The sequence below is a fragment of the Cnephaeus nilssonii genome, assembly GCF_951640355.1.
Source record: "Cnephaeus nilssonii genome assembly, chromosome: 15".
Lineage (NCBI taxonomy): Eukaryota > Metazoa > Chordata > Mammalia > Chiroptera > Vespertilionidae > Cnephaeus > Cnephaeus nilssonii.
The window spans coordinates 63,073,319-64,148,397 of NC_137086.1; the positions used below are offsets into that span (position 1 = coordinate 63,073,319).

General features: G+C 44.5%; 6 protein-coding genes and 1 pseudogene across 17 annotated transcripts in view; 3 read left to right on the forward strand and 4 right to left on the reverse strand.

Moving 5' to 3' along the window:
• Positions 1 to 45,038: 45,038 nt before the first annotated feature.
• LOC307111869 (testis-specific gene 10 protein) lies at positions 45,039 to 141,882 on the reverse strand (the record flags this gene model as incomplete). The annotated part of the gene is made up of 18 exons (XM_079792057.1): positions 141,803 to 141,882; positions 131,706 to 131,834; positions 117,285 to 117,349; positions 108,805 to 108,928; positions 108,285 to 108,440; positions 103,030 to 103,200; positions 102,862 to 102,939; positions 101,747 to 101,898; positions 79,351 to 79,466; positions 76,856 to 77,010; positions 74,408 to 74,463; positions 73,127 to 73,295; positions 69,156 to 69,266; positions 67,271 to 67,456; positions 61,011 to 61,220; positions 49,875 to 50,077; positions 45,373 to 45,477; positions 45,039 to 45,192 (listed from the first exon to the last, which is right to left on the reverse strand). Exons 4-18 carry the CDS (start codon positions 108,853 to 108,855, stop codon positions 45,039 to 45,041), a joined length of 2,073 nt encoding a protein of 690 aa, XP_079648183.1. The 5' UTR covers positions 108,856 to 108,928; positions 117,285 to 117,349; positions 131,706 to 131,834; positions 141,803 to 141,882.
• Positions 141,883 to 162,537: 20,655 nt separating this feature from the next.
• On the forward strand, positions 162,538 to 163,357 carry LOC307111972 (lipoyl amidotransferase LIPT1, mitochondrial-like; annotated as a pseudogene). Its single transcript has 2 exons — positions 162,538 to 163,172; positions 163,270 to 163,357. The product of its transcript is annotated as a lipoyl amidotransferase LIPT1, mitochondrial-like (transcript).
• Positions 163,358 to 192,709: 29,352 nt separating this feature from the next.
• On the reverse strand, positions 192,710 to 198,462 carry LOC307111973 (lithostathine-like; the record flags this gene model as incomplete). The annotated part of the gene is made up of 7 exons (XM_079792240.1): positions 192,710 to 192,802; positions 193,019 to 193,086; positions 193,369 to 193,486; positions 194,080 to 194,217; positions 194,416 to 194,534; positions 195,096 to 195,180; positions 198,451 to 198,462. The coding sequence occupies 6 exons, from the start codon at positions 198,460 to 198,462 to the stop codon at positions 193,019 to 193,021; spliced, it is 540 nt and encodes a 179-aa protein (XP_079648366.1). The 3' UTR covers positions 192,710 to 192,802.
• Positions 198,463 to 388,394: 189,932 nt separating this feature from the next.
• On the forward strand, positions 388,395 to 902,953 carry AFF3 (ALF transcription elongation factor 3). 4 transcript variants are annotated; one of them, XM_079792550.1, is made up of 23 exons: positions 388,395 to 388,430; positions 388,566 to 388,673; positions 481,627 to 481,701; positions 484,031 to 484,151; positions 485,120 to 485,944; positions 645,042 to 645,089; positions 722,621 to 722,701; positions 730,377 to 730,413; positions 739,571 to 739,622; positions 778,413 to 778,464; positions 801,396 to 801,433; positions 841,170 to 841,356; positions 849,683 to 850,777; positions 856,938 to 857,062; positions 860,287 to 860,488; positions 863,000 to 863,121; positions 877,241 to 877,304; positions 879,795 to 879,931; positions 890,788 to 890,859; positions 892,711 to 892,804; positions 895,035 to 895,084; positions 895,232 to 895,455; positions 898,151 to 902,953. In XM_079792550.1, the coding sequence occupies exons 2-23, from the start codon at positions 388,621 to 388,623 to the stop codon at positions 898,270 to 898,272; spliced, it is 3,876 nt and encodes a 1,291-aa protein (XP_079648676.1). In that variant the 5' UTR covers positions 388,395 to 388,430; positions 388,566 to 388,620; the 3' UTR covers positions 898,273 to 902,953. The 4 variants fall into 4 exon arrangements, with proteins under 4 accessions (XP_079648676.1, XP_079648677.1, XP_079648675.1 ...); XM_079792551.1 differs by lacking the exon at positions 481,627 to 481,701 and having other exon boundaries at positions 388,397 to 388,430; XM_079792549.1 differs by lacking the exon at positions 388,395 to 388,430 and having other exon boundaries at positions 388,522 to 388,673.
• On the reverse strand, positions 578,553 to 581,504 carry LOC307112136 (uncharacterized protein). Of its 2 annotated transcripts, none has more exons than XM_079792553.1 (2): positions 579,923 to 581,504; positions 578,553 to 579,887 (listed from the first exon to the last, which is right to left on the reverse strand). In XM_079792553.1, exons 1-2 carry the CDS (start codon positions 580,600 to 580,602, stop codon positions 579,878 to 579,880), a joined length of 690 nt encoding a protein of 229 aa, XP_079648679.1. In that variant the 5' UTR covers positions 580,603 to 581,504; the 3' UTR covers positions 578,553 to 579,877. The 2 variants fall into 2 exon arrangements, with proteins under 2 accessions (XP_079648679.1, XP_079648680.1); XM_079792554.1 differs by having other exon boundaries at positions 578,553 to 580,383; positions 580,472 to 580,512.
• Positions 902,954 to 943,871: 40,918 nt separating the features above from the next.
• On the forward strand, positions 943,872 to 1,058,952 carry REV1 (REV1 DNA directed polymerase). Of its 6 annotated transcripts, none has more exons than XM_079792361.1 (23): positions 943,872 to 944,065; positions 979,835 to 979,898; positions 981,298 to 981,424; positions 1,008,715 to 1,008,883; positions 1,018,989 to 1,019,141; positions 1,022,220 to 1,022,926; positions 1,025,316 to 1,025,423; positions 1,026,981 to 1,027,097; positions 1,031,589 to 1,031,697; positions 1,036,136 to 1,036,264; positions 1,038,485 to 1,038,639; positions 1,040,952 to 1,041,071; positions 1,047,555 to 1,047,775; positions 1,048,024 to 1,048,196; positions 1,053,112 to 1,053,214; positions 1,054,248 to 1,054,413; positions 1,054,610 to 1,054,812; positions 1,055,846 to 1,056,079; positions 1,056,703 to 1,056,823; positions 1,057,379 to 1,057,599; positions 1,057,697 to 1,057,835; positions 1,058,081 to 1,058,183; positions 1,058,544 to 1,058,952. In XM_079792361.1, the coding sequence occupies exons 2-23, from the start codon at positions 979,845 to 979,847 to the stop codon at positions 1,058,653 to 1,058,655; spliced, it is 3,744 nt and encodes a 1,247-aa protein (XP_079648487.1). In that variant the 5' UTR covers positions 943,872 to 944,065; positions 979,835 to 979,844; the 3' UTR covers positions 1,058,656 to 1,058,952. The 6 variants fall into 6 exon arrangements, with proteins under 6 accessions (XP_079648487.1, XP_079648489.1, XP_079648488.1 ...); XM_079792363.1 differs by having other exon boundaries at positions 1,031,592 to 1,031,697; XM_079792362.1 differs by lacking the exon at positions 943,872 to 944,065 and adding an exon at positions 955,614 to 956,395.
• A 306-nt stretch (positions 1,058,953 to 1,059,258) lies between these two features.
• EIF5B (eukaryotic translation initiation factor 5B) overlaps positions 1,059,259 to 1,075,079 on the reverse strand; it is a 71,527-nt gene continuing 55,706 nt past the window's right edge. For both annotated transcript variants that reach the window (XM_079792368.1, XM_079792367.1), the window contains exons 15-24: positions 1,067,646 to 1,067,777; positions 1,067,065 to 1,067,247; positions 1,066,763 to 1,066,924; positions 1,065,320 to 1,065,451; positions 1,064,211 to 1,064,342; positions 1,064,043 to 1,064,119; positions 1,063,780 to 1,063,944; positions 1,062,345 to 1,062,483; positions 1,060,761 to 1,060,922; positions 1,059,259 to 1,060,474 (exon numbers count right to left, since the gene is read on the reverse strand). In XM_079792368.1, coding sequence (XP_079648494.1) covers positions 1,060,367 to 1,060,474; positions 1,060,761 to 1,060,922; positions 1,062,345 to 1,062,483; positions 1,063,780 to 1,063,944; positions 1,064,043 to 1,064,119; positions 1,064,211 to 1,064,342; positions 1,065,320 to 1,065,451; positions 1,066,763 to 1,066,924; positions 1,067,065 to 1,067,247; positions 1,067,646 to 1,067,777 — 1,392 coding nt within the window. In that variant the 3' untranslated portion in view covers positions 1,059,259 to 1,060,366. The remainder of the gene's footprint in view (positions 1,060,475 to 1,060,760; positions 1,060,923 to 1,062,344; positions 1,062,484 to 1,063,779; positions 1,063,945 to 1,064,042; positions 1,064,120 to 1,064,210; positions 1,064,343 to 1,065,319; positions 1,065,452 to 1,066,762; positions 1,066,925 to 1,067,064; positions 1,067,248 to 1,067,645; positions 1,067,778 to 1,075,079) is intronic.

The following is a 1,075,079-nucleotide window of genomic DNA, read 5'->3' on the forward strand; positions in this document are numbered from 1 at the left end:
AGTTACCACTGGAGCGTCCGGTCTCCTAGTAACCAAAGGCTAGCCCTTTTCCATGGCCGCGGCACCTGGATGGAATGCGCATGCGCATCCTGCAGCTTTCCCAAAGCTATGAAACACCTGCGGCTGCCAAGGCGTTGTACCACTTTCCCCATAGGTTGGGCACCATTCTGGACCCAGTGAACTCGTTATACCCCAGAGCTGCTCTTGGGTCCTGGGAGGTTGGCGCGATCTCCTGCCACAGCCGAGTGTCAGGGAGACTCCCAGGTCGGGTCCTGCCACAGCACCCAGGGAGAGGGCCGGTCTGTTCTATGGGCGCCAGAGCCCCCCACTCTGGGGAACCTGCAGCCTGGAGGCCAGGGTCAGCTCTGTGTGGTCCAGTCAGGGTTGAATTGGGAATGGCAGAACTAGCAGTGAAAGAAAGCGCAGATTCCTGATTGGTATCCCTTCTCCACATGCGGTCCCTTTCTAGAAAAACTGGTGATGGTTAACAAAAAGAGGAAAGGGTACACTACGTAATTGATATTTAATGTGCTAAGTGAAAGAATCCGGACCCAAAACCCACAGTTTGTGATTCCATTCATTTGAAATCTTCAAATAGGCAAATCCATAGACAATGCAGATTAGTGGTTGCCAGGGGCAATGGGGGAGGGGGGCTTCTTAGTGGGCACAGGGTTTCTATTTGGGTGATGAATAAGTCCTGGAACTAGGTAGTGGGAATAGTTGTGCTGCATTGTGCTACTGAGCTGTACAATTTCAAATAGTTAATAAAATGTTAAATTTTGTTATTTTACCACAATTTATGAAAAAGTCACTTTCTCAAAATTTCTCTGACTCCTAGCATGGGTCTGACTGGGTCAGGTTCTCTTGCAAAAGTATCTAGTATTTCTCCTTTGAAGGACTTATCACAGTTGTGATTGATTATTTGTGTAATTATTTGTCTAATATCTGTCTTTTCTTCTTTACTATAAAATCCATCAGGGTAAGGGATCATATCTGTCTTCACCATTGTATCTCCTAGGGTGTAGCACAATGCTTGGTACATACTAGGTTTTCTGTCAATACTATGGAACAAGTAAAGCAGGGGTGGGGAACCTTTTTTCTGCCAGGGGCCATTTAGGTATTTATAACATCATTCACGGGCCATACAAAATTATCAACTTAAAAATTAGGCTGCTGTATTTGGTGAAACATTTAATTAACTCACCCCTAAGGCCTTGGCAGGTCCTGACCAAATGATTTCTTGGGCCATCTCCCTTCTTCTCCCCCTGGAAGAATTTCCATTCTAGAAGGGTTAAGATCAAAGCCACTGCCCAGAGTCTCTGCTCCATATTCAAGTCCAGTCCAGCACATGGCAGGCTAGCGTGGGTCACAGAGAAAGTGAGTGCAAGGAAGCAGGAGCAAAGCAAGAGAAACAAGAACAGGAGAACTCTTTGTCTCAGGGTTATAACTAGGAGCTTAACAGGAACCCTTCAGGATTTCACACATATGCATTGGCTCCACCCCCTAGCCAAGAGCTTGTTCTCCAGGCTAGACTGACAGCAAGCACCTTCCCTAGTCACCCCAACTGCACTTAACTGCCCATGTGCCCATCTTCCCCCTCCCCGCAGTGATCTGCAGGGAATGGACCAGTGGTTCCCTCCCAGTGTGAAGATGACCATGCTTACAATGTCTGGCCTTCCTTTTGCTCCTTCCTATTATAGACTAGAAGCCCGGTGCACGAAATTCGTGCACGGCGGGGGGTTGTCCCTCAGCCCAGCCTGTACCCTCTCCAATCTGGGACATCCCTCTCACAATCCAGGACTGCTGGCTCCCAACTGCTTGCCTGCCTGCCTTCCTGATTGCCCCTAACCGCTTCTGCCTGCCAGCCTGATCACCCCCTAACCACTCCACTGCCAGCCTGGTTGATGCTTAACTGCTCCCCTGCCAGCCTGTTTGCCCCCAACTTCCCTCCTCTGCCAGCCTGGTCACCCCTAACTGCCCTCTCCTGCAGGGTTGATCACCTCCAACTGCCCTCCCTTGCAAACCTGGTCCCTCTCAACTGCCCTCCCTTGCAGGCCTGGTCCCTCACAACTGCCCTCCCTTGCAGGCCGGGTGCCTCCCAACTGCTCTCTCCTGCTGGCCATCTTGTGGTGGCCATCTTGTGTCCACATGGGGGCAGGATCTTTGACCACATGGAGGCAGCTATATTGTGTGTTGCAGTGATGATCAATCTGTATATTACTCTTTTATTAGATAGAATAGAGGCCTGGTACAGGGGTGGGGGCCAGCTGGTTTGCCCTGAAGGGCATCCCGGATCAGGGTGGGGTTCCCTTGGGGCGTGGGGCGGCCTGAGCGAGGGGCCTGTGGTGGTTTGCAGGCCAGCCACGCACCCTGGCGACCCAAGAGGAGGCCCTGGTATCTGGAATTTATTTTCCTTCTACAATTGAAACTTGGTAGCCTGGAGTGGAGCCAAGCCTGCTGTTCCCTCCGGGGGGGGGGGGGGGGGCAGCTATTTCTGTGGCAGTTAATTCACCTTCTACAATTGAAACTTTGTTGCCTTAAGCAGGTGGGCCCGGCAAGGGTGTGGGGAAAGCTTTGCTTCCCCTGTTGCCGGCGGCAACCCTGGCCTGCTCTCTCAAGCTCCATTCTGCCGCCATTTGTTTGAATTTGTTTACCTTTATAATTGAAACTTTGTAGCTTGAGTGGAGGCTTAGGCCTGCAACAGCTGGCAGAAAGCTTGGCTTCCTCTGTTACCTAGGAAACCTTGCTCTCTGTGGCTGTAGCCATCTTGGATTGGGGTTAATTTGCATAGTCGCTCTGATTGGCTGGTGGGCGTGGCTTGGCTGGTGGGCGTGGCTTATGTAGCGGAGTGATGGTTAATTTGCATATTACCATTTTATTAGAGAGGATATTAACTAGCTAGTTACAACAGTAGCAGTCCCAAGAGGTATATGGCCTCTGAAACATAATTATACCTAATTGATAGAAGAGGTTACAAAGAAGCATGAGCTCTCAAAGACCAACCTAAAAAGTTATTTAGGGAGAACAATATATAATCTTATTTTCTCTTCAAATATTATGATTATTTTGAATAAAATGTTATCATTATCTAGCATTATTGAAAAGAAATAGGGAAAAATGTATGACCCTCAAAACTCTCAGAGTTGAAGACCTGAGGGAGGTGGGGGAATGAAGGGATTTTTAATATAAGAGGTAGAAAAGTACTTTCCTTAGGAAAAACAATTAAGCATTTACACTGAGTGGCCAGATTATTATGATCTCTAAACACATAATAATCTGGCCACTCAGTGTATATCCTATACAATAAAAGGCTAATATACAAATTGTCCCCTCGACCAGGAGTTCGATCAATAGGCAGGCTGGCCAACTGCCCATGTCCCCTCCCCCTGGCCAGGCTGGCCGGACCCCATCCATGCACGAATTGATGCACTTGGCGTCTAATATATATATATATATATATATATATATATATATATATATATATATACACACACACACACACACACACACACACACACACACACACTGAGTGACCAGATTATTATGCGTTCAGATATCATAATAATCTGGCCACTCAGTGTATATACCCTGCCTAGATGTTGCTGAAAATTCTTTGGAAATAATGTAGAGAAAATATCATTTTACTGTCAAACCAGTGCATAAAGATTTTACTTTTTCTTATCATAGATTGATTTCCTCTCCCAGCCCAAGAAAATGAAACACTTCTTCCCTCAATGAAAGTTCAAAGAGTGGTCAGTGCTCAATCCTGCCCCAACTAACTCTTTCATAGTACCTCTGCACTCTCCCTTGTGACATACTCCTATCCAATTCTAAGGTCTGGGTTTTCTATTTCCTTAGTTTCTTCACTACAAAAATAAATAAATAAATAAATAAATAAATAAATAAATAAATATTTTTTAAAAACCCTCTATTTTCCCTTTTTTCCTGAATACCTCCCTGGTCCCCTCAAAAAAAAAAAAAAAATCTGGGGCTTCATTTGCACATACATTAAGCTGCTTGATGCTCTGTTTATTTATTTTTTTCATGGTATAGTTTCTATGATTTGTCTTTAAGTTCACTTTTCTTTTCTTTGATGGTGTCAATCCCATCCACAATGGGATTTTTACAGGTCAGGATTGTATTTTTAATTTCTGGAAGTTTGACTTTTTAATATGTTCCATTCTTTACCCCATCATGTTCAAGCTTTGCTCTACCTTCTTGGAAATATGGAATACATATTAAAATAGCTGTTAAGTTCAGTGCATACTAATTATATCATTTCTAGGTATGTTTCTATTTCTATCAACTGACTTTTTTCTCCTATTTATGGGTCATATTTTTATGCTTGTTTCCATAGCTCATAGTTTTTATTGGCTACCAGACATTGCAGATTTTACACTGTTACATGCTTGGAGGTTTTTGTTTTTCTTTAAATATATTTAGACTTTGTTCTGATATGCAGTAAGTTTACTTGGAAATATTTTGATCCTTTAGAGCTGCCCTGTCGAAAATAGTAACTACTAAATACATATGTCTATTTCGGTTTTTGTTAATAAAATTAAGTAAAATTTAAATTTTAGTTCCTCATTTGTACTATATACATTTCAAATGTACACACATGGCTATTGTCCAATATAGTATTGGACAATAATTGAAGAAAGTTATGTTGGTCAGAGCTGCTTTAGAAGCTGCCTTTTAAGCTTTGTTAGGTCCCAAAGAGTCTTTATCTAGGGCTAATTTGGCCCCATTACCGAGCCAAGATCTTTGTGAGGACTCTGATAGTGCTCCATGTATTAGGAGTTCTTCCCATTCTGGCTGGTGGGAATTCTATCCTTGGCCATGTGTCTGCCTTCCCCTTCTGCTGGTTGGTTCCCAGGTCGCCATAGTTCCTTACACCTATGCACTGACCAGTACTCAGCCAAAGAATTGTGGGGAATCCGCTGCCGCTCTCTGGAGCTTTCCCTCACTGTTCCTCTCCTCTCTCCAAATTCTAGCCACTTTAGTCTCCACAAACTCTGAACTCCATCTTCCAAACTCCTTAAATAACTGACTCAGTTTGGGTTCCCCTCCTTGCTCGCTGCCTGGAAACTCCAGGGCTCACCTTGTTAATTTCCTTTCTGTTGGGAATTACTCTCCTGCACTGCCTACTGTCCAGTATTATAAAACCATGCTTTCATGTGTTTTGTCTTTTTTTAGCATGTTCAGGGCATGAGGATAAATCTGGTGTCTGTCTCTGTGTCATGGCCGAAAGTAGAAAACTGGCTCCTCTTAGTCTCAGGCCCCACGTCACCAATCATCCCCAACAGAAATGGTTTGTGATTCAAAACTTGCTTCTGGCTGAGGGCACTGGAAGTGCAGAGGCCCTGACACAGCAGAGGGTTTGGCATGGCATGTGCTTGAGGAACAGCAATGAGGTCATGGCGGGGACGAAGAGGGAGTGAGAGAGACAGGAGTTTGAGATGACAGGTTTTCGTTTTGTATATCTGTTTACTACTGCTGCTGCAACAATTTAACACAAACATGGTGGCTTTAAGCAACACTCATTTATTACCTTACAGTTCTGGAGGTTGGAAGTCCAAAAGGCATCTCACTGGGCTAAAAGAAGGGCAGCAGGGCGCATTCCCTCCGGAGGCTCTCGGGAGCATCCCTTTTCCTGCCTTCCTTTGGCTTACGGTCCCCTCCTATGCTCAAAGCCAGTCACGTCATTCCCACATTGCATCACGGTGACATTCCTGCCTCTTTCACTCATGAAGACTCTGGCGATTACATTGGTAACCCCAATTGTCCGGTATCATCTCCCTACCTCAGGGTCAGTTCATTAGCAACTTTAATTCCATCTGCAATCTTAGACATCTTTGGAGGCCATTATTCTGCCTATGCTGAAGATACAATATGTAGAGAATTTGGCTTTTACTCTGAAATACAAAATTATTCCAGCACGTTGAATAGAGAATCGATCTGATCTGGCTTCTCATGAAAATAAAGTCTGTAACACTGAGCCTGCACTGCTGCGTGGCAGCAGCTGGTGAGACTGCCCTTGAGGGGTGGCCTCTCTCACTTCCCCTGCCCCTGCCCAGCCCAAGTGGCATCTGAGTGCACAACTCTGCTTTGGGGTCACCTACCAACCTGGGCTGCCCCCCACCCAGATTCTGTGGGCTCCTCCCACCAGAAGATGTGAAAAAGGCCTCTGACTTTAGGATAACTGAACACAGCTACCTGGGCTTTTCAACACCCCTGAGTAGGAGTGATCGGAACCACCCACTGGGCCCCCAGAGGCACTCAGATTTGGGCAGGGTGATCAGGGTGCAGGCTGCCAGGGGCACACTGAGGGAGCGGGAGGACACGGCCCTCACCTGCAGGGCCGCAGTGAAATGGCTGGTTTGGTGTCCCGGACGATGCGATACTCGTGTTCATGGCCACTGGATATCCCATCGCCACTGTGGGTAGGTAGCCCACAGTGTTCTTGTCCAGGTTCCAAGCCAGGCCGGTAAGGCCAGGTTGGGTTCCGCCCAACGAAAACTGCAGAGCCCGGTTGGTCGTCACAAAGCTGGAAGGACAGGGACAGGAATGGGTCCTGGATGATGCCTGGCTCTCAGCTGTTCGTGGCCCCTTCCTTTCTGTTAAGACCCTGCTCACATCACATCCATTACCCCTGGGCCACCCCCAGCATGGAAATCAGGGAGATGGAGGGTGACTCAGTGGAGTCTTTTTGGCTGTCGCCCTGCTATCTGCACCCTATTCCACCCATTCCAACTGTAGCCACACCCAGAGAGGCCCCTGAATGTCTGTTCTCCAGCAGGCGAGCCAGTCCTGCTGCAGGTTAGAATCACCTGGGAGGATCCCATAGTGGTCCGCACACAGAATCATCTAGAAAATGCTGACGGTGGGCTCCTGCCCCAGGTGTTGTGGTCAGAGTGTTAAAAGCTTGCAGGAGACTAAATGTGCAGCAGAGTTTGAGAAACACTAGCCAGCGCCCACCCCAGACCAATTAAGCCAGAATGTCCGGGTGGGGCCCAGGCAGGAAAAGACTGCCCGTGGGATTCTGACACGTATCCACGGACTGAAGCTACTTGAAAAGCTGGTGCACGAAGTCCTCACTTAATGTTCTCGATAGGTCCTGTGACTCTTAAGCTACACGACATATAACGAAACCAGTTTTACCACAGGCTAATGGACACAAAGAGGAGTTAAGTTCCTACGGCATCTCCTCAGTGTTGTAACGAAACAGTGGTGAAGGATGTAACCTCATGCCAGCACCTGCCTCTCAGTAAGCCATTCCAGGAAAGGCCTCTGAAGTTGTTTCCAGGGAGCCAGCCCCACCTTCTGGTTAAAAAGGGGTATTTCATTTCAACAGCAAAGAAATTCACACCACTTGACTCAAGGCGTTAAAAGGAGAGCAAACAGGGTGCCATTGTCAACAGCCCCCCCCCCCCCCCCCAGGCACTAGATGGCCTAAATTTAGTTTCTCTCTTCTTCCTACCTCTGAAGGTGTCACTTTTGCAATTAAAATAATAAATGTGATAACTCTGATCATATTTGCTCCTACTCACAGACTTCCAATAGCTTCCGGGCCAAAGGTATTAGCTCTACCCTCCTCAAGCCCCAACCTAACCTCTCCTCATTTCGCTCCTCCTCAAGTCACACCACAAGGGCAGCCAGCGTTTTCTGCTTTAGTCACACTGAGGTGGGTGGGGTGGGGGTGGGGGAGCCAGCAGAAAGAGAGATAATGATACAGTGACATTTAAAAGAACCAAAATATAAAGAGCCAGATCCCTGTTTATTTTTATCCAGCATGCCCTAGAGACAGACTGGCAAGGCAGGCCCTGCACCGGGAGACCAAGAACATTCCACAGAGCATTTCTGCCTTTCTCAGGCCAATTCCACACCAATTTAGACTCGAAAGGAAGTTGACCCTGGGATTAGAGTACTGTAAGATCAGACACTGCACATTGATAAATGAGTGTCCTTGTTTATATCTTTAATCCAGTCTGCTAAACTGGAAGCTATGATGAGATTTCCACACCTGCAGAAGCTGATGACAAGCTAGCCCGAGACCCAGGTGACCACTCTGTGGGCACTTTGAAGCTCAACTAGATGAAATGGCCAATGGATTTTCTCCAAAGAAGTGTCTCCTCATGTGCTGATCTTCAGAATACCCTGCTCTGCTTGCTCAAACTAGCGGTTGGGGCAGGGATATGCACTTTTAGTCAGCATCAGAGGTGACAACCCTAAGCAGGCAAGGTCAGGGCCATGCTGACTCATATAGAAGACACTGTTCACCTGATGCTCTGGTTAAAAGTATGAATCCTTCCTGGCCAGTGTTGCTCAGTGATTGAGCATCGACCTATGAACCAGGAGGTCACAGTTCGATTCCCAGTCAGGGCATTTGTCCAGGTTGTGGTCTCCATCCCCAGTGTGGGGCATGCAGGAGGCAGCTGATCAATGCTTCTCTCTCATCATTGACCTTTCTATCTCTCTCTCTCCCTCTCCCTTCTTCTCTGAAAACAATAAAAATATATTTAAAACAAATAAATAGGTGGCATTTTTATACACCAATAATGAACTATCAGAAAGAGGCACTAAGAAAACAATCCCATTTACTATTGCAACAACAAAAAAAAGTACCTAGGAATAAACTTAACCAAGGTGGTAACAGACCTGTACTCATATAACTATAGGACAATGAAGAAATAAATTGAGGAAGAAACAAACTAGTGGAGGCATATACCATGTTCATGGATTGGGAGAATTAACATCATTAAAATGTCCATACTATCCAAAGCAATCTTTGAATTCAATGCAATTCCTGTAATAATACCAATGGCATATTTCACAGATCTAGAACAAATATTCTAAAAATTATATGGAACCAAAGAAGACCCCAAATATTCTCAGCAATATTTTTTAAATAAATCTTTATTGTTTAGATTATTACAGTTGTTCCTCTTTTTCACCCCATAACTCCCCTCCACCCGGTACCCCCTGCCCTTACCACCCCCCCCACTGTCCTCATCTATAGGTGTACGAGTTTTGTCCAGTCTCTTCCTGCACCCCAACACCCCCTCCCCCCCGAGAATTGTCAGTCCACTCCCTTTCTATGCCCCTGATTATATTATATTCACTAGTTTATTCTGTTCATCAGATTTTTTTTATTCACTTGATTTTTAGATTCACTTGTTGATAGATATGTATTTGTTGTCACTTTGTTGTTCATAATTTTTTTTTTTTAGGCTAGTCAAGTGAAGCAGTGGGAGTGGAGAAGGAACAAAGAAATCTGTAACTGGCTGTGATCAATTAATTGTAGGCACCACTGCACTCGGACCAGCCTGTTGTTCATAATTTTTATCTTTAACTTTTTATTCTTCTTCCTCTTCTTAAAGAATACCCTTCAGCATTTTATATAATACTGGTTTGGCAGTGATGAACTCCTTTAGCTTTTTCTTATCTGTGAAGCCCTTTATGTGACCTTCAATTCTAAATGATAGCTTTGCTGGGTAGAGTAATCTTGGTTGTAGGTTTTTGCTATTCATCACTTTGAATATTTCTTGCCACTCCCATCTGGTCTGCATAGTTTCTGTTGAGAAATCAGCTGACAATCATATGGGTGCTCCCTTGTAGGTAACTAACTGTTTTTCTCTTGCTGCTTTTAATATTCTCTCTTTGTCTTTTGATTTTGGCATTTTAATTATGATGTGTCTTGGTGTGGTCCTCTTTGGATTCCTTTTGTTTGGGGTTCGCTGTGCTTCCTGGACTTGAAGGTCTATTTCTTTCACCAGGTAGGGGAAGTTTTCTGTCATTATTTCTTCAAATAGGTTTTCAGTATCTTGCTCTCTCTCTTCTTCTGGCACCCCTATCATTCGGATGTTGGTACATTTTAAGTTGTCCCAGAGGCTCCTTGCACTATCTTCATATTTTTGGATTCTTTTTTCTTTTTGCTTTTCCAGTTGGGTGTTTTTTGCTCCTTCGTATTTCAAATCTTTGACTTGATTCTTGTGATCCTCTAGTCTGCTGTTGGATCTCTGTATATTATTCTTTATTTCAGTCGGTGTATGCTTAATTTCTAGTTGGTCCTTTTTCATATCCTTGAGGGTCTCACTATATTTCTCAGAGGTTTCTAGAAGATTCTTGAGTAGCCTTATAACCGTAGTTTTGAACTCTTTATCCAGTAATTTGCTTTCCTCCATTTCTTTCATTTGTGACATGTTTCTTTGTCTCCACATTTTGACTGCTTCCCTGTTTTGATAGAGTGGCTTTGTGTGTGTGCTAGGTGTCCTATAGGGCCCAGTGGCTCAGCCTCCCTAATTACCTGGGGTGGACACTCTTGATGCAACCTTTTGTGGGCTGTGTGCACAGTCTTGTTGTAGTTAAGCCTTGATTGCTGTTGGTATCACTGGGAGGAATTGACCTCCAGGCCAATTGGCTGTGAGGACCAGTTGTGTCTACAATGAGAGAACTTCTGTGCTGGAGACACCCATATGGGGCAGGACTTGCTTCAGTGGGGCTTTGGCGCTCACTGAGTCTGCCCCCTGACTGTCTCTCTTATGGATGTGAAGAGTTGTAATCTGGATGGTCTCACTCTGACCACTGGGTACACTGGCTCTTGGATCTCCAAGGAGGTGCAAAGTCAGCCATTGCCTGAGGTCACCCAGCAGGAGCTACAGAGAGATCTGCAGATTCCTCCTCTTTGTTTGGGCTTTGGAGGTGCCCAGATGAGCCCCAGCTGTGAAGCAATGCAAGCTGCTGTCCAGCTTTGGACCTTCTTTTGGAGGCTCTGGGGCTCTCTGACCCAGCTGCAGTTTGTTAGGTAATTTAAGATTGCGAAAGGCCAAGCCATTCATATGCAAAAGCCTCTGCACACAGCTTGGGTGTGGTTGTAAATTGAGTGGGGCGGGATCTCAGGGAATCACCAGGGTGGAGCAAACAGCAATGGCTGCCCATCAGCCCTGCCCCAAAGAGGCCCCTGGGTCTCTGTGTCCCGAGGCACCATGCAGGAACAATGACCCCTGCAAGCACCTCTGAGAGAAAGCCTCCCTTGCATTCCGGCCCAATGCCAGACAGTCCAGTTTCTCCCCGTATGAGTCTGGGTCCCCAGAGTCTCTCCTGGAACTGGAGTTCAGAGCAGTCGGGAGCTTGTATCTTCCTCCTGATTGAAAAAGACAACAGCGTACTCAGTTGCCAGCCCCTTTCGTGTGCGCCTCCGTACCTCCACACTTCCACACCTCCACACCTCCTACCGGACTCAATATGCTTTTCTCTTTTCTTCTAGTTGTAGAATTTCCACTCAGCCAGCCTTCCCATGGTCCTGGATGATATTTGTTTTGTCTTTTAGTTGTAGTTTTGATATGGTTGTGCGCGGCAGCAAGTTCAGGTGTTTACCTATGCCGCCATCTTGGTTGTCCCCTCCTCAGCAATCTTAAGAAAGAACAAAGTTGGAGGGGTCACAATACCCAATATCAAACTATACTACAAGGCCATGTAATCAAAACAGCCTTGTACTGGCATGGGAACAGGCATGTAGATCAATGGAACAGAACAGAAACCCCAGAAATCAACCCACATCTCTATGGTCAATTAATATATGATAATTGGTGCTGGAAAAATTGGACAGGTACATGAAAAACGATGAAACTAAATCACCAAATTACACCATACACAAGAATAAACTCAAAATTGATAAAATGACTTAAATGTAAGTCACGAAACTATAAAAATCCTGGAAGAAAACACAGGCAGTAAAATCTCAGACATCTCTCACAGCATTACTTTTGTTGGTATATCTTCTAGGGCAAGGGAAACAAAGGAAAGATTAAACAAATGGGACTACATTCAACTAAAAAGCTTCTGCACAGCAAAGGAAACCTTCTAGAAAATGAAAAGGGAACCCACCTTATGGGAGAACATATTTGCCAATGATACATCTGATAAGGGGTTAATTTCCAAACTATATAAAGAGCGTATACAACTCCACACTAGGAAGACAAACAGCCCAATTAAAAATTTGGCAAAGGACCTGAGTAACACTTCTCTAAAGAGTACTAGTATATACAGATGCCAATAGACATATGAAAACATGCTCAAGGGGATTAATCATCATGGAAATGCAAATTAAAAGGACAATGAGGTATCACCTCCCATCTGCCAGAATGGCTACCATTAATAAATTAACAAACACCGAGTGTTGGTGAGGCTGTGGAGAAAAGGGAACCCTAGTACACTGCTGATGGGAATGCAGACTGGTGCAGCCACTGCGGGAAACAGTACGGAGTTTCTTCAAAAATTAAAAATGAAACTCCCTTTTCACCCAGTGATCCCACATCTGGACATATATCCTAAGAATCCTGAAATGCCATTCAGAAAGAATATATGCACCCCTATGTTCATAGCAACATTATTTGCAATTGATAAGATCTTGAGACAGCCCAAGTGCCCACCCATAGATGAGTGGATAAAATACACCATGGGATATTACACAGCTGTAAAAAAGAAGGAACTCTTCTTTGCAACAGCACGGATGGACCTGGAGATAATTATGCTAAGCGAACTAAGCCAGTCACAGAGTGTCAAGTAACATATGATATGGTATTAATATGTGGAATTTAATGACCAAAATATATTGGTGAACAAAATAGAGCCAGAGGCACTGATATGTGGAACAGACTGACAAATGTCGGAGGGATGGGGGTAGGGGTACTGGATAAAAATGGGTGAAGAGATTAGCCAAACATATATGCATAGCCCATGGACACAGACAACAGTCAAAGCATGTACACAAAAAGGTGTAAGACCAGGGCGGGGAGTGGGGGGAGGTAGTGGCTGGGTGGAGGTGGGAAATGGTGGGAGGTGGGGAGAATGGGGACATCTGTAATAGTGTCAACAATAAAAGAAAACAAAAGAAAAGAAAAGAAAAGAAAAGAAAAGAAAAGAAAAGAAAAGAAAAGAAAAGAAAACAAGTGTTGTTGAAGATGTGGAGAAACTGGAATCCTCATATGCTGCTGATGTAAAATAGTGCAGATGCTTGGAAAACTGAAGGTTCCTTAAAATAGTGCTGTATAACCCAGGAAGTTCACACCTAGGTACATACCGACGAGGATAGAAAACATACCCACACAAAGACTTGTCCATGAACATTCAGCACATTATTCATAACAACCAAAAAGTAGAAATAAATCAAATGCTTATCAACTCATGAGTAGGTAAACAAGACACATTATGTCCACAAAATAGCATTTAATTTGGCAATAAAATGAAGTACCAATACCTGCTATAGTATGGAAAACCCTCAAAACATTATGTACATGAAAAAAGTCAGTCACAAAAGACCACATATTGTACAGTTGCTTTTATGTGAAATTTCCAGAGTAGGCAAATCAGAGAGACAGAAAGTTGGTTAGTAGTTGCCGAGGTCAGGGAATTAGGCATGTGGAGGAGAATTGGAGTGAATGATTGCTAATGTGCATGCTGTTTCTTTTTGGGTGACAAAATGTTCTAAAATTAGATTGTTGTGGTGATGGTTGCACAACTGTGAGTATAATAAAATCCATTGAATTATACTCTTTACATTGGTGAATTATATGGTATGTGAATTATATCTTTAAAAAGCCATTGAAAGGAAAGGAGGGAGGGAAGTAGGAACTAGAGTTTTCACTCAAAGTAAATTATTTGAGGGACAGGAACAAAGTGCATGTATTCTCAGTACCAGAGAACACCACAGACAAATAGACCTTGATGTGTACAAATAAGAGAAAGAACATTTATTAAATAAACAAGAGTAATTAAATAGAGTGTAGTAAAGGTATAAAAGTGTAAATGTGTTCCACTTTACACTAGAACACTGTAGGTTGCTTTGGAAAACTAGTTTGGTCTACTGATGAATCTGGTTATCTTGTTCAAAATTGAGAGATCTGATATTGTACTTCTGAATTATCTTAGCATTTACTAAGCACCTACTTACATTTTCAGCATGGCAATGATGGAAAAACTTAAAAACTGGGTATCTGTATTATATCTGATAAAAAAGCAAAAACACATGAAGTGGGGACCTAGCTACATACGCTGTCACCCATGCCACATGTATTTAAAGACTACTTGTCATGTACAAAGCACTGTTTTGAGTAGAAGAAGGCTGGGAATAAACATAAAAATGGGTAAAACTTCATATTCCTTCATTTCAAAACATTCCAAGTCTATTAGGAAATGAAAGCATGTACACAAATAGATGTTATACAAGTAATTATGTCACAAATGCCTAAAAAGGAAAACATTTTAATGGAAAGTCAGAGAAGGGTAAAATAATCTGGGGTTGATGGGATTAGAGAAAACACAAAAACTTCCTAGTTATTGACCTGACTCTCAGCTTCTCTCTTAAAACAAAAACTTAATATTTATGCATTGAACTTTATCAAAAGTAAAAAAAAAAATTCAAATAAATTCTACAAGGTTATCAAAACAATATTTTTGAGCCAGCCTCATTCCCACTGATGCATTTCCCCCTCCCAGAGACAACCAGTTTTATGTGATTGTTTTAGTATTCTTTTCTTGAAGTAAGATACTTATATCACTATGTCTTGCTTTTTCAGTTCTAGGCATTATCAATTGACTTCCCACTATGAAAGAAGAGAATTTACCTTTATTTCCTTCCCAGGCCTTTATGACACATTGCTTCTTTCCCATTCCTTCATCCTCTCCTTAATTAATTTTGTAATTTTGCTTAGATGTATATTCAGTGCTCACATTATTAAGACTCTGAAGCATTATTTATAATTGAGCCATCTGGTAAACCTTGATATCTTTCCCTCCCTGAACTGGTTTTTGTTTTCCCTATCTTGTTTTTCATTTGTTTGATCTCCTAACCCAGTGGTAGGCAAACCGCGGCTCGCGAGCCACATGCGGCTCTGTGGCCCCTTGAGTGTGGCTCTTCCACAAAATACCACGTGCAGGTGCACACATATAGTGCGATTGAAACTTCGTGGCCCATGCGCAGAAGTCTGTATTTGGCCTGGGCGAGTCTATTTTGAAGAAGTGGCGTTAGAACACTCAAGAGGCCAAAGAGCCGCATGTGGCTCGCGAGCCACGGTTTGCCGACCACTGTCCTAACCCATACCTGCTGAGGACTACCAAAACTCTTCTCCAGCCAAGTTTTCCCTCTTGAGTCTCAAACCTATAGGTTTCTGTATTAGTTTCAGAAATAATAAAAACATCTACTGACTATCTACTCTATACCTGACATTGTACAGAGACTAAGTACTATAGGTCTATTATCTCAGTTAATCCACATGATACTATTTTAAGTTGGGTTCCATTATATATATACCTTTAACAGATGAGGAAAATAATGTAGAGAAAGCTTAAGTGCTAACTTGATCAAGTACACAGTTAGGAAGTATAAAGACATGATGTAAAGTCAAGCAGCGGGACTCTAGAGCCTATGGTCTTAACCAGCTATACTGTATACTCATTCAGTGAATATATGTCAACTAGAAGCCATCATAAGTCTGGTATGGTCTGTACCATGATAAATAAGCAGTCTTTCATGGAGTTCACTGCCTAACAGGTATGACTCACAAACAAGACCATACAATAAGAATGCAATGAAGCACACAGGATAAGTTATAACAAATAGAAGAATATATAGAAATTAGACAAGAAATAAGAAGACATTAATTAAAAAAAAACACAAAAATTTATTAAGCACATACTATGTGACAGGCACTGTGCTAGGTGCTGATGATGCAATGTTTAGCCAAACAAGACTTTTCCAGGCTGGAAGGGAGACTGGGAGAGAGAAAAATGAGTGATCCAGGCAGAGGAAAGAGCATATGTAAAGGTCAAGAGATGCAAGAAAATAAACTATTCCAGGTATCAAATGCAATTCAGAATAAATATAATATATATTTGTAAAGTGGGTGGGGAGCAGTTTGAGGCTGAAAGGATTAAAAAATAAAGAACTAAATCAGAGAGATGAAGGCAATCCTATATAATAAAACCCTAATATACAAATCGACTAACGGAAGAACAACCGATTGCTATGATGCACACTGACCACCAGGGGGCAGACACTCAATGTAGGAGCTGCCTCCTGGTGGTCAGTGTGCTCCCATAGGAGGAGCACCGCTCAGCCAGAAGCTGGGCTCATGGCAGGTGAGCGCAGCAGCCGTGGCAGGAGCCTCTCATGCTTCCACTGCAGGTGGGTGGTAAGGAGCGAGGGGTTCTGGACTGCAAGAGCCCTGGACTGTGAGAGGGATGGATGTCTGCCTGCCGGCTTAGGCCCAATCCCTGGGGGGGAGCAGGCTTAAGCTGGCAGGCAGACATCCCCCAAGGGGTCCCGGACTGCAAGAGGGTGCAGGCAGGGCTGAGGGACCCCCCCCCCCCCCCGTCCCCAAAATGCACGATTTTCATGCACCAGGCCTCTAGTGTTAAATAAAGAGTTTGGACTTTAGTCTAATGGTAAATTTGATACTCACAGGGTACGTGTGCAGAGAGAGATGTGATTGTATTAGTGTTTTAAAACTACTTCTTTGATTACAGTGTGGAGAATGAATTAGACCGAGAGAGCGAATAAGAGACTGTCACATCATTTTAGATTAAAATGTTACTATGGTCTGGATTAAAGTGAGAATAGAGAAAAGTAGATTATTTCAGAGATATTTAGGAGATACTATAATTGTTAGGAATTGGGGGAAATTTGTTCCTTCAGTTTAGGGTTGGAAACATCTACAAGGCCCAAGAAATCATTTGGTCAGGACCTGCCAAGGCCTTAGGGGTGAGTTAATTAAATGTTTCACCAAATACAGCAGCCTAATTTTTAAGTTGATAATTTTGTATGGCCCGTGAATGATGTTATAAATACCTAAATGGCCCTTGGCAGAAAAAAGGTTCCCCACCCCTGCTTTACTTGTTCCATAGTATTGACAGAAAACCTAGTATGTACCAAGCATTGTGCTACACCCTAGGAGATACAATGGTGAAGACAGATATGATCCCTTACCCTGATGGATTTTATAGTAAAGAAGAAAAGACAGATATTAGACAAATAATTACACAAATAATCAATCACAACTGTGATAAGTCCTTCAAAGGAGAAATACTAGATACATTTGCAAGAGAACCTGACCCAGTCAGACCCATGCTAGGAGTCAGAGAAATTTTGAGAAAGTGACTTTTTCATAAATTGTGGTAAAATAACAAAATTTAACATTTTATTAACTATTTGATATTGTACAGCTCAGTAGCACAATGCAGTACAACTATTCCCACTACCTAGTTCCAGGACTTATTCATCACTCAAATAGAAACCCTGTGCCCACTAAGCAGCGACCCCCCCCCCCCCCCCGCCCCATTGCCCCTGGCAACCACTAATCTGCATTGTCTCTATGGATTTGCCTATTTGAAGATTTCAAATGAATGGAATCACAAACTCTGTGGGTTTTGTGTCTGGATTCTTTCACAATGTGTTCAAGGGCTATCCATGTTGTACTTCATTCACGGTTATGACTGAATAATGTTCCATCGTAGAGATGTAACACATTGTGTTGACCCATCAGTTGTTGGACATTTGGGTGGGTGGTCTCCAATTAAAGCTAATATGGACATTCCTGTACAAGTGTTGTTTGAGCACATTTTCAGTTCTTTTGGGTATATACCTAGTTGAATTGTTGGGTCATATGTTAACTCTATGTTTAATTTACTGAGGAACTGCCCAACTTTTCCACAGTGGCCGAACCATTTTATATTTCCACCAGCCATGTGTGAATTTCTCCACATCCTCATTGATACTTGTTATTGTCTTATTTTCCATTCTAGCCATCTTACTATGTGAGGGGTTATGTTATAGCTTTGATCTCAATTGCCCTAATGACTAATGACATTGGGTGTCTTTTCATGTGCTTATTAACCATTAGTATATCCTCTTTGGAGAATGTCTACCCAAGTCCTTTGCTCATTTTTAAAATGAGTCATTTTTTATGGTTGGGTTATAAAAATTATATATTCTGGATACTACACCATTACCAGATATATGATTTGCAAATTTCTTCTTCCATTATTTGGTTGTCCTTCATTCACTTTCTTTGTAGTGTCTTTTGATGCACAGGTTTTTAATTCTGATGAAGGCTAATTTATCTATCTTGGAAGTTGTTTGTCATTTAAGTCATATTTAAGAAACAATTATGAAATCCAAGGTCATGAAGCTTTGCCTGTATGTTTTCTTTGAATAGCTTAATAGTTTTAGCACTTAAATGTAGGTATATATTTCATTTTGAGTTGATTTTTGTAAGTGGTGTGTGGTAAGGGTCCAGCTTCATTCTTTAGCATGTGGTTTTCCAATTGTCCCAGCACCCCCAGTGAATGAATGGTCTAGGCACCCTTCTTGAAATCAACTGACCATAGAAGTATGGGTTTATTTCAGGACTCTCAATCTATTCCATTGATCCTTGTTTATCCTTGCGTTAGTATTACACTATTTTGGTAACTGTAGCTTAGCAGTAAGTTTTTGAAATTGGGAAATGTGGGTCTTCCAACCTTATTCTTCTGTTTCATGACTGAGCTATTCTGGGTTTCTTGAAATTCCATATGAATGTTAGTATTGGGTTTTCCATTTCTGTGGGGGAAAAAAAGATGGACTCCATTGGGATTTCAAAAAGAATTCTATTTAATCTGAAGATGGCTTGGGGGAATATTGCCATCTTAATAATATTTGGCTCCCAGTCCATGAACACAAGATGTCTTTCCACTATTTAGGTCTTATTTAATTTCTTCAATATGTAGGAGGAAGTGACATTTAGGTTGACTAAATTGTTCAGTGAGAAGGGTAGTGACTTCTAATGGCATCTGGGCTAAGGATTCAGGAATCTGACATAGTGTCTATGTGGGAAACAAGGGTAGAGACTGCAAGAGGACACATTGTTGAATTTAGTTTAGATGTATTGAGACTTAGTGCCTGTGAGATATTTAACTCAGAGGGTTAACAATTCTCTTTCAAAACACCCTTTCTTCAGCAAGAATGGATGTTTTGGATTGAACATGGCATTTCAAAGTCGAGAGCTTTTTTCAGATTTCTTTGTTATCAAGTTTGGTATAATTTTTGTATTGTGCATTTTATTGCATTAGGTGATCTCAACCTTATCAATAGGCTAATATATATTTATATCATGTGACATGAATCTGATTTAAAATAATGAATGTCCTTAAATATAACTATAAGAAAAAATATTTTCTTTGAGTTTTAACATAGAATACAGTTGAGGTTTCCCTACCTTTGGATAATATTGGCCCCTTTATACTTACCAAATAATTTTCCTTTTAAATATTCTGTAATTAATGGCACAAGTCAAGTACAGTATACTTTTAATCAAGTATAGAAATATTTGCTTACATACTTCATTCTTATTTATCTCATGCCCTTTTCCCGACATACTGCCCTCCACATACAACATGTAAAGTACATGTGACAGGTGACACTCAGCTTCTTGTCAGGTCATCTAGGAGGTGGACAGATTAAAATTAATGTTGTAATGACATAGTGCTTAGGTCATTGCATCACCTAGAAAAGTTAATTTTGCATATTTATTAATACATTATTTAATATTAGCACCAAAAACTTTTTTTACCAATAACTCTTTGTGTATTATTGTCTAAAATGTTTATAAAAGGACATCATATTTTAAATTATTCAATTTTTAAACCAATCTGTAATGAGAGTCTTGAACTAGATTAATAAAACTCAAGGTTTTTAAAAATCAAACTAAAGTAAATATGTAGCATGGCCTTATGGTAAAATATCACAGTGTTAATGATTAAACAAGACCTAAATCAGGGCCCTATCCTACGTTACTGTAGTCATACTGAATAGTGACTGTATACAATGAGAAACTGTCTACATACTATGAATACTATTAAAGATATAATTTTTTAAATAAATGGCAAGAATACAAATAGCTAATATCAGTAAAATGCAGTAGTGTTCAGGCTCTTAATTCAAAATGAACGGAGAGAAAAGGTAAGAGATTTAGGCAATTTTAGTGGAAATAAGGAAAGGTCACTGGATTTATTACTCTATATAACAAACACCTGCCACAGGCAAAAAATAAAAAATAAATAAAATGGCAATTAAGTTGATTGCAGTACTTTAATGTTTTTAAAGAAAACTTATTAAAAATACAGATTTTAAAAATCTTACATTCTTGACAGATATAGCATCACCTGCCTTTCTAAAAATAGTATGGGTAGACACAATTGCAGAAATGTATGTTAATCAGTGGTACAATATTATGGATTTAAGATCCTGACACACTCCTACTATCTGCTGCTTTGAAGTCAGATTATGGCCTGCAATTTGCATCCGGCTGGGTCCAACGTGGCATATTGGGACCCAGGCCAATATCAGCAAACTGTGCCTATTTTGGCAGAACTTCTCCAGCCAAGAAAGGATATAACTAAGAAAAATAACCATCCAATTATATGAGGTACCAAGAAAGGAAAGGAAATCAGTTTTGTAAAAAACACTTTTCTCTCTTTTTATAAGATTCTTTATTTACTCCGGATAATTAACATAACAGTGTTCAATAGTGAAGTAAGTGGATTTTACACTCACTATTACTGTATGGGTAGAAAGAGCCACATGCATTTTTGTTTTTGTAAGTCATCTCTGATCACTGCAATATGGCACATGAGAACAGAAATTCAGAGGCACAAAGTTAATATATACATTTAACATTGTCAAGGATTCAAAAGATAAATGCAATCATATAGCAAAAAAATCAGTTTGACATTTTGACCTTTCCCAAGGATGTGAAGAATCTTTTTGCATGTCAGAAATCTCTATAGCAAAGATTCCTATGAGAGAGAAAAAAAAATTATGCAGATTAAAATTTTTAATTCCACGATTTCACCATGTACAAAATTAAATTCTAACATTACTTTGGCAATAATTACAATTTTTCCTCCAGTTTCTGTGAAGAAAAACAGATACAATGTATTTTTTTTGCTCAATGTTTACAAACTGATACATCCATATCTTGGAATCATATTCAATATTAAAAAGGAATCAACTATTATTAGATACAACTTGAATGGATCTCATGGACATTGTGTTACATAAAAAAAAGTCAATCACAAAAAGTCACTTAGTGTTTGTGATTCTATTTATATAACATTCTCAAAATGACAGAATTATAGAGGTGGAGCAGAAATTAATATTTACTTGGGGGAGGGTGTGTGTGTGCTTTGACTAACTATAAAGTGGTATCATGAGAGAGTGAGTTCCTTGGTGCTGATGGAACAATTAGGTGTCTTGATTGTGGTGGTGAAATATGGGTGGTGTGTAAAAAACTATAAATACACATAAATGAAAACATGGAAAAACAAGTGAAAACTGAATATGAGTTAAAATGAACTATAATTTACCAATGTTAAATTCCTGGTTTGTAAGATGGGGGAAGGATATGGGGAACTCCCTTTTTAACTATTTTTATAACTCCAGGTAAGTCTATAATTCTTTCTAAGTAAAAAGGAAAATAAAACTTGTAGATCCATACAGTGGAAACTTTTCAGTGGGTAAAAGGAATATTCAACAAGATCTGATGCATATAACAACCTGGAAAAATCTGAAATATATTATGTTGAGTGAAATTTAGCCACTAGAGGCTACATATGATATGATTCCATTTCTATGATATCCTGGAAAAGGCAAAACTATAGGGACAAGAAACAGACCAGGTACACTCTTAAAGGGCCAACACATAAAATCTTATTCACAGATACTCACCCTGAGTACCGATAGAGGGAGGGCAAAGCAGACTAGAGTCCCATGAGGACAGACTGGGGTTTATGGCTCTGGGGAGAGAGCTGAAGGGACAGCTGCCAGGCTCTCTGTGCTGAATCCCTCTTCCACACTGCAGATGCCATCTTTCCTCAGAGGAGGATTCCTCTCCTTATGGCATCAGTCTGGGGGATACAATAGCCCCATCCTCTGGATTCCCTGCTGAGAAGTCATCTTTCTGGGCCAGGGTGCAGATGTATGAGCTGACTCAGGGACTGAGTTGTGTGGCTTTGTGGCGGGTCCATTCCCCTCACTTTCCCATGAAACTGAGCAGTGCCTCCTTTCACAACAGATACATTAGCCCCACTCTCTAGGCTCCAGGTGACCCCACCCCCATGATGCCAGGCAGCTCCGCCCTGCTGAGGAGGTCTGGGCAGGATCTAGGACAGACTGTGTTGGGTCGCACTAGGACACGGTCATTTTTTTCCCCTTGTATTCCAAACTGGTGAAGAGCCGTTCCTCTAATGACCAAATCTTGGTCTGTTTGGGCCTGGGTAAAATCTGCTATCCTCATCCTGATGACTCCCTGAGACACCACCCCACCCCACCACAAAGGTCTACGGGCACCTGGCAGGGAGTAGCTAGGTTTGGTATAACCTGGGACATTTGCTGAGCGGCCTCAGACCCAGCATTGGCATGAGTTTCAACCTATATCAATATGGTGAACACCACTCACCCCTACCTAGAGGCTCTTTTAGTGATTGAACCTAACAGGCAGCTGGCAGGTGAAGGCCGGCAGAGATGGATCTCTGGGCCCTTATGCTATTTGCTGACCTGCCCCCGGGCTCAGTATTGGTGGAAGCCAGACTTGGTGCACATATTGATCCATCACGCACACCAAGGCCCAGCAGAGTTAGTCACAAACTGTGATTGCTTTGTAACTCTAAAAAGGTTGCCCAGGGCAGGTCACAGGCAGTGTCTGATATTGACCAGGGTACCTCCCAAAAGGCACCAGAATAGACACACTCAGTGGCCAAATTCATACAACATCAGAGCAGGATCCAATTAGCTTAACAAGTGTCATAACCAAAGGCAGATTTCAGTAGGCATCAGATCCTGCTGAGGCAAATTCTGGTTCACGTGGTCAGCACCTGCACAGCAGCTTGTACACTGTGGTCAAGATCAATACTCATAGTCAGCAAGCTTGGGGATCAAACACACACACAAACAGGCCCATAGCAAACTCAACACTCAATTATGACAAAAGAGCTCACATAACATACACAAGAGATATTACTGGAGTATCCAGCTCAGGTGATCAAGGAGACTGTGCCACTAAGTTCCACAGGACACCATCCTACCAAGATTGGGAGACAGCAGATCTACCTAATACAAAGAAACAAATACAAAGAGGCAGACAAAATGGGAAGATAAAAAGACAAACCTAAATGAAAGAACAAGAGTAATGTCCAGAAAAAGAGCTAAATGAAATGGAAACGAGCATTGTACCAGATGAAGAGTTCAAAAAGATTGTTATAAGGATGTTCATGGAACTTACTGATAACAAAGAAATAGCAAGCATTAAAACAACAACAACACAATGTAGAAACCATAAAAAAGAACCAGTTGCAAATGAACAATTTGATATCTGAAATGAAAAATACACTGGAAAGAATAAACAATAGATTGGATAAAGCTGAAAAGAAAATTAGCAATTTAAAAGACAAGGTAGCAGAACATATCCAATTAAAGGAGCAAAAACATTTTTTGATATAAGGACAGTTTAAGAAATCTTTGGAACAACATGCAGCTTATCAACATCTGTAATATAAGGAGAAGAGCGAAAGCAGTTTCAAAAACCTATTTGAAGAAATAATGGTTGAAAATTTCCCTAAGCTGATGAACAAAAAATATACAAGTCCAAGAAACATAGAAAGTCCCACACAAGGTGAACCCAGAGAAGTCCACACCAAGACACATAATAATTAAAATAGCAAAGGTTAAAGACAAAGAGATAATCTGAAAGATAGTTACCTACAAGAGAGCTCCCATAAGACTGTCAGCTCATTTCTCAACAGAAAAATTTTAGGCCACAAAGGATTGGCATGAAATACTCACTGTAATGAAAAGTAAGGATCTACACCCAAGACTACTTTACCCAACAAGACTGTCATTTAAAATTGATGTAGAAATAATGAGTCTCCCAGACAAGAAAAAGCTAAAGTAGATAATTACCACTAAACCAGTATTATAATAAACTAGAGGCCCAGTGCATGAAATTCATACACTTGGTGGGTGGGTGGGGGGGTCCCTGAGCCCGGCCTGCACCCTCTCACAGTCTGGGAGCCCTTGGGTGATGTCCGTCAGTCGGACATCCTTAGTGTTGCCATGGAGACGGCAGAGGCTCCCGCCACCACCACTTTGCTTGCCAACCGTGAGCCCGGCTTCTGGTGCACTGACCACCAGTGGGAAGCTCCTGCATTGAGCGTCTGCCCCCTGGTGGTCAGTGTGCATCATAGCAACCGGCCGTTCGGTCAATTTGCATATTAGCCTTTTATTATATAGGATGTTAAAGTGTCTTTATGAAGAAGAAGCAGAAGGAGCAGAAGAAGGAGGAGAAGAGGTACATAATAATAAAGAATAAAATAACAATAAATTTGTACCTTACAATAATCACTTCAAATGAAAATGGCTTAAATGCTTCAATCAAAAGTCATTGGGTGGTTGAAGAGATACAAAAACAAGATCCATATATACACTGAGTGGCCAGATTATTATGATCTCTGAATGCATAATAATCTGGCCACTCAGTGTATATCCTATATAATAAAAGGCTAATATGCAAATTGTCCCCTTGACCAGGAGTTCGACCAGCAGGCAGGCCAGCCAACTGCCCATGTCCCCTCCCCCTGGCCAGGCTGGCCGGGCCCCACCCATGCACGAATTCATGAACCGGGCCTTATATATATATATGATTATCAAACACATAATAATCTAGCCACTGAGTGTACATGTTTTCTACAAGATACCTCAGAATGAAAGATACACAGAAATCAAAAGTAAAGGAATAAAAAAGATTTGTCATGCAAATAAAAAAGGGGAAAAGTTGGAGTAGCTATACTTATATCTGACAAAATAGACTTTAAAACAAAGGCTATAATAAGAGACAAAGAAGGAAAATATAATGGTAAACGGATCAATTCAACAAGCGGATATAACCCTGTAAACATTTATGAACCCAACATGGAAGCACCTAAATATATAAAGCAAATCTTGAGGGACATAAAGGGAGAGATCAACAATAACATGGTCGTAGTAGGGGATTTTAATACCCTAATTACATCAGGATATACATCTTCCAGACAGAAAATTAACATGGAAACAGTGACCTTCAATGACATAATAGATGGGATAGATTTAATGGATACCATCAGAGCATTTCACCATAAAGCAGCAGAATATACATTCTTATCAAGGGCACATGGAACATTTTCTAGGACAGACCAAACAAGTCTCAAAACAAGTCTCAATAAATTTATGAAGATTAAAATCATATCAAGAATCTTCTCTATAGATATGAAGCTAGTAATCAATCACACACACACACACACACACACAAAAAAACCCAAACCTGAAAAGCACACAAAGACACAGTTACTAAATAACATGTTACTATATAATGAATGGGTTAAAATGAGATCAAGGACGACTTCTTAAGATACCTTGAAATAAAAGAAAATGAAAATCAACAAGCCAAAATCTATGGGACATAGCAAAAGCAGTCTTACGAGGAAATTGCACAACATTACATGCCTATCTCAAGAAATCAGAAACATCTCAAATAATCTAACTTTACACTTAAAAGAACTTGAAAAAGACCAACAAATGAAGCTTATAGTGAGTAAAAAGAAAGAAAGATTAAAATAGAAAATTTAAAAGTAGAGTCATAAAAAGGAACCCAAAATATCAATGAAACCAAGAGCTGCTTCTTTGAAATGATAAGCAATATTGACGAATTTTTAACCAGACTCCAAGAAAAAAAAAAGAGAGTACCCAAATAAATAAATTCAGAAATGAAAGAGGAGAAGTAACAACTGACACCAAAGAAATACAAAAAAACGTGTAAGAAAACAAATAACTATATGCCAACAAATTGGGCAATCTAGATGAAGTGGATCTATTCCTAAAAACATACAATCTTCAAAAACTGAATCAGGAAGAATCAGAAAATCTGAATAGGCTGGTTACTCCTGATGCCACTGAAGCAGTAATAAAGAATAATAATAATAATAAAACTCCCATCAAACAGAAGTTCTGAACAGGAGGGATTCATAGGTGAATTTTATAAAACATTCAAAAAAGAATTAATACCTATACCTCATAAACTATTCTAAGAAATTCAAGAGAGAGAATACTCACCAGCTCATTTTATGAGGCCAGCATTATCCTAATTCCAAAACCAGATAAAGACATTACAAAAGAAAAAAATTAGAGGCCAGTATTCCTGGTGAACATAAATGCTAAAATCCTCAACAAAATAGCAAACCATATCCAGTAATACATTAAAAATATCATACACCATGGTCCAGTGAGATTTATTCCAGGGATACAAGGTTGGTACTATATCCACATCAATAAATGTGATACACAACATTTAGAAAAAGGATAAAATTCACATGATCATACCAATACATGCAGAAAAAGCATTTGATAAAATCTAGTACCCATTTACGATAAAACCTCTTAGCAAAGTAGGAATAGAGGGATCATACCTCAACATAATAAAGGCCACATATGACAATCCCACAGCCAGCATTATACATTGGGCAAAAACTAAAAGCATTTTCCTAAAGGAACAAGATAGAGATGTCTGTTTTCAACACTCTCATTCAACATTGTATTGGAAGTCCTAGCAACAGCAATCAGACAAGAAAAAAAAATAAAAGGCATTCAAATTGGAAATTAAAACAACCACTCTTTACTGGTGATGTAATACAGTACACAGAAAACCCTTAAGATTCCACCAAAACACTATTAGAAATGATAAATGAATTCAGTAAAATAGCAGGATACAAAATAAATATCCAAAAATCAATTGCATTTTATACACCAATAATGAACTACCAGAAAGGGAAACTAAAACAAACAAACAAAAATTCCATTTACTATTTCATCAAGAAATATGTATGTACTAGTAAATTTAACCAAGGATGTAAAAGACATGACAATGGAAAATTAAAAGCAATTGAAGAAAGAAACTGAAGAAGATACAAATAAGTGGAAGCATATACCATGTTCATGGATAGTAAAAATTAATGTCATTAAAATGTCTATACTACCCAAAGCAAACTATGCAATTCCTACCAAGATGCCATTGGCATATTTCACATATCTAGAACAAATATTCCAAAAATGAACATGAAACTGCAAAAAATCCCATATAGCATCATAAATCTTGAGAAAGAGAACAAAGTTGGAGGAATAATGCTACCCGATATTTAACTATACTACAAGGCCATGGTACTAGAAACAGCATGGTCCTGGCATAAAAGCAGAATATAGAACCTAAAGTAAAGCCATGCCTTTATGGTCAATTAATATTTGACAAAAGAGGCAAGAACATACAATGGAGTAGAGACAGTTTATTCAATAGTGTTCGAAAATTAAACAGATATATGCAATAAAAATGAAACTATACCACCTTCTTACACCATGCACAAGAATAAACTCAAAATGGAATAAAGACTTAAGTGTAAGACTAAAAGCCATAAAAATCCTAGAAGAAAACATAGGCAGTAAAATCTGAAATATTTCTCATAGCTATTTTTTTTTATTGACATATCTCCTTGGGTAAGGGAAATAAAAGAAAAAATAAACAAATGGGACTACATCAAACTAAAAAGCTTTTACACAGCAAAGGAAACAATCAACAAAGTGAAAAGCCAACCCAATGAATGGGAGAATATGTTCACCAATGATACTGCTGATAAGGGATTAATATACAAAATTTATAAGGAAATCAGACAACTCAACCCATTAAAAAAAAACACAATCCAATTTAAAAATGGGCAAAACATATCAATAGAAACTTCTTCAGAGGACATACAGATGGCCAATAGACATAAAAAGATGATCTATGTCACTAATCATCAGAGAAATGAAAATTAAGACCACAATGAAATATCACCTCATACCTTCATAATGGCTCTCATCAATCTATACTAATAAAAGGGTAATATGCTAATTAGACCAGATAGACCAGACGTTTTTTGAATGTCCTTCTGGACAAAGCCACATATCATCAGAGCATTTCACCATAAAGCAGCAGAATATACATTCAATATACGTCAACCTATGAAACAGAAGGTCACAGTTCAAAGATAACATGAGGGCCGAGGAGGGCCGGCAGCCATGGCAGCCGGCAGTGCAGCAGCAGTGGAGTGATGGGGCAGTGCCTTCCCCTGATCAGCCTGGTTGCCTCCTGCAGAGGGAGGCCAGGAGCAACAGCAGTGACAGTGTGATGGGGGCGGCACCTTTCCCTGATCAGCTCAGTCGCCTCCTGCAGAGGGAGGCCTAAGGTGGGGAGCAGGCCTAAGCTGTCAGTAGGACATCCCCTGAGGGCTCCTGGACTCTGAGAGGGGGCAGGCTGGCTGAGGAACCCGCCAAGTCCATGAATTTTTGTGCACCAGGCCTCTAGTAAATCAACAAACAAATGGGACTACATCAAATTAAAAAGTTTCTGCACAGCAAAGAAACCATCAACAAAATGAAAGGGAGCCCTCTGTACGGGAGAACATATCTATACTAATAAAAGGGTAATATGCTAATTAGATAGGGAGACTGGACATCTTCCAGACGTCCCACTTCCTTCCGGACAAAGTCATGGTGGTGGGGGGTGAGGCAGAGGCCGTTTGGGGCTATCAGGCCAGCAGAGGAGGGCAGTTGGGGGCCATGAGGCTGGCCGGGGAGGGCAGTTGGGGGCCATGAGGCTGGCTGGGGAGGGCAGTTGGGGGCCATCAGGCCAGCAGGGGAGAACAGTTGGGGGCCATCAGGCCAGAAGGGGAGCAGTTAGGTGGTGATCAAGCCGGTAGGCTGGCAAGTGGTTAGGAGCCAGCTGTCCCGGATTGTGAGAGGAATATCCAACTGCCTAAACCGGATGGGGCCTAAACCAGCAGTCAGACATCCCCTGAGGGGTCCCAGATTAGAGAGGGTGCAGGCCCAGCTGAGTGACCCCCTCCCCCGTGCATGAATTTCATGCACTGGGCCTCTAGTTTGGCAATAATACATCTTATAAGGGCTTAAGTTCCAAAATATATAAAGAATTTATATAACTCCAGGAAGTCAACAACCCAATTAAAAAATGGGCAACAGCCTGGCTGGTGTGGCTCAGAACTGAGCGTCAACCTATGAAACAGAAGGTCACAGTTCAATTCCCAGTTAGGGCACATGCCTGGGTTGTGGGCTCGACCACTTATGGGGGTGTACAGGATTTCCTCTAATCATCGATGTTTCTATCTCCCTCTCCTTCTCCCTTCTTCTCTAAAATCAATTAAAAAAAATTTTAATGGGCAAAGGGAGGATTCCTACATGGTGGCTGGCAGGACTGGTATGGGGGAGAGAGTGTAAGTGAGTGAGTGAGTGAGTGAGAGGGTCATTGTGTGGATGTGCAGGGGTGTGTGTGTGTGTGTGTGTGTGTGTGTGTGTGTGTGACAATCCAATTGTGCAGGAGTCTCAGGGTGGGCTCTCCTGGCCAAAGAGCCCTTGCTACTGCCACAGGCACTCCCCTGGTATGGCTCTGGCTTGGAAACCATGCCATCTTGAAGCATTTACAAGGTCCTCCTTGTGAGGAGGCTGTGGGGAGCAGCAGCAACTAGATGCTCAGCCTTGCCACCATCCAGACTAGTTGTGGTCCAGGCCTGAACCCACAGCACCCTGCCCTGGGCCATGTATGTACCCCAAGGACACAACCCAGACACTGTGTGTGCCTGCTGCAGATACTGCCCATATCATGCAGCTAAGTGAACACTAGTGGGACCTCAAGCTCCTGCAGCTGACACCTGTGGGACCAGTACCATGGGGGAAGGTAGTACATCTCAGAACAGAGACAATCAAGGCAAGAGACTTAAGACAGACCCAGCCTCTGGGCTAAGGAGTCCCTACCCACTGGACTAGTAGGGGCTTCAACCTCTTGGACCTCAATCAGGTTGCCCAGGTCCAGAAAGGGGCAGTGACTCACATTGACCTATACCCAGAGAAGCTCCCAAGAGGCCCAGGATAGACACACCAACAACATCAGAGCAAAATCTAGGGAGCTCCACAAATAGCAGATCCAAAGGTTTTTGAGTGTGTAAGTGTGTGTGGTTTTGTTTTTTTGGTGTGTGTGTGTGTGTGTGTGTTGATTTTTTGTTTTTGTTGTTTATCCATTTTTTTCTTGCATAAATCTAATGTTTCTCTTTCCTTTGATTCTATTCTATTTTAGTCTATTCTTATTGTTAATATTAATTTTTCTTATTTTATTTTTCTCTTTTTTCTCATTTTTCCCATTTTACTTTTCCTACCTATAGCTAAATATACCCATTATTACTACGTTTTAAATTCATTATTATTATTTCATTTATTTTCTATTTTCTTTTATTTTTTCCTCCTATAATAGTTCTTTTAGCTTCCTCCTTGTTTCCATGTAGCCATATTTTCAACTTCTACTTTCTCCCTTTTTCTTTATATCCTCTCTAAGTCTTTGGTCATGTGTTTTTAGTATTCATTTTATTTTTTCTTTGCTTTTTCTTCTTTTTCCTTCTTAGTCTTTCCTGTTATTGCATTGAGTAGCTTGATTTTCATGGTACTTTTGGTTTGGTCCAATTGTGTCTTATTTTGTTCTGTTAGCATCTGTACAAGAGCTGGCATGTTGATGTTAGGGTTGAACCTCACTGGCAGCAAGTCAGAGGTGAGATCCCTCCTACAAATAGGACATCAACAATCAAGACCCAATTATAACAGGAGAGCCCAAATAATGCACACAAGGGGCATTCTTAGAGCATCCAGCTCAGGTGAACAAAGAGACTGCACCACTGGATCCCTCACGACACTTTCTACATAAGGCCATCTGACAAAGACTGCGAGGCATAACAGTTCTATCTAATACACAGAAGCAAATACAAAGAGAAAGCTAAAATAGGAAGACAAAGAAACAACCCTCAAAAGGAATCTTCAGAAAAATAACTAAATGAAATGGAGGCAAGCAACCTATTAGACATAGAGTTCAAAGTAATAATTATAAAGGTGCTTAAGAAGCTTAGTGCAAATTACAAGGAACTCAGTGGGAACTATAGAAGCATGAAAAAGAAAATAGAAGTCATTAACCAGAACCAGACAAAAATGAAGAATAATATATCTGGCATCAAGAACACACTGGAAAAATTAAAAGTAGATCGAATGAAGCAAAGGATTGAATTGGCAATTTGGAAGACAAGGTAGAAATAAATACCCAATTAGAACAGCAAATAGAAAAAAAGAACTTAAAAGCAGGAAGATAGCTTAAGGGAGCTCTGAGATAACATGAACCAAACAACTTCCGCACTATAGGAATACCAGAAAGGGATGAAGGTGAGCAAGGAACAGAGAACCTGTTTAAAGAAATAAAGACAGAAAACTTCCCCAACTAGATGAGGGAAAATGTCACAAAAGTTCAGGAGGCACAGAGAGTCCCAATCAAGATGAACCCAAAGAGACCCACACCTAGACACAGCATAATTAAAATTACACACAATTAAACACAAAGAAAGAATCTTAAAGGCAGCAAGAGACAGAAAATTACCTACAAAGGAGTTTTCATTAGAATGACAGCTGACTTTTCAAAAGAAATACTTCAGGCCAGAAGCACTTGGCATGACATATTCAAAGTTATGAAAAGTAAGAACCTAAATCCAAGACTACTGTATCCAGCAAGGTTATAATTAAAAATGGAAGGTGAATTAAAAAGCTTTCTAGACAAAATAGGTTAAAGGAGTATATTACCACCAAAACAGCAATGCAAGAAATGTTAAAGGGACTGCTTTAAGAAGAAAAGGAGAGAGAGGGGGGGGATCATAGGCATAAAGAAAATAAAAATGGTAATAAATACCTATCAATGATAACCTTAAAAGTAAATGGATTAAATGCTCCAGTCAAAAGACATAGGGTAACTGAATAGATAAGAAAACATGACCCATATATATGCTGTCTATAAGAGCCGCACCTCAGAACAAAAGATATACATAGACTGAGAGTGAAGGGACAGAAAAATATATTCTGTGCAAATGGAAAGGCAAAAAAGTTGGGGTAGCAATATTCATATCAGACAAAATAGATTTCAAAACAAAGGCCATAGCAAGAGACAAAGAAGGCCACTACATAATACTAAAGGGAATGATTCAACAAGAAATTAAAACCCTTGTAAACATATATGCACCCAACACAGGAGCACCCAAGTACATAAAAATCTCTTGATAGACATTAAGGGAGAGATTGATAGCAATGCAGTCATAGTAGGAGAATCACTGGATAGATTTTTCAGAAAAAAATTCAGCAAGGAAACAGAGGCCTTACATGACACACTAGATCAGGTGAATCTAACTGATATTTACAGAACATTTCACCCCAAAGCAATATCATATACATTCTTCTCAAGCGCACAAGGAACATTCTCAAAGATAGACCACATGTTAGGCCATAAAACAAGTCTATACAAATTAAAGAAGATTGATATAATATCAAGCATCCTCTCAAAAAACAATGGCAAGAAGTTAGAAATCAACTACAATAAAGAAACTCAAATACATGGAGGGTAAATAGCATGTTATTAAAAAATGAATGGTTTACCAATGAGATCCAGCAAGAAATTACAAACTTCCTGAAAACAAATGAAAATAAACACACAACCACCCAAAACCTATGGGACATGGCAAAAGAAGTTCTGAGAGGGAAGTGCATAGCATTTATTTCCATAGCATTTATTTCAGGTCTACATCAAGAAATAAGAAAAAGCACTAATAAACTAACTCTACAACTAGATGAATTAGAAACATAGCAGCAAGAAAAGCTCAGAGGAAATAAAAGGCAGGAAATAATAAAGATCAGAGTGGAAATAAATGACAGAAAAAAAAACAATATAAAAGATCAATGAAATTAAGAGCTGGTTCTTTGAAAAGATAAACAAGACAGATGAACCCCTAGCCAGACTCATCAAGAAACAAAAAGAGAGAACCCAAATAAATAAAATCAGAAATTAAAGAGGTGACACAAACCAGGACCCTGCAGCCACTTGGGACAGAGAACTGCTATCACAGCTTCAGACAAACAAACAACAAGAATCCAGACTTCCCGGCAGATTTCCGTGAGTCAAAGAGCCTATCCCCCTCCTTGCAGGCGCTGATAGCGCCATAGTAACTGATAGACCCGCCCCTCCCCCAAGCTGCTGAGCGCCCACAGGCGTGCGGAAAGCGCCATAGTAACTGATAGACGCGCCCCTCGCCCAAGCTGCTCACAGGCGCACGCACAGACAGCGCCATAGTAACTGATAGACCCGCCCCTGGCCCAAGCTGCCGAGCTTTGCGCAGGGACGCGCTCCCTCTTAGGGAATTTGGCGCGCGCTCGCGCACGGGACAGAAGCAGCTCCCCGTCGGGGAAATCTGTCAGTGCGCACAGAGGGCTCCCCTTCGGGGAATTTGGGGGAATTTGGCTCGCGGGTCACAGCTCCCCCTTCGGAGATTCTTAAGAGCGTGCACAGAGGGGCTTCCCTTTGGGGAATTTGGCGCGCAGGACGGACTCTGCCCCCCTTCTGGGACTTTGGGAGAGTGCACTGAGCCGGCTCACCTTCAGGTTTTTAAGAATGTGCGCTCTAGCTGGTTTGGCTCAGTAGAGAGAGCACACACAGGACGCAGCTCCACTTCAGGGAATTTGGCACGCCGGACACAGCTGCCTGGGATCCCTGACTCACAGCGCATTCATACTAAGAGCCAGCGACCCCAATTGTTGGTGCGTGCACACACAGGGACCCTGATTCTCAACGAGAAACCGCACAAGGCAACAGAGACTTTGACACTCAAGTCTTGGTGCAGACACAGGGAAACTCTGACTCCTGGCACATGCTAAGGATCTCATTCTCGGCACATACCAACAGTGTGGTGCAGACAGGGCCCCTGATTCTAAATGTGCACACGAGACCACACGGAACACTGGGGACACTGATCCTGGGCAAGTCTGGTTCCCACCAACCAAAGGCAGCCACACGTCCTAGTGTCAGAGCACTTCAGTGAAACTAGGGTGGAGCGAAGTCCCCACAGCACACGGCCCAGGTCCACGCAAACAGAAGCTTGAGCTTTCTGGTAATAGCCAGAATGGGGAAACGAAATAACTCACAGAGGAAAGAAAATGTGGAGTCGCCAAGAAAGGAAATTAGTGAAAATGAAGCTTGCAACATGACCGAAAAGGAGTTCAGAGTAATGGTCATGGAATTTATACATCGGATGGATGAGAAAATCAACAACTTATGCAAGAATCAGGAAGAAATGAAAAGTGATATAGCTACAATCAAAAACACCATGGAAAGTTTCAACAGTAGATTACAAGAAGCAGAGGACCGAATTAGTGAGTTAGAAGATCAGGTACAGAAACAAGCTCAAGCTGAACAGCAATTGGAGAAAAAAATTAAAAAGCAGGAGGAAAGCCTAAGGGAGCTTCAGGACAACATGAAACGAAGTAACATGCGTATAATAGGGCTGCCAGAAGGACAAGAAGAGCAGCAGGGATTAGAAAATCTATTTGAAGAAATAATGACAGAAAACTTCCCGGATATGGGAAAGATAAAAGTTACGCAAGTAAAGAGAGTCCCAAGAAGGATCAACCCCAAAAGACCCACACCAAGACATGTCATAATTTCAATGGCAAATATAAATGATAAAGAGAGAATCCTAAAGGCGGCAAGAGAGAGACAGAGAGTTACCTACAAAGGAACACCCATCAGATTGTCAAATGATTACTCATCAGAAACACAACAAGCTAGAAGTGAATGGAAGGAGGTATACAAAGTGTTGCAAAGCAAAGGACTGAATCCAAGAATACTATATCCAGCAAGACTATCAATCAAAATTGAAGGGGAAATCAGGAGCTTTGCAGACAAAAAAAGCCTCAGGGAGTTTATCACCACCAAACCAGCAATGCAAGAATTGCTAAAGGGAATACTGTAAAAAGAAGAAATAAACAGGTAAGAAGGAATACAGACACAAAAATAGATATGACTGCAAACAAATACCTTTCAGTAATAACTTTATATGTAAACGGACTAAATGCTCCAATCAAAAGACATCGAGTAGCTGAATGGATAAAAAAACACGACCCATATATATGCTGTCTACAAGAGACCCACCTCAGAACAAGAGACTCACACAGATTGAAAGTGAAGGGATGGAAAAATATCTTTCAGGCAAATGGAAATGAAAAAAAAGCTGGGGTAGCAATACTTATATCTGACAAAATAGACCTCAAAGTAAATGCCATAACAAGAGATAAGGAAGGCCACTTCATAATACTAAAGGGAGAAATCCAACAAGAAGAAATAATTCTGGTAAACATATACGCTCCCAATATAGGAGCACCCAAATACATAAAAAAACTCCTGGATGATATCAAGGGAGAGATTAATAGCAACACAATCATAGTAGGAGACTTTAATACCCCACTATCACCACTGGACAAATCCTCTAAACAAAAAATCAGCAAAGAAACAGCAATCCTAAATGACTCACTAGACCAGATGGAATTAATTGACATCTTCAGAACATTTCACCCCAAAGCCACAGAATATACATTCTTCTCAAGTGCACATGGGTCATTTTCAAAGATAGACCATATGCTGGGTCACAGGCAAAGTCTCTTCAAATTCAAGAAGATAGAAATTATATCAAGCATCTTCTCAGATCACAGTGGCATAAAACTGGAAATCAACTACAATAAATACAATCCAAAGAAATCAAACACATGGAGACTAAACAGCATGCTATTAAACAAGGACTGGGTCACCAGAGAGATCAAGGAAGAAATAAAAAACATCATGGCAACAAATGACAATGAAAACACAACAATCCAAAATCTATGGGACACAGCGAAAGCAGTCTTGAGAGGGAAGTTCATAGCTCTACAGGCCTATTGCAAAAAACAAGAAACAATGGTAATAAATTACTTAACCCTACAACTCAAAGAGCTAGAAAAAGAGCAGCAAGAAAAGCCCAGTGTAACCAGAAGGAAGGAAATAACAAAGATCAGAGCGGAGATAAATGACATAGAGACCAAAGAAACAATACATAAGATCAACAAAACCAAGAGCTGGTTCTTTGAAAGGATAAACAAGATTGATGGACCTCTAGCCAGGCTCACCAAGAAGCAAAGAGAGAGGACCCAAATAAACAAAATCAGAAATGAAAGAGGTGAAATAACAACAGACCCCGCTGAGATACAAAGGATTGTTACAAAATACTACGAACAACTCTATTCCAACAAACTGGACAATCTGGAGGAAATGGACATATTCCTAGAAAAATATAACCTTCCAAAAATCAATCAAGAAGAATCTAAACAGCTCAATAGGCCAATAACTATGGACGAAATTGAAGCAGTCATCAAAAAGCTTCCGGCAAACAAAAGCCCGGGGCCTGATGGCTTCACAGGAGAGTTTTACCAAACATTCAAGGAAGAACTAAAACCTATCCTCCTCAGACTATTCCAAAAAATTCAAGTGGAAGGAACACTTCCAAGCTCCTTCTATGAAGCCAGCATCACCCTAATACCAAAACCAGATAAAGACAACACAATGAAAGAGAATTACAGACCAATATCCCTCATGAACATAGATGCCAAAATCCTCAACAAAATTCTAGCAAATCGGCTCCAGCAGTACATCAGAAAGATCATACATCATGACCAAGTAGGATTTATCCCAGGAATGCAAGGATGGTACAATATCCGCAAATCAATAAACGTGATACATCACATAAACAAATTGAAAGATAAAAATCACATAGTCATATCAATTGATGCAGAAAAAGCATTTGACAAAATCCAACACCCTTTCTTGATAAAAACTCTCAACAAGGTGGGAATAGATGGCTCATACCTCAACATAATAAAAGCTATATATGATAAACCCACAGCAAACATCATACTCAATGGACAAAAACTAAAAACATTTCCCCTAAGAACAGGAACAAGACAGGGATGCCCACTCTCACCACTCCTGTTTGACATAGTACTGGAAGTATTAGCCATTGCAATTAGACAAGAAGAAGAAATAAAAGGCATCCAAATTGGAAAAGAACAAGTAAAGCTGTCTTTATTTGCAGATGACATGATATTGTACATAAAAAATCCGAAAGACTCCGTCAAAAAACTAATAGACTTAATAAATGAATTCGGCAATGTAGCAGGATACAAAATTAACGCCAAGAAATCTATGGCCTTTCTATACACCAATAGTGAACTTACAGACAGAGAGACTAAAAAGGCAATCCCATTTACCATCGCACCAAAAAAATTAAGATACCTAGGAATAAACTTAACTAAGGAGGTAAAAGACCTATACACGGAAAACTACAGGACACTGAAAAAAGAGATAGAGGAAGACGTAAACAGATGGAAGAACATACCATGTTCATGGATTGGTAGAATCAACATCATTAAAATGTCCATACTACCCAAAGCAATCTATAGATTCAATGCACTCCCCATTAAAATACCAACGGCATATTTCACAGACCTTGAAAGAACTCTCCAAAAATTCATCTGGAATAAAAAAAGACCCCGAATAGCCACAGCAATCCTGAGAAAGAAGAATAAAGTAGGAGGGATCTCAATACCAGATTTCAAGCTGTATTACAAAGCCACTGTTCTCAAAACAGCCTGGTACTGGCACAAGAACAGAGATATAGATCAATGGAACAGAATAGAGAATCCAGATATTGACCCAAACCACTATGCTCAATTAATATTTGACAAAGGAGGCATGAACATACAATGGAATAAAGACAGTCTCTTCAATAAATGGTGTTGGGAAAATTGGACAGATACATGCAAAAAAATGAAGCTTGATCACCAACTTACGCCATACACAAAAATAAACTCAAAATGGATACAGGACTTAAACATAAGACGGGAAACCATAAAAATACTAGAGCAATCCACAGGCAGCAAAATGTCAGACATATGCCAAAAGAAATTCTTCACTGACACTGCCCCTAGGGCAATGGAAGCTAAAGAGAAAATTAACAAATGGGACTACATCAAAATAAAAAGCTTTTTCACAGCAAAAGAAACCACCAACAAAACAACAAGAAGGCCCACTGCATGGGAGAACATATTTGCAAATGGCATCACTGATAAAGGTTTAATCTCCAACATCTACAGGCAGCTTATACAACTTAATAAAAGGAAGATAAATGATCCAATAAAAAAATGGGCAACAGACCTAAATAGAATCTTTTCAAAAGAAGACAGAAGGAAGGCCAAGAGACACATGAAAACATGCTCAACGTCACTAATTATCCGAGAGATGCAAATCAAAACAACAATGCGGTACCATCTCACACCTGTCAGAATGGCTATCATCAACAAATCAACAAACGACAAGTGTTGGCGAGGATGCGGAGAAAAAGGAACCCTCGTGCACTGCTGGTGGGATTGCAGACTGGTGCAGCCACTGTGGAGAACAGTATGGAGTTTCCTCAAAAAACTGAAAATGGAACTCCCATTTGACCCAGTAATCCCACTCCTGGGAATATATCCGAAGAAACTAGAAACACCAATTAGAAAGGATATATGCACCCCTATGTTCATAGCAGCGCAATTCACCATAGCTAAGATTTGGAAACAGCCTAGGTGCCCGTCAGCAGATGACTGGATCAGAAAACTGTGGTACATCTACACAATGGAATACTATGCTGCCATAAAAAAGAAGGAATTCTCATCATTTGCAGCAACCTGGATGGAATTGGAGAACATTATGTTAAGTGAAATAAGTCAGTCAATGAAAGAAAAATACCACATGATCTCACTCATTTATGGATAATAAAGAACATTATAAACTTGAACAAAAAGATAGATACAGAGACAGTAAAGCATCAAACAGACTGTCAAATTACAAGGGGAAGGTTAGGGAGAGGTGGGGGAGATAAGAGATCAATCAAAGGACTTGTATGCATGCATATAAGCATAACCAATGGATGCAAAACTCTGGGGAGTGGGGGCATATATGGGAGTGGGGTGTGGGGAGGGCAATGGTAAGATATGTACACATATAATACCTTAATAAAAAAATTGAAAAAAAAAAAGAAATTAAAGAGGTGATATAACATCAGACACAACAGAAATACAATGGATTGTAAGCAAATACTATGAACAACTTTATGCCAACAAACTGGACAACCTGGGCAAAATGGACAAATTCCTAGAAACCTATAATCTTCCAAAACTCAATTAGGAACAATCAGAAAATGTGAGTAGGCCAATAACAACTGATGAAATTGAAGCAGTAATTTAAAAACTCCCAGCAAACAAAAATCCTGGACTGGGTGTATTTATAGGAGAATTTTACCAAACATTCAAAGAAGAACTAACACCTATCCTCCTCAAATTATTCCAAAAAATTTCAAGAGGAAGGAATACTTCCAAGCTCTTTTTATGAAGCCAGCATTATCCTAATTCTAAAACCAGATAAAGACACTACAAAGAAAGAAAATTACAGGCCAATATCCCTGATGATATTGAACATACAATGCTGAGAACATACAATGGAGTAAAGACAGTCTCTTCAACAAATGGTGTTGGGAAAACTGGACAGACACATGCAAAAAGATTAAACTAGACTACCTTTATCTGAGAGAAGGAGGAGGAGAAGGAGGAGGAGGGAGAAGAGAAAAATATGAACAATAAAACATCAACATACATGGCTATCAACAATTGAATTTAAAAATCAAAAACAAAATAAAGTGGAATCAGAGGCACGGGAGCATGGAGCAGACTGACAATCTCAGAGGGAAGTGGGGAGGGCAGAGTGGGAAGAGATTAACTAAAGATCTGGATACAGATAGTAGGGTCGTGAAGGCCTTGGGTGGGGCTGGAACCCGGTGGAGGGAGGCAATGGGGGTAAAAAAGGGGACATCTGTAATATTCTCAACAATAAAGATTTTTAAAAAAAACACACAAAAAAAATCCCCAAAGTGATGAAAAGCAAGGACCTACAATCAAGATTACTCTAGCCAGCAAAGCTATCATTTAGAATTGAAGGTCAGATAAAGAGCTTCACAGACAAGAAAAAGCTAAAGGAGTTCATCACCACCAAGCCAGTATTACATAAAATGTTGAAGGGTAGTCTTTAAGAAGAGGAAGAAGAATAAAAAAGATAAAAAATATGAACAATAAAATGGCAATAAATACAATTATCTAACAATAATTGAATCTAAAAATCAAAATAAATGAACAAGGAATCTAATGAATAAAATAAACTGATAAATAAAATAGAATCAGAGGCATGGAAATGTGGAATAGACTGACGAATCTTAGAGGGAAGAGGGGAAAGGGGTAATGGGGAGAGATTAACCACAGAATTTATATGCATATATGCATTACCTATGGACACAGAAAATAGGGTGGTGAAGGCCTGGGGTGGGGGGAAGAGGCAGAGGGTAGAGGGGGGGAATGGGGTAATAAAAAGGGACAGCTGTAATACTTTCAACAATACAGATTTAAAATTAAAAAAATAGACACTTTTCCAAATAAGATATGGCCAATAGACATATGAAAAAATTCTCAATGTCACTAATCATCCGATATGCAAATTAAAACCATAATGAGATATTACCTCACACCTATCAGACTGACTACCATCAATAAATCAACAAACAACAAGTGCTGGTGAGGATGTGGAGAAAAGGGAACCCTAGTGCAATGTTGGTGAGAATACAGTATAGTGTGGAAAACAATATGGAATTTCCTCAAGAAATTTAAAATAGAACTGCCTTTTGATCCAGTGATCCCACTTCTAGGAATATATCCTAGGAATGTCAAAACACTAATTCTAAGGAATATATGTTCCGCCCTAACCGGTTTGGCTCAGTGGATAAAGCGTCAGCCTACAGACTGAAGTGTCCCAGGTTTGATTGTGGTCAACCTTGCATGTACCTTGGTTGCGGGCACATCCCCAGTAGGGAGTGTGCAGGAGGCAGCTGATCAATGTTTCTCTCTCATTGATGTTTCTAACTCTCTCTCCCTCTCCCTTCTTCTCTGTAAAAAATCAATAAAATATGTATTTTTTAAAAGACTAGAAAGATGCACAGAAAACTGCATTAAAAAAAAAAAAAGAATATATGTTCCCTTATGTTCATTGCAGCATTATCTACAATATTCAAGGTCGGTAAACAGCCCAAGTGCCCATCAGCAGATGAGAGGATAAAAAAAAGCTGTGGGACATTTACACAATGGAATACTATGTGGCTGTTAAAAAAAAAAAAAGAAATCTTACCTAATGTAACAGCATGCATGAAGGGATCTGGACATTATTATGCTAAGTGAAATAGCCAGTCAAAGAAAGATAAATACCACATGATCTCACTTATATGTGGAATCTAATGAACAAAATAAACTGATGAACAAAATGGAAACAGAGGCATGGATATATGGGACAGACTGACAGTGGTAAGAGGGGAGGGGTTTTGGGGAACTGGATGAAAGAAGGTGAAGGGATTAAGCAAAAAACATACATCACAAAGATGCAAACAACAGAATGGTGATAGCCAGAGGGAAAGGGAGGTTGTGGGTAGTTGAAGGTGGGCAAAGGGTGGGAAAATGTGGATTAAAAAAGGACTTTTCTTGGGGCTGTTGGTGTATGAAACAGTATTCAGATGATGTTTTATTGAGTTGTACACTTAGAACCTATATGGTTTGTGAACCAATGTTATCAAATAAAGTCAATTTTAAAACAAAAGGAAATAAAGATAAAAAATAAATAAAACTTTAAAAATAAAAGAAAGGCCCTGACTGGTTTGGCTCAGTGGATAGAGCGTCGGCCTGCAAACTGAAGGGTCCCAGGTTCAATTCTGGTCAAGGGCATGTACCTTGGTTGCGGGCACATCCCCAGTAGGGGGTGTGCAGGAGGCAGCTGATTGATGTTTCTCTCTCGTCGATGTTTCTGACTCTCTACCCCTCTCCCTTCCTCTCTGTAAAAAAATCAATAAAATATATATTTTTTAAAATAAATAAAAATTTAAAATAAAAGAAAGGTAGCCACTATAATAAAACACAGTCCTTCCTGAATATCCAAACAAATGTTAAAAGCAAAGAAGTATAAACAAATTCAGAAATACAGTCAATGTCACATAATAAACACAATTATCATAAGATGATATAACAGAATGGAGACCAAATTTAACATTCACCTCAATAATGTGAAGGAGCTTAACTCACCTATTTTTTTTAAAAGAATTTCAAAATTGGCCGAAACCGGTTTGGCTCAGTGGATAGAGCGTCGGCCTGTGGACTCAAGGGTCCCAGGTTCGATTCCGGTCAAGGGCATGTACCTTGGTTGCGGGCACATCCCCAGTAGGGGGTGTGCAGGAGGCAGCTGATCGATGTTTCTCTCTCATCGATGTTTCTAACTCTCTATCCCTCTCTCTCTTCCTCTCTGTAAAAAATCAATAAAATATATTAAAAAAAAAAAGAATTTCAAAATTGCCCAAAAAGCAAAATTCAAATCCATACTATACTATATATAAGAGAGATACTTCAAATGCAGTGATTGAAAAAAGTTAAAAATAAAGAGTTGGACAAAGATTTACCAAGCAAATGAAGACTATAAGGATACCGGTGTTGTAACTCTAATATCAGACAAAATAGAAGTCCAGCTCCTACCCCCTCCAAAAAGTAACTGTATCAGAAAAGGACACTCATAAAAGGACCACATTCCATAATGAAAATATGATAGTTCAGAATATCTATGCCACAAATAACCACCTTGTTTTACACAAAATAATACAAAATTTGTAGAAGATACAAGAAAAAAAGTACAAAAAAATAGATTTTAAAACACCATTCTTAGTTAAGCAGGTCAAGTGGACAAAAATTAAGCATCAATATAAAAGAGCTAAATTAAATTTAAAAGGTAAATCTTTTAGATATATGCACACTATACACTGAGAAGAAAGAATATATCTTTTTAAGTGCACATGAACTAGTCACAAAAATTGATCATGTAGTAAAGTACAAAGAACACATCAGTAGTTTCCATAAAATAGAAATATTATAAACAATATTCTCTAATCACAATGCAATAAAACTAGAAATTAAAAATGAAACCAAAACACAAAAAAAGCCCTTCTCATTGGAGGGGCGGGATAGAAAGCACACAGGAGAGAGGGACACTTTGAGTATTACTTTTGCGAAGTTTTGACTTTTGAAAGCATATCAACATACAAACTCAAAAATTATATCAAATCAAGGAAAATACTAGGAAGAGGAAAAATGAAAAACAAACTGAAATAAAGAAATCTAATGATATTTCAAATATACATACCATAACCACAGAAAAAGAAAAAAAGTAATTGAGTAATTTATTAAGACAATATTTAACTACATGCCTGTAAGACTTGGGCCTTAAGACATATGGGGATAGGAAGGAAGAGTTGCAAACAGATCCTGAACTTTTTTAATGCTCACCCCAGGATATTTTCTTCCATTTTTTTTTTTTTAAGAGAAAGTAGAGGAGAGGGAGAAGGAGAAAGAAAAGAGAAACATCAATATGAAAGAGACACATCTATTGGTTGCCTTCTGCATGTGGGGGTGGGGGATCAAGCCTGCAACCAAGATACATGCCCTTGACTGGAAATCGAACCTGCGAGCCTTCTGTCTCTGTGCCAATGCGCTAACCATTGGGCTAACTAGCCAGGGCCAGATCTCAAACTTTTAAAAAACATTGGTCTGCTTATTGTAGTAACAGGTGAGAAATTTTGAAACATTTTTTATGCATTCTGGGATTAAACAAAGGAGTACTGGGATTAAACAAAGCATTTACTCTATGCTTATATGGAGTAAATGTGTTGATGAGCCAGGGTACCCACTGTAGAAAAAAGGACTTACAAATACAGAATGGAGGAAGGCAAGGTGAGGATGGTTTGGAACTTGAATTATTATTATTTTTTTAAATGTGTGTATGTAAAAAGAGAGAGGGAGCATGTGCAAGAGTGTGAGTGAGACAGCACATGGATTGTCTCAAACACATAAAAGGCAAATTTGGTAAAATTTTAACAATAGAGATTATGGGTAAATGGTATACAGATGTCCTTTGGATTATTTTATTTTTATTACTGATTGTAAATTTCAAATTATTTCCAAACTAGAAGCCCGTTGCACGAAGTTTCGTGCAATAGACTTTCACCTGGCTGCCGGCACCAGTTTTCCGCCAGCAGCAGTTTTCCTCTGGCCACCTGCCGATCAGAGCGCCTCCCACCTGCACGATCGGCTACCCCGAGAGGAACTCCGATCGGGAGGCGCTCCGATCAGCGGGTGGCCAGAGGAAAACTGCTGCTGGCGGAAAACTGGTGCCGGCAGCCACGCAATCGGCCACCCTGAGTTCCGCCACCAGAGTCTTCCTCCGGCCCCATGGGTCCTCCAGCAGCGCCAGCCGTTTAGGCCAGCAGGAGGAGCGAGGGGCGGGGACTTGCGAGTCCCCGACCCCTGCTCCTACCGCCGGCCAATTGGCCACCCTGAGTCCCGCCCCCCGCGCCTCCAGCCGGCCCAATCGTGGGCGTAGCGGAGTGATGCAACTTGCATATTACCTTTTTATTATGTAGGATAAAAATGTTATTACAAATTTGTGACATATAGAAATGTATCTAAAATTCTGCCTCTAATATTAACTTATTTTCATAGAGTATTCACATTTAGGGTGGTATAAAAATGAACCAATATTTTATTAATCAAAGTTAAATTCATTTAATTAATTTACCAATTAAAATTAATACAAATTAATGTAGAAATAAAAAGAAAATCAGATTTAAAATACATAATTATGTAATCAGATAAAATAGAGATCTTTCACTTTAGAATATTTATATAAAACTAAGTCAAAATACTTTCTTTTTATGTGACCATAACTAATCATGTTTCAATAGCACTATTCCTGACAGACTGTTACTGCGTTTGCTTACATCCTCAAATAGTCACTGTATATATTACTATATGGTCCCCAGAGAATGGACCCTTAAACCACTCACTCTTCTAGAGATCGATCCAGGCCTCGGTCAGGAGATCGGTGGTGAGCACGTTCCGGTGAATGACATTTTGTATTTGGCTTTAGTGTAGAACTCAAATGATAAGCATTACTTGAGTAATTCTGGCGGCGAAGTTCTTGCACAGCCCTATCCCTAAAAGCAAAATGTTCAAAATAGAACTTTTAAATTTTGTATTCAGTGGCATTATTAAACCAGTGGTAAAACTGAAGTTCAATTCACACTTTAAAACCTAGCCATCATGGAATAACCAAAATCTGTTGTTACCTAAGAAAGAATACTCCCAGCCTAAATACTGCACAGAGACCAACTTACCTTTCAAAGCGCTCGGTCCCCAGCTGTCTTTTGGTAATGTCTAAATCAGCTTCCAGTTGCGTGACGACATTCCTGAACTGGGCCACGTCTCTACTCTGGATGGCCCTGTGTGAAAGAATGTAAGAGAGAGAGTTGATTAGACTTTTTAAAGTCTAGAACTTTCTGAACCATGTTGGCAATGTTTCCTTAGCTGGATCCAAGCCAAACTGTGATCTTTATGGATGTATTAGAGGCCCAGTGCATGAAAATTCATGCACTGGAGGGGGGCGTTCCCTCAGCCTGGCCTGCCCCCTCTCACAGTCTGGGAGCCCTCAGGGGTGGGAGGCGACCCGGCAATCAGGGGAAGGCAATGCCCCCATCACACCTCTGCTGCTGCCACTGCCGGCAGCACAAGCCTCAGCTGGCCCTGGTTACCTGAGCCTCAGGCGGCCCTGGGTAGCCACCATCTGAGGCTTGTCTGTGCCTCGGGCTGGGTGGCTTGTGGGCTGAGGGGACTGGGGGACTCTGGAGGCAGGTGCGTGGCAAGGCCAGGTCCGCTGGGCCCGGCCTTGCCATGCGCCTGCCACCTGGGTGGGGCTGAGGGGACTGGGCGCTGCCATCTTGTGGCTGTGGGCATCACCATCTTTGAGGGTGGGGCAGTCAATTAGCATATTCCCTCCTTATTGGCTGTGGGTGCCACCATCTTTGAGGGCGGGCAGTCAATTAGTATATTCCCCCCTTACTGGCTGTGGATGCCGCCATCTTTGTGACTGTGTGAGGGTCAATTAGCATATTCCCTCTTTATTAGATAGGATATGCCAATTTTAGGTGTAGTAAATGTACAAGGTAGCCTACTTGAAAAGCTTAAGGTGTGCCAATTACATTCAATTAGTTAAACTTTCTCTGTGTCAATTTCCTTGTGTTTATATGGAGTAATATTATCTACTAGAGGCCAGGTGCACGAAATTCATGCATGGGGGAAAGGGTCCCTCAGCCCGGTCTTCACCCTTTCCAATCCAGGACCCCTTGGGGATGTCTGACTGCCTCTCGCAATCAGGGACTGCTGGCTCCTAACCGCTCGTCTGCCTGCCTGTCTGATCTCCCCTACCACCTCCGCCTGCCTGCCTGATCACCCCTAACTACTCCTCTACCAGCCTGATTGCCCCTAACTGCTCCCTTGCTGGCCTGATCACCCCTAAATGCCTCTGCCTCGTCCTGCACCCGGGACCCAGGATTCCCTCCTCTGGCTGGTCGCAGGCACCTGGGACCCAGGCTTCCCTCCCTCTGGCCAGCCACAGGCACCCAGGACTCGGGCCAGCTTCGCCCAGGCCGGCTGCAGCCGCAGGGGACTGCGGGCGGGCAGCTTCACCTGGGCCACAGCCGCAGGCACCCAGGACCGTGGGGCGGGTGGCTTGTCCCTCTCCTGGGCCACAGCTGCAGGAGCTGGCGTCCAGGACAGTGGGGTGGGAGGCTTGTCCCTCTCCCGGGCTGCAGGCATAGGTGCTGGTGCCTGGGACCACGGGGCAGGCGCCTTGTCCCTCTCCTGGGCCACAGGTGCAGCCGTTGGCTCCTAGGACCACTGGGCATGTGGCTTGTCCCTCTCCTGGGTCTCAGGCACAGGCGCAGCTGCTGGCACCTGGGACTGTGGGGCGGGTGGCTTGTTCCTCTCCTGGGCCCCAGCCCCAGCCGCTGGTGCCCAGGACCATGGGGCGGGCGGCTTGTCCCTCTCCCAGGCTGCAGCCTGGTTGGTCCCCATTCCTTTCTCGTGGTCTCCATTCTTCTCTCGCGAGCTCATTTGTGCCTGGCTGGTCCCCATTCCTCTCTCCCCAGTGTTGAGTGTCTGAGCAGTTCTGGCATGAGGGCATGAGGGCGTGAGGGCGTGATGACCATTTGCATATTAGCTCTTTATTATATAGGATTATCTATCTCTATTATCTATTTACTGCACATCTATATATATAAAAGCCTAAGCAACTGGCTGACCAGCCAACCGTTCGACCGGTGGCTATGACATGCACTGACCACCAGGAGGCAGATACTCAACGCAGGAGCTGTCGAGCTGCAGTAACTTGGCAGCTGTGGTTCTCGGGTGATGCACCCAGAACCAGAGAGGAGGGAGCCCGATTTTGGGGTGCTTCACCCTAGAACCACCCTCTCACAATCCAGGACCCCTCAGGGGATGTTGGAGAGCAGGTTTTGGCCTCATTCCCAGAGACCAGGCCGATGGACCCCACTGGCCCATGAATCCATGCACAGGCCTCTAGCCAACTGGATCCCCACTTCAGGTCTGGCTCCCCATCAGGCCTCTAGCCCATTGCAGAGGTCATGGGTCTGGCCCTAACAGAAACTTTTTGACGCAATTAGCTAAATGATGAGACATGCAGGACCTACTGGCTGTGGCCCCAATGTCTGGTGCCTGCACTGGCCCATCCACTTAATATTGATTTCCAGTGGAGGCAGTGAATTTTCCCACTACCACTCTCAGCTGGGAAACTGGCTGTGGCTTCCCTCCTTCCAGGTGGACAGCAGTGCCAGCAGCAACTTCCGAGGAGGGAAGGAGGTGTAGGAGCAGCTCAGGTAGGAAGAAGGAGGTTCGCACCCCAACAGGACTCTGTCTTGGCGGAAGGGCCAGCACGGGAGCCTGACATTGAGCAGGATCCTGCCCTAGGCCCACTAGATTCCAGGCTAAGTAAATCCTGTTTGCTAAATAATTGCATTTTGCAGCTAAATGCCCACAAGTCATCAGTTACTACCAAACATAGGGTAAAGTGAGATGAAAGAACTGAGACAGATACAGAGAGAAAGTGACATAATATTGGGAGAAGAGAGGAGGGAACCCGATTCCGGGGTGTGTCAACTGAGAACTGCCCTCTCGCAATCCGGGATCCTTGGGGGATGTTGGGGATCTGGTTTCAGCCCAATCCCCACAGGCCAGGCCGAGGGACCCCACCGGTGCATGAATCTGTGCACTGGGCCTCTAGTAGTTTTTATAAAAGTACTTTGAAATATTATACTCTTAAGTAATGGTATAACCAAATAGTCAAAACTGGAATTCATATGGTCTGTTATATATTAGATCAACCACGTGCTTTGTGTACGCTCAGAATTAAATCTGATATTCCTGCACACACTCTCCTCCGTTTAACAGGATCTCCTTTAGGGCTAACCCATGCCACAAACCCCCACAACATGGCGCACTGCATCAGGAAGATAACGACGAGATGAATGCTGCTTGCACAGAGCACTCTACCCCTGCTGCTTGTTCCCAGGACGGCACTCTAGGACACACAAGTTGATCATGTTTACCCGTGTAAGGGACAGTACTGATCAGCCAGTCTAAAACAGAAGGTAGCCTTTAAGGTTACATTCTTAAGAGATTTCCACCTCCGGCTTGAGAAAGTGACCTGGCAGAACTGGTTAAAGGTAGCACAACAGCCCAGCTGCAGTGACTAAAAGGGACTCAGTGACAGCTGCCATAACCTGGAAACAGTTTCTGAAGGAACTGGCTTGGGCTTTGCAGGCTGGGCTCAGTCAGGGGCTCCTGTGAGTGCCTGATTCCTGAGATCATGATTCCTATCCCTCCCCAGGCCCCAAGCTCAGACAGGGGGGCAGAGTTGAGGCTGGATGAAAAAGTGTCACAGAGGAGACAGATAAGAACAGAGGCTGGGGGTCCCCATGCCTCTGTTTTTGGTGAGAGGTTAACAACAGACCAAGTTTAACAACAGAACATTCATTATCCAGGCAGGCATTTCCACCCACCCTTCCAGCAGGGTCATGGAATAAACTGCTAATGGTACTGGGATGCTGAAAGCAGCAGCCACAATCAATGCTCTAAGGCTGTGGTCGGCAAACTGCGGCTCGCGAGCCACATGCAGCTCTTTGGCCCCTTGAGTGTGGCTCTTCCACAAAATACCACGGCCTGGGTGAGTCTATTTTGAAGAAGTGGCGTTAGAAGAAGTTTAAGTTTAAAAAAATTTGGCTCTCAAAAGAAATTTCAATCGTTGTACTGTTGATATTTGGCTCTGTTGACTAATGAGTTTGCCGACTACTGCTCTAAGGGAAGTCTTCAGTATTCTGTGAACGCAGGAGACCTTCTAGGTACCTAGTATGTACATTATAGGTACACAAGCAAACACAGTGTGACAAGTGGAAAGATTAGGGAGCAATACCAGGTGGGTTCATATATAGAAAAATTCTTCTGGTTTCAGAAGTGTTTTTTTCTAATCTGGTTATAATATTTCCTAAAGGCGATATTATAGATTAGACATCTTATTATACCCAAAGCTCTATTGGAAACAATCAACACAATGGTTAAACTTAAATTTAAATCAATTTAGCTAAACAGGTAATAGAAACTAGTACTAAATTTTTTGCAAATCCCAATATTTCTGGTGCTCAGTTTAATTAATGGCTAATTATGGATGCTTAAACTATGTAAATTTTAGCTTTAAAATTCTCCTAACCAATAAAGTATCAAAAACTTAAGGAATATGACTTTGTTATGATACTGCTAACAAACTCACATTTTATTTTCTGCCAAACACAGGTGTTCTTTAAGCAGCTGAATTTCAGATTCTTTTTCTTGAAGCGCTATCTGAGACTGATATTCTTTGTCCCGATTGGCCACCAGCAAAGCTTCTAGATTCTGCATGGAGATTCTCTCATTTGTCATCTGACTTCTGAGGAGTTCTATTTCAGAACGAGCAGAATCTAACTCATTCTCCATCTGTACAACAATAGGAAGATATCTATACTTATTCCCATTCATTCACTTAACTGATATATTATCAAAGACTTATAAAATTTCTGTATTATGTAATAAAATAAGAACCCCTTTAATTTATTTCTTTTTTAAATTCCTCAACTGATATGTTTTTTATTGATTTTAGAAGGACGAATGTGAGAGAATGAGAGAGAGATAAACTTTTATGTCAGAGTGAAACATTGGTCAGTTGCCTCCCATATGCGCCCCCACAGAAAACAAACCTGCAACTTAGGTATGTGCCCTGACCAGAAATCAAACCCACAACCTTTTGGTGTATGGGGTGACTCCCACCTGAGTCACCTGGCCAGGCCCCTTTGAATTTCTTGATTAGAAATATTGTCCTCCTTCTTACCAAATACACACACACACACACACACACACACACACACACAGAGTTTCATTTCCACCAACTTTTTGATCATATCAGAAAATTCATTAAGTAATGAGTTATTTATCTCAAACTGCAAACAATTTCCATTTCCAGCTTTGATATTTATTTATATACTAGAGGCCCGATGCACAAAATTTGTGCAAAAGTAGGCCTTCCTTCCCCTGGCTGCTGGCACTGGCTCCCCTCTGGCACCCTGGACCCGGGCTGGCTTCCCTCCGGCCCCGGCTTTGTCCAGATGGATGCCCGGTCTAATTAGCATATTACCCTTTTATCATTATAGATTTCTGCAAGACTGACATGGTGATACCTGTGACTACTGCTTTTACTGTGTGAGGCGAGTAACTACCTTATGGAGTGTCATTGCATTCCATTGTTAAGGAAGACAAAGTGTCATTACACATGCCCTCTCTTGCATAAACCCTTGGAAAGCTTCATTTTTTTTGAAGGTTATCTTGAACCTGAAATACACTGTGTAAGCCAAATGTTTCTCCAAAAGGAAGAAAACCAGTCATTACTATTCAGGAAAAAAATTATCTCATAATACACATTATAATAAACTAGTAGCTCATTTGCAGGAAGAATCCTGCAAGCAGCTGCTGTGGCCGCATGCACTACCGCTGCCACTGTCGCCGCCTCTGCGGCCACCACACCTGCACCCGCGCTCCACTGCCGCCCGCCCTGCTCCACCCCGCTCCGCCCCGCCCGGGCTTTCCTTCTGGCAGCCACCTTGCTTTCCGTTTTTCCTCCCTCTTCCTTCTAAGTTGTCTTTAGTCTTCACTCCTCCCTCCCTCAGTGTATGCAAATTAACCGCCATCTTTGTTGGGTAATTTGCATACTCACCCTGATTGGCTGCTGGGCGTGGCTTTGGCTGCTGAGCGTGGCTTGGGCGTAGCGAAGGTGCGGTCAATTTGCATATTACTATTTTATTAGGTAGGATTATATATGCATTTAAAAAGTTAAATATGGCCCTAGCCAGTTTGGCTCAGTGGATAGAGTGTCGGCCTGTGGACTGAAGGGCCCCAGGTTTGATTCCAATCAAGCACACATGTCTGGGTTGCAGGCTCAATCCCCAGTAGGGGGAGTGCAGGAGGCAGCTGATCAATGATTCTCTCTCATCATTGATATTTCTATCTCTCTCCCTCTCCCTTCCTCTCTGAAATCAATAAAAATGTATTTTAAAAAAGAGTTAAATTTGAAAAGATAAAACTCTAAGAAAAAAGAATTCAATAAAAATGAGATTACAGGGGGAGGGGGACGCAGCTGAGGGAAGAACTTCCTGAACTACATACAATTAAAAAATGATGTCTGACCAAATAAAAACATATTGATAGTCTATATAAAGCTTAAAATTTAGAAGAAAACAACAGGAAGAAAATAAACTCAGTAAATAAAATAAAGAGTTAATATCTTACTAATATAAGAAACTCATGCAAATTGAGGAAAAATGTGAACAGAAAATATATAAAATATATCAAATTATTAAACATACTAGAGGCCCAGTGCACGAAATTCATGTACTGGGGGGAGGTGGTCCCTCAGCCCGGCCTGCACTCTCTCGCAGTCTGGGAGCCCTCAGGGAATGTCTGACTAATGGCTTAGCCATCAGTTGGACATCCTTAGTGCTGCAGAAGAGGCAGGAGTGGCTCCTGCCACTACCATTGTGCTTGCCAGCTGTTAGCCTGGCTTCTTGCTAAGTGGCGCTCCCCCTGTGGGAGTGCACTGACCACCAGGGGGCAGCTCCTGTGTTGATTGTCTGTCCACTGGTGGTCAGTACACGTCATAGTGAGCGGTTGAGCGGCCTTAGCATATCATTAGCATATTACGCTTTGATTGGTTGAATGGATAACTGGACGCTCGGATACTTAACATATTAGGCTTTTATTATATAGGATGAGAAAATAACCTTATGAATAATCAAAGAAATATAAATTAAAACAAAATGCTATTTCAAGTCCAGGGTGTCTTTACCTTGACAATAGCGACCCTTTGGGTTGGATGAGTATGTGGTGTAAGGAGCTGCCTATGCATTGCAGTGTGATTACAGCACCCCTGGCCTCTACAAGAGCCAGTGGCATCCCCCACCCCAGCAGTGACAATCACAAGTGTCTCCAGACATTGCTGGATGTCCACTGGGGGGCAAAATCTCTGTTTTAGTTTAACAAATTGGTAAATTTCTTAGTGTGTGTTAACATTAAAATGGGCAATTATAATTTCATACACTCTGCTGTCAGGAATACAAAATGGAGTGTCGCTTTTTTTGGCAACAGCTTTATTGAAATATAATTCACATACCATATAACTCACACATTTAGAAGGTACAATTCAATTTCTTTAGTATATTAAAAGAGTTGTGCAATCATACCACAATTGCACAAATTCTAGTGTTAGAATTTTTCATCATCCACAAATAAAATGCAGTACCCATTAGCAGTCTCACCAAACACCTACTGTCCACCATCCCAGCATCTGCCCGAAGCAATCCCTAATCTACCTTCCATTTCTATGATCTGTCTTATTCTGGACATTTCATACAAATTGAATAATACAATGTGTGTGTGGTCTATTGTGACTGGCTTCCTTCACTTAGCCTAATGTTTTCAAGTGTCATCCATGTTTTAGAAGGTGTAGTTCTTTACTACATTTATTGCCAAATAATATTTCCTTGCATAGATGTAGGGACACTTGAGTTATTTACTTTTTCTAGATATCTATACTAATAAAAGCCTAGGTGGCCCTCACGCCCTTGCGCAATGCCCTCATGTCATCACAAGATGGCTGCCCTCACATTGTCACAAGATGGCCATCGCAAAATGGCCGCTGCAAGATTGCCAGCAGGGGAGGGCAGTTGGGGGCAAACAGGCTGGCAGGGAAGGGCAGTTGGTGGTAATTGGGGTGGCAGGGGAGGGCAGTTGGGGGCGACCATGCCAGCAGGGGAGCAGTTAGGCATCAATCGGGCTGGCAGGGGAGCAGTCATGGGGCGATCAGGCTGGGAGGAAGAAGTGGTTAGGGGCAATCAGGCAGGCAGGCAGGCGAGTGATTAGGAGCCAGCTGTCCCGGATTGTGAGAGGGATGTCTGACTGCCAGTTTAGGGTTGGACATCCCCCGAGGGGTCCCAGATTGGAGAAGGTGCAGGCTGGGCTGAGGGACATCCCCCTAGTGCATGAATTTCATGCACTGGGCCTCTAGTCCTATATAAAAAAAGCTTAATATGCTAAGTGTCTGGTCCTCTGGTCGACCATTCAACCAATCAAAGCATAATATGCTAATGATATGCTAAGGCTGCTCAACTGCTTGCTATGATGTGCACTGACCACCAGGGGGCAGACACTGACTGATAGGTTAGCTTGCTACTGGGGTCCGACCGATTGGGACTGAGCAAGATGGGCCGGACATGCCCTGGAGCCTCCTGTGATCCCTCCCCAGCTGGCCAACCTCCCGCATCCCTCCCCGGCCCCGATTGTGCACTGATGGGGTCCCTTGGACTGGCCTGCACCGTCTCGTAATCTGGGACCCCTCGGGGGATGTTGGAGAGCTGGTTTTGGCCTGATGGCAGAACAACCGGTCACTATGACGCACACTGACCACCAGGGGGCAGATGCTCAATGCAGGAGCTGCTCCTTGTCAGACATCCCCCAAGGGCTCCCAGATTGTGAGAGGGAGCTGGCCGGGCTGAGGAACTCCCCCTCCCCTGGGTGCGGAATTTTAGGCACCGGGCCTCTAGTTATAAATAATGCTGCTAAGAACATTTGTGTACAAGTTTTTGCGCATACCTATGTTTTCATTCCTTTTCAATAGATAAGAGTGGAATGTGTGGGCTCTATGGTAATTCTATTTTTAACATTTTGAAGAATTGCCAAAATGTTTTCTAAAGTGGCCTTGCTATTTTACATTCCCACTAGCAATGTATGAGGGTTCCAAATTCTCTACATCTTTGTCAACACCTGTTACAGTCTGTTGTTGTTTTTTCATTGTAGCCACTCTAGTGCTTGTGAAATGGTATTGTTTTGATTTGCATTTCTCTGATAGTTAATAATGTTGAGCAGCTTTTCATGTGCTTATCGGCCATTTATTTGGATTATTATCCTATACTAGTGGCCCGGAGCACGAAATTCGTGCACGGGGGTGGGGGGTGTCCCTCAGCCCGGCCTGTACCCTCTCCAATCTGGGATCCCTCTCACAATCCAGGACTTCTGGCTCCTAAACGCTCACTTGCCTGCCTGCCTGATTGCCCCTAACCACTCTGCCTGATGGCCTACCCACCCCCAACTGCCCCCCTGCCAGCCTGCTTGCCCCCAACTGCCCCCACTGCTGCCCTGCTCACCCCCAACTGCCCCCCTGCCAGCCTTCTCGCCCCCAACTGCCCCCTGCCAGCCTGATCACCCCCAATTGCCCTCTCCTCCTGGCCTGATCACCCCAAACCACCTTTTTCTTGGCCTTGCCACCATGGCATTGTCCAGAAGGATGTCCAGAAGGTCTCCTGGTCTAATTAACATATTACCATTTTATTATTATCCTGTCTAATAAAAGAGTAATATGCAAATTGACCATACCTGTGCTACACCCACAAGCCACGCCCACCAGCCAATTAGGAGTGAGTATGCAAATTAATCCAATCAAGATGGCTGCGGCCATGGAGCGAGCAGGAGACTTGGGTTTCCCCGGTAATGGAGGAAGCCAAGCTTTCCTGACACTCTGGTCAGCTTAGGCCTCCACTCAAGGCTACAAAGTTTCAATTATAGAAGATAAATAAATCCCAACAAAAATGGTGGCAGCCACGGAGCTGGAGAGAGCAGGAGGCTTGAATTGCCCCCAGCGATCGAGGAAGCCAAGCTTTCCGCACACCCTGGCCAGCCGAGGCCACCACTCAAGGCTACAAAGTTTCAATTATAGAAGATAAATAAATTCCCCCCAAAATGGCTGTGGCCAGGGAGCAAGCAGGAGGCTTGGCTCCGCTCCAGGCTACAAAGTTTCAATTATAGAACATAAATAAATCCCAGATACCAGGGCCTCTGCTTGGGTTGCCAGGGGATGTGTCCAGCCTGCAAACCACCACAGGCCCCTCACCCAGGCTGCCCCACGGCCCAAGGGAACCCCCACCCTGATCTGGGACACCCTTCAGGACAAACCAGCCAGCCCCCACCCGTGTACCAGGCCTCTATCCTATCTAATAAGAGTAATATGCAAATTGACTGTCACTCGAACACACAAGATGGCTGCCCCCATGTGGTAAAAAATGACTGCCCCCATGTGGACACAAGATGGCCGCCACAAGATGGCCAGCAGGGGAGGGCAGTTGGGAGGGACCAGGTCTGCAAGGGAGAGCAGTTGTGGGTGATCAGGCCAGCAGGGGAGGGCAGTTGGGAGGGATCAGGCCTGTAAGGGAGGGCAGTTGAGGGTGATCAAGCCTGCAGGGGAGGGCAGTTAAGGGTGACCAGGCTGGCAGAGGAGGGAAGTTGGGGGTGACCGGGCCTGCAGGGAAAGGCAGTTGGCGGGGACCCAGGCCTGCAGGGGCGAGCAGTTGGGAGGGACCAGGCCTGCTGGGGAGGGCAGTTAGGGGTGACCAGGCCTGCAGGGAAGGGCAGTTACGGGTGACCAGGCATGCAAGGGAGGGCAGTTAGGGGCAAACAGGCTGTCAGGGGAGCAGTTAGGCATCAATCAGGCTGGCAGGGGAGTGGTTAGAGGATCAGGCTGGCAGGCATAAGCGGTTAGGGGCAATCAGGGAGGCAGGCAGGCGAGCAGTTGGGATCCAGCAGTCCTGGATTGTGAGAAGGATGTCTGACTGACCATTTAGACCCGATCCCGGTAGGATCGGGCCTAAAAGTGCAGTTGGACATCCCTCGAGGGGTCCCAGATTGGAGAGGGTGCAGGCTGGGCTGAGGGACAGACACCCCCGTGCACAAATTTTATGCACCGGGCCTCTAGTAGATAATAAAAGCCTAATATGCTATATGTCCGGTCGTCCAGTCAACCAATCAAAGTGTGATATGCTAATGATATGCTAAGGCCACTTAACTGCTCTCTATGATGTGCACTGACCACCAGGGGGCAGACGCATGCACTGACCACCAGGGGGCAGACAGTCAACCAGTCAACCAGTTGCTATGATGTGCACTTACCACCAGGGGGCAGACGCTTCAACCAGTAGGTTAGCTTGCTGCTGGGGTCCGGCCAATCAGGACTGAGTGAGACAGGCCAGACACGTCCTGGAGCCCTCCCGCAGTCCCTCCCCAGCTGGCCAACCTCCTGTGTCCCTCCCCAGCCCTGATCGTGCACCAGTGGGGTCCCTCGACCTAGCCTGCACCCTCTCATAATCTGAGACCCCTTGGGAGATGTCAGAGAGTCACTTTCGGCCTGACGGCAGAACTATGGGTTGCTATGATGTGCATTGACCACCAGGGGGCAGACACTCAATGTAGGAGTTACCCCCTAGTAGTCAGTGCGCTCCCACAGGGGGGGCGCCACTCAGACCAAAGCTGGGCTCACAGCTGGCAAGTGCAGCGGTGGTGGCAGAAGCCTCTCCCACATCCGCGGCAGCACTAAGGATGTCCGACTGCTGGCTTAGGCCCGCTCCCTGCACTAAGCCAGCAGTCGGACATCCCCCGAGGGCTCCCAGACTGCCAGAGGGCGCAGGCCAGGCTGAGGGACTTTCCCCCCAACCCCCAGTTCACTAATTTCGTGCACCGGGCCTCTAGTTATGTTATAAAAGTTGTTTATACATATCCTGGATACAATTCTCTTAAAGCAGTGGTTCTCAACCTTCCTAATGCTGTGACCCTTTAATACAGTTCCTCATGTTGTGGTGACCCCCAACCATAAAATTATTTTCATTGCTACTTCATAACTGTAATTTTGCTACTGTTATGAATTATAATGTAAACATCTGTGTTTTCCGATGGTCTCAGGCGACCCTGCTAGCGGTTCTCAACCTGTGGGTCGTAACCCACAGGTTGAGAACCGCTGTTGTAGAGCAATAAAAATAATTTTATGGTTGGGGGTCACCACAACATGAGGAACTGTATTAAAGGGTCGTGGCATTAGAAAGTTTGAGAACCACTGTCTTAACCTTTTGCACTCAGATGTCGAGATTAAAATTACTCTTTGAATGTATCAATAATTTGAAATATAAAAAAATCCAAATAAATAAGTTTGTATGAAAAGAAACTCCAGTTTTTTATTCTACTGCCGCACTTTGTAAAATCTGGGGTATTTAAAAAATTAAATCCCGAGTAGAATAAAGGAATTGAGAAAAAAGCAAGCAAGTGCAAAAGGTTAAAGGATAAATGATTTGAAAATGTTTTTTCCCATTCTGTGCAATGCCTTTTTACTTTATTGATATTATTTGCAACACAAAAGTTGTTTGTTTTGATGAAGTCCTTTTCATTTATTTTTTTCTTTTGTTGCTATGCTTCCTATATGTATCTAAGGTCACAAAGATTTACATACAGGCCTATAATCTACTAGAGGCCCAGTGCATGATTGAATCATGCACGTGTAGGGTCCCCTACATGCTTTTGCTTTCGATCGCAGTGGAGCTGGGTGCCTGTCCGCTGGTGCACCAGGCCTTTCGGAAGCCTCCGGCTCAGCGAAGGCTTCTGAAAGGCCTGGTGCCAGAGTGGACAGGCACCCAGCTCCCACGCTTTCGCTTTCGCTTTCAATCGCAGGGGAGCTGGGTGCCTGTTCGCTGGTGCACCAGGCCTTTCAGAAACCTCCGGCTCGGCGGAGGCTTCTGAAAGGCCTGGTGCCGGAGCAGACAGGCACCCAGCTCCCCCGCTTTTGATGGTCCGCGGGGGGATGTGAGCTCGCTGCCCCAGAGGCCCCTTCTGTTCCGCAGCACAGCTATGGCGCAGACGTTGAGCTCGTGCCGCCACTGGCGACGCGAGCTCAGCATCCTGCCGGCCCAACTGGCTACCCCGGCCACCCCGAGTCCTGCCCCCTGTGCCTCCCTCTGGCCCAATCGTGAGCGTAGCGGAGTGATGGTAATTTACATATTACCATTTTATTAGGTAGGATTTTAAGTTAATATTTGCATGAGGTATGTGATAGGAATTCAACTTAATTCTTTTCCATGTAGATGTTCAGTTGTCTCAGTACCATTTGTTGGAAAAACTCTTCTTTCCCCATTAAATTGTATTGGCACCAATTTTTTGAAAATCATTTATCCACAAATATAAGAGTTTATTTCTGGACTCTCAATTCTGTTCCATTGACCAATATGTCTTTCCTTATGTTAGTACCACACTGTCTTGATTGCTGTAATTTTGTAGTGAGTTTTGAAATTGGGAATTGTTAGTCCTCTAACTTTGTTCTTCTTTTTCAAGGTTGTTTTGGCTATTCTAAGTCTCTTGCACTCCACATTAACTTTATATCATCTTGTCAATTTCTATAAAGAAGCCAACTGAGATTCTGATAAGCATTGTATTGATTTTTTTAAAATCAATTTGAGTTAGTATTGCCATTTTAACAATGTTAATTTAAGTCTCCTGATGAATGAATATAGTTTTTTTTTCTATTTATGTAGGTCTTCTTTAATTTCTTTTAACGATTTTCTGTCTTATAAAGTATACATTTTGCACTTCTTTGTTAAATTTATTATTAAGTATTTTATCCTCTCTTGACACCATCCTTTTGGATGTAATATCATTTGATGTATTTGTTTTCTTATTTCCATTTTTGAATTATTCATCACTCATATAAAAATATAATTGATTATTGTATATTAATCTTATATCCTGCAAACTTGATAAATGTATTTATTAGTTTGAATAGTTTTTAAGTAGATGCTAGTATTTTCTATATGTAAGATCATCATCTGTAAATAGAGATAGTTTTACTTTGTACCAATCTGGATGCCTTTTGTTTCTTTCTCTAGCCTTATTTCTCAGGGTAGAACTTCCAGGACAATATTGACTACAAGAGGTGAGGAGAGCCAAAACCGGTGTGGCTCAGTGGATAGAGCCTCGGCCTGTGGACTGAAAGGTCCCAGGTTCGATTCCGGTCAAGGGCATGTACCTTGGTTGCGGGCACATCCCCAGTAGGGGGTGTGCAAGAGGCAGCTGATCGATGTTTCTCTCTCATCGATGTTTCTAACTCTCTATCTCTCTCCCTTCCTCTCTGTAAAAAATCAATAAAATATATTTAAAAAAAAAAAGAGGTGAGGAGAGCATATTTGCTGTGTTACTGACAAGAACAAGGAAAAACATTCACTCTGTTACCATTAAGTATATGTCAATTGTGGGGGTTTTTTGCAGATGCTCTTTATCAAGTTAAATTCTCTTCTATTCCTAGTTTATAGGACAACATGAAATGTAATAGCATCTGCATCATAGGGATACCAGACAGAGAAGGAAGAGAGCAAGTGATCAATAACTTATTCAAAGAAATAATGACAAAAAGTTCCCTAACTGGAGAGGAAAAAGACACACAAGTCCAGGAAGTACAGAGAGTCCCAAACAATATGGAGCCAAAGAAACCCACACCAAGACACATCCTAATTAAAATGGCTAAAGTGAAAGACAAAGAGAGAATATTAAAAGCTGCATTAGCCTGACCTATTAACAACTATTAGGATAGCTATTATAAAAAAAACACACACACACACACACAAACAAAACTACAAATAACAAATGTTTCAATTATTACATGTATTATTTTCCCAATTTGAAAACACCAAGTAAAAAGTATTTTTAAAGAAAAAATTAAGGACATATTATTTGAATGTTATCTATGAGTTACTTTCATCACTAATATGTTCTTGCTGAAATAAAAAAAAAAAACAAGTAAAGGAAGAGTCTGACATACTGGCATATACTTCACTCATAAAATATAAACAGTGAATTATTACAGAAACCAGCTAGCTACATGATTCTCAAATGCAACATATTCTCCTAACCAACAGTAGACTAAGAAAACTAAAATTTCAATAGGATTTGAAAATAATAGAAATGTACACATGACCAAAATTTGTTAATTCTTCAGTTACACTATGCAACTTGATACATATACTTTAGGATCGGAGTTCCATCTCTCTCTCCTTGAGAATAGGGGCCTGTATCTTTTGAACATTATAGTCACAGTGGCAAGCACAATGTCAGGCACATGGTAGATATAATCAATCAAATTACAGTTTAAAAGAACCCAATTGGTAAATAAATTTAGCTTAAAAGAATGTCATTAAAGTTATAATTTAGCTGGATAGACCTCAACCTCATGGGTTTTTTTTGTTGATTTTTTACCTCGAGGTTCTTTACTGATTGGTATGTAAAGATGTTTTATAATTCTTCTAGCCAAAAGTAAATATAAATTAAATGCTCAGAGGAAGAGTTATGTTACTTACTTGAATTGTTGGAATATAGCTGTCAAGCTAATCTCTGGAACTTAAAAAAGAAATCTAAAGGTGAAAGACAGGCTTGGTGTAATATTAAAAATAGAACTTTTTTCTAATCCTATAGTAATTTTATATACTAGAAATATGAAAAAATAAAACATTTTAAATGCATTACATACCATTTCAATTTCTTGATCTTTAGAAATCAGCTGCCTATTAAGAAGTTCTTTGCTTGAGTCAAGTTTAATACAAAGTTCCCTTGTGGAAGACAAGTCTGCAAGGGCAGACACCTTTTCAAACTGAACCTTCTGAAGCTCCTCTTCCATCTTCACAAGAGATTTATGCAACGCACAAATCTGGGCCTTGTAAGACCTTTCTGCATTCAAGTGCTACAAAGACAAAATTATTATTATAGTTTTTAATTTGGAAAAAACTAGAACATGGAACATAAAATGGGGCAAATCTTTTAACGATAGTATACTTACATTATAAAGAACTTTAGATGCTATAGGTAGTAATATATTTACAAAACACTGACACATACATTTGGGTTTCAAGTTTCTATACATAAAGCCCATGAGTAAGGTGGTCAACATATTTGGAAAACAACTTTTCCCACTTAAAAGTCTCAGCCCTAAAGCTGTTTGAGATATATACATGTTTGGTCTATAGCTCTGTCTGTTTGCCACAGTTTCTATTATTCTAGAATATAAATACTATTGTTGTCTTTAACAACAAAGTGACAAATGAAACAGCCACTAATTTACTCATAATACTCATTTTCCAAATCTTAAAATATCTATACTAATAAAAGGGTAATATGCTAATTAGACCAGACATCTTCTGGACGACCTTCTGGACGAAGTTGCAGCACGTGGGGACTGAGGCAGAGCACGAATTTCGTGCATCGGGCCTCTATATGTTGATATTGATCATCCTATATAATAAAAGCGTATTATGCAAATTGCCCCCTCCATCAGGAGTTCATCTGGGAGCTCGACCAGGGGGTGGGGCTGGCCGGGGAGAAAGGAAGGAGGCCCCGGCTGGCAGCTGGCAGCCACTAGGGACCCTACTAGTGCACGAATTTCATGCACTGGGTCTCTAGTAATATAATAAAACTAGGGACCCGTTGCAGGAATATTTCCTGCAAGACTTCTGGTGGGCTTCCCTCCCACGCCCCCACCTGTCCCGCTGAGGCGGGCAGGGCGGGGCGGGCCGAACGGGTGGGACGCCTCCCACCCGTCCCGCCCACCCAACCCAGCCCGCCTCGCCCCGCACTCCCGACCCTCTGCGCCTGCTGACTCAGCTGCCTCTGTGGCCGTGCGCTGCTGCTGCCTCTGATTACCCCGACCCGCCACGCACGCTGCCGCCGCCTCCTCGGCCCCGCGTGCGCTGCTTCTGCGCGCCCCACCCGCCTCGCCACGCCCCGCCCACAGCCACCACCGCCTCCAAGGCCACCGCGGCCTCGCACACCGCCCGCCACGCCCTGCCTGCCGCTTCCACTGCGCCCCCCGCCCACCGCCGCCGCCGCCACTGCTGTGGCCGCGTCGCTGCCGCTCACACTGCCCGCTGCCGCCTTAGAGGCCACTATGGCCGCGTGCTCCACAGCTGCGCCGCCGCCCACCCACGCAGCCGCCATGCTTTCTGCTTTCTTCACTCCTCCCTCCCTCAGCATATGCAAATTAACCGCCATCTTGTTCGCTCTGATTGGCTGTGGACATAGCGAAGGTATGGTCAATTTGCATATTACTGTTTTATTAGATAAGATGAGGACTGATAACTCTCTAGCACTTACTAATACCTTAGGGAAAAAGACTCTGGGCAAGTATAAATTAAGAATAAATCCACATTATGAGAAATAAGAGCATGTTTTAAAAATGGTATTCAAGTTATATAAATGGTATTCAAGTTATATAAATGCTTTCAAACATTCAAGATAATCCCTTCTTTTTTTCAGAAAAAAAAAGTCTTAAGTACACTACCACCTACAGAAAAGCATTTGCTATTATGTGAAGATAACAGAACTGAGAGGCAAATAAAGACACTTTTCTACTTTTACAACTCCTTTTAAAAGTACAAAGCACTAAAATATTGCTCCTGGAAAAAATTATTTGGTCACAATTCACTTCTACCTTTCTCCCTCCCTTCCTTCTCACTCACTGTATTTCTCACTCATTCTTTTTTTTTTTTTAAGTATTATTATTTTTTAATCCTCACCAAGAATATTTTTCCATTGATTTTTAGAGGAAGTGGAAGAGAGGGAAAAAGACAGAGAAATATCAATGTGAAAGAAACACATCGATTGGTTGCCTCCTGAGCCCTGACCAGGGTCTGGGTGGGGGAGGAGCCTGCAACCAGAATCAGTAGAAACTGGGACCCTTCGGTCTGCAGGATGATGCTCTATCCATTGAGCCAAACTGGCTAGGGCCTCACTCATTCTTTAAATCATCCTCCAGCCAATGTGCTTAAATGCATATCCAATGGTAAGCAAAATGGTCTCTGCTCTGACAAAACTTTCAGACTATAGGGGAGTCATGCATCAGTTAAATAAACAAATGAATATATGTAATTCATAGATGAGCTTTCAAGGAAGAAAGAAAAATTCTCACATGCCCAAAACAAAGAGAAAACAAAACCAGAGCAGGAAGCAAATGAAAGCCTAAAGCAAAGAGTTGGGGATAGAAAGACCCACTAACAGTGATTGACTTACGTTTCAACATTCAAGCAAGGATAGGAGACAAGATTGCAGAATTAATGGAGTGTTGGAATTGAGACCTATACATAATTTGGGACGATTGAGAGGAGGCTCCAAGGGGGGGGAAATCCACTTGACCTCACAGATATAAATAAAAATTTATCTTGACCTAGTCTTTGGATACGGAAAAAAATGTCTGCTGTAAGAAACTGAAATCTTAGGTCTGAGTTCACTCAATTTTGAAGTCAGACTTTACACTACCCATCCAAATTCTGAACTTCAACATAAAGTTAATCCCTTTGTAGAAGCTCACCCAAATCCCTGGTCATATAAGAGTGTATAGAAGAAACAACACCCTTTTTAAAGAGATTACAGTCAAATAGTGAGAGTCAGAGCAACATAGCACATAGCAGGATCAGAGTTCTAGAACTTCCAATTATTGAACAAAATATTTTAGAAGGCATGGGAAAATGCTTTAAAGAAAAATTAATACAAGACATATGTGAAAAAGAATCAAGTAGGACTTCTAGAAAGAAAAAAAATAAATGAAAAATTAATGAATGCATCAAAGAACAGATGAATACAGTTTGAAAGGGAAGAATAAACTAGAAGACAGATTAAAGAATAGAGAGATAAACAAATGGAAACTATGATAAACTATTAATAAACATTTGGGCTAGAAGATTCAAAAAGTGTGTTTTAAAAGTTAAAGGAAACAGTAGAGTAAATTTGGAGGCAGTAATAGTCAAAGAAATAACACCTGAGTATTTTCCAGATTTATAAAAGGCATGGATACTCTGACTGAAATAGTGCAACCAAACCAAGACATTCCTCCCCAAAAGAATCCATACCTAGACATATAATAGTGAGACTACACACAAAGAAAAAGAGAATACCTTGAAAGGAACCAATGACAAGATAGACTTACTAGTATAAAGAATTACAATTACAATGAAAACATACTTCTCCATAAAATAAGACAATTATGTTTAACACTAGAGGCCCGGTGCACGAAATTCGTGCACAGAGGGGGGGGTGTCCCTCAGCCCAGCCTGTACCCTCTCCAATCTGGGACCCCTCGAGGGATGTCCGACTGCCCATTTAGGCCCGATCCCACTGGTTATCCCTCTCACAATCCAGGACTGCTGGCTCCCAACTGCTTGCCTGCCTGCCTTCCTGATTGCCCCTAACCGCTTCTGCCTGCCAGCCTGATCACCCCCTAACCACTCCGCTGCCAGCCTGATTGATGCCTAATTGCTCCCCTGCTAGCCTGTTTGCCCCCAACTTCCCTCCTCTGCCGGCCCGGTCACCCCTAACTGCCCTCCCCTGCAGGGTTGATCGCCTCCAACTTCCCTCCCTTGCAGGCCGGGTGCCTCCCAACTGCCCTCCCCTGCTGGCCATCTTGTGTCCACATGGGGGCAGGATCTTTGACCACATGGGGGCAGACATATTGTGTGTTGGAGTGGTGGTCAATCTGCATATTACTCTTTTATTAGATAGGATAGAGGCCTGGTGCAGGAGTGGGGGCCAGCTGGTTTGCCCTGAAGGGTGTCCTAGATAAGGGTGGGGGTTCCCTTGGGACATGGGGCAGCCTGAGCAAGGGGCCTGTGGTGGTTTGCAGGCCAGCCACGCCCCCTGGCGACCCAAGCAGAGGCACTGGTATCTGGAATTTATTTACCTTCTACAATTGAAACTTGGTAGCCTGGAGCGGAGCCAAGCCTCCTGCATGCTCCACCAGGTAGCTATTTCTGTTTGAGTTAATTCACCTTCTATAATTGAAACTTTGTAGCCTTAAGCAGAGGCCTGAGCCCGGCCAAGGTGTGTGGAAAGCTTTGCTTTCTCCGTTACCGCGGGCAACCCTGGCCTGGTCTCTCCAGCTCCGTGGCTGCCGCCTTTCTGTTTGAATTTGATTACCTTATATAATTGAAACTTTGTAGCTTGAGTGGAGGCTTAGGCCTGTCAAGGGCAGGCGGAAAGCTTATTTCCCTCTGTTGCCTGGGAAACCTTGCTCTTGGTGGCTGTAGCCATCTTGGTTCGGTTTATTTGCATACTTGCCCTGATTGGCTGGTGGGCATGGCTTGGGCTGGTGGGCGTGGCTTGGGTGTAGCGGAGGTATGGTCAATTTGCATATTTGTCTATTATTAGGTAGGATTATAATGAAATTCTGAATCTCGAATTCTATATTCAGCTAAACTAATACACATGAATGAGGGTAAAATGAAGCCATTTGCAGAAGAGACTGAGAAAATAATTTGACAGATCAAATAAAGAAAGTTTAAAGAAAGAAAACTGAACTTAGAAGGAAGAAATAGAATGTAAGAAGCAATGATGAATAAAAACTTTTGTAAACAGGTGGGTGGATACAAATAAACATTGACTGAAAAAATAATAAAAATAGTAATGATTAATTTTTAAGGACATAAAAAGTATTTCTAGATGGCTGCAGAGCTACATTACAGAGCAATCAACCTGAAAAATGAATTGAAGGCTAGATGATCTGACATATTATAACCAAGGAGCACAGAAGCCACATAGAGGCCTGGTAAGAAGGGTGTATATGTGGAAAATGACAGCCCCATCACGCAGGTATGGACAGCCCCATCATGCAGGTGTGGCCTCGGCTGAGAAGCCAGAAGGATATTGTGACTGTGGAACTACCTCCCCATGGGAGTGTAGGGTCTCAACCCCACATAGGGATTCCCAACCCAGAGCAACACAAATGGGAAGAAAAGCCTGAATAGGAATCAGTGAGGATTTAGACTGCCTGGGAGACTCAGATCACACCCTCTTAGGGAAAGAGCACTCCTAAGGGTACGGCAGCAGCTTGGGGTGTTTGCTCAAACAGACTCCAATGGCTGGTGATGCCCTGCTATGATACTCAGGTCCTACAATGGGGTCTGCTGGTTACACCCAGCAGTGACTTTAAGAGGCCCTCTATTTTGGGGGGAGACTTTTGGAAGAGACATAGGTGAGTAAACTGTGTGAACTGAGGTTGGTATCCCTCTTCTGAGCACTAACTGGTGCCTGTCCCCTCACCTGTTGAGCTGCTCAGCCTACCCTGCCCTGCTGGTTTGGCGGCACAGGGGAACTGGACTTTCAACCCTGTCCTGATGGGTTGGGAGCCCATGTAGAGCTCCTGGGACTTTTGGCCCTGCTCTTCTGAGAGCAGTCACATGTAGAGATCAGAGTAATAGATTAGAGGAGAACCAGAGTGAGTACACGAACAGTTATCAAGTTACAACTCACAGTATTTATATATACAAAAGGCTAAGCAACGGGCTGACTGGGCGACTGGCTGGTAGCTATGACACGCACTGACCACCAGGGGGCAGACACTCAATCCAGGACCTTTGCAGAGTGCCTTCTTGCACTCTGGGACCCCTTGCGGGATGCTGTGCTGCCGGTTTCGGCCCAATCCCTGCAGGCCAGGCCGAGGGACCCCACCTGCCAGAGGGACCCTGCTTACTTTGCTGATGCCCTTCGAGCCCCAGCGCTGCCCCAGATACAGCCGGCCAGGGAGGGACCTCAGGAGGTTGCTCCAGGGCATGTCCGGTCCCTCTCGCTCAGTCCCACCCCTCTGGCCACCTTCAAATTAACTTCCTTTCAATGTGCACCAATCCATGCACCAGGCCTCTAGTATTTAAATAATGTAAGTGTTTGCTTATATATTTAGTTTATGAAAAGTCAAACTACAGTCTTCAACAGGATGCAGGACTTACTACAAGCACACTTTCCCAAACTCACCTGCTCGACCTCTCTACTGAGGGCATCTACCTTTTCTTTTAATCTGTTACTCTCTGCCTCAGCAGTGATAAGTTCTAATTTGAGGGTATTGTTATCTGCCTCTGCTTGCCGTGCCTTATTTTCCCAGTTTTCAGCATCTTCATTGGCTTTTCGGAGTTGGTCCATCATTTGTCGGTTCTCAGATTCCTGAAAAGCAAATCTTAGGTAGTAGAATTATGGGTACAACCTCTCCTCACTACTCTCTCTCCTTGTGATTTTCTTACCCATCTGTTTTATTCTTCCCAACATCTCCAGAATAATCTTTCTAAAAGGTAATTCTTCAAATAACTTCTGTTTAAACAAAAGCTTCCTGAAAATGGCATTCAAACAAGTCCTTCTTACCTCTCTGTTATTACCCACCTATACACACCACTCTAGCTACAGGACCTACTATTTCCCCTAACACCTTTGCTGATGTTGTCCCCACCGCCTGGGGTGCCATTCTGTTTCCTTTCAGTTTTCATCTCTGGCACCTCTGCACCTAGCACACTGCATGCTGAATGGATGAGTGAATGAAGAATGCACTTGACAGTTCTTACTAGACTACCCGTGCTTTGTGCTCTCTGGGGGAAGGGGTGCCTGGAGCCATCCAATGGTGCTGTGAAATGAAATCCAGTGAAAGAACTCATACTAACATGCTAAAAGCTAAGGGAAACCTGATGTGTGATGTCTGAAAACACAGCTCCTGAATCTAAAAGCCCCAATCCTTAATGTGACAGGGTAGGGAGAAGAGGGGAACTGATTTACACTAATTCAGAGTTAACTATGCTCAATGTTGCTAAGATATTTATTCATATTCTGCCTTATTCCAGAATAGACTTAAATGAATCATTGTGCTAGATCTGCTGACTGACCTGGGTGTTCTTCCCAGTTACAGTGGGGACACTGAGACTAGGAGAGGTTGAGTAGCCCACCTAAGTCTATGCCATTAAGGAGAAGAGGAGTCAGACCTATCTGATTCCAGAGCTTCTGTCCATTCGTGATATTACATGCTGGCTTCTTAAATCAAGAAGTGTGGAAATGCCTGCTTTGTCAACGTAAGCTCACTGCTTTATTGTCTGAAAGCAAGGATTGCAATTTAGGAGTCCTTACACTCTCTATCTCTCAACGTCCTAAACAATCTAATGAATACCACACATAAATGCTCTACATATGTTTGTGGACTGATATGAAATAATACGTTAAATAAAATAAACAGATTTTCTTGGGGTGAGTTTCTATTAATGGTTTCAGTGGTATGTAGGTAACAAACACTACACCTATTATAATTCAACTATACTTTTTAATCAACCAAACTACACTATTTTAGATAACATTTTACTAAATGGACACATCTAACATCGTTTGTCAAGGGTTCTGTTTATTCCAGGATTGTCACACACGCACTGAAATTTACTTTAAGCATCCACGCACCTGGTCAAATGGCTACTGACAGAGAAGGGCCGAGGAGAGCCATCTGTCTTCTGATCCTAAGAAATAAATGGACCCACAACAGCGTGATCAATTCTGATCTGCTACACAACGTGGAGCCTCTTTTGTCCAAGTTTGCACCTGGAATCTCTACCATTTTCAAATATGAATGAACCAAAGTTGATTCTGGCCCCCAGTCCTTTACCCAGTTAGGAGGATTCTACCTATCTAGAATGGCTGAGTAGCAAGCTAAGAGGAGCATATTCTTGAGTTACCTTTCTGGACATTGGTGATGTTAACCCATCATTGACAACAGTAAAATAAGCTATGCATTAAAAGAAAACTTCTTTTAGCTCTCCCCATGAGTGTAACTGGTCCGTAACTTTATTGAAAACTCGGTTATCATGAGAAAGGAGGGGAAAATGTATATACGTACTTCAGACTTTAATATATTCTTCAGCTTGTTAACCTCCAAATTAGTATCTTGGACCTTCTGTTTTATATCATTAAGTTCATTATGAGTATCATTCAATTGTTTAGACAGGGCCTATGAGAAAAAGATAGCTAAATTTGACTAAAAAAATGAAAAATGCTATATTTCTATATCATCATAAATTTTTAAATAATTATTACAGTTAATATGCCTAATATATAAAGCTCATATAAAAACAGGGAGAAAATATGAGTCCAAACTGTAAATGGGCAAAGAAACCAAACAGATAATTCATAAAAAGGAAGCACAAATGGATAATACTTTAAAAAGTTAAAAATTTACAAGTAATCAAAGAAATGCTAATTAAGACAATGAAATACTATTTGCCTATAAATTAGCAAGTATTTGAAGCTATTTTGTTATGGCAAAGATTGGGCATTTCCATGTATCATTGGAGTAAACGTATTTTGCAATCAGCAAATCTGTGATCTGCTATCTGGTGATGTATAAATATGTTGCTCTTTGTTGAAGATGAGAGATGTATACGTATGTATTCACTATATTTGAAAATGTCCACCTAATTTTAAAAAACTTCATAATCTGTGATTCAACTTGAAATTAAATCTAGCAAAATGTAATGAAAAGGAATGTTCATTAAGGCATTATTCATTATAGCAACAATATTTTATTCACATTGAGTGATGCAGCAAATAATAGTATCTACATAATAAGACCACATATAACATTATGCCTCTATAAGAAATGCTTGAAGTAACTTTTTTTAAAAATATATTTTATTGATTTTTTTACAGAGAGGAAGAGAGAGGGATAGAGAGTTAGAAACATCGATGATAGAGAAACATAGATCAGCTGCCTCTTGCACAACCCCTACTGGGGATGTGCCCGCAACCAATGTACATGTCCTTGACCGGAAAGGAACCTGGGACCTTTCAGTCCGCAGGCCGACGCTCTATCCACTGAGCCAAACCGGTTTTGGCTTGAAGTAACTTTTAATAACAGAGGGAAATGTCACCAATAGTTAGTGGAAAAATACTAAAAATACTTCATCCCAATTTGTTAAAAACTGTGGTACTCGGCTTCTGTTTTCCACATCTTCTGTGATAAGGGTTCTTAATCTGTGGTCCACAGAGGAATCCATCTTTTACCCTTGGGCCCAAGACCCAAATGAAGGAGAAAACTACTCTTGAACATATGAAAATTGTTGTGATGCCAATTTTCTTCTGATTATACAAAATGTTTATAAAATTTTTAAAAAGCAGGTAAATGCTTATAATGTCCCTACAAAATATTTATCAAGTGATTATGCTGGACTCTCTGATAAGTGCTGTCTCGGCATATTCTCACTTACTCTCCATGTTTACAGATGATGAACTGAGATTCGGAGAAGTTAAGTGATATTATCACACAGCCAGGCAGGGGGATTCAAACTCATGTGAGTCCAAACCACTCCTCTCTACTGCCCCTCATGTAGAAAAACGATGATGTAAAGGGGCATGTGGTTTTATTCCAGCTACATAAAAAGTTCATGTAAAATAATAAATATTTTAAAAAATACATTGAAAATCATTACAAAATATTTTAAAAATACACTGAAAATCAGTACAAAATGAGTTTTTAATCTAGTTTTTCATAAATATAGGTCATATTTTCCTTTAGCCTATTTGCTGTAGGTACAGAGTACACAAAATTAGAAATTCACATATTAGTTTTCATTGCTATTCATTAACTTTTAAAAATAAAGTTTATTCTGGAATAGTTTTAAATATACAGGAAAGTTGTGAAAATAGTAAAGAGAGCCCACATATACCCTATATTCAGTTTCCTCTTTTATTAACATCTTACATAAGTATGGGATACTTATCACAATTAATGAAGCAATATCAACAAATAATTAACTGATGTACATATTTTATTCAGATTTCTTGCATTTCTTTATTTACTGCCTTTATTTTTTTTTAGAAAAAGAGAGAAAAGCGAGAGTGGTTGGGGAATATCAATTTGTCATTTCACTTATTTATGCATTCATTGGTTGATTCTTGTATGTGCCCTACCAGAGAATGAACCTGTAACCTTGAATTATCTGGACAACACTCTAACCAACTAAACTGCCTAGCCAGGGCCCAGATTTCTTTCATTTTTATGTGCTGTCCATTTTTGTTCCAGGATTTCATTATTCATTTACTTTTGAAAACAGTATTTTAACATATCAGGCAATCCTATCTAATAATAGACAAATATGCAAATTGACCATACCTCTGACACACCCACAAGCCACGCCCACCATCCAATCAGAGTGAGCATGCAAATTAACCCAAACCAAGATGGCTACAGCCACAGAGAGCAAGGTTTCCTAGGTAACAGAGGAAGCCAAGCTTTCCGCCTGCCCTTGCCAGGCCTAAGCCTCCACTCAAGCTACAAAGTTTCAATTATAGAAGGTAAACAAATTCAAACAAGTGGCGGCAGAATGGAGCTTGAGAGAGCAGGCCAGGGTTGCCGCCGGCAACAGGGGAAGCAAACCTGGCCGGGCCCACCCGCTTAAGGCAACAAAGTTTCAATTATAACCCCAACACAAATGGCTGCCGGCCTCAGAGGGAGCCCCAGGCTTGGCTCTGCTCCAGGCTACAAAGTTTAAATTGTAGAAGGAAAATAAATTCCAGATACCAGGGCCTCCACTTGGGTTGCCAGGGGGCGTGGCCGGCCTGCAAAGCACCACAGGCCCCTCGCTCAGGCCGCCCCACGCCCCAAGGGAACCCCCACCTGATCCGGGACAAACCAGCTGGCCCCCTTCAGGGCAAACCAGCTGGCCCCCACCCGTGCACCAGGCCTCTATCCTATCTAATAAAAGAGTAATAAACAGATTGATCATCACTGCAACACACAATATAGCTGCCCCCATGTAGTCAAAGATCCTGCCCCCATGTGGACACAAGATGGCCACCACAAGATGGCCAGCAGGAGAGGGCAGTTGGGAGGCACCCAGCCTGCAAGGGAGGGCAGTTGAGAAGGACCAGGCCTGCAAGGGAGGGCAGTTGGAGGTGATCAACCCTGCAGGAGAGGGCAGTTAGGGGTGACCAGGCCGGCAGAGGAGGGAAGTTGGGGGCAAACAGGCTGGCAGGCAGAAGCGGTTAGGGGCAATCAGGAAGGCAGGCAGGCAAGCAGTTGGGAGCCAGCAGTCCTGGATTGTGAGAGGGATGTCCGACTGCCCGTTTAGGCCCGATCCCAGTGGGCAGTCAGACATCCCTTGAGGGGCCCCATATTGGAGAGGGTACAGGCTGGGCTGAGGGACAACCCCCCTCCGTGCACAAATCTCATGCACCGGGCCTCTAGTTTTTTATAATTAACAAAATGTATCTATATCTATTTATATAAATTTAAAAATTTTAACAGTTAAAATACAGACTTTTATGATGCAAACAAAACATTGAGAGTGACAGTACATGGGGGATATCATTTGGACTGAAGAATTTCCACTGGGGAGGAAAGCTTCCAAATAGAATTTTTTTTAATGGTGAAATTAAAATAATGATATTGGAAATGAGAAACGTGGATAAAGTATAGTGGCGTAGGGAGGAAGTTATTATAAAAGAAATTTTCCCGAAAAGATTTAGTGCTAAAGAGAACCAAAAAATGTGGCATAGTTCATACACTCATACTTAGAATAATAGTCCCTGAAGTAAACCTACCATTTCTTAAAAGTTTCTGAAGCTTTTATCTTCATTTGTTGAGTACTTCTAAGGTTGAATATACATTTATCATATTCCCTGCTCCTTCTTTCCTTAATATTTAACATTTTATGCCTGAGAGTTTCATTTAGAAATTATGTGGCATACTGTGTAATAGAGGTAAAAAATGGCTGCTCCCAGAGCCTGAGCTTTTCTACAGAATGAAAAGAGAACCGCGCCTCAGAGGAAGTGTGTGTTTTCTTGGAGAAAAGGAGACTAGGACAAATATACCTGGTTCTCTTGCTTAGCTTTAGAAAACTGTTCTTGGAGATTGTCATTCTCATGAGCCAAGATATCTCTTTCCCTGGCGATTTGAGCCAGTTCATCATTTGTTTCATCCAACTGCCGGCGCATCCTGGAAATGTCTTGTTCACACATAATTAGCGCTTCAGTAGACTGTCTATTGCACAAATCAAATAGTACGTCAGAAGAGACATTTTACCGAAACAGAGTAACAAATTCTCACATGACAGAAGATGGACAGTTAGCATAAAAACATTTGAAGAAGTTTTAAACACATTTAAATTTATACGAATAAATACTGCGAAAATAGTGCATTCGAATTTCTCTGTGTTGTCAACATTTCACTATGGACAAAAGATGCTGACTATACACAACAGTCAATGATTAGCTAAGTATTTCAAAACTTCTGACATTCAAATATAAGAAAGCTTTCATCTGACCTCTACCTGCCATGGCTTAGTCTGCTTTGCAGGTTCCTCTTCCTCTGCCCTCTTAAAATGTAAGGGTTCTGAGGTCTCAACTCTTAGTCTCCTGTTTCTTCTTACTCTCTGCCTTCGCTCAGACAAGTACTATTCATATCCATGGCTCCCAACCCCATCTATACCTGAAGACTCTGAAATCATTGCCTCCAGCCTTGGCCTCCTCCTTACTCTCCAGACTCTCATATTTAACTGCTTATGAGACATATATATAAGATCTCAAAGGCTCTTCCAATTCAGAGGAAAGCCATCGCTTTCCATAGTTTCTACACGTCCAGTATTCATCCCTCAAAACCTGGCATTTTTCCTATATTTTCTTCCTCACAAGCACCTCACCCCTGACCACACTCGCCAACCCCAATCTATCATCATTCTTCAGTGTGGGTAATCTTTCTAACACAAAATTATCCTCAAAATTCCTTAATGATTTCTTATTTCCCAAAGGATAAAATCAAGACTCATCTGTCTAAAACTCAGGCCTCTGTGTTTAGCCTTTCCTCCCTTCACACCTCCTCTCTCACTTTGGGTTCCAACACTCACCTACTTGCATTCACCAGGCTCTTGAACTTTACCTGTGGTCTGTGGTTCTCTGCTGTCCTTTCCTTCCCTTTCCTTGGCAGACGCCATATCCTCTTTTACTTCCCTACACAGACTTAGGCCTCCTTCCAACATTAGAAAGTTATCACCCTATATGTAACACTAAGCCCCTGTTTCTTACTATCTTTGTACCTAACATAGTACTTTGCCCCTAATAAATATGTACTCAAATTCTTGTTGGATGAGTGATTACCTTGATGCCTGTTCCATCTCAGCAATGATATTCTTCATGCCTGAAATGGTCTTTTCCTTGAAAAGTAATATAAGTATGACATAAAAAATTATCTTAAACTGTTATTTCTGTTAAAACTGAATGAACAAAAATCAATTTCCCCCACCCTTTTTCATTTACATTTGGGTTTAAACATTTATGCTCTATTCATCTTTCCTCCACGTTAAAACTAAAGCCTAGTATATCAATGCCAAAAACAAATGATTATGCTCGTTAAGACTACACTTGGGTGTATTGATATGAGATCAATGTGTCAAATGCCCTGTTAGGCTTTGTGCAGTCCCCAACACCAGAGCCTCCAGAGCACTCTGTACCTGGAGGCAAACCAGTGGTTTGCATTAGGGCGTTCTCCATGGGGAGTAGACCAATTCACTTCCTCAGGTCACGTTATGAAACCCAGGAAAGTGAATATTAAAAATAACTTTAGCCCTACCGGGGTGGCTCAGTGAATAGAGCGTTAGCCTGTGGACTGAAGGGTCCTGGGTTTGATTCCAGTCAAGGGCACATGCCTGGGTTGTGGGCTCGATCCCCAGTGGGGGGAGTGCAGGAGGTAACCTATCAATGATTCTCTCTCATCATTGATGTTTCTATCTCTCTCCCTCTCCCTTCCTCTCTGAAATCAATCAAAATATTTTAAAAAATAACTTGAAGTATATTATTTATATTATACTTAAACTTCTTAACAGTCATCAATAACATCTTCCAAAAGCTGTTAAAATGGAGTTACTTATAAAAGTATATTTTTAGTTAGGTGTCAGTTAAATAAGGAGGTAAATATTAGACCTAGAGCAAAAAGTGAATAAAATAAACTATTGATATTCTCCCTTTTCAAGGGTGTGGTGAGGGAGATTCAGGAGTCAGTCAAGGCTGAAATAGGTGTGCTTATCTTCATCCATCAATACTATTCCTACACTTCCTTCTTTGAAAATGCTTGTTGATGGTGAATTAGTTAAAGATACTATTCACAGACACTTTGGCTAACATTAGTCCAGTTCTTTCACTAAATAACTAGATTTCACTTTGCCCTTTGAAGTTTGAAATCCTAAGTAACCAAGGCAACAAGATGAAAACCTAAACCTATATTTCCAACCAGTTCTGTGCCTGTTCATCAGGATGGTTTAGTCGTGTGTGCATGTGCATGGGTATATGTCATCTCCCTTTATTCATGTGTCCCTCTCCAGAATGTTTCTTTTAAAATAAGAATTTAATTGTAATGCTTTGTTTACATGCTTTCATTGATTCACTGTATCGATGATGATATTCTAAACTCAATATTACATATTTAAATTTGTTGCTTACCTATCCATCTCATTTTTTTGCCACCTACCCCTACCCCATGCTTACCTCTCTGCAGTCTATGCTCTGGCATTATAAACTATCAAGAAACCCTGTGACATTCCCTGGTGAAAGCCACTGGGCTCTCCTAAGTTGCTCTACCCATCTGGGTTCCCTTTCTCTAATAGGTATTTGCCTGTCTGAATCACCCTTCCTCTCACTGTAGCCTTTCTCTAAGTCTCTTCCTGGCTAGTTCCTAGCCAATTTTCAGGGCAGTCCAGGTACTATCATCTCCTGGAAAGCTTTCTAGATCTTCTCTCCTTATCCAACCCACAGGTTAAGTCAACTGTGCTTCTGCCAGACTCGAACCGCACATTGTGCATACACTCAGCACATTCTATCATAAAAGTACCTTTATTTATCTGTCTCCCAATTATACTACAGGCTTTGGCAGGTGTGTCCACTCCTCCTCAGTTTCTAACATAATATACCTGGTACATGTCAATAAATGTTTGTTTTATGGGCGGACAGATGAACGAATTAGTTCCCTTAGAGAGAGCAAGGCCTTATTCCAATGATGCTGCTTTGCTTATGACATCTGTGGAAAAACATTTTGGAATTGCCTTCAGAACCACTTTACAAGCAAAAAAAAGGGTATGAATATTTCCCTGCCATTTTGGCTATAGCTTTTATGTTGTTGTTTGAACAGTAAAAAATGAGTGAGGGAGATTATCACCCAGCTTTACTTACCAACTCCATATGGTCTAGTCTCAATGGCTAAGCACGATGTAAAAACCTGCATCTAGTTCTGAACACAATTACAAAGGCAGTTTTAATGAAATAAACATATTGCCTCCCACAGTGACTCCCTGAAGATATAAGTTCTGGTGTGCTTTTAAAAAGAAATCAATCTCACTGCTTTCTTTTTAATTTGAATATTTGAATTAGTTCTTGTCAGCGCATGTTAACCACACATTGATGAGAGAAAGAACACATTTTTAAGACTATTATGAAATATTTCAAAATCACATTTTAAAGTTTCAGCTCTCTAGAAAAAAAATTTGAGAGAATCCTATTATTTTATTCAGATTCCAGTGCAAACACTTCTTTTAAACCACAGTTCTCAGAACATACTTTCATTGCCAAACTCTCTCCAAGGGATGCAATATTCTCAGACTTTTTATCCAAGCATGCTTGCAGGCATTCCTTTTCTTTAACCAGATCGTTGAGGGTTGCACCAAGGATGCTGATTTCTTCTCGCTGGGCAATACTTTGCCTTGTAAAATTATCTAAATATGTAATCATAAAGGCATTTTTAGTCAGATAATTTTTTCCATTTCAAGAGTATTGAAATACTTTTCTAAGTAATTTTTCCTATATTACATTCAATGCCTAAAATTAAGTATAGTATCCCAAATAAAAACATGGCTTTTGTTGTTAGTGATTAAAAACTAAGATGAATCATGAAATTCTAAATGATTCATAAATGTAAAAGTATAATTAACACATTTTGGGGGGCAGACTATAGGTGGATATAGTTGAGTGCAATGCTGAAACCACCACCCCCCCCTCCAATTTTCCCTCTCTCTCTAAACTAGAATCATTGTTGCATGTAAGTTGGTAACAGATCTTAATAAAATATTCAATTAAGTCATGTTCAGAGTCAAATGTCTTCTACTACTCCGATCTCTAAATTTTTCCTAAAAATTCCTAGGGAAAAAAAATCATCCCAGGACGTCTGATTTGATTGTGAAAACACTGACAAGCCAACGTCAATGCTGAAGGCCTAATGACTGCTATACAATTGGTTCTCAAACTGTGGTTTCTCAGCCAGCACCATCAGCATCACCTGGGAACTCCAGCCCTACTGAATTAGAAATTCTGACTGGACAGAGCAATTATGTCTTAACAAGCACCCCTCCCATGTGACTCTAATGCACAACAGCTTGAGAACCACCTGAGCAAACTGGAAAAGACTCAAAAGCCTTGGCCCTCTGCTACCCCAGGAGCTGGCCCCAGTGGTCCGCACTAGCCCTCCAGCGGATTCTGACCACACCCAACCTGAGAACCTCTGGTCTAGAGCTCTACTAGGGAAGCTCAGCTAGACTTGGTAGCCAGACTTCTTAACAGACTTCTATCCTCTCCTGTCTCTACTTTCTCACTGCCCAGTTATCCCTCAACTATTCCATCTGCCATATCCAACACTCTATCCAAACTTTGTCAGTGTTTCCCAAACCTTCAAAGTACCAAATCCAATCAACATTTCTTCATCCTCATCTTACTTAGCTTCTCGAAAGTATCTGATAGTTGATACTACCCTCCTTCTTAAAACATTTTGCTCGCTTGCCTCAAAAAAAAAAAAAAACAAAAAAAAAATAAAACAAAAACAAAAAAACTCACTTATAGGTTTTCTTCCTAATCCTTTGGCTTCTTAGTCCTGGACGCTCTTCTCCTCATTCTCTATATTTTCTCTAGGTGATTTCATGGTTTTAATATCATTTATATGCCAATATGTCCCAAATGTATATCTTTAGCTTAGGTTTTACTTCTGAGATAAAAACTTATCTATTTAACTGCTTACCTTACATTTTTACTTGCACTTACAATATTCAAAATGAGTTCTTCAATATCCCCTTTAAAATTTATCTTTTAGTATTTCCCATCTCAATATAAAGCACCTCCACTCACCTTATTGTTTATGCCAGATTTGAACTATATTACAGCTAATGTTAACAATATTCCCTCTGTTTTAAAATGGGCTCTGCTCTACTCCTAATCAAAATTTTACTTTACAGCCCTAACTGGTTTGGGGTATCTGCCTCAGTGGATAGAGTGTTGGCCTGCGGACTCAAGGGTCCTAAGTTCGATTCCGGTCAAGGGCAGGTACTTTGGTAGCAGGCACATCCCCAGTAGGGGGTGTGCAGGAGGCAGCTGATTGATGTTACTTTCTCATCGATGTTTCTAACTCTCTCTCCCTCTCCCTTCCACTCTGTAAAAAATCAATAAAATATATAAAATAAAATAGAAATTTTACTTTAGTTTTAAAAATGAGTAAATTATGACCATATTTTCATAGAGATCACTGGTAAGTAACATAAATAGGAGACTTTATAAAAATAATTTTCTCTATAAATCCAAGAAATATCATAGATATAGCCAAATATATGAACACTTTCTAACAAAAGTAATATATATATGTGAACTTTGTTCCTTTTAGTAGCTTAATATCACATAAAAACTTGTAATTTTAAAAGTGACCATAATAAATTATGAAGTATTGCTGCTTTGTTTGGCTTTTTCTTCACTGAAAAATTTGAAGCCATGTCTAAGTATTTATGGTCCTAAATATAAGTAAAAAGTATTTATGGTCCTAAATATAAGTAAAAAGTATTTATGGTCCTAAATATAAGTAAAAAGTATTTATGGTCCTAAATATAAGTAAAAAGTATTTATGGTCCTAAATATAAGTAAAAAATTTACTATCAAAGAAAACCATGTTTCCATGATCGGAATCATAAACTTTTAATTGAAGGGCCTGTCCCCAAGTTTATCTTGTTATAACTGAGAGAAGAAAGCTATTCTTCTAGCAGACGTAAAGAAAAAGTAATATCAGGGGAAAAATAACTCACCAATTTTTTCATCCAAGCACATAATTTTCTCCTGAGTAAGCTGAAGCTCATATTTTTTCTTAGCAAGGTGCCGCTGAGTATCAGAAAGGTCTTTTTCTGTATTTTCATATAAAACTCTGTAAACATTTTAATAATAAAACTAATTCTGAAATTTTTGTTTTATCAACCTCTTAGTATATTTAAATATAAAAACTTTTAAGAACACTAATAAACATTTTCCTTGTTAGTATCTTCCTAAAGCCACATTATAGGAAGTTTAAAGAATAAAGGGTAAAAAGGGATCCTCAATCCACCACTCCAACATAAGCTACTATTAGCATTTTGGTGTTCATTATTCAATGTTTTTCCATATTTTTCATATCCAGTGTTGTAATATTTTAAAGTTACCATACTATAAATTTAAAAAATTGAATCTGATTTTTTCACCTACTCGTAATCTTTAATAATTTTCAGTCTATAACACAGTCCTCCAAATCATCATTTTTTGCCTAAAAACATATTATATGAGCAATAGCCATTTACTTTTAAGTAAATATAAACATTTACTTCAGTATTTTATTACTATTAGGCATTTAGATTCATTTCAGTTTGTCACTATTATAAATAAATATATACTGAACAGCATTTCATTCATTCCACATTTATTAAGTGTCTGATATATATCAGGAACTAGATGTTTAGGAACCTATAGCAAACTTGGTGGACATCAGTCTTGACCTCATTGAATTTAGTCAATAAAGAAATAAACAGAATATATAATTTATGGCATTATGAAACTAGATAATCTGGAAGTCTTCTAATATAAAGAAGCATCCTACAATATAAAGAAGCATCCTTTTATATGTATAGCTAAACTTGTAAGAATTTGTAAGGGAAGCCCCCTGGAGCCAAATTAGAGCCATAAGACTATGAACTGATGTTATGCTAGATATGATTGGGGTTTGCCTGTCTCAGTAAGGAGGAATATAGGGGCAATCTGGGGTGGGGAGTAGCAATCTGAGTCTGTGCCAGTGACTGGTGTTCTAGCCCACATTCTTGTTAGCCTATAATTAAGTCACTGCCCCTTCCTTATGTGATTATCTATCTTCCTAAATACTCCCAGTTTACAAGGGCCACAAACCAAGAATTTAACAGCTTAGCCAGAGGGGAGGTCACTAGACCACCCAGGCCAGGCCTTTAGCTGTAATCTTACTTCCCCATTCTAACTAACTTAGGTAGGGCTGCAAAAGCCCGGAAGTAAGGAAACAAAGAATTTAGGAATATATATAAGGAGGAATCTCATTGTATAAGTTGTTCAGGCTTTGGATCTTTGAATAGCCCGAGCCAGCATCGCTGCTTTAAATAAGGGTTTTTCCTGAGTCTCCAAGCACTTGTAGTGTATTCCCGGTGGCCTGGTAAATTCTGCAACATAATCTGGTTCCCTGAACAAGAAACACACAGCCAAGTTGCCCCTTGGAGGCACTGCTGCACAAGACCAGTGGGTGGGCCCGCTCAACCGAACCCCTGATGATGGGGAGGTGCGCCTCCAGTGATTTACTGAGTCCCAGTCCTCATCGGGCCTGGGTGACCTGGGCCCCCACCTGAGACCCAGTGTACTCCGAGGAGGACAGGAAAGCCCTTTCTGGAACCAGACGTCTGACTAGTGAGTTTCCCCCCAGGGGACCAGCTCGAGTTCAGGCTTGTCTTTCAGGACAGAAGAAGTGGCTGATCACCACTTAGGCAAAATATTTGCCTCAGTTCAGGGACTTTCTGTGGGCGGAACTCAAAGCTCGGACTGTTTTGTGAATGTGAATGTAAGAGTCTGTGAAATGAGTTACCTTGTGTTGTCCCGTGTCTCTGTTAACTGGGAGGGATTACATGGTTTAACTTCAAACATGGGAAGTAGTTCCTCTAAACCCACTGTCTTAGAATGTATGCTAAAGAATTTTAAGAAGGGCCCAGACCGCTGCCTGCAATGCAGATGCCTCTCTGTGAAATCAGGGGCCCCAGCTTATGGCCGAGGATGGGAAACAGAAATTCCAGGCCTAGGAGATACAGTCTCCCAAAATAGTCTATTGGGGAGAATGCTGAGATTCTGGGGAGGGGCAGTTCCTGAACCAGGAACAGAAGACATTGCTCTTGTTATGAACTTTTAGTGTGTTGCATGCATCCATATGAGAGTGTTTGTTGATATTTTATGTCTCTTTGTTGTTTGTTTAAAGATGGGGCAAGTCCCGCTTTGGGGAAGCCCAGTTGTATGTGGTGAGGCTGAACACGTGACAGAGATTGCAGAACGTCCCAGCAGCTGCCAAGAATCCTTATTCTTGGTGACTCTTCCTGCTCTCCCTCTGTTACATCAGCTGCCAGAAACTCTTAGCTAGTGAGATCTCTGTATGTCTACCATGTAATTTTGGCTTTCTAACTTTTAGGGACTTTAGTTTGCTCTTCCCTCATTTATGAATATAGGGAACTCTCTGTGTAGGTTTTGTGCCACTCAGAACCAAAGGTCATTTTACTGTGCTGCGTTAAAGTTTTAAGATTCTAATTTGAAAGTGTAAAATTTGTGAAGGTTGCACATATGTTAACCCAAGGAAGTTTAAACAAAGGCCAGACCAATAGATAATTTTGTGCCTGCCTGTGACGTCACAAATCTGCCCAGGCTGGCCGAAATGGAACTGAGGGGAGGTCACTTTGGGGAGGTCACAGCTTTGCTGCTTCTGCACCCTTGGGGGCAAGGCAGCAAAGGAATGGGCGGGCAGTAGGTGTGTCTTCCCAGCGTTTTCTCTATAACATTCAAAGTATATCCTGTACTTCTGTGGCATTACTAGAATATAACAATTTATTAGCCATATTGAAAAAGATTAATTCTGTGGTCAAGACCAAATTTTTAATGTTAAAATCAGTTTAAGCTTTGATAATCTTTAAATTGTGTATTTAACTGAGAGATAACTTTGTGACATCTCAAGGGCCCCGAGATGACACAAAGATCTACTCTCCCTAAAAAGAAATATTTTTGAACTAAATTAGACCAATACAATATACTTTAAATTACATAAGGAAATAAGCTATGCAGGTTGGGTTGGGCAACAAGTTTAATGCTTTCATGATAATGGGCAATTTTTGAATGAGGTTGGACCGCATTTCAAGGGTGACTTCCAGGTCCTGGGGGCATATGACTCCTAGGCAGATCAGTACGTCCTTTCTTTGAACAGAAAGGGCAATCATGTTTAATAGCATAAATAATATTTCCCATAACTATAACTTGTTCCCAATGTTCTGTTTTTCCCCAACACTGGGAGGAACAGATCTGTAGAAGTACCCTCTAGCTGCGAAGCAGGGCCACTCCTGGTTTAATAAGGAAAATAAAATAAAATGGTACTTTCACATTGAGTTACACCTGTTACAAAATTGGTCAAGAAAATGCTTTAGGTAATAATTGGCTTTAAAATCTCAAAGTTGTTAAGATATAATAAATAGATGTAACTAAAATGAAGGATTTGTGATAAAGCTTTTCAGTAATAATTATAAATATGTTAATAATAAAAGTCCAGTCACTCAATAGGAGATTGACTGTGCTCTCTGTTGGAGAAGGGGCCAGTCATCCTTCTCCCTATAAAAGTAGAGAAGCCTAAAAGAGAACATGGGCAGACAGAGAAATGAGATCCCTTATCCTGCCTTCTCTTCCCTATGTGACGAGGGGACAATCTGAGGGAACAGCCAAGATGGTGATTTACAATCCCAGCCTCCCCCTCATCCAACTGGCTCTGAGGCCTCTGTGCCACCAGAAACCAGCTTTTCTAGGTTGCAAAAGGAGTTGGTGCAGTGGAAAAAAACAGTTAAAACCTCTCCTGGAAGACCCATGTGTCTTAGATGACCAGCTGGGCCCATTTTTGGGCCCACAAGTGTATACATAGACCCAAGTTAATGTCTATCTTGGGAATACTATTCTCAGGAAAAGAAGGGGGGATTAGTTGAAGGCTGGCTATGGCTATCTGGGAAAGGGAGCACCTGGCTGACCCTGCTGTGCTTCAGCAGATGTAAAATTTCTAAACCCAGGAGCTCCAGTGGGACCTTAACCTTTTGCACTCGGATGTCGAGTGTGACTCGACACGGTTAGCATTAGAATAAAGGAATCGAGAAAAAAGCAAGCGAGTGCAAAGGGTTAACAACAAGACCCACAGGGACACATAAGAGATCCCTCAGGGAACTAATAATTAAAGGGATTGGGGAAGCAGTTCCCCGGTCTCAGAACCTAAATAAAGCCTTCCATATTCAGCAAGGCAAAGAAGAAGGGCCTTCCAAATTTTACCAAGACTAAAAGATCAAATGGAAAGTACTCTAAGCCAGACCCCAAGGACATGTTGGGCCAAGATATATTAAAAATTACATTTTGTCACCAATAGTTGGCCTGACATCTCAAGAAAACTGAGAAGTTAGAGAACTGGAAGGATAGAAGTGCAGAAGAGCTGCTAAAAAAAAAAAAAAAGGCTCAGAAGGTCTATGTACATAAAGATAAGAAAGGCAGAAACAGAAAGCTAACATAATGTTCACAACTGTAGAACAAGTGGCCCAGGGAAGGGCTGGCCCTGAGGGCCAGAAACAGAAGCCACAGCAGTATTGCCCAAACCTTAGCATGTTATCTCTAAGGAAAAATATGGCAGTTTTGAATCCAAGCAGCTAGAGGCCTGGGAACAGGCTGAGGGGCCTGCTCCCTCCTCCCCTGCCTTTTCTCCAGCCTCATATGCCTATACATAATTTTCTAAAGTCTTTGGTAACTTAAAGGCTTTGGAACATTGCTGGGTTAAATGATAAATGTCTAAATATTTTAAAATAACATAAAATACTGAAATATTAACTGCTAGACATATTTTAATTCACCTGTGCTTAGTTTTTATTACAGAAGGTCTCTTGTACTTTGTTGAATGTATATTTTCCTGAAAGTAAGAGTGTTTTCATAAATGTAAATGCTGGCTGTTTACTTTTTGGTTATCATTGAAAAATTAAGGTTTCTAAGAGTGAAGAATTCTAATACATTTTAAAGAAAAAAAGAAAAGGTCTGAACGAGTTGCTGAAGGTATGACAGAAAAAAAGAATGTTAGAGTAGAAATACTTAATGGAAGGTCTGAGGCATGGTTATGCATTTTGAAGGAGAAAGAAGGTGGTTTCTAAAGCTGGTTATTTCTGAAAGTTGTAAGAATGGTTCTGAAAGATGTAAGAATGTCTGTGAAAGTTATAAAGAAAGTTTGTAGGAAGAAATATTAAAAGGAAATTGATTAAATGACACAGGCCAGTAGTCCAGGACAAGCAGTACAGGGAAACTGAGATAGTAAAACAGCAATTTGCAACCATCTAGAAATCCTATCTTCCCTAAACCAAGGCACTTAAGAGTAAATTATTTGCATTTTGCCTCCCTAACCAGAGGGTAAATAGCTTATGTCAATATACTCAGGAAGGCTGATAGCAGAAATCCAATTACTAGTATTGTCATTTGCTGTCCACACCCAAGGACAAATGAAGTTAGAAAATAAGCCTTATTTGGTTAGTTCTTTTCTAGTAAAATAATTATTTTATATTAATCAGGTATTTAATAAATAAAAAAGACCATCTTTTAATCGTAGGAACTGAAGTTTGGTAGCCTATGTTCCTGTGTAATATGCTTTAATATATAATCTTTTGGTAAAATCAAGTTTGACAATCCTTCAAGGGTTTGAATTTTAAGAAACTTTCTCTTGATCTAGAATTGGCTTTAGATCATCCCAATAGGCTCTGAAAGGCCTCGAATGTTTCTTTTTTCTCTCTCTCATGAAGGAAAATTTTATACTGAAGGTACATAGGAACCATTGTCAAATACAGTTATAACTAATGGTTATTGGTTATAATATCATAGAATATTGGGTTTTACAAAAAGGACAACATTCCATGTCATCTGCATTATAGTGAAATCCATATCCGTGTCATTTTAAATCTCTTCTTGTCATTTGGAGACAGTTACTGTTTTGTTATAATGCACTTGAAAAAATATTACATCTTCTGAAGAGTCCATGGGAAGGGCTGGCAAGGAAAATCAGAAGATCTTTAAGTTAGTGTATTTTTCTCCCTATATTATCCCTCTGAAATTTGGCAATTCTTAATGAATCATGGCAATGCATTTCTTTGCATAAATTCAATAAGACTGGTTTCCAATGGTGGTTTTATTGACCGAAAACTTTGACTGGAGTGTCATGTTTTAAAGAGTCTTGTCTGGACTCTGAAGACATGAAGCCAAGAATGCCATGGATCAGTTCTCTGGTATCTTGCTTGGTAGCCCTGAAAATGGATGGTGCTGGAGCCTCAGGCCCATACCCTGCCATCGCTGGCGGTTGGTCAGAGTGGAAGGGGGGTGCAGCAAGGGTGCCACTGCGTCCCTGTGGAACGCTAATGCACTCTAGGCCATGAGGAGTAGGAGGGCTGCTGAGATGGGCCTTGAAGCCTAGGGCATGGGCAGGGGCAGAGCAGCTGCAAGTACAGATCTTGGTGAGGAATTCACCTAACCCAGCAGATATTGCAGGCAGGCCTAACAGCAACTGGATGGCGTGGCTTCTCTGCCCTAAGGGGCACATTGAGATTCAATCATGGAATTCCGGCAAAGGCAGTCAGTTACTATTCTTGCTGTGTTTATGCAAACAATCAGGACAAATTGAATGCAATAGATACACTGGTCTTAATTTGTCTCTTTAATAAAAGAGTGATTTTAAGGAGAAAAATTCTATTTCAATAGGAAATTAGAACTGAAATGTTTTCTTTTTCCTTCCACCGGACCATTTGTTGTAACTCTTGCTGTTCTAACTGCTCAATAATACTAATTTTATAGTACAGTTTGTCTCCATCAGGTCACAAGCCACCTCCTTCCATGCCCAGGCCTCATAGTCCCTCTGACAGAGAGCAAGGATCTCTTGGCTCTGAAAGAAAACTTTGCCCCTCCTCAGCATGGTAGTAGTTAGAGGAGCCCACTGATGCCCACTTTCCCTGAAAGAATTCAGAGCCAAGATACTTGAGGAGATGTGTTAAGCAGTTACACAGACATGAGCAGAGCAAGGACAATGAGCCAACTGGAGGAGAAATAGATGAGATCCTGAGATATGCTTCTCACTACTCCAACAGCTCTGAAGGCAGAAATGAAGAAACCTGTGTAGATTCCCTATACCTTTCTCTAAGAGAGCCAACAGGTTTTAGAATAGCTAATAGAGAATCAGTAAGCCCTGAAGCCCCAGATGTTACTCCAGACCAGATCTCTAGACTGCCATTACAATCTGTTGGGTGATGAAGATGAAAAAGACTCAAGCTGCTGAACACCCTACTCCCTAGCTTTGAGTCTTCTATTGAATCTAAAAGGCTGAAAATCAGCTTGAGGATCAAGAGGAGGGAATGAGGAGGAATATAGGGGGTAACCTGGGGGGGGGGGGGGGGGCGGCTAGCAATCTGAATCTGTGCCAGTGACTGGTGTCCTAGCCCACATTCTTATTAGCCTATAATTAAGTCACTGTCCCTTCCTTAGGCAATAATCTGTTTTCCAAAATACTCCCAGTTTACAAGGGCCACAAACCAAGAATTTAACAGCTTAGCCAGAGGGGAGGTCACTAGACCACCCAGGCCAGGCCTTTAGCTGTAATCTTACTTCCCCATTCTAACTAACTTAGGTAGGGCTGCAAAAGCCCGGAAGTAAGGAAACAAAGAATTTAGGAATATATATAAGGAGGAATCTCATTGTATAAGTTGTTCAGGCTTTGGATCTTCGAATCCCCTGAGCCAGTAGCTTTAAATAAGGGTTTTTCCTGAATCTCCAAGCACTTTCCCCGTCACGTAAATTCTGCAACATCAGTAGTCTAGGGCAGTGGTCGGCAAACTCATTAGTCAACAGAGTCAAATATCAACAGTACAACAATTGAAATTTCTTTTGAGAGCCAAATTTTTTAAACTTAAACTTCTTCTAACGCCACTTCTTCAAAATAGACTCGCCCAGGCCATGGTATTTCGTGGAAGAGCCACACTCAAGGAGCCAAAGAGCCACATATAGCTCACAAGCCGCAGTTTGCCGACCACGGGTCTAGGGTCTTGTGTTTTAACTCAGAAACAAAAGATGAGGCCATAGAGATGCCTGCAATACAAGAATTAGAACTAAGCCTCCCCCCTCCCCCCCCCCCGACATAAAGCCACTGAGGAGTATAACGTAAGTGAAAAGGTCAGACTAGACAAAATCAGCTTGTCAACCAACCACTGCTAGGCTTAGGGTAATAATAACAACTAAAAGTCTTCCTTGGGAATTCTTAATCTCAAGATAAAACATAAAAATAAAATCTGGTTCTAGATGGTCATATGTATAATCTAGAGCACTTGACAGAAATAAACACAAAACTTCTCTGGAGGGACATATCCTCAATCCAGGCTAAGAACTAAACTTCAGATAAATGCATGTTGAAAGTTAGCTGGCAATTCAAATTTTAAAAACACTTTATTAGCCCAAACTTAGTGAGGGTAAAACTAAATTAGATCCCCCAAGGACTTCAGACTGTAGTGTTTTCAAATAGAAAATTAAGAATACTTGTGTTGCCCTGGCACAGGTTGTCCCATGGACTGAAAGGTCATGGGTTCAATTTCTGGTCAGGGCACATACATAGGTTTGAGGGTTCAATCCCCGGTTGGGGCGCATACAGGAGGGCAAGCAATCGATGTTTCTCTCTGACATCAATGTTTCTCTCTCACATTGAGCTCTCTCTCTCTCTCTCTCTCTCTCTCTCTCTCTCTCTCTCTCCCCTCTATCTCTATCTCCCTCTCCCTTCCCCTCTCTAAAAATCAATGAATATGTCATATGTCCTCAGGTAAGGATAAAAAAAATAGTTATGTTTAAATACTGAGACATAAAATAAGTAATATAATAAATCATAAAAAGGAAAAAGAACCAGAAGATTTCGAAGAGAACTTCAAAAAATTAAACTAAAATAACTGAAACAATTTTAAAAAACATAGACAAGTTTAAGAACACAATAGACACAGAGGAAGAGACAATTAGTAAGTGGGGAAAAAGCAGATCAGTGGAAATTATCTATGATTAAACATAGGGAATAAATAAAAGAGAGAGAGGTTAAGTGACATTAAAGAACATAATGAGAAGGTCCAATATTCACCTAATCCAAAATACCAGTAGGAAAGAACAAACAAAATAGTCAAAGAAATAATAGCTAACATAATATATAAAATCACAGACTAAAGAAACATCAATGAAAAGCTTGAACACTAATATTAAGGGAATTGGGAGAACCAAGATGGTGGTGTAGATAAATGCCACTACTTGCACCCTCCCAAAACCACATCAAAACTACAACTAAAATACAGAACAAGCATCATCCACCTGAAATCTGGCTGAATGGAAGTCCAACTAGAGAAGTAAAGAAGAAAGCACACTGAGACTGATAGGAGGGGCGGAGTGAGCAGGCTGGTCTGACACCAATGTGTGGTGTGGGTGTTTTTGTTCGTTTGTTTGTTTGTTTTTCATTGGCAGGGATATCACAGCTGCAGAGGACTCCCATGAGGAGCAAGGGGTATGAGCCCTACACCACACCCCCCAGTGTAGGGTTCCAGAACAAGGAAGAGAAGTCCCCATAACTTGGGGCTATAAAAACTAGCGGGGATTGTGGCTCAGTGACATGAAGACTGCTGGAGACCCAGGTACTTCCTCTTAAAGGGTGGTGCATAAACTTACTCAGACTTGCTCCCTCCCTCTGAGGTCCAGCAATGGGGCAGCAGATTGTGGGGGAGGGAATCCAGGGACATATGGGGAGGAACTGGATTGTCTGGCATTGGAGCAAGAACTTGAGGGCATCTTTTTCTAAGACAGGGTTGCTTATAGGGGTCATTGTTCCTATGCTGAGACCTCCCCATCACAGAGCTTACTGGCAGCCATATCTGAGTTTCCAGAAGCCTGGCTCATGCTTTATGCTTCATCCTGATGATTCCAAGACCCTACCCCAGTGGTCGGCAAACTCAAAGTTCAGTTTGCCAACCACTGCCCTACCCCATTCAATTTGCAGCCCCACCCACACTTTTCCAAATGAATGACCTGCCCTGGCTCAGGCTTCAGACTTTGCTAAAATCTCTCAAACAAGCAGCAGCTGGCATCAGCATGCCCAATACCTATCAATAATAGGCCCAAGACAGCTTGGCTTTGCCTGGGCACTTCCAAGCAAAACACAAGTAGCAGCTATCTGCAGATTGCTCTGCAGCTTGTGCTGGGTGCTCCCAGGCAGTGGCTGACTCTGCACCTCCTGGGAAGCCCCCACAGCCAGTGCACCCAGTGGGCAGCTTCAGACCATACAATCCCCACTTCAGGTTTTATAGCCTGAAGTTACTGGTACTTCTCTTACCGGCATCGGAAGCCTGGGCTGAGGGGTCTGGTGTGGGGCTGGGACCCCTTGCTCCTCACAGGAGGCCTCCACAACTGTGATATCCCTTCCAATTAAAAACATGCCACACATGGCTGTCAGACCAACCCATTCTGCGCTTCTGCCACTCCTACCAGTCTCAATGTGCTTTCTTCTTTAATTCTCTAGTTGTAGAACTTACATTCAAGCAGACTTCAGGCAATTTTGAATGATGGTTGTTCTATATTTTAGTTGTAATTTTGATGTTCCCATGGGAGGCAGAGAGTACACATTTACCTACACTGCCATCTTGGTTCTCAAGAGGTTTTTTAAAAGTATATTTTAAGTAACAGTCTTTTATTCAATGGGTTTTTTACAAATATTTTCTCCCAGTCTATGGCTTGTCTTCTCATTTTCATTTGCAGAGCAAAAGACATTAATTTCAATGAAGTACAGTTTATTTTTTTCATGGATTGTGCCTTTGGTATTGTATTAAGAGTCATCACCATACCCAATCTCATCTCCTATATTATCTTCTAGAAGTTTTAAAGTTTTGCATTTCCTTTAGGTCTATGGGGGCATTTTGAGTTAATTTGAAGGGTATGATGACTATGTCTAAGATTTATTATTTTGCACATGGATGTCTAGTTGTTCATCATGACAATACTGAGTTTTCCTATCCATAAATATGAAATATCTATAATTTATTTAATTCTTTGATTTTATTCACAAGAGTTTTATAGTTTTACTCACACAGATCTTATACATAGTTTGTTAGATTTATACTTAATTATTTATTTTGGGGGGGTGCTAATATAAATGATATTGTTTTAAATATCAAATTCCACTTCTTCACTGCTGGTATTGGAAAGCAATTGATCTTGTATATTAACCTTGCATCCTACAACCTTGTTATTACTGCTTATTAGCTCCAGATTTTTATGGTAAATTCTTTTGGATTTGCTACATAGAATATCATGTTACCTGGAATAGATTGTAATATTGAAATCTTTTTTAGGCTCAAATACCCAAACTCAAATTAAACCTGTCTGGGAATCACTGAACACAGAGACCCAAACTAACTTTTTATTAACAGATAGCTCTGTCAGTCATTCAACGGTATGGAGAATTCTAACTTCTTGGCCTTGAGATGTTTAATGCACAGATGCAGAAACACGAACTTTTTTTTGTTTTTGTTTATAATATGTTTCTAGGAAGTATTCTCAAAACATGCCAGCTTTTCACAAGTGTTAATGTATCTGACATGGAAACTCAAACAGAAAAATTCTGCTACTAAAATACTACACCTATTTAGAAAGCTTATATAAGCAGTATAGAAACACAAATAATGAATATTGGCTTTGAAACCCTGGGGATTTTGTTATTAGCAGTGAAACCCAAACAGCAATGGATGCATTTCATTTTGGCTGATTTGGCCTGGAACATGTACTCAATTTAGAGATATTGAAATCTAGACAGGTGTTGAACTGTTCTCAGGACTCAACTTTTAATAAGTAAAGTTTACAAATAGAATAAAACTAGTCATTTTCTCATCAATTGACAAAAAGGAGAACAGTATTTTAACTATATTGAATGTAGTTGGATTTTACAGCTCCTAAGTAGGTTCTTTGCAATTATTTGTCTTTTTTATATGTAAATAGGAAAACTATGATAAATGTGAGTGCATTATAAAGTATAAGCTACTGATATTTGAAAAATAAATTTGGAGCGTACTTCTCAGCAGAAAGAATGAAAATCAGAAGATAGTGGCAGAGTATTATCAAAGTGTTAAAATAAAAATAATCCCCAACCTTCAGCATTCTCTACCTACCAAAATATCGCTTAATATCAGCAAGGTTGTAACAGAAGTGGTAGAAATGCTCAGCTTCAAATACGTTTTGAAGATAGGATCAACTAGATTAGATATGGGTGTATAAAAATAGAGGTTTTAGGCCAAGAATTAAATGAACAGAGGGAATTTTATGGCCTTAAATATACATATGAGAAAAAAAGCCTGAAAAGTAATACTGTAAGCATTAATCTGAAGAAATATAAATAAAAGGAAATAATAAAGAACAAAAGTTAATAAAATAATAAAACAAATAAAAGGGAGAATCACCAAAGCAAAATGTTGGTCCTTTGAAAAGACTATTTAAAACAACAGACTAGAAAGAGGAAATCACTACAGATTCTGTGGACATTAGAATGGTGAAGGATAATGTAACATAAAAAACATGTTTTCTAATTTTCAGAATATGGAGACATGCCTCAAAAACATACACTGAATGGCATAAGAAGAAATTTCTAAATGCTCCTTTATCCATTAATTAAATAAAATCTTCCCTCAAAGAGAAAGTTCAGACTCAAATGGCTTCATTGCTAAGTACTAAAAATCCAATATTATATAGATTGTTCCAGGTATTTAAAGAAAACAAAATGAATTGGAAATATTATCATAAGGTTTACACAACTTGATACCAAATTCTCATTTTTAAAAACCCCAATAAGGCAAATTGTTGGCCAATCTCAATTATAAAAATAGATGTGAATATCTTAAACAAAATATTAGTTAACTGAGACTAGAAATCTATAAAAATCATAATATAATATACCCTGATTTGACAAAGGACATCCATTCCTAAAAAAAAACAATACAAAAATAAACAAAAAAACTCTCATTAATTTAGGAATAGAACAAAACTTCTTCAACTTGATAGAAGTCATCTATGAAAGATGTACAGCTAATATCATATTAACTACTGAGAGTTTGAAAGCTTCCCTCTTAGACGTGAAAACACTCAAGAATGTCCACTTCATTTCCATTCAACGATGTACTTGATATTCTAGCCAGCACAACAGGCAAGAAAAGAACAAAAAACATGCAGATTGAACAAGTAAAATTGTTTTATTTGCAGATGACCTAATTGAGTATGCAGAAAATAAAATGTAATCTACAAAAAGGCCACTAGAACTAACATGTAAATTTAGCAAGGGTGTAGAATACCAGATAAATATATAAAAATTGTAAAACTTCTGGTTTCAGCCCTCACATGTAAAAAACTTAGAAGACATCATTCCCATTGTTACAACAAGAAAAAGATGACTAAACTGAAAATCAAAGACTTTTTGTGAAAACATCAGGATAGTGAGGTGCAGAGTGTGTTGGCGCCCTAAAATGTGAGAAGAAAGGCAAATCCAGAGAGTCACAACTAAGGTATGCTTACCTGGAGCAGAAGCCACTAAAATCATAAATGATTAAAACATTTAAATGATAATGTTCATGCATTGCTGGAAGCTGAGTGTGCATTAACATGAGAGTGAGAAGATCGTAGGGGCCACACTCTTAGAGTGGCCCCATATTTACCTTCAGGAACCCCACTTGATTTTCACAGGGAAGATCTGAAAAAGGATCCCTTGTGTCTCTGACAGGAAAAAAGTATTTATTATAAAATATGCCCAGAGCATCCCCCATAATAAGGCTTACTCTTCAAATGAAAAAACTTTACCAGAGTTTATCCCAGCTGGGGAAGGGTATTCCTTCCACTCTACCACTTCTAGCCTTCCAGTTTCACATAAGGACTTACAAAAACAAACAAACAAACAAACAAACAAACAAACAAAGTTATATCATTGAAAAACACAGGTAATATCAGAGTCCAGAGATACAGATGCACTAAAAGACTGAGATTTAAAGTACATGACTATAGAACAGTAGAGGCTCGGTGCACAAAATTCGTAAATGGGTAGGGTCCCTAGGCCTGGCCAGCAATCAGGGCCAATCAGGTCCCCTGCCTCCCTGCCTCCCCACCTTCCTCCTTCCCTCGCCACCCACACACCACCACAGCATGGTTCTCCCCTCCCTCTACCTCCCCACATCCCCGCCTCCTCTGTCCCTCACCACCCACACCCCGTCACCACGCAGTTGTCCCCGCCTCCCTGCCTCCTCCTCCCCTCGCTCCCTCAGCGCCCACTGTCACTGCCGCTGGTCGCCCGCCATGTTTCACGCCACCCCCTGATAGTCAGCACATGTCATAGCAATCGATCAAACTCCTGTTCTCCCAGTCAAACTCCCGAGGGGACACTTTGCATATTAGCCTTTTATATATATAGATAATCCTTCCCCCTCTCCTAACAAGCACACTAACAGGAGTTCAGGATAATCACAGTGAATTACAACTGAAAAAGCTGCCGGTTGCAGTCTTATTGAGGAGGAGAAGATAGGGAACCTAACGTCAAGAGGAGATATAAAAATCAGGACAATCGAGGAATATGAAGCCTCTGGAACCTACAGCTACACCAAACATTGAACACAACTCAACTCCTATAGCCAAGTAACATAAACATTCACATTAAAGGCCTCTTTAACCTCAATTAACCAATACCCACTACAATCTGATTCACCCTCATCAAAAAATTACAAGACATGAAAAATCAAGCAAAAATAGAACCATGAAGGGTCAGAAACAGACTCAGATATTGCATGGAATGGGAAGTATCCAACAAAAAAATTTTAAGTAACTATGTTTAACTGCTTAGGGACACTAATGGAAAAAGTAAATAATATACAGTAACAGATGTATAATGTAAGCAGAGAGACAGAAAGTCTGAGAAAATAACAAAGAAAGCTAAAAAGAACAAAATACTGTGACAAAAATGAAAAGTTCCCTTGATGGGCTCATCAGTAGACTCAACAAAGTCAAGAATAAAACACTTAGCTTGGTCTGGGAGAAACCAAGATGGCGGCATAGGTAAACACCTAAACTGCTGCCTAGCACAACAATTTCAAAACTACAACTAAAAGACAAAACGGACATCATCCAGAACCACAGGAAGGCTGGCTGAGTGTAAATTCTACAACTAGAAGGAAAGAGAAAAGCACACTGAGACTCAGAGGAGCTGTAGGAGGCAGAGGTACTGAGATGCACGCACGCGGAGAGGACTGGCAACTGAGTGCGCGGCTGGCTTTCTCAAGCAGGAGGGAGACAAAAGCTCCTGACTGCACTGAACTCCAGTTCTGGGCGAGAATCTGGGGACCCAGACTCATTCGGGGAGAAAATGGACTGTCTGGCAGCGGGTGGAACTTGAGGGTGGCTTTCTCTCAGAGGTGCTTGCAGCGATTACCACGGGACACTGAGACACAGGGGCCTATTAGGGCAGGGCTGATGGGAAACCAATGTTGTCTGCTCTGCCCTGAGACTCCGCCCCATCCAAGCTGAGCACAGAGGCTTTTGCAAGTCTTGTCTCACAAGGCTGTCTTCAGCACAGAAGTTCTCCCAGGGTAGACACAGCTGATCCTCACAGCCAATTGGCCTGGAGGTTAATTCCTCCCAGTGATACCAAGAACAATCAAGGCTTAACTACAACAAAACTGTGCACACGGCCCACAAAGGGGTGCACCAAGAGTGTCTACCTCAGGTAATTGGGGAGGCTGAGCCACTGGGCCCTATAGGACACCTAGCACACAAAGCCACTCTATCAACTCAGGGAAGCAGCCAAAATGTGGAGACAAAGAAACAGATCACAAATGAAAGAAATGGAGGAAAGCAAACGACTGGATAAAGAGTTCAAAACCACGGTTATAAGGTTTTTCAAGAATTTTCTAGAAAAGGCCTATAAATTTAGCGAGACCCTTGAGGATATGAAAAAGGACCAACTAGAAATTAAACATACACTGACTGAAATAAAAAATATTATACAGAGATCTAACAGCAGACTAGAGGATTGCAAGAATCAAGTCAAAGCTTTGAAATACAAAGAAGCAAAAAACATTCAACCGGAAAAGCAAAAAGAAAAAATAATCCAAAAATATGAAGATAGTGTAAGGAGCCTCTGGGACAACTTCAAGTGTACCAACATCCGAATGATAGGGGTGCCAGTAGAAGAGAGAGAGCAAGATACTGAAAACCTATTTGAAGAAATAATGACCGAAAACTTCCCCCACCTGGTGAAAGAAATAGACTTACAAGTCCAGAAAGTGCACAGAACCCCAAACAAAAGGAATCCAAAGAGGACCACACCAAGACATCATAATTAAAATGCCAAGAGCAAAAGACAAAGAGAGAATCTTAAAAGCAGCAAGAGAGAAAAACAGTTAGTTACCTACAAGGGAGCACCCATACGATTGTCAGCTGATTTCTCAACAGAAACTATGCAGGCCAGATGGGAGTGGCAAAAAATATTCAAAGTGATGAATAGCAAGAACCTACAACCAAGATTACTCTACCCAGCAAAGCTATCATTTAGAATTGAAGGTCAGATAAAGGGCTTCAAAGATAAGAAAAAGCTAAAGGAGTTCATCACCACCAAACCAGTATTATACGAAATGCTGAAAGGTATTCTTTAAGAAGAGGAAGAAGAAGAAAAAGGTAAAGATAAAAATTATGAACAACAAATACATATCTATCAACAAGTGAATCTAAAAATCAAGTGAATAAAAAAATCTGATGAACAGAATAAACTGGTGAATATAATAGAATCAGGGGCATAGAAAGGAGTGGACTAACAATTCTTGGGGGGAAAGGGGTGTGGGGGGTGCAGGAAGAGACTGAACAAAAATCACACACCTATGGATTAGGACAGTGGGGGAGGGTAAGGGCAGAGGGTGGGGTGGGAACTGGGTGGAGGGGAGCTATGGGGGAAAAAAGAGGAACAATAGTAATAATTGAACAATAAAGATTTATTAAATTAAAAAAAAACCACTTAGCTTGAACACAGGTCAGTGAAAACATCCCAAATTGAAATACAACGAGAAATAAAAGAATAAAAAACATATAGAACAGAATATCCAAGAACTGTGGGTATAACTGAAATACCAGAAGGAGAAAAAAGAAGAAAATAAACATGAGAAGTATTTGAAGTAATGTCCTAGAACTCTCCAAAATGAATGCACACTATCTATGTGCAGAGAACTATAAAATACTAATGAAAGCAATAAAAAATCTAAATAAATGAAGAAACATTCTACATTAATGGATTGAAACACTTCATATTGATAAGATGCCAATTCTTCCCAACTTGATCTAAAATTCAATGCAAACCCAATTAAAATCCCAGAAAGCTATTTTGTAGACAGCAATAAACTGATTCTATAGCTTACATGGAAAGGCAAAAGATCCAGAATAGCCAATACAATATTGAAGAAGACAAAGTAATAGCAACTCTTTCAGACAGCATGGCTTTGCAAAAGAATAAACAAAAATAGATCAATGGAACAGAAAGAAGAGCCCACATATAGGCCCAATATAGGCAACTGAACTTAAAAAAAGAGCAAAGACAACAGAGAAAGGGCAGTTTTTCAACAAATGGTGCTCGAACAAATTTAGGATGTCCCTATGCAAATTAGTGAACCTAAATACAGACTTTACATCTTTCACAAAAATTAACTCAACACAGATCACAGACCTTAAGTATAAAATCCAAAACTATACAACTGCTAGAAGAAAACAGAGTAGGAAAATATGTGTCCTTGGGTTTGATGATGAGTTTTTAAATACAGCACCAAAATCACAATCCATGTAAGAAAAAGTTAGCAAGTTGAACTTTATAAAAAATTAAAATGTCTCCTCTGCAAAAAAAACACTGCTAAAAACAAATGAAAATATAAAGCTCAGCCTGGGAGAATATATTTGCAAAGCACATATCTATCTGACAAAAATGTGTATCCAAAATATACAAAATATAATCTTAAGACAACAATAAGTAACACAATGAAAAACTGGGCAAAAGATCTAAATAAACACCAAAGAAGATATCCAGATGGCAAATAAATATATGACATCATCTGTCATTGGAGAATTAAAAATTAAAACAATGAGCTATCACTATACACCTACTATAAAGTCTAAAATACAAAATCTGACAATGCCAAATGCTGACAAGGCTGTGGAGCAAGAGAAACTCATTCATTGCTGGTAGAAATGCAAAATGGTACAGTCACTTTGGAAGAGAGGTTGGCACTTTGTGATACAGCTAAAGATAGTTTTACCATATGACTCAGCAACTGTGCTCCAAGGTATTTACTGGGCTGATTGGAGAACTTACGTCCACACAAAAACTTGCACAATAAAGTTTACAGCAGATTTATTCATAATTACCAAAAACTGGAAGTAACCAAGATATCCTTCGATGGTGTATGACTAAACACACTGTAATACAAACATATGATGGAATATTGTTCAATGCTAAGAAGAAATGAGCTATTAAAGTATGAAAAGACATGGATAGACCTTAAATGCACACTGATAAGTGAAAGAAGCAGCCTGAAAAGGCGATACACCGTATGATACAAATTATATGACATTCTAGAAAGGCAAACATTACGTCTGCCAGGTTATCAAGGTCAAAATAAACAGTGATAAGTCATATTGATAGTATGTATTTATAATACCCTGGATATATATTATCTCTGTGATCTTTCTCTCAAAAACATATTACCCACTCTAATCATGAGAAAAACATCAGACAAACCCCAATTAAGAGACATTCTACCAAATACCTGATTAGTAGTCTTATACGCCGGAAAATACGGTACTCCTCAAAACTGTCAAGGTCATCAAAAATAAGGGAAGTCTGAGACTGTCATAGCCAAGAGAAGCCTAAGGAGACATGACAACTAAATACAATATGGTGTCCCTGACCAGATCCTGGCACACAAAAAGGTATTAGGGGAAAACGAAGGAAATCTGAATAAGGTATGGGCTTCAGTTAATATTAATGTATCAATGTTGTTTCTTTAATTGAAACAAATATGCCATGCTAATGTAAGATGCTAATAACAGAGAAAACTGGGTATGAGGCTTGTAGTAACTCTGTAGTATCCTCATAATGTTTTGTAAATCTAGAAATGTTCTAAAATACAAAGTTTATTTGAAAAAATAATTGTATTTTCATATTCAAGCAACAGACAATCAGAATGTGAAATTTTAAATTCCATTTACAACAGCATAAAAAAATAGGAAATACTTAGGGGGAAATCTGACCCAAAAAAGTGTAAGACTTTTACACTAAAAATAATAAGATAACCTATGGGAAATTAAAGATCTAAGGAAAAGACACGCTGTGTTCATGAGTGGAAACACTTGATATTCTTTAGATTTCATGTCCCCAATTTCAATCAAATTCCAAAGCAGGCTGTTTTATATGTATGAAGCTAATTCTAAAATTAAAATGCAACGTAACTACAATAGCCAAAAGAACTTAGAGAAAGAACAAAGTTGGAGGACTAGCATTATCTAATTTGAAGACTTAAAACAGAGTAACCAGGAGTGTTGTACCGTATTTGGCATCAAGATATATAAATATGTTCATCAAACAAAATAGACAACCAAGAAACAAACCTTCACATATATGGACAACTGACTTGCTACAAAGACGGAAAACAATTTCATGTAGAAAGGATAGTTTTTGAACTAAATATCCATATACAAAAAAGTAAACTTTGATCTATATCTAGTACTATACACAAAAATGGATCACAGATCTAAATGTAAGAACTAAAACTACAAAACTGCTAGAAGAAAACATGGGAGAAAATCTCAGTTACCTGAAGCTTAATGATTTCTTTAAAAGAACATACAAAGCTGGATATGAATTTCTGAAAATCAATAAATTTTACTTAATCAAAATCAGGAACATATGCTCCTTAAAAGACACTGTTAAGAAAATAAAAAGGCAAGCCAGAAACAGGGAGAAAATATATGCAAAACACATACCTGACAAAGGACTTATACCTAAACTACCAAAAAAAAACTTTCACAACTTACAAATGATATAAACAACTCAATAAAAGTGTGCAAAAGATTTGAACAGAAACTAAGGAAAGAAAAAATATATATATATCCCATAAGCACATGAACAGATGCATAAAATCATTAGTCATTAAGAAGGCAAATTAACCACAATATATACCGATTAGAATAGCTAACGTTAGATTCTGCATACCAAGTGTTGGTGAGGATATGGAACAACTAGAACATTCATACACTGGTGGTGCAAAGGTAAAATAAAATAGTGCAACCACTTTGGGAAACAGTTTACAGTTTCTTCTGAAGTTAAACATATATCCATCATGTGACTCAGTTACTCTATCTACTGTACAGTATTTATCCAAGAGAAATAAAAGCATTTGTCCATATAAAGACTCATAGAAGAACATTCATAACACTTTTATTTGTGTAGTCCCAAACAGCAAACAACCAAAATGTCTATGGGGTATATCCATACAATGGAATATTACTCTGTGACAAACAGAATAAACTCTTGATTATATGTGACAACATGCATAAATCTCAGAATAATTATGGTGAGTGAGAGTAGCCTGGCAAAAGAAAACATACTCTGTGATTTCATTTATATAACATCTTTAAAAATACAAACAATTTCCTATGACAGACAGCAAATCAGTGGTTGCCTAGGAATTCAAGGTAGAGTGAGGTTATAGAAGGGTATGAGGAAACTTTTGGGAGCACTGGTTAGGGCTACTATCCTGATTGTGGGGATCGTTTTAGAGGTACATACATATGTCAAAACTGACCAAACTTTAATATCATTAAAACAAATATACACCAAAAATATCTCCAATTATACATCTATCTGTTAGAATATTTTAATAATCTATTAAAATGTTTTCAAAGAACTTCCAATGACCTGGGAAAATGCTTATGGTTTACAATTAAGTGAAATGGCTCAAATATATAACTTAATATGCGATGATGTCAATTACATCAAAAGGTTATGTACACAGATAAAAATATTTCTGGTTAGAAAAAGATGTATATTACTAAAAGTCTTCCCTGGGTTATGGAATCATGGGAAATTTAAATTTTCTTTACACTTTTCTCTATTTCCCAAGGTTTTCTTTGTTGATGCTGTTTTATTTGATTATCATTTTTTAAAATGTTTTTATTGATTTTTAGAGGGAGAGAAGGAGAGAGGAGGAATAGCAACATCGATGACAGAGGTACATCATCAATTGGCTGCCTCCTGCATGCCCTCTACTGCGGATCAATTCTGTAACTCGGGCATGTACACTGACTGGGAATCAAACCTGGGACATCTTGGTTTCTTAGTTGACACTCAACCACTGAGCAACACCAGCCGGGATTGATTATTATTTTGATTTTACCTGAGATTGCAATGTCTTTTTAAGCAGGAAATAAAAGCGTAGGTGAAGGGAAGGATTTGAGTGATTATCTGTCCTGACAACTGATTCCAATGTAGGCATCACAGACCCAATACTCTGGGTTGAAAGATCAAAGAGAAGACTCTGAGAGCTCATGCGAATCAAGTATTATCTGTAACTTAATAATTTGTTTTACACTCACATGAACTATTATTTTTTTCAAATAGATCCACTGAAATTCAACCTTAAAATAGGTACAATTGCTATTTTTCACATCAATAGGTACCAAAAGTAAAAAAACAAAAAAAAACACCTCCTAGCGTGGAGGTCCTCAGAAACTGATTCCCTTACACTTCCTGCCTGTAGGCTGCTTCACTGGAATGTCTTCTGCCACTGCACCAGTGTGTGGGATGGGCTAAGCACAGTAGTTGACATTCAGCTAATCAGTTCCATTTCATGTTCCAATTTCTCGCTATGACTTATTATATTCTAAACCATCTCTTTTCTAAGCTACTCTAAAACCTGTGCTTTGTGTGTTCTTACACTGTTCAGACCCCAGAACATAATTTAAGTTATAAAGGTAAATTAATAATCAAATGCTAAAGTCAAACATGCACTGTGCCCAGAATGGCTTTGTAAAAGCTATTTTAGTTAAACATTCAGGCTTTCTCCATATGTAAGACTGAGATTACTAAGTATGAGTCCTGGTTAGGTGTGGCATTACCAATCTGTGATTGATCTTCGGGAAATCATTTAATGTGTGCCGAAGCTTCTACAACTGTTTTGTAATAATCCTCCCCAAAATTAAAGTCAACAAATAACTTGATTACCATTATAAAATAAACTACAAAAAGCAGAGTCATTAATAATAAACTATTTGTTGTTCAAAGGCAGTTTAGTTTACCTCAAAGAATTATTCTCTGCTTTTTGCCTGCCAAGTTCACTTTCAGTATCCATTGCCTTTCTTGCTAGTGATTTCATTTCTTTTTCCACAGTGGTTATGGTCTCCTTCATCAAAGTCATATTTGACATTTGCTCCATACGTTCATCATCAAGCTATACAAGTGGAATGACAAGGTTACTGCCATCACTAAAAAAGTCTCCATTTGTAAAAACTGGTAGATGACAAGATTTATACAATGAGATGATCAGATTAGGCTTGAACTTTGTGGAAGGCTGTATGGACAAAGTGTTGTGGAGTAGGAACAATAATAGTATACATGGGGATAAAGGGGAAGGGACGAGAGATATCTGAAATACCAGCAACAATAAAAAATATATTTAAAAAAGGAAAAATATATCCACCTACATTTTCAATCTGGTTCAATTTGACTTTCGCATACATATCCTATTTGCAAAAAAATTCATATTTGTTGCTCAACTTAACAAATTATAGCTATAAAGTAGAATTATGAAATAAATTATTTTCCCCTATCTACTGCTTTTCTTTACTCATTATAAAAACATGGTACACATGAATTTATAAATGCATTCAATTAAATTTGTAACAGAAAGTCAAATTCCATTAATTCTGTTTATATAGTCATAATATCTCAAATATAGCATCTCAAATCTTTCATTAGTAAAAAAGGTGATGCCTCACATTTAAATTCAGTTTACATATATTTTTCTCATTAATTTTCATTTCACCATAATTTTCTCTACACTAGCTACTCTTTAGGTAGAATAATCCAGTTTCCCTGTATCTAGAAATGTTCTCTTTAATGAAATAGGGAGATGAAAATCGTGCTAAAATCCCTGAGAACGCATCCCTAATGGTTTTTTTTAAAGCCATTTTGCAACCTAACATGAAAAATATTATACTCACATTTTGGAATAAAGAGTTTACAATACACACACACACACACACACACACACACACACACACACACACACCTTCAGTATTTTAGGATTAGAAACCCTATCATTGAAAAATAAAAGAACTTCTCTGAACATAGTAAAAAAGGAAAAGGGAAAGCCACTGACAGTTTATAGCCAAAAGTGCAAAAATGACTTTACATTATGAACTGTACACTCCAGCTCCTCTATCCTTTGTTCCAAGTGAGCTTTCTCATTAAATGCTGTTTCTTGAGCAATCTGGTTAAAAAAACAAAAACAAAACAAAGCACTTTCAATGTCACTGTGTCATGTTTCACAAATGTTCACATAGATAAAATTCTCTCAAACCTTTAGCCTTTCCCTCAGACTATCTCGTTCTGTGGTCATTCTTCGTAAATCAGTGAAGGCTACATCTCTTTCAGTCTCCACCCGCCGGAGGATGGCATGTGCAGTTGTTGATTTAGGAGACTTACAGCTTTTCATCATTTCTCGGCGAAGCCGGGCAATCTCTTCCTGCGCCTATTATTTAAATACAGAGACAGACACAAATACAGCTTTATATACAGCTGGTTGAAATCCAAACCTATTATCAACAGCCATGGAGTAGGATAAAATGTTATAATTTTGACTTTATCCAAATAAATGCAAATGCTATATACAAACAGAATTTTGCTTTCCAAAACCTTTGCCAAATTTTTTTAAGAAATTAATTTGGGGTCAGTCAATGCAAGAGAAAATTATTTACTAAGTAATATATATGGTATACTCCATCCATTTTGTGATATAAACATGAATTTAGCAGAATTCATGTAAAATACTGGTTTAATAAATATTATCATAGTGTTATAGTCTTTCTCTACATAAATGTATATGCCATCGTCATGAACTAGATACCTTTACCTTGACAGAAAAGCCCACCAATCTTTAATGACAACCCAACATACTCTTTACATGCTGTTCAACCATCCTTGGTTCTAAATCTATTCTACTCCTTCAGATGATTGCATATCCTGCTTTGGGGCTTAAGTACATATCTTCCTTCCTCTCTATTGTAATCACTACCTACTCAACTAGTCTCCAAGTCTCAGAGGAAGATATGTTACTTCCTAATTTCCATAGCTAAGCCTTCACCAGAATCCTGGACCTCATCTCCTGAAGTGTCTTCTAAGATATCCCTGACTCAACTAATAATTTCCTCTCACTCTGAATAGCACTCTCTGCACTGGCTCTTTCTCCCCTGCCTTCAACCCTGCACAGGGCTCCCATATATTGAAAACCTGTCACTTAATCCTGTTGTGCCCATTTACCAACCTATGACTCTCCTTTAAGTGTCCGTATCATGGCCTGTTCCTTACTACCCACTTTCTCCCCCCACTATAACCTGGATCCCAGATTTTGCAGAATTTCAACTAATGACCTTAACAAATCAAATGGCCTTTTCTCAGTTCTTGTTTTTGATACTTTGGCAACATTTGACATTGTTTTGAACATCCTTCTTGATATAATTCCCTCCCTTTCCCTGCCTTAGCTTCCTGTCTTCTTTCTCTCTTTCCAATCCAATAAAACTTTCCAAGACCCTCTATATATAGCTTTCTCATTCAGAGACCTCACCCACTCTGAAGGCCCCAAACTCACCTCTAAGCAGATGACTTCTAAATCGAAATATTCAGCTCTTGCTTTTCTCCCTACTCCCATCCTACATTTCTTACTGCCTGATGGCGATTCCTACCTGAATGCACTCCATCTGTCTGAGCCAACCACATCTTTTCCATCAATCACCAATGACTTCCCTATTTCTTTTTCCATTACCACATTCCTTCAGTCATTCAAAACAGAACTTCAGACATTTCCATTCCTCCCTCCATTTGGTTCGAATCAAATCTTGTCAAGTCTTCCTTGGCAGCATCCTAGCCCAGTCCATAAATGCCTCATGCGTGGACTACTACAACAGCCTTCTAAAGAGTCCTTGGATTCTCCCTCCTCTAGTTCTCTTGAAGGAGAAATCTATATATATAAAAGGCTAATATGCGAAGCATCCCTCCCTCCATCTGACCATCACTATGATGAGCATTGACCACCAGGGGGCAGACACTCAACGCAGGAGATGCTGAGCTACAGTGACTAGGCAGCAGCAGTTCTCGGGTGATGCACCCCAAAACCAGAGAGGAGGGAGCCTGATTTCTCTCGGGGCCACATGATTCCACCTTCGGCCATGGGTGATGTTGTTGCTGGGGCACTGGTTTACTGCACACTTGCGTTTGTGTTCCACAACCTGTACAACAGCAACTTTGCAGAGTGTCCTCTCACACTTCCAGACCCCTCGGGGGATGTCGGAGAGCCGATTTCGGCCCAATCCCTGCAGGCCAAGCCGAGGGACACCACCTGCCGGAGTGACCCCGCTCATTCAGCAGATGCCAGGGAGCGACCACGGGAGGTTGGCTCCAGGGCGTATCGGGACCATCTCACCCAGACTCACCCCATCAGCCACCTTCTAATTAATTTTCTTTCAATGTGCACACATCTATGCACCGGGTCACTAGTTGTTATATAAAAAGATAACATATAAAGATTGTGTATGAGATAAAGAAGATAATATAAAATTCTTACCAGATTAAAATTGTAAAAATGAGGCTTTAGTCACATTTCTTCTGCTTTTAAAAAAATAAGCTGCCCATTGCTTATAAAGCAAAGTATAAACTCCTTGTAATGCCCTTGAACAGGCTCCACCATATAGTCCAGAAGCTGGTAAACTACACCCAATCTCACAGGCCAAATCCAGCAAGCCTCCTGTGTTTTGTAAGTTTATAAGCTGATAATATTTTTACATTTTTAAATAGTTGACAATAATCAAAAGAAGAAAAATATTTCATAATGGGTAAAATAATATGAAATTCAAATTTCAGTGTCCATAAATAAAGTTATATTGTAACAGAGCAAACATATTCATTTGTATATCGTCTGTGGGTGCTTTCGCACCACAAAAACAGCTGAGTCACTATGACTGAGATCATGGCCTGCAGAGCCCAAGATATTTATTACCTGGGCCTTCACAGAAACATTTGCAGACTACTGCTCTAGTTCAATCTACCTCTCAAGTGTCAGCTCCCCATTCCTCCACTGTCACATACCTTTGATGCTAGTCTTTGACTGAATCACTTACCTTTGTCATATGCCTCACATCATTTCTTTAATCTAAATGTTCCTTCTTATCCCTTTCAAGATAACAGAAACCCCATTCATACTCTACATAGTCTAGTAAAGATTCCCGTGATCACCATAAAGAAAAATATCTTTAGCCGAAACCGGTTTGGCTCAGTGGATAGAGTGTTGGCCTGTGGACTCAAGGGTCCCAGGTTCGATTACGGTCAAGGGCATGTACCTTGGTTGCGGGCACATCCCCAGTATGGGGTGTGCAAGAGGCAGCTGATCGATGTTTCTCTCTCATCGATGTTTCTAACTCTCTATCCCTCTCTCTACCTCTCTGTAAAAAATCAATAAAATATTTAGAAAAAAAGAAAAATATCTTTAGATTACTTATGCTAAAATAACAAAAAAGCAAATAAAGACAATTTACTTTATCTCCCCAATAAGACTGCCAATGTAGAAAACAGTATCTGAACGTTTTTAAACTGTGCTCCCTGAGTTAATGAGGTAGTGCAGTAGCTCACACTAGCTTCTTATTAACTAATTTACACTTCAAATCTCAATATAAAATTGTCTATGCCCAGTCAGCCTGGCTCAGTGGTTGATTGTCGGCCTATGAACCATGAGATCATGGTTCAATTTCTGGTCAGGGCACATGTCCATTTTGGTGGCTCGATCCCCAGTGTGGGGTGTGCAGGAGACAGCTGATCAATGATTCTCTCTCATCATTGATGTTTCTATCTCTCTAATCCTCTCCCTTTCTCACTGAAATCAATAAAAATATATTTAAAATAAAATAAAATTGTCTGAAGAGAAGGAATAGAGCAAAAATTTGAGGATCACTAACAAAGTATACTTATGCAAGTATAGGATTTTCTAAGCAGAGGTTTCAGTAAAATAATCTCACATCTTACACTCATACGCACAGCGTTCTCATTAAAGGACTCTCCTGCCCCTTAGCAGTTCTGACCCTTTAATCATGTGTATGTACATTGACTCAGATTTCATGGTACAGACACAGACACCAGTGAATTCTAATCAAAGCCAAGTAGTCACCCCACACACTTAGAAGTAGCAGTTGCCTTTTAAATTGCTCAAACTAAAAATAAGAAAGCTAATTATGGAAGAGAATATCATGTGTCACCCATTAAATAGCTAATATAATGTTTAAAACTTTAAGCATAATAAAAGACAATGCTGAGAAAGAAAAGAAAGTAACAAGATTGAGGTTAGAGTGAAAGAAAAGAGTACTGTGATTTAACCAAAAGGATTTATGCTATGGTATAGTATACACTGGGCATTTATTTTATACATTAAGATATATGCCCAGACAGATCCATTTCTCCCTGGGCCAATTCTCCTAAAACAAGCTTAATTAAATGGCAAAGAGCAGACCCAAATAGGAGTCAGACAATCTGGACTGATTCCTGCTGTTCTTGGGCAAAATAGTTAACCTTATTAGCCCTGCCTTCCCATATTAAATGAAGCAAACAGGCCACATAATCATGGTATCCAAAGTCACTGTAGTTATTTAAAAAGAGATGAGTACCCTATCCGGTTTGGCTTAATGGTAGAGCGTCCACCTGTGGACTGAAAGGTCCCAGGTTCAATTCCGGTCAAGGGCACATGCCCGGGTTGCAGGCTTGATCCCCAGCAGGGGGCGTGCAAGAGGCAGCCATTCAATGATTATCATCATTGATGTTTCTATCTCTCTCTCCCTCTCCCTTCTTCTCTGAAATCAATAAAAATATATTTAAAAAATAAAATAATAAAATAAAATAAAAAGCAATGAGTAAGCTTGACTTAATTAAAATACAACCCACTAAGGTGAACTTTAAAACTTCAAAAAAAAACCAAACTGGCAGTGTTTCCATCTTATGATTATTTTTTTCTCTTACAGTAGCAAGCCCATCACCCTGCACAAAGCTGCTGTAATTCTTAATTGAATTTTATATTTTTAAAAGAAATTATGCTGATAATATATGTGTTTAATATTTGTGAAATAAAGAAACTATTTGGTTAATAGAGGTATTAATTTTAAGCTAAATATAGAGATAAACTGATTTTACTCTCTGAAATTAAATTATATGGCAGTTTCTAAAGTGATAGATAGTACATTAAAATGATATGTTACAATTTTTTAATCTTCAAACTCAAATATTTTTACCTTAAACTCAACATATCTTTCTATTTAACATTCTCCATTTCTTATTTCAAAAATCAAACTATTTCTATGCATGTATGTGACCTTTTATGGGTATGGGGACAACATATGTATGTATCCACACATATACTGTATTGGAAATATATTTCATTAAAAATATCTTAAGAATGAAGGTAATTCCTAACTGGTAGTTAAATTAATTTGATTGGCAGATTTAAGTATACCTAAAGAATTACATATCTCTAGAGCTAACTGTTATTACTTACATATTTTGTTTCCTTATAAGCAAATTTACCTGTTCATAAAGAAGAAAGGTCTTGTCTCTCTCAGATGTAAGAACCTTGACATTACCCTGAATTTCTGCCAAATGACGCTCATATTTTTCCAGCATGCACTTAAGTTCTTCACGGTCTCGCGTGGTCTTCAAAAGCTCTACATCACAGTGTGTAGCCTACAATTATTGGATAAGAAATGTGAAGCTCTTCTTTGATAAGATGGCAGTTCACAGTCTTTATTTAAGCAATCATGATGGTATAAAGAAAGGAAATGATGAAAAAAAAGTTTAAAAATCACCTCACTTTTAAACAGCTTCATCCCAAATTGCTCTACATTTATCTGATTACCTCCCAACAATGACAAATACTAGGGATAAAGAACCAATTTCAATGGTCCACTGTCAATCAAAGAGACCTCTGTCCCCCAACCTCTTTGATAGACCAATCAACCTGAATTGTTTCCAGTTTAGGTAAATCAAAGAATGAAAGTCAGTGTTTGAGCAATAAACTCCAAAATATTAATAACTTTCCAAAACTTACCCGGGAAGATGGTGACAGGCGTCTTGGACTTTTAGATCTACTTCTGATCATCTTTTTCAAGTTTTGAGCTTAACTCTTATAGTGATCTTTGTCTGCTTCTAAGTTCTTGATAAAGGAATCAAGTCTGGAAGGAGATTTATTTTGTGATGTTTTAATCTTTAAAATTATCTTGCGAGGGAGAAAAAAATCAGGCCAATATTTCAAGCTAAACTACAGCAACGTTTTCTACATGAAGTTGAACCCATACAGGATCCTTAAAAATAATAAATGTGGTCTGTTTTTTTGTTTTGTTTTGTTTTAAATATATTTTTATTGATTTCAGAGAGGAAGGTAGAGGGAGAGAGAGATAGAAACATCAATGATGAGAAAGAATCATTGATCAGCTGCCTTCTGCACGTCCCCCACTAGGGACCAATCCCTAAACCTGGGCATGTGCCCTTGACCGGAATCGAACCTGAGACCCTTCAGTCCACAGGCCAATGCTCTATCAACTGAGCCAAACCAGGTAGGGCAATAAATGTGGTGTTTTAAAAATAACTTTTAAAAAATCACACTTTAAAAAAAGCAGTTAGCTTTCGTTCTTTCCCAGCATTTCTGAATGTTCTATATTTTGATTTAACTAAAAGTACTTCTAAATTTACCCAATAATTTTGAGAAAAAAAAAAAAAGATAAAGAAATTTCAGAGAGGCCAGAAATGTCCAAAGGTGTAGTTACAAATCCTAAAAATAAAATTAATTTGCTTAGAAAAACTTGTATAGCATCTAAGTTTTGTGCAGTAATTGTTCAAGGAATGAATAAATTAAAGAAATACTGGATATTCTATACTTATAAGAACTTTCAAGTGCATTCCTATTCACTTTAGTATATTTAGAAACATTTATTTTATAACATTTATTTTACCAATGCTATATTGGGAGGAAATAAAAGATATACTTACAGAGACGGTGTTTCAAATATTTTAAATAATAAAATTAAAATGTGTAAACAGAGCAGTTTCATTTCACATTGTTAGATAAAGAAAATATATTACTGAAAAAAAAATGGCTGCGGAAGAGACAGACGTGTCCTGAGCCTTGTCCCAGAGCAGATAGAAAGAAGAGCTGAGGGTCGCACGGGGAGTGTTTTTTGGTGAGTTAAGGGACAGCTATACACCAGGAGAAGGTGGGGGACTGCTGGACGGGGCTCCCCTGACCAGGCAGCCCCCACTGCTGCTGTGTTCCATCCCGGAGCCACCAGCTCAGACTCGGAGACTGCGCCATCTTGAAGGGGAAAGTGGATGTAATCAGAAGCCTGAAAATCTACAACTACAGCACCCACCGAACAGCTGCGAACCCCAGAACACCAGTCCCCAATTGACGCAAACATGCGGATTCAGAGGAGCTCTACACTCTACCACGGAAAGGTCAGATTTCACCTGGGATAAGGTGAGGTCTCTGGTCCCGGCAGGACAGAGAAACGCGCACACTGCGGGAGCTGGAGACCGGGGGAAGTCTGCGCCTAGAAAAATCCATGGCTGTTGGGGCTGGCGTGACCCGTGAATGTGGAAGGGGGTCCTCAGAGCTGCTAACAGAAGGGATCTCTAAAAAGCAACCGATTTTTATCTGATGCACACTTACGCTTTTTCCTCTTTAAATCCTTGCTTCTGATTACTAAGCCCAATACACAGGATCACCCAATTGGGGACACCCTAAGAGACTGCAGGGGAAAGTTGTTTTTCTGGAACCTGAGGATCAGAGCAGGGAATAACCATCAGGGAATCAGCTCTGGGACAACCCACTCCCCCAAACCGGTATTAAGTGCCACAGGGAAAGCAGGATGTAAGCACAGGCTAGAGAGGACATATAGACCCGGAGGTCAATCCAGAAACACTGCCACCCAGGGGCTGAATCACAGAATGACTCTTGTATAATCACAAATGAAGGAATACAAGAAATTAAGACACACTGCCTGCTTAAAAATCAGGACTGGCTTACAACACTGAGGAGCAGTGGAACGCAGGGAACTGCAATACTGTCCTGACTGGGAAACAGGCATGCCAAACAGAACAGTAGAGGAAGTGAATGACCTTCACTACTGCACATTTTTTTAATTTAATTAATTAATTTATTATTATTTTTTTTATTTTTCTCATCTTTTACTTAAGAAACTAATTTTTTTCCTCACTTGATTTTACCTTTTTAATTATTACATTTTTATTTTCAATCAGTATTATTACTGCCACTATTTTACCTTTTTTTTTTTAAAGTGTCATTTTATTTTCTCTTTATTTTACTTTGGGATTAGTATTCTACATTCTATTTTCATCTTTTCTTCAGCATCATTTTACTCTATCTCAACTCTACCTTTATGCCATCACTCTCTTTCTAACTCTTCCCCTTTTGTTGTCCTGTTTCTCTTACCCTTTTCCTGCTTTAGATTTTCCCTATTCTTTCTTTTTACTCCCTGTTAAAATTTCACCCTACTTATATACCTAATTTCCAATACCCTGCTCCAAGCCCATACACACCTCTCTCTTCTCTGTCTTCACTATCCAAAAAATTGTTTTTCTCTCTGTCCTTTTGTTGTTGTTTGCTTGAACGTTGATTATATCGATTTTTTATGCTTGTTTGTGAGATTGTTTTGCTTATTCTTTTGTTTTGTTTTGTTTTTGTTAGTTTTTTTGCTTCTGTTTTCCCTCACCTCGCTTGATACTAGTTGTTGTTTATAGTTTGTATTCATCTCCAGGTACATGTTGCTGACATTTGTTGGGATTAGTGGCTGTTCTATTGTAGTTTTCTCCCCATATATATAGTTTCTTCCCCTTTTCTTTCTTATTCTCATTCTTTTCTCTCTTACTTTTATTTCCTTTTCCCAATTTCATTCTTGCACTCCTTTCTTTTTTTTCTCCTATCCTCTAATTTGCCTTTCTCTGGTGGTCACCTTTATTTGGGGTTATTAATATCGTGAATACATTTCTGTTCAGTGCCTTGTACATTGTACCTGGTTGTGTTGTATTTTGTGCCTTTAAATCAATGCAGGAGAGAGAGAACTACATAACCAGTCACCTGGAGAAGAGAGACCATGGGGAGACAAAGAAACAGCCCGCATATGAAAGAAAAGCAGGCATCAACAGAAAAGGAAGTAAACAAAATGGAGGCAAGCAACCTGTCAGAGAAAGAATTCAGAGAAATGGTCATAAGATGGCTGAAAAGAATGGAAGACAAATTCAACAATATGAGTAAGAACCAAGAGGAAATGAAGAAGAACCAAGAAGAAATGAAAAATAACATCGCTGCTGTAAAGAACTCAATAGAAAGCATCAAGAGTAGACTAGAAGAAGCAGAGGACTGCACCAGTGAGCTAGAAGACAAGGTGGGAAAAATACCCAAATAGAGCAGCTTCTAGAAAAAAAAATTAAAAAGCAGGAGGAAAGCCTAAGGGAACTTTGGGACAACATGAAACAAAACAATATCCGCATAATAGGGGTTCCAGAAGAAGAAGAAACTAAGCAAGGAATAGAAAACCTGTTTGAAGAAATAATGACAGAAAAATTCCCTGATATAGGGAAGAAAAAACCCACACAAATCCCAGAAGCTCAGAGTCCCAAGCAAAATGAACCCCAAAAGACCGATGTCAAGGCACATTATAACTAAATTGGCAAACACCAACGACAAAGTAAGAATTTTAAAAGCGGCCAGAGAGAGACAGAAAGTTACCTACAAAAGATCTCCCATCAGACTAGCGACTGATTTCTCAACAGAAACTCATCAGGCCAGAAGGGAATGGAATGAAATATACAAAGTCATGCAAAGGAAGGGTCTGAATCCAAGAATACTGTATACTGAATATTGATAGCAAAGCTATCAGTCAAAATTGAAGGTGAAATCAGGAGCTTCACAGACAAAAAAGGACTAAGGGAATTTATTAGCACCAAACCAGCAATGCAAGAAATGTTAAAGGGTCTGCTGTAAAAAAATAAATAAATAGGAAGCAAAGAAGTTACACAGGGGTAAAGAATAAAAATGGCGACAAATAAGTACCTATCAATAATAATTTTAAATGTAAATGGATTAAATGCCCCAATCAAAAAACATAGGGTAATGGATTGGATAAGAAAACATGACCCATATATCTGCTGTCTACAAGAAAGCCACCTCAGAAAAAGAGGGTGAAGGGATGGGAAAAGGTTTTTCAGGCGAATGGAAATGAAAAAAAAAAAAAAAAAGCTGGGGTAGAAATACTTATATCTGACAAATTAGATCTCAAAGTGAAGGACATAACAAGAGATATGGAAGGCCACTTCATAATACTAAAGGGAGCAATCCAACAAGAAGAAATAACTCTGGTAAACATATACGCACCCAACACAGGAGCACCCAAATACATAAAAAAAAAAACTCCTGGAGGATATCAAGGGAGAGATTGACAGCAATACAATAATAGTAGGAGACTTTAATACCCCACTATCACCATTGGACAAATCCTCTAAACAAAAAATCAGCAAAGAAACATTAATCCTACTAAACCAGATGGAATTAATTGACATCTTCAGAACATTTCACCCCAAAGCCACAGAATATACATTCTTCTCAAGTGCACATGGGTCATTTTCAAAGATAGATCATATGTTGGGTCATAGGCAAAGTCTCTTCAAATTCAAGAAGATAGAAATCATATCAAGCATCTTCTCAGGTCACAGTGGCATAAAACTGGAAATCAACTACAATAAAAACAATCCAAAAAAAGCAAACACATGGAGACTAAACAGCATGCTATTAAACAATGACTGGGTTATCAGAGAGATCAAGGAAGAAATAAAAAACCTTATGGCAACAAATGACAATGAAAACACAACAATCCAAAATATATGGGACACAGCGAAAGCAGTCTTGAGAGGGAAGTTCATAGCTCTACAAGCCTACTGCAAAAAAACAAGAAACAATGGTAATAAATTACCTAACTCTACAACTCAAAGAGTTAGAAAGAGAGCAACAAAAAAAGCCCTGTGTAAGCAGAAGGAAGGAAATAATAAAGATCAGAGCGGAGATAAACGACATTGAGACCAAAAACAAAACAAACAACAACAAAAAAAAACAATACAAAAGATCAACAAAACCAAGAGCTGGTTCTTTGAAAGGATACATAATATTGATGAACCTCTAGCCAGGCTCACCAAGAAGCAGAGAGAGAGGACCCAAATAAACAAAATCAGAAATGAAAGAGGTGAAATAACAATAGACCCCACCGAAATACAAACGATTATTAAAAAATACTATGAACAACTCTATTCCAACAAACTGGACAACCTGGAGGAAATGGACATTTTCCTAGAAAAATATAACCTTTCAAAACTCAATCCGGAAGAATCTAAACATCTCAATAGGCCAATAACTATGGAAGAAATTGAAGCAGTCATCAAAAACCTTCCAGCAAACAAAAACCCGGGGCCAGACGGCTTCCAGGGGAGTTTTACCAAACATTCAAGGAAGAACTAAAACCTAGCCTCCTCAGACTATTCCAAAAAATTCAAGAGGAAGGAACACTTCCAAACTCCTTCTATGAAGCCAGCATCACCCTAATACCAAAACCAGATAAAGACATCACAATTGAAGAGAATTACAGGCCAATATCCCTCATGAACATAGATGACAAAATCTCAACAAAATTCTAGCAAATTGGATCCAGCAGTACATCAGAAAGATCATACACCATGACCAAGTAGGATTTATCCCAGGAATGCAAGGATGGTACAATATCTGCAAATCAATAAACATGATACATCACATAAACAAATTGAGAGATAAAAATCACATAGTCATATCAATTGATGCAGAAAAAGCATTTGACAAAATCCAAACACCCTTTCTTGATAAAAACTCTCAACAAGGTGGAAATAGAAGGATCATACCTCAACATAATAAAAGCTATATATGATAAATGCACAGCAAACATCATACTCAATGGGCAAAAACTAAAACCATTTCCCCTAAGAACAGGAACAAGACAGGGATGCCCACTCTCACCACTCCTGTTTGACATAGTACTGGAAGGATTAGCCATTGCAATTAGACAAGAAGAAGAAATAAAAGGTATCCAAATTGGAAAATAAGAAGTAAAGCTGTCCTTATTTGCAGATGACATGATACTGTACATAAAAAACTCCGAAAGACCCCATCAAAAAACTAATAGACTTAATAAATGAATTCGGCAATGTAGCAGGATACAAAATTAACGCCAAAAAATCTATGGCATTTCTATACACCAATAGTGAACTTACAGAAAGAGAGACTAAAAAAACAATCCCATTTACCATCGCACCAAAAAAAATTAAGATACCTAGGAATAAACTTAACTAAGGAGGTAAAAGACCTATACGCAGAAAACTACAGGACACTGAAAAAAGAGATAGAGGAAGACATAAACAGATGGAAGAACATACCATGTTCATGGATTGGTAGAATTAACATCATTAAAATGTCCATACTACCCAAAGCAATCTATAGATTCAATGCACTCCCCATTAAAATACTAATGGCATATTTCACAGACCTAGAACGAACTCTCCAAAAATTCATCTGGAATAAAAAAAGACCCCGAATAGCCACAGCAATCCTGAGAAAGAAGAACAAAGTAGGTGGGATCTCAATACCAGATTTCAAGCTATATTACAAAGCCACTGTTCTTAAAACAGCCTGGTACTGGCACAAGAACAGACAATATAGATCAATGGAATAGCATAGAGAATCCAGATATCGACCCAAACCACTATGCTCAATTAATATTTGACAAAGGAGGCATGAACATACAATGGAGTCAAGACAGTCTCTTCAATAAATGGTGCTGGGAAAATTGGACAGATACATGCAAAAAAATGCAACTAGACCACCAACTTACACCATATACAAAAATAAACTCAAAATGGATACAGGGTTAAACATAAGACAGGAAACCATAAAAATACTAGAGGAATCCACATTGCTCCTAGGGCAATGGAAGCTAAAGAGAAAATAAACAAATGGGACTACATCAAAATATAAAGCTTTTTCACAGCAAAAGAAACCATCAACAAAACAACAAGAAAGCCCACTGTATGGGAGAACATATTTGCAAATGTTATCAGTGATAAAGGTTTAATCTCCAACATCTACAGGCAACTTATACAACTTAATAAAAGGAAGATAAATGATCCAATAAAAACATGGTCAAAGGACCTAAATAGAATCTTTTCGAAAGAAGACAGAAGGAAGGCCAAGAGACACATGAAAACAAGCTCAAAGTCACTAATTATCTGAGAGATGCAAATCTAAACGACAATGCGGTACCATCTCACACCTGTCAGAATGGCAATCATCAACAAATCAACAAACGACAAATGCTGGCGAGGATGTGGAGAAAAAGGAACCCTCATGCGCTGCTGATGGGAATGAAGACTAGTGCAGCCACTGTGGAGAATAGTATGGAGTTTCCTCAAAAAACTAAAAATGGAGCTCCCATTTGACCCAGTAATCCCACTTCTAGGAATATATCCCAAGAAACTAGAAACACCAATCAGAAAGGATATATGCACCCCTATGTTCATAGCAGCACAATTCACCATAGCTAAGATTTGGAAACAGCCTAAATGCCCATAAGCAGATGAGTGGATTAGAAAACTATGGTACATCTACACAATGGAATACTACGCGGCTATAAAAAAGAAGGAATTCTTACCATTTGCAGCACCATGGATGGACCTGGAGTGCATTATGTTAAGTGAAATAAGCCAGGCAATGAAAGAAAAATACCACATGATCTCACTCATTTATAGAGAATAAAGAACATTATAACCTGATGAATAAAAAGATAGATACAGAGGCAGTAAAGCACCGAACACACTGTCAAATTACAGCGGGAAGGCTGAGGAGTGTTGGGGAGGGAGGAAAATAGATCAACCAAAGGACTTGTATGCATGCATATAAGCACACGAATGGACACAAGACACTGGGGGGGTGGAGGGATGAGGGCATGTGACAGAGGGTAGGGGAGGCTGGGGGAAGGTCAAAGTGGGGAAAAAAGGAGAAATATGTACTAATATATGTAATACTTTAAACAATAAAAAATTAAAAAATATATATATTACCTAGAATTAAACAACAAAATTTGACGTAACAGATATTTCTTACTAGGAAAAAGAAAAGTAAATATGTAGACAAATGCATCTTACATGTTGAGAATTAAATTACTCACAGTTATCATTTTAAATCAATTAACAGCAAAGGGCATTAATAAAACTAACCAAAAGTTCTCTAGGAGAGCAAGGAGTAACGATGAAATGGAGCAAGAACAGCATTGCTCTTACACATGGGAGTACCCTGTGCAACAAGCAGAGGGCTGATTGTAGAACACAAACATTTTTGACTGTTCACAAAATCATGAGAGTCAAAACATATGTACAGTTTTTTGTAGTTTTACTATATTAACAAAAATAAAAATTATTACCTAACATATAAAAGGCACTTACAGATCTGAGTCTTTTCTTGTATCTTCCAATACTATTATATTATTTTGCTGGCAAACAAGTTCAATCTGAAAATCAAGCCAGAAAAAAGTTATTTGGATTTTAAATATGTAAACTGATTTAACTCGAAAAAGAGAATATAAAAAGCAAGCCACTTAAAAATAAAAATACGCAGACAGTGAATATTTTACAAAAGAAACAATATTCTACCTCTTTGTTTACCTACCTTTGACGGTAGAAGAACCTAGGATGAAGTATAGTAGTTTCTTTGAATTAGCTAATGTCTTGTATAAAATATTGATAATATTTTTTAAATTACTCCCCACAAACTAGAAAAAATGTTAATACTAATTATAATCCTGAAGATAATAAAATGGAAGAAATAAAAGAATGACTAGGATTTTAAGTTTTCCCAGATCACCCATGGTCATAAATGATTGTCTTTTCCTTTGCATTCTTAATAGCTTAGTTAAATCCAACCCACAAAAACTTTCTGTATAAGATTTATGACATCAAACATACCCAGTCTCATAGTATAGTTCCCCATAGTTATAGTTTAGTTTAGTATATAACTAAATTGTATGTTTCTAGAGGCCAGTGACTATGTTTTTATGCAAAGCTGTAAATCTCTCTACTGAAAGTTGGCAAGCTAGTTTAATAAACTTATTTCTCAATTCATAAACCTCTCATTATTCTAAACTAAAATGTACTATATTTAAAATATATTTTTAAATGTACCATATTTTACTTTTTTAAATATACTATTTTTAAATATATTCTAGGATTACTGTACCTCATTTGTTCTTTTGACTAAAGTACTTTTCTAAGATGTCTCTGGAAGTCATACTTTTATGAAATATTAAGGGTTGTTGTGGTATTAGACATAACTTATATACAGTTTGGGTAAACTTATGTATAGTTATTTGGGTAGATAATTTTCAGTGCTTTAATAATACTATTAGGTAGACACTAAAAAAAGGATATAATTTGAGTTGTGTGTACTGATATCTATACTAAATTAGTATTAAAACTCCACAAGGCCAAAAGTTTTATTTAGTATGATACACTCTTGTAAAAAATAAATTTATATACAAATATCCCATATTTAGATGGAAGAAAACTAATAACATATAAACTGAGGAAGATGGATTTTGTCTAGTTATTACAATGTATGATTGCAGTCGATGTTATTTTATATAGATGAAAATTTTTAATAATAGATATGTATTGCTTTACATATAAAACACATAATGCTGATTCCGCTCTGAAAAACAAAATGAAAAGATGCTAACCCAGTTTGTTCATTTATTTGACAAATGTTTAATGAGGACCATATGCCTGACATTTTGCTATATGCTAGATCTAGTGGTGAATAAAATAGACAGAAATTTCTGTCTTCATGAAGCTGACATTCTACTTAAAAAGAGAAAAACAAAAAAAATTAGGTAAAATATATGTCAGATAGTGAGTGCGTTGTTCAAAAAATATATATTGAACACTCACATCTGTTCTTTGCACTTGACACATAAAAAAGTGAACAAAATAAATCAAGATCCCTGCCTTTGGGGATGTTATATTCCCGCTAGGTAGACAATAAAAAATAAACCCAACAAATAAATTATATAGTACAATAGAAAGAAAGAGTAGAGTTAAGGCTACTGGGGTGTTTATGAAGGAACAGGTTGGAATTTTAAATAGGGTGATTGTGGAAGTCCTCATGAAAAGGAGTCCTTTGAGCAAAGACTTAAAGGAGGGAGGAAGTCAATCTTATAAAAATCTGGGAAAACACTCCAGGCAGTAGATACAGCCTCCAGAAAGGTCCTAAAGGCAAAAGATGTCTGCTAAATTCCAAGGAATAGTAAGGAGGCTAGTGTGGCTGGAGCAGAGGGAGGGACAAAGTAGTAGGAAAGTGCTACAGAGAAAAATAACGCAAGCAGAGGACAGAGAGAGTTGTGCATATTTGTGTGTGTGTCTGATAATGGCTCCTAAGTTAATTAAAAATATAAATTGTATCAAAAGAAACTAGCAATGGTGAAATTGCAATTCTGCTTCTCCATATTTCAAAAAATTGTGTTTTTAGTTATCTGGGAAACACTGTTTTAAGACATAAATGGCAAACAACTAAAAATGAGAAGATAAAAGGAGGGATATAGTTGTGGTGGTTTACAAATGTCCACGAACTCTAATATTCCTTCCTTCAAAAAATGGAGCTTCCCTGCCCTCCCCTTAAGTGTGGGCTACACCTAGTGAACACGTCTAATGACCAGGATGTGGTGGGAGTGCTGGTGCACAGCTTTTGGATCATCACAGACATTACCGATTTCTCCTTGCTGTCCCTCTTGGATCACAGGCTTGGAGACAAGCCAGCTGCTGTAACGACTATATCAAACGACCACAGGGAGAGGTCCACCTGGCGAGCAACTGAGGCTTCCTGCCAAAAGCCAATGGCCGTCTGAGTAAGGCATCGTAAAAGCAAGTCTTCCAGGACAGTCAAGCAATGACTGTGGCGTAACCATCATCTTGATGATAATTCTTAAGAAATCATGAACCACAACCACTCAGCTAAGTGGCAATTGAAACTGCGAGATATAAATGTTTGTCATTTAAGGCTATTAAGGTTTAGGGAAAATTTGATACATAGTAGTAGATAACACAATAGTAAATCTTCAAAACATTTTTATGGAATAAATAATGGAAGAAATTACTCTTTAAAAACCTGACCTTTAAAAAATGACTAAAAAGTGGATTCCAAGATGGCTGCAGAATAGGTGGAAGCTACATTCACCTGCTCCCAGCCCTGAACCAGATTTACAGCTAACTTGTAGAGCAATAAACTTGAATAACCAAATGAAATATTATAACCAAGGATTTACAGAATAAGCCACCTAGAGACTGGTAAGAAGGGCAGAGGCAAGAAAAGGGCTAGCCTCCGTACCCAGGTGTGGTGGGTAAGAAGCCAGAGGGTACTGTGCTGCAAAACTCACGGGCGCCTCCCGCCTCCCCTCCCCCCAACACACACACAGGGATCCCAAACCCAGAGCAACCAAGATGAAGAGGAGCTCGCATAGCATCTGGTGGTGAAAATCAGTGGGGATTCAGTCTGCCTGGGAGACCCAGATGCCACCTTCCCAGGAATGAGAACTCCTATTGTTACAGCACTAGCCTGGGGAGCGCACTGTCTGGCCCCAAGTGCTGGCTAGACACTTTGCCAAACTCAGGTCATCTGGAGGTGTCACCCAGCACTGACTTTAGGGGCCCTCTTTTTCTAGGGAGGTTCTCAGTGGAGACTCAGACAGTGACTAAAATGCACAGCTTTGGAAAGAGGGCAGGTCTCTCCCATCTCGAGTGCAGAGCTGGTGCCCTTCCCCCCAGATGCTGAGTCACTCGGTGGGTCCTGTCCTCCTGAGTTTACCTACATAGGAAAACAGGAGTGCCATTCAGAGCTGGAAACTTCAGAGTATGTTTCCTGGGGAAGCTTTTGTACGGCAACAGGACAGCTGGGTGCTTGGTACACACCACATTGCCAGGGCAGGGGGCACTCCTCTCTCTTTACTAGCTCAGCCTGCACTACCCTGGGAAGGTGAAAAAGTACCCGCCCCCTCCTACAGGTTTGTGGGCACCACCCCCAACAGGAGACTGTTTGGACCAACGCTACCAAGTCCCAGATACCCCGCCCAGCTAGTCTCAGTTCTGATGAGGGAAGTGAGAACGGTTCAGAGCTGGAACATTCTAGATGTGAGGAACTTGGAGGCTGTTGTCTGGGACCAGGATGATGTGCTTAGCTCCCTCCTGTGGACTAAGCTGGCATCACCCCCAATGGGAGACTTTTGATCTGTCCCCCTGAGCCCAGGATGTCTGAGTTTGCTCCTGTGGATGGGCGGGTGGGCTGGCTGCACCCAACCTGAACCTGTGGCCTGCCCCTCCTGGGGGAACTCTGGCATGGACTGAGTGGTTTGGCTCTGGAGGAAGGGTCACTTTCCCTCATTAGTTGCCTGACCTCATGACCACCAAGTAGGGGACCCACTGGTCCTGTCCTCCCAACCCCAGATGCCCCACCACCATACCAGGCTTGCAACCTATGGAAGAGCCTCTAGTTTGTGGCCAGTCTGAGCCCACACTGCAGTCTTTCTTTGGAAGGAGGAAGACAAGGCAACCTCAGGAGTAGTCCGAGTAACTGACAGGCGAAGACAGACCTCAGGAAGCCTCGGGCCTTTTACAGATATGCCCCCAACTCTAAACTAGAGGACACCAAACCTTACATACAGATTGGCCCCTCCAATGCACACCCAGGCCCAGTAGACACAACCACAAACTGTGAACTGGGTGGTAACTCCAGAGAGGTAGACCAAGGCCAGTTATATACCATGTCTGACCTGTACCTGTATGTGAACCTCACCCGAGTGGACCCAGAACCAACACAACCAGTGGTGAGCGTCAGACCACACCAGAGCAAGACCCAACTAGCCACACAGGTGGCACACACAAAAGGGGATTTGGGCAGGCACCAGACTCTGCAGGGAACAACTCTATTCTGAGAGGGACACTTCTGCACAATGTCTCACACAGGATGATTGAGGTTTCCCCTTATAGTCAGTCAGCCTGAAGAATTAGCCTGTGCCAAGTAATTTCTTCCATTATTTATTCCATAAGAATACCTCCACTCATGAAGGGCCCAAAAATATTCAAGACTCAACTACAACAGGTGGGTGCACATAACCCACAAGAAACATAGAGCTCAGGTGACCTAAAAGATTGTGCCACTGAACCTGACAAAACACCTTCATCATAAAGCCATCATAACAAGTTTGGAACCCATAACAAATCCACCTAATACACAGAAACAAAATGGAGAGACAAAGAAATATGTTCCAAATGAAAGAACAAGAGAAATCACCAGAGAAGAATTAAATTAAAAGAAGCGACCAAAACATTAGATGCAGAGTTTAAAACAATGGTTACAAGGATGCACAAAGACCTTAGGGGGAGAATGGATGGTCTCATTGAGAACTTAAACAAAGAAATATAAGCATTAAAAAGGATAAAGAAACCCTAAAAAAAGAACCAGTTAGAAATGAAGACTACAATTATCTGAAATAAAGAATACACTAGAAGGAATAAACAGCAGGTTAGATGAAGCAGAGGATCAAATCTATGATTTAGAAAATAAGATAACAGTAAGCACCCAAGCAGAGCATCAAAAGAAAAGAGAAATTTTTTTAATGAGAAAGTCTAAGTGACCTCTGTGATAACATCAAGCATAACAATACCCACATAATAGGGGTACTAGAAGGATAAGAGAGTAAGTAAGGGATAGAGAACCTATTTGAAGTAATAACAGCTGAAAACTTCCATAACCTGGTGAAGGGAAAAGTCACACAAGTTCAGGAAGCACAGAAAATCCCAATCAAGGTGAACCCAAAGATCCCCACACCAAGACACATCATAATTAAAATGCCAAATATTAAAGACAAAGAGTTAATCTTAAAAATCAGAAAGACCTACAAAGGGGCTCCCATAAGGCTGTCACCTGATTTCTCAACAGAAACACTTCAGAACAAAAGAGACTGGCATCAAATGTTCAAAGTGATAAAAAAACAAGGACCTACAAAGCAGACTACTGTATCCAGCAAGGCTATCACTTAAAATTGAAGTAAAAATAAAGAGCTTCCCAGACAAAAATAAAAATAAAAAAGTTCATTACCACCAAATCATTATTATAAGAAATGCAAAAGGCCTACTTTAAGAAAAAGAAAGGAAAAAATCCAAGACAGGGGAAATATAGGTATAAAGAATAAAATGGCAATAAATAAGTAGCTATCCTATATAATAAAAGCTCAGCGACTGAATGGCAGAACAACCAGAACGACCAGTCGACTAGTCACTATGACGCACACTGCCAGCAGGGGGCAGATGCTCAACGCAGGAGCTGCCCCCTGATGATCAGTGTGCTACCACAGTGGGAGCACAGCTTGGCTGACCAGGATGAGTGGCTGCTCTGCTGCGAACTCCGGGCCAACAGGCAGGAATCCAGGCTGCAATCATCACCTCCTCATCCCAGGCTCCTCCTCCTCGCTCCCTGCTGCCTCCTCCAGATGCCCGCAGGCTGTGCAGTGCTGCCACCAGGCTCGCAGAGCTGACCCCAGAGGCTGGGAGGCAGGTTTGTGGCAGCCGCGGGACTGAGGCCTACTCCACCACCTCTCAGTGCTCTTGTCCCTGGGCCCAGTCCTGATCGGGTCCCCTGGACAGGCAAGTGCTCTGGTTCCATGGAAGACGCCAGACCAGGAAGCAGCCGCTCAGAGGGTGGGTCCACAGCTGCTCAGCTGACCGGGATGAGCTGTGCTCCCACAGCAGGCCGATCCCCGCAGGCCACGCCCCCGCCAGTGCATGAATCCTGTGCACCAGGCCTCTAGCCAATAATAAGCTCAAATATAAAAGGATTAAACACTCCAATAAGAAGATACAGCATATCTTTTACTAAGAAAACATATATGCTGTCTACAAGAGACCCACTTTAGAATAAAAGTAACACAGACCGAAAGTGAAGGGATGGAAAAAAATATTCCATGCCAATAGAAAAAACACCACCACAAAACTGGGGTAACAATACTTATATCTGACAAACTAGACTTCTAAACAAAGCTCATAAAAAAAAAGACAAACAAGGTCATTACATAATACTGAAGGGATCGATCCAAGAAGAGGATATAACCCTTGTAAACAAAATGCATCCCAACATAGGAGCACCTAAATATATAAAGCAAATCTTGGTGGACATTAAGGGAGCGATTGATAGCAATACAGGCATAGGAGAAAATTTTAAAACCCCACTGTCAATGGATAGATCTTCCAGACAAAAAATCAACAAGGCAATAGCAACCTTAAATGATACACTAGATCAAATGAACTGAATTGATATTCACAAAGGAATTCATCCCAGAGCAGCAGAAAATACAATCTTCTTAGGAGCACATGGAACATTCTCAAAGATAGACCACATGTTAGGACACAAAATAAGTCTTAACAAGTTAAAGAAGATTGAAATCATATTATGCATCTTCTTGGATCACAAAGACACGAAACTAGAATTCAACTGCAATAAAAAAACACTGAAAAACATTCAAATACATGGAGTCTAAATAGCATGTTATTAAACAATGAGATATAGGAACAAATAATTACATGGAAACAAATGAAAATAAACACACAACAACCCCAAATCTCTGGGGCACAGCAAAAGCAGTCCTGGGGGTGAAGTTTATAGCATTAGAGTCTGACCTGAGGAAGCAGGAAAATTCTCCAATAAACAATCTAACCCTATACCTAAAAGAACAAGAAAAAAACAACAAACAAAGAATATAAGGAAGGAAATAATAAAGATGAGAGCAGAAATAAATGACAGAATAGACAAAAAAAAATACAAAAGATCAATAAAATTAAAAGCTGGTTCTTTGAAACAATAAAGAAGATCGACAAACCTTTAACCAGACTCATCAAGAAAAAAAAGAGAGGACACAAATAAATTTAAAAAATCAAAAATGAAAGGAGAAGTAATAACTGACACCAAAGAAATACAAAAGATTGTAAGAAAGTACTATGCCAACAAATTGGACAATGTGGACGAAATAGATAAAGTCCTTAAAACACACAACCTTCCAAAAATAAACTAGGAAGAATAGGATAACCTGAGTAAACTGATTACAACTAATGAAATTGAAGCAGTAATAAAAAATAAACAAAAAAAAATCCCAGCAAACAAAAGTCCTGGAGCAAATGGCTTCACAAGGGAATTTTACCAAACATTCAGAGAAGAACTAATACCTATCCTGAAACTGTTCCAAGAAATTCAAGAGTAAGGAAGTGTTCCAATCTCTTAATGAGACAAGAATTATCCTAATTCCAAAACCAGATAAAGACACTACTACGAAAGACAATTATAGGACAATCTTACCAATGAACATTGATGTTAAAATCCTTAACAAAATATTAGCAAACTGGATCCAATAATACATTAAAAAGATCATACACCATAGCCAAGTCAGATTTATTACAGGGATGCAGACAGATACAATATTTGCAAATCAATAAATGTGATACATCACGTAAACAAAATGAAAAATAAAAATCACATGATCATATTAATAGATGCAGAAAAAACATCTGATGAAATCCAGCACCTGTCTATCCTATCTAATAAAGAGGGAATATGCTAATTGACCCTCACACCATCACAAAGATGGCGGCACCCACAGCCAATAAGGAGGGAATATGCTAACTGACTGCCCTGCACTCAAAGATGGTGGCACCAACAGCCAATAAAGAGGGAATATTGTAATTGACTGCCACGCCCTCAAAGATGGCGGTGCCCACAGCCACAAGATGGCAGCGCCCAGTCCCCTCAGCCTCACTGGGGTGCCTGCCTTTGGAGTCTCCCAGTCCCCTCAGTCCCCCAGCCGCCTAGGGCCAGCCTGAGGCACAGGCAAGCCTCATATGTCGGCTGCCCAGCTACCCAGAGCCAGCCCGAGACGCAGGCAAGCCTGGGGTGGTGGCTGCCCAGCTGCACAGGGACAGCCCAAGGTGCAGGCAAGCCTTGGATGGTGGCCAGGGCCGCGCAAGGCTCAGGTAACCAGCGCCAGCTGAGGCTTGTGCTGCCGGCAGTGGTAGCAGCAGACGTGTGATGGGGCATCGCCTTCCCCTGATTGCCAGGTCGCCTCCCACCCCTGAGGGCTCCCAGACTGTGAGAGGGGGCAGGCTGGGCTGAGGGACCCCCCCTCCAGTGCATGAATTTTCATGCACCAAACCTCTAGTATATATATAAAAGGCTAATATGCTAAGTGTCTATCCGGGTAATGACATCACGTAGCAAAGCCCAGCTTCCTCTCCCTAGCAACTAGCCTCCTTGCAGTTTCTTCAGTCAGGAACATGACTTGCTTCATAGCCAAGTGGAAACATTTTACACTACAACAAAATGTCTGTGAAGCATTTTCCCGTGCCTCATCTCATTTGATCCTCACAGAAGTTCTGGAGTAGGTAGATAGGAAACTCAATGGAATCCTATTTTCTTTTCATTAGCCAGAAAACGGAGATTTAGAAAGCTTAGAAACATGACCTGACTGAAAAGAAGTAAGAAATGGTGGACTTTGAAAATGACATCAGGTTTTCTCACTGCGCAGAATACAGTCAAACACTGCTGCAGTTAAATATGTTTTCCCTGCATGATCTACAATAATAATCTGCTTCATGTTGATATTTATTGCTGTGTTGCTGACAATTACTTGAAAGAGAAGTTGGGGTGCTTCACTGGCTGGAAAAAGTTAAGCTAAATCAGAAAGCAGGTCTAACTAAGCAAGTTTATTCTATATCTATGAAAGGCTAAGTTGATTCACTCATGTGTGATACATATAAAGCTCTCACTGGCGCCAATCTAGACAGAGTAGGAATATTCCTACCTGAACCCATTTTTGGACGTGGTCAGTTATATGTTGCTTTCTCTCGAGTTCAAAGAACTGTGACATTAAAGTTAAAGTTGTAAAAGTTCATCACAAGGGAAATTAGTCAAGCACTCTGAAAGTGGTTTTATTCTTAATGTGGTATACAGGGAGATATTAGAATAAGTTTAATCAATTTATCAGTCATTTTTTTTATCAGTCATGGGTTTTATCAATGTTATTTTTATATCATGTTTTATTGTTTTTATATCATGTCTTTGTGTTGTTATATCATGTTGTTAATGTTTATTTATTAATCAATTTATATATTACCAGAGGCCCGGTGCACGAAATTCGTGCACGTGTGTGGGGGGGGGTGTCCCTCAGCCCAGCCTGCACCCTCTCCAATCTGGGAACCCTCGAGAGATGTCCAACTGCCCGTTTAGGCCCGATCTGGGATCAGGCCTAAATGGGCAGTTGGACATCCCTCTCATAATCCAGGACTGCTGGCTCCCAACTGCTCGCCTGCCTGCCTTCCTGATTGCCCCTAACTGCTACTGCCTGCCAGCCTGATCACCCACGAACCACTCCCCTGCCAGCCTGATTGATGCCTAACTGCTCCACTGCCAGCCTGATTGCCCCTAACTGCCATCCCCTGCAGGCCTGGTCACCCCTAACTGCCATCCCCTGCAGGCCTGGTCACCCCTAACTGCCATCCCCTGCAGGCCTGGTCACCCCTAACTGCCGTCCCCTGCAGGCCTGGTTACCCCTAACTGACCTCCCCTGCAGGCCTGGGTCCCCCCCAATTGCCCTTCCCTGCAGGCCCAGTCACCCCCAACTTCCCTCCTCTGCTGGCCTGGTCCCTCCCAACTACCCTCCCCTGCTGGCCATCTTGTGGTGGCCATCTTGTGTCCATATGGGGGCAGGATCTTTGACCACATGGGGGCAGCCATCTTGTATGTGGGAGTGATGGTCAATTTGCATATTACTCTTTTATTAGATAGGATAGAGGCCTGGTGCACAGGTGGGGGCCAGCTGGTTTTCCCTGAAGGGTGTCCCAGATCAGGGTGGGGTTTTCCTTGGGGCATGGGGTTGCCTAAGCGAGGGGCCTGTGGTGGTTTGCAGGCTGACCATGCCCTCTGGTGACCCAAGCGGAGGCCCTGGTATCTGGGCTTTATTTACCTTCTACAATTGAAACTTTGTAGCCTGGAGTGGAGCCAAGCCTTCTGCTTGCTCTGTGGCGGCAGCCATTTCTCTTGGGACTTATGTATCTTCTATAATTGAAACTTTGTAGCCTTAAGCAGAGGCCTGGGCTGGTCAGGGTGTGTGGAAAGCTTGGCTTCCTCCATTGCCGGGGGCAACCCTAGCCTCCCACTCTTTCTAGCTCCGTGGCTGCCGCCATTTCTGTTTGGATTTGTTTACTTCTATAATTGAAACTTTGTAGCCTTGAGTGGAGGCCTAGGCCGGCAAGGGCAGGCGGAAAGCTTGGCTTCCTCCATTGTCTGGGAAACCCAAGCCTCCTTCCTGCTCTCTGTGGCTGCAGCCATCTTGGTTGGGTTTATTTGCATATTTGCTCCTGATTGGCTTGTGGGTGTGGCTTGTGGGTGTGGCAGAATGATGGTCAATTTGCATATTACTCTTTTATTAGGTAGGATTTGCATATACATTTTACTAATTTTCTTTCACCTCTGACACTTCTATTATAGAGAAAGGGCAAATAGCAATATTAAAATATTTCTTCTAATTAATTTCTTTTCAATGTGCATGAATCCGTGCACCAGGCCACTAGTTTATGATAAAAACTTTCAGCAAAATAGGAATAGAGGAAGCATACCTCAACATAATAAAGGCTATATATGACAAACCTACAGCCAACATCACACTCAATGGGCAAAAACTAAAAGTGTATCACAAGGCAGTGATTTCAGCTTTCACCACATTATTCAACATATAACTGGAAGTCCTAGCCATAGCAATCAGACAAGAAAAAGAAATAAAAGGCATCCAAATTGGAAAGGAGGGGAAGTAAAACTTTCATTATTTGCACATGAGATGTATATGGAAACAGCTCCACCAAAAATCTACTAGATAAAATAAATAATTTCCCAAAGTAGCTGGATACAAAATTAAAATTCAGAAATTGGGAGCATTTTTATGCACCAATAATGAACTATCAGAAAGAATAATTTAAAAAAAACACACATTTACTACTGCAACAAAAAAAATAAGATAACTAGGAATAAACTTAACCAAGGAGGTAGAAGATTTGTACTCACAAATTTAGTGCAGTTTTAGGTTTACAGAAAAATTGACAGGGAATTACAGATATTTCCCACATACCTTTTGTTTCCCACCTCAAACATGCACACTCACTCTCCCTTCTTATTTACATCTTGTTACAATTGATAAGCCAACATCAACACATTATCACTAACTGAAGTCCATAGCTTACATTAGGGTTCATTCTTTGGGTTCTGACAAATAATACTGACATATATCCATCATTATTTTATCATACAGAATAGTTTCATGACATAAAAATCACCTGTGCTCCATTCATCACTCCCTCCCCCCCAAGTCACTAGCAGTGGGTGCTCTTTCTAATGTCTCTATGTTTTGTCTTTTCCAGAGGGTCATATAGTTGGAATCAGAGTATGTTACCTTTTCAGATAGGCTTTTTTCTCCTTTTAATGTTCCTTTATGTTTTATTGTGGCTTAACAACTCATCTCTTTTTATAATTCCATTCTATTTGCAGTTTGCTTATCCATTCACTTACTGAAGAACAACTTGGTAATTTCCATTTGATTCTTCATCTCTATTTTCTTTTGTGTGCCATAGAAATATCCAAAATTGCTTGCTAAAGCACTCATAAAATTCTTGCCTGATTTAAAATCCTTGTCAGATCATTGTAATATCTAATTCATATCGGTCCTGGCATATCTTGTCTTTTCTCACTGAAATTGAGAGCTTCCTGATTCTTAGGACAAGGAGTGATTTTTTCTTTTAATTGAAACCTGGCATTCTAAGACTCTGGATCCTGTGTTTTAGTGGGCTTCCTGTGGCACTGCTCCAGCTAGAAAAGAGGGCACGTCTTTGTTCTGCTGAGGGGAGGGGGAGCGGGGGGGGGGTGTGGAAGTCCAGTTTTTACCGGAGGCTTCCAAGGACACCTGGAGAAGGTGAAGCTCCTTGTTCCTGCTAGGCAGGGATGGACGTTCAGGCTCCTCACTAGGCCTCTGCTGAAACCACAGCAGCAGGAAGAGCAGAGCTGCCTCGTTACTGCTCTCACATGTCCACCACTGCCACTGTGGGTGGTGGACTTGTTCATGCTGGGTCACGCTAAAGCCCTAACTGCATATTCTCCTCAGACACCACTCCAGCAAGGAGGAAAGGAGGCACTTCACACCACCCGGTGGGGCTAGGCTCCCCATGTGTTTCACACACATAATGGGGTTGGGAACTTCCCTTACTGCCTTGTGGGCACAAAAGTCTTGGTTCCACCTTGTGGGGATGAAGAAGTTGGCAGGTGGGGGGGGAGGGAGAAGAGGGTAGGAGGTGCAGCTGGGGCTTCTTGTGACAGCCTGGCAAGGTTAACGGGCTAGGCTCTTTACTCCGCCTTTGCGGGCAGGAGCGGGGCTATAGGTTTTCCACTGTGTTGCTTAGAGCAGGCAGTTATTGTCTAAAAGGAGTCTTCCTTGCTAGGCTGTCCCTTTCCCAGTCCTTTGCCTAGAGACAGACCGCTTTTCTGAGACTGTTTTGTCTGTACCCATTGTTTCTGAGCATTCTGTCTGGAATATATGGGGCAAAAAGAAAATCTAGGAACTCACTAATGTGTCATTCTTGGTGTGTTGGGGTCCCTAGTCAGTCTTCCTTCTTCTTCCCGCCTTTCAGTGTTCTATGCTTGTTTTATACATAATGTTCAGGGTTTTTGGCTGTACTTAGTAAGAGCATTATAGAAAAGTAAGTCTACTCCTTCTTCCTTCAAGAGGCAATTTCTTTCAATGACCTTAATTAGTAGCTACCCCACAGATTAGGCACCAGAAGAGAAACAATGCTGAACTTGAAGTTCAGAGAACAAAATTCAAATCCTAACTAACTCGGGAGTTCAGAGAAATCCTAGCTCTGCCATTCATTAGTCCAGTATCATAATTCTTTAACCTCTTGGAACTTCAGCTTCCATGTCTGTAAAATAGAAGTAACGACACTGTTTCACAAGGTTAGGATGAAGTAAGATTATGTACTTGAAAGCACCTAATAAAATACCTGGCACACAGTTTGCACTCACTGATTCAGACTCTGTGCATCAAAAGGGCTAAGATAAAAATGAAATGATTTTAGACCCATAAAATAAAAACCATAAGCCAGCACTGAATTAATGTTCTCTGTCTTCTTATTTTAAAACTAGCGTTCCCGTTGCAGGAAAAATCCTGCAATAGGGTTTCCTGCTGTACTCTACCCCGCCCTGCCTGCTCTCCTCCCTTGTCCCCCACCCTGCCTTCTCCGCCAGCCCCGCCCCCCCCCCCCCCCCGCTCTTCTTCCTTCTCTCCTGGCCCCGCCTGCGCTCCTCCCTTCTCCCCCGCCCCGCCTTCTCCGCCAGCCCGCCTGCTTTTCTTCCTTCTCCCCTGGCCCCGCCTCCGCTCCTCCCTTCTCCCCCGCCCTGCCTTCTCCGCCAGCCCGCCTGCTTTTCTTCCTTCTCCCCTGGCCCCGCCTCCGCTCCTCCCTTCTCCTCCCCCCCCAGCTTTCTTGCTTCTCCGCAGCTTTGCTCCCTTCTGCAGCTCTTGGCTTCTTTCTACGCTGTCTTGATATGCAAATTAGCCGCCATCTTTGTTGGGGTAATTTGCATGCTCGTCCTGATTGGTTGGTGGGCGCGGCTTGGCTGGTGGGCGTGGCTTGGGCGTAGCGAAGGTGCGGTCAAATTGCATATTTGTCTATTATTAGGTAGGATAGGCCCCAGCCAAGATTAATTCAGGGAAATAAATACATATATAAATTAAATGTAACCTGTAATTTCAGTGTAGAGATGAATTTATCTTGAGTTCTCACTTGTTGTTCTAGCTGGAGAGTATTCTGGTATTTTCCAGCTTCGGAAACTGGAGCCCCTAGACCAAAATCATGTTCTTTGATGGTAACCTAGTGGAAAGAACAGGAATAATACCAGGACATTCTTTTTAAAACAGCTTTGTGATTTCTCACAACAGTCAATAAATTTTTTAATTTAACCACATTCTTAGATACATTTCCAATTGGTTTTAACCTTGTCACACCAGCAAAGAGTATTTCAGCAAGCTTTACCTTCTTAACATTTTATGTTCTAAAACTTTTTCTGTGTGCTTTCCAAATATAAAACTACAATATGAACATGCTTTTCAAAAGAGACATACCCCATCCTATCCCCTTGGTAATCACTGTACTAAGAAAATATTGGGTCAGCAGCAAATTAAGTAGTCTATCTCTAGGCCTGTTTTTTCCAAAAAGGTTTGCTACACATATCACAAAGGGCTGACTTCTCTCTAATATATAAATAATTCCTATAAATAAGGAAGGAAAAGAAATACCCGAATAGAAAAAGTGGCAAAGAATATGGATATTTCACATACATGGCTTTTAAATAGATTTAAAGATACTCAATCTCGCCATTTAGAGGGATACACATTAAAACAACATTGGATACCATTTTTTAACTCACCTTGACAAAGATAAAATAGTTGGATATATAATGTAGCGTTGTTATATATCATTGGTGGCAGTGTAAATTGACACAATATTTATGGAAAACAATTATATAAAATCTAGCAACATAACAATAATTCCATTTCTAGAATTTTTTTCTGGTGTGTACATTTTTTTCATGAGCAAAATAACCAAATATTTCACTTTAACATATTATACATACTACTATGCACTGTGCTTTTTTTACTTGACAATGTATCTTAGAAATTGTGTAATTTAGGAAAATAATCAGTTCTTTTCCTGAATCAAGGCTGCCTGTATGTTACGGAAGAGAGAATTTGCTACAAGCGTCCTAGATCTCTCCTAGCAACACAGCTGTTATTCTCTAAAATCTAGTGCCCCAGATATTACAGGATCAGGATTCCCTAGTCACTGACCTTGAGTCACACCTTGTCCAATCTAACACTTAGCAGTGTGACAGATTAATCTTCCTCTTTCCCTTTCCTAACCAAAATTCAAGTGTGCTTTTTTGGTTTACATTTCAGCAGTTGCTGCCTCATTTGGAACTTAAGCGTTAGCTCCCACAGGGTATTTCTAATTATGAATCATTTAGGCCTTTATGGCATAAGCTGAAACCCAAATTACCATTCCTTATACAGTTTCTGTTGAAAAATATGTTCCTATTTATAAATAGTTCACTTAGAATAACAGAATCAAATGACTCCTCACTATAGCAGTATTTTTCAGTTTTTAGTGAATATACGAGTCACTTGGGAATCTTGTTAAAATGCAGATTTTTATCCACAACTAGAGGCCCGGTGCACAAATTCATGTGCGGGTGGGGTCCCTCGGCATGGCCTGCGGGGATTGGCAGTCCACTGCCGCCAGCCACTCCTGCCTGCCACTCCTGCTCATCCTGGCCCCGCTTCGCCTGCTGCAGGCTCACGCCCAGTCAGTCCAGATCGCAAGAGGCTCATGCCTCAGCAGCAGCAGCACTCACCAGCCATGAGCCCTGAATCTGGCATCCATCCCAAGGGGGTGAGGAGGGGCATGGGACGCAATAGGCCCTCCAGGCAGGTGGTGGGATGCCCTTACAGGCCGGGGATCTGTCCCGCTGACCTTTGTGCTGGTAGTCGGGAGCCACCTGGTGGCTGCTTTTATATCGTTTCTTTTTTGCAGAGTGTCTAGGGAGGGGAAGTGGCCATGGTGCCCAAGGCCAACTTCCAGGAGGCCTGTGGCATTATTGGGATTGTGCTGGGGACGCTGATCCATCGGTGCCTGGCCAGTTCTCTGGAAATTGGACCTGCAGGACTACTGAGGGACTGAGTGGCTGCCGCTGGGCTGGTGGGCTGCTGGGACCGGTCGGTCAGCTGAGCAGCATTCTGCTGTGGGAGCACACTTACCACCAGGGGGTAGCTCCTGCATTGAGCGTCTGCCCCCTGGTGGTCAGTGCACATCATAGTGACAGGTCATTTGCTCGCTTAGGCTTTTATATATATAGAAGATAGGCCTGAGACACTGCATTTCTTTTTCTTTTTTTTAAAGATATTTTATTGATTTTTACAGAGAGGAAGGGAGAGGGATAGAGTTAGAAACATCAATGAGAGAGAATCATTGATCAGCTGCCTCTTGCACACTCCCTACTGGGAATGTGCCCGCAACCAAGGTACATGCCCTTGACCGGAATTGAACCTGAGACCCTTCAGTCCGCAGGCTGACGCTCCATCCACTGAGCCAAACTGGTTAGGGCGACACTGCATTTCTTAAAAGCTGCTCAGCAATCCTTATTTGGCTAGTACAGACACTAGACGCATAAAAAATCCCATGAAATGAGCAGTGAATTAATATTTACTCTTCATCTTATTTTAAAATAGGCCTCAGGCCGTAGCTGGTTTGGCTCACTGGATAGAGCATTGGCCTGCAGACTGAATGGTCCGGGGTTCAAGTCCTGTAAAGAGCACAAGCCTTTTCAGACTCTGTCCACAGTAGAGGTCATGCAGAAGGCAGCCGATCAATGATTCTCTCTCATCATTGATATTTCTATCTCTTTCTCCCTCTCCCTTCCTCTCTAATATCAAATTATATATATATATATATATATATATATATATATATATATATATATGTATATGGTGTTTTTTTTTAATAGGCCTCAGCCCAAATTAATTCAGAGAAATCAAGTAAAGTCTAAACCTGCCTAACATTGAGTTCTTCATAATTTGATACCTTCCCACATCTCCAAATTTATCTCCTCTAAGAACTCCCCTGTTAAAGACTAACTATTCCAAATTACTCCACATATTCTTTATACATTCAGAAACAGGTCATCTTTTATTCATAAGCTTTGCCCTCACCCTTTTCTCCATTTAAAGACACTTCTAAGGTTCAGCTTGAATTCTATATTTTCTAGGAGGTTTTCTTTGTCTTCTCCATCGAATAGTAATCACTTCTTCAATGAGACTTTTGTATATTGTAGTTACAGAACAACTTATGTAGCTATTTGGTTTTTCTGGATGTATATCTCCCTCACATGGTCATTAGAATGTTAAGAACAAGCGATGTCCTAGAGCTCTCTGTACTGCCCCAACCTGCACAGAGCTGTCTGTACTATAGGAAGGTATCATAAAATTTTGCAGATGTGACAAAGAAGCAGTATACCAAAGCAGATAAAATTAAATATTCCTTCTTCTGTTTGGAAATATCAATAGTCAAGTGGGGGTTCTATAAAATTACCCATCAGACAAACCTAGAAATTAAAAGTAGGAAGAGGCCAAGAGACTATCACATTAGAGCTGCTCCTTTCCCTGCACTAGCTTAGGAGGCAGTAAAAAGGGAGAGAAATTAATATATCGGAAATACCCTTGTCTAGCCTGCCACCCAGAATATTCTCCACATTTCCATGGTCTTTAAATGGATTATGAATGGAACTTGTGTTCCTGTACAGATCTCAGAGAATACAAGAAAAGTAAAAGTACTGTGCGAGCAGCAAATTGTTATCATGCACATCCAAGTGAGAACCACAATCATTCTCAATTGGGAAGTAACATAGCAGAGTGGTTAAGAGTGTGTTCATTAGCATCAGACTGTTCATGTTCATCATGCTAGTTCTGCCGCTTCTTAGCTGCATGACTAGGGGCAAGTTACTTCTCTGGCCAAGGCTTCACCTATAAAATGGGAATGATAACAGTACTGGCCTCAAAGAGCTGCTGTGAGGATTCATATAAGTAAAGCACTTAGGAAAGTGCCTGGTTAAAACAAGTCTATATACACCGAGTGGCCAGATTATTATGATCTCTGAACGCATAATAATATGGCCACTCAGTGTATATCCTATATAATAAGAGGCTAATATGTAAATTGTCCCCTCGACCAGGAGTTCGACCAGCAGGCAGGCTGGCCAACCGCCCATGTCCCCTCCCCTTGGCCAGGCTGGCCAGACCCCACCCATGCACGAATTCATGCACTGGGCCTCTAAAAAAAAAAAAACAAAAAAAAACACACATACACACACTGAATGGCCAGATTATTATGCATTCAGAGATCATAATAATCTGGCCACTCAGTGTATATATAATTATTATTATTAACAATTACTATTATTCCAAATTCTTCTCAGTGATTCAACTTATCTAATTGGCCATCAAGTCCTACTGATTTTGCACTGAACTCTCTCTCAAATTCATATCTTCCATTCCTATCACTGTTTCAATTCATACTATCAGATTGTAACAGTCACATTTATTCGATTCTCAAATTTATAAACAGAGTAATGATGACCCAATATTTGATTCTGGGGACAGAAATATGGAAACCAAATAAAAAGCTATAATTTCAACTCTCAATGATCTAGGGAACTGCAGAACTAATAAATCAGAAATCAGAGTACAGCAAGATTAGTGCACACCAGAGGAATGAATGCACATGAATGCTAAGGGAATACAGAGAAAAGGAATACAAAAGAGTATTTCTGAGTTCTACTTCCCTCCAAAAGGCAGCATAGATTTTACATGTTCCCAGAAAACTATGAACATAGCCTATCAGAGCACATTATACTGTGTTTACTGGACGTCCACAGCCATTGCAACTTGTGTAAAACAGACCTCTAATTCTGCCACCTGCAGTCTGCTCTAATCACATGTCCACTATGCTCCTTCCCAGGCTCTCCCAGGTCAAATGGCAGCGCCTAAGGCAGTGCCAGAGGAGTCACCTTTGTTCCCTCTCTCCCTGATCCCCATCAAATCCATCAACAAGCCCTGTTGGTTCTAACTCCAAATCCACCCACTTCTCTGCAGTTGTATTACCACCTCCATGGTTCAAGTCACCATCATCTCCCACATGGATTGCTACAAGTTTCCTAACTGGTCTTTCTGCTTCTATGTTGCTCCCTACAACTATTTTCCAAATGGAGATCAAAAGACTCACTTTAAAACAATGAGATCCTCCTCAAAAACACTCCAATGGCTCCCCAGTGCAATTAGAATAAAGTCCACGTTTTAAGGTCCTGTATGATTTGGGCCCTGCCTTCACTTTCCTAAATAGACCCAGTACTTTTTTCATTGTCCACCTGCCAGCTCTATCGGTTTTCTTTCTGTTCCTCTCCTGTACCAATATCATTACATGGTAAGGCCCAGCCCACGGCTGGCTCCATCTTACCCCCAGCTCAGCTCTTGGGTTCTTACCTGACCTCTTATCTAAAGTAGCCTCTCTCCTTGTCACTCTCTTATTAGGTTACTAGAGGCCCAATGCACAAATTCATGCATGGGTGGGGTCCCTCAGCCTGGCCAGTGATCAGGGCCAATTTGGGGCTGTCTCTCCCAGTCCCTGGGGAAGGACCACAGGAGGTTGGCCACTTGTGGGAGGCTGGCTGTGGGAGCATACTGACCACCAGGAAGCAGCTTCTGCATTAAGCATCTGCCCCCTGGTGGTCAGTGTGTGTCATATCGACCAGTTGACCAGCTGATCGGTTATAATGGTCAATTAGGCTTTTATATATATACTAGAGGCCCGGTGCATGAAATTCGTGCCCGGGCGGGGGGTGTCCCTCAGCCCAGCCTGCACCCTGTCCAATCTGGGAACCCTCGAGAGATGTCCGACTAAACGGGATGCCCGACTAAACTGCCCACCGGGATTGGGCCTAAACGGGCAGTCGGACATCCCTCTCACAATCCAGGACTGCTGGCTCCCAACTGCTCGCCTGCCTGCCTTCCTGATTGCCCCTAACCCCTTCTGCCTGCCAGCCTGATCACCCCCTAACCACTCCCCTGCCAGCCTGATTGATGTCTAACTGCTCCCCTGCCAGCCTGTTTGCCCCCAACTTCCCTCCTCTGCCGGCCTGGTCACCCCTAACTGCCCTCCCCTGCAGGCTTGATCGCCCCCAACTGTCTTCCCTTGCAGGCCTGGTCCCTCCCAACTGCCCTCCCCTGTTGGCCATCTTGTGGCGGCCATCTTGTGTCCACATGGGGCAGGATCTTTGACCACATGGGGGCAGCCATCTTGTGTGTTGCAGTGATGGTCAATCTGCATATTACTCTTTTATTAGATAGGATAGAGGCCTGGTGCATGGGTGGGGGCCAGCTGGTTTGGCCTGAAGGGTGACCTGGATCAGGGTGGGGGTTCCCTTGGGGTGTGGGGCAGCCTGGGCGAGGGGCCTTTGTTGGTTTGCAGGCCGGCCACGTCCCCCGGCGACCCAAGCGGAGGCCCTGGTATCTGGGATTTATTTATCTTCTACAATTAAAACTTTGTAGCCTTAATCAGAGGCCTGGGCCAGCCAGGGTGTGCAGAAAGCTTGGCTTCCTCCAACCCCGGGGAAACCCAAGCCTCCCTCCTGCTCTTTCTGTGGCCGCAGCCATCTTGGTTGGGTTAATTTGCATACTCGCACCTGATTAGCTGGTGGGAGTGGCTGGTGGGTGTAGGGGAGTGATGGTTAATTTGCATATTACTCTTTTATTAGATTGGCTAGATTTACACTTATTTCATTTGAAATTATATCATTTATTTCTTCACTAGTTCCCTTTCCTTTCCCCCCCCCCCCCCCCCAACTACTAGAAGGTAAAGTCCAAGAGATCTAGGCACTTATCTGCTTATTGTTATAGCTGTAATGCATAGAAAGATGCACAGCACAAAATTGGTACTCAATAAGACATTTTCAATATAATCAATTTTGATGACTGGAACAAAGTAGTTTTAATGGTAGGGATGGGGTGGAAGCAAGTTTGATTAGGACTAATAAAAGAGTTAGTACTAAGGAAAAGGAAGCATTATTATGAGAAGAGAGGTAGAGTGAAAGTTAGAAAAGACCAAGGTTGTTGAAGGGTCATTACAAAGTAGAAAATCTTGTTCCTTTTCTTTTTTTAAAAATATATTTTTATTGATTTCAGAGAAGAAGGGAGAGGGAGAGATGTAGAAACATCAATGATGACAAAGAATCATTGATCGGTTATGTCCTGCACGCCCCCAACTGGGGATTGAGCCAGCAACCCAGGCATGTGCCCTTGACCGGAATAGATCCAGAGACCCTTCAGTCTACAGGCCAACATTCTATCCACTGAGCCAAATCAGCCAGGGCTAGAAAATCTCGTTTCTTAATTCTCTTTACATCAAGGAAAGCTTCCAGAATTAAACAAAAGCCCAGGGTTGTCTCCTAAATGCAAACACATACACAACTTGACAGTTTCAGGGGATTCAAGAACCCCCTAAATTCTTGTACTCCGGGTTAAGAAGCCCTGCAGTGTGAACACAATAAAGATTTTAAGACATGGGTTAATGCTAACTAATGGAAAAAGGCCACTGAGCTAACAAGGGGAAACCGAGGTACAAGCTGTGCACTGTCCTCCGAGACAAGAAAGAGAAAAGGAGGTTCAGGTGAAGGGTTAGATAAGGGGTAGAAATTTTTTTCTCTAAAACAAAAAAAGAGAAAGGTCAGGTGAAGATTAAGATAGAGTTAGAAATTTGAAGAAGTTCCTGCCTGGTAGAATTTTAATTTTTCAGTAAAAAAGGAGGTAGGGTCATGTGCTAAAAAGTATCATCAATGCTGAGCAAAATATCAGGTATATAATATGTGCTCAATAAATCTCTATTGAATATTTTGATAGAATTAAAAATACTGGAGTATTTTATATGAGATTCTGATTCCGCTAAAGGTCAACTTGGTGTGTTTTTTATAAAACTGTCCCCAAATGTTTATACAGACATTTTGGAGTAGGACTAGCCTCACTAACAGAGAGATATAGAGAAGCACACAAAAATTTATGACAATTTTGAGATATTATAAACAATTATTTGTGTTTATAATAAATATCTGCAAGTAAACGTTTTGGGAATTCACCTCAAACAAAATAGTAAAGCCACAATAGTTAACTTTTCTTATGAAAATGAAATAACCTCTCCTAGGCATTCCATTTAAATCCAAAGTTCTCAATTCTCTTCAAATCAAATTATACTGTAAAGAAATAACTTGTTTTAAAAGTTCATAAATAAAGGGCCTTAGGGGAGGTACCACTTATACAGTGATGGCGAACCTATGACACGCGTGTCAGCACTGACACGCATAGCCATTTCTGATGACACGCGGCCGCATGCTGAGGATGAAACATTTGCTGCTCCTGAGGATGAAACATTTGCGACTAGAGTCTTGGAGTTAGTTTTCTCCTCAAAGTGACACACTACCCGAGTTATGCTCAGTTTTTTGGCGAAGTTTGACACACCAAGCTCAAAAGGTTGCCCATCACTGACTTATCAAGACCTCTCTGAAACATAAGGGGTTAAAATAGCTGTTTTCAAAAGGCTTTTCTGAACTGAAAGAATTTAATAACAAATAAAGTGATTTTATAGCATAGCTAAGTTATGGAACTGCCTTACTAACTAGCTCACTTCAAAAGATTACCATGGGGAAATAAAAAGGGTATCATGGGGGACATATATAAGTAACTTCACAATAGTGTTCTTCACATTACCAAAACTGTAAAATCTGTAGTGTCCACTCAAGAGAAGAGTAGATAAATTGTAGATAAATTCTTACATTAGAACACTAAACAAACTATAAGCAACAACAAGGATAAATCTTAAAACAATGTCCAGTAAATAAACAAAATGCAAAGGAATAGGAAATTTTCATTTATATAAAATTTCATAAACAAACCAAACTAGAATGTGCATGTTCACATACAAAGATGGAGGAACAATAAGGAAAAGCAAGGAAGTGGCTAGCATAGTGGATACATCAGGGGAGAAGGGTGTGTGATGGGAAAAGGGAATAAATATAATAATACCTGCTCTAACTGCCTCTGTATCTGGAGTACTTTAAGAGCAAATTATCCTAAAACAAACTGTACCAAGCAACTGAAGAAGAGGACAGAAAGCCTGGAAAATCTCTACAACTGATTATATGCTGGGCTAAAGCAGTGTTGTTGTTTTTTGTTTGTTTTTGTTTTTCAGAAAAGAATCATTTTAAATAAGATATATTTGGGAAGCTGTCATTAAAAAATGCCAAAGTTTATTATTTAAAATAAATACTTCATTAATGTACCTTCCTCATTATTTTCCACTAATTAAGACTGATTTAGTTCATTAGTTCATGGGTTAATTAAAATACAAACAAAAATACGTTTTATCCTGGAGGCAGATTTGAATGTGACACTCTCCTTTTACATTTACAACTAACCTATTTTCCTCTACTTAAAGACCGACTGCTATTATTTCCTTACAACAAAAAGTGCAGTTGAAATGCCAGTAGAGGACATCTGAAACACCGAATATCGTGAGCCATAAGGGCATGTAGTGGAGGAAGGAAAAGTCGGACCCCGTCATCTTTGCAAACTTTTCCTGATGCCGCGATCCTTGACTTTATTTAAAGAAGAAAAAAAAAAGTATTCCTGAGCGTATTTAGGTATCAGGTCCAAGACTGTCTCAGTTATTGTTGCCTCCACTAGTTTTCAGACCAAAGCCAGCTTACCCTGCCTTTCCTGGGCACTGAACTTATAGATTTTCAGGAGAATGCCGGCTTCATCTCGGCCCTTCGCCTCCCGAAGTCTATAAAGAGCTTAGAAGTGAGGTTGGGAGTCAGGATGAGCCAGGTTGACCTCCCAGATCTCTGACTTCCAATTGCTCAGCTCCACTCCAGAGCGTTTCTAAACCGAACAGTCCCCCCAACAACCAAGCCAGGGCGGCAGGAAGCGAAGCGGTCACCATAGGAACTGGGCTCAACTCCGCGCTCCTAAGAAATGGCAGCGGGAGCAAAGCTGGCTCCCGGAGGGCTTCCCGGGGCCGCAGCTCTGCCTGCCACTGCCCCTCGCAGCAGCTCAAGCAGTGAACGCCTGCCGCGGGGTCACCCCCGCCCCGACCCACACACTCCCTCTTGCAGCTGCCTTCTCAGAGGCCTTCCGGCCCAGAAACTGCTTGGCCCCAACCCGGGCCATCACCGCGGCTTCTACCTGGAGCTCCAGGTCCCTCCCTGGACTTCTCAGCCCAGCAGCCTCCTCGGAGATCATCCTGGCGACTGCCAGGCCCCCGCCTTCCGCCGGGACTCAAGTCCCACCCCATCCCCATCCTCCGCCCCTTTCCCCGCCCTTCCCACCCCGAAATGGACCCGGCCCCGCCCCGCTGGGGGTGGAGAAAGAGGAAGACGAAACCTGGCGGGAAGGAGGCGGAGCGGTTAGCACCGCCCCGCGCCGCCGTCGACTCCGCCCTCACGCTCTGTACCTGAGGGGGGCTTGTCCTCCATCTTCCTGGCGCCTTCGCTCCGCTTTGGTCTCGCGTGCCCCCAGTCCCTGTGCGCACGCGTACCTGGTTCGACCCTCCCTCTCGCAGAGACTACGAGCCCTGCGTGCGCACCCACGCACGTGGCGACGCGTACGTTCACGTGCCAGCCCTAGCAGACGCCTAGGGAAGGCCTCCTCTTGGTCCATCCGCGCCGCGCAGGCGCACGCCCCACAGCGCCTAGAGTTACCACTGGAGCGTCAGGTTTCCTAGTAACCAGGGGCTAGCCCTGGGGGCACCTGCAGGTAACGCGCATGCGTAGGCCTATGGGTGCAGCTTTCCCAAAGTTCTGGAACACCTATGGCTTTGCTGCCAAGGCGTTGTACCACTTTCCCCACAGGTCAGGCACCGTTCTGGACCCAGTGAACTCGTTATACCCCAGAGCTGCTCTTGGGTCCTGGGAGGTTGGCGCGATCTCCTGCCGCAGCCGAGTGTCAGGGAGCCTCCCAGGCTGGGTCCTGCCACAGCACCCAGGGAGAGGGCCGGTCTGTTCTATGGGCGCCAGGGCCCCCCCACTCTGGGGAACCTGCAGCCTGGAGGCCAGGGTCAGCTCTGTGTGGTCCAGTCAGGGTTGAATTGGGAATGGCAGAACTAGCAGTGAAAGAAAGCGCAGATTCCTGATTGGTATCCCTTCTCCACATGCGGTCCCTTTCTAGAAAAACTGGTGATGGTTAACAAAAAAAAGGAAAGGGTACACTACGTAATTGATATTTAATGTTGTATCGAAGGTTTTCCTGTTCAGTATCATTTAAACTTGTCTTCTCTTATTTAGGGAACACTATTTTAACTTAACCAGGTATAATATTTTTGGCCATCCAACTATGTTCAAATTAACCCCATTACCTAAAAGTGGAAAAGTTAGTTTTCGGTGAAAAATAATGAATATGGCATTTTAGTCTGCTAAATTTTTGGATCCCAGCTTAAAAAGAAATAGCTTTGTAATATTTCTTAATGTTTAACATGTACCTCATTTCCCCCCCAAATTTTTATTTGCATACTAGAGGCCCGTTGCAGGAAGAGATTCGTGCAATAGGCCTTCCTTCCCTTGGCTTCCAGCACCGGTTTTCCTCTGGCACCTGGGACCCAGGTCTTCGCTCCAGCCGGAGTCTGCCGCCTTTGCTGCCAACTCTGGCCAGAGTCTGCCTTCTTTGTCTTTGCTGCAGGCTCTGGCCAGAGTCTGCTGCCTTCGTCTTCACTGCAGACTCTGTCTGGAGTCTGCCATCTTCGCTGCAGATTCAGGCCGGAGTCTGCAGTCTTTGTCTTCGCTGTGGCCAGAGTGCTGCTCCTGTAGATCCCTTCGCCCCCACCCTCCCTCTCATAGCAGGCGTCCTGCCCCGCCACTCTCTGCCTGGAGCAGCTGGGCAGCAGCCATCTTTCTCCTTCTAATTTGCATATTCCCTCTGATTGGCTGATGGGCGTAGCGGCGTGATGGTTAATTTGCATGTTTCTCTTTTATTAGTGTAGATTGTTGACAGTACTACAGATGTCCAACCCTAACCCTAACCCTAAGACCCCTCCACCCAGCCCCTGCTTGGTACCAGACCTTCTCCAAACTATAGTCTTTGTACATGGGCTATGCATACATGCATATATGTTTTTTGCTTAATCTCTTCCCAATCCCCACAACCCCTCCCCTCTGAGATTTGTCTGTCTGTTCCAGGCATCCATGGCTCTGGATCTATTCACCAGTTTATTTTGTTAATTAGATTTTACATATAAGTGAGATCATTTGATATTTGTCTTTCTCTGACTGGCTTATTTCACTTAGCATAATAATCTCCAGGTCCATCATTGCTGTCCCAAAAGGTAAGAGATGCTTCCTTTTTAAGGCTGCGGGGAATTCCATTGTTTAAATGTACCACAGCTTTTTTATCCACTCATCTACTGGTGGGCACTTAGGCTGTTTCCACATCTTAGCAATTGTAAATAACACTGCTATGAACATAGGAGTACATATATTCTTTCTGATTGTTATTTTGGGATTCTTAGAGTATATTCCCAAAAGTGGGATCGCTGGGTCAAAAAGAAATTTCATTTTTAATTTTTGAGGAAACTCCATACTATTTTCCTTAGTGGCTGCACCAGTCTGCATTCCCAGACTGGTTTATTGATGGCAACCATTCTGGCACATGTGAGATGATACCTCATTGTAGTTTTAATTTGCATCTTTCTGATGATAGTGACATTGAGCACTTTTTCATATGTCTTCTGGACATCGATATGTCCTGTCCTTTACCCATTTTTTAATTGGATTGTTAGTCTTCCTGTTGCTGTGTTCTATGCGTTCTTTATATATTTTGGAAATTAACCCCTTATCCAATGTATCATTAACAAATATTTCTCCCACACAATGGGTTTCCTTTTCATTTTGTTGAAGGTTTCCTTTGCTGTGCAGAAGCTTTTTAGCTTGATGTACTCCCATTCATTTATTTTTTCCTGTTTTTCTTGTCCTTGGAGATGTATCCATGAAAATACTGCTCCATGAGATGTCTGAGATTTTACTGCCTATGGTTTCTTCTAGGATTTGCATGGCTTCATGACTTACTTTTAAGTCTGTTATCCATTTTGTGTTTATTCTGTCTTGTGTATTGTGTAAGTTTGTGGTCTACTTTCATTTCTTTGCATATACCTGTCCAATTTTCCCAATACCATTGATTGAAGAGACTATCTTTACTTCATTATATGCTCTGGCCTCCTTTGTCAAATAATAATTGACCGTAATGTCTTGGGTTGATTTCTGAGTTCTCCATTTTGTTCCATTGATCTATATGCCTGTTCTTGTGCCAGTGCCTGGCTGTTTTAATAAAGGAACTTTGCAGTATAATTTGATATTCAATTTTGCAATCCCTCCGACTTTGTTCTTCTTAAGATTGCTTTGGCTATTCGAGGTATTTTTTGGTTCCATATAAATTTTTGGATTATTTGTTCTAGATCTGTGAAATATGCCATTGGTATTTTAATAGGGATTGAGTTGAATCTATAGATTGCTTTAGATAGTGTAGACATTTAAATGATGTTAATTCTTCCAATCCATGAGTTGAATAAACTTAAGATTTTGGTAAACATATTGTGTAGATTGTTCAAGAAATATGCCCTTCTCATCTCTCTCTTCCTCATTGTTAATGATTTGAGATTATTAATGTTCAGGAAGCATCTTATAAAATAGCATTATTCATTTTCATCTTAATGTCATCACAGAAAATTTTAATGTGAGAACTAATCGCCACTGAGTATGAATGCAGTTTAAGACAGATAGTGTTCTGAGTAGAATATAAGAGAATATTTTACCTCACTCTTCTGTAAAATGTTGACAAGTACTTCATTTGTCCTTAAATGTCTTCTTTTTTAGAAAGCAATTTTACTGAGATATAATTCAATATCATAACATTCTCCCACTTAAAGTATACATTTCAGTGGTTTGTAGTATATTCACAGAGTTCTGTAACCACAGTTTTGTGGTTACACAATGTAATTTTAGAATCTTTTTACCAGGGGCCATTCATCCCCTACTACATCCTGGCAACCACTAATCTCCTTTGTGTCTCTATAGATTTTCCTATTCTGAATTATACATGTATATAGAGTCATGTAATATGTAGCTTCTTTCACTTGGAATAATGTTTTCAAGGTTCATCCATGTGATATGTAGCATATCACAGAATTTCTTTATTATCTCTGAACTAGAGGCCTGGTGCACAAAGGGGTCCCTTGGCCTGGCCTGTGGGATAGGGCTGAAACTGGCTGTCTGACATCCCCTGCAGGGTCCCGGATTGTGAGAGGTTGCAGGCCAGGCTGAGGGACCCCACCAGTGCATGATCGGGGCTGGGGAGGGACAGCAGGAGGTTGGCCAGCTGTGGAGGGACCGCAGAAGGGCTCCAGAGCATGTCTGGCCTGTCTCGCTTAGTCCTGATTGGCTGGACCCTAGCAGCAAGCTAACCTACTGGTCAGAGCGTCTGCCCCCTTGTGGTCAGTGCACATCTTAGCGAGTGGTTGAGCAGCCTTAGCATATTATTAGCATATTACGCTTTGATTGGTTGAAAGGCCGACTGGATAATTGGACACTTAGCATATTAGGCTTTTATTATATAGGACTAGAGGCCCAGTACTCAAAAATTCATGCACTCGGGGGGGTCTCTCAGCCTGGCCTGTGTCCTCTTGCAGTCTGGGAGCCCTTGGGGGATGTCCACCTGCCAGCTTAGGCCCACTCCCCAGGGGACTGGACATAAGGTGGCAGTCTGACATCCCTCTGACAGCCCAGGAGCTCTCAGGGGATGTCCAAGGAGGCGGGAGAGGCTCCTGCCACTGCTGCTGCACTCACAACCATCAGCCCGGCTTGTAGCTGAGCAGCGTTCCCCCTGTGGGAGTGCACTGACCACCAGGGGGCAGCTCCTGTGTTGAGCATCTGCCCCCTGAAGGTCAGTGCACATCATAGTGGCCAGTCATTCCCGGTTGTTCTGCCATTAGCGTCAATTTGCATATTACCCTTTTATTATCTACTAGAGGCCCGGTGCGCGAAATTCGTGCACGGGGGGGGGGGGGTTCCCTAAGCCCAGCCTGCACCCTCTCCAATCTGGGACCCCTCGAGGGATGTCTGACTGCCTGTTTAGGCCCGATCCCACCTAAACGGGCAGTCAGACATCGCTTTCACAATCCAGGACTGCTGGCTCCCAACTGGTCGCCTGCCTTCCTTCCTGATTGCCCCTAACCATTTCCACCTGCCAGCCTGATCACCCCGCTAACCACTCCCCTGCCAGCCTGATTGATGCCTAACTGCTCCCCTGCCAGCCTGTTTGCCCCTGACTGCCCTCCCCTTCAGGCCTGGTCACCCCTAACTGCCCATCCCTGCAGGCCTGGTCACCCCATAACTGCCATCCCCTGCAGGCTTGGTCCCCCCCAACTTCCCTCCCCTGCAGGCCTGGTCACCCCCAACTGCTCTCCCCTGCAGGTCTGGGTCACCCCGAACTGTTCTCCCCTGCTGGCCATCTTGTGGTGGCCATCTTGTGTCCACATGGGGGCAGGATCTTTGACCACATGGGGGCAGCCATCTTGTGTGTTGGAGTGATGGTCAATCTGCATATTACTCTTTTATTAGATAGGATAGAGGCCTGGTGCATGGGTGGGGGCCAGCTTGTTTGCCCTGAAGGGTGTCCCGGATCACGGTGGGGGTTCCCTTGGGGCGTGGGGTGGCCTAAACGAGGGGCCTGTGGTGGTTTGCAGGCCGGCCACACCCCCTGGCGACCCAAGCGGAGGCCCTGGTATCTGGGATTTATTTACCTTCTACAATTGAAACTTCGTAGCCTGGAGCGGAGCCAAGCCTTCTGCTCGCTCCGTGGATGCAGCCATTTCTGTTGGGACTTATGTATCTAATATAATTGAAACTTTGTAGCCTGGATCGGAGGCTAAGGCACGCCAGGGCTGCAGAAGCTTAGCTTCTTCCATTGCCAGGGCAACCCTTGCCTCCCGCTCTTTCCAGCTCAGTGGCTGCCGCCATTTCTGTTTGGATTTGTTTACCTTCTATAATTGAAAATTTGTAGCCTTGAGTGAAGGCCTAGGCTGGCAAGGGCAGGCGGAAAGCTTGTCTTCCTCTGTTGCTGGGGAAACCCAAGCCTCCCTCCTGCTCTCTGTGGCTGTAGCCATCTTGGTTGGGTTTATTTGCATATTTGCTCCTGATTGGCTGGTGGGCTTGGCTGGTGGGCATGGCTTATGGGTGCAGCGAAGGTACAGTCAATTTGCATATTACTATGTTTTATTAGGTAGGATACTAATATTAGAGGAATATGCAAATTATCCGGGACGCCATCACATCATGACCATTCAGCAGGGTGGGCAGGGCTGTGGGGTCGTGGGGCAGGACTTTGGGTCTCGCGCGATTTCGTCCCACCCAGGCAGACTCCCCCGCGGCCCTGTAGCCAAATCTTGATGCAGACCTGGGGTTTACTAAACTTTACTGGAGCTGCTCCCCACACCTCCACCCCCTACCCAAGGACCGCGCTGCCCGCAGCAGGGTGCCCCGGCAGCGTCCTGACAGGCAGGCGGCCAGGGAGGGCCAAGTGGGGCGGCAGCAGGGAGCCACAGAGGGGCGGGGCGGCTGGAGCCAAGTTCCTGGGGGTCTGAGGAGAGCACCTGACTGGATCCCAGACTGCAAAAAAGGAAGAGGAAGTGGCCACAGGAGCTCTTCCAATCCCCATGCATGGACACCCTATCCCAGACCCCACACCCCCGGGGGACAGGGAGGTTGACCTGACGGAGAGAAGACCCAGCCTTGGGGGTAGCTGCAGCCTGTACCTCCGACTCCCGATCTCTTTCCCTGCCACCCCCACCAGGGGCGCCCACAGCAATAGCACGCTGGCAACAACCCGTCAGTGCCCCCGAGGTACCCGGGACCCACGGCCCACCACTGCCGGGCCCCCTCCGCTGGGGCCGGGCACTCCTCTCCTCCCTACAACTCCAGACCCATGGGGAGGCAGGCCTGAGCGGACCCCCAGGGTCAGACCCATCTCCCCGCCCCTGACAGCAGCGGTGCCGTCTCTGCAGTGGAAGTACACTGAACCTCGCCAGGAGGCCACAGCTAAACCCGCCCTCCTAGCCCACCTGGCTCTGCCCTGGCCTGCCCCCGCCCCACTCCAGGAGATTGGAGCCCCGCCCTCAGCATGTACAGCTACGAAACGGCCAGTACAATTTAAAGAATGGTGCCAAGCAGGGAGATTTAACAGTTACTCCCCCTTCGGCCTCGCCGCCCCCTAGCATCCCCCTAGCATCCCCCTGGCCAGCACCTCCAGGGATGAACACCGCTACAGGGCTGCTGGCCAGAGCCCATCCCTCCAAGGCCTGAGGAACCCTCTGCAAAGCTTGGATAGCTATAGTCCCAGGAAACAATCATGCCCTCCTCCCCTAACCAGCACCTGCTTCCTGCAAGGGTACCTGTGGGCTTAAAAATAACAATCCCTTCCCGTTTAGACATCATTTACTTGATGAAACATTTCTAGGTTTATTAGCTCAGAATCTCATGACAACCCAGTGAGGTCGGCAGAGAAGAGATTACAATTCCCATGGTAATGCGTATGTATTCAGAAATGAAGCTCAGAGAGGAAAAGTGTCAAGCCCAATGGTTCCCAAGATGCAGCACACACCCCATGGGGGACCGGGGGTGGGGGGCAATTTGATTTTAACTGGGGGCAATTCAAGAATGACTTAACAGTGAATTTTTTGCATTTCTTATGGTTCTAGGGGGCCTCATCTACACTGTATCCTATATAATAAAAGGCTAATATGCAAATGACCGAATGGTGGAATGACTGGTCACTATGATGCACACTGACCACCAGGGGGCAGACACTCAGTGCTGGAGCTGCCCCCTGGTAGTCAATGTGCTCCCACAGGGGGAGCGCTGCTCAGCCAGAAGCCGGGCTCACGGCTGGTGAGCACAGCAGCAGTGGTGGGAGCCTCTCCCGCCTCCGTGGCAATGCTAAGGATGTCCGACTGACGGCTTAGTGGGCCTAAGCCGTCAGTCAGACATCCCCCCAGGGCTCCTGAACTGTGAGAGGGTGCAGGCCAGGCTGAGGGACCCCCCTCCCAAGTGCACACATTTAGTGCACTGGGCCTCTAGTATAGGATAATAGTCCATTGTATGACTATACCACATTTTCTACCTATTCATCAATTGATTGCCATTTGGATTGCTTCCACAATTTGTCTATTGTGAATGATGCTGCTGAGAACATTTGTGTTCAAGTTTTTGTGTGGACACACGTTTTCATTTCCCTTGGGCACAGACCTACAAGTGGAATTGCTGGGTCATATGGTAACTGTTTAATCTGTTGAGGAACCGTTTTCCAAAGTGACTGGACCATTTTTGCATTCCCACCAGCAGTGTATAAGGGTTCCAATTTCTTCACATCTTTGAAGTTTTTAAAGGGATATATATAGAGAAACATCAATGAGAGAGAAACACTGATCAGCTGCCTCTGCACACCCCCTAAATGGGATTAAGCCTAAAATCAGAGCATGTGCCCTGATCAGGAATTGAATGAGGACCTCTTGATTCATCAGTTGATGCTCAACCACTGAGCAACACCAGCTGGGCTAAACTTTTTTTAATCAAAGAATTTAAAGCTAGAGAGGGATTACTACCCAGTAGTATTTGTGACATGGATTAATATACTTGGTTTTGTTCTCTTTATCCATTTCTTTTTTTTTTCTTTCCAATTTTTTTATTAAGGTATTATATGTGTACATATCTTACCATTGACCCCCCACCCCACTCCCATATATGCCCTCACCCCCCAGAGTTTTGCGTCCATTGGTTATGCTTATATGCATGCATACAAGTCCTTTGATTGATCTCTTATCTCCCCCACCTCTCCCTAACCTTCCCCCTGTAATTTGACAGTCTGTTTGATGCTTTACTGTCTCTGTATCTATCTTTTTGTTCAATTTTATAATGTTCTTTATTATCCATAAATGAGTGAGATCATGTGGTATTTTTCTTTCATTGACTGACTTATTTCACTTAACATAATGTTCTCCAATTCCATCCAGGTTGCTGCAAATGATGAGAATTCCTTCTTTTTTATGGCAGCATAGTATTCCATTGTGTAGATGTACCACAGTTTTCTGATCCAGTCATCTGCTGACGGGCACCTAGGCTGTTTCCAAATCTTAGCTATGGTGAATTGTGCTGCTATGAACATAGGGGTGCATATATCCTTTCTGATTGGTGTTTCTAGTTTCTTCGGATATATTCCCAGGAGTGGGATTACTGGGTCAAATGGAAGTTCCATTTTCAGTTTTTTGAGGAAACTCCATACTGTTCTCCACAGTGGCTGCACCAATCTGCATTCCCACCAGCAGTGCACGAGGGTTCCTTTTTCTCCGCATCCTCGCCAACACTTGTCGTTTGTTGATTTGTTGATGATAGCCATTCTGACAGGTGTGAGATGGTACCGCATTGTTGTTTTGATTTGCATCTCTCGGATAATTAGTGACGTTGAGCATGTTTTCATGTGTCTCTTGGCCTTCCTTCTGTCTTCTTTTGAAAAGATTCTATTTAGGTCTGTTGCCCATTTTTTTATTGGATCATTTATCTTCCTTTTATGAAGTTGCATAAGCTGCCTGTAGATGTTGGAGATTAAACCTTTATCAGTGATGCTATTTGCAAATATGTTCTCCTATGTAGTGGGCCTTCTTGTTGTTTTGTTGATGGTTTCTTTTGCTGTGAAAAAGCTTTTTATTTTTATGTAGTCCCATTTGTTAATTTTCTCTTTAGCTTCCATTGCCCTAGGAGCAGTGTCAGTGAAGAATTTCTTTTGGCATATGTCTGAGATTTTGCTGCCTGTGGATTGCTCTAGTATTTTTATGGTTTCCCGTCTTATGTTTAAGTCCTGTATCCATTTTGAGTTTATTTTTGTGTATGGCGTAAGTTGGTGATCAAGCTTCATTTTTTTGCATGTATCTGTCCAATTTTCCCAACACCATTTATTGAAGAGACTGTCTTGATTCCATTGTATGTTCATGCCTCCTTTGTCAAATATTAATTGAGCATAGTGGTTTGGGTCAATATCTGGATTCTCTATTCTGTTCCATTGATCTATATGTCTGTTCTTGTGCCAGTACCAGGCTGTTTTGAGAACAGTGGCTTTGTAATACAGCTTGAAATCTGGTATTGAGATCCCTCCTACTTTATTCTTCTTTCTCAGGATTGCTGTGGCTATTCGGGGTCTTTTTTTATTCCAGATGAATTTTTGGAGAGTTCTTTCAAGGTCTGTGAAATATGCCGTTGGTATTTTAATGGGGAGTGCATTGAATCTATAGATTGCTTTGGGTAGTATGGACATTTTAATGATGTTGATTCTACCAATCCATGAACAAGACAGGGATGCCCACTCTCACCACTCCTGTTTGACATAGTACTGGAAGTATTAGCCATTGCAATTAGACAAGAAGAAGAAATAAAAGGCATCCAAATTGGAAAAGAACAAGTAAAGATGTCTTTATTTGCAGACGACATGATATTGTACATAAAAAATCCAAAAGACTCCGTCAAAAAACTAATAGACTTAATAAAGGAATTCGGCAATGTAGCAGGATACAAAATTAACGCCAAGAAATCTATGGCCTTTCTATACACCAATAGTGAACTTACAGACAGAGAGACTAAAAAGGCAATCCCATTTACCATCGCGCCAAAAAAATTAAGATACCTAGGAATAAACTTAACTAAGGAGGTAAAAGACCTATACACGGAAAACTACAGGACACTGAAAAAAGAGATAGCGGAAGACGTAAACAGATGGAAGAACATACCATGTTCTTTATCCATTTTCAAAATCATTCTCTAGTTGTGACCAGTGAGGAATGGGTTTTTTTGTTTGCTTGTTTGTGTGTGTATGTGAGGTGTGCTTTTAATTAATAAATGAACTTATGAAAAGAGGCCTATTATTATAAGAGCTGGAGAGGGTCAGCTAAAAAGTACAAATATCTTGATAAATTTTATTAGTAAGCCTAAATAAAACTTACCTATTATTGATACCTATTTTGAAATTTTCAAAAGGGGAAAATAAAAGCCTCCTCTAAAAAGCTGTATATTATAGTTAATATTCTTATAAATACTGAAATTGTACCATTTTTTGGCCATGTGGAGCCTCTTCAGAAGTTTTTATGTGCCTGGAACTTTTGACACAGTCTTTGATAGCTTCCTTGCTGTCTGGTGTGACAAGGTGTTGTATGCTCATCTTGTACATTGCCTGCCCCAGACCTGGAATCAGCCATTTCTCCAAGAAACACAGTTTCCTTTTGCTGGAGACCAGAATCTGGAGTTGCAGGGTTGTAAAACACATTTCTTTTTTGAAGCAGGGCTATTCAGGTTTCAAGATTGTTTTAACCAAAGGAGTTAATATAAATGTACTGGAGACTCACTCTGAGATTCTAAAGGGGTTGGAATGATGGAGTTCTATCATGTTCCCTGTCTCCATAGCTATCTTAAGATCCTTGTAGTGTGAAATAATGTATTCTTATCTTTTGCTCAGGTCTTTTTTGGGAAACTACACAGACATAATAGCATGTTGTGTCTTTCACTTCCTACCAAATATTAGGCCAGATGGCTTTTCTCCCAGGCTGAATAGTCTCAGGGTGACCTCTGTGGAAAGATTCTGGTAGAAAATAAGTGTGCTTTTTTTTTTTCTTCCCCTTTTTCTCTAAAATGGGTGGGGAACCTCCGGCCCGCAGGCTGTATAAGGCCCGAAAAATAATTTGGTCTGGTCCTGCCAAGGCATTAGGGGTGAGTTAATTAAATGTTTGACAAAATATAGCAGGCTAATTTTTAAGTTGATAAGTTTGTATGGCTTGCAAATGATGTTATAAATATGCAAATGGCCCTTGGTGAAAAGGTTCCCACCCTTGTTCTAGACAATATATATATATCATTAGCCAGACATACTTTCCCAAATACTACTCAGAGAGCATAGATAAGAGTTACTAGATACTTGAGATCATCCTGTGAGTTAATCTGTCCTCCAGTTTCCCAACCAAATCAAAGCAAAAAACCTTTGAAAGAAATGCCTAAGACAAAACCGTCAAACTCTTTTGGTTTGTAATGCCTTAGGGTCTCGGTGTTTTGTTCGTGGCACCCTATGTCCAAAGAAATACCATCTGTCCATTTCGTTAAGTGGGCAGGTCCAGGTAAGAGGAGCAGCTAGTGCAGTGTCTGGCAGATGTTGCCGTGTTTTCCTTGACAATTTAAAATATCCTGAGGCGCTCCTTTGAGTGACCAAAGCACATGGTTGGGTACCCTAGGGAAGTGCATCCTTCCTTTCAGAACCTTGTAGAGTTTACATTATGGATACACATTACTAATAAATACCACATTCTCTCTCCCACCTCCATCAAAATTTGGCCTTAAGAGGAAAAACATATTAAAATACTAAACATGTACATTTTAGAAACAGATTTCTTTCACATTAAAACGTATGCAAATTGAGATTTAAAAATGATGTTAATCTATGCAACCTTTGTTTTGCTAATAGTACCCAGCATTTTGTTAAATCCAACAGTAGGGAACCTGTGTCCTTTGGAATCGAGGCACTTTAAAAACAGTGCGATGAGTATTTAGTGAAAATGGTATCTAAAATTATGATTTCAGATAAAAAGAATCAGTCTTGGTAATGTAGAAGAATTTCAAACTACTTAGGGGTACTAGGAAAATTTTAAACTCATGGGGTCTGTTAAGCCATATCATATTGTAGGTGCTGATCCTGGTGAATACTATATACGGGCTTATTGTTTGAGTTCTTTTCAAAAAGTGTTTGTGCTGTGTGGGGTCTTCTTTTGAGTCTGACCACTTGAAAAACAGAGTTAAGAAAAAGTCTGTGACCTGGTCAGGGCCAGATTATCTCAGCAGCCATTTTTCAATAGATTTCTCTTTGAGGAACTTTAGATTAATTAAGGCTGACCCTGGGCTGTCAAAAAGCCACAAATTCTCAATTGAGCTCCAGCCTCGCCCTGGACACCAAAAAGGTTGCAGTTTCCATCCCCGGTCCAAGCGTGTACAGGACGCAACTGATCAATGTTTCTCACATGGATATTTCTCTTTCTCTCTCTCTCTCTCTGTCTCTCCCTCCATTCCTCCTTTCTCTCTCCCTCCACCCCTCCTCTCTCCTTCTACCCCTCTCCCTCCCCCTTCCTCTTTCTAAAAAAGATAAACATATCCTCAGGTGAGGATAAAAAAATGTAAAAATTCTCACTTGACCAAGAGGGCTTTGTGTGTGTGTGTGTGTGGCGGGGGGGGGGGGGGGGGGGTTGGGGAGGGTTGGGGGGGGTGGTGCTGGGATTTAGTAGTGCTCTCAGTGACTTTCAAAAATTGTGCATAAAATTTTTCTTCTTCAATTGCTTTTAAAAATCAGGTTATTCATTACTTTGTAGGTATAGGTTGAATATTGATAGAAACGAGTTTTTGACTAGGTAGCATGAGTTCTATTTATTGTCTGCCCCACCATAGCGAGATCAAAGGGGAGGGAATGAACTACAGCGATGATTCAGTTCAGGAGAGATATTTAGGTAGACTTCAGAAGTCCTTCACACCTGAGAAAGGACGGTTACCAAGATGAAAGTACAGGCACCATCTTGCAGATTCTTCAGAAACGTTCTAGTTAACTGTCTGACACGGTGAGGAGGGCTTTGTTGAAAGATTAGTTACTAGATGGCTCTTTTCTTAAGACATCTTTCAGTCCTGGTTGCTTCAGATTCATATGTGCACACAGCTTCAGGTATACTTCTCTGTTGATTCCAATAGAATAGTATTGTGGATGAGGTTGGACTGGATGCCTCCGAGATTTCCTCCTAAAAGCTTGTCCCCGGCTTTAATGGAGGTTCCATGGATCCAGGTGACAACAAGGGACATTAACTCAGTTGTTCTTCCTTCCATCAATAAAATACAGCATTTAAAAATGTATTCTAATCTGCTAGAAATGATCTCTCATCCATGTAATGCACCAATTGTTTTATCCAAAGAGCATCTGGAATGGTCAGATCAACACACAGATATTTGAAACCTAAAAGTTCTGGGAGAACATTTAAAAATAAACCCAGTTTTCATTGTTAACCTGTATAAAAGTATATTAATCAATTGCTTAATTGGAATCCTCCTATAATAGCAAGTGAGAACAGTATATAGTATCTTGCAGTGAATTGAGGATAAAATCATCCTCTCTTTTTATTGTGGTTTACTTTAAAACACACACAGAATTTGACTTCTTATTTATAACAAATGTCCAAAACAGAGTTCATATTGATTTTCACTCTAAGGACAAATAAGATATTGAATTTTACTTTATCTTCAACATTTTAAGAAAGGTTTCTGGAGTTATATCTTAAGGGAGTAGTAAATATATATATATATATATATATATATATATATATATATATATATATATATATATGATTTTTATGCAGCATTGGGTTTTTTTAAATTTCTTTATTGATTAAGGTATCACATATTTGTCCTCATCCCCCCATTCCCATCCCACACCCCTCCCCATGCATGCCCCCACTCCCCTGTTTTCCTTAACCACTGGTTAGGCTCATATGCATGCACACAAGTCCTTTGGTTGATCTCTCCCCTATATCCCCACCCTCCCCTACCCTCCCTCTGAGGCCCAACAGTCTGATCCATTCCTCCTTGTTTCTGGGTCTGTTCTTGTTCATCAGTCTATGTTGTTCATCATTTCCCCTAGATGAGTGAGATCATGTGCTACTAGAAATACACTATAAGAACTGAAAATGAGACAAGCAATAATGGTTATGCTGAAAGGCAAATGAATCAGTCTGTAGTGAGTTTCTTTCTGGGCCAACAGTTCTTTTGAGACCCAATTTCAATGTCAAACAGTTCCTTATGTGCACATGTCAGCAATGATATTTCAGTTCTGAATGGTGGACAAATGGTAATGCAGGTCCGACCCTCTCTGGTTTGGTCCTGGGCAACCTGCAGTGACGCACAGCTGCTGACTGTTAGTATGGCAAGGCGACGTCAGCATCTTCCATCTCTGGGCTGCTTTTCTTTTGTCTTCATGGCTGGAGTAGTCCTGTCGATTCCTCTCTGTTGCTGGAATCCACATTGCAGCATTGTTTTTAATAGCAAAAGTATCCAATCTCACTGTCTAATAATTGGGAACTAGGTTGGTTAAGTAAGGGTATATCCACTTGATAAGATGTCTTTACTGCTATAAAAATTATGAGCAGTGTAACAGCAGAAGAAAGGCTTATGTTTACAAAAGCAGAATATGTAAGTTTGTATTTCAGTTACAGCTATGAAAAAACAAAGCTTGTAGACACAGATTAGAGTGTAATAGAAAATTAAGCAATTGATTTGCCGGATGCTAGAAATCAAAGCAGGAGATATTTCTCCCTTTCCATTAATGTGAGGGAGGTAGGGAAATGTATGGAGGAGGGGGAACAGGTAAGTGTTATTATGAGGCCAGAGGTTCCTGTGGAATTCCCTGTGTAGAATCATGAAGAAGATCGCACAGTAGGTGGCGCACACATCCAGGCTTGGGGACACAGAGATGAAGCAGCTGCGATGCCTTTGATAGGGTTAGCGTGGTGACCATCTCACAGTTCATTCCTTCTCTTTCCTCAGTAGTTAAATTAGATATCTTTATAGTAGATAAAAATACAGGTTTTAAAAGATATATTTACATAGGTATAATTATATATCTGTACGTATATTTAGATATAGTTACATTTATTTAAATAGTAGATATTTAAGTGCTCAGACCATTTTAACTTTCAACTTGGGCTGCTATATTATTTTGGTATTCCCTGTGTAAATATCTCACTAGTGAGGACATTTTGACCCAATTTGAAAGATTTGAAGTATGAATTCTATATTATGAATATACTCTATGAAATCATCTGAGTAGCTTCTCTGTTGAGAATTAGAGAAATAATGACTTCTATAATGTCAAGTGAGAGCAACTTGTGGTAGTTTTGCAGTGAATTGAGGATAAAATAATCTTTTTCCCTTTGCAAATGATTCCTTATTATGGGTAGAAGGGGTTCTCATTGTAATACCCCCCCCCCCCAAAATTTATTTATGTTTTTCCCATCTCCTGCTATGGTGGAGTCACTGGATACAGTTGTAAATTGCACCATTATTTTAGTTACCTCTTTAGTAAAGTGCTTCAAGTTACAAGGCATAGCCTAAATTCTGATGGTAAAATGTATATAAATATGTGCCTTAGAATAAAAAATATATAGGGTGGGCAAAAGTAGGTTTATTGGTGACAATAAAGAACTCTGTGCCGAAGTGTACTTGAGTAGATCAAGTAGACTACAAGAATGTGTAAATAATGAAGGCCAGCAATGTGAGCACTTACAAGACTGTACCTAAGTGCAGTGTCATTGTGACATTCCTTTGAGTTAATAAAGCTACTGTAATAATCACATTCTGCATGTCTTTTTCCATATGAACAGCTGTAAGCCTACTTTTTCCCATCCCTAAATATGGGTCATGTTTTCTTATTCTATTCAGCTACCCTATGTCTTTTGATTAGAACATTTTATCCATTTACATTTAAGGTTATTACTGATAGGTACCTCTTTATTGCCATTTTTTTTCTTGATACCTATGTTCCTCTCTTTATTTTGATTTTTTTCTTCTTAAAGCATTCCCTTTACCATTTCTTGCAATGCTGGGTTGGTGGTAATACACTCTTTAACTTTATTTATTTATTTTTTTTGCCTGGGAAACTCCTTATTTCCCCTTCAGTTTCCGTTTCTGGATATAGTAGTCTTGAATTCAGGTCCTTGCTTTTCATTACTTTGAATACTTCATGCCACTCTTCTGGCCTGACGTATTTCTGCTGGGAAATTAGTTGACAGTCTAATGGCACCTCCTCTGTCTCTCTCTTGATGCCTTTAAGATTGTTTCTCTGCCTTTAACATGTGCCATTTTAAGTATGATGTGTCTTGGTGTAGGCCTTTGGGTTTATCTTGATTGGGACTCTCTGTGCTTCCTGAACTTGTGTGATTTTTTTCCTTCACCATGTTAGGGAAGTTTTCTGTCATGATTTCTTCAAAGGGTTCTCTATTCCTTGCTCATTTTTTTTTTCTCCTTCTGGTACCCATATGATGTGGATGTTGGATAGATCTGCTCTGACTCCCAGTCTTTGTGGGGTGGCCTTATGTAGTAGGTGTCCTGTGGGACCCAATGGTGCAGCCTCCTTGATCTCCTGATGCTCTAGGAATGTCACTGATGTGCATTATGTGAGCCCTCCTGTTGTAATTGCATTTTGATTACTATTGGCATGTTTATGTTTTGGATCAACTTCAAGGTGGCTGACTGTGAGGCTCAACTCCAACCACATCAAGAAAGCTGTTGTATAGATCTTGACAGAAAACACACACACACACACACACACACACACACACACACAACAACAACAACAACAACAAAGGCAAAATAAGAAACAAGACAACAGAAAGAAAACAAAACAAAACACAAAACATCAACAAAAAATAAGAAAAGATAAAAAAGAATAGTGAGTCAATAGAAAAAAAGAATAAGAGGAGAAAAACATGAAAGAAAAGAAAGAAAAGAAAAAGAAAAAAGATCAGGAAAGGAAAACCAGAAAAAAAAAGTATCAGGAAAGAAAATAGAATTAGAAAGGAAAGAAATAAGAACTATTATGGAGAAAAAGACAAGAAAAACAACAACAGCAAATTGGATAAGGAAAGAGTGTTGGATCCTTTCTGATGCTGTCCGAAGCTGGACACTTGGTCTGCAGCTACAAGCAATCCACAGTATGTGGCTACCTTTGTCTGCTGGGATTGGCGGAGCCTGGGGCAAACCAAGCCTCACTCTAAGGCCCAGGGCCCAGGGGCAGGTCAGCAAACGCCCAAGGACCCCCTGGACTGTTTCCGCCTGCTCCTAGTGCTGCTGGCTGCCTGGCTGAGACTCTGAAAAGTGCTGGCAGAATCAGGAGGAGGGGGTTACTGGGTTTCCCCTGATGGGGAGTTGCCTTTCAGACTTAAGGGAAGATGGTGGTGTTTCCCTGCCCCTGAGCCACCCGTCTGAGTCTGCCCTGGATTTTCCCCTGACCTCAGCAGGGTGAAGCCCCTACTGGTCAGGCCGTGGAGCTTAGAAAGCCCAGAATTTGGGTCTGCTGGAGGCTGGGGGTGGGGTGTTTCTATCAGATCTCCCATGAGGTTCCCTTGAAAGTTGGGGAAATGGTCCTGTCCCAAAGCAAGTCGCTGACAACCCCTGAGATCGCCCAGCCTTCCCCAGCCTACGCTGACTCCTCACGGGGGCTTAACACGCAGGGCGGGGCGCGGGGGAATGCAGAGGCCTGGGCCAGCGGCATGCTGGAGGGTGGAGGCAGTTGCTTTTCCTCAGGCTATTGCCCTTGGAGTGGCTGCCGTGAGACGGGAAGATGGTCTAGCACCGTGATCCTGGTGGCTGCTCCCCCACGCCTCTCCCCAAAGCCACCCACCCCAGCGTCTCCCCATGCCTCCCCTCCACCACAGCCCCGTGAGTGTCTGTGAACAAACGCTTTGCACATTGGCCCTTCACAGGGGGGCTTTGACTCCAGTGGGCCCAGCCTCTCCTTGCTGGACAGAAACCCCACCACCTTTCCCTGCTGGATGCTACGTGGTAGCCTATTGCCCCTGGCACTCAGGACTGGGGAGCGCTGTCTGGGGAACCCCCTGAGCCGAGGTAACCCTCCATATCCTTGGGGTGCTGCCCCGCCCCTTTCCTGACTCCCCTTTCCTGACTTCCCCTTCCTACCAGTCTCGATGTGGCTTCTGGAGTCCTTGGGCAAAAGTCTCCTCTCCAGTTAGTATTTCAGGGTGATTGTTCCCCAATTTAGCTGTAACGCCCAGCTTGGTTCTAGAAGGCATTGTAAGCAAGATCCCCCTACTCCACCACCATCTGAACCCACGGTCGCCCAGTGTGAAGTGGAGAGCCAATGGGGCACCAGCTCTAGGTGGGCAGGGCCGCCCTGGGTTGTCTTCTTTGGAGTCCCTTCAGAGTCGCCAACATACATGTTGAAAGAAATTCCAAACCAGGGGGGAGTGGCCTGCCTCTCTTTTCAGTTTCTTCTTGCCCTCCGCGTGTGAGGGCCAGTGTGAGCCCACAGGTGGGGACTTTAAGAGCCCTTTCTCAGCAAGCGATGGAACGATTGCATGGACCGGCACCCCCTGGAACTGAGCAGGGACCTAATGGCCTCTTTTGCACACTGCAAAGCCCTCTTAGGTCCCACATGCCCCACCTTTCTTAAATAGCCCAAGGGCTTCTCAACTTGAATGGTGGCTTGATCTCCCTCTCTTTTCGGCAGATGAAATAGATAGCTAGGTTTTAAAAGCTGCTTTCTAATGATCTTGATTTAGTATTCGCATGTGCATTTCAAAAAGTAATCTCACATTTGGAGACGAACAATTCTGTTTTTGCCAGGTAAGCACTCATTTTCCCCACAATATGTTATTGACAGGCATAAACAAATTTTATGTTAGAACAAATTTCTTCATAGAAATACATTTAAATGTAAGTGCCACGTCCTTCCATTCTCTGCTCTGATTTTTTCATCAATGTGTGTGCCATTACATTTTCTTATATTGTAGCATTAGCATTTATTTTGAGACATCACATACTTTGTAAGTATAGGTAGCTACCAAAAAGTTAAATTGAAAAGTTAAATTGTTGCTACTTTAGCTAAAGAAGTCAGAAATCCTGCCGAGCTGGGGTGGCTCAGTGGTTGAGCATCGACCTATGAACCAGGAGGTCACAGTTTGATTGCCAGTCAGTGCACATGCCTGGGTTGCAGGCTCGATCCCCAGTGCGGGGGTATGCAGGAAGCAGTAGATGAGTGATTCTCTCTCATCATTGATGTTTCTATCTCTCTCTCCATCTGCCTTCCTCTCTGAAATCAATAAAAGTGTATTTAAAAAAAAGTCAGAGGTCTGAAGAGGTATATTTCCTCTGAATTATAATTATGGTGTATACCTAACTGATAGAATAAGTTACAAAGAAGCATGAGTTCTCAAATGCCAACTTGAAAAGTTATTTTAGGGAGAACAATGTATAATCTCATTTTTTCTTCAGATACTAATATTATTTTTAATAAAAGGTTATTACCTAGCATTATTGAAAAGAAATATGAAAAAATGTACAAACCTCAAAACTCTCAGTATTGAAGACTTGGGGATGATAAGGGGATTATTAATATAAAAGGGAGGAAAATACTTCCCTTGGGGAAAAATAAAACTTCAAGCATTAATATATGCCACCTAGATGTTACTAAAGATTCTTTGGAAATAATGTAGAGAAAAGATCATTTTATAGCCTAACCAGGGCATGAAGATTTTCTTTTTTTTCATATCAAGGACTACTGATTTTCTTCTCTAGCCCAAGAGAGTGAAAAATTTCTTCCCTCAATGAAAACCCAAAGACTGGTCAGCTCTCAATCCTGCCCCAGTTAACCCGTTCATAGTACCTCTGCGCTCTCTCTCCCTTGTGACACACTCCTGTTCAATTCTAAGGTCTTGGTTTTCTTTTATTTTTTTTTCCAGGAGGTATTTTATTATTATTTTTAAATTAAATCTTTACTTTTGAAAGTATTACATATGTCCCCCTTCTCCCCATCAACCCCTTCTAGCCTGCCCCCACCACCTGCACCAGGCCTTCACCACCCATGGGTTATGCATATATGCATACAAGTTCTTTGATCTCTCCCCATCCATCCACCCTCCCCTGCCTTTCCTTTGAGGTTTCACAGTCTGTTGCATGTTTCTGTGTCTCTGGATCTATTTTGTTCATCAATTTATTTTGTTCATTAGATTCCACATATGAGTGAGGTCATGTGGTGCTTGTCTTTCTCCGACTGGCTTATTTCATTTTGCATAATAATCTCCAGGTCCCTCCATGCTGTCTCAAAGGGTAAGAGATCCTTCTTTTTTATTGCTTGACGTGCAGCCTATCAAAAGGTTTGACCTTTTACTTGATGGGCAGTTTTAAATCTCAGGAACAGCTTCTAAGATTGGCCGGACTGCTGCTTATCACCATTGCACTTTATTGTGTAGTACTGATGGGACCCTTTTGTTGTCTTCGCTCAAGAGCCCTCACCAGGGGATCAGGAGCAATGCCACTGCTGGCTTACCTTCCTTAGTAAAAAGTCGGTTGGAAAAAGACCCCACTCTGACCTGTGAAGTACTGACAAATGCTACTGCTGCAGAGTATGCTGCTTATCATCACACTGATAATCCTATCAACCTAATAAACCCAACAGACAGGCACTGCTTCCTGGAAGAAATAGCAAAGCCAAGGAACTGCAAACCTGAGAATGGATCTACAGCAAAACTCCAAAGTTCAGTGTAAAACCTTCCTTTAATGTGTTACAGGAACAGGCACACGTGGAAATTAGAGCATTCATAGATGTAAATTATGGGAGAATTGAAATCTAGAACCTTGAAGCACCTGATCATTGGTTGCCACTGGAAATATGTTGCAAATTAAATTCAAGTTTTCTTGGCCATAACTTTTGTCCAGTTAAGACTACTGTGCTGACCATTATATTGCATCAAGCATGTCAAACTCAAAGGCTAACACAGGCCAAATAAGTGAGGCATGTGGCCTGCGGCCCGTGAGTTTGACATGCTTGTATTACATAGAACATGTCCAGAAGATGATGAGCCACACGGTAAATGGAATATTCTCTGTGAAAAAAATTAAGGGCATAATGTGATTGCAAGTAAATTGTGTAATGTTGACAATAGGTTCAATGAGAAAATAAAAATTTTCAGTGTACGTTGTATGTCTCTTAACATTAAAAGGGCCTAGTCTCCTTCAGTAACTTCTCCCCATTTGTGTCTATCACCTATCCTTGTCTTTTTTTCTACTGACATCCAGGATACTCTGTCTCTTTCCTCACTGACTTCATCATTTATTATTTATTGTTTGTTTGTTTATTTTGAGAGGACATTTATTAAAGCTGGGGACAGTGAAACAAGGAAGAGCCCAAGAGAGAAGAAGCAGTAGGAGAGTCTCGGCAGGGCTGCTCCGGCTGACTGAAAAGTCAGAGGAAAGGGGGCCTTGCAGACAGGTTCAGGGGGTGCCCTAGGCCAGCTGCCGATTCCCACTCCTCCCCTGGCTGCAAGTCTCACGGGACCCTTAGCCTTCAGGAGAGAGAAAGGTAAAGGTATGGGCCTGGGGCAGGAGCGGAGGGGAGGAAAGTGCTGCCTGGGCCCGGAGGGAGGGGGCCTTTCCTGGCTGATTTGATAGCCGGCGTACATTCATGTTTCAGCTCCTGCCTTGGTTACCATCTTGGGATTGTTTACCGTATTGGACACTCTGACCTGAGAGTTCGTTCCTTTTCTTACCTCCGGGAAATACAGCCAGGCTTCTGGTCACCGGTGATACCTTAAACTCTAAAGTTATCCCTTTTAGTTGTATCTTCTTATCCTTCCATCCTCTCCCACTAAGTCAAGCCTATTGTGCATTTATAAGCTCTGAACTCTTCCCTAATCTCTTGCTTCATCTCCCTTCCTACCCCAGCTTGAATTACTTCAAGTCCACTCTCCTTTCTCACCAGCATGCGCATTGGCCTCTCTCTTGACCTACCAAAGCTAGCATTTTTTCTTAATTCCAACAATTGACTTTTACTCATATGCCCAGATGGCAGGTAACGTGGAAAGAAAATTCACATTATCATTCAGATTAACCCAATTCATATTTACAGTTTTCAACTTATATTTCTTCTTCCTGTTGGTATCAGATTCAACTCATCCGTTGACTCCCTCTCACTTTTCACAGGCATTATTCCTAAATGTTTTCACTCTTCTTCAGCTCAGAATTCCACTACTCTTAATCTTGTCACAAACATTGACTCATAATTTGAGCACAGAGGCCTTCAGAAATGAGCTCTGTTAGCCCTCCACATTCTCTATTTCAACATTTCTCATTTCATCCAATCTTGGAGAAAGAAATGCCTCATTTTCTTAAAGCTAACCCCTTTAATTATAGTCTAGTTTTTGTCCCCTCTAGTCTGTTTGGACCTTAAACTTTCAAATATTTATCTTCTTGTTGTTGTTTTTTTGTATTTTCTCTCAGTTTTTACTGGATCCTTACCCATAGTTAATGAATATACTTATGTCTCCTCTTTCCCCAAACTCTCCTGATCAAGGTTTTATTCTTTCTATCTCTTCATTGCCAGACTTCACTAAAGAGTAACATCACTGCTAATCATTTCCTGTCTCTAAAGTTCACTCAGCTACTCCTCTTACTCCTACAGTACTTGCTTTTTGTTTAGTGAGTGCCTACTGAGTGCCAGATGCATTGTAGTTATTGGATGTTTTTGATGGCATGGTCACTCAGGAATTGACAGTTCGATGTATTGGCTTTCAAACTTTCTTAAAACTAGAGTAAAACTATATTTTATATTGTGCACTAGAACAAACACATGCATTTTATATATATAATAAGTTCATAATACAATGTTTATATTTTACTGTTTACTTATCTGATATTTTATATTCAATTTTATTTCATTTTTAAAAAATTGATTGTATGTTCCATTAATAGGTCAAGACCTGAGTTTAAAAATCTCAAGCCTAGTGGGGAAAGTAGACAAACAAATCCTATATAATAAAAGGCTAATATGCAAATAGACTGAACGGCAGAACAACCGGATAACCGAACAGCAATGCTATGACGTGTGCTGACCACCAGGGGGCATGTGCAGAACATGGTGGGCATTGGCTGCAGCAGGATGGTGGAGCAGGTGAGCAGGGGTGCCAGACCAAGGCAGGGCACCGGTCACTGTCATTGGGGTGAGCCTCTGGTGGTTACTAAACATTCTTTGCTCCTGTGTGCTGCAGTCCCACCGGGCACTCGCACCTGCTACCAACTCTGGCCCCGCTCACATCCGCTGCCTGTGCCCAGCATCAGGCCTGATCATTTGGCACCATCAGAAGGTGTGAGCGGCAGCTGCCAGCCCCGATCACCCCTGAAGGCTTCTCGACCTCCCCCTGCTCCTGAGGGGCGATCAGGGAAGCAGCTGCAGCACGCACCTGCTGATGGCGCCAAGTGATCAGGACCAGTGCCGGGCACTGGCAGCGGGTGCGAATGGGCCTGGCACTGGCAGCAAGTGTAAGCAGCAACAGTGGGAGCGGGGCTGCGGGCAGACAGGGGACCGGGGGTCGCTGCGGGAGGGGCCAGGCAGGAGCGTGGAGGATGGGCTGAGACCGGCCCCTATGCCCACTGCAGCCTCACAGCCCACAGTTCCTTTCAAGGTGCACGAACTCGTGCACTAGGTCCCTAGTCAATAAATAATCAGAAAATGAGAATAGTATGCAAGAAAGGTCCAGGTAGTTATAATAGACAGTTAGTGGGGCTACCTAGCTAGAGCTATCACAGAGGTGACTTTGAACCTGAGATCTGCAGAATGAGAAGAAAACAGCCATGCAAAGTGGAGAGTATTCTGGGTCTTATCAGTTACCTATTGCCATAAAACAAAGCACTTCAAAACTTGGTGGCTTAACACAGCAACAGTCATTTATCACCACACACTCTGGCCTTTGGCAGTGCCTGCTGGGGCTCGGGGTTCAAGGTACTCATTCCCTTGAAGAGTGGACTATTCCATCCTGCAGGGAGGCTTGGCCCAATGCAGGGAACTGCTTGGACACATGGGACCCTGGGAATCAATAGAAGAGATACAACAAATTCTTAGGGAGTTAAGAATGCAAAAGGCCATCTAAATCCCTGTCATTGAAGATCCTGGTTGAGCCACAGTCACAGCAGGACTGAAAGTCAGGATGTTCCAGTTCATCCCCAGCACCATGTATGGGACACTGAGCCCAATCATGGGGCGACTTTGATGTCGGGCAGTCCACTGAAGATCTGGGAAAAACTGACAAAGCCCAGGAACAGGTATAAACTATGGGAAAGACCCAAGATAGAAAATTTGAGAAGCCAAAAGGTTATCCCAATCTGATGAAAGCTTATTCTCTTTCAAGGGCTGTTTGCCTTCACCTTCATGGTGAATCAACCTCATTTTTCACCCTAAGGATTTGAATTCTTATAGCAAATTCTATAACGAATTGAGAGTTATTGGGCAACTGAGGCCTCAGTGTCCTCTTCACTGCAGACCCCAGTCTCCCCAGCCCTGTTGCGGTTCTCCCCATCTCCCTGACCCTCCCTTGGTGAGGCCCCATTGCACCCCCTCTGTGGGCTGACTCTCAACTGACCACCTGGCCAGGTGGATGGAAGGGCATGCAGAGGAGGGCTCTGCTGTCCCCTAGAGAGAGACCCTCCCATGGCTCAATGCCACACCGTCAGCGGCCTCCTAGGAAGAGGCAGAACCTGATGCACAAAGAGAAGCAGCAGGGCCTCTGCTTTTGGGGGCTCAGAGTCCAGAAGAAAGTGTGTGTGTGCATGTATGTGCGTATGTACATGTGTAAGTGTGCATGCTGGTACATATGTGTTTGTGTGTATGTGTGCGATGTGTGTGTATGTGTATGTGTGTGTTTCCATTTTGTGGCCCAGCACCACCCAGAGCTCCACAGCCCCTCACTGGGAAGAAAGAACAATGATGGCTTTAGTAGGAACCTACTTGAGTCTTTATGTGTCACAACATTGCTGCTCCTCATTATTCACTTACTGTCACTCAAAAGTCAGGCACCCATAGGTGCCTGGGCAGAGCCACCACCTGGGGCCACCCCTCCCCAGGGACCCTCCTGGCCCTGCACTGGCTCCTGGGCTCTCGCCAGCTATTCTCAGCATGGACAGCGCCTTGCTCAAGCTCGCCTGCAATCCTGAGACACAGCGTTCACTGAGAACAGTGCTGGGCCAGGGCCTGGCGGTGCCCACACCTCCGTGCACCTGTGGATTCCGTCGTAGAGTCTCTAATGTGGACACTCCCCACGGCAGAATCTTCACTCGGACGCGATGAGCTCACAGCTGCAGGAGTCCACCCTCATCAGCCTAGGAGCAGCCCTGCAGCACCCACCTGTCCGGCTCCTTCCTGAGTGGTCCCACCACCGCCGAGCCATCAGCATAAATGTGAGCAATTCCCCCTTCCCTTACAATAACCTCATTCTAGTTTCTTCTTCCTGAAGCAGTTATTTTGTAATGTCATGTATTTAAGCCTGATGAACACCATTACTATCAACATTTAATTGATCCTTGATTATAATCAATTATATTTCTGAAACAATCAAGCACCCTACAATTAAAAATAATTGATTCATTAGCACACCCTCTTACTTGACAATTACACAAATGCATTGTTTATGTAATTACACACATTTACAGTTCATCATTCCACATTTGATGCTCTTGTTACAAAGCTACTGAAACTCCCCAGCTTCCTTTCTAATCTTCCTTGGCTAACACTGAGGTCGCGCAGTAAGTGATTCAGATGGGCCCAGTGAAAAATGGGACGTGACCTGGAGCAGTAGTACAGTGACCTTATAAATCAAAAGCCTAAGAAGCAGGTCAGTTCAAATGAATAATTAACTAATTCACCTCTGAACTTTTCAGAGGAAGATGCAAGAGCCCAGATTATTTGGGATCCAATGGTGTATTTTACCAGTTAAGCAGAATGATGACGTCATCAAGGCAAAAGCCTTCACACTGAGAAGTGGGTGAGTGAAAGGAAAGAAACAAGAAGCCGGATGAGCCGGCCTGGCAGCCTGTGTGGTCACAGCCCCGGGATGGGAGCCCCCAGCCCCACCAGAACCAACACCAGGCGGGTGAACATGAGATGAGGTGTCAGGAGCATGAGATGAGGTGCCAGAGGCCAAAGGGCTGGCGCGTGGGGGACAGCGGACAGGAGGCCAATCCTAGTGTGGACCTGGTCTGCAGTCAGGACCCTCTCCCTCCCCGAGGCAGCTCCCAAAGCGGCTACTGCATTTCTGAACAAAAATGAGACACAGGTTTGAATTTATTTGTTTGGGATGTCCTAAAGAAGTTTAAGAAGTCATATGTATTTGCATGTTAATGAATCAGATTTATTGCAAAAATAAAATTCTATGAAATCAGAAAAGAGCCCTTTAGTCTTGAACTCATCGCACACGTGTGCTCCTCTGTGGCCTCCCTGGACCTGGGTCCCGGGGCGGAGCCTTCACAGGTCACCTTTCAGGAGCTGAGGGGCCTGGGAGGCAGACAGGAGGACAAGAACCCCTTTATTTCAGCAGCTACTCAGAGCCACGGAGCAAACAGGCTCAGGTGCTGTGACCAGGGAGCGACAGGGACTGCGCTGGGTTCCTATTGCTGCCCTCACCAATGGCCTCCAGGGGCCTCCACCGCCAAGTGTGCGATCGCAGGTGCTGCGGGTCAGAAACCCAGGCGGGTTCACTGGCTGCGCTCCTCCCCGAGGCTCCCAGGGACGGTCCCTGCCCTGCTCGTGGGGTGCTCCTTATGGGACAGTTCCCTTGCGTGTCCCTGCCAAAGCCACTGCCAGCTTCCAGGGGCCCCCAGGACACCTTGGCCGTGTCCCTTCCTCCAGCCTCAGAGCCAGCGAGGGCGTCTGAGTCCCTCCCAGGGCATCTGTGACCCACCTCCTGCCCTCTTCCCGCTTTCAAGAACACCTGGTTACTGAGGGCCAGGACCTCGGGGTGGGGCCGAACCGTCCGTGCGATTGGTCCAGGGCCTGGGGTTTGTTGGTGCTCAATAATTGTTCTGTCACTGATTCAAAACAAAACAACAAAAAAAGAACACCTGGTTAACTTCGTCCATCTGGGTGACCTGGGACGGCCGCCAGGTTACCTCTATGACCTGTCTTACCATTGTGGCCTGTCTTAGTTCTGTGACCTGTTGTCACGTGATACCCCACAGGCCTGGGTTGGGGCCTCTGTGGGGTGACTCCCCAGCAGGCTCAGGGAAGGGCTCCCTAAGATCTTGTCATATTTAAACTCAGACTTGGCTGTTGAAATAGAACTGGCCACTTGGAGAACTGGGGAAGCCACCACCCAAAGGACACAAGTGCCCCTGGGCAGGGAGAGCCAGGCTGGCTGGGGTGAGGAGAGGGTGGGCCGGCCAACGAAGGGCCCTTGGGTGGGTTGACAATGGCTTTTAGGCATGAGAATGACTTGATGGGATTTATATTTGTAAAACATCACTCTGTGATTTGGCATTTGAAATGATATTTGAGAGGGTAGGATTGAGATGGATGAAGACAAATAAGATGTGCTTCAGGTACAGACAGGGGAAACACGGCCTGGAGACAGGACGGGTGAGCACTGGGGACCTGAACACACAACTCTCAGAAGCCTGTGAGTGACGGGACAGGGCAGGGGACAGAACCCCGTGGGTGGGGGCAGAGCAGGGGGACAGGGGACCTTCCATGGAGTGGGCAGGGCAGGGGACAGGGGACCCTCCATAGAGGGGGCAGAGCAGGGGGACGGGACCTTCCATAGAGGGGGCAGAGCAGGGGGACAGGGGACCTTCCATAGAGGGGGCAGAGCAGGGGGACGGGACCTTCCATAGAGGGGGCAGGGCAGGGGACAGGGGACCCTCCATGGAGCGGGTAGGGCAGGGGACAGGGGACCCTCCATTGAGGGAAATGGACAGGGAGATAGGGACTTCCCTAGGTGACAGGGTAGAGGAGACAGGGGACTCTCCAAGGAGGGTTCCACAGGACACCCACTAGGAAAGGCCACACTACCAAGACAGAGAGGCGGCCAAAATGGAGAGCCAAAGAAAATGCCCCAAAATAAAGAACAGGACAAACCTCCAGGAAAAAAAAAAAAAAAAAAAAAGCTAAGTGAAGTGGAAGCAAGCAATCTACCAGATATAGAGTTACACACACACACACACACACACACACACACACACACACACACACACACACAAAGGTTTATGGATGCTAAAGGAACTTAGGGAAGAATGGATGAAATCAGTAAGAACTTAAAGAGACAGTAAGCATGGCCCTAGCCAGTTTGGCTCAGTGGATAGAGCGTTGGCCTGTGGACTGAAGGGTCCTGGGTTTGATTCTGGTCAAGGGCACATGTCTGGGTTGCAGGCTGGATCCCCAGCAGGGGGCATGCTGGAGGCAGCCAATCAATGATTCTCTCTCTTCATTGATGTTTCTACCTCTCTCTCCCTCTCCCTTCCTCTCTGAAATCAATAAAAATATATAAACCATAAAAAACAGTCAGAAATAAAGAATACATTATCTGAAATGAAGAAATAAACAGTTGAGTGAAGCAGAAGATCAAATCAATGATTTGGAAGATAGGGTAGCAGAAGACTCCCAAACAAAGCAGCAAAAAGAAAAAATAATTTTTAAAAATGAGGAGAGCCCAACTGGGGTCGCTCATTGGTTGAGTGTCAATCCATGAACCAGGAGGTCATGGTTCCATTCCTGGTCCAGGCACATGCCTGGGTTTCAGGCTCAGTCCTCGGTTGGGGGCATACAAGATGCAGCCTACTGATGATTATCTCTCATCATCGTTGTTTCTATCTCTGTCCCTTCCTCTCTAAAATCAATAAAAACATATTTTTAAAAATGAGGACAGTTTAAGGGACCTTTGGGACAATGTGAAGAATTAACAACATCCATATCATAGGAATGCAAGAAGGAGAAAATAAAGAGCAAGGGATCAAGGACCTATTAAAATAAATAATAACTGAAAACTTCCCTGACCTGGTGAAGGAAAAATTAAAAATCAATCACAAGAAAAAAAACTGATATACAGGTGATGTATTATAGAATTGTGCACCTGAAACATAATTTTATTAACCAATGTCACTCCAATAAATTCAATAAAAAAGAAAAACAATGAGCAGTAAAAATAAAAGTTCTGGAAAAGGATGGTGGTGATAGTTGCACAACATCAATATAGTGAATGCTACTGAATTATATAATTAAAAGTGGATAAAATTGTAAATCTTATGTTATAGACATTTTGCCACAATAAAAATTATCATGTATAGGAATAAAAAAAAGAATATAAAAACTGTGATACAGTCCTAACTGTTTTGGCTCAGTGGATAGAGCATCAGCCTGCAGACTGAAGCGTCCCAGGTTCGATTCCAGTTAAGGGCACATCCCCAGTAGGGGGTGTGCAGGAGGCAACTGATCGATGTTTCTCTCTCATCTATGTTTCTAACTCTCTATACCTCTCCCTTCCTCTCTGTAAAAAATCAATAAAATATATTAAAAAAACAAAACTGTAAAACACAAATACATGGAGACAAAATACCATGTTACTAAACAATGAATGGGTTAACAATGAGATCAATGAAAAAAATCAAATGATATCTTGTAACAAATGAAAATGGGAACACAATAACCAAAAATCTATGGGACACAGCAAAAGTAGTCCTAAGAGGGAAAATCATAGCTTTATAGGCCTACCTCAAGAAATAAGATAAATCTCAAATAATCTAACTTTACCCTGAGAGGAGCTAGAAAAAGAAAAACAAACATAGCTAAAAGTGAGTAGAAGAAAGCAAATAATGAAGATCAGAGCAGAAATAAACAAAATAGAGACTTAAAAAAATTCATTGAAGCCCTGGCTGATGTCACTCAGTGGTTTGAGCATTGGCTTGAGCAATGAAGGGTCATGGATTTGATTCCTGGTTAAGGGCATGTACTTGAGTTGCAGGTTTGATCCCAGCTCTAGTCGGAACATGTGTGGGAGGCAACCAATTGATGTGTCTCTCTCATATCAATGTTTCTCTGTCTCTCCCTTCCTTTCCTTCTTCCCTCTCCCTCCCTTGCACTCTTTCTAAAAAGTCAGAAAAATATCCTCAGGTGAGAATTAACAAAAAAAGAAGAAGAAGAAGAAGAAGAAGAAGAAGAAGAAGAAGAAGAAGAAGAAGAAGAAGAAAAGAAAGAAAGAAAGAAAGAAAGAAAGAAAGAAAGAAAGAAAGAAAGAAAGAGAGAGAACTGGTTCTTTGAAAAGATAAAGAAGACTGACAAACCTTTATCCAGGCTCATCAAGAAAAAAGAGAAAACCCGAATAAATAAAATCAGAAATGAAAGAGAAGTAACTGACTCCACAGAAATACAAAGGATTGCAAGAAAACATTACAAACAACTATATGTCAACAAATTGTACAATCTGAACAAAATTGATAAATTGATAGAAATATACATCTCCCAAATCTCAATCAAGAAGAAGCAGAAAATCTGAATAGACTAATTATAACTAATAAAATTTAAACAGTTATCAAAAACCTCCCAACAGATTCCACCAAAACACTACTAGAACTGATAAATGAATTCAGTACAGTAGCAGGATACAAAATAAATATCCATCAATCAGTTGCATTTTTATACACCAAAAATGAACTGCCAAAAGAGAAACTAAGAAAACAATCTCATTTACAATTACATTTTTATTAAAACCTAAAACGAACTTTAACCAAGGATGTAAAAGACCTGTACTCAGAAAATTGTAAGACACTGAAGACAGAAATCGAAGCCCTGGCTGGTGTGGGTCAGTGGTTTGAGCACCAGCTTTCGCACCAAAGGGTCATGAGTTCCATTCCTGTTCAAGGGCATGCACCTGGGTTGCAGCTTTGATCCCTAGCCTGGGTCAGGGCTCATGTGGGAGGCAACCAATCAAAGTGTGTCTCTCAAATCTGTTCTTTTCTCTCTCCCTCTCTCCTTCCCTTCCTCTCTTCCACTCTCTCTAAAAAAGCAATGGAAAAAAATAACCTTGGGTGAGCATTAACAACAGCAAAAAAAGAAGAAATTGAAGAAGATACAAATAAGTAAAAGCATATAAAGTGTTCACATATAGGAAAAATTAACATTATTAAAATGTCCATACTACCCAAAGCAATCTATAGATTCAATGAAATTCCTATCATGATACCAATGGCATATTTCACAGAACTACAATGAATATTCCAGAAATTTATATGGAACCACAAAACAACAACAACAAAAAACACAACAAATCACAATAGCAATCTTGAGAAAGAAGAACAAAGTTGAAGGCATCATGCTACCTGATACCAAACTATCAAGCCATAGTAATAAAACAGCATGGTACTGGCATAAAAAGATATGTATATCAATGGCACAGAATTAAAAGCCCAGAAAGATACCCACCCATTTGTGGTCAATTAATATTGGACAAAAGAGGCAAGAACATACAGTGGAGTAAAGATAGTCTATTCAATAAATTGTGTTGGGAAAATTGGACAGTTATATGAAAAAAATGAAACTAGACCACCTTCTTACACCATACACAACAATAAACTCAGCATGGATTAAAGACAAATGTTAGACTAAAACCATAAAAATTCTAGTAAAAAACATAGGCAGTAAAATCTTGGACATTTCTTGTAGCAAATTTTTTTCTGCTATATCTCCTTAGGCAAGGGAAACAAAAAATAAACAAATGAGACTACATCAAACTAAAAAGTTTTTGCACAACAAAGGAAACCAACCATCAACAAAATGAAAAGATAACCCAATGAATGGGAGAACATATTTGTCCATATATCTGATAAGGGCTTAATATCCAAAATTTATAAAGAACTTATAAACCTCAACACCAAAAACACAATCATTCCAATTAAAAAATGGTCAAGGACTAGAATAGACACTTCTCCAAAGAGGACATATAGATGGCCAATAGATATATGAAAAGATGATCAATGTCATTAATCATCAGAGAAATGCAAATTAAAACCACAATGAGATATCACCTCACTCCTGTCACAATGGCTATCGCCAACAAATCAATAAACAACAGTCTTGGCGAAGATGTGGAGAAATGGAGAACACTCATGCACTGCATCTGGGAAAGCATTTGGTGTGGCCACTGCGGAGAACAATATGGAGTTACTTCAAAAAATTAAAACGGAACTTCCTTATAACATAGCGATTCCACTTTTGGGAATACATCCCAAGAAACCAGAGACACTGGTTTGAAAGAATATATGCACCCCTATGTTCATTGCAGCGTTATTTACAATAGCCAAGATTTGGAAGTGGCCCACGTGCCCATCAGTACGTGAGTGGATAAAAATGCTTTTGTACATTGACACAATGGAATACTACTCCGCTGTAAAAATAAAAGAAGGAAATTTTATCATTTGTGACAGCATGGATGGACCTGGAGAGTATTATGGTAAGTGAAATAAGCCATTCAGAAAAGACTAATATTATATGATTTCACTTATATGTGGAATCTAATGAACAAAATAAATTAACAAACAAAATAGAAACAGACTCATAGAGAACAGACTGACAGCCGTCAGAGGGGAAGAGTTGTGGGGCTGAGTGAAAAGGGTGAAGGGATTAAGCAAAGAAATACAACAACTCATAAACACAGACCTCATTACAGTGGTTATCAGAGGAAAGGGGACGAGGGAGCTGGAAGAGGGTGTAGGCGGGTAAATGGTGGTGGAAGAAGGCTTGACTTGGGTGGTAAACACACAATACAATACAATACAATACAATACAATACAATACAATACAATACAATACAATACAATACAATACAATATACAGATGACATGTTATAGAATTGTTCACCTGACTCCGACACAGTTTTATTAACCAATGATACCCCAATAGATTCAATTAAAAAACAGGTAGGACATTGTGACACATGCTACAACCTGGATCGACCTTGAAGACGTGCTCAGTACAAAAGCCACTCACAAGAAAACAAATACTGAGTGATCCCACTCACAGGAGGTCCCTAGGGCCATCGCAGGCAGAGACGGAAGGTAGGAGAGAGGGTACCAGCGGTGGGGGAGTGGGATGGGGAGTTGTCCTTTAGTGGGGACAGATTTCAGTGGGAGAAGGTGGGAAGAGTGATGGAGATGACGGTGGTGATGTCCCCACAACAGTATGAATGTTCGCAACACCACTGCACTGTGCACTGAAAAATGGTTCGAATGGTAAATTTCATTGTCTATATTTACTGGGATAAAGCAATCCAAAAAAGAACAAGAAAGAGAAGGCCAGGTCTTAAAACAGAACCGTGGTGGGACGCGCTCAGGCTGCCTGAATTCCGCTCTCAGAGGGCTCTGGACACCCAGTGATGAGCAGAGCCTGGGTGTGAGGTCCAATGAGCAGTGCAGGACAAGCCTCGCTTCCCTCCTGTGGACTCCACATGCCTATTGGGAGAGCAAGGGTTGCTGCCAGGGGAGTCGCCATTGTGTGTGCGGGTGCCGAGGGGTGCACACCCAGGCCGGCCGATGCCGGGCACACCTCTGAGGACAGCGGAGCCACCCGCCTGATGCACAGCCGCCTGCCGCTGAGGATGGAACCCTGCACAGCACCCTCACCACCAGCTGCCCACGGAGCCCCCTGCAGGAGCCAGCTGAGAGGGGCCAGCAGGGCTTCAAATGGTGGCTGATGTCAGTGTTTACATTCATAAAGATTTGAGCCCCAAATAACGGATTCCATGTGATAACTGTGCTACCACAGAAAACTGGAGAATTTACTTTCTAAAGTACTGCCTCACAGGCTGTGTTGTGATGTGTCCACTATCGGACACGTGTTAGGAGTGGATGGCATCCTGTTCAAGGCTGTCCAGGTCTCGCTGTGACTGTTTAACTTCATCTGAAGAGGAGACCAAAGGCCTACATTTAAGGCCTTGAGGTTACAATGAAAGAACTGCCTTCCCAGGGCACGCACATTCATATACACCCATTCACAACCATTCATACACATTGACATTCACAGTCACACACACACACACACACACACACACACACACACACACACACACATTTATATACACTCATTCAAAATTCATGCACATTAAAGGGGAATTAATTAGAGGAAATATTTTAATGTTGCTATTTACCCTTTCTCTATAATAGAAGTGTCAGAGATGAAAGAAAATTAGTAAAATGTATATGAAAATCTTCCTCCTGTGAGAGTCTGGGGCACACCATGGGACCCAGAGTCAAGTCCCGCCCACCTGCGTGTGCCTCGAAATTGTGCAAGACCCAGACCCAGACCCAGCTGGCCCCACCCCCATTGGGTGAGTTCCAGACCCACCCCCATCAAGCCCCGCCAGGCGGGGGGCACAGCCTCAGGTCCCCCAGCAATCCCCGCTGGGCAGGGGGCGCAGCCTCAGGTCCCCTGGCCTGGCGCCAGGGCGGGGGGCATGGCCTGAGGTCCCCCAGCCTGGCGCCAGGGCAGGGGGTGCTGGGGCGGGGGGTGAAACCTGATGTCCCCTGGCCTGGTGGCAGGGCAAGGGTTGTGCCTTGAGGTCCCCCATCAAGCCCCGCCGCGGGGGGGGGGGGGGGGGGAAGGGGCACGGCCTCAGGTCCCCTGCCCTGGCCCGGTGCCACGCAGACTCAGTTCCCTGGTGATCACTCATTACAGGAACCCCGACTCTGCTGTGGGCACAGCCATCTTGTGACGGCATGAGGATTAATTTGCATACTACCTCATTATTATATAGGATACCAGGTACCAGCAAATTATGGTGGGTGGGCGAAATCTGGCCTATTGCTTGTTTTCATATGACCCATGTGATAAGAATAATTTTTATACAGTTTTTAAAAGTTAGAAAACAATAAAAAGAATATTTTGTCATACATAAAGATAATATGAAATTAAAATTCCAGTGCCCATAATATTTGAGTAGGACTCAGACATGTACTTTCATTTATAAATTGTCTTTGGCTGCTTTCATGTTACAATGGCAGAGTTGAGTAGCTATGACCAGGATGGTATTGTCTACAGAGCCAAAACTATCCTATATAATAAAAGGCTAATATACAAATTGTTCCCTTGGGAGTTTGACAGGGAGACCGGGAGTTCAATCGCTCACTATGAGGTGTGCTGACCACCAGGGGGCAGTGCGGAACATGGTGGGTGACCAGCAGCAGCAGTGGGGTGCTGAGGAAGTGAGGGAAGGAGGAGGCGGGGAGGCCGGGAGAGGGGGAACCATGCAGGGGCAGCTCTCTGGTGGGGGGGTTGGGGGAGAGGAGGCGGGGAGAGATGCAAATTAAAACAACAATGAGGTATCACTTCACACCTGTCAGAATGTCTATCATCAACAAATCAACAAACGACAAGTGCTGGTGAGGATGTGGAGAAAGGGAACCTTAGTACACTGCTGGTGGGAATGCAGACTGGTGCAGTCATTATGGAAAACAGTATGGAGTTTCATAAAAAAATCAAATATGAAACTTGCCATTTGACCCAGTGATCCCACTTCTAGGAATATATCCTAAGAAACCCAATACACTAATCAGAAAGAATGTATGCACCCCTATGTTCATAACAACATAATTTATAATAACTAAGATCTGGAAACAGCCCAAGTGCCCATCAGTAGATGAGTGAATAAAAAAGCTGTGGTACATTTACACAATGGAATATTATGCAGCAGTAAAAAAGAAGGATCTCTTACCCTTTGAGACAGCATGGAGGGACCTGGAGAGTATTATCCTAAGTGAAATAAACCAGTCAGAGAAAGACAAGTATCACATGATCTCACTCACATGTGGAATGTAATGAACAAAATAAACTGGTGAACAGAGAGGATCCAGAGACATGAAAGCATGAAACAGATTGTAGAATCTCAGAGGGAAGGTGGTGGGTGGGTGGGAAGAGATCAACCAAAGAACTTGTATGCATATATGCATAACCCATGGACACAGACATTAGGGTGGTGAAGGCCTGGGGCAGGAGAGTGGGTGGGCTAGAAGAGTTCAATTAGGGAAAAAGGGGGATATATGTAATACTTTCAACAATAAAGATTTAATTTAAAAAAAGAAAAGAAAAACATAAAACATTACTAAGGGGGAAATAAAAAGAGTACACAGACCATTCCTCCTGCTGACAGCCCATTTCATCTCCTGATTCTTTCTTTCCTCCCAAACTCATGAAAATGACCAGTACTTACCTATGTAAAATCTGATGGTACCAGGTAGGATGATTTTTAAAAAAGATAATAATTCTTCCAATCAACCCCAACTCTATTTCCTAAAAATCTGACTTCAGTGTAACAATTCTACCTGTGAACTTATATCCCATTATTTTAAAATTTAAAAAATAAAGTAGGTTTCCATTCGAGCCCCACAATCAATTATCTAAAAACACTTACACATCCTATCTAATAATAGAGTAAAATGTAAATTACCATCACTCCGCTACGCCCACGATTGGGCAGTGGGAGGCTGGGGGGCGGGACTCGGGGTGGCCTATCCAGCCATTGAGAGGCACGGATCCACTGCCACTGAGGGGGGCGGGACTCCCGCCCCCTGCGACTCTCAACGGCCAGATCGAGGCCAGATCCGGGGCCACTGAGGGGGCCTGCGGGGACACCCAGCTGCGCCTCTCAATGGCAGGGTAGCCAGGTGTCCGCGGCAGCCCCCCTCAGCGGCCATTGAGAGGCACAGGGGGTGGGAGTCCCGCCCCCTGCGCCTCTCAACAGCAGGGTAGCCCCCCTCAGCGGCCACGGACCATCAAAAGCGTGGGAGCTGGGTGCCTGTCCGCTCAGGCACCCAGCTCCCTGCAATCAAAAGCAAAAGTGTGGCAGCTGGATGCCTTTCCGCTCAAGCACCAGGCCTTTCAGAAGCCTCCGCCACGCCGGAGGCTTCTGAAAGGCCTGGTGCACCAGCGATCGAAAGTGAAAGCGTGGCAGCTGGATGCCTGTCCGCTCAGACACCAGGCCTTTCAGAAGCCTCCGCCGCGCTGGAGGCTTCTGAAAGGCCTGGTGCACCAGCAGAGAGGCACCCAACTCCCCGCGATCAAAAGCAAAAGCGTGGCAGCTGGATGCCTTTCCGCTCAGACACCAGGCCTTTCAGAAGCCTCCACCCAGCTCCCCGTGATCAAAAGCAAAAGCGTGTAGGGGACCCTACACGTGCATGATTCAATCATGCACTGGGCCTCTAGTCATATATAAGTAGGAAACCGTTATGTTCCAATAGAAATTTTTTAAAAATTTCACTTCCTGATTGGCAGACAATTAATGAGTGTGTTCAAGCCTTTTTTTTTTTATTTATTTGTATGAATTGCCATGACCCATTATGCCTCCCTGTGCACCAGAACATCTGTCCCCTCTGTTGACCCTTAGTATTCTTTTTAAAGAACATGTAATTCGGATATTTTAGCAATTGTGTTTGAAATGTAACTTGAGACTTATCCCATTTATAATTTTCCTAAAATATTTATGTGAAGATTTGGAAATGCATATGTAAATTTTTCTTGCATAAACTTTGGCTGAAAAACATTGCACTGAGGAATACACAAATACAATGGTGTTAGTTAAACCAAGAGGTGTTCTATCAAGAAAATGTTAACCAGAGATGCTGTCTGCAGAAACGCGTGTAATATCTTGGGTGCTACTCAGAATGCATCATGGGGATGACGACTGTTTTCTAGTTGTATAACGCGTTGTGCGCATTTATTCTTCAAATCCATCCATTCAGCTTCACAATAGCCCACAACCTTTGGACCAACTTAAATTCTGTCCTTTCGAAGATTGTCCAATGCTCAGCATCTCTCTGCTGCCAGCTTCCCACAGACCCTTACCCAGACTCTGAAGCCCATAGGAAGCATCTTTTTCTAAAGACATTTAATCTCACTAGTGAAAGGATCTTCTTGTTTTATTGAGGAAGAAGGGAATATTCAGAGAAACCTAAGAAACAACGCACCACGTAGTCCTGATGTTTGGGCACTTCTTGCAAATAGAGGCTCCGAGCTTTTACAAACGGACATGGCATCTCCCTCCAGAGCAAGGGATAGGCTTGTTTACAGGTTTGGAAGTAGAGACAGTGCTTCCTCAGAGTGAAGGAAGACAGGCTTGCTTATTCTCTAAGGCAATAAAGACGTCTCCCGCTGAAGCAAAGGGTAGACTTGCTTACCACACATTAGAGATTAGGGTTTCCTGCATTCCTGTAGCATTATCATAGGGCATATTCCTTTTCTACAACCTAACCCACGGCATGTGAAGGCACCTGTGTGGGCCCATCTATGTCCCCTCATGGGACATAGGAGTAGAGAGAAACAGCGAGGGGCTGAAGTCCTGTATAGGTGGGGGCTGAATGGGAGAGTAGAGGAGAATGGTGACGGGGCAAGTACATGCCAAGTCACAGAGGAAATTTCTCAGGTCTTAAGTCCTTCAGGTGCTTTCATGTAAGAATAGGGACATCATATCCATTATACAAGGTTGAGTGAGGTAGGTCTGCCGCAGGGAAGCACGAGTGGCAGGAAAGCTCAGGCTATGAGGAGTTGTAATGACTCCAATGACCCTTGATCTTATATAATACTAGAGGCCCGGTGCACGAAATTCGTGCACAGGGGGGTGTCCCTCAGCCCAGCCTGATCCCAGTAGAATCAGGCCTAAACAGGCAGTTGGACATCCCTCTCACGATCCAGGACTGCTGGCTCCCAACTGCTCGCCTGCCTGCCTTCCTGATTGCCCCTAACCGCTTCTGCCTACCAGTCTGAACACCCCCTAACCACTCCCCTGCCAGCCTGATTGATGCCTAACTGCTCCCCTGACAGCCTGTTTGCCCCTAACTGCCCTCCCCTGCAGGCCTGGTCCTCCCTAACTGCCCTCCCCTGCAGGCCTGGTCCTCCCTAACTGCTCTCCCCTGCAGGCCTGGGTCCCACCCAACTGCCCTTCCCTGCAGGCCCAGTTGCCCCCAACTTCCCTCCTCTGCCGGCCTGGTCACCCCTAACTGCCCTCCCCTGCTGGCCATCTGGTGACAGCCATCTTGTGTCCACATGGGGGAAGCCATCTGTGACCACATGGGGGCAGCCATCTTGTGTGTTGGAGTGATGGTCAATTTGCATATTACTCTTTTATTAGATAGGATCCCCCTTGAGTGTGAATAAACCTGTAACATAATGAGATATCAACACCTAAATTATGTAATGTTATATGGCAAAAGGGATTCCTGAAGATACGATCAGGTGACTGTTCAGTTGGCTGTGAGTGAATAAAAAGTGAGATTTCTGGGTTATGACTGAAGAGGGCTCGTCTAAGCACAGATGCCATTTAAACACAATTTTCTCTGATTGGCGACATAGGGGAAGTCAAGACATTCAAAGCATCAGAAAGACTCATTGTGCCATTGCTGGCTTAGGAGATGACAGGGCCCCAGCCAAGGCCTGCAGCCCACAGTGGCACCTGAGCTGACAGCAGAGAAAGGGGGTCCCTGCTGTTGTCTGCTGTGTGGTCTCATGGCAATCAGCAGAGACCTCTTCTTAAGTGACCCCAGTACTAGCCGGGACCAGGCTATGTTTAAAAGACTTTATGAGGAGGTGAGAAGGGTAGAAAAAGGAAGATTAATTACCCTGAGATGTGGACCCTCTTGAATCTGAAAGCCCAGACCACGGTCCATCCCCAAGAGATGCTTCCCCGCCTGGTCCACAGCCTGATGTCATGCAGCAGGGGTCAATTTATCTCACCAAAATGTTAGTCCTCTAGAACAATGCTTCTCAAACTTCAATATGCACTTAAGTCACTTGGAAATCTTGTTTAAATGAACATTATGATTCAGTTGGACCCAAGACTCTGCATTTCTAACAGGCTCCCAAGTATGCCCAAGATCTTATTTAGAATATCAAAGCCTGGAGTATGCCCTTCTCACTAAGAATGCCAGGTCAATACTAGGAAGACTGGAGAGAAGAAGGGAGTTCTTTTCTGTTGCATATATTTATCCAACTCTAGTATACTAGTACATGTACCTTTGTTTCACATTGCTATCCTGTATTTTTGTGAGAATTGAACTTACCTACTAGAGTACAGTATGTAGAATTTTTGTCTTTAGCCTTTATAACTATCCAGTCCAAAATATTGTTTTCCAAAGTTACTTAAATCAGCTTATTTTTTCCAACCTCTTCAGTCGGTATGGTTGTGTGATTCACTGTGAAAAAGTTAAATTCATTTGGTGTCATTTGCATTCTATCTTGGGTTCCTTCCAATTTTATTGAAATGTCATGCTGTACATTTTAAATATATACAATTTTTATTTGTCGATTATACCTCAATAAAGCTAGGAAAAATAGTTTTAAAAAAGGCTATTCAATGGATAGTCTTTTAAGAAATGGTGCAGAAACAATTTGATTTCCATATGCAAAATAAATTAGCCTTGACATCTTACTAAAAATGAAGTTAAAAATGGATTGTAGATCTAAATATATAATGTAATATTATAATACTTGGAAAAGAAAATATAAGAGATAATTTTGTGACCTTGAGTTAACCAAAGATTTTTTTTAAAAAAATTTATAAACTACTAGTATATTAGAGAATAAATGGATAAAGTTGAACATGATCAAAATGAAAGTTTTTGCTCTTCATGGGACACTGCCTTTTCATAAGAAAATATCTCCAAATATTTCTAAAGAAGTAATTTTATCTAAAATACATAAAGAACTCTTTATCCCCATAACAAGACAAACAATTTAATACAAAGTGGGCAAAAGATTTCACCAAAAAGGATACACAGAGGTAAATTTGCACATGAAAACATTGTCAACATCATTCATTATTGGAGAGAGGCAGATTAAAATCACAATGAGATGTCACTACACACCTATTTGAATGGCTAAAAATTTCAACCCATGTTTTGAAAAACAGTGTTTTAGATTATTATTAAAACTGAATTTACCTTGCAATCTATTAATAGGTATTTCTCCCAAAGAGAGATACAAAAATACGCACACAAAAACGTGTAGCCAAATGCCTGATAAGCTGCCCACCCTATTCCCTTCTTTGAATTTCACACATTTGCTTACACAGACTTGGAAAATCCATGCAGTAAGGAAATTTGCTTAGCTTTGCATAACTTAGTGTTTTCTTTTTTCCCAATATATTTTTATTGATTTTAGAGAGAGGAAGGGAGAGGGATAGCGAGATACATTGATGAGAGAGAAACATTGATCTGGGGGTCGAGCCCACAACTAATCCTCACCCGAGGATGTTAGAGAGAGTGGAAGGCAGGGAGGGGGAGAGAGAGAAACATTGATGTGACAGAGACACATGGATTGGTTCCTCCTGCATGCTCCCTGACTTGGGTCAGGGATGCAGCCTGCAACTGAGGTACCTGCCCTTGACCTGGAATTGAACTCATGACCCTTCGGTCAATGGGCTGAAACTCTAACCACCTAACAAAACCATCCAGGGCAGGCTGCCTTTTCTTAATTTAACTATTAAATTAGTATTTCCAAAGCACATATAAGCAACAAAATTATACAGGAAGGAAAGAATAATCTCACTTTCTGGATTTGTTCTTCCTTTCCCTAGTCCTTCATGAGACTCAGCTATATGCCCTAATCTTGGGTACATTGAGATAAACTGTGTCTTTCCAAAAACATCTCATTTTACATTTGTGAGTTAGAATGCATGTCAGCATTTTATATCCAAACAGCTAAGGCAACCTAAAAGAAGCCTGTACCCTATCTCAAGGTACCTTTGAGCTGTCAGCAACCCAATAGGAGTATGGACACTAGAAGAGGAAATTATGGGGAATTCAGATATTAGATATAACAAAGTTTCTTGTACAAGCTTTTAAAAATTGGGTGCTCATACAAATTGTAGTACCTCCACCTTCTCTCTCAAATTGAGGGAGAGTAGTTTTTAGTGAGAGAAAATAAGAGATTAAAAGTAATAGACAACAAGAACATTTTTTTCTTTTTTCTTTTTAATTTCTTTATTATTAAGGTGTCACATATTTGTCCTCATCCCCCCATTCCCATCCCACACCCCTCCCCACGGATGCCCCCACCCCCCTGTTGTCCTTAACCATTGGTTAGGCTCGTATGCATGCACACAAGTCCAACAAGAACATTTTTTATCAACTGTGTCAATAGAAGTAGAGTCCTGATTGCCTGGAAGGCATTAAATTATGGAGGGTTCAGTGGGACTGAATGGATATAGGGAGAGGACGGATAGAGACTGACTGTCTACCTCTGTTCTAGACTTCTAGATGGAAAGGTTCATGAGAATTCATCAGGTGGAATAAATTTATAAAATGGTTCAAGACAGAAAATGGTCATAAATAATGACTATGAATTTAGCAAATTATCCTCGTGATCATATAGTAGACAATGTTGATTGACTTGACAAGAGCTATTCCTTTAAAATTCTGCTAACAAAACCCTGATTTTTTATGAAAGGCAATAAATCCAGTCCCAAGAAATAAATCCTGATTGAAAGTAAATCATGGCAGTCTCAATCCCTTTCTAGTGGTTGACTAGAGAATAGAACTGCAACCCAACTTTGGCCAATGAGATGTAAGATTATATCCTCTCTAATAAAATGGTAATATGCAAATTAACCATCACTCCGCTACATAAGCCACGCCCACCAAGCAAGCCACGCCCATCAGCCAATCAGGGCGAGTATGCAAATTAACCCCAATCCAAGATGGCTACAGCCACAGTGAGCAAGGTTTCCCAGGTAACAGAGCAAGCCAAGCTTTCCATAGCCGTTGCAGGCCTAAGCCTCCACTCAAGCTACAAAGTTTCAATTATAGAAGGTAAACAAATTCAAACAAATGGCGGCAGAATGGAGCTTGAGAGAGCAGGCCAGGGTTGCCGGTAGCAACAGGGGAAGCAAAGCTTTCCGCACACCCTGGCTGGGCTCACCCGCTTAAGGCTACAAAGTTTCAATTGTAGAAGGTGAATTAACTGCCACAAAGATGGCTACCGCCCCGGAGGGAGCAGCAGGCTTGGCTCCGCTCCAGGCTACAAAGTTTCAACTGTAGAAGGAAAATAAATTCCAGATACCAGGGCCTCCCCTTGGGTTGCCAAGGGGCGTGGCCAGCCTGCAAACCACCACAGGCCCCTCGCTCAGGCCGCCCCATGCCCCAAGGGAACCCCACCCTGATCCAGGACACCCTTCAGGGCAAACCAGCTGGCCCCACCCGTGCACCAGGCCTCTATCTTATCTAATAAAAGAGTAATATGCAGATTGATCATCACTGCAACACACAATATAGCTGCCCCCATGTGGTTAAAGATCCTTCCCCCATGTGGACACAAGATGGCCACCACAAGATGGCCAGCAGGAGAGGGCAGTTGGGAGGCACCCGGCATGCAAGGGAGGGCAGTTGAGAGGGACCAGGCTTGCAAGGGAGGGCAGTTGGAGGTGATCAACCCTGCAGGAGAGGGCAGTTAGGGGTGACCAGGCCGGCAGAGGAGGGAAGTTGGGGGCAAACAGGCTGGCAGGGGAGCAGTTAAGCATCAACCAGGCTGGCAGCGGAGTGGTTAGGGGGTGATCAGGCTGGCAGGCAGAAGCGGTTAGGGGCAATCAGGAAGGCAGGCAGGCGAGCAGTTGGGAGCCAGCAGTCCTGGATTGTGAGAGGGATGTCTGACTGCCCTCCAGGAGTCCCAGATTGGAGAGGGTACAGGCTGGGCTGAGGGACAAACCCCCCCCCCCCCCGCCGTGCACGAATTTCGTGCACTGGGCTTCTAGTCAACCATAATGTTATGAGGAAAAAATGTTTCTCCATAATAAGAAAGAGTGTATGAAATCTGAGAAGGAAGTCTTTTTTCCCTCCTCTTCCCTTGTTCACTGCATTGGAAATTGTCAGGTGATGCCCAGGGTACTGTGGTTATTTTGTGTCAATGAGGGAAAGAAAGGTCAAGACAACCAGGCAGATGTCAACCTAGAGCCTTGTCGTCTCTGGGCTTCTGGTCAACCCTGAAAAATCCTGTTGCCCCAATTCTTAAGTGAATAAACACACCTTTGTGTTATTGAAACTGCCTATGGTTGGATATTCTGTGATAGCGAAAAGTACCCTAATTGACACAGCAGGGAAGCAGAGACAAATCCAGAAGAGGAAAGGAAAGCCCTAGGAAGACCAAAGTCACACATTAAGCAAAATGGCAGAAGGTACTGGGATTGAAGGTCACCCAATATAAAAGCTCAAGATGGGAGTCAACAATGGTTTATATGAGCAAATCGAGGGAACTAGGACATGTTTGCACTTGAGTTCCCGTGCTCAGCATTGTGCCGTATTGGGCTGGAGGTGATGTGCTATTCTTGAAGGCATAGTTGAGTTTCTAGTCATTTCAAAAACATGATGATTTGAATCAAGCATATAACCTTATGGTGAACTCCTAAATCTGTTTAAGTGAACAAGTGAGTGCAGGGTCATTAATGGGATGGTCTCATGATACTAGGCAAATCGTTACCCAGTTGAATACTTCCTGGATCTGTAATGCAAAATGTTAATATTTAATGCATTGCCCAGCACTTTTTGTTATATGTTGTACACTACAGAGTGTTAGAGATAAGAGTGTCATTATATGCCATTTAATCCAACTAGGAAAGCACATAAAACACTTAGTGTGGAGATAGCAGGAATAGAGTCCAATGTTTTAATTGAGAGCAACAATCTTGGAAGTAGTGGAAAACAGGAACAAAGCATTAACAAAGCTGTAATAAGGAAAATCTGGATGGGAAGGAGAGGCTTGGGGAAATCGCTTCAATACCTGCTGGTGTTCAATACCTTCCTGGTCTAAAAGGAGTATTGAGTTTGTCTCATTTAAATAATGAGGGGTAGCACACATACACAGCTAAGAAGAGGTAGAGCAGAAATCAAAATCTGGTTTACCAATTTATGGTCCAATTCCTTTTCCACTGATAGCCATTGTTCGGTTAAAGCCACAGCAAAGGAGACTAATGGTGAGGAAAGGTGAGTTCCAAAATCAGAATCAGTTCTGGGAAGACCCCACGGCTTCCCATATCAACCTTACTGATGTGCTCAAAATTCCTTTTACTTGGCTTCTCTTAAATTACCTTGCAGCTAAACGCCTCAGGTGCCTACCCATGCGCAAACCATTAGCCCTCCTGGCAAGATAATGAAAGGCCGATAACTCCAAATAGACAAATGGACCTTATTTGGGGAGATGTTATTTCCTATTAAGTCACCGACTTCATATTTTGTTTTTTTATAAAAGTTGTGACTCGATGAGAGTGAAATGAGAGCAAGGGCAACTTCAATAGAGGGGTAAAGTTTACCTGTGGATAAAGACATGTCTCCCTGTTGTCTACTGGCTCTCTTGTGGGTGTGATCCTCTCCTAGAGACTATCACTTTTAAAATGCTAATCAAATTTTAAAATTTTAACAGAAAGTAGTTGAATGAATAGTAATTTGATATTTTTTCTCTTTTCTTATATTTATGAAATATATGTCAATTTATTTAAAAATATATCAATGCCCTCTTCTCATTCCTTCAAGCACAATGAATCCCAACCCCTCCACCCATACAAGAAACTTTAAAGACAATGACTAACGGAGACCTGGGTTTGCTGCGATGGACCGAAGGAGAAAGAAGCACTGTGCTTGCTCAGCTACGGAAACGGCCTGGGACTGCTTCAGCTGCCTGGACTCACTTATTAGGATAACACACCATAGATCCATCTTCCCTCATTGGACTTGCTCGGTATTAGAGAATGTGGTCACTTGCGCAGCCCAGAGCCGTGCAAGGACCATTGACACTGCGTTTGTAAGACACACTCACACGTCGGGCAGATGGAGGGTTGTCCTTTTCAGTCACCCCTTAAAGCCAGTGAAGGAGCTGGACTGCCAGGTGCCAAGAACTATTGTCATTTTTTTTTTCCAACGTGCAACTCCTAAATGGGCTTTTTTTTTTTTTTAATGGCTGCATTTGAAAATTTGCTAATTATTTTAGAGGAAATTAAGACAAGTTTGAAAGTGCTACTATAATTATTAAGCAATTTAATCTATATATCTTTTTAAAATCTCTTAGGTCAAGAAAGTTTTCAGAAAACTTCTACCAAAGTCCCCCAAAATATACTTCTTGCCATAAAAATATACATAATCCCATACAAACTATTTTAGAGAATAAAGAGGAAATAGTCCCTAACTTTGACAGGTAATAGACAGATATTTTCTACATGAAGGACTAGATGTGCTTCTAGTTATGTTTCAGACGTAACTGGTGGTCCTCTCTCTTTGGAGATAGGCAGCCTATCTTGGAAAAGTACAGGAAACTTTCCGAACATCAGTTTAGAACAGTAGGGACTAGCTATTCCTTTCATCTATTTATTTGAGAATGAAAACCTCACATGTAGTACAGCATTTGCAAATATGCAATATCTGCCAGAATGAGCAACGATGTAATCTTTGGTTTATACTTTACTAACAGCCTATTTGTTATTAGACATTCAACTTCAGCTAGGAGTCCTGTATTTTATCTGGCAACCCTACCTAGGTAAAAATGGTGAGTTGCTCCAGGCCCATTTGAAAAATTTTGGTCCCATCCCCATTTCAGATGAGGGAATTGACCAAATACTTTATTTTTACACACTTATGAGGCTGGAAAGGTGACAACAGTGAGGTAGTGATAGTATGATGATCTAAAAATATTTTGTTTCATTAAAATTCTCCTTCTTCACTTGCATATGTGGTGCTTTTCAAGTGAAATATCACGTATTCAATTTTTTATTCATTCAATAACTATTTATAGAAATCCTGCCAGATGTTAAGACTTCCCAAGTGCCGTCTTGATTGAGGCCAGAATGTTTCCAGGCCCCAGCACAGGAAACCCACTGAGACCCTTTCTTTACGCGTACTCAGGAAAGTAATTCCAATCAGCAACCACAGGGATAAAGAGCTAATGGTGTGGTTCTCAAATTGTTATTGTCTTGTCTATGGTGAGGTAAAGATGAAAAGCAGAAACAAGATTTTAGAAAATTTTGTAACAATTTGATAGATGAGTTTTGTCTATGGCATTTAAATTTCTAAAAATGAGTTTGTAATATATATACTTTTTTGTTTTATATTTTGTTTTTAGTCATTCCTTTTTAAAAAAGACTAACTTTTAGAATAGTTTTAGATTTACAGAATTATCTGAATGTGGAGGAGCTCCATAAATTATTTGGAATTTTTTCTGCATGAAATACTGGTCTTTGCATACATATTAATAGATTAATATAATATTATATATTATTATAAATATTGTCATAAATAAATATTAATACTATCCTATCTAATAAAAGAGTAATGTGCAAATTGATCATCAGTCCAACACACAAGATGGCCGTCACAAGATGACCAGCAGGGGAGGGCAGTTGGGAGGGACCAGGCCTACAAGGGAGGGCAGTTGGGGGCGATCAAGCCTGCAGGGGGAGGGAAGTTAGGGGTGACCAGGCTGGCAGAAGAGGGAAGTTGGGGGCGACCGGGCCTGCAGGGAAGGGCAGTTGTGGGGGACCAGGCCTGCAAGGGAGGGCAGTTAGGGGTGACCAGGCCTTCAGGGGAGGGCAGTTAGGGGTGACCAGGCCTACAGGGGAGGGCATTTAGGGGCAATCAGGCTGGCAGGGGAGCAATTAGGCATCAATCAGGCTGGCAGGGGAGTGGTTAGGGGGTGATCAGGCTGGCAGGCAGAAGTGGTTAGGGGCAATCAGGAAGGCAGACAGGCGAGCAGTTGGGAGCCAGCAGTCCTGGATTGTGAGAAGGATGTCCGACTGCCCATTTAGGCCCGATCCTGGTAGTCGGACATCCTTCGAGGGGTCCCAGATTGGAGAGGGTGCAGGCTGGGCTGAGGGACACACACCCCCGTACATGAATTTTATGCACCAGGCCTCTAGTCTACACTAATAAAAGAGAAATATTTAAATTGACCATCACTTCACGACACCCACCAGCTAATCAGGAGTGAGTATGCAAATTAACCTGACAAAGATGGTGGCGGCCCTGTCCCCCAGCCGCTCTGGGTCTCTGGGCAGCACTCATGCAGGCACAGAGCGGCCGAGCAGGTGGGATGCCTGCTATGAGGGGGAGGGCGGGAGTCAGAGGGAGCTACAGGAGTGGCGCTCTGGCTGGAGCAAAGACTGAAGGCTCCGGCCCGAGTGAAGACTCCAGCTGGAGCGAAGACAGAAGGCAGTGGCCAGAGTGAAGGCCTGGGTCCTGGGTCCCGGGTCCCGGAGGAAAACTGGTGCCAGCAGCCAGGGGACGGAAGGCCTATTGCACGAATCTGTGTGCAACGGGCCTCTAGTATTAACATATAAGTAATTCTATCCTAATTGATTCATGGATATTTGCATTATACTTTGAGTTACAGTCCAATACTATTTGATTTCTTTTGTTGCTGAATTACTCCCAGCTTTGGTCCTAGGGAGTGTTTCAGTTGGGTCCTCTGTTCCATTGACACAACCCCAATAATAGGTTTTTATTTTTACATTTCCTTACTTTCTTACTTTCTGGCACACTAAGATGCTCTGCTTTTATTTTATACTAGAGGACCGGTGCATGAAATTTGTGCATTCGCACACTGAGGGGGGGTGTCCCTCAGCCCAACATGCACCCTCTCCAATCTGGGACCCCTCAGGGGATACCCTGTGGGATTGGGCCTAAACCGGCAGTCGGACATTCCTCTCACAATCCGGGACTGCTGGCTCCCAACTGCTCACCTGCCTGACAGCCTAATCACCCCCTAACCACTCCTCGGCCAGCCTGATCGACGCCTAACGGCTCCCCTGCCGGCCCGATTGCCCCCAACTGCCCTCCCCTGCCAGCCCGATCACCCCCAACTGCCCTCCCCTGCTGGCCCAGGCGCCCCCAACTGCCCTACCCTGCTGGCCATCTTGTGGTGGCTATCTTTGAACACATGCGGGCGGCCATCTTGTGCGAGGGCGTGAGGGTCAATTTGCATATTACCTCTTTATTATATAGGCTTATTATATAGGATATTACCTTCTGTCTTAGGTTCAACCATTTCTACAAGAAGCTCTTGTTCCTTTTATTGGAGAATGACATTAGAACCAAGACCAAGGTACAAGGGATGTCCTAGTTTCTGAGTATTATGTTCCTTTCCCCCCAGATTTATGGAGGTATAACTGGTATACCAAAATGCACATAATAAATGTATATAATTTTGGAGTTTGGATGTATGTAAACACTTACGTTGCTATCACCACATCCAAGTTATTAGATTGTTCCATCACCTCTGAGAGTTTCCTTGTGTTCTACTATTTGTTTATGGGTTTTTCTTTTTGTGTTAACAAACTTAACATGAGATCTACCCTCTTAACATGTTTAAGTGCACAACACATTATTTGTTAACTACAGGTGTGATGTTGTGCCATAGATTCTAGGAGCTTTTTCTTCATCTATTGATATGACCGAGGAATTTTTGGCCTTTATTCTATTTATGTGGTATATTACATTGATTGATTTGCAATATGTTGACCCTTCCTAGCATCCCAGAAATAATTCCCACTTGGTCATGGTGTATGACCCTGTTAATGTTCTGGTGAAATCGGTTTGGTAACATTTTGTTGAAGATTTTTACATCTGTAATTATCAAGGTCATCAACATGCAGTTTTCTTCCGTTGTGGTGTCTTTATCTGGACAGATTAAAAATGGTTATTTTTCTCTTCATCACAAGAATCTGGTGGGGTTCCAGAAGTATAACCCACAAAAGAGTAGCAACCTCCCTAAGACCGCAGCCTCCTGCAGTTTCTCACTCTTAACCCCATCCACACTCAGCATTCCGCAATTTGTCACAATTACCATTTCACGTTCCTAAGAGCTCAAGGCTCCAGCAGCTCCGGCTCCCACAGAAATGAGAAGGCCCTGTGCTCTGGAGCCTCGGCAGGTATCAGGGTGATGAGTGCAGGAAAAGTTGTTGGTTTTCAAATTGTTCAGACTTTTTTCTTCACGAAGAGTAACTTCTAATGCTCTACATTTCAGCTGTTACCACAGTCCAAGTAGTTAATATTTTATAAAAGCTATGGTCCAATTTAGATTGAAAATTAAAGAGAACAACCAATCCCCTGGCCAGTAATGTCAGAAGTGCTGTTACAGTAGCCTCAGAGGCTAACAGTAACCCACCATGCTGCTGGTGCCACACCATCAGGAGGCGGTGCAGTAGAGGGCATGTGAATCCTATGTGAGCAGGGCCTACATACTCATCACAAATATGCTGGTGGGGACTTCCCTGTAGTCACTGTCCCAGGGGCCTGAATGAAACGGAACAAGGGCAGCACCTAGATTTTCTCCCATACCCACTGATTCCTCAGTCTTGCTATGAGACTGGAACACAAAAATGCACAAGTATTGAGTAAAATATTTATTTCTACTGTCTGGGACTTCAGGCCATTGGACACAAGGAAGCCTGAAATGTGGGTGAGGAGGAGGGAAGGTAAAAAAGAAGAGGTCCGGGTTGAGGGTGTGCAAAAAATATTCCTTTCTGGTGGGTCCTCACTTGGTCCCACGAGGAGCTGCATCCCAAACTCAGGCCGCTGGCTCCCACCTGACCTAATTCTTTTTTTTTTTAAATTGATTTCAGAGAGGAAGGGAGAGGGAAAGAGAGATAGAAACAGCAATGATGAGAGAGAAGCATTGATTGGCTGTCTCCTACATACCCCACACCAGGGATGGAGCCCGCAACCTGGGCATGTGTCCCGATGGGGAATCTAACTGTGACCTCCTGGTTCATAGATCGATGCTTAACCGCTGGGCCACACCCGCTGGACTCACCTAATTCCTGAACTTGCAGATATAGGGTAACTTCTGAAGACAGTTATTTTCTTTCCATTTCAGATATCCTGGAGAGAGAGAAGAGCTAAGGTGAATGGTGCTGGTGGGGCTCGGAGCTCAAAGGAAAGACATCCCAGACTCTGGCCTAGGATTCAAAGCCCTGCCCTCATCATCACCAGTGACCCTCTCCAGGGGAAGGAAACTCACAGAAAGGAGAGATGAAAGGAGATGGGAGAAGACAAACCAACACTGCATTTTCTGGTTCAGGAGAATTCCCTGAAGGTTAGGCCCAGAAACGGGGGACGAGGGGATGGAAAGGTTGGCCAGAAGGTAGCTCTTCTCTTTCTTACCTGAGTTTCGTGACAGGCTCCCGCAGTAGTTTGAAGTGGTAGGATTTTTCTCCCAGGCAACGTAATTCAACACATCATTATTACTCCACTCCCATCCACCTGCATTGGGCTCATAGCCCTACAGAGGAGAGGATGGAGCCAGGTAAGGTTGAGTGGTCATTAGAGTTCTTTATGCATGATCCCCTCAGGTGAACACCTGGTCCCCTCCTCAGGATCATGGAATTTGGTCTGCTATTCCATATGTTGTCACGGAGCTTTCCTCTTTCCTAATTCCTTGCTCCTATTGGTAAGTCCAAAAGTCAATAATCATAAAGACCAATGGAACCACTCAGAGTAACATGTTACCGGCTGAACAACAATTGGCAGTGAATTTATAATTACACCCTGAATCTCAAAGGCAATAGCTATTCTACAAGGAAAAATGCATCTCATTTTCATGTAGGATTCCTCGCTGAAGCTCAGAGAACTGAATTACAGGGTGTCATGTCTGAATTGTATACAAATCTGGACAAGAGGCAGATTAACTTCAGCTGGAGACTATTGACCTTCATAGAACTCAACTCTTCACCTGGCCTCCAGGTCCTCCCTTCCCCACCAAATGTCCCTGCAGATCTCTGAGCTCTGGAGTTCTCTGGGCAGGCACAGGGACAGGGAGTGGGCCTGAATGGCCACAGCAGCTTCAGAGATAACAGGCAGGAGATGTCATCGTACCTGTGTGGGATCATGAATCCCAATCCAGACGTCTGGGCAGGTGTTCGAATTGCTCTTGACCACAGAAGCCAAGAAGGATGCCTCAGATGGACTGAGCACAGATGCAAGGAACCCCGAGGGTCGCTTCTGGCAGGCAATCTGTGTGGGGAAGAGACAGACTGAGGAGGAGGCTGAGACGTCACTGGGGGTAGGGCAGGGCTGAGGGGTAAGAAGAGGTGTGTGTGTAAAAGATGAGGGTGCTCATTCTCACCCTCAAAAAAGTCTGGAAAATGGAGACCATCCCCTCTCCCTCCCGTCCCTAATGTAATACTTCTACCTGTAAATACACCTACTCACATCTGCGTCAGCCCAGGATTTTGGTGTCATAAACAAAGCATAGCAGTAGAAGCGATGGGAATAGGAGCCTTCGGGACAGTTGCTCCGTGGAGAGTGAAGTTCCTTCTTGGACTCTTCACCTGGGGTGGATGGAGGTAAGAGAGAGGAATGGAGTGAAACCAAGTGTGGGGATGGGTGTTGGGACTGACTGTGGGAATATTTGTGAGCCAGTTCTTGGGGGCATGAACACCAAACTCTTGCCTATCTCTCATCATTTCCAGCACTTTCAGGATTTCTTGATCTTGAACTAGCCCCATTAAATGAAGAAGCATCCCTTTTTGTTCTACCCTCCCCCTTGATTCAAAAGTCCAACACTTCCCCCCTCTGCACTGACGTTCTCACACCAAGTCCTCCAATCATTTTCCTGCTTCTCTCACCACTGACCCTTCCGGCTTTCTCTCTTCATCCTGCCCAAGTCCACTCACAAAATGGGAACCATCTCATTCCACTGTTAATGGACCACCGTGGCGCCCCCCACCATGAGTTACGCTGAAGGAAGGAGTGACGATGGAGGAATGGCAGGCAGTTTCACTGTGTGAGGAGGTACCTCACCATTGCCACATGCCTCACAGGAGGCTTCCTCCACTTCTTGGCCCTGAGCATTCCCAGGGAACCCAGTGCTGGAGGTGGAGAAAGCTCACCTTGCACCTGAGATAGGAGCATCAGGCAGGAGAGCAGCACCCAGGACACGCTGGGCAGGGCCATGGCAGGCAGCGTGTACAATACCTGTGACTTGAAGAAGCAATCAGAGATCATTCAAGAAGTGTGGTCAGAGAGAGGGCATGTAGGGACCCCTCTGTTCTCCCTCTTGTCTTTTCCTTTGACAACCCGCCTAGGAATAAATTGATCTTGGTGACATCTATCCCCTTTTATGATTCTGGAAATAATTGGAGAATCTCTACACCCCCTTACCCCTAAGACTGATGTTCTTGGAAGACCAGAATCCTCCTATAGCCTTTCCCCAAATGTGTGAGGTAAACCCCTGCCATGGCTCTCACCTCCTCTCAGCTCCCACTTACCTGTTTTGCAGGTACTGTATCTGGGATGGTTGGTCAAGTCAGAAAAGACTCGGCTTTTATAAGAGAGTCTGAGGGTGTGGCCTTGAAATGAATAGCAGGCATGTGGACCAGGACAGGGATACCGGGAAAGGGCTTGGCATTGGTTCAAGGAGGTTTGTGCCACGGGTAATAGACTGTTCTGGGCAATGGCTGGGCATTGCCCCAGATATTACTTCTTTTCCGTTAGCAGGCCAGCACTCTCCTTAGGAACGGGTGCAGTTTGGACTTTATAATCCTATGCCCGGTTTTCTTATTCTGAAAAACTTCCTGGAATGAAGGTAGCCTTTGGCACAAATTCTTATGTTACGTGGTTTAGAAAATGTGGCATTGAATAGATAAGAAAAACGTTGATAATGTATTTTTTAGCAATCTGCCACATACTGGCCCCTCTAGGCATATGTATGAACATGTTTCATTTTTCCTGTATATATATTTTTCTTTAAACCTTGTATTTTAAGAATAAATAAAAAGAAATAACTAAGTAAAAGTCGGGTGGGTATAGAAATAGGAATTATTGCTGAGAAGCAAGTATTAGCTGAGGGAAAAGAAACAATTAGAACTAAGGGGAAGAGCAGTGGTTCAGAGTTGCTGTCACAGCGGTCGTGTGACTCAGTGGGAAAGCCAGGAAGGAACAGCAGACGAATAGCCGTGCCTTCCTCCGGCACCTCTGGCCATGTGACACTTCAAAACGGCATTCTCAGATTGTGACTGGTAGACCCTTCCAGGGCGACAGTGAAGCTGTAACTTTCATAATAATACTAAAATGTTATTTGTCTTTTTTACTGTGTTGACATTTGCACTACAGGATGAAAGCAAGGAAGGTAAAAGTTCTGATGCATCAGCATTAATCAAGGCAGTAGCATCAACCGGTGTTCTCCATATCCATGCGCTTGTAAGAAACAAGACATTTTTACTGAAAAACTGTCCTGGATGAATTTGATGAAACGGTAAAAATAATTAATTTTATCAAGTCTGAAACCTTGGATATATTTATTTTGATATTCTGTATGACTAAATGGGAAGTCTGCACAATAAAATACAATGATTGTCTCAAGGAAAAGCATTTGTAACTATTTTAATCTACAGTTTTCATGAAACACAATTCTTGCTTGAAAAATGGACTGAGAGAAAAACTTGTCATTCCCATATGGGCATTTTGGGGGGCAGTGTTTTGAAAATGATCAAAACTAGATAGTAAATAAATATTTTTAAAATAGTTTTAACATCTAATATTATAAATATCAATAATTCATATGAATAAACATAGTTTGGGGTCTTTAATAATTTTTAAGTGTAAAAGTGTCATGAGGTCAAAACACTTTGAGAACCTCTGATTAACATTAGGCCTCCAATTTTCAGGAAATATCAGGGATGAAGATATTTTATGTTACAACACAGCAATATAATCAGCGAAGTCTAGAAGGTGGGACACTATAGGACAAATGACTCCATTTCCTTAGCAAATGAATTTTTAAAAATAAAGCAATATTACATTCTTAACATTTGAGAAATGTATCATTCAAATACAATGTGTGGAGCATGTTTAGATCCTGATTTGAACAAAGCAAATGGGGAAAAAACAAACATGATGCTATCGATGGGGAGCTCTCTGTGTCCCCACTGGTTGCTGGTGGAAGTGGGGCTCTTGCAATGTCACCAGAAAAGGAATTTTCTGAGACTCCCACGGGAGAATGAGTGGCATTTATTTGCATGAAATCACATCCTTGAGTTTCCAAAGTCCCATTTCCCTTCACCTCACCGAGGAAAAAGCCCAGCTGTGTCTTTAGCAGGACTAAAGTGTTGCCCAGGGTTTCTGTTCCATATTTGCATGTGTTCCCAGCTGCAGCCATCAGTTCATTGTGCGTGGAGTCTGCATGGTGTTAGAAAGAAGGCGAGCCCCAAAACCAGGGGTCCTGGCAGAAGACAAAGGATACTCAGGAGCCAGACAGCAAGGTAATACCTTTACTCCTGCAGGAGGTGTGCACGCAACAGGGTCTGGCAACACGCCCACTGAGCAGGCCATCTGCTTGCACGTCAACGTCATCTGTCCCTCACTTTTGACTGGTCAGAGCTTAGGCTCACATTCTTAAGCCATTGGCTAATTTAAAGTAAAAAGGGAGGGGTTGACCTTTGCTGCTTCAAATGGTGGCCCCAGGGAGCTATAAGTCACGCGGGCCAAAATGGTGGCTGCCTAAAATCCCTTCTTTGACAGAAAAGATTACTTATTTATTCCCACCATTCCCCACTTTTCTTATTTAACTCTTTTTTTCAAACTCGACTAACATTCCTGCTCTGCAGTGTCTAAGAGGAGATTATTTTGCTGTTTGGTCAACACGGTTTCCATTAACCTTTGCATAAGACCCCTCGTGCATGGGATGATACACCATCCCATCACTGTAACTCCTAACCTGATCATCAGAGTGGTTAGCATGGATACCATCATTTCCTTCCACTTTCTGAACCACTGCTCTAGTGCAGTGGTCAGCAAACTGTGGCTTGCAAGCCACATTCGGCTCGCGAGCCGCAGTTTGCTGCTCTGTGAACTAATGAGTTTGCCGACCCCTGGGATAGGGGCTTAATCACAAGGAACAACAACAGCCTGTAATTATTGGAATCGAGAGTCTAGGTCAGTGGTTGGCAAACTCATTAGTCAACAGAGCGGCAAACCGCAGCTCCCGAGCCGCGGTTTGCCAAACACTGCTCTAGTGAATCAGAGAAAGGATCCTCAGTTCCAGGATTCCCAGGTCACTCATTAGCTAGAGTTGTTAATCCCTGTAGGGCTCAGGGATGGTCTGGCTGGCTATGTTGTCAGGGATGAATGTACAACACTGGACCCCCAACATTACACATACTCCTCCTTTTTCTGTCAGAATCCTTTCCAAGGCCAACTTGTTCTCCCACGTCACCCTGCTGGTGGCATCTAGTTGTTCGGCTATACCTTTAACTGCATCTCGAGTATAGTTAACAATCCTTTGCTGGTTATAGTAAATATAATTAATCCAACCCACATTCTTGTTTACAGTGGCCACCAGAACAGGACAGATTCAAGTCCTGCAGCAATCTGATTTCTAGGCTTAAACTCCTTGGCAATCCTCCTGGAACCCGAGTGGGATCTGTGTAAATATGGGGATCAAAGGAGCCCCCTGGCCTCTCTCTCTTCTTCCCAGTCTGTCCATTGAAAAAGGTCTACAATATGCCAAAGTGAAGGTGATAGCCAACTGCATGAGCATGCAAGTTCTGCTGCAGGTGCTGGGCAAGGCTGCAAGTAATGGTCCCCCATAAAGCCATCACACATCAGCAGGGGGTATCGACAGTGCAGAATGATTGGCTTCTGAGGATACTCAGCCATTTATGCATCTGGATAAATTTCCCATAAACTCTAAGTACTCTTTCCCCACCTTGAGAGACAGGAGGTATAGTTTACATCAGAGGACGGGGGCTAGATCATTTTGGGGGATCCTTGCTCTTTACTCTATTGGATGGGAACAACAGGGAGAGAGTCTTATAGGAAGCGTTTCCCCAGGCAGTTTTCTCCTGACACAGGGCAAGCATACATTCCATCCCGTTACTGTCTAAGGTCCATCTGAATGGAAATGGGACCACCTGGGCCTCCTGTCTTCCTGCCGCGCAAGCGTAACCTTCGCTTTCATTTAGGGCGTGTACAGAATAGTTAGTCCATCCCACCCAGGCATTCGTTTCCTTACATCCTCCTTCTATTTGCATGGTAGTGGCAGTGGCAATGTCCTTGGGTGGGGCTACCAGTCTCAGAACAAACCTTCCTAGGGGATCTTGTCCTGCGACATCTACTCCTAAACCTAGCCAATCTCTTGGCCTAAAGGTTGAAATATCCAAGTCATTCAAGTTATCTATAATCAATTGACTTAACTGGATAAGCATGATCCGGATTGTGCACATTTCCCCAGCCCACATTGTAAGTCCCCGCAATTTGCCAGAACCCTAAAGCAAATAGACAGCTTACAGTTTCTTTAGTGTTAATTTCAAGGGGCTATGTCTTGGTATGGCCATCCAAGTTGAGGTGTCTCCATCCAGAGAAGCTGGTGGTTAGCCCTTAACCCGTGCGTGATGGGTCCAACCTTATTCTGCAGTCTGAACAGTAGTCTCAGTGGTAGGCAAGACAAGGTAGGGTTCTTCCCTGGAGGGTCCCAACTTGTTTCCCTTCATGTCTTGACCAGAACATAGTCTCCTGGTGAATGGCAATGAGCCAGGAACTCAAGAGGAGGGCCTTGGGCCAGGAGGCCTTCTAACCTGAGAGAGATTAAAGTAGAAGAGATACTCAGTGCATACTTCTTAAGAAATTGGTCCCTAGTCTCCATTGTAGAAAGATCTTGAGGCATTCCAGGGCCTATTGGAATGACCTAAAGCCAATTCTAGGTCAAGGAAAAGTTTTAACTTCATTTGTCCTTGGGTGTGGCCAGCAAATGATACTATTTGGATTTCTGCTATCTGTTTCCCTGAGTTTGTAGATATAAGCGATTTGACCTTTGGTTAGGGAAGCAAAATGCAAATCATTTACTGTTAAGTGTCCTTGGTTTAGGGAAGATGGGATTTACTAGATAGCTCCAAATTGCTGTTTAACCATCTCAGTTTCCCTGTTCCACTTGTCCTGGCTTACTGGCCTGTGTCATTTATATAACTTCCTTTCTTCCCAAACCTTACAACTTTCAGAACCCACTTTCTTTTTCTTTCAAAATGACACCAAAACCATAATTTCTTTCCAATTAGTTAGAATTTTTAAGCCTTAAAAACCTTAATATTTAGGTGACATGTTTCCTCAGATTAGCATTCACATTTTTAAGAGATATCCTATATTATCCTATCTAATAAAAGAGTAATATGCAAATTAACCATCACTCAGCTACACCCACCAGCCACGCCCATCAGCCACACCCCCAGCCAATCAGGAGTGATTATGCAAATTAACCCAACCAAGATGGCTGCGGCCATGGAGAGAGCAGGAGGGAGGCTTGGGTTTCCCCGGCGATGGAAGAAGCCAAGCTTTCTGCACACCCTGCATGGCCCAGGCCTCCGCTTAAGGCTACAAAGTTTCAATTATAGAAGATAAATCACAAGAAAAATGGCGGCAGCCACGGAGCTGGAGAGAGCAGGCTAGGGTTGCCCCCGGCGACGGAGGAAGCCAATCTTTCCACCTGCCCTGGCCGGCCTAGGCCTCCACTCCAGGCTACAAAGTTTCATTTGTAGAAGATAAATAAACCCCAGATACCAGGGCCTTCTCTTGGGCTGTTGGGGGGGCATGGCCGGCCTGCAAACCACCACAAGTCCCTCGCCCAGGCCACCCCAAACCCCAAGGAAACCCCCAACCTGATCCAGGACACCCTTCAGGGCAAACCAGCTGGCCCCCACCCGTGCACCAGGCCTCTATCTTATCTAATAAAAGAGTAATATACATATTGATCATCACTGCAACACACAATATAGCTGCCTCCATGTGGTCAAAGATCCTGCCCCCATGTGGACACAAGATGGCCACTACAAGATGGCCAGCAGGAGAGGGCAGTTGGGAGGCACCCGGCCTGCAAGGGAGGGCAGTTGTGAGGGACCAGGCCTGCAAGGGAGGGCAGTTGAGAGGGACCAGGTTTGCAAGGGAGGGCAGTTGGAGGTGATCAACCCTGCAGGAGATGGCAGTTAGGGGTGACCAGGCTGGCAGAGGAGGGAAGTTGGGGGCAAACAGGCTGGCAGGGGAGCAGTTAAGCATCAACCAGGCTGGCAGCGGAGTGGTTAGGGGGTGATCAGGCTGGCAGGCAGAAGCGGTTAGGGGCAATCAGGAAGGCCGGCAGGCAAGCAGTTGGGAGCCAGCAGTCCTGGATTGTGAGAGGGATGTCCGACTGCCCGTTTAGGCCCGATCCCGGATCGGGCCTAAACGGGCAGTTGGACATCCCTCCAGGAGTCCCAGATTGGAGAGGGTACAGGCTGGGCTGAGGGACAACCCTCCACCGTGCACGAATTTCGTGCACCGGGCTTCTAGTAATAATCCTCTCTAATAAAATGGTAATATGCAAATTAACCATCACCCTGCTACATAAGCCACGCCCACCAGCTAAGCCACGCCCACCAGCCAATCAGGGCGAGTATGCAAATTAATCCCAATCCAAGATGGCTACAGCCACAGAGAGCAAGGTTTCCCAGGTAACAGAGCAAGCCAAGCTTTCCATAGCCGTTGCAAGCCTAAGCCTCCACTCAAGCTACAAAGTTTCAATTATAGAAGGTAAACAAATTCACACAAATGGTGGCAGAATGGAGCTTGAGAGAGCAGGCCAGGGTTTCCGGTGGCAACAGGGGAAGCAAAGCTTTCCACACACCCTGGCCAGGCTCACCCGCTTAAGGCTACAAAGTTTCAATTGTAGAAGGTGAATTAACTGCCACAAAAATGGCTGCCGCCCCCAGGCTACAAAGTTTCAATTGTAGAAGGAAAATAAATTCCAGATACCAGGGTCTCCCCTTGGGTTGCCAAGGGGCGTGGCCGGCCTGCAAACCACCACAGGCCCCTCGCTCAGGCCGCCCCACACCCCAAGGGAACCCCCACCCTTATCTGTGACACCCTTCAGGGCAAACCAGCTGGCCCCCACCCGTGCACCAGGCCTCTATTCTATCTAATAAAAGAGTAATATACAGATTGATCATCACTGCAACACACAATATAGCTGCCCCCATGTGGTCAAAGATCCTGCCCCCATGTGGACACAAGATGGCCACCACAAGATGGCCAGCAGGGGAGGGCAGTTGGGAGGCACCAGGCCTGCAAGGGAGGGCAGTTGGAGGTGATCAACCCTGCAGGAGAGGGCAGTTAGGGGCAAACAGGCTGGCAGGGGAGCAGTTAAGCATCAACCAGGCTGGCAGCGGAGTGGTTAGGGGGTGATCAGGCTGGCAGGCAGAAGCGGTTAGGGGCAATCAGGAAGGCAGGCAGGCAAGCAGTTGGGAGCCAGCAGTCCTGGATTGTGAGAGGGATGTCCGACTGCCCGTTTAGGCCCGATCCTGGTGGCCCCCACCCGTGCACCAGGCCTCTATCATATCTAATAAAATCCAGGAGTCCCAGATTGGAGAGGCTAGGCTGAGGGACAACCCCCCGCCGTGCACGAATTTCGTGCACCGGGCTTCTAGTAATAATAATATGCAAATCGATGGAACTGCAGAACAACTGGTCGCTATAATGCTCAATGACCACCAGGGGGCAGACGCTCAACGTAGGAGCTGCCCCCTGGTGGTCAGTGTGCTCCCACAAGGGGAGTGCCCCTCAGCCAGAAGCCAGGCTCACAGCTGGCAAGTGACAGCGCTTGTGGGTGCGGTCACTGTCTCTTAGAGAAGCAGCATCCCACCGAGACCCAGCTTTCATTCTCTTGACTGTCTTTTCTAAGCCTTTCAGCTGCCCCCACTCAGGTTCACCCTTGGCCGTGCTGGCGCGGCACAGTTATAAAATACTGGGGAAAATAGAGCAGCAACAATTGAGAAAGAAATCTTAAAGCCAATCTTACTCAAAAACATAGGTATGAAATTTCTGAACAAAAATACTAAGCAAATCAAATTCACCAAAGTATATAGTAAATGAAAAGAAAAAGGAGTTGATCTCAGAAATGTAAGGGTTATGAAAAACTATTAGTATAATCATTAAGAAATTAAAGGAGAACAATACATGATCATCATAAAAGGAAAATAATTATTTGATGAATTTCTACACCCATTAGAGAATGATACAAAATTAACAAAGAAGAAGGAAAGAGGAATTCCTTAACATAATAAAGAAGACTACAGAGACTCAAAAGGAAAACATTTCCTTAAAAATCAGAAAGATAAAAGTGTCCCACCATTGGAGATATCTTCTATTCAACTATATGTGTACTATGTTGTAGAAAGTACACTTAGAAAAAATACCAGAAAATTTAGACATAGTAGGAGAGTAAATGAAATTATTACTATGTGCAAATGGTATGTTTTCACCATATAAAACTCAAATAATCTCCAAATTAATTGTTAGAATAAATGGGAGAATTTAGCAAGCAAGAAGAATATGGTATCAACATATCAATTTCAATTGAATTTTATATCCTAGTAACAGATTTAGAAAAAGTATTTCTAAGAGATACCAGTTTTACCAAGGAAGAAAAATATAAAGTACTTAAGAATATAGCTGATAAAAAATAGTCAAACTCTCACACAAAAAAAAATGTTAAACTATAAAGAAGACCTAAATGTATGGAGAAATCTATTATGTTTGTAAAGAGAAAGAGTCAATAGTCTAAAGATGTTCCTTTCCACGATGTTGGTCAATGGACGTGCAATTAGAACACAAACAAGGTTTTATTGGTAATTTCATAAATGAATTTAAACATTCAGAGGGAAAAACAAAGGACCAAGAATAGGCAACAGATTTCTGAGGATAAACAACGTGGTAACGAATTTTGTTTGACCATACATAAGGCTTTTTATTATAAAGTAATACAGACATGGGGATAGCAAATTTGACCAGCATGAGCGATCCAAGAGAGAGCAAGGCAAAAGCTGAAATGTCATTTAAACCCTAACCTCACACGTTGCATGGCCATTTCTGCAATATCATATTGGTTACATGGGTCAGCCCTCTCTGACATGGCATGGAATCACACAAGCATAAGAGTGTGCGCACCAGGAAGCAGGGATCATTGGTGTTATCTTCATAGCTTGCTACCAGAGTTGGAACCTGGTACTTTATCAGTCATGGGTCAGAAGTTCTGTGTAAGGGTTTTGGTTCTTCTCTCTCTCTCTCTCTCTCTCTCTCTCTCTCTCTCTCTCTCTCATATCGTCAGAATTTATGTGATAAATACTATATGTACATGGGAGGAGGAATGTCACTCAGTTCCATCCAGTAGCCCTCAAACTTCAAATAAACTAGAATGTGTATGAGAGCAGGGGACAAAGAAAGTGTTTATCTCCTACTTTCTAAATAGTCTGATCCCCGGGGCCCTTCCTATTCAAAATGTTCAGTTATGAACGGAATTATTATCACTCTCCTGTTTAAAATGTTTCAGTGGTTTCTTTATTAGCTAATCGTCTGATTACCTATTGCTGCACAATAAGCTCTTTTAAAGGCAGGGGCTTAAAATAACAGTTTATTATTATTTCTCATGGTTCTGTGAGTTGACTGGGTTTACTTATATGGTTTTTCCTTGGAGTTTCTCATGCAGATAGTGGCTGGAGCTTTAGTCATATGAAGGATCAAATGAACTGGACCTCAGGAGTGGAAGTTGAAGCTAACTATTGGCTGAGGGCTCCGTTGGGCTGGTAAATAGAGTGTCAGTCAGCACAGCGCCTTTCCATGTGGCTTGGGTTTCTCATCACACAGAGGTGTTAGGATAGTAAGACTTCTTTCATTGTTGGTCAGGGTTTCCAGAGGGCAAAGCAGAAGCTGCCCGTCCTCTTAGAATAGGTTGAGAAATGGCATAATGCTGTTTCCACCACACTCCATTGGTCAAGCCTGAGTTTGTACTCATGAAGAACATGAAGCGCACAGTCATGTTTATTTATTCACAATGATTTAGCTTATTACAGCAGTTGCCTTTAATTGCATAATGCCTTAGAAGACTTGCATTTCAATTTTATTTCCTCCATTTAATGTGTTATTTTGAGTAAGTGACTTTACCTTCCCCTCCTTGCATCTGTGTTTCTCAAATTTTCAGTGAGGATTTTGGCCAGAGAGGCCTCTGAGGTCCCTTCTATGATCCCCCTATTGCTGCCTGGAATATCATGAAGGTGGATCAAGAGGCCTCTGGGAAACAGTTACTGCTCCCATATTAAAGTCTCAGATCATCTCTGAGGCCATCATGTTTCTCTTGTTGCACCAGAGGGGTCACTTGTGAGCAAGCTTTGAGAAAAGTACACTGTCAGGAAACCTGTCTGAGACGGAGCCATTACAGAGAATTTTCACTCTATTATTTAGTTGGTTACTACGTGGCTGTTAGAAACAGCTGATTTCCAAAATGAAAACACACAGACAGGAGCTCCTTGCATATTTGCATAAGAAGATTATCCTTAAAGAATCAGCACAGAGTATTTTCAATTAAATATCTTTATTTAAAGTGTAATCATTTGTTAAATTCTGTGATCTTGGTTCCTTTAGTGCTTGAGAAGAGCATTTTGCCTAAAGTACTTCATATGGCTACTGGCATGTGGGTGAAAAATGATCAGGGAAGAATTCAGTTTCTAAAAGGACATATTCTTTCAGAAAAATCTTTCAAAAATTAGTAAAGCTTGGTAAGTGCTGTTTCTAACTACTCCTTGTTCTATGGGTTAATTCAGGGGTCCTCAAACTTTTTAAACAGGGGGCCAGTTCACTGTCCCTCAGACCGTTGGAGGGCCGGACTATAGTTTTAAAAAAAACTATGAACAAATTCCTATGCACACTGCACATATCTTATTTTGAAGTAAAAAAAAAAAAAAAATGGCAAAAACACCCGCATGTGGCCCGTGGGCCGTAGTTTGAGGACGCCTGGTTTTAGCCTAGTAGAAAGACAGACTGTATACATCAATACACTGAAATTTTAGCTAAATCAAAGAACAGAATAGGGTCCACAGGTTGATGCAGAAATAGGTTCTAAGAAAGAGAATGTTCTGAAGGTAAATGTCTAGAGATAAGGTTATTAAGAGAAAAGAAAAAAGAAGGATTAGGAGCAGAAAGAAAACATCAGATAATCTGAAATTCTTCAGATATCTGATCTTGTGGGTTAGCTGGAGTTAAGACCTGAGAGTAAAAGAAAGTTTTGCCCCTTAACCTCACATTTAATGGTCTGAAGTGGGAAGAGAGAGGAAAGGAATTGTATAGAAAATACTATTCAAAACATAATGCATAATATCCAAGGCTTCCCTTTTCTTATACTTCCTTTTCTCTTTATGTTTCATAGACTAACCTTTGCTGCTTAGGGGAGAATGGAGACATGAATAAAATTCTATTTTAATTGAAGGGATGGCCAAGAGTTAGGACAGAATCAAAATGCAGACAGCACCTGAGGACTAGGTAGAAATGGAATTCTAAGTAAAAAAGGTAAAATAACCAGATACACCAAACAAAGTTCTAGGCAGAAAAGGAATGGCATGTCTCAAAGCTGAGATTGATCCAAGACAACTGAGGAGTGTCAAGGAGCAGAACATTCCGAAAACAAATTCAAGAGGACATGCTCTCAGGAATGGTGAGAATGCTGGCTCCGGCCCTCAGGGCTACCTGGGATTAGGTGACTCAGCCAGAATAGGGAGCCTGGGTGTGTGGAGTAGAGAAAACATGGGGTTGGGATTCCCAATAGGATTCTTAGGCTGGAAATGATCTGAGAGAGTATGAATGCTTCAAAGTTATGGTGCTCACTTTCCTACTCAAGATGTTCCCCGGGCCTCCAGATACCCATGCATAGTTGTCCCCATGCCGGCCCAGACGGTGAGTTAGTGAAAAGGATAATCAGTGAGGCACAGTGATTAAGGATTGGGCTCTCAAATCAGATGGACTCATCTCAGGATGTTGGGGTGGAAATTAAATAAAATAATGAATGAATAGCCTTAAGCATGATGCCGGCATATAATCACACAATACATGACAGCTAATAAGAATATTTTCTTCAGTGCCTAGTTGTGTCATAACAGTGCTCAATAATTAACAGTAGAATGACATAAATACATAAAAATGGTCTGCAGATGTAAATTATAGAGAAGTGACTCATTGAATTATTTGTGTAGCTTACCTATTAGTTGATCTGACTTTTAACAACATTGCTTTGAGGACATCAAGCCAGCAATGATGTCCAGCCATTTGTATTCTCTCTATATTTAGCTTTAAATAAAATGAAACACTATTTAAGTTTAAAGGGTGTTCAGATGTTTCTAATTTAGGAAAAAACTTTACTCATAAATTCAGCTATCAGGGAACTGCCAGACTAATTTGTGCAGGAGCTCATCTGATTGTAGATACCATTTGCTCAGCACTAGTTTTGTGCCTGGCACTGTGCTAAGAGCTCTATATAAATTATTGTTTTTAACATCCAGATCATCGCCAAATCCGGTTTGGCTCAGTGGATAGAGCGTCGGTCTGAGGACTGGAGGGTCCCAGGTTCGATTCCGGTCAAGGGCATGTACATTGGTTGCGGGCACATCCCCTGGTGGGGGGTGTGTAGGAGGCAGCTGGTCGATGTCTCTCTCTCATCGATGTTTCTAGCTCTCTATCCCTCTCCCTTCCTCTCTGTGAAAAATCAACATCCAGATCATCATTATGAGACAGCTAAGCTTACCTTGTTTTTCACACAAGAAAATGAAACCTTGGAGAGGTTGAATAACTTGGTCGTGCTTCCTCAAAAGTAACAGAAAGAGGACTAAAACCCAATACCAAAGCTATGTATGGTCTTAGTCACGGGTACTCATTTCTGGAGGAAATAGATTTTTTTCATATTAAAAATAGAGTCTTGGCCTTTGCTGAAAGACCATTATCTTCTGCACCATGTGAGAGGAAATATTTTTTTCTAAGATATTTAATTTACCATTGGGATAGACCTGACATTTAGAAGACCTGAGCCCAGAAAATAAGATTTCTGAGCTATATACATGGAGAGGATTGAAAACACTAGGGAAATTCTGTGAGCAGCGGCCACATGTGGTTATTTGTTAAGCTACATTAACCTACTGGATACTAAGAAAAAGAATGTGTTCAGTGGAGTTAGCAGATTCTCTTTACTTGCACAAATACAATACTAACAATTCCTTGTCTCCAGAAAAGCACTGATATTGTTCCCGCACCTATAATAAATGCTGTGAGCTCCAACTCCGCTTTGATTTAGACAATTGTCTAAATTGCCAGTACTGTCCATTATTTCTGGCATTCAGCAGCAACACATTAAATTCTGAAAAGATCCACTTAATTGCTCTGTGACATGATAGGTTTTTGAATGATTTCACCTGAGTCGATGGATTCATTAATTTCAGAACATCATATATGCCTTCTAGAATTTTCATGCAGAGTTTAAATGTCATTTTATAAAATGATATTTACTGCACAGAATATTGGTCTGATTAATTTTGGAGAGCAAGTAGGAATTGCTTGAATTGTCTGTGGTTGCACCACTGGCCTTGAACATGTCTCATTGGGTTTCTTGGTGATGTGTATGCACCCACACATGTGAATTTAGGTGCACATGTGTGTGAACATAGGCTCAGAATGGTGATTTTGCTTTGCAAAACTTAACACACGTGTTTCAAGATTTTTTTCAGGTGGAGCCTTTTCCCACAATTATTCCAGCTGTCGGTAACACAAGAGCTTGAGTGCCGTGGATTTCGGGAAAACCCTCTGGAGTGGGAGGGTGTGCTAATCAGCACATCTAAAGAGCACAGAGAACACTCATCAAGAGGACAGCCTCCGAATTCAGGAGGGTACGTGCGAGGGATGGGAACAAACAGAGTGCACTGCAGGCAGCTTTCTTCACGCAAAGGCATGGGCTGAGGATACATGTCAAGGTCTGGGAGCTGCAACGGTTTCAGGCCTCGGCAGTTTGTATAGCATTGGGGGGATCTGAGACAATACAAGGAAATACCAGCAGTCCTGGGGAAATGTGCTGTCAGTCATAAAGGGTAGATCTAAACACTGGGTCATCGGCCCCTATGAACTCAGGTGCAAACCATGAAACAAAGGCTGACGCTCTGGCAAGCCGAGTAGGCTGACAGTGTGGGAGTGATTTGTCTCAAGGGCACCTGAGGATCTAGTCCAAGGTCAGCAGTTTCTAGGCTGGAAGCTTGAGGAGTAAACTCAGATTCTATAAGATAGTGGGTAGGTCTCCTAAATCACTGGCCACCTTGGTTTGCATGGGCTGTGTGGTCGACACGAATGGAACCAGTGTGGAGGAAAATGGTACTCTGAACCCACCATGTTTTCTCCAGCTTCCTGGAAAAAAGCCAGATAAGTCAAGTAACAACTTCTCCGCACCTGTTTCCTCAGTGATAAATGGAGACACTATCTGAAGATCCTTCTAGGGTAAGGTGACCAGACGTCCCGCTTTTGGCGGGACAGTCCCGATTTTTAACTATTTGTCCCGCGTCCCGCGGCATTTTAAAAAAGTCCCGATTTTTGGAAAGAATGCACGACAAGCTAGGGAACAGCGGGAGAACGGGAAGGGAATATACGGTTTTCGGCTGCAATGTGGCTATTTAGCCAGGATATGAGTTTTATATTATTTTTGTTAATTTTATAATGTTAAACTTTAATAATAACAAATAATTGTTGAGAACTGATTATCGAGAACTGCTTATCAAAGTTCGCATTGTTGATCAGTTGTTAGAATTCGACCACCATTGTTTGGACTTAATGAACAATGGCATTTTTTGGGATTGGCAACGACGAAAACATTTTGTAACTATCTCTCAGACGATACACATCGTACTGCATGCTAGTAAGCTAGTTAAACAAGTGATGTCATTACAAATTAGCTATTCAGATAATTTAGGTAAGTAATTTATTTATTTATTTCATAAGTACATAAATTTTCTTGAATTTAGCAGACAGTACTCGTATTATTTATATTTTATAGTGGCGGCAAAAAGTTTAGCGCCGGCCTTGAAAGTGATACTTACAAACTTACGTTATGGCAAATTCATGACCTTTTAAACAACGACAGCAATCTACTAAAAAAATTCACTCAAATGAGAAATATGCCAAAGAATAAAATAATACTATACATAATTTTTTATTTATTGTATTTGTAAATTGTACTTATGTTGAAATTTAAAAAAATATATTACAATACTATTTTTGCGTTCTATGAAAATTTTTGTTGCTCCATATAGACCAAATTTTTAATCAAGAACCCCCCCCCCCCCCCCCCCCCGGTCAATGGTGTCCCGCTTTACCAATGTTAAAATCTGGTCACCTTATTCTAGGGTCAAGGAGCAAGATGGACTTACTGGCACAGCACGAGGGTAATGGTGCTGGCACAGATCTGTAGATGCCATTATCCCAAAGTTCACACTCCCTCCGCCTTGGCTTTATTTTTTGCCTCCATAAAATGGTGATGATAACATCTACCATGCAGGCTCCTTTTTATGATGAGCAAATATTTGCTACTTATAACAGCTTCTGCATCGTGATCCATCTTCTAACGTCCCACACCATCTTCCTCCCCACACCCCTGCTGCCCGGACGTGTCAGGTACCGGTGCTGCCTCATCGAGGCCCACAGCCATCTGTCACGTTCCACATTCTAGTCCAATCTTCTCCAGAGAAACTCACCCCCGGGACAGTAATTTCTTTATTCCTTGCCTAAGTCCCTTTTCAGTTTCTTTAAGATAAAAAATTGTTATTTTAAAAATGGACTGTTTAGTGAGATTTTATAAGGCCAGCACATTAGAAAGATCTTTATGGAAACATCACTCTTTATGCACGAACAGGGTGGACCTGCCCATGTTGTGTTATTTCCTGTGAGAGGATTTCCAAAGCAGGGTCACGGCTCCCTTTTGGGGATCCCTCGTGCCTGAGCCCTACTGCCCAGTGCATTTTCACTGAACCAGCTCTTTCTGGCTTTGGCTAGACCAGCGGTCGGCAAACTGTGGCTCGCGAGCCGCGGTTTGCCGCTCTGTTGACTAATGAGTTTGCCGACCACTGGGCTAGACAACCACCCGTCTCTCTCCGAGAGAGCAGACATGGATCCGAGCAATGGGGCTGGGGCAGGTTTTGAGAGAAGGTAATGACACTGTTTTCAGAGTCACTTCTCCTCTTTTACGACTGAGGCTTTGTGACAGAGTTGGACTTGCTCGCCCATTCCTCTCTTCGTGCTAAGTTCTCATACAAAACACTCCTCAGCGTCCTACAAATAAATGTTTGTGATTGGCTGGAGCACTTCCGGGTAGTTGCTGAAACTATCTGAACCGAAGATCGAGGCACAGGTGAGGCTCAGTCTGACACTTGGGGGGTAATGCTGAACCCAAGAATCCAGGATAAGCTGTATGGGCCCACCTTGGTAGCAGAGCAAGGTAAATAAAGCTACAATGTGACAGAGCTGCTGGAGATGGGGGACCAGTTAGCAGTTCGTTATTCAAAATGCTTTGAGTGGTGGCCAAAGTATAGGTTTTGCTTATGACTGTAATGTGAAATTTAATTCAAAAAAGTATAAATTTAATACAATATTAATTAAGTTCATTAACAAAAAAAAAATGCTATAGGAACAAAAGAGATTGTGAACCCAAACTACTCTCACAATGTTAGTGATATTTGATACTGGCACCTGATTTCATCATTTTATTATTTTTCCATTGGTTCCTTAGTATGTGGATGAAAGGAGAGATATGTGGGGAAGGATGTTAGTAGCACAAATTTCCATGTCGGAAACTGAGTCTCAGAGATGACACATGGCCTGTCCACGTGCACATGTCTGGTGAGATACAAAGCCGTTAGAGTCTGCATAGCAGTAACACGTGCCCGGGGGGACAGCTGCGATTATGGGACGTGGAGATCATGTTGACTGGGGATATGCTGGTTTAAGTTGCTGGTAGGAATTCCAAGGGAAGGTGAGACAGAGATGAGGAACACGGTCAGGTTTCGTTTTACAGTGAGGTTTTGTTTGAGATAATCCCCAAATTCACTTGTGTGGGGTCAGGACAGACCTAACCGAGAGCGGTGCCAGGCCTGAGCCCGAGTCTGTGCGAAGACGTGGGAGACGCAGTCCAGCCGGACGCAGTGTCTATACCCCCTTTTCCTCATTCATGCCATGCTCTTCATACATGCCCTGCGCATGTCTCCCCAACTCTGTGAAGACTCCTCAGGGGCAGGAGCTGTGTCGTGGTTCCACAGTACCGACCGCAGGGCTGGGTACCGAGGACTTCAAAGTGAGGGAATGAGACACCCAGATAACTCCTTGGTCCCAGAAATTCTCTAGACCCAACTGTCTGTGACAAGCAAAATCATACACATAATTATAAAGGTTGTGCGATCTATTGCTCCTGTCATGCTACAAATAAAATCTTCAATTATTAAAAAAGAAATATAAGGAAAAAGGGATGTAAACCGACAGCAAAAATGTAGAACGACAAGGATAACCTGAAGGTAGACCGTTGCACATTTAACAAGGGAGGTGGGGAACACTAGGGGCCCTCACCTGCTTTCTGTGTGTTCAGCTTCGGGCTGATCCCCTTGGAGTATTTATTGACCTTTGAAGTTACATTAAAAACCTAGTTTCCTGAACTAGTTATCTCTACTGAGTTCTCTTATCAGCACTGCCCGTTTACCTGCCTGAGCTGCTTCATTTACCATCAGGCTTTGAGGCCGAATTATTCCAGAACCAGGAGGAGACCCAACAAAGGGGTGGCTGACTCAGCAGCAGTGGCTGGAGGCAGAGGGAGTGGGAATCGGATGGGACCACCAACTGGAAGGAGGGTCTAGAGTTTCTCTCCTCTGTGGAATTCCTTTGCCATAGAATTATTGACTCTCAGGGTGGAAGGCACCTCCAGCTCCATCCACACCAACCCTATCTAAAGGCTAAGTCCTCCAGTGACGGCGGACTCACTCTCCTTGAGCCAAGATTGCAGCCACAGGCTTTTTGCTGCCCCACACTCTGGTCTCACCCTTTATATGTGACAGGACATCGTGGGTGTTGGCCAGGGATGCAGGACACAAGGGGGTGATTTGGAATGGATGGCAGCAGCCTAGTCCTCTCTCCTCGCTGTTACCAGGCAGGGGCGGCAGGTGTTAGGGGAAGCAAAGCAGCTTCCACTCAGAGTCCGTGAGAGCAAAGGCGACATGTGCGTGATCGGCCTCTGCCAGGCTTGGGAAGGGCAGGAGGGCTTGAGGCAAAATAACTGGACCGTCAGCTAATAGTCAATCCATTTTCCCTGAAGAAGAAACTTAATTATTGGGGGGGGGGGGGGAGGGAGGGATGATGAAAAGGGGGGAGGTGTTGCTACAACAGAGCTTACTTTACCAGTGCTTTCTGTCTCACTGTCCCTCAGAACTATTTCCCAGGCATAAAGAACCCCTCTGAGCCCCAGAGCAATGAGATTTTCTAAATCTTTTCATTTGTTTTTGCTGTTCCAACCTAAAAAGCAGAAAAATATTGCTTGAAGGGAAATATCAAGTTTTAGAAAAAGAGCTTTGTGTTCAAGTTGGCCTGTCTGAGACCTAAGTCCATGTTTTACCCAGAGAGGATGTTGTCCTTGGGTTTTTACAGGGAGCCGGGTTTTGTAGTCAGCACTCAGGATCTATTTTGGCTGCTCACTGTGAGATGAAGAGCAAATTGCTAACCTCGGTTTCATTTTTAAAATGGAGGAGTAATGATCACTCCGGTACAGATTAAATGACTGCTAAAGCACCTGAATGAGGCACACATCTCTGTCAGCACTGCCCAACAGAAAGAAAATGCAAACCACGTGCAAATCCTTAAATTTTCTAGTGACTACACAGAAAAATAAAAGGAAGCAGGGGAAATTCATTATTTTATTTAACTGATAATATCCAAAATATCATTGCAACAGGTAATCAGCATAAAAATTAGTGAGTCATTTTACACTGTCTTAAACTCCCAGTTTGTATTTTATACCTACAACACACCTCAGTTCAGACTAGCCAGCTTTCAATTACTCAATAGGCACATGGAGCCAGTAGCTACAATATGAAACAGCATAGCTCAATATAATTATTAATTGTGTGCATGGCTTTTGTTTTTGTTTTTGTTTTAATATGGCAGGGAGCTTCAAAGGGATGAAATGTTGCCACTACCATGTAGATGTTTGAAAAAAGAAACTCCTGCCTGGCCCAGTTGGTAAGTCCTACTGCGGGAGAAGAGTTATGAGTTCATTTGAGGGGGACAGTATGCTAAGCCGTTAGCAGCTCTTACTTTGTTAGGGAAGGAGCATCTCAGAGCTCTCCGGGCAATTGGGTTTGGAGGGGCAGAAGGTGAACCCCGTGCATTAGCAATGTCATGTCTCCCCTTGTCAACAGGTGTTGGTTGTAGAGATGGTGATGGGGTGCCTGCTGGCTGTGAGGAGGGGCTGCCCGCAGGTGCCCTGCAGCTAAGAGGTTAGGTGCCTGCTCTCCTCCCACACCTGGAGCACCAGCCTCCGCTGGGATCACACAGGTGGGATTGTTCCATTCAGATTCTTCTGGTTCCCACAAAGGGGAGAAAAGGAAATTCCTCTTCGATAGCAGGAAGGCCCCACTCTGTCCCCTTGCCTTAATCTCACCCCAAATAAAGGAGAATCAGAGAAGAACCACTTGAGAGGCCTGCAGTGGGGTACAAGGGCCCTGGGGTGGGAGGCGGCGGGGAGGCAGCCTGGGCAGTGCCGCTCCTGCCCGTGGGTGCAGACCCCCCTAGGAAAGAGTAGCTGCTTTCCTCAAGTAGCAGCGCAGCAATGGATGACTGCCGTACACCCAGCACACCAACGGCAGGCAGGAGCGGGGGACGGGGGCCTGAGTCCTTTCCCTCCCGGATCCCCAGGGAACTTGTAGCCACATCCTGTGTGCTGGAGTGTTCCTAGTATGGGTTTGTGCGTGTTCTCTCTCTTTTTATTTAAATCAATATTTTCCTTTTAGTTTTTGGAAGAACTGATGTTTTAAGCTATCTCTAATGATCCTTGGTTTTTTATTTTAATGTTACTGTTGTGTTTGTCAAGTTCTACCTTACACTTTATATGGGACCACTCAACTGCTTCATTTCCTGCTTTCTTTAATTGAACACTTAATTCATCTTTTTAAAATATGTGTATTTAAGGCTATGAGTTTCCCTTAGCTATTTTTGTTGCATCATGCATTCATTGTTGTTCAATACAAAATATTTCGTATTTCAGCCCAGCGACATGGCTCAGTGGTTGAGCATCAACCTATGAACCAGGGGGTCAGGTTTCCATCCCCAGCCAGGGCACATGCTCGGGTTGTGGGCTCAATCCCCAGTAGGAGGCAGCTGATCAATTATTCTCTCTCATCATTGATGTTTCTCTCTCTCTTTCCCGCTCCCTTCCTCTCTGAAATCAATAAAAATATATTTAAAATTTTTTTCATATTTCAAATTTACTTTTAAAACATATTTAGAATTATTTCCACAATAAGAATTCTATAAATAAACCATATTCAATGGAAAAGCAATGACTAATACAAATAATAAAGAATGTAAAAAAAAAAATCCTAAATTTTACCATTGTGAAATGACCATCTACAGTTGATAATCACTCTTCACGAATGTCCTTCATGTGTTCCTATGCACATACGTGCACACACATGTATTTATATAACAGGATCATATCATGGACACTGATTTTTTTTAACAAATGTAAGTTGAATTTCCAAATGTATGATTTTGGGGAGCATAGGTAGTTTTTCATTTTTATCTATAATTAGAGGCCCAGTGCACAAAATTCATGCACACTGGGGGGGTCCCTCAGTCCGGCCTGCACTCTCTCCAATCCAGGACCCCTCAGGGGATGTCCGACTGCCAGTTTAGGCCCGATCCCTGGACATCCCTCTCACAATCTGGGACTGCTGGCTCCTAACTGCTTGCCTGCCTGCCTGCCTACCTAATTGCCCCTAACTGCTCCCCTGCCAGCCTGACTGCCCCCTAACTTCTCCCCTTCCAGCCTGATCGCCCCTAACTGCTCCCCTGCCAGCCTGATTGCCCCCTAACTGCCCTCCCCTGCAGGCCTGATTGCCCCTAACCGCACTCCCCTGCTGGCCTGATCTCCCCTAACCACCCTCCCCTGCCGGCCTGATCACCCCTAACTGCCCTCCCCTGCCAGCCTGATCTCCCCTAACTGCTCTCCCCTGCCAGCCTGATCGCCCCTAACCACCTTTGCCTCAGCCCCCTCCACCGTGGCTTTGTCTGGAAGGACGTCCGGAAGATGTCTGGTCTAATTAGCATATTACCCTTTTATTAGTATAGATGTTATTGGCAATGATGGTCTTTACTATATAAATTCCTTGGTTTAATTGAGAATTCCTTTGTGGCCCAATCTATACTAATAATAGAGGAATATACAAATTGGCCAGGACTCCATCACATAATGACCAATCAGGACGGGTGCGGGGCCGCGGTGGAGAGCTCTCAGCATGCCTGCGCTGGGGGATCTGAAGGGCACGGAAAGGAAGGGAGAGCAGATAGGCAGTTAGGGGGATCAGGCAAGGAGGGGAAGGAGAAATAGGCATTTAGGGGGATCAGGCCAGGAAGGGAGTGCAGATTGGCAGTTAGGGCGATCAGGCCAGGAGGGGAGAGCAGATATGCAGTTAGGGCGATCAGGCTGGCAGCAGAGAGCTGATAGGCAGTTAGGGTGATCAGGCCAGCAGGGAAGAGCAGTTAGGCAGTTAGGGCGATCAGGCCAGGAGGGGAGAGCAGTTAGGGGGATCAGGCCCGGAGGGGAGAGCAGTTAGGGCCATCAGGCAGGCATGCAGGTGAGCGGTTAGGAGCCAGTGGTTCTGGATTGCAAGAGGGATCCCGGATTGGAGAGGGTGCAGGCCGGGCTGAGGGACGCCTCTCCCCACATGCACGAATTTCGTGCACCCGGCCTCTAGTTATAAATAATTGTTTTAATCTTCATTTATCAGTGAACATGTGTGTATATAATCAAGATTAGCTGTATTATTTAAATAGTCTATAACTACTTCTTGTCCACTTCATTGATCAGGTTCCATGAGACCCTTGGCCACAACTCCCACTCTGATTATGGATTTAGCAATTTCAACCAGTAATTCTATTGAGTTTTGCCATATCTATATATATAAAAAGCCAGCGACCAGAATGCCATAACAACCAGAACGACTAGTCACTATGAGGCCCACTGCACTAGCGAACTGGCCGATCAAGGGGTGGGGCCAGCTGGCCAGCCTCCCACGGCCTCTCCCCCTGGCTGGCCTCTCCCCATGGCTGGCCCCACCCATAATTTCCTCCCACCCTAATAGGGGGCTGGCCCGGCCGGCCAACCTCCTGCAGCCCCTCCCCCAGCTGGTCCAACCCTCAATGGGCCCTCCCCACCCCGATTGGCCTGTGGCCCCTTCCCCCAGCCAGCTCTACCCCCGATTGGCCCCCCACTCCGATCAGGGACAGGGCCTGCCATCCAACCACCCATGGCCCCTCTGCCCAGCCGGCCCAGCCCTGATCGGGCCCCAATTGGGGCAGGCCGGCCGGCCAATCTCCCACCGTCTCCTCCTCCTGACAGGCCCGGCCCCAATCCGCCGATGGGTGCTGGGCCAGTTGGACCCCACCCATGCATGAATTTGTGCACTGGGCCTCTAGTATTTTATAAGATTACTAGAAGCCCGGTGCACGAAATTCGTGCATGGGGGCGGGGGGGTGTCCCTCAGCCCAGCCTGCATCCTCTCCAATCTGGGACCCCTAGAGGGATGTCCGACTGCCCGTTAAGGCCCGATCCCACCAGCAGTCCTGGATTGTGAGAGGGATGTCCTACTGCCCGTTTAGGCCCGATCCCAGATCCCAGATCGGACCTAAACGGGCAGTCGGACATCCCTCTCACAATCCAGGACTGCTGGCTCCCAACTACTCGCCTGCCTGCCTTCCTGATTGCCCCTAACCGCTTCTGCCTGCCAGCCTGATCACCCCCTAACCACTCCCATGCCAGCCTGATTGATGTCTAACTGCTCCCCTGCCAGCCTGTTTGCCCCCAACTTCCCTCCTCTGCCGGCCTGGTCACCCCTAACTGCCCTCCCCTGCAGGGTTGATCGCCTCCAACTGCCCTCCCTTGCAGGCCGGGTGCCTCCCAACTGCCCTCCCCTGCTGGCCATCTTGTGGTGGCCATCTTGTGTCCACATAGGGGCAGGATCTTTGACCACATGGGGGCAGCTATATTGTGTGTTGCAGTGATGATCAATCTGTATATTACTCTTTTATTAGATAGGATAGAGGCCTGGTACAGGGGTGGGGGCCAGCTGGTTTGCCCTGAAGGGTGTCCCGGATCAGGGTGGGGGTTCCCTTGGGGCGTGGGGCAGCCTGAGCGAGGGGCCTGTGGTGGTTTGCAGGCCGGCCATGTCCCCTGGTGACCCAAGTGGAGGCCCTGGTATCTGGGATTTGTTTATCTTCTACAATTGAAACTTTGTAGCCTGGAGTGGAGCCAAGCCTCCTGCTCACTCTGTGGCCAGCAGCCATTTCTGTTGGGGTTCATGTATCTTCTATAATTGAAACTTTGTAGCCTGGAGTGGAGGCCTGGGCTGGCCAGGCTGTGCGGAAAGCTTTGCTTCTTCCATTGCCAGGGGCAACCCTAGCCTCCTGCTCTTTCCAGCTCCGTGGCTGCTGCCATTTCTGTTTGGATTTGTTTATCTTCTATAATTGAAACTTTGTAGCCTTGAGTAGAGGCTTAGGCCGAGAAGGGCAGGCGGAAAGCTTGGCTTCCTCCATTGCCTGGGAAACCCACGCCTCCCTCCTGCTCTCTGTGGCTATAGCCATCTTGGTTGGGTTTATTTCCATACTCGCTCTGGTTGGCTGGTGGGCATGGCTTGTGGGTGTAGCAGAGTGATGGTTAATTTTCATATTACTCTTTTATTAGGTAGGATAAAGTTAGGTGCACACAAGTTTGTAGTAAGCCAATGATAGACTCTTCTTTATCAGTTTCATCCATAATTTCCCCCAAAATGTCTTTTAGTGCATAATAAAGCAGCTATTTTAATTTTGTTTCAGTTAATATTTTCCTGGTATACTTTTTTCATAATTTTCATCCTCATGACATATTTAGTAAGTGTGTTTAAGTATGTCTCATACACGCATAAAGCAGGTTTTCACAATATTAAATCCTTCTTTCAGACAAAATATAAGTGGATTTTATGTTTTTAGTTACTGTGATTACTGATATAGGTCTACCACCTTATTTTGTATTTCCCACTTAGTGTTCTAAAGATTTTATTTGATTTCTTCTTGTCTGCCCCTGCTAGATGGATCTTTCCGTTCCTATGTTTCCTTTGCTGGCTTGGAAGTCTTCTATTCTATTCTATTCTATTCTATTCTATTCTATTCTATTCTATTCTACTATTTCAGCAATTCCCTTTATACTTTTTAATTTGCATTCCTTTAGCATTTTTCTCACAAAATATAAAGTTGTTCAGTTTCCATACACCCTCTCCCAATAAAAGAAAGACTTATGAACCCAGTCTTTCCCTGTACTCTCCCTTTCCCAAACCCCATGTTTTCGCTGGCTAGTTCTTTCCATACCTCCTGCTTTAAAATTCTGAAAAGTACCTACGACATTTTCATGCCAGCATGATTTCCTTACTTCTGTAATCACTGCTGCTTCTCTCTGCCGATTCTTCCCAACCACACGGGGTTCTTGCTGAAGTACCTCGCTGACCTGGCCTTTCCTCACCTCCAACCACGACAGCAGCGGCTGCAGAGGATGCAGTCTCAGAGTGAAGGCGCTGCTGTGACCACAGAGAGGTGACCCTGGGGCAGGCTCTGGGCAGCGGGCGCCTAGGGGTGGGTGACAGGCAGACAGGAAGGCGATTCTGCAGAGAAGGAGGAACGATCGAGCGTTTTCAGGTGTATACACGGTTCATACAATCACTACTTCCAGAAACCTTGCATTCTACCGGTACCAAATACAAGTAAATGGGATTGATAAATGCGGTCATCATCAGGTATAAATCTAAGCCCTGGAGTTTCAGAGCAGCCGTCCTGAGAGCTGAGGAGAATCACAGCTCTGAAGGGTACAGCACAGCAGGTGAGCAGCAGGTGTGGTGCAGGTGTGGGGCAGGTGAGTGGCGGGTGTGGGGCAGGTGAGTGGCAGGTGTGGGGCAGGTGTGGTGCAGGTAAGTGGCAGGTGTGGGGCAGGTGTGGTGCAGGTAAGTGGCAGGTGTGGGTAGGTGTGGGGCAGGTAAGTGGGCAGATGTGGGGCAGGTGTGGGGCAGGTGAGCGGCAGGTGTGGGGCAGGTGAGGGGCAGGTGTGGGGCAGGTGAGTGGCAGGTGTGGGGCAGGTGAGTGGCAGGTGTGGGGCAGGTATGGGGCAGGTGAGTGGCAGGTGTGGGGCAGGTATGGGGCAGGTGAGTGGCAGGTGTGGGGCAGGTGAGTGGCAGGTGTGGGGAAGGTGAGTGGCAGGTGTGGGGCAGGTGAGTGGCAGGTGTGTGGGCAGATGTGGGGCAGGTGTGGGGCTGGTGAGTGGCAGGTGTGGGGCAGGTGAGTGGCAGGTGTGGGGCAGGTGAGTGGCAGGTGAGTGGCAGGTGTGTGGGCAGGTGTGGGGCAGGTGTGGGGCTGGTGAGTGGCAGGTGTGGGGCAGGTGAGTGGCAGGTGAGTGGCGGGTGTGGGGCAGGTGTGGGGCAGGTGAGTGGCAGGTGAGTGGCGGGTGTGGGGCAGGTGTGGGGCTGGTGAGTGGCAGGTGTGGGGCAGGTGAGTGGCAGGTGAGTGGCGGGTGAGTGGCAGGTGTGGGGCAGGTGAGTGGAAGGTGTGGGGCAGGTGAGTGGCAGGTGAGTGGCAGGTGAGTGGCGGGTGTGGGGCAGGTGTGGGGCAGGTGTGGGGCAGGTGAGTGGCAGGTTTGAGGCAGGTGTGCAGGAGGTGAGCAGCAGGTGTGGGGCAGATGAGCAGGAGGTGTGGAGCAGGTGTCTGATGTCCGCAGGGCTCCAGGCCCGGTCCACACTTCACTGGGACACGGTTGCTAGACTTCTGAGAGCATGGGGTTGAACGATCTTGGGAGGTTCGTTTCTTTTTCAGAGAAGAGTAACTAACCACTCCGCTCCTGATCTTCCTAGAGTTCTGACACTTGGATTGTCTCAACGTTCATCTCAGACTCCAAGTGCCGTGGCATTAAATAAGCCCGTGATTACCATAAACTGCAATTAACTTTGTTTTGCAAACTTCCAACAGCTCCGGTTAGGAATCACTTCTCGGGCCCCAACAAATTCTCCCGGAAGGTGTGACAGGCAGGACAAGGCCTTAAATCATCTCCCCCAGGGCCTGGGATATCCTCTGAGGTTGCTTGCCTCTGCCCCCTCTGCCAGATTCCTACTCGACGCATTGGTCACTTTGTGAGTGACACCATCACAGGGCTATGGGCGTAGGACCTGCCATACAAAATGACCTCAAATATAAAGACAAATAATCTCCGCCCTCACAGATGTGTCTTGGAAGTCAGCCCACCTCTGACTACACACAGGTCTCACTCAGGAACATCTTAACCTCATTAGAAATGTCACCTTTTGGATACCTGAAACCTACAATTATTCTGCTAGTAATATAATTTTTTTAGAATACAGAATTCTTAGAGATGACTTTAGGATGCTAAAATTATTCCTTTATTTTTTTGGTCTCTTGTCTGTCTATGACTGTTACACTCCTGGTGTCCTGAGTGGCCTTTCTGTCTAGGGTGTCCACGTCACCCTCAGGCTGGCCTTGACCCACGACAGCAGTGGTGGGAGCATCCTGACCTTGTGACCTTACGTTTTAAGGAGAGGCCTGTAGCCTGTTGGTGCCCAGACACATTTATAATCTCGTGTGAGCTGAAAACTTCCTCGGGTCCTAGCGGGAGTGGGAACAAAGTACTCCTTCCTCCCCCCCCCTCTCTCTTTTATTTTTGTTAAGATATAATTTACATATAACATTGAACATCAAGCTACTGGTCTCCGTGGAAGGGGTCTTTTTATGTCCCACTCTTATACCAGGGGACAAATCACGGACAAAGCAAGGCACGCGACCTGGAGATCTGCCCTTAGGGCAACACTTGGGCCTTTGCGTCCCACGGTTCCCTGAGGAGGGCACCCAGCGCCGTGTCTCCAGTGGATGTCCACAGCACACTGGGGCCACACCCCGACTCCGCCAGGGACACCTCCTAAAAGGGCAGGCCATTGGGGCCAGTTGCTCACAGAATGGAGAGGGCAGGTAACTCAGGGAGCGCCCACCACTGACTTCAGGCTGTTGGCTTGGTGGATCAGACACACATCCCCACACAGTCTGTGGGGGGAAGCCACCCCTGCGAAGTAGGGGTGTGAGCACCTGTTGGGGTCCAGCTCGCTGTGGGCCGTTGGTTCACAGACGCCCCGGTGCTCTTTCCCCGGTTCTCAATGGCTACGTAGAATTGGCATGCTGTAGGGTCTTTGGCCTGAGAGATGGGGGCTATGACAGTGGGGAGGGGCAGCGGCACACCTGTGGTCTAACAATCCCATTTATTGCCGGAGGACACTCCAGTGGAGCCGAGGACTGCTGCTGGGACCCGCTGCTCTGGGACCCGCGGCTCTGGGATGGGACCCGCTGCTCTGGGACCCGCGGCTCCTGGACCCGCTAGAGGAGAGGGAGGGCGCTCAGGCTCCCGCTGCTGCTCTGGGGTTGCTTCGCAGTCTTGTCCTGGCTGCTCCCCGGGCTGGAGTCGAGTGGGTCCGCTCAGCTCAGGGGGAGGCGCCGCCATGAGGCAAGGATGGCTCTGCATTCGGGGATCCCTAATCACAGGTGGGAGCTGCAAAGCAGGTCTGGGGCCAGTGGCCAGAAAGCAGTGGTCACACAAAGATGGCATGATGGCCTTTCCCTGCGGCAGCCGCCCTCGGGAGAAATGCTGCTCCTGGGCACTTGGCCGCTGGCGTGTCTGAGTCTGTCCTCCCAGCCTGGGTGACAGCAAGCCTGCTTTCTCCCTCAGTCCACGTTGATTTCTGTTCTTTCAGTCCTGGCAGATATTTACTCTTTCACTGAGGTTCCAAAGATATTGAACAAATATTCACCCCAACCACAAATCCCTAGAGCACAAGAGTGTTTCTTATATTTATTATGCATATAATATTATGTAGATTCTGTACAGAGCTCGGCTTTAGGCTTTTATAGAGATTTGATGAATCAGTGACTAAAGGAAGACAGAGGGACTGAGAGAAGGGAGGATGCGAGGACAGAGGGAGGGAAGGAGGGAGGGAGCCGCCTTTCTGCTGGTTCCCTTCTACAGGACAAGGGTGTTTGGCGCCATCTGCTGGACGCTCTGCAGTCCTGCACAGGACTGGAGGGGGCAGGGTTCCATCAGGCGCTCAGCCCATGCCTGGTGGTTTCCCAAAGAGTTTCACCAAAAGAATAAAGTCTCAGCCAAGATCCCATGACAAATGGCTTCAAGAGCAAATCAGAACCGCCATTGCACAGGCAGTTGACGGCGGCGCACAGCGCTTCCGGGGCCCACTCTCGCCATTCCTCCTCATTATCAGAAATCCTAGGCGGGGTTGGACTTGCTTTATGGGAGAGGGGACTGGGAAATGCCGGTCATGTATGCAACTCCGTTTTCCCACTGATCTATATTGTGACGTATTTCCAGTTGATCTTCAATTAGCAGCAACATAATCCAGTTTTTAAAAATTTATTTTTATTGTTGAAAGTATTATAGACGCCCCCCCCCCCCCCCTTTCTCTCCCCCTTGCCCCACACCACCCAGATCCCCCCTGCCCTAGGCCTTCACCACCCTGTTGTGTGTTCCTGGGCCGTGCATATCTGCATGTAAGTTCTTTGGCTAATGTCTTTCCGCCCTCCCTCTGAGATTCGTCAGTCTAGTCCATGTTTCCATGCCTCTGGTTCGATTTCATTCATCAGTTTATTTTGTTTATTAGATTCCACATATAAGTGAGATCATATCAGTAGATGAGTGGATAAAAAAACCTGGTACATTTACAATGGAATACTATGCAGCAGTAAAAAAGAAGGCTCTATTACCCTTTGAGATAGCATAGAGGGTCCTGGAGATGATTATGCTAAGCGAAATAAGCCAGTCAGAGAAAGACAAATATCACATGATGTAGTTTTAAGTTTCTCTGTCTCTGGGCCATTTTGTCAACTAGTTAATACTTTAAAATATTGTGTATTTAAAAATTCTGGAGACTTCCAGTTAAAGGAACTCTGGATGAGTTCTTTTATGAATCCAAGGGCCTTTTTATAAAGCAAAAGGATTTATCTATATTATACATTTTTTAAAAAAAAATTCTGAACCCAACTGCACAAATAGTAAAAGTGACGGATGGATGGGATGTTAAAACAAAATAGTCCAGATTCGTGTGGAAGGTTCGACGCGAGATTAGCAGAAGGAGGAGGGTGTGGGCAAACTCGCTTATTTACACGCAGGCCGAGCTGTCGAGTGTTCTGCCCTTCCCAACGCGTGGAGGGGGCAGTGCCGCCTTCTCCCCCCAATCAAGGTTTCCCTGCGGCTTCTCTCCCTCTGCGATTAGGAACCGAAGGTGAGGAAGCCCCGAGCAGCTCTGAAAGCTGCCCTTGGGGAAAGGTCCCTGGGCGGGTCCTGTGGTTCTTCCCCTTCCGCGGCCGCCAGAATGTTACCACCATGGATTTTAGGTTCAGATTTTGTCTCCAACGCTCACTAGCTATGGAGCAGGTAACAACCCCACTAAGCTCCCCTTTCCTCCCCTGAGCAACGGGAATAGCAAGCGCTAGCTGGCAGGGTGATTAGGCGGGTAAGAGAGGGAGTGGGCATGAAGACACAGTAGCTGCTAACGCCACTGGTCACAGACGGGGCTTCTAGTTGTCTACACCCTCATTCTCCCCCTCCTAGGACTATTCCCAGCTTACAAGACTACAGTCCGAGCTTCCTTCACAGGCGGGGATGGCCGATGAGAGATAAGGGAAGTTGCTGGAAAACAGGAACAGCTAGTTAAAAGGAAGCCTACGCCTCTGGCAAACGGGCTTTTGCCTTTGTCCCATCTGGATTGTTCTGCCTGGAACTCAGACTCGGTGGGGCTCTAGCAAGCACACTGTGACCTTGAAGTCACCTTGTGGATAAGTCACCTTCAGGGCTGCCGAAGCAGAAGGCAGAGCAGTTGGGTCTGAACTGACACTGTGGTCCACCTAGCAGCCCCGACCGCCTACCTCTGTGGGACTTTGGGTTACACGAGAGAAAACTACCCTTACGTTACTCCAGCTACACGACTCAACACATGCTAACAGCAGCCGCGTGCAGTCTCTTGCTGGGTGGTTTAAGGGGAGACCTCCTCAAACTTGGGCCCTGACTTTTATTTCTAAAACGAAGGAGTGGCTTAGATAACGCGAATGGGCCTTTCCAGCTCTCACATCACATTGCTGCCTCTTGAGTTTACCCCGAAGCAGTTTCCTTGTCTGCCTTTATCTTCTCTCTAAGACCCAGCAGCCTTGTTGAGGGTGGGGGAGGCGAGGAGTGGGGCAGGTGGAGGGGGAAAGGGAGGGCAGCAATAGGCCTGGAGGTTAGCTGTGCTGACCCCCATGTTGCTGTCTCCCAGACGCTGCTGTAAGGGGGCGCTCTCAGCCCACCTGAGCTCAGGGTCTGTGGTCAGCAGGCCGGAAGGATGTCTGTCCCGACAAGCCCACCTACCTCTTCCAGTCGGGGCTGCTTCCCACTGTCCTCCTCAGTGGGATGAAAGCAAAACGGACAAAATAAATCAACCCCCTGCTTTGTTAAATGATGAGCTAGTCAGCAAGTGGTTATACTGGGAAATGGCCACATGGGGTCGCTGCACACGCAGGGATGAAGGGGTCTGTGAGTTTGGATTTGGGAAAGGAGCTGCCTGTGGATGGCATCCGGGACACCCCCTTTCTGCAGAGCTGAGCTGCCCCGACACCGTGGAGGCCCTCCCTGCACTCAGGAAGGAAGGGACTTGGGATAGTCTTTGGCCCAGAAAACAGGCTGTTAGGTATTATTTTCCTTGTCATAGGAGCTGGGCATTCTTACGGAATCTTTTTAGACTCGCAGCTGATGAAAACTATAGACCCTCTCTCTAAGAGGTCAAACAATACGATAAATCATGTCAATGCCTCCAAGTGTCCCGAAGGTGAGTGGGATGGTGCCAGGCAGCATGGCATGGGGTGGGCAGGCGTGCTGGGCGGTGCAGGCGCGGCTGACTCCCGCTGACTGCTGAGCTGGGGCGGGCATGGGGGGTGGAGGGGTGGAAGGTGGGGGGGGGGGGGGTAGCTGCTTCACTGCTCAGAGCCTTGACTTCTTAATTTATAAAATGGGAAATCCAATACCTACCACGGCTTGGAGTTCACATGCATAAGGCGCCTGCCTGTGAGCTGAGGCATCGGAGGCCGGTCCGCAGGCTGTTTGCGCGGCTGGCTGCGGAAGGAGACCTGGCAGCGGCGGCTCAGTCAGCACGCCAGGCTCTGAGGCTGTTCGGCTGCTCCTGGCTGTGGCGGGTGCAGGTGTGGGTGCAGCTCTGTTTCATTCTCCTTTCTCTGTCCCTGCAGGTCTTGGGGACTCGGGGTTCCCCCTCCACCTCTCCTGGAGGGACCGTCTCCTCCGGGCCTGGCTGCAGAGCGGGGTGTGGGCTCCAGGCTCCGCCGGGCCCTGGAGCACATGGCGCTGTTCCCCACACGGTGTCGACGTCCTGCTACGGGATGGGGTTGCAGAAGGCACATGTGCAGTCCGTTTGCAAAGGTTCCTAATTCTGCAAGTTCTGATATAGTTCCCAGCACCGCTTGGGATGGCAAGTGGCAAGTTGTCGGATCTAGGGACGGATTTTTAAATGAAATATTGCGGAACACGGAGAAATGCTGCGAATATTCCACACCGTTGGCACCATTGGCACCTCAATGAAACGCTGACAGGTTTCCATACTTGGTTCATATTTATTTGTAAGAAATGAGAAATGACAAGGAATAGGGTGGCCTTGAAGTGCTGGCGTATCCTCCCTCCACAGCCTGCGTGCGCACACATGCATCACATATACACATGCTTACACACACTCACACACAGGTACACGCACACACTCATACGCACTCTTGCACATGCACTCACACACTCACTCACATGCTCACACACACTCACTCACATGCTCACACATTCACACACATACACTCACATGCATTCTTGCGCTCACACACACACACACACACATACACTAACAAGGCGGTGAGCACCAGGATCCGGCCCCCACCTTTGACAGACTCCGCGCTCCGTGCCGTGGAATGTGGGGCTCCTTGGAAGAACTAAGCAGGTAAAAAGGCATCTCAGCTGCTCACTTTGCCCTTAAACTTGGGTACATCCTTGCACTGTTCCTCTGTTGTTTCTCAGTAAAGCAAAAGCAAGTAACCTTAATAGCTAAGATTTGGAAACAGCCTAGGTGCCCGTCAGCAGATGACTGGATCAGAAAACTGTGGTACATCTACACAATGGAATACTATGCTGCCATAAAAAAGAAGGAATTCTCATCATTTGCAGCAACCTGGATGGAATTGGAGAACATTATGCTAAGTGAAATAAGCCAGTCAATGAAAGAAAAATACCACATGATCTCACTCATTTATGGATAATAAAGAACATTATAAACTGATGAAAATAAAGATAGATACAGAGACAGTAAAGCAACAAACAGACTTTCAAATTACAGGGGGAAAGTTACGGAGAGGTGGGGGAGATAAGAAATCAAACGAAGGACTTGTATGCATGCATATAAGCATAACCAATGGACACAAAACTCTGGGGGGTGAGGGCATGTATGGGTGTGGGGTGGGGGGGTAATGGTAAGATATGTACACATATAATATCTCAATAAAAAAAAATAATAAAAAAATAATAAAAAAAGCAAGTAACCTTCACCCAGCACATGTTCTCACGTGCGGGCCAGCCCTCCCGTTGTCCCGTAGGCACTCTCGCCTGGGGCACAGCTGTGCTCGGCCTAAGCCTTAGGCCCTAAGGGATGATCGCATTGTGTGACTGCCTCTGTGTTCAGACCCCTCTTCTCCCGCATTACGCATAGGTCAAGCATGTCAAACTCGCGGCCCCTGGGCCGCCTGCCTCGTTCATTTGGCCCGTGTTAGCCTTTGAGTTTGATGTGCTTGGTGTAGGTTCTTCCATTTCCGGCACTAGAGGAAGCTGTAATTAACAGAGTTTACCAGCACTGGGCACTGGGCATCGTGCGGTGCTTTTTTGTTTGTTTGTTTCTTTGTTTTTCCCAAAAATGTCTTTATTGATTTCAGAGAGGAAGGGAGAGGGAGGGGGAGTTAGAAACATCAATGAGGAGAGAGAATCATTGGTTGGCTGCTCCTGCACACCTCCTACTGTGGATCGAGCCCGCAACCCAGGCATGTGCTCTGACCAGGAATGGAACCGTGACACTCATTGGTCGACGCTCAACCACTGAGCCACGCGGCCAGGCATTGTGAGGGGTTTTACCTTCAGGCGACCTGCGGGGACTGAAACGGTGCCTCGCTGTTGCTAATTTGCACGTCCTGCTCCCGGCGAGGGCTATTTCTCACGTGGGGGTTCCTGCTCTCTTCTGTGAGTTGCCCGGCATGCCTGTGGTGTGGAGAGTTTCTTCCCGTGGGCGAGTGACCGCAGTCATGTTTCTGTCCCACAGGAGGCACTGTTGGGTGGGAGGAAGGAAAGACACTGACTAAGGGTGAAGCCAAGGTCCCGAGGAGGTGGGACCCAGAACCTCGGAGGAAGAGTAGACCAGGGATGGAAGAGGATTGTCCCTCCGACAGGCAGGGGGGGAAGAATGACAGTTCAGCAGGTGGAGGCGGCTGATGGGGAATCGGGGAAGCTCCCGCTGGGCCTCCGGGAAAGCTGCGAGCAGGGCGTGTGTTCCTCCCAGTGGAGAGGCTGTCAGGAGAGGGCTGCCAGCTGCTAACCAGCTGGGTGACGATCCGCAGGGCTGGGCGGGCTTTCGGCTTCAGAGCGCACGTGTGCCCTGACACGGACAGAGGTATTGGAGAATCAGCCAACAGGTGTCTCACCAGCAGGAGGAGGCAGCCGAGGACACGTTCGCCGAAGGTCCCAGCAGCCAGAGGGACCTGTCCCGCCGCTTCCTCGGGCTCCTCTGCTTTTCCTGGAAACCTCCTCCGGTGGATGTGACCGACTGGCGCTCGGCCTGCGTTCAGTCACAGCGGACCCATCGAGCACGTCCTCTGGCACCTTCACGGGTGAGGCCGGAGTGTGTTTTGAAAGTAAACGAGCGTATTAAGAAGTTGTGTTCATTTAAAACTGTTCATTTCCTGAATGGCCGCCCTAGCAAATGACCACAAAATGAACAGCTAAAAACAAGAATCGCTTTTCTGCTATTCCGGAAGCCCAAGTCCCACGTCAGGGCTTGGCAGGGCTGGGCTCCTTCTGGCGGCGGCGGAGAGCGTCTGTCTTCATCTCTTCCAGACCCGCGGGTGAGGGTGGGAGTGGGGGTCATGTCAGGTTCCTTGACTTGGGGCTGCGTCACTCCGACGTCTGCCTCCGTCTTCACGTGGCCTCCCCTCTGTGTGTCTCGTCTAAGACACTTGCCATGGGTTTAGGGCTACTCGGGTCATCCAGGACGGTCTCATCTCAAGATCTTTACATCAACTCCAGCTGCAGAGATTCTGTTTCCAAATAAGGTCACATGCACAGGTTCTGGGGATCGGGATGGGGACGTATCTCCTGGGGCCACCATCCAGCCACTACGCGACTTGCCCAGGCAGACCTTTCAGAAAGCAGATGTAACCGAAGCATCTAAGACGTGTGACTCGGGGATCCCTGCAAAGCAAGAGCTGAGCTGTGGGGTCTCAGAGAAGCCCCCACACAAGCCCATTGTACAGAGGGGACTGAGAGGCCTCCAAGGGGCAGTGGCCACCCCCGAGATAGATGGTGACCGTCCTCCTCCTGGAACAAAGCCTGCACCCGGAAACAGCATCTACTCGCACTTGCTGCAAACAGCAAGCCCCTCGCCCAGGAGCCAAGGCCAAGGGCAGGCTCCATGGCACATATGCAGGGCAGAGCAAGGGTGCAGTAACCTAATGATTTTGGATGAAGCCCTTAATGCAGTCCTTCTCTTTAATTGATGCCTGGAGCACGGGTGAAGTCTCATGTCACCTGTTGTAAACATCTGTGGCTATACTGCCGTAGATTTCAGGACAAAGGTTTAGGTGTCCTTGTGAGGTTTTTGTGGAGGGAAGAGTGGAAGGTTGTATGACAAACTAGAGGAAGGGCCTGTGAATGAAATCATTCCTGATCTTTTAACTACTAAGCTGTGTGACCTGGGCCAATGAACTAACCTCTCTGAACCTCCTCCTCACTTATGAAATGGGGCCAGTGGCAGCCAGCTCTGAGTTGGCTCAAGGATTGGAGAGATGGTGGTTGTGAAAGCACCTGGCATGTAGTACTTACTCAATACGTAATTTTGAATTTTGCCTTTAAAGGAAACTGGCATACAGTCTAGAAGGGGAGATTTGATGCAATGCTTAAATAATAGCTAAGACATGTATATATATATGGTGCACAAATTCGTGCACAGGTGGGGTCCAGCCAGCCTGGCCCCAATCAGGGTGGATTGGGGCTATGCCTGCCGGGAGGAGGGGGACAGTGGGAGGTTGGCTGGCCAGCCCTGCCCCTGATTGGGCTGGTTGGCCAGCTGCAGTGGGCATCACAGCAACCAGTCGTTCTAGTCTTTCAGGTCGTTCCGGTGTTCCAGTTGCTGGCTTTTTATATATATGCTAGAGGCCCAGTGCACAAAATTCGTGCATGCGGGGGGGGGGGGGGGGGGGCGCGTCCCCTCAGCCCTGCCTGCACCCTCTCCAATCCAGGACTGCTCAGGGGATGTCCAACTGCCGGTTTAGTCCCAATCCCGGGGATTGGGCCTAATCCAGCAGTCAGACACCCCTCTCACAATCCGGGACTGCTGGCTCCTAACTGCTCACCTGCCTGCCTGCCTGCCTGATCGCCCCTAACTGCCCCCTCCTGCTAGCTTGGTAGCCCCCAACTGCCCCCCCCCCCCCCCGCCGCCAGCCTGGTTGTCCCCAACTGCCCCCCCTGCTGGCCTGGTCACCCCACGCAGCTTGTGTTCGGTCATCCATCTGGTTGTTTCATTTGTGATGACCCCTGGCTTTTTATATGTTAGGATATATACTAGAGGGCCGGTGCACGAGATTCGTGCACTTGGGCAGGGGTCTCTCAGGGAGGCCTGCACCCTCTCCCAGTCTAGGAGCCCTTAGGGGATATCTGACTGACAGCTTAGGCCCGCTCCCCACAGCTTGGGCCCGCTCCCCAGCCATCAGTTGGACATCCTTAGTGCTGCGAGCACTAAGGCCATCAGTTGGACATCTTTAGTGCTGCTCACCAGCTGTGAACCTGGCTTCTGGCTGAGCGGTGCACTGACCACCAGGGGACAGCTCCTGTGTTGAGCGTTTGTCCCCTGGTGGTCAGTGTGCATCACAGTGACCGGTTGTTGCGCTGTTCAGTAGCTTTGCATGTTAGGGTTTATTATATAGGATATGTACATGTGTGTACATGTATGTGTATATGTTAGATCTCATCCCAGTGCACTGCGTGTATTCACTCGTGTAAACCTGTGTGGGCCTGGTGAGGCAGGCACTGTCATTCTCATTTTGCCCCGGGATGCTGAGGCTTCGCGTGGCCACGTGGCTGCCCCAGGCCCAGAGCTCTCCGTGTCAGAGCTGGGAGTGCGCTGCGGTGAATGTATCGGAGCTGCGCACAGCCTGGCACAGCCCCTCGCACAGCCTGGGCTGGCAGCTGGCTCACTGGTGAAGGTCCAAACCAGAAGGACAAGCTGACAAGGGGACGTCATGAAGCCTGGTGCTGGGCAGCCGGGGCAGCGAGGGCCCCTCACCTCCTGGACATGGCGGGACAGGCCCCGCAGCCCTCGCTGTTTGGAAATTAGGAAGAAGCCACAGCAGAACACCTCAAATCTAAACTGTCCACTGAGAAGGGACTTTCTCACGTAGGAAAGGGAGACAGCACAGGGTTGTTATTTGAGTAACTCGGGCAAAAACACCCTAATTACTAGAATAGCCCCAGCAGAAATAGCCTGTGGTTGTTTTTCTTCTTTTCACCAAACGAGCCCTCGAAGGGTTTGTGGTGTGTCCCACCAAACGCTGTGCCCCCAGAACTCTCGGTTCCCCTTGTCACGCTCCCCAGGGAGAAAAGGCGCCTGGGAGGATTTGTGGCCCTGAGACCCAACCCCTACCCTGTCCCCCCAGCATCAGCCCTCGGAGGCCCTGCTGCAGACGGCGATGACAGTTCCCTTGTTAAACACGCGTGTGTCCTAGAGGGGAGATAGGCGCCTCGGGGCCCTAAGGGTACGGGGTGAAGACAGGGCAGTTTTGTTGAAACACAAAGAAGGTGGGGCACAAGCCACGTGAGGAGGTGGAGATGACAAACGTCCCTTCCTCTCACCAGGACCCAGGCCGGGGCTGCTGTGGCTGTCACAGCACCCTGAGGGGCTGGGAGCAGGTTCCCAGAGCGGCCAGCCCTGTGAGCCGGAGGATGGGCAAGGCCTGGGGACGCCCGTGACCACCTTTCCCACGTGTCCTCACCCACGGCCCCACTCCAGGTCACCAAGCCCTTCCTGGGACCACACTGCAGTGTGACTGACACACCAAGCGCTTGGGCTTCTCTCTGGAGCAGACGTATCCCCGCACCAGTGGCCTCCCACGAATTTGCCTTGTCTCCGAGGGAATCATTAACCAGTGTTAGTGTGACACCAGCAACTTGCTAATTATGGTGATGCGCTAACACAGCAGCCGGGAGCTGTGGAGATACAGTTAGTGATGACAGGAAAGAAAACATCTGACTGTTCTGTGCTGCACCCAGGTTCTCAGGAGGAGGAAGGAGATGAGGCTTGGCACGGTGCCAGGCTTGGAGCCCCTGGCCCCCGAGTCTCTGTTCTCATGAGAGTTTAGAGTGGAGGCGCTGGCTGGGAAGTTCAAGCTGGTGTGAGGAGTGAGGACGGTTAGGAGGCTGTGTCAGTGGGATCTAATGCCCCATGTGGGACTGGGTGTCGCCTGTTCCCACCCCAAACTCACAGTCTCAGGTCCACAGTTACACTGACTCACATGACCACTCACATATCATACACATTCATTCACATGTATTCATACTCATATACAATCTCAGACATCACATTCACATACACTTGCACATTCACTGTCAATCAGACATTCACCTGGTCTCACACACACAATCCACATACACTCACACACACTCCACATGCTTACATACACTCATGTACACACACACAATTCACACACACTCCACATGCTTACATACACTCATGTACACACAAAATTCACATACACTCCACATGCTCACATACACTCGTGCACACACACACAATTCACACACACTCCACATGCTTACATACACTCATGTACACACAAAATTCACACACACTCACACACACTCCACATGCTTACATACACTCATGTACACACAAAATTCACATACACTCACACATACTCCACATGCTTACATACACTCGTGTACACACACATTTCAAACCTAATTAGAGCTCTCTTCCTGGCCCCCGAAGGTGTCCTGGGCTAGAAACCTTGGGTTAGATCCTGAACCCACCTTGTTACCTTGAGAGAGGAACTTCTCCACCTTCCATGTTCTCTGGGTGTTGAGAGAAGGACTGAGCTCCAGGGAAAAACAGAAAACATGCTAGAGGTACGGGGTATAAATTCTGCTAAGACTTAAACTTGAGTAAATGTTAGTATACACAGCATCTGCAAACTAGTGCAAAGAAAAAAACTCTCCACTGACTGCATATCCTGTCTGGTGGATCCCTGCTGGATCCCTGTGGTGTGTGTGTGGGAGAGTGCTGCATGTGGGAAGGCCCCTGGACACAGGAACCACCCACCAGCTGCAGCCGACATCCATGTGCTTCTCACGTGCAGGTAGGGTGGTGAACCACTGCAATGTACTCAGTGGCTCCCACTTTGCTGCACATTCAATTACAAATCCGGATGCCCTACCGAGCATCTTGGTTTTTAATACCATCCCCGATAAAAGGAGCCAGGGCTCATTGCAGAAATGACTGATTCTAGGGCTGGGGCAGGTGAGACGCAGGATGGGCCTGGAGCACCTTGTAGTGCCAGAGCGTAAGGAAGTGCTCAGAGACACAATGACATGATGAGGCACGTCAAAGGGCACCGCAGCCAGCTGAGGGGGCTCCAGTGGCCAAACCCGGGCAATCGGGGCAGTGAGATATTGGACCACAGCTGTATGAAGTAAATATCACGAGTCCATACTGATCTAAAAAATAATTGAATAAATAAACACATGGGGAGGATAGGCAAACCTCTCGTACAGAAGAATTCCAAATAATTTATGTAGATGCTCCTCCCTCAAGGAGGTGGAACACAGCTCCCTCCCCCTCAGTGAGGGCTACACAGAGTGAGTTCCAAGGAGTACAGAATGGACAGAGGGAGAGAGGGTAACTTCACAGTGAGGAAGCTGACAACCCAACCTCAGCCAGGTGAGCAGGGTCAGTACCAACAGTTGTAAGTCATGTACCCCTGATTGATGACCACCTCTGAGGTCTTCCTCCCCAAAACCCATTGGGCCAGTCTAACCACGAGAAACGCATCAAACGAACCCAGATCGCACAGTGCCCGTCAAAACTGTCAAGGTCATCAGAAACTAGGAGAGTCTAGGAGCCTAAGGAGATGTAACAACTGAATGTAATGCCATATCCTAGATGGGATCCCGGGACACCAAAGGGCATTTGATAAAAACTGCAGACCTCTGAATGAAGAACGAACCTTAGTTAATAGCAATGTGCCCGATGGGTTCATTAGGTGTGACAAAGGCACCACAGGACCGTACGGTGGTAGCAGCAGGGGAGACCTGCCGAAGAGCATATGGAACTCTCTGGACTGCCTTCTCAACTTTCCTGTAAACCTCAAAGTAGTCTAAAACAAGAAGTGCACTCATTAAAATCCTGATTCTGGGACCCCCACCAATGGAGTTGGAGTGTCTGGAGCGGGAGCCAGGCTTCAGGACCACCTTAAGTTCCGGGATGACTTTGAGGAGCAGTCAAAGAGAGACATTTCAGGCCAATTTGTGCCTCAGCAACAAGCAAGTCCAAAGTCTCAGGTGCTTAAAACAATGGATTTTCTTGCTCCCTCCAGCCTCACAGCTACTGCAGGTGGGCAAGGGGATGTTGTTCTTCATAAGTGACTTGGGGACCCAGCTGCTGGGGCAGCCACCATCTCCAATGTTGCCACGGGGGGCATAGGGCCAGAGGGAGGGCAGACTCCTGGGCCCTGTACCTGCCATTACTGGCTCTGACAGAAGGGACATGTGCCACTTGCTCTCACAACTGATGGGCCAGACCAGTCACATGACCCCACAACTCTAAGAGGGCAGGGAATACAGCCCTCCCACGTCCTCAGAAGGTGGAGAGCTGAAATATTTGGCGAACAGCTGTGATGGCTCCCACAGAGGTGCAGCCGAGCTTAGCAGGGATTTAAACAGAAACCTTGCTCCTCTGATGTGAGGTGTTGATGAGGGCCTGGCTCTGCCTCATGCCTCAGCCCTCCTCCTACCTCAGTGATGATGTGGCCGTCTGTCTTCTGTCCTGTGCCCGTCTCCGTCCCAACGCCCTATCCAGGCTCCAGGCTCTCTAAGAGTGGGGACTCTCAGACCGGAGTCCCACTGAGCCACCCCCGCCCCACCAGCTGGGGGATGAGGTCTTGCCATCTGCTGGTTCCCTAAGGCACCTGACACTCAGCTTCTGAGGAGGGTCTGCTCTGACTTCCCGTTCCCCTTGCGATTGTAGCTAAATTCGTTTGGGTAGAAGTGCACTCAGCTTCTCCTGGGGAGAGGGCCACAAGATTGAAGAGGAGCCTGAGAACTCTTTCTAAGAACCAGGGTAGTGTTCTAGATTTTAAAAACAGTGTTTTCTGAAGCCAGCCATCATCACGCTAGGAGCAATAAAATACACTCCTAGCTTGGTACAAAGCACAGTGGACCAACTTGGGGGTTAGGGACGCCGGCCCCTTGCTCATTTGAAAATCCACGTATAACTTCTGACTCCCCCAAAACTTAAGTCGTCCCCAGGTATGGGGATTGGTTCCAGGACCCCCACGATACCAAAGTCCGCAGATTCTCAGGTCCCCTATATAAAATGGCGCAGACAATGCATACAGTCCTTGGTCCTCCGCATCCACAGACTTTCAACCTGGATCAAACAGTGCAGGTATTTCTTTTTTTAAAAAATCCATGTGTAAGTGCACAGGTGCAGGCCAAACCTGTGTTCTGCAAGGGTCAACTGTACCATAGATTCTTTAAAAGAAGAATTAAGGGACGCAATAGTATTTGGGTCAAGAGTGCTGATTTTCAGGTCCTGGCTGAGTAGCTCAGTTGGTTAGAGTAGCTCAGGGCACATACAAGAATCAACCAATGAATGCACAAATAAGTGGAGCAACAAATCGATGTTTGTTTTTTTCTCTCGCTCCCTTCCTCGCTCTAAAATAAATTGTAAATAAATAAATAAAACCAAATAAATAAAACAAGTGTGGATTTTTGTACTTTATGGAATAAGAATTAAAATTTATTTTAAAGTAATGGATCCTTAATCCAATGCAGCCAAATTAGTGATTATATATTTGCTAAGTTGACTTATAATGGTAAGGGTTCAAAACATGATATCAAGAGTTTTATATGTACTACTATATGTAATACTTTAAACAATAAAAAAAGAAGAGTTTTACTTTTGGACTCCAAAGCCTTCTTAATAAAGTCTTTTTACATTTGAAGAAGAAGAAGAAGAAGAAGAAGAAGAAGAAGAAGAAGAAGAAGAAGAATGACTTTTATACTTATTGTGTTGACTCAATTCATCAAAAATAAGCATTTCCTCTTTGAGTTGAGGACTCTATAGGGTTGGAATCATCTAGAAGAGTGAGTGTGAACAAAAGAACAAAACAAAATCCAGAGGAAGCTGAAGGAGCCCTGTGTTTCGCTGGCCTCTCCACGTGCAGATGTGTTTGAGGCCTTATGCCTGAAGGGCCCTGGCTGGGCCTGGGCCTGGCGGGGCTTGAGGCCTGAGCCCTGAGATGGGGCCTCCCTAGAGCAAATGAATGAGGTGGGGAAAGCGGCCCCTCCAAGCAGTGAGCTGCCCGCGCCTCCAGGTGGCACTCTACAGCCACCATCCCTGTCTGGGTTGGAAAGAGCCAGCGACCCCCACCAGGCCTTCCGTCCCTGTGGGCGCCCGGCAGGGGGCTGAGCCAGCCTGCGGCGGTGAGGAGACTCCACACTTCCCAGGTGAGGGGAGAAGAGGGCAGGAAGGCAGACTGCCCCACCCGTCCCCCAGGCGGGTGCCTGCTGAAGCTTTTGCCCTGAGTTTTTCTCTTCTTGGAGCAAAATAATGCGCATCTCTTTCGAGGCAGCCGGACTGGGATGTTTAAGAAGGGTGAGGCCTGAGCACTTGCTCTCCTCTCCCACCGCCCCATTTTGGAACACCGGGCAGAAGCTCTCTGCAGGGCCAGGGGAGGTGGCTGGCTGCCTAGAGGGACCTTCCCCCCTTTGTCATCTCCTCCTGTCACCTCCTCAAGATCTTCCCAACAGTTCACTTCACCTGGCTCCCAGAGGTCCGAGATGGCGCCACACACAACCTGCATGGCGGCCTCTACCCTCTGTAGCTGACAGGACTCAGGTGGACAGTGTCAGTGGATCAGCGGTGCCCGGGGGCGGGCATTCTGCCTGCGGGAAGACGGGCAGTCTGCGGGTGCTCCCTGGGGACCCCTTCATCTCAGGCACCAGTCAGGAGGCCACTCTTCCCTGCAAAGAAGCAGAGGCCGTGTCCCTTCTCGTGATGGCAGGTCGGCTGTGTTGTAATCAGCTCCGAGCTGCCAGGCGTGGATGAGTCCTGGAGGGAACCACACCTTCCCTGAAACCTCTGGGCTCAGCTTCAAACCTGATCCTAAAAATGACAGCAGCACAGACTTTGCAAGGAAGCAAAATCCAGGGACCAGGAAAGGCAGAGGCGGAGAAGTCTGGACCAGCTCGGAGCAGAGAGACTCCTCTGCGTGTGGTTCAGGATGGTCCATGGTTGGCGGTCTGAAGAATTGAAAATTAACATCAGACTCTCTCATGTTACCTGGAGATAGTTTATGCAGTTTTGCTTGAGTTAACAGTGCAATAAACAGTCTTTTGGCCTCATCCTAGAGCAGGGACCAGCCAGCTATGCCTTTAATTGTCATGATGAAAACCCATGTTAATTGAAGCGCTTCTGGGGTTTGCAGGGATGTGTTTCTGGGTTGGGTGCCCAGAGGAGCAAACTGAGCCAACGGTCATGCTCACAGTGTCCCTCTAAGAAGCCGCATCCCTCCCGGCTTCTCCAGGAAGTGCCCGTGTGCAGTGGGACATTTAGCCACAGCCTGTCTCCCCTGGCCTGCCCAGAGCACAGTCTGAGACAAGCGCTGATGTGACTGGCTTCTTCAGGGCAGGAGGGAGCGACAGAACCACCGGGAAGAGAGGTGATACCGGGTACGGTGCAGGGGCACCGGATGGTCTCTCCGGGGAACGCTGAAGAATCAGTGGTAAGACTCAGAACCGCCCATCTGAGCAATGAAACGCAAGCACCCCCCTCTCCCCGCAACGCACACACGCAGGCTAGTGGGCGCCTCACAGGGCATGAACTCCGGGTGACCTGTGTGTGAAACCGCTCCCACCAGTGCCCCACACCTCAGCATCGCAGAGAAAGCCTGGCGCAGGCGTGCAAGGCACAGGCAGCTTACACCTGGGTGAAGGTGGTTGCCACCTGCAGAGGCCTGGTCCCCACGGCATTGCCTGCACTAGGAGGTGAGGCTGATGGAGCTGAGGTGATGCAAAGTGTCCCCCTCCCAGGCATGGGCCCGCGATGTCGAGTAGGGTGGTGCTCAGACCATAGTTCTCCACAGAGCCTGGGAACAAAAGGAGGCCAGCTCGCCCTGTGGACCAGCCGCAAACCACCGAGTCCCAGTCTGGTGGGGTTGCCTAGGCCCTAGGAGACGATAATGCATCCAGACTCTGCTAAGGAAAACAAGGGGAAAAGCATCACAGTGGGCACAGCAGTCTTTGGGAAGTGATAGATCCTCCCATCCCCCAACTGATGGACGGAGTATGGCGTAAACTCCACCTGCAGCCGGACATTCCTGAACACCTTATATGGTTCATCTGGTTTGACAGCCTGAGGCAGGCAGCGCGCCCTCCGTGGCAGTCGGAGACTCAAGGAGACAGAGGCCCCTCTGGCGCCTCCTGGACTCCGAGATGGAGAGCAGCGAGCTCCCTGTGGCAAACGCACTCGGATGCACTTGGGTCAGCCGCACCACTTTTGCATCAGTCACCCCTAAATTTTACTCCCAAATGGGAAGAAGAGAGTTAGGAAGTGGGTAGAGATTTCCCTGGAGAAACTCCATGAGTTGCAAGAGAATGAGAAGGAGGAAGAGGTGGGAGAGAATATGGACGAGCAGGTGAGAGGGAGAAGTGCACTGTGGGATTAGCTAGTTCTGTGTAAGTGTTAACCGGACACGTACAGACAACAGGACAAGGAGGGAGGGAGGGCTGCAGGGAGGTGCTGGGGTTTAGGGACCCTCCGGAGCAGGAAGCAGGGAGGCAGTGAGGGAGCGGCTGCAGGAACCTGGCGGGGACTCTGTGGGCCGGGGGAGCTGGGCTGCGGGGCTGGGGGCAAGCAGGGTGACTGCCCAGGTGCGGGTGCAGAGCGGGGAAACTTGCCCTTTGGGGTGTTATGCTCAGAGCTCCCTGCCGGAGGAGACGCTGGGGTTTCTGTGGATTCTAGGTTCCATCCCCCAAATGTCCTCCCCGGTGAGCACTGACAGCCTGCGCAGAGGAGGCTGTAACAGACGGTGAGGCCCGCCGATCTCACAAACAGACCTGGGAATTGGGTATTCTTCTGCAGTATCATGTCTTACTGGACGTGATCACACGGTAAGAGAGCTGCACAGCCTTGCTCGGGAGCTGGGGCTGCGGCTCAGCCCCCGTGTCCTGGGCCCCGGCTCTGCCAGCACCCTCCCTCCTGGGGGTCCCCTGCCTTGGGGACCTCGCTGCGCCTCTGGCTGGCTGTGCAGGGACAGCGCGCCCCGCTGCTCCCCGCGGGGCAGGCGAGGACGGAGCAGAGGATTAATGACAGTTCAGCCCGAGGCCTCAGTCTTATCTGCGGCGGAAGGAGCCGGCTCCCGGCCCAGTCTGCGCCCTCCTTATCTCAGGAGCCGCCCCGGCGGCCTTCATCCTGCGGCCCCGGTCCCCGCGAACGGCCCTCCGCGGACACCCGAGAAGGTGCGCTTCCGACGGGCCCTCGGGGCCGCCATCCGCTGGGCCCGGCTCCCTCGGACCCTCTCCCCGCCGAGTCTGGCAGTGGGTCCCGGCAGCTGTGGTAACTCGACCCGCACGGCCAGCTCCCTTTCTTCTCCGGGACCAGATTCATTGCGGGTTAGTCTTCCCGCAGACATCCCCAGGAGGCGCGCCCACCTCCCGCCCTCCGGCTCCCGCCCTGCGCGTCAACTTGAAGATGTGCTGGGAGATAAAGTCCGGTGGGTCTTCAGGGAAATGGTGTGTGCCGGAGAAAGCACTGCCCGCGACCTGATGGATGGTGCCGAGCCCTGGGTCAGGGGCGGCCGGGGGAGAATCCTCGCCCACAACCCCCGCCTGTCGGCGCTCCGCCTACCCCGAGGCCGCGAGGCGCAGGAGGCTGGGGCTCGGAGTCAGACCCCGAGGGACGGCAGTCCGCCGTGTCCCAGACTGGCTGTGTGACCTCGGGTAGTTACCCAACCTCTCTGCGACCCGTTCCCTTACCTGGAAGCTGAGGGTGAGAACTGCACAGGCTGGTTGTGAAATAATGGCCAGTAAGCCGAGTCCTGGCACAGAGGGCGGGCGATGCCTGCTAGCTGCTTGAGCAGTTCATTCAGTCATTCAGCCGGTTCAGGGGAGCCCCGGAGCCCGTGGTGTGGCTGTTGTTTGACACCGGCCTTTACTGACCCGGGGACAGTGTCACAAACACAGAAGCCAACGCCCAGGCAGCAGGGACCCAACCAAGGCAGGGACCCCGGGCTGTGACTAATCCTCGCCTGACGCTGCTTCCAATGGGCCAGGCACTTGATGCCAAGGATGCTGGGGAGGGAGGGGGTGCTACGTGCACGAAATAGTAAGTTACAAGGTGCACAGCGCGCGCCCTGTGCGTGTGCGGCCGGGACACGCCACACGCTGCGCTGTGCTGTGGGCGCCGGCACCCACTTCTCCCTCCGCGGGACCAGGGAGGCGCTGCGCCCTTTGTGAGCGCCCTTTCCTTCACCCTGCGGGGCAGGCCCCACAGCCTGGGCCGCTGCTGACCTGGCTCCACCAGAACCTGGACGAAAGGCCCGCCCTCCGGGAGGCGGCGCAGCTCTGCTGGGTGTCGCAGGGGTGAGCAGCTTCCCCAGTCTGTGCTCCTGGGCAGCAGCTGGGGAGAAAAAGACTTTTTCAACGTGGCTGACGTTTCATCTAAAAAATAATAATAATAATCTGGCCACTCAGTGTGTGTATATATATATATATATTAGAGGCCCAGTGTATGAAAACAGAACAAGCACTTGTTTCTGCGGGCCACAGTGAGTGGACATTTGTATTTTTAAACGATAACTCAAAATGATTTCCTATGGAACCTCTTATATTTTGTTCCTTTTTAATCCTCACCCGAGGATATTTTACCATTGATTTTTAGGGAGAGTGGAAGAGAGAGAGAAAGACAGAGAGAAACATCAATGTGAGAGAAACACATGATTGGTTGCCTCCTGCAGGAGCCCTCACCAGGGCCCAGGCTGGGGAGGAGCCTGCAACCAAGGTACGTGCCCTTGACCAGAATCGAACCGGGACCGTTGGTCCACAGGCCGATGCTCTATCCGCTGAGCCAGACTGGCTAGGGCTATTTTGTTCGTTTTTAAAGCCATCCCAGAAAATGCCTGAAGTCTATTGATCTGTAGTTCAGTACCCCAAGTGATTGTGACAACAGCCCTGCACCCCACTTCCATGCACAAAGGGGGTGCTTTGGAGGAGCCCCGTGTGTGCAGACACCCAAGAAAGGACCCAGGCTGTTCTAAGAATGGTTTTATCTTAATGTCCTTGACATTGGACCCAGCCATTCTTCTTATTCACTATTTGCTGTGTGCACAGCTGGACAGGTTGAGGCCCTGCCCTCAGGGGCTTCTGCTCAAGGGAGGCTCTGGAAGCGTCATCCTGGGTGTTGTTGGGGTCCTTCCTGCTGCCCAGGCCCCGCTCTCAGCCCTCTTGGTGGCCTCTCCCGCAGCAGGTTGTGGTAGGAGCACAACCCAGGAAGCCAGGTGAGGGGCCCAGTGAGCAGTTTGGAGACAAGGAGGCCCCGGCTCGGGGTGCTTGGGCCTCTCCGTGGACTGCTGCTTGCACCCCCCCTGTCACCCAGCCCCGGGGAGACACAGAGCATTGCTTCAGGGACTGTGGTGAGGTTTCCATTCCTGCAATTAAGTGTACTCTGCCAGAGTTTTTTCTTTGCTGCAGTCTAATTGGTGCAGTCATCATGTCAGAGCGGATGTTATTGTTTGAGTCAAAAGCAGTAAGCTAGAGGAGACTTCCTGTGCTGCAGCTCTCCTCTGTCCTAAGGCTAAACCCTTAGGGAAGAGCCAACGAGACCTGATGGGGTACTGTCGCCACCAGCCCAGACCTTCAAGGGCCCCCGGAGAACAGATAGAAAACTGGCCTGTTGGGTTTGGCCCCAATAATCTTAACTGAGGCGGTGAAAATGCATGTGTGCAGACTACATCTACATAGACAGAAAACAGCTCTGCTCACACTGTTTGCCTTCCAGATCGTCACTCTATACTCTGCCGAATTCCTCACCATGGAGTGTGCTTGTTGAGTGAGTGAATGAATGAATGAATGAATGAAATATGCAGTGTCCATGTGTGGGACACTGGGCCATGCTCCTACTGCACAAAGCAAATTAAACACCATCTCCAGCTTTGGTGAGCTCGTGTCCTGCCTGCCTGCTGGGTGTTGGTGACATGTACCAGTGATGGAAAGAAAAACAAAAGGAATTCATGTTGATCCTTTCACCCAGCAAGATGCCTAGCAGATCACAGGACAGCCAGGACGTCTGTAGGTACAATTGCAGTGCAAAGTTCTATAAAGTCATCAAGGTAAATCCGACTTTGCAAAATTGCCATAAAATTGTGTGTGTTCTCATGGCCCTAATTCGGAATACATTCCTGAAGCAGAGACCATCTTGGTTTGATCCCATTTATTTTGGAGTGCAGAGTCTCTGGACGTTTTCTTCAGAAGCTATAAAAATGTAAGAACGGTGAGTGAAAAACCAGATCCTGTTGTTACATGCATAGATTTCCAAGTGGCAATTATATAGAAGACTGAAACACGGTTTAATGGGGTCAATATACATTTAATCTAATTATCATTTAATATCTGGGACTTCATGCTTAGGGTATCAGCTCCCTGGTTTTTGTACTTTAAAATCTGCCAGTCAGGACACAAATACCTCCTGCAGGTGACACCATGCTACCCGCACGCACAGATGGTTCGGGAAGGTTTCCTGAGAAGTGAGGGAAATAACACAGAGGCCCTGTTCCTATTTTGGGTTGAGGCACGTGACTCTGGCTTTGCTGTATTTTAATATGTAGCTTCACACCTGAGAACTGTTGTAAACTGACCAGGTTTCACTTTACAGAACTTTGAAAATGAGCTGGAGTATTCGTTTGCTGGGGCTGCCATAGCCAAGTGCCACAGACGGAGGGAGGGCTTAAGCAGCAGCAATGCGTCATCTCACAGTTCTGGAGGCTGGAAGTCCAGGATCAAAGTGTCGGCAGGGTCGGTCCTTCTGAAGGCGGCAGTGGGGCCGGGATCTGCTCCAAGCCCCTCTCCTTGGCTTGCAGATGGCCGTCTTCATGGTCACATGGCATTCTCCCCCTACCTGTGTCTGTGTCCCAATTTCTCCTTTTAAAAAGAACACTGGTCGTATTGCATTAAGGCCTGCCCTACTCGAGCATGACCTCATCTTAACTAATTATATCAGCAATGACCATATTTCCAAGTAAGGTCGTATCCTGAGGTGCTGGGGTTAGGACTTCAACATAGAAAGGTGGGGGGGATATGGAGAGTTCTGCCTGTGCTGCATGATTTCAGAAACTGCGAAGGCCCCTCCCCCAGCCACCTCCTTCCTGCCCCTTCCCAAGCCTTTCCCACAGGTGTCTGAACACCCTTGGAGATGTGTCCCTTTGCCTCTTGACGATGACTTAGTCTTCAAGGATCGCACCCAGATTGCGGCCATGCCCAGAAGACACAGCACTAAACACCAGTCAGCTCTTTAGCGTAGTGGCTCTCAACCTGTGTGTGCCGCAAGTCTTCACTGATAAATTCTGATTAATGTGTGAGCTTTTATAAAACCGCATCCATCCTACCACCTGACCATCCCTCAGAAGGGATGTTGGACCAGGAGACATGGGAAAGCTGGCATAACTAATGGCAATTAATGATCAGAGGCAGGAGGTAGGGCCGGGCTGCACTCTCGGCCACCTGCGTGTAGGGGCGCTCACACAGGGGCACAGGGCTGAGACCTGAATGACCACAGACCCTCTTTGAGGCACCGGGAGGCAAAGCAACATTGTAGGAGTGATTGCTTTGCAATCATTGCTGAGGTTTCAAATTGATTTTGAATATCTATTAAGATTAACCTTCTAATGTATTCGGAAGGGCATCACTGACAGATAGGTTAAAAAAAGCCTGTTTTTGGCAGGCCCAGCTTTCCAACCGGATGGCTCACAAGTGTGCCAGGGATAGGAGACCCCTGGAAAGAGCCAAAGGCAGCAATATTGCAGCGAGAGGACCCAATGGACCTGGGCTGGAGGCCTGACCTGGTCTCTTTCTGGCTGGCTGACTCTGGACAAGTCCTCCGACCTTTTTGACCAACCCTGTCCTCTTCATCTGTTCAATGCCCTTGCAATGCCTGCCTCTCGTGGAGTGTGATGAGGTTCAGGCGGGCACAGAATGTGTTTTAGTGGCTTTAATGTTGTTCACTACTTCATCTTTTTCCCTGGGCCCAGTCCTGGCTGGCTGTAAAGGCATAAGCCCTGCAAGACTGCCCCAAGTTGACTCAATAACCGCAAACTTGTCTTTGCCACGAAAGCTGCTCTTACCTTGGGAATGGGCTTGGAGCCCCAGACCCGCTCAGGCCTGCACTGCACAGCTTCCTGAGCAGCGGGAGGGGGCCAAGCCGGCAGGAAGGGGAAATGAGAGTGGCGAGGCTGCGCACACCTGGGCTGGATCAATGGCTGTGTTGTGGAGCAGGCCCTGGGGGCGGCCTAGACCACTGGGCTTGAGAGACGCGTCAGTCAGCACCTCCAAGAGCCTTGGTTTGCTTCCCAAACGTTTGTTAGTGTGCTTTGCACCTCCAGTAACTCATCTTTTACTGTCCTCCTTCCTAAGGGACTCAGGTCCCTTCCCCATTCATATCCATATTTTCTTCTTCCTAATACATAGCTCTCTCTTTCTAATTTCCTTCAGTCAAGTATAGTTGGGGAAGCAGATGGCCAGGGATGAATGAGAGAAACTATTAGAGTGGGAAAGGCCATCAAGGTTTTCTAGAAAAGTCTGCATTAAGCTCATGCAGAGGAGGTGTGTCAGCTCTGCAGTGCCCGCCGCCGGTGCCAGGACAATCGCTTCCCCCTCCGCTTACCTGCATGCTGCCCATCCCACGCAGCCCTTCAAAAGGACACCTTGCCCAACTGCGAGTCCCAGATAACAAAGGCAAGACTTCAAGAGACTTAAAGTGACGTGTTCAAAGACCCACAGTCAACAGCAGCTCTTGATGTGGGATCTGAATCAACCTCGCCACATGGGCCTCGCTTCCCTGGCTTAATCACACAAGAGCTCTGTGTCATAAACTTATGAAGTACCCCTTCCTATGCCCACACATTTGCCAATGTCACCTGCAAATATTCATTGGACGGAAATGTGTTGGAGAAGGACACTAAGACGGGGCCTGCCTTTTCTTCTGATTGAATGACGCAGGTCCGTAAAATTCCAGACTTTACAGAATGCACTCAACCTCACTTCCGGAGCACACTGCCCAAGGCTGTGCGTCACTCCCGCCTCCTCTTTCACTCTGGCCTTAGCTCTGTCGTTGCTATTGATTCCTTTGGATATGGCCTCACACGGTCAGTGCTACTCTGAGCTGGCATTTTTCACTTTCCATCTCAGTGAAAGAGGTCTAACTCATTCTTAAGACACAGTATCCCATTGTGCGGATGTACCAACATTTATTTCATCTTCTTCAGAGTTCATTTGAGGTACTTCCCTGTTTTTAATACTTTTGAGTTTTTAGGCAAAGCCACAGGAGCAGTCTTGAGCCTTGGGGCTTTTATAAAAGGGTTTTGGAGGCTTAAATCTTAAAAGTAGAAATACTGGGTCAAAGATATGAATTTGAAGCATTTTGGTAGATACTGCTGAATTGCAAGCCAACAAAGTATTCTGATTTACACTTGCACCAACAAGCACCCATTTACTTCCTACACCCTCACCAATGCTGATCTTCAGCAGCCCATGTTCAGCTTAGCCCATCTGATAAATGCAACAGTGTGTCTTTGTAGTGTAATTGGCGTATTTTGATGATGTCCTCAGGGAAGCTGGGGCCACTGCTGCCCAGGTCTGGCTGGTTTCCTCCTGGCTAGTTTCTGCTTCTCAGCTCTTTTTTGACTCCTCTACATATACGTAATTTTTAGTAGACGCCTTAGCAAAGCCCAAAGCAAATCCGATTCAAATTCACACCCTATCGTTCAGAGCTGAGACTCATAGACTGGAGATCCCACCGCATGCTTCCATTAGCCCAGCTAAGTCAATAATCGTGGTCAGATCTCACTGCAGAGGCCCGGTCTGGCTGCTCTGATACCACAGGAATGATGGTAAAGGGGACGAGAGCACATGTGGGTGATTCTTCCTCGAAGGAAGGTGCCTTTTGTCCATCCAGTCAGGCGGCTGTCTCCTCCAGCATTCAGAGCATGATGTCCCACTTCAGATGAAACTTGGGGACAAAGGCCTGGCCATGGAGCCTCAGACCTGCTAGCCTGCCACCACCTCCATCTTTCCAGTCCACCCCACCTGTGACCTTTGAACTGCTTCTCACCTCAGCACAGGACATGCCGGCTGCTTGTTTCCTTTGTTGGCTGTGGTCTCACCTTCCCAATGAGACTGTAAAATTCCTGAGGGCAGAGACCAGATCTTATCCTCATTCGGAGCCCAACCAACCACAATAAACTTCACCCATGGCAGTGCAGGTGGCGAGGAGAAGGAAGTTGTGGGGCGGATGGGCTCTGACGTCACCCTGGACCTGAAGGGCCCTTCTGGGCACCCGGGTCCTCTCTGTCCAGGTTCCCAGCAGCCTGACCTGCTCTCCCTCCCACCGGCTCCCATTTACCTTTGTCTAACAAGTCCTGGAAATGAGCCCGCTTCAGAACTGGCAAGAAACCTGACTTGTCCAGGTGGCTGCAAGACCACCCCCAAAGTCAGCTTGGACCTCTGCCCCAGAGTGAAACTTCTCATAAAACATGTCCCATGTTTCTTCTCTCAGACACATACTCCTGAAATTAACATGTCATCACCCCACCAGGGTCCCTGCCTGAAGGAAGGCACAACATTGTATACTCATGCACCCTAACACACTATCTGATTTTATAAAAAGAAAAACGCTCACATCTGTACACTACACCTATTTCTTTAATTTCTGAAGACTCATTTTTGAGTACCATGTTGTTTTCCTAGCTCTTAGCCTAAACATAATTAAGGCTCCTTTAGCTAAGATTTACACTTGAAAAGTGTGAATAACATAACTCATTCAATCCCACTTATAAAAAGAGGAAACAGGCAAAGCTCGTTAGAGTTTCTCAGGCGTTCTTTCAGGAATTAATTGCCAGATTTTATACCCCATTAGAACTTTCCAGCTCTCTTTAGGAGCCGTTCTTAATATCGGGATTTTATTAACACTTTTGAACACATTTGCTCTGTGACACCTCTTTGAAAGGAGAAATTCCTTTCCTTAATTTTTCAGACCTGTAGAAGGATATTGTGGACTATAATATGAATAAAACCTCGCCGAGGGTTGTAATGGGTGAGGAGAGACTGTTGCAAAGGACCCGGAAGGTGATTAAGGGCTAAGGAGATGTGATGGTCAGACACCCTGGAATAATTCAGCCAGTGAAAGAAAGACCCTGGCAAGTGACTTAAAAGATATAAAGTTTATGGAACTTCTCCCCACTATAATCCTTTGCACCTTTAAAAGTTGGTGAGCATTTTCACGCAGCTCTATGTATATTTTTAGATTTCTTTTGAAACTTCCTTTTTGACCAATTGGTTATTTAGAAGTATTTGTTTAATTTCCAAATGTGAGAGCTTGTCCTGTTTTCTTTATCTTATTGAGTTCTGATTTGATTCCATTATGGTCAGAACACATAATCGGTATGATTTCAATGACTTTACTTTTTTTGATATTTGTTTAATGGCCCAGAATACGGTAGGTCTTGGTGAATGTCTCATGAGCACTGGAGGGGATGGGGGAGGGGGAACAGTGCATTCTGCTGTCGTGGGATGGAGGGTTCACTCAGTGTCAATTACATTGTGCTGATTGACTGCATTGTTTAAGTCTCTATTCTTGCCAAGTCCTCCCCTAGAAATCCTATCAGTTGCTGAGAAGAGGGTGTTGAAGTCCCCAACTATAACTGTGGATTTGTCTAGTTTTTCTTTCAACTATATTAGTTTTGCTTCATGGATTTTTAGGCTCTGTTATTGGGTGTATACATATTTAGGATCATTATTTTTTCCTGGTAGATTAATCCTTTTACGACCATGTAATGTCTCTCTCCGACCCTGGTGATTTTTTTTTATTCTGAAATTGACTTTATTAAATATTAATATAGCTACTCCTGTTTTTGTATTTTTAATGTCTGCATAATGTTATACCTTTTGTCATAATTTTACTTTAAAACTACCTATATCACTAAACTTAAAGTGAGTTTCTTGTAAACAACATATAACTGAAACTTTTTTTATCCACTAAAACAATCTCTGCCTTTTAATTAGTGTATTTGGACTACTTGCATTTAAAGTCTGCCATTTTATTATTTGTTTCTTTTCTCTGTGTCATTTGTCTGCTTCTTTTTGTCTCCCTATAAATGATTAGCAAAAATTTTAGGATTCCATCTTGATTTATATATAGTTTGAGTATATGGCTTTGAATAGCCTTTTTAGAGGTTGCTCTGGATATTATAACATACTATTGTGACTTATCACAGTCTATTATTATTAACATTTTACCACTTCAAATAGAGTGTGGAAACCTTACTTCCACTGAAGTCCTTTTATTGCCCCCACATTGATTTAACCATTAGAGAGTGTTATAATTTTTATTTCCATAATTAATATGGTTATGAAACTCATGAGGAAGGATGGTCTATTGTATGTACCATATATGTTCTCTTTCCATTGTTTTTTTCTTCCTTCCTGTTGCTCCAAGATTCTTTCTTTTATTGTTACCTTTCTGTTTGAAGAACTTGCTTTAGCCATTTATTAGGGGTAGGCCTTCTAAATGCAAATTCTGTGTTCTGTCATATGACAATATGTTTATTTCCCCTTTATTCCTGAAGGATAGTTTTGCCAGATATAGAATGTGTGGTTGGCAGTTCTTTTCTTTCAGCACTTGAAAAATAGGCCTTTCCTTCTAGTGTCTATAGTTTCTGTCATATAAATTGCTCATAATGTATCATTTCCCTGTGGCTGCTTTCAATATTTTTCTTTTTCTTAATTTTTAGAAATTTAATTATGTGTCTTGGCATGGATTTGGGGGGATTTATCTAATTTAGGATTCACTGAGTTTCTTGAATGTAAGTGGATGTTCTTTCCAAATTTGGAAAGTTTTCAGCCATTATTTCTTTGAATTCTCTTTCAACCACAATCTCTCTCTTCTTTGGACTCTGATATAACAAATGTTGGATCTTTCATTATTGTCACACAGGCTTGAAGCTCTGTTTTTATTGTTGTGTTTATTTTCTCTCTGTTGTTCAGATTGGGTGAAATCTATTAACATTTCCTCAAGTTTCCAATTCTGTTCTTTCACATCTTCACCCTATTATTAAACCCATCCAATTTTTTTTTTTTTTAATTTTGGTCATTGGGGTTTTTTAGTTCTATAATTTCCCATTTGGTTCTATTTTTTTGGTGAGTTTTACAAATTTTTTTTCATTTGTGTCAACAGAATTCGTAATTGTTGTTGAAACACTTTTATAATGACTGCTTTAACATCCTTGTCAAATGATCCTGGCACCTCATTCATCTCAGCATCAGCAACAGGTGATTGATTATCTTTTTGCTCTCCAGTTGTGATTTTTCGGAGTCTTGGTATGACTGGTGATCCTCTATTGTATCTTGGACATTTTAGTGATTATGTTAGCAGGCTGTCTTTTTAGATCTAGCACTCAGGCTACCTTTGTGAGCTGTGGTTACAATAACAATTTAATTTTCACAGTCTTCATGCTGCTGTGTTTGTCTGCTTCATTTATCCACAAGGGACTGTGTTTGTCTGCTTCATTTATCCACAAGGGATGGAGTGACTTTCCCTGTGCTGGTGCTATGAGGAAAGGGACCTCCCGGGACTTGGAAATAAAGGTGATTCCTGGGCAGGATCCCTCATGTCTTTGGGGGCAGGCGGTTATTGTGGCAGGTTGTCCTTTGCTGATGCCGCCCTGTTCCTTGGTGTTTCAGGGCGAGAGAGAGGAGTCTCAGGCCTTTGTCTGGAGATAACGAGGCTTCCTGGGATCAGGACTTCCTGTGGCAAGATCCCCCTTGCCAGCACTGTTCTGCTTCCTTGTGTTTCTCAAGGGAGGAGAAGGTCTCAAGCCAGTGGGAAAGGAGAGGACTTGCCCTCCCAGGTTTGTCCAGAAGGTTCCTGATCCATGGCTCTTGGCATTTTTGAGTGGGCCTCCTGTCTATTTTCTATTGCAGAATTGGGGGTTTGGGAAGCATGTTAATTTGCAATTCCCTAGTGACATGCAATGAGGAACATTTTTTAACATGCTTTGTTAACATCTGCATATGTTCTTTGGTGAGGTGCCTGTTTAGGTCTTTGCCCACTTGGGGGTTGTTGCATTTTAAGAGTTATTTGTATACTAGAGGCCCAGTGCACGAAATTCATGCACTCAGGGTGGGAGAGGAGGTGGGGGGGGGGGGGTCCTCAGCCTGGCCTGTGCCATCTCACAGTCTGGAAGCCCTCAGGGGATGTCCAACTGATGGCTTAGGCCCACTCCCTCCAGTAGTCGGACATCCTTAGCGCTGCTGTGGAGGTGGAAGAGGCTCCTGCCACCACTGCTGTGCTCCCCAGCCGTGAGCCCAGCTCAGGGCTTCTGGCTGAGCGGCACTCCCCTGTGGGAGCACACTGACCACTAGGGGGCAGCTCCTGCATTGAGTGTCTGCCCTCTGGTGGTCAGTGTGCATCATAGTGTCCAGTGGTTCCACCGTTCAGTTGATTTGCATATTAGCCTTTTAATATATAGGATTTTGTATGTTATTAACAGTATTTGATCAGATGGGACTGGCAAATAATTTCTCCCAGTCTGTGGCTTGTATTCTCACAACGTTGATACTGAGGTTTGAGATAACTATTCTTCATTGGATATATGGCTTGGAAATAATTTCTTCCAGTCGGTAGCTTGTCTTTTCATCCTCTTCACAGGGTCTTTCACAGAAAAATTTTTAATTTAATTTTGGTGAGGTCCAAATTATCAATTGTATTGTGCTTTTGGTATCAAGTCTGGCTCTTTGCCTGGCTTTAGGTCTCAAATGTGAAGGGAGAACTCTGAAAGGTGGAAAGAGGAAGATGAGCAGATTAGAGACCGAAAATTAGAGGAGCAGCAAGGCAGCATGGGGTTCACCCAAATGAACTGGAAACATGTGTCCACATGTGCACACAGACAAGCATCACATGATCTCACTTATATGTGGAATCTAATGAACAAAATAAACTGATGAACAAAATAGATCCAGAGATATTGAAGCATGCAATAGACTGAACAGTTAAAATAAACCTATCAGAACCTTTAAAATAAAAAACAGTTACAACAGCAAATGCTGGTGAGGATATGGAGAAACTGGATCACTCATATATCTCTGGTGGGAATGTAAAATGGTCCAGCCATTCTAGAAAACTAAACATGCAATTGCAACTCAGCAATTGTACTCTTTGGCATTTGTTCCAGATAAATGAAAACTCAAGTTCATAGAAAAAAAAACTTTACATGGAGCTTTATTTGTAGTTGCCAAGATCTGAAAACAATGCAGGTGTCCTTCAGTGGTGAGTGATTAGAGAAACTGTGGTGCATCCATACCATAGATCAGCGATTTTCAATTCGTGTGCAGCAAGAATTTTTAAAACATGCCATATCTGACTGTATAGTCAGGGGCTCAAACAACAAACTGACCTCTTTTTCCTTAGATCATCAAATAAAAAAATGACCACAGGCAACACAGCAGTAGCCATCCAGTGTGAATGGATCAAAATTAGACCTATGTTTTGGGTCAGATTGGCAAAAAATATAATCTAGCTTTGTGTGTGCTGCAGAAGTTTAGTAATTAGTTTACGTGTGCCCTAGGTGAAAAAAGTTGAAATTCACAGCCATAGACTAATACTTAGCAATTAACAGGAACTAAATATTGATCATGCAAGTACTTGGAGGAATCCTTTGGATGGATCTAGGGGGAATTATGTTAAGTGAAGAAAAGCCAATCCCAAAAGTTTACACGGTATATTATTCCATTTATATAATTTTATTGAAATGAAAAAAAATAAAGAAATGGAAAACAGTAGCAGTTGCTAGAGGTTAGCCCAGGTCCAGAACCTCCTCATAGAAGAGGGTAGGGTTGCTATGAAGCACGTGGCTTCTTAGGAGCTGCACATCAGTGATGCTTATTTATTTATGGCCTCTTTGCCACATTCTTTGAAGACCACGCTGAGGCGAAGTGGGAACATGCGAAGTAGTTCCTAAGATAACTAAGAAAACATGAGGGTAAAATCTACTTTCTGGTGATTAGAGGCCTGATAGAGATAACTGGGGAACTGGCGTGCAAGCTCTAGAGTTGGAGAATGAATTAACCAAGTTCATGCTAGACCTGAAGACCGTGGTTTCTGCCAACAATGAAACAGATCTCTTATGCTTCATGGGAAAGTGCCTGGGTAAACAGAAGAACACAGGCTATCTGGAACACCAGCTTGCATATCATAAGGGATTAGAAAAGCAGGCCCATCAGGAAGACCCATCTTAAAAGCCTGCTTCAGTGTCAGGTAAAGAGATGTAACATCTGAAGGCAACAAAGCAAGTCTTCCCATTGTAATAGGCCCCAAAATCAGCTACTTAAGCTCTTAATCTTCTCCATTCGACAGACGACTACTTTCCTTCATTGTTGTGTGCACCAATAAATCTATTTTTGCCTTAGGAGGAGGAGGAGGAGGTGGTGGAGCAGGAGAAGGAAGAGAAGGAGAAGGAAGAGGAGGTGGATGAGGAGGAGGAGGAGGAGGAGGAGGAGGAGGAGAAGAAAGAAGTGGATATGTCTATAAAAGGTCAACAGAGGGATTCTTGTGGTGACAGAACTTCTGTATTTTTACTGTGGTGGTGGAGATAGGAACCTACAAATGTGTTAAAATTGCATAGAACTCAACACACACACACACACACACACACACACACACACACACACACGTAAGACTGAGGCAATCTGAATAAGATTAGTGGACAGTATCAATGTCCTGGCTGTGGTATTGTACTACAGTATTGCCAAATGTTACCACTGGGGGAAACTTGGTGGGTGTTTCTGTGTCGTTCTGAATGTGACTCTACAACTATCTCAACAATTTAAGGTTGTGTTTTAAAAAAAGGTCAATGAGCCATTCACTCCACTGGATGAACTGAGGCTGGGCTCTGCCTGTGCAGGTGCACCTGTGTGCAACAGAGAAAACAGCCCCAGGCTTAATGTTTCTGATTTGGGGATTCCACAAGGCTAACTGGCTCCTCTGCTGTTTCCTTCACCTCCTCCTGGATGTTGAGTGGTGGGTAACGAGAACACTTGGTGGAACCCCTCTTTGTCACGTCTCTTCTTCCATATGCCCCTATGTGCCACTGAGAAGTGCTCAAAGCATTATCTGAAGAGAAACTTAATTAAGCCTTTGGGGACACAAATAGAAAACACCAGGTCAGTACTCCCGTGCAGAACCTCCAGCTCCTGAAGGGACTCTGCGGACGGCTTCACTCCTTCTTGGGGAACCGCTGTCTTCCTCGGGGCTAGTATCATATTATGTTACAAACATTTCTCCACATCAACAAAGCCCTTAATGAGCATAATTTTAGTAGCTTTATTGTGTTCAATGGAGTAGATGCATCATCATTTTCCTGACCATGAGACAGGTAGACTAACTGCTTTTACATATAGGTATTTTTGATAAAGATATATGTATATATCTCCATGGTATTTGTTATGCTCTTATGTGATACTCCCAAAAGAATTACCAGATGAAAAAAAAATGAACATCTTGATGTAATATGTGCATTTTTGTCCATTTTTTTCAAAGGTGTTGTATAAATTTACATCCCCTGGAGGGAAAGTCCACCACCGGTAAGCCTTTCCGGGACCTGCTGGTGCACATTTAAAGAGAAACATGTGCTAATTTAGTAACGGGAAAATAGTATCCCGGAGTTCTTGTAAATTGCTTTTCCTTGGTTGCTAGGTGGGTAATACTTTTCCCCTGTGTGTCTGTTAACAATTTGAAGTCCTTTTTGAAAATCATTCCTGTCCTTTGAGTAATACCTATGAGTGATTCCATCAATTTTATGGACTATGTAAAATTCCATAGTGAAACTATAATTCACTTACTCATTTGTCTGCCATGGCACACAAATTGTTTATGAATTCTACTATTATAAATTAATTCTTTATTCATACTGAAGATGCTAAAAGGGTGGCTATGTGTCAATCACTGTGAATCAATCAAAGAGGTTTGCTTGTAAGGAGCTTACATTCCCCTGTAGGTGGGGGAGACAGACTCTAAACAGATAAACATATGATGTGTCAGCAAGACCAAAGTGCTAGGAAGAAAACAAGGGGCTGGGTAGGTAGAGCCTGTGCTATTTTACAGAACGCATTCTGGGAAGGTCTGACTAATACAAGCCCAGGAGCGAGCTAGGCAGATGTCTGGCAGAAAGTGTTCCTGGCAGAGAGTATAGCAAACTCAGAGGCCCTGAGGTATGCATTAGAGAAAGGACAAGGAGGCCAGCACAGCTGGTATACAGCAAGTCAGGAGGAGAGGAGAGGAGAAGAGGTCACACAGATTGCCGGCAACCAGATTTTCCTGTGAGATGGAAAGCCATTGCTAGATTTGGGGCATAGAAGTAGAATGATATAGATGATATGGCTTTTTTATTTTTAAAGGTCCAATCTGGCTACTGGATGGAGAATAGATAACAGGGATCACAAGGGGAAACAGGGAGAGACCAGCTGGGCCATCGCAATATTCCTGGTAAGGTAATGGTGGAGGTGGTGAAAAAAGGGTTGGATTTTAGACTAGTCTGAACAATTAGATAATGGGTTGATTGTGGTATGTGAGAGAGAGAGAGCAATGAAGGACGGTGCAGATTGTTTGGCTTAGAGTACTACTAATTTAGAAGGGAAAACTGCATTTGCTCCAGTTTTATTTGGACACAGTAAGTTTGAGATGATACTTAATCTGTAGGAAGAGATGATACTTAATCTGGAGGCAGAGGTCAAGTCTGAGTCTGCCACTCTTGGAAGAGGCCTGGGTGGAGGTGTACACTCAGCGATCATGAGTAGTGAGAAGCAGTCAATACCTCTTCAGGAGTGGGTATATATAGAGAGAAGAGTAGAGATCAGAGAACCACGCCCTGGGCATTCCAAGATGGATTGCTAAAGAGAAGGCACTCAGGAAGAGATGGCAGGTAAGACGAGGGCTGGGAATGACAGCTAGGTTTAGCACGGGGATGTCGGCCAGGACCTTAACTAAAGCTGTCAGTGGAGTGATGAGAATGAGGACCAGGTTGGCGTGGACTGAAAACAGTGGCAGAGGAAGTGGAGACACATTATCTTGCTATAAAGAAGGAAAGAGGAACGAGGCTAAGGCTTTCAGGGGTTGAGCTAAAGAGTTTTCTTTCTTATTTTTAAAGTTGGGAGATACTTCAGCATGTTTGCATGTTCGTATAAAGAGGGGAAAATTATGATTTGTTAAAGAGAGGAGATAATGGCTGGTGTGAAGTCCTTGAATAGGCAAGAGGGGATGGGATCCAACCCCCAACTGGAGGGGTAGGCTAAGGTAGGGGCATCGTGTTATGGACTTCATGTTTATGTCCCCTCAAAATTCATGTGTTAAAACCCTACCTCCCTTTGGGATGGTATTCAAGGTGAGACTTTAGGTCAGATGAGATCATGAGGGCAGAGTCCCTATGATGAAATTAGTGTCCTTATAGAAAGAGAAAGACAATGGATCTCACTCCCTCTGCCATTTAAAGACACAGTGAATAGGCATCCATCTGTAAACCAGGAAGAGGGGCCCCAGCAGAACCATGCTGGTACCTTGTCCTTGGACTTCTCAGCCTCCAGATGTGAAAAATAAAGTACATTGTTGGAACCACCTCGTCTATGCTATTCTATCATAACAACCTGAACCAACTAAGACACGCGGTCAGTTCATCCATGGTAACAGGAGAGAAGCAGAGTCTCTAGGTCCCAGTTGAGGTGTTAGTATGTTTGTTGTGGAAGCTTGTAGGAGTTCTTTTCTAATTGTTTCTATCTTTTCAATGGAATAAGAATCAAGTTCATCTGCTGACAGGATGGTCAGAGAAGAGAGGTCTGAATAGCTGTCAAGGAGAGTGGGAAGGTGAGCACACCTCGGAGGGCAGGATTGCTGGTAACACTAAGGTGCCACCTGAAATAAGTGGTCAGGGCTTTAGTCAGACCAGTCTGCTGGCTCGGCGGTTTTCTTCACCCATTCTCAGCTGCTCAGCTGTAGGTGTAAGAAAGTTGGATTTCATCATGATTTAGGTTTTGCCAGGCAAGGATAGTGCAGGGAGAGAGTCCATGACGTAAGCAAAGGAATGATGGATCCTATTGGAATTTAAGGCTGTCAAAGAAGGAGGCAAAAATATAAAGGAATTATTGTGATCTTCTTCATGCACATAGCTTCTCCCATATTCCAATATTTAGGCCAGAGTTACTGTAATGCCTTTGCAGAGGCTTAAACTTAAAGCTAGGAACATTTAAGAAAAGAGATAATTTGGAAAATTACCTTAACAGTTAATGCCTAGGTAACTTACTTAACTAGATTCAGGAAAGTCTGAACTTTGCTAAGATATCTCCTAGAAATAATGCCTTATAAAAGAAAGGTGATACTACTCTGGGCATTGAATGTTTTTGTTGATTTTTTTTCTTTTTTAAGACAGAGAGAAGAAGGAAGTGGCATAGAGAGATAGAAACATTGATGGGCTGACTCCTGCTTGCTCCTTACTGGGGATCAAGCCCACAACCCGGGCAGTGTCCTGATCAGGAATTGACCCAGTGATCTCTTGGTTCATGAGTCGATACTCAACCACTGAGCCACACTGGCCACGCTTTGAATTTTGTTTATTTCTCTACTTGGGAGAAGAAGAACATTTTCCTTGGAGCTGCCAACCCAGCATGGTGACCCAAGCTTCACTCAGACAGTTATATGGATCCAGGAGGAACTCTGTCACTGGGTAAAGCTGGCCTTTCGGTACGACTTGCAGCTGCTTGAGTGGGGAGATGTTAGGCAGCATAAAAGATGTCTTTACTGAACCCCAATCCCTTCAGTGAACAAATAGCAAAACTTCTGCTCTCATGTAACCTACAGTCTAGTGGGGAGAAAGACAATAACATAATTGATGAGTAAAATGCAAAGAAATAAGAAAGAGGTTTTAGGGGTGAGAATGGAGATTGTGTTTTAAATAGAAGAGTCAAGAGCAGCCTCACTTTGAATGAGATATTTGTGTAAATACCTGGAGGCAATAAGGGTGACCAGAAGGTCAGACCACCTGGAGGAACACTGTTCCAGGTGCCTTGGTGTGTTTAAGGGGACCACTGAGACTGAAGCAGGTGGAGAGTGGAAAGAGAGGAGGGCAGAAAGACAGGTGGGGAGCCACACCAGGGGTCCTCGGGGGTCACAGCAAGGCCTGGCTTTTATTCTGAGTGAAATAAGAAGCCATTGGACAATTCTTAGCTGCGGAATGTCATGATCTGCCTTATGTTTGAACATGAGGATATCACGGCTTCCGTGATGAGGATAGACAGTGGGGGACAAGGGCAGACGCAGGAAGAGCAGCGGGTGGTTCCTGGAGTCACTGGACAAGAGCTGATGGTGGCGTGGAGCGGGGAGGAAGCCATGATAGCCATTCATTCCTCTGGTGCCATCCTCATTCTGCCTTTGCAGACCCCAGGGAGTAAGAGACCTGTACACCTTAGAAACAAGGGAGTCTAATTAATTGGAGCCGTTTGAAAAGCTCTCCTTTTAGGAGTAAACGTGGAGAACAAGGAAACATAAGGGCCTCTGGCTCCCAGGAAGGAAGGAAGTCCAAGTACAGTCCAAGTACGACTGTGAGGACTTGGTTGGATTCCTTGAGTTTTGCAACTTCTCCATAGTTATTGGCTTGGCACCCTCATTCCATTTCCACATAATGATGAGCAATAACAATGAAAACGCCTCTCAGAGACAGCAAGAAAGAAAAAACTCCAGGACACTGAAACTTCCTTGAAGCCAGGTGGGAGTGGAAGAGAAATCACAAGAAACTGGGTCCATGGTGACAACTCTGAAAAGCTCTGGTCGTTGGGGGTGAGGAGAGGCTATTGTTGATGATGACCCTCCAGAGGCCTCTGAGCTTTTCAAGAGGAATGAAGACAAGAGCGTTGCTGCATGATTTCCCCAGGGGCTGACCATGTCTAAGGAGCCATGTGATGCCACCCGCCTTCTCCAGCTTTAAGAAGAGCTCTGGGGCCATGACCGGTTTGGCTCAGTGGATAGAGCGTCGGCCTGTGGACTGAAGGGTCCCAGGTTTGATTCCAGTCAAGGGCATGTACCTTGGTTGCGGGCACATCCCCAGTAGGGGGTGTGCAGGAAGCAGCTGATCAATGTTTCTCTCTCATCGATGTTTCTAACTCTCTATCTCTCTCCCTTCCTCTCTGTAAAAAATCAATAAAATATATTTTTATTTTTTAAAAAAAGAAGAAGAGCTCTGGGCATCTCAGTGAACACCTGCCACATTTTGTGGTGGGCTGAAGAGTTATGGAATTTAATTTTATCCCACTTCTGCTCATTTACAAGTCTATATTCAGGGAGTTAAACTTGCTCAAGAATAATTTCTGCATGCTGTGACTACAATATAATTGCTTAGAAGAAGGAAAAGGGCTCAGCTGCAAGTGGCCACTCAGTGAGGTCTCTGAGATTGTCCACTCTTAACGCTGACATGATTCTTTTAAGAGCTTCCCAATTAATAAAAATTAGAAACTCTGACTAGACAAGTAATAAGCAGAGAGATCGAATTAGTAATAAAAAACAACTCGCTGGCTTCACTGGTGAATTCTACCAAACATTTTAGGAATTAACACGAATGCTTGAGAAACTGGTCCAAAAAGCAGAAATGGAGGGGACATTTCCCAACTCATTCTATGAGACCAGTGTAATCCTAACGCCAAAACCAAACAAAGACATCACAAGTAAAGAAAGCAATAGATCAACCTCTCTTATGAATACAGATGCAAAAAATCCTCAACAAAATGCTAGCAAATCAAATTCAGCAACATATAAAAAGATTATACACCATGATCAAGTAGGCCTTATCCTAGGAATGTAAAGCTGATTTATTATCCAAAAATTGATCAATGTCATACACCATGTTAATAGAATAAAGAATGAAACCACATGCTCATGTCAATAGGTGAAGAATATCTTTGATAAAATTCAACCACCTTTTATTACAAAAAGTTAGAAGGGAACTTCCTCAACCTTGTAAAGGGCGTCTGAGAGAAACCTCCAACTAATAGCACACTCAATGGTGAAAGACGGCATGCTTTTCTCTTAAGATCAGGAACAAGACAAGGATGTCCCCTCTCACCACTTCTATTCAGCATTGCCCTGGAGGTGGTAGCCAGGGCAACCAGGCAAGAGAAAGAAATAAAAAGCATTGAATTGGAAAGGAAGAAGTAAAACCTGACTATTCACAGATGGGATGATCTTGTAGTATAGAGAAAATCCTAAAGACTTTACTTAAAATTAGAAAACTCATTGGAGCTAATATGTGAGTTCAGCAGGGTGGCAGGATAAAGTCATATATAAAAGTCAGTTGTTATTTGTATATACTTGCAATGGGTAACATCCAAAGCAGAAAACAATTCCATTTAGAGTAGCATCAAAAAGAAGAGCCTCCAACTGTTTTCTCTGGTTTTAGGTGTTAACACCCAAGACCACAGCTGCAAGTGGCCCATGAAGGTGGTATTCCCAGCAGGTGTGGAGTGGGACGGGTTCAAAGATTGGTGAGGGTTACCTGGGCTCTTGTGGAAAACCGCTCCTTTAAGATCACACCCCTGCCATCCACAGGGGTGTTCTTAAATACCCACAACCAGGCAGCTGCCTACTCATGAAATTTTGAGGATCCAGTATGCCTCTGTGTCCCCACATTAGTCCCTCGGTCCCTCACTCAGAGAACTTGAGCAGTTCAGATTAAAGTTTGGTTCCTGTAACCAAGAAAATGTTCCTGTGAGAGACATTTACACTTTTGTATGATTGAATTTATAATCCATTTCATGCCATACAGAATGGAAAGAGATTGAGTACCTCTGAGGACTAAAAGATAAACTGGGAAGCAAAGCATGATGGAAATGAACTTTTCTTGATTCTCAGTGCTGACTTCAACCCTTCTACCCGTGAATCAAAAATATAGAAGATTCCATATCCTTGGATAAGTCAATATAAGTTGATAAAGCACATACATGATCTTATTTTGTCTTTATAAATAACTCAACAAAGTAGGCATGAATGTGATTCTCGTTTTCAGGGGAAGAAAGTGGGACATAAAGATAATGACTACCCGAGGTCATCCTGCCATTAACCAGCGGGGCTGGGACTTGAGCCTGGGTCTCGGATCTCCAATCACATGCTCTGCTCACCACACCAGAGTGGAAGGAGCCTGCTCTGTTGGCTTTTTGCCAGCCAGGGATTTTAAATCACAGCTAGTACCCTTTAATATGGCATAACCATTCTATAAAAAATAACTTTAAAGGGGTTTCTTAGATCCACTGGCAAACAAAGGGAAGAATGACAAGCACTCCTTTTGTAAATTCATCACCAGAATGCTTCAGCTCTTCTCCCCAAAAGGCCAGAGCCTACAGAGGATGCGTAACGTTTCTATGCCATAAGCCTGTGTTTGAGAATTTGCTGTCTTCATTCAGACCCTTGATGCAGCAGCCATGTTCTGACAAATGAATTAAGGCATGTTTCAGAAATGGCCCTTGCTGGGAGGCGGGGGAAGGGCTTTGACTGAATTACTATAAATCCTAGGAGAAACACTAATTATATTAGCGTATGTGCTGTTCAGAATCAACTGGAATCTGCCTTACCCAGGAGTACCTGTGTTGGTGGCCTGAAAGTGGGCCAGGGATATTTTTTTAAAAGATAAACATCCTTATATTTCCATATTTAATACTATGTAGGTCATTGCCTACCTAAGGGCTCGGTTGATATTGAAGCTGCAAGAATCAGAATTGTGTATTTCTGTGACACAGGCGTTTGGTGGTTGAGCACGTGGCTGCATTTTGGGGTGGCATGGGGTGCAGTGGAGTAGGATGGGGGACAGGGCTGAGGGATGAGCATGCTGGTCCCAAGTCCTCCTCCTGATAAGCAGCAGCCTGAGAGACACCACAGGGACAGCACAGGGGCCCCAAGGTAGGGGGAACCTCCACCCTTTCTTGAGCGCGCGCGCGCGCACACACACACACACACACACACGCATCCCCACAGCCCGAGGCCTTGGTCATCGCCATCCTTCTCCTCTGCCTGGCAAGGGGGCCTCTGGGGGCCAGGAGCAGGCCCCCATGAGCCCAGAGAGGTGGGCATGAATGTGGGGGTGCTGAGCACTGCGATGAACTGTGCTCACTTAGCAATGCGATTTGGAATCTCTGCAGCTCTGCGCGCTGGAGCCCGAGGTGAAACCTGGGTCCTCCATCCGAGTTAGGACCCTGACGGGGAGGCAGCAGGGGGCGTGGAAGCCCGGCACCTCCCTGCTGGCTAATTAGTTCTCCTGTGCCTTTAGGGTTTCCTGCCCGCCTCTAACAACACGTTCAAGTGAGAAACAAAGGGAGGTGTATGGCATTGTATTTTTATTGAAGAATCTGGATATTTTTTAAACATACACCTTAAAAGGGTCAGACTTCCAAGGAGGGTTAAGCAACCTTAGGTATATGACTTCATTTCCCTGGGCTGGTTGATCTAATATCTGGGGTTCCCTGGAGACCTTCTTCTGCTTAGGAAAGTCTGGAGTGTGAGGATGTCAGAGGGAGAATGGCAGAGACCTTGCATTGAGGCTGCAAGTCCAATCCGAGCAGGCCGTGGGCTATGTCTGGCTTGCTGGTGGCAGGAGGGAGTTATTCTAATGCCAATTCCAAAGTGCACCTGGTTTCCCTTTCCCAGATGGGACCCAGGACCCAGTTTCTAAGTGGATCCTTCTAGTGCCAGTGAGCAGCAGGTCCGAGGGACCGAGTTTGCATCAGGCTTGACCGTCGACTGCACAGGGACATCAGGAAAGTTATGTGATTTCTCTGAGCAGCTCTGTCGCTCTGTGCTGGTAAAATGAGAGTAATGATTTTGTAGATTCTATTTCACAGGTTTGCTATGAAGGTTAAATGCATGGGAATTCTCTAAGCTGAGGGCCTGATGTATAGAAATTGTTTTCAGACATGATAGTCATAGCATCCACCTTAGACAGAGGGGCCCACGGGACTGCATCTGCCACCTCTTGGCTTCAGGCACGGCGTGAAAGTCCCACCTTCAAATATTTGCATGACTTTGGATGGGAGAGCCACTAAGCCCGTTGAGTGCCTAGAGGCAGAGTATGGCCAGGCACGAGGGCTGCAGATGGCCACAGGAGTCATGGTGGACAGCGTGAGGGCCACCCAGATCCCCTTCAGGAACGAAGGACTTACTCCCCAGAATGTTCCAGGGCTGCGGGAAGACAACCGTTGGCTTCAGGGATAACTAATTAGGGCAGGAGAAGCAAGGCCCAGGGCTGACCACACACCTGGCATGAGACACCTGGCGAGGGACACCTCTGAAGGGCCATCTGCACTCCTGGGCTCTCTGTGGGCTCGGCTGAAGCCTTCACCCAGACTGCATTGCAGCCCAGCTTCTCCCCCTGCCCAGGCCTGCTTCCTCCCCCCGTCCCCGCCCTACATCCCCCCCCCCCACCACCACCACCACAGGGCACCCAGGGAAGAGCCCAGAGGACCCCTGATGGTGGGGGTGGAACGGGAGGACAGACAAAAAGGAGGAAAAGCTAACATCTTGGGTATTCCCTAAAAACCCTCTTCCTCCTAAGGTTGGACTGAGCAATCCTTGAGGTGTCCTAAGTCTGTGACCTAAGTCTGCATTTCTGAAGCATGGTTCACAGCCCCGAGGAGCCTGGGATGCCCAATAACATGGCCCCGGACCCGCTGAACTGCATTGTTAACAAGCTCCAGAGCCATCCTTCCAGCCATGCCGGCGGACAGCCGCCGTAGAAGGTGGACCTCGTGCTCTTGGTCCAGCTCTGAGGCATCTGAGGCCGGTGTGGGAGTTGGCAGGTGCTTCTCGGGGCGTAAGGGAACAGAACAGGCACAGCCTGGAGAGAAATGTTCCTCAGATGCAGCCCTCACTTTGGAGAATGTCAGCACCGCTGCCTGACTCTGCGGGCCAGCATGCTGTCCTCACACCTCCAAGCCCTCCAGGATGGAATGGATCAGCTGTTCTATTCACTCCACGTTGGAGTTTGTAAAAGAGGTAATTTACATAAGTTATCTTGAAAAGCATGGGGGTCAGAGATCATTTGCAACTTTCAAGTGCAATTATCAAAGGATGTTGATTCCCATCCAAAAATGAAAAAAAATCTATTCGACCACTAAATATTTATAGGCCACCTTATTATTAAATTTCAGCAGGAACTCAGGAAAGCACCCAAATTGCATAGCTGAGCTAGTGATTCAGGTCTAAGCCTGGCCACACAGAGTGAGTATGAATCATTTCAGGAACTTGTGCAGGGAAAATTCAGATCTCAGCTTTACAGTTCTTACTCACACTTGAGCTGGGCTCCAGCCTCGCACCCAGACGCTTTCCCTCTGATGAGACCTTGCTCAATGAGACCACAGTCAGGGCAGCACTCAGAGGAAAGCAGGTGCTTCGGGGCACAGTCCAGCACTGGCGGGTCCTGTGGCCTCAGGCAAACTACTCACTGCACTTCCCCAGCCGAGCCTCCCTGACCTGCAAAATGGGGCCAATGAGCTCCTTTCCTGGCCGATTTCTTAGGGGGATGCTAGCATGGAAGTTCCTGGCACAGTGGGATTAGCTGGGCCTGGGTGCCCAGGAGGCAGCTACATCCTCCTGCTCACAATTTTAGGCACTTTTCAATGCCCAGAGCCAGGGGCAGGGGAAGGGGAAGAGGTGGTAAAGGTACTCACCACCTACCCTGGGAGGGAGAAACAAAGTGACAAATGACAGTACAAGGAAGCAAATGCTGAGCACCACATAAATGGCAGAGATTAATATTCCAGGAGCACACGACCTGGGAGGCCAGGGTGGCTTTCTGAGGTTGTGGTTCCCACCTTCAGCTGCACAACAGCATCATCCGGGGAACCGGAAACAGGTGCCGGTGCCTGGGCCCCACCCAGGGACTCTGCCGAATGGGCTTGGGGTACAGCCCAGCATTGCGTTTCTCCAGGTCTCTCCCTGGATTCCAGTGGGGTACAGCCCAGCATTGCGTTTCTCCAGGTCTCTCCCTGGATTCAGTGGGCGCCAGGTGGGGACCCACTTGCTAAGGAACGAGGCCTGAACAAGGCAGGACTTACTTAACGCTGACCTTTGAACAGCACTTGGCGGTTCCAAGCATTTTCACTGACATGATTTCAAGAGACTCAGAAGGGGCGTTGGAGTAAAGGTCTGAAGGCCAGAGTGGCAGTGATGTTTCCATTCCAAAGGAAACTGAGGCTCCGCACGCCCCAGTGCTGTCCATCCCACCATTAGCACTCACTCCTCAGGGAGGAGAGCGGCTGTTCCAGTCCAACAGGTAAACAGTAGCCCATAGAAACGGGCAGGAAGGGATCCCACCTTTGGAGCTTATGCGACTTGAGGATACCTTCTGAAACAAGTGATACAAACTTATAGCGACAACAACCTTGAGATTCGTTAGTTCAGGGTAGACCCGCCCCTGGGAGCGGCGGCATGCGTTCAGGCACTTACCAGGTCAACAATGTGCCCGCGATCCCACTGCCAGTGGCCCGTGCAGCTGGCATTGGAACCCGGGGCTAACTCCAGCCGCTTCCTCGCCCCTGGACCCGCGCCTGCCTTGTGTGGGGTTATTGGAATGTCCTTCTTTGAGTGTTGGTCCCACAGGGGAGCTGGTTCCGTGTTTCAGATGCACCTCCCACTTGAGTCCCGAGTCGCCGATTCCGTTTCCCAGGAAAGGTGCCAGGAAACACCTGCCCTGGGGAGCCCCCCTCGGAGAGCGGCCCAGGCCCCGCTGCAAAGCCTGCGGAGGGCGACTCTGCGGTGGCCACTGCTGCCGCCAGCCGCTGGGGACGATGGCGGGCGGCCCTGCCCGGAGACTTGGCGGATTGGAAGGCTGAAAACTGGAACTAAGTCCTCTGAGGGCAGCAAGAAGCCAATGACGATGCTGCTGATGACGAGAGGGGAGCCCAGGCCCGGCTGGCGGGCCCAGGGAAGCCTAGGAAGGGACACGTGGGGAAGGGCAGGGGGGCCCTCTGCCCTGGGAACCAGCTAGCGGGAGCAGGAGGGCCCACGCCTGCGGCAGTGCTCTGCGGTGAACCTGCCGCATCCCCGCGCCGCAGCAGCAATGGAGACCTCCGCTGCAGGGTGTGTTGGCGGAAGGACCCGAGAGATGGGTGGGCGGGGAGAGCTCAGCAACCCGCAGCTGCACTCGCACCCATGCCCTTTTAGAAAATAGTTTTGTGCATGAAATTCGTGCACTGGGTTGGGGGTCCCTCAGCCCAGCCTGACCCTCTCACAGACTGGAAGCCCTCAGGGGATGTCCTACCCACGGGGAGCAGGCCTAAGCCGAAGTCTGGCCGCCCTCTGCGGGAGGCAACCCCGCTAATGCCAGCCCCATCACCCTGCTGCTGCAGCCACTGCCAGCCACCGCAGCCGCCAAGGTGTTTTCATCAACATGGACTCTAGTCCCTTCACCATGAAAAAATGACAACTTTCTTTAGGCATTTTCAAGATGTGTCTTTCATAGGATATGACATTTCTCTCTTTCATTTTTATCCTCACCTGAGGATATGTTTCCATTGATTTTTAGAGTGTATGGAAGAGAGAGAGAGGGAGAAACAGAGAGAAACATCAGTGTGAGAGGGAGACTTTGATTGGTTACCTCCTGCATGAGCCCTGACCTGGGCCCCGGCCAGGGAGAAGCCTGTAACCTAGGTACATGCCCTTGATCAGAATCAAACCTGGACCCTGTGGTCTGCAGGCCGAGGCTGTATCCACTGAGCCAAACCGGCTAGGGCAGGATGTGACATTTCTTAGCCCCTCCAGCAGCAGACCTTCGTTTTTTTCTCCAGGAGTGTGGTGGAAAAACCCTATATCACCTTCTTGGATTCTTATTACCCAAGTTACCAAGAACATTACCAGTGGCATACAGGGAGCTTAGCCAATGAGCAGTCAGAAAAGGTGTTTACGCTTGAACTGCTTTGGCTCAGTGGATAGAGCGTCGGCCTGCAGACTGAAGGGTCCCAGGTTTGATTCCTGTTAAGGGCATGTACCTTGGTTGGGGGCACATCCCCAGTGGGGATTGTGCAGGAGGCAGCTGATTGATGTTTCTCTCTCATCGATGTTTCTGACAATCTATCACTCTCCCCTCTTCTCTGTAAAAAATCAATAAAATATATTTTTTAAAAAAAGAAAAGGTGTTTCCTCTGCAGCCCATGTGCAGAGGACCCCCTGCGTTGTGTCCACTGGGCTAGGGGCGTGTCCCCAGCCTGCGTTTGCTGTGTCCGCTGGGCTGGGGCCTGTGGCTGCTTGCACTTGACACCTCTGGCTGCTTGTCCTGGGACCCAGCCCACTTGGTGTTTTCCCAGCCACTTGTCCTGGGACCCGGGTCACTTGGCACTGATGCCCATAGGCCACTCCTGGCAGGGGGCGTTCTGGGACCCCGGCCACTCAGGGCCTACTTGCGGACCTACAGGCTTGGAGCGGTCTGGGTCCCAAGGATGTTCCCAGGACCCAGGCCTCTCGGCGCCCACGTATGCAAATTAACCCAACATCTTTGTCATATTAATTTGCATACTCACTCCTGATGGGCTGGTGGGCATCGCGGAGGTACTGTCAATTTGCATCTTTCTCTTTTATTAATATAGATTTGTTTGTTTGTTTATTTATGTATTTTTAGTGAGTTAGGAGTAAGACTGCTTACTCTTACCATGCAATAGACAGAGAGCCTCAGGGCAGCGGTGGGGCCCTTGCCCCTTCCTGAATCCCTGCTGCCTGGGACCTGGGCCTGCAGCTAGTCTAATTGCCAGTTTCAGCGGCAGGCTAGGAGCAGTAGTGCACATGCTCGGCCTGTGGCGGGTGGGGCAGCCTCAGCTGGAGCACCCTCCAGCAGCCAGGAAGTGAATCTGTGAGCCGGGAATGTGGGGCCTGTGGGCTTGGGCAGAAGGTGCAGCTCCCAGGTCCAGTCGCACCAGGAAAGTCACGAGTGAGGCTCTGGAAAGACTTCTCTGTAAAAAGGAAAGATTCTTTTTGGCAACCCCTCACACATGATCCTGATGAGAGGTGTATGCCATGCTGGGCCCTGAGCCTGAGGGCCAGAGTACAGAGCTGGCTCTGCCGCTGGCCAAATGCATGACCTGGGGATGGCCTCCCCTCGCTGAGGTCCAAGAGGCATCAGTAGCCAAATGGAGGGGGGCCTGGATGACCTCCAAGCTGCCATATGCTTTGCTTACCTATTGCAGAAAGTTCATAAAAATGCAAATAAACCTACTTTAGCTTAATTATCAAACAATAAATGTAATCCGTCCATGAACAAATCAATCAACCAGTTATTTATCGATGGCCCATTAAGGGTCTAGAATGGTTCAAACACTAGGGGGCATTCAAGAGAAACACTACCCACAGTTGGACTCTCTGGCCCTGAGAACCCGCAGCACAGCTGGTTCCCACTGCAGCGGCCTCTCCAAGTCCTATTGCCCATCTTAGTTTCAAACCCTCTTGTGCACACTCATCTTGGTTTCTAAATGTCATTCTCCGATACAAGGGATCAGGGCTACTTGGGAAAACGACTGATTCCAGAGCCGAGGCAGGAAGTAGAAAGGGACCTGGATCGTCTTATGCCAGAAAGCAAGGGAGCACTCAGAAGGATGGGGGCATGTTAAGAAGACTCAGCAGACAGGAGCCAGCTCAAACTGTTCCCACTGATCAAATCTGGGACAATTTGAGCATCAAAATAAATAAGGACACTAACTGATTAGAAAACGTTAAAACGGTAGAAACCCATGTGTCCATACCTGTATGAATACAGGAGTAGCTAAGTGTAGGCTTACAGTGTGAGTACACACCACACAGAGTTTATACTTGTGTTATTATTAATTAATTATTGTATTGTTTTCCACGTGAACAACAGCAGACCTATGTTTGCCCACCTCTGTATATACCTGCACACATACGGGAAGAGAGAAAGCTCTTTTATGTAACCAAATAAATGTAGAAAGAATGATGGAGTTTTAAAAAAATCACCATTTTGCAACTTCCATGGTAATTGATTCAGGCAGGTAATCATCAATTTTGCTGAAATTATTGGGTGGCGATTTGATGAAGAACAAGCTGACAATAATTGCAAAGGGAAGCTGGTAAATTTACAGATGAGAAACCTGGTAGATGCTACCTTCACCAGATGGTCTGAGTTCCTATCACCAGTAACGGGACAAACTGACCTCAGGCGCTGATACTCTGAGAAGGACAGTCTCAACACCGAAGCTCATGAATTTGGTAATTGTATGTTATGGCAGCTGACACTACGGTAGCCCCTTGATCCCACCTCTTGCTGTTCTCGCCTTGTGTGGTCCCTCCCCTTGAGAGTGGGCAAGACCTATGACCTACTTCTAACCAACACCACCCAGTACAAGAGGCTAGATGTACACGGTTACACAATTGCATTTCATAGATTGTAGCCCCATCTTGCTGAAGTCTTTCCCTCTCTTGCTGGTTTTGAAAAAACACACTGCCATGGTTTTGAACTAAGTGTCTTCGATTTCATAATGTCCTATACTTTTCTGCAATTAAGAGAGAAGTTAATCTTATCCCGACCTCCTATTTTCTGACATTTTGAACTTGAGTTTGCCTTGAGTGTCCATGCTACTACTATTCTTGTTTTTTTAAATCCTCACCGGAGAATATGTTTCCATTGATTTTGAGAGAGGGGGGAAGGGAGAAGGAGAAAAATCAGTGTGAGAGAGAAATATCGGTCTGTTGCCACCCCACTCCAAGTGGGGATCAAATCTGCAACCTAGGTATGTGCCCTGACCAGGAATTAAACCCCAAACCCTTTGGTGAAGGGGACAACGCTCCTATCAACTGAGCCACCCAGCTAGGGCATCCATGCTATTATTCTTTTGTGTGTAAGGGTCATGGGTTGAAAGCTCATCAGAGGCACTGTAAAACTGGAGCATCCCTTCATTTGCAGTGCTCCCAGAGAAGAGAATATGCATTCATTCTTTTTATTGTAAATAGAAAATATTAAATTTTTTTATCAGAAAAGTTGTTTTAGAAAAGGAGCAATTTTTTCTTCAAATTTTAATGAAATTTATTGGGGTGACGGTGGTTAATAGGGTCGTATAGATTTCTATGATACAGGATCTGTAGATTGCACTGTGTGCCCACCACCCAAAGTCAAATCATCTTTCGTCACCATATAGGAGACCCCCTTCACCGGCACCCACTGTTTGTAAATGTGTGACTTCTATAAAGAGTCAGTAGGATCTTGCAGGAATGGGGCTACTGAACACAGTGGCCTGTGATTGTGGTGACGTTTCAGACCATCTACTGGCTCAGCTCTCCAGGGAAGCCATCCTCTGCCAGACTTGGTCCAGATGGTCCCTAAACCCCCATCACAGTATTTTTGATAACATATTTACACACATTTTTCTCTTGAAGACTTCGCAGAGCCGTTCTGATACGAAAGCCGGATGATGAGGACACCAGCAGAGGCCATTTGAAACCGTTGAGAAGCGAACATCTAAAGAAGAATTCCCGTTGTTATTGGAACTGAGGCCGAGGGGGCTGGAGCCCCGCTGTGGAGTTTCCTGGCCAGTGGACACAATGCCAGGGCTCACACCTGCCTTTCAAAAAGCACAATCCTGTGCTTCAGGGAAGACGGCCACCGGGGAAGGAGGGACGCCAGGGCACTGGGTGGGCCAGGGTTTTGTGGTAAGCGAAGTCGCCAAGATTACCTGTGCCACGTGTGTCCGTCCCTGATGAGCCTCGTTCCTAGAAGGTGATGAGGATGAGCCGAGGAGCCTGTGCCATCCCAGGCAGTGCAGAGCGGACCGGGCTGGCGGCGTGGCCACCGTCCTGCTGCGCTGTGATCTGCACCCGCTGACTCTGATCTGCACCCGGCCTCTGAGGAGGGATCGTTGGTTGGCCTTTAGCCGTGTGCGCCAATGGCCGGTCGTGCTTGTCCCATGAAAATAACTCCTTTATTCCCGATGATGCAATTTTCTGGTAACGTTTAGCCCATGGCTGGTGTTCCTCTCTTTTCCTGGACAGACGATAGCATCGTGACCCTCGTGTAGGAAACCCAGCCCCCGCTGACCTGCCTTTCCACGGACTCCCACTCCCTGGAGGAGCGGGGCCAGTCCCAGGTGAGCCAGCATCTCTGTGTTTTCTAACGGGAGACACGAAAGGCTCGCATTTATACTAAAACGTGTTCCCGCTTCGTTGAAATGCAGGCGTGGACTCTCCAGCCTGGCCATGTCCAGAAGCCCTTGCTTTGAGTTTGGAAGCAGCGATCTCGGGAGAGGACTTTTCCATCTGTCTCCTCCCGAAGCTAAGCTGTGAGTGCAGCTGATTAGTTAGTCCAGCTCCCGCTTGATGTGAAACTATGATCTTCTTTTCTGTTGGGGTTGATATAAAACGAGGGTTGCATGGCTTCTGCAGACTGATTTTTAAAAACAGCATTTGAGGAAGTGGTGGCGGTTGGGGGGGTGGTGGTGGGTGGGGCGGGAGGGGGTGTTGTAATTATTCCCAAACTACTTTCATCTTAGCTGGTACTCATCGACTCGGGCTGTTCACACTCATGCCGCCTGGTATCAGACAAGTCTGTGTGGCTGACGAATGTGCACAAAATCGCAGTAAAGAGCTGTGTCCTCCAAGGCTCTTTTTTTGTTTGTGTGTTGGGGGGAGATGGGGAGGCAAGCTGGGCTCTTTGTCCCCAGAGGCAAGGAGGTGAAGTGGGAGCACGTCCACATAGCAATGTGGGAGTGGCGGGGGGGGGGGGGGATTTCACTTCACAGCAAATTCACAGCCTTCTAATAGGCAGTTTGTGGAATATATATATATTTTTTAAAAAACAAACAAATTAACAGGCAAAACAACTGACCTTCAAAACATCTCCTGGTCCTGCAGGGCAGCCAGTCTGTGGCAATGAGGTGTTTATCAGGGCAAAGCTGCTTAGGCCCCGCCTAGGCCCCCAGGGAGCTGGGCTTCTCAGGCCTGGGGCCTTCTGATGGCTAGCAACAACCTCTCCTGCCCGTCCCCACCCCCCCCCCCCCCTGCGCGCCATCCCCCAGTCACACTCCAGAATCCTGTCCTTCCAGCCTGGGGGGGGACACAGCCTAGAGCACCACGGTGGGAGGGGAGCACTCAGGGTCTGGAGGAAAGAACTGGGCCCACGGCGCCAGCATTCTTGCAGTTAAATCATTATTATTCACTGCTGCGAGCCGGAGAGTTCTTCCTGGCAGGCCCTGGCCGCTCATGCCACGCTGACTGAGGCTGGGAGGCGAAGTAGCCTTGAGGATGGTTCTTTCATTGCAGGCGAGTCCGATCCCTTTCCACCCAGCATCTTGTTTGTTGAGATATCCTACCAGACCCAAAAGGTGAGTATCTTTTGCACATAATTAAAGTATCACTTTTCTCAATGAAACATTATCTGAATTATCCCCCTCAAAAAAGTGTTGTTTACAACAGTGACCGTAAATGTAACGGTGCCGCCCGGAAAATGTGAGCTGCCACACCATCTCCCACAGTCGCTCTTCTGCTGTGCTCGTTGGAATAAACACACTTATCTTTCCTGTCAGACGACACAGTCTTTAATTGAATGGAGATGTTATTAAGATAAAATCTCTGTTCAATTCCATATTGTACCATATTAACACACACAATTAGTAATGCTTTATCAGTTATAAAGAAAGATGATGACTGCTTTTAAGCTAAATTACCTTTATCATGGCAGCACATGAAGGAAACTACAAATATTTACCCAAGTGAATGCTAATTCTTACTTAATTTTAACACTGCTTTTATCAACCAAATGAACCAATGGGTTTTATTAAAGGAATGCTGTCACAGACCAGAGCTTCCAATGCCACATTCCATCTGCTTTTATTTATTTGATTTTGATGGTTTCCTTTTCTCTTTCATTTCATTTTTTAATTAAAAGGAACACATGGAAAATGGAACATTTGGGCCTAATTTTAGCAGGATTTGGAATAATTAGACCTGTGTTCTCGTTAAGAGAAAGACTGGCAGTGCTGGGACTCCAGGGCTGCGTGTGCTCATTTGAACCCCCGCAAGGACACGCGGCAGATACCCTGGGGCATGGGGGGCATTGCCACAACCTTTAAGCTCTGGAACGCAGCACGTGGCAAATAGAAGAACTCACCTTGGTGACTTTGTACATAGGGAAGCCAGGTAATTCCTTTTTATCACATAATAGATGCAGCTTGCCTTACAGAGGAGGAGAAAGCTGTGGCAAGAAACACCTTAACATTCAGCTGTTTCTTCCCCGCGGGGTATAAACCAGCCTTGCTGCTTTGGGTCTGGGCCTGCCCAGGGGTTTAGATTCTGCTCCTCTAACTGTGGGCGTGCGTGTAGCTGGGAGAGGCTGCAAGGTAAAAACCACCAAAACTCTTGACCTTCTTGGACTCGTCCTTCCTTCCTAAGCTTTCTTGACCTTTCCCCCCTGATAAAGTGCCAAGGGTAGTAGCAGCCTGTCCGAGGGGATTGCTATACTCCCGGGGTAGCAGTCTGCAGTCATAAGGTACAAGCTCACATCAGAGTGTACTTTAGAATTTGAATTATGCTAAATTTTTTATTTGCTCTTTGGAATCCTTCTTGGAGACAGAACTCAGGCCCACCTTTAGTTGCTTTTAGGAGGGCAAACCAGGGCGCCTGAAGGAAGGCCCCCTCGAGGGGTGTCTCTCGGAGCAGTCAGGGAGCAGATGCCCTTCAGGCCCTCAGTGAGGGGTGTTGGCACAGCTGGGCTCCCTGAGGACACTTCAAGGGTGCCCCTCTCCCAGGGTTGGGCAGCACAGTGTGGCTGTCTCTTCACACCGATCTGACGGGAACTGTGCAGAGCTACACACCACACGACGGGCCAGGTCCTTTGCACTGGCCCCGCATGGCCAGCTCGAATACTAACGCTCGTGTGCTCATGTAGGACTCATTCTCAGGGAGATTGTGATGAAACTGTATTTAAAGGGGAAAAAGAAGTGAACAGTGAATGGAGTGGTGTGCATTTCCCATCACGGGCATTTTTCTTGTGGTTGAAAGGTTGTTGATCAGGACACTGGAGTCCTTTTGACCTCAATGTGGACACTTGCTCGTGTGACTGAGTAAGTCATGTGTCTCTCTAAGCCTCAGTGTTTTTTATCTGTAAAATGGGACAACTAGCTGGCTAATCTATAAAGCATAAAAACGCCACTTGTTCTCCTAATGCTCAGGATCTTCTCAAGAGAGAGTGGAAACATAAAAGAAGATTGTTTTTAAATAGTTGAAAACACTACACAGTGCGTACTGTCATTGTAATTTTTTTTTTGAAATTTGAATAATATTTTCATTCCTCTAAGCCTGTGGTCAGCAAACTGCGGCTCGAGAGCCACATGTGGCTCTTTGGCCCCTTGAGTGTGTCTCTTCCACAAAATACCACGGCCTGGGCGAATCTATTTTGAAGAAGTGGCGTTAGAAGAAGTTTAAGTTTAAAAAATTTGGCTCTCAAAAGAAATTTCAATCGTTGTACTATTGATATTTGGCTCTGTTGACTAATGAGTTTGCCGGCCACTGCTCTAAGCCAAAATTATCTGAAGATGCTACTGGAAAATAGGTTAGAAAGTGTCTGTGGAGGAAAGAAAAATTATTCCTAATCCAGATGAACCCAGGAGGCTTCCACAATCGTATAACTTAAATATAACCAAAGGATGGCCCATCAGATTGGAAACCAATCATTTGAACCCAAGTTACATATGCCAATATTCAAGTAGCGTTTGCTGGTGGGAAAGGCATCGTGATTCCATTGAGTTATGTGATCGCCAGGTATGATGGACAGCCTTACAGAACCTTATAGCAACACTAAATAACCAATCTCTGTATCCACAGCCTCACTACCCCTTACTTAAACATGCACTTCCCAGCTATGGAGGCTGGCAATTTACACTTAATCTCTACAAAAACAATGTGTGCAGGGGAGAGCCCCACTCCGCGAGAGGGCATCAGAGCATCGAGGTCTTCAGGTGTATAGAATGGCCCATCGCTAGTAAACATATTTATTTGATCCCGAGGGAGAGAAGGTGAGAGCAAAGTAAGTAGAGCGAGTCCTTTCCATTCTTTATTCCTGAAGATGAATCCTTCGTTTATTTTCATCTTGTAATCAGGCACTTGACAAATATACAAAAATCTCATTTTCTGTCTCTACAGTGTTTGTGTCTCCTTACTTTGACATGTTTTGTTTTTAGGAAGTAGTGATGTTTCAAAAATCACATTTTAAACAGGAACAGAAAATCAGTCTCCATATAATTGGTGAATGTAACCAGATTATTTGCAATCAACATCTACTTAATGCCTTATTACCCTAATGGAAGTTATTGTAAGTGATGATAAAATTGTCAGAAACAAGTTATGCTGAGTGATGATAAAGCTGGCATTATTAAGGAGAAATGTGAGAGGGTTGATCTCTCCCTGCCATGTGAGGACACCGCCAGAAGGCAGCTTGTCTGCAAGCCAGGAAGCACGGCTGGCCTGGCCGAACTGGCCGAACTGGCCAGCACCTTGATTTCAGATTCCTGAGCCTCCAAAACTGTGAGAAATAGGTATGTGTTGCTGAAGCTGCTCAAGCTAAGACGGAGGCACACAGCAGCTGAGGGGTGCCCACACCAGAGGAGATGGCAGAGGGCAGCGGAGAGATGGACAGTGGAAGCTCAATTCCTATTTTGCCAGAACGCTTTGCGGGGCTCTGTCCATTTGTACATTTCTCTTTCTTCCCAACCTGTGGTGTTTGCTGTTGTCTGTGGCTCCCAGGCTGTATGTCAGAGAAGGAATCAGAAATGAAGTGACTGTTCTGTAGGCAGATGGAAGACAAGAGCCGCGGTGTGCACTGTGAATGAGGGGGTCCCTGGGCCGGGAGAGCAGGTTCTCAGCCCCGACCAGGACCAGGGACCACTAGGGCACTGCTCTGCCCGCGCCAGGTGACTCACTCAGGGGCGTCTGGTCCCACGTGACTCCGCCACCTCTTTTCATCAAGGCTTATTTGATAAGCCGAGAGGAAGATAAACAACTATGGATTTCTGAGTTAGTTGCAAGCACTGCAGCTTCTCTGTTAACAGCCCTGGTGCTGTCTCCACGTGGATGGGGTGAGGATGCCCCGTGCGCATGTTCTCAGGGGTGAACCGAGCAGCAGGCATGAGGAAGGGCGTGCAGTGAGTCTCTGGCGGCAACTCCTGAGTGATACGCTCTTTTAAGGAAAATCAGTTTGTTGGGCACATCCTTCCCACTAGAATGTACGCTCTGCAGTAGCCAGTTTTGTCTGTTCCTTCACGACTGTCTCCTCAGCACCTAGGACAGGGCCTAGGAGCTGCCCAACAAATAAACATGCGTTGATGGGGCACCCATTAAGATCTCCATCACCCCAGTTTAAAAAGAGAGATTGAAGAAGTCAATTGTCCCCCAGTTTCCAAACCTTCTCATTGGTCCATCATTCTTCTTTCTGCCCCTGATCCCTCTGCCTTTTGAAAGGCCAGCATTTGGAAGCTCCGGGTCATTTTCATTCTCCTTCCACAGCTCATCACATCTCAGTGGTTGGAAGATCTTCCTATTCTGATCTACAGTGTCCTTTTATTCACTCCACCGGGGTCCTGGGCCTGGCCCTCTGACCTAGGCAGCAGCTCCAGCCTCCTCACTGCTCCCCCTTCCCTCCCCCGATGCGTCCTACAGTCCAAGGCGGGATCATCTCCTCGGAAGCTGCCATCGTTCCCGTCAGGAGTTTGTCGGGGTCCCCACTGCTCACAAATGAAGCCCAGGTGAGTGGCGTGGGCAGGTGAGTTCCTGCACCATGAAGCCCAGACTCACTGTCTCAGCCTTGCCTTTTCTGGGTACAGGACATTCTGGGAGGGCTTCTTTGATGCCAGGGACGTTTGGCGTGGCTGTTTTAAGATGTGGGTTTTATTATAATTTAGGTATGGTGAGGCCAGCTGATTAGAAGGCCCACTGAAAAGAGAGTTTGTTACTCATAGTTCCCAAGTGGAAGGTGCATGCCACACCACCCAGGGCCACCACCCAGGGCCACACGGGGAAGCACAGGGACAGTCAGGAAGCAGAGGGAGTGAGGGGAATGTGTGGGTGGGCAAGAGCCTTTATTGTGGTTCTTGTAGTGTTAGAGTCACCGAAGGAGGAATGCATGAGGCCAAAGTGGTAAGGGATTATAAATTTACTAGAGGCCCAGTGCACGAATTCATGCACCAGTGAGGTCCCTCGACCTGGGCTGTAGGATCGGGCTGAAACCGGCTCTCTGACAACCCCTGAGGGGTCCCGGATTGTGAGAGGGCGCAGGCCAGGCCGAGTGACCCACCTGATGCATGATCGGGGCCGGGGAGGGACTGTGGGAGGGCCCCAGGGCATGTCTGGCCTGTCTCGCTGAGTCCCAATCGGCCCAACCCCAACAGCAAGCTAACCTACCAGTTGGAGCATCTGTCCCCTGGTGGTCAGTGCACGGCATAGTGAGCAGTTGAGCAGCCTTAGCATATCATTAGCATATTACGCTTCAATTGGTTGAACGAACCACCAGATGACCAGACACTTAGCATATTAGGCTTTTATTATATAGGATTAGGTTATCTGGGGCTGAGCCCCCAAATGGCATCAGCATCCAGGGATGGGAAGTCACAGGTTTTAAAGGACGCTAGATGGGCTTTTTCTGCGGGGAACTCTCTGGGCGGATCCAGATCCTGGGAAAGTCCAGAGGGGAAAGGTAATAGTCTTAGCAAGTGGAATGTGGTCTAAGCAAAAGAGAATATCGGTTGTGAAGTGATCTAAAGGTCAATTCCCAGGGCAGAGGGTATTGACTCAACTATTTGATCAGACTGAACATGGGAGGCAGGTAAGCAGAGTATAAGCGAGCTTAGGGCTGGCCACTTTGAATAGTCGCAGTGGGCTCTGGTGTGAAGGGACTCAGGGGCTATGCGGGGTGGTCCGGTGCCTGGCACTGGGTGGGTAGGGCCGGGGAACAGTGGCCCTGAGTGTGAGAGCCATTGGACATGTTTTAAAATGTGGGCTTTATTATTACTCAGGTAGAGGAGGTGGCTGGGGACCAAGGGCTCTGGATAGGTTAGTTGCCTGTGAAAGGCATGCTGGCAGGCCTAGGAATTAGCCCTGGAGAGGAGCAGTCTCTCCAGGCTTATCTAGGCCCCAAGGTGTCAAAGCATCAGGAAATACAGAACTAAAAACATGGTTAATACTATGGCCACCCCTCCATCATTAAACTATTGAATAGTACCGAAAATAGCCTCCCCTCTTACTGGGCTCCCCCATTTCTATCACCCATTCCCAAGCAGACCCCCTCCCCCAATTTCCACCTCCAGTTCCAGACTTACCTTTAATTTGCTAGAAATTGCTCAAGAATTGATGGGAAATTACTTGGCATTTCCTGTTTGCTTCCTGGGATTGCTGATCCATAGAGTTAAACGTGCCCCATACCCTCCTCTCTGCTGCAGCCACTTCAGTGTCTGAAGGCCTGTCCTGGCCCATTTCCTGTACAATCAGCTGTTAAGAATCAAAACCAGTCATCTGTTCAGGTAGGTATTTGTCATTTGCCCATTCACAACGCTTAAAATAGTAATCTCGAGCTATTTTGTTAATTTTTAACGGGCCCTGTCTGTACAGCTGGGCGCTGGTTCCCCAGAGCAGCCACTCTGCTCGGCCTCCTGGCTATTTGAGCTCTTGGCCAGCCCCCAAAGGCCTTTTTTCCATCCCATAGACTTTTACTCCAGCTTTACAATAACATAAATTCCACCTGACTGCTCACTTCCCTGTTTTGTTCTCGTTTAGTCATTAATCACTTTTATTAAAAATGATGACTGACCCAACTTACCATTGCACCTAAAAGTAATTCACCTTCAGTATTTGTTTGAGGAGCATCCTCTTTCGAACATTTTTTTAATTTTAATTTTTTTGAGAACAAATGTGGATAATGAACAAAAAGATGAGAATGAGAGATTGCCATTCCTTATACTAGTATAAGCCTCAAAATTTTTCCTAAAAGAGACATATCATCCTACCTTCTTAATTTGTTTTACTGTCTTCTGGTAGCTTTTATAAAACTTCCCAATAAAACACATTTATTGGGTTAAGTACACTTATTGAAAACTGTCATAAAGTTTTATTCCCCAATCTGACATTTAAATGAAATAGATTTTTTACAAATCCTTTATGATTGCCCTGGCCAGTGAGGCTCAGTTAGTTGTACGTTGTCCCATGCACCAAAAAGTTGCCTATTGGATTCCCAGTCAGGGCACATGCCCGGTTGTGGCAGGGGCCATATAGGAGGCAGCCAATCGATGTTTCTTTTTCTCTCTCTCTCTCACAAAAAAAATCAATAAAAATATTTTTTAAATAAATAAATAAAAAGTCTTTATGATTGACTTTCCCCCCTGAAATTTCTTTTATGACTGAGGTTGAAAAAAGCCCTCAAAGTATAACTTTGATATCTGCTATTCATCATGATGGTGCTTTTAGTGGTCTATAGATTTCTAGTCTGTGTATAGGTGCATAGATAAGGATGAAGAACATCCAATTTTGAATAGTGAATTTCAGTTAATCCCATAGGACACAACCATTGCATAAAACATGTAGAACCGGCTAATGTTGAATTTGCTTATTCCTGGAGATGGTCCGTGTGGAACAGAGCTTGCTTAAGTGGACAATAATAATAACTTTGGACATTGTGCTAAATAACTTATATAGATTTTCCCATTTGATCTTTACAATAACCCTGTGAGGTAGGTACTCTGATGGTCCTATTGTCAGATGAGAAAACTGAGCTGAGGTTTAGTGAGCCTGGGCACCTCGCCCAGGTTGCCCAGCTGCAGACCTGGTCTCCATGCTAAGAGCTGGCCACACTCCTTTTTTCACTGCAGCCGGATGCAGGCTCACCAGGGGACACAGCTCATCAGCACAACGTGCCTTTGAAGAAAATGAAATAATTCATTACAAAATGTCCTGGAGATTTGGGGAGTAACTGTTGCCAACCATTCGGACCAGGAACTGCAGAACTTCAACTGTCCCCCCTGTAAGCTCCCTGGGGGCAGGACACAAGTGAGTCTTCCTTTTATTGTTCCCTCCAGCGTACAGCCCAGGGCTAAGCTGAGGATGGCCTGGGAGATCACACACAAGTCAAAGCGCCTGGTTTTGAATCTTGGTTTCAACTTTGCTGGGTGACATTAGGCAAGTCACCTAACCTTTTTGCATCTCAGCTGTCTCATTTCTAAAGATGGGGGTGAAATCTGCTTCCTATGGTGGGTGTAAAAACAAGTGAGAAAATTATTGTGAAAGTGTTTTGTAAACTGTAATTAATACAAATACAAGCAACGAAGCAAGTTCCACTTGAGTTTCGACACGCTTCTGTCTAGGCACAGAGACCTCAGCCGCCTGCTCTCCAGGCACCTTTGCCATCCCAGTACTCCACTTTCTGAGTCCATATGGGGCAGGTTCTTGGGGAATGCTGAGAGTAAAGGTGAGCTATAAGGAATACTCCAGGAATTCCAAGCCAAAACTCCACAGAGTTGAGCGATTCTGCTAGCCATGTTCCAAGGTATCAGAATCTCTAACATTAACCATCACTGTCACCCAGAGCATGCTGGCCACTAGATGAGCAGTGGGTGGCATGTACTGTTTGGATCTCAGGTACAAATGAGGGGACTAAAGCGCACAGAAACTGAGGGCTCACTCAAGGTCATAGGGCAAGGAGGGGGAAAAGGCAGCCCACTGGCCAGTGCACTCTAAGAACCCTGGCACCTGACCCTTAGGCTGTGGACAGCCTAGTCCTGCTCTCCCAAAGTTTGAGGAGCTTTGAAGGTGGGGCAGCTGTCTGTCCTACCACCCGGGCCCAGTTCTGTGGGGATGAAATGCCACAGGTACTACTGGCTCATCCTAATATATAAAAAGCCAGGGGCCATCACAACCGAAACAACCAGACAGACGACCGAACAGTAAGCTGCATGGGGCAACCAGGCCAACAGGAGGTTAGTGAGGGACGACCAAATGACTGAACAGCAGGCTGCGTGGGCGACCAGGCCAGTGGGGGGGGGGGGGGCAGTTGGGGGCGACCAGGCCAGCAGGGGTGGGGGCAGTGAGGGGCAACCAGGCCGGCAGGGGGGGGGGCAGTTAGAGGCAACCAGGCCAGCAGAGGGGGCAGTTGGGGGCAACCAGGCTGGCAGGGGAGCAGTTGGGGGTGACCAGACCAGTGGGGGAAGGCAGTAAGGGGTGACCAGGCTGGTGGTGGGGGGGCAGTCGAGGGCAACCTGGCCGGCAGAGGGGGCAGTTGGGGGGCGATCAGGCCAGCAAGCAGAGGCGGTTAGGGGTGATCAGGCTGGCATGGGGGACAGTTAGGAGCAATCAGGCAGGCAGGCAGGTGAGCAGTTAGGAGCCTGCGGTCCTGGATTGTGAGAGGGATGTCCGACTGCCAGTTTAGGCCTGATCCCCAGGATTGAGCCTAAACCAGCAGTTGGACATCCCCTGAGGGGTCCCAGATTGGAGAGGGTGCTGGCTGGGCTTAGGGGACCCCCCCCTCCCGTGCATGAATTTTGTGCACCGGGCCTCTAGTTAAACAATGAGCCTTCCTGTGCACGCCACCTGCCCTTACCACTCCTCACGTAATCAATGCAACAGATAGAAATGTCACTCTCTTCCTCTCACTGACCTTTAGGGATGGTGGAGGCCCCATACCCAGGCCTGTGAAGCTGGTGCCCATGGGGTCTTTGTGAGGGCAGGTGTGGGCACCCCAGACAGAAGGAGTGGGAGGAGGACTGAAGGGGTGAGAATCTGGGCTTTGCCCGAGGGAAGGGCTGGAGGGTGGTGTTTGTTTTTTGTTTTTATTGAGGTGAAATTCTCGTAAGATGAACCACTTTAAAGTGCCATTTAGTACATTCACAGTGTTGTGCAACCATCATATCTGGTTCCAAAATATTTTCATCGCCTCCAAAGAAGACCTTGGAGGTTTTAAAGTCTTAGGCTGTAGATGACTGGATCAGAAAACTGTGGTACATCTACACAATGGAATACTATGCTGCCATAAAAAAGAAGGAATTCTCATCATTTGCAGCAACCTGGATGGAATTGGAGAACATTATGCTAAGTGAAATAAGCCAGTAATAAAAGAAAAATACCACATGATCTCACTCATTTATGGATAATAAAGAACATTATAAACTGATGAACAAAAAGATAGATACAGAGACAGTAAAGCAACAAACAGACTTTCAAATTACAGGGGGAAAGTTAGGGAGAGGTGGGGGAGGTAAGAGATCAACCGAAGGACTTGTATGCATGCATATAAGCATAAACAATGGACGCAAAACTCTGGGGGGTGAGGGCATGTATGGGTGTGGGGTGGGGGGGTAATGGTAAGATATGTACACATATAATACCTCAATAAAAAAAATGGAAGAAAAAAATAAAAATAAATAAAAAAAGTCTTAGGCTGTGAAGTATGTGACATAACCCCAGCCCTGCCCCAGCCTCCACCTCTGGTCAGGTCCTCGTGGCAGCTCCTGTAGCATTGGCACAAGTGGCTTCCAATGGGGGGCCCACGTAGACAGAGGGCATGGAGACGAGGAGGCCAGGATCAGACCGAGACTACATCTGGGGTGTTCAGGAGTCGGTGGGAGGCCGTTGGGCTTTGGGAAGCGAAGGCTCCCTCCACTCCAAGAACAGCGAGGCCCCAGCTGACATCTGTGTTATATAAGCGATCTGTGTGCCTGAGAGGCCACTGCTCAGGCTCAGCACAGAACACGTCTGGTACACAAAATGCTTTCCTCAGAGCTGTACTCACTGTGCCTTGCATCACGAAGCAACTGTGCTTCAGACAGCACCATAAATTGTCCGGGAAACAAAGACTGTCCTCCCGTTGGCTCTAAAATCATCTCCAAGGCGTAGCCCCAGCTCGGGCTGTTTCTGCTGTGGGCTGGTCACGGTGCACAGCAGGCAAGGACAGAGAGGAGCCCAGCACTCCTGGCCTTGTCCAGTGGCCCCCTGGGGCAGGCACCACCCCCAGCTTCCTGGAGCCTCAGTCAGAGGAGCAGGCCTCTAGCAGGCCAGGCTGTGGCCAGGCGCGCCCCTCCCCCAGGCTGCTCCCTCCTGTCTGGAATCTGAGCCACATTTTTCATTTCCCTTCTGGTGCATTTCTGGTATTTCTTAGTTGCTTTACCGAGAAGTCACTTTGAAGAACACCTCTATTCTTTAAAACAAGGCATACCTTGCATTCTTGTGCTAAAATAGTATTTTTTTGAGGATTCCCTTATAATGTGATTATTTAATGGTCAATCTGCTCTGCTGGGAACGGCAGCAAATATAACTATTGACAGGGAAGAAAAAGATGCATTTCTGAAACACATTTGGCAAAGTAAATCCAGCTTCTTACAAGAAAGGAATGTAATGAATTTTTCTCTATTTTTAGTCATGCATAAATCCCTTTAATACATTTGAGCTCAGAGCTCCATATTTGTCTTGGTCTGAAGTTAAAGCTGCAGGATAAGTTTAAAGGACAGATTTGTATTTGTCCATTGCTGTGTGTCGAGCTCCCCCAGTGGAGAGAGAGGGGTCCAGGGCCCTGGGTGTCATGGCAACCCCAGAACTGTGACCCTCCAACACCTGTGAGTCCAAAAGGAAAGGCAAACGGGATGGGACACGAGGGCCTGGGAGCTCCGGTTTTGATGTTCACGCTGCATAGGTGGGAGGGGGTGATTCCGAATCCAGCCCCTACGTAATTTAAATGAAGACCCAAGTGGCAGGGAGGGAAGGTGACTACCTTGAGATGAAAGATAAAGAAAAGAGCTGTGGCACTAGGGAAGTGGTCGGCAAACCGTGGCTCGCGAGCCACATGCAGCTCTTTGGCCCCTTGAGTGTGGCTCTTCCACAAAATACCACGGCCTGGGCGAGTCTATTTTGAAGAAGTGGCGTTAGAAGAAGTTTAAGTTTAAAAAATTTGGCTCTCAAAAGAAATTTCAATCGTTGTACTGTTGATATTTGGCTCTGTTGACTAATGAGTTTGCCGACCACTGGGCTAGGTTCACTGTAAGACTCTAAGCCTCCTTATCTCAGGATTTAAATTGTTGTAATTAGTCACAGTTGGATGGAGAGGGGCATGGCCAGGGTGCGGAGTGAAAGAGGGGGCCCCACACTGGTAATCCGAGCCTTGACTAAGATGAGTTCATTAACAAGAGAGGTCAAGGCCACGGCAAAACCTAAGTCATGCAAAGGTCACACCATGTCACTGGCCCCGCAGGGGCAGAGAGGCACTGGGGCTCTGAAAAGTGACCAGGGGAGAGTGTGCTCCCGACCTCAGAGGACACACAGGGAGTGGCCACAGCGCCCGGTGAGGAATGGAGAGGGTTTTCGTGTGTTGTGGGGAAGAAGGGGAGTGGCAGGCTAAGGACTCGGCCCACCCGAGGCTCTTTGACCACACCCTTCAGGTTGTTGTGGTCTGAGAGCCTCCCTGTACTTTCTTCCATCAGAGCATCAATACTGGACTGGAAGAAAAGCTTTCTAACTCAGGGTGTCTGTAGTCCAGAGGTCTCCCCAGTTCTTACCATGTGCCATCTTTACTGGTCCCACTCATGCTAAAAACCCCTGATACCAAAGCTGGAGTTGCTACCTGATGTAACCTTGATCAATCAGTCTGGAATCTTCTGGTCAAACACCAGTAAAGTAATCTGGGCCCTCTCCTCCCTCCTGGCTAGCAACAAAAGGCAATCTGCATGATAAAAACCTCCCCATTTCTCCCCTCCTTTCCCTCTCCCCACCTCCCCTAGATGTAATCCTGTCTTTTCTTTTGTTAATAGGTCCCTTGCCCCACCCTTTTTCCTATGAAAACCTTGCATTTTGTATAAACTCTTGCAGTGCCCTCCTAGTGGCCTGGTGTGATGCTGCCACTAGATCAGGGATGCCTGGCAGACAGCCAGAAAGGCGGATGAGTCGCGCTGTGCCTGCCTGTGTGTGATGCTCTGAGCTCCTAAAGCTCCTGAACATGTTTTCATTCTGCCCCTCTAGGCCCTAATGAGGCAAAGGAGGCAAAGAGGTTCATTCATCTTCAGTGACTCAGCCAGAAATCAAGCCACAAAGAGACGCAGCCACTCGCCCCGTCAAAAGCCCTGCACTAGAGCACAGGGCTCTTGACTCTCATTGGGTGGACTTTCCACGGCCCCGCCCCACTACTGGGATATAAGGCATCTTGTTGGAAGGATGTCAAGAATATCCTTTTGAAATGTACCTGGACACAAATAACTAATTTTTTTAAAATCTTCAAAAACTTAAAAAATTACAACATACCGAGAAAATGCTCCACAAGATTGCCCAGTGTTGACAGCACAAACCAATGGAGAATCGGAAATCAACCCATTTTTGGGTTAAACACTGGAGTGTACGCTCCTGTTAAAACCCTTTAAAAAGGCCCTTGCTCCCTTCAAGACCTGTAAGTGCCTTTTGTCCAAGACCTGTAAGTGCCTTTTGTCTTCTCCAGTGCGTTGAGGGTATTACATGGCATCACCCCGAGCCCCTGTGATGTGGTCACCAGGTGTGATGCCAGGCCAGCCAGCCATCGGTTTTATTGGGAAGGCCACGAAACGCACGACTGTAGTCTTGGTTTCAGCTTCTCAGCCAGATGTTTTGGCTCCTGTAGAGTCGAGTAGGCTTGAGAGTTTTCTCCGGGAATTTCAGCATGGAATCTGTTCAAAATTTTACATTCGAAACTTGCACAATTTGAATAATAAGGAGTGCCTGAATCCCTCCCAATTCACCACTTTCATTCCCTTCAGGGCATAAACCCAGCCGGCTGTTCTTCCTCTAATGATGGAGAAGCCAAATCCTTCGCAAATGTTCCTTTTTTATGTGAGCAAATAGAAGGACCGAACCAATCCGAATCTCACTTTTTAAGGGAATTAAATTTTGAGAGGAGAACATGTAGGCAAGTGTTCTGTTCTCAGAGCTGCAGGGAAATCTGGATTAATCACAGGAGTAGTTTCCAACCTTCCCCAGTAGCATCGCAAACAACACGCAACTCCGCCACCGCCGACGCCGGAACTCCCGCTGGTGGGCTCTGGAATTGAAGCAACAAAACAAAACCTCAAACTCAAAGTACTTGTGTTTAGATATTTATTCCCAAAGCCTGTGGTTGAGGTGGAGAACGCCCACCGTAGGGAATGAACATATAGCTGTGGTTTACAAAGGGCAGCTAGCTCAGCAGACACAATGACATGTGATAGTAACTGGAAACAAGGCAGACGTGTCTGTGTATACAAAAATAATGTCCAACAAATCAAGCAAACAAAGCAAATCAACAAAAAATACTTAAAGTAGGTGAAAATCCTATTTTTCCTTCTCACTTCAGCCTCCTCTGTGGGGTGATGGGAACTAAAACCAGAGTCACTAACATCAGGGCCCTGAATAGAGCCCGGAGGTCGCTAGAGAAATCAGACTTACACACATTCGCACCCGGACGAGGTTCGGACTTTTGTGCTTGCCCCACCCGGGAACTTCTGGCTTTGTCCTCACCGGAGGGCACATGGGGTTGCTGCCTGTATCTGTGTTTTCTAGGTTGCAGTTCTTTTTGCTCAAATTAATTCACAGTGATGATCCCTTCTTGGAAAGACTCTGCACTAGCTTTTCTCTGCTGCCCACCAGGTCCCTTCTCTCCCCTCCTCCCTGCTCCAGGAGCGCATCACCTTGTCACCACAGCCCCTGGATTCTGGTTGGACTCAGCTAGTGGGAGGGATTGGCAGGAGACTGGCAGGTAGGAAAAGAGAGAGGATGGGACATTTCTTCCTCACTCACTCCCTAGGTCGGTGCCAGGTCCCTAATTTGAACCAAGTCCCACAACCCCGGCTGGCATGTGTTCTGAGGGCACAGTTTCCTCTGCTTGCCCCTCTGCCCCCAAGAGGTACCGGCTTCCCACTGTTCCAGCAACATCCCCTGCTGTTTCTGTAACTTGTCCTCGCCCTGTGTCTGACCCCCTGTGTCTGACCCCATCACCAAACTCTTTGCTTGAACCATCAGGCGTGCATTCTATTTTCTGCTGAGACCCAGATGCAGATTCCCTTCACGACTCAAGATAAATTAATCAACTGCCATCAGTGACCCTCCACGTTTTTCTCAGATGCCGTTGATTACCTCCTCCATAGTCATTATACTGTTTTTGTTGGTCTCCCCATTAGCCTATGGGCTTCCTGAGGGCTCCGACTGACCTACTACACTATCTGTTAACTGAGACTGCTTGAATGAACATGTAATTGTAGGGCAAACAAATTGGGTCTAAATGCTCTTCTGAGACAAACTACATACACTTTACTTCTTATTTTCATTAAGCACCCACTACATTCAGCCCAGTGCTAGGTGATCGCGACAAAAACCTCGAAAAAGACACACTCGTGAACCTGGAGGAATTTATAACCTAAGGGAGTGTTGAGGGAGCTGACAAGAAAGCAAATGGTCACGGCAGTGTGTGTGTTAAGTGCTGTGACTAGGGGCGGAAAGGGTGCTTTGTAAACTTCCAAGAAGAACCCAATCCAAACTGGGAGTGGGCAGTCAGGGCCATCAAGCCAGGGTTGGCAACCTCAAATGCTCACAGGGCTAAACGGGAAATATAATGAGTTAATCCATCCAGGTGAAAACCGAATGGGCTGGACAGAGCAAGCCTTGTCTAAAGTGGCCACTGTCTTCAGCTTGAGCAAATGGAGTCCTGTGGCCACGCGGGGCCAGTGTCCATTCCCAAATATTTTTATTTAATGTTTTTATTTATTTTGAGGGAGAGAGAGAGAGAGAGAGAGAGAGAGAGAGGGAGAGAGAAACATTGATGTGAGAGTAAAATAATGGATCAACTGCCTCCTTCATGCCCCCGCACTGGGGGTTGAGCCCACAACCTGGGCATGTGCCCTGACCGAGAATTGAGCTGGCAACCTTTCAATGCACAGCACAACATCCAATCAACTGATCCACACTGGCCAGGCCTGTTCCCAAATTTTAAGAGAAATCAAGAAGCTTGATTTTATTTTTAAATGTCCAAAACCAATAAAAAATAAATAAAACACTATGGGAAACAAATAACATATGCCACTAGAGAAGATGCTGCTAGCTTCCCATTCCTAAACTACTGGTCAAAGGAATGACCAAGAGTTAACTGGGTGAAAGTGTGTGAGTGTGCGCGTGCACTCTCTCGCATGCACATGTTGGGGTCAGGGGGTAGGTACTTCAGTGGAAAGAGAGTTCCAGATAACTAGAACAGCATGAGCAGATACCCCAAAGTCAGAATCTGGCAGGCTGACAAATTTAGTGTAACTGAAGGACAGAATGTGAGAGAGACATGGCCAGAGAGGAGGCTGGATAGGCAAACAGGGCCAGATGCTGAAGGTCTCACAGGCCTGGTGTGGGGCACTACTCCTTGCCATGTCGCCAGCCTTCCTTCTTTGCGCCTGGAATCTCCATGCTGTTCAGCTACCAGGCAGCATGTGATTGAGAGGAGGGAAGACCCTCCCAGACCAGGATCTGAGCCAATCACAGCAATCTCAGTCCTTCTCCAGAAGGCAATATTTGCCAGTGAGACAGGGAGGAGAGAGGGTTGTACAAAGGTTGTCTTGGTCATTGAAAGAGTCACATAGAAACAGACACACCCTTCCCCTTTTTATGGTATTTTCCCTGTGGATATATCCTAGCTGCTACCTGGGGATCAAAAGTAAAACCAACCCTGGAAGGCAAACCAGTATGCTGGAAAGACAGAGCAGCCCGATGGGAGACCTACATCCATGATGAGGTCACTGAGCCGATGCATGCACCAGGCTTGGGACTTCTTATCATGTGAGGTATTCTTATTGTTGGCCCCTAGGAGTGAGGTGTCTCTGATCATTACCGCAGGAAGTGTATGACTGAGTCACCACGTCAGGGGGTGGGAACCTGATTCTGAGGGTACTGGGAAGCGCCTGGAGGGTTTTAAGGACAGAAGTGTCACGGGAAGATCTAAGTTTTAGCGGGATCACTCTGGCTGCAATAAAGACATGTGATTGGTGACAGGGAGGAAACTGTATGTCTCATTTTGCCCAGGAAACTCTAGGATCCTTGAGAGTAGGAATCGTGTTTCATTTGTCACAATGCTTTTCATATGGTTGGCACTCAGTGTTCGCTCAGTGAATGAGCTCAACTGCTGCGCGGCCCCCAGCTGTGTCACAGAGAAAACACCTACAGGTTCTTGCCAAGAGTGGCCGGTTAACTTTACAATTGTTGTTGTAAGGCATGCAGTATTCCTGCAGTCCAACCAGCTGCGTCATTTACAGCGCACACTGCAAACTGACCACGTGGAGCCCTTTGTCCAAAAATAAAGGGACCTGTCCTTAACGGCACTAAACTTCAAAGGATTATCCTTTTTCACATGGATCTCCTCTGCTCACGCATGTGCTCCATTGGACTTCACTTATACAACACAAGTTCAAAGAACTGTTAAGACTTGAAAGATGGTGAGACCAGAGCATTAAATCTCAAGCGGGGGACCCCTCTGAGCGTGGGTCTCTGAGAGGCACAAGTCTCAGCCCATGAAGCCAGTGTTGCCTGGAGCTGAGAGCCCAGGCTGTGGGGTCCACAGTGAGATAAGGGAGAGCTAGTGCAGAGGGATACTCAGGGGAGGTTCTCTAGAGTACTAATTACATTCCAGTTATGATTTTAGTGGCTTTATAATTAAAGGTCACTGCAAATGTATGTTTTTATGCATTCTATTTATATGTATTACTAGAGGCCCGGTGCACGAATTCGTGCATAGGTGGTGTCCCTTGGCCTGGCCTGCGATTGGGGCCGATCAGGGCTGTCTCCCATCCTGATCAGGGCCCAGGGCCAATTGGGGTGGGCCAGCCGGGGGGAGAGGCTGCAGGAGGTTGGCCATCCACAGGAGGTTGGCTGTGTGGGAGTGCACTGACCACCAAGGGGCAGCTCCTGCATTCAGCATCTGCTCCCTGGTGGTCAGTGAGCATCATAGCGACTGGTTGACTGCTCATTCGATTGTTTGGTCACTTAGGCTTTTATATATATAGATATTTTCCAATGATACAAATTCAGGTGAATTATAAAGATAAATTCATTGTAAATCTAATGACTTTTCTAAATCCCCCTCTTCTGAGAGCTGCCTCTTAGTTTCCATGATTATTCTGGGGGGTTCTGCTATCCTACTCATTCCCTTCTAAGTTCTCAGGACTGATCCAGACTCACAAGTCCCAGATGCTCATGTCTCTATGACCCCACTCACAGTAGGTAACCAGGATAGAGTTCGGGGAAGAATTAAAGGGTTAACCTTCTCCCAAAGCATTGACAGACCAAGGGAGATCTGGATCACGTCTCAGAAAGCAGTTCTCTTCAGTGCTGGAAATGTGCCTCTGCCCCTCGGCCGGCGGGGGGTGGGGGGGGGGGGAGGGGAGGAGGAGACCGTGTTTGTCCCACGGAGGCTTTGGTGAGGTTTTTAAAATATGTTTTTATGGATTTCAGAAAGAGGAAGAGAGAGGGAGAGAGAGAGAAACATCAATGAGAGAGAAACAGTTATCGGCTACATGTTCCCTGACCAGGAATCAAACCAGTGACCTCCTAGTTCTTGGGCTGACACTCAACCAACTGAGCTCCACTGGCCGGGCTAGGCCTTGTTTTGAGATGAAAGACCAGAATCACCTCCCTCTCCAAATGAGAGAGGATGGGCAGTCATACTAACAGAAAAGTTGTGCACCCCTCCACCCAGCCACTGGCATGGACCCTGGACGCCTCCTCCAGCTGGACCACCCTGTTTGTCATTCCTGTCCCCCGGGTCCATGTGATGGGGGGCTGTGGACTCCTTGCCCATCTGAGTTATTAAATGCTAATTTTGCATTGATCTGTAGTACATCTTCATGCCAAGTGATCAGGTATAAAACATACCTACCTATCACATTTTATCAATATGTGTCATCATTTTGATGAAATATTGTTTTTTTAACTTTATTTTAACCTTTCTAAAATTAAGATACTCTCTGCAATCAAAGACATCTTACATTCTTTGTCAATGGTCATGACATGACGCTCTAGAAAAGCACTATAAGCAGAAGAGCCCAGCACCAGTGTGTTAGGGCCTCTTTAAGAATGCCACGTGGACAATGCGCTTGACGCTTCTACAGTGTGACATTGGGTGGGAAGACAAACCAAATGTGAGGAAGTTTTAGGAATGTCAGAAATGATTGATTTCACTTATATTTTCCTTTCTATAGATCACAAGAGTGATATGTGATAAAAAAAAAACCTTATGTCTAATTAGGATGGTTATTATAAAAGAAAAACAAACAGGAAATTACAAATGTTGAGGATGTGGAGAAAGTACAACACTTGTGCCCTGATGGTGGGATTGTAAAATGGTGCAGGCGCTTGGAAAATAGTGTGATGCTTTCTCAAAAGATTAAACATAGAATTATCATAATGACCCAGAAATTCCACTTTTGGAGTATATACCTGAAAGGGTTGAGAGCAGGGACTTGAACAGATATTTTTATACCCATGGTCATAGCAGCATATCCACAGTAGCCAAAGGGTTGAAGAAACTAAATTGTATAAACAGAAGTGTTATATCCATACAATGGACTATTTTCACCTCTAAAGGTTATGAAATTCTGACACAGGCTACAATGTGGGTGAACCTTGAGGACATTACGCTAAGTGAAATAAGCCAGTCACAAAGGGACAAATACTGTCCGAATCCCTTTACATGAGGGACCTCGAGTAGTCAGGTTCATAGAGAGAAAGCTGCACAGTGGCTCCCAGGGCTGTGGAAGGGGGCACAGGAGCTGCTGCTCCGTCGTTCAGCGTGTCAGGGTGGGAAGAGGAACGGTTCTGAAGGTGAGCAGTGGGGATGGTCACACAACGTGAATGGGCTTGCTGCCATTAAACTACACACTTAAAAATGGTCACTTTTATGTTATTTATATTTACCACAGTAAAAATCCATCTTATTAAACACATACAAACTCTATTAATAAGTATAAACTAATTTGAAGTGCTAAGAAAGCATTTTGACATAGTTCGTGGCCAGCAGCTTTCTTTTTTATGGCATCTAAAGGAATGGCGCATCTTCCGGTCCATGCGTCCTGGAGCTGTGAAGTATGGGTATATGCACACCTCCCACTCCTCCTCCCATTCGGGAGGCTCAGCTCTGAAGGAAAAGTCACTAGGATTTACTCCACGCCCAGTGCTGTTCCAGGAGCTGGGATTAGAGACCTAGTTCTTGACCTAGGTCAGTGGTCGGCAAACTGCGGCTCATGAGCCACATGCGGGTCGCGAGCCGTGGTTTGCGGCTCTGTTGACTAATGAGTTTGCTGACCACTGACCTAGACTCTCCATTCCAATAATTACAGGCTGTTGTTGTTCCTTGTGATTAAGCCCTGAAACGATAGATTCTTGGTCAGGTAAAGTAACGCAAAAGCCTTAGGTAGGACTGTGACTGAGCGGAATCTGAGCAGCAGCATCTGATCTAAACTCTCTACCAGCAAGTCACTCTGCTACGCTGGGCGTCACCTGTAAAGGCGAGAGGTTTGAATCAAACCTCTGAGGCCCTTATTTCTTTTCTGCATCGTTGAAAATAGACAAAATATAATAAAAGCGAGGCATCAAAGGATGTAGCAGAGACGGTGCACATGTGCCCCTCAAATGGTCCTGAACTACATTTCCCAGTGTCCCCAGCGGATAAGTGGGGCCAGGTGACTGACGTGGCCAAGCCACCAGGGTCAGTCAGTATTCCCAGTGGGGCCTCAAAACATACTCCCCAAAACAAAAACCTTTGTGCAGTCAGAAATTGGGTGTGCCCCCTCAGGGCTGGCCCCTGACACCTCCCTCTCTGTGCATCCACGGGTCCTCGGAGGCCAGGGTTGAAGACGGCTGTGCCCGGAATGGCTGTGTTTCGTTCCGGGGGCCCGTCTGGAGAGGCGGCTCAACCCTGGTGACTGTGATGTGACAAGAACTGCATCGTCATTGTTAAGCTGCTCAGATTTTGTTTATTTGAATAATTAGCATACCTTGAAAAAGACAAAAAGCAAAGTATGAATTCAATAACGATTCTTCAGACCTAGAAAGATCAGAGGAGAGATCATTGAAATGGGCCTGAGGTACAGAGAGAAGAAAAGGCAGGCCTTCCAGCCGGCCCCTGGATTCGCATTTGGAGATTTGGATGGGGTTTGTTACGAGATGAATGAATGATTGATGTAGTAACCCACCTCCAGCTCCCCTGGGACACACACATCCAAAGATTTCCATCATCCGTAGCATCACCAGAAAACACGTAGGCACTCTGCGTGGACCCGGTGCCCTGGAAACCAAATGCGCAGCGCTGCAAGGAGCCGAGGCACCGTACTGCGGGGCGCATTACCTGTGCAGGGGCTGGGTCATCACCTGAGAGCCATCTGCCATCAGAGGCCAGCAAGCCCGAGGATGGGCGGATGGAATGGCCACGGTGTCTCTGGTGAGTGTTGTGTGGCTTGGCTCCTCCCAGGAAGGAGGGGAGGGTGAATTCCTAGGCCCCCACCTCCAGGGTAACAGGCATTTAGGAGCTGACACCATGCCACCAACCTGCTGGGAGGACCCCCGCCCCAGAGCTGGGCCCCTGCATTCATCCCAGGGCGTGAGGTAGGGTGAGGGGGGGGAGACCACCTGGGAGGGAGGGAGGAGAGTTAGTCAAGAGGAGGGGACTTAACGTGGTAGAGGGAAGCTCCTTAAAAATTCTAAAGAAGGCACAAAACCTCCCTAAAAGGCTCAGGAGGAACTGGCCAACAGGTCAGCTGTCCCTTCTTCATGATCTCCTTGCTTTAGGAAGAAGGGTCAACATTTGGGCGGAAAGCAAAACAAGGGGTTGTTTTCTGAATCCATACAGCTTCTAGGAGGGATGGCAGCCATCTCACCCACACTCTCCCCGCCCTGCTGGGACCCTCGGCCCAGAGACATGGGAGAGGGAAGGGCGCTTTTGCAGGTGAGCAATGACTGTGCAATGAGTGGCCTTGGCCCAGAGTGGGAAGTGGGATGGGCCGTGGATTGGAGGCAGGCAGGGGGCGAGGACAGCAAACAGCCAGGCTCCCACCCCAGGACCTTTGCACTTGCTAGTCCCTCCGCCTAGAAGAATCCTCCCCACTGCCGATGGCTGGGCTGGCTGCCTCGCATTTCTCGGCTGTCTGCTCTGACCACCACCAGCAGAATAACTCCCTCAGGACGCGCCATCTTCTTGCGCTGCTTCAATTTTCTTTGATTACATTATTTTCCGGGTTAGAGTTACATGGTATATCTACGTGCCGGTCATGGCCTCTGTTGTGTTTCCTGCTGTGTCCCTCCTGTAACAGGAGTCACAGGTACGCACTGAGCCATCTTGCTGGCTAGTGTGCGATTGGAGGGCGGTGTGGATTTGGAGCATCAGAGAATGGTCATTACAGACTGATATTGTGCCCAGCCACAGGGAACTCAGCCAGATGGTAGGGTGGCAACACTGCTGCCTGTATTGGGGTTGAAAATGGTGCTGAGTTTGGACTTGCCTAAGGTACTAGCCAGTAAGCCCACCTTCCAGGTTCAGGGCGGGAGGAGATTTCTCCCGGCAAGCACACAGGTCAGGGCAGAGGGGGCTGTTGTGGGAATTAGATGGACCTGGACTGAGGAGGCTGTGGGAGCAAACCAGGTCTGGGGGGCACGGCCCTCTGCAGAGGCAGTGCTCAGAGGCCATGTGGGGAGGGGCGTTTGTTTGAGATCTTGCCCAGTTGAGGGAGGGAGGGTTGAGACAGGAGGGACCCCAGCCATGGCCACCCTCCGGCCTCCGCAGCCTCCCTCACGTCACCCAGTGCTATCCTCCACCCTGCCCGCTCAGAGCAGAGCTGCGAAGAGTTCATGTGAGAGATGGAAGCAGGGAGTAGATAAGCCCACAGTTCATATGTCATTAGGCAATATCCTTTAAACACGCCTTAAGCCTGACCTGTGGCATGATTTCTCTTGGTCCATTAAGCAAAACTGGACAGAAAGGGACCATCCCGCTCCTTTTCAGATTATAGAGTCTGCCAGACCAGGCAACCTAGGAATCTTTCCCAGCATGTTTTAAATTGTAAATTAATGGTAAGCTCTTATGCAATTGTCTGGGCGCCAGGTGCCCTGCCAGGGAGCAGCAGAGTGCTGGCTTCTCAGGACAGAGCCCCCGCCCCCTCCCTCCATTTCTCTCTTTCCACGTAAATGAAGGAGCATCACTGAGCACCTGGGAACTATCCCGCCTGATTTCTGGGCTAGGACCCAGCACTGACGGGCCCATCTTCATTTCTCCCGCAATAATGATTCCTGTGTAATCCTCTCCTCCTCACTTCCCAGCCTCTCTACCAGCCAAACGCTGACAAACACAATACAAACACCACGTGCAGAAAGGATGGTCTTGTATTTGTCCTGAGAAAGGCCCTCATTTCCTGCCGGGCTCATCTTCGTAACTGGGAAGCAGCTGATGGTCGTGAGGGAGACAAATAGATCAGAACAGTGAACAGCAGGTTTTGGAAATACGGTTCTGCGTCTCACGGTGAAGTAATCACAAGCAGGGACCTTACTGCAGGCTTCAGTTCACCCCCAGAAGAATTGTGCTCTTGCAGTTTTATGCTAGGTTAGGAGTGGAGTTCTAAGTGATTTCATTGTGTCTCTCTTGAAGTAGTGCCACTTTATCTCTAGAGATAGAAAGAAAATAATATTTAGTTGCACACATATAGGGTTTTTTTGTTGTTGTTGTTGTTTGGATTTGAGAAGCGATTTCTCAAGCAGAAGAGACGGGAAAACCTCAGGAAGTTATGTGGGGATCCAATTTAGTGATCACCACGTGGGACAACTTAGCAGAGACCAGAGTTCCTGGTTCTGGTACACAGGTTCTTTTTATGCAAATAGATTCGTACACAAATGATCCCAAATCCCAGGTTATTTGTTTCTCAATAGTTAATCGTTCACGTTAAGCAAGAACTGAGTTCGACAGCATCCTAGTTATAGATGGTACATTTAATCGGTGCCACCTGCACCTCCTTTCTGCCCAGTGACTTTGTTGATTCCACTTGAGATAGCAGCCATTGGGGTTTATTTCTGCAAAACTCCACGCCTCAGCCCAGAAACTGCAGGTCGTTAGCGGGCGCCCACCGAGGCTTCGGGAACGAGCACACTCCACGCCTGTCGCTTCTCTTTGACGGTTGCCTGGTCTGATAAAATGGATGGAGCCAGCCGGTGGGGCTTGTCTCCCAGCCGGGACGTGAACTTACAGAAAACGAGACAGTGTGCTGGGCTGAGCAGCAAGATCTCAGCAGAGACAGGCAGCATGTGCGTCTCCCCAATCACTCAAGGAAAGGATTCCAGCAGATGGCAGGCGGCCCAGTGACAAAGAAAGCGAAAGGCACAATGGGAGGACCGGCGAGGCAGCGGCACCGACAGTGGGCCAATCACTACCAAGACGTCAAAGGTGCCGGCTGCGCACAGGCACTTCGATTCTGAGTGCTCTGAAGACAGGAAGGCTAGCCCGGTGTGCATCGTCCAACGAGCGCAGGAGGTGCATGTGAGCCGCTTGGGGCCTTCCTGACCTGTCCTAACCCACCCTGCACTGTGAGAGCCACGGGAGTTCCTGTGGGTCAGAGAGGCTGGGCCTGGCAGGCTTCCACCATCCCCGGGGCCTTTCTCTCCACGGGGAGTGGGGAGCGCTGGTCCACCCAGCTGTGCGACATTCCCGCACCTGCAGAGGGTCAGAGAGCCGCCCACTCCCCTCCACCCCACAGCAAAGCAGACCCATCCCAGGATGCCTGGGAAGAAAGCCACTGCGTAATGAAAAACAAATGAGGCCGTTACACCTAAATGACAGCTATGAATGGATGCCAGAGACGAAGTGCAGAAACTACCCTGGTGACGTTTTTGTTGCCAAAACAAAGTAAACTGGTGGAAGTCCATAGAGGCAAGTATTCCTTTTAAGTAGCAGACCTTTGAGGATGACCACGGGTTTGCCTGGGCTGTTTCCAGGGTCCGCTCCTGGCTGAACCGGGGTGGTTGGGCACCCTGAGCAGCTGGTCGGGGACAGTCTGATACACATGATCAAGTTTTTCAGACATGATGACAAAAACCTCGTAGCTTTATCTACAGAAATAACTGTAAGCGACTTAGCAGGTAGACCCCAGTGACTGTGCCCAGTGACTTGAACCCTGGCTCCAACACCTACCAGCCATATGAACTCTGGCAAGTTATCCTTCAATCTCTCTTTACCTGTAAAGTGGGGACAATAGTAAGGCATATGTCAGAGGGTTCTTCTTAGAATTAAATGAGCTAATCTAAGAGGCTTATAACAGCACTTGGCACATAGTGTTCAATATGTCTTATCATCATCATTATTGTTTCTCTTTTCCTAAGTCCCAAGTTACCGCCCAGTACAGCAAGGGTTAAAATACCACTCCTTAACTACATTAAGCCTTCATGTCAGTACATAACTGTTGTAATCCCTATGTCACTAAACAGTGTCTCCTTTGAGACGTAAGAATGTGAATTTTTTCTTCTTGACTCTGCACTGGCCTGGAACCTTTCCATATCCTCTGGCCGCATCCGTTTCATTCTGCTGGAGAAAGGCATCAGCCAGCTTCCTACCAGCCCCTCTGCCAAAGCTCTCTCCTTAGCCTGGAGTTCAAACATCTTTTGCCTGCTGCCTTCCATCTCTACTCTAGGCTCTGACTGCCTCTCCTACACACATCTATAGTTAGTCTCACGTACCTACACCCACATGCAACATACATGTGCACACACCTCACACAAATACATACAGGTATACACATATACATGCACATAGAGGTACACATCACACACACACCTATGTACACATATACACACACATACATGCACAAAGATGCACACAATAACCATGGCCGGTTTTGCTCAGTGGATAGAGTGTTGGCCCATGGACTGAAGGGTCCTGGGTTCAATGCCTGTCAAGAGCACATGCTTTGGTTGCAGGCTCAATCCCTAGCCCTGGTTGGGGCTTATATGGGAGGCAACCAATCGATGTCTCTCTCTCACATCAATGCTATCTCTCTCTGTTTCTCCCATTCCCTTCCACACTCTCTACAAATCAATGGAAAAATATCCTCAGGTGAGGATTAACAGAAACCCCTGATGCATGCAATGTGGTGCACCACTCTCCTAGTGAGCTACGGGCTCCAGCTCATTCCCAGAGAGCAGGGAGGGATGTTCCCACCATTTCCACATGGGTTTAAAGGTGGGTCTTTTTCTAATGAACCTTAGGCAGGAAAAAAAGATGCTTATAAAAAGAAATTACATGTGGTTTTCTTCACTGTCATGTTACAAATATCAACTGTGTAAAAGACTATATCAAGTATAAAACTTTGGTGTATATGCAGGTCATTTAATTTCTCCAACAAAACATTACATTGTTTGTCTCTAAGACTTTACAGTCTACAAAATGCTTCCTGACAATGTCATTTCATCTAGTGAGGAACTTCTATGCAGGGCATTGCATTTGATGCTGTGAGATTGTCTGGCCTTGGAGTCTGCTGAGGAGGTGGGGGCGGGGCGGGGAGAAGCTCAAATGTGAAATATTTGGAGCTGTGCAGAGACCAAGAAATATTGACTAGAAGTGGGAGGAAGAGGCTGACCTGGCTCAGAACGTGCAGTTGGTGGTCAAGCATCTTGTTGGACTGGGTGCAGTGGTTCTGATTTTGGAAATGAGTAGATCTAAGTGACCAATTGTGCAGCCAAGGAAAAGCAGAGAGAGACTGGTCCTGGTTTCCGGAGATCTGCCCATGGTCTGTAGAGAGGGAGATGTGGGGACCTGGAGACATGGAGCTGGAGATGGAAATGGCAAGAGGAGGGTAAGAGCCGATAGCCAGTGGGTTGGATCTGGGCGTGGCACAACAGGTGTAGAGGGGAACTCTACACCTGGAGGAGGAAGTGGAGCATCAGAGAATGACGCTCCAGGCCGGGTGGGAGGTGGGAGATATGCAGGGTGGATGGATGCTTCTGGTTCCCCATGTTGTTGGATGACTGGAAGGAAAAGAGAAACAGGTAGCAATGGCATTTGTGGCTGCAGCCCCATCTACCTTATCTCAGGCCCACACACCCCTAGAAGGGGGCTGATAACTGTTCATCTATATGTCAGTCAGAGTCCCGGAAGGACACAGAGAGCACATGCAAATTAGATAGTTGGAAATTTTAGTAAAGAAGCCATTTATTGAAGATAATATCTTTGCCCTATTGTATATTCTTGTATCCTTAGTCATAGGTTAATTCACCACGTAAACATGGATTTGTTTCTGGGCTCTTTATTCTGTTCCATTGATCTATGTGTCTGCATTTTGTGCCATTATTATACTGTTTTGATTACTATAGTCCTTTAGTTTGAAATCAGGGAGTGCAATACCTCCAATTTTGTTCTTCTTTCTCAACATTGCTTTGGATATTTGAGGTCTTTTGTGGATCTATGTATGTTTTAAGCTTATGTTTCTAGATCTGTAAAAAATTTCATTGGTATTTTGATAGGGATTGCATTGAATTGGTAGATTGCTTTGGGGATATGGGCATTTTAATGATATTAATTCTTCTAATACATGAGCATGGTATGTTCTTCCATTTAATCGTCTTCAATTTTTTTCACCAATGTCCTTTAGTTTTCAGGTCTTTAACCACCATGGCTAAATTTATTCATAGGTATTTTATTCTTTTTGATGCAATTATAAATGGGATTATTTTCTTAATTTCTCTTTCTGATAGTTCATTATTTATATATAGAAATGCAACTGATTTATGAGTGTTAATTTTGATCCTGCAACTTTACTGAATTAGTTTATTAGTTCTAATAGTTTTTTGTGGAATATGTAGGGTTTTCTTTTTTTATTGGGTAATTATTTTTTAACTTTATTTTTATTGTTGACATTATTACAGATGTCCCCATTTCTCCCCTAAGGTTTTCTATATATAGCATCATGTCATCTGTAAATAGTGACAATTTTACTTTTTACTTTTCAATTTGGATACATTTTTTTTTTTGTCTGATTGTTGTGGCTATAACTTCCAATACCAGTAGGCATCCTTGTCTCGTTCCTGATCCTAGAGAAAAAGCTTTCAGCTTTTCACTGCTGAATATGATGTTAGCTGTGATTTATTATCTATGGCTTTTATTATGTTGAGGTATGTTCCTGACCCAGATATTTATTTTGGAAAAATCTCAATCCTCGGCAGTCCTACCTGGGTTGGTCACCAGTGTTTTATTTGTCCAGGACTACTGGGCAAGTGAGTATAAGAGGCACTTCAGGGAATATCCTGGATTGCAAACATAATTTTTCTTATCCCCAATCAACATTCTCTTTGGTTATCAGAACACCATCTAACACCCCCTTTGGTTATTAGAACCCCAGACAATGTATTGATCCCTTTCTTCCTACTTGGTTTAATGGTGGGAGGAGGCCAAAATGACCGGAAGCCTTTCCCATACAGCAGAACCATGACTGTGGCCCTGGGTGAAGCATCCTTTTCTTAAATACTCTAAATTAACTTTAAATTGTTTGCAACCAAGATTGTGGGGACAGAAAGTACACATTCCTTCAGTGTTATCTGATGTGTTAGTAAGAGAAGCCATGCCCACCTCCAATCTTTGGCTGCCAACATTCTGGAGAAGATGGTACCGTATCACAGTAGCTGGTTTAAAGCTTGTACTTCCTCCTGAAAGACAACATGCCAACCTGTCAGGGCAGCTATAACTAAGTAATGGAACATATGGGAGGGCCAGTGAATTCTGTGTCATGAGCTCATTGCCCCAATTCCTTTGCTATAAAATGTATACTCTAACCATTGGAGATCTTGTGTGGGATACCATGATGATAGATAAAATAGTCTCTAAGGCCATGAATGGTGGTATTGGCAGAAGTGCTTCAGGTAAGAAAAGTAAATCTGATCTTAGGACTACAAACACCTATCCCCTCATGATAGAAGTGGTTTAATGTAATCAATTTTCTACCAAGTGGATGAATGATCCACCAAGAGAATGGTGCCATATCAGGGCCTTAGCTCTGGCCCTGTAATCGGCAGGTTTGGCACTCAGCAATGAGAGCAGCCGGATCCACATTGGTAACGGGAAGCACCTGCTGTTGTTGCAGCTCTTCACAGCCTCCATCCCTGATGCCATGGCCACTTTGTAAATGGGCCCCTTGAGCAAGGACCGAGAGGTCTGGGGAAAGAAGCTGAATTGCATCTCCAGATGGGTCTTGTCCACTCAATTATTGAGAGCCTCCTCTGCAATGGGTACTTACAGAGCCATGGATATCTTCCAAAGATTCATTAATTCTCCCTCAAAGCTTCTTGTCACTAATCTTTCAATCCTGTGTTTTTCACAACCCTAACCAACCAGCCAAACCAATAGCCGCTGCACTTAAATAAATGTAGACTTATTTTCAGCCCATGTGTCTTTCCATTGATGTACTGCCTGAAGGTTTGCCCACTTGGAGGATTAACTTTACCATTGTATTTCAGTACTACTCTAAGTGAGATTGTACTGCAGCATCTGTCTACTTTCCCCTTTCTCAGCCATATCCATTTTAATGATCATAAGGAACTCCCATGTGCCTATAGGTTGAGGGGAAAAGAGAAAGAGGAGAAATAAGAGTAGGTACCATAGAACTATGATCCACTGACTTGGACAGTGTATTAATGACCTTTCAGACTGCTCTGGCTCAATTTTATATTTATCATTTTGCTTTTTACAATGGAATGCTTGTTATGCATGTCCTCTTTTATGATTTGATAGATCAAATAACATATTTATGGTAGCCAGATAAGATTGCATAGCTACTTGGTATCTGAAATGGATTACAAATGACTGCAAAGTCTTTGTCACTCTCTCTCAGCAAAAGGTAGTTTATTTCATTTCCCCTTGAAACTAGACTGATAAGCCAAGATAATGTGGTAGAGTGCCACTGTGTGATAGGCCTGGACATTAAAAGGACTGGGAGCATTCATTTCTTCTCTTCCTTCCTCTCTGGAAGTCAACTATCAATCTGTCAAAAGCCCAAGTGTCACAGAGAGGTTACATACAGGTACTCTGATCAACAGCCCCAAACTCCTTAGTCAACAGGCAACATCAATCACCAGCCATGTTGGACTTGGTGAGCAATCTTCAACTTTCCAGGTCAAATGAGTTCCCAGATGACACAGCCCAAGCTCATGTGGAATACAAAAATAGCTCAGCTAAGTCCAGTCTACCCAAAGAATCATGAGAGATAATGAATGGTAGTTTTAAGCTACTAAACTAACTTATGTAGCAATAGATAACCGAAACAGTGTTCCACCGGGAGGTGTTTAGTCTCCATTAGGACTCAGTAGCATGCCAGGAGCTGCTTCTCAAGTAGAGATTTATCAGCAGATGAGAACATTGCTTTTCAAATTAGCATATCATCAATGTTATGGATGGATCAACATGATTTCATGTGAGATAACAAGATCAAGTTCCCTCTGGACTATATTTTGGTGAAAAGCGGGAGCCATGACAGAGCCCTAAGGCAGGACAGGGATCTGCCTTTCCTGTGTGTGCAAATTGATTCAGATTATCTTTGTTGACGTTGACAGGGAAAAAAGGATGTGCTAGGACTGCAGCTACATATCAGATACCAGGAACCATGCTGATTTGCTTCTGATTATCCCACACCAGTGAGATCATCATTACCATCTGGTTGAGTCTGTGATCATCGTTATTCTCCAGGAGCTATTGGGATGTTTCAACAGGTTATTTAAATAGAGATATGGCTGGAGTCTGAATCCTTGCATATGTCAAGTCTTTGATGGCAGCATTCATCTCTAATTTAGTTTACTTTCTTAATGATAGGTTTGCAGGAAATTTCAGGGACTTCTGTTTGTCTCTATCACCATAGATCAGGGAACCAGTGTCAAGATTTGGGTAGTTACTGGTATATCTACTCCCATTCTAATCTGATGATGGGGAAATTAACCACAAAATGGGTTCATAGTATCCCTAGACCTACTGTGAAACAAACTAGGAGAAGACTTCATCTATTACTTACCTCAAAATGCCCTCTGCCCTCGTGGATTTTGGTTCTCCAGGAATTAGCACCAATTCAGAGCCAATATCTAATAACTTCTGGAAAGTCTCATTATCTCAGGGCACAGTCCTGAAACTGGCCTCAGAGGGACCACTGGAAGAATATTCACAGTAGGTTGCACCTCTGTGTACTATAGCTAGATCCTTTTTCACAGGAACCCAGTCATCCTCTCAATTTTGATCTGTGAACTGGCTTATGTCTGAGAACTGCATAAGCGACCTTAAATTCCCTCCATGGCAACTTGTTTAGGTTTCCATCCACAGACCTAGATTTTTTTCACCTATATATGTCAAGCAGCATTCTAGAAAGCTCCCCATCTATTTTATTCCAAGGGACATTAGGGACTCACCTCTCATCTTATGCAGGTCAAAATATTCTGATAGCAGCTCTATCTTTGTTGCTTATCATTGTACCTACCTTGTCTCTGAACTTTTTTTTAAATATATTTTATTGATTTTTTACAGAGAGGAAGGGAGAGGGATAGAGAGCTGGAAACATCGATGAGAGAGAAATATCGATCAGCTGCCTCCTGCACACCCCCTACCGGGGATGTGCCCACAACCAATGTACATGCCCTTGACTGGAATCGAACCTGGGACCCTTCAGTCCGCAGACCGATGCTCTATCCACTGAGCCAAACCAGTTTCGGCATTGTCTCTGAATTTTAAACACCACTACCTGGCTTATAAAACCTCAAATTATCATGGAGATCTGAAAACCCAATATACATGGTGTCCCAAAAAAATGTATACACACTTTAATAGCTGATAGCTGTTAAGTGAAAATGAAATGTTTAATAAACACTGCCTTTATAATTATTCAAAGTGTGTATATACATTTTGGGGGATACCCTGTATTGCTACACCTACCAGATTCTCCAGCCTTCAAAGGACATCCACCTTAGAGCTTTTAAAGGATTCTCACCAATGCACCTCTTATGGCCTCAAGGAAGGAAAGATCCATTCATGATTTTGATCCTCCCGTGATGTCTGAACAGATTGCACTTAGTAAACTCATCACATCATTCCTATCACCCTTAATCTTCAGATACCTTTCTCTTCAGGTATTTTGAATGCCAAAGTGCTCATCTAAGTCTACATTTCGCACAGGCATTGCCTGGAAGCTTGTTAGGTTATCAGGTCCTAGCCCAGACCTAATTCTTCAAAATCTCGGGGTGAGACCCAGGAACCTGCATATTAAAATGCTCGCCCAAGTTTGCACAGCATTACCAGCAGATTCAGCCTAATTGACCATAGGCCACCATTTGAGTCAAGGTTTCAATTAATCCTAACAATTACATCACTTTTGGGACTGCATTTGGATGGAACTCTTGTTAGGGTCCAGGCAAGGAGGGGTGGTGGCAGTGGGTCTTGTGATACAGCTGCCCAGCCGCAGTTCTTGAAAGGCTGTGTGGAAGGTGTCTGGGGAAGGAGCAAGGGTCTGCTTTCCACTAGCAAAGGATTAAGGGAGATTTGATAGTTCAAAGCTCTTGGTTCCTTCATGTCTGCCCAAACGTCCCTAACCCATTTCTTAGGGTTCATCTTATTCTTTACAGTGTCCTAGCACAGTGACATAAGAAATCTTAGCATAAGGGACCCGGTAGGACTGGGCTTAACAGAAGCAGCGGCAATATAGTGACTACTCCAAGACCTTAGCCTTGGTCCTCAGCTATGCCTGCCCTACAACTGTAGGAAATAAGGGACCCTTTTCAATGCTGCCATAGAGATTTTCTGACTTTTGAAAGTTCTGGTTTTCTTTTAATTTTGTCTTTTCCATACAAACGCTCCTTAGAGCTTTCTGAGGCAGTCATCTGAGCCCGCATAATTTATAATTACTATTATTGCCTGCACTATACTTGATGGTGTTCCCCAAAAAGTCTTGTCCACCTGGAACCTGTGAATGTAAAGTTATTTGGGAATAGAGTCTTTATAGATATAATCAGGTTAAGAAGGCAAGCATACAAGATTGGGGTGGGCCTTAGTCCAATATGACTGGTATCCTCATCTGAAGAGGAAACTTTGCACATAGACACACAGGGTGGAAGGCCATGTGAAGATGAAAACAGAGATTGGAGTGCTGTGCTATAAGCCAAGGAATAACAAGGGTTTCTGGAAACCACTAGAAGTTAGAAGAGGCAAATAAGGATTCTTCCTTAGAGCATTTGGAGGGAGCATGGCTTGCCAACATCTTAATTTTGGACTTCTAGCTTCCAGAACTCTGGAAGTCCAAATAAATTTCTGTCGTTTTAGGCTGTCTAGTTTATGACACTTTGTTATGACAACCCTAAGAAGCTAATACATTGCATGGTGACTGAAAAACAGTGCTTCCCATCTCCTAATACTTGACCCCCACCCACAACCCATGCTGCCACTGGAAATCAGTGAGCTGGGCTGCCTCTTGTCCCCCCACCCCCGCCCTGGTCCTAGTCAGTGACTGAAATCTGCTGTTATTGTCCCCCACCCATATGACCTTTGTGCACATTGAAGTCTGAGAACCATTGGCTTAAACCATAAGGTGCTTAGGGAGGAGTTCTTTGTCTCATTGGAATGAATCTTCAATGGTGGAATTAGTTGGAATGGCAGTCAGAATGGAGTATGTTTTGGAAAGATCTCTGAAGAATCTCATCCATTTGGGTGATTTAGAGAAGATCATTAATTTTCAAATCTGAAGATCTAAAATCCCATCAATACCAGTATTGGGTGAGTAGCCACAGGTAGGTTATATAATATCCCTGTGCCTCACTTTCTTTGGAACTCCCACATGTCATTATACAACTTATTTCTTGCCTTTCTGCCTCCCGGGTTCTTCCATGTATACGCATGGTGTAACAAAGGGCAGGGATGGGCTCAGATCATGTGATCAGGAGGGGCACTTCTTTCCTTGGGAGGCTGGTGTGAAGTTATCTTCACCTCTTGCTGATCTGCAGGCAAGGAGGCTAATGCAGGCCGAGGTGTCCTGGCCTCGGATCTTCCCTGGACTCGCTTCACCTTTCTGCCCCTTCGTTTCTCTGTTTCGCTTTCTGTTTCTCTCTCCCCATATCCACCTTTTTAATCTCCTTCCTAGTCTTGTCTATGCACACACTTTTGACATTCTGACACTTCTCTCTATTCTGATCATTTTAAACATTGTTTTGTCCTTCTCGGGGTCACAAGCCCCCTGATGCTATGCTCTCATTAAATACCCCACAGTTACTTTCTTCTGGTAAAGCCTCATTTCTCCCAAGAAATCAATAAGCCTAACTAGCTCATGAAGGAAAGGAAAGTCAGTACATACTACTTTTCAACATAGATTTGAGACACAGCAGCATTTCCCAGCAGTGGGAGATGTGTTTCTGCAATTGTATTTCCGCTCCTGCCTAGACCCTGGGGTTGACCTCCAATCCCCGCTCTGCTGGAATTCTGGGCCAGGTGCAAGAACACCCCGTGCAGAGGAACCACCTCCTTGTCTGTCCTGTGGATCCCGATCCCAAGGTTTCCCAGGCCACCAAAGACAATGAGGTAACTGGGCTCTGTTGAAGCCTGGAATAAAAAGGTCCTTGAGAAGTGTTTACGAAAATGCCATTATTGGAATGTGGATTAAAAAGGCTTGCTGGGGTGAGCTGCTAAGTCTTTACAAATGTTTAGGATGAAGCACAAATGAGAAAAACATGTTCAACTAGGCCAGTGGTCGGCAAATCATTAGTCAACAGAGCCAAATATCAATAGTACAACGATTGAAATTTCTTTTGAGAGCCAAATTTTTTAAACTTAAACTTCTTCTAACGCCACTTCTTCAAAATAGACTCGCCCAGGCCGTGGTATTTTGTGGAAGAGCCACACTCAAGGGGCCAAAGAGCCGCATGTGGCTCACGAGGTGCAGTTTGCCAGCCACGGAGCTAGGCTTTTCATTTGGGCTAACTTGTGCTCTCAAGTCTCTTCTACAGAATCGTAAGTGTTATGATCAGGAAGAAATGTGTTATGATCGGGAAGTCTGAGTGCAGGCCAGATGCAGAGCCACCGTCCTGTGCGCTCTGCTTCTCTCCAGCGCATTCTCCCTGTCTCCCAGGGACACACACTCGGGACAAGGAAAGCCAGTATTTTGAAAACCTTTACTTAACATCTGTGCAGGGACTATGGCTCTGGGCCACAGGCACACTTTTTAGATGAAGGCAGAAGCTCGGGGGGCTAAGGTCTTTACTGATTAGAAAGCCGAAGAGAAACTGGTATACAATGGCAGTGAGGGGCAAGTAATTAAATTGTGGGAGAAAAGAATGGAACTTTTATAATTTTAAGTAAAATTATTTTTCAAGTATAATACACAGACAGAAAATTGTACAGATCATAAGTGTATAACTCAATAAATTTGCACCCAATGAATCATGTGTAACCACCAACCAGATCAAGAAGCAATATTGCTGGCCCCTCAGAAGCCCTGTTTGTGTCCTGTTTCATCACTACTGTTACCCCCAAAGGTAACCACTCTCAAGACTTCTATCATCATCAATTAGTTCTGCCTAAAATTATAAGAATGCACTTTTTTTGTGTTCTCTCATGCAAAATTATGTTTGTGAAGTCCATATGTGTTATTGTATGTAGTAGTAACATATTCATTGCTATGGTTCTGGAGCAGGGACTGGTAGCCCACAGCCCACCATAGCCTGTTCTTATATAGCCCACCAGTGAAGACTGGCTTTTACATTTGTAAAGCGTTGTAAAAAATAAAGAATATGCAACAGAGACAACATGTGGCCTAAGACATAAAATATTTACTCTCTAAATCTTGACAGAGAAGTTTGGTAACCATACTTTGCAGTATTGTGTTGTATGGATATACCACAATTCATCCACTCTTCTACCAAGGGAAATTTGGGCTGTTTTTACATTTTTGCTGTCGAGGGGTGTTGTTATAAACATTCTTGCCCTTGCACTTTGATGTACCTGGGTATACATTTCTGTTGGGGGTCTACCCAGAGGTGGAATTATTGTGGTATAAGGTATGGAGTTATTCACTGTTAGTAGATACTGCAAAACAGTTATCCAAACTTACACACTCATGAGCGGTGCTGAGAATTCTAATAGGTCCGCAACCTTGTCACCACTTGGTATTATCTGTCTTTTTTATTTAATCATTTTGGTGTATATGCAGTGATATCTCCTTGTAGCTTTGGTTTGGTTTCACCTGATGCCTCATGAAACATGCACTTTTTAATATCTGTATTGAACATTTGCATATTCCTTTTGTGACATAGCTGCTCACATGTTTTTTTTTTTTTTCTCTATCATTTGGATTTTCCTTATTGATTGTTAAGGGTATCAAATTTTGTTAGATAGGAATTGCAAATTCCTTGTTCTACTTGGTAGTATCTTAACTCCCTAATGCTATCCTTCGGTAAGTGAAAAGTCTTAATTTTAACCGTCTAATTGACCAGTTTTCCTTCGGGGTCAGTGCTTTTGTATCTTATATAAGAAATCCTTGCCTACCCTTGTCTCATAAAGCTATTCTCCAATATTTTCTTCTAGAAATGTCAGTGTTTACCTGTCACATTTAGATCTGTAGCTCATCTAGAAAAGGTTCTTCATATGGTGTGAGGTAGATGTCAAGATTCATTGTTGTCTTCTATGGTGTCCAATTGGCCCAACACTGCTCTTAGAAAACAGTGATCGTTTCTCCAATGCATTTCAGTGACGCCTTTGTCATAGATCAGTTATGGTGTATGTGCAGCTCTGGTTCTGGATTCAATGATGTGTTGCATAAGAATTTGTCTGTGGTTGAGTAAGATCTTCTGCTTTCTTCTTTAAGATTGTATTGCCTCTTCTTGACTCCTTCCATTCCCACATAAATTCATTGACTCAAAGAGGATACAGGAGATTTTTATGGTATAAAAATGAATATGATATATTCCTTCACTTATTTAGGTCTTCTGTAATTTGTCCATATGCTACCTTGTAATTTTCAATTCAGAGGAATTACATAACATTTGTTAAATTTATTTTTAGTTATATGATGTCTGCTGATGCTACTTTAAGGGATTGCTTCTTAAAATTTTTATTTTGTGATTATTCCTGATTATAGAAATATAACTTATTGTTATATGTTGACCCTGTATTCAGTGGTCTTGCTAAATTGATTATTAATTCTAAGAATTTGCAGAGTCTTTTGGCTTATCTACATATATAACCATGTATGTGAATAAAAAGTTTTATTTTTCCTTTTCCAATTCTTGTAACTTTTTTTCTTACCTTGTTGTATTGGCCATATTATATATTACAATATTAAATAGAAATAGTGATATTGAGTATCTTTGTTTCATTCCTTATCACAAAGGAAAATGTTCACTATTTCACCATTAAACATGTTTGTTATAGACTTTTTGTAAATACTATCATATTAAGGAACATTCCTTTTATTTCTAGTTTACTAACTTTCTAAAAATAAATAGATATTAAATTTGGTCAAATGCTTTTTATAAATCTGTTCAAATAGTAATATGATTTTTCACATCTATTCTGATAATTAGTAAATTGCATTGAATGATATTTCAAAATCATTACTGGAATAAACCCAATTTCTTTTTAAAAGTTCAGGATACAACTTGCTAAGCTTGTTTTTTTGGGGTTTTGCATCATAAGGGAGATTGGCTGGCAATTTTTCTGTTTTTGTATTGTTTTATTTAAACTGATTTGGTATCAAGGATATGCTGGCCTCATAAAACAAGTTAGGAAATATTTTCTTTTCTATTTGTTTTCTAGAAGAGATTGGTGTTATTTCTTCCTTAAATTTTGTAAATATTCATCAGTGAATACATTTGGGCCTGAAGATTTCTCTGCAGAAAAACATTTTATTTAAATTTAAAACATGTTTTTTTGAGGTATAATTAAGAAACAAAAAACTGCATGTACTTAATGTGATAATTTTTAAAGTTTGGATATATGTGTACACCTGTGAAGCCATCACTAATCACCATGATCAAGATATTAGAAATATCTTCTACCATAATTGTGGATTTGTCTATTTCTCCTTGTAGTCTTTCAATATTTGCTTCATGTATCTTAAAGTTCTATTTTACAAACAAATGTTAAAATTGTATGTCTTCTCCATGAATTGATCTTTTTATCATTATAAATGGCCTTTTGTTGTTGGTAATCTTTTGGTTCTGATACTGGACTTCACCTGGTAGTAATATACAAATTCAAGATTTCTTTTGATTAATTGTAATATCTTTTTCCATTCTTTTATTTTTAACCCATTTGAGTCTTTACATTTTAATTATATTTCTCATAGGTAGCATATACTTGGATTATTTTTTTTTTATCTCATTTGACCTGTACCTTTAAATTGAGGTGTTAGACCATTGAATGTGATTACTGATATGACTGGGTTTCACTCTATCATCTCACTATTTTCTATTTGTTCATCTGTGTTTTGTTCCCTTTTCCTCTGTTTTTCTGCCTTATTTTAGATTAATTGAGTGTATTTTATGCTTTAATTTTATCCTTTTCATTGTTTATTAGCTATAACTCTTTGTAGTTTTATTTTAATGGTTTCTTTAGGGTTTATAGTATACAACTTTTAATTATCATAATCTGCCTTCAAAAATATTATGTAGCATTTTACATGTAGTTTAAGAGTCCTTCAACAGATTGTTTTCATTTCTTCCCTCCTGGCTTTTGCGTTGTCATACATTTTCTTCTTCTACTGTTACAAACCCCATACTACAGTGTTACTATTTTACTTTTATAGAAATTTCCACACTAAGAAACATCCCCTGTTCACTTATTGTTGCTTTTCCTGGTGCTCTTCATTCCTTTGTGTAGATTCCTAAGTTATTTAGGTCCAGATTTCCAACGAGTATAATTTTCCTTCTGCCTAAAGAATTTCCCCTAACATTTACTGTAGTGAAAATCAGATCACGATGAATTCTTTCAACATTTATATGTCTGCACATATCTTCATTTTTGCTGAGTAAAGAATTGCCCTAGCTGCGACTGAAGGTTCCCAGGTTCAATTCCGGTCAAGGCACGTACCTTGGTTGCAGGCTCAATCCTAGCCCTGGTCAGTGCTCATGTGGGAGGCAACTAATTGACGTGTCCCTCTCACAACAATGTTTCTCTCTATCTCTACCTCTCCCTTCCACTTTCTCTAAAAATCAATGGAAAAATATCCTCTGGTGAGGATGAAAAAAAGAAGAAGAAGAAGGAAGAGGAGGAGAAGGAGGAGGAGGAGGAGGGAAAAAAGAAAGAAAAGAATTCTACATTGACAAATTTTTTCAGTACTTAAAAAACTTGCTCCAGTGTCTTTGAATTTTCATTGTTTCCACTAAGAAATGTATTGTCAGCTTCATCTCATTTCCTCTGTACATACGTTTTTTTAATCTGAAAGCTTTTGATTTTTTTCTTTTCACTGGTTTTAAGCAATTTGATTGTGATAGGACAAATTTACAAATAGTCACTTGTTTCCATTGCTGTTATTGTCTAGAGGTTGTTAGTATTTTGCCCAGAATTTATAATTTTTATTTGTGAAAGGGTTAATCTAATACAGGTTACTCCACCATTACTAGAAACCAAAGCTCTTATCATTCACTTCAAAATATTTACTAGTTTCCATTCTGATTTCTTCTTTGACCTATAAGTTATTTAGAAATTTTTAAAAATTTCCAAACTTTTAGCAATTTTTGACTTACCTTTTGTTACTATTTATGGCTTAATTTCACTGACAGATAACATGCTCTGAATGATTTCACTGCTTGCTTTCTGAACCACAGTATGTTCAATTAAGGTAAATATTCAATGTGCATCTCAAAAGAACAGCGAGTCTGTCATTTTGGGGTGCGTTGTTCTATATAGAACAATCAGGTCAAATGTATTAATCAGTTATTTAAGTCCTTTATGTCCTTACTGAATTTCTTGTCAGCTTGTTCTTTTTGTTAATGAGAAGTGCATGTTTAAATGTCCCAATAGGATTGTGAATTTATTTCTGCTTTTAGTTCTATCAAGTTTTGTTTTATATATTTTGTAACTATCTGCATACAAATTTATATTTGTATATTTCTTGAAGCTTGACCATTTTATTGTTATGAAAGTCTCTCCTTATTTCTAGTGATGTTTCTGACCTTAAAGTCTGTCTTGCCAGTTGTCTAGTAGTTGATTGATTAATACAACTATACCAGCTTTCTTCTACTTTGTATTTTCTTGGTACATATTTGTTTATCCTTTAATTCTTAATATTTTCATCTTACATTTTATTTAAATGTGTATCTTGTTAACAGCATATAGTTGGGATATTTCCGTGAAATCTAGTCTATTATTAATTTTTTACCATTCTACCTGTTTTATAGACCTTTCATTTATCCTTTCTTTACTTTTACATAATTAAAATATTTATTATCCCTTTTTTATTTTTAAAAATTCTTTATTTTTTAAAGTTTTACATAAGTTTCCTTTTCCCCCATTGATCTCTTCCCCGCCCCCCCCCCCGCCCCCGCTCTCCCCCAGCACATGCCACCACTCCACTATTGTGTGTCCATTGGTCATGTTCATATGCATGGATATAAATCCTTTGGTTGATCTCTTACGCGCCCCCCACCCCCGCCACCCTTCCCTGCCTTCCCTCTGAGGTTTGATGGTCTGTTCAATGCTTCTATGTCTCTGGCTCTATTTGGTTCATCAGTTTATGTTGTTCATTATATTGCATAAAGATCATGTGATATTTATCTTTCTCCGACTGGCTTATTTCGCTTAGCATAATGCTCGCCAGGTCCATCCATGCTGTTGCAAATGCTAAGAGTATTTTCTTTTTTACAGCAGCATAGTATTCCATTGTGTAGATGTACCACAGTTTTTATATCCACTCATCTGCTGATGGGTACTTAGGCTGTTTCCAAATCTTAGCTTGGTAAATTGTGCTGCTATGAACATAGGGGTACATATATTCTTTCTGATTGGTGTTTTTGATTTCTTGGAATATATTCCTAGAAGTGGGATTAATGAATCAAATGGGAGTTTTATTTTTAATTTTTTGAAGAAAATCCATACTGTTCTCCATAGTGGCTGCATCAGTCTGCATTCCCACCAGCAGTGCACGAGGGTTTCTTTTTCTCCACATCCTTGCCAGCACTTGGTGTTCGTTGACTTGTTGATGATAGCCATTCTGACAGGTGTGAGATGGTATCTCATTGTCATTTTGATTTGCATCTCTCAGATGATTTTAGTGACTTTAAGCATGTTTTCATATGTCTCTTGGCCTTTTGTTTATCCTCTTTCGAAAAGTGTCTATTTAGGTTCTTTGCCCATTTTTTGATTGGGTTGTTTATCTTCCTTTTGTTAAGTTGTATTAGTTCCCTATAAATTATGGAGATTAAACCCTTATCGGAGATAACATTGGCAAATATGTTGTCCCATGAAGTGGGCTTTCTTGTTGTTTTGTTGATGGTTGTTTTTTTTTTTTTTTTTTTTTTTTGCTTTGCAGAAGCTTTTTATTTTGATGTGGTCCCATTTGTTTATTTTCTCCTTAGTTTCCATTGTCCTAGGACAGTGGTCGGCAAACTCATTAGTCAACAGAGCCAAATATCAACAGTACAATGATTGAAATTTCTTTTGAGAGCCAAATTTTTTAAACTTAAACTTCTTCTAATGCCACTTCTTCAAAATAGACTCGCCCAGGCAGTGGTATTTTGTGGAAGAGCCACACTCAAGGGGCCAAAGAGCCACATGTGGCTCGTGAGCCACAGTTTGTCAACCACAGTCCTAGGAGATGTATCAGTAAAGATATTGCTATGACATGCCTGATATTTTGCTGCCTGTGGATTCTTTTTACGATTTTTATGGTTTCCCACCTTACATTTAAGTCTTTTATTCATTTTGAGATTTTTTGTGTGTATGGTGTAATTTGGTGATCTAGTTTCTTTTCTTTTTGCATGTATCTTCCAAATTTTTATTCTTTTCATCTTGCTTTTAGTTAGTTATATTCATGTACTACTCTTAAAATGACTATCCTACAGACTACTATCTGTGCTTTTTACTTATGAAGGTTCATTATAAATCACTTTTGTGGTTTTGTTTTTTGTTTTGTTTTTTACCACTTTTATGCTAGGACTTTTTCCCAGCTTTTTGTGATATGGTTGGCATGAACTTTAACTGTACATACATTTTAAATCATGAGTTGTTATCATTCTTTTATTCATATGTGTGCATCTCTTTTCATCTTCAGTCCTTTCTGTATATCATTCCGGGATTGTATTCCTTCTGCTGGAAAATCCCAATTTAGTGTTTATTGTATAGGGACTGGAGGAAATAATTTCTTTCTGCTTGTCCCAAAGTATTTTTCTTTAGATTTTAAAGAGTATTTTCTGATTACAGCAGTTTATTTGCTTTGGGGTTGGTTGTAATCTGGTTGCAGAACAGGAGGAGGTGGCATGGAACATTCAAGATGGTGGCAGAGTAGGTGGATCTTGTACTCACCTCCTCCCAGGACCAAACTGGAAATTCAACTAAATTGGGAACCAATAACCTTGAATAATCAGCTGAAGACTAACTGAAGAGGAGTCTTAAAACTAAGGAACTGTAGAAGGATGTATAGCAGCTCACATCCTGTGGTCAGGGTTGAGCCTCACTGTCAGCCAGCCTGAGGATCAATCCCATGCACAAATAGACCAACAGCAATCAAGACTCACTTAAAACAAGAGGGTCCACATAACCCACACACGGGACCTACCCAGAGCACCCAGCTCAGGAGATCAAGGAGACTGCATCACTGGGTCCCACAGGACACCTACTACATAAGGCCACTACACAAAGACTGAAAGTCAAAGCATATCTATCTAATACATAGAAATAAACACAAAAATACAGCCATAATGCAGAGACAAAGAAACAGTTCCCAGTCGAAGAACAAGAACTAGAAAAAGAGCTAAATGAAATGGAGGCAAACAATCTATCAGATATAGAGTTCAAACTAATGGCTATTAGGATGCTCAGGGAACTTAATAAGAACAACAATAACATGAAAAAGGACATAAAAACCACAAAAAAGTACTAGTCATAGGTGAAGAATACCATATTGGACATCAAGAATCCATTGGAAGGAATAAAATGTAGGTTGGATGAAGCAGAGGATCAAATCAGCGATTTGGAAAACAACGTAGAAAAAAACATCCAATCAGAACAGCAAAAAGAAATAAGAAGAATGAGGATAGTTTAAAGGAACTTTGGAACAATATGCAGCATAACAACATCCTCATCATAGGAATACCAAAAAGAAAAGAGATCAAGGGATCAATAACCCATTTGAGGAAATAATGACTAAAAACTTCCCTAACATGGTGAAGTAAAAAGACACACAAGTCCAGGAAGTGCAGAGAGTAGCAAACAAGATGAATCAAAGGAGGCCTATACCAAGACACATTATAATTAAAATGCAAAGGTTAAAAACAAAGAAAGAATCTTAAAGGAAACAAGAAAAAAGTATTAATTACCTACATGTGAGTTCCCATAAGCCTGTCAGCTGATCTCTCAACAGAAACATTTCAGGTTAGAAGTGATTGGCATGAAATATTAAAAGTGATGAAAAGGGGGACCTACAACCAAGACTACTTTGCCCAGCAAGTCTATCATTTAGAATTGAAGGAGAAATAAAGAGCTTCCCAGACAAGGAAAATCTAAAGGAGTTTGTTACCACCAAACCAGTGTTCCAAGAAATGTTAAAGGGCCTGCTCTAAGAAGTAAAGGAAGAAGAAGAAAACAAAACAAAAGAAACAAAGTTAAAAAGAATAAAATGACACCTGGTTGGTGTGGTTCAGTGGTTGAGCATTGACTCAGGAACCAAGAGGTCAATGGTTTGATTCCTGGTCAGGGCACATAACTGGGTTTCAGGCTCTATCCACAGTGGGGGGCATGCAGGAGGCAGCCAATTGATGATGTATTTCTCTCATTGGTGTTTCTATATCTCTATCCCTCTTCCTTCCTATCTCTCTAAAAACTAATAAAAACATAGTTTTTTTTTTAAAGAATAAAATGGCAATAAGTACATACCTATCAATAATCACTTTAAAGGTAAATGATTTAAATGCTCTAGTCCAGTGGTTCTCAACCATTCTAATGCCGTGACCCTTTAACCTTTTGCACTCGGATGTTGAGATTAAAATTACTCTTTGAATGTATCAATAATTTGAAATATAAAAAAATCCAAATAAATAAGTTTGTATGAAAAGAAACTCCAGTTTTTTATTCTACTGCCTCGCTTTGTAAAATCTGGGGTATTTAAAAAATTAAATCCCGAGTAGAATAAAGGAATCGAGAAAAAAGCAAGTGAGTACAAAGGGTTAATACAGTTCCTCATCTTGTGGTGACCCCCAACCATAAAATTATTTTTGTTGCTACTTCATAACTGTAATTTTGCTACTGTTATGAATTGAAATGTAAATATCTGTGTTTTCCAATGGTCTTAGGCGACCCTGCTAGCGGTTCTCAACCTGTGGGTTACAACCCACAGGTTGAGAGTCGCTGCTGTAGAGCCTAACAGCAGCATGAGGAACTGTATTAAAGGGTCGTAGCATTAGGAAGGTTGAGAACCACTGCTCTAGTTAAAAGACATAGAGTAGCTGAGTAGATAAGAAAACAAGACCCATATATATGCTGTCTACAAGAGACCCACCTCAGAATGAAAGATACACACAGACTAAAGATAAAGGGATGGGGGAAAAAATGTTTCATGCAAATGGATATGAAAGAAAGCTGGGTAGCAATAGTTATATCTGACAAAATAGACTTTAAATCAAAGGCTTTTGTTAAAAGACAAAGAAGAGCACTACATAATGATAAAAGTAGCAATCCAACAAGAGGTTATAACTCTGATAAACATTTATGCACCCAACATTGGAGCACCTAAACATGTAAAGCAAATCTTGATGGACGTAAAGAGAGAGATTGACAGTAATACAATCAGAGAGGATTTTAGCATCCTGTTGACATCAATGGATAGATCTTCCAGACAGAAAATCAACAAAGGAAATGAAGGCCTTAAATGACACACTAGATCAGATGGACTTAATTGATATCATCAGAGTATTTCACCTTAAAGCAGCAGAATATACATTCTTCTCAAGTGCACATGGAACATTTTCTAGGATAGACCACCTGTTAGGACACAAAACAAGTCTCAATAAATTTAAGATTGAAATCATAACAAGCATCTTCTCTGACCATAATGAATGGTATAAAACTAGAAATCAACCAAAAGAAAAAAACTGAAAAACACACAGTCATGGTAGTTAATTAACATGTTACAAAATGAATGGGTTAACAATGAAATCAATGAAGAAATCAAAAGTTACCTTAAGGAAAATGTAAATGAGAACATAACAACCCCAAATCTATGGGACACAGCAAAAACAGTGCTAAAAGGGAAATTCATAAGATTACAGGCCTACTTCACAAACAAGAAAAAACTCAAATAAAGCATCTAGCTTTACACTGAAAGGAACTGGAAAAGAACAACAACAAACAAAGCCAAAAGTGAGTAGAAGGAAGGTAATAATAAAGATCAGAGCAGAAATAAACAAAATAGAGTACAAAAGATCAATGGAACCAAGAGCTGGTTCTTTGAAAAAATAAACAAGATTGATGAACCTTAACCAGAATCATCAAGAAAAAAAGGAGAGAAGACTCAAATAAATAAAATCAGAAATAAAAGAGTAATAACAACTGACACCAAAGAAATACAAAGAATTGTAAGAAAATATTATGAATAATTATATGCCAACAAATTGGACAACCTGGGCAAAATGGACAAATTCCTAGAAGCACACAATCTTCCAAATCTGAATCAGGAAGAATCAGAGAACCTGAATGGACTGTTTACAATTAGTTAAATTGAAGCAGGAATTAAAAAAAAACAAACACCTCCCAACAAGTAAAAGTCCTGGACCAGATGGCTTCACAGATGAATTTTACCAAACAGTCAAAGAAGAACTAACATCTTTCCTCCTCAAACTATTTCAAATAATTCAAGGGAAAGGAGAACTTGAAAGCTTTTTTTAAAAATATATTTTTATTGATTTCAGAGAGGAAGGGAGAATATATAGATAGAAACATCAATGATGAGAGAGAATCATTGATCAGCTGCCCCCTGCACGCCCCCTACTGGGGATCGAGCCCGCAATCCTGGCATGTGCCCTTGACTGGAATCAAACCTGGGATCCTTCAGTCCGCAGGCTAACACTTTATCCATTGAGCCAAACCAGCTAGGGTGAACTTAAAAGCCTTATTTATTTATTTTTTTGAGGCCAGCATTACCTTAACTCCAAAACAGATAAAGACACTACAAAGAAAGAGAATTACAGGCCAATATCCCTAATGAATATTTCAACAAAATATTAGCAAACTGGATCCAGCAATACATTAAAAAGATCATACAACATGATCAAGGGGGATTTATTCCAGGCATGCAAGACTGATACAATACCCGCAAATCAATAAATGTGATACAGCATATAAACAAAATAAAGGATAAAAACCACCTGATCATATCATTAGATGCAGAAAAAGCATTTGATAAAACCCAGCACTGATTTATGATACAATCACTTAGCAAAGTGGGAATAGAGGGAACATACCGCAATGTAATAAAGGCCAAATATGACAAACTCATAGCCAACATCATACTGGAAGTCATAGCCACAGCGATCAGAAAAGAAGAAATAAAAGACATCCAAACTGGAAAGAAGGAAGTACAACTGTTATTATTCACAGGTGACATGATATTGTACATAGAAAACCCTAAGGACTCCATCAGAAAGCTACTAAACCTAATAAATGAATTCAGCAAAGTATAGGATACAAAATTAATATTCAGAAATCAGTGAACTATCAGAAAGAGAAATTAAGAAAATGATCCCAATTAGTATTGGGAAAAAAAAGGTATAAAAGACCTGCACTAGGAAAACTTAGGACATTGAAAGAAGAAATTGAGGAAGATACAAAGTAGAAGCATATATCATGTTCGTGGATTGAAAGAATTAACATCATTAAAATGTCCATACTACCCAAAGTCATCTATATATTCAATGCAATTCCTATTAAAAGACCATAGAACAAATATTCCAGAAATTCAAATGGATCAAAAAAAGACCCAGAATAGCCTCAGCAATCTTGAGAAAGACTAACGAAGTTGGAGGTATCACGGTACCTGATATCAAACTATATTACAAGGCTATGTAGTCACAGCAGCCTGTACTGGCGTAAGAGCAGGCATTGCTAGTAGATGAATAGAACAGAAAAAGGAGCCCAGAAGCAACCCATGCCTCTATAGTCAAATAACATCCGACAAAGGAGGGAAGAGCATGCAACGGAGTAATAATCTTTAATAAATGGTGTTGGGAAAAGTGGACAGGTACATGCAAAAAAAATGAAACTACACCACCACCTTACATTATATCCTATCTAATAAAGAGGGAATATGCTAATTGATTGCCACACCCTCAAAGATGGTGGCGCCCACAGCCACAAGATGGCAGCGCCCAATCCCCTCAGCCCCGCTGGGGCAGCAGGCACATGGCACAGCCGGGCCCGCCCCCAGGTGGATCTGGCCGCTCCGCATGCCTGCCTCCGGAGTCCCCCAGGCCCCTGAGCCCCCCAGCCGCCCAGGGCTGGCCTGAGGCACAGGCAAGCCTCGGATGGCGGCTGCCCAGCTGCCCAGGGCCGGCCAAGGCTCAGGTAACCGGGGCTGGCCAAGGCTTGCACTGCCAGCAGTGGCAGCAGCAGAGGTGTGATGGGGCATCACCTTCCCCTGATCGCCGGGTCGCCTCTCGCCCCTGAGAGCTCCTGAGAGCTCCCAGACTGTGAGAGAGGGCAGGCCAGGCTGAGGGACCGCCCCCACCCCTCCGTGCATGAATTTTCATGTACTGGGCCTCTAGTATAATAATAAACTCAAAATGATTAAAGGACTTAAATGTAAGTTGTAAAACCATAAAAATTCTAGAAGAAACCATAGGCAGTAAAATCTCAGACATGTCTCATAGCAATATTTTTGCCTATGTGTCTCATAGGGCAAGGGAAATAAAGGAAAAAATAAACAAATGGGACTATATTAAACTGAAAAGCTTCTGCAAAGCAAAATAAACCATCAACAAAATGAAAAGGGAACCCACTGTATGGTAGAACACATTTGCCAATGACCCATCTGATAAGGGGTTAATTTTTTTTAAATATGAAGAACTTAAACAATTTAACACCAAGAAGACAAGCACTCCGATTAAAAAATGGGCAGCCCAGCTGGCGTGGCTCAGTGGTTGAGCATTGACCTATGAACCAGGAGGTCATGGCTCGATTCCCAGTCGGGGCACAATCCCCAGTGTGGGACATGCAGGAGGCAGCCAATCAATAATTCTCTCCCAACATTGGTGTTTTTTTCTCTCTCCCTCTCCCTTCCTCTCTGAAATAAATAAATAAATATTTAAAAAACTAAATGGCAAAGGACCTAAATGGACACTTCTCCATAAAGGACATTTAGATGGCCAATAGACATATGAAAAAATGCTCAACATCACTAATCATCAGGAAGATGCAAATTAAAACAACAATGAGCCTTGGCTGGTATAGCTAAGTGGTTAGAGCTCAGTGGTCAGCCTGCAGACCAAAGGGTCATGGGTTTGGTTCCCAGTCAAGGGCATGTACCTGGGTTGCATGTTAGATCTCTCTCTCCCCTTCTCCCTCCCTCCCTTTCACTCTCTCTAAAAATCAATGGAAAAAATATCCTCAGATGAGGATTAACAAAACAGACAAACAAGAATCCTAAAACACCAATTCGAAAGAATATATGCACCCCTATGTTCACAGCAGCATTATTTACAATAGCCAAGATCTGAAAATAGATGAAAAAGGGTGAAGGGATTAACCACAGAACATATATGCATAATCCATAGGCACAGACAACAGTGTGGTAATTGCCCCAGAGGGGTGAGTGGGGGTCAGGAGAGGCGGAGGAGGATATAGGGGGGATAAATGGAGAGAGATTTGACTTGGGGCAATGAACACACAACAGTATACAGATGATGTGTCCTAGAATTGTGCACCTGCAGCCTGTATAGTTTTGTTAACCAGTGTCACCCAGGGAATTTAATTAAAAAAATACATATTTTCTGAGTATAAATTTGGAAATTACTAGTTTGTTTTCTGGCTTTGGAAGTTTCTATTGAGAAGTCAGGTATTAGCCTTATTGCTCATTGCCCATCTAAAAGTGCTGTGTCTTTTTCCTTTGGCTGCTTTTAGTATTTTCTCTTTGTCTTTAAGTTTCTTCATTTTTGCCATGATGTGTATGGGTATATGGGGTTTGATTTCTTTTAGTTTATTTACACTGCTTGATCCCTGAATATGACAATGTCTTTTATAAGTTTTGGAAAACTGTCAGACATTATCTCTTTAAGTATTATTTCTCCCCCAATCTCTCCATCTTCTTCTGAAATCCCAGGTACACATATCTTGGACATTTTCATTATAATTCTTATGTTCTTAACACGTTTTTTGTATCTTATCTCATTGTCTTAATGTGTATATTTTTCTACTGATCGATCTTCAAATATACTTATCCTCTCCTCGGCTGTTTCAGTCTGCTGCTAAACCTATTTATTCTTTTTAAACTTCAGTTATATTTTTAACTTTTAGAACTTCCCTTCAGTATATTAGAGCTTTATGTTGAAATTCTCCATCTTATCATCTACTTCCACAAAAATATTAATCAAATATGTGAATGTGAATAACTGATTTGTCTTGATCACCTTTGTGTCTATTTTTATTGCCTATTTTTTCTCTACCCTGTTTCATAAATACTTGATATTTTTAATTAAATGTCAAGCATTATGCATGAAAACTTGAATAGACTGAGGGTAATTTTTTCTTCCTTCAGAGAGGATTAATGCTATCCTCTGCCAGGCAGCTCAGATACAGGCAGTTCACCTTAAGCTGTGGTTCATGCTAGAGCCTTTGTAAGATTGAGCCTATCTGATTCAAATCTGCATTTAGGATATCTTCCAGACTCTCACTGAGAGCTTGGATGTTCACTAGAGCTTGGGGGGTACTGGGCTCTAATTTTTGTCTCCCCAGATATACATGATCACAAAAAACTTCTGCTATATTTTCCAGCTGTTTTTTCCTGAGATTTTTGAGCCTTTTGTATTGCACAAATTAAGAATCAACAAATACTTCGAGGGGAAATTGCTGTGGCGTTTCAGGCTCACTCTTTTGAAATTCTCCCTTTGCCTACTTGACCCTTAACTGCCTTGGCAACCCCCAACTCCTATTTTGCCTCTTCATCCCTGTGATCATCTAAAGCTCTTCTATTCATCTGAATCTTGGTAGCTTTCTTCTGCCCAGTTCAACCTCACACGCTCTGTGTCAAAAACCAGCAAATGTCCTCAGAGGAATGAAATGGTTGAGTTCTCCTCAGTGAGCTTCCCTTTGGGTCCCTAAGTCCTGGCCATCTGTCCCAGCTTCTCTCCAATGCCCTGTGATAAATCCTTTATGTTTACATTTCTATGTGTTTTGAGTTTTAGCTACAAATAATTCCATCATAGCCTATAGAGAAATACTCTATAGCAGTGGTCGGCAAACTCATTAGTCAACAGAGCCAAATACCAACAGTACGATTGAAATTTCTTTTGAGAGCCAAATTTTTTTTTTTTAATTTCTTTATTGATTAAGGTGTCACATATTTGTCCTCATCCCCCCATTCCCATCCCACATCCCTCCCCGTGGATGCCCCAACCCCCTGTTGGACTTAACCATTGGTTAGGCTCTTATGCATGCACACAAGACCTTTGGTTGATCTCTCCCCCCTCCCCCCACCCTCCCCTATCCTCCCTCTGAGGCCCGATAGTCCGATCGATGTCTCCTTGTTTCTGGTTCTGTTCTTGTTCATCAGTCCATGTTGTTCATCATTTCCCCTAGATGAGCAAAATCATGTGTCACTAGAGATGTACTTATAAGAATTGAATGTGCGACGAGCAATAATAGTTATGCTGACAGGCAAATGAATCAGTCAGTAGTGAGTTTCTTTCTGGACCAACAGTTCTTTTGAGACCCAATATCAATGTCCACCAGTTCCTTATGAGTATATGTTGGCACTGACCCCTCAGGTCTGGATGGTGGACAAATGGTGGTATTGCAGGTTCGACTCCCTCTGGTTTGGTCTCGGCCGGACCCGGGGCCAGGCTCACCCGGATCCAGGGGCCCACTGCCTCACCCGGATCCGGGGCCAGGCTCTCCCGGATCCAGGGGCCCGCGGCCTCACCCGGACCCGGGGCCAGGCTCACCCGGATCCAGGGATCCACGACCCGGGGCCAGGCTCACCCGGATCCAGGGGCCCACTGCCTCACCCGGACCCGGGGCCAGGCTCACCCGGATCCAGGGGCCCGCGGCCTCACCCGGACCCGGGGCCAGGCTCACCCGGATCCAGGGATCCACGACCCGGGGCCAGGCTCACCCGGATCCACGGGCCCACAGCCTCACCCGGACCCGGGTCAGGCTCACCCGTATCTGGGGGCCCACGGCCTCACCCGGACCCGGGGCCAGGCTCTCCCGGATCAAGGGGCCCACGGCCTCACCCGGACCCGGGGCCAGGCTCACCCGGATCCAGGGGCCCAGGGCCTCACCCGGACCCGGGGCCAGGCTCACCCGGATCCAGGGGCCCACGGCCTCACCCGGACCCAGGGCCAGGCTCACCCGGCTCCAGGGGCCCACGGCCTCACCCGGACCCGGGGTCAGGCTCACCCGTATCTGGGGGCCCACGGCCTCACCCGGACCCAGGGCCAGGCTCTCCCGGATCCAGGGGCCCACGGCCTCACCCGGACCCGGGGCCAGGCTCACCCGGATCCAGGGGCCCAGGGCCTCACCCGGACCCGGGGCCAGGCTCACCCGGATCCAGGGGCCCACGGCCTCACCCGGACCCGGGGCCAGGCTCACCTGGATCCAGGGGCCCAGGGCCTCACCCGGACCCGGGGCCAGGCTCACCCGGATCCAGGGGCCCACGGCCTCACCCGGACCCGGGGCCAGGCTCACCCGGTTCCAGGGGCCCAGGGCCTCACCCGGACCCGGGGCCAGGCTCACCCGGATCCTGGGGCCCACGGCCTCACCCGGACCCGGGGCCAGGCTCACCCGGATCCAGGGGCCCAGGGCCTCACCCGGACCCGGGGCCAGGCTCACCCGGATCCAGGGGCCCACGGCCCCACCCGGACCCGGGGCCAGGCTCACCCGGATCCAGGGGCCCGCGGCCTCACCCGGACCCGGGGCCAGGCTCACCCGGATCCTGGGGCCCACGGCCTCACCCGGACCCGGGGCCAGGCTCACCCGGATCCAGGGGCCCAGGGCCTCACCCGGACCCGGGGCCAGGCTCACCCGGATCTAGGGGCCCACAGCCTCACCCGGACCCGGGGCCAGGCTCACCCGGATCCAGGGGCCCACGGCCTCACCCGGACCCGGGGCCAGGCTCACCCGGATCCAGGGGCCCACGGCCTCACCCGGACCCAGGGCCAGGCTCTCCCGGATCCAGGGGCCCACGGCCTCACCCGGACCCGGGGCCAGGCTCACCCGGATCCAGGGGCCCAGGGCCTCACCCGGACCCGGGGCCAGGCTCACCCGGATCCAGGGGCCCACGGCCTCACCCGGACCCAGGGCCAGGCTCACCCGGCTCCAGGGGCCCACGGCCTCACCCGGACCCTGGACCCAGACTCACCCTGACCCAGTTCCCAGCCTCACCCGGACCCAGAGGTGCGCAGCTTCACCCGGATCTGGGACCCAGCGGGGTTTCGTCTTCTTGATCCCATTTCCTGTTGGTCCATTCATTCTCAGTAATTCCTTCGGCCATTTTCTCAGAGCTCTAGGGCAGCCGCCGCAGAACTCGTTGGGCGGCGGGCTCGGCGAAGCTCCGGTGTGCCCGGTGCGCGGCGGCGGGCTGGTCCAGGGTGGCTGCGTCGCCCCTTGGGTCTGCAGCGGTGGCCAGTCACCGAGCGTGCGCACCTGGCCGCTTCCAGGGCGTTGAGATTCTTGAAGGACTCGGAGGTCAGCAAGTGCGGAGTCTCCCACCCCTTGTTTCCCAGTGGCTCATCTGTCCGCGCTCGGCAGCGAGTGGGGCCTTCCCCTCAGCCGGAGACCGCCGGAGGGACTGCGCCGAGCACGTTCCAGGCCGCCACTGTGTCGCCTGAGCCGTAGTTCTTAAAGTGTGATCTTTGGGTCACCGGCATCAGCATCGTCCCGAGTACCCCTCTCTTTTATTCTAGTATTAGAGCATCTGCTCAGTCAGCCCTCCGGTGGTTCTGGATGGTGTCTGCTCTGCTCTCCCGTCGTAGACTCAAAATTGTTGTGGTAGGCAACAATCAGGCTTCCGCCCTATGCCTCCATCTTGGTCTTCCTTTGTATAGTTAAGTCTTGATTGTTGTTGGTGTCGCTGGGAGGAATTGTCCTCCAGGCCGATTGGCTGTGCGGATCCTCTGTGACTATAAAGGAAGAGTTGCTGTGTAGGAGACAGATTTATGGGCCGGGGCTTGGTGCAGCAAGGCTTTGGCGCTCACTGAGTCTGCCTCTAGAATGTGTCCTTTATGTGAGTGGTTGAAATCTGGTGTCATCTCATACCGACCACTAGATGCCCTCGTTTCTGGGTCTCCAATGGTGTGTAGGTCATCTACTACCTGAGACCACTCAGCAGGATTTGCGGCAAAAACTGCAGTTTCCTCCTCCTGTCTGAGCGTCCCTAGAGCAGTCCGACTAGAACCGCAGTTTATCTGGTCAAGCTGCCATAGGGCAGGCCACCCACATGCAAAAGCCGTTGCTTGGAGCCCAGGTGTGCCTGCAAGACGTGCGGGGCGGAGCTGCAAAACTAGCTGGGCGGGTCCCAGGGCGGGGCGAGTCTCAGGGCGGGGCGGGGCCTCAGGGCGCCACCAGACCATGGCGTGGCGAACCGCACTGGTTGCAAGTCCGCTCCTTCTGCCCTCCACACTTCCAAGCCCCCTCGCTCCGCACTCCAATGCAGCAAACACTGATTGCTGGGCGCGCCTCCGCAAGGAAGTCACTCCCACTCTCCGATCCGAAGGCCGAGAGTCGCGCCTCTCCCCGCAGGCGTCTGGGGCGCTAATCTCCCCTAGGTTTGGAACAAAAGCCACAATTCCCTTCCCCCGACCCACGCGCCTCCGCACCTCAGCTCCTCCAGAGTTCGCTCTTTCCTCTTCTCTCTTAGCTGTAAATCCACCATTCAGCCTGCTCTCCTGTGGTTCTGGGTGGCAGACGCTCTGTGCGCGCGAAGTTCCTTTGTTTAACCTTGAAATTGTTGTGCGCGAAGTTCCCTTGCTCGACTCTGCTGCCCTCCCGGTTCTCCTCTCCCAAAATGGCCAGAGGACCCGAGTGTAAGACAGGAAGTCCTAAGAATCCTCCAAGTCGGTGTTGGCGGTCTCCGGGGCCCCGAGGATCTCAGTGGGGAGCTCAGTCGGGTCGGTGACGCGGGTGGGCCCGTCTCGCAGAAAGATGGTCTCTTCCTTCACCGAGAGCCGCTGCGCCGAGTCCGCGGCTGCCGCCACAGCATTTACCGCGGCGCCCACGAGCCCATGGCCCCGGCTGCGGTGCTGGCTGAGAGGAGCCGCCGCCCGGTCTGGGGAGACGCGAGCAGGAGTCGCCGCGCTTGCCAGTCCATCTTTTAGTTTTTTTTTCGGAACTGCCATGCGAGGCAACAGATCAGCCGTTCACCTCCGCCGCCATCTTTTTTTCCGTTCGAGAGCCAAATTTTTTAAACTTAAACTTCTTCTAACGCCACTTCTTCAAAATAGAGTCACCCAGGCCATGGTATTTCGTGGAAGAGCCACGCTCAAGGGGCCAAAGAGCCACATGTGGCTCGTGAGCTGCAATTGGCTGACCACGGCTCTATAGGATTTTAATAAAAACAAGTTTGAATTGTGAGAATACAAATGCCGAAGATTATATATTAATACTAGAGACCTGGTGCATGAAATTCGTGCACTCGGAGGGGTCCCTCAGCCTGGTCTGAGTGCTCTTGCAGTCTGGGAGCCCTCAAGGGATGTCCGACTGATGGCTTAGGGCCTAAGCCGTCAGTCGGACATCCTTAGTGCTGCCGCAGAGGCAGGAGAGGCTCCCACCACTGCCACTATGCTCACCAGCCATGAGCCTGGCTCAGGGCTTCTGGCTGAGCAGCACTCCCCTGGTGGGAGCACACTGACCACCAGGGGGGCAGCTCCTGAGTTGAGCATCTGCCCCCCTGGTGGTCAGTGCACGTCATAGTGAGCAGTTGAGTGGCTTTAGCATATCATTAGCATATCACCCCTTGATTGGTTGAACGGCTGACTGGATGACCAGACACTTAGCATATTAGGCTTTTATTATGTAGGACTAGAGGCCCAGTGCACATTTTTTTTTGCACTGGTGGGGTCCAGCTGGCCTGCCCGAATGGGGGCCATCGGGGATGGGCCAGCCAGGATGAGGGACCGGGGTGGTTTGCCGGTCAGCCCCGCCCTGGGGGGGTGCTCGGGAGTGGTGGTAGCCAGGTGAGGGGCCACAGGTGTTCCGCCGTACTGTCGATTTGCATATTACCCTTTTATTATATAGGATCATTTTACGATGGTTGCTCACACTTATTCTTGTGTTCATGAATGTTCTCATGATAATATTTTCTGTGGTGTTCACAGTAGTAGTTAACTAATGGTGTGTTGGTATGACAGTGGTAGATTCTATAGAAGCGTGAAGTTTTGAGATATTAAACTCCCCAGAAATCACCTTTTGCTTTTATCCACTGACACAGAGACTTCGCTCAGTGTCCACTGTCCCATGTGATGATGATCGAGTACAGAGCCACAGAGGTCTGTGGTTCTCTGGCTTTGGTGTTCTACAAGCTTAGGCCTCTAGGACAACTTAGAGAATGTGAGGCCTCAGCAAAATTATTGACAGAGACAGAGTGGAGAGAGTAGAGCTTTCTCCACTCCAGGACAAGAAATTAATTCCCCTGAGTTGGTGGCGATAGGAAAAGAAAGAGTGATGGAGGAGATAGCCATGGTGTAGCAGATGCCATTGGTGCCCTGCCTCTGCCCTGGCCAACACCGACTGCCTCAGAATATGCCCATCTGACTTCCAACTGCCGATACTTATTCTTCTTTGGCTGAGGGTTTCCTCTGGCCTCCAAGTCCTACTTTGCTTTCATCTGTGGCAGACTTGAAGTGCTGATGACCTAGTGTCTCCAGCAAGTCGTTTTCAACCAATAACAGGTAGCAGTTGGTATATAAACATTCCAGCCCACAAGCCCTTGGGTTGCATGTTTTATACCAGCTCCCAGGTCATTTTCCCAGGAATTAAGTTCCAGTTGGCCTTGGTGGCTTGATAATGCCCCTGTTTGACCATTTTCTCTTCCCTGTCTCTCTCCTCAACTCCTCAGCTGGTGTTTTCTGCGCCTCCCAAAGAAATGACTTGCACTACAATTTTGTCTCAGAGTCTACTTCTTTTTTTAAATTTATCTTTATTGTTGAAAGTATTGCAGATGTCCCCTTTCTTCTCTCCACTGACCCCTTTCCATCCCACACCTGCCTCCCCCCAGGCCTACTGCACTATTGTCTATGTCCATGGGTTATGCATATATGCATATAAATTCTTTGGTTAATCTCTTCCTGCCCCCCTCCCCTTCCCTCTAAGATTAATGAACCAAATAAACTGATGAACAAAATAGGTTCAGAGACGTGAAAGCATGGAACTCAAAGTCTGCTTCTAACCCAAGCTAAGACATGGCTTAGACCAGTGCAGATGCCATGGACCTACCCCCAGGCAGCAACCAGAGGAGATACAGGACCCCAGGGATGAAAGGCTCAGGGTACGTGAAGGCTTGGGCCATGGACCATGGTCAGCCTGGCAGGATGTTTGTTGAAGTGTTGGATTTAAAAGAATCTTTTACACTAGTGAGTGGTCTGTGTCCAAGTTGAATGGGTAGTGAGAAACTATATCTTGAAAATAAATGAATGACTCACCAGCTAAAAATACATGCTTTCCTTTGCAAGTGTAGCCTGGATTCAGCTTTTTATCAGGATGCTGTATTCCACTCTTTTTGCCCCTATTTGTCCTGTTTTAATGATCAGAATGTTCAAAAACAAGGAAATTATCCTGAATGTTTAGAAGCAAATAGATGTTTAATAATTATCCTACCTGACATTCATTTCAGATCTTCTGAAAGACTTGAAAAAGAAGTAACTTTGTTATTTTTAAGCTTCCTTAAGCCATTGAAAGTATAACACAAAATGAAATTATTTCCACCTTAATTCCTTTCTGAAAATTACATTTTGCTCATTAGACCTTGTAAATCAGGTGAGATTATGAAAGTGGTGGTTAAGGCTTGAAAGCTTAAACATGGCCTCCTGGCTTCAAAATGCCAGAAAGCATCCCCAGCAGTTGAAATGTCCATTATTGCCGGATGACGCATTCGGTTCCCTCATGCTATATAGGTGCCATCTTTTGGTGTGTGTATATGTGTGGTAGGCAGTTAGACAGCGTGAGCGGAGCAAGGACGATGGGCCAGGTACAGAAAGTCACCAGGGTGGAAAGCTCCAGGTACCTAGCAAACGACAATTGCATTGTGGGACCTCACCCCACGGTGACCTTCCTCCCCTAGCACATCACTGGTCTTGCAGTTTGGATGCCCTGACCTTGTCCTCCCCAGAGAAAACATCTGGGCCTCAGTTGTATTTCAGATTCAGCTCCAGAAAAGCATCAAAACCAGACAAGTGATGTGCCACAGTTGACATCAGGACCAGCTGCATGGAATAATGACCCTAATGACCCCTGCCCTGGTGCCGGCAGTCAATCAGTGAGACCACAAGCCTGAAAGGGCACACCTGGGAAGCTGCTGAATATTCTACTGAGATCTTCCCTGGGACCTCCCCTAAAATCTCCACCCTTAAAACCCTTAGGACGGAGGACCCAGTGCACTCTCCCTCCTAAGAGCACGCCTGCCTTTCCCTCCCCTCCCTCTTCCCATCTTCCCCAGGCAGGTCACCTTTACCTTCCTCATTTCTAATCTCCAAGGGCCCTTTCTTTACCTCTGTAACTTGCTTCCCAAGCCCGTTTCTTCTACGAATTCCTTCTTCTACGTCTATAATTTTCCAAATAAATGGTCTCTTATAGCTGAGTCTTGGCTCTGAATTCTTTCCTAGCCTGAACTCCAGCACCGAGGCTGCTGAACCCAGGTCTGGTCTGACCCTACGGTCTAGCCCTGGTGCTGTTCCAACTGCCACCAACATATGTACATACAAATATGTTCCCAACACACACGTGCAATTTACCTTTTATTCCATTCTTCTCTCTTCAAAGTAGAAGGGGAACTTTCTTTCACATTCCTTCAGAAGGGAAACTGCAGGAGATCATACAAACCCAGTATCGTCATCCCAATCACTCCAGTCATGATGTAATATAGCAAAGACAAGTCACAAAACTAGAAGAGCCAGGATGAATTGAGCATTTATTGTTTGTTCTCATCCAAACATCCCTCTCCACTTACCATCAGAACCTACTGAGTCAGCACATCAACATGTTTTGGGTCAGTTTAACAGTCGTTTTATTTGTCCCTCTAGATCCAATTTCTCCCTTCAACCCCGTGTCCTGAGAAGCTGAGCTCTACCCATGTAATCAGCGGGCTCCCTTGCTTTCCATTGGGATTTGGCCAATGGGTGTCACTGGAGGAGACCAGGTGACAATAAAAGTGTCGGGATAATTACGCTCCCATTTGTTACTGCAAATGGCCTGTGTCCTTTCACTCCTCACAGCTCCTTTGTGGCCTCCTCCCCTCCAGCTATGACTGTGCTCTTTGGGCCACAGGTTGGGGGTTAGGGCGTGGAGGTGGCTGATAATGTCTTCCCGCTGTTGCTCACCCAGATATCCTTCAGCATCTTCACTGGCTTCCCGTAGCCCTGCCCAACAACGTTTTTTAAGCTTTTTAAAAATTTTTTATTTATTTTTTATTAAACCCTCCTTAGTTACACAGTCTGAGTGAGTAAGCCATCTGTTTCTTGCCAGGACCAAGACTGGTGCAGTGTGCCCCTCCCCATGTGTCTGCCGTAAACAGAACAAGACGATGCACTACAATAGGTATGCAATGTAAGTGAATTGCAAAGTGACATTACACATTTTGCAAAAGATGGTGGGATTTCAGAGGCAAATGAAAGTGGTGTTGGAGAACTGTCCGAGGCACATGTAAGATTAGTATCTAATGCAGTTTAGCAGAGCTTCTCCAGTTAAAAGTTGAAAAGAAAGCCAACACGGAGCCACTTTGAAAGGGAGTGATTTTAATGTCAAGAGAGTAAGAGAGGCATTAGGCAAATAGATGAATCCTTTGCTTCTTTATATTTTTTTAATAAAGAAGATTCTTCATGTTGGTGCCATAAAGCCGTGTGACGTGAAGGACGTCTTCATGTGCTGCCTACTCTGTTGTCAGGAATATTGCACCAAAAGCCACCCAAATGGGACTCAGTCTATTTCATGTTTTTCTTAAGAATAAGCACACAATGATAATTGTAATCTACATCTAATAAAGGTAAGATAAACTTACTTTCATAATTTTTCTTTTTAAAGATGAAGTCACAATCACACTTATTTGTCTATTGAGTATCAAACTTGGGTCCCCACGTCAGTGGCTTCACTCTCAGTAGCTGTTTCTCTGTGCCTCAGAGGACCTCCCAACAGCCTCGGGGACTGCAGAAGGCCACGGGGGAACGAGGGCTCCTTACAGCATCCCTGCGGCGTCCCTTTGGATTGGGGTTGGCTCTGTACACGCATGCAGCCTGCGGTTCAGAGTGCAGCTGCCTCCTCGTGACCGTGGCCAGACCTTAGCCTTGGGAGCCCCATCGCTGAGTCATGCCTTTGCAGCATTTAGCCCAGGTTCCCGGTACGTGATAAATAGTTAACGTCGGCTCCTCCCAGAATTACTAAGCTTATTGTGCCATTAGTAGTTCTGTTTAATATGCTGCTCTGTTTAACATTGTATCAGTCTTCTAAAATTAAAACTGTAAATTTTGCTTATGTTTCTGCCAGTTTAAAACTGACTACACTTAAAGAATAAAAGACCAGTGGAATGAACACAGGATATCTACCTTTCAAATAAAGTAATGCATAATGCATAGAGAAAAATTAAAACAAGAAGTAGCAAGAAATATAAAAAAGGATAACCCTTAAAAAATATAAGTCAAGTAAATTACTTAAGTCAATTAGAGTAAATGGGGGAGGGGAGGTCCTTTTCTAAAGGGCAAATCTCAGGTGAAACATAAACTCTAACTGAGCTATTAGGCTCCTAATAGATAAATAAAAATGGCAAAGAAATATTAAAATTAAAAGGATAAGTCTAGCCGGTGTAGCTCAGTGGTTGAGCCTGGCCCTATGAACCAGGAGGTCATGGTTCGATTCCCATTCGGGGCATGTGCCCAGGTGGTGGGCTCAATCCCCAGTGTGGGACTTGCAGGAGGCAGCCAATCAGTGATTCTCTCTCATCATTGATGTTTCTATCTCTCCCTTTCCCTTCCTCTCTGAAATCAATAAAAATAATAATAAAAATAAACAAAAGGATAAATACTCTCAGGAAAATGTAAACATAAAGGAGGCAATGGTGTGGTATTTATATTTATACAAAGTAAAATTCAATGTAAAATATATTATAATTATAATGAGAAATGAAATTATAAATTGATATAAGGTATAATCAATGACAAAATTAAAAGAGGCAGGAACATTTATAGATAAAAATATAGAAAGCAAAAATTTTAAGGCAATCAAGCTATTTTTCTTCAAAAAGGCATGATTACATTTAACCTGTTGGAGACCTAATAATTTAATATTTATTTTAAAATATTGTTTCCAAAAATAATACTTCAAGGCCAAGCAATAAAACTAATGAGACAGACATACACAAATATCAGCTAACATTCTGAATTGAGCCACATACCTGTTTTAAAGCTCAGGACTCCATTTAAAATTTACTTGGTAATAGAATGGAGTTAAAGCTACATGGCATCAGTTTACCAATTCCTCCCCACTGACAAGCTTTAATAACATGTATGAGGTCTTATCGCTGTCCTGTTCCTGTGCTTTCTGCATCTCATTTGTATGCAAATTCTTTCCCAGGCAACTTATTCTCTGGTAAATGCTTACCAGCGCACTGAGTGTCTGCAATTATGTCCCATCCCTGTCTGCCCTGTTTGCTTCTTATTATGTCATTGCAGCCATCCTGCTTCATGCTCCAGTCATGGATTACACCGTGGCTCTGGCAGCAATTTTTCTTATGGATGCTGAGCTGCTCTACCCCACACCCCCCTTTAATTTGTTACCTACCCACTTACCCGCTTTCTAAACCAGGCATGTGAGACGTGTTCCTCTTCCTCTTGTGCATTTCCTTCGGTTATTTATTTTAACAGAGATAAGTTGTTCAACTAACTAGCTTAGTCCCTTCCCACTCCCTCCCTCCGTCTGATTTATGTGATGCTGAGAAGGAGGTAAAATGACTTTGTTCACTTGTGTATGTTTGGGTTGCTCAGTAAGGCTGGGAAATCTAATGAACATTTCATGTGGGATGGCCATGGCAGGAAGAAATATTATGCATAGAGATTTACATCGAAATGCAAACACAGAGTGTATACCTGCCTTTACACATGTGTACAAGTGTCTGTGAATGAAGTGTGTGTGCGTGTGTGTGCGTGTGTGTGTGTGTGTGTGTGTGTGTGTGGAGAGAGAGAGAGAGAGAGAGAGAGAGAGAGAGAGAGAGAGAGAGAGAGACAGACGTGCTCTGGAACAGCAATCCCGTGTTGAACTCCAGATCTGTCATTAACTTGGGCCACCTTGTAAAGTCCTGAACCGCATTTTCCTCTTTGGAAACGTAAGGATAAGAGTGGCATCTGTCTCATAGGGCTCTTGTGAGGTTTGAATAAATGAATACATACAAAGTGCTCCTCAGTGCAAGTAGGCATTCGGTAAATATCAGCTATTTTAATCATCACATAGAATGAACTACAGATAGAGGTATATATGTAATAGAGCCCCTAGTCACTCAGCTAAAATCATTCGCAGCACCTGCTGCGTGCCTGGTGCCGGCTCAGGTGTGAGACGGAGAGCCCCCTCTCCGAGGTGCACCGTGGTCCTGCGCAGTGGGCCTCCTCCCTCGTTCCTATCCTCCAACCCAGCACCGTCACAGAGTAGGCTGCCAACACCCACTCGGCCTGGGGATCATGACGAGGCCCCGGTCAGCACTAACCAGTCCTTCCTCGCCCACGACCACCTTAGCTGGTCTATTTGCCCAACAGGGAACTGCTTGATTCCCAAAAGCACTTCTCTCGGCTGCATGGAGAGACTCACTCACACGGCCCCTGGGTGTCCAGCGAGGACAGCCAAGGTGGCGCGGCCCAGGTCCTGGCAGGCAGGACAAGCCTGATTTCTGGCGGTACCCCACTTGGTAAGGGCTTTGCAGTGCACGACCTGCTGTGGTTATTGTTCCTATGGGAGAATATGTATTGTGCTTCCCATGTTATGGAGGAGGAAACAGACTCTGAGATATTACAATTTGCTGGAGATCATACGGCATGACAAGGGCAATATATGACCAAAGTTGGGCTCAAAATTGGTGTTACAGTGAAATAACATTTTCATTCATCTACTCAACAAATATTTATTGAGGGCCTACTATGTGCCCGGTCACGCGGAGACAGGCATGGAGGGGGCTGGTACCCACTCTACCTCACAAGGAAGGTGCCAGGTCACTGAATGTAATTATGTGTGGCAGGTGCCGCAGCAGAGGAAGTACATTTATTAAATATTGTGCCACATATTTTGCCAGAGGCTGGGGATAAATTTAAATGAACACATCTGTGCCCAGCCCTGCCTTTGGGGACCTGTTGCAGCTCACATTCCACGTCTGCCTTCTCATCTGCTCACTGTGCCCAGGGCAGGGCCTCTGTGTGGGGCACAGGGGACGCTCACTGGCAGGAGCACGGGCAGGCGCCTCTGAGTGCCCCCGTCAGGCCGCGACAACCAAGCGCTCATACAAAAACACAGGGCCAGGCACATCCCAGCGTGTTCAGCGACCCGCCAGTGGTGGGTCAGGCTGGGCGAGCAGGGGGAGGGGAGGGGAGGTCGCGTGGCTGGGACACTGGCAGAGGTCCACGCATAGACAGCTGGCAGGAAATGCATGCTTTGAGCCTCTGTTACAAATGTACACTAAAGAATTAGCTTAACAAAAATTAAGGCATTGTGCCTGCTTGGGAGTAGCTCACCTTTGTATGAAATTTATGAATGTTAGGGGGAGTTCTCCGAATAGTAAGGCAAACAAACAAGATAGCTATAGTACTACTTCCCACCGCTTACTACTTCTTGCATCCTGGGCATACAGGATGCTGTTTAATTTCTACCATCACTCTGTGAGGTGGATAGCACATAGAGGAAGAAGCTGACAGGCCCAAGGGATCACAGCTGGTAGGTGGCAGGGGCAGAATTCAAACCCAGGTCCTTCTGACGTCAGAGCCTCTTAACCACCAGAGGTACCATCCTGCACGGAGGCAATGGCTTCGGGGCAGCGGGCGCGTGGAATGAATTCTGCCTAAGAGAGGAGGGACAAGGAGGGGCTTTTAGCGTCCATGGGGATTTGCTAGACAGCCAATGGAAGCCACCCCCAAGGAGGAAATAGCACGGGACGAGGCAGAGTGGCCTAAAGTAGGCTGGGTGTTCAGGAAATCGCCAGTGGTGTGGTATTGTTGGGTGCTGCAGAGGGAAGTAGTGAGCGTGACAGGAGATCATGTCGAGGGGCCAGAGCTCCAGCTTCAAGCATACCATCTACCCAGCGATTGAAATTTGGGATTTTGGACTGAGTGCATGCAATGTGATCACTTTTGCAGTCTCTTATAAAGAACATTTAGAGGCATTTTGGAAAATGCTCTGGATGTTGCACCTGAGAGATGATTTTGGAGATCAAACATGTTCTTATTTCCTATTGTGCAACCCCCTCAGTAAAAAAGTCTTCACCACATACTCCCAATGGGTGTATGATTACTCACAAATTATCACAATACAATTACATTCATACATTACATGCATTAAGATATACACAAAACAAAAACACTAAAAATCTGGTATAAAGTCCTGGCCAGTGTGGTTCAGTTAGTTGAGTGTTGCGGGTTCATTCCCCAGTAGTGGGTGTGCAGGAGGCAGACAATCGATGTTTTGCCCTCACATTGATGTTTCTCTCCCTCTCCCTTCCTCTCTCTTTAAAAAAATCAATAAAAATTTTTTTTCCAGCCCTAGACAGCGTGGCTCAGTGGATAGAGCGTCGGCCTGTGAACTGAAAGGTTGCAGGTTCAATTCTGGTCAAGGGCATATGCCTGGGTTGCAGGCTCAATCCCCAGTAGGGGGCATGCAGGAGGCAGCCGATCAATGATTCTCTCTCATCATTGATGTTTCTATCTCTCTCTCTCCCTCTTCCTTCCTCTCTGAAATCAATAAAAATATATTTAAAAAAATTTTTTTTCCAAAAAAACTATCCTAAAAATAAATAAAATTAAAATATGACCTAAAAATACCAGTAAATGTGAGTCTTGGGACTAGATGGAGGTGGTGGTTGCACAACTTTGTGAGTATATTTAATACCACTGGATTAAACATTTTAAATGATTAATGGTTAATTTTATGTTGTGTAAACATTATTGTCAGTAAAAATAAACCAGTAAGCATATGTAGACGTCCCAGTCTCCTTCCCATACCTGGGTGCACTTTTTGCAGCCTTGGGTGCTCATGCCCCTTGGTGGCCTAGGCAGTGACGGGGCCTGGCCTCAGGGCCTGGCTGTGGGAAAGGAGAGAGAAAGGCTTGGCACCTGGGGTACGAGGTAGCATCCACAGGGCGCGGTTGAGAAGTGTGCGCGCCAGGGAAGAAGGCAGGCCAGAGGAGTAAGAAAGGTTTTTCCCCTTGCCTCGGACCCGAGGCGGCCATGCCTGGGGTACCTTCTCCGTGGGTGGCAGGGGACTGGGTGGGGTTGTTCCTAGGGTGTCGGATGTGAATCAGCCTGAGGATACAGATGGTAGGTCCTGCTTGGACAAGGGTACCTGAGGGTCAAACCTGAAGAAGCCGAATCAGCCGAGCAAAGTGAGAGGCCAGAAGGAGTGAAACTCAGAGTGAGGAACAGGAGCAAGTTGGAAAGAGGCAGGAAGGCTCTCACAGGCCACCTGGAACGCGCAGAGCAAGGGGATGACAGCTGGGCTCCATTTCGGCCTGTTAACCTGAGAGCCTGGGGGACAGACTGGGGAGCAGCAGGGGCTTGTGACAATGTAGACGTGGGCTTGGGAAGCAGCTGTGGAGAGCAGCAAAGGCCCCGTGGAGCAGGAGCCACTGGACTGAGCGTGGAGCCCGGGGCAAAGACAGGAACACAGACATTGGCAGAGGAACGGAGGCCTGACAGTGAGAGGGGTCACCTGACCACACCCAGGGGATCGTGCATTCATGGGGCCGAAGGGGACGTTCCCGAAGGAAAGGAGGGGTCCCTGGTGTGAGACACTGCAGGGGGACAGAGGAGACAGGAGCTGGAAAAGCGGCCACTGGTGAGCTCCCTGGTGCCATCAGCGAAAGCAGTTCCAGGGGTGATGGGTTGGATGTGGGGGTCAGAAACCGGGCTGCTGAGAGTTGACTAGTGAATGGAGATGAGGAGGTAGAAACCCCTCCAGAAGCACAGCCCGGGTTCGTGGGATTCCTCATTAGTGCTTTTTCTCCTCTCCTGGTGCATCTTTGTTCTAGAAAGTTCTAGAAGACATGACCTTACAGAGGAGAATATGGCTTTGGTTCTGGCCTCTTGGATGTCTGGGCAGTTTAGGGAACCAGCAGAGTTTTGGACAAGCTAAATGTGCATGTAACTCAGCAACCCCGGCGACAAGACTCTCTGGACGGGGTTCTGTTCAGGAGGCTGCGGAGAGTGAGGAGAGGCACAGCACAGAGAGCGCCTGCTAGGCTTCCCGGGGCTCCCCCGGCCACATTCTGCTGGTTTGTGTCAGGTGGTCCCAGCGTGGGGCCCCGGCCCCCGCTTCCAGCCTCCCGGTAGACCTCGCCCTGCAGTGGTGTCTGGTGGGGAGATGCCATTGGCTGGTTCCGTCACTCGCCTCTACACTTTCACATCCTCTACCAGCACCTGCAGCCTGGAGTCCTGACCACACACGCTCTTCCTGTTTATGCAGAGTGCCATTCAGAAAGCTGCCAGGGAGCAGGGAGCGCCTCACTCAGCCTCGGAAGAAAGAAGTTGAATTACTTATTTGGCAGAGAAAGAAAACGAGCGTGTGAGCCGAGAGGTAAGATCGAGCCAGAGAGCACCGGGTCCTCTGGGCTGCCGGGGGCGGAAAGAGGTCACCCTTACTGTAGGCCCTTCAGGAGGGCATGTGGGCAGCCTGGCCCGGGGCCTCCGGCCTGGGCGGCCAGGAGCACGCCAGGCTGCTCCCCAGAGATCATTCAGCCCCTGGTGAATGGCTGGGCACACCGGGGAGGCAGACATGGAATGTGATAAAAAAAAAAAAATACCAGACTGCCTGGGGTGTAGCATGGAATGAATATGCATGTAATGACTGTAGATATGAACACGTTCACACACATTTAGGATGGTAGCTGGGCCTGTGGGTCTTGGAAGGATAAGTGTGCCTGACGCTCATTTAGGCCACTAACTATACCTCAAAAAGAAGCCAGGACATGGCCACAAACTGGACCCCAGTGCATGGTCCCCGTAGGCCTGGGCACAGGGACGAGAGTATGTAGTTCACCCGAAGGCCACCACCGCCCCTGCAGGAATAACTCAGGACGCGTGACCTCCTTACCATCAGGGCTACCAGCGCTATCTCCATCTTCCTTAGACAGCATGTATGCGTGCTTGTGGGCACATACATATATGCACAAAAGCACATGTCGTGTAATACCAAATAGCAATAGTCACCATATTTGTGAAACCAGGGGACTAATGGTGTGATGAAGAATTTTTTCCTAACGTGATTCCTTGCTATTCAAGTCTTATATATGTAAAGGCGAAATCGTGTTCAGGTTTACGTCTCATAATCCCTTCCACTCCCAGGGTTGAAAGCCAGGAGGTGAGATCGGCTCAGTTAGTCTGGGACCTGATCTGGCACCAAGAACAGCTAAAGGCCAGATGCTAACGAGCACCCACAACGACAAAGGGGTACGCTTATTTGTGAGTCTTGGGTGTACACACCAAATAATCAATATCTTTTAAAATCCTGGTGTTTGCTTTTACCAAAAGCACTTGCCCTTGGTGCAAAGCTGAGGAAGGACGCCTTCCCTTAACCAGGGCTGTCAAGGCCTCCCAGCTCACTGGTGAAGTGAGATGATCACAGTGAAAGTAACAGAAACACTCGATTCTTATCCTAAGACCACAAGGTTTTGGTTTTGTTCTGTCTACTGCTCCTCCCTTGCTCTGGACATTGCCTGTACTCAGTGTTTAGTTGTGCCAGACACATTTTTATTTATTTTGCATTTTTCAAAATGGGAAAAGGCGTTGCTCCTCTGCTTGACTTTTGGGTTCAAGTCCCACCTGCCACACTCACCGAGATTTCGGGCCAGGTTACTCCACGTCTCTACACCAGGGTCTGCATTGGGGACATGGTGCAGCAATGGTCTCTACCTCTGAAGTAAGGGTTAGAGGAGCTCTACGGAAGCGCTTCATCTGGGACATTGGAAGGCTCAATAGGGTTAGGGGCTATTCTTTTTTTTTAAAATTGTTTTTATTGATTTCAGAGAGGAAGGGAGAGGGAGAGAGAGATAGAAACATCAATGATGAGAGAGAACCATTGATAGTCTGCCTTCTGCACGCCCCCTAGTGGGGATTAAGACCCCAACCCAGGCATGTGCCCTTGACTGGAATCGAACCTGGGACCCTTCGGTCCACAGGCCGATGCTCTATCCATTGAGCCAAACTGGCTTGGGCGTTAGGGGCTGTTCTTATTGTTATTATTGTTCTCACCACCTTTTGTGCAATTGAGCTCCAGACTTGAGGAGAGGTGGGCGGGTGGGCGGTGGGGTTTGCCTCCTGCCTCCCGAGGCGGACAGAGGCAGAACCCCTTCGAACAACCACTCCATCTTCCACACTTCAGTTTCCTTTTCTGTGAAGTGGGTGTAATAGCCCATCCCATAGTGTTCCCAGGGTTTTATGAGATTCCAGTGAGGCTACATGTGTAAAATACTATTATGTATCTTCAATTCACGTAAGAAGAAATGGTGAAAGCGACTTTCAGTAACGGCAAGTTAAAAGTACAAATGATCTTGGTTCTTAATGATCCGTCATTAAATATGATTTCACCCACTCTTTAAATGGCTGCCTTACTCTCTGGTAATGGCATCCCATAATTTGTTTAACCTGTCCCATATCTGGAAAATTATTTTATTTCCATTTTTCAATCTTCCAAGTCAAACGGCAGTGACTGTTCTACAAACCCTTTAGTGCAGCCATTCTACCCATTCTTTTAATCTGCAAACCTGATAAGGGTCTGGTGTCATCTCTTTTTTGTTTTCATTTTCTTCTCTTTGATTATTAGTGAATTGACTCCAGTGTTCTATAACACAGCTTGGTAAAAGCGAGGAACATTACGCCTGTTCCGGACACAGCCCAAGTTCATGTTCCTTTTAAAGTGAAGTAGCAACATGTTTCTCACGATTAAAATACAAGCAGGTATTTGCATACAAATATAAACCTACTAAAGCGCACCTTGCACACACATTCCTCTTTATAGCTCTTATTGGTGCTAAAAACCGGGTTATAATGAATACAAGACAAGGAGCCTCCTGCAATAACTAATAAACATGACAATTTGATTTATTGCTGTTCCTCTGCTGGAGCCTGTTGACAGATTTTTTTTTTTTATGGAAAAATTACCAGGGTTTAAATCTCCATCATACGGCACTTAGTTCAATTGACAATATGTTACCAATTAGATCTTGGTTAAACTAGCATCCGCCAGCAGACCAGGGAGCATGTTAAGCAGGATGACAATCAGATAACTAGCAGAATGCTTCATGGCTGCTTTCTGAGGAACAAGGCGCAGCGCTGAGCTCATGGAGAGTGAAGAGAGAAAGGGCCAGCAGAGGGTTTACTTTCCCCACCCTGAAAAAGGAAATTGTCCCAAGTTATCCTAGAAGCATACAGAGTTTGTGTATGAGTCGATAGTTATGTACGTAGATATTTGCTACCCTTTTTACCCCTCCATGCTCTTGACCCCTTTGATGATAAATTTGCAAACTGAAAGGCATTCTGTTCCCAAGTCCTGTGCTGATGCATGACTTTTTTAAAAAATTTCTTTATTGATTAAGGTGTTACATATGTGTCCTTATCCCCCCCCCCCATAACCCCCTACCTCCCCCCCCCACTCATGCCCTTACCCCCCGGGTGTCTGTGTCCATTGGTTAGGCTTATATGCATGCATACAAGTCCTTGGTTGATGACTTTAAGCCCCGTGCTTTAAGATTTCACCTGGATATTGACCACTCTAACAAAGAGTGGGATGAACCTCTTTTATTTTTCCTCTTGTAATCTGGCTGTACCAGACAGTACTCCTGTTGCAAGAGAGAAAACCCAAATTGAGTTGCGCTGAACCAAAAGGCAATGTTTTGGAACAATTTTGGGTGCTGAGCAAGTGAGGGGATCCGAATACCAGGCAGCCAGAACCAGTAAGAACACCATTTAAAACCACAGTAATGGAAACATGGACACAGTCTGGGCTACATCATGTGGCCACCGCCGTAAAGACATGATCTCAATGACCCCCCATTGGGGCATCCCTCATATAAAATATAGAATCCCAGAAAGAAAGGAGAGAGATGAGTGCATCTGGGTCATGTTCCTGTCGCCAGGGGATGGTCCAACCCATCCACTTACCTACAGGCCCTCCCTCCCAAAGCTACGCACACAAGGCATTCCCCCAAAGGAGGCTGGAGTGGAAATAGGAAGGAGTGGCTGATGGGAAGGTGACAGCAAAAATGGCCAATGCCTTCCCCATGCACGGCAGTCTCGGGTGGTGGCTGGTTAGTGACAAATGTGAGAAATCAGCACTGGTGATTAGGTGCACACAGGGCAGTTAGGGACGGACACCGCTGCTTCCTGCAACCTCCTCTGGCCACTTGGCTTCTACAGCTGAGAGTGGAATGTGAGACCAAGGAATTTTCTTAAGAACCTTAGCGGTGATATGGGACTCCCTTCCAAACCCAAGTAATAGATGCTGCTCCCCAGCTCCTACGATGTCCCGCATTTTACAGTAATTTTCTGAGTCCCCACAACAGCCCACACTGTCGATGTCAGACATTCCTTTCACATATGAAGAATGGAGGCTCGAGATGGTTGAGTGACCTGGCCCAGTGCATACGTTAGATGTGGGTTCAAACCCAGGCTGTCCAACCCCGGAGCTTTCCACAAGAACCTGCCCCAGGGGATCCTGAGTCCAGGCTGCACAGTGGCAGCCCATGTTGCATTGTTTGAGTGAAATCCCTTCCCTCCAGGACGCCGGTGTGTGTGTGTGTGTGTGTGTGTGTGTGTGTGTGTGTGTGTGTGCGCACGCGCCTGTGTGCATGCATGTGTGTGCGCAGGCACACATCACCAGGAAGAATGCTACGAAGAAAGTTAAGGGCTCAGAGGAAAAATATCCCATATGTTCTAACTTTGTCTGGGCTGTCCCTGTTTCTAAATACCGTAACAATATTTTTGAAGCAAAGATCAAAGGACATATGGTCTGACTCATGGGTTAACAAAGGGAAAAATATTTGAAATAGGGAATTTCTGGGACAATTTGAGATGTGTGGCTACAATCATTCCCAGAGCACCTGGAAACCATGGACTTCTCGGGGGAACACTTTGAAATACTGACATATTCAATTCCATTCTCCACACTCGGATTTTATCAGCAGAAATCAGGACAGCCTTATACACAGACTATCTGATTCCAGAGCTGTGCAAAGGTGTTGAAATCTGTTTGAATCACCTGTAAAATCATTAGAAATAACAAGATAATTCTTTATAGAAAAATAGATTTATTTTAGCAAAAAATAGCCAGTAAGAAAATACAATGGGAAAAAGGGGATATAATTCCCAAAAGCCACTAAAATTTAAATACCTAGAAAAGAACTTAAGAGAAAACACATGAGACCCATATATTTAAAAAATCTACTTGGAGATGTGAAACATAAATGGAAACACATACCATGTGGAGGGTAGATAAGCACACTCAATATTAACTTTTACAAAACCAATTCGTATGCAAAAATAGACATATGTAATAAATTTTCCAATGTATTCAGGGAGGAAGGGGACTTGCTAAAATTTCAATGTAAAATTCTGGTGAATTTTAGATGAGAATAACCAGCATATTTTTGTAAAAAAGAAGAAAAGGTGACCGGGGGTCCATGGAGCTTGCCTTGTCAAGTGTGAGAGTTTCAGTGGTCATATCGTTCCAGATGGATAAGCAGATCGATGGGAGAGAAGAGAAAGTACTCATGCACATGCTCACACACACACAAATTTACTATATGATAAAAGCACCTTTCTGAACCAGTAATATCAAGAATGAAGGCCGTAATGTCAAGAATGAAGACAGTAATATCAAGAATGGTCAGTCCTCATCTGACTTGGTTCTTCAGAAGGTTTGACACAGTTCTCCACTCTGCCCTCACTGGAACAGCTTACTTCTCTCCCCCCAGAACATTATTCTCTTATTTCTCTTCCTATCTCACTGGCTGCCCCTTCAGTCTCCTTTCCAGGTTCCTTCTCCACCTCTCCTGCATCTCTAGATGGTAGGGTGCCCAGGGCTCCGTCCTCCTATTTCTCTGCTCTGTCACATTGACTCCCCGGGTGACCTGGTCCAATGCGGCCATGGAAACACCAGTGATGCTCAAACGTACATCTCCCAGTCCTGGCCCCTTTGCGGACCAGGCACTCAACTGTCCAACAGCACTTGGCACCTCCACTTGAATGCGTGTTCCACCTCATAACCTTGACCTGTCCAGAACAGAATTCCTGACTCCCCTAACTCCAACCCTGCTCCTCCTGCAACTTTCTCACGTATCAGTGAAGGTCCCCTTCATGTTTCCAGTGTCAGGCCAGCGCCTGAAGCCATCCTGTAAGCCTTTCTTTTACACCCACATCTGATCCATCGGCAAATCCCATCCATGTGACTTCTGAAATACCAGTATATCCAGAATTGAATCTCTTCCTCCAACTTCTGCCTCTACTTCATGTCTCTTACCTGCTCTGCAAATTGGCCTCCTTTCCACACTCTCCCTTCTTCATTCGCATTCTGTTCCCAGCACAGGCCCCGAGGAAATCTTGTCAAACTTAAGTCAGATCATAGGATTGCTCAGAACCCTCCACTAGCCTCCTACCTCACTGTTCCAACTCTCTATTGCCACATAACCAACTACCCCAAGACACGGTGGGTTCAGTCTTTCCATTTTACTCAAGAGGTCATGGGTCAGGAGTCGGTGCAGTTTGGTGTTGGCTGGGCTGGAGGACTTGTAACAAGATGGCTTCTTCACTCATGCCTGGTGCCTGCAGCTCCGTGGCTTCTCTCCCCTTCACGAGGCAGCTTATCCTCCAGGGCTCTCCCTGTGACTTTGACTTCTCAAATAGTGGCAGTCCCAGGGTATTGGTTCTCTCTGTCTTTCTCTCTTTTTAAAGCTTCACCCGAGGATATTTTTTCCACTGATTTTTAGAGAGAATGGAAGGGTGGAGGGAGAGAGAAAAACATCAGTGTGAGAGAGACACATCAATTATTTGCTTCCCACATGCACCCCAACCAGGGGCAGAGATTGAACCTGCAACCCAGGTACATGCCCTTGACCGGGAATCGAACCAACGACCTTCTAGCGTGCAGGCCAACACTCTAACCATTGAGCATACCAGCCAGGATGTATTTGCACTCTTTCCATTATGACTGTCTTCTAAGAGGCAGGAAGGAGAAGCTGCCAGACTAGTGAAGGGCTAGTCCCAAAACTGGCATAGCACCCACTCTGCCAAAGCTTATTGCCCAAAGCAGTCACTAGGCCTGCCCACATTCAAACAGGTCAAGAGATAGACTCTGTCTTCTGATGGGGCACGGCGGTATCACGTTGCAAAGAGCACCTGGGATATTACTATGGCATCTTTGGGAAATGCCATCCACTCCACTCACCCAGGGCCAAAATCCAACGTCCTAACCAGGCCCGATCAGGCCCTACCTGCTCTGACTCCTGCCACCCCCTGACTCCTCCCAGTGCTCTCGCCTGATTTGTGGTAGAGCCTCTGTCATTCTTTAAGCACACCGAGTGTACCCCCCTCTGGGCTCAGCGCTGCTGCCCTCTGATGCCCAGGCCAGGTGCACAGGTCACCTCTCACCTCCTTCAGGCCTCCACCCAAATGTCACCATTTCAGAGAGACCATCCCTGACCACCTTGCCTTTAGCACCACCAAATATATAACAAATTTAGTTGTCATGATCTGCCTCTTCCTGTTAGAGTGTAAGTTGCCTGCTGTATTCCCAGGACCTAGAAAAATGCCTGCTCGTGTAGGTTCTGAATAAATACTTGTTGAATAAGTGAATGATTGGATGAGTAGCTTTTCACTAAATGACACTGGCATACTTTCTAACTGTTGGGGTGGTGGGGAGTAGAATAAAATTAGATGTACCCTCAGTGCTTTAAACCAAAATAAGTTCTAGAAAGATTTTAATGTAGTATAATAAAGCGTGAAATTTACTCCAGAAAATTCAGGTAAAGATGAAATAATCTTGGGATCAGAAAGGTTTTTGTGAGCCTGGTACTAAATAATCGCAGTATAAATGAAAATAAAGGCAGATTTGACTTTGTCAAAAACACCACACGGAAAATAAAAAGATGAACAGCCTACTTAGAAAGATACTTCAATATATACGGGCCGGTTGCTATGATGTGCAATGACCACCAGCGGGCAGACGCTCAACACAGGAGCTGCCAAGCGACAGTAACTTTGCAGCGTGCCCTCTCACACTCCGGGATCCCTCGGGGGTTGTTGGGCTGCCAGTTTCAGCCGATTCCCACAGGCAAGACCAGGCTGAGGGACCCCACCTGCCAGAGGGACCCCGCTCACTCGGCAGATGTCCTTCGAGCCCCGGTGCCACCACAGTCCAGGGAGGGACTGTGGGAGGTTGGCTCCAGGGCATGTCTGGCCCATCTCGCCCAGCCCCGCCCTGCTGGCCACGTTCTAATTAATTTCCTTTCAATGTGCACAAATCCATGCACTGGGCCTCTAGTCCTTAATATATAGAGAGCTCTGTTAAATAAATTGAAAAGAAAAGAAAAAAAATACAAATGCTTCATAAGCATTTGGGAAGGAAAATTCCACCAGGTGTGTGGTGGTGGGCAAGCTACTCAGTTCTGTAATAGGGATACCATGTGGATTCAATGATGTGATATATGTACCTCTCTAAGAACAGTGTCTGGCATGTAGTGGATGTTTAATGGCATGTAGTGGATGCACATGCTTAATGTAGTGGATGCTTAAGCATGTAGTGATGCTTAAAGAACAGTGTCTGGCATGTAGTGTCTGGCATGTAGTGGATGCTTAATGCTTAATTGTTATTATCTTCTAATGCCATGCATGACACATAGATGGAACTTTTAAATGTTTAATCATCATTTCATTCATTCATTCATTCCCTGGGGTGCTCATGTTACGCGTCTTCAGAAGCATCACCCAGCTTCTCCCCCTACTGACTTATAAATATAATAAAGGTGCTGCCGGAGCTCTTAGATTCTTGAGAAGTGTGTTTTAAAGTAGCTTCTCCCAGGAACACTCCATTCATATCCTACGAATAATACTAACTTGAAAAATCTTGCTCATCAAGGAGTTTCAGGGCTGAGAAAGCACCCCACCATCACCTCCTCGGCTGGTGAAAAGAATAGAGGGGGGCCCTGGGGCCGCGTTTCCAGGGGCAGGCGCTGCCCTGCTCTTGCGCGAATAGGGGTGTTGGAATGCTGAGTCCCTCTTCTGTGTGTCACAGAGCATACTTACAATCTGGGCTCCAGAGAAACGCTTGGCCAGAAATGTTGCTGTGGAATTTCTGGCCATTCGTTTTATGAGTCTATTATTCAATGTTGGTTGTTGGCAGGCCTGGAATTTTCTTTTTGTAGTTTCAGTCTTTGTTTAGAAATAAAGGGTGAGTGGTTGACCATCTCAGCTGGCAAATGCTCCTCTGTCATTTCAATGAGACAGGAAGCTGCCTCTTTGGTACCTTTCCTGCCCGGGCAGTGACTCGCACAGGGGCACACTGCCGGGTGCGTGGGAAGGAACTAAAATCCAGCCCACACTCCATTCACCAGGAGGAGGGACACCTGTTCTCTAATTCTCACAAAGGCACCAGCGCCTCACCAAGCCCTGTGCCCACAGGCTGCACGTTCCGGGGTGGGAGTCTTATGCATGTACTCAGGCCAGGCCTGGGTGACGCAGTGTCTGCCATGGCAGAACTATGGTGACGGGAGGCGGGAATGGGACCCTGGCAGGAGCCTGGCCTACACAGCAGTCTGGGCACATCATTTTAGAAATAATGACACCTGCAAACTGAATGTATCAATGAACTTCTCGAAACTTCTGGAAACTTCTTTGTGCCTCCTACCCAAGCTTGGAGGTTACTCTCTTCATCATGCTACGTGCTCTTACGAATAGGGAGCTGCTCAAAGTGCGACATATGCAATATGGCTCCCTCAAGACGAGGGTCTTGCCAGTGACAGCTGTCCGTGACACACCTCCTTCTCGTGGACACTGTACATTGTTTGAGACAGAACCTCATGAAGGCAAGAGTGAGTGCTTTGAGGAGTGTCAGACCTCGACTCCTAGAGCTGCGCCTCCGAGTATAAAATAAAATTAATGCTCATGCCTCCAGCACTTCCTGTGGACAGGCAACAGAGCTGTTTGACTGTGGGCAAATTACTTTTCTCTCTGAGTCTCGGTTTACTCCTCAGTTAAAACAGGAATAATAATTCATCTGGTTTGTTGTGAGGACTTCATGAGGTTGTATGGAATGCGTGCAGAGTGCCTGGATCATACTAAGCTTTCAGTCAAAAGCAGCTATTCCCTATTATTTAGACACTGGGCCCGCATCAGCTTTAACAAGCCAGTCACTTGAAAGATGAGCACATTAGATATTTGGGGAAGAGGGTTAGGTTAAGTCCTCAGATGGGTGGAGCATTTTGTGAACCACAATAGTGATTTTCTAAATGGCTCTGAGTTACCTGGAAAAGAGCGCGCATGTCGGACAGGTCCCGGCGGATTCCTGGGGAGTTAACTGCCCATTGGATTGGCCCGACCATTACTTGCTCATAATGTGGACTGTATGGTTGTGTGTGTACATACAGGGTGTCCCCCCAAAATGTGTACACACAATGTCTGCAGGTTCTATTACATTTTAATAAACACTGCCTTTATAATTATTCAATGTGTGTGTACATTTTGGGGGGACACCCTGTATATTTAGTTATAGCGCATTTGCGAGGAAAACTACTAGACTGATATTGTTATCTAAATAGCCAATCTTTGTCCTGACTAAAGTGTCAAATAAATGATTTATAGTTTACAATCAGCTGTTTTTTACATCCAGAAGCACCAATCCAGAGTAATTGGCAAGTGAGTACACAGTCACATGATAGGATGATAGCCGTGCCGCACTTCCCTATGATTCTGGAGGGAACAATCATTAGAGATGCTTGTTTCAGAATCTCATCAAAATAGACCCCTTGGCTTAGTTAAGTGGCTGCTGCTGTTAAGTTTGTCGATGGTGACAACATAGCCGAAATCAGGGAGCCTTTGACCCATTAGCCGTGGCCTGCATTCTGCCAGCTGCTGTCCTCGGGACTCCAGCCTGCACGTGCCTGGCTGGACTTAGCGGCAAGTAGCGCAGCTTAGCAAAGGCGACAGATGGGCTGGATGTGCCTGACCATTGCCCCGACCCCCGACCCAGCTCCCTCTCTCTGCACTGCGGAAACGTGCTCAGAGGAGGAATAAATAAATTAGAAAACTCAGCGTTGTGACCTTAGGGGTCATCTATTCCAGCCCTTCTCTTCTTCTCCAGCACATTTTGTTAAATAGTCATGGGTTCTGTTTAACCATCTCTGGCAACAGAAACCTCCCGGCCCCTTGATATGGCCGTTTCTTTTTCAGAGTTCTAATCACTTGGAAGGCCTTCATTTCAAACCAAAATCAGCCTCTTTGTAATTTTGACCTTGTTTCCTATTTTGCCTTCTGGTGTCACAATGAATAAAAATGTAAGATTGACTGAAGTAAACAGATGATAATTCTCAGTACTCCTAGCATCTTCCCGGCCAAATAACAATAACCAACATTTTTATTAATCTCCAGTGGCCTGGGTTGGAAAAGGCAGACTCGGGGAAACTCATTTCTTGAACTCGGAAATTAACCTTTTTTGAGTGGGTCACTCTGGTCATCTTTAGCCAACCACAAGAAAACAGCAGTCTCTTGTGAGCGATCCCTATGAGAATGGGCGAGGGAGGGGAGGAAGGAGAAGGAGAGGGGGAGGGGGAAAGAGAGAGTGAGAGAATGAGAACTAGGGGTGGATTGTTCATACCTGTTACAAAGGAGCCCCCAGCTGAGAAGGGAAACTAGCAAAACAGGTCAGAGATCCACCTGCTCCATAGGTACCTGTGTTCTGACTAACGCCGCCTCCTACCTGAGGTGCATGCCATCCTGGGGGTTCGAGGGCTCCCCAAGCCCCTGGGTAACTCAGCTGGGAGCGGGAATCTCCTCGGAGCCGCTCTTCTCAGGCTTGGCTGACTCAGGCGTCCGTCCGAGCAGTGTGTAGCCGGGGTGTGGAGGAAAGGTGGCACCTGGAGCTCCAAGGTCAGGCACAGCAGGGCCTGAGCTCAGGGAGTTAGCAAGCAAGGCCCTCCAGGAATCAAAGCGCCCAATCTGGGCGGGCTCTGCCACTGAGCAGCCCTGTGACCCCGGACAAGCATCTTCAACCTTCCTAGCCTGGTGTTCCTTACGTAGCAAAGGGAAATAACCACCCGCACCTCCCCACCCATGTCACAGCAATGCCGTTAGAACCGGGCGAGACAATGGAAGTAAATGCCATGAGCGCCCAGCTGAAGTGGCAGACAAAGGGAGCAGCACTGAACATTCCCGTTAAAACAGCACGTGCGGGCCAGCAGTGCGGGGTTTCCAAAGAGCAGGCACTACAGGCCTGGGTGCATCATTTGCTTTTCCTCCGACGGGAGGAACTAGCTGTGACTGCGGACTCACCTCCTCGAGACCAGGGGGTGACACTCCGCTGGGCCCCTCCCAGGATGCCAACAGTCCCTGCAGCCTCACAGAGCAGCCTGACAGCTCATCGCAGCAAATGTATACGCAGCAGCACTGTTTTCATCTTCGACTTTAAACAACGCTAATTAATAATCCCCTCCTTCCTCCGTGTGTCGACACAACTCCACCTTTTCATTCTGAAAGAACTTAAATAAATACAGAAATAAAATATTCAATAATTGGAACCAGAAATGAGAAAATATAATTGATTTGAGAGGCTTTTGCTACAAAAATTCCCCGGGGCCACTGACTACATTTTATTAAAAAAATATCACACACTTCTATTTCTACATTTTTCTTATGTAATAATTTTGAGTTTCTCAGGGGGAAAATAGTATTATTGAAGGAAAAATAATTATGACAAGTGTTAAAGATTAGTGAGCCGGATTCCCCTGGTGTGCAACCAACATCCTGGGAGGAAGTTAAGTGCCTTGGAAAGCGACACGAACTCTCGCGTTGAGTAAATTACTGTTTCGATGACTAACAAGAACCCGAGTGGATTGGCAGGGCTCATTCAGCTCCCAGAGCACCAGGCCTGCTCCCCGTGAGAACCTGGATCTGGGCTCGGCCACATCTATTCCCCTTGGCTAAGAACAGGCTCCTCTTCAGGGTAGAGCCCACATCTTTCCAATCATCACTGGCACCTGGCCCGTCCCTGCTCCTGAGAGCCCGTAAACACTTCTCTGGCTCTTTGATTAGAACAAGCTTTGCCACCGATCAATGCCTAAACGGCCCTGATAATGTCTTTCTCCACCCACGCAAATCGGCATCACGACTGCCCGACAAGCACCAGTACTTTGATGATAAGGAAATCCAGCCATTTCCACCAACATTCTCAGCACAGCTCGTTCAACTTATGCCTTAAGTGGACAGTCTATGCCCTCAGTTGACCATTTTCTGCCCAGTTATCTGATCAGCAGTATTTTCTTTTCCTGTGGTAGCTCAGAGTTATTAGATACTAAAAATCAAATCCAAAAGCCCAGTACATTCCCAATTTGCCAAGAGCAGAGCTATTTGGGCGCTCCGGTCCCAAGTGCCTGCACAGAGCAGGAGTGCCCAGCCTCACTGGTGGTAGGTGATGGGATACAGACACCGACGGGCCTCACGTCGCTGATGAGAAATTCATCAGCGTCCTTAACGTGGCTTACAAAGCCTCTTAGCCCTGCCCGGCCCTCTTTGCCAGGCTCTCATGGAGCGCTCCTCCCTCACCCCTCTGCCCTGCCTTCTGGAACTCCTTCCTTCCTAATGTCCTCCTCACATGTGCTCCCTCTGCCTGGCACTCTCCTCCCTCCCCTGGCTGATTCCTCACTCAGGTTTCATCTTCCTTGTCATTTCCCCAAGGAAGTCACTACTATCAGTGGCGTGCCCCATTTTCCTGTGTACTTCACAATGACAACTTTTTCATCAAAATAATACCTTCACCCAGTAACCATTCAATGTAGGCAAGAGGGTGCCTCTGGCCCTTCCTCCCTAACTCCCAGGGCCTTTCTCAGCCAGCTTCTTCCTGTTCAGCATTTGTCAAGCAGGTGTAGCAGCTGTGCCAGGCACCACTCCAGGCACCAGGATACACTGTCCAACCAGTGAGACAGACAGGGCCCCGTTCTAAAAGGTTTTCGTTTTCAATTCTGTTCTTGCCTCCATATAGGCAATATGCCTATAACTTTATTTTTAAAATTTATCAATAAAAGATATTATTTATAGTCTCCTTAATAGCAAACTTGAGGATTTAGCTCAATACTATCACCCTCTCCTCCCAGAATCCTGGGCATTCAAAAGTCTGACATCTATTATTATCTTTGATCTTTCTGTGTTTATACCTATAATTTAAAGTATACTAAATCTACATTTCTCATTTCATTAACTTTTGATAATATTCTATCTCTGGTTCTTCACTTTAAAAGATAAAAGTTATTGCCTTGGCCGGCATTTCTCAGTGGTTAAAGCATCAGCCTGAGCACTGAGGGGTTTCAGGTTTGATTCCTGGTCAAGGGCACATATCTGGATTGCAGGTTCGATCCCTCCCCCCTCCCCCAACCAAAGGAAGCAACCAATGGATGTGTCTCTCTCACATAGATGTTTCTCTCTCTTCTCTCTGTTTTTCTCTCCCTCTGCCCCCTCCCTTCCACTCTCTCTAAAAATCAATGGAAAAAATATCCTCAGGTGAGGATTAACAACAACAACAAAAAGATAGTTATTGGTGCCCCTGCCCTTTTCTCCACCTTCCATGTCCCGCTTTGTCAGATAAACATTTACTTTACATTTGGTTCTGTAATTGCAACCAAGTCTCCATGATTCATCCATAGACTGACCAAGTCATATGTTAGGAGTCTGTTCTTTTTAATAAGTCTAACATCATAAACCCTGGGCCAATCAAGAAAGGATGTTACCAGCATCAGGATTCAATAGAATTTTTCTTTGTTTTTATCCTCCAATATTGCCACATTTCAGTTTGCTTTGTATATGAATTATAGTTTTATTATACACTAGAGGCCCGGTGCACGAAATTCGTGCATTGGAGGGGAGGGTCTCTCAGCCTGGCCTGTGCCTTCTCCCAGGAGAGCGGACCTAAGCTGGCAGGCAGACATCCCTCTCACAGTCTGGGAGCCCTTGTTCCTTACTGCCTGCCTGCTCACTGCTCCTTAGTGCTGCTGCGGAGGCAGGAGAGGCTCCCACCACTGCTGCTGTGCTCACCAGCTGTGAGCCCAGCTTCACAGGGGGAGCGCACTGACCACCAGGGGGGGTTGGTGCACGTCATAGTGACCAGTTGTTCTGCCATTCAGTTGATTTGCATATTAGGCTTTTATTATATAGGATTATTTCACCTTACCACTGATCCCTGGAGTTCCCAATGGATGCTGTTGTGTTTTCTTGCATTATTTCTGTGTTTAATTTTCTCCAAGATTGTCTTCTTATTAAGTCCCCCTTTTCAGCTGGAGGACCCCCCCCCCCCCCGATTTCTGCCTGACATTCTCCAGCTCCAATCTGTCCTGGCTGCCCTCTAAGCCTGATATGCAGTTGTCACATTGTAGATTTTTTTCCACTGCCATCAGGAGTCTGGATTGGAACCACACATTGCTAGACCCCACAAACTCCTTATTTTACTCTTTTGTTCTTCTGGAGTACATCTTCAAATACCTTTAAAGGAAAGGATATGTGGGAGATAAACATACTGAGATCTTCCTGTCTGAAAATATCATTATTCTACCCTCATACATGATTGATATCTGTATGGGATGAAAACCTCCGGAAGTTTCTTCCTTTCCTTGGTACTCTGTATTTAGGTATGGATCTCTTATCATTAATTGTGCTGGGCACTCAGGAAGCTCTTTTAATTCCAAAGAATTTTTGTCCTTTGATTTTTTCTTTGAGTATTTTATTTATTTATAATTTTTGCATTTCCAACCCTGTATGTCAAACCTCAAAGACCAGTGGTCGGCAAACTCATTAGTCAACAGAGCCAAATATCAACAGTACAATGACTGAAATTTCTTTTGAGAGCCAAATTTTTTAAACTTAAACTTCTTCTAACGCCACTTCTTCAAAATAGACTCTCCCAGGCCGTGGTATTTTGTGGAAGAGCCACACTCAAGGGGCCAAAGAGCCGCATGTGGCTCGGGAGCCGCAGTTTGCCGACCACGGTCCTAGACTGATCTTCAGTCTCTTGTTTTCCATTTCTTGATTTTTTCCCCTACATTCTGAGAATGTTGAGAGAATTTTGGTGTTTTTTTTTTTCTAATCCTTTTTAATTAAAATGTTTTTCAACCAGTCTTATTTTTAAAAAAAAGATTTTATATTGATTTTTAGAGAGAGAGAAAGGGAGAGGGAGAGAGACAAACAATGTGAAAGTGGAACATCAGTTGGCTGCCTTTCGAATGCCCCCTACTGGGGATCAAGCCTGCAACCTGGGCAAGTGCCCTGACTGGGAATCGAATCAGCAACCCTTCAGTACAGGGGATGATGCCCAACCAACTGAGCCACAACAGCCAGAGCTAGTCTTATTTTTCTTAACTTTCAAGCATTCATTCTCTTTTATTCTCTAATTGTTTCTTTTTCTTAGCATTTTGTTCTAATTTTAAGGATATAATATTTTTTCCAAAATTCCCCTGGCATATTAATTAGAGTGCTTTTAATGTTGTCTTCTGTTCCCTAATTGTGTTTCTCCCCCTCATCTCTTCACCCCGCGCCCCCCTGCCCGGGTCAGTGTTTGCTTCTTTTGGGTTTTCTTTTCAGTGCTGCAGTTCTTCTTGTATACCTGTTGATCCTTAGTTTTACATGTCCATTTACAGCAGAAGGATTAGTGACTGTATGCATCTTATGTGTTTGTTTGTTTTTTCTTTATTGATTAAGATATTACATATGTGACCTTATCCCCCTATTGTTAGTAGATTATTTTCTGACTGGGTCTCTGTTCTTTAGAGCTGTGAGTGGGACGGAGGCGGGGAGAGGAGTGTCTGCTAGGCAGCTTTGCTTTAGGGTAGAAATCCTGAAGATTTCTAAATGCTAAAGTGAAGAAGGCTTTATTCTAGTATTACAATATGATTACTGCCATTTTACAAGGAGGAAACTAAAGCTCACAGACTTGTTTATCATTAACCTAGGGGCCCAGTGCATGAATTTGTGCACCTTGAAAGAAATGGGCTGCGAGGCTGTGCTGGGCACAGGGGCAGGTCTCAGCTCATCTTCCGCACCCCTGCCCAGCCCCGTGTCTGCCAGCAGCCCCGCTCCTGCCATCACTGTTCCCATGCACTGATGGCACTGGCCCCGCTCACACCCACTGATGGCATGGAGCAATTGGGGCTGGTGCCAACAGCGGGTGTGAGCAGGGCAGTCGCTGGCAGAGGGTGCAAGAGGTGGCTGCCCACCCCAGTCACCCCTCAGGAGCAGGGGGAGGTGGAGAAGCTCTGAAGGGTGATTGGGGTGCGCAGCTGCTGCTTGCACCCGCTGACAGCGTCGAGCGATCAGGGCCAATGCCAGGTGCCAGCAGCGGGTGCAAGCGGCAGCTCTGGTGCCAGCAGCAGGTGCAAGCTGGGCTAGCACCAGCAGCCGGTACAAGTGCTGGGAGGGACCACAGCACGCAGGAGCAGCGAATTTTCAGTAACCATCAGAAACTTGCCCCAATGACAGCAACCAGCGCCCTGCCTTGGTCTGGTGCCCCCACTCACCTGCTCCACCATCCCACCACGGCTGACGCCTGCCATGTTCTGCGCGTGCCCCCTGGTGGTCAGTGCATGTCATGGCGACTGGTTGTTCTGCCATTTGCTTTATTTACATATTCGCCTTTCTATATATATAAAAGCCTAAGTGGCCATCGCAACCAAACTGATGACCGAACAGGCTGCGTGGGGAGACTAGGCCAGCAGGGGAGTTAGTGAGGGGCGACCAAACGACCGAGCAGCAGGCTGCATGGGGCAACCAGGCCAGTAGGGGGAGTTAGTGAGGGGCAACCAAACAACTGAGCAGCAGGCTGCATGGGGCGACCAGGCCAGTAGGGGGGTTAGTGAGGGGTGACCAAACGACTGAGCAGCAGGCTGCGTGGGTCAACCAGACCCACAGGGAGGGCAGTTGGGGGCGACCAGGCCGGCATGGGGGACAGTAAGGGGTGACCAGTCTGGCAGGGGAGCAGTTGGGGGCAACCAGACTGGTGGGGGGAGGCAGTTGGGGGTGACCAGGATGGCAGGGGGAGGCAGTTGGGGGTGACCAGGCTGGCAGGGGGGGCAGTTGGGGGTGACCAGGATGGCAGGGGGAGGCAGTTGGGGGTGACCAGGCTGGCAGGGGGGGCAGTTGGGGGTGACCAGGCCAGTGGGGGGGGGCAGTTAGGGGCGATCAGGCAGGCAGGCAGGTGAGCAGATAGGAGCCAGTGGTCCCGGATTGTGAGAGAGATGTCCGACTGCCGGTCCCAGGATCGGGCCTAAACTGGCAGTTGGACACCCCCCAAAGGGTCCCGGATTGGAGAGGGTGCAGGCTGGCCTAAGGGGACCCACCCCCGTGCACGAATTTGTGCACCGGGCCTCTAGTTATTATATTAGATAGCTAGTAAGTGATGAAGGCAAAATTTGAACTACAATTTGCCTGATAAACACATTCTCATTCCACAAAACCAAATAAACTGCAAAACAAATTGAAAAATAGGATTATGTGAAAAATTAACTCTCTTTTTTATTTTTGGTAAAAGTACAAAACATATAGTCCAAGCTTCCACCTTGTCATGTCTTTATAAAATATATATATTTTTTATTGATTTTTTACAGAGAGGAAGGGAGAGGGATAGAGAGTTAGAAACATGGATGAGAGAGAAACATCAATTCAACTGCCTCCTGCACACTTCCTACTGGGATGTGCCCACAACCAAGGTACATGCCCTTGACCAGGATCGAACCTGGGACCCTTCAGTCCACAGGCTGACGCTCTATCCACTGAGCCAAACCGGTTAGGGCCACTTTGTCATGTCTTGAGCAGTAAACCGGGGCCTGTGCACCTTTCCACCCATGTCACAAGCCTCTCTCTTTATTTTTATTTTAAGCAATTAATCTACTTTCTGCCAATAAAGAAAATGAGATAATTAAATTTTACTCACACTAAGAAGGCATCTAAGCAGAATGAACAGTTTCAGAGAATAATTTTTCTTGAGATTGGGCAGGCCATGAGATGGTAGAAATTTTAAAAATTATTGTTAGGTCTATCCATGCTGTCCCAAATGGTGATTTCACTAATATGTGGAATCTGAAAAGTAAAATAAACAAACAAACAAAATAGAAATAGACTTGTAAATACTGAGACAGACTGATGATGGTTGCCAGAGGGGAAGGGGTTTGGGAACCAGGTGAAAATAGAAGGGATTAAGGTCCACAGGTTGGTAGCCACAAAATAGTCCCAGGATGTATAGTACAGGATAGGGAATAAGGAAAAATAAAAAGAAAATAAAAAGTATTTTTAGTAGATGTTAAGAAAGTCAAATTATTTCAAATTCTAAGGTTCTGTCCTAATTCTAAGATTTTTAAAAAGTAAAATAGTGGCTACTTCACTTTTTAAAAATCCGCATTAAAAAAAATGTTGACAACACCCATTTGACTCAGTAATCCCACTTCTAGGAATATATCCCAAGAAACTAGAAACACCAGTCAGAAAGAATATATGCACCCCTATGTTCATAGCAGCACAAGTTACAATAGGTAAGATTTGGAAACAGCCTAAGTGCCCATCAGCAGATGACTGGATCAGAAAACTATGGTACATCTACACAATGGAATATTACGCTGCTATAAAAAAGAAGGAATTCTTACCATTTGCAGCAGCATGGATGGAACTGGAAAGCATTATGCTAAGTGAAATAAGCCAGTCAATGAAAGAAAAATACCACATGATCTCACTCATTTCCTACCTAATAAAACAGTAATATGCAAATTGACTGCACCTTCGCTATGCCCAAACCACGCCCACCAGCCCAAGCCACGCCCACCAGCCAATCAGGGCGAGTATGCAAATTACCCAATAAAGATGGCGGTTAATTTGCATACGCCGAGGGAGGGAGGACTGAAGACTGAAGACAACTTAGAAAGAAGAGGGAGGAAAAGCAGAAAGCAAGGTGGCTGCCAGAGGGAAAGCCTGGGCGGGTTGGGCCGGGGCAGGGTGGGGCGGGGCGGGGTGGAGCAGGGCGGGCTGCAGCGGCCCACAGGTGCAGGCGCAGCAGCTGAAACAGCCGCGGCAGCGGCAGCGCACGCGGCCGCAGCGGCCGCTTGCAGGATTCTTCCTGCAAATGGGCTACTAGTATGGATAATAAAAAACATTATAACCTGATGAACATAAAGTTAGATACAGAGGCAGTGAAGCATCAAACAGACTGTCAAATTACAGCGGGAAGGTTCGGGGGCGGGGGGGAAATAAGAGATCAACCAAAGGACTTGTATGCATGCATATAAGCATAACCAATGGACGCAAGACACTGGGGGGTGAGAGCATGTATGGGAGTGGGGTGGGGGGGCAATGGGAAGATATGTACACATGTAATACCTTAATCAATAAAAAAATAAATGTTAACAACAAATAAAAATTTTGTTAGTAGAAAATTACTTCCACAAATTAAAAAATTAGCATTTATTGATCATCTAGTATATAACAAACACTATGAAATTAAATATAGGTTTCTGAAATCAACATTTCCCCCACCTTCCTGGAAAATGAGATTAGCTGTCCGACGGGGGGAAGGCCTGAAAAATATAAATTCAGGATTGATTCTGAAGAACTGTCACGTAGCCTAATTCAAATTCATAAGAGCTTTGGTAGGAGAAAGTTACATACACCGGCGGATCAGCCGCGCTTAGGGGTGACCGGCTGGGAATTATCTACACCCCTTGTCCCAGACAGGGTCTCTTTCTTATTGGGCGTTATAGTAAGAGCATAGGGTGGGTAGTCATGTAGATCACCAGAAAAACAATGCCTTCCGAGGTTAACAGACTCAGGCAGTTATCACACTCTGTACATTCATTAATCTCTTTCCTGGGGGCATGGCACTTATCTTTGGGCAGCATTCCGGCTTTCTGGGTAGTCAGCCAAACCTGAGGCTACAGAGAGTTAAACAGTCACAGAAGGTTAAACAGAGCCCAACATTTCCCAGGTGCCTTTGCTGCTGCAGTCGTACTGCATCTCCTAAGTGAGTTCCCTTTCCATGTCCAATGAAAAATGTATTCCAAGATCAAATAAGTTTGATCAAATCTGAGTTAAATGAAGTTAGTTTTCCTTTGCTGCTGGTCTTCTCAGAGCCTTTTGCTGCTGATATGCATGGTGAAAATCTAACAGGTTTACAATGGGGGAAATGCACATTTTGAGAAACACTCAATTTAGAAAAACTCACATTTTGAGAGACGCTGGCTTATTAAAGAGCCATTTTGCTCTCCTCTCCTCCCTAGAGACAGGATCTCAACCATGCACGCTCGAGCCGTGTGTCCCAGCCTTGTAGCATCTCATTCCAAAGTCGTATTCAGTTTTTAATACTTTGGGTTGGGAAACTTCAATTTTGCAACCACCTGCCCCACGTCCTTGAATAATGCTGTGTTTTAATGCCTCGATTTCCTCATTTACAAAATGTTGACACAAAAATACAGGCTTTAGTAAGAAATGAAAAAAGGAAAATGACAGCCTACTTATTACATGAAGATGATAATAAAGTATTTGAACTGAATGTTTGGAGCGTTCTCTCATGATCATCTCAGCCTTTAGTAATACCCCACTGGTAAAGAAGAACATTGAAAATATACAGAGACTAGAGCTCCCGGACAGTGACAAATATACCAACAAAAAGGTTATAGGCGGCTCTGGCTCAATGAATAGAGCGTCAGCCTGCGGACTGAAGGGTCCCGGGTTCAATTCCGGTCAAGGGCACCTACCTTGGTTGCAGGCTGGATCCCCAGCCCTGGTTGGGGTGTGTGCAGGAGGCAACTAATCGATGTGTCTCTCTCACATTGATGTTTCTCTCTGACTCTCCCCCTCCCTTCCACTCTCTCTAAAAATCGATGAAAAAATATCCTTGGGTGAGGATTAGCAATAACAACAACAACAACAAAAATTATAGGGATTGATGGAGAAAGGCAACTTTAGACAGTAATTTTCATCAAGATGTAGCAGTCTCTTGAACACAATTTTCCAAGTTGTTGCAAAATATCATGTGTGTGCTGCTAATTTGACTGACACCTCCTCCTCCATCTGCCATGGTGTTTAGTTTGTGGCACCCAAACCCATGCATCTGCCTGAGTGAGAACTTCAAAGTCACCCTCATCCCTTTGCATGTGCTTCCCTGTCTGACTTGAACTAATCCCTTCTCCATTGGTCAGAGTCATCCCTTAAGATCCAACTCAAAGCCTTGGCCAGCTCAGGCACTTTCTAAATAAATTTATTCACCCAACAAGCATTTGCTGAGCACTATGAATGCCGGGCAGTATCCGGCATGGCTGGCTGGCAGGGTACAGAGCAAGTATATGGGAGCCCCATCAATGTAGCATCCCTGAGGGAGGCCACTGCTATAGACTGTATGACCCGGTCCTCCTGTATCCTCACCATCCTTGAAGCAGCATTTTAGACCATTTCACTTCCAGTCCTAAATCTTGACATTAGCAGTTCCTGAATCCATTTCTTTCTATACTCACACTGGTCGGATGAGGTTAAAAGGCTGAAATGAAGGGAAAGACTCTCCAATTTCATGATACTCTCCGGAGGCTACATTCTAATTGTCTCGAAAAGTGAAGAGGAAATTTCTTTTCTCTCTTCACATAAATAAGTGTGCCCGGAACCATCTGTGTAAATGTGGAAGGTTTTCACAGGAAAACCCCCCACAAACCTTGTATAAGTAGGCAAGGCAGCTGGACTACTAAGTAATTTACCAAATGTTATCCCTACTACGAGTTCATTTTACCTCCACAAAAGATCCCCAAGTGAAATGATTTCTGTGGAAGGCCTTGGGTTGGACCCGTGGTCGGCAAACTGGGGCTCGCGAGCCACATGCGGCTCTTTGGCCCCTTGAGTGTGGCTCTTCCACAAAATACCACGGCCTGGGCGAGTCTGTTTTGAAGAAGAGGCGTTAGAAGAAGTTTACGTTTAAAAAATTTGGCTCTCAAAAGAAATTTCAATCGTTGTACTGTTGATATTTGGCTCTGTTGGCTAATGCGTTTGCCGACCACTGGGTTGGACTATTAGAATCCTAGTGGGGGTGAACTGTGTAACATGATTACCCACCAATGTGTCTAGTCAGAGGTGCCGTGGAACCACGTACGCCAGCTGGGCCCAGAAACGCAGGCGTGCGGGAGGGTGACCTTTACTGTTGACCCTTGTGATACAGCTCTCTAGGAATCTTCTTCTCAAGACCTGCCCTGCCTCCTTCTGTATTTATTAAACAGCACCACTTACAAGACCAAGTGACAGCCTTTCTTCCTGGCTCTTCCCGCCCGTTCTGACAGGCGGCTTTGCTCTTTGCTAGCCTATTTGTTTTCATTGGATCCTCAGGCTCTATTCTCATCAGGGAAGTTTTTAAAAGCACAATTTTAAGTGCAAATCTGTAGAATAACTGCAGACCTATTACTTTGCTGGACATTCTTTCAAAACTTCACACCAGCTTCCTCCATAAGAAGCAGAAAGTTCTCGTTTCTCCATCTAATATTCTACATGGAGCGCACACAGACTCTGGAGAGGGCGGACATGGCCCCTGGAGCTGGTGTGTGGCCTCAGGTTACACACTTTGCCTCTATAAACCACAGTCCCCCTGTAAAACCGGGGTAATGATGGTGCCTACCTCACTTGGTTGTTATGTGAAACCATTGGGAGCAAGTGTGTACATTGCTTGCCACATTGTAAACACTCAATACTTGTTAGCAACTATTAAACCATAATTAACTATTGTGAAGCCCTCTCATTGTTTTGAAAAGTCTGCCAAGAATAACATAACATTGTTTGCTGCTTTTATTGACTTTTCACCGGGTTTTGGAGCTGCGGGTCAAGACTAGGTTAGGAATTAAGCAGCATGAGGTCAAGGAAGACTCCTAGTTATTGATGTTTAAATGAGCCTGCTTTCAAGTGCCCAACAGGCAGCATCCGCAGGAACAGGCTCCTGAAGAGCGGGTAATGTCTACACGTGTAAAACAGGGCAAAGGGGTTTGGAGCAGGGCTGTAACGGAGGCCCCTGAGGGTACCCATAGAGGCTCTTTCCTAAGGCACATCTTTGGCCTCACCTGTGGGTCAAGAGGGAGCTAATAAAAACATTAAAATAATTGGGGCAATTGTAGAAACTTAGGCACATAACCAGGAGTCTCACACATCTCTGTGTGGATACCTGCTTTAAGGCAACATGTAGGCAAAGCCAGAATGTTTCTTAATTGGAGCTGGAAATTGACCCCAGAATGTAAGGGAAGTATTCCACTGGGTACCCGAGTTCCACAGTGTGAACACTGCTAAGCGTTGGGTATGGAAAAACTACAAAGCAAGAAGTGCCAGAACCCCAAAGTCATGACCTAAGAGTTCCTGCTTGAGATAAAACACCAGAAAAAAAAAGTCCCACAATTATAATTATTTTGAATCTGAAATGGCACTTTTGGCAGATGTTATTAAATATTTAAGTAGTTAATAGTGAATAAAAAGTTAGGTTCTTACAGTATAGGCCAACCCTCTGTATATCTTTGCTATATTAGTCCATTTATTTGTCAGCAATAAAAGCTATAATCATCACATTTTACCAGTGAGGGAAGTGGGAATCAGAAAGTTTAAGTTGCCAAAAAATCACACTGCTAATGCAAGCAAAACAAGGATTTGAACCAGATTTGCTGTCTCCAAACCCTGTGCTCTTAACCAACACACAGAATACTTTACAGCCATCCTATGAAGATCACTGGAAGAGAAAATTACCCAAATCCAAATAAAACTTGTTTTTTTCACAGCACATATGCATGTAGTCAGTCCATCTACAGACCTTTTGAATAATTAGAATACAAAGGAATTAGAGATTAAAAGTTGAGTGAAGGATTTTATAGCCAACCTCTGGAAGATAGAGACTAAAGGAAGTGAATTTAGTGTCTAGGATCACTATTCCCTGGAGGCCTATACTGATTGTGGAGGCAGTGGACGAGGGGTTAATGCAAGCTGTGGACAGCATTCTGGGGCTCAGGTGATAACAAGGGAGTCAGGGTCCACACAGGAAAAACTGTGATAAGCTAGTCTTATATAATAAAGAAGTAATATGCAAATTAACCCTCACACCCTCACAAAGTGGCTGCCCTACGATCAGGCCAGGAGGGAGGTTAGTGAGAGATGACCAAACGACTGAACAAGCAGACTGCGTAGGGTGACTAGGCCAGAAGGGGGGTTAGTGAGGGACGACTAAATGACTGTATAGCAGGCTGTATGGGCAACCAGGCCAGTGTGTGTGGGGGGGGGGGGAGTGTGAGGAGCGACCAGGCCCACAGAGGGGGGCAGTTGGGGGCAACCAGGCCAGCAGGGGGCGCAGTTAGGGGCGACCAGGCAGGCAGGCAGGTGAGCGATTAGGAGCCAGCAGTCCAGGATTGTGAGTCAGACATCCCCTGAGGGGTCCCAGATTGGAGAGGGTGCAGGCTGGGCTGAGGGGACCCTCCCCCCCCCCCCCCCCCCGTGCATGAATATCGTGCACCGGGCCTTTAGTTATTAATAATAGGAAAGGAGAAAAAGGGAGGCCAGACATTATAGGCATGTCATCTGGGCAGCTTCACCAGGAAACTGCAACATTCCACTCCCAGGGAACCACCGGTCACTGGGGGAAGGGGTCCAACCAAGGGGAGATGGGTGTGTGCGCAGTAAAGTCCAAGTGACATAGGGAAGGTGCCTGTCAGTCAAACCTGGGAACAGACATCATTGACCAGGGAGGGCAGGGACACTGCAAGCCCACGAAAATTCGGGGATATAGAACCCCAAACAAAAGGGTTTGCTCTGTTGCTTCTCTTGGCTGTTGGTGCTCATGGCTGTGGCTCTCTGGTTCTTCTCTTGTCCAGGGTGTTTCCTCCATAGCCATGAAGCCACACAGACCCTACACATAATGGGCTGTCGGACTGCAACCTCAAACACAAACTAAGCTGAAACACAAACTAAGCTGGCTTGATGCTGGATGGGACTGCGCCCAAACACGGGACAGAAATTCTGGGCAAGGCGTTAATTCTGGCCCTATTGAAGACACAGATGGACATTTTCCATGGCGGGATGAAGGGAAATGAGACTTTGTAAGCTCAGGGGTTTACTTCCACAAAAATAAAGCTTTCTACAATATCTCATCCTCCCATGCAAGTCTCAGAAAATTCCTTTTCTTATGACATTGCAAGAAACCCACTTCTCCTGGGAAGAGGTGGGTAAATGGAGTGCTCCCCACCAATAATAACTGTACCCTAAAAGAAGTGGGGCCTAACGACTGGTTTGGCTCAGTGGTGCCCTAAGTGGTTTGGCTCAGTGGATAGAGCGTCGGCCTGCGGACTGAAAGGTCCCAGGTTCGATTCCGGTCAAAGGCATGTACCTTGGTTGCAGGCACATCCCTAGTTGGGGGTATGCAGGAGGCAGCTGATCGATGTTTCTCTCCCATTGATGTTTCTAACTCTCTCTCCCTCTCCCTTCCTCTCTGTAAAAAATCAATAAAATATATTTAAAAAAATAAAAGGTCCATGAATAGAGGCTGGTTAAATAATTAGGGCATATCTTTAAAAAAAAAAAAAAAAGTAGACATGGATCCAAACTATACTGAAGTTTCTAGTTCAAAATCCTCTCAATTTGTTTTTTCTTTATATAAAGACTAGAGGCCCAGTGCATGAAATTCGTGCACTGGGGGAGGGGGTGTGTCCCTCAGCCCAGCCTGTGCCCTCTCGCAGTCCAGAACCCCTCAGAGGATGTCCGTCTGCCAGCCTAAGCTGACACTCAGACATCCCTTTCACAGTCCAGGGTTCTCGCAGTCCAGGACCCCTCGCTCCTTACTGCCTGCCTGCCCCAGAGGTGGGAGAGGCTCTCGCCACTGCCACTGCATTCACCAGCTGTGAGCCCAGCTTCTGGCTGAGTGGGGAGGCGGGGAGGAAGAGGAGTGCCACTCAACCAGAAGCTGGGCTCGCTGCTCCTTAGTGTTGGCCCCGCCCCCCGACCACTGGTGTGTGTGTGTGGGGGGGGGGGGGGCGGTGATCTGATCTGGGGCCAGGCTAGCCGTGGCCGGGGCAGTGGGAGGTTGAGGCACCGCGGTTGTGCCCCATCCCGCTTCTGCAGAGGCTCTGAGACCGTGCAGCCCCCTCTTCCACTGCCTCTGTGGAAGGGGGGGCACCGGGACCACCATGGCTGGTCTGGCGGGACAGGCTTGCTGGCCCCGCCGCCTGCCCACTGGTAGTTCTGGAAGGTCATTCTGCCATCTGGTCTAATTAGCATGTTAGCTCTTTATTATATAGGATAGTCCTGAATTGCTATTGCTCCTAAGAATCTTACTTCTCTGGAGAAAGATAACATCACCCTAGGCATCAAATTATTTCTGCAAATTATTTTGCAAATACAATGTCATCCTACCTAATAAAGGAGTGATATGAAAATTGACTGTCACTCCATCACACAAGATGGCTGCCCCCATGTGGTAAAAGATGGCTACCCCCATGTGGACAAAAGATGGCCGCCACAAGATGGCTGGCAGGGGAGGGCAGTTGGGGGCAATCAGTCCTTCAGGGGAGGGCAGTTAGGGGTGACCAGGCCAGCAAGGGAGGGCAGTTGGGGATGATCAGGCCTTCAGGGGAGGACAGTTGGGGGGAACCCAGGCCTACAGGGGAGGGCAGTTAGGGGTGACCAGGCCTGCAGAGGAGGGCAGTTGGGGGGGGACCAGGCCTGCAGGGGAGGGCAATTGTGGGTGACCAGGCCGGCATGGGAGGGCAGTTGGGGGCAATCGGGCTGGCAGGGGAGCAGTTAGGCATCGATCAGGCTGGAAGGTGAATGGTTAGGAGGTGATCAGGCTGGCAGGCAGAAGTGGTTAGGGGCAATCAGGCAGGCAGGCAGGTGAGCAGTGGGGATCCAGCAGTCCTGGATTGTGAGAGGGCAGTCGGACATACCTCGAGGGGTCCTAGATTGGAGAGCGTGCAGGCTGGGCTGAGGGAAACACACACACACACACACACACACACACACACACACACACACACACGCACAAATTTCATGCACCGGGCCTCTAATATAATAATAAAAACTGGATATATGATGTAACATAATATGAATGACATATTATTAGTAGAAATATAATCCTGAGGGCTCCAGATAAAGGAGTCAGATATCAACTTAAAATTGAAGAAAGATAAGATTGAGAATTTTAGCAAAAGCTGAAAAACTACAAAATGGACTCAAATGAAAATTCTATCACCAAAAAAGCATGATACCCCATATTAAGAACTTAGTGAATGGGTTTAACAGCAGATTACATTTAGTTCATTAAAGAATTAATTAATTGGAAGATATATTAGAAGAAAATATACAGTTTAGAAAGTCAAAAGAATTAAAATTTAAAAGATAGTAAAAGATAGAGAAGATGGTAAAAAATTCTAACATGCAAAAATTGGAGTCTCAGAATGAGATGAAAGAATAAGTCAAAATCAAAACTAAAGAGATAATAGCTAAAAGGTTGACAAAACAAATGAAAGCTATCAAACACAGATAAGAAGTCCTATGAACCTCAAGTAGGAAAAAGACAAGTTAATCTACATCTAGGCACATATCATAGCAATCTGCTAAAAGCCAAAAACAAAAAAGAAAATCTTAGAAGCAATCAGAGGTAAAGAAAGATTTACCTTCATAAAAACAACAATATAATTGACATCCAACTTTTTAACAGACGAGATAGAAGCCAGAAGACAAGATATAATACCTTTTTTTAAAAAAATTCTTTATTGTTTAAAGTATTACATGTGGTATTACATGTGTCTCTTTTCCCCCCATTGACCTCCCCCACCAGCATATGCCCTCACCCCCCTAGTGTCTGTGTCCATTGGTTATGCTTTTATGCATGCATACAAGTCCTTTGGTTGATCTCTTATCCCTCCCACCTCCCCTGCCTTAACTCTGAGGTTTGACGGTCTGTTCAATGCTTCTCCATCTCTGGATCTATTTTTGTTCATCAGTTTATGTTGTTCATTATATTCCACAAATGAGTGAGATTATGTGATACTTACCTTTCTCCGACTGCCTTATTTCACTTATCATAATGCTCTCCAGGTCCATGCATGCTGTTGCAAATGGTAAGAATTCTTTTTTTTTTTTTTTTACAGCAGCGTAGTATTCCATTGTGTAAATGTACTATGAACATAGGGGTGCATGTGTCCTTTCTGAATGGTGTTTCTGATTTCTTGTTATATATTCCTAAAAGTGGGATGACTGGGTTAAATGGGAGTTCCATTTTTAATTTTTTGAAGAAACTCCATACTGTTCTCCACAGTTGCTGCATCAGTCTGCATTCCCACCAGCAGTGCACGAGGGTTCTTTTTTCTTCACATCCTCACCAGCAATTGTCATTTGTTGATTTGTTGATGATAGCCATTCTGAGAGGTATGAGATGGTACCGCATTGTCATTTTGATTTGCATCTCTTGGATGATTAGTGACTTTGAGCATGTTTTCATATGTCTCTTGGCCTTCTGTATGTCCTCTTTCAAAAAGTGTCTATTTAAGTCCTTTGCCCATTTTTTGATTGGATTATTTATCTACCTTTTTAAAGTTGTATGCATTCCCTGTAAATTTTGGAGATTAAACCCTTATCTGAGATAACATTGGCAAATATGTTCTCCCATCCCATGGGCTTTCTTGTTGTTTTGTTGATGGTTTCTTTTGCTGTGCAGAAACCTTTTATTTTGATGTAGATCCCATTTGTTTATTTTCTCCTTAGTTTCCGTTGCCCTAGGAGCTGTATCGGTAAAGATATTGCTAGGACAAATGTCTGATATTTTGCTGCCTGTGGATTCTTCTAAGATTTTTATGGTTTCCTGTCATATGTTTAAGTCCTTTATCCATTTTGAGTTTGTTTTTTTGTATGGTGTAAGTTGGTGGTCTAGTTTCATTTTTTGGATATTTTGGATAATAAGAGCCTTATATGACAAATTTTCATACTCAATGGGCAAATGTCCAAATTTCCAAATGTCCAATTTTCCCAACATCATTTATTGAAGAGACTGTCTTCACTCCATTGTATGCTCTTGCCTCCTTTGTCAAAAATTAATTGAGCATAATGGCTTGGGTCAATTTCTGGGTTCTCTTTTCTGTTCCATTGGTCTATATGTCTGTTATTGTGTCTGTTCCAGGCAGTTTTGAGAACAGTGGCTTTGTAATATAGCTTGATATGTGGTATTGTGATCCCTTCAACTTTGTTCTTCTTTCTCAGGATTGCTGTGGCTATTTGGAGTCTTTTTTTATTCCACATGAATTTCTGGAGAGTTTTTCCTAGGGCTGTGAAATATGCCGTTGATATTTTAATGGGGATTGCATTGAATCTATAGATTGCTTTGGGTGGTATGGATATTTTAATGATGTTGATTATACCAATCCATGAACACAGTATATTCTTCCATCTGTTTATGTCTTCCTCTATCTCTTTTTTCAATGTCCTGTAGTTTTCCAAGTACAGGTCTTTTACCTCCTTAGTTAAGTTTATTCCTAGGTATCTTAAATTTTTTTTTGTGTGTGTGTGTGCAATGGTAAATGGGATTTTTTTTTTTAACTTGAGGCCTGGTGCACAGAATTTGTGCACTGGTGGGGGGTGTGGCCTGTAGGGATGGGCCTGCTGTGGGAGAGCAGCTCATCTAGGTCAGCTGAGTGGTGCTCCCACTGTGGGAGCACACTGACCACCAGGGGGCAGCTCCTGCATTGAGCATCTGCCCCCTTGTGGTCAGTGCAGGTCATAGCGACTGGTCAACTGGTCATTCTGGCTGTTCCACCATTCAGTTGCTGGGCTTTTATTATATGGGATTTCTCTTCCTGAGAGTTCGTTATTGGTATATAAAAAAGCCATAGATTTCTGGGCATTAATGTTGTATCCTGCTACATTGCTGAATTCATTTATTAAATCTAGTAGTTTTTTGCTGCAGTCTTTAGGGTTTTCTATGTACAATATCATGTCATCTGTGAACAATGACAGTTTTACTTCTTCTTTTCAATTTGGATGCCTTTTATTTCCCCTTCTTGTTTGATCTCTATGGCTAGCACTTCCAGTATCATGTCGAACAGGAGTGGTGAAAGTGGGCATCCCTGTCTTCTTCCTGTTCTTAGGGAAAATGGTTTTAGTTTTTGCCCATTGAATATGATATTGACTGTAGGTTTGTCATATAAGGCTTTTATTATGTTGAGGTATGATCTTTCTATTCCCACTCTGCTGAGAGTTTTTATCAAGAAAGGGTGTTGGATTTTGTCAAATGCTTTTTCTGCATCAATTGATATAATTATGTGGTTTTTATCTCTCAATTTATTTATGTGATGTATCACATTTATTGATTTGCAAATATTGTACCATCCTTGCATCTCTGGAATAAATCCCACTTGGTCATGGTGTATGATCTTTTTAATATATTGCTGGATCTGATTTGCTAGAATTTTGTTGAGGATTTTAGCATCTATGTTCATCAGAGATATTGGCCTGTAATTATCTTTCTTTGTAGCATCTTTATCTGGTTTTGGGGATTAGGGTGATGCTGGCTTCATAGAAAGAGCTTGGAAATGTTCCTTCCTCTTGAATTTTTTGGACTAGTCTGAGGATAGGTTTTAATTCTTCTTTGAATATTTGGTAAAACTTCCCTGTGAAGCCGTCTGGCCCCGGACTTTTGTTTGCTGGAAGTGTTTTGATGACTGCTTCAATTTCTTCTATAGTTATCAGCCTATTCAGATTTTTTTGTTCTTCCTGATTGAGTTTTGGAAGGTCATATTTTTCTAGGAATATGTCCATTTCTTCTAAGAATATGTCCATTTCTTGACCAGTTTGTTGGAGTAGAGTTATTCATAGCATTTTTTTTTTACAATCCTTTGAATTTCTGTGGGGTCTATTGTTATTTCACCACTTTCATTTCTGAATTTTACTTTGATACTCTCTCTTTGCTTCTTGGTGAGCCTGGCTAGAGATTCATCAATCTTGCTTATCCGTTCAAAGAACCAGCTCTTGGTTTTATTGATCTTTGTATTATATTGTTTTGGGGTTTTGTTTGTTTGTTTTTGGTCTCTATGTCATTTATTTCTGCTCTGATCTGTATTATTTCATTTCTTCTGCTCACTCTGGGCTTTTCATGTTGCTCTCTTTCTAATTCTTTCAATTGTAGAGTTAGATAATTTATTACCAGTTTTTTGTTTGTTTGTTTGTTTTTAGAGGTAGGCCTGTAATGCTATGCACTTCCATCTCAGGACTGCTTTCACCATGTCCCATAGATTTTGGATTGTTGTGTTTTCATTGTCATTTGTTTACAAGATGTTTTTTATTTCTTCTTTGATCTCTTTGGTAACCCAGTCATTGTGTAATAACATGCTATTTAGCCTCCAAGTGTTTGAATTTTTTAAAATGTTTTTTTTATCATTGTTTATTTCTAATATTATGCCATTTTTATCTGAGAAGATGCTTGATATGGTTTCAATCTTCTTGAATCTGAAGAGACTTTGCCTGTATCCCAATATGTGATCTATCTTTGAAAATATCCCGTGTGCACTTGAAAAGAATGTATATTATGTAGCTTTGGGGTGTAATGTTCTGAAGATGTCAATTCAGTCCATCTGATCTAGCGAGTCATTTAGGATTGCTGTTTCTTTGCTATTTTATTTTGTCTAGAGGATTCATCCAGTGATGTCAATGGGGTATTAGAGTCCCCTACTATGATTGTATTGCTGTCAATCTCTCCCTTGATATCTTCCAGAAGTGTTTTTTATGTATTTGGATGCTCCTGCATTTAGTGCATATATGTTTACCAGAGTTAGTATATCCTTTTGTTGTATCGATCCCTGTAGTATTATGAAGTGGCCTTCCTTATCTCTTGTTATGGCCTTCACTTTGAGTTCTATTTTGTCAGATATAAGTATTGCTACCCCAGCTTGTTTTTTGTTTCCATTTGCCTGAAAAATATTTTTCCATCACTTCACTTTCAGTCTGTGTGAGTCCTTTGTTCTGAGGTGGGACTCTTGTAGATAGCATATATATGTGTCATGTTTTCTTATCCATTTAGCCACTCTGTGTATTTTGATTGGAGCATTTAATCTATCTATGTTTAAGGTTATTATTGATAGGTACTTGTTTGTATCCATTTTTATTCTTTATGCCTGTGTTCCTTCTTCCCTTTCTATTTTTTCTGTTTACAACAATGCCTTTAGCATTTCTTACATTGCTGGCTGGTAATGATAACAAGCCTTTTTTTTTTCCTTTTTCTTTTTCTTTTTTTTTTTTTTTCTGTGAAGCTCCTGTTTTTCTCTTTAATTTTGAATGATAGCCTTGCTGGATAGACTATTCTTGGATTCAGTCCCTTGCTTTGCATCACTTTGTATACTTCATTTCATTCCCTTCTGGCCTGATGTGTTTCTGTTGAGAAATCATTTGATAATCTAATGGGAGATTCTTTGTAGGTGACTGTCTATCTCTCTGTTGCAGCCTTTAAGATTCTTTATTTGTTGTTAACATTTGCCATTGTAATTACAATGTGTCTTGGTGTGTTTTTTTGGGGTTCATCTTGTCTGGGACTCTCTGTGCTTGTGTGACTTTTTCTTCCTGAAATCCAGGAAGTTTTCTTTCATTATTTCTTCAAATAGGTTTGCTAATCCTTGCTCCTCTTCTTTTTTTCTGGCACCCCTATTTTATATATGTTACTTCCTTTCATGTCCCAAAACTCCCTTAAGCTCTCCTCCTGATTTCTAATTTTTTTTCCTCCAATTGCTGTTCAGATTGGGTGTGTTTTTCTGCCCTGTCTTCTAACTTACTAATTTGGTCCTTAGCTTCTTCTAGTCTACTGTTGAAATCTTCCATTGTGTTTTTTATTGTAGCTATATCATTTTTGATTTCCACTTGATTCTTACATAAGTTGTTGATTTTCTCATCCATCATTTATGAACTTTATGACCCTTACTCTGAATTCTTTTTCTGACATATTGTATGCATTCATTTTATTTAGTTTCTTTTCTGGCAATTCTTCCTTTTCTTTCCTTTGGGGGTTGTTTTTTGTCTCCCTATTTTTGCTCTCACTGGGAGGTACAGGGTCCATGGCCGCAGTGGCAGGTTGGTGGGAGGGTCATGCACTCTGGGACTCTCAGGATTCTGCAGCTGGGGAGGATGGAGTCCCGGTGTCCACGGGTCTGTAGCTGAGGTAGCTGGTCTTTGGCTGGCGTGGCTGTAAGTTCTGGGATGGTGTCTGAGTCCAGTCTGGGTGGTGGTGAGACTGGGCTCCTAGTCACAGGAGCTCTCCCCTTCAAGGTGGTGTGGTTTCTGTGCCAGAGTAGGCTGCCCGGGAATGCTTGTAGTGGTAGCAGGGGCTCCCCATCTAGGAAAGCCTGATCTTCAAGCCCCTGAGACTCCTGCAGGATCTATCTGCCACACACACACACACACACACACACACACACACACACACCATGTCCACACACTCTCCTTTGCTCCCTTCCTCACTCACATTCTCTTCCTCACTGCCGTCCTGCAGGCTGCCATCTTGACTCCCCCAAGATATAATATCTTTAAGTAAATTTAATTTGTTGGTCTGTCAACTTAGTACCTTAAGCTTAGCAAAAATATTCTTTAATAATAAAGGTAAAATAGAGAGGTCAACCAAGATAGTTACATAGGAAATGACCCCCTCCTACCCTAGGAACAACAAATGCGCAGCTGTGCACAGACCAATTACCTCTAAAAAACATCCTACACATCAGGCAAATGCGAAAACACCCAGACTGAAATGGGTAAGAAAGGCTGAGACACCCTCTTGCCATAAACCCCACCCCTGGCACAGTGCCAAACAGTCAGGATTCTCTCTGAGGAGTCAAGGGTATGAACCCCCACCTTCAGGTTCTCTTTTAAGACTCACATCTGAGGAACAGGCACTTGAAACAATCAGTCCAGAAAGCTAGGGTGCTTGCATCCACAAGACCCACGGGCTATAGCAAACATAGAAGCAGTTATTAATGGTACTCCTCATGGGTACCTCTCAGGAATATCCCTTTAGGGCTTAGCACAGAGGGAGTAGAAAAAAAATCACCCATCTCAGTCTTTCCCTGAAGGTGGTCCATATGCATACTTTGAAAGCTGATGCCTGGGATCAGTCTTCAAATTTAGCATATATCTAGAGGCTGGCTACCCTGGAGACTGGGGAAATCAGCAGACATCTCCTCCCTGTCTCTGCTGTCTTCCTCTAGCCTTCTCCAAGTTGCCGGTATCTCCTTGGAAAGAACTTGCATATATCTCTTCACCCCACTATTTGCAATGCCACCCAGATTTCCTGACTATAGCCAATGGGCTTCCATTCACAAATCCCACAGGATACTCCCCTGAGGATATATACCCAGGTGCAGCACAGAGGGAATAGCAAAATAACCTCCTCCCACTTTCTCCCTGGAAGGAGTTTAACTACACACTTTCCCAGCTCCTACTTGAGGGTCTGAATGTGATCCTTCCTTTTGGGATTCTAACAGGTCTTGGCACACGCTCAACTACTGGAAGCCACCAATAACAAAGAAGGTAGCTTGGACAACCACAAAGGTTTGAGAGACAATCAGGTGCTCAGGCTGGGCTGATTGACAGAGTTCATTTCCTGCCTGAGTTAATGCTGTGAAACTAGGAGAGGTGGCTGCTTTATCTAATATACAGAAACCAACTCAAAGAGTCAAGGGAAATGAAGAAACAGATGAAAATGTTTCAAATAAAAGAACAAAATAAATCTCAGAAACAGTTGTTAATGAAATGGAGATAATTAATTTACCTGATAGAGTTAAAAATGATAGTCATAAAATCCTCACTGAGGTCAGGAGAGCAATGCATAAACAGATTGAGAATTTTTTAAAAGAGATAGACATTTTTTAAAAAGCACCAAACAGAAACCACAAAGCTGAAGAATAAAATGACAGAATTGAAAAATTCAATAGTGGAGTTCAACACCAAACTAGATCAAGTAGAGGGAAAGATCAGTGAACATGAAGACAGGGCAGTGCAGTTTATCCAGTCAGAGGAGCAAAAGAAAATAAGGATGAAAAACAGTGAAGAGAGCTTAAGGGTCTTATGGGAAGTCATCAAGAGACCCAATATACACATTATAGGGTCCCAGAAAGAGAAAAGTGAGAAAAAGAAAGGATCAAAAAGATTATTAAAAAAAAAAAAAAGACTGAAAACTTTCCTAACTTATGGAAGGAAACAGATGAAAAAAGCCCAAACAGTACCATAAGATGAATTAAAAAAGACTTACATCAAGATACATTGTAATTAAATTATCTAAAGTTAAAGACAAAAAGAGAGTCTTAAAAGCATCAGGATAAAAGCAATTTGTTACATACAAAGGAACCCATATAAGAGTATAAGCAGATTTTTTTTCAGCAGAAACTTTGCAGTCCAGATTTGAGTGGGATGATATATTCAAAGTTCTGAAAGAAAAACACTGCCAATCAAGACAACTCTACCCAGCAAACTTGTCCTTCAGAATTGAAGGAGAGATATAAACTATTTTCCAGACGAACAGAAGTTAAAGAGTTCATCACCACAAGACCAACCTTACAAGAAATGTTCAAGGGAGTTCTTCAATCAGAAACAAAAGGGCACTAATTAGTAACAGGAAAGCATGGAAGTATAAAACTCACTGGCAAAAGTAAATTTATAGTTAAATTAATAATGTTGTAATGGTGGTGGGTAAATCACTTATAACTCTACTATAATGATTAAAATGTAAAACTATTGAAAATATATATAACCATAATAATTTGTTAATGAACACAATGTAAAAAATCTTCATTGCAATAGTGCAACAAGGTGTGGAATAGAGAGTAAAAAAAAAAATGTAGAGCTTTGATATGCATTTGAAGTTAAACAGCTACCTGTTTTCAAAAGACTGCCATAAATTGATTTATATATACCTCTTGGTAATCACAAAGCAAAAACTTATAGTAGATACACAAAAGGAAAGGGAAAAGAATCAGAGCATACCACTACAGAAAATCATCAAATCACAAAGATCAGCAAGAAAGGAAGAAAGGAATTACAAAACAATAAAAACAATTAATAACATGGCAACAAGAAGTCCAAATTTGTCAATAACTAGTTTTAATGTAAATGGATTAAATTTTTCAGTCAAAAGACATAGAGTTGCTGAATGGAGTTGAAAGTAAGAACCAAACTGTATGCTGTCTATAAGATACTCGCTTTAGGTTTAAGGACACACATAGACTGAAAGTAAAGGGGAAAAAATATATTCCATGCAAATGGAAACAAAAAAAGAAAGAAAGAAAGAGAAAATAAAACAGGGTAGCTATACTTAGATCAGACAATATAGACTTTAAGCCAAAAAGTAATGAAACAAAGAATGTCATTATATAATGATAAAGGGTTCAGTTAATCAAGAGGATATAATGTTAGTAAAGATTTATGTAGTTCCCAGCATAGGAGAACCAAAATATATGAAGCAAATATTAACAGTTCTGAAGGGAGAAATAGAAGGTAATACCATAGTAGTAGAGGACTTCAATATCCCACTTTTAACAATGGATGAAATCGTCCAGATAGAAAATTAACATGAGAGTTTTTATCATGAAAGGATGCTGAATTTTGTCAAATGCTTTTTCTGTATCTAATCATCAGGAAAATGCTAATCAAAACAACAATGAGATATCACTTCACATCTGTTAGGGTAGCTATTATGAAAAAGATAAGAGATGACAACTGCTGGCAAAGATGAAGAGAAAAGGGAACCCTTGTACACTGCTGATAGGGATATAAACTGGTGCAGCCACTACAGAAAACAGTATGGAGGTTCCTTAAGAAATTAAAAATAGGACTAGCTAGCATATGACCCAGCAATCCCATTCTGAGTATATATACAAAGGAAACAAACCATTGCCTTGAAGAGATATCTGTATTTCCATATTCATTGCAGAATTATTTACAATTACCAAGATATGGAAACAACCTGTGTCCATCAATGAATTAAGAAAATGTGTCCATCAATGAATTAAGAAAATACACACACACACACACACACACACACACACACAATGGAACATTATTCAACCTTAAATAAGAAGGAAATCCAGTCATTTTCAATAATATGGGTGAAACTGGAAGGCGTTATGATAAGTGAAATAAGCCAGACAAAGAAAGAAAAATACTGCCTGATATTACTTAAACGTGGAATCCAAAACTAAACATAGAAATGGTATTAAAGTGGTTGTCAGGGACTGGGGTAGGAAATAGGAAGAGTTTGGTAAAAGGGTACAAATTTTCAGTTTTAATATGAATAAGATCTGAGGATCCAATGTATAACATGGGGACTATAGTTGATAACACTGTACTGAATAACTGAAGTTTGCTAAAAGAAATTGCTTTAAAAAGAGAAAGAGAGAGAGAGAGAGAGAGAGAGAGAGAGAGAGAGAGAGAGAGAGAGAGAGAAAGCCATAACTAAGCACAATAGAGGTATGAAAAAGGGGATAACTGGGGATCCTATAGATATTAAGTAAATATCATAACTTATGGCAATCTATTTAAAATTTTTCATGACTCAAATACCTTTCTAGAACACAACTTACCAAAATTGACAGAAAATATACTTAAAAGTATTAAAAATTAAATCTGTAATTTAAAAGTTTCCTTCAAAGAAAACTGTAGGCTCAGATGACTTTACTGGTGAATGCCACTAAATAATTAAAGAAAGAAACCCTGCCAATGTACGTAAACAAACCCAGAGAATAAAAAGAAAACGAGGTAAATCTTCCCATTTCATTTTGAAGGGCTTTCTTAACAAAAGCTAACAAGGTCACTTCAAAATGGGAACATTTATTTATTCATGACCATTGGTGCAGAAATCCCTCCCCGCCTAATAAAAGCACATTGACTCTAGCAATCCTATATAATAAAGAGGTAATATGCAAAGTAACCCTCATGCCCTCACAAGATGGCTGCCTACAACCAGGCTGGCAGGGGGGTTAGTAAGGAACGACGAGATGACTGAACAGCAGGCTGCGTGGGGCAACCAGGATGGCGGGGGGGGGGGGGGGGGGAGGCCCTTGAGGGGTGACCAGGCTGGCAGAGGGGAAGTTAGGAGCGACCGGGCTGGCAGGGAGGGGGCAGTTGGGGGCAACCTGGATGGCAGCGGGGGGGCAGTAAGAGGTGACAAGGCCAGCGGGCGGGGGGGGCAGTTAGGGGCGATCAGGACGGCCTGCAGAGGCAGTGAAGGGCGATCAGGCTGGCAAGGGGGGGGGGGCGCAGTTAGGGGCGACCAGGCAGGCAGGCAGGTGAGTGATTAGGAGCCAGCCGTCCAGGATTGTGAGAGGGATGTCCCAGATTGGAGAGGGTGCAGGCTGGGGTGAGGGTACCCCCCCCATGCACAAATTTTGTGCACCAGGCCTCTAGTCTATATATATAAAAGCCTAAGTGACAGAACGACTGAAACAACTGGTTGCTATGATGCTCACTGACCACCAGGGGGCAGATGCTCAACACAGGGGCTGCCCTCTAGTGGGTCAATGCGCTCCCACAGCCAACCTCCTGTGGCTGGCCAACCTCCCGTGGCCCCTTCCCCCACCAGCCAACCTCCTGCACCCCCTCCCCATGGTCAACCTCCCACGGCCCTGATCGTCCCCGATTGCTGGCCAGGCCGAGGGACCCCACCCATACACGAATTTGTGCACCGGGCCTCTAGTAAATATATAACAAGTATTGCATCACCACTGAGCTGTGTTTACTCCATGAATACAAGGCTGGTTTGACTTTTGAAAATTAATCAATGTAATTCCTACATGTATAGAAAAAAGACGTCAAACAGTAGAATCATCCCAGAAAACATTTTATAAAATTCAGCATCAATTCATGATTTCATTAAACAAAATAATAAATAGCTTTGAGGTTAATAAACTAGGAGTAGATTGGAAATTACTTAATCTGATAAAGAGTCTACCAAAAACACTCATTTTGAAATCAGGAACATTCAAGGATGTCTACCATTACTGAGTCTAATCAAAACTGTATTTAAAGTTCTAGCTGGTAAATGAAAATAAGAAAATAAATAAATGTGTAAGGATTGCAGAGGGGGAACAAAAGCAGCCACCCTTCACATGGTGAATTATTGAATTATTGTGTGCGTAAGAAATAAAACTACTGACAAATTATTAGAATGAATAAGAAACCAATCTATTCATTCTAATAATTTATTAAATAAAACATCTAACAAATGATTTGCAAGACATTTACGCAGAAGAATATGAAACTTTATTGATAAAGGTAAAGGGAAATCTAAATAAACAGAGGGCTATAGGATACTAGTATTCAGGTATCAGAAGACTCAATATTATTGACATATTAGTTCTTCCCAAACTGATCTATATATTTAAAGCAATTCCTGTTAAACTGCTAACAGATCTTTTTGTATGTGCACGTGCGTGTTTGTGAGTGTGTGTGTGTGTGTGTGTGTGTGTGTGTAACTTGACAAGCTGATTCTAAAATGATAATAAAAAAACAAAAGGCTGGAAGTAGAAGATTATCTTGAACAAGAAAAAAGGTGGGAGTAAAGATAGCTCTCTCAGCCATAACTTTGTTATAAAGTTTGTTATAAAAGTGTGGGGCTGACCAAGGATAGACAAACAGACCAATGGCAATGACAGTCACCAAAGAAAAGGACTTGGACCAGGGCCAGAAGGGACATCTAGTCCGAGCTACGTCTGTGATGGCTTCCCCTGAGTCTGGGACTCCTCAATTCATTCCATACCCATTAGGTCAGTATTTTGGGGTGGGACGGGCCATTGGAACCCCCCTCCCCTCTCAGTTAATTCTAATCTGTAGCTAGGTTTGAAAACCACTTCCCTGAACACACACACATGCAAACACATAAACATATCTCTATCTCTCTAAACTTTGATGAGCAATGCAGCCTTTTTTTTTTTTTAAGGCTCATTAGGAGGATGGAGAATGTGATCACATCATACTGCATTCAAAATCCCATTTAGACATTTCTTTTTTTCCTTAATATATTTTTATTTATTTCAGAGAGGAAGGGAGAGGGAGAGAGATACAGAAACATGAATGATGAGAGAGAATCATTGATTGGCTGCCTCCTGCATGCCCCACACTGGGGATCAAGCCCACAACCCGGGCATGTGCCCTTGACGGGAGTCGAACCTGGAACTCTTTAGTCCACAGGCTGGTGCTCTACCCACTGAGCCAAACCAGCTAGGGCCCATTTAGATATTTCTGTCTTTCCCCCAAATTCTTCTCCCTTAAGCTACTGCCTCTTCCCTTCATTCTTTGGCCAAACTCTTCATTTCTTCCTAAAATCCTGTTTTTATATATTTTTCTATTTTGCAGAATAATTTCCCCCTTCCCTCAGTTTCCCTAACCTACATCTCCATTATCACCCTGCTTAGCAAACAGAAGTTTATTGAGGACTCACTCTTATAGAAAGGGGAGAGAAAGATTGAAAGTACTATTTATAGTAATTTCACCCCCCACCTCCCGCCCCCCGGCACATACAGCTGTGCATGGCTTGAATTGTTTTCTTCTGTGTGTGTTTTCAATACAATCAGGAAAAACAGAACACTTTCATTGCGGAACAAACTCAGTTGCAGTGGGGGCTTGCACGGTGCCGGCCATAAGCATGCCACACTGTGCAACAGACGTGCCGCTCCACCCGTCCTTGGACCCAGGCTCCCAGGAGTTAATGTTTCACCGCACTCACCTCAGCAGGCCCCGCTTCATGGATGTGTGGCCCGTGTGGTCACCCAGGGCCCCACTTGGAAGGGTCCTGTGCTTGGTTTAATGCTCTGCCATCATCATTTTGAAATTCTTGGTAATTTTTGCACAAGGGGCTACACATTTTCATTTTGCTGTGGGCCATTCAAACGATGGTGGCCAGTTGGCGCCGAGGGAGGTGGGGTTACAGTCTTGCTTGATTTTACAACCAAAAAGGAAAAACCTCAGAGCCTAGTGTTCTTCTGTAAAGCACTTTCTCTGGTTTCTCAGAAACCATTTCCTCTTTCTGACTCTCAGTTGTGCCCCTGGGCTTGGCAGCTGGGTGTTCACTTGCTGCTCTACTGAATCTCTGGTGCTCATTTCCTGCTCACTTTGGATGTTTCACAACAGCCAACAGGGCTCTTCACACCTGGCCCTGCCTCTCTTCCTGGCCTTGGCTCCTCGTCCCTCACCCCGCATCCTGCTTCCGGTCCCACGCTGAACCCTGGCTGACTTCTGCCACCTCCCACCCACCCTAACACAGTGCTTTGACCACAGAGAACCTTCTCTGTCGCTGGAACATGACATGCTTCTTGCCTCTCCTTATTTCTTAACCCACTGATTGGCATGTACTAGGTGCTCAAGAGTGTTTGTTCAGTTAAAAAAAAAAATCTGAAATGATCTATGATCTATGTGATTATTGAGATTATTCTCTTGGGGCCTGACCCTAAGATTTGGGATTCGGTAGGTACCCCTAAGGACATCATCCCTGATTTGAGGCCCTAATTTTCTTTTCTTTTTCCTTTTCAAAAAATATATTTTATTGATTTTTTTTATAGAGAGGAAGGGAGAGGGATAGTTAGAAACATCGATCAGCTGCCTCGTGCACACCCCCTACTGGGGATGTGCCCACAACCAAGGTACATGCCTTGATCGGAATCGAACCTGGGACCCTTCAGTCCACAGGCCGACGCTCTATCCACTGAGCCAAACCGGCCAGGGAAAGGTCGTGCTTTTCAAAGCAGGATGAGAGGGATGACAGCATGGGTATCTGGGCTGACAGTCATCCAAGAGGATGAATTTTTCTTTATGTTGTAATAAAACTCATATTGTTACCTAGAGAATGACAGAAAGTAATGCTAAATTCATAGAAATGTAACTGTATGTGTCCTTGGAATTATAATAAGCATCACAGGAGAGTGGTGCTTTTAAAGAACTCTGGGAACCACCCCTCAAAAGGGCCAAGGTGGGGTGGGGGTGCGGGTTGACCCTTAGACTCAGAGCTCTAATCAGGACTCCATCCTGTCCTCACTGTCCTCCTCTTCCCATGGCCTGGGCTCCTATTTTCCACCTCCCTCTGTGCAACTCCTTCCTTGAGACCCACCAGGGAGGAATCTTCTCTTGAGGATTTTCCTGCCTCCCTGTCTTGTGGTGTGTCTGTTCCTTGTGGCCAGCTCCAACTTATTTGCGAAGCTCCCTTCCCCCAAGAAACCAACTCCTCGCTGGCAGAAGGCAGGGTTTCTCTCATTCCCTTGTCCATGTGCTCCTTTGGAGACTGGCTCCTGTTCTCTATATGGTATTTTCAATGGCAGAAGGAATTCCCTTTGCCAAAAGTAATGGGGGAAATACTTGAGGCTATGAAACTCAATATATGGAGGACCAGGAGAAGGAAGCACTGAGGAAATGCTTGCTATAAGCCGGTTGATATGCTAGGAAATTATAGGGAGATCAATTTGGGATTCATAAATATAAGGAAAAATGTAGATCCAGTCAGAGCTCCTTGAGAATGTAACAGGAAGCTTTTGGAGAGAGTGAGCTGCCTGTCATTAGACATGTTCATGTGTAGGCTGAACATACCAGGGCTGGCAGTGAGGGTTAGTTAGAAAGAGTCTCTATGGCTTCTCTTGACTTTCAAGCTACTGATTTTATTATAGGGTTCTAACCCTGTAAGGCAGTTTATATTTCAAAATACTGTACTTAATTAGTTGTTTTTCTAAACTCGTTCTGAAGCAAATCAGCTCCATACAGTGGTAATTAGTTTATTGGTAGAAACAATGACAGGATCTGAAACATGCATAGTTAAGAAAGGCAGACTATTATTATTCCTGCCCTCTTTTTCAGAACACAGATCTTCTAGTATCCTGTGAGGATGTAACAGGAACTTAATCAGGTTAATATCTACTATGAAAATAATTAATTATTAATATGGAATACTTAAAAATGCTGGGGCCACATTAATCAGTCTTCAAACAATCAAACACGGGTTTCTTAATTGGAGTGAACTCAGAAGGCAAGATTTCGTTCCAAAAAGCAAACACGGGCTTTTCCAAGTCACAGCGGGCCCTCTTGCAGTGCTGCCTCTGCAGGGGCGCAGGCTGGGACAGCTGGTAGACCGGGCTGTGGCCGTGTGCAGGGCACACTGGGGGACCATGATTCTCCACCAGGAATAATCAAACAGGACTAGAGTGGTGCAGCCAAATAAACCAAGGACATAGCCTCCTTTTAGCTTTAGATCTGCCAACTTCTCTGTGGTTTTTGCCCTCAAGGTCCAAGATGGGTGCTCTATCTCAGACCTCCAGTGGCGTTCTGGACAGAAACAAGGGAGTGACCTAGAGGGAGGGATGGTGCCTATTCCAGAAAAGCAAAACTTCCCAGGAAATTCTTACATGTTCAGTGCTTGCTGAACTAAAGTTATATAATAGAAACTGGGAAATATAGTTATTTCAGCTGGGCCTATTACTTCCGCAAACCAAACTTGGGTTTTGTTAGTAGAGAGGGTGGATGGCTATTGAGTAGGCAACCAGGTGTGACTGCCATCACTCATTTGTCTCAAGCTCCTGGTAGGATAGATTCTGCCTCTGTTTCTTCGTTATACGGCTGGAGGACCTCCACCATGGACCTTGGAGCTGTAGGAGATGCCTCCACCTGAAAGACTTTGTGAGGACCTTACACTGCTGCCTTTTGCCCGCCAATGTTTAACTCCTCAAGATATAATTATGAAATTCGTTGTCTTCAGGCTAAGACATAGTTGGTCCACTTTGAACTTCAGGGTCCTCCAGGGGCTCCCTGCTCAAATCTCCCTGGAGCCATAGGGAAAAGTCTGACACTCACAGCCACTGGACTTTCCCCCAGACCTAAGCTTAGGGTCCTTTTCCTGGACACTTGAGTCTTGTTGGCTGCTAACTCTTAACAGAATAGCAATCACTCCTGTTTGGAGCAGACCAACACCTTGAGATTTGCTTAAGCGGAGGAGGAGCTCCTCCTACCTTTGCACAAGAAAAGATGGATGGCCCTTCTGACTTACTCCAGGGATTTCTGCTCAGCAGCACTGAGGAGGAAGGAGCAACTGAAAACAGAACTCCAACATTTTAGAACTGACAGAGACAAAGAGTGTGCAGCCCCGCCGTCTCATGTTGCAAAGGAGGACACTGGGACTTGAGAGAACGAGTGCCTTACCCCGGGTGTGGTATGGCAGAGGTCTGGGGTCAAAACCAGAGGAAGAAAGATTACGAGAGAGAGGCAGAGGGCTCTCTCGCTTGCCTTCTGTTTGGGTTTGTATAAGCACCCACAGGCATGGGAATGAGCCAATGACATAGATAAGGAGGGCAGGAGGTGGTGTGGTATTGTGGCTGTTAGATCCAGTCCCCAATCTGCCATGCTTTGGTTGGTGACACTTATCTGTTCCTTAGTTTACTCTCCTGTAAGATAAGAGCAAAGGTAACATATCTCATATGGCTTCAGGAAGAATAAATGGAGTTGATAGTTAGAACAGTACCCAGTACATCATAACAAAGAAATGTTTGCTATAGTTATGATTCGTAATCTCCAAATTGCAACAGGCTCAGAGTCCTTGAGTCTTGCACAATGTCCCCTACACATCTTGAAGAAGCACAAGGAGCCAGTGGGGGTATTAAGTTTTAAATCAGATGTTTGGTTCTTATTACCAGCACCAAGGGATCTTCTATCACAAATAATGGGATTATCCCGCAAGTAAGTCAGCATGACACGAAATATATGATCTGGGAAATACTTTTCTGATCCACTTTCATGAATAGCCTGTCTTTGCAGCCTGCATTTTCATCTTCAGTTCATGTGCCTGCTTTGTTTTATGTACTTAAAAAAAAATGTGGCGAGCTTCACACACTAGTCTTTTGTACCAGCTATATACGAAGCAACTACCACCAAAGACATATATGCATGGAATTATACCAGATCAACTTGAAAGAAAAACCTCTTTAATTGGACAATATTTTAATCCTCTCAACAATGTTAGGGTAGTTGACCACATTTTGAAATTATTTTGTCTCGTCTGCACTTGAGTGGCATGGAAAATGTCCCTCCACTTTCTTACCCTCTCCCAAGGGTCATTTTCTTCCCTCTTTTCTCCGCCCTGCCTGGCCTCTGACCCTGCCCAGCTCTGCCGTTTCCATGGACTTCTGAATCTAATTAATGCCTTTGTGGCTATATAAGCGAATTATATAGGCAGGAGGATGTTAGAAACTTGGAGGAAGGTGCACTCCTTGGGAAAACCTGGTTTTGTACAAACAAATGAAAAGAAATGCACGTGGAGGGGGTAGAATGTCAGTCAAGTGTAAAATGCTAGTAGCACGCTTTGCTCATCAAGTATCTGCTGCCTGATGAGAAGATGCAATCTTAGAAGCATCTCTTTTGACATCTGAGCAATAATCAGCCATTATGGAAGCTGGCTGAGGGGCAAATAGTCCAAATAAGCCACCACTGTGGATCGGCCTCAGCCATGTGACAGGAGTACTGCCCCCCGCCCCCTTTCAGGCCAGTTAACAACCAGGTGTGGGGAGTAGGTGCTTAGATGATCTCTGAAATGACCCTGGCTTCCAGCGCACTGCCGCAGAATATTCTCAAACTCTCCAGAATGTGGGCAGACAAGGGGGAGGGGCCCAGAGTGCTGAAGTTCTCCACCAGAGGATACTGTCAGAGAACCCAAGGCAGAGATGGTCCCTATGCCCCATGTTTCCATGGAAACATAGGAGGAGTGATGACAGCCTGCACAGCCACACCATCTGCTTGGGACCTGGTGAACGATGAAAAAAAATGGAAACAGAAAAGCACCTCGATCCCAGGCTAGAACCACTTTGAGACAGCAGTGGAGAGACAAAGGCCTGAAGATGCTAGAATGCCTAGGTGGATTAAAACCCAGCAATCCTGGGCTCCACAAATTAGCATGTAATTTGCAAGCAGAAAGCCTCGAGGCCTTGTTCTGCCATCCTTAGATACAGTGAGGAACACCCAGGCAGCCCCTGGAAGGAGAAAGGCTGCCTGTGGGTCTGCAGCCTGGCTGGGCAGGAGAGAAGGTGCACCGAGGAGCCCTGCAGGGGGAGGAGGAGGGGAGCAGAGGCTCCTAGCACCTTCCAGCAAGACCACCTGCACAGCTGGCTTCCAGCCAAGCATCTTTTTCTAGGGGAATAGAGATTATGAAAGGAAAATCCCTACCTAGTCACAAAGGCGACCTCTGAGTTGTAGCCACGTCTTCAGAGTCAGGGCTGAGTTAATGAAGCCATGCATTCTTAGCCAAAGCGAGTCTGAGTTGGCTGCCATAGATTTGCTTCTGGGTCCACTGAGGAGGGTTCCACTCCAGGCTTGGGGGGTGTGAGTGGAGCCCTTGCTAAGGGCACTTGCATGCTGCCCCAGACTGAGAAGGATTCATTCCTGAGTCCCTTTCTTCATAGATTTCGCCGAAACAGACCTGACCTGGAAAGCCAGCAGCTCCCCTCCCCGAGCTGCTGCTGCCACGGCTCTCAGGAACTGCGCGGTGCCATTCAGCGTCTGTGGAAATTCGGGATCTGTCTCAGGAGAAAGGTCCCTCAAGCCTCAAGGTCGTTAGTGTGCACAGATGCTACAAGGACTTCATACGAAACATCAGTTTTTATTTTTATTTTTAATTTAGGTAGTCTCTTACTCTTTGACAAAAATGTTTCCCTTTTAGTTCTGGCATTCTAATTCCAGGAAGTCCAAGCCCCTTTTTGCTTTGTATTAAGGATTTAAAATTTGACAACTAAATTAAATGCTTGTTTTGGTATAGGTATAAGGGCTGAAGAATAATGGGGCTATCTTAATAAACCAGAAAAATAATAACAACAACAAAGATCTCCCTACTAAGGCTCTTACTAATTGTTCTACATTGTACTTGTAAATGCTATTCATTTAGACTTACTAGTATTTCCCTGACGCCTTAGTAAAAATGGTAGCGACAACTATTATTAGGGTTTCTTCAAAAGGTACTGTTCTCCACCTGGACATTCTATCCCCTGGAAATAAAAGTATTCATGCTGGCTAGAGGCCCCAAGCAGAAAATAGGAACTGTTTCTGATGAAAAAAAAATTAAAAACCCAGTGAAACTGCTTGAGGTTCAAGTACACTCGTGTATTAACAGGAAGCACCGTGCTTAAGTTCACATATAAATCTTCCCTTGGAGATTTGGCTTTAGGGGAGAGGCCTGTTACGGTAAATGGACCCACAGGCTCCATGCACCCCAGAGCTTTCTCTTTCCCTTTCTGGGGTCATCTGTTCGTCTCCAGCCTCCACGGTGAAGGCAAATCTGTATCTTGAGTTTCAAGCTCTGGATGGGACTCCCAACAAACACGTTCTGTTTGTCCTTCAGCAGCCCTCCTTTGTATAAACAGATGTGCTAGGAAGGGAGGGAGGGCCAGATCTCTGCGAGGGTGGGAGGTCTGCTTTCTGGAAGCTTCCCCGCTGCAGCCCCCAGCACAGGGACAGGATGCATTCCTTGTCCAGACTGTGGAACTTGCAGTTCTTCCAAAGGGGCTGTTCCCTCCTCCCTTCCACCCTCCACCCGCACCTTTTGTTCCTGGGAACGCTGTCTGGATGGCTCGGGCGTCTCACTTTGGCCAGAGCAAACATTTCCAGCAAAGGCGTCTGCTAAGGAGATATTAGGAAGACAGATTTTTCCCCTCTCCAAATACGCTGCGGACTGGGATGTGGGAAGACAGCTCTTCTCACCTGTGCATGTTCAGTCTCTTTGTTCTCCCGTAGCCTTGGTACTACCTTTGCCTAATGAGGGAGGCTTTTAGGGACCCGTGTTGTCAGCTTGTAAAATAACAACTCCGTTTTCTCAAACTATGTGGACATTGACTCTGCCTTAATTTATTGTTTTACATTTTGCACAGTAGTTATGGATGCTAATAAAGGAAGGACTACTTTGAGCTGGGGGGAAGGAAAGGGGGAGCATTTTGTAATCCAACTCCAAATAGGAAGGAATTCTCATCGGTCTTTTCTTCCTCTGCATGCTCACCAGCCTTGGTTTGTTAATCCTCATTCACAGGTCAGGGAGGTGAGAGGGTGACTCTCAGGCTTGACCCTGGAGGCATCCTGTGCCTTCTACCCAAGGGTCTAGATTTCCCGGGTCCCCGGTCAGTGGTTCTTCTCACTGAGAAAGAACAAAGGGGAAGAGTACCAGAAAGGCCTCCCCCGGCAGGAGTGGGGGTTTGTGCAAGTGGTGGGCCCTCACTACACTGCTCGGTGCCTCTCTCTCCAGGAAACCTCTGGAATCCTGAGCGAGGCTCCCAGAGCTGTGTGAAAGGACAGGAGGGTGGGGGCTCAGTAGGGTTCCGGTTTGGGAGAAACAGATTTGGACATGGGCTTCTCAGCATGTCGATAAGAGTCAGGAGGGGGAAAATGTTCTTTAAAATCAGGGAGGATAATAAAGACTTGATTTTTAGGAGCCACAATGACACTCTATCATCTTCCAGCTGACAATGCGCCACTCTCCAGACTGGACTGGGGCAGGAAGTTTGCAGTCTGCTCCCAGAGGCCAGCCCCCTTCCCAGTAAGAAATAAAAAAGAGGGGGGCTTGGTTTCCAGGGACTGGCCAGCTGGAGGATGGTGAGACCCCCACTGCAGGCCGAGCTGCAGGTCCGGACAGGAGAACTAGCCTCCCGGGTCCCCTTTATTTCCTTTAACTTACAGACTCCAGATATTTTAAACGGTTTGTTTACGGCGCTGCTGGAGGCGGCACAGTTAACTCTCACGGGCCTGGGGCGTCGGAAATTTCCCGGCTGCGACTCCAGGTCTGCAGTCCCCGCCGCCAGGGCGCCCGGCGGGGTCACGGTGATCCTGGGCCCGAAAGAGCGGGCCGGCCGGCCGGGCGGCGGGGGGCGCACCGGCGGCCTCTCAGCATCCCCCGCCCGCTCGCCCTGCCCCCGGCGCCCCGGAGCGGCCGCGGAGCGGGGCCACGGGGGCGCGGTGGGCGGCGCGGCCTGCGGGCGCCGCGGGACCCCGAGGGGCGGCGCGGGGAGCGCAGGGGCGCGCGGCGGGCGCGGCTCGGGGCTCCGGGTGCGCGCCTCGGCCTCGCTCGCGCACACGCGCCTCCCAGAGGAGAAAGAGGCGGCGGCGCGGAGCGGCGGGGGCAGCGGGCCGGGCGCGGGGCGGGGAGGAGGAGGGGCGCGGCGGCGGCGCGGCGAGCTCGCCGCTCTCCTGAGTGAGCCGGCCGCGAGCCGGGAGCGGGTGAGTGTGGCCGCTGCCGCCGCCGGCCCCGCGTCAGGGGCGGGGGCGCGGGGAGCCCGACCGGGTGGGGGTGCGGGGGGCGGCGGCGGCCCGGGCGCAGCTGGGATGCACCTTGAGCGCCGCTTTTCGTTGCAGCGCGCGGGCGGCCGGAGCCTCGGCGGCGGCGGCGCTGACACCGACACCTCCCACCATGGACAGCTTCGACTTAGCCCTGCTCCAGGAATGGGACCTCGAGTCGCTGTGGTGAGTCCCACGCCGGCGGCCGGGGCGGCGGGAGCGACGGGGCCGCGGCCCGACCTCACCTGGGCCGGGGGCTGCGCGTGGGGGTGGGGTGGTCCGGCGCCCGCTCCCCCCTCCTCCCCGCGCGGCCGCCTGCCCGTCTCCGTGCCCCCTTTCCAGTCTCCTCTCCCGTGCCGCCCGCCCCAGCCCTGGGGCCGGTGATCTGGGGAGCCAGGGGCAGAGCGCAGCCATGGAGAGAAAAGACAGAACCGATTTCTAGAACGTGTCACTAGTGCCAGATCCACCCTTCGACCCCCGAGCCCCGCTCTCTCCCGTCCCTCCCCCGAGTCCCCTCGCTCTTCTCGGGTGCACACCCGCGACCCCCTGGAGTTGGGCTGTGGGGAAGTGCCCTGAGAGGATGCTCCCGCCACTGCGAGCCGGCGCCGGCGCCGGTCCTGGCGGCTCCGTCCTCTCGGCCCCTCCCACCCACTCCCACCCGAGATGGAAGTGAGCGCCGGGCAGGGGCGAGTGTTTCTCCGTGCGGGCATTCCAGAGGCCTCGGCCCAGGGAGACTCGTTTCCTCGAGGTTCACAATTCCTTTGGGCCCTTTCCGCACACCTCGCACAGCGCTCTCTGCCCCACTCCACCCACCCGCGCCGCGCGCAGCCCTCACGCCGGCTCGCGGCCCGCGCCGGGCGCCGGCGGCCTGGGAGCCTCCGGGTTCCGTGCTCGGTTCTCACGCTGAGGAGCTGCTGTAGGTAAATCGCCGCTAGAAGCAGTTTAATTCCGGTTGCTGGTGTTTTAAAAACCTCATTGGCTGTTTCAACATCCTTCTTACCGCTAACCCCCTCCCTCCCTGCCCCCCTTCTCCCCTGCCCCCCCCCCCCCCCCCCCCGCTTAAATGTTTCCAACCAGCCCTATTCAGGTGGTAAAATTACTGCCTGCATATTATTCCTGGAGGAACTTGTGTTCTGTTTAATATTTACGGGAATGAACATCTGCTGAAACAAGCATATTAACTGCACTCTGTTCTGCCCTGGGTAGTCGCTTATTGTAGAGCTGAGCTTTTTTTTTTTTTTTGGTTTAATTCCGTAAAGAGTTACATGTGTGTACAACTCCAAGTGGTGTGCACATGAATATGCAATGTACAGTTTTAAAGCTCCGCTGCTTATGATTTGTAGATCGTCGAGATGATATATGGATGTATGTGTATTTTCAGTGATTTAGGTTTCTAGTGACTTTTATCTTTGTAAAGCCAGGTGACACACACTTGACACAAAGTTAGCGCCTTTGTGGAACAGTTTCTTATAAAATACATGAGGATGGGCCCTGATGTAATAAAACTTTTATATATTACACTGTGGAACATTGGGAACTTCAAAGAGCCAGTGTAAAATGAATATGAAACATGTTATTACTCTATAAAAGTTGCTAATTACTGTGTTGTTGCTCCAGGGTTATTGCAGCCTTTCATTTACAGATACCTATTATTTTACAGGTTTACATTTAGGAATGTTGGTTTCTGGCACAAATTCAATAGGTTTATAGAAAGAAACTGTGCTTTAAACATGACTTTTGCTTTTAAAAGGCAGTTTTTCAGTTGTAGGGAGGGACATTGTTTTGGCATATTTTTAATGCTGCTTGTCTGCTTGCTTATTCAAATAGAAGCCCCCTCGTGACTTTTACAAGTAATATTTTGAAGTGTCAGCCATAATCTGTGGGCTTTTTCAGCACAGGGACTCAGCCTATTTCCCCTTGCAGCCTTAGTTCCCAGGTGAGTTACCTGGAACACAGTCACACAATAAATATCTGCTGAGTTGACTTGAAATTTACATTAGCTACAGTATACTTACTATTTTTAAAAGTGAAAAAAGTAATCATTTTTAAAAGTTGCTATACATTCAGTCAGATTTAACCAATGCATTAATTTATCTTTGGCTTATGCAAGTGTACAGTCTGTACATTTATGAAAGTGCTTGACTGCGGGAGTCTTTCTAGTTTGCAGATGTAGACATTACATTTTACACAAGCTTATATGTTTCTGATAAAGATAAATCAAACTCCTTGAGTATGCATTTTAACAGAGATGTTTTCTGAGTCATGGATACATTTTTGGATGGTATTTTCTAACTAAATTTTATGGTTTACTTTTAAGCTTATAAGTTTTTAAGTTTATGACTTACTTTTAAGGTGCCATATAGACTAGAGGCCTGGTTGCAAGAGATTCATGCACTTGCGGTGGGGTGGTGGTGGTGAGGGTCCCCCAGCCCAGTCTGCACCCTCTTGCAGCCTGGGAGCCTTCGGGGGATGTCCAACTGAAGGCTTAGGGGACCGGGCCTAAGCAGGCAGTTGGACATCCTTAGCGCTGCTGCGGAGGTGGGAGAGGCTCTTGCCGCTGCCGCTGCACAACCCTGGCTTCTGGCTGAGCAGCGCTCCCCCTGTGGGAGCGCACTGACCACCAGGGGGCAGCTCCTGCGTTGAGCGTCTGCCCCCTAGTGGTCAGTGCGCCTCATAGCGACTGGTTGTTCCGCCATTCGGTCAATTTGCATATTACCCTTTTATTATATAGGATATTCAAAATAACTAACATTTTTGTATTTTCTGCATGTCAGACATTTTCATATGCATTGTTTTCTTATTTGAATCATAACAATCCTAGAGGTGACAAGCTATAGTAGTCCCATTTTATAGACATAGAAATGGAGGTTTGAACTGTTAAGTGACTTACTAAGACTATAAAACAAATGGACATTTAGTGAACACTTACCACTTACCAGATACTGTTATAAGTAATTACATGTTTTAATTATGTTCTAAATACATTACATGTTTTTTATGTCATTTAATCCTCACAACAAACAACCTTAGGAAACAAATACTATTATTATTCCCATTTTATAGTTTGGGAAAACGAGGGTGGGGAAGATCAGGTCATTTGTCCAACATCACATATCTAGAACTAGAGCACCTATAGTCAGACAAGGCATTAATTTCAAAGCTCAGTTTTCTGATTTAAAATCCAGTGTGTTTTCTATAATACTGCTGATGTCTTCCAGTTCATGAGGCTCTAAAATTAATTACAAAACAAAATTTTGATGGACTTGAAATTAAGGTTTTGTTAAAATATGAAAGAAAAAGAAGGTCAGAGCCCTAAATGATATTGATCTAAAACTAAAAATTTGAAAACAAAATACCAAGATTTAGGAAATTATGCCTATCTTATCTGAGTTAACTTATGTATATTTTAAATATATATAAATTTAATATGAATGTATCTAATGTAAATATATAAATTTAAAATAAAGATCACTAAAAACTTCTTCCTTTAATTCATTTTAGAAAAAACACTTTTCTTCGGAGAGGTATAGGTTAATGGAAAAGAGAATTGTATTTTAATCCCTAATAATTTTTTTTCTAATTGGTGGGCATCATTTTCCAATAAAACAAATTGCAGTTTGTTAGTTATGTCTGTAGTTTTGAACCTTCAATAGTTTAGTCTAGTGGTCACAGAAAGTGTCCCCAGATGTCTGTATAGACATTATGAAGAGAACAGCTCTGTGCTGTAGAATATAATCAACATAGACAATTAGTTGATAATTCATGACCCATCTCCTCTGCCTCCTTACACACTCCCCTCCCCCCAACACACACACACACACACACTCAGGAACAACTACCCTTATTTTTCAAGGAAGGTCTTTTGACCTCCAGATAGCCGTTTCAGCGTTTCATTTCAGCTACACCTTAACGTTGAGAAGAAATTTCCACTTCTAATTCCATTTCCCACTTCTAATTTGAAGCAAGAGTGGACAATGTGGAACAAGGTGAAGACACTCATTCTCACCAGCACCACATCTGTGGAGTTGCATCCCCTGAAGAGTCTGGAATTCAGTCATTCGGTTGCTCGCAGGGGCAGATATCCACAGGAGCAGGGTCCCAGCCTCCCACACCCCCCTCCCTCCCTTCTCCCTGCTCTTTACCAGCTTCTCATCAGCTGGGCATGTAAGCCATCCCTCAGGGCCTTTAAAATAACGTCCGTCCCTTATAACAGGCTAATTGTTGCTTTTACTCATTTAACAAATATTTATTGATCATCTCTTTAAGTACAAGACCTTGTGCTGGTTGCTGTAGGGAATACAAAGATGAATAAACCGTGGGTTGATACGTAATTGTCTAGCAGGGGAATGAGAAGGGTGAAAAAGGAAGTTTTGAACATTTTTTATTCAGAAGACAGAAAGACCACACTTGGGACTGGGGTGGGAGGTGGAGGAGGGAAAGAGAAAAAATTGAGTTAAAAAAAAAAAAAAGGCTTCCATGGAAAAGGTGGCCTTTGAACTAAGCATTGGAAGATGAATGGAATTTTTACAGAGGGTGGGGGTGGGGGTATTGACAGGACATAGAGGCATCTTGGGCAAAGAAAGAGCTTGAACAAAGGCTTTCATGATGTATCTGAAAGATCCTTTCATGAACCATGGTGGAATTACCTATACACCAAGTATTTTAAAGATGCGGAACTTTGTCATCATGAGTTACTTTCAGTGAATGAGAAAAGTTTTCCAAAGTGAGCTTGGTCAAAATTGGATTTTAATCATCCTTAAATATAAATACAGTTTAGTTATTGGGGAGAAAGTCTATTGAAGTATAATAGTAAATATTCCGATTCCTCTACACTACACTCCCGTCCCCAATAGCTTCACATAGGCCAGAATCTATTTACTTTTGTCCAGATAGGAATTATACTTTATATTCTTTCAAATTTGAATCTTTGAAGTTGTAATTAATGGATATTTTATACTCATAAATTTGTTCAATATAATAAGCATTCATGGAGTATTAGGCATAGGATAGGTACTATAGAGCAATGGCTTGCAAATGTTTCAGACCATCACTCACCGTAACAAATACATTTAACATCGCAACCCACTATATTCGTGAACATACAAACAAATAACTTGAATAAAGTGTCATGAAGCTACACTTATTGGTACTATGTATGATGCACTGACAATTTCTATTCTATTCCTTTTCTTTTTAAAAAATTTCCCATTCATGGGTTTCAAACAAAACAACAACAACAAAATCCCACAAACCCCACTGTAGGGGATGCAAAAGAAAGGGAGTTTTGTGGGAGCTTGTAGGAGAGTAGTCATACGTAAAAATATCTGCAAAAGCTGACTTTACCCGTTTCAAGGAGATGAGGCCACATCCCCTTGAGAGAGTGAGACCTTCATGGTTAACTGGCATTTGACATGGGTGCTAGAGGTGTAGAAGTTCAGAAGGAGAAAATTAAAGGGAGGAAAGTCCTTCGGAGGGAAGACGAGGACTAGGAATAGGACCGAATGAAGGTGGAGGTAAAGTTATTACCAGAAGCAGGGTGGGGATGCACTGCGCTCCTGCAGGGAGAGGGGGCGGGGCAGAGCACTAACAACTTAGTCTTCAAATGATGCCTCGCGTGGTGCCTACTGACTCACTTGGTTCTCTCAAGTCAACTGCCATTGGACGGATGTGCCGAGGCCCTGGCTTCTTCCAGGCTTCCTTAGCCAGGCTTCCCGGGCGCTTCCTAGTGTCAGAAAACTGCCCCAGACCCTGCTCTTGACCCTCAGGTGCCTCTACTCCTCCAGCCCCAGTGAAGCAAGTATTTCAAGGCCTGCCCCATTCCTTTTGTCAGCCCTTAGAGGTCCCAGCAGCTCACCAGGACACAAAGAGCAGAAGTGGCGGTGTCCGCCCGGTGCTGGGACCACCACCTTCTCCTGGGTGAGCTGAGTCTGGCCTTAGTTCTACAGTGAGTGGTCTAGAGCAGTGATTTTCAACCTTTTCAACTCATAGCACACAAAATACTAAAATTCCGTGACACACCAAAATATATACATTGAGTGGCCAGATTATTATGATCTCTGAATGCATAATAATCTGGCCACTCAGTATATATCCTATATAATAAAAGGCTAAATATGCATATTGTCTCCTCGACCAGGAGTTCGACCAGCAGGCAGGCTAGCCAACCACCCATGTCCCCTCCCACTGGCCAGGCTGGCCGGACCCCACCCATGCACGAATTCATGCATTGAGCCTCTAATTTATACACACACACACACACACACACACACACACACTGAGTGGCCAGATTATTATGCGTTCAGAGATCATAATAATCTGGCCACTACAGTGTATTTTTTGCGAATCTGACAAAAAAAAATAGGTATAATTTTGATTCATTCACATCAGACAGCTGTATTGTGTTGGGTGTTGTCTTTCTTTTATTTGACCATCTAAGGGGAAAGAGGTCAGCGCCCCTAACTAAATAGTCAGGTATTGCATGTTTTAAACATTCTTGTGGCACACAAGTGAAAAATCGCTGGTTTAGACCCCTGCAGTTGGCAGCACTCCCATTGGCTAGAAGTGGCGGTGTGATTGGCTGCGGCACTCTAATTGACTGAGAACCCTCACCGCCCCCCGAGGCTCCCCCCAGGGCTCAGGAAAGGATCTCAGTATGTGCAGCGTGAATACAGGAAGTGGGCAGAAGTTGTTTATGTGGGAAGATACATAATCCTATATAAAAGCCCAGGGACCATAATGGCAGAATGACCAGAACGACTGCTCGATCAGTCACTGTGAGGTGCACTGACCACCTTTTGGTCCCTTTCCCCCTGGCTGGCTCCGATCGCCCATGGTGAAGGGGGACCCACGGTGGGTGGTGGGGGATGCAGGTGGCACCAGGCCAAGGCCCCTGCCCCACCGGTGGTCCCACACAGAGAGGGCAACTGGTGGCAGGGGTGGGGCCGGCGAGCGGGCGAGAAGGCTGACCTCTGGGTCCCTCCCCTGGCTGTCAGGCTCCCATTGCCAGGTGGGGAATGGGGAACTGGGGTGGGTGGTGGTGGGGGGCGGGACTGGTGAATTGGCGGAATGGCCGACCTCTTGGTCCCTCCCCCACAGGCACCGATCGCCGCTGATGGCGAACGTGAAACTGGGGTGGGTGGCAGCGGGGGGGCGGGGGGCGGGTGCTGGCAGCTGGGGAAGATGGCTCTGATTGGAGGCTAGGCTTAGGGACTGTATCTGTGCATGATTTTGTGCACCAGCCCTCTAGTACAAGAATAAACGCTGTGTTTCATGGACTCACAACTGTAAACCTACTTTTGCCCATCCCTATGTGTATCCAAGAAGAATGGCTTCCAGGCTTAGGGCCTGTGGGCTGCAGCCTTGAAGGGGCTGGTGGCCAGCATGGAGGAGGCAGGGATATGTGGATGGGAAGCAGTGAAGTGCTGGGGTCAAGGAGTCGAGTGCTGTATCCACCCAGCGCCAAAGGTAGTGTGTTTTGGAGCAAGCCAAGTTCGTGGGGGCGGGGTGAGGGCTGCCAGGATAACAGGGAGACTGCGTTGGATATACAGATGGGTTTTAACCAAATGCCTTTTGGTGACGCTAAGGATGAGTGTTGCGTGGGGAAATGACTCCTTCCTGTGTTCCAGATTCTCTCTTGTGAAAATGTACGAGGGTTATAAAATGCTAAGAATCTATTTTGGGAGAATGTCCCTCGGAACTAGAGAGGGTCGAATCAATGACACTTTAGGTTTAGCAACTTGAACCAAGGCCCTTAGGCATACTCTTGATTACAGTAACAGTCAAATTAGCAAAAAAACCTTAATCTCTTAAAATGGAATGCAAAATTTTGTGTGTGTGTAAATGGAGTTTGTAACCTACGGTTTGCCTGTTTAAATTCTCTTTATTTGGGAATAAAGCCTACGTGGCAAAATCAAGGCCATAAAAGACAATTTTAATATCATTTAAGGCTAACATAATGTTTCCTTGTTTTATGTCAAAGTGAAATACATACAACTTATATTCAGTGTTGCCTGTTCCCTTTTGTTTGGGAATTTAATGGAGGTTTCTGAATTCAGCTGGCTCCAGCCTTGCTTTCTTTTTGGCCCTGGGCAGCTCACGATTTTTCTCATTTCCTATTCTCAGTCTTGGTTTAATCACTTTTAAAATGACAGCACTTATGCTGGCCTACCTCATAGGGTTGTGATGTTAAGTAATAAAAGTGTCAATTGCTTTGTGAAGGCCAAATGTAGTTCTTTTATACCCTTTGCTTCACTAAAAAAACACCTCTTTATCATAAACAAGGGAAGATACAGAAAGGCCATGTTGGGTCGGGTCATCCATCTGGTGGAGTTCTTTCTCTCCCTGGCAGTGGGACCCGGGTTGCTTTTAAGGAGCGATTGGTGGTTTTCCTTCATTGCACATCATAGTCTAGCAGACAAATATGCCCTTGCTTATGGTTGTACTACTAACATATGTAGATATATTAACCATTACATAATCTTTGATGTTTCACCGAGAATGTATTGAATTACTACCCATTACATCAAATGACTTCATTTGGCACTGTGGGTCTCATTAAATTATGTCAGGCTAATCATAATTCAGTTTCAATAGAAACAAAATACAGTTCTACCAGGGTAGGAGGATGCCACACCATCCAAGAAACTAAATGGGGTGAGTCTATGGAAACTTAACGCCTGGGGACAGGGGAGGGGCCCTCAGACTGATTGAAGGCGTTGGGTTGCTCCAGGGCCCAAGGAGGATCAGTGGGTGTGATCAGTACCTAAAAGGGAGGTGACACCCTCGGGTTTAGAGGTGACAGTTAGCTGTCTCTAGAAGGCTGTAGACCCCTGCCAGGTACTTTTGGAAAGAGATTCCTGGGTAAGTGGACCAGCAGCAATAGGTTATCTCTGAGAGTCCTCCCACTTTCAAAATTCTACAGCAGTTCCAATCCTAGGGCTGCAGAATCCAAGAGTGCAGAAGTCATTCATTGTGTGTACTTGTGTCTTTTCCCCTTTGGAATTTCTCCACGCACGTGTGGAGAAAGGCAGAGGGTACTCAAACTTCTTCACGGAATTTCTGCCCAGCAGGTTCACTGTTGGCTGAGGTAAACACAATGTCTGTAATTTGGCAACCACACTAACATAGCAACTCAGTTTAGAGTTATGCACTTACCTTGATGCTGAAAAATTGTTTTCCTTTTTATGGACAGAAAATTGGTTTTCAAAAATCCTCTAGAGTGCTATAATGTGAGTCTGTCTTACTTAAGTTTTTCTTGTCACACCTGTACTGTTTACCTGAGTTGTGAAGTGACAGAACAGATTTTCTGTCAATGTTCACTGAAATGTTAATTAGTTACCTGGCAGTTTAGCTAGAAAAGGGCTTTACTCTAGTGGATCATCATCAGTTCTGGGAAAGAACCTGTTTTTTGTTTTCAAATTTCAAAATATATCTGTTTTTCTATAAAGTATATTATGAGGAAGAAGAGACCCAGGGTGGAGAAAACTGGTTTGAGTATGTAGGTCAGTATAGTATTCACTAGGCCAGTGCCTCCCACACATTACTGTGCATCCAAGTAGCTTAGGGATCTCGATAACATATTGGTTCTGATTTAATAGGTCCAGGGCAGGACTCTGATTCTGCATTTCTGATCAGCTCCCAGGTAATACTGCTGGTCCACAGACCTAACTTGGAGTAGCAAGAACTAAAGGGATAGAAATGCCTTTGAAAAGAAGATCTTTCAAAATACTTTATTTTTTCCTCTTTATTTTGGGGCGGCTTTGTATAATAACATTATAATTCCATAATGCCAGGAGGTTACATTTAGATGCAGCATTTATTTTTGGGCATCTTTCTGATATTTCTGATGAGTGAGGGGGTGGCTAATTGTATCCTAGTGGGGATACAGCAGGAAATAAAACCTAAATGAACAAAGTTTGTGATAAATAGGCTAATCACTTTTACAGCTTTGCAGTTCTTGTCAGTCCTTCAAAGGCTGCTTCCTTCTGCGTCAGGTGGGAATGCCGAGTAACGGATAGCCTTACAGACACTTCTCGATTTGTCGGGAGTCTCACCATAGCTCCTGTAGGTGCCCAGGACTCCGGCCAAATGTCTGCATTCTCTCCCAGCCATTATCCTTTGGGAGGGAACTGAGGGCGGGGAAAGAGGGGGAGGTGGGGTCGTGACATTGGTGTATGTGTGGGGGCAGCTACTTGCAGAATTACTGCAAGGCCCTGTGGCCATAGCAGCAAAGTGCAACTTTCCTCCTGTCCTAGGGGAAATCACAACTCAGCTCCAAGTGGGACCAATGGCAAGTGTCAGGCACCTCAGATGGGCCTTCCATCCTGGCCTGCCAGGCACCCTCTCCTCAGCCCTGCCACAGTGCCCTAAGTCCATCAGATGGTCAGACTGAGCTGCAGTCTCGCGTTTAATTTTCAATCTTATTCCATTAGAAAAACATGTGCAGACAGGACTGATTATGTGAGCAAATATAGCACAATTGACTTTGAATGTGCTGTGAGATTGGCAGGAAGTTTATTTACTTTATCTTCTTAATGAGGGTTTGTGTGTGTGTGTGCATGGGCGTGCGCGTGTGCACACACACACATCACATCATACACACACTTCCATTCTCTGAGATGGGCAGAGAAGACTGTTACTAATAAGAGAAAGCCAGACTTGGTTTAAACAATTGTGACTATTTCAGATTTGAAGAGAGCTGGCTTTTCAGGAACACTGGTGACTGATTTAAAGCTTGCAGCCGTGGGACACAGGTGACCCACAGAGGAAGTAGTTGCAGTAGTTTTTAGCCCATTGTTTGGGGCAGTACTTCTCATTTGTGCTTCCAGTGGCCATAATACTGCCTTATACATCATAATCCAATATGTTACCTAATTGTATTTGGCCTTTTCTTATGATATGCAACGTTATGTTCCACTGATGTAACTTTTCTTCAGATTGGGAGGAGGGAGGGAGACAATTACCCTCAAGTATGGAGAAAGGTTGGGCTCATAGTGAGGAAAACGATGGTTGGCTGTTGCTTTGGTTTGTAATAATGTCATCAAATTCATGCCTTTTCCTCACATTGGAGAAACCGTGTTATTGGCTATCAATATATGGTACAAAGACTGGAGTAGCCAGGTGATTTGGACAACTCTTGGGGGGAAAAGGACTCTCAAGGCAGCGGTTTGCTCAGGTGGGTCCTAAGGAAAATAAATCCCTTTCGTTCCTTATGAAACAATAACAACTGATGATGGTCAGGCAAATGCTGCCCTTTGGTTACATTACTCAGGCTCTCGGCCTTGACTGAGAAGACAGCAGTGAGCATGGCCCTGCCTGCTCCCTCTCATGCCAGCCGTACTCCATGGCCGGGACCCCGTTGGTTCCTTCCTCAGAGCTGCTGCGCTGGAGAGTGCCGTGGAGCTGAGGACTGGACCTCAGGCTGAGAGGCAGGCATCTTGACTGACCATGGACTCTGCACTTTACTGACATAGCTGTAGCCATGGTGGATTCACCTGTTGGCAGGTATAGCTCTAGAGACCCTCTGAGCAAAATATATGAGCTGTCTGTCATAGACCACAGCATCAGCAGTAATGAGAAGACCATCCTACTCCTGTGAGCATCCATATGAAATAGCCTTCTCTTTTGGATGCAAAACCAAATGATTTACTACTTTACGGTGGTGTACCAGTTGAACTCTAGCTGGGTAACTGTCTAGGACAGTGGTCGGCAAACTGCGGCTCGAGAGCCACATGCGGCTTGTGAGCCGCGGTTTGCTGCTGTTGACTAATGAGTTTGCCGACCACTGGTCTAGGAGGAAGGCGTTAGCCTAGGGACTTAATCACAAGGAACAACAACAGCCTGTAATTATTGGAATCGAGAGTCTAGGTCAGTGGTCAGCAAACTCATTAGTCAACAGAGCGGCACACCGCAGCTCACGAGCCGCATGTGGCTTGAGAGCCGCAGTTTGCCGACCACTGGCCTAGCCTTTGTTGTCAGGGCTCAGGTTGGGGTGACGCAGGTGAAGTCCACGCTGGGCCTGCGCACCGCTGATCATCTGCTGGGGGCTGCTGGGAGCTCGGCCAGGTGTGTGCAGAGCCTGCTGAGTCTTTCGGCTGCTCAGCTGGTGCCACATGGACTCTCCTACTTGTTTCTCTCGTTGAAGATAGGTCCTTCCCCAGAACATGCCACGGCCTCTTCTGAGAACTACATCTCTTAGTGCTGGCCTTAGAGTGTTTGTCCTTTAGTATGTGCAGAATACCCGAGGAAAGTCTTCTGTGGGGAAGCCAGTGAATTTTACCTACGACCTAGCTACCCTTCCTTCAACTTGAATGAAAACTTCAAGGCTAAGTTAATAAGTTCTGAGTATGAAAATTAAATATTTATAGTCTAAAAAGAAAGTATAATACTTTAGGTTCTAATATTTAGGTAGATAATAAGTTACATAAATTAATTTCTATTCCTTTCCTTACTCTTACCCCTCAACCGGACAAAAGTAATATTTAAAGTCCTAAAGTATTATATCTAATAATGTAAAATAGTATTGATGCTTTAAGCTGCTTTTTGTAACTTTCAATGCTCAACCACTGATGAGATGCTCAACCAGCCGGATGAGATGAACAACTATTAATTGAGCCAGATGGAAGTGAATAGACCACCTTTCTAGTTCTTGATGTGTTTATACTTTAGCCTGTAACAGATTATTTCAGATAATCTCTGTAGAGTTTTCACATGCTCTATTAGGGAATCCTAATGAGTACATAAAAGGGTACTCTACCCAGTATGGAGTTTTAGGGAAGAGTTCTTGGAGGAAGTAACTTCTATTTTGAGTTTTAAAGGATGGATTAGAGTACGGCTGGGAGCAGGAGGGGTATGGTAGGTGAAATAATGTCAGCAAAGGCAAACTGGTGAAAAAACAAGCATGTTGTGAACAACAGCAGTGACACGGGTAAGTGCAGGTCTGGAGCATTAGCAATAGGAAGGGACAGAAGATGAGTCTGGGAGGTGGAGGCCCAGGGGCTAGGCTTTAGAGAGCCCTGCATGGCATTCCAAGGAGCTTGCACATTTTCTAGTAGGTGATGGCCTGCTATTGAGGGCTCTGAGCAGATGAACACAATGGTCACATTTGCATTTTATTATTATGGATGAATCTGGTGGCTGGGGGATCAGAAGGTCAGGCAGGGATTGATGGTGCTTAGCCCAGGCCAGTGAGGATGGAGAGGAGGGGAAAGGGTTAGAGAAGTCATTAGGGGAAGACATTTGCAGAACTTGTTGATTGACAGGGTGGGGGGAATGAGAGATGATAATGGGCCAAATATGCTTTTAGACTATTCTGCTTGTGGGATGAGGTAGGGAGTATAGGAGGAGGAGGAGGAGCAAGCTGAGTGGGGAAAGATAAAGTGTTTGGATTTAAATATGTTACCTTTGAAGTGCCTGTGGGCCATCCAGGTGAAATTGCCCGAAGAAAGTTTGCTGCATGAAAATGGCGTTTAGGAAGGAGGTTAGGACAGAAATAAAGATTTGGGAGTTATCAACATACAGATGCTGGTGACAGCCGTGAAATTGGACACGATTATCCAGGAAGAATGAGGAGAGAACGAGAAGTAGGCTGAGGACACTGGGAGGGCAGTGAGGGGAAAGGAGTGTATGAAGGAGTTTGAAAAGAAATAGGGAGGGTGGAGACCACGAGAGAGTGGAGTCCATGGTCGGCGGCTTTAGACCAGCCACCTGACATGGAAAGGTCGAGGTGGCCTGTGTGGAGTCAGCCGTGTCGGCAGTGGGGGTGAAAGAATGAATGGGAAGTGGGGGAATGGAGACTATGAATGTTCTCACTCTTGAGGGGAAAGGTGGGCAAACGAATGGAGGAAGGTCTCAGAGAAGGAAGTGGGTGGGCCAGGCCCAGAATTAGAGGAAGAGCATGGCAGTGGTTGTAGATGTAGATATGTTGGGTAGTGGAGACTTTAAAAAAACGTCTGTGAGAGCCCTGGCCCGTGTGGCTTTGTTGGTTGGGCATCGTCTCGTGCACGGAAAGGTTGCTGGTTTGATTCCCTGTCAGGGCACGTGCCCAGGTTGCGGGCTCAATACCCCATAGGCGGCATGCAGGAGGCAGCTGATTCATGTTTCACATCAATGTTTATTTCTCCCTCTCCCTTCTTCTCTCTCTAAAATTCAATACAAATATATTTTTAAAAAATCTGTGAGAAATGGAAGTTTCAGAGAATGGAACCACAGAGAAGATGATAGCCTCAAATATTAGCCTTTGAAATGTCAATGATTAGTGTTTCATAGATATTTCTGAATCAGTGACTAATGAGTGGAAAAATCTGCGTAAATCACTTTAGCATAAATTTATGTCATACCACCCATAATTTAATTAGTGTCTTTATAGAAGTAGCTTTGAGTCAGAAGTAACTGGATGAGGTTACAGAGCCAGAAAAAATTAGTGGACTTTTCTAACTGTGGATTATTTAAATGGATTTTTAAAAATCGTTTTCAGACACATAAGACTGACATGTGCCCTATCATTTAATGGCAGTAACTCTGTAGAAGGGCACTTAGCCCCTCTGGCCGCAGGGTTTCTTATATGTAAGGAAGTGTAGTGAGCCCTTTACCAGTACCATGTCTCATTTAACCTGCATAACCTGTGAGGGAGGTCTGTTAGTTTTTAGAGAAGGAAACAAAGGTGCCAAGTAACTTGCCCAAAGACCCACAGCTAGTTTGTGCCCAGGCTGTCTGGCTCTGGAGTCGTTACATGTGGTGAGAAGTCTGTCTCCCTGACAGAAGAGTGTGTGTGTGTGTGTGTGTGTGTGTGTGTGTGCGCGCGCGCGCACGCGCATGCTTCTGTGTATGTGTATGGTCTACAGCAGGTACAGTGAGGAATGCATGGAAAAATATCTTGAGATCTTGAGGTTTACTTTGGGCTTTTAAAAAATATATTTTATTGATTTTTAGAGAGAGAGGAAGAGGAGGGATAGAGAGTTAGAAACATGGATGAGAGAAAAACACCATCGGCTGCCTCCTACACGCCCCCTACTGGGGATGGAGCAGGCAACCTAGGCATGTGCCCTGACTGAGAATTGAACCAGTGACCTCTTGGTTCCTGAGTTGTTGCGAGTCAACACTCAAGTACTGAACCACACCGGCTGAACTACTTTGGGCTTTTTAACTTAGAATGAATAATATAGAGTGTTTGAATTATTCTGTACTTTGGACTAATGGAATTTGAATTAAACAGGCTTTACTGTGCAAGGACTGTCTGTAATTGTAATTTAGGTACTGCTTCTTGTCAGTATTTAACATGTATAAAATGTTCATATATACACTGTATATATCTTCTCTTAATTATTTGTTTGCTCATAAAATCACTAATTTGGCAAGTATTACATGTGAAGAAAATGGTAACAACTGTTTATTACGGCTGGTAAGATATACCATAACACCTAAGTATAACTTTATCAATAACAATAATAATGGTGCAGCAATAAAATTAGTACAACTAATTTTACCTCTGAGAGTAATCTGACATTGTGATTCTTTTTTATGTAGATTATTTTTTGTTTTTTGTTTTTTTCTACATAAAAACAAACTGTCTCTTCTAGCTCTATGACTTATTCTGTAAAAAGTGTTTCTTGGCCCACCTGGTATGGTTCAGTGGTTGAGCATTGATTTATGAACCAGGAGTTCACGGTTTGATTCCAAGTCAGGGCACATGCCCAGGTTGTGGGCTTGATCCCCAGTGGATGGTGTGCAGGAGGCAGCTGGTCAATGATTCTCTCTCATCAATGATATTTCTATCACTCTCTCCCTTTCCCTTTCTCTCTGAAATCAATAAAAAATATATTTTTTAAAAAGTGTTTCTTTGATGATATGGAAAGAGTAAATGGGCTTAATTTATGTCATGAGATATTTGGGTGAAGTAAACTTAACAGATTATTGGCTTAAGGAATTGTGACATATTGAAACCCATGACAAGAATAACTTTAAATGTCATGTTTAAAAATTCTTAAGAATAAGAAATTTTAAGGTAGGTTAAAAATACACCATTTGATAATGGGAAGGGAAAGGGGTTGGGGGACAGCATGCAGTGGGTTTAAATTCTGACTGTAAGATTTACTAGGTGTTACCTTAAACAGGTAACTTAACAACTCTCTGAGCCTCAGTTTCCTCAGTTAGGTGCAATCAATCAGGCAGGCAGGTGAGCAGTTAGGGGCGGGTGGACGTGAGGCTTCTCCAGCTGGCTGCCGCCTGGGATCATGGGGCAGGCGGCTTCTTCATCTCCCGGGCTGCAGCCAGCCTCAGGCGCTGGCACCTGGTTTCTCCGACTCCCACAGGCCCAGAGCGGCTCAGGGGCGGGGCCGTTGCCATATTTGTCAGGTTAATTTGCATACTAATGCCTGATTGGCTGGTGGGCGTAGCGGAGGTACGGTCCATTTGCATCTTTCTCTTTTATTAGTGTAGATTCTTCTTTCCCTTTTCATGGCTTCCTTCATATAATTATATTCAGTATTTATATCCATTATGTTTCTTAAAGCATATTCAGAGGTAAGTGTGAGTTACTTTTCCAGTTTGTATCTTTTTTTAAAAAACTGATCTTTTTTTTTTTAAGTCTGTTCTTGTGTTTATTTAATGACTATGGCAGATAGATATGGAGGATAGTCTAATACTTTCTTCTATTGTGCACAAGGATTCGTTCTTAATGACTTCACAAACCTCCTTAGTGCTGATATAATGAGCTCTATGCATTGTAGGTGCTAAGAACTATTCAAAATTATTACATGTATTTTAATTAAAATAGTACTTGAAAATTGGTGAAGACATATTTTATTTTTGAGGATTTTTTTTGTTCATTGCTTTTCAAAAGAGAGTGAAAGGGAGGGAGGGGGGAAGAGAGAGAGAAAGAGAGAAACAAAGAGAGAGAAATGTCAATGTGAGAGAGACAACCCAGGTACTGTGCCCTTGATTAGGAATCGAACCCAAGACACTTAGGTGTGTGGCCAACACTCTACCCACAGAGAAACACTGGCCTGAGCAGCATTATATTATTACATTTTTTAGTTTAGGTGAACTTAAGAGCAATGACTTTTAATAGCTCAAATGACAAAATTCTAGTAACTCTTTTCTGGCAGTAACAAACTGAGGTCTCCCTACCATCTCAAATGAATGGCTGTACCTTGACCTTATATCTCTCCTTTGATCCATGTTCATATGCTTACTCCTCAGTTCCTGGACTTAGAATGAACTCAGATTTTCCAGTTGGGTGACAGCGCACTGTGGTCCTGGTACAGTGAACCTAAGTCACGGATTCATTGTTTCTGTAGACTTCAGATTTGGGTGCTTTCTGTTGTTTCAATTCCCTTCTCTTATCACTGCGTCAATTGCTGATGCAGAACACAGGGTATCTTTACATCAAATCACTTGATTCTGGGACACCTGGGGATGAGTCATTACATATGTGTTTCATACTGAATTGTGAAGTCAGCATCCGTCAGATACATTAAATCCACAAGGGGGTTAAATATTAGGATTGCAGCTTGTGTGAGTCAGCTTTGCTCAGGCGATGCTGGGTAATAACCCCCAGATCTCAGAGGCTTACTGTTTCAAAGTGTAGTTCTTGTCCATGTTACACGGCAGTTGAAGTCAGCTGTGCTCCGGTATCTTTTTTGTTCGATGGTCCAGGCTGACAGAGTGTGCCTTTTTGGAATATGCCCGTGGTCGGCAAACTGCAGCTCGCAAGCCACATGTGACTCTTTGGCCCCTTGAGTGTAGCTCTTCCACAAAATACCAAGGCCTGGGCGAGTCTATTTTGAAGAAGTGGTGTTAGAAGAAGTTTAAGTTTAAAAAATTTGGCTCTCAAAAGAAATTTCAATCGTTGTACTGTTGATATTTGGCTCTGTTGACTAATGAGTTTGCTGCCCACTGGAATATGCCATCCTCTTGGTGGAGGGTAAAAAGGAGCCAGATGTCTTTTGGCTCCCATTTCATTGGCCTAGTTAGTCACAAGGCCAGTCATGCCCAGGGTAAGGTAGGGAAATAGCCTCCTTTCACAAACAGGACTGCAAGTCACTGGTGGCCAGCAGGATGCATATCCTCCTAGAGCAGTGGTTGGCAAACTCATGAGTCAACAGAGCGGCAAACCGCGGCTTGCGAGCCACCGCAGTTTGCCGACCACTGTCCTAGAGGGAGGGCAGTGAAAAATAGTGTACCGTGTACTGTGCAGCTAGTCAGTATTTTTAAATTAAAGAAAAATAGCAAGATTTACAAAATAGCCTATAGAACTGCCTGGTAGGATGCTCTTTTATATTATAAACTAGAGGGCCGGTGCACAAAATTTGTGCATGGGGGTGTGTCCCTCAGCCCAGTCTGCACCCTCTCCAATCTGGGACCCCTCGAGGGATGTCTGACTGCTGGTAGGATTGGGCCTAAACGGGCAGTCAGACAACCCTCTCACAATCCAGGATTGCTGGCTCACAACTGCTTGCCTGCCTGCCTTCCTGATTGCCCCTAACTGCTTCTGCCTGCCAGCCTGATCACCCCCTAACCACTCCCCTGCCAGCCTGATTGATGCCTAACTGCTCCCCTGCCAGCCCAATTACCCCTAACTGCCCTCCCCTGCAGGCCTGGTCACCCCTAACTGCCCTCCCCTGCAGGCCTGGGTCCCCCCCAACTGCCCTTCCCTGCAGGCCCGGCCGCCCCCAACTTCCCTCCTCTGCCGGCCTGGTCACCCCTAACTGCCCTCCCCTGCAGGCTTGATCGCCCCCAACTGCCCTCCCTTGCAGGTCTGGTCCCTCTCAACTGCCCTCCCCTGCTGGCCTGATCGCCCACAACTGCCCTCCCTTGCAGACCTGGTCCTTCCCAACTGCCCTCCCCTGCTGGCCATCTTGTGGCAGCCATCTTGTGTCCACATGGGGGCATCCATCTTTGACCACATGGGGCAGCCATCTTGTGTGTTGGAGTGGTGGTCAATTTGCATATTACTCTTTTATTAGATAGGATAGAGGCCTGGTGCATGGGTGGGGGCCGGCTGGTTTGCCCTGAAGGGTGTCCCAGATCAGGTTGGGGTTCCCTTGGGGTGTGGGGTAGCCAGGGCAAGGGGCCTGTGGTGGTTTGCAGGCCAGCCACCGCCCCCCAGTGACCCAAGCGGAGGCCCTGGTATCTGGGATTTATTTATCTTCTATAATTGAAACTTTGTAGCCTTGAGTGGAGTCCACGGCCAGCCAGGGTGTGAGGGAAGCTTGGCTTCCTCCATTGCCAGGGAAGCCCAAGCCTCCTGCTTGTTCTGTGGCCGCAGCTATCTTGGTTGGGTTAATTTGCATACTCGCTCCTGATTGGCTGGTGGGTGTGGCTGGTGAGTGTAGCGGAGGTACGGTCAATTTGCATATTACTCTTTTATTAGATAGGATAGTTCTGCCATTGGCCAGTGGCTTTCTTTTTACTGAATTTATCATCTGTTTTGAATTTTTATTGCAAAAATGGGGGACTGATGAAAAGTTTCCATGGTATAGGCTTACAACATTAGGGAAATAGTTTTTAAAAGTATGTGTTTATTTAACATTTCATCTCTAAACAATTATTACGTCCTGATTCTTAAATTAATAACTTGACTTTGCTTGTCACTGACTAATTAGAATCAAATTATGAATAAAGCGCAAAATCTACACATATATTGGAAGGGAGTCATGCAACAAATTATCTGCTTTACAGAAAAATAGCTTCTATTAAAGTTTTCTTTAAACCTTTACTTATAACTTGAGCCCAGTTTCCGTTTTTGAAAGAATTTAAACAACAAAAGAAGATGTGGGAACCTATAGTTACATAGGGAATGATAACTGACCATTAATATGAATGAATGGATATGTTAGTTTATTTTGAGGTCCTGATGTGAATGAACAAATATGTTAGTTTATTTTGATGTCCTGAGATAGAGAGTGCAAACGGAGTTTCCTGGAACTTAGCAGGATCTCAGAGTTTAGGTTTACCCTTAGCCCGCTTTATGCCTATGGATTTTAGAGTAGCAGGGTCTGTATTCAAGTCTTCAGAAAAGTAATAAATATAACCCTTTTATGAAACATAGAACAATATTCCTTTATGTGAATGTTTGGTTTGTATTACCTATAAAGAAGCATGTCCAATATAGTTGGAATTGAATACCACTCTTTTGTTAATTCTAAAGAAATTGATAAAGGAAACAGTCCACAACAATACTGTGAAGTGCTTAATGTTGTTTCACATCTCTAGGAGACTGGACCAAAGTCAAATCTGAACTAAATAAGTGAAGATGTAGTCATTACTCTAGTTTGTATGAGCATCACAGTGCAATTTTTTTTAAAAAATATGTATTTTATTGATTTTTTACAGAGAGGAAGAGAGAGGGATAGAGAGTTAGAAACATCGATGAGAGAGAAACATTGATCAGCTGCCTCCTGCACACCTCCTACTGGGGATGTGCCCGCAACCAAGGTACATGCCCTTGACCGTAATCGAACCTAGAACCTTTCAGTCCGCAGGCCGACGCTCTATGCTCTATCCACTGAGCCAAACCGGTTAGGACAGTGGTCGGCAAACTCATTAGTCAACAGAGCCAAATATCAACAGTACAACGATTGAAGTTTCTTTTGAGAGCCAAATTTTTTAAACTTAAACTTCTTCTAATGCCACTTCTTCAAAATAATAGACTTGCCCAGGCCATGATATTTTGTGGAAGAGCCACACTCAAGGGGCCAAAGAGCTGCATGTGGCTCGCGAGCCGCAGTTTGCTGACCATGGGACACAGTGCAATATTTTGAACTGATTGCAACTGCTATAAAGTTGCAATCACTCTGAATTAAAAACCCTTAGAGGAAAATTAAAACTTGAGAAGATAGTGTTCTTTAGTGGGTCTAACAGAAGATCTTTTGTGGCTTCAAACTCTTCTATTTCTCATCACTTAACCTCTGGGCTATATTAACAAAAGTATCTTTCCCTCCACATTTTCTAGAATTGTGTATATACCAGGAAACATTTTTCTTAACCAAATGTCATAGTTTTAAAAATGCTAAAGTAAATTCTGAATTTTATATTCTTTTTAGTCAGGTTGAGATTAATGACATTAAAAGAGCAATATTTTTAGTTGTTAGTAATTATTGAGTGATGGAAGCATGAATCATTGATATTTTTACATTTTATTTTGTATATTGATCTTGCACTCTGCAACCTTGCTGAATGTATTTGTTAGTCCAAATAGTTGTGTGAGAGAGTGTGTGTGTGCTTTGCCTAAGATTTTATATATACAAGATCATGTCATCTGTGCATAGAGATAGTTTTGCTTCTTCCTTTCCAATCTGGATATCTTTTCTTTTTTTTTTTTGCCCAATTGGCCTGTTAGAACCACCGGAATAATGTTGAATAGCAGTGGTAAGGGTGGATGGATATCCTTTGCTAGTTTGTGGTCTTGGAGGAAAGCTTTCAGTCATTTACTTTAATAATATCTGTGGGTTTTCATAGGTTTTATCAGGTTGATGAAGTTCCTTTCAATTTCTGGTTTGTTGAGTTTTTATATTGTTTTTATCATGAAAAGAGTATTTGATTTTGTCACAGGCTTTTTCTGCATCTATTAAGATGGTGATGTGGATTTTGTCCTTTATTCTATTGGTATGGCTTATTACATTGACTGATTTTTGTATGTTGAACCAACCTTGCATTCCTTGAATATCTTCACCTAGTCATGGTGTATAATCCATTTGTACACTGCTGAATTCATTTTGTTAGTACCTTGTTGAATGACTTCTTTTGAAAACTAACGTTTTCTAAAACTTTTTCTTTGCTATTGGAAGCCCAGGAACGCTGGAGAGAAAAACAAAGGCACCTGACTTTCCCAGGACTTCCCCATGGAAATACAGAATGACTGACCTTTAAGTGATAATCAGATTTCAAAATTCCCACTTAATGTTATTATATGACATTCAGATCTTAGGTCTTGGCCTGTGCAAGTTACTCAGGGTTTGTTTGTTTGTTTGTTTGTTTGTTTGTTTGTTTATTTTTACTAGAGGCCAGGTGCACAAATTCGTGCACGGGTGGGGTCCCTCGTCCTGGCTGGCAATTGGGGCCGATACGGGCCGTCTCACCCAGTCCCGATCAGAGCCATTGGGGCCGGCTGGCTGGGAGGAGGGACTGTGGGAGGTTGGCCAGTCTCAGGAGGTTGGCTGTGGGAGCGCACTGACCACCAGGGGTAGCTCCTGTGTTGAGTGTCTGCCCTCTGGTGGTCAGTGCATCATAGTGACTGGTCAACTGGTTGTTCAGTCGACTGGTTGTAATGGTCACTTAGGCTTTTATATATATAGATAGATAGATTAGCTTACTAATTAGTAAACAGGATTATAAGAAGCAAATAAAATATGGTATGTGAATATACTCATATTACATGATGGTAAGATATAATTGCTTATATAATCATGTTAACATAATTATTTAGCACAATGGTCACAATTCAAATACATTCTGGGCCAAGAAGGAGTAACACAAGTGGATGTGATGGGGCTTGTAGCCAGTTGGAAGATCTGCAACCTTACTCCACTGCATTCAAATTCAAAGTAAAATAAAGCACCAATAAAGTGAACAAAATAACCCCTAACCCCTTCTGTCCTGGCCATACATCACACAACTACTTCCTCTGTGGGACCTCTGACTCAAAGCCCAGCTAGAAAAGTCCCCTTTTAATAGAATGGCCCATTAATATATTTCCTGGACTTGACTTGTTACCTGGATTATCCCATTGATATTATAACAAGAAGAACCACTATCTTATTTTTCTCACCATTACTTTCTATTAGGTGTGTGAATTCTTATGACAGTTCAGCAACATGCTTCATAATTCTCACAGACCAGCTATGTTATAGGTAGCACTTTCTGGGGTTTCCTTAACAAATAAACAGAAAGTCAGAACTTGTATTTTCTTGGTACCCTGGCATTTAATAGAGTGATTTCTGCAGTTTTCTGTCTATAGTAAGTCAAGTGCTGATATCTTAAAACCCGTGTAGAAGGTTCTTTTGGAGCAAGAGCTAACCCAGCATCTGCACACGATTTGCTAAGTAGCCCATCCACAACAGTATCCATAAAACAGCTCTTGAAGCTGGGCTCTTCGCTCTGTTTGGAGGGAACCTTGGAGATCATCTCTCCAGCCCAGGTCCCTCATTTTACAGTAGAGAAAGCCAATATCTACAACTAAATGTGAGTCTAGTGGTCCTCAAATCTAGTTGTTTTCCAGAATCACCGGGGAATCCAGAGTCTCTGGGATTCTACTGAGGTACAGAGGATCCACAGTCCTGGGTGATTCTGACATCGCCAGTGTGCTCAATGGATTTGGGAATGGCAGCAGTCAGGCTGTGAGTGGTTTTGGAGTTCAGGGTATAGGGAGCTGAGTTGAAGGGCCTGATGGAGGGCTTGCATGTTGCAATAAAGGGTAGTAGCATTGAGGTGGCCTGGGAACTTTGGGATGAGGAGTAATTGGCCAGGGCGTGGAGCTTGGAATTGGCCTAGTCAAGGCAAGGAGAAAGATGTTTTATATCAGATGACTCTCTTGGATAATTGCAAGAGGCTGTAGGGGGGAATTCATACACTTGTGTTAAAAAAGAGCTAGAGACCTCCTGCTCATCACTTTGACTTTTTTTTTTATGTGTGGGAAGATATTAAGAAAGTGTTAGATTGCATCACAAGTAATTCTGCAATCCCAAATTTATTGTACTTGACTAAATGTGTTTTTTTGTAGTTAATCATTAGTGTCATGGTTAGTATCTTCGCTGCCTTCCCCAAATTGCTTTAAGACAGACACTGATCATTTTGTATACTCAGCTATTGTGTTTCCTGGTAATAAAGTAGCTGATATGAGTATGCTAATAACCATGTGTAAGAAGTGCACAGTGATAACCAGTGAAAACACCCACATTTGTAAATTATTCTTTGTTGAATATAACTTTATTCTCTCAAGAAAGGGAGTTATCTGTATGATATTTTAAATATTAAGATTATGAAATTGGACAGTACCTTCATGATAAATAAATGTATTTTAATCAGTGTATGTAAGACACAAAACAGCATTTCTTTTTTTGTTAAATATCTCCACTTTATGTATATTTTATAGTTATGTTCATTTCACTGTTTTTTGTTTCTGTTTTTTTTTGGTACTGTAATCGTTCTCCCGGTGTGACCTAGTTGAAGGCAGGAATCACACAGTAGCGATTAAGAGCATGGGCTCTGAACCAGGTGTTCCGAGTTCTAATCCCCTTCTGTTGCTTCGTCGTGATGCATAATTATTTTGTCAACTGTGAACCCTGGAAAAGTGTAATACCTATCACAAAGGATTGGTGTCAGATTAAATGAGTTCACACATGTGTAAAGTGCTTTAAAGTTGTCTAGCTAATGCCCTTCATTGTACTCATTGAGGAATGTTTTCTAAGAACTTGCTCAAGATAGAAGTTAGAACCTGGAGCAGGACCCAGATTCCTGGTTCCCAGGCTCGAGAGAAGGGGAGAAAGCCACTTCTCCTCGAAGCACTTGCTCCAGTGCTCTGTCGCTTGTTTTGGCTCTCTGTGTCCCTCTCCCTCTTTCTGTACCTCACCCCATCTCATCAACCCCATTCTCCCTCTCTTAGCCTTGGAAAGCTGAGATTCTTGACCCGGAGGTCAGGGAACCCCCTCACATCATATGTGCATTTCTTTATTTTTTAAAAAAATACATTTTATTGATTTTAGAGAGGGAGTGAGAAGGAGAGAGAGAGAAACATTGATGACTTACCTCTGGAACGCACCCCATCCGGGGATCGAACCTGCATCCTGGGCATGTGCCCTGACAGGGAATCAAACTGGAGATGTTTCAGTGAACAGAGGACACTCAACCAACTGAGCCACACAGGTCAGCACCTGTCTTTCCTTCCTCTCTCCTTCCCTCCCTCCCTCCTCCTCCTCCCAACCCCCTTTCTCTTTTTCTTTTTTTTCTCGGTATTTTCTACGACGAGAGCCCACAGCTTTCCTCAGACTCCCAAGGCATCTGGTGACCCCTCTTGTGTGAGGGAGGAAGCGGCTCTGGCAGCAGCCGCTTTCTGTTCTGAGCAGAAGCTGAGGCTGCGCTTGGAGAGGAGTACGAACTGTATTTCTGTGTTAGTGTTTCCAGCTGCAGGGGAGAGTGGGCACTGACAGGGATGCTTGGCAAAGCCGTTGTGCCAGGCAGGCAGAGTGATTTTATCATGAAGACACTGCTGAATCTCTCCTTGACTGCCTTGAACAAGCAGGAGGCTTAGAGTTACAGCCAGAGCATGAAGACAGGCGACTGTTTGGAAAGTGAGCCAGTAAGAACTCAGAGCTTATAGGACTCTCTCTTACGGCGTGGTGGAGTCAGGCGGCTTAGATCTGCCTTAATTACAAAGGAGCGGATTGAAAGACTTTCTCATAGTTGTGAAAAGAAAAGTGCTCTTTGGTGTTTAAAATAAAATTAAGGAGACCAATATTGTCTATAAGGGCTTAGGAATTCAAATATATTATTGCAAGACCCATTTTATAAGAATGCATGTCACACTATACGCCAAGGGGTTTTCAAGTATTAATTGTAGCTTGAGTTATCCTGAAGGTCATGACTCAATGATAAAATCATGACCAAATAGCTTCACTTGTCAGTTTTATGGCTATAATGTAGCCCTCAGTGTTTTTCCTCCATTCTGCAATATCAGATTATTCACACAACAGCTTGGACACAACTGGTGCACTTTTTGTGGCAGTGGTGGGATCAAGGACTTCTCAGTACAGACTGGCTCGAGGGCTGTTACGTGTAAGACAGTACAAGTTGGGGGCATTTTTAAGTAAGCATGGCCAGACCAGAAGGCTTTATCAGAGTAACATTCTTTTGCCAAGTATGTGTGATAAAGCCAGGGTGAGATTTTGGGAATTTGGACCCAGTCTATATTTAGCATCCAGAAACCATTGTGAGGCTGTCACTGGTTAGTAACAGTTCTTGCTAAAATTAGATAATTTAGGCATATAGGACAGTGCACAGTCCATTATCAACTTTGTTAGTTTGCTCATTTATTTATTCATTAGTTCATATTTCAATATATCCCAATTTTTCCTGACGTTATGTTTACCTAGGAAGGATATGAATTTTTTATGAGAAAAATTTATCATGAAAAATTAAAGTTAAGAAAACATATATGCTCATATACTTTGGCAAAGCCCTCTTTAAAAGCTTTTCAAGGAACTAGATATTAAAAAATTACTAAATCAAGGAAGGAAATGTCAATAGGAATTTCTTTCTTTAAAAATTTAAAAAATACACATATATGCAAGAGCTGTAAACGACAGCTGGGTGACTCAGGCTGGCAGGATGCCCTATATGGCAGCCAATCCTAGGGTTCCACTTGACAGACGGGGCGAGTGGGACAGTGAGGGGTTAAGCACATGCCCAGGTGTGGCCAGTGAATGCTGGAGTCAGGGCACAGCCTCGTTCTGTTAGGCAGAGGGCTCTCCTTCCCTTTGTCTTCTGAAGAGGACAATGCCCTCCTGCTCTGAAGTAGAAATTGGCCACAGAAGCCTCCAAAATGCAACGATTCGTAATCTTAACCTATAATTTGTCATTTGGCCCAAACAATACAAATTATTTCCTTCTAGGAGAACATCTGAGGCAAACTGGTTAGTGCTAGGTGCTGACTATGCGTTTTCCCCCCTGAGTCTTACCTCTTGTTTTTCTCCTGATGTACAGACTTTACCTTCCCTTTCGTTATGCAGCTGGGTGGTAGGCTTTCCTTCTGCCTCGTGTCCTCAAGCTTCCAGAGAACAGTTTATAGGAGGGGTAACATATCTGCACAGGGATTTGGTTTTTAGTTTCAGCCGAGGCCCCAGATAGAGATCTAAAGTGAAAAAGGAAAACCTTCAAGGTGAACTATATTAATGCGTTAATTAGAAGTAATATATTCTTTGACAGAGCCAAAGAGAATTGCAATAAACAGCATGTAATACTATACACATGGCAATAATGGCTAAGAGCTGCTAATAACTAATAGCATGTTATCGACATTCTCTCTAGTCATCAGCATAACCTACCGCAGCAGGCCGGTGAGGAAACCAGGACACATTTGGGCTTAAGCTCAAGTAGGACACTGGCGATAGTGCCAGTCGCTGTGGCATTCTGGTTTTCAAGCCCAGCAGGTGTTCTCTCTGGCTCTCTCTTAGAGGATGCTGCTGCTCTCTTAAACTCTTTCTGCAGATCGTGGCCCTTATTCTTGGTCAGTGTATTGTGTCTGAGTCTAGATAGATGACAGCGGGTGGGGGGTGGCGCGCCGTATGTGATACCCTACTTAAGTGATAGCGACAAGAGTAACAGTCAAGAACCAGGGGAAATAAGGCTGATGCTCTGTCTTCATGGCCAGGAGCTCACGGACCACCACCTGACTTCCTAATCTTTTCCTGCGGCGGGTCTGGTAGCACCCCATTCACCCAGCACTCGGCACAGCATGGACAGCCATCAGAGATCAGCCTGGGCCCAGAGGACAATGAGCCTCAAATCAAGGCGCAAACGCTGGTTCCGGAACTGCCACCAGGAAAAGTTTAGATTATATCTGCAAGTGTTTATGGAGCTGGGGAACTCCGAGTTCTGTTGCAGGGCTGGAGGAAGGTACAGTTCATTTCGTAAACATGTTTCGGAGGATCTCCTCATTCCTGAGAGCTGTTCAGCAGGGTCTGTGCATTCCAGTTGAACTCAGCACGTCCTGATTGCGCACCGTTGTAAAAGAAGGGGCAACAGGCAAGAATGAGAAGTATGTTCAGGCAGTGTCTGCCCTGAGGAGTTTACAGCTCAGTTGAGGAACTTGAATTCAGCTAGTTTGCTAGTTTTTATTTGGCTCTCTTTTGTAGATTAAGTATGCTCTTCTGAATATCATGCTGAATTCCATTGGACATATTATTTTGAATTTGATTTTTGAATTCCTTCATTGGGAGATGTTTGCAAGTTCATTCACTTAGCATAGCCTTCAGCCGAAGGAGCCTGTTCTCTGTCATCGTTTTGTGCCGCTGATTAAAAGCCAGACTTGATGCCGGGGCCAGAAACAGGGCCCTCTGAGGTATTGCTTTGTGCTTCTGGGTCAAGACCAAGTCATATTTACATGCTCTTGTAGAGGGAATTCTCCGACTAATGAAGGATTGAATTAATGATCGTGGAGTCTCTTGCAGCTCTAAATATACGCACGTGCCACACAGCGATGTTAAGGCTAATGATGGGCCGCATAGACAATGGCAGTCCCATAAGATTACAATGGAGCTGAACATTCCTATTGCCGAGTGATGCCGTAGCCATCCTAATGTCATAGCTCAACACAGGGCTCACGAGTTTGTGGTGGTGCTGTGTAAACAAACCTGCTGCCAGGCGTATGAACGTCTAGCGGATACAATTATGTACAGGACGTGATGCTTGATAACGACAATAAATAACTGTGTTACTGGTTTATGTCTTTACTATACTTTCCATCATTATTTTAGATTGTACCCTTGCTACTTATAAAACAGAATTTGCTGTAAGACGGGGTGCTCTGTGACGCTGGCAGCAGACTCCTGCATCTCCCGTTCCCCATCTCTTGATCGCATCCTTTTCTCTCGTGCTTGTGTTTATCTTGTGTTGTTCTGTGCAGTTCCTGCTGTACAAGCTTGTGGCCCAGGAGCAGTAGGCCAGACCATGCAGTCTAACGGTAGGCTATCCCATCTAGGTTTGCATAAGCACATTTATGATGTTTGCACAATGACGAAATCGCCGAACAGCTCATTTCTCAGAAGGGATCCCGGTCATTAAGGGACCTGTGACTGTGAATGCTTTTGGGTCAAAATAATAAAAATAAAAAAGCCTTATAAAGCTCTGAGTTTGAGGTGGCAGAAGCTGTGCTCTGTGTTTTGGATAGTATTCATAGAACCTATAACCTGATAAACCTGTTCTATATGTTCTACATTTGGGAGAAGCCGGATCTCCTGGCTTCCGGATGTCTGTCTGCGGCAGCCGAGTGCTCCATCTTAGCCCACGGACTGACATTGTGATGCGAACTGAATTTCTTTGAGCCCACTCTGTGCTACTTCCCAGTTGGAATATGCAACCTGTGTACATTTTAATAATTAAATTATTTAATTCAAAGGACAATTTACCAAGGGAATCAACCTAGAAGAGGAAGGAAGAATGTTTCTGAGGGACAGCATTGTTCACAGTATAGCAGGAGACAGGAAATTTAGAGAATTGGGTTAGAAAGTCAGCAGAAGTCTCCGATTGGCTGGGTGTCTCTGGGCATTCTTTGAACCTCTCTGAGTTCTTATTTTCCTCTTGGCTAAAATTAGAGGTGTGGCTTAAATGGGGTCTGGTCTAGTAAGAATTCTGCATGCTGGGCCTTTTTAAATAAAGGGCACTTCACCTGGTTAGGGCACTTCACCTGTTAATGGAACAGGTCATCGAGAGTTGGAATAATAGGAGTAGACTTTGGGGACTAGCAGGGTGTTCCCTCCCCTGTTTCCCCAAACTCCTTGATTGTCATTTGCTGCTGGGGCAAATCACCACAAATTTCGTGGCTTAAAACAGCACACATTTACTGTCTTCCGGTTCTGAAGCTTAGAAGTCTGAAATGGGTGTCACTGGGCTAAAATCAGGGTGTCGGCAGGATAGTGTTCCTCCTGGGGGACCCCAGGGAGGAGCTGTTTCCTGGCTTTCTCCCACTTCGGGAGGCTTTCCACGTGCCTGGACTCACGGTCTCTTCCCCGTCTTCAAAGCCAGCAGTCGCCGGGCTCTGACCTCTGCTTCTCAGACTCCGCGCCTCCCTCTTTGTGATGAGGTTGGGCCCACAGGGATAATCCAGGATAATCTCCCCAGCTCAAGATCCTTAACTTAATCACATCTGCAAAGCCTCTTCTGCCTTGTAAGGTAACATCGTCACAGGTTCCGGGGATTCGGAGGCGATGTCTTTGGGGGCCATTATTCTCCCTACCACACATATATAATGTTGATAGCATTGCGCTGGCCCAGGAGACCATGCTCCCCGCTCTTGAAAGAAAGATTGCCAGCAGATTAAATCATTTTTAGCATTCACGGGGGACCTTCGGTTGCACTGCTCCAGCCTCTTGTGCCTCAGCAGGGAGTTTATTAAAAGGAAAAAGGGGAGAGAATGGGAAAGGAACTACACAGTTGGGAAGCAGTTTTACCAACTCAAACGGAGTCAACAGCAAAGCCTTCAGCAGGAGAGTGTACGGCATCTCACTCAGTTGTGCAGAGAAAAAGGCAGTAGGTTCCGAAGGCCAGAACCGCCGTGTTGCGAGACGTGGGCGCTCATTCTCCAGGCGCTCAGCTGCACGCCGCCCCGCACCCCGCCCCGCACGCGGTGTTGAGGTGGCAGGTCTTCACTCTCCAGTGGGGAGCTTTTCTGAAAGCTCTGGAAGGGAGTGAGTTCTCCCGGGAAGGGCGCTCCTCGCTCAGGTCTGAGCGTGACACCGAGTGTCCATAGTTCTCGCAGCAGAAGCATTCTTGGCGTCTCAGGGGTGACATTTTAATTATCGCTGCATTAGATAAGAAGTTATCTCTGTTTGTAGTTGGAGACATAACTGATAGAGGACAAGGCAGAGTTCAGGGGAACAAATTAGTGGCGGGAGCATCTTTCCATGCCCTAGACTCCAGCAACTTTGCATTTCTACTCTGATTTGACAGAGAGACTTGTGTTATCGCAGGAAATCCACCTGGTTTGCAAGAGATTTACATTTCTCTAGTCTCTTTTAACTTTCAACTCTGCCTTGATTACGAGCATGTTAACCTGCCTCCGAACCAGACTTCACGCTCCCAGGCGAGTGGCCGGTGCTTCAGGATGAATCTGGCTGCGTGGGATGTTGCTGCGTTCAGGCTGGCCAGGTGGCGTGGGGGCCAGGTGGCGTGGGGGCCAGGTGGCGTGGGGCCCAGGAGCTGGACCGCAAGGCCCTGTGACAGCACACAGGCACCAAAGGCTTCTGAGCAGGGACCCGCAGAGAAACAAGCACAGGAACAACTGCAGTGGGTTAGTGTGTGCGCGCCATCATTTGAAACCTCATCAGATAATGCATGCTGGGAATTTGGCCAGAACCTATTAAAAAAAAAAAAAGTGAAACCTGGAAATAGTGATAAAATACCAGAATTTGAGATTTTCCTTAATTATAGTGACGTTTCCTTGGTTATTCCCGTAATTAACAGGTTGCTTTATTTTATTTTATTTTTATTTTTTGCCACTGCTGTTGCCATGTCTAGAAACAGGATGGTTCTGGCCTGACAATTTCCAGGAAACACCAGTGCTTGTGGCCACGTGCTCTCCGGCTGTGCTCCGGGAAGGGTGCTTCAGGGAGGAACCGAGGTCGGATGCTCAGAGCAAGAGAAGCAAGCAGCCTTGGCGCTCCTCTGTTGCTCTTACTGTGTGTTGTTTCCTTCAGTTCTCAGGCTCTCCAATAAAGAAGAGCTCTTTGCTAGAAGCGCATGACCATTGCCCCAAACTTCGCCGTGCTGCCTAAGGACTTGTTTACTGAATGAAGGCATTGAGCTTGGCATGCCTACGAGGTTTTAGCAGAGGTGGATTGGGGGACGGGCATTTGCCATGCTTTACTTGGGAGCCTTGACATCGAACTTGGCTCATGGCCAGCTGCTTTGGGCCTTCTGTCCCCTAACTGGGTTTTCTCTACACGTATCTCATCACCACCCGGGGTCCTGGGGCATTAGCTCAGGCTGTTGAGCGAAAGGAAGGCTGCTCCCTGGAGCGCAGAGCTCTCTGCTGAGTTTCCTTTCCAGGGGGGTTGAATTTATAGCTCATTGCCATATAATTAAATGCTCTGTTTACTGGCAGGAATTAAGATCCTATAATGGTCCTTTTGAACATTTAAATTAGAATACTTTTACCTATCCAAGCTTCCTGCTGCCTCTCTTTACCTTTCTATCTGCTAGCATTCAAAGAAGGACTTTAAATTGCCTCTAAGTGGCAGTGACCATTTGCAAAGTATTCCTTAGTTCTCCAGGGTCAGGATAAGCAAGGTCAGGAAGCACTCTGTGGGGCCTTTGCCTTTAGTTCTTCCCAGTCCTCCTGTCTCAGGGAGGACCTGGGTATCTTCATGTGGGATACTGTGGAAGCACATTACCTATTTTGTACCGTCTGATTCAGAATTCTGAGACAACTTGTGCTGTAACTTTTTACCAGGTAAAACCAAAAAATATTGTAAGCAAGTGGCTGGAATGAGTTAACCTTCTTTAAGAGATTAATCTATTAACAAATCATTTTTCAAGTCATCTTTTTTCTTCATGTTGTGTTGATCAACTGTGAAAATACTGTTTAGCAAAAGTATAAATCTAAGTATATGTAATTGCAGGGCATATTAGCATATTCACATGGTTGTCTCCTAGAGATTGCCGCTCAGGAGATGAGAGGTTAGGATGGAAATGCAGGCTTGGACGGGGGGCCAGCTCCCTGGGGAGAGCACAGGGAGTGACTAGAATGAAAGCAAATTGAGGAGCGCCTTTTACAGGTGGGGAAGGACCAGAGAGGCAGGAGAGCTAGGAGGCAGAAAAGTCCAGAAGCCCAGAAAGTGGGAACTTTCAAGGGTGAGAGATTGACAGTAAAATACAAGAGTCGTCCAGCTCAGTTAGAGCTGGATGTTTGCTTTGGATGGGGAGCTGTGCCTGGGGCTTTAACAGAACCACACGAGGACACCAGTGCTCAGGATGATCAAGTGCCTGATCCGTGGCTAAGCCATGACGGGGACTTGACAGTGGTCTTTCTGCTGGAATTTTCTACTGAATCTCCATATCTGTGAGAGACTGGCTCCTCTGAGCTGACATCATATCGGCCACATGTTCTCGTTTTCTGCCCTATATAATAAAAGCATAGTATGCAAATTGTCCCCTCGACCGGGAGTTCGACCAGGGGGCAAGGCAGCAGCCGCTGGGAGAAGGGAGTGAGGCCTGGCCTGGGGAAGGGAGGGAGGCCCTGGCCGGCAGCCAGCAGCCGGCAGCCACTAGGGACCCTACCAGTGCATATTTCTGGAGACTAGGACTCCAACCACAGTCAAGGTATTGGCAGGGTTGGTTCCTTCGGAGGGCCGCGAGAGCACATCTGTTCATCCTTTGGCATCATCCTGATCTCTACTGCATGTTCCCATTGCCTTCTCCCTGCATGCCTGCTGAGTTCAGATTTCCCTCTTTTTTTATAAGGACACAAACTATATGGGATTAGGGCCACCCTATTCCACTTTGACCTCACCTGAATTAATTACATCTACAATGACATTATCCTATCTAATAAAGGGGGATATGCTAATTGACCCTCACGCTGTTGCAAAGATGGCGGCACCCACGGCCAATAAGGAGGGAATATGCTAACTGATTGCCATACCCTTAAAGATGGCGGCACCCACGGCCAATAAGGAGGGAATATGCTAACTGATTGCCATGCCCTCAAAGATGGCAGCACCCACGGCCAATAAGGAGGAATATGCTAATTGACTGCCACGCCTTCAAAGATGGCAGCGCCTACAGCCACAAGATGGCGGCGCCCAGTACCCTCAGCCCTGCCAGGGTGGCAGGCGCGCTGCAAGGCGTGCCTACCTCTGAAGTCCCCCAGTCCGCTCAGCCTCCCAGCCACCCAGGGCTGGCCTGAGGCGCAGGCAAGCCTCGGATGTTGGCTGCCCAGCTGCCCAGGGCCGCCCGAGGCTCAGGTAACCAGGGCCGGCTAGGGCTTGTGCTGCTGGCAGTGGCAGCAGCAGAGGTGTGATCACCTCCCATCCCTGAGGGCTCCCGGACTGTGAGAGGGGGCAGGCCAGGCTGAGGGACGCCCCCCCTCCCGTGCATGAATTTTCATGCACTGGGCCTCTAGTTTCCAAATAAGGTCACATTCTGAAGTAGTGGGAGTTAGAGCTTCAATATATGAATTTTGGAGGACATAGTTCAGCCCATGACAGACTAGAGCATAGTAAGATGGTCCAAGGCGGATGTCCAACACCCAGAAGGAAAGTGCTGGACTTCATTGTGCACTTCATTGAAAAATGCCATTTGAGTCATTTAAAATGAAATCTGTGCATTAAGTAGCCAAGGACTCAGTGAAGGTCAGAGGGGCAACAGGAAGGAGGTAAATGAAGATAAAATGGCAAGAATAAAGAAAACACAAACTGAAGAAACAGCAATGGTAGTTATTTTGGGAGCATGTTTCAAATGGCATTTCTGCTGCAGAAAGTCTGTGAGGTGTCCCAGACACTTACTGAACGAAGACCACACAGGTCAATGTTTATGATGTGGTGGGTTCTCAGCATTCATGGCATCGACCCCACACGCAGTAAACCCGAAAAGCAAAGGGCACCAGCAGTTGTCAGACGTGGCACTTTCCGGGGGTTGCAGCCTTTGCCAACAGGACAGTCTCCTCACAGTGTGGCCAGACAGCAAGTGGCCCCAGCCCCGCTGCGGATTCCTCCAGGGGCCTGCTCTCTAGGGGTGCACAGCGTGTTCCCTTAAAGACAGGGGGTCACTTAGAGCAGCCAGCTGGTGGTCCGTGAGGTCCGAAAGGTTGGCGACCGCTGACTTAGAGGGACAGCCTGAGCTCCTTAATGTACTGATTTAATTTTAAATGACTCCATTTACACGAGGCCAAAATAACTCATTCTGTGGTTAAAATAGAGCTGATTTTCCCAGCCATCCCATCTCATTGGCTAGGAGTCTCCAGTTAGTGATTCTTTCCTTGTTTATATTTAGTTGCAGACATCAGAAGGCCTAAACATACATGATGAATGGTGTTTAGTTGAGCAAGCTGGATTTACATACTGGACTACCTGCCGACAACCACATCTGCTGTGCCGTGTGCACCTTGAATATATACCCCCTGAGCCTGGGAAATGGGCAGAATTGCTTCATGGGAAAAAGGCAGCTGACTCGCAGACAAAAAAAGGAAAAAACACAGTTCTGTTTCTTAACAAAAGTGCCAGCCCATTTAGTTCATCGTCTGGTATTTACCTATGGTTCTGCTCAAAGCATTTTTAGGGGTGCTCCTTCCAGGTTCTTCCAAGAGCCATTTGTTCAGCTTTAGAATGGAGCCAAAGTTTGGTGCACTTACCGTCAGACCAGGGGCCTCACAGAACCAGAGGAGAGAACCTGGAGTGGGTATGGAGAAGGGGAGGAGGGAGGAGAGAACCTGGAGTGGGCATGGAGAAGGGGAGGAGGGAGGAGAGAACCTGGAGTGGGCATGGAGAAGGGGAGGAGGTAGGAGAGAACCTGGAGTGGGCATGGAGAAGGGGAGGAGGGAGGAGAGAACCTGGAGTGAGTATGGAGAAGGGGAGGAGGGAGGAGAGAACCTGGAGTGGGCATGGAGAAGGGGAGGAGGGAGGAGAGAACCTGGAGTGAGTATGGAGAAGGGGAGGAGGGAGGAGAGAACCTGGAGTGGGCATGGAGAAGGGGAGGAGGAGAGAACCTGGAGTGGGCATGGAGAAGGGGAGGAGGGAGGAGAGAACCTGGAGTGGGCATGGAGAAGGGGAGGAGGGAGGAGAGAACCTGGAGTGGGCATGGAGAAGGGGAGGAGGAGAGAACCTGGAGTGGGCATGGAGAAGGGGAGGAGGGAGGAGAGAACCTGGAGTGGGCATGGAGAAGGGGAGGAGGGAGGAGAGGACCTGGAGTGGGCATGGAGAAGGGGAGGAGGGAGGAGAGAACCTGGAGTGGGCATGGAGAAGGGGAGGAGGGAGGAGAGAACCTGGAGTGGGCATGGAGAAGGGGAGGAGGAGAGAACCTGGAGTGGGCATGGAGAAGGAGAGGAGGGAGGAGAGGACCTGGAGTGGGCATGGAGAAGGGGAGGAGGGAGGAGAGAACCTGGAGTGGGCATGGAGAAGGGGAGGAGGGAGGAGAGGACCTGGAGTGGGCATGGAGAGGGGGAGGAGGAGAGAACCTGGAGTGGGCATGGAGAAGGAGAGGAGGGAGGAGAGGACCTGGAGTGGGCATGGAGAAGGGGAGGAGGGAGGAGAGAACCTGGAGTGGGCATGGAGAAGGGGAGGAGGGAGGAGAGAACCTGGAGTGGGCATGGAGAAGGGGAGGAGGAGAGAACCTGGAGTGGGCATGGAGAAGGGGAGGAGGAGAGAACCTGGAGTTGGCATGGAGAAGGAGAGGAGGAGAGAACCTGGAGTGAGTATGGAGAAGGAGAGGAGGAGAGAACCTGGAGTGGGCATGGAGAAGGGGAGGAGGAGAGAACCTGGAGTTGGCATGGAGAAGGAGAGGAGGAGAGAACCTGGAGTGAGTATGGAGAAGGAGAGGAGGAGAGAACCTGGAGTGAGTATGGAGAAGGAGAGGAGGAGAGAACCTGGAGTGGGCATGGAGAAGGAGAGGAGGAGAGAACCTGGAGTGAGTATGGAGAAGGAGAGGAGGAGAGAACCTGGAGTGAGTATGGAGAAGGAGAGGAGGAGAGGACCTGGAGTGGGCATGGAGAAGGGGAGGAGGGAGGAGAGAACCTGGAGTGAGTATGGAGAAGGAGAGGAGGAGAGAACCTGGAGTGGGCATGGAGAAGGGGAGGAGGAGAGAACCTGGAGTTGGCATGGAGAAGGAGAGGAGGAGAGAACCTGGAGTGAGTATGGAGAAGGAGAGGAGGAGAGAACCTGGAGTGGGCATGGAGAAGGGGAGGAGGAGAGAACCTGGAGTGGGCATGGAGAAGGGGAGGAGGAGAGAACCTGGAGTGGGCATGGAGAAGGAGAGGAGGAGAGAACCTGGAGTGAGTATGGAGAAGGAGAGGAGGAGAGAACCTGGAGTGGGCATGGAGAAGGGGAGGAGGGAGGAGAGAACCTGGAGTGGGCATGGAGAAGGGGAGGAGGGAGGAGAGAACCTGGAGTGGGCATGGAGAAGGAGAGGAGGAGAGAACCTGGAGTGGGCATGGAGAAGGGGAGGAGGGAGGAGAGAACCTGGAGTGGGCATGGAGAAGGGGAGGAGGAGAGAACCTGGAGTGGGCATGGAGAAGGGGAGGAGGAGAGAACCCTAGAAGCTGTGGCCAGTTACAGTCAGTCAGAATTGAAGCTAAGGCATTTCTAAAATTATCACGTGTGGAACAATGTGAAAATAGAGCTGATTAGAATTCAGCTTCCAGCTTTCCAGGAACACATCTGAGAATAATGATGAGTGCTGTGTAACAATTCAGGGGAATTAGAGTGTGTGCATAAATGAAACACAGAGATCCCGAGTCAGCCATGAACAGGAGAGTTGACCCTTACGCGTTAAATGACTGCTTCAAAAAGTGATGTATGCTTTAAAAATGCTCGGGTTTCTACTTAACAACAATTACAGCAACAATGATTGCACATCTGTTGGTCGGCTTGTTTCAGTCGGCAAAAGGTGAAGTGTTTGGCAGTTCCTTCTTCTCACATACGGATGCGCTGCTCGGAGTTTAACCTTTAGATGCGCTTAAGCAGCCACGCTTGGCAATTTTTTTGGTATAAAACCACCCAAACAGAAACAGTCTGATAACTTGTAACTAGGAATACAGAAATCTGGAGACTTTTTTTCATGTGATATAAATTGCTCCAATTACCTTCTTTCTTCCTTTCTGTCTGGGGTAACCCTCACCCTGGTGTCTACAAGCAAATTGCCAATTAAAGAACAGAAGCCATTTGTGGTGATCTACACGTCAGAACAGGATCTTCTTCCGCTCAGTGCATTGCAGGTTTTAAATGAGTGAGTGTGACTGCTTGCTACAGGGAAAGAGAAATGGGGTCTTTTATCTTTACCTGAATATATGGGAATAAATATGAGTTTTAAACTCATTATTTGTAGAGAATTTTCATCTTCAGCTTCTAACTGTTGCAAAGCAACCAAACTTCAGAGACTTTCTACTGTACTACATTCAACTTTTAAATGCAACTCTGTGTTAAGTTAATTATAAGGTAATGTGCACAGGGAAGGCATTTTATTCAAATTATATTGCATCAGATTTTGTTGGTGTTGCCTGAAGGACATCAGATAAGAAAATAGGAAATGGCCAAGTATGAAGTTGACATAAGCCAGACTGTGCTCATTTTTTGTTTATTAATCCTCACCCAAGGGTATTTTTCCCATTGATTTTTAGTGAGTAGAAGGGAGGGAGAGAAGAAAGGAGGGAAGGAGAGAGAGAGATGAGAGAGAGACACATCCAGTGGTTGCCTCTCGAACCTGCAATCGAGGTATGTGCTCTTGACTGGGGATAGAACCCTTCGGTGCGTGGGCTGATGCTCTAACCACTGAGAAACACCAGCCAGGGCCCAACTGTCATCATTTTTAATCAATGAAGGCTCTCAAGCTTGATCATGTAGTGCAGAGAACACATTTTTAAGGTGTGTTTACTCAAAATAGGCACCGTACTAAGTATTTTACATATGTTATCAAGTTTTATCTATATGGCCGAAACTGGTTTGGCTCAGTGGATAGAGCGTCGGCCTGCGGACTGAAGGGTCCCAGGTTCAATTCCGGTCAAGGGCATGTACCTTGGTTGCGGGCACATCCCCAGTAGGGGGTGTGCAAGAGGCAGCTGATCGATGTTTCTAACTCTCTATCCCTCTCTCTTCCTCTCTATAAAAAAATCAATAAAATATATTAAAAAAAGTTTTATCTATATGATTCATTAAGGGAAAAACTATCATTAACTCTATTTTACAAACGAAGATGTAGGCACAAAAGAACTTACCAGTGGTTCTAAATTGGTCTGCCAGAAAGTCATGTGGGAGCTTTTTAAACACACAGATTCTTAGGCCCACTCTGGAGAGTAGGATTTAGGAGTTTTATAATATGGGTCTGGATGTCTTTATGGTTAAGTCGCTTCCCCAGCTGATTCTAACAAACACTTGGGTTTGGAGGCCACACTTGGGAAGCCCACCTGAGTCAGTGATGAAGCCGTAGCAGTGCCACCATGGAGGCCTCCGCAGAAAACCGCCGTGGAATACTAGCATGTGAAAAAGTCCTGGCTTTTGTTTGCCTCACATCTTTCCCAGTGCTGGCTACCCTCTCCACATCCTTGCCGGTGGGCACCTGAGCCTCTGCTGGAGGCCGGTGGGAGACAAGGCTCCGGTGTCCCCAGGCAGCCCTGGCCATGGCTAAGCAGTTCTGATTATTAGCAAGTTCCTCTCTACTCTGGGCTGTGTATTCCTGCCTGTCACTCCCTCGTCTTGCCCTCTGGCGCTATTCAGAGTAAATCCAGCCCTTCTTTTGCAGGACAGCCTTTGGGATATTCAAAGAACCCCAGCTTTTCCCTACAGCGGCTTTCCTACTTGAGGCGAATTGTGTCAGGTGCCACGTTCGAATCCCCTCCATACAGAAACACCGCTGCCGCCTACACAAACCATGTGGTGTCAACCACAGGACCTCCCAGCCCACCAGGAAGCCTGCGAGAGGGCTCTTTCTCTCTCGGGTTCTATCACTTTGTAGCCTCCTAGATTCCCAGTTAAGTTTCTCTTTCTTCTTTGTTACTTAGCCCTGTATCAGAATTAGGACACTTGGTCATTATTTATAACACAAATCTAAAGTTCGCTTGTTGAAGAAGATCAGTCACATTCCAGGTCAAAGGTGGGAACCCGGGGGGCTGGGAGTGGAGTGAGCCGTGCTCAGGTCCCTCGCCGGTCCTGTGTCCGCAGCCCCACGGGCCTCCTTCCCGACCAGCTCCTCCGCTGCAGCAAAGGCAAACATATTTTCCTCCTATATTGAACCCTTTGTGTTTAAACTATTTCCCATCTTGTTTGAACTGTTTTGTTTTTTTCTGGAACAAACATTTATTGTAGGCAGTGTAAATAACAGCTGACACTCTGTTTGTGTTGACTTTTCTATGACTCGTCCGGGCTGTTATTTAGTTAGCAGAGAGTTTGGAGACCTGAATTCATGTCTCTACCGTGTCACCAGTTTATAGCTGAGACAAGTCTCTTCATTTTCTGGGCCAAAGCTTTTTTGTGGCATAGGGATAATGAGTCCCTTTCTAAAACATAGGCTACCTGGAGTCTTGAGAGGTCCAGAGAAATGGGTTCCATAAAACAGTGTAACACTAATGTGAATATTTAATTACTGTTATTAATGCCACCGTTGGCTTACCAGTGGAATTTAGTCTCTTTTTTCTAGCATGCTGTTTGATTTTTAATTTTGCTGTTACTGTTAGTTTAGACAGGATGGAGTTATCAAAAATATTTACTAGAAAATTCTGACCTTTCAGGGAGCAGACTGATCACCCAGAAACAACGCTCTTAATCTCAGATGCGTGTGGAGAGGGCCGTGTGCGTTGCACGTGTACACCCCTTGCATTCGTGGGCTGGTTCCATTTGTTCTCAGAAGGAAACATAAGAGAGGCGTTCCCCAGATTGCAGATGGGACTGGAAGAAGTACACTTCTTACATCTCCTTGTGGAGGGCTCCGGTTGCCTGTCTGGCCTTTTGAACAACACCTTTTGTTAGCAAGTGCAAGTATGGACAGATCTTCAAGTTGACTGGTTGAGAGGAATATCATTATGGGTTAGATGGTTTAGATGAAGATACAAGTGGATGAATTGTAGTTTCCCAGGGTCATGAGAAGTATTTCCTTCAGGGCATACCACTGGAGTTGAAGATGTGAATAAAAACGACATCTCCTCCAGGTTCGTTCCATTTGTGGGAGCTCTCAGACCATTGTCAAGTTTTCTAAACATTTGCCTCTGTTCCCTGGTAAAATGTCAGGACTGGACAGGGTTTCCTACAGCTTTCCTTGCAGGGATGCTTGGGGGCTAGTTAACCAGAGCGCTGGAAAACGCTGTGAACATCTAAGTTCCTTCAGAAATGGTAAACATCCTTTGGTTCTCATTTGGAGCCAGGAGAAAGAGACCTCATTTCTTCCAAGTAATGTGAGGGAGATGGGAGAGGAGTTCCTCTTCTTGTGAGGCCACTAACTTGGTGATGCGCTCACCACTCTGGTCGGATTACCGTGCAGTCACTATCAGAGAAGTCAAAGGGACCTCACCGGGCCTGCCAGAACCTTAACACTCCAGACCATTACAAACACATTACACTAAAATCGCATCTAATAGCTGTATGTCTACAATGTGCCAATTAGAATATTTAATTGGCAATAAAAGAGGAGTTAATAAAACACATCTAAGAAATGGAAAATCAGATTAGAAGTGGCATTTTGGCCCTTATTCAGGGTCTTGAAGCAGGAGAGGGTGCGGAAAACTCCCTCAGCTCACTTCCTGTGTTTTTCCTTGCCGCTGGCTCATTCATCACTACATATCTGTAGGTATTTGGGTACCACCCCTCCCCCCCAAATAGCCTGTCCTCAGTTTGATTCAGTACTATTTTATTGTGTAATGACATGGAAGTTTTAAAATTCAACTTAAAAAACAAAACAAAACAAAAAAAAGAGAGCTACAATTTATTAATCGCTTGCTGGCTTACTTGTCAGATGAATTGTGTAGATTTTCTACTTTCTTCCCCTCAAAAGTCACTACCCCCCAAAATATCTGGAGGTAGGTTTAAAAAATATATATTGAATGGCTGTTCGGCAACATTGACTACAATGCGCTTCTGGGGGACTTCACCACTACCTAATTGCAGTCTTCATTTCTCATTTAACGGGGTGTATAATCACCTATTTGAAAGTGTGCGATGTAACAGGGTCAGCTGTCTGCTGGCATGATTGGAGAACTTATGAAATGAAGTTAATTTTGTATTTTCTTGGAAAATCCTTTACTTTTAAGCAGATAAGTGACTTAAAAGTCCGAGCCACTTGAAGATAATACATTTAGAAATTGCTGATTGATGAGCTTATGCTTATCTCATTTTGTTTAAAAAGATACTAATATATCTTTTGAGAATAGATTTTAGACCTGAAGAAAAGTATTGCTCTAGGATAGGTGGATAAGATTCCAGGAAAAAAAAAAAAAAAGAAAATTGAAAGGCTCTGACTGTATGTTTTTCTCTCTTCAATAATTCATTGTAATATTAATCCTGGAATTCATGTTTAAGTCATGGTTGTCAGTTGTGGAAAATATTACTTAGCTTAATAGTTTTAATTAAAATAAATGTTTGTGTTTTAAGCAAAACAGTTTATGTTGTAACAGGATAGCAGCAACTTTTTATGCATCTCTTTCTTTGCTGGATTTCCTTGTAGAGATAATAATCTTTCGGGCTGTTTCCCATAAAATATGCATATCATATTCGTGTTTCTGCTTAATGTGTGCAGGAGTAAGAAGCACTGAATTTGATTAACTTTATTAACCATAAATAATGAAGTGTACTCTTTTATGTTAACCCTTGTTTTATTGTGTATCAGCCTTTAGACATTTGGCTATCTGGACAAGCAATCATTTGTATCCTTTTAAAAAATATTTATTGCTTCTTTGACTAATTGCTTCTTATATGACTTAAAGCCTTTTGCAGCGGTGCCATTTGTTAAAACACAGCCAGAAGCAGGCAGAGCAGTGTCATTTTTCAAAAATTTAGTGTCATTTTTATAGACAAATAACACTTGTAAATGATGGATAATAGCTAGCAGGATGCTGCATGGTATAAAAAGTGCATGAATTATATTTGCTGGGAGTTAGAAGGTTAACTTGTCTATAAACTAATTGAAGGGCTTTATGGCAAATGCAAAATTCTGTGTGCACATTATCGGCAAGACTTAAACCAGCTGAAAAAGGGCTTTTCCTTCCCTGGGGTATTATTCATTCTCTCATCCTCTTCCCTGGCTAGCTGCTGGGTAAGGAGAGCATCTAATCATAATGCATCTGTAGGATTTATAAAAGCAGAGTGGAGGTGATTTCACAAGGCTGCAGACTAGCACTTGCACATTAGGAAGGGAAGGGGGTGGGTGTCGGCATGGAAATTACCTCTGCATTATGATACGTTTGGGTATTCACACAGACCACGCTTGCCAGGCCCTGTGGTCCCTGGCCGTGGGAAAGCAAGTGGTGGGAGAAATTCTTGGTTTCTTCAGCAGCTTGGGATGGATTTCTTGTTATTTACCCTGGTTAGTATATCCATGGATTCACCACCTCTGGAAAAGTCTCAGGTTATTTTCTCCTTAAATATTTCCTTTCCTGGAAACGCCCTTCCTATTCTTTTTTTCTAGGACTGCAATTAGACTTATGTTAGACCTTCTCACTGTGTTCTCCATATGGGTTAACATCTTCTCTGTTCTTCACCTCCTTGTCTCTCTTGTATTGCCTTTTAGGTGGTTTCTTCAGTTCTTCCTTCCAGCTTATTAATTTTCTTTTCAGCTGTGACTAATATAATCTTGCTAGTGGATTCTCTATGTTAGTGACTGTAGTTTTAAAAAAGTGTTTTATTTGATATTTCTTCAATTGGCTGGTTGTTTTTAAAAATTGTGGCCAAGTACACAACATAAAATGGACCATCATACCCACTGCTGCGTGTGCAGCCAGCCTCCAGAGCGCTTCACCGTGCAGCACGAAAACTGACGGGTGGTTTTTTTTTTTTTTTTTTTTTTTTAATATATATTATTGATTTCTTAGAGGAAGGGAGAGGGATAGAGAGCTAGAAACATTGATGAGAGAGAAACATCGACCAGCTGCCTCCCGCACACCCCCCACCGGGGATGTGCCCGCAACCAATGTACATGCCCTTGACCAGAATCGAACCTGGGACCCTTCAGTCCGCAGGCTGACGCTCTATCCACTGAGCCAAACCGGCTTCGGCTGACGGGTGGTTTCTGACAGTCATTCATCGCTTGCTTATTTTTTTATTCCATCTTTTGCATCTTTGACATCATATGTACATAGTTATTTTATAGTTTGTATCTGGTAGTTGAAACAGTTGAAGTCCATGGTAATCTAAATCTGTTATTTGTTGTTTCTTCTGTGGCTCACACATGGTGTTTTGTAGGCAGTTTTGATTGCTAGCTCATATTTGATGTGAATTTGTAGGAAAAGCCTTGGAACCTAAATCAAGGATGCTTTTCTAGGAGAGTATTTGCCTTGTTTTATGGGGTAATCGTGGGGTGCTGCTGCCCTGACACCATTTCACCCCCATATAGGAGCCCCAGTGTAGCCCAGGGGTTTTAGTTTATTCTCCCACCCGACCACAGACCTCAGCCCCCCCCCCCCCCACAGACCACATTGAAAGCAGCACTTTCCAATTTAACTGTGTTTAAGATAATGAAATTGACTAAATTGCATTATTCTACAACAATATATGTCAGCAAATACTCAAATATATCAAATTATTTTGCCATAATATTCAATGTAAAAATATTCAACAAAATACAAAAATATAAACATAATTAAAACCAAACTGACGGTTTTATCAAAAAGAAAAGAACAAAAAGCAGCTCTGTCTCTCCTTGGACCCTCCCTGTGTTGGGGCCAATTGCCCAGGGTTCTTTTGTTTGCTTGATTTTTCTTTTGTGCCCCTTGGTGATTTTTCTTGCTTTCTCTGAGCCCCACAAAATAATGGTAATTGTTTTTTATTCAGGATCTGCTTGTTCTATTGGTAGACCCCACGCTTCTGGAAGCCGAGGCTGGCTTACAGCAGCTTCATGTGCTGGGCCCGCCAAGGGCAGCTCCCTTGCCTGGGCGGCTTCTCCGTCAGCTGCTCCCAGGCTTTTGCTTCACGGAGCTCTGCTCTCTCCAGCCCCTGCCGGGGGCACCTCACTTCCTGGAAGACGTCTCTTGGGCAGGATGAGCTCTGGCCAGCATTCCCCCCATAAAGTCTACATCTGGCTCCAGATTGAATTACCTTTGTTCCACTTGGGAGTGGGGCGCAGGGGGCAGGCACCTCCTGGGCCAGCCCGTGGCCCTCTCAGTGTGTGGCGGCTGCCAGTCCAGGATGCCGCCCCAATTCCAAGGAAACCATCGGAAGGGCTGTGCTTCCCTACCTCGGAGCCTGTCTCACTGGACTGCAAGTGAGCGTAGGCACCCCAGCCCATTGGTGGTAATCAAAACACAGCTCTTTTCCTCCAAGAAATATACAGTTCTCTCCCGACCCCCTTTTTTCCACTTGGAGTGAATGAAGGTTATAAAGAGTCACAAAATCGTTTATGACACATTAATTTTGAAAAGTTCCTTTCAAAGCCTGACAGCTCACCTTGGGATTTTCTATCTGTTGTGGATTCCGTGGCTCATTCAGAACTTCCAATTTAATATCTGTCCATGCAAACAGACAGCATGTGCCACCTCCTCTATCCACAGGGCCGATTTCTCCTTCCTCTGACCTGCTGTTGGTTACATATCTTCTAGAAAAGAATAGATTTCTGACTTTGGAAACCAGTTGACTCACTTTTTTATTACCTTGCAGAAAGTGTATCTTACCTGCTGTGCTTCTGATACATAAGAATGATGGGTAGTGAGCCCTCAGAACCACCACAGGGCCCTGTAAGCTGGGCTGGGCAGTAGTACACTCTCATTGGGCATGCTTTATTTTTTAAAATGCCATGGCACATTACCTCCATTAAAAATCAGATTGCTTATGTAGCTACCACACCCCCCGGAAGTGGAGCTCAGCTTCCCATTGGCAGAGTGTGGGCTGCACCGCGACTTCCCTCCACAGGGCGGGGTGTGGCCCGGGGAGCAGTGGTGCAGGAGAAGCCTGCGGGACTTCCTCAGCCCGCTGGTCAGGGTGAGCACCAACAGGGGCAAGGACGCGCAGACTGTGCCTTTGATGAGGTGGGTGATAAGAATGGCACCGCACCTTTCTGGTCTTCTAACAACCTGTAATCTCAGTTTCATGAGAAAAACAAAACAGCAGTAAAACCCAAACTGAGAGCTATTATGCAAAATGCCTGACTAGTAGTCCTTAAAACGCTCAAGGTCATCAAAATAAAGAAAGCGAGAAACTGTCACACGTGAGAGGAAGCCAAGGAGCCATTGCTACGAACTGTAGTGGGGTGGAACCTTGGAAAAGAAAAAGGACAAAAAAGGTGTGAAATCCAAAGACAGTGTGGCCTTCAGTTAATAGTAGTTACTAGTGTTGGTTCCTTAGTCGTGACGGGGGTACATATTAATGTAAGATGTTAACAATAGGACAGATTGGGTGATGAGATATACAGGGATTCTCTGCACCATCTTTGCAACTTTTCTGTACATCTAAAACTATCCTATGTAATAAAAGGGTAATATGTAAATAGACCGAACGGCAGAACAACTGAACAACCAATCAAAGTGTAATATGCTAATGATATGGTAAGGCTGCTCAACCACTCGCTATGATGTGCACTGATTACCAGGGGGCAGACAGTTGACCAGTCGACCAGTCACTGTGACATGCACCAACCACCAGGGGGCAGCAGATGGTCCAACTGGTAGGTTAGCTTGCTACTGGGGTCTGGTGCATCGGGACTGAGTGAGATGGGTCGGACATGCCCTGGAGTCCCTCCCCGGCCTGATCGTGCACCAGTGGGGTCCTTCAGCCTGGCCTGCGCCCTCTCGCAATCCAGGACCCCTTGGGGGATGTCAGAGAACTGGTTTCAGCCCGATCCCACAGGCCATTCCCCTTGGGAGGGTGCCAGACACAAGCCTTTCCTGATCAGGACTGATTGGGTGCGAGCCCGCGGCCGGCACAGTGGGGCCGAGATGAGTGGGAGCGGCAGGTAGGAGCTGCAGGCGGCATTGGACTACGGGTTTCCGCCCTAGCCTTGCAGGTCACCCAGAGGGACCCCACCTGTGCATGAATTCATGCACCGGGCCTCTAGTTGTAAAATAAAAAGGTTATTTTAATAAAAAAATTAAAATAAAGATAATTAAATAGAATAGATATTTGAATAATTTTTTAAATAGTGCTGAGAAACAATAGTGCTGAGAAACATATATCTGCGTTTCAAAATACCTTTGATTATCTTCTAGAAGTGGGGAGAGTGTCTGGTGGACAGGTAGGTAGCACAGTGCAGTAGGCAGCTTTTAGCACAGTGGTTAAGGACATAGCCTTGGAGCCAAACTGACTGAGCCTGAAGCCCAGTTTCGTTGCTCCTAGCTCTGTGACTTTAGGCAAGGTAACATTCCTGTGCCTTAGTGTTCCCATCTGCAAAATTACTGTCCCATGTTGGGTGGTTGTGAGGACTAACGAGATACAACACACACAAAGCTCACCTGGCACCTACCACATCCTTGTGTTAGAACCAGGCTGTTCCCTTGATTTCCCCAACGTCTTTACTACCTGTACACATGACTGTAAGGGTCAAGTTGGTGGGTAACACCATGCAAGGCGGATTAATAGGAAACTATTTGTTCGCAGAGGTCAACGTTGAAATGAACAAGGACATAGAGTGTGTTTCCCACGTTGTTAAGTAATAGCATTGCCACTTGTGTATCCTAGACCCTTAGGATGCTCTCTAAGTGTTAATGATTGGATCGGATTCATACGTTTAGACATGTATGTTTTGTGTTTGTGGTTTTATAGAAGGTCGTTTATTTATGATCTTAAAGAAATTCATCATCTGGCTGGGATCCTACAGCTTGTTCTGTGGATGCTGCTGTTTCGTGCCCGATGAGCTTTCATTGTCCTCTTTCAAAGGCACTGGCAAGGCGTCGGTGCCAGGTCCTGGGTCGTTGTCTTCCAGTCCCGACATCTGGCCTCTTGGCTGACTCTTCAGCCAGATGGGAGCATTGGTGTGGCCTCAGGATCAAAATTAGCCCTCCCTTTTCTCATTATCATTTTCTAAACTTGCTTTGGATTAGAAATGAGGACATGCAATTTTCTTTTTAAAATAAATAGGTGTTTGAGATAAAATTCACATACTATAAATTCATCCATAATAAAGTGTACAGGGTATCACAGACTATGCACCCTTCACCTCAGTCAGTTTTGAAACATCTTCATGGCCCTCCAAAGAAACCCTGTACCCTTTAGCTATCATCCCCCAATCCCCCAACGCCCCCAACCCTGGCAGACCACAAATCTACTTCCTGTCTCTATAGACTTTCCTGTGTCTGAACCTTTCATATAAATGGAATCACATGTGGCCTTTGGTGTCTGCCTTATTTTCCTTAGCATAACATATGTGCTGTTGTAGCACATATCAGTACCCCCTTCTTTTTTGTTGCTGAGTAGTAAGTAATCCATTGAATATATAGACCAACTTCGGGCCACTTCATATTTATTCACTTTCTCTCTGGACAGTATGTATCAAAATGGTACCTTCATTGAATTTGCTGGCTGTATGCTTCACTTTAGTCACCTGCTTCACGCTACTAGCCTTGTGTGTATGATGTCTCTTGTGTAAAAAAAACAACCTTGGATATCTGGCTTTCATCATCCAAAATTACTGCTTAAAGGTCAGCTATTCACTTAGTCAAAAGTATACATTTCTCCAAAAGTATATACATTTCTCTAAAAATCTTACTATTTTGCTTTTTCATGGAAGCCTTTTATTTTTCAACTGTGTCTACAAACGTCTTGTATGTCTTCAAAAGACCTAGCATGGTGTATCTGAAGGAGCACGCACTGTGGGTGCAGGCCTGGGTGGCTGCTGTGCCTGCCATTACCAGTTTGCACCTGGGTGACTGAGGCCTCTGAGGCTCAATTTCCAGCCGGACGGTTGAGTTGAATAGCGAGCTGAGGTAACATTTATAATATGCCTCGTATATCATTTCTTGGCATGTAGTAGTCACTGAATAAGTAATGGTTGCTATTTTGTAGTTGATATTGGAACTCCAGCTATCACTCATTTTTCCTGTGTGATCCTTTTTCTAATGCACTATTTGAATATGCCGCAGGTCAGCCTTATTCTCAGAAAGTTAATGCAGTTATTATTTTATAGCTAGTGTGATTTACTCTAGCTATTTGAGAATTGGAATCTCCCAAGTTTCAGGGTGTGTTCCCAAGGGATCCGTAGCGGATAGTAGTTTATCTTGATCAGGAAACATAGATGCCGAGGGATTCATGGAGTGGAAGTTTGCATTCCTGCCAGAGCAGCTCACGGATTATGGAGGTTGCAAATGCAGGTGGCTGCTGGTGAGAGGAGAAGCCCCTCTGAGGAGTCCAGCTTTCTAGTGAAGACAGATTTCTTCAACAACATGGGAGAGGCTTTACAAACGATGCAGCGGTGCAGTTGAGTTTAAACTAGTAGGGAGAGATTGGTGAGACAAAGAACATGGCCAACAGAAAAGGAAGGACAAACCGCACCAATGGAATAGAGAGTAACAAATGTTGTGACGCTGTGGAGAGGGCTGGGGGAATGAATAACATTGGCAATAATACTAGTAGTGATATTAGGTATCATTTATTGAGCATTTGCTATATAATATGTGTACTGTGCCAAGTGCTCTGATCATGTGTTTATTCATTTAAGAGGTACAAAGATTCGATAGGGCGGAGTCAAACATCAAAAAGGTTAAATAACTTATCCTAAGGTCGCACAGCTAGTAAATGGCAGAGCCAGGAAATGAATCTAGTGTAGCTAGAGACTTAGCAGAGATGATTTTCTTTTTCTCTCGTGTGACAGACCTGGAAACCCATCCCGTCTAGGAAATGCTGTCTACCCCCATGTCCTCAGCTTTTCCTATGGGGCCAGCTGTTCAGACGATACTTACCAGAGTGAAGAAGGCGCTGTGAGCACTTACTTCAGGGCAAAAGACTTATACCAGACTCTTCCAGGCAAACCAAAACATATGGTCACCTGTATGTAGGATCTTAAAGCATTTATATGTGGAGCCAAAAAAAATAAATAAGACCTAGCCTTCTTTAGAACAGATGGTGCAGTGTAAACAGAGGATGTGGAGAACACAGACCTGCTTGGCTCCCATTGTGATTGTATCATATTTATCAGGAAATAGGATCTTAAAATTGGAAAGAGTAGAATAAACATGCTTAGGAAAAATTAAAACTCAAGATAGAAGAGATAATGAGAGCTGCTGAAAGTGCATTTAGGTCTCCTGGGCACTGAGAGAGCTTGCTGATGGGACTGTGGAACCACTTTAGATAATATTTGAGAACCAAGGAGACCAGGATGCCAGAAGATTGTAAATGATTTCAGTGAACATGTCCCAGTTCTCCAGAGGGAGAAGCATAGTTTAGAAGCTGCAGATGGGTGAGCTTAAGTCATTTTCTGATGAAATTCCAGAAGCAATTTTAAACAGATGTTTGTGAACATATAAAAAGGCAGCAGTGATTACTGGGAGACAGAAAGGATTCTCCTAGGACAGGGTTGTTCCTGTTTGGATGGGATCATCAGTGTGACACAGGAAGGGAATGTCAGCTAGAGAGTGAATATTGATTTCAATATGCCATTTGAGAATGGCAAGATGGAGAAATGTGAGCTGGGTGATCATGCAGTTCTATGGGATGATATTTGATGCAGCAACCATTTTAAAACTGGGTAAATGAATGGATTAACTGACCAACCATGGCCTATGAGCCAATATGGCCTGCCACTTGTTTTTGTAAATAAAGTTTTATTGGAACAGTCAAGCCATTCATTTACATATTACTTATGGCTGCTTTTATGCTACAATGAAAAAACAGCAGTTGTGACAGAGACCCTATGGCCCACACGACCTAAAATATTTGCCATTTGGATCTTTTACAGAAAATGTTTGCTGACCCCTGGTCCAGAGAGAACACTGGTTTTTAGACCTGCTACGTATTAGAATCACCTAAGAAGTTCTTATTAATGTCCTAGCTTCCACCTCCCCGATTCTCACCAGCTGCATAAAAATCTCTGAGGTTGAGTCTGATATTTAAAAAAAAAGATTCGCAGGTGATTGTACTGTGCAGTCAGGGCTGGAGACCACTGGCCCGGAGGGAGGTGACATGGGCGTGCTGTAGGCAGCGGGAGGACCCACGACATGTTTTCTCTTGGAGATGGTGATTTATTAGCCAATCCCAGGATGAGACAGGTGAGAGGAAGAGACGGTCTCCTAGGTGACAGGATAAAAATCGCCACATTTCTGCCCCCAGGTAGCAAAATAATGTTGGTTTTGGTAACAAAGGCGAAGTCCTGCACTAATGTCCTGAAGGTCCTCAGCAGAAGTGCTGGGTGGTGATTCACTTCATGGTCATTCATGTGCACATGAGCAGACTCAAGATTAGCCAACATTATAACATAACCAGGAAAACCAGAATGAAACAAAACTAACAACGCCCCAGGCAGGCTCAGGCTCCTACATTAATATGATTACAAGGACACCCGGAGATGAAAGTTGCACTCTCCTCTGCCCAGGTGAGTTAGACTTAAGCTCCTGCTGCTGAGAAGATGGTTGGTGGGGCTTTGGATTCTCACCCAAGATGGGACCTACCAAGACCCATCTTTAAAGCAAGATGAGCTGCCTGGAAGGCAGGGAGGTGTTCAAGCACAGATTAGATGACCATTTGGCAGCACGTAGAGTTAAGAATTATCTTTGGCGATTGTATTATCAGGTTTTCTAGAGAAACAGAACTAATTGGGTATGTGTGCATGGTATTTATACGAAGAGATTTATTGTAAGGAATTGGTGCATGTGATACTGAGACCAAAAAGTCCCAAGATCTGCAGGGTCAGTCAGCAAACGAGAGGCAGAAGAGCCAGTGATGGAAGTGCTAGTGTGAGTCCTGAGGCCTGTGAGCAAGGACAACCGATGGTGAAAGCACCAGTCTGAAGGCCTGTAGGCTCAAGACCAGGAAGAGTCCACGCTTCAGTTCAAGTCCGAGGGCCGTTGAATGTCTTAGCTCATGTCCCAGTTCTAAGGGAGCTGGGCAGAAAGGGGAAGTCAGCCTTTCTGTGCTATTCAGGCCTTCCTCGGGTTGATGAGGCCCACCCACATTGGGGAGGGTGTGCACTTTATTCAGGCTACTGATGCATGTTAACCCAACACAGAAACACCCGCACAGACACGCAGAATAATGTTTGACCAGATATCTGGACACCCTGTGGCCTAGTCAGGTTGACATAAAACTAACCATTACTGTGACCATCTAACAACCCAACGTCCTCACTTCATAGATGAGAAAACAGTCTTGAATTGCCCAGTGTGCCCCATTGGCGAGGTAGCTCTGGAATTCGGGGCTCCTAAACCCACCATCTTGTGCTCTTCCTGCCGGACTGTTCAGTAGGTGCAGAGAGTGTGCTAATGGCCCGTGGGAGTCTCTCCAGTTCCAGGGATGAGATGGGCTCTGCTAAATGAAAGGGATGAAGTAATGCCTAGGAATGAGAAACCTTAACTAGGACCAAGAACTGAAGCCGCTGGAAAGTGTCGCACAAGGTTTTGAGGAGCTGATCCCTCACCTAGACACAGAGGGGTCAGTGTATACCCAGTTGACAGCCGTAGGCTTATGCACTTGGATTTTCTACACAAACAACTCTTCATGCCTCTTCAAGGAGCACCAAATGCTAGTTAATCCTTTAATGCTGGCGAGAGAATGAGGGAGAGGGATCCTCAGACAGGATTCATGCTGGCATGTGTAACTGGGTGAGTGAAGGTCACCATCAGACATTCCGCAGGGGGAGTTGTTCTCTATGTTCCCAGCATATGGCCTCCTTTTGTTGAACCAGAATATGATTTGGTCAAAAAGATGCAAGACACTCAAAGGGAAGCTCTTCCTCGAGGAAACTGCTCCTGCCAACCATCATAGCAGGCTAAGCACCTACCCTGTGTCGGAGGCTGTTTTGGGTGCTTCACATCCCTTGCTTTTCCTAGCCTGAAATGCCAGCGACGTCGCACATTATTATCCCCACTCCACAGATGAGAAAACTGAGTTCCAGATGCACTTTTCTTCATGTGGAAGAAAATGATTTGAATGGTACAGTTTCTAACATAATGCTTGCAGAGTCAACTCTCAGTTACTGTCAAACAGCAGAATTTGAAATGCCATGGTGGCTAGCGTGCTGGCACCCAACCACACGTCAGGTGTTGTATAAATAAAGTCAATAGGCTGACTTTTGAGTACAACATAATTTTTCAACTGCTGCCAAGAGGAAGGTAATTGATGGTAAAAGGTAATATCAATGCCGTTTTGATTACCTGGTGTTTTAGATTACCTCAGCGTCTCTTCATTACACAGAAACTTAAAAGCCATGCAGAAGAGCCTCTCAGTGTAAATTTCCTCCTTTCCACTTCCCCTCTCGCCACATTTCCTCGCACTCTAACAGAAGCCTGGCTCTTGGGGAAGTCGGGAATTAGTTGCTTCACGTTCTAATTATTACAAGTGTGTTAAACAAATCACGGAGGAGAGGCGTGTGTGTGGCAGGTGCCCATGCAAGAGCTGCTGGAGGAAGTCACAGGTGTGCCGTTTCCACTTGCCCCTCCAGGAGACTTAATCTAGGGCAATAGTGAGTGGACTTCGAGCACTGAGGATGATTGTTTTGTCTCGATTTATAAATATACTAGAGGCCCGATGCATGAAGATTTGTGCAAGAATGGGCCTTCCTTCCCCGGGCTGCCGGCACCGCCTTCGCTCCGGCTGGAGCCGCCTTTTCCGCCTTCCCACGTTGCCCAGAGACCCGGAGCTGCTGGGGCGGTGCGGAACGCCTGTGTCGGCGACGACACAAGTGTCCCACCCCGTCCCCGGCCACTCGGCGCCTGCATATGCAAATTAACCCACCATCTTTGTTTTCTCTTCTGTGGAGTGGGGATAATAATGTGCGACGTCACTGGCATTTCGGGCTAGGAAAAGTAAGGGATGTGAAGCACCCAAACCAGCCTCTGACACAGGGTAGGTGCTTAGCCATCTTTGTTGGGTTAATTTGCATACTCCTGATTGGCTGGTGGTTATTGCGAAGGTATGGTCAATTTGCATATTTCTCTTCTATTAGTGTAGATTATCATTAAGCGCTAAGGTGTGTAACTTGGGAAATAGACCCTCCAAGTTGAATGCCAATCTCTAAACCCAGCTCCTGCACTTGGAGTAGGGTAGGGACCCAATGGGTAGGCAGCCAGAGAATTTGGTGTTAACATAGGGCTCTTATGGATCCATTCTAAGCAAGAATAGTCCTGGAAGGCAGCTCTAGGTATCCACCCAACAAACTGGGCAGTACACCCTCATTGCCCTTCCCTAAATTCACTCTTGGAAGGGAGGGGTGGGAGGTGTTAGCTGATTTGGAGCAATTTCTGCCATTTTTTTTCATAACTTTACAATTTAAGTTTTGTCAATTTCTTAAAACATAAATAGAAATCTCCATTTTATTCTATTCCCTATTAAATTAGTTTTAATACTGAAACTTTAAAAAGAAACCTAGTGATATGGCTGCTTATTCCTAGAGTAAGGCTCTTTGATAAAAGAAATCTAATTCATATGTGAACAACCAAACATACACAACAATAGCACACACAAGAGGGAAGGAAAGGAAGACTCGTACAGCAAGCTCAAATGTCTGGTCTCTGCTGCCCCCACTCCAGTCCCTTCTGTGATTGAACATCCCAGGGCCCTTTGAAAATCCACTTGTGTTTTTTGTTAAATGCACCTCAGGTCTTGAGAACTCATAGCCTGGAGAAGTATTGATTGTATTTAAGGGTCCATTACTTAGGAAAACCAAATAATGTAACTGATCTTGGTTCTAATTGATCGAATCTCTCCCACAGTGTTGGAAAGATTGTAATCTAATTACTTTGGTTCCTGGTTTCTAAGGCGAAGGTTACATTTTGCTGAAACTTATCCTGCTTCAGCAACCTCTCCTTCTTGAAACACAGATACAGTGTGTGTTGTACAAGCATAAACTCGGAGGTACACACACACACACACACACACACACACACACACACCCCAATCCAATTACTCCTGGACAGCTCCCCGGATTTTCATTTAAACTGTCTATAAATGGCAGATAAGAAAGATGAGCCATGTTAATTTTTTCCTTTTAACTTTTTACAGCGTGGTGAAGGGTGGCACATCAGGTTCAATATTGGCTTCTCTTGTTTCTCCCAATAAACTTTGCCTCATCCTCATTCTTCCCTTTTTTGGAGATAGAAGATCCATTTTCAGTTTCAGAACATGTATATGTGGGAAGACTGTTGTTAAAGCAGCTGAGCTGATTTATCCATGAATCACCTCGGTCTTAACTAGCTCTTAACTACACTTTTTTTGTTTACTTTGAATAATTTTTTGTTTTTAAATTATAGTTGACATACAATATTATATTAGTTTCAGGTGTACAACCCAGTAGTTAGACATATAATTTACTAAGTTATCATTCCAATAAATCTAGTACTCATCTGACACCATACATAGTTATTACAATATTATTGACTATATTCCCTATGCTGTACTTTACATCTTTGTGACTATTCTGTAACTACCAATTTGTACTTCTTAATCCCTTAACGTTTCTTCACCCATCATCCCACACCCCCCTCTCATCTTAAAGAATACCCTTTAGTGCCAAAACCGGTTTGGCTCAGTGGATAGAGCGTCGGCCTGCGGACTGAAAGGTCCCAGGTTCGATTCCGGTCAAGGGCATGTACCTTGGTTGCGGGCACATCCCCAGTAGGGGGTGTGCAAGAGGCAGCTGATCGATGATTCTCTCTCATCGATATTTCTAACTCTCTATCCCTCTCTCTTCCTCTCTGTAAAAAATCAATAAAATATATTTTAAAAAAAGAAAAAAAGAATACCCTTTAGCATTTCTTGTAATACTGATTTGGTGGTGATGATCTCTTTTAGCTTTTTCTTGTCGGGGAAGCTGTTTATCTGTCCTTCAATTCTAAATAATAGCTTTGCTGGGTAGAGTAACCTTGGTTGTAGGTCCTTGCTTTTCATAACTTTGAGTATTTCTTGCCAATCCCTTCTGGCCTGCAAAGTTTCTGTTGAGAAATCAGCTGACAGTCTTATGGGAGCTACGTGTAGATAACTAACTGCTTTTCTCTTGCTGCTTTTGAGGTTCTCTCTTTGTTTTTAAGCTTTTGCATTTTAATTATGATGTGTCTTGGTGTGGGCCTCATCTTTTTTGGGACTCTCTGTGCTTCCTGGACTTGTACATTTCCTTCACCAGATTAGGGCACTATTCTGTCATTTTTTCACATGAGTTTTTAATTCGTTGCTCTCTCTCTTCTCCTTCTGGAACCCCCATGATGTGAATGTTGGTACACTTAAAGTTGGTAACCAGAAGCTGGTTATACTATCTTCATTTTTTTTTTCCTGTTCTGATTGGGTATTTTCTGCTTCCTTACTTTCCAAATCTCTTATTTGCTCCTCTGCTTCATCTATCCCACTGTTGATTCCCTGTAATGTATTTTTCATTTCAGTTAGAAAGTCTTCATTTCTGAATGGTTCTTTTTTATGTTTTCTAGTTCAATGTTCCTATCTTTTTGTTGACATTGGAACTGAGATCATTGAGCATTCTTATAACCAGTGTTTTGACCTTTGCATCTGATGGGTTGCTTGTCTCCATTTTGTTTAGTTCTTTTTCTGGAGTTTTGTTCATTTGAGACATGTTTCTTTGTCTCCTCATTGTGCTGGTTTCTATGTATTAGGTGGAGCTTGATGGAGTGGCCTTATATATTGGGTGTCCTGTAAGGTTTAGTGGCACAGCCTCTGCAGTCACCTAAGCTGGTGCTCCAGGTGCTGTGAGGGTTGTGTAAACCCTTCTGTTATAGTTGATTGTTGTTGGCACATCAGTGGGGGGATTTACCTTCATGCTAATTGGATTTAAGGCCTGGCTGTGACCACGACCACAATGGAGGATCAGCTGTGCAGGGGCCCAACCCACAGAGCAGGGCTTACTTCAGCAGGGTCCTGGGACCCACTCAGTCTGCCTCTTGAGTGTGTTGCTTGTGGATGACTTTGGGACCACCTGGGAGGTACCGGCCAACGTCAACCACCACCTGTGTCCTGCCTGGGGCCACCTGTCTTGAGCTACAAAGCAATCTGCAGATGGCTACTACTTAAGCGGGCTTGGAGGTGCCCAGGAGAGGCCAAGCTGTTAACCAGGGCTGGTTGCCTCTAGTGCCGAGCCTGGGGCCACTTAGCCAGAAGTATGGGGCACACTGAGGCCAGATGCTACTTGTTTGAGAAATTTTAGAAAAGTCTGAAACATGAGCCAAGACAGGCTGTTAATATGGAAAAGTCACTGGAAACAGCTTTGGTGGGTCTGCAAGTTGGATGGGGCAGGGTCCCCGGGAATCACCAGAGTGGAGCCAACAGTGTTAGCCAGGTTGATGGAGACTCAGATATGGTGCTCACCTGCCAGCTCCGTTGGGGGAAGGCTCAGAATAGGAACAGTGGCCTCTGTCAGCAGTTCTGTGTGGGAGAAAGCTGCGCCTCCAGCTCTTGCCTTGATGCCAGACAATCCCGTTCCTTGCTGCATGCTCTGGTTCCTTTGGAGTTGCTGCTGCAGAGCTGGAGCTCGGAGGCAGTGAGTCCTAGTGCTTCCATGCCTGGGCCCTTCAAGAGGAAGGTAGGGGACTCCAGCAGTCCCCGTCTTAGCCACTATCCCCTCTTGTTTTTACAGCCAGAAGTCATGGGGACTTCTCTTCCAGGCACCAGAACCCTGGGCTGGGGGACCTGGTGTGGTGCTGGGACCCCTCACTCCGCAGAGGGGAACCTCCACAGCCGAGATCTCTCTCCCAATTGGTATCTATCACACGCAGGTGTGGGACCAGCCCGTTCTGCATCTCCTACAAGTCTTGATGTGGCTGCTGCTCTTTTCCTTAGTTGTAGGATTTCTGTTCAACTAGATTTCAGGCGTTTCTGAGTGATGGTTGTTCTGTAGTTTGTTGTCATTTTGATGTGGTTGTGGGAGGAGGTGGGTACCACGTTTTCCTAGGCCACCATCTTGACCTTCATTAGTCGTCACTAGTTTTACCAGCAGCCCTCTGCACCTTCCTGAGAGGCATTGCATTGGCTCAGTTTGAAATTCCCAGCAACATCTGTCTACTTCCCCAGGTAGGCCTGGTCTAACCCGCAGGTTAAAATGCAGGGCTGGGGTGACAGTGGGCAGATGCTACCTAAACAAAGTGCTTGTTGTCTATCTTAACCAGCAGGATAACCATATTTAAAGAGTACTACCAGAATGATCATGAGCAGAAATCAGAAATTGAATGAAAAGATGACGTTCCAGCATTCCTGAAAATGCCATAGCTACTGGAAAGCGTGGTGGCAGTCCGGGATGTAGGAGGGAGCCTGTAGTGCACTTCTTACGTGTGGACAGGGAGGATTGGGGACAGGGACCCTGGAATGCCGCGCTCTTCCCTTGGTGAGACTGTCCCCTCACTGGTCATTCGTCCACAGTAGTTAAAGTGCAGCAGCACACTCACTCCCCAGAAGAGGTTGTCAGCATCGCCTGCTCCGTGGGGTCAGTGAGTGTGCCCCAGCCCGGCTGTGTTTGTAGGCGCAGCATGGGGGCTGCCTTGAGATGAGTGGGGAACACTCTGCCTTTTGGTTCTTGGGGATTTCTCTTGGTTGGGCAAAATCCTACAAGTACCAGTGTTTACTTTGTTAAGAAAGTGTGTTTGTAAAAGTGTCCTGTAATGGGACTTACCATAAGTAGTATCTTAAAATTAAACAAAGCACACTGTAGATTCATCTTTTCTAACAAAATCAAACACTGGACCTCTCAGCCAGGCGGCTGGGGTGCATGCGTCTGTATGAGGAATGCCTTGGCTGCTGTGTGGATGGATTCCTTCTGGGGTCTAAAAACATAAGGTGACTAGAATGTGCTTCTCGGGATGTTGTGAGTCCATATGCTGCCATTTTAATGGTCATGCTCAAACGCTGAAATTCAGAGCAGTGTAGTGACATTTCTTGGACGTCTGTGTATAAGAAATGTAGAGTATGCCTAACTTGGCCTCCCTGCCCCTCTGCCCACTGGACTGCTTATATTTTCCCAACCTTTGATTTCCAGCTTATAGAAAAGTTGAAACGTTGAAACGGATGTAATGAACTCGAAAAATATTCGTTACCCCATTCATTGGCCATTTTGCTCCACTTGCTTCATAGCTCTCACTTTGTTTTCTGAATGTTCAAAAGAATGTTGCAGATCATGACAACTCATTCCTAACCATTTCCGGTGTCTCTCCTGAGAATCAGTTTTTTCTCTTGGGTTACATGCTGGCGAGTCGGCTCCGACTCCGGGCGACCCCATGGATGAGTGATGCCTGGTGTCCTGGCCTCGGCAGCCGCTCAGCGGCTATAGACTCAGCCCATGGCTTCTTTCCTGGTCAGCCCTCCCTGCCTGGGCCTTCCTCTGCCTGCTCTCTCTTCCCCTGCATTACTGTGTGCTCCTTTCCACAGAACCCTGCGTTCCCATGATGCCCCCGAAGTAGGACAACTTTGGTTTTATCATTCCTCCTCCAGCTATCTTTTAATCTGTTATCATTAAAACACCAGGAAAATTTAACTTGATATAATACTACTAGAGGCCCAGTGCATGATTTAATCATGCACATGTAGGCTGTCTGTCCGCTGGTCGGGACCCGGTGTGGCCAGCAGCTCCTAAGTCCCTGGGCCCCTAGGGCGAGGCGAGGCGGGGCGGGGGCGTGGTCCTCCTGCGGCCGGAGCCCAGGCAGGGGTCTTGCCTTCGCCTCCCGCCCAGGAAGGCTGGGGCCGCCGCCGCCTCCTCTGCCTTTGTGGAAACCCGCATCCTCTGCGGACACCGGGACACCGCCACGTGCTCCTGCGGCCCAACTGCCGCCAGACTCCTCCCCCGGGAGCCGCGCCGCCCGCCCACCCGCACTGCCTCCAAACCTCCAAACGCCCGGCTGGCTGCCCCAGAGGCCTGTCTGTGCTGCAGCACAGCCATGGCGCAGACGCGAGCTCAGCGTCTTGCCGGCCCAATCACCACCCCAGCCACCCCAAGTCCCGCCCCCTGTGTCTCCCACTGGCCCAATCGTGGGCGTAGTGGAGTGATGGTAATTTACATACTACCTTTTTATTATGTAGGATTATGTAGTATACAGTCATGACTCAAATTTCCTCAACCATCTCCATTTTTCTTGTATTTTTTTTAAAATCCAGGATCCAATCAAGGATCACATAGCGCACTTAGTTGTCATGTGTCTTTAGTCTCTTTTTACTCTAGAATAGTCCCTCAGCTTTTTCAAAGTCTTTTGTGACATTGACCATTCTGAAAAGTCCAGACTGGTTCCTGTGGAATGTACCACGGACTGGACCTGGTCAGTGTTTGATAAGATTCAAGAATGTGATCTAGGAAGAGGCGCCTTCCCAAGGCCGCACCTCAGGGTGCACACGTCGACTGTCCTGGTGGTGGTGGCCTTAGACTTGCTCATGCCGTGAAGGTTGTGTCCACCAGGCTTTTCTGCTCTAAGGATGCTTTTCTCCTTTGGAGACCAGGTGAATGTCCCGTTCTCCAGCAACCTCTCCTAGGAGTTTTGTGGTCTTTTCCTGAATCAGTTGCAGGCACATCTCCTTTTATTATGCCTCTCTATTGTGCTTCACAGGTGTTGTGTGTTCTACAAACTGGAGGCAAGACCCTCCACCAGCAAAACTTGTGTTTTTGCAACACTTGCTTTACCACTGGGGTTGGACCCACACGCCCCTGTCTCCCAATGGTGCCTGTATTGCATTGGTGATTACTGTGCTCCGATTTTTAGGAAAAAAAAGTCAGTTGTACTTTGGGTGCCAGAGACATGACTCCAGGGAGGAATGCTAGCATGTTCTTTTTATTTAAAAAAGGAATTTTCTTTCTAAAAATTTTAAATGGAATTTGTCAGTGTAAATATCAGGCTGTTAATTTTGAGTGCAGATTAAAAAATTTTGAGTTTATAGGTCTGTACATTTTGTACACCATATTTTTTTAAACCTTTACCTGAAGCTCTGTTTTTTAAATTGATTTTTTTTAGAGAGAGAGGAGGGGGGATTAAGGGGGAAAAAGAAAGAAAGAGAGAGAGAGAGAGTGAGAGAGAGAGAGAGAGAGAGAGAGAGAGAGATTGACCTTGATGTGAGAGAGAAACATCTACCGGTTGCCTCATATACACGCCCTGACTAGGGATCAAACCTGCCGCCTAGATATGTGCCCTGACTGGGAATCAGACCCGCAGCCGTTGGGTGCACAGGACGATGCGCCAACCGGCTGAGCCACCAGCCAGGGCTGTACACCATGTTTTAAATTTTGCACTAAGAACTGCAGAGTTGAACTCTTGTTAAATTTTTGCAAAATTTGGGGGGAAAAAGTGGGTAAATGCTCTCATTTCATGAGTGAAAGATCTCCGTATAGTCTTACTCTGTAGAAATATCACCAAGGACTTTATGAAACACTGAATGAATCTGTTGTATTTTTTAAGCAGTGCTTATTTGAGAAATCGCTTGTGATAAATGAGTTTCACTAATTAAATCATACACTTCCATAATACATTACATATAAAACTAGACTAGGAAATAAACATAATTAAAGTAAACATGCCCTTCTAATTAGTAATTGTTTCTGCCATTTTAAGCAAATTTTAGAGTCACAGAGAGCTGCTCCACTAGAAACCTAATAATGACGCTTGTGATAACAGGTGTAAATTAACTCAATGGAAAACATTTACACCGTAACATGCTAAATTAAAAATGACATTAACAAGACTCATTTTCAAATTCTCTGCAATTAACATTTGTTCAACCTGGAGATGAATAAGTGCAGTACAATGGAGATGTCTTTATTTATAGCTTGTGACATTTGTCATGGCTTTGTGTTTGTTAACATTGTAAACAACAGAGATGCATTTGTTCTTAAAATAATTCATGTTGATGTAGTCTTAGGCAGTTCTGACAAGGGGCAAAACGTGATATTTACTGCTGGCGTTACTATGGGTAACATGCAGGGGCGCCACAGAATGGCTGCGGTCGGAGGACACGATAGACTGAACTACGAGGGTGGTGGAGTGTGGAGATATGCAGGTACCATGGTAATATAATATCCAGGACATGATAAAATACTAGGATTCCCGAGAGTGTCTCCCCTCAGTGCGTGTATGTGCTTCTGAGTGCTGTGCGTCGACGTTTGTTGCTGCAAATAAATACTGTCTTTAAAGGCTTTCTTTATGGCACTCATTAATGTAAGTGAGAAACCGGAGAGCAGAGGAAACAGCTTTGCAGCTTAGTTTGTCACGGAGGACATGACGCTCTCTCCTTACAGAGAATGCCCGCGGTGCACTAATGGTGGGTGGAGAACGTAAGCATGTGGCACTGAGAAACATTGGCTTGCAGCTTATAGTTGACTTTTTTTTTTTTAACTCAAGATTTTAATCACTCTAACTGAATTTAAAAGGAAATTGTCAAGGACATGTGGTATGGATTATTTTCTTATTTTAAAATTTTCAGTTTATTGTATTCAGGTTGTTTTGGGGTTTATCCTAGAGGTAGAGGATGAAAAGGCTTTACAGGACAGGGTCTGAGCTGTGCCCTTGTTAATAAGCCTGACACATTGAAGATCCTCAGTGATATTTGGAGAAATCTAAGACCCAGTATCCACCAGGTTCTGGAGCTTATAGTCTTGTTGGGGAGACCAAATACAGCATCATTTGCTCTGCCCTGTGGGCTCTCCGAGCCCCTCCAGCCTGCAGATCCTGGGAATTCTCAGCCTCCAGAATTGCATGAGCCAATTCCTTATAACAAATCTCTGTGCACGCGCGCATGCACACACACACACACACACACACACACACACACACATCCTGCTGGTTTTGTTTCTCCTGAGAAACCTGACTCATACACCAACATAGCAGGATTGTAGAGGAGATTAGAAATAATATTTATATATTTGTATTCCCCAGAAAAGTAAATATTGATTGGTACCCTTAAAGGGAAGATTTACGGCAGTTCGTAGCAGAATGTCTGACACATCCGGAGACTGAATGGCGGTAGCTGTTCTTCCTGAGGAGTGTGCAGTCGCTGGGCTGTGTTCTGTGCTGCTTAGAGGCAGAAGGAGAACACGGCGAGAGCGAGACCGCGGACATCAGCTGCTTCCCGGGTCATCGGTTGCTTGCTGTTCTGAGGTGGTTTCACATCTCCTCTGGCACTTGATTAAAGAGAAGACCAATTCCTCCGCCTCCTCCCATTCTTGCCCCCCCCCCCCCCCCATTGCCATGGCTTGTTCCTTACTCCTCCCCCTTCTGCTCCTTTCAGACCAAGCCCTGAGTTTTATGGGGATGTCTGGTTAGGCCCGCGAGGTGCTCAGGAGCCTCTGGGCTGAGGCTGTTCTCCCAGTGCAGATTGCCATCTTGTACTCCGCCCTCCCCCCCCGCCCCCCCCGCCCCCCGCCCTCCATGCCTCTGATCAGCCTTCACTACTTCATGTGGTGGTCTGACCTGTCAGACAGCGAGACAGCAGTGGGACAGAGAGGGTCAGGGCCCCTGAATGGGCAGCACTGTTTTAGCTTTCCTCCTTGGCACACCGGCAGAGTAGTTTTGAAGGGATATAAACATATCAACTTCCCTTGAACTCAGTCTCAGAGATCAGCTAAACGAAATGCCATGTTCAACATCCGCCAGCCAGTGAAACCAGCACACAGCAGGCCAACCCACAGAGGGAAAATGAGATAGTGTGTGTTTCTGTTTATTGTTTAGGGAATCTTACTCTTAGCTGCTGACGACCGCATCGGGTCAGAAAAGCGAACCTAGCTTGGGTGTTGAGAATGAAAAATACCTTGAAAAAAGGCCTTGGGATCCCTTGCACTCCATAACTCATGCAGACTGACGCGGAGGAGGAGGGGGACGGGGTAGCTCTGAATAAATTCAGTATTTTCATCTGGAGGTTTTTCTCTTTGTACCGTCTATCCCCAGTCCTGTGTCTTAGAGACAGATGAAGTCAGAAAGGGCTATTTCACTCAACACGTGGAATTTCTAGGAACATATAGATATCGTTACTGCCGGGAGATGAATGCTTACGAGCTGTATTCCATGAGAGTCGATCTGCGAGGTGTGGAGAGAGGGCAGAAATGGAGGATGTATCCTCCAGGCACTCACTGTGTCATTGATAAGGTGGTGAGGAAGGCGAGCCAGCCAGGCAGCCTGCGGCCACGGCTCCAAGTGTTCCCCGCTGGCCCGTGGCGGGCGGGAAGGGAAGTGGTGCCATGAGATCTAATTGCCAGAGCTGAGATGCTCAGGTGCCGGCTGCCTGCTCTGAAGCCCAGGGCACATGCTCTTGGGAGGCCAACCCATGTTAAAGACACTGAAAAAATAATTTTGGCAGCGAATTTAAACTCAGGTGAACTCCACAGGGGGCTGCAAATGTAGAAATGCAGTCTAGGCGTTCTTAAAAAATAAAAACAAAAAATCTCCACCACAACTACAGAAACCTTTGAATTCAATATTTCAAGCCGATCATAGTGCAGGTTGTACAGGAGTGTGTGAAGATGAATGTGCGTGAGTAGGGCCTTTTAAAAACTCAGAATTAAGGGGAAAGATCATACGGATCCGGTTGACAGTGTGATAGATGGCAATAGTGAACAAAACTGCTCTTTGTTGTATGTATTGGTTCAAAAAATGTTTTATTTTTCCATATTCTGCATCATGAAACGTCTTTTTCAATATGGCTGTTCCCCCCACCCCCCCTTCATCTGTGTTCAAATTTTCTAAAAATAAAAGTCTCAGGTGCAATGAAGCTACTTTGCATCTTTTCCAACACCACATTCTGCCCATGTAATTGTATGGGATTTATTGTCATGGCCTCAGACCAAATCCTCCCGATTCCTGTGCTCATGTGCAGCAGAGCCTGTGTTTTGCACATGCCACCTCGCCTGGTGGTCACATCGTGTTGCCGTCAGAAGATTCTTGCTGAGGACATGAGGACATGCATCACACACGTGTCAGCCCACCCGGCCTTCCTGTTTGGGACTGAGGCTCCAGGTATTTTCAAAGCCAAGTTCATATTTTTTTTTAAAGAAGCATCTGGCTCTTTGGCAGCTCCACAGAAGTTATCTTAGTCGTTTGAGACTTTCTCCTGCATTTATCACATGGTTTAAATATTGAAAGGGTTCCTGGCATTTTAATGTCCTAGTTTCTGGGCATGAGGAATGTGAAAAAGCTGAAGTCTGTTTGCACTTGCAAAGCCTCTTTGAATTTTGTAAGGCTGAAAATAATTTTTTCCCTACTTAAAAACATTCTTCTGACTTGTGTTATACCTGCATTCATGGATGATTTCTCTACTGCCTACTTTTAATATCCACATTGCTGCTGTTTATGCTGGAGAGAAACATCAAAGATTAGAGAGAAGTGGTCTTGAAAACTATTTACTGAGAAAACTAAAATAACATTTTATGTTTTTCTTAGTTTGAGTATTTTGAAATTCTGTGATATTTATTGAGCAACTATGATGTTCCAGGCGGTAGGTACCATACCAGACCGCACATGTGTTAGTTAGCCCAGGCTGCTGTAACAAATCTACCCTTGTCTGGAAGGCTTAAATGGTAGCCATTTAATTCTCAAAGTTCTGGAGGCTGGAAGCCCAAGATCAAGGTGTCAACAAATTTGGTTTCCAGGGCGATGCCTCTTCTTGGCTTGTAGAAGGCCTTCTGCCTGGACCTGCACGTGGCAGAGAGGGAAAGAAGTTGGGTCTCCTTTTTCTTATAATTCGGATACTATTTTCATCACCTCATCTAAACCTAAATACCTTCCAAAGGCCCCAAACACCATCGCACTGGCAGTTCGGACTTCAACATAGGAATTTGGGGGAGAGACAGATATTCAGTCCATACACCGTGATAGAAAGTTCAAGTTCTTTGTTCTCAAACCTCAGAAGCCTTCCCAGCCCAGGCCACTCACATTTCATGTGACCCTTCTTTATTTTATTAAATAACTAGTAGCCCTGCACACGAATTCATGCACAAGTAGCTCGTTGCTGCTTGCCTCAGCTGGCCACCCGCCCACCACCGCTGGTAGCTCTCCACTGCACATAGCTTGCTGCCTTGCCCTCCTGTAGCTCTCTGCCCACTGCCCCACACTCCTGTAGCTCTCCTGTTGCCCCGTCCTCCTGTAGATCTCCACCACTTGTAGATTGGTCGTGACATTACGGCGTAATGGATAATTAGCATATTCCTCTCTTATTATATAGGATTTATTCATGTTGGGTAATTTCAGCTAACCTTGATTACTTAATCATAACTTAATATGCAACTGCTGAGTATTTTTGTTTGCTTGTTTCTTGGCTGCTATTTGTCCATTGGCTTCTCAGTCATTAGATAGCTTCAGGAGTGTGTGTGGTCATGTCTGTCGCTTGCTCTGTCCTAGCACAGCTTTCATTTATGTAACAAACACCTACTGTGTGCCAGGCACAGTTCTGGATGCAGTGAGAGGAAACTGCTTTCCTATTGGAGCTTATGGTTTAGTGGGCCAGATAATCAACAGACAACCAATTTCAGACTGGAATATATTTGTGCTCTAGAGAAAGTAAAATGGGCAACAGGGAGCATGATAAAGAGTGATTGCAGGTGGAGCACAGCACTCGTTAGGGTGGCCAGGGAAGCCCCACTGATGAGGAGACGTTTGACCTGAGATCTAAGAAGAGGTCTTGGGGAAAAGCTTTTCAAACAAAGGAAACAGCAGGGACAAAGGCCTTTCTCCTGGCTCATTCATGGGACAGAGAACAAAGAAAGAAGGCCAGTGTGCAGGGACAGAATGAGCGATGGCAGGCCGGCCGGGGGTGGAGAGTGGTGGGATGAGGTTAGGGTTGTATGCGATGGGCTCAGACAGTAGGCACGGCTGGAACATTGGAGCGATGGTGAGGAGTTTGGTGTTTAGTCTAAATGCAGAGGGAAGCCGTGAGTGGATTTAAAGCAAGAGAAAAATCAGATTTTATTAGCACTGCAGGGTTATCCAGTAAATACCATGATGATAGTAGTATTGAAATCTGTATGTAATTATACATAATAATCCCCTCTGTTCTTGCTATGATGTGAACACTCCTTCTATATGTTGGATTAAAAGACAAAAGAAATATTTTATGCATAATGAAACGGATGGTTTGTCTATATTTCTAACAGTTTAATATTCATCGTTTGGAGAAGATACATTTTTATCTATGTGTGGGCATAAATTGTTCATTGGAGTGGGGCATGCCAGTTTTAGCTAAGGTCTCCTCTTAATTTTGATCGTATGTCCCTTGGGGCTACATGTCAAAATATGACATATTGGCATAGGCCAACCTGGATTTAATGAATAGGAAACCATGGCATTTATATGATTTGGGAGAACATGAAGGCTTTTCTAATGCCAATTCCAAGGATAAGTGGCGTGGAGGTTATTTGATTAATTGGACAAGCCTAAACTCTAGCTTCGGCTGCCTGCCTGTCATCTGAACACAGAATATCGAAGATTAGTTGACTTAGCATTCCAGAGTTAAAATCATGACACTTCTGGTACTGTTAACAGGACTTTTTGCTTTGCATTACACTGTCTTTTACATAAGCATTGAAAGTTCCCTGCATATATGACCCTTCCTTATGAGTCAGGTATTTTCCAGAATGTATTTCAAAATCACTCTGCTCCCTGAAGTTCAAGGGTGGTTGAAGGCCACGCCTTTGCAACAAGCCCCATTTCATAGTTCTCTATGAACCTATCTGCTACTTTTGTGGGGCTGGAAAATACCTCATGCTCAGCAGGCTATTGCTGAGCTGCTTAGCAGACATGCTGTTGGTAGAACCATCAATCACACAGGACTTTTATCCTCATGAGACGATGCTTTCACACAAGGCTTTAGCTCTGCCTTGGCCTTGGCCTTGTTTCAGAAGACCCAGAGACCTGGATTGACTTAACTCTCAAGGTGATGATGCGGGAGGCTTTGACCCTGATGAGGATTTGACTGGGCTGACTGTGAGCCCCAGTGCCCCCTGACCCACCAGGACAGGCCCCTGGGCTGGAAGAGCTGGCGTTGAGTCTATCCACTCCTCGCCTCCAGGGAGTCAAAGAACTGAGGATTCTGAGACGTTCACAACTTTGACCACAACCAAGAGGACCGACCACTAAAACACTCATAGCACATTCACATTTAAATAGTGTGCTTTTAAATTCAGGAAGTGAGTTACTTAACAAGATTCTCAATAGTAAAATTTAGTAGTAGTTGAGCTAAAAACTCAGAGAGTCTGACAGAACCTGTCCTGTAGATTTTAAGATTTTGTTATTTATACCAGTTTTTCTTTCATTGTATAACTATATCCTCCCACATTTGTTCTTGAATAATGTCTTACAGTGCAGGAGTAATTTCTTACTTTGTTCAGAAATACAGAACAAATGTCTTACAGTGCACTGAGAGGTCCCGGTTTGATTCCCCATCAAGGCACATGTCTGGGTTATGGGCTTGATCCCCAGTGGAGGGGCATGCAGGAAACAGCCAATCAATGTTTGTCTCTCATTGATGTTTCTACCTCTCTCTCCCTCGCCCTTCCTCTCTCTCTCTAAAATCAATAAAAACATATAAAAATTCAAAAATAGGTGTAGTATCAGCATTTTTATGTCCACCTTGCACATGAAGACACTGATGATTTTCCTGAAGTAGATATCTGGCAAGTGATAGAACTGGATCCCATTCCATACACACAGGCATCAAGCCTGTGCTTCTACCACCCCCCACACTGCCTTTCAGTTTGCAGGAAGAAATTGCTAAATGCCAAAGTCTATCAAGTTGTGTGGGGAAGCACGGGACTTGGTTGGAATGTCTGTCAGGAGGATTCTCCAAAAAGTTGGGGGCCTCTAGGGGAACCTTGCCAAAGGCGTCAGCCCCTGACTTCGACTTTTCCAAACCAGTCCCATCCCCGGGGTGTTTTACTGGAATCTCTGTTTAATCTTTAGACCTGACCTTGTAGAAGCACGTGCTTTCTCAAGGATGCTTACCCTGCTGATTGTAGCTAGAGGTTCATTTTAGTTCCAGCTGTTGTTACAGTAAAAGCCTAGGGAGGCAGGCGAACGGGGCTGTTTGGTCCCTATAGCCAAGCAGCCCCTTAGCCCTCTCTTTCACAGAAACGTGTCAGAGTATTCCATTCATCCACTGCTTAGGGTCTGCTGGTCAGTCCCGGCAAAGTTGAAGTCTTTCCAGTTTAGGAGGGAGACATAGAATAGTAAATATTAATCTAGAGTGTTTCAAGATTTCTTTTACACTGATTAGGAAGTTCAAGGTGATCAAGAAGGATACAGTCCTCTTTAGGATGGGAGCTATTTGTGTTGAGATGGAAGTATATCTGTTTTAGAATTCATAGACTAGAATTTGGTAAGATTTAGTTGTTGCCATATCCTATCGAATTGAGCACACACAGAAAGATGCCTGGATTGGACGGCGAGGTAATAGAGGGAAAAGGTGGAGAAAGATTTAAAGCTTTTATTCTCATACATCTGTATTTCTTAGGTTTAACGAAAACTCTCTCACTATGTTTTACTTTATAAATCCTAATAAAAGGGAAAACATGATGATGTTAAGAAACTTGCTGCAGTATGTGACAGACTAGTTACAACACAGGTCTATCTGTCTTCAGTCACAAAGCACAGTCCCAGCCAATTCAGGTCCCGCCCTTTAGTCCCACCTCCTGTTCTCCGAGTGTGCAGCCCAGTGGGTCCTCCCCTCTCAGGGTGTCTGTCCCATCACTGTGCAGGCTGACTTCTCAGCCAGTCCAAGTAAACAATACTTCCCCACGCCCCGAAACCGTGTTTCTAACTCTGCTTTCACTTGCAGGGCCCGTGAGAAAACCCTTTATAGAGGGGGCAGCCCATGAGTGTCCCGTGAATAAGCAGGTGCTTCCGAGACCCAGATCTGCATTGCTCTTGCCGGCATGTGCCACAGACCTGGCCGTGCTGACACCAGGTTTAGCCACCGCCTCAACATCCTACTGTTAACAGGGGTTCGTGGTGGTCCTCTGATGTGAGCAGTAGGATGTGAACCTAGAACACGACCTCTTACTGCTAATGACTAGAAAAGGGGTCCTTTATAGTGTTCTTCCTCTGCTCCCTACTCACCGGAGGGAGTCCGCAGGGCCATTTGGAACTGCTGAGACTCAGTGGTGTACATTGGCTGGATTAGTACAGGGATGGCCTTTTGGCTGGATTGGACTCTTTCTTGGAGCAAAGGAATGCTGTTGTGCCTGGGCAGGGAGCTCTCTGTGTGAAGGACTGTGCCAGGGACTCAGGGGAAGTGGGATTCCAAGTCATTTGCAACATTTTCTTTCTTTAAGGATATTACGATCTAATGGGGGAGGCTGTAAGCAATAATTAACATAGTACTTAATAACGTTGGACAAAGAGGGTCTACTAGTAAATAACTACCAGTTTAGAAAGGTCCAGCAGAGAAAGTAAGGAGAGAAGAGCATTTGGGGGGTGGGTCAGCAGAGTGTGGTTAGGGAGGGGAAGCTTCCCGTGAAGGGGTGAGAGGGTCGTGAGCCAGGGTGATGGCCGAGGGTCATGAGGTGGATGAAATTCCAGTTGGAAAGCATGGCATGTACAATCATTGGGTTTTAAATGGTCAGTAGTGTTGAGGCGGATGTTTGCTAGTCTGAACTATTCTCATAAATCTCTGTATTGGAGATTTGTAAGGAATAGAACGATTAAGATGAAAACTCCACCCCAATAAATTCAATAAAAAAGAAATTTTTTAAATCAAAGATGAAAACTCAATTTAACATTGTAAGAAATAGAAAAGTTAAAATAAAAACTCAGTTTAACAAACATTTATTCAGTGCCCCTTTGATCTAGGTTCTGGGGTGAGTGCCTGCCCCAGAACTCGCAGTCTCGTGAGAGAGATGTGAGAGCGAATCTAATGCATGTGGACCCAAGATGCCTGGGACACAGAGGAGGCAGCAGTCCGCTTCCTAGAGGAGAGGAGAGACCTTCCAGCAGAGCGCACAGTCAGTGGGGCCTAGAGAAAAAAGACAAAAGAGGAATTTCAAGCTGAGTAAGAAGGTTAACAAAGGCATGTGCACCAAAGCGAGCACGATACACTTGGGGGCAATCCTGCATGTCTGGAATATGGGTTCATGTAACCTGGATAGAGCTGAAGAGCGAGGCAAGTAGGTCATGGGAGGTGGGGGGATGGTTTCTGTGTGATGCTAAAGTTTCTGGACATCATCAAATCTGGTAGAACATATTTGAAAAACTGTGAATTTGATTGGATAGCTACTAGCTACTAGGAAGCCATTATAGATTTGTGAGCAGAAAAGTGACATAAAGAAGGTGGTATTTCATTTACCTAATTAAAAATGTAAGCACTGTTGTAATAGTTTTTTTTCCCTCATTATAAAAGCAAAATAGGTAAATTTCAAAAAATTCCTAAGTAGAAAAACTAAAAAGAAGAAAATAAACATGTTGCATAGTGCCATGGCCCATAGAAATTAAGTCCTTTAAATGCTTTGTGACATTGCAGTCTTTTCTCTGCATGTATGTGTCACGGGTGAAACCCTGGGAAGATTTTGGACTGGATCCCAGCCTCTTTCCCCCACTGCAAGCTGCGTGATGTCTTTCACTTGCTCTCTCCAATGTTTATAAAGTATCTGAGAAATAAAATCAAAGCTCTCTTTGTACTGTTAGTTCACAAAGTGGTGGAGATTGTTTACTCTTTTCTGGGCCTTTCTGTAAAACACTTTTGCTCTGTACAACCCTTCTCTTTTTGCTATGTACACACTTGGACATTGTTTTGGGGGGTCATTGATCTCTCCAGATTGTTTTCAGTTTGAGGAAACGTTAAGTCAACTTGACTGATACTGGAAGGCTGGAATCCTGGGGAGAATGAGATAAGAGGCCAGGTGATCTGGCTGAAATCTGAGTAAGACCATACATTAGTGTGGTAGGAAAGCAGCAGGCATCGATACACGTGCTCAACCCAAGGTGTCTATGGGTCCTCTCCTGTGCCCTCTGTCCTCCGGAGGACTCCGTTGGGGGTGGGGTGGCGTTCCTTCTGTCCTTCTGTCTTAGATTTCATTACAGAAGAATGATTCCTGTGTTGTCTTCCCTTTTCCTCCTTTTTTTCTCTTTTCCTTAATGACTTGAGTATTTTTTGGGTGAGAAAAAATAAAGCCAAGAGTTTTGTAATTTGAAACATTGACTTTGAAAGTCTTCCTTTTGCCCCTGCCATTTCAGTGTCTATAGGAACCAAAATCAAACAATTAAAAACCACTCCATGTTGATGTTGAGAGGACCATCATTGACTTTCTCACGGAACTGTACAAATAAAATGTGTGGTTTATATTTTCCCTTCTCCCCATATTTGGATCATACCCCCTATAGTTTTGAGTCTTGCCTTTTCACTAATATTGTGAGCATTTATCACTAAATACCATCACATTTTCCTTGAAAACAGTTTCATCACACTCAGTTACATAAATGCATTCTTGTGTAGAATTCATTGCACACATCATTGGTAATTCCCTTAGCAGAAATTCTTAAAAATGAATTCCTTTATATAGTTTTAGATATGTTGCCAAATTTCTCTTCAGAAAGATTTGACCTGTTTTGCTACCAGCAGGAGCATATGAGACCTCCTGCTGCCCTGTACAGTTGTCAGTATTGGGGATTATATTTTTTAACTATTTGCCTATTTGGTAGGGAAAAATGGTATTTTTTTAAACAATTATTTATGATATGAGCTTTTTCTCCCCCTCATATTTGGTTATTTTTATTTCTCTCCATCCCTCTTTTATTTTTATTTTTTTGCATGTCTTAATTCCCTTTTAAAAAATTTAAGTAGAGTTGGTATACAATATGATATTGGTTATATTACTTTCAGGTGTAAAATATAGTGATTTGATATTTTTATATCTTACAATGTAATCACTCCACTAATTCTGTAATCATCTGTTACCATACAAACTTATCACAATATTATTTATATATGTATATATATATATATATATAAAAGCCTAATATGCAAAGTGTCCCCTTGTGAATTCGACCGACTGGGAGTTGGATCGTTTGCTATGACGTGCACTGACCACTAGGGGTGGCATGGAATGAAGGAAGGCCCCGGCTGGCAGCTGGCAGCCGGGGAAGGTAGCCGGCAGCTGGGGAAGGGAGGCCCCAGCTGGCAGCCGGCAGCTGCTAGGGACCCTACCTGTGCATGAATTTTGTGCACTGGGCCTCTAGTTGACTATATTCTCCTTCACCTTTTTTACTCCCCTTCTCCCTTCGTAACCATCCTATGGTCTCTGTTTCTATGAGTCTGTTTTTGTTTTGCTTGTTTAGTTTTTTTCAATACCACATATAAGTGAAACCTGACAAGGAGTTCTCTACCTGACTTCCTAACTCAACTTTATCTGATTTTTAAAAACTATTTACTTCTCATAATTCTATATATACAGTAAGACTATTACCCCTTTTCTTACATGTTTTATATATTTCCCCTAGTTTAATCTTTTAACAACGTGGGTATCTTATGATGTATAGAAGTGTATAATTTTTCCATGGTTAAATATATAAAAAAATTTTTGCAATCTTTTTCATTGCATTAATGATTAGCAATGTCAGTCCCTTCCATGATCACACATTTACCTATATTTTCTTGTTTTATTGTTGCTCCATTTTAAAACAATTATCTTTAATCCGTTGGCATTTATTTTGAATATGTTCTTTGGTATGATAAAACATTTCCCCCAAATACTTTACTATTTATCCCATAACCCAAAAGTGGATTTGTAATGATATGAAGTTAGCTTTTTAAAAAGTTGGTAAGGTAATAATGGCCTCGGGCAATTCCAGGGTTATTAAATAGAAGGAATTTACTTGACAGGCAAACAGCAGGCACTTCAGACCTAGGGCATTGCGAGGCTGCTGGTGCTGCCCGTGTGAATGGGGAATTCATGAAGGGAGATCGTTGTCAGGAAAGACTTGAAAACTCTTCTATAGCACTTTATTTTTCCAGAGCCTGGCACACACTTTCAATTTTGATTAGAACCATATCAATGATCTTTCTCAGAGGATTGAATATCTGTATGCCAGGAGGTGGATTAAGTGGTTCAAGGTACAGAGGATAAATCTGGGCTTTGAGCGCCATGTTCCTTGAAGTACCCTTGTTACCATGCCCATTGCAATAATGCTCCTTTACTTAGAACTTACCTTGTAGCATACTTTATGGTTAACAGATAACTATTTAAGTAGATACAACCAATGTCTATTAGTCCACCTGGTTGTTGTGACACAACCCAGTGTAGAAGGCATGGAGGCATTACGATGTCCTTGTTTTTGAAGGTCTGGAAACTTACACCAAAAAACATTAGGTGTCTAAAGTCACAAAGAATATGTTCTCTTTCATTGAATAAATACTCATCCAGGGCCCATAGTGTGCCGAGCAGTGTTAGGTACTGAGCATACCCAGGTGGAAAGGAAGGTTCCTGCCTTCGGTTGCTTAAGTAAAGCAAATGGCAGAGCCGGATCTAAAACCCAGACCCTGTGACCAAGTAGTGCTCTGCCCACTGCATCGTACTTTCTGCTATATGTACCCACACACTCCTCAACTGAAACTGGTAAAATATGATGAGGTTGCTTCACTTATAGGAACTCGACCATTTTTAGTTCACTGAAGAGTCACCGTTCTCTGCAGCCCTCATTTTTATTCATAATTGGCATGTATGTCTGGTGACTCCTGTTGAATAAATAGAGTTCATTCACACTTAGGGGCTCCTTGCTCACTAACAATATTCCTGGGAAGGGAAAAGGTCAACTCATTCAGTGAGGTTACTTGAGCACAGCTTGGTGCAGGTGAGGCATGCGTGGGGGAAATATGCTTCCTACGCATTCCTGTCTTGACAGAGTTGGAAGATTGCCTCTTGGCCTGAGCATCCTCAAAGCCTGTTCCACTTGTGCACACCTGCAACTCCGCAGTGTCTGAAGACTCACACCTGAAGGAACGGAGTTGGCCATAGCCATAGTGGGAAAAGCCATGGTTGGCACACAGGCGTGTGTGGCTTGTGGTGGCGTGGCGCAGTGCACTGCCCGGCGGGTAGCCTGAGGATGCCCAGGTTGGGGGACATGGTGATCACCAGGGGAATGGACATTGGGACAAGAACGAATCTGATTCCTTTCTTTTGTTAGACTTCACTTTTCAGAGCCCAGGGCTTGATTCTTGACAATACCCATCCATAAAAATAAAAGGAAACTCATGAGGCAATGAATGTGGATGACATGTAATACTTCATGCATGGTGAACTTGAGTGACCTTGATGGAATGAGGGAACTTGGGCAATAATTAGATCAATGTGTTAGGTTGCTTTCTGCCTTAGTTTCCACTCTATACTCTTTTTATTGGCATTAGATCAAAATTCAGACATCTGTATTTCTTGGTGGTTATGTAAAGTGAAATTTAGGGTCACTTAGTCTCTTTGTTTTAAAGAGAAATGTTTTCTTCACTGATACTCTGGTATAAATATGCCAGCATTATCATCCCGCTAGAATGTTCAGTGTTTGCAGATGAAAAAACTTCACAGACCCTTTATGTGGACTTTCATTGTAATGGGAAAAGCTGGTTATAATAATTTTTTTTCTGAATTCTGAAAAAAAAAGGTGTATTTGAACACTGAAGATAAACAAAATCTGATCAACTTTGTGTCAGTTTAGTTTTAATGTCTACATTTTTGCATATAAGTCTTTATATGTACGTTAATGATATTGTTATACATGTATGTTCATCTATTATGAGTATATTTTATATGTAATGCCATTTTATATTTCCATTTCATCTTATGATATTTTACAATGTACTTATTTATATGTTCCAATAAAATCACTGTTTCTAAATGTGTTTTCTGATTGACAAGTTGAACAAAGAAATTGATTTTCTTTGACATAAAACTAAGCATAGAGTCACACAAGAAAGCCTTTGGAAACCCAATAGAGCAATCCCTCTGTCAGCGCTAAATATTTCCGTTTTTCAAGCTGCTTCATGACTAGAGTGATACCTAATCTTCCAACGAGTTTTGGGGTATTGATTTGCCAGTCTAAAGTATCAGGTTACTGATTCACTTCTTATCAAGAATTAAATCAAAATAATTCTGTGCTCTGTATAATAGATATCATGAGAATTCTCCTGTATGATTTACATGCTGCAGTGTAGCAAAGCTAAATGTTGAAGAATCATGACTTTAGATAAAGGTTGATATTATTATTACTACATAATTTTATTATATAGTAAATCTTAATTTGATTTACACAAAAAGCTGTTGCAGAGGTTCCTAAAAAGTTTAGGGGCACATTGTATTATAACGATTTGCATTTCTTTTTATTAATCCTGATGAATTCTTGGGCCATATGGCTTTTATTGTCCAATAAAAATCATGAATGGGAAGTACTGACTGGTTTACAAAATGTAGACCTTTTTTGCAAATCAGAATTGATAATCATTCAAAACTGATATTAGAAATAAAAATTCTGTATTGTTTCCTCTTCTCAAAATTAAGATATGAAGTTATACTTAGGTATATTCTGTGTTTCATATAAAAGTCAAACAATATTTTTTACATATTTTAAATTTATTTTCAGAATTTGCCATCTGGTAAATGTCTTGAGTTAATTTCAGAGAACTGTGAGTAACTCAGATGTTTCATACAGAAATAACGATTCATATATCCCGTATTTGTGTGGGTGAGTATTTATGCAATAAGCTTGTTGTAGCTCAGATATTTAAAATAAATCCCCAGTTAATCTTTAATCTTTTTCTTCTAAACCCTCCTCCTACTCCAAGGCCATGACATTTTTAGGGCCATAGAATTATTTTTAAATAATGAAGTTTTGTTTCTTGCTCATGCTACATTTTCATAATGTGTCTATGGGCATGGGAGCTCTTTGGAACATTGACTCCACTCAGGGACCCAGGTGAAGGGAAAGTCCATTTCCAGGCTTCCACATTTGGCTAGCGAAAAAATATGGGTATGACATATTCCATTGGTTCTCAACCTTTCTAATGCTGTGACCCTTTAATACAGTTCCTCATGTTGTGGTGACCCCCAACCATAAAATTATTTTCGTTGCTACTTCATAACTGTAATTTTGCTACTGTTATGAATCGTAATGTAAATATCTGTGTTTTCCGATGGTCTTAGGCGACCCTGCTAGCGGTTCTCAACCTGTCCTAAGACCATCGGAAAACACAGATATTTACATTATGATTCATTAGCAGTAGCAAAATTACAGTTATGAAGTAGCAACGAAAATAATTTTATGGTTGGGGTCACCACAACATGAGGAACTGTATTAAAGGGTCGCGGCATTAGAAAGGTTGAGAACCACTGACATATTCAAAGACATGCATGCTTGTCCGCAGAGTAGCTCCCAACAATTACGTGTAGAATTCTGTGGAAATTGGCAAGCTGGTTCCAAAATTATATATGAAAAATAGAGTCAAAAATACCAACACAATAATGAAAAAGGGTCAAGTTGTAGGACTTACTCTACTAGATATGAGGATTTTGTTATAAAGCTGTAGTAATTAAGACAGGCTGTGTTGGCACAGGGATAGAAAAATAGACAAATGGAATTGAAAAGAGAGTCCAGGAACAGAACCACACGGGGGAATAATGGGAAAACCACACTTTTTAACTAATAGTTCCAGGTCATTTGGCTCACCATGTGGGAAAAAAGTAAACTGATTTCTACATTACATCAACATTAGTTTCTGGGCTTCTTTTTCTTTTTTTCAACTGAAATTGGTTTCATGCTTAGTGTGAAATAGTGGTGAAGTTTAATTTATTGAGTTGTTCAGATCATTGATGGAAGGAGCATGGATCATTGGTCAAGTTTAACAGAATGTTGCTAGAATCTCAGAAATATCTTTGGGCATCCTTTCACACATGATCCTTTCTCTTCTCATCAGAGAGAATCATCCTGAATTCCAGTGCACTGGTTTTGCGTTTACTTGATTTTGTACCTTATACAGATAGAATTATATAGTATTCTTCTCAATATTGCTTCTTTCATTCAATATTATATTTGTGAGATTTACTTACGTTGTTGCAGTACCTGTAGTTCTCAAGGAGAGTAGAGTGATGCTGCATCTCCCTAAAGGTGGAGGACCCAATGAATTAGTTATTTGGAGTTATTCTGCGTGGAAGAGTTATGTGCTCTCTCCCATTTATTTATTTATTTAATAATTTCTTTATATCAGTATGCATTCATGGGTATTTCTTTTATTCTTTGGGTTATAATCCAGTACTACTTTATTTATTTGTTGCTCAACTGTCTCCATTTTGGCCATTGGAAGCTTTTTCAGTTGGCTCCTGTCTCCCTTTGACATACTACACCCATCATTGTGGTAGTGTTGTATTTGCTGTATTGTGCTTTGGGTAGATTCCAAGGATGAAATTAGCAAGGTAAAAGATCCCTTTTAAAGTTCCCAGTATGTATTATAAAATGCAAAATTCTTCTGAGGAACTTTGTTCTGATCTATGCTCTTTCCAGCCATGTCACCTAACTCTTACCAGAATTGAATAATATTTTTCCAACTTATTAAAAAATATTTTCCAGTTGGGTAAATTACAATGGTTTCACATTTATTTGGTTTTCATGTCTTTAATTATTACAAGGCTGTGCAGTTTTCACAAATTTATTATTATTTCTTTGGTGAATTTATATGCCTGGTGAAATATTGACATGGATAGGAAATAGCACATTAAAGTTACAGAATACCAACATTTTCATAGTATAAGGAGATGCACAGCCTTTAATGATTAAGAAAATATAATATGCTTAATATTAAGAAATGATTTTTAATTTTTTAATTTTATTGATTTGAGAGAGAGAGAGAGGAAGTGAGAGGGAGAGAAAAAGAGAGAGAGAGGGGATGAGTGATAGAGACATCACTCTGTTGTTCCACTTACTTATGTATTCAGTGGTTGATTCTTGTATGGGCCCTGACCAGGGATTGAACCCAAAACCTTGGTGTATCAGGATGACTTTCTAATCAACTGAGCTACCCAGCCAGGGCTGGTTTTGAATTTATTAAAAATAATTTCCTTGCTCTGTATTACTTACAAATACTTGTCAGAGAGAACTGCTTAAAATATAAATATTTGAAACAAAAAAAATAAACATTATAATCTGAAGAACAATTTTTAATAACAAATTTCAATTTTACTTACTAACTTCAAAAGAAATAATACACATAATCAATAGTACTAGTATTCTCAAACAGCAACCAAAGTTTGAGTAGATGAGAGAATAGGGTTTCACCCAAAATCCCGAAAGCGTCCTGTTCCGGCCCAATGCCTGACAGTCCAGTTTCTCCCAGTATGAGTCTGGGTCCCCAGAGTCTCGCCTGGAACTGGAGTTCAGAGCAATCGGGAGCTTGTGTCTCCCTCCTGATTGGAAAAAACAACAGCGCACCCAGTTCCCAGCCGGTTTCACGCGTGCCTCCATACCTCCGCACCTCCTACCAGTCTCAAAGTGCCTTTTTCTTTCCTTCTAGTTGTAGAATTTCCACTCAGCCAGCCTTCTCTGGATGATATTTGTTTTGTCTTCAAGCTGTAGTTTTGATGTGGTTGTGAGAGTCAGCAAGTACGGGTGTTTACCTATGCTGCCATCTTGGTTGTCTCTCAGGGGAAGGACAATTTAAAACTTTACACCGTCAATATTTTAAAAATCAATGCTTTTTATTTTTTAAAAAAAGAGCTTATAAAACATCCAAGCAAGACAGATAATATAAATTTCTTAAAAACCCTGCCACTCCATCTTCTACCTCAGATACAACTATTTTAAAACTTTCATGTATCTACTAAACGCCTGGTGTACGAAATTTGTGCATGGGGGGGGGGGTTTCCCCCTCAGCCCAGCCTGCACTCTCTCCAATCTGGGACCCCTCGTGGGATGTCCGACTGCCGGTTTAGGCCTGATCTAAACCGGCAGTCGGACATCCCTCTCACAATCCTGGACCACTGGCTCCTAATCGCTCGCCTGCCTGCCTGGTCACCCCTAACTGCCCCCTTCTGCAGGCCTGATTGCCCCTCACTGCCTCTGTGTGCTGGCCTGGTCGCCCCTAACTGCCCCCCACTCCTGGCCAGGTTGCCCCCAACTGCCCCCTGCCTGCCAGCCTGGTCACCCCTTACTGCCCCCCCTGCTGGCCTGGTCGCTCCCACTCAGGCCACCTATCTGAGATGTGGTAAGGATTGGTATTTCTTTCTGCATTGTGGGTAGTCACCTTTCATCTAGGTTATTAATAACTAGATGCCTGGTGCACAAAATTTGTGCACGGGGGGCAGGGGGTCCCTCGGCCTGGCCTGCAACGATGCCAGCGTCCTGTGCCCCAGCCTCTGACCAAAGGCCCTTGCCTCCCTCCACATGGCTGGGACGCGGGACGTTGGGCTCACGTCGCTGGGACGAAGCCGCCAGCATCCCGCCCCGGCCGCTATGGGCACCGCCATATTTGTGATTGAGTGATGGTTAATTTGCATATTACCCTTTTATTAGATAGGATGCTTTGCCTTGGAAGAGCACTTTGACATTTTCAGACTTCTGTGTTCACGACATTACTTGCTTTTTACCAACCACTGATCAATGTATGGGTTGGTTTTATAACCCTTCTTGAGATGAGGGCCTGAGGCAAGGAGAGGCACCTAATTTTTCTATGGCTGGACCTTACCTGGGTCTCCCTATTTCTGGCCTAATGTGAGTATCTGTGAAGGTCCTTGGAAGTTGTAGGCCCAGTGTTAGGAAATATTCTTCTTGTCCATTGGTAGGATTTGCTCTGTCTTCCCTCTTCTGTAGTTTCAAGTTGACCCTGAATCATTTGCTTCGTATTCAGGAAAGCTTCAAATTCAGTAATTATCTAGTAGTTTCCCACTGAGATATGACAGTATCTGTAATTGCAAAAGGACAATGTGACCGCTTTCATTTCTCTTTGTGCAAATCATTAAAAAATCATTTGGTAAAATAATTTATCAGCTCCTTGAGACTGCTTCTCCCAGAATGTACCTGGAAGGCTTTATGTATCATCAGAGTGTGGGCTTTTCTGTCCTGAAAAGACCAGACACATCCACTCACAGTGTTGTTTATTCCTACTGGCTCTTCCGCGAAAGGAGGGTTGGTGTTTTATCCACCCATCTATTCATTCAACTAATGGTAACTGAGTACCTACTGTGAGCCGGGCATTGTTCTCAGCTAATTCTGAGAAGTGTGGATTCTAAAGTCCATTGGAGCGGAGACACCTACGGGCCCAGAAAGCTGGGAAATCAAGATAGAAGCCCACACAATGGACTCCTCCTGCTGACTCAGCAGAAAGCTAATTGATAAGAACCTGCAGAAAGCAAAGACGAGGAGAGAAGCGAGATGTCACCCATCTCTGCCTATATAATGTGACACTTAACTGCTCAACCCAACCAATCCTGCATTATCTAAGTGTTTGTTCTGTGCACAGCATTTTGAGAAAAAAGAGCTTTCTTTATAGGCTTTCTTCACATTAATAAATTTATTGTAATGTCCCAGAGCTGCGGATTTACTCTGTTGTAAATGAGTGTACATGAGAAACATAAAAGAGTAAGGGGTAGGGGACGAGAGGAAAGGAGAAGGGGAGGAGGCGGCAAAGACATTTTTAGATAACATGTATGTTGTCAGAGTGAACTTAAGGAGTGTCGTCTTGACAACATTTCTTAAAGAACTGTAGTAATTGTCATCATGTGTAGGTAACCTTATACTATATAATATAATATTTCTAATGTCCTAGAGATCAAATGTTTTTATGATAGATTCCATGTCTAATTAAAATTGGGACTGGTGAGTAATTCATCAGCAATAGGAACACCTGTTGGTGTTCTGACACTGTGTTACATGGAGATTTAGAATCAATCATCTTTAGTGTCACTAGCGCAGAATGAATTATAGAACTATAGAGTTCAAATAATTCATAATTCTTAAATCTACCTCCAAGTCAAGCTTAACTGACTACAGAGTTTTCACCAGGGGTCGTCAGAGAAATGTCCTCAAGAGTCTCTGTTGAGACAGGGGCCATGCACATTTTTTTTTTATGTCTGTTGCGACTTAATGTATAGAGTTTAACAATTTTTACTTAAATGTGTTATTTTAATAGTGAATTGTTTTTAATACTCAGAAATTCCTTGAAATTTAAAATTCTGCTTCTAGTAGTTGTTTAGGCAAGTCATTTACATTTTCTAAGAGTCACTTTTGCATTAATAAAAGAAAGAGCCTTTGTCCGTAAAAGGAGCATAAGAATATTTATGGCACACAGATTTTATTTCTTTTTTTAAATCTTCACCAGAGGATATGTTTTTATTGACTTTGAGAGAGAGAGAGAGAGAGAGAGAGAGAGAAACATTGATGCGAGAGAGAAACATCAATTGGTTGCCTCCCCTAAGCACTCCTATCAGAGATTGAACCCGCCACCTAGGTAGACCGGGAATCAAACATGTAACCTTTTGGTGTACAGGATGATGTTCCAACCAACTGAGCCACCAAACTAGGCTTATTTCATTTTTATATTTACATGTTCACTTATTAAAATTTTATGTTTTGCATAAATAAGGGCTGTATAACAGGTTTTTTGAGAGGCATACTTAAGATAACAAATAAAATTTGCTTTGAAAACACTCCAGCACCAGACAGTTACCCAATATTACTCTTATCATGATTTTCATTGTTATTCTGTAGCCATAAAGGACATAGTAAGATCCAGGATTAAATGGATTTTTTATTCTGTTTGCTCAAATTGTGGCAATGTGTATTGGCTAATTTTTTAAAAGGAAGAAGAAAACAATTAGACACTTAATTAGCAAGTATTATTTTTCAGCGCCCACTATGTGCCAGGCAGTATCGTAGGTGCTGGGAATATAGTTGTACAGAAAGTAGACGTAGGCCCTCTTCTTGTGGAACTAGGTGTTTAACGAAGGATTCGGATAATTGGCATAAGAAATGTGATTATGGGGAGAATGTAGGCTTCTGTGTGGTACATCTGAAGGCCCCCAATCAGAACCCGGGTCTGTTGATTAAGTCAGGAATGTCTCTGACAGGGAAGCATCACAAGCGGCGACCTTCGGGATCAGGAGGGGTAGGCAGGTCGGAGAGCATACTCCTGGGCTCAGAGCGAGGCCATGGCATAGACGTCAGGTGGTTGGATGGCTGACACTGGAGAGATAAGCAGGGGCTCGTCCCGTCCCGCAGAGCCATGATGCCAGCAGTGCGTTCTGCCCTGAGCCAGGGCGGAGCCAGGGCAGTGACACAACCAGACTGCTGTTTTAGCACACGGCTCTGCTGAGAGGAGCGCTTCGACAGGGGCAGGAAGAGCAGCCGGAACCCCTGGGAGCACTGCAAGGGCCTGAGAGCCAGTGGTGGCCTGGACTGAGGAGGCAGCAGCGGAGGAGAGGGGGGCAGATTTGAGTGATACTGACAGCACTGGGGGTTGATTGCATATGAGGAGCGGAGTTATGGGAAATGATAGAGTCAAGATGGTGCCCATGTTCCTGACCTCAGCTACTAGGTGGGTGGTGGTGCCATCTGCCCACACAGGCAAAGAAAGGGGTGGCAGGGGCCGGGTCAGGGGTGGTGATGAATTAGGTGTCAGTTTGCGGAGCTGTACGTGTCTGTGGGAAACCTCCGTAGACAAGACCAAGTGGATAGATCGTGGGATAGTTGGGTCTGGAGCTGACTGAGAAGAGAGATTTGGATGGCATAAATCTCTCCATAAGGATGGCACCTGAAGGCAAGGAAAGAATGATGTCACCCAGGAATGGGAGGCCGGGGGCAAGGCCGGAGCATACAGCCAGGAGCCAGGGGAGGAGAGCCTCTCAGACAGAAATGTTAGCCTTGTGAGAGGCTGGGCAGTGGGAAGCATCCATCGATTGCCCAGCGAGGAAGTTGTGACCTTGCTCTGAACAGCAGAACCAGGAAAGCCTGGTTTAGGAAACCAGGGATAGAGAGAGACAGCAAGTGTAGATGCCGCGCAGAAATCCGTGGCTGAGAGCAGCAACAGTCAGAAGACAGACCATCAGGGAGGACTGTCGTTCTCTCCCTCTTTTTTCTTTTTTATTCTAAGATAAGAGGGCTTAGATGGGTTTATTTGCTGATGAGGAAAAGCTAGTTGAGACCAAGATGGTGACCAAATAGGAGAAAGTGGCTTATGCAGGAGGTGTCGGGGGCGGGGGGGGGGGGGCGGGGAGGGGATTGGGGAGAATTGAGCCAGGTGGGGAGGCGGCCTGGGAGGAGGGACGGCCCCTCTAGCGGAGTGGGAACAGGAGGTGTGAAGGCCCGAGGTGGCATGCGGGCGGAAAGGTCGGAGGAGGAGAAGCTGAGGGAGCGTCTGCCCATTGGCTTCTGTTTCTCTGCCGCCGAGGAACTGAGCTCCTGGCCTCACGCCCCAGACACCCTGGTCCTGCCTCCTGGTGACCGTAGAGGCTCCACCATCTCAGGGCGGTTCTGTGAGCTCTTTCAGAGAATGCGGACTTTTATTCCTATGTCCTTCCCTGCCCTCCTTACCCACCGAGACTTCCAGCTAAGCTGGCCCACCGCCCTGTGTTGAAACCTGTCATTCTCATCTTCCGATCAGGGCCTCTTCCTTCTCGGATAAAAGAATTTGTTATTGTCGTTTCCATTTGTGCTGCCTACAGGGAAGCCTTGAGAGGTTGGCCTGAGTAGACATCAGGAGGCATTAGAGGACATACATATTTCTTTTTTTAAAAAATAATTTAATTATAGTTACCATACAATATTAGTTTCGGGTGTACAGCATAGTGGTTAGATATACATATCTTATGATGTGATCATCCCAGTAAGTCTAGTACCCATCTGATATCATACATAGTTATTGCAATATTATTTACTATATTTCCATTAATGCTCCCTTCCCATAAAGTTAGCTCTGTTTACATTCTACCCTTGGGCTTGTTCTGTACCTCACAGGTAAGCTAGTTAGTACACAGATGGCAGTAGCCCGGATGGATTCTAACTCCTCTCAGAAATCCCATTTCAGCCAGATAGTGCATTTCTCATGGGTGGTTCTGGGAAGAAAAGAAGTTAAGGAGTTGGATGCAGGAAGAGCAGGAGCCATTCTTTTTTCTTTTTAATTTATTTTTTAAAATATATTTTTATTGATTTCAGAGAGGAAGGGAGAGAGATAGAAACATCAATGATGAGAGAGAATCATTGATCGGTTGCCTCCTGCACGCCCCCTGCTGGGGATCGAGCCGGCAACCCGGGCCTCCTGGTTCATAGGTTGACACTCAACCACTGAGCCACACCAGCCGGGCAGGAGCCATTCTTTAATGGCTAACATTCGGGGTCTCAGGGCTTTCAGTGTCTAGGAGCTGGACCCAACTGACTCAACCTCCTTTGTGCCCTCTGACCTAGGGCACCACATGCAGGGCTCTGGGCGTCCAGGGGGTCAGATGGAAGGGCCTATGGTTAAAACAGAGGCTGCTATAAAAACGGGATCCTTCCTGATATGGTTTTAAAATTCGTAGGAAACCGATGCTGTACAGTGAAAATGAAATTTAACTGAGCATTGGGTGGAGGAGAAGGAATTGATTGGCCCACACACGAAAAGCGCCGTGATGGATGCCGGCTGGGTGCCCAGTGGCGGTGCTCTTTGAAGCTGTGTGGTAGCGGCTTTGCAGGTGGGGCTCCCTGGGCCGAGTGAGTGCTTTGTGAGGCTCTGCTGGGCCTGTTCTACCGCGGAGGGGATGGTGAATCAGAGGAACTGCTCCATCCCAAGGTACTTTCATATGGTGGTGGGAAAGGGTCCCGCTAAGAAACTCCAGTGACCTTCTGCTGTTTGTACCGTAGTGTGCAAAGCCTCTTTGGAAGCTGCTTGCCACGTAGCCTGTGGCGTTCATTTACCACGGAGCAGTTCCAGCGGAGCCTGATGCTGTCCTCATGGCACCCAGACTCCTGGTCCCTGAGGAAAAGTGGTGGACCCTCGGGTGTGCAAGGTGGTCGTTTACCTGTCCTCTCTCTCAAAACTCACCGGAGCATATTTACGAGAGAGATTTGGGGGCAGTCATCATTTCTGCTGAGTCGGAAAGGAAGTCGGGACGCAGTGCACCATCAGTAAAGCACTGAAAAGTGTCCAGTACCGCATGGCAGCAGCGGCTCGTCTACGCTAGCTCTGTTATAAGATGTAGTTACTCAGGTTCCATAATCCTTAAGGAGCTTACAGGACAGAATTCAGGGACTGGGGCCTTAGTGAACTGCTAGTGCTAACTCATTTGAGTTGCTTATCCCAGTTATATGTTACAGGTTTTAGAAGAATCCTTGAAGTTAATCTACATCAACCAAGGAGGCTTAGCAGATCTTAGAAGAATGAACTGAAATTGTCATAATCTGAAAATTACCACCCTCTGGCTGGTAGACTAACAACGGATGGGGTTCCCATTTGTCAAAGGCTGTCAGTGAGCAAGCTCCCGGGAGCCAGTGGAGCTGAGCCTAAGAATCTGGTCTCTGGTGCCAGGCTGCCTGACTTCAGGCCCCCGCTCCCCCGCGTTGCCGCTCCCTGGGTGTGGGGCTGGACAAGTTAGCTAACCACAGAGCCCCTGGCTTCTTTGCTGGTGGATGGGAATGATGTGTCTTGGGGTTTTGAAGACTAGTTAGTGAAATAATGCATGAAATAAAGTGCTTCGCACAGTGGTTGCATGTGGTAATAAAGGGGAGTTGTTGTAATTAGCAAAATTTAATATGGCCTGGTAGGTCTGGGAAGATGGCATAGATCATCCAAAAAGCTGTTTTTCTTCAGAATACGTGTGGGCTCAAGTTGTGTGCGGGTGGGTGTTACTTTGTGACTCCCTTTGTGTCCGAGTGCCACCACGCTGTGGTGTGGGGGAATGATCGTGGCACAGCCACCTTCAGTTCCCTTCCCGCGCTCAGAACAGGCCGGCAGCCCCAAGGCCGAGCTGCATATGCCGAGTTAAGATTGAGATAACCTTTGTGGTCAGAGGCAAACAGGAGGTTGGACTGACCTTTTTGAGGAGTCCAATGTAGACTAAATATCGGGGGTCACACAGAGTTGATGGTAAGCAGTGGCATAGTGCTGTTGGGGGAAACAGAGTGAGCAGCCATGGGAACTCCAAAGGAAAAGCCTAGTCTAAGCAAGCAGGGCAGAGTGCCGCACTCAGCACTTCAGTGTTGTTGGTCACTGTGGACCTGCCTGACTCCTCAGCAGGTCCTTAACCTCCTCCACTGCCCTCCTCAGCACTGCTTTCCCCACCCACCCACCACCACAGTCACCCCCACCCTCATCCTCACCCTCATCCTCACCCTCATCCTCACCCTCACCCTCACCCCCCTCACTGCCCTCATCACCACAGCTTTAACCACCCCACCCACCACCACAGTCACCCCCATCCTCACCCTCACCCCCCTCACTGTCCTCATCACCACAGCTTTCACCACCCACCCACCACCACAGTCACCCCCACCCTCATCCTCACCCTCACCCCCCTCACTGCCCTCATCACCACTGCTTTCACCACCCCACCCACCACCACAGTCATCCTCTCCCTCACCTTCCTCACTGCCGCCACCACCCCGCCCCCATCCCCACCACCTTGGGAGGATCATCTCCCTTTTCTGAGCTCTGATTCCAGCCCATCTTCTCTCTGCCTGACTCGCTTCTCTCACCTGCTCACTCCCTGACCACCTGTCCGTCTGGCCCTCCACCAGCTCTGCCTGTAGACTGAGAGGATTTGCAAATGTACTTCAAGAGCTTTGCTTTTCTCTGACTTAAGAAAGGATGACTGATCTGTTATGGTTTGCTTTATAAATAACAAGAGATGTTAGTTAGTTTGACTTATTAAATTTGAAGCAGGTGCTATCCTCTCGCAGTGTTTGAGTCTCTGTAATTAACAGTCTCTGCTGCTGCTGCTGCTGCTGCTGCTCTGAAGAGCAGGAGAGTTTCTGGAAGCCTCTTCCCTTCTCCACTCAGGCCTTTCTCTTCCCGTCCACCCCAGGGACAGGTTCCCCTGTTGTCTCAGGACCGGGACGGCTCCATGGCTGAAAAATGGTCTTCCCTGGGATCAAGCTGTTGGGGGCCAGGCCTGATGCAAACTATAAAAGTTTTCTTCACTTTCTTGCTCCACCAAACCTGCTTTCAGAAAGGGATCAGATACACTTGTGTAGGGCGAGGTGGCAATGCCAGGTTAGTGGAGCAGATCAAAGAAATGGAACTTCTGTTTAAAGAAATACGATGGCGAGGGGAGGGCAGGGGTCGCCTCCTCTGAGTACTCTCAAAGGCCACTGATAGTAATTTCTGTATCTGCCATTCTAAGCCCTTCTTTTCCCTTCCCTCTTCCCCACCTGCCCTTTTTGAGACCCAGCTCGAAGGAAGCAATCCTGACGCCCTGTGCTCCTGGCCACCTGGTGTCAACAGCCTCTGCTTAGAATGCACCCCTTCTCCCTGCTCCCCTCCCAGCACCCCTGGACTGTCAGCTTCTCTGCTCACAGCCCCACTTGTCTCCCTGGCATCTGGCACCGTGGCATTCAGGAAATGCTTTTGGACGAGAGGGAATTGTCGTTCTATTTGCTATTTGAAGAGGGCAATGTTTTTAAACATGGAGAACATGATAACTTCTTTTCAAAATAGGTGAGAGGTTGTTCATTCTCTTCTCCTTGAGTTTCCTTGTTCCTGGATCCCAACCCTGGAGATATACCACTAGGTAGGATAATTTTTGTAAAGAATAAAACACTTTGATTGTTATTGTTAAGGGGTACAGATAGCTGTGTTTACCCTTGGCAGAAAGCCCCCTTCACGGCAAATGCAGTTTGCTTCAAGCACCTGTTCAGATTCAGACGGCGGCATATGGGTCCGCGCAGGAGGGAGGAGAGCCGTCTTTCCAGGCCAGGGGGTCAGCTGGGTCAGCGCTGGGCTCCGCTGGAGGTGGGCCGCATGAGCCCAGAGCCTTTCCATCCAGCAGGGCTGCGCGGGCAAAGGTTGGGGCTCATTATCTCCATTTGCTAACATTGGGCTTGTAGACATCAGGGTATAGCAAGTGTGGCCCTTGGCTCATGGGCAGCTCCTCTTCGCTGGACGGACAGGAAGAAAGACCTGTAGATATTGCTGTTCCTTTACATAATGTTATTTATTTATTTTATTTATCTTTATGGTTGAAAGTATTATAGATGTGCCCTTTTATCCCCCATTGACTCCCTGCAACCTGTTCCCACCCACCCCTTGCCCACAGGCCTTCACTGCACTATTGTGTGTCCATGGGTTATGCATATATGCATATAAGTTCTTTGGTTGATCTCCCCCTCTTCCTTCTGTGATTCATTAGTCTCTTCCATGTTTACACATCTCTGGATCTATTTTGTTCATCAGTTTATTTTATTTTTGTTTTTGTTTCTTTTAGATTCCACATATAAATGAGATCATATGATACTTTTCTTTCTCTGATTGGCTTATTTCACTTAGCATAATACTCTCCCTCCATGCCGTCTCAAAGGATATGAGATCCTTCTTTTTTGTAGCTGCATAGTATTCCATTGTGTAAATATACCATGTCTTTTTATCCACTCATCTACTGATGGGCACTTGGGCTATTTCTAGATCTTAAGTGTAAATTGTGCTGCTATGAAGATAGGGGTGTGTACATTCTTTCTGATTGGTGTTTTGAGTTTCATAAGATATATGCCTACAAGTGGGATCACTGGATCAAATGACAGTTCCACTTTTAATGTTTTGAGGAAACTCCATACTGTTTCTCATAGTGGCTGCACTAGTCTGCATTCCCACCAGCAGTGCACTAGGATTCCCTTTTCTCTGCATCCTCACCAGCATTTGTCATTTGCTGATTTGTTGATGGTACCCATTCTGGCAGGTATGAGGTGGTACCTCATTGTGGTTTTGATTTGCATCTTGCTGATGATAAGTCATTTTGAGTACTTTTTCATATGTCTTTTGGCCTTCTGTATGTCCACTTTGGAGAAATATCTATTCAGGTCCTTTGCCCTTTTTTAATTGGATTATTTGTCTTCCTTTTGTTAAGTTGTATGAGTTCTTTATGTATTTTGGAAATTAACCCCTTATCAGATGTATCACTGGCAAGTAATGTCTTCTTTATGATATCATTTTAATGATCAAACTTTTATCCTAGTTTCTTGATCTTTAACAAAGTTAATCTATCTACTATCACTGTCTTTCTCCAAGGGACATCCTATCTAATAAAAGAGTAATATGCAAATTGACTGTCACTCCAACACACAGGATGGCTGCCCCCATATGGTTAAAGATGGTTGCCCCCATGTGGACACAAGATGGCTACCACAAGATGGCCAGCAGGGGAGGGCAGTTGGGAGGGACCAGGCCTGCAAGGGGGGGCAGTTGGGGGCGATCAAGCCTGAAGGGGAGGACAGTTAGGAGTGACCAGGCCGGCAGAGGAGGGAAGTTGGGGGCGACCAGGCCTGCAGGAGAGGGAAGTTGGGGGTGACTAGGCCTGCAGGGGAGGGAAGTTGGGGGCGACCGGGCCTGCAGGGGAGGGCACTTTGGGGGGAGCCAGGCCTGCAGGGGAGAGCAGTTGGGGGGGACCAGGCCTGCAGAGGAGGGCAGTTGGAGGGTACCAGGCCTGCAGGAGAGGAAAGTTGGGGGTGACCAGGCCTGCAGGGGAGGGAAGTTGGGGGTGACCGGGCCTGCAGGGGAGGGCAGTTGCAGGGGGGGGACCAGACAAGCAGGGAAGAGCAGCTAGGGGTGATGAGTCTGGCAGGGGAGGGCAATTAGGGGTGACTGGATCAGCAGTGGAGGGCAGTTGGGGGGGGGACCAGGCCTGCAGGGGAGGGCAGTTGGGGGGGGGACCAGGTCGGCAGGGGAGGGCAGTTTGGGGTGACCAGGCTGGCAGGGGAGGGCAGTTAGAGGTGACCAGGCCAGCAGGGGAGGGCAGTTAGGGGCAATCAGGCTGGCAGGGGAGCAGTTAGGCATCAATCAGGCTGGCAGGGGAGTGGTTAGGGGGTGATCAGGCTGGCAGGCAGAAGTGGTTAGGGGCAATCAGGAAAGCAGGCAGGCAAGTAGTTGGGAGCCAGCAGTCCTGGATTGTGAGAGGGATGTCCGACTGCCCATTTATGCCCAATCGATCCTGATCGGGCATAAATGGGCAGTTGGACATCCCTCTAGGGGTCCCAGATTGGAGAGGGTGCAGGCTGGGCTGAGGGACACCCCCCCATGCACGAATTTCGGGGTGTGTGTCCCTCAGCCCAGTGCACGAATTTCGGGCCTCTAGTTGTAAGGATAATTAGGGGACAGGTAAGTGAAGTATTTTGAACTCAGTGGAAGGGAGAAGCCATCAGGCTTAAAGGTATTGCTGTAATTTAGTTCCATACAGTTACCCTATGGTCAAGGTTACATTAATGTTGGAAATGATGATAAGATCACGTTTGAACTTCTCTTCCTACTTAATTGGCACAGTTGACTTTTGCCTGAGTCCTGCAGCATACTTCAATATGTAAATTAAAACAAATCAATTGAAATGACCAGAAAGTTTTTACTACATTTTTATTGTTCATTTTTAAATTCTAAATTTAAGTGTTTTTTGAAAGCAGTTTATTAAAAAGCTTCGTTTTCTGGAATGTTATACATCTGCAATAAATAATAAATACCATTGTAGCAGTTGGCTGCCTCCACTTGCATGCAAAATAAATGAATACAATCAGTGACATACATTTGAAGAGTGTAGTTCTTGTAATTTTCACAGAAATCAGGAACAACTTTACAGATGATGGAAAATTTACCCTCTGCTGGTAACCAAGAAACACAGCTCGTAACACGGGGCTCTTACTGAGTCTAGCGTGTATAGAGGCGTGCCAGGACTCGGAATTCCCGTAGCTTCAGTCTCCAGTGAGGCTGACCTGTCAGCCTGTCATGGGAGAGTTCGCTAAGTGAAATAAGCCAGCCAGAGACAGATAGATACTGTATGATCTCGCTTGTATGTGGAATCTAATGAACAAAATAAACTGCCGAACAACAACAAAAATAAAGCAAGTGGCGTGGTCCTCGCATTGGATCCAGAGGAGGGAAGAGGGCGGAGTGTTAATGGCAACAGATCAAAAGAAAGGCATCCTCTAGGACAGTGATGGCGAACCTGTGACACGCGTGTCAGCACTGACACGCGTAGCCATTTCTGATGACACGCGGCCGCTGAGGCGGCCGCATGCCGAGGATGAAACATTTGCGAAATAATGTTTTTTCCTCAAAGTGACACACTACCCGAGTTATGCTCAGTTTTTTGGCGAAGTTTGACACACCAAGCTCAAAAGGTTGCCCATCACTGCTCTAGGACTACGGACCCTGCACAGATTTCACCTGTAATTAGTGGATCCCTGGACTTGCTTTCGAGAAGATACTCTTTATGAGTCAAAATGTTTAGTACTGGAAGAAGAGATCAAAGTTTGGATGCTGAGGGAGAGGTGGGGATGGCAAGTCCAGGCCTCCATTTACAATGACATTTGCTTTAAGCAGGTGGCATTATAGCTGCCTAGGCCTGACAGGACACGTGGGGGTGTGGTTCAGTTAAAGGAAAGGATGGGTGGCTTGGGAAGAGCTGAATGCTCGGTGGAGACAACAGCGCTTGCTTACTAAGGGAGGAGATGAGATACCGCCGGAGAGGAAGGCGTTGAGGAAGAGTTGCCCCTCTTCTTGGGGATGATTTTGGTCAGTTGGTTTTCCTCTGATGGTGTGAAGGGTACTGCATGACACGGCATTGTGGTGGTCCCATAAAAGATGGTCAGTGCAGCCCTGGCCGGGCCGGGTGGCTCATGCACCAAAAAGATTGCAGGTTCGATCCCTGGTCAGGGTACATACGGGAAGACAGCCAATCGGTGTTTCTCTCACTCATCGATATTTCTCTCCCTCTTTATCCCTTCCCCCACTCCTTCCCCCCACTCTCACCTAAGAATCAGTAAAAACATGTCCTGAGGTGAGGATCTTTTAAAAAGTAAGAAGAAAAAAAAAAGATGGCCAGTGCATTTCAGTTGGTATATTATGTGCAGGTGGTCCTGAGGGTGTTCAGTCCTTTTTAGTGTTAGAAGGCATAGGCTGGGTATACAGGCAGGACCCATCAGAGAACTTTAGCTAGCAGTGATCTGCACCTTGGGGAGCTTTTGGTTACCTTCAAGCTTAAAGGGGTTGGGGAGTGAGGCCAGTTTTGTTAAGGAGGAGCAGCTTCCTCTTCACCTCTCACTTCATATTGGGAAGAGATCCTTTCCCCTGACCCTAGAGATGCAGTGAGCCTGGTATCTGCCTAACTGATCTTGGCTTTTATCCCGATGCCTTTGTCTTAAGCAGGTGAGCCAGGTTGCACAGAGGTGGGGTTATTACATTTGTTTTCATTGCTGCACTCGGCATGGCCCCTCCCTTTTCTTATTGGGACTCCCTTTTTGGACTCCCTTTGCGCCCTGATGTCCTTGTGTCCCCTGCTTGGCTCTCGGGGGTCAAAAAGCAGACAAGCTCATGCACGCTAAGATACCAGGGCTGGCCAGGTTTCAATGTTTTCCCTTCTGTGGTGTCTGCATTTCTTACAGGGGTGAAGACATCTTAAACCAGAGGAGTGACTCTCTAGTCGTGGAATTTCAGTCATCAACCAGCCGATGCAGGAGGTATTATTTTGGGTATGGGGGCCTTTTCGGGAGCCCCAAATCATCCTAAATGACCACCTGCCTGCTCCATATCGTCTACGGCCATATTGTGCATCACACCCGTCTTACATGTTCGGTTGGCTTGACCTGGCTGAGGACAGCAAGCATATTTGTGGGGGTCTGTGTGCATGGAGGTCGGCACAGCAGGGGCCTCCCAGGTGTCTGTAGGCACTGGCCAGGGAGGAAGGTGATGCATGCAATGCAAGCTTTTTGTTTCTTACTGCAAATGCTGGTTTTGGTCCAAAAGGTAGTGAGTTCAGAGTGAAACTGAAATTCTCTTGGTTAAAGCCCACATCGTGTCCGTCCATAGCATGAGTCATGTGTCCTTAGAGAAATCTCCATTTGAAATCGTGGAACGTTCATGAAAGCCGGGGTTTCACGTTGTGCCTATCCACAGCGGGGCATGACCGTGATACCCTCTCCTTCGGACGGGAAGCCTGGTTCTGGGAGAGTGTCGTTGTCATCCCGGGCCTCCCTTACGCCATTCAGTGCCACCAGCGCCACCTCAGAGAGTGCTTGGTGATGGATGCAGGCGCCGTGCGCCCCTCAGTTGGTCAGGCTGTGGCTCAGTCTCTCTTTGTATGAAGGTCACTGATTGGACTCCCAAATCTAATAACTTTGGGTAAATTATTAAGGACGAATTAAAATGCTAATGGGCTACATGCTCTGTTTTTCTTTTTTTTTCCCCCAACATCCCTCACTCTTACATGTAAATGCAGGGCTCTAGGTGCTCTCACAGCCTTGCCCGGAGCATTTTTAGCATCACCATGGAGACAGCGAATTTAAAGTATATTCTGGCCACATGGGCAGAGCTAGGAGGATAAGCAATATATATTTTATGATTATTTTATTTGTGCCCTCTACAGCTACAGAACACATAAATTCTCTTTTTTACTCAAGTTAACAATTTAACTAAACAATTGGTTATCCTTACTATTGTCATAAGCTTCTTTGGACCCACAGATCCTCTCATTGTTAATAGTTATTAGCAGTATTTGCTAGCTATACATTGGACTGTGGCACCAAAAGCCATTGCGAAGCCCTTTTTATAGACTGTCTTCATGTTTAAACGTGTACCCCACACCGTGAAACACCCCTGACTAACCCCTGCTCTATAACGAAGACGGGGTGGCGGGAGGGGGAGAGCCCGAGTGTGTGTGTTTTGTCATCACATCATTGATTAGGGGAGACCCACAGTTGGGAGGCAGTTGTCCTGCTCCATCTTGGGCATCTGCCCGCACTGGACCAAGAGGGAGCTCTAAGCAAAAGGATGGCAAGGTCACGTAAACAAAATGCTTCTGCTAGGAGACGACGCCAGTGCTCATTTTGAGAGACACATAGGTTCTTCACGACCCGTGGTGTTAGCTCTGTGCCTACACTAGGCCGGGTTTCTTTCTCTAGCGAGCTGGAGAAAAACCAGCGTGTTGCCTCCTTTCACTACACGGTCCCTTCCTCATTATTAGTTACATTAGGCCCTTTATTTTCTCCCCAATAGGGGGAAGGAACACTATTTCTTTCTCAGTCCTCCCAGTTATCTGGTGTCTGGTCACTTCATAATTGCATTTTAGGAGAAGAGATATTAATTTTCTTCAACAAAAGGCCGAGTTCCTTGATGACACGCCATAATTCAATTTCCGCTCTCTCCCTTCGTTGCCCGTATCCCTTCCTCCTGGCACATTTTTCATAGTTAGGAGGAGTGATAGTGTCAAATATATCAAAAGGAAGAATTGATTCAGTCCTAGTTTGACGACTTGACTGATTAACAGAGATCAGAAGAAGGCTCGTAACTGTGAAAGCCACTGCAGCATGGAGTTTAACAGCTCTTTAGGGAGCCAGTTAATGAAAGAATCACTACAGAAACACAGCCATGCAAGGAAAAAAAAAGAAAGGAAAATACAGGAGCATGCCCACATAACACTCGGGGGCCATGTCATAGGAGGAAATGTGCTCGTGATTTCTATTTACACATTGCAATAATTACCGTCTGCCTTAAGATTACTCTCAGTCTCCTCCTGTCAAAGTTGCTTAGACAGTTCCTCTTTCACATGGCATGCAGAGAGGTCTAGCGCTGGCTGGGACTTGTCTTCAGGACTTTTCTCCTCCCGAAGACTGTAATTATCCGACACCCAAGCCCGCACTGCTTGGTTAGACTAGCTTTAACCGGATCCATGTTCTTGTCATCATCACCATTTGTCCTTGAACCAGACTTCTGCACTTGGGTGAATGTCATGTTGGACTTTAGCCTTTAATTTGTGTGTATGGTTATTCTCTTCTCTTTCTCCTGATGCAGTGTCTATGAACCAGATAGAAATGTGTTACGGAGGAAAGAACGAGAAAGGAGAAATCAGGAGACTCAACAGGATGATGGCACATTTAATTCCAGTTATTCCCTCTTCAGTGAACCCTACAAGGTAGATGGTTTTCCATTGTTTCTCTCCACCCCTCGCTCACTGGCACCTCTAACCCCGGGATGACAGTCTTGACCAGAAGAGTGGCCTAATGAAATTCCAGTTAGTTTTCTGCCTGTTCAGCCGAGGGAAGGCAACCTCGCCACTAAGAATGGGGGTCTCCCCCCTCAAATCTTGGTGTCAGTATTGAGATCTGCTTGATATAATTTTTATCAATAACATATATGTCATCTCTGCATTGATTTTCAAAGTCAGTGCCATTTGTTATGTTCTCTAAGGTGTTAGAAACAAACACTATTAAGAGAGGTTGGGTTACATATCTGTCACACATGAATCATGCTGGTACCAGGGTACCATTTCTTAGGGCTAATAAGAAAGAAACTGTTGGATTGGCTTTCCTTTATACCAAAGGCCAGAAATGTAACCACTCTTCCGAAATGGAATGTCATCCCAGTAGCTCAGGCTGCACGGAGCTTGTGTGGTTTAGGCTCGTAGCTTCTTGCATATTTAGCCTATGTTCATTTAAGCTTCATTCTAACTTCTTTCGCCTGCCATTCTGGGTTATGACAAGAATAATTACATAGTTAGAAATTGGAAAGAGAACAGTTGGAACCAAATCTGAATTTTTAAGAAAAGCTTCCAGTGGGACTGTGAAAAGGAACAAGTCCCCTCCTGGAGAGCCTCCATCCGGGCCATTGTGTGGAGGGGCAGTCGTGCCGTTTGGACGTCCTCAGCGGCCGCACAGGCCCCAGGACAGGCGCCTTTTTGTGCAGCCACGGCCCTGGCCAGCTCTCTGGGTCTGGTGTGCAGCGAGTGCTGACGGACTTCTTCAGAGATGATGGTTTAGATTTCATCTCCAGCTCCCGTTCTGCATGTGGCAGCCCAGGCTCTGTGGTGGATAACGGCACCTCGCCGTTGTTTGCCGTGTTCCCATGGTCTCTAACAACAGGGTGTGCTTTCTCTTTCTCCAGACTAACAAGGGGGATGAGCTCTCCAACCGGATCCAGAACACGTTAGGCAATTACGATGAAATGAAGGACTTTTTAACCGATAGATCTAATCAGAGTCACCTCGTTGGCGTTCCCAAACCTGGGGTTCCGCAGGCTGCTGTGAACAAGATCGAGGAACATTTTGTTGCAGATTCAAGAGCCCAGCCCCAGGCCTCCTCTGTCTGCAGCGCTGCATCTTCCACACCAGCGGCTGTCCCCGTACAGCAGAGTAAGAGGGGCACCGTGGGCTGGCAGAAGGCTGGGCACCCGCCTCCCGACGGCCCACAGAGAGCAAGTAAGCGCGGACACAGGTTGATTGATCTGACCAGGTCTGCTCCTCCAAAGAACCCTAATCAGAAGCCTAACCACTGTGTGTCCAGCCCCTCACCCTCTCCCCCCTCTCCTTCTTCTTCCAACTCAGCACAACAGAGCTCTCTCAGGACCTTGCTTGGAGATGGCGCTGGCAGGCAGCAGCCCCGGGCCAAACAGGTGTGCAATGTAGAGGTGGGTCTTCAGACCCAGGAAAGACCACCCGCTATGGCAGCCAAGCACAGTGGCAATGGACACTGTGTTCAGAACTTTCCTCCATCCCTGGCTTCCAAGCCCAGCCTGGTCCAGCAGAAACCCACCGCATACGTGCGGCCGATGGATGGCCAAGATCAGGCTCCCGATGAGTCTCCGAAGCTTAAGTCGTCCACGGAAACCAGCGTGCACTGCACGTCATACAGGGGCGTCCCGGCCGCCAAGCCAGAGTCCACCAGAGCCAAGGCCAAGCTTTCCAAGTTCAGCATCCCCAAGCAGTCGGAGGTGAGTCTTTTCTCATGACGACTACAGGCATCTGGGTGGTTCTGCGTGTTCACCTGACCACTGAGAATTCAATGCCCAGGTTTCTTTATTTTAGCGTGTGACTGCCTTCACGTGGTAGGATTTGTAGCAGTCAGTAAGGGAGGATGTACCCATAAGTAATGCTTCCTTACAATTTCAAACTGATTACAGGCAGACTTTTTAAGTTCCAACAAATGTAGTTGTATGTGTGTCTCTGTTAGTTCAGGAAGGAATATCTCCTTGAATGCAGTTCAGGGGATAGTTTGTAAACAAGCCAGTATTACGGAGATATTAAATACTAAAAATGAAAGTACTTCACAAACCATAATTTTCGGTATGTAAAGAGGTTAATTTTTATTAGTAAAATAGTTCAGATATTTAATATTTTGGTTAGTTTTGGAATGTTCCAGGACAAACTTTTGAAAGTAATTGTTAAATGATTCAATGCTGATTATGGTAAATATTCAGATGTCCCATCTTTATTATAATATTTAAGATCCAGGTTCATTGGTGTTAATTAATAAAAGTAAGGACTCTTTGTGTCCTGTAAAAATTATCTTAGGCTATAGGAAGAGAGCGAAATATTTTAGTTCAGATTCTCCTGGTTTGCATTGTGACTTTATTCAAATGTGAAGATTAGATGTATAGAACACTAGAATTTAAAACAAGCAGATCACATAGTCACAGAGGTAGCAAAAAGGCATGACTAGTAACTTGAACAGAAATCTGTGTGGGAAATGTTTTGTTTTAGAGAAGCATATCTCCTACTATATTTCTAATTGATGACAGTTGTCAAGAGCACAGGAATAAGAAATATGACTGCACATGTTTTATTTTACTGTGATTAAGGTGCAGTAACTGAAATAAATGTGCGTTCTGGAATGTTGTACTTAGAAACTGTTGAAGATTTTCTTTTCTTTTTAACATATTCTTTTTAAAGATAGAGTAACACTGTGGCCAGACTAGTCTTCGTATCTTAATTTGATCTCATAACCAAATGAGGCAGATGATTTAACATATCTTCTTGAATGCCCTACAATGCTGAGCTTAACCATTTCTGAGCTGTCATCTCAGAAAGCACCATGCACCAATTGGGAGGCCAATATATTACCTAATTAGACAAGACTTTCTTCTTTTACTTAGAGATGTTTACACAGGTTCTAATGAGGAAATTATACCAGGGACAAGTAACATCTTTTGATAATTCATTTATGATGGACCCCAGAAAATGTTCATTAGAAATTAATAGAAGCAAAAATGTAACTTCTGCAAGCATTTATGTTTTTAAAAGTTTGTAGGAAACACGCACAGATCCCACCTTACAAAATTGAATTCATTAAGCTTTTTGATTTTTGTTATTACTATCAAATGACCCTGTAATGGCAACAAAAAGCATGGTTTATCCTTGAACAGAGGTGACTGCAACCATCAGGAATCCCTTTATAATTTCAATCCCAATTGATTATTTGTTAAAATTATTTTTATGTACCAAAGAAACTTCAGATTTATTCTGTAATAATTTATTTATTTTGGAACCCATTGAGTTGACAAAGCTCTGGTTATAAGCCAGTGTTTGATCGCCAGTTCAGCCTTATGCAAGTAATTACATAGTTTGCATTAGGTTTTTGGGTATGTCATTAATAACGTGGACACTTTCAGGATGCCCTTGCAGGAGCCAGATTGAGAATGACATACTGGACTGGTGTTCAGTAATCTGAGCAAGGGGGAAAGGCCTGGGATAGAGTCAGCCCGACAGAAATTAGAGCTTTTATGCAGGAAGTGTTTCACTTCCCCCACATGTAATGTCATACGCAGTCAGCTTGCTTCTTCCAACGTTCTATGCTGAACACTTCAAAGAGGGCAATCATGCATTGATAGACAGGAGGTAAGAAAAAGTGTTGTTGATAGGACAAAGTTGTAATTGGTGGATTTTTTCGGGGGAGGGAGGAAATGCAGTCTTTATTTTAGTAGAAAGCATTTCATGTTATGGAAAATATGGTAATTTGAATCTTGTAATAAATGCTGCTGTGTTTAATCAGCCCACTATCATATTAACAAAATGGCTCTTTCCGGTTAGTAGCAGGGTGGTAGTTGTAAGTTACATTTCCCAACCTTCAAACTCAAAGGGTTTTTTTTGTTTCTTTTTACATTACTCCAAGAAATTAAGAAATACCTTTTGGCAGGTATAACATTCATTATTTTTAGGGAATTCCATAAAATCCACAATCTTAACATAGAAAATGAAGAATTTTATCAAACCAATCAGATTTTACTTTTGAGGAAATACTTGCGTTTATTTTTGTAGAGAATAAAATAATTTTAAGAATAAAATATCTTCTATAAATAGTTGACTGATCTCCTGTGAAGCAGAGAATGTGTTTTTTAGGGAAAATGACAGAAGAAATTATCTGAATGGAACTTGTATCTTGACTCTACTTTTTCAGGATGTTAGCTGTTGAACAAGCCTTAGGGCAGTGTGAAAAATTTGGGGGCTAAAAGAAAGGGTTAGGTAAAAATGACAAAGACAGGGAAGGTGCAGATATAGCTGTATGGCGTTGTGTAGGCACATTCCTCATGAGAAGAATCAGATCAAGGACAAGGTATAATGTGATGTGAAAAATATTTTTAGAAATCTAAGATGTGGTCACTGCCTCCAAGAAATTTACAGGAATTGAGTAAATTTGATGCTAGGACTTAGCTTTTACTTTGTAATTTCTGTCACTTAAAATCCAAACTAAATTTAAAATCGTCTGTCTTGCCCTAGGAAAATTCTCTCACCTTTGTAGTCCTTGTAGTAGAAAAATATTCTGCTTTTTTTTTTTTAACAATAGAGAATTGGTGACTCTATTTTGCCTGATTTTACACTTGTAAATTCTTCATTTGTCCCTCACAACACCTGTACTCTGTCTGCTGCCGTGGTGAGTTATTTCTTATAATTCTTTAGTCCTCAATAATAGGTAATTAGTGTAGAAAAATTTAGTGCAATTTGATGTGGAAGTTAAAGACCTCAAGGGAATTTCTTAACTGATACACCTGCCTCCTAGCTGGTTTTCCCCAGCTCAGTTTTGTGTTTAATGAAAAACATGTTTTTGTTGTTATAGCTGCGTCTTTTCCTCTTGATGCCATCCCTCATTAAGTGAGCCTTCCCGGGAGTATCACTTGGAAGGGTGACTGCTGTTAGGTGAGAGTCAGAGAACCTCATGAATGACTGAGACGTGCATTCTACAATGTTCTAGAGTAGGGCACCCTAAATCTAACTTCCAATCGAAGTGAATGACTTTTTGTTTCACACACAAACACAAAATTAATGTTTTGCTCTTAACATGTAATTCAAGATTCAGATGATGGGGGACTATTTATCTGGAGGGCCAGACACAGGTTTTGTGGGACCTAAAGTTGACATTGTCTTGGTGGTAGGGGGGTTCTCTTTAGGAAAAACAGAATAAAAAATATCTTTCTCCTGAAATTTTTACGAGAACATATATTAGCACATTCCTAGGGCCCTTCCGGGCCTTGGAGAAACCTCTGCTCAGGAGGCCCTGAAGCTGATGTGTCACCAGCTTTTCAGTGTATCTGTCTTTGGCTCATGGAAATGATAACTTTAGATGTGAAAAGAGTGCTTCAAACTTCGTAGAACTTAAAAAATAATGTCTAATGCCAGGTGATGTAGAAAATGAGACAACACTGTGAAAAAGTCTAGTCTGCAGTGCTATTGAGACAGCAGATGGTCTCACAGGCTCTGAAACTGTTCGGCAAGATCCGTCTCAGCAGTGGCACTCCAAAGCACACAGGTCAGGCTCCTTAGCTGTTAATTTAATGGTAGACGTGAACCGGAACTGCTCTTGCAGAGGCTCCGATGCTGAAAATGGAAGCACTTGAAAAGGCAGGGAGGGAAGGAAACCAGGAGAGAAACACCTAGACGTGAAAGTCAGTGAATCGACTCTGTTTTAGGAGTTTTCGTCGTGGTTGAGAATTCACCCATAAGAACAGAGTAACCGTTTTTGGTTGATCAGAATTTTATTTGTTAAGTAATTAAATAGCTGAAGACGTATTGGTTAATCATCGCGTTTTCACAATGAGCATTTTAAAATCACCATTTATACCATGAATAGGAGCAGAAAGATCAAGTACCATGATTCTACAAAATGGCTTCCTAGAAAAGCAATTAACTGATTTTTTTTTTTAAGTTCACGGAAGATAAATGGTGTGGGCTTCCTATTTCCTGTCACTCTTGGCTACCTTTGTATGAAAATGGATTTCTTCCACATTAAAGTCGGCAGCAGCCTATGGGGGAAAGGCATCTGCAGAGCAATGTGTCATTACATATTCATGCCAGTCTAAGTTCTTCATTGCACTTGAGCTGCCTAGTGTTTCCACATCCGCCATGCTGCTCCGGCGCTCACTGATGAAATGCGGGTGAGGGCCAGCCTCGAGACTCGGTTTCCCTGTCAGTTATAGACTCGTCCTCCCCACCCCCCTGGTCGCCGTTCCCCTTCACCCACTGACACAGAAGCCACGTCCTGCGGGACAGTGTGGCTTAGCAACAGCACCGATGGTTACGCTCTGCACGCCTCCTGTCCCATAATGCACGTCCTCCCTTCTCTAACCGTGGACGTGGACAACTTGTACTGTGCAGACTGAGAAGAGTGACTCAAAACTTTGATCTCAGGTGTAGAATGAAAGCATCTGTTTTCTGCATTGTGGAAGGGTCATTCTGAAGGTCATCGTGAAGGCTGGGAAGCGGAAATGTTGCCATATTTTTTGGTACTTTTATGTCTAGCCAGTGGGGCCCTAAAAGATAAAGCACTTAATCACTTAAAAATTTGAAGAATGCATATTAAAATGTGTCCTGTTCCACCCCCTGTCGGGGGCTTCTTCAGGGTAGCGTCCTAGCTGTAAGGTGGGAGATGGCTCCCAGCGCTGGAGGCGTTGAGGAGGGAACCGGCCCCCAGGGGAGGCTGTGAGCAAGCCCCACTCCATTTTTCCTGATTATTTTCTCAGTTCTCATAAAGCTTTCTCTTGGAAAGCATCTGGACAGATTACAGCTGTTTTCCCTTAAACTGCAATCTTGTGTGTGGACTCCAACCCTGGGGCTAATCAAGAGCCTGAGATCTCTGTGTTTGGAGCCACTTGCAAAGATGACCTTTGATTCAGCATCGCTCCCACCCTGGAAAAGTGTCACTGGACAGCCCAGCGAGAAAAGCCTGTGTGTGTGTGTGTGTGTGTGTGTGTGTGTGTGTGTGTGTGTGGTGTTTATCCTTCCTTGGTTGGAAATGGTGTGTGTGTGTGTGTGTGTGTGTGTGTGTGTGTGTGTGGTTTAGCCTTCCTTGGTTGGAAATGGTGTGTGTGTGTGTGTGTGTGTGTGTGTGTGTGTGTGTGTGGTTTATCCTTTCTTGGTTGGAAATGGTGTGCGAGCAAGGTGGGAGGACCGCTGCTATGCACACCGGCCAGGACTGGGCTCACATCCTGGCTCTACCTACCACACGGGTGGGAGCAAGTTGTTTAACTGCCAGGCCTAAGCTTTCTCACGTGTGAAGGGGAGAAATTGATCATATGTGCTTGGCAGAGTTATTGGAGGGAGGAGTAGATGAGGCAAAGAATGTAACTTGCTTATAAGCACACGATAATATAGTAAGCATTTGGGAAATATCGGCTATGTTATGCTTACTAGTAATAACAACAGCAGCAAACAAAATATGGAGATGGGGTATTATTGGAAGTGGTTTTGTATGCACGTGAGAGACAGAGATGGGGTGGGAAGGGAAAGAAAAATGAAATTCTGCAAGTTCTATTGTGTTTGTTAGATATAATGAAGTCTTTGAAGACACAGATGATCCTGGATTACCCTAGCAAAGCCTGAGTATCCTGCGTCTCCCTCATTTAATGCTTGGCCCACTGCGATTTTATGATGAGGCTGAGATGGAATTGTCTCTCTGTGTAGCTGGCTTTTCTGAGCTGTCTTCTCTATGGAACATGTCACACTTGAGCTATATCTCCAGTTAAATGAAATACAGAATCAACAAGATTTGGGCTGAGGAAAAATGCTAAACATCTCAGATAGTAGGTATTTGGAATGACTCGCTGACATAGAGCTCTTCGGAGCCACAGAGTATCGATAGCACGTTTAGCTGGGCTGAGCAGTGCCTTGCTAGGCGATGAACATGGACTCTCCCTGCTGCTCAGGATCCGTCTCTCTGGGTAAATGGCCGGCTTTCCAGCAGAACGAGTGCGTTTGCTGCGGCTAGATTGTCTGAGTCTGACTCTCACTCCAGTGGCTCCCCAGGTGACCGGTGTCTCCTTGGCTTTATGTGTGACGAGGAGTCACGGGTGCACCGTGATCAGTTTGCCGCGCTGCCGTAAGGAAGCACCACACAGTGGTTGGCTTAGACCCACAGGAATGAATTGTCTGACCGTTCTAGAGGCTAGAAGTCTGAAATCAAGGTGCCGGCAGGCGTGGTTTCCCCTGAGGGCTGTGAGGGAGAGTCGGTTCCAGGTCTCTGTCCTTGGCCCGGAGAGGCTGTCTTCTTGTCTTTACCCTGTCCTCCCTCTGTTGTGTGTCTGTCCAAATTTCCCCTTTTGGTAAGGTGTTCAGTTAGATTGCATTAGGACCCACCCTAATGACCTCATTTTAACTCGATTACCTTTGTAAACACTCTATTTCCACAACACAATTCAATGCAGTAGTACCCATGGGTAGCATTTTTATGATACTTAATAACTTAATACGTTATACTGCTAGGACAGTGACTGGCACATAGTAAGCACTCAGTGAAATCCACAGTAATGATAGCATGATAATTAGTATAATTATGTCAGCTCTGTTTGCTTTACACTTGCCTTCTATTGGGCTCAACTCTAGATGCTTTGATTGCTCGGAATCCAGAAATTGAGGTGTGGAGAATGAATTTCGCTAAAATCTGAGTGCCTTAAAGGCAAGGATTTTCCTTTTGTTTTTACTGCTTAGTTCACTGAAGCATCCCTAACTGTGCCTGGCACAGAGTTGCTGCTCAGTACATATTCGTTGAATTACTCCATAAATTTAAGGATGTGAGTGAAGGAAGACACTCCCGTCCAGTCACTGACCCCGCTCCTTGGGGCCTCAGTATTTCCTGCCAGACCTCTATGGGAAGAGAGGAGCCATCCCTCTCACCTGTAAGTTACAGCTGCTGCTACAGAGAGAAACGGGAACCACACTCAGCGATGTGTGACCCAGCGCCTGTGGAATAAGCTGTGCCCTCTGTGCTGACCTCAGAAACACGGCTACCGCAGGCAGCGGCTCCGCCGGCGATGCCGTGTGCTCTGCCTCGTTTTCCTGGTTCTCTGTTCTGTGTTCATGAGCAGCCGCCCTGGCTCGGGGGCAGCGTGTCCAGTGCTGCGTGTCTGTGCTGCCGCAGACGCTGTGTTCTCTGGCCACATGGCATGCGCTGTAGCAAAAGGAGATGGTGGGAACGGAATGGGAGGGCTGGGCCCAGACCTTCTAACTCTGTGCCCCATGAATTACATTGCGATGGGCTTAAAGGAGCCTGGGGTACATGGCGTTCTTAGAGGCCCCCTCGATTCCAGCGGGTCCTGACTCCCAGACGTCCCCGGGGCCTTTTTCTCTGCACGTTGTTATGTGCTTCATTGATCCCGTTTCTGTCACGGTGTCTGTTTCACTCACTCGTGGAATGCATTGTTTCATAATTGATGCAAACAGAACCCACATCTTTATCCAGAGCTCTCTTTACCTGTTGTCCTTCAGAAATATCGCTGGTTACATAGCCTTGGGGTCACAACGCCCTTGGCCTCACTTAATACACAGTAAATGGTTGGCCCCTTATCTCTGACACAGAAAGGTGAACAGTGGGAAATAGATAGATGGATGCATTCGGCTATTTTTGCAAGCCCTGAAAACAAACAAAGGCCAGCCACTCCTCCCCACCACCCCCCCCCCCCCCCCCGCCCCGTTCTAAAATGCCTTGGAAGGCCTCATGGGGAGCATCAGTGATGGGATGCTTGGCTCTCTGTGGCATCTCCATCAGGTCTCTTCCTGTCTGTGTTCACCCACAGCTAGGAGGGAACTAGACCCTCCTGGAGCACCTTCCCTCTCGGGTGGCTCTCACCCTTCCTCATGTCGACCTGCAAGTCAACGTTTCCATAACTTATACTTCTCAGCTTTACTTGTACCCACGGGGTTTCAAAGTGTTGGCTGTGTCAGTTTCGTTCTGCGCTGTGTCCCTCTGACAGTCCCTCAGACACCCCAGTTGCAGTACATTTAAGCATGAGCTTTCAGAGTAGCCTTCCTTGCTTCATCACAGTCTATGTAAGTCACTCCTTTACCATTTGATTTTTATCCTTTTTGTAATCTGTGATAAGTATTCTGGAACAAGTAAAAAGCAGGGCAGACTAAAGGGGGCTGGGGATGCCCCTGGGGTGCCAGGGTGGGGAGGCAGTTGCAATATTGAAAAGTGAGGTTAGCATAATTCTCATTAGACAGTAAGATTTGAGCAAGAATAAAGTGAGGCTAAGACATGAGGGAGTTAGCCGGGACATCTGGCAAAAGGAAGTGTCAGGTGGAGTGCAGTGGGTTGCTAGAGCAGAGACCTAAGCTCTCCCTGGCACAGCAGCAAGGCGTGTACTGGCATGGAGGGTACAACAAGGGGCACGGAGAGGCACCCACACCCTGAATGAACTTACATGTAAATTTTGTGCAGATATGACATATTCCAAGGAAAAATTGTTAGACATCTAATTTATAATTCCAAAATGAACAAAAGGTTTTTTTGTACAATCTTTCGTGAATTTTGTTTATGTTCTTTACCCATTTATCTGTTGAAGTGTTTATATGTTTTCTTACTGAGTTATGAGATCTTAATTAAATATTAAGCAAATTGACCTTTCTTAACTATATTATAAGCAATTTTCCCAGTTTGTTGACTAACCTTTGTTTATAATAGAGAAATTAAATTTTGTATCTCTTTTGATCACTTCCTTTGTAATTATGGTTTAGAAATATCATATATATATGTGTGTTTCCTATATAAAAAAAGGCTAATATGCAAATCGACCGAACAGCGAAATGACTGGTCGCTATGACACGCACTGACCACCAGAGGGCAGACGCTTAGTGCAGGAGCTGCCCCCTGGTAGTCAGTGTGCTTCCACAGGCGGAGCGCTGCTCAGCCAGAAGCCCTGAGCCAGACTCACGGCTGGCAAGCATAGGGGCAGTGGTGGGAGCCTTTCCTGCCTCTGCGGCAGCAGCGCTAAGGATGTCTGACTAGCTTAGACCCGCTCCCTGCCTAAGCTGTCTGTCCGACATCCCCCAAGGGCTCCCTGGCTTCGAGAGGGTGCAGGCGGGGCTGAGGGACACCCCCCCCCCGAGTGCTCAAATTTCATGCGCTGGGCCTCTAATATATATGTATTAAGTCATATATATATATATATAAAGTCTAACATATGAAACCATAAAGAATTAGATGAAAAGTTTTCTATCTGGAATTTATTTTGATATGTTGTCTTTACTTATTTGCTTATTTTTTCAAATAATTGAACTTCAGCATAAATGATTAATTAGTCCATCTTTTCTTTCTAAATTTAGTAAGAAAGAAGATAAATACTTCCTTATGGAATTGTGGTGTAGCTATAGGTAGGGATCCTATAATACAGTTTCTTGTGAAACTAGAAATCTTAAATTGAAATGCTCCATCTTTTCTTCAAGGCCAAGTTCTGCACCTCTACAGTTGGCTCCAACCATTGAAGAGCTTCCCTTCTTCTGTATTCCTATTGTGTAATGTTTGTTACCTTATACTATGGTATCGTTTACTTTTCTTTGTGTGTTCTGATCTCACAAATGTATTGTAAGCACTTTGAGGACAGAGTCCCCTTTCCATTCACGTTTACACCGTCTTCTAGAATAGGGTCCTATTAGATCAGTACTGAATTATTTTCCCCCTGAGGTCTACAGATTGAATTTCTGCACCTGAAAAATAGAAAGAAAAACCTACTTTAACTTGTTTGAAGGATGTTAGGTAAATCAGTGACAAAAATAAACAATAAACACTAGAATGAAGTACAGACATAGCATATAATCTGACCTGGGCTGCTCTCCATCGACTTCCAGACTTCCAGCTACTTCCTAGGCATGCCATTTTCTTTCTTACTTTTCTCCCTTTGCTTATGCTCAGAGTTGCTTCCTTTCCTAGTTTGCCTGCCAGATTCTCCCTCCAAGGCTAGTTCCTCTTATAATGAAAATAATGATCCTTGGAAGGTAGAAAGTCACCACTAGAGTTGCTCATTGTTAATATATTGGCATACTTACTTTCCATCTTTACCCTTCATATTTTTCTATTTACTCATTGTTTTCCTGTTAACAAGTTACATGCTCACTTAAATAATTTAAATAATGAAGAAAAATAAAATTTAAAAATCAATTCACATCCCACCATCCAGGAAAAAAAAAATCACAAATATAAGATGAACTTCATTTACAAATAACATTCTTCTCTCTTTTATCTCTTTCTCTTACGTTTCTTTGGTTTCATCAGATTTGGAGCCTCACATGAGCTTTGATATACACTGAGTGGCCAGATTATTATGATCTCTGAACACATAATAATCTGGCCACTCAGTGTATATCTATCTATATTATGATCTCTGAACACATAATAATCTGGCCACTCAGTGTATATCTATCTAATAAAAGAGGAATATGCAAATTGACCACCACTCCAACACACAAGACGGCTGCCCCTATGTGGTCAAAGATGGCCACCCCATGTGGACACAAGATGGCCACAACAAGATGGCCATCAGGTGAGGGCAGTTGTGGGCGATCCGGCCTGCAGGGGAGGGCAGTTGGGGGGGACCAGGCCGGCAGGGGAGGGCAGTTGGGGGTGACCAGGCCTGCAGGCGAGGCAGGTAGGGCGACCAGGCCAGCAGGGGAGGGCAGTTGAGGGGGACCAGGCTGGCAGGGGAGGGCAGTTGGGGGTGACCAGGCCTGCAGGCGAGGCAGGTAGGGCAATCAGGCCGGCAGGGGAGGGCAGTTGAGGGGGACCAGGCTGGCAGGGGAGGGCAGTTAGGGGTGACCAGGCCAGCAGGGGAGGGCAGTTAGGGGCAATCAGGCCGGCAGGGGAGCAGTTAGGCGTCAATCAGGATGGCAGGGGAGTGGTTAGGGAGTGATCAGGCTGGCAAGCAGAAGTGGTTAGGGGCAATCAGGCAGGCAGGCAAGCGAGCAGTTGGGAGCCAGCAGTCCTGGATTGTGAGAGGGATGTCCAACTGCCTGTCAGACAGGTAGTCAGATATCCCTCGAGGGGTCCCAGATTGGAGAGGGTGCAGACTGGGCTGAGGGACACACACCGCCCCCGCATGAATTTCGTGCACTGGGCCTCTAGTATATACATATTAGAGGCCCGGTGCATGAATTCATGCATGGGTGGGGTCCAGCCAGCCTGGCCAGGGGAAGGGGACATGGGCGGTTGGCCGGCCTGCCTGCTGGTTGAACTCTTGGTCGAGGGGACAATTTGCATATTAGCCCTTTATTATATAGAATATACACTGAGTGGCCAGATTATTATGTGTTCAGAGATCATAATAATCTGGCCACTCAGTGTATATTCTTCCAAAATGCCCATCATGTTACTTTTTATAGATGGTTTGCTCTTTCTGCTTGAATATCTAAAGAATGATTTCTTTAAATTTTGCAGTTTAACTAAAATACATCTCAGTGTTGAGCATTTCCTAAAACATGGAGTGCTCTGTCAATTTTTCAGGCTCAGTTTATTCTTCTAGTTCAGAGGAATTTTTATATTATATTTGCACACGATGTTTGCACACACTGTTTTCGATTTGCCTCTGAAAGGACTAACCCTTATGTTGGATCATCTTTTTCTTTTGTATTGTTTAATTCCTTTTTAATTGCTTTGATCTATATTTTTTTCAACTGCACTCACTGCAATTTTCCTAAGCCTTTTCTATATGTCAGTAATTCTGTTTTTGGTGTCAGCATAGTTTCTTATTATCTGTAATTTTTTTTTCATTATTTCAATCCCATGATCATACAGTTCTGTTTAAAATTTTGTGCCCCCAATGATTACTTAAGTCATTCTCTTCTAAGAATTTACATTTTAATCCTCATTTCTATTTAATTAATTATGAGATTAATTTATCGTCATAATTGAGGGTTTTGTTTTTCATGAAGAAGTTAAAAATCAGACTTGACTCATACTACTAAATTTTTTCTTTTAATGGGCATTTTCCAGTACAAAACACCCAGAAAAAGAAGCATCACTGTTAGCTATCAATTAGAGCTTGGTGCTGCCTCATATGATGGATTCCAAAAAATGGCTTAAAAACAAGGCAAACGTTTATTTTTCTTTCATTAAAATCTGAGGTGGTGGACTGCTTTTTTCGTTGACATCCTATCATGGATCTGGGCTCCTTCCACACACACCTCCCCACTCGCCGCCCCCCATTGGCTCTGCCACTTACAGAAGTGTTATGCATATCCACATGATCCAGGATGGTCCATGTTCCTTTCTAGCCCGCAGGAGAAGGGAAGGGGTAGAAGGGCATATCTTGCCCTTTAAAGGTTCAGTCTGGAAGGAAAACAAACCACATCCTCTCATATCCTATTGGCCAGAAGAAGTCACCTAACTATCTTAGCTTCAAAGAAGGCTAAGATATATGTATCCATCTGTATGTTGGGTCACTATATGTCCAGATAAAATTTTTTATTATTATGGAAGAAGACATGAGTAGATATTGAGGAAAACCCAGCAGCTATAGCACCTGTTACTTTATATCAATGGGTATATGACTTAAGGGTTTATGTCATGATTTTTGTGAGCCCTTCAAAGGAAGGAATTATCTTCCCCATCCTTATTCGCTCAGTACCTGAGTTCAACATATAGTAAGTGTTAATACTTTTTTTGTTGAATTGTGGTTTTGAATTAAAATGACACAATGTGTGTAATTTTCTGAATTTCTGGAAGAATGGGGTATATAAATTCATAAAGTATTTTAGGACATTCTCGACATTTTTGACAAAAGGGAAAAGGCTCCCATATTATATTACTCTAGTTTGAGAATTGTTCCTGAAATCAATGATAGCTACAAAGGATATGAATTTAGTGGAAGTAAGTATAGTAACTATAGTCATTATTATAGACTCTTCTTACTCAGTATGAAAATGTCTTAGGATAATAAGCGGATTCCTATCTAAATTCATGAGTTCTCTTATGACATTTGGGTGAAGCCCGAAATGGATTAATCATTTTCTGATAAAATTTCTTAAGCTGTGATTTCTCTGGTGACCACATTTAATTAGATATTAAAAAACTGCTTATCATTATACCAACAGGTTTTATGACTGCATTTCCCCCCCTGAGCTGTATTTCACAGATTAAATTGCTAGCAGAAGTAAATAAATAAATAATTTAGTAAACCATAATATCCTTAGATTAGAAATTAAAAGCAGGCCCACTTTTTAAATGAAAAATAAATATTTGAGCTTAAATTTAAAGGACAGAGGTAGGTACGATAGTATAAATATACATACATTCCAGTGAAAATAAATTCATTTTGTTATTCCAAGTACTGTTCCCTTCCTCTCCCCCCCCCCCCCGCCCACAACACCCCACCAAGAAATTGGCTATACTTCTTTTTAGTGGAAAAAATTCCATTTAATCTGCAAAGGCTGAAACATTTTGTGCTAAGCTTCTGAAGGTTTTAATTAAGACTTGGGTTTTCTTTCTTTTTTTTTAATTCTATACATTGCCGTAAGATTCTCCAACTCCCATGTAATAACATCTGACTTAGCCCGTTCACCCCCAAGTGTTGGAATGCAGAGGAGAGACTTGCTGGCCTTGTAAATGTTGAACTGTAGAGATTAATTTAATCTGTTCTTTTAACAAGTGGAAAACACAGAGATTGATCTGGAAACCCCAAATGACCTTTTGTGCAGACCAGAGCAAGAGAATTTCTGAGTTGCCTAAAGTACTAAAATCCAATATGGAAGGAAGATCAACAATTGTCAGATTGCCTAGAGGCATAAAGTTTGTAAAGGGTTTAATTTTTCTCAGTTCTGTTCTATTTCCCTAGAGCACAGGACATTTTTAGAAGAGGTTCTTTTACCCTCCAGAAGTTTCCTTAGTTCCATTGAATTGGAAGTGAAATGATTTTTACCTTCCTGTCTTAATACCTTCTCCAAACATTTTATTGTGGAAAAATATATAGCATAAAATTGACCGTCTTAACCATTTTTAAGTGCACAGTTCAGTAGTGTTAACGTATATTCACGTTGTTGTGCAACAGTATTTCATAATTCTTGAGGGTTTTATTCCCTCCTAACTGAAGAGATTTGTAAATCCTGTTACATCATATAATACCGGTTTTTAAGTATTTTATACTAAAGTGTGTAAGAACGTCATACTGGTCTATTGAAGAAGCATTCTGTGCAAGTAAGTGGCAGCTACTGGAATCTTTCTTGAGCTCAGTAATAACTGTGCTGCTCTGTCTCCCTTTCCCTGGTGTCTCCGGCATGAGTGAGAACAGTGCTTCACTCAGGTTTGACACTGGGCACTCCTTGTTGACTGGCTCTGATGGGTGACAAGACCATTGTTGATGTAGAATATAGCTTTTCCTGACCGCCCTTCCAAAGAGTCAGGCTAATTGCATGATGTTCTAGTGAAACTCATTTCAGCAACATCAAGGGGGGGGGGGGGGAGGCGAATATTGTTAACACTCTTAGAGCAATGAAAATTAAAAACAGAACATGTTAAAGCAGTGAAATGCTTTTTAATATTTGTTAATGATCTTATTCAAGTGAATTATTTTATTTGCATTTTCAAATGCCTTAGAAACAAGTAAAATGAAAGAGAACATCATATTTTGAACTGATTTTCAAACTTCTAAATTCATACGATAAAAACTAATATAATATTGATTAAAATTCACAAATAGACTTTTCAGGCATCCCTTCAAACCTAAGGCCCTGATTCTTTCTTTCCTTTTTAGTCTTTACATCATTATTGGGCTCGTGGCAAGCAAGACTAACTAGTGATAAGACTGGTCAATTCTCTTAATTGCTCTAGTCTTCAGGTGTATTTAGTTAGACCCTATTCTTTCCAAACATATTTTGATGAGTTGATGTACCAATGACCAAAGTAAATTCATAATATAGGACATTGTCAGGCTCAGCACTACATTCTGTTCTGGATAATGTAAGAGAGAACCAATGAACATTACAATAAAACCTTCACATTACAGTGAAGTTACAATGAAAACACCTTAAGATTGTAATATACAAGTATTGCATGTCCATACAGCTGAGTAATTAATTTTATGTCTTATACATTGAGATGTTGGTATTCTGGATTCTGTGCTCTTTGGCCCTACACATTTTCCTGGGCATACTTTATCCAACTCAATGACTTCATATATTATTCTCTTTGATTACAATATGTACCTCTAGTCCTGACCTTCTCCGAACCTATAAAGCCATACTCTATCTGTTTTCTTGATGTGCCCATGTGGATGTTTTAGCAGATACCCCGCACTGAAAGCGAGCGGACTGACATTACAGATTTTCTGCAGAGCAGGCCTCTCCTCTGAAACTCTGTGTGTTGGTTAGAGGAGGGCCTTGCACTGGGGCTCCAAGCTAGAACCTTGGAGTCGTTCTCATTCACTGTGCTCCCAACATTCCACCTCTACTCTACCATTAATCCCTTTTAATCTTGTCTAAGGAAGTCGCTTAGTGGGATCCCTCTTCCCCATGTTTTGTCACCTCTTGGCTTCTTGCCATCAATTTTTTCCCAGTTTAGTTCAACATCCACATCGCTGCCAGACATGCACAGCTAAAAACCTATCTTTTTTAAAGGAAGAACTGAATCTTGTCATTTTACATTCTTGCTCCAGCAGCAGCCTTGTCCCTGGCTTTGCTAGAGCAACTTTCAGTATTCCCCATGTGTAATCTGCAGGCCAGCAGCTTTGAGGGGTGTCAGTAGCTCTGTAAAACGGTGTTCAAGTTAAACTGATTCTTACCAGATGTGTGTTATGAAGCCCCGAAAGGAGGCTGCAGGATGTAACGTTTTCCAAACTTACTTGATCACAAAACATTTTTTTGCAAAGCAACTCATGGAATCAGTATTCTGAGAAACATATGCTAGAAAATACAAACCTGGAAGCTGACAAATCCAGATCCTTGGACCCAGCATACAGAACACTTCACACTCTTACATACACTGGCCTTTCTAGCTTTAACCTCGTGACACTGAGCCAGGTACTCTCCACCTCAGCCTCTGGAACTAGATTGCTGTCCCCCAACATGCTGTGGGCTTCATGGCTCCATGCCTTACAGTCAGTTCCTCCAAACCAGAAATCTTCTGCAGTTGTCACTAGACCCTCTGTGAGTGGAATCATCTCTGTGAAACCTCTGCTCCTCGTGGAATGAGCTGCTTTCTATGTTCCTTCACAACACTTCTTGTCTCCCTATTTGTTACCTGTCTGTCCAGCCATCCAATCATCCATCCATCCATCCATCACTCAGATATGTTTCCATTAGCGCACAGCTGTCTCCCTGACTAGTCTGGGCTCCACGTCAGGCCCGCACCTTGTCTGTTCATCTTCATGTCCTTGGCACTGAGTACAGTGCTGAACATGCAGGTGCTTCACAAGTTAATGCAAAATTAAATGTTAAAAGCTTTAAAAATCACATAACAATTCTTTTCGCAAAGGATTCAATAGTGTATTATAAGCGAGCATTATCTCAGGCTAGAGAATGAGGAAGTGATATACTTTATATCTTACACCCTGTCAGAATTCTGGCTGGACATTAAGTTCTTAAATACCAGACAATATATTTTTAAAAGATATGGATAGTACAAGAGTAAGATCATGGATGAAACCTTCGTTTGGAGTGGCAGATGGTCAGTAGAAAAGTGTCCATACTCTGAGTGAGTAGGAATTTGAAATCATAAAGTCTCCTTAAATTCTGGCCACAAAAGAGTTCTTTAAAAAAATAAATGTCCATTGTCTGGTATAAGCAAAAGTCCCAGTAACTTTGAGAATAAATGAAAACTGAATGAGCCCTGCGCTGGCCTGGGTCCCCAGCTGGATCTCAGAAGGACGTTAACGGAAGCGTCTGTGGATGGATCTAAAGTAACATTAACTTCACACACCAGCTCCGATGTGCCTGCCTGTGAGGGGACGCAGTGCATGTGAAAGCAAAACCCAGTGTTAAGCTATTTCAGTTCACTTCAGCGGAAAGCAGTCTGTGGAGTGTTTCGTTGTGGTAGGTACGAGTTCTCCAGGGCTTTCACTTATAAATGTGGACACCACATAGATTACTGCAACGACTAAGGATAAAGTTTTCCATATCCCTTTATTTAGGTTTAACGGTTCAACGTTAATGACTGTGTAGGATCAAGCTATTAGAAGAGAATTCAGCCTTTGCAACCACGTCGCAATAGATGAACAGCCATAAAGAGAGAGGTCAGAGAAGGCCTCCTTTGGGTGAAGAGAGTCTCTTTATGCCTCTGACCCCGGTTCATGCATTGATGGTCACCATTTGAGAAGTGCAGCTGTGAAGCCACTTAGGCTAAAGCGTGCGTGATTCTGTTTGTAATGCTCAGCCTTTTTGTTTCCCAAAGAACTAACTGGGAGGAAAGCGTGTGGAAAACACCACCCTTGTCATCATTAGTAAGTTTACTTCTACAGGTACTCTGAAGGCTAATGCTTATTTACAGCGTAATTTCAGCTTCTGAGATTGTGACTCTAAATGAAAGCTCCCCCACTAGCTAGCCTGCCAGTCCAGCATTGCCGAGTGCCTGTGGGATATTTTGGTGGTAGTAGCGTTTTCAATCTAATTTTAGTATTCATACTCGTAGGCACTAGTAGGTCAACTTGAGTAGGCACTGTCTTGCATTTCTTTACCTTTACATAACCTATTTATATCTGTGGATTTTCATGAGGATTATTTTTCCTTAGGTAAAACAGTGTAGTAATACCATTTTTTAAAATGCACTTAGAATCACATTTTACTGAAATTTACATGTTTAGAACTGCTTCTTGGTTTTATAGTTGTGATAACGAACTACGCAATGAAAATTTATTTAACATTCACACCTTTTGGGAGGAGAGTCAATTTAATGTATTAGACAAGAAACTATCCTAGAACATTGTGCTATTAATGTAAACTTAAACATTAGGGCAATTTAGTCACTCAAAAAAGTGCTTATGTTGGACATTGAAAATCAAAAAGTTCTGTGCATGTCTTGTTTATTTTTTATCTTATTTTACATTTTAAACTTTTTATGGAAGTTTTATATAGAGAAAAGTAATCCTTGAAGAGTTTTTACAAAGTGAACACATCTCTGTAATCATCACCCAGATTAAGAAGTGGGGTACCACACTAGACCCCAAGAAACCCTATTCTGTCCCCTCCCAACAACACCCCACCCACCCACCCACCCACCCAGTAGTGACCACCAGCCTGACTTCTAAAAGGAAAATTACTTTTGCCCATTTTTGTACTTTTAATTATTGGCTTCTGGTTCAACATTGCATTCATGGGATTCATCAATGTTGAGTGAATTGTCAATTGCACTTTCTCAATGCAATGGACTGGCATTCCATTAATTTGTCCTTACTTATTCGTTTTTATTATAATTTTACCATTTCATTAATTTTATTTCTCTGATTTAACTGCACACCAATTTGCCTTTTAAAAGGTCAAATGGTATTCTTTTTACTGCATGTGCATGCAATCTTTTAAAACATAGATGAATGAGGCAGCAATAAATTTAGCAAATTTTATGAGTAAAAGAAACTGGTAGCACATTTTCATGATTTGAAAAGAGGTCATGTCCATGGCAGTCCATTGCAATTCTGAATACGTAAAAAGAAAGCGAATCTGGTAAAAGGCCAAAATAAATTTAGTTGCAAGATGATGACAGAAATACAGTTGTACTTAAGGTTTGGACGTTGCCTTACACTTTATCATTGATTGGATGACATTTTTAAGAGAATCTTTTAGAGCAAAAAAGGTAAATTGGTTTGGTTACCCAGTACGAAATTTCCACCATGTGAATGCCTCACATCTGTGTATTTGTTTTGCCGCAGACATAACCAGCAAGAGTTTAGCGATGAAATCTGTTCTTAATTATGAGAGCAGCTGTTGGAGGGGTAGCCATTTTTCTCCCCCTCCTGATGTGAGGTTGCCTGGTTTACTTATTTTTGCCAGCATTTTTCAGGGTTACGAGTGCAAAAAAAGGGCCCCTTTGTGCGAGGTTGCAATTCGTTTTCTGTCTGAGAGCCAGTGCAAATGGACTAAATCTGCACAGCAGGGTGGTTTTATCTGTCCTCCTTGCGCACTGCAAGCTGCCCTGCCCCTCTGCTCAGCACCAGAGACCTATAAAACCATCCAACAAATGAGGGGGCTGTTAAGTGTTCTGGCAAGACTCTCAGACAGCAAGCGGCTCATGTGAATTAACTAGGTCTTTCTGATGGGTAGCAGAGCTGGACGGTACGGAGCTGGAACAGAGGATATTAACATACTATTTTGTTTTCAGTGTTGTAGATTTACTAAAACACCTCTTTCCATTTCTGTTCAGTTATTTTTACATCCATGCGCTGTAGCATATCATTACTATGTAGGTTACCAACACAAAGCAAAAACACACTTAGATGCTCAGCCCAGGCCTTCACAGAGGGTTCTGTTTTAATTCCTCTGGGTATTTCATTGCATACTAAAATAAGGACTTCGGGTGGAATTGATCTGGAAGCTGAGTGAAGAGGATCTTTCATAATTTAAATTTTTGACTCGAGACCGAATTTAAAAACTTCATAGATTGCTTTCAAATCAGAAATCAATGAATTGTTCACTTGGAGATGATTGATACCCATATATCAATTGATACCCATATATCAATCTTAGATGCTTTGTGCATTAGTTTGAGTTCTCTGTCATTTCAACTCTAACCACAATCAACTGAACACTTGAAGCTTGACATTTTTATTATTTATTTATTTTTAAAAGAATGGTTTATTGATTTTTAGAGAGAGGGGAAGGGAGAAGAGAAAAACATCAATTTGAGAGCATAACATTGATTGGCTGCCTCCTGCACGCCCCTACTGGGGATGGAGCCTGCAACCCAGGCATGTGCCTTGACTGGGAATTGAACCAGCAACCTTCGGGGGCACTGGAGGACACCCAACCAACTGAGCCGCACCATCCAGGGTGAAGCATGACATTTTAAATTTTAAAGGCATCTTAAAAATAAAAGGTAAAACTCAAAGTGCATAAAGCTTACTCTTCACCAACTGGGAGGAAAACACTTTTCCAGTCTTTTGTTTTATGTTATGTAAAAGGGGAAGGCCTTTTTCTTTCTCGTGTTTGAAAAGCAGGGTTTATAAGCGCTGTGAAGTGGATTTCTTCCCAAATTAGTGAAATTAAAACTAATTGTCCTGCTCTGCGGGCACTTTCTGGAGCCACGTGGTAGTACTCAAACCTTTGCGGGGCTCCGACTCCAGCCTTCGGAGGACGCCTGCCTGGCAGCACTTCCCTTTCTGATTTTAATTAAACGCAGGCCAACCACAACAGTTATGTGAGTAATTCAGCCCCTTAAAGCCTCTTTTACACAAAAAATTTGGGGGAAAGTGAGTTTTTCTCACTGGAATTGTCCAGATAATTTTATGTTTGTGCTTTCTGGCCCTTCCGAAGTCAGCGGGTTTGCTCTTCAGTCTCCCCCCTCACAGGGTAAGCCACCCAGGCCCTTGTCGAGTTGGGCTGGTTAGCAGAGATTTTGTCAAGTAGTTGATACTGTTTCAGGATATATGTATTGAAAATGTTAACAGTAGTGATAAAGAAGACATTTACAAATAATTCACAAGTATTCGTTTTGGATGAGGGGAAAAAGAGAGGCGATTATTATCCTTCATATGAGTTATTGAGCAGCGTAAATATTCAAAGCAGATGGAGGGCCTGGCCCCGTGAAGAGTGGGCTTCATTCAGTCCTGCTGTCCTGCCGCTGGGATAGATGGCGACGGAAGGAAAACTGGATCCGTCTCACTCTTGTGCCAGGCTCTTCTCACTAAGCAGGACTTAGATTTTATCTAATCTCTGTGGTTGAGCCCTTATCAGCCCAGACCCATGAGTAATGGTTTATGGGCTGAGACTTTTCTCTTTATTAGTGATTTGTGGATTAGCCTATGGATGCCTGGTTTCATATTGGAGTGTGCATTAAGCTTGTACATTGTGACAAAGATTGTCCGATCCCTCAGGGAGAGTACCTGTGTGTGGCAATTACCTGAGTAATTGTAGGTGAGTGAACATAACTCAGAAAGCCAGGAATGTTTTCCATTTTGTCCACTATTGAACTCTCCCCTGTCTTTAATTAGGAAGTGTTTTGTTTTTCTGTCCTTTCTGATTTCTGTATTATTTCTGATCCTAGCTCTCTTCTTGATTGCCTGGTTTTCAGTTTCATTTTGAGTTAAATGCTCCATGTTTTCTGTAGATTTCTGGTAAATTTAATATCCTGGGTCCACAACGTGAAGGGAGTTGGACCACCAGACCCAGAGTCATTAGGAATATTTCCAGTAGTCAGCATGCCAGCGTGAGACCGGAACTTCAGGGAACTCGGGCTGTGTGCGTTTTTCTGTTCTGTTTAGGCTACTCCGATTTGGTCACCTTAGAACTCCAAACTGAATTCTGGGAGATTGTTTGGGCCCAGACAACCTCTGCTTGCTTGTGTGTGGCTCCTCTGGCTTGAGGAAGAGCCAGGTGTAATATCTATGGGGCCTTGCCGGGCCCTGACACCATTAATAGCAAAAAATGATGGAAATTACTGGCATTTTTTGGTCTCTGGTACCTGTCAGTCAGAGGCTCTCTTTTTCTAAAGGTCCTAGTGATGTTATATTTTAGGTGGTTAACAGTCAATGGACAAGTTCAGCACATAAAATACATCTATTGTAAATGGAGTAATTTCCAATGACAGCTTGAAGTTCATATGAGAAATGACATAGATATAAGTTCATGTCCATTTGCATTTTTAAAACATGATCCAAGACTTAAAGGCATGTGATAAACTGGGGGAAAATTTGCAGTCTGTTAATATCCTTAACACAAAGGACTCTTTAAATATCAAATAGAAAAAAAATCACAGTGCTCTCAAAGAAAAATGGGTAAAGGTCCCGAGTAAACAGTTCATAAAAGAAGATATCCAGCTATTTGCCAAAAGAAAGGAAAAAAATGAAAGTCTAAATATGCAAATGAAAACATCAGTGTCATAATATATTACCTATCAAATATTTAAAAAATGGTGAAGATTGGAGAGTGGACAGTCTTGTGGTATCCTTATAGAAGTTAAAATTGTTAACTTTCTGAAGAGCAATTTGGAGAAATTTAAAATATTATCTACAGAAATGTGTATCATAGTTGTACTTAACATATCAAGGAATTGGAAAAAATCCCTTTGCCCTATATGGCATTAAATTATGATTTTGAAGAGGAATTATTATCATGAAAAAAAGTTCACAATATGTTGTTACCTGAAAAATAAGTATGTAAAACAGCATATAAAGGATGATCTCAATTTTATTAATAATCAGTCTATTACAAGACATTGTTTTGATTGGTGGCAGTATGGATTATTAAAAGTTTTTTACTCTTTTCCAATATGTGCTTACAATGAACATGAATTACTTGTATAGTCAGAAACAACTCATGTAATTGAAATATAACTCTATGACTAAGTCTTTTTAGATTGACTGCAAAAGAATGTGATGCCAACAAATATTTTGGTTAAATAACATACAGTGACTGAAAGACACATTTTTATATAGAATTGATCTGGATAAGAGAAAATTGATACAGATAATAGCCACCCAGGGAGTATTAAACAAGAGGAAAATACCTGGCCCCGTGCTTTAAAAGGTCAACGAACCTGGCACTAATGGAATCAGGGAAAGAGAAGCAATTGCCACAAATCAAATCCTTTCAGAGAGCATGGGCCGTCTATTCTTTTGAAATCTAAAAATTGCCACATGCTGGGAAAGAGAAATCGGTGCCTTTCTTTGTGTCCTTCTGGCACATTGTTTCTGAGGATGTGCCTAGCTGCCACCTCATGCACATGCGTGCCAGGGTGCCATTCTGTCTGCAGTGAGAGGAAAGAAAACTCCGACATGGTGTCTGTTCGGACTTAGCTTGTGTCTTCGTCCTGGCACAAGGGCCACATAGGCCAGACAGCCCTCCAGGCTGCAGTGAGGTTGGGGAACAGCAGGGAAAGGCAAACAGCACAACATTTATTTGCGTAAGGGGCTTTACTGCTATGCATGTGAAACTCAAACTCTTCTATTAACTTAAGTGAAGTGTAGATGAGGTTGAATAGTGGTCTATAGCAGTGGTCGGCAAACTTGCGGCTCTCGAGCCACATGCGGCTCGCAAGCCGCAGTTTGCTGCTCTGTTGACTAATGAGTTTGCCGACCACTGCGTAAGGCATTACCCTTACCCAAAAGTTTTGACTTCAGGTTAAAGACATTAGTACATTATTAAAATGTTTTTAAGTGTTTTTCCCTAGCATTGGTCGGCAAACTCATTAGTCAACAGAGTAGCAAACCGTGGCTTGCGAGCCACATGTGACTCGCGAGCCGCAGTTTGCCGACCCCTGGTCTATAGCAAAAATGGGGCTGTACACCCAAGGCTCTATTGTCATGAGTTTTTACATTTAAAAATTTGGCCAGAAACTTATATTTAATTAAGGGGACGTGGTTATGATAAGAAGTGTGGTTGAAAACCACAGGGAGTGAGCAGTGGAGACAGTGATACTCAGAGCAGTGCTTGCTTTTCTCATTGCTTGTACTTTATGGAATTCAAGTTCTTTGTGACTCTCAAGAATTCACAGAGTGGCTTTGCAGTGCGAGAGAAAATGTTTGCTATATAGGTAGTAGAGTTAGGGAGTGATTTTTTTTTTTTTTTTGTAAAGGTAAAGAATGGAATAAAGAAAAAAGAAACCTTAACAAAAGGAGTTTTTCTTTTTCTTCTCTATGGACTCTGAATGGTCCCATCTCCTGGCTTGTGAGACTTCTGCCTGAATCAGAACATCCTCACGCAGCCTCAGTCAGGTGCATAGCTCTCCGAGCTCGTGGTCAGCCATCTTAGTTCTGCTCTACAAAGACTGTGAGAGTCACAAGCCTCTTACTAAGACGAGCCGTTCTCAGGCACCGACTTCCCTTGGAGAAAATGCAGTCCAGTTGGTACACATGTGGCTGAGCACCTGGTGTGTGCAGGCCCTGCAGGGCCTCTGTGCCCCGAAGACCCACTCAGCCCCTGTCCTTGTCTTTGAAGAGGCCGGTGGGGAAGGCCAATATGTTTAATGATAAAATGTTCCCCATTTATATCCTTTCAGATTTGGGACAAATTTAAGTCGTATTCGTCCCTTTTAGTTGCAGAGCCTTCGGCCATAGTAGGTGCCCATGGCTCTGCTGCGGTGCCGGGCACACGGGCGCTGTGGCTGCGCCCGGGGGAGGATGACGGCCTCACTGCCCGACCATGGCCAGCGTCTCTCCGTGGCCTGGCAGCTGCCGGGCCCGTGTTCTCAATAATGATGTTCGTTGTCACATTATTCCCATTGACGCTTTGAGTTTTTCATGAACCGATAAGTAATTTTGAAGTTGGCAATATCCATAAAACCATAATGTGAGTATTCTCTAAATATTTTTTCCATGTTGAGCTTATTGATCTCTTGGTTCCTGTTGGTCATGTTTTTGCTTTATGATAGGCACCAACACAAGTATACACATTTTACCCTACTTAGATTTTCCTGTGGATCCGATGCTGTGACCAGTCTTCACTCGTAAAGGATATTCAGATATTTTTTAGATTATTTTGTTTCTAATAAAGGAATTCTGCCCTTGAACCTCAGAGGGGGTTTGCATTGCAGCTGTCTCTGAGCCCTGCGGCCCAGGTGAGAGTCCTGCATTGGATTGGACTTAGCGTGTGTCTTCTGTCCTGGCACCAGGGCCAAATAGGCTGGACGGTTTCAGAGACTGGGGTATGGGGGTGTGAAGTTTTAGAGATCGGTGTGCAGTGGACAGGTAGGGGCAAGAGGAAGAGGCAGAGGTCAGCTGAGTTCTTTCTCTTGTTTCCAGCAAACAGCTTGGAGGTGGGCTGCTTGGAGGTGGTGAGCTCCTCCTCCCCGAGGAGCCTGGCAGAAGATGGGAGGGGATGACAGGGAATGTGTGTGTGTGTGTGTGTGGGGGGGCATCATGCATGCAGATCAATGTCAATCAGATGCTTTCCAGGACCCTGAGAAACTCAGCATCGCTGAGCCTGTTAGGACAGGACCGGGGAGGTGGGGGGAGCTGAGCTTCCCGCTCCTTAAGTGTTCCCTGGGGCTCCCCTCAGGATTCACACAGAGACTTCGGAGGCAGCTGCAGGTCTGAGGCTGCAGGCACCTTCTCCATTTTAAGCTGGGGCAGGATTGTCCTCAGAAAGGACAAAGAAAGGCAGAACCAGCTCAGTTGCATAGATAGTTGTTTTGGAAAAGCTAGCTATTCCCTTTTATCAAGGGAAGGAAAAAAAAGTGTTCAGTGCGGATTTAAGAACAACTGCATTCCCATTGTTTCTGCTGCAATGCCTGAGGTCTACTTTTGTTTTTCTTGAAAATTTAGGATCTCCAATGGATTGGTGGGGGCTGGTAGATTAGGGAACACAGCCCTCTTCCCAGTGGATACCCCTTCCCGCCTCAAAAAGGAGCAGGCCTCCAGTGATGAGGTGATGGTGGTGGCTGGTGGAGAGATGGTGGCCGTCCCCTGTTAGAGAGATGGCGCTGGACGTCTGGGCTAGTGTCCGCACTGCTGATATACCAGTTGCACCCTTAGATTGATAGGTCGGGAAGGACCACTGGGGGAAAAATTCATTTTTCTGACTTCAGGAAGGACCACGTCCAAACCATCTCAGACATGAAAAATCTATCCTGTTTTTAAAGTCTCCAAAAATGGTCTCTCAGTCTCTCAGTTTAATGTCATGAACACTTCATGTCAGGACATTTAGCTTAATAGCAAACTCTGATTCCTCATACTTTAGTTCAAAGACCATTTCCTTTGGCTATCTTCCTCTCTTGGAGTTCCCTTCATGTGTTTGAAAAACAATATTAAATTGGCTTTCAGCTTTCTCTTCTCCAAGGTGGAATAATTTCAGTTCCAGTCACTTGAATTTACAGGACAAAGCTTGCTGGGAAAATTTAAATCAAGTAAATATAAGCCTTTTAATCTTTTTAGTAAAACAAAAAACAAAACAAAACAAAAAAAACTAGGAGAGAGAGAGGGAAAAAAGAAAAGAAATGGTTCTCAGCTGACAATGTCCCATCTGGAGTTCAGGTTACCCGGAATGAAGGAAAGTTTTATGTTAAATTTTTCATCACTGCAGAATTAGTCAACTGCTGTCCATTCCACCTCTAGTGAGAGCCAGAGTTTACTTTTCTTACAGGCATTAGGGATTTTCTTTGTGAATTTGAAAGTGTTTTTGTGAATTGAAGGGATTTAGGAGCTATTGAGAGAAATAAGATTGTGGAGTAAGGATTTCTTACTTGGCCAGAGCCTCAGCTCTCTCTGGAACAGATGTTATTAATCTTTGGGAGAGTCATAGACCCATTTGAAAATCTGATAAGAGCTAAGAACCCTTTCCTAAAAAAATATGTATATGTACATATAGGAACTATTCCATACAACTCCATTTAGTCCCTGGACCTCAAATGCTAAACCCAAAACCTAAAATAGGCTGCATTTTTATCAGAGGTGAAAATGAGTCATTTTGCATCTAACTCTTAATTTATCACTAGAAAGAAAAAAGTGAATTTTTCTTTTTATGCAAAGGTAAAGTAAAACAGATTCCTATTGAGGTATAATTCTCTGTGACATAATTGGATATTTAATTTGATTTAAATGGAAACTGCGTTTTCATTTCTGAAGTATTCCCACCAGAAATCCATAATGTCTAATAGAATTTAATTTTGTATAAGTGCCAGTGTTAACCTCCTCCTTACAATGCAGTGACTGTAGAGAAACCTGGACAGGCACCAGGGTGATGGGTTCTTCTCCTGTCCCTGCTGCTGCTGGTCGCATGGACCTGGGTACATCTGTCACCTTCTTGGGCCTTTTCTGCAAAATGCTGTTTTCAGACTCTGTTTCTTAGCTTTGTTTTCCCATATTTTAATTTCCCATCTCCATGGCTGTGCTCTTCCAGAATTTAGTGAAATGTTCCTTCGCACAACACTTTTGTAATCTAGTAGGGCAGCTTGGCAAAAATGAGTGGAGGAAAGGATATAATGAGATGTTGGTACAAAGGGTTGTGACCACAGTTGCTCACCAAAGCACATGTGTCATTCATCCCATCTTAGCCAGCTGGGTTCCAAACATCCTATATAATAAAGATGTAATATGCAAATGGTCGTTACACCGTGAAGTGTAACGACCGACCAAGTAACTACTGGATCACGGATCAGCAGGAGGGTGGGGCAGTGAGCTACAAGCGGGTGGCAGAGAGCTACAGGAGGGGGCAGGGCAGCAAGCTATGGGGGGTCGGAGGGGAGGGGAGGTGGAGGGAGCTCCAGGAAGGCGGGGCAGTGGGCGGAGAGCTACTGGAGGGCGGCAGCTAGCTGTTGGTGAGCTACTGGCGCATGGATTCGTGTGCAGGGCTACTAGTTGTACAATAAAAGGGAAACTCAAATGCCTCTTCTCTCCCAGTCCATGTACACACTTCAAAGATGCAGCATGCATGAGAATCCACCTAAACAATTTTCTTCATTTCAGTCCCACTATATTAGCAAAATGCCATAGTAAATGACTTGACTTACAGATATTGTTATATATATATTTTCATGATCAATGTTGGCATCCATAGATTTGAAATCGGACTTTTCTACTCATTCTTAGTATTTCAGAAACAGTTATATCTTATTCAAATAAAATTGTTCAGTCCAGGTAGTTGGGTAATTTATATAGATTGTTGAGTTTTGTCTGCTTTCTGTGATAGTGAAGAATACCCAATTCTACCCAAATTCATTGAGGTTAAAATGAGAGATCAATGATTCAGTGGGTCTGAGTGTATTCTAGCTTAAAATCAGACATGTATTGATTTCTCTTTATCTTAATGGCTGTCAAGAGAAAAGACCCAAAGAGCTTGGTGAAATGTAAAATCAAGGTTACCTTAGAATAAGAGTAGATGAATGTGATTGCCAGGTTAAGAATACCTTCCAATTCAGCAGGTATCTTGGATGGGCTCACAAAGTCCTGGGCGTTTTTAGTTCCAAATCAAGTGATAAATCTTAACATTTACTTAGTGGTTGAAGCTATGTACTTCGGGAAGTACCTTGTTAATGACCACTTCCTGGAATTGCACCTGATGGCATGTTTCCTTCCTGTCAGCACCCCACCTGCTCATGCTAAGCTTCCTGCACTGCCCTTGGCTAACCTGTGTCACAATTAGAAAGACAGTGGGTCTGTAGTCACCACTGGTACCAAAGGGAGGATTGGGGGGAAGGGGTTCAAGCACATCTCATTAACTAGCCTTTCATTTTGCAGTGTGATGACAGATGTCAGCTTTTGCATTTATTTTATACTCAGCTGCTGAACTGAATCTCCACACATGGAAGAGACCTTCACTGTTGCAGGAGCTGCCCTGAAAAATCACTGCCCTTCTTCACTGGTCAGAGGGACAGAGGGTGGTCAAATCGAGTGGAGGCAGGTTTAGCTAAGCGCTGAAGGGCCCTGGTGGCAGGAAAGAAGGTTCTGTTGGAATCACGGCAAGGTTTACACGAGCTTTTCACGGTGTGCCTTTCATCACTGCAATTAGCTTCTTGTCTGCGAATGTTTCGATACAGAATCTGCGGTTGTCATGCAGTCAGTGTCAGAATCGCTCAACACTGTGCTCACTTTTGTGCTTGAGTACACTTATTGATGAGCACACAGGTGTTAAATTAGATTGGGTTCCAGCCATTGTGCAAAGTCGCCAGCCACCAACTAATCCTCCTCTCAACAAGGTTTATGAAATCTAGGTTACAGGAAAATGAGGAATAATTAGGTAATCCTAATCAAATAGGAATTATAAAGATGCACGTAATTAAAAAAAATTCTGTCACATTTTACCTAAGGGAGAAAATAAAACAATTTTTGATAGAAAATAGACATTTCGGTAAGACATACATTTTACATAACAATGCCTTTGACTTTCATTTACCTCTATTGTATTAACATAATTTGTACATATTCAATGTCTAAACTCCCTTACTCCCCAGCACAGAATATCACAGGTGGAAATTGTTCTTCAGGAGCGACGTGTAAATGCAAATTAGGAAGACAGCCTCAGAAATTCATGAGCATTTCTGCTCCATGGGGCATCTCCCGTGCTCTGGCTCCTGGCTCAGGGCAGGGATCTTATGACTGAAATGGCTCATTAACGTCTGCGTTTCAGAGGGGGAACCCTCTGTAGGCACCCCTGCCCCAGAGCGGGCCGCAGCAAAGGGCCCACTTACAAGCAGGCAAACTAATTAAAATAATAGCTGCAGAGAGAGAATAGAAATTGAAGACCTGTACCTGTAGCAATAATTTTCCATTAAAGGTCTCATTTAAAAAAAAACTCGAGGACACTACCTAGAAAGGGGAAAACATTGAGAATTAGAATTAGGCAATTAGGGCTTAGGCAGTGCAGTTTTGTATACCCAAGTCGAAATGTTCAGACTTGTTTCAGTGGACCTGAATGTGTGATTATAATTTGATGTAGCACACATTTGGGTGTATCAAACTTAGGAGAAATTTGGGTCTATTTTAAGTGATTTCCCCCTCTGTGCATAAAATGGAATGAAATATAACCATCTATCTTAGTTGTCTGTCTGAATCTATGGGTAAAAAAATCAGGAAGTCTTCTGTATCAGTGTAGGTGGTGGGGCATGGAGCCAGAACAGCTTGCTTATCTGCTTCCATTTTCCACGTTGCTTAAAACAACAGCGACAGAATAGAAGTCCCAAGGAGCTATGCTTTTTCTCTTCCTATCAAATCTTAGCAAAGAAGTGTTTTTCTAGGGAGTGTGTGGGCTGCTTTGTAGCTGGATTTGTGGTATAATAAGGAAACATAGGACCGGAGTTAGTGACAGGTAACTAACAAATGCTAAGAGCAGCTTTATCTATAGTGAACACTCAGCACAGAGCAGCTAAGGGTCAGGTGAACCCAGGAGTTTGGAAGTTATATAAAGGATATCAGGGAAAAAAATGATCATGTGTTGTTTTAGAGTCCATTCTGATCAGATCAGTGTGTCAAAAAGTGTCTATTTCACTAAATAAAATCACCGGGGGAGAGGAGCTTGCAGGTTTATATATATACTGAACCACTTTAGGGTCGAGGCATTGCTTTGTCATTCTCCATCCTTTCTAGCCTGTTATAGATTCTTCATACCACTGTCGCCATCTGCAATTACCTTATTCATTTTCTGGTTTATTGCGTGCCTTATTCACTGCTGTCTCCTGGGTACCCACAGCAGTGCCGAGTGTGCAGTAAAGAGCCATAACCTGAGCGAGTGAAAATAGCCTTCCGAATGACAAGCAAGGTACTACGGACGTATTATATGGACAGTCCACGAAGCTCTGTGCCTATGGTATCACTGTTTGCCTTTACCGGACACCTCTCTCCCCACAGGTCCTAAAATTACCGGAAAGGACATTGCCCGAGGCTTAGACCTTAATCAAGAGTTAACCAACGATTACAGCTCTGGAGTCAATCATTTCCTGGACTTGCTCCTGCCCAGATCCTCTTGGGAACCGGTCTCCTGGCCTCCCTGTGCCTCCTGAGCTTGGCACACTCCTTGTGGCATCTGCACGAGACCCTCCTAGACCATTCTCCAGGGTTTGGGATGTATTCTGGGTGACACCCAATATCACAGTCCCAGGCTTTCAGTGCCCGGTGGACTTGTTAGAGCCACTGGCCTCTGGCACATGGTCAGCTGGCCCTGAGCCCGGAGATTTCTGTGCGGCAGGGAAGGACCCAGCTTGATGTGGATCGAATTTGAGTTGTTTCACTTGTTAATGGATTTAGGCTTGTTCTGTCTTTACAATGAAACAGACATGTCAGATTCTTTTGCTTTCCTTCTCATGATTTAGACAGTGTAAATCGAATATTTTTTTAACCATAAAGTTTTGTTAGCTAAGCCTTAAGATATGTTTCCAGATCAATCATACTGAGCAGAAACCTCCAACTAATACATTGACTTTTGTTGCTCATTTTTTTGGTTTGGCCGTGAGCCTGACTCCAATGCAGGGCTAGATGATGACTTATTATTATTTAAACAGAAATGGACTTTAAATTATATTTGTATGATCATATTACCCTTAGAATTTTCAGTACAAGGCGGATCAAATACCACATGCTCATTCAATAGTGGGCTACACAGTGTGGATTACACAAAGTAAATTTAAGACATGTTTTTAAAGAATACATGTGTAGTTTTCCAAAGACCTTTCAGCCTTGAGGGGAGAAGTGCCATTTCCGTTTAGGAGTGGCGGCTTTGGTTTTGGGTGCCTTGGAGATAGTTTTGACTGGAGAGAAAAGATTGGATTTGGAAGGGATTGAAAGCCAGCCACAGAGTTTGGACCTTTTCCTAGTCAACGTGGGAACCATAATCAGTTTAGGAACTAGGGAGAGATTGTTGTGGAGGCTGTCTTGGGAAGAGTGTCCTGGGGGAGCAGAATTGGGTGAGGAGGGAGACCCGGGAAATGGCTGGACGAGGACACTGTTGCCGGGAGCAAGCACTGGCGATGGCCGGGGCTGCAGGAGTGGAGGAGAACTGGGAGACATTCGGAAGGAAGGGACTGGGAGACATTCGGAAGGAGCGCTCCAGCCCGTGGAGATGCCCCTGTGGGCACAAAGGGAGAGCCAGTTGGAGAAGCTGCTGGTCCCGTGACTTAAAGGGCTCCTTAGGGCAATAGGGGTGATGGGAGAATTGCTATGACGACACTTTAGGATTTATAGCATCTATAGGTGTAAAAACCATTCGGTCACCACAACACCCCTCTGGACCAGGCAGGAAGTGTATTTGATTCTTTTTTTTAAAATTGATTTCAGAGAGAGGAAGAGAGAGGGAGAGAAAGATAGAAACATCCATGATGAGAGAGAATCACTGATAGGCTGCCTCCTGCACGCCCCCCACTCCTACCCCCTACTGGGGATTGAGCCCACAACCCAGGCATCGAACTGTGACCTCCTGGTTCATGGGTTGACGCTCAACCACTGAACCACACCGGCAGGGCAAGGATATTTGATTCTTATGTTATAGATGTAGATGCCCAGAAATCTTAGACACACGGCTAATAAAGTGGAACAGCTGGCTTGTAGCGTAAATCGCCTGGGACCTGGTCTAACTTCTCCTCTGGCATGTTGAATTTGAGTTGATGGAAGGAAAACCAAGTGGAATTATTCGGAAGCATTTGAAACAGAATGCTGAGGTGCTTGAAGCTGAAGTCCTACATATGATAATTACACCAACGAAACAGTAACTGAGTATCTTTGGGGAGGAGATTTGGAGAGAGAGAAATAGAAGGCTGAGAGCTCCGCCGTGGAGCCCCTGTGCCATTGGAGCAGCAGAAGACGCCAACAGAGAACAGCTGCAGGGGAAGCGAAGGATGCAGAGAGTCTTGGAAGTGAAGAGGGGGAGCGCGGCATTTAGGCGAGGGCGGGTCGGCAGTGTCGGATGCCTTGCAGGGTTCTGTGAGCATAGTGAAAATAGACAAACTGTTTAATAACCTGAGGCAGGTGGTGAAAGATTACAAAGTGAGTAAGTGGGTGATTATGAGATAGAGATTTTGATGCTAAACCAAGTTTAACAATGAAGAATGATGGGGAGGGGAGGTGGGAGATATATTTACAAATATGTATTTATAGAGAGAGAGATAAGGAGAGAGGGAGGAGGGGGGAGGGAGAAGGGTTCTAGGGAAGCCACAGGCTCGGTCGGTGGTGGTTCCAGCGGTGGGCGGGCTGTGGCTGTTCGAAAGGGGCCGGGCAGGAAGGGTTGGCGGGAGAGGGGGGCTGTGCTCTGGGTCCAGGTGCGCGTGCTCTGGGCTCTGGGTTGCCCTGGGGAAGAGAGGACACTTCTTGTGAGAGGGTGACTGCATTTTGTGTCAGCTGTAGAGCAAATGCCCCCAAGAAAAACCGTCCAGCCCATTGTTTCATGTCCCTGCCTTTGCTGCACATTTTCCCTTTTCATCTCCTATCAGAAAATGTCTTTACCTCTCACAGAGGAGACGCGCCGTTTGTATGCTATTAGGTGTCATTAGGTTTCGTCTCAGTCCCACATGCAGTACAGCAGCCCAGCCTGAGGGAGATAACCTGTAGGTGTTTGCAGTTTTTTTTGGAGGGAAACCTTGTAGAAATGTGCGGTGCTATTGTGGTAACTGTGTGAAACTTCAAAGGCCCTAATTATAAAAGATGATAATAAATAGACATTCAGGCTTAGAAATACTAAAATTAGTTGATTGTTTAGGACTTTATTAATTTTTAAATGTGGATCTGGATGATCTGAGGGAAGAGTGGGGGATTTTCATGTTAATAACTTGCATTAATGAAGCATACCTGTCTCCATGGACCAGGGGGTTTAAGCCGCCTGTCTTTGCAGGTGGAGCTGTCCACACATGGCTCTCTCTACCACTTAGTGCATTTTGTTCAAGGTGGGGAGGCCACCAGTCACCACAGAGAAAGAGAATGCCAGCGTTCTCTCTGAGGGAAGAGAGGGAGGGGACCCCGGGACACACATGAGCAGCGCTCCGTCATCTCCTCACCTTCGTGCCCTGGCCAAGGGAGCAGGGACCGAACGCTGCCCCGCCCTCCTTCCTTCTTTGGGGCGTGGGAAGTCAGCCGGGGTGCGGGGGGAGGCAGTGTAGGCCGCTGACTCCAGGCCTGTGCTCTTTCTCCTGCCACCTCCCTTTTGCTTCATTTTCAGCTCAGCTCCGCTCTGACCTAGGTCTGCTTCTCTTCTGTTGCAATGGCCCATGGCTAAGGGCTGGCACCTCATTGAGAGGATGTGGCTTCATCTGCCCGAGGAGCGGGGGCAAAGGGAGAGAGAGGGGGAGGCTCACAGGAAGGGCGGAGGGAAAATTGTACAAATTGTAGCCAGAGTGGCGGTGGCTTCCGGAGGTATTTGATGGCAACCAGACCTCCTCTAGGTCACTTGTTTTCTTGCTCTCGCTTCCTGTTTGCCCATTACTTGTAGATGTCGAGGGCATTCCTGCTCCTGGGGCCTCCACGTTTCCGCATGCTGACTTATCCCAGGGAGTGGGAGCCGTCTCCGCTCCAAGTTGTACCAAACCAGAAATGTCAACTAAATTATCTTGAATGAAATAATTTTCTTTTTTAATCATAGAGTCAACCAAAGGGGGAAAGAAGATTTGCTTTAATTGCAGGCACTTGGAACACCCAGCCTGGGGTTAAACATCCTTTCATCTTCCGTGATTGTGACAGACAGGGTAGGCATTCCTGACTCTGTAAATGCTTATGGTTTGGGGATAATTAAATTGGGTTAGGGAAGCAACATGAAGGAAATATATGGTTGAAAGGAAAATAGAATCTCCATCATTTAAGAGCAAGAGGAGGCTTTAAAAACGGATGGAAATGAAGTGGATTGTTGCCGCGTTTGGCACATGTGAGACGCGGAAGCAGAGGGCCCGAAGGATGCAAGCAAAGGCGGTGCAGGCCTTAAGGAGAAATGGTTCTTTTTTTTTTATTTTATTGATTTTTTACAGAGAGGAAGAGAGAGGGATAGAGAGGGATAGAGAGTTAGAAACATCGATGGGAGAGAAACATCGATCAGCTGCCTCTTGCACACCCCCTACTGGGGATGTGCCCGCAACCAAGGTACATGCCCTTGACCGGAATCGAACCTGGGACCCTTGAGTCTGCAGGCCGACGCTCTATCCACTGAGCCAAACTGGTTTCGGCAGAAATGGTTCTTAATGGGGGTCCGGAAAGGCGCCTCTCAGCTGAGTGGCCTTGAGAGGAGGGTGAGGGTGGGGACGTTTGAGGTTAGGGGAATACAAGGGAAAATCACAGATGGGAATGTGTAGGCACTTACTATTGTGTTCAGGAAACCCGGATGATCGACTATTGTGGACTTTGAAAATGGTGAGCTCTTGAGGCAGATTGAACGTGCCACGCTATTTTTAAGGGGTAGAATCCTGTGGCTGTGGGAGGGATGAATCGTGTGATCCAAGACAGACGTCAGAGTGACCAGTTAGGGAACTGGCAGTGGTCTAGGCACACACTGGTGATGGCTTGAAGAAGCATGTCTGAGTGTAATGCCGAGAAATAATGCAGAGAGGTCCTGCTTGCCAATTTCCGTGGTGTAGATGCTCCCAGCCATGCTGCGCTCAGCTCCTAGGTGGTGTCACTGAGTGTGGAGCTGAGAAAGACACCAGTGCCCAAGCAGTTGGGAGCCAGCTCCTACCGTGTCCAGTAGGTTGTGGAGGAAGGTGCTGGGTACAGTTTGGGTGGTTTGACTTGAATGCATCAGTGAAACGTCCACGTCGAAAGAGTCTAGCAGGCATTGGAGCTTACTGATAGCTGGCACTCAGGAGCCAGATGGGCTAGGGAGGTGGAAGTCAGCTGCGCTACAGGGGCCGGGCGAGGAGAGGGACAATGACTGGAGAGGGAAGGAGGGAGGGCGATTGAATTTACAAAGTGGGCTTAGAATGGAACCTTGGGGAATACCCATGTATAAGAGGTGAGCTGTGGCAAATAAAAACGAGTGAAGGACTGGGGAAGAGAAAGAGTGGAAAGGTGGGGTGAGAATGGGGAGAAGGCCGGATCTATGGGAGCAGAGTTCAAGCGGCAGAATGACGTAATCAGCATGGACATTTTGATTCCCAATTTGTGAACATAACATTTTAATCAGAATTGGCCCAGCATAGATTAATTTTCATGGAGTTCCCGGGGGAACATCATTAAGCCTATTTAATTCCTTCCCATAATCAATTTTCCATGGAGTGCAGTTAATCTGTTTCCAATTTTTTCCATTTTCATATTTATCTTAATGAAGATATTTAAATCAGGACCAATTATTCTCTTTATAAATATCCTGATAAAGATTGGATTTATCAATAACTTTAAAATCTCTATTGAATGACTGATTATTTTGGTACTGATTATATCCTGTGCCGTTCATTATCTTTTGAGACCATCATTTCTAGGTCCAGTTTCCCTGAGTCATTTTTAAATTTGTCACCATTAACCATAGATGACCTTTAGGCAGTATTTCATTTGTATAGGCTCTGTGGCCATGATAGCCATATTAGTTCTACTTTGTCTTTAAATACTAACTATTCGATTAAGCCTGTCTGAGTTAGTCACTTTTTCCTGACAGCTCACCTGAGCACAGGGCTTTAAGAGATGAGCTGGGAATCCTGATGGCTGAAGATGAAGTGGTTTGGAAAGGTCTTTCATATCATAAACTCAATAGAGTTAGTTAATAAAAGTCTTAAAGTCTGGTATTGGGAGAAGATCACTTCATTTCCTCTATTATAATAATATTTTTTAAAATCTTGAATTTTCATAGTGTTTTAAAGTAAGCAAAAACACCAAATACTTTTATTTGCTAGTCAAGATAATAAAACAGTCTCATGTATATTTCTATTGGTCATGTGGCAGTTGTGTGAAAACGGCCGGAGAGTTTGAAAGCACCGTATAGTGTTGGCAGAAGACTGACTAGTGGATTCAGGGAGACAGCGCTGGACCCCGGGACAAGCAGGGAGTAACCAGCGCCAGGAGAGGCAGCCCAGCCTCTAAGAGCCCACTTGTAGCTGGCGCCATTTCGGGGGTGAATTTGCCACAGCATGTAGGCTGGACCTGGGGCTCAGAAAGCTGGTTTTGCTACCAAACTCCTAAGACTAAACTCGTAATCTAAACTAACAAGCCTGATATGTGAAATTAGAATGTCCATTTATTAGTTTAAGCAGGAAAAGAACTACAAGTTTGGTAAAGATTGTAGGATTGAGATCTGGTTGGCTTAGAGGAGGGGTGGGGAACATCCAGCCCACGGGCCATAGAAGGCCTGTGAAATCATTTGGTCTGGCCCTGCCAGGGCAATAGGGCTGAGTTGAGTTAATTAAATGTTTGACCAAATATAGCAGGATAATTTTGTATGGCTCGTGAATGATGTTACAAATATCCAAAAGGCCCTTGATAGAAAAAAGGTTGCACACCCCTAGCTCAGAGGATAAAAAGCAAAAGGCAGGCATATATGCACCAATAGCTTTCAGCTAGTTGTTATGAGCTCCAGGTTTACTATGGATTGCTGAATATTTTGTCTTATCTACTACATACCCCAGGAGGGAGAGCAGACCTGGACTATTTAAGGTCCAATAAGTGCAATTCTGTGCTTCCATCTCAGTGGTGAATCCTTACTAACAGGGCTTAGGAATTGATTTGTCTAATACTTCTTGCTTCTTCCCTGGATCCACCTGGGGTGGATATCTCTTTCTCCCCCTGCCTCCCTTCCGAGCCACATGGCGTTTCTTTAGGTAGGTAGTTTCATTGAGATTACATGCTATTCTTCTAGGTCTAGCTTTCATTGAAAGTTTATTTTTATATTTCATCTTTCATTTTGTGTCATTAACAAAGTTGAAATCTCAGGGAGCAATCTAACATTGCTCAATTTGGGGGAGTCTAAGCCCTAAAGAAGCAACAACCATGACATGCTCTTTCATAATATAAGATCCTCAAGATTAATGATTTTGTTCAGCTACATTTAGCACCCACAGGTGTTTTAATTACACCTTTTATTTAGAGATCATTGTAGATTCACACGCTGTTGTAAGAAATAATACGCAGAGATCTCGTGTACCCTCAACCCACTCCCCTCCAGTGGTAACGTCCTGCCGCACTACGGCACAGCTAGGATGCACAGAGTTCTATCACCAAGACCCCTCGTGCTGTCCCGGCATCCCCAAAATAAATTGCACTTGTTCATGGTGCAAATTCTTTTTATACGTTGCTAGGTTTGATGTGCTAATATTTTATTAAGTATTTTTGCATCTAATATTTGAGCCCTTTTCTACTTTCTCATCTAGGCATTCAGTACTATACATTTACCTCTCAGCACTGTTTCTTTTTCTTTCTTTTCTTTTCTTTCTTTTTTTTTTTTTTTTTGCTGCACACCACATATTTTGATATGCTGTTTGTTATATTTTTTCCATTCTATGGATTTTTAATTTCTTTTGTCATATCTTTTTTGAACCATGGAGTGTTTAGAAATGTGTTGTTTCATTTCCAAGGGTTTGTAGATGGTCCTATTGTTTTTCTGTTATTTATTTCCAATATGATTCCAGTATGGTTTATGTATGACTTCAGTTGTTTCAGATCTGAAGTTTGTTTTATGGTACAGGATATGCTTAACCTTGATTAATGAAATGTTCCATGGGCACTTGAAAAAAATGTGTATTCTGCTATCACTGAGTGAAGTTTTTACACATGTCAATTAGATCTTGGTAAATATAATGTTTAGTTCTTCTATATCTTCCTTGATTTTCTGTCTAGTAATTTTAACTATTACTGAATGTGAGGTGTTTAAGTCCCAAGTGATAATTATGGATTCATCTGTTTCTTATTTCAGCTCTATCGGTTTTTGTTTCATGCTTTTAGAGGATTTTGTGGTTGTTTAGTGCCTATACTTTTAGAATTGTGCTGCCTTCTCAGTGGATTGATTGTTTTATAATTATGTAATATTCCCCATTATCTCTAGTATTTTTTTAATCTTGAGTCTGATGTTAATATAGCCACTTCTACCCTTTTTTCCCTTTATTGATGTTTGCATGGTGTATCTTTTCCCATCCTTTTATTTCAGTCTATCTGTGCTGTTGTATGTGAAGTGAAATCCTGTGGACAGCATACTATTGGATCATGGTATTTTACCCACTTTGACGATCTCTGACTTTTGATTGGTTTCTATAGACATACTAGAGGTCCAGTCCACGAAATTCATGCATGGGTAGGGTCCCTAGGCCTGGCCAGCGATCAGGGCTGATTGGGGCCTTCTGGCTGCCAGCTGGGGCCTTCCTTCCCCGGCTGCAGGCTGCCAGCCATAGCCTTCCTTCATTCTGTGACACCCCCTTGTGGTCAGGGCAAGTCATAGCAAGCGATCAAACTCCCGGTCTCCTGGTCAAACACCCTAGGGGACAGTGCATATTAGCCTTTTATATATATAGATTACATTTAAGGTAATTATTGACATTCTCAGATCTCTTTCATTTATTTGCCCTCTCATTTGTTTTCACTGTTTCTCATTCTTCTGTTTCTCATTCTTCTGTTTCTCTCTTCTTACTTTTCTGGTGATTTGTGAGCATTTTAAATTATTCTGTGCTGTTTTATTTATATAGTTTTTAAAAAGTATATCTCTGTATAGTTTTCTTAGTAGTAATTCTAGGCATTACACTACACATATGAAACTATCACTGGTATTAATGTTTTACCATTTTTAAGCGGAATATAGAAACATTGCTGCCATTTCGGTGTTTTCACCCTTACCGCTCTTTAAATCTAATGGTTTTGGGTGTCCCCTCTATATACATTGTGCACCACATCAGAGGGTGTAATAATTTTTGCTTCAACCAGCCATTTACCTGTTCTGATTTTCCTTTCCTCAGAAGTTCCAAGCTTTTCTCTGTTGCTTTTGTCCCTGTTTACAGGCCTTCCTTTAGTCACGCTGGTAGGTTTGCTAGCACAGATCCTCTTTGTTTTCCCTCCCCTGAGGATGTTTTTGTTTCTCCCTTCATTTTTGGATAATATTGTCACAGATAGAGAATTCATAGTTGGGCAGTTCTTGCATCTCAGCATTTGAAAAATGATGTGCCATTTCCTTGTGGCCATCATGGTTTCAGATGAGAAATATAATTTTATATGAATTGTTATTCCCTTATAAATTATATATCTTTTCCCTCTGGCCACTTTCAAGTTGTTCTATGTCTTTAATTTTCAAAAGTTTAATTATGTTGTGTCATGATGTGTTTTTTATTTTAATTTTATCTTAGTTGGCATTCATTCAGTTTCTTGAATCTGTGAGTTTATGTCTTTCACCGAATTTAAGAAGTTTTCAGCTATTATTATTTTTTTAATACCTTTTCATCCATACTCTTCTCTCCCCTTCTGGCCTTCTGATGATAAAATTTATTAGATTCCTATTTATTGTTTCAAAGGTCTCTGAGGCTGTTTACTTTTCTTTTTCAGTCTACTTTCTCTCTATTGTTCAGATTGGGTAAATTCTATTGATAAGTCTTTAAGTTCATTGATTCTACCCTCTGTCATTCATACTTTATTATTTAGGCTATTCAGTGAGTTTATATTCATTAAAATACTTTTTATTATACAATTTCCACTTGTTCATTTTTATAACTTAAATTTTTCCTGAGGTTTTCTGTTTTTTATTGGTTTCAAGAGATCTTAATGATTGTTTATAAGATTGTTGAAGCATTTTCATGGGAAGTGCTTTAAAGTCCTTTTTAGATAATTTTAATGTCTGATCACCTCAAGGTTGGCATTAGTTGACTGTCTTTTTTCATGCAACTTGTGATTTTCTTAGTATGATGGATGATTTTAAAATTTTATCTTGGACATCATGGTTATTCTATTAAGAGTCTCTCTTTTTTAGGTTTAGCACATAGGCTACTTTTGTATGCTGTAGTTGCAATGACGTTTAATATTCAGAGCCATTATAATGCTGTCTTGGTCTGCTTGGCTTATCTTGTGTCCTGTGCTGCTCGAGGAGAAGGAAGGAGTCTCTGCAGGCTGGGTCCCTCGGGCCTCCAGGGCAGGGAAGGGAGCACCTGGCCCATGGGAGGACACAGGTGAAGGGAGTTTGTGGCAGGATCCCCCTTGCATGTGTGTCTGGGTGGGGGAGGCAACCTCAGGCCTGCCAGGGTCGGAGAACATCTCTCCTGGTCCCTTTTCGTCAGTGGGGCCTCTGGCTTATCCCCCTTATCCGTTCTGCCGTACCTAGTGTTGTCTTACTCAGAAGTAAGGAGCCTGCCTGGGCTGCCTTCTCTCCCTGTGAGTTGTGGGCTGGGAAATGCCAGGCCTGGGGCACCTTCTTCCAGTGGATGGGGCAGTCCTCAGATGCCTGTCACTCTGACAGCCTCTGGACCCAGGTCCCCAGCCAGTTTACTTTTGCCACCTTTCAGGCGTCTCCTTCGTTTGCTACTTGTGTTATTTCCGGGGTTCATTGTTGTGGTTAGAGGGAGGAGCAGGGAGAAATGAGTCTACACCACCGTGTCTAGACCTGACATCCGGTCAGTCCACAGATACTGGAGACCCAGTGTGAATAGTCTGTGGAAAATGCGGACACATGATCTACAGAATCTGTGTGGATTAAGTGGAATGGCCAGTTGGGAACAAAGAGCTATAGAAACGGCAAAAGTGAAACCGCAGATGTCTCCAGGCAAAACGTGATTAATTGCCAAGTGAATGACATGGGCAAGAAACACTGGGGACCCCGAGGAAGGAAAGATCAATGCGTCCCCTCGCCTGACCTGAGCAATTAATCACCACAGTTTTTCAATGGTTGCGACGCCCATAGGACATCATTTCCAGATGAAAGAGGCTTCTAGCTGGTAATATGGAACGGACAGCTAGCAAGTAACTTCTGAAAACAAGTCACCTTCCCCCGAGTCAGCTCCGCTCTGCTTTGCTGTATCCTGGGGCAGTGGGAAGCAGGGTGGTGAGATATCAGGCGAGACAGGGGATGGGCAAAACTTGGGGATAATGGCGTTCAGAAGGACTAAAACTCGGAAGCAGTGAGTCGTGTGCTGAAACATGGCTGGCTCTGGGTGATCTCTAGTTTTGAGAAAACAGGTAGCAAGCCCACCACGTGGAGGGGCATGTGACGGGGACAGCCGGGAGCTCAGGGCTGTGTGGAAGTGGGTCACAGGCTTGGCCGCTCCATCACAACGCTCGGAAGGAAACAGGGCTGCGTAATGGTGATGGGAAAGGTGGGGCAGACCCCGAAGTAGCTGTCCGGCTCACTCTGACGTGTGCTGCTGCCGACGCCCGCCCGCCTCAGCCCCGGCACGTGTCCCTTCCGCAGCCGCCTCAAGCTCCTGCCCCTCCGTGGAGGGTGCCTGTACGGGGTGGCGGGTGGTATGTGGTGCAAAGGAGGACAGATGCAGGGGAGGCAGAGATGAAAAATAACGCAACATAGATGGCAAGGTTGATGTTTTAATTAGAGGTTTGTCATAGGCGCAGCACTTGATAGAAGGGACTATGTTTCGGGGTTATCATGAGGATAATAGAATTTCGTGTACTGTTAATAAAATGGGACATCCCAGCAGGGTATCTCTGAGTTAGTCCATATGGTACTAGTGGATTTTTTTTTTTTAGTAAATATAAAAAAGAATTGTAAATAGTGATATTAAATGAAACATCAGAAAGACAACTTTCCTTTTAATAGTTAAGAAAGTGTGAAGTAATATATTAGTTGTCTAAAAATCATAGTAGAGAAACCTGCATTGTTATTATTATTACAGTTATTGTTATTATTGAAGTAGTTAAAAATTTAAAGATGAGCACTGGAAGAGGGATCGCTTAGTTGTTAAACAACTCCAGTGCCCATCAAAGGGAGAGAAGATTTACTCTTTTTAACTGTGCCACTCCATTAAAATCATAGCAAACAAACACACAGCAAAACACATTATTTTATTACTTTTTAATCCTCATGTGAGGGTATATTTATTGATTTTTAGAGAGATAAGAAGGGGGAGAGAGAGAGAGAGAGACATCAATGTGAGAGAGAAACATAGATTCATTGCCTCCTGTACATGCCCCACCTGGGATAGAATCCACAACCTTTTGTTTTACGGGGCGACGCCCCAGCCAACTGAGCCACCCACCCAGGGCACCCATAATTTTATTTTGGCTTATTCTGCATAAGTTAAAAATCTGTTTATTCAACAACAAAATATTTTTTTTTATCACAAATTATGTGCCAGGTACTTTTCTAGGCTCTGGGAATGGGACAGTGAACAAAACCCATTCATCCCCTGCCCTTGTCTGTCTGTCTGTCTGTCTGGGACACTGTTGAAAGACCTATGGCTTACGCTTGGGGGTGGGGGTGCTGGGGTAGGGTAGGACGAAGCCATCCACTGCCACGTGTCAAGAAGGCCATATACTGAAATTAGGGCACGTATTATAAGCATGCCTTGACAAGAGTTTGCAAACTGATAGAAAGGAATAATATATGACTGATCTTAGGAAGAAGAATGCTCATAATCATGTATTTATGCTAAACATTATTTTTAAATATAAACTAATTTTTCTGTTCAATTAAAAAAACACCCTTTTTGAGTGTTTACAAGGTGTTGGACTAAAAAGTGGCCCTTGGAACCAAGGGTTGTGAGGGAGAATTCTGTGCTTCATTTCCCCAGCGCTAGAATGAGGGCATTATAGTCTGTGATACAAATTCTCACCCCAACACTGAAATGAGAGGGTTAGAGGACTGTGATAAAATACTCTTTAAGGACAAAAGTGCCTTGGAAATGTGCATTTGACATACCAGTCTTGCATTACTTTCCTCATTATACCATATTTATCAGGCAAACTAGAATTGTTCCCCCAACCTCATGTATTTTATTCCCACTTCCAACTCTTTGTTCAAACCATTCCTCTTCTTTTACTCTCTCCTCAAAAAAATCTCTGGCTTTCAAGACTTTATCCATCCCCACGCACGTCCTGCAGTGAAACGGGAGCTTTGTTCCCCTCGCCCCGCTGTGCTGCTGTTCTGCCTGCGTTAGGTCGCTCACCCCCCAAGGACAGGCCTGTCTACCAACCCCCGAGTGTCCCCCCAGGGACGTCCACGGGAAGCTGCTCAGTAAATATTGATTGAATTGTATTTTATAACGAACCTTCGGATGTTTTGAGGATCACTTTCCCATTCCACCAGTTTTTCCAGGGTTATACTTCTGCAGCTCACCTACGACTCAACGTGTCCAAAGCCTTTGTCTTCCTGTTTGCTCATGTTTGGACAATGTGTCCAGACTGAAAGCAGTGTTCTTAGGGGGCACGAACAGCACAACCACCCATTTCCTCGTTGTGGGAGGCAAAAGTACCACCAGGCTGAGAGCCGTCTTGTTTTAATTATTGTGGGAAAGTCAGGTCAACAAGAATTCTCTGGGTACCCAGTGAGCCTGAGGCAGCCGCCAGGCCTCGTGGCTGTGCCTGCTCCAACGTCCTGCTAACCTACCTCTGAGAGACTTCTGCCTCCCTTGCTTTAGGCGCTGGGAATACTCAGCTCAGACGCAACAGCTTCCACACACCGCGTGGACTTTCCCCTGAGGAAGAGGAATGTGCTGACTTTCTCATCCACGGAGCTTGAGAGCTGGCTCCCATTGTGCCTGCTACATCCCACTGTATCTGAAAGGGCTTTCTAACCTGCACGGCCCCTTAACCCCTCACACCGCTCTGGGCACAGCACTGCCTTCTGATGTTTGGCTGGTGTTTGTGTGCCTCTGTGCAGTATGTTTTCACTCTGTGAAGAGCTACACCAGCTCACTTCTGTTTTCTCCTCTCTCTCTCCTTTCACATCCCACACACTTGTGAATGAGTTTTCTGATTTGACAGGCTGCGGAGGTAAATTTAAGGGAAGTGTCACGCTGGGTTATTGTCTTTTGATTTTAGTCTATTTCTGCATGTCGTCCTGAAGTGTTAAGCATTACTCCCCTTCCTGTAAAGGAGTGATGGATTTTTAAAAATAACTCTGGAATGCCCTACCAAATCTCTAGGGGGTCAACATTTTAATTAAGTAAAGGTACCTCACCTTGAATTAAGGTAGGTATCTACTTAATGGTTCAGAGACACCCCCCCCACACACACACACACAGCCTGTGGATATGGGGAGGGGGCGTGCAGTTCATGCACTATAGACCCTGTTTCAGGTCACGGGCAGCAGATGCGGATTGTCTGCACCACACGGCCCGGCGTGGGGCCTTGCATTTGCTGAACAGCACGTGCAGCTGCGTTTGCTGATCGCTTCATAAATTGGAGCTTTCATAGGTAGGTGCTTTGCTTTATGCTTAACCTACTTTTACATTGTGATTCTTATGGCATGGAGCTCACATTTCCTCTTCAGTCAGAGACAACGGCGGTGAATTACCAGATAATATTGAGTTCCTTCCTTCCTATTCCATCTCCTGTTCCTCTCTCGGAAACTCCTTGCCAAAACTGCCGAGCACCACACTCCAGGTGTAATCTATCGCTTATTGTTTAGTGATGATGGAACGTTCTGTCATGAATAGAGACGGATGATGAGCACATGTGCCTCTGACATCTCTTTATTGGAATAATTTTGAGTGGTCAAAATTAGGCATATTTAAGGAATGTTGCCAAATCATTTCCATTTCATTTAATATAAAAGCCAAGCATTGCAGATGAGGAACAACTCATTTTTTTTGTGTGTGTGTTGGCGGGGGGGGGGGGGGGGGGGGATTGTTGTTATTTTTAGAGAGAGAGAGAGAGTTACATCAATGTGAGAGAAACATCAATCAATTACCTCTCCTACACACTCTGATTGGGGATTGAACCCATAACATGGGCATGTGCCCTGACGGGGAAATAGAACCCACAACCTTTTTGGTGTCCAGGCCAATGCTCAGCCAACTGAGCCACCTGGCCAGGCAGAGGGATAACTCTTGTATTCACTTAAAATCAGGATCCCTAACCATAACTTGCTTATAAAAACTGGATGTCAGTCAACTTAAGGAGAGTGATGCTGCAGTGACAAACAACCCTGATTTATTGGCTTTCAGTAGCGTGGTTTACAGACAATGTCTGTCACGGTTCCATTTCACTTCTGCTTCAGGAAATGGTCGCTCGGAGACCCAGGCTGCCTTCTCACATCAGCACAGGAGGCCCTGTGCGTGCAGCAGTGTCTCCCCTGTCCCCAGCTCTCACTCTGAGCAGCTCTCTCAGCAGGCGCACATCATTCAGTTCTTCCCGGACTGAATGTCCTTGCCATGCTGTTTTCACTTGTGCTGAGTGTCTTTGGACTAAAAACATCTTTTGGATGAAGAGCATCTTTTATAGACAAAAAGAAAGGATAAGAGGAGGAAAGATGAAACAGTTGGATTTTTGAAAGCTGTTCTGCACACATATACACATGCATGTAGAATTCTCATGTTTACTGCTTTGACTTTTGCCTATCACTTCACCCAAACACCCCTATTTTGACTAAAACCACTTCCTAGTGGGTAAAAAATGTACCAGTGTAAAAACTGAAATCCTAGCCTCCTCCTCCGACCCCACAGCAATGGAGGGAAGTTATGTTTATGGCTGCCTACATGTAGAGAATTCTCTGAACTCGCTGAATATGCTGTAAAAGGGCCAAAAGGGGAGATTTTTATACCCATTTAAAAACATAATGCTTCCCTTTAGGACATTGAGTGGCTTTATGAAAGGGTGTCCTGCTTCCTTAAGTGGGGAAACAAACTGGTGTAAGAAATTTGGCATAGTTAATTAGTAAAAATATGTTCTGCCAGTCTTTCTGCAGAGTATTACTTTTGCATTAACATAAAATGGTTTTCTTCCTATTAAACTGTGCTTGGCCTTGGCTATAGGAGCATTAGACATTTCTAATGCGGGGAAAGCCTGTCCTGTGGGCGTCAGAAACACACAGTGCAGCAGGCCCAGCTGTGCGGAAATCCGCTTCTGTTTGTTTCTAACAGACATCTTTGAGTTTATGGCGCTTCATGGTCTCCATGAAGATGTTAAACAATCACAAGGATATTTTTGGAAGCAATTCTCAATCAAAATGTCTTGAGTTCATAGTAGTAAAGCGTTATAGAAGAAACTTAACAGTTTTCTATAAATTTAATTGCTACCTTGAAGTAATTATGTCTAGAGGACAGAATACTGTATATATTTTATTATCCATCAGTTTCTTTTTTAATAGGAGTGCTGTGCTTTGTACAGGTCGATTATTTTTGATAGTTTCTGTAATTAATGTTTAATTATATTTTATTATCCTCATTTTACTACATCACCTTGGTGATAACCAAGGCATTTCTAAACACTGCACTTCCAAGGAGTGTATCATATGTGCACCCCATTACCTTCCTAACATTTCCACAGAGTCTCAGGATATATATATATATATACATACACACACACACACATATATACACACACATATGTATATATGCGTATATACATGTATATATACATGCATATACATATATATTTGAGTGTGTGTGTGTATATATATGTGTGTGTGTGTATATATATATATATATATATACTTTTGTGTATTAGAAAATATATGAAATCTATCTTCTCTATTGTAAAGCAGAATAGCCTTAAAATGTGACTGAAGATAGGAAAAAAAACTAAGCATTCTGTATAATTATCAGAATGGCAAATTGTTAATTAAGTAATTTTTTAGTGCCACAGCATTTTAATTTCCCTGCATTTGTATAATGCTAAGTGGACATGAAAATACATCACTGACACTCTGTCCGTAGGACTTAATCTGTGAGGATTTGGGTTTGTTTGTGTGCGATACCGGGATGAATCTGGATCGCTCCATCACACTTTCCCCTGCATTCATGAAAGGTCCCTGAAACAGCACCCCAGGCAGATGAAGCCATGACCGTGGCCAAGCACTCCAACCCACAAGACGGACTCGATTCTTGAGAAGCATTTGTTACGTCTCCCCAGTGACCCACTCAGGAGTATGGGTGAGGGCTGGGTCGTGCCTTCTGTGACTGTCATCACAGCAAGAGGGGTCCTGGCAGGAGGCAGCCGCGCCTCTCTCGGCCTTCCACACCATTCTGCCTCTCTGTCCCGTGATTGCACTCTGCTGTGCTGGTTCTAAATTGTTGCCATCTATCCGTCGGTCTCTCATTTTCACATAATTGTCCTGCCTATTTTTAACAACTGGCATTTCCCCTCCTGTTCTATATAAAACAGAGCCCCAGAAAGGATATTACAATATAATTTTCTCAGTTCATTGGTTAGCCACTTCAGAACAGGATGAAATAATAAATTTTGATGAATTTGAGAAGTTACAGCTATTGCTGATGCTCAGTCTTCAAAAGACTGTCATTGGACATAGAAGGATTTAAAATTAACCAGAGTGACTTTTGTTTAAATGGCACGTTCTCTTCTAGGTATTTGCAAATTGAATTTATGGTCATTTTTATAAAGAAGAGAAGGGAAATGAACATTTGTGAGTATCTGTGTGAGTCTGTTTTAGATGCTTTGTCAGTTGCATATGATATATCTTCATCCAAGAACCTTGCAAGTTAGGAAGTCTTGCCTCCATTTTTTACAGCGGAGGAGAGAAGCCTGAAGATATCAGATACTTAATCGATAGCCATATAGCTGCCAAGAGGCACAAGCGGCTTTGGATGTCTGTCCCTGCTTCCCCACCCCCAGATCACACAGCCGTGAATGTGAGGGGCCATTGAAGTCCCTGCCATACGGACCCCTATCAGATTTCAGGGCCCAGGAAATGGGGTGATCTCTGTGTCCCAAGGCTGTAGTGCGGAGCCTGATGTGAGCACTACATGGTGCTTGAGGTCCTCAATAAGGACTAACCCTCAGTGCTTAGCGGTACCAGGCCCTGTTTGAAGCACTTTGCCGTATATTATCTCAGTCCTCTTACTGACTTAACTCTATGGAGTACAGCGCCGTTATCACCCCCGTTTTACAGGTAAGGAAACTAACACACCAGAGGTCACATCGTCAGTTAGAGAACCAGGCACCCAGCTGCACATCCTGGTGTGAGGGCTATGGGCCTTGCATCTGCCGGCCCTTTGAGTAAGGAGCACAAGGGCTCTGGTCACGGGACATGTGTCACATCCGAGAGCTCTGCACACACACCCCTTTTCCATCTTACATAGCAGAGTTCAGGTGAGTTTTTTATTCTAAGGAGCGATTTTCCTAGCAAAGCTTAGAACTAATAGACAGGTCTGGGAAATCATGGGAGGAAGAAGAGCCAGACGTTGGAGGGCAGGTCAAGGCGAGCATTGTCGGGGTGGGAGGCATGGGATGGAGGGAACCAAGCAAGGGTTTGGGTGCTTGGAAAACAAAGGACTGTTCTGGGTGGAGCGGGAGAAGCGGAGCTCAGCTGGTACCGCTTGTTCTCGAAAGGAGGCAGCCTGCACCTCAGGTTACAGCCTCCACAGCCGTTCTCAGGGAAGCCAGGCACGGCCAGGGCTGCAGAGAAAATCAGGCTGTTGCATTTACTAATGAACTGACTGTTTATAAAATTACCCTCTACTCAAACCTTCCTCCTTACCTAACCGGGCATCTGTCTGTCTGTCTCTCACTACGACGCTGTACATTTCTGACACTAACTTGCAAATACACTACAATTTAGAAATGTGACATGCAGTTTTTACCAAAATGAGGGGTTTCATGATATCAATAAAAATGAGGTTGGAGAACTGCTCAGATCATAGGCAGGGCCATTGGCGAATGAACAACCAGGACGATAACGTGGTAGATATTTTTTGTAAAAGAGAAATTCTTGGAAGAATCACAGACACTCCATCATCTTTGTAAAAGTAATCCTCTTTATGGATCAAAAAACCACGAAGAAGTTCATCCTCAAGGGTCAGAGAATTGATTTTGAAGAATAATTATGGCTTGATTCATTCTTTGCTTAAGACTGAGTGCATGGTTGCAGTTAGGACATAAAAGTGTTTTATAAAAATAAATACAGTTTATTTTTTAGCTTTTGGGTGAAATAAAAGTTTATTTTACTATTTAGTGTAGGACTTCAGCCTCTGTTTTCAGTGGCTTCCTTTTGTCCTGCCCCCTTTTGGCACCAAATCAGATAAGGGACGTCAGTGTCCTCAAGCACATGTTTTTGGATGTAGGCATGTGTATTCACATTATTATCTAATTTCTTCAGCATTAATTTTCTATCTAAAAATTAGATTTTATTTTCTGCCCTGACAGAGAGTATGTCAAAAACTTCTTAAGACTTTGCTACAGCACTGGTAGGGCAAGAAACATAAATAATACAGTTTAAGTTAACAGATTTATATGGGAGTCTAATTTTCCTGTTGTAAATACGCATAAAAGATGTTTAAAGAAATGCTTGCTAAGTGGATGGATATATTCTCCATCTATGAATTATACAGTTAAATATACTCTTCTAATCCCAAGAGTATAAAATAAAACGATTTATGGGTATGGCAGTTCATTGAAAACACACCAAAAAAACACTAAATATTTATTTGGCCATATTATTTTCATCATTATTAATGGTAATGAATAACTATGATCATTCAAAGAACCAGCATTTAATTATCTCCCAGGCCCCAGGCACGGTGGTACAGAATACAGTGACTTTATCTCTCTATTACCCAACAGAATATTTAGATTCAACACATACTTGCATTCTTTCTCTTCTGGAATCCTTGTCACATGTTCACCCCCATACCTCCTCTCCTTTAGCTTGTTTCCCTCTTAATTTTTGACAGGTTAAAAAATAAAAACAAAAAACCTAGAAGCCCAACCACAAATGCCGACGTACTTGGCTGTGGAAGGAGTAGAGAGATAACCCAGTTAGTCTTTGGGTGGTGATGCTACATCCAGTGTCACTGCGGATTAATCATGTGCATTTGTCCAAACTGAACTGATATGGTTGCACATGTAATTAAGATTCAGCTTATAAAATTATTTTGTTAGTAATGCTTTGTTGTCTGTTTCTTATAAAGCAAATTGCTCTTAGAAATTTGATTTTTAACATTTCTTGGTAATGGCTAGGAAAAATACAAGAAACTTTTAAAAAGTACTTGGGAATAGTGAGTGGAAAGATAGTTTGTTCCATTATCTGATGTTCAAAACATTATTTTAAAACCAGAGGCCCGGTGCATGAAAATTCATGCACTGGAGGGGGAGTCCCTCAGCCTGGCCTTCCCCTCTCACAGACTGGGAGCCCTCAGGGGCGGGAGGCAACCCAGAGATCAGGGGAAGGCAACACCCCATCACACCTCTGCTGCTGCCACTGTCGGCAGCACAAGCCTTGGCCGGCCCTGGTTACCTGAGCCTTGGGCAGCCCTGGGCGGCTGTGGGGCTGTGGGGCTGTGGGGATTGGGGGACTCCAGAGGCAGGCGCCCCAGCAGGGCTGAGGGGATTGGGTGCCACCATCTTATGGCTGTGGGCACTGCTACGTTTGAGGGCATGACAGTCAATTAACATATTCCCTCCTTATTGGCTGTGGGCGCTGCTATCTTTGAGGATGTGACAGTCAATTAGCATATTCCTTCCTTATTGGCTGTGGGCACTGTCATCTTTGTGACAGCATGAGGGTCAATTAGCATATTCCCTCTTTATTAGATAGGATTATAGAATACATATAGAAATGCCTATGCATGCTTTAGAACATTCATACACTAAATGAAGAACACTTTCTCTCTCACCTTTAAGGGAACTTAAAAGGAAACAAATCTTTTTTAAGAAGATGGAAGCAGTTAAATAAATAAAAATGTAGATCCATGAATGTTAGCAGCAATATGATCTCCTAAATGGATGGGTTAAGTACCTTTATATGCATCATTTCATTTAATTCTTGACAGGCCCATTAGGGTGGTACTATTGTTTTTCCACTTTACAGATGAGGACTGTGAAGTCAGAATAGTTTGCTCAAGGTCACCTTGAAAGTGGCAGAGCCAGGATTGAAGTCCAGAGTTATTCTGACTCCCAGCCCTGGACTGGCTCCCAGCGTGTCTGTTTTATTAAGTGAAATAAAACTATTTCCTGAAACTGGAACAAATAGGAGCTTATTTGAAAATATTACTGATCACTTCAACAAAGGCCCTCTGCTTTCATCTTTCCAAGTATAACTTTATTGGGAGGAATTCAACTTAGAATAAATAGATCCAGAGGTTTTTCACCCATTTCTTTAGCAATATACACGTTGCTCTAGTTGGAGAGTTGGATGTTGACATGAGCTAATGGTAGGTAGGGAAGACCAGGATTTTGTTGCTGCTGTGTGTGTGAGCATGTCTGCATGTGTGTTTTGACACCATGGTTTCCTCAGGTGTTTTCCCACATGGACTGCCGGTTTGGGGTGAGAGGGGGCTGCACGTGTTGGTAGCTCTGCGTGGACTTCCTGGGGCAGTGCCTTTAGGACTTTTGTTCTTTCTCAGCATTAGGCAAGGAGGTCCATTTGGGGATAGCAGAAGAATCCCAAAGAAGCTAATTTGAGGAAAAGGGGATAATGTGTCCTTCAACAAGGCCCTCGTTGTCCACTATTCATGTTTATCCACCTTCCTCTTTTGAGTTTTTCTGTTTAAACTGAAATATGATTGGCATATGTTTTTAAATATATTTTTATTGATTACAGAGAGGAAAGGAGAGGGAGAGAGAGATAGAAACATCAATGATGAGAGAGAATCATTGATCGACTGCCTCTTGCATGCCCCCTACTGGGATCAAGCCTGCAATCCAGATGTGTGCCCTTGACTGGAATCGAACCAGGGACCTTTGTCCACAGGCCGACGCTCTATCAACTGAGCCAAACCAGCTAGGGCTGATTGACATCCTATATAATAAAGACATAATATGCAAATTAACCCTCACGCCTTCACAAGATGGCTGCCTACGACCAGGCTGACAGGGGGGTTAGCGAGGGACGACCACACGACTGAACAGCAGGTTGCGTGGGGCGACCCGGCTGGCAGGGGTGGCAGTTAGGGGTAACCAGGCTGGTGGGGGGGGGAAGTTAGGGGCGACCAGGCCGGCGGGGGGGGGGTGCATTTGGGAGTAACCAGGCTGGCAGGGGGGGAAGTTGGGGCGACCAGGCCAGCAGGGGGGGCAGTAAGGGGTGACTAGGCGGGCAGGGAGGCAGTTAGGAGCAACCAGGCTGGCAGGGAAGGGACAGTTGGGAGTGACCTGGCTGGCAGCGGGGGAGCAGTTAGCAGCGACCAGGCCAGCAGGGGGGGCAGTTAGGGGCAACCAGGCAGGTGAGGGATTAGGAGCCAGCAGTTCAGGATTGTGAAAGGGATGTCCGACTGCCGGTTTAGGCCTGTTCCCTGGGATCGGGCCTAAACCGGCAGTCGGACATCCCCCGAGGGGTCCCGGATTGGAGAGGGTGCAGGCTGGGCTGAGGGAACCCCCCCCCCCATGCACGAATTTCATGCACCGGGCCTCTAGTATTTTAATAAGGACCATTTTATTTAGAATGTAGTGCAAAGCCCTGTGGGTGATACAGAGATGAAAAGATATGGTCACTGCCTTAAATGTTTGTGATTAGTTAGTTACTTATATTTAACTAGGGGCCCAGTGCATGAATTCATGCACCTTGAAAGAAATTGTGGGCCGTGAGGCTGCAGTGGGCACAGGGACAGGTCTCGGCCCATCCTCCACACCCCTGCCGCAGCCCCCAGTCCCCTGTCTGCCAGCAGCCCCGCTCCTGTAGCCACCGCTTCCATGCACGGATGGCGCCAGCCCCGCTCGCACCCACTGATGGCACGGAGTGATTGGGGCTGGCGCCAGCAGCGGGTGTGAGCTGCCTTGATTGCCCCTCAGGAGCAGGAGGAGGTGGAGAAGCTCTCAGGGGCAATTGCGATGGCAGCCGCCGCTCGCACCTGCTGACGGTATGGAGTGATTGGGGCCAGTGCCGGGTGCCAGCAGCGGGTGCAAGCGGGGCTGGCGCCAGACCCAGGTGCGAGTGCCAGGCGGGACCATGGTGTGTGGGAGCAAAGAATTTTCAGTAACCACCAGAGGCTCGCCCCAATGACAGCAACCGGCCCTCTGCCTTGGCCTAGCACCCCCCGCCCACCTGCTCCACTATCCTGTCGCGCTGACACCTGCCATGTTCCACTCTCTGCCGCCTGCTTCTGACACCCGCCATGTTCCATGTGCGCCCCCTGGTGGTCAGTACACATCATAGCAACCGTTTGGTTGTTCTACCATTCGGTCTATTTGCATATTAGGGTTTTATATATAGAGATTGGGAATTAAAAGTGCCTGAGATATAGATTTTCCCCACTGTTGGAAAGTAGGGCATTCCTATGAAACCTTTCATAAACCCAAGTGGCATAAATTAAAGAAGCAATTACCATGAACTTACATGGGACAGATTTTGAGCCTTCCCAGACCCCCCAAAATAACCTACCAAACCATACAAAATACTCTTAATTAGGTCCAGTTTTAGGCCAAGTGTAATAGCTTTACAAACTTTCTTAGGCATTTCTGTTACCTTAGGACAGTGGTCGGCATACCGCAGTTCGTGAGCCACATGTGGCTCCTGAGCCGCGGTTTGCCGCTCTGTTGACTAATGAGTTTGCTGACCACTGGACTAGACTAAATGTTACCGTGTAGTTGGAAGCTGTGAGGATTAGGCAATTGTGGCATATTGTGTGCAAAGAGGTAAAGGGTAGTATATGACAGTGGTCGGCAAACTCATTAGTCAACAGAGCGGCAAACCGCGGCTCGCGAGGTACTCAGGGCTGGATGCTGAGATGCTTGGGGTCGTTCCTGGGTAAAGAGCTTGGTGGGGCCACTCTCGCTGCTGAGGTGCCTCTGCCTCTATTGGATGCTGCAAAGCAAATGATGAACGCTATTTTCACTTTTTTTTTAGTAAAAGTCCAAGTCCTCTTCAGAGTTCTTTCAGTTAGTGAAAACAGGTACTGATCTAGGTCTTTTGTAAAGTGAAGTGGTGTAATTGCAAACTGTGGAAAAGCAGGCTACACCTGAACTTCAATCTCCTCGGCAGGTCACCTGTATTGCACCCACACACCAACCTCAGCACTGTTAAGTATTTCCTTCAGTCCAGGGTGGGGAACGTCTCACCCAAGGGCCATGTGAGACGGGTGCATCATTTGGTCTGGGGTTGTAGAAGGCAGCAAATCAATGATTCTCTCTCATCATTGATGTTTCTCTCTCTCTCCCTCTCCCTCCGTCTCTCTGAAATAAAAAACACACCCATATATGAATAAACACATCTGTTCCCAATTCCTCCTTGTTCACTACCTCATGACCTGTGGTGGGGACCAGGAGGTGCCTGGGTGGCAGGCTGACTTCCTAGTGAGGAGGGGTGATGGGGATGGAGAAGACTCCATGAGGCTCTCTGACATCTGCTTTGTACCCCGTTGTGGGAACGGAGAAGAGGTCTGTATTTGCCATGAGTCTTCAAGGAAAGCATAAAAGCTACTCCTTAATTCCATTAGACGTGTGGGTTTCCTGTTCAAAGAGCTGGTTTTTTTTTTTGCTGTTGGTTTTGTTTGAACTAGACACATAGACACTTACTTGTATTTTCTGTGAATACATATTAACTAGTGGCCCGGTGCATGAAATTCGTGCACGGGGGGGGGGGGGTGCCCTCCGCCCAGCCTGCCTGCACCCTCTCCAATCTGGGACCCCTCAGGGGATGTCCAACTGCCAGTTTAGGCCCAATCCCACAGGGGTCAGACATCCCTCTCACAATCCGGGACCGCTGGCTCCTAACTGCTCTCCTGCCTGCTGGCCTGCTCGCCCCAACTGCCACCCCCGCCAGCCTGCTTGCCCCCAACTGCCCCCCCCCGGCAGCCTGCTCACCCCCAACTGCCCTCCACTGCCAACCTGCTTGCCCCCAACTGCCCCCCCCCCGTCAGCCTGCTCACTCCCAACTGGTCCCCCCTGCTGGCCTGCTCGCCCCCAACTGCCCTCCCCTCCTGGCCTGATTACCCCTAACTGCCTCTGCCTCGGCCCCACCACCATGGCTTTGTCCAAAAGGACGTCTGGAAGGTCTCCAGAAGATCTCCGGGTCTAATTAGCATATTACCCTTTTATTAGTATAGATGTGATCTGAGAGGGTCTGAACAGGCAGGATGAGGACTATTGTTCGGGAGAATTTCTGTTCCAAACGAATGCTTACTAATAGTACTCCCGTTCTTGGAAGCCATTCTTGTCTCCTGAGGACCAGCTAAAGGCCGTTCTTTGATGGCTGGTTCCTCTGGGCTTGCTCACCTCACTGCACCGCCCTTATTGCTCTGCACTGGGAGCTATGATGCGTGTTTATCTCCAAGGATGAAGTCCCCTGGTGATCCTGTCTTACCTTTGTCACTCCAGTGTTCACGGAGTACCAGGTGTGGTAGGTGTCTAATAACTATGGATTGCTTAAATGGTGAATCACATTCATGAATTTTTATTAGAGATTCACATAAACGCCTCATGACTGCCATTTTCTCTAAGTCTGTTTTTACAAATCCATCAGGTAACCTCTTAAAGTCCCATTTCTTAATTTAAATGTAAAATCACATATCATTTTGTTTTTATTATTACCCTTTAGCTTGGAACAGAATGTTCTTTGTGGCCACGGGCCATTGACCTCCATCGCTCCCGCTAGAGAGGGGCTCCTTGCGGCCCTGTTGTGTCGCTCACTGCCTGGTCTCATCCTTTGTACCTCCAGGGCCAAGCATGGTTCACAGCATATAACGGCTGAAAAATGTAAAAAGCAAAAAGTAGATAGAGCATGTCGACTCTTCTTGGAATATGAACTTCTTGACCCGCAAGGAGAGAAGGGCTGGCTCTTGCTCTCTGTGTTCAGTGCTGGTGCCCCGGCCGGGGGTGGCCATTGGGTGAAGATGGGGGGCTCTGACCAACCTCTGCATTTCTGAGGAAGCAAGCGTTCAGGTTCTCCACTAGCAGTTTTTCACATCTGCCTCGCCTTATGTTGAGTTTTTGTCTAATCCACCCCACTTTACTTATTAGGACATTTCTAAATATAGAGGTTATTACTGATCGGGAATTAGGTAATACAGCTAAGTAGCTTTAATTTACATTGGGAAATAGTCACACCAAGACAACATGGAAAGAATATTGCCATCTCCAATGCAATCGTATCAACTCCAATCCCAGGTCAAGCCATTAGCACAATGAGTCTATGTAAGTGGGCTTATTGTAAACAGAGAGCGTCTGGAAGACGAAGTGGTTAGGTTGAAAGCCCACCTTTCGTCGAATCTGACATCCAGACAAAAATTGCAGGTAGAGACTTCAGTGGGAAAAGGATGTGTTTGTCTCAGAACTACTGGGACCCCTGAACACTAACTGAGAGAAACATACAAGAGGGAAATCACCAGAAAACGCCACAAACTGTGGTTATTAGATGGAAGACTGCCAGTTAGCCGAGGGCTAATAGAAACCCGATGAGGAATTATTATTCCACATTTGACTTCTTTTTTAACCAAGAGAACTCATTAGGAGCATATCACCAGGTAATTTGACAATTATTTGAGTGCAGTAAGTCTGTAAAGGGAGAGAAAGGATGGATCTGTATTAAAACAAATGAAAAACCCTTCCACTTGATAAAAACTCCGGAGGAAATAAAGCTGTTTGGTTTGAGAAGAGAACAGTGTAGCATTTTCTTTGAATGATCAAAGAATCATTTTCTGTGTAATGTCATCATCATTCATTGAAAATTAGATATATCGCCACTAACGTCAGTGGGTTAGTGTGTTTCCTGATGTTTAAATAATGGTAACTAAAACAACAGACTGACGATGCCATTGTCTTCTTGGCGGTGTTGAAGGTGCTGGGCCTGCAGACACTGTCCAGATGCTCACACATGTCACCGGGACTGACAGGGTTCGGAGGAAGGGGGGCGGTAGCATCAGGTCCCCTCACCGTGGTGCTCCTGGCAGCCTGGAGGTCCCAGAGGTCATTTCTCTTCTGCACTGGCTTGGCCTATGGCTGGTTAAGATGCAGTTGACCTTTTGAACTGAGGCACCTGGCGAACTTTGAATAGGGACCATATTTTAGTGAGCTTTTGATATAGAACAGGCTGGGTCTTAATCATGAAAACTGCTTTTTAAACACACACACACACACACACACACACACACACACACACACACACACACACACACTGAGTGGCCAGATTATTACGATCTCTGAAAGCATAATAATCTGGCCACTCTGTGTGTGTGTGTGTGTGTGTGTGTGTGTGTGTGTGTGTGTGTGTATCCTACCTAATAATAGTGTAATATGCAAATTGACTGTACCTTCGCTATGCCCACGATTGTCCAGGAGGCACGTGGGTGCGGGACTCGGGGTGGCCTGGGTGGCCGATTGGGCTGGCGGGACGCTGAGCTCATGTCGCCAGCGGCAGGGCGAGCTCAGCGTCTGCGCCATGGCTGTGCTGCGGCACAGAAGGGGCCTCTGGGGCAGCGAGCCCACATCCCGCCGCCGACCATCAAAAGCGGGGAGCTGGGTGTCTGCTCCAGCACCAGTGGACAGACACCCAGCTCCCCCTCGATCAAAAACGAAAATGAAAGCTGGGGAGCTGGGTGTCTGTCCGCTCCGGCACCAGGCCAAAAGCTTCCGCAGGAGGCTTTTGAAAGGCCTGGTGCACCAGCGGACAGACACCCAGCTCCCCCGCGATCGAAAGCGGGGAGCTGTGTGTCCGCTCTGGCACCAGCGGACCCCCTGCCATCAAAAGCGGGGAGCAGGCTGCCAGCAGTGTCTGCGGAGCGTGCTAGGCTTTGCGGGGCAGTGGATATGGCCTGGATGGCAGGTTAGGCCTAGGGGACCCTAAACGTGCATGATTTAATCATGCACTGGGCAATATATATATATATATATATATATATATATATATATATAAATATTAGAATTCGTGCATGGGTGGGGGCCGGCCTGCCTGCTGGTCGAACTCCTGGTCGAGGGGACAATTTGCATATTAGCCTTTTATTATATAGGATATACACTGAGTGGCCAGATTATTATGCATTCAGAGATCATAATAATCTGGCCACTCAGTGTATATATATGAATTATTGATTTCATGGAGGAAGATTAGGGAGAGAGAGATAGAAACATCAATGATGAGAGAGAATCATTGATTGGCTGCCTCCTGCAAGCCCCCTACTGGGAATTGAGCCCGAAACCCTGGCATGTGCCCTGACTGGGAATGGAACCCTGATCTTCTGGCGCTTGGGTCAGTGGTCAGCCACTGAGCCACACCGGCCGGGCAACAACTGCTTATTAAGTGGCAGTGCTGCTGAAAAGGATTTTTCTTCAATATAGAAGAAGGAGGGGCTTCCTCTGTTGTTTTTTTCTCCAGTGTCATGTGATTGTGATGCAGGGAAGGAAAGTCTGTTGAGAGTGAGGCACAGGGTGGTGTCACTGAGCCAGGTGTGAGGTGGGATGGGTGGAGAGAGGATTTCCTTGCTGTGCTCCTTCTCTGGTGGGAACCCCATGCTCTAGAGAGGAGGTGGACTTGGCTGCAGCCAAGGCCAACCTGAAGCACTTTCCCGGACTTTCCCCTTCCCCTCAGTTAGAACCAAGTGCTCATTTCTGAGTCAGCACCATCCTCCAACAGGCTAAGCTTATTCCTGCCCCAGGACCTTTGCCCTTGCTATGCCTTTAGCCAGGAATGTTTCTTTTCTAGCTCTCTACAAAGATGTTTTTTTTCTTAATTCAGGAGATCAATTTAAATATTACCTTCATAGGAGGCTTTTTTTGACCACGTATCTAAAATAGCTCCCAGCAGTAACTCGCTCTCACATCACCTTTATTTTCTGAAATTGTCTTGTACATTAATTTTCTTCTTCCTTATCTTTGTTTTCCTCCCTTCAACTTGCTCTTCCCCATGCCATCTAGAATATAAACTCATCAACATATTTAAACATGCAATACCTGACTATTTAGTCAGGGGCACTGACCTCTTTTCCCGTAGATTGTCAAATTAAAAAATGACAACCACCAGTACAACAATAGCCTCTGGTATGAATAAATCAAAATCATACCTATTTTTTTTGTCAGATCGGCGAAACATATATTTTTTGGTGTGCTGCAGAATTTTAGTAATTAGTTTATGTGTGCAGGAGATGAAAAGGTTGCCATAAAAAGATAATGAAAGAAATAGATTTCACTTTCTGTATTTCAAGTGTTTTATTATTCTAGCAGAAGTAGTCAGAATATCAAATGTTTCAGGAAGCATAGTTATAACAAACTAGAGGCCCAGTGCATGAAATTTGTGCATTGGGGCGAGGGAAGGGATCCCTCAGCCCGGCCTGCACTCTCTCACAGTCCAGGAGCCCTCGGGGGATATCTCACTGATGGCTAAGTTGTCAGTCGGACATCCTTAGCGTCCCGCCATGGCTGCTGTGCTCACCAGCTGTGAGCCTGGCTTCTGGCTGAGTGCTGCTTCCCCCGTGGGAGTGCACTGACCACCAGGGGGCAGTTCCTGCGTTGAACATCTGCCCCCTGGTGGTCAGTGTGCATCATAACAACCGGTCGTTCTACTATTCAGTCAATTTGCATATTAGCCTTTTATTATATAGGATAGCTGTATTTATCTCTGTCTGGAGTGAAGAGATATTAAAGAAAATTGTTAGTTTCTAATTTAATATATCCTAGCCTTTCTAAAGTTGCATGTAGTTTTTGAATGTTTCATCCTGGGTAATAAGTTCTAATTTTTTTGCAAATATTTAAATGTTCCTTAGATACAGTGTCAATCTCAATTGAAAGGGGGCATTGTGTAGGAAAGGAGCTTAGGTGTTCTTTAGCAAAGTGATGAGGAAGCGGGTAAGGAGACCCTTTTTCTCCGCTAAAAGAACTTAGTCGTACGCTTCTGTGATTAGGTGAGTTAAATCTAAAAATCTTTGCCTCATGGTGTCATCAGGAAGTTTAAATGTTACTTAAGTTTATCTTAATAAACATTTGTATTTATTTTCTAATAGAAAGGAAATACCCAGGTACATGTTCTACCACTATCTCAAGCAGCCATGATCAAATAGGATGGCGCTTGCCGAAGAAGTTAATGGAGATGGAATCTTCATAATATTGATTTCTCCCTTTTCTCATCTTTCTGGACCATAAAATAATAACATTTGTGTTAGAGTGTTCCAGAGAAACAAAACCAAAGGGGTGTGTGTGTGTGTGTGTGTGTGTGTGTGTGACCACCCTCTCAGAAACACTCATTTGGTACACCACGTGTCACTAGACTTGTGATCTATAAAGAAAGTCTATCACTCTTCTGAAATTTATTCTATTAAAAACCCTTCGGTTTACTGAAATTATATGTCCTTTGTCCCTGCATCTCCCCATTATGCTCCTGTGAAAGGATATCTTTGTGAATGACCTTTCCTTTCTCTTCTAGCCTTTCAGATTAGGACATCATTGGTTCCTATGCCTGTCAGCCATGAAATGCATTGTACTTTTCTTCTGTGTTCTTCCTGAATGTAAACTATCATCTAGAATGTGATCTTTTGGAGGTTTTGGACCCATTGAATAGTCAAGGGTGTGTCCTAGGGTTATGCCCGAGTCTCTGAGGGCCCCACTTGCCGAGGCTGCATCAACACTGATCACGGACAGGTCCCGATAATCCAGCCACGGCTGCGGTCTGGACTGAGGGCAGCAAACACGTGCCAGTAATTATCTGAGGACAAAACCTTTCCTTGATGACGGCCATTAGTACTTTAAAGAGTGTTTGCCTTTTTAACAAGTGTGTTTACACTTTGTAAGTCCAGTAATTTCTCCCAGGGAGCCAATACCTGCAAACAAAGTGAATGCCCTTAATTCCTTTTCCTTCCTGGGGACTTCTGAGTTTGAAGTTGGTCTCTGTGCCTTTAGTATTGTGTAACTTCTCCTTGATATTCTAAAAAATTAGAACATGAAGTTACAGCCTATAAACTGCATACAAACACAGCCCCAAATGGCATTTCCTACCACCTGTGTAAGAATGTGTGTGGATTTGACAGATAACAGGAATGCCTTTATTCTCAGCGGCTTCCATGTCCCTTCAGTCCGGGTGGTCTGATTAGGGTAAAACCCATCATCACAGCAGGCCAGGTGCTCACACTCAGAATATGCAGCTGTCGGGAACAATCCTCTGATTTCCTGGAAACTCATGCCCGCACAGCACCCCAGGCCATAGCTGCTCCTGGTGCCCAGGTGAGGGATTAGCCAAGTATCGTGTGGCTAGCTCTTGTGAATCCTTCCTACCAGCAGCTCAGATCCTTTCGTTAATACCCAGCTAATACCCAAATCTGTGTGCCCAAAGGCTGTAGTCTCTGAAGGATAGAAAGGAAGAAGCAGAGCAGGAGGGGGAAAAATAAGAACTAAAAAGACAAGAGTGTTGAAGTTATATTTACGTTTCCTTCCAAGCATCTTGGAAATTCTCTCTCAATGAATATCTATCTATCTACCCATCATCTGTCTTCCAATATCAGCCAGTTAGTTTGCTCTTCTGATTTTGGAGTGCAAACATGGAGGTATTTTCTTGTTTGTGTTTGTGTTCATATTCTTCCTTTCCACTTCCTTCCATTGCTTCCTTTTGCTTTTAGTGAATGCTTCTTCTTGCAGCCCCTATGATGGAGGATAGGGAGCTGGGTTACTTACCAAGAAGACTGCTTATTTGAAGCTGCATTGTTGCAAACAGATATTCTTAATTCCGACCTCCATGTTGAGTACTCTATGGTCAACACCCGAAAATACAATGAAAAAGTTGAAGTGTATGTAGATTTTGAGTGCATTCAAAATAGAGAAATGGTGATAGAGTTGTGGACAGACTCCAGGCCTTAGGGGTGGGGCCATTTGTAGGTTCTAGGAAAAACCTGTAGTGGGACTAAGGCCTCGGGAATTCTCAGCTGTCATTTGTAACATAAGATTGCCCCACTCATTTCTGGGAGAGGCCTGCCATCTCTGGGAATGCTGGAGTTTCTCAGTCCTTGGCCTTCTAATTTGTACCCTCTACTGTAGTGAGACTATGACTTCTCAGTGAGGTTTGTGGCACTTTATTATCCTCAGTACTTTATTATTTTAAAGAAATTCTTTAAAGAAAATACCAGCCTCCTTCTCCTCCATTTGAGTCATCAACTGCTCAATAAATATTTGTATAGTGAATGAATGAATGAATGAGAATAATGGCCACTGACAACCTGTCTGGCTAAGTATAGTTGAGAAGCCGTTCTTCAGAAAGTGACACAGCCATCGTCTAATATGCAGAAGTCTAGAGTAACAAATGGGCTGTATTTGATGCTGCAGACGCAGCTGATTGGTGGTGGCTGTCCCCACCAGCACCATGTTGAGAGGGACTCTGAGGTTCTTCATGATTCAGGAGGAAAGAATGTCACTCATGCCGGAGGTGACAGAGTCATTTGCCATCCCTGTGCTAATATACACATTAGGTGACCTCTTTTTTTCAGACATAAAGGTGTCGGGGTGTTTGGAGGTGTGCAAACATCCTCCTTTTCTTCCCCTCCTGAATTCAGAACCGATTGAGAAATAAGACATAAGTGACAGTCAAATGTAGGTTGAATTTTCAGCTGATAAAGGGCAACAGAGAGGGTGGCCTTCCCTCTGTGTTTCTTCTCCCCAGAATTAAACGTGCCAGTCACAGTGGTCTTGGTTCTGAGGGGCACGTCCTGCCTGGTTCCGCTTCCTGCCTGGCAGGGGATCAGAGCAAAGTGCACTCTCTTCATAGAAAGATCCAGAAAGACCAGGTCACCAGGTGTGTTGAAACTTCTCCCTTAGGCAGTAACAGCATATGGCTCCCACCCAAGGAGGGAGTTGTGAGTGGGGTGGAGTGGGACCGGAAGTCCTCCTTCCCAGCTGGCCCTTCTCAGGAATGGAGGGCAAGCGTCTCCCCTCGGGTCAGATGAGAAGAGGGAACACTAACCCAGCAATCGGTTATCTGCAAGCATCTCTTCTAATGCAGCATCCAGACAGTCCACCTGGTCTGCCTTCTTGTTCTGTCTGGGTCCTGCAGCCATCCCTGGTGGGGGAAGCCCCAGGCGTCTCTTGGCCCATTGCAGGTCAGTTCCTCTCTGTTCTTACTCTCTCCTCCCTGTCAGGTGATTTGCTCTGATTGTCCTTACCTGCCTGTGAGGCACTTCAGGGCCACACCTTTGAGGCCCTGTAGGTTTAAGGGACATGCCTCTGGATTTCTTTATATGTTGGGCACAGAGGAGGCCTTTCACAAAACTTGCTGACATCCAGAACTTTATGGAAACTCACATAACATACTCACCTTCTAGACCTGAAAATGCCCTGTCGGTAGGTAAGCATAAATGTCAAACCATGGAACGAAAAGAGACCACACGCTTGACCTAGACATCACCCTCTCCATCATTGTCCCCCCCCCCCCCACACACACACACACACCCGGGGCTATGCTGAGAGGGGCATCAGGCATCCAGCCCACGCCCAGCTTCTGAGGAGAGACTCTGGTCACAGCTTTTGTTCCTCTCTCGCTGTGCTGTTTGTATCTAAGGCCTCTTTCAATTCCTGTGTGTAGTTCTAAACCAGTCCCCAGGAATGACGGGCAGGCTGCCCAGAGGTGCGCTGCCCTGAGCCAGGGGTGCATGGTGGGCGCTGTGCAGAGGGAGTCTCAGGGCACGAGGAAGGTCATGGTGCTCAGCTGGCATGACACGAAAGTGACAGCCTGGTCCCTCTTGGGACAGTCCTGTTCTTAAATACCTCTGGCCACCTTCAGTTCTCTTTCCACCAGTTATCAAGTCTTGTGTTTAAGACTGTTTCAAATACTTAACATAAATACCACCGCCTCTAGTTTAAGCTCCTTGCTTCCTTGATGGGTCTTCCAAGGAACTTGTGCCAAGTCATCCTAAGCCTTTAATCTTCAGATGTTGCATTTGTCTGAACGAGATCTCAGGTGAAATAAGTCACCAGTGGTACAGGACTCAGAATTCGGTTCCCTCTCTCCATTCCATTGGGCTCCTTCCTGGAAATAGACATGTGTTTTAATTATGAATTTATACACTTATTATCTGACAAGCAAATCTAGTTTGCCGTTCCATGAAATTGATTGCAGTGTAGCTTTTAGGAGCATATTTATTAGCATCAATAAAAACCCACATTATTGAGACTGCATTGTGATCAGGAACAGAACAAGAAGATGTTTGTTGCACGGTGGAGGAGTTCATTGGAAAACAGGATTAACCGAGAGGGCCTCGGGGTCACATGGCAACGGTGTACCTTGCTGCCTCTCTGTGCAGCCTTTAAACTCCTGAAAATCTATTCACTGTTTCCGAGAGGAGGGGACTAACATGGAAGAGCATTTTGTACATTCCAGACACGGATGAATTTGAGAGGCAGTCCTCATTCCCTCCGGTTCTTACCGCTTAGCTGGACAGGCAGACACATAAAAGTGCAGTGGAGTTTGTAAGGTGACTCAAGTGCCTTAGGTACAGCGCTGTCCCCCAGCACAGAGAGTCAGCAGCATCTGACTGGCCCCTGGCACTGTTGGCTGGTGGTCCTGTGGTGGATGTAGCCTGGGAAAGGCCATTAACACGGGGACACCTGTGGAGGAGAACATTCTCTTGGCGGTGGCTGTTACCCCCAATAGCTGGGGAATGCTCTGTCTCCAAATCTTGTTTTCTTTGATCATCTTAAAATCTGGAATGAGGAGACATGTCTTCTGAAATGCTCTTTTTCAGAGGGGACAATGAGTGAGCCCCATCACCTCACACTAATAGTACTGCTGAATTAGGGGAGATAAGTGCACCTAACCTTGAGAGTTATGCAGACTGCACTATTTAACATCGTGGACGTCAGCCTCCCAGGGACTGAAGAGGGTACATAGCAAATCTTACCATGCAAGTCATTTATACGTATAGTGTGTTTGTATAGGAAAGCGTCATGGTGGTCTCTAAACAGTGCCCCATAAAGAACTCGTTTCAAGTGCTCAATGAAATGAAAAGAGAAAAGACTCCATCAGTGACCTTCCACTACCTCACCTAGCCCTCACAGCTGGGCTCCTTCTGGGTTCTTACCCGGGTGCAGTCTGTTCTTGGCCACACAGTACCTTTTTCCTCCCTGTAACAAGAACTGAGTAATTTGCCTTCCCTTGGTGGCCAGATTGCTCCACGAGGCGGGGTGTGTAGTTTTACATCCTAGCGAGTGGCGTGAGCCCAGTAACTATTCAGTGAATGATGACTCTTAGGTCCTGATTTATCATACCTGGGGCATAAGCCAACCAGAAGTAATGAGAAAGGGAGGATACCATTATTCTTATTTCATCATTTTGTTCCTTTTGTTACAAAACAAACGGATCCTAGGGTCATGATAATCCATGTTTATTCAGTGTCTTAAAACAATGAATCATATATAAGATTGTGATGTTTACAAAACAGAGTCTTTCTATGACTTTAAACACTCTTCTATAGGAATTTTGTTCCAAATCTTAAGCTAGTGGTTGTTGGAACTCTAGCTTATAAAAGGTAGTCAAGTTACTGAGTCACACACGGATGTACTGTGAGTGCCTTTATGAACACGTGCTTTAAAAAATGCACACCTGCCCTGGCCAGTGTGGCTCAGTTGGTTGAGCATTATCACCTGCACCAAAGGTCACTGGTCCGATTCCTGGTCAGGGCACATGCCCAGGTTGTGGGCTCAGTGCCTGTGGGAGACAGCCAATTGATGTTTCTCTCTCTCTCCCTCTCCCTTCCTCTCTCTCTAAAAATAAATAAAAAAATATATTTTTTAAAGATGAACACGTGCCGAAACTGGTTTGGCTCAGTAGATAGAGCGTCGGCCTGTGGACTGAAGGGTCCCAGGTTTGATTCCAGTCAAGGGCATGTACCTTGGTTGTGGGCACATCCCCGGTAGGGGGTGTGCAGGAGGCAGCTGGTCAATGTTTCTCTCTCATCGATGTTTCTAGCTCTCTGTCCCTCTCCCTTCCTCTCTGTAAAAAATCAATAAAATATCCTACATAATAAAATGGTAATATGTAAATTACCATCACTCCGCTACGCCCATGATTGGGCCAGCAGGAGGCGCAGGGGGCGGGACTCAGGGTGGCCAGGGTAGCTGATTGGGCCAGCAGGACGCTGAGCTCGCGGCGCCAGTGGCACCACGAGCTCAGCGTCTGTGCCATGGCTGCGCCGGAGGCTTTCGGAAGGCCTGGTGCACCGGCGGACAGCCGGCCAGCTCCCCCGCGATCAAAAGCCAAAGCGGGGGAGCTGGCCGGCTGTCTACTCCGGCACAAGGCCTTTCGAAAGCCTCCGCCGCGCAGGAGGCTTTCAGAAGGCCTGGTGCACCGGCGGACAGCCAGCCCGCTGGTGCACCAGGTGCATGATTAAATCATGCACTGGGCCTCTAGTATTTAATAAGAAAAGATGAACATGTGTCCATTCTCATTTAAGTCTCATAAACATGGAACCTGTCCTTGAGAACATAGATTAGAAAATACAAATACTCGAGTTTATATTTTGAGATTAACTTCCTGGATCCTGATAGTTAACTTAGCACATTAATGGCTGATGCTTTGAAGAAATATAAAAGCCCTTAGGGTAGCCCCCTCCCAATAGATCTGCATAGTAGGTTAGTAGGTATAGGCATTAATCAACACAGACCCAGATTTGAACCCCAGTCACAAATCGCCTGGTTCAGAAAGAAGCCTAGTTTGCCCCAGAGTACAGAAATGTAATAGTTATGTGAAAGAGAGAGAGAGAGGGAGGGAGGGAGGGAGGGAGGGAGGGGGGGGGGAGGGACGGACTGGAGCCTACTCAGCTACCAAAGAATTTCCTTCTCCTTCTGAAAACAAGTTTCTGGCACATTCACATGACCACGTGGTGGCTGGGTCGGGCTCAGTCTGGACTCTAGACTGAGAAGACCAGCCTACAGGGGCCACGTTGAAGGCACAGCTGGCAGTACAGGCTCAGGATCACTGTGAACTTTGAACCCACATTACGATGAGCTCTGCACGACCCTTCCTGCGGACCAGCTGTTTGCTCAGTTCTGCTTGCGTGAGAGTTGTCTCAGTCTTCAGGTATGAGCATCCTTTCATGGTTGCCTGGCGAGCAGGCCGGGCCTTTGGATAAACTGAGCTCGCCTTGTAGCCCTCACCTGTGCGCGGATCACTCTCTTAGCCAGAGTCTGAGTTTCTTTAAGGTTAAGGTGCAGGTCCGTGGCAATCTCTGTATAATCCGGGAAATCATTTATTTTAATATCCCGGGATTTTCCCTTTTTCTGAAATTGAAACATATAATGAAGTCATTTAAAAAAATATAAATTCTAAATGTGTGATAGTACATTTACTCCTGGTTCTCCTTCACGGAACATGTCACATGTATGTAACATGGTACTCATGCCCACGTGTTTGGAATGCTCAGGCGTTGGTTGGCATCCCAGCCTTCCTCATTGCTTTGGAATGCCATTTTCAAGCTACTTTGGTTGTAAAATGTTATACTGAAACATTTTATTTTAAAAATTTGAATTGCTTTTTGCTTTACTGCACCATTAACTTGAATCTAAATCAAGGGAGGGCCATGCAGTGTGATGTCAGACATGCTTTGCTTTAAGAGGGCATTTTTTTGTGAGATGTGCTTGAGTGATGTGGGCTTTTCAGACGATTAATAGGAAAAGTCCTGGGGAACAGGAAACTAGATTCATTAAAAAAATAACTGAGGTCAACATAAAATGATTCCGAAGAAGGTAGGCAGTCGGCTTAGTGATGAAAGGAAGGAATGTGGCCTTTCTTCTTGAACTGAGTTGACTAGAGACTTCCCTTTCTGTTATATAATTGGTTGTGAGTTTTCTCCTGGTTACTTCCGCTTACCCATGCCATTTCTTACAGAATGGCCTGAGATGAATTAAACTGGTCTAGAACGGTTTTTGTACTTCTTTGTTCAGCATTTAATTCGAGTCATGAAAGTTGGGTTCCCTCGGTGTTATGGGACTTGCGCGGGGCACACTGCGATGCGGGGTGTCAGTCAGCGGCGGTGGAACTCCAGGAGCGTAGCTCAGAGCTCCCTGTGGACGGATCCACACCCCCTCGGCCGGAGGATGCCGTTCTTTGTTTAAGTGAATTGAGGTTGGGGCCACCACAAGCCACAGCGGTGGTATTACTTTACCCCGCAAGTCGCCAAGGTCTGCCTGAGCAGCTGTATCTTGCTTTCTGGCTTCTTTCTGTGTTTCCTACTGAAGAGTGAGTAGGACTGGCCTTATTTACCCCATGATAATGATAAAAAGAGTCATCTACCTTAGTGTATGCAGAGCTTTGGAAGGAAGATTCTTTTACCAGGAGTAGCTTTCAAGTTCCCCCTGATACTACTGGCAAACAAAGTCCAGCTTGTTGTCCTCGTATACATATAATTAGGTGAGTGCTTTCCTCCAAGATGACCTATAAATATCAGCCGCCCCTTGACAAAGAGCTTTAGGAAGCTTGTATTCAAGGAGAGGTTGCTGGCTTTATACCATGCGTATTAAAAATACATAATGCTATTTAGCTACCATTTTGAGGTTTTCATGAACTTATTTAGCTCTAAACTGTAATTTCCTTTTCCATATTAGTACATCTGTCCCACAGTAGCTTCACGGACTCTGAAGCGTGGACTCGCCCCCACAGGCTCGGTGGCTTCTCAGCGGACGCTCCTGGCTCTCTGATCAGGACACGGAGATTTTAAGGTTTGGACAGCTGCTGAGGCTCTGTGGCTGGGTTGCTTCCGACTCATTTGGAAGCCTTTCGAAGATTGTTTAATTGCTCGTCTCCTAGCTTTTGCCTTCTAAGCCAGCCTTGGCTTGCACAGCTGGGGGCATGCTGTGCCTTGGGGAGATGAAAGGAGGCGGCGGCCACTCCCTTAAAAGTTTCAGTGCCACCGTGTCCACGTCCACAGCAGCCGTGGAAGCCGTGGGAGACCTCAGGGGCCGGCGGGAGACTCAGAGGAAGTGGACCAGGATTGAGAGCACATGGCCAGCTACAATCTTTTTGTTTAGGTTCTTTTGAGATGTACGTTAGTGGGCAAAATCCTGTTTGTGTTGGACCTTAGCAATTTTATTTTAGTGTTTAAAATTTTTTCTACAAGCAGAGGAAGGAAACCAGGTTTCTAGAAGGAGGTCTATGGGAGCATTATGTATGTATGTGATTCTGAAGCACGATGTGAGATGACTTACACAGTCAGCACAATAGGTATGTTCAGATGCCGTGTATATGAACGTGTAGATCATATACATGATGATAAACGGGTAGATCATTCCTAATTCTCCTGCAGCCTTGCAGGGGCACCAGGTGCCCCTGCATCGAGGGTCTAGGTGTCCAGTGGGCCATCAGAGATGGTGTAGGAGATGAAAATTGCACTTAATCAAACTGCCCTCGAGAGGCCCTGGATTTCTCATTAAAAACAGCTGATGCCTTTTCTAATATATTCAGTCCCCTTTGGGTATGTATAATAATGTGTGAGGTAGGTGGTGTGGGTTTAGGGGCTTTGTTGTATGAAAAGTATGTCTCTTTAAATGCACAGCTCAGTGTGGGGCGATGGGAAGCGTGAGGGAGCTGTGCCTGACCTGCTCCCGCCCTGCACAGCCACACCTACTGCGAGAACGGCAGGTGCAACTGACTAGAGAGAGGCATGGAGATGATGCCATTTAGCCTTCACACTTATCATAATTGACTGAGAGGTACACTTAATAACTGAACATTTCACCGCATGCAGATTATACCGCAACCTTAAAAAATGGTAAAACAGTTCCTAAGAATTAACAACCATTACAAATTATCAGGTTAACATGTTTTTGCTTTTATGCCTAGACTCTTGCCTACTTATGGGGCTGAAATAAACCTTTCCACAGTTCCAGTCCTTTGGCCACTTTTCGAGGAATGGTGGTGAATATTTTCTTTTTTTAAAAATGTATCTTTATTGTTAAAGATATATGAAAGCAGGAGCTCTGTTTTAATTACAGGCATACCTCGTTTTATCACATGTTGCTTTATTGTGCTTCACAGATGTTGCATTTTACAAATTGAAGGCAAGACCCTCCATCAGCAAAAATATTATAACTCACTTTATTGCGGGACTTGTTTTATTGCAGGGGGTCTAGAACCAAACCGCACTCTCTACCGAAGGTCTGCCTGCACTTGCGTGCTTTTGCGCCCATGTGTTTGCACTTGGCCTTTCGTGTCCCCGTCAGCTCGCTCTGTCTCTTTTCTGGGCATGTACATGGGGATTTTCGCATTGTACTTACTGGTTTATGACCCTGACCCTGACCCCATGGCAGGGAGCCCCATGAGGAGTAAGGCCAGATTATCTATTTGTGTCCTCTGCTCCCGACACAGTTGAATTGGGTAGGGCTCAGTCACGGTTGACTAAATGTGTGAAGGATAACTTCACTTTCCTATAACCAGCCCAAGAAGCAGGATTTTCCCTGGTCATCTTCCTGAGAATGACGGTGCGCTTACAGGTTCCATGTTTAGATGAAAAGGTCAGGACTTCAGCTGTTACTTAGTGATCACTAACTGCACGCAAGGTGCTGGGCAGAATTCGCAAAGGACTGGAGAGAATCTTCGACTGCCTTAGGTAGAAACTGTGGATCAGAGCAGGACAAATAAGAGCTATAGTCGAGATCCAAATTGTGATGTGAGTAGGAAGGTCGATTCTTCAGGGACTCTAAGAAAACAACTCAAAGGAGGTGACCTACAGGTAGAACCTTGAAGGGTTTATAAGATTTGTGTTAGCCAAAGTGGGAGGACATGCATTGTGTGTGTGTGTGTGTGTGTGTGTGTGTGTGTGTGTGTGTGGTCTTTAACTCAGAATTTAATCCTCTGAGGCGGGGAAAAGAAATTGCCTCAATTCTAGTCCCTTGTAGGGCACAAACATTTGTTAAGTGATACTTGGAGGAAGGACAGGGCAGGGCCATTCAAGGGGGGAATGTTACAACAAACTAAAGAGAGGTAGCTTGAGTTGGGTCAAAATCTGATGCCCTTCTTTTGCAATTTGTATCTGGCAGGCTGACTCATGGGCAAGCTCACTCCTTGCAGACCTGCACTAGGCCATGTGCTCTGACTCTCTCTCAGCCATCTATAGTCAGAAAGCAGAGATGGTTCTTCAAGTGGAACTGTCCTGTCCTTTCTGAGTAGCTGTTCTTGATTTCATTTTGTACCTTAGTTTAATTGTAACTGTAAGAATTACAACATCAAAAGTAAATTCTATGGTGTGACTGTATAGAGGCAATAAGCATGTTCAGTACATGCATACTGGGGTAGATCATAGCATGTTCTTTTTTCCTTTTTTAAAAGCTATATTGATGCCAGAAACCAAAGATGCAAAAATTTTCTATTTGGGGAATATTTTTTCCCAAAGCAAAATTGAGTTTTTATTGCAAAAGAACTATGGAACAAGTCATTTTCAAATATCTGTTTCAAATGCCTTACACAGTCAGCACAATAGATATGTTCATATGCCATTGAACAACGATTGCCAGTTTTTGAACAACTGTTATCTCTTTTGATTGAATTCATTGGACCTTACTTTCTACCCAGCTAGAATTCAGAAGATCCTACTCATCTTTAATTGTTCCTTTTGCAAAAATACAAATTAGCTTCTAAGTTTATAGAACTTGTAATTGTGGCTCTTGAGAATACTTGGATGGAATGTGAAATAAAGCATTTGCTTATTCTTAAGCCCCAAAGCGCATTTCTTTCCAGCTATTCTGTATGCTTTTCAGCATTGAGAGCTTCTATCTGGAAATTGACAATCTGTGCTCTGGTGAGCGTCACAAATGTGCTTCAGAGCAAAGTCCTCATCAACGCTTTGTGTATATTACCCAGTACCTCCCTAAGGAGCCATTTCATTTTGAACAACTTGACATTTGGTTTGAAGAGATGGCAACTGTAAGAACATCCTGGAGAATTGAGGTTAAACAGGACCCCAATTCTGTCATCCTCAGATTTCCCCCATGTCATCATACCTAGAATGAAGCGGGTGACTGCCATGCTTCCTGTGGGGTGAGGAAAAGAGTTTGCTTAAAACACTGCGTTTGTCATGGCTGCTTAAAATATTTGCAAAGGTGAGAGGCTAGTGGAAATCTCTGTTCTTTTTAAAAGTCTGTAAATTGTTGATGCTCTGGATAGGTTTGTTGGAAATGGCGGGCACATGCATGAACGTAGTATACACAATTGAGAAGTATTGCAGGGACACCTGAATGAGCAGTGGTCTGTTGTGGGCGAGAGCTCCAAAAGGTTGGATAAGAAAATATTCACCATGGAGCAGACTGTGGAATCTCACCCTGCGGAAGGCACGGGTGGACAGGAAGAGATTAACCAAAGACCTTGTATGCATGTATGCAGAACTCATGGACACAGACAATAGGGTGGTGAAGGCCTGGGGCGGGCGATGGTTGCGGACTAGAAGGGGTCAATGGGGGGATAAAGGGGGGACATATGTAATACTTTCAACAATAAAGATAATTTTTTTAAAAAAGAAAATATTCGCCATCATTCCTCGAGAAGTGGCCAAAGGACTGGAACTGTGGAAAGGTTTATTTCAGCCCCATAAATAGGCAAGAGTCTAGGCATAAAAGGAAAAAAAAAACAAAAACATGTTAACTTGATAATTTGTAATGGTTGTTAATTCTTAGGAACTGTTTTACCATTTTTTAAGGCTGCGGTATAATTTGCATGGAGTGAAATGCTCAGTTATTAAGTGTACCTTTCAGTCAATTAGGATAAGTGCGAAGGCTAAATGGCATCATCTCCATGCTCTCTCTAGTCAGTGCCCCAGCCACCGGAAGCAAATCCTGATCTCATGTCTGTCACCATCATGACTCTACCTACTCTAGAATTTCATAGAAATGGGATCATACATATGTTCATTTTATTTGTGGATTTTTTAATTCAGCATCATAATTTTGAGATTCCTCTATGTTGGCCTGAATCAGTAGTTTCTTTTTTCTTTTTCATTGCTGAGTGGCAATCCTCTGTATGAACATGTCACCATAGGTTGATCCTTCATGGAAATCTGGGCTATGTCTAAGTGTGGGTTATTAAGAATAAAACAGCAATAGAGGGCTTTTTTCAGACATGGTTTGAATTGGTGGATGGTACAGTGGATGTGTGTTTAACTACAAGATACTGCCCAAAAGATTGCCAAGGTGATTTATCATCTTATACTTGATCAGCAATATTGATGAGTTTTGTTTACCCCACATCCTCTTCAGCATTTGGTACTCTTCGTCTTTTTCATTTATTCATTCATTTCCCGTATTTGTGGGTGAGAGTGGGTATCTCATTGTGGTTTTAATTCGCCTTTCCTGAGTGGAAATGAGGTTGAACACTTTTTCATGTGCTTCTTGACTGTTTGCTTATCTTCGTTTGTGAAGTGTCTCTTCAGGCCTTTTGCCCATCTTTTACTATGTTGTTGTTATTGTTGTTTATTGGGTATTAGAGTATTTTTATACACTACATGGAACCCATATTTTAGAAATCGGCTTTGCAAATATTTTCTCCCATTCTTTGGCTTACCTGTTTATTCTCTAGGTAGTACTTTTTGATGAACAGACATTTTTAATTGTGATATGATCCAAGTTATTTTTCCTTTTATGTTTATTCATTTCTGTACTCTCTCTAAGCTATCTTTGCCTACTTCAACATCATGAATCTATTATTCTGTACTTCGTTCTAACAGCTTTTAAAAACCTTTTTGTTTTGAAATAATTTTACATTTACAGAAGAGCTGCAAAGGTAGCACATTGAGTTCCTGTAATACTCTTCCCCCAGCTTCCCCTGATGTGATCATCTTACATGACCTTGATCCAATGATCAAAAATAAGACATTTACATCCATACAGAGTATTCAGTAAACTAGAGATTCTGTTCAGATTTTGCCAGTTTTCCCCTTAAAGCCCTTGTGTTCCAGGATCTAATCCAGGATTCCACATTGCCCTTAGTTGCCATTAGTCACTAGTTTTCTCCAAAGGTGAGAGTTCCTCAATCTTTCCTTATCTTTTATGACCTTGATACTTGTGATGATTACTCCAGGAATTTTGTAGAATAACCCTCAGTTTGGGTTTATCTGAAATTTTTTTCCTGATTAGACTGATGTTATGGATTATTGGGAAGAATGAATTCTTACAGAGTTGATGTATTCTAATAGCTTTTTTGTCTATGATTATCTCAGATTTTATTTGTGTGCATTTTATTTTTAGAAAAGCTTGCTGGAATTTTGACTGGAATTGTATTGAATTTTATTTAGGTCAATTTGAGTATATTGACATCTTAACAGTATTGAGTTTTCAGTGTATGCATTCATGCTATAGCTCTCTATTTATTTGTGTCTTCTGTAATTTCCAGCAATGTATGAGAGTTTTTAGTTTAAAGATTGTGTGTGTCTTTTATTAAATTTCTCCCAAAGTATTTGATATTTTTGTAAAAGTATTTTTAGCAGTTGTTATTGCTGATATATTGACTTTGTGTCCTGGGACATTGCTAAATTGATTTAGTAGTTTTCTTTTAGATTTATTCAGACTTTTTCTATACACAATGTGTGATCATTGAATAAGAAGAGTTTTTTTTTATCTTCCTTTCCAATCTGTATCATTTTATTTCTCTTGCTTATCTGATTGCACTGGCTAGGACTTCCAGTAAAATGTTAAATAGTGGTGCTAAGAGCAGACATTTTTGTCTTTTTTTCAACCTTAGGTAGAAGCACTTAATATTTTACTATTAAGTGTTTTTATTTTTTTTTTTAATATATTTTATTGATTTTTTACAGAGAGGAAGAGAGAGGGATAGAGAGTTAGAAACATCGATGAGAGAGAAACATCGATCAGCTGCCTCTTGCACACCCCCTACTGGGGATGTGCCCGCAACCAAGGTACATGCCCTTTACCGGAATCGAACCCGGGACCCTTGAGTCCGCAGGCCGACGCTCTATCCACTGAGCCAAACCGGTTTCGGCCCTATTAAGTGTTTTTAGCTGTAGATATTTTTATGCCTATTACGGGCTGAGGAAATTCTCTTTTATTCCTAGTTTACTGAAAGTTTTTCACATAAATGGGTTATTATCTATAATAATAAAAGCATAATATGCTAATTAGACCAGACCTTCCGGATGAAGCTGGGGCTGCGAGGGAAGCCCGGGTCTTGGGTGCGATAGGGAAGCCGGTGCTGGCAGCTGGGGGAAGGAAGGCCTACTCTTGCGTGAATTTTTTGCATCAGGTCTCTAGTGTAACATAAATGGATGTGTCAGATGCTTCCTCTACATCTACTAAAATTATATGAATTTCTCCCTTAATCTGTTTATATAGTGAACTACATTAATTGACTTCCAACCTTTAATTTTTGGAATAAACACTACTTGATTATGTATTTATATATTGCTAGGTGATTTGATAATATTTTGTTAATTTTTTTTAATATTGATGTTCATGAAGAATTTCTTTTTTTGGTCTTGGTAACAGGATTATAATGACTTTATAGTATGAGTTGGGAAATATTCTCTTCTTCATTTTCTAAAAGGTTGTGTATGACTGGTTTCTCTCTTTTGTCAATTTTTAGAAGAGTTTAACAGTGGAGTCACTTAGTCCTAGAGTTTTCTTTTGGGAAATTGTTTAATTACAAATTCAATTTCTTAAACAGATATAGAGTTATTTAGATTTTCTATTTCTTTTTGTGTCAGTTTTAATAAGTTGTATCTTTAAAGGAATTTGTTTCATCCAAGTTGTCAAATTTGTTAGCATGAAGTTGTTTATAATATCCCTTTATTATGCTTTTAATTTTCGTGCAATCTGTAGTCATATTCACTGTTTTATTCTTAGTGTTGATAATTTCCATTTTCTTTCTCTGTCTTTATTAAAAATCTTGACTAGTATTTCTAGATGGTTATCAACTTTAGCAATCTTTAAAAAGAACCTACTTCTGGCTTTGTTGATTTGTTTTATTTGTCAGTTTTCTATTTCATTAATTTCCTCTTATTTTTATTATTTTCTGTCTTCTACTTACTTTGTGTTTAATTTGTGGAACTATATTACTTTTAACCATTGCTGTAAAGGAATTGTTAGTTAGGAAGGAAAAAAGATTAATCAGTATGAAAATTTTAAAATAAGGGAAAAATGTTTATAAAAATATCATAGGCAATTTGAACTAATATCAGTTTTCTAAATATGAGCAAAGTTCACCTATTAGACCTAAAATAATCTGAACAGTGTGGTTGCTTTGGTTTTGGTGGCAGCTGCCCAGAGGATTGGACTGTTTCATAGAAGGAACCATCCCGTATTACATGCCCTTTCTAGACTTGGCAAAGTAATGCCTCCTGGAAGATAGATACAAGAAGGCATACAACAGCTCTTCTTCCCAGATTTAAATTCATTTGAAACATGAAAATTATACATTAGTTTTAATTGATGTGTTCAGCCATGGACATTGATGTGAGAAAGATGATAATTATACTTAGGAGATAAACATTAATAGTTTTATGCTCATGGATCATCCATAAAAGAATTAGGTGCCCCATATGTTTTTCACCCACGTCCTTTATGAGAACATTACAGTGGAGGAAATGAATCTATGCTGGTACGGGGAATTAATGATTATTGTCTATATTCATAAAAACCATACAGTAACTGACATGTACCATAAAACAATAGCAATAATGATTATTGGAGGATTAATACACCTCCTACTTTTCAAAGCGTAATAGGCAGGCATTTTAATGCCCCAGATAAAAGCCACCTTTACTGTGAGGCCAGTGGGAGGTATTGTGGTTTTGTGCAAAAGTGTTTTGGATGACCAAGAAGGGGGTAAGATATCCAAGTTTTAGTCTTCATACTAAATTTTTTCTACAGAATTTAGTATTTTTGTTCCTGCTATTCTTTTTCATAATACTATTTGAAAACAAGATAAGAACATGTGAGTTTGCCATTGGCACCGATTCAGTTAGGTTTGGGTTCAAGGAAGACTTCTCCTTCATACTGCACTTAAATAAATACCACGTCGTAAGGTAACCTTCAGGCTGGCACTTCTTTGGCAGTCATTCGATGCGGATTGGTGGTATGTCTGTCCATCTCACCTTCTAAGTATTTGTTGCCAGGATGAAAAAAATGAATGAATGAAAGCAACATCCCAGTTGTTAATTAAATTTTGGAATGATTAATATTACAGACACTGACACCAGAACAGATACTGTTCTCACAGTGCACCGTCTTTGTGGAAGGCAGGAGGGGGGCATGGTGTGCGGAGACTTGCTCAGTCATTTTGACCTCTGGAATCTCCAAGGAACTAGTAATTGGGAAATGAAGATGTTCAGTAGATGTTCGTTAGTATTTTTAAAGAACATAAGTGTGATGTAGAAGTCACCTAATTTAAATAATTTAAAATTATTTTAAATAGTCCAGTATATTCCCAGGATATTTCAGACTTTGATTGATTGCCTTTTTCCTCGTTGTCTCCAAAGAAAGACGATGGTGTTTTGCAAACTTCTTTATGACTTCTGAGTTATCATGCTCATAGTCAAAAGATAAACAGCCATGTAAAGGGCAAACCAGGAAAAAAAAATCTGTATTTTGTTTTGCAACTGCGACTAGGATATATTTTTTAAATAATAGCAGAGAATTGCTTGGCTGAAAGAACAGTAAATTATTTATTCCCTTTGGAAAACTACACTGAAAGAGAAAAGCTGTTTTCCCTCCTTTTTGTATTAGAATTGATTGCACACTGGCATAATATTCTTCAGTTCTATAAGGATTGTTAGGGTTTTTTCTCTTCATAGGGTTTTTATTTCTGTAATATTTCCATGTAATGGCCAAGTAATAAGTACCCCATGGAAATTTTTTCAAGCTTTTTGTGGAGCAGATAATGTCGTTTTCTTGTCAAATAGCAAACTACTTTCATCATTTACTTTTCTTACTAGATAGTGCTGTATCTCGTGTAGAAATGTATGTTAGTTGGTGCAGAATTCTGCCTACTCTTAATGAGATAGATGCCCATTGCTGTCACATATCATTAGAAAATTGTAATTCTGATACTTTCAGGTCATTTTTAGTATCAGGAAATCTTGACAGCCTACGTAGTAACCTACCATGTCATCACTAAATGATAGTGTCGCTATGAGGTGATAGAGAACACAGAAAGAATAATAAGTGGCCCCCGCCCTGAAGAGCTTAGAGTCCAGCGGAAAGAAAGGCCAGCACACGGCAAACAAGGGCCCAACTCAGACCAGGGAGGATAGAGCTGTGCGCCCCTTGTTACAGGTGTTCGGAGCAGGAGAGCCATTGTATTTGGAGTTTCTTCTTTTTGCCTCCCCCGGATCTGCTCTCACTTCTTCTTCTTCTGGCTTCTTGTTGCGCTCGGCCAGTGAGGAGATCAGAAGGGAGGAGCCTGAGGTCCCATCGCCTCCCTCCCTGCTTGCCCTCTGTTAGCAGTCTGGGCTCTGGTCCTTCCACCAAGGGCGGTCAGACCTCTGTTTCTAACCTCAGGCAGGGTGCTGCACTGGCCTGCAGTGGGGCAGGCAAACAGTCCCTCTGTGAAACTCTTAAGCCAGGTCTTAGCTTACCCAGTCTGCCAGGCCCCTAACTATCCAGTGGCTCCAGTAGTTAGGGCAAGTTTTACAAAGGGAAGCTCATGCCAGTCCTGCAGGTTGGGGAATTGAGACCCGGGGAACAGCATAAACAAGAGCAGACACACAAAGTGCACCACCTTTTAGTGATTCTGGCAGTTCTCTTGCCAAAGTGGCCTAGGGAATCCCTGGCCTTAGTGTCAGGCCTTTACCGGTGTGGGCCTCTTTGCCTGTGGCCTCTCAAAGATGAGGATCTCACACAGTTTCATCAAAATGAAAATGTGAGGTGATCACTATTGATGACATTGGGAGGTTGCGGCCCCGGTAGTGGCAGCTCATAATTGTGTGCAGGGGTGTTGCCTGGAGCAGCGGTCGCCAACCTTTCGGACCTCACGGACCACCAGTGTCCGCGGACCACCGGTTGGCGACCGCTGGCCTGGAGTGTTTACTGAGGACGTGAATGGAGAATGCGATTTCCAAGCACCAGGTGTCCCTGGCCACCTTCACGTCTGTGCAACCTTCAGGCTCTTGGAAAACCTTGCTGTGAGCTTGTTCCAAATGCATGGACTCTTTCAGGCTTCTCCCCGTCTCTGCAAATCTCTCTTCCTTCCTCTTGTTTTAAGTTCATTTTATCAACAGACATTAGATGCCTGCTGTGTGCCAAGCCCTGTTTGGCTTCCTGGAATATACAGTAGGGGGCAGGGATAGAGAGCCCCTTACCTCCCAGGGTTTATGTTCTAATGAAGAGGATATAATATGCATAACTGCATAAATACATGACAGAATCTCAGAGAGTAAGTGCTGTGATAAAAACAAAATAAGGTGAGGGATGATGGGATGGCATGTGGGATGGCTAAAGAAAACTTCTGAAGAGTCCATGTTTCAGCAGAGAAGTAACTGCCACTGCTTCAGACAAGGGAACTACATCCTAAGCAGAGAAGTTTTCTTTCTTTTTTAAAAAAATAAATGACTTTATTTTTTTAAATATGTTTTTTATTGAGTTTTAGAGAGAGAGGCAGGGAGAGGAATAGAGAAATGGAAACATCAATGAGAGATAAACATCATCCGTCGGCTGCCTCCTGCATGCCCCCTACTGGGGATCAAGCAGGAATTGAACTGGTGACCTCTTGGTTCATGGGTGGAAGCTCAGCCCTTGAGCCACACCAGCCAGCTGCAGATAGGCTTTCTTTTAAATTGAACTCAGCTTTGAAATGCTGAATATTGTTTGTTTATTTTAACATCTTAAGATGAACTTAAGAAAAAGTCTTTTTTAATTTGGAAAAAAATACTGACACCCAGTACAAAATGAACATGTGTGGTCCCCTGTCAAAAATTAATAAGAATTTCCCTAAATAACTTATAGTGATGTTTCACATATGTGTTTTAAATGACATAAATGATCCTGGACTATCCATGGCATTGTGTAACTTGCCTTTGTCAGTTAACATATTTTTACTATGTATTCCTACTGATACATGTATCTCTGTATTTTTCATGTTAACTGCAGTTAGAAGCTAATATGTAATATTTTAATTAATCTATTTTATTATTGGGTGAATATTTTTAAATAATTTCATATTAAAAGTTGCAAGAAAAATAAAAATTCCCTTACACCTTTCACTCAGATTTGCCAAATGTTAACACTTTACCACAATCCTTTATTCTTCTCTTTTTCATATTTTCTTCTCTTTGCTTTGTTTTCTGTATATGTTTATAGTGTAAAATATATTCGCATGTATGCATAAAATTTTCTCTGAACCATTTGGGAATAAGTTGCAGACATGATGCTCATTTTTTCCTAAATACTTCGGTGTGCATTTCCCACAAAGCAAGAACATCCTCTTACATAACCGCAGGATAGTAATCAAAATTAAGCAATTATCTTCACTTCAGTGCTACTATAGGCCTCATTTTATTTTCTCAAATTGTCCTCGTGATATCTTCTCTTCTTTGCCCGGCCCAGGATTCTCTTCAGGACCAGTGAGTTGTCATGTCTCTTTAGGCTCCTGTAAATGCTTCAGTTCCTCGGGCTTTTTTTTTTTCTTTGGCTTTCATGACCTGGACATTTTTGAAGACCAGAGGCCAGTATTTTATAGACTGTTTCTCAATTTAGGTTTGTTTAGTGTTTTCAAATGATTAGATTCAAGCTTTGCATTTTTGACAGGAAAGCCACAGGAGAGGTGCTCATCCTTCTTGAAGCTCATGCCAGAGGCCCATGATAAGATTTGTCCCAGGACTGATGACATGAATGTCATCACTTGGTTAAAGTGGTATCTGCCAGGTTCCTCCCCTGAGGTTATTATAAGTACTGTCAGTAAGTGTCTTCGAGACCATGTCCGCATTCTTTGATGTGTCCTGCCTGATCCATTGTTACAGTGGTGCTGGCAAGTGGTGCTTTTCTAACTGCCGTGACTGGTACGCTTATTAGTTGGCACTCCTCTGTAAGGAGGGGCCTTCCTTCCCCCTTATTTACTTATTTAATCAAGATGCACTCGTGGATTTCTGTTTTATCCAGTGGGTTACAATCGATTATTCACGTTATTTTAACACTCAAGTTACCCTGGAATTGATCAGCAGGAATCCCTTCAAACTAGGTTCTTTCCATTTGACATTTTCCTACCATTCTTCAGTACTCCCTTTTCTGGTACAACAAGATGTTCTAGAATCATTTTGTAGTTCTCAAGCCCCAGATCTGGAATCTGGAATCAACCATTTCTCAGGGAGCCCTGGTCGCCCCCCCTACCCCCCTAAACCACCACCACCAGAAATGGTGTTTAGAAACCAAGATTTGGGTACTATGTGTGCTCACTGATACTTGGCTATCCTTGTTTCTAGGCCCTTTCATTAGATGGAGCTACTATATATTAAATATAACACACACACACACACACACACATCTGTATCTACTTGAGTATCTACCTAACATCTATCACCCATATACCTGTTTATCTACCTTTGAATCAACAGAAATCAGGGTTTATACTGATACTTCTAATTCCAATTCCGTTCCACAGGGTTCATTCTAGTCTTCTCCCTTTCTGTATTTATAACTCCCTTTTCTGATAGTGAGAAGCCCTGTTCCCATTATCCACAATATGTATTTTTTATTTGAGTATTTGAATGCACAAACAGTAGATCCAAAGTTTCTAACACTACCACTGTGAAAAACAAACACACTGTCAAGAATTCAAATAATAAGGTGAAGAGAGCAGCCAAGGAGCATACACACATAGCCCCTGGACAGACAGCAGAGTGGTGAAGGCCAGGGAAGGGGTGATGGGGGCTGGGGTGGAGGTAGGCAAAGGTGGGGGAAATGGGGGGCATCTGCAATGGTGTCAACAATAAAAAAAAAGATTCACTATCTATTTACAATGCTTAGGTAAAGTTTTTACTACCTTAGGGACAATAGTAGGTATACCTGAGTAAGACATTGTCCTTGTTATTAAATTACTCCAACTCTTCCTTCCTTCTCCTCTATGGAGGGAAGGAGTGAGCTGGCGTTGGTTTTGCCCCAGGGCTTTCAGAACCTAGGAAGGACTGAGAGTTCAGGCCTGGGTGGGGTGTGGGTCAGTGGGGACACGGCGTTGGGAGTGCGGGTGGAGGCTGTCCTTTCTCCTCCCTGTTTTGGTCCCACTTAGTGTCTGTGTCCACAGAGAGGATGGTACCTCATGCATCTTTGTGCTCTCCTTATGGGAGAGTTACCCCTTGCTGTATGGCAGTCCACTTTAGTGGTTTCAAACTTAGCAGCTTAAAATAATGAAGCGAATTTGTTTTGCTCATGGATATGCAATTTTGGCAGAACAAAATCAATCCCTAATACAGAAACTGCAAGCTAAGAATTTGTTTCCCTGTGTTATCATTTGGGGTTGTATGACCCTGTGAGATTTTGATCCTCATTAAATCTGTGGTTTCCTGATGACAGATGTAGCCCCATGTTTCTTTCATACACTAGTGATTCCTGATTTTGAGGGATCATATGGTGGGAAATACGACTACATTTATAAAGGTTAAAATATGATCTTTCGAAAGCTCGGTATGATTGGAAGATAGCCTAATGGAGAAAAATTTTTGCAATCAGTATGCAGAGAAGTAATATATTGGGTTTTAATGGGGACATACAGCATAGTTATAACTATGAGGACAAGTTGTAAAAGTTATGTGGTATATGGAAGCACATATGCTGCAAGTGTGACTTTTGGCTAATAATTTTTACTAATGTAAATTACCAAGTGACATTTATAGACTGTGTTTGTCATCAGGCATAAATGTGGAATGCTCATCATTAGTTTTCTGGACAAATATTTCTCCATGGGTCCCAGTGGATTTTGCCCTAAGCCTCTAATAATGCGGGGTTCTTAGGCTAATACATAGAGTGGCCTTCCTTGTATAGGCTGATCACTTGGAAATATCAGGATTCATCATCCCCAGTAATGAGAATGTGGCCTTGCTCTCCTTTGGGCTAAAGAGCAATCTCTCCCTCCCATGATCTCTGAATTATTTCCACGTCCCAAGGAACACCATCTGAGGCTATGGACGGATTCTGTTCCTCTCTTCCATTTGAGTACTTTCCCTTGCCAGCTATGGTTTTGTGCTTATAGATTCTGCCCCTCTCAACAAGACAATCCTGATGAATCATTAGAGACGCTAACCTTTACCATCTAGAGCTTTAAAAATTGTGAAATGGTTTTCAAATACCTGGTTCTTCTTGGAATTTCATATCACAGCTGCAGCAGCACGGGTTCTTCACCACCTAGCACAGGTGTGTCCCAGGTTCCCGTCTTCCCTTCCAGCCCCTTGGCTGCCAGAACTCAGTTCACCCCATTCAGTTCCCATTCAGCATCCTTTCAGGTGGATGGCGGCAGCTGCTGGGTGCAGCAGGGTATTCTTCTAAAGGAACAATTTGTGATAAAACGTAACACACATTTATAATGTTTTTATATGCAGTTCAAGTGTTGATCTGTAAAATTCTGCATGAATCCTGGGGCACAGGAAATCCTTAATGACTGTTTGACCTTCCTACTTGGGATTTTGCCATATCAGAGGTCAGTACTTGCCATAGCAGCCAGCCCCCACCTCCTGTGTGAGTGAACATAAAACGTGCAAATCTTCAAATGGGCACAAATGTTCAGCAAAACCAGACTTGATCTATTGAGGCTGCTAGTCTGTAATTTGCGGTTTCTACTGAGTTTTTATGAGGAATCCTTTTCATATACATAATACGTTTGTACTAAGTCTTGGAACATTCTCAGCCTTATAAAAAAAATGACACACAGAAATCATAGGTCAAACAGTGATTAAAAGAGATTGGGATGTGATAGCCACACACAAAACCACAGACCCTTGATGCCGCACTTCTCGCAGCTGGCTGGCAGAGCAAATGGACTAATATGCTCCACCCCAGGGAGCCCTTCCCCCAGCAGCTCCGACTCAGACACCGTGCTGGGTTATTACTCTGTGCGCATAAATCATAAGCACTTTTATGCTTTCCTTAGCATTTATGTAAAAGCGTTCTTTTAAGATTCTTCAGTTAAACTTCACCAATTGTCAGAGTAGCCTTGATAAGGAGGAAGGAATTGTAGAGTCCTTAATTCAGTATTTGGAGAAATATGTGATGTTAGCCATACAGCAAAGCCAGTCAGAGCCTGAAATAATTCGATTTAACTTGGTCTGCCAAACTACAAGGTCTCTTATTCAGCAAAGGATGTAAGGTAACTTACCCAAATTCATACAGTTATTGCAGAGTAAGTAAACATAGCCTGTAAATGGACTCTGAGCTTTCGAGCAGCTAAAGTGAAAAGAGAAACGTGGAGGGCTTCAGTAGTCACGTAGTCCTTAAATATAAACTTAGTCACCTGGGAGATGCAGAGACTTGCCTTATAAATGTGGTCCAAGAGGTATTCCTCCTACGTACCCTCCTAGACAGTGATACAGAAGATAAGGTGTTTATAACATTCTTGCAATAACTGGAAATGTTCATCCAGATGTTTTTGTTGTTTCCCTTTGTGCGTTTGGTGATCAAAATGCTCAAATGTGGTACTTGGTGGAGGATGAATGCGTTGCTATTTTACCTCTCCCCTCTCTAGGTCTTTCTTTAATGCTTTAACACAGTATCCAAATGCGACTACCATCAACAGTATTTTAAATGATTAATCAAGTCTAATTTTTAATATATGCCTGGGAATGAAAACAAATGAGCAATAAAAGGTTTGCTGACAATCCTTAGTGAGTAAGCAGTGGGAGGAGAGTTCCTAGCCTTGCCTGAACAGAAGTACATCTATTCCCAAATCAGGCGTCCGCGGTGCTTTTCTCCTCAGCGGCCGTGTCAGCGCGGTTGGCGTTTAGTGAGTCGTCTCTGCGGCGGAGCAGACATTGTGGTTATGCTCCTTCAGACACATCTGCACGTTGTTACTTCAGAGATCATCTCAGAGTGAACATGTTGCTGTACGTGAAAGGCAATTTGTAAACATCTTTTGATCAGAGGCAGGAGCGAAGGGTTGGAAATTACGTTCAGTGGCTTATAGGTGACCAATTGTTGGTTTTAGGCCAATAGACGGGAGGAGATAAAGTAGCCAGCACAGATTCAAAAGTATTATGGGAAATGGGAGTCATAGGCAGGTATAAGCCACCTGAATAAAAACAAGCATCAGGTAGTTTTGTTGGAGACGTAAGATAAACTGTAAGCAGCCTGTAGGTGTAAGGCCAATATTTACTAGTATTTGACTCAGGATGGAGAGTAAAGAATCAAGGTTTCCCCTGCTAGGAGAATGCCAGGGTGGACGGTGGTGGTGTAAGGATGGGTATAGTGAACCCACGACTGAACATGTTGGTATATACCTGCTTCATATTAAGAGCATCATTCCTCAGCACTTCAGAATCTCTTATGAGTAGACTGAATCCCGTGTTAGTGACTTAAGATGAGGGGGGAAATGACATCAGAGCTCCACAGGTGAGCCAGTGAAGTGTTGGCAAGCTAGGAGCTGATTCACAGGGAAGCATGAGGTAGCATGGGTTGTTTAACACAGAGAGTAGAACCGGCTTTTCCAAACCAGCATCTGAGGAATGATATTTTGGTAATACTGGAAATCCTTCACTTTAATCTTGCACTTGCAGTAACTGAGTTTTGCATGAACTTGTTAATTATGCAAAATGGTAAAACTGTACACAGTGTAACAGAATTGGGCTAGAGTTAGGAAGCTTATACAGATTTTACATTTTAAGATCATTTTTTCCAATGACAGCATGAATATATGAATGACTTCAACTATATGAGGAGAGCAGTTTGTTTTCTGCCTCCATTAAGGATAAAGGGAACCCTAAATTACAAAAGGAGGAATATGAATTGTCAGAATGAAATTGATTGCCATGTAGGGGTTGGGGGAGGTTGCCTGGCATGTAGTATATGTGCAGGCTTGCTCTACATTAATAGGCCACAGTGCCTAACACAGTATTGGCTCATGATAGATCCTTAATCATCAGTTCACTTCTTAGGTGGGGCATCAGTCAGGTTTTCAAGAGAGAACCAGAAACAGTAGAAGATTTGTGGCTATCTACACTAATAAAAGAGAAAGATGCAAATTGGCCGTACCTCTGCAACACTCGCCAGCCAATCAGGAGTGAGTATGCAAATTAACCCAACAAAGATGGTGGGTTAATTTACATACACAGGCATAGAGTGAAGACTGAAGGCTTCGCCCAAGCAAAGACTGAAGACTGAAGACTGAAGGCTTCGCTGTGGCCGGAGCCAAGCCTGAAGGCTGAAGGCTTGGCTCCGTTGAAGGCTGAAGGCTTGGCTCTGCTGCAGCTGGAGCCAAGCCTGAAGGCTGAAGGCTTGGCTCCGCTGTGGCCCGGGTCCCGGGTGCCAGAGGAAAACCATTGCCGGCAGCCAGGGGAAGGAAGGCCTATTGCACGAATCTTTGTGCAATGGGCCTCTAGTCTATATATATAATCTATATATATAAAAGGCTAATATGCTAAGTGTCCTTCCCTCCATCCGGGTAATGGCATCACGTAGCAATGCCCACTTCCTCTCTCTAGTGATGACTAGCCTCCTTGCAGTTTCTTCAGCCCAGGAACACGACTTGCTTTATAGCCAGGTGGAAACACTTTACACTGTAACCAAATGTCTGTGAAGTGTTTTCCCGTGCCTCATCTCATTTGATCCTCACAGAAGTCTTGGAGTAGATAGAGAGGAGACTCAGTGGAATCCTATTTTCTTTTCATTACCTGGAAAATGGAAATTTAGAAAGTATAGAAACTTGACCCGACTGAAAAGAAGTAAGAAATGGTGGATCTTGAAAATGACTTCAGGTTTTCTCACTGCGCAGAATATAGTCAAACACTGCTGCAATTAAATATTTTACCCTTTGTTCTCCCTGCGTGATCTACAATAATAATCTGCTTCGTGTTGATATTTACTGCTGTGTTGCTGACAATTACCTTAAAGAGAAGTTGGGGTGCTTCACTGGGCTGGAAAAAGTTTAGCTACATCAGAAAGCAGGTCTAATTAAGCATGTTTGTTCTATATCTATAAAAGGCTAAGTTGACTCACACATGCACGATACATATAAAGCTCTTGCTGGCACCAATTGCATGCGTGTTTCCATCTGTCATTGTTGATCATGAATTTGGTTGACACTTCTATTATTGAGAAAGGGCAAATAGCAATATTGAAATATTTCTTCTAATTGATTTCCTTTCAATGTGCACAAATTCGTGCACCAGGTCACTAGTCTATAAATAAAAGGGAAGAAGGTGGGTAGATAGATAGATGAATGGATGATAGATTGATCACATTAAGTTGGCCTATATGGTTGTGAGGAATTGACAGGCAAATGCAGAATACATGGGGCAGGCCATCAGGATGAGCAGGCTGGAAGTTCGGGCAGGAACTGATGTTGTAGTCCACCGGTGGAATTGTTGGAATTGCTTCTTCAGGCAAGCCTCAGTTCCACAGTTAAGGCCTCTCAACAGACTGGATTAGGCCCACATTGATTATCTGGGATAACCTCCTTTATGTGAAGTCACTGACTGTGGATGTTCACCACATCTGTAAAATAGCTGCACAACAACACCTAAATGAGGGTGTGATTAAGTGACTGGGGGCTTTATCCTAGCCAAGTTGTCGTGTACAGCTGGCCATCCCAGGTGGGTAGGGGTAGGACTATGTTTGGAGGTGACAAATCAGTTCTAACACACCCGCTTGGTAGCGGGGGAGCCTGGGTCTGAAGCCCAGTGCTCCGCCAAGTCTGGCTCTGCCTGCCAAGCACAGTGGGTAACCTCTTTGCTTCTGTTTCCTCGTATACAAAATGGGGTCAATATGCCAAATTTCTGGGTTTCTTGGATGATCAAGTGAATATCTGGCATGAAAAAAATACAGCTGACACTAGCAGTCGTGGTTTGGTGGGTTTTAAGGTTTACCATGTAATTGAGAGTTGTATCTTCACGTGGTTCGGAATGACATCCAGAAATGTGAGATGCCTAATTAGTTGGACACGGTAGCAGGAAAGGAGTCGGAGGACTATATGTTGGCGTTGGGACTTTAAAAAGTTTCTTTCTTCTTCTGTCTCTCACCACACATTAGTCAGGCCTGGTTTTAATAGTCTTTTATTGCACAGAGCAAAGCTTATCAGCTTATTTATCAAACGCAGGGAATAAAAAACCGTAAGTGAGCATGACTCTCCGAGGGCAGTGGAGGGCATGACACACGCTAACATCGGTGTGAATTCCAAGTGGAGTCATTAGGACCGATGCTGCTGGTATGAGTGCCAACTGAATTCCTAACGATGGGACTCGTGAAATCCTGTGCCACTTAGGATGTGAGGAAGTGAAGCACTTAGTGTTTCAGTTGGTTTATTGCAGCCCTTAACAAGCGTGACTGTAGTAAGTAAACAGTCAAATTAAACTCATGAATATCTGTTATAGTTTTTACTAGGTGTACCGGTTAATAATGGCGGGTTTTGTAATCAAAGAAAACATGACACTTTCAAGAGAAACATCAAAAGTGCTTTATTCAAAGTATTGTCCATCGATAGCTACACATTTCCCCATCTTTCAGGTAATTTGTGGATACCGTCCCAATAGAACTTTTCTTGTTTTGAGGCAAACCATTCAGAGACCCAACTTTTCACTTCTTCGTATGTTTTGAAGTGCTGCTCAGAAAGTACGTGTGCCATCAATCAGAACAAGTGCTAATCTGAAGGAGCAAGGTCTGGTGAATACAGCGGGTGGGTTAATACTTCCCAGGCAAGATCTTTTAACATGTCTTTAACTGGTTTTGAAGTGTGTGATGGTGCGTTACCATGAAGCAAAATTACTTTGCCGTGTCTTCTGGCACATTCTGGTCGTTTCACGATCAAAGCGTGGTTCAAATTGATTATTTGTTGTCAGTAGCAATCAGTATTAACGGTTTCACCTGGTTTTAGAAGCTCATAATACACCACACCTTCCTGATCCCACCAAACGCAGAGCATTGTCTTCTTTCCGAAGCGATTTGGCCTTGCAGTCAATGTTGATGGTTGACCTGAATCAACCCATGATTTTGTGCGTTTGGGATTCTCAAAATAAATCCACTTTTCATCGCCAGTCACAATTCGATGCAAAAAAGTTTTTTGTGCCGTTGAAGCAACATTTTACTGATGACTTTTCAGTTTTCCATTTGTCTTTCGTTCAGTTGATGTGGCACCCATTTTCCTTCCTTTAAAATCTTTCCTATTGCTTGTAAACCATTGGAAATTGTTTGATGAGCAACATTTAATCTTTATGTAAGTGGTTTTTGAGTTTGACACGCATCTTCATCTGATAATACTTGTAATTGTTGGTCTTCAAACATTTTCGGTTGACCTGAACCTGTGGACGGCAAACTGCAGCTCGCGAGCCCACATGCGGCTCTTTGGCCCCTTGAGTGTGGCTCTTCCACAAAATACCACGGCCTAGGCGAGTCTATTTTGAAGAAGTGGCGTTAGAAGAAGTTTAAGTTTAAAAAATTTGGCTCTCAAAAGAAATTTCAATCATTGTACTGTTGATATTTAGCTCTGTTGACTAATGAGTTTGCCGACCACTGACCTGGACGTTCTTTGTCTTTCACATCGAAATCATCACTTTTAAAGCATTTAAACCAGCGTTCACAAGTATCCTGAGATGGAGCATGTTCACCATAAGCTTCCCGAAGTATATGATAACTTCTTCTTCAAAATAAAGTAATGAATTAAAACTTCCTGCAAATGCTCTTTTTTTGGCATGAAATTCGACATTTTTAAGCATAAAAATATCTATGATGTTAACACCTTCAGCAAATTTGACATATGAAGTTTTGAAACTTGCTGTCAATAAAACAAAATAGCAAACATCAAATCGCATATATATCAACATATGTGTAACACTATCTATTGAAAAAAATCCGCATAATTAACTGGTACACCTAGTAAAACATAAAATTGAAACAAACACCTTTTGTACCAATGCACTGAAATGCATGAAGCAAGGATAAATACAGGAGAGCAAAAGAGGCAACTAACCAGGGTGATTCCTCCTTGGTATCTATAATAATAAAAGCATAATATGCTAATTAGACCAGACAGCGGAATGACCTTCCAGATGACCTTCCAGACGAAGCCAGGGCTGTGAGGGCCTCTAGCTTTATAATAATCAGCATCCAAAATGATAAGAGAAGAAACTGGAACTGATGATGGGATCTTAGTTTCTGAGAGAAAGGGAGGGAGTGTGGCAGGGCAAGCAAGAAGCATTTGGACTGAGAATGGGAGGCGTGTCAGCAGATGGCTATCCTTGCCCTTAGATGGGAAAGGTCACTAAGACCAAGAGGGCTGTATGTACGTTTTCATCAGAAGTTTCCCCCAAGCTAGCAAAGTTAGGCTGGCAGGACTTGAGCACGCATCTTCAGGGCTACTCCCTGAAGACCTGGGTGCCACTCTGGAGAAAGAGCGCAGAGCCTCCTAGATGGCTCACTATGGTCCCACCCAGTACGGTTCCATCCTTGAATGCTGGCCATAGGGTAGCGTGGGAGGAGAAAATGCAGAGAGTGACAGCCCAGAGGAGAGAGGAGGAGCCCAGGAGGTACTGAAGTATGGAGGGAGTGGGAGGAAGCCCCACGGTGGCCGCAGCAGGGGGAGAATGGAGGAAAGGGAAGGCAGAATGGTGGGTCACCAGGCATCTGGCTTCATTCTGGAGCAGCTGGCGGGCATGGCCCCAGGGGATGCAGGCACCAGATGTGTGGGAAGGGCTGTAACTCTAGACCCTAGAAGGCCTCTGAGGAAGAGAACCAAATAGTAGTAGATTATGTTAGTGGTCCAGAGAGTCCTAAGACAGACAGTCTTGTAGAACTGGCCATAGTCATTTGGGACCTTCTTTTTCTCTTCGAGGAAAGAGTGGCACCTGAGGACTCTAGGGAGAGGGCCAAGGCAACGCTGATCATTGAAGACACAAAACAAAGCAATGAAATGCTGCTACCAATATTGTTTGCACTGAAAATGTATCAGTTAAAAAAGAAACCCTCTTTTAATTAAAAACTCGGCAAGGCAGCTGAATCAGAGCATTCCAGTGCATGTGTACCTTGGAGATACTGCAGGTTTAGTGCCAGACCTCCGCAATAAAACATCACAATAAAGTGAGTTGTAATTATTTTGCTGGTGGCGGGTCTTGCCTTTGATTTGTAAAAACTCAGTATCTGTGAAGCCCAATAAAAGTAGGTATGCCTGTATTCCAGATTCCAGAGCTTCATCTTGGTATTTGCCTCACAGATCCTGAGAGGAAGGGGTGTAAAATAAAATTCATTCAAAATCAAGTGAAAAGGGCCCCAAGCCAGAGTGTATTTTTGGATAGGACTTATTTTCTGCATTTTAAATTTAACCGAGTGGAATTCATTTGTAACCACTGTCCTATTCAACCTTTAGAAATGAAGGGATTGCCGTTTAATGAGAGGTGTGCATTTTACTGTGGTGCTGGAACACAGTGTCCTTGGCTTAGTGATTCTCCAGGGCTGCATTGAGCACAGAGGACACACAGATTCACCCCAGACCCGACAGACCTGCGTTTATACATGCACATCCAGGCTTGGGGCAGCCTAGCTTCTGTTCCCAGTGGAGCGTCAGATGGCAGAAGTGACATAACCGGTGTCTGGTGTCATATTGATGAGCCCATGAAGGCAGAACAAGTGAGGGAGAAAGGAGGAATTTTCAGGTAAAGATAGAATTTATAAAGAAGATGCATAAAGTGATTGACTAAAACTTAGCCAATATAAACAACAAATGAGAAGTTTTTGAAGTCTTCCTTCGTTTACAGAAGTGCTATCTTTGGGAATATCTTAAAGTGATGTCAGCTAGAGGAAGATCAATATAATAGAGAAAGAATTGTCCATGACATATATTTAGGGGGAAGATTTGTAACTGGTGACATCAGTGAGTGGTCAGCAATTGTGAAGTAAGGCATGATTCAAGATAAAGCCTAAGGGGTGTTTATTCAGTGACATGAAGATACCCCAGACCTTGGAGATAAGCCTGATGTAAGGAAAGCACTTCGAGTAAAACTCAAGGGAAAATCTTTGCAAAGTATGTCAAAATGGGTGATTGATCACTTTAAAATCTAGTTTAAAAATTCTCATCAAATTTATATATGATTTTATTTGCATGACTTACACCTGACAGTTATCTATTTAGTGGAAGTTTGTAAAGAGGTAATTATCATTTATAGTCTAATTTCCTGAGCTGTAATTTAAAAGAAGAGACAACTTGGCATATAAAGCAACGACTATTCTTTAAAACTTTTGAGCAGTTCCTACAATTTTCATAATTTTCCTATATGCAAGGTATTTATTGCACTGCTTGAATTCACTTATTAGTTTTTCATTCACTCAACAAATATTTATAGTGTTTACTATTGTCAAGCACTGTTCCAAATGGTGGGGATAAAGCAGAAAAGAGTCTATATTGTATATCATTGGTTTCAAGATAAATATTTTCTCACATTTTCACATCTCTGAATTGGAATGTGACTTACAATCTATTATGTGTCATAATTTGGTTGACAGAAGTTTTTCTTCCTAAATGGCACACAACATCATGGTACAGCTCACAACTGACAACATCTTATAATTGTTGGAATAGAGTATAATGAAACAATTATAGTTACACACACACACATATACACCTAAGCAACTATTTCATGTTTATTGATTGGGAAAATAGAGATTATTCTCCTGAGAAACTCATTTCTGTACTTCTAGGAAAAAAATGGCCCTAATATAGAATGCTGTGTCTGTTCTTGAGAGTTGTAAATTGAGAGTAAAATTTTTTTAATTAGCAGAGAAGATGGAATACAGACGAATGTAAATGCTAAACTTCCCTGTGTTTCTGCCCTCATTATGCACGAGAGGTTTAAGTGACAGCTTAATCATTTCAGCGCTTGTGTTATGTAGGATCTTGGCAATGTGTATGTATGTGTCTTATGTTACTGTTTTTTCTCTGTGTTTTATTCTGTGACTAAAATCAATTTAATTACTTTATAATATTGCTATAAGTAAATCCAATTATGAAAGTCTGAATCATTCAAGAAAGTTAAATTAGGAGGTGATTCTTTCCTTTGAACATGGAATTATCATAGAATTTGCTCAAATGAGACATTGAAAATCAACTTTGAATCATAGAAATTCAGTCTGCATGCAGTTTTAAAAGCGTGCTGTCATGAAAATGAGGTACACCTTCATTGATTAGGTACACCTGCATGATGAAGTACACCTACATCTGAGATACACCTGCATGTGAGGTACACCTGCATGATGAGGTATACCTGCATGAGGAGGTACACCTGCATGATGAGGTACACCTGCATGAGGAGGTACACCTGCATGAGGAGGTACACCTGCATGATGAGGTACACCTGCATGAGGAGGTACACCTGCATGAGGAGGTACACCTGCATGATGAGGTACACCTGCATGAAGAGATACACCTGCATGATGAGGTACACCTGCATGAGGAGGTACACCTGCATGAGGAGGTACACCTGCATGAGGAGGTACACCCGCATCTGAGATACACCTGCATGATGAGGTACACCTGCATATGAGGTACACCCGCATCTGAGATACACCTGCGTGATGAGGTATGCCTGCATGATGAGGTACACCTGCATGATGAAGTACACCTGCATGATGAGGTACACCTGCATATGAGGTACACCCGCATATGAGGTACACCTGCATATGAGGTACACCTGCATGATGAGGTACACCCGCATCTGAGATACACCTGCATGATGAGGTATGCCTGCATGATGAGGTACACCCGCATCTGAGATACACCTGCATGATGAGGTATGCCTGCATGATGAGGTACACCCGCATCTGAGATACACCTGCATGATGAGGTATGCCTGCATGATGAGGTATACCTGCATGATGAGGTATACCTGCATGATGAGGTATGCCTGCATTGTTGAGTTGAATAAACAGTTGAATTCAGCTGACTATACTAAAAAAAACTCAATAGTATGCTGTACATATATCTTTATTTAAACATTATCCAGAAGTCACCCACTGGGAATTAGAATTTATCACTCATTGATTTTAAACAAATGCTCAATTTTTCTGATCATAAAAAAGAAATATTTCCTCCATTGTATATTTATAAGCCAGTACTAATTGTAGCATGTGGCTCCCAGATTTTAAGACTGTATATGGCTATAAATTATTTATACTGTTTATTAAAGTTTATAACTTTAGTGCGCGAGCTTACAGTTTCAGCAGTCATGAGCAAACATATTTCCCAATAGATCTGAAATCTGTATTTCATGAGCAGTGTTAGTGACCACACATGGAGTGTGTAGGCGTACTCAGAAGGGACCTTACTTTCAGATTCGAGGAGCAAATCACATCCAAGCAGGGACTTAAATGATGCACAGGGGCAGAGGGATAAACATTTGCGAAACCTAGACGTGTAGGAGAGAACTGGAAGAGACTGGGGCTGGGAAGTGTGCAGCGAATTAAAAGAGATACATCTGTGCCAGACCCAGAAATGCCTTCTTAGCCGTGACAAGCATTTGGCCTTTCCTTCTAAGGGCACAGCCATTAAAGTGTCTCAAGCGGGGGGTTGGGGTGTGATGTGATGAGACTGGTGTTTTGGAAAGACCACTGTGGCTGCAGTGAGTTCAGCTGCCTGTGGGGAGATGAAGGGACTGTAGCAATTAGAGAAGAAGGACAGGAAGTGGGAGCTAGACTAGCTTCTGCAGGAGCAGAGGAGTGTGCAGAGAGCAGAGCTCCTCAGGAAAACGTGGTGATGCGCTGGACGAAAGGGGCCCAGAGCCATGGAGGCTGATTCCCACAATGTCAGCGTGGCCAGCTGGAGGGACAGGGACGGCCGTGCCTTCTCAGAAAGAGTGATCACAGGAAGAAAAGCAGGCTGGGGGCAGGGCGTCAAGATAATGAGTTCACTCCCAATGGAGCTGTCCCGATGGCCATGGAGAAAGGCAGGGAGAGCCAGGACCTAGAGCCAGCAGGGTTTAGCAGAGCCTGTTGGAACCTGGGAGAGGCTGGGTGAGTGGAGACACTCAGATTGCGCAATAGCCCAAGCACCCAAATGAAGCCCCGGTCTGCCTGGTTATGTTTAGCTTTTTCCAGCTGTGCTGTGTAACCCACATGTAGGTGGCATCCCGGCAGGGGAATGGAAGCCTCAAATCATCTGCACTGGAAAGGCAGGTACCTCAGGAGTTTGGGAGGAAATTTAAAAACATCCCCATCAAAAAAAACCTTGCTTATTTCTTTAGTGCCATAATATCAGGGGGTCTTTCTACAACACATTCTTAGCTGGAGGGCATGCATGCACACACGTGGGCATGCACATTCTGTTCCCTTAAATGACAAGGAGGGACATTGCCATTAGAGTAGGGCACGCATTTCTGCACGTCTGTGTCTAAGCCTGTACCCGCAGCTCTGTAGGAGGAGGAAAGTGACTAGCATTGTACCCTCCATGGATGTTTTCTAGGGTCCTGCCATCAGGGGAATATGCCAGACCTATTTCTGAGTTCGTCCAAGCCTGCCAGACAGCCTTTCGTCATGGGCATTTCCCCCTTTGACTGTGCCCATGGTTACCGCTCCATTCCTGCCCAGGGTAGTGTTAGCAGCTGTTGGAACCACATTGCCAACATCCTGTGACCCTCAGAGAATCCCAGGCCTGGTCTGGCCACCCAGACATTCTCAGTCAGTAAATCCCATTGTATCCCGTGCCCACTGTGTCCCTTTGGGCATTGCACCAGCCCCTGGGAGAGGTACTCCTTTCAGCGGCCTCACCAAATGCTGAGCAGGCTTTCCTCCAACAGGACCCTGGAAAGCGCCCCTAGGGGGTGGGGGTGGGGTTAGTATTTGAAGGCAGCAGTGGTCCCTGTGAAGAAAAGAGGAGAAACCAGGAGCTTCTGAATGGGCCCTGGCAGTTAGTGAGGAGAGAACCAGGGGTGGGCTTGAATGTGAGAGCTGCATACTAGGGACATGTTTCGTTTGAGAGCCCTTTCCGAGGTCGCCTAAATTTGACTTACAGTCTTCAGCAGTCCTTGCGTCCTGAACACTGTGCGACTCCCTGGGGTGCCGTCATGTAATTGGTCATCCTGGGCCGGAAGTACAGCACCAACTTGTGTCCTTTCAGCGTTGGTGCTGTCTTCGCACAACTGTAGGCAAACCTTCTTGCCAGTGTCATTTCTCCTGTAAGTTACAGCCTCCTCACAGGGCCCACTCTTCCTACACTTGAATAAAATCTCTTCTGGAGCCGTAATCCCTGTGATAGCCCGGATGCTGTGTTCTCATGGCCTCACGTGGAAATCTTTATGGGATCATTGTGGTGCCGTTAAGTGGTTATTAGTACCACGTCACTTAGCAATAAAGCCCTGAGAAGCCACTGCAGAGCGTGGCCCATTATGACTCTTTAAAGTCTAAATAGCTGGGCTATTTCCAGACGTACTTTGGGAATGCATGATGAGGTACAAATAGCCAAAGACATTTGTCTGCCTGAGGGACTCCAGCATTTCTTTCTGATTAAACAGAAAACAAAACAAAACTCTGTTTCTCTTGCATTTCTATTTCACAGGGGCTTGATTTGTGACCCTTATTTTTCTTGGCCATTGGGGCTTAAAATTTTACTTGGGCCCACGTGGCTTATGTAGAAAGGGTGGAAAAGATGTTCGTATGTGGGTAGCTCTCATAAAAGCTGCTCAAACGTTAGGTCAATTGTGCGTCTTTCAGACAGCAGACTTGTCAGTTCTTTTTTCCTTCAGATCCTTCTGTCAGCAATATTTCTTTCATGATAACATTTATTTATCAAAGTTTATGCTACTTTGACTTTTTATAAAATGCCAGTGAAGATAAATGGATCGATTGACCCCAAGAGCAGTTTATTTATCCCTTTAGTCACACTTCAGTGGCAAAATCAATACCCCTGTGAAATATCTTGATATTACAGCGGTTCCAGTAAACAGTGACATTCCTGAGATATGTGCAAAGGGAACTAAAATTTATTATCAACTTAGATTTTTTAGTACCTGTATTGATTTTCCTGGAGAAGCTTGTGAATTTTTATTTATCTGTGGCTGAGCAAGTGACCTTTGTTTCACAAAACTGCAGCGTAAACTTGCCAAGATTAGGGGAGTTGGGAGGACTGGCGTATATTGGTGAATGTGCGGTGAAAACAGAAAAGTGAACAAGAAGGTTTTTGGTTTTGTCCAGAAGTGGGCTTTTTTTTTTCTTTCTCAAATATTCAACATTTTGCATTCTTTAGTGTTGCCAAATCCACACATTTGAAATGCACAGTACTTATTAAGGACATCCTGTGCCTAGATCCTTGAGAATCGTTTTAGGGTAACTGGCATTAGAACTGGTCTTGGTTTTGAAAATGAGGTTAGCATGAGCAGAAACAGGAGAGAAGAGGACAGAGGAGAGGAAGGAGGTTGGTGTGGAAGGAGGAGAAAGGGAGGCGAGGGGGAGGTGTGCCCCACTGGGAGCAGGGGCAGTCATAGGAGATAAGGTTGGTCAACATGCAGATACCAGTCAGCAGGGCCTTGAGGCAGTGGGAGCTGTTGTAGTATTTAAGCTGAAATGAAATGTATTATTGAAAAGTGGGTCTGGTGGCAGGAGCTGTGCAGAGTGGGTGGCTGTACAAAGAGGCTTTGTAAGGCAATGGAGCTGGGCCCGTAGCTGGGTGCAGCCATGAGAGCTGGAAGCAACACGTGGTGGGCCAGTGCTGGCAGGAGCAACTACAGGACTAAGAATGATGCTGGGGAGAAAAGGAGCTGGTAAAAGAGAAGGCGTCCAAGATGTGGTTGTTTATGGAAGGGCTCTTCCTGATCATGACCTTGTTTTGAGATTTGAGATGTGGGGGTCATGGTCAGTTTCAAGGGTTAAGGCTTTGGAATCCCGTGCTGATGCAAGAATGCTGGCTGGGAGCTGCCCGGCCCTCTGTGTGCCTTGGTGTCCTCATATAAATTGTGTCCCTTAGGGCTGGAGAGACAGTTGAATTCAGTAACTGCATTGGGCATCACTTTGGGCACAGGGTGGGTGCTCGGTGCATGTGAGCAGTTATTATTTTGAGGATTACATAGAGGAAAATGTGAAGACTTAAGAAGGCCAAAACAAAAAGCAAAAGTCATGCAAACTCAGATTTCTCTCATTCTGCAATCACGTTTCTGAATTAGCTGGGGGGGGGGGGGGGGGCATCCACTTCTGTCTGTGTTCTCTCTATAAGGCTATGGGATGCTCAGCGGACATTGCAGAAAGGGTGGAAGTAGGGAATTTTTAAGGCTTGTTGACCCATCTTATCAGATAAACTCTCTAGTATTTTTGCAAGGTTAATCATTTGTGTTTTTTCTTATCAATTCACAATCCATGTTATTTATTGAACTGGCAGTTCATAATTCTGTTTGTGGGTCAGGGCTCTTAAATGTGTAATATTCACTTGTTGTACCTTGTCATGTATGCCCAACTAAACACTTCAATTCAGTATTTACTGAACTTGCCAACTATATCTTCATCACTATTCTAGACAAATAAAAAGGTATAAAACGTATATTTTGCTCCTAAAGGGTATCTTATCAGAAAGAAAGACTATAAAATTATGATATAAAAAAGTCAATAAGCCCTAGCTGGTTTGGCTCAGTGGATAGAGTGTTAGCCTGAGGACTGAAGGGTCCCGGGTTCAATTCCGGTTAAGGGCATATGCCTGGGTTGCAGGTTCAATCCCCAGTAGGGGGCATACAGGAGGCTACCAAAGAGTAATTCTCTCCCATCATTGATGTTTCTATCTCTCTCTCCCTCTCCCTTCCTCTCTGAAATAAATAAAAAATATATATTTTTAAAAAGTAAATGAATAAGGACTGAAAGGAGTGGTATAGACAGTAAGTACTTCAGAAATTGAAAGAAGTTAGAAATGTGAAATAATCAGAAAAGGCTTCCCAAAGGGAGGTCAGCTGGGCTCCGAGGAGACAGGGCAGTGTGATGGGGGGGGGGAGTGTGAGGAGAGGGGGCACTGGAAGAGGAAACAGGTTTGGGCTGAGTCTTCAGGGAAGGTTGAGCACGCCCACCTGGTCAGAGCTCCCCTGGACCAGGTCGAGGGGCTCATTCCCATGGTCTGTGGGGACTCTATTTCATCCCTAAGTTCTCAAGAGAATCTGTTGAAATGGCTTTGGGCGGCGGGGGGGGGGGGGGGGGGTTGCTTTTTAAGACAGAATAAATTAATTGCACATGACTAAAATTTAAATTAATTGTACATGTATTTGTAGCTGAATACAAAATTCTGAAATGTAAATGTTGATCTCTGTTGTCTTAAAATGGTGATCATACTGTTAATTGAATTCACCTTTCTATTGATTTTATAATAAATGTCTTTCATTTAATTTTGGCAAATAAAGTAACCAACCATTATTCCATTTTTGAATAAATCTTCACAATACTATTGAAGACATAAAATAACAATAAAATAAAAGTAAATCTTTTCTTTAGAATGTATTGGGTGTGTTTGCAAAAACAGTTCATTTACATCTAGGGTAGATAACTGTTAAAAAAAAGAATGTATTTTTGACAGGAAATAGAATGACCACAGGAAACAACTAGCCCTTTAAAGTCCTTTGACTGAACTCTGCTCACTTCAGATGGGAGCTTCTGGCAGGTTCTTGAGTAGAGCTTTGTGCAAAAAGCGGCAGGTACTGATGGGGCAAGTACTTCTGGAACCGATATGCCTGCACACAGAGCAGGAGTGAGTGGCATGGCGGGTAGGTGGCTACAGTATGGGAGCAGGTCGGGCTGGGCTTCTCTGTATTTCTGGAGGTTGGGGATAATAGGAGAGTACTTTAGGTGGTGTTGGTGGGAAGTTCCTTGACACCAAGTGTTGCGGTCATCCCATAGTACACAGTTCCATACAAACTTCAAATTGCATAGAGATGCTATATTCCTTATACAACTCACTTAGTCCTGGTTGTTTATTCAGAAACAAAAGGTGAACAGAATATTCTTGAGTTTTCTGTGGCCTGGTGATTTCTCAGTAGAAATTTAGTGTGTTTTTTTTAAGTGGAGAGAAAACAACAAAAAGAACAGAAATAGACTTATAGGTACAGAGAACAAACTGCCAGTTGCCAGGGGAGAGGTGAGTTGGGGGAGTGGGTGAAAAAGGACAAGGGATTAAGAAGTACAAATTGCCAGTTACAAAACAGTCACAGGGACGTAAAGTACAGCATAAGGAATATAGTCGATGATATTGTGATAACTATGTTGGTGTCAGATGGGTTCTAGAATTATCAGAGTGATCACGTTGTAAGTTATATAAATTGCTAACCACTGTGCAGATCTGAAACTAATCTAACATTGTAAGTCAACTGTAATTGAAAAAGAAAGTGGAGCAAGAGAGAGAGAGAGAGCCAGAGGGGAGGGTCAAGTGGGAGAGAAGAAGGAAAGGAGGCTTTGATATTGTAGAAGCAGCTACTAGGGGTGTACAAGTACGGTTTCTTACTTGACTCCCTTCACCTTAAATCACTTCCACCAAGTCCCGGATGTGCTGTTCTTTCTGTTTCACTGGCCTGTGTGAAACATACAGCCTAGGCCTTTATTGCAGATGGCACCATGGCCAAGAGGTTCTGCACGACAGGGTCAAAGGTCAGGCTTCACCAAGGGTAAGGGTTTTCTCTGCATTGAGTTTGGTGGCCTCTCAAAACCTTGGTGAATAGGTGCAATTACATAATGTGTAAGTGAAGGCTCTGACCCTTATTCCACAAGAACTCTTCTCTTTAGAGAATTTCAACATGTCATCTTATTAAAATCAAAGGTATGTTTCTACACTGTGTTATTGAAATGCAGATCAACTTCAAACACATTTAAATTTTTAAAATCGGTTTTCGTATTACTGTATTATCCTTCTGACTTAAAGGGAAATGCCTGGTGGTGCGGTTGTCAACTGGTGCGGTGGGGCAAGACCTGCAAGCATTCCAAAGTGTGAGCCCTTCGGGCTGGCGGGTCCACTTCTGAGAACGTTACCGGCAGAAATACACATGTGCCCAAAGAATTTGTAATAGTAAGAAGTGAAATTGTGGCATAAAAACATTGTGGATTGTTATATGTCAGTTACATGAATATCGAGAAATCCTATATAATAAAAATGTAATATGCAAATGGTCATTACGCTGTGAAGCATAACGACCAACTGCGTAATGAACGGATCACGGATCAGCAGGAGGGTGGGGCAGCGAGCTACCAGCGGGCTGCAGAGAGCTACAGAAGGAGGCAGGGCAGCAAGCTATGGGAGGGGCAGGGGGCAGGGGGGGTGGGGGGAGCTAGAGGAGGGCGGGGCAGTGGGCGAAGAGCTACTGGAGGGCAGCAGCGAGCTATTGGCGAGCTACTGGCGCACGGATTTGTGTGCAGGGATAGTAGTATTAAATAAAAAGGAGTTGCAAAACCAACATATAGGATGATCCCACTTTTATCTTTAAATAATGACACAAAAAACTATTAGTAGTTGGTTACTTATGGAGAGATACAGACTGGTGCAGAAATAAAGGGGGATTTTATATTTTTAGTTCTATGTTTTTTTGCATTGTGTGAAGTTTTTAAAAGCAATGCTCTGTGATCAAGCTTTTAAAAAGTATTTTCCTGACATTCATGAGAAAAAAATGTCAACAACTGAAATGCTTTCTAAGTACCAGTGCTTCCTAAGTCCTTCCTTCCTTCCTTCCTTCTTGAATAAATAATTTTTCAAATTTAAATAATATAAAAAATTTTTACAAATTGTACTCCCCTTGTCCCATCCATCCTGTTTTGCTGCACTCTGTCTGCCCAACACTCAGCGTACACAGATCCCTATATTTACTATTGTCTTGTGAATCCTTCTTGAGTTTTCTTTAAGTAGATAAAATCACATAGGAACAGATATTCTTATTTTTCTCCTCCTCCTCTTCCTCTTCTTCTTCTGCTTCTTCAACAAAAAGGAGCCATTTCTGTATTATTCTCTTCTTTGTTTTTCTTTTTTTTCACTCACAATTTATCTTGGCTATCTCTCTCTAGAAGCTATCTCATTGTCTCAGGCAGCTGTATAATATTTCATTGTATGAGTGATCCACAGCTTTCCTAAGCACTTTATATGAAACATCTCATTTAATCCTGTTATTAGCCCGATTTTCTAGATGAGGAGCCTTTATAGTTCAGAGAGATAGAGGCTTAGAAAAACGAGAAAGTGACAAAACAGGATTCCTAGTTTTGAGTCCCTTAAATACTGAAAGATAATAATCTTGAGTCCAAAGCTGAGGATAATGATATAGAGATTTAGTGATTTCTGGGTCTTTCTTCCTAGTCCCTCTGTCTAAAGTATAAAATCAAATAACGTTAATATCCGTAAACTATCGTATTAGTCTTTATGGGTTTCCATGACAAAATATCATAGATTAGGTGGCTTAAACAACAGAAATTTAGATTCTGTAGTTTCTGGAAGCTGGAAGACGGAGATCGGGGTGCATGCAAAGTTGGGATTTAGAGAGGGCCCTCTTCCTGGCTTGCAGACAGACACCTTCTTGCTGTGTCCTCACCTGGTGGAGAGGGGGCAGTCAGGCTCCCTGGTATCCCCCTTTTCTGAAGCAAGTTGAGTTTGATAGTTTGTTGTGTGTGTGTGTGTGTTTTAATATTTTTATTTATTTCAGAGAGAGGAAGGGAGAGGGAGAGAGAGAAATAGAAGAAACATCAGTGATGAGAGAGAATCATCAATCGGCTGTCTCCTGCACACCCCCTACTGGGGATTGAGCCTGCAACAGAAGCATGTACCCTGAGCAGGAATTGAACAGTGACCTCCTGGCTCATGCATCGACCCTCAACCACTGAGCTATACCAGCTGGGCTATGGTATCTCTTCTTTTAAGGGCACTGATCCTGTGATGAGGGCCCCACCCTTAAGACCTCATCTAACCTTCATTACATTCCAAACACTCTACCTTCAAATCCTGTCACATTGGGGGATAGGGCTTCAACACATAAACTTATGAGGGCACACAGACATTCAGTCCATACTACCATCTATGTAGAGATTGTTCAACTTCCAACATTTATTAAATACCTGCTTTGTGTAGCACATTATGAAGTGCTTCAGAGAGGTTGCTCCTGCTGTGGGAGGTTTTGAGAAGGTGTGAACATCATAATCCTGAGCATAAAGCTTGACTATACAGGGGCCAGGCAGGCCCAGCCAAAGGACACAAAGATGGTTTAGTTGGATTTTTAGAAATATTTATTTGTGGAAAAAGCCTATCATGTCTACCCAGGTGGTAAGACCAGCATTTTTTCTTTCCTTCCTTCCTTCCTTCCTTCCTTCCTTCCTTCCTTCCTTCCTTCCTTCCTTCCTTCCTTCCTTCCTTCTTTCCTTCCTTCCTTTTCTTCCTTCCTTCCTTTCTCTTGCTTTCTTGCTTTGAATTTTTGAAAATTTTAAATTACAGCTGACATACAATATTGTATTAGTTTTAGGTGTACAGCATAGTAGTTAGACATTTATATTACTTATGAAATGATCACTCCATAAGTGCCAATACCCATGTGACACCATACACAGTTATCACAATATTATTGATTATATTCCCTGTGCTCTACTTTAGATGCCCATAACTGTTTTTATAACTTGCAATTAGTACTTCTTAATCACTTCACATTTTACTCAGCCTCCCAACCCTCCTCCAGTCTGGCAACCATCGTTATGTCTCTGTATCTATGAGTTTGTTTCTGTTTCATTTGTCCATTTATTTTTTTTTGATTCCACATTTAAATAAAATTATGATATTTGTCTTTCTCTGTCTGACTTATTTCACTTAGCATAATACCCTCTTGGTCCATCATGTTGTCACAGATGGTAATATTTCATTCTTTTTTATGGCTGAGTAATATTTCTTTGAATATATGTACTACAGCCTCTGCTAAAAGATACTCAGGTTGCTTCTATATCTTGGCTATTGGAAATGATGCTGAATTGAAGATAGGGGTGCATATGTCTTTCCATATTAGTGTTTTGGATTTCTTTGGATAAATACCCAGAAGTGGAATTGTTGGATCAGACAGTAGTCATATTTTGAATTTATTTAGGAACCACCGTACTTTTTTTCATAATGGCTTCACCTATTTGCAGTCTGACCAACAGTGTACAATGGTTCCCTTTTCTCCACATCCTTGCCAACACATGTTTTGTTGATATATTGATGATAGCTATTCTGACAAGTGTGAGGTGATATCCCATTGTGATTTTACGTTGCAATATCCTGATAATTAGTGATGTTGAGCATCTTTTCATATGTCTGTTGGACATCTGTCTGTCCTCTGTGCAGAAATGTCTGTTCAGGTCTTATGCCCATTTTTAAATCAGATTGGTTGTGTGTTTATTTTATGTGGTTAAGTTATATGAGTTTCTTTCATATTTTGGATATAAACCCCTCATTGGATATATCATTGATGAATATCTTCTCCCATTCAGTAGGTTGTCTTTTCATTTGTTGATGCTTTCCTTTTAAGACCTCCAAGGCAAAAACTTTTTGGTTTGATGTAGTTTCATTTATTTGTTTTTTCTTTTGTTTCCTTTGTCTAAGGAGGCATATCAGAAAAAATATTACCAAGAGCAATGTCAGGAGTTTACTGCCTATGTTTTCTTCTAGGAGTTTTATGGTTTTGGGTCTTACGTTTACATATTTAATCTATTTTGAGTTTATTCTTGTATACAGTGTAAGAAAGTGATTCAGTTTTCCCAACACCAATTATTGAAGAGACTGGCTTTACACTATATATTCTTGCCTCCTTTGTCATATATTAATTGGTCATATAGCTGTGAGTTTATTTCTGGATTCTTTGTCCTGTTCCATTGATTGATGTATCTGTTTTTATACTAGTACCATGCTGTTTTTATTACTATTGCCTTGTAGCATAGTTTGATGTCAGGTAGTATATGATACCTCTAACTGTGTTTTTCTTTCTCATGATTGCTTTGGCTACTCAGGGTCTTATGTGGTTTTATATAAACTTTAGGATTATTTGTTGTATGAAAAATGCCATCGATATTTTAATAGGGATTGCATTGAATCTGTAGATTGATTTGGGTAGTATGGACATTTTAGCAATGTTAATTCTTCCAATCCATGAGCACAGTATATGCTTCCCTTTTTTTTTTTTTTTAGTTAATCCTCACCCAAGGGTATTTTCCCATTGATTTTTAGAGAGAGAGGAAGGAAGGGGAAGAGGCAGAGAGAGAGGCAGAGAGAGAAACATTGCTGTGAGAGGTACACATAGATTGGTTGCCTCCTGCACACACCCTGACCAGGGCTGGGGATTGAGCCAACAACCAAGGTATATGCCCTTGACTAGAATTGAACCCAGGACCCTTCAGTCCACAGGCCAATGCTCTAATCACTGAGCCAAATTGGCTAGGGCTATGCTTCTGTTTTTTGGGTTTTTTTTTGTATTATCTTCATTTTTTTTCTTCAGTGTCTTGTGGTTCTCTGAGTATAGGTCTTTCACCTCCCTGGTTAAATTTACTCCTAGTTATTTTTTTTAATGCAATTGTAAATGGGATTTTTTTCTTAGTTTTTTCTGATTCATTATTGGTGTGTAAAAATGCAACAAATTTCTGAATACTAATTTTATATTCTGCTGCTTTTATGTTTTTAACTTCTTATTCTCATAAGTATTTAAAATTAGGATGGACATCATAATGTATACAGTAGAGTGACATTTTTTCCATAGCTGTACATTTATTTTTCTGATTCCTGTAGGTGGTGTAACATTGTTCTGAAACTCAGGAGAATATGAGTTCATTTTGGAGGCACCAAGTTAGTGCCAGACCTGACCAGGGAGTTTAAATGTATAGTCCTTTGAAATCTAGGAACCAAGGCAAATACAAAACCTGCAGATTCCAACGGTCTCTGGGTTTAAACATTTTTTTTCTTCAGTGACTTTTCCAGGTACAGTCCTTATGGTTGGTGAATTTACTTTATAAAAATGAAAAACAGATTCTAAAAGTTAAGAACAACATTGAGATTTACTGAGAGTTTACTGTGTGCCAAGTATTACTGTAAACATTTAAATTTAATTATAGCAGCAGCAACCCTGTGTGGTAGGAGCCGTTATCCTCACTTTGCATACGAGGAAGCTGAGGTTAAGTAAATTATCCAAAAGTCTCAGTTGCTAAGATTCAAATCTGGCTGTCTGGCTCCAGAGCCTGGTCTCCATGGCTGCCCTGTATGCTCTCTATTTAAATTAAGCCTGTAAATACTATTATTATCAGCTTATTAATGTGTGCCATTCCATTCTGACAATCAAGCCCTTTTGCAGAGTTGTGTGGTTTTTTATAATAAAAGTAAAGACTTTAAAGATCGGGGATGCTGTGGTCTGATATAATTCAAGTCCTAAAATGCATAACTAAGGAAAACCAGGGCAGAGTGGTGGCACTCAAAGGGGAACTCGGCTCTTCGGACTCCTAGACCTCGCTGGTGCTCTTGGCAGACCTTCCAGAAACTCCACTTGGAATTTCTGTGAATTTGAATATTCTCACCTCCTATGTAATAGTTGATGTTATATGCTACAGTGTTGAAGGTATCACGTGCGTGGTAAGCAGTGAGCAGAGCCCTTGAGCCGCTCTCTGCAACAGGCCCGTTCCTGCAGGGACCTCTGACGCCGCCTTCCGTGCCCAGGGTGGTGGGGCAGGACTATGAGAGGGAAGAGCCCACATTTGGAGCAGGCTGACTCAGGCAGAGTTCTTTTAAGACCTCCAAGGCAGCGGGCCTGCTTCCTTTTGGTGGCTCCGATGGAACATATTAAAATATACCCGTATCCCACATTGAGCACACCGTCTTATTGTTTTATTTTAATGCTATATAACTTCTGAAAGGGCTTTTATAATTTTGCTTTTGAAATTACTTGACTGTAACTAATTCATTTAATTTACAGTTGATTTCTCTGTGATCATCAGGTAAAACTCAGGAATTCTTGGGAAGTGAATAAAAAAAGTCTAAGCAACACATTATTGTCAGGTGTAATTGATTTTTGTTAAGTATAATGGACTTTTAAGTGTTAAATGTAACAATAAAAATGACTTCAGATGATTTTTGGACATTTAATTATAAGCATTTATTACTTTTGACATTATAGCTTTCTCTTTTTATTTTGGAGCCAATATATTTTCCTTCTTCAGGTCTCATGTATTCGTTTGGGACCTTAAAAAGCTGGTAGACTTTAAACCCAGTGCCTAAGAGATAGAATGATCCTGAGCCCGGACACAAACCCTGACTCACCTGCCTGCTAGCTATGTTACATGGGAAAGGCACCTTCAAACTCTGCACCTCAGTGTCTTCATCTTTAAAATGGGGGTGATAGCATGGGTGCCGCCTTGGTGTTGAGTGAGGCACCCTCCTGCAGCTCTCTTCCATCTGTCACAGGGACATGGTGGGAGGGTTGAAATAGGGCCAGGGAAGTCTCTCTTCCAGTCTCAGCATCCCCCAAACTGCCCACTGCTCCTCGCTCCTGTGTTAATCATGTGTTTTTATCATGTGTTTTTGATGCTTTGATATCTTTGGGCCAGCTGACCCGGGAGGACTGCCCTCCCAAAGTCAACTGATTCCTAGAGAAAGTTCCTGACTCCCAGCTGGAAGTGCCCTTTCAGATGCAAACCAACTAACCAGACTCCCCTTCCCCAGCCACCTCTTTTATCTGCCCCCCACCTCCCTGCCCTAATCACTCCAGGGCCTGGCCCTAGGGAACTATGGACAGCTCCTGACCCAGAGCCCTAAAATCATTCAAACTCGCCAACCCTGAATCTGCTTACCCTCCCTGCTGTTCCTTCCCTAGAAACTACAGTAAAGGCTCTTGGTCCCTTCCCCCAATCCCTCTGCCTCCTGACTGACCCTGGTCGCCCCCATCTGGCCCCACCGTGTGGTGTGCTCCTTTCTCTCAGGATCTGTGCCTAACAAACTGTTTCTTCAGCAGTCTCCCAATCTGCTGCCTCCCTTACCTGAATAACGGTAAAACCTGCATGTCAAAGACACCAGGCCCAAGGCAGGCCCCAGTGAGCCAGGGAACTAACTCTCCGTCCCCTGGGTCCCATGATGGAGGTGGGGAAGATCAGTGACAGGCCTTGATCCTGCACCTGGAGGGCCAGGGGCACACGGAGGTCACGGCTACCCAGACAGAACAGGAACACCAAAGCCTGTCTCAGATGCCCCTGCTGTTTGGAGGACGGGGGGAGGGGCTGCTGGTGTGCATGTGTGAGAACACAGAGGCTGTGAGGAAGCACGGAATTCAGAGGCGGCGTGCGTGCCTCCTCCCGCCCAGGCCTCTGCCTGCTCTGGCCCGCGACCCGGTTTGCCGGGTCAGGCTCGTGGCGTCCTAGGCAGGGCTTGCTTCCTTTGCGTCTCAGTTACAAACCAGGCGCAGGCACATGTACTTCAATCAGGTGCGAGAAGCCGGCTGTTTCTTCTGACTTCTTCCTCTCCATTCCGTGTTGCATTTCTGATGAATTTTCCATTGAAAATTAATACCAGGAACAAATGATTAGAAGCAAAACATGTAAAATGTGTAAAGCTAGTTCTGAAAACCCTGAGCATATGCCTAATGACAAGACTGTCAGTCCCCTAAGCGGTGTGAACAGCGGAAGGCACTCCTTCGCCGCGGGGCCCTTTCCCTGGCCCCTGCCATCGGCTGGGCCCGTCTGCCAGCGGCGCCTGCAGTTTCCCAGGATGTCACGGAACACGGGGGGGGGGGGGGGGGGGGGCGAGTGGTGTCCCCGCGCTGCTCTCTCCAGGCCTGCTGGGGCGCAAATAGCACAGAATATGGGGGGCAGGGGAGGCCACTGGTCGTGAGACCAACGGAAAAGCCCAGCCCATTCAGAACTCACCCCCGTACAAGCAGAAGGACACTCGTGTTGTGTTTCCCAGCGGATGAGGCAGGGGCAGCTTTCCTATTAAATTAAGCTTAAATCTTAGGCTCCTGGGTCGCATGGTCCTCTTACAAGGCCCGGTACATAGTTATGCAATTTTTAAAAGAGTGCTCGATAGCCTTTCAGACGCACAAAACCTGGGTCTGCCCCTAGGAAGGGGTTATAGGGTTATGTATGTGTTGAGATGACACGTGTCCACATGATTGAGAAACAATGGCACTGGTATTACTGCTTACACACGATTTCAAATATATTATTTATAGTATCTGAAAGGGCTCGAAACCTCTTGCTTTTCTTTACAAGATTCAGATCTATTGGGGCCATGAGAAAAAGAATTGATACACAAGTGCTTTTAGTTCTCAGCTATGTCTGTCCTGGGCTTTAAACCTAAAAATTATTTTTTAAAGCCTTCAAGCACACAATTGGATCATTACTTCTGTGACAGTCAAATTAATTCTTTCATCCACCACTGAAACCAATGCTGATTGCAGGTCCAGTCTTCTTCCTCTAATGGTATAAATCTCATTGAAAATGAAGATCCTGGAGGATAAAAAGGTGCCGTGACTGCTATTGATTAACCGTCTCGTTGGCTTCTTTGTTGGGCCCTCATTGGCCTCGTGGGCAGAGGGAGGCCCCAAAATAACAGCGCTGACATCTCCTTGAAAAGACGCAATGCTTTGACAAAGAGCCTGCATGCTTTCAGATACAGTTTTGATGCACATGCCTTACTCTTTTCAGAAGTACAGTGATTGATTACAGTGCATCAAGGAGAAGACTTCAAGTTGGTTGGTTAAATGTCCGTCCGAAATACTTAAATATAAAAGTCATTGTCAATGGTGACTGTTAAGCAGCAAAGTAGGAAGAAATAAGGGAAAGATAATGAACTTACCTACAGGTACTAGGGTAATTATAGCATTAATTTAAATAAAAATTTCTAGTCTCATAGCTGTGAAATCTTGGATGTACTTTTTAATATGATACAGAAAAGGAAATGCTATTTTTAAAAAGTCTTTATTGTTTAAAATATTACATATAGTATTACATATGTCTCCTTTTCCCCCATTGACCTCTCCCTGGCCACCCCCACCTCCCAGCACATGCCCTCACCCCCCACCCCCCACCCCCAGTGTCTGTGTCCATTGGTTATGCTTACTTGTATATGCATGCATACAAGTCCTTTGGTTGATCTCTTACTCTGCCCTACCCCCGACTTTCTTCTGAAGTTTGATGGTCTGTTCGATGCTTCTCTGTCTTTGTAACAAAAATAGATCCAGAAATTCTATTTTTTAACGGCCAAGTTCAAATATTGTACATATGTTAAAGCTTCTATTTAATTAACAGGGTTTTTTCACACTTTTTTTAATTAAGGTATTATATGTGTACATATCTTACCATTGTCCCCCCCAACCCCACACCCATACATGTCCTCACCCCCCAGAGTTTTGTGTCCATTGGTTATGCTTATATGTATGCATTCAAGTCCTTCGGTTGATCTCTTATCTCCCCCACCTCTCCCTAACCTTCCCCCTATAATTTGACATTCTGTTTGATGCTTTACTGTCTCTGTATCTATATTTTTGTTCATCAGTTTATAATGTTCTTTAATTAACAGCTTTAACTCACTTGAAATTACATATAATGTCAGCAATGCCTGTGCTTTATAGGGGAGATTCCTTTCATGTATTCCTTTACACTCCCATTACCTTTTAATCATTTGTTCTTAAGTTACAGTGAAGTTTTGCTATATTTCATTTTTAGAGTTATGCCTTCCCATCCATGTTTTATTGGGAATATACTTTTTCATCCTTTGCTCTGGAACTATATCTAAAGCAGCGGTCACCAACCGGTGGTCCGCGGAGGTTCGAAAGGTTGGCGACTGCTGATCTAAAGTATTCATTCACATTAGGTTCATTACCAAAACATGAGAAGCAAAGTTGTGACAGTACATGACAGTGTTTGTCAGGTTACTAATCTGGCACTTGCTGAACTTGGTTACCAATAATCAGCGCAGGCAGTGGCTGTTGGAGTCATGTGCTCACGGGTGTTTAGTGCGGCTTAGTAACCTGTCTGCCTGGAGTTGATGCCTGTCTCCTCCCCTTCCATCTGTGAATGGAGGGAAGTGATACCCATCTCGTGGGGATGTGATGAAGGGTTAAATCAGATGAAATATAGAAAGAGTTTAGTACAGTGCCTTTTACAATAAGTATTCAGTGCTTGATAACTGTTAAAATAGCTTAATAATAAGTACAACAACAATAAAAATATATATGTGTACTGAATGCTAATTGTGTTCCAGGTACTGTATTATGAATTGGAACAAAAACACACACACATACACCCAGAATAACTCCTACTATTAAAGAGCTTATATTTTCTAGTAAAAGTACATATACGTAAGTAATAATTATAACAGGATGTGATAATCACATTACTATTAACACACACTGTGGTGCTCTGTGAGCAGGATAATGCATTGCTTAAAAAACAGTCAGCTTCATAAAACTGCGCCGATGCTGAACGAGCAAACACAGTGCTGACACCGGGGCCCTGAACACCAGCTGTAAAGAGGACTGGCAGTCCAGGAAGCACCCGTCGTCCTTCTTACAGATGATCTTAGTGACAAGGGTGGGTTTTTCCCCCTCTAATTTTGTGTTTCTAAAAGTAAATTGTCAGGAAACTGTATTTTAACCTCTTCTGGATTCAGAGACAGGCTCTCTGACTTGGTGCTGAATTTTGCTCATTGGTCTTCCCCTTAGACCTCTGACGTTCCAGAGACAGGCCAAATTTAGCATGATGGGGAGGCACAGGTGCGTGGATCAGCTCAGCTGGCTGCCATCGCGCACCTGCTGCGCTGAGATGCCTGCCCGCCAGAGCGGGAGGCCGCTGCCACCTGTGAGGGCAAACACGGCGTCCTGCCATTCCTGTTTCCAACACTGACGGGTGAACAGCCTTGGGTGCAGGAGCGAGCTCAGTCTCCCGGCAAAGGGAAGTGGGCAGAATTTCAGTGATGTGATTTTTAAAGTGAGGCGTCACTGGAAATTTAATTAAGAGAAATTTGCTACTTCCCGTAGCATTGAATAAAAGTGGAAATGAATAGATTTTTTAAAAATATTTTTTTTATTTTTCATTTATAGTTGACATACACAGTCTTGGTGTAGCTTCTCCTATGTATTCTTAGTTAGAGGATTTCTGTTCAGCTAGACTGTGGTGTTTCTCCATGGTGGCCGATCACAGTTTAGTTGTAATTTCGATGTGGCCGAGGGAGGTGCGAGCAGTGTTCACTCCGCCATCCTGATGGGCAGTCTCTGGAAGTCAGTAGGTTTTAAAGATGGCTTTTCTAAGTTGATGTCTTTTAAAAAATAGGATCTTTAAGAAAATATCCCAGATTAATACAGTAAAGCCTTTTCATGAGTACTGTCGTTCTTTTGCCCTTCAGGAAGTCTACAAACCAGATGTTACCCTGCGATGTCTTCTGCAGCAGTTGCTTTGATGACATGCAGGGTGGGGCAAAAGTAGGTTTACAGTGGTTCCTATAGAAAATAACACAGTAATTAATAATAACACAAGAATAAACTGTGCTTCACATACTCACAACTGTAAACCTACCTGTATATGTCTGCCTTATTGTCATTAATTATTTTTACCAATTTGGCTAATCAAATTTCTTCCATGGAGCATGGTATACAGAACCGTTTTTAAAGGACCTTAATCCAATGGACTTGAAATTAAAATAGTCCAAAAGCAATTAGAGATTTTCCTGATAGCAACTTGCATCCTTTGCATTTTTCTGGCAGGGAGGGGAGACACAGGGGACGCCCCCCAGGCCCAACATCAAGGGAATGTGTCCATCCTGCTTAATTAAGGGGGCTTCTCACCATGTATGTCCCTCCTGTGTTCCTGGCAAAAAATGTTGGTGTAATGACTCCAGTGTATTAGCTTTAATTTAGCCATGGGCATCTTGGGGCATCCATGTGTTCAGGTCGCTAAGACCAATCTGAAGAACAGGTTCCCCAGCAAGAGCTTCTCCAGCAACAGGTTCCCCAGCAAGATGAGTTCTCCCAGTTCTGGATGTGTGGTGGAAAGGAATGGTAAGATGTCACTAGTGTGAGGTTGAGCTCCCGTCTCAGAGTCTTGTTACCTTTTTGAAGTAGCAAGAGGTAGCAAATCTGAAAGGCCCCATATAATTGAACAAAAAGTGACCAAAGACTGGACTCTGGCAGAGGGTGCATAAGAGGTATGTTTAAGGTAGATTGTTACATATATTTTCAAAACCTAAGTAATAACTGCACTTCTGGTTAAGGCCTTGTTCCCCCTTCTCCAGATTAATCATTAAGAGTAAACTGGATCGATAAACTTTTACTGCCTACATGTCCACTCTTCCAGGGTCTACTGGAACTTCTCTAGACAGTTGGAGATGAACTAGAACTAGTCAGTAACAGGTTCTGAGAATGTAGCTGGACAGGGTAGGAGGAGAAGCCTGTCACCTGATCGATTCCAAAACTGGTCCTGTAGGTTACATCTGCTCAAAAGTGAGGTCTTCCCGCCAAATGCGCTTGTTCAGATGGCCCAAGCAAGTGATTGAATTTCTCGCCCAGATTCACTACAGAGAAATTGGTGATCGTTGCAAAGGACCCAAAGGGCTCCGTATCTTTCCTCACCTCTAAAACTTACAAGGGGTCAAGGATGGGGTTTTTAGGGTTTGAAAGGCCTCTACACCTTCATTCCTGAGACCAGCAACTACTGGCCACAAACACCTGCTTAGAGGTCTGGAGAATCTCTGTGAGATTCCTGTTTTCTCCAGTTGAAGATGGAAGCAGGAAAAGAGTTTTTAAAAGATGATTAATTTTATTTAGTCTTTACCATGGGTAGGTTACATGCATGGCAATATCAGACACACTTCCTACTCAGAGATGTTGGTAACACCTAAGCAGGAGGGACATTAAATAGCTCAGAAAGATAGGAAGGAAGGAATATTAAGCAAGAGAGGTGTAGACATTGGGTTTGGGGAGGAAGGTGAGAGAAAGACTTCATAGTGAAGTAGGGTTTGAGCAGACCTTCAGAGGAAGAATTTGAATGGGAGGAGGAAGTAGGAGCTCACAGCAAGAAGGGACACTGTTCAGAAGGAAATGCCTAAATGAGCCAGAGGAAGGCTTAGTGTGGGGCTGCGCTGGGCTCTGTGGACTGTAGATTTATCCTCTAGGTCCGTGGTCGGCAAACTGTGGCTCGCAAGCCACATGCGGCTCTTTGGCCCCTTGAGTGTGGCTCTTCCACAAAATACCACGGCCTGGGCAAGTCTATTTTGAAGAAGTGGCGTTAGAAGAAGCTTAAGTTTAAAAAATTTGGCTTTCAAAAGAAATTTCAATCGTTGTACTGTTGATATTTGGCTCTGTTGACTAATGAGTTTGCCAACCACTGCTCTAGGTGATGGGGAGCCACTAGTGGTGGGTAAACATGAGAACTAAATGGTGAGAGCTCTATTTTAAGATTAACCTACTAGTACAGAGTAGAGTTCTTTGGAAGCGGTGGGTAGCAGACCAGCTTTACAGGAGTCATTTCTGGCTGAAGAACACCAAAAATGCAGGAATACACATGGATTGTTCCAGTGAAAACCCTTGAAGCACCGGGGTTGGAGAGGGTAGGAAAAGAAATATAGTGAACCCAACAATCCCTAAACCAGAATAGGTCTCCTCTAGGACGTGGCGTATGTGCTCTTCACAGTGAAAGTTGGGGATAGTATAGACATATTCTGCTTTAAGTAAACATCCAACTTTGAAAAATCTGGAATAATAAGCAAATAAGGAATGGTTTTCTGCTTAAGAAGGCATTACAGTAGAATTACTTCATAGACCAAGCTCTCCTAATGTGTTTAAAACATTATGTCTGCAGTATCACACACATCTGGTGAAACGAGGCAGCATTTATCCTGACTGTACACAGACTTCATCCTTTCATTTGGCCTGTTAAATAAATAAACATTTTTAATCTTTGGTGGTGACACTGTGAAATAATCAAGCTGAGTTTTGTGTATATTGTATAAACAAGCCCCCTGCAGTCCTATATAATAATCCTATATCATAAAAGGGTAATATGCAAATAGACTGAATGGCAGAAAAACCAAACAATCAAAGCATAATATGCTAATGATATGCTAAGACTGCTCAACTGCTCACTATGATGTGCACTGACCACTAGGGGGCAGACAGTCAACTGGTCAACCAGTCACTATGTCGTGCACTGACCACCAGGGGGCAGATGCTCTGACCGGTAGGTTAGCTTGCTGCTGGGGTCTGGCTGATGGGGACTGATTAAGATGGGCCAGGCACGCTCTGGAGCCCTCTCATGGTCCCTCCCTGGCCCGATCGTGCACCACTGGGGTCCCTCAGCCTGGCCTGTGCCCTCTCGCAATCTGGGACCCCTCAGGGGATGTCGGAGAGCCAGTTTCAACCCGATCCCACAGGCCACTCCCTTTGGGAGGGCGCCAGAAGCAGGGCTCATGGCTGGCAAGCACTGCTACAGCAGCATGAGCCTCTCCGATTGGGACTGATTGGGCGCGAGCCCGTGGCAGGCACAGTGGGGCTGGGTTGAGCGGCAGGTAGGAGCTGCAGGCGGCTTTGGACTGCGGGTTTCAGCCCGATCCTTGCAGGCCACCCAGAGGGACCCCACCCATGGCACAAATTCATGCACCAGGCCTCTAGTAGAGAATAAAATCCCAACTCTGGCCAGTGTTACCCAGTTGTTAGAGCATTGGCTTGCACACTGATTCCCACTCAAGGACCTGTATCTGGGTTGCAGGTTTGATCCCTGGCCCCAGTCAGGGTGCATGAGGGAAACGTGTGTGTCTCCCTCACATCAATGTTTCTCTCTCTTTCTCCCCATCTTTCCCTTCTACTCTTTCCAAAAATAAAAAAAAAAATCAATGAAAACATATCCTCACCTGAGGATATGTTTTCATTGATTTTTTCGTGATGTGAGAGACAGGAACATTGATGTGAGAGAGAAGCAACAATTGATAACCTCCCACATGTGCCCTGACTGGGCATTGAACCCATAACCCTTTGGAGTACAGGGTTGCGGGTTCAATGAGCCACCCATCCAGGCCCCCAACCATTTTCAGTGTTGCAAAATTTTATTAACTATAAGGCGTCCTTCTTCCGAAATTTTTAATAATTCCATCTAGCCTTTTTTGTTCACATACACGCAAAACTAAATTTTAGTCCCTTTCTGGATGTCTTTTGATTTTTTTCTCTAGGATGTTTCCGTTGAGAAGGAAAAAGAAGCCACCTTGGGGGTGAGAATGGGGAAATGATACCAGGAAGAGCATGTTATGTACCTTCTCTCCATGAAATCCTGGTTTGCCCACAGAACATAGACCTTTGTGAGACGCAGTTCTCTTCCCAAGGAAACTGAAGGGTCACGCCAAAGATGAATGATTCTGAGCCGTTAATTCAGAAGGGGGTTTATTTTTGAAGGCCGTGCTGTGTTCTGAGCCAGAGGATTCCGAGTTCAGCGGGGGGACTAATGAAGCATGTGTTTTACCTTGTGGAGTTCCTAGCGGTGCTGTCAGCCATTTAGCATGGGGCCCATCGGCAGGAATTTTAAGATCTGGCTAAAAGTGTGCATTCACACTGTGAGATCCTTCCTCATTGGGAGTTTTCTCAGGAAACATTCAGGGAGTAGCTTATTTCTTTTATACTTGAAAGGTTTTATGTGTGAGAATTTATATTATTGGTGTGAATTTATATTATTAACGTACTGCCAAGGTTAAAAAGCATGCTCACCACAGTAGGGCACTTTCCAGTTCCTGTATTGTACGTTGTGTTTACCGCCTGGGGGTGGAAAATAAAACCGTTTATTACTCCAGACGAGGCTTAAACTCCACTTTAAAATATGTCTCCCGGTGCACAGTGGTTTTTCAGAGTTAATATCTGTGTAGAAGAATACCCTGTGTTGCTTTGCAGGATTAACATTGACTTTATCACTCAAACTGCTCTCCTTCCCTGTTCCTTGTCCCCAGTACTTCTCAGGGCTTGTGGACACATAGCATTAGCTTCTCTCTCACTAATTAGTGCTGTTCTTAGATCATAACCCAATCAACGTGCCCATCAAAATGGGCATCATTAGGAAACTGAGACGCAGAAATGAAATAGCCCCAGCTTGGGCTGAGACCGCAGTTTCTTTATGTGGCCAGCTGTCACGTTGACAGTCCTGAGCCTTGTATTGAATCAGCTCTATCATGCTGAAAATAAAATTCTCCATCAAATTACCTGGGACAGTATGTTCAGTGGAATATGTACTAGTAGGCTTAACATGCGCTACCATCAGTCGTGATGCACTCTTTCATTAGCCAAACCTTCAAAGGGAGATGCCCCTCGCTTAGAGGTGGGCCGTCGCTGGGCACTGTCACGGGGCATGGGTGCTTCCCAAAATCAGCCATCCCGATGATTCAGACAGGATTTGGGGGTTGACCTCAAGCCAGACCAGCAGTTGGTCCGTAGCCACTGTGAGAACCCAGGCTTTCATGCAATGCTGTTCGCTGGCTTACTTCTTTCCCAGCTGGATGGTTTCTGCTCTCCCTCTGGGTTATTTCCCCAACATTTTGACCCCATAAAATATAATGTCTCTAGAATACCTAGACTGGTTAATGATAATTTATTCTGCAGATTGGGGCTGGAGGAACCCCCTTGGGCAGATTAATGGCTGTTCCCTGGACAGGAGGTAAACCTCAATAGGGCAATTATTTGTATCTTCATTTTATATACATTCACTCACACACAGAGCTAAGAGCTGGGGAAGACACATGGGTAAGCTGAGCTCTCCACGCGCAGGGACAGCCAGAGAATGCAAAGAATGATTTATATGTTGCAATAAGAGAAGATGGGGTGGGGGTGGGAGAAAGAGAGACAGAGAGAGGCAAATGAGAACCAATCAGGCCGAAATGAGACATGATTTGTTGCTATTTTCCTTTCTCTGTATTTTTCCTGGATCCCTCCCTAGCCGCTGCTCAGTCCCTCCTGTTGTGTGTGCTCATGCATAAATTCAGGTCAAGTACAAAACCCTGATTTCTCTATTCATCCCAGGAACGGGTAATGTTCTTATCAATACATAACAAGAAATCACAACTAATTTGTCTCATGACCTTAATCTTTTATCATTAATGGCTGAAATGGTGTTTGCCTAGCCATTAATGCATTCGGCTCAGTAAACTAAAGCTGTTTGAAATTTTCACTAATCCTTTCTCATTGAGGGCCTCCCTAGACCAAATCACTTCTGAATAAAACAAGAAAGCAAATGCATGCCCAGGTTCCTAAGGTTTTCCAGATCAAACATAATTTACAGGGCACAGCATTTTAAAATGAGATTCTGTTTCTTTGAAATTGCAGATCCCAAAGTATTGAAGAATGAATGAATGGTTTACTGAAAATGTGAATTGCATGAACTTACCCCGTAAAGTGTTCAAGTATTGAGGGACCTTTTTTTCCCAATGCAAAAATGAACCCGTATCTAAGAATAAAAGTAGAAAAATGGTTTAACACCTCGCACAAAGATGCTTCTCGAACGAATCCGTCTTTGCTGTTTAATTTACATTTTGAGGGCTCATTAGGATGATGAATGGCACGCCTGGAGAATAAGGCACACTTCCTGAACAAAGGACGGTGTCTGTAGCCTAATAACATTTTATGCCAGCACTTACATTTGTCAGAAGTGGATGCTATTTATCCCTATGATTATTTAAAAATCATTTTTATTGTCCTTTGTGCTGTGTCCTCTTCTGGGAATTTTAATTCAGAGTTTGACACCTACTTATTAACTTCGGTGAAGTATGGAGTACAAAGGCGGGTACTCTATAAAGAACTCTCCACAGCCATGTTGATGTCGCCTGCAGCTGCACGCGGGGAGCTCACTTCGGGCTTGTCTCCCGCAGAAAGGGAGGCCCTTGGAAGAGCATGTAGCCAACCTCGGCTTCCTCGCCAGGCCGGCGCTCTCTCCGTCTGAACCGAGCAGGGCTTAGGAGTCCACAGAAGGGGATGTTTCCTAATTATGCTCCTGCCCTTCCATTCCCCTTGCCTCCTCCAACTGTTCCTCCCAAACAACACTCTGTCATCTGTCACCGCTGCTGTCCGTCCTCTCCTCTCTGATCGTCGCCCAGCCTACACTCCGACTCCCACACCCTCACTATTATTCCACATTGCTGCTTCCTGAGCCATCTGTTTGCCTGCCTGTGTTTTTTCACAGCTCCTCGGTGGGCTACGGTGTTTTTTTTCTTTTCCAGGGTGGGTAGCACCCTTTGAAATTGAGTAGGAGTCCTGTATAGATGATGAGATCCACAGGGATTCTCCCCGTGGCACAGCCGTGAAAACCAGCCTACGCTGCCTGGGCAGCAGGCACAGGCCACATGGTCTCCTTTCAAGCCTTATTTCTACCCGCCACCTCCCAGTGCCAGCGAGTTTTGCTTATGACTCATCCTAGAGGTTTTTATAAAGGGCAAGTGTCTGGTCCTTGCCCAGAGGAAAAACAGCCCTGGTGCTGTGAGTCAGAGCCTCAGAGGGCGCCATGGCCCTGGAGGGCCTCAGCAGGCCCGGGAGCTCTCCCCGGGCTCCTGTCCACTCCACATGAGGCACACCTGTTTCATCAGACTTTCACTCCTCCGCCTAGACTCACGCCTGCTTGCTTCAGGTGGTCTTGCTTTTCTTTTGAGCAAGTTGGAGATAAAATAGCCAACAGCATAAATGCAAAGGTGAATTTTTGGAAAGTAAAATTCTGATACTCATTTTAAATCTCTGTTATCAAATGATAGTACTTTGCTGATGGTACTTCAGATCGATATTCTACAGGGAACTCAACTTTGAATTATTGGTTTGGCTTCATTAGCAATTAAATGAACATATAACCATCTTGCCACTTTCATTGTTATTTTAAGTGCTATTAAAAAGGGAAACGATTTCTATTGGATCCTTAACTGCTTTAATATTTTAATTGAAGTTACAGTGATAATTGATGATAGCTCATACTTGTTAAAAGAATAGCTACTTTATCTGTTTCCATGGACATTAATAAAATCAAAAAGGAAGGGAAAACGCCAGAAGAGGTGATGACCATTAACATCAGGGTTTCCCTACTTAGGACAAGAACATATGTGGCCCTGAGGCACGTTGGCAAGACCCGATGCCTTGTGAACCTGGCCATGCCTGAAATGTTGACCAACTTCTTTTGCAGCCTTTTGCAGAATATGAGATGATAAAGACCAGTTGTTTGAGCCCAGTTGATTGAGTAAATTATCCAGAATTCCAAATTACCTTCACAGAGAACCTCTGACTGTTCTCCTCCCGTGAAGTAATAGAGAAATTTTATGAGGGTGGCTTGCTGTACCTCCAGGAAATGGAAGAAAAACTGATGTACACTCTAGTTTTTATGTAATGCTTCATTAATATTTTTAATATTGTTATATAGACATTTATGGAGCTACTAGAAGTTGATGAGCATGGCTAGAAGATATAAAAATAGTCCCTGTTCACAATCTGAATGTAAATAAGCTTGGGGATGGAGAGTATAAACAGAAGAATTCAGCTAAAGGGAATGACTTCAAGGAAGGAATTCCATGAATCTGCAGAACTCATTACGGACCGTGTGAGGAAGTCACTGGTTTTTTTTAAAAGCATAAATAATAGGTGCCTTTAGTTAAAGGACCCAGTCTGGAAAACAGCTTTGGAACTGCACGCTCTGCGTTTCCCCCACAGAGACCAGCTCTGTAGGTTTGCCAGCCCCGTGTCACTGCCTCACTGCTTCTGTCCAGCAGACTCCTGGGCCCCGAGGGCAGGCTTGCCCTCACAAAGAAAGCCTGGCATCTCCAAGTGACCTGGTCTCATGGCCTAGAGTTGTCTAGTTTCCTTTACCTCTGCCCACGTTTAATTCAGATATTTGAAAGATTTTCCAAACACTTAAAGAATCAAGCTGTGTAAAAAAAAGATTACAGCTTAAATCCAGATGAAGGGTATTGACCAGGATGCTGTTAAATCAGAGTGAAAAAACAGCACTTGTTGGCAGACTTCAGGAATCACCCATCCACCTACTCTTTACTTGAGAGACTTCCAAATCAAGAGTTTAGTGATAGCTTTCTTAAGTAATTAATTAAAATATCTTGCATGTTCTTAAATTTATACTTACCATTGATTATTTTTAGATTGTATCAGTTTTCATGGAAGGATAGCCCCAGAGAGCATGAGAATTGGAAGAAATATAACTCAGTGCCTACTGACAGAACAGAATTTTTGCCTTTGTTTTTTATTAAAATCTACTTACTGTAAAATAACATATTAAAGGGAGAAATCATGATATGTGGAAGGCTATGAGTGTTCAAAAAGCCATTATTAATGAGTAAAAACACTTAGTGTGTCTGAATAAATAGGTGATTATAGCATGGAATTTTCCTGACTCTGAAGTACCCAAAAACAAAAATTGAGAGTAAGACTAATTACACAGGAAAGAACATTCCATGGCAGGAACTATTTCTCCCAAAGGTTGTAATTTAGCCACTTAGAATTCAACCAAAATAATTTTATTCCAAGGTCAAATTGCCCAGCTTTGATTTTTCTTCTAAACTCATACTAAATTCACTGTTGATCTGGAGAATATTGCCATAGAGGTTATGCAAACTTCTTCCTGTTTTCTCCTACATATTACTATAAAATTGCATCTCATTGGATGTTTCTTTTAACTATTAAATATTTTTGCAACATTTAATGCTAACTGATCAAGGTAAGCTGACTTATAGTATCATGTATGTATAATTGGGAAATCCTACATACAACACTGTTCTAAAAACAATGTTGAGGGTCTAATATGAAAATAGTGTCATTTGATTTGATCCATTCATTCAGCACCCATTTTGTGCCTCCTATATGTCTTTCTTACCACTTTATCTCTAGCACCTAGAATACTGTCTGACACACAGGGGGACCCAGTGAGTAATTGTTGAATGAAGGGTGAAGTGTTTTGTGAATTACATTGTTTGGAAGAAAATTAATGTCTACTATTTAGATGATAGTGTCTAGTCGCTGTTTAGCAATGTTTATGCTAGTGGCAAGCAGAAGTTATAGTTTTCTTCTAAACAAAGTAGGATATTGTGCTTATAAAATAGTTTAATATTTTTGTAACATTGCAGAAGTAATGCTGACTTCATGTGTTCTGTGTGGCTACAGAATAATGATCCTCTCTAATAAAATGGTAATATGCAAATTAACCATCACTCTGCTACATAAGCCACGCCCACCAGCCAATCAGGGCGAGTATGCAAATTAACCCTCATCCAAGATGGCTACAGCCACAGAGAGCAAGGTTTCCCAGGTAACAGAGGAAACCAAGCTTTCCATAGCCATTGCAGGCCTAAGCCTCCACTCAAGCTACAAAGTTTCAATTATAGAAGGTAAACAAATTCAAACAAATGGCGGCAGAATGGAGCTTGAGAGAGCAGGCCAGGGTTGCCGGCGGCAACAGGGGAAGCAAAGCTTTCCGCACACCCTGGCCGGGCTCACCCGCTTAAGGCTACAAAGTTTCAATTGTAGAAGGTGAATTAACTACCACAGAAATGGCTGTATCCACGGAGGGAGCCCCAGGCTTGGCTCCGCTCCAGGCTACAAAGTTTCAATTGTAGAAGGAAAATAAATTCCAGATACCAGGCCTCCGCTTGGGTCACCGGGGGGCATGGCCGGCCTGCAAACCACCACAGACCCCTTGCTCAGGCCGCCCCACGCCCCAAGGGAACCCCACCCTGATCCGGGACACCCTTCAGGGCAAACCAGCTAGCCCCCACCCGTGTACCGGGCCTCTATCCTATCTAATAAAAGAGTAATATACAGATTGATTATCACTGCAACACACAATATAGCTGCCCCCATGTGGTCAAAGATCCTGCCCCCATGTGGACACAAGATGGCCAGCAGGGGAGGGCAGTTGGGAGTCACCCAGCCTGCAAGGGAGGGCAGTGGTGAGGGACCAGGCCTGCAAGGGAGGGCAGTTGAGAGGGACCAGGCTTGCAAGGGAGGGCAGTTGGAGGTGATCAGCCCTGCAGGAGAGGGCAGTTAGGGGTGACCAGGCTGGCAGAGGAGGGAAGTTGGGGGCAAACAGGCTGGCAGGGGAGCAGTTAAGCATCAACCACGCTGGCAGCGGAGTGGTTAGGGGGTGATCAGGCTGGCAGGCAGAAGCGGTTAGGGGCAATCAGGAAGGCAGGCAGGCAAGCAGTTGGGAGCCAGCAGTCCTGGATTGTGAGAGGGATGTCCGACTGCCTGTTTAACGGGCAGTCAGACATCCCTCCAGGAGTCTCAGATTGGAGAGGGTACAGGCTGGGCTGAGGGACAACCCCCCGCCGTGCACGAATTTCGTGCACTGGGCTTCTAGTCTTTAATAAAGTGCCAATGATAATCTCAACGTAAAGGAGGTTCCTTATCTGGGTGCCAACAGTTGTAATGGCTCTGCCACCCATGGGCTCTCAGTCTCTCTTTGTCCTTGTTCCTACTCTGCTCCCTTTCTGATGTCTCATAGTAGTGGTACCAACCTGCTGGTACCCTCCACACCCCCCACCCATCATGGCAGGTGATGGACATTTCTACCTGATGTCCCAAATTCATGCCCCAAACAGAGTTCATTATCTTCCTCCCACCCAATATATCAATGACATCTCCTCCTACACACCCCAGCTCAATGGTATCACTGCTTTATCCTCGCCACTCCAGTTCATCTTCCCTCCTTTTGCCTCTGTAAATTACAAATTTGATTTAAAGCACTTTTCTCGCTTAAAGTCTTTCAATAAATGTTTACTAAAACCAAGGTTGTTGTGGATCATTCAGACAGCAGAAAAGTTAGAAAAAAGGTATTCCAGGCTAAGGGAACAGGATGGGCAAGGGTCTTAGGATAGGGAATATCTTTATACTTTGGGGACACTGAAGGAAAACCAGTGGACCTAGATCTTAGTGAGCCAAGGGGAGAGTATTTTGGAATAATGGTGAAGAGGGTGGGACGAACGAGACCACACGGGACCGATTAGGCTATGTTAAGGATTTGGGTTTTTATCATGTAGATCACAGATGGTTTTAAGCATGGAATTGACATGATGTGACTTCTCTTTTATAAAGAAGACTCTGGCTGGTATATGAAGAATAGAACGGGGCAAGGAGAGAAGCGAGGAAACAGGTTAAAAGATGAGAGGTGATGATACCTTAGGGTAGGTGGTGAATTGGAGGTACACCAGAGTACGTGGATGTGACTATCTTTTGAATCGCGTGAATCACGTGACTTTTTGATGAAGTGGATGTATAGGAAGACAGCAAGTGGATTTTATGGGGTGCAACATTCCTGAGTGGGAAGGATGGAAGCAGTTTAGTAGAGAAGATTGAGTTCAATTTTAGAAATTTTGACATTTCTGTTAGATATTCAAGTAGATGTGCTAGTCAGGCAGCTGGAAAATGAGCCTGGAACTTAACAAAAGATCCAGGCTGGAGATACGCATTTGGGGTTTAACATACAAATGCTGTGTAAAGCCACAGGAGAGCATGGCATGGCCTCGGGAATGAGTGTGGCTTGAGAAGTGCAGAACTGAGTCTTTTGTAACCACCAGGAATAGTACATGGTTAGGGCGGAGCTGGCAAAGGAAAGCGAGAGTCAGGGAGCAACCAGAGTCACCGAAGTCACGGGAGCAGTGAAGGAGGGGCCGCTGTCTCGCTGCTTAGAACAACAAGAAAGATGAAGATGGGGAAAAGCCTGTTTGACTTGGCAGCGTGGACATCATGTGTGACTCTAGCATGAGCACCTTCTGTGGAATGACGGGGGGGAAGCCAGACGGGGGTCGTTCAAAGCATAACTGTCAAAGCGTGTGCCTGGCAGACTGTCCAGCCAAGCTGCATGTGAGCCTCTCTGTGTAATTAGTGAGGTCGCTAGCCTTCCACAATATAGTCCTTTTTAGAGTCAAAAACTCTCTGATTTATTCAGTCATTTACATATTATCACTCAGTCAAAACAAATATATATTGAGTACTCAACATGGCGAGTGTCCCTGATGGTGAAGACTGATGCCTCCTGCCAAGTGTTCGGGACAGCTGCTCGTTCGCTCAGCTGACAAGTATTCAGTCGCTGCCTGCAGCGCTCCAGGCCCTGCCCAGGGGAATTGAACATTGGTCTTTCTTTTGAAGCATCAGGCAGACAAACCTTATAACATTAGTGACCAAAAATACCAGGTCTCTACCCTCAATGGAGAATAATTTTGTTGGAGGAAGATAGGTAACTTAAGCAATTTCAGATACTGATAATTTTATTTAAAAACAGACAAACCTGGAATGGATAGAGAGAGAGTGACTTGGGGTGGGAGTGAGGGAGCCCTTGTAAATAGGGTGGTCAGACAAGGCCTCTGCGGAGGTGATTCCTGCCGCACGGCCTGCCTGTGAGGAGGAGCAGCCCTGGGAAGAGCGCAGGGGCGGCCGCAGGCGGAGCAGACCTGCGCTGTGGAGGCCGAGAGGAGGCTGGCTGCGGTGCTCTGAGCCAGGCAGGAAGCTGGCGCTGCACGCGGCCCAGCAGGTCAGCATGGAGCACATGACCAGTGAGCGGCGTCATTCGTAAGTGCTCTTAACAAAAGAAAAAGGTGCATTGTCTAAACAACGCCTACAAGTTTATATTTTGCTCCACGATACATCTGTGTTGGCCTTAATTTTTTAAAAAAGTCACATGAGTGCCATCAGGAAAAAATAAGCTCCGAAATCAGTTTCCTGTCTTGTCGGTTAGAGGGACAGATGTTTGTGCCCTGAGCCTGGCGTTTTTGGAAAGGACACTGACCTGCAGAGCTGACCTGGAACATCAGCTTCAGGGTGCAAGCCGTTCTCCTCGCACCTGGTGTCACCTCCCTCTGAGGACCCAGATGCACACAAAGGTGCGGATGTAAATGTCAGCTCTTTCTCCAGTGCCTGGGGTGATTTCCAGGCAACTCCTCAGAAGAGAGGCGCAGAACTCTGCAGAAGCGGGGAGGTTGTATTCTCAGGCACAGAGGGGGAATTCAGCAATTAGAGCTTTTTAAAGGGGAGGCACTTGAAGGAGTCTCTGACCAGTTTTAATGACGTCAGGGAAATAACCAAGAATTTTCCATGGAAATGACTGACAGATGTTCTCCTTTTCATTAGACACTGAGATGGTTATTTTATCACACCCAAATGAACCAAGGGTCTCGAGTGATCCCTGATCTCCTTTTAGCGGGTTTTTTGTGGCACCCCTGGGAGGCAGGTGATCTCAGTTCCTCACCGTGTAGGTGAAGAAGCTGTAAGGGTAAGTCACTACTTTGTGACAGAGTCAGCATTCAGACGCAGGCTGCTTACTCCCAGAATCCAAGCTTTTGATCCTACTTTATGGAATTTAAATCAGTGTGAGGGACAAAGTGGTTTCTTTGTGTAATTTATTATTTTTCAAATACTAGTTGCTAATTCTTTTTTTTTTTTTTTCCTGTAAAAGCTTTATGGTTTCGCTCATCCCACAGCTTGGGAGGGAAGGCACCAGGGTGTGTAAGGAGCTTCCTCAAAGGCCCAGGAGGCTCCTGGTCACTGAGGTTGTTGCCTGGCCCAGCCTGTGAAGGATGCTCAGGTGGCCGCCCATCTCCTGGTCTAAGAAGTTCTCCAGGAACTCAGGGGGTGCAGTCTGTGTTGCCAGATCCCCAGGGCTGGCACAGGTGCTTCACAACCCCAGGATGCCCCTGGTGCCACCCCACTCATCTTGGCCAGCTTCCTGACCATGGGAGAGGCGGGCGTGTCCTCCCATTACCCTCCACCAGCTATGGGGAGTGGAGTCTAGGTGCAGGGGGAGCAGGTGTAGGAGGCTGATGCAGGCAGCCAGGCAGCCGCGGTGGCTTCCCCTGGGGAGAAGTGCTGCTGTTGGATCTGGAGCTCCTGTCTGGTCGGTGATAGGATGCCACCCACAGCAGGGGTGTTTGCTGCTCCCAGAGGCAGAGGACGGCAGGGAAGATGGTCCAGAGGCCCACACGTCTCTCTGAACATAACGATGCCTACTCCTTCTGTGTTTTCAGGACCAGTATGAAGTTAGCTACAGAGAAGAACAGAATTTCCACTAGTGAAGAGTAGAAGAGTGTATCCACTAGTGACAGCATTTTTAAGAATATATGCTTGCCCCCCTCCCCCCACCGCCCTATCAGAGTGGCCCTCTGGTCAAGGTTCTGTCCCTGGGCTTTGACTTGACTTGCTGTCTGGCACATCACTGCACACCGGGGCGCTGTTGGGGGTGACTCAGGGCAGGCTGTGTTACTGATGTCCTTTAAAAGGGCACACAGCGGTGACTGCTATGCTGGTGATAAACGAACACAGCTGAATACTTCTTGTTCAGCATTTCTTATTAATCAAGTTTGTGTCAATCCCAACTTCCTCAGGACAGCTGTCATAATTTCCAAAATTATATTCATGACCTTTTAAACTATGGAAGTCTATGCAGTAAGTACTCTATCTTAGTCATATTGAATTCTCTCCTCCACCCACCCCACCCTCTAACCCTACACCTGACCCAGAGGCAGAGTGGCTTCTGGGTACATGTTTATTGAATGAGTACCTTCTTTTATGGAAGACCCTTGCTGAGATTTAAGAAGTACTATAATTTTATCAAGTCATTACAAATCAATTCTGTTGGCTATTTTCTGGGAAAATTATTAATCTCATCTATTCCAAATCCTGAGCATATGTTAAAGTTATAGACTACAGCCCTCTTTGAACAGGATACTGGAGGCCCCACTGTGCTTGGGGTCAGTTTGGTGTGGCAGGGGCCACCTAGAAGTCCAGAAGTAGGACCTTGTATGAAAAATAGGACTGTTGGATCTTGGCATGGCTCCCTTTCTTCATGCAAAAAGAACACACTGTCCACCCAGAGAACAGTAACTTTATCCTCTTTGGCTCTTTGATATTGTTCAGGGGGTCATAGATGAAACTGATTAAGATGCTCAAGAAGCCACAGGGTCATCCAAGACAGACTCATGTTGTCAGTATTCTTCCCCCACTCCTCATTATCTTGCTGTTTCTGTACAAAACTCCCAACCGCGTCTCTAGAACTTTCATAGCAAGCTAAAAGCCCCTCCCCCAAGTCCCTCTTGCTTCAGGACACATCTCCCCTCAGGGCACCACCTGTCAGCCACCCTGCTGTCTCCCCTTCTGGCTGACATTGAATTTCAGTTGGTTGCAGCTAATGTTGAATATATTTCAGATGCTGTGCCCTCTCTGTGAACTATGAAGACAAGATTAGCAGACACAATTAGCTGCTTTAGGATTAAAAGAAAACAACAAAAGAACTGGATTTTAATTATTGCCCTATTGGTTATTACTACTTGGAACATTGGCTTCTGTAATCATCTATTTCTGAAACAGAAAGAGAGTGGAAAGTGGGTAGAAATTAGAATACGGGGTTTTTTTCTTCATAAGGAAAGGAGCCCAGCACACTTTCCGGAGCTGTGAAAGTGTTCTCATGATCTCGTAGGTCCCATCTGTGCATGTTTTCAGCTACATACTTCAAGTACACGAGCTGCAGTCAAAGGACCTAAGAAAGAAAGAAAGAAAGAAAGAAAGAAAGAAAGAAAGAAAGAAAGAAAGAAAGAAAAAAAAAGAAAGGCAGAGAGAGAAACGTGGGTGTTAATGAGAGGGCCCCAGCTTGACAGCTGGGGGAAAGCTAATGTCTCTTCACGTGCCCACCTGTCCCAGGGGCACAGTTAGCATGCTCTGACTTCCTGCAGGAAGTCTGGCATTCTAAGGAGTCACCCAGAGTCCACAATGCCCCCTTGGGTGTATTCTGAGGTATGAGGTCACTCGGCTCTGACCCAGCACTGTCCCATGGAAACCACAGTGAGATTGATGGAAGAGATGGTGAGCCCCTCCCTCTGTTTTCACTACTCGGGTGGGGAGGATGTGGAGGGAATGAATAAGACATTATTGAAGAACATTCTGACCATGAGCTGTAAGACACCTGCAATTCCTGATTACCTAGGGAGGTCATCAAATGACCTGCTCTAGAGGCTTTTAGAGAGAGGGGGCTGCCAGCCATCATTTTGGAAATGCGGGCCCTGGGGACACGGTGTGATGGATTTCCTGACTGCTAAAAGGTTCTTCCAGTCCTGTGATCCTGGTGGGTTATTCTTGGTCACCGTTGCGGTAACTAATTCTCCACAAGGCTGACTTAACACACACCTCTACCATAATACAGCCCAACCCCTCCCCCACCCCCGTTTCTCCTAGTTTCCTCCTGTTACCAGTTTTATTTCAAACCCACCATGACAATTTGCGATTGGTGTTAAGCATGTTTGTGAAAGACCATGACTACCATAATTCTTCCTAAAAGGGGATTTGGAGAAGCAAACACTCTCTGTGATATTAAGGAAGTTCGTTGCCAACTTTAATTTTTTTTCCACCTTTTGGGCTTCTGTTTCCATTATTTGGCTTTGTTAAAGTGTCATTGGGAGAAGAATTGCCATCACTTCTGTTGAGTGTTTTTAAACCTTTACTACATTTTTGGGAATCTGAGCATCTGAGCACTCTGATAGGACACCCCACCCCGCAGTGAGGCAGAGCCCACTTGTCAAGCTGAAAATGCAAGATACTTGATCTCCCAGCTTCCCTTAAAGCTAGGGCTTGGGCCCATGATCCAGGCTCTGCCAGTTCAGCTCATCCCTCCAGGTACTAAATTAGAGGCTAATGCTATGAAGAGACAGGAATGCATACTGGAACCCCTTCCAGTGAGAATGGGAACGATGGTGGCAGTTCCCTGGATACTGTTCTTATAGCACCATCAGCAGTCCCCACAGCAGAGGTGTCCTGACCAGACCAGCCTGGCCATGCACACTGGGGACCTTCCCTAAGACCTAGCTTTGCAGGTTTCCTGGAGACTATGAGAAACACTATCTTCTTTAACAAATGGCATTTCTATTTAAAATATTAGTAACCAATGTTGGTTTCTGTTGCTTTCTACTGAAAACCATATTGAGATAGCCTGTTTCTTAGAATGTGGAAGAACTGAGAAAGAGATGCATGGTGGAACTCATCGGGGAATCATAAACTACTCTGAGGCTGGGAGCTTCGAATTCATTGATTACCATTTCCAACCGTCTAAGACTAAAATGTAGCTTCCAACTTTTTAGGCAGCCAGTTTTTTTCTGGAAACCTCTGAATATTGGGGAAATTTCCCTTATCTTGTAATTCTGCTGCCTAGCACAATGCCTGACATAGTAGGAGTTCCACAAATAGTATTTGTTGAATGAATGATTAAACTGTAATGTCTAACTGTGGCTCTAATTTTGCCTATAATAGCCTCATAGAATAATGCCTATCTCTTGTCTACATAGCCCTTCAAAAACATGAGGGCTTTCTGATATCCTGGTGTTCTCATATTCCCTGAGTGAGCATTTTCAGTGACTTAATGCAGCCTTTTCTTTGGACATGGTCTGAATGGATTCACCCAGAACGCAGCACATTTGATCCATGAATAGGATTGTCCTCTTCTTTTTCCTACATAATCAATTGAATTAATTTATTGGTCAATGTTGCTTCATTGTTGACTCCCAGAAGTAAGTCTTATACACATGAAGCTCCTAAGCTACAAGTTATAGGTTCTTAGAGTTATATCTTTGGGCCTAAATATAATTCTTGTGGATCTCTCATAAATTCTATGTTGTTGGTATGGCTCATCCATCTTAATGAGATCTTTCTGAATCGAATTATTATTATTCGATATGAACTATGTGAGGCTAAAATAAGCAGTTTGACAGCCAGAACCTTCAGTGCTCCTGTAAATAATTCTTTGGTTTACTCTCTATTTCCATAGCCCATTGCTCATGGGCCATAGTTGCCTGCTTTTTGTCCTTGAAACTCAGTTTGTTCCAAGAAGCTCTCCCCTTTCCACTGGAGATGATTGTCCCCTGATGTTTCCCCCAGCACATGATGACTGGGCTACAGCTATTGAAGGTATGCCATTGTGCCCTGAGAGCATTTTATCCACCCATATAGCTTCTGTTCACGTCCGTTCAGCATTTCATGCAGCTATTGCTTAGCTGTCTGGTTCTATCCAACCTCCACATATCCTCAGCAGTGTGGGCTCAGCAAATCGATTCTGTTTCAGAATCTGTTTTCTTTCTATTTAATGCTTAAGGAGGTACTTAGGGGATACTAATTAAAATGCCTAAGAAGCATTATGTGCCATCTCTGTCACCTCTAAGTCTCCAGCTGCAGAGAATGCATGACTCTTTGCCCTTTTGTTTGATTTGGAGTTTCAGGGGGCCTTGATGGTGTTGAACTCTATCACCCTCCCAAAGACCATATCAGCTTTTACTTAATATTTCATGTCCAATGAACACATTTGGTTGTGAAAGGGGATTCAGACAAGCTCCCAGCTTTCTTTCTGTGATGAAGCTCTTTGGTTGCTTACGGGATTCCCTGGCTTGGCTCACATGTTAACCTCAGACTTACCATTGCTCATTGTAGGTACATTCGCAGCAGAGTGGTCATCGGATCTGGAAAGGGGGCTTTATTCAGAGCAGTCACGAGTAGGCCGCCTTTGAATAGTTGGTTATATGGCTGGTTGAATGGCTGGTCATAACTTTTTGTAGCCTATTAACTTAAGAGACTCTCCCGAAAGACTAGATGCATAGTTATACCAGTCTAAAGATCTGTGTTTGTGCTTTTAAAAATAACTGCATAGGCTGGCCAGCATGGCTCAGTGGTTGAGCATCAACCTATGAACCAGGAAGTCATGGTTTGATTCCCAATCTAGGGCACATGCCTAGGTCGTGGGCTGGATCCCCAGTGTGGGATATGCAGGAAGCAGCCAATCAATGATTTTCTCTCATTGATGTTTCTATCTCTCTCTCTTTCCCTTCTTCTCTGAAACCAGTAAAAATATATTTTAAAACTGTATTTAAAAAAAGAGATTGAACAAAATGGAAGCCATTATGGAACTCTGCTTTACTTAAGGCCCAGTTAGGAGACAGTATTGGTTCAGACGTGTTTGCCACTCCTGGCCTCATCATCCTGCTAAAGACTAGGTGGACTTTTAAAGGCATTTGGACCTTTATTAGCAGACAAACTTATCAAGACCCCAGAATCCAAGTCCAGCAGTGATATCAGACATCCTTTATCATATCCTCTGTTTTTTGTCTGTATTATGCAGCCAGCATCAAGTTCCTTGCATCCGAAAGCTATATTAGACTGTAATTCTCCAAGGCCAGGGCGGGTGAGATTAGGAAGTAGAAAATCTGGTCAGACATTTCCAGTCCTAGTGAACTGTCCGTCAGGACCACAGCCCCAACCAGCTTTCTTGGCTTCCCTCCAGGAGGTGATTCTGTGGAACTGAAGAAGCAAATACATAGTTTATATCTGCTTCACTTTCCTGTAACTCTGATGGCTTAGAAGGGCCTCATAATATCTCTTCCTTGTTCTTCCTTGTCATGTCCAACCTGGAGAGTTTGCTCTACCATTATGAAAGAAATAACATCTTTGTGGCATGTGGACTTCTAATGAAAATTGATCATGAACCTGTCATGTTCTTTCAGCCAAGACTTCCATCCTAATCTGCCTCAGAGCTGCCAGCTGACTCATACCCTCTTGCCACACTCATTCCAGTAACTTCTGGATATGGCCTTGATGAAAAAGGGTCTGTTGTGTGGATATGTTTGGTCTCCATTAAATAATATTATTGTTTCTTCAGATCAAAGCATAACATATATATGAAATAATTGATTTTTCAGTGTTCTCTGTAACATTAAATATAAAAAATAACATAATTCAGTAGAGGAATCCAAATATTTTTCAGTATCTCTAAGTCATGCTTATATCTATTTAAGATATTTTATTTGGTGGCTAAAGGATTAGGGTTGAGGTTATGTGAACTCTTTTCTGAATTTCTTTTAAAAGAGGAGACAAAATAAACAGAAGGGTCCGTCTTTGATGTTTGTATAGTTTAAATCAGTCATCATCTGACTTCATGGCCCATGATAAAGTAATGTATTTAAACTGGAATAGTTATCTTCCCAGCACCAAAGTCTTACTTTTACTCTGAGATGGTTATCCTTTTAACACAAGATAAATTTTTACCTTTTGGGGGATCTGGAATAGGCAATGCAGAGCTCCTTGGTGAGTGACAAAAACATCTACCCTTTAAAAAGCTTACTTCTTCTCAACTTCTGTTATTAACTGCAAAAAATCAATGCCCATAGGAAATGAACAGTGGAGTCTTTATTGAGCTATGTGGATGGATTAGTTTTGAATTTCTGTGGTTCCATTTCCTTTGTAGGAAAAATATCTATTGAGATATTTTATTGAGTGTTTCCATTTAAAACTACATTTATTTTAATAAAAAACCTTTGTAATATTAATTTACAAAACAGCATCATTAGATGATTGGAAGTGGTTGGAATGCAGAATAGGGTAGAGTGACTGAAGGGGTCTTTTTAATTGCTATCATAACTGTTTAAAAGAAGAAGGACAGAAAGAGGAAAGCTTTGATATCTGGCACTAGATTTTAACTTAGAAAACTGAATAAGTTTAATTGCAGCCTCATTCAGTGTCATTTGTGATGTCTTATCATATTAACACATCATAATAGCTTTCAAAGATCCCTTTTATGTTTGTAAAATAGTGATTGTTTTTACTTAGCTCTCACACAGGGTAAAGAGCGTGAGGAATGAGGTGAGACTGGGAATTCCCTGCTGAATAATTCAGCCAGTGTCAGGACCACACAGATGAACAATGCTGGGCATCATCTGTAAACATGACTGGAGAAGCTGAAACATTGGGTGAGGGTGTCATGGGGAGGAAGCCTTCCAAAACAGCACTGGAGAAAAAACTGACCATTGTGGGGAGCAGAACATCTTTCAAAGTCCGTGACAGTGCCGCAGTTGAGGAGAATGAAGAGCCTAAAAATAGGTGGCAGATAGTATTAAGAAAATAGGTCATAAAAGAATTTATGAGCAACTTACAGAGTGTCCTACAAATAGTAATAAGCAAATAGATATTAAAACTATAAAGAAAAGCAAGAGAATAACAAGCACACCATTTGGCTAGTGAAGGCAAGGTGATGACCTAAGTAAGAAGCCCAATGGATCAAAAAGTTTATTGTTATAAATCTGCCTCTTAAGCTATTTGGAAACACAAATATGTACTTTACTGTTATTCTTTAAAATGTGCATATACATTATGGATACGCTTTTGTATGTCTGCTATATTTTGAAATGAAACATTTAAGAAAACAAAAAGGGGTTGTGTTTAAATACAAAGGAACTTAACTAAAGATTTACTGGTATAACAATGCCAAGGACACTCAAGGATTTCAAAATAGTAATCACAGCAACTTACACATCTTGACTTCTACTGAACCAAGTACTGTGCAAGCACTTTTAAATGTAATCAATGTGTAATGCCCAGGCTGGTGTGGTATGCTATTGTCATCCCCATTTATACAGTGGGGGAAACTGAGGCAGAATAAAATCAGGGCCCCAGTGCAGGCACTTTGGCTTCAAGGCCCATGCTCTTTCTATACCATCCACATGGTAATAAAGAGACTAAAGAAAATTTTGCATTCGTTCTTACATAGAATAGAAGCCAAAGAAGAAACAGAATTACTGGCAATTTTGGAACTATTGACCAAAACCTGTCATATAACTGGCAAACTGCTAAAAACCTGACCAACCACCAATTCTACTTCTTCCCATAAGAAACTCAATGAGTTAAGACTTGTAAGTCAGTTCCATGTGAGACCAGCCAGTGAACTCCATTAAAGGGGAGGATCACTGAAGGCAAAATGTAAGGGCAATTCTTTGGAGGGAAGGAATTATGACTTCTATGGGGCAAATATGTAACGAACTCAAGTGCCACATTTTTTTAGAGAAGATACAAATGTGTTAATAGAGAAAAGTCATTGAAATAATTTATTTAAATTATCCAAAGGTCTTTAAATAGTATGTACCAAGGTTACTAAAACAAAATTTGAACTTTGATGTCATTAAAAGTGGAGGTAAGAAAAAAAGTCATTGTTTAATGTAGTAGATAATGAACATATAGAAAAAAATAAAGAATAAACAGATATATTTCTGGATGAAGATATATAATCATTTAAATCCTCTAGGACTAGGATTGGCTTCAGATCTGGTTAGTTAACATTTATACTATTCAAGTGTTTCACAAACTTTGCTGTAACGTAAGAATTTCCTAGGGAGCTTGTTAAAAAATGTAAATTCCTGGATGGCACCCCAGAGACTCGGACTCAGTAGACCAGGAGCTGGCCCAGTAATTGCTAATTTTAACAAGAGTTCTGGGTGACTGTGCTGCAGGTGGTTCCTGACCACTCCGAAAACACTCCATCCCCAAAACGATGTGATTCTAAAAGACAGCATGGCAGAATAACATGTTTGCAAATAACTCCAACTCTGATGAAGAACAGTGTACTCAGGTGGTCAGGACAAATCACAGGAAAATCTTCAACAACTAAGTGGACAGGAAAGAGAAACATTAGTCTTAATGCAAACAAGTGTAAGATAATGCCATTAGTGGAAAGCAATGTGGACTCAAATTAGCACTGTACTTAGGGCATAGGAAAGCAGAGCTACTTCATTTGGGGGATTATTCCAAAATGTATGTTAACCCCGGACATATTCCTAGTGGATAAAACCCCACGTTAATGTGTGCATCATTACTGAGGAACATCCCACCCCAAACTCAGTGGCTGAGAACAACAGCCATTTATTCTTGCTCTGTATCCAGGCCTGCCAGCTCCATGTTGAAGGTTGGGTTCAGATCTGTTCAAAGAGTTAATCCTCCTTCAACCACATGTTCTTTTCATGGAGATAGCAGGAGTTTGGAAGGGCAATCCCTGCTGAGCAAGTGCCTTTTAAGCCTTGACTTGTATCATGTCTACTATGTACCATTGGCCTAAGCAAGTCATTTGACCAACCAAGATGGAGGGGGGCGCGGAGAGGGGAGAGAATGTTCCATTCACAGTGGGAGGAGAAGGGAAGGGAATATTTTCTGAACAATAATTCAAAGTAGTACAATAGAGATATTTTCCTTTAGTTTATGTCAGGGGGAAAAGCTATTAATGAGATCCCCATGGGTACAAGGTCAAGTTGAGAAGGTAGACTTACCCAAATAAAGATAGGCTGGGAGAATTGTGACAATGGAGACATAGGCAAGGTACTTTGGGAGAACATAAAAGAGAATGATTAATGATTTGGGGGGCCATCTGGGAAGGTTGAATTAAGTAGGGTTCATAGGGTACATGGGATGGGATCTTTCACCATCATGAAGAGAAAGTCAGTCTGACCCAAGCTGGGATTTATGTGCACATGTGCTTCAGGGTTATATTTCTATATATTAATGCCTAGTCCTAGTGCACATAAAATCCACAGCATATATTCCCCTTAGTTTATTTTTCTAAGGAGCTATTGACAGAGTGACTTGGAAAAACTACATTCTTGGAACTAAAGCAAACAATGAAATAAAAAGCTCTGTAGTTCAGGATCTATGCATGCAATCATTACATAAAACATTTTCTAAATGTTTAAAAAAAGCTAAATAATACAGAATCATTTGATAATCAGCCTAATTATTTTAGGATTAAAAGTTATTCATTGTTATAAACAAACTGCGACAGTTTATCACAATCACTGCAAATAAGTGGGGTTCAGTATTCTGTTCTGATTCATGCCATTGTGCCTGTAAATGAGTGGCTCAATTATAGGAACAGTTTGCTAATGAGCTCCCAAACAAGGACACCAATTATGATTAGTCATTTATTTAGAGTGAAAGATGATCAGCTCTACAGATTTTTCCCTTTGAGAAAATAAATATTCATTTGGACAGTCTTCTTGAAACCTATATGTCTCTCTCCAAATAATTTAGTAATCAGTAGAAATAAAAACTGGAATGCTATTTGTCTTTGTGGTTCTTGCTAGGAAAAGACTGAAGATTTTTTTTTTAATCTTCACTGAAGGATAGTTTTCCATTGATTTTTAGAGAGAGTGGAAGAGAGAGAGACAGACAGAGAGAAACATCCATGTGATAGAAACACATCAACTGGTTGCCTCTTGCACATGCCCCGACCAGGTCGGGAGGAGCCTGCAACCAAGTTGCAGTATGGAATCTGGGACGCTTCAGTCCGCAGGCCGATGCCCTCCCTATCCACTGAGCCAAACCGGCTGGGGGCAAGACTGAAAATTTTAATGAGAGATACTCTATAAAAGAAGAACTTATTAATTTCTAACAGAATTTCAATGCCAGAGGAATGGAGGGCTTTTAATAGTTCTCTCCTACATGGCCCATGCCAGCACACCAGTTGAGTCACCATTTGAGACTTCTGAGAGATGTTAATAGACATGCTTATGTGGTACATTTACATAGTAGAATATTACTCAGCCATAAAAATGAAGGAAATCTTACCCTTTGTGATGGCATGGATGGACCTGGCGAGTATTATGCTAAGTGGAGTAAGCTAGTCAGAGAAAGGCAGGTACTACCATATGATTTCACTTCTATGTGGAATCTAATGAACAAATTAAAGTAACAAACAATATAGAAACAGACTCACAAAGAGAACAGAATGACAGTTTCAGAGGGAAGGGGGTTGAGGAGCTAGGTGAAACAGATGAAGTGATTAAGGGGAAAAAAAGAAACACAAACCCATAGACATTGAAAACAGTATGGTAATTACCAGTGGGGTTGGGGGAGATAGGGGAAGATAGAAGAGGGCAAAGGGGATCTAAGTGGTGGTGGAAGGAAACTTGATTTGGGGTGATAAACACAGTACAGATTCCATATACAGGTGATGTATTATGGAATTGTATACCTGAAACTTCTATAATTTTATTAACCAGTGTCACCCAATATATTTTTTAAAAGACATGCTTATATATAATTTGTTCCCCCAAAAAATCAGAAGTTTCATGTTTCTGGGTTAAAGATGGGATCTCTTAAGATGCCATGCTTTCTATAATGTTTGGTCATCATTAAGTTAAGAAGGGACTAGTTGCCAAAAGGTATTTTTTAAACTGATTGTTTGAAACTTAAAACATAACTTCTCAAAGAAACAATGCTTTGAATAGTGGTTTAGTTTCAGAATAGTCCATAAGAATCAACTTATCTCAAACTATAACCAAGCTGATAATAATATATTTCAACTGTATCAATCCTTTTAAAACATGTTCTCATTTTGTTCATTTTTGAGGCATCATATCTATGTATAATAAAAGTCTTAAGCGACCCTTACAGCAGAATGACCAGAATGACCAGTCACTATGATGCACACTGACCACCAGGGGGCAGATGCTCAATGCAAGAGCTGTCCCCTGGTGGTCAGTGCGCCCACAGGGGGAGCTCCACTCAGCCTCTCCTGCCTCCGCGGCAGCGCTAAGGAGCAGTGAGCTGAGAGGTAAGGAGCAGTGAGCAGGCAGACATCCCCTGAAGGGTCTCGGACTGCAAGAAGGTGTAGGCCGGCCTGAGGGACCCTCCCTACCCCCCGCCCAGTGCACGAATTTTGTGTACTGGGCCTCTAGTATATATAATAAAAGTCACCAATTTTAAATAGACAGTTCAACAAATTTTGATCATTTTAACATCTATGTAACCTCATTATTGGTATCTCTTGTCTTTTCCCATGTGAGTTGAGATTTTCCTGGTTCTCAGTAACTTTGGATTGCATCTTGGACATTTTGAATATCACCCAAGGAAACTGGTTCTTGTTTAAATCTTATGGAGAGTGTTGATACTTTTGTTTTAGCAGGCACTCAGCCTAGTGGGATTCAGGCTTTCAGTTCTGATGTGCCTTCTGTGGATTTTAGTTTCAATGTCAGTTTTATTTTCAGCTCATTTGCATGCCATTCAGAATAGTTCTGGTTGCATGCCATTCAGTGTCCTGCCTGGGACCAGCCTATCCCAGAGTTCAGATCTATGGTTTGCTGTTTAGAGTTATATCCAAGCACGTTTAGCTCAGTGGTGAGCCCAGGAACTTATTTAAAAAAAACTATATACAGTTCATTTTCCAATCATTTCCCTCTGTGATGCCCCTAGAATCTTCTGGTTCCTTGGGGTCCTCTTTTTAGACATTCGGCCAGAAATCAGGGACTTTCTGTCACCCTGTCACACACTTCCTAAAACTCTTCTCAGGGGTTTTCCCCACACTCTTAGGGCTCATATCTGTTCTAAGAAGTAATCCTCCTTCAACCACGTGTCCTTTTCATGGTGATAGCAGGAGTTTAGAAGGGACTTTGTGTGCATGTGTCTCATTGTTACGTTCACATAGCTCATGCCGATTGGGCATTCCTCTAATCAGAGAGGAAAGTTCTCCATCATAGACCTAGCCCCTTGCTGGCTCCCATTGCTGCCATTGCCAACAATGCTATCACCACCCAGGGATATTTTGAGGGACTGAGAAGTGAGAAAATGGAGAAATGAAAAGACACTCCCTGAGGGTCAGGAGAATCCCTCCTTTGCAGCCATGTTTGCAAGCTTCTTCCTGGTACTCTCTCCCTCTCAGCACACAGTGCCTGCTTGTGGGTTTCAAACTTAGTAGAGAACAGACCCAGAGATACCAGAAGAAGAAGAAAATGATTCATCTAGTACTTTAGATTCTGACCTTCTTTGCCAATCAGCCTGCTGTTTAATTTTTTCATCTATGCATTCTGTGTAGGTATTTTTAGTTACATTCAGTGTGAGAAACAGGTTAAAGTAGGTTACTCCATCTCAAATGCAACTAGAAGTAAACTTGTCAATCTATTAAATTTTAGTCTAATGAATATGAAGTGTTACCTTATTGTGCCTTTAATCTGCACTCCCTTTTAGCCATTGATGTTGATCATCTTCTGTTATTGTTAATCCTCATCGGAGGCTATTTTTTTCCATTGATTTTCTAGAGACAGTAGAAGGGATGTGGGTGGGAGAAAGAAAGAGAGAGAGAGAGAATAGAGAAGAGAGACACATCAATTGGGTGCTCGAGGCCAATGCTCTAACCACAGCATACCGGCCAGAGCGATGTTGATCATCTTTTCATGTGTTCTTTGCTACCTATATTCCTTCTTTGGCAAATTGTTTTTCAAAATCTTTGCCCATTTTTTTAAAGAAAATAAATTTTCTCTTGCAGTATAGTTTCATATTTGCAAAAAGAGTTTCAGATAGTACTGACAGTTCCTTTTTCCCTATACCCTTCTACACTCAGTTTCCCCTATTCCTATTATATTTGTACTAAAGGTCTGGTGCACGGATTCATGCACATTGAAAGAAAATTAATTAGAAGGTGGCTGGTGGGGTGGGACTGGGCGAGATGGGCTGGACACGCCCTAGAGCCAACCTCCCGCAGTCCCTCCCCAGCCAGTCGCACCTGGGGTGGCACTGGGGCTCAAAGGGCATTTGTGGAGTCTGTGGGGTCCCACCAGCAGGTGGGGTCCCGCGGCCTGGCCTGCGGGGATCAGTCCAAAACCACCAGTCCAACATCCCCCAAGGAGTTCCAGAGTGTGAGAGGGCACTCTGCAAAGTTGCTGTCGCTCAGCAGCTCCTGCATTGAGTGTCCGCCCCCTGGTGGTCAGTGTGCATCATACCTACTGGTTGGCTGGTCTGCTGGTCAGCCATTCAGCCGGTCACTTAGATTTTTTATATATAGACTAGAGGCCCGGTGCACAAAATTCGTGCATGGGGGGGGCAGTCCCTCAGCCCAGCCTGCACCCTCTCCATTCCAGGACTGCTGGCTCCCAACCACTCGCCTGCCTTCCTGCCTGATTGCCCCTAACCGCTTTTGCCTGCCAGCCTGATCACCCCCTAACCATTCCCCTGCCAGCCTGATCAACGCCTAACTGCCCCCTGCCGGCCCAATTGCCCCCAACTGCCCTCCCCTGCAGGCCTGGTTGCCCCCAACTGCCCTCCCCTGCTGGCCTGATCGCCCACAACTGCCCTCTCCTGCTGGCCATCTTGTGGTGGCCATCTTGTGTCCACATGGGGACGGCCATCTTTGACCACCTGGGGGCGGCCATCTTGTGTGTTGGAGTGATGGTCAATTTGCATATTACCTCTTTATTATATAGAAATAGTACATTCACTACAACTAATGAACCAATAGGGATACATTATTATGAACTAAAGTCAATATTTTATTCAGATTTACTTAGTTGTTACCTACTGCCCTTTTTCTATTCTAGGATCCCATCTAGGATGTCACACATTGAGTTGTCATATCTCCCTAATCTTCTCTACAGTGTGACAGTTTCTCAGACTTTTTTTTATGACCTCGACAATGTTGTGGAATACTGGCCCAGCATTTGAAGAAAACCCTTCAATTTGGGTTTGTCTGATCTTTTTCTCATGATTAGACTGAGCTCTGGGTTTGTGGGAGAAAGACCACAGAGGTCAAGTGCTAGTTGCATCACATCATATCAAGGATATAAGCTATCAACGTGACTTATCACTGTTGGTGTTGACCTTGGTCATTTAGTTGGAGTAGTGTTTGCCAGGTTTCTTCCCTATAAAGTTAGACCCTTTTTCTCTTCATGCTATAGTTTTTGGAAAGAAGTCACTATGTGCAGCCAGCATTTAAGGGGGATGGGGGGTTGCTTCATTTCCTTGAGGGAAGATTAGCTACATAAATTCCTTTAATTCTTGTCCACAGGGGATTTATCTATTCTCCATTTATTTGTTCAATCATTTGTTTATATCAGCATGGAGTCATGGATATTTATTTTATACTTTGAGTTATAATCCAATACATCTTAATTGTGTTGTTTGAGCTTTGCCATTAGGAACTCTTTCAGTTAGTCCCTGAGTCCCTTTCACATCACCCCATCACTGTGTTTTTGCACATGTTATATTGAGTTGTTTGTCCCCTTCTTACTGAGTTGTAGGAGTTCTTTATTCTGGCCCTAGCCAGTTAGGCTCAGTGGATAGAGCATCAGCCTGCGAACTGAAAGGTCCCAGGTTCGATTCCGGTCAAGGGCACATACCTGGGTTGTGGGCTCGATCCTCAGTAGGGGGCGTGCAGGAGGCAGCTGATGAATGATTCCTTCTCATCATTGATGTTTCTATTTCTCTCTCCCTCTCTGAAATCAATAAACGTGTGTGTGTGTGTGTGTGTGTGTGTGTGTGTGTGTGTGTTTTATTTTTTTAAAAGAGTTATTTATTCTGGTTGCAAGTCTTTCTTAAAATACATGTTTTGCAAATATTTTCTCCTAGAGACTGTGGATTACCTCCTCCCCCTCCTCTTCCTGCGCTTCCTCTTCCTCCTCTCTTCTTCTTTTGGATAACAACTTTATTGAGATAAACATACACCATACAATTCACTCATTAAAAATGTACAGTTCAATAATTTTTCATATATTCATAGTTATACCACCATCACAACAGCCACTTTTTGAACATTTCTACCATCCTAAAAACAAACCTTGCACCCTTTATTTCTTAAGTCTTTTACAATGTCTTTTGAAGATGGAAAGATTTTAATTTTAAGAAAGTCACATTTATTTTTCATCTTAAAATTTGTGCTCTTTGTCTTAAGAAAAATTTGCCTAACCCCAGGTCATTAAGATTTTTACCTGTGTTCTCTTCTAGAAATTTTATATTTTAGCACTTATATTTAAGTCTCAGATCCATTTTGAGACAATTTATCTGGTATGAGGCAAGATTCATTTCTTTGCATATGGATATCTAGTTGTTCTGACACCAGTTTTGAAAAGATTATCTTTTCCTCATTGAATTAACTTTTAGTAAATTACCTGCCTCAAAAATAAATTGGCCATTTATAGCCAAGTCTATTTCTTAACCTTCATTAAAATGTTTGTTACTATTGTAAAATGCCCGGAAACATACAACCTACCAAGACTATGTGAAGCTATTGAGTTCTATGAAACTAGTTTTTTAATTCATTTGAAACCCCAAGGATTTTCATCACAGATTTGTAATTCTCTAGGACTTTATAAAATTTTTATTTTTTACCAAACATTGAAATTGACTTATGAGATGAGTTATGAACTCTACCACAACCTATGGGCTTCATGTTGCTTTTCCATCTCACGGTTGAAATATTTATCACAAACACTTTGCTGACTTGATGGACACACATCTCTATAAAGCCAGTCAGCTGGTGTGGTTGGTGCACGTGGCCTGCCTGGCACAGGTGCTGGGAAGTGTCCTCTAGCATAAACTCTGCTTCTCTGATTGAGATAAAGTCACTTCTTGGGTGGTGGGGGTTTGGGCATACCATCTGTGACGACAGTGTAAATGACGTCTTTGTAAATGTCATTTTAAAAGTTAGGTTGATCTTTTTCTTTTAACTCCTTCCTCAGAAACCACACTGGCAGTATTAATCCACACAATTGCTTCCCTTTGTCCCTGGTTTTCCCAACTCTGTGACTGCCATTCTGTCTTCTGCCTCTGGAAGAATTTTCCTCTGGACTGTTCCTCTGTTCTTTTCTTTTTCTTTTCTAAGATTTCCACTCACTTTACTGTTAAGTTAAATTTTGGGGTGTGAGGTTGGTTGATAAGCTTAGATAGGTTTCAATTGTACATTTCTAAGGTGCATGATCTGTATGTTGCACTGTGTGTCCACCACCCAAGGTACCTCTGTGCAGAATTTAATTTAAGGCACTTCTCCCAGAGTGCCTTCTTGATGCGATGAGGGAGGTCTCTACCCTTAACACATATTGCTCATTCTTCATCTTAAAAAGCCAACTCAGGTTTGTGCCCACAAACATCTGAACACTGATGTGTTGCGGGTAAAACAAGCCAAGAGCACAGATGTGGCCCACAGAGTTGGGCCTGGACTGGCCTTGCCATGTGCTAGCTGTGTGACCTTGAGGAAGTTCCTCCTTAGCAAAATGTGGATAATAATGTTATTGACTTTGTAAAGCTGTGACGACCGAATGATACAATGAATGCAAAGCACGTAGCACAGTGCCTAGAAAAGTATGATGGACAATGAAGCTGTTATTACTGAGAATGGGAGGTCACTAGACCTAAAGCAGGATGTGTTCAAGAAGTTATATATAGTCACCCACGTGCCCCTACTTCTGGAACACTTAGACTTGAATTTTCCCCACTGTGTTATCTCCTGCTTCAGAAAGGGGGAAATGAATATTATGAATCTAGCTATAATTCAAGGAGCTGTAAATACCAAGGAAATTAACAGAAAAAAAGGTACTCAAATGAGAAAAAGAAACATGTTTTAAAAACCGTTGGGATGAAGTAGAAAATGCAAGCAGGGCGAATTTTTTTTTTAAACCTGCTGGAGGGCCATATGGTTGATGAATGTGTTGATGCTGGCTTTAAGATTCTTGAGTATTTTAAACTTGACATGTTATTTTTTTAATGATTTCAAACATCATTTCTTTCAGAGCCTTTTCCCAATGTTGCCGTAATACTGGACAGATGGCTCAGCAGCATTTACATTTGCATTTTGCAATACTGCCATGTTATTTGCAAAATTTCTTATAAAAAAACCTGTGGTTCTTTCCCTACCTTTTCAGTATGGCTGCGATGGAACTGTAAATAGGTTTTTCCCAGAGTCGTGAGGATGTGATGGAAATTGGGACCACATATTGCTACAGCTTTTCAATTTTATTTTGTTATATTTTGAGGTTTTGCACCAGCTGTTTTTAATCACTCTCTCATCTTAAACAGGCCCCTTTCATCCAAGGGACAGTAAGCTCCCATTGTACCTTGCATTGTGGGTAAAGTGAGGTGATACTAGTGCTGAAGGCAGTCTTAATGACTGTACCAGCCCCTTCACGTCACCGTGCTTACTTTCCGGTCTTCACTCGTCACTCTCTGAAACGGGCCTGCTTATTTGTTGTCCGGCTCCACCATAAAATGTAATGAGCTCCGTGGGAGCTGGGGCCTATCTGTCTTGTTTCCCGTCCCCAGTGTTGGCACAGTGTCCGTGCCCAGTGACCAGCTGTGAGTGAAGGAATGAGCACGTGAAGTGACTAATAAGTGACCTTCTAGATACTGGGGTTCTTTCACAAGCAGAATCTGAGTTCCCTGAACATGGTTGCGTTCTCTAATCTTTTTGTTCATTTTACTCAGCTATGTTTTCAAGAGGTTTTCTGAGGAGCGTTTTCTTTATAGGCTTCACTTTCTTGTTTTTTTTATGTGTGTTTTTTAAATGAAATAAAAAGGCTCATGCTTATAAATAGACAGTCCCTTCAGAGGTTTTCTTCCCTTCGGGGGCACAGTGGGTTAGTGCCAACAGACAGGCATTTTCTTGCTTGACAGATTGAAGAGACACGGGGAGCAGGAGAGGTTGTATTGATCAGAGCGGGCTCGGTCTTTCCTTTGAAAGGCCTGGGATGGAAAAGAGGCCCACCACCACTCTATTAAGATGATTTGATTTTCTCTTTTTAAATGAGGACCAGTAGGATGCCTGCTTGGCTCGGAGTTGGCACGCAGCGGCCACGCTGTGATGACTGGCTCCTGGCTCACATTGATCTGGCTTTGTCCTGGGTCGTTGCTGGTCCCAGCCTGTGACCTACATTAAGTGTCTCCGTGACTTCAAGCTGGAAACCAGTCTAAGATTCGCTCAGGCTTAGCTTTGCACATAGAACAAATGGAGGGAAATTTAATATTGACGTTTCTGCTCCGTGATATTAGAAAAGGACCCTGTGCTCTGATTATTGGGAAGTGTTGGCAGGTTATTTGTTGGCAGAGTAACAGCTTCTGTCTGGCAGCTCAGAGGTACAGCCAGAGGTGAAGGAACACATTTACTGCCACAATCATGCGCCTAGAAAGCATTGAGGCTTCCCAGAGCGGGTCTTTATAGATGTTACTGTTCCTGTGAAAAGGGGCAGGAGCTTCATCTCTCCTGAATGAACACTTTGATTTTCCTAAAGCCAGAATTACAAAAGGACTGGAACGGGAGGGTCTTTGTACTGTGGGTTTGCGTTTCCCACCCCTGAGCCCGGATTCGCACTGGCAAGCCCACGCGCAGCCTCGCCCTGCTCAGCGATGGAGTGCTGCAGGGGGCAAGCTCCAGCCGAAAGCGGAATGAAAATCATTTGTAATTTCCTGGCCCTCACAACACACACAATATTTCTGTGAAACATTTATGCAGGTAGGATGTGAGGAATCAGGGAGACAACGTGAAAGTTACCAGCTGGAGTTAAATCATCGTCAGCATGGTGGGATTCATTAAATCCAGGGAAAGTATGGAATTTCATGGACGCCTGGCTTGCCCGCGCCCTCACCTTGGGAAATCACGTCTCAGCAGGAAGCTTCAGCTGTGATGTAGTATTTTCTAGGACAGGGCTCTGCACTGTGAGGTTAAGTGTATAATAAATGCTGCCTCCCTGCAGTATCTTCCTCAGTGATGAGTTTAACCCTTTGTTTGCTGCAACCTGTAGCCATGTAACCTTCCTCTCTCTGAAAATGAATATCAATTATTATTATAAACAGTTCTCATTATGTTTCCATGGATGGCATATTTTATAGCTTGCTAATTATAAGCACACAGAACTGAAGTGCTTGAAGTTAAATAATGTAAACAGGTTGTAAGATTTTCATATTGGATACTTTTATTGCTTAATTATTAATTAAAATTTCTCAAATCTCTACTCAATTAGTCTATTTAATTTACTGGATACTGTAATAGGTCTTATTCCATACCTGTAGATTGGTACTTTTAGAATATTCTTTTTATTCTTTTTAAGGTTGTTGTTTTTTTCATAAATAACTCATATAGACTATACTAAACCAGAACATACAGAAATTTACCATTCAACATTTTATTAGTCAACAATTGGTTGGAAAGGACAAGAATTATAGATTTAAAGTGAGAAAGAGTCTCACACTTGGACGTGAGGTAATAACTAATTCTACTCAAATAGTCATTTCCCTTCTGTTTGGACATGTAGTCAGTATACCCATTCTCCGTGTGGATGGTTTTAATTCTGAGAAAGAGCTTTCAGGAAGCGAAGATGATGCCTGTACTTTCCCCCACTGGTCTACACGCCCATGTCTGGAAGGAATGACCCAGGATGAGCTAAAACCCTTTTCTGCATCAGTGCCCTTTAAACGTGTGATGCCATCTAGGCGGCCTTTCTGCCTCTTCACCTGCCCTGGACACGTTATCTCGCTCTCTTCAGCGGCTCCTCCAATGGCAGACCCTCCTTTAATCGTGCCGTCTTTTTCTGGAATCAAGGAGCTTTAATTCAGCCACAAAGGTAAACATTAAACACATCATTGTTGCTAAGAATGATAATATTCTCATAGTGGAAGGAAAAACCATTATAGCTTTATAGATAGGGAAGGAGGTAGGGGAGGGAGCTAACCTAGCCCAGGTCTTATCTCTGAGATAACTTGCTCATCAGATGAAGAGATTACTAACAATACCCCATCACACATTCCCAGACTCCTGGTCTGTTTTTCTCCATAACATTTCATCTTCCATTGTACTGTAATGTGTTTATTACTTCACTGTCTCCTTTCATTTGAATCTGAATTCCACGAGGGCAGGACTTGTTGCATGTTATATTCAGTTATGAATCCCTAGTATGGAACGTGCTGGACACACTCACTTACTGAGGTGTGGCCAGTCCATTAGCTCCATCTGCCATATTAACAGCCAATACAGTTTCCACTTCACCCACTGGGCGTCTTACAAGATCTTGACAGAGGCCTTGCAGAAAATGCAGATGTGTTACATTTTAAACCAGGGGAATGGTAGAGATCACAGCCCTGGTCTTTGTGAACTCATGCTGACTTCTAGTAATCATTGCTTTCTTTCCTAAGTACTAAAGTACTTTCTGTGTAATTCTAAAATAAAATAATTGTTCATATTTAGTGATCAGCTGTCATGTGGAAGGCACCCTACCAAATGCCTTATATGCATTTATGTGTCCCCTTATTGAGTCCTCCCGTTTACGGGGTGCGGTTATTATTCCTATTTTACAAGTGAGAAGGATGAGGTCCGGAGGAGTTAGGTCACTTCCCTGGGGGACATGTGTGACAAATGGCAGGGCTGGGTCTGTGGAAGCCCAAGCTTCTCTGCTGTGACTGTGGGGCCCTGGGAGCAAACTCAAGTCTGTAGTTTGGGGACCCTCCCATAGGAAGAGCTAGCGCATTTGCTTTTTTGAAGGGGCTGTGGTTTCCCCAAGGTGGTGGGCCTGTGACCACAGCAGCAAGTTCCTTCGGTGCTGTTAGTGACTTTTTCCTGGAGCTGCCATGGGAAGTGGTTAAAGCTCTCTCTTAGTATTGCCACCTAACTGGGGCGCGCATTCCTTCCTAATTTGTTCTGCTCTTTATAACTCAGAAGGTGGTTCTGAGTGTGAAGGCAGAAGTACACTAGAAGTTGAATCATGCTCTTTTCTGTCGTCGTAATACACCATCTACCTAGGCAGTGGCCAGCCTTTATTCTTCCATTTACACCAGCTAACAGGTTTGGTAGGTCCACTCCCTGGTTGCATGTCTCACTAATTAATGCCTAGCATTTATTCCATCAGGATTGCTACGGTTCTGGGTGTCCTGGTTCTTTAGCCTATAGGAAGGAGCCTCTACAACTCACCTCCTTCCCCAGTGCTGGAGATTGAGTCCATAATCAAACATTGCCTCTTAGTCCGTTGGCTTCATGTGGGAGAGGAGGGTTGATAGATGACTGAGTGATTCTTTTCTTGCTTTTTCTCTAGGCCTTTAAACCATAGTGTTAGATAGAAAATAGCCTTGGCTAATTTTTATTCATACTTCCTGACTTAACTTGACTGCTCTTGTTGCTATTTATCACAAAATGATCATTTTTCATTAAATTATTCCAACATAATCTTGGGTGTGTTTTAATTAGATTTCCAGTCTTCTTTTCTTTTTGTAAAAAATAAACACAGTTAAGGTTGTCTCCATTCAGAAGAGATTCCTGGTGCAGAAATTTGCCTTATGATCAGTTCTGTACTGTAATATCTACTGAAAAAAAGCTGAAGAAGCCAAAGGTTGTGAAACCAGAAAGTGGCCCAAACAAATGGATTTCTTTCCAGCTGTTCCCTGTAGGTGGAGGATCCCCCACCCGGTGTTAGATCTTCTTGAAAAGGGAATGCCTGCGTCCTGTCCAAATGAGATCTCGCCATAATAACCTCAGCATAGTTCAAACGTTGCATTTATTTCATACCAAACTTTTGTAAAACCTTTGTTTTTCTCCCTCCGATTGCAACCCAAGGGATTTATGACAGTAGTGAGGGTATGAAGATAAGAGCGAGTGTGTTCCCCTGGGACCCAGAGGCTTTGGATTGGGATGGAAGTCAGTCTGCCCTCTTTCTGGTAGGGGCCTAGGAGCAGGCGCGTCTCCTCTGCCAGAATTGCCTCCAAGGACCACGATAAAGGATGACTTTACCTGGTGATGTTTTACACAGCAGTTCTCCCAGGGGCCTCTGAGGCCTGCCTTGATAGAGGAAAGGGCGCATGTGTGGACAAATATCCAAATTCAGCCCCAGGTACCCCAAGTTCCACAAGCCGCTGAGCTCACTGGGCCTTACACTGGGGGGACAGTTTGAAGGAACTGAGCATTTTCTAGGAGTAGCTATTGCCATGGTGACAGCTCTTCTCCAACAGCCTGCAAATATTTTCCAAGAGTCATAGTGAGTCAAGAATGAAAATGCTCTAAATATACACAAAGTTTTTAAAAAGTGAAAAAGAAGAAAGCATTTAAGTGTGGCATTGTAGATAGATTTATTTAAAAATATAAAACATGGAATGTTTAAAATTTTTCATCAGCCAGTAAAAATATGTACCAGTTCTCACTCCTGTTTTCCATATTCCCCACTCCCACCTCTCAGGTAAGCCTTCTCCCCTGCTCCCCAGCTCATTGCAGTTGTCTTTCTTTATCCAGCATTTATTTACAGCCCTTCTCCTCAGAGAACATACAGACAACCAGTCCATGTCAGGCACACCCGGAATGAATGCTCTTCTGGAGGTCAGACAGACCCGAGAGCTCTTTGGAAAGGTGCTATGATGATGGAGAAAAAAAGAGTCATAATAACATCACATTTTAAGGGTTATTTGTGAATCTGTCCTTCATTTCTTTTGGCAAAATGCTGAAGTAAAATCAATAGCATGTGCCAAATAGAATATTGTCAAATCCATAGCACCACTTTTGGCATTTATAATAGTGGTTTCAGTTCCTGGCTGAAGAGGATTGATTACCTGCCTTCCCGTGGGACACAAATTAGAGCAGTCCTTAGTATCTGTAATTGGCTAATTTCTCCAGCCACACTGGGCTAGACTCTCCATCGCACAAGCTTTTATGTTCAGAAATTCATGATGATAAAAGAAAACTGTGTTGCCGCCTCTAAATGATAATCAAATGTGTTTTTCCTGAACACTTTACTCCATCATTTAACAAAAGAAAAAAAAGGACTATATTATAGCAAGCCTTCTGCTACCTAAAACATATTATTTATTAGGTTGCATAGACTGGGCACAGGCTGGGATTCAGGAAAATGTCGAAAAGGAATGGCCTGTTTTAGAAGTCTCACCAGAGTCTGCCTGTCACGTGAGGATTCGGTAACGTCCACATCGTCACTCCTGCCTGAGCCTGCATGGTCTTCCTCCTGCTGAAAGCAGTGACCGCACCGTCTTAGTTGACAGGACACAGGGGTTGTGAAGTACCCTTGTCAGTGTCAGACTGCAAGTGGGAAGCGTGTGTTCCTTATCCTGTTCTGTGGTTTCTCCCAGCGCTGACAGGACAGAGTGGAAGAGGCCCCAGGACACAGTGCTCGGGCTCTTGATTAAGGAGGAAGCACTCGATATCAATTAGCGATCAGGATGTAAGGCCACTGTATCTGTTCTGATCTCTTTATGTCATCAGTGGCTTTTGACAAGGTCATCACACTGACAGACCACTTACCTTTCAGTGCACCATTAACCACAGCCTCTGATTGAGATCACTGATTTTCATTATGAAAATAATCACATAATTGAAAGACCTTGTCCTATGGCTAAGAATCTGAGAGCAAATTGATTATTAACTCTTTAGCAATATTGCCTGCTACTAGAAGGCGAATACTTGTTCTCTGATTTACAGATACCAACGTGCTCCTGGTTTCTGTACTCATCAGAATAAGCTTAACTTACTGAAGTAAAGAAATGTTGATGTTCTGAGAATTTGTCTTTGGGTAACTCTAGTGATGATTCATTTTGTTTGTGGGTAGAGCAGACCTCCCTTTGTAATGTAGATGACCAGCCATATTACTTCTTAAATAGGCTTTTTTCTTTTTCTGTTAGTATATTGACCACTGATTTATTTATCCATTCAACAAACACCATGGAGTGCCTGCTATGTGGTAACAAGTACTCTGCCAGGAGCTGGTCATAAACACATAAATGAGAACTGTATCAACCATAAAATCCACTAATATAAGTAAATGTACTCATCAACATTTTTCTGATTTTGTTCTTTGAGTTCAGTATAGTGTTTGTTAATATAAAAAAGTCATACGTAAAAAGTTAACGTGAAGGGGAGGGTGGAGAAACTACTTAGGGGGCCAGAGGTTTTGTTTGGAGTGACAGAAACGTTTTGGGACAAGATAGAAGCGATTGTGATTCCCAGCGTTGAATGCATAAATGCCACTGAGTTGTGTGCACTTTTCAATGCTTGATTTTCTGTTACATGGTTTTCATCTCATCTTATTTTAAGTTAATGCAGTTTGTGGTTTGTTTTTCTTGAGATATTATTATATGTTAGAGTTGGGAAGTATTTGAGAAGTCGGTCCCTTTCAGAGATTTATTTATTTATTTATTTATTTATTTATTTATTGTATTCTTCAGTAGAATTTTGTAGATTTCTTAAAGCTTTTCAACATTTCTTGTTAAGTTTATTCCTCAATTATTTTTCTTGATATTACAGGTGGGATTTTTTTCATATTTTTAAATTGTTTATTGCTGCTACACAGAAGAGCTATTTGAGCTTTGATTATTTGGTTTCCACATTTTAAACTCCCCTTTAAATAAGAGTAACAGTGGAGTCTTTTGGATTTTTCCAGTTATGTGATCAAAAATTTGTAAGCTGAGATGATCACAGGTTTATTCCCTCTATGATGCACAACCTTCCAAGGGCATTAATATTAAACCATTTTTCCAGTCCTGGGACAAAATCCACTAAATTCCTAGTAATTTTTATAATATTTTATTGAATTATATTTATAATATTCTATTTAGGATTTTATATTTAACTTCATAAGGGATATTGATTTATTTTCTTTACGTTAGGTTTTTATATTAATTTATAAGTCGCATAGCTTTCTAGTACTTTCTACTCTGGAAGAGAAAGAATATGGGAATTAGTTCTTCCTTAAAAGTTTGAAATACTTCATTCTAAAACTATCTGGCTTAACACCTTATTAGAAGATAAGTTTTCATTAATTTAGTCTGCATTCTCAAGTTTGTAGGTCTAATCTCATTTTTCTTTATTTCTTATGTCAGATGTTTTTCAAAAAGTTGCCAACTTCATAAAAACTTTTACTTACTAGTATTATATTCTATTTTAATATTAAATATTAAGATTCTCTTATAATTACATTTTCCACATATTTTATTATCCCCTTATATCAAATTATGTTTATTTGGGCTTTCTTTTTATTGAACAGATTTTTAAGTCCCTTTCTATTATTTTTGGTAGTGTATTGTATTTTGGTATTTAAGATAGTGTATTTTGGTTTTATAAATTCTGATATTTTGTTTTATAAATGTTTCTTTGGTTTTCCCTATTTATTTTATTCCTTTTGTATGTTCCTTTTCATTTAAAATTTTTAATATATTACTTAGTACATAAATTTCCTTTTAAAAATAATTAAAGCTTTTAGTATATGAATTTGCCTCAAAGAATAGCTTTGGGGGCATCCCATAATTTTCTTTTGCAGCATTTTAATTTTATTTTTCTGTAAATACAAAGAATTATTTATAAGTGTGTGATACCCATTTTATTTCAAGAATTCTAGGAGATTTTATGCCTGCACAATGTTTAATTCATCACTTATTATTTTGATAACTTGTGGTTAAGGAATCTGGGCTATAAAACAGCTACTTTTTGGAATTTTTTGAAGCTGTTTTGTAGCTGTGTGTATGACCACTTCAGTAAGTACCATTCAGTAACTATCTCAGGCATGCTTGAGAAGTCAGGGTTTCCTCTTAGCATTCCAAGTTCGTTTTATCTATTAATTTAGCCTCATTTAATTTTATTTTTTGAATTATCTTCCTATGTAGCTTTTGGAGGAGTGTCCTTTGACTATTAGGAAAAATGGTGGATTAATATATATTTAATATCCATAATATTTCTATTTCCCTTCCTTTTCCCTAGCATTCCTATTAATGCCCTGTTTTTACTCATTCTGTATTGTGCTCTCTAATTCTTTCTTTCCATGACTTGTCTTTTAGTTAATATTGTCTGCTGTCATTTTCTTTGCATTTTTATTATATGCCTTTATACATCTTTTATGATTTTGTTTGCTTATTTTTTCTCTCATTGTATAAATGTCTAGAGATATGGTAACAGTAGGATCATGGAGGAAGAGATGGATGTGAATGGCGGGCAAAGCAGATTCTGGAGATAAGGAGGAGACTGATGAGGGATGAAGCTGGGCCTGAGGCTTGGGTGACAGGGAACAGAGTGTAGCCCTCGGAAGGGGAGGTGTTAGGTTGAGTGTAAGACAGGCTGAATTTGGAAGAGAACTGGCTGACTGCCTTCTCGTCCACAGGTAACCCTAGCTTCAGGTGAGGCTGGGGGCACAGTCAGTGACTGGTCGGCCTTCATACAGAATTACGATGATCCCGAATTTGAGTTCAGACCTTCACCCACTGTTTTGGTGGCATTGATGGCACACTTAATTTCTTTGTATCTGAGGTGTTCTGTAAATCGAGAGTAGTAAGATTGATTTTAAAATACTTCTGGAGAAGTATTTAAGAGTGTGCATGTGATAAACAATTTCTAAACGCTTGAGGGCCTTTTGAGACCTTGCAGACAAAGGCGCTGTGACTGTAAAGTAGTTTATTTTAGAATGAAAGTTCTGCATTAAATGTGTCCGATGAAGAGTTAAGCTATTTTTTAAAATAGGCTTCATCGCCTCTGCAGTGAAATGCCATTCCCCACTGATTTGACCAAGTATTTTCTCCTTAAGCCTTGCTTGCTCCTTCCAGGGCTCTGTGCGTGGCCTGGTAATGAGGGGCTTCTGCTCGCACTGACAGAATGCTCTGGCTGCTTCCTGAGCTGTACAGTAAGTCTTAGTGGTCAGTAGGTTCTGTGACTTTAAGAGGAGCTGATGTATACTGAAATTTTACCGTAGACTAATTGATGTAAACAAGAGTTAAGTTCCTATGGCACCTCATCGATATTGTAACAAATTGACGGATGAAACCACATTATTAGAGGACCTGCTGTACTCAGCTCCTCGCATTTCCCTGGCAGGGCGTGTGGTGTGCCTTCTTAAGTGGTAGGATTTGGGGAAAGCAGTTCCGTGAAAAAGGAACGTGACAAACAAGGCTGTGGAGGAGAATCAGCTGGGGTTGCTCGCTTTTAATTGAAGTTTACTTGGAGATTCAATGAGGTGAGACTGTTATGACAGATTTCAAAACGTAATGATAGCAAAATGGAGTGGGTTCATCAAAGTCGGAGTAAATAAGAACAACAGCTCAGCGACTCAGCATGAAGCAACAGCTACAAACCCTCAAAAAATCCAGAGTAATTAACATTTGCATTGTGCAGCCCTCCTTCTCAGCGGGTACCTTTCCAAGGAAAGCAGTAACTTTACTGTGAAAAAATAAACTCAGATTTGGAGATGTAAATTACATGCATGCTTTAATTTTGTTTATAAACACTGAAAGTTTTAAAATGTAATTATAATCCAAGTACACAACTGCAACTGAAACCAGATTTGAGAAAGATCTCAAGTAGGTGAAAGGCCCTCTGGTCTCCCCTCACCCCTACACACTGCCAACACAGCCCTCCCCACCTCCCCGCTTTTGTGTATTTGGGAGAGAAGAGGCGGAATTCTGTCCTCCAGTTTCAGAGCACACAAGTCCTGTCTCTCCTTTGTTAATGTCAGAGAAGGTATAGTAGTTTTAACCCTTTCTCTCCACTTCCTCTCCTATCACTTCCTGCTTTGGTCTATGCACGTGATGTCAGAAGTTAGTGAGGGAGAGACAGTGACCAAGTGTTGGAGAATTTGCAGCGTTGAAAGGAAGGAGGAAATTTACCCCAGTACTATCCACGTTCTTTTCTTTTCATACTTCAAACATGACAGTGACCTCAAGTTGAGGCAGTTCTAAGGGTTGAACTGGTGTTGAAGAAATGTATGTGGATTCTGCCTTGACTGCCCCTTGCCACCAGAATGATTTTGAACAAAGTCCTCCACTTCTCTGGGCCACGGTTCTCCATCTGCTAGAGTCATTGAGTGGTCTAAAATGAGTTCTGGATTTCCTTTTAATTCAAACTTTCTTTAATACCATGCCTCATGCATTCACTCCATTCTAGACAGGTTCCTAGAGATTCAAACCCAAATGTACTACCCTTCTTAGGTTCCACCTGTTGTAACACCAGGTGTCTCAGGAGTCAGAACTGTTTCAGAGAAGGCCCAAGAGTTTCCCCTGCTGAGGACTTTCCACACTGTAACTTAAGGCCAGGATTGCCTGAGGCTGTTCTTAGAAGTCCTTGGGTCTGGTCTCACTTCCTCAACTTTGCAAGGGGCCCTCCTAGTACAGAAGACCTGATGTCATTCTAGACCGTCAGAGCTCACGGTTGGAGCTCCCTGAGATGACCCAATGTAGTAATTCTACATACTCTATCTCTGGGGCATGTACCCTGCATTTCCCTCCATGTATTCCCTGTTCCGAGTAGGGTCATGGAAATTAATAGGATTATAGGGAAAGCTACTTATAAGAGCACCCTGTCATGTATATAAATCTACTTTCAGGAGAAGCTTAGCTTTAAGGGATCAAACCCAAAGTTTAATTTGATGATTCTTTTCAGTGTACTGTGTATCTGGGTGACTCCACCAGGAGACCATGAAGTCAAGTTTTCCTTGATTAATTGTTTTAGGGTGGAAAATATACACTGAGAATTTAGCATTTGCTCTACCCGTATGTTACATGGTAGGAAAGGGTTGAGACTTGGAAGTAGAGTAAGAGAAATGGTTGTGGGTTTGAAGAAACATTTTTTTAATTGAGACCTTCATTCCCACCACTAAATTCCAAAGATCATTTCAAAGGGCCATCAAGCCTGTGCCTGAGTAAGAATTGACCAGCAGCATTTGTGATGGGTTCTTCAGACTGCCTTGGAAAGGAAGCAGGTTTGGGGCAGGTTCCAAAAAGACTCTCTGAGCCAATTTGATCCGAGTGTCAGAATAGTGACATTTCCAGAGAAGTCCTGGAATAAGTCTGGGGGGTGGAGTGGGGACTCATTAGATGTATGTCACCAAACTGTAACTTTTAAAAGAACAGAAGAAAGGGTGAGTGTAGGAGAGGGTAATGAAATATTATTGCTAATTCTGTCATGATATTTAACACAGTTTTTCTTGATTTATAAAGATAGACATGTATGTTGTGTTCATGCACCATAAGCAACAGTGGCTGTGCCTTACACATTTTGTTATTGATATTTTAATAAGGAGTCTAGAATGGAATAATCTATACAAGGATAATGTTTCTTTACCTAAAAGTTCTCAAACTATTAGATTAATGACTTAAATATAAAAACTAAAACTGTAAAACTCTTCAGATAAAATGGGTAAATCTGCATAACCTTGGATTTAGCCATAGTTTCTTAGATATGACACCAAGAATAAAACAATAAAGAAAAAAACAGGTAAATTGGACTTCATCAAAGTTAAAAATATAGTACATCCATGAACACTATGAAGAGAGTACAGTCACAGAATGGAAGGAAATATATACAAATAATATAGCTGATAAAAGGTCTAATATCCAGAATATAACAAGAACTCTTACAACAAAACAATAAAAAGATAAACAATCAAATTAAAAAATTGGAAAAGGACATTTTTCCAAAGAAGATGCAAATGGCCAACATGTACCTGAAGAGATGCTCAACATCATTAATCAATGTGATACCATTTCATGCCCACTAGGATAGCTACTACCAACACAAAACTGGAAAATAACAGGTGTTGATGAGGATGTGGAGAAATCAGAACCTTTGGTGGGAATGTGAAATGGGACAGCCATTGGGGAAGGCAGTTTGACAGTTCCTCAAAAAGCTTAGCATAGAACTGCCATATGGCCCACCAATTCAACTTCTAGTTATATACCCAAACAAAAACGTGTACACAACAGTTCATAGAAGTGCTATCACAATAGCCAAAGTGGAAACAACAAAATGTCCACCAGCTGATGAATGGATAAACAAAATGTGGTACATCCATACAGTGGAGTATGATTCAGCCACAAAAAGGAGTGAAGTACTGATACGTGGTACAACGTGGATGAACCTTGAAAGCATAATCCTAAGTAACAATGGCTAGACACAAAGTCCACATATTTTATTGATTGCATTTATATGAAATGTCCAGAATTTATAAATTCATAGTGACAGGAAGTAAATTAGTGGTTACCTGAGGCTGGGGAGAGGAAGGAATGGGGAGTTCCTGCGTACTGGGCATGGGTCTCCATTCAGGGTGAGGAGAGCTAGGATGTCATGCTGATTGTGGTCAATATCATTGAGTTAAAAGGCCAAGAGAACTCTCTCCCTGACACCACAGTACCCCTCCTACTGGCTGTGTGGAGTGCTGCTTTCCTGTCCCCACACAGCCACCTCCTGCATTCCAGGCCGTTTCACCAGTAGTCACCATACAGCATCTCTGGAACTTCAAATGCTCCGCAGAGTCAGCTGTGACCTGAAGCTACCATTCCCAGAGCCCTTAACATCTCCCCGGCACAGGGCAGTGTGGGTTCTGGAGCAAGTGGCTCTGGAATATGACACCCAGAATGCCGTGCGAACATTGAGAGGATGTTACTCCTCTGGTCTTTGGGTTTCGGCCCATCAAACTAGTAAATCTAGCCTTTGAGGACAGTGGAACTGCCACACCTTTTACTTGCGCCGCAGCAACCTTGTATTTGGCAGGGCCATTGTATGTATTTGGAGTGAACTGGATCCGCTTTGCAGTAGAGGCTGTGTTCCTACGTTTGGATGAGCCCAAGGCAAAGAGAGCTCATCCCTGCAGGTTGTGCACTGTTACTCCGAGGAGCCTGCCCGCTTGGTGTCCGTGGCTGAGGGCCCAGCCTGACCTCCCCGCGTGCGGTGCTCCGGGCGGAGCTGTCCAGCGCCGTGCACAGGGGAAGGGAGAGCAGTCATAGCTGTGATGGGAGCTGTCCCGATAAGGAAAGGAGCTATGGGAAGGTCCCAGTGCAGGCATTTCCTCGAGTCTAAACTCTGTTAAATTTAGGAGCTAACGTGCCATCTGTTCTTTGTAACCATAAACCTCATCTATCAGGCTTTAATTCGTGTGTTTTTCCTTTGCTTTCAGGAGAGTAGACCTGGAGAAACCAACAGCTGTGTGGAGGAAATAATCCGGGTAAGGATATTCCTTTACCGATCTTATCTACGGGCTGGACAGAGATTCCAAATAGAAGGCAGTCACGTGGCTGCATCGTCAGAGGGAGCCGGTCGTTCCGTGTTGGGCATTTTATCTTTTCTGATGGGAATCACGCAAGTTGCCTACATGCCTCTTTATGAAGCCGCACTTCTTTTAGAGATCTGGGAGCCACTCCTCAGCTGGGTGCCTTGGCCGGGGCTGAGGTGGCACTGTATTCACAGGATTAGCTGGGAGACAGGAGAACAGAGTTGAGGTGAAATATATGGTTGTGCTCACATTTGGAGGCCCCGTTTATTAGGAAACGTTTAGAAGCATCTTTAATGGTCTGTACTTTCCAATCAGGTGGGGTTGCCTTGTTATTTTTTCCCCTAAACGCAACTAGAATCAGAAGCACTCTGACGAAGTGGTGTCTCGGAGTCTGAAAATTTACTTCTATATTGTTTTGCATGTTATTACTTTGCGTGTTACTCTTGTAAACCTGTCCTTTTCGTCAATGTCATATTGAGTGCATGCCCTCCATGAACCATTTCATACCCAGATGCACTTGGGCTGGGCTGTTGTCCCATTTTACTGTTTTCCTGCGTGTCCAAACGTATAGTCACGGTGTCATTTTCATCCGTTTTTTCTCTTCACTCATATTTTTAGGGGTGTAACCTAATAATTTACAGTTCTCAGAAAGCTGACACTGCATTCGGCAGAACACCAAGATAACTTAGACCAGATGGTATGGTCTTCCTTATAAAGGAAGAAAAAAACTTCATTTTCATGTTTCTAAGTTTTGGGCACCCTACACATTTTTTCTTGACTTTCCAGTGAATTACAGTAATATAATTATTTGGTTAAATTTTACATTAACCATCAGATTGTTTTCCGGGACAGGATATTTTTTCTTCCTGGAAAGCATTATGTCATAAGTAAATCTTGGAACTCAAGTTGACCAAAATAATGAATTAAAGTTCAATTTGTTGAATTAATACTGACTTTTGTTTTTCTGGTAGAGATTTATATAGAAAACATTTTCAAAGTGGGTAGCTTCTTTTCTGGCATTTAAAGATATATTAAAAAATACAGGTTATATTTTTTTAATCTATGTTTTCGCTGTCCTAGAGTTTTGTTTCAGATTAAAAAACAGATAGTGTAAAATGCTGATGTACTTTTCCTATTTTTCTCTTTCAATGTACTTTCCTCTTTGAGTCCAAATATTCAATGTTTAGGCCATCTTCCTTTGGTGGGTTATGGTGTTTATATCTGCAGAATGACAATACCAGAACACACCGGACCCCTCTTGGGTGCTGCTATTTAAAACACTACCCCTCTTTCCTTCCTGTCTTCTCTGAGGAGATGGAAGAAGTCTGTCATGTGACCCTTCTTCTCCATACTCCCAGCAGAGCTTGAAGTTTGAGTAAGAGCTTGAGTAATTCACAGACCAAAAGGATATAGTGTAAGTAATGTAAAGTGTACCTAGAATAAATTGAATGCTGCAACCAAGGGTCAAGCTCAACGGTGCTCAAGAACAGCTTCCCCGAGGAAGTTTCCCAAGGGTTTAAAGCATTAGTTTCTTTCCTTAAGAGAGTTGATGAGAGCCTCATTCCCCTTACCCCACTGCTACCTTCCCACGACACTGACCCCTAGTCCATCTACCACTGCCACAGCCCACCTTGAATTGGGTGTGAATAAAAGGGAAGGCCTGGACCGACCGGATCATTGATTGGTATGCATATGCAAGGTTAAGGGTAGCTGAGGCGATGCCTTCAGTAGCAGAGTGGAGCTCTCTGTAAGCTCGCCTCTTCCTGGAGCGCATGGGGAGTGGTCCGGGGTGAGAGGAGCTGCAGAGCTGGAGGAAACAGTGCTGCAAGGGAGCCTTTGCCTCTCTCCTGACCTGGCAGCTAAGGTATTGGCAGTCGTAGTTGGTATTTAGGCAGCTCCTCCAAGACCCTGTCAGTGTTCCCGTTTCGCCTGGACTGTTTTTCTGGCTGTTCCCTGCCTCACGCACACCATTCACTCTCCAGGACCACCTTCCCCTCTTACCCTAAGCATGTCCTCTCCTGCAAACACAAGCACAGGCGCTCTCAGTTGCAGCCTGTTGTATGTTGTCTGTATTTGATGTGCATCAGTATTGCTCCTACACGGTGGCCCCAGAGTCTGGAATTTAGAATTCACGCTTTTGTTGTGGATAAATTACCGAGTGAGTGAGTGAAAGAACCCTCCAAAAGGGAAGGGTGGGTATCATTCTGGCAACTCACAAACGTTCTGTTGGCCGTAAATCATGGGAGTGGAGCCTGCCCTTTCAACGCTGGCTTCCATGGCTGGTCTTTGTGGAACCCAGTTGTCCTTGTGAGTTTCTCTCCCCTTGTGATCCAAAGTCACCAAAGTTGTTACTCACAGCCATCACGGTTAAGTGAAGGTTCCCTTTTGTTGTGGAGTAAGAGCAGGGTCATCAAAAAATGCCTTAAAATGATGAAAACTGCGATATTCATTTAACGTGTTAGTATGCCCTTTCCACATGGGAGGTACTGGGGGAACAATGGTGGGCCAAACAGACGTGTCCTCTTCAACTCTACGGAAAATACAGCTAAGTTTGTATTTTACAAATAAATGTAGAATGTTAATTGTGATAAACACATATGGTTTTATGACAGCCTCCTTATCATAGGGCACATGACCCTGTTTTGGGTCAAGAACAGCTTCCCCGAGGAAGCAGCCTTTGAACTGATCGTTGGAGGATGAATAGGAAATCAGCCTAAGGAATGCAATGCTGAGGGTTCCAAGCAGAGGAAATGCAAGAGCTTGGCTTGTCAGAGACGCCGCAAGGCCAGGGAAGGCCAGAGTGGCTAGAGTGCCAGCGGATAAAGGTAGAGAGGAGAAGCCAGATGCGCTGTGTATCAGTATTGCTCCCACACTGCGGTCCCAGTGTCTGGAATTTAGAATTCCTTCTCGGCCATGTTCAAGTTCCCATAAGCACAGGGAGCCAGTGAAGGATTCAGCCGGGAGCAGTGTCGTCACATTGGCAATGTAAATGCACCACTAGCTGCTATAGAGAATGGATTGAGGGCAAGAGGGAGGAAGAATAGGAGTGGAGGCTGTTGCCAATGTCCAGAGCAGAGACGCTTTGTGGGGCACTCACAGGCATGGGAGCAGGGAGGGAGATGCTGGCTTCGAGGGAGAGAGGAAATCAAATTATTTTTAGTCATGCTGAGTTTAAAGTACCTTTTGAGACATTCCAGTGACATGGAGAACGTAAATGAACATACATGGGTCTGGAGCTCAGAACAGAGGTCTGAGCTGTAGACCAACATTTGGATTAATTAGCATCCTATCTAATAATAGAGTAGTATGCAAATTAACCATCACTCCGCGACAAAAATGGCGGCGCCCATAGACACAAGATGGCGGCGCCCAGGCCCGCAGGAGTCCCCCAGTCCCAGAGAAGGCTGCCACTGAGAGAAGGCAGCGAGCAGCCCAGCCTGTTGGCCTAGGAGGCGGCTTTGCCCTCCAGCCAGATCCTCTTCTAGCCCTGAAACTGGCCGTGGGTCGGGGAGGCGCCCACGCTCGGCCGCCATGATCAGCTTCATGCCCCACCCGGGCCGTGGGTCTGGAGGCGCCTGCGCACGGCCGCCTCCATCAGCTGCCCTCCTGGACCCTGGCTATGGGTCTGGGAGGCGCCCGCGCACGGCCGCCTCCATCGGCTGCCCTCCCGGACCCGGGCAGTGGGTCCTGGAGGCGCCCGCGCATGGCCGCCTCCATCGGCTGCCCTCCCGGACCCGGGCCGTGGGTCCGGGAGGCGCCCGCGCACGGCCGCCTCCATCAGCTGCCCTCCTGGACCCAGTCCGTGGGTCTGGGAGGAGCCCGCGCACGGCCGCCTCCATCGGCTGACCTCCCGGACCCGGTCCGTGGGTCTGGGAGGAGCCCGCGCACGGCCGCCTCCATCGGCTGCCCTCCCGGACCCGGTCCGTGGGTCTGGGAGGAGCCCGCGCACGGCCGCCTCCATCGGCTGCCCTCCGCGACCAGCTGCCTAGATCAGCTGCCCTCCGCGACCCCGTCCGTGGGTCTGGGAGGCGCCCGCGCTTGGCCGCCTCCATCGGCTGCCCTCTGAGACAGGCTGCCTGGATCAGCTGCCCTCCGTGACCGGGGCCGTGGGTCTGGGAGGCGCCTGCGCACGGCAGCCTCCATCAGCTGCCTGCCCAGACCTGGGCCGTGGGTCTGGTAGGCGCCCGCGCTGGGCCGCCTCCATAGGCTGCCCTCCGAGACCGGCTGCCTCCATCATCTGCCCTCCGAGACCAGCTGCCTTGATCAGCTGCCCTCCGCGACCCGGGCCGTGGGTCTGGGAGGCGACTGCACAAGGCCGGCGCGATCAGCTGCCCACAGTGGCCTGGGCATTGGGCCTGCGAGGTTCCAGTGCATGGCAGGAGCCGTCTGCTGCCTGTCCCAGCCTGGGCTGTGGGCCTGGGAGACCCAGGCTGCCTATACACCTCCCTCCCACCCCCCCACCCTGCCCCCTCTGAGATCAGCTCCCATCTGCAGCTGGGGGGTGTAGGCCTGGGAGGCAGCCGTGCCCCCCAGAGCTATTCCCTCCAAGAGGCAGCCTGGGGTGTCAGGGTGCACCCCCATGGAGTGATCCCCCACACACACTATAGCCTTGGAACTTCCCTTGCCGCCAGCCGAGTGATTGGAGAGGGAGGGGGTTAGTAATCTGGGCGATGCTGCCCAGCAAACCTCTCCCATTGGGTAGAAAGTTCTGACCAGGTTAGGGAGGTAAATGGGTTTTGTTTAAAATCTTTAGGAACCACATGGAAATGTCTGAGATAGGGTTTCACATCAGAAGTAACTTACAACTAATTTCTGAAGGCAAACCTGGACATTGCAGTTACATTACTGGAGAGTACCCCGAGGTCCGGAGGTTGGCTCTGCAGAGGTGGTGCAGTGTGCTCCCCACCCTGGTTCCTCAGCACCTTGGGCAGGGCTTGAGCCCACCCAGGAAGGCCTTTTCCCCTACAGTTTTCACCAAGGCAGGGAGGTTTTGTAGACATGAATAAGAAGTGCCCATGCACAAGTCCTGAAGATGCCGGGGCCGGCAGAAATGACAATCAAACCGGGAAAAGAGCAAAACCAGAAACACCACCAATCCCATCATAGATCATCTTTTTCTTCAGATGACTGTGTGTTTCCCTCTTCTTTGTCTTCTGGAAGCAAGACAGATTCAAGTACTGACAATTCTACCAACGGAAAAGTTAAGAGAAAGAGAGGACAGAAAAGGAATAAAAGGAAAAAAGAAAGAAAGGACAAAAGTTGAAACATCAAGAAAAAGAAAGAAAGAAAAAAGAAAGAAACAACCACATCATATCACCTTTCTAAGGTCTCATGAAATTCCTGTTTAAGTTTATTTTATGACACTTTTAGTTTGGGTTTACATTTTTTACTGGTTTGTGAAGACCACGGCAGGTACACAGTCCAATATGTTAAAGAAAAAAACCCTATCTACTAAAGAGGTAATAGGAGGGGAGAGCATTTGGGGGTGACCGGGCTGTCAGGGGAAGGCAGTTGGGGATGACTGGGCTGGCAGGGGAACAGTTAGGCATTGATCAGGCTGGCAGGAGAGTGGTTAGGGGGTGATCAGGCTGGCAGGCAGGCAAGCAGTTCGGAGCCAGCAATCCTGGATTGTGAGAGGGATGTCCGACTGCCCGTTTAGGCCCGATCCTAGGATCGGGCCTAAACGGGCAGTCGGACATCCCTTGAGGGGTCCCAGATTGGAGAGGGTGCAGGCTGGGCTGAGGGACACCCCAACCCCGTGCACGAATTTCGTGCACCGGGCCTCTAGTATTGGTAATAAAACCACAGAAATGGGTGCATTTGCCTGGAGAGAGACTAGAGGCTGAAGAGCAATGAGAGTCTAAATTCCAACATTTAAAGGTCAGGGAAAGGAAGATCCAGTGGCCAGTGGAGGTGAGAGGGAGTGGTTGGAGACACCGAGGGAAAACTGTGACAGAGTAACGTCATAGAACCCATGGAAAGAGCGTGTCAGGCTCACCGGTGCTCAGACTTTCCCAGGGGACAAGAGAGACAAGGATGGAAAACCACCCAGTGGAGGGGGCAAAGGACAGAAAGGTCACTGGTGACGTACCCGGAGTGCTGGCTCTGTGGAGAGGCTGGGTGAGTCCCGCCCTGAGAAAACGGAGTCAGTGAGTGCTCTGAACAGTGAAAAGTCATAGAAAGGCCATAGTTTCCATTCAGATCCCTTTTCATTAGCAGTAAATGTGACACACTGTAACAACTGCCCAATGATGGAGAGCTAACGTTTATGACGATTGAGACACTAACTTCCTTGCATGTGCGAACTCATTGAAGCATCACAGTTGCCCACAGGGAGGCACTGTTAACATCCCCATTTCAAAGATGAAGAAACTGAGGTGAGAAGTTAAGCACAACTTGCCCAAGGCCACAGAGTTAGTAAGTGGGAGAGCTGTGATTTTAACAAGCACCGCCTGGCATAGTACCCTCTCTCTCTCCCCTAACAGCTATGGTGTTTTATTAAATTAAGAAGCAACACACACACACACCCAAGTCCCCAGTTCATTAATGAAACCACCTGTGTATTTTACTGTGAATGAGAGGTTTTCCATGTTTACATGTTTGTGATTCAGAAGTGCCAGATCATGTGTTTGTACACTTGAACTCATAGAGGTTTTGTGGCCAATATTACCAACATTATTTATTTTTTTAATCCTTACCAAGGATATTTTTTTACTGATTTTTAGAGAAAGAGGAAGGGGGAGAGAGAAACATCGATGTGAGAAACATCGATCCGTTGCCTCTTGTACACACCCCAACCGAGAATTGAACTGGCAGCCTTTTTGGTGTATGGGACAATGTTCCAACCAGCTGAACCACCCAGCCAGGGCTCCAACTTTATTTTCAAACTTCTTTTTCTCTCGCCTCTCTTAATTTTTTTCTGAGGTGACTGTTTTCAAGTCATTTAAATATTGCATTATGTTCTAAAGGGTAATTATTTTTTATTTTTACTCAGAGCATTTTAATCCTAGGACTTAATAAATCTGTGTACTACTGAAAAATTCACTTCACCGAGGGAGACATTGTAACTGAGTTCTATGAAGATGGGCGATAAGGGCTGGAAGCCCTCTGGCTGACATCTGTTTATAACAGACAGCTTTCTACGTTACACAATATTTCACCATAAAGGCTCCGGTGTATAGTACTTAGGTGCTTTTCATAGCATTACCCATTAGCGTAGAATGGCATTAACATTTGTTCAGCAAATAAAATCCATTTACAACTTAATGGGGCTGTGCAGGGCTGGAACCTGGGATGCACACATTTTATGCCGACAGGTTTAGCTGGCGCTGGTTGAGGGGCAGCGTGCATAACAGAGTGAGCCACTGAACGGGAGACGGGAGTTGAGATTCTGGCTAGGACTTAAGGGATGAATTCAGAGTCGATTTCAGTGTAACATCTGAGCAGTTGACCTTCTTGGCTTTCATCTTAAGATGCTAATTTAGTGCCAGTGTCCCGTGAAATATTCATAGTGAATATCTACATAGAGTTGCGGGTAACTGGTGGTGGTTTAAATTCTGGAGACCCAAAGCAGTTTTCTGACGCAGTAATTGAACAGACTGCCAACAAATAAAGGGAACTCCTTTTCCCTGGTTTTCTGGAAACTAAGGCACCTCCTGGGAGACCGTGAGTGAGGAGAGAGTTGAGAGCAGTGTCACATGAAATGCACCTCATTGAGGGCCCCCCCACCCCCCACCCCCGCCCACCATGTATTCAGAGCCTGGGTGGTGGGCCGAGAGGAACCTTGGCTTGAATGTCCACATGCTCCGTGACCCACATGAACGTGTTAGCCACTTGAGAGAAAGCAGAGAATGAAGGGGTGGCTTGTTTTGAGTGACTATTTGGGTCATTTGCAGAGCTGGACCTACGTCGAACCTCCCCTGCTTCAGACCAGAACAGCTTTTCCTTATAACTTACTTCATTTGCTTCAAACAGTAAAGATTTTACTAGTGACTAAACGAAGCCCACAAATGGCAAAATCAATGCAGGTGTAACTATAGGGGAGCCCCATCGGCATATCCCATTACTCGTCGTCGTAAAATAAAATCAAAGCCAAAGTCAACGGGACATAGGTGAGAAATTCGCTGAGAAAAACATACTCTACTTGTTCAAGAGAAATTAGCTTCACTTGGCAGGGTTTGGTTTTGAATTTTTCTTTTAAAAATATTTTTTTAATCATTTTTAGAGAACAAGGACGAGAGAGGAAGAAGCATTGATTTGTTGTCCCACTTACCGAGGCATTCATTGGTTCATTGGTTGATTCTTGTAGGTGCCCTGACCAGGGATTGAACCCGCAACCTTGGCATATCACTCCACCAACTGAGCTAACCAGCCAGGGCCTCTTTTTGCATTTTCAATAGATGTTATTATATGTGTCCTTTTGGCTGAAACCGAAAACTCTACTTAAATGGCTCCACCCCTGCCAAGGGCGCCCGTTGTCTGGAGGGCGCCCCAGGCCTGCTCCTGTGTTTCGGGCCAGTTGGCTACACTCTGCAGGCGGTCGGTTTCCAGGGGAGCTGGGGCAGGAGACCCCTCTGCAGGATCTGTCTGAGCCCAGACATTTTGGGGGGATGGACAGAAGAACCCTGGAAGGGCTGAAGCCCCATTGGGAAGGAATGCCTCTTGCCTTTCTACATTCCCCTGTCTCCTGATCGGCACCGGGAGAAGTCACAGAGGCATTTACAGGACCTCGGGGACAGAGACCAAGGCAATGTTAGCAGCCAAAGTAGCTGGCAGTCTGTGGGATGTATTTTCTGCCCTAAAGCACGGGTTCTGATACCTCAGTCGGTATCTTTTCGTGGGTGTCTGTCAGAATGTTACTGGAGGAAAGGAAGAGGCACCCAAATCAATCGATTAGCCAAGACCAGCTGCCACCGGCTACGATGGAAGCCATGGAGCTGACGCCTCTCGCTGACCCAGGCTGGCGGGCCAGGAGAGGTGCGAGGGGGCATGTTGCTGACAGAGTGCATGACGGGCCGGGTTTCTGGTAATGTCCTTTTTTAAAATTTATCTTTATTGTTGAAAGTATTACATTTGTCTCCTCCCCACCCCCCCGCCCCATTGACTTCTTCTGACCTGCCCGCCCCCCCCACCCCAGGCCTTCACCACCCTATAGTCTGTGTCCGTGGGTTATTCTTCAATGTCTTGGACACTTAATCTGGGTTTCTCTTAAGTGCTGTTCTGAAAATGACTTGTGCATTATTATATGTGGGGTCTTTTAATAAAGAATATTTGGGGATACTAATTAAGAAGCATAAAATATTAAAATATTTGCTGAAGTGATAGTAATGTTGCGGAAGTTTTTTTGGGGGGGAGGTGTTTGTGTGAGAACATTTTTAGCATGAAGGGCCCTGTGACCTCCTTCAGCTCCCCCTGCACCTTTGGGTTCTCTCGCTGACCTGGGAGCTGCCAGGCAGCTGGTCCTCACACAGGTCCTAAAATGCAGGTCACCGAGACCTCACTGCCATCACTGCCCCATCAGCCTCCCTAAGGTCACCGCATCCTTCTCTGCCCAGTTTCAGCCTGTGGCTGGCACAGCCACGCGCCAGGCATTGCCCTCCACGCCAGGGTCCTCTGTGGGCAGCTCTTCAGGTCTCTGTTAGCAGGGCACCGTCCTGCCTGGGCCCTTGTTCCGTCCCCGAGTCTCATAATCCACCCTGAGTCCCTCCAGGATTTCTGGTTTGGAGCAGTGAAACCTCCTCTTCCAGCCAGCGCTGGGGGCTGGATTATGGACCCCTCAGGTCAGCCAGGCAGAGTGCCCACGCATTTATGCTGAACCCCACTTCCAGGGCAGGATCCTGGAGGCTGGACTAGCCCATCTCCCTCCAGTGTGGCTTCTGCCCTCGGGAGCGCCCTGTTGGCCTGGCTCACCTGGCGCCACTGACTCGTCAGTGTTCGTGTTTCTCAGCCTTTTGCATGGTCCGCGCCCTGAGGAAGCGCGTCAGCCACTTTCCTGATGGCTCCCGTGACAGTCCAGTACCACAGACCTCCTGTGCGTGTTTCTGCACGGCATGCCTGTCTGTGTTTGTGCACGGAGACTAAGACCCTGTCCGCAGGCACCCGTTCCTTAGGGCGAGGATGCCTGGCTTGGTCATACCATCCCGACAGCTCCGCCTCCCTCCCTCCTGGTCACTGAGGACACTGAGCACGCAGAGGCTCTCCAGCGGGGGCCCTGGGCCTGCTCGCTCACTCGGCCAGTGCCAGGCTGTCTGGGCCCTGGGGACAGCAGGGAACTCACAGGCATGGACACCGCCTTCCTGGAGCTCCGCCTTCCAGTCTCCCCCACCTGCTTCCCTCTTTCGGAATTCAGGATGCATCCACCCCACACTTGGGGCGAATCCCTGCCTGAGCTCCAGAGTCCCATCCAGCTCCACCCACCCCCCGCACCGCCCACCCCCGCACCATCCACCCCCGCACCGTCCAGCCCTGCACCGCCCAGCCCCACTCCGTCCACCCCCGTACCACCCAGCCCTGCACCATCCAGCCCCTTACCGCCCAGCCCTGTGGGAGCCGCAGCACTGCTTTCCCAGGTCTCTGCTAACCAGCGCGTTAGCTCTTGTCCTCAGAGTGAACATGTAAAAACAGGCGTCTTCAGTGCTGCGCTCCTGGGGTCCTCCCTCCCTCCTGGGTGGGCTTCCTTGGCCAGAGCCCCTGTTCCTTCTGTCCGGTTCCTGGGGTACCGCTGCCCTCGGTTTCTCCTTACCGCTCCCTGAAACGGCCTTCCCCATGGTCCCCAGGGCTGGCTCGGCACGGAGCACAGAGCTCCCGCTGTGGCCCCTGGCGGACCTCCGATCCCTGACCACAGGTTCTGCTCTCAGGCTGGCGCCTCAGCCTCTGCCCCCGGCTCTGCTCCCCGCGTGGTCGCTTCTCCCTGGTCTCCTGCCCTGTCGTCTCCCTGGGACGTGGGGTTGGCTCTGCCTCCTCAGGAGCTGCCGTTTCCCGCTGCTCCTGGCACCTGTGCCGTCATGGTCTCCAGTGGGTGTCGAGCCCAGCTCTGTGTCCTGAGTGTCATGCCCACCTCGCCAGCTGCTCCCCGTGGTGCCCCTTAGGTGCGCATGGACGCCTCCACCCAGGCTCCCCTCGCGCCTCCCCGCTCGTCCTGCAGCGTGGGCTGTCCCCCCGCCTCCCGCACACTCCCTCAGTCCTCACCACGTCCGTCCATTCTGTCTCCTGTGTCGGCCTCCCACTTGCCCGCTTCTCCTCACCCCCAGGCCACCTTCCTGGTTCTGCCCACCGTCCTTATCCTTTCCCACCGGATGATTCTGAGCCCCCTGTTTGCTTCCGCCTAGTGTGCGCCTCCTGCCAGCTCTCCCTGCCGGCAGCGAGCTCTCCTGGGCATGTTCACTTCCACAGGTGACAGACGCCCTGGGCTGGGGAGAGAGTCCCTGGGTGTGTGTGCCCAGCCTGTGTGTCACTCACCTGTCTCCTTCCCCCACTGCCCTGACCACCTCCCTCCATGCTTCACTCCGGAAGTGAGGTGCCGCCCTCCCTCCCTCACCTCTGGGCTTAACTCGGGCTCTTTCCAGCCCTTAGAACAGGCTCTGTCTACCCCGCACCCCACCTCCAGCCTCTGTTTACCTGCCAAGCCCCACTAAGACCTCAGTTCCTCCAGGGATCCTTCCTGACTCCCCGAGTCTGACTTTAATGCTCCGATTCCCTATTTCCCAGGTACCCCCTACTCTTATTGAGTCGCCAAGGTCTTTCTTACCCCATTAGGCTGGCAATTACTCCAGGGGCTGGCACCAATGACTGGCACATAGTAGATGTCTAATAAATACTGACTAAGTGGGTGAAAACCAATGACTTTGACCTTTTGCTCAGTGTCTGTCCCTGCTCCCCATCTGTCTTCCTCCCAGTCCTGCAAGGAAAAGGTTGAGGTGTTCATTTAAAACATCAGCTCTCCACGGGCTGCCCTGCGAGGCTGCGTGTTGCCTGGAGCGGGAGACACAGCAGCAGCACAGATGCGCGGCCTGCTCCCCGCTCCCTGCGGTGCGGGGGGGGGGGGGGGGGGGGGAGCGGGCGCTCTGCCTGCGGTTCCACAGGAACCAGGAACGTCAGCGCCTCCGCACCCGCCACTTGCACGCCCGTGATCTTCCATGAGCCTGAGTTTTTCATTTTGATAGATAATGAGTGTGATGTACAAGTTGGAGAATCAGGATAATAACTTCGCAGGGATAATTCGGTTAATTACTTTGTTGCTGCTCGAAGAATCAAGGGCTGGAAGTCAAAGCTATTTCCAAGCTATTTCCACTGTTAATACGTTCTGTGTAAAGCAATTCTTGGAACAAGAACACATTAAAACACATCTATCCAAAGTGATCAAGACATTCTTTTTAAAATTGTGTTTATTATCATTAAACCACACAGTCTTTTGTGTTATTTTTTTCAAATTGAGGGTTGTGAAATTATACCAATTTTCTGCAGATTACTATTGCACACTCACAGGAAAGCTTGAAACAATTCCTTAGATATAAAATGATGGGTAACCAGGTGTCACCATTCTTGAACCTCCCAGATTGACTGCCTTTTGAGGTGTTTGCCTCGTGCCTCGCTCCACTCCTGACCCACGTGGGCCTCACTGCCCGGGCACCCGCGGCCCGCTGCGGGCCTCCCCACCCAGCACCGCTTTCCCACGCCTCCGGGTCTGATGGAAATCCGGAGAGGTGCATCGGCCTGTCTCCAGACACTAAGCTTGAAAATAATTGTCATTTGCTAACCCTAGGTGACTTACTCATCCTAGTTTCCCTTCTTCCCCTGCCCGTTCACTGGGGTGCGGGGGGGGGGGGGGGGTCTGTTTATGCAAAGGGTATCTTTCTTTCTCTGAATTTCCTAGGAAGTTATAGAAGTTGTAATGTATGGACAACTCACTGTTATGACAACTTTTTCATTACAGTGTTTTTATTTTAGTGCCTAATTTTTTAAATGGTAATTCTAAATTAGAGGTCTGTGATTCTGTGGAATTAAACACAAGGTTTTTATATTCTTCCCTTTTTTAAAAAGTATTTCTCTATGAGCATTGATTGGGCTTCTGAACCTGATTTTAAAATCCTGAGATCAGCATGCTTATTATCGATTTATTATACATTAATTTAAATCCTCAGATACTGCTAAATACCTTCTAATAGTCTCAAATGTAGATTTATTTCTCTATATAAAGTACATGTTTAAAAAATCATTCCAGAATTTTATACTAATTAATGGAATATTGTCAAAATAGTTACATCTGCATATTTACTTTATGAGCCATTTTAGCTTTCCCTTCTCTGGCAATAACTGTGGCCTAGCAGCATGTTGGTCAGCTTTTTAAAAATATGTTGGAATTCAGTTAACAGGGTATGTCTGGTGGGAATGGTGGAGAATAGGCTCTTTAAACTAGAACCTTAAAAATTCACTAAAAATGTTAGTAACAGCTTCTAAAAAAAATGAACTGCTCCCCAAAACCTACCTAGGCTGCCTCTCAGGAAACCAAATTACAGAGTAAGACCCTGCTGAGCCGAAGACTTGCTTCAAATCCCATAGCCTTTCGAAGGCTCCACTGCAGAACCAGAGGGAAGAGGAAGAGGGACAGAAACCCAGCCTCCTGCGGTACAGATGACCCTGCACAGAGAAGTAGAATAAAATAAAGCCACGGGCTCTCTCCAGACAGCAGGATAAAAACCTCTCCTCTGCTCTGCCTCATAAGCACTTACCATTCTGACTTTTTAACTTTCTGTTTCCTTGTTTCTTTCACTGAACGTCTCTCATTACCCCTCCACACACCCCCCACCCCAGACTCTGGAAAAGGCAGGAAATGAACCTGAGTTCTCTGGGAGGTTCGCCAGTTATTGTATGAGACGAGGAGCCCACTGTGATGCGAATAAAAACCCAAGTGCAGATTCCTAACATGTTTCCAGCGGTGGGGAGGGGGGGGAGGGGCCATGGAAACTGGAGTCATCCACAGATCAGCAGCAGCCCTTGGATGGGTGAAATGATTGATCACTCCGGCACAAAAGGACACAAAAGGAGATTTGTTAAGAGGGCCAGCTCCAGGGGAACATGCTTGTCTGCTCAATGATGTATTTTTAAAGTGTGGCCACATCACAAGCCAAGCGCATGCAAATGGGGGGAAATGAGAAGGCAGTGAGCACAGTCTTTGGTGAATTAGAACAAATGTTTAGGAAACCAGATCAGCGATCATTTTGGTTTGAGCTTTTTAAAAACGTGTTCCTTCGCCCTACTCTGCCCAAGCCCCAGTGTCTTAGCAGCATGGGAACACTTCGAGTTCCTCGCCGAATGTGTGCTGGACCTGTCAGCACTAAGAATCATCAAGAGCCGATGAATCAATAGTGCATGTTAGCCTCCTTTTCTCTGAGGTCAAAGGATCGGAACTAGAGCAGACTCCATGGCCTAACGCAACAGCAACAACAGTGTCGGCATTGCTGAACCTGTAGTGATGGCTTACTGTGCCCTGAACATCTAGTATCTCTTTCAATCCTCACAATGACCCCCTATGATGTCATTTCCCCCCATGATGTCATTTCCATCCGATGGAAGAGGAACTTCAGATGTAGGGAGGTTAACACACAGCAATTACGAGACTTGGTTAGGGGTTAAACTCGGGCCTCGCAGACTCCAGAGCCCGTTTATAAACACAGTACAGTGATTTTATAAAAATCGGAATATTTTTTAAATGGAAGACTGAGCAAATCTTGGTACGGAGCTGTATCAGGACCACTGTGTTTGTACTGCCTGTTTCTCACAGCCCTGAGGAAGCTAGGTGGCGAGGGGATGCTGCGTTCATTGCTTCTGGGGTGAGAAGCTGCCAGGGTCGGCTGAGGATCCATGCCTGCAGTCCAGCGCGAGGGGTGCGCAGTGAGCACAGGAATGCCTCCGAGCGTCCCTTACACACCGCTCTGGCGTGCACGCTCACGCGGATCCTAGTTGCTGAGTTCTGCATCTTGAAAACTGGGCTCTTTCATCAGCCTGTTTTCTGCTGCCGTCCGAGGAGCTCTGTTACTCACGCCTCCAAGGACTCCCCCTGCCCAAGAGTAGCCCACACTGTCCTTATCCCCAGGAGAGGGGCAGGGAAGGAGGGAGCATCCAGAGACACCAAGAGCGGGTTCCAGGGGGCGAAGCCGAAGCACTCTCCCTGTAAGGATGTGCGTTTTCGCTCCTGTATTCAGCCACCGCTCTGCCACAGGCTGGCTGGGGGACACGGAGCCAACGGAGATCTCAGTATAGTGTACATTTTGCAAAGACAAAAAAAAGCTGTTGTTTCCCCTCATTATTTGATATGGTTGTAACATCTATTGCTGGATAAATTTGTGAATACGCACATCTTGGTGAGTCAGCGTTTCTCACTTTATCTAATAAAGTGTTTTCATTTGACGAGTAGGGTTCTGGAAGCAAACAAGTTTTGTAAGTGTGGGATTGGAAAAAGCATTTTAATTTGGACCTGGCTACTATTAGCAGCTATACATTCTTGTTAGGATAATGAAGTGTTTTCAAATTCCTTAGAGATGAGGTTTACTTAAAGAAATCTTAGTTTGTAAACTCTAATTGTAGGATGTTTATAAGATTATCTTTATTGCTAAGAAACAATTCCTTTGCTAAAGGATTCTTGGCTACGTATAGGAAAGGATTAACCTGGGATTAATAGCAAACTCCCCTAAAGATTCTAGATACTTGCTTTACAATTTCTTTAAAACTTAGCATTAATAGAAAAACAAAAGTGTTAGAAATTACTTTGAGTTTGATTGACAAGCAGTAATAAAATAGAAAGACAAAGCTTCCTTGGAATAAAAATGAAAGCCAATAGGTTATAAATCACTTGACAAAAATACAGGATCTTTTATACAACTGTTCTTTCTGTAGGTGCACTAAGGCGCTGCAAAGGGAATAAAAGCAGACTACACCCCCTGGTGGAACATGTGTTTGCTATGTGGGTGATAGCTTTTCATCACTTTAAGTACAGTTAAAGTGCTTATTTAAATCTCTGTGCCGTCTTAGCTGATTGTAAAACCGTGTTCATTTATGTCAGCTTATGCCTATACATTGCTTTTATAAGTATATGGTTATACTAAGTAAGCCTAATTATGAACCAGATTACCCAGACAAAGTAATTTTTATAATATATGTCATAGTCTACTGTGTTTCTCAAGACTCCTTTTGAGAGCTCAGAAAGGATTAAAACTCATGCATAACTTCTAACTCACAGCAGTATTTTCACATCGAAATACACTTGGTAGATTGCTTGGACCAGCCCCCTTGCTTATTGGCACCTTACAAGGAACACTCCTACTTCAATATAAATCCTTTCTACATAAAGATTTAGCAACTGAGGAGAGCAATGTAAAACTCGGAAGTCTACTGGGAGCTGAAAGGACAGTGAATGAAAATAGGGGAAGTCTGTAAAGAGGTAGTTCACAAAATCGAGGCCTTCACACGGGCCCTTAAAAGAAGACACAGGAAGGGAAGTGGGATGACATATGAAGGGTTGGGTGCTACTTTTCAATACTGTATTTTTCATTTATGTATATATTTAATTTCAGTTAGAATGAGAAGACTTTCATTTCTATATGGTTTGGTAGCACCCAGCATTAATTTCAATAAGTAAATGATTTATTGGAAATTTAACTTCATGAGAAAACTGACTAAAGACATCATACAGCCTGGCTGGTGTGGCTCTGCGGTTGAGCGTCAACCTAGGAACCAAGAGGTCACCAGTTCATTTCCTGATCAGGGCACATGTTCGGGTTTCGGGCTTGACCCCCAGTGGGGGCTGTGTAGAAGGCATCCAGTCGACGATGTTCCTCTCTCTTCAATGTTCTATTTTTCTACCCTCTCCCTTCCTCTCTCTCTCAAAATCAATAAAGACACATTTTATTTAAAAAAGACATAATGTATGCTTTCAAGTGTGGGACATAATACTTGTTAAATTGTATTCAATGCCTTGAGTTATTTTATTTTTTTAAAGTGATTTCTAGGGTCCATAAATGAGTAAGAGCTGTAATTGCACATATGCTAAATTCATGTCTTCATGGGAACGCAAAGGCATCTAAATGTATAAACTTTATTTTTGCCTCAGGTAGGAATCTACTTGAGTGGACTAGGAGTTCATAATGATACCTATGGTTACTTGAAAATGAAGAATAATCAGTAGTAAGTTTTCTAAGTGATTTCTTCTCTGCCTGGGGCACCCATCGTGTGCTTCCCAGGCTGGTTGTGTAGCTCAAAGGAGAGTAAGGCTGGCACACAGCTTGGCAACTCAGAGCTACGGAAGGCGGAGCCGGAGGAGCGAGGCTTCCTCTCCTCCATCAGAACAAAAGCTGGGGAAACAGCAAATTAACTACTTCTGTTAAACCCACGAAAGAACTGAAGTCACAGAGCAACCAATTAACCTGAAAGGTGAAGAGAGACCGCACCTTCAGAAAGGAACGACCTGAGCACTTGCTTATCTGGATGCCACCCGAAGCACATGAGCCAGTGAGGAGTCAGCTGGAAACTTGCAGTGAGTGGCTAAAGGCAAATGTTGGGCTCCCAGGAGGGCGCCAAAAACACAGGGCGGTTTGCAGGTCTTTCAGGTTTTTCCTCCGCCAGGAGCTCACGGGGAGACCAGGGCAGGCAGAGGAGCCGCTCCTGTGGCGTTGGCTGGGAGAGGAACAGCAGCCTCTGCCAAACCTCCCGGGCCCTCTCCTCTCTCTCTCCTTCGGACTTGACACCTTTCTCTGCAGGAAGAAAGAAGGGCACAGAACTGCAGCCTGGGCGCCTGCTGACCCCTGGAGCTCGGGGAGAGGAATGGCACCCACCACCAAAACTCAACTCTGTCTCAACTCCTGTCATTTCTAAGAAACAAAAGCTTTCATCTTCACGGAGAAGGGCAATTCAAACGCATCTTGAGGTCCCTGGGGGAAACCCATCATCCCTGGGGGAGGAGAACGAGAGAAAACTAAAAGCGCTGCCCCTGGGGAAGGGCAGGAATGCCTGCTGCCTAACGTTCCATGACGCCTGGAGGAAGGCCACTTCACCAACACTCATGGTCACAGTGCCAGCTAAAACCAGGCGTAAGCAGAACGCCAGCGACCCTCTTCCCAACTCTCCAGCCGCCTCACTAACGAGCACTAAGTAGAAAGAGCAGCGGGATACAACCGGGGAGCTGTACAAAGAGAAGACCCAGAGCCAAGTGGGAAGACTCATAGCCAAGCAGAGAGCAGACTTTAAGTCCAGCCCAACTCCTGACTTAGGTTAACAAACCTCCACTCTGAAGACCTAACAGAAAGAAAGGGGTTCTCATCTCCAGGCCTGGAACATAGTTCCCTCAGAATCTACTGTTCCTTACAACACGTCTGGCTTTCAACAAAGACGTATGGGACAGATTTTAAAAAGCAAGGGGAACAACACAGTCAGAAGGGACAGAGCAAGTATTAGAACCAGAATCAGCTGCGACCCAAATGTTAGAACTATCAGACTTAAGTGGCTATGATTCATATGTTAATGGCTCTTAAGGAAAAGACAGAGAGCATGCAAAATCACGTAGGTAATTTCTCTAGGGACAGATAAACTACAAAGAGAGCCGCATGAAAACCTTGGAGAAATGAAAAGCAGAGAGGCCAAGAACACCTGTAATGGTTTTATCAGTAGACTGGACACAGCTGAGGAAAGAACCCATGAGAAAAAAAAAAAAAAAAAGTCAATAGGAGTTACTCAAACTGAAAACAAAGAGATAAAAATGTGAGAGGAGAAAAAAATAAACAGAGCATCCAAGACCTGTAGGACAATTATAAGTGGGCAGACATTCATGTAATTGGAATCCCCAGAGGAGAAAAGAAAAACAGGGCAGAGGAAACCAAGAATTTTTCAAAATTAAACAGCCTAAGTGCCCATCAGCAGATAAGTGGATAAAAAAACCACTATGGTACATTTACACAATGGAATACTGCACAGCAATAAAAAAGAAAGGACCCTTACCATTTGCAACAGCATGGATGGACCTGGGGAGTATTATGCTGAGAGAAATAGCCAGTCAGAGAAAGACAAGTATCACATGATCTCAGTCATATGTGGAATCTAATGAACCAAATAAACTGATGATCAAAAATAGACCCCAAGTCGTAGAACAATGAACAGACTGTTGAGCCTCAGAGGGAAGGTAGGGGAAGGTGGATGGGAAGAGATCAACCAATGAACTTCTATGCATATATGCATAACCTGTGGACACAAATAATGGGGTGGTAAGGACCTGGGGGTGGATGGGAGCAGGCTGGAAGAGGTTAATGGGGGGAAAAGGAGGACCTACCTATGTAATACTTTCAACAATAAAGGTTTTTTAAAGAAAATAAATAAATAATAAAATTAATAATAAATTTTCCAACATTTATGACAGACACCACACCACATATTCCAGAAGCGCAGGCTCTGGGATGCCCAACATGATAAACACAAACACACATACACAAGCACACAGATATACACCCTGCAGTCTATACTGTTCTACTGCTGAAAACCAGAGACAGAAAATCTTAAAGTTGGCCAGAAAAAGAAAGAAAAGACATTACCAACAGGGGACCGTGGATGAGGATTTCAGCAGACTTCTCATGAGTAAGGAGGCAAGCAATAGACAAGTAACATCTTTAAAGTGCTGAAAGGAAAAACTGTCAGCTCAGAATTGTTTCAGCAAAAACATTCTCCACACGTTAAAGATAAATAGAGTTTTTTACACAAACAAAAATGGAGAGAACTTATTACCTGCAGACCTACTTCACAAGGAATGTTAAAGGAAGTTCTTGAAGCAGACGGAATATGATGTAGTCAGAAACTCAGTTCTACACATGCAAAAATAAAAAGTGTCAGACATGAAATAAATAAAAAGTAAAAGAGCCACAACAGCATAGTAAATGTGGGAGCCAGGAGCCAGGCCTTCTGCTGAGTTCTTTTATTTACTCCTTAAAATGCAACCATTATACATTACTGAGTGGAGATGGAGTTTCCATTTGGAAAGATGAAAAACTATTGTGGATGGATGGTGGTGATGGTTGCAAAACAATGTAAAATACCTCATGCCACTGAGGTATACAATTGAACATGTGTAAAATGGTAAGTTTTATGTATCTTTTACCACAGTAAGGAAATGCAGCTGCCACTATTATACAAAGCAACCCTCCTCTTGCTCCAGTTCATCTTGGTGGCTACTTCTCCCCTTGCCCTTGAATGGAGTCTCAACAGTTCCCATGACTTTCCTAGACATTCTGAGTCACAGGAATGCCACATTTCAACAGTTAAAATGCCCAGTCACAGGCCATCGTCAAAGCTCCACACTTCATTTAAAGACTCTTCCCCCGATGTGGGCTTCCTTCAGGCGGGATCCCAGGAGGAGGGAGGAGGGCCACCCTGCTTACGTCTCTGCTTCCCTGGCCTGCACATTTCTTTCTCTCAGCTGGGGCTCCTGGCTCCTCCAGGGCTAGAGCTAGGGCCACAAAAGGGTGGTGAGGGGCCAAAGAGTTGTCCTTGGCTGGCCCTGTGAGCAGGCGTCGGCTCCCTCGCAGGTTAGTGGGTCTCTGTCTCCGGGAGAGGAAGAACACTCTTTCTCTCCTGGGATGCTTTAATGGTTCCAAAAAGATTCCCCCCTGTGGACATCACCTGTAGCTCCTCTGAGGAGGGCAGTGCCTCTCTTTCAGTTTTCCCACGGCCCTCTCTCCTCTCCCTGTCTTGCTCCAACCATTGGCATCTTTGGTCTCTCTGTAGGAGGAAGTGCAGTCCACCTAGGGCCATTCAGTCAGCCACTTCCCTGTTGATTTTTTCAGGTTTAAAGGAGGCATCCCCCAAGCTCCCAGAGCAAATAAAAGTCCTCAGAGGAGTGTGTGTGTGTGTGTGTGTGTGTGTGTGTGTGTGTGTGTTTATTAACCTTTTGCTTAGGCTGGAGGTGAGAAGGAACTGTCTCCCTTCCCCTCACACACTTCAAATGGGGGAGGAAAAATGTCAAAATATTTCAGCAACTTTCTCCAAAGACATTCTCTTTCTGGGGCTCAGACGAGTATTGAGCAGACAGTCATAAACACTTCCCTCTGTGGCAAGCTTTTCCTTGTCTCGGTGCAAGTCCTTTGATTATTTGGTATCAATTGTTTGTTCAAAATAAAAATAAAAAAACAAGCCAGCCCTGGCTGGTGTTGCTCAGTGTCGGCCTGCACTGAGGAGCCACTGATTCGATTCCCGGTCAAGGGCATATACCTGGATTGCAGGTTCACTCCCTGCCCTCAGTTGGGATGTGTGCAGGAGGCAACCAATTAATGTGTCTCTCTCACATCAGTGCTCCTTTCTCTCCCTCTCTCTCTTTCTCCCCCGCTCCTCTCTCTCACTCCTCCCTCCCTCCTTCCACTCTCTCTCTGAAAAGCAATGGAAAAAATATCCAGGAGTGAGGGTTAACAAAGAAACCAAGCCAGCCCAAGGCCCATTGGCATACCCTGTTCAGCGGACTCACCTTCAGCACAACCAGGAGATGCATGCTGAGCTGGAAGCTACGTTCCCTGAACGGTGTGCCGTTTTGTTCTGTTACTGTAGCACCTCCATCCAGGTTATAAGTCAAGTGCGAGCTGAAGAAGCCTGGGGGTGCTCTTCCCTAGCCCCCCTCACACCTCAGAGGCAAGGTGTGACCAGGTAGAAACAAAAGCATGTCTGTTCTCCTTTAATTTCCTCGCAGTCTCAGCCTTCTCAATCCTTCTCTATTTTCTCTTTGCCTTTTTTTATCTTTACGATGGATTTGGTCACAGACAGGGTGCACAGACCTCCCTGAAATTATGAGCCGCCTGCCCGAAGGCTGTGATACGTGGGCCCTACTGAATGGTCCAGGCCGGGCTCCGGCTTTCTACCTTCACAGAATCCGCCGGAGGACAAACAGCACCCTATTAAGAGCTGGTTGTCTTTAGATTTAGGAAATGTTTCTCATCCTGTGTTTCCTAGTACCACGGAAAGAGCTATTTTTAAAAAGATCATTTTAGCTTTTGAATAAAACTAGTACAACTAGTCTACATCCCCAAATAGTAACTTTGTTTAAAATGAGAACTTCACAGAGTGGTTGAGCTGTAGTTGGAACTGGTGTGTGCTCGTCATGAGCCCTGTCTCAGGCGAGCAACTCACAGCCTCCCCTCCCCGACTGCTCTCCAACCCCTGCCAACTGCGGCCGTCACGGTGCGCCCATCCGTACCCCCTCCGCACGAGACTTGTTTAGAGCGTGTTATCACAGAGCATGAAATGTTAAAGGAGGGACGCACAGGCTTTTAAAAATATGTCAGTATTTCCTGATTATCTTTTTTTATGAGGTCAAACCCTTCCTTTTGACACTTAATGAATAAAATGCCCATGTTGCAAGAAATGAGATAATGAATTGTAAAAAGACATAATCAGCAATGACTAAGTAATTAAGGAAATTGAAATGCAGAGTCATTTGGGACTACATTAATAATAACACAATTTGTTCCATATGCTAAAGAATTCTGTTTTTAGAAAATCAGTCATCACACATGTTTCATGGCAAAAAAAGAAAAAAATTAATGTTGACTAATAGGAACTGTAATTAGATGTTCTGCTTTTAAACAGCTGAATAAAAGATGAAATCATATAGAAAGTATATTTAGATACAAGTCAGAAAGTAAACTGATTGTTATTCATGGTGCTGTTAATAGGCACTGTAATTTATGCATCCAGTGAGAATTGTGTTAGGCAATTAAGAAAAGGAGTCACACTTGACTTTCCTTCATGCGCTCACATTTATAGTGTTTACTGCATTGTTCCAGGGTCTATCTTCCATCTCATCCTTCATCGTAGCCCCGGGAGTCAGGTCGTGAGGCCTCTGGGGCTTGGAGGGTCCCCTGCGGAGGAGGCTGGGGCAGGGTACTCCGCCAGGGGTCCCGCGTGCCTTTGTGGGGTGTTACCTGCACGGGGTGGGGACTTCTCAGCTTCTCACCTCCAGAGGTTCCTGGGTGGAAGACAGTGATATCTGACTTCCAGAGGCCACTGTGGGAGGCCGCTAAAAGGAGAGGGTGGGAGGTAGTGACTGAACAGCCACTGGGACGGGCCCTCGCTGTCGAACCCAGTGGTCAGCAGTGGCCACGTCTCACTCATCGTCTACATACCTCTTTGGGTGGGACACAACAACCATCCGCTGCTTTTAAAGGGAAGGCGTCAGAACAAATGTGTGAGATCGTGGCTTGAAAGAACAAGTTTCTGATCTTGGATTCTCCATGAAAATGATGTACCTTTTTGGAGAATAAAATAACTAGTGTGAAGCGGAGTGCAGGATTCTAACACTCTCCTGACTCTCTGGCTACGTGTGTGTGTACACCGTGGCCAGTGTGCACCCAGGATAAAGCCGTCCTGTAACTGGACTCATATATGCACACGGAGGAATGGAACATGGAGCAAGCAGCTCCCTTTACTGTGTGTGGGAGGTGCGCAGGTGCTCTGCCCGCAGGCTGGAGACCCTGCCTGTGCGCCGGTTCTTCCTGTCCTCTCGCTCCGCGATGTGTCACCAGGAAGTGCTGAGTTCGTGCGGAGGGTCCCCTCAGCTCCACGAGACTCCTACTCTGTGTTCTTTGTTAGGTTTCTGAACACCCTCGCGTCTGCTTTTTCTTTCACAGTAGAAACCAGATCTCTTGCTGCTTCTTTGGGCTTTATATGTTGACATGACACACGCAGTACGGTTTTGTGGAAAGAGCGCTGGGCCAGAACTCCGAATACCTGGGTTTGAACCTGCTACTTTTGTGGCCTTAAGAAAATCCCTCTGTGCTTCAGTTTCTCATCCATAAATTTGAGATAATAATACTTATCTTACCTGTCTTATAAAGTAGTTTTGAAGGTCAATAAGAAATATATAGTTCACCTTTGAACAATTTGGGGGTCAGGTGCACCAACCCCCCCCCCCCCAAGCAGTTAAAAATCCTTTTATAACTTTTAACTCCCACAAAACTTAACTACTACTTGCCTACTGTTGACAGGATGCCTTACTGATAACATAAACAGTTGTTTAACATGCATTTTGCATATTAAATGCATTGTACACTATATTCTTATACTGGAGTAAGCCAGAGAAAATAAAATGATATTAAGAAATTCATAAAGGCCCTAGATGGATTGGCTCAGTGGATAGTGCATTGAACTGTGGACGGGAAGGTCCCAGGTTCGATTCCAATTAAGGGCACATGCTCAGGTTGCGGGCTCCATTCCCAGTGCAGGAGGCAGCCGATAATGATACTCTCTCATCATTGATGTTTCTGTCTCTCTCTCCCTCTCCCTTCCTCTCTGAAATCAATAAAAATATATTTAAAAAAAGAAATTCATAAAGAAGAGAAAATACATTTACAGTGTTTATTGAAAAAAACTGCACATAAGCCAACCTGCGTAGTTCAAATCTGTGTTGTTCAAGGTCAAAGTGTATTTCAGAGTGCTTTGCAAACTATAAATCATGCTATAAATGTCAGGGTTGTTTTTATTGTAGTTAATATTTTATGTATATATCACCTTCCTTAGACCACAAGTCCTCAAGGCAGTAGACGTCTTACGGGTCCCTGGCTGCACCCATGTAAATCATAACCCATCGTTGCTCTCAGTGGACAAGTCATTACTCATGTGCAGGCCCGCACTGTGGGAGGTGGAATAAAGTGCTCCTACTCCCCCCTCCCCCCCCCCCCGCCGCAAAGATGTCTACATCCTCAGCTCCAGGCACGTGAAGATGTTGGGTTCCAAGGCAGGGAGTGCAGGTTATAAATGGGGGTAAGGTTACTCATCAGATGACCTGGAGGCGGGGAGATCGTCCAGATGATCTGGTTTGGTCCCGTGTAATCACAGTCTTCATCAGGGGGAGAGCGAGAACCAGAGGCCGGGAGTATGAGGAGGACTTGCCCAGCACTGCTGGCTTTGGGGACGGAGGAGGGGGCCGTGGAGAAGGGGGCCCCGGGAGCCGGCGGGGTCCAGGAGCAGATTCTCCGCGGGAGCTTCCGGAACAGGGCGCAGCCCTGCCGCACCGTGGCGTGAGCCCGTCTAGTCTGTAAGATCTTGAGTTTGTGTTATTTTAAGCCACTAAGTTTGACGTGATTTGTTATCGTAGCAACAGAAACCAAGGTACAAACATGTTGACTGAAGTAAGCAGACAAGATTTTTCAGAAACTAAATTTAAAATACCCCAAAGCCAAGACTGCATGTGGCCACAATCACCTGGAAAGTTTCAGAGCCTCGTGCCTCTACTGTTTCTGGTTTGCCCCGGTTTCTGGACTAACCCTCCACTTTGCCTTAGCTTCATTTCCTGGCTTAGATAAGCAGTAAGTCGACTGCTTTGTGCCCTGTGGGGATGCCATCCATATTTGTTGACTCCCTGGCAGTGTAAGTGTTGTCATCATTTCCTAGATGAGGAAACGGGAGGTTAGAGAGGCTGAGTAAGACTGAGACGCCTGGAGTTGCATAGCAACCAGAAGGATGCTCAGCTGCCATCGAGTAGTCTTCACCTATAATCACCTGCTCTTCCCATTAAACACCACATTCCACTTCAGAGTAGCATCCAGCAGTAACAGACCTGTCTTTTTGCCCATCTCGGGCTGTTTCATAGATAGCAGTACTCATTCAAGTCCCAAAGGGTCCTGAGTCAAAATCACTGGCCAGTCAGTCTATTAGGGAAACCTTGAAATTCACAAGTGCTTGAAGTTGGCCTTATACACATTACAGAGCAGAGCACTCGCGGTGTGCCAGCGCAGGTGTTAGAAGATAGCACTGTGGATAGGATAAGATAGGCCTCTGCCCGCCCCCACCCCCGCCAAATTTTGTAAAACTAACTATTCTTTGACCCACAGGTTGTCCATCTGTATTACTGGAAGTCTCCTGAATAAAAAGCTCAATTCAGCAGAGAATAGTTTTCAAAATACAACACATGTCCCTAAACTAAGGCGTTAGCGATCTCACATAACAGTGAATAAGAAACTTGCAAAAACTCTAGTAAACGCGCACTTTAAAGTGAACATCAATGTAGTACAGTGTGATGTGGGCTCATCAGGAAAGTTGGTTCTTTCTTTCTTTCTTTCCTTTCTTTCTTTCAACTAGGTTTTCTCCTTAGATCCTTGGATACCAGAACATCCCCCCCAGCTGGAAAGCAGTAATAGCCAACTGAGGCAAAGAGGGGTGGTGGCACTGAAGACAGATCCCCTTTTGAATCCAGCTTTCCCACTTATCCGATGAGTGATTCTGGGTAAATCACGTAACCTCACTGAGCCCATTTCCTGCTTCTATTGAATGGACTCCGTATCCTAGGAGGACGGCATGAGGTGATACCTGTAAAGCCCAAGCTGGGGGTGCACCTGCTCCCCTCCCCACCTGCCAGAGCCGCTGCGTTGGGGGTGAGCTGCTCTCATTGAGAGCTTCCCCACGTGGCCAGCAAGGGCTCAGCAGCTCAACAGCTTCCCCTTCGCTGCCGCCCTCCGTGGAAGTGGCTCCTTCATTCCCATATCCAAGGACGAACCTCAGAACCTCAAGGGCTTTCTGCCTTCCAGAAGCTTCTTTTATATTCCAAAGAAAACTGGAAACACCAATAATGCACTTTAACTTCCTTGTCTACTTTCCCTCTAAAAAACACAGGTACACAAGACCACCTCTCGCCCTGGCCTCTCACCTTGTGCATGTGAATTCAGTGTCCTGATTCGTCCGCTTTGTAGCCATTGAATTCTCCTGCCCAGGGAATGAACCCGTGAGCCTACAATGGAAACAGAAAAACGCCTCCCGCTGCTTCACTGACTAGTCATTAAGTAAATTCAGTGTTTCAATGCACTAGCAAAAACACATGATTGTTTAACAGAGTGTATTATGGAAAATGGTAGTGTTAATAGTCTCCGTGGAGTTCTAGTTGGGGAAAAGTACGTGGCAGCACTGCAAAGGCAGGGAGCTGGTTTTGTATGTGAAAATAAGTTACTGATACTGGGCATCATTTTCATATCTTGTTGCTAGGCAACATATACGAATGTGGTTATTGCAGCTGTGTCTACTTTCTTGTTTTTAAAAAAAGCCACTTCTTAATTCTGCAAAATTAGCCCTGTTATTGATTCTGTGGTCTTTCCTGAGTGTATTGATTGAGGTTCAGCCATTAGCTTGGGCAGGAGGGAGGAGGAGGAGACTGGCTGGCGTTTGTCAGGCGAACATACACATTAGTGTAATCATTAGTTCTCTTGCTCATCACACTTTGTTTCCACACAGAGACAGGTAGAATTCCGGAACCCTGGGATGTGATATTCAAACAACTAGCGTAAGATGCAGACAGAATCTGCTGATGAATTAGATGCAAAATTACACGTATTTTCTAGCATAAGCTTCCTGTCACCGTGGTCCTGAAACCCCAGAACATTTCTGTTTTCTTTTTCCTGACGTGTGACTCCTTGGTTTCTGCCTCTGTTCACTTTTCCTTATTGCTGCCATTGCACTGCGTCAGCAGCTGTGCCCACAAAAGTCAGGGTGGGATTTAGAGGAGGCCGGAAGTGTGAGGAAATGTGATTTCTGAATTCTCAACTTCCCATGCAGTGGAGCTCTTCTGGCCTCTCTTTAACCTTCCCAGTTCCCAAGTCCTCCACGCACAGGCAGCTGCTTTTGTTGTCTCCTCTCTGCCCTGTTGCTGAAGGAGGGGTTCCTGCCCTGGATTAGTGGGGATGGCTACACATGCCACACCTGACCTGGACAGACGTGATCCACACCTGTTTATTGCTCACATATATTCCCAGCCTGGGCGGGGGGGGGGGGGGCATGCAAGGCCCCAGGGGCTGCACTCTGGACAGAGTGAACCAGCAGGACCGAGAGGGGGGCTGTGTAGGAATAAGAAGGTGTGGTGCCTGGTGCCCTCTGGCCCCCACAGTGCTGAGATTGGCTTGTTTGAAAAACGGCTGGCTGGCAGGGGAATACACCCACTGTTGGTAATAAGCAGAACTCCGCCTGGTCCCCTTGATAAGGAGGCCTCGTCTCGGGCAGAGCGGGGGGGGGGCCCTGTGGTGTGGTGAGGCCACGGCAGGCCTGGTTTCACCAGATGTCCAGCAGCACGTAAGAGTGAAACGTAATTGCAGGCCTCGCGCCACAGCAGCAGGTGATCAGGTTGGTTCTTCTGACTTCAGGGCAAAAAAAAAAGAAATGGAACCAAGGAGTGGAATTTGCGGTTTGGGGCTTTTATCAGGAAGACCTTTCTACCAGCTGAGATGTCCAAGGGGCTTTGGGGACGTGACAGTTCCCCATCTTAGGAAGAACAGAAACAGGGGTGTTGGTACAGATGCCTCATTCGTTTTGTGGCTAGTCCAACATCCTTCCAAGACCTGGGGTTCTGTGATCTGACAGACCAGGCCATTTTCTCTCACATCCCATGCTCGCTCCCATTCTACCCAGGACTCTTTCTCACGTCTGAGATGACAGCGGCTGATCTGATGATCCAAGTTGGCCTTTCTGGCTGACAGGATTCAGTTCGTGCACATGTTAACAGTGGCCTCTGTCAGTATGTGCTAAAGGATGCAAGGAATTGCCCTGGCGATGCCAGTCATGCCCACAGACAAAACAAGGAATGTTTGGGGGTTAGGCTACCATGCATGCCGCCCTTCTCAGTCCAGAAGCTTCAGCTGAGCTTGGAGCCCTTAAACATGCTTCGATAAACTCCGGAGGCCACAATCAACTGCATGGTACATGGTAAAGCAGGAGGCCTGCACGCGCTGCCACGTTCCATTAGCATGTCTCTTTCTTCAGAAATGATGAAAATGATTGAAAAAGGTACGAAAAACACAGTCATATTCCCTGTGCCACAGCTGATGGGACACCCCGTAAGGATCCAGCATCCAGCCTGGAGTGCTGACTCACCGTCTGCCGGACAGTGTGATGGGCCCAGCCGACCACCTGGCTTCCAAGAAAGACGCATTGAGAAAGATGCTGTGAATGTTTATCCAGAAGGAGGGTGTGGGGGAGGCCAGGTGTCTGTAGGGGGAATGGGACTCCTGAGACAAGTGGCTCTCCTCTCCAGGTCTGGCACCCGGGCTGGTTCTCGGTTACTCGCTCTGTCACATGCAGTTCAGCTTGGATCATCCCCATCAGACCCGGAGAGGTCACCTAGAAGAAACAAAGAAGGAGGGAGCTCCCTGGGGCAGTGCACTGAGCTTTGGGGTGCCCGTCCTCCTCCACTGTGGTCCTGGCACGCACTCCCTGGGCTGGGCACATGCACTGTTGTTTGCCGATGGGCCTGCCCTGTTTCTGATACTCAAACTCCATGCGGACAGGGGCTGTGTCCTGCTCTCTGTTGCATCGTCCATGCCCAGCACCGTGTTGCACGTATACTAGGCAGGACCTCAATGAGTGTTGACGGGAGTAATTAACGAGTGGATGAACGTGAACCCATGGCGGATGAATGCGCAAGATGGCAGTGACGGGGCAGTCTGCGGAACGGGGTGCCGGTCTGACAGATGCAGACCTCCTCATGGCCAGTGCAGTGCATGACATAAAGTCTTAGCCCGCCGTCTCCCACTCGCGTCACTTTCTCTGGCGATGGTCCTTCAGTGTGTGTGTTCACGCGCACGTGTGTGTGTGTGTGTGTGTGTGTGTGTGTGTGAGTGTGTGTGTGAGTGTGTATGTGTGTGAGTGTGTGTGTGTGAGTGTGTGTGTGTGTGTGTGTGTGAGTGTGTGTGTGTGTGAGTGTGTGTGTGAGTGTGTGTGTGTGTGAGTGTGTGTGTGTTTGTGTGTGTGTGTGAGTGTGTGTGTGTGTGAGTGTGTGTGTGAGTGTGTGTGTGTGTGAGTGAGTGTGTGTGTGTGTGTGTGTGTGTGTGTGTAGGACCCCTGTTTCCCACACTGAGTAGCTGCCCGCCCAGAACACATCCTGAAGCAGCAGCCCACAACCCCACAGTTAGGAGGTGCTGGGGAGAAGTGTTACATTAATTAGTATGAACGAAGTATGGGCCTGAAGAGTAGGGATTTTCCTGCACAGAAATGAATCAACTGTTGTACTGATTTGGATCAGGAAAATCAATACTTGATTGCTGGTTTAGAATGAGGATTACTTCCTCAGGCTCCAAATTATGACATTAGGTTTTTTAAAGTTTTCAAAAGCTATTCCTGCTCCTGTTCTCTCCATGTCTTATTTATTGGCTCACGTGTCTCTCTGAACCACGTAGGCCAGAGAACACATCTGCTTGCTGTTTCTATCCCCAGCATCTAGCATAGTTGACTTATCATGATTCCACTGACAAAATGCACATCATTTTTAAAAACTTTTATTCTTTAAGTTGAAATTAAATGAAATCAGGTAGATTTTCTTATTATGAAACTGATAATCAACATTTAAAGTAACAGTATATCTTTGAGACTAAGTATAGACTTTCGAGGGCTCAGAATCAGATACACTGTTTCCTGGATTCACCAAGACACCAGCTGGGTAATGACTTTCATGCTAATAACCAGTCAGTGACATGAAGGAACTTCTGCTGTGTCTATGGGAGGAGGTCAGGAATGCAGGCGGCCTCAGGGATACTTCATGAGCACTGCCTTTTTGTCTCTCTCCTGTATCCAGGAAGGTTTCTAATATTTTAATAAAACGAAAAAATCATTGAAATGTTTGAAAGCACTCAAGACATCAAGTGAAATAATTGGTTACTGGTTACACATTGTTTTCAGTTGAAGTAATTTTTAAAAGACCCAAATCATGAATTTCAGTAGTTGCCTCCTCATTGCATGCATTATTCATTTAAAAAATAATTTCCATAAATTTTTAAACTTAGTAATTATATGTCTTAATTATGTAATTATACATTCTAATTATGCAGTTAAATTATATTACAGTAATTATGTCATTATATATTTGATACATAATACACATGTAAAAACCTGTGGAAACATATATTTAACAAAGGAAAACTTGAGGGAGATACTTATGGGAAGAGCCACAAGAGTATTGACTCACAGAAAAGAAAGGAAGTTGGCTAATTAATGACTTGAAATGAAGCAGGAACTCCTTGTCCTCGAAGTAGTCTTGCTGCAGCGCTGTGTTCACCATTTCTACTTCTGTAGCCAGAGGTAAAGGCGTGAAGAGCTGCGACGGGGGCGTAAGAATGAGAACTCCTGTGACTAGACATCAAGACGGGGTCTTAGTTGGTGAAACTTCTTTAGCAGAGGAGGCTCCTCCATCTAGTTTCCTGAAGGAAAGAAGGACGGGTCAGTGCCTGTGGCAGGAACTTGCTACTCCTGCTACACGAGTCTCCTGCTGAGGCAGCGGCTGCCTTACTTAGGGCCCCCCCTTTCCAATTAGTAGTGCCATTGGCTCAGGCTCACTCCTGTGACTGTGAGTATCTAATCAATAAAGAAAAAAATAAAAATAAAATCTTATAAAAATAAATAAAATAATGCTTTAAAACATAAAAAAAGGCCTGTGACAGTGAAGACCAGGTTACTGATACATGAGAAAACACCTCACAGCACACTGGGATGAAGGCTAAGAAGGAAGTTAACCTCTAAAATTACAAGAAGTTGACATACTTTGAATTTCTGAGAATTTTCTCAAAATTATTTAGCTGGTTTCAGTAACAGGTACACTGCTAGAAACTTGCAGAAAGGGTTACATGTACAAAATCTAAATTGGGTAGAATTGGGAGGAAATGGGAAGTAGTTTTGCATTTCTTCATGGGGAATAGTTGGCATGCAGTCAACTGCCCGTAATTGGAAAGGCAGCTTGATAGGTTTTCCCATGGGTATATACCTGTGAGAACATCATCGTAATCAAGGCGAGCATATCCATCACCCCCAGAATGCGTCTCAGAACCCCTTGTCATTCATCCCTTCCACCCTTCTCCACATGCTCCCCCATCCTAGGCCGCCAGGGATCTGCTTTCTGTCATCGTAGCCGAGTTTGAGGATTTTTTAGTTTTCTATAAATGGACTCATGTAGTATGTCCTCTTTCTTGTTTGGCTTCTTCCACTCTGCATAATTGAGGTTCATCAATGTTTTTGCTTGTAGGACTAGTTTATTCCTTTTCATTATTAAGCAATATGACATGGTATGGATATTCCAAAATTTGCTTATCCATTCATTTTCAAAGGACATTTGCTTTTCCATTTTTTGGCTACTACAAAGAAACATGTTCTAAACATTTTTGTACATGTTTGTTACATGTAAAAAGTCCGTGTGGAATTATGTTCTCTTTTCTCGGAAGTACACACCCAGTGGTAGATGTTTGGAGCAAATGATAGAAGTAGGATGTTTAACTTTTCCAAAAAAAACGTGTCACAGTATTCTCTAAGTGCTTACTCCCACCAGCAGTACATGAGAGTTTCAGTCCCTCTACCTTCTTGCTAACACGTGCTCATTTTATTTCTAAACATTTTAATGGTAATAGTATCATGTGGTTTTAGTTTGTGTTGCCTTAATGACTGATTATGTTGAGTATATGTTCATGTATTTAATTTCTATCCATATATCTCTTTGGTGGAGTATCCAAAACTTTGGCCCTTTTGGAGGTTTGGATTTTTATTATTGATTTTGGCGTTTTTAAAAATTATTTATACATATTTGATATATCAGTCTTTCATATACTTTGTAGATACGTGCTTTGCAAATATTTTATGTCCATATGGGGCTTGTCTTTACATTCCTTGGTAGCTTTCAAAGATGATAGTTTTTTAAACATTAATTTCAGTGAAGTCCAGTTTATCATTTGTTTTCTGTATGGATTATATGTTTGGTGTTATGGCTATAAGATCTTTTCCTAATCCAAGGTCACAAAGATTTTTTTCCCTATTTTTTATTTATTTTTTTAATATATTTTTATTGATTTCAGAGAGGAAGGGAGAGGAAGAGAGAAATAGAAACATCATTGATCGGCTGCCTCCTGCATGTCCCTCCTGGGGATCAAGCCCGACACCCAGGCATGTGCCCTTGACTGCAATTGAACCTGGGACCCTTCAGTCTGCAGGATGATGCTCTATCCACTGAGCCAAACCAGCTAGGGCTTTTCCTATTTTGTAAAGTTTTACATTTGCATTTAAGATTCACTTTAAAGTATGGAGGGAAGTTCAGTTTTTGCACATAGATATCTAATTGTTCCAGCAACAACTGTTACAAATATTATGCTTTCTCAATTCAATTAGCTTTGCATTTTTATTGAAAACTAGAGGCCCGGTGCACGAAATTCGTGCATGAAGGGGGGCGTGTCCCTCAGCCCAGCCTTCACCCTCTCCAATCTGGGACCCCTAGAGGGATGTCCGACTGCCTGTTTAGGCCCGATCCCAGATCAGGCCTAAACGGGCAGTCGGACATCCCTCTCACAATCCAAGACTGCTGGCTCCCAACTGATCACCCGCCTGCCTTCCTGGTTGCCCCTAACCGCTTCTGCCTGCCAGCCTGATCACCCCCTAACCACTCCACTGCCAGCCTGGTTGATGCCTAACTGCTCCCCAGCCAGCCTGTTTGCCCTCAACTTCCCTCCTCTGCCGGCCTGGTCACCCCTAACTGCCCTCCCCTGCAGGGTTGATCGCCTCCAACTGCCCTCCCTTGCAGGCCTGGTGCCTCCCAACTGCCCTCCCCTGCTGGTCATCTTGAGGTGGCCATCTTGTGTCCACATGGGGGCAGGATCTTTGACCACATGGGGGCAGCTATATTGTGTGTTGCAGTGATGGTTAATCTGCATATTACTCTTTTATTAGATAGGATAGAGGCCTGGTGCATGGGTGGGGGCTGACTGGTTTGCCCTGAAGGGTGGGGGTTCCCTTGGGGCGTGGGGCAGCCTGAGTGAGGGGCCTGTGGTGGTTTGCAGGCCGGCAACACCCCCTGGCGACCCAAGAGGAGGCCCTGGTATCTGGAATTTATTTACCTTCTACAATTGAAACTTTGTAGCCTGGAGCAAAGCCAAGCCTGCTGCTCGATTTCTGTTGGAGTTAATTCACCTTCTATAATTGAAACTTTGTAGCCTTGAGTGGAGGCTTAGGCCGGCAACAGGAGGCGCTGAAAGCTTAGCTTCTTTTGTTACCACGGAAACCCAAGCCTCCCTCCCGCTCTCAGTGGCTGTAGCCATCTTGGTTGGGTTTATTTGCATATTTGCTCCTGATTGGCTGGTGGACATGGCTTGGCTGGTGGGCATGGCTTAAGCGTAGCGAGGGTGCGGTCAATTTGCATAATGCTCTATTATTAGGTAGGAGAAGTTGTCCATATTTGTATGGTCTATTTCTGGGTTCTCTATTTTGTTCCTCTCTATCAATCTTAACACCAATATTACACTCACTTGGTCACTATAGCTCTGTAATAAGGTTTTCTTTAAGGTGGTGTTAGTTCTCCAATTCTGTTCTTGTTTTTCAAACTTGTTTTGGTTGTTTTAACGCCTTCGTATTTCCATGTGAATTTTAGAATCAGGTTGTCATTTTTTACAAAATAAAATTTCCATTGGCTTTTTATTAGGATTGTATTGAATGAACCTACAGATAAATTTGGAGAGAATTGAAATCTTAACAATTTTGATTCTTCCAAACCATGAACACAGTCTATATCTCCATTTAATTAAATCTCTTTTAATTTCTCCCTGCAATGTTTTGAAGTTTTTAGTGTATAGGACTTGAACATCTTTTGTCAGATTTATCCCTAAGTCATATATTTATACTATTGTAGATGGGCTATATTGTATATATTGTGTTTTAATTTTAACTTCTATGTATTAGTTACTAGCATATAGGAAAACAATTGATCTTTGTTTATTGATCTTATATCCCCCAACATTGTGGCACTACCATTAATTTTAGTAGCTTTTTTTATAGATTTCACTGATTTATCTATGTAGACCATCATGTCAAAGTATTGTTCAAGACTGCATTCCAGCTGATTTTCTTCCTAATTATTCTGTCAGTCACTAAGGAAGGATTAGTAAAACCTGGTTATAATTATGGGTTTGTCTATTTCTTCTCATTGTTATATCAGAGTTTGCCTCAGACCTTTTGAAACTTTGTTCTTAGGTGCATAAGCATTTAGTTTGCAATATCATATTAATGGATTGGCTCCTTGAACATTAGACCAGTTTTAAACTGTAAGGTTTTGTAATAGTGTGATTGTAGGCGTAATGGGTACTACAATAGGATATTAAATATACGTAGTTCACTGAGAAAATTGCAGATACTTTTCCAACTTTAAAACTCACCAATATTTGGCAGATTTGCTTAAATCATAAACTATAGAGAATAAAATATGGAACATAAGATCTCTATACTGAGGTTTTTACATTTTAAAATTCTGAATTTCTAAATAGATTTTAACTGTGGTAGAGAGCCTAAGAAGAAGAAGTAAGATGATTTGGTATTCAGAGGATTTGGGGTTTCTGTAGCTTTGAATGTTGAAATAGAGACTATAGATATCTTCTAAATTATCTCTGTCACTCATCCTTTATCCCATTGTTCACAAATATTGCTTCTGGATTAATTTTTCTTAAACATATTTCTTGATTTTTGAACTCACTTCCTCATCAACCTAGTTTATAAGAGGATGCATTATGCAAACAAAATAAATACAATACTATGAGATGCCTGCCAAATGAGGTACAAGTAACTATATAGATGTAGAGGAACATAATATTTCAACCACCTGAAGGGAAGAAGAATTTACTTAGATAGACAATAGGAGAGGTGCCCCAAGCAAAAGAAAGAGCACTATAGAAATATTAAAGCTTACGGAATAAAAATGGGAGGGAAATGAGGTGGGGGCAACGCAATGAGAGCCCAGAAGCTAAGCCCAGATGATTGACAATGGCAGGTCCCAGTTTTCCTGTGATTACCCTGCTCTGTGCCTGTTATCACCGTCCCCCTTCTGATTAGCGTTTTAGGACTTCAAAAATATCCCAACATACACAATAAATTATAGAGTCAGCTTTGAAATATTTGAAACTAGAGGGTGACATCATCCGGTTTGTATTTTTGAATGATTACTCCGGTTCCTCTGATGAAGCAATTAATGGCTTAGGATTTGTCCTTCTGCCACAAACAGAAAACGGCACAGAATAAGGGAAATACTGTTTTTAGGCATTTGGAAACCGCCAGTACAGAATTGTGCCCTATAAGAAGGAAAACAAACTAGGTGACCACTGCAGGTCCTTGGATTTACCCTCAGAGGAGCTTCCAGACTGCAGTGCAGAGAGGCAGTTCCCAGCAGGACCTAGAGCCTCCCTGGGACGAGGGGCAGGAGAACTGGGCTCAGAGGGGCCTAGAGAGCTGGAATTTGCGAGGCAGAATACAAAAATGGAGGCACTCTGAGAAAGTTCTAGAAATCTGCACAGGGAGTCCTTTGAGTCTTCTCTGAGTACCAGTCCTTGCATACATAATGTGAAACTCCACAGGCCACGCAAATAAAAATTTCCAAGGAGCTATAAACTGAACAATTCCCAGAGCTCATGTAGGGCAGAGGTGCATGTGAGTTCTCACAGCTGTCATGGAGAAATTTCACCTAAAAAAGCAGAACATTAAGTAGAGACACGCCTTAGTAAGAAGTCTGAAATGCCCCCAGAGTAAAGGCTACTTTGTACCCACCCTAACACACTTGAAATTTAAGCTTTATAAAGTTAAACATGGTCCACAGGTAACACATTTCATTTATCTTGGAAGAAAGGAAAAAGTTGAAACAATGACCAATGCACACCTGTTAGAATGGCTGTTATCAAGAAGACAAGAAATAACAAATGTTGGCAAGGATGTGGCGAAAAGGGAATACTCGTGCACTGTTGGTGGAAATGTATAATGGTGCAGTTACTATGAAAAGCAGTTTAAACATTTCTTTAAAAATTAAGAATACGACTACCATATGATCCATTAATTATATTTCTAGTTTTTTATATGAAGAATACAAAAACTCTAATTTAAAAAAGTGTATGCACCCTCATATTTACTGCAGCATTATTTACAATAGCCAAGATTTATAAACAACCTAAATGTCCATTGATGGTTGAACAGATAAAGAATATGTGATATATATACATATACATATACATATACATATATATGTGTGTGTGTGTGTGTGTGTGTGTGTGTGTATGGTGATACGTGTATATATGTGACTTATTATTCAGTCTTAAAAAAAGAATAAAATCTTGACCTTTGTGACAATAGGGATGGATCTTGAGGGTATTATGCTAAGTGAAAAGTCAGACAGAGAAAGACAAGTACCTTATGACCTCATTTATACATAGAGTCTAAAAACAAAACTGAGAGGAGAAGTTGGAGTGGGCAAAACAGATTGCAGGGAGTAAAAAGATACAAACTTTGGTTATAAATTTTGGTTATAAAATAATTAAGTTATGGGGATATAATGAATAGCATGGTGACTATAAGTAATATTATATTGCATATTTGAAAGTTGTTAAGAAAATAAATCTTAAAAGTTCTCATCACACCCAAAAAAAATGTAACTATATATGGTGACAGATGTTAACTAGACTTCTTGTGGTGATTATTTTGCAATATATACAAATATTGAAGCATTATGTTTTACACCTGAAACTAATAAAATGTATGTCAATTACACTTCAATAAAAACTGTTTTACAAAAAAATTACCAATGTAACATTTGTAATGTTAAGCATACAATCCAAAATTATTTTACATACAAAGAAGCAGCAAAATGGGACCCATAATAAATGGAAAATTGGTCAATAAAAACATTCCTGGAAATTAAAGAGATTATGGAATTATCAGTAAGGCTTTATGGCAGCTAATATAAATGGTCTTGAAGATTTAAAGGAAAATATGAACATAATGAGAGAAATTGAAGAGCTGAAAATACATTGTTTGAAATTTAATATTCACTGGACAGACTTAACAGTAAATAAAAATCAGCGAATCTGAAAACATTACCATAGAAACTTTCCAAAATGAAGCCTAGGGTGAAGGAAAGATTGGGCAGAAAAACAGAACCTCAAGTGGTTGGTGTCACAATATCTAGGTATTTGTCATAATGTGCACTTGGCATCCCAGAAGGAGAGGAGAAAAAGAGGCGGAAAAAAATAATGGCCAAAAGTCTTCCATATTTAGTGAAAACTACAAACCTACAGATCCAGGTAGTTCAACAAATTCCAAGTTGGATAAGTACAAAGAACATTACATCAGAGCAGATGATACTTAAAAAGCTAAAAATGAGTAAGAAATAAAAATTTTAAATAACTGGGGAAAAAATAAAAAGAACTCTATACACAGGGGAACAAACAAAAACATGACAACCACCTTATTCTGAGAAACAATATAAACAACACAATGGATTGGAATCTTTAAAATGTTGAAAGAAAAAATCTGTGAATGTAGAAATCAATATTCATTGAAAATATCTTTCATAAATGAAAGCCAAGAGGAATGGCTTAAATAAATAAATAAGAGGTGGGAGAATTCTTTGCCAACAAAGTGGACTAAAGAAATATTAAAGAAAGTTCTTCAGGCTTAAGAAAAATAATGCCAGATGTTAACTTGGAGCTAGCTATGAGAATAAAGAGTTCTAGGAATGGTAAATATATTAGTGAATATAAATATTTTTCTAATTTAATTTGATTTTAAAGATAACTGGCAATCTAAAACAAAATGATAACAATTTATGGAAATGTTTATAATATATGTAAAAGTAGAATGAATGACAAACAATAGTACAAAGGACTGGAGAGAGAAAAATAAAGATTACTGTTGTAAAGCTCTTACATTAGAAGTAGAATGACATTTTACTATATGGCATATTATGACAATGCATATTTTTAATATATATTTTTATTGATTTCAGAGAGGAAATGAGAGGGAGAAAGAGGCAGAAACATCATTGATGAGAGAAAATCATTGATCGTCTGCTTCCTGCACGCCCCACACTGGGGATCGAGCCCATTACTGACCATGCACTTCCTGGTTCATAGATCAACACTCAACCACTGAGCCACACTGGCCAGGCAGTAATGCATATTTTAAATGGAAAGCAGCTACTTAAAAATTAAATAGAGATATAGCAAACAAGCCAAAAATAGGGAAAATTCCAAAAAAGAATCAATTAATACAAAAGAAGTCAGGAAAAGAGAAAAAAAAAAACAGAAGAATAGACTATGCACATTAAAAACAACTATCAAGATGATAGACTTAAACAAAAGCCTAATGAAATATACACTTAACATTAAATTAATGTCACTTCATAATTACATTAAATGCAGTGGCCTAAACATTGATTAAAAGACCAAGATTGTTAGAGTAAAGATAACAAAAGCAGTAATCAACTATATGTTGTCTACATACTTTAAATATAGAGATAGGCAAAGTAAAAGAATGGAAAATATATGCAGATATTAATCTAAAGAATGATAAAGGGCTATATTTATATCAGCCAAAGTAGAATACAGGATAAATACAGTTTTGCCAGGGATATAGTGGTATGTTTTCAAGTGATAAAAATTGTATAGCAAGTCATCAAAAGTGTATAACAACCTTATATGTATATACATTTAATAAAATAGCTTTGCATTTTATGAAGCAAAAACTGGTAGAATTACCAGGTAAAACTGACAGGTTCATAATTTCAGTTGGAAATTTCAACATTCAATATTCTTATTATTTGATAGAACATGTAGAAAATTAGTAGTATCATAGAAGGCTTTAAAATATTAACCAACTTGACTTAATTGACACTGTGCCCAGTAGTACTACACCCAATAATTTATTAGTTAACCTTACAGAATACTATACCCAGCAGTTCTGGACCCAGTATTCTTTATCAATGCACATGGGACATTTGGCAAAATAGACCATATAGTAGTCTATAAAACAAATCTCAATAAATTTAGAAGCATTGAAAAGTATAGTTTGTTCTCCCATCTAAGACAAAATTAATTTAGAAATCAAAACCAAAAGATATCTGGAAAATTCCCAATATTAGAATATTAAGCAGCACATTTCTAGATAACCCATGGATTAAAGAAAAAAATCAAAAGAGAAATTAGAATGTATGTTAAATCTAATGAGATGTAGCAGATAAAAATCTGAGGGATTCAGCTAGAGCAGCATTAGAGGAAATTGTACAGCTTTCATAGTTTATATTAGAAAATAAGGTTGAAAAGCAAGTATGTAAGTTTTCACCTTAAGAATTTAGAGTATAAAGAGCAAATTAAGCCCTAAGGAAGTAAAAGGAATTAATAAACATAAGAGGAGAATTTATTTAAAGAAAACATGAACAAAGAGCAGAGAAAAATTTATTAAATCTAAAGCTGATATATTGAAAATGTCCATAAAATTAATAATCTTCTAAGTGAGCTAATAAGAAAAAAGAGCAAACACAAATTATCACTATCAGCAGTGAAAGAGGGGACATTACGACAGATCTTACAGATATTAAAAATAATAAGGGGCTATTATGATCCACTTTATACTAATAGATTCAACAATTCAGATAAAAATTGCCAAATCAGATACCAGAAAAAATAGATATCTGCATAGTTCTATCTGTGTTAAAGAAATTGAGTTTGTAATTCCCCAAAGAAAACTCCAGGCTTTACTCATAAATTTTACCAAGAGTTAAGGAAGAAAGAATACTAATAATTGACAGATTTTTTCAGAAAACAAAGAGTAGGAAATACTTCCCAAATACTTATTTGAAGGTAGCATTGGCCTGACAAGAGAACCAGACTAAGAAAACTATAGACTAGCACCTTTCATTTGTATAGACTCAAAAAGCCTTCATGAAATTATAGCAACTCAAATCCAGACATATATGAAGAAGGTCATACCATGACCAAGTAAGTTATCCCAAGCATGCAGGAAAAGTTTAATGTACAAAAATTAATCAATATAATGTTTCATATTAACTGATAAAGGAGAAAACCGTATTATTTCAATTAAAGCATAGGACAAAATTGAATATATAAATTAACTCAGCAAACTAGGGACATGAGAGAACTACAGCTTTTTAAAAGGCAACCTCAAAAAGCCTGTCTATCCTATCTAATAATAGAGTAACATGTAAATTACCATCACTCCACTACGCCCACTATTGGGCGGCGGGAGGCTGGGGGGCGGGATTCGGGGTGGCCTATCCGGCCATTGAGAGGCACGGATCCGCTGCCGCTGAGGGGGGCTACCCTGCTGTTGAGAGGCGCAGGGGGCGGGACTCCCGCCCCCTGTGCCTCTCAACGGCCAGTTCCGCAGCCGCTGAGGGGGCCTGCCGCGGACACCCAGCTGCGCCTCTCAACGGCAGGGTAGGCAGGTGTCCGCAGCAGCCCCCCTCAGCGGCCGTTGAGAGGCGCAGGCGGCGGGACTCCCGCCCCCTATGCCTCTCAACAGCAGGGTAGCCCCCCTCAGCGGCCGCGGACCATCAAAAGCGTGGGAGCTGGGTGCCTGTCTGCTCTGGCACCAGGCTGCCAGAGGCTTCTGAAAGGCCTGGTGCACCAGCGGACAGGCACCCAGTTCCACCGCGAAAAGCGAAAGCGTGTAGGGGGACCCTACACGTGCATGATTCAATCATGCACTGGGCCTCTAGTCAATATATATAAAAAGCCAGAGACCGTAACGCTGTCACGACCATAACAACCTAATGACCGGTTGCTATGACACCCACTGCGGCCAGTGAATCAGCCTGATCCTGGCTGGATCGCCCCCAACACCCAGATAAGGGCAGGGCCAGCCAGCCAACAGCCTTGGCTGGCAGAAATTTGGGGTCCGGGGATCTTGGAGTTGCTCAGTCTCAGTCTCGGGCAGCTGCGCAGGCAAAGCTCTCCTTTGGCAGAAGTGGCCCCGGGATCAGGGTGCTGGAGTCGGGGATGGGCTGAGGAGGGTTTCCTGGTGGTGGCCACAGCAGTCCCCGCGCGCTGTGCACAGCACCTGGGCATCTGGCCCCGGTCGGAACAGCAGCAGGAATAGGGGCCGCAGGGCGCAGGGGGCAGTAGCACACAGGAGGCAGGGGGTGTGAGACCCGACGTGTGCCAGAAGGTGCGAGGCCCGACGTGGGCTCTTAACCCTGCCTGCTGGGCCCAGCAGCACTAGCAGGTGGGCCGTGATGTGCAGCAAGGTGCTGGGCCGCAGACGGGTGGGGAAGCCAGCCAGGAGGGCAAGGCCCTGCACCAGACAGAGCCCCGAGCCCCGAACGGCATAGGTGGGGCCAGAGCTGGAAACCCTGGTGGGGTAAGCAGGGCTGCAGCCCCACACCCTTTTGGCCTTGGCCTTGGAATTCAGAGGTCAGCCCCACTTCAAGAGAAAGGATGTGGAGGAAAGTGGCAAGGCCACAGGAGGGGTAGGAAATGTTGTGGCCATCTTCGGAAAACACAGCTGCCACGGTCTTCAGTAACTATGAACAGATGATCTTTGGTCTCCGTTCTACAGAAGAGGAAGCTGAGACTCAAAGAAGGGATCCTTCCGCAACACCTCACCCACCTCTCAGACCTGACCCCGTGCAGCATTGTTTTCATTGAAAGTAGAGGATCCAAAACGTTTTTAGATCTTTGCTATTTTAGGCAGGAAAGAATTTAGCACAGGGAATTGGTGCTTGGGAAATCATCGGAGAGCTGTAGGAGTGGGTATTAGTCTGGGCCCCCAGGAAAGACTCCCTGGCCAGTGGGAGGAGCTGCCCCCTCAGCCACAACTGAATTCTAGGACACTCTGGCACAGCTGTGACCTGGGAATCAGGAAACTGCTGCCCCCGCAAGTGCCCTCCAGCTCCCACAAAACAGGTCACTGGGCACTGCCTCTGCCACAACTGCCTGTGCACAGCCTGGATTCCCTGCAGAAAACCCCCACATCTCTGCGAACATGATCACCAGCAGCAAACAGCCCAAACTGCGGGAAGATGCCTCTGCCCCACTTCTGCCTTCAAAATATTGTGCAAGCGCATCCAATCAGCAGAAATGAATTCATATCCAGAAACCTAGCTGCAAAGGAGTTTGGGCAATTTCAGACTATCATCTAGGAGTCAGATCTTGCCAATGTACCTCATGTGCCTGATGTTGATAAAAATGGGGGCCTGGATAGTGGGGTTCAGTGGTTGAGCATCAATCTATGAACCAGGAGGTCATGACATGATTCCTGGTCAAATTTCGGGCTTGATCCACAGTAGGGGCATGCAGGAGGCAGCTGATCAGTGATTCTCATCATTGATGTTTCTATCTATCTCTCCTTCTCCCTTCCTCTGAAATCAATAAATATTTTTAATGGGGTCATGCGTTATAACAAGTTTTTCACTTCATAGATCACTAATGTCTTTCCTGTTAAAACCATACTTCGAGAACAGTATTTATTTATCATTCATTTTAATTGATCTCAGAAAGAAGAAAAAGAGAGAGAGAGAAACATTGTTCCATTGTTTCCTGCACTCACTGGACTGGGTATTGAATCTGCAACCTGGGCATGTGCCCTGACTGGCAATCGATCCACCACTTTCTGGTGTATGGGACAATGCTATGCTGGTACCCTGACCCCAAATTCCAGCCTCCAGAACTGTGAGAAAAATACATTTCTGTTGTTTAAGCCACACAAATTTATGATATTTTGTTATGGCTGTCTGAGCTGACTAATTTATACTAATAAAAGGGTAATATGCTAATTAGACCAGGTCAACTGGACATCTTTTGGTCACCTTCTGGACAAAGCCACAGTGGCGGGGGCCGAGGCAGAGGCGGTTAGGGGCAATCAGGCCAGCAGGGAAGCAGTTAGGGGCGATCAGGCAGGCAGGCAGGTGAGCAGTTAGGAGCCAGCGGATCCAGATTGCAAGAGGGATGTCTGCGGGATTGGGCCTAAACCGGCTGTCAGACATCCCCTGAGGGGTCCCGGATTGGAGAGGGTCAGGCTGGGCTGAGAGACAGCCCCACCCCCCGTGCACGAATTTCGTGCACTGGGCCTCTAATATATATAAAAGCCTAAGCAAACGGCCAACTGGCTGGTAGCTATGACATGCACTGACCACCAGGGGGCAAACACTCAATGCAGGAGCAGAAACCACAGGCAAGGAAACATGAAACAGACTGATGAATCTCAGCGGGAAGAGGGGGGAGGGCGGAAAGAGATTAATCAAAGATCTTATATGCATACTAGAGGCCCAGTGCATGGATTCGTGCACCAGAGGGGTCCCTCAGCCTGGCCTGTGCCCTCTCGCAATTCGGGACCCCTTGGGGGATGTTAGAGAGCCCAGTTTCGGCCCAATCCCTGAAGGCCAGGCTAAGGGATCCCACTTGTGCACAAATCCATGCACTAGGCCTCTAGTAGTAACAATATAGTTAGTGATAAAGGAACAAATGCTTTCCTCCTAAGTTAATCAATAAGGCAAGGATATACTCTTTTGCCAATTTTTATTCACAAGTAATGACCAACATAAAAATGAAGTAAAATAGTTCATTCAAACAGCATCAAAATTTTGTGTAAAGTACTTACTGATAAATTTAGCAAACTGCATGCAAGAATTATACTTCGAAAACTATAGAAAATTATTAAGGGAAATTAGAGAAAACCTAAATAAATGGAGAGCTAAAGTGTGTTTCTAAGGGAAGCAGACACTAACACAGACAGAAATGCAAGTATAATGAATTCTATAAAAGACCCATATATACCGTAAGTTCCCATTGTTTACAGTAGTTATCCTATATAATAAAAGGCTAATATGCAAATCGACAAAATGGCTGAAAGATCATGCCCTCCCACAGGGGGAGCTCCGTTCAGCCAGAAGCCAGGCTCACAGCAAGCGGGCCTAAGCTGTCAATCGGACATCCCCTGAGGGCTCCTGGACTGCGAGAAGGTGCAGGCTGGGCTGAGGGAACACCCCCCCCACACACACACACACACTGCAAGTGCACGAATTTCGTGCACTGGGCCTCAAGTGTTCTTTAAAGTGCCATGAATACTGAATTCACAAATACCAAACCTAAGGAAAATAGAGTGTTAGGTTCCTACAAGCCTGTCTGGTCACAATGTTTTCATCAGCCCCATCAATACACAAGTTGGTTTTATGTGTCTTTCTGTTTAAAGAGACCTTATTTAATATGAATTGCTGGTTCATTAACATTGAACTGATGGCCAACACTAACTCAGGCCTGAGTGAAACTTACCAAACCCACAGGTTTTCTCTGTAACATGCATTATGGCTTCCTTGCACTTCGGAGCAGTAGAAGCACTCCAGCACTGCACTTGGGGACATTGTCAACAGGGAAATCAACAAACCCCACAAAAATGAAGAAAAAAAAATGCCGTTGAATATATCAGAGAACGACCCTTGTTTATAGTATGAGAGCTGAGGGGAGGCACAGCATCACCTTGTTGGGCCTCAGCTGGGAACATGCACATTGACCATTTAAATTGTTTCCGTTCTGGCCAAGTCCGTGAATGACCACTGCGATACTGTGATTTATAATAAGAAATATATATTTGGTCTTCCTCCCTCCTAAACCCAAGTGATAGAGAGAGAAAGGTTTCTTTTGTTACTAATAGATAGCACACCTCTTTCAACCACACCTGAGTGTATGTTAATGATGTGAGTTTTGGAAATCCCCTGGATAACTTAAGGCTGGAGGCTAGTTGCCAGGAGAACCAACCATGGAAGTAGAGGGTTGGAATTTTCAGCCCTACCTCCTCACCTCCAGAGAGCAGAGAGGAGGTTACAGGTTGAATTCATCTCCAATGGCCAAGGATATAATCAGTCATGGCTAGGTATGAAGGCTTCAGAAAAATCCAGAAGGCTGGTGCTCCCGGTTGGTTAACAGGAACTCATTCATGAGCCGAGAGAGTGGTACACCCCAAACTCCAAACTGCATGGGGCCAGAAGCTCCTGTGTTCAAGATCTTCTGGACCTCACCCTATGCACCTCCTCATCTGACTGTTAATTCCTACCCATTCACTTGTGGCTGCCCGTTCATGGACATGTATATTGAGTAAAATCTTGGGAGTACAATTGCTGGGTTATATGTTATCAGGGTTTCTCAGCCTTGGCACTATTGGTATTTGGGGCCAGATATTCTTGTCTGTGGGAGACTAACCTGTGCATGGTGGGATGGTTAGCAGGTACTACTAGATGCCAGTAGTACCCCCTCAGTTGTGATTGCCAACAATTTCTCCAGATATCACCCCGGGTTGAAAACCACTATAGAATTCATTAGCCGCTTAGTGGAGATTGATAATAATATCGTAAAAGCAAACAGTGCTCAATAAAGAAAATGTTTTATTTTCACATGCATGAATGTGTCTTAAGAGTTTCTTTACCAGAGAGAAGCAAATCTTAGCTCTTTCATTCATTCATGGAAGGTTCTATTTAGTGCATTTCATTCAAAAACCCCAAAGCATTAGGCCCATTGTGTCTAGATGCCGGAAAGCATATGATAGTTTTATTAATAAATTTTTAGTTGTTTTGTGTGGGTGCTACTGTTGGATACTATAGTTACCGTATTTACCTGGTTGTTAGTCATGTTTCGAGAAGTTCTTACGGAACTTCATTTGCGAAATAGGCTTTTGAAGCAGTTCAGGACTCTAATGTCGCTGTCACACTCCTCCTCTTATCTGTGCTGCTGTTTACGCGTTTTTGGAAAAGAAGCATGAGCTTGCAGTATTTTCTAAAGCAGGTTGCTAAATGCTTGAGTCGTCATTTTTTGGAAGAATTTATCGCAGGCGAGAGCAATTCACATAGGAACGTGTGTATTTTCTGATGAGCAATCACTATTTTTGCAGAAGCTGCCACCAGGAATCTAATTTTAGGTGTCACCAGCGTCCATGCATGTGTAATTTTGACTGGATCTACATTCCTCTCGTTGTTGAAATTCGTTGAGTGATTCTGTAATTTGCTTTAAAAATGCAAAGAAGATCATTTTGTAGCTATATTTTCATTTGCAGAGCTTGTGCTTCCGCCACTGATGTTTATTTCTCCTGACGAGACTTTGAAAGTGAGGGAAGGACTCCGCACTGTGACTCCCCCTGGAGGCGGCCCGGGTCCCTGGGCAGCCCTCCTGCGTGGCCGTCCTCAGTGCGGACCCTCAGCGTTTCCAGGAGGAAAGTCTGTGCTGTGCTGGGCCCGGCAGAGCAAGGCCGCCTCCCGCTGCCTGAGAGCCCACCTGGCACCCAGAGGAGCCTGACCGGGAGCCTGGGAGGGCAGCCGAGGAGTCACTCTGCTCACATTTCCACGATCCCTGGGTCTCTAGAAAAGACAGTACCAGTGGCCCGAGTCCTGAACAATTATGAGAAGTGTCAGACCAACTCAGGGAGGCAGTTTGCAGAGGAGAGAGCAGACTCCGAGGTGGGCCCGCCCGGGATCACAGAGCTGGTGTGTAACTGAGCAAACGCAGGCCAGAGTGAAACCCAGGATTCTTTTCCTGCTCTGCCGAAACTCTGTCTGTCCAAACTTGAAACCCAGCCTAGTGGTCTTTAATCAGAAATGCTTAGGCTTTCAGACCAGTAGCCCCAATCAGAGCTTTCCGGACAGCCATCCTGGTCACATTTTGAGAATTGGTTATGTGTTTCCAGAACAGAAACAGATGACCTCGTGGCAAAGAGTGAGGGGCAGGCAGGCGCTGGTGCGGGAAGCAGGTCGCCTCAAAGCCCCAAGAACCAGCGCCGACCCAGGCGGCTTTCCTCGAAAGGAAACACCCGCTCCGCGTTGCCCTGGTGCCGGTGTGGTGCCGGGACTGAGGCTGCAACGTGGGCTTGCAGAGAAGGCAGCCTCCAGAGAAACCTGGGTCATGACTTTTGCGTGTTTGCTACCCCCTGTGCCTCCGCCTGGCACTCCCTGGCCTCTGACGGAAGGGATTGCGTTTGCGGGCAGTTTGCTAATTACGACGGCACGAGGCGCTTGTGGCTTAACGGTCCGAGTGAGTGGGCGGGAGCCAGCGCACAGCCGTGGCCTCCCGTTGCCATCTGTGATTTAGAGCAAAATCTTTGCGAGAAGTATAACTGCCTGAATTACTGCTCTTTTATATGTTTTTAAATGAGAATGTAAAGGCCAAGGGCATTTTTTTTCCATTTAGTACTATTAAATCCGTCGTTAAATCTCTCACTGAACACTGGCTGATTTTAATGATGCCCTCAAGTCCGATCCTGGTGCTTGACTGTGTTAATATTGTTGTATATATAGATAGATAGATACAATAAATAAAGCTTAGCTAAGATGCTACAAGGAGCATGGCTGTGTGTATCAATAAAAATAGTCGTGCTAATGAGACCGAGGGTCAGGAGCAGGTGCTGTGGTGGGGAACCCTCCACCGGATCCAGAGGTGCAGGGCAGGCCCCGTGGCACAGAGTCTGTGCCCAGCAGGCCCCGCGCTGTGCGTGTGCCACAGCAAGCTGAGGTGAAAGGATGAACCTGAAGTGATCTTTATATTTTTCCTGCCTTACTGTTCAGCACTGCGGCATCCAACCACAGTGCTCTCCAGTGTCAGCTCTGTGGACCGGCCCTCGCGCCCTGACTTCGGGGCAGAGCCCAGGATGCTTACCTGCCTGATAACTTTCACTGCTGAGTGACACCCGCGCCTTCACCGTACGGGACCAAGAAACAGGATGTGGGAAACCTGCTTTTGCTAGTACTTTGTAAACGTGTCATTTTGAAGGCAAATTATTATTTTTATCTGAACAGCCAATATTCTATCCTTCAGTTTTCGACCACTTTAGTCCTAATTTCAATAGCCACATCTAATACTTGGGACATTCAAGGAGCTGGTGTGTTGATCGTGGCTCTAGTGCTGTCTCGTTGGGGCTGCCACTGGCCCCAGGAGTCGGGCGCTGTGATCAGTCCGTTGCAGATGAGGAGCCGAACTGAGAGGCTAAGTCCCTTTCCCGAGGGCACGGAGCAGAGCGACAGACCCACACCCTCTGCGCCTCCTGCTGCCCTGCAGACCCGCCAGGCGCGAGCTGGGGCCAAGTCCCCACAGTAGGCCCCACGCAGGAGTGTGTGAGATGGACCGCGGGGAATAGGTAGGTATCGCACCAGGTGAGCTCAAGTCCTTAACTAACTCCAGGAATAAAAGTGTGTGCTGACTCCAACTCCCGGAATTTCCTGAGTGACAGAAATAGTGCAAGTTTTCTGGAGTCCTGCACACTTCCACAGATTCCGTGGGAGACGGGACAGCACTGAAATCTTCCCTCTGCAGCATTTTTTAGGAATTTTTAAGTGCCTTCTAGAAACCTGGTGACATAAGATGTCTCCTTGTATTGCCCTTACAGAGCTTCTGGTAAGATTCCGTTGTAAAGGGGGAGAAGGAAGCAGGAGAGAGGAACATTTTGTTCTTTCTAGGCCAGTCTCCTCATCGGTAGTAGCTGTAACCTTTACAGGTAATCGTTGGAGACTCGGGGATAATTTTGGGACCAGCGCCGTCCAGTAGGTGGAACCCACGTTGGTGCTATTATTTTAGATTTAGAAATGGCCACTTAATGTCGGCGTGGCACGAAGGTCGTGAAATATAACTTCATTTCTTATAGACTCCATTGCTGTAATTCCCTTCTCTCCACTCACCCTTTCTGCTATAGAGGTCTGCATGGATTTAGAACTTGGAGTGGCTTAGCCAGATTTTTAATAGAAACAGACAAACCAGTTCAGGCTGATACAGTAACTCTGACTCATTCTGCTGCTTCTTGTCACCTCGGTGTGCTCCGGGCCGCCAGGACACTAGCAGGGCTCTGACGAGGACAAAGAGACTAAAATCTCCGAGGTCCCCGCTTCACTCTGTGCATAAACACCACACCAGGTGCAAACAGGGCAAGAAACTGCAGGCAGGTTCCCTCAGTTGACATTTCAGAGCTAAAGTTAAGGGATGAAGAAACACACAAAAGAATCAAGAAGAGATTTGCAAAGAGGAAAACTAATGCAACCTCCTTATCAGCTCATTATGAATTTTTAAACTCTAATAACTCAGGATGTGCTCATGACAGAAATGGTCTCTAAAGGTAATTGAAAGGGTATGGACTAAACTTTAAGGCAGTACAATTGCATTTGGTATATTCTTCCTTTGGAACCTGAAATTAAAAATGGCTAAAAGCGTTGAGTTCACGTTATCCAATAAAAGAAAATGGCTCTAGTGTTTAATGCCATATGGAGCTTTCCCCACATGCTGACAGGGAGCATTTTAAATCTGCAGGAAGACTCTGTAGCCTGTACAAAGCTTTGCACGGCTTCGGGATCACACTAGCGTGCGACGTGCACTAATAGTTTCCTGAATGTGCAGTTTTGTTTGCCAGCCCAGTGGCCTTCGGTCCGCTCTTTGCCCAGGTCTGCTTTCGGCCCCTGTAGGGATATAAGTCCCAGGCCTATGTCTGTCACCTCTGTGGGGTGCACCATGGGCCTTTTGTGGGACCCCTTGCATCCTAAGATCTAGAGCCTGCAGAGGTTTGATAGGGTATGACTGCACTGAGACATACACCCTGAGAACCCAAGGAGTCCCCTGGGCCACCCACGAGGGTGCTGGGGACGGCAGGCTGTTTCCTGGCAGGGACGTGTTCAAGATGACAGTGCTGAGAACTCGGGGCTTTGTGGGCCTGTTCTGATCTACAGATACCGCCTCCAGGTTCTCTGGCCTGGACCAGACTCCCCTGCTGATCATTCAGGCCAGAGCAGCCAGTTGGGTAAATCCCTGCTTCTCAGAGAGGATGCAGTGAAGTCACCTTGCGTGCTCTCTTTGAGTGTTGCTAGGGAATGCCTCGGTGCACCTCAAAAGTCAACTTTCGATCAGAGTTTTGCAACTTGCAAGGGTACGTGCAGTTGATGACTGTGGTGGACGACGTGCAGTCTGTGCTTCGCACGCCGCAGGTGCTCAAACGAGAAAGTTGATTCACTGCTCTGGCCAAACACGGAAGAACTTGGACCCCTTTGCCTGTCCATCAGGGCCCGTCTTCTACAGCCAGAGCAAGAAGAGGTTACAAGATTGACTGGTTTTATATCTTCAGGGTGGTCTCTTGACCATTCTATCCTCTTCTAGAAGTTTCTACAAATGACAGCCTCCACATCACAAACCGTGCCTGGATTCTAGAAAGACAGTCGGGCTAAAGGATTTGCGACAGGCAGTTTGAACAAGGAGGCTGTTTGGTTGGGAAAGGAACACATTTGTCAGTGACCAAGCTTGACCTAGTGCCTAGGAAAGTGTAAGCTTGCAGTGGGTCCTCGTCTGCTGTGTAACCCTCTGCTGTCTGGTGGTGTCTTCCGTCTGTACACATCAAGCGCCCTCCCGGGAGACCTGAGTCAGGCGCCCTGAGATAGGGTGCTTTGCTCACACTTCAGGACCTCAGTGGCTCCTGGACAAAACTGCAGAGGTTACATGTACACCCCCTTTTGCACTGTCTACCCAGAGTCCCTGGCACTGGCGACACGCAAACCCCCTCAGAGTACACAGACTCCAGGAAGCATGGGGTCTGAGACCGCTTTTCAGAACTTCTACAGATGGAGGGAATTTCAATCCCTCGAGTTTAGAGGAGGATATTAAGGAATATTGAGGGTGAGGGGTTGGCAATGCGTGGTAGTCATCAAACTTTGAGATAGAGCAAAGCTTTATTGCCATTTTGAAGTTGGACAAATAGTTAAATTTTCTCATTTAAATCTCTGCACAGTGTCTGTTTTTCTTCTGTGAAGGGATGTATTTTAAAAAACACTGTTGGATATTTTATCCAACAGTGTTTTTTGCAAAATAGATACCAAGAGACCAGGAGGCCACCTGGACTCAAGTTACAGCCAATGACCTTGTACCATCCAGGCTCTCTCAAACTCTAGGACCTTATCTAAACAGCTTAAGCAAATAGATCCTCTACGCATTCACAGACCAAAATAATCATTTGTGTCTTTTTTGGTTCTGGACATCAAATTGTCATTAGCCTAAAATATTTCCAGTCTTGTTAGGGGGCTTTAGAACACTCATTTTACCTTTAGAAGTCTTGTCTCAGAATTCGCCAGGAGTGGTGTGCGTGCGTGCGGCTAGGAGTACTACTATGTGTCCACAAACTGAACTAACAGTTTGAATGACCAAATATCAGGTGAGGCCTGAGCCTAGATGTTACATTAAAACCAAGGTTCGGAAGGAATTGAACAAGTGCTTCTCAAGCCAGATCTCTTAAGAACCAGTGTTGCAGGTCAAGATTTTAAAAGTTTCAGTAGAGTTTCAGATGGATCACTCTGGAACACCTTAGGACCGTGGAGGCCCCTCGTCCTGCGGCGACAACGAAGGTCACAGCTCAGGCATTCTGTGCCCCGAGCGTTCAGTGGGGACATTGTGCCATCTTACAGAATTCTAGTGCTGACCTGTTCTTGTTGGTTTCTGTTCCTTCCTTTGTCTCTCTCATGCTCGCAGAATTAGTGCCTTTAAAAAAAATAGCCTCATAAACCTGGAATCCTGTTTCTGTATTTTATAATGTTCCCTTGCATTCACAGATGTTTGAGTTACAAAGCTTTTGGTAATGTCTACATTAAGCCTTCTAAGTGCACTGTTTACAATTATTACAATGTAAGGGTTCTAAATTCAAAAGGCTGTCTTCATGCCCACGTGGAAATGGAAAATCAAACGTTGGCCAGAATAATTTAAAGAAGCAAAAGGAAAAAAAACTTTCTTTTTAGTCTTTGGAAGCAATGGTTTTTGGAGCGTGCACATTTGTTTATTAGGACTTAAATCCCCCAGATAATAAAGTCCAATGTGAGCTTACATGCCACATAGGCTAGCTATATTCCTCTCAGCATTGCTTTCACATCACATCAAAGAAAACACATTGTAGCCCTGGCCAGCATTGCTCAGTTGTTAGAGATGGGCACTTGCACCAAAGGTTCTCAGGTTCAATTCCGGTCAGGGGCACACACTTCAATTGTGGGCTCGATCCCCAGGTCCGGTCAGGGTGCTAGAGAGGCAACCAATCAACATTTCTCTCTCACATCAATGTTTCTCTCTGTCTTTCTCTTCCCCACCCTCCCCCCCCCCCCCCCCCGCTTCCATCCACTCTCTCTGAAAAATCAATGGAAAAAATATCCCCGGGTGAGGATCATCAAAAATAAAAAGAAAACACATTGTATTCCCAGTTTACAGAAAACAGCATTATAAAATATTTTATATACATTTGGACTTTATTATGTTGAAATCCCTATTTATGTTTTGCTATGATTATGATTAACCTAGTAACAAATGCAGATGCCCTTTTGAGATGATATTTCTTAACCCTACTTCTTTGTTTCTTTCTTCTTCCCTTTTATTCACTCATTCATTGAACAGGTGTGTTCAGCACCTCTATCATATGCCAGCACGGAATGCTAGGCCTCAAACAGGAATCAGCAGACATTTCTCATAAAGAGCCAAGTGGTAAATATGTTAGGCTTTGGGGGTCGTACAGTATCTTGCAGCTCTGCAGTCATGCCTTTGTAGGCACAAAACAGCCATAGACAACCATAGTGAATGAATGGGGGCAGTCATGTCCAGTAAAACTTTATTTACAAGAATAAGTGACAGCCACTTTGGTCTCGAGGCCACTGTTTACTGGCCCCTGCTCTGCAGTAGAGCAATGAACTAAACAGAGAAAATTCTCTGTTCTCATGAAGTTTACATATTAGTGGCGGGAGACAAGAAATAAATAAGAAATAACTGTAAGGGTGGAGGCTATCCATGAGATCTTGTTGGCACTCAGGACGCACCTCACATGTGAGTTCTCTTCATAAACTCTTGGCAATATTCTCTAAATTGATCTACAGATTCAGTACAATCCTTATCAAAATTCCAATTGCCTTTTTTTGCAGAAATGGACTGGCTGATCTTAAAATTCATATAGGAATGCAAAAGACCTCCAAAGCAAAAAAAAACAAACAAAAAAAAAACACATAAAACAAAAACACACACAAAAAAAAAGTCTTCAGAAGAAGAGCAAAGTTGAAGGACTCACATTTCCTGATTTTAAACGTATGACAGAGCAACAATAATCAAGACAGTGTGGTACTGGCAGAAGAATAACATATAGATCAATAGACTAGAATTGAGAATCCCAAAGTAAGCCCATGATTTTATGGCCAGCTGATCTTTAACAAGGATGCCAAGTCCACTCAATGGGGAAAGAAGAGTCTTTTCAACAAATGTGCTGGGACAACTGGGTAGCCACAGGTAAAAGAATGAAGTCAGACCCTTACCTCATATCATATACAAAAATTAACTCAAAAGGGATTAAAGATCTAAATTTTAGAGCCAAAAACTATAAAAATCTTAGAAGAAAACATGGGTATAAACCTTTGTAACCTTGGAGTAGTCAGTTGGTTCTTAAAAATGACATGAAAAGTTCAAGCAACAAAAGAAAAAAAGAGCTAAGTTAGACCTCATCAAAATTTAAAACTTTTGTGCTTCAAGGGACACTTATCAAGAAAGTGAAAAGATAATCCACAGAATGGAAAAAAATATTATAAATCATACATCTGGTAAAGATCTCTTACCCAGAATATATATAAAAAGAACTCTTACAACTCAGCTAAAACATGGGCAAAGGATTTGAATAGATATTTGTCCAAATAAACAAATATATACAAATGCCCAAGAAGCACATGAAAAGATGCTTGTCATTCATTAGTCATTGGGAAGATAGAGATCAAAACTATGAAATAACACCCACACCACTAGGATGGCTAAAATTAAAAAGTATTGGCAATGACGAGTGGAAATTGGAACCCTCATACATTGCCAAAAAATGTAAAATGTTGCAGGAGCTGTGGAAACAGTTGGCAGTTTCTCAAAAAGTTAAACTATAGGACCCAGCAGTTCCATTCGCAGGTATATACCTAAGGATACTAAAAACATCTCCATGTAAAAACTTGTAGGTTACTGTTCGTAGTGGCATTATCCATAATAACCTAAAAGTTAAAACAGCACAAATGCTTAACCGATATATTAATAAAAATATTGTGATACAATTAAGTATTATTTGGCCATAAATAGGAATGAAGTACTTACTTATGCTACCACAAGGATGAACCTTGAAAGCATTTTGCTAAGCAAAAGAAGCCAGACTCGCAGGCCATATATTGTATGCTTCCGTTTACATGAAATGTCCAGAATAGGCAAATCCACTAAAACAGAAGGTGCACAAATGGTTGCTAAGGGATTGGGGGAGAGTAGAACTGAAAGGTACAAGGGTTTTTTTTTTGTGTTTTTTTTTTTTGGGGGGGGGGTGGTGATGGCCGTGGTCTAGAATTAGATATGGATGATGGTTGCACAACATTGTAAATAACTAAAACCCACTGACTTGTGTATTTTAAAATGGTTAAAATTGTTAATTTTATATTATGTAAATTTTATATCAAATTTTTAAAGTTATTTTATAGTTCCTAGTAAAAACACAATAGGAATTTTGGGCTCTGAGGTGCCAAAATAAATACAACTGTAGAATGTGTTTTATTGGGAAGAGACCAAGTTCTCTAGAATGGGCCTCTCCCAAACACAGACACATACGCACAAGTCCCAAGTGTCTTTCCTTTCCTACTGTTTTCTTTCTTTTAATTGTGTAGGTAGACAGCTTAGACAGAAAATAACAAAAAGAGCTTTCACATAGAAAATGTGCTGTGGTAAGTGCTATTGTCTACATTTTAAGTCCTGGAGTCACGCATGAGCTGGTTTTTCTACAGCAATTAGAACTGAAAGCGACTTTAGGTCCTTAACAGCATTTCTGGACATCTGAAGTTAGCCACCATAGAGTCTCTAATTCATCCTCCTGTTTCATGAATGTGAACCAATAAGAATTTTTCTGTGCTTCCTTTATCATCACTAAATCCAAGATCATCCCTAAGGCGGGGCTATGCTTTTTTAAATGTCATTTTTCCTGATTATTAAATACTAGAGGCCCAATGCACAAAATTCATGCAAAAGTAGGCCTTCCTTCCCCGGCTGACGGCACCGGCTTCCCTCCCGCACCTGGGACTCGGGCTTCCCTTGGGCCGTGGACTGCAGGGCAGCCCCTCTGTGCAGCCGCAGGGGTGGAGTGGCCGCCTGGTCCGCTGCCTGAAGGCAGGGCTGCAGGGAGGTGGCCTGGCAGAAACCAGCTCCCGGGCGTTTTCGTGGCTGCAGAACGGCTGGAGGTGTTGCGCTAGCAATCCTACCTGCGCTAATTTAGCTGATGAGGAACCTTGTACTCAAATCCAGTAGAGAAGTTTACAAGGCAAGGCTGTGGGGAAGTCTAACCCAACCATGGCGGAACCAAGGCCACATCCAGGGCAGTGTCTTCCCGCCTTGGGGAGCAGCTGGGAGACCCCTCGCTGGGCCCAGCAGAGTCAGCTGCAGATGTCTGTGACCTGGGGACCATGGCCCTGAACAGCCAGCCGGGAGGCACACCGGCCACTGTCTGGTGTCAGCCGGTGTAAGACCTGCAGAGAGAAGACCAGGTGTCCACTTCCTGTGTGAGAGAGAACTGGAGCCCTGGGGCACTTGGTCACATCCGGGGAAGGAAGCAGGTGAATAAGGGCCTGTGCACGCGGCCCCACAGCAGGAGGCTCTCCGTAGATGGGAGTTTAAAAACAGACGCACCGCAGCTACAACTTCCTCCAAAGCCTGAGTGTTTATTCGGAAAATCATAGGCCCCTGGCTCTGGGCCGAGGTGACTTGATGCTCAGGACACCCCTTCTTACCAATAGTCTGCATCTAAAGTTACTAGTTCTCTAGGCACTAGCTCTGCTTAGAAAGACGCACTAGTAGAAAGTAGGTTTTCCCTGAAAGTCAAATTCTCCATGTTCCCGAGAGTAAGTGACAAAAATAGGGCTGTGTCGCCTCTGAACGTTCGCTGTGGAACTTGGAGGCCTCCCTCCCCCACTGCTCTGCAGCTGCGCCCAGGGCTTGGTCAGGGGCAGAAGCCATCTGCCCAGGGCGGGGGTGCCGTGTCAGCAGCCAGTGTGTCCCCCACCTGGGGAAGACCCACACAGGCCCGTTCCCACGGGAGGTGGCCCAGAGATGGGTGGCTCGGAGGCACCTCCCCTTCACCTCCTGGCTGTGTGACCCTGGACAACTCCTTCAAGCTCTCAGAGCCTCCGTTTCCTCAGCGTTAAAAGGGGGCAGAGTGCTCCTCTCACACTCGTTCTGAGGATTACAGGAGACAATGTGGAGGAAGTGAGCGTTCAGTCCATGGTGCCTTTAAACTATATCAGACGTTCTTGCTCTGAACAGCGGCAGCCCCGGGAGCTGACCTGGCCGGTCTCACACCTGCACTGGGGCTTTAGATGGGAATTTCCAGTTCAGGTGACTCAGCGATTGCGCTGGCCACTCCATGATACCAAGTACTCTTCCTACCTCAGTTCCGATGCTTTTCCCCTTCCTCAGAGCCCAGCACTTGCTCTGCGTGAAAGTCCTTCTTCGTCAGGGGAGAGCGAGCGCTCTGCGGGCAGGGCTGCTCTGCTCCTTTCCAGGATCCTTTATGCCTTTACAATATTTGATCATTGATTCTGATGTCCCCGAGCTTGCTGAGGGGAGGCCTGCGGTTGCTAAGTCTCATGTGCGACCAGAAGCCGGGCGAAGGCCAGGCTAAGCCCCTAAGTGCCGTGGAAGAAATCAGGTGGGTTGGTGTGCCTGTTTAACTCAAGTGCAGGCGACCAGGCCCACTCCTGTCCGCAGTAAAGAAAAGAAGAGCCCCAGAGGTCGAAGGGGAGCTCGCCCCACCCTGGCCTTGCCTGGGCAGGGCTGGAGTCCAGAATTTGGGGTGAGGCCTGGTTGCGCCCTCACAGTCATCTGTGTGAGCCTAGGCATGGTGCTCTCAAAGCTACCCTCGAAGACACCTATTCTGAGGTCAGATGTTGGCCCCACACTCTGTTCTCTAAAAGCAGTTCCTCGCTCCGATGCTGAAACATCTGGTTTTTCTGGAGCCCTCTACCTCCTCATTCCTAGCCTGTTGTAATTATATCCTCAACTTTTTAAAAAGCTTTTCTTCCCAGAAGGCTGCCTTTCTCTCCACTGGCCCCTCTCCAAACTGTCTGGCACACCATTGCCAAGTTACTCTGCCTGAAGCAGCACCTGGCACAGGTGGCCCTCCACGTTCAAGCCCTCGCTGACCTCCAGCTGCCGCCGCACACACTCCGTGGTGCAGTCTGGCGCTCAGAGCCCTTGCGCTGTAGGCCACGCTCCTTACCCTCCTCAGCTCTCCACTCCCGCTGACTTCCATTCGTCCCTTCAAATGCCGTGCCAGCCTGTTCCTGGAATTATCCAAATCTCACTTAGGTTACCGGCTTGCACTCTTTCTGCCTCCTCCAGGCAGCCCCCCATGGAGCCCTGAGCACACTAGCTCACAGTGAGCACGCCTCACTCAGCGCGGAACATCACTGCCCGTTCCTGTCTTCGGAGTTTGCCACACATGACGAGGGACTGTATTGCTTCTGCGCGTGTATCTGTGGGCTCCTCCCCGCAGCAGCGCTGTCAGCCCCTCCAGCAGAGTCTGTGCCTCCTGTTTTCCATGCCCCTCGGCATGCTCACCCAGTGCCCTGCGCACGGTCCTGGCACAGTGGTCTGCCTTCTGCCTTCTGCCTTCGGCAGAGCTGCTACCGATGCCTCAGAGCTGAGCCCTCTTAAATGCTGGCTGAAGTCCACCATGAGCCCCGGACAAAGCTATTTGTTGTGCAGACAGGAATAATAAAAGATGATTTGAGCAGTGTGTCCAGGAGCCCTTCATCTGCGAGCCTGGCGCCCTGCAGGAATGGTGGCAGGCGCAGGCTTCCTCACACCAGCTCCCCTCCCTGTAGCTAGGAGGCTGGCCTGTGGGAAACCTCGTTGCACAGGTGCGGGATTCATGGAGGACAGGTGGTTATGGATCGATTTTTATCATCACCTCTGAAACAGAATGGAGAAAGAGATTTCAGACCATAAAGTGCATTCCACTGCAAATGAGATATTAGTGTTAAAAATTCGTCAGTGTTGCTAAATATTTACCCAGTACAGGGTTTCTACCTTCTGCCAACCTGATGCAGTTTCTTGGCAAATACGGTGCCTGGAACTTGGGAAGTCTTTCTGCGTCACTCCTCTAACCACGTGAATACAGCCACTGGCTGCTCTAGGTGAGCAGACTGGCCTCTGTTCTTTTTTTGTTAACCTTTGTTTTAATTCCTTGAAATTTGCCCAAAATACCCCTGATTCTGCTGCTGGTCTTTGTTAGAAGCCAAAAAGACACAATTATAAGGAACTCCAGGCACATTGAGTGTGTTCCTTTTCGTCCCAGCGTTAGTTGAAACCCCTCTGAGAATTGTAATTTAAAAGGTCCCCACACGTCCCTTCCTCCTGAGAGGTGCCGTGCACGCCTTGTGTCTCTGGCTGCTGCATTGTCTTACTGGCCTACCTCGGAGCTTTGTATTCATAAAGCGTCAGGTTTATTTGAACCAAACCAGTGTTCGACCGCAGCTGTAAGTAGGTTAGGTCAGTGGGTGTCGAATTAGTTCCTACTGTGTGCTTAGTTGCTAGGTTCATTTTTAAAAGAAATAGTCACGTGTGGGGTGTTTTTAATGCATTCAAAGGGATCACTCATTGTCCTGCAAAAAGCCATCTTGAGAATAAGTACTCGTTCTAACGGTGTCACCGCCCACGCACTGCTATAGAACTGCTCTCTTCCCGAGAGCCAGGAGCCGTGAGGGACCCGCCTCCTCCTTCAGGTTTTGATCCAAAACAGCTCCTTAGCGTCATCAGCCACTTTATCGAGTCTGCCCGAGTGACTTTTCAGTCTCTGAATGCATGTCCACTGTTAGCTTCCCCACCCCACGCATCCCCTGGGAATTCAAAGGCCTGCGATGCAGAGCAATTCCAAAGAACGGCGGAGACATTTGAGCTGTCACGCCGTGGGGATAAAAGACGCACTGCCTGGCAGAGACAAAGAATTGTATGAATGTGTGTCACGCGTGGTAGTTGGACAGTCAGCCTCGTTCCCTGTCATACCTCACATGTGAAGTCGCTACTTGGGGCTCTTTAACGAGCCCGGCCACGGGCACTGCGCCATGCTGGACGCGGGATGGAGCCGTGAACAGAGGGAGAGCGGGTCTCGGTGGCTGACTGAGTGCTGTGCACGATTTGTGCTCTAGATGCTCAGAGAGAGGGAAGGTTCAGGAAAGGAGCCATACGCACATGTTTCCTGGACAACACGGGTCTGAATGAAGAGGTGAGGGAAGGGTTGGTTGTGGACGGAAGTGAGGCAGAGGGCAGACACCTGAGGAAGGCCTGTAGGTGGGACGCTCAGAGCCCCCTCCTGTGAGCGGCAGGGGCCCAGCCACCTGAGTGAGGGGTCCTGGGAGGCGCACTGTGGAAGGCCACGTGAGCAGGGCCGAGACGAGGCTGAGAACCGGGCCTAGTCTAATGCGTGATCGCGGGCCCTCTCAGATTGAGCGGACGCCTAGGTGGGCAGGTGGCGTGATAGGAAAGGTGTTTAGGGAAGGTTGGTCTGGCTTCAGGATCGATGGCCTTTCTCCTGGCTGCAGAGGCCCTAACTTGCTTGTGCTCGAGTCCATCTAACGAACGATGGTTCTAGAATTACACGTCGGAGACTGTTGACATGAAATTCCTAAGTTGGGAGGCAATTTGAGAATGAAAGCATGGTGGTTTAGTGCTGAAGATGAAATGATACTTGGCTTAACCACAGCTCTTGAACCTCGTCAAAATAAAGTGTTTATAAAATCGCCACCATGTCTTCCTGAGGAGGAATAACGAAAGGGAAGAGGCAGATACAGAGGATGTAAAACTTTAAGACCTTGGCTGGATGTGGAGACCACGTTTCCGGAGTAAATACTTTCCGTTTCTGTTGCTCGGAAGGGCTGGACGGGGCCAGCCGTCTCTGCAGACTTTGCAAGAAGCCTGCGCAGGGCCCGTGGCGGAGGGTGGGGGAGCCCTCTATCGACCGGTAAACTCTATGGCATTTCTTCTCCCGGGGCTCACAGAGGAGAGGTGAGGCCCCAGAGTTCAAGGACAGGGCCAGGGTCCTGACTCCTGTGGTGCTTGCTCACCTCCCCTCGTGGCCTGCCAGCTCCCCGAGTCTGTTCTCTGCAGTTTTCTTCCTCTTCTCTCTTCTCTTCTCTTGTCCTGGTTCTTGTTTCCAGAGTGGGAGGAGGGTGGAAAGAGAGGGACCAGCGCTGAGGCTGACAGGACGGAGCAGCAGTGCTGGGAGAGGGTGAGGATGCCGTGCGCACTCACGAAAGCCTGGCCGCGCTGCTTGTTCTCCATTAAGCCGCTTATCTACGAAATGCTTTCAAGTGCAGTCTCTTATTTCGCTCCCACCCACGCCCAGTTAGGGTTCTTATCGCTGTTTCACCAACTGAAGGGCACAGAGCCCCTGTTTCGCGTTCTAGCTGAGCCGCAGAGTAGCTTGTGGCCTTGGGCAGGTGACCTCTACAGGCCGCGCTCTCACTGGAGAAATCCTATTGCTCTGAAGTAGCCTCCACCCCAGACCCCAGGTCCGCCCGCCCGCTGGGACCCGGGCCAGCCTGGGTGTCTCCTCGTCCCAAGGAGTGCGCTTTCTGTGCACAATGTCGTTCTCTCCGGCTCTGGGGCCCCGAAACGCTGGGAGAAGCATAAAGTCCTGAAACATAAATATTCTCTAAGCAAGGTGGCATTTAAAATTACTACTAGGAAGTTCGCATCTCTAGCAATTGGTTGGCACGTCCCAGCCTTCTCTCTTTTCAGAACCACTCTTACAATGACATCCGGGCCCGGTGTCTTCACTGGCTGGGTGTCGGGTCTGAATTGCTGTTTTTCAGAGGCTTCCATGAGCTGGGCGCTCCTTCCTTACTCCAGTTCCATCTCTGTCTGGGCCGGCGCCCTCACTGCCCACCCAGCACCGTCCTCCACGCCCCGGCAGGGCCACACTTACTGGGTCAGCTCCCAGCTTGGCTCCTTCCCCAGCCAGAGGGCGTTTGCCACCTTAGTGCCACTGTTCTACTCATGACCAGCGGGCATCAGGAGCGCTATACTTCTCTCCTCTTCTACAACTTCATTGAGGCAGAGTGTACGAATCAAAAACTAACCCATTTCAAGTGTGCAATTCAGTGACATGTCGTAAATTTACAGAGTTGTGCATCACCCCAATATAGTTTTAGGAGATTTCATCACCCCAGTAAGATTCCTCATGCTCATTGTATAGAAAATAACCACACACACACACACACACACACACACACACACACACACACGCTTACTCAAACATCTAATGGTTCAACTGGAATATCACTGATATAATATTATATTGCTAAAAGCCTATTTAGGCTTTTATTACAACAAATATTTTTAGCAGTCACATTTCAAAATTTGGAAACGTTTGCTGCTGTACAATAACATTTCCTGCCACAGACTTTGACGATTATATTGAATACTTTCCAAAAACATTTTATTGCTCACCTTTTCTTCTCAAGAGTTGCTTTTCCTTCCAAGTTTTCTTTTCCATTTTTACTTTAGGAATTCTTTCCATAAAGATGTGATATGGAGAATATATTTATGCAAATGGCCACAGAGCTGTAGATTGCAGCGTAGGGAATATCGCCAATCATATCGGGACAAATAGGTGTGGGGCCAGGGTGTACTTGAAGCAGCAGGAGGACCACTCTGTAAAGTACATGATTTTCTAACCACTTTGCTGTACAATTGAAACTAATACAGAATAATATTGAACTTATTTGAAAATAAAACAAACAAAAAAAAACCTAGCAGGTAAGACAGAGAATTAATTTTCTAAATACTCAAAATACTTTAAACAATAACATGAAAAATATATATTCTAATATCAAAGTGGGCAAAGATATAATTAGGTATTTAGGAATAGGAAAGGAATATGTCTAATATATATGTTATACTAAAAATTAGAGCTGCAATTAAAGCAACAGTTCAGCATTTTTTTCTATAAAATTAACAGTGGGGTAAAAAATGACTTTGTATATTAAGGTGTAATGGACAGATAAGATTGCCATGTATTTAAAGTGTGCATGTGATCATTTCTATATACGTCATACATTGTGAAAGGAGTCCCACCCACCATAGCCTCTGTTAACACATTCATCACTTCACGTATTTACCTTTTTACTTTTATTTTTTGGTGACAATGCTTAAGTTCTACTCTCTTAGTAAATTTCTGCTGCATAGTATTTACAATGCATTATTATCACCATATATTAGACCATCAGACTTCATTGACTTATAACTGGAAGTGTGTACCCTTTTACAAACCTCTTTCTACTTCCCACACCTTCCAGCCCCAGGCAACCACCTTTCTGCTGTTTCTCCACATCCAGTGATGCCATATGTCTTTGTCTTTCTCCGTCTGGCTATTTTACGTAGCATGGTGTCTTCAAGGTCCATCCGTGTTATTGCAAATGGCAGGGGTTTCTTTTTAAGGCTGAATTTTGTCATTTATAATGTAGATATCTCACATTTTCTTTGTCCATGTATCTGTTGATGGACACAGGTTGTTTCCACACCCTGGCTGTTGTAATTAATGCTGCGGTGAATGCAAATATCTCGTTGAGATAATGATTTAGTTCTTTTTGGATATATATCCAGAAGTGGGATTGCTGTATCATATGGTATTTCTTTTTTAAATTTCTTGAGGAACCTCCATACTGGTTTCAGTAGTTCCTTCCCATCAGCAGTGTTCAAGGGTTACCTTTTCTCCACATCTTTGCCGGCATTTGTCATCTCTTGTGTTTTGGGTTTTTTTATAGTAACCACCTTAACAGGTGTGAGGTGCTATTCTCATTGTGGTGTTTGTTTGCATTTCCCTGATCGATGATGAGTTTTCATATACCTGTTGGCCATCTGTATGTCCTCTTTGGAAAAATGTCTATTTAGGCCCTTGCCCATTTTAATTGGGTTATTTGGGGTTTTTTATTATTGCATTTATGAGTTATTTGTATATTTTGGGTATTATCACTTTACCAGATATGTGGTTGAAATCTCCTATCCCATGGGTTGCCTTGTCATTTTTTTATGGTTGTTTTGTTTTGTTATTTTTTGCTTTTTAGTTTAATATCCCACTTGTTTCTTTTTGCTGCCTTTGTTTTGTCAAGTCCAAAAAATCACTACCAAGGCCACTGTCAAGGAACTTATTCCCTATGTTTTCTTCTAGGAGTTTTATAATATTAGATCTTACATATTCAAGTCTTTTTTAAAATTTTTATTGTTGAAAGTATTACATATGTTCCTTATTTCCCCTCATTGATCCCTTCTACCCTGCCCCCACCTCCCACCCCAAGCCTTCACCACCCTATTGTCCGTGACCATGGGTTATGCATATCCTCTCTAATAAAATGGTAATATGCAAATTAACCATCACTCCGCTACATAAGCCACTCCCACAAGCCAAGCCACGCCCACAAGCCAATCAGGGCGAGTATGCAAATTAACCCCAATCCAAGATGGCCACAGCCACAGAGAGCAAGGTTTCCCAGGTAACAGAGCAAGCCAAGCTTTCCATAGCCGTTGCAGGCCTAAGCCTCCACTCAAGCTACAAAGTTTCAATTATAGAAGGTAAACAAATTCAAACAAATGGCGGCAGAATGGAGCTTGAGAGAGCAGGCCAGGGTTGCTGGTGGAAACAGGGGAAGCAAAGCTTTCCGCACACCCTGGCCAGGCTCAGGCCTCTGCTTAAGGCTACAAAGTTTCAATTGTAGAAGGTGAATTAACTGCCCCAGAAATGGCTGCTGCCCTGGAGGGAGCAGCAGGCTTGGCTCCGCTCCAGGCTACAAAGTTTCAGCTGTAGAAGGAAAATAAATTCCAGATACCAGGGCCTCCTCTTGGGTTGCCAGGGGGCGTGGCCGGCCTGCAAACCACCACAGGCCCCTCGCTCAGGCTGCCCCACACCCCAAGGGAACCCCCACCCTGATCTGTGACACCCTTCAGGGCAAACCAGCTGGCCCCCACCCGTGCACCAGGCCTCTATCCTATTTAATAAAAGAGTAATATACAGATTGATCATCACTGCAACACACACTATAGCTGCCCCCATGTGGTCAAAGATCCTGCCCCCATGTGGACACAAGATGGCCACCACAAGATGGCCAGCAGGAGAGGGCAGTTGGGAGGCACCCGGCCTGCAAGGGAGGGCAGTTGGAGGTGATCAACCCTGCAGGAGAGGGCAGTTAGGGGTGACCAGGCCGGCAGAGGAGGGAAGTTGGGGGCAAACAGGCTGGCAGGGGAGCAATTAAGCATCAACCAGGCTGGAAGCAGAGTGGTTAGGGAGTGATCAGGCTGGCAGGTAGAAGCAGTTAGGGGCAATCAGGAAGGCAGGTAGGCAAGCAGTTGGGAGCCAGCAGTCCTGGATTGTGAGAGGGATGTCCGACTGCCCGTTTAGGCCCGATCCCAGGATCGGGCCTAAACGGGCAGTCGGACATCCCTCCAGGAGTCCCAGATTGGAGAGGGTACAGGCTGGGCTGAGGGACAACCCCCCGCCGTGCACGAATTTCGTGCACCGGGCTTCTAGTATGCATATAAGTTCTTTGGTTGGTCTCTTTCCACCCACCTACCCACCCCCACCTTCCCTCTGAGATTTGACAGTCTGTTCGATGCTTCTACATGTTTGGATCTATTTTGTTCATCAGTTTATTTTGTTTATTAGATTTCACATATGAGTGAGATTATGTGATACTTGTCTTTCTCTGACTGGCTTATTTCGCTTAGCATAATATTCTCCAAGTCCCTCCATGTTGTCTCAAAGGGTAAGAGATCTTTTTTACTGCTGCATAGTATTCCATGGTGTAAATGTACCACAGATTTTTATCCACTCATCTGTTGATGGGCACTTGGGCTGTTTCCAGATCTTAGGTATTGTAAATCGTGCTGCTGTGAACATAGGGGTGCATATATTCTTCCTGATTGCTGTTTTGGGTTTCTTAGGATATATTCCTGGAAGTGGGATCACTGGGCCAAATACCAGTTCTCTGTTTAATTTTCTGAGGAAACTCATACTGTTTTCATAATGGCTGCACCAGTCTGCATTCCCACCAGCAGTGTACTAGGGTGCCCTTTTCTTCACATTCTCGCCAGCACTTGTTTGTTGATTTGTTGATGATAGACATTCTGACAGGTGTGAGGTGATACTTCATTGTCATTTTAATTTTCATCTCTCTGATGATCAGTGACTTTTAGCATTTTTTCTTATGTCTCTTGGCCATCTGTATGTCTACTTTGGAGAAGTGTCTGTTCAGGTCCTTTGCCCTGTTTTTTTTCTTAATCCTCACCTGAGGATATTTTTCCATTGATTTTTAGAAAGAGTGGAAGTGAGAGGGAAAGGCAGAGAGAAATATCTATGTGAGAGAAACACATCAATTGGTTGCCTCCTGCACAAGCCCCAACCAGGGCCCGGGCCGGGGAAGAGCCTGCAACTGAGGTACATTCCCTTGACCGGAGTCTAATCCGGGACCCTTTGATCTGTAAGCCAATGCTCTATCCACTGCTAGGGCCCTTTGCCCATTGATTAATTGGATTGTTTGTCTTCCTTTTGGTAAGTGGTGTGAGTTCCTTATATATTTTAGATATTAACCTTTTATCAGATGTATCATTGCCAATATGTTCTCCCATACAGTGGGCTCCCTTTTAATTTTGTTGATGGTTTCTCTTGCTGTGCAGAAGCTTTTATTTTGATGTGGTCCCATTTGCTTCTTTTCTCCTGTAGCTTACCATATTGACGCTGATTGTGCTTCTTGTCTCCATAAGCCACACAGAGTGTGTTTTCCTCGAGGCAGCTCCTCAGATGTCTGATACAGCAGCCATGTCCCTCTCGTGCTTCCTTTTTGCTAAAACACTAATTAGATTCATCAGACCAGTGTAGCAGCCATGAGGAATATGGTGCCTCAACCAGCACCCATTAAGGCCAGGATGGGTGTTGGTGGCTGGGGCAGCTCCATCACGCACACACACACCCCAAAAAGAACAGGAAACGCAGCAACCATGAGGACTATGAACCTGAACCTGTTGCCTTTACATTTCTTTGTCCATTGTTTATTGCTTACATTCCCCACTGTTTGTCACGCTTCCTACGAGCGGGCCCACGGCTGCTGCATTCTGTGCTGTATCCGCCTGGCACGTAGTGGCTGCTCAGATATGTGTTCACTTGAATGCCTGTCTGGATGCCCTAGCAGAAACTGTGCTGATTGGCTTTACTAAGTCAGAAACTATTCAGTGTGATTGCAGACCCCTTCTCAAGACCGGGAACCATGTCTGTGTTTTGGGCGAGGATCAAAGAATGGAAACATCTGCCTGAAATTTGTGGATTGTCCATTTGCCCTTGTGTATTCAGACCCTTCCTTCTCACATTCCCCCCCTGGAGACCTCTGCAGGATCGGCTATGCTCCTAGTTTCCGGAAGTTCTTTTCTTCCTTTCCCCATTGAAAGACACACTTAGCAGCGGAGCTCAGGATCTTACCATCTGTAGACAGCATTCATGTTGTGCCTTCCTCTTTTATCTTTGTTTCTTTGTTCTTACAGAATATCCTTCCCCAAAGGGAAGCCTCCTCCTTTAAATCCTGAGAGCCCGATGTACTGGTAGACTTGACTATTTCTAACATTTTGACACAATGTTCAGGTCTAGAAACAATACACAAACTAAAGAAGGGGGATTGCAGTGTGTTTGAAACACAGAAGTAAAATGAACCTGAACGCCAGGTGGTTCTAAACATGAATTTGAGGGATGTGTGGTTTTTATTGTTCCAAAAGGTCCCCAGTGCGTAGATGGGTCAGGGACGCAGGGAACACAGAGCGGCAGGAGCTGAGACAAGTCCCGCCATCTCCCTGCCCAAACGACGCTGGAAGGGAGCAGCACTATCTAGAACAGGACGTCTTGAGGGGAGTCCTTTCAGAGGGGCCGTGGAACCCACTTCAGCCCATGCTCTTAGCCCTGTCCAAGGAGCGTGCCGAGTTCACGGGGAGCCGGAGGCAGGGAGGGGAGGGCGACTCGGGTGCACTGAACGGATTCCCTCACAATGAATAACACTCTTCACGATGTGAAGGAAATGAAAAGACAGACACGGGGTGGCCTCGGCTTTTGGAGAACTGGAAGTCTCCAGGACAAGGGAGCGCAGCGAGGCTCGGGCCTGGAGGCTCCCCTCCGCGCTCCTCCCTGCCGGACGCTCCCCTGCCTGCCTTAAGCCCGCAGGTCCCAGGGTTATCTCTGCACACGCGCTTCTGTCTTTCTCGGTCTGTGAAAGCTGCTTCGTAAATTGATTCCATTCATCTTCACCTCTGAGGAGCCCCTTCCGTTATATCCATTGGGGATCAGCCTCATTGAGAGCAGGGGATGGCAAGAAGTTTAAAAAGCTCCTGCTAGCGGTGAAGTAGATTAGTTGGGGTTCCCATATGAGGTTCTCCATCCGGGAGTGTCCACGAGAGCAGAAAAGACTATCAAGCTGCTGGATATTCCCTTCTCGGCTCAACTTTGGTTCAGATTGGACATACTCCTGGGCTTTCCATTTAAAGAAATGAGATTTTGCTGTGATTTTTGGTAATGGTGTTGTTACAGGTTTTTATTGGTTACTTGCTTATTTGTAATTTTAGCAGCCTAGATTATGCTATGAGAAATAGATTTTTAAAAATCTTAGTAAGGAATGCGTGTGTGTTTTTTCAACAGCTACTGTTTTCCCAAAATCTTTTGACAAGTGATGTTCCCATCAAAATAATGGGCCCGAATACCCTATATTACTATTATTTTTCAAACTATGGATCCTCCTCCCATAGTAACAGAATGAGATAATCTTGGACTTTTGTGGATTTAGGCACGGACATAGAGGTTTTGACGGTGATCCTGTTCTGAGCCCAGATCTGCCCAGCCTTGACGTCTGGCCTTGTCCCGGTGAAAGGCCAGGATGGGTTGACGATTAGAACAGGCGCTCTCATCCCCATAGTGTTTCTCCCACTTCATCTGCTCCAGGGCTGGGCTCGGCCTCCCAGGAGCAGGCCCGCGGAGCTCTCCCCGTCACCAGGCCCGCCCTGTGCGCGGCGGCATTTAAGGGACAGGCCGTGTAATAAAAAGGCCCATGTTCTGTCGTCGGCAGCACTTGTCTGATCAGAGTGTCCTAACACGGATAACGGGCGTGAGAGCTGAAATGCTGAGTGGTTTTCTGATATGGAAACTCAAAGCAAAAAGCGCCACTGCCACACAGGAAAACGGACTGGCACTTGACGTTTCATTCCAGGTACAGAATTAAGCCATGTTTTATTTAGAAAAAGGTAAGTTTCCGAGACAGAGAATTCTGGGGTTAGCTGGGCTCATTTGCCAGGCCTGGGTCTCCTCTCCGGCAGACCCCTGCGTCCGCAGCCACACTGAAGCATTGCTGCAAGAAGATATTTCATCTCCTCAACCCTGGCACCAGTCATGTGTGTTTGGCGGAATGAGTGTAATGCACTGTTGCCATCATTTCACAGGCAAAAAAGAGAACCTAGAGAGATTCAATGAATTCCTGTTCTTGACCCATTGTGCTAAGCCTTCGGGAGCTGCAGGAGATCCCCACCCTCAGAGAGGTTCTAATCTTGCAGGGGTTGAAGAGTGTATGATCTGACAGTGGAGACATGCAAAAAGACAACTCGCAGCTCAGGTAGCATGTAGATATTGAATGCGTGGCACAAATCGTGTGTAACGGAGGGTGAAGTGTGTAACCCTGGCTGAGGGTAGTACTGGTCACTGAGCTTCCTGAAGAGGTCAGTCCAGTTAGAATAACAGGAAAAGAAAACGAAAAATGTCGGGACAGGAAAACCTAGGGCAGGACCAGCAGACAGGATGTTAACCCCCCTGGCCAGGGAGGACTGTGCAGGAGAGGAACAAGCAGTGACACTGTGCCCACAGGGGAACAGGCAGTGACACTGTGCCCAGAGGGAACAGGCAGTGACACTGCGCCCACAGGGGAACAGGCAGTGACACTGTGCCCAGAGGGAACAGGCAGTGACACTGCGCCCAGAGGGAACAGGCAGTGACACTGTGCCCACAGGGAACAGGCAGTGACACTGCGCCCACAGGGAACAGGCAGTGACACTGCGCCCAGAGGGAACAGGCAGTGACACTGTGCCCAGAGGGGAACAGGCAGTGACACTGTGCCCACAGGGGAAGAGGCAGTGACACTGCACCCAGAGGGGAACAGGCAGTGACACTGTGCCCAGAGGGAACAGGCAGTGACACTGTGCCCAGAGGGGAACAGGCAGTGACACTGCGCCCACAGGGAACAGGCAGTGACACTGCGCCCACAGGGAACAGGCAGTGACACTGCGCCCACAGGGAACAGGCAGTGACACTGTGCCCACAGGGAACAGGCAGTGACACTGTGCCCACAGGGAACAGGCAGTGACACTGCGCCCACAGGGGAACAGGCAGTGACACTGTGCCCACAGGGAACAGGCAGTGACACTGCGCCCACAGGGGAACAGGCAGTGACACTGCACCCAGAGGGAACAGGCAGTGACACTGCGCCCACAGGGGAACAGGCAGTGACACTGCGCCCACAGGGGAACAGGCAGTGACACTGCACCCAGAGGGAACAGGCAGTGACACTGCGCCCACAGGGGAACAGGCAGTGACACTGTGCCCAGAGGGGAACAGGCAGTGACACTGCGCCCACAGGGGAACAGGCAGTGACACTGTGCCCAGAGGGGAACAGGCAGTGACACTGTGCCCAGAGAGGAACAGGCAGTGACACTGTGCCCAGAGGGGACAGGCAGTGACACTGCACCCAGAGGGAACAGGCAGTGACACTGCGCCCACAGGGGACAGGCAGTGACACTGCACCCAGAGGGGAACAGGCAGTGACACTGTGTCCAGAGGGAACAGGCAGTGACACTGTGCCCAGAGGGGAACAGGCAGTGACACTGCGCCCACAGGGGAACAGGCAGTGACACTGTGCCCACAGGGGACAGGCAGTGACACTGCACCCAGAGGGGAACAGGCAGTGACACTGTGCCCAGAGGGAACAGGCAGTGACACTGTGCCCAGAGGGAACAGGAAGAGACACTGCGCCCAGAGGGAACAGGCAGTGACACTGTGCCCAGAGGGAACAGGCAGTGACACTGTGCCCAGAGGGAACAGGCAGTGACACTGCGCCCACAGGGGACAGGCAGTGACACTGCACCCACAGGGGACAGGCAGTGACACTGCACCCAGAGGGGAACAGGCAGTGACACTGTGCCCAGAGGGAACAGGCAGTGACACTGCGCCCACAGGGGAACAGGCAGTGACACTGCGCCCACAGGGGAACAGGCAGTGACACTGTGCCCACAGGGGAACAGGCAGTGACACTGCGCCCAGAGGGAACAGGCAGTGACACTGTGCCCACAGGGGAACAGGCAGTGACACTGCGCCCAGAGGGAACAGGCAGTGACACTGTGCCCACAGGGGAACAGGCAGTGACACTGTGCCCAGAGGGAACAGGCAGTGACACTGCGCCCACAGGGAACAGGCAGTGACACTGCGCCCAGAGGGAACAGGCAGTGACACTGTGCCCAGAGGGAACAGGCAGTGACACTGCGCCCACAGGGGAACAGGCAGTGACACTGCACCCAGAGGGAACAGGCAGTGACACTGTGCCCAGAGGGAACAGGCAGTGACACTGTGCCCAGAGGGGAACAGGCAGTGACACTGCGCCCAGAGGGAACAGGCAGTGACACTGTGCCCAGAGGGGAAGAGGCAGTGACACTGCACCCAGAGGGGAACAGGCAGTGACACTGTGCCCAGAGGGGAACAGGCAGTGACACTGTGCCCAGAGGGGACAGGCAGTGACACTGCACCCAGAGGGAACAGGCAGTGACACTGCGCCCAGAGGGAACAGGCAGTGACACTGCACCCAGAGGGAACAGGCAGTGACACTGTGCCCAGAGGGGACAGGCAGTGACACTGCACCCAGAGGGAACAGGCAGTGACACTGTGCCCACAGGGAACAGGCAGTGACACTGCGCCCACAGGGAACAGGCAGTGACACTGCGCCCACAGGGAACAGGCAGTGACACTGTGCCCACAGGGAACAGGCAGTGACACTGTGCCCACAGGGAACAGGCAGTGACACTGTGCCCAGAGGGAACAGGCAGTGACACTGTGCCCACAGGGGAACAGGCAGTGACACTGTGCCCACAGGGAACAGGCAGTGACACTGTGCCCAGAGGGAACAGGCAGTGACACTGTGCCCAGAGGGAACAGGCAGTGACACTGTGCCCACAGGGGAACAGGCAGTGACACTGTGCCCACAGGGAACAGGCAGTGACACTGCGCCCACAGGGGAACAGGCAGTGACACTGTGCCCAGAGGGAACAGGCAGTGACACTGTGCCCACAGGGGAACAGGCAGTGACACTGTGCCCACAGGGAACAGGCAGTGACACTGTGCCCAGAGGGAACAGGCAGTGACACTGTGCCCAGAGGGAACAGGCAGTGACACTGTGCCCACAGGGGAACAGGCAGTGACACTGTGCCCACAGGGAACAGGCAGTGACACTGCGCCCACAGGGGAACAGGCAGTGACACTGTGCCCAGAGGGAACAGGCAGTGACACTGTGCCCACAGGGGAAGAGGCAGTGACACTGCACCCAGAGGGGAACAGGCAGTGACACTGTGCCCAGAGGGGACAGGCAGTGACACTGCACCCAGAGGGAACAGGCAGTGACACTGCGCCCAGAGGGAACAGGCAGTGACACTGCACCCAGAGGGAACAGGCAGTGACACTGTGCCCACAGGGAACAGGCAGTGACACTGCACCCAGAGGGAACAGGCAGTGACACTGTGCCCAGAGGGAACAGGCAGTGACACTGTGCCCACAGGGAACAGGCAGTGACACTGCGCCCACAGGGAACAGGCAGTGACACTGTGCCCACAGGGAACAGGCAGTGACACTGTGCCCACAGGGGAACAGGCAGTGACACTGCGCCCACAGGGGAACAGGCAGTGACACTGTGCCCACAGGGGAACAGGCAGTGACACTGCACCCAGAGGGGAACAGGCAGTGACACTGTGCCCAGAGGGAACAGGCAGTGACACTGCACCAGGAGGGGAGCAGGCAGTGACACTGTGTGTTCCTTGACGGCACCCTGTAACAGAGCACCTTCAATGTAGGAGCAGAGTCACTGGGAGCTTCTGAGCAAGTGCATCATAGTAACGATTTTTGAGAAAACACTTCCGTGGTCTTGGCTGGGTTAGGTGGCTGTGGCTGAGATCCGTGGCCGTAGGGAAGCATCGATAGGAAAAGAGACCAGGAAAATTTTTTTCCATTTACTGTTTTAGTAGGAAAATTAAAATATTTTTACATTTTTTTCTTGTTTAACCTCTCTGTAAGTAAATGTATGTTGCAGACCTTCATAACTATACATTTTGAACTCTCAGATTATATTTCAGACTAAAATTCAATTTTTGTTTCTCCTCTTTTTAAATAACAAAGAGCTACATTGCTTAGTGCATGGGTGCCCTAAGTTTCAACCACTTGTCCTAAGACGGGCTGATGCAGGACACATCACAGTAAGTGGGTAGTTGCATGGAGGGAGAGGGGCTTGTGCAAAAGAAGCAGTCTCCTCGCCTTGAAACTATGGCTGTTGGGGACTCATGGTTTGTCTTGCCATGCAGTAGACATGAGGTGGGAACCTCGTACGTGCCCCATGGTGTTCTGAAAATAGGGGGATGGAGAAAAGCTGGACAGTTAATGAAATGCAGTATTCTCTACTCTTATCATTTAACCATCTGTTCCTACATTTAGGAGAAAAAGGAATGTGTTGGCTATAAAGAGACTTGGCATTTTACGTCTGTCTAAGAAATAGGAAGACGCCCTGAAATATGTCCCTTGGGTAACAAGACATCTGCTGAGGCTGGGACTGTGAGGCTGTGTGAACACAGATATGTTGGTTCTGAATCTCATCAATCGGCTCCAAACTGAGGACCTCTCCGTGCTGGGGAATGGGGGTGGCCTCAGTCCTACGTGACAAGAAAATAAAAAGGAAGACAGACAGACAGGCAGGTCAAAGAAGTAATAGAGGGGTTTGCAAGATCAGGACTTTGGAATACTTGGCTTTAAACATCCTATTTCTCATCCTGTCTTACCTGTGGTCCAGGATGAGAGGAACGGGCACCTAAGTGGAGGAAATAGGAGTGAAGCAGTAATGAAGGGAGGGATGAGGCTGGGAGGTCCAGAGCATGGGCGGGGTGGGGAACGACGCATGGGATTGGTGGTCTTGCAATAAAATAACATTCTTACCCTGTGTAGTGAGGCAAACTAAGGGAAGTTTTGGCAGTTATGAAATTTCCCCTTTGCTTACATATTAAGTCACTACCAGAAAATTATATAAATTAAACACCTTCTCATCAAATCTTATCTCACTGACTACGATTATTATGTCAGAATTCCATTCCCTTGAGAAAACTTAGGGACATTTTCTCCAATGGAAAATACATATCATACTTAAGAATCATAATAAACTCTTTAAATAACTTTATGTTTTAGCAATATGTAGTTTGAATTAATAATTGCTAGCTTAATTATAGACTGCATTTGCATAATACCCTCATTCTTCTGTAAAAACACTTTTCCATATAGTTTTCTATCCCCAGACTCAACATCTAAAGCTCAGAGAGAAATTTGATTTCTTATTTTAGAGACAAAAATTCTGAAACTAAGCTTGATATTAATCAGTGCTGTCTTTTATTGAATGATTAAACATAAGAGAACCATGCTATGCTCTTTATATGTATTATCTCATTTAATGCTCATGATTAAACCATGAGTTAGTTAGCAACTCTATTTGCTCTGGTTCTAAGATACCACAAATTGAGATCGGATTGATTCGAAAGTCTATGCTTTGAAATCACTACAAGTTACTGACAATGTGACTTACTCAAGCTCAGTGAGCTAGTAAGTGACAGAAGAGGAAATACTGGTAGAAATAGTCTATTTGCCCTTAATTTTTTCCATGCAACCCTAATGGAGAATTTTAATATAGTGGATAATCAGTCTTAAAAAGTCATTGCACATTCATTAAAAACAAATACTTAATTAGTTCATATAAATAATTATGTATTTTTGGAAATTCTAATAGATTTAAGTGTTCCAAGCAACCCTATTGTCTTTATTATTCCTTCATATATGATATGCTGGTTTCCTTCTCATGCTCTAAATAGGTGGAAACGACATGGAAATACTTAGTTAGAATTAAAGCAATGTTAGTGAGCAGTTGTGTATTGAAATATGGTCATTTAGTTCAAGTTGACAAGTTAATTTTGAGCACTTGGTCTGTTAGGTTTTTCATCTACATAGACGAGTAGACACTGTCCCTCTGAAGAATGTTCAGTTCATCTTTAAAGGTTATGTTTAATAAGCATGAATATTCTTGAAAGAAATTATTAGGATTCCTTCTTGGGGGTTATGTTTAATAAGACTGAATACTCTTGAGAGAGATTATTAGGATTCCTGAGAATGGTTTTTATTCTGCATTGGGGGAGAAAGCAAAATGGTTGAGCGCAGATAGAGGTGTATGCTTATAAAACTAAACACAGGAAAGGAACCTAAGAGTTATAACGAGAGGGAGAAATAGTGCTCTGGAGAAGCATGAGAAGGGGACTGTCATATCACTTTGGGTTAGAAGGGGAATCGGCTTCTAACATAAGTGATGTTTCAGAGGAGCCCTAATGGGTGGATAGAAATCCAAAAGGCATTTGGGGCAGGGCAGTCACACGCACAGGGGGCAGTGTAAGTCAAAGCAGAGACTGTTGTTTTCTTATCCTTCGTGTGTGTGTGTGTGTGTGTGTGTGTGTGTGTGTGTGTGTGTGTATTAATAAAAGGCGCCAGGCTGACACCCGGGGCCTGATCGCAGGTCTTGAATACCATTGTCCTTGGGGCAGATGCAGGAGAGTGAGAAGCAAACACTGGACTGGGAGGAAGGAGATGTGCGTGAACACTTCAGTGGTGGCGTTTGTGAACTGAGAGAATTTGGGCAAATCACTTAATCTTTTTGTGCCTTCACTTCCTCGCCTCCAGTGTGGATAGAATAGTGGTTACTTTGAAGGTTGGGTGTAAACGGGAAGGCTTGTGTGGACGTGTTCTGAAACTAAGCACAACAGGAGGCACTGATGCCATGGTAGTTGCCGTCGTTGTTGTACACGTGATGGTAGATGATTCGGTCTGCACCTTAGGAGAAATAGGTTGACAGAAGTGTGGAGGATGGCTTCATCATAAGTGAAGAAGGAGAACCAATCAGGAAGCTCCTAAAGTAATTCAGGTTAAAAATAACAAAGGTGCGATTAGGATGGTAGTTCAGGTAGCCAGAAAGAACGGTAGATACATTGCAGAGACACTGTTTAATTTTCTGTTCATTGAAAAATGGACTGAGGATCCACCGTGTTCCTGGACAGTCTTCACAAGAGGCAGCAGGGATAGAGACGCAGAGTAGGGTGTGCAGATACTTGGGGAGTGAGGTGAGAGGCAAGAAGGGGTCACTGAGTCTTCCCGTGCTTCCCATTGGCGAAACCTTGGAACCAGCAGAATGGAGAGGGGCCACCTCGGGTCCTAGGAGCTTAGCCCACCTGTGATACATGTGTCGCGTGGGCGGGAGATGATGGAGGGTCAGTGATCCTTCCAAGGAGGCGTGAATGCACTCCCTCTCCCCCGCTCCCTGTGTGGGTCTACACCACCTGACATGCTGGGGGAGGAGACTTGCCCAGGGAAAGAAGGCACAAGACCATCCCCAAGAAACTCTCACTCCAAACACCTGACAGAACCACCCCCAACCAAGGGAACTTGAACAGGTCTTCCCCTAAAGAGAGTTTCTCACTTCCCTTAAACTGGACCAACTGCTCCTATGCTTGCTTGGGTTTGGAAGTGGATGTAAATCAGGCAATGGGGTTCAGAGTCTCTGTAAACTCTAAGTCAGTTTCCTGGTCATCAGAAGTTGATTCAGTTTAATCCACAGTCACTTGGTGAACGCAGATATCTTCCAGGAGATGGGCTGCCGAGGAATGCTGGAAGTGACCAGGGGACCCTGCCCTCTCAGCTTCGTGAAAGTGCATGTCAGAAAGCATGCGGCAGACCACTGCATGTTGAACTAACGCTGTCTTCTTAATACTGTTATAAGCATCCCAACACGCTCTCTCTTTGGTCATGTGTGTGATTTGTGTCTTCACTTCTCCACGAATGACATTTTTATGAAGAGGAAAGTGATGTGGGGGGGTGCTTATTGGAAACTCATACTAATATGAGTTTTAATAAAATAAACAACTCCTGCAATACTGATTCCTAAAGTTAAAAGTGCATATGCAGTCCTTCAGAAACACCCTGTGAATTTTGTGGGATCAAGTCCCAGAGAAACAGCCCCCTGTGTATGGCATTTTCCATGGAACTTTTACCACCATGTTGTCCCTTTACTCGGGAGCTTAACTGAAGTGAAAATAGGACAGCCTTGTAGATCTACTTAAAGTATAAAGGGGGCATGAGGCTAGCCACGGAACCAAGAATTTGGTAAAATTATGAGAAATCATAGAAGTGTGTTTCACATTTGTTTAAATCCCTCTCATTCCCTTTCATCTCAAGCTCATTTCTTACCCCTCCATGCTTTACCAAGGCAGGCCTTATGGCGGCTTCAGATGCTACCGACTTGAAATGCTCTCTGTACTAATGTTGTGTGGTTTTCTTCCCTCTAGGAGATGACCTGGCTTCCACCACTTTCTGCTATTCAGCCGCCTGGCAAGGTGGAACCAAGCAAATTTTCATTTCCAAATAAGGTGAGATCTTGTGTCACTCAGGAACAGCCTGCTGTCTTCACGCAGGATTTTCCAGGGACAGTGGGATTTCCCTTTATTGTCTTTTCCTTTGAAAATATTCCTGCCAGAGGCATATGGATCTGATTTTCAACATTTTTCAAACATATATTTATTCATCAAAGGGGAAAATCAAGATTGCAATTTTACACCTACACTTCCATACTTAATGCAAAATGTGATGCATATTATGTGTCATTTTATCTAAGACATTTGTGAAGTTGCTTCTTACAATAATGTTATACATTCAGTGTGATTGCTTACTTTTTCCTTGAAAGCTGTTTAAATTAATAATGAATCTTAAAATAAATGTCTTAGAATTGAGGGCAGGTAGTATTTAATTCCTCTTAGATATCTTTTATAAAGCATAAAATATTATCTAGGACTTTAAAAGAAAAGATTTCCATATTTTCTAAAGACAAGTACACAAAAAGAATAGCCACAAAATATATTTAAGTTATACATGAGTCTAATATGTTTTGTTTGAATACAACATATAACTTCATATTATAAAGGTGAAATTATGCAAATAGAAGGAGCGAAATATGAAAGTTTCCAGTACCCTCGTCCAGATTTTATTTCCCTACCCAGGGACTACATACAAGCAAGAATTTGATGTATAACATTCCAGTCATTCTCTCGGTGCATTATATATACATATATATGCATATGCAGTTTTTAAAACTCATAAATGGTATAGTACCAAAAGCATTTTTCCTAAGGGTTGAAATTTTTCCAGATACCCACAATACATAAATATCCTTGCTAAGTGGTCATATCAACTTTCTCTAGTGAATTATTGAAATAATTATTTATTATAATCATCACAATGATAAATTCCATTCTAATAGTTTTTTTCCTTTTCTTAACAAAATGTATTTGGACAGCTTGCCAAGTGAATATATATTTTCTTCATTCTTCTTAACAACAGCAAAGTATTTTCTAGTATGAATTGGCTGTAATTTATTGAGTCAAACTCCTTTTGATGGATATTCGGTTGTTTATGGTTGGTTATTATCACAAACTCTGTTTCAACAAACAGTGTTTGGCAGGGGCCTCTTTGAATGTCCCCAGTGCTGATGCCAGAGCAGGAACGGTGATGCTGGAGGCATCTGAAGCCGTAATTCCTCTGGACTGCATTTCCAGAGTACTTTGTTGTGCATCTTTGCCAGCGTTTAATATTATCCAACATTTTATCCTTGTTTCTGGGTGGAAATTTGCTGTCTCATTGTTTTCATTTGCATTTCTCCAATTTCTTCTGAGTTTAACAGTGGGCTATTTTTCCTTTGCAACTTACCCGTTCATAGTCATTGCCCATTCATATCCCATTTTAAAAAATGATTTGTGCCAAAACCGGTTTGGCTCAGTGGATAGAGCGTCAGACTGCCGACTGAAAGGTCCCAGGTTCGATTCTGGTCAAGGACACGTACATTGGTTGCGGGCACATCCCCGGTGGGAGGTGTGCAGGAGGCAGCTGATCGATGTTTCTTTTCATCGATGTTTCTAGCTCTCTATTCCTCTCCCTTCCTCTCTATAAAAAAATCAATAAAATATATTTTTAAAAATGATTTGTTAGGAACTTCTTATTGCTTATTCATGTGTCTATTATATATGATACAACTATTGTCTTGTAACTTGATTTATGTACCTTTTATACTAGCAAAGTGTTTAATTTTTGTCAGAGATTTTAAAAAATCTTCCCTGCACCAATATTCTAACCATGTTCTCTATTTTATTCTAAGTCTTTTATAGTTTTGGTTTTAGGTTTAAAAAAATGTTGTGAATGGCATAACATAGAATTCTAGTTGTATTCTTATAAATGGCTAGTAAATTATTGTAACACTGTTAATAAAATTAGCTCATATTCCCCCCACTATTTTGAAATACCATGTTTATCAGCAATTAAATTTCTCATAAATACATAAATTTGTTTCAGGAGTATCTTTTCTGTTTTTTCAGTGTATTTACTTTTTTCCCAATAACTCATTGTTTAAATCAAATGTTGACAAACTTTTTCTGTCAAGGCTCAGGATATAAATAGTTTAGACTTTGCAGACAATATATAAATGAATAACTGTAGCTATGTTCAAATAAAATTTTATTTACAGAAACAGGTGACAGCATCTATAATAATAAAAGCATAATATGCTATTTAGACTGGACGTCCTTCCAGACAACCTTCCAGACGAAGATGTGGCTGTGAGGGAAGCTCGGGTCCCAGGTGCCAGAGGGAAGCCGGTGCCGGCAGCCGGGGAAAGAAAGGCCTACTCTTGCACAAATTTTGTGCATCGGGCCTCTAGTAATACATAAAGAACTCTTATAATTCAACAATAAAAGAATAGCTCATTTTAAGAATGGACAAAGGATTTACATAGACAAGAGCTACAAATGGCTAATAAGTATATGAAATGATACTGTCGCTATTATTAATCAAAATCACAGTGAGAAAATGAGTCAGACATACTTAAATAACTAAAAGCAAAGACAGACAGTGACCAGTGTTAGCAAGGGTGTAGAAAAATTGGGAACCTGCTCTCAGTTGCTGGTGGGATCATAAAATGTTGCACCCTCTTTGGAAAACATTTAGGCAGTTTCTTCAACACTGCATTATCCTATGAACCAGCAATTCCACTCCTAGATATACACCCAAAGAATGAAAACACATATCTATACAAAACTTACACATGCACATTTGTAGCAGCATTAATCATAATCCTATATAATAAAGAGGTAATATGCGAATGGTCATTACGCCGTGACGGGTAACGACCGATCACCAGGAGGGCGGGGCAGCGAGCTATGAGCGGGGAAGAGCTACAGTGGCGGTGGGTGGGGCAGCCAGCTGAGACAAGCGGCAGTGAGCTACTCGCACACAGATTCATGCACAGGGCCACTAGTAGCCAATAAGTGGAAACAACATAAATGTCCACCAACTGATGAATAGATAGACATGAGTAACATATCCTTACAATGGAATACTTTTCAGCATAAAAAGGAATGAAATGGTGTCACCTAATACAATGTGGATGAACCTTTAAAATGTTAAGTGAAAGTCACAAACAACCACATACTATATTATATGATTTCATATATTTGAAATGTCCAGAATAGGCAAATATAGCGAGACAGAGAATTAGATTAGTGGTTTCTTGAAGCTCAGAGGTGGGGAGGTGGGGTTGAATGTTGGCTAAAGGGTAAAGGGTTTTTGTTTTGAATTGATAATAATATTCTAAAATTTATTATGGTCGTAAACTCTGAATACGCTAAAAAGCATTAAATTGCTTAAGATAAAACAAATCAAAGGCTGGGCTATACTTGGCCTATGGGCTATAATTGGCTGACTCCTACTTTAAATTATTAATGATTTTTGGCCTATTTATACATACATGTGGTCAGGCCAGAATCCGTTTTTATTATCCAAAAGTCCTGCCTATTGTACATTTTTCTCTTCCAGATCAATTTAAGAATCCTCTTGATGACCTGTTGTTCCTTTAAAAAAAATCTCCTTGGAATTTTGTTTAGTTTCTAACTAAATTTAAGAAAGTGTTTCCAGCCCTAACCGGTTTGGCTCAGTGGATAGAGCGTTGGCCTGCGGACTGAAGGGTCCCAGGTTCGATTCCAGTCAAGGGCATGTACCTTGGTTGCGGGCACATCCCCAGTAGGGGTTGTGCAGGAGGCAGCTGATCGATGTTTCTAACTCTCTCTCCCTCTCCCTTCCTCTCTGTAAAAAAGCAATAAAATATATTTTTAAAAAGAAAAATATATCCATCTGACAATATCATCTTCCTGTCCAAGAATTTGGACATCTCTGCACTTCTTTTCATACCTTCTTGCATGTTCTCTGGTAAACATTCTGTTCTTGTAGGTCTTTCACATTGGCTCTGTGGGTTATCTCAGATATTTAACGATATTTGCTTACTTTTGTATTTCAGTGAGCTTTTTAAAAAGTTTTTATGTTTTAATTAGTCCTCACTGGTGTGAAGGAAATTCACTGGATTTTACAATCTACTTACTGAATTCCTTCTGGCTCTGGTGGATTTTTGGTGAGCTTATATTTTCCTAGTAGGGGACAATAGAGTGCATAGCAAGGAGGAGGTGGATGCTGATGGTGACTAGGAATGGATGACTTTTCAGCAGAGAGCTTAAGGAAGACCTTTTGGAGGAGCGGCATTTGAGCAACTCCCTGAAGCAGGTGAGGCAGCAGGTCGTGCAGACGGGGGGCAGAGAGTTCCACGGAGATGGAAGAGAAGGGAAGGGCCCCGAGGCAGGAGCATACGTGGATCTTGGAGGCACCGCAGGGCCAGTGGGGCCAGGGCAGAGCCAATGGGCACGGAGAGCAACTGACAGAGAGGTACCCACAGCGTGGGGCTGTCAGGACACTGGGAATATCAGATTGGGCCTATTTGGGTAATCCAGAATAATCTCCCATCTCACAGTCATCATTTAATCCCAGCTGCAAAGCCCCTTTTGCCATGAGAAGTAACATGTTCTCAGGGTCGGGAAATGAGGATACAGGCATCTTTGGGGGGCCCTTGTTCTGCCTACTGCAAAGACTGTCATTAATGTTGACACATACTGTACCCCTTCCAACCTGTATCTCAACTAATTAGTATTCTGTCAGTTGGAGACTTGCATTTCCTTAATTAGATAGATTATTAACATTTGAGGTTATCACTGTATTGCTAGCATGAAGGATCTAGAATTGTTCATAAAATTTGAGGGGCAAAATCTCCTAAACGAGCAACAAATAATTAAATTAAGCCCCTATTAAGATTAAAGGGGCGACTTGACCTCACCAGGAAAGTTGATTTAACTGCATTCTGAGTTGGCTGCACCACTAAATTAATTAGCTAAATACTTCCGAGAATTTCCCCCATTTGTCCGGGTATTGAAGGACATAACATCCAGTGAGGTCAGTTGTTACCGAATGTGGGTATTTCTCCTATTCTCTGAACACTTCATCTGGAGTCACTGTTCACTGGACAAATGCTACCAGACACGTCTGCCTCATTCTTCAAATCTCAAGAGTAATTGAATTGGGTAAAGAAAAGAACGCGTAACTTCTTTAAATTGGCTGCCATTATCAGGTATTTCCACAAAGGTGGGGGGAAGAATTTGCTTTTCCCTTTTCCCTTCATTTCTATAGCAGTCTCCAAAGTAGTGAAATGCAAATAAAGAACTGAAAATTGTAGAATTTTCCCATGCTCAGAAGGCATACAGGTAAACCTAGTGGCATTTCACAACCATGTCACAGAGCGATGGGTGCTGAGTAGGCATACGGGCAAACCTAGTGGCATTTCACAACCATGTCACAGGGCGATGGGTGCTGAGTCCGGGGATCAGGCCTGGCCTGAGAGTGCCCTGGCTGACAGGGTTGTGAAGCATGCGCGGCGGAACTCGGCATCCTTACAGAAATGCCCGTGTGCTTGCCTCCTCTGGGTGCCCAGAAGGAGAATGAAAGCCGGGGGGTGAGGAAAGTGGCAAGTTCACTCCCTCCCGGGGTTGCTAGGATGCCTCAAAAACTACCACGAAATGTTTGGACTAAAACTCCATGTTTAGCATTACCTCAAATCAAACATCGAAATTCATTGTACATTACATTACTTTAACTATTTGGTGCTTTATAGAATACGATTCAGAAGAAAGGGATTGATGGGGGTGGAAGGCGATGAAACCAAATCAGATGGTTCTTTTTCCTCTAGGAATTAGCTCACTGTGTATGAGGGGAGGGCATCAGAGAATAAGAGAAGGTAGTTTTGCATTTCTTGCCTTTTGTAGTTCTAACGACGGGCTGGTAGACAGACAAGGAGAAGTCTGAATGGTCCAGTCCTCAGGGGTTCCAAACAGCAGTTTTGAAGTAATGCTCGCACAGTATTAGTACTGGTATGTCCTGCGTTGGCAACATGGCTTAAGGATGCCTGGACTTAGTGATGTAAGGTGCGTGGTTTTTCACATTGTAAGTTCCCTACAAATCAGGATGTGTTTTACAGCTGGTGGCATCTTACAGTTCATTGGCAGCAGTTTTCTTTGCTAGCGGTCCCTGAGATCGGCAGCCTCCTGCACTTTTGATGGCACCTTACACTTGGGGGACATATAGTGGTCGCTGTGGCGCTCCGTGGAAGGGCTTCCTCAGACACTGGGGAGCTTGTTGATTTCCGTCCTCAGCAAAAGGATTTGTACCAACTTGACTTCTCAGCTAAATAGAGCTCATATAAGGAAGCTTTCGGATCCCCACGTACCAGACAGGAGTTTAGGTTTGGGGATTCAGGAGTTTAGGTTTGCAGATTCCATCTGCAAGTATTCTTCTAAGAAGCCAGAAGTGGGTGTCACCTTTGTGCATGTAACCGCCAGGTGACACATTGGAATCACACTGGCGAACCAAAAGCAGCAGCTCAGCCTCCGAAATGACCCGATTCGGGATTACAGACAACTTTTGTATACTTTCCTGTTTCTCTAAATTTTCTTTAATGAGTAGGTATTACTCTTCTTTGTTTAAATACTCAGTGCTACTTAATAAAATGGAACAGTCCTTGAGTCAAGAAGATGATAATAGTAGCAGCCCTTTAATGCTATTTATTATTAAATTGTGTACCTTAAATATGTGCAGCTCGTGTTATACTGTTTATGCCTCAATAAAGCTGCTTTGTTGTTGTTGTTGTTTTCAAAAATGAGTTCATAGTTGAAAAGAGAAAAGAAGCTCAATATCATTAGTCATTAGGGAAATACAAATCCGAACCACATGAGAAACCTTTGCACATCCCCTACAATGGCTGTCATAAATTTTATAAAAATTAAAAACAGAAAATAACAAGTGTTGGTGAGGATGTGGAGAAATTGGAACCCTCAGACATTGCTAGTAGGAATGCAAAATGACTCAGCCCCTGTGCAAAACAGTTTGGCGGTTCCTCACAAAGCTCAACATAGAATCGCCACATGAACCTGCAGCTCTACTCTTAGAGACTCAAACAAGGACACATGCATGTGTGTTTATGGCAGCACTACTCATAATAGCCAGAAGGTGGAAACAGCCCAAATGTGCATTAACAGAATGGACCTGTTAATAAAAACGGCTGTGTACACACAATGGCACATTATTCAACCACAAAAAGGAATGAATTACTGGTACAAGCTGCCACGTGGATGAATCTCCACAACAGGCAGCGTGAAAGAAGCCAGGCACAAAAGGTCACGTCATGCATGATTCCACTGCTACGAAATATCCAGAACAGACAAAGTTATGGAGTCAGGATGCTGATTTGGGGGTACTAGGGGCTTAGGAGGGGGGCGGACACTGCTTAATGCTGTGGAGTTTTATTTTGAAATGATGGAAATATTCTGTAACTAAAGAGAGTTGGTGGTTGTACAACATTGTGAATGTATTAAATGCCACTGAATTGTTCACTTTAAAGTGGCTAATTTTGTGTTATGTGAATTTCACCTCAATAAACAAAACAAAAAGTCTACAATACAAAAGAGAAGTGATTGTGAACTATAGTACCAGAACTTTTTAACGAGCACATTTATGCAAATGTTTTTCATTACAGTAGCTGGTAGAAATTGGCCAGGAATATATCTCACATTCAACTTTGATTTTAAAAGTCAAAATGAGAAAGTTAATTGATATTTCTTGTTCTTTTAGGACTCTCAGCTCGTTTCCTCTGGACACAATAATCCAAGTAAGAAAGGCTTCTCTCTACAGCTTTATGAGTGTATATGTGGTGGTGGTGGAGGGGGGGCTTTTGAGGGGGTGAGTAGGGGAGATGTATGCAATAAACATGTGAAAGAATTTCACTATAAACAAAATAAAATGGGGAAAAGGAGGGCCATTTGTTCAAATATGTTCCAAATGTGTGAGGTTCATGTGACTTTGAGAGCCCCTCTATCTTTTTTCAAGAAGAGGAGGCCAAAACTAAATGGTGGTCATCAAAACAATCATAGGTTGAAGGAACATTATTCTTTGTTATAGCTGGTTTCTGGTATATGTGGAAGGGAAACATTTTTTAAAAACACTAATTAGTTATCTAAATTGAAAGAAAAAGAACGGGCAAAGAGAACCAATCAGAAGCCCTCAAGATTAACGGCCTTAGAAGCCATGAAGAAACCATGCCCTCTCTCAGAGACAGACTGAAGTGTCTAGGAAGGAATTCCTTATTGAAGCCAATCGCATGGCTTCGTTGTCAAAGAGAGGATGTTATCATTCCATGAAGTAGTGTTTTCATTCTCTTCTTTGGCCCTACTAATTGTTGTTCATGTTTTCTTGAGCATTAAAAATGCACACGCTATCTCATTCGTGTCATGAACAACGTCCACAAAGACTGGGCTTCGTTCCATCTATGACTAGCCAGTCAGCTGAGAGTACCCCTTGCCAATTACAAAGCCGTATTTGAACATGAAAATCACTCTGAGCAAGCAGATGTGTCTTTGGAACTGAGGCTCACTCACTGAGCATCTGTGAGGGCAGAAGGGCTGGGAGAAAAGACATGCGGACAGATGTGTTAGGAGGCCCAGACTTCTCCTGCACAGCTGGAGAAAGGTCAGGGTAGGGCAACGGTGGCAAAATGATGCATAGACAGTATCACTTAATCATCTCACCCTTGGCTGGAATTTGCTGTGAGCACGTACCAGCAGATAGGAGAAATGCCAAGGGACTTGAAACCTAAAGAACATCATCAATTCAGTAGTAAGAAAAGGAATTAGGAGAAATGCCTGGCTAAGTCCATGAGGTGTGCAGGCGTCAGCATCATGTGCCAAAGACTAGAGCAGCGGTTCTCAACCTTTCTAATGCCGCGACCCTTTAATACAGTTCATGTTGTGGTGACCCCCAACCATAAAATTATTTTCGTTGCTACTTCATAACTGTAATTTTGCTACTGTTAATGAATCGTAATGTAAATATCTGTGTTTTCTGATGGTCTTAGGTGACCCTGCTAGCGGTTCTCAACCTGTGGGTTGTGACCCACAGGTTGAAATCTGCTGCTGTAGATGTATGATATAGATGCTAAGAGAAAATAGTATGTTAATTGAACAGAAAAATATTTTTAATCCAGATCTTTTAAAGGATACTTTAGTGAGTTTGCTAAATTACTGGTTAATTTAATTTTAGAAAATAAAAGCTTATTAAGCATTGAGAAACTTAAATATTAAAAAAGAGGTGACCTATGTCTACATTTTATTAAAGTCTGGAGGTGCCCTGTTCAAGGGGCAGACTGAGCATGAGCACCCCCCCTCCCTCCAGAATCTCTGTTTAAATTACCAGAACTTTGTTGCAATGGACATAAATCTGTAATAGCGCTGAGGACAGAAAGGGGTGCATGCATCAACAAGCCAGAAATTCAGTTGAGTTCCTGGAAAACAGAGTAGACAGGACCCTCCTATGAAGTAACCCTGGGCAAGGAAGGTCTTAATGAAACAAACAGGAACCAGCTCTAGTGGTGGTGGGAATGTCCTTGGGACTCCACAACAGACCCCAGGTTTCTGCTCAGTCTCACAGGGAACAGGCCTGGCGCTCAGAGAGTGGTAGGGACCTGGGCCGTTCTTCCACCTATAGCCCCTCCACCCCCATCCTAGCTGGTTCTCATACAGAGATTTCCATCTGGATTCACCCCCCACCACCACCACCAAAAAAAAAAAAAAAAAAAAAAAAACCAAATAACACGATAACGTTTGCTAAGAAAAGAACAGTTGACCAGAAGCCCTAGTTGGGAGCTGATACCTAAGAGAAGCATATAGATTCTGAGGTAATACCAGACTCTAAAAAAAGACTTATGTCAGTAGTGGAAGAAGAGTTAGCTTTTCAAAAACAAAAATGCTACACACCCAGAGTAAAGTACTTCTTTCTTGGTGTGGAGCGTGATGAGAGGATCAGGGCTCCCAGCTTGTCTTGAGGTCTCTCTTCTCCAAAACCTGAATAAGGTCTCCAGTTAACATACCCTTCCATTTACAAAGAGCTCAAAGCAGCATTTCCTGCGAGGGATATGTGTGTGAGGAAAACAGATCAATATACTACTACAGGAAACCCCCATCAATTACCTTTGTTAACCAACTGCTATCGTTCAAAACATGAATGTGTCACCAATAAGTACCAAAGAGGACTGACTCCAGAGGAAATCCACTTAATTCAAGAAACAGAAGAAAAAATGTAAAGTATAATTGCAGCCTTCAGAAATATTTGAAATTATTGTATTAAATAAAAGGAAAGAACAGATTGGTATGAAAAATAAGCAGTTACAGAACAAATGAGCACTTGAGAATTAAAAATATGGTTCACAAAAAATTAATAGAAATTATTGGTAATAGCAGAAGTCTAGAATTTGTAATATAAAGTTGAAAACATTTTTTTCTGAACATAAAGCAAAAGACAGATGGAAAATTTGAAAGGAAGTTCAGATACATGGAAGATTAATTGGGGTGGAAAGGTCAACATTCAGCTAATAGGAATACCAGAAAAAGAAAACAAAATGGAGAAGAATAAGTAATAATAGAACTATAATTCCAAGGGAAATGAGTTACTCCATATCACAAACACTATATACTGTGAAGCAAGAGACCATGAACAAGAGGAGAACAGCAGATACAGAGAATTAGACAGACCCATAAGGAATTCAGATATCAGGATTACCCAGCCCGAACATAAAATTAGAGTGCTTGCTTCAATTTCCAGAATGGGACGTTTGAGAATGTGGTTGAGAACAAGAAGATTTGAAGAAGTACTAATCAGACCTCCAGAAATGAAAAAAAATAATAACAAATGAAAATTTCCTCATTCAGGTTGAACAGCAGATTAGATACAGCTAAAAACAATGTATTGGGAAATTGAATTTAAGAAATTATCTAGTGTGCAGCCTAGAGACAAATGGAAATTAAGAAATGTATGGGATATTCCCTGGCTGATGTGACTCAGTCTAGTTTTGTCCTGTGCACCACACTGCAAGGTCACCAGCTCGATTCCTGGTAAGGGCACGTGCCAAGTTTGTGGGTTCGATCCCTGGTTGGGATGCATACCGATGGATGTGTCTCTCTCCGTCTCTCTTCCTCTCTCTCTAAAAAAAAAAAATCAATAAAAATATATTTAGAAAAAAGGAAACGTGGGGGATAAAGTAAGAAATACTTAAATATGGCATATATTTAAATAGGATTTCAGAAAGAGATGAAGGAACAGAGGAAATATTAAGGAAGATAATGGCTGAAAAAAATTTTAGAATTGAATACACTAACCCACAAATTCTAGAAACCCAATGCATATTAAGCAGTAAAAGTAAAAGGCCACACTAGACACATTATAGTTCGTCTGCAAACCTTATAGATAAGGAAACAATTTTTAAACTGCACTTTAATACCGTCAGAGAAGCAACAATTAAACTTCCAGGTGACTTCTTTCTCAACAGCTATAGGAGACAGTGCAATTATAACTTCACTTTTGTGTATCTGGAAATTGACAAGGTGATTCTCAAATTTCTCTGATAGAACAAAGGCCCAAAAATAGCTCAGACACTCCCAAAGAACAACAAGGTTGGAGCCTTGCCTTGCCATATTAAAAATATATAAATGTTTTAAGCTAAGTAATACAGATAGTAGTAGACAAATTGAGCAATGAAAGAGAATATGGGACCTAGAAACAGGCCCACAAATATATAAAAATTAGATTCATGACAGAGCTGATAATGTAGATCAATGGAGAAAGAATGAGCTTCTTAATTGGTTATCTATGAGAAAAATGAAATTACCTTATGTCATATAAAAAAAATTCTCCTGGTATTTGTAGAAGATCTAAATGTGAACAGTTTAGTTATACACTTTCCAAAGACAATATGGAACATATTTTGATGTACTTCTTAAATACAAACACAACAAATTATCAAATATAGGAAAATAATTGATATATTCAAGTAAATTAAAATTGAGAACTTATCATGCACAGATACCAGAAAAAGAGTAAAAGACTCACACTGGGAAAAGTTACTAGAGGGTGTGTGTGAGAGAGAGAGACAGAGAGACAGTGACAGAAGACTTGTATCAAGACAATGAAGTGCTTCTATGAGCTAAAAAACTTACTAAACATTTTTTTTGAGAAATGAGAAGCAATGTCACAGAAGAGCAAGCACAAAATATCTCTTCCACATTGGTACTCAGAGAAATGCAAACACTACACTGAAATTTCACTTTATATTATTAAATGAGAAGAAACATTCTTTAATGTTTGACCATAAGTTAACTTGGAACCAGTTCAGCATTCCCTGGTAAGGTTGGGCGTGTGAAAGCCCTGTGGCCCACACGCCCAACATGTGCATGAGGAAGGGTGTTCGTGGACATTTGTAACTGTGTCATTCATATGGAAAAACCTACATGTCCACCAGTAGAATGAATGAGAAAACCCTGGTAGGTTTTTTATAGGATGCACAGCAGTGAACAAACCACAGCTCTGTGCACCCTGGTAGCTGGGTCTAAACATCATGGTCGTGAGTGACAGAAGGAAGTCTCAGAGAAATGCATACAGTATGATTCCATTCATGCAAATTTCAAAATCAGGAAAACTAAAGAATATTTTATTTACTAATAAACACAAGGGTGGTAAAAACTATCAAGAAGAGAAGAGAGCCCTAACTGGTTTGGCTCAGTGGATAGAGCATTGGCCTGCGGACTGAAGGGTCCCAGGTTCGATTCCAGTCAAGGGCAAGTACCTTGGTTGCGGGCACATCCCCAGTAGAGGGTGTGCAGGAGGCAGCTGATCCATGTTTCTCTCTCATCGATGTTTCTAACCCTCTATCCCTCTCCCTTCCTCTCTGTAAAAAATCAATAAAAATATATTTTTTAAAAAGAGAGAGAGAGAGAGAGAGAGAGAGAGAGAGAAGAGAATGATTAGCACAAAATTCCGCTGGGAGGGACAGGAACTTAGAGACTCTGGGGTTATTTCTTGGCAGTGTCTTCTTCACAGTTAACTCGTTTTAATTTTTAAAAACTGTTTGTATGCGTTATATGTACATTAAACGCATGTTCTGTTGAACACTTTTTTAAGGAAAAGGGGAGACTTGATACAGACTAAGCTGTGGCATGATGGAGTTAAGAGTGAGACTCCCTGGGACCTCAGTGCAGGGAGCGCTGGCCTTCCCTTCTCCACAGGCCCAGTCCCCCTTCTTCACTGACTAATGTGTATATTGTTGCAGTATTTAAACTTCTGTTATTGGTTTATAGTTTTTCTAATTGGCCTATAGGACATTCTAAAAATTAAGCTATTAATTAAGTTAAGATGCACGAGGATGCCTCATTAATAATCACTGAACAGAATATAAATATTTTAAATCTCGGCTCTGTAGATGGAAGGTTTAGCTGTGCAGTTGTAGGTGGTGGAGGGAGGGCAGGCGGGAGGGAATAGGTGGGGGAATTTCCTCATTGTGCATAGTTTAAGAGGAAAGAAGTTGATTAATCAAGAAATGGATGGTTAAATGTATTGAACATTATAAATACTCACTGGAGACAGTAAAAGTAATGATAGGACTAATAAAATTGTAAGGAGAGGGGAGGTGGTAGTATATTAAATACTTTATCTCGCATCCTTCATATCAGAGATCATTAGGTACCCTCTAAAGTTGACACATCTAGAAATACGTGTGTTACTTAGAGTGACGGCTGAAGGGCTCACAGAACGAAAACCAGAAGCAAGCAACGGTTTTACGTTTTCTCTGCTGGTCAATTGTTTTGCCATGTACATGGATTCCTTTTATTATAAAGAAGAGTTGTAGTATATCAAACCTCACCTGTGCAGCAGAATCCAGCCTAGCACAACCTGTATTTCTCCCTGTTCAGACCTCCTTAGTCCCTCTCCTGGCAGGGTGATGGAGCGTGTGAGCCTCCGGCCGTGCAGTCTCTCTAAGTGTCTGAAGGGCACAAATTCGGTATTTTTTCTTTTGTGACCTATTGGAGTCATCAAATGGTTTAGTATTGAAATTGTACATTCAACTCCGTGGTGAACGTACCTACCCTCTCTCCCCTGTAGTGTGGGGTTCTGTGCTCATGACAGGCATCAGACAGAAGACAGACGCTGAGCGTGCAGTGTGTCAGGGACTGCGCGAGGCACAGGGAGACCCTTTGGAGCGTCAGGTTGAAAGTACACATATACTATACATATGTACCTACATATGACTTACTTGTGTGTACATGTGTCTGTGTGTGTGTGTCCTTGCAGTGGCTCATTTTTCCCCTCTTGCTCTCTGTAATTATATTTCCATGTGCAAAATGACCACCCTGCACCCAGGCCATCCTCTCCTGTCCATTTCCTTAATGATCCATGCAGGTCCCTCCCAAAGGAACCCGCGGGGTATCCATCATGAAAAGTTGACACAGCCAGGATGACCCAGTCCTCTTTGGTAGCTGCACGGAAACATGTAGCTGTCATGCATCATTTTCCCCTGGGTCATGAGGAAGAAAGGATGGCTCTTAATGACGTAGGCACTTAAACATTTCAAGGGAACTTCAGATAATTGCATCACCTACAATTGCAAGTTGTTGGGAGAATCTTGTTTCATTCTTGCTGAAGGACCAAAATAATTTGATCCCTTTCTCCCTCCTGCACCTACTCTTCCCCAGAAGCCCGTTCCTCGTTGGCACTGAAGGTGCTGCGAGCACTCCCTCCCAGGCTGTTCCTAAATGTCTCCTTCGGCCCGCGGGGTCCTCGCTGCTGGCCAGAACCTCCTCTGTTGTCCCTGTCGCCACAGTGCTGGTCCAGCCCGACTCCCAGCCCAGGCCCCACGTGCAGAGGCCTGTGTCCTCTCCACCTGCGGGTTCTTTGGCAGAATTGTTGGCCAAGGAAAAACATTTACTCAAACATCCAAACAGTGTCTCTGTTGACAATCTCGGTTTCCTGTTTTCTTGACGTAAGTTGTTTGGAAATGTTTGCTATTTCTGGCTGCTGCCTGGCTGTTTCACTCTGTTGTGATTGTATTCGGTGTGGCTAAGGGCAGTGCTAGGCTGGGAAAAGCAACAAATTCCTCCAATTAAAGGGCGGGGCATCAATATGGTGACTGAAACCTCCAAGTAGCTTTGTCTCACACAGCACAGGTATAACTATTTAGGGTTCTGGCAGGAATTGTCGCCACTGCGTGGAAGGATGACTCTGGAAAGGACTGAAGGAGATTGTTTTCCAGCTCTCAAACCAGTTGATGAGGCCTCACGTGTCTGAATGCACCACAGGCGTGGCCTGGAGGACAGACGCGACAGTACGAGCTCTAGAGCCACTTCATTGATTTGCTGCCTCTACTTGCACTTTGGCGTGGTTTCCTATGCGTGGGGGCCCATTAATCAGCGTTTGTTACCCAGGCGGTGAAGTCGATGATTGGCTCTCTGATGAAGTGGCTGTCCCTCGTATCTGTTCCCGTGCCCAGTTACCTCTGTTATATCTAAGATAGACGTGTGAACCACATCCGCCGGTCTTCCTCTCACAACTTTAATTTCCTAAAAAGAGAAGGAAGAAATGACCAAGTTTGCTTTGGGGTTCAGTTTGGACAATATCTTCAGAATGTGATCATCATGCAGTTTAAGGAGACCATCCTGATGAAAGGGGCCTGCACATGCGTAGGCCTGGGCCCCAAAGAGCACACCGGGGGTTCTGCAGACTCAGATGGCAAAGCAAAACAGCTGCCACCATCAGGCCCATTGCCTACGACCCACAGCCTTGCCTGGGGTTTATTAAACTATTAGAGGCCCGATGCACGAAGATTCGTGCAAGCATGGGCCTTCCTTCCCCTGGCTGCTGGCACCACCTTCGCTCTGGCCAGAGCCGCCTTTCCGCCTTCCCACGCTGCCCAGAGGCCCAGAACTGCTGGGGTGGTGCAGAATGCCTGCGTCATCACCATGGCAATGATGCAAGCGTCCCGCCCCGCCCCCAGCTGCTCCGCGCCTGCGTATGCAAATTAACCCACTATCTTTGTTGAGTTAATTTGCATACTCATTCCTGATTGGCTGGTGGGTGTCACAAAGGTACAGTCAATTAGCATGATACTCTTTTATTAGTGTAGATTAGGACAGCACAACCATCGTAACACAGCCGACCCACACTGGCAATCATGACCCTTGCTCCTTCATCTCCCAAAAGGGAGCACCTTACAGCACGAGGGCACGTAATTCAAACCCCCAGTATCCAAGGATCTAAGAATTACAGTGTCTTTGCAAGAGGAATTTGCCCTTTAAAACTACAAAAAATGAGCTGGTTCCAGGCTTCCTTAATTAAATCCTTGATGACCACGGTGAAACATTTCTTTACCTAACCTGTCAGATAGGAAGGATTTCTGGTTTACATCTTATTCTGCATTAACTGGGGAGGGTGGGGCAAAACCTAAGCCAAGGCTCTTGGTGGGGGGTAATTCTTGGGGACCTTGTAACCTAGGATACAACCTCAGTAAAATTCTCTCCTCCGAGTTCTGACGCAGCCAGACCTGGTTCGGCTTACGTTAGCAAAAGGGATCGAAGTCCAGCATGCCTTGCAAGTAGAATGCTAATGGGGTTTATTTCCTTAAATGTTCTGTAAAGTGGAGTGGAAGGAAACAGGTTCCGGCTGTAAGATACTCTTCTCCTGGTGAGGTTTCCACTCTGAGCCTCTGGTTGTTTACAAACAGCTCCTTAGTACCTGCTCACAGATCCGTGCCCGGGCAGTGGTATTACAGAGAAGAAATTATTTTGCAAATCTGGTTCTCAGACATAAAAAGGTGTTTTAAAAGCCTCCTGCTGCACATTTTGAAAAATTGTTATAGGAAATAGGAGCATTCAAATGTATGTAATCTCTCTTAAATATTTAAGACTGTGATACTCACATGTTGGGGTTTTTTTTTCTGCTTCCTTTTTAAGAGAAAGGTGATGCTGAGCCCGAGAGTCCAGACAATGGCACCTCGAATACATCGTAAGTCTCTTTCCTCTTTCTGTTCGTGATGGCTGTTCTTGAATGTGCCTGTAATACGAAACAGTGCGAGTGTCGCGTACTGTAATAATAATAATGGGAGGAGGGCCAGTTCTCCTTCTCCTGACAATGTCTTTTTAAATGCTCTGAGTGCGCACGCATTTGGAGGTGTTTATTGTGCTTGAATACAGAAAAGAATGATATCGAAAACACGAGTGCTCTTCTTGGAAAGTCCAGGTGTAAGGAGATGGGAGGGCACATACTGGTGGCAGAGGAGCGGGCAGCCTTTTAGAATTTGTTTGAGACTTTCATCGTCACTGTTGTAAATAATGTAGAACTTGGCTCACCTGCGGGAGCCATTGTCCCGCACACCTGTGAGGGACTGATGTCCTTCAAAACGCCTGCCATCTGCACCCTCCCCTCGGAACTTTGTGAAAAATACAAGTACAGATGCCTCTGGAATCTCATGAGTTTGCTGATGTTTTTGAATTAACAAAAGCATTTTTTTAAAGATAAGAAAAGGCCCTTAGACAGCGCCCGTTCCTCACTGCATGTTGCTTTTTTCCTCTCGGTGCTCAAGGAATCCAAAAGTTTTAATGATTAATTTGATACCAAATTTATATACCAAAGTTTAAATGAAATAATTCAGGAACTAACAAATTATTTTAGGAGTCACATTTGCTCTTTGAAAATCTTTATTATAACTCTGAGGGGTAACTCGGTTTCCTTATTCCTATATGATTTGTGAATTCATCTTTATGTGGGTCAGCACTCTTACTACTAAGCGTTTAAAATGCTTCTCAGTAGAAATCACAGTTTGTGATATAATTTATTGAGTGTCTTGGTTTGTCTAAGATCTGTTTCTCAGTCTAGAAAAATCCTTCAGCTTCCCTTAAGCATAAGATGGCTACATATTTCATAAAGGATGTGATTATATGTTGTCTTCCTTAAGATGTTACACTAAAAGTTCTAAACAGTTCCATTGCTATGATTTCTGATGATATAACACATTGATTAGTTTTAAGTGGTTAAAATATCACTAACTTTAAAAATTTTATGCTGAAAATATAATGGGGAAAGGGTTTTAATGCCATCTGGAGGCATTCTAGAGAACTGAAAAGGGAAGAATCATTTAAAATGTTGGTTCTTTTTAATAACATTTGAGACTGGATACGAATTTATACAACTAGAATGTAAGCTATTTGGGAGTAAGTAGGTTTTTTATAAATAATTTTATAAAAGTAGTAATTATTACAGAGACAATTTTTTTAATTTCTCGTTTTTAAAAAATCATTTAAAAAACAAAATATATTGGAAAACTGCTAACATCCTACATTTAATTTTACAAATGTTAAATCTCATTCAGTAGACACCAATTTTGTTAATGCAGTTTGATGTACCGTGAAAATTCTTCTTCCCTTATGCATTTCTAAAAAAATTCTATTCTCTAAGGGAATTGGTTTCCACACCTCAGTTCCTTGTGAAAATGTGTTGTCTGAGCTGTTCTGTTATCTCTGGCGATCTGAGAACAGGGAACTCTGGGAGCATCACCCCACATTCCTCTCTCCTCAAGCAAAACAGTTGCTTAGCCATCGGCCACACCCGCCTCTTGAACTAGGAATAGCACAACTAAGCTGAGGTTGCAAGGATCCCTGGTAAAAGTGGAGGACTCTGAACGTGGGCCCCTGGAGGAGCTCGCCACCTGGAGTTCTGTAGGAATTAGGCCAGGACGCATGTTACAGTCCCTTTCGGTACCTTGTCCGAGCTTTATTTAGGTGGGCAGGGACAATATCCTTACTTTGTCTAAAATAAGCATGTCAAACTCTCGGCCCACGGGCCACATGCAGCCCACGATATAACGGTATGTAAAAAACATTTTAGTAAAAATTTCGTAACTTAATGTTTACAGTATCCTGTTATACATAATTATTAATAACAAACTACAACATTTGCTAATGACTAATTACTATAATCATGTTGCATTCATTTCCCTTATGTATCTTGCACTCAGGTGCACCATTTCTCTCCACTAATACTGGCAGCGAATATTTTAGCAGCCAACGGCCACATCATTAGTCTTGAACTAACTTGTTTGGTGTGCGCAACAGGAAATATTTCACTTTCGGAAAACAAAAAAAAAATAGGTTTATTTGTGTTACGATTATTGATTTGTGAAGTTATTCAGTGTCAGGTAAGTTAATGTTCAAGAAAAAATATTAATTTTTATTAAAATGTTCTATTATTTTATGTTAACGATGACTCATTTATTTCAGCCCTTTGTCTTCAGCATGTCTCTATCAAAATAAACCTACGTTTCTATGAAAATTGAAGCTTTTGTTTTTTAGTGGCCCACATAAACTTAACCCTTGTTTATTTGGCCCATGTTAGCCTTTGAGTTTGACATGCTTGGTCTAGAAGGCTCAGAAAAGTCATTCAATTTAAGTAAAAAATAATAGGTTACACATTTTTGGATATTTTGGTTTTTTTGCCCATTAACCATACTGAGGAGTCAGTGGATCTTAGGAGACAAAGTAAAGCCATGAGTCAGAATCAAGTAGAAAAACTGGGGTCAGACTATTTGTTAAGTGGTAAGTGTATTAGTTTGCTAGGGCTACTAAGGCACAAGTACAACAGACTTTGTACTTTTGGTGCCTTAAGCAACAAAAATGTATAATTCCATGGTTCTGGAGGCTGGACGTCCAAGATTGGTTTCCTCTGAGAGAAGGACGTGTCCAGGCCTACTGACTTGTTCTGCAGGTGGACGTCTCCTCCCTGTGTCTCTTCTTATTACCTTCCCTCTGAGCATGTCTCTGTGTCCGTTTCCCCTTTTTATAATAATAGCAGGTATCTTGGATTAGGGCCCACCCTAAAGGTCTTGTTTAATATGATTACCCCTATAAAGCCCCTGTCTCCCAATAGTCTCATTCTGAGAGGTTAGGACTTCAGCATACCATATGAATGGGGGGGGGGGGAGAGAATTCAACTCCTAACATTAAGGGTCACAGTAATCAGAATGATTCCGACACCAGGCTGGCAGAAGCAGATGCACAGATGCCAGGAAATAGAACAAGGGAGAGAATCTCAGTAAAACAGACCAGAAATGATGAGCTCATGGGAGCTGAGGGGCGAAGCAGAGCAAAGAAAACGGCAGATAACACACACGGGGCATGAGGAAAGACATCATTTTCACACCCGTGATCCTGTGAGAGAGACGTGGCTTCAGTAATGCCTGTATATCCCTCTGTCTGTGAAACTCCGTGACCCTGGGAGTCACTTAAAACCATCCTATAGATTTAAATTGAAGTATAAAGTTGGGAGCCTCCAGACAGAGAGCTAATTTCCTAGAAAGGAATCTTTCCTCACTGGAGATGAAATCAGCAGAAAATTCATCATGTTAAGTTTTAGGCAGTCATTGCCTGATAGGACAGAGTAGCTGAGTAACACTCAAAGATCCCTTCAGGAGATATTATTCAATGACACTATGAGTATTCATAAAGATGAAATGTGTAGTTTATTCTTAACACACACAAAACACCAAAAGTTAGAATCTCTGTCGCGTACCAGTAATGTTAATGATGGGAGACCTTATATCAGATTAATTCTCCTGCAGAGAATTAACTATTAAAAAATATGAGACAAAATACTTTTTAAACTACTAGAAAGCAGAAAATGTTGGGAATTGATCCTTGAAAGAAGAAAATGGGATGAGTGAGATCTACGTTTATACAGCTTCTCCCCTAATAGTACTCCCCAGTCCACATAGAACAACAAGAGCTCAAGGAGAAAGCCACAATCGTATTGGCATGCAGTGTCGGAGGATGGAGCTCAGGGCTGCCAGAGTGGCAAGACAATGTCAAGAGAATGAGAAGGCTGACAAAACATGTTTGCCAAGGACACATCTGATAAAGGACTGACATCCAAAGCAAAGAATTCTTAAAACTCAACAGTAAGAAAACAACCCAAAAGTGGGCCAAAGAAAGTACCAGACATTTCACCAGGGCAGAAATACAGATGGTGAATAATCACATGAAAAGTTGCTCCACATCATATGTTATCAGGGAAATGCCAATTAAAACAGTGATATACCTCTATTACAATCACCAAAACACAGACAACTCCAAATGCTGGCGAGGATGGGGAGCAACAGAAACTCTCAAACATTGCTGGTGGGAATTCAAAATGTTAAGGCCACTTTGGAAAACAATTTGATGGTTTCTTACAAAACTAAACATACTCTCGCCATACAATCCAGCCATTATGCTCCTTGGTATATACTCTTTGGATAAAGCTGCTGAAAACTTACATACACACACAAAATTTACCTCCCTTTAAAAAAATAAGAATAAAAAACAAATTTACAGAAAGGGTAAATATTTATGTGGCAGCTTTTCTTCCCTATCCTATATAATAAAGAGGTGATATGCAAATTGACCATCATGCCCTCACACAAGATGGTCACCCCCATATGGTCACAAGATGGCCACCCCCATGTGATCACAAGATGGCCAGCAAGGGAGGGCAGTTGTGGGTGATCAGGCCAGCAGGGGAGGGCAGTTAGGGGTGACCAGACCTGCAGGGGAGGGCAGTTGGGGGCAACCAGGCTAGCAGAGGAGGGCAGTTGGAGGCAACTGGCCCGGCAGGGGAGGGCAGTTGGGGGTGACCGGGCCAACAGGGGAGGGCAGTTGAGGGCAATCGGGCCAGCAGGGGAGCAGTTAGGCGTCAATCAGGCTTGCAGGGGAGTGGTTAGGGGTGATCAGGCTGGCAGGCAGGCGAGTGGTTGGGAGCCAGCAGTCCTGGATTGTGAGGGGGATGTCCAACTGCCTGCAGTCAGACATTCCTTGAGAGGTCCCAGGTTGGAGAGGGTGCAGGCTGGGCTGAGGGACACCCCCTCCCCAGTGCACGAATTTCGTGCACCAGGCCTCTAGTAATAATAATAATTAACATGTTTTGAGCCATTACATTGTCCAGGTACTAGTCTTAACACTGGACATGTTTTATTCTTACAAAAAAAAAATACCTTATTTTAGAGGCAAAATAGGCTAATTAAGGTTCCTGCTTTATATAACTTCAAGTGCAAAGTCAAGATTCAAACCCAAAATCCAAACCCTGGAAGCCAAGCTCTTAACCATTGTCCCATTCTGCTGGCATCTCAGAGCGCTTAGGTAGTTTCTCTAGAGATGATAATCATTCCAGGAAAATCCCTCCAGGTAAGGCCTGCAGAAGAAGGGTAGACAGAGATCCTGCTAGATAGTCATCTGTGCCAGAAAAGCTCTAGAAATAATTAGCTAAAGGAGGTTTCCAAAATACTATGAAGGCCACAGTTTGGCGGGGTCACCATGCTTGCTCAATCCAGATTTTCCTGCCAACAACAAATTCACTCTCGTGTCAGAGGCCCACAGCATAGGCTTGTAGAAAAGTCCTGAGTGAGGCTCCTTCGGCGTTTGTAGAGGACCCTCAGTGGAACAAAGTGACTGTAACCTTAAAGAATAAATGAAGATTTGAAATGACCTTCATAAACAAATGGGATTAAACAGAAAGTATTCAACACCTAGGAGGAAAAATAAATAAAATGAAGCAGAAGGGAAATGGTTTATCAGAGGTACACATTGTACAGTAAAAGACTTGGAATTATTATAAGCTCAAACTGAATCAGTGACCCGTGAAATGTTTTTTCTCCAAAGTTAATACATTAGTTGGAATTAATCTATAGAAAGTGCCCATTATCTAGTAGACACTCAGTAAATAGTTATTATTACTGTCATAACCAGATTCATGATTTATAAAAGATAGAAAACAAGCCTTCCCTGGCAGTTGGTAGTGACCAGAGCTTATGAGAATTTTAATCTCTTATTTTTTTTAAAAAGTGGAAAACTTAGAAAGGGTTAAGGGTGATAAAAACAAAAGTTGATATAGGTCTTCTAGTGAGCTGTGAAGAGGAAAGGCTGAGTGATCAGTCTACTCCGAAGATGCCAACTTAACTGGGCACTTCTCCAAGCCTTCTGATGATGGGCCAAGGCCAGGAGCGCGTGGTATTGCCTCTCCCAGGGAAGAAGACACGGCCTGGAGGCCGCTAAATAATCCGCCTCCACCACTGACTTCTGTTTTAAAATATCTGGGAAGACTTGGGTGTCGTCGAATGGTGAACAGACTGGGCCGAGATGACGCCCAGAGCCCCTTTCCAGGTGTGTCATGTGCGACTCTGTGAGTTGTTTACAAAGATGAAAGGTGAAATATGTTCATATCAATGAAAAGTGTTTGTCTTCATCAGTCGAGGCTACTATAACAAACCACCGCAACCCGGGTAGCTTGCAAACAATTAGATTTCTCGCAGTCTGGAGGCTGGGAATCTAGGATCAAGGCTCCGGCAGCTCCAGTGTCTGGCGATGGCCCGCTTCCTGCTTGGTCTTCTCATTGTGTCCACACGTGGCAGAGAGCAGAGAAAGCAGCAGTCAGCTCTCTCCTGTCTCTTCTTACAAGAGCAGTAACCCCATTCCTGAGGGCTCCACCCTCATTACCTAATCCCCTCCCACCGGGTCACCTCCTGATACTATCACACTGGGGTTTCGAGTTCCAATTTATGAATTTTGGAGGAAGACAACAGTATTCATAGTTCATAACAGTATTCATTAAAAAGATGCCCATTATGGAGCTGTCTTAGAAAATGTTAAATAAGAAGGAGAATATACAGAGGAACAATTATGTGCTAAACATATAAAGAAATGTATTGCTTATGCATGTGCATTTAATAATAAGGTTCCACAAACTGATCTGAAGTTGAGAGATCTACATTAATTTGAGAACTATTACCAAAAGATGTTCTTTTTTCCAGAGAAACTTGAAACCTTCCTGATGTTTGTTTTGGCCTTAGCAACCCGTGTTTAAAATGATGAACTGCGGCTGCTCCTTTATTTACGAGGGCTCTGTCCCCAGAGGCTTCCCTTCCATATCTGTTTAAGTGATTTGCCAGGATCCTGTCTGCTGTGAAAGTGAGAAGCCTCGTGTGCAGCCTTTGCCTAGAAAAAATCAGCCAGGCCCTGTGTCTGCAATCTTAGACACCAAGAATAAAAAGGGGCGCTGCGTTTGGTGAGCAAACTGGACTGAAGGCCTTGGAGAGGCCGGAAGCCCTGGCCCAGCGCTCAGGTGCCATGCGTGCAGGTGCGGCTGGCAGAGCTGGGAGGAGGTTTTGTCAGTCTTACCTGAGGGAAACTAGACCCCGGGATATTGCTTTACTCTCAGATCAAAACACTAAGCGAGCCCAAGAATGTGTAGAAATTATGCCATCACAGAACAAGGCTGCACGCCTTAGCTCCCAAGTTCTTACACCAGACTGGAAGGCCCATGGTCTCGGGGGGCATCTGCCCCTGGCCCCTCCTGGTTCCCCGGAGAGTCACACTTCTCTTTGCTCTGTGCATGCAGCTCAGTCACACCGTTCCTCCCCTCAGGATGTTGTCTAGATCAGGATTTCTCAAACTTTTGCTTTGTAACTTAATGTTTTGTAAGTTAATTGTGATAAATACACGTGACATAACATGAACCATCTGAACCATTTTAAGTATACCTTAGCCCCCATTCCAAGCCCAGCCACAGATGCCTAAGACTGCAGACATTACCGAACCCTCTATGTACTATGGCTTGCCTATGCACACATAACTTGCCACTTACAGGAAGCACTTTACGGCTTTTCTCTGGCATATCCAAATTGTCAGCTTCACCACTCTTGCGCTTTGGGGCCATTATTAAGTAAAGTAGGGTGCGACACCACGACAGAATGCAAAACCGCGGGTAGGGGGGGCCACAGGACAGGTCAGCAGCGTAAGTGCACTCACATTGCTACCGTCACCACCGTTCCCAGAACTCTTCATCTTCCCAAACTGAAATTCTGTACTCATTAATGTGCCAAATTAATAATTGCCTTAGCGCATAACTCCCCATCTTCCCCTCTCCCCACCCCCCACAGCCACCACCCCACTTTCCGATTCTCTGAATTTGCCTCTCGGCTCCTCCTGGAAGTGGACTCGTACAGTATTTGCACTTTTATGGCTGGATTATCTCACTTAGCAAAAAGTCTTCAAGGTTCATCCATGTTGTAGCCTGTGTCAGAATTTCCTTCCTTTTTAGAGAAGGACTTTCCTTTTTAAGGCTGAATAATACTCCCTTGTGCGTATGTACGTTTTGTTTATCATCTACCCATGGACACTTGGGCTGCTTCTGCCTTCAGCTATTGTGAATAACCAACTCCCTGCCTACCAACATAAGTGGGCAGATATCTCTCTGAGTCCCTGCTTTCAATTATGGATATAGGTGTATACTCATCTCAGACTGTTTGAACATAACCCACACAGTCAAAAGCACATTTTACATCATATCCTACGAGAGTGTATTTCAGAAGTGTCACAAACATTACCTACCGTGACTCTGACATTTTTCATCTCTATATATAAAAGGCTAATATGCTAAGTGTCTGGCTGTCTGACCAGTCGCTATGACGTGCACTGACCACCAGGGGGCAGACACTCAATTCAGGAGCTGCTGTGATGCGCACAGAGAAACAGCACCATGACCTGGCGACCACAAATCAATACTCAGCTTACCCCAAGTGGGACACAGGCCCCGCCACCACCCCAGAGCGACAGCCCACCAAATTACAGGCAATGCTGCCAAGACCCCATGGCACAAAATGTGGCCCACAGGACAGCCCAGCCCGGAAAGGGTCACTGTGGGCACCAGGTAATGACATCATGTAGCAACGCCCGGCTTCCTCTCCCTAGTGATGACTAGCCTCCTTGCAGTTTCTTCAGCCAGGAACACGACTTGCTTTATAGCCAGGTGGAAACATTTCACACTGCAACCAAATGTCTGTGAAGTGTTTTCCCGTGCCTCATCTCATTTGATCCTCACAGAAGTCCTAGAGTAGGTAGATAGGAGACTCAATGGAATCCTATTTTCTATTCATTAGCCAGAAAACAGAGATTTAGAAAGTTAAGAAACTTGACCCGACTGAAAAAAAGTAAGAAATGGTGGACCTTGAAAATGACCTCAGGTTTTCTCACTGCGAAGAATACAGTCAAACACTGCTGCAGTAAAATATTTTACCCTTTGTTCTCACTGCGTGATCTACAATAATAATCTGCTTCATGTTGATATTTACTGCTGTGTTGCTGACAATTACCTGAAAGAGAAGTTGGGGTGCTTCCCTGGGCTAGAAAAAGTTTAGCTACATCAGAAAGCAGGTCTAATTAAGCAACTTTTATATATATATATAAAAGGCCAAGTTGACTCGTGCATGCGCGGTACATATAAAGCTCTCACTGGCACAGTCACACGCGTGTGTTTCCATCTGTCATTGTCGATCGTGAATTTGGTTAACACTTCTATTACAGAGAAAGGGCAAATAGTGATATTAAAATATTTCTTCTAATTAATTTTCTTTCAGTGTGCACGAATTCATGCACCCGGCCACTAATTCTTATATAATATGTTTAAATGTAGGTCAAACCACACAAACTCACTTTGTCAGCCCTGTTCACAAAATACAATAGTTACTGACTATTGACAAGACAGTTTGTGCCCAAGGCAGGGAGGAGAAGGCAGTGACAGTACTGAGCGCTGCCCTGCGCTAGCCCTGGCTGCGTCACTATGGAAATGACCTCTTCAGTCCGCCCAGTGGCCTAGTTCTTCTTTCCCCATTTTACAGGTGAGGAAACCAAGGCTGAAAGGGATAAGAATTTTTGTCCAAAGACCTATATCCAGTGACTCTGTTTTTACTCAGATCTGCCAGCTGCAGGACGTGACTAGCTTAGGCGGCACCCTGCAGTCCTCCCCTCAGAACCCACACACATTCCCCCAGGACTGACGGAAGGAAAGTTTGGGACCCTGTCAAAGCTCAAGAAGCAGGTACTTGGAGGTGTACATCCTACGAGAAGGTAAAGTCGTTCAGTGACCCCTCATTAGACCACATAGCACCTGCCTCATTCACGTATGGTTAAGGCAGACGGAATCTCAACAGGGGAGTTTGCACCTTTGCAGTGACTCCCAGTGCGTGGAGATGTGAATGAGCACACAGGAACAGTCTGTACTCTCTGTAGCTTTGGTAGATGGTAGCGTTTTTCTGGGGAGTCACTGGGGCTGTGGGAAATCAACAAATGTTACCATATTTATTGATTACAGTGGGTAATCAATAAATACTGCCTGATATTAACAGACTGAGCACACATACTTGCTTCATATGTTTGTTTTCATGTAGCTTCTTCATGACCTTGTGTTGAAGCCGGGCCTAGCATTTAGAACAGAACACTTATTCAACAAGGAATTATTAGCATGAATAAATGAATGTGCATAGTAACGCAGGATGGTTGGAGTACCCTTGTGCATTTTATGTATCTTTTCCCAGAAATACCATTCGCTAGGATTGTTCTTTCTCATCTGCAGATTTCAGTGCCGATGAACCTCCAAAATGCAGAGCTCATATATGCGCAGACCGGGTTCTGTCCCTTCCCCGCTGCCCCCAGATCAGCTTCCCTTTGGCCCCACGCCCGAATGCTCGTCCCGCCCGTGGCAGCCGCACCGAGATGATGCTCCCATGTACTCAGTGCCTGTTCTGCGCCAGGCGCTCTAGTGAACACGGTGTCTTATTTAATTCTCGTGACAATCCAATGAGGTGTATTATTACAGTATTACATCTCATCTTACTGAATGGAAAGTCGAGATCTCAGAGAAATGTGCTGGCTCGTGGAGGTCACACAGTTGGCAGAGCCGAGATTCCGACCAGGTTGGCTGCAGAGCCGCTTGGTGGCACCCCGTTAGATCTGTGGTCCAGCGCAGAGGGCACAGGAAGTGGGAGAGATATTGAGGAAGAAATCCTGTTTCGCAACAAAGGGCTGGCATGGCCCTAAAGCCCTGGGTACCTGCATCCCCTCCACATTTCTGAGAGATTCCGTCCCAAAGAGCCTGAAGGCGGCTTGGAGAAGGAGGTGGGAGGAGGCCTGGTTACAGGCGATGGTAAAGGGGAGCTTTCTGCACAGTGATGGAGGTCGTGGCCATAGCAGGGAACGGAGTCTGGAGTTCATCTGGTGGAAATGAGAGGACGGCTGCACAGCCCTGGCCCACCTGCTCACCTCCGAGCGCCTTCTGCTGTTGGCCCAGGATATTTCGGTGAACAGTGGTCACATGATCCCACCAAAGCATGTCAGGTATTTAAGCCTCTGCCCGCACAGTTCTACCACAAAACTCCACCTCCACTTTTAGCTTCTTAAATGACTGGCATGTTCAAAGACACAGGGCATGAAGGGATAATGGGCGCTGACCAAACTCACACCCATGCACACACACACGTTTCTATGTTAAAAGGCATTCCTGGTTAACAATGAGATGGGAGGCCTTTCTTTAGAAGAGTGCCAGTGCCAGTATAAATGCTTAGGAGATTAGGAGATAACAAAGACTGAGCACTAACTGTGTGCCCGGCTGTGCACGAAATGCTTTGTAAACACAGGATACCTCCACAAGATGCAGTAGCGGCTGTGCAGGGACCACAGGGTGAACTACAAACCCTACAGGAAGAGTCGAGTCTTTGAATCTGCATAGCAATTCAAAAAGTAGGCAACATGAGAACCTCCCTCTTTACAGATAAAGAAACCGAGGCTCACAGGTAGAGTGGCCGAGCCAGTGTCGCCCAGAGGGTCTGACTTGAAAGCACTTTCTGCCATGTCTTCTGGCACTCAGGCTCCTGAGGGGCGGGGCGGGGGGGGGGGCGGCCAAGGCTGGTTCCCAAGACAAAGTCAGGTCAGAGGGCCCTATGGCAGCAAGCCTGGCGCCAGGGCGCAATTGCATGTGAAAGCCTGTTTCACAGGAAGGCTAGAGGACTGGATCAATCTGTGGCCTCTTAGGGATGGGGAGAGAGTGTTCTTGCTTTGCTTTTGGAGTTTTGGAGGGCAGAGCGAATAATCAGCAGGTGAGACAAGAAAAACACCCATTGTTGGGTGGTGCTGTCAACCACACAACTTCACTTCTTGAAGCAATATGCTGCTAACTTCATATAACCCCAGAAGTTGTAGACTCTGAAAACAAAAAGATTTTTAATGGGTAAATACATAAAATATTGTTATTCACAATTTTGGGGAAAAAACATGTATTTTGCATTTGAACCCAAGAAAAAAAACTTTTTCTCATGAGCCAATTGTAAAAATAGAGACAGTCTCTCATTTTGTGTTTTGCTTGCCTTTTGACAGTTTGGGCTAGGTCATGTGACCCTCCCCCTCACTCCCCCCCCCAAAAAAAAAATGTACTGAGCATTTACATGCATTAGGCATTCTTCTGGGCATTTTACTTATATCATTCTCACTGCTCTCCGGGGTGGTTATCCCCATTTACAGATAAGGGAAATGATGCACAGAGAGGGTAAGTGACTTGCCCAGAGTCACCCAGCTAGTGTGACAACTGGGAATTGAGCTCAGTTTGACTCCTGAGTCCATGCTTTTAGTCACATGTCCATACAGCCTCGATTTCAGCTGTTCGACCTCAAAATCTTTTCAAAATACTGAATATTAACATGTCTCTGAATAAGGGAACAGCATTTCCGAATTATGTGTCACTCCTGAGTATACTAGTACACAGACAATGGAAAATACACTTGAATTCATAATTAATGTAATTAAGATCTTTCTTAACTTTCAGAATGTCCAAGAGGTCATCATTTTAGTACAGTTCAAAGTACATTTGAATTCTATTTTTTTAAATAATTACTGTTACTAATCATGCTAAATCACCTCTAAGTGAGAACTGTGGAGAGAAAACTCAGTGCCTTGAAAATACTAAATTCGACGTTCAGATTTTAAAGAAAAAGGATGAATTAAAAAGAGTATTTGTACGGTTTGTGTGCTGGTCTACGATCCCATGTTGCCTGGGCAATGATGTTGCATGTTCTGGACTCAGGGGGTGCTTGGTGAGACCTGAACCCCTGCTGAACTGCTTCAGTATCAGAGTGTGGTGTGCTCTGTGGAGCTTTTAGCAAAGCTCGATGGGTCAAAACTAAACGAAAGTAAGGCCAGGAGAGGTGGTGCCTAGACAAAAGCATTCAGAAGGATGGAAATTTCTCTTCTTCCAGGAGTTGTAAATGGATGTCTTTGTTGTTTTTTTATCCCTTCTGTTTAACTTTCAAACTAGGATTGCCAGATAAAATACAAAACACCCAATTAAATTTGAATTTCAGATTAAGAAGGAATAATTTTTTAGTGTAGTTCTGCCCATGCAATATCTGGGAATAATTATTTAGTATAAGCATGTCTTATGCAATATTTGGGAAATACTTATACTAAAAAACATTAGTGTTTTTTACCTGAAATTTTAATTTAACTGGGCAATCTATATTTTTTATTTGCTAATTCTAGCAACCCTACCAAACACCACACATAAAGCTTAGTTAGGTCCAGCTAACTCAAATCCATAATTTATTGAAGAATAGGAGACAGACAAGGTGAAGAAGTGAGGAAGGGAGAAAAAAGAGAAGGGGAAATAGAAAAAATAATACAAGGAGAGAATAGAGAGAGAGAAAGAGAGAGAGGGAGAGAGAGAGGGGGGAGAGAGAGAGGGAGAGAGAGAGAGAGAGAGAGAGAATGAATTCTGGCAACATGCCAAGTAAAACAACTAACATTTTGCAAGAAAGAAATCCTGAAACTGAGGTCATGGGATGGAAAAACTTTGTTTCCCAGACTCCAGCCTGAACATTAGCCAGAGAGAGAAAAGCATCCTATTCACATCTGAAGAGCAAAGCTCGTCCAGGAATGGAAAGATTTGGAATTTAAAGGCTCTCAGCTCCCAGCCTTGTCAGAAACCACAATTCTTTATTAATTTCAAGGAGGATTTGGGGTTTTCAATAAGATGCTTCAGTAATTCGATACCAAAGAAGCTTCCTAACTTCCGTTTACCTTACTAAGATGCGTTTGAAACTTTCTGGGTAACTTTTTGTCTGTTTGCTTTGCACTGAAATGCAAAAACCTATCAGATACCTGACCTGGAGAAGAACTTACCTCTTTAAAAATCACACAATGCTGCTGGGAAACGTGAAGATGGCTTCTTCTTTTTAATTAGAAAATATTAAATGACAGCTTCCAAACAGATTGTTTTTCTTTCATCTCTAACCAGACAAATTACTATAAGCAAGCAACTCTTGCCTTAATCTGGACACGTCACAGATGTGACACTTCTGTAAGAGATGGTTTTTTAACTGTGCATGGGAGAAAAGAACCTTTGGAAATTTTAGGATGTTATTACAAGCAAGTTTACTAGTTTTTGACTTCCTGAGCCACCGCTGGAGCCAGCCTTCCCCGGGGTAAGAGTATCTCCATATTACTATTACATCTTTCAATTATAAGATTTGTACATGTTGGGGAATATGGCCTTTGAACTTGTACTGTCTGTTGAGTATGCAAATGGGATGCTCTATAAAATGGGAGAGAAACTGACAGTTTCCGTCTCAGATGATCCTGGGGGCTGCTGGAGCAGAATTGCATCTTCCCATCATTTGAAATAAAAGAAAATTTTGTGTTTTGTTTTGGTTTTTTTGAGAGGCATTTAAAGGGCTAGGCTTACATCTCACCTGAGAGCCACACAATGAGGTGCTAGGCTCTCAGTTCTGTAGTTTTGTATTATTGTCGATGCTTTTAAAACAAATTGATTTAACAGTGCAAGGACTTTTCTGATCAAACTAATTATGAATCTGCCTGAAAATATTTTTCATATTTGTGAAATATGAACCATCATTGCATTTTCTATCATCTTTTCTCCATCCTGCATCTTGTTGTTGCTGTTGTTTTATAAAGTACATTGGAGGTTAGTTCAGAGAAAGAACAGTGTTATTCTGTATGCTTCCCTTAAAGACGATTCAAAAAACTCTAAAGCCAGTCTCTCCCCAGAGTGCCGGGAATGGCATCCGCCCAGGCCTGGCTGCCCGTGGGCCTGCCCCGGAGCTGCCGGGAGCCACACCCGTCAGCCTGTGAGAGCAGGTTAGAAGCAGGTGCGGTTTTGATAGGAGAACTCTCCACAGGAAATTGTCAGGTGGCATAAATAACAGAGAACCAATCAGTTTGGTGAATTTAAGTATCCCATCCAACTTATTTATTTATTTATTTATTTATTTTATTGATTTTTTTTTTTAAGAGAGGAAGGGAGAGGAATAGAGTGAGAAACATCAAACAGTTGTCTCCTGCACACCCCCTACTGGGGATGGTCCACACCAAGGTACCTGCCCTTGACGGAAATCGAACCTGGGACCCTTCAGTCTGCAGGCCGACGTTCTATCCACTGAGCTAAACTGGTTAGGGCCAACTAATTTATTTTTAATCCAATCTCCTCACCATGGTTCTTAGCCGGTGCACATCGGATCACATGAGGAGCTTTGTAAAATATTAACCCGGTGTTTTGCAGAGTCTCTAACATATGGCCTTGGTGGAAAACCATACTCAGGAGGTCCCAGAACCAGCCAACCATCAGAATTACCAAAGAGTCTTTAAAAGGCAGCTTCCTGGGCCCTGCCACAGAAATTCTGCATCACTGTGGCTGGGTTTGGGCCTAGGAAGCTGTATTTTTAGGAAATTTTCCAATTACTTTTATTGATTCGTCAGAATTGGAAACCACCTTTGCCCTAACTGAACCACATTCATTTCAGCAAAAAGGGGTGTGGGTTATTGAAAAGGAAAATAATCTAGTCAGGTGTACAGGGTCTATGGAGCAGCATCCTCCATTTCCATTGTTTTCACCTTAAACTGTCTCCTAGTCCATCCCGCCTTCCTGGCCACCTATCTTCTACAGCTGGTTTCTGACATCCGTGCTCGGAGGTCACCGTGATCCATCTGCCACTGAGCCAAACCGATGAGCGGCCCTTTCCCAGTCCTTAGCTTCCTGATGTCTTTGCAGCCCATGACCTGTTGATCATGCCTTCTTTGAACCATTGATTCCTTGTCTGTCTCAATACTGCATCTTCTTGGTTTTCTTACTGAGCTTCAGTCTTTGGTCCCTTTTCTCTACAACCTTCTCATGGTGATCTCACCCATTCCTATTTCTCTGTCCAGGAGCCTCCCAGATGGAGATCTCGAATTCATGATTTCCTTGAGCTCCTAGAGAGTCTTTCCAGACATTCACTCAAACCTCAAACCCTACATGTTCAGAATCTCATATTCCTCTCCATCTTCCCACAAACCCTTCCCGCGCCCCCTGCTCTTTCTCTTATATCGCCTACTTTTGCTAATGATGCTACCCAGACTCAAAATGACGGATTCTCTTCTCTTCCTTGGCCTCCAGATTCAATCACTTGCTATATCCTATCAAGTTCTATTCCCATGGCTTCTCCTATATTCAGCTTCTCCAAAGTTCCCATGGCCACACCTTTGTTTAGGCCTCCGTTGCTTCATTCCCCGTCCTCTGTAGGAGCCTGACTGCCCTGCCACCAGTTTCTTCATCCAGTGATGCTGTCAGATTAATTCATTCAAAGTACAATTCTGCTCATGCCACTTCTCTGCTTTAAAATGTTTTATAACTTTGTACTATCAAAAATGAAGTTCACATTCCAAGTCTGGACCTAAGAGTCTTTTGTGATCTGTCCCAGTTATTTTTCTAGCTTCCTCTCCCACTACCTACCCCCAAGCCCCCACACACCCAAAGCACCATCCAAGCTGGTAAGCTTGCTATTCCTCTATCATGCCGGGGACTTTCTTCCTTATGCCTTTGTTCATGCCATTCTCTCTGCTCAGAATGCTTTCTCCTACTTCTCCTATGAGTTTCTTTTGACTCAGGAGAGATCCTCCCCTATTGTACCCACTTCTCCTACAAGAATGATACTCAGATATCAAGATCTAGCTCAGTGTCTACATCTATCATTATACCAAATATTTTGGGTGTCTGATTTTGCCCCTAATATACTTTCTTGGAATATATTAGTAATAAATATGACAGGCATAGAAAATCACTAAAAAATGGAAAATTACCTTAGTTATTTCCTGAACATTTTGAAATGGGTGTCAGCCAGGTACCAGTACACTGACCTAGGAACACAATACATCCCATGATCCAGAACTCTGTACTTTAGTCCACCAAGTAGATGATCCAGGGGCTAGGAAAGCAAATAAAGGGTGGGAAACATAATTAGTTGCTTGTTGGTTTTAATTTCCAGAATTCAGAGATAGTATAGGACAGTGATGGCGAACCTATGACACGCGTGTCAGCACTGACACGCGTAGCCATTTCTGATGACACGTGGCCGCATGCCGAGGATGAAACATTTGCTGCTCCTGAGGATGAAACATTTGCGACTAGAGTCTTGGAGTTAGTTTTTTCCTCAAAGTGACACACTACCCGAGTTATGCTCAGTTTTTTGGCGAAGTTTGACACACCAAGCTCAAAAGGTTGCCCATCACTGGTATAGGATCTAAATTCTGAACGTGGAGTGGCTCTCTGTGGTGGAATCCATTCCTTCCAATGCCCAGACTTTATCTTACCCAATTACAGCCACAGAAAAGATACTGTATATTGATGCTGAGCTTCTGCCATGGGTTTCTGTCTTACATGTGAAGCCTGAGACATAGCGGATGGTTATAATCTTATGTTTCTTTAAGATATACCATAGCCATAATAGAGAGTGTGTTACATGGGACACCTGCAGACCTGGTGCCTGTACCAGGAAGGCATCACTAAATGCAGGAATGGCTCTGAGACCTCCAGGTTACACCACAAGTTCAGGGACCACATATTTCAGACCCAAATTTCCAAAACTCTATTCTCACCTCAGGTTGAAGATAGTTTTCAGAGTAGAGAGGCTAAAGGGACTTCAGGGGAGGGGACGTTTCTGCACTTCACTCAAAGTGGACACCAGTAGGCTGTGATAAGTGATCTCTGTGTGTGGCAATACTTAGTCACACCCAAGGAAACTAAACAAAGCAATGCACTAAAAAGACAAATGCCGTCTGGCCCAGTGGTGGAGCTTCAACCCAGGAACCAAGAGGTCACCAGTTTGATTCCCTGCCAGGGCACAAGCCCAGGTTTCGGGCTCCATCCCGAGTAGGGGGGAGGGGGACTGTGCAGGAGGCAGCCAATCAATGTTTCTATCTCTTTATTCTTCTCCCTTCTCTCTCTCTCAAAATCAATAAAAACATTTTTTAAAATACATCAAAGTGAAACTCAAAAATGTTTAATCCACATGAAGGCAATAAAAAAGAAATGAGAACCAAAGGGTTAAAAAAAAAGCAATGAATAATATGGCAGACTTAACCCCTATCAATAGTTATATTCAACATAAATGGTCTAAAAACACCAATTAAAAGACAGAGGTTGGTAGAGAATTTTTTTAATTGCTGTATTTTTATTTTCTCTATGTTATATTTTCCATTACCATTTATAAACCCCCTATACCCTCTTCCACCTCCATCCACCTCTCTGCCAACCCAAATCAGCATAAAACAATTTTTATAATTGTCTATAAAAACTCACCTCAAACATGATGACATAAGTCAGTTAAAAGTAAAAATACTGAAAAGGTACAGGATGCAAAAAATAATTTAAAAATCAGGAGTTAATATATTAATATTAAAAAGTAGACCAGAGCAAGAAGAAAGTTACTAGGGACAAAGAAGGAAATTGCATAATGGTAAAAGGATCAATCCATCAAGAAAGTATGTGTATATAGAAAAAAACAGCACTTCAATGTACATAAAGCAAAACTGGCGGAGCTGAAAAGATAAACAGACACATCCACAACTCTAGTTAGGGACATCAGAACCCACCCTCAGCAATTAATAGGCTACTGGAGAGGAAATCAAGGATCTAGAGGACTGAGCAATACCATGACACAACAGGACCTCATTGGCATTCATAGAACACTTTGCCCAACAGCAATAGAATCCACATTCTTTTCATGCGCCCATGGAATGTTCATCAAGATAAGCCTTATCCTGGGTCATAAAACAAACCTTAACAAATTTAAAAGAATTGAAATTGTATACAGTGTATTCTCTGACCATAACAGAATCATAGAAAGAAAACAGGAAAATCTCTAAACTTGGAAATTAAACAGCACACTTCTAAATAATCCATGGGTCAAGGAGGAAATTTATAATATATATAGAAATAAATGAAAATAAACATATGAAAATGTGTGGGGTGAAGCAGTGCTGAGATGAAAATTCACAGCACCAAATACTTACATTAAAATGGAAAGAGATCTCAGATCAGTTATCTCAGTACGTCCTCAAGAAACCAGAAAAAGAAAAGCAAAATAAACCCATGCAAGCAGGAAAAAACATGAAATAGTAAAGATAGAAGTAGAAATCAATGAGATTTAAAACAATTGAGGAAATTAACAGTAGCTGGTTTTTTAAGAAATTCATAAAATTCTAGCAAAATTGAAGATAACCAGAGAGAAAACACAAATAACCAATATCAGGAATGAAATGGAATATTGCTATGGACCCTGCAGATGTCAAAAGGATAATGTAATCCTATGAACAATTCTACACACATAAATTTGACAACTTGTATGGAATGGACCAGTTCCCTGAAAACCACAATTATAAAACTCTTCCAAGTTGAAATTGTTAACCTGAATAGCCCTATAACTATTGCTGGGTCCGAGCCCAACAGGACCGGGACGCTAGGGACGGGACCCCATGGGCGCTGGGCATTGGAAGAAGACACGAGCGGCCACAGGAAGATGGGAGAGACTTTATTGCAAACACAGCAGCCAGTGCACTCATAGGAGCCATTGCTAACCAATCACTCAAAGCAGCCCCACAAAGTGGCCAGTCACCAGCTGGTCAGCAGCACATTCTTATACTCATTCAGGTAAAAGAGGCTTCTTGCCAAATAGTGACATCGGTGTTACATAAGATACAGGTGCACCTGCGCAATGCGTACAGTAAAACTGCTGTGTCATTGCCTTTGCACATGCAGATGATCCATGGGCCTTTAACAACATCCAGGTACTCTGGTCAGCATCACCCAACTATTTATCAATTTACTTTGTAATTTCAAAGTTCCCTCCAAAAAAAGAAATCTCTTGGTACAGGTGGTTTCACTGGAAAATTTTATCATATATACTAGAGGCCCAATGCACGAAATTTGTGCACGGGGCGGGGGGGTTGTCCCTAGCCCAGCCTGCACCCTCTCCAATCTGGGACATCCCTCTCACAATCCAGGACTGCTGGCTCCCACCACTCGCCTGCCTGCCTGCCTGATTGCCCCTAACTGCTTCTGCCTGCCAGCCTGATCACCCCCTAACCATTCCCCTGCCAACCTGATCGATGCCTAACTGCTCCCCTGCTGGCCTGATTGCCCCTAACTGCCCTCCCCTGCCCACTTGGTCACCCCTAACTGCCCTCCCCTGCTGGCCTGGTTGCCCCTAACTGTCCTCCCCTGTACTCCTGATCGCCCCAAACTGCCCTCCCCTGCTGGCTCGGTCGCCCCTAACTTCCCTCCCTTGCCAGCCTGGTTGCCCCCAACTGCCCTTCCCTGCAGGCCTGGTCGCTCCCAATTGTCCTCCCCTGCAGGCCTGGTCGCTGCCAACTGCCCTCCCCTGCAGACCCAGTTACCCCTAACTGCCCTCCCCAGCAGGCCCAGTAATCCCTAACTGCTCTCCCCTGCTGGCCTGGTCACCCCCAACTCATCTCTCCTGCAGGCCTGGGTCCCCCCCAACTGTCCTCCCCAGGTCTGGTCCCTCCCAACTGCCCTCCCCTGCAGGCCTGGTCACCCCCAACTGCCTTCCTCTGCTGGCCTAGTCACCCCTAACTGCCCTCCCCTGCTGGCCTGATTGCCCACAACTGCCCTCCCCTGCTGGCCATCTTGGGGCGACCATCTTGTGTCCACATGGGGGCGGCCACCTTTGACCACATGGGGACGGCCATCTTGTGTGTAGGTGTGGTGGTCAATTTGCATATTACCTCTTTATTATATAGTATATACTTTTATTTTTAATGAACAAATTTTTTAATCCTCACTCAAGGATATGTGTGTGTGTTTATTGATTTTAAGAGAGAGAGAAGCATCAATGTGAGAGAGAAACATCAATCAGTTGCCTCCTGTATGTTCCCAAACCAGAGATCTAACCAGGAACCTAGGTATGTGCCCTGACCAGGAATCTCACCCACAACCTTTTGTTGTATATGATGATGCTCCAACAACTGAGCTACCTGGCCAGGGCCATCATATATATATTTTTTTAATTAACATTAATTTTATATAATCTCTTCCAGAAAAAGTAGGGGAGGGGTTTGGCAGACATGACACTTCCCAAATCATATGAGGACAGTATTACCTTGATACCTAAGACATACAAAGACAAGAAAGAAGAAAGGAAGGAAGGAAGTTAATTGCAGGCCGATAGCTCCTATTACTTTAGACATTAAAATTTTTTTTTCCAGATAGTGTATTACAGAATTGTTATACCTGAGACCTATATAATTTTATTAACCAATGTCACCCCAATAAATGCAGTAAAAATATTTTTAAAAACATAAGTATTTACAAAATAAATTTTTTTTTCAATTAAATTTTAGCAAGTTGAATCTAACCATACAGGGAGGGGAAAATGTAGGTTTATAGTTGTGAGTACACAAATACAGAGTTTATTGTTATATTATTATATATTAATTATTGTATTATTTTCCATACGAACAACTGTAAACCTACATTTGCCCTACCTGTATATAAAAAGAACAATATACCATGAGCAAGTGGGATTTATTCCAGGTATGCAAGGCTAGTTCAATATTTAAAAGTCAACCAATGTAATCTACATAAACAGGCTAAAGAAGAAAAGACATATGAGCATATCAACTGATGCAGTGAAAACATTTGACAAATTTCAACACCAATTCCTTACAGAAGCTCTCAGTGCATTAGAAAGAGAGGGGAGCTTCCTCAGCCTCATAAAGAGGTTCTACAGAGTACTGACAGCTAACAGCTGACATCATACTTAATAGTGGAAGAGGGGATGCTTTCCCTCTAAGGTGGAGAGCAAGGTAAGGGTGTTCACTATCACCACTCTTACTCAATGTAGCGCTGGGAGTTCTAGCCGCTGCAATATGGCAGGAAGAGGAGATGGAAGGTGTCCATATTAGGAAAGAAGAACTAAAACTGTCTCGATTGGGAGACAGCATGCTTGTCTATATAGAAAATCCCAGAGAACCTACAAAATAGAATAAATGAGGACTGTAGTGTTACAGGATACAAGATCAACACACAAAAATCAATTGCATTTCTATGTATTGACAAGTAGACCCCAAAATTTTTAAAAATACCATTTTAATTGCTTCAAAGAAAATTAAATACTTAGGTGTGAATGTAACAAAATGTGTACAGTGTCTGTGATGAAGATTACAAAATACTGATGCCTAAACTTCTCACTTGGTGCCTACTAATGTGGAGCGGTGCGGAGCGGTCTCTCCTTGCAGAGAGCTAGCTCTGGTCAATGAGGAGCCTTGGAAATTGCTTGGTAAATGTGTACTAGTAAAAGGTCAAGTCCTTAAATGGATAAAAATTATTGGCAGCACCGATACTGATATAAAAGTTTTCCACTGTCTCAATATCTAAAGCCCAAGAATGCCAGGCCCCGAAAGTGAGTCAGAGTGTTTGGATTCTGTTGCATGAATGTAGTCAGCCAGGATCAACACCCTTAGAGTTGAGATTGAGGTAGAATTTCCAAATGCTGCAAATATTATGGACAGCCACCCAGCCCTGATGCTGGGTAGTTCAAGACATGAGTCACAAGTGGGCTCTTGAAAGATGCCCAGTTTGGCTCCAGCACTCCTTCATTAGTGGTGTTGGAAAACACACAGGGCCTGGGGGCAGGGCATGAGCTTTAAAAAACACAACTAAGCTGCTGACACAGAAGTCCAAAGGCAAAGACAAGAGATGCCTGGCTAGAGACCGTTGCATAGCTTACATGAGGGATTTTAAGTTGGAAAGACATTTAGAGATGGTCTGGTTCTTGGAACTTGGGGTGAGGTCCAGGAATAACAGCACTATGCATTGCCCAATCCGGGGGATGATGCACACTTGGAATTCTCTTTTGAACAGACAGGGATATACAGAGACGTTTTAGAGAAGAAAGAACAGATGCAGATATCATAGAGCATCACAGACGAGACATTGTGATACAGGCAGTAGGTATCTGGGAAGCACGTAGATTCACCAGGTTAGGGGTTTGTTTACTGCCTTATTTATGTTCATAAAGCAATGTTTTCAAAGCACTTTCTATTCTATTAGATCATGTTTTCTTCAGCAACCTGTGAAGAAGACAGAGTTGGTTTTATTATTCCCATTATAAAGAAACCACAAAGAAGTTTGTGGCTATGTAGTTAACATCCGAACCAGGAGGAGAATTCAGATCCTTGGACCTACTGATTCTCAGCTCTGAACCCTTGGCAGAGCTGGCAGACCCCGAAAGGAGTTTTCAGGACCGGGGTCTTCAGTAGGACTTACTTTTCTGTTGTCCTGATCGCAGGGACCTTTCTGCAAGAGCAGGACGTCATGCTCATTTAAAATAAGATTAGCCTTTGCACTGGGAGTATGCACAGAAACCTAACTCATCGTCTCACTACGCTCTCCCTTACTACTTTTGTTCTATGGAGCTGAGACTTGCCTTTTTTTTTTCTTTCTCTGAAAAAACTTGGGGCTCTTCACAGTTAGTCTTTGGGTTGGAAAGTCTTTTTCAAGGTATGATATCCGCAGCCTGAAACAGACACATGCATACACCACTCCTCACACTTAAAGCAGGGATGGGCAGAAGGCATCTCATTCCACCTCAGTGCCACCAGCTGAGGGGGCAGCAGGACACCTCATGGCACTGAGAATTCTCCAATCTGCAGAAACCTCATCCGAACTCATATGAAACACCCCTCACCAGCTTTCTCCTACTTCTCTTCTTATGGAGAGCCAGCTGACCTCTTTTTCCTTGGGGTGGGAAGAAAAGTTGGGTTAAGAGTCCTGATGTCTTCACAGCTTGAATGTGTTGCAAGGGCTTCGCCCTCTCGGGAGAAATAGATGGCAGAGGATGAGAGCGAAGGGAGCAGCAGGGCTGGCCAGCTCCTCCTTCATAGCCCTCAAGAATTCCACCAGTGCCTAGGAATCACACGCTGCGCTGAGGCGGGTGGAACTCTCCTTGGTCAAGATCTGGGATTCCAGAAACCACATGTCTAGAGTAGAAAGAGGAAAGAGCAACCGAGTATAATAATAAGTATAACTTGATTCTATGTTTTGTGTGGCAGACTGAGTGGGTGCTGACATATCTGTGTAGTTGCTAATGCACAGCTCGGATTAGACCTTTTGCATTAAATGCAATGCAGAATTTAAATAACAGAAGCTTAGGATTATCTGGCTTGAAATTGCATACTATGCAGCTAAGATGCCATGGTTTTAGCTTCCTGTGTTATAAACCACCTGTCTTAATGCTGGGACATGTGGGGATGTCGGTGTGAGATGGGAGAGAATGAAGCTATGTTGAGGGAACATTTTACCATTCTTCCAAGCAGCCAAGATTTTATGTCAAATTGATTTCTCGGGCAATTTATTTTGTCTGCACCCCTCGCCAAAAAAATAATCGATTTTGTTTGAATGGGTTTGGACAGCTTACTGTTGTGTGAGGCAGTCAGGCTGAGAAGGTTTAGCACGTGCCCTGTTGGAGTGGTATGAGGGCCTCCTCACACATGTAAGCTTGCCACATGTTCTGGAGAGTTCTTTGGCTAGGGAAAACGACTGGTGGATCTTTCTTTTTAGAGATGCTTTATTTCCGTTTCTTATCAGTTCCCTTATTTTATGGCATCAGGTGCTTATAAATGCCCACGAATTCTCAGAATTACACATTACAATTGAAATCCCATTTCTTACCAGTAGCAGGAGATGCATTGCTGTGCTGTGCTGTGCTGTTCATTTGAGAGACCTTCTGCTTATTGTATTGCTGGAACTAAACATGTTCACTTACAGTGGGGAAACGTGAGGCAGAAGCAGCCCGCCTCCATCCTGTGTAGCTGTGGGCATGCAGGGAAAGTCAAAGTTTTCATAAGAAAATCCATTTCCCAGATTGATCTGTTGTGGCTTAAGGGCACACTTCTAGCCTATCTCAAGAGATCTGACTAAAAAGAATGCTTTTGCTCATAGACATAAGTACCTAGAAACCAGTCCTCTGGTTGGAAAACTAAATGAATTAAAGGAGCCAAACTTCACACGAGTGAAAGTACTGAGGGACCCGCCGTGGAGACCCGCCCAGTGAAGAGCTGAGGGTGGGCTGCGCCACAGGCACAGGTGGCCCGAGGTGGGCTGGGCGTGTAAAAAACCCCGGGTTTCAAGCACTTCATGCAGGAAAGAGAAGTGTCACTAGTCATTGTTACTGGTCCCATGTTGAAATGACAGTGTTCGGGGTGGATTGGGTTAAGTAAATGTATTATTAAAGTGGATTTTGCCATTTTTAAACTTGTTTAACATAGCTACTAGACATTTTTAAATTACATAGTGGGCTCACATTATATTTCTATTAGGCAACGCTGTTCTAGATAACTGACCAGCATGTGGGGTGGGCAGGGGGGGACTATGGAAAGCAATGCAAACTCTTTCAAAGTGATTTTAGGCATCCCTGTTCCTAAAAGCCCGCAGCCTCTCCCTGCTTCCTCTGGTGGCCTCAACACAGCCAGCACCAGCCTCTGGCCAGCTGCCAGCCCCTCTCCACCGCCACCCAGCTCAGCGCCTCAGCCTCTGCCTCCCTCCAGGGTGGCCTCGCACTCCCAAACCTCTCCTTCTGCTGGGCTGAGCAGCTCCTCCGTCTGACCTCTCCACTGACTTCCCTCAGGATGCTCAGCAGAACACAAGAGTCTTTAGTTAACAAGACCCTCCTTGGAGGGCTTTCCTTTAACATATTGACCCACAATCTCTCTCCCTCAGTTCAGAAATGGTAAAAGCTCCAAACGCCTGCAGTCTTTAAAAACCTGTTTGGAAGGCTTGACTCAAAGCCGGGTGTAGCTTTGACCACACTTCCTGCGACTGCTCAGTAGACACCCAGGCCTGCCCAGGGCGTTGTGGAATGTGCGGGGTAGGCATCCGTTGGCCTTTCTAAATTACAAAAGAACTTCTGAATCCTGAAACAAACACACCCAGACTGGGCGGTTTCACATAAGGACTGTGGACCTGAAGGAATTTTTCCCTCTTAAAATCTGGCCTCCCTCCCTCAGTCTTCCATCGAGGCTGCCTTAAAGATCATCTTTCTGAAGGGCGGGTCTAATCAGGGCCCGTCCTCCTTTAGGTCCTTTGAAGGACCCACAGCCTCCGGGACCAGGTTCCAGCTCCTTAACAGGTGTCCAGGCTCCGTATCAGTAGGTGTTTATCACTTGCCAAGCACCCAGCCCTCTGACAGGGACTGATGACACTCAAAAGACACTTGAAAGCTGGTCTCTGGCCTCAGAGAGGGGAGATGAAGTACCAGGAACCAGCGTAAACAATAGAAGGACTGAGGGCAAAAGTGAATGAAACTGGCTACCAGTGCAGACAGAATGAGAGAAGCAAGACAGCAGAGCAGCGTGGGGTCCAGTCCCAGGTGTGCTGAGGGGCAGGCGGGGCAGGTAGGGCTGGACAGGTGGCAGGATGGGGTGGGGGAAGAGAAGGAAGGAAAGGGGCGTGTAGCTTCCTGCTTCCTCACCTGCACATCTGTCTTCTCCAGATAGTTAACGGGGGTTGTTGCCTGCCTTTCAGCGCCCAGGGCACACCCAAAGGATGCAGCCTGCTCGAATAAAAGGTCTCCCAGTGTTTTGTCATTGGAACGGATTCTTTAGAAGCATGACCAGATGATGAAGTTCATTGTCAATTAGGGAAGCTGCTTGGAGCCTGCTGAGCCCAGATGTAGTCTGCCAGCTCTTCCCCTCCCCCTCGCCTCTGGACTGCATGTCAAGTTGCCAGGAATCGGTGGTGATTCGGTGGCCCTTCCATTCAGTTCCCATCTAGCACAATCCTCCTGGATGCCAGGCTCTGAGCCAACACCCTCCTAGTCCTCACGGTTATTCTGTGCTCTAAAATTTGCAGAATACTTTGGTCTGCATTATCTATCCAATTCCCCAATAATCCTTTCAAGTTGAGGGGTTGTGTGCTATTCCGTTTCCACTCGGAAGTGGAGGCCTAGCAGGGCTACTTCACTCGGGCCATGGAGCGGGAAGTGACCGAAGTCTCAGAGTAGCTGCTAATCCAGCCCTTTTCCGGTGCCGGTGTCAGCGCCTTCCTGCATCTCCCTGTACCTTGAGCTTCATTGTAAGTAGACACGTTGGACATTTAAGGTCATTGAGGAGGGATGGATGCGTGCCCGCTCCTGGCCCAGAAATATAACTTTCTTACTAGTTGCCAAAGTGGCCAAAGCATTCAGACACCTCCAGGATAGATCTTAAGAGTGAGACTGAAGACCTAACTGCGCCTCCAAACCTGAGCGGGAAAGGCCGGCCGCCCTGTGGAACGGCCGATGGAGCAGAGGCGGCAGCAAGTCAGTCAGGAGCATCTGCAGCAAAATGCCCAGGGGCTGCATCGGTGAAAGGAGCTGCCCTTTGGGGCTGCATGAAAGGGAGAGGCGAGGCTTCAGTGAACAGGTTCCAAGGGCACACAGCGCCAATGACAGCGTTGATAACGTTTTCTTCCTGGGAGTATGAAAGCCTTTGTCCGCGTATTGTTTTTCAAATACCACAGCTCCAACCGTTTCCTTTATAGAGAAGGAAATGGACAGCGACTGTTACCATAGGTCACCAAGCAAGTGAAGAAGGCTGGGCAGTAAAGTCGGGCCATCCCTCACGCACTCTCTGAGCACCCAGCTCCCCTGGGCTACCAGTGCGCCCACCTGCTCGTGTTAGCTGCGCCCATCCTGACACCCGCTGCACAATCATTGGGGCGGGGACAGCCAAATGGGTCTTCCTTCCGTCTGAATGTGACCCTGAGTCCAAACGCTTTGAAAGCCTGAAGCAGCCATTCCCAGTTTCTTGGCTAGAGGGTTCTGAAAAGCCTTGAGGAGTGAGGAATAAGTGTTTACACAGTGAAAAGGCTGGGCTTCAGATAAGATACTTTAGCATTGGAAATAATGGTGCAGTGGGAAATGAAACAGGTGCTGTTCTTATTTGCCAAGTTAGAGTATAATTAGGTACCAGACTCACTGGCTGTGATGCTCATTCTTAAAAAAAAAAAAGTGAGTTTATTTTCCAGTGATAAGGGAAAGGTAGAAGTACTTGTTATCACAGGGAAAGGGGTCATGATGGGGCATGCAATAGTGTCTTCTGTTACCCAGCAACCAGCCCTGAACCAGAGGGGCACGTTCCAGGGTCCAGGAGGCAATGCTATTTCTGTAATCCCCACCAACTCTCATTTTCTTTGGCTGAAATCACCTTGATTTCTAAAAAGCTGTACATTTTTCCTTTAACAAGGATGATAATAGATAAGAAGTCCTAGTGGAGCCAAGGGCACAAGAGCATCGGCAGCACCGGGTGCTACATTTTTGGCCGAGTTTTTGGTCCGTATTTTTCATGAAGATAATTTGGACACAGGTATATGGAAGGACCTTATGCGGAGCTGCCGGTGACAAATGAGATTCTAAGTTTCCCCCTTCACCCCTGACTCTGCTGGGCAGATGCGCCGGCTGGGCACGGCCTGGCCTGGACTGGCCTGGTAAGCTGAGAGCCTGAGATCTTTCTGGAGCAGGAGCGCATGGCAGGATGGGAGGTGAGGGAATTCCGGTTCAGATTCATTAGATGGAGAAGAAAAAGGGCAGGGAGGGAGACTCTGACACGGCTAGGCCTCCGCTGGGCCTCGGCTCCCCGAAGGGGTTGGTTTTCTAGGCTCCAAACAACATCACAGCAAAGCGAGCAGGAGTCCCTTAAACACACATTGCTCACATACCATCGTCACCATTGCCCGTGCCCACACCCGGGACACTCAGATGGACACACCCAGCTTTCCTGACACGGAGCACAGCACGCAGGCGTCTTCGTCCTTCCCCATCACTCCTCCTGGTCCTCTCTACTCCCGCCTTCTCCACCAAGAAAACTGAAAAAATATGTAAAATGAAAAAACTCCACTATGCCTGTGTTGAAACTCTTCAAAACACAAGTTAAATTTTCTTTTAAAAAACATTATATTAAGATACCATTAACCAAAATGTATTTTCAGAAGCCAAATTTTTACTGGAAAGATCTGGATAAAAAGTACCTACAAAACCAGTCTCCTGTAGGAACTCGGGAAGCTGCGTGTGCCGGTCAGTGTGCCGCTCACATTTCAGCAGCCACTCCGCCCTGATGGCCCGGGGCCTCCGGGTCTGTCTGCGCCCTTCCCGGGTTGGTCTGACTCTAGACTGGACAAGTGTGCCTGACTGCTTTTTGTTTTTGAAGTTAGACAATGAACTTTCAAGTGTGTTATTATAAAGTTATTTTTAAATAAGTTTTTAAATAACTTATTTGAGCTCATTATTTCTCAGTTCATTAAAGGTATATTTTAAGTCTATTCCATTCCGTTTGGAGTCATGGATCAAGTTTTCTCTGTGAAATTATAGGTCTTGGCTCCTGTTTTGCAGGAGTGTGTGCTTATGTTTTGTCAATTAAATAAAGACCTATGTCGCCCAGGCTCTGGGGACACAGGGAAGAATGAGACCAGACGCTTCCCATGAGCAGATAAAACAGACTTGAAGACAGGCAGTTATAATGCAGGGTGGCAAGTGCACTCATGGAAGGGTACCGAGAGGGAAATCAATGAAGGTCACTGAGCACCAAGGAGGTGTGCCCTTTGAGTGGCATTTGAAGGGTGAGTCATAGGTGAGCACAAAGAAGGCACTCAGGCAGGAGGGGAGGCCAGGCCACGATGCAGAGAAGAGGAACTATGTGTAGTTTGTACTGTTCCAGGATGGAGTTCAAGGGCCAGGCCAGGGGAGCAGTGAGCTGAGGCCCGGCCATGGGGAGCCTGGGCGCCTTAGGAAGCAGCAGAGACTGGATTTAGGTTGTAGGTGGACAGCAGCAAGATGGGAAACAGGACAGAGGAAGGATTGCAGGGAGGGATGCGCTGTTATACTGAGAACTGGAGGCATGGACTAAAGTGGTATGATAAGGGATGGGGGCAGGGGGTTCCCTAAAGAGAACTCAAGAAGTGGGGCAGACACATCTAAGCGTTCCATTGTCTGTAAGGAGGACTGAGAGGAAGTCAGAAGCCATGTGCAGTTGACCAGCTGAGTGGCAGTGCCACAGACCGGGATATAGAATTCAGCAGTAAATGTTGGATTTTAGGGAGGTAATGGGTTCTGGTTTTGGACAAATCAAGGTGGAGGCACATCCAAGTAGAGATTAATTTATTTGCTGAACACTTATTGTGTGTTATTCTGTGCTCGGCACTTTACTAGATGCTGAAGATGCCCAGGGAGATCAACTGTGTGGGCTCCAGCTCTGGGCAGCCATGGTGCAGAGATCCCCAGGGTGTGGTTGACCCTGTGGAGATGGCACTGGGAGGACAAGGTCATAGATCATCCTTGAGAGACGGTGCAGAAGAGAAAGGAACTGAGGGCCAGAGCCTGGGGTGACATTGACTAGTGCGAGTGGCTGGAAGGCGCAAATGCTTGAAGGAAAGGGAGGTCACAGGTAAAGAGAACCTGGAGAGTTAGAGGAGCTGTGCAGGGAGCATTCCAAGAAAGGAGTGTCACATACTCATGTCACGTGCATGACGTCACATAAATCAGAGCGCTCAAACAAGACGAAGAAACAAAGGTGCCCATTTGATTTGGCAATCGAGTGTCCCTGATAGAATTCCTTAACTTACCAGTAAGGATGGGTTTGTGCCTTATCTTTGGCACTGGGGAAACTCACCCCTCCCCTGGAAGCAATCTCATTCAAATGGTGGGGCCGGGAGGGGAGGGAGGGAGGGACTATGTCTGTGCAGTTAGAGAAGAGAGAATTCTGTCCTATGGATTGGAGATGGCTTTAAGGAGAAGGTGATCGTCCAGTTGGCAGTACTACTGGTTCCCAACCCTGGCTGAATGGTAGATTCATCTGGGAAGCATGTCAGAAAGACTGATGCCTGTTCCAGTCCGAGACCCGTAAAATCAGAATCTCTGGGGTGAAGGCATGAGTCAGTGTTGAGCACCCCAGGAAACACTAGCCCTGTCACTGAGGAACCCCCTATGAGGCTCGACAGTTTGCATCTGCTTTCACCTTTATTGTCTTGTTTGAGACTTGACTGTCATCCTGTTTTGTTGATGGACAAACTAAAACTCAGCATTTATCCAAGGTCCAGAGCTATTCAAGGCCTTGACCTGTTAAGACTGTCTCTCTAGTTCTGTGTTATGCAGTGGTTCCCAAACCCAAACCTCTGACATCTGAGTAGGGGTGGGCTGGAAGCCAGGCAGCTACACCTTTGAAAGATCCCGGGTGATTGCAATGCGCAGTCCAAGTTTTGAGACCACTGTGTCGTGTGGTACTCAGGCAACATGTGAGGTCCATGTAGCTTACAGCGCATGCATTTGCTAATTAGGAGGTTATGCTTGGTTCTCTTTTCCAGTCCTAACAGCTTATCTGTTCAAATAAGGATCTTAATTAGGGACTGTCTTAGCAATTAACTTGTCAATAACAATAGCCCAAAAAATCAAAAACATGTATTGTGAACCAAACGACAAATCTGAGCCTACTGGACAAGTGGCCCTTCTTGAGTCAATGTTTTCTCACTCTCAGTGTTATCAATTAAGTCCTGGCCCATGTCTCAGTTGAAGCGTCACCTCATACACCCAAAAAGTTGTGGGTTCGATTCCAGTTCAGGGTGCATACCTAGGTTGCAGGTTCAATCCCTGCTCGGGTCTCTCTCACATCAGTGTTTCTCTCTCTCTCTCTCTCTCCCCCCCCACCCTCTGCCCCCCACTTCCTCTCTCTCTAAAAAAAAACAATAAAAACATGTCCTCAGATGAGGATTTTTAAAAAGTTATCAATTAAATATGCAAGTCAATAGTTAGCAAACAGAATAGACAACCAGCTTACTGATTAACTGACAAGCAATGAATATCCGACATCACACACTTGAGCCAAACCCATAAATATCTCAGTTCCCTCCGCTTAGGGACAGAGTCCGCTGCAGAGGGGGTGAGGTGAAGAAACGCCCGCTGTTGGATCTGTGCCCTTGACAGAGTCCTGCGACCTCTCCCTGGTGTCCGCTCAGAAAAGGGCCCCGTTTTGCACACACTGCACTTGACTTCGTGATGCCTTCCCAATCTCATCCTCTAATACCGAGAACAGCGAGTTCAGAACATAATTTTCTAGAAATCCTTGTAAGGAACAAGGACAGGAATTATAAAACCATCTTTGAGGAGAAAGTGTTCCCTATCAAAGTACTCTTGCTAAAGCCTCGGTTGTTTTTGGATAGAAATCATCGAGTACGCACAGCCCCGTTTCCCTGAATTCTTTCAGGAGGAAGCAATTTTCAGGGCTAATATGTTCGGAGAATGCTACTTTATACCGTGGTCCGCATTGCCCTACATGGAAAAGACGGAGCGTTTTCCTATTTTTACAATCACCGGAACTGTGTGTGGATGCTACATCTTTCTGGGTGGAAGGAGTGGTGGGATGCTCAAGGGGTGTGGGCCGAGCGTTCCATGCCCCTAGAGCGAGAGTTCCCTCGGGGCGACCTGGCACCGGCTACAGCGGCAATTCCAAGTGAGAGGAACAACCAGCCGAGGTTTACAATAACACAACTAAAAGCCAAACCACCTGGGATATTTCAGACAACTTCCGGGAGAGGTGTCTGCACTACATCCAAGAGAAGGGGGGGCCGGCAACCCAGGGCAACGGGTGGACAGACCTCCCTGCCGCGGTCAGCCTTGCCCAGGAGCAGCTTTGGCGAGGCCGCCCCTGCTTCCTGGGCTGTGACTCAGAGCGCCCCCTCCTGTGGGCACTGCAGCGGTGTGCTCCCCCTGCCAGCTCCCTCCTCATCCTCCAGCAGGCTTCCCGGGCTCCCCACCCATCGCTAACGCACAGACCATGGAATTCAGGCTGCAGAGGTCATGTTATCCAAGCTTCGTTTCAGAGAGGTGGAAATGATGTCTAGAGAGATGAAATGGTCTTCCCAACTTCACAGAGCTCCCTAGGGACAGAACTCAGACTCCAACGTAGGCTACGGCTGCCATTTCAGGACTCATCCCCTCCCCACACTCAGTACCACTGACGGAGTCCTTTTATTAGTGTTGAGCTTCGTTTTCCTCTGATTTCCCTTTATCCTCTGATGTGGGTCTAGTATACTGGGAAAGCCATTGCTCACTTGAGTTGTTGTTTTTTTAATATATTTTTATTGATTTCAGAGAGGAAGGGAGAGGGAGAGAGAGATAGAAACATCAATGATGAGAGATCGAGCCCGCAACCCAGGCATGTGCCGTTGACCGGAATCAAACCCACGACCCTTCAGTCTGCAGGCCGACGCTCTATCCACTGAGCCAAGTCGGCTAGGGCTCACTTGAGATTTTGAAGGCACACGTTCATCCCGTATCTCGCCAGGGTTTGTCAGGTTTCCTAAGTGAGGTTGCTTTTCCCAAGGTTCTTAAATGGTAGGAAATGAGATTCTGTCCCCAGGTAGGCAGGCCTGTGTAGAAGGTGGCAGGTGGACTCCGTCGCTTATACATCAGTGAAAGGAACCATTGGGACTTACTGTCCTGAAGAAAAAATAAGGTCATAAGCAGAAGAGATACGGTGCACCTTTGCCCCAGGATCGACCTGGCAGAACCAGGCCTTTTGTGATGTCATTGACAACCAGAGCGGACCCTGGAAAGAGAAGTCCAGGAAGGCAGTGTGTGTGAGCAAACGCCGTCTGTCGCCCTTGGAATCGCTGTGGCTTCAAAAGATGTAGCACTGACACCCCGATGGGAAAACACCAGAGTGGGGAACTCTTAGGTCACCGAGACCAGCCCTTTGTCTTGTTCTGATTCTCCATTTGCTTCCAGACTCAGTTAGTTCATGTGCCTCAGACCCACTGCATCACAGTGTGAGCCTACCCTAGACTTCCTGGTTCCCAGTTAACTGGAGTGGCACGAGCTAAATTCTTCTAAACAAATGCAGAGAGGAGGTGGCCACCAGTGATGAAAATAAGGCAGGGTGATGGCAGCACTGACCTGACTTCAGAATAAAGTGAGTTTTACAACTTTCCCTCCCGTGTTCCGAGCGGTAGAGATGATGGCTCGGGTAATGCCTTCAGAGGGGTGTACTTGCATAACGAATAGGCTATCATGCATTGCTAATTGCTAGAGTAGATATTTGCATATATGAATATGTTTAATGGGGAGTCATAAACATTTGTCTTTGGTTTTGAATCTCAAATAGGGGGAGACAGTAGTAGCACCAGCTATAGAAACAAATCTGAAAATCAAACAGCCCAATTAAACTCAGATTTTTAAAAAGCCATTAAGATATACCTAAATGAAATGAACTTTAAAGGACTAAAGGCTTCATCTGTTAAGAGCCCTAAATGACAAGTAATTCCAGGGAAATCCTGTTAATTAAAAACCACTGCTCTGTGAAATGACCGCCGTTACACGTGCAGGTGAAGTGCCGTGCGCAGTACCTGGGAGATACAGATGAGCCTGAGACGCAGTTGGCCATCTGTTACGGGCAGGCGGCTACTTCTGCTTCCTGAGAATGCGGGCCTGAAAACATAAGCACCAGCTACAAATTCTTAATTTGCCTGTGGCTCCATTAAGAATAATGCACACGTGCAAGTTAATCAAATAAGAAGTTGCTGGGTTGCCTTGAATCCTCCTTTCTGAGCTGCTGAGGGACGATCTCTTCCGATGAAGCAGTTGGCTCTGTTAGAATCACGTGCATCTGCGCGTCACGGTTATAAGCTCTGAGAAGTGGCTGCGAAGGCAGTGCTGGCTTGAGTGCAGTGTGTGAGGGGAACCAGCCCTGGGAGTGGGGTGCTTCCATGGAGAGCGGTCCCACGCGGTGAACACACGTGTGAATTAGTCAGTGGTTGGGAGTTTGGACGCCAGTGCTGCCACCGGTGGTGAGACCGAGTTTCCATTTGTCTCCCCTTCCAGAGAGAGGCCCCCCGCGGGGCGCCTGGCAGAGCAGGCCCCCGTCGCACCCTGTCTTCCTCGCGGTCCGTACAAGAAAGCAAGACCATTCAGCCCACGGCTCAAAACATGCTGATCCTTCGCACCAGGTGTTCCGGGTGCAGACTCGCAGGGCGGCCACAACGGGCTCTGACTTGTGCTCCGGACAGCAGTAGGGCAGCCCCTCGGGTGCTCAGGGCCAAATCCGGGGGTCTCCGCCCTGCTGGCTGCACCTCTGCTGTCTGGCCTTCACTTGCAAAGTTTGACCTTATTGTCTTTATTTCAGTGTCCCTGTTGTCATCAGGCTGTGGGTCCTGCTAGGGACTCCTGGCCCTGAGGCTGACCACGGGCTCCCAGGGCATGTCTCCTTGTGCACTCGGACTGACGGACATGCTGTCTGTCTTCTGTAGACGTAGACGTAGAGTCACCTCAGATCAATCGACCATGGCAGCGTTACAACCCCTCCATAGCCTCCAGAGAACAGCTTTTCTTTTCACAATGGCCTGCAGTAGATAGAGCAAATGGTTTCGTTTGAAGGCTTCGTTGCAGAAACATCTTTGCCTTCTAAATTGTTTCCCCATCAAGTTTCTTAAGTGCTCCGCAGCTTTAATGGCCCTCAGCGGTCAAAGGAATGTTCATACAAGTGAGCATCTATAGACGCTCCTCCGGCGCCGGGTTCTGTGCTGAGCACTTCCCAGGGATCCGGTACTGACTTCCCTGGAAAAGCCTGGAGGCAGGTGTCCAGTCACTGGCTGGTTGAGTGTCAGAGCTGGACTCAGCCTGGGCAGTCGCTCTGACCTCCGGGCCTGCCACCCAGCATGCCCACCTCAGAGGAGTTGCTGTGGGGATTGACTGAGGGGGTCTACACAGTGCTCAGCAGGCCCGGCCAGAAGCCATTCAAACTTGAGAGCTGCTGCGTTTTATCAGGAGCTCAGTCACCAAGAGGGCTCTGAGGACGTGGGGGCAGGGCTCTGAGGATGCGAGGGGTGGGGCTCGGGGTGGTTGGCAGCAATTGGCCGGTGCTCCGAAGAGGGGTGGAGGGGTGTGGCAGGGTGCCAGTGGGAATCCCCGCACACCCCTGCACTATGTGCCAGTGATCCATCCTGAGCTGTCCTCAGCCTTCCAAGCATCAGAATTGCCTTTTTTCGAAAACGTCATTAGAGGTCCCCACCCCCACCCCATGGCCTAACCGACTCTTACTAGTCGTTTGCACTTTCTTTTACTCTTGGTTTGAAACTTTCTTCATTTGTTGTGGTTCTAGTTTATTACACCTAGCCCAGTCTGTTTCCTTTTGAAAATGGACAGATGATAGCAGGCAGGGGCTGGGGCTGGGTCTCCTGGGTTGAGAACAGCAGCCAGAATGGCCCTGGGTTGTGTCTGTTTCACTCCGTGTTTCCGTTGCCCTTTCCTCAGATTCAAGATATTCTGAAGTTTAATTGGATTCTAACTTCTCTTGAAGTCTCTCTGGAATGCAGAGGGTTCTTACTTTGGATCCTCAGTTTTTAGATACGAGCCAGGATATGTTCTGTTTATACGAGCGAGAGCTTCGGTGGTAGGATGATCACTGCTCACAGCGAGCTGGGTCTCCTGCTTTTCCTCTGAGCGATGACAGGCAGGTGAGTCTCACTGCAGACCCAACCTGAGGCCAGAGGTACCCCCTGCTGGGACCAGGGGTGCGAGAGGCATGTCTACCCATTTAGCACATGCGTAAAACAGACAAAGCTGAGCTGTCCTCTGTACCTTAGAAGAGACCCTGACGCACTGTTTTCACGGCTGTGGTTACTGTCAGCAGCGCCAGCTTCATGCGGTGGCCGAGCCACCCGGCTGGTGTGCAGCCCAGCTAAGATCCCTTGCTTTGAAGGGTTTTGGGGTTTCCTGCTCCGGTTGACAGTGGCCTTCAAATCTGTGCACACGATTGCCTGGATAAAGATGAAACTTCTCAGTCACCCCTGACAGGACTTCCATGTAACAACAGGGGGGTTGTTAGCGCCGATGGTGTGTGTTCTCCCGCCCTTTCCCTGCCCACTGACAGGACCACCCACACTTAGAACACCCAGGGCTCCAAGGGCAGTCTGCGAGATTACACCAAATTGCAGTTGGCAGTTTACCCCAAAAGAGGGAGGAAGGGCTGGAGGCAAGAAACGGGCCTGCTTCTCTGGTATTTTTCATCCGAAAGGCCTGTGTGCCTTTTGGTAGGAAAACAGCGTTGGGGAAGGTGTCCTAGCCCAGCCAGCACGCTGGCACTGTGCTCTGTCGTCCCTGTGCCAGGCATCAGGGACTCCAGGACAAAGAGAACACCATCCCCTCCCGAGCTTCTTCCCAAACAGTGCTCTAATAAACCTCCCCCACGTCTCCGCTCTGAAGCTGGGGGGATGATTTCCTGAGATCCAGGGAACTGAAGGACATGCCAGACGGACATAAAGAGCAGTTGGGGGCACAGTCCTTGCTCTACAGTCTTGGCTGCTGTTTTGTTTGTTTGCTTGAGGCTTAAATAATGAGCGAATGAGACTTCTCACTACGGGCAGGCAGAATAGCCGCAGCCTGTGAGGACGTGGACGTGGCGTCCCAGCGGCTGTGGCTTCAGTGGTACGCCACAGTTGCTTAGCAATTCCTCAGTTGTGATCTCAAGGACAATATACGGCTTTTCCTGCTTTTCAAAAGAGGGGCAAATTTATTTCCTAGACTTACGGAATCTACAGCAGATTGGACCTGAGAGATTGCAGGGAATCACCTCATTTTATAATCAGGGCGGAGCAGGGGAGTTCCATGACCCGCCCTAAGCATGAAGCCTTGGGGCGGGACTCTGCCCATGGCCCATCCTGGCAGGTCTTTCTCCCAGGTTCACCCCAAAAGTCACCGAAGTGACTTCTTAAAATATCCAGAGGAATATACTGACAATGGGCCTATAATTGGCTTTTAAAGGGATCGAGGCACACTCTAAGGGACGTACGTCTTTGGAAGGTGACTGAGGAGGAGAGTGAAGCCTGTGGAGCACAGGGGGTCAGGGGCCTTCGGACCCCCCCCCCCCCCCGGTGCCCCAGCCTGCATGCATTTCTGCCGTAGAGCGCACGCCTAAGTGAGATTTCTTTTGAAATGACTTATTCTGAAAACTAATATTCTGTAAAGAAACATTCAGCGGTGCTGATAAGAATATCATTTTATCATCATCAGAAATCACAGGACTGGAAGGGTTTTTTGTTTTTTGTTTTACCCTTAACCTTTATGGACCCAGGAGTGTGCTGTCAGACAGACCTGCGGGCGCAGGGGAGCTGCCTTCGGAGACTTTCCGGAAGGTCCCCTCCGGTTCTCCTTTCCGGCGGGGTCTGCGGCAGGTGTGTCCAGGTCTCTGCGGTGGGAGCCCGAGCGGCGTGGCTCAGCCCTAGCGTGTTGTTTGCTAGCCTCCGCGGCGTTCCCCTGGCCCGCTGGGCCTGTTCCCGTGCGTGGAGGGGGACACGGAGCACAGCCGCTGCCACGCGGAAAACCTTCCCAGGAAACGCGCTCGCTGGCTGCTGTCCGGCCTCATGTGGAGGCAGCCACCTCCGGCTGTGCCTGCTGTGAGGGGCAGTTTTCATCACGTGGCGGTGTGTTACTTTAGGTGCATCACAGGAGAAGGGCTTAAAGTGAACACTTTTCCAAACCAGTACATCAAACAGACTTATTACTGAAACGTTGCTTGAGTTCAGATATTTTGTTGATGAATTACTTGAATTTGCTAAGCATCTGTACCTCTTTGTTCCCTCTTCCAGAATGCTTGAAGATGACCTCAAGCTAAGTAGTGATGAAGAGGAGGGTGAACAGGTAAGCTCCCCCTGGGCATTGTGCTGTTTGGCGTGGCGCCATGACGCCGACCTGGCAGTCCGTCCTGGACATTAGCTGAGTCATACAAAATGCTGAAACGTGGGGCTCAATGATGCTGGGCGTCCTTTGCTAATGACAATGTTTGGTGCCGTTAGGAACGTCTGTTAAAATATCTTGACCTTAATTTCCCTTAAAACAGTAATTTTGTGCTTTTTTATGCCACTGAAACCAACAGCAGCTATTTATAAGGAAGCTAGCGGGGGTCAGGCTTCAGAGTGAAAGCCTCTCTTTCTGGAAAGCTGACTGGCCTGCTGGCGATCAGGCGTGATCCTAACCTCATCAGCATGCAACAGGCAAGCTGTAGCATTAAATATTGAGGAGTCTTATACAGATGTTATTAACATTGAGAAGATGCAAGCGCAGAGGTGAGCTACAATGATGAATAAGAAAGCTTCATGCTCAGGATAGCCCGTTTGTCTTAAATGATAAATGTGCTTGAAATGTTCTCCTTTGGTGTTGATTTATCAGCTCCAGACATTAGTTGGGGCTTTGTAAATACTCTTCTGATCAGTCAGTTAAAGTGAAAAAATACCCACTCAACATTCATCACTTTCACGTCTGTACTCCAGGCAGTGCCTGCGTTTTAAAGCATGTTTGAAAACACTAAAGACAGATTTCCCTACCCTGTTTCCTTTTTCTTGTTACCTGTGCTGCATTTTGTCAGTTTGGATAAATGTGGTATGTCCAAAAACGACTCAGACAGAGAGGTTTTTCTACGTCATTTTTACGTGCACTATAAACCACATGTGCCATTCGGTCGCTCTTGGAAGAGGGAATTTTACATAACGGTACCGTGGATGCAGTGCAGGCACTGGCTAGACCTGCAGATGGGAATGATGCACAGAGAGTGTGCAGAGGTGAGAGAACAGTGAAAGGGAACTTCCAGGAAGAGCGTCTGAGCAGAGTGTGGCTAGGAGAGCAGCGAGCGGAGTCTGCTCACCTTGTGGGAATTGGTGAGGCACCAAAGAAGCAACTTGGCGTGAGATAGAACTCGGTGCATCTTGAAACTGGATTGGCAAGCAGAGGGAACCCCAAGTGGAGGGAGGTTAACTGAACCCGGAGTACCACTCAGGCTTCTTGGAGACTGACTCCTTGGTTACAGGTGGAGACACCAGGGCGGTCAGCTTGCCATAACACAGCCACTGCACTAGACCTAGAGAGCAGTTCCCTTCTGGGTCCTCGTCTGGGTGACGATAAGCAAATGATTTCATCTCTGTGTGTTTTCCCAGGGAGAAGTTCACATAGGTGTGTTGTGGATTCAGTCCTATCAACGTGTAGATTATGTAAACTTCACATTGGAAAAGGGATTTACAGGCTATTTCATTCAGCAAGCCTTGTTTAATTCGGAAAGAATTTCCTGAATTGTTTCCAGGAAATATTTCCACTGCAAACTCAATTTTAAAAAACTGGTTATCAAAGATGTTCTCTAAGGCAGCAAGAACTTTGAGTTGACTCATCTTGCTTTATTAGTGACTTCTTTCCCATCTGTAGACATTGATATTATTGTATTGTGATGATAGTGTCAGATCCTTTATTCTTGCATTTAGTCCCTATGTGTGGGCACCTTCCCACCTTTGCAATGAAAGCAGCTGACAGAATGAATGACTTTTATACAGTAATCTCCTCTTTTTAATTAAGGCTTCACACTGTGGTTGTGTGTGGTAGCTTCAGGGATTGCTCTAACACTAATTATATTATCTGGCTCTAGCCTATAATTATACCCTGGCCTAATTACAAAATCGTAATTTCCATGCTTCTAAAAAACTCTAATGCTATGGTGTGTGTTTTTCTCTCCACGACCAAAATACGGTTGTGCCGGGAAGAGTGGATGGAGCCTGGGCACACGTGCACATACTGCGTTGCTCTGGCATTGGGAGATGATAACAAAATGAACACAACTGACTTTCAGGCTTACTCAGAGTTTGTCCTTTAACTCAAATTTTTCAAAAATACTAGTATATTGTACATTTCCCGGCCTTGGTAAACAGTAAACGAAAATGCTTCGTCTTTTCTTCCATGATGCCTGGTTGTCCTGTGAAAATTGGTCACCAGTTTGGACAGCCCCTGTGATAAAGAGACACCTGCAGGAGCATCAAGCTGCAGTGCCTGCTGGCCCTTCCGGGAGGGGCTCAGGCCCTAGTGCGTCTGAGTGCTCCTGTCTAGTGTTGCCTTTGTCCTCACTGCCTTGGTGCCCTCAAGGACAAGTAGACAGGCAGTGTAGTGGGTGAGCACAGTGGGTCAGTATAGTGGGCTCAGCATCCCTGCTCCCTGGGTTCAAATCCTTGCCCTTCGACTCAGTAATTCTGCAACCTTGGCCCATTGCCTGAACTGCTCTTTGCTCCAGTCACACTATTTGTAAAATTGGGATTAACTTGAGGTCCCCAAAGCCCGCCACTCCCTCAGAACTGTGCTTCCCTGCTATCTTCATGTCACCAGATCCGATAGGCTTTTTATTGTTTTCTAGTTAACTTATAATTGAGTAAAGCACACATGGAGGAAAGCACATGTAACCTACAAATACACCTTGATGACTATTCATAAACCACACATTACATCTAAACTATCCATGTCCAGGTCTCTTAGAGAGCAGTTGGGCCATAGAGTGTGTGCACGTTCAACTCAAGTAGGTTGTCCCAAACCATTTTCCAAAGCGGTTGCACAGCTGACACGCCCACCAGCAATGGGAGAGAATTCCAGTTGCTCCACATCCTCACATGTGTCTGTTATGTTCATGAAGGATATTGTTCTGAGGGCTTCTTTCTTGGTATCATCTTTATCTAGTCTTGGCAGAAGGCCAACACTGGCTTGTAAAATGAATTGAGTCGTGTCCCCAGCTCTTCCCCATTTTTGAAGAGATTGTATAAAATTAATGTTAATTACTCTTTAAAAGTTTGTCAGAATTCTTCAGTGACACTTTGTGGGCCTGGAGATTATAAAAACTTGCTAATTCTATTTTCTTTCTAGTTAAAGGGTTATTGGATTTTTTCACATTGGGTAGCTGAGTGGTCGGCAAACTCATTAGTCAACAGAGCGGCAAACTGCAGCTCGCAAGCTGCAGTTTGCCGACCACTGGGGTGCTTATGTGCTCTCCAAATAATCACTTCATTGTGCCATTAAGTTGTCATGTATGTAGAATTGTATTCCTTTATTGTCCTGTTGATGTCTGAGCTGTTGTGATACGCGTTTTATTCTTGATACTGACCTTTATTTTTGTCTTTGTCAGTCTTGTTGGATGTTTATCAGTTTTATTGATCTTTTCAAACTTTTGTTTCATTGATGCTCTCTATCAGTTTTTCTGTTTTCAATCTCATCGATTTCTTATCTTTATTATTTTTCTACTGCTTGCTTTGGGTTCATTTTTGCTCTTTTTTTTTCTAGTCTCCTGAGGAAGCTGAGATTATTGATTTGAGACTTGTCCTCTTTCCTAATATAAGCATTTAGTGCTGTATATTCACTCTTATCACTGCTGTGGGAACCCTAATCAGAGTACAATAGATGGTCAAGGCCAGCTTGCCTTGTGCGTGTGCAAAGGCAATGGCACAGCAGTTTTACTGTACACAATGCACAGGCGTACCTTTCTATAACCCAAATATTGATATCACTATTTGGCAAGAAGACTCTTTTGTCTAAGTTAGTATAAAGATACTAGAGGCACGGTGCACAAAAATTCGTGCACTCGGGGGAGGGGGTCCTCAGCCCGGCCTGTGCCCTCTCGCAGTCCGGGACCCCTCGGGGGATATCCACCTGCCACCACCGACTGGTCACTATGATGTGCACTGACCACCAGGGGGCAGATGCTCAATGCAGGAGCTGCCCCTGGTGGTCAGTGCGCTCCCCGGGGGATCGGGCCTAAGCTGACAGTCAGACATTCCTCTGGCAGCCCGGGAGCCCTCAGGGGATGTCCGATTGCAGCCTAAGCCTGGGGCCTAAGCCACAGTCAGACATCTTTAGCACTGTTGAGGACATGCTGGAGGCTCCTGCCACCGCCGCTGTGCTCACAGCTGTCAGCCCAGCTTGTAGCTGAGCAGAGCTCCCCCTGTGGGAGCACACTGACCACCAGGGGGCAGCCCCTGCATTGAATGTCTGCCCCCTAGTGGTCAGTGTGCATCATAATGACCAATCATTCCTGGTTGTTCTGTCCTTAGGGTCAATTTGCATATTACCCTTTTATTATATAGAATTATTATATAGGATATTGTTGACCAGCTGGTATGTGGCTGCTTTGTGGGGCTGCTTTAAAGAACTGTTTTAGCAGATGGCTCCTTATTAGCAATGGCTATTTGGTCTGCAAGAAAGTCTCTCCTGTATGCCCAGGACTGCTCACATCTTCTTCCAATGCCTACTGGCTGCAGAGGTACAGCCCCTAGCAGAGAAGGAGCTGTGAAGGAGCTGTGCCCGAGCTGGATGCCACAAATGCTGAGATGTATTCTCATTGTCATTCAGTTCAGTGAGATTCCTCTTGGGCGTGGGGATTATTTAGAACCATATTGTTTCATTTCGTAAGTGTTTAGAGATTTCCTGTCATCTTACTTGTATTGGTTTCTAGTTTGGTTCTATTGTGGTCAAAGAACACGTGCTGTGTCATTTCAGTTCTTGTGAATTTATGGAGTATTTTTTTATGCCCAAGATATGGTCTGTGTTGGTATCTGTTTCATGGGCTCCTGAAAGAATATCTAATCTGCTGCTGTTGGGTGGAGTGTTCTGTAAATACTCGTTATATCCTGCTGTTGAAGCTGCTGAGTTATTCTATATCCTTGCTGACTTTCTGTCTAGTCACTCTGTCAGTTGTTGGGGAGGAGTGTTGAAATCTCCGACTGTAATTGTGGATTTATCTGTTTCTCTTTTCCATTCTATCAGCTTTTGCTTCACATATATTGCAGCTCTGTTATTTGGTGCATAACATTGTGCGTTTCTGTGTCTTCTTGGTTAATTGCCCCTTTTATCGTTGGAATGTCCCCTCTTTCTTGGGTAATTTTCTTTGTTCTGAGGTCTACTTCATCAATGCCGCCACTGCTGCCTTCTTTTGATTAATGTCTGTGTAATGGAACTAATTCCATTCTTCTACTTTCAACCTACTTATGTCGTTATATTTGAAATGAGTTTCTTATAGACAGCATATAGTTGTCATATTTTAATCCCCTTGGCCAGTGCCTATCATTTAATTGATGTATTTAGACCATATGCATTTGATGTAATTATTATTACGTTAGTGCTGAAGTCTGCCACTTTATTTTTATTTTCCGTTTGTTCTTTTTCTTTTTTTCTGTGTTCTTCTTCCTGGCTTCCTATAGGTTTCTTGAACATTTTGGGAACTCTATTTTTACTTATCGACAGTATTTTTATTTTTATTGTATCTCTTTGTTGAGCATTTTAAGTGCTAGTTCTAGGTATTAAATTATATAGACATAACTTTCAGCAGTTCACTGGTGATGGCATTCTACAGTTCAATTTCCCAGTATCCTATAATTATCTCTGTCACAGAATTGATGCCAAGTGGATAATGTGGGACTTGGTTCTCTCGTCCTGACTTCTTGAGTGAACATCCAGAATGATTCTGCATCTTACTTACCTTTATTTCCCTAGTGAATTCATGGCTGACAGGAAAGTCTCCTCTTCCCATTACCAGATCCGCACAACCACCCTTATCTTCACTGCTTCTCTCCCTTCCTTTTATTACTGAAAACACTGCCTTCCTCTTATCCAAAACCCACCCATTTCCTTCTGCCCCACCTCCCCACCAGAACCACTCATTGGGTGAACAGTGACCACCACAGACCAAGTGTACTTGGTCCTTTCAGCCTGTCCTCCTACCAGAAGATGTACAGCATTCGGCCTTGAGAACTATTGATCACACACTCTTCTTGAGGTGCCTCGTACCAAACTCCTGTTTGTTCCAGCCCCTCTGGCTGTTTCTTCTCAGGCTTCTGTGTTGACTGCTCTTCCTCTACCCAACCTTAACTGTTGGAGCCTTTTAGCATTTATTCCTGATTTCTCCACTTCCTTCCCCAACTCTCTCTCTCTCCCTCTCCCTCCCTCTCTGACTGAGTGGTCTCCTGATTCCCGTGATCTTCAATGCTTATATGCTTACAGTTTCGAAAGTTATACCCTCAGCTCAGAGCTCGCTTCTGAACCGCAGACCTTCTTGCCTCTCCCACTTGGACATCTCACATGCATTTCCCATTCAATATGTGCCAAACTGGACTTCTGATCTTGCCCACCGGTACCCACCCGCACCCAAATGTGTCCTTCCTGTGAGTGTTTCCCTTCCTGACCACGCACTGCCAGCTGCGCCGTTGTTGGAGCCTGGAACCCTTGGGCTCCTCCTTGACGACTCCTGTTTCCACGTAAATGCTAGTGTTCGCTCGAAATCCTGAAAGCTCAGCCTCCAAAACTGAATACTACTTGCCTCTTTCCATCCTGGCTAGTCTAAACCCATCCAGCACATGTCTATCCCTTCCCCTCTACAATACAGCTTTCTCACAGTGATCTTTTAAAAATGTAACTCAGATCACGTCACTTCTTGGTCTTGAATCTTAACAGACCATTCCTCTTGGGATAAAATCCAGAGCCAACACTGCCCTGCTCAGCGTGGCGCCCCCACTCTTCCCCTTCACTGCGCATGGAGCTCCTCCGGGCACTTTGGCCACGGGGGCCTTCCTCCAGCTCCCCCGCAAGCCAGGCGCGGCCTCCTCAGGGCCCCCAGCGGCCGGCTCCCTCATTCCTTCCCTGACCAATGCCTGCTCGTCTAGGAAGTGCAGCTTAGCTTTAAGTCCTCAAGGAGCGTCCCTGTCACCTAAATTGGACCATGTTAGTCCTTCTCACGATAACCTTAACCTTTCAAGCCTCATGACAATTGTAGTTACGTGTTATTTTTACTTTTTAAACTATCTTTCTCTACCGACTAGGCAGGGACTGTGTCTGGCACAGCAGAGGCACTAAATTGAGTGAGTGCACAATGTGGAGATGAATGGACAGTATTTGCTGCTGTCCATTATCCAGTATCAAAGATTACTTTTCTCGAATACTGATTTTTCAAATTAGGTCTATCCAGAGATCAGAGGTGCTGGCAGAGAAGACCAAACGTGAGACCCAAGATCATAAGTTGACTGTAGAGTATGCACACATGACTTACCTGTTCAGGAGGAAGGCGGCGTTCCAGTTTCCCCGGCGATGTCTATAGCCACTTCGTAAATAGCTTAACGCCAAGCCATGCTGCAGTTACAGGTTTTCAGAAGTTTTCTTAGACAGAAGCCTGAAAGCCAAGAGGACAGGTGTCTGCACAGCCTTCCTGTTCGAGGAGAGCGGAACTTTGACTGAGACCTTAGAGCTGGGATTGTGACCGGGTTCACCCAGAGAGCTTGGAGATATAATGGAAATGGAAGCATGTTCTCATGTTTGCTCCTATAATTTTCATACTTGATGAGGTTCGAACTGGGACTAGGATAAACTATGAGAACCAGTTTTCTTGTTTGTCTGGGTACCTGAAGGACATGTGATACGTGTAGCAATCTGTTTGATCTCCTTTCCTATAACTCTGAGTTTTTTAACAATTCCAAAGAGCAATGTTTCCCTGGAGGGATGTGAATAAGTTAGAAGGATTAAGACAAAATCATTCCTGAAGCTACAAAGTACCAAAGGCATGTTTCCATGCATTTGGAAAGGAGGTGGGAGTTGTACTGCCTGTCTCCATGTGTTGTAAGGACGGCTCTGCCGGTCCTGTCAGGCCAGGCTCGGGAGGAGGGACACAGCACATGTCCAGATGAACTTACAGCGAAGGCATGAGGAAAGGGACCGGGACTGGGGCTCTCAGATGGAGCAGCCAAGCTGGTGTCAGGTGAGGGCAGCGTTCCTGAAGTGACAAATGCATAAGCGCAGGGCTAGGAAGAGAGCAGGGTCCAGATCGCATGGCCATGTATGTTCCTGCAGTTTCCAGTGATTACATTAGCCACGCACATTAGGCAGTCTTTTCATTTTAATTATAGAACTGCATATTCTCCACAAATGAGCACGGTTTATCCACTTACAACTGACAATTTTAATTTTGCAGGCCATGATCATTGGATAAAGTCTGTAGAGGGAAATTCTCCCACTGGCATAATTTACTCCTCACCATGAAGAAAAGTTACCTTTTAATCCCCAATCAATATTTGGAGAGCACAATTAATGTAATAGATATCTGGGTAGTTAACATAAATCTTCAAGTTAAAGAGCCAGTTCCCGTCTTATTTGAGTGCGTGGAGCACTAATCGTGTCTCTCAGAAGGAATCTCGGTGGGAACGGAGAGCCCGGCTGCACGGAGCCGCACATCTTGCTCTTTGATACCTTGGGTTTCTCGTGGGGAGACGCGGGACCATTCCTGTGGCAGGTCCCTGCTCTGTACCATAGAGCTCGCTGGATAACGAACAGCAGTGTGGGTGTGATCCTGAGAGCAGGTTGCCCGTTGCAGTGAGTGCTGTTCATTTTTTCCCTTGTTTCTTTCTAATATGACAATTGCGTAACAGAAAGCAGAGCTTTTAAAAAGAACCTCTGGCCGTGCCTGTCAATCAGCGACCAAACGCATTGGCTGCACGACACCCAGACGTGGGCCACAGCGCAGGAGGGTCAGCAGCCCCGCGGCACTGCCCTGGGGGCGTTTTCTTCCCGGGATCAGCCTGGTTGATGCTGGAGCTCTTGGCCTGTGAAAATTTATTACCCACAGAGTCCATCTGCATTCAGGCGGCCAAGTCTGAATAAATAGAGTCGTTGTGCTTGTCTGGGCTTTGTGGCCAGAGTTCATCCAGTCGGCTTGACATTCACATCCCAGGAGATTCATAAAAGCCAACACCCTGGTATGTGCTCTTGAGTCCTGCCAAAACTGTGCAGAATTATATAAACAGGAGTGGAGGCAGTAATCAGGACCAGGTTTGAGGGGCAAGGCTCCAAAATCCAGCTTCTGCCTGCATGAGAAATGAACTGTATGGTAGATGTGATTTGGAGTCAAAACAAGAGCTACACAATTTTTACATAAAAGTCATTCGAGAATAATCTTGAATGCCTACTAAGTGCTGAATTGTACAAGATGCTGGCTTGTTGGTCTTGATGAATTCCTCATTGGTAATATTCATTATTGTAATTTGTCCTTAAAAATGGGAAGTAAATTTTAAATCTCAGGAAATGCCAGGTCTTTGCTTCAATGCAACACACCAAACACCTAGTATTACATATATATTAAGCCTAATAGCAAAGTAGAAAAAAAGGTAGTTTACCTTTGTGTGCATGTTTAGTCTTGCACAGTTTAACCGTGCTGACAAATGGGTGCCTTTTTAATGTGGGAGCAGAGCAAGCACGCTAATGGAAAACGACTGCCTGTCAGATCTTCGTCATGTGCACATGAAGGAATCACTACTGGGCCCTTCAGTCGCAACCAGCGAAACCCAAGCGTTCACCAGAAGGCTTGTGTTTGTATTTTTAAGTTCTCACACTTAGTTAAGTAATTCTATTTTATCAGGAAAATTTTACTGTCACCATAGGCAACTGCAAACTTCTCTTAAGATGGCCAATTTCATTATATCATGCCACTTTTTTCTAAACAGTTGTGAAAAACACTAGCGTAGGTGGAGATACATAAAAATGTAATTGCCTTTTTTTTTTCTTGTTAATGAACTATAATCTCCAAAATTGAAATGGTCAACCAGCTTAAGTGTCACTGAGCAGAGATGTAAAAAGGCCCACACCCTGTTTCTCAAAACATTTTCTCAGACGCCCTCTGGGGACCTGACTGAGATTTATGTAGATTTGGTTGTGGCCAGCCAGCCTGGACCTTAGGACGTGCCTGATTTCCGTCTGAGGACCCTGACTAGAAATCGGGACAATGAAAAATATTATATAAAAATCATAGATGATTGATTAAATTTGGGCAAACATATAGTTAACACAAAAATGAGAATTATTGCTTTGTCAAGTTGAAGAATTCATGAAAGGAGAAACATTTTCTAAGTTAAGCCACGTTTTCGTTAATGGTGCATATCAATGCCACCCACGTAGCGTCTCCAATGGGAGCGCAGAAGCGGCTGTGCGTGTTACCGATAGGCGGCCCTTCTCACTGAGCCGCCAGCCCGGCCGCTGTGGGCAGAGGGGTGGACTTCTCCCTCCGGAGGACTCCCCTGTTTAACGCACAGGAATAGACCTTTGTCCTGGGACTTGAATGGTGTCTTCCTTCAATAGCTTTTTCAGAAGTGCAGCCATTCACCAGTGGATGCTGCTGCGAGTGCATGCTATCACTCCTGTCCAGGCGTGGGTGCTTGCATGTAGCAAAGGATTCCCTAAACCACTCAGGTGTTTGGTCCAGCTCTACGCTTGGAAAGCTTTGTTTACATTTGTGTTTTTCCAAGTCTTCACAGGGCTGGTTATCTCATAAGCTCAGCTTTTCTCAGGAGACGCTCTTAGCCTGTTATTTCTCCATGGAGCATAATCATTTGTGGTAATTCAACGCCCCAGGCACTTCCCAGTGCCAGGCTGACCAGATCTGCAGCCAACAGGTTGTGCTGAGTGAAACGAGGCCATCTTCCAGAAGTGGCCAGACAGTCCCCCGAAGGCCAGGCCACAGCCAGGGTCCCCCGCAGACTGCGCAGTGTGGGGTGCAGGTAGCCGGACTCTCTCTCTGAGAGGTCTGGTCCAGCAGCAGGTCTCTGGGCACCTCTCCTCTCAACCGGGACTTTATTCGTAAAAGTCCAAGGCCGTTCAGGGACGGGCATGAGATTACAACATACTATACATGAACACACTTTCATGTATAAAGCATGAGCAGTGGTCACTTGAGAGGTGAAAAGTCTAACACCAATAATAACAGTAACACAATGAGAATAAGTTCAGCTTTCTCTTCTGTTACATAATTGATTGGCAAAGTGCAATTTTGAGAATATTTCCTAACCATTAATTTTTAATTCTGACAGTTTCTACCTTCAACTGTTGTTATTTTTGTCTGAGTAAAAGATGTTTAAGTGAAACATAAAGACAGACTTAATTTTGGTTCTTCAAATGCAGGTTGTATGTTTAGCAAAACTATCAAAACATTGATGTTCTTTCCATCTTGCCTTTATACGAGAACAAAACATTTGCAGCCCACAACTTAGGCCCGAGTTGCATTCCTAAGAGCAACCACCGACCAAGGTCAGTGGAAGGTCAGTGGGACTCCACCAGGCACCCTACTGATGCATCCTAAGAACTTGGTTGAAAGCTCCAAAAGGCATTTGGCAGACCCAACAAAATGGGAAGCGACTAAACCCCGTGCCCCCGCTGTGCCCAAGATGAGCATCATTAATGGGCCGTCGCCATCTGGCTGTGCCCAGGCCCGGCCTGCTCTGAAACTGCCCTGAGAGGCGGGTTCCAGCAGCACATGCTGCCCCAAGCCCTGAGGAGCAGCTACAAAGCCAGGGTGGAACCTGCAGGACTAGGGCCGCATCACGCTTCACCCCAACTTCACCTCACTTCACCTCTACTCCCAGGAACAGGCTATCAGACCCACATGCTGCTATAGAGCAACCAGCCACCACCAGATCCGCGGGTTATTCCAGTGTGCTTGCTTTCACTCTGAAATTGTAGATGCCAGACAAGCACCTGTGCACACTCACACACACACACATGCGCACTCCCACACATACACACACACACACACACATGCGCACTCCCACACACACACACACACACACACACACACACACGTGCGCGCGCGCCCACACACGCAAACACACTCACTCACGTGGAAGGCACTACAACCCTGTCAGTGCTCTGTCCAAGTCCAGGGCTTTCTGCCGCTCTCACAATTCTGAGATTCACCCACCAAGCCCAGGTCTCCTGCCACCACCCACCAGCATGAGGGCTTTGCCGCCTGCGCCTGAGTCCTCAGCAGTGCTTGCACCTGCCCGGCCTTGGCCCAGCAGCTCTTGCCTTATATACGGAGTCCTGCCGCGGTGAGGTCAGAGGTAGAAAGAATTCTTCCCTGGGAGCTCCTGGCAAGCTCGCAGATAAACAATGTGATTCCACCTGCAAACTTGCTGAGGAAAAGATATCAGTCTCGGAATCCTGAAACCCTCCCGGCTCCTCCGCAAACCCTGTCCAGGAGACGCCGCCTGCACTTCCCTTGAGCATCCCCCGAGAAAGCTCGCCCGGTGTCGGCTGGCATCCACTCAGCGTCCACTGGCTCTCTTGGAGCTGAAACTGGCAGAATCCAAACCTCGCCCAGTCCCCTGCCCTTCACCCTCTGTCCTGATACTGCAGCGGGGCTGGGCAGGGCTGCGGCTGGCCTTGCTGCTCTGTGACCATGAGCAAGCTGGCCTTAATGTGCCGGGACAGAAATACTAACGGAGATTAATAGAAAATATTTCGTATTGATATAAGTATATATTATAGAGGCAGATCTGGGTGTAAAACTATCCTATCTAATAATAGAGTAACATGTAAATTACCATCACTCCGCTACGCCCACGATTGGGCGGCAGGAGGCTGGGGGGCGGGACTCAGGGTGGCCTATCCGGCCATTGAGAGGCACGGATCCGCTGCCACTGAGGGGGGCTACCCTGCTGTTGAGAGGCGCAGGGGGCAGGACTCCCGCCCCCTGTGCCTCTCAATGGCCAGATCCGTGGCCGCTGAGGGGACCTGCCGCGGACACCCAGCTGCGCCTCTCAACGGCAGGGTAGCCAGGTGTCCGCGGCAGCCCCCCTCAGCGGCCGTTGAGAGGCGCAGGGGGCGGGAGTCCTGCCCCCTGTGCCTCTCAACAGCAGGGTAGCCCCCCTCAGCGGCCACAGACCATCAAAAGTGGGGGAGCTGGGTGCCTGTCTGCTCCGGTACCAGGCCTTTCAGAAGCCTCCACCGAGCCGGAGGCTTCTGAAAGGCCTGGTGCACCAGCAGACAGGCACCCAGCTCCACCGCGAAAAGCGAAAGCGTGTAGGGGACCCTACACGTGCATGATTCAATCATGCACTGGGCCTCTAGTTAAAATATATATTTTTACATCCTCCTTCTTCCCTTCCAGTTCCCCTCAAAAGTGTTCTTTCTTTGCATTACTGACACTTTTTTTAAATGCTCTTTTCCGTAATAGGAGAGGTGTACAGGAAGAATGCAAGACCATTAATTTTATAAGAAAAGGCAAGGAGCTAATTATAGAAAATAGAACTCAAAGGTGGAGGAGGAGGAGAGAATGTGGGCTGAGCTGGGAGGAGAGGGTGAGGAGGAGGGAAGGGGGCAGGGAGAAGGCACTGCCACAGGGTGGGTGTTAGAAAAGGCAGCCGAGTGAGAAGATGCTGAGGGGCTTCTCCCCCTTGAGCTTCTCTTGTCAAGAATCTTTGATTTCGCCCTAGCCGGTTGCTTAGTGGTTAGAGCATCGGCCCCCAGACTGAAGGCTCTAGGATTCGATTCCGGTCAAGGGCACATACCTCGGTTGCAGGCTCGATCCCTGGTCGAGGCATGTGCAGAAGCCAACCAATCGATGTGTCTGTCTCTCCCCCTCCCTTCCACTCTCTCTAAAAATCAATGGGAAAAATACCGTAAAGTGAGGATTAACAAAAGAGAAAAAATCTTTGATTTTACCTTATTTTTAAGGCTTTCATGGCGTTTTTGTAAGAGACAGCCCTGATGGATGGTTTTACATGTAAAGTGGGGACAGAGTCAACCAAACAGCTAATGGTCACTGTGGGCCCCATAGTGAAACGAGGCAGTTTCTCGTTTGTGTTTGTCGTTTTTGTTTTTGGCTTCCTATATGTGCTAATTTTTTTCTGCAATGAACACATACCACTTGGACAAGTGAAAATTATATTAAAATTGGGGGCTTGGAATGTAAACTTATCCCTGTGATTATGTCTCCCACACATACCACAAAGGTGAGGTTTGACATCTGAAAGGCTTTGGCTAGATGTTACATTTTGCTACTTGAGAACATCGGTAACAAGAGAACCGAGCTCATAATGAATGGGGCGGAGTTTTGAGAACATATTACTTAGGAGGACAAAGTATTTCTGTTTGGAACAGAAGGTTAGAGACTGGTAATAACACCTGCCCAGCTGGGACCCTGAACAGTCCCCTATGTGCTGCCTTAGTAGAGGCTTTTACTGGGAAACACTGGTGAAAATGAATTTCTTACAAGGAAAGGCGTTTCATAGAGGATGCTATTTTGGTTTTTAACAAAATCATAGTTCAACAAAGATTTGTCAGATCCTTCTACCTAAAGGGTAACTGGTAATTAAAGGATGATGCCTGTTTAAAAGCAAAATGCTCCATGTTCATTCCTTTAAACAGACAAACAAACAAACAAAGGAATACTTGCTGGTAATTGCACTGGCAGAGCTTGAATAAACTTTAGAATCTGTGTGAAAGACTAACGCCCAGTTGCCAGTTTTGCGTTCTCACCCTCTGACAGGACACCTTTTTGGGAATGAGGTGGAACTGACTGAATGAATGGAGAGGCTAACCCATCACCCCCAGGGGTTCGGGAGACACCTCATTAAGGCGAGCTCATCTGGTGGCATGACATGGTATTTGTCAAGCATTTGTGTGCCCTGTGCTGTTGGCTAGAACTTGTGCCAAGGTTATTCAATAATGAAACTGGCACCCACTACCCATCCTCAAGCCACCACCCCCTCCTGAAGTCTTCCTGACCTCTCACCCCCACTCCACCACCCCCTCCCAAAGACCTCCTGACCTCTCACCCCTACTCCATCACCCCCTCCCGAAGACCTCCTGACATCTCACCCCCACTCCATCACCCCCTCCCGAAGACCTCCTGACCTCTCACCCCCACTCCATCACCCCCTCCCGAAGACCTCCTGACCTCTCACCCCCACTCCACCACCCCCTCCTGAAGACCTCCTGACTTCTCACCCCACACCCGCACCACCACCCCCTCCCGAAGACCTCCTGACCTCTCACCCCCACTCCATCACCCCCTTCCGAAGACCTCCTGACCTCTCACCCCTACTCCACCACCCCCTCCTGAAGACCTCCTGACTTCACCCCCACTCCATCACCCCCTCCCGAAGACCTCCTGACCTCTCACCCCTACTCCACCACCCCCTCCTGAAGACCTCCTGACTTCTCACCCCGCACCCGCACCACCACCCTCTCTCGAAGACCTCCTGACCGGGCCCATTGGGACCCTCTGACCCATAATGTTACCCTTGTGACAGTAAGTGTGGCCCACCATGGAGGGTGCCTGATACCTTCCAGCCCTCACTGGGCCCTCGCCCCCAGTAAGGTCCTCGCCCTCAGGGGGGCCCTCACTCTCAGTGGGGCCCTCGCCCTCAGTGGGGCCCTCACCCCTAGAAAGATCCGGTGACAGTCCCTGCAGCTGAGGAGCAGCCCCCTGCCATGTGCTCACGTTGTCACCACCTTTCCCTTCTCTCTCCTAACTCCTAGCAGCTGCCTGAGTTTCATTTGTGATGGCACAGACCGCAAGGCCTGGCAGCGGAGGTCTCAGGTGGTTCACAGTGTCGCTCTAGCGAGTCAGGAGTCCCGGAAATGCTCTCGCCCCCTCTCAGGAGTTGAGAATTGCCCAGTTAGTAACTGAATATCACTGACAGCCTGACTCGGCCCCAGGGGGTGTCAGGCGGTTGGTGGCAGGACACCGATTGTGAGGTGATGTAATCCAGGCACTTCACCCGGCATTGTGGACCCTACCCCGCACTTTCACTGGGTGTAACAGGGGCTCCGTAAGTGTGTGCTGTTGTCTTCATTGGCGTTCTGGTAGACATAAACTAATCTAAGCAATCCAGCACTAAAAAATAAAACTAGGCAAACTTTCTCTAAAGCCAAAATGGACCTGCGTTGTAAAGAAAGTGAAATAGAGAAAGAATATATAGCTCAGGAAGAAATGTATTTTAACAAATCTCTTAGATCAGAGCCATGGCAAATAGTAATTGGTCATCTGCAGAAGTTACCTCTTCGCCTCCGACCTGTTGATCCACCGGTAGCTGATTCACCTCCTCAAATCCTGTTGATTCACGGGCAGTGGATTCACTACGAGTGTGATCACGAGGAAGCTCTTTCTGGGCGAGGATGAGCTAGGATCTCTGCCTTCAGTGTCTCCCAGGAACTTGAGGAGCCAAGACTAAATTTCTCATGAAGCAGGTGGCGAACTTTTCAAGAGAAGAAAGAAGCCTGTGCTCATACAGGTTCCAGACAAGGAGTTGAGAGAGAGGAAGGTGCTGGAAGCTTGGGTGGTCGGGGAACACTGACAGGCAGCATCTAAGTAGAGGGAGGAGCAGCCGGAAAATGGCAGACACGTTGGTTTGACTTCAGAGACACCGAGAATCGAAGCGATCTGTCCCTGCTGACCCCATTCGGAGCTCTCTGCTTATTGACAACTCCTCGGACCCTGGAGTCCTGCCTCCGCACCTGACCTAACTGTGCTGCCCAGCAGCCCGATGCCCTGTGTGCTGGGAAAAGCTCTGCCTCTCCTGTTGTCCCCGGCTCCGTTTGGTGGGCAGCATATCCCCTTTCACTCTCAAAAAATGTTCTTATTTGGATGATATATGTTGTTATCCCCTACTCGACCTGACCCCGTAGAGAACAGGATAAGGTCCAAGTCTCCTGGGCAGCATCTGTGGGCATCTGAGAACGCAAAGTGCTTCCTGTTACAGAGGAAAAACCGGAGAGCAGGACTCTCTCTGACTGGGTTGGAGAACACCTCATGGAAGATCACAACACTCAGTGAGGTGCCCAGCTGGTGGTGGTCAGGGCACATGCCCGGTTGTGGGCTCATCCCCAGGGTGGGGCATGCAGCTCGATCCCCAATAGGGGGTGTGCAGGAGGCAGCCGATCAGTGATTCTCTCTCATCATTGATGTTTCTATCTCTCTTTCCCTCTCCCTTCTTCTCTGAAATCAATAAAAACATTTAAAAAAAAAAAAGACCCAACAAGGACTCCAATGAAAACCAACAGCATGAAAGTTCAGTAAATGAAACAGAAAGTGTTAACAGATGTGGAAGTAAATTAAACAGTGAAATACATTAATAAATACAAGTCTCAACTTCAAAGGAATGGCTAGAAAAAATGTAAAGCCTTACTGGATAGAATTCCTGCAGAGACACGTGATTGGACCTAAACTTCACGGCATGCTTCATAACAGCTGAACACAAATGACCAAACACGAGCTGGGATGGCATTTACTCACGTAGTTGAATGTGGATACAGTCTTCCAACAGGTGGAGCAAGATGACTCAGATCACAGCCACAGAGGTGCCACCTTACTGTCAGGATAATGAGCCTGGTGCTGGGACACGCAGTTGGGCTGCGTGCGTGTGGAATGGACAGGCTGTGCTAGCCAGCTGACCCGAACCTACTTCTCTTTGAATGAGAGCAAAATGTAGATCCGGCACATTAGCCCTATATCTATCTCCTTTTTATGAGTGTAATTTGCCAACAACATGCCAATGTTTCGTACTTCATTGGCATTTGACAGCTGCGATCTATGTGTCCAAACATCTATTTAGCATCTCCGCCTGAACATCCTGAAAACAACGTGAACTTCACACACCCAAATTAAGCTTCACCCTTACCCCTGCCCCTGCACCCACCTTGCCTGTCCCATGCAGTGGCCCTCCATCTATACCAGGGGCTCAAGCTAGAACCTGGGGCTCAGTCCTGCCTCCAACCCTGGCCTGTCACATCCAATCGATCGCCAATTTCTTCAGTTCTGCCTCCAAAATGTAACACAAACTCTCTCCACCTTCATTGCTATCATGCACTTCTCTTGCTTAGATTAATGCAACAATCTTACTTAAATACTGAACCTTCCTGCCCAAATCCATTCACCACACAGAAGCCAGAATGAAATTTAGAAAATAAAATGTAAATCATATTGCCTCACTCCCTACTTTACTTTTTTTTATTATAGATCCATCAGCCCTGGCTGGTGTTGCTCAATGGTTAGAGTCGACCCATGCACCAAAGGGTCATGGGTTTAATTCCTGATCAAGTGTATGTATCTGGGTTACAGGTTTGATCCCCAGGCCTGGTCCAAGCACATGCAGGAGGCAACCAATAAATGCACTCCTCTCTTACCCTCTCCTTCCCTCCCTTCCTTCCACTCTCTAAAATCAATGGAATAAATATCCTTGGGTGAGGATTAACAAAAAAATTTTATTGAATCATCAAAAGATGCAAACAGGCCCCGTACATCCTTTACCCAACTTCCCCTAATGTGAGTCACTCCGTGATTTCTTAGGTGGAGAGTACCCCAAATCCTTAGCTTGACCTCCAAAGCCCTTGGGATCTGCCAGTGTTCCCACCACCCACTGAGCTCCCTCACTGTGACCTTCTTGTAGTTCTTCAACTGAGCAAGGATCTAGGCCTGCGTGGAGCTCTTTCTTCCCCACACCCTCTCACTTCCCTGCTCCAGGAACTCTTCTTTATCCTTTAGGCATCAGCTTAGCTACCCCTGACTTAGTGGGCCTTCCTCACCCACTCACTTCAAGGGAGGTCCCCTGGCACCCTCTCTCCTCTTCAGCCATAGCCCCTGCAATCTAGAACGCTTGTGCAATCAAGAACATTTAACTTTTATGGCTGACACCTCTAGACCCTACGTACAATATGGTGAGAGCTTTCTCTATTTTGATTGTCACCCACGCCACGCCTGTCACCTGCACATCATAGGCGCGTCAGATTGAACCATGGAGCTGTCCATGTTGGTTCTGTTTCCATCAAGAAGGAAAGAAACTGCATCTTCCTGGCACCCTCTGAATTCCAGCCCCTTCCCTCGCTCCCCTCCGCACTCCAGCATCCACGAGCCTGTCCTGCGCTCAACCCAGTTACAATGAGGGCACCTCATTTCTCCTTTGATTTTCTTTCAGTCACAGACTGGGACTAGCAACTTATTTCACATACATTGAAACCTGGATTTCTGCTGCTTATGTCCCAAGCTCCAAGCTTTCTATAATAAAGACAGAAAAAGGCCATCTCTTGTAAAGAACCTGGAAAACGATTATTTCTGGCAGAAAACTTGTCTCAGAGCTTATGCTTCAGAGTCACTCGTGAATGCGTAAGGAACCCGGGAAAGATCAGCGAAGCGTTCCCTTCACCCTCTCCGCTCCTTTGCTGAGAACTGGATGAGGAAAGTGACTAGCCGAGGTGATGATTGGGGAAGGGAGAAATATGGGTGCTGGAACACACAGCCCTTGCAAGAAGGAAATTGAGCAATCCATCTAGTTTATGCCGCGTCTTTCTTCAGGCTTCACTTATGAGTCACCTAAGCAGCTTTTTCTCTGCGATTTAGTTCCAATGTTTTTTTATTTTATTATTTTCAACAGTAAAAGAAAATAGTGTCCAAAAGCCAAAGTATATTTAAAAGAAGAGAAGTAAAAAAGAAAAGAAAAGAAAAATGGCGGTCTTTGCTTTGGTATATGACATACCATTTTAACTTAATGCCATAAAGCTTTTTTAAAGTTATTGTTTAAAACTTTAACATATTCTCATCTGCTTTCTTGATGGATGATGAGCCATCTCCATAAAGGCTTTAATGATGTAAAATAACCGCAAATTAAATAGCGCCATCAAATTCAGGCGTTAAAAATTGTGGTGCAGGTGGCCGATGGTGCTCCGAGCCACAGTGTTAAGTGTGTGGAAACATCGGCCATGCGGACAGATGGGAGAGTGAGGATCCCAGAAAGCCGTTGCCCAGCGCTGGTGGGAGGCCGCGGCGCAGCCCACGCGGGCCTTCTGGTGCAGCGTCACGTCCACCTGCTGGAGGGAGGCGCCCCGGCCTCCGCTCGCTCACATCAGAGCCCTTGGCCGGCAGCCACCTGCGCGGGGTCCTCAGCAGGGACCGCCACCTGGAGGCACCGCAGCAGAGTTGCTTGTTTTGTGCTTGTTTTTGCTTTTGTTTTTAAAATAATTTTCTCATAAGTTGCTCATCAACGGGCACTGTTTCCTTATCACAAAAGTCAGTGGGAAGTATTTGGAGGCAGGAGAGAAAAAAGTCAACAGACTTCTAAAATATTGGCAGCCCTGGCCAGGGGAAGCGCAGACACCGTGTTCGAGATGTCTGTTGACCGTCCAGCCACATCGCTTAAGGTTTCTGTTATCCTGGAAAAGTCCTGTGCCTTCTGCGGAGATGCGTTGAGCCTGAACTAATCATGCATGCCACCTTTTCTTTGGGGAGCTCAGGATATGTTTTGGTATATTTAGCCAAGCAGAGTCAGGAATAGGGAGCTAGGTTCTTTTCAAGTATAGCTGCCAAAAATGAAAGCATCTTGCTGAGCGATGGGGCCCTGGGGACGGTGGTGGCTGCCGTGCACCTGCCCGACGCTCCTTGTGCCAGCGCCTGGGCTGGCCCCCGAGAGCACAGAGAAGGAGTGAGGGGCATGGGAGGGGCTCCTGGTCTCCACGGCCTCCTGGGGCTTTTCACCTCTTTCCCCGCCTCGTTCTACTCCCTAAGGTGCCCTCAGCAAGAGAGCGCCCTGTGGATATTCTTTCCCCTCGTGACACTGGAATGCCCTGGCATTTGGCCCTTAATTCACAGGAATCCAGAGAAAAAAGAGGGGCAGTGACCCCATAAACTGTTCACTGGAGCCTGGGCATGGCTGGCCAGCTCCCTCACCATCCCACTTAGGGTAGAAAGAGCAGTTTGGAAGCTGAATCTTGGAGGCCCTAACATCAACGAATGGTAAACCTCTCCCAGGATGGAAGACTTTCAGTGTCCAGGTCAACAGAGCTTATGTTTTTCCTCAGTCGGTGGGGTGATGGCCCTGTGGGAGTTATCGAAGTTCCTGTTGTTGATTTGGTCTCAGTTCCTTTGCCAGGCCCAGAGCTACATCCCCGGGGTCGCTCCTGCCGGGTTTCCTTCTGGCCTTGGTTTCTCCACAGAAACCCCTGTCCTTCTAAGGGGCCGCTCCATTGGACCAGGGACCCTTCGGGCCTTGGAGAGGCTGTAGCATCCCTGGCCCCAGGCATTCATGCCAGTAGTGACCCCCTTGCTGTGAACACACAGAAACACCCCTACTCAACCCCAATGGCCTTGGTGTTTGGGCAAGAGGTGCCCCAGCTGAGAACCGCTGCTGGAGGCCTGGCCGGGGAGGCCCTTGCCATCTGGAGTGACCAATGCCTCTTCCCCCTGAACACATCCCTCCTTGTCTTTGCAGCTTTGCTCAGATATTAGTGGGAAGGATTCCGAATTGATTCATTCATTTGACATTTCCTCATCAGATGTGCACTGAGCACCTGCCAGCCGACCCAGGCCCTCACTGAGGAGCCTGTGGCCCACCGGCCATGAGTTACCAGCACCCATGTCCCCACCTACTCATCTTTCACTTGCATGTTCATTCCCAAGCGTCTTCAAGTCCTCCCTGGACCTCTGCTCTGATTTCCTGCCTAGGGGCTGGGCGTCTCTAACACAGTGACTGTGCCTCCTGCCTTTGCTTTTATCCCTCCTGCAGCCTCCTGCAGGGTCTCCGTGTGGTGGGAATTCGGCCAGCGCTGGGCTGACCGAGTGAGCCAAGACGTGTGTGTGTGTGTGTGTGTGTGTGTGTGTGTGTGTGTGTGTGTCGCCAAGGGTGGATTCAGTTCTGTGACAGGGATCAGGTTTCTGCCAGGTCGTGTTTTTCTCATCTGAAGATTCTATCTGTCTGTCTGCCATCCACATGGAATGAGGAATAGCATGGGAAACATTCCGGCGCCCCGGTAAACAGTAAACTTTCCACGTGTCCTGGACGCGGTGAAAACGGGCCATGTGCACTTCTTATTTCTTGTGCACCCGAGTAAGCCTTGGTCCCACAGGCCGTGCTGTGATCCCTCCCAATAATGACTTCGGAGACGTAGAATGAGTGTGCCCCTGCCTTCGGAGCTCAGCCACACGGGGCACATGGACAAACTAGGCTAAGCAGACAAAAGGCAGTGAGTACAAAATGGGGGAAATCTGATGGAGAAATGGAGGCCTTTAGTTTCCTTTTGCTTTTTTTGTTTTATAGAATATTTCAAACACATAAAAAGTCTAGAATAATATAATGATCCCCAGTGTGCTCATCACCTGGTTTCAGCAGTTACCCACCCAAGGACATTGTTTTGTTTACATGTCCACCCACCCTCCCTTCCCTCCAAGTACATTGTTTCAAGGCAAATCCCAGATCCTGTAATGGTATCCATAAATATTTCAATATGGATCTCTAAAGACTCTTTCAAATTACCACAAAATCATTGCCTATAAACAAATCCATAATCTCATAATATCATCATATTTCTGTCAGTGTTCCGGGTTACAATTGTGGTGACTTTTTCAATAAATCAGAAAACTGGGTCTAAAGGTATACCTTCATTGGGAGAGATTCTATAAAGCAGGCGTCCTCAAACTACGGCCCACGGGCCACATGCGGGTGTTTTTGCCGTTTTGGTTTTTTACTTCAAAATAAGATATGTGCAGTGTGCATAGGAATTTGTTCATAGTTTGTTTGTTTTTTAACTATAGTCTGGCCCTCCAATGGTCTTGAGGGACAGTGAACTGGCCCCCTGTTTAAAAAGTTTGAGGACCCCTGCTATAAAGGAACCAAAAAGAATCTTTATTTTTTTTTTTCTTACAGGGAAGTAGAATAAAGCAACAGGGAGTACAAATGAAATAGCTGGGGAGGGCGGCGGGAGGGTCGGAGGGGTCTCCTGAGACCTGTCCAGCCTCACCAGCCTGGCACTTCCCACCTCCCCACACCCGCCCCCTGGTGGCAGGGGGCCCTGCAGGGGCTTCAGTTGACTCCTCAGGAGTGTCACTGCGTAACACGACAGAGCTCTTACTGTGTTGCCTGTACTTTAATATTCGGCCACATGGCAAAAATGTGTGTGACACGGGTTTTTGTAAGTGCTGATTGACCACGTAATTTGGAAGTCAGAATATTAAATAAACATCTCTGCCCTTTCTTCCACAGGCAGCCCAGGGAACCGCGCTCCACGCTCTGTCTGACAGGTACGTTTTGTCATTTTTATGGACTATAAATTGCTTTATGAAACATCGAGCCCTATTTATTGTAGCATATAATTCATAATCGGATTTTGTCCCTCAAGTGTCTGGGAGCTGGGGTGTTAAACGTTTTGCATGCTTGGATTTGTCATGCCCGTGTGGGTTTATTACTGCAAAAATCGCCTTGTTGTATTTCACAGGAAGTGTGGAGAGTCCCTTGTTGTTAGTGAAACAAGAGACAAGGAACTGGAGGGAAGGCCTCAGCGCGCAGTAAATTCTGAACTTTGGAATTGTTTGCGATCTGAGCTCATTTTTCAGCAATAAGTACTTCATTTACTTTGAGATTTTTCTTCAGACTTTTTCCATATCATTTCCCCGGGAGCTGTCTGGCTTTCGATGAGATTCTCCCCTGAAATACTTTATGCATGTCGCCCAATTCACGGTCCTGAGTGCCTGGCTCTTCGCGCCGCGCTTCAGCTGGTTTTCTGACTTGTATTATGAATGAGATCTACAAACCTAATCAACTGTCACTCAAACTGTGTTTCACATCTGGCTTTACTGTATCAAAATAGTTGAATGGGATCTATAGCTACTTTTGAGAGCAGATCAGGCCCTTTTAGTTGTTGGTTTATTATTCTTTTCACTTGCTAAGGTTCTGCGTGTCTGGGGGAGGGGGCAGGGGGCCAGCTGGCCTGCCCTGATGGGGCCCCGGATCTGGAGGCGGGGGATGTCCCCGCTGGGGGGCGGGGCCTGCCAGGGCAAGGGGCCAGTACTTCTGGTCTCTGGTCATTCTGTCGTTTCGGTCGCTGGGCTTTTATTATATAGGATAATAAAAGCATAATATGCTAATTAGAGGATGACCTTCTGGATGAAGCTGGGGCTGCGAGGGAAGCCCGGGTCCCGGCTGCCGGAGGGAAGCCAGTGCTGGCAGCCAGGGTAAAGAAGACCTACTCTTGCACGAGTTTCATGCATCGGGCCTCTAGTATTTCAATAAAGCTGTATATATAGGTACAAAATGTCATTATGACCTCTGGTAGAAGGAATCAAACCTATTTTAGGAAAGTATGGGCTCCCTTTGAAGACCTGGTTGCAAGATACAATCAGAAATTAGGACTTCTTCCCAGAAGACACGTGGCCCTGACCTGGGTAGCAAAGGTCCATGGGTGATGAGCAGCGCTATTCCCTTTGACTTTGTTCTGAAATGCCCTCCAACCCATCCTGGTCAGGCCCCGGAGCTCCTCAGCCAGTAAGTTAGCACCTGGGCCCCTGCTGGTTGCATGACCAAGTGCAGAAGAACGTGAGAAGAAACCGTCCGCTCCCTAGAGACAGAGGCTCCCGTTGTCACTACTCTTCTACGAATTCTCTGTCCTCCCGTGGAGTAGAGCGTTTCCCCCTTAAACGTAACAGTTTTTCTGCTCAAATTTGGGGGAGCTTGGCTCATTTCAAACTAATGAGTTGCTCCGCCTGCTGGCCTAGCAGCGGGTTGTCTGCAGCTACCTGCTCTGTGCTTCCCCTGTCCTGTCCCCTGGCTCGGGCCACACACGTAATTTCCATAAGTGAGAACCATCTGTGACCATTTGGAGATGCCATCAGAAACCCTCCTTTCAAATAAGGACATAGAACACTGACTGAATTCTTGGACTCACATTTTCTAGGGTCTTAAGTTAGAGACCCAGCAACAGAAGTCATTTTCTACCACTTACCTAATCTGGGAGGAAACCAGTAATTTCTAGGAAATGGTCGACCAGGGTGGGGATGAACTGCGTAAATATTTGCCCCAGGTTCTGACCTTCCCAAGGTGGAGATCTAACCCATTATCGCTGGCTACCCGTCGCCTGGTACTCACCTAGTACACATTCATTTACACCGACTATTCTGGTTTCTAAACTATTATTTTTCAGCATGTTAACCATCTCTTGATATAAAATTCCACATGAGGCAGCACTTCCATTTTTATCCCAGAAAAACAGAACACTCTTTAGACCTTAAGAGATGCGTCCTGAGTTCTGCACGACGAGTTGAACAGGGTGGCGCAGACTGGCCCAGGTCATGGCGCACGGCTCCCCTCTCGGCGTCCTGCTAGTGCGCCCCGCGGGGCCGTCTCGCTTCCATGTGGCCGCACAACCGCCTGGAGTGCCCGGGGCACAAGGATGTTTGGTAGGGGCTTAGCGCTGTTTTGTTTCAAGATGTGCAACTTGCTGATGAAGTGGGTTTGGCTGGCTGGGTTTGGGGGGGGTGGGTTTGCAGAGCAGGAAGCCTGCTGTTGTTCTCTGCCTCCCGGGCAGGAAGCCTGCTTCCACGGCGTTGAGGCGGGACCTGGTAGACCAGTGACAATGCGAAGAGGTGGCATTTCTCTGTCCTTCGTAAGAACCGTAGCAGGTTCATCCCTGTGCGGTGTCAGAGGGGAGAGACTGTCCAAACATCTTTGGGAGGCCGGTCTCGCCTGTCTTGTCACCTCTCCGGAGAGCGCGGTGTCTGGTAGCTCATATTGTATGCTTTGAAGTTGTGAGTCCATGGTTATCAAAGCACAGCCTGGTAAATTAAAACGATGAAATGTTTCGTTACCTAAATTTAAAAATTATCTGTGGTCAGCCCCACAGAAAACCTTTGGCCTTGCTTTGCTTGGCCTGAGCGATGAGCTTAATTTACGGTTCAGCCTGAACAGCCAGTGTGTCCGCAGATGAACACAGGATCACAGTCACAAAGCAAATCTGACGTCCCCCAACTTACGCCTGCCACCCGCACGATGGGAAGGGCCACGTGTAGGTGGGGTGGCCTGTTTTTCATTCTTTTCTAGCACCAACTGTAGAGTGTTTCATCTGTTATACGCCACTGGGTGTCCGTTGGCATACCCAAGGCCCAGTGGGGCCCCAATAATGAAAAACATCAGGAGACCAGGACAGGATGAGGGGGCAAAATTCCCTGTATGGTAGACAAGCCAATTACAAGAAAACCTCAACTTGCAAAAAGACACAGTGTTCCTACCTACTCCTTACCGTGTGTGCCTCTCGGGTGTCTTTTGTTCTTAGGGATTGTGTGTCGGTGAGTAGGGAGGGGCAAGGAGACCCGGGATAAGTGGGCCTGAGGCTTGCTTGCCCAGGTGAGCCCTGTGTGGACGCACTGCGCGGGAAAGCGTGCACCGCAGGAATGTGGGAAATATGCAAAGTGCCGGAGGAGAAGGAAGGATGTACGCAGCATACAAATCCTCTCGCTGTGATTCACTTCCCCTCTAAGCAGTAAATAGTAGATAACTGTGGTGGAAAAAAAAGGGCCCTGTGATTTATCAAGCCGAGCAGCTGCGCGTTTGCAGGAGGCGGAGGTCCATCTTGAAGCCGGGGCAGGAGCGGGAGGCAGCGAGGACTCGGTGTCAATCACCCGGCGCCTCGTGCTCCCGGAGGCAGGCCTCGAGCTCCGCAGCGGTGCTTTATGGCTGATCGGGAATTCATACTTCCTGCAAAACCTCAAGCATCATTTGTAGTAACTTGGGCTTTATAAAAACGGAGCCTAATTTCATCTGAATAAATCATGTTCAGCTACAAATAGGAGGAGCTGGGAAAAATGGTGCTCGACTTAAAAAAAAGAAAGGAATGAACAAGAAAGCCAACGTGAAAACAGTTGTTGAAGCGCTGGCAGTTGGAGGGCACGCGCGGCCCTGGTGAAATCGTGCGTGTAATCATCTTCTGAAATGTCAGCCTGCCACGGCAGACATGCCTGCGTGTTTATAGCCTGGGAGACGCATCACCAGACTGTGCCCTGTCAGCCCATCTGGCAATATTTCAGCTCCAGGATCCATTTATATTGAAATCCAAACAACTACCATTGATTTATTCATTTATGCCACAAGTATTTATTGAGCGCATCCCGGGAGCCCAGCGGGCGAGCGCCGTGCGGTGCAGGGCTGCGGGCGACCAGGAGCGGCCACGCACCCCTGGGGGCTTCGTCGTCCAGAGGGCCGCTGGCTCCCGCATGTGCTGCTCTCAGCTTAGCTTCCTCAAGTCGGTCTCGCCCATCGAACGTCCTCTTCCCATTAGGGAGAAGAGGATGAGAGTTACTAAGTGAGGAATGGCATAAAGTGGAGAGGTTTTACCTCCCTGTGAGTCTGTCTGCATCTAAAAGCAGGACTGGACGTGTCCCCGAAGCAAGGCAGGGAGGACTTTTCAGAAAGTTCCACGTTTTGAACCTGGAAGATGCCGGGAGGCTCACTGGAGAAAGGTGTCAACCCTGAGACCCACAGCAGTCTCTAGTCTCCAGTGCCAGGGACTGTCATGACGTTCTTCTGGGCTGCCGTGTAAATAAACGCTTCCTGCAGCGCTCACAAGCCCTGTCACATTGACAGCCACCTGTGACCAGCAAGAAGACTGAGCCTCAGAAGGTGACGGGACTCAGCCCAGGCCACCGGCAGCGAGCGGCAGAGCCGGGACAGGCCTCCAGGCCCCCTGTCCGCCTTCACTCAGCAACAAAGCAGGCTGGGGTGGGGCCAGGGGCAGGTGACTCAGGCCATGTATATTCTGACAAAGACTACGCGGTGTGCACTAAAACTGTCTTCGTTTCTACTAATAATTATAATAATCGTAATGTTTCATTCATAACTAAGGTGATCTTTTAATCCCTAGCACCTTGCACAGTTCCTGGCGATTAGGAAAAACACAGTAAGTTATTTGATGAATGAAAGAGAACAATGAACACATGAATGACGGTTTTGTGGTTAAACAGTGGCGACTTTGGACTTAAATAGGAAACACTTTCCTGGAACTGGCTGTTCCTGAGGCAGCAGACCACCTCAGGAGGCAGAGTCCGCCAGGCTCCTCCCTGAGGGTCCACGCAGGGCCCTGCCTACAGATGCCGTAGAATTGAGATGCGCTGTTCACTGTCAGAATGGCTGTCATCGATAAATCCACAGACAACAAGTGCTGTGAGGGTGTGGAGGGAAGGGAACCTCGCGCACTGCTGGTGGGAATGCATTTGGTGTGGCCACTGAGGAAAGCCCTACGGAGTTACCTCAAAAAATTAAAAATGGAACTGCCTTAGCACCCAGCAGCCCCGCTTCTGGGAGTTTATCCAGAGAAACCCGAAACACTAACTGAAAGAATCTGCGCACGCCTGTGTTCATTGCAGCATTCATCACAACAGCCACGATTTGGCAGCAGCCCAAGTGCCCATCAGTAGATGAGCGGATAAGGAAGCTGTGGTACATTTACACAATGGAATATTTCTTGGCTGTAAAAAAGGAGATCTTACCTTTTGCAACAGCCTAGATGGACCTGGAGAGGATTATGCTGAGTGCAATAAGCCAGTCAGAGAAAGGCCAGTACCATAGGATTTCCCTTATGTGTGAGATCTAATCAACAAAATGAACTAACACGCAAAGTAAAGACAGACTCAATGTAGTGAGTAGGCTGACAGCTGTTGGGGGGATGGGTGGCTGGGAGGGGGATAGAGGGATTGAGAAAAAAAAGGAAGAAAAAAGAGAAAAAAAACCTCATGGACATGGACGACAATGTGGTGACTGCCAGGAGGAGGAGGGGTGGGGAGATACAGAAGGAATGGGGGGATAAATGGTGATGGACAGAGACTTGACTTGGGGAGATGGACACACAATACAGTATACAGATGATGTGTTGTAGAGTTGTGCACCTGAAACCTGTGTAATTTTGTTAACCAGTGTCACCCCAGTAAATTCAATTTAAAAAATTAGTCCAAAAGTAGGTAAGAAAGTCTTTTTAAAAATTTCAAAGGATTGAAATCACCCTGTGCAATTAGAGTGGATTAAATTAGAAATAATGACAGAAGAGAACACGTGATGCCATTGAGAGCTCTCTGCACCCAGAGGGAGTGAAGGCCATGATCTCCGGTCCCTCCCCCTCCTCATGCTTCACCCTGTCCAAGGACTTAAAATGCCCCCCATCTTTCTTTAAATATATGTTTGTTGATTTCAGAGAGGAAGGGAGAGGGAGCTAGGGGTAGAAACATCAGTGATGAGAGAGAATCACTGATTGGCTGCTTCCTGCACGCCCCTCACTGGGGCTCTAGCCCCCAACCCGGGCACATGCCCTGACTGGGAATCAAACAGTGACCTCCTGGTTCATAGTTCGACACTCAGCCACTGAGCCGCGCCAGCCGGGCAAACTGCCCCCATCTTATTTCCACCAATTATTTGTAACTAAAGGCCCGGTGCATGGATTCGTGCACCGGTGGGGTCCTTCAGCTTGGCCTGCAGGGATCAGGCCAAAACTGGCTCTCCGACATCCCTCGAGGGATCCCAGATTGCAAGAGGGTGGTTCTCAGGTGATGCACGCCAGAATCGGGCTCCCTTCTATCTGGGTCTGGGGTGTGAGTGAAGCAGATTTAGGGCTGACAGTGCCCCAGCAGCAACCTAACCCACGGCCGATTCCACGAGGAATCGGGCTCCCTCCTCTACTGGTTGGAGCATCTGCCCCCTGGTGGTCATTGCACATCATAGCTACCAGGCGAATGGTCAGATGGTTGCTTAGGCTTTTATATATATAGATTCTTTCTGTCCTGCATTCATTTGATGCAGGTTCAGTTCTGAGCTCCTCCGCTTGGCGAGGCATTGTGCTGGTCTCCATGGAAGACACACACATTCCTTACGATGGAGCCCACGCTGCAGGAGCTGACGGTGGCCGAGGACATGTAGACATACGCATAATCACTGTGTATTAAACATGGACATGTGCACACAGCCCTAAGTCTACTACAGCAGCCATGTGTGGGCGCTATGCTGAGCACTTCACACACCTGACTCCCTTTAATCCTCACACCACCCTCTCAGCCAGGAAGGAGAGATTCAGCACGAGGACCTGAGGAATGACATTTCAATGAAGTTTCATTTCATTTCATTTCATTTCATTTACTAAATACTCTCCCTAAAATCCCAGTGAGTCTGGTTTCCAGGGATACATAACTTAGCCAGAGCCTCCAGACTGGCCTGTCTGACTCTAGTCAGTTCTCTTAGCTGCTTCAGTAACACCAGCCACACACACCCGTAAATTAATAGGAAAAGAGTGTCACCAGCGGGGTACAGGTGTAACACTGAAGTATTCAGAGCACAGAGGAAGGGGAGGGGCCTTTGAGGTGGCATGTGAAGGACGAGTGGCATCAGGACAGGCCCCCCAGGATGGAGAAGGGGAGGGCCAGCCTTCTCTGCAGAAAGAATGGCCTGAGCAAGGCCAGGCTGAGGCCTGAGAAGGAGCAGCAGCCCCCACCTGAGGTGTGGGCCCTGCAGGCTATCAGCAGCCGCCAGGCAAGGCGCTGGGGTGGGGGTGCCCATCGCTCCACAGCGCTTCCTCAAGCCTGGGGTCCAGCCTCATCTTCCACAGAAACTGTGAATAACCAACGTACCCCACTCCCACAGCTCCTATTCCGTTAGCACAGCACGTACTCGCTGACACGGGCGTGCGTCTGCCCTCTGCTCCCTCACGCATTTATGTCTGTTCTCAACAACGAGTAGAGGACAGGATCTACACCTTGAACGGTGGGGCGCCCAGCCTACAAAGCAGCTGCTCGGTAATGACTTACCCAACGCCTTTCCAGCAAGAACGACCAAGAATGCCGCTCATCTCTGCTTTCCTGGGAAGGAGGGAAATGCCAACTGCAGCCTGGACGTCAAGGAGCAAGCAAGGGGGTCTGACTCCTCACACTTGGGTTGGAATTTGCTTTGGGCCAAGGAGTCACCATCTGAGCCTGAACTTCCTCAATTGCATAAATGGGAGGATAAGAGTGTCCCCTTGTTAGGTTTCTGGACAGGTTCAACGAGGTGGTGATAGAAGGGATCTGACAACCTAGCAATCACTCTGTTGCCCCACTAGGCAGTCTCTCCCCAACGTACATGAGACTCTCTTCCAGGCCGGCCAAGAGGCGTAAAAACCAAAAGAAGAAAAATATTAGTGTGGATTTCAGATGTAAATTTTTTAATCCTCACCCGAGAATATTTTTCCATAGATTTTTAGAGAGAGTGGAAGAGAGAGGGAAAGACAGAGAGAAACATTGATGTGAGAGAAACACATCGATTGGTTGCCTCCTGCACAAGCCCCAACCAGGGCCCGGGCCAGGGAGGAGCCTGCAACCAAGGAATGTGTCCTCGACCGAAATTGAACCCAGAACCGTTCAGTCTGCAGGCTGATGCTCTATCCACTGAGCAAAACCAGCTAGGACTGTATGGGGCATGTTTTTACGCCGACGTTATAGGAAAATGATATCAACGTGTCCCAAGAACTATCCCTCACTGCTGCTCATTCTGACCTACTTTGTGGCAGGTTCTCCTCCAGCCTATTCTCCCCTGAGCCACTGGGGGCCTCGGGGGCCTCAGGAGGCTCATGCTCGCCTGCAGCTGATCCAGCTGGTCGCCAAAGAACCATTTTCATTTTATTATTTCAAAGCAAATAATCACATTTCAAAAGCCAATACGATCTCTCAAATCACATGGGGATCTCAGGTCGAGATCTGTTTGGGGACTGTGATAAAAGAGAAAGCACTGGATGGCCGCATGTCCTCTAAGGACGACAGGCCCGCCATCCTCACCAAGGTGGCCCTCTTGCCTCGCAGCCTCCGAGAGGCCGTGAGTGTTCCTGCCCCCTTGGGCAGCTGTTAGCTTAACAGGCCACATTACCGTCTGAGCAAATGCAGGCTATCAGGTCTGAAAATCAGCTTTTAAAACCCCCTGCACTAATTTCCACACTACAACTAAATAGCTCCTGAGAAGCCATTGAGTTCTATCAGGTAAATAACACACATTTTAAAAGCTCCCAAACTTGTATTTTACAAATAGAACAGGACAGCCTAGAAGAAACTGTTACAGCCTTTTTGAGTGAATAAGTTGTATGAAGCCACTGATTGCCCTTTGAGGTGGTTTAGTGGGTTTGGGGAAGCCCGGGAACCATGGGGACCTGAGGCCTGGGTATAAGGAGCAGCAAGAGGGCCTGGGGGGAGAGGAGGAGGTTTAACCCTGTGATCAGAGCCCACAGCTGCCTCTAGGAATAGCTGGGCCACTCAGCGTGGCCTTAAGAGGGTGTGACCTCTTTAGAAAAAGGAAGATAGTGTGAATGACGGCACAACAGTGTGAATGTACTTAATGCCACTTGAAAATGGTTGAGATGGTGCATTTTATGTGATATATACCGGGTGTCCCCCCAAAATGTATACACACTTTGAATAATTATTTATTCCAGTGGGTTAAATCTGAAAAGAAACATCTGTTGAGCTATCAGCTGTTACTGTGTACACATGTTTTGGGACACCCTGTATATATGAAACCACGATCAAAAGTTTAAAAAAACACAATGTACATCTCTGCACATCCTGATATTCCAGACCCCCCACCCCTCCCGGGTGGTCCCCTTTCTCACGTCCAGACTGGGAAGCGGTGTTCTCGCGGATTTGAGGTGCTGGAGTTCTGGCGTGGAGAGTCCTTCCTCCCTTCTCTGCTGGCGGGGAAGCCCTCTCGCAGGTGACCCTGATCTCCTGTGGTGGGGAGCCCACCCTCCCTGCCAGCTCCTGTAGCCAGGGGTCTGTGAGCTAATCGTCCACAGCGCGGGAGTTAACCGGCTGCAGAAAGTGGCCGGAGGGAACCAGACACCCCATGGAAGGCGAGACATAACCATGGTGACCGCGCTTCAGACTCCCGCACTGACCGTCACCCACAGTGGCCCACGTTGGGACTCAGGCTCTCAGACTAAGTTGATGAAGTTACCAGAGGTAACATATTAGACAGCGGAACTCTAAGTTACTCTCATTGAAAGTCCCTGTCACTACGTCACTGTCACTTCTAGACGGAGAACAACAGCACATTGTGTGTCTGATGTTTGCTCTTCATTTAATTTTTAATGCATCCAAAAAAATGTTAATGTATCCAATAACAAGACAGCTCAAAGTTGAAAGTGAGAGAAATAAAACTCTGATGTAATTAGTATAGATCTCAACCTTTGTTGCTGTTGTCTACTCCTTTTCAAAAAATGCTGTTTTTGAAGTAGAATTACACAGACACCTTCTGGAATAACTACTAATTAAATTAAGCACTTGCTCTCCTGCACGGAATGTGCTGATTATTAGTTAACTAGAGGCCCAGTGCACGAAATCGTGCACGGGGGTGTGTGTCCCTCAGCCCAGCCTGCACCCTCTCCAATCTGGGACCCTTCGAGGGATGTCCGACTGCCTGTTTAGGCCCGATCCCGGTAGGATTGGGCCTAAATGGGAAGTCGGACATCTCTCTCACAATCCAGGACTGTTGGCTCCCAACTGCTCGCCTGCCTGCCTTCCTGATTGCCCCTAACTCTTTTGACTGCCAGCCTGATCACCCCCTAACCACTCCCCTGCCAGCCTGATTGATGCCTAACTGCTCCCCTGCCAGCCTGATTGCCCCTAACTGCCCTCCCTATAGGCCTGGTCACCCCTAACTGCCCTCCCCTGCAGGCTTGATCGCCCCCAACTGCCCACCCTTGCAGTCCTGGTCCCTCCCAACTGCACTCCCCTGCTGGCCATCTTGTGGTGGCCATCTTGTGTCCACATGGGGGGCAGCCATCTTTGACCACATGGGGGCAGCCATCTTGTGTGTTGGAGTGATGGTCAATTTGCATATTATTCTTTTATTAGATAGGATTAGGGGTCAGTTCTGTTCAGATGTTAAGACGAATCACACGTGAAGATAATCTGCAGTCTCACCCGTCCCACTCTTTAAATTTTGTGGGTGTGCTCACCGTCCTCACTGATCCCATCTGGGAAATTGAACTGAAATATTTTATAGGAAAAATGGAAAGTTCAAACAAGGTGCATTTTTTATACACACATCTATTTCTTAACACACGGCGCCACTGTCTTGAGCTACGTCCCTGGTAGGTGGAGGGCCGGCTGCAGAAACATGGCGTGGCTCCGGGTTTAAGCCAGTAGATAGATTAGGGTTGGGTTTTCTTGTTTTGTTTCAAACCAAACTACTTATCTGCTTTTGGTGGAAGTTTATTTAAACTGTGACACCCCACTGCTTTTTGTTCTGTTTAATCTCCTTCTCGTGGAGAAAACTGGCCAAACCCCTGGAGCCTCCTTTCTGTGCTGTGAGAGCCTTCCAGGCCCCTCTTCCCCACACCTCCCCATCTTCTCCCCACACCTCCCCATCTTCTCCCCACACCTCCCCATCTTCTCCCCACACCTCCCATCTTCTCCCCACACCTCCCATCTTCTCCCCACACCTCCCCTCCCCATCTTCTCCCCACACCTCCCCATCTTCTCCCCGCACCTCCCATCTTTTCCCCACACCTCCCCATCTTCTCCCCACACCTCCCCATCTTCTCCCCACACCTCCCATCTTCTCCCCACACATCCCCATCTTCTCCCCACACCTCCCATCTTCTCCCCACACCTCCCATCTTCTCCCCACACCTCCCATCTTCTCCCCACACCTCCCATCTTCTCCCCACACCTCCCATCTTCTCCCCACACCTCCCATCTTCTCCCCACACCTCCCATCTTCTCCCCACACCTCCCCTCCCCATCTTCTCCCCACACCTCCCATCTTCTCCCCACACCTCCCCATCTTCTCCCCACACCTCCCATCTTCTCCCCACACCTCCCCTCCCCATCTTCTCCCCACACCTCCCATCTTTTCCCCACACCTCCCCATCTTCTCCCCACACCTCCCATCTTCTCCCCACACCTCCCCATCTTCTCCCCACACCTCCCCATCTTCTCCCCACACCTCCCCATCTTCTCCCCACACCTCCCCATCTTCTCCCCACACCTCCCCATCTTCTCCCCACACCTCCCATCTTCTCCCCACACCTCCCCTCCCCATCTTCTCCCCACACCTCCCCATCTTCTCCCCACACCTCCCATCTTCTCCCCACACATCCCCATCTTCTCCCCACACCTCCCATCTTCTCCCCACACCTCCCATCTTCTCCCCACACCTCCCATCTTCTCCCCACACCTCCCCATCTTCTCCCCACACGTCCCATCTTCTCCCCACACCTCCCATCTTCTCCCCACACCTCCTATCTTCTCCCCACACCTCCCCATCTTCTCCCCACACCTCCCATCTTCTCCCCACACGTCCCATCTTCTCCCCACACCTCCCCATCTTCTCCCCACACCTCCCCATCTTCTCCCCACACCTCCCATCTTCTCCCCACACCTCCTATCTTCTCCCCACACCTCCCCATCTTCTCCCCACACCTCCCATCTTCTCCCCACACGTCCCATCTTCTCCCCACACCTCCCATCTTCTCCCCACACCTCCCCATCTTCTCCCCACACCTCCCATCTTCTCCCCACACGTCCCATCTTCTCCCCACACCTCCCCATCTTCTCCCCACACCTCCCCATCTTCTCCCCACACCTCCCATCTTCTCCCCACACCTCCCATCTTCTCCCCACACCTCCCCCTCTTCTCCCCACACCTCCCCATCTTCTCCCCGCACCTCCCATCTTTTCCCCACACCTCCCCATCTTCTCCCCACACCTCCCCATCTTCTCCCCACACGTCCCATCTTCTCCCCACACCTCCCCTCCCCATCTTCTCCCCACACCTCCCCATCTTCTCCCCACACCTCCCCATCTTCTCCCCACACCTCCCATCTTCTCCCCACACCTCCCCTCTTCTCCCCACACCTCCCCTCCCCATCTTCTCCCCACACCTCCCATCTTCTCCCCACACCTCCCCTCCCCATCTTCTCCCCACACCTCCCATCTTCTCCCCACACCTCCCCATCTTCTCCCCACACTTCCCCATCTTCTCCCCACACCTCCCCTCCCCATCTTCTCCCCACACCTCCCATCTTCTCCCCACACCTCCCCATCTTCTCCCCACACCTCCATCTTCTCCCACACCTCCCCATCTTCTCCCCACACCTCCCCTCCCCATCTTCTCCCCACACCTCCCATCTTCTCCCCACACCTCCCCTCCCCATCTTCTCCCCACACCTCCCATCTTCTCCCCACACCTCCCCATCTTCTCCCCACACCTCCCATCTTCTCCCCACACCTCCCCTCTTCTCCCCACACCTCCCCTCCCCATCTTCTCCCCACACCTCCCCTCCCCATCTTCTCCCCACACCTCCCATCTTCTCCCCACACCTCCCATCTTCTCCCCACACCTCCCCTCCCCATCTTCTCCCCACACCTCCCATCTTCTCCCCACACCTCCCCTCCCCAGTAAGCCCCCCACCCCCTTCCCCACACTTCCCCATCTTCTCCCCACACCTCCCCATCTTCTCCCCACACCTCCCCTCCCCAATGAATCCCTCCACCCCTTCTTCCCCACACCTCCCCTCCCCAATGAATCCCTCTACCCCCTCTTCCCCACACTTCCCCTCCCCCATAAGTTCCCCTACCCCCTCTTCCCCACACCTCTCCTCCCCAATAAACCCCCACCCCCTCTTCCCCACACCTCCCCTCCCCAATGAATCCCTCCACCCCCTCTTCCCCACACCTCCCCTCCCCAATAAGTCTCCCTACCCCCCTCTTCCCCACACCTCCCCTCCCCAATAAACCCCCCACCCCCCTCTTCCCCACACCTCCCCTCCCCAATGAATCCCTCCACCCCCTCTTCCCCACACCTCCCCTCCCCAATAAGTCCCCCTACCCCCCTCTTCCCCACACCTCCCCTCCCCAATAAGTCCCCCTACCCCCTCTTCCCCACACCTCCCCTCCCCAATAAACCCCCCACCCCCTCTTCCCCACACCTCCCCTCCCCAATAAGTCCCCCTACCCCCTCTTCCCCACACCTCCCCCATCTTCTCCCCACCTCCCCTCCCCAATAAATTCCTCCCAGACAGTTCCTGGGCCATCTCCTCCTCAGCACCCCCCAATAAATCCTCACCCCCTCTTCCCCATACCTCCCCTCCCCAATAAACCCCACACCCCCTCTTCCCCACACCTCCCCTCCCCAATAAGTCCCCTTACCCCCTCTTCCCCACACCTCCCCTCCCCAATGAATCCCTCCACCCCCTCTTCCCCACACCTCCCCCATGTTCTCCCCACCTCCCCTCCCCAATAAATTCCTCCCAGACAGTTCCTGGGCCATCTCACTCCTCAGACCTGCAGAGCCAGCTGGCGCAGGGGCGGTCCAGCTGCCAGCTCTGGGCACGGGGCCTGCCCCTCTTCTCCTCCCTCCTCTCCCCGTGGGCCTCCCCTGAGCGCTGCTCGACCGCCTCCAGAGGTGGCCCTGGGCCAGCATTGGCCGTGCGCCGGCCTTATGGCTGCGTTTTAGAGCCCTGAGCTCCCTGCTGCCGCCGAAAGGTTGATGTGCCCCATCAGCTGGGGCAGCCTGACCTTCCCACTCCATCCGCTCCTGTCCCTGCCTGGCTCCCGGGCGCGGCCTGCACTGCTGTTGGACTGAACACAAAGCTGAATGGGACCCCCTGACCAGGCATGGTCAGCTGGGCCTCCTGCCGCCGCTGGCCTCGGCGTCGCACCCACCGCACCAGGCCCGCACCCACCGCACCAGGCCGGCGCCCACCGCACCAGGCCGGCGCCCACCGCACCAGGCCCGCACCCACCGCACCAGGCCCGCACCCACCGCACCAGGCCCGCACCCACCGCACCAGGCCGGCACAGGGCTTGCTGTGGTCACGCAGACAGCTCTCTGGGTCGGTGTCACTGCCCCACTTCCTGTGAGGGACACTGAGGCCTGTGGTGATGGAACTAGTTGCCCAAGAGCTGGAGCTGACGGGCCCCGGGTTCTGGGGGGCAGTGGGGCCGGGCAGACCGAGTGGGGGCGCAGCCACTGTTTGTGGCCTGGTTGCCCAAGGGCCCCATCCTCACTCCCCCCGCTGACCTCTTAGACCAGGACAGAACCGGCCCTGCCCCGAGCTTGGGCCGCGTGGGCTGGAGCAGAGGGGACCCAGGGCTGCCCTCTGCGGAGGCCGGGCCACAGCCTCGGAGCGCAGGCACACCTCCTCGCAGGGAGCACTCCTGTTTGCGCCACTTGGCACAAAACGGATGACGTGCGCCCGCACGGGCTCCCGGGCCTGTGCCCTGTGGGGGACGCCTCATCTAGGCTGCTCTCCAGGAAGAGCCCGGGGACCCCAGTCCTGCGCTGTGTCTGCACTTAACACAGGAGACGGCAGACCCTGAAGGCTGTGGTCCCGCGCAGACGGGCCTCTGGCCGGGAGAGGAGGGCCAGGCTGACGGTGCTTCCTGGGACTTGCCTTTCCTAGCGGCTTCCTGTCCCTCCAGCGGGCTGGGGAGACATTGGCTGCTCCCTCGCATTTCCAAGTGAGGCCACATGTTGCTCAGGCCTCTACAGCCACTCTGTCCCACGGGCCTTTAAATGTGAGCGCTTCCCACATGCTGCTCCTCTGGGCCCATCATCAGTTCCCGGCCTCCGTCAGTGAAGCAGAGCTCCAGGTCATGGGGCCACACACACTGTGGGTGTCAGAAGGTCAGTAGCAGTCGGGGCTCAACCAGCATGACTCCTCATGCCCCTTCCAGCCCGGCTCTGTCAGACCCATTCTGCGGCACCGGGCACAGCGTGTCCGTTCTCCCATGCCCGCCCACATCCTGTTCCTCCTGCTGGAGCCATCTCTTCCCCTTCTCCTCCTTCCCCTCTGACAGCCTGGCCTCTCCTCCCCTCTCACACCCCTGGCCTCTCCTCCTTCCCCTCTCACACCCCTGGCCTCTCCTCCCCTCTCACACCCCTGGCCTCTCCTCCCCTCTCACACCCCTGGCCTCTCCTCCCCTCTCACACCCCTGGCCTCTCCTCCCCTCTCACACCCCTGGCCTCTCCTCCCCTCTCACACCCCTGGCCTCTCCTCCTTCCCCTCTCACACCCCTGGCCTCTCCTCCCCTCTCACACCCCTGGCCTCTCCTCCCCTCTCACACCCCTGGCCTCTCCTCCCCTCTCACACCCCTGGCCTCTCCTCCTTCCCCTCTCACACCCCTGGCCTCTCCTCCCCTCTCACACCCCTGGCCTCTCCTCCCCTCTCACACCCCTGGCCTCTCCTCCCCTCTCACACCCCTGGCCTCTCCTCCCCTCTCACACCCCTGGCCTCTCCTCCCTTCTCACACCCCTGGCCTCTCCTCCCCTCTCACACCCCTGGCCTCTCCTCCTTCCCCTCTCACACCCCTGGCCTCTCCTCCCCTCTCACACCCCTGGCCTCTCCTCCCCTCTCACACCCCTGGCCTCTCCTCCCTTCTCACACCCCTGGCCTCTCCTCCCCTCTCACACCCCTGGCCTCTCCTCCCCTCTCACACCCCTGGCCTCTCCTCCCCTCTCACACCCCTGGCCTGTCCTCCCCTCTCACACCCCTGGCCTCTCCTCCCCTCTCACACCCCTGGCCTCTCCTCCCTTCTCACACCCCTGGCCTCTCCTCCCCTCTCACACCCCTGGCCTCTCCTCCTTCCCCTCTCACACCCCTGGCCTCTCCTCCCCTCTCACACCCCTGGCCTCTCCTCCCCTCTCACACCCCTGGCCTCTCCTCCCCTCTCACACCCCTGGCCTCTCCTCCCCTCTCACACCCCTGGCCTCTCCTCCCTTCTCACACCCCTGGCCTCTCCTCCCCTCTCACACCCCTGGCCTCTCTGCCTGTACTTGAGGTTACTGCTTAACCAGCCTGGGCCCCAGCGCTCCCCTCACACGCTCCCCCTGCCCTTTGGTGATTCTGGGCTCTAGTAATGAGCTGCCGAACTCCCTGCCTTCCCATGGAGGACACGCTCCGTAAGCACTGCTGGCTGTTCTGCGTCCTTTTCTCACCGGCTAAGCGGCGGTGGTAGTGCTTGCTCTGCCCACAGTGGGGCGATGGTCAGGACTCAAGAGACAGTTTTGTGAAGCAGCCCTCCCGCGTGGGCTCCGACTGCCCTCCCCCAGCCCTCAGTGCTGCCATCTCAAGGCTTAGCCAGCAGCTGCCTCCCTCTGACGGTAACCTCTCCTGCATCTCAGCTGACGGAGCCGTGTTCTCTGAAAGGTCACCTCATCCACGGTGAGCCCAGGATGGACCAGGCCTCTCTCTTTCCTTGGAGGTGCGGCCCCTTAGCTGTATCTCAGCCTGTGGAACACCCTGTGCACTCCCCCGCCCTGTAATCCTCCCACCACTCATCGCCATCAGCTGATAAAGTGCCCGAGGGAAGTGAAGGGGCCATAAATGTCTTCTCTTTATTTCTGTGATGGGTCTCCCGTGACTGTCTTAGATTTCTGTCTGTTTCCCAGCCCCATTGCTATCACTTTACTTGGTATTTAACATTTCAGTGCCCTAACCTTCCCCTTCTCCAGCTTCCCGCAGTGCATCCGGGCACACCTCCCATGTTGTTTCTATCTCCGAGCTTTCTGGTGAAGGTCATCTGTTGGACGTTTTAATGATAAAACCCTGGCAGGAACAACACTCCTAAATGAACTCTGGATCTCCCATGATGATCGCATTTTTGAGGGGGTGGGTCCCTTGCCCTCCCCCCATGAGCAGTCCCCAAAGAGGAGTCTAGGGTGAAATATACCACGTGCAGTCAGCCTCATCTATTTCTCCACCCTCCCTACCTGCTCCACACAATAGGAAGGTGCAAACAATAGGGTCTAAAGGAGAAGAACTGCTTAGGATTGTCTAGCTTTTATGTAACAAGGAACAGGCACTGGGGAAATGGACTCCAGGTTTGCAGACACCACTTTCCTTGGACACTCTCCTTGGGGCGTGTCTCCATTCGCTGCAGCACTGTTGCCACGCCAGCTTTGCTGAATGGAACACCTTTTAATGTTCTGTTGCCCAGATGCTTGGCTACCGTGGATGCGCTAAAGACCCTTTGGTGTGGCTCTCTCCACACCTGCACTGGGAGCAGTTCACACTTTTCTTTTCATGGGAATTCTGATCTCTTTATCTGGCCGCTTTAGGGTCTGAATTAGCCGGTGGGAGTTGCAGTCCTGGAGATATAAACAACTTTTGTTTCCCTGGGAAAGTGGTTAGTCCGCTCACTGTTCATCCCTCTCAACTTACTGAAAAGCTTTAAAAGGCAATCGTTTAACCCTGAGTTTTGTAACTTTGAAATAGACTCAGATGATCGTTTATCTCCCCGTTCCTGTATCTTCTGACTGTTCTTCCATCATAATGTCTCTTGAATGACATTGCTCTTAAAATATAGCTCTGGCAACGTGAAAGATGACTTCCGGGTTCCCAAACTTCCCGATCTGTGATCCATTATAATTAATCCTCTCACCTGTCATTCCATCCGGGATCCTGTGAAATAACCCAGGAGACACTGCCAAATGGCAAGCAGGAAACCACCTGCACATTATTTAATAGTGATGCTGTTGCCAGGGTCAACAGGGTCATTCACCTCCCTGGTAACCATCCACCACCTCCCAGGATGTCTCCCCAGTGCCTGGCCCCTACAGTGTTTGCATTGGATGGACAAGAAAGATCACTAAACCTAAGGTTGTCAGGTTTAGCAAATAAAAATACAGGAACAACAAATAAGTCTCCATATAACTATGTCCCTAATCTTACATGTTATTCATTGTTTATGTGAAATTGAGATTTTACTGGGTACCCTGTATTTTATGTGGCAACCCTACCCAAGCCATATTTTGATTGAAAAACCATTAAGAAAACAATGGCCGGGTGGGTGTGGTTCAGTGTTTGAGTGGCAACCCATCAACCAGGAGGTAATGGTTTGATTCCTGGTCAGGGTACATGCCTGGGTTGTGGTCTCGATCCCCAGTAGGGGGCGGGCAGGAGGCAGTCCATCGATGATTCTCTCCCAACATCCTTCTCTTCCTTCCTCTCTCTGAAATCAATAAAAACATCTTTTTAAGAAAAAAAATATTCTGTAAGAGTATTTGATCGCTGTTGGAAAGTCCATAAGGAAATGTCAGGATCTTGGAGGGCCATCTGTATAGACACTGTGGGTGCAGCTTAAATTCTGTCTCATTCCTCAGGAGGCTTCCTTGAAAACTAGGTTTCCCTTTTCAGAACAAGCATCTCTTTCCAATAGAAAATCCTGCACGATGGTCCTTATTGCGCTTCCCTCTGAGTGTGTACCTGTGTGTGTGGAGTGTCATACTGGCTGTCAGTGTAGGGCCTATTTGGAAAGCCAGGTGGGGGAGGTACCATTCACAGGCGGGGGTGGGGCATCTGGGGGAGGTACCATTCACAGGCGGGGGGCATCTGGGGGAGGTGCCATTCACAGGCTGGGAGCATCTGGGGGAGGTACCATTCACAGGCTGGGAGCATCTCTGGGAGGTACCATTCACAGGCTGGGGGCATCTGGGGGAGGTACCATTCACAGGCTGGGGGCATCTGGGGGAGGTACCATTCACAGGCTGGGAGCATCTCTGGGAGGTACCATTCACAGGCGGGAGGCATCTGGGGGAGGTACCATTCACAGGCGGAGGGCATCTGGGGGAGGTACCATTCACAGGCTGGGGGCATCTAGGGGAGGTACCATTCACAGGCTGGGAGCATCTCTGGGAGGTACCATTCACAGGCTGGGGGCATCTAGGGGAGGTACCATTCACAGGCGGGGGGGGCATCTGGGGGAGGTACCATTCACAGGCGGAGGGCATCTGGATGGACTGGCTCCCTGCCCCTCCCGCGTGCATACCCTCACGGAAAGCATCAGGCTCCCACTTTCTGTGCAGCATGGCCTGCTGCCCCAACCCTGCTGCCCTTCAGGTGCCATTTCTAACTTCTATTTCGCTGAGTTATTTGTGCCAAGTGCTGTCTGTTTTGATAAAATGCAAGCTTTTTCTGACCTTCTGAAGAGACCTTCTGACCTCCTTCCCATGTCTGTGATGAGGCTGGCGTGGGGGGGGGAGGGGCAGCGCCGGGTTCTCCGTTGACCTCTCAGAACAGCAGGCAGTGGAACCCGAGCTCGGCCCCCTAGCAGGTGGCCACAGCTTTCAGGCCCTCGTTAGCAGGACTGCGTGTGGGTGACACCTTCTTTCAAGCTGTTCCTTAGGCATCGGGACCCCCCTGGTTAGCACATCACATTCACTAGTCAGTGCCGCACTTTCTCCAACAGTAATTAACGAGATAAGGTACACAATGGCAACGGTGTAAATATTATAATAGAAAAGCAATTACTAAAGTGGCAATTTTAATCCAAAATTATTTTAATTACATGGGACTCCCAGTTATTTGAAATCTTGTCTCCACAGAGCCTCCTTTGAGCTTCCCCCTGGTTACCTGGAGATGGTCAGGGAACTTTGCCTCTGCCTTTACGTTAGAGTCACTCAGGGCGTGTACGCAGAGGTCGCTGGCTCAGTTACAGGCAGGAGCTGGGCGTCCCCTTTCTCCCTCTCCCCCCACTCTCAGGAGCCTGTGGTGGACGCTCTGATTGGACAAGGTTGCGGTCGGAGAACCCTGCAGCTCCTGCAGGGCCAGCGGCCTGGGCGTCTCAGGAGCCCCCGCAGACGGTCTGTACTCGGTTTAATGCTCTGCGGGCGCCCTGGTGATGTGTGTTTAAGAAGTCAAGTCCAGTGGGCGAGTGGACGCCCGCAGTGCTCGGAGCCGTGGCTCACATGGTCCTGCCACCCAGGGATGGGCTCCCAGCCGCCTGCTCCCCTGCCTGGCACCCCAGCCCCACCCAGTGTTCCCCTCTCCACCCTGTGCAGGGACTGTTGCCATCCTGCACCCCAGAGGGCATGGGCGAACTAGGGGTCAGGGTGAGGCACACACACCCAGCTGCCATGGTGGCACTTTGCACCCCGAGTTGGCGGTGCTGGGGCCCATTCAGTGGCAGCTCTCCCAGGTGAGCCTCTCCGCTCTCCTGGTCCAGGTGCCTAATATGTCCCAGGGAAGAGGTCACAGTACCTGGGAGGTCACCCTTCCCGTGTTGGTTGGGGCGGTGGGCCCCCCGAAGGAGAGATGAGGCCTGGCTCGACGTCACTATCCCAGCCAGGCGCCATATGACCAGTCCTCCGGTGCCTGCGAGGGTCTATACTATACTCACCACAAGTGTCCCGGTGCCCAGCGAGCTTGACCGGAAACAGCAAATAAAAACGGCTGTGACCAGTCGAGAGCCCGTGGAAGGAAGAGGAAGCTTACGTTTTAGTGCTTGGAATGACGCTTTCTCCTGCTTTCCGAAAGCTGCTCACATGCTCATGTGCCAGTGGGCACGAAGGTGAGGGGACCCGGCGTTCAAGGTTCTAAGATGCTCCTGGGGTGTCTTCTCTCATCTACGCTCCGAGGTCCCACATGCATTTTGCTCCTTGGAATTGACTGAGGCACACACCGCCCGCGAGCTTTGATGTCTGGCCACGTACCTCCCTCCTGTCCTCTCTTGCTCCTCCCTCCAGATTCTCCTGTAAACTCCCTCACATTCTGTCTTCATTGGGGAAAGTGGGACTACCTTTGAAGCCGAGGAATTTGATCAAAGAAATGAAGCAAAGCATCAACGGGAGAGGCCTGTGGCAAGGACCATCTCTAGTGCCTCCTCCTCCTGCTACTGCCTTCTCCCTGCGGAGCCCTGTGGCCTGGTGCCGCCCTGGGCTGGGGGGACGAGGGGAGGCCTGGGGGGGCGATGGGCTGCTCCTGCCTTCTCCCTGCAGAGCCCTGTGGCCTGGGGGTGGAGGAGGGGTGCTGGGGGGGCGATGAGCTGCTTGCCGGGGAGAGCTGTTCGGGGAGCGGCACTGCGCACACACCCTGTGGCCGTGGGGCTGGAGTCACAGAACTCAGACTCAGTGGCACCATATGCCCAGGAATAATAAAGCAATAAGACTCTGTTGACCACATTCTAGTGTATGTCGTTCCTCCCCCCCCCCCCTTTTTTTTTCTTGCCACCTCCTCGCTTCCTTTCTCCCTCTTTGCTCGGCCTGCCCATCAAACAACCTTTCCGCTCAGCAAGCTTGAGAAGGAACCAAGGCCCGAGTCCAACGCTCTTCCCTTGAATTAATGTGGTGGTTTCCCCCTCCCGGGTTCAGCTCATTCTCAGCTTGTGTGGGGGTGTCGCTTTCCCTCACGAGCTAGAGTCTCCCCAAGCATTGTCCTGGGCACCCAGCTCTGCAGAGCGAGCTGGGGGAGACCCCACCGCCGGCCTGGGCGGCCTGCACCCACAGGGCCCGCACCAGAGCGGGGCCGGGCAGTGCTCCCCCACTCAGAATAGTCGCCCTGTTTTAAATCACTTCCTCTCTGCCTGGTGCACAGAATCGGTCAGTCCCAATCTACCTGTCCGCTCTTTTCATCATCACCCCCGGCTTCGAATGGTGCGGACGCCATAAAACCAAAGTAAGGATCGCGGTTCCACCGCCTGGTCGGAGGCTGTTCTGACTTCACCCTCGGCGCCCACTCCCGGAATCTCTGGCTCCTGGCCGCCTGCTTCTGCCATGATTCCCCCCTCTGGGCCGGGGCCTGCCCCTCTCTGTTCTCCCAGCTAAACCCTGACGCTGCGGCCCTGCTCTGCTGCCACTTCCTCCCAGGACCCTCCGAGTCCCGGTCTCTCAACTCTCAGAACTAGGACTCGTGCCCCAAAACGTAGCACTTGCCAGGCACTGCCTCCTTTGAACAGTTCTAGGCCCTCCGACGTCCAGGACAGGGATGAATCCTGCTTCTTGCGCCACCACAGTGCCAGGCAGGGAGTGAGTGCGAAGCAACAGTGCAGGCGGGCAGCATTCTCCATGCTTAAGGCAGAAAAGCCCCACCGCCCTCAACCAGAAATGGACGGTGTTCTGGAAGCGCCTGGCTGCAGGCCGGTCATGCCTGTGGCTTAGCCTTGAAGTCACTTTGCCCACAGCCAGAGAAGAAACCTCCAGCCCCAACCAAGTTGGCATCGGCTCCACTGTAACACAGGACACCTTCCTTCTGCGGGGGGAGGGGGGTGGCAAGCGCAGAGAGAATGCCACAAAGGCCTCGGCCTGCTGCAGAGTCCAAGGCAGTGGGGCGCTGCCTGCCCGCCCCCCACCAAGGCTGCACCCCACCCTCTGCCGCATGCGCATCTTTGCACCTCACCACCTCAGGTACTTCGTGTCTCAGCTGGAGGTGAAGAAGCCTTCTTGGAAATCGTCTACTGTGGGCAGGTGTTAAAAAAAAAAAAAAAAAAAACCCTTCGGGCAAAGAACTTTGGCATCTGGCTGCGCTGAGACCCACAAGGTGCACCATCACCCAGGGCTCCTGAGGCATGGGGGCCCGCACCGTGCCCGCGCCCGCGCCCACGCCATCCAGTCATGAAGCAGGAGATCACGGCTAGCATGTGCCGCCACCGCAGCCAAGCAGTTCCAGATTCTAAGGTCAAGTTCCCGCTGCCCCACCGGGGCCTTGTCGCCAGCACACACCAGGCTGCACCGCCAAGAGACCCAACACCTTCTCCGAGCTGCTGGGCCCCCTGCCCGCTGGCCTGCCCACGTCACCTCCTCTGGAAAACGGGGTGCTCAGGGAAACACACACAGGACAGCATGTTAGTCAATGAACTACCACCCATGCCTTCGGCTCCAGCATTCTCTGGGTTCTTCTTGACCTACCCACCGCTCACCATGCTGAATGGGGGCGAGGAATAGAATTAGCATAGAGAGTCACACAGCTTCGTGTTAGAAATTCTGATATTGGGCATTTCTAGGGGAAAGTGACTAAAATTAGGTCACTCCTCAGAGAGCACAGGTTAGCATTAGGAGCCCAAGGCTAGGCCCCGGCCTCTCCCCTGCACTAACCAGGTTTTTCTTTGTCATTAACTATAGATTCAGCAAAGAACATTGGATGTGAGAGGGACCTTGGGCATCATCACTTGAAGCCCAGCTCTTGATAGATGAGAGGTGGAGACCCACAGGGACAGGTTGGCACCACTCTCTCCTGGAATCTCAGCTGGTGACCTATCAGGCCAACCTTGCTGGTCCTGTAGCCGGTAGCCGGCTCGTTGGGCTCCTTGCATTTGCCCAGGATCTCATGATGGAGCAAGCTTTCCGTAAGAGGAAGACACCAGTGAGTGCCTGTCCCACAGCCACCCCGCCTCCTTACAAAATTAAGGAATAAATTAACCTTTGTTTATTGAGAACTTGCCATATACCAGTGCACCCCACACTCAGCGGCAGGTTCTTAGGGAGGTTGGTAGGTGTCCAGTCCTAAGGGGTGAGCGTTGAATTCCCAAGCCAGTCTCAGCGGCCTTATGAGCCTTGCTGTGGGGCTGGTTTAGTCATGGAGAGGGGAGGTCATTGAAGCCAGGGAGGCACAAGGGGTGGTCTCCTTCACAAGGGAAACCCGAGAGCAATGTCCCTTCCTCTGGACATTGCCATCTGTGTGCTGCGCGTGGCAGCCCTCTTGGGGCTGTGAGGAGAGGGAGCTGAAGGAGCCCGGGTGGCAGTGAGAAAGGAGGGCGGGGACGGAGGAGGCCACAGAGCCTCTGATTGTTAGCCAGTCCAGGAAAGGCCCTCCGTGGGCTCCTGAGCAGGAGGTGTGCAGTCCTCGCTGTGTTTTTGCTTATTTCGGTGGTCGTACCTGCTCTGTTGGAGCAGTCCAGCAGCCATGCTCTGTTACAGGGCCTTTGAGGGAGCCATGGGAACAGCCCTTCCCGCAACAACCTCGAGGAGTGTTTACACGTCTGCCTGAGAGTTCCTGTCCCAGGAACAAACCAGCCTGGGTACAACAGCCAACAAGTCACAGCTGGAGCCCCTGTGGCCACAAGTCTGCCCCTCAGATGCCGTAATCTGGTTTCCACAAAATTCCCTTGAGCTCATCATCCTTAAGTTTTGTATTCCTTGGTGAGATGCAGATTAAACACCACAGGTGGCTGGCATTCAGAGGCTTACTTTATTTGCTTTACACACGGGAGAGCAGTGGAATTGGTCTATTCAGACAGAGATTGGGCTAGGAGGAGGGTTTCAGGAGCCAACATGATGGTGGCCAACCGTGATCCATGCTGCCTCTCTCTGGGCCCCTCAGCTCCCCTGGGAGGGTCCTTGGACCCGCTCAGTGTCATAGCTGTCGGGGGCCCTGCACTAAAGCTGGGTTTATGGAAATGGAAGGATTTCTATGCAGTCGTGTTGGAAAGCTCACGTGCCGTGTGGCCTTAGACACACCCCGCTACAGCCCTTTTCTGGGGGTCAGGCTAGGTGGTCGCCAGGTTCTTTGCTGAGCAAACATTTTTCTGGATCCTCTGAAGTGAGCAGGTGGGTAAAGCAGGTTAAGAATGCAGGTAGTTGGAGGAATTCCAACTTGTCGAGGCTATGGTGTTGGCAGCAGTAACACAGTTAACGAAACTTAAGGAATAAATTAACTTATGTTTATTGAGCACTTGCTATATACTAGGCATTGTGCTAATTAAGAACATTACAGCCCATTGCTACCAATGAAGCAACTGAGGCTCAGAGAGGTTAAGTGATTTTCCCAAGGTCAGCCACCAAGCAGAAGAGATCAAATGTCTGTCTGGGTCTGATTCTAAAGCCTACATACCATTCTGCCTCATGTGGCAAAATCATCTAAAAGTGCCTGACTGAGGCCAGAAGGGCTGGTCATGTATCCGACTTGCTGGGGAAGTTTGACACCTCAGAGAGCACAGGTTAGCATTAACCCTTTGCACTCGCTTGCTTTTTTCTCGATTCCTTTATTCTACTCGGGATTTAATTTTTTAAATACCCCAGATTTTACAAAGCGCGGCAGTAGAATAAAAAACTGGAGTTTCTTTTCATACAAACTTATTTATTTGGATTTTTTTTATATTTCAAATTATTGATACATTCAATAACCGTCACACTCGACATCCGAGTGCAAAAGGTTAAGAGCCCAAGACTTGGCGCCAGCCTCTCTCTCCACTCACCAGCTGTGCAACCTTGAGCTTTTTTGTTTTGCCTTCTGTAAAGTGGACACAATGATAGCTGGCTTTCCTATTTCATAGGTTTATTACGAGGCTCAGAGAAGGGATTTCAAAAGAAAATGCTTTGCAAAATGTAAAGAACTATATAAATTCAAGCATATATACTATTAAAAGTAGTCAAGTAAGAACAAGTGACACAAGGCAAAATAGATTAGGGCTGCATCAAAATTAAACATAGTTTTGCTGCAGAGGATACCATCAAGAAAGTGAAAAGACAATGCACAGACAGGGAGAGAACATTTGAAAATTATATATCTGGTAAGGGACTTGCATCCAGAATTTATAAAGAACTACTACAATTCAATAATGAAAAAACTTAAAAGGGCAAAGGATGTGACTAGACATTCTCCAAAGAAGATGTACAAATGGCCAGTAAGCACAGGAAGAGAGATGTGCGACACTGTTAGGCATCAGGGAGACGCTAGTCAGACCTGTGATGAGCTCCCTCTTTACTCCCGTGCCTGTGGGTGAACAGGCAGAGAGACGATGACAGGTGTTGACAAGCACGTGGAGAAACTGCACCTCGCACACCTGGTGGGAATGCCACGTGGTGCCGCTGCTTTGGAAAAGTCTGGCCGTTCCTCCAGGGAGTAAACACAGAGTTACGGCAGGACCCGCAAGCCCACTCCCAGGCGTGTACTCAAGAGAAGTGAAAATGTATGTCCACACAAGAACTTCTACACAAATGTTCATAGCTTTATCCATAATAGCGGAAAGTGGAAACAGCGCAGTGTTCATTCGCTGATGAATGGGTAAGCAAAGGGTGGTTTAACTCTACAGTGGAATGTCGCGCAGCCACCGGGTTGTGCTGATACGTGCTACAACATGGACACTACTTGAAAACATTATGCCAAATGAAAGAAGCCACACACAGAAGACGCCTACTGTATGCTTTCGTTTATCTAAAATGTCTGTAAATTTATAGCAATAGAAAGATTGGTGGTTACTTAGGACCGGAACAAGCGGAACGTGGGAAGGGGAGATGATGAATGACTACTAACAGGCATAGGGTTTCTTTAAAGGGGGACCAAAATATTTAAAAGTTAGATTGTGATGATGGTCGCACAGCCCTGTGAATATACTCAGACACATTGAATTACACTCTTCAAACAGGTGGAATGTGTGGTGTGTAAATTACATCTCAGGGAAGCTGATATATTTTTAAAGCAGTGAGGGAGCTCACACATGGATTACAGAATTCCCATGAGAGCAGACGGGGGAGGAGGAGGGAGGAGGAAGGAGGGTCGGGGGGAGCTGCACTGTGTGAATCCTCCTCAAACTGGAAATATATATAAGTAAATTAAGAGCTAGATACGCAAGGACACAGTGGCAAGATCTCTAATTAGCTGTTCCTTTAAGATACTCAAAAGGTACAAGAGGCCTTTACAGCAGAACCACTTTCTCCCTGGAGGGAGAAAGGACTGACACACTGAAGCACGGAGCTCAGCGGGGGGCAGCAGGTCTCGCGTGTCCCCACATGATTTCATCCCTAGAAGCTGTCCCTGGGCACCCTGCCCCTGAGCACGGGTGAGAAAGGAGCTCAGGCCAGCATTAAATTACAATAGGCCAGAATCTCTCAGCATCCTGTGGTAGACCAGGTGGCTGAAAATCAATCGCGTTGGGAGGCTCCCTGCTCACCTCCAGAGGCACAGAGTTGGGGCAAAACATGCTGAGGACATTAGAAGAGCTGCATTTGTCTTCTGAGCAGGTCAAACGAAGCACTGCTGAGGTTGTTCATCTCAGTGGCAGCCGACTCTCGGCAGCTGGAGCATGAACACCCACGCCGGCAGCACCGGCCCCACAGCCAGCCAGCTCAGCCTCACAGAGGCCAGCGGCCTGTGTCTCACCGCCCCAGGTCCCCACACTCCCCCCAGGTGGCCTTCGCCTCACCCAGGTCAGCTTTCCGCCCAGGGAAGTGGCTGCGCTGGTGGGTCCTGCAGCTTCTGGCAGCTGGGCCCAGGCCCCCCAGAGCTGCTGCCACATTGCAGCTGCCACCCAAATGGCCAAGAGAAGGACGTTGAATTTCCTTTAAGGTTCTCTGTCCAAACAGGACTTTTGTCACTGTGTCACTGGCGGTACCACCCACGTGACTGTAAGGGAAGCATGTTTGTGTCACCAGAGGCAGCTGCTTCTTGGCAAACGGTGCCCAGGCACAGCATGGAAAGGCACCTGCCGTGGTCTCACCTGGCTGTGTGGTGCAGAGGTGGCCTGGCCAGGCCGAGGCAGGGCTTTCAGAGAGCATTCCACATGGGCTCACGCCCAACAGCCTCCAGGACGCTCACCCAGGATGACTCGCGCCTAAGCCCTGTCCGTCACCCTCACCAGATGTGCAGGTGTTCTCTGCTTCTGGAGATGTTGACATACCCCCTCCCAGAACACTTGCATCTGCACAAGGGACCAGAGGACTCCACCCGCTTCAGAGCCTTCAGTCCGGAGAAGATAGCTGAGTGGAGAATGTTCTCTGATGGGCCCTTGTTTAGAAATATATAAATAAAACATTGTTTTAGAAAGACAGAAACTATCAGCAGGCCCAGGAATATTTGGGAACCAATGTATATCTGTATGTTACTGTTTTTTCCCCTTTATTTATGAAATGCTTTTCTCCCTGGTTGAGTCACATGTGGTTCTTCATTCAACTACAGCAACACTTTGTTCCAAATGGGACCCAGAGCCTAAGCCATAGCTTTTCTTGTCTCAGTCCACTTAGAAGAGAACATTCTTCACCCATCCTAAAAAGGAAACCTGATAAATCCAAAGAATTAATATTTCTTATCAAATATCACTAGTCAGGTGTGAATGCTGTAAACTCGGGAATCTTAAGCTCAAGAATGTTGTGGTGCTGTTCGAGCAGATGCCCGAAGGCATGGCCCCAGGCTAAGCCAGGGGAACAGAGCATCAGGCAGCTGGTTAAGAATTCTTGGCTATTGTCATCTATGACACGTGATTTCATAAAGGATGGAAACCCAGGAAATGACCAGAGCACCATGAGGTGACATCTGTGCTCTCTGGTGTCTGAAAGCTTTTCCCGGAATTGGAATTTGGGCATTAGTTCCTCGTTCCCTGTAGACTATAGAAATGACCCAATTGGCTCCTCGGGAGGCTCTCTGGATTCTTCTGTTTGTAACACAAAGAATTCCATATGCTCCAGTGGCATCAACAGTAAGACATAGTTTATGTCTAAGTTTATGGACCTTCCATGTTACTGAATTTCTCTCCTGCTAAATGTGGCAGGTTCTGCTGCCTTTTATCATCCCCTAAGGCCACCAGGAGGTTTGGGAGACCTTTGGAGTATGCACAGTGCTGTGTAAGTCTTCTTTATGGCCTTCACTCCTTCCCCAGGCCATGTCCTATTCCTGGCTCCTCCTAGTTCACAGTAATGGAGCTGTGCTGCCCGCCCTTCCTTCTCACCTTTACTGGGTTGTCCTACCTGAGCCCTAAGAGTTTCCCTTCAGGCTGCAGCCACCATCCCACTGGAAGTTTACCATCTGCTAGGCTACATCCCCCATGTTTCTTTTTTGGACCTAAATACTTATCTTTCTTAAATGTCCTCTTGTATTGAAAAGCAGTCTTCTAAATAACTGTTTGATCAAAGGAGAATTTAAAACTATTACAACAGTCTATGTAGAAAGTAAAGAAAATAAAAACACAGCATAATGAGGATGATCGCCTGCAATTATAGGCATACTCAAAGGCAAAATGATGGTCCCAAATGCTCCCATTATTAAAGAATAAAAATAGCTGAAATAAGCCTTCAACTCAAGAAGTTTGTAAAAGTACCATAAAATAAACATGGAAAATGTAGAAGACAGCACAGCCAGATAATACAGGAATTATAATATATATTAAGAGCTGCTTCTTTGAGAATAAAATAGAAAAACTTTTGACAGATATAATAAAGAAAAAGGGAAGAGAAAGCAAAGTTTAGAGCAAGTGATATACTAGATACATTTTATATTTATCGAGAATATTATATAAATTTTGTGAAATAAATAAATTTGAAAATATAAGTAGATTTGTTTGGAAAATATACAAATTGACAAAAGGAAGAATGGATACTAACTAAAGAACAAATTGTAAAAGACACCAAAGTATTGCCATTCTAAAAGGCTCTAGGACTAGATGGTTTTACTGGTTGTAAGTTCTAAATTTTCAAGGAACGGGTAATTCTCATTGTATTTAAACTTTTCTAGAACATTGTGAACAGGTAAAACACTCTCCAATTTATTTTTAAAGCTAAAACCACCAGGATGTAAAACCTGCCAAAAATTGACCCCAAAATACAAAATAGGGAAATATAAATATATGTCAAGTTCACCAGTAAATACAGATCCTGCCAAAATCCTAAATGAACACCAGCAAGCTAATTTCAGTACTATATTAGCAGAATTAACTTTCACAATCAAATATACTTGGAAGGGATAGTATATGTTCTCTTGGAGAAAAAGTGAAAAAAATTAGAAAATATAGGCAAGTTCAAAACTATTGAATCCTCATAATTCTACCATCCAAAAATGTCCACAGTTAACCTTTAAGTATATATCCTTCTAGTGGTTTGTTCCTCTGTTTATATATTTTGTAATTATGATTATGCTGCTTTGTAGCCAACAGACTATCAGGGAACTACCACACACATATATCCTGTAAGTTCCTTCTCCGCTTGTGTTTTCTAAATTGTGTTTGACAATCAAAGGTCCTCAACTTAGGAGGCAAAGGCGGCCCACAGAACAGGTGCCCCATGCACCTGCACAGATCCCCATGTGCCCCTCACCTCAGTCCTTCCATGCTTGGGCCTCACATAACTAGTCAAGAAGATTTAGACAACCCGTGTGCTTAATAATCCCACATAAGAGCCAGATTATAGACACAGGACCCTTTGATTCTTAAATAAAATCCAATCAGCAAAACCCTATCCTCCCCAGGGAAAAAGCAGGGTCAACACCTAGGGTTCCTGATCTGCATACTGAAAAGCCCATTTCCTCAGCAGTGCACTGTGAGGACTTTAACGATAGGAAGTGTTCTGTGAATATGTCTATAGTGACTACATACTACTGAAAAGTATTCCCTCGTGAAGGTATGCCATTACTTCTTTAACCCCACAAATCCTTTCCTATTGCAAATAATATGAGCATATTCTTGTAAATAAGTGTTTTAAATATCCCTAATTACTTTCATAATAGAGGCCCGATGCACGAAATTTGTGCAAGACTAGGCCTTCCTTCCCCCAGCAGCCAGCACCAGCTTCCCTCTGGCACCTGAGACCCGGACTGGCTTCCCTCCAGCCCCTGCTTTGTCCAGAATGACATCCGGAAGGATGTCTGGTCTAATTAGCATATTACCTTTTTATTATTATAGATGGTAAATGTCTGGGAGTAGAATCTCAGCTTTGTCCCTTGTTTGTCTCTTATTGTCCTCACCCATAAAGTAACAGAATAATACTGACCCTGTGAGGGGGCAACAAAGGCATAAAGTAATAAAATAATCCTGAGGGGGTGGGGGCTGGAGGGAGGTATTGTCCATTGTCCTGAGTCACTATTTTGTGTTGGAATATGACTGTTTCCTTCCCTATGGGTACTGGGTGCTCTATTCTGACTTGTTTATAGAGCTTTTCTTTAGTTTTTCTAGATTTGTGAAAAATGTGCAGTTTTTGCATTGTCAAAAAGTAGTGCTTTAACTTGCTTTGTAGCACTCACAGCCGATTTCGTCTACCTTTTATGATTCTGTAGAGTGTGTGATGATTACACTTTTTCCCTTGGAGAAGCCCAGAGCAGCTGACTGTTGCAGGGTCTGTGTGTGGCCAAGTGTCTGTCAGCTCCCTCCTCCCAAGCACACGCAGCACACATGCGTGCTGTCACTCTGATGTGCCTGGCACAAAGTGGATTCTTAACAAATGTCACCCCGATATCACCCCTTACCCCCACGCCATTTCCTCTGAACATAACTTTTACAGTACTCACCTTTTCATCCTTAACATTTTTATAGGCTCGTTTTATGAGCCATTTTTCTCACAAGGCTACCTATATGCATTGTTAGTGGCATGTTCTTTCTGGCTTTGAACACATACTTATAAAATCTGAGCTTCATCTCCACAATGAGTGGTTCTGACATAAATGAATGAATGCCTAAGTTGACTCTACGCTATATGGGTAAGCACGTAGCAGAGACCTGCATGGCTGTTTCATTGATCAGACTTTGAGACAATTAACCAGACCTGGAGGTTGGAAGTGTTGAGAGAAAAGGTCCCTCCCACTGATAAATGTCAAGATACTGATGTGCTTTTCCCTGTCCCTCCTGCTAAGTTTAGGAAAATTCCTAGACGTCACATTTAAAACAAACATAAGACAAAGCTTAAGAGAAGGCAGATCAGCTCGGACTTCAGGGTCCAGGAAAGACACGGCAGCGAGCTCCCTGGGTGTCCTTTTGTCTCAGATGGCTCAGAGGGGACGCTGGAAAAGCCAGCAACTTGGACATGCCAGTGGGCACAGATTTTTTTTAAATACCCGGAAAGCCAGTTCTCTCTAGTCGAAGGACCAGGAAATGGGTATCCTAGCAAGAAGGAAACGTTTAGGCAGCAATTGCTCTATTCCAGCCAAACACCATGGGAAGAAAGAGAAGTGACCCCCTCTCCTCCTCCTCAGCAAAGGCCAAATGGGAGCCTGACTTCCTTCCACTGAAATTTTAAGTTTCAATGAATGAGCTCAACAGTAGGATGAAGAGAATAGGGGAAAGGTTCTGTGAACCTGAAGACAGAACCAGAGAAATCAGCAACATGAACAATAGTGAAAAACTAAAGAGGGGAAAAAAGAAGAAAAGAGAAAGGACAGAGCCTAAGGGACCTGTATGTCTCTTACAAAAGATCTGTTTGTGTCATCAGAGAACCTGAATGGGAGGAGGAAAAGTGTGAGGCTGAAAAATTATTCAAAAAGCATTTAAAGTAATAATATAAGTTTCCAAGTTTTGCAAAAGATGCAGAAACCTACATATCTGTTTGGGAAAGCTGAGCAAATCCCAAACAGAATAAACCCAAATACATTCATGCCAAGATATATCTGAGACTAAAAGACAAACTTCTGAAAATAGAAGACAAAAGGAAAAAATCATGAAAGCAGGAATAAACACCACCTTACCTGCAGCGGTAAACAATGAAAACGATTCGAATGGCACTGCTTCAGAAACCATACAAGCCAGAAGGAAGTAGCAAGTAATTTTTAGTGTTGAAAGAAAATAATTTTCGATCTAAAATCCTATATCCATTGAAAATTTCCTTCAGGAATGAAGGACAAATGAAGACATTCTGAGATTTTAAAAAAAAGAAAAATAAAAATAAACTAAAAGCATTTGTCACCCACCAGGAGACCTACCCAAAAAGAATGGCTAAAGAAAGTTCTTGAAGCAGAAAGGACATGTTAAAAGAAGAAACCTTGATAAAATAAAATGATATCAAGAAGGAAAATAGAAAGAGTAAAAATGGGGTAAATATAATAAATTTACCTTCCCTTCTTGTGTTTTCTAATTGTGTTTGACGGTCAAAGATAAGTTGAAAAATGGTCTGATGTGGTTCTCAATGTAGGTAGAAAAATACTCAAGACAATTAAGGAGGCAGGGTTTCCACCCTTCACCTATACTGGTAAATGATAATACCAGTAGATGGTGATAATTTATATGTATTGTAGCACCTATAAAAATGATTCAAGACTCTGTACAAAGAGATGAATTTAAAAAGCACTGTAAATAAATCAAAATGTAATTCTACTTTTATTTACTTATAATTCTATCTTAGTGATTGCCAGAGGCTGGAGAAGGGGGGCAGGAATGGGTTAACTGTTTTGTTTTTAGTTTCAGTAAATTGAATTTAAGTATATAGATAATTCTAAAACAAATTTTAAGGGACAGGAAGGCAGAAAAAAGAAAATAGAAGGATCAAACAGAAAACAAAAAGCAAAATGGCAAATTTAAGCTCTAACCATATCAATAATTATATTAAATGTTAAAGGCCTAAATTCACCAATTAAAAGAGAGGGTAAATAAATATAACCCAACTATATGCTAAATTGAGTTTTACGGGAAACTCAATTTAAATATAACAATACAAGTAGGTTGAAAGTAAAAGGATGGAAAATATATACCATTAAAACATTAATCAAAAGAAAGCCAAAATGGCTATATTACTATCAGATAAAGTAGACTTCAGAGCACAGAAAAGTAACAGGGATATAGTGGGACATTACATACTGGTAAAAGAGTCAAATCAGCAAAAAGACATAGCATTCTTAAATTTGTAACTACCAAACAGCAGAGCCCCAAACTAATAAAACAGTTTCTCGGTTTCTTTAAAACCTATACATACAATTATCATACAACCCAGCAATTACACTCCTTGGCATTTGTCCCAGAGAAATGAACAGATACATGCACACAAAAACCTACACACAGATAGCAGACTTATTTGTAATAGCCAAAAACTGGAAACAGTCAAAATGTCCCTGAATGATGGAATGGTTAAACATCCATACCATGGAATCAATAAAACATAACAAACCATCGATATACTCAACACCTGGAGGGACCTCAGCATTATGCTGACAAAAAAAAAAAAAAGAAGAAGAAAGCCTATCTCAAAAGAATATATACTATGATGTTTAAATTTTTCTCAATAAATCTCATTTAAAAATAATGCACACTATCTGATACCTTTTATTTAACATCCTTGAAATGGAAAACAGATGAGTAGTTGCCAGGGGTGCGGGGTGGGTGGGGCTGAGAGGTGGGTGTGACTCTCGAGGAGTAGCATGAGGAGCTCCTGTATGATGGGACAGGTCTGTGTTTTAATTGTGGGGGTAGCTACGTGAATCTACACGTGATGAAATGTCATAGAGCTATACACACATTGTTCCATTGTCAGTTTTCTGGTGTTGACATTGTCTGTAATTATATGAGATGTGGCCACGAGAGAAACTGAGTGAGGGGTACATGAGACATCCCTACATTTTTGCAACTTCTGGTGAATCAGTAATTATTTCAAAATCTTAGAAACTTCTAAGTGAGTGGACTGAGAGCCAGTGTATTTGTTTAGCCTCTTGGCCCTGCTCACCTAAATCCTGAGAGAGTAAAACTCCCAGTCGTGGTCTTCTTTGTTCATTCTTTTACGTGGAACCGTCTGCGGCCTTCAGAATGTGTGATAACAGGACATGGATCCGGGTCTCCCACTGGCGCTCACAGGCCTCCACTGACCACAGATGCGTTTCATTGCTGACATACAGTGGAACTTTTCATTGTCAGAACTTTTCAAATTAGGTGCTAGCATTTTAAAATCGGGAGATTTGAAATAAACATCCGGATCTGGGGCTTTCTCTGAAAAGTCGAAGGATTTGGTAACACTGGGCTCTCATTTCCACCTGGCAGAGCAAGGCTGGACTGTGAGCGTATCTGGGCTCCAGGTCGACACCTTGCCCGCGAGGGAGCCACGGTCTGCTGTCATTTATCATCACAGGTTACACATTGTTTTCCTTACACCGGCACACTTCGTCACTTATGCTACTTGCCTGGCCTCTGTAGGTTTTCTATTTGTAACCGATAATATAGATGGTAGCTTTATAAAGATACCAGTTTTATGAAATCCTACGCAGCCCCAGAGCAACAGAAAAAATACATCTGTGTATATACCAACATCTCCTGGGCTTCTTCGAAGTATAATAAAATGCATACGTATATATACAAACATCTCCGGGGCTACTTCATAGTATAACAAGATACATGGTATCAGGAATCAGTTTACACAGTGTCAGGAATCATTATTTCATTAAGTCAATCAACATTAGTTGAGAATCTATTTCTGTCAGACCCTCTGCCAGCATTGGGGGTACAGGGTAATTTAGGTAATTCCTATCCTCAGTGTGGAAAGGGCTACAGCAGAGAAATGCGCCGTGTGCTGCCGGGGCTCGGGCGAGGAGACGGCCGCCGCCTGGGGATTGGGAAACCTGTGCAGAGCAGGGAGCCCTGCAGCTCGGTCCCGAGAGGGAGTGGAGGGCAACCAGAGGGGAGGAGGGGCTTCCGGCGGACATGGCCCGGCAAAGGCACGCAGCCAGACGCCGACACACACTGTCAAAGGGATAGAAATGGTCACGGCCGGGGTTTCGGATGGACCCATGGTTGAGGCCAGACCACCAAGAGCTTCAAAAGCCATGTGTTAGCAGAAGAATTGTTCCTGGCGATCATGCAGAACAAACAAAAATGCTTCGGTCCAGGGCCCACGGTGCTGTCAGTTTTGGTTTTCGGAAGATAACTCCAGCAATGCGAACCCTCTTGTGCCAGCTTTTACCACTTTCACGTCTCATCGTCGGTTATAGTTTTAGATCAAATAATAGCAATACTAGCAAAGGTGCTTTCTTTACAGGACCCTGTTGCCAGGGCACTGATTACAGTTTGGAAATCAAGCATTTGTGGAGCTCACCCTGAGTGCTGAGTGAAAAGGGGCGTCGCCCTTCTGTGTCGTCGTTCGGCCAGGGCCCTGGGCGCCCACGCAGGGCCAGCCGGGCAGAGAGCCTGCCCCCGGCACTTGTTGGTTGAAAGCGTGTGGACGCCTGTGGGTACTTATCCAGCCCCACACTGCCCTTGGCCGGCAGGACACCCTGGCCTGGGAGACCCGGGATTTGTCATTTAGTTTCCAGATCCTTCTGTTACTGTCAGTGTTCAGACTTGGCCCAGGCCGGCTTCTCGGGGATGTGTCACTGCAGCCAAAGGCAGGGGCACAGCAAGCGGGTCATTAGGATAAAGCCAGGACTCCAAGGGGCAGTGGGTCCTGACCACTAACAAAACCAGCAAGACATTCCACGACATTAAAATACAAAATTTCAATAACCATCCGAGAGGGAATGGGGCTAAATCATAGCACATGAAACTTAGAGTACATTTAAAGAAATAGACTCTGAAAGGAAAAAGTGTTAAAATTGGGAGAGCACAGAGGTGCTGAGATCCCCTTAAATATTATTTTATTGGCAAAGAGAAAGTGTAACCTTTTTAAAAGGTTAAATGCTTTTTAAAAAAAACTCATTAAACCAATGATGGATTTTTTCCTATTGATTTTTTTACTCAGTGATCACATGTGAACGCCTACTATGTCCCAGGTACGGTGCTAAGCTGGGCAACACACAGATTTATTCCATGATCTCATCAATGTTTTCACATCTGCAGACTCAATCGCACCGTGTTCCTGGTATGGCATAGGGCCCAAGATCACTCATAAAAACTGTCCACCATGTCATCATGTCAACTATTCTAATGCTATTGTTTCAGGAAAAAGTTAGATTTTTAAATTAATTTTTGATATCTCCGGTACAAAAACACGAGATCTCGCGGCACACTGACACGTTACCTGTCTGCAGCCCCGTCTTCCTTCGGGAAGGGCCTTCCAATGCGTCTTCGCCCATCTTCTTCATTCCCTGTCTCCAGAGAGCCCTTTGATGGGTCCTCGTCTGTGGCGGTGACCGCATCCCCGCTCCCGGTCTTCACGGCCACCTCCCTGCCGCTGCTCCCGGAGGCGCCGGTGCCTAGACAGGAGCGCTGCCGCTGCGTCAGCCCGGCCGGCGGTCCCCCAGGCGCCTCGGAGCAGCCTTCGCGGAGGTGGATGCGGGCAGTTCCTTGGTCCCAGAACGGGGCCACAGAGCTCTCCAGGCTCCCACCCTTACCGTGATTCTTCCTGGCGACCCGCTCTCTACTCGGACCATTGAACCACAAATATATTCCATCCTGACCCGCAGCAGCGTGAGCCTCAGCCCGTGGAGCAAAGCATGAAGAAAGACCTAAAATGCTTGGCTCTCCCACTGTTTTAAAAACAAATAATAGTTATGCCAGTGAGACTGTCCTTGTCAGGGAATTCCCAGTCTGAGGCAGGAAAGCGTGAAAGCGTGAGGCTTTCTGCCAACCTGACAGACCAGAGGCGCTGTCTCCTCGGGCGGCGGCCTCGCAGCGGAGGCGGATGGCCACGGCCCCATGGACATTTCCCAGAGATTAAAGAGCTGCTTTTCAAAGGCCAGCCGGTCGCGTTGGAGTGCAAGCCCCCGGGACTCCACACGCAGCGCCCGCATCACATGCTCTTTGTTGTTGGCACTGGAGCAGGTAGAACATCCTCGTCAGGGACCCAAGCCTTTGGCCATCACATAAAACCAGCCAGCGCGCTCCTTGTTCATCTTGGTTTCCCAGTCTTCAGAAAAGGGCATCCGAAGTGGGGCGGGCACTATCTCTTCCCTCCGCCTTGTGTGGCTGCGCTTTGGGGGCTTTTGGATTTGGTTTGGCTGTATTAGTGGGGGGTGTTGGTTTGTGTTTTGACGTTTCCCCACCCCAGTGTTTTGGGAGCCCCCTGACAAACGATTCACGTGGATCTCAGGTGTTCGTGTTGGGTCAGAGACTGATAGTCTCTTTTGTTTGTAATGACCTTATTGATAGTAGCCATCTCAGCTTCGCCAGCAGAAAAGGTGGGTTTTCGTTCATAAGGAAGAAAGCCACTTTACAACCTTTGATCACTAACCTCCCTTCGAAAGAGCCAGGACTGCTCGTTCATCACCAGACGCAAACGAGAGGCTGCACGAGAAATCCCTGCCGCTCAGGCCGGGCACGAGCAGGCAGATGCCGCCTGATGTTGAAGGATTTGTCAGACCGTGGGTGTGGGCCGTGACACTGGGAGAAATAAAAACCTCTAGGCAAGGTTACGTTCCAGCGCGCTCTTTCCCTGACCTGCAGTTCACAAATTGCTTTTATTTTCAGGTATATCCTGCAAGACGGTGTTTGTCTTGTCATGCTCCTGGAAGCCGGGTTCCAATGAGTAATAACCCCTTCACCCCCACTCCCCGCGCCCCCACACTACGGATTTATGCGATTCCGTCCTTCGCAGAGCATTTGTCAGAGACGTAAGGGGCCGGTGAAAATGGTCCCTGACCTTGTCCAGGCTGAACTGCACTGAGGCCTCGCCCCTGCCAAGCCCGGCGCCCGGCCTGCGCTCACGGTCCGTGGTCACGGTGGGAGGGGCAAGCAAGCATTGGTTGTCCCATGAGAACGTGATCGCTGCCTCTCTGGGTTTAGCGTTTGACCTCGAAAGAACAGAGTTAGATGTGTTTTAATTAGTACAGACTTTGAAAAGGTTGAATATTATGGGAGTACCAAAAACTTTATTCTTCCCTCAAACACTTTTTGGGTGGCTGTGTGTTATTTGAATTTTTGTGGCTAATTAATTACCATTAGAAAATGTCCATTTTTCTGATTCTGTCTGAATATATAACCTGCGTATATAATTTCCTGGCGAATTTCAGCATGAAATGTGAACATGAAGTATACTTTGAAATGTTATTGCTCTAAGGCAGCCGCTCTCCTGGGGTCTGGAATATATAAAACCATGTACGTGATGGATCTCCAGGCCTTCAGTGAAGGGCTCAGAGGAAAATGACTGTTTACTCAGCAAGCCAGCTCCTGGGAAGACGCAGCACTCGAGTCTGAGGGCGGGAGGAGGTGGGGCGCAGGGTTATGTAACCGCTGGGCCGCGGTGACTGTACGGAACCTTCCAGTAGGCCAGGGAAGGACAGAAAGGAACACTGTTCCCTTCCTCGCAGCCCACGTCCTAAAATAAAGCAAACAGACATTTTCAATTTTCACAAAATATTCCAAGCATTTTGGATTTCCTTGCCTCTTTGTAGATGGTTGTGTTTGGGGGTGCCCTGGAAAAGGCGTTCCCAGAAACAGCGGCAGGACAGAACGCCGTTCGGAACCACCCCGCCTTCCCCTCCGAACGGCCATACACGTAACAGGCCCGACTACCACGGGGCACCAACTCCCACTCCCAATTTTATCCACATGTATGTAACCACGGAACTGGCAGGATTCGACCTTGACGATAGCTCTTCGCGTGCCGAGTGATGGTGGACGAATGTGCCGCCTGTGCCTTCTCGCTCCTCTGGTGGAGTGACAGCTGCGCGGTGGTGCTGCGTGTTTGCTCACTTGACTTTCCTTCCCTTTCCCCCGGGCCGTGGGCTGGCAGCGCCGGGGTCCAGCAGGCCAGCTGCAGAGCCTCCGTGTCCTCCAGCAAGGGCAGCAGCAGCGGCAGCAGCAGCAGCGGCAGCAGTTCGTCCAGCGACTCGGAGAGCAGCTCGGGATCCGACTCCGAGAGCGAGAGCAGCTCCAGCGAGAGCGAGGGCAGCAAGCCTGCCCACTACTCCAGCCCCGAGGTAAGACCTGCACGGCCCAAGCCCTGGGCCTCAGTCCGTCCTGGACCCTGGTCCTCACAGCGCCCCAGCTTCGTGCTGTGACAGCCACGACCCCTGAGGCCACGGCCCCTTGACAGCCTGTCAGGTTGGTTTGGGCTCATCCTTTTCCCTGCTCTGCCCCCTCCTCGCAGTTCTCCTCATTACAGAGCTTCCTTGGGAGCACAGAAGTTGCATCTTTCATCTCCAAAAATCTCTATTTTGATGGCCAGGAATTTCCAAATACGCTGGGAATATCGCTGGCTGGAGTGGATCAGGTCTCCCTAGGGGTCAGCAGGGCAGTAACCAGCCAGGGCCGGTTACTGAATGGGACGCGTGGCCCCCTGGGACTCACGGAAAGGAGATTTATGGATTGGACATGGTAAGACCTGACCCTTTTGCAGTTTGTCGCAGATTAGAAGAACAAGAGCTATAAGTATTAATAAAACTTTCTTAACTATGCTTTCTTTGTGAAAATGTTTTTTAAAAATGAGCACCAACCTACAAATAATAATGAAACCTTTTCTAGCTATAATGAGTCTCTACATGGGAGATTTAGATGCCTCATATAAAAACATTATAAGGTGCCAATAAAAACATTGCTATTTCAACTTTAACGGGGAAAGGGAAATATTAAACAGTCTTTCAGGGCATGGAGGTTCCTGGGAGAGGGTTGAGGGTAAATTCCTCAAGTCCATGGCTCTGTACAGTAGACTTTCATGTCTAAAGAAGGAGTAAAATAGTTTCCTCTTGCGCGTATAAACATTTGACATTACTTTAGATGGTAGGATTTCATTTTTCACCTAACAACCCACGGTAGCACTTTGGGGCCCACATTTCTAAATGGGCTGTGAAATGAAACCAGCAGCACTTATGTAAACCGAGGCGGTGAGAGGGAGCGCGCAGGCACACTGTGCGCAGCCCTGTGCGTGTGCCTGAGGACACTGGAGAGCAGCTGGGGCTTAATTCCCTCAGGGTCTCCCCCTCCAGCAGCACTGAGAAACCCGGGAATATACTCCCCACGCTCATTTCTTCCAGCACCTTCCTGCTCTGCTCCGAGCACTTGCCATGCACCCGGAAATAAACCCTCTCTCCCGCACTTCCTCCCCTTCCCATGAGGCTTACCTCCGCCCCCCACCCCCCACCCGCCCGGCCTCCATATAAAGGAAGGCTCTTAGCAACACTAACCTATAAAAGCCACAGGCTGATACAACCCTGACTTTTCCCCGAAACTAAATTATTATTCCTTCTTTATAATGTGATTCATTCACTCATTTCGTATTCATTCAACCAATACTTATCGAGCATGTGCCCCCGACCTGGTGCTTGGCTCTGGGATATAGCAATTATCCGGCTTGTCCCTGTCTTCACAGAGCTGGGCTGATAACGGGAATAATATGAGACAAAACAATACAGGAGTTCAATAAAGTAAAGGAGTTAGGCTTCTTCAAAGCCAACGCTATGCTATAATTTGTTAAGAAACTGCAGAAGAGTGTCAGCTCTAAGAAATAACGGTTCCAGGACAGCACAGGAGCCAAGGAGGCAGCGGAGCGGGTAAAAAGCGTTAGTGTCTGTGACGACCCCTGTCCCGGCTCTTCTCTGTGACTGTGAAGCTTAACCCCATGAGCAGTTGCGTCTCATTCTCATGAGTGAGGCTGAAGCCCAGCCTAGGAGAAGTGCAGTTCTTAGCCACTTTTTTTAAAATTTTTTTTATTGTCTAAAGTTTTACTTATGTCTCCTTTTTTTCCAATTGACAGCCTGCCCCCCACCACTCGCACCCCTGAGGGCAAGCCCCCATCACCTCAGTGTCTGTGTCCATTGGTTATACTAATATGCACACATACAAGTCCTTTGGTTGATCTCTAACACACCTGCCCTGCCATTTGTCTCTGGATCTATTTTTGTTCATCAGTTTATGTTGTTCATTATATCCCACATATGAGTGAGATCATGTGATATTTATCTTTCTCTGACTGGCTCATTTCGCTTAGCATAATGCTCTTCGGTTCCATCCATGCTGTTGCAAATGGTAAAAGTTCCTTCTTTTTTATAGCAGCATAGTATTCCATTGTGTAGATGTACCACAGTCTTTTAATTCACTCATCTGCTGATATGCACTTAGGCTGTTTCCAAATCTTAGCTATTGTAAATGCTGCTGCTGTGAACATAGGGGTACATATGTCCTTTCTGATTGGTGTTTCTGGTTTCTTGGGATATAGTCCTAGAAGTGGTATCACTGGGTCAAATGGGAGTTCCATTTTTAATTTTTTTGAGGAAACTCCATGCTGTTTCCCACAGTGACTGCACCAGTCTGCATTCCCACCAGCAGTGCACGAGGGTTCCTTTTTCTCTGCATCCTCGCCAGCACTTGTTTGTTGATTTGTTGATGATAGCCATTCTGACAGGGGTGAGATTGTATCTCATTATTGTTTTGATTTGCATCTCTCGGATGATTAGTGACTTTGAGCATGTTTTCATATGTCTCTCAGCCTTCTCTATGTCCTCTTTTGAAAAGTGTCTATTTAGGGCCTTTGCCCATTTTTTTATTGAATCGTTTATCTTCCTTTTGTTAAGTTGTATGAGTTCTCTGTAAATTTTGGAGATTAAACCCTTATCTGGAATAGCATTGGCAAATATATTCTCCCATGCAGTGGGCTTTCTTGTTGTTTTGTTGATGGTTTCTTTTGCTGTGCAGAAGCTTTTTATTTTGATGTAGTCCCATTTGTTTATTTTCTCCTTAGTCTCCATTGCCCTAGGAGCTGTATCGGTAAAGATATTGTTAGGAAATATGTCTGAGATTTTGCTGCCTATGGAGTCGTCTAAGATTTTTATGGTTTCCCATCTTACATTTAAGTCCTTTAGCCATTTTGAGTTTGTTTTTGTGTATGGCGTAAGTTGGTGGTCTAGTTTCATTTTTTTGCATGTGTCTGACCAAATTTCCCAGCACCATTTATTGAAGAGACTATTTTGACTCCATTGTATGCTCTTGCCTCCTTTGTCAAATATTAATGGAGCATAATGGCTTGGGTCAATTTCTGGGTTCTGGGTTCTGTTCCATTGGTCTATATGTCTGTTCTTGTGCCAGTACCAGGCAGTTTTGAGAACCGTGGCTTGGTAATATAGCTTGATATCTGGTATTGAGATCCCTCCTACTTTGTTCTTCTTTCTCAGGATTGCTGTGGCTATTCAGGGTCTTTTTTTTTATTCCAGATGAATATTTGGAGAGTTTGTTCTAGATTTTTGAAATATGCCGTTGGTATTTTAATGGGGATTGCATTGAATCTGTAGATTGCTTCGGGTAGTATGGACATTTTAATGATGCTGATTCTACCAATCCATGAACATGGTATGTTCTTCCATTTGTTTATGTCTTCCTCTATCTCTTTTTTCAATGTCCTGTAGTTTTCTGAGTGAGTTCTTAGGCACTTTAAGCAAGTTCTTTCTGAATGTCCCTGAGATGATCACAGGCTTGAACTCCTTGGTGAGGAAAGGAAGCTCTTGTTGTTTCTCCCAGCATCTCTCAGAGACCCTGGCTCTGGAGAGGGCGCTCTGTGGAGCAGGCCTGGAGCCAAGCTGCCTGGGGCCACACACAGCTTGCAGCGCCTTGCTTCTGGGTGCAGAGAGGATGTGGAAGTGGCAAGAGCGGGTTAGTCACCTGCACGTCGCTTCTTTCTGCTGGAAAGGGATGTCTCAGTTGGAATAAAAGTAAGGTTGCTTTTAACATTTTCCCCAAGATTAATACACATGCCCTTTAGAAATAAAGCAAATTTCCCGAATGAAAATTGCAAAGAAGGGAAGTAACATAATGGGCCTGACCCTCCACGGCGTCACTGTTTCCCTCTGGCTGAGCCGGCCCAGGTCACCTTGCAGAGAGCACGGGACTCGGCTCCCTGAACCCCCATGGTAGCCACACACCTCCCATTCCACCGTGCAGGCTGGTTTCTGCTGCTTAGAAGCAAACTGTTTCTGACCCTCACCCCCCCCCCCCCGGCCCTCATAACAGTCTGGCATGTGGGGAGGAGAGGAGGCCCTCATGATGTTTCAGGGGCCCGCGTTCTCCCCTCAGCGGCCAGCACCGGCACCCACAGGGCTCAGCTGAGTTCCCTCTGCACTGCCCTCCACGGCCCTGCTTGTAGAGACACTGCCTTGAACGGCCTCACCATCATATACGCCTTGTCCGCATGCTGGCGCAGAGGGGCCACCGCAAACACTAGCCACCGTGCAGTGCCCTCCCTCCCGCCTGATGTTCGCCGAGTGTTCTCAGTCTAATTTGTGACACTTGGGTTTCATCTTCTTTTCTGGCATGATGCACCCTTTCATGTCAGAGCTATCCGGGGGACAGTGACGCCTCCTCAGCGAGCAGACTGCACCCCGGCACAGAGCTCCCAGACCCTGCCACACAAGTACAAGGAAGGCCAGGGTTGTCGGCTTAACCATCACTCACCCCAGGGGCTCCACCCAGCCCGCAATATTGCTCAAGGAAACTGTTTTCCATTGCGCGTTCCCCAGACATGGAAACCTTTCTCGTGGACTCTATGAACTACAAGCACCTGTGGGCAGTGCTGCCCTGGGTTGTTCTTGAAAATCAGCAGAAATGTGATGCCAGGTGTTCGTTGATTGAACTAGCTTCTCCCCAGCGAGGCGTCTGTGGGGTGCACGACAGGGGGTGCTAGGAAGGCGTCCGATGGAGCAGGGACTGCAGTGCTCGGTGGAGGCTTAGGCATGAGTGGGAATGAAGATTCACCAGGGAGGAGAATCAACCGGGGAGGAGAATCGTGGCTGAAAATAGAAAGCAGTGAGCAAGCAGAGAAAACACGGCAGAAGCCCTGGGGCTGCTCAGGAAGGCGGCCATCCCGGCTGCGTGCCAGTGCGCGAGTCCCACCCTGTGTCCCCCTTCACGACACGAAGTCTTCACGGCTCAGCTCCCGGGGCCACAACTGCCCGCCCCCGGAATGGCCGCTCAGCTCGGAGGACTGAGAGTAGGAGTTGAGGGACAACGAGGACTGAGAGTAGGAGTTGAGGGAAAGCCGGCGTGCGTTGTTCTCAGGAGCAGCCGCAGCAGCCTGCCTCCCCGGCTGGTGCAGACGCTGCAAGGGACACGCTGAAGGAGACCTGGCTCCTGCCCAGCGGGAGGGCTGGGCTTTGCTGGAGGCACGTGTGCGCAGGGAAGGAGCATGAGCACCAGAAGGCCGTGCAGTTGAGGGTAACAGGAGGCACAGGTTGTTTGGAGAGTTAGTGGTGATCTCCAAAATCAGACCTAACTCTCTCGTTTTAGGTTGAAGACCCGCGTTTCTCAAAAGCTTCCTCTTTCTTGAAGCTTGCCGGGGAATGGGAGATTAGGCGAGGCAGCCGGGGAGAGAACCTGCTCTTTAAACCTAAACCGATACGTGTTTAGTCTCAGGGTGCCTGGTAGCTGTGCAGCTTTGACATGTCACTTAACCTCTCTGATCCGCATCTACAAACCTGCAGCGATATTTCTTATCTGTGTGGATTAAATCGGGCGGCATATGTAAAGCAGGAGGTACACTGTAGGCGTTCCAGCAACGAAGAATGACTGTAAAGTGATGGGTGTCCTGAACACCAGCCCGAGAAATTCGGATTCCCTTTGAGAGGCAGGAGGAGGTCATTGTAGATCCTTGAGAAAGAAAGCGTGATTTAGTGGTGTGTTGTAAATGGTACTTCAGACCGATTTCTTCACCTGTGAAGTGGAGGGGAAAATGACCTCAAAGCACATGAGGCAGCGGGCGCATATTAAATGTCCTAAGTCCCCTTCACTCTGAGTGTCCGGCAGGAAGTGCTGGGAGGTGTGAGCTGTGGGAGGCTCAGGATGGTGGGGCGGGAAGGAGTGTTAACATGGCGTGGGGCCAGCGTGAGGGGCATGCTCTGCCATCCCCCTCCCAATATGTGTCCCTCTTCTGCAGGAGGCCCCTCTGCCCGCATCCCTATCTCCTGTGCCCCATTTGTCTAGGGACGTGGTCGGCAAACCGCGGCTCGCGAGCCACATGCGGCTCTTTGGCCCCTTGAGTGTGGCTCTTCCACAAAATACCACGGCCTGGGTGAGTCTATTTTGAAGAAGTGGCGTTAGAAGAACTTTAAGTTTAAAAAATTTGGCTCTCAAAAGAAATTTCAATCGTTGTACTGTTGATATTTGGCTCTGTTGACTAATGAGTTTGCCGACCATTGGGCTAGGGAAGCAGAGGCGCACAAGTCACTGACCTGTCAGTGGCCACATGGTGAGAGCAGTGGGGGTGGGAGGAGACCGTAACCGGAGCCATAAATTGTTTGCCACCCAATTAGCTCTCAGCCACACTCAGCTCCTCTCAGGGAAGGTGACAGCTCCCCCTTGTGGAGCAGCTGCCCGTGCCCGCGCTGCACGGCAGTGAGTGTGCACGGGGTGTGCGCCTGCGTTCCGTGGGCTCCTCTCCGAGAAGCCACGTAAAGCGAGGTCGGAATTGCCGTGTCACAACTCGGGGCCGCCAAAAGGATGTTTGTGTTCCTTTGTGTCTTGCTTTTGGTGCATGAAAACAAACAAAGCGAAGACCAGGCACCCCCCAATCAGGGCCATGAGGGTCTCTCCTCCCACACCTGTGTCCCTGGGGGAAGCCTCCCCACCAACAGCCCCGGGCAAGGGCCTCGGACGCTCACGCTGGGCCCACTGGGCACCGCTGCCGGGGTCCCTGGGGTGCAGCCGGTCTCATCTGTTTCGGAAGAAGCAGCAGGATGTCCCTGGTCCCTGCCACGCTCAGTGCCTGGTTCCCATGCTCTGGGTCCCTCGCCTTGGCCCCAGGCCGCCTGGCCCCTCAGAAGCTCCCAGCTTCCTGAGCTACGACCCCAGACTCGCCCAGACGCAGCCAGGCCCCTCCTTCCCTTCACGCTCCTCAAGGGTTTGTGCCCCGAGTTCTTCCCCATGTGGAGCCCACTGTTGAAAAACAAATCTTGATACATGAAAACAACTTTTGAAATTATTGTGTTAAAGAAAATGTGTTTCTCCTACGAGGGAGGCTGACTTGCTCTGGACTTGAACCAGCCATGTTCAAAAGGCAACGCCTTCTTTATTCCAGGCTGGTCTCTGGTCTCCCCTGAAACAGCAGATGCCACCATCAGAGGCTGGGAGGCTGTGGGGAAGGAAAAAGACATCACCTAACTCAAATATCTTCTCCTTTTCACGTATGGTCACAAACTGCAAACAATCGGGTTAGAGTTCTACACTTATCAATATACCTCCTTTCTGTTAATCATCACAGATGATGGATCAATGGGCTTTATTAGAAAGCAACCGATCAAGCATGTCCTCGGTTCTTAACCTTTTTATGGGACAGAGAATGAAGGCCTTCCCCTAGGGCAGTGGTCAACAGCCATATATCCACAACACAACGATTGAAATTTCTTTTGAGAGCCAAATTTTTTAACTTAAGCTTCTTCTGACGCCACTTCTTCAAAATAGACTCGCCCAGGCCGTGGTATTTTGTGGAAGAGCCACACTCAGGGGCCAAAGAGCCGCATGTGGCTCTCGAGCCGCAGTTTGCCGACCAGGGCCCTAGGGCCTAGGCACTCTGTGCCCGGGGCAGAGTTTACTGGTAAAACCTAGAATACCCAGGATTTGCTCTGAACTTATCGCTCGCAGGAAAGACTTCCCATGGTCACTTTCATGTCTGAAACATTTCTGGCAAAGTGGGTGGGAGCCGGTTAGGGATGGATTAACCAAGTCCAGCCGCCAGAGCTCACGGACACAGGCGGCTGCTAAGTGGCAGTGCTACGCCACAGCCAAGCCGTCTGCCCGCAGTGACTGCCTCTGCTGGTACCTGCCCGGCTTGCCTTCACCGCGTGGGCTCCATGTCCCTTCTTTGGGACTATAGGCTCCCCATAGCCCCCCTTCTAATGGCCCCCAAAATTTTAAGTCTTATAGAAACTGAGCGCTTTAACACTTGGCCTCCAGACCGCTCCCAAGTTAACTTTCACGGAATCTCGTGTAAGTATATATGTATGTATGTATGTATGTATAATTATAAAAGATATACATTGTATAACACGCAAAGGTGTTGGAAATGGGTTCTAATGAAGCACAGTGCTATCCCTAAATTTTTTCTAATTGGCTTCAAAGTACTGACATTTAAGCGACCTGGGACAGGAAAGGGACGCCACCCTGCATCCAGGTGCCAACTGAGAGCTGCCCCATGCGGCCACGCCCCTGCTCCTCCCCCGCCCCCCATTCGCTCTATGCTCAGACACCTAGAGGAGTAAGGGAAGATGAAAGAGCCGGGCGCCTTTTGAGCAGGTCTGTAATGAAGGCTGTTTTGTTTGTTGCTTTTAGGCTGAGCCTGCGTCCTCTAACAAGTGGCAGCTGGATAAATGGCTAAACAAAGTTAATCCCCACAAGCCGCCTATTCTGATCCAGAATGAAAGCCACGGCCTGGAGAGCAGTCAGTACTATGCCCCCGGGAAGGACCCCGCGCAGGACTGCGGGAAACTCCCCGACGGGTGCCAGGCGGGCCTGAGAGAGAAGGACGTCAAGAGCGCCTGCAAGGAAGAGCAGAGGCCAAGGACAGCCAACAAGGCCCCGGGGACTAAGGGGGTGAAGCAGAAGTCCCCGCCTGCGGCCGTGGCCGTGGCGGTGACCGCAGCCGCCCCGCCGCCGGTCCCCGGTGCACCCCTGGAGAGCGCGCCCGCTCCCACGCGGAGATCTGCGGGCAAGAAGCCCCCCAGGCGCACCGAGCGGACCTCTGCCGGTGAGACCGCTAACTGCCAGCGGCCGGAGGAGCCCGCGGACGCGCTGGGGGCGACCGCAGCGATCCCGCCCATCCCTCCCGAGCCCACCAAAGCCAGGCCCTGTGCCAACAGCAGGACCAGCCACCGCAAGGAGCTGCGCGCCTCCGTCACCTGCGAGAAGCGCCGCACGCGGGGACTGAGCAGGATCGTCCCCAAGTCCAAGGAGTTCATCGAGACAGAGTCCTCATCTTCGTCCTCCTCCTCGGACTCCGACCTGGAGTCGGAGCAGGAGGAGTACCCTCTGGCCAAAGCACAGGCCGTGGCCGCCGCCTCTGCGAGTGACCAGAGGCTCAAGGAGGCCGCCAGCAGCATCGGCGGCGGCGGCGGGCCCCGCGCACCCGTGGGCTCCATCAACGCCAGGACCACCAGCGACATCGCCAAGGAGCTGGAGGAGCAGTTCTACACGCTGGTCCCCTTCGGCCGCAACGAACTTCTCTCCCCCCTGAAGGACAGTGACGAGGTCAGGTCTCTCTGGGTCAAAATAGACCTGACCCTCCTGTCCAGGATCCCAGAACACTTGCCCCAGGAGGCCGGGGCCCTGAGCGCGCCTGCGGCCAAGGACGCTGAGAGCGCACCTCCAAGCCACCCATCCGACACACCCGTAGAAAAGGCTTTGCCCAAATCCAAGAGGAAACGCAAGGTAGGCACGGGCTGCGGGGCTGGGGAAGGGGGGCTGTGGGTGGGGTGACAGAGCACAAGCAGCTGCTGGTCTGGAATGGGAGGCAGCAGCAGTTCTGTGTGTCTTCACGCAGCAAACATTCACATAGCACTTGGCACGGGCCCGATGCTGTTGTAAATGGTTGGCATACAGACATTCAGGTAAACCCTTACAGCCACCCAGGGCAGGAGTACCGTTATTATCCCCACGATATAGCTCTGGTAGCTAAGCCCTGTCCACTGCGTGTTGAAGTAGGCATACGGAAGTCTTTATCAAGTGTGTGCGAGGCGAGCGGGGCCTGTAGAAAGCTAGCCTCGCGGTGAACCCCATTCTTTGCTGGGAGGGATGCAGTGACATCAACAGTGGGGTCCCTCACTGACTAAGGAGCCGGCAAAATGTAAGGCTGTGGCTGGGGAAAGCCTGAAGGCCAGTGCAGGAAGCCAGGCGGTGGGGGGACGGCCCAGTGGGAGGAGCACGGCCTCAGCAGGCTGATCAGGAGCTTGGTGGTGGAGAGGGGCGGGGACGGGGCCCTGAGGAGGAGGGATTTGAGTTCAGTCGTGTGCCCTTTAACGACTGGGATTTGCTCTGAGAAATGCATGGTTGGTGATTTTGTTTTTGATCAAACCTCACGGAGTGCAGTGACACAAACGTAGATGGTCTAACCTCCTACTCACCCAGGCTGTATGGGACAGGCCATTGCTCTTGGGCTAGCAGCCTGCACAGCATGTTACTGTGGAAAACAACATGACCTTAAATCAAGCACAAGAGAAAAGAGGCAGGCGAACAGGAGACGTAGGAGGCTGCTGCTAACATAAGAGGGCATACTATTGTACAGAAAAAACTTTAATCCGTAGCAGGAACACACAGATAACGATAAGAAGTATAATAAGTACACAAATCAGTAACATAGTTGTGTGTTACCATTATCCAGTATTGCGGACTGTGCATAGTTGTATGTGCTGTACTGTCATAGGACGGGCAGAGCAGCAGCTTGGTTTGCACCGCCTCACCGCAAACACGTGAGTGATGCCTGGCGCTATGATGTGAGGACGGCTACAGCATCACTAAGCAATAGGAATGTTTCAGCCCATTATGATCTTTAAAAAAATTTTTAATATGTTTTTATTGATTTGAGAGAGAGAGGAAGAGAGATAGAAACATGGGTCTGCTGCCTCCTGCACGCCCCCTACTGGGGATCGAACCCACAATTAGGCATGTGCCCTGACCAGGAATCAAACCAGCAACCTCTTGGTGCATGGGATGACGCTCAATCCACGGAGCCATACCGGCCGGGCTCCATTACAGTCTTATGGGACCACTATCCCGAGTCCATCATTGACTAAAATGTCATTACGTGGCACGTGGCTGCAGTCAGAGGGTCAGGGATGAAGCGGCACCAAAAGGGGGGAAAGGGTAAACCAGGGAGCGCAGGCGCGAGAAAGGCCGTGCAAGGACAGGGAAGCTGGAAACACATCTGGAAGCTGACCCAAATGCTCAGCAGTTTTCGAAGATTTTTCAGCATGGAAGTAACCTCGTCATAAATTAAAGCCAATTTTGAGGATTATTGTCCCCTCCTGTTATATGTCTTCAAAAGTAACTTGGACCAAGTGAAAAACACAATGGGTGACAAACCAAAGATTGCAGTAATCATGGATGGTTCCAAAGTTAGGACAAAATCATTAACAACATGGATCCGGGTGGGCCTGGCCCCGGGTCCGGGTGGGGCCGTGGGCCCCTGGATCCGGGTGGGCCTGGCCCCGGGTCCGGGTGGGGCCGCGGGCCCCTGGATCCGGGTGGGCCTGGCCCCGGGTCCGGGTGGGGCCGCGGGCCCCTGGATCCGGGTGGGCCTGGCCCCGGGTCCGGGTGAGGCCGTGGGCCCCTGGATCCGGGTGAGCCTGGCCCCGGGTCCGGGTGAGGCCGTGGGCCCCTGGATCCGGGTGAATCAGTGCCCCTGGGTCCGGCCGAGACCAAACCAGAGGGAGTCGGACCTGCATTACCACCATTTGTCCACCATCCAGAGCTGAGGGGTCAGTGCCGACATGTACTCATAGGGAACTGGTGGACATTGATATTGGGTCTCAAAAGAACTGTTGGTCCAGAAAGAAACTCACTACAGACTGATTCATTTGCCTGTCAGCATAACTATTATTGCTCGTCGCACATTCAATTCTTATAAGTATATCTCTAGTGACACATGATTTCGCTCATCTAGGGGAAATGATGAACAACATAGACTGATGAACAAGAACAGAACCAGAAACAAGGAGGCATCGATCGGACTATCGGGCCTCAGAGGGAGGATAGGGGAGGGTGGGGGGAGGGGGGAGAGATCAACCAAAGGTCTTGTGTGCATGCATATGAGCCTAACCAATGCTTAAGTTCAACAGAGGGTTGGGGCATCCAAGGGGAGGGGTGTGGGATGGGAATGGAGGGATGAGGACAAATATGTGACACCTTAATCAATAAAGAAATTAAAAAAAAAAAATCATTAACAACAGTTGACACATATGCATATCCTCATGAGAGATGCAGCACTATGTGTAAATTAAACCATTGAGTCCTTATAACTTTATGAGGCAAATATCACTGTCATGCCCATTTTTCAGATGAGGAAACTGAGGCTCAGGAGCTTACAGCAACCTGCCCAGGTTCCCTAGGTGGTAAGGGGCCGAGCAGGAGTGAGCCTGGGCTGTCTGGCTCAGGTCTCCCAATAGAAGGCAGTCTTAGGTTTGTGCAGTACTTTCCCTGCTCAGAAGGGCTTGGGCTTGGAGTTTAATGCTGGTGGTTGCCGTCTTCATATTCTCCATTTTCTCTTTGAATTTGTGCTCTGTAACTGAAGTCTGATAGGACAATAGAGCATGCGTGGTCCAGAGAAGACGTGTCCTATTCTGAGTATTCCCAGAAAGGAGACTGCAATCCCCTAAGGGTTGCTGGATTCCTTGGGTTGTGGGAACCAGGGAAAGGGGAAATGCCCCACTGGACCTTCTGCCCTCACCAGGTGGGTCCACCACTGCTAGGCAGTGGAAATCCTCTGCTGGTGGGGTGCATGCATGCGCCCAGTCACCGGACAGGATCCTGGGCACTAGAGAGTCTACACTCCCCCCTCCCAAGTATGCCAACGCCTCAAGGACAGTGTCAAGTAAACACCACCATGGCAGATCAAGAGAGAGACATTGAGGGACAGGAAATGTTTTCTACTTTAGTACTTTCTACATTACTCTTCCTGCTTTATAAACAATTGCGGTATAATTGATAATAACATTGTGTTAGTTTCTAGTGTGATGATGCTATATTTGTTGTGTATATTGCAAAATGGTCACCACAATAAGTCCAATAAGTCCAATTAACATCCATCATCATACATAATTACAAATTTCATTTCTCCTGATGAGAACTTTCAAGTTCTACTCTCCTGTCTACTTTCACATATGCAATACAGTATTATCAACTACAGTCTCCATGCTGTATATTACATCCCGGGACTTTTTTATTATGTAAATGGAAGTTTGTACATTTTGATCCCCTTCATGTATTCATCCACTCTCCCCCAAAACCCCCCAGGCTCTTCAACAACCACCAGTCTGTTCTCTAGGTACATAAGCTTGGGGATTTATTTAGGATTTTTTTGTTATTTTGTAGAGTTCACATATAAGCAAGATTATATAGTATTTATGTTTTTTCTGTCTGACTTATTTCACTTATCATAACATTCATTCATTTTGGCAAGATTTTATTTTTCTTATGGCTGAATAATATTCCATTGTTTGTATCATGTGTATATGTGTGTGAATATACACCGAGTGGCCAGATTATTATGATCTCTGAATGCATAATAATCTGGCCACTCAGTGTATATTATATAGATATTATGTAGATATAATTTTCTTTATCCATTTATCTATTGATGAATATGTAGGTTGTTCCTATATCTTGGCTGTTGTAAATAATGCTGAGGTGAACATGAAATATACATATCTTTTTAAATTAGTGTTTTTATTTTCTTCAGATGAATACCCAGAAACGGGATAGCTGGATAACATTCTATTTTTAATTTTTTGAGGGAACTCCATACTGTTTTTCATAGTAGCTACACCAATTTCCATTCCCGCCAACAGTGTAGGAGGGGTCCCTTTTCTTCATGTTCTCGCCAACACTTGTTGTTTCTTGTCTTTTTTATCATCGCCATGCTAACAGGTGTGAGGTGATATCTCTCTGTGGTTCTGATTTGCACTTCCCTGATCATGAGTGATGATGAGCACCTTTTCATGTACCTGTTGACCATCTGTATGTCTTCTCTGGAGAAATGTCTATTCAGGTCCTCTGCCCATTTTTTAATCAGATTGTTTGTTTTGGGTTTTTTGCTGTTGAGTTCTGTGACTTCTTTATCTATTTGGGTTGTTGGCTCCTTATCAGATATACTGTATGGTGTGCAAATACTTTCTCCCATTCAGTAGGTTCCCTTCTCACTTTGTTGATGGTGTCCTTGCCTTTGCAGAGCTTTGTAGTTTGATGTAGTCCCACTTGTTTATTTTTGCTTTTGTTGTCAAATTTTTAAAAAATCATCTTCAAGACAAGGAACTTTTCCTGCTTTTTTAACAAGGAGCCCAACATTTTCATTTTGTGCTGAACCAGCAAATTATGTAGTCCTCACTGCCTCCTGGGTGACCTTAGTCTGGTGACCTTGCCTTCTCTTTATTTCACTTTCTTCGTTTGTAAAATGGTGACACCTATGCAAGGGCACTGTCAAGTTCAAACAATTCAGTAATATGGGTAAGCCCACTTCTTCCCTCCCCCTCTGTCTTCCTGTTTTCTTCTAGGTATCCTGCCCTCCTCATTACTTTTGGATTGATTTATCAGGCCTCAGATGATCAACTGATTGATCAGTCAGTTAACCACCTGGGGATTGATGGATACATAGATAGAATAATGGAAAGAAAAGGAGCTTGGGTAAGAGAGACACAAAGATATATAAGAAATATACAGAGAGAGAAATTGATAAACATAGATTGGAAATACAGATAGCTATATAGGCATATATAGATATACAGAAGGAGATGTGCAGAAAGACATATATAAATATGTGTAAGTATATATAAATTCCATAATGTCCTGTATTTAAATAATTTTATTATTTATGACCTTTTTAAATTTTAACTTATGAAACTTTATTTATGTCAAGCCTGACACCAAGCTCATAAAATCTAATGAATCATCATTAAACGCAGACACAGAGAAGGGAAAGATCATTTCTTAGTGCTCCTTGCTCAGCATCTGGGGTGTTAAGACCCCAATACTGGGTGCAGGAAATGGGACCCTGTAGACCAGGCTGCCAAAGGTGCAGAGTCTAGCTCTGCTGGAGCCCAGAGCCAAGGACTGGGGACCCTCCGCTGTTCCAGTGGAGCCCTCGGGGTCCTTATGAGAGAGGCTGAGACAATCCCAGCCAGAGAGAAAGTTGTCTTCTGGACAACACTGCCCAGGGCCCTGCACATGCCATCCCTGTGTTCCCGCTGCCGCCCCAGAGACGGAGCGCAGCTGCATGGCACCCTAATACACATCTAATGTCACACACAACCAAGGAAACATACTTGGATCCAAGTACTGTTTTACAAAAAGGTGCCTCAGGGTTCTCCGATGGCATGGGAGAGCCGTTGTGAACTGGGAGCAAGGCACCAAGAGGCATGAAATCCATAGAAGCCGTGAATTTCAGAAGAAAGGGCCGAGCTGGTCACTGCCCTCCTGGCACTGAGAACGGGTTGCTGTGCCCATTCAGATAGCGGGAAATGCCCGGAGGAGAGGTGCCCAGGCTGGGACAGGGCGGGTCTCTGGAGGCTAAGTCCGGTCTGTTGACGGCGGACCCGTTTTCCTCACTCAGTGTGTGTCCTGCATTTTAATCGGGATGCAGGGCTTTCCCCCTCAGTGAACTGCCCATAGGAAAACTGGCCCGTTTCCTCCTTATTTGATGAGGCGCTGACCGGGAACCCAGACCAGGGCCAGGGCGCTTGGACCACGTGGCTGCTCAGATGCCTTCCAGAGAGGCGAGTGAGCTGGTCTCCGAGGCCTTGCTGTGAGCAAGATGGTGATGGGAGCTCACGACGATCCTTTAAAAGCCGGAGCTGATTGGTTTTTGCTTATTTGCACGCAGTGTGACAACGAAGACGACTACCGGGAGGTCAAGAAGGCCCAGGGAGAGAAAGAGAGCTCTTCCCGACTGGCCGCCTCTGCCAGTAACACTGTGTCTGCGAATCCCTGCAACATGAACGTCAGCAGGTGTGTGTTCCCTCGGGCGGAGGCGAGCTGGGGGGTCTCTGGGACTGAAGTCATGTGCCACATGGGGGAGTTGGGTTTTCAATGACTGCTCTGGTCTGGGGGTCCAGGCCTGCTCTCCTCAGGTTAACCTGAGGCTCATCGTTACACTCAGATGTGCACCTCGGGTCACCGCTCGGGTGTGTGAGTGCTTCTTTGTGACAAAAGACCAGTCACTGCTGCCACACAGCTCTGCGCGCTTCCCTCTGAGAGCTTAATCGCTGGACTCTTAAATCACGATTTCAGTAGCTAAGCTTAGGACACTAAGCTTATTACACGAATGGAGAAGTATAAATTTTGAGCTGAAACTCCATACAATGCACCTAACGCTCTTAGATGTAGACTAAAATCGTGGTGTTGGACAGGATCTGTGTCTCCAAGGTTAAATGGCCGCCTCGTGACGCTGCCACAGGCATTCCAGATGGACCCACGTTGCACTGAGTCCCCTCTGTGACAAATGTCTTTCTCACAAGGCAAGGTCCCAGGTATTCATCACAAGCGAGTCGCTTCTCATCAGTCATAGACGCTCTTGCCATTTCGAAATAGCACAGCTCGGAACCCAGTTTTCCTCTGCGAAGACTCTCCTCACTCTCCCTGGCTGCGAACATAGAATTTGTAAGGGGAGATGGATGCTGCAGCACAACCCATAAAACTGTAAGCAGAAAGGTTAGGAGGAGATGGAGAGCGGCACTCACACGCCAAGAGGGACGGGAGAGCGAGGCGCGTGAGCAGGCCGGCTGCCGTGCTAGAGCCACCTTGGGAGGGGCCAGGGCTCTTGAAGGTGTGAGCAGGAGGGAGAGCTGCACACCGCTGGCCTTGTCCACAAATTCTATGCCGTGTGGACAGTATCCCAAAATAACTGGGGAAAAGTTAATGGGGACAGTGTGGTTCCAAATAGTCTTTCAAATGTGCGTAGAGTTATATATGTGCTTCTTTGTGCATTAGCATTAGTAACCTTTCTTTTAAAAGTATATATATTTGTTTTATTGATTTCAGAGAGGAAGGGAGAGGGAGAGAGAGAGATAGAAACATCAATGATGAGAGAGAGTCCTTGATCAGCTGCCTCCTGCACGCCCCCTACTGGGAATCGAGCCTGCAACCCGGGCATGTGCCCTGAACAGGAATTGAACCGTGACCTCCTGGTTCATAGGTTGACGCTCAACCACTGAGCCACCCCGGCCAGGAGAAGTGACCTTTCCAGCACATCTGTGACTACATGATTTCTAAGTAGTGATGATTATAAACAGTATTCATTATGCTCAATTTCAGTGAGAGTGACCGTGTCACTTCCATCCCAGTTCATGGAGCCCAGGGCTCGTAAGCTCTTGCAGTAGAGCCTTTGCCTGGCAGAGCCTGCCCCTGCCGGGGCTGACGGCAGACCCTGAACGGCAGATGAATGATTACTCTGACACACGTTTCTGTGAAAAAGAAGCTAAGGGGCTAGTTGGCATAAGGAGTCAAAAAAGCCTTGATTGCCGGCCTCCTTAGGTTTTATTATCACAACAGCTTGAACTAAAATGAACCTCTAGATACCATCAGCAGGGTAAGCATCCTTGAGAAATCACATGCTTCTACAAGGGCAGGTCTTTAAAGACTAAACATAGAGGTTCTAGCAAAAACACCCGGGGATCAGACTTGTTTGGAAAAGTCAAGGTAGGGGCTACCACCTTCTGCAAGGTCCCCCCAGAGATCCCATGCTTCTCCACATGCCCCGTCTGGTGGTTTCATGTTAAGTGATGGCCCTGTGCATAGCAATGTGCCTTGAGACTTTCTAGGAAAGGCGGTCTGGGTACCCCCGGTTTGTGCTGACTGCTGTCAGTTATACCCGTGTGATAAGACAACCCCATATGTAAAGGAGATCCAAAGTAAGTTTCTTTGGTCAACTTGACTATATAAACTTATAATGATAAAGAAGACATAATCATATGTCCATGATAATACAATGTAATAATCCAGTTTTCTATGAACATTTAAAATCACATATATGTACAATGATAGAGTTAGATATGGGACTTTTTTCGCTCACATGTCAGGAAGCAGTTCTATTCAGACTGTTCACATCCATCTTCACCTCCATCATCACTAGCCCAGTGACTGTGATTGGCCCACGGCAGTTTTTCAGAGGTGCCTTCCCACTGCTAAGCTGTTAGATGTCCAGTGCTTTTTGAACCAGAAATACATCACCACAGATTCTATCCCTAAACATGTCTATCTGCATAATCTCGAGAACCTTGGCCTTGTCATCTGAGGCCTGTGTTTGCTATTTCTACATGGTCACCACCTACTAAGGAAATTGCTTTTGAAGTGACTTTAATGACTTGTTTGCAGGAATAGCCAACATACACAATCATAACTGTGGGAATAATGACTACATTTTGTTAAATGAATTTACCTTTTTTTAACTGACTCTATCAGGGGACTTCTTTCAATAAGCATCCCAAATTAGCAATGGTTGAGTTTCTTTCAAGCTCATGTGTCTTTTCCCAATTTTTTTCAAATTAAGTAATGGAGAGAGTCCTAACAATAACTCAAGTATAAATGACTAACTTCTCTGACGGTTAATTGTGGGGGGGGGGAGGGGCGGGGGCGGGGGGGAGTTCCAGACTGTAGTTTTGGAGGTAAAATCAGGAGCTAGGAATTAGAAAATGTCACTTCTGATGAGTTTTCTGTTCTGTGTTCATTCTGATCAATGCCTGGTTAGCTGGGAAACCTATCAATTGAAAGTTGTTTCTTGCTTTGCAAGTCATTCTGTAATTCTGTTATTCTCCATAAAATAATTAGTATAAGCTCAGCTGTTAGCAAAAGTCCTTTTAGAAGTAGGAACAAGTATGTCATTTGATTGACTCCTCATTGCTTGCTGCTGACACTTAGTAGGAAAGCAGGAAGAAGTTGGTTGTGCATTTTGCAATCCATGGATAAAAAACTTGGAAAATGGAAGTCTTATTATTCTTAGTTATTTAACTCCAGAGTTACTCTTCATCCTGTAGGACAAGTAAAGAAACAATGAGTGAAATTTGCTTATTGTTTGTTACGGTCCTAATGCCATAAAATTGTTTCCTGGTATAATAATTCCCCATAAACGTCTTGCTGCCAGCCGGCTTTAAATAGGAGGCTTGGGTCATATATAAGACGTTTACCTCTCCCTGTCCTGGCTTGTGACATTCCATTACTGTGATTTTCTTTTGCAGCTTGGCAATACCCATCAATAAAAATGAAAAGCTGCTCCGGTCGCCCATCTCACCCCTCTCCGACGCCTCTAAACACAAATACTCCAGCGAGGACTTGACATCTTCCAGCAGGTCCAGCGGCGGTGGCTTGTTCCCTTCCACCGCCTCCAACAAAAAGCTCAAGGCTGAGAACCAGCTGCCGGCTCATGCCGCAGACCTCACGGTACGCTGATGCTCTTCCTGTCCCCATTGAATTTGAAATGAAGCTGAGCACACCCCGACACGCCACCTGTCTTAGCCCAGCACAGTCTGGACACACACTTGAGGTTCCAGAAAGGATCCCTAAGGCTGCTCAGGGAAGACCTGGTGCAGGGAGAGCTGCAGAAGGAGAAACTGAGGAGGAGCCCTCTGCTCAGCAAGCCTGTGGGGTTTCATTCCCATTCTGAAAAGAAACGGCCCAGAGTAAGACTATCTATCACAAGACAAAGGAAATCGGGAGTTTGGGATCAACCCACCCTTTCATTTGAAAAGATACCTTGTCCCAGGACAGAGCTAAGCCTGGAATGGAAAACCCACTCCAACCTGGGTGACCAGTATGACAGCCACAGTGTGGGACCCCCACCACTACCCCTCTTTTGGTGACCTCCTGGGGTGATTCCAGTGCCCTCACCACCACCCCCACCCCCCCCGAGGAGGGCAGGGGGTTGGGGTGCACCATCCAATTTAGCTTCATGAATTAGTGGACACGTGGCCTTGGGTCACTTGCTTCATTTCTCTGAGCCTGTTTCATTGGCAAAACAGCATCATCAGATTTAAATGAGATGAGGTTATCTAAAGAACCCAACACCTGTGGACACCTGTGCAACACACTACACGCTGGTTCCTCTTTACTGCCCTCCCGCTGTGGCTCTGGACCGAGCATCCGCTGGGCTACATTATTTCATTCCTAATCTCCCCACTGCATTCTCCCCGTCACTGTGCCCATCAAAACCAGTGGGGCTTTGTGAGGCTGGGGCGGTGAGACAGAGAATCTGACTCTGACAAAGAGATGGAGAGGCGGTACTCAATGCTTTATCCCATGATTTACTAAGATCAAAGAGTTAGTAGAAGGTCTTACAAGAGCCTAAATCTTGTTGTATCAGGAAATTAAATGCGCCCTCATTTGGGAACAATTATATTTAATTCTAAACTACAAGAATCTGAGAACACCATATTAGGAAAACCTGAAATAAAAAGCTACCAATTCAAATTTAAAAACAAACAAAACTTTTCTTTGCCTCTAGAGTCTAGATCCTTACATCACAAGCAAAAAATTGTATGTGGTGTGCAGAAATTTGTAAAAAACATTAGAGACTTTATTTAGTCATTCTTTCCCTGAGTAGATGGTTATTGAGCAAGTGCTTACTGGGTGCCAAGCACTGTGCCAAGCAGCAGAGACGCAAGGACAATCTAGCAGATTCCATCTGAGCCTGCGTGAAACCTCCCGTCCAGCTGGGGACAGCGACTTAGGGGCCACACATCCGCTGTACCACCGCGCCTGCAGGAAGGAAATGCCCAGGGGCTCTACAGCGAGGAGGCTGACCCACACATAGAATCGGTCCATACTGAAAGAAGCATTGGCATACACTCTATTATCTTTTCACTGTATTATTTTTTAAATATTTTTTATTGATTTCAGAGAAAAAGGGAGAGAGAAACATCAATCAATAAGAGAATCATTGATCAGCTGCCTCCTGCACGCCCTCTACTGGGGATCGAGCCCACAACCCAGGCATGTGCCCTGACCAGGAATCAAACCATGACCTCCTGGTTCATAAGTCGGTGCTCAACCACTGAGCCACACTGGCCGGGCTACCTTCTATTTTAATTACTTCAGAGGAATTGATTTGAATTTCATAACCAAAGGCAGTTGTCTTCTGATCCAAGTGTTATGCACACAATGGATGCTCTATAAATACGTGTATCCCCAAGAGTTAATAATTTTTTTAATTTTTCCACAAATTAATAGTGTTCCTTTTAAAGACATATTTTAAATAATTTCGAGTAATTCCCTCTGGCTTTTTCTAATCTTAACAGAGAGCGAAGAAGAGGCAGTCTGTAATCTGTAATCTTTTGAGAGGGATTGTGGGTTACAGCTCAGTGGTCAACAGCACCTGGGGCTTGTTAGAAATGCACGCTCTCAGGCTCCGCCCCTGACCCACGGACCCGGAGGCTGTGGAGGTGGGGCCCGCGGTCTGTGCGCTGAATGAGTCTCCTGCAGAGTCAACGTGGAGAACCACACGTCTAGCCAATGGAGGAGAGCAGGGCGAGTGCTAGCCCTGGGCCCCGTCACAGCATGGGAGCCAGGCTGTCACTTGACCTCACTGAACCGCAGTGCCTGGGCCAGACAAGCCTTCTCTGATGACAGTTGTGAGAAGACACTGCACAGCATACGGGGGCGGGCAAAAGTGGGTTTACAGTGTGGGTGTGCAAAACACGGAGCTTATTCGTGCATTATTATAATCATAACCTGCATGGCTTTTCTTCAGAGAACAACTGTAGACCTACTTTTGCCCCACCCTGTATCTGAAAGCCCCTTTTGAGAACTGGAATGCACATATTTCTTTTTCTTTATTTAAACAAAAGCACCACCGATTCTAACAGAGAGTCCGGAACACAAGCTATTCTGTGTGATGGGTTGCTCTTCCAGCCACGTGGCCAGTTTCTCAGAACCGGCGTGTTGTTTGTCGTTTAGAAAGCAGCTCACCACAATTCGGAAAACGTTCTCCACAAGCCACGGCCACAGACGGAGCCGTGGTCCCCGGGCTCCAGCGGCCACCGGGACTGCAAGAGGCAGAAACTCGTCTTCGACGACATGTAAGTGTGGACTCTGCGGCTCGGTGAGGGCCAGCGGGAAAGGGCGGTCCCAAGGGGAAGGGAATGTGCATCTGGGCTGCAGTGGCCATTCCTGCTGCGGCCTGTCAGGTAAGTGCCCTCCCAAAGGGACGTGCCGCTGAACTTGAGTGCCCCCGGGGCCTGGGGGGGCTTCGGAACAGCCAGAACCACCGCGCGCAGGGGCTGCAGCCAGGATGTCCGAAAGGAAGGCAAAGGGCATCGGCGAGCCTTTTGTACTCATGACTGTTGGCGGTTGTAGGCCACCAAAGAGAAGTGTTTTGTTTTGATAAACAGGCAAACCCCTTTCCCCTGAAATGCTGTGTTCTTGCCCTCGTCGGTTTGGCTCCGTGGATAAAGCGTCAGCCCATGGACTGAAGGGTCCTGGGTTTGAATCTGGTCAAGGGCATGTACCTTGGTTGCAGGCCCATTCCCTGGCCCTGGTCGGGGGGCATGCGGGAGGCAACCAGTCGATGTGTCTCTCTCACATCTATGTTTCTCTCTCTGTGTCTCTCCCCCTTCCCTTCCACTCTCTCTAAAATCAATGGAAAAATATCCTCGGTGAGGATTAAAAATAAAATAACATGCTATATTCTTTACACCAGTATAAAGAGTTCTCATACAGGAAAAATATCCTGTCATCATCACTCCATCCTGCACTAAAACCCAAGTATTACCTCCTTTCCCAGCAGCAATTTAAAAGAAGGAGAAACAGGAGAAGCAGATGAATAAAGATAACATCCTGGAATGCTCTTGAGATGCTAAAAGTGACAAATAAGAAATTATGAAAATTACTTCGGCTCTTAGGGAAAAAATATGTGTCAAGGACAAGCCTGGAAAGCAGAAGAGATGGTTTCAAGAGTTTGGCCTGACGCCTGTTTGCAACCTCAGCTGTGCACCAGGCACCGGTCCATCTCTGTGTGAGGCACCACACTAACGGGGCTGCAGCCGCCTGTGATAATGAGAGATCCGCCCTCAGGCCAGATTGCCTACAGTCCGGCCCAGGGGACAGACCCTAAACCACTGACCCCACCGGAGTCAGAAGATTAAAGGGTGCTAAATGTCCCCACGTCCCAGCATCCTTATCATAGAAGTGATAGTCCTGACACCTGTCCTCCAAGGACCCCAGAATTTGGGGGTAGAAAGCCAAATCCGCATTCGTTGTTAGTTCCATTGACTGAACATGTTCCAAGATCATTGGATGTATGAAAGGCTAAGGTGGTCCAGGACGTCCTGCCAGAGTGGCTCAATTGGTTGAACATCGTCCTGTGCACATTTCTCAGTCAGGGCACATACCTGGGTTGCAAGTTTGATCCCTGGTTGGCACATAGGAAAGATAACCAATCAGTGTTTCTCACATCTATGTTTCCCTCTCTCTCTCTCTCTCTCTCTCCCTCCCTTCCTCCCTCCTTCCCTCCCTTCCTTCCTCTTTCCCTTCCTCTCTTGGATGAGAATTTAAAAAAACACAACAGGGTGGCCAGGAGGACGTGTATTTTTCTCCCCTTCCCTTGGCTGCTGTAGCTGCACTCAGCTCCACGCACGCTCTCCTCCTGGCCCTCACAACCTCCTCATCTTCTCCACTGCCCTAAGCAGCAAGGGAGGTAATCTTCGTTAACAAAAAAAATTCACAGCCCAAAGATTTTCTTTTCTTTTTTAATTTAATTTATTGGCGTGACATTGGTTAGTGAACTCTTTGAGGTTTCAAGTTACATTTCTATAATAGATCATCTGTATATTGCATTATGTGTTCACCACCCAAAGTCAAGTCACCAGATATTTGACTTTCTTTACCCGGTTCTACCTCCCCACAATGCCCTTCCCCTCTGGTAACCACCATACTGTTGTCCGTGTGTGTGAGTTTTTGTTTGTTGCTTTCAGTTTTATATCCCATGCATGAGTGAAATCATACAGTTATTGACTTTTTTCTATCTGTCTTATTTTGCTTAGCATGATATTCTCAAGATTCATCCATGTTGCCGCAAATGACAGTATTTTATCTTCTTATGGCTGAGTTGTATTCCATTGTATATACTAGTATGTACCACATCTTCTTTATCCAATCATCTATCAAAGGCCACTTTGGTTGTTTCCATGTTTTGGCGACCGTGAATAATGCTGCAATGAATATAGGAGTAAATATACATTTATGAATAAATGTTTTCAAATCTTTTAGGTAGATACCCAGAAGAAGGGGTTGCTAAGTCATATGGTAACTCTATTCTTAATCGTTTAGGGAACTCCCATACTGTTTCCATAGTGGATGTGCCATCTACATTCCCACAGCAGTGAATGACGGTTCCTTTCCTCCACACCCTCTCCCACACTTGTTATTCTTTATCTTGCTGACAATAACCATTCTAACAGGTGTGAGGTGGTGTCTCATTGTGGTTTTGACTTATATTTCCCTAGTATCTAGTGAAATCGAGCATGTTTTCATACACCTGTGGCCACCTGTATGTCCTTGGGAGAAGTGTCTGTTCAGGTCCTCTGCACATTTTTTTATTGGGTTGTTTATTTTGTTGTTGGTGAATTGTATGAGTTCTTTATATATTTTGGATGTTAACCTCTTATAAGAGGTGTTGTTTGCCTTTTTTGTCTTGATTATGGTTTCTTTTGAATTTATAATTTGATGTAGTCCCTTTCATTTGTTTTTGCCTTTCATTCTCTTGCATTTGGGTCAAATTCATAAAATTTTCACTAAGACCAAAGTCCATAAGTTTAGCACTTATGTTTTCCTTCTGTGTAACTTACTGTTTCAGGTCTTATATTTTGGTCTTTGACCCATTTTGAGTTTATTTTTGCAGATAGTGACAAATGGCAATCTAGTTTTATTCCTTTGCATGTGGCTTTCCAATTTTCCCAGCATCATTTATTAAAGAGGCTTTCTTCTCTCCATTATAAATTTTGGCTCCTTTATCAAAAATTATATGCCCGTATATATGGGGGTTTATTTCTGGGTTCTCAATTCTGCTCCATTAGTCTGTGTGTTTGTTTTTCTGCCAATACCATGCTGTTTTGATTATTGCTGCTTTGTTTTATAATTTGAAGTCAGGGAGTGTGACATCTCTGGCTTTGTTCTTTGTTCTCAGGATTGCTTTGGCTATTCGGGGTCTTTTGTGGTTCCATACAAATCTAATGACTTCTTGTTCTATTTCTTTAAAAAATGGCATTGGGATTTTGATGTGGGTTGCATTAAAAAGACACAGAGTAGTGGATTGAATCAAAAACAAAGCCCAACCATGTGCCGCCTTCTGGAGACACATCTCAGCTGCAAGGACAAATAAGAATCCAAGTGAAAGGGCGGGAAATGATTCTCCAAGCAAACGACACCCCGAGAAAAGTGGTGTTGCCATACTTTTATCTGACAAAATAGGTCTCAAAATAAAGAAAGTAACAAGAGGCAAAGATAGATAAAGCTTTTCTGAAAGAAAGGGGTTGTTGAGCCAAATGCTGCCAGAAAGGGACCAGGTCCTGGGGGGTGCGGTCCCACCCACCAGGAGCAGGGCTGTGGGGGAGCAGACCCGATCTTCTGTAGCCATGTTTTGGGGAAGAAAGATGTAAGTTGTTTTGAAAGAATTCACATTTGTTGCAGAGCGGGACCAGGAAACGGTGCAGCAGAGACAGTCGCAGGCTCAGGCTGGGTGCACAGTGCGTAAAGATGATTCACTAATTCTGATCACTAACAGGCAGCAGTCCTGACAGTTCATGCATGTACAGGATGCGGTGGCATCTTTGTTCCCTGTAGAAGTTGATGCAAAGCTCCAACAACCATTCAGGAATGTGAGCAGACTATTGTTAGTGGGCCCACAGCCGCTAACTGCTTAGGTCACTCTTATCTCTCACTCTCTACCGCTGTAATTGAATCTAAGACATTGCAGTATTTTTCTCTTATCATTAATCCCCTAGGTGGTGGACATGTAATGTGTATACAATCAGTTGGTCATATATAATTAGGGTTCAGTGGTATAAATTGTTCGCATGAGCTTTAACCACTTGTAAAAACGGGAGATTAGAATTGTGTTTAATTACCACATGGAAATTGGCATTTGGAAGTCATAATCTAACAACAGGATCAAACACTGAGATGCCCAAATCATCAAACATTTCCAGCAGGTAATGTTAAGGGCGTGGTATTCACACACACACACACACACACACACACACACACACACACACGGGAAATGAAAATGTAAGGAATTTTCTAATATGTGGACCAGAAAGCTAAGTCAGACACAGCACCAACAAAGTAACTGTACTTTGGTCTGCAGTTTCTTGAACTGCTTATACAAGGAAATGTTTCTCAGTCTATTGGGGCTGCAACTAATATAATTTTGTCACCATGTATATCAACCACGAGGGGTTGTCATGGGTCTTCCTATTAGCAATATGTCTAATTTTTCTGGCTGACAGACACAATAAAACTGTTTCTCCTTTTATGGAGATAGATATAATGGAATAAAAAAGCACTCTTACATATCCATCATAGGGAGAGAGATGTCGTGTTCCAATCGCCCTGTGTCCCAATTGATTTGAAACCCATAGCAGTGAAATAAACATGCACCTCAACCAGCCACCCACCACTGAACTAAGAAAGTCCTGGGCAGATTTCTCAAGCTTGAAAAGTAGAAAGAAGCATTGTGTCTCCCTTGAAACAATAAGAGATTGTCTCTTAAGGGATCACTGGGCGAGAAAGTCACCTAAGACTGTGTAAATGTCTCCCAGGTCCCGTGGGTATGTGCTGAGGGCTTGCCAAGGGCCAGGTACAGTGGCAGGAGGGAGCTAGGATACACGACTATGTAGTTACCTCTCAGTTATTATTCAGAGGAGCGGGAGGCACATGGTGGCCTCCCCAGAAAGGTCTCTGGGACCACAGACTTGAGCCTCCTGCTCCTCCCACGGGCAGCCTCCCCGACAGATGCGACCTGACTCCCGGGTCCTCGTTCCTGGCTTCTCACTCAGGGTGTCAACAAGCAGTGGAACGACCAAAGAAAGGCCACCAGCGGAAGAAAAGAGCAAGAGGTTAGCACTGAAATCACGTCGAGTTGATGGAAATCCATTATAGCGATCCAAAAAGTAACAGACGCTGAGCTGTCTAATTCTTAAAGCAGCATCGTGTAGCTTTTTAAAAAGTAAACTCGTCCTTTTGTATTATAAATACTCATTAATGTTGGATAAACACGCGGTTCAGACAGCAGCTGAATCCACTGGGTGCCCAGTGACAAGTGTGGGATGAGCCCCGCGGGATTAGAGTGACATTCCCAGGGGTAGCGTCTGCATCTTCCTTTTTTCGTGAGTGCCAGGGATCTACATGCCGGTGCATTTGAATCGTCGGGCTTCCCGGCCCCTTTCTCTGTTAGCAGTTAAGCAGGCACCCGTGTGAGTCTCAGGCTGCAGAAGGAACTGAACAGAATAACATGATTTTTAAAATGTGATCCAGGTCAGCTTGTTCTGCGAAAACCACAGGCGCGGATTGACGGAGTGCGGCTGCACCTCGCCGCTGACATCACGACTTGACAGCCGCGGGCTTGAGGTGACACTGGTGTGATTACCAAGCTTTTGTTTTTTAAAAAAAAAACATAAGAATTTATGTCAGAGAGTGACAGCATTGCATTCCACTCAGCGCCTAGAAGCTGATCTCATCAGTGCGGAGCCAGGAGCTGTAAATTGCGTGGTGTCAGAATTAGTGACAGGGGGATCTTGGCCGGGGGAAAACGAGGGAGCACAGCTGTGTCCGAGGCCTCAGCACAGAAGTCCTGGGCAGAGCTCAGTGGTGAAATGCTCGGCTGGAGAAGCAGCCTCGTGCCCACAGGCCATATTGCTGCGTTGGCAGCCAGGGACCCGAGTGCCAGGCGCCTGCTGCTCCCAGAAGGATGGGCTGTCTCTTGCGCACATTTCACTAGGAAGTCAGTCACGATCATCACATTCAGCCAAACGCCCCATCTGTCCCGTGGTACCAACAACAGGAGCCCAGCTCCTCCAGCCTCCCAATGCTGAGCACAGACGCCCTCGGCCACGGGCGCTAGAGGCCATGGCATGTGAAATGTGCCTGGTGGGGAAGGAAGGGGACTTGGCATTTGTAATGTCCTTCTGGCCGGCAGCCTCAGGGCTGAAAGGATTTTAATCTTACAGAGGATGGGAAGATTCCTGTATGTAAAAGGGCGGATATCACACAGCATGATTTAGTCAAAGCACACCAACTGACATCCTTGGGTAGGTGGTGACATCACAAGGCGCCCCCATGGAGGGTTTGCTGTGACCTTGCCCTTTGCCTGAGGGGCTCCCCTTCCCTTCAAAGCTAGACCCCACCTTTTCGATCAGTATGCCTTTCTTTTCTTCATGTGGGATTTTTTCCGCCATGGAATTTCTGCCTCTCAAACAGGTCCTTATTTTGTTCTAACCAAAAAAGTGAAAGGAGAAAAGGGACTTAGGCTTGGGGGTGGGTGGCTACAAAGAATTCAGATTTCCCTCTTTGAAATCTTACCTCTGATCATTTTAAGGGTTTTATTTATAAGAGAGAGAAACATCGGTTTGTTGTGCCACTTATTGATGCATTCATTGATTGATTCTTGCATGTGCCCCGATGGGAGATCGAACCCAAAACCTTGATGTAATGGGACAACACTCTGAACAACTGAGCTACCTGGTCAGGGAGTAAAGGGTTTCATAATATTTTATTTTAAACTAGAGACCCAGTGCATGAATTCATGCATCAGTGGAGTCCCTCCACCTGGCCTGCGGGATTGGGCCAAAATCAGCTCTCTGACATCCCCCAAGGGGTCCCAGATGGCGAGAGGGTGCAGGCCAGGCAGTGGGACCCCACCGGTGCATGATCAGGGCCAGGGAGGGACCGAGGGAGGTTGGCCAGCTGGGGAGGGACTGCAGGAGGGCTCCAGGGCATGTCCAGCCCGTCTCGCTCAGTCCCTATCAGCCAGACCCCAGCAGCAAGCTAACCTACTGGTGGGAGCGTCTGCCCCCTGGTGGTCAGTGCACATCATAGCGAGCAGTTGAGCGGCCTAAGCATATCATTAGCATATTATGCTTTGATTGGTTGAATGGATGACCGGATGACCGGACACTTAGCCTATTAGGCTTTTATTATATAAGATGTCACATCCAGAGAACAACAACAATCAAATTGATGAGTTTCCATTTCACTAGAAAGTTGCTTTTGATGGAATGACAAACCTGCTGCTCTGCCCAGTCCTGGAAAGTGCGTGTTGTTTTCTGTGCGTGGCCGTGGCCAAGGGAAGCAGTCGTCTGCACAACCAAGGCCTGTAAGAGGCACAATGACTGGTCGCTGGTGCTTCCGAGAAGCCGGGGCCCAGGGGTTCGGGTCCCAGCCAACGCCAGGGTTAGAGAGCACAAGCTGCAGGTGAATCCTTGCTTCCTAGGTGCAGGCCACCTGCAAAGCCAGCACTGGAGGGGCGGGCTCTGCAAGGCCTCCACAACGGCATCACTCAGCACATCTAAACCATTCCTTCACTGCCCTGTTTCCATTGCAGCACACACTCGATGTTAGTAGTCTCAGGCCACAGCACAGTAGGGAGACATTTATGTAATTTACAAAATGACCCCCCAATAATTCAAGTACCCACCTGGCACCATACATAGTTATTACAATATTATTGATTGTATTCCTTATACTGTGCTTTATATCCTGTGACTATTCTGTAACTACCAATTTGCACTTCTAATCCCTTCACCTTTTTCACCCAGCCTCCCACCCTCTCCCATCTGGCAACTTCCTACACATTCTTCTTTGTGAAGAAAGTACCCCAAAGCTCGGGACACTGGGACGCGTCTGGGGTTATCAAATGGCAGCTGACAGGAAGGATGTCAGGTGATGAATTCATTTGGCAGGCAGTTGCCTATTTGTCTGATTTGGATTTCAACTTCCCCAAGAAAATTACTCCGATTTCTGCTGTGCCAAGGCACCTGTTTATTCAAACAGCCGTGCTCCTCCCTGCCAGCTTTCACAGAACAGGCTGGCTCTGCTGGGGCTCCTTCCCAGAGGCAGGGATGACAGGAAGCAGTCTGCCAGCCTCTCCCTGGGAGCCCATTCAACTCCATCTCCGCCACGAAGGAGGACAAAGGACAAGGTTGCTGTAATCCTCCCGGGCCAGAGAAATATTGGGGCAGCTCAGACCAGTGCTTAGAACGCAGGCGCATGCTGGTAGGTAGGAGGGGGAGGAGAGGAAACGAAATAGAAAGCAACATTCTTGTGGATCAAGTGCTCAGATTATTTTTGCTGCTGAGACCTCTTATAACAAAGATATATGCAGCTAAGCATTGCCTTTTTAGGTCACTCAGGGTCCATTTCTGAAGAGCCCAAGCTACATAATTACATGGATGATGTTTAATTGAACTTTTATTAGGCTTGCTCCTGTATCCTCATAAAATACCATCACTGACAAACAATGTGAAGAATGTTATTATCTAAACGAAAAACAAAATCTTCAGGTTTTCCGTGTAAAGAAAATAGATTAGATGATAAATCTGTCTGAACAGTGAGATAATTAGATTTCGTCTTAGTACCTTTACCATATCACGTTCTGTAACTGCCACAATAGTAACAACAATTTCATTTTCCTGCTGACTTGAGCATTGCGGAAGAAGCGATGCCTGGTGACAGCACACATCCTCCGCTGGACAATTTCAGCGACGTCCCATTGGTCCCTTTGCCTCTATAATGATCTGGGGTAGGAGCCTGGCACCAGAAATCACCTAAAAGGAGAAAAATGGGCCAATCTTCAGGCTGTCTTCAGTGAATCAGTGTAATGAGCCCTCCATTGCACGCAAAGATGAGAATTCTAATGTGTTCATAAGTGGCCTCTGGATGGTGCATTTCCAGCATCTCGGGTTACTGGTGTTGCTGCGGTGATTCAGTCAGAACATTAGATGTGTTACTTATCCACGTCCACTATTATAAGGGTTTGTGACTCAGCCTTCATATCAGGTTTAAAAATACATTCATATTCTGCAGATAAAAACAGCATTGATGGAGGACCCCATAATAGGAATTAGGAGGCACTGCCATCCAAAAGGGTAATGTAGAAGGCTTGTAAAAACTGAGATGTCTTAGCTTATTATCAAGAGAATCCTTTCATGAAAACGAAATGCATTTGAAATGATGATCTGTTAGCAACAAGACCTACCAAATGGGAAGGAAAAAAAAATGACCAAACTCATATACTGGAGTGTAGAGCAGATAATGATGTAGAGAATTTCAGGTTGCCATGGAGACGTTCTCTGGCTCATTGGCTATGTTGCTGCCATCAGAAGCCACCACTCTCTTCTAGCGCAAAATGAATTCAGTGCTATTCCAGGGGAATTCGTTTTCCTTCTCCCATGTGCCTAAAGCTGCAGGGTGGGGAGGATCAAAGAGGCCACAGCGTAGTCCCTGCTGAAGTGGACCAGCTGCCAGTTATGTGAGTCAATGACTGTATAGCCCAGTGCAGCTCAGAAGATAACTGAATGCCCAGAAGTGTAGTGTAAACAAGAGGTAGTGCCTCAGTTTGGGAAAGAAAGACGTGAGAATGGACCAAAGTAACCAAGAAGGCCTCATGGCAGGAAAATCTGAGGGATGGGTGATATTTGGCTCATAGTAGCACTCAGTGAAGGAGCAGAGAGGAGAATATTCCAGAAAGGAGAAAAAGTGTGAGCAGAGCTTCTGAGACAGGGATGACATGGTAACAAGACAGTGAGGAGACGACCCCTGTGCTTGGAGGCCTTGGTGAGTAGGTGGCAGCGGGGTGAGATTACTGGAGGCCTGAGCTGAGATGTGCTGGGCACTGGAGAAGGGTTGTAGGTCTGTGACAGGCTGGTGAGGTAAGGAAAGCCATATTTTACAAATATTGATCAGGACTAAAGTCCAGGATAGAATGGAGGGGAGTGAAACTGTAACCCAGGAGAGGTGCTGGGAGCCTAGATTTCTGTGGTGGATGTTTCCTTGAGAAAAGAAAGGAGCATTTATTTACAAGAAAGCATCCATGGCATTTCATAACGGGAGAGATTGAGGGACATACTTGGACTCCTCTTCTGAACAAATGGGCTCTGGGACCACATCTGAAGCTGGGTAGTCTGATCTGGTTTGGGCTAGCAGCGGGGTTTGGTCTTCTTCACCACGTGAAACAAAGGGAAAACCAAACTATAATGCAGAGGATTGTTTTGGTCAGTGAAACTGCTCTGTAGGATACTATAATGGTGGATAAATGTCATTAAACATTTGTCAAATCCTATAGGATATACAACATTAAGGGTGAATCCTAGAGTGCACGAGGGGTTTTGGATGATAATGATACAGGTTCGTTGATTGTAAGGAATGTTCCACTCTTGTGGGGGATGCTGATAGTGAATGATGCTGACAGCGCGTGTGTGAGGCAGCAGATGCACGGGGACCCTTTGTGCTTTCTCCTTCCTGTCTACCTAAAATCGCTCTAAAAAAATAAAGTCAGTTCATTAAAAATGAACAACAAAAATCATGTAAATTGCCAGAATTGGAATCAAAGACCTAACCGACAGCCAACATGTGTTCAAAGGTCAATATGGGGACAAAGAATTTTGGAAAACAGCCATGTAAAGGCCACTAAAGCCATTCAAATAGAAGAAGTATGGGCATCTAGGAAATGAACTGGAGAAACCAGAGTCTGTAGGCCCAGGGCCTTCAATGAAGGAACCTGCAGGCCAGTGAAGACCCGCCAAGATGAATGGGAGTTTGCAGGCCTGAGTGTCAGAAGGAATGGTGAAGGGAAGATGAGCCAAAAACGGAAGTTTTATTATGCATTAAGGAAACCCTGTAACTGTGTTCCTCATTACTTTGTTGAAGTTGAATATTTCCAGTGTGATACCACAGTCCTGACAATATTTTATGCTTCAGTGATTTGTGACCAGTTTGTTTCTTTGATTGATTGATTGATTGATTGATTGATTAAAACCATTAAAATGAGGATAATATTTTTGGATTACAGTGGTATAGGCAACATGATATTCATGGTTTTTCTAAGCATTTTGACTTTTTTGGATAAAAGCATATTCTGACCACCTAATATTGCAGTGGGAAAAAAGACCCATTAGAGTCTGAAAAAGACAGTTCAGAATAAGCATGTAACAATAGGTTAAACCAGTGTTCGGCAAACCGCGGCTCGCGAGCCACGTGCGGCTCTTTGGCCCCTTGAGTGTGGCTCTTCCACAAAATACCACGTACCCTAATTAAGTTAATAACAGTGTACCTACCTATATAGTTTAAGTTTAAAAAATTTGGCTCTCGCCGAAACCGGTTTGGCTCAGTGGATAGAGCGTCGACCTATGGACTGAAGGGTCCCGGGTTCGATTCCAGTCAAGGGCATGTACATTGGTTGTGGGCACATCCCCGGTGGGGGGTGTGCAGGAGGCAGCTGGTCGATATTTCTCTCTCATCGATGTTTCTACCTCTCTATCCCTCTCCCTTCCTCTCTGTAAAAAATCAATAAAAATATATTTTAAAAAAATTAAAAATTTGGCTCTCAAAAGAAATTTCAATCGTTGTACTGTTGATATTTGGCTCTGTTGACTAATGAGTTTGCAGACCACTGGGTTAAACAGTCTGTGGTTCATATCACTACCTACGTCTTATCACTTTCAGGGAGTCCTGGCTTATATTGGCTATCCATGAGTAAGTCAAGCTTATTGACTACATAAAGACGAATAATTACCAAAACAGTTTAGGCTGATGTCACCTAAAGTATGCAGATGTGTAAAAACTATCAGACTAAGCATTTAAAGGTGCAGTGTGATGAGTCCCTTAGTGTAACTTGAAGTTACATGCACACTCGGATCAACCTCTGGATGAGGGACCTTCATCTCCCAGCAGAAGCAGTGCTGGCCGGGGTGTTGCTTTAATAATGCATGGCTGTTGTTCATATTTACTAGCCAGCTAATCAGAGCTGTAGAGAACCAGGCCACGATCACATTGTTACAAGGTAGACATCGTTTTACAGTTAACTTCATTGTGACTGGAATGGAATCATACAGCATTACCTCTTTTAATTTCTCACTGCCAAGCTTTAAAATCCTATCTAATAAAAGAGTAATATGCAAATTAACCATCACTCCGCAACAAAAATGGCGGCGCCCAGTCCTCTTAGCCCTGCTGGAGTCCCCAAGTCCGCCCAGCGGCGGCAGTCCAGGGTGTCTAGCTGGGAGGCGCCTGCCCTCCACGCAGCGATCCCTGCCCAGTGGCAGCAGCCCGGGGTGTCCAGCTGGGAGGTGCCAGTGCCAGGCGCGATCCTGGCCAGCGGCCACAGCTTGGGCTGAGGTCTCAGGCCGGCAGGGCCCCGCACCACCACTGCGCGATCCCCCGGCCACTGCGGCAGCCAGGGCTGGGGTCTCAGGCCGGCAGGGCCTCGCACCCAAGCTGCATGATCCCCTGGCCCCGGAGGCAGCCAGGGCTGGGGTCTCATGCCAGCAGGGCCGGGCACCCCCACTGCGCGAACACCCGGCCAGTGGCGGCAGCCTGGGCTGGGGTCTCAGCCTGGCCAGGGTGCGATCCCCTTCCAGTGGTGGCAGCCTGGGGTCTTCTCAACCATTAAGTCCCACCAGCCAGGCAGAAAGGAGGAATTTTAAATGTTTCTTTTTTAAAATATATATTTTATTGATTTTTTACAGAGATGAAGGGAAAGGGATAGAGAGCTAGAAACATCTATGAGAGAGAAACATTGATCAGCTGCCTCCTGCACACTCCCCACTGGGTATGTGCCCCCAACCAAGGTACATGCCCTTGACAGGAATCGAACCTGGGACCCTTGAGTCTGCAGGCCAATGCTCCATCCACTGAGCCAAACCAGTTAGGACTGTCCAATATGCTAAAGAGAAAACCCTATCTAATAAAGAGGGAATATGCAAGGGAGGGCATTTGGGGGTTACCGGGGGTTCAGGGGAGGGCAGTTGGGGACAATCAGGCTGGCAGGGGAGCAGTTAGGCGTCAATCAGGCTGGCAGGGGAGTGGTTAGGGGGTGATCAGGCTGGCAGGCAGAAGCGGTTAGGGGCAATCAGGAAGGCAGGCAAGCGAGTAGTTGGGAGCCAGCAGTCCTAGATTGTGAAAGGGATGTCTGACTGCCTGTTTAGGCCCGATTCCATGGATCGGGCCTAAACAGGCAGTTGGACATCCCCCAAGGGGTCCCAGATTGGAAAGGGTGCAGCTTGGGCTGAGGGACACCCCCCTCCCGTGCACGAATTTCGTGCACCGGGCCTCTAGTCTATACTAATAAAAGGGTAATATGCTAATTAGACCGGGTCGACCAAACATCTTCCCGATGTTCGACTTCCTTCCTGACAAAGCCAAGGTGGTGGGGGCCGAGGCAGAGGCGGTTAGGAGCTATCAGGCTGGCAGGGGAGGGCAGTTGGGGGCAATCAGACCGGCAAGGGAGCAGTTAGGTGGTGATCAGGCAGGAAGGCAGAGGTGGTTAGGGGCAATCAGGCAGGCAGGTAGGCGAGCGGTTAGGAACCAGCGGTCCCGGATTGTGAGAGGGATGTCCGACTGCCAGTTTATGCCTGACCCCACAGGGCCTAAACTGGCAGTCGGACATCCCCTGAGGGGTCCCAGATTGGAGAGCGTGCAGGCTGGGCTGAGGGACACACACCCCCATGCATGAATTTCATGCACCGGGCCTCTAGTAATTACTAGGTACATATAACTCTACCTTTTATACCTGTAAATGACACAGATTTTCATAAGGATACATACATATACTCACCCATACAATTATTATGAGGTATTTTGCAATCTTTACATTAAAAAGCCATTGTTTCATGTAAATATCACAAAATAAGTTTTTTACTTGTTTTCTTAACCATGCAATAAAGAATCTGATTCAAATCAGGCATTGGGGAGCCATGTTAAAATCACTGTAAATGTAGATGATCGGCATATACTGTGTTTTGAATTGCTAACTTAAGCGAAATAGAATTTTGTTACTTTACATATGGGTGGTAATTTGGAAATGTGAAAAATACCTGATTCCCTATTAAGCAGAGTTTTTAAATTGTGATTTAAGTTTGAGCAAAAGGAAGGAATATTTTCGGATCTTACTCTTCCACAATAGTGACCTTCAGCATCGTCCTCTCCTAGGCCGCGCAGTGCAGATTATTTTATGCAGGAAGCTAAGCGGATGAAGCATAAAGCAGATGCAATGGTAAGTCCCTTTTCTTCCCAGATACGTTTTTCCAAATTATGTTTGTACTGCACCTTTATCACTGGGGCAATGTAGCTAGGGTAATTATAAAATCTATTACAAGGATGGCTGAGTCTGTTAAATGGAGAAATGTTTATATAATCAAGCACTCATCGCCCAATAAAGTATGACTTCAACCAATAATGTCTGACTGGGAGAAAGCCCTGGAGAAATGAATATTTTATTTTAGTCCTAAGTTTTGAATAGTAACTAGAGGTAAGGGAGTCAGTGGGTAGCATTTTTTTTCTTTAAAAATAAAATCTAAGTTTGCATTTTTCTGTCATATTAGCCTGGCCAGCCCTGGGCGTGGTCCCAGGATCTAATCCCTTTTCAAAAAGACTGGTGTTCTTCATGTGCATCTGCCGAAATGAATACCTCTCTGAAACTGTACAGCAGAAACTGTTACAATGCACATAAGCCTCTAGAGTCACCAGGACTTGATGTTTATAAAAAAATAATGTTTCTTACCTGGATAATCTCCTGTTTTGGAAAACTTGAAGCTGTTTAGGCATTAGACTTTTTAAAAAACGTATGTGTTTTTTTCTAAAAGCGATCATGTGGTTATTGCATCTTGAGGCCTCGGCCAGAGGGACTCTTTCCTCAGGGAATGCCGGTTCGGTTCCCCGCCAGCATGGATAACTGAGGCTGGGGAGCTGGAGATGGCAAAGGCATTTCAAATGACCTTATGGTATTATTCCAGTGCTGAAGATGTCCAAACCATAACAGCACTCCTCTCCCACTGCTACCGATGTTTCCCATCAAACATTTACTTGTATGACGATCACTGGCTACGTTCACAGTGCAAGGCACATAACCAGAGTGTCAGAAAGTAGAGGAGGTGCAGTTCGTGCCCTCATGCTCCCACAGGCTGATGAAGGCTTCTGGTCACCTGAGAAGCTGAGACATGCTGTTGGAGAAGAGCAGCGAACTGTAAAGCAGAATGAACAGTTCTGCCTGAATCACCAGGGTTACTAGGATTCTTCACTCAGTGTCACCCTGTCCAACCCAACATAGCTTCAGCCAGCAGCCTGTGTTCCTACCGGCCTCTAAGCAGACCTTGCTCATGCCAGCCAGCAGGCTGTGTACTTGCAGAACCTCACACTCACACTCACACGCTCACAGCTCGCACATACTTACACACTCACTCTCACGCACTCACACTTTCAGCATGCTCCCCAAATCCTTTCCTTCCCACAGTCATTTTCAGGTCTCCTCCCCAAGGCCTCGCACCTCTGCAGCCCCATCACCTGCTGCCTCCTCCATCTCATGTGCACTGGACTCGTTGCTCTGCATTGCAAGTCACTCACAGGCTGCCTTGCACTGTGAACTGTCTTGTGGGTGCACATTTTTTCTCTCTAATTGTATTATATGTTCTTGGAAGGAACTTGTGAGTATCAAGTGCACATAGGAAAGAATTGGGTGCTTCAGGAAATACTTACTGAATGAAATGGCTTCTTTAATCTGAAAGTGTTGCCAAGAAATATTGCTCAATAGCCTATTAGGGTTATAAGCTGTTTAAAAATTTGATTTGCTAATGAGGGAGTATTTTGCTCTACATTTCTGTTTTCTAAGGCATCATTATCAATGAGAATTTTTTTAGAGGCAACACTTATATTAGTAATTAGAGTATTTGTGTAATTCTGTTTTGATTCACAAATGAATACCGGAGAGATTATGCAATTCAAACTCAAAATATGTAATTATCTACAGAGAGTAGCAAAGTATGGAACCAGAAACTTGATGTGTAAATTTATATTTAATAGAACCTAAGAATATAAAGCTTATTCTTGCTATTGTGGGGAAAGATTAACATCAACTTAGACAACCTCCTATAATCCAAAAAATACTCTTTATTAAATATCAACTCTGTATCCCATTTTAGCTAAGCTGAAATATTGCCTTGAGTTTTATCTCCTCTCCTCACTCTCATCCCTGACTGAGGTCCTGACTATTAAAGAAATAACTACACACGCACAATAGGAGGAAGGCATGGAAAAGGAAATGTCAGATAATGTAAAATACAAAAGCACAGGTTTATGCTGTAAATCATCAAAGTTGAAGTATACAAAAAAGAGTATGAAAATTCTTATATGGAATCACACCGACCAGCTTCGCTGTGTATTTAGCATAGAATGGAGGAACAAGGAATGAAGCTGCCATGCCCCTAGGGGTTGAAAGAGGAACGACCATGAAGTTCTGAGCGGTTCTGATTGGCAGTTTTTCATGGATTTGGTACAATTCTGTCTGTAACCATTCACTCATTTACCCTAAAATAGTGGCAATTTATGAAAATAACTAGAGGAGGAAGTGCCCCATTTTTTTTCTCTCAGTTCCATTCACAGGATTTTAGAACTCAAAAGTTGGATTTCTCAAGTGAGGTGTATGGACTGTGTGACAATAAAGTTTAAAACCTGTACTTAGGGAAGACACTGTGCTAACTCTGTTGAACAGGTGGAAAAGTTTGGAAAGGCTTTGAACTACGCCGAAGCAGCCTTGTCATTCATTGAGTGTGGAAATGCAATGGAACAGGGCCCAATGGAATCCAAATCTCCATACACAATGTATTCAGAAACAGTGGAACTCATCAGGTAAGCACTGTGTTTTCTCGCTGGGCGGGTGGGGTCGGGGAGTAAGGACTGTGTGTGAGCACTCTGAATACAGAGAAGAATGTCAACCTGCAGTGTCAGCTACTAAGAACCTTTGTTCATCTCTGAAAGTAAGAATGTAAGATTTTGCATCCCCTGCTTCCTTTGCCCTCATTATGAGTCAGGCAGGGCGGGTCCTATAGCCCCTTATTGCTGTAGGAAGGAAGTTGAGTCTGGGTGAGGTATGAATGCATAGTTCACCCAGCTAGCAAGTAGCAAATTTTTAACTCACTTCACTTCTATGCTGCTTTTTTAAAAATCTGATTCGTATTAGTGTAATCTCAATTCTAACTCCATCAATAATGATTCAGAAGTATTTAATGAAAGGAAAGCAGATTCGGGGGATTTTAGGGAAGGAAATGTATTCTATGATTTAATATCTCTGAGTGTCCTGGCGTTGTCCTAGTGTAAGAGTTAGATGTGCGCATCATTCCCCAACCTGGGTTAAGGCATGTCATGTGAGCAGAAACAAAGTTTCTGATGGGGGCACATGCAGGGGTGGGTGGGAGACATTTCTTTTCCATGATGGAGACCTGGAAAGGCACATCCTTGTCATCTCATTAATGAACCAATAAGGGAATTTCACCCGTTAACCCTACTGAGAACTTTTGTCATATGATTTCTGTTTTTAGCCAGTTCAACTGCTTTGGATAATGTCTAATACCCTTTATATAAAATAATTCTTCCCAAAACTAACAGAAATAAAAATCTCACTGGATGGGCTCAGTATTACAGTGGCGATGACAGAGGATAGAATCAATTAACAGAAAATAGCATTTACCCAATCTAAGTAACAGAGAGAAAATAGACTGGAAAAAAATGTATAGAGCCTCAAACACAATGACAGAAGATCCACGTATGTATCATTGGAGTCCCAGAAGGAAAGGAAGACAGCAAGACGGAAGAGTATCTGAAGAAGTAATAGCTGAAACTTGCCAAATTTGGCAAAAGATATAAACGTACAGGCTCAAGAAGCTGAGAAAAACCCAAATAGGATAAACTCTAAGAAATGCATATGAAGACACATCATAACTACATTTCTGAAAACTAAAAACAAAGAAAAGAAATCTTGAAGGCAACCAGAGAGAAATGACATGTTACTGTAGGGCAGTGATGGGCAACCTTTTGAGCTTGGTATGTCAAATTTCGCCAAAAAACTGAGCATAACTCGGGGAGTGTGTCACTTTGAGGAAAAAACATTATTTCGCAAATGTTTCATCCTCAGGAGCAGCAAATGTTTCATCCTCGGCATGCGGCCGCCTCAGAATTGAACCTGGGACCGTTCAGTGCTGACACGTGTATCATAGGTTTGCCATCACTGCTGTAGGGGAACACCAATTCAAATGACAGCTGACTTTGCATCTGAAACCATGGAAGCCAAAAGAGAGTGGCACAACATTTTTTAAGCACTGAAAAGGAAAACTACCAAACAGTTAATTCTAGATTCAATGAAACTATTTTTCAGGAATGAAGAGGAAATAAATATATTATCCGACTAAGAAAAACCCAGCCTTGCAGATTAGCTAGAGGAAGTCCCTCAAACAGAAAGAAAATGACAAATAAAAAGGAATCTTGGAGCATCAGGGAAGAATAAAGAACAACTGAAGAAGATATGTGCAATAAACTATCCTCATGAGTTTTATAAATCATATGTGTTGATTGAAACAAAAAGTTTACCACTATCTGATACTCAAGACAATGTTATTTAAAAGTGGAGAAAATAAAGGGACCTAAATAGAAGTAAGGTTTCCACACTTCGCCCAAAGTGGAGAATGTTGATACCAGTAAATTGTGATGTCCTATGTGTATATTGTAAAATCCACAGCAGCCACTGTGAAAACTATGCAAAGAGATACACGTGAAAACACTACAAATCTGCATGTTGTACAGATGATATAATAATAGTATCATTTCTTGAGCAATTTACAGCAAGCTAGCTCATTATGTCAAGAGCTTTCCAAATACTATCTCAATTAATTCTTACAACAGTCCTATGTCATTAGCAATAGGATAAGGACATGTATGCATAAGAACATGGAGGTTTAAAGATATTAGTTTATCTACACTCACAACTAATAATTGTCTGCCGGGATTTGAACCCAGGACTCCCTGACCATTTCACATACTACTTCAGCTCTCTCAAAGAGTCTGCAAGTGACTTGGTATGTTTTTGGAGAGATGGCCAGAATCCCAAGAAATAAATGTGATTAACTATTTAAGTTTATAAAAGCCACTAATTACACACCCAGGACACTTACACTACTGTCAAAGTAAACATTGTCACAATGAAAAGGAGGTAAAGCCAGGCATTTATCTAAGTGTAGGAATGAACTTTTTTTTTCTGGAGATTGGCCCAGAAGAATTGAACTTTGCCTCCATCTTGTCAGCCACTCAGCTGTAAATCAAAATTTGTAAAAATGGATGTGTCACCATATATGTGGAATGCTTGAACTTGTGTCACTCTTAACCATCTGTAGCATTTGAATTTGTATCACCAAAGGGCAGAAAGTAGCTAGATGGATATAAAAATCATTTTGTTCTAAGCATCACAGTAATATAATGCTACAGGAAAATGAGGCGGCATCAGGTAGCTTTGAAGAAAGAATTATCTGCAAGCACTATGAAAATCTAAGTGTTAGGCAGAGAGAACTTCCATCATAGAAGATGTTCTGTTGTTAATAAGAAAGTTATTTTTTAAAAATTTATTTGGATGGGACCCAAGATGGCCGTGGATAAGTGGAATCTACACTTACCCCTCTCAGAACCAAACTGGAGTTACATCTAAATTATAGAACAATCATCCTGAATAACCAACTGGAGACAAGCTGAAGATAAGTCTTATAACCAAGGATTTACAGCAGCCACATCGAGAATGGTAGGAAGAGTGGGAACAAAAAGGGCTGGCCCCATTCCCATGGGTGGCACCTGAGATCCCAGAGGGATATCTGAGCTATAGAGGTTCCCTCTGAGGAGCATGGGGTCTCAACCCCACACCAGGCTCCCCAGACCAGAGCATCAGAGCTGGGAACAGGCGCCCTCATAACATTGGGCTGTAAAAATCAGCAGGGATTCTGTCCACCAGGGAGAGACAGAAGTCTGCTGGAGACACAGGTGCCCTCTTAAAGGGCCAGCACACAAAATCGTGTTCACAGAGCAACTGCTCCTGGGCTCCAGCAGAGTGGACTTGAGTTGTGTGAGGAGAGACTGGGCTTTGTGGCTCTGGGGAGAGAGCTAAAGAGACAGCTATCAGGATCCCTGTGCTGAGTCCCTCTCCCTCACCCTAGATGCCATCTTTCTTTTGGCAGAGCACTCCCCTCCTTATGACATGAACCTGGGTAAATGCAATAGCCCCACCCTTCGGAATCCCTGTCTCCGACCCGGTAGAGCTCACACCCTGCTGAGGAGTCAGATGCCTGGACAAGAGTATAGAGATCCAGGCAGACTCAGGGTGTCAGTGACTGAGTTGTGTGGCACTGGAGTGGGGCCGCTCCTTCCTCCTTCCCCCAAGCCTGACCAGCACTCCCTCACATGGGAGATCCACTAGTCCCACCTTCCCATCTCTCAGAAGCCCTACCCTGCTGAGCTCCTGGCAGAATCTGGGACATACTGAGTTATGAGGCTCTAGGACAGGGTTCTCTCTTATGGCTGACCAGTGCAGAGCCCTCCCTTCACACGGCCAAACCATGGTCACTTTGGGCCTGATAAACCCTGCTGGCCTCACCCTGAAAATTTTCTAAGACCCTGCTTCACCACAAAGGTCTGTAGTTACCCAGCAGGTGGCAGCTAGATTTGGTATACCCTAGGACTTTGCTGAGTGGCCGCAGACCCAGCACTGGCACTATGATTGAATGTGTTATCCATCTAGTGAACACCATTCATACCTGGTGACTCACTGAGAACCTACCTATTAAACTCAAGTACCATCAGAGGCTCTTTCAGTGACTGAGCCTAACAGGCTGCCAGCAGGTGGAGGCAGGCAAAGGGTGCCTTGGGCCTTTTTCTGACCTAACACTGGACTCGGTGCTGGTGCAAGCAGCCTTGATGTATAGCTTGGTCCTTTGCACACATACCCAGGTACAGCAAAGGCAGCCAGAAACTATAGATCCCCTTGTAGCTCCAAACAGGTTGCCCAGGATCAGTCATAGGCAGTATTTGATATTAACCTGCACCAGTCCCTCCCAAGAGGTCCCAGAACCAACACACCCAATGACCAGCTTCAGACAACATCAGAGCAGGATCTGGATAGCTTTGCACAGGGCATAGCCAAAGTGAGATCTCTGCAGGCACCAGACCCTGCTGAGGAAGATTCTACTTAGTGTGGTCAGCACCTGCACAGCAGCTAGTACACACTGACTGAGCCTCACAGTCAAACAGCCTGAGAGTCAAACCCATGCACCAAATGGGCCAATAGCAAACTCATGACCTAATTACAATAGGAGGGCTCACATAACCCACACAAAGGACATTCCTGGAACACCCAGCTCAGGTGATTAAGGAGACTGCACCACTGGATCCCACAGGACACCTACTACATAAGGCCAGCATACCAAGGTTGGGAGACATAGGAAATATACCTAATACATAGAAAAAAATACAAATAGGAAGCCAAAATGGGGAGACAAAGGCCCTAAATGAAAGAACAGGAGAAATCTCTAGGGAAAAAAAAAAAAGATAAATGAAATGGAGGCAAGTAATTTATAAGATACAGAGTTTTTAAAAATGTTTATAGGGATGGTCAAGGAACTTAGTAAGAAGTACAAGGTGAAAAGGGACATAGAAATCATAAAAAAAGATCCAGTCAGAAATGAATACAATATTTGAAATGAAGAATACACTAGAAGGAATAAACAGTAGGTTGGATGAAACAGAGGATCGAATCAGTGATTTAGAAGACAAAGTAGCAGAAAGCATCCAATCAGAGCAGCAAAAAAAAACAACGTTTTAATGTGGATAGTTTAAGGGACCTTTGGGACAACATGAAGCGTAACAACATCTGTATCATAAGGGTACCAGAAGGAGAAGAGAGAGAGCAAAGAATTGAGAACCTAGTTGAAGAAATAATGACTGAAAACTTCCCTAACTTGGTGAAGGCAAAAGATACACTAGTCCAGGAAGCACAAAGAATCCCAAACAAGACGAATCCAAAGAGGCCCATACCAGAACACATCCTAATTAAAATGGCAAAGGTTAGTCCTGGCTGGGTGGCTCAGTTAGTTGGAACATCATCATCCCATGTACCTAAAGGTTACCGGTTTGATTCCTGTTCAAGGCACATACCTTAGGTTGCGGGTTTGATCCCCAATCAGGGTGTGTGCTGGAGGCAGCTAATCAATGTTTCTCCTTCTTTCTACACTTCCTCTTTCTCTAAAATTAATAAAAATATATCCTTGAGCCCTAACCGGTTTGGCTCAGTGGATAGAGTGTCATAGAGTGTCAGCCTGTGGACTGAAGGGTCCCAGGTTTGATTCCGGTCAAGGGCATGTACCTTGGTTGCAGGCACATCCCCAGTAGGGGGTGTGCAGGAGGCAGCTGATCGATGTTTCTCTCCCGTCAATGTTTCTAACTCTCTATCCCTCTCCCTTCCTCTCTGTAAAAATAAATAAATAAAATAAATCCTTGAGTGAAAATTTAAATAATAATAATAAATTAAATAAAATGGCCTTGGTTAAACACAAAGAGAGAATCTTAAAAACAACAAGAGAAAGATAGCTACCCATAAGGGAGCTCCCAAAAGACTAAGAGTTGATTTCTCAACAGGAGCATTTCAGGCCAGAAGGGATTGGCATGAAATATTCAAAGTAATGAAAAGCAAGGACCTACAACAAAGGCAACTTTATCCAGCAAGGCTATCATTTATAATTGAAGTAGAAATAAAGAGCTTCCCAGACAAGAAAAGCTAAAAGAGTTCATCACCACCAAACCAGTATTACAAGAAATGTTAAAGGGTCAAAAAAAAAGGAGGAGAAAGAGGAACATGGGTATCCTATATAATAAAAGCTTAATATGCTAAGTGTCCGGTCGACCGGTCAGCCATTCAATCAGTCAAAGCATAATATGCTAATGATATGCTAAGGCCGCTCAACCACTCACTGTGACAAGCACTGACCACCAGGGGGCAGACAATTGACCAGTCGCTATGATGTGCACTGACCACCAGGGGGCAGACGCTCCGACCGGTAGGTTAGTTTGCTGTTGGGGTCCAGCCAATCGGGACTGGGCAAGATGGGCCAGACTTGCCCTGGAAGCCCTCCCGCAGTCCCTCCCCAGCTGGCCAACCTACTGCGTCTCTCCCCAGCCCCAATCGTGTACCGGTGCGGTCCCTCTGCCTGGTCTGCACCCTCTCACAATCCGGGACCCCTCAGGGTTGTTGGAGAGCCAATTTCAGCCCAGTCCTGCAGGCCAGGCCGAGGGACCCCACTGGTGCATGAATTTATGCACCGAGCCTCTAGTAAAGAATAAAATGGCAAGAAATACATACTTATCAATAATCACTTTAAATTTAAATGACTTAAGTGCTCCAATCAGAAGATATAGGGTAGCTGAATGGATAAGAAAACAAGACCCATATATATGCTGTGTATAAGAGACCCATCTCAAAGAGACCCCTTTAAAAGTAAAGGGATGGAAAAAGATATTTTGTGCAAATGTAAGTGAAAAAAATCTGGGGTAGCAATACTTATATCTGACAAAATAGACTTAAAAACAAAGGTTATATTAAGAGACAAAGAACAACACTACATAATAATAAAGGGATCATTATCCAACAACAGGATATAACCCTTTTAAACATCCAACATAGGAGCACCTAATTATATAAAGCAAATCTTGATGAACATAAAGCAAGAGAAGGACAGTAATACAGTCACAGTACAGGATTTTAACATCCCATTAACATCAATGTTTTCCAGACAGAAAGTCAAAAAGGAAACAGGGGCCTTAAATGACACACTAGACCAGATGGATTTAATTGGTACCTCCAGAGCATTTCACCCCAAAACAGCAGAATATACATTCTTTTCAAGTGCACATAGAACATTTTCTAGTATAGACCACATGTTAGGACACAAAACAAGTGTCAATAAATTTAAGAAGATTGAAATCATAGCAAGCATCTTCTCTAAACATAATGGTATGAAACTAGAAATCAATCACAAGAAAAAAGCTGAAAAACACACAAAGATTTGGAGGCTAAATAGCATATTACTAAACAATGAATGGGTTAACAATGAGATCAAGGGAGAAATCAAAAGATACCTTGAAACAAGTGACAATGAGAACACAACAACCCCAAACCTATGTGACACAGTGAAAGCAGTCATAGGAGGGAAATTTATGGCGTTATAGGCCTACCTCAAGAAATAAGACAAAGCTCAAATAAATGATCTAACCCCACAACTAAAAGAATTATCATGTGAACAACAAAAAAAGCTCAGAGTACTATTAAGTGGAAGGAAGGAAATAGTAAAGATCAGAGTGGAAATAAATGGTATAGAGACTAAAAAAAAAATACAAAGAGCCCTAATCGGTTTGGCTCAGTGGATGGAGCGTCGGCCTGCAGACTGAAGGGTCCCAGATTTGATTCCGGTCAAGGGCATGTACCTTGGTTGTGGGCACATCCCCAGTAGGGGGTGTGCAGGAGGCAGCTGATCAATGTTTCTCTCTCATTGATGTTTCTAACTCTCTATCCCTCTTTCTTCCACTCTGTAAGAAACGCAATAAAAACTTAAATAAAATAAAAAAAGATCCATGAAACTAAGAGCTGGTTCTTTGAAAAGATAAACAATATTTACAGACTCTTAACCAGACTCATCAAGAAAAAAGAGAGAGGACCCAAATAAATAAAATCAGAAATGAAAGAGGATAAGTAACAGCTGACACAACAGGAATACAAAGGATTGTAAGAAAATATTACAAACAAGTATATGCCAACAAATTTAACAATCTGAATGAAATGGATAAATTTCTAGAAACATAGTCGTCCGAAACTGAATGAGGAAAAATAAAAAATTCTGAATAGACCAATTACAACTAGTGAAATGGAAACAGTAATCAAATAGCTCCCAACAAACAAAAGTCCTGGACAGAATAGCTTCACAGTTGAATTTTACTAAACATTCAAAGAAGAACTAACACCTATCCTTCTCAAACTACCCCAAATATTTCAAAAGGAGGAAAGACTCCCAAGCTCATTTTCTGAGTCCAGCATTTTCCTAATTTCAAAACCAAGTAAGGAAACTATAAAGAAAGAAAATTATAGGCTAATATTTCTGATGAACATAGATGCTAAAATCCTCAACAAATTATTAGCAAACCGGATCCAGCAATACATTAAGAAGATCATACATCATGATCAAATGATATTTCTTCTGGGGATGCAAGGTTGGTACAATATGCACAAACCAATAAACGTGATACACCACATAAACAAAATGAAGGATAAAAATCACATAATCATATAAATAGATACAGAAAAAAGCATTGAACAAAATCCAGCAACAATTTATGATAAAACTCTCATCAAAGTGGGAATAGAGTGAATATAACTCAACATAATAAAGGCCATATATAATAAATCTACAGCCAACATCATACTCAATGGGCTGAAACTAAAAGTGTTTCCCTTAAGATCTGGAACAAGACAGGGATGTCTGCTTTCACCAATGTTATTCAACATAGTACTGGAAATCCTAGCCACAGCAGTCAGACAGTAAGAAGAATTAAAAGGCATCCAAATTGGAAAAGAAAATGTAAAACTGACGTTATTTGCAAATGACATGATACTGTGTACTGGTATAGAGAACTCTAAAGATAACACCAAAAAAACTACTAGAACTGATAAATGAATTCAGTAAAGTATCAGGATACAAAATAAATGCCTAGAAATCAGTTGCATTTTTATACACCAATAATTAACTATCAGAAAGGGAAACTAAGAAAACAATCCCATTTACAATTGCATCAAAAAAAAAACCTAGGAATAAATTTAATCAAGGATGTAAAAGACCTGTGCTCAGAAAATTATAAGAAGATACAAATAAGCTGAAATATACACCATGTTCATGGATAGGAAAAATTAACATCATTAAAATGTCCATACTACCTAATGCAATCTACAGAGTCAATGCAATTTTTATCAAGATGCCAATGATATATTTCATAGAACTAGAACAAATATTCCAATAATTTATATGGAATCACAAAAGACCTAAATAGCAATCTTGAGAAAGAAGAACCAAGTTGGAGAAAGCACACTATCTGATATCAAACTATAGTATAAGGCCATAGTAATCAAATTAGCATGGTACTGGCATAAGAACAGACATATAGATCATAGGAAAAGACCAGAGCCCAGAAGTAAACCCACATCTTTATGGTCAATTAATATTTGACAAAAGAAGAAAGAACATACACTGGGGTAAAGATAGTCTATTCACTAAATGGTGTTGGGAAAATTGAATAGATACATGCAATAAAATGAAACTAGGCCACCTTCTTACACCATACACAAGAATAAATGCAAAATGGAGTAAAGACTTAAATGTAAGACTTGAAACCATAAAAGTCCTAGAAGAAAATATAGGCAGTAAAAATGTTGGATGTTTCTCACAGCAATATTTTTTCTGACATATCTCCTCAGGCAAGGGAAACAAAAGATTAAGTAAACAAATGGGACTACTTCAAACTAAAAAGTTTTAGTGCAGCAAAAGGAACCATCGACAAAATGAAAAGACAACTTACTGAATAGGAGAACATATTCATCAATGATACATCTGAGGAGGAACTAATTTCCAAAATTTATAAAGAACTCAGACAACTCAACACTAAAAAAACAACCAGTCCCATTAAACAATGGCCAAAGGATCAGAATAAACACTTCTCCAAAAAGGACATACAGATGGCCAATAGACATATGAAAAGATGCTCAACATCACTAATCATCAGAGAGATGCAGATTAAAACCACAATGAGATGTGACCCCACTCCTGTCAGAAAGGCTATCACCAGTAAATCAACCAACAAGTATTGTGTAAGATGTGGAGAAAAGGGAACCCTTGTGGGAATGCAGATGGGTGCAGCCACTATGGAAAGCAGTATGGAATTTTCTCCAAAAAAATTACAACTGGAACTGCCTTGTGACCCAGCAATTCCACTTCTGGGAATATATTCAAAGAAACCTGAAACACTAATTCGAAAGAATATGTGCCCCTATATTCAATGCGTTGTTATTTACAATAGTCAAGATTTGGAAGCAGCCCACGTGCCCATCAGTAGATGTGTGGATAAAAAAAGCTGTGGTACACTTACACACGGGAATGCTACTCAGCCATAAAAAAGGAAGGAAATCTTACCTTGTGTGACAGCGTGGATGGACCTGGAGAGTATCACACTAAGTGAAACAAGCCAGTCAGAGAAAGACAAACACCATATGATCTCACTTATATGTGTAATCTAATGAACAAAATAAATAAACTAAATAGAAACAGATTCATAGAGAACAGACTGGCAGCTGTCAGAAGGCAGGGGGGTTGCAGGGCTGGGTGAAAAAGGTGGATTAAACAAAAAAGAAACTCATAGACACAGACAACAGTATGGTGATTACAGAGAGAAAGGTGGGGTTCAGTGGTGATGGAAGGAGACTTGACTTGGGGTTGTTGAACACACAATACAATATACAGATGATGTATTAGAGGATTGTATACCTGAAACTTACATAATTTTATTAACCAATGTCTCCCCAATAAATTTAATTAAAACTTTTAAAATTTTCTTCGGTTTTGCTTTCTTTTCTTTTCCTCTAGGTATGCCATGAGACTAAAGACCCACTCAGGCCCCAATGCCACACCAGAGGATAAACAACTGGCTGCATTATGGTGAGTGCACCATATCGGCTTAAAACAGCCTGCCCTGCTTGTGTATGGCCATTGGTAAACCAGGTGCTGAAAGGCATCATGTTTTTCTGCTGCCTCTGACATGCAAAAACAAACACAAGCCCAGTGGTGGCCAGGGATAGCCCACCCATAGCTTGCTGCTATGCCAGCCATGAGGTGCCTACTCAGGTATTAAAAATCAACAGGTCCGTTATGCAAGGATAACTATTCCCGTGTGTGTGTGTGTGTGTGTGTGTGTGTGTGTGTGTGTGTGTGTTTTAAAACCAGGTAGGTTTGTGTTTTAATGATGTCAATGTGAATTGTGCCAAATGTAATTTCTCTTGTGTTTAACATTTTAGTTGCAATCAAAATAATTCATCTATCTCTTTACACATGGGATTAGTCTGAGTGAATGAAGATGACGCATTCAAGTCCTCAACACATTAAACTGAGGAGCGGCTCATTACACTTCGATAATAAAAGCTTTCCTTGTAAAATGTTAACCAACATTAATAGGTTTTTATATCTATAACGATTACACTAATAATGAATATGTGATTATAATAGTAATTTCCCTGTGACATCTTCTCAGTACACCTCATCCCACGCCCCCAAATCACAAGATACCTCTCTCTTTGTTCCTTCTGTGACAGGGATCCCAAATGTTTGCCCCCAAAGGTTTACTTCCCTGATCTGCGGTAGACAATTGAGCCTCAAAAATAAATAAATATAAATAACAGCAACATACACAAAAAAGAGGGCCTCACGTAGTTTAGCATCATCACATCATCTGGAGTTTGATGTGCTAAGAGGAGACTGTTACATTGTATTTGGTATGTTGGTAATCTCCCAGGTCAACACCACACCTGGGTTAGCCAATAATTATGAGTGGAAAGCACCAAGCAAAAGAGGGTATGTCTCAGGAAATGCTTTCTGCACTCTTTTCAAACGTTAAATTTCATATTAGGGTTAATAAATTAATGATGATTAATAATTGGCATTATATAAGGTTACTAATGTGTAAATAATAAAATATATAAAATAAAATGTTACTATTCTCAGCATAGTTTTTATTGATTATGAAAGCACGTATCTGTTCCTTTATTTGAACTCATTGTAATTGAGAAAAATAGTTTAAAGGTAAAGGAATAAGAGCAGGTGGACGGTTATTCTTTCAGCGACACCCCTGGTGCGGGAAGTCCAGGGTGCCACAGGGAAATCAGTGAGGTCACTCTGCCCTGAAACCCTAAGCAGTGAAAGCTGTGAGCTGCAGCTTCCTCTCTCCTCTGTGGAGAGACACTGTCCTCTAGTGGTGGCAGAAGAAATGGCCAGCCCTGTACCCCAACAAAGCAATAAAGCTATTCTTAAATGATCTGATGGCAAATGCATCTATGCAGTAACCCCTTGAAATTTTGAAGTATACCTTCTGAACAAAAGGAAGATCAGACACTTACAGACATGTATGTATGTATATTGTATATACAATCAGGATATAAATATTGAGTGCTTGAAGTAAGAAGATTTTTGAGCCCTAGCCGGTTTGGCTCAGTGGATAGGACCAAAGGGTCCCGGGTTCAATTCCAGTCAAGGACACATATCTTGGTTCCAGGCCACCACCCCCACCCCCAACGCCCCCGGGCCCTGGTCAGGGTTCATGCAGGAGGCAACCAATCAATGTGTTTCTTTAACATCAATGTTCCTCTCTGTCTTTCCCTCTCTCTTCCACTCTCCCTAAAAATCAGTGGGAAAATATCCTCGGGTGAGGATTAACAAAACAAAAAAGAGGATTTTTGAAAAGTCTTGTTTGCACAGGACACACTCGTGCTTGCAGGCTCATCTCTCTTCTTCCTGCAGTTACCGATGCCTGGCTCTCCTGTACTGGCGGATGTTTCGACTCAAAAGGGATCATGCTGTCAAGTATTCAAAAGCGCTTATCGACTATTTCAAGGTACTGTCTGGCTATCGGGGGGCGTTATTCCCTGAATTTAGTTGTCTTCCTACCAGAGACGTTTTGAGGACAGAATCCATTGCTTTGAGGAGAATACAGGAGCCTTCTGACGCCTACACTGACCCATTTGTGACATGTTCGTGGTGCGCAGGGCTGAGCATGGCCTTGAGAGCCCCTGCCTGGAGCCCGGGCATTCCGATGGCCTCAAGGGAAAGGAGATTGAGTTACCACTTCCGTGTCGTAGGAAGTGCATCTTGGTATTTCACATAGATGCCTCATGTGCACCTAGAGCTTCTTCCTTTTGGAAGTAACTACTTAGAACATCTTAGCTAATTCCAGTAGCTACTTTAATTATTGATAATGGTATTATTTTAAATGGTAAGCAATGCTTGTTGGAACTCAGAGGCACTAGGACAATAGCAATATGTAAACACAAAGATAGAACTTTTATCTATCTCAGCAAATGAAATCATTTTCACTGGGAAAATAAAACAAAATCACTTTCCCTCGTGTATTTTTGTGATGTAGACTTGAAGTAATAATTAATTTGAGATTTGGGGCCTCTTTACTGTCTATCTGTCTATAGAAACCAGAAATTTCACCACCTCTATCTCCACCAATCCATGCACCGCCGTCATTTTAGACCCTTTATCCCAGCCCCACTTAGAGATTATCTCTGGTGAGCAGGCTGAGTTGGGGTCCATGGGCTGTGTGCAGCATGCCACCTCCTTCCTGGTCGTGCCTGAAGAGTAACCAGGTGCTAAGCCAAGAAGGAAGCAGTCTTGGCTAACATTAAACATTAAGCCTTTCCCTTTATTTTGGGCACCTATGGTCAATATAAGTCATTTTTAAAAGGTTAGAATCTAAGAGCTAATACTAATGAGAGTTATTACAGTCAAGAAAAATGCTTCACTGAGAAGGAACCTGAACTCTGTAGGCCACAGCGGTTACAACAGAACTTGAAGGGATGCAAGAAGTTCTTAGTGTACATTTACAGTCCTGAGCGTGTGCGCAGTGCAGAGGACACACTTAAAAGAAGTTTCCCCTCCAGGAGTTCCCGGTAGTCACCCTTAATCAAAGGCTTTTTAAATGCTCCTTAAAGGTCCACGATTATGGACCTTCAGGTAACACTGATGAATTGTCCGTAACGACTATGCTTTATGGGTACAGAGCTGTCTGAACAGAGGACTTTGTTCCCTCGTGTTGTAACAGTCACGGGGCCTGGTGGTCGTGGAAGAGGCCTGAAGGCAGCTGCACAGTGGCCACATGCAAGGCCATTTCTACCATCTTGATAGCACCCCCACTAGAATCTAAAACTCAGTCACCACTTCATAAAGTTCCTTTTAGCCAAGAGAAATGCTTTGTGTCTAGGGAACCAGGCCAAGGCTGTTTTCTTGTCTCTGGAAGGAAAATTCACATCAGCGTTGTAGAGACTTCTTAACCCTCTAACAGGCCATGGACGGAGGGACACTCACACCAGCGTTTAGAGACCTCGTCCCTCTAACAGGCCGTGGACGGAGGTCCCAGAGGCATCGTTGGCTCTCAGAGAGGGTCTGTCTGTACATTTAGGAACCTCCCTCACCAAAGGCAGAACTTCTTGTAAATGCCCGATGCAAACAACTGGCTTGGGAAACATATCCTTCAGAATTTTTGAACACCCTACCTGTCAAGGAAATATATTTTAATCTGTTCTTTTAGAAACATTCAACAGGAACTTTCTTTAAGAGAAATACTTTTAAGCCTCGCAAGTTAAAATAATACAATTTGATGTCTCATATTCCCAGGCATTAAACGTATGCCAACGGTTCCTGCAGACATGCCCTACATTTCAACATGAGGTGTTCTCATGGGGGACGGGAGGTCGGCTATTTTTCAGAAAAATTAAGCTAGTTTAAGGTGAAAAAATTAAACTGGCTCAGGATTCAGCGGACCCTCTGGATTATGATTCAATTTGATACATTGCATTTGGTGCATGAAATCCCAGGCTCCAGAAGAAGCTCTTTGCTTTAGCCCATTGTGGAGCCCAGCAGGCCAGGCAGCTGCCCCCACTGTGTTTCAGAGAGGGAGCCAGCAGCCTAGGATTTGTGACTTCCCAGATTCATTTCTGGGAACCTGCATTTTATCTGCAGTGTCAGCCATTACTCCTCTCAGCCATCCCCAGAGAACATGTATTGTCAGCTCTGTAAACCTACGCAGATGGCTCATGGTCAATGTTTCTCTTTTCCTGCAGAATTCATCTAAAGCTGCCCAAGCCCCGTCTCCATGGGGGGCCGGTGGAAAGTAAGTTCGTTTTTCCAAAGTAAAGGCGATAAACGAGGCACTGCCTGATGCTGGGCAGTGTGCTGCTTTGCTTACGGTGCCCTGGGGCTGCCCCGCCTCACCGGGAACCAGCCTCTCCACCTTGCTTTTCTTGCTCTCCCCTTCCAGGAGCACCGGAACCCCATCCCCCATGTCCCCCAACCCCTCCCCCACCAGCTCCGTGGGATCTCAGGGGAGCCTCTCCAATACCAGCGCCCTGTCCCCTTCGACCATCGTCAGCATCCCACAGCGCATCCACCAGATGGCAGCCAATCACGTCAGCATCACCAACAGCATTCTCCACAGCTACGACTACTGGGAGATGGCAGACAACCTGGCCAAGGAAAACCGAGGTGTGTGCCTTTGGTGGGGTGTGCATGGCTCGACCACAGCTCAGGGAGACAACCTGACCTTGGGCATCACCACACAAGTTGTCATCATTGACTGAAGAAGAAATCCTAGAAGCTGTCACCTACTGCATGAAACTTCCCAACCTCTCCCCATACTCCGGCCTTAACCCACTTTTATCTTCACTGTGGAAGATTACACATCCTATATAATAAAAGGCTAATATGCAAATTATCCCCTTGACCTAGAGTTTGACCAGGGGGTGGGGCCAGCTGGCCAACTGCCCATAGCCCCTCCCCCAGCTGGCCCTGCCCCCGATCAGGGTCGGCCCTGAACAGGGCAGGCCAGCGAGACACCCCCCTTACCCCCCCACCCCTGTGCATGAATTCATGTGCTGGGCCTCTAGTAGCGATGATAAAGACACAAGTAATGTGCAAAGATACAGATCTGTAGATACAGTATAGATGTGCACACACATGTTCTTTTCCCTGCTGACAGTGAGCTCCTGGAAGGTAGACTCTGTTTTATCCGGTTTTGTATTCCTAAGACCTGCACGGAGCCCAGAACACGGTAGAAGTCTGAAGCATTGAATGAATTAATTAATGAGAGTGAATGTTACTGGCTTTTGAAATGATAGCTGCTTACAACCGAAAAGAAAGTGTTTACATGAAGCAAAAAGTTCCATTTCTTTTTAAATTTTTTTTTACTGATTATAAACGGAGTGCATGTTTATTGTGGCTAAATTTATAAAATACAGAAAACTGTTGTAGAGGGAAAAAAGCTTTTTATATCATCAGTAATCGTACCACCAAGAAATAATTACTGTTAACATTCCACTGAAGTTTCTTCTAGTCTCTTCCAAATATGTGTGATTTTTACCAAAATAAGGTCATAGTATATCTACAGTGTTATGTCTGTTTTGGTTTTTGTTGTTGTTGTTTAATAGTATATCAGGAATTTTCTCATGTTACTAACTAGTTCAAAAACACCCTTCATGCTGGTTCTATAATGTTGTCAGAACAGTGGTTATATAATCACAAAGTATGATTTCTTAGGCCATCCCCCTGTGGTTGGACACTTAAGTTACTTCCAATTTTTTCCACTATTACAAATAAGGTTGTGATAAATAGTTTTGCATAAGTCCTTTTCCATATTTTTTATTATTTTCATAGGAAGGAGTTATAGAAGTAGAATTTTGGGGTCAACAGGTATACATTCTTTTAAGGCCTATATTGTTATATATCTTGGTATATATATTATTAATTTTTCTCCCAAATGATTATACCAATTTACTACTCGGGTGAAAGTGCAAATCCGAGGTCACTTTCCAGTCATTGAATGCACATTTGGTGCCGTGACAGCATAAAGCCTCTGAGGACAAGACCGGGATGTCCACAGTGCGATGAGGAGGTTACAGCATGGATAGGCAGTGGGGCCAAAGTTCACAAAACTGATGAAAAAGCAGCCCGGAGGTGCTAACCCTGAAAATCCACTGGGAAGCCGGCATGGAACAGGATTTTGAAAAGCAAATAGTAGTTGAGGAGCAGAGATGGAGTGGGGAGGGTGTGCCAAGTAGACAACGCAGAAGGACAAACATATAAAAATGTATGTGGCCAGTTCGGGACACCCTGAGCAGGCCAGGCTCTTGCACTGCGAGTGGCCTTCTAGACGGCTCCCCCGTGAGGGCCCAGTGGCCCATGTCTAACGGGAAGTCAGTATCGTGTTTCTGACCAGCTCCCCTCCTGGTTCTGCTCCGGTCCCTGCGTGGCTACCTTCCCAGCCACCTGGACTTGGCGTCCCCCTCACCCCTCCCTGGCCTCCCAGCAGGCCCTCATTCAGCCCGTATGCATGAGCACCTTTGAAAACTTCTCCCAGGGCCTTCTTTTGAAGGAGTGCTGTTCCGTGATCCAGCTACGATGGCCTAGCAGCCCTGTGCATGTACCTGTCTCTCCCGGCCACTCAGCTGTGGTCACTTGGTACACGCCCTATCTACCCTGCTGCACCTAGCACAGGGCCTTGGCACATAGTACATGTTTAATGGAAGGACCAGCCCAGAGAATGTCCAAGGACTGGGGGCTGTTTCAGAAGTGCCTCTGATTTGCTGCCTGGAGCCGGAGCCTCCTCCATGGGACTCGTGTCAGTGCAGCACACGCACAGCTGGGTAGGGGAGGGTGACGGAGCCACAGCCCACGACCGGGGGGGAGGCATTGCTGCTCCAGGAGAATGTCCTGAGGAAGTCAGGGTTTTTGCTGTTTGGCTAAGTCCAGGAGGGGTGGGGGGACATCCAGCCCGCAGGCCCTGTAAGGCCCACAAAATCCTTTGGTCTGGCCCTGCCAAGGCATTAGGGGTGAGTTTATTAAATGCAGCAGGCTGGTTTTTAAGTTGATAATTTTGTGTGGCCAGAGAATGATGGTATAAATATCCAAATGGCCCTTGGCAGAACCAAGGTTCCCCACCCCGGGGCTAAGTCAATGTCATTCACTTGAATTAGAAATTGCCCACAGAGTGACTATTTGGATAAAAGTTTGAGTTCTCTGCCTTTGTGTTGCGTTCTGTTCAGTGGAATGCTGAAGTCGCATGATGGACAGAGAAAGCTTGCCTCTCTAGGGACCACGAGTGGAGTTGGTCCGTAAGTCACGTGGGTCCCAGGGTCGCACACGTAGCGAGTGTGGCACTCTAACCGCTCTGTCTGTCCCCTAGAATTCTTCAACGACCTGGATCTGCTCATGGGGCCGGTCACCCTGCACAGCAGCATGGAGCACCTGGTCCAGTACTCCCAGCAGGGCCTGCACTGGCTGCGGAACAGCGCCCACCTGCCGTAGGGACCGCGCCCCGCGGCCGCACTGTGCTCCCACCTCCGTGGACGGCTCAATGTTCTGGACACTGTGCTACTGACATTCCCAGCCACAGCGTTATCAAAATCCAGTGAATATTTTCTCAGCACCGAACAATGGTCTTTTCCCAGGGCATGTGTGCCTGTATGTGTGGGTGTAGAAGCAGCAGCTTGTGTGTGTAAGATGCACAGCTCTTAAAGCATATTTTCTTTGTCTAGTTTCCATAATCCCAGGCTAGACAAAGGGGTCAGAGGTTTCTGATTAGAGGAAATACACTTACACACATACACACACAATCATACACACACACACACACACACACACACACACACACACACACTCTTTCTACTTCAAAGCTAAACCATGACTTTTTAGAACATTCAACCAAAATCTTGTGGTGAGTTCACCAGGTGCCGCGCAGCACACCAACAGCCTGACTGCCAGTGAAGGTGACCTAGTCCTTACGTGGTTGATGACTTTCAGTGTTGATATACTATCCCCACTTACCCTTTGGTTGTACGTGTTCATGGGTAATTGAATAACGAAAGTCAGTCATGTTTTGCTGGATGTTTACTAGGTTGCATGTTCCCAAATGCCCTGCCTTTCATTTACTACTCGCCCCTCCATCCAACTTCATCATCAGCTAAATGCGTGGTAAGCAAATGGATGAACTGCCCTGCCCCCAACGTGGTCTGGACGTGGCGCCCATGTTCGGTGAGAACTCGGTGCCTTTGGGAGCGAGCCCGCCAGCGCTAAGGCAGCGATGGCGCGTTTGGGAGCCCAGTCCGGAACTGGAACCTCCTGCACCTGCCACCAGCCCGCCCAGCGCAGGTGTCTCTTCTTCCTGCCTCTGTGGCACGTGGCTGGAGAGCCTGGTGGCATTGTCAGTCTTTTAAATGTGGCATTTTTAAGCCTTTTCTTTCCACGATAGCTTTCTTACAAACGTCTTGGCCACATCGGGACGTTACCCAGATTGCCCCTCCACGGGAGTCTGTGTGTTGCTCATCGGGCTGAGAGCCTCGTGCTTTCCTGACGGTGTGTGATGCTCTCACGCCTCGTGCAGCGTGTGCCACGTGCGTGCATTTTGAGCGGGGCACCTGCCGGGCTCCCGTTAGCTGGCTGCTTCCCGCGCAGGGTGCGTCTTCCTGCCTCGGCCGCGGTGCTGTCTGGGGTAGCCACCCCAGAACGTCACGCTCGTGTCCTCTGTGCCGGGTATGTTTACGTCTTGCTCTCAACTCTTTTTTTTTTTTTAATTAAGTTTACATTTTAGTTTTTTGACACCTGTTTACATTTTTTGTCTGAAACTTGTTTATTTTATAGTCCCCTGTGATGCCCTAGATTTAGTCTTCTTATGAAATATATTTGGATATACAATTATTGCTTAAAAAGAAAAACTTCTGAACAAAAAAAGGATGTACGTTGCCATACTTTAAAAACAAAAACAATGTCTCTGAGGCCTCTCACTTGACCGTATTGCACCAGGCTGGTCTGAGGAAGACGGCGGTGCGGTTTAGGAACCCTCTCCGCCTTTCTCCAGGGGGAGGTGGCGCCCAGCATTTATAACAGATACGCGTGTGCTCTCGCCGACGGTCCAGTCGGTTGGTTCGGTTTTGATGTTGACATTCCTGTCAGCCTGATGGATAGTGGAAATAAGATTGCTGTAATTCCCTAGCTCTCAGCACTCTTTCAAAACTGCACAAATGATTGATCTGTGCGCATGGTGACCCGAAATTAACTTAAAAAGAGCAAGTGAAGGAAGGGCTTATGAAATTGGCATTTGGCTTTGGCCTTCAAGCATCTGCACTGTTCACAGAATTTGTTGTACTTTTATCCAGCCCAGGGGTTTGTCACACCCTCTCGCTAGTCCTTGTGGGTAGAGTTCATGATCCCATTCATGTTGGAAATTTCAGTCTAACTTAAGAAATTGTGAACTGATATGTGGGGTTTTGTTGTTGTTTGTTTGTTTGTTTGTTTGTTTGTTTGGAGGACTGAGGCTTAGTTCTGCTTGCTCTTGCTGAATTCCGCTGAAATGTTCGAACTCTCACGTAAGGGATGACCCTCAGGTGCGTCCCCAGGTGCTCTGCTGGCCTCACCATCTTAAAGCCGCAGGCCTGTGCGGTGCCACCCTGAAGCCCCATCTAAGCACACGGCGGTCTCTGGCGTTTTACCAGTGCTTCGAAGACCGCGTTTCCCAACAAAACCTGTCATTGTGGGGGTGGCCTCTCGTGTCATCGTGGAGCACGATGGGGCAGTGTGTGTTAGCTGGGACGAGATGATTATGGTAAGGAGCCAACTTCTTATTGTTGCGTGTGAAAGTCATTCATAACTGTTCCTTTTACTTAGTTTTGTTCAAAGTAGAGATATATTTCTTGCATTTTCTGGTTATAAAAGCAATACATGCTTCAATGTAAAAATTCAGACAGCACGGAAACGTAGAAAGTAGAAAGTAGTAAGTCCCACCCCAACCTTCTCCCCTACCCCACCCCCCCAGACAACCACTGCTCACAGCTTCATGTCTGTCCTTCTAGTGACTCTCCTGTTCCAACACGTGCTGTCCGTTTAATTAGTCTTTCTGTTTGGAGACATATTTCCTTAGCAGTTCAACACAAGTCACCTGACCTTATCCTTCCATGACCTGAATGGATGCCACCCTTTATCACAATGTTATCAGATGCATTCCTGATCACCATGTGGGATTTGTGACTGCTCTACACAGATCAGACTTATGTGCAGAATTGTGCCTGGAAAGAGAGGTTTGGTTAAAACAGATATTTCTGGAAACTTTCCCATTACAAATGGAAACTCGGACCCGCTATCTAAAGAGGAATGTACTGGAAAAATAATCTGAAGAACTGACAAATTGTGTACTAGATAGAACGCATAGAACGCAATGCAATGAGACTTCCTGCACTAAAACTTATCCCAGTGTGTGCAACACTGATGCGTGTATTATATAACAGTGATGTGTACATTTCTGACATCCCATGCATATGATACACCGTTTGTATAAATGCATACATTTAAAAATATATATGTACAATACAGCTACCATGAGACTGTAGTACGCCTGAAGGGTATGACTAGTGCCTAACATTGAGTGTAAGTCACTGCGTGTTCGCATCACCTTGGAAGTACGGTAATTGTTATAAAATTAATCAGTGCAACCAACATTATTTATGAATCACATCTTTGAAACTGTGCAGTAGTATATACATATATATTTTTAAACAACATTTTTCACAGTTTTCCAGAGTTACTGTTGAAATCTGTATCACCAAAAAAAAAAAAAAAGCAAGATTTTTTTAATGATGTAGACACTCTTCAGACCCAGTAATCTGTGTGTGATTTCCTGTTTGTAGATACCCAAGAGACTTTAGCAGTCACCAGCCTTAATGCATGTACAGGATATTATTGTGACTTAATTTATCTGCAGTTTTTAATCCATGTGAAATTGGAATTTATAAACTGACTTGGATTAAATATGTCTGCCTTTCTAAGGTTGCAAATGTTACATTAAATGACTTACGTTGTAAATGAGAGAAATTGAGTTGTATGTAAAAAACATCCACCAGTTTCTGTGACTATTTTACAAGAAAACATTAGACTCAGAATATGTTCAAGTAAGTGTTCTGGTCCCCAGATCATAATCTCCTTAGAAGCGACCTTGTTTCGTGAGTTTGTTTTTTTGTTTTTTGTTTTTGTTTTCAGAGAGGAAGGGAGAGGGAGAGAGAAACATCAGTGAGGAAAGAGAATCATTGATTGCCTGCCTCCTGCACACCCCCTACTGGGCATCGAGCCCACAACCCGGCCATGTGCCCCTGACTGGAATTGAACCTGGGATCCTTCAGTCCTCAGGCCAACGCTCTATCCACTGAGCCAAACCAGCCAGTGCTTGTGAGGTTTTTTTAACAGCTCCCACAGGTTATCCATTCTCAGTCTAATATTTTTTTTTGAGCAAAAATAAGGTATGTTTTTCTTCATTATACCTGCACGTTGCTACTTGTCTTTCCCAGCCCACACACAAGCCTGCACACACATGTGAGAGAACACACCACATGTTTCAGGAAACACTGATTAGGAGTTGACTCTGATGACCACATGGACACCTCCAGCCTGTGCCCCAAGACGCTGTCCTGCTCAACATTCCTTCATGGCCAAGTTCATTCCCTGCCTTGTGCTCCAGGATTTTCCAGCTCAAACCAGCATGGTGAAATAATGTCTGCAATATCTGGATGAGTAGAATAAAAGACTTCTGAATTAGCAAAGATGAAAATATTAGACCAGTGTCCTGCCATGGTCTGTCCCCCTGTGCAGGAGGCTTTTTTGTTCAACTAATTTTTACTTTTCTCTCCCTCCTTTTTCAATCCCGCTTCCCCAAACTAAACTTAACAAAGAGGCGGGAGCAGTAACAAACACACACCGATGACTTTACCTCACCCAGTCCATATCCTTAGATTCCTGTACGCCTTGTCCTGAAGCAGAACCCTCGCTCGGTCACCATGGAGACTGCCTCACTCCCATGCCAGCCAGGATGGGCACTGGGCTATGCTTGCTCCAAGACCACCAACTTGCTACTCCCTCACACCCACAGTCTTTCTAGAACTATCTTTCTCTTATGCGGTTTTGCCCGCTGCTCACCTAAAGCCTATTCCTCTGAGAATCCTATTTTTTTAAAGTAACACCTTTTTATGAAACCTGGATCAACTGAAGTCTTGAAAAACTCTTTTCTTTAGTGAAAGGAAAAAAGAAAAAACAACTACATGAACTGCATTCCCAACTATTTGGAACCAGAGTTTTTTTTCTCGTTTTCAGTCTCAATATTACAGCTTCCTGCCAAGCCGCACAAGGAATGTTCAGATGTGAGATTTGTGTTCTTTCTGTCCAAACCGAATTACTCTGCATTTGTCACCAGAGGGGCCCATTTGGTTCTTGGCATGAGGAAAACCATAAAACTGTTCTCAAACTAATTCCACCTGACCACGGGTTGGGCTTGCATTATTTAATTGGCACTCTGAGGCAGCAGGGGTAAATGTTGGGTCGGTTGCAAGGGGTTTAAATCCACAGCTCTTACAGTAATGGGAGCCAGGGGAGTAAATCCCCATGCGTTTCTTTGAAAATCCTCTTACAGCCTGTTTTAAACACACTGATCTCAGGGATGAATTCAAGGCACTAAATTGCAAGTCAACACAAGAATTAGCATGTGTCTTTAAGCATCAAGAAGCAACGATGAGCCCAGCCGGTGTAGCTCTGTGGTTGAGCATCGACCTGTGAACTAGAGGTCACAGTTCCATTCCTGGTCAGGGCACATGCCTAGGTGTGGGCTCGATCCCCAGTGTGGGGCGTGCAGGAGGCGGCCGATCAATGATTCTCTCACCATTAATCTCTCTCTCTCTCTCTCTCTCTCTCTCTCTCTCTCTCTCTTTCTCTCTCTCTCCCCCTCCCCCTTCATCTCTGAAATCAATAAATATGTATATATGCATATATATTTTTTAAAAAAGAAGAAGAAGCAACAATGAGGCCCAAAAGCTGAATCAAGGACTCTTGTAAGCTAACGTAGGAAAAGCTCATCAGAGAATGTCTGGCCTATCATGATGTAAGATAAAATCAGTGTTTAGGGTTTTCACACAGTGCTATTTGGTTACAAAAATAATTACAATATTTTAGTTTCCACATTGTTTTCCACCCTGTTTAGTTTTCATCAGACAAAACTGACTTTCCCCCAAGAATGTGCCATCTCTATTTCTGATTCCCAAATGAGCAAAGAGGAAGGACCTAGCCCTGAGGAGCGTGTGTCGCCTGCCTGACAGCGTCCTGCCGCAGCAGCCGGAGCTGGGTGGCTTTGAGGGAACGTTCTTTGAGTCTCCTTCGTTTCCGTCACCCTCCAGCGGGACTGACCACAGAGCCTAAGGAACGGCCATGTTGTCCAGAGGTCCACGAGTCTGGGGATAGAACTCGCGCTAGTGATGGGCACTTTGTAGCATCGCTAGCTGTCTCTGAGGCCTGTCTGGTGAAACAACAACATTAACACTTTCCTTGGAGTAAATTGCAAACTGATTAGTAATCCCCTGAAGTTCCCAAGGCTCCAACTCCACCCAAAATGTCCTTCTCTGTGAGCTGGGTTGATTTTTTGTGTGTCTTTGGGGTTTTTATTCCTTCTAAATTCTATTAGATTTAATATCTTGACTTTTTAAAAGAATAGTTATTAGTCCTGGCCGGTGTGGCTCAGCTGGTTGGGCGCCATCCTGTACAGGGAAAGATTGCCTGTCCAATTCCCAGTCAGGGCACTTGCCCAGGTTGGGGGCTCAATCCCCAGTAGGGGGCGTGCAGGGGGGGGGGGCATGCAGAAGGCAGCCGATCAATGTTTTGTTTTCCTAATGGTGTTTCTCTCTCTTCCTCTCTCTCTAAATGTCGATTTTTTAAATCCTTTAAAATAAAAATAAAATAGAAGAACAGTTATTAGAGCCAGTGGGACTTTAAGGAAACAAAGATTCAACGTTAGAACTTGTTGACGTTGGGGACGAGAAGTCGGGAAAACAGCAGGGCTGCCGAGCACTGCCCTCCTTTGCCTGCTCACCTGGCCCTTGAAGGAAACTCCTTTCCACGCCTCAGTTTCCTCTCTGTGAAGTGTAGCTCACACTTCCTCACCGAGAGAGTGAGGGTCACATTGGGCACGCATCTCGAGATCGCTGTGTCACCCTCAGCAGGAGTCAAGCATCTGTCAGGACAGCAGCAGGAACGCACTGCATCTGCAGGCACCAGTGTGCAGAGGTGCGTGATGGGAGCTGCGCCTCATCTCAGTCCTGACTCGGTTCTGGAGGCCCCAGGGGATGGCAGCAGGTAGTCACAGACCCCTCATGGGACAAGAGGGTGACAGGGAGCTCCCCGGCCTTAGTTGTTACCACCTTGAGTCTATCCTGCCTGTAGGCAGAGATCGAATGAACCAATGGGGTCTGCCCTGGCCAGGAGCTGCAGAGCCGCCAAGAATGAGAGGTGCGATCTCACGTCCCCTTTCCCATCCAGGCCTGGCCTTCAGAAACCGGGGCATCCTGCTGGAAGCGGAAGAAGAACCTCAGTTAAACCTTAGTCTGTCCGAGGAGAGAGAAAAATCAACATAATAACTTAGTGATTTTTGTGATGCCCAACTAGAGACTGAACATTCTAGCCCCCAACATTGGGACAAAGACTGGAAGTTTGACCAGTGATCTCAGTGTTTCATACCACTGAGGTCAAGGCCCTGAAAGGTGGGTTGAAGTGTTTAGCTTTTATCTAATATTTATATGATTTAGATGCAGGGCTTCCCGTGACCCTAAATCAGTGCTTTGAGGTTAATCAAAATAACCATGAAGTATTCTCAAAAGGAACCCTGCCTTCCATACTCACTGGCAATCCCTTTCCTAGCTTTTCGCAGTTCAAACAAACAGCAGCTGAAGGTCCTGGGAGACCTGGCCCAATTTAAGCCCCAATCGATTCTAACGCCCTTTCCACGAAAGCGCAGCACCTTAACCAGTGTGAATTCCAGGCATTTCGGTAAAAAGTTCCAGAGCAGCAACACAAGGTGTATTAGCACGAGGAGACCTAGATATGCTTCGGTTCTGTGGAATCCAGGTTAACGTCACTCCTGTCGTCACAGCAGGAATTTAAACCCCAGTTTTTTGCCATAGCTGGTTTGGCTCAGTGGATAGAGCATCGGCCTGCAGACTGAAGAGTCCCAGGTTCAATTCCAGTCAAGGGCACATGCCCGGGTTGTGGACTCGGTCCCCGATAGGGAACATGCAGGAGGCAGCCGATCAATGATTCTCTCTCATTGTTGATGTTTCTATCTCTCTCCCTCTCCCTTCCTCTCTGAAATCCATAAAAATAAATAAATAAAACCTCAGTTTTCTCATGCTGTCACCTCGGATGTTTAGCCATGGAGCGGGCAGCTCTGAGTCAGTATTCCAGTATCAAACGCCCCGGGGATCACAGCAAACACCGTTTCAAATTCTGCATCTCCACCTTGGGTAAGCCGCCAGCAACCGGGAACCTGCTTCTCTCCCTCGAGACTTTTCCGATGATCAGATTTTAGCAGCCACCAATCACAGGGCCTTCATCTTCTCGACTCTTACAGGAATTGGTCTCAAGATTGTTCCCAGCAGTGAAGGTTTTAAGTGGGCCAGTTCGGTATAGTAACTTATGCTCAAAAAAAAAAAAAAAGATACATATTGTAGCACTATTGAAAGTGCTGTATTAATAAGGCCCAATATCATTTTCATGTTTGTCTAGCGATTCAACATTAAAAGAGCTTAAGTTCATTTTTTTGCCATGTGATATTTACTTGGGGCTTTTGGTTAGAGCATTTGGATACGGTTATGGAGACAGTTCCAGAATCTGTGTGGATAGTCACCATTTTAACCCAAGTAGTCGCAATGGTCTGCTAAGCACCCACATTACAGACCGCTACCATGGAGGAACCCACGTGCTCTCACCTGTGCCTTCAAGCATGTGGGGAAATCTTCACCCAAGGAATTAACGAACACCAGTGGCTTCAGTGGGCATCATCCCTCCAGCTTTTCTTCTCAAAATTCGAGAACACTTTTTCCCAGGAAATTCCAGCAGACCCCACTCAGTACCGGGTTCTCTTGCCCCTGCAGGGGCTGTGTCTCCCAGGACACCGCTGAGCTGCCTGCGTGGGGAGCCTGGAGGGCTTCACTGTGGTGGTGCTCAGACCTGCATAAGAAGGGCACGTGTCAAATCCCTTTTTCCTGTCTCCCTCTCATATAAGAAGAAAAGTTGCTCCCTCACAGCTGTGTTTATCATATTGCAGATAAACAAAACTCCACATTTAAACCCTGACTAATTCAATAGTGAATTATTTTGGAAAGATGTTAGGAAGGAGTGGAGTACATCTGGGGGGGTCTTATATTTTGTCTGAGTGGACTTGTATGAAGATGGTGGAATCGTTGCCCATTTATGTTGCTGTTTGGAGAGCCTGCTGTGTCTGTGAGTCCTGGGAAACACTGTAACAGAGTGAGCCTGAAGGAGTCATACAAACAAGCACTTTTATATTTAAAGGTAAATACCAGTGCTTTTTAGTGTCTTAATAAACCTTGAAATCAACATCACTCTGTCTCAAAAACATGCTACTGTCTCTCCCTAGAACTTCAGAACTTTCTTCCGTGTTAGAGTATTTGGTTTTAAATATAATCAACTAGTTTAAATATAAACAAACGATCTTTTCCTCTAGGGAGGTATGTAAAGAAAGGAGCACCAGCCTAAGTGAGTATGGAATGCAGGTTCCTATGGTAGAGCCTGGAATATCCATGCTAAGAGAGTTTTTGGTTTTGTGTTTTTATGTGTCAAAACTTGTTTACTATAAAGCAATGCACTAGAGGAAGCTGTGACGCTGTATGTGGTTTGAACACTAATGTTGAAAATATTGGATATGAAGACTGATTTAAGGCATTTTTTAGTTCATTACATTTTCCCCTTCTTTAAAATTCACTTTCAAACAATACACGAATACATTCTTGTTTTAAAAAGGCATGCAATACAAATAGACAAAAGTTCCCTTTGGTTCTCATCCCGTTCCACCCATCGGGAGCCACAGGAGTCAGTTGGGTGTATCTGTCTATATTCACTTTATCTGTGTATTTACAGAAATAGGATCATACTGTGCATGCTGTTCTGTGTCCTGAAACTTATCATTTAATAGTAAGTCTTGGGCACCCTTTATTATCCTACTAGAGGCCCGGTGCATGAAATTCATGCACAGGGTGGGGGGGTCCCTCAGCCCAGCCTCCACCCTCTCCAATCTGGGATACCTCTCACAATCCAGGACTGCTGGCTCCCAACCACTTGCCTACCTGCCTGCCTGCTTGATCACCCCCTAACCACTCCCCTGACAGCCTGATCAACACCTAACTGCTCCCCTGCCAGCCCGATTGCCCCTAACTGCCCTCCCCTGCTGGCCTGGTCACCCCTAACTTCCCTCCCCTGCTGGCCCAGTCACCCCTAACTGCCCTCCCTTGCCAGCCTGGTCTCCCCTAACTGCCCTCCCCTGCCAGCCTGGTCTCCCCTAACTGCCCTCCCCTGCCAACCTGGTCACCCCTAACTACCCTCCCCTGCTGGCCCGGTCACCCCTAACTGCCCTTCCTTGCCAGTCTGGTTGCCCCTAACTTCCCTCCCCTGCTGGCCCAATCACCCCTAACTGCCCTCCCCTGCAGGCCTGGTCGCCCCTAACTGCCCTCCCCTGCTGGCCATCTTGTGTCTACATGGGGGCGGCTATCTTGTGTGTTGGAGTGATGGTCAATTTGCATATTACCTCTTTATTATATAGGATATAATAAAAGCCTAATATGCTAGGTGTCCAGTCATCCATTCAACCAATCAAAGCATAATATGTTAATGATATGCTAAGGCTGCTCAACTGCTTGCTATGACATGCACTGACCACCAGGGGACAGAAGCTCTGACCGGTAGGTTAGCTTGCTGCTAGGGTCTGGCCAATCAGGACTGAGTGAGACAACCTGGACACATCCTGGAGCCCTCCCACGGTCCCTCCATGGCTGGACAACCTCCTGCATCCCTCCCCGTCCTGATCTTGCACCGGTGGGGTCTCTCAGCGTGGCCTGTGCCCTCTCGCAATCTGGAACCCCTCGGGGGATGTCGAAGAGCCGGTTTCAGCCCGATCCCGTAGGCATAAAAGGCTAATATGCAAATCAACTGAACAGCGGAATGACCAGTCGCTATGACGTGCACTGACCACCAGGGGACAGGTGCTCAATGCATGAGCTGCCCCCTGGTGGTCAGTATGCCTCCACAGGGGAAGTGCTACTCAGCCAGAAGCAGGGCTCACAGCTGGTGAGCACAGCGGCAGTGGCGGGAGCCTCTCCCATCTCCTCAGCAGCACTGTTTAGGCCCCGAGGGGAGCGGGCCTAAGCCATCAGTCGGACATCCCCTGAGGGCTCCCGGATTGTGAAAGGGCACAGGCCGAGCTGAGGGACCCGCCCCCCGAGTGTACGAATTTCATGCACCAGGCCTCTAGTGTATATAATAAAAGCGTAAGCAACTGTTACGGTGGAACGACAGGAACGACTGGTCACTATGATGCACACTGACCACCAGGGGCAGATACTCAATGCAGGAGCTGCCCCCTGGTGGTCAGTGTGCTCCCACAGGGGGAGCAGCCGCTGAGCAAGAATCTGGGCTCATGGCTGGCAAGTGCAGTGGCAATGGCGGGAGCTTCTCCTGCCTCTACAGTGGTGCTAAGGAGCAGCAAGCTGAGTGGTAAGGAGCGAGCAGGCAGGTGGTAAGGAGCAAGTGATCCCGGATTGCGAGAGGGACATCCCTCAAGGGGTCCCAGACTGCGAGAGGGCGCAGGCCAAGCTGAGGGCCCCCCTCCCAAGTGCATGAATTTTGTGCACCAGGTCTCTAGTCAGTACATAAATATCCACCCCATTGTTTGACCCTCTGCACAGTATTTCCATAGAGTGGGCTACTGTAGTGTATTTGACATCCCCTATTGATGGATGTTTAGGTTGGCTCATTATATATTTTTAATTCAAATATATTTCACAAACCATAAATTTCACCCTTTAAAAAATACTTTTAGTGATTTTTAGAAAGAGGGGAAGGGAGAGGAAGAGACAGAGAGAGAAACATCAATGTGAGAGTTAAACATTGACCAGATATCTCCTATGGGGATGGGGCCCAAAACTCAGGCATGTGCCCTGACCAGGAATGGAACTGGCAACCAACCGAGCCACACCACCCAGGGCAAATTTCACCCTTGTAAAGTGTCCATTGGTTTTTAGTATAGTCATAAGATTGTGATAATCACCACTACCTAATTATAGAACATTTTTACCACCCCAAAAAGAAGCTTCTTACTTATTTGCAATCACTCCCCATTACCCTTTCCTCCAGTCCCTGCCAACCACTAATCCACTTTCTGTCTCTATGGCTATTCTGGATATTTCATATCATCAGAATCATACAGCAGGTGGTCTTTTGTGTTTGCCTTCTTTTACTTAGTATAATGTCTTCAAGGTCCGTCCATGTTGTAACATGTGTCAACACTTCATTCTTTTTCATGCCTTGATACTATTCCATTGTGTGGACATACCACATTTTATTTATTTACCAGTTTATGGGTATTGGGTTGTTTTCACTTCCTGGGTATTATGAATAATGCTGCTATGAACATTCATAGCACAAGTTTTTGTGTGAACATATGTTTCTACTCTTAGGTATATGCCTAGGTGTGGAATTGCTGGGTCACAAGAGAACTCTATGTTTAACTTTTTGAGGCATTGCCAAATGGTTCTGCACAGGAGCAGCACCATTACACAGTCCCACCAGCAATGTCTGAGCATTCCAGTTTCTCCACATCCCCACCAACACTTGTCATTGTCCACCTTTTTGTTAACAGCCATTCTACTGAGTGTGAGTAGTATGTATTGTGGTTTTGATTTGCATTTCTCTCATGACTAATAATGTTGAGCATCCTTTTAGGTGCTTATTTGCTATTTTAAAATTTTCCTTGGGAAAATGTCTATTCAAATCCTTTATCCATTTTAAATTAAATTATTTGTCTTTTGCCTGTTGAGTTGTAAGAGTCCTTTGTGGAAAAAAAAAAGAGTCCTTTGTGTGTTCTGGATACTAGTCTCTTATCAGAGATATGATCTGTAAATATTTCCTTCCATTTGGTGGTCATTTTTTCACTTTCTTGATAGTGTCCTTTATTGTACAAAAGACTAATTTTGATGAGATCCAACTTATTTATTTGAAATTTTGTCTCTTGTGCTTTTATGTCTTCTCTTTTATAAGAAGGTTTTGCCTAACCCACGGTCACCAGGATTTACATCTATATTTTTTTCAAATGGTTTTAAGGTTTTAGTTCTAAAATGTAGATGTATGATCCACTTTAAGATGATTTTTGTGGCCCTTGCTGGTGGGGCTCAGTTGGTTGAGTGTCGTTCCATGCATCAAAAGATTGCTGTTCAATTACCAGTCAGGGCACACACCCAGGTTTCAGGCTTGATCCCCAGTGTGGGGCATGGAGGAGGCAGCTGATTAATGTTTCATTCTCACATCAATGTTTCTTTTTTTCTTTCCCTCTCCCTTCCTCTCTCTCTAAAAATCAATAAAAATAATTTTAAATAATAATAAGATGATTTCTATGTATAATGTGAAAAAGGGGACTCACAGCACACTAACAACTCTTAGAAAAAGGGAGGCCTATTTTAACATTCGGTTAAACTGGAATTAAGACCTGGGCCTCATGTGGCCATTGGGGTTGCCTCCATTCTCAGCTCCCCACAAGGGGGCCGCACCTCATTTTCTATTTTGTCCCACGTCATATTGCTATGGCTGCTTTCCATGTGTTAGCTAGCCTGTATCTGTTTTCATTCCAGGACCATTTATTTTCTTTTTTTTTTTCAATTTTTTTATTAAGGTATTATATGTGTACATATCTTACCATTGCCCTCCCCACACCCCCCTCCCATATATGCCCCCACCCCCCAGAGTTTTGCATCCATTGGTTATGCTTATATGCATGCATACAAGTCCTTTGATTGATCTCTTATCTCCCCCACCTCTCCCTAACCTTCCCCTTGTAATTTGACAGTCTGTTTGATGCTTTACTGTCTCTGTATCTATCTTTTTGTTCAAGATTATAATGTTCTTTATTATCCATAAATGAGTGAGATCATGTGGTATTTTTCTTTCATTGACTGACTTATTTCACTTAACATAATGTTCTCCAATTCCTCCCAGGTTGCTGCAAATGATGAGAATTCCTTCTTTTTTATGGCAGCATAGTATTCCATTGTGTAGATGTACCACAGTTTTCTGATCCAGTCATCTGCTGACGGGCACCTAGGCTGTTTCCAAATCTTAGCTATGGTGAATTGTGCTGCTATGAACATAGGGGTGCATATATCCTTTCTAATTGGTGTTTCTAGTTTCTTCGGATATATTCCCAGGAGTGGGATTACTGGGTCAAATGGGAGTTCCATTTTCAGTTTTTTGAGGAAACTCCATACTGTTCTCCACAGTGGCTGCACCAGTCTGCAATCCCACCAGCAGTGCACGAGGGTTCCTTTTTCTCCGCATCCTCGCCAACACTTGTCGTTTGTTGATTTGTTGATGATAGCCATTCTGACAGGTGTGAGATGGTACCGCATTGTTGTTTTGATTTGCATCTCTCGGATAATTAGCGACGTTGAGCATGTTTTCATGTGTCTCTTGGCCTTCCTTCTGTCTTCTTTTGAAAAGATTCTATTTAGGTCTGTTGCCCATTTTTTTATTGGATCATTTATCTTCCTTTTATTAAGTTGTATAAGCTGCCTGTAGATGTTGGAGATTAAACCTTTATCAGTGATGCCATTTGCAAATATGTTCTCCCATGCAGTGGGCCTTCTTGTTGTTTTGTTGATGGTTTCTTTTGCTGTGAAAAAGCTTTTTATTTTGATGTAGTCCCATTTGTTAATTTTCTCTTTAGCTTTCATTGCCCTAGGGGCAGTGTCAGTGAAGAATTTCTTTTGACATATGTCTGACATTTTGCTGCCTGTGGATTGCTCTAGTATTTTTATGGTTTCCCGTCTTATGTTTAAGTCCTGTATCCATTTTGAGTTTATTTTTGTGTATGGCGTAAGTTGGTGATCAAGCTTCATTTTTTTGCATGTATCTGTCCAATTTTCCCAACACCATTTATTGAAGAGACTGTCTTTATTCCATTGTATGTTCATGCCTCCTTTGTCAAATATTAATTGAGCATAGTGGTTTGGGTCAATATCTGGATTCTCTATTCTGTTCCATTGATCTATATGTCTGTTCTTGTGCCAGTACCAGGCTGTTTTGAGAACAGTGGCTTTGTAATACAGCTTGAAATCGGGTATTGAGATCCCTCCTACTTTATTCTTCTTTCTCAGGATTGCTGTGGCTATTCGGGGTCTTTTTTTATTCCAGATGAATTTTTGGAGAGTTCTTTCAAGGTCTGTGAAATATGCCGTTGGTATTTTAATGGGGAGTGCATTGAATCTATAGATTGCTTTGGGTGGTATGGACATTTTAATGATGTTGATTCTACCAATCCATGAACATGGTATGTTCTTCCATCTGTTTACGTCTTCCTCTATCTCTTTTTTCAGTGTCCTGTAGTTTTCCGTGTATAGGTCTTTTACCTCCTTAGTTAAGTTTATTCCTAGGTATCTTAATTTTTTTGGTGCGATGGTAAATGGGATTGCCTTTTTAGTCTCTCTGTCTGTAAGTTCACTATTGGTGTATAGAAAGGCCATAGATTTCTTGGCGTTAATTTTGTATCCTGCTACATTGCCGAATTCATTTATTAAGTCTATTAGTTTTTTGACGGAGTCTTTCGGATTTTTTATGTACAATATCATGTCGTCTGCAAATAAAGACAGCTTTACTTGTTCTTTTCCAATTTGGATGCCTTTTATTTCTTCTTCTTGTCTAATTGCAATGGCTAATACTTCCAGTACTATGTCAAACAGGAGTGGTGAGAGTGGGCATCCCTGTCTTGTTCCTGTTCTTAGGGGAAATGTTTTTAGTTTTTGTCCATTGAGTATGATGTTTGCTGTGGGTTTATCATATATAGCTTTTATTATGTTGAGGTATGAGCCATCTATTCCCACCTTGTTGAGAGTTTTTATCAAGAAAGGGTGTTGGATTTTGTCAAATGCTTTTTCTGCATCAATTGATATGACTATGTGATTTTTATCTTTCAATTTGTTAATGTGATGTATCACGTTTATTGATTTGCGGATATTGTACCATCCTTGCATTCCTGGGATAAATCCTACTTGGTCATGGTGTATGATCTTTCTGATGTACTGCTGGAGCTGATTTGCTAGAATTTTGTTGAGAATTTTGGCATCTATGTTCATGAGGGATATTGGTCTGTAATTCTCTTTCATTGTGTTGTCTTTATCTGGTTTTGGTATTAGGGTGATGCTGGCTACATAGAAGGAGCTTGGAAGTGTTCCTTCCACTTGAATTTTTTGGAATAGTCTGAGGAGGATAGGTTTTAGTTCTTCCTTGAATGTTTGCTAAAACTCTCCTGTGAAGCCATCAGGCCCCGGGCTTTTGTTTGCCGGAAGCTTTTTGATGACTGCTTCAATTTCGTCCATAGTTATTGGCCTATTGAGCTGTTTATATTCTTCTTGATTGATTTTTGGAAGGTTATATTTTTCTAGGAATATGTCCATTTCCTCCAGATTGTCCAGTTTGTTGGAATAGAGTTGTTCGTAGTATTTTGTAACAATCCTTTGTATCTCAGAGGGGTCTGTTGTTATTTCACCTCTTTCATTTCTGATTTTGTTTATTTGGGTCCTCTCTCTTTGCTTCTTGGTGAGCCTGGCTAGAGGTCCATCAATCTTGTTTATCCTTTCAAAGAACCAGCTCTTGGTTTTGTTGATCTTATGTATTGTTTCTTTGGTCTCTATGTCATTTATCTCCGCTCTGATCTTTGTTATTTCCTTCCTTCTGGTTACACTGGGCTTTTCTTGCTGCTCTTTTTCTAGCTCTTTGAGTTGTAGGGTTAAGTAATTTATTACCATTGTTTCTTGTTTTTTGCAATAGGCCTGTAGAGCTATGAACTTCCCTCTCAAGACTGCTTTCGCTGTGTCCCATAGATTTTGGATTGTTGTGTTTTCATTGTCATTTGTTGCCATGATGTTTTTTATTTCTTCCTTGATCTCTCTGGTGACCCAGTCCTTGTTTAATAGCATGCTGTTTAGTCTCCATGTGTTTGATTTCTTTGGATTGTATTTATTGTAGTTGATTTCCAGTTTTATGCCACTGTGATCTGAGAAGATGCTTGATATAATTTCTATCTTCTTGAATTTGAAGAGACTTTGCCTGTGACCCAGCATATGGTCTATCTTTGAAAATGACCCATGTGCACTTGAGAAGAATGTATATTCTGTGGCTTTGGGGTGAAATGTTCTGAAGATGTCAATTAATTCCATCTGGTCAAGTGAGTCATTTAGGATTGCTGTTTCTTTGCTGATTTTTTGTTTAGAGGATTTGTCCAGTGGTGATAGTGGGGTATTAAAGTCTCCTACTATGATTGTGTTGCTATTAATCTCTCCCTTGATATCCTCCAGGAGTTTTTTTATGTATTTGGGTGCTCCTATATTGGGAGCGTATATGTTTACCAGAATTATTTCTTCTTGTTGGATTTCTCCCTTTAGTATTATGAAGTGGCCTTCCTTATCTCTTGTTATGGCATTTACTTTGAGGTCTATTTTGTCAGATATAAGTATTGCTACCCCAGCTTTTTTTTCATTTCCATTTGCCTGAAAGATATTTTTCCATCCCTTCACTTTCAATCTGTGTGAGTCTCTTGTTCTGAGGTGGGTCTCTTGTAGACAGCATATATATGCGTCGTGTTTTTTTATCCATTCAGCTACTCGATGTCTTTTGATTGGAGCATTTAGTCCGTTTACATTTAAAGTTATTACTGAAAGGTATTTGTTTGCAGTCATATCTATTTTTGTGTCTGTATTCCTTCTTACCTGTTTATTTCTTCTTTTTACAGTATTCCCTTTAGCAATTCTTGCATTGCTGGTTTGGTGGTGATAAACTCCCTGAGGCTTTTTTTGTCTGCAAAGCTCCTGATTTCCCCTTCAATTTTGATTGATAGTCTTGCTGGATTTAGTATTCTTGGATTCAGTCCTTTGCTTTGCAACACTTTGTATACCTCCTTCCATTCACTTCTAGCTTGTTGTGTTTCTGATGAGTAATCATTTGACAATCTGATGGGTGTTCCTTTGTAGGTAACTCTCTGTCTCTCTCTTGCCGCCTTTAGGATTCTCTCTTTATCATTTATATTTGCCATTGAAATTATGACATGTCATGGTGTGGGTCTTTTGGGGTTGATCCTGCTTGGGACTCTCTTTACTTGCGTAACTTTTATCTTTCCCATATCCGGGAAGTTTTCTGTCATTATTTCTTCAAATAGATTTTCTAATCCCTGCTGCTCTTCTTGTCCTTCTGGCAGCCCTATTATACGCATGTTACTTCGTTTCATGTTGTCCCGAAGCTCCCTTAGGCTTTCCTCCTGCTTTTTAATTTTTTTCTCCAATTGCTGTTCAGCTTGAGCTTGTTTCTGTACCTGATCTTCTAACTCACTAATTCGGTCCTCTGCTTCTTGTAGTCTACTGTTGAAACTTTCCATGGTGTTTTTGATTGTAGCTATATCACTTTTCATTTCTTCCTGATTCTTGCATAAGTTGTTGATTTTCTCATCCATCCGATGTATAAATTCCATGACCATTACTCTGAACTCCTTTTCGGTCATGTTGCAAGCTTCATTTTCACTAATTTCCTTTCTTGGCGACTCCACATTTTCTTTCCTCTGTGAGTTATTTCGTTTCCCCATTCTGGCTATTACCAGAAAGCTCAAGCTTCTGTTTGCGTGGACCTGGGCCGTGTGCTGTGGGGACTTCGCTCCACCCTAGTTTCACTGAAGTGCTCTGACACTAGGACGTGTGGCTGTCTTTGGTTGGTGGGAACCAGACTTGCCCAGGATCAGTGTCCCCAGTGTTCTGTGTGGTCTCGTGTGCACATTTAGAATCAGGGGCCCTGTCTGCACCACACTGTTGGTATGTGCCGAGAATGAGATCCTTAGCATGTGCCAGGAGTCAGAGTTTCCCTGTGTCTGCACCAAGACTCGAGTGTCAAAGTCTCTGTTGCCTTGTGCGGTTTCTCGTTGAGAATCAGGGTCCCTGTGTGTGCACGCACCAACAATTGGGGTCGCTGGCTCTTAGTGTGAATGCGCTGTGAGTCAGGGATCCCAGGCAGCTGTGTCCGGCGTGCCAAATTCCCTGAAGTGGAGCTGCGTCCTGTGTGTGCTCTCTCTACTGAGCCAAACCGGCTAGAGCGCACATTCTTAAAAACCTGAAGGTGAGCCGGCTCAGTGCACTCTCCCAAAGTCCCAGAAGGGGGGCGGAGTCCGTCCTGCGCACCAAATTCCCCAAAGGGAAGCCCCTCTGTGCACGCTCTTAAGAATCTCCGAAGGGGGAGCTGTGACCCACGAGCCAAATTCCCCCAAATTCCCCGAAGGGGAGCCCTCTGTGCGCACTGACAGATTTCCCCGACGGGGAGCTGCTTCTGTCCCGTGCGCAAGCGCGCGCCAAGTTCCCTAAGAGGGAGCGCGTCCCTGTGCAAAGCTCGGCAGCTTGGGCCAGGGGCGGGTCTATCAGTTACTATGGCGCTGTCTGTGCGCGCGCCTGTGAGCAGCTTGGGCGAAGGGCGCGTCTATCAGTTACTATGGCGCTTTCCGCGCGCCTGTGGGCGCTCAGCAGCTTGGGGGAGGGGCAGGTCTATCAGTTACTATGGCGCTATCCGCGCGCCTGCGAGGAGGGGGATAGGCTCTTTGACTCACGGAAATCTGCCGGGAAGTCTGGATTCTTGTTGTTTGTTTGTCTGAAGCTGTGATAGCAGTTCTCTGTCCCCGGTGGCTGCAGGGTCCTGGTTTGTGTCAGAAGCCAGGATCCGAGTCTCAGGCAGCTCTGTTTCTCAAGATGGCGTGGTCTCTGCGTCCGCACCAGCCGCCGAGAAGTGTCCGCTTTGTGCGCGGGGCTCCGCCGTCTAGGGCTGCCCTGTTCGGGAGCCCCTTGGAAGACCTGCAGAATCTAACTGACCCTATCTCATACACACACACACCACACACATCTACACTCTCCTCTATGGGTTCCTCACTCACACTCTCTCTCTCCCTACCTTCCTGCCGGTCGCCATCTTTTTTCTTCCCCATTTATTTTCTTATGTGGTTTTGCTTTAGATTTGTCTCCCACATGTAGTTGTAATCAGCATGTAGTTGGACTGTGGATTTTACCCACTATGAGTATCTCCATGTTTTTACTAGGTGACTTTTATAGGGCCACATTCATTGTGATTACTGATATGTTTGGGTTTTCCTGCCATCTTCCATGTGTTTATTTGTCACACTTTCTCTCCTCTTTTCTGTTTCATGGATTTAATCAACTTTTATTTATCCTACTTTTTCCTCTGATGCATTTCTTTTAGTGGTTGCCCTTAGATTTTAGTGCACAAACATAAATACATGTTTTTCTGTCAATGCTTAGAATTGATATCTATGTCCCCCAACAACAACAACAATAAAAAAAATAAACCTTGGCAAACTGGGTTACCTCACCTTAGTCTCTCATATAGATATCATTTGGAAACTTTTAGTTCCAGACTGGACTCTTTAAAAATAATCAACATTTCAACAAATGGGCCCTAGCTGGTTTGGCTCAGTGCATATAGTGTCGGCCTGCAGACTTCAGGGTCCTGGGTTCGATTCTGGTCATGGGCACATACCATGGTTGCAGGTTCCTCCCTGGCTCCAGGCCCTGGTCAGAGTGCATGCAGGAGGCAACCAATTAATGTGTTTCTCCCACATTGATAATGCTCTCTGTCTTTACCTCTCTCTTCCACTCTCTCTAAAAATCTATGGAAAAATATCCTCAGGTAAAGATTTTAAAATAATAATAACAAATTATTTTTTTAAATGGTACCAGGACAAATAGATATCCATGTGCAAAAGAATGAATTTGGACCCCTATCTCACACCATATACAAAAGTTAACTCAAAATGGATCAAAGATCTAAATGTAAGAGCTCCAACTATAAAACTGTTAGAAGAAAATGTAGCCATAAATCTCTGTGACCTTGAATCAAGGACTGGCTTCTTAAATGTGACACCTAAAGCACAACCAAAGGGAAAAAAGATAAGTTGAACATCACTACATTAACAGCTTTCCTATTTCAAAGGACATCATTTAGAAAGTAAAAGACAACCCAGAGAAAATATTTGCAAGTCATATATCTGATATGGGTCTAGCGTCCAGAATATATAAACATCTCTTACAACTCAACCACAAAAAAGGCAAATGACCCAATTTTTAAATGGGTAAATAATTTGAATAGAGATTTCTCCTGAGAATATATAAAAACTGTCAATAGCACTTGAAATGATCAGCATTATTAGTCATTAGGGAAATGCATATCAAAGCCACAATGAGCTCCTACTTCACTTTCAGTAGAATGGCTATAATAAAAAAGGCAGACAATAACAAACATTGATGAAGATGAGGAAAAATTGGAACCCTCATATATTGCTGTTGGAAATATAAAATGTAGCCACTATGGAAAACAGTTTGGCAATTTTTCAAAAGTGAAACATAGTGCTACCATATGACCCAACAATTCCATATATACCCAAGATAGTTGAAAGCATATTCACACAGAATTTTGCACACAAATGTTCATAGCAGCATTATTCATAACCGAAAAGGGGAAACAACTCAAGAGTTCATAAACTGATGTTGAGCCCTAACAGATTTGGCTCAGTAGCTAGAGCATTGGCCTGTGGACTCAGGGGTCCCAGGTTTGATTCCAGTCAAGGGCATGTGCCTTGGTTGCAGGCACATCCCCAGTGGGGAGTGTGCAGGAGGCAGCTGATCGATGTTTTACTCTCATCGATGTTTCTAACTCTCTATTCCTTTCCCTTCCTCTCTGTAAAAAATCAATAAAATATATATTTTTTAAAACTGATGTTGATAAAATAGGTATACCCATGTGATGGAATAATGATAAGATGCTACAACATAGATGAACCTTGAAAACATTATGCTAAATGAAAGAAGCCTAATGCAAAAGGCCACCTGTCATCTGATTCCATTTATATGAACTGTTTAGGCAAATCCACAGAGACAGAAAGCAGACTGGTGGTTGCCAGGGGCTGGGAGGAGGGGAGGATGGGGAGTGACTGCTAATGGGCTCAGGGTTTCTTTTTGGGGTGATGAAAATACCCTGGAATTGGTGATGAAGGTCGCACAGCATGTGAATATACTAAAACCCACTGTACTGTACATCCTAAAGGGGTGAATTTTGTGGTGTGTGAATTATATCTCAATTTTAAAAGGAGTCAATATTTGTCTAATTACTCTTAACCATAAGGCTTCCCAGCTTTTTTGTTGTTGCTGCTCCTTGCACTCCCGGAGTTAATTCTTCCTTCAGATCCGATCTGAGACGTAACATTTTGGAATCCTTGCAAGTCTGAACACATCTGGCTTTGGACGCTCACCCTCGTGCCATGGTGTCCCTTGGTGAGGAGTGCCGATTCCCAAGGACTGGCCTCAGAAGTTGGAAGACATGGCTCGGTTCTCCTTGTGCCCGGTGTTCTCTGTGTGGCCACAGAGTCCTCCGTCCCCACCCCGACTCCCAGAGCGCGGGTGCTGCCCGCGCCGCTGCCGGGAATTCCACTAGAACAGTGGTCAGCAAACTGAGGCTCGAGAGCCACATGCGGCTCTTTGGCCCCTTGAGTGTGGCTCTTCCAGAAAATACCATGGCCTGGGTGAGTCTATTTTGAAGAAGTGGCGTTAGAAGAAGTTTAAGTTTAAAAAATTTGGCTCTCAAAAGAAATTTCGATCATTGTACTGTTGATATTTGGCGCTGTTGACTAATGAGTTTGCTGACCACTGCACTAGAACATTGCCGGGTAAGTCTCTAGTTCTGTCCTCTTGTCCTTGATTCAGCTCAGCTGTCCTCACCCTAGGACATTTCATGTGACACACCCATGCACACACCATGCTATTCTTCATGGTCTCGGCCCTTCTGAAGATCTGTTAGAGGAGTGGCGGGAACTTTTGGTTTTATTTTCCAACTGGAGGCCCGGTGCACAAAATTCAGTGTCCCTCAGCCTGACCTGCACCCTCTCCAATCTGGGAGCCCTCAGGGGATGTCCTACTGATGGCTTAGGCCCGCTCCTCGTGGTTCTCTGCTCTCTCCAGGGCCTGCCTGCTCCACACCACGGCGACTGCCAAGCAGGCCGTTCTGGGAGCTGCCTGCGGGCCGGGCTTGCCTGCTCCAAAGTCACCAAGGCAATGGCCAAGCAGGGCATGCTGAGAGCTGCCTGCAGGCCGGGCTTGCCTGCTTCCCAGTCACTGCGGCGACGGCCAAGCAGGCCATGCTGGGAGCTGCCTGTGGGCTGCACTTGCCTGCTTCCAGGTCTCTGAGGCGATGGCCAAGCAGTCCGTGCTGGGAGCTGCCTCCTCCCTGCTCTCAGAGGTGATGAAGTTAATTTGCATACTCCTTCTGATTGGCTGGTAAGCGTAGTGGAGGTACGATCAATTTACATGTTTCTCTTTTATTATATAGTATGCTCTTGACCATGTTTTATACTTTCTGCTTCCTTGTTCGTTTTTGCTATTCTGAGAGAATTCCTTGGCTCAACCTTTCCACTTGTTCTTTTATCAGCTTCAATGCTTCTGCCCATTTACTGAGAATTTTATTTCAATCATCAAATTTTTCATTTTCAAGATCTCTAAGACCTTCCTTTTTATGGGCGCAATATCACTTTATTTCTCTCTGAGGATTCTAATTATACCTGTGCCAAATCCCGTTTGCTCTATTAACTCTGCTTCTTTGGATGTAAACTTTTCCATTTCTTGGGGTTGGTACCTCTCTTTTACGGCTGTTTTCAAATGTCGGCTAGGGGATTATTGGCTGTGCACTCAACTTTTCATTTGAGTTTTCAGCCTTCCCGCCAATGTTCTTTCAGTTCACTGGCCCTTGTCTCAGATGTAGCAAGCACCCTGTTCCTCCTGGCATGACATCTTATCACACTGCTTCTCCCTAATTAGCAGGAGGAGACTATGGGGAAGTAGGGGGTGCCAGGAAGGCTGGAGAGGAGGGGAGAGGCCCAGCGGAGGAGGAAGGCCACAGTCAAATCCAACCACTGTTCCCGCCTTTGCCCCTTAACAAGTCTTTTACTGAAGGTCATTGCCTTTAAAACAGGACCTTCATCCCAGAGGCAGCTGATCAGCCGACTTTGCATGAACACTCCTGGCCTGTCCTCCCCGAGGAGGCAGCACTGGGATCTAAGAGGTAGCTCCCCAGTGGGTGAGACTATAACTGTGATTGAGTGGAAGGCCACTTCAAGATTCGTCGTTTCATGTAAATTAAGTTGCTGGTGCGTGTGGGAAGGTGCGTGTGTATTCCTAAGGGGCGTGTAGAGTTCATTAGCTACCGCTTTGGACGTGCCCTGCAGACAAAAACGCTCCAGAAGTGCCACGTGTTGTTATTAGGTGCTTGTGATTTGTAACTCATCTTGAATGGGCTGTTTTGTTTTATTCTGTTTTGTTTTGGTATGAAAATGATAGCTTCAGGCACCGAGTTCAGCAACGGCCACTACACATGCCAAAGAACACGGACAAGGGGCAAACACAGGGTTTCCAGCGGTTCTGAGGTATTCGCTCCAAGGGCGTGGGAGGCACTAGGAATTGCAGCTGAGGAATTGAGTGTGAGGGGTGGTGCCAGGAGCCGCACTGCCTGTGACCTTGAACAAGTGCGTGCACTTCTGTGGGCCACGTTCTCCACATCTGGAAGCCGACCAGTTGGACCATCCCTACGCTCCTTTCCCACGTTTGCATTTCATGTGACACCCCCATGCACACACACCTGCCATTTAGGGAGACCTGTCTGTCACCACACCTGACTCCTTGGGAAGGAGGAGGGGGGGGAGAGGCAGGAAGAAAGAGAGATTCATAGTTAAAGTTTGTAAATCCAATTTCTTTTCATTCATATGGATTTATTAAGACAGGAGGGAGGCGGCCACAGGCAATGCTAAGATGAATGTCAGAGGTCAGAAAAACTGCTGCCCTCTACCCAGGCACCCCTCCGAGGGGGTTATCCTAGCCTGAGAGTCTGACGGTCTGATAGGGGCCGGGTCTCTCTTCACCCATCAATCCTTTCCCTCTGGACGGACACTTCATGTCTATTTTCCTATGGGAGATTCATTCTGAAAATGTGCAAGTTTGGTCTGAGAATTTCCAAGTAGTTACTGGAGATTGAAAATTCTGCATCTAAGGTCAAAATGGGGAAGTACCAGAGGCAACAGCTGTAACCCAGAGCGAGCAGAAAGGGGAGGGGCAGGAGGGCTCTGCCCTGGGAGAGGACTCTCAGGAGCGAGCTCACAGGCGCAGGCTTTTGCATGAGGGATGCTGACCGGGTTCCTCCCACACTCTGTGGAGTCCCATGGATGGTCCTGACCTCGGAGCCAAAGCAAAGGGAAGGGCCGTGGTGAGCCGGGCAGGTGGCCTGCAAAGTGAGCTGAGCGTGGATCTGTGTTAAATGAATGAATTTGTAGATAATCCCTACCCTCTCATCCCTACCTTCTTGTTATCTAGGAAAAGCGTGGGTTTTTTCCCTTATCTCGGTTTGTTGATTTATGGACCCCACACAAAGAAATAAGACTTTCAAACAGGCTGTACTTGCTCCAAACGTTAAAACGGAGCAAACAAAGACACAAATAATCGGGTATTTGGTATATTCATGGTCAAAGGGAACTCTGGTCAGTATCTATTAGGTCAAAAGCCATCTTCTCATTCAGACCTTGCAAACCAAGCAGCCAGCCCTGGAGATGTCCTGTGCCTATAGGATGTATAGTGGTGCCCTGGACTTCCACCCACTGGATACCAGCAGCACCCCTCTCCAAGCTGTAACAATGAAAATTGTCTCCAGACATTGCCAATAGTCTCCTGAGGGACAAAACTCCCCACTTTGAGGACCACTGCTCTAGAAGAAAGTCCAGCCTCCTTGACATGCATGAACCCAGTGACCTGGCCTTTGCCTCTCTGATCTCGGCCCACTCACTTCCCCGGGGCAGGGGACTCCAACCATGCCAAGCCACATGAGAGTTCTGAACTGAGCACCCTCTTATGCCTCCAGATCTTTGTACACCTTCTTCCCACTTCCTAGACCACCTTTCTCCAACTTCACTCAGCCAATTCCTTATTAGCTTTCAAAACACGCAGGCCTCGTCCAGCCCACCCACCCCCAAATTCAGCCTTCCTTTACTTCTCCTCCCCCCAATCTGGTGAGGGGCCCACATTTGGACTCCCGAGCACCTTGCTCGGGGCTCCATCCCGCCCCTTCCTGCACTACCACCTGGGTGCAGTCTTTAATGGCACCAGACTGTGAGCTAGATTGTGAGCACAATGTCTAGCACATAGTAGGTGCTGAGTAAATGAGTGCGAGAGGATGGAGGGAGGAAGGGATGAAGGGGAAGCAGGGAAAGGGAGAGAAGGAAGTAGAGAAAGGAGAAGAAAGGCTGTTAGAGATTTTTCTAAGGTTATATGAGTAGTAAATGTTGCTTTAATATTCATTTTTATCTCTAGAAGTCCATTAACTCAGCCATAAAAATACATGCTGACCCCTCATACCATATATTTCAATAACATGAGGCCCATAGTACTTACATCCATTACTGTGCTTTTTTAAAAAACCCAGGCAAAGTACATTATCCTTTCTCTGATGACTACTGCTTATTCCAGATGGTCTCTGTTCAAACACTGACTTTTCTCAAGTGTGTTTTCTTGCCTCCTGCTCTCCTGGCAGTGATTGTCTGGTGGCTGCCTCTGAGCATGAGGTGGGGGGACCCATCAGTGCCCAGCCATGACCAAGGAGGACCCTCAAACATGCCCTGCTCCCAGACTCGCTCTTTGCTCATAGACTATCCTGTTCACTCACTCTGCTCTGATTTGCGTTAGCCATCTGCTGGCTCCATCAATTACGTGATCAAAATCCCTTTGAATGTTGCAACAGAGTTCCTCTTCGTCTATCCTGTCCACCAGATCCTGAAGCAGGAACTGCCCAGGAGGCTCCTAGACGAGGCTGAACTGATGCATTTCTGAGCAGAAAATCCACGCTTTGTCCCCGGCTCCCTGAAGCTGGGGGTCATTTTCCTATTGCGAGCAGTGTAGTACAAAGCAATCTGAAACCAAGTCAGGCGATCACAAGACTGAATTCACCTGTGGAATATAAACTACTTCCAGAAATCAAATCAGCTCAGTTGGCTGAATTAATTGCCCTCACCAGGATCTACCAAGTGCAAAAGAATAAAAGAGCAAATATTTATACCGATAGTGGACATGTTTTTGGAGTGGTTCATGACTTTGGAATGCTTCAGAAACAAAGAGATTTTCTAACATAGACAGGATCGCCTATAAAAACTGGATGGCAAATTAAAGAACTTTTAACGCTTTGCTTTTACGTAAGGAAATAGCTATAATAAAAGTGGAAGGTCATTCAAAATGCAAAGACCTTGAATGTCATGGAAATGCTTTAGCTGACCACTATGTCTAAAAAGGCAACATTAACCAAGATAATTGCTCCTATAATCACACAGAAGAGAAAGGCCTCGGAGGAATCCAAAGAGGCTGTTATTAACGGTCAGAGACAAGCCCCTGATTCATAACAAAAGAAAACGGCAAGAAGTAGGATAATCATGGCACATGGATAATATTTGATTGGCACTCTCAGGATGGTCAACTGGTAGTGTGAAAAAAAACTGAAGATGGAGTTAGCAAAAATGCTTCATTATATTACACATAATAACAGAAATCAATTGGCAACATTAGTGGGGTAGTTGTAGAGGTGTGCAAGGGTGTTTCCAAAATACATCCTGCCAGCCAGTGATACAATCCTGCAAAATGGTGAAGAGCAGATGCGGGCAAGAACCAAAGCTTGAAGGCCCTCTGAACACTCCATGTGGACTTTCTAGAAATGCCTCCTGTACTGGCTTATGCATATACTTTTGTTATTGCCTATTTATTCTCAGAGCAGGTTGAATTTTCTTGCCAAAGATCTACTGCTCTAACTATGGCAAGAAAAAAAAAAGAAAAGAAAAGAAAGGAAGGAAGAAGGAAAAAAAGAAGAAAAGAAAGAAAGAAAAAAGAAATAAAGAAGAAAGAGAAAAAAGAAAGAAAGGAAGAAAGGAAAAAAGAAAATGTCTTGCTTTTGTTTCTACAAGTTGGGGAATTCCCACTGCTCTAGTGAGAGGGACATTCATTTACTGGTACTGTTATTAAAGAACTCTGTAAAGTTTTGTCTTTTACCTGAAACTACTCATCTGCAATGTTAAAAAAAAAAGAACTAGTGAAATTATAAAACAAAATTAGCAAAGCTCTCAGAAACCCTTAACTCCCATAGCTGAAGTATTGCAATAGCTCTAATGTCTATAAGATGAAACCATACACGATCTCTTCATGAGTAACAGGTGAATCCCAATCTTAGATTCTACCTGATGCAAGTTTAACTGTGCTTCCTAAAAAGATATCTTTAACTCCTAACCCCCAATACCTGTGAATATGACCTTATTTGAAAAAAGGTGAGTCTTTGCAGATACAATTAAATAAAGATAAGGTCTTGGAGCTATTTGATCTACTATACAAGGTGTGCAAAGTAGGTTTATAGTTGTGAGTACATGAAACAGTGTTTATTCTTGTAGCATTATTTATTAATTTTTGGATTATTTTCTATATGAATAATTATAAATCTACTTTTGCCCCACATCATATGTTCTCAATTTTGTTGCAACTTACTGAAGGGAACATTATTGTTAAAGGCATCTGCAATTAAAACTTATGAGGGAAGAAAAGCATTGGCTCTTGGTTTCATATTTCTCAGATCAAAAGACTTACCTGCCCTGGCCAGATAGCTCAGTTGTGTACAGCATCATCGCAATAGGCCAAGGCTGTGGGTTCAATCCCCAGTTAGGGCACATACAGGAATCAACCAATGAATGCATAAATAAGTGGAACAACAAATCGAGGTTCCTTTCTCAAATCAATAATTTCTTAATTTAAAAAAAGACATATATGTCACTTCTTCCTGACTACTGGACATCTACTTCATCGGAGCCCTTAAACAGGCAGTCCCTGGCAATTCTTCATAAGCTGCCATCTTCAGGGATGGCCAGGGTCTGCCAAAGATGGTGGGACAAATAATGGACTTCAGAAGTGGACAGCTCCCAATTGGGATGATGGGACAAGATGAATTTTCAGATTCCTCAACAGTTTGCTGATTTCTCTTCACTCTACTGCACGAAGTTGCCTATTATTCCACTTTAACATCTCCCAAAACAAAACACTAATATAATCCCTCTTATCCTCGTCCTTTTATTTCTGGTCCCTTATGGTCCCTTCTACCCCTTAAACCTCAAGGAAAAGCAAAGCTCTCTTACATGTTCCTTCCAGATCATAGCTGCTACTCTGAATCCAATGGATTGCCGGATCTGTAACTCCTTAACTGACCCTGTTGATAAAAACTTAATGACTATTCCTTTAAATTCTTTAGAAGGAAAATGCCCTTTAACAGATCTCTCTGGCTCTTGAGATTCCTTCACAGCACTAATCCCAATCTCCAATCTTGCAAAAATTGGACTTCGAAATGTTTCTGCTGAGATCATTACAGTCCTATCAGCAGAGCCTTGTCTATCAGGATTAGATATTAGGTCTATCCTGATCATGATCATGTATTCTCTTCATAGATAACTTCAGCCTTCTTTGCAGGAACTATTAAATTTCACTCAAGGAATTTGTTCATCGTGGGAGACTCATGCCCATGACAATGAATGATGCCTACACTTCTAATTCAATCTGCATCCCACTAGGATACTACTTCGTGGACACCAGGCTTCCTCTCTACCACACACTCACTTACCCTGTGTATTTGGCACAATTGGTAGAGACATCCAGATATTTAAAGCACTATCCTTTCACGGGATCCTATTTCCTTAAGAAGGATACCCAAAGCCTCCAACGCAGCACAAATTATTTGGGGAAACGTTCAGGTGGATTCCCACAATGGGAATAATACAATTAGAAACGTGGGTTGAAACTTGTGTCTGACTTGAGCAGAAATCATGAATGATTCTACTCTGGAAACCTGAAAAGCTAGTCTAGACTCATTAGCTAGAATTGTCATGAACAATCATATTATTCCTTCATTTCCTCTTAGCCAGCCAAGGGGGAGTTGCTACCATAGCAAATACTCTCTGTTGGACCTATATAAACACTCCAGGGTAAACAGAATGATCTATGACTAAGCTGAAAGGAAAAGCCATCTGGCTCTGTTAAACACACACAGGTGGATTATAGGACACACTTTTGTTGCCTGGCTTTCATAATCTATGCCTTTGGCTTCAAGCCCTCTTATAGCAACTAAGAGGCATTTTGCTTCTGACAATTGCCTGTGTGGCAGTTGGCTGATGTATCCTGTCCATCATGCTCCTGCAGAGTCATTGCACAGAGTTTCAACAACTCTCATACAACAGAAGAAGGAAAGATTAACCCTAGATCAACCACAGACTGCATTCATAGATACTTTTCTGCTCTTACTCAACAAAATCTTGGCAACAGTGAAAATCTAGATAACATAATTAATGTCCTGTGGCTGGACTTCATCTGCTTGTGGCCAAAAGGGGAGAAAGAACCAAAAAAGCAGCCCCTGACATTGAGAAGCTGGCCTGAGCCTCACTGCTAGGTATACTAGTCTCCTATTAGATGTAAACAATTCTCAGATAAGGCCACTCTGAGACCGTGATAAAATGAAATAAAGCAAGCCTACTTCACAATTTTGACTGAGCATGAAACAAAAAAAAGTCACTCTGCCACTCAAAAAGTACCAAATACTCCCTTTCTCAGCCAAATGAGTGACTGCTACTTCTTTACCAATTGTAACTTGATCCTCCTTCTAGTCTCATCTCCGCATAGATAAGATTTATAGACATGCTATCATAGAATTACCCCTACTTTCTGATAACATCCAATCCAGTGACACACAACCCCACTTCCTTTTTTTTTTAATATATTTTTATTGATTTCAGATAGGAAGGGAGAGGGAGAGAGAGATAGAAACATCAATGATGAGAGAGAATCATTGATCGACTGCCTCCTGCACACCCCCTATAGGGGGTGAAGCCCGCAACCTGGGCATGTGCCCTTGACCAGAATCGAACCCGGGACCCCTCAGTCTGCAGGCCGACGCACCATCCACTGAGCCAACCGGCTAGGGCCACCTCCTTATACCTTATTCCAAATCACCCAACCAAATCAACTCATATAATAGGTTCTTTCTCACCCCTGACTGGGTCACTCCCCATGGTGTGTGCTCTCCACAGTGAGTAATAAACCCAACTGATTCAACTACTGGAGTGACCCTGGTGATCTTTGGCTGGAGGGCACTGATAATGTCATCACAGGGATAGTCATAGCAAATATGATGTTTTAGGAAGAGTCATCTGAAAGTAACATGTGGGATGGGCCACAGAAAGGGACAGTGTAATTAATTATTCAGGAAGCAGCTGTGTTTGTCTAGGAGTGAAGAGATGAAGAATTGTGCTAAGACTGTGTCATGGGAATAAGCATGAAAGAAGAAGGGACATTTGAAAGAATTGGTAGAGACTGAGTAATTATCGTTAATTTATTCAGGCAACCAATGCATGCCAGGTGGTAGGACACACTGCGGAACAAGACAACCAAGTCCCCTTCTCGGAGAGCTCATATCCCAACTGGGAGGAGGAGGCTGGGGACCATTTGGCCATGTGATAGGCGAGGAGACAGATAATAGAAACGGGGATGCGATGGTAGGTGAACAAAAGGTGTGGTGGTGGCGGCAACTCTGGACAGGTTGTTCACCGGATGTCATTCTGCACTGGTGAGCTATGAGCTGAGGCCTGAAGGAGAGCAGAAGCTGGCCAAACAGACCTCAGGCAGAGGGAACATATAAAGGCAAAGCCTCAGAGCTGAAGTCAAGGAAAGGCACAAAGTTTGGTTGCAGAGTGGTGGGTGAGGGGAGAGCGCAGCAACATGACATTGGTGAGGAAGCAGAGCCAGCTGTCAAGGGTCTTGGATGCCAAGATACGAATGTTGCTAAGGAGGGGGAACCCCATTGCAGAGATGCTGTTCACCTCAGAAGCCCCTTTCCTGGTCCTCTCCTCACGATTTCCTTCTTTCCTGCTGCACTTCCCAAGTTTCCCTTTGGGACCTGGGCTCCTGAACAGTGGTGTCCTAGTCCCAGCGCCATCCATGGGCCACCTTCCTACCGCTTCCTGGCTCTGACAGAGGGAACTTCCTAGCCTCTGACTCAGCATTTAAACTTAATTTCCCATGCTGGAATTTTCAAAGGATTCTTACTAAAAACTTGGATGTGCTGATTGGCAACCATCAGCTTTATTTCATAGTTATTACAGTAGCTTCTAGAACTGCCCAAAGTTTGGTGAAATAACTTTGTCTTAAAATGAAACCTAATTGTGCTTTTAAAAATTCCTGTTACTATCCCATACTTTCTGTTGTTTTTTTTATTTAATCCAAAGCATATATATATATATATATATTCAATATTATTTTGCATTAGTTTCAGGTGTGCAGCATAATGGTTAGACAACCATAAACTTTACAGGTATTCCCCTGATATTCCCAGTACCCACCTGGCACCACACATAGTTATTACAATATCATTGACTCTATTCCCTCTGCTGTACTTTACATCCCCAGGACTATTCTGCAGCTACCAATTTGTACTTCGTAATCCCTTCACCTCTTCCACCCAGGCCCCCAACCGCCTGCCTTCTGGCAACCATCGGTCTGTTCTCTGCATCTATGAGTCTGTATCTGTTTTGTTTGTTCATTTATCTTCTTTAGATTCCACATAATTGAAGTTATATCCCATACTTTCATACTGGCTTCTTTCCCACATTAGATTTTCCATTTTCCTAAACAATTGTATATTCTGATTAGTCCATTCAGTTTTTGTTTGTTGTTTTCCCTTCAAGATAAGTGTGCTTCTTCCTACTTTGAAAACTTCCTTCACATTGGTTGGGGTTTTTTTCATAATTTTTTCAAATTTTCTCCATGCCTCTGTTTATTTGCTGACCGCCTTTGAAACAATAATATCTAAGCTCGGTGCTTTGCTTAGCCGAGATGCATTCTGCCTGTTAATAATCACCCTACTGTCCCCGCCCTTCCACTCAGCCTCCTGAATGTCAGCTGTTGTTTCTAGATAGAAGGCTCTTCTTTTTGGCAATTCTCCACCCTCTCCCTCTGTGAGTAATGAAATTGTCTTTTCAAAGCCGAGACTTTTTTTATCCCTTTTGTTCCCTGAGCCCCTTTCCTCCCCATGTGGAAATATTTGATGCCTTGTGTATGTGGTTTAAAAGCCTATGATTATGAATGCTGCTTGCAATATTGAGCCTCCTCATTTTTTTAAATCTTTTCCTGATTAAACTCATATAATGATTAATTCTGCTTGTCTTTTATAATCTCCTTATCTTTATTCTGGCTTTTTCATATATTAAAAAAAAAAGGATCAGAAACAAAAGCCTTTTCTATTGTTCTTCTATCTTTAATTGAATATATTTTAACCATTTTAGCTTTTTAAATGAATTGTATTATTTTGAATATTTCAGTACAGTATGAGACAACCATGATTCCAATTCATTTTATTTAGTTTTTAAACCTTTAAAATTAAGGTTTCGATAAAATTTTAGAACTAGGGAAAGCATTGTTTACTACAACACTTTTCTTTTACAGACCATTGCTTTGAGGTCCACAGAAGTTAAACTATTTGCCTAAAATTAAGCCGCTCTTTAGTGCCAGGATCCAACCCAGAAACCTGGTGCCTGACTCTCTGTCCAGTGCTATTCCCACAACAGAACTGAGCCTCCATTTAAAGTGTGTTTGTGTTTGAACATCACCGCATAAGTCATCATGATCATATTCATCTCTTTTGCCTTCAGTGTTTGTATTTAGAGCACCCACAAAAGGGAACTCATCTAATAAAATGCAGCAACAGACTCCACCCTCCCGGGTGCGCGCAGGCCCCGAGCCCCTGCTGATAGAGTGGGCAGTGAGAGTCCCTGAGCTTTGTCTGTAGTTCTCCTGCCGACTTGGTATATCACTATGGGAGTATTTTGCCCTTGGGTTTTCCTAATATGTTGGAACCTAGTTATAAACAAACCTTTGAAAGACCTCCTCCAGAGGAGATAACCTGAAAACAAGATATGTAGCATTTAGCATTGTTAGGAAATTGAATTTGGGGACGTGCACTTACTTTTAATCCAGAAATGTGATTCTCATGTTTCCTTTATTAGTTAGGAGTACATTTCTAAACCTCTCCCACTAAGCCCCAAATTCAGGGCAATTCAGAATGTTCCTTGGGTTTGTTTACTGTCTGGTGAAGGGTAAAGGGAAGTGCTGATCAATTAGGCCTATCTCCTTTTGCAGCTTTCTCCATTTGGTGAGGCATGGCTGGTCCCTGAGACCAAGATCTACCAAAGCTCCACAAACGGCCCAAGGTCCTAGAATTGCTAACCCCTACCCAGCAAAGTTGAGTTGGAGCTATTAGTCCCAAGCCAAGGCTTTGGTTTCTTTTGATGTCATAGGAAGAGATAGACTGCTTTAACTCTCTATGGAAAGTTCAGTCAACCTTCCAGATCAGTGAAACACAGCTTTTTAAAAAATTATTATTACTAGAGGCCTGGTGCATGAAAATTCATGCACTGGAGGGGGGCGGTCCCTCAGCCTGGCCTGCCCCCTCTCACAGTCCGGGAGCCCTCAAGAGCGGGAGGCAACCCAGCGATCAGGGGAAGGTGACGCCCCATCACACCTCTGCTGCTGCCACTGCCGGCAGTGCAAGCCTTGGCTGGCCCTGGTTACCTGAGCCTCGGGTGGCCTTGGTCGGCTGGGCAGCCACCATCCGAGGCTTGCCTGCACATTGGGCCGGCCCTGGGTGGCTGAGGGGCTTAGGGGACTGGGCGCCACCATCTTGTGGCTGTGGGCGCTGCCATCTTTGAGGGCGTGGCAGTCAATTAGCATATTCCCTCCTTATTGGCTGTGGGTGCCACCATCTTTGAGGGCGGGGCAGTCAATTAGAATATTTCCTTCTTATTGGCTATGGACACTGCCATCTTTGCGATGGCTTGAGGGTCAATTAGCATATTCCCTTTTTATTAGATAGGATTGATTTCAGAGAGGAAGTGAGAGGGAGAGAGAGAAAGATAGAAACATCAAAGATGAGAGAGAATCATTGATTGGCTGCCTCCTACACACCCCACACTAGGGATTGAGCCCACAATCCAAGCATGTACCCTTGATTGGAATTGAACTGGGAACCCTTCAGTCTGCAGGCCAACGCTCTATCCACTGAGCCAAACCAGCTAGGGCTGAAATAGAGCTTTAATCTTAGCAAGAACTCCTTGGTTGCAAGTTACTGAGACCAATTTGAGTCAGCTGAAGCCCAGGTCATGGAGCTCAGGGTAGAGACAGGGCTGACAAGGCCTGGAGCCAGGGCCTGGAAAATCCCTGAGACAGACCCAGGACCAGTTCTCTCAGGAATCTACTGCAAGAATCTGGAAGATAGGCTTCCTGGTCCCCAGACTATAAGTTCACTCAGAGTTCTCAAGGTTGCATGGCACCAGGAGATGCACACTTTGTCTGTTCTGATTCCTGGGAATTACCCCCTGGCTGAGGCCTATGATAAATGGAGATGACTGTGACTCCCTACTGCATCCTAAGAGTAAATGTTCTGACCTTTTTTTTTAATATATGAAAAAGCTAGAATAAAGATAAGGGTCATACACTCAAATTCAAATGCACACACTTATACAAGCTCACATTGTCTAAGCCAGTGATTTTCAACTGGTGTGCCACAAGAAATTTAAAATATGCAATATCCGACTATTTAGTCAGGGGCACTCACCTCTTTCCCTTAGATTGTAAAATAAAAAAAGTTACAACAACCAACACAACAATAGCCCTCCATTGTGAATGAATCAAAATTACACATATTTTTTGTCAAAAAATATACTTTTTTGGTGTGCCAGAGAATTTTATAATTAGCTTATGTGCCATGAGATGAAAAGGTTGAAAATTGCTAGTTTAAGCAAATGCCTCATGAAGTTTTAAAGGTATAGCATACTTTTTTCCAGGCTGATGCCCAGTGGTAGTGAAACAATAAAACACATTGTTTCATGTAAGAGAAAAAGAGAGAGAGGAGAAAGGCAGAAAGGAAATTTGCCACTCAGAATACTTATTTTTTATGTTTTAGTCCTCACCCAAGGATATGTTCATTGATTTTTTAGAGAGAGGGAGGAAGGGAGAAGATAAATATCGATGTGAGAGAGAAACACCAATCAGTGGCAGCTTGACTAAGAATTAAACCTGCAACCTTTTGGTATACAGGACAATGCTCCAATCAACTGAGCCACGTGGCCAGGGATGTCCCTCAGATTAGTGATCCATCTCATTCAGAAAACATGGGCTCTGAAACGTCTGACATAAGCATGATGAAGGACTAACAGACATGACCAAACTAGAGAAAAAAATAATTTGTTAATTTTTAAAAATCAAACATGGAGATTTGCTATTAAACTTTGGATTGAGCACAAGTTATTTTCTCTGTCCCTTTTCAAATCTCACAAAAATGGCCGTAAAAGGATTTTTTTAAAAATAAAAAGGACTTACACAAGGAAAAAGAATGGGAGAGGAGAGAAAGTTTGGAAGGTGGAAATCAGAAGGGTGCGTGGCACCTGACCTGGCTGAGCAGAAGCTGAAAGCTAAGTGTCTCCAGTGGGCAACAGAGGAACAATCTGAGAAGCCTTGGGCAGAGAAGCGTTAAATTCCTCTGAAGGCAGGGTGAGGGAGAGACTGGAAACAGGAAGATGGTTGGAGGTCTGCGTCTCTCCTTCCTACCATCTGTAGGTGACAAACCCTATTGACTCGCTTTTATAACCATCTTCATAGTCTGACCACTTCTCACCACCTCCACAATGACCAACCTAGATCAAGCCATCACCTCTCACCTGCATCCATCTTTTCCTCTCCTCTCATTTTCTGTTGCATCAATCAAGAGTTTATCCCCACCTTGCCCTGGGACTTTTCCAAGTCACTGGTGACATTCCCATTGTCAAATCCAGTGTCCATGCTTGGTCTTGCTTTACTTGAATTATCAGTAGTGTATGATTCTGATGGTCTTTCTTTCATCCTTGAAACACTCCTTTTTGGGGGTTGAGGGGAGGTTTCAGAACTCCACTCTCTTTCCTTCTTTTATCTCATGGGGGCTCACCCTCCGAAACTCTTCTGCTGGCTCCCATCATCTTGACAACATCCTCAAATTGGAGTGCTGCAACCTTCAGTCACTAGACATCTCTCTATACAATCTTTTCCTGAGCGATCCAACATCACCATAAACTAACAATTCCAAAATGCATATCCCCTAACCTAGACATCTCTCCATATTTAACTGTCTATTCAGCATCCTCATTTTCATATCTAATAGACATCTCAAACTTAACATGACTAAAGCAGAATTTCTGACCCCCCTCTAAAACTGCTCTTCCCCTAGTCATCCTGACACAACAGCCACAGGGATTCCTCTAAACAATAAACCAGATTCTACATCACTCCTCTGCTTAAAACCTTTTGATGGTCCCATCACACACAGCATCCAGGTCCAGGGCCTAATGTAATTGACTTTTTGTCATCCCCTGACTTTATCTCCAACTATTCCCCTCTTGATCACTCTAATCCAACTTCATTATCCTTAAAGACTGAGACATATTCCCAACTCAGGGCCTTGCCCTCGCTGTGTCCTGAGCTGAATGCCCTCCTCTATGATGCCCACAGGGCTTCTCCCCTCGGTTCCTCTGGGGGAAAAGACTGCTTACCAGAGAGGGCGCCCCGACCATCCGTATAAATATACACCTTCCTTCCTGTTTTGCCTTTCTCCGTGGCACTTACCACTACCTTGTGTTTTGCTGACATACTTTTTATTTGCTTATTGATCACCTTTACCTTCTAGAAAGTAAGCTCCATAAGCACAGGACTGCCCCCAGGTTGCTGACTTCTCTGTGTCTCCAGCACCCAGAAGAGACCTGCTAAGCAGGCTATGCACCCAAATGAAGCCCATTCTCTGACCCCAGTGTAAGAGTAGAAGTTTGTCCCTGGAGAGGCTGATCTACAGAAGCTCAGGATTCAAAGATGCATGGCCAGCTGAAGGTGAGGATGCCTAGAAGAAAACGGGATTGAATGAAAGTATATGCACCAGATGCTGAGATGCCTAGATTCCTGCCCCCAGGCCCCTGTTTCTGCTCCACAGAGCCAGCAACTAGGCTTAATCTCCCACTGCAGGACTGGAGGATCTTCCTTTCGAAAAAAATAAACCATCCTTCCTAAAAAAACCAATAGTTACTGATATTTAGGGGTCGCCAACATAGAAGGCAGCTGATGCTCTCATTGTCTGGTAATGACACCCATCACTCAACAGGCCTTTTCATGCCACACAGGGCTTTCAGGGCCTCATGCTTAAATATGAACAGATAGCCAAAGTTATCAATATTTGAGAAAGGTATCTGTTGTGGACTGAATTGTGTCACACCCCCAAATTCACACATTGAAGCCCTAAACCCCATGTGACGGTATTTGGAAATAGGGCATTTAAGGAGGTAATTAAAGTTAATCATAAGGGTGGAACCCTCATCCAATAGAACTGGTGCCTTTGTAAGAAGAGGAAGAGATACCAGGAATGTGCATGCACAGAGGAAAGGCTGAGGATACAAGGAGAAGGCTATTGTCTGCAAACCAAGGAGAGAGGCCTCACCAGAAACCAACCCAGTAGGTACCTTGATTTTGGACTTTCAGCCTCCAGCCCTGTGAGAAAATAAATTTCTGGCATTTAAGTCACTCATCTGTGGCATTTTGTTATTGCAGTACTAGCAGACTACCACAGTGTATAATGTGAAAATAAGAACCAACATCTCCCCTTCCAAAAACAACAACAGTGAAGAGAAGAAATCCTATATAATAAAAGCCTAATATGCTAAGTATCCAGTCATCCAGTCATCCATTCAACCAATCAAAGCATAATATGCTAATGATATACTAAGGTCACTCAACCGATCGCTATGACGTGCACTGACCACCAGGGGGCAGACACTCCAACCGGTAGGTTAGCTTACTGCAGGGATCAGGCCAATTGGGACTGAGCAAGATGAGCCAGACATGCCCCAGAGCCCTCCCATGGTCCCTCCCCAGCTGGCCAACCTCCCGCATCCCTCCCCAGCCCCGATTGTGCACCAATGGGGTTTCTCAGCCTGGCCTGCACCCTCTCACAATCCGGGGCCCCTTAGGGGATGTTGAAGAGCCAGCTTCGACCCGATTCTGCTCAACACAGGAGCTGCCCCCTGGTGGTCAGTGCACTCCCACAGGGGGAGCACCGCTCAGCCAGAAGCCGGGCTCACAGCTGGCGAATGCAGTGGCAGTGGCGGGAGCCTCTCCCGCCTTATGGCAGTCAGACATCCCCCAAGGGCTCCTGGACTGCGAGAGACACTCCCCAGTGCACAAATTTCGTGCACCAGGCCTCTAGTAGAGACATAAGGAACAGAGAAAAACTTTTGAAATAATTAATGTCAGTAATATCCATAGAAAGATAAGAGAAGATCTTGGCAATGGGAACAGAATGATATTTTTCAACAAACCAGGAACCTTCCCAGTACAAAAAGGAGCTGTTTGAAATGTAAAATAGTAGGAAGTTTTAAGTTAATTGAAGATTTAGAAGATGAAATTGAGGAAGTCTCCCAAAAGATAGAACAAATGGATAGAAAATTGGAAAGAAAATTTATTTCAGCTTTATTGTATAATTGACAAATAAAATTGTATTTAAAGTGTACAATATGATGATTTAAAATTGTGTACTTTGCCGAAACCGGTTTGGCTCAGTGGATAGAGCGTCGGCCTGCGGACTCAAGGGTCCCAGGTTCGATTCCGGTCAAGGGCATGTACCTTGGTTGCGGGCACATCCCCAGTAGGGGGTGTGCAAGAGGCAGCTGATCGATGTTTCTCTCTCATCGATGTTTCTAGCTCTCTATCCCTCTCTCTTCCTCTCTGTAAATAATCAATAAAATATATTTAAAAAGAAAAAAAATAAAATAAAATAAAATAAAATTGTGTACTTTGAGAAAGGATTACCACAATCAACTTAATAAACACACCCATCACCTCACAGAGTTTCCATTGTGTGTGGTGAGAATAAGGTCTACTCTCCCAGATCTATATTCATCAGGAATGTTGGCCTATAATTTTCTTTTCTTATAGTGCCTTACTGAATTCATAAAATGAACTTGAAAGGTTTTCTTAAAATTTTTGGGAGAGTTTGAGGAGGATTGGTGTTCTTCTTTAAATGTTTTATAGAATTCATCAGTAAAGCCATCAAGTGCTGTGGTATTTTCTTTGTTGGCAAGTTTTTTATTACTTCTTATTTGTCTTTTCATATTTTCTAGGTTTTCATGATTAAGTCTTGGTAGGTTGAAGGTTTCTAGGAACTTATTAATTTCTTTTAAGTTATCCAATTTGTTGATGTATAATTGTTCATAGTAGTCACTGATGATACCTTACATTCCTGTGATAGTAGTTGTAATTAATATCTCCTCTTTCATTTCTGATTTTATGTATTTGAGTCTTCTTGCTTTCTTAGTCTAGTTAAAGGTTTTCCAATGTTTTTTATCTCTTTTTTATTTTAAAATAATATAATTAAATGTACTGGGTGACAATGGTTAATAAGATTATATAGGTTTCAAGTGTACATTTCTTGTTTATTTTTTTAAAAAACCCGACTCTCATTTTGTTCTATTTTTTAAACCTCTATTTTATTTATTCTATCCTGACCTTTGTTAGTTTCTTCCTTCTGCTAACTTTGAGCTTATTTTGTCTTCTTTTCTGTTTTTTTTTTTTTTTTGAGGTGTAGGAGAGCACATTTAAAGAAATAAATTATTAAAGAAATAGTACAAGAAAACCTTTCAAAATAGATGAATACAAGTACTTCTAGACTAAAAGGGTCCATGAAGTACCCAACATAATGAATAGAAAAAGCACCACACTATAGTATACAATTGTGAAATTCCAGAACACCAGGAATATAAAGAAGACCTAGAGACAAAAGCAAATGATATCACAGGATTGATCCTCACATGGAAAACTTAGCAATCAAGAATATAATAATAATAATAATAATAATAATAATAATGGTAGCCTTACTATATTTTTTAAAAAACTTTAAACAATTGACAGATGTGTGTTAAAGGATATAGGCACCAACTTAAAGGGGCTACCACTGGCCAAATCTAGAAGAATTTGTGCATCAAAAAGAATGAATATAATCAATGGAAATATTGTAATAAATGAATAAAATTTATGAGTTCATTAGAATTTTCAAGAAAAAGCTTACTTACCACCATTGGAGGTAACTTGTTGACAACACTTTTCTATGAAAATTAGTAGTTATTGGAAAAAATATTAAGCATTTGCTCTGCTTTTTAAGGAGAAATGATAGTTTATTCCCAGTTTATAAGAGATAGTTCTTCTTTGAAGAAAAATGCCTGCTAATGAAGGTGGAGAGAATGATGGAATTAGAAAATCACTCCTTTGCAAACCAGTGGAATAATTTATTCAGTCCAGGATCATGGGTGGATGCTGAAGCCACTGGGTAAAAGATTGCTGAAGAGAAGATTCGCTTGGTGAAAAGTACCACTGCAGCTTGCATGGGGAAATGTAGTTAGTCTTTCAATGCAGAGATCTGGCTGTCACTACCTCGCCAGGTCACTCACCGTAGTATCACCGTGGGACCTCCTGGACCTCCTCTTTTAAAGGAATATGAAGTACATAGCCATAAGCATGAAATGTTCTTGCCCAGTGCGGAATGGGAAATGACGGTGGCAGTATCCAATGGGGTCCCATGGTTTGAAAAGTTTTACATTGCTCCATGGACACATAGGCCCCATAGTAATGATGGTTATTTAAAAATAAAATTAACATTATTTTTGTTTTCACTTTATGTGTATTACTTTTTTTAAAATGCCTATTAAGTTGTTAGGTCACAAGTACTTATTAGGTTATTTGGCCCTACTTACTTGACAAACAAAACTATTAAGTATTACTTATGGCCTAAGGATTCTGTGGGGAAAAAATGGCAGATCTAAGTATGCTGTGGACAGAGAAGGTTTGGGAACCTCTGTCCTAGGACCATCTCTATTGGAGTTGAGCATATTGAATGGCATTTATCCTCCTGGCCTAGAGTCATCGAAATTGTGTTCTGATTCACTGACCCTTTCTCCAACACTTCTCCTGTCTTAACTCTTGATAATTTCAGTATGTACCTAGATTCTCTCATTCTGGCCTCTCATATCCTTGAACTTGTCTCTGATGTTGGCCTCTATCCCAAATCAACCGCTAATTTCCTCTGCAACCTTGTTATTACCACACCCTTTAGTGCCTGACTCCAAAAATCCTTTGACTCCTCCCTGCTCCCCACCCCCTCATTGGCACCATCTTTTCACTGACACCCACCCAACCTACCCTTGGCAAATCTTTTTTCCTCCTTTTCAGTTTAAGTTCCATGATCAATCAATATAATCCCTCCCTTGCATATGTCCTCAGCTGCCTTGCCCTTCACTCTTTCATTATATTTGAACCCCTACCCTGGTCACATTTAACCCCCTGCCTCCTCTGGGCCTGCACCTGGGCACCTGGATTATTAGAAGGCCCCCTGACTGCCTCTCCAACCTATTTCCATGCAGCAACCAGAGTGACTTTAACCCTTGTCACTTTACCCTTTAAAACCCTGTGATGGCTTACTGCCTTTAGCTGAAACACACTCATATAGTTTGTGGGGTCCTCCCTCCCTCCTCTGCCTTTACACATATTGCTCTTTCTGTGGAGGGCGGCATTGGCATTCCCTTGCTAGGTTGACTGGTCTGTCAGTCCTTACTGAGATGTCACCTTTCTAGGAGGCCCAAACTCCCTTCCTACGTGCTCCACAGAACACCTCCAGGGGATAGCCCTGAACCTGTACTGCCGCCCTCACCACACTAGAAACTTATTGAGGGCAGGACATGCATTTTGTTCACCACTGACTCGTTGACTCCACAGTGACTGACGTTCAGAATGCACATTGACTTGTTGAATTGTCCTAAATTTTAGGAATTATGGTGTTTAAATATAGATATATACACCTGCCCGTGGTCTTTTTTTTTTTTTTTACTATGTAATAACGGATATGTTTAGATGAATTAAGTCTTGGTAAACCAATTCTGCTTCCAACTGCCATTCTAAATTTCTGTGGGCTTGTGCTTATTCTGCCTTATTTCAACATTCACCATAATATGCTGAAGGCCTTATTGTCCTTTCCTATAAGTAAGTCACACGAGTTACTGTGCACTCGAGTACAAACCTCTGTTCTTTAATGGTTTCATGCTCTCATGTTCTGTTTTGGGTATTTAAGAGGCTAGAGGTGGATGTTTCCTAGAAAACTTAACTGTCAGTACAGAGGTTGAAGGATAGCAGAGTCATATCCTTACCAAGGGCTACCCCTACAAGGCTCATCCACCTGAGTTTCATAGGCCCCTGGAGATGTTAGTAATGATAGAAATTTCAAAAATGAACGTTAAGGAAGTTCAGGAAAGAGGAATAAGGTGGAGTGCCCCAAAGCACTCCCTAAAATGTGGGAGTCCAAAATGGTCATCTCAGTGGCCCTACCCAAAGGTCAGGCCAGCTCCCCTTGGACTAGGAAAGATAGTCCTCATGAGAAAAAATTGAAGTCGACGAATGAATGAATGTAAATGACTGGGTAAAATGGAAATAAAAGCCTCCTCAGACATTATGTAATATATGGTGTGTATATATATGGGATAGTGTACTAGAATATTCTAGAATGGGCAAAAATAAACAAAACTTTGGCTAAATTGTGACAAGAATTCTGGTTTGTATACATTTATCTATTCTTCATCACTCTTTTTATTCTGTTTTATCTAGAGAACAATGTGAATTGGAAGCCACCTGCTAGATTGCACTCAAGTGCAGTTAATATCTTATTATTTTCTATAAAGGTGTTGCCAAGGTCAGTAAGCTTAATATTGTATTTCCTTCTTGAGAAAATACATAAAAATAATACCTTTGATTGGAATAGGAGGGAGTAGGGAAGAAAACTGACATTGAAATACGATGGTACATTTCCTGTGGAGTTCACAAGTTATTTTTCTTTTCTTTTTTTTATACATATATTTTATTGACTTTTTACAGAGAGGAAGAGAGAGGGAGAGAGAGTTAGAAACATCGATAGAGAGAAACACCCCCTACTGGGGCTGTGCCGGCAACCAAGGTACATGCCCTTGACCGGAATCAAACCTGGGCCCCTTCAGTCCGCAGGCGGGTGCTCCATCCACTGAGCCAAACCGGTTAGGCCATTAGGGCCACAAGTTATTTTTCAATTTGAAAAGCGAGTTTTGCCCTTCCTTGTTAATGGAAATACTGCCATTTAGAGACGCGTTAAAAAACCATAACTAATAAGGTTTTGCCACTGTTTTTCTGTGGCGTTTTAGCCGATGATACCCTGATGGTGCAGTCCGCAGCTGGTTCAGCTTGTTGAAATCACTCCAATTTGTACTACATTATGACGTCTCAGAAGAGCACACAACCTGAATTTGCTGGGTGAGAGACAAGAATACTGAAATTGAAGCGCATTTTAAAAAGTCTATAAAATGGTAAACACCAAAGAAACAAGTCATTTGACTATTCTCTGAATTACTAGTAAACTAACGCCAGCTCTGCAAGACCAGCTTTCAAGAGTGTCGGTTTTTTCCTGAGTACTTGGAAACTCTTCAGGTGTTTCAGGTAAGGAAATGAGAAAAAGTGTGGAGCCTTTGCATGGAGTTTCACTTCACGTTTGTGCATTACAAGAAAAATTATTATAGAAATGGGGGATCTCCAGGAAAAACCGACATTGCCAAGAGGGCGAAAATGGTCCTTATGAGTCTAGCTAGAAGGCCCTCAATTAAAATTTATTTAATCATACATACTGTGTAATTTTTCTTTTTACATTAGTAGAAAATTGCTTTCGCGTGTAACGCCAGTGCTGCGAGATGGGATTCCAACTGTGGATTTACAAAGATCCAGGCGCAATCCAGGGCGGGCTCCCGGAGGACAGGGAAGGTGTTTGTGCCCCTGCTGGAACTGACAGCCAATCAGGGCGCAGTGTTCATTCCCACCAGCCAATGCGGGCCGCGACTCCCGGTTGCTCCGACACTGGAAAGTGTCAGTTCTTGCGTTCCCTTCCCTCCACTAGATGTCACTGTAAATCAGTCGCTCGTGGAGGGGGCCCGGTGTTTTACGGCTGCACACCCAGCGCCGGGTTCTAAGCATGGTCAGTCCTTGCACTTGTGCCCTCTCGGACAGTAGCGTCCGGAGCGGAACGCGGGCGGCGGAGACTCGCTGAAGGACAGCGCTCAGTCCAAAGCAGCGATCCCAGCTGGAGGCGTGGAGGTCATAGGGTGCGGGGCGGGCTCCGCGAAGCGAAAGGCTGGCCCACGCCACGTTCCCCCCGCCTCCGCCAGTGAGACGGTCACGTGCGGCGGCGGCGCTCTCCCGGCGGCGTGAGGGGGGCGGGGCCAGGGAGGGTCGCCTAGCTTCGAGGCTCAGCTCCCGGCGTTCGGGGGGTCGCCACAGGCTAGGCGGGAGCGGGCGCGTGCGCGTGCGCCGCGCGGGAGTGAGTGCGGGTGAGGCGGGGCCAGCTTCAGCCGGCAGCGCGCACAGAGCTGGCCGCCGCCCGCAGGGGGCGGGGCAGGGGCGGAGCCAGGGATCCGGCCTGAGGGGGCGGGGCGAGGGCGGAGCCAGCGATCCGGCCTGAGGGGGCGGGGCGAGGCTGTGGCGCGCGCCCGCTGAGGGGGAGGGGCGGGGTCTGTCGCGGAGCGCGCAGGGCCGCCCTCCTTGAGCGTGGGGCGAGCGTGGACCGTAGCGCGGCGCGGCGCGGCGGTGTGACTCCTTCCCCGGCCCTCCTCCCGGCCCCGGCAAGCGCACCGTGCGGCGGCGGGGGGCGCCGGGGCCCGCGAGGCCGGACGAGGCGGCGCCGCCGGGCATGGTGGTGTGGGGCAACGTGGAAGGTGAGCGATCCCGGCCGGCGGCGGGATGGGGGGAAGGGCGGGACCGGACACGCGCAGCCCGGAGGCGCCGCAGCCCGGTCCGGTGGCGGCCGAGCGCGGACGGCTGAGGCGGGGCGGGAAGGCGCGCTGTCCGGGCACCGCGGCTGTCCTCGCGCGGCCTGGCGGCCCGGGTCGCCTGTGGCGCGGCGGCCGCCGGGTTATGTAACGGTGACCTCCCTCCCCTCCTCCGCCATGGCGCGGCCGGCCCGGCCCCTCTCTGGGCGTCCCGCGGAGGCGCCACGCGACGACTGGCGCCCGCGGCCCTGCCTTCCGCGTCCCCCGACCCCTAACCGCGGACGCCTCCCGGCACCGCTCCGGCCGCGCCGCAAACTCCCTCTCCTGCGCCGGCGCCTCGCCGGCCATTCCGCGCCGCGCCATTCATTCGTGCGCGCGTTTGCTCGCCGGTTCGCGGAGCGGCGCAGGGTGTCCACGGCGCTGGGTGTCCCCCTGCACCAAACATCCCCGCATTGGGTCCCAGAATCGGGTCGGAATATCTGAAGACAGCGTTTGTGCACTTATTTTTTCCTCCTGGTTTGTTGCCTTAATACGTAGAGCACCTCCTACCTGTCCTTAGAAGTGCCCCTTTCACACTTGCACTTCCTGTTAAACCAGTCAGTCCCTGTGTACACGGAGAGGGCATTTCCTTCCGTAGTAAGCTGCTCTCACTACCTAAACCCAACTTGTAAAGAAATACCTTAATGTATCACTCCTTGATTGCCTCCCCCTTATTAAAAGAAATTACAGGTGGTGTAAGTCTTCTCTTTCTGTCTTCCAGGCTTCTCGGGTCACGTACAGGGTGGAAATGGTTATCCTTTCGGTAAAAATAACGTGGACCATTACATACCATAAAGGGCTTGTAACTAACTGTTAAGGACTTTATGTGGTAATTCTTAATTCTGGTGTCCGCCTGGTCTCTGGCTTCTCCGCTTTGGTCTTGGAGAAGGAGCTGTTTCCTCTTTGGGTAGGGTAGGACAAAACTGCTTCTCCCTGTGGCCCGCACAGCAGCCCAATCTGGTGTGCCTCTACCTGCTTTCTAAACTTACCATCTCTGCCTTCCCAGGTAGCCTGGCCTTATACTGCCAGCATGTCCCTGCCTCTACTTCCTATGTTGGACTCTTCAAGCTCACCCCAAGTTCCTTTTCCCCCCCGTAACTCTCCATCTTTAATGACCTCCATTCAATTTTTAGTCTACTTATTTGTCCCTTTTTATATCTTTTCATCCACATCCTTTTTTTTCTCTGACTGCCTTTTTTGTTTTTGTTTTTAATCCTCACCTGAGGTTATTTTTCCCATTGATTTTTAGAGAGAGTGGAAGGGAGGGATGGGTAGAAAGAGAGAGACACATGGATTGCCTGCCTCCCGAAAGCCCCTTACCAAGGCCTGGGATAAACCTGCAACCCAGGTACATGCCCTTGACCAGGAATCAAAACCCAAGACTAACCCTTCCGTGCGTGGGCTGATGCTCTACCACTGAGCAACACTGGCCAGGGCTCAGAATGTCTTGTAGTCTCAAGGGCAGAGTGTATCTTTTGTCATAGAACTTTTCACCTATTTTATGATAAGTTACATATTTAAATTTTTTTTCCTAAAAAGGTGGGACTCATTCTTTTGGAGTTAATTTCTATGAAGTCTCAAGTAGAAAGTAATTTTTCAAGATAGTGTGTTTGAATATGTAAGACCACTCTTATTTTCCCACCTCTAACTTCAAAACTCAGATTCTCCATGAGAGAAGAAACCCTGTCCTCACCTGTAACAGCCTAGTCATTAACAGGAAGTCCGGAAGGGCCCTGGCTGGTGTGGCTGATTTGGTTGGAGTGTCCCCCTGTGCACTGAAAGGTCTGGGTTCGATTCCTGGTCAGGACACATTCCCAAGGTTGCTTTGTGTGATTCCCGTTGGGGTGCATTCGGGAGGCAGCTGATTGATGTTTCTCACATCGATGTTTCTCTCTTTACCTCCCGCCCCCTTCCTCTCTAGAATCAATACAATCATATCCTTGGGTGACTATTAAAAAAACAGGGTAAGTTTAGAAGGCTCCATGTCATATATATCTGATATCCTTTCTTTGATAGCTGCTATAGTAGAAAGGGACTTTGGACTTACATGTAGATTTAAATTCTGATTCTGTCCATTAGCTGTGTGACCTTGGGCAATTTAAGTTACTAATATCTGATTTTTTTTCCCTCTCATTTGTAGAATGAAGACCTCACTCCCACCTTGGGTAGCTCAGGATTAAATGAATTAAATCTAAGGCATCTAGTGAATCCCTGGTACATAGTGAAGCTCAGTAAATACAAATTCCTTTGGAAAATGTCTCTTTATTATAATTCATAATCTAAAGTGAGTCAGGATGTGCTGGAGACAAAGCATTAGAAGAAAAATGTAATTAGAAGAGGTGATAGGTACCTCTTGTCTCCAAATAGATAAATGAATCCTAAACTGAAGAGCAGTAAAGCTCTCTCTGCTTCTCAAGACTATATGAGTGCATGTGGCATATTATATATCATAGAGTATATTAAACGGCATTTACAAATGAAGGAAATAATCTTTTTTCCTCCTAGAATAGCACTATCTGAAGCATTAACATGGATATTAAAAAATTATCTCTGATTTTCAAAATTATGTAAGGAATGGGGAGTGAGAGGAGGAGGAATATACCGTATATTTTTTAATTATGTGAGGTTTTTTTTTTTAATTGATTTTAGAAAGAGAGGAAGGGAGAGGGAGAAAGAGAAACATTGATCATTTGCCTCCTGTACACACCTGTCCAGGATTGGAATCCACGACCTGGGCATGTGCTCTGAACTGGAATTCAATTGGTGACCCTTTGGTGCACAGGATGATGCTCAACCAACTGAGCCACATCAGCCAGGGTGAGGGGAGGAGAAATATTAAAAAATGTCTTTTTTAGAGACAGGTTTCATGTTCTCCTTTTAATATCTCATCTGTGTATAAACAGTTTGTCTTCCTTACACTGTCACAACAGTGCCTGCCTTCCCTGCCGTCCTGCTTTTGCTCCCTGTCTTACTAATCCCCACATAACAGTGATTTTATTTTAAAGACATAAATCAGTTTTCTTTATCATGCTCAAAATCCTCCCCATGTTTCCTGTAACCCTTAGAATTGAATCCAAACTCCTTACCACAGCCCATCAGGGCATTACATGGTTTGATAGCTGCTAATTCTAACCTTATCTCTTAGCAGGTGACTCTTCACCTTGCCTCAGTCCATAGGTCCTTTTGCCATTTCTTGAAAAAACCAAACTGTTCCTACCGTAGGGTGTTTCACTTGCTGTTCATTTAGCTGGGCCACCCCTTTTCCTGGTTGTTATCTTGCCTTTACATCTTCTGTTCGGTGCTCAGATGTCCAGGGGAGGACTATCTGAGGTGATAGTCCTCCCCTGATTTCTAAAGTAGAAGCCAGCCCCTCCCTCTGTCACTTCGATTCTTTCATTTTGCCTTATTTTTCTCCACAGCATTTATTACTAGGCAAATATACAATAGTCACTTATTAATTTCCCCCATTTGCTCTAAGACCCTACCTCCCTCCCCCACTAGAGAGCAGAGACCTTGTCTGACTTGTTCATGGCTCTATCCCCAGTGCTTAGAACTGTGCCTGGCACATAGTAGGTTCTCAGTAAAACTTGTTAAATGAATGAATGGTTTAAGTTGATTTAAACATTGGTGCTGGGGTCAGAATCCTGGCTCCTACCATTTACTGATTGTGTGGCCTTGGGCAAATTAATATCTTGGTGATTCAGTTTGCTCATCTGTAAGATGCAAGCAATCATTTCTAACTCATAGGATTATTGTGAGTAATAATTGAGTTAATATATGTAAAGTGCTTAGCACAGGGTTTTATAGTTTTTAAAAACAATGTTTGAAATTAGCTTGGAGTATTCAGTTAAGATTTTGTGTTTTTGCATGAGATAAAGGTATAATCAGTTGAATTTTATATTTTGCTGATTTATTGAACTCTTTCTTTTTAAATACATGTATTTTGTGGATGTCTAGAACGGATTAAAAAATAAATTGCTGAGAATGGTTACCAGTATTTGGTCTTAATGTTTAAGTCAGCCTTTTTATTCTTAGATATGTGGAAGATGCTTAGAGTGATTATCTCGACAGCTGCCCACCAGAGTGGCTTTTATATATTTCTCTTTGAAGTTCCACTGGAGATATGATTGTGGTGATGAAATGACTTGCAGGAGGCTGAAGACAGGAAAATCCTTGAAGGTCCAGTTGAAGTATAAGTCTTGTAGTATTTGGGAAAGGAGATATTTTTATTATCTTCAATGTGTTCAATTTCTGCCTTTCATTTTGGTCTCCCCCTCCCCCCAAATTGTATTTGGTTCTTAACTGGGGTTTATAGTAATCCAGTTGTACTTTGTATCTTTTTCCTTTCTCTTCTTTTTTTCATAGTGTATTTTGAACTCTAGCATTTATAGAAATAGGAAAGAATTGATGGGGACAAGCAACTTAGTAACAATAGATACTTTGAGCTAATGCAAATTGAATTATTCTTAGAAATTAAGATTCTGCCTATGGTAATTGCACTTGCATAACACCAGTTATTTTTACTTAGTTCACTTATCTTTAATAAAATGCCTCTTTGGAGGAATATTATGTTTTATTATGCTTTATTTATAAGTTTGAACTTCGACCAATAGGATCCTAATCTTTGGGCCTTAAACTTTAAAAACAACAACTAAATACTGCTGCTCTGTGTAACATTTGTTCCAAAATTTCATAGTAATTACTAAATTATTATGTATTTATTGTGTGTCAGGGTCTTTACTAAAGTTCATTGTCTTATTTAATATTCATAATCACCATATAAGGTGGGCATAGTTATAGATGATGTTACTTGGCCAGGCCACCGGTAACAAAGGAGCCAGGATTTCAGTCTACTTCCACCTGATTCCATGAGCCCAAGTTTATAACCACTTTGCTATGATGCACATAAAAACAAAGTTTCTGTTTGGACACTTTGCCAGTATTTGTTATCACATCATTTGTGTTCTTCCTCTTAACTACTGGCAGTTTCATTATCGTTTGTGGCTAAGGTGTTTTTTTTTTAATATAATTTTTTTATTTAACTACTGCTATACTGAGATGCCTATCCTATATAATAAAAGCGTAATGTGCAAATTGACCAACAGTGGAACGACCGGTTGGTGGGGGATGGGGCTGGCGAGCAGGCAGTGCCAGGCCAACTAAGGCGTGTGCCAGCGGGCAGAGGGAGGAGACAGTGATGGGGGGGGGGCGGCAGTGACCAGCAGCAGCGGAGGGGCGATGGGGGGTGGGGTGGGCAGGGCCTAAACCATCAGTCAGATATCCCCTGAGGGCTTCTGGACTGCAAGAGGGTGCAGGCCAGGCTGAGGGACACCCCCCCCCCCATGCACAAATTTTCGTGCACCAGGCCTCTAGTATATTCTATAAATGTGAAACATTTTAATAGGCTGATGATAGCAAAATCATTTATTTTTCCTAATTATTAAAGTTATTAAAAAGAAGTCAAGCCCTGACTGGTTTGGCTCAGTGAATAGAGCGTCAGCCTGTGGACTGAAGGGTCCCAGGTTTGATTCCAGTCAGGGTGCATGCCTGGGTTGCAGGCTCGATCCCCAGTGGGGGGTGTGCAGAAGGCAGCTGATCAATAATTCTCATCGATGTTTCTATCTCTTCCTCTACCTTCCTCTCTGAAAATCAATAAAAACTATATTTTTAAAAAATGAGTCAAAAGCATCATGTGTCATTTAGGTCAGCTTTGTAAATAGTTTGAAAAGGTTTTGTATATAATGATATGATGCTCCAGATTTGAGAAAACATGAATATCTTTAAATTTACTTAAGGCTGAAATAAATTTCAGGTAGCAAGTAAATACTTAACAGAAATTAATGATGCTGATGTGGAGCAAATTTTTGTTATCTCTGTTTTTAGTAAGTGAGGAGGAACATGTGATAGAATGTTTTGCACCATGGTAAGCTTTAATGATTTTTGACATCTGTATGCAAGACTTGAAATTTGAAGAATATTGAAGTTAGGCGTTTTTGACTTCTCATCACTTAAGTAGATTCAGAATGCTGGTGTTAGATTGAACCTTACAGATTCTGTAGACCAAGCACTTCAAACTCGTGGCCAATGGGCTGCATGCCTTGTTTATTTAAAAGAGGTATGCGGCCCGCTGGCTGAGTTTGACATGCTTGCTGGAGACCATATCCTTATATTTTCCTGGAGGAAAATGAGACCCATAGACTCATTTGACTAATAAAGAGGAGAAATAGGACTAGAACCTAGGGGATTTTTGTTTTCTCTAAGACCATTTTTTCTGCTACAATAATAAGTTGCCCCCTTTGTCACCCAGGGAAAGATCAATGTATACTTAGTACCTTATTTTCAGGAGGGTAGAGAATTTTGAGAGTTTTTAAAAAAAATAACTGGCTTTCCCCTAGCTGGTTTGGCTCAGTGAATAGAGCGTCGGCCTGTGGACTGAAGGGCTCCAAGTTTGATTCCAGTCAAGGGCACATGCGGGCTTGATCCCCAGTAGGGGGCGTGCAGGTGACAGCTGATCAGTGATTCTCATCATTGATGTTTCTATCTCCTTCTTCCTTCCTCTCTGAAATCAATACAAATAAATAAATAAAATAAAATCACTGGCTATAAAGTAACAGGAAAGTTCTTGTGCTCTGTAATGCAATTAGAAATTATGCTTTCTCTTTATGCACATAGGATAGTTTGAGAAGTATTTGAAAGACCAATCTGGTCTCTTGGTTTTATGCTTGAATTAAAAGACTGGTTAGGGATGGGCGAAAAAGTTGGTTGTGATACGAATAAATTTTATTTGAAGCCAGTATCTGATAACCAAAGTGTTGCGTATTAGCTTCAGTCATTCCTGATCATAACCAAGGTTAAAATGACCTTTTTTGGTGGTATAGTCAGAAAATAGCTGAACCTTACATTTTCTAAACTCCCATTTCTGCACTTGAGAATGGACTTAATATACTTTTATCATTTAGGCACAAGTCTGAATTATGTAATTAAAATTATGATTTTTTTTTAATCCTCACCCGAGGATATGTTTTTCTGTTTGTTTGTTTTGAAACAAATTTTACTGATTTTTTTTTTTTTTTTTTTTTTTTTAAGAGAGAGACATTGATCAGTTGGTTGCCTCCTCTGTGCACCGAACCTGACTGGGAATCGAACCTTCAATCTTTGGGTGTACTGGATGACACTCCAACCAACTGAGCCACCCGGCCAGAGCTGATGCCTTGTTCTTCTAAATGTTTTTCACCAAATTCTGAATTTTATCTTGTAATAAGCTCTATTGCTTGGTGACTATTGGCAATATTGAGAGCTTAACCAAAAAAGTCCTTTACTTATTGGAATGCTTTGTGTCAAGTGCTTTCATTTGACTTTTTCTCATTTGATTCCCCTAAGAGTCCTGAGACGAGAGGTAAGGCAGTATTTCCTGTTTTATAGTTGTAATGCAGTTCTAGCACCAACTACCCTGAGTTAGGGCCGACATCACAGGTTAAGGGCACAGCCCACAAACTCCACTTCAGATACCAAGTGTTACAGGGCAACCAGGCCACCTGTACTTCTGATCCACTGGCTACAAATTTGGAAGTTCCCACTACCTGCTCAGGTTTCATAGTTTGCTAAAATGACTCTCAACTCAGGAAGGTGTTGTACTTGCAGTTATAGTTTTATTGTAAAGGATACAAATCAGGACCTGCCAAATCAAGAGATACATCGAGAAAAGCCTGGGAGGGTCCCATAGATGAAGTTTCTATGTCCTCAGAAAGTCATCTTCCCACCACATCGATACAGGATTACAAGCCAGGGAAGCTCACCCCAAGCCTTAGTGTACAGTTCTTAGTACATATGCATGATTGAATCATTGGTCACAGAGTTTAATTCAGCCTCCAGCCCCTCTCCTCTTCTGGGATGTCAGGCTTTATGTGGCTCAAAGCCCCAACCTTCATCACATGGTTAGCCTTTCTAGCATGGCCCACCCCATCCTGAAACTAAGTGTGTACTGGGAGTCACCTGTTAATATAAAATACTAGAGGCCCAGTGCACTAATTCATGCACGGGTGGGGTCTGGTCGGCCCGGCCCCAATTCAGCAGATCGGAGCTGGGCCGGCTTGTGGGGAGGGACCGCGGGCGATTGGCTGGCAGGCCCTGTCCCCGATTGGGGTAGGGGAGAAGTCGGGCGGGGGGAGGGGCTGTGGGCTGATTGGGGTGGTGGGAGCCCATTGGGGGAGGGGCTGCAGGAGTTTGGCTGGCCGGCCTCACCCCCTATTGGGGCTGGCCGGGGGTGGGGGAGTGCCGCAGGGGGGTTGGCCGGTCGCCCTGCCCTCTATTGGGTGGGAGAGGCCAACCAGGGGCAGGGCAGCCAGGAGGAGGGGCCGTGGGAGGTTGGCCACCGGCCCACCCCTGGATCTGGCCAGTTTGCTGGCAGCAGTGGTCATAGTGACCGGTTGTTACAGCATTCCGGTTGCTGGCTTTTTATATACATACACTGTATTTTCCAGCGTATAAGACAACTGGGCGTATAGAAGATTTTCCTGGGTTAAAAAAGTCGTCTTATACGCTGGAAAATACGGTAGATGTGGTCCCAGGGATCCACTATGGTTAACAGAAACACTAACCAGTTGTGAAATTCCAAGAGTTTAGAGTCTCCCACTGGGGAACCAGGGACAAAGGCCTGTCAAGTTATTATATAACAGTAACCCAAGTAAGAAGAGACATTTGGCCAATTTGTGACAGTTGAAACTAAACACATCTCTGTAGTACTAGCCTAGTGATCTCCATTATACTAAAAACTAGTAGCCTGTTTGCACGAAGATTCGTGCAATAGACCTTCATTCACCTGGCTGCCTGCACCAGTTTTCTGCTGGCACCAGGGACCCAGTTCTTGGCTGTGGCCACCACCTTCTGCCTTTTTCAGGGTCGGGGCTTGGCCCCGGGCGGTGGCCTTGGGCTCGGCGGCACCCAACATCCTTGCTAAGGATCGCAGGAGCCGACCCTCAGTGGTTTCCTGCGATCCGTGCAGGCTGCCCACTGGTGCCCAAGGCCGGGAAAGCCTCCGCCCCAGGCTTTCCTGGCCTTGGGCTCGCCGCACCCAGCGTCCCTGCTACCGATCACAGGAGCCGACCCCCAGTGGTTTCCTGCGATCTGTGCAGGCTCCCCGCTGGTGCCCAAGGCCCGGAAAGCCTCGACCCCTGGGACCCCCGGGAGGGGTGGGAGGAGCCGTGCCACGCCCCCCCAGGTGGGCGATCGACCCCCGGACCCCCAGGAGGGGCGGGAGGGGCCCGGCCACGCCCCCCGGGGTGCCGATCGCCCCAGGCACCCCCGGGAGCGGCTGCATGGGTCCGGCCACGCCCCAGGCACCCCCGGGAGCAGCGGCATGGGCCCGGCCACGCCCCCCGGGGTGCCGATCGCCCCAGGCACCCCCGGGAGCGGCGGCATGGGTCCGGCCACGCCCCCCGGGTGCCGATGGGCCCGGCCACACCCCCCGGGGTGCCTATCGCCCCAGGCACCCCGGGGAGCAGCGGCATGGGCCCGGCCATGCCCCCCGGGGTGCCGATCGCCCCAGGCACCCCCAGGAGCGGCGGCATGGGCACCGCCATCTTGATCTTCTCAACGGCGGATATGCCACCCGGAGTCCCGCCCCCAGCCTCCTGCCGGCCCAATCGTGGGCATAGCGGAGGTGCGGTCAATTTGCATGTTTCTCTATTATAAGGTAAGATTGGAACACATTGCCCTTGAATATGGAAAGATTGACTTCTGTTGATATTTTCTTTTCAGTTGATATAAGAGTATTTAAAACCTAGGCTGATGATCTTTGTGTAAGCCAAGTATTTATATAAATTGTGTTTTAGGTTGGGTTATGAATACAGACTTTTAATAAACATATATATATATTTATTGATTTCAGAGAAGGGAGAGAGAGAGAGAGAGAGAGAGAGAGAGAGAGAGAGAGAGAGAAACATCAATGATGAGAGAATCATTGATTGGCTGCCTCCTGCACGCCCCTACTGGGGATTGAGCCCTCAAGCTGGGCGTGGAATCGAAGCCAGGACCCTTCAGTCCCGAGGCCGATGCCCTATCCATGAGCTCAACTGGCTAGGGCAGATTTTTTGGTATTTTAAAAGCTCAGTAATTGTGGCTGTTAAAACTTTAATTTTTAGAATTTCTTTTTGAATTTGTAATTTTAGATTTAGGTTATTACTGTTAAATGAAAGGAACCTATGAAATGAGATTTTTGTTGGAGAGGAGGAGGTATTGATAATGTATTTGTTAGAATTGTAAAATGTTTTAGTAACTTATTTGTTGAATTAATTGCCCTTTTTAAATGTTCAGGCTTGAGTCGAAGTTGCTAGCTGTTCAATTTTATAATGTTGCAGGTGCAGGTTAATGTTCTTTTGCATATTGTTTATGTCCAACAGAAAATTTCTAATTGTCACTGAAAGATAGTATTATATTCTCTTGGAACTCACTGAATGTTTCTCAGAAGTAAACTCTATTAGTTTTAAGGTATAAAGTGCACAAAAATGTGTTACATTGAATAAGACTACTAGTTCCAGTGTCTTTTGACAATGTAGCATCTCCTTAGAATGTGATATCATCTTAAAAGGTTGGGGGGGTTTGTTGTTTTTCATGTATAATAGGGGCTACTTGGCAGGAAGCCAGGGAAAAGAGACCAGAAAGTAAACGAGTGGCTGTTTCTTAAACGTTCTACTCCCTTTATTTTCACTTGCAATTACATTCAATATTAGGATTTATGAGGAGAGAGATTTGTTCAAGATGGAATTGAGCAGAGCTAGAAAAGAGCGAATTTGACCATATTATTGAATTGCAGTTCTGCAGAGGGCTTTGTTTTTAGTCGAGTGTTGTGTGTGCCAACTTGCCTTGTGAGATCTTAGGCATGTGTGGGTAGAATACACAAGGTGAGGACTTCAAGAGCCAGAACCTCTGACTCTGCAACCAGCCCCATCCCCATCATTTACAGGCACAAGTTTACACTTCCTTTCCTAACTTAGACACAGTAAGGTTCAAACCTCTTAGTAAGATCAAGGCCTTCTGTTATATTACTTCAACTACCTTATTACTTCATTGTCACTACCTCTGGCCATGTGTCCTGAATAGCAGCCAATACCCGAATGTTGCTTAATCTTTTTTCTTTTGATTTTGATTGTGAATTTTCCTTCTTCCTGAAATCACCCTCTTATCCCCTTCTACCTATTTAAATCCTACTTATTATTCTCATACTTATACACCTTTCCAGAGACGCCTTCTTGGATCTCCCCCAAGAGGAGGTTCATTGCTGTTTTGTAGTTGTAGAGGCAGCCGATCGATGATTCTCTCATCATTGATGTTTCTCTCTCTCTCTCTCCCTTCTCTGAAATCAACAAATATATATATATATATATATATATATATATATATATATATTAATATATATATATTAAAACAGCAATGAACCTCCTCTTGGGGGAGATCCAAGAAGATGCAAGTCTTTTTTCTCTAGTAGATAACTTTGCATTGTGGTTCATACTTTTTACTCACCTGAAAATTGCAAATTATGGTAAATGCTCTGTAAATATGGAATAAATTTTTAGATTATACCTAGAATTGAGGGGGAGAGGGAATTGAAGTCAGGATAGGAGAGAGCTTGTCATCTGTAATCTAATAAGAACCTTCAATTGCATTGAAGGTGAATTGTACTTAGTTTTGTTAATTCCTTCTACTTAGTGCACATTATGGCAATATTCTATTTATATACTGTCTCATTACCTGTGAATTTCTGTACTTGTCTCTGTTCTCATTGACAACTCTAGATACACTATAGGCAAAATCAGTGATTCTCAAAGTATATGCCTCAGACTAGCAGCATCAGCATTTCCTAGGAATGTTGTAGAAATGCAGATTCCCGGCACCACTCCTGACCTACTGGATGAGAAGCTTTGGGGTTGGGCCCAGCAGTCTGCATCTTGGCAGGCCCTCCTCGTGATTCTGATGCTCAATGTGAGAACCACTGCTGAGGACACAGTCCCCTCTTTTATATCAACTCCTTTATTCTCAGACTAAGTTCTGTTCCTAATACGAAGCTTCTACAGCAGCCTTGGGAATCCTTGATTTACCGCAACTATTTGGCTTTTCTGTGAAGAAACAACATTCCTCCTTAGTGACGATCACTGGCTTTTACTCTGGCCTTCCACTCTCTCTAAAAAATCAGTGAAAAAATATCCTCTGTTGAAGATTAACAACAACAACAAACCCCTAAAAGTGAGTATATGCTAAAGACTAGAGCCAGTATTTGTGCTTCTTGGAAATAGTTACAAGGGATCAGTACTCTTCATCTAGGTGTTTTTGTTTTAAATAGATTGGTAAGGGTCTCTTCAAAGTAAAAACCTGACTATAGTGTGTGGGATGGGGCTGAAAAAAGGTTCTACTTCCTTGGGATATGAAATTCAAGAATCTGTCTTGTTCCCTTATGACTTCAGCAGTCTGAGAACCATGATGGTGTCTGTGGTTGAATCAAAACAAAACTTCAAAACAGCTGTATTTTCATATCTAAATCCTATCTAATAAAAGAGTAATATGCAAATTGACCATCACTCCAACAGACAAGATGGCTGTCCCCATGTGGATACAAGATGGCCACCACAAGATGGACAGCAGGGGAGGGCATTTGGGAGGGATCAGGCCAGCAGGGGAGGGCAGTTAGGGGTGACCAGGCCTGCAGGGGAGGGCAGTTAGGGGTGACCAGGCCTGAAGGAGAGGGCAGTTAGGGGCAATCAGGCTGACAGAGGAGCAGTTAGGCATCAATCAGGCTGTCAGGGGATTGGTTAGGGGGTGATCAGGCTGGCAGGCAGAAGCGGTTAGGGGCAATCAGGAAGGCAGGCAGGCGAGCAGTTGGGAGCCAGCAGTCCTGGATTGTGAGAGGGATGTCTGACTGCCCGTTTAGGATTGGGCCTAAACGGGCAGTCAGACATCCCTTGAGGGGTCCCAGATTGGAGAGGGTGCAGGCTGGGCTGAGGGACACCCTCCCTCCCCCGCCTCCCCGTGCATGAATTTCATTCACTGGGCCTCTAGTGTTATATAAAAAGCTGTTTGTTTCGTGTTAAAACCTTTTTTACATAAGACCAAATAAGAGCCCATTTGAGCAGGTATTGTCAGACCTTGTTAGTAACTGTGTGCCAGTACTTCATTTACTTAGTTACTTATAAGGACAACTAGAGGCCCAGTGCATGAAAATTCATGCACTGGAGAGGGGGTCGCTCAGCCCAGCCTGCCCCCTCTCACAGTCCGGGCGCCCTCAGGGGCAGGAGATGACCCGGCAATCAGGGGAAGGCGACACCCCATCACACCTCTACTGCTGCCACTACTGGCAGCGCAAGCCTCGGCCAGCCTGGTTACCTGCTCCTCGGGCCAGTCCTGGGCGGCTGAGGGGACTGGGGGACTCTGGAGGCAGGCATGCGGAGCCTGGCCATGCCACGCACCTGCTGCCTCAGCAGGGCTGAAGGCCTGGGCACCACCATCTTTGAGGGTGTGGCAGTCAATTAGCTCATTCCTTCCCTATTGGCTGTGGGCCCCGCCATCTTTGTGACAGCGTGAGGGTCAATTAACATATTATCTCTTTATTAGATAGGATACTTGGTCCTGGTAAATTAATTCTGCAAACCTGTTCCCACTGCCCATCCCTAAAAGATTTAAAAAAAAATCTGCTATACAGATTTCTTAGGGAAGTAGTCTCTTTCCCAGCTTTGTACTACCAACTGAACTCCCAGTTACCCCTTCCCTGTAACTTGCTAGTTGGTCTCTGTGAACCCAGCTGCCTGTGGAGTGTTTCCAGTGTCAAAAGTCTTTTTTATTTTTTTCCTTCTTCTTTGCTTCTTTTTAAAAATGTTTTATTTTTAAGATTTTAATTGTAGTAAAATACGTATAAACATAAAATATACCATTTTAACCATTTTTAAGCATACAGTTCAGTAATGTTAAGTATATTCATCTTGTGCAACCAACCTCCAGAGCTTTTTTATCTTGCAAAACTGAAATGATAACCCATTAAGCAATTCCCTATTTCCCCCTTTCCAAGCCCCTGGCAACCACCATTCTACTTTCTGTCTTTATGAATTTGACTACTCTAGATAACTCATATAAGTAAAATCATACAGTATTTATCTTTTTATGGCTGGCTTATTTTCACCTAGCATAACGTCCTCAAGGTTTATCTTTGTAGAATGTGTCAGAATTTCCTTCCTTCTTAAGGCTGAAAATACACAATTGTCATGTACTCTGAGTCACCAGATTATTGTGATCTCTGAATGCATAATAATCTGGCCACTCAGTGTATATCCTATATAATAAAAGGCTAATATGCAAATTGACCAGGAGTTCAACCAGCAGGCAGGCCAGCCAACCACCCATTTCCCCTCCCCCTGGCCAGGCTGCCAGACCCCACCCATGCACGAATTCATTTACCTACTTATAAGGACAACCAGAGGCCCGGTGCATGAAAATTCATGTACTGGAGGGGGGGCTCCCTCAGCCCAGCCTGCCCCCTCTCACAGTCCAGGAGCCCTCAGGGGCAGGAGATAACCTGGCAGTCGGGAAGGCGACGCCCCATCACACCTCTACTGCTGCCACTGCTGGCAGCACAAGCCTCGGCCGGCCCTGGTTACCTACACACACACACACACACACACACACACACACACACACACACACACACTGAGTGGCCAGATTTTTATGCGTTCAGAGATCATAATAATCTGGCCACTCAGTGTATATACCACATTTTACTTATCCATTCATCAGTCATGGACACTTGGGATGCTTCTACTTTTTGGCTGTTGTGAATGCTGTTATTAACATGGGTGTACAAATATCATTTCTAGACCCTATTTTCAATTATTTTGGGTATATACCCAGAAGTTGAATTTCTGGGTCATGTGGTAATTCTATATATAATTATTTAAGGAATTGTTATACTGATTTCCATAGTAGCTACATTATTTTACATTCCCACTGACAATGGGTTGCCCGCCAAGGCTCCCATCTCATCCCTCAGGTGTTGTCCTGGGAGATGTCTATTAGCTGGTACTGGATGCACTTCCCATCCAAGATGCGGGTTATCTCACTCTGCTGGGATTTCATTTCGAGTGACCCGGTGACAGACATGCTGTAGACACGCAGGCCAGTCATGCTGCTGGTGGGTGGACTGGCAGATGGGCGGCAGTAGCTGCACCTACCCAGCAGCTATTTCTTAAGTTGAGGATAAACCCATACATGCACATCCTACCTAATAATAGACAAATATGCAAATTGACCGCATCTTCGCTATGCCCAAGCCATGCCAACCAGCCAAGCCACGCCCACCAACCAATCAGGATGAGTATGCAAATTACCCAACAAATATGGCGGCTAATTTGCATATCAAGACAGCGTAGAAAGAAGCCAAGAGCTTCAGAAGGGAGCAAAGCTGCGGAGAAGCAAGCAAGCTGGGGGGAGGAGAAGGGAGGAGCGGAGGCGGGGCCAGGGGAGAATGGAGAAAAGCTGACGGGGCCGGGGGCGAAGGAAGGAGAGCGGGCGGGCTGGCGGAGAAGGCGGGGTGGGGGAGAAGGGAGGAGCGGAGGCGGGGCCGGGGGAGAAGGGAAAAGCAGGCAGGCTGGCGGAGAAGGCAGGGCAGGGGAGAAGGGAGGAGCGGAGGCGGGGCCGGGGGAGAAGGGAAAAGCTGGCGGGCTGGTGGAAAAGGCGGGGCGGGGGAGAAGGGGGGAGCGGAGGCAGGGCCAGGGGAGAAGGAAGAAGAGCGGGCGGGCTGGGGGAGAAGGGAGAAAAGCAGGGGGGCTGGCGGAGAAGGCGGGGCGGGGGACAAGGGAGGAGAGCAGGCAGGGCGGGGTAGAGTGCAGCAGGAAACCCTATTGCAGGATTTTTCCTGCAGCGGGAACGCTAGTATAAGTAGAATAATGAGACTGAATAAAAGCCACTCAAAATCAATTTTATTATTTAATAGTTAGTATACTTTACAGAGTTTACAAATATGTAGCCAACTAATTAATGCTGATGAATATGTATTTGGACATTTTCTGAATATGTAGTAGGAATTTTGTTGGTGTGTTATGAACTATTTGGAAACTTACAATGTTGATAATTTTTTAGAAAATGGATGAAATACTACTTTTGCATGAAAATGATTGCTCCTGGTGATTAACATCATTCTGTGGGGAGGTAATCAATATCCACCAATAATCAGTAAAAAAGTCAGAATGATGTTCGTTTTTAGTGGGTTTTGATTAGCCTTTTTATCTATCTACTAGAGGCCTGGTGCACAAAATTTGTGCACAGGTAGAGTCCCTAGGTCTGGCCAGCAATTAGGGTCAATCAGGGCCTTCTGGCTGCTGGTCGGGGCCTTCCTTCATTCCACGCTGCCCCCTGGTGGTCAGCGCATATCATAGTGAACAATTGAACTCCCAGTCTCTCAGTCGAACACCCAAGGGGATACTTTGCATATTAGGCTTTTATATATATAGAAGATCTATCTATTTATCCTCACCTGAGAATATTTTTCCATTGTTTTTTTTAGAGAGTAGAAGGGGAGGGAGTAGAGCATGGCGGGGAGGGGGAGAGTCATCGATGTGAGAGAGACACATCAATTGGTTGCCTCCTGCAAGCACCCTGACTGGGGCTGGGGCATCAAGCTTGCAACAGAGCTATGTGCCCTTGACCGGGAATCAAACCCATGACCCTTCCGTCCACTGGCTGACGCTCTAACCACCGAGCAAACTGGCCAGGGCTTGACTAGCCTTTTTTTTTTTTTAATATATTTTATTGATTTTTTACAGAGAGGAAGGGAGAAGGATAGAGAGTTAGAAATATTGATGGAAGAGAAACATCAATCAGCTGCCTCCTGCACACCTCCTACTGGGGTTGTGCCCACAACCAAGGTACATGTCCTTGACCGGAATCAAACCTGGTACCTTTCAGTCCTCAGGCCAGTGCTCTATCCCCTGAGCCAAACTGCTTAGGGCTTGACTAGCCTTTTATATATATATTTTTTAACTTATTGTCGAAAGTTTTACATATGTCTCCTTTTCCCCCGATTGACCACCCCCCCCCCCAGCCATTCACACCCCAGGCAAGCCCCCACCGCCCCAGTGCCTGTGTCCATTGGTTATGCTAATATGCATGCATACAAGTCCTTTGGTTGTATTAACCCCGCCCCCCCTCCCCCCGTCATTTGTTTCTGGATCTATTCTTGTTCATCAGATTATGTTGATCACTATATCCCACATATGAGTGAGATCATGTGATACTTCTCTTTCTCTGACTGGCTCATTTTGCTTAGCATAATGCTCTCCAGTTCCATTAATGCTATTGCAAATGGTAAAGGTTCCTTCTTTTTTATAGTGGCATAGTATTCCATTGTGTAGATGTACCACAGTTTTTTAATCCACTTATCTGCTGATGGGCACTTAGGTTGTTTCCAAATCTTAGCTATTGTAAATTGCACTGCTGTGAACATAGGGGTGCATATATCCTTTCTGATTGGTGTTTCTAGTGACTTGGAGTATAGTCCTAAAAGTGGGATTACTGGGCCAAATGGGAGTTCCATTTTTAAATTTTTGAGGAAACTCCATACTGTTCTCCACAGTGGCTGCACCAATCTGCATTCCCACCAGCAGTGCACCAGGGCTCCTTTTTCTGCACATCCTCGCCAGCACTTGTCGTTGGTTGATGATAGCCATTCTGACAGGTGTGAGATGGTATCTCATTGTTGTTTTGATTTTCATCTCTCGGATGATTAGTGACTTTGAGCATGTTTTCATATGTCTCTCAGCCTTCTGTATGTCCTCTTTTGAAAAGTGTCTATTTAGGTCCTTTGCCCATTTTTTGATTGAATAGTTTATCTTCCTTTTGTTAAGTTGTATGAGTTCTCTGTAAATTTTGGAGATTAAACCCTTATCTGAATTAGCATTGGTAAATATGTTCTCCCATGCAGTGGGCTTTCTTACTGTTTTGTTGATGGTTTCTTTTGCTCTGCAGAAGCTTTTTATTTTGATGTAGTCCCATTTGTTTATTTTCTCCTTAGTCTCCATTGCCCTAGGAGCTGTCTCTGTACAGATATTGCTACAACATATGTCTAATATTTTACTGCCTATGGAGTCTTGTAGGATTTTTTTGGTTTCCTGTCTTACATTTAAGTCCTTTAGCCATTTTGAGTTTGTTTTTGTGTATGGTGTAAGTTGGTGATCTAGTTTCATTTTTGTTTTTCTTTTTTGCATGTATCTGACCAAATTTCCCAAAACCATTTATTGAATAGACTGTCTTGACTCCATTGTATGCTCCAGCCTCCTTTGTCAAATACTAATTGAATATAATGGCTTGGGTCTATTTCTGGGTTCTCTGTTCTGTTCCATTGGTCTATATGTCTGTTTTTTTGTGCCAGTACCAGACAGTTTTGAGAACCATGGCTTGGTAATATAGCTTGATATGTGGTATTGTGATCCCTCCAACATTGTTCTTCTTTCTCAGGATTGCTATGGTTTTTTTTATTCCAGATGAATTTTTGGAGAGTTTGTTCTAGATCTTTGAAATATGCTGTTGGTATTTTAATGGGGATTGCATTGAATCTGTAGATTGCTTTGGGTAGTATGGATATTTTAACAATGTTGATTCTACCAACCCATGAATATGGTATGTTCTTCCATTTGTTTATGTCTTCCTCTGTCTCTTTTTTCAATGTCCTGTAGTTTTCCGAGTACAGGTCTTTTACCTCCTTAGTTAAATTTATTCCTAGGTATTTTAATTTTTTTTGGTGCAGTGGTAAATGGGATGGTTTTTTGGTGTGTTTTTTTTTCATTTCCCTTTCTGTGAGTTCATTATTGGTGTATAAAAAGGCCATAGATTTCAGGGTGTTAATTTTGTATCCTGCTACATTGCCAAATTCATTTATTAGGTCTAGTAGTTTTTTTATGGAGTCTTTGGGGTTTCCTATGTATAGTATCATGTCATCTGCAAATAGGACAGTTTTACTTCTTTTCCAATTTGGATACCTTTTATTTCTTTTTCTTCTCTGGTTGCTATGGCTAGCACTTCTAGTACTATATTGAACAGGAGTGGTGAAAGTGGGCATCCCTGTCTTGTTCCTGTTCTCAGGGGAAATGAGTTTAGTTTTTGCCCATTGAGTATGATGTTGGCTGTAGGTTTATCATATAAGGCTTTTATTATGTTGAGGTGTGATCCCTCTATTCCCACTTTGTTGAGAGTTTTTATCAAGAAAGGGTGTTGAATTTTGTCATGCTTTTTCTGCATCGATTGATATGATTATGTGATTTTTGTCTCAATTTGTTTATGTATCACATTTATTGATTTGCAGATATTGTACCATCCTTGCATCCCCGGAATAAATCCCACTTGGTCATGGTGTATGATCTTTCTAATGTAATGCCGAATCAAATTTGCTAGAATTTTGTTGAGGATTTTAGCATCTATGTTCATCAATTGTATTGGCCTGTGGTTCTCTTTTTTTGTGGTGTCTTTATCTGGTTTTGTAATTAGGGTAATGCTGGCTTCATAGAAATAATCTTGGAAGTGTGCCTTCCTCTTGAATTTTTTGGAATAGTCTGAGGAGGATAGGTTTTAGTTCTTCTTTGAATGCTTGGTAGAACTTACCTGTAAAGCCATCTGGACCAGGGCTTTTGTGTGCTGGAAGGTTTTTGATCACTGCTTCAATTTCTTCAGTAGTTATCGGCCCATTCGGGTTTTTTGATTCTTCCTGATTGAGTTTTGGGAGCTTGTATTTTTCTAAGAATATGTCCATTTCATCTAAGTTGTCCATTTTTGTTGGAATAGAGTTGTTCATAGTATTTTTTCATAATCCTTTGTATTTCTGTGGCATCGGTTGTTACTTCACCTCTTTCAATTCTGATTTGGGTTATTTGAGTCCTCTCTCTTTGCTTCTTGGTGAACCTGGCTAGAGGTTCATCAATCTTGTTTATCCTTTCAAAGAACCAGCTCTTGGTTTTGTTGATCTTTTGTATTGTATTTTGGTCTCTATGTCATTTATTTCCTCTCGGATCTTTATTATTTCCTTCCTTCTGCTTACTCTGGGCTTTTCCTGTTGCTCTCTAACTCTTTGAGTTGTAGGGTTCAATAATTTATTACCATTGTTTCTTGTTTTTTGAGGTAGGCCTGTAGAGCTATGAACTTCCCTCTCAAGACTGCTTTCACTGTGTCCCATAGATTTTGGATTGTTTTGTTTTCATTGTAGTTTGTTGCCATGATGCTTTTTATTTCTTCTTTGATCTCTCTGGTAACCCAGTCATTTTTAATAGCATGCTATTTAGCCTCCAAGTGTTTGATTTTTTTTTTCATTGTTTGTACTGTAGTTGATCTGAGAAGATGCTTGATAGGATTTCTATCTTCTTGATTTTGAAGAGACTTTGCCTGTGTTTCAATATGTGGTCTATCTTTGAAAATGACCCATGTGCACTTAAGTAGAATGTTTATTCTGTGGCTTTGGGATGAAATGTTCTGAAGATGTGAGTTCCATGTGATCTAGGGAGTCATTTAGGATGGATGTTTCTTTGCTGTGGATGTTTCTTTGCCGAGTTTTTGTTTAGAGGATTTATCCAGCTAACCCTAACCCTAACCCTTTGCACTCGGATGTCAAGTGTGACTCGACACGTTTAGCAGTAGAATAAAGGAATCGAAAAAAGCAAGTGAGTGCAAAGGGTTAAAGTCCCCTACTATGACTGAATTGCTGTCATTCTCTCCCTTGATATTCTCCAGAGGTTTTATGTATTTGGATGCTCCTGTATTGGGTGCATATTTGTTTACCAGAGTTATATCTTTTTTTTTTTAATTGTTCCCTTTAGTATTATGAAGTGGCTTTCCTTATCTCTTGTTATGGCCCTCACTATGAGGTCTAATTTGTCAGATATAAGTATTGCTACCCCAGCTTTTTTTTTTCATTTCCATTCGCCTGAAAAACCTTTCCATCCCTTCACCATCAGTCTGTGTGAGTCCTTTGATCTGAGGTGGTTCTCCTGTAGACAGCAGATATATGGGTCATGTTTTCTTATCCACTCAACTACCCTATGTCTTTTGATTGGGGCATTTAATCCATTTACATTTAAAGTTATTATTGATAGGTACTTGTTTGTCACCATTTTTATTCTTTATGCCTGTGTTCCTTCTTCACTTTCTATTTCTTCTTTCTACAGCAGTCTGTTTAGCATTTCTTGCATTGCTGGTTTGGTGGTAATAAACTCCCTTAGTCTTTTTTTGTCTGTGAAGCTCCTGATTTCACTCTCAATTTTGATTGATAGCCTTGCTGGGTACAGTATTCTTGGATTCAGAGCCTTGCTTTGCATGACTTTGTATATTTTATTCCATTTCCTTCTGGCGTGATGTGTTTCTGTTGAGCAGTCGATAGTTTGATGGGAGATCCCTTGAGGTAACTTTCTGTCTCTCTGTGATAGCCTTTAAGATTCTTTGTGGTTAGTGTTTGCCAATTTAATTATAATGTGTCTTAGTGTCACTCTTTTTGGGTTCATCTTGTTTGGGACTCTGTGAGCTTCCTGAACTTGTCTGAGTTTTTTCTTCTTCCCAATATCAGGATAGTTTTCTGTCATTATTTCTTCATACAGGTTTTCTATTCCTTGCTCAGTTTCCTCTCCTTTCAGGACCCCTATAATGTGGATGTTGTTTCGTTTCATGTTGTCCCAGAGTTCCCTTATGCTCTCCTCCTGTTTTTTAATTTTTTTTCCAGTTGCTGCTCTGCTTGGGTATTTTTTTCCTACCTTGTTTTCTTGCTCACTGATGCGGTCCTCCACTTCTTCTAGTGTACTGTTGATGCTTTCTATTGTGTCCTTTATTGCAGCAATGTCATTTTTCATTTCTTCTTGGTTCTTCTTTATTTCCTCTTCATTCTTACACATATTATTGAATTTGTCTTCCATCCTTTTCAGTGACCTTATGACCATTGCTCTGAATTCTTTCTCTGACATATTGCTTGCCTCCATTTCATTTATTTCCTTTTCTGGTGATTCCTCCTTTTCTTTCATATACAGGCTATTTCTTTGTCTCCCCATGTTCACTCCTCAGCATGTTTGATTATGTAGCTCTCTCTCTCTCTTGTGTTGAGTTAAAGGCACAAAATACAACACGACAAGACACAACACACAGGGCACCAAACACGAATGTATTCACGATACCAATAACCCCAAATAAAGGTGACCATCATAGAAAAAAGAATTAGGGGAGAAAAAAGAATGCAAAAAAATGATATTGAGGAAAGGAAAAAATGTAAGAGAAGAAAAAGGAAGGGGGGAAAATATATGTGTATATTGGGAGAAAACTACATGAAACCAACAGCTAATCCAAAAAATGCGAACAACAAGCACTCTGAGGTGAATGCAAACAACAGACACCCAGCTGAATCTGAGGAGGCAGAGCTCTCTCTAGGCAATCTCTGACCTTTCTGTCCACAGATTGCCTCACCAGCTGTGTTTAATTCACCAATTCTGGGTGGATGTTTTTTGATTCAGCTGTTCCTTCTATCTGCTCTGTGAGAAGGCGCAGGACCCATTCAAGTATTTGGCACCACTTTGTCTCCCCCTGGGCAAACTTTTTAGGTGGCCACGGAGGCTGGAGTCTCGGTGTTCGTGGGTTTGCAGCTGAGGCAGCTGGTTCCTGGCCAATGAAGCCGTAGGGTCCCGGCAGGTATCTGAGGTCTCCCTGGTTGAAGGTAAGGCAGGGCTTCCGATCACAGCCACTCTCCCCTTAAAGATGGCACAGTCTCTGCAGCAGAGCCGGCCACTCCGGGAGACATTTCAGCAGTAGTAGAGGCTGCTCGGCCAGGGGAGCCTGGTCCGCCAGTCCTCAATAGTCTTGTGGAATATAGTTGCACCTCACTCACAAATACAGACACTCCCCACATGTCCACGTACTCTCCTTTTGCTCTCACTCACACACTATCTTGCAGCCTGCCATCCCATCGGCCGCCATCTTGGATCCCTGTTGACTAGCCTTTTAATATGCAAATTCGGAACAACACCCTTCCCCGTTATTGTGGCAGGCTGGTGGCCAAGGTCGGAAAAGGCAGGAGCCCTTGTGACTGTTGCTGCATGACTGTTTACTAAAGGGGACCAACATGCAGCAGTAGCAGCATCAGCTGCCACCATGGGAACTCTTGCCCAAACTTCCAGCCGACACTCCAGAAAACTGGATCAGCTTATGTGCAACCTATGACATTATCTCAGAACTGAGCATGCAGAGTTTAGAGGGTACAGCGGACTCGACAGCTTCTGTGGTTCTGTGTTCGTCAGTGGCTGCCCAGGCACCTGTGGCGTGGCCGGTGCCAGCCTCCCCTCAGAAGGTGCTGGTCTGGGCAATGAGCTCAGCTTCCAAAGGGGCCCAGATGCAGCCGATCTCCTTCCCCAGAATCCAGCCATTGCCACAGTAGGTCCAGTCCATGCAGCACATATTACCGCCCCGTACTCCCCCAAGTGCAGTATGTGGAAGGCAGAGATGCCATCTACACAAATGGAACCCTGCAGAGGGCTTATGTCTGTAATCTCAAGCCTCTGATGTATGGCACCAGCATCACAGCATCTTATGTCCAGATGACTGTGGCAGGCTCCTTCCTGACAGCAGTCCCCTCTGACAGCATGGTGGGCATCCCCATCATCTGTAGCATGGGAGCCTCTCTCATTTATGGGGGGATAGATAGCACCAGACACTCTCTGGACCACACTTCCTGGTCAACACCAGCAATGCTTGCAATGGTGATAAAAAAAAAACAAAAAAAGCCAAGGGATCACATCACACAAAAGCAGTTTACTCAACAGCCATCTTCTGTGGCTGTTAGATCATTATGAAACCACTGTAGGCGTCAGTCTCCCCTGAAGTTCTCTTTATAACCATTACCTTTGGCACTGCCAGGATCATAAGCTGGATCTTGTGAATGCCACCTCCTTTGGGAAAACGATTTATTGCGTGTTTATGGGCCTGAGGACAGAGCAGCTGGGCGCCAGGGGCAACTCCCAAGTGTCATTACTATGAGATCCATCTGAAGCTAGACTTGCCCCTGAACTGGCTGCAGGAGGACACCCAGTACATGGCCATGTGGCAGCAGTTTGTGCATCAGAAACCGAGGTACCAGCCAGTCCAGCAACCGGATAGCCTTGGGGACTATGGCTTGCACAACAGCCTACACAGCATGCTGAGCAGGCCATGGCCGCCAAGAGCCAGCACCACCAGCAAGCAGTACATAGTTATCTTCCAGGTCTTCCCCGAGTCCCCAAGCGCCTGACCTGGGCTGCGTCTTGCTGCAGGAGAGCATCGCGCTTCAGGATGTCAAGCTGGTAGACCCTGCAGCTGGTCTATCGGTGGTAACTATTGCATTGCATTAGATGTGAGGCGTCTAATGCAGTGCAATAGTTTTCTTTTCGGAAATACGTTTATACCAATCGTTTTGTGTTCCAATTGTTTTGAATGTGTATTGCAGTACATTTTGTTGCCCAGTATTTTTTCTCATTCAAATCAAGCAGGAGCCCTGTGCCTACCTTGGCCTTCGCCGGGGTGAGAGTTGGGGCGGCAGTGCACGCTAATTCTATAAACCCAAAGTCCATCATGATCACATGTTTGGTCTTAGAGTTTTACGACTTCGATGAAATCAGACAGAAAGAATGTCTTTAAATATATACCTCCCTACTGGGAGGCACTGAAGCTGAAGCTCATGACGCGTGAACTGTAATGATTTGCCTCTTCTTTCCTAGTGCCAGCTGGGTTCTGCCTTAGGCTCTCTCTTGTGCTTTGCAGGATTCCATGAGGAAAACTACAAATGACAATAAAGACACAGGCCTCCCCTCCTACCCCCCACCCCCCAAAAATGCACATTTGAAGTCCAGAGTGAAATGTACACTCCAGCAAACGATGAAATAAAGTTAAGGGGGAAGTATGCATAAGTAATTTTATGCTTTTTAATAAGCAGGCCCTTCATAAGGTTCTTCATAGCGTTTTGAACATCCTTATAAGAATGGGAGAGTCAGGAAATCTTTTACATTGTAGGTGTCCCTGGGCTCATTCTTGGTAGAGCTGCTGTTATTTTGCCTTAAACTTCACTTACCTGGCTGGCTGCTGTATTACATGTTGACACTGGGTTCTGGCACCACTGCACTAACAGCCTCTAACTTTGTTCGTCTTTATAATTTCCTAGAGGCCTGATGCACAAAATTGGTGCAAGAGGCTCGGCCCTTGCAGCCCTGGTGGCTTGCCTCGGCCCTTGCAGCCATGGCTTCGTCCAGAAGGTCGTCCATAGGACTTCCGGTCTAATTAGCATATTACGTTTTTATTATTATAGATTACTTGAGGACTAATTGATGAGTTTATGAACCTTTCAAGGCTTTGGACATTTCCCTTTTGTAGAGTCACAGAGGAATACAGAACAGAGACAAATTTTCAGTCTTTTTCAATTTGAGTTTTTTCTTCAAAAAGAATCTTATTCAGATCATAAATAATCTAAAACTTATAAAAGCAGAGCTGCCAAAATTGAAGTGGGTTTAGAGAGTGGAATCTTACTTGCTGTTTTTACCCCCAACTCTTTTTTCCCAGCTCTATCCACTCCACAGCCAGTTCATGGCTCCATAGAGATTCTTCTGAGTGCAAATTAATGTAACTTTGTTTTATTGAGATGAGAGCCTCAGTGTTGTGACCCAGCATTGGTATAATATTAGTATAGTAGTTGCTCATGTTTAAGTGCTAAGGATAAGGGTACTTTTGCATACATAAATTCATTCTTCATTTTTTTAACTTAATTTTAAAAAAATCCTCACCCAAGGGTATTTTTTCCCATTGATACTTTTAGGGAGGATGGAGGGGAGAAAGAGAGAAGCATCGATATGAGAGAGACACATTGATTGGTTGCCTCCCACCTGCGCCCCAATTGGGGCTGCGGATCGAGCCTGCAACAGAGGTGTACATGCCCTTGACCGGGAATTGAACCACAATCCTTTGGTCTGCACTGAGCAACCGTCCAGGGCTTATTTAATTTTTTTTTTAAACCCAGTAGTTGGTTTCTACTGTAATGCTGCTGGATAAGAAGTTGGTAGGTTATTTTAGGTTGTGCATTACAGTTTCGGAAATGTTGATCACTTTCCTCAGAACCATCAAGCACTGGGGAACTACTAGGTGTACCGGTTATTAATGGCGGATTTTGTAATCAAAGAAGACATGATAATTTCAAGAGAAACATTAAAAGTGATTTATTCAAAGTAATGTCCATCACTAGCTACACATTTCCCCCATCTTTCAGGTAATTTGTGAATACCGTCCCAATAGAACTTTTCTTGTTTTGAGGCAAATCATTCAGAGACCCAATTTTCCACTTCTTCATATGTATGTTTTTAAGTGCTGCTCAAAGTGCGTGTGCCATCGATCAGAACAAGTGGTAATCTGAAGGAGCAAGGTCTGGTGATTACAGCGGGTAGGTTAATACTTCCCAGGCAAGATCTTTTAACGTGTCTTTAATTGGTTTTGAAGTGTGTGATAGTGCGTCATCCTGAAGCAAAATTACTTTGCCATGTCTTCTGGCCCATTCTGGTCATTTCACGATCAAAGTGTGATTCAAGTTGATTATTTGTTGCTGGTTTCGATCAGTATTAACGGTTTCACCTGGTTTTAGAAGCTCATAATACACCACACCTTCCTGATCCCACCAAACGCAGAGCATTGTCTTTCCAAAGCGATTTGGCCTTGCAGTTGATGTTGATGGTTGATCTGGATCAACCCATGATTTTGTGTGTTTGGGATTTTCAAAATAAATCTACTTTTTATCGCCAGTCACATTTCGATGCAAAAAAGACTTTCGTGCCGTCGAAGCAACATTTTACTGATGACTTTACGATTTTCTATTTGTCTTTCGTTCATTGATGTGGCACCCATTTTCCTTCCTTAAAATCTTTCCCAATGCTTGTAAACTATTGGAAATTGTTTGCTGAGCAACGTTTAATCTTACTGCAAATTGTTTTTGAGTTTGACATGCATCTTCCTCCAATAATGCTTGTAATTGTTGGTCTTCAAACATTTTTGGTTGACCTGGACGTTCCTTTGTCTTTCACATTGAAATCATCACTTTTAGCCCTAACTGGTTTGGCTCAGTGGATGGAGCGTAGGCCTGCGGACTCAAGGGTGGGTCCCAGGTTTGATTCTGATCTGGGCATGTACGTTGGTTGCGGGCACATACCCAGTAGGGAGTGTGCAGGAGGCAAATGATCGATGTCTCTCTCTCATTGATGTTTCTGGCTCTCTATCCCTCTCCCTTCCTCTCTGTAAAAAAAAATCAATGAAATATATTTTAAAAAATCATCACTTCTAAAGCTTTTAAACCAGCGTTCACAAGTATCTTGAGATGGAACACATTCACCATAAGCTTCCCGAAGCTTTCAGCAGCACTTTTCTTCAAAATAATTAAAACTTCCCACAAATGCTCTTTTTTTTGGGGGGGGCACGAAATTCAACATTTTTAAGCATAAAAATATATATGATGTTAACACCTTCAGCAAATTTGACATATGAAGTTTTGAAGCTTGCTGTCAATACAACAAAATAGCATACATATCAAATTGCATATATATCAACATATGTGTAACTCCATCTATTGAAAAAAATCCTTATTATTAACTGGTACACCTAGTAGGTTGGAACCCAGTCTGCAGGAATTTCATCTGAAAACTAGTAGGCACTTTTTACTTAACAAGTCTGCCTTGGGCATTGGATGGCTTGTCCATGAAGGAAATTCTCGTAGTGAGTGAGGTTAGTCAAGAGTAACATAATACTAGTAATTCAGAAGGTTGTGGGTAACTGAGAGGATGAGAACAGTTTTATTTCTGTGGACTGTTTCTGTCAAGCTGTGATAGCCTGACTTCTTGCCATCCTCCATGCTAGGGAGAGCACTATTTGAAGAAGCAAATGAGTCATCTAGAGTGGGGAAATTTTCCCCTGGATATGGCGTCAGGGCACTAACAAAGCCCCTTTTTCAAAGATTCTTACTGGTTAGCAGAAACATAAGCCTTTTTATTTATGGCATACCAGTTTCCAAGGTCAGGGTTTTATGTTAGCTACTTCCTGATTTCAGGCTTCCTAGGAAGCACCATAGTCTTTAGAACCCTTTACATCAGCGGTCGCCAAGCTTTAGGACCTCACAGACCACCAGTTGGTGACCGCTGCTTTAAATGATCTATACTTCATTCTACCTGTTTTGTGGTTCTTGTTAGCACCAAAATTGTGTGTCATTTGCTAATCTTGTCTGTGCTACTTTTTGAGAAAGGAGTGTCTTATCATATTGCTGACTATTAAACAGCACAGGATGCTATTGTGAATTTTTGGAAAGCTGTTTTGAAATAAAGAGTAGGTAAGATTAAATATGCAAGGTAGAGTTTTGAATATTGATATACTAGTGGCCCGGTGCATGAAATTCGTGCATGGGGGGTGGTGTCCCTCAACCCAGCCTGCACCCTCTCCAATCTGGGACCCCTCAAGGGATGTCCTACTGCTGGGGGATGTCCCTGTGGGATCAGGCTTAAACCGGCAGTCGGACATCCCTCTCACAATCCAGGACCGCTGGCTCCTAACCGCTCACTTGCCTGCCTGCCCAATTGCCCCTTAACACTCTGCCTGCTGGCCTGCTCGCCCCCAACTGCCCCCGCCCCCGCTGGCCTGCTTGCCCCCAACTGCCCCCCCCCACTGGCCTGATCACCCCCAAATGCCCTCCCCTGCCAGCTTCATGGTCCCCAATTGCCCTCCCCTCCAGCCTCATGCCCCCAACAGCCTTCCCCTGGGGGTCTCATGGCCTGCAGCTGCCCTTCCCGGCCAGAGGCCCATCCACGACCGGGTGCAGAATCTTGCCTTGTCCCGGGGTGACAACGCAAGCGTTCCGCGCCCGGCCGCTCTGTGCCCACTGCCCAGAGGCCCTCCGTGGCCGGGGTGGAATGCTTGCCTTATCGCCGCAGCGACGAAGCAAGCATTCCGCCAGGCCGCTCACGCTGCCTGCTCTCAGGGGCCGCCCTCCCTGGGACTGGGGAACACCGGCGGGGCTGAGAGGATTGGGTGCTGCCATCTTGGTGGCTGAGTGATGGTCAATTTGCATATTCCCTTTTTATTAGTATTGGTGTATACTATACTTGGGACATAGTGCTATTACTACTATGCTTTATATATAAACTAGTGGCTTGGTGCATGAAATTTGTGCACATTAAAAGGGGCACTCAGAGTCAAGTCCCCGCCCACCCACATGCACCTCAAAATCACATGAGACCCAGACCCGGCTCCCCCCCCCATTGGGCTAGATCCAGACCCGGCCAGTCCCACCCTTGTCAAGGCCCGCCGGGTAGGAGGCTAGCCTCAGGTCCCCTGGCCTGGCTGCAGGATGGGGGGCGTGCCTTGAGGTCCCCTGTCAAGCCCCGCCAGGTGGGGGACATGGCCTGAGAGCCCCTGTCAAGCCCCGTTGGGTGGGGGGCATGGCCTGAGGTCCCCCGTCAAGCCCCGCCAGGCAGGGGGGTGCAGCCTGAGGTGCCCCGGCCCGGCACCGGGAGGGGGGCACAGCCTCAGGTCCCCATCAAGCCCCACTGGCAGGGGGTGCACAGCCTCAGGTCCCCTGGCCCGGTGCTGGGGAGGGGGGCGCAGCCTGAAGTCCCCTGTCAAGCCCCACCTGGCAGGTATCTGAGGTCTATCCTCTCTAATAAACTGGTAATATGCAAATTAACCATCACTCTGCTACATAAGCCACGCCCGCCAGCCAATCAGGGCGAGTATGCAAATTAACCCCATCCAAGATGGCTACAGCCACAGAGAGCAAGGTTTCCCAGGTAACAGAGCAAGCCAAGCTTTCCAATAGCCGTTGCAGGCCTAAGCCTCCACTCAAGCTACAAAGTTTCAATTATAGAAGGTAAACAAATTCAAACAAATGGCGGCAGAATGGAGCTTGAGAGAGCAGGCCAGGGTTGCCGGCGGCAACAGGGGAAGCAAAGCTTTCCGCACACCCTGGCCGGGCTCACCCACTTAAGGCTACAAAGTTTCAATTGTAGAAGGTGAATTAACTGCCACAGAAATGGCTGCCTCCCTGGAGGGAGCAGCAGGCTTGGCTCCACTCCAGGCTACAAAGTTTCAATTGTAGAAGGAAAATAAATTCCAGATACCAGGGCCTCTGCTTGGGTTGCCAGGGGGCGTGGCCAGCCTGCAAACCACCACAGGCCCCGCACTCAGGCCGCCCCATGCCCCAAGGGAACCCCACCCTGATCTGGGACACCCTTCAGGGCAAACCAGCTGGCCCCCACCCGTGCACCAGGCCTCTATCCTATCTAATAAAAGAGTAATATACAGATTGATCATCACTGCAACACACAATATAGCTGCCCCCATGTGGTCAAAGATCCTGCCCCCATGTGGACACAAGATGGCCACTACAAGATGGCCAGCAGGAGAGGGCAGTTGGGAGGCACCCGGCCTGCAAGGGAGGGCAGTTGAGAGGGACCAGGTTTGCAAGGGAGGGCAGTTGTTGGTAATCAACCCTGCAGGAGAGGGCAGTTAGGGGTGACCAGGCCTGCAGGAGAGGGCAGTTAGGGGTGACCAGGCTGGCAGAGGAGGGAAGTTGGGGGCAAACAGGCTGGCAGGGGAGCAGTTAAGCATCAACCAGGCTGGCAGGGGAGTGGTTAGGGGGTGATCAGGCTGGCAGGCAGAAGCGATTAGGGGCAATCAGGAAGGCAGGCAGGCAAGCAGTTGGGAGCCAGCAGTCCTGGATTGTGAGAGGGATGTCCCACTGCCTGTTTAGGCCCGATCCTAGTGGGATCGGGCCTAAACGGGCAGTCAGACATCCCTCCAGGAGTCCCAGATTGGAGAGGTTACAGGCTGGGCTGAGGGTCAACCCCCCCGCCGTGCACGAATTTCGTGCACCGGGCTTCTAGTCAATGATAAGAGAGAATCATTGATTGGCTACCTCCTGCATGCCCCATACTGGGGATTGTGCCTGAAAACTAGGCATGTGCCCTGACCAGGAATTGAACCATGACCTCCTGGTTCATAGGTCGACGCTCAACCTCAGAGCCATGCTAGCCGGGCAAGGCAGTTTTACATGTTGAGCATATTCTTCATATTTTCATTCTATGCTATCTTGAGTATCAGGAAGCAGATGAATGTGGATCTAACCAAAATGAGGGAAGTCTTTGATGCTATGTACATCTCAGCAGAAGTGTGATAAACCTACTTATTGTTTACATCCTGTCACCTGAGTCTCCCTTTTATTTGGCCATGCAGTTCAGGTAGCTTTGCTGCATGCCAGCATGATCTGTCACTGCTCTTGACCAGGATTATAGATCTGGGTCATGTAGTTCACTTGATGCTCCAGGGTTTGCTGGTTTCTTCCCCTATTCTTCCTGCCTGAAATCTTTCTTTTAAGTTTATTTGTAGGGCTAGTATTTCCTTGATTGGTGCTCATTTTTTTTTAGATTGTGAAATTTTAGAACTCATACAGAGTGCCTATTTTTCATTTGTCTCAGTAGTGCCTACTATAGTATCATGCTTTACAAACAGTAGTATGCCGTTAGTAGTCTAGTGTGGGTTCTTCTTTACATGTTCTCTAAGTTATTTCTTAGATGACATAATTTGCTGTGATAGGAAATGTAATCTACAGCTATATACTGAACTGCTTAGCACTGACTGTCTGATAAGAGAAAGTTATACAATTGATGGCAGGTGTCCTCTCTGTCATCTTCTAAATCTTGGCCCAGTAATTCATTATTTGCTAGACCTTGAATGCCTTGAGGCAGTTTTTTAAAAACAATGTTTTTTGTAGCTTTCCTCTTCGTCAGCAGGAATTTTGGTCCACATTGTTTAGTTTACTATTTGTTATGAAAATTTTCTCAAGTTGAATTTGAATATATAAAATTAATTATGTTTCTTGTTTCCTTTTCCCTGTTTTGGGGTTTTATTGTTTGAATCCAGGACCAATAGGCATTTGCTGTACATGGGTCAAATTAGTGGAAATGATGCAATTACAATTTTAAGTCCTTTATTCTCATTCCTTTTACTTTACAAAGCTTTAAACATTTGTCCGGGATAGCTTTATTACTCTGGAATGGGTAAAGAACCTTTAAAATCTGTTCGTTTTTGTTTTTTTATTACAGCTTTGTTTTGTACTTGTCTATTCTCATTAACCCATCAGTAAGGATTTTCATATTGGCCTTTCTCAGTGGATACACAGTATCCTCTCTAATAAAATGGTAATATGCAAATTAACCATCACTCCGCTACATAAGCCACGCCCACCAGCCAAGCCACGCCCGCCAGCCAATCAGGGCGAGTATGCAAATTAACCCCAATCCAAGATGGCTACAGCCACAGAGAGCAAGGTTTCCCAGGTAACAGAGGAAGCCAAGCTTTCCAATAGCCGTTGCAGGCCTAAGCCTCCACTCAAGCTACAAAGTTTCAATTATAGAAGGTAAACAAATTCAAACAAATGGCGGCAGAATGGAGCTTGAGAGAGCAGGCCAGGGTTGCCGGCGGCAACAGGGGAAGCAAAGCTTTCCGCACACCCTGGCCGGGCTCACCCGCTTAAGGCTACAAAGTTTCAATTGTAGAAGGTGAATTAACTGCCACAGAAATGGCTGCCACCCCGGAGGGAGCAGCAGGCTTGGTTCCGCCCCAGGCTGCAAAGTTTCAATTGTAGAAGGAAAATAAATTCCAGATACCAGGGCCTCCCCTTGGGTTGCCAGGGGGCGTGGCCGGCCTGCAAACCACCACAGGCCCCTCACTCAGGCCGCCCCACGCTCCAAGGGAACCCCCACCCTTATCTGTGACACCCTTCAGGGCAAACCAGCTGGCCCCCACCCGTGCACCAGGCCTCTATCCTATCTAATAAAAGAGTAATATACAGATTGATCATCACTGCAACACACAATATAGCTGCCCCCATGTGGTCAAAGATCCTGCCCCCATGTGGACACAAGATGGCCACTACAAGATGGCCAGCAGGAGAGGGCAGTTGGGAGGCACCCGGCCTGCAAGGGAGGGCAGTTGAGAGGGACCAGGTTTGCAAGGGAGGGCAGTTGTTGGTAATCAACCCTGCAGGAGAGGGCAGTTAGGGGTGACCAGGCTGGCAGAGGAGGGAAGTTGGGGGCAAACAGGCTGGCAGGGGAGCAGTTAAGCATCAACCAGGCTGGCAGGGGAGTGGTTAGGGGGTGATCAGGCTGGCAGGCAGAAGCGGTTAGGGGCAATCAGGAAGGCAGGCAGGCAAGCAGTTGGGAGCCAGCAGTCCTGGATTGTGAGAGGGATGTCCGACTGCCCGTTTAGGCCCGATCCTGGTGGGATCGGGCCTAAACGGGCAGTCGGACATCCCTCCAGGAGTCCCAGATTGGAGAGGGTACAGGCTGGGCTGAGGGACAACCCCCCGCCGTGCACGAATTTCGTGCACCGGGCTTCTAGTATCTTAAATAAGAGGCTTTTAAATGATTGGGCAAATGAATTAAACTAAAAATATATTGTATTTTTAAAATTTGCCTCATTTATCAGATTGTTGCATTTACTTTTTGTGGGTATGCATCCTTAATCTAATAGCCAGAACTCCCAAACTCTCCTTATTTGTTAGAACAGATATATGGATTCTGTTATATGATGTCAAGAACTGTGTGTTAACCCATTTCCCAGGACTCATTTAAGATAAGGGGGAAAATTTTGAGGGACTGAACAAAGTAAGCCTCTTGAACACAAGTATTCAGCAAAGCAAATATGGCACTTCTGAGATTCATGATGAACCTTAGGGAGCCATGCCCCTGCCTTTATCAAACTTGAAAAAACAAAACTTCTCCCTTAGCACCAACAGCCCCTAATCAGGGTTAATCACTTTGCACCTTGTTGCTCTGTTGAACTAACTCTTTGAGCATATCTCCACACATCTTTTAGGCACCCTTCAAAGGTAGACAGTAAAAATTCATAATTAACCTAAGTGTCAGAAGGGAGAAACTACATCCCACAATATACCAAGAATAGAAATACTTGAAAGAAAATATATGCTGTTATGTTCTAAGATGTTACTCAATAACAAAATCTTCAAAACCATATCAAAGCTGATTTGACTTGGATAATGTATAAGGCTTCTCCAGCAACATAGGGTAACCATTTGATATTAAACTACATGTAGTTACTAGAAGAAGAAAATGCCTAAATGGAAATCATGTTAATTTTATGAAGGATAATGCAGTCATGACTCAAGATATAGCCATTTAGGGTTAGCCTTATGCTTTGATGTAGAAGTCATTTTATTATTTTTTTAATATTTTAAAAATGTTTTTATTTAATTTCAGAGAGAGAGGAAGGGAGAGGGAAGGAGAGATAGAAACATCAATAAGAGAGAAACATTAATTGGCTGCCTCCTGCACGCCTCTTCTGGGGATCCAGCCTGCAACCCAGGCACGTGCCCTGACTGGGAATTGAACCAGTGACCTGACCTCTTGGTGCATGGGTTGATGTTCAACCATTAAGCCACAACAGCCAGGCTTAGGAGTCATTTTATACCTTGCTAGCCACTAAGCTATCATTTGGTCATTTCGGTAATTTTATAGTACAGATGGTCAAGTGTTGACTTAAGGAAAATGCCATATTTTCTTGTTTATCAGTGATAATCTTTCTGCATCAAATCCCTAGATCAGCACTTTTCAACCTTTTCATCTCATGGCACACATAAATTAATTACCAAAATTCTATGGCATACCAAACAATACATATTTTGCCAATGTAACAAAAAAAAAAAAATAGGTGTAACTTTGATTCATTCACACCAGACAGCTATTGTGTTGGCTGTTGTCGTTTTTTAATTTGACAATCTAAGGGAAAAGAGGTGTGTGCCCCTGACTAACTAGTCAGGTATTGCATGTTTTAAAAATTCTGTGTCCTGACTGGAGTGCCTCAGTGGTTGGCCTCAACTTGAGAGAAGTAAGTGTTGTCCTGTGCACTGAAAGGTTGCCAGTTTGATTCCTGGTCAGCACATGTGTGGAAGGCAACCCATTGAGGTTTCTCTCTCTTATCAATGCTTCTTTGTCTCTGTCTGTCTCTGTCCCCCTCCCTCCCTTTCTTCCTTTCTCTCTAAGCATGTAGTCTGGTGACGATTAAAAAAATTTCTGTTGTGTGTGGCACACCAATTGAAAATCACTACCTTAGTAGATGTGTTGTTTTACTTGATTTTTTTTAAAGGGCTTTTTGTGTAATAGATGAATTACACTGTGAATGCACTCTTAAGTGCCCAGTTGGCAATAGCAAAGACACAGTTTAAGAGCTATATTTATAGGTCATTTCATAAAGGAATGTATTTTCTTAGATTCTGTTAACACTGATTAATCCTTAACAAGTAATCACGACCATGTTAGTCACATTTGGTGATTTTTACGTAAGTAAGTGTTAAGATTGGTGCTCAGGAATGTCTAAAAGGTTTCCCAGTTTAAATTTAAAGTACTTGTAATTAAAACCTGATACACACACCTGTAGGAGGGTGTTTTTAGGAACAAATGTCACTTGTGAAACTTTGGAAAAAGTTTCTTCACTTGATATTATACTTTCAACTTTTATGAATTAAACATTTGTATTTTAATTTTTTTATTTTTCTTGATACTGAAGTAAAATATAAATTAGTATATTATGTTATAAAATTGATTTTATTTTTTCTCCCTAATACAGAAACTCCACCATGAGACGAGGTGGATGGAGGAGACGAGCTGAAAACGATGGCTGGGGAAAATGGGTGTGTTTTAAAAGAATAAAAATTATATTGAACTGTTTAGGTATTTTTCATTCTTTTTATAGCTTATAATGTGATTTAAGCCATTTTCTAAGTTATAAATCATTTTAGATACCAACTCTTGAGTTTTCACAATGTGTAGAAAGCTCAACTTGAACCCCTAAACTTGCAGGAATTTTATCCAGAGAAAATAAATATTATAGTGCACACAATTTATTGTGTGATAATTTTATTGCAGCATTGCTAATAATACTGAAAAACAGGAAAACTTAGGGATCCAAGAGTAGGGAATTGGTTAAATAAATTATCTCTATACAGTGGAACACTATGCAACCATTATTTAGCTTTATATTTCTTAAACTGGCAGATGGCCTTGACTTAAAAGGGTGTTGTGTTATAAAGGAATATTGACATATATGATTCTGTTTTTGTAAAGCTTCTATGCTCTGAGACATAGATACAAACTTTGAAAATAAGATCCTAAAATGTTAACAACGAATGGGATCATAGCTAATTTAGTTTCTTCTTTATATAAAAAAAAAAAATTGGCAGTGAGCATTCAATATTTGAATAATCAAAAACACTGAAGTCATTTCCATTAAAAAAAAAAATGTGTACCACTTCTGCATACCTACTGCTTTCTTTTAAAGACCTAATTGATACTCTTAATTGATCTAGATAAATCAATAAAACTTAATTGATAATTTAAATCAATTAAGTTTAATTATTTAAATATTTGGGGAAAATGTAGCTGAATTCAGCCATGCTTTTTAGATTTGTAAAGGTCTGTAGGAAAAATTTGATAATGTTTTAATTGAGGTTCCTGTTATCTAATGAAAATTTGTACTACTGTCATAGATTGATTAGATCCAGAATTTAGCCACCGAATCCTTTATTGTATTCTTGTCTACATGTATGGAGACTATACTGTTTTATTCAAGTTGCTTCATTTTACATGAAGTTATTTTAAGCCTCCTATATACAGAAGATAGTGGAAGCCCATTTAAAATATACATTTATTGACCACTTGTCAAATTTTAATTGCTTTAAACTTTGATGTAACTTTTGCTTGATTTTATAGATAAGAACAATATTTTGTGGCATTGAATTTATTATTTCTGACATTTTATTTTATGTTTTATTTCTGATATTTTGAAATAACTTATTATAAAAATGTTAAAGAATTATTAAAAATTGAGTCAGAAGAGGGGAAAGTCTCTTTTGACCTGCCTGTTTTATTGCCTTGCCTCTGGTTCATGTTTAGCATTACACCTTTGCATCATTATACTTTGGTCATTGGCACAGAATAAAGTCCCTTTAAATAGAAGTTTCTTTAAGAAAAGGGGGAAGGGGATAAAAATATAACTTTGGTGATTAGTGTTTACCTTTTCTTTAATTCTAGGGTGGATATATGGCTGCCAAGGTCCAGAAATTGGAGGAACAGTTTCGATCAGATGCTGAAATGCAGAAGGATGGAACTTCATCTACAATTTTTAGTGGAGTTGCCATCTATGTTAATGGATATACAGGTTGAGTACTTGTTACTTTTTAGGTTCTCTTGGCATGCATTATTATTAGGATTGAGAGTGACTCTTTTTAAATTACCTATAATAAAAGGGTAATGTGCTAATTAGACCGGGTGTCCTTCCGGACGAAGCCAGGGCCAGAGCGAAGCCCGGGTCCTGGGTGCCTGCAGGGGGCCGGAGGGAAGCCTCCGTCCGGGTCCTGGGTGCTGGAGGGAAGCTGATGCTGGCAGCCAGGGGAAGGAATGCCTACTCTTGCACGAATTTTCGTGCATTGGGCCTCTAATCTTATATGTATAAAAATGATAAAAGTAAAATTCTTTGTTAGGTACTCCTTCACTTTTACTGCTATTCCACCTATACCTGCCATTGTCTCTTTTTTAAAAATTAATATGTTTTGATTGATTTCAGAGAGAGGGAAAGAGAGATAGAAACATCAGTGATGAGAGAGAATCATCAATCAGCTGCCTCTTGCACAACCCCCACTGGGATTGAGCCTACAACCTGGACATGTGCCCTGACTGGGAATGGAACCATTACCTCCTGGTTCATGGGTCGGCACTTAACCGTTGAACAGTACCAGCTGGGCCTGCAATTGTCTTTTATTTTATTTTTTATTAAAGTACTTAGGGTTTTTTTGTGTGTGTGTCTGTGTGTTCTATCTTTATTGATTTCAGAGAGGAAGGGAGAGGAAGAGAGAGATAGAAACATCAATGATGAAAGGGAATCATTGATTGGCTGCCTCCTGCATGTGCCCTTGGCAGGAATCAAACCCCAGGCTGACGCTCTATCCACTGAGCCAAACCAGCTAGGGCTAAAGTACTTAGTTTTTAAAAAGTCAAATGAGCCTGGCTGGTGTAGCCTTAGTTAGGTTGAGTTTCGTCTCATGCACCTAGTGTTCTCCAGTTGGATTACTTGTCAGGGCACATGCCCACGCTCCATCCCCAGTAAGGAGCGTACAGGAGGCAGCCAATCATCGATGTTTCTATCTCTCCCTCTTTCTCTAAAGTCAATAAAAACATTTTTTTAAAAAAGTCAAATGAGGTTTAAAATTAAAAACAGTAGTGATCTTGATTAAACAGCTGATTGGAAGCTGACCACACGCGTGTGGTACTTGTAAACTGTGAACTTCAATATAGGAAGATCTTGTAAGGCCACCTCACTGGTAAATCTCCGTGCTGGGGTTCTTCTTCCAGCATTAAGAAGGGTTCAGCAGTCTGGAGAAAGGCTGTGCGTAGATTAAGTAAGAGTCCAGAGATGAAAGATAATTTTGAAAAGCATTGGGGGTCAGAGGAGCCTAGCTGAAGGAGCTAAGTTCTTCTTGCCTCAGGACCCTTGCTTTTTATTAACACAAATTGTCCTAAGGCAAGGTGGATCTATACACTTCAAAGGTTAGGGTTTCCTACAGAAACATTGTCAGATTGGGGAATAGCCTATGGCTGTTTAGGTATTTGGCCAACAGGAGGCAATAACATGTAGATTAAGATGCCCTCAGCTGTCTGGCAGCAAACAATCATCCTATTCAGGTTTGGGGGAAATGCCTTTCAGCCATTCCAATAGGTGCTAACATATGTGACTCAGCCCTTGTTGAGTCCCCAAGTTCCATCAACCTTTTTGGTGAAACTCTTGCCATTATGACATGCTGGAACTGGCTCCCGGCATCTCCCACTGTAATTACCTATAGATTTGGGGGCTGATGGAGGAGGAGGGTGGTATATGTGTAAGATTTCCCACACTCTTGCTTAGAGCAGCATATAAATCCAACTGTCAGCATTTTGGTGGCTAGGGGAAAGCAATGCACCATAACTCTCAGAAAGTAGAGTTTTATTTAATCTTCCTATTATTTTTTCATTCCCTACATCACTTCTCCCCTCTGCTATGCCTATTGTCATTGAGTCTGGTACCTGGAAGGGTCAGGATAGTCTTCTTTGTGAGTCCAGAGGGAGGTGGGTGGAGATACGGAATTCTAATTACTCTGTTACATAGAATTTCAACTGTGAACTTTTTGTTTTACCACCTCTCCACATGTCTACTTTGGGAGGTGCCTTGTACCCCTATTTCATGCATTTCTCTTGTTTTCACTGATACTAAGCAGTCTCTTCTGGACTTCCACATAGCCAGCTTAGATTTTAGCTTTCTCTCATCTGTAAAGACAGTTACCACTTGTCTACTGGCTGTCAGATGTTCCTGCTAAAGTTTCTCTTCTCTTTAGGATTTCTTTCCTATTAAGATAATTTAAGTGTATTTTGACATGAATGGCTGCACATATTTGTGTCAACCTCATACTTTTTCCTCTCCACTTCTCAACTGGCTGATACCTGCTTCTCTGTAAGTCTCTTTATACATAGCTTCCCTTTGATTGTCTGATTGTCTTCTTACTGGCGTGGCTGACTTCTCATGCTCCTATGTGGCACCTTGTATTTGTCTGCGCCTTAGCATTTTTAAGATCTTACTATAGACAAGAACAGGAGATAAATTTTCATTGCTACTGTATCCTTGGTACCTCTACAGTGACTGGGTGTAACCACGCAGGAAATATTTGTTGAATTTTACAATTAAGTTTTAATTAACTGATACATTTGTCTGGTTGAATTTTATTAGGCATCATTGACAATAAATTCTTAAAATGAATTGCTGGTGCAGCTTTGGAAAAATTCACATGCAACTTTTCTACTTAGGTATTCTGGAACATTGAAGCTCCTCGGGCCTTCTTGAGATGTATTATAAAAGATTCAAAATGTTAACAAAAAGAAATAAGCATTGCTTGTTACAGTAGTCAGTTATGAAAGTCCCCAATTTGCAATGGCACCTTATTCACGTAAGAGGAAGAAAAAGAGACTGTGTGAGAGAGAAAAAAATAAGTATTTGTAGTAATCACTACCATGGTTGAAAGTCTGGAATTCTAACCACTTTTGTCACTGATTTTTGTGTGACCATAAGACTTTTTCTCTTTGAACCTATTTATTTTGAACTCATTATTATCACTATCCATTTCTTTAGGGTAGAGATAATAATATTAATTTTTACTCTTATTATTGTTACATTAAAATTCTACAAGTGAAGTTCCATTATGCAGAATTTCATAGGACATGCAAATTGTGGTGATGGACTTTTTTTAGAAAAATAATCTGTTTTAGTGAAAACTTTGCAGCTTTATAGATAAAATAGAATCAATACCCGTGTAATGAATTAGCAAGTGAAGAATAGTGCTTTAGGTGCAGGAAGACTAGTAGGGAATGCTGTTTTATTAATTCTTAATCATGCCTCCCTGCAGACTTTAATATTCCAAGTTTTCTTGATTCTTTTAAAGCTTCCAATTCTTCCATCTGAACTTCTCTTTGATAACTCTTATTTCTTCCAACCCAGTTAGCAGTGAACTTGAGCTGTGAGATAAGATCCTCTGCCTTTTGGATACTCTGCCTCTGTCAATCCATTCTCTCTTCTTTTTGCCCCCTCTCCCCCCAAAAAGCATCTTCATCTCTCTGTTAAGGTTAACTTTTTTGTCTTCCATCATTTTTTTCCTTTTAATTAAAAATTATTGTGAGCCCTGCCCGTGTGGGTCAGTGGTTGAGCATCGACCTATGAACCAGGAGCTCACGGTTCAATTTCCGGTCAGGGCACATGCCCAGGTTGTGGGCTCGATCCCTAGTGTGGGGAGCGCAGGAGGCAGCCAATCAAGTGATTCTCATCATTGATGTTTCTATCTCTCTCTCCCTCTCCCCGCCTCTCTCTAAAATAAATAAAAATATACCTTTAAAAAAAATCATCTTGAGATAACTGTAGAATCACATGCAGTTTTAAGAAATAATACAGAACTCATGAACCTTTTGCCCATTTTCTCCCAATAGAAACATCTTATAAACCTGTAGTACAATATCAACCAGAAAATTGACAATGATACAGTCAAAATAAAGAACATTTTCACACCACAAGGATCCTTCATGCTGCCCTTTTATAGCCAAACCTACTTCCTTCTCTTCTGCTTTCAGTACCTCTTATCCCCTGGCAACTACTAATCTGGGCTCCTTTAAAAAAAAAAATTGTATTTATTTATTTTTATAATTCTTTATTGTTGAAAGTCTTACATATGTCCTCTTTTTTCCCCTATTGACCCCCTCCAGCCCACCCCCGCAAACATCCCCCCCCCATGCCCCAGGCCTTCAGCACCCTATTTTCTATGTCCACGGGTTATGCATATATGCACATAACATCTTTGGTTGATTACCTCCCACCCACCCACCCTCCCCTGCCTTCCCTCTGAGATTCTCCACTCTGTTCCATGCTTCCATATCTCTGGATCCACTGCGTTTATCAGTTTATTTTGTTACTTAGATTCCATATATGAGTGCAATCATGTGATACTTATCTTTCTCTGACTGACTTCCTTCATTAAGCCTGATACTCTCCAGGTCCCTCCATGCTGTCTCAAAGTGTAAGAGATCTTCCTTTTTACTATTGCGTAGTATTCCATGGTATAAATGAACCACAGCTTTTTTATCCACTGATGGGCACTTGGGCTGTTTCCAGATTTTAGTTATTGTAAATTGTGCTGCTATGTACATTCTTTCTGATTGGTACTTTGGATTTCATAGGATATATTCCTAAAAGTGGGATCACTGGGTCAAATGGCAGTTCCATATTTAATTTTTTGAGGAAACTCCATACTGTTTTCTATATTGGTTGCAACAGTCTGCATTCCCACCAGCGGTGTACTAGGGTTCCCTTTTCTCCACATGCTCTCCAGCACTTCTCATTTGTTGATTTGTTGATGGTAGCCATTCTGACAGGTGTGAGGAGATATCTCATTGTCATTTTAATGTGCATCTCTCTGATGACCAGTGACTGAGCATTTTTTCATAATGTCTCTTGGCCTTCTGTATGTCCTCTTTGGAAAAGTGTCTATTTAGGTTCTTTGCTCATTTTTTAATTGGATTGTTTGTCTTAATTTTGTTAAGTTTATGAATTCCTTACATATTTGGATGTTAACCCTTTATCAGATGTATCATTGCCAAATATGTTTGAGTTTATTCTTGTGTATGGTGTAAGTTGGTGGTCTAGTTTCATTTATTTGCATGTATCCAATTTTTCCAACACCATTTATTGAATAGACTCCCTTGACTCCATTGTATGCTCTTGCCTTCTTTGTCAAATATTAATTGAGCATAATGGCTTGGGTTGATTTCTGGATTCTCTGTTCTGTTAAATTGATCTGTATGCCTCTTCTTGTGCCAGTACAAGGCTGTTATGATTACGGTGGCTTTGTAGTATAACTTGAAATTTGATATTGTGATTCCTCCAACTTTGTTTTTCTTGGGCTCCATTTCTATACGTTTTCATTTTAAGAATGTTACATAAATATGTAATCTTTTGGGATTTGCTTTTTTTTTTTTCACTGAGCATAATACTCTGGAGAGTTATCCAAGTCATTGTATTGGTAGGTTTTTCTTTTTTATTGCTGAACTGTCTTCTATCCTTTGGGTATTCCACAATTTGTTAATAATTCACCTGTTTAAGAACATCTGAGTTATATCCTGGTTTGGACGATGAACACTTGTGTACGTAAGAGTGCAATTGCTGGGTCATGGTGGCTGCATGTTCACTTCTTTTGAAGAAATTGACAAATTTTCTCAAGTGGCTCTACTATTTTATATTCCCACTAGAGGCCCGGTGCACGAAATTCATGCACGGGGGGGGGGGGGGGAGTCACCCTCAGCCCAGCCTGGACCTTCTCCAATCCGGGACCCCTCGAAGGATGTCCGACTACCATGGAAACTGGTAGTTGGACATCCCTCTCACAATCCGGGACCGCTGGCTCCTAATTGCTCGCCCGCCTGCCTGATTGCCCCTAACTGCCCCCCTCTGCCAGCCTGATCACCACTAACCACCTCTGCCTGCCAGCCTGATCGCCTAAACTACCCCCTCCACCCCCACCCCCCCCCGTCAGCCTGGTCGCCCCAAAATGCCCCCCTCTCCTGGTCTGGTCACCCCTCACTGCCCCCCTCTGCCGGCCTGGTCGCCCCTCACTGCCCCCCTGCTGGCCTGGTAGCCCCTAACTGGCCCCCTCTGCTGGTCTAGTTGCCTCTCAATGCCCCCCCCTGCTGGCCTGGTCACCCCCAACTGCCCGCCTCTGTTGGCCTGGTCGCCTCTCACTGCCCCCATGCTGGCCTGGTCACCCCCAACTGCCCCCCTCTGCTGACTTGGTCACCCCTCACTGCCACCCTGCTGGCCTGTTTGACCATCACTGCCCCCCTGCTGACCTGATCTCGCCCCCAACGGCCCTTCCCTGCTGGCCTGATCTTGCCCCCAACTACCCTCCCCTGCAGATCTGATCTCACCCCCAACTGCCCTTCTTTGCCAGCCAATTTGGTTCTGATTGGTCGGTTTCTATGCCAGTCAGCATCAAAAGCTCTGCCTCCTAGGCAGCCATTGGCTCCTCACAGTTGACCCAGGTTTGGTTCTGATAGGTCGATTTCTATGCCAGTCAGCATCTCTGGGCCTATCAACAGGGCCTGATCAGAAAGGCGGGGCTGATCAGCAGCCTGGGAGGAGACCTGGAGAGAAATGGAGGCATGGCTGCTGGCCAGACTGGGAGAGCAAGTCCTGATCAAAAGCTGCCACAGAGGCAATGGATCAGTCCCTGTTTCTCTCTTCAGGCTTCTCTCTGGCCCTGATTTGCAGCCCCCTCAGCAGTCAGTTTTGGGACACCGCATCTTCAGTGGAAGCAGTCTGACTGCAGGACTGACTTCCAGTTGGTCAAGCCTCAGTCGTTACCGGACATTACGACCCAGGGTTTTTATGTATTAGGATTGCTACCCCAACTTGTTTTTTGTTTCACTTCCATTTGCCTGAAAATTTTTTTTCCATCGCTTCACTTTCAATCCTTTGTTCTAAGCTGGGTCTCTTGTACACAGCATATATATGGGTCATGTTTTCTTATTCACTCAGCTACCCTATGTCTTTTGATTGGAGCATTTAATCCATTTATTTTTAAGTTTATTATTGATAGGTACTTGTTTGTTGCCATTTTTACTTTTTATGCCTGTGTTCTTTCTTCACCTTCTGTTTCTTCTTTTTTACAGCAGTTCCTTTAGCATTTCTTCCTTGCTGGTTTGGTTGTAAACTCCCTTAGTCATTTTTGTCTGTGAAGCTCCTAATTTCACCTTCACTTTTGAATGATAGCCTTGCTGGATAGAGTATTCTTGGATTCAACCCCTTGCTTTTCATCACTTTGTATACTTCATTCCATTCTTTTCTGGCCTGATGTGTTTCTGTTGAGAAATCAGTTCATAGTCTAATGGGAGTTCCCTTGTAGGTAACTTTCTGTTTCTTTTCTTTTTTTTTTCAGTAAACTTTCTGTTTCTTTTGCAGCCTTTAAGATTCCCTGATTGTCTCTTGCATTTGCCAATTTACTTACGATGTGTCTTGTAGTGGGTCCTTTTGGGTTCATCTTGCTTGGGACTCTGTGCTTCTTAGACTTGTGTGACTTTTTTTTCCCCCGTCTGGGAAGTTTTCTGTCATTATTTCTTCAAATAGGTTTCCTCTTCTTTGCTCAGCTTCCTGTCCTTCTGGCACCCCTATTATGCAGATGTTGTTCCATTTTAAGTTGTCCCAAAGCTCCCTTAGACTCTCCTCCTGCTTTTTAATTTTTTTTTCTAGTTGTGGCTCTGCTTGGGTGCTTTTTTATACCTTGTCTTCTAACTCGCTGATTTGGTCCTCAGCTTCTGATTCAGTCCTCAGCTTCTTCTAGTCTACTGTTTGAAACCTTCCATTGTGTTCCTTATTGCAGCTGTGTTATTCATCATCTCCTCATTCTTGATCATGTTGGTGAAATTCTCATTCAGCTCCTTATAATTTTCATTGAGTTGCATGTGTTTGTCATCCACTGTTTGAGCATCCTTATAACCATTACTCTGAATTGTTTCTCTGACAAATAACTTGCCTCCATTTCATTTAGTTCCTTTTTTGGTGATTCCCCCTTTCTTTCATTTGGGGACTTTTTCTTGGTCTCCCCATTTTTGTTATCCTATTGTATTTGTTTCTATGTCTCTAATCAAACTGCTATGCCACCCATATTTTTTTTGGGGGGGTGGTCCTATGTAGTAGGTTTTGTGGACCCAGTGGTGCTGTCTCTCAGATCTCCTGAGCTGGGTGTTCTAGGAAAGTCCCCTACTTGAGATTTTTGGGTTTCCTGGTGTAGTTGGGTCTTGAATGTTATTGTCTTGTTCGTGGATGGAGTTTCCTCACAGGTTGTTTTATATTTGATTCATCACTGTCCTTGTCATGCAAGCTGTTGTTGATGTGCTCGGGGTCCCGGCTTCTGTTGCAAGGGTCGCCTGAAGTGTCACTGGTGTGCGACTCACTGCAGAGTCCTGGAGCTCGCAGCTTGGTGGTATGCACTGTGCAACTCACTGTGGAGATTCTGGAGCCCATGGCCAGGGAGGCAGCGTCTCGGAGTCTGCAGTTGAGGCAGCACAACCTTGGCCAGGGTATTGTGCACTTAGCCACTCGCTGCGGAGGTCCTAAATCTAACCGCTGAGGAGGCGGTGGTCCAGGAGTCTGCAGCTAATGCACCCCTATTATGTGGATTTTTTTTTTCTGCCTTGATTCTAACTAGCTGATTCTGTCCCCAGCTTTTTCTAGTCTACAGTTGAAGCCTTCTTTTTTTTTAATTTTTTAATTTCTTTATTGATCAAGGTGTCACATATTTGTCCTCATCTCCCCATTCCCCTCCCCCACCCCTCCCCACGGATGCCCCCACCCCCCTGTTGTCCCCAACCATTGGTTAGGCTTGTATGCATGTACACAAGTCCTTTGGTTGATCTCTCCCCCCTACCCCCACCCTCCCCTACCCTCCCTCTGAGGCCCGACAGTCCGATCGATGCCTCCTTGTTTCTGGGTCTGTTCTTGTTCATCAGTCTATGTTGTTCATCATTTCCCCTAGATGAGTGAGATCATGTGTTACTAGAAATATACTTATAAGAACCGAATTTGAGACGAGCAATAATAGTTATGCTGACAGGCAAATGAATCAGTCTGTAGTAAGTTTCTTTCTGGACCAACAGTTCTTTTGAGACCCAATTTCAATGTCCACCAGTTCCTTATGTGTACATATCGGCACTGACTTTTCAGCTCTGGATGGTGGACAAATGGTGGTAATGCAGGTCCGACTCCCTCTGGTTTCGTCTCATCCGGACCCAGGGGCGCGGCTTCACCCGGACTCAGGGGCGCGCGGCCTCACCCGGACCCAGGTGTGCGTGGCCTCACCCGGTCCCGAGATCCAGCCTCACCCGGACCCAGGGGCGCGTGGCCTCACCTGGACCAGGGGCACGTGGCCTCTCCTGGACCCAGGGGCGCGGCCTCACCTGGACCCGGGACCCAGCCTCACCCGGATCCAGGGGCGCACGGCCTCACCCGGAACCGGGACCCAGCCTCACCCGGATCCAGGGGCGCACGGCCTCACCCGGACCCGGGACCCAGCCTCACCCGGATTCAGGGGTGCACGGCCTCACCTGGACCCGGGATCCAGCAACACCCGGACCCAGGGGTGTGTGGGCACTCCCGGACTCAGGGGCGTGACCTCACCCGGATCCAGAGGTGCACGGCCTCACCTGCACCCGGGATCCAGCTACACCTGGACCCAGGGGCGTGTGGCCTCACCCGGACCCAGGGGCGCGTGGCCTCTCCCGGACCCAGGTGCGCACGGCTTCATCCGGACCCGGGATCCAGCCTCACCCGGATCCAGGGGCACACTGCCTCGCCCAGACCCAGGACCCAGCCTCACCCGGATCCAGGGGCGCATGGCCTCACCTGGACCCGGGATCCAGCTTCACCCGGACCCGGGGGCACGTGGCCTTGCCCGGACCCGGGGGCGTGCAGCCTCACCCGGACCCGGGACCCAGCCTCACCTGGATCCAGGGGCGCGTGGCCTCGCCTCAATCCAGGGGCGCGGCCTCACCCGGACCCGGGACCCAGTGGGGCTTCATCTTCTTGATCCCAATTCCTGTCGGTCAATTCCCTCTCAGCAATTCCTTCAGCCATTTTCTCAAAGCTCCGGGGCGGCTGCTGCGGAACTCACTGGGCGGCAGGCTCGGCGAAGCTCCGGTGCGCCCGGTGCACGGCGGCGGGCTGGTCCAAGGTCGCTGCAGCGGCACTCGGGTCTGCAGCGGCGACCAGTCGCCGGGCGAGCACACCTGGATCCGGGACCCAGCTGGGCCTGGTCTTCCCGATCCCAACTCCCATCGGTCAATTCCTTCTCAGCATTTCCTCTGGCCATTGTTCTGGATGGTGTCTGCTCTGTTTTCAAGTTGTAGTTTCAAAATTCTTGTGGTAGGCAACAGTTAGGCGTCTGCCCTATGCTGCCATCTTGGTCCTCCAGAAGATTCTTAAGCAACCTTATAAATGTGGTTCTGAACACTGTGTCGTCCATTAGTTTACTTTCCTTCATTCCTTCTATTCGTGACCTGGTTCGGTGTCTTCACCTTTTGGCTGCCTCCCTATCGCTCAGCTTCCCCAATCTCCCTAGGTGGTCGCTCTTGATACCCCCCTTTGTGGGCTGAGTGCAAAGTCTTGGTGTTGTTAAGCCTTGATTGCTGTTGGTACACTGGGAGGATTTGACCTCCAGTCCAATTGGCTGTGAGGATCAGCTGTGTCTATGCCGGGAGACAGCCTTATTCAACTAGACTTGCAAAATTGTAAAAGCCTCTGTGCTCAGCTTGGATGGGGCGGAGTTTCAGGGTGGAGCCTACAGCCTTGGCTTCCCGTCAGCCCCACCCTATGAGGTTCCTGAGTCTCAGTGTCCCTCTGTACTCCCTGCAAACACCTCTGAGAGAAAAGCGCCCTGGAGTTTCGCCCACTGCCAAACAGTCTAGTCTCTCCCCCAATGAATCTGGATTCCCAGATTCTCGCCCAGAACTGGGTTTCAGTGTAGTCGGAACTGGGGCTCACCGCAGTCTGGCGCTTTTGTCTCCTTCCCACCAGGGCAATTCAGCGGCACAGTCAACAGACCATCCTCTGTGCGCATTCCCGTGCGCGCCTCCGGTGCTCTGCTTTTCGCCGCTTCTCTGCATTTCCGCCTTACAGCCCAGATTCCCCCAATATAAGCCTGGCTTTCCAGGGTCTTGCCCGGAACTGGGGTTCAGCACGGTCCGGAGCCCCTGTCTCTTTCCCGCCAGGGCAATTCAGCGGCACAGGCAACAGTCGGTCCTCTGCGCGCATTCACGTGCGCGCCTCCGGAGCTCTGCCTTTCGCCGCTCCTGTGTTTCCGCCCCACAGCCCAGATTTCCCCAGCATAAGCCTGGCTTCCCAGGGTTTCGCCCGGAACTGGGGTTCAGTGCAGTCGGAGCTGGGGTTCAGCGCAATCTGGAGCTTTTATCTCCTTCCTGCTAGAGAACGCCGGCCAGGCCGTCAGCCGCCCCTTCCTCTCCAGCTCCGTCCTCCCCGCACACGCGCGTGCTGCTGTCTCCGCCCGTGTCTCCATACCTCATGCTTTTACAGCTCCTCTGATTTTCCCTGTGGTTTTATCTTTCCTTCTAGTTGTGGGCATTTCAGTCAGCCAGCTTTCCTGTGGTTCTGGATGATGTCTGTTTTGACTTTTAGTTGTATTTTTGAAATTGTTGTGCCAGGCTTTAGGTTAGGTGTTTAACCTATGCCGCCATCTTGGTTTCTCTGAAGCCTTCTTTTGTATTCTTTATTGCAGCTATGCCATTCTTCATTTTCTCTTGATTCTTACACATGTTGTGAATTTCTCATCCAGCAGTTTGAGCATCCTTTTAACTGATATTCTGAATTATTTCTCTGACAAATTGCTTGTCTCCATTTCATTTAGTTCCTTTTCTGGTGATTCCTCCTTTTCTTTCATTTCGGGGTTGTTTTTTTGCCTCTCTATATTTGCTGTTCCTTTGTAATTATTTCTATGAATTAGGTCAAACTGCTATTCCGCCCAGATTTTTTGGATTTGTCTTATGTAGTAGATGTTTTATGGGACCCAGTGATGCAGTCTCTCAGGTCTCCTTGGCTGGGTGTTCTAGGAAGGCCCCCTACTTGAGGTATGTAGGTTCTCCTGATGTAGTTGGGTCTTGAATGTATTGTCCTATTCATGGATGGAGTCTCTTCTCAGGGTGTATGATTATGTTGCTCACTCCCTACCACATTGTGCCAGCTGTTACGGAGGTGCTGTTAAACAGCACAAAATAGAATATGACAAGACATGATATAGAAGGAACAGAACACAAATGTATGGAAGACACCTATAACCCCATCAGAGAAAAGAGAATTAGGAAGGTGAAAAGATAGTAAGAATGATAGAGAAAGAAAGGAAAGGGAAAGGAAGAGAAAAGAGAAAGCACAATAAAACAAACAAACAAAAAACACCCAGAAAAAGGAGGGCTGGAGAATCTGTAGATGCAGAGCTTAAATAAAGAAAATAAGGTTAAAGAATTGGAGGAATAGGGGAAGGGCCATAGTTTAGAATAGCGGAGGGAAAAAAGAAATGAGAAGATAAGAGATAAAAAATGTTACTTTTTTTTTTTTTTTGAAAAGGAGAATAGAGGAGAGAACAGATAGGCCTAAATTTAGGAAGTGAAACAAGTTAAAAATTAGAAGAAAAGAGCAAGAGAAGTGGCGGGGAATTGCGTAGTGAAGAAAAAGGAAGAAAAAAAAAAGAAAAAGGAAAGAGAAGGGGAAATGGAATAGGAGCAGGGAAGAGAAAAGTAGACATGAATAAACCAACAGAGACTAGAATAATAGCACATCAATAAAGCAGATAAAGAACAATTTTAAAAGGGGTGGGGAGAAAAGCTAAAATGGAGAAAGGAGAAGAAAAACGGGAGGGAAGAAAGGAATAGAAGATGAAAAAGGTGCAAAAAAAATAAAATAAAAAAGTGAAATGTTCACTTTAGCTGAGTTTTAAAGCCCCGTGGGAACTTGTTTAGGACCCCCTATTCTGTTCTGTCTGCCAATTCTGGGATTCCTATTAGGTACTTAGGTGCTGGCCACTGTCAGTCACTGTCTTTTGGCTTTTAGCACCCTGCTTGAAGCTCTAAGCAATCCATGGGTCTTCTGCTTGTGTCTGTCTCCAGAGGCCTTGGCTGCAAGCAGGCGGGGCCAATCTGCCCTATTTTGCCTGTCTGCCAACTGTCAGTCTTAATCACTCAAGATTCTGTTTCTGACAGGGCTTTAGGTGGGGTTGATGATGTTTAGCTTTCAGGGAATAAGATGGGTGTTTTTTCCTGACCCAGAGCTACTCCTTCACAAGTGACCCAAAATATTACTCTGTCCTTGGTTGGACAGAGATCCTTGTATGGAGACCAATGGGGTTGGCTGGCAACCTGGGGTTTTTATCTGTTTGGTCCCCAGAATAGCCAGGTGGAAGGCCCCTCTTCCAGTCTAGTCACCGAGGGCTCCTTGAGACTATTCAGTCCCGTAAGCTTGGCCTCAGCCTTCCTTTCCTTTGTACAGCTCAAAATGCAGGGTGTGGCAGGCTGTGTCACCTGCCCTGAGGCTACTGGGAGGGGCTAGCTCCTCTGGGGAAAAAATGGCCCTTTAGGTTTGGAAGCCTAAGAAGGTCCCAATGCAGGACTCCTGGCCATGTCTCCCTGCCCTGCTTCTCGCCTTCCCCCCCAACCCCCCCGCCACTTCTCGTCAGGCACCTCAAGTCTGTGCCTCCCTCCCTGCGCCAAAGCCTAGGGTGAGTGATTGCAAGTGGAAAGTCCTGTGTTCTGGGTTTAGAGCAGTGATGGCGAACCTATCACACGTGTGTCAGCACTGACACGCGTAGCCATTTCTGATGACACGCGGCCGCTGAGGCAGCCACATGCCGAGGATGAAACATTTGCTGCTCCTGAGGATGAAACATTTGCGACTAGAGTCTTGGAATTAGACTCTAACTCCAAGACTCTAGTCGCAAATGTTTCATCCTCCCCTATTAGACACTCTGTGCCGGAGGTCTGTAGGCCAAAACAACAGAAGTCCGGCATAGAGCGTCTAGTTCTGGGACTTCCAGTTAAGCCAGGATCTTTGCCCTCACTTCCGCCGGCAGAGCAGGGAGCAGCAGAACGCAGCGGGGGACGCATCTCTGGGGGCCCTGCCATTACCAGTAACCAAATAACAGTTAACCACAGCAACCATTATCTACTGTTCTGGGGTGTTATGGATTTCTAATCCATCATTACTGAGATAAGTGAGGGGGAGGCTGGGAGAGGCGAGGGTTTGTGGCGTGCTATGGGTGCCGTTTCCCCGCCATTAGAAATAGCGGCAGCCATTTTAATTCACATAAGGAACACCATCTTGCTCCATAGTGCAGACTCCATTTCACCACTAGTACTGTTGTGCATCCTTATTAACCCCTATTTCTGCTTATTAACCCTGCCCTTTCGTAAAAGACAGTTATATGCACCACTTTGTGGTTAGTTAGGCTAGTTAACCCCTAATTGCCTGCAGGCCTAACAAGCTATCTATAATTCTATCTTCTGTCACTGCCCCCCTGATGGAGAACCCAAAAAATAAAAAACTAAGGTTAAGTAAAGGAAGTGGTAGTAGCAGTGGCCGACCCTTTCAAGAGACATGGACCAAGATGTATGGCTTTATAGAAAAAAATGGCAGATCATTTTGCGTTCTATGTACTGAAACAGTAGTAAGCAGAACGTGGAATATAAATAGACATTTTGAAACTAATCATTCCCAGCTCTTGGAAAAAAGTGAGGATGAAAGGAAGGAATACATTTTGAGGCAGCTACATCTTTATAAGAGCCAATCTAATTCCATCCTTAAATTTATGAAAGGCACTACAAATTTAACATCTGCAAGTTTGAGCATTGCTCACTCTATAGCTCAGCATGGAAAAGCGCTCAGTGAGGGAGAATTTATTAAAGAAACTCCTAAGATGTGCACCAGTTCTATTTCACGATATGCAGAATAAAGATGCGATTATTAAGAGAATATCTGAGTTACCACTCAGTAGAAATATCATAAAAGACCAAATAATGAGACTGAACACAAACGTACAACATCAATTAAAGAGAGACATAAGGAAGTGTAAATATTTTTCGATCTCTCTTGATGAAACTACTGATGTCACATCACATGCTCAGTTGGCCATTATTGGTCGATATTCTGATGGTCTCACAATGAGAGAAGAGTTGATAAAGTTAGTATCAGTGTCAACAAGTAAATCAGGAAGCGAAATACGTAAGGTTGTTATACAAACATTTCGTGACCTAAGCATTGATATCTCTAAAGTTGTGTTAGTGAGGACAGATAGGGCACCAAATATGGTGGGGGGAAAAGTCGGATTTGTCAAATTGTTTACAGAAGCTATTGGACATCCGATTGTGCCTTTTCATTGTATTATCCATCAGGATGCTTTATGTGCCCAAGCAGGATTCACCGACTTAAACGACTTAATGTCAGTTGTTACAAAAATATTTAATTTAATAGCTGCTCGCCCCCTTCACAAGCGAGAATTTTTGGCACTTTTACTGGAGGTTGATTCCACCTACAGTGGACGGCTGATGTACAATAATGTAAGATGGCTGAGCCGAGGCAAAGTTCTTGAGCGCTTTGTGGAGTGCTTTGAAGAAATTAAGGTATTTCTTGACGATAAGGATCTGGGAAACTTTCCTCAGCTTCATGATGATAAGTGGGTCAACACCCTGATGTTTTTTACAGATCTCTGTTCATATTAATGAACTGAACTTAAAGTTATAAGGTTTTGGCAAAAGTATTGACATTATGTTTGGATACATAAAAGCTTTTGAAAGTAAAGTTAAAATTTTCAAGCGAGATGTAGAAACTAAAACTTATAAGTATTTTCCTCGAGTAACAAAGTATTTTGAGAAGGCCAGTGCAGCTGTACAAAATGAAATGGAACTCCTGCATATGAAGTACCAGCATCTTTTAGACTCGTTACTTGACCAGTTTAGTGATAGATTTAGTCAGTTTAGAAGTCTAGAACAGACCATGAAAATAATTAAGTATCCTGATGTAGTAGTCTACAGTAGTTTGGAATTAAATGGTTTCCAATGGATGCAAATTGATGATTTGGAGATGCAGCTTGCAGAATTTCAAGACAGTATCTGGGCTCAGGTGTTTGTCGACTTGAGGTCAAAGCTTGAGAATCTGGAAAGGTGCCTCTTGGAGAATCAAGAGCAGTGCCACTACGAACAGGCAATTTGGAGTGCCTGGAACCGACTCCCAGACACTTTTAGCCCCCTGAAAAATATAGCAATGGCTTTACTCACAATTTTTCCCTCTACATACTTTTGTGAGGCCTTATTCTCAGCGTTAAATAATATCAAAACCAACAAAAGAAACAGATTGACAGATGAAGTTAGTAGCGCTTGCTTGGTCCTGAAGTGTACAGAATACCAACCTTCAATTGAAGATTTAGCCAATGAAATTCAGCAACAAAAAAGTCACTAATAGGCAGGTTAGTTAAAGAATTCCCCCTCCCCCTCACTTATCTTAGTTCACGGCACCCCACACAAGCTAAATAATATCAAGACCAATAAAAGAAACCGACTGACGGATGAACAAAGAAGTCACTAAGCAGGTAAGTTAAATATTTAGTTTTTGGTTTATTAAATACAATTATATATAACAATTATACATTTATGTTATTTTAAACTATAAATATCACGAAATAATGTTTTTTCCTCAAAGTGACACACTACCCGAATTATGCTCAGTTTTTTGGCGAAGTTTGACACACCAAGCTCAAAAGGTTGCCCATCACTGGTTTAGAGAATAAAAGCAAAGACAAAACAAAACTAAAACAACATGGAATCTGCCCCCAGCACTGTGCTGCTTTCCCCTAGCAGAGCCACATTTGGGGCTGTGGTCTCAGGTCCAGACTCCCCAGCAGCCAGCAGCCCTGAGGCTTTTCCTTTTCACAGTTGGATGTTATGTTTGCTCATCCTGAGCTGGGTTTCTATTTTTCTGAGGGAACTGATTCTCCCTTAAGGCAACTTCCCCCTCTCTCCCTCTCAGCCTGCAGGCCTGCCACCCCTCTTGAGCCCTGGCCACCCTTGCTACTGGTCTCCAGGCGTTTTCTGTCCTTCCTTGTTATAAGTTGTCCCCTTAGCTGGGCCTAATTTGTTAATTCCTGGTGAATGTTCTCCCATATTAGTTGTATTTCCAGTCTGGCCTGGGGCAAAGTACAGGACAGGTTTGCCACCATTTTTTCTTCCTCTTGGCACCTGAGTATTTTCTTGTATTGTCTGGTCTTCCTTAGGTACTTAGTTTTTAGAGTCAGAAAGCCCATTTTATTAGTAGCCCCTAGCCAAACATGGATCAGAGATAACACCATAGGACCTTAAATTTGCTATTCTATCTACCTTCGCTAGGTCTTTTCATCATTCAGATCTCTTCTCATATGTTGTCTCCAAAAGACTTTCCCTGACCACCTTACCTAAAATAGGTCACCTTGCGCAACAATTGCTTTTCTAGCCCCCATCCAGGTTTATTTTCTTCTAAGGACTGATTTGTACCTGAAATGGTGTTATTAATAGGACTTATGTCTTCCCAGTGAAGTAAAAATTTTATGGAGCACAGATGTCATTGTTGTGTTCCAATGGTCCAGAAACCTTGCCTGGCTCTTATATTGTATGATGCTCAATAAATGTTAGACAAGTGAATGAATGAATGAATAATAGGTTTTTAATTCATTAGAATGGACACATCAGAATGTTAAAATATTTTAAATGAGAACATTAATATATTTTCATTTATGCTAATTCAACTCAGTCTTCTTGAGTGTATAGTTTTTAGTTAAGAAATGGGCCACATTTAGGGTTACTGAATTGTAATATTTTGGAAGTTTATTTAGGCAGAAGCTCTCCAGGTGAGCTAGTGCTTTGATCTAGTGAGCTGTAATTACTCTCTTCTGTGGAGTGAGATCAGGACACTTGATGTGGAAAGAGGTATTCTGGTTATTTTCTACTTTTTTCAATATGTAAGTAGAAGACCATGACCAGTGATTTTGGCACTTCTGATGGTAAAAAAGATGGTGGGCAGGCAAATGAATGATTCAGCTTGATTTGGAGAATGGACAGGAGACTGTATACATGGGCACCAGACTTACATTCCAAGTACGGTAATAGGTATTTGCTTGAAAACTTAACCTTACATTCATGTTTTCTGAGCATATGAATGTGATGATTTTGGAAGAGTCCGTTTAATGCTGATGAGTCTTAATTTTTGGGAAATGAATGCCTTCTGGGAATTACTTTCTTTGGATATATACATATCTCCTTCCATTTCCTGTAGGTCTGGTCTTATAAATCAAGGATGTAGGAATTTAATCTGTTAACATACAAAGCATTCAGACCTGTAAAGAATTTTGTGAGTTTATTTGAGCCAAACTGTCGACATATGCTGGGAAGCAGAACCTCAATGAATTGAGATAATGCTCAGGAGAATGGGGAGTTCATACCTTGTTTTTATAAATTTACCATCAAAAGGAAAATACCTAAGTGGGTTACATGAAATTCATTGGTGATAGATTAAGGAGGTGGAAAAAGCAAAGCAGGGAAACCTCTGGGATAGGATAAAAAGTGAAATGATGGACATATGCTTCTTTTACATAGATGGATGGATACAGGATAGTTTAACATCATTAACAGTTGACAATTAACTTGATAACAATAACAATGAGGGAATGTCCTGGTGCCATTTGTTGTGCCCTGAGGGGTCCAGAAAAAAAGGAAAGTTACATTTCACAGATATGTTATCTTAGAGGCAAAAAGACAAATGGGCTCAGTAAAGATCTCAGCTGATCCTTGTCAGGGAAAATACTGGCCTAGGACATGACTACCCACCATAACCTGTTTGTAGTTAAATATTTAATTTTTAGACCATCTTTTGTGGTTATTTTAGGTCTCTGAGTTTGCACAACCGCCATGCAGGCCTTCCCTGAGTTTGTCAGGTTAGAATGTGGTTCCTTTCGTCCACAAATCTCCAACATGGGAGAAACTATATTAATTTATGCCTCCCAATGTAATGTTGCCAGTATCTGATAGGTATTTTTACCTGTTAGGTACTCAAAAATGTGCTCTCTAGGCCTTTAAAACTTTTCTTTAGTTTTAGTTGTTGTTGTTGTTGCTGTGGCTTGTAGTTGAATGTGGTAAGTCTGAGGAGTTAAGCAAGAAAGGAGTTGAGAGGAAGCATGTCTTTTGGAGGTAGAGTAGTGGATGGGAGTCAGAAGACAAACAGTTAGCTGTGATTATGGACAAGTCACCTAATTTTTCTGTTTCCTCACCAATAACTATGCTAAATTATCTTTTCTAATTTATAGGATTGTGATACTCAAATGAAATAATAGAGGATATTGCTTCTGTAGGGCCAAATGAGAGGAAAAAGCAGCCATTTTGCTTCTTTCTGCCATGTATGTAGCACAACCAACATTTAATCAAGTTCTTTGGATATGCAGAATGAAATGGTGATAAAATGAATATTTTCTCAATATCTATTAAGGGATGCTTTGTACAAGCTTTAAACATTGTTGATAGAATTGTTTTAACCAGATGAGCAAAATTCTTTATAAGCTGTGCCTGGAGACGTGAAAGTGGTCTTCATGTGGCTCTCTGGTGTGATGCAGTGGCCTTTGCTGTGCTACAGTTTCACTTGCAGAGCTTTAGGCCCAAAGTGTGGCCGTGTTTGATATGTGCCTTTTACTTTTACTTTGCTTAATTGTCTCTTACTTACTGTAGTTTGTTTCAGGTAACCCTGAAATTTCATGGAATACAGAATAATCTCAAAGAATGTTCTGTGGCCCTGGCCGGTTTGGCTCAGTGGATAGAACGTTGGCCTGCGGACTGAAGGGTCCCGGGTTCGATTCCAGTCAAGGGCACATGCCCGGGTTGTGAGCTTGATCCCCAGTAAGGGGGCGTGCAGGAGGCAGCTAATCAATGATTCTCTCATCATTGATGTTTCTATCTATCTCTCCCTCTCCCTTCCTCTCTGATATCAATTTTTAAAAAAAGATTAAAAAAGAGAATGTTCTATGAAATTCACAGGAGTATTGTGGAATATAATTTTAAACTGGATTGAGATACTTAGTATCTTTTAAGTAATTGCAAATGTTAATAGTTGTAATGTGTGTGAGTCAGGATTTCCTCAGTACTATGCTGAAATGCAAAATGGCAATGAGTATATATTACTAATTGAACTTTCATAATGAATTTTTTGTAAGAGTTCATTTGAAATAAGGGTCCTGCTATTTAAAAACATTGAAAATCCTTAGTTTAAATGTCTTTCTCCATATGTTTCCTTCATTAGGGCAGAGCAGTTTCTTAATTTATTTCCTTTGGTGTTTTGTACTTGACTGAACATTAGTAAATGCTTATTAGCCAGCATGACTTGGCTTGAGGTCTATAGAGGATTAATCCTGGTGTAATTTTACTGTGCTTCTCTAATGAAGTTGGTCAGGGTCTGGCATAATCATAAATGGAATCAAATACTTGAGGTACATAGTCTGACATACATGAAGTGGAGCAGAACTGTCCCCACTTTGTTTTGCCCTCCATACTTGTGCGTCGTTTGAGACAGCTGTTTTGAGGGAAAAGAGGAGGTAGAGCTAAACTAAACTAAAATTTAAAAAGGAAAAGACATTCATTTAGCTTAGTCATTTGAGACTTCTTTTCCTATCTTGCCATTGTATCAGTTCTACATCCTAAAATAGTACAGTTGTTCTAAAATAAAATATGAAACCTTAATGTTCAGTTAGTTTTTTCTCATTTTTTGACCAAGATTACTTTGTCTCTTGCATAAATTAACAACTTTCCACATTCTATTGCTCAAGAAGTGTAACCACCTGTATTCCTAAGTTTTGCTTTGAAATATGCAGAATTGGGCTGAGAAGACAATCCAACAGCACTCACCCCACCTCGCTTTCGCTAGAGTAGACAGTGCCTCCTCAATCAGTCAGTACTCTTGGTATTTTATTTCCTGAGTTACCACTGGTTTTCCTTAGGAAACCTATTGTATAGGTTTGCAAAGCTTTCTAAGATATTTGTCTTTTAAATTGTACAGTCCTGTTCAGTGAGAAACACAGTTATAGGTGAAAAGTATTATTAATCAGTTGTTTTCTCTGGATCTTGTGTTTCTATATAAAACTTCTTTACGTGTGTGTATGTGTGTGTGTGTGTGTGTGTGTGTGTGTGTGTGTATGGATTTATTGATTTCAGAGAGGGAGAGAGAGAGATGGAAACATCAATGATGAGAGAGAATCGTTGATCTGCCGCCCCTGCACACTCCACACTGGGGTTTGAACCACTGGTAATCGAACCGTGACCTTCTGGTTCATAGGTCGAAGCTCAACCACTGAATCATGCTGGCTGGGTAGTAGAAAACTTTATTTTTATTGATTTGAGAGAGATAGAAACATCAATGATGAGAGAGAATCATTGATAGGCTGCCTCCTGCACGCCCCCCAGTGGGGATGGAGCCTGCAACCCAGGCATGTACCCTTGACCAGAATCGAACCTGGGATCCTTCAGTCCACAAGCCAATGCTCTATCCACTGAGCCAAACCAGCTAGGGCTAGAAAATTTCTTAATGTCACCCAGTTAATTATGGCAGAGCCAAACTAAAATCAGGACATTTGGTCTTCAGTTCACTGTGTTTTCCCTTATACCACATGTTTTATACTGGCCATAACAAACCTTATTTGCTTTAAGTACTTTACATTTCATGACTTTAAACTTCTTGAATTTTGTACCTGTTACGTGTGTAAGACATTGTAGGTAATCAAAATATATGAGTTATGTGTTTGTGTGTATTTTTTTCCTCATTTACATTTTTTTTTCTGCTTTAGTTTCTTTACCCATAAAATTGGGTGTGATGTGATTTGCTTTGCTTTCTCTCACAAACTTTTGAAATAGTCTGCAAATTTTGTTTGCTGGAGATAATACTTTTAGTGCATAGAAATTGTACAACAGCTGTGTAAGGGATCTTAAATACCTAGTCTAGCCTCTCATTTTGTCAATTCAGAAACAGGCTAAGTGAGATGAGTCATTGCCCAAGACTTTTCATTGTTAACCTGCAACTGGAAACCAGACGTTGCATCCAGGGTTGCATCATGTTAAGGCTGATCAAGTATGAGTTTTTGGGGAGGTAGACTGGCACTTGAATTGTGGCTGTCCCACTAGCTGTGTGTAACTTTAGAAAGTTACCTTAATCTCTCTAGTTTTTGATTTGTTAATGTGCCTAAAATTGATGCCATTTATAAGAAACTTTATTAATGAACAATAACTTACATGTTTAAAAATTTAATAGAGCTTTAAGGAAAAAATTTGATTGCCACATGTCCCTTTAATAATCTATTTTTAGAACCAATGCTATATCTCACCCCCCCACCCCGCCACCCCCACCCCACCCTCACCCCCCCGTAAAGTCATCTTGTGAACCACCCAGCCTCAGAGTCACTGTTTACTTAAAGGATCTTCACCAAAATGTCAGTGATAATCTGTGGTGGTGATTTTTTTGGTGATTCAGTTACCTTTTTTATACTCTAAAATAGTATGTACAGTGAGAATGTGTAATGGAGTTTGAGGAATGTTAATTTTTATTTTAATTGGTCCAGAATGTTTAACTTGATTAATCTCATTTATACCAGTTTGGGAAATGAAATATTTATTAGATCTCAAAAAGTTTTTTTAGTTGTGACATTCTCTAGTGTAACACCAGTTGTAAAGATTTAAAGAATATAGAATTTCCCTGAATTTGATTTTTCATTCTCTTATTGTTGCCAGTACATCCAGGACATTCTAGAAGGCAAAGGTACGGAAGGGTGGGCATCAAGAGAAGGACTTGTAGGTGAGATTATGGATTGAAAAAAATTAGAGAGCAGCCCTGAAGTTCCTTCCATCTTCCTGCTTTGGAATAAGAGATAATAATAATAGTAATCTATATATATAAAAGCCTAAGTGACATTTATGACCGAATGACCAGAACGACCGGTCAACCAGATACTATGATGCGCACTGGCCACCAGGGGGCAGACGCTCAATGCAGAGCTGTCCCCTGGTGGTCAGTGTGCTCCCACAGCCAACCTCCTATGGCCCCACCCCCTGGCCAGTCAACGTCCTGGGGTCCCTCCCCCTGGCTGGACCCCACCTGTGCACAAATTTGTGCACTGGGCCTCTAGTTATAATAATAATACTGGTGATAGCTGACATGCAGTTCTTACTATGTGCATGGCCCTTTTTTAGCAATTTATAATTTTTGGCTCTTTTAGATCCCACAACAGCTGTCTGTTACTATCCCCAGTTTACATATGAGAAAACCGAGGCCTAGGAAGTTAAGTAACTTGCTTAAGGTCCATATGACTAGCAAGTGATAGCTAGGATTTTAATCCAGTCAGTCTCACTTTGGAGTCTGCTGTCTGGCCTAATTTTTAAGAGACTGAGTAAATATTTTAGAGAGAAGTCTGTGATGCATTGTGGATCTCAGTTAATTCAATAGATACTTACTGAGCACCTGCTTTGAGCCAGATACATGGAAGTAAGACAGACAATGTTCTGTCCTCAAGGAGCCTATGTTCTGGGGTGAAATCTGACAATAAGTAAATGAATAGACAAGGTAATTTTAGATTATCAGTACTATGAAGAAAAGTAACTTGTGTAGTGGATTGCAGGGATGGGGTCCCTTGTGTGTGTCACACAACTTTTTAAAAAATACTTTTATTTCAGAGAGGGAAAGAGAAACATTAATGATGAGAGAAAATCATTGATCAGCTGCCTTTTGCACATTGAACCCGCAACCTGGGCATGTGCCCTGACTGGGAATCGAACTCTGACTTTTTGGTTCCGAGGTCAACGCTCAATCATTGAACCACACTGGCCCGGCCGTCACACAACTTTTAGTGTCACATAGATTTCATACTGTTGAATACTATCTCACAAACATTTTTCTCTAATTAGCACACATCTGCTGAATTAAGAAGGGTGTTAAATACAAAATTAAATTTATTATGCAAATCTTTAGAGCTATTATTTATATTCTTTTGAACTTATAATTTGCGAGTATGTTCTGTTGCTGAAGAAATAGAGTCAAAGAGAAGTATTATTTTAAAAATTTCAAAAAACAGTCATAATGAGGGTGACCACCAGCTGCATATCAGGCTGTTTGGGCTGATGGAGTGGTTTCTGGCTGCTGTCCATTGTGCTCTATTGGTATTCCAGTTTTGTTTGCAAGTTCTAGCCACCATGTGTCAGCATATGTATTGTCTTCTTCCACCATTTTTGTAGAGTTTAGGGCAGGGGTATCAAGGCATATACATTACTTTAAAGGAGTTCTGATGTCTTCATACTTTATAATAATAGCAGTTTTTATATTGCGTACTTCCTATGTGCCTGACTTAATTCATCATTATGGCCTTACTTGTTATTTTTAAAGAAAGGGGAGAAAGCTTAAAGGAGTCTGGTACTTGTTCAGAGTCACCCAAGAGTAAGCCAGGAGTAAGCCCAGCTCAGTGTTATCACATAGTTTATGTGCTCTTTCTTACCTTTAATAGATTGGTTTCCTGGTTCACTCACACTGAAGAATATTTGAGAGTCTTCAAAATTGAACATTAAGGAGCCCCCTTAACTTCATCCCATAAAAGGACAATGAAAAAAACAAGGACAATGAACTCTCCAGGTTTTCCAGTTCCAAATTTCTGTAGTAATTAGATTTCAAAGAGCAACTAGTAGATGGAAGCGTGTGCATGCAAAGGCAATGTGTTCCTGGCAGCCCCCTGCTTTCTGTTTCAATCATTTAATACAGTTGGTTTAGGAAAATTATAGTTTAATTCGTAAGATGATTTTTTTTACATTTCTGTGCTTTTTATTGGATTTGGTGTCTGTCCATATAATTGCATTGTATCTATCCATTAATTTGGTATTTTTCATTGGTATTTAATAAGGTGAGCCAAGTTCTTTAATCTTAGGGAAAGAAACTAAGTAAACTATAAATTTCTAACTGGCAAGATACCTCATTTCCACCATTTTTCATTAAATTATTGTGATGCTCTAGCTTGGTTTTTGTGATCCCAACCCCTGAAAATCTTCGATTATGAATTTTGAACTAATTTTATTTAAACATTGTTTTCATTTCTTTTTCTAGTGCAATGTCCATTTTGGTAGCCTCTAGCCACATGTTTTAAACACTTGAAATAGCCCTAACCAGTTTGGCTCAGTGTATAGTGTCGACCTGCGAACTGAAGGGGTCCCAGGTTCGATTCAGTTAAGGGCATGTACCTTGGTTGCAGGCACATCCCCGGTAGGAGGTGTGCAGGAGGCAGCTGATCGATGTTTCTCTCTCATCAGTGTTTTTAACTCTCTATCCCTCTCCCTTCTTCTCTGTAAAAAAAAAAATCAATAAAATATATTTTTTTAAAAACAACAACACTTGAAATGGGTTTAGTCTAAATTGAGATGTGCTGTAAATATAAAATGTACACTTGATTCTGGAGGCTCAGTATGAAAAAAAGAATATGAAATATCTCAGTTTTTTATATTGATTACATGATGAAGTGATAATGTTTGGAACTATTGGGTTAAATTAAGTATTATTAAAATGATTTCATGATTTTACTGAGGGTACTAAAAATTTTTTTTTTTTTTTTTTTTTTTTAGAAATCTTTTTAAAAAATATATATTTATTTATTTTTAATTTTTTTTTTTTTTTTTTTTTTACAGAGAGGAAGGGAGAGGGAAAAGAGTTAGAAACATCGATGAGAGAGAAACATCGATCAGCTGCTTCCCGCACACCTCCTACCGGGGATGTGCCTGCGATGTGCCTGCAACCAAGGTACATGTCCTTGACTGGAATCGAACCTGGGACCTTTTAGTCCGCAGGCCAACGCTCTATCCACTGAGCCAAGCTGGTCAGGGCAAGAAATCTTAATATATGTGACTTGCACTTACCAGGCAATGTCAGTGTGTGTGGTCAGTAACATCAAATGGCATCTGCACAGTAGAATTTACCATGAATTAAACCTGGCATATCTGTATTTGCTTTTTTAGTTTTTAAATTTTTCTCAAGTCTAAAACTCATCTAATTAGATAGTTATAATAAAAGCGTTCATCTAGCCCTGGCATGTTTGGCTCAGTGGATAGAGCGTTGGCCTGTGGACTGAAGGGTCCCGAATTTGATTCCAGTCAAAGGCACATGCCTGGGTTGTGGACTCATCCCTGGTTGGGGGCGTGCAGGAGGCAGCCGATCGATGATTCTCTCTCATCTCTCCCTTCCCTCTCCCTTCCTCTCTGAAATCAATTTAAAAAAAAATTTTTTTTAAAAGAAAAGTGTTCATCTAAATACTTGGACCTATATTGTTTGGGCTTATGGAAAATCTGTTGCTTGAACAACAAAGTAGATACATAAGCCTCCTGTGACTCTACCTCTCCCCCCCACCACAACCCAGGGCACAATTGTTGCTAAGGGAGGTGTGATTTAGAGCCTTCATTAGGATAATAGGTGAAAGAAATAGAAAAGCTATTGAAAGTAATTAGTTTAATTGCTAGTATTAAATGCCAACTATAACAGAACTGTAGTGAGTCAGACTTTTTTTAATGGGAAAACATAAACTACATTTATTTTTGTTTTAAGATATTTTTAATAGTTGTATTGAGAATAAAATATTTTGAAACAGTTGAAAAATATACACTGTTTCTCGGTCTGCAGTGTTTATCTTCTGTATAGGTGGACTTCTGACTATTATATTATAGTAAATCATCATTTAATGTTATCGATAGGTTCTGTTGACTTTCAGTGAAATGACATAACTTAACCAGTTTTACTATCAATAGGCTGATTGATATAAAAGAAAGTTCAGTTCCTATGGCATCTCATTAATGCAATAACAAAATGTTGCTATTCGAGGACCTGCTATATTCTGAAGGAGCTGTAAGATTAATTGGAATCTGTAAACTGATTCATAAATGACTTTATACTTGTCAATTTTAAAAAAAGATACTAGTATCAAGGTCATACAGCTAAATGTGATCAAAATTTTAAAAATATTTGCTCAATTATTATTACTCATTACTTGAGGTCCCTATTTGCTCTTCTAGGCACCTCTTAGCAGTAGATGTTTTTGTGTTGATTGACTGTCTCTAACAACCAGGGGAAGAGGTTGTGCTAAGGCAAAATAGCTTTATCACCTTGTGATTTACCTCCCAACTTTGTTTACTGGCAACACAGCCAAGGAGAAAGTGAACCAGTGATATACTCTTTGAATGGCTTGTTCTAGGGATTATTCAGCTAGAACTCTACTTTCTTATATATAAAACTCATAATATATTTTAATATTAACTTTACAGATCCTTCTGCTGAGGAATTGAGAAAGCTAATGATGTTGCATGGAGGCCAGTACCATGTGTATTATTCCAGGTCCAAAACAACACACATTATTGCCACAAATCTTCCTACTGCCAAAATTAAAGAATTGAAGGGACAAAAAGTAATTCGGCCAGAATGGATTGTGGAAAGGTAAGTGTAATTTTTAATAAGGTTTAAAAATTGGAATACATTTTATTTCTACTATAGATACTTACATTGCCTCTTAAGGGTGAAAAGTAATTAATGTCTTAACACTACTGTACTCTTAACTTCACATTGATAATTCAGGTGGCCTAGGATTTGACATCCTATTAAAAGTACTACATTCATGTTCTTGGAACCTCAGCTACCAGGAATTAAGGGCAATCAGCCGGTAAGCAGCAGGATGTGGTGTTAGGAGAAGGTTGACTAAACAAGTTATTCGTTGGCAAATATTTATGCACCTATTATGGGCTAGGCAATGTTCCCTGTTTGTTTGGAATTGGTGTGCTGTAAATCAGTGATGTCTATTCATATTAACTTCTTAAGTTTAAATATGTCATCTGGATCTTTGGTAATGAGTCATACTTAGGTGATTTATATTTTAAAACAATATCATATATGAGTGATTGCTAGATTTATGAAAGTTGAAAGTTAAAAGATTAAAATCATAATTTTACCTATGAATAGATTATAATCTATCTATAATAATAAATCATAATAATGCTAGACAGCCGAATGACCTTCCAGACGAAGCCGGGCTGCAAGGGCTGAGACAAGCCACCAAAACTGTGAGGCCGAGCCCCTTGCACAAATTTCGTGCATTGGGCCTCTGATCTCAATATATAAAAGCCTAAGCAACCGTTACAACTGAACAACTGCTCAACCAGTCACTATGACGCACACTGACCACCAGGGGGCACACGCTCAATGAAGGAGCTGCCCCCTGGTGGTCATTGTGCTCCCACAGCCAACCTCCCATGGCCAGCCAACCTCCCCCAGTCCCTTCCCCCATCCAGCAAACCTCCCATGTTCCCTTCCCAAGTCCCTCCCCCCTTTCAGCAGGCCCCATCCGGCAGGCCATGTCTGGCAGCCAGATGGCCTGGCCCCGATAGGTCCTGATCACTGGCCAGGCCTAGGGACCCCACCTGTGCACGAATTTCATGCACCGGGCCTCCAGTTATTTTATAAAAGAATGGTCAGATTAAATTATGGAGTGCAAATGAAACAAACTTTGGGGGGGGTGTTTTTTTTTAGTCAATTCCAAGCTTTTGGAAAAATCCTAAGCTTCACTAATTTTGACACTTGATAAATTTATTCAGCAGATTGAGTTGTGCTCAGTTCCTTTGTGTAGCAGATGTAGCGGCACAGATTCAGTGGGAGGCAACATAGCATAGTGGGAAAGCCTTGCCTGGGCTCTGGACACACCCCTGGGTTCACATCTGAACGCAGGAATTGGCATGCCTGTCATCTTGTGTGACTTGGGGAAGAGTTCTGCAGTCATTCTGAACTTCAGTTTCTCACTTGTAAAAGAAGGCTGATAATTGCCTGCTATGGTTATATGAGAACTAGAAATAATTTGTGTAAGCTAGCACATTGAAAGATATCCTATATAATAAAAGCCTAATATGCAAAAATTCCTAATGACCAAAGAGCAGAATGACCATCCAGACGACCTTCTGGATGACCACGCTATGACACACACTGGCACCAGGCCAGCCAAGGCCAGTACAGTGCGATTGTTCGGGGGGCCCTGCTATCGCCCCACAGAGGGAGGCCCAGGCCACTGGCCGTGGGGTGATCCATCGGCAGGGAGGCTCTGCAATCGATCACTCCACAGAGGGAGGCCCAGGCCAGCCAAGCAATCGCACTCTACACCTGTCATCCGCAGAGGGAGGTGACCGGTGGTGGGGGTGGGGGGCAGGGCCAGCTGCTGGCAGCGGGGGAAGGAAAGCCTCGATAGGCCCTGATTGCCAGCCAAGCTTAGGGACCCTACCCAAGGGGTCCTGGACTGTGAGTGACACCCCCTCCCGTGCATGAATATATATTGTGCACTGGGCCTCTAGTAATATATAAGGAGAAACTGTTTTGTTTTGTTTTTAATTCTAAAAACATTAGCAAGTATCCTATATAATAAAAGCGTAATATGCAAATTGACCGAATGGCAGAACTACCGGTCAGTGGGGGGGGGGCTGGCGAGCAGGCAGCACCAGGCCAGCCAAAGCACATGCCAGCGGGCAGAGGGAGAGGATGGCCGCTCACTACTGGCGCCATCCCCTGATCGAGACCAGTAGCAGCAGAGGGGCGATGGGAGGGCGGGGCTGGCCACTCGCTGCTGGTGCTGTCTCCTGATTGACCCACTGGTTGCCTCCTGTAGAGGGAGACCAGACTGCGGCTTAAGCCCTAAACTGTCAGTTGGACATCTCCTGAGGGCTCCCGGACTATGAGAGGGTGCAGGCCAGGCTGAGGGACCCCCCCTCACTGAGTGCACAAATTTTTGTGCACCGGGCCTCTAGTTAATAAAGTCCAAAAAGTCAAAAGAGCATTTTTTTTTAAGTGCATTTAGCCAAGCCAGCGTAATCGGTGGTTGAGAGTCGACCTATGAACCAGGTAGTCACGATGCAATACCCAGTCAGGGCAAATGCCCGGGTTGTGGGCTCGATTCCCAGTATGGGGCATGCAGGAGGCAGCTGATCAATGATTCTTTTCCTTGTCATTGATGTTTCTCTCTCCCTCTGCCTTCCTCTCTGAAATCAATTAAAAAAAATAAAAGAATATATATTTTTAAAGTGCTTCCAGAAAGCCAAGTGTATTTTCTTAATTAAGCATTTTTTCAATCTTTGAGGATTTCTGAAGGACCATTCCTGGAACATCTCACTGGTTCTTTGTGCTGTGTTCTCAATGACTTAGTCACTGTCAGTTCATTATATAAGGTCAATGAACATGGCCTTTAGCTGTGTGTCTCAAAAAGGAATTGTGAAGTTTTCAGTATAAGAACTTAGGATCATTCCAGAGTCAGGTGTGTGTTGTTGCATACAGACATTCCAGTCCTATCCTTGTGTTAGGGTTAGAATTTTGATCTGGGGATATTTGGTTTGGCTTTGGAGGGTATGGGGTAGCTCCATGGACAGTAAGAGAGAGGAGGTGAAAAAGGCTCTTATCAGGTAGGACTTGATTTGCTGAGAAAAAGGTGGGTTTTATGACAGCTGTTTTCGTTATACCTGCTCTTTCTTGCCCTGAATGCAGCTAGTGTTAATAAAATAGAAAAAGTAACTGTGGCCATTGTAAGTTTTAAAATTCACTTTAATGGATAGCATTTCAGTTTGAAGTCAAGCCTAATCATCTGTTGTTAAATGATTAAAGTGACTGGATACCATGATTATATGGCCTGTTTATTTTATTTTATTTTTGGTAATCCTCATCCTGGGATATTTTTTCCATTGATTTTTAGAGAGAGTGGAATGTATGGTGAGAAACAGAGAAACATCAGTGTGAGAGAGAGAGACACACACACACACATCAACTGGTTGCCTACTGAGCTTGCCCTGACTGGGCCAGGAATCGAGCCCACAACCGAGGTATGTGCCCTTGACCAGAATCGAACCCTTGACCCCTCCATCCTCAGGGCAATGCTCTAACCATTGAGCCACTGGCTAGGGCGTGTGTGCTTCATTTTATATATGAGAAGGCAGGGCTGATAAGGTTAACTACTTTGCCTAAGAACAGCAGGATTCAGTCCAGATATTCTGACTCCTATTTGGGTCTGCTCTGCCATTTAATTAAGCTTGTTGTAGGTGAATTGGCCCATGTGCAAATGGATCCGTCTAGGCACATATCTTAATATATAAAATAAATGTCATTGTCTATTGTGTCAGAGGATGGAATTATTTTTCTTATAGCACACTACTGTTTCCTTTTACACTCTAATCCCAGTCTTATTGATCTCTTCCCTTCCTCAGTGTTGGTGTATTTATTTTATTTATTGACGTTAGAGAGAGGGATGGGGGAGAGAGAGAGGGAGGGAAGGAAACATCGTTTTGTTGTCCCACTCATTTAAGAGCTCATTGGTTGTTTCTTGTAGCTTATATGTGCCCTGACTGGGAATCGAACCCTCAACTTGGGTGTATTAGATTCCACACTAATTAACTGAACTACCCAGCCAGGGCTACTCCTCAGTGGTGTTTTAATGATGTTTTGTTATACTTAAAATTTTAAACATTGTATTAGCTATTTAGTGGATGATACATGATATTCTCTTCTATAATTAGCTTTCTTGTTTTTAGTTTGGGCAGTTTAAATAGCAGCTACCACTTCTAAGTGTGTGGGGTGACTACTGGGCTTTGATTAGAATTCCCTGGTGTCTGTGTCTGTATCATGAAACCTGAGTCAATGTACGTACACATGATTATAGGGCCGGGACTGCTAAGGGGCTGGAAAATCCTTTAATGAGACGCCTGTGTGTGTGCCTGTAAAATGTGAGATTATTTTACTGAAGCCTCTGCCTTGAAAATCCTACACTTGCTTGCATATAGTATAAGTCAGTGATTTTCATATTTTTGCCTATTCTTTTTCTTCAGAAGTTTTATATTGAGATTTGAAGTTTAGAATAGTTAATGAGAAGCTACTGTGATCCACCCCGCTCCTCACTAAGCAATGAGTCCCATGGAACGCAGTTTAAAAGCATTGTCCTAAATAATTGCAGGTCAATGTAGTTTTTGTTGTTGCTCACTGTATCTCGAGTGTTTTTAGCATGGGAACCTGCCTCCCTCCTGTGGTTAGGCTCTCATGGCTCTGCTGTGAGTGGAGAGGGTGTTCTCCATTATGCAGTTCATGCCACTCACTGGGGTCTTCTAATGGGAGTGACTGATGCTCAGCAGAGTTTGTCCTTTCTTTTTAAGCTCTCAAGTTCTAATATGTTAGCCCATTTGTCATATACTCAGAGACTCCAAAGAGCTCATACTTCATATGGGCTAAAACTCTGTTTCTAATTATATTCAATGTAAATATCAGAGTGCTTATTTAAACTCAACTAAAACTTGATTGCAACGTTATCTCTCATGATTTTTTCATTTTCCTTGTGGTTTTGTGTCTTGCTTCAATTTATGCTTTATAGAAAATGTGCATGACTCCAGTTTCTGGTGTAGATTTGGCTTTTAAAAAAATTTTATCTTGGTGTCATTTACATTTTTCTCACATAGCACTACAGAATTCTTCTAATAATATTTTTATTTGGCTAACTAACCAACACACACATTTCAGACTATACCCCACTGACTTGTTGTAGGTAACATTTTATTAGAAAACTAGAGGCCCGGTGCACGAAATTCGTGCACGAGGGGTGGGGGTGTCCCTCAGCCCAGCCTGCACCCTCTCCAATCTGGGACCCCTTGAGGGATGTCTGACTGCCTGTTTAGGTTGGAAATCCCTCTCACAATCCAGGACTGCTGGCTCCCAACTGCTCGCCTGCCTGCCTTCCTGATTGCCCCTAAATCGCTTCTGCCTGCCAGCCTGATCACCCCCTAACCACTCTGCTGCCAGCCTGATTGATGCCTAACTGCTCCCCTGCCAGCCTGTTTGCCCCCAACTTCCCTCCTCTGCCAGTCTGGTCACCCCTAACTGCCCTCCCCTGCAGGGTTGATTGCCTCCAACTGCCCTCCCTTGCATTCCTGGTCCCTCTCAACTGCCCTCCCCTGCTGGCCATCTTGTGGTGGCCTTCTTGTGTCCACATGGGGGCAGGATCTTTGACCACATGGGGGCAACCATATTTTGTGTTGGATTGATGGTCAATCTGCATATTACTCTTTTATTAGATAGGATGAATTCTTCAACATTAGGAGCTAAAAAATGACCCCCCCCCCCAAAAAAAAAAAAAAGAATGGATAGCCTAACTTTCAGTATCTGTGTGAAGGCAAGGAATCTCATACATATTTTTATACCTTTTTATTTCCTTTTCTTAGCTCATAGTGTCTTAGTGAGTGGTTGGGAAGTTTAGATAGTGGGGGTGGGACAAAAGGAATTTTAATTTTGGTGCATAAAGATGATTTTTGCTTATTGGTGGAATGGGCAAAAACAGCTCAGTTTTTCCTTAGCACATCATTAGATCCTTTCTTGCCTTAAATCCACTTTTGAGTAAGGAAGAAGACAGAAGCCTGAATCCATGGGTGGGTGTGTAGACTAGTGTTAGATACTGTTTCTGTAATACAGGAAAACTGATACATTGACTGGAACCATAAACACATTTGACGTGCAGAAGTGTTTCATATAAAGAAAGTGCTGATAATATAAGCTAGAAGAAAAAGTTCAGAATAGCAATTAGTGTAGTGATGATTTTGTTGTATATTCATTTTTGTATAATTTCCCCAAATCTGGTTATAACTGTCAGTGTAAAGTCATTGTCAGTTAACAGAAATAGGAAATTATTTTGAGAACTATTAGATACAAAGTTCTGTTTTAGAGATAACTTTAGTGGGGCTGGGCTATAGGACTAAGCACGATTTAAGACTCCTCAAATTTGCCGAAACCAGTTTGGCTCAGTGGATAGAGCGTCGGCCTGCGGACTGAAAGGTCCCAGGTTCGATTCCAGTCAAGGGCATGTACCTTGGTTGCGGGCACATCCCCAGTAGGGGGTGCGCAGGAGGCAGCTGATTGATGTTTCTCTCTCATCGATGTTTCTAACTCTCTATCCCTCTCTCCCTTCCTCTCTGTAAAAAATCAATAAAATATATTAAACAAAAAAAAGACTCCTCAAATTTAAAAAAAAAAAAAAGAATTAAGACTCCTCAAAGAAGCCTGGCTGATGTGGCTCAGTGATTGAGCGTCCTCTCTACTTATCCCTTAGTTACAGCTATATGTAATGAAAAGTTGGAGGCCAAGGTTAGGGTTCTACTTTACATATTAAGTACCTCTGCATCTGACGTGGGGGAAGCAGGTGAAATACATAATAATACTATAAGAAGAGCATCCAGCCAAAACCGGTTTGGCTCAGTGGATAGAGCGTCAGCCTGTGGACTGAAAGGTCCCAGGTTTGATTCTGGTCAAGGGCACGTACCTTGGTTGCGGGCACATCCCCAGTGGAGGGCGTGCAGGAGGCAGCTGATCAATGTTTCTCTCTCATCAATGTTTCTAACTCTCTATCTCTCTCCCTTTCTCTTTGTAAAAAAATCAATAAAATATATTTTTTTAAAAAGAAGAAGGAAACATTTAAAAAATAAAAAAATAAAAAGAAGAGCATCCATAGGCAGTTGAAACCAACTGTTAAAGGAAGAAAAAAAGTTTGATAAAGAATAGTAAATTAATGGGGGGAAAAGCAAGACATATGTAATACTTTCAACAATTAAGATTTATAAAATAAGCCGAAACCGGTTTGGCTCAGTGGATGGAGCGTCGGCCTGCGGACTCAAGGGTCCCAGGTTCGATTCCGGTCAGGGGCATGTACCTTGGTTGCGGGCACATCCCCAGTAGGGGGTGTGCAAGAGACAGCTGATCGATGTTTCTCTCTCATCGATGTTTCTAACTCTCTATCCCTCTCTCTTCCTCTCTGTAAAAAATCAATAAAATATATTTAATAAAAAAATATTTATAAAATAAAACAATAATATAAACCTTAGCTTATAAAAGAATAGTAATTTAATATACGATCTAATTTTAGGATTTTGATTCTGATAGTCAAATGAAATCTTTAAACTTGATAAAAGTAAATTAAAAAATAAAACAAAAGTAACTTAGCCTGATAGTATTTAGGTAAATGAAAATTGAAATGTCACTGGTATGTTCTTTGACATCATAATGTAGTCCTTATAGCATTTGGATACAGTAGGTGCTTTAGGTAGAATTACTAAATACATCCTATCTAATAAAAGAGTGATATGCAAATTGACGGTCACTCCAACACACAAGATGGCTGCCCCCATGTGGTCAAAGATGGCTTCCCCCATGTGGACACAAAATGGCCACCACAAGATGGCCAGCAGGGGAGGGCAGTTGTGGGTGATCAGGCCAGCAGGGGTGGGCAGTTGGGAGAGACCAGGCCTGCAAGGGAGGGCAGTTTGGGGGTGACCTGGCCTACAGGGGAGGACAGTTGTGGGCAACCAGGCCTGCAGGGGAGGGCAGTTAGGGGTGACCAGGCCTGCAGGGGAGGGCAGTAAGGAGTGATCGGGCTGGCAGGGGAGGGCAGCTGGGGGGACCCAGGCCTGCAGGGGAGAGCAGTTGGGGACAACCAGGCCTGCAAGGGAGGGCAGTTGTGGAGAACCAGGCCTGCAGGAGAGGAAAGATGGGGGTGACCAGGCCTGCAGGGGAGGGTAGCTGGGGGTGACCAGGCCAGCAGGGGAGGGCAGTTAGGGGCAACCAGGCTGGCAAGGGAGGGCAGTTAGGGGTTACCAGGCTAGCAGGGGAGGGCAGTTGGGGGCAACCAGGCCTGCAGGGGAGGACAGTTAGGGGCGACCAGACTGGCAGGGGAGGGCAGTTAGGGGTTACCAGGCTAGCAGGGGAGGGCAGTTGGGGGCAACCAGGCCTGCAGGGGAGGACAGTTAGGGGCGACCAGACTGGCAGAGGAGGGCAGTTAGGGGTGACCTGGACAGCAGGGGAGGGCACTTAGGGGCAATCGGGTCCCCAGGAGAGTAGTTAGGTGTCAATCAGGCTGGCACAGGAGTGGTTAGGGGGTGATCAGGCTGGCAGGCAGAAGCGGTTAGGGGCAATCTGGCAGGCAGGCAGGCGAGCAGTTGAGAGCCAGTAGTCCTGGATTGTGAGAGGGGTCTCAGATTGCAGAGGGTGCAGGCTGGGCTGAGGGACACTCCCCATCCCCCCGTGCACGTATTTCGTGAACTGGGCCTCTATTATTGATATAATTACATAAAGGACATACAGACTAACATTTTATAGTTTCATTTTTAGCGTATATCATCACTTTTTCTATGTTCAGAGTTGACTCAATATTTTTAATTATTTTTTTGTTGGGTAATTCAGTCATTTCTTACATGTTTTGTAGTGTCCTTTGAGAAAATTAAATGTCAAGCTCTTGGATTGATGACATAATAAAGTATATTTAGTCTGTTACTTATTAATTTTTTCCTAAATAATTAAAATATGACTTTCTTACTATTCATTTTAGGTTTAAAGCCAGAAATGTTTTTGGGAACATTTTCTGATACTAAAGAGCCTTTTGTAAAATTTGGATGTTAGCATAAGTACAGTATATTGGTTGGCTATTTTAAATTGAAAATACTTTAAATGGTATAATAACCATATATAACTTAATTTATTAGAAAGCAAAAATCAGATTAAGACAGCAATCAAATTAGTTTTAGTTCTGCAGAACAAAAGAATAGTTGTTTGGGAGTGTCAGTTAATGTGCTAGTACTACCTAGTATTATAATAATACTGGTGTTACTCTGGTTTTTACTGATTATGTTTAGTAGGTAATGAACATTTGGAAGAGGTTATTACAATAGCTTCTGCCCGCATAGAGTTCATATCCTCAAATGGCCTTGTCTCAGTCACTCTTCCATTAAAATAGTTTATTTATTACTCTTAAAGTTGAGGTCCTTCATTTTGTCCCTTTTTTTTTTTTTATCCATACCCACAGAGAGAATATATTTTTCTATTGATTTTTTTTTCTTTTTTTTTTTTAGAGTGAGAGAGTGGAAGGGAGAGGTTTGGGGAAGAGGGTGGGTGGGAAGGAGAGACACATGGATAGGTTGCCTCCTGCACATGCCCACCTGGAGACAGGGATCAAACCTGCAAACTCAGGTACCGGGAGAGCCTTGGTGTGTAGGCTGATACTCTAACCACTGAGCCATGCCGGCCAGGGCTATTTTAGAATTTTTCACATTTAATAGACCTAACATGAATTGTGGAAATTGGGAATCCTCATCTAGTTTACTTATTCTAGGAAAACTTAATATGCGAGATGGGATTTGAGAAAGTGTTGATGATTGTACAATTATTTGAGGGGAAATTGTGGTCAGTATTAAAGTCAAGATAAAAATATTAGCTAGTCCAACTCCGTGCTTTTCTCATCTTACTTTGTAGTTTGTTTGTTTTTGCCACAGGATTGTTGGCTAGTGATTTTTAAGATCTCAGATGTGTGTCTTTTCATGGGTGGAATGTCATTCTTCAAAGTAGTAGTATATTAGAATCTCAAAGACAGAGGGAGAGGACTAATAGGAAAGATGACTTGCTAGTGATGAAATACTCCCATCATTAAGAACATTGCTTTTTCATGGAAAGCTCATTTCCCCCACGTATTGAACTCTTACGTTGCTGTTACTTTTTGTTGCAGCATCAAAGCTGGACGACTCCTGTCCTACATTCCCTATCAGCTGTACAGCAAGCAGTCCACTGTGCAGAAAAGTCTCAACTTCAATCCTGTATGCAAACCTGAGGACCCGGCGCCTGGTCCAAGCAATGGAGCCAAACAGCTCAACAACAGGGTGTAAGTTTGTCTAGGGTGGTAACGCTGCAAAGCTTGCTTTTAGCACTGGGTATGGTTCCTGCTCTGCTGAAGATAGAAATAGCTGTATAACCTGGCCACTCATCTATGCTAAACATGCGGAAATAGGTGTGTGGGTGTCTTACCAAAAAATTGTTTTTATCATGAAAGTTTCATAAATAAAATGTAAACAGGGAAGGTTTTTCAGTCTTTTTAAATTCCCATGTTAAACTAATGGATCTTAATTTATTAGAAGTAAAATTTTCTATAGGTTTTTCTGAAAGTAATTATTTCCATACAAGAAATTTGCTAAGAATGTTGCTTTCTCAAAAACTGAATTAACTGTGCCAGCTATACTTTTGTTATATGTCATGCATAGAAAGTCAAATAACAAAAATGTTAATATTTCCAGGTTATTTTTGAAAAATTCCAAATTCATAACAATTATAAATATGTAAATATTTAATATTAATAAAAATTTAGTTGGTGACCCTAAATGTTATAGAGTTAGAGGTGAATCTAGAGTTTATTCCATGTGACTGATTTTTAAACATATATTGGTTTAAGCTTTAATTGCAATAATCCTGGGTAAGTTGATTTTAAATTAATTGGTTTGTTACCTTAACTTGTATATCAGGTGGTTCATTATTACCATCAGCCTTCTTCTTTGTTATTAAGTTGCTTGCTTTGGGAATTGGATATATCTTTTCCCAAAGACCAGGAATCTAACCTGGGAGTATCCAATATCACTGCCGTCTATAGTTTTTGTTGTTATTTAATTTGTATTCATTTATAAACATATTCAGATGTTTTCACGTTACCTAAAACTTTTAATTTTTTTAGTACTATGAAGGTGTACAAGTCATACCAGAGAACCTTTGAATACATAACTTCATATTTCTTTCTCACACTAATAAAAGTAGAAAAATAGACACAGTAGTTCCCCCTTACGCACAGGGGATTATGTTCCAAGACCCCCAGTAGATGACTGAAACCGTGGATAGTACAAATACTGTATATACAATCTTTTTTCCTATGCATACACACCTATAATAAAAATTTAATTTATAAATTAGGCACAGTAAGAGATTGACAATAATAACTAAAAGTAAAATAGAACAGTTAAAATAATATGCTGTAGTAAAAATTAAATGAATAAAGTCTCTAAAATACCTTATTGTACTGTTCGCACCCTTCTTATGATAGGAGATGATAAAATGCCTCAGTAATGAGGCTACTCAGGAAGGTGCACAAATTAAAACTTACAGATTGTTTCTTTCTGGAATTTTATATCTAATATTTTCAGACTACAGCTGATTGCAGGAACTGAAACTGTGGAAAGGGAAACTGCAGATAAGGGGGCCTATATGTGTTTTTTGAAATTCTCTGTGTCAATTTTAGGGAAAATTTACCTATTAGATTTTATTTCTTAATACTTTTACACTATTGCCTATTAAATGTATGTTTACCGATTATATATTTCCTGTATAGCTACTTTGTAAATATCCATTGTCTAGACTGAAAAACAAAAAGAATGTGTATTTGCAAGGTGTTTTCTGCTAATATATATATATTTTTGTTGCATGTGTTGCTAGTAAACATGTGAAGAATCTTATTTGTGACACAGAAAAATAGATGTTAAGACTTTTCTAACTTCACTTTTGTTACTATAATCTTTGTTTTTCGGTATGTTCAGTACATTTTACAGATTTCTTTGTCATTCTTTTGTGTGACATTTTGCTCCATAGCTTTCTCTTTATCTCAAAGGCAGACTTTCTCTGACATGTAACAAATTAGGTTTTCTTTCCTTCCTCTTTTAATTGTTTTCAGTTGGTTTTCTTTTCCCCTTGCCACTGGTGTGATCATTTGTGAGGATTGGACCTACTCAGAGTTGGCTGTCCTATTCCATGAGATGATCAGCCTGAGCCTGAGCCAACCCAGAAATGGGTGGTAATGTTCTGATGCATGTGGCTTTTCTGTGTAGTCAGACTGTCATTACTGATATACCATGTTAGTATTAGGATGAGGGACTTTAGATTGAAACTGGTAATACTGTGGTAATCTCATGACTATGGCACCCTCATCTGAAGTCTGAAATGTAATTAGATTAACACTTTGGTTGTTTCTAAGAATGAATTATTGCTCCATAATTCAGGTTTTTGTTTTTTGTTTCTTAGGTGATTCTTGAATGCAAATGAATTTTGTTTTTATTATAGAGCATTACCAAGCAAACATTAGAGGAGCCACGGTGTAAATTTAGCATAACATTTGGCATTGGTCCTGCATTTATAAACTTGTTATCAGGAGACTTGGTCCAGGTTACCTTGGACCACCTTGGTATCTAAATATGCTTTTTTATAAATGAAGTGCCATTTTCCTCGTTACTAGGGCAAGTGTCCTCATTTTTCTAGGTATAAATCTTACTGAGCTAGCCATGCACATTGACCTGGTTCTTTCTTTTTTATCCATTTGTACAACAGTTGGCCCATTAATGGATTAATGAATATGTGCTGTCAGGCTTGTCCTCAGTGAAACTAATACTGGCCTCAGTGTTGTAGCATATTGGATTTAATGTGCTGAAAAATGCCTTATATAAAACTGAAATTAAAAGTAGAAATTAAGAACTTGAACTTTCTTACCTATTTTATGGGAGTTATTCATATTGCAATAATTCAGGAAATATTTATTGACTGCCTAGTACATGCCAGACACTGTGCTACAAACTGGGTATTTAGAGCTTACAGATTCCAGTTAATTTTTGGTAGGAAGAGTAGTTGAAAGTAGTTTTTTGAATTTTTCTTAACCTTATAAGATGCCATTGTATGTCTGGTGGTGTCTGAAGCTTAATAAAAACTAAAAGGCTGTGAATGTTCTAGAGTTTTCCTAGTTATCTTGCTACTTTGGTTTAGCAAAAATTATTTTTTGTTGGAAGAAAAATAATATAAAACTTGTGGCTTAATTTTTCAGGTTTGAGGGGGTGGGGGATATCAAAGTGTGTATCACCAAGACAATGTTTAAATGAAAAATTATTTTAGTTTGAAAGTAAGACATTAATTTAAGAACACTTTTTTCCTGCTTTAGAAATCACGTAATTAAGAAGCTTGAGACAGAAAAAGAAATCAAAGCCAATGGAATGAACAGTTGGAATGAAGAAGATGCAAGTAGTGATTATAGTTTTGCAGAGCTGGAGCAGATCTTTCCAGAAAGGAGACAAAATGGGATTCCGCCTCACAGAGACAGCCCTGCCATTTTCAATGGCCACACTCATAGCTCTAATGGTGCCTTAAAGACACAGGATTGCTGGGTGCCCGTGGGCAACAGTGTTGCCAGCAGGCTTTCCCCAGACTCTGCCCAGAGGGAGGAGAAGGCTGAGAATAGCAGCACCGACTTCAGAGACTGCAGTGTGCAGCTGTCGCAACCAAGCACCAGGAACACAGATGCCGTGCGGAATCCACACAGAACTAATTCCTTCTCGTTCTCATCTTTGCACACTAACACTAAAATAAATGGTGCTCACTACTCCACTGTTCAGGGGCCTTCAAGCACAAAAAGCACTTCAGGACCTACTCTTAGCAAGGCAGCACCTTCAGTGCCCTCCAGACCCTCAGACTGCAGCTTTATTTCAGACTTCTATTCTCATTCAAGACTTCATCACATATCAATGTGGAAGTGTGAATTGACTGAGTTTGTCAATAACCTACAAAGACAAAGTAATGGTATCTTCCCAGGAAGGGAAAAGTTAAAAAAAATGAAAACAGGCAGGTCTGCCCTTGTTGTAACTGACACAGGTAGATACTAAAATTGTTTTCTTAATAAACAGCTTTGCTTGATCATTTTGTTCTTAAGCTATCATTGGTATTCTGATCAATACTAAGCTTAAAAGCCTTTGGCAACATCAGTTATATAGTTTATAAAAAGAATAACATTATAGAAAGCTTATTTATTAGAATATTTTTTACAAAATTAAGTTTTAGTGTGGCTGATATTTTCTAGCTAATTTAAACACTAACAAGGTTTTCAACATTCATTCATCATGTAGACCTTACCAGTTGTTTAAGTTTTGAACTATGTAAAATATAACATACTATATTCAGTGCTTAAAGTCCTGTAAGAATGAATTGGTTTGGTAAGAGTAACTGTTAATTTCTGAAAGCTCACATCATAATGATTTTTAAATAATTAAATAACTTGGGCATAGTTGTTATAATTGCAGTGGTGAACTTTTAGAAGGATTAAGTATTTTCACATATAAGTACATTAAGCTGTATTTCTGTACCAGTTATTATAAATTAGTATCTGGTTTGAGGTTTTAGTTGCTTTTTACAGATTATACATCTCCCCGCCCCCCAGGGGAAGGGATCTCTGAGAACATCTACTATTACCCTTTAATTTATAGCTGTGGAAACTGAGGTACAGAGAGAAGCTCATGGTTCTGCCCTAGAAAGTGAGGGGACTCTTTTTTTATTGTGTTTTGCTGGTTGATGTATTCTTAAATGCTTTTTGTTATTTCTAAAATATTTCAGAATAATGTTATAGATATTAGATTATCTTGACATCATGCCTTGGCCTTGTAACCTAAAGGTCATTTAATTTTGAAAGCTTCAAAGAATTCATATGAATTAGTTCCATGAATGGGAATAAAATGGGAAATTTTGTATGAAAGTACTCAATAGGTATTTGATATATGCATTCTGTACTACTTGAATATTTAAAGCCATTATTTTGGGTTGTTTACATTGTTTATATAATACTTTAATGCAGCAGAATTAATATTGTTAAGATGTATAAATCAATTTTGAAGGAAATATAGAGGGCAGCAAGGAATTGTGTGGCTTTGGAGTTAGATAACATACTCTGACACAAACCCTGACTCTCTTACTCTCATGAAGCAAGACCATGGGCACATCAGTTCCCCTCTCTGAGTCTCAGTTTCCTCCCTGCAGTGGAGTGCTGCTCCATCATGCTCACCTGGTGGGGTTGGGGACTTAAGGAAGATAACATGAACAAAGGCTCAGTGCCTTGCATATAGAACTAGGTAAATGCTTTGCAGTCAGAATTTAGTAACTGGAGTGGCCTGAACCTCTGGGCAGTAGGTGTATAATTTTTTGGAAGCCTGTTGTGAAGAGAAACCTTCAGTACTAGTATCCTTCAATCTACCAGAGGAAAACTCCTTTATGAGGCCAGAACTTTACTCAAGCCCAGGGGTCATATTTCCAAGGCTGTCCACCCTGCAGGGCTAGGGGGAAGGGTAGGGTGAGACTGGTGTGGAGGAAAGCTCTGGTTGTGGCTGGATGAGAGTTAAACTAACCCCGATGGCCTCTCTGTTGCTCAGGATGATTAGAAGCCAGAGACCTTAGGAGAGAACACTCATGTAAGCGTTAGAGCTGACTTTTAATAGGGTTTAAATGCATGAGGAGAATTTATACGTAGATTTTGCTTCTTAACCCTTTGCACTCACTTGCTTTTTTCTCGATTCCTTTATTCTAATGCTAACCGTGTCGAGTCACACTCGACATCCGAGTGCAAAAGGTTAAGTTTTTTTTTTTTTTAAGTATGTCTGTTTAGAACAACTTTATCTGCTTGGGATTGAATGCCAGCTCAGTCTCTTACTGGCTGAGTGACTTAATAAGCAAGTTATTATCTGTAAAATAAGGATAATAAGATTGCCTGTCGTAGTGTTGAAATTCTCACATGTAAACCTCCTACAACAGTGGTTGACACCTACCGAGCACTCAGTAATAGCAGCAATTTTTATTTTATCAAAGAATGTTTGTAGGCTACATGCAATAGTGTTCATTTGAAGTTGCTGAGCTCTATGTAACTAAGTATATGAAAGCACCATTATACATTTTTATAAAAAAGCACACAGAAATGTTAAGCGTTTAGACAAACTGTTAATTTGAGACTTTATTAGAATATAGCCTAGGGGGAAAAATGATATTTTCACAATTGATTTTAATTATTGGGAAGCTCAGTCTGTATCTGAATTACTTTTAGAGCTAAAGAAACTGAAATTTGCCTTTTCTTGAGGTGATAGAAATAATCTATAATAGATTCTATATTTTTTAAGACTTCTACTTGTAAGCATTTAAAAATATAATATGTAAAATTAACTAGACCTGTTACTTTTATATTAAAAATTAGTTTGGGTTTTGAACATTCTCTTTTTCCTTCTAGGAAATATGTCAGTATTGAGTTCACCCAGACATCAGAGCTGTATAATGCATGTTGATATGGATTGCTTCTTTGTATCAGTGGGTATACGAAATAGGCCAGATCTCAAAGGTCTGTATTCTTTTTTATGTTTTCAGAAACTTCATATGTTATTATAAATAAATATATATTCTAAGCATCACAAAATATATATTTTTAAATATATTTTTATTGATTTCAGAGAGTAAGGGAGAGGGAGAGAAAAATAGAAATATCAACGATGAGAGAGAATCATTGATCAGCAGCCTCCTGCACACAACCCCACCGGGGATTGAGCTTGCAGCCCGGGCATGTGCCCTGACCAGGAATGGAACTATGACCTCCTGGTTTATAGGTTGACGCTCAACCACTGAGCCATGCTGGGCCACAAAATATTTTTTAAGAAGTATTTATAATTTTCCTTCGCAGAATCTGTTCCTGCTTCTAAATTTTCTGGATTCCGTCACTATGAAAAATATGTTTTTCTTCCTATAGAAATCAGGTCTTTAGGGAAGAACTCTTCAACTGAAGGCCCTGAGTAATGTAGGCAGGGACCTGCATTGGGCATTTTTCATATTTTTATTTATATTTACTATTACTTTGTTAGTAAATGGGAATTTTTATGGTAGTATATGTCTTTATGACTTGGGTCACTATGCTTCCTCTTGAATAAATAACTATTCTGTACATAGTGAACATTCCAACTTTTTAATTTTAATTTTGTGTTAGTGAATAGCACTAAAATACGTTGTCATTGTTTTAATGGAATTTCAAATATTTGTTAGCTAACCAGTACTTTTTCAGTAGTTCTATCTGTGTCTGAGAGATGTAGCATTTTCTTTGGAGAGTCACTTCTTCCCTTATGGACAGCACAGAACTATTGGGGTTAATACCAGAGCTTTATTTTTGTCACAAGTAGTTGCTGCTTCACCTCTGAAAGGAGTATTTAAATGTTAAAAAAATTGATTTAGCCCATTAGTGACTTTTTTATTATTGTTTATTATTTGTTCTCACAACAAATGCATCCAGTAAGATATGTGTGAAGTAATTATGCTGTAGCTTTAGAAGTTATAGTTATCTTGTAACTTAACACACACATACAAGGAAGTGATACTGAAACATTTTTATAAATAAACCAAAATAGGACTATATACTCAACATTTGATTAAATAGGAGGTGAGGTTGTGATTCCTCTGCATGTATGTGGTGTGTCTTGCTGTAAAATTGGACGGTTTGTTTAGATATTGCTCTACTTTTCTGATACCGGAAATATTAAAAATCTTAGTTAGTTCCTTCTCTCCTTAGCCCCTCCAGTCTGAATCTAGGATCTGAGTTGCCTGTTTCCAACTGTAAGAAACCAAACAAAAACCTTGGAAAGCTAGGTGCTAATGTTGTTTTAAAGTTGAATAAATGCATCCAAATTGTCAGTAGTTTACTTTTTTGGGGTGTGCTGAGAAACTTAAATGATTTGTACATGGTGATTGATAATATTCAAAGATAATAATAGCTCATTTATGGATTAACGCCTAAATAAAGCTAAAGAAAAAATATGTTTTTTAAATCTTTTGAAAACTTTTCTTTTACATATTGTTAGTGTTCTTAACTTTCCTGTACTTAGATTTTAAAATAATTTTATGCTTTTCCTCCCAGGAAAACCCGTGGCTGTTACAAGTAACAGAGGCACAGGAAGGGCACCTCTGCGCCCAGGAGCCAACCCGCAGTTGGAGTGGCAGTATTACCAGAACAAAACCCTGAAAGGCAAAGCAGGTACAAATCATGAGCTCTCTTTGAAGTCACAGTGCTCCTGTTGAAGACTTCTGGCTTTTGCTGTTGGTATTGTCGTTACAGCAACAAAAGCAGTTGAATTAATTAGCTTTTTCATTCAGGTGTTCTAAGGTGTCAGTGATACCTTAAAGCAAAATCAAAATGTAATAATATCTATGACTGGTTTATAGTTTTGCTTGGTTGAATTGGATGATGATATTTTCCTGGGACAGAGAGTGAAAAATGTTTTATAAGTTGTGATTAGTTGGCTTTGTATAAATTTAGATTGGGGATAAAAATCATGGGCAATATTTTGTGGAAGCCTCTAGACTCGCAAGTTCATTGCTAGTTGTTTGATCACTGATTACAGTGAAGACGCTAAAGTTTATGCTGCTAAAGATTTGTAAGAGGCAGTGGAATAATATAGAGTAGGACTTTAGATTACTGGAATAAGAAGATAAATCATTCCTCATATCTTTGTTGAACCTATTTTATATTAGAAACATTTTCTTTTCTCTGTGGCTTTTAAATTTTGGCTATTAATAAAATAAAAATCATAAATTTATTGAAATACTATTAATATTTTCTTGTGGGTTTTTTTTTTCTCTCCTGAGTATATTCCCTGAGAAATATTTGCTTAGAAATTAAATTCTTTAATCAGTTTCTTCGTGGATGTTTGCAAAGCCAAATAATGTTTTAGTTTGTCAGAAAAAAAAATTTTTGTCAGAAAAATGCTCATCAGAAAGAAAATAAAAATGCTGATCAGAAAGTAGTCAGAAGGTGTGCAGTTAAATTTCGTCCCAATTATTTTAGGTCCCTAAATTTTCAGTTATGAAACCTAGGGTTTGTTTTAGCAATGATCTCAATGAAATTAAAGCCACAGGAAGGCTAGTTGACATCACTAAGGCCTTTTATTTTTATTTTTATTTTTATTTTTTTGGATTAATCTTTTTGTTGGTTGTGATCATCTGTTTACATGGTACAGGTATAAAGGAAAATAATTGTAGGTACATACATCTTTATGCTTCATGTGTGTCTGTACTTTCCAGATTACCTAAAGCTTTTCTCGGTCTTTAAATCTTTTCAGAGATTTTTAAGATTCTAATATTTTGAGTGTCATGAGTAGATCTTGAGGTAGCGAATATTTTGAGCGTACTGAGATTTAGTTGTATTGAGGTATTTGACAATATGGGCAGTTTCTTAAGTATTGGTAGTATGGTTTTGTGCTTTTCTTTTTGTATTTTCTGTGTGGTATTAGAAGCCAAGTAGCTTAAGGAAATGCACAACACTTGTCACATATTGGACATTAGTAAAAACTTACTGAATGAACGTTGAAAGAAGGAAAAATATTATGTGCATACTGGTCAGTAACTTCTCTCAGTTACTCAGCGCTCAGAGTTTCTCCAGTGGGTAAAATGTTGTGTTTGCCACATGCATTCTTATTTCAACAGTTTGCATCTGGAATTTTGACCTTGTCAAGCAAGCTTTCCTTAGGAATAGCTGAGAGACAGTCCTCTTACTCTTTCCTTTCATTCACAAATGATCTGACCATAAACAGTTTGTTAACAAAACTTACTGTCAATTGGTCTTCATCAGGTTAGCCACTGGATTTTCATGACATTGTAATGACCTTTTCTAATTCACATCCCTCCACTTCTTGTGTGGATGGTAAACTGGAAGGTAAATATTAGGAGAAATATTGAAATTTCACTTGCCATTGATAACTGTCAAAAATAGATTTTTTATCACTAAAAGAGATGCATATGATACTTTGTACTTTATATTCTTTCTCTTAACTTCATATCATTCACTTTTGTGTTAGCCTTTTGACAAACCATTAAGAGCTTACCAAAATATTTGTCACATATGAAATGGATAGATTGCCCTTTATTATAAAGTTTGGTTGCAACTAAGTTTGCACTTAGAACTTGTTTTATCAATGCCTTTGTTCCTCTTTACTTTTTATTTCCTGTCTTTCTTTCTCTGGGTCCTTATTAAATATGATACTAAATTGTAAAATTTTGAGGATAAAGTTAGGAATTAGATTCTTTGGCTTCTACACACTAACCTTAAAAACAAATTCATTTCTAATGTTTTGACTTGGATGTGTAGGCAGAGCATAAGTAGCATCTTTAGCTCTTTGTAAAAGCTTTATTTTCTTATTGGTCATATTCAGAAACTCTTGTCTAACAGACAGTGTAAGCAGGACTCTCTATCGTGGCTTCCTTTGGTTAGCTGCCTCCTGAGCGATGCTCAGCGATGACACTTCTCATTGATGACCCTCATTATCTGGAATCCCTTTATACTCAAGATATCATGGTTGGGCCTTTTTATCCCTCCTGGGATTCCATTAATCAAATGTTTCCTGTCCTTTCAACAACTTCAGTGTTCATTCTAAAGAACAACAGTTTTAAAATTCGTACTAGCCATAGATTTATTCTCAGCGATTTCTTTTTCACAGACTTGGGTCCTGGCCTCTGATTTCTCCAACCGTTCCTCCACATTCTCCATGTGCCCGTCTAGTTTGTCAAGTTTTGATGAGCAGTTCTCTACTTTGCCCTCCAGTGAGGACAGTGTGTCCCTGCATTTCCCCGAATCTCCCTTGAAGCAACTCACTCCGCTGGTGGAGGGATCCACGCACTCTGCTGCACGTGGAAAAGGTCAGCCAGCCCAGCCCAGGGGAACCCCAGGCGCTGCCTCTCAGGCAGGGCCTTGGGAGCACAGGGACCTCAGATACCGTTCTCATCTCAAACATGGTTTCTGTAATTCTTAAGACGGGTACCTTAGACCATTTAACTAGTCCTTCAAATATAAGTCATCTAACTCCCCAAATTTTAATGCGTAACTCATGGTTATACGTTTGAAAGGCAGCTGGTTGTGGCTGTTCAAGCTTCAACTTTTGGTTATTGTTGTTTAGTTGTAGCCTCTTGAACTGTGATACTCACAATCCTGAAATTCTTAAGGATTTTCAGCTTAGAGTAACGAACTATTAAAGCTGCTATGTAGTCTTCTCAGACGCTTCAGAAGTAGTCTGTTTTACATTCTGTCCTTAATTTGTCATACTCTAACACATATTAGTCACAATATATCAGAAATCATAGCTCTAATTATATACTCTGCTGTTTTTATTTTTTATGTAAGTGGGATTTGACCTCATTAAGATGCCAGTCCTCAGAGTTTCGTTTGCATTTATGCTTTGCGTGTATGGGTGCCGAATCCAGAAATGCTTATATGGGTTGCATAGTTCGTAAAAAGATGTTGACTGTTGGAGTCAAACCCGGAACAGTTGTTTTAGCTCAGAAAGCCAGACACCTAGCTATGTTTTCCTGGTAGTGCTTTAAGTTGGCTGATTTTTTTATGGAAATTATGTCTCTGAAAAATGTCAAAGAGAAATGCTGAGTTTTGAGTTGCATTGCTACAATATACTCAGAATAGGTTTGTCTAGAATTAGCTGAAGTGGTGTATATTTGTCTGGTTTTACTAACTAATGGTATTTTTGTTCACAATAGAACTATAGCTGAGGCTGTTTTTAGAATTACGTTTTTAAAGCATATTCTTCTTGGAGCCTATAGCATTATGCAAGACTGCAACTGAAGCTGTGTTTTCATCTGCTTCTCAGTTATGAGGGAGGCTGAAGGTCCACAGGAAGTGAAGTGTCTGTAGTTCACAGACTCTTAACTTGTGTGTGAAGCTGGCAGTTTGCTTTGGATAGGAAGAGATACTGGTGAGCTGTACTATTCAGGCTAGAGCTGTCTTCCATAAAGCAGTTGGTATTCTGACCACACTTACTGTTTAATTGAACCTGCATTGTTAAATCAAAAGTAGAATTTTCTGGAAGGGGGGATAATATGCAGCTCTTTTACCTGACATATGTTCAAAAGAAAAGTCTTAAGTTTAGGATGAAATTTATTTATGGTATATGACCTACTAAATTATTGTTTGATTAAATTTCTTGTAGGAATTTGATCTTTGTTGAACATGTTGTTAATTAGTTTTAAGTATTGCAGTTAGTTCTTTTAGGAAACAGCAAAAAACATTTAGAGAGGTTTATATTTTCCCTTAACTGTTTTCCATGAGAGGTTTAGCTGCTTAATTCTCTGAGGCTATAAGAGGGGTTCATCATCCTGATCACTTTTCATCCTTGTCCATCCAAGAGACTGGGTTCAGGGGATATTTCATATTTAGCTTTTGATCATTTTTTACAAAGTATTATTAAAACAGAATACTTTCCATTTATTCCGTGTTTTTATCTGACTGCTAGTAGAAAACTTAATGGAAACAAACCATTTTAGAAATACAGATTTCCTTTTATTAAATAAGATAAATACCAATGGAGATAAACTATATTTGGTGTTTGTTCAACTTATATATACATTTATTTTTTATTTATAAATTTATTTGTATAAGAAATGAATGGAAAATAACACTTCTTGAATGGAAGTTAAGGAAAATAAGTTTTTAACATATAATCATTAAGTTTTATTGTTTTTAAAGCAGATATACCAGATTCATCACTGTGGGAGAATCAAGATTCTGTTCATACTAATGGAATTGATTCTGTTTTGTCAAAGGCTGAAATTGCATCTTGCAGTTATGAAGCCAGGTATGTGGAAATTAACTGTGTTATAATATTTAGGGAGGGTTAATTTTACTTAATTATTTTCATATAATCTTTGGAAGTGGATTCAGACATGCTAGTCAGGCCTGTGATTTAAAAATGTACAGACATGTTATGGAAAGAAATGTTTCTAGCCTTAATTCTTTCCATTTCTTTTTCCCCCACCTTATAAATGTAGATTTCTTTTTGTTGTTGTTGTTGATCTTCACCTGAGATGTATTTTTCCCATTGATTTTTTTTTTTTTTTTTTTTTTTTTTTTTTTAGAGAGAGTGGAAGGAAAGGGGAGGCCCAGAGAGAGAAACATCAGTGTGAGAGAGACACATCAATTGGTTGCTTCCCTTACATGCCCCAATCAGGCCGGGAATTGAGCCTGCAACCGAGGTACATGCCCTTGACTGGAATCGAACCTGTGACCATTCAATTCAGTCCATGGGCTGACACACTAACTGAGGAAAACCAGCTAGGACTTTAGAAAACTTTTGATAGTTTTCTGAGGAACCCATAAGTTCTACAGTGGAAACCAAAAGAAATTGGACACTGGAATTTTTTAAACCATTGTCTTCTGAAGCATGGAATTAAAGAATTAGATACTTTTGAATGGGAGAGGCTTTAGTGTTCATCTACTCTAATCATTCCTTTAACAGCTAAGAAAAATCCTTTGTGATATTAACCCTTAATACTCAGTATCTTTTAAAAAGTATGTTAAAACTTGATTGCCTATTAAGTTAAAAGTAAATAATTCCATACTGGCCTACCCAATAATCTCACTTATGGTTGCAGTGTTGTCTACTTGTTAGCACCAGCTTTGTGGATCTTTATCTTATAGTAAGCGTATACCTTAATTACTATTGGCTGTCTCAATATAAGAAGAAACAGACATATTATATATATGTTTCTCATACTTAAAAAAAATGAGTCATTTAAAAATAATCTATTGTAATAGTTGTGAAAGTAGAAGGAGTAATAATGAATTGATTAAAAAGAGCAGTCTTTTATTTTTCTTTTCTTTTCTGACAACTAAACATGGACATTTTTACCTTTATAACAGCAGGCATATACACATTGTTGGCAAATGTTAAAGTATTTAATTTAAAATTTATAAAAACAGTCTTACATTAATTACATTTTTCAGTATTTTTTTTTTGAGAGAGAGAGAGAGAAGTAGGTAGCATCTTGTGGCTTTGTCATTCATACTTTTAAAAAATTGAGATATAATTTCAGGTATACATAATGATTCAATATATGTAACATATTTCAGTCTCAGTTAAAAGTTGGGGTTATTTAAGCAATCTAATCTGAACAAAAATTTTCAACTCAACATCATCTAACTAAAATAGTTTATTTAAAATTTTCCAATCTATATATCTAAAAGGCTAAGTGACCGGTCGGTCGTACAGCCGTCCGACCAACCAACCAACTGGTACATATGACATGCACTGGCAATTTAAAAATAAACATTGACTCACGCATGCACGATACATATAAAGCTCTCCCTGGTGCCAATCGCACATATACAGGGAGATATTAGAATAAGTTTAATCAATTTATCAGACATTGTTTTTATCAATGTTGTTTTTATATCATGTCTTTTTGTTGTTATATCATGTTGTGATTGTTTGTTTATTAATCAATTTATATATTTTCATATACATTTTATTTTCTTTCATCTCTGACACTCCTATTATGGAGAAAGGGTGAACAGTAATATTAAAATATTTCTTCTAATTAATTTCCTTTCAATATGCATGAATCCATGCACTGGGCCACTAGTTGTTTTATAAGAGGCTATTTAAGGTAAAAGCATTATCTGTGTGTAATTACAAAATATTTTAAATTCTTTTCCACTTGTGACATGTCAAACTTTTACTCATAAACTAACTTTGCCTTTCTTGACAAAATTGTTTTAATTTCTTTCATTGTTTGTTGAAAATATAACTGAGTTAAAACTTACTTTAGTAAAAAAATAACTACCTATGCCTTCTGGACTGGTCTATTTTTGTTAGCACAGGCAGGTTAGAGCTGATCTCACGTTGTGCCCAATAGGCTGGTGTCCGCCCCCCCCCCCCCCCCCCCACACACACACACACACACACACACACACGGGATTATTGAACGGTGACTTGTGCGGCTGATGGCTGGACAGTTGTGTCCCGGATCTGGAGCGTGTGATGAAGCCCAGATACTCTCTCAGACTTTGGGTTTTGCTGGTTGATGAAGTGAAAGCTACATCTTTCTGTGCTCTTTAGGATCTCTCTTCTCACTCAGTGCCCCCAAGCTGAATGCTGGCTTGGCTGCTGAGGCTGCCTCCAAGGTAGAAGTGTCACAGCTCCTGGTGGGTCTGGATCCCCATAGCCACACTTGTGTCTAGACTCCAGGCTTCTGTTGGGTTTTGGATGGTGCACTTGTATCACAGGTGGTGGTTGTCAAGCTGAGTTATTACAGAACAATTGGGCTGATGGTGTATGAGGGCCAAATGGTATGTAGCAAGCCATTTAAATGCTACTTAAGTGGCAGATGTTTATTTTAAGGAGATGCAGAAATGATGAACATGAATTTGAGTTTAAGTTGGGGGAAACCCCACAAAAACCACAGTAGTGGAATTTTGGTCTTTTAATTGTAATTTTCCATTTTCTAGATGGCTCATTGCTAATGAAGGTCTGCAGAAAACAATTTTGGATACCCTTTTGTTGTGGCTATCTAATAGTTACATTTTCTTTAAGTGGGAAGATTTTTAAAAATAATATATTCACAATTATATCAGAGATATTTCTGGGTTCGGAGTGGAAACTGGACTATGGGGATGGTTAGCCCAGCTTTATGCATTGGTGAGTTTTCAGTAGACAGATTAATAATGGAGCTAGCAAAGGATGGGATGTGAACACCAGCTAGTGGAAGTCACAGAAAGGAGGCTGTGTAAATGTAGGTCAGAATATGCATTATTGTTAGTAGTTTTACCCATACTGACTGAAAGAACACGCTTTGTCTGTAAGTGAGAAGGTAGATATGTAGATGAATAGATGATAGACAAATATCCTAGGATCATAGATTTTTTAAGATCAGATAATTTCTAAACCTGCTTTCATGGGCTTTTGTAAGGACCCTTTGCTCCTCTCAGTGACATAGATGTCTTTTGTATACTAAATGGACCCTGGCAGTGAGTTAGTGGTTAATATTTTTTATATCGTTTACCCAACATCAAAAATAATTGTCTGAGTGTAGCCTGTGACCAGAAAGAGCATGATCTCTGCAGTGCGAACTGGGAAAAGCTATTTCTGCCAGACACGTTCGGGAAGTATTGGTGTGTATCCTGCATGGGATTTCAGCAGGAGGAATAAGACAGAAGTCACTGTAGTGTGGAGTCACTTTAGACCAGTGATTCTCAACCTTTTTAATGCTGTGACCCTTTAATACAGTTCCTCATGTTGTGGTGACCCCCAACCATAAAATAATTTTCGTTGCTACTTCATAACTGTAATTTTGCTACTGTTAATGAATCATAATGTAAATATCTGTTTTCCAATGGTCTTAGGCGACCCTGCTAGCGGTTCTCAACCTGTAGAGCCTAAATATTTATTATGTATATATAGAATAACCACTTGATGTATTTCCATAGGAGTAGATAATCTGGTGAAAACATTGCTCATTATTATTTTGCTTATATTTTTATCTTTTTTTCTTGGTTCATTCCAGAGTAGTAAAATGGGATTTTACTAATTATGTATAAGTCCACAGTTACACTTTTGTGCTGAATGCTCCAGATATCAAAGGTATCAAAGGTAATGTGTGTGGGGCATTGAGGCACACAACAAGATTTTAAATTTACCATTTTCAATTAGGTCCTTCAAAGTTCTAGAACCCTGGTTCCTGCCCAGACTGTTGGCATCTCAGCCACTGTGGAGGCACCTGCGGAGCATGGCATTGGTCAGTGGGAGCCAGGTGGTAGCAGGACGGGTACATTTCGTAGCACTGCTTTTTATAGGCTTTTGTGTATATTTTGTCTTTGGGGGCTGAGCCCTGGCCAAATGGTTCCTGTGTCAGGAAGAAAGCCTCTCTTTGATTCCTGCTCCCTGGTGGTTGAGATATCTCCAGCACATGGCAGCTGGCGTCTCTGCAAAGGGGCCAAAGGTCTGAGTCTTAGGAGAAATCTCCCATTGCAGGCAGGAGCCACACGTTGTGATAACATATTTTGGCACATCTCCATGTGTCACTTACACTAACCAGACAATTGTGGAATTCTCCTTTGGGGGGGGGAGACAAACCTGTAAGGTTTTGATGCTTATTTTTACCCCTAATGAGAATGGAGTCAAATGAAAATTAGTATATTAGTGGCTTGCGATATGGTATCATGTATTTGATTTTTTTTTTTGCATTTAATATTTTTTAGTATAACTTCCATTTCTTTTCTTTTTTTTTCTTCTCTAGACAAGTTGGTATTAAGAATGGAATGTTTTTTGGGTACGCTAAACAACTTTGTCCTAATCTTCAAGCTGTTCCATATGATTTTCATGCATATAAGGAAGTTGCACGCACGATGTATGAGACATTGGCAAGGTATAGTATATGATATCGTCACTGTGTGTCTGTTCTGCTTGTTGTGTCTGATATTAAAGCGTCCAGTTGCTTTCAGATGATCAAAGTTGCTTTTTTTTTCTTAATGTATTTTTATTGATTTCTGAGATGAAGGGAGACTCCAGGAGAAAGAGATAGAAACATCAATCATGAGAGAATCATTGATCGGCTGCCTCCTGCACACCCCCCACTGGGGATGGAGCCCACAACCGGGGCATGTGCCCTGACTGGGAATGGAACCGTGACCTCCTGATTCATAGGTCGCTGCTCACCCACTGAACCATGCTGCAGGGCTATTCATTGCTTTTGCTAGACTTTTCTCTCAGGAACCCTTTCCTCAGCATCCCGGTATGGCAGTATGTCCTCCTTTCTCTGAGAAACTCCAGTTATCTGTAGTTCCATCTTTTTGTGCTGCTGAACTTGGTCAGAATCTGATTTTAAAAGTATACTGGAGGCCCAGTGCACGAAATTCGTGGAAGGGCCTGGGCCCTCACAGCCCCCACTTCGTCCAGAATGTCATCCGGAAGGATGTCCAGTCTAATTAGCATATTATGCTTTTATTATTATAGATAACTTTAGTCAGTGGTTCTAGTTTTCTTTCCATGGAACCAGACAAATGAAGGCTAGGAATTTTTAAACCTGGTTATTCCTTTTTATTACATTGGAATTATTTTTTTGTTTAAAATTAGAACTGATGGTGAACAAGTAGAGACTCTCTAAAACCCTTTGTCTTCTAAAATTAGTAGATATGCCAAAAGTTAGTTTCTGTAAAAGTTAGTTTTAGTAATAGTTTCAAGGTGCTTGATTAGTTGGCTTGAGAAAAGGAGATTAATTTTTAAAATGTTTACAGTATAGGTATATTTAATATCAATTCAGAACTCACAATTTAAAATAAGTATATGCCAGACCATGTGTGCTCTAAATACAAAGGGGCAGATGAAGTTGCCTGGCATCAGTATGTACGCCTGAGTGCTGACTGATGAGCCCCAGGTATAATCACAGCTGTCCTTAAGACCCAAATGCAGGAAAGTTGGTATTGCCGAGTGAAAGGTGTGCTTTTTAAATCCTGTTCTGAAGCTGTCAGTAGTAGAGTCTGAATGAGGGTAGGGAGTGGCTGACTCAGCTAAGTAGTGGTCCTCATGTGCTCTGGGTCCCAGAGCCAACTGCCAGCTATGCACATATAAGTCCTGATAGAATTTTAGTCTGTTGAGACATTTTCAGTGGCATGTGGCTACTAGTATTCTTTGGGGGGGATATCCGTGATATTCTCCTACTGCCCTTCGGAAATCCTGCCTTCGCTTCCTGTCACCGTGCCTCAGGGCAGCTTTCACTCTGAACAGATTCTTCAAGTCAAGCATGCCCTTCTGCTCTTACAGATGCCACCCTTTATTTAGGCATAAACAAAACGTTCATTCATTCTTGAATAGATACAGACACTTATTAGTCTGACATGTTGTTTGCCTACAGTAAGGTGTAGGTGAAGGATGAGGCGTATGCCTCCTAATGTACATTACCAGTGGGCTCCTGAAGATACATTTTGGTCCTAAGGCCTCTGCTTGCCTCCCACTCGTGGTCCATGCATTTAATTAGCATTGGAGCACATGGCAACGCTCCTCTCCCTTTTCTTCTCTGGATAGTAGTAGTTAAAACAAGTTTTTTTGTGTGGATACTTCATAACCAAAAACAAAAACCTAAAGTAGTTCTCATGCTGGGAATGTAGACGGTGTCCTTTTAGATGGGCGTTTCGGGTGATTGGCCATTGTATACTGCGTCCTAGGCCTGCTACTGTGAATGGTGTGGAATTGGGGCATTTTTGTTTAGGGCAGCATTGATTATTTATATGACAGATGTATGATTTTTCTATTCTTTAAGAATTCTGGTAAACCATGTCTGAAAATGTTTTAGATTAAGTGTTGACAGTTCTAACTCATCTGCTACTTTTCAACTATTCAGAGGTTTATAAAGGTGTTCTGAGCATAGATAAACTGGAATGATAATTCCTGCTGTTTTTTGGTAGATAATATGGAAAAAGAGAAAACACTAATTAAGTTTGCACTTGGGCCAGTTTAATGAAAATGCTGTTTTTTTATCACCTTGTAAGGATGTGTTGGAGGGGGTACCATGGAAAGACTGTATTTTCCACGTTTGTGGTGACGGATGCTGTTGTAGCTGTGCCTCATCGCCTGTGCTTTGTGTTGACAGCTATACACACAACATCGAAGCAGTCAGCTGTGATGAGGCGCTGGTGGACATCACTGAAATCCTTGCGGAGACCAAGCTTACGCCTGATGAGTTTGCAAGCGCTGTCCGCATGGAAATCAAAGACCAGACTCACTGTGCTGCTTCTGTTGGGATTGGTTAGTATCCAGCTTCTCTCCTATTGTTCACTTTACTCAAAGTATTACTTTGGCTCATTGAATATCACTTAATTTTTAGGAGTGATTTTTGGGTTTTGTTTTTATTACCTTACTGCGTAGGCCTCTTCTAAAACAATTCTTATCATTGCTCACAATTGTGCAGTACATGAGGTAAAAGTGTGGGAAGTGCAAGTCAATGGTTGATAATATCTTTGGAATAACCAAGTTGGAGTGTTTCTCACCTGTCCTTCAGAAATGGGAGAGTTGAAGTCAGTGTGTGTGAACAGTGTACTCTCTGTCAGGTGTGGGCAGAAGCCATGGTTACAGCGGGGTGGTGAGGGTGCAGAGTTCAGTGTGAAGTTCCAGGCCTATTGTAATCAACTCCTTTCTGAACTCCAGCCTCCTGGACTGCGCGGCCATCCTGTCTCCACTCGCAGTTCCAGGAATCGCCTCGTGAGGGTGCCCTCAGCGACGGTCTCGCCTCTCACCCATAGCCTGGTTGATCTTACGTCTTGCCCTTGGTTTCATCATTAACTCCCACCATTTATCCTTTTGTGGACCCGTCCGCTGTGCCCTCTGGAACCCTCTCTCTTCATGCCTACCCTTCCCAGAGCCACCTCCACAGCACCTTTCTTCTTGCCATTCTCTCAAGTGGATCCAGTTTGTCCCTGCCGTGCTCTGTGCCACAGGCTAGAGCGGGCGGGACACCTCTCTTGGCTTCCCTGTCACTTCCAGTCATTACTTCTCCATTCTCATTCAGAAACCCTTCTTCCTCTGAGTTCCTGCCTCATTTGTACTGGAGGCCTTTTAATTGATGCAGATAAAAGAGCCAGTGCTAGTGAAGGAAGATTTTTATGACTTCGTTTCCCAAGAGGACCAGAGGGCATGCCGTACCATGCAGGACCCGTGGGGGAGCACCAGGGCTTGGTCAGGAGGAGGAAGCAGGAGTGAGAGGAATCCTAGTCCTGAGTCTTTACTGGGGTTTCTTTAGGAAAGGCCAGGCAGGGCAGAGCAAGAGTAAACAGCTCAGGACTGGCTGCTTTGGGTACTTCCAGTGACCTTAGGGTGGTCTGTAAGGGTGGTCTCTGGTTGCCTGTACCTGGCTGTGGGATGAGGGAGAGCAGGAACATACTGGCTTTGTGTGTGAGTTGGATAAGGAAATTGTTGGGGTGGCTGGCTGGCCTGTGGGAGGCATGTTCACTAGGAAGTGTTTACTCTTTAGAAATTAGCTAGCCTCAGGAGGGAGTTGCTCACTGCCCAGTAAGATTTTTAATGTGTCAAAATATCATAAGATACAGAAAGTAAAACAATGTTAATACATTCGTTGCATCCCTCTATTACTAGCTAGCCTGCCTGGTGTTTGGCCTGCAGATCCTTCTCATCTTTCACTTAGGGCTCACCTTGTGCAGTTCGGTATCAGGCACAGGCTTTGATGTGTTTTTTATTGGACGTATTTTTAATGTACAAATATGACGATATGAAAAATTCTTTTAAATTCAAGCACATAATTAAAATTCCCACATGATATTTCCTCTCCTCAGCCCTCTTCTTCAGAACTCACCATATTTATCATTTTGGTGTGACTTTCTAGGACATTTTCTCTTCTTGAATATCTATATATTTACCCTGGGAAACACATGGTTGTTACAGAAGTCTACCCTAAAATTAAGACATGTGCTTTCTATAAGCCTTACATCATTTTGGAGGTGTCATTTTTCACATACAAGTTCACCTGACATGTTGTTTCTCAGGTCCCTGGCACCTTCCCAGGAGCCTTTGCTCTGCTCTAGGTTCGTGTTCACATCCACACCTGCGGCCTCACTGCCAGGTCCGTCTTGTTTCTACTGCACGTGTCCTGGTTGTAGTGAAACTTCTGGTTCTTTGGCTTTCTTTTCCCAAGTCCAATAGAGTGCATTTGGCCTGATTGCCCTGCCTCGCCTGGATCTGCTGGTTGGTAAAGTGAGCTAATTTCTGAGCATTGCCCTCAACTTCCTATAAACCACTGTCGTTGAGACTGCTTTCTCTATTCCCTTACCTGGGTAGGAGGTGTCGAAATGATACTTATTTTGGAACAAAGAGGAACATGGTTACTTACCTCTGTTCAGTAACCATGCCGGTTATAATCTGTAATAAACAAAATTTTGCTGGTTTTATATTGTATTTGAAATGATCAAAATTGTAAATAATTTACTTTCATTATATAGAAATTTGCTCAATAACCTGTCTGTAGATGTCTTTGTTAAGAAATTTTAAAAATAATCGTGGTGAATATTTCTTGAACAACTTTTGCTTTGTTTGTTTTTGCTTTATAGGTTCTAATATTCTCCTGGCTAGAATGGCAACTAGAAAAGCAAAGCCAGATGGCCAGTACCACTTAAAACCAGAAGAAGTCGATGATTTCATCAGAGGTCAGCTAGTTACTAATCTACCAGGTGAATGAATACAGACCTTTTCTTTTTAAGATTAATTTATCATAAACATTTATTAGTGCTAAAAGTTTCATAATTTATCTCTTTTCCAAAACATGAATTAAGTATTTATTTTTCAGTGCCATGAGAAAAATTTAGAATTTCATAGTGACTACCTCAGTTGATTGATCAGGATCTTAATGTTACATTTAGTTTTGCTTTTAATGTGTTTTATTTTTAAGTATTTCTCAAGCAGCAAGATAAAGAATTCTAAGAAATCATTTAAAGCGAATAAGATGAAGTTGGCTTTTGGTCCTTTAAATAAATCATAACTGAAATAATGTACTTCTAGGTGAAAGATAAAATTTTGAGACTCAAGTCACCTACTTATAAAATTATCCTGCTGGACTAATGACAGTTTTCTGATTTTAGTGAGCAAGTAGTTTTAATTAAAAGGATAAGGTGTATGAACCGTTAACTCAAAGATTTAAGTAAAACTTGCATCTCCATCTTTCTTGCCAAGGGCCAGCATGTTTACTTTTACATTTTGTGTAGGACTGTGTGGCCAACCTTGTATGTAAAATCTTTCCGTGGAGAACCATCAAATAGAGTTCATTATAACTTGTTGCCTTTTAACGGGCCTTAAATAGATGTGGGTTTTTTTTTGGGGGGGGGGGGGTAGGACAATTCCTTTCATAATTATTAAATATTTAAACTTGCTTTCTAAGGAATTTCTCTAAACCATGCATCAATCCTTGATTATGTCAGATAATCTCGCCTCTTTGCTATAAAGCAGCCTGTCTGAGCTTCACCAAGCTTCCGTGGGTTTGTGGTGGGAAAGTTCAAAGCAGCATATTTTTTATGAAAGTTTTTTTTAATTCATTTGGTTATTAAAAATGGATTTAGTGAGCCCAACCGGTGTGGCTCAGTGACTGAGCATTGACCATGAACCAGGAAGGAGTCACGGTTCGATTCCCCGTCAGGGCACATGTGGTCAGGGAGCATGCCTGGGTTGCAGGCTCGATCCCCGTTGTGAGGTGTGCAAAGGCAGTCAGTCAGTCAATGATTCTTTTTACTTTAATATATCTTTTTATTGATTTCAGAGAAGAAGGGAGAGAGAGAGAAACATCCATGATGAGAGAGAATCATGGATCGGCCGCCTCCTGCATGCCCCCCACTGGGGATCGAGCCCGCAACCCGGGCATGTGCCCTGACCGGGAATTGAGCCCTGACCTCCTGGTTCATTGGTCGACGCTCAACCGCTGAGCCACGCCAACCGGGTAGTCAATGATTCTTATTGATGTTTCTATCTCTCTCCCCCTCTATGTAATGAACCCTATTTGATGATTCTCCATGGAAAGATTTTACATACAAGGTTGGCCACACAGTCCTGCACGAGAACATTAAAGTAAACATGTTGCCCCTTTGCCAAGAAAGATGGAGATGCAAGTTTTACTTCAATCTTTGAGTTAATGGTTCATATACTTTTCCTTTTAATTAAAACTATTTGTTCACTAAAATCAGAAAACTGTTATTAGTCCAGGAGGATAATTTTATAAGTAGGTGACTTCAGTCTCAAAATTTTATTCCTTCCTCTCTAAAATTAATAAAAAATAAAAATGGATTTAGTGATATTTGTAGATGTATATTGCTTAAGTCAATAAAAGTATATCTAAACTAAGACATTTCTGTTATAGGCCACAACATACTAAATGACCCAAATGCCATTTTATGATGGGTTAATTTTAAAGCTTCCTGATCCCATATTAAATAACTTAAAAGAATGTAATGTCAGAAATGTGAAATATGACATTTTGATGGTTCATTTGATGTTAAATTTGAATAATTAATCTTATAAAATCAAGCTAGCAAATTACAGGCAGGTCCTTGAATGATGTCATTTGGTTTAGTGTCATTTTGTTTATGATGTTAAAGAGAGAAAAAATCAATTCCCATGGGAGTTGGCACATTCTCCCTTCCCCATTCTGTGTGGTTTTTTTCCAGGGTCTCCAGGTCCCTCCTACACTTTAAAGATGTCATGTGAGGGGAATCAGGTGTCAAATTGTCCCTGGTCTGAATGAGTGTGGGGTGGCCTTGCAATGGAAGAGCGTCCTGTCCAGGGGGGTCCCGCCTGGTGCTCTGAGCTGCTGCATGGGCTCTGGTCACCGCTGGACTTGAACCAGTGGGTTGGAAAATAATGACCTTACTTGTTTTTATTACTCTTTCTTAAATGTATGTAGAGCTCACATTTATTTCAATACTTAATAATTTTGAGGAGACACATTTCAGTCCATAACGCCATCATGAAATGAATCATTTTTGTAGAGTTTGTTTATTTGCTTGCTGTTGGTGTTTTTACAGAGAATTTTAGTTCCTTGGCCCAGCAATCTTACCCTTCACCTTTATTGGCTTCCTGGCTGGAGGGATATTTCTTTATTTCTTGAAGGGCAAGTGTGAGGTTCTTAGGCACAGCCTTGAATTTCCTTGTGGAGGTCTGAACAACAGAGGCAGCAAGGCTGGCTGCCTCTGCCAAGCGCCTTCTCATGCGCATCGTCTACCTCAAACACCACTTGTGTCCACCCAGAACTGTGGTATTCATGTGTTTAAACTGTTGACTTTTATAAAATCTCCAAATTCTGTATTTAGAACATTTCAGGTGTGCGGAATGCCAGCCTTCTGTTACCTGTCCTGCAGATGGCTCTGTAACACGTAGTCCCCAGGTGTGCTCTGCAGAGTACAAGCTGCTGCTTTAAAAAAGGGTTCATGCAGCGTGGGGACCTTCGCAGGGGAGGGCCCACACAGTCAAGGTTCTGAGAATTCTTACCATAAAGACACCTGTTTATGTTTCTTAAAAACTGGTAATCTCCCCAAAATATTTGAAGATGGATATGTAATACCTATTAACATCTTGCGGAACATGCTTTGAGGAAATTATGCTCTCTGACCAATAACCAGAAGAAATTCAGTGTTTACACACCTCACTCCTTGTTTTCCACAAGCTTTCTTTGGCCCTAAATTTTTATTAGCACATAGTGTTTCTCGCACAATAATACACAGTTATTGTAGCTACATAAGAAGGAAAAACACACTAGTTACGTTTACTTTAGGGAACTCCACAGATTAATGATTATATGTTAGGCTAAGAAATACATTACTTAGTGAGATCTGTTTATCTAATGAAAGACAGGACTGTCCCCAAGAACTATGTAAATGCAATAGTTGTTTCTGTGTGTTCTTCGGATCTTTGCAAGGCTTTTCATATTGTGCATGTGCCCAATTTAAGGGCCCTCTCTACCTGTTCACCTGACTCTGGGCTGTGCACTCAGTCTGTGGTTCCCACCTCTGTTCTCAGAAATGCATGAACATGTAGCTGTGCAGAAAGGTCCACGCTGTCCTGATACGGTAGCCAAAGGGAACTAGCAACACGCATTAAAGTTAAGTAAGACAAAGTCAGTTCCTCGGGTGTACTAGCCACATTGCAGCGCGCACTAGCCACATGTGGCAAGTGCCTCTTGGGTTGAACAGCGCAGGTACAGAACGTGTCTAGTATCACAGACACTTCTGTTGGACAGCACTCAGATGGTGAAACTATTCTCGAAACTACTCTCGTGTGGCTCTGTTGGGCTATCACTGTCTGACGGCAAGGAGGAGGCGTTGGTGGCCATTTCTAATCTAAAGTAATGGTTCCCATTCAAGGACAGGTACCAAGGCTTTGTCCCAGTGACTTGACCAGGAGCTTCCACATCTGATTTTCTTCTCTCCTGAGACTCCAAGACCTGGTTCTAAGCTAGCATATTTCTCTGTACTTTTTTCTTTCTAGGTGGCTGCACTCAGTGTGAGTCTTAAGACCCTGTTACTTTCTCCTTAGCCACACCTCCTTTCATTATTAACACTCATATGATGCAGTCAGTTAAACTAGCCACCCTCTCGGGTTTTGGTGCTGATTCCAAGCTTAACTTTTCCGCCCCACTGTAGGTGATAGGGTTAGAGGTCGACCACTCCCATGCCTCCCTCCCACACTGGACTTCAGGACATTCCTTGCAGTAGGTGAGCATGCAATAGAGAGAATCTTTTCTACTTCCCTACAGGACAGTTCAGTTAGATTCAGTTGATTGTGGCTAATTGGATAGTTTAATAGAATGGCCTTTCTTTTGTACCTACTAGTGAATAATAATTCTGTTTGGTCTACTCAAGATACTCTAAAAAAACTATAGGTTTCCTACCCCTCCCCTCCCCCAGCACACAGCACACACACTTGAATATCACCTCTTACTGACTTGGCAAGTCACCCAGAACAGATTGGCTCCCAGATCTGTACGGGAAAGAGCATGGTTACTTTTGAGAGTGGGGAGCAGGGCAGTGATGAGAAGGAAAAAACAGACACAGAGCCTTCTCTGAACCTGAATAGGAGAGTGTCTGTCTGACTTGTCTCTGTCTTTGGCCAACGTAGTATATGAGAATACTCAAGAGTTTCACCTAGAACTTCACCTTTTCCGAACGGTGTTCCCCTGGAAGATTTGTTGTTATTGTTAACTCAGACTCTGGTATTATTACTTTTCCTCCATTCTGACATGAACTTCAAAGTGGGAGGCAGCACCCTCAACATCTTTTATCTAGCTTCCATTAGGGAATCAGTTCTCTTGGTTTAATCTTGTCTAGCCCCCCCTCCGTGGCCATAGGTCTCTTGTGAGGGTGACAGCCTCCTAACCTTGGGTTACTGCTTCAGAGGTCCTCCTGGCAGAAGTTGGACAGGCTGGGTGTTCCTTCTACTGAAGCCACTCAGAGGGGCCAGAGTGACAGTGACCAGCTGATGTCAGATTGCTCTCTGTGAGTCTCTGATAAGATCCTGCAGGAGACCAGGAATGCAGTCTTTTCCTTATTGATGAAAAAATACTGATTTGGAGGTTTGGAGGCCATTTTAATAAGAATTTTAGTTTCCCTTGGCTACTCTCAAATATCTTTCCTAGATATGTATACCTTTGTTAAGCTTTCAGGCAAATTGAAAGCAACAGATCCCATCAGCTTCCTATGGGTGAAGGTCCACCCTTGCATTTTGGACAGGGTGACATAGGGACTAGTGCTTGCTGCCCAGCTGTAGAAAGGTAGTACCTTTTCTGGGAGATACTCTTTGTTTATAAAAGAAATCTCTCTTCTCCCAGCCCTCTTCTGCCTCTCGGTTTCTTAGGGAACCTTCATCCCCAGGTCACTGGTACCACTTGTCCAGGTTTGGGCCTGTGTTGTAAGTTCTTGTTCTACTGCCCATTTAAAGAAAATGTGGTTGGAACTATATCGGAAACTTTCTTTGTTAATCCTCACCTGAGGATATTTTTCCATTGATTTTTAGAGAGAGTGGAAGGGAGAGAGACAGAAACATCGATAAGAGAGAGACACATTGATTGGTTGCCTCCGCACATGCCTCAACCAGGGCCAGGGATTGACCTGCAACCGAGGTACATGCCCTTGACCAGAATCGAACCCGGAACCCTTCAGTCTGCAGGCCGATGTTCTTTCCACTGAACCAGACAGGCTAGGGCCATAACTTTTGCCATCACCAAAATCATAGTAGAATCCTAACATTCATGAGTTTCCTCATATGTCTGTAAATCATACTATAGCTGAATTAGTTGATTCTATGAATAAGGTAGAAATCTTGATATTACTCAGTAATAAGTAAAAATCGCATTCTTTTGAGACCTTACCTCTACATATTTGAGAAATTCTGGTTCACCTATATGTGTATCCCAAATTGAGAAGAAGATTCTAGAAATAACTTTACTAGCCTGATTTACACAGAAAAATTCTTTAACCTATGTGTTGCTTTGATTATGTCACTTAAAAATAAACTGATGAACAAAACAGGTCCAGAGGTATGGCTGCATGGAAAAGAATAACAGATCTCAGTGGGGGAAGTGGGGAGAGCAGAAGAACGTATGTACATAACCTATGGACACAGACAATAGTATGGAGAAGGCCTTGGGTGGGGGGAGTGGGGCAAAAAGGGAGAAAATGGGAGACATCTGTAATGCTGTCACCAATTTTACAAAAAGGATCCCTAGCCAGTGTTGCTAAATGGTTAGAGTATTGGCCTGCAGACTGAAGGGTCGCAGGTTCGATTCTGGTCAAGAGCACATACCTCGGTTGAGGGCTCAATCTCCAACCCCAGTCGGGGCACTAGGGAGGCAACCAATGGATGTGTCCCTCTCACATTGATGCTTCTCTCTCTGTCTCTTTACCCTTTTCTTCTACTCGCTCTAAAAAAATCAATGGGAAACATATCCTCGGGTAAGGAGTAACAAAACAAAAAATAAAGGAAAGACTGATGATAAAGTCAGTAAACAAAGGATCACATCTTTTTAAAAAAATTAAGGGAGATTATTTTAAATTAATATTTAATTGTTAAATTAATGTAATAATTTAAAATTAATTTCAATATGAAAATTTTCATTCAAAGTCATTGTTTTTCATAGTTTATGTGTAGAATGAAACTCAATATGTGCCCTTTCCTAGGAGTGGGACGGTCCATGGAGGCCAAACTGGCATCTTTGGGAATTAAGACTTGTGGAGACCTGCAGTACATGACCATGGCGAGACTCCAGAGGGAGTTTGGTCCCAAGACAGGGCAGATGCTGTACAGGTTCTGCCGAGGTTTGGATGACAGACCAGTTCGAACCGAAAAGGAAAGAAAATCAGTTTCAGCTGAGATCAACTATGGAATAAGATTTACCCAGGTACTGATCGCTTAATGGGTTTTACCTTATGCTGTCCTTTATGTTTTCACCTTGTCTTATCTTGTCAACTAGACCAGACTTGGTGCTTGACATTAAGTCTTCAAATACTTGCAATCCCTAGAGTTTGTAGGATCTTTTTTAAACAAATGCTTAGCAAAATAGTCAATAATGTGTATGCATAATGTTGGAATTGTTAGGTCTATAGGAAAGTAGTAACATGGGAGTTTTCTGTGTATGCCTTTCCATAGCCCAAAGAAGCAGAAGCTTTCATTCTGAGTCTGTCAGAGGAAATTCAAAGACGCCTTGAAGCTGCTGGCATGAAGGGTAAACGCCTGACTCTCAAAATAATGGTACGGAAGCCGGGGGCCCCTGTGGAAACTGCAAAATTTGGAGGCCATGGAATTTGTGATCACATTGCCAGGTAAGCTTATCTTAAAAAGGATATTGGGTGGTAATATTTCAGTGCAGGTTGTTATAATTAATAAAAAACCAAGGAAGAGTATGAATAGAGATCTGTAAACTCCGATGGTATGTGATACTCTGTAGAGGCAGGCTCAGCCCGGGGCCATCTTTAAGTTCAGTTGCTACGCTCAGGGTCAGCCTGTCCACGAGTTCCTGACCTTTGGTGGCCTAGCCTTGGGGTCAGGCTGTTGGCTTTAGTGCAGGGACAGCAGGACAGGGAAGGCCCAACACCTGCACCCACAGACGGTAGTGGACTTGGTGAGAGGGGCCGTCGGGAAATTTCAATATAGTCATTTAATAAGTGATTTGAATGAGACGGTTCCTCATTCAGGGAGGTCTCATTTCTGTTCATGAAAAGATTAATCATTGTAGTCTCTGAAAACTGGTAGAACGCATTTTAAAATGTGTTTTTTTAATGCGGAAGCCACAAATATAAAACTTCAGTTAAGAGCTGAGACTAGTATGAAAATACTTAGTTTTCTGCACATCACTTATGCCACTCTGCACACTGTTTTATATCTGCTGGGCAACCACAGCTTTTAAGACTTTGGTCCCTGAAAGCCACATACGTGTAAGGAAAGAGTTAGCAAGATCACAGTCACATTTTATAGAGATGTTGCTGAGAGTGACGAGAGGATGCTGTCAGCCACAGAAAACTTCCAGCTTTATCATGAAGGTCTTTATTTACCAGGAAAACGGGTTATAAATTACACATTGAACAACGTAATTCATAAAATACTTTTTTATGCAGTTGGTAATTTTGAACTCTGTTTTTACCTATTTTAATGAACATTTAATTACCTATTTCAAATGGTAGTTTGTTATTATTTCTATAATAATTTGGTTATTAGGACTCTACTCTGGATATAATTTTTTTTAAACATGGTTTCTAATAATCCAGTTTGTAATAATACCTTTTCTGGGAATGTAACCTGGAGCTTTATTTGTTCAAGATACATAGAAAGGAACATCCAAAACTGAAATCATTCTTTGGAAGGAGAACTGGTAGCAATTCGTTTCTTCTTGGCATGTATGCACTTTTATTTTTTATTTTTTTATTTTTAAAAAGTATATATATTTTATTGATTTTTTTACAAAGAGGAAGGGAGAGGGATAGAGAGTTAGAAACATCGATGAGTGAGAAACATAGATCAGCTGCCTCCTGCACACTCCCTACTGGGGATGTGCCCGCAATCAAGGTACGTGCCCTTGACCGGAATCGAACCTGGGACCCTTGAGTCCACAGGCCGATGCTCTGTCCACGGAGCCAAACTGGTTAGGGCGGCATGTATGCACTTTTAAATGTCTGTTCGTTACTTAGCATTGTATGTTGTGGTACCTTCAGCAGTGCCTAGGGGCTCCCTCTGTCTAATCTTATTAAGAAAATCAGCCTGCTGATCATTCTCTTTGGAAAAATCCAGGTTCTCTAGAAATCTAATTACAACATTTAAAAAACTGAAATTGATTATACTTTATTTATTTAATATACTTAGGATAATATTTATTTGGCTTTTTTATAAGCACTTATCTGTTTGCTGCTGTTGGTATTTGTTTCTTTTTTGTCCTGAACCTTGAAAAAATGTTTTATGAAAATCTTAAACTTAAAATACAAAAGTAGAAAGAATAGTCAGTGAACCCCCATGGGCCCATCATCTGGCTTCAACGATTGCTGTTAGCTTCCCCTCAGCACCCTCCCCCTCCCAGTTATTTTGAAGCACAATCTCAGCTGCTGTAGCCTTTCCTCCACAATGTGTCAGGGTTTACCTCTAACAAGATAAGGACTCTTCGCTTAGTCAACACAGGAATAAAATATACATTTGGCTGTGCTCTTAACATATTAACTTGCATGACACATGATGATGCACAAGAAGCACATAATTGATTGAAACAGTGCCATTTTATAAGCGTCACCAAGTTGTAGATGAGCTGTAAGCCAGCCACTGACACCTGCATTGTGGGGGTACCCTGCCTGCGTGAGAACGCTGTGTTGCAGTGGGGATTATGAAATACTACAGTGCTGACTGTTTCCTCTGATTCGGGGATTGATAATTACTTCCTGTGGGCCAAGCCAGCCTGTGCTTATCTTTATATGATTGGTGTGAGGGAAGAAGGACTTCTCATAACGCCCTGTGAGAAACGAAGGCTGCGAAGGGGCGCACCAGGCACCAGTGTTTACAGAAAAGTTTGTGGGTTCCCGTGTAGTCTGACTAAAGTCCTGTTCAGTTGAGTGAATTAAGAACTGGTCTCCACATTCCATGATTCTGTAATTTCTTGTACTTGGCCTTGACCACAGTCTTGTGGCTTCCAGACTCTGACACTAGATGAAACTAATAGAAACGACAGATTTTAATGGCCTGTCAGAGGTACGTGGAGACTGAGTTCTGGGTTGATTTTCACTTAGGAAAGTTTTTCTTAAAACCTTTTCCTTTAGGGGAAAGAATCTCCCCTTGGGAGTCCTTTTATGTATGTGGTCAGTTTGAAGTTGGTACATCTAACTTTTACCAAAGGAGCACGTCTGATTGAAAAGGTGTCGCATGCAGGGCTTCCAGTGCTGGGCCCCCCGGCTCCAGTGCCGTTCTTTCGGCTCCTGTGGCTTCTCCTGGAGTGGACCTCCATGCTCTCGGTACACACTTCAGCTGCTATTTCTAGCTTCTTTCGGTTTTGTAAAATGTTGACTGACTTTCCCTTGTCAATGACTGTTTTCCCTGCATGCTTCTTTGCCTCGATAAAGTCGTCGTTTTGGATCCGTCACGGTCTAGTGTTAAATTGTTACCGCCACGTACATGCTGTACAGAGCTGATCCACACATTGCCTCTCCTGTTGAACAGGTTTTTCTCTGTTTACTGAGTATCTTGTTTGCTCTTTTATGAATTGACCAGAGGTTGTTCCCAAACTCCCTTCCAGTCTGTTTCAGTACATCAGCAATCTGTTGGTTTGATCTTTTTTTCTGGGAGACCTGTCTTTTGGGGTCCCCCAACCTGCTACTCCTGGCTGGATTGGTTTATCTCAAGACCTCCTGCAAAGCCTTCACTTTGTGGATCCGTTTCCTCCTCCCCCTCGGATCTCACTGAGAAAGAGTGCGGTGGCAGGATGCCTTTTGAACCCTTATGTCTACCCTGATGCTCGTCGATTTGCTGGCTTAAAGGCTATAAACATAACTTAGAGTTAGAAGTCACTTTTCCAGTTTGTCAGGATTCCTACTGAGAAGTCAGTCTGCTCTGTCTCCTTGTGCCGGGGAGTTTGTCAGCATTAAGATTTTGGTTTCTAGTAACATTTTAAATTTCCGAGTGTTTTGTTTTGTTCTTTGGACATGTAAATGTTCCTAGTATTTCACATTACAGCATTGTCTCTCATCTCTTAAATACTCATCCAGTCCCAGGGTGAGTGTTTCTCCAAGTTCCTTTTTCCTGTCCTGGCTGCTGTTACAGGAGGCTTTCTCACAGTGTCTCTGCCGGGCAGCGCTTGGCTGTCCCCGCCTGGGAACTGCGACGATGCTGTTTGGTCCTCTGGACTCAGTGGGACACGTAGACCCGGCTCGGTGGGCTTCACCGAGGGGTTGGAGGGGCCTGCTGTGGGGTTGCCACAGCCACTTGGTAGTGTCTGATCTTTTCTGTTAGCTTACCCCTTTCCCCAGATTGGATCCTCCAGCTCACATCTGGTTCCTCCATAGGAAGGGGTCTGGATGGGGAAGGGGGGTCTTTTGAGGGAGGTGCCTCACTCCTCCCTTAGCTGTGAGTGACAGGCCCCTCATAGGTGGTGAAAGGAGGGGGGCTCTCTCGTGTACATTCTCATCCCCTTTCTCTCCCCTCCTCTAATTCCTGAGCTTTTCTGAGGGTCTGTGGCTTAAGTTGGTGCTTTCCTGTGGGCTTTTAAGCAGGCATTTGGTAGCTTACCATTTACTGATTTGCTATTAGTATTCTAAATTATGGATAACATTTTTCTTCTCTAATCCCCTCTCCCATTTCTATAAGAGTTTATACCTTTTAAAAATCATTTCAAGTCACTTTAGTGGTATTTTAGAAAGAAATTAAGATAAACACAGGTTTCATCCACTAAGGTCCACTAAAAATCATGCTTTTAAGTTATTCTGTTATGTGACATAAATTGAAGGTTATTATTAGGTAACAGATCAATGGAAATATTTTTCCAAATGGTTTCCGTGGAGAAATAGGCACGTGTCGCAGATGAACGCATGTGTCCTCAGGGCCCGGAGAGAGCGAACACAGCGGACGCAGCTGGGCACCTCGTGCTGCTGGCTGTGCTCCGGTCCGACCAGGTCCCCCTTGTCACGGCTGTCCACACGTGTCTGTTTACAGAGCTGAGGAGAAGCAGGATTGTAACGAGCTTATATCCACATGTTGAGATATTTCAATGGCCTTACCTCAGACTGACAAAACTAGAGTCAGGAACCAACATACAAGGGATTCATCTTTGCTTTCTTAAGGTTAACCATTCTGCCGCAACATTATCGTCCTTGGAACCTAAACCTTCTCTTGGTAGCTAAAAAGCTTTGTACTTAACTTTCATGCTTTGGTTGCAACACAATATGCTTATATTTGTTAATGTATTAATTAAAGTACTTTTTTTTTTTTTTAAGTTCCAGCTTACTTTTAGTTGGCCGGTTCTTTGTGAGTTTTTATCTTAAAATTCCAATGTTCTATATGAATTTTCTTTTCCCCTTGCTGCTAATGTAATTAATTCATTTGGCTTCCTTGAAGGAAAACTGTCTCATTGGTTTTTAGGAGTCACATTCATACGTGACGCTTTGTGGCTTCCTGACAACTTCCTTGTGGCTCTGTAAGCCGCGCCCGGTGCAGAGATGCCGTGGCGCACGGAGCAGCTCCTGCCCTTAAAGTTACTTCTGTCGCTTACAGGACCGTGACGCTGGACCAGGCAACGGACAGCGCCAAAGTCATTGGGAAGGCCACACTGAACATGTTCCACACAACGAAGCTCAATATCTCGGACATGAGAGGGGTGAGTGCACAGCATTTTAGGATGCTTTCTGGAACGTGGTTTCCGCTGGAGGCCTGATCTGAGCACGGCCATGGCAGGTGTGGGGTTTGTGTGCAGGTTTCAGCTCCTGTGATAGAAACCGAAAAACTCGACTTTCTCACCGGACCAATCTCCTTTTTCAGAGGAAATCAGATTTGTTCTGAAATCTGTTTTCTGCCTAGAATAATTTGATACCTTAACTTCTTACAGTACCTTTCTTTAATGAACCAAGGGCTCATTTTACATGCATTATCTTGTTTCCTATTCTTGTTCTCCTAGAAATAGACAGGACTGGGCGAGTGTGAGTCTGCAGTTCTTGTACTTACCGGGTTCTTTTCAATCAGAAACGTATGTCTGATGAGGGTGACGAGAAGGGAGCGTTTACCACAGGCACATGAAAGATGCCTTTGGAGCAGAGGGGAGGGCATCAGAAAGGTGAAAGCCTAGCTCTCTCAAAGATGAACCTTGGCTGGTCCCGTTGTGCGCGCACGCATGCGTACAGGGGAGTGACTGGCTGGTGTGGACGTTGTGGAAGGCCTGGGTGCTGCAGCAGCCGTGAGTCCACTTCCCCCCGCCCTGCCGTGCTGGGGAGGGTGGCTGTACAGATGCTGGAAGGGTACTGCCCACCCACTCCCAAACCCATTTTTTAATACTTTTTATTTTATGTGAAGTTTGCAGGTACATTTCTTTTATTTAAAATTTTTTAGAATCTTATTTTAAAAACTTTTCTGGCAAGAACTTTGGTGAGATACAGCAGCTCCCTTTTTTGGATGTTCTGTGTGAAGAGATCGTTGTATATGAGTAGAAGTGGATACTGAAGGTGGAGGGACAGTAAGCTCACCAGGTAGTATAGAAGCTGTTTTTGTAAAAATCATGTAGAAGGCTGATTAAATACTTTAACTTTATATTCTAACAACAGGAGAAGATGTAAAAAGAGGATTGGCTGAGAATTTTGCTCAGTTGACTTCATGTTTCACTTTAGTTTTCCTAAAAACATACTTTCTTCTGATTCTAGGTTGGGATTCAAGTGAACCAGTTGGTTCCTGCTCATTCCAGACCTCCCGCATGTCCCAGGCACGTGCCAGCTCAGCCAGGCCACTGTCCTGGTGGCTCCCACTCTGTCCTGGACCTCCTCCAAGTTCAGAAAGCAAAGACATCCTCAGAAGAAGAGCACCAGGAAGGTGGGTGTGGGGTGGTTCTGCCTGGTGCCGCTGTGTCCTTAGGAGAGCCGTTCATTGTAAGTTCTCCGGCAGGGCTGTGTGACCCTTTCAGGCACAAGCTGGCATCAGGATGAGCTGTATTGAAGTTTGTGGGTCAGTGCCCCCACGTCTCCAAATGAGCTGAAGAGGCTAGTTTATGTATTTTCTGTACTTTCAGTATTCCTGGCTGCCATGGATGTGGAAATCTCATCTGCCTCTAGAACTTGCACATTCCTTCCATCTCTCTCCACACATCTGACATCTGCTGTCAGCCCTGTTGCGAGCAAAGCCGAGCCTTTGGGGAAATGGAATGGTCTACATTCTCCCATCAGCTTAAAATCAAAACTAAATCTGAGTATAGAGGTCCCATCACCTTCCCAGGTATATTTCTATAATTAAGTATGATAAAAATGCAAAAGTAGTTTTACAGTAGGAATGACATTTTTAATTTCCTTGCCAGTAGTCGAGAGAAAGGGTGACTCCTTAAGGCCACTATATACCTGAATTCCAAATGCCACATGATCGGTGTAAGTGAAGGATTTGCGCTTCTGCAGATTTGCAACCTTTGCAAGTTGTAAAATGTCGGATGAGAGCCAGTTCCTTCACTGCCTCTGTGACAGGGGCCACACATGCACTTCCTGGCGATCACCAGAAGCCTGGAGTTTTTCTTGCAGCAGCTGCAGTTCCCTGGGAGGGATAACTTCCTGACTGAGCTGCTCACTGAGTTGGTGTGGCGTGCTGCCGTAGGCCCGATGGGAAAGTTGATTTCTCTGTAGCACTCGGTGGCAGAGGCTGAGAGCATTTGCCGCTGGCTGTAGGCTAGGGCAAGGGGCAGGTGTGGGCCCGAGTTACCCAGAAAGTTGCTCCCAGCGAGGTCAGGTTGGCCTAGCCAGCTCATGAGCTTCGTGCTTCCTAAGGGATGTGCACGGGGGCGGAGGAGGGACCTGGCCTAGGAACAGGGATGCCAGTATGTGGGCTGGAGCAGTTGGCTTCTTTTCCTAGCTGTCTGCTCTCAGCCTAGGATTGTGCTTGGGGGCATATAGTTTCCTGCCTGAAAGGCTAACTTCTGGCTTTAGAAATTTGACCTATTTGCCTTAGGCAGTGGCCCTGCCCAAGGTTGAGGTCTGAGATTTGAGCTTCACAGAGGCTCTTCCTGTGTGGACTGACCTGATCCTGTGGGACCGGCCAGTTGTGTAGTATCATCTCCAGTGTGTTCATAGGTCACCTTCAGAACCACACATTTCTACTCGGCCTTCAGAGGCCGGGGCTTGGGGGTGGCTTTCCTGGCCTGGTTATCTGCACCTCACCTTATCTTCATTATCCAAGATGGTAAACTTGAGGTGGAAGTGAAGTATGAGCTCTCCAAACACATCATCTCTGAGCGTGGCGCAACCTCGCACCCTGTCTTTTACAGCTCGATCAGTCTGTTTTAGAAGCACTCCCGCCTGATCTCCGGGAACAAGTAGAGCAAGTTTGTGCTGTTCAGCAAGGGGAGCAGCATGGTGACAAAAAGAATGAACCAGTAAATGGCTGTAATACAGGAATTGTGCCACACCCAGTGGGGACAGTTTTGTTACAAATACCAGAACCTCAAGCATCTAACAGCGACATGGGAATTAATGTAATAGCCCTTCCAGCATTCTCACAAGTAAGTTAAATGTGGGGGCCTTCTGCCAGTTTACATGGCCCCACCCTCCTGCTCCAGTTCAGGGCATGTCTTACTTCCTTTCCCTTTGCACCTTAAACTCGCATTAGTCTACACCATGTGGGGTGAGGGCGGGATTGGCTCGACTCATCATCTTGCAGGACAGACTGACAGCAGCCGCTCTTAAAGCAACGGAGGTCTGAGAAGAGGGAGACTATGGCACATGGATGTTCACAGCTTCTACCCAGAACATCCTGTTCCCGTTTAGAGACCTCTGACGGGGCTGTGCTTGAGAAACAGGAGATGCGCAACTTGGGACAGTGACACAGTCCAAGTCTCATGTCTCAGAAAACATGACAAACGAGCCGAGCCTGTGCTGCTTGCCCTGGGGGCTCAGTGTTTTGTTTTGTTTTGTTTTTTAAAAAAGTCCAGTTCATGCTCAGAATTGTATTCCTTATTCTCATCCTAAAACCCCGTGAGGATTTAATGAGCCTTAATATTGAGGACCAGTTAAGAATTCATACAGATCAGAAAAGTATGATTTGAAAATAATCTATTGTGTGAAAAGTATAAGCCAGCTGCCATATAGAATCAACTCGTTTGACTTTGAACCTCTTTTCCACTAGGTGGACCCTGAGGTGTTTGCTGCCCTCCCTGCTGAGCTTCAGAAGGAGCTGAAAGCAGCGTATGATCAGAGGCAGAGGCAGGGCGAGAGCAGCGCGCACCAGCAGCCAGCCAGCGCAGCCGGTGAGCATGCGAGAAGCGGAACCATTGTGTATAATGGCCAAAGTCTCAGCTCTTAGTCATGTTGAGGTCTTTATATTGGGGGAGCACAACAAGTAGACATACAGTAAGTGATCGAGTCCTAGTTAGATTTGTGTCTGTAACTTCTTGACTTATAAACATCATTCTTGACTTTTTTTAAAAGCCCTTTAAAAAAACAAAGATGCCTAAATAGGTATTTCCAGAAATCTTTTTGCATAATTGCCAAGGCCATTGTCCTTTGAAACAGATACATAAAAGGATGCAGGCAAAACAGACTAGTGCTGATGAGCCGTTTATTTCACCTGCTGAGTTTTCATCGCATCCTGTGAGCAGAGTTATCAGTAAGCGGTGGTGCAACAGAAAGACAAGCGGGAGAGCCGAGCCTGACTTCTCAGCCCTCGTCATTAACTGCCTCCCAGTCTCAGCTAGAGGCCTTGTTGGGGGTGCGTGTGCACAGTGGTTGGATTTGAGGGGGGAGGAGAGAATCCATATTACTATCCAGATACCTTGGTTGAGGATCTTACGTTCATCTTTTAGTGCCAAAGAATCCGTTACTTCAGCTGAAACCAGCCTCAGTGAAAGAAAAGAAACGGAACAAGAAGAAAAATCCCGTCAGTTCCCCCAAAAAGGTTCAGAGCCCTTTGAAAAACAAGCTGCTTAACAGTCCCCTAAAAGCTGTGCCAGGGGCCAGCGGGAGTCCCCAGAAGTTAATTGAAGGGTTTCTGAAACACGAAGATCCTGCCGCCGGGAAACCGCTGGTAAGCTTCATGCTTTTTAAACTTTGACCTTTTCCTGAATCTTAACACACTTGATGTCATGTAAACACAGCACTTTTATCATTTGTTTGCTTTACAGGGAGAACTCTCTGCTTCTGCTTCAGGTGTGCAGCCTGCCGCATCGGGCTGTGTCAGACCCCCGGCACCCAACCTCGCCGGAGCCGTGGAGTTCAGTGACGTGAAGACCCTGCTCAAGGAGTGGATCACCACCATCTCAGGTCGGCTTGGATGGGCAGAGCGCCGAAAACTGATGTGTAACAAATGGTCCTGTGGTTTCAGAGCATGACAGGCTCAACTGTGTTGATGGCGCTCATTTTCTAAATCCAAGAAGCTTCAATCAGCCAAGCACTTACACTGGTTGGGGAAGTCCTCTCATAGCCCGTTCAGCTGTGTTGTTGTAAAAATGCAGTTTCCTGTCCCATAAACATGTGGGCTGGTTCTCAATGAGGTTTTTCCCCTCTAGATCCAATGGAAGAAGACATTCTGCAAGTTGTGAGATATTGCACTGACCTGATAGAGGAGAAAGACTTGGAGAAACTGGACCTCGTCATAAAATACATGAAAAGGTAACTAGTACTTCCATCCAAGGGGAAATGGCATGTCACAAGGGCTAGTGGAGGAAGGCAAGGCTCTAAGTTTCATTGTTTCTGGCCGTCAGTTGCCTTACCTTTGCTCTCCACGGTTAATGGGGAAAGGGTGCCCATTATTTAGAATCGCAGAGAAAGGAATGCCGTAATATTGACTGGGTGATAAAGTCAGAATGAGATTGTTCCCCTTGGGGTTTCATATAGTTTAAAACCAAGGGAAGTCCTTTGGAATGTTCTCGAGTTTGCCAAAATCGATTCTTGATTCTTACATTAAAATGTTAAACCGATTCTTGAAGGAATCATGAGTCTTTCCTGATGTTCCTCTTTCCCCACCTGTAGGTTGACGCAGCAGTCGGTGGAATCAGTTTGGAATATGGCATTTGACTTTATTCTTGACAACGTTCAGGTGGTTTTACAACAGACTTATGGGAGCACATTGAAAGTTACATAGTGTGAGCAGGGAGCGTGGTGCTCTCGCTGCTGTGCCATAAGTGCTTGTGAGGTATCTACAAAGTGCATGGTAGTAATGCTCTGAGTTTTCATAATTTCAAATTTCTTTTGGAGCAAGTGTTTTGTACATTTCTTTTCAAAAAGTGCCAAATTTGTCAGTATTGCATGTAAATAAATGTGTTAATTCTTTTACTGTAGTATAGATTCTATTTACAAAATGTTTGTTTATAAAGTTTTATGGATTTTTACAGTGAAGTGTTTACAGTTGTTTAATAAAGAACTGTATGTATATTTTGTACAGGTTCCTTTTTGTGAATCCTTTAGGAACCAGGTCCGGAACTGTTTGTTATGCCACAGGAACAGCCCAGACTCGTGCTAGGCTCTTAATTCCCGAGAGGGCCAGGCTGGGGTCTGCTGCTTCCGGACAGTCACCCCCCCCACAGGAACCTTCTTCCAAGTGGAGGAGTTTACATGTGGTGAATTAGAACACACACACAATTGATTAAGTTTCTCCTGGGAAAATTATGCCCCACGGGTGTTTAGAGGTGTTTTTCTTACCTCTGTTGGCCCTTGAAGAAACTTCAATAATGACGAGTGGTACAGGTTTTCAAATGTACATATTTTTATGCTATGTTATGCCATAACACTTTAAAAATATAGTTTACTTGGGGATATTTTCTTCAAACACCTATACTAACTTCATTCAACACTGCTATAAATAGGTAGTCAGACCCTTGAGATCTGTTACAGGAATTAATCTTATATTGAGGAAAGGAGTATATCCTCATGTGGACCTATCACCCACACTTTTCAGGAAAACCATAAAACTAGCTATAATCAGATTTACTAATATGCATGAATCATTATGACGTCTCCATGACAATTTAGAAGCACTAAGCCCAAATAGTTATCAGTTCCCTGTTTTCTAATCAGAAAATGTATGCATGATAGACGTTCTAGGATAAAATAGACCAAGATTATTATATAAAAACTAATGTTAACACGTACTGGTACACAAGGTTGGAGACAGTTCTTGTCTTTAAAAGAAAAGAGCTGAAGACTCCTGGGAGAGAAGCTATGCTACCACGAAGGCCTAGCAGAGCTTTCTAGTGAATGTTCTCTTTATTGGAGTCAGAATTGTGCTGATTACAGGGGACTCACGACTAGACAAGCAGTCAGTAGCAGCCAGCTACACTCTACACCATGGTTTCACACAAAGCAGATAAAGAAATACCAGAATACCTAATTTCCTATTTTTAAAAATCCAGAGCATATGGCAGAAGAATGCTGGAAAAAATGATTGTGGGAAGGAGATGCATAAATAAAATAGTATTTCTTACATCAAAAGTCCCAAGAATCACAAAATCTGCAGAAGCTTGGTTAATCAAACACTGCAGTACTGATTTAATCAGTATAAAATCGAGAGAGCTTTAGATCTGTAATAAAAATCCAAATTTGGGGAAGGGCAAACTTTAAAACAGCAGCAGGTAGGGTGGGGAAGGAGCGGGCATGTGGACAGGCACCTTGGAACTGTGGGACATGTATTTGACCACTGTCAAACCAGTGTAAGTTTCTTGGTTTCTCATGGAAAACATTTTATACATCTATTTTTTTCCTTCCATACTTAAGTGCATCAGTGTCCAGATACGTCCATTCCACTTTATATCTTGTTTTTCTTGCATTTACTCTAATTCTTGCCCCATGTGGAAAAATTAGATGATTTCAAATACTTTCTTCAGCTCCACAATAAGCTGCCAGTCACTCTTCTGCATCTCATCTCTGAACCAGTCTTTCAGAGCATCAATGGACTGCCGGCTGATCTGCAAAGGACGAGGCACAGACGGCATCAGAACAGAATGGAACCAACAAGTGCCCAGAGAAGCGGGCGGGCGGCCAGCCGCCCCCAGACGTTGGCCACTCTGACAGAGGACACTGAGGCAGCGCTCCTGGGGACCTGGGAGACCGGCGCCCTCGCTGTGAGCAGCTTTCCCGATGGGCCGCTCTACCCATCACGCCTGCCCACCACCAGTCCCTTCCGGCTGCCGAGTGAGGGAACCAGCAGTCCCGCCGCCTCCTCAGAGGTGCCCCTCTGGCGGAGGGACTTACCTTACTGACGAGAATGTCTGTAGCTTCAAAATGTCTCCCGTACATTTTGGGGGATTCACCAGGGATAGGTTCTATTTTCACACAGACTTCTTGTCCTTTTTTTGCAACATCCACTTGTTTATGGTTTATTTCAATACTTGTTACTATTCCAATGTCCACAAACTGTAAAATAAGAACAAAGGACAATGTAAGCAGAGGAACCCTGCCCGTTGCAGGCACCGAGAAAAACCAGTTTTTGAGCATTGGGGCCAGTGTCAAAGCCTCGGCTGTTGACCCTCCATGGCTACCATCTCCACAGTGGAGTTTTCTCATTGATAAATCAGGGGTGACAGCACAATCCTCTCTGCCCTTCCCAAGATGGCCACAACTTGGAAAGTGCTGTATGCTATTTTCTATTTCTGTCCCACCCTTCACAGGACAGGTGCCCAAAGCTCAGAATCAAGAATGAGCTTGGAGTGGCTGCTGTGAGCAAGGGGTGAGGAGCAGGGGACGAAGTCAGGGAGGCCTTGCAGGCCCATTTCATTCTGAAGATGAACTATGAGCAACCTAATCTCAATTATAGGGGTGGGGGGCATCCTCTGCTTGGGAGGAGATACAGGAGATTAAGAAGAGGGAAAATAGAGGTTGGCCAGTCATACAGGAGACAATAACTGCAAAAAAACATCTTAGCTCAGCCCGCTGAAATGGTATGGAAACTACAGGAATGGTCTGGGGCAGGAAAGGACTAGACGCCTGGGACAGCGTCCTGCACTTGGGAGGAGAAAGCTGCTCCAGGGGCATGTGGCTGCCACAGACCAAACTGGATAACTTGGCAATCAAAAGTATTGGTAATGGATTACAACAGCAGAATTTACAAAACTGAGTGTATGGATACTCAATGAAAAGGTCAGGGGGGTGAGGGTTCTTTACAGAGGGAGGCAGGGGGAAGAATCACAATTTTGCAACCATTTATGTGATAATAGACTTACGCCAATGGTTAAAGCTAATGGGATAAAGGCTGAGGAACAGGAGATCATAGGGACTCAAAGTACCCCACAGACCACCTAGTAATTCATTACAAAGGGGAAAGATGTGTCTCTCATGGAGAGGCTGAGCTGGCAGCACACACCTCCCCCCAGCAATCAGGTCACCGACAAAGAGAGAACCTGTGTGAAATGCACAAGGCCCATGGGCACCTGTACACGCAGGATCCTTTCCTCAGTCACAAAACCAGACAAATCCAGGGAGAAATGCCCTGTGAAGCAATGGTCGGTCTGGACTCTTCAGGCTGCTGCTAATGAAGACTGAAACACTAACAGCCAAAGGCAGTGCCACATGAAAGGATCCGGGACCAAGCCAGCAGGTCATTTTTAGGCAATTGGTGAAATGTGAATGAGGACTGAAAATTGCAGTCTTCATAACTGATGCACTGGTATCAGGTGCTAAAAACCAAGATTGACTAAGGAATGCTGACATTTAGCAAGACTGCGGTCTCAAGTATAGAAGGTGACACGCTCTGCTTGGTGTAAGTTTTGTCACCATTTCTGGACTCCCATTTACTGCTTAACAGATAGCACATGCTGTTAAAGTACAACTGGCACTTACATTTTTGCTAGGGACACACATGGGGGTCCCTTGTTTCACCTGACCTGCTTCCACAGTCACGCCCATCACGATTGGATCTCGGGAGTTGAAAATATACTGGGGGAGGATTTTCATCTTGCAGGGGAATACTGCTATGTGCCTAAAAGGGAAAAAAAGGATTTTTTAAGTACAAAGTCACTTAAACTAAAAAGCAAGTACAGGTGAACACGAGGATTCTTCCCGCAGCTTTCTCAGGCCCCCGCGGGCGGCAGGGACACTGCGCCCGGGGGTGGGTGCTCAGTCCACAGCCACCTTGTGTGGTTTCTTCCTCTCTTCACCCCTCCTCTGTCCATCAAGTGCTTCCCCGGTCTCAGAGAAGCTGCCCCACAGGAGCATCTGGTGCCGACTGAAGGGCTTGCGCTACAGACGGCACTCAGGTCTTAGAACCTCGTGGGACCTACTCGGGTGGCACATGTGGAGGCTGTTCTGGGGGCCCACAGGCATCAAACCACATCCTCCTGTTCTCTAGCATGTTCCCAAATCAGATGATCCAAAAGCACAGTTTCCCTGCTCATGAAGCAAATGCTTCAAGTGCTTTCACAGCTTCTTAAGTCTTAAGCCTTCTCACGTGAGGTTTCTCCATCTACAGTGAACATGTCTCAGTTTCAATCCTCCTTAGAGTCTGAACTGAGAATATGCCCGATTGAGTCATCACTGAGGGTGACTGCTCTGAGCCTTTGTGGTGTCTGGCTTGGACTATGGGAGCCTCCCGATAGGCCCTCTTCACTGACTCCAAAATCCATCCCGTGCACAGGGTCCCACGTGCTCTGGGTCCTGCCGACTCCTCTGAACTCTCTCCAAGGGTTTCTGTGTGGGCCACCGCCCAGCGTTGTCCTTCGCACTCGTGTCTGGGTGGCTGGATCATAACCTAGATCTCAGAGATGAGCTGCCTGCAGCTCTCATCTGGGCCCGCCCCTGCTCTGTTTTGCTCTTTAGCACTTATCCCCGCTCTTCGTGTGTTCATTGCTCGTCTCTCCCCTGAGCTCCCAGAGGAAGGGAGTGTCGGGCACGGCCGCCTCGCTCCTGCGGAGTGCCCCTACACTGGGCTCCTTGTCAGGTCGGCTGCAGGCCCAGGCTTCACTCCCTGGAATGCCTCCCTTGTTTCAGTTCCTAGTTCCCCATTCCCTGCAATCCCAGGGAAGGAAGACAGTCCCCAAATGGACCAACTACCCCCCATGAAAGAGACTTCTGTCTGCCAAACTGAAAATGAAAAACAAAACCCAAGCCAGGAAGGCTCCGGGGGATTTGTCCCCACGCGGCTGGCAGGGGGCGGGGGCAGGTACAGCCTCCAGCAAACGCCATGCTTCTGCCGGCCACACACCGTGCTGCTGTTGGGCCATTTTCCAATAGTCACCTTCTTCATCAAAGACCAAAGTAGGGAAAACCACCAACTTACTTAAATTCCTCTTGTTTCTGCTTCTTGTAGTCTTGTCTATATTTTGTAAAGGCATCAAATAAATGATAAATAATTTCTGCACTAAAAATTCTAACTCCTAAACTATCAGCCATTTCTTGTGCATCCCGTTCGATTCTCACATCAAAGGCCAAAATGACTGCATACCTGGAAGTCAGAGAGGAGAGACAATGAGAATGGAGCGCACCCCAAGAGCAGGCACAGGTATCACGGGCGCAGCCTCCCACAGGAAGGCGGGTACTCACTGGGGGTCATGCTCCAGCATCACCGAGGCCTTCATAACGTCTTTTTTATGGACGGGGCCGATGTTGATTCCTGCGTACTGGAGACAGGGCGTCCGCACGTTACCGGACCGGGTGGCAGAAGCGCCCACCAACCGAGCCCCGCGGGCTGCAGTCGGGTTGGTTACTTACCGGCACTTCGGATGTTCTCAGGAATTCCAGCAGAGCTTCCAAAGAGCCCAGCGTCGACGCCTGCACATAGACTCCTTTTTCCTCTAATTTGATAGCATTTAGTGTCTGCTTTAACTCATGGATCAGTTCATCCTGAAGAAATTGGAATTTACATGGCTGTACATCAACTCCACCAGCAGCAGCCTAGAGTTCAACTGTGTTTCTCTTTGTCATTAAGTATTCTTCTGGAAACAAACCCAGGCCTGCAGGAGCCGGCACTGCAGAACCAGCGCGGGAGTGGAGGGCTCTGGGCCACATTCAAGTTGTGCCCCACCCCGCCCCGCCTTGCCTCGCCTGTGTGGGGTTTACTAACACTGAAATACGTTTAACCTCTGCTCAACTTGGCAAATAAGGCAGACGGTGAGAGGAATGCAATAACAATCTTAAAAGCTGAAAATATGACACATAGGAAATGTGTTTTCGGTGGCCCAGCAGCTCGGCTCAACTGTCTCCATTTTGAAGTTACCCTAATCCCGCGGCCCTGTCCTCCGTCACTGCTCCTCTGAAGGTGAGGACATTCAATAAGAAGCAGGTGTCCATGCCAACCTGGCACTGGCCGACGAGGCATGCCCGCCCTCTTCTTCCTGCCCTAAGGGGCCGCTCCCTGCCTGGGACTGGTGCAGCCTGAAGAGTGAGTGCTGGGCCCAGCTCACCAGACCAGCGTGGGCTGAGAACAGTGGTATAAGCTGTGGCTCACAATTCGCTTTTGTGAAACAGGGGGCTCATGTGCCATCTGCTCCTACAAACAGGCACACAGGCTTTGAATGACTCCCAGGACCTAGTTCTGTCCATATTCTCAGGCATCTAAAACCAAACGACTTCTGGGCTTATTTTTTATTTAAGTAAAATGTGTGCTTTAGAATTGTAGGGCATATAAATATTACTTATGCCAATTCATATGACTATACAAACTGAAGTAATTGGGGGAAAATTTTTTTAAACTGGAGTAATGTTTAAAAAGTGTCAACTGTGTGCAAAGAGGCCATGACCTAAGGCTTCACTCGCCATTCCTAGTGTGACTCCCTCTGCCCCACGACAGGCCAGGTGGCTCCAGAGGAAAAACAACTTACTTTAAGGACCGGAATCTCATCCTCCTTGTGCGCCACCAGCAGGGGTAAGCCGGCCAGCGTTTTCTCCAGGTCTTTGCCGAGAATCTTCACGCCCTGAGCTGCTTCCACCTCTTTGTGCTTCTCATACTGGTTCTGCAGAGACCAAAGCATGTTACCACTGTCATCGGGAAAGTGCTCAGCGCCAAGAGATGACGTGAGAGACAATATTTTCATGATGTTGGGGTAAACAAAAAGCAATACACAAAATAAGAGCTTGATAAAATCGACAGTAAAATAAAGTAGTTCTGTTTCTCAAGGTGCCAGAGGAAGAGATAAAAAAAGTTACAGACCAGGACAAAATGAAGCACTACCTACCCCCCAATCAGACTGGTACACTGACTACTAAACAACTCAGAAATCTGCCACGGAGAGACCATGCCAGGGCACAATAGGCATTTCACAGAGAAATTCAAATGGCTACAAACAAAATAATGGCCACCATGTTTCAATCAAGCAAGTCCCACCTGGAACAGCAAGAGCTACACAGCCACTAGAATGGGAAAAACAGAAAAATCAGCATCGAGAGCTGAAAGACGTGAATAATGGACACAGCTGGGAGTGCAACTATCACACTCACTGTGGACACTGTGGCCTTCCCTACTGAAGGTGGCGCTAAGCCTAAGCAGTGAGTCCGCAGTTCACTCCATGCGCACCCAGGAGAAACCTGTGCCACCGCCCCAGGAGACAGAACACCCACATTCAGGAGTGCTGGCAATGAACTGTAGAACTGGAGCCAGCCTGCGCTCTCTGTTATTACCGGGAGATCAAACTGACCACGAAGTACTTGTGCAATGGCCCACCATACACAGCAAAGGGGAACCACAAGTACAACACCCATAAATCTGTATTTCTTGACTGAAAGCTGCAGGATGCAAAGGAAAAATGAGAAGGACATGATGCATAGAAAGTCTGTCCTTTTTAAGGGCGCATTCTCAGGTATGGAAGCTGGCAGTCAGAGAGCAAGGACACGCGTTACTATCATGACAATGGAGCACACGGTTCCCTCTGGGGCCGAGGGAGCTGAGCCCAGGAGAGGCACACAGAGGCTCCTGGGGGTCAGCAGCGCTCTTTTCCTTGATCTGGTTGTCTGCTTCCTAAAAATTTATTCAACTTTTCTATGTCCTGTGTGTACTTTTCTGTTTGAATGTCTTATTTCACAATAAAAGTGGTGATGAAAAATTACTTAGCGGTGTGCTTTAGTTTTTATCAAGAGCTTAGTTGGCGAATAAGAAAATTCTTATTTGCCAACATGACTGGTCCCTCCTACATGAAGACCTCTAACATAAAGTGGGGGGTGTGTGCGTGTGCACAGTGAGCCAAGCAGCACTCAAAAAGGAGGAAGCGACCTCAGCAGTTTCCCACACGACAAGCCCCCACAGGTCCCTGCTGACCACCGCGGCTCACCTTCACTCGTAACTCCTTCATAGGTGGAGGCAACAGGAGGCCTCGGATCTGAGTTACGATGGGCCCTTCCACTCCGGGAACAATAATTGTATCTCCTTCCTTCAAACGGCCATTGATCAGTATCACATCTATAGTGGTGCCCATTCCTGGGAGAGCCTTAACCTAAGAGACATGGTTGCAAAGAAGTATATGCTACAACGAGCCATGCTGATTAAATCTAACAGCAGTAAACATCCCCACCCAGGAACCTACTATTTAAAAAAAAAAAAAAAAAAGACAATCGCCTGCACAGCTGACCTTACCTCCATCACCTGTGCCCGCAGCTCTTCACAGTGGGCGAGCCTCTTGCTCAGCATGGTCTGCGTCAACTCGACGAGAAGGTAGATGAGACTTCCCATTCCATCACCAGTATGTGCAGAGGTAGGCACCAAGGACACAAAAGTGCGGGGATCTTTATTCTCATAAAACAAAGCCGCATTCAAACCCTAAAGACATAAAGCGCAAAATCACCCACAAGGCCAAGCTGCGGAGGGCCATCTCCAGAACAGGAACGCTTTAACCCAACTAGAAGCTGAAGGAGCAAATGGCTAACCCTGAAACTTGTCAGAAACACTCAAGAAAAGGCCATGCATATCCTGGGGCATTCATTGTTTCAGAAAAAGTTCCCAAGTTAACTCAGTTTTAAAATTTAAACATTAAAACTACCCAGAGACCTTTGAAATACGCACTTTCTGATTTACAAAGGAAAAAGGGTAAGGGGAAAGAGTAAGTCACTAAGTCCCATGAATAGGGGAGCAGAACCAGTATTAGTGACTGACAAGGCAATGAAAGAAAACACTGCTCCACATGCAGCCTCTTCATACGGAATGGATAGCTCTCTTACCTGCTGTGCAAATTCCACTATAATAGCCTTTGCTCGCTCCTCAAATTCATCTTTTGTGTTCTTTTTCTGCTTCTTTAAAGTGGCCGCCACATCGGACTCAGGACTTTTTTTCCAATCATACAGCCTATCAATCTGTAAGAGTTTTTCATAGAAAACATTTAAAAAGGTTAATAAATGCTCCAGAAAATTCCTCATGTAAATTATATTTATCCAGAAGTGTGAATTACTCATATTTTATTTCACCAAAAGCCCCTGACAACCTGCTGAACTGCATCCCCTCCTAAATTAGAAACCGCTGAGTCCTGAGAGGCGACCATTTGTTTGCAAAAGATGAGATCCCATAATGACCCAGCACTACCACCACATGTTGGAATTCCAAAATGGTTTTGTATCAATAGCAGACAGGAACAAGGATCAATTACAGCAAATAGCATCACCAGGAAAATTATATACCAAAAAAATAGAAAATAAAAAATACTAGTAATTATTCCCAATCTCAATGAATAGCCGATTTTAATTATTCTATTGCTCAAATTGGGATTTAATATGTTTAATAAAATCTATTTTCCCTCATTTTTCAAAAAAGTGATAAATGGGTACAGAGGCGAAAATGACTTCACCTTTTGCACTCGGATGTCGAGTGTGACTCGACACAGTTAGCATCGGTAGCAGGAATAAAGAAAAAAGCAAGCGAGTGTAAAGGGTTAATAGTTTTTTTTAAAGCAGTTGAGTCTAGAGAGATAATATAAAAAAGTAGGCCAACTGGAATGCCACTAAGGAGAAAAACCAGCAAGTGGTAATAGACCCAGAAATGACAAAAAGATAGTAAAATTAGCATACAAGGTCTGTTGGAAGCTACCCATTGTCTTCACTATCAGAAAAGTGTAAACAAGGAGCCCAGAATGCTGGTGAACCTTGAGCTCTGGCAAGGGCCAAAGCTATACACCAACTGTTTAGTCGAGCAATGGTGGCTCAAGCAATTTCCTGACCAAATAGTCTCAAAGCAAATCTTTACTAATATTTACTGACCTTTAAGATAGTCTGTCTGTTACCGGAATTGCCTGCCTAAGGGCAATATGTGTATCCAAAATTGAGTAGACCGTACCTCCGCTACACCCATAAGCAACACCCACCAGCCAATCAGGAGCGAGTATGCAAATTAACCCAACCAAGATGGCTGTTGCCACAGAGAGAGCAGGAGGCTTGGGTTTCCCCGGCAATGGAGGACGCCAAGCTTTCCGGTGCCCTGGCCGGTCCAGGCCTCCACTGAAGACTACAGTTTCAATTATAGAAGATAAATAAATCCCCCCAAAAATGGCGGCAGCCACAGAGCTGGAGAGATCAGGAGGCTTGAGTTGCCCCAGGCAATGGAGGAAGCCAAGCTTCTGCAGCCCTGGCCTGCCTTGGCCTCCACTCAAGGCTACAAAGTTTCAATTATAGAAGATAAGTAAATCCCAACAAAAATGGCTGCGGCCATGGAGCAAGCAGGAGGCTTGGCTCCGCTCAAGGCTACAAAGTTTCAATTGTAGAAGATAAATAAATCCCAGATACCAGGGCCTCCACTTTTGCAAACTACCACAGGCCCCTTGCCCAGGCCTCCCCACACCCGAAGGGAATCCCCACCCTTATCCAGGACACCCTTCAGGGCAAACCAGCCGGCCCCCACCCATACACCAGGCCTCTATCCTATCTAATAAAAGAATAATATGTAAATTGACCATCACTCCAACACATAAGATGGCTGCCCCCATGTGGTCAAAGATGACTGCGCCCATGTGGACACAAGATGGCCACCACAAGATGGCCAGCAGGGGAGGGCAGTTAGGTGTGACCAGGCCAGCAGAGGAGGGAAGTTGGGGGCGACCTGGCCTGCAGGGAAGGGCAGTTGTGGGGGGACCCAGGCTTGCAGGGGAGAGCAGTTGGGGGGGACCAGGCCTGCAGGGGAGGGCAGTTAGGGGCAAACAGGCTGGCAAGGGAGCAGTTAGGCATCAATCAGGCTGGCAGGGGCATGGCTAGGGGGTGATCAGGCTGGCAGGCAGAAGCGGTTAGGGGCAATCAGGAAGGCAGGCAGGCGAGCAGTTGGGAGCCAGCAGTCCTGGATTGTGAGAGGGATGTCGGACTGCCTGTTTAGGCCATATCTACCTGGATCAGGCCTAAACGGGCAGTCGGACATCCGTCGAGGGGTCCCAGATTGGAGAGGGTGCAGACTGGGCTGAGGGGCACACACCCCTGTGCACGAATTTCGTGCACTGGGCCTCTAGTAAGTATATAAAACAACTTTAAAGGAAAAACATGAAACTTGTAATTAAAATATACAGTATATATAATCTGAAATAAAATATTCACTGGATGAGCGGAACAGCAAATTACATATTGCAAAAGAAAAGATTAGTGACCTTGAAGACAGCAATAAAATATGATCTCAACTGAAACATATGGAGAAAAAAAGAATGAAAGGGGAAAAGAAAGAAAAAAAACTTCAGTCACTAATGGGACAATATCAGGAGGAGTGACTCAAGTTCTGAAAAGTCCTAAAATTCTATCAAAGAAAGTAAGAAAAGAGAGCAGAAAAGTATCTGAACAAATAATGACCATAAATTTTTTAAAAAATTGATAAGTAGAAATTCACAAGTCTAAGAAAATCAAAGTAGGATAAGTATAAAGAGAACTATTATGTAATCTCATTGATGAAGCTTTTAAAAAGTCTTAAAAGCAGCCAAAGAAAGACAGATACATCACATACAGGGAACAAAGAGTAACTAGAGACAAAGGCCAAAAAGAAATGATGGAGGAAAAGATGTTTTTAACCTAGAATTCTATACTAAGTGAAAATATTCTGATCTAATTGATTAAACACAACACGTCTGAGCAGTATTTTTAACAGTGCTAAGCATCCTTTCAGTGCTTACGCTAGGGGGGAAATGCCTGAAAACAATCTAAGCTTCCACCTTCAGAAATATAAAAAAGAAGCGCAAATGAAAACAAAATAGAAAGAAGGAAATGATTTAACACTGGAAGTCAATGACAAACAACAGACCAACTATAGAGAATATCAATAAAAGCAAAAGACGGTTCTTTGAAAGACAAAGGTCTCTACTGACAAAAGAAAAATAAAAAACCTAAATAACTACACCAACTTAAGAAACTCCAAGCTGAGGTGGGACTTTACTGATGAATTCTATAAACCACTTAAAGAAGAAATAATATTTCTACTTAAGTCTGACAGAAAATAGAGGAGGAAATACTTTTTGTTGTTGTTAATCCTCACCCAAGAATATTTTTCAACTGGTTTTTAGGGAGAATGGAAGAGAGAAAGACAGAAACATTGATATGAGAAAAACACATGAATTGGTTGCTTCCTCCACGAGCCCAGACCAGGGAAGAGCCTGCAACTGAGGTACGTGCCCTCGACCAGAATCAAACCCAGGACCCTTTGGTCCGCAGGCCGATGCTCTATCCACTGAGCCAAACCGGCCAGGGCAAGGAGGAAATACTTAACTGTATGAGGAGGCCATCATTACCCAGATATCAAAACCAGTCAGAAGGCAGTACAAGAAAGTTACATACCAATGTCTTCATGAACACAAAACTCTGCAACAAAAATGAGCAAATCAGCCCTGGCCGGTTTGGCTTGGTGGATAGAGCATCGGCCTGCGAACTGAAAGGTCCCAGGCTCAATTCTGGTCAAGGGCACGTGCCCAGGTTGAGGGCTCGATCCCCAGGGGGGGCCGTGCAGGAGGCAGCCGATTCATGATTCTCTCTCATCATGGATGTTTCTATCTCTGTCTCCCTCTTCCTTCCTCTCTGAAATCAATAAAAATGTATTTTTTTAAAAAAGAGCAAATCAAATCTAGCAATTTAGGAACAATATAATATACCATGACCAAGCCCACTGATCCTGAACAAGGGTTATTTCAGTAGTGCAAGGCTGTTAGTCTGACATTTTAACAGTGCTGGAAAAACCACCCACATGCATCATACAGACCTTACAGCCTTCACAAAAATCACCTCAGAATGGATCACAGACCTAAATGTAAAATACAGAAACTCCTACAGCACAGGAAAAAGCCTAGATGCCCTTGACTATGCTAATAACTGCTCAGATACAGCACCAAAGCAGAGACCAGGAAAGAGAGCGGACAAGCTCCAGCTCCATTAATATGAGCCCTTCTGCCTGTGAGAGAGTGAGCCAGCCAGGGAGAGGACAAGCCATCTGAGATAAAATATCTGAAAAACATCTCTGATAGAGACCTAGTATCCAAAATACAAAGAGCTCTTAAAACTCAACAATAAAGAAAGCAAGGAATCCAATTTAAAAATAAGCCCAAGAGCTTAACAGACACCCCACCAATGATACACAGATGGCAAATCCCCACATTAAAACATGTCCCACATCTTCTGTTACCAGGAAATACAAGTTAAAACAAGGAGGTAACAGTACACACCCATCAGAATGGCCAAAATCCAAATCGCAAAAGCAAACTGAGGATGTGAGCCGCAGGAACTCTCATTCGTTGCTGGTGGGAATACAAAAAGGTACAGCCATTCTGACAGTGTGGCAGCTACTTAAAACTAAACCCTCTTTCCATGGGATCCTGCCACCAGTCTTGCCGGAGGCGTGGAAACTTATCCACACAACACCTGCACACGGAGGGCTAGAGCAACTTTCCTCTAAGTGCCCAAACGTGGAAACAGCCAAGATGTTCTTCATGGGGAGATGGACAGACCAAGGTCACCCATATAACGGGGTTTTATTCAGTGCAAAATGAAATCCGCTATCAAGTCGTGCAAAGGCATGGGGCACCTCTAACGCACATAGCTAAGTGAGAGAAGCCACTGTGAAAGGCTATACACTTTATGATTCCAACTGTGATTCTGGAAAAGACAAAGCTATGGAGAGAGTCAAACAACCAGTGGTTGCTGGGGACGGGGGAGGGGGGGCGGTGAACAGGCCAGCACAGAGGAATTTTAGGGCAGTGAAACTATTTGGTATGATGCCATGATGATGGATATATGTCACACACATCTGTCCAAACCCACAGAACGTACAAGAGTAAACCCTAATGTCCCGTATGGACTTTGGGGATAATGTAGGTTCATCAATTATAACCAGTTTTGCACTGTGATAGGGGGTGTCCATAAGGGGGGAGGCTATGCATGTGTGGAGGCAGAGCTATATGGGAAATCTTTATACCTTTCCCTCTGTTCTACTGCCCTAAAAACGTCTTAATAATAAAAAGTTAGTAAAGCCTCCCAAGAATCTCATCAATGATTCATGTTGCCACAGAATAAAGGAGAAAAGCCACATGAACATCTCAATGCAGAGTAGCATCTGACAGAAGTCAGCAACCATTCATGACTCACGAAAACAGCACTCTTACCCTGGCAGGTGTTCCTCAGTGGTTTCAGCTTCGGCCTGAACACCGAAGGGTAGAGGGTTTGATTCCTGCTCAAGGGCATGTACCTGGGTTACAGGTTCGATCCCTGGCTAGTGTTGGGGTGTGTACAGGAGGTAACCAATCGATGTGTCTGACACTGATGTATGTCTCTCTCTCAGTCTCTCTCTTCCCTCCCTCTCACCCTCTCTCCTTTCCACTATCTCTAAAAAAAATAATGGGAAAAATATCCTTGAGTGAGGATTAACAACAACAACAAAAAACCACTCTAAGCAACTCAGGAATAGAAGAGATCATCCTCAACTTAATGAAGTGCATTTCAAAAGACTCTACAGCTGACATACTTAATGGTGAAAACGGAGCACTTTCCCCGAGATCGGAAAGAGAGCAAGGACGTGCATCATCACTTCTATTCAACATTGCTCTAGACCAGTGGTCGGCAAACTCATTAGTCAACAGAGCCAAATATCAACAGTATGATTGAAATTTCTTTTGAGAGCCAAATTTTTTAAACTTAAACTATATAGGTAGGTACATTGTTATTAACTTAATTAGGGTACGTGGTATTTTGTGGAAGAGCCACACTCAAGGGGCAAAAGAGCTGCATGTGGCTCGCGAGCCATGGTTTGCCGACCACTGATCTAGACGAAGCATGTCAAACCTGTGGCCCACGGGCTGCATGTGGCCCACAACAAATATTTTTGCAGCCCAGCCAATATAACGGTATGTAAGAACTGTTTTAATAAAATTTCATAATTGAATATTTACAATCTCCTGTTACACATTATTATTAATAACTACAACGTTCGCTAATGACTGGTTACTATAATCGTGTTGCATTCGTTCCCCTTACGCGCCTTACACGCAGGCGCACCATTTCTCTCCACTAAAACTAGCAGCAAATATTTTAGCAGCTGATGGCCACGTCATTAGTCTTGGACTGACTTGTTTGGTGTGTGCAACAGGAAATATTTTGCTTTCAAAGAACAAGAAAAATAGGTTTATTTGCATTACGCTTAATAATTTGTGCAGTTATTCTGTGTCTGGTAAGTTAATGCTCAAGAAAATGTATTAATTTTTATTAAAATGTTCTATTATTTTATGTTAACGATGACTCATTTATTTCAGCCCTTTGTATTATGCATGTCTCTATCGAAATAAACCTACATTTCTATGAAAATTGAAGCTTTTGTTTTTTTCTGCGGCCCACATAAACTTCAACCTTGTTTATTTGGCCCGTGTTAGCCTTTGAGTTTGACATGCTTGCTCTAGAAGGTCTGGTCACTGTAGTAAGAGAGAAAAAATTTACAAGGCATACAGATAAGGAAAAAAGTGTAATACCCTCTATTTGCAGATAACAACACAGAAAACCCCACATGATCTACAAAGGAAGCTCCTAGGTCTATTCAGTGAATTTAACAAGGCCAGTCACAAGATAAAAAGTCAATATATAAAAATCAACTGCACTTCTATATAAAAGCGATTAGAAATCTAAATTTTAAAATGCTGTTTACAATAGCATCGGAACCATGGAGTACTAAGGATAAATTTAGAAAAGTATGTCCAACATAGGGATAATGAAACTATAAAATATTGCCAAAAGACGACCTAGGTAAATGAAGATACCATATTCACTGATCAGAAGATTCAATTTTGTTAAAATGTCATTCTCCCAGAATTTATAGATTAAATATCCCAATCAAAATCCTGGAAAGCTTCTTATAAAAATTAATAAGCTGATTCTAGCCCCGGCCTGTGTGGCTCAGTGGTTGAGCATTAACCTATACCTATGCACCAGGAGGTCACAGTTTGATTCTCAGTCAGGGCACATACCCAGGTTTTGGGCTCGATCTACAGTGGGGGGGTCCTGCAGAAGGCAGTCGATCAATGATTCTCTCTCATTGTCGTTTCTATGTCTCTCTCCCTTCCTCTCTCAAATCAATAAAAATCCTATATAATAAAAGCCTAATATGCCTAATTGTCCGGTCGTTCAACCAAAGCATAATATGCTAATGATATGCTAAGGGCTGCTCAACTG

Bases quoted from the DNA above. Each gene is read 5' to 3' on its own strand.
- REV1 (XM_079792361.1), top strand. From the start codon at position 979,845: ATGAGACGAGGTGGATGGAGGAGACGAGCTGAAAACGATGGCTGGGGA. The intron at 1,038,640-1,040,951 runs GTTAGTATCCAG...TTTGCTTTATAG, and splicing joins TGCTGCTTCTGTTGGGATTG to GTTCTAATATTCTCCTGGCT. The intron at 1,053,215-1,054,247 runs GTGAGTGCACAG...TTCTGATTCTAG, and splicing joins ATATCTCGGACATGAGAGGG to GTTGGGATTCAAGTGAACCA.
- AFF3 (XM_079792550.1), top strand. From the start codon at position 388,621: ATGGACAGCTTCGACTTAGCCCTGCTCCAGGAATGGGACCTCGAGTCG. The intron at 645,090-722,620 runs GTAAGGATATTC...TCTTCCCTCTAG, and splicing joins GTGTGGAGGAAATAATCCGG to GAGATGACCTGGCTTCCACC. The intron at 857,063-860,286 runs GTGTGTGTTCCC...TTTCTTTTGCAG, and splicing joins TGCAACATGAACGTCAGCAG to CTTGGCAATACCCATCAATA.
- LOC307112136 (XM_079792553.1), bottom strand. From the start codon at position 580,602: ATGCAGGCATACCTCATCATGCAGGTATACCTCATCATGCAGGTATAC.